At 37.0% G+C, this 1,153,433-nt stretch overlaps 1 protein-coding gene, 2 long non-coding RNA genes and 2 pseudogenes across 7 annotated transcripts; 2 read left to right on the top strand and 3 right to left on the bottom strand.

Annotated features, from left to right (window-relative positions):
• Nucleotides 1-34,553: 34,553 nt before the first annotated feature.
• Nucleotides 34,554-685,635, bottom strand: LOC122229870 (limbic system associated membrane protein). 4 transcript variants are annotated; one of them, XM_042955414.1, is made up of 9 exons: nt 685,397-685,635; nt 338,210-338,442; nt 266,023-266,148; nt 79,673-79,807; nt 69,172-69,292; nt 68,537-68,685; nt 61,500-61,535; nt 43,816-43,848; nt 34,554-37,717 (listed from the first exon to the last, which is right to left on the bottom strand). In XM_042955414.1, exons 1-9 carry the CDS (start codon nt 685,549-685,551, stop codon nt 37,620-37,622), a joined length of 1,086 nt encoding a protein of 361 aa, XP_042811348.1. In that variant the 5' UTR covers nt 685,552-685,635; the 3' UTR covers nt 34,554-37,619. The 4 variants fall into 4 exon arrangements, with proteins under 4 accessions (XP_042811348.1, XP_042811350.1, XP_042811351.1 ...); XM_042955416.1 differs by lacking the exon at nt 685,397-685,635 and adding an exon at nt 346,602-346,677; XM_042955417.1 differs by lacking the exon at nt 685,397-685,635 and adding an exon at nt 342,029-342,068.
• LOC122229871 lies at nt 279,669-280,531 on the top strand (annotated as a pseudogene).
• LOC122230353 lies at nt 492,893-493,524 on the bottom strand (annotated as a pseudogene).
• A 222,614-nt stretch (nt 685,636-908,249) lies between the features above and the next one.
• On the top strand, nt 908,250-919,782 carry LOC122229874. 2 transcript variants are annotated; one of them, XR_006207165.1, is made up of 3 exons: nt 908,250-908,322; nt 918,825-918,977; nt 919,675-919,782. It is a non-coding gene; the product is annotated as an uncharacterized LOC122229874 (long non-coding RNA). The 2 variants fall into 2 exon arrangements; XR_006207164.1 differs by lacking the exon at nt 908,250-908,322 and adding an exon at nt 917,615-917,761.
• A 172,862-nt stretch (nt 919,783-1,092,644) lies between these two features.
• Nucleotides 1,092,645-1,098,472, bottom strand: LOC122229875. The gene is made up of 3 exons (XR_006207166.1): nt 1,098,435-1,098,472; nt 1,093,856-1,093,895; nt 1,092,645-1,092,733 (listed from the first exon to the last, which is right to left on the bottom strand). It is a non-coding gene; the product is annotated as an uncharacterized LOC122229875 (long non-coding RNA).
• Between the last annotated feature and the right edge of the window lie 54,961 nt (nt 1,098,473-1,153,433).

The raw sequence follows: 1,153,433 nt of genomic DNA on the forward strand, positions 1-1,153,433 counted from the left end.
CCATAGCAGAGACAATCAGTCCAAGCTCAACCATTTATTTTTGTTCTTTTGGGAGTTTGAACTGAGAGATACGGGAGAAGGAGCATCGTGTTTATATGGTTATGGGAACAATTCAGAAGAGACCAAATACTTGATGAATTAGGAGAGGAAAGAGGACTTACTAGATCAATGTCTTGACAAGAGTGAATAGAATCCAGTCCACAAAAAGGAGACATTAGCTTTGTATAAGAGTATGGACATGCCATCCACTGTAACATGAAGGGAAGTGGTATATGTAGGTACATATGCTGGTAGATGGGTATGGGATAGTGTACTGGGAATGTTTGGATAGTTCTCTATTGATTCAACTTTTTCAGAAAAATGGGAAATTAAATAACCAGTTGAGGGTAAGTATGAGAGAGGGGATGTTGGAAGTTAGAGAAGAAAAAATCTGAATAGTTGTGCATGAGATTGGGAAAGAGATGTGAATCATACAGTTTGACTGCCTGCCAGTAGTAGGGGCCCACTTGGGTTCAAAATCATAAATTTTAAGTTAATGAGGTTTTGTGTTTTTCCCCAATTATGTTCAGGGGCACAGGTGCAGTTTGGAGTAAGCAAAGAGTTAGAGTCCAGCATGGAATTTAGCTAAGCATGTACAAGGAAGCAAAAAAGTGAAGATTTAAGAGGGTGATTTTAGTGAAGTGACTGACTACAGAACTTAGCTGGGTAAGGAGAAGAGTGAGGGTATCAATGGAGCAAGAAACAATAGCAAGGTAGTAGGAGATCCCCCTAGAGTCAAAACATAGTGCAGATTGACCCAGAAATTAATAAAATGATGCACCATGGGAGGCAAGGAGATAAGATTATAGAAGGTCTGTAGTTATTGGTAATGTAATGTAGGAGTAAGTGACTGAGGCTGGGTAAGAACAGGATATCTGGAAGAAAGGAGCTAAAAAAGCTGAGAGGTGAAGGTATTGGATCATTTCATGTATATAAAAATCATAAAGAATAAAGGCAATCAGGTTATCAGAGAGGATTATGATGTAAAAAGTGTAAATCATTGAGAAACGAGGAAAAATGGCTTAGGTGTTGGTAGAAGGGATGTAATCTAGTGTCATGGGATTCAAAGTTGTGTGAGTTTCAGGGAGGATAGTCTAAAAGTAGCAATAGGGAGCAGCTACTCAGATTCAGCTCAGTGGTACCAGCTCTGTGAGGAAACGAACATTTATCACCTGACAGTGCAGCAGAGGAAGCAGAATTCTTGAGAAAGGTTTACATCAGAGGAAAAAGGGAAGGGATCATTCACAGAACAGGTTTATGGTAAGGAGACTTCTGTTAACCAGCATTTCCAGAAGACCTGTGAGAGGATTTCAGAAGTTAGAGGGGTGGTATAATGATTAATTTTGTGTCAATTTGAGGGTATTCTTGGACAAGATTAATATTTATATCTGAACTTTAAGTAAAGTAGATTGCCCTCCATATGGGTGGGCCTCATCTAATCAGCTGAAGACCTGCATAGAACAAAAAGACTGACCTTCTCCAGCAAGAGGGAATTATCTAGCAGACTCCCTTCAGTTTTCATTGGACCTATTGGTACTTTTGGGTCTCTATGTACATCTCCTAGATAGATAGATAGATAGATAGATAGATTGTTTGATAGATATCTCCTATTTCTGTTTCCCTGAAGAAAGCTGACTACTACAGGTGGGGAGAGTCAAGGGAATAAGTACAGAGTCTAATATGGATTAGTGTTCAGGAGATGAGGAGTGACCTGAATGTCTGGAAATTTCTTGTTCTCACAGACATAAAGAAACATGAAGGGCCTAAGGAGATTAACCCCAGAGGTGACAAGCCTCTCTGTGTGTGTGGAGTAGGGAAGAATATGTTTCTGGGGTCCATTCTTCCCCCTGTGATGATGGGATTAGAAGATCTAAAACGGTCATGAGTTTAGTTTGAATTCACATTTCTCCAGATGCTGGGATGGAGAGTTCAGGGAAGTTTTGATTGTAGACCTCCTGTTTAAATTCACTGTTGATTCCTTGTTGGTGGAGAGATTAATTTTCTCTGAGTGTATGTGTCCAGTTATGAACTCTGTTGATAGGAACTCTGTGGAAGCTGAGTGCAACCTCAAGAGCAAGAGACCCTCCTCCACCTTTAATGATATAGAGAAAGGGCCAGGGAAGGCTTGGTCTCAGACTTGGTGCACAACTACTATTCTAAGGTCCCAGGGGAAAATATGGTAGGCAAGACCTTTGCCTTCATAAAGCTTACATTTTAGTGGAGGGAGATAGAAAATAAGTAAGCATACCAAATTTTAACACTTTTGGATAATATTAAAAACTATGAAGTAAATAAAATAGGTAGATTTTCTAGTCAAAGGGTAGTTAAGAAAAGACCTTTGAAAATCCTATATTTGATCCAAGATAATTGGGATGTTCAAATATGCATTATACCTCTTTTTGTGGAGATATGTGAATGTTAAGAAGAAGAAAAATGCAACGAAGTTGAGAATTTTATTCACTAGGTATTTCTTGTGAAATATCACCCAGAGAAACTAAATGTATCAAGGGTACTGGTAGCCTTTTTTGTCAAGAAGCAAGGGAGGAATGGGTGCAGGCAGAGGTTGTGTCCTCCAGATTCTCTAGACTGGCTTGATACAGGTCAGGGCAGAAATCTCTGTAGCAACTCCCCGCAGGGACTGGTGGTAGCAGAGTGCAGGGGACGGGTGTGGGGTGGGGGGAGGGGGATAAAAGGAGCATGGCGGGGAGAGGCAGCTGGCCAAGAGTAAGAGGCTTCTATCAGTTTGGAGACTTGGGGAAAGGAAAACATGACTAAATGGAACATTTGAGAAGGGGTCTCTGTGTTAGATGCCATAAAGCTAGGATGACCATCTATCTAGGTTTGCTTGAGTCAGTCATGGTTTATGCCTGTTGACCCAACATGATTTTTAAGAGAAGTTTCTCTCTTTCAAAAGCATCCCAGTTTGGACAGTAGTTTACATGGTCATGGTATTATATAAAACTCTTCACTGGGCCCTATATGAAAACCCAAAGTAAAAATCTGCCTCATTTTTCAAGACTTGTAGAGTTAGATTTATGGTTCTTTTGAATACCACTCCACATAAGGCTGAATTCGGGGCCCTGATTCATATGTGGATTATAAAAGCACTTACTGTAACATTTTAAAATTGGAATTTGTCAATCTTTATATGATTTTTATAGAAGTAGTTTATGATCTTCCTGCAATGGAGTAAAGGTGAAACAGGTCTAGACACAAAATAAATGCATTTTTATGCTACGCTGAAAGTTGGATATTTAGGGAAAGCTATTACTTGAACTTTTAGTCTGGGATATTAGGTTAGAAAGAATTGAAGCTCACTCAAACCAGCTTAAGGAAAAGGAAAGAATGTATTGGATTTCCTTATATTTCCCTATGTCCTAACAAGGCAGAATGTGAAGCCAGGCTTTTCCTTGCATATGTAGAACTATAACGTCTCAGGGACCAAAAAAGTGATGCTTGCTTTCTCTCTCTCTTTTTTGCTGGGGACTCAGTCTCTCACTTCTACTGCACTCTTCTGTTCCTGCAGACTGGCTCTTCTCTGCTCTATTTATGATTTATGATCACTGTTCTAAAAAGGGGCTCTCAGTCTGAGTAACACTGTACTCCAGATCCAGCTTCTAGAGTTAATTGACCCAATCTCTTTATTTCCATATTGTAAATTATTGCAAGAGCTTGTGTGACGGCCCCATCTTAGCCTTGGCATTGCCTTCCCCTCTATTAATGTAGAACCATAACTTGGAGGGGGTGAAAATCATATTGTTGGTAGAGCTGAAGCCTTTGGGACTGTGGGCCACATTCCCGGAAAAAAAAAAGAGCATAGGTTTAGCGATCAAATACAACTTCTGGTATACTTACTCATTTTAAAAAGAATGAATTTAACATTTACTATGTACGTACTGTTGTGCTAGTCAATGTGTGTGTGTGTGTGTGTGTGTGTGTCTGTGTGTGTGTGTGTGTCTGTGTGTGTTATCTATATATGAGTGTATGGTACGTCTGTGTGTTTGTGTGTGTATCAGAAGTGAAGGTTCTAGGGTGAGTGAGGCCTGTCAAGACACAATAAGATATATTAATAGCTTAATAGAAGGAGGGGAAGTAGAAACATAGGTAACATGTATTAAATGCCTTCTATGAGTCAGTGGGCTTTGCAAGACACTTCAAGTGCATTATATCACAATCTCACAAAGCCATATGAACATTGTATTAATATCCATTTTTATATGCAACTTGCCTAAACTCATGTTCAAGCATAAAGCTGAACTCAGGTAAGCTTGTTTCTAAAAACTAGGATGAATCTTCAATGTAAGGCCAACTATGTGTTAAATGATCTTATAAAGACAGGAAGCATGATGGAAGCATGGAGGAAGGCAGATATAATAGAGGAAAAATGATAAAAATAACTAGTGCTTATTGGGTTTATTAAGTATCAGGCGCTGTCTTAAGGCACTAATATGTTTTTTTTAATTAAAAAAAATTTTTTTTGGCATTTATTTATTTTGAGAGACAGAGAGAAACAGCATGAGCAGGGGAGGGGCAGAGAGAGAGGAAGACACAGAATCAGAAGCAGGCTCCAGGCTCCGTGCTGTTGGCACAGAGACTCGACACGGGACTCGAACCCATGAACCGTGAGTTCATGACCTGAGCCGAAGTCGGACGCTTAGCCGACTGAGCCACCCAGGTGCCCCATTAAGGCACTAATATGTTTTTACTCATTTAATCCTCATAAGCATTCAATAAGGTAAGTACTATTATTATCCCTGTTTTAAGTGTAAGAAAAACGAGACATAGAAATATAACTTGCCCAAAGTCATACACTTAATAAATGGTAAACCAGGATTTAGATCCAGGCCGACTGACCCCAGGAGATGTGCTTTCTGTGTTTTTTTTTCCCTTAAAAAAATTTTAAAAACCTTTTCACTTATGAATAATTTTAGACTTACAGAAAAGATGCAAAAATAGTACAAAGCGTCCCCATATTCACCTCACTCAGCTTATTCTGATGTTAACATCTTGCATAACCACAGTGCTCTTATGAGAAACCAGGACATGAATGTTGGTGCAATATTATTAACTAAACTACAGATTTCATTAGAACTTCTCCAGTTTTAACCTAATGTCTTTTTCTGGTCCAGGATTGAATCTGTTTAGTTTTTGTGTTTCCTTAGTCTCCCCCAGTTTGTGAGAGATCCTCATTCTTTTTTTTCATGAACTTAACACTTTTAAAGAGTACTGGTACTTTTTGGTACTTTTGTAAGATGCCTCCCAATTTTGGTCTATCTGATGTTTCCTCACAATTAGATGGAAGTGATGCATTTTTGACATGAATATCACATAGGTGATTGTGTGTCCTTCTCCGTGCCTCACTTCAAGGGGTTTACAATGCCAACATGTCTTATTATTGTGAACACTCGCACCTTGAACACTTGGTTAAGGTGGTGCCTTAGAATTACTATATATTTCCTTTATAATTAATTAAGTAATTAATACACAGGGACATATACTTTAAGGGTATAAAAATATCCCATTTCCTCTCAACAAAGGATCTGGTCTTACCTACCATTCTATGTTTTCCTTAATCTGAATAATCTTATTGGGAAATCAAGGATGTGTCTATAGGGGAGAAAAAAAAGGCATTTCTTCTGGATCAAAAACTATATTTTAATAGGCAGAAATGAGAGGAAAGAATGTTCCCAGATAAAGGAACAGAATCAGCAAAGTCTCAGAAGTCCGAATATGCATACTGCATTCAGTGAGACTGTGTGTGGAGAAAGTGATAAATAAAGTTTAGAAGATACAGGAGGATAGATCATCCATGCCTAGAATTCTATGCTCAAGTGCTTGGGCCTTTTCCCACGTGGCTCATATTCCTCAGTTTCCAGCAAATTGTGTGTATGGGGGAGGGGTTACCCCATGTCTTAAAGTCTGTATCTGAATCTGTAAAAGGACATAAGTAGTCTCTAATGTCCCTCTCTTTCAGGAAGATTTATGAATTGGTAATATATATATTCTTTCCATGCCCTTGTATATAGAAGACTCAAACATTCATAACTTAGTGGTTTTTAAAAATCTATCCCATGAGGCCAATTTCTCTTTTCCTCTCAGGAAATCATACTCATAATCTGAGCTGCCTCTGTTGAAGAAGATGCAGGAACTTACTGCCCAGACTCTCCTTCCACCCTCCCTCATTGTTTCTGATCAAAAATAGGGAAAGAGAAGGAAGGGAGTTGTCATATCAGAGAAAATGATGGGCTCAAATCTGGACATAGTTGCATTGAAGGGATAACAGAGTTTGTTCTTTAATCAGATGCACAATGAAAGATTAGTCAGGATCCATCACTTTACAGTCTGCCATGCGTAGTTGACAATAAAGCTAGAGGCCAGGAACAGCTTCCTTTTCCTTGTCCCATGAACTGAAATAACTCAAAGATAGTTGTAGACAGAAAAATGAGAAAAATTCAGATAGGAAAATTGGAAAAGCACAGGAGGATGTTAATTAATTGATAGGAAATATAAAAAGTATTGATTCTGCCATGAATTTAGAGAGCCTTCAGAAAGGTCACCTTGACCCTTCCCTTAGGCATTGGAAAGAAAAATAAAAGGGTGTTCACATTAGCATTTAACAAGGCTTCCTAAATTCACTCAATTCTATTAGCAAATATGGCTTTGTAGCAGACCATATTGATAAAGATAATTTTACATTGTCTTCCTTATAGTATTGAATGCCACCCTGTTTTTTAAGAGAGTCCCAGACCAATGTTAAAATTGCAGGTCAATGAGACACAAACTATGATGCATTGTCACTGGGTTCTTGATGTTCTCCATGAGTTTATTCTGTAATGACTCTCTGTGTACTGGATGGTGCCTTTGATAGCACTCTGATGTAGAAATAAAAAATTCTGAAACCTAGCCAACTCATGGGACTGGTTACCTTAGATGCTCATCTCATTTTAAGAATTATTTAATAGTTCGTGTGATGTTAACCATTCTAGTTTTTTCAAGTGCATTATCATAAATAATATCACAGGTTTTGCTTTCTGGGTTATTAGTATTGGGGATATTTTATTTTATATCTCCATTACTCCAAAAAAGATTTAAGATGGCTTCATGAATACATGCCATACATCAAGATAACATAAATTAGAAGCAAATGAGAAAGAAAAAAGTTAAGCAGTGGGTCAAGACATAAATCAGAATTAGAAATGAAACTAATGCAAAAATAGATTCCTATTCTAAGCTTTCCAGCATCAATTTATATAAATTCTAGGACTTTAAGGTCTTAGCAAACAAGTTTTTCTCAGCAAGGAACAGATTTATTTCTTAGACTATAAAGACATTTTTCCTGAGGGCTTTTATAAAAAAGATATAGAGTCATGAACAAATTCCTCAACAACATCGTATGTTTGAAGTAATGCATTTCTTAGGGCTGCTTCTTGAAGAGTCCTTCAAAAAAATGGCCAGTGGTATTACACCAGACATGACTCAGAAAACACTATTCTACAGGGCTTGGAAGGGTTTGACAATGCAAAACCTGTCCAGTTAGCAGCATTCTGCTGGCTTGACTTAATCCAGAGGCAGATTTCTATAGTATCTGGAGAAATGAATGTACTGAAAACCTATCAGGCTTCTCTTGTTCTCTGAGCCAAGCTTGTGACAGATACTAGGTAGCAACCATGCTTTAGTCAAGGGCATTGTTCATTGGAACAAACAGACAACCACATATATTGGTAAAAGAAAAAGATGTAGGGGTACAGAGAGGACTCCCATAATTAAAATATGAGAAATAAAGAATAGCTGAGCTTTTTGGGAAATGTGTCTGGAAACTGCAAAGAAACAAAAGCAACTGATTTATCTGTCGCTCTCTGGGCTTACCCTGGCGTCTCTACACCTCTCTCACTTTGTGTCTGCATTTTTCTTCTCCCTCTAGAGGCTTTGCCACCATGGCATCCACTTTAGCCCTCAGGATTAACAACTAAGCACTCACAGACGATAAACATCATTCATTTAAATTGCCCAAACCGAAATTTCCAGGAAAGGAACCTGACCCAGCTTTTCTTTTTGATCTGCCTTAGGCAGCTGTCCAGTCAGTGTTGGAGAAATGGCCTTTGAATCAAAAGTGCCCTTTGGTCCAAAGAGTATGGCTAGAGGTGTGGGGACACTTGATACAGATCTTAGGTGGGATGCTTCAGCATAAGAGCTGTAAGTGAGGGGAAGTCCAGATCATCACTCCAAATTGGCATGTTACTGAGCTAGCCACACTGCTTAAGAATAGACACTTTTCCAAAGAAGACATCCAGATGGCCGACATGTGAAAAGATGCTCAACATTACTCATCATCAGGGAAATACAAATCAAAACCACATTGAGATACCACCTCACACTGGTCAGAGTGGCTAAAATCAACAGCCCAGGAAGCAACAGATGTTGGCGAGGATGTGGAGAAATGGGAACCCTCTTGCACTGTTGGTGGGAATGAAAACTGGTACATTGCTCTGGAAAACAGTGTGGATGTTCCTAAAAAAAATTAAAAACAGAATTACCCGACAATCCAGCAATAGCACTACTAGGAATTTATCCAAAGGATACAGGAGTGCTGATTCATAGAAACACCTGCACCCCAATGTTTATAGCAACACTATCAACAATAGCCAAATTATGGAAAGAGCCCCAAGGTCCATCAACTGATGAATGGATAAAGAAGATGTAGTTTATAAATACAATGGAATACTACTTGGCAATGAGAAAGAATGAAATCTTGCCATTTGCGACAATGTGGGTGGAGCTGGAGGGTATTATGCTAAATGAAATAAGTCAGAGACAGACAGATACCATGTTTTCACTCATATGTGAAATTTGAGAAACGTAACAGAGGACCATGGGGAAGGGAAGGGGAGAAAATAGTTTCAAACAGAGAGGGAGGCAAACCATAAGAGACTCTTAAATACAAAGAATAAACTGAAGATTGATGGGGGTGGGGGGAGGGAGGAAGGGATAATGGGTGATGGGCATTGAGGAGGGCACTTGTTGGGATGAGCACTGGGTGTTATATGTAAGTGATGAATCATGGGGATCTACTCCCGAAGCCAAGAGCACACTGTATACACTATATGTCAGCTAACTTGACGATAAATTGTATTTAAAAATAATAAAATAGAATTTCTTATTAAAAAAAAAGATCCCTTCAGATTTTTGTACAACTTATATTTTAGTGGTTTCACTAGTGCTGAATTCTATTTCTACTAAAATGCTTCTCAGTCTCCCCTCCTAAAAAAAAAAAAAAAAAAAGAAAAGAAAAGAAAAGAAAAGGAAAGGAAAGGAAAAAAAAAAAAGAAAACAGCCTATTGCTTGGTTGTGTGGGATGTCTTCTAGACAGGGCAGATTGGTCCAAACGAATTCAGAATAGTCTTTTGAGGGGAAGAAAAGAGATTTACCTACTGGCACCTTTCCTTTCCATCTTCTGAGTGTCCTTGGTCAAAATTAGCCCCATAGAGTATTAATTACCCCACACTTCCAATTCATGTTACTCAGGTGTTTGGTGTGGCTGCTGGAAACCGGATCGCATGCTCTGTGGCTTCACATAAGCCCAAAAGCGATGAGTAGTCATAGTCCTAACTGATAACAGCTTTTTATCATAACTCAGTCCTTAGCCCTTTTTCCAAACTTGGAATCCCTTTTCATTGTATACTTATGTAAAGAGGAAGTGCCTTATATCCAAAAGGAATTAGTGTACCGTCTTGCAGTCTTTTTTTGTGGGGTAGAGGAGAGGGGCGGGGAGAGTGCAAGCTGGGGCAGGGCAGAGAAAGGGGAATAGGGCATCGTAGTGGGCTCCAACTCCCAAATCGAGATCATGACCTGAGCTGAAGTCAGTTGCTCAACTGACTGAGCCACCCAGGTGCCCCAAGTGATTTTTAATGTGATCTATGGGTCTACAACGAGACACAATTTTCATTGTTTGTAGTCATATGAGGATATATAATACCTTTTTGCAGGACTTTCCAAATCCCACCCCCCCCCCCCCCCATTAACTAGAGTGGGTAATTGGAGCAGGGGTGGGGTGAAAGGTCACACATCCACTGTTCCTTTCTCATCCTTTCTCCTTGGTCATACCAGAATCCAAGATAACTTACTTGTTTAATTGCATAATTTGTAACATTTAGGATTAATCTATCTATTAAAATATTAAAAAAAATAAATAGGTCTGTTCATTTAATCAGTGGTCTCTAAAGTAGGCCATGTGTAAGCTGATCCAACAGAGTGCAAAAGGAAAATATTAGAATTTTTATGTATATGTTTTTATTTCACCCTTTAAAATATTTGTTATTTGTGTATGTTTTTAAATATATATAGCACATTCATATAGAAATGGAACTATATACTTTGCAAATAAATCTACATGTTTGAGGGTCCATGCTCAAATGATTTTTTCAAGATTGGGTATGTGATCTAAAGTTTGGGGCCCATTGGTATTGACGTCTCAATGAATGGATATAATAGTTTTCATATCTATAGAAAGATTAATAGTTCCCATTTTGGGCCTGTAGCCAGTTCTGACTCTTGACTTCCTCGTGAGGACCTGGTCCCCTAACACATTACATTATTCAGCATGTTATGCTTTCAAACCACTCACTCTTTATTTAATTATTTATTTAGTATGAAACCTAGCAGACAGATTGGACTGTGGTATTTTATTTATGCGTTTAATTTTGAATCAGCAAATTTGAAGTCCATGATCACCACAGAGGGAGCATCAGCTTATATCAAGTTAGAGTTCTCTGAGATCCTTATCAAAACAGTGAAGTTTTGACCAGGGAGACAGAAATACAGGCATCTGTTCCTTGGGACTGTTCTATTAGCTAATATGTGTTCCATGACCTGGAATTTTAGCATATAGGTCCTCCATGTGTATTACATTTCCTAGGACATGTAGATAGTCAAGGATTGTTGAACTGTGTGGGGCTGAAGATCAAAGAGGACTCAAGGAATGACTCTTCTCATGGTTAGTGAGGGGGAATGGAAGGTAGAGAGCAATGGATATGGGAAGAAGAGAAGGGCACTAATCTTTGGGTAAGTACTTTGCATTTTATTCTTACAAAAATCCTAGAAGACTGGTGTTATTTATTGTCCACATTAGACAAGTTGCCCTTCTCTAAGACCTTCAGATTTCTTGTCTCTTTCAGGTCACTCTGCAATTAAGTGGTAGATTTAGGATTTGAACCCATGACTCTGACTCTAAAGCCCATGCACTTTCCACTATGGCTCCTTTCTCCTCTGATACTTTAGCTCTGCCCCAGAAATGTCATGTTGACATCCAGGATAATAGTAATAAATATAGATATTATAAGCTTAATATGTAGTATGTTTCATTTTTATTAGCATTCTGGATATTGTATGGAGAATGGATTAGAAAAGGAAAAATGGAAGCAAGAAACCAATGAGAAAGTTATAGCAGTAGATTAGGCTTGTATTATGATGGTGGCAGTAGAATTGAAAATATTCACAATGTATTTTGGTGATTGAGTTGACAAAGGTAGTTGGTGGGTTGAGGGAAAGAAAGGAGTCAGCGTTGATGCCTAGATTTTTGCCTTAACAAATTGGGTACATGGTGGCTCAGTGGGTTGAGTGTCCAACTCTTGATTTCAGCTTGGGTCACGATCCCAGGGTTGAGGGATTGAGCCCCATGTCAGGCTCCTCACTGAATGTGGAGCCTGCTTAAGATTCTCTCTCTCTCTCTCTCTCTCTCTCTCTCTCTCTCAATCTTTCTACCCACTCTCCCACCCTCTCTCTCTCTCTGTCTCTCAAATAAATAAAATGAAAAACAAATTAAATAAGAAATAAATAGAGGGGCACCTGGGTGGCTCAGTCAGTTGAGTGTCGACTTTGTCATTATCTCATGGTTTGTGAGTTCGAGACCCGTGAGGTACTCTGAGCTGACGGTACAGAGCCTGGAGCCTGCTTCAGATTCTGTGTCTCCCTTCCTCTCTGCCCTTCCCCTCCTCGCTCTCTCTCTCTCTCTCTCTCTCTCTCTCTGTCTCTCTGTCTCTCTTAAAAATAAACATTAGAAAATTTTTTAAAAAAAGAAAGAAATAGAGACATTTGGAAGAGAGGCAAGCTGGGAAGGTCAGAATTGAAAGTATAGTTTTCAACATGTTAAGTATCATCCAGCATCACTGTTGGTGGCTGTCCTTTTCTGTATTGCCACTTATGCCAAACAGATGGGAATAGGTATTTTTACTCGTCTTTATTTATTTTTTTGTAACTCCTGAAGCTGCTTTTTTTATTTATCCTTTAGGACCTTGCTGAATCCCTTTATCTTAATTTTTGTAAAAAGGTCTGGACTATGTGGTTGTATCCAAGGTGACCTATCACCTCCTCTGGAATCTGTGCTTTAGAATCACCCACAGGACCTTCCTCCTTCCTGATCATGATCCCATTGAATTTCCATGGCCCCAAAATTGGGAAAGTAATCTGATAAGTATCCAAGAAGATATTATTGGGTTCTATAGACCTGTAATTTATTTTTTAATATTCAAAGGACACTGTGTTCTCTTACATAATACAGTGACCTTTACGCTACATTCATAAAGATTCCTGTATACGTGTGGTGACTTTGTGCTATGTCTACTTGGCTAAACTGAAACCACATTTCTAAGAATTCCCTTTGTTTCCAGACTAGGGCTGGCCACCAGAGAAGTGTGTATGAGATCTGGAAAGCAGAAGAGAAGCACCAGCCATCTTTATGCTTTGAAGGTGGGTGTGGAACCAAATGTTCCTGAATGGCTACAGTCCATTCAGGTTGTTGCTGATCTCCTGACTCACCTTGTTATCCTAGAACTCCAGCAGCTCCTGCCAGCAACCTGAGCTAAGTGAAACAGAGCAGCTTATCCTGCAGGTCACTCCACGTAGGCCATAAGAAACAGGCAAGAGTCCCAGCTTGTCCTTGTCCACCCATTTAATATCCACCATCCCTTCTTCACTACTGGTCCTGCTGACTCAAACCCAAGTGCACACCCAGAGGCGGTGGACTTATATAGACTACTTAGCCCCTGCACATAATTGAATATATGGGAGTAATAACAATTACTCCTAAAGTAACTCCTAAATGATTCTGCATCATTCACAGTGGTTCTGCTTCTCTGATACAACCATAACCTACAGATATGCAATGCATAGTACATAGCTAGGGTTTTCTTTTTTTTTTTTTTTTTAAGTTTTTATTTATTTTGAGAAAGAGAGACCAAGCAGAGAAGGGGCAAAAAGAGAGGAAGAGAGAGAATCCCTAGCAGGCTTCTCGCTGTCAACACAGAGCCGATGCAGGGCTCAATCTCACGAACTGTGAGATCATGACTTGAGCCAAAACCGAGAGACTGAGCCACCAGGCACTCCAGGGGTTTCTACATAGTATAAAAGAATATTAATTTTTTTACACTACCGTTTTGATTCATATATCAGATCTCATTTTTTTTCAACTTTATGGCTAGGCCTAAATTTTTCTATGGATTTAAATAATTATAAAAGGGGTATTTCTCAGATTATTACTATGTCTGATTACCAAGAAATAAAATGTTTACTTTTATAATTAAGTACACATACATTAATCTTGTTGTATGTTTTATTTGCTTTCATCATCCGATTCTGTTATACCTGTGTGCCTGCATAGTACAGACGGTATGCTTTGTATTAATGTTTCCTTAGCCCTTAAAAAATAATAAAGCCAATCTTTGTGGTAGTCTGACACTTGAAATAATACCCCACTGCCCATTTCACTCAGTACATTTCCATTTGACAGTATTTACTGAATTACTACATATGTCTGGATTTATGAATTTCTAAGAAGGATTCAAAAGAAGTATAAGGCATAATGCTTATTCTTATGTAATTTATAACCTGTTACTTTTCTTTTAATGATTAATATGCATATTCAATTTTTAAACAATTTTAAGTTTCCACAAAGTGTGAGAGTTCATTACAGAGGTATTTTTTTCCCCCTGAGCCATTTGAGAACAATGCTTCATCATCCCTGAGTGCTTTATTGTGTACTGTATTCCCCAATCCCCCCAAAAGTCACAACAATCATCAAAATTAGGAATTCACATTGATAATTTACTCCTATTCTGTTTCCAGATTCTCATCATTTCACCAATTATCCCGATGATGGTTTTTATAGAAAAGGATTCAGTTCAGAACATGAGTTGCATTTAGTGGTCATGTCCCATCAAGTTTCCTTCAATCTGGAAGAGTTCATTTCAGAAGTAATGCTGTGCTTCCCTCACTGTGTTCTCTCAGGTGCCCATGATTTTGATTTGCCCCATTACTTATGATGCTCACTTTGATCCCTTGGTTAAAGTAGTGTCTTCTAGACTTCTCCACTGCATCTCTCTCTCTTTCCCCTGTAACTAATGAGCATTCACTGCATGAGTGTGTGTGTGTGTGTGTGTGTGTGTGTGTGTGTGTGTGTGGTGGGGTGGGTGGGGGTTATTCGGAAACTGTGTAAATATCTCCTTCATTAAACTTTCCATTCATTCATTCACTTATTTATATCAATATGGATTCACTTATTCAACAATTTGTAATCTATTGCTATTATGATTTATTTATTTTTTAATTTTTAAAAAATGTTTATTTATTCATTTAAGAGAAAGAGAGAGAGTACGAGAGACTGAAGAGGGAGAGAGAGAGAATCCCAAACAGGCTCCATGCTGACAGTGCAGAGCCCCACGTGGGGCTCAATCTCACCAACTGTGAGATCATGACCTGAGCCAAAATCAAGAGTCAGATGCTTAACTGACTGAGCCACCCAGATGCCCAATATTGCTATCATGATTTAGTTTAATGTTTAAATTATCTCAGATTTGGCCAGTTAAACTCTTTTAAGCTTGCTTCTGTGTCCTTTTCACATCTCTCTCTCTCATTCTTTGAGCTTTTTATTATTTTTTAAAACTTTTGACACAATAAGATGTTCCAGATTTATTTATACTTTCTTTTTCCCAGCCCTGGAATCAGTTATTTTTCCAAGGACCCTGGTTTCTTTTGGTGGAAATAAACCAAGTTAGATATTTTAAAAAACAAGATCTGGGAACTAAGTGTGCTCATTACTTTTGGGTTATTGCTGTTCTTAGTGGATAGTACTAAGATTACATATGTGTGCACACACATATACGTGCATCCAGTGACATCTATATTTATCTACTGTCATTCATTTATCTATCACCTCTTTGTATTTGTCTGTATTAAAAATTATGAGTTCACACTAATACCTCTTATTTTACCCCACACTATCGAGTTCATTCTTTTTTTTTTTTTTTTTTGATGTTTCCCCCTCCCTTCTCTGACAATAAGAAACATAGTTCCAATTTTCTTTAATATATGTATTTATTTTATCAATTCCCCTCTGTGTTACCACTTTGCCACTCTGCTGCCACACTGTGACACTAAACTTCAGGGCCCTTGACTTGCATGGACCCCTGTGAATGCTCTGAGTTGCTGGGAGTTCTAGCATGTCCTTGATGAGGAAGAAAAGCCAGGTCATAAACAGGATGATTTTGCAGGTAAGCATTTTTGGTAAACTTCCTGGAGAAATATTATAAGAAAACTACCTGAATTTCTAAGGCTCCAATATTTGTTGGGATTTTTTTTCTCATTCTAAATAAATGCTTACTTTCAGCAGTTAGTCTTTAATAGAAATTTTGTATTCTTTTTCTTAAGTAGGGTCCCCTAAATCGAATAAATTTTAGGCATCCAAATTCTGAATTTGTCTGTCTATGCTATATATTTTACGTGCTTTGCTTGATCTAATGCCATAGTTAACCTTTGAGGTAAGCACTGTGATTAATAAATGAAGACACTGAACCACTGACAACCTAGGTCATGTGCTCAAAATCACACAGTTTGGAATTTGAAGCCAATTTTCCTAAGGTCAAGCCCACTGATCTTCTAATACATCATACTCTCTCATGGAATATAACCTTGATGTAATCATGACTTGGTGTTCAAGATCTACCTCTTTAGGAAGTGGATAGTTTTTTAAGCTTCTTGAAACATTAGTAGGCAAAATGTCTTTGATTTTTTTTTCTACTAGGGCTGGCTAGTTTAGCTCCAGAGGCAGGAAGTACCTACAAAGTGTACAGATTAGTGTAGACACTAAAGCAGGAGTTGACAAACTATCACCCACAAGTGAAATCTGGTCGTTCGCATGTAGTTTTTTTTTTTTTTTTTCTGCCTGTTTTTTTTTACAGCCTGTGAGCTAAGAATGGCTTTTACATTTTTAAATTTGTTGAAAAAAATTTAAAGAATAATATTTTGTGACACGTAGAAATTACAAAAATTTCACCCTTTGCTATTCAAAAATAAAGTTTTATTTGGACACATATATGCTCTTTTATTTATGTATTGCTTTATACAATAATAGAGTTGAGTAGGTGCAACAGAGACTATACGGCCAACAAAGCCTAAAGTGGATTTACTATTTGGCTCTTTCCAGAAAAAGTTTGTTGACCTCTGAACTGGAGTCACACACATACTTGCATTTGAACCTTGGCTCCACCATTGGCTAGTTATATGATTGTGAGCATTGTATCTAAGTCTTATTTTCCTCAGATAGAGTGGAGATAACAACGGTGTCCACTTTTTAGCTTATGAAGCTTTCTATAAATGTTTGTGTGACAAATATTTGGATGCTAAAAAAAAACTGCATTTCTTAATTTGTCTAAAACAAAACAAATGATGGTTCAGCTCTTATATATCAGGATTGGCAGGTAAACTTACCTCTGTCATAGTTGGGGGTGGGGGGTCCCTCCCACCTCCGTTAGGATCATACACAATTCTAAGGGTTCAGGAGCACCCCTAAAGAAGTTTTTTGTAGGCGATCCCTGTTTGTCTCCTTGACCAGATCTGCATAGGTTGCAGGCAGTTAATTTCACAAGCAACATTACTTTCGCATATCGCTATTAATTATTATTGTTTTACTACTGATCATGTAAAAACAGTACATGTCTGGCCCATAGCACTCAATAAACGTTTATTAGTGTTATTATCCCTCTCCACCCTATTCTGGAATATGTTAGAAAGAGTGGATCCTAGGGGACACCAGGACCCTGACTGTGCGTGCGCACGCTTGGTGTGTAGGTGTGTTCCTTGGGGCCTCCAGGGAGCTGGCCTATGACAAACATTCGCAGAGCTCCGTTCCAGCTACGAGGAGGTTGCAGGTTGACAGGTAGCGTTACCGCCATCTGCCGCCCGGTCCGCCAAACTGTCACTTGGTACAGTAGCACCCGCAGGGGAGGGCTGCTCGCCGGGCTGACCCTTTGAGCTGCAAATCAACCTTCTCCCCCCAACAAGCACACACTCTGCGGGCCGGCTCCATTATTGCCGGTTCCCCACGTGACCAAAAGACTCTGCCTTTTAGATGTCTCCAGATCTGGCGATAGGGGGGACCGGTCCAGCTCCCAGGGGAGGGGGACTAGGATGATCGCGAGCGGGCGCGGGAGCGGGTGCAGTGCCGGGCTGTGCAGACCACGGGGGCCAAGACTGGGGGCAGTGAGCCAGAGCGTCGGGAAAACACAAGGCTGCAGGGGACCCAGCGGGCTCGCCCAGCTTTGCCTCTTTTCCTTCCCTAATCAGAGGCGGCATGACTCACTCCTTTGTTTCTGGAAAAGATGTATCTGTACTAGCCGGAGGCGGAATTCACCCTCCCGCACTCACCAGGAATTGCTTGCTTATTCGCCGCGCCCCTTCGCTCCCGCCCAGGACGCGGGCAGAATCCTTACACGGGCTGTCAGTGGCTGTGATGGGTGACAGCCAACCAGCAACCTTGCGATCCCGCCTTCTGAGCGCTGGAGATGTGCTTTGCAGGCGCGCTCGCCCGCCAGCGCGCACCTCTGCCCCCTCGCGGCGGGTGCGGGCATCACAGCGGCCCCCAAGCCACCGCCCACCCCCCCTCCCCCGCAGCATCACTTCTGGGTGTTTTCCAAAGAGAGCATTTTTACGGCTCCATTCAACTGGGGGGGGGGGGGGGGTAGATGTGGTTCTCAGGTTAATTACTAATGAATGAAGTGTGTGTGTGCGCGCTCGAGCGCGCGCGCGTGCGTGCGTGTGTGTGTGTGTGTGCGTGTGTGTGTGAGAGAGAGAGAGAGAGAGAGAGAGAGAGAGAGAGAGAGAGAAAGAGAGGGAGAGAGAGAAAGAGACAGAAAGAGGAGGGGGAGAATAGCTATAAGAGCATGTTTGTGACATGATAATGGAGAGGAGAGAAAGGAATAGGAGAAATGAAGGAAATTCAGAAGCAAGAGAGGCAAAATGACAGTGATGAGAGAATAGAGTGACAGCAAAGGATGCAGAAAGAAGGCAGAGAGCAACAGTTTGATGGGAAATGGGAGGGGACTTATTCATGAAAGAGAGGGTTGGATTTGACATCCGACATCCACGAGAGGTAAAGTTTCATTTCGGTGAAGTGAACCTTGTGAACATTTCAATATACGCTCTCCTATTTTGCATCCCATTGTGTTTGGCAGCTGCTAGAAATGAGTTTCCATTCTTCTGTCTTGTTTTAATATTCTCATGTCTCCCACATCACTAGATCATTAGAGGCAGAAACAATTATGCCATGCATTCCGAGTGTCTGACAGAACCCTGGCTGATTACCTTCCCCTTGCCTGGGGCCATCAGCTGAATCTGCTTTCCTTATCTGATCCAGGTTTTACACTGGCTCTCTCTCCACTGACCTCTGCGGGCTAGCTTGCCCTTTGAGAAACAGACCAGGAGCTGCTCAGAATCCCAATGTATGTGACAAACACTCTCACAAAGGCTTCTGCCACCTACTCATCAACAAACAAACAAAGCAAAGCCTAACAGCAACATATAGCCTCAAAAATGGGTTCTTTTGAATCACATTTGTAGCTCCTGACCTAATCTCTTTCACCTCTAGAAGAACAAAAGCCAGGGAGATTTTGCAAGGTCTCCGTTAGCTATAGCTGGGTACAAACGGTGAAAAGGTTGAAAGGGATTTTCTATATCTCAGTCTCAGCTACTATTTTGCCAACACTACCCAATCTTGTTCCAAATTTGAAGGAGGGGGGTCACATTTAGAAAGCCTGGACAAGATGATAAAAACTGTTTTGGCAGGAGATAAATCAATGCATATGGGCGTGGGCAGTAATGCCCAAACTCACTTACCACAACAAATGGTTTTATGAAAATGTTTTGGCCAATACAGTTTATTTTGCCATATGAGGAGTGGTTGCCTATCTGTGTGATTGGATGGAGGGGATGAGCATCTGATGGGTCACTCAGAGGGAGCTCTCAGGTTAGTGGACATCCTTGGTGTCTGACTTTTATTCTGGTAGTTGCCAAGGATATTCAAAGAATGCAGTTTGGAAAGAAACCATTTCCCATTGTGGTTAATGGACTATGACTCAGATAGTAATAGGAAGAGAAAAATACATTGGTCCCTCAAAATGCAAAATCTTTTTGTAACATGGTTATTATCAAATAAGGAGAGTTACGTTTTTCTTGTCTCAATACGTTGTTGTGAGGTTAAAAAGATAATGTATGTGGACATGTTTTGCAAAGTCAGAGGAAGCTCCCCAGAGCCAGGGAGGAGCAATGCTTGGGGGAAAAGCATGTTTGCCACAGGTTTTCAAAACCAATTAACGCTGTATCTCCAAATCATTAAATAATTGTTTAATTAATCCCCTAATATTCAAGCACTTACATTTTATTTCCTGTTTCCTTTTCACTCTGATTATCTCTTTCTGCTTGGATCTGTTTTGTGCATTTTCTTAAGCTCCTCCACGAGGGTTTCAGCCAAGGAAACCCTCGTTTTCCTGTGCAAAGGTTAGTCTCCTATAGTGGTCAGTGAGTGCGTCTCAGTTCCACACTCCACATCTGTGCCCTAAAGAGAGCTCATGGCAGAGAATTCAGATGAACCCCTGAATCTATACTGCAGAGTGGGGTGGGAAACTCTCTAACTGTATTTTCTTTTTCTTTTTTATTTTTTTCAATGTTTATTCGTTTTTGAGAGACAGAGAGAGACAGAGCATGAGTGGGGAAGGGGCAGAGAGAGAGGGAGACACAGAATTTGAAGCAGGCTCCAGGCTCCGAACTGTCAGCACAGAGTGGGGCTCGAACTCACGAACTGCGAGATCCTGACCTGAGCCGAAGTCAGACGCTCAACCGACTGAGCCACCCAGGCACCCCTCTAAATGTATTTTCTATTGTATGTATTTCTATTTTCTATTTTCTCTCTCTCTCTGTCTCTCTCTCTCTCTCTCTCTAAAATCTTTACCTTTTACGTATAATACCTTCCACTCCCACATATATATACACATCTATTTTTTTCACCTCTACCCACAAGATTTACTACTTTATGGGACTCAGTGGTTTGCCTTTAGAGGTGGAGTGAAAGTAGAAATACATGTCCCTATATACTAACTTCACCCTAAGTTTGAAAAGTAAAAACATTTAGCAAAACTTGATACGGGCCAACGAATTTGCTCTGTAGTACATTGTTGGGACTGCTATAAAACAGCACACACTCGTGGCTCAATTAACAGAAATTAATTTTCTCACAGTTCTAGAGGCTGTAGGTACAAGATCAAGATGCTGGCAAAGTTGATTTCTCCTGAGCTCTCTCTTTTTGTCTCACAAATGACCTCTAAATGGGAGTGTGATGCCCAGTTTCCAATGTGTGTGTGTGTGTGTGTGTGTGTGTGTGTGTGTGAGAGAGAGAGAGAGAGAGAGAGAGAGAGAGAAAGGAGAGCATTCCCATACCAACAAGCAATTCTTGGACACCAGCTGGAAGTCTTACAATTCAATTCAATTCCGACATGATCTACCTGGAGATAGTGTCAAGATCCCACAGGTTAAAGGCACAGGTCCACAGACTGCCTCTCCTTTTCAGGTGCCAATCACGAGCCCAGGTTTTTACTGATGCTTCTGAGCAACAAGCTACAGATCCGAAGTTCCTACGACTCCTCCCAACCTTGGGTTCAATTAATTTGCTAGATCAGCTCACAGAACCCGGAGAAACATTTTACTTACTAGATCATCCATTTATTATAAAAGGACTTAACTCAGGAACAGCCAGATGGGAGATGCATGGGGCAAGGTGTGGAGAAAGGGCACAGAGCTTTGTCGTGCTCTCTCAGAGAGCACAAATCTCCGTATGTTCACCAACCCAAAATCTTTCTGAACCCAGGCCTTTAGGGTTTTTGTGGAGGCCTCATTACATAGGCATAATTGATTAAATCACTGGCCCTTGGTGATCAATTCAACCTTCAGCCCTTCTCCCATACCCAGAAATCAGGGGATGTGACCAATTGATCCCCACTCTGGCAACCAGTCCCCTCCTTAGGCGCTCTCCAAATTACCTTATTAAAATAAACCCAGTTGTGGTGTGAAGACACTAGTTATGAATAACGAGACACCCATTTCACCTTTATGGCCCTGAAGCCATTTTAGGAAAGGAGGACAAGAAACCGAATGTTATGACAAAAGATATTTACTCAGTAAATTCCAAGGGCTTTGAGAGCTGTGAGCCAAGAACCATGAGCAAAGACCAAATATGTATGTATGAGAAATATATTTTAGTCATCTGAATGAGAAAATACATATTCTAATAAATCACAATATTACAGCCACCTTCTTGCTGTGTCCTCACATGGTCTTGTCTCTGTACAAAACCCTTCCTGGTGTCTTTTCCCCTTCTTATAAGGATGCCGGTCATACTGGATCAGGGCCCCACTTTTATGACCTTGTTTAACCTTGAGTATGTCTTTATAGGCTCCATCTCCCTATTCAGTCACATTCTAAAGCACTAGGGGCTTAGAGCCTCAACTGTGAATTTTAAGGGGATACAATTCAGCCCATAACCCTCTCCCAGCATATTCACATGGGCTACTGGAGCTGACAACTGAGCGTTCTTTTTTGGGTTCCACAAAGAAAGAGATCTGTGGTGGAAACTACCGTAACGTTAGACCAAAAAGGCCCAGAAATGGGGTTCTGGGGCCCCGCTTTTCAGCTGGATGTGTGACCCTGAGACAGGCAGCTAATTTTTTGAAGCCCAGTTACCTTATCTATGAAACATGTACTGTTAGTTCTCCACCACTATTACTGCATGCATTATTATGTGGTGCTTTATTGTAATATTTTGATGGTACATCTTTGGACAGGTGGTTCTTTGCACTAGAAGGTAGTACAGTGGTTAAGAGCAAAGCCTGTGGAAACATAGAGATCTGAATTTGGATTCCAGTCTCTTTACTTTCTTCGGGCCATCATTTAACTTTGAAAGATTCAGTTTCTTCCTATGTAAAATGGGACTCATAATATTAACAATCATACAAATTCATGTAAAGGTTAGCAAAAATAATACATATAAAATTTGAGGACTTGAAAATAGTTTATCCTCATCATCAATAGTTTATTTCTGGGGCACCTGGGTGGCTCAGTTGGTTGGGCATCCAAACCTCAGCTCAGGTCATGATCTCACAGTTCACGGGTTTGAGTCCCATATCGGGCTCTGTGCTGACAGCTCAGAGCCTGGAGCCTGCTTTGGATTCTGTGTCTCTCTCTCTCTCTCTGCCCCTCCGCCCCACTCTCTCTCTTTCTCTCAAAAATAAATAAACACTTAAAAAATAGTTTATTTCTGTAAAGTCTTTCTCTTGCCCTTTCCCACACGACCTTAACCTCGAAATGGAATTCAGCCCTACTTCTGATCTGGGCTACCTGAATAATCTTTGTGATATTCTTTTGTGCTAATGACTACTTATTCTTCAGGAGGTTCTCTCTTTTCTTCCTCCTTTCCCACACCAGCCTTCAGTGGTGTGCACCTCTGCACAGCGTTCATGTATTCCCATCATCTCATCTCTGTGAGAGCAAGCCCTTGACAATCACACACACAAGTGTCACAGCCATCTTTCAATGTGCAATGCTGATGTGCTGCCACAATTTCACTTCACTCAAAATATTCTTCTCAACTTGAAGCTTGAGTAAGCAGGTAGAGGTAAGGATCAAAATACAGCATTCATCTTCACTTGCAAGGGCATCCCGGCTCCTCGCACAGAGCCCGGCAAATAGTCAGGACCCACAAATATCTGGGTAATGGATGAATAAATGCATCGTGCATTGACAAGAGTGTAGCCAAAACACTAAACTTGTTTTTCAGTGATAGATCATAAATGGGGAAAAGTCCAGACGGGATAATGGTGCAGGACAGATGTGAAGCTTAAAGTTGAAGAAATATTGATATGGAGGCAGGTGTGCGAGTGTGTGTGTGTGTGTGTGTGTGTGTGTGTGACATATTCTGAGAGAAGTAAGTTCAGAATCAAATAGTTTAAAGGAAAAGGAGGAATTAGGACATTGCATATGGTCAAGAGTTCTGAAAAGTCACCCCTTCCATTCATAAAGAGTGTTCACAGCCCCATTTTTAGTGATCCCAATTTCACCTAGACACAGATCTAGGCATACATAGTCTGTTTGACCAAATGGCAAGACAGTGAAAGGGTTATTAAAATATTTTATTTGTATCATGAAAAGATTGACTTATAAATCTTTGTTAAATGTCTGTCTCCCTGGGGGAACCCGGCTGGCTCAGTTGGTAGAGCATGCAACTTTTAATCTTGGGGTTGTGGGTTCGAGCCCCACGCTGCGTGTAGAGATTACTTAAAAATAAGATCCTAAAACAAAACAAAAGAAAACAAAACAAGAAAAACAAAGAACAAAGTCTGTCTTCCCAGCTAGACATAGACTTCAGAGGACAGGAGCTTGCCCTCAGGGAACAGGTGAATAATTACACAGGTGCCTGGCTCACACTAGTCTCTTCATGGAGATTTGTGAATGAACAAGTGAATGAATGAATGCACAAACCTTGGCATCTGTGTATTCACACCACTCTAGAGGATTTTTCCACCACTACCATTGAACAATTTGTTAAATAGTGAGTAGTGACCTTATATTTGCAGTTGCTGTATCCCTCTATGTGAACCCTTTGCAGGTTGACCTTGTCAGGCCATGTCATCAGTGTCAGGTCACAGAGGTATCGTAAGCTCTCCTTTCTTCTCATCATTTTGAATTAGCTTCCTTGTTATTTATGTGATAATATTTTAGGGCATATTTATTTCGAGAAGAATAATGTATTTAGCAAATGCTATATATACAGGAGGTTTTAAGTGAGACAAAATGCAGCAATTAATGCTAATGAGTCTGCTGTTAGCATGTAATATTCCTGGTGTTATAATCATGCATCACCGAACATGGGCCTCAGTTTGTTCAACAGATGCCGATCTTAATGGCCACATTCTCTTCCCATGGATAAGTTAGCTTTAGTTAAATGTACCATTAAAAATAACCATTTAAAATGTTAATGAAAACGGTGACTGTATCCACCAGGAATTTTTGTTTTAACCTCTGCTCTATTCTTATTTTCAAAGGGCTTTTGGGAAGATGAAGACCCTATTGCCTATTTACAGTGCTTTACACAGGAAAAGAGAGAGAGAGAGAGAGAGAGCAGCTCAGTTCATTACAATTAAGATCTAATGTGACCCTTTGCAGCAGCTGCAGGCTGCAGGCCTGCGTCCTTAACGCTAACCACAACGGGAAACTACTGTGTTTTCATCTCTTGTTTCTTCTCAATATTAATTTAGAATGTGAGGCAGAATTAGGTAATTGGGGTCCTTGCTAGTCCAAGTAGTTAATATCCAAATATCTTGTCTTCCTGGAAGTACCATTATTTTATCACAAATTAGTATTAAAGAAGGGAAAATACCAAAATATTGCTACTTAGGTATAAGGATATGATCCTTCCAGAACAAAAGAAAGCCTAAGGCAGGCTTTTTTTTTTTTAATTGAAATATAGAGTTTGTAAAACAAAGGTTTAATAGATGCAGAGGGAGAGCTATGCATCTTTCCACATTTTACCACTGCTCATGCATGGCCTGAGACAGATTCTTTAGGTCCTAGAATGTGTCTACATGGTATGTGAGCATAGGGCAGAGAAATGTATATGTGTATGCCTATGTGTATTTAATTGGCATGACCCAGGCCTCCTCTGGGCTCATTTCTTTCTGGCTGGGCTACATAAACCTTTAGGCCTGGCTAAATTGGTTCAGGGCAGTGTAGATGGGCCAGGCTGCTGAGAGGCAAAGAAGGGAAGGGTCAGCCAGACCTGGGGAACATGTTTCTTAAGAGCTTTTTCAAATACACAACCCAACTGTCTTGTGAGTAGGAAGTGTCTCCATTCAGGTGCTCCCAATCCTTTCTTTGGTGAATCCTCTTGGTTCTGGGAGGTTTTGTTTTCTTCTTTCTTTCAGAATTTACTGAAGTATTTATGTATCTGGGTGAATTGATGCTACTTAAAGGCTTTTCCATCTCAAGACTTGCTGATGATATAGAGCCTGGGAGTTCACATATTAAGAATAAGGCAAAAACTCAGCAATGCAAGTTACACTAATTATCTAGGACTCAGGAAAGACTAAAAGGACAGAGAGGTTTATTTAAAATCCAGGGATTTGGAATCAAAATGTTAATGCAGTAGAGGCCTGTGGATGGGGTGGAGAGGGTCCACCGACAACTGCCTGGGATCTTCTAAAGATTCTTTAGCTGGAGCTTCATGGGGCCATAACCACACCATTTCTCTTGACGTGACCAGTGTCCTTCCCCATTCCTGAGTTTCTGATCAGGGTCTGTAACCAGAGTTCACTCCTTGTTGATTACCCGTAGACACTACACCAGGGGGAGTTATCACACAGAGTAATCTTTATTTGCGTCAAATAAGGAGATGGTGAAGAAGAACTTCCAAAGTGGTGACTCCCCGAGCAGGGTGAGTAGATTCTTTTTATTTAGGGTTTCGTATGCAGTACCCAGAAAGGAGAGTTTTGTCATCTTGTATAAAGGCAGGCATATTTGGAAAGCTTGCCTGCAAGAGCACCCTATGTGGTGTTAATGAAGCTTGGGCTCCTCCTCAGGAAGAGACTTTCACAGTATGATGAAGCAGAGATAACTGCCAGATAAGAAGGGGCTATGGGCATGCTCCAAGAACCCTTATAAATGGGATGGGGTTTGAGGCTTATTACCTCTGGTAAGAAATACAGGGTTTAGCTTGTTCATAGGCTGGAATCATTTCAGTTGACCTTGAGTCCAGGCTTCTGTTAAAACAGCTAGTATATATTTGTTAGTAGTGTTTGAAGACCCAATAGCTGATGAGGGAGAAACTGTTCTCTGAAAAAAATAAGGTTTAAATTTTTTGCTAGTGTTAACTTATTAACCCTATGGGTCACGATTTTAATCCTACAAAAACAATTCAAGAATGTACATTGGGTAAATCTTTACTTTTGAAACAGCACTAGGAGTTTTACCATTGATTTATTATCTCTGATATGGTTAGCTATTTCCTGGCTTGGTAGAGACTGCTAGTTTTTGCATTCCATTTGTTCTTTTAAATCCTTAACTGTTGAGGTTTTTGCATTTCTTTGTAATTCTAACACTTCCTAGGAAATTCTGTGAGAAGTGTGCTTGGGCAAGAAGACCAGGTAGGGCTCTTCTCTGGTGTCCTGAAAGTTTTGTCTTGTCTTTCTTTTTCCAGGGACCCTGACTCTTTCTGCTGACAGGTCCATTTCTGGTGTTTGCTTGCACTGTTAGGAGCATCCTCTCCATGCAGACAGACTGGAGGTGGAAGTTCTTTGGACCAGTATGTCTCTAATTGGATCTGGGAGGCCAGACAGGGGCAGGCAGGGTGAGCAGGTAGAATGACACAAAGTAAAGATAACATGGCCAGTCCCAATTTCACACTACCTTATACTACAAATTGTCTTGTTTTAAAAGCCCTTGAGAAGTCACCCAGCACCTTCTCATTGAGAATGTTTGGGTCTGTAAGAAGTGACTAAGTTAGAATACTTCCCCTCTCCAGTGTTCTCAAACACAGTTCCCAAGGTTTGCTAAAGATCCTCAACAGTTTGAGATTTTGGGGCCAGGAAGTAGAGCTGACTAATGAAAGTCTACCCCAATGTGCCAGTCCAGGGAGTAGAAGAGAGTAAGTTAGCAGGGAGAGTGGAGAAAGGGCCTTTTCCTCTTCATACTGAAGACCCTTAATTCTCCAGTCTTGGGCTTACAGGCAGCAAAGTGTTCCATGTTTGTGTAACAATTGTGTGTGTGTGTGTGTGTGTGTGTGTGTGAGGGAGGGTTCTGCCTTTTGTTCCATAGACTTGAGTTTAGAAATCTTCCACCAGTGTCATGAGATTACAGTGATTGGTAGAAAAAAATCCCACATGTAGTGTATTGTTATTTGCATTGAACATAATTCAATTCTATTTTGACAAATGTTGATAAATTATTAGCCTTTCACTGTGCTAGGTCTGAAAAGATCACAAGGCTGAAAAAGTCATGGCCCTTTAATTAAGAGGTTAACCTGGGTGGCTCAAGTCGGTTGAGCATCCCACTCTTGATTTCAGCTCAGGTCATGATCCCAGGGTCATGGGATCAAGCCCTGTGTTGGGCTCCATGCTGAGTGTGGAGCCTGCTTAAGATTCTCTCTCCTCTCTCCCTCTGCCCATTTCCCCTGCTGGTGCTTCTCTCGCTCCCTAAAATAAATAAAAAAATAAATAAATAAAATAATTTAAAAAAAAAGGAGTTTAGATTCACAGACTCACCTTCTTCCCAGCTCTCAGGTGTTGCTTTGAACATGTTTTTAAATAAATGGATATAAAGGGAGTAGAAAATGGGGTATACAACAAAGAATTTCTTCTGAAGCACTCAGAAGGCAAAGCCTCCAGGTGGTATTAACTTTCTAACCCTGTAGCTTTCGTGGCTAAAAGGAAATAAAATCTCAAGCCAGTTAAGGACAATGCTATTAAAGACTCCAAATAGTTTTTTTATAAGATTGGAAATGGGAGGCATATAATAAAGACTGGCTATCCTTTGGCCCAGGTTCCTGAGAGGTAACCTTTAGTTCCTTAAAATTTTCCAAGTGGTAGGAGAGTTTCTTTGTTATTCATGTTGGGTCCCTGGAGCCACACCTGATATTTCATGCTAATGAGGTAAATTCTGATGGGCCCCTAGACGGTTTATGCCAATGAGGGATGGGGGCTGGCCATGCCACAAAGACCAGTCCTGTAGTTAGAGTACAGGGGCTTTGAGTCTTGTGGTCGTGACATCAGTCTGACCTCCTGGCAAGAGAGGGGTCCTGGAGATGGAGTTTGGCTGTTCATACAATAATTCAATCAATCGTGCCTAAGTAATGAAGCTCTAATAAAAACTCTGTGCACCAAAGCTTGGATGAGCTTATCTGGTTGGCCACACTCTGGGCATTGTCACACATCAGTATGCTGGGAGGGTAACGTGTCCTGATTCCAGAGGGGAGAGGACAAAAGAAACTTCACGTTTGGGATTCTCTCAGACTTTGCCTGAAGTGTCTCTCCTATTGGCTGGTTCCAATTTACATCCTTTTGCTATGATAAAACTGTAATCATAAAGATAATACTTCCCTGAGTTCTGTGTCATTCTAGAAATTATTAAATACAAGAGGATAGTGGGAACTGAATTTGAGGCGAGCTGATCAGAAATAAAGGTGGCTTGAGGTCCCTGAACTTGTGGCTCGCATCTGATGTGAGAGCTATTTTGTTTGAGAACTGTGTCTTTAACTTCGAGTTTGGCAAACTCATTGAAGAAGGGCATTTTTAGAGTTTTACATAAAATCAGTGGTGCCTGGGTGGCTCCGTTGGTTATGTGTCCAACTTTGGTTCAGGTCATGATCTTGTGGTCTGTGGGTTCAAGCCCCACATCGGGCTCTGTGCTGACAGCTCAGAGCCTGGAGCCTGCTTCGGATTCTGTGTCTCCCTCTCTCTCTCTGCCCCTCCCTCCCTCCCTCTCTGTCTTTCTCAAAAAATAAACGCTAAAAATTGTTTTAAGTTTATTAAAAAAATAATTTTATATAAAATTCAAATTTGGGGAGATTAGGCCCTTAAACTGTCTCTTTAAAACAGAGGGGTTGCAGGGGTTTTGTTTCTGTCTGAGACCCTTTGCTGATTATTGAAGCTGATCACTAATGCTTACTCACCCTCTCCCCAGCCACCCGCCCTGATTCTTGTTTTTTCTGACCTATTTTGCCTACTAAGAGTCAAACTTCAGACCCTCCCCATCACCTTCCCCATGTATACAATTAGCCAATCTCACCTCTTTGGATTGTGGATTGCTTATTTCGCATTTTCTCTTGCCATCTCCTGTCTGTCCTGTGCAATGCTATAGGAATTCTATGGAGATTTGGAAGCATTTTGTGAAGGGAATAGCTCTCAGTAGGAATAGAAAACAAACTTTCTTTTTCATAAGTAGAAAAAGATAGGTGACTTTAAAAGTAATTTTATGCCTTCCACTGTTATCAGGTAGGATCTTATTAAAGTGAATCCTTAAAGATACCCCTGCTATGGAGACTTTAAAGAAAGAATATAAACTCCCTAATGGTTTTTGGGGACCATGTCCTAAGATCTCTTTCAAATCTAACAATCTGGAACTTCTTAATGCTTTGTCTGTAGCTTCCCAATGGTAATTTATATTCATTCTTACGATCCCTTAAGGGAGAAAGAGAAACCCGCAGAGAATCTCTTTGCTTAGATGAGGACAATTTTTGTAAATACCACATTCCTATCTGTGATAAAAGAGATTTGATAGCCTTCCAGTGATTCTTCAGTATTTTGTCCACCCCTTCCTCACATGACTTGCACCATCATTGGCTTCATTTCCTGTCTTATTCATGAAAACCTCCAAGGGGCAGTGCAGTCAACCACAAGATCACTGACTCAGTTCAATGAAGACACATCTCCTTTTCACGTTTATTTCATTTTGCTTTAAGATCACAGAAGAGCAGAGCATTCATACGTGTAAAGTAACAGAAGAGAGAAACAGAATTTAAATACATTTTAAAAGAAAGGAAAAAAAAGCTCTTTTTAATTTTAATTTTTTTTTTTTTTACACACACTGCGCTTTTTATTTTCCTTCACAGAGCTAGTATCCAGGGAAAAAATCCATCCAATAAACAAAAATAAACTTTGAACAACAAAAAGCCCAAATAAAAAATGGCCATGTGTTTGTATCATCAAGGAAAATTTCTGTTTATGTCTACAGGGCTGAAAAAAAGGAATATATTTATATATATATATATATATATTTATATGTATATAACATTGTTAATAAGGAGAATTCTAACCAAGAGCAGGATTTATACACCCTTCAGTAGAGCAGTGAGAAGGAAGGGGTGGAGGAGTGTGGGGGGAGAGAAGGTGGAGGTTTTGTCCCGTGCTTCTCTCCCCCTACATTTTTTTTCCCTTTAACCTTCCCCAATCCCAGTGAATACTTAGGGAGCAGGACCTGGCCATAATCACCAGGATGAACCATTTACATTCTCTGGTGAAGAGCAAAGACTTAGGGAAGTGGGTCCAGAAAAGGCTACAGATAGCTTAGAATTACTGCCACGTGCCATGAAGCTAACAGTTTCGTATATTTTCTTCATTTTGCAAGAAGCAGATTTTTACTCTGTGGCTGGCTTTACATAGAGAAGGCTTGTGCAGAGAAGAATGTAGCTGTAAGAGTAGATCCAGGAGCACCACTCAAATAGACACCTCTGAAACAACCATGGAAATGGGGAGTTGTCCTATGGGCAGGCCATTCATCCATTTTAAAAAGCTTCCTAAGTAGTCTAAGCACATCACATATCCTCATCTACATCAAGTGATATTAATGCTGGGAAGTCATGGATAATCCCTGGTCTTCAGTACATAAGAGACTCAGGGTCTTTCTGTTCTCCTAGGCAATGAATGAAAAGCTACCATTGGACAGATGCTAAGTTGAGCCTCCAGGATAGTGTGGGGCTACACTTTGATGGGTTAAAACAAGTGGGCTTGTGCTGAATCCATCCAGAACATGGCACAAGAAAGCAATTCCTCATTAACCGCCTGAGAAACATCATTTCTGTATGCCTTCTTCTCAGAGAACCTTAACAGAGAACTTGCACATTTGATTCTGGCCTTCACAACAACTCTTACTATATTCAATTCTGTAACCTCCTCAAGTGTGTTTATTTTTGTCCTATTTTCAACTTGTCATCTTTAAATGGTATCGACTTGTACTTTTTAAAAATGAGGCTTATTTTCTCTCCATCTTCTTGCTTGAGTTCATAGGCTATAAAGTCAAGTTTAGGGAAAACTTTTGCCATAAGAAATTCCTTCCAAAAACAAAATGTATTGTCTTGCCTGTTTCTCACAGAACAGCCTTTTAAACCTGCCTGAGACCACATGCTTACTACCATCAGCACAAGCAAAAGTTTTCAACGACACACATTTACTGTAATGAGGCACTTGGCCCAGGATGAGAAAAAAAACTGACGTTTCCTGTCATATGCACAACATCCTCACTTGTTCCACGCATAACACTCAATCTGGTTATTTTCCTTCCTCTGAAAGGTTATTAGAAGAGAATTCAAACGTTAGATTATATATTATAAGGAAACAACTCCAGCTATTTCAGTGCCTTCAGTATAATCTGGATGTGTCCTTTCTCTACATTGCTAAGAAGTTTTGATCAGAAGAGAATTTTAGAACCAGTCCAGGGACCCTGTATTCTAGAAGGTTTGGCTTTTGAAATGGAGATGATGGAATGATGGTTCTGAGAAAGGAAGCTGGTATAGAGGCCTACGTGGAGGTGATACACAGCTGCTTGGAATAATCAGCTGAATACATCTTATATGATTATTAAATTCTTATTCAGGATCAGAGTTTAGAGATGACAGAGGTCTTAGAGATGTCATCCAAATTCCTTACTTTCGGGATGAGAACACCAAGTCTCAGGAAGGCTAAATGGCTTGCTTGAGGTCACCTAAGCTTGTTTGTGGCCAGACCCAAGGCTACAGTCCAATTCTTTTAACTTTCTGCTTGACCTTAAAGTTGCCATTTATCTTGGGTAGAGGAGTGTAATGTTTAAGTGTAATGTTAATTTGACCTAAATTTCTTTCTATAACTGTCCATGCAGAAAGTTCATGTGATCCCCAAAGTCATCTCTTTGATGACTTTTTGTGGTTGCTCAAATTGTAGAAACTCTCTCTCTCTCTCTCTCTTAAACACATCAGACCCTTCAGAAAGACCCTTCAGAATAGGTAGGTCTATTAGATTAAGTAAAAGTAGTTATTTCCTAGGGTAACTTGGCAAGATGTTTCTCAAGGATAGAACATATTTCTTATATCCCACGATTTCTTAGAATCAAGATGGCAAAGAAGATTTCCCGATGTCTTTGCTCGATGAGAAATAAAAACAGTAATATTTTGCTCACCACGCTGTGGGTGACTTGGACTTATTTAAAGAAGCCATCTTAGATGATCGGTAAGAAGTAACAAGAAGACACTGGGAATCAATGCAACAGACACATGAGCCCTTAAAACTCCTTCCTCTTTATTTCCTCATTTCCCTTGCTTTGGGGTCAGGTGAGACAACTATGGCTGCAGTTGGGGGAAACTCCACTTAGTTCCTGTAGGAACAAAGAGGTGGCCTCCTGAGGCTTGAGCAGGATGTGAACCTTTAATAGTTCCTGTGGGTCTACTTCCTTTCGCTGAGGCAACCTTCTTGTTTGGGACATTAGTCATCCTCCTTCCCATTCTGACCTGTGAAATGCTTCAGTTTTTATTTATTTTTATTTGATTTTTTTTCTTTAAGATTCACAGATTTAGCTGAACTTGGGCACTGCATGAAAAATGAAGTTTACATCGTTTATATTATGTACATAAACTAGTGATTTACATTGATTTACACATGATTGGTGCCTAATTTATTAATCAGCACACAGTATGTAAATGCACTGAAAGGAAATCAAGATTTTAAAATAAGTTTTCCATAATATCCATAAACATTTGCACTGGTGTAAATGTTAAACCTAAACCTAACGTTAACACCAGCTTCCTTGCCAAGAGGAAAGTGATGTACGTTGCTGCGTGAAAACAAATTCTCTCTTGAATTTCAGTTGGCCACATTTGACAACACAGCTACATGCAAATGAGAATAGTTTACTTCTCTTCTGCTAGTATGCACATAAATGTAAACTCCATTTTGCATTTAGTGAGATGTTTACAGATATAATGTCAACTATGACGGAAAATTTACATCACTGGGGCAAATGTAGTCTTTAGAAGAGAAATATTTTAAGTATGTAAGAAAGAAGAAGGCTTCCTGAACTGAATTTACATTTCTTAATTTAGGGTCCTATCTCACTATTTTTGTGGTATGTTTCACATTTGTCTTCAAAATATTAATAATTTTCATAGGTCAGATATAGCACTGCACTTATATTTCTATAAAAAACGATAGTTATTGGTGACCAAGACTAAATCCAGGCAAATAAGTTATGAAGATGAAGAGAAAAATAAGGCCATGGTTAATCCCATGGAACTTGGTCCACAAACAAATTCCTTTTAAACAAATAATTACAAAGTGGAAAAAAAATGGGGCTCTCTATCTTTCTAAATGAAGCATAGCTCTCTTTTTTTGACCAGATTCAGTTCTTTTCTTCCTTTTAAGTTTAAACCATCATTCTAGATTTGTCTTATAATACATACAATATTGTAAATATAGCATCTGTAAAGATAAGATTAAAAAAAATACATACACATATATATTATTTTTCCACAAATAATTCGAGGCCTGCAAAAAACAAAAGGAGGGATTCTGGGAGACAAGTCAATAGAAACAGTCAAACCACAAACAACCTGGGGATGGAAAATGTGACTCTGGAGTAGTTAAGAAGCTAACAACTTGGTAGGTAATAACTCAAATAATTTCATGCTGAGGAGTTTAGTTTTTGTGTGCAAAGGAGGTAAGTCCATTTTTGGAGGAGAAACAGATTTTTGTTTCTCTCCCCAAGAACATGAAAATCACGAGTACTTTTACAAGGTCTCTATGAATAGCCCCAGTTGACTGAATATGTAGTAAAAAATGCCCATGGCAAGGGAGAAGTCTGTCTGACTTGGAAGAGAAGGCAAAGGTCAATAGGACATTTCTTCCCCATGAGAAAGCACAATGTTTTCCCTAAGCCTTAGTTCTTTTAAGGGCAGAGGGATTTGATGTCTCAAAACAAGTAAGACTTTCCTCCAACAAGGCAACACCTTCTGATGAACGATTGCACAGAGGATATAATTCTGCAGTTGTAAAACCTAGGATAGTTCTCATTCTTCAGGAAGTGCCCTTGGTCAAGGTCATTTCTGCATTTGTTAACTGAAGGTCGGATCTAAGGATTTTAAGAATGGTGGAGTGTCGTTTTGCATACAAAGGACATGAAAGATATTAGTCATTCAGATTAATTGATGAATTTCGCTCCTCTCATGGTATTGTTTTCAACCAGTTGGTTCTTTTCAGTGCAGGGTTTCAAGTTTTGACTACCAACGGATAAGATTCTTGAAGGGATTTATAGCAATATGATGAACTAAATTCCAAGAAGTCCCACGTTCAGACTCAATTTCTTGGTGTCAGTCCTCTGGCTCCTGCCTTTTTTCTGACCTTCCTCCAAACTATGTTCTCCTCCATTCTTCACATTGCTTAGAGACATTCTCAAACCTAGGAGATTTCTGGGGCCAATGTTTGCTCTGAAACAGGAGCCAGGACAAATGTTTTTAAATTCCCAGATCCTGCCAGAGATATATGCAAACACCACAATATTCAATAAATGTTTAATTATGTTTAATATATGTTCCATTATATTAAAACTCAGGGAACAAATGGTGCTGACAAGGCAGACATTCCTTTCAGTGGAGAATCTCCTTCCATAAAACCAAGACCTTGTCCTTATGATAGGGTGGAGACAATAAGAAATCTAGGTATATGATTAAAATGTGTCACATGCCACAAGGATCTGTTCCTGAAACTGATACTAAACTGAACTAACTCCTACTACTTTTCTTTTCTTGTATAACTTTAAATTAGCGTGAGTTCCTCTTAAGCTTCCACTTAGGGATGTGACTGGCTTTTCAATATATGGGGAACATTTATCATCAAGGATGATAAACTTATATTCCTGTACTAAGACCAAAATGTTAGAGAAATCCCCGATTGTCAATAAATTGATGCTGGATAGGAATATGGCTCACCTTCCCTATATTTTAGTAGCTACTTTCTTGGATAAGAATTTCTGTCCTATGCCAGGATCTGCCACAAATACTCTTATCCATCCTCAACCCCAATTTGTTTGCCCTTCTGTTTCATGTCTAAGCTGCAAAATCACAAAAGAAGCCTGGTAATAAGCTTTCTAAAACAAACAATAGAATCCCCTAGAACAGATTTAAAATGTTGCTCATCAAAGAGATCATTACCTTCAAAGACAAGGCTCATTGCCAAGAGCCTTTAATTAATAAATTCTATCAGAAATTTCAAATCCTCCCATTTCTTTCCTTCCCTCTTTCCTGTCTTCTGTCTTTGCCTCTCCCTTCCTCCCTTCCTTTCTCTTTCTCTTCCTTTTTCTATTCGCAGTTAGGAAGTTTCCTGTTTTATAACATGTGACAGCTATTTTTCAGGTTCCAAAACTAGGTGAGGTACCATATTTGGCTTTTCTGAAATACATTCAGTTATGACCTCAGCAATAATCTTCTGTCTTTTCATAAGTTGAGCCACTTCCAATGCCTCCTATAGTCTAAGCGAAAGCAATGGTTGGTTTCCTGACAAAGATATTTACAGCCAGCTCTCTCTGCAAACCTTTCCTAAGAACATCCTGGTGCTGCAGTGATACCAAGCTTTGTGGTATGCATACAGTTTCTGCCTAAATTATTACAGGTTTCCCAGATCTTTTGATTAAGGAACTAACATTTCAGATGACTCTTGCTGATGTAAACTTAGACATCATATCCCCCATAGTATCTTTCAGGAACTAGAAGCCAAAAGTGAGCAGGGAAGGTGGAATATATCCCAGTGGCCTGGCCTAGGATAATGATGGACCAGTATGAACAATGGTACTGCAAACATTACCAGTGGGGCAGAAGGGAGATCGTGCAAGCCACCAAGTAAAGTATTAGCTTGCAACATCAGGACAAAAATCTGCAAAGGAGCACAAGGAATGGATTCTTTCTTGTTATGGTCAATGCTCTGTACAGAGCTCTGCCCACATCTCCACAAGATGAGTAGGGATGTGGGCATCTGTCTACTTTTCGTGCCTTGCTCACTCTCCATATAGGAAACAATCTCTGCTCAGGGGAATCCATGGGCCAAATGCAGTGTTAGGTGAAGCTCAGGGAGGGGGCAAAACAGAGCTGCTTAGGATCTCCATGTGGCTCATCATCCTTTCATTGGGAGTTAACACTTGGAGACCTTTCTGCTTCTTGGGATTTACTCAACACATGCTACTCACTCCTGCAGCAAAGCAGGTCCAAGCCTGCAAAAAGCCAGGAAATATATGAATTCCTCAGACTCATGAAACAAGAGTGAAATCAGAAACCTTCTCTCCTAGGTCACCTCATTGACGTCACTGATTCTTTCTACTGTTTGCTCACCCCATCAATAGTAGGCACTTTCATTTACAGTGATATTCTGAGTGACTCTCGACTGGGTTCTGATGATTAGACTAGGAGGAATATGAGGTTCTGCCCTTAAAAGGGGCACAGCTTGGTGTGAATACACACTGATGTCATGTGACAGCCATGGGGGTGTGCTGGGGGGCTCTGCTCCATGCCTTCTTCTCCACCATGTCCCCCAGCAACTTGTCACAGCCGCGTCTCACAATTACAATGCAGGACAGTATCTACAGCACAATGAGTCTATGTACACATGGACCATTCCCTTGGCATGCTTTAGAGAGAGACACACACGCTCACATACTTGTATACCCACGTGAGAGCGAGAGGCTTGAGCACGCACGCACAGTGGAGAAAATTAAAATGGCACTTCCTAGCGTTTGCGGCATGACTAGTGCTGGGGGGGGCTGTGAAGAGAAGCAGCAGCCAGGGGGTTCGGGGGAGGGAATAAAACGGAGTATCTGGGATGGATGTGGAGGAGATAGAACACACTGAAGGGGGAGGAAATGGTCTTAAAAGTTGGGGAGATAGTGGAGGCAGGAAAGCCAGATAAAGGCTCAACACGGATTCCAGCACGGATTCCACTGATAGTCTGAAATGGCTACAAGTCAGCTCAAATGAAAAACAGAATAAAAAGATGATGGAAATATAGACACCAAAGGCAAGACCTTAGTTTTTCTTTCCCCACAGATGAAAAAGAATGAAGGAAGGATAAAGTGTGTGTGTGTGTGTGTAGAGGGCGGTTAACATCCATCTGATACTTCTTCACTTGTCTTATTTTTACAACATCCGGGTGTCCTTAGCATGATGTAGTCTTTATGTAGAATACATTTGCATCGATATACACATATCCTTGTAGAACTTTTCCCACCCTGATTTACTGAAATTTTTATTGATGGACTTAAAATGGTTTTAAATGTATTTTCTTCTTCGTTTTCTTATTTCCCCCTCCATTTATAAACACACAAAGTTGTGAAATAAACAGTCTCCCCCCCATCTTGCTCTCTCTCTCTCTCTCTCTCTGTATCCTGTGTAACGCATTTTTGTGTGTTTTTTAAATTATTTTAAAATTTTTATTCTATTAACATTTGCTGAGAAGGCAGAGCAGAGATGCTGCCAGCAGCCACAGTGGTACGGCCAGACTGATGGATCCATTTATTCCTCTCACCGACCCAGGCCCTGCAGTGCAAAAGAGAAAGAAAAGAGAAGTTACATTCAGCCCGCTCTATGTTACAGCTGACTGCTGACAGTATCAGAGGTAAGAATGGGCTGCGCCTCAAAGTCAGTGCTTGTGTACAGGCCAGGAAGGGCTCACAGTCTTTCCTAAATCCTTCTCCTTGAGTTCTAAGTATCTCAAGGGGTATCAGTGGTTGAAATACATTTGAATACAAACTACTCTTGCTGGAGAAGGCTATCGCTGATGTGTCTGCTGGTGCAGCGGGCTCCTCTTCACCCAACCTCTTCTTGCATGCTGTGCCCTGCATAGCACTGTGATGCCAGAACTCATTAAGATTCCAAGCACTGGTGAGGGTCCTTCAGCAGCCAGACACGGGCTCCTCCAGCTGATTCATCACAGGATCTCCATCAATAAAACATAGAGCCAATCCGAAACTCTCATTTCTCAGGGGGAAGCAGTAATTATTTATTTGTTAATGGGGAGGGGAACTGTTTCCAAGGAACATTTATGGCTGGATGGCACCTTAGCTGTATGCTAGAAAATAAGTCAACTCCTTGTAGAGTCTTAAGAGGTTGCAGGAGATCATCTGGTCCAAATTCTTCATGTGACACTTTAAAAACTCAAAAGCAAAAGCAACCACAAAAACCACCACCACCACCAGCAGCAAACCTAGAGAGGTTGAGAGGCAAGTCCAAACCAGAAGCAGAACTGAGATTTGAACGTGCCCAGAATTCACCCTGGAATGGCAGTCTATGTTGTTTCCCACTGTCACCCGAGTTTTCCCAACATGGATACGATTTTGGGGACGTGGGTCTGGATCTAAGAGGGAGATGGGAATGGAGAGGAAAGTGGAGAAGGGATTTGTGTAGACAGAGAGAAGAGAATTGGGGCAGAAAATGTGGGTCCCATGAGCTTGTCCCCTATGCTTTGCTTGCTCCATTTTCTCCTTTTGTATAGTTCTGTTTGTATAGATCCATTACAAGAAGAAAATCTCGGTGTTTTTCACAACAGAGATTTTTAGATTTAAGGTTGTATGCTTAGACAATGATGTTCAAAAGAGAAATCAATGTAACTAATTATGGGTCACTGCAGTTCTGAGGTCACATATGCAGATCAGTGTGTGTGAATGAAGGTGCATGTGAGTGTGCTGTGTGCCCATGCTTGTTTAAACCTATGATGGTTTTCAAGTGCAATAGAAGCATCCTCTGGTGTGCACATGTTTCCAAAATTGTCTACAACTATATCAGATCAGATGTAAGATAACAGGGAAAGTGTTGAATTCAAGAATGTTCTAATCTGTGTTCTATATAAATAATAGCAACAACATCAACCGAACAAAACCAACAATTACACAGCACTTGTTACCAGGTACTGTCAGAAATGCTCTACCAATCTAAGCATATAACCATGCTACGAGGTAGGTATTATAATGGACCCTTTTTCACAGTGAGATAATAAGAGGCACAGAGAGGTTAAATCTACTGCACAAATTCACACAGCTGGTGAGCAGAGGAGCTGAGGCTTTTACCCGGGCAGCTGGCTCCCGTCTTTGCCCATCACCACTACAGAGTGGTTACACGGGGAAGGAGTGCCAGTGAGTCTCCTGTCAAATCAATTTTGGGTTCGTTTAAAACAAGAGCCAGAACAAACAAAACAACACGGAGGCAACCATTATCTTGGAACAAGTGATTTTCGATAGAATATTTTTTACTAGAATGTCTTCTTGAGAATATTAAAAACATTACTTAATATAAAAATATGAAGATATACAAACTGTGAACAGCATAGTTATAAAGTAAGTATAAAATAAGTATAAAATATAAAGTATAAAACATAGTATAAAATAAGCTTTATTATATGGAAAGCTATGGAAATGCAGAGTAAACAATTTAAATATTCAATCAGTCAATTCTGCAGTTTTCTGAATGACTGTAGGATCATATTAATAAAAGACACTTTTGCTACCTTCATGTTTTTCATGAGGAATTTAGGCTCAAGAAGATTATGTGCGTGCATAAAGTACCTGATGGTAATTGTTGCCCGGGCACTGGAATACAAACATTTGGAGTCTCAGCTCAATGCCTTTCCTTAACCTACCCTCCATGCCCTTCACCACCACCATTTTTGGCCTTTGTGACCTTTAAGCTCTCTCAGTGGGCACTCTCCAGGCCTTCTGGCCAGATGGCAATGCATTTCCCCATCATTTTAATTCCTCTGTATGCTTTAAATGGCATGAACTCTATGGCACATTTGTTTGGATTAGTGTTGTCAGTACAGCTTCCAAAACAGAGAAAGACTATACACAAATTGAGGCCATACAGGACTAAACAAAAATGATTTTTGTTTTGCCTTAGGGATAGGGTGAAACAGAAGGATTTTACAAAGAGTTTAATTTTGCTTATTTCCTTAATCTCATTTTTAGTGCTGCGACAGGCTAGATTATCTCTCAGACATCTTGGAGTTGAGTAGTAACTGGGGAAGTCTAAAAACCCTAGTCTTAACACTTTATTTGAAGGGCAGTAAATATTTGAGAAAGCAAAAATTCCATCATTGAAAAACATGATATATACATACATGGACCTAAATAAACATGGTCACATATAACATTCTTGCTAATGTATGTACACACATATATATGCAGATACAAAGAGAAGTATATATGTTATGTGCGTACTCATATATACACATATGATATAATGTACACGTGTATTATTGGTCTTTTAACACATGTAATTGAGAATTGGCTGTTACTTTCACATGATAGTCTATGATATATATAGGAATCCCAGTATGACTGTGTTAATAATCTTTAATTTTATCCTTAGTAGAATTATTATTATATATTTGAAATGCATTTTGTGGATCTATTAAAGATATCTTCATCTCTATCAATTATTATTTATTAAGTGCTCTCATATAACTGTTTGATGTGCTTATATGACATGCTCTTTTCATAATTGGTTTTGAGAGTAAATAAATAGCTTGAAAAAAATGCACGGGTAAATGAATGAGAGTTGGAGAACCATCACAAGTGTGTATGCAATTATAGATATATATGACTGCATAGGAGACTACTTCAGTTAATGGCTATTTCAGGGAAGAATAATCAGCAAAATCATTAATTACATTTTAGTTCATAGTTATGAAATTTCTGCTTATTTGTGAAAATGCAAATGATAAATCTTATTTCCCACACCAGATGGCCAGGCTCAGCAAGTGCTTTTATATACTGACAGATATAATGAAAGCAAGAGTCTGTAAACATAAATTAGCCTTAAGAATAGATGAGCAAATAGAACCACAATTCAAAAATTGCTACATGTTTTTCATACAACAGACAAAAATCATGTCTTGGCAGTTAGGCACATTCTATATGTGTTTATGTATGTGTGCATACACTTATATGCGTGGTATCCCGTAAACATGCAATAAATGGTAGCATCATCATTATTGCTATTAACTGTAGAAGGTTGGATTACAGAAAGGCATGAAATACCTCTGAACCAAAGGTATTGGTTTGTGAATTGGGTCAAGGCTTTTAAAGTTTGACCTGATGGGGCAAAATTCAGCTATAGCAAGATTGAGAATCTTGAGTCAACACACCAGGTCAAGGTTCTTGACCCCAGGACAGGATGATAAGTGAGACTCTGTATCAGCGTGAATGCTGGACTGCACTTTGTCACAGCAATGTTTTTAAAAGGGAATTTGTGATTAAGGACAAGGTTGATAAAACATCCTGAAATTGCAGGATATGTGGATTTTTGGCAAGTCTCTACGATACAGATCTGATGCAGGATACTCTGCCAATTGATTTGTCTTTCAGTAAAATCTCAAAGAAAATACAAGGTGATTTTCCAACACCTGCTTTAGAGGGCATACACTTGGAGACGCTTTATGATTCAAATCTAGCCAGTGCATTTCTGTTGCTTCTCCTGAGTACTTAGGGCTCATTTTCCTGAATGTAGGACTAGATTTATCCAAAATAATCATTCTTAAAAAATTAATCATTAATCACAGCCTCAGTGATCCTTGGGCATTCCTTTCAGCCACTAAGGCATCAAGGTCTATAATGATTTTATTCCTGTTTTCAGCCACACAAGAAAAGAAGAAAGAAGACTAGGTGAGTTTAAGTTTGAATTCTACTTAGAATTATTAAGGGCTGACCGAGTGACTGAGAATAAAACAAAAACTCAGACAAAATACAAGACAACTGTTAAGCAAAGGAGAAAAATAATCTACATGTCTCTTAGATATTATCCGGATATGCAGGCTAAGGCACTTCCCCGTCCTGGGAAGCCATGTTTAAAGGAAAGCCTGATAAGATTGACTCTGGCGCCACCTGCTCTCCACGTTCAGCCAGTACAGCTTCCTCTGGGTGAATGAATTGGGGGATTAAAGTTTATAATCTCCAGGCTGGAGACTTGAAGAGGGGATATATTGATGTTTAATTTGAACAGTGTACCTTAGAATTAAATTTGGGCTTCTCCTACAAGTGAGTCTTGGATAAGCCTGAAGTATTTTCACAGTAACGTCCATCACATCTTTTCCATCACAACAGCATCAAATATTTTGGCATGCAAAATTTTGAAATTTTAGGCTAATGCTTAGAATCCCTTTGGGTGACACTAGGAATTTATCTCAATGGTCTTTGAAATAAAACCCTATGCCCAATTTCTCCATCCATATCAACCCCCTGAGGAATCATATGTTCATTCCATTAACACTAGCCACTTAAAATTCAAATGTAATTGATAATCATGGCATTGGGGAAAGAGTAAGGTCTGAAGGGGACAGGAGTTTACACTTTCTTGCACCAAATGATCTTGGTACAATGTATGTACTTCTGATGTCCTCTTCCCTGCTGCCTTCTGTGAAGATTTGTTAGAGCTGGCCATACACAAGGTGCTGAACCTTTCCTGGGAGTAAGCAACAAAGGCTCCATAATTTTTAATGTTTATTTATTTTTGAGAGAGAGAGAGAGACAGAGACAGAGAGAGAGAGAGAGAGAGAGAGAGAGACAGAGTGTGAGCAGGGGAGAGGCAGAGAGAGAGGGAGACACAGAATCCAAAGCAGGCTCTGGGCTCTGAGTTGTCAGCACAGAGCCCAATTCAGGGCTCGAACTCACAAACCATGAGATCATGACCTGAGCCAAAGTCAGACGCTCAGCTGACTGAGCCACTCAAGTTCCCCAAAGGGCCCATAATTTCTGTGGCTGTTGGTCACTAGTAGGGTCTAAGTCCCACAATAATAGGCTTTCACTATTGAGAAGGACCTTGGCTATCTCATAGACTTTGAGACTCAGAGAAGAAAACATTTTCAGGTGAGACAATTACCAATCCAAGTGAGTGGTCATGAGAACTTAAGAAGGGTAATGTCTGGTCATGCAGCTTTCTCTGTGACTCTGGTCTGGGGATAGACTCTGTAAGGATTTCTGTTGGATTTCTAAGGAGGGTGCCTCAGAATTGGTAATTGTTTGCATTTCATGAAGCTTTAACTTGATTGCATTGTCTTTGTAGGGAGACCTGGGTGATTTTTGTGCCATGAGGCTGGCTGATGGAGGCATGTGGAGTAGTTCCTGGGAGACTGCAGCAGTCTGGGTGTACTGAAGAAAGGGGAGGTTATCTGAAGACCTGGGAGAACACTGAGGCAGGAGAGAATATTAAGTGTTCAAGAGCTTCATATTAGGAAACACTACTCTATTTCCTTTAGCAATGTATCCATTTTAATAGCCAACAAGACAGTAAAGTAGGCTCTATATTTTTCCTGAGAGCCCAGTCATTGGACAGTGAACATTGCCAAAAGTGCAGATCTGCAAGAATTAACCACGGCCACACATGAAAAGTGGGAGAGGGAATAACTTGTTCAGTTCCAGAGATTTAAAAATGAATAGCTATCAAGAGCAATATAGGGGTTATGGGCTTTTTGTGAACGAGAAAGTTTGCAATTTGGGAAACATAGTGGCAAATACGTTATGAAAATTATTATCACAAATTATTGAGATGAAATGAACTCAAGTGTATAAGACCCCAATATATGGCTATGAAATCTTAATTTTAACATATAGAAGATATTCTTTAACATATAGAAATAAGAGCCATACCTTTTTGCTTGAAGTGCACGGTGGTGCCAATTTCTAAAAAAGAAACATTTAACAAAACAAAAAACAGATAAAAAAAATTTTTTTTTATCAACTGAAAATAAGCACAAAGGTAAGCTGGTACTCTCCACTGAAAGGAGAATGGGACAAAAGGTAGAAAGAACATTCTAATAGAAACACATACTGGTAGAGATTGAAAGAAAGGCTCATGGAAAGAGATTGTTTTGTTGGAACAAACGTGCAGTCGGAGGTGGCAAAAACAATTTCCAACTACAAATATTTGATGTTACATGTTATGTGTATAGACAAGTACAAGAACTCTGACAATGGCAGGTAAAAGTACTCTTGACTGCAACTTAATGGAAAGATGGAATGTGTCCAGCCTCCAATCCCATCCTGGCATTTTGTCCCTGGTTGGTTCCTTTCAGGCCAATTGACCTTCACATTTTTCTTCTAACTAAATCCATTCCAACTTTAGAACTTGTGCACATGCTGTTTCTTCTGCTTGGAATGTTTCTCCCCCAGATCTCTGCATGGCCCAGGCAGTCACTTCATTCAGATTTCTGCTGAAATGACCCAACTCGGGAAGGACTTCTCCCATCACCTTCTCAAAATGGTACCCTCTGTCACTTTCCATTCTTTTACCCTGATTTATTAATGTTATTAACACTTATCCCTACTTGGTATCATTGTATACATTTCCTTATTTGCTTGGTTAGAGTTTATCTCCTCCACTAGAATATATGTTCCATGAAGGCAGAAGCAGTGTATGTCTTGTCAATTATTGTATCCCTGTGCCTGCATTAGAGTCTGACATGCAGTATGTGTGCAATAAATACTTGTTGAATGTGTAAATCTCAGGGTTGGAAGAGCTCATACAAGTCAAATACTTGAATTCCCTTTTGACTATCTTTATCAACTAAACTAGAATACTGTTTGATCTTTAGAAGTAAATATGGAAAATTTCCATAGGATACCATGTTGACTCACAGGACCAACTGAATGGTTAATTAGATACAGGAGTCCAAACCATGGCTGTGGGATATGGATTGTCTTCTCTGAAGATCAGGATGTAGCCCTGCACCCCTCAATGACACGCTTTCATGAAGGAAGTAAATTGACTGAACTCTGAAGCTAAAGAGAGCCTTTTGAACTGGACATCCATTTACCTCATTTTCCTGCTTAAAACTTTTTCATGCTTTCTTGTGTCTTCCAGGATAAGGACCCAAATCCTTAGCATGGCATCTAGGACTCTACCCCTTCATCTCTCCAGCCTCATCAATGTCTGTCATCTCTGCATCCTAGCCCACATGCCTTCCTTCATCCTCCAGGGTATAATGTTTTTTTCTGTTGTAGGGCTTATGGCCCAATGTTATCACTACTAGAAATCCCACTTCTCCTGTAGAATTCATTTATAACTTCCACAGGGAAGGCTTCCTTAGTCCCCTTAGTAAAATTCAGTCCCCTTTTTTATAAGCTCTGCTCTCCTTCATCACACTCATCTCAGTTTTAATTTTAAATTCATTTGTCTGAGGTTTTGAGTAATGCTTGTCTTCATCACTGGACTGTGAGTTCCATGGAGCAGGGGCTGTCTCTGCTACTGTCCCTTGTTGTAGTCTAGCCGATGCATGAAGGCACTCTGCATGCACAATGGGCCAAAACAGATTTAGAATTACTGAAATATGAGAAAAATAAATATATGCCAGGCAACCTCCTAACAGAGTCTCTGTTAAAACAACAGAGAGTCTGAGTAGCTAAATTATTACCCGATTTAACACAAAGGGGTCAGAACTATAGAATTAGGTCTTCACGGTTCCTTGGGGTTCAGTGCAGTCTATTTCCTTCACAGATTTTCCATTTGTTTATCCAAAGGAGGTCACAAGGAGAAGTCTTCAAACAGCATACTGTTTTCTGGTTTTCTTATGATGGCTATAAGAAGGGCACAATTTTCCTAGAGTCTGAGATCTTGAAAATGTTTGGCTACAATTCAGCATTAGTGAAACTAGTAAAAGCCAGGCTGCTCCTAACAGCAAGCTGTGTCTACGTGTAAGAATGGCTTTCCTAAACTCGTCAGATGTGGGTGGAGGGATCCTAGTGTGAATGTTCTTTTGTATTATGATCGCTGGTGGACCTCCAGATGTACTTCTGAAGATGCTCAAAGCTATTGGCACCTGTCTTTCTGTCTTTGAAGAGTTAGTCTATTACTTGCACAAGTAATTGAAGTCTTCTGTATGGAAGCCCGTACAGAAGGATGTAGAGAGAATTCTGCCCCTCTCCTAGCAGAATCCAGGAACTGTTGTCATTTTTACTCCAGAAGTGAAGCTAGATTTCATCAAGATATTAAGACAGTAGTCTCTACCTGTTGACCACACTGATCATCTGACCACTGATGTTTCAATTGTGTATTAAACATACTGCCACCAATTTTTCTAATATTCTTTGAAATAAATGCTTTGGCTTAAAAATTGTTGAAGAGGCACTGTAGAGAATGTACTTAATATAATGTGAAAAAACTGAGGCCCAGAGAGGCTAATTGGTTACCCAGGCTCACACAGAACAGAGCTGAGACTGAAATCCAGGGCTCCCACTTCTCCAGCCGTAACCCTGTCCCTTATTCTACAATTTCCCTCTGGTACTTTTGTGAAGGCAAGGCTATGTAACTATATAGCCTATATAACTCTAGGTTTATCATAGGATATTTACATGACTCACTCCCGACTGGGGACAGTTTGGCTCTGCTCTTGTGCAGAGTGAACTTCCCTTCTTTCTTTGGTCAAGCCTTCTAGTTTCTCATTCTTTAGAATTTGTAAGAATGCTGCAAGGTCATAGAGTGATTGCTTCTTGCCCAAAGAGGCCTAGATCCCTAATGGAGCCATCTTTATATAAAGAACACTTGGTTCCCCCTGCTCTATCCCTGATCCACAGGCCTTCTGGGATAATTCCAAGCAACTGTTCAGGAGCCTGGGTGGGCAGGAAGACCAACAGTCCTGCTCAAGCTAGAAAATATCATTAAACCTCTCTGTGCCTCAGTTTCATTATCTGTAAAATAAATTTAATTAACATGCTCCTTATAAATTTGTGCTATGGTTTAGATAAATTAATTATCATACTGTACTTGGAATGCTGCCAGATACATAGTAAGAGTTATTGTTATCAGATTTGTGGTAAAATCCCTTCTAGGGAGGACTTTCAGTGAAAGTTTGGTGGAAAAGAGAGAAATATATCTTAACAAGTAGGCCATGCCAGTGCAGATTCAAAGAACAACAACAAAAGTCTACTGCACCAATACGGATGAACAAAACATTAACAGGTGTTAGCACACTGCAGTGATAGGGAAGCAGAATGACTAGGCAGCGTGTTGGTCTGGAGAACTCCAGCAATATGCCTGGTTAACCAGTCAGTGACTCAAGCCTGGATAAGAGTCTACATGTCCTAAATATTTCTCTTAGGGCTCAGAAACTCCCCTACTAATTGAAAAGAGTTATTAAAAGAAGGATTTGAAAACGTTGCTCCAATATTATACTCTATGAAGAAAAGCTCACAAGAAATCAGATAAAAAATATGCATTTGCTTGGAACACCTTTAAAAAGCAAACCAGCTTACCAATTAAATTTTAGGAAGCACTCCCTATTGCAATAGATAAACTGGTTTGTGAAATGCTAATGATCTTAAGACTTGGAATTCCATTTATCTTTAGGAAAAGAGAACAGAGTGCTTATTCTGTACTATTATTTCTTATTCATCCTCTTCTGTTGGAATAGAACCTTCCTTTTTGAGGAGCAAAACCCTGCACGTTTTGAGCCTGGCACTTTGAAATCCTGGTTGTGTGCTGCCATCTTGTGGTAATATAAAGACATATTCCTATGTTCTGCCTAAAGGCATTGCCTTTGTCCACCAGGTGGCAGTAGTGGGAAAAAATAAAAACTTTTTATCACGAAGAGCCAGCATGAAAGGTTACATTTCAAAAAGGAGTATTTCTTATTCTTACGGAAGAGAAAAAAAATATTTTTTTTTTGTTGTCCTTAACAACTGAAAATGATTCTTCTTTTTGTAGTGCTAAGGTGATTCCAAATTCTTAAGTAAAACTGCCTTGACGGGCATATTATTTCTGTAGGGATTCCCTGGACACACTCATTAGAATACACTTGAAACCTATGATTTTTATACCTTTCAGGAAAACATCTTACCACACATCGACCCTGCTTTAGCAAATACACTTAACAAGTAAGCGTGACAACGCAGGTACAAAGAATAAAATAAAAAGATAAATCTACTGCAGCAATACAATGGACAAAACTTTGGGGGAGTTTAGTACAGAGAAAGTTCTAGAATTCTCTGGAAGCATTATTGCTACATGCTTAGACTTTAGCTCCGGCTGATGGAGTACAAGGAGACCGTGGGGGGAAAGAATTTAATACTAGAGAAGGCAAGTGTTATGACACATTTATTTATGCTCATCCGTCTTTGACTTTTAATTTTCAGATTTTTAAAAAGTTTATTTATTTATTTTGAGAGAAAGAAAGAGAGATCGAGCAGGGGAAGGGCAGAGACAGAAGGAGAGAGCATCCCAAGCAGTCTGTGTGCTGTCAGTGCAGAGGCCAACATAGGACTCGAACTCACATGGGGCTTGAACTCATGAACCCTGGGTTCATGAGCTGAAACCAAGAGTCTGACACCTAACCAACTGAGCCACCCAGATGCCCGTAACTTTACACCTAGCCATGTTAGACAAGCCTGCAACATTGGAAAGAGCCGATTCAGTCTCTCTAATTGGCATAGACCATGTCTTCCTTGTTTACTACTGTAGTCTCAGCTCACTATTTCTCTAGCATGGAGTAAGTGTCCAACAGATTTGCTGAATAAATGCCCATGCATAAATGAATGGATAGATGAATGAACAAATGAATGAGTGATTCAATCAATTAATACCTGAAGATCCATCCTAGCTGGGATTCTAGGTAAAGGAAGATTCTATTCTGCTTTAGGAACCATCATGCCCTAGTGGCAAGGCAAAATTATTGCTGAGAATTCAGGCATTTGAAGAGCCAGATGGGGCCAGGAGTTACTTTCATCAGTCCCCAAATTCAGGCAGGTAGAAAAATTTTTGGAGTGTTGAACTTTATTTAAGAATATCTTCCCAACTAATGAAAATTTAAATCTTGGAAGATAAAAACCCATGCTTCTTTTTTTGTCCAAAGGCCAGAAGACTTATTCTTACCTCTTACCTTCTCATCTTCCATGATGTGGTAGGATTCATTTATTCATTCTCTCTTTTTCCCTTTTTCTCTACCTTTCTTTCTCTCTCATTCTCTTCAGGAATTGAAGTCAGTGATATGAAGGTGAGAGAGATGTGTGATTGGAAACTCTAGAGTTTATACTTTGGAAAAATCCCTTATTGTCCTAGGTAATGTACAAGTCTGTGTTTATGAACAACTTTGGCATTTTTCCTTCTTTGAGTTCTATCTGGAAGAGAAGATGAGGGTACAACCAATCCATAAAGGGAAGAATTGATTTTCAGTGCTTTGACTCTCTGGACTCTTAACCACTTACCTCGAACCCGCTGCTTCTAAGCACTCATTCATTCCCAGCCATGTGTAGGATATACAGAGCTTTGGAGGTCTATGTTGTTTGTGCGGTTGTTCTAATTCCATGATTACTTGAACATAAATGGCTCACTTTTTAACCTGCCACAGCCATTTGAACAAGGAAACATTCTCTCCTCTGCTGTGCACAACTCTTTGTAGAAGGCCAGTCATCTGATATGCCTTAGGTTTTGAAAATGACGTATGAGTTTGAAGATGTAAAATGATTAATTGCCCTCCCCCACCCCTGGTTCCCCACCATTCTGGGCCATCTAGTAAGACTGTATGTTCAGGAGACAGGGAAGGTCCAAATTCAATGGGGATCTTGCCCTCCAGTTGCCTGGAGAAAGTGAGAGAGACATGGGGTTAAAATCCTTAAGGGATTTAATAAAAGAAATGAAGAAGATTCGATGCACTGTCTCATCTTCCTTCACTGATGCTGAACACCTGAAGCATAACATTTATAAGGTTCCTCGATGGGCACTTATGCTTTATGTGCTCTTTTACTTTTTGTCACTGTTTTGAAAAACAAAACCCTTATTATTATAGTGGCTTAAAAGGGGGTGTTTATTAATTCAATTTTCAAATACACTTTCAAGCTTAGACAGTTATTAATTTCTTTCTCGCAGGTTTCTCCACTCAGAGGCTTTAGGCAACAGCAGCATCTACTTGCAAGTATTATTATTATTGGGTTTTTTTTTGACTAGAAAAAGATATGTCTGTGATTTCTGTTTAGGTTGTTGGAGTTTTTGATTATTTCCCACTTACTGAATTCATGTTGTACAACCCTTCATGCCTAATACCTCTGGAGTGATGTTCTCTGAGAACCACAGCAATGATTCTGGGTGTAGTTCAGGGGGAAAGGCCAAAATAGAGAAACAGGGCTAAACCTCAACCTTAAGGCTATTCCCATTTTTTTTTATTTGTTCATTTTTTAAGTAAGCTCTACACCCAATGTGGGGCTTGAACTCATGATCCTGAGATCAAGAGTCATATACTGTACTGACTGAGCCAGCCAGGCATCCTGATTCCTGTTTTCTTAGTTCATAGGTGGACTATTATCCTAACTACTAAGAGAACATATCAAACTAGCTGGAAACTAGGGAGTTTTAGTATGTCATCAGTATTTGAGAAAGGAAGATGGCTTCCCTTAACTAGCTTCAGGCCATGAAAGGAATCCTACACTTTACTTTCAAATACTTGTGAGGGCTTTCCTCTTCACATTTGAACAGAAATGGACCTCACATGTTTCGTGCTATTTAGGAGTAAGTCGGAGCCCTAAATGTTTGAGCAGAATATTTGCCACCCTGGACATAGGGTAATAACTCCTTGTTAAATGAATACATAAACGCAAACCAAATTAAGGCTGATGTAATTTCTAATTGTATAATGTGAATAAAATATTTGAGAGTCATTTTTTATTCTCATCAATTAGTGAACAATTCTCTATAACCAAATGTTCTACAGTAAAGAGGATCAGAAATTTTTTTTTAAAGGTTATTACATTAAAAAAGACAAATTTATAAAAGGGGAATATTACTACACCAATTTAGAGAGAGAATTGGTAAGCGCTCCCATATCTGAACGGGGGGGGCTATTACTGGAAATCCTGGAGGTGACACAAAGGAAATTTCTTATAGGACGAGTCAGGGTGGACTTGGATCTGGAAGAGATGTGAGTGAGCTGGCAGCTGTGGAGACAGCCCTGGCCCTGGGCAGGAGGGCTGGTCCTGAGCCTGCCCACGCTGTGAGCTTGAGCAAGTCAAGAAACACACTCAGCCTCAGAAAGGGCAGAAAACAGAGAATGGCCTAGGTGTTTTAACTTAAACATTTTATAGTCTACTGACAGCTCACACCTCAGATGAAACATTTGCCTGTATCATATTAATGATATTATCTCTGAGGAGAGAGATATATGTGATCTTTATTTTCTTCTCTATAGTTTCATATATTTTCAAAACCTTCCATAATGAGAATGCATAACACTTATTATCAGAATAGAAAATTATTTATAAAAACAAAGAATTGCATGAAAAGAGAGACCTCGAAATCTGGGGAAAAGAAAATAATAGTTGGCTTTGGGTTGACATAACAAGGAGATTGAATTTTTTTTTCTCTTTTTTAGTTGGCTGGCATCATAGAGCAAAACCAAACAGAAAGTAAGATAGGTAATGTCTAATTTCTATAAGGAATATAGTCTTAACAACATGAAACAACAAGGCAATAAAAAATGCTTTATATGGGTTTATGAGGTCCTTCTGACTGTAGGCTTGGTATAATTGCTCTGTAGAGTAGTATAGGTGCGCGATTTGACTTTAACTGCTATGGACCCTGCTCAATGGCAATATGGATTGTTATAGAAAGTGCAGATTGGCCAAGCATTCCCACCACAAAGAGAGGGCTTCATTAAGTCTGTTATAGCAAGTCAGCTTTCTCATATCCTACAGGTTTCTTATATAGCCTGAGAAATTTAAATTTTAATAATCAATGAATTAAAATGTTAGAGAATGCCCAAGGGTCTAAGTTTAATAAAGGGGTTTCCCAGGGCCACTCCACCTAAAAAACATATGAGATTAAAAAAACTCCACAAGTAAATGTATTTGAATCAGCTGTCAGTAACGTATTGGGGCCAGACAGGCAGTTTCTGCCTTCTAGAAGAAACAACTGCTTCTGCCCTTGTATCTAGAATGCACCTGTTGTACCTGTGGGTACAATTCTGGCCTTTTGCCCTTGTTAGAATTTAAAGACCAGTCATCTCATTTAATAAAGAACTACCTCCCAACCCCAAATCTGCTTAGTTGTTGGTACAAAGTAGATTATATTTTCCATGTTTAAAAACATACGTTATATGTATATTTTAAAGCCTTTTGTGCCTTCATTTATTTGACTTGCTAAAAAGGATTAAAAGCACAGGTTTGTGTAGGTCTCTAGAGATTGTCATTCTTTCTGGTTTTCTTCCTCTCTTTTCATTTCCCAGTCCTAAATTGTGAACTGCAGATCCATTTTAGAATACATTTTAGATTTAAATTCTAAGATTCAAGACTGTCTTTAATCCATGTAATGTGTGTTTTCATTTTGTATGTTTCAAAATAAAAAAAAAACATTCAAATACCATAAAACAAAGTAACTGGCCTGCAGAATTTTAATGTTGAGATAACAAATGAATTTGTGAGGTTTTGGGACCAAAGCTCTTGGAAATAAGATAAGGGATTAAAGAACGTGGTACGCTCTGGACCTATATCCCTTGGACCTATGTCTACGGCACTAAGCATCACAGTTCAGGACTTGGTAAAGGCAGTTGTGCTTTGGACCTTTGCCAAGTGACTTTATTACTCACAGTGCCAGGATGCCTCAGTGATTCATACTCCTGCTGCGTCACTGACTCCAAATATAACATCACCACCAGGTTCTGGAGCAGATCCTTGAAAATATTGATGGCCCCTTACAACCTGACCCTTCCTACAACTAAAATTGAAATTCACCATCAAACCTCCCTGTTGAGAGGCTCAAAGTTTTCCCTAGATGTTCTGCCAAATAGGCTCTCAGTATTTTTTTTTCCCAAAAATCTCACCCAGCACAGTGCTACCTACCATACAGACAGTATACAGTATTGGTACATGTCTGTACAAATAAGCCAACAGATATTTCTTGTCTTCAAAGTATGACAGAGGTATAAATGCAAATTCCCTTGCCTTTAAACCCCACTGGTTTGTCACATGTCTTTTCTTTTTAAAACAGGCCAGAGGCAAATGAGAAGGAATAAGAAACTATTAGGGAAACGTCATTTTTCAGATTTTAAGAATTAATTAGACTTAATATTGTTTAATTCTCTCCGGATTCTAAACTTTTGTATGTACTGGAATGTTTGCTCCTCTCTTTCCTCATTTCTGCCTTTTAAACTTCACTTTCACCTGGAAGCCTTCTCTGACCAGTCCAGGCTCCCTTTTCTGTGCTCTATACAGGTATACAGGTATCCTAAACTTAGTAACCTTTCTTATGATTCCTTAACTCCTCATCCACTGTCCCATCTGGTCTGTAAGCTCTGTTAGTGCAGAGGCTGTGTCCTGCTTATTTTCCACAGTCATTCTCAAGACCAAGCTCAGAGTTTGCCCTAGTACTAGGGTAGGTTTTTTGCTTTGTTTTGTGTGAACGAATGGTGTGGTCCACATATTGTCCATTGTCAGATAAGCTGGGCCAGAAATTACTTGCACTGGCCATCAAGAATGAAGTCTCTTTCTTGTGTTCCTAATGGTTAGAAATCTCAAGAAAAAGAAAACATGAACTCTAAAAGAAACCGTAAAAAGCACAAGAAAGTGGAGAGTACATCCAAGTGGAGAACAACAAGTCACACTATTAATTGAATGACTTAGGATGGGAGGGTTGATACTCTAAGGGAAGACCAACCTCCAATGAGTGAGATTGTTCTGTTTTTTTCTTTTAGCACTGCAACACTGAGCACCTTTCAACGATGAACTTACCTGTGTTCTGGAGCTCCGGCGAGGAAAACAGAACACATCTCCCAAGTTACTTTCTAACTTGCAGTTCAACAAAGAGAACTGCAAGCTACTGCTTGATTTTTCTTTCTCTCTTTTTCTTTCTTTTGTTCTCTTTATTTTTATAGTTGTTTCTGTGCTCCAAACATCCCTTGCTTCCAAGTCATACAAACTCCACACACATAATCGAGAAAAACACTTTAGAATGGCCAAGCAACTTTCTGACAGAGAACATGGCTGGGAAGGCCTGGTGCTGTGTGGCCGAAAGAGGACTGAATGGTACACAGGATGGACAGTTAACCAGGACACAGCTATTTCATTTTTTTTTTAAACCACAGGATGCTACTCTTGCCCCAAACAATGTCTCTTAGGCAGTTAAAAAAGTCCCACTGGAACTGCAAAGTTTGGAAGGTGAGTGGTTAATTTAGAACCATTGTTACAAGTGTAGTGCAGAGAAAATAGAATGGACTGACAGCTGTGATATATAGTAAAGATACTCTGTTAGTGGTAATGCCTAGGTGTTAAAACATACATATGTGTTACAGAGATGTGGGAAGCATTTTCTTTTACAATCAGCATGGTAATAAGCAAAACAGTGCCATAAACTATGGTGGTGCTGGGCTCCCCAGGGTCCAATTAGGAAGCATGATAAATGACTTGTAAAGTCTCTCCCCCCCCACTGATTTGTGGTGGATATAAGCTGACAATTCTCAGTGGAGTCCTAGTGAGTGGTCTGCCTACTCCCATCATACATCTGGGTACATAGGAACACCTTAAATTGGAATTCCAAACTCATTATGTCATGCTGTGTTCTTACTTGGCAGGTGTGTTTCCTCACAGCAGTATACAAGGGGAGATATAAGGTGGGACCACTTAAGCTGATTTTTTCCCCCTGACTGAGGTGCTTGTTTAATTTAATACCTAAAAATGACTTGTGATGATGAAAGACCACTGTGAGGACAGAGTGACTATATACAGGAAGTTGTTACTAAGGTTAATTTGTATCTTGCCTCTTCAGAAGTAGATGCGTCCTCCAGATAGATGAGATAATGGCTTTGGTTGCATGGCTGCTAACCAGTGTTTACAAGTGAATGTTAATACTATCAAAACATTTTCTTTGGTTTTATTTGAAGGATGTCAAAGAAAAAGTATATATGTAAAGTGAGGTGACTATGGTATAAAATATAGAGAGAAAGAAAACCACGAAATACAGATAGCAGGAATACAAATTTCAGGTAAAGAAGAATGAAAGAGCCAAGGACCAGACAAAAATTCACGTTTATACTTTGGGGGGCTATCATAGGACACTTGTCAGGAGCTGAGACTCTATTGATGATTGAACTCCAGAAGGAGTATGTATTCTTTCTTTTTAAGCAGTGCCACTTCTTCCTTCAAGGACTCCTGCTCCATATAATGTCTCTGAACCTAGAGCAGAGCTCCCAGGGCAAGAACCTTCTTCCTGGCTACACCTAGAAATGCTCCTCACAACACAACGCTACCCTCCTGCTAAATGGCACGCTGATGCAGACGCCAGGGCATGCTCTGTTGGGGATGCACTCTAAAGACCAGGGAGACCTGCATCAGCATTTTCTGTCCATTCCAGATCCTGGTCTTCTCACCCTTTGGGGCATCATGCCAACATTTTCTGCTGCAAATCTCACTGAGCTCTTCTCAGGGAGCTTTATTCCTTTTAATTAAAAAGACAAGACTGTCAATTACTTAAACTTAATCCCCAAATGTAATTGTTACTTTGAAAGATTTTTTTCCCCATAAAGCTCATAGAAGAGAAATATTTCCATCAAATTAAAATTTAGTGGGAGCTGGGATTTTCAAAAAAATTTTTTCATCTTCAAATCCCTGCTGGCTCTAGAAATCTACATAGCACAGCAAAGCCTAAGTACAGGAAGATCACCAGGCAAGGCTGACTGGTGTAGGCAGAAACAGACTAGGGAAGTAGGAAAAAGCATTAGAAAAGAGTCCCAGCACTAAAATTTCTCCTACCTTTAAACTGACGCCGTAGGATTTTTAGCCATTTAGCTTGAAGCTAAATGTAAATTCTGAGACAGGTAACACTTCCAAGCCACCGTTGGACATTTAAATAATAGTGTGAATAAATTTCAGGTTTATTCTCGCTGGCAAATTTTAACAGGGAGAGAACCAGTATTGTTTAGGAAACAGAACAGAAGCAAGAACGCAGAGCTGAGAAGAATAAGGCACCGAAATGGATTCGACAAAGAGAAGCGCCTGGTACAGCTGGGTCTGAATCACTGGGTTGGCAAGAGAAGTACTGATTCTAGGTGAGGTTTCAGCACAGCTATCCCACTTGGTTCCCAGCCACTGAAGAAAATCAGCCTGTTGCTTCCAGTAAGGGAATCAGACATGGTCATCAGGTATTAGTGTCAGTTCTTAATTATCTTCGTGTGTATTAGTCAGGACCCATGATTTTGCTGTAAACTTGTGTTACCCCTTATCAAGTACTATCAGTAACAGCAAGGCCTTTTCCCCACCAGCTAATGGGAAAGGAGAGATGTATGAGATGTATTTAAAAATTAAAACCCTCCTTGGGACATGCTTGACATTTTTTACCAGAAAAAAGGATAGGTTCTTTAGAGTGATGACTTTGGATCAGTCTGACAGGTGGTAACATGCATGATGGGCGCTCACTGAAAGTTTAAGAGTGTGTGTGTGTGTGTGTGCGCGTGCATGTGCACGCATGTGTGTCAGACAATAGAGAACCGTGCAGTGTGAAGCTTCTCTAAGTGTACTATGATATTGGTGAAAAATAATAATGTTTGTTATTTGGCCTTGGGTTACTTCCATATTTAAACTTGTTAGCAGTGGGCATTTCAGAAATCTCTAGAATTTGTAATATGTCAAACTGTAATGAAGCTACAATGAACTTGTAGCTAGCTAATATCCAGGCAATCTGATACAAGTATGTCTTTAAATATCAGTACTTCTAGAAATTATAAGAAGTATGTGCATCTGAGTATGATTATTTTAAATTCAATATGCTTCCTTTCTGGGAACTTGAAGCTCCCCTTTATTTATTATTTAAAAAACCACTCTGAGCTTGTAGGCATGAAAGATATAATTTCTTTCCCATTTCACAGTTGGAAAAACTGAATTAAAGAGAACAATGCTAGTAATTATCCATGATTAATAGAGGTGTGTATGTAAATCAGCCTGAATAAGTGTGTGAAATTAGATGTGCTGATGCCAGATAGCTCTGCTCATGTTTTTTAAAGATGAATGCTTTCATATAAATCTCTGGGTGAGTTGGGCATACATCTCTGTGTTGAGTATATCTCGAAATAGACTTTGTAAAAGTGTATGGATATTAAGGTAACAGTATTATGTATTACAACCATTATAATACATATTATAATACATATAATTATTCATATAATTATAATACATGTATTATAATACATAAAATAAACTAGATGAGTGTTTAAAATTCATTAGACAGATACATACCTAATGAACACAAATGCATACATAGTGGTTATTTATAATGTACTATAGATTTATATATGTGCCTGGATGCTGTGAGGCATAGACTGGAATTTGGGTGTACTTTGATGATTAAAAATTCCGGGAGATGGTGCATGTTAGTTTTTTAGGATTGTGGGGATTAATTGAGTTAATACATGCCACAGCCCTCAGAACTCTATTGGTATATGAGAAGCCCACTTTCTATGTTAGTTGTTGTTATTATTATTATTACTAGAGATGAAACTGCTATTATAATGAAGAGCTAAAAAGAGACATTTCTCATTTATACCTGGGATAATATCCCACAGAAGATACATAAAGCTATAGGGATTGTCCAGTTATCTTTATAGCATGGTGTGGTTTTAGGATTTTTCTCCCAGTTTTCCTTCCATCCCAGTGGCATCTGATCTTGAGAACCCATTTCTGGGAGTGCCAGGTGAGGGCAGGTATGTCGCCTCCTCCTACTGGAGATGGAATCTGGCTGTTCTGATGCCAGGCCTGCCCAGAACAACACCAGTTGCCCTTCGGGAGAAAACATGCCAGGTGGACTTCAGATTTCTGCAAGCCTGGTTTGTTTGTAGGTTGGATTTTAATTTTTTTTTAAACTTTAATTTTGGGGGGTTTTGTTTTGTTTTCTGAGAAAGCTTTAGACAGCTGTATTAATCATGCAAACCCAGCCATGTGCAATGTGTTTTATCAATGGAAAAACAGGAACTGAATGGCAAGCAGCTGTGAACAAACCCAGTGCAAAGCCTGAACCTGGAAGATAATCTTGACATTTCCCAAACCCGCTAGCCACACGGGGTTAGTGAATGGAAAGGCTGTTCACTTGGGATAAATAATCAGATGGGAGGCAAGCAAGTGAGACACATTCCAGGGTTATTAATTTTTTTTTAAAGTACCAGTGATGGAAGAAGGAGGGGCTGATTGAGCCCAGAGAGTCCCACACTCAAGGGGATTCCTCGCTTGAGGGTGATAAAAGTAAAACAATGGTAGTTTGTCCTTGTCCTTTTTCTTCTTGTACTTCACTTTAACTTTCGGAAGCTGGTTTTGTCACTTTATTTTGAAACTGCAGTCCTTCTAAGTGTGAGGGCATCTCTAGGTGAGCTTCCATCTTGAGAGGTTATGCACAAGAAAGCTTATGGGGAGGAGACGAGCAGTATTATCATTTCCCAGTATTCAGAATCCTCAGGAAATGATCTGAGCCTAACAAAGTGAGAAAAGTTCCCTCAGACATTTAGAGCTGACTCTTCCCTCATTTTACAATTCAGTGGATTTTCTGCAGTGATATAGTCAGGAGTAGTTATGCAAATATATGCAATTCAGGACTCATTTCAGAATAAATAAACCTAAATTAAAATTAATGGGAAAAAACACCTATCAGAAACAGATCAAGGATGGAACACTTATTTATTTATATATATCTTTTAAATTAAGAAGCAGGGAAGCACACTGATTTTTTTGTTTTGTTTTGTTTGTGGCAGAATAGGAAAGGACATTTGAAAATTCCTGATTGGCCACAGACAATACAAATTATCCTTTGGTGTAATTCCAGTATTATTATTATCACTGCAGAAAATCAAGCAATATGATGAAGGAAACCCAAGAGAAATACATTTGATTTATTGAGCCTTGTTTTTGTTTAATCACAGCTTGAAGGGGTTTAGGACTGCATTCCTGCTGCGACTCTGATGTTTATCCCCCGTCAGCTTGATGAGCCATGTAGAGTGGGGGTGGGGGAGACCCTCCAATGAAAGACATTAACAATGAAGCAGCTAAAATTAAACATGTATTTCTGTTATTGGAAAATAGGAGAGAAAGTTCTTTTTTTTTGTGATGGGCGGACAAAAAAGGACCTTTGGAACTTTCTCATATTTTCAAAACCCCTGAAGGAAACTGATTGGTTTCATATCCTTCTGGCCATTTGTATCAACCAACTGCTAATAGATACATTAACACTTTAGGGCTGAAATGTAGGATTGTACCTAGATGATGACAATATACAGTATTTAATTAAACAAAGGTATTTTGTGTTATAGATATGACCAACCTGAGGTAGGTAGGCTTTTCATAGATATTTTGGTACTTAAGTGGCACTATAAAAAAGAGTTAAGGATCCTATACCTCAATTTTTTTTTTTCCCATGGGATACTGCATTTCACATGGGTTGCCATCTTGCCTGGGCAGAAGAGGAGAAAAGGGGCTGATTTCTACAAGTTAAAGCCCTTGTAAGAGACAGGGAACTTAAAGGGCATTATCTTTCCATACCCACCTCACACATCAGCTATCCCAAGTCTCGATGAACAGCTTTTCAATTTCTACCAGCAGAAGCCCAAAGTATTAGTAGTAAAATAAACTATATTCTCTAGAACTATTGGATCTAAAGAAGCTATCTATTGTCTATCTACAACGTAAAATCAAACTAGGGTCATTCTCCAATCAACAATTCAGTTTGTGGGAAAATATCAAGTTCAACTTGCTTCATTCCTGGCCCAAACTGTTTTTCAATATCCAACAGCTGTCTTTTGTGAATCGTGTCTGACTTTCATTTTGTTCCATGTTATATACATCATAAAGCATGATCAGATAAAATATTTGAGTCTGTGGCTGCAGAACCGCTCCTAGAGAGGATACCTAGAGGCTTAGTGACAGTTTACAAAGCTCGTCTTGGATGTAGCATGACCTCTTTGAAGATATTATCCATTGGGACAAATGTGTATGTATGTGTTTGTCACATCAAGATATTTGCAAGATGTCAACATGATAAAATGGTGTCAGTCTCTGCAGCAACACTCGAAGATAAATGTCTTAAAATAATTGTGTCATGTCAGGAATTCAAAATGGGATATTTTCCATGAACACTAAGTTTCATGTCAAGTCTAAAAAACAGGCACATTTTAAGTCTTATTTTTAGTAGTTGGGATAAGAAACAGATTTCATTAATGTTTTAAGGAAGGATTTTATTCAACAGAGTTCTTCTATAAATAGTTTGGACCCTTCTTAAAATTTAAGAGCAACTTTTTTATTAAGCTGTCTAGTTGATCCTTGAAACCCTGCAATTCTCATTGCAAATATAATTAAAATAAGTTTGCATATATGTGAATACATACATATGTAAAACATAACATTATTGACACTCTGAATATCCTCACCCAATTTTGGCCTAATTTTTAGTTTGGATGAGTGTTAATGAAACATGATCTGTCTTCAAACTTATAAAACAGCAGCTTTCTACCTTTAATTCTGAGCACATTTCTTTTATAGTGTATACAATAATCTTGTTTAATTGGATTTATTTTTTCCACATGAGGCCCCGCATGGCCTACTTTCCATTTTTTCTCAGGTCTTTGAGTGTTATTTGCAAATCACTTTTCTGGAATTTAATTTCAATGGTAGGTTGGTTTCATTTCAGATTTTTTTGTATTGTTTTAATTTTATTTGCCAATTTGCCTTTAAATAGCCTTAAGCTAGAAGGCTGGGGCTGCAACTTGCATCTAAATGTGATGTAGGAGGCAAAATTTAATTTGGGTGTGGAGAAAGTTTTATGAAAAGGAATACAGAATGACTACCTTATTTTTTCATTTGTGCTTTCTAAAATAGTTATGTTTAAAAGGAAAAGCCCCCGCACTGGCCACAATTTTAAGAAAAGTTAATGTCCTTGTAATCTGGTTGAGTTCAAACTTTGGCAGTAGTAGATAAATTCATTTTTTAAGTAATACCAATGACTTGAGATTCGGATTGTATAAGCCTCCAAATGTGTGGGTGGTCAGTTAGAGGATTCATATTTTTATGAGCTACAGAACTTAACTGGCTGTGTTCCAAATATGTGAGTTCATAGTTACCTGTAATACATATTAATTGAAGAGAGAATTGCTTTCTGAGCTTAGCATCTCCCTAGCTACTCACCTACTTAAGTCAGATAAAGAATCTGTTACATGTCTATCAACTGGTGTGGGGACAATTGATCAACTTTCTTTTGAAGGTTTAAAGAAAAAAAAAAGGTTTCTATTGTATGTGAATGTTGTGAATATGTATCCCCCTTTGTGTGTTTTGCACATTATGGATGATGGAGAATGACCCAGCAACAGAACTACAGTCATAAAAATCATACTGACCTTGAATGGGATGGGGGATTGTGGGTGAAACACGCTCTAAAGGGGAAAAAATAGTAAGCATCATGGAGAGTTTATATAGATCTATCTGTATATTTATATCTTACTCATGCTTAGCTACTCAGATAACTATAGAGCACATAAATTTCCATGCCTATAGGATAGTATCTCCTATAAAGCATTTGTCTGTTCTTCCTGCCAACACTAAATTATCAGAAAGTTATTGCTAAAATTTTAAATCCAAAGCTTTAAAAAAATTAGAGTAGGAAACGACATCTTACTGTGGTAACCCTACAAACAGGATCCTACCCTACACTGAAAAAAAACTCACTACCAAAATTACAATTTTTCTGGAGGGCTGGGTTGAAGGTATTTAAATTAGCAGTGATCACAGTCAGTCATGCATCTTCGCGTCCTGGTTCTGGTCTCTTTAACTCAGGACAGATGGACCCATGATAGCTAAGGACTCCTTTCCTCTCCCTAAGCCCTACAGCTCATATCAGCTTTAGCCAAGTATGTGGAAAATTTATTTGGGAAATACTAATTCAACTTTTCCCTCAGGTTTTTATTTCCACACTTCTAATACCAGTGCGCGAGTAATGCCAAGGAAATAAGCAAATTGGCATGGTATTATTTCATTCTGTCTTTTCTTTAATACCACTCTCTTGCAATAATACAATCTCACCTGAAATTTGATCAACCAATCAAATTTACTTGATGATACATCCCGTGGAGTAAGAAAAGTGTTCTTTTGGACACATAGGTTTGAGCTTATGTGTCCCTCACAGTCCCATCCCCAAGCTGCTGATCATAAGTTGAATGTGCTGACAGAGCTCAGGCTTTAGGCATCCTGTATTTGTCTTATCAAAACCCCAGGTTTAACTCTAAATCCTCCTCTGAGGCTCTTTCAGAAAGGTAGAATGGTGTATTAGGACTAGGATGCATTACTACTGCCCCTAAACCCTATAATGCAACATAATTAGCACACACTTTACATTCCTCCTAGCCATTTGGTTAAATAAAGACTAATGATAAATTGAAGTAAACAAAAACCAAAACCATAAAGAGAAAAGCATATGTGCATATTCAAACTTGACCTGCCTGCCATCTTGTACCATATGTCTAGAAAGAGTAGATTTTGCCTGGAATTTGGACACTCAATACATCTGGATGCCAAGAAAACCCTGACTCCTTGTAGAGTGAGCCTTTCTCTAGCTTGCCTGAAAGTTGTAACTTAAATGCCAAAGTTTGCTAAGTGCATTAAGATAGAACAGGTCAATAGTAGCGCGGCAACCAACTGTGTCTTAGTTACACAAGTGTCAAGTAGAAAAATAGTTTAAACCTCCACTGGTTATTTGGTATTAAGTTTTCAGCTTTGAAATTAAATAGCTAAACTGCTTTCCGCATTTATGTAGCAGTTGGAGACTACTGTCCCATACTATACTCTATCCACTGTACTTTATTTTTTATTATCACTATTATTATTCAGACTGTTTAAATGACTCAGCTTAATATTTTCTCATCACACTGTTCACAGCTGGGTAAATGCACTCTGCCCTCCTTTCCACAAGACCATTTGTATTGCTAAAATCATCTCACCCACCCTCCTTGGTTCCCAGCTTGTTATTATCATCTTAGCTCCACCCTGTTATCATCATCTTATCCCTATCACGCCCCATTAGTTACTCTCATTCTTGAATTCCACCCTACTGACTTATTCTTTAGATGCTTCCCAGTCCCAGCTTTTTATCCTTATTCCTCCCCCATCACTCTGCTGCATTTTATAATTTTGCCATGGTTTGTAGGCTCTTGTTCGAGTGTAAAGTGAAGCGACATCACTTAAAATGAAGAAGAAATTCTTTGACTTTTGATAATCAAAAGTAGGGGAGGACAGAAACTTTGGTGCTATGTGCTTTGTCTTTTGGTTGCTAATATTTGGGGGAGGTCAGCATCGCTAAGCAGCTATTTTGGAAGGTTTGAGGAACAGAGCCCTAAGGCTGACCCCAGAACTAGAGGCTGTGGCTCTTAGTAAGTCCCTTAACTCTGATCTTTGGTTTCTTATCTGCCAAATGTACGTGTGTGTGCATATGTGTGTGTATGTATGTGTGTGTTATTGGTTGATTCTGTTGGGACACCAATGAGAAACTGTTAAGTGGGGGCATTACACTTCACAAGGAAAACCTTTGATATAAAAGCACTTAAATGGCAAAGGCTAGAGCTGATTGTAAGGTGTATATAGAGTGGTAATTTGTTAACCCAAATATGATTTTCTTTTCTTTTCCAATGGGTATTGCAGATGTTCGGTAAACTTTCTGGAAGTCAGCATATGCCATGCCTATTCTTGAAACTAAATCTAGTCCCAGTGCCCATCTATTTCCTATAGTAGCCACAGAGAGCCCTTTTAAAGTTTGCAGCCGGTGTTTCAAACTACATGAGGGTAGTGCTCAAATGGCTGCTCACACTGTTTTATTATGTGGCATCTAGAAGTAGCTGGTTAAGAGGCTTTGCCAAATCTTAACTAACTTCATCAAGTGGTATATATTTAAACTCCAGGCCCCCAAGATAACAACTTAAAATGGTTTCTAAACAAGCGGGGGAGGCGCTCATTTTAAGGGCTCTCTCCAGTGCTGGGTTGCTTAGGTAATACTTGAGATTTAATCAAGTATAGGTTTACAAGTTAATTATCTTTTAAAATAAAAAGAGAATTTGAAAACCTCCTACACACTGATGTGGTATGGCTCAATGTAGATTTCTTTGCATTTTTAATTTTTTTTTTTGTACTTAATAGCTTCAATACTTTACCAATCGATACATTTCTCTAAAATAGAAGGTAATTGATCAGTACAGTAGGAGTATTCTTTAACATGTGGGAATATTCCTAGGGTCAAAAGCTGACCACGAGGCTGGAATATGAGTTAGGAATCTCACTGTGACAAAGATTAACCAATGATCTAACTACTCCAGTGGACCCATTCCATGGGGGTCAATGGAAATGGAAATGAGAGGTGGCAGAAACAGTGAGGTGGGAAGGGATATGACAATATCTAGTCATGGAGAGACCTCATTAAGTGAAAAAAGGAGAAAGAAATTAGATGTCTCCTCACTTCCAGACTACAAAAGATACATCTCCTAACATTTTCTCCACATACACCAATCTAGGTAACACATTGATCTAGAGCCTGGATTTGAGAGTTAAATGAGATCATGTATGTTAAGGGTTTAGCACATGTTCAGAGTACCTTGTTAAGCATTCACTTCATCAGAAGTGATGACATTAAAATCATCACCCCATCCTCCCTCCCCATCCATTGCTTTAAAAGTAACTCAACATAAACACGGAAACAAGATAGGTTTCCCTTGTGGGTACATTGTAGTCATCAGTGTGGAAATACAGAATCTGCTATGTTACATATGCTGACAACGGACCTTCTCTTGGCATCAATAGAAGCCAAAGTCTTCCTCTAGGCGCTGCATGTCCCCATAGCTGACGAGGACTAAGGGGCTGAATCTTTGCCTGTACACACTGTCCCATGGGATGAATGTGTTCAGAAAAAAATATACAATGTAACGCTTTGCCCAGGATGAAGAAAAACATCTAAGCTTGGATATAATATAGGCTGAGGTGGTACAGATCCTTGACAAACAATGCTAGAATGTGTGGAGAACAGAACAAATGAGAAAAGAATGCTTCCACTAGCTTAGGAAAAAATTACTAGGCATACAATGTATTCTTGCACTTTCCTTCAATTATTTTGACCCCCTTGGAGATCAATATTTGAATAGAGTGGAGAAGTATATGTACGCATGTGGTGGAGGACAAGATGGATCAGTGACCGCAAATTGACACTGCGCAAAGAGTCAGCACGTGTCACTGTGGTGGACACTGAAAATGTGCTGACGCACCAATGAAGACAGATCATCGCGAACTCTTCAGGGGCTCCAGTTCTACGTGCTGCCTCTTGCTGGCGGGCAGTAGCTCACCACCTGCCTGGTCTGCTCTGGACTGGCTGGTCAGCACAGCACCCCGCTGCCCACACAGTGCTCTCTGTCAGGGTTGCGGCAGCCGCCCCCCCTCCCCTCCCAGGCCTCGCTCCCCTCCTCCCCTCCCAGGCCTCGCCCCCCTCCTGACCCTGTTCCGTGCAAAAGTGCCGCTGCCAGCGGAGTCTTCCTTCTACCCATTAAACCCATCTACTTTGAGTCTAAGTAATGAGCAATCTGTTCACATAGGTACTTTCTTTTTTTTTTTTTTTTTCCCCTTTCCCCACCTCCTCCCTCTCTCTCTCTTGCCTGTGTGAAGTAGGTTGCGGTACAGCTGTATTCCCAAGGAATGAAGGATGTAGCAATGCGCCTCCCAAAACTAAATGGTCATGGAGGGGTGGCCGAGGCAGAAGTGCCCTTCCCGTATGTAAAAAGCACAGCTTCCCCTTTGGAATGTCCACACTTAGGGGCGCCTGGGTGGCTCAGCCGGTTAAGCATTCGACTTCCGTTCAGATCATGATCTCCTGGCTCATGGCTCCTGAGTTCGAGCCCCCCACGGGGCTCTGTGTCTGTGCTGACGGCGCTGAGCCTGGAGCCTGCTTCGAATTCCGTGTCTCCCTCTCTCTCTTCCTCTCCCCTGCTTGAGCTTTCTCTCTCTCTCTCTCTCTCTCTCAACTCTCTCTTTCTCTCTCTCTCAAAAATAAAATGAACATTAAAACAAACCCGAAATGTCCACATTTAGGCCTTGGGTCTAAGAAAGCGGGCAGTAGGTTCACTAATTTTTAGCATTATGCCTCCTAACTTCCCCATTAGGTGGGAGATCAGCTCTGAACTCCACGCTGATGCACATGCTGCTAAATGCAGAGCTAGTGCCTGGGAGGGGGGGCGGGGTGCGGTGTTCTGTGGAGGGCAGTGTGGGCCCGCGGGGAAGTAGAGCCCCGTTAATCACTGTGCTGTGCACTTCTCAAACGTGTAATTGAAAGTGACTTCTGTGAAGTCATCGGGACAATATGATTATGATACACATGCATAATTAGGCGATTCCAGCTTACAAACAGAAATTCTCTAAGATTCTTGTCTTGGCATTTCTTAATTTTACTGGGTTGAGTCCTTTAAATGGACTTTGATGCATAGGGCAAGGGTATGAAAGGCCTTGAGGTTACCATGGGCACCAGCAGACAAGCAGTATCTCCATTATCTCTGACCTAGTCCATGCCTCCTGGAGTATTCCACCCTTCCATCCTCTTTACCCTCCTCTCTCTCAGTCAGTAGGTGTCATTTTATTTATCATTTGAAATATATCATTAGCACATTTCTTCCTCTGGATGGGATACAACGAGAAGATGCTTTAATGCAAATTATAGTTCCTTACTTTCTCTAACTAATCCAGTTGTCCCACTTTCTCTTTTCGAACCCCTATAAAACTTATTAAGTGTATGTTGTTCTACTTAACCAGGTTACCTTAGATATGTCAGAATCCCAAATTCAGGGTTGAGGCTGTTTGCACCACTCCCCCCACTTACGGAATCCCTGATGTCAAGAGTGAAACAGGTAACTACATTTCTTAATAATTATCTTCTCAAGTGTTTTGAGATATTGGTGCCTCTAGCTGAAGTGAAGAACACTGATGTTTGGTCCTTGGAGACAAGTAAACAGCAATATGAATTTTAAACTTCATATTAAAATTCATATGAATTTTAAACTTAAGCACTTGTATAGCTGTATCCCATCAAACTGTTATAGACTGAAGTCAATGGCAGTTATGGGTGAGAAATTGAAGGCCAAATTTAGCATAGTTTGTGGTGTTTTTTTTTTTTAAAGAGTTGGGTCTTGAGCAGTTAGAAAATGGCTTTAATACTGCATCTTAAGAGAACTCTCACTTAAATTGATTTTTCTCATGTATATATTATATATATATTATACATATAATATATATATATTTTTTTTTCCTTGAAGGCTCATCTAAGATAAAGAAAGATAGAGACATCTCTCTTAGTCATAATATTTCTAGATTTTCCAACTGAATCTGTGCAGAAGAAAAATTCCTAGTGGATTGTTATTCCAAAATCATACTAGTAAAGTTTTTGGACTTTGTCTTTTAGTCCAAATAAACTTTCTGGTCCAGCATGTGCTAACTAACTCTTGTGTTTGTTTTACTTATCCTTATAAACATTTCTCTAATCCAAATGTATCATCTTCTCCTAATTTCACCCATCCGTTTCTCAGGGGCGTTTGTGTCTATGCTTGTAGCCATCAGGCAGGGGGTCAGATACCCGAAGGTTAACAGCTGCTAAACGGCAAGGGTCCAAGGTGCGCTCTCCTAGTAACACCAGTAAGCTAAAACAACTGAGTCCTCCTCAGTCGGCCTGAGGATCTTCTCTGCTCTGTGGATGCTCCTCTCTCCCACCATTTTATCTCTTCCAAAAATATGTGAGACAAGTAATGTTCCCTGCTGTCATATGGAAACCTTTCTGCAACCATTTTTCCTCTTTTAGATTTTATATGATGTTTTAATCATTCATTCCACCTTTCTCTTGTGTTGTTAAAAATACGCTTCCTTTTCCCAGCCTCTCCCTTCCCCCAGCACCTTATCCATCCTCACGGACTATATCTTCTTCAATCACTCTCACCAGTGCCATTTTTTAACTGCCATCTATTTTCCAGGATCTTACATCACCTCTGTTCCTTAAAAGATCATCACCAAAGAGATTTCTGTTCTCTGAGTATTCTTACAGTTAAATCAACCAGGCAAAAACAAAACTAAAAAACAAACAAAAAACAAAATAAACAAAAAACCCCCAAAACCAGCAACAACAAAAAAAACCACAAGGCAGTTATCAAAAGGAAGCCAGGAAATAGAAACGTTATTTGATTTGTAAATCTTGCCCTATGCATAGGGATTGAAGTCCTGTGTTTTTGTTTCAGTGACTGGATTCTTATTTTTGTGTATGTTTACCTTTAATAGGTAAGGTTGAAGGTGAGGTAAAGGAATGCTTTTCAAGCTTTCCACGGGAGCACTCGACTGAATTCTCCCGAGTCAGGCCCTACTTTGGCATACTTACTGAAAAGGACTAGGCTGGCATTGGTGACCCCCAGATTGTTGGCAGCCACGCAGGTATAGTTGCCATAGTGCTCCTCAGTGACGTTGGTCACCGTCAGGGAGGACTGGCCCTCCGTGCTCTTAATCTCAAGGCCATTAGCACTGTTTATCCTAAGAGTTCAAAAACAGAAGAGTAAAAAGAAACACTGATGAAAACTTGGTGTAGCAATCCCTTTTTCATCATATTGGAGGACATGGAGAGAAATGTAATAACAGCTTGTTCCCTGCTCAATTTCTCATTTTAATCGTGCAACTCTGTATTATCAGAACCGATGTCTACCGACAGAGAAGACTTAAGAATGGATGAGTTTCACTGAGCTTTGGCTTCTGCTCCAGGCAAGAAAGACATACAGGTGGAGACATACAGAAAGACATACAGGTGGCTTAATACCCCTTAAACCAGCTACTTCACTCTTTGCATGTAGCTTGAATGCTCTGGGGCTTCAGATTAAGAACTACAGGCCTCTAAGCACTTGATAAACAGATTTAGAAAATGAAGAGTCTAATAGTATAGACTCACATAATTACAGCGGGGCTAGGTTCTGTCCCTAGGACCACCTAGTGGAACAACTGGGGCATGGCACGTTTGGCACATACCTGGTGTCATCCCGGTACCACTCAAAGTCAGGCGCAGGCACTGCTGAGGCCTCGCATTTGAGTGAAGCTTTCCGTCCTGTGGTGGCTTCATTGCTCTTGGATTCTGTGATAGTGGGAGGATCTGGAGAAAAGACGGGCACACAGTTTACATGAAAGTCAGAGGGTGCTGTGGAATTTCCACGCAAGAAGGAATCAGAAAGGACAATCTGATTGGAGAGCTGCACGAAAGGAAGTCTTAAAATCCTCATTTACAAGAATTTTGTGATCACCTGAATGAATGGGACTGATCACTAGAAAACTAAATAAAATGAGAGATGATTAATGAAACTGTGGACTTGCTTTTCCTAAATGGGACGCTTAACAGGGTTTTATGGCAATGGAATAGGATTTCTGTCTCCCTCCTTCAATAGACCAACAATTATTTCAACCATGGATTGTAATACTTACATCATTTTTTTCTTTTCATAAGTTAAGTGGTGATACTAAAGGTCTTGGGATTTCAAACATATAATTTGAGTGTTTTTCTTGTTCATCATCATTATTATTGTCATTATTGTCACAGTTTGAGATGGTGGTAAGAAGTTTGGTGAAAGTAATAGGGGGCTAAAATTCTCCCAACCCAAGCTTAGCCTGATAATCATTGCAGGAATTCAGAAAAACAAACACATGAATGAACAAAATTGTGTTAGATGATTACCTTTTTTTCTCCTAAGAGTTCCCTTATCGCATGACCCAAGTAAATTGTGCTTTTGTGTGTGAGTGTGCAGTTTGAGGTCTACCCTGCCGCGTGTCCGTTTTCTGTGCTCTCTGGCAGTTGTACACTTGATATGTGCTGCTTCGAACTGGGTCTGCAAAACATGTAGCGGGCTTGAAATAAACTCAGAAGCACATCTGATATCCTAATTTGCCACGATTCTTTCAAACAGTCCTTCAGAGGGCGGAATGAGTGTTTACAGGGATGTGTGACCGAGCTGGGATGGTAGGCTCAAGCTCCGGGCTTGATGACGTTGTATTTGTGCAGGTTATGGACCTTCAAGGAGAAAAGTAGTTTTCGGTCCAAAGGTCATCTGCCAGAAAATGGTAGGCTGGCTGTGCACACAAGTCAAAAATAGAGCCGAACAATCTGTTTAGACTTTGTAGAGGAAAAAGCTTACTTAGGGAAATTAGCAAAGAAAACTCTAGTAACACAAAATTCATTTAAATTTCTTCTCTTTAGCACTTGGTTCAGCTCGCTCATTTCTGAATTTTGTCTTCATATTCAAAATTATTTTCCAAGTTTCCCGTCTATGGAAGACTCTGCTCTTCTTAGTTAAAAAGGATGCACAAAAGCATCAGGTTAGTGTGCAGTTTTCTCTCCCAGTTCATTTTTACATCAGCTTGGACATCTTTAAATCACTGCCAGAGAGAGGAGGAGTTAAAGCATGGTTAGACAAGCACCTCCAGCCCATGTGCAGACAGGTGTGCCAGAGTGGCTGGTAGTGGCTGTTCTGTTTTAGACTTACCTGCTCAATTTTGTTTGGCACAAAAAAGCAGTCTGATGAGCAGAAAAGAACCTTGGATTGGAAACTAGGGGTCCTGGATTTTAATTTCAGTTTGGTTGTGTGGCCCTCCCATCACACAATTTATCTTACTGAGCCTTGGTTTTATTACCTATAAAATGAGGGAACCACACTTTAATGACCTATAGTATCTCTTCCAGCTTAAAAACAAAAACAAAAACAAAAACAAAAACAAAAACAAAAAAACCCAATTCTAGTGAAAACTGCCTATCCTTCACAAATGGGCAGTTGGTATCATTACAACCTAAGTCTATTTTCCTACCCATAACGCATTTAGCCCTTAAATTACTAACTTTCAAAATTGTAACTCATTTATCTGTTCCATGGGTTAGGAGTCAGGACGAACAGTCAGAAACAGGAAACCTGAGGTCTGATTTTGACTCTTCTCTTAAATAGAACTGTGGCCTGGACAAGTGTCTGCACCAGTTTGAGCTTTTTCTTTCTCATCTTTTAAAAGAAGGAGTTAGCTTAAAAGGATCCCCAAGATTCCACTTACAATTCTTTCATTCTATGTTTGGTTATATAGATCATTAGAGTCCATTAGTTCAAAAGAAAATGGAGGGGCGCCTGGGTGGCTCAGTGGGTTAAGCATCTGACTTTAGCTCAGGTCATGATCTCGTGGTCTGTGGGTTTGAACCCCACGTTGGGCTCTGTGCTGACAGCTTACAGCCTGCTTTGGATTCTGTGTCTCCCTCTCTCTCTGCCCCTCCCCCACTGGCTCTCTCTCTCTCTCTCTCTCTCAAAAATAAATAAATAAACATTTAAAAAAGACAATGGAATAATTGGTGGTAGTTGTATTGGTGGGGGAGGTATTTGTATAGAGATGGGGCATAGAATAGAGGTTAAGAGTTTAGATTTAGAGTTTGATAGATGTGAGCCCAAATCCAGGTTCTATCCCTCACTGTCCTTCCTCCTTATAGAAGATAGTACTTTATCTAGAGTTACATTTCTTCAATTTCCTCATCTATATAATGCTGGAACCAGAGGCAGGGAGGTCCACTTCGAGATTACTGAAGGAAGCCAAGATAGCCTGTGCTAGGTTTGTGATAAAGGGGCTGGACGAGAATGGGCAGATTTGCGATGGAAAGGTATGGAGCCTCAGAACTTACAAGAATAGGGGTGCCTGGGTGGCTCAGTCAGTTAAGTGTCTGACTCTTGATTTCGGCTCAGGTTGTGATCTCATGGTTGTGAGATCACGCCCTACGTCAGGCTCTGTGCTGAACCTACAGCCTGTTTAAAAATTTTTTTTTTTTTTTTTTTTTACATTTATTTATTTTTGAGAGACAGAGAGAGACACAGCACAAGTTGGCGGAGGGGCAGAGAGAGAAGGAGACACAGAAGCCGAAGCAGGCTCCAGGCTCTGAGCCATCAGCACAGAGCCCAATGGCGTGGCTCGAACCCACAAACTGTGAGATCAGGACCTGAGCAGAAGTCAGATGCTTATCCGACTGAGCCACCCAGGCACCCCACGTACAGCCTGTTTAAAATTCTCTTCCTCTGGCCCTCCTTCCCCTCTCAAAAAAAAAAAAAAAAGACAAGAACCTATGTAAAGGAGGAGTGTCAAAGGTAACACCCAAGTTTCTGGCTTGGGCATCTAAGTGATGCCATCTTCTGAGAAAGGATATGTCAGAAGAGACATAGATGGCCACGAATGAATGCTAGTTTCCCATCCTCACCTCTTCACGGAAGCAGGTTGTTAAGCTGCCAGTGACTCCCTCCACAGTTTGCAGCATGTTGGCCAGAGAGATAATCTTGCTTGTAATTCTACTGCTTTAATTTCTCAGTTTGTAAAATGAGTTTGAACCAGTGTTTGTGAGTTTCTGGAGCCACATTGCTATGAGTGACAAACCCTTGATGATGACTACCTTTTTGCTAAACCAGCATAATCTGGGCCCAATTACACGCTGTCCATCCCCTCCGCCTCTGGCACTCATAGCTGTGGCACCTCAATGTAATAATGCCATGATAAATGGCTTCCAGACCTTCCACCATGGGACCAGGGATGCAGGTCCCAGCTGTACAGTTTTGTGGGAGAGTTCTTCCTTGCTCTGGATGTTTCCTTCTGTGTGGTGGGAGCTTATTTCACTTCTTGCTCTGGGACCCAGAAGGAAGAAATGATTCTGAGTGAAAAATTTGGGAAGAATAAATGAGGTTTCTTTAGCTCCTCTCTTTCCTTGCTTCCTTTGCAACCAAGCTTCTGGCAGGGAACAGGGCTTCCCCTCTGCTTCTCCACAAGAAAGTCTTACCAGGACTGTATCCTTCCCACTCTCAGGTGAGTAAGCCTGCACCATTCCAGGGCTGCTGCCATGACTGGGGAAATAAGTTGTCCACACTAAGTACTACATCTTCCCATCTTGATCTCTAACAATGGGGGCCATTGAGTCTTCCATACATCTTTACTTATTTCTCAATTTGTTCAGAACCTGAATAACTAAGTAGTAAGTTATTTATTAGCCCCTCAGAGATGCCAGCATGGGAAAAGTGGCAGCGAATTAGGGTTGAACACTTTTAAGTGCACTAATTTTGGGATAGGATGACATTGGTCAATTACAAAGGCCGAACACTCGCTTCTCTCCTTGAAAATCTAGGAAATTTCCCCTACCAAGAAAACTTCACAGATAATGATAAATGTATGAAGAACTCATTGTTCCTAATATTTCTCAGATGACACAATGGTACAGGTCTGTTCACTCACGGCTTATTGGAATGAACATTTCAAATTCATTTGTAATGAATCCTGTATAGGTGAGACTAAGAAAAATTGTTATAAATCACATTGCAGCATGCCTGGTGTAGTTAAAATAATAGATGTCCATGCTCAAAATATCATTATAATAAAAATTAAATGTGGCTTAATAAAAATGCTGCACAGAGGTCCATTGTAATCCTTTATGTGATTTTAGAGTAGCCTACAATTTTCAAAGGACTCTTCCAGTTTTCATTACTTAAAAATTCTGGGTTCTGAATATATTAATAAGGACTTTCTTTTTCTTTTTTTAATGTTTATTTATTTTGAGAGAAAGAGAGAGCCCACGTGCAAGTGTGAAAGGGGCAGGGAGAGAGGGAGAGAGAGAATCCTAGGCAGGTTCTATGCTGTCAGCACAAAGCCAGACATGGGGCTCGATCTCATGAACCATGAGATCATGACCTGAGTTGACACCAAGAGTTGACACTTAACTGACTGAGCCACCCAGGTGCCCCAGGACTTTCTTCTTCTTATATCACTAATAACAAGAGTCTTTCGATTAGAATGATAGGATGACAATGACAATGGCTTGGCAAACAGAGTATCATTTATTTAATCATCCTAAATTTTGGAATAATAATATAAAAAGAACAAAATTCTTAGTAAAGATCTCAATTTGTGGGCATTTACCATGTGTTAGCACTTTCTAGGCTTTAGATGTTCTTTTTATCCAAATAGTAGCTGTTGGAAGTAAGGATTATTAACCCTAGTTTATAAATGAGAAGACAGATATACAGAGGGTTAATAACTTGTCCAAATTCACATAGCCAGAATTTGATGGAGTCTAGATTTGAACCAACGTTTTGAAGCTCATGCTTTGACCTCTCTGGGCTTCCATTTGAATGAGTTCCTTTAAAAAGAAATGAATTCCTGGGGCACCTGGGTGGCTCAGTCAGTTAAGTGTCTGACTTTGGCTCAGGTCATGATCTCATGGTTTGTGAGTTTGAGCCCCGCATAAGGCTTTCTGCTGTCAGTGCAGAGCCTGCTTTGGATCTTCTGTCCCCCTGTTTCTCTGCCCCCTCCCCGCTCATGTGCTCATTAGCTCTTTCAAAAACAAATAAACATTAAAAAAAAGAAAACACTGATTAAAAAAAATAAATAAATAAAAAGAAATGAATTCCTAATAAGGAAAAATACCACTTAGGGGAGCATAATGGTAGCTTAAAAAGTTCTATATCTGCTTAATATTAAAGGGTACCAAAAATAGCAGAACATGCAGTACATAGTAGGTATAAACCTGCATTAGAAATTAGGAGTTGTGGGCTCAATTTCTGCCTGTGCCACTTAGGTTGTCATCTCCTAGAGATGACATATTGATCTCGTGGAGCCCCTTACCTCTGAATGTAGATGATGGCCCCTGTGATCTGTCTCACAGATCCTGTCTCACAGGACATAAAGATCAAATGAAATCATGTATATGAGAGCATGCTTAATACTTGAGGTGATTACATTTATTATTATTATTATTATTGAGAGAGAGAGGGTGCAAGTGAGTGAAGGGCAGAGAGAGAGAGAGAAGTGGGGCTCACCCAAAGTGGGGCTCGTGTTCACTCAGTGTGGGGATCCTGTTCACCCAAAGTGGGGTTGCGTGACTTGAACTCACAATCTGTGAGATCATGACCTGAGCCGAAGTCAGTTGTTTAACCAACTGAGCCACCCAGGGGCCCTACATTTATTATTTTTATTACTATTATTCACATGGTAGTTTGGAAGGAAAGAGGGCTTTGGAGTTAGATCTTGGTTAGAATCCCAACTCTATCTACTATTCACAAGTTCTTTGATTTTGTGGCCAAGAATGCTTATATTCTCTAAGCTCTGTTTTTGTCCTCTCTGCAGAGGGATAATCTGATTGTCTTCCCGGGTTGGTGTGCAATGGTAGACCAAGAGGGGAGGAGCAGAAAATGTAGGCAATAAGAAAGGTACTGTCTCCAAAGAATTTAGAAACAATAATAGAACTAACCGAAAGTTGTCTTTTTTTGTTGTTGTTAAATCACCTTGATCCAGTAATACTAAACCAAACATACTAAACAATTTCAGTGATAAAGTAAATACTCCTCTTTGCTGGGGCAGGTCAGGCCCAATATACCTCCCTCCTTGGTTAGCCACTGTTGATGTGATGATTACAGTGAATCATACAAAATTTCTAACAGTCTTGGTACACTGAAGGAATTCAGAAAATTATGATTCCTGTTCACATTGCAAAATTATGGTGGAAGATTGCAGTACTCTGGATTCTTACTGAATATTTCCTCTGAAGGTCCCATAATAGAGTCATGAACATTAGGACATGTGCTTACTGAAACTATCCCAAATATAAGAATAAACATTTCCATTGGCATGGGAAATGAATAGCTGTAGCTATGAATATGCAGAGAAAGTAGCCAGTCTGGTTCCATGTTGAGCAGTTATTTTCCTAAAGTCTCATCATTAGGTGATTTTTGAATCAAAGCACTGAAGAGTTCAGTTAAAATACATATATATTACCTGGAGACAATGGATGTCTGCAATCCCAACTGTGGGCTCTATGGTAGGTAACCTCTGCCCCTCTAATAAATGGCTATCAAACATAAGGGTGAGCTTTAGAAATGCCAGCATCCATGTGCCCCAGCATCTGTGTTGGGTAGCTCTGGATACCAGTGTGGAGGCAGAGCTGAGTTCAAAGAGAAGTAAGTAGAGGAAAAAGAAGTTATAGCATGATAGTGTGAACCTGATTGGAGACATAGTTGTGGGAAAGTGGAAAGTAGGAATATTAGCTGGTTAATGGGATGGAAGGAAGGTTTGAGAGCTAGGGGCAGCTTTGGAGAAGAATTTCTGCAGAAGTAGGAAAAGATTTCAGTACAAGAAAAGTCCAATAAACTTAACAGTCTGCATTTATTGAACATTTACTATGCACAAGATGTTATCCTCAGGACATTGGGCACTAAGATGAGGTAAACCCATAAGTAGGTACTTTTAATACACTGTGAGAACTGAAATTGAAGGCTTACACATAGAATCTGTTAGGAGAGGCTAGTTGTCCCTAGGGCTGGTGTCTGGAAGAAATTGCAGCTGTACTGTGAGTAAGATACAAGAAGCCAGAAGTCCTATCTATTGTACTAGTAATAAGCCTATTTAGTTGAAGAGATTTCAGGTCAATAATTTAGCTGCTGAAACTCCAGGACCTCTTACTACTTAGAAAATAGATTTTGCATGTCAAATGGCTATATGTAATGCTATAAACCAACTGTGGAGAAGGATTATCCAAGAGAAGCAAAAAGGAAAGACAGCAGAATCCAGCTTATGAGGTAAACAGGACAAACTGTTGTTGTCTACAGCTCTTGTTTAGTGCTCTAGGATTTCAGTGCCCTGCAACAAATATCTGTTGGCAACTGAGTAAATGAATCAATGAAATGCTCATAGAAGAAAATTGTCAACATTGGGACTTTTTTTTGCAGTGGTACTCAGGGTCTGTTTCATTACAATAATCTATTCAGCCACTATTTATCTTAGCCGTCCTGATCCCCTGAACCAATTCCAAGCCCTGTGTTTTGAAAAGGAAGAGGAATCCATTTAAATAATGGGACACTTTCATACTAGGTAGGCTCAGATCAAGTGATGAAGGTAAACACTGGATTTTTCACAGTAGGAACAAGTTCTGCTAGCCAGACGCGATTCTGTAATTTAATCTTGGGAGTCTTCATCTACTTAATACAACTACATTTAAATAGGACAAATTGTATGAACAGACCAACAGGTACAATGGCTAGTTGTTTTAATGTAATATAAACATAGCTTATGAAGTGTTGGTAAAAAGGTGATCACAAAGGAAATCGATACTAAATATATTTTCTAATATGTGACTGATATCATTCGCAAAGTTTGGAGAAATGTGACAAAAGCAGAGTTTACCTATGAGTTTTTTACCTACTCACTCAGTAAACATTCACTTAGCAATTTTTATAAGGTCAGGCATGTGCCAGGTGCTGCTGGTTAGGACATACAGGATGTTTAAGCTCATTATAAATCTCCGTGTGATTTGTTATTAGGTATATTTTCAGAATCTTAAGGTTCTGCCTATATTCTTCCATGGTTCACTCAACACTAGGAAAAGCTCACGTCTTCATAAAAGCCTTTCTTGAAAATTATCAGTATTTTCTGCTGCTCTAAGTTACACTATGGGGACAGTCAAAAAGGAGCAATGTCAGACTAATTGCGCTAATAATAATAGGGCCCAGGCGGCTGGCTTTGATCTTGGGAACCATCTGCAATGCAGACCACTTTGATGTTTCACACAATGGAAGCATAAATATTTTCTATGTACTCCATGATTGGACTTTCAGAAATCTAATTAAGATGAAGGTCAATTAAGAGAAAATGAAATCTTAACTCTAAAAGTCAGAGAAGAGGTGGAAGATGATGGCACGGCTCTGTGTACATAAAAGAACCTAACTAACCTAATTATAAACTTATATAAACACCCAGAGAAATTGCCTTTCATGTGAAAAAAAGGTCCTAAAGCATTTTATAACATTGAGATCATTAATGTGTCTTTGAAACACACCCAGCACTGAAAAAGAATGGTAACACTGGCATTTCAAAACTCTATTACTAAAAAAAATCACAGACAGCTACAGGATAAAAGCACTTCAGAGCTCATCAGATGTACCCCTTACTTCTTGGAAATGATTTCCATAAGTGTCTATGGCAGAGTCCTAGGTATTGGATTCTTCTAGGTATGGTGTGAAGGAGATTTCACTGTCTGTCTCAGAAGGCTGCAAGGTTAAAACAGGGCATTGGGAAATGGTGCAGCCCAGTGTGGACCAGGTCACCTTAGGCAAGTTTCCTCACCTCTTTATGCCTCAGTTCCCAGAATTTTAAAGTCAACCTAATGATATTTTTCTCAGGAGTTTACTGTGTGAATTAAATGACAAATGTAAACCCATTAGTCCAGTGCTGCACGTGGTAGGTATTAAGAATTGAAAACTCCTTCTCTTCCTCTTTCTCCTGAGAGCATGGGCTTTAGAATCAAATGGGCCAGAGTCTGAATCCCTTTTCTTACACTTGCTTTCACACTGGAAAGGCAATTTTTACCTCCTGGGGCTTCTGTGTCTCAAACCCTAAAATGGAGTCTATTATGTACACCATGACAGGGACTTAATTTGGATCACTGGTATATAGGTAACTGCAAGGAGGACTTAAGATAATGGAAGGTAACTTGTCATGGTCTGAAGTATATCTTCAAATGTGGGTCAATGTGATTGTGCATGTGTCTCTGTATGCCTTTGTGCCTGCATGTGCATGTATGTGTGTTATATGTGGATATGTATATATGGGTGTGTAGGGTATGTATTTGTGTGTGTGTGTGTGTGTGTGTGTGTGTGTGTGTGTGTGTAAGTATGCTAAATGCATAGGAGGGAAGAAATGTTAGGACATCCCCTTGTTCCTGTCACTAGCCACAATTGTGTGATGTGGGAACTTGAATTTGAGTGATGTGAAAAGTCACTCTTAACTGAACAGGGTAAACGAATTCTCTTTATTCCTTTGCTGGGTGACACACATCATATGGATCCACCCCCACCCCCTGTCTTTTGAACTACATCTAAGGATCCTTTCATCTGAGAAGTTCAAAGTATGCCCATTACCTATGCATCTTAGTGAAATCTTCGTTTCTAATGCCCATACTTTGGGACAAATAGATAACCAAATTAATTTATCAGGTATCCCTAGTAGCCATCGGGGACATGTGATATCTGACCAGTGACTTGAATTTATTCTCAAGGCCAATTAGCTAAACAGCAGAGGATAGGTTATTCCCTTCTGACAAACAATGCAATAAGATAGAAATTCCAGTTTAAGCAGATATGAATTGTTTCTTTTTCCAAGGTGGTATGACCTTGTTCTCCACAAAGACCAGAATAGTGATTGCCAGATATGCTAGTGCTGTCTGATCATGTTTTCTTAATTCTGTAGTCTGAGTAAAAGACAGACTGTATTGTTAAATGCATTATGGGTTATATTTAGAGTTGGTAGAGTTGATTTATCAAATTCAAAGGCCACGTCCTGCCCTTGGATATGTCCAATGTATAAATGTGTATCCCTGACCAGAGGCGCGTCTGCTTGAAATGCAATGTTCTTTTGCTAATGGGATCTTTAGAGCTTGCTAGTGGTGGAGGTAGGCCCTGGGCACACTGCACCTGCTGGCTTTTGCCATACTCACAGTTCACAGTGACCTTGACTTGTTTGACATCCGCTGAAGAGACTTCATTGGCAGCTTTGCACTCATATTTGCCTGACTGCTCCCTGGTGATGCCGAGGATCTCCAGATATTCTTCTTCTCCTTCAAATTCTCTCCCTGAAAAACGGAGATTAGCATGACTGTTTTTTAGGTTTACAATGTGCAGCAGAACACCTATTTTTTTTTCCAGAAACAGAAAATACACATGGATTTTTTTTTAATTTTTTTTTCAACGTTTTTTATTTATTTTTGGGACAGAGAGAGACAGAGCATGAACGGGGGAGGGGCAGAGAGAGGGGGAGACACAGAATCGGAAACAGGCTCCAGGCTCCGAGCCATCAGCCCAGAGCCTGACGCGGAGCTCGAACTCACGGACCGCGAGATCGTGACCTGGCTGAAGTCGGACGCTTAACCGACTGCGCCACCCAGGCGCCCCATACACATGGATTTTTAATACTTGGACAATGTATTTGTCGGAGGTAACGTTCCACAGAAGCAGACCCCACCCAAGACAAAGAGTCAAATGAAAGTGATTCTGGAGGAAGTGTTCTCAGGAAAAACCAGTAGGGAAGTAGGAAAATGGGACCTGGACGAGAAAGAAGCCACGAGAGGGTAGAGGTCACATCCCATACAGAACAACTTGGCTTAATCCCTCAGAGAGCTCTGGGGAGAGCACAAGCCCCACTTAAAGTTGTCCTGACCAAAAGTCAAGAAGCTGGAATGTTAATGCATCTACACCCATGAGGGTGACAGACATCCACCCATCAGTCATTGGTTAAGGGCTCAGAACAAAGTGGGAGTTGGGGGCAGGTGCACATGGTTGTAAGGGCTCAGAGGCACTACTGTTGAAGCACTGATATCATCAATTACACCATGCAGCAAAGCACTCTTCCCACCCGTTGTTATTAGGACAAGTGGCTTCCTTTTGAGAAACTGTCACTCTTCTCCCTTAGATTATGAGGAATTCTGTTCACAAAGGTCATGTTCAAAACCCTGTCTTGCAGTTATGGTTTCCTTGCTCAGTATCAAACTACAACATTACTGAGGCTTTCAGGCTATGGACCAGATCCATAAGAATACACTGCTGATGCTGTGCTTTGTGACAAACTGTGTCACATGGGCGTGAGTGGTAGGGAGCTCAATATCGTTGGCTTAATCAGTTAGGATTAGGGGTCTGGAGGCCTTTTTGGACAGTCCCACAAAGTTAGATGTGTCCATTTAGTAATGAAATTTCAAGATAGGCAGTCTTCTTTAACTCCCCTTATTTGGAGCATAATTGATTAAATGAGTTTCTTCCTGGAGAGGGATGGGGTGGGGAGAAGAGGAAGGGGAGGGGAGGAAAGGGAAAGGGAGGAAAAGAAGGTGAAGAAGAAAGGGGATTGAGCAGGGAAAGAGGTTGGCCAAAAAAGCCAATGGACTTTAACTCTGGCTAAATTGAACCCTCCTCACCCTAGATTACAAATCCCACTGCTGTCGGGTTAAGATGGAACAGCCTGGGAGCCTGCTAAAGGACACCGTCCTGCCCCTGTGAAGAAATCTTGCTCCCGGTCATCCTACACTAAATGGTACCAATTAATAGCTTTGCACAAATGCCACAAGCTGTTTTCCTTTTCTGGAAATTCCCCAATGGCCAAATCAACATAACAGACAGCTAGCACAGAGACAAATTCACTGTCTAAATATGTCAGCCAAACCTGTTAACTACACTCCCAATAGAACATAGGGCTTCTTTGATAACATCCTATAACACAACTGTCAGCCAAGCTTCGAGTCTTCTGTCAATTGTCACTATCACTAGTACTGAGGAAACTATGCAATCTCAACAATAAAGGACAGTAGTTATATAGAAATATCTGGTTCTGGTCCTGCACATTATCTAGCACATGTTTCTACTGAAAATGTTTTAGAATTAGTCTATTAAGTAAATAGCTGCGTGTTATCTGTAAAAGATTTTTTTCCTCTGTGTTTTCACCTTTCTTCTTCTCCACATTCAGGCAAGCAGTCAGATGTGACTTCACTTGCTACAGAAGTAGAATATGGTAGGAAAGAAAACAGAAATCTTAGGAAGGGTTATAGTCTACTCTATTGGATAAGCCGGTAAGAATTTGGACTTGGAGGAAAAAAAATTCATTCCTACGTACTTGCAACTATGGACTTGAGAGTCATGCCAGCTAATTGATGCTAAAATCTTGTAGCCAAATACAAATACCCTGAAGACAAATGATAATGTTGACAACTGCAGGCCAAAATAGGTGTAAACTCATTAAAAAATCTGGAGTGCAGAAGTGGGATTGACAGTAAGACAACATTACTGATTTTGAGAATCATGGTGGATCGTAATGAAAGGAGGGTTCAAAACGATATCGGAATGGTGTAGGATTTCTCCCATGCCCTGCCCCCACACCCATCAACCTCATCCCTGAGTAGGTACTGAGCTGTCAGTGAAAGAGAGAACAAGTACAGTCTTCTTAGAGATGGCTAACAACACTGAAGTCTTTTTTGATTCCCATGAAATACCTAGAAATGGTGGGTAGTGAATCCCTACCTTGCAGTTTGAATTTCTGAAAGATATAAACCTGTTCCAGGAGAGGGAAAGATGACTTTTAGCAGTACAAACGAAGGCCCTACAGGTTTGGGAAGGTGGCACCTGTGAAAGTAAACATTAAGATGAACCAGAGAAAATAAAGTGGTGTTTATTGGGTTTTGGACCTGGGATTCTTACATGCCAATGTAGGTATTAATAATCCAGTTTTTCCAGATAAGTGGATAATAAAACAGATCCTCACCAGATGAATTTTCAATCCCACATCTCCAGGAAGACTTACCCCCAATACCACCTGAAGATGAAAGGGAGTTTCTCTTATGGGCCCCAACCATAAAGCAGGATGATCATTTGCTTCTCCCATGATAGCTCTGCTCCACTCTGATGACTGCCTCATTCCCCAGCACACACATACACAGCTGCTTCACTAGAGTGGGGAGTCTCAGTGTGCAAACCAAATACAGGCAAGAGAAACTGGCTGTTCTTCCTTCATTTAACAAGCTTGATAAGAATTTAAAATATTAAACAACACCTCTGGAAACTTCTTGTCATTCTTCCTTGACGCCTTGGATCCTTCAGCTGAAACTTTTATATTGCCTACCACCCCTTGCTCGTCTATTTTTCTTACACCCACAGGAGACTTTGCCCACAACACATTATCTGTCCTACTTCACTTGAACACTTCGTATTAATCCATAGTGATCTGAGAGGAAATGGGAGCTTTTCTGTTGCACAGAATTTGGCTCAGATTAGTTGGTGGAGTTAGCTGAGCTGAATTAAGAAACACAAGCAGAAACTAAAGTCAGAGTCAATAAATCATATAGCTTAAGAGAATTAAGTATCGAAAGGTAGCTCAGTATGTCTATAGGAGAAGCTAGTATATCAATCCACTCCTTTGAATGATCCTCACAGAGTACTCTTTTACTGGGGAAGAAAAGGTATGCTGAATCTTCTGCTGTTGAAAAGCCGGATGGGGCATCTCTGGCCATGTCCTAAGGATGTATTTGCTGTGTGGAGTTATTGCTTCAAAAGAAGGTATGGCAATACTAACAGAGCCCCCAGGTGGAAACAGTCACCATGACCAACTGCAGTTTTTTGTTCAAAGCATGGAGTACATGTTGTTAATCTCGAGTCAGAATTCTAAAATGCCCTTGGATTCTCTTGCTCCTCTCCCTTTGCCCTTGTGTGTCTGTCCCCCTCAGGCCACCTTTCCCCTCCATGTTTTCAGTTCACTCTGACTAGCTGCTCTCAACCCAAGGGTGCTGTCCCCATTTCCCCTTTACTCTCTCAACCTTAAGAAGGCTCTGAGAATGGAGTGTGACACTTAACCTGTTGTTGAGTTCTCTGCTGGAATAAAGCCCTCTGGCTACAACGTGGGCCTTCCTCTTGTTCCTATCTATTACTTTCTGCCCTTGTATAAATGTTTACTTGAAATGCAAATTTCAATATTCTGGTATTTTAAACATCTCAACCTATTTCCACAAGCTTGCTCACGTCCCCGAGTGTTATATTTATTCTGGGATCTGGTGTTTAGTTTAAATCTCCCTTTGCTTAATGTGCTTTTGTGTCTCCTGGCAATTCAGCTACCAGGCTAAATAACTTCTCGTCCTCCTCAGTGTATGCACCTTTCAAACTCTTGCACATAATTAGCATATCCCCTCTTAGTCACTGTTTACTCAAATTGTACATATTAGTTCTTTTAATATTTCTTCATAAGTCAGAAAGAAGGGCCTAGAGCTAATGGCAAGAGGAAAGTGTTCTCTTCTGTGCTCCCTAAAGCAGAGGCAAATCAGCCAGGAATAATGCCAATTAAAGTATGCCAGGTGCCACCTTCTGAGTATAGCAGCTTTAGAGTTCTGTGCTTTGGTGAATCATGGGGACTTCAGTGTTGACTGAATAAGTCATTTAGATTCCCAAGGTCAATCAGGCCTTTGTAAGCAAGCAGCCATTTAAAATTAAATATATTTCCATGGCACTGCTCTCTCTCCCTTTCTCTCCTTCCTCTCTCTCTCCCATTCCTCTCCTTCTCCTTCCCACATACACAGACGCATATAGACATACAACTGTTTATTTACATATAACCATTCACTTGAACTTTTAGGAAACAGCATACAAATTCACTAACACCCAAATATTTGCTTACTAAACAGAGCAGGCCTATTCTTGAAAAATCTGCAGAGATGACAAGTGGCCTATTTGAAATTTAAAAAACAGAAAGACTACTACCCTAATAATCATTATGATATTTTTCTTTTCCTTTATTAGAGATATAGGAAATACAATTTAGAAAACTTGTTAAAATTTGAGCATTTTAGGACATTAAAAATGTAGAATTCCAAGGGTTTATACATGTTAGGAAATGGACAAATCATTTTTTCCCCACTATTCTGAGAAGAATCTTAGTATAACATCCCTGTAGATCATTCTTTCACAGAAGGGAAGATGGGTTTGAAATGGGGTTGACATCTTCTTCGGCTCTTCTAAATTTGAATATTTACAAGTTGCTGTAAACACATTACCTTTAACATAAACACACATACAGATGAAGGAAAAGCAAAGAAGTGGAACGTGTCTTGCAAGGCATGTGTGTGTTTGTGTGGGCCTGTGGCTGGAAAGAAGAGTGGTGAACAGGATGAGCGAAAGCAAGCTATGAACTTCCACCTCTAAAAATAAAAGAAAAAAAGGATTGCAAATCAATGATGCCATTTGAAGTTTCCTGTGCTAACTTCAAATGCTGTAACAAGTTTCTGTTCTTACAGTACGTTTCATGTTTTCTTTTCTTTTTTTTTTCCTAAAGACATACTCACCTGTTTCTGTGTTTGCTTCCTTCCCTACTTTTTTTTTTTTTTTTTTTTTTTTTTTTTGCACATCACGTTCTACACAAACATGCTAAAAAAAACGGGAGCGAGAAACCCTGGAAATATGCCTATGATGGGGTTCTGTTTATATTCCCAGCCATGTCTCTCTCTAGGTCCTTTGAAGTTTGGTTGCTCAGCCTCACATCCCACCTGAGAGATCCTTTAGTATTTGACAGTGTTTCTGTCCAAAGGGTGAAACCACTTCTCATCCCACCTCTTACCGCCCACCCATCATGAGAGGGTTGAAGGGAGTGGTAAATGATCTGTGTGTGAAAGAAGACAGGGGTGGGGACAGACACAGTCCTCAGAAGCAGCAATCATAGGAGAATAAGGAGACATAGGGAGGAACACTACATTGAAGAGACACAATGGTGATACAATAGGCATGATTTTAAAGAAGAGTTTGAGGATTGGAAATGAAAGAAGAAAGAGTTCTCTAGAGAATGAGGCATTTAACTATTGAGATATTGAGCTATAAGGAAAGGAAGGGGTTGGTTACTCTGCTGGAGAAATGTTCCCCATTTGAATAGGAAGACACAACAGGGTGTGGATTATGCAAATTGGCCCCATGCCTTCTGCAGCCCCAAAGGGTGTAGTTAGTACCCAGAAACCAGAGGCATGCACAATGCCAGGAAAGATTCACAACTGGCTTTGGCTCTATGAATGAGCATAAGCCAAATGAAGAAGAACGCCCTGGCATCATTTTTCTTGGCATCCAGAGAGATCCAATTCATTATGGTTTGTATTTTTGCTTTCACATACAAAAAATCAGCTAGCTGACAGTTTGAGCTCAGCATCCAGCCGGAAGCTGCCATCTACACATCCTTTTTATTCCTGGGGCATGACATTCTGTTATTGTACTCATACTTAACCATTACTTACCTCCTATTTGGTGTCAGTTTTTAGAAACAGTCCTGCCTTTCTAAATGCTAGGCTTGGAATCAGGATTCCCTACATTCTGTTTTTTCAAGGGAAATTGTATTGATAATAGCTAATCTTCCATTGTAGGGACCACATCTGGTTTCGCTCATCATTGTACCCCTCCCTATCGTGCAGCATGATGCTGGATGCTGGAGTGCTTCAGAAATATTGCAGAGTGACTGTTGAAGAAGCTGCTATTTAACAAACACACACTAGGCACTGTGCTAGGTGACTCAGATATTATCTCATTTAATTCACAATACTGTGTTAGAGTGCTTACAGATGGAAATCCAGGTTTAGAGAAGACCCTAGAGGAAATTGCCCAGGTACATAATGTGATTAAGGAGAGCTGAGGTTTGAACCAGTCTGTGGGCTTCTGGAGCCCATGTTTCTGACTAGGCGTATCTACTTTTGTCAGTAGGCTGCCATGAGATGCTATAGTTAGCTGGACTCTTAGCTCTCATAAGCCACTCTATTTCTGTCTACTGAGTATCAAATGGGAGTTTGAGAATGAGAAACTCAGGGAGTTTCCAAAGCAATGCAACTCAGTTACAGATAAAGAAAGTAAAAGATAGCCTTCAGTTTTTATAAGAGCTGTCCACTTAACTTCTTAATGAAAGAATCAAATGAAGCAATATATGAGAAAACAAGTTGGTAATTTAGAAGTTTAGCACCACCTACTTATTTATAGAGGTCCCACCAAAGCCACTGGTGCACACAAATGCCAGCAGCTAGCAAAGGAGCTACAGTGTAGAATGGACATCTAGTATTAGGAAAGACTTACTGGGAGAAGTGAGTTTGTAGGAAGCTGAAAAACACAAGTGCAGAAAACCAGAGCTGGCAAATTGTGAAAGGGTGTGGCAGTCTGGTTAGCCTACTTGAAATAGAGTTTTCCATGCAAGAGAAATGAGCATCATGCTGTGATAGCAAGACATATGCTAGGTTGTGTGGGGTGGTGTGGAAACTCTGGATTTACTGTTTGGTACCCCTGCATCTCAATGAAGGCTCAATGGAGCCTTCTGGCACCCTCAAGGTACTGATTAAAATGCCATTTTTTATCATTTGTTTTTTCCTTCCTTCTCTCTCTCCCTCTTCCCTTCCTCCCTCCCTTCCTTCCTTCCTTCCTTCCTTCCTTCCTTCCTTCCTTCCCTACCCCCTGCTCCTTCTTTCTTTCATTTCTGGAGAAAACATGGCATATAGGCATGGAATCCCATGGAAATTCTATTTATTTAAAGTCCTTTTTATACTTTTTATATCAATACCACTTACACTTACTATCAGTTCCTTGGTGCTGAATCCTAAAATGTTTTGTGATAAGCTGTCCTATGAATTGCTATTGAGAGTGAAGATGGTTCTTCAGGGATGACAAATAGTCATCATCAATCCTGACTAATAGGCAGTGGCTTCCTGGAGCATGATGTTGAGAAAGATTTTGAGGCAGCGTCTGGGCTCAATGGGAAAGAGTGACAACGTCTGTGAGGGCAGAAGAAAGGAATGTGTGACACATACTTGGACCTTTGCTTGCCCCAGGGTCTCTTGTAGTCCATTTGAGTTTTCTTAAGTACGAACAGTATTCTAATGCAGTGTGTATGTTGAAAGCTAATGATTTCCTGGGTTTGAATGCAATTGGCACCACTTGGGAAATTAGGAAGGAGTGCTTAACCTGGAGTGAAGATAATGAGTTACATTCTTCATGTGGTTGGTATCAGGTTTTCTTGGAACATCCTGGAGAGTACGTTCCTTAGGCACCCAGAAATATGGAGTTGCTAAGAGCCTGGGGCTACATGTGGATTAAATGTGTAATATATACATTGGTGGTAATTCAAACCGCTGTAGTAGAGGCTGCAGAAAGTTAGTATGATACAGCACGATGTCATAAAGCAAGGACTCACTGTCTTCACTTTTATTTTTCTAAGGGTGCAAGAAAGAATAGGCAAGGAGGTAAAACCAGAAACAAAGACCTCAGAAGAGTCCTTTGGAATAAAAAAAAAAAAAAATTCCGCAGGCGTCTGTTTTCTGGATGATTCCATAAGAAGTGGATGAGGAAGACCTTAGAATTGGTAGCCAGAGGCAGCAACGCCCAAGATCTCTCAGCATTGTCGTCAGAACTGTGGGTGTTACAGGACCTGTCATTAGCGATTCTGCCATGGCTGAGGATTAAATATCAGAAGAGATGAGAACAGCGGTCGCTGTTTTCAAAAGTCACATAAATCAATTGGCATTTTGTAAGTGAATGTGTTAAACTCAGCAGGGCAACTGCACTGTGGAAGGATTGCTAGGCAGAGTTTGCGGCTGCCACAGAAGCCTTAGAAAGGTAATTAAAACAAAGCAGGCAATAACCCCATCTGGCCTTCTGCCCTTTCATTACAGGCCTCCATGTTGCAGTGACCTCATTTGGGCTCACCCCCAAATCCTAGCCTCACTTCTTCAGCTAGCCTCACTGCTGAATGAGCTTGTCGATCCAATTTAGAGAATTCTTCTTGCTTAAAGTCAATAAATAAGCAATGAAGAGAAAAGTGGAGAAGTGGGGGTGGGTCAGAAAAGGAAACGGTATAAGCGTGAACTAAATGGATGTTCTTAGAATATTCCCATTTAACATAAGGCGGGAGGCTCAGGGCTCCACACAAATAATCGTAAGGAGTCTAGCAATTTGCTTCTTGTTTTTAGACCAAAACGTATGAACTAGGAATTACCCCCATCAGCACTCCATTTGGGTTGAAGCCCTGTGTGTGTATCAGCACCCGCCCACCCCCGGCCCCCCAATCCTGGCCTGGGCTTTTGGCCTTTCAGGGAAGCAGATGGATCTCTGTGCGAATGGGGGGCCCAGCTGCAGTGTTGGGAGCACACACACTTAGAGGCAGCGTGGGTGAGCCTAGGGGCCAGCCAGTGCCTGCTCTGGAAAGCGGTGGCTCTCCAGGGCTGGGCCCACGTGCTCCTGGAAGGCTCCGAGGCTAGTGGGCCAAAGCTTAATAGGAAAACAGCAGCGATTTGTCTCCACTGCTATTTATGTTTCAAGCGCGTGACAGGCTGTCAGTGCAAGTGAGGGTCGCTGAATTTACTGCCTTTCAGATTACTGCCACAGTCTCCGACTTGACAAGTCACTTCATTTAAAAAGCACTGCGTGAGGATGTTTCCTCTACTTCTTTTTAAATAAAAACAAAGGCACAGAGAAAGGCCACCACAGAGGTTTAAACAGATGAAATGAGGAAAGTCCACCAGACTGTCTTAGCCTGATGGGAAGGCGCTACTTTCACAAATTCCCCTTAATTAAAGTGGCAAATTGAAGGAAAGGGGTGACCCAGAACTTCTTGGTTTGACTGATTTGTGGACTGGATGATATTTTTATGATGGTTAATAAAATGCATTTTTATACCTGTTGAATTTGAATGCTTAAAGAATATTCAAGTGCAGATCCCTTCCAAACAACTGGATATAAATGAAGAATAAAACTACTTTTTTTTTCCTACACTTCATTTCTTTATTCATTTATTTTCTGAGGTTTTTATAAACCAAAGAAGATAACTCTAGACAAAAATAAAGAACTAACCATCGAGGGGGCAAAATAAGATGGGTACCTCCAAATGCTGAATAAGATTAATGATTCAAAATATAAATTTTTAGTAATAAAAAACCTAAATACCTAAAAATATATATGCAAGTGGGTTGTGTGTCTGAATAGCAAAATGTGGCTTCTGAAGTACGATTATAAATGGCAATTATAAGAACTAGGAAGTAGAAGAAAGAAAGTTATTCTCTCATGGAACTTACATTCTCATCAGGGATAAATACAATTGAACAGCTCTGGAAGGCCTTGACTTTATTTCACATGAACGGAAAATGGATTAAAGGCTTTGCAAATTATATGTGAACTAGTTTCTGTTAAAAACTATTAATCATATTTTCATCAATGATTTTAAATGCTGCTTCTATTTACATTTTGGTTTATTTCTTGATTCTTTTCTGTTTCTTGCTTCTTTCTGTCTATGCTTGGGCTAGGCGCCTACTATTTTTATTTTTTAATTTTTAATCTATGTTGGGGGAGAGTGGGAGTTTTTATACCTGTTGAACTGCCATAACTTTTTTTTCTAAGTAAACTCTACACCCAACGTGAAGCTTGAACTCATGACTCTGAGATCAAGAATCACATGCTCTACCAACTGAACCCCAGGTACCCCGTACCATAGCTTTCAATACATTTTAATTAAAGCTATGCATAGTCATTTCTCAGAATTTTCATGATTGGTTCCATATATTTTTTTTCAGACGAACTTTAGAATTATCTTTTAAATCAAACAAAAAATAAATATTCGGTTTTTTGATTGGGTTTATATCAGATTTATAGGTTCACTCACAGAGATATAGCTTTATAATCTTAATTCTGTCTATCCAAGAATAAGATATCATATTTAAGTCTTTATTAATCCATCAATTGTTTTTTTCTTCCTAAGTCATGAGAATTTTGCATTAAGCTTATTCTAATATATTTTATATTTTATTATTCCTTTTTACTATTATGTAACTGGTATCAATCATATTTCCTTAAAAAAACCCATAGTTTTATATGTCAATACTGTAACCAAATACCTAATGAATGATCTTTCTCTTTTATTATTGCTAAAATGGTGTTGAAGCAACAGGCTATCGCTTGTTGAGAAAAAAAAAAAATCATTCTCATATTATTCACCAAAACAAATTCAGATGTGTCACATAATTTAAAATTAAAATGTAAACTGTAAGGATACTAAAAGAATAGACAATAATTTGATAAAACTGAAGAAGGTAATATCTTTGTAAGCAAGTTAGGAAACACAGAAGCCATAAAAAAAAGAGATTAGTTTACATAAAAAGTCAAAATTTTTCCATAGTACAAAGCCTTCATCAACAAAGTAAATACAGAAATGACAAGATGAAAAATTTATAATATAAATGACATAAAAGGGCCACATTTCTTCCAAAGTTGGAATTTTCAAAATCAGTGGGCTGGTTTGGTTATTTTGGGAGACAGTTTGACAATAGCGACTAAAGCCGAGGACATGCATACGACCCAGCAATTCCACTACTATGTTCAGTGATGTTCCCAGAAGCATTGGAAACACCCACATTGTGTAGAAAGTACATAAATTGTTACATATTCACATAATAAAATACCATACAGCAAAGAAAATGAATGGATGACAGCTGTAAGTGGCAATATGGACAATCTCCCAAACATAATGTTATGTGAAATGAATAAATAGAGTATAAATCTCCTCTTATGAAAATTGCAGACAAGGAAAACTAATCTATTTTTTTCAGAAATGTTGTATAGTTGTAGAATTATAAAAGTAAGCTAGGAAAGGATTATCACAACATATTTGCATTATTATATCCAGTATTTATTAAATGCTTACTATTAAATGTCATGCTTTTCATAGATATGTATTCAGCTACTTAAGAAAATTTCATTCATGTAATGCCCTCTAGTCACTAAAAAGATATATTGACTATAGAATGCTAGTTATGGTTTATCTCTTTTGTGTTAAAAAAAGTTGTATTCACACATAAATACATATATTCATATATATGCTTTTTAACACAGTTGATTGTATATATACAGTGTCTATATAATATTAGGGTAGTCTTCTGGATTATGGAATCAGAAGGGCCAGGAGTGTGTTGTCAGGGAATTTCTCTTCATTTTTTTGTCCTCCTATATTGCTTGAATTTTTGACATAAATCATATGTTACTTTTATATTAAGAGTTTTTTTTAAAAAATGGAATTGGATTTAATAACTTCAGTATAGAGGAAAGACATATTCACCCTTTTGGCTGTCTCCTCAGGGTAGGTTTCTCATAATGAAAAAGAAAATCTCTGAGATTTTTCTATTTCTGGCATAAGGAGAGAAGAATTAATACAGAAATAAGACACCGATACCAAATGACAGGAGGAATTACCAGCCAGGAGGTTGATTTATATAAACAACAGAACAATTCTCTAATTTGCTGGACAATAAAGAACTTTAGTGACTGTATGTGTGAACTGTCTGTTCTTCCCTAGCCTCTGTGCTGGCTGACTGTTGCTATTGAGGAATTGTGACCTGCAGGCCCAGCCCACTCTGCCCAGGAGCACTGAGACTCAAGCCTGGCCTTCCTTAGAAGTTCTTTCCTCACTATTGAGAAGGGTTTGGCCCTCAGCACTGACCCTGAAGGCAGAAGGTATCTATATGCACACTCAGATACATTTTCTTTACCTGTTCTTCACTCTGCACAGCAGTTTGCTTGATTACCCTTCCATACTTGTCACTGGCACTGAGATTGCACTCCAGTCCCCAGGTGGGGCTAACATTGGTCTAAACCATAAATTTGGCCCATCATGATCTAGTTGTCAATGTCTCCTTTGCTCTAAGGCTGGATTCTCCTACTTGTATTTCTGTCACTGACCACCTGTTAGCCTAGATACAGCACAATTACCCAGCAATCTCAGCACCTTGCTCTAGTCGTAGGCCTTGGACTTGGATATTCTGAGAATAATCCCAACTTGAGCTTCCTTAATGGTATGAACTATAAGTCTTCCTGGAAAGGAAAAGAGGTCTGAGACGTGGGTAAAAAGAATTCATTCTCTGTCTTAGTTTGTTACTTTAGCCCAAGCAAAACTCAGCTATCTTCCTTTCTCATTGGGAACTTTTAAGTTTGCTAGTGGCTTAGGCTCTGCAGTGCTTATAAGGCAAAAACTACGCAATTATTTACTTAAAAGTATAATATTTATAGGGTCCACATGGAGACCTTTTATAGACAGAGAGAGCACGTGATAACCAATAGCTGTCTTGCAAAAATATCAGACTCAGTATTTTTTTCCACATTATATAGCACAGTTTTTATATCTCAACCAAGCACTCACATGTTCTCAAGCATTTGTTTATAACTGACAACTTCCCAGCCCTGTGTTGAAGTCATTTCATCTTACTCTATAACGGTTGCCCACCTTACGTCTCACACCTACCTTATAAGGATCTCACACAGAATAACTATTCAGAGATTCAATTGCTAATGGTTTCAACCTAGAATATGGTATTTTGACCCTTGATAAGGGTGAAGCATATTGTTATGGACTGAAGGTGCCTGCCTCCTCCCATTCCCAAAGTGATAGTATTAAGATGTGGGGCCTTTGGGAGGTGATTAAGTCATGAGGGTGGAGTTCTCCTGAATGAAAGTAGTGCCCTTTGGGAAGAACTCCTGAGAGCTCTGGTGCCTCTTCTGCAATGTAAGGATATATGAAGAAGACACCCATCTATGAACCAAGAAATGGGTTCTCACCAGATACTGAACCTGCCAGTGCTTTGATTTTGGACTTCTCAGCCTCTAGAACTGTGAGAAATAAATGTTTGTTGTTTAAGCCACCTAGTCTATGGTACTTTGTTATAGTGGCCCGAACTGACTGAGACAGCATATCTACTCAGTATGCTACCATCCATTTATTTAAGAGCCTCTGGAGTCTATCCAAGGATCACGTATTTAGAAAGCAACCCACTTGGACCATGATTATTTATGCACTTCCTAGAAATGGCTTCACTGAAGTGAAACCACAAGCTTTTCTATAAAGACTATAAAAAATTACCCTTTTGGACACATTTTCTATGTATTTCATAAACTTCAGTCAAATATATTGTCTAATACATTACTCAGTACTCTTTATAAATGCCCTCCATGTATCAAAATATTTGCAGAAAATATTCCCTTATGGATTTTTAAACTCTTGCCACTGTGTTTAAAATAACAAAATAGATATGTGAATCAGTATATTTTTTCTTTTGCTTTCATTTTAGAAAAATTATGCAGATTTCATGCCCAGATATAGTAATCAGCTTATCTCAGGTTCCTGTCACCATCTACTCCATTGTTTCTCAAAGTGTGATTCATGGACCACCTATATAAGAATCCCACTAGAAGCTTTTTATACATGTGGATCATCAGATCCTTTCACAGATTTATTGAATCAGAACCATCAGGAATTCATGTGTTTATAAAGTTCCACAGGTGATCCCTGGGCACACCTACATGTGGGAACCCTCCACCTGATTTTAGTAGTCTGTCATTCAGGGGCACGACCCTTTTTTTCTCTCTCAAGGGGTTTCAATTAACTTTAACTTAAGAATTTAACCTTGGCCTGTGATCAGGGATCAATCTAATTTTTAGGTCCAGGAAGACTGAAAGAGAAAAGTTAAATTCTCATAAGAAGAATGAACATTCTGCATTGAATACAACACCTAATTCTCCTTCCTGAGCTAACAATTCAAACCTCCATGTGTTGGTTTGAACATGACACTTTGTGTCACACAGAACTGCTTGCATTGCTATCTCATTTATCCACATAGGCATATCTGTCTTTACAAATGACGCTGCTTAAGTTTAGCAAAGTTAAAGAATTTTCCCAACATCAGACAGATAGTAAATGGCAAAGCCACCATGTCTGTGTGACTCTAGTGTTTTAACCATTATAACATATTATAAAAGTTTCAGCTCTACTCCTGGTACTAATTTCCCTTGTCTACCAGTTCCAGACACTAGCTTCCTAACAAAATCCAGTGCTAACTACCTGCTGGCTTGTCTAGAACTCAAAATAAAGCCTAGATCTCAATTCCCAATTGTCTACTATCCTTTCTGTCCAGCAATCACTGTGTTTTGCTGGGCACGGTCACTAGATTTTCAAATTATAAAAATAACCAAGAATAGGTTATTACATGCAAAGTTGAACAAAAAAATGCAAATTGCTTTTCCTATCTCCATTATGTGTGAATTTTATTATAAAATCCTCTTTGATCAGTGGATAAACTGTGAACTTGCAGAATAACAGATGGATGGCTGCTGACCTTATCAAGTATTGGAAGATCCTCTAAGAGTAAATTAATTTATAAACAGATGAGAGATTTAATTTCTTTGGATCATGTTACACAGGATTCCGAGCTCTCCCAACCCACACTCTAATAGTCTGGTTGCAGAGTTACATTGAAATTACATGTGGCCAGCATGAGGTGCAGGCAGATAAGGTGAGGCAAAGCGGGGTCTGCCTGCCTGGCGAGATTTGACAGGTTGCCAGGCAGGATAAATTGCCTCAAAGAAATCAAACTTTAAAGCTTAATTATTTTCCCATTAAGACTCTTTTTGCAATGCAAATATTAATGCAAGTGGTTCTACCTTTTATCAGTTAACGTCTTAATTCTCAATTAACACCTAAGGGACTTGTCAGCCTGCAGGCAATCAGGATAGGTACTTGTGGGAATAGGTTCTGGGGAACTACAAGGACTAGAATGGAAGAAGAGGGCACTGCTAGGGATGCGGGTGGGTCACAGTTCAGATAGCACATTTTACACATCTAAATGTTCGAGGCAACTACGAAGGAAATAGTAAATACTGATACAAAATCATTCTCTTTAATATCTAAGTCTTGATGTGAAATTAGTTGTAGATACGGATAAAGAGGATGGTCTTTACATGCCATATATACACACACAAATAAGTCAGTCCTGGACTAGGTATAAAACACACTAAAAGTCTTTCGGTCTGTTTGAGGTCATACTAGGTGGTCTTTTAAGCTTGCTGATTCATATCTCTGAGAACAATAGCCAGTTCTTCAGAAGATAGTTGAGTAAATTCTGACTAGGAGGTCTTGGAATATGTTTTTAAATTTCCTCAGTATTCCCTTCCTTGCAAGGATTCTATACTATATGATCAAGGCTAAACTTGATTATAACAATATCTCAAGATATAACATTTACTGATGAAATTTTAGGTTCCTGGCCTAAAAATCCCTTGCAATTTCAAGGTGAAAAAAGTTAAGCACCTCAAATCACCCTCTTTAGACAGATGGTTTTACCTGAAGGCTAACTTAGCAGTGGCTTTCGGGCCACTGACTGACTTGCTGTGGTCAGCGGCAGAGGAGACTATAGGGAAGATGTGAAGGCAGAAAAGTGTGAGGGAAAGGTCCTACAGCAAATAAGAAGGTAATAGAGTGGGGCACAAAGAGGTCATAGAAAGAAATCAAGCAAAGTAGACCATGGGGAAACATAAGAGCAGGAAAAAAAATACTACCATATTGCAACATCCTAGAATAGACTCACAGATACCTACAAAATCAGCCTGTTGACAGTAAAGGCAGACTGAGGTTTATTGACAGGTTGGTTGAGCCTAAACCTATTCACAAAAAGACTTCATTTGGATATGGCATAAAGTAGTCATGCGAAGAAATGGTCACCTGTCATCTACACATCTGAGAGTAAGTGAATATGTAAGCACATGATTGCAAAGGTGGCTGGGTATAGGAAAGCTTAAGAGTCACAAAAGTTTTCAGTGGTCATTCTTGACAACATAGTGATAACCTTTAGTCACCTTTATAGGACTGGAAGCTTAAATAATTTCTTACAACTGATATCCCTGGTCTTGATATCATTCCAGGTAGTACAAGGACTTTAGGTTCAGGTTTGGGTAGGTTATCAAGGCTTTGCACATGAGGGATAATGAAAATGTTTTGTCCCTATATTCAGTTCTTATCTAATGGAATGTCTACCTAGAGAGCTGTTGAGTGCTGTCATGGATGAATACTATTGGCCGTTGCCATGGGAAATGGGGATGCTGGTTACATATGACCTATATGAACTCTAGTGGGGCTAGTTAAACCCAGTTAGAGCATGTCTAGGTTGGATTCACATTAATGAAAAGAAGATGCAATTCCAAAATAGTCAGATGTTTGACCTTCCCCTTTCCCAATCCAAGCACTGGCCATTGAGAAATATATCCTTCTTTCCTCAAGAAGTCAAAGTTGGAATATCAGAAAGCGACTTAAGGATGAGAGATATTTGGAAGAAAAGAGGAGTATGTGTGTGTGTGTGTGTAAAATATGTTTGGGGAGGGGTACCTGGGTGGCTCAGTCAGTTCGGTATCTGACTCTTGATTTTGGCTTAGGTCACAATCTCACAGTTTGTGAATTCAAGCCCCATGCTGTCAGAACAGAGCCTGCTTAGGATTCTCTCTCTCTCTCTCTCTCTCTCTCTCTCTCTCTCTCTCTCTCTTCCTCCTTCTCTCAAAAATAAAATAAAAAAAATTAAAAAATATATATGTTCAGGGAAATCTGGAGAAAGGTAAGTGACAGAATTTGTGTCAGCAGGAATTTGGAATTATTCTCCAAACTAGCAAGAATATAGTCAAAGAGCCAAAAATACTAAACTTGAGACACATTTAAAATGAAGTTTGGTAGAAGGAAAGTTTAAAAGTAATTTCACAAAATTTAATCATATAGATTTAATCTCCATTTGTTGGAAGATACTTTTTTGTAACTCTTCTAAATTACAATTCAGGATACAGTTTCTCAAAATTTTTTAGGTAGCAGAACACCCCCCAAAATCACAGTACTTACTTTAACAACAAATACAAATGCAAAAAGCTAAATATTTGATCATGTTTTGTGTTTATCCTGTTTCGACTGTTAGATTTTAATTAAAAAAATGTTGTAGATGCCAAAATATTTAAGGACTTCTTGAGACAACCTTCAATCAATAAAATGAATCAGTAAAAGAATGCCAATATTCCATTTGAGCAGCAGAACCACTCGTTTTGGTTTCTGGAACACCAGTGTTCCTTAGCAAATAGTTTGAAAACCATTGAAATAGTTCCCGAAGGACAAATCAATGCAATTATTTCAAAGGATAAACTAAAATCAAGCAATGTAAAGGGATGGTAAGTCAACTGCCAATTATCAAACTTTGATAGCCATAAGTGAAAAACCAAATGTGGCCAGGAGATTAACATCCTTGGGTTCTTCATAAAGATGAACCCTGTATCTCATGCTAAGAAGAGAGAGAGAGAGAATTGTGGGGGGGGGGGGGCTGTGTACAAATACAGGAGGGGTAGCTCTCCCTTTGTAATGAGTACCAGTCCTTAGAATAGAAAGCATGTTAGAGAATTTAATTTGACAATTATTATATACCCAAACACCCAGTACTATGCTGCGAAGACACAACAAAGTATAATAAGACAACACTAAAACAGAATGGGGGCATAAAACTATTTAGGAAACCATTTTATTGATAACATGTCATCAATAACTTGAACTTGCTTTTACTGCCAATATTCATTACTTTTAAATGTTCCAGTTCCTTACTTTTGAATATGATTGCCCAGACAACAGATACTCATTCAATGTTAGTTTATTTTTAGCCTCTTTCTCTTTCTTCTATAACTGTCTCTCAGAGTTTTTACCTCTTAGATTCTGAATACCCTGCTCTATATTCGGTGAACCACTTAAAAAATGTAAGATTGGAGATTTAACATAGATGTCTTTTCTAAACAAAACCTTTTTATTGCTGAAATACAGATATACATGTCCTATTATTTTACTGATAACCAAATATATATTTTTGAAAAAAATTATTTCCTAAGATTGTGACTTATTTTGTTCCAAATTTGTCTTAAGTTGGAACCAACAGAGGTACAGAGGGGGCATTAACAAACTATGGCCCATAGGCCAAATTTGACCTGCTGCCTACTCCACAGCTAAGAATGGTTTTTGCACTTATAAATGATTAAAAAAAACTAAAACAAAAACAATATTTTTAAAGTTTATTTATTTATTTTGAGAGAGAGAGAGTGCATGAGTGGGGTAGAGAGAGAGAGAGAGAGAGAGAGAGAGAATCCTAAGCATGCTCTGCACTGTCACTGCAGAGCCTAATGTGGGTGTTGAACTCACATGTTGGGAGATCATGATCTGAGCCAAAATTAAGAGTCAGACTCTTAACCGACTAACCCACCCAGATGCCCAAGAACAATATTTTGTGGCACATTAAAATTACATGAAATTCAAAGACCAGTATTCATAAATAAAGTTTCATTGGGATACAGCCATGCCCATGAATTTATTTATTGCGTAAGACTACCTTCAGAGTTTAGCTGCAACATAGATTGTACAGCTTGCAAAGTTTAAAATATTTACTACTTGGCCTTTTATGAAAAAATCTGGCAACCACTGGTATAAAGGAATAGATCCTACCATGCAAGTCTGAAGACCCGCATTTTTCACTGGGCTGTTGTGTTTAAATCAGGTAATACTAAATAACAACAAAACTGAATTTCAGAGATATTATTCTAAGATAGGCAATTATTTTCAAATAATTACGGTGTCAATACCTATGATTCCACTTTCATTTAGGTCATCCTAAATATCATGCTAACGCAGTGTCTCTCAACCTAGGAAAAACCATCTAGGGAATGCCTTAAAAAAGAAGACTGTTAGGCTCAACTCCAGAAGTTCTAATCTAGCAGGTCGACTGTGAGCCCTAGGAATCTGCATTTTAACATGTAGGGGGATGCAGATGCACATTTGACTACAAAAGCTTCACAAAGGCATTGATTCACCCACCAGCTCCTCTGCTCTGGGTCTCAATGAACCATGTCAAGCAAGCTTTCAAAACTCTGGCTGTGGGTATGAACTGAACTATTTTCTAGGGAAGAGACTGCTACACTTGCTGTGGGGCTGCTCCCAGGAGAAAGGCAGTAAAAGTTAGAATCAGACTAATAGCCTTATACTTGTTTCTTTCTAAAAAAGCCAAAAAGGCCCCAGGCGTTTCTTTTGCCTGCTGGAGACATGGTGATCACAAACCCATAAGGTGCACAGAATTTGGTTCCCACAGCAGAGAAAAGCCGTTAATGAAATCACATGCAAACACTCACAAGATGGGAGAGAAATGAACAAGAATCAGTCATGGAGCTTTCACATTATAAAACTAAAAATCATATTTCCAAGAGCTGAAAAGTTTTCCCCTCTGAGAGTAGTAGTATACCAAATTCATATTAAAACTCTTTCTTATTTTATGCTGCCTGGGAGTTCTTAAAATTGATGGACCATAGGAAAAATGGCATGACATTCTCATAGGGACTGGCAACTTGGAATGGCCATACAGTTTAGACCCTGAAACACAGAGATACACCCCCCTAACTACCCCCGACTCCTCCTCCCCCCGCTCTGACACACACTTATTTAAAATTTCCTCTTTGGGGCGCCTGGGTGGCTCAGTTGGTTGAGCGTCCGACTTCGGCTCAGGTCATGATCTGTGAGGTCATGATCAGGTCATGATCGGCTCAGTCTGTGAGTTCGAGCCCCGCATTGGGCTCTGTGCTGATGGCTCAGAGCCTGGAGCCTGCTCCCGATTCTGTGTCTCCCTCTCTCTCTGCCCCTTCCCTGCTCATGCTCTGTCTCTCTCTGTCTCAAAAATAAATAAAAACATTAAGAAAAAAAAATTAAAAAAAAATTTCCTCTTTGCCCTGGGTCAATGCTGAAGACTAGGAGTAAGTCTATTTAGCAGGGTCAGAGAAAAAATGGCTACAGGAATCTGAAGACAATCATCCTTGGAAAGGTGTAGCCTTGGGAAATCAACCTCACCATTGAAGATTCCAAAGGCCCTGGAAGGTCTCAGGAAAGGCAGAGGCTTAAAGGAAAACAATATCAGCAGTGTAGTGCTTGGATAAAAGGGATACCAAACACTGGATACCCCTGCTTAAGTTCATCCAGTGTACAAAGAGCAAATCCACCCAAGATAAACCCACCTGAAAGTAGAGTGTGTGTCTGTGGGTCTGTGTGTGTGTGTGTGTGTGTGTGTGTGTGTGTGTGAGAGAGAGAGAGAGAGAGAGAGAGAGAGAGAGAATCTCTAAATTCCTACATCCTTACATTTTTCTTTCTATATGTCACCTGAAGGTGCCCTATTGCCTGACTTTCCAGGGGTACTGTTGAAGTTCTGTAAGATTCTGGATGCTAGGAAAATTTAAACACTGATGTGAACGAGCAGAGTAGAAATAGCATCTGTTTTATACAAGCTAAATAAAAGTATGGCACATACCATCAATCCTTTTGCCTCAGGACATAAAGTGATCACCAGCTGGACTCAGAAACATCCCTATACCATGTAGCAGAGGGCCTTGTGAGAAAGAAGAGAGTTACAAGCTGCTCAGAACAAGTGTACAGCTTGGCTGGTAGTGTTAAAAGGATGCTGCTGGTTCTAAAAGAATTAAAATGTTCCTGCCTAGTTGTCATTTATATCTCAGCATCTCCCTTTTTATGTCCTTTTTTCTTTATTCTTAGATTTTTATTGATTTGCATACTCTAAACATGAGTGAAGGAAAAAATAAATATAAATACAAAGATAAAAGGACTCAAAAGGATGAGTGAGGAAGTGATCACATGCATAATTTTTGGCAGGCTGGTGTGTGTGTGTGTGTGTGTGTGTGTGTGTGTACAGGCAAATGGGGAAGACAAGGAGTCAAGAACATCTCTACTATTCAATACATTTTGTTGTCTCTCTACTCCCAAATCAAAGGCATTTAAATCATTTATCCTTCAGTACTTGGATCAGCTTGAAATGTCCTCTGGGCAGGTGAGATTTCTCCATTTGCCACCTTTAGACGTCACCTGGATTCTACGTTAGCTCTCGAAGAGTTGACAAAGGCAAGAGGAAAAGCATCAGCGATGAAAAAGGGGGTACTAGTGAGGGGAGTATAGGAGAAAATAGGAAGTAGAATCTGGAAAAGAGGAGGAGTATGAGTGCCAGGAGAAGGAGAGAAACAGGAGGTGGGAAAGGAAACAGACCTGAAATCCTGGAAGAGGGAAAATGGAGAGAAGAGTTTAAATGGTGTGCAGAATGAAGGTAAGAAAAGGAAGAGAAAGAACCACAAGCATTTATTGAGTGAAAATTATGTGCTAAGAATATCACATAAATTATATTACTCAACCTTCTTGAAAGCTCTGTCATACAAGCATCATTATCTCTACAGATGAGGAAACTGAAGCACAGAGCTATTAAGTATCTGCCCTAAGATCACACAGGTAGTGGGGAAGGAGAAGAGGACTGAACACTGATTCACCAAATAGGTATTTATTGAGAGCTTATTGTCAATCAGACATGTGCCAAGCAATTCCACACAAACTTGTTGATTTGGGAAATAAAACATCACAATATAGTTATACTGTGGGTGAGGACCAGAGATTGGAATTTGTTTTTCAGGATTATAAGGCTGGTAAGTGGCAGAATGAAGATTTACATTCCACTCTGTCTAGCTCTAAAGTCCATGTTCCTTAAACTAGAACAGAAATTCTATTTCAGAAATAGGGAGAAGGGACCAAAATGAAAGGAGCTGTGTGGCTTGAGATGAAAGAAATCTAGAAAACACAGAAAAGAGAGGTATGTATCCTAAAATATGAGATATTTGGTGATTAAAGTCTGATTAGATTAGATATGAAAACTTTTTGATGTAGCAAGAAATTCAGAAAATTTATTTTAGCATTTACATTTGATTTTCCTGATCATTCTACTTTATTTTATTGTTTTGTTTCATTTTATTTTACAAAATAAGTAAGCTTGTATAGTATAACAGCCTTGAAACTGGACTTAGGGAAACTGGGTTTATAGTTTTGTCACTAACTTTAGGCAAGTCATTAAAAATTCCCAAAATTCACTTTCCTCGTCTGTAAAATAGAGGTTATAATACATTTCTTGATAGCCTTATCATATAGGTAAGAAGTTCAAAAAAGATAAGGTGTGCAAATTAGCAGGCACTATCTATTTGTGAGTAAATGCACACGATTAAACTTCATAGCACTCTTGTCTTAGGCTGTAGAGAGCGTCTGGCTTGCTCGTCTTTTGTCCCCCTCTGCAGATTCCCCTGGGATTTGATCTTCCACTAGCAGTTAGTCATGAAGATGCATGGGCCACTGCCCACTTGCAAAGTGCCAGAGTATCCAGGCACTTAGGAATATTTTGCACACGGAGCTTTTGCCATCTCATAGGTTCATTCTTCCCTCTTGGAGCCTTTGCAGAGTTTTTATTGCATATTTAAATCTAATCAAGCCTTGAATATTGCCTGTGACTATTGTAAAATATCCATTTGGGTTTTTTTTTTTTTTTTTGACATAATGGATTTGGAGCTTTTTGATTTCAGTGTACAGATTGATGTAAACAATACCTGCTGTTTATCTTCCTCCCGGAAAACCTTCCTCTCCTTCCTGGGCTTCTTTCTACTCAGTCTTCAAAAACCAGTGCAAGTGACATCTCTTTTATGAAGTCTTTCTCAACATCTTCCCTTCTGCTTCTCCTCTTAATCCCTACTCGAAACTACCCCTATGCTAGTCTCCAGTGCTTGTTAGTCTCTACGCTCCATAAATTTTGTTCATACAATTATGGTGGCCTAGGTCAGGCTGCACTGACATCATTTGTATACATTTCTGTCTCCCCAGCTAGACTATGAGATTCATGAAGCTAGGTCTCTAGGCCTATTTATCTTTATATTATCCTGTTCATTTATTGACTTGCATATTTATTTATACATTCAACTAAATATATGATTGTCTACTACATGCTAGGTGCTGAAGATGCAGGGTAAATAAAATCAGCCAATTTTCACTTTTATGAAGCTTGCCATCTCAAACATGTAGGTATGTGTAGAGGGTAGAAGGTGTGGTGTGTGTGTGTGTGTGTGTGTGTGCATGATAATCTGGTTAAGTCTAATTTACAACCCTATCTGGTGCTCAGAAGGCAAGATCACCTAAGAAAAAGCCATGTAAATTGAGATCTCAAGGATAGGTATTTTATTAACAAGCAAGGAGTTCACAGAAAATAGTAGGTACTTAAACAAAACAAAACAAAACAAATGAAGGATTTCCTCAAATAGAAGAGAAAAATGTTATAACAGAAAAAGCTATTATTTATTTAGGTCTTTCTATACACATCTATATTGTTTCAGGTAATTCTTATAACCACCATATGAGAACACATTGTTTCTCTTATTTTTTACAACAGCTTCAAAAAACATTGGAAATTAGACAGTGAGTGAAATGTAACACAAACCGTCTACTTTCAGTCCAAATCACAAATTATTCTAGAGATCCTCACTCAAGGAGGTTTCATCTTTTTTTTAACCAGAGAAAGCAAACCAAGTAACCTTAATCTATCATTTGAATTTATTTGTTCCAATTATATTCTTCATCTTTACTTCCCAAATGAGAGTTTTTAAATACCCTCACTCATTTCTGTACTGAAATATTTAATTGAGTGAGAGATTAGAGTAGGGGTTTTATAAGTGGTTATCATATTTCATTTTAACAAATGTGATGGGTTACCAAAATTGCTGCATATAGCCAGATCTCTATAAATAGAAACCTATTACTAGAGGGTACAGAATAATTATATTATCCCAAATACTACTCTGCACTGTCCCTGTCACATAGTAGATACTCAATAAATGATTAGTTTTTAATGATGAATCTGAAATGATTTTTTTTGACAGCCAATGCTATTGTGAATATTCATTTGAGGGGTCACTGCCAGGGTGAAAGACTGTGGTCAAAGGACAAAGTAAAGCTCGCTAGATTATGGGGACTGTCCTTGTTGATCTGACCTCATTAGCATCATTCCCAGGGTTCTTGAACTCAATACCAAAAAAAGGCCTTATGACTGCATTAAGGAAAACCACAGTTCCTCTCCCAGGAGATAATCATGGAAGAGTGCAAATGGGCATATATTTTTAAATAAATTACAAAATGTGACAGTGGATAAGCTTCACACACGATGTTTTTCTTCTGAAGTTTAGGAACAGTATTCCTAATTCTGTAAGTAGCATAACAGCAGGCTGATGGTGTATGTATATAAGGTAAAATCCTTTCCCAACGTCCACAAACTGGGGATTAATTTTTTTCCCTTTCATTTTAATTCTTAGAGCACTGAGGAATTCCTTTCTGTTCCGGACTATAATGAGGGCTCTGTTTGGGAGATTTGTCTCTGTAGCTAATTTTTATGCTAATCAGTCATATGGTTATCTCCACTTTAACGCCCCTACTGATCCAGATCTTTTGCATGAACTATCTGCCTTAGATCTGTAGCGGATTTCAAACTTACTCAGTAATGCCTCGAGTTCTGCATTCACTTTTGTTAAAAAAAAAAAAAAGGTTCTGATAAACAAAACAAATCCTTTTTTGAAGCAATAAATCATACCCATAGTTTGCATAGCACTCATTATTTTAACCTTGATGAAGGTCTAATTACGTCGGGTATTTTACACATACTGACCAATGTTTTCAGACCCAGCAATCAGTACAGTTAAGGAATGAGAGCATGTGTCTGTAGTGTTTATCTGTCAGAAGCCAAGTGCTTTCTGTCACAGAGTATGAAGTTACTATTGATTTCCCTCCTACCCCTTTACTCTGTTGATTTATTTCTGTTGTAATCTTGCCACAGGTTCATTCTTTGGACCAAGACTCTTTCATCATAATCATGTGTGGGGTTACTCCACCCAGATTTCTGTTATCGTGATCTCAAGTTGAAGATCTCTCTCAGGACTTCCCAGTTACCCTGTGCTGCTCATTTCAACCACCTGCTAGCAGTTTTGCTTATCCTCTTTCCAGTCCATTTTTTTCTTCCCTTACTTTTTTTCTTCTATTGTGACCATAAACATGTGAAGAACAGCATGTTGGGATTCCATGATACCATATAAGTCCTTGAGTTATGATTCTGACAAGACATGACTAATTCCCCACTATAAGGAGAGCAATTTTAATTAGCTTTTTCTTCTTACGGTTTTCCCCATTCTGTACGTACTCTCTCTCCTCTCTAATTCAACCCTTCCTTTTTGGAAGCCTTCCAGCAATAAAGCAGAAGGAGGCAGTCTGAGAAAGGTTAGGCAAACACAACAATATTACCGGAATAAGTAACATATTGCTCATTAAACATTTAAAATCAACAGTTGCTTGCTCGATCTGCCAATATTTTGAGAAATGCCAGTTTTACTGCTAGGTGCCACTTGGCTTAAGCTGCTTAATTCATGATTTGTGAACTGACATCCGGGATAACAAAACCATATTCCAGTTAGGATTTTGCCATCAAGAGGAAAGCTGAAATATCAAAACACAAAGCTCCCTGACTGTTTTCTTCTCCTTCCTGCCTCCCTCCCACCCTCCCTTCCTCCCATCCTCATGCCTCTGCCTTCATTCCAGAAACAAATGGATGTGTTAAAACACTGAAATGTGTTTGTGGAAGATAAATAGTTTATCTTAAATATACTGTTGTAGTGTCAAACCGAGTCTCAAATACATGTACATATTTTATTCACAGACATAACATTTCAAAATGAGTAGTTTTTTCAAACATTTATACATGAATGCAATGTCTATAAAAAATAAGAAATGAATGACAATATAGCTCAGATCTTATCAGTATTATGTGCCGATCTCATCAAGAACACAAGCCCAGAGTGTAGTAGTTTGTGCCATAAAAGGCATCAATTCCTGACTGGCAGCAGAGGGAAGTCTCAGATTTTTAACACATCCTTCTCCTTTCCCTCATTTTGAAGTTTTGTTGTATTTTTGCTTTGCTGCCACAAACATGTGACTTTGTGTTTAAGGTTTCCAATCATCTGGTCATGCTCTGTGCGTACTTCAGCAAAGGAATCCTTTGGTCAGTTGAACCATCACTATCACCAGGCACTGTGCTATTTTGGGAAGGGGGCTACAAGAAGAAATAAAATGTGGTTCCCACTCTTAGGCAGATCAGAGGCTACTGGAAAGATAGCTAAGCAAACGAATGATGAGGCCATCCAGTAATAAGTGCTGAGAGAGAAGTTTTGATCTTTTGCTACAATTCAGGTATTTAGACACAGTGGGGTAAGATGTGTGCCATCAGGCCAATGAGCTCCATCTCCCTGAGCCATACCCAGAGGCACCACTTTCCTACCACAGATACTACCCGTGTAGCTACCAATGCTGAGGTACTAAAATGACAGTCTCAGCATCCACAGAGTCATGGAGAGATAATCATGACTTAGGAGAGAGAATTTCACAGGGCAATAAGACTCTTCATGAGTGTCCTCTCAAAAACTGTAGTGTGTTTCAGCATGAGATGATCTAGATGGAAGAGAAACAGGGAAAGGTGATGGAGGGCACTTTGCACCAAGCCTATTACTAGTGGTCATGGGATGCAACTTTGTATTTAAACAACAAATGATGAAGTATTTTTATTCCAGTTATGAAGAAAGACAAACAAGGTAAAAGAGCGCATCTGCCCTAGATATTCTTTTTTTAAATTTTTTAACGTTTTTATTTTTATTTTTTGAAAGACAGAGGCAACAGAGCCCTAGCTGGGGAGGGGAAGAGAAAGAAGAATACACAGAATCCGAAGCAGGCTCCAGGCTCTGAGCTGTCAGCACAAAGCCTGATGTGGGGCTCAAACCCACAAACCATGAGATCACGACCTGAGCTGAAGTTGGACGCTTAACTGACTGAGCCACCCAGGCGCCCCTGCCTTAGATATTCTTAACCAATAAAAGATTCACCTGGTATTTTGAGGACATGCTATTCTATAATAGTAGTGTAATAATAATAACAATGACTGCACATGTCAACCACTCCAGAAAAAAGTGAGAATTACTTGGGAATATATCTCCATGTGTGGCAGCTAAAAAGGATTTGGTGAATCTAATTAGTTTTGGTGACTTATGAGGTCAAGTTGAGTAGTAGAGTCTGATGTTTCTGAAGCCCTGTTATTTGCACCATCTGCCAGTTGAATCCATTACTCCATTCTGAGCATTCGTATCACAAAATTTTGATGAAAGTTACATGGCAGTGAATTTATGATAGGTCCTAAATAACCACTTCTATACCATTGGGGCTGCAAGTTCAGTCAAGTTTGCATCATTATTACCATTCCTTGGGCTTACAGAGGGCAAATTTTATGATCCAAGAAGTACAAGTCCAGCCAAGCAGGAAAATGGGTTTAGATTTATTGTGAAGAGGCACTCTTCTACCCATGACACAGGTCCATATTGTGTGGATTTAATAAAATTAATGGAAATTGTCAATTTTAAATGACTTAAGCTATTGGATACTTGGAGTATCATAAATGAGTAAATGGAACCCAAAGATAAACCTCAAACTTTAGACTGCTAAAGAATTTCAAATTCCACCTCCATCACTGAAGCGTTTATTAGTTACCATCGGGTGTAAGCTCTGACCAATCTGGGTTTTATGTGTCTCTTTACAGTTTGTATACACTAGTTTATGTTGTTAATAATAAATAAAAAGCTGATGTTAGAAGGTAGGAAGAGGAGATATAGTCATTCATTCTCTCACCCATTCAATAAACATGTCATTAGTCCCTGTAATATACTCCACTAAGCATGGGGCTATATAACGTTTATTTATTTTTGAGAAGAGAGAGACAGAGCATGAGCAGGGGAGGAGAGAGGAAGAGGGAGACACAGAATCTGAAACAGGCTCCAGGCTCCAAGCCGTCAGCACAGAGCCTGACGCAGGGCTCGAACTCACGGATTGCAAGACCATGACCTGAGCTGAAGTCAGACGCTTAACGGACTGAACAACCCAGGTGCCCCAGCATGGGGCTATATAAATGGAAGGCTCTTTGGGGCTCACATCTGAGTGACAATTTTAAAACTAGACAGCAAGTCTTGATCAATTGAGAATTGGCTGATTAGGTAAGCCAATGTGTAGATGAGAAATAATGGCATCTCATTAAGATTTTCAAAAAGAAAGTCCAGGTAAAACTAACAGCCATACATATGAGCACTGGGTACCACAAATACGGCCTTTTTCCCCCCTAATTTGTCATTAAAAAAAAAAGGTTTTATGGCAACCCCTGTATCACACAGATCAAATGTTTAATTTGGTTTTAAAATGCTAACATTAAACATAATCTTGGTACCTGTGAATCTAAATTCCTTTAATTCAACATTAAAAATGTTCTGATTATTTATCAACCTTAAGATCCATTAGGGGCACATGGGTGGTTCAGTCAGTTAAGTGTACGACTTCAGCTCAGGACATGATCTCGCAGTCCATGAGTTCAAGCCCCGCATCGGGCTCTGTGCTGACAACTCCGAGCCTGGAGCCTGCTTCGGATTCTGTGTCTCCCTCTCTCTCTGCCGCTCCCCCACTCACGCTCTGTCTCGCTCTGTCTTTCAAAAATAAATAAACGTTAAAAAAAAAAGACCCATTAAAGAAACACATAAATAAAAATTAAACTAAAAAGCTCTCATGGGTTTGAACACACTCATGATCACAGACATCAAGGGACAAACACTAATGCTTAAGCCAACATAAACTGAAAAGATACTTGGACATCAGAGGTTTCTCTGGTGAACATTTCTGTGTTATTAGCCTCTGGACAGGCTAGCTGATTCCAGGGGACAAACAACTTAGGCTACACTAATGAAAGTCTCTTCTGGAAATGTGAAACTTGAATGGGCAGTCTCAGATTTAGGTGAGTTTTGTTAATAGTATCATGCAACAGAGAGAGTCCCCAAATGTCTCTTGCTTAAGAGTTGCTTTATTTTTGCCTTATCAAAGACATATTGTTCAGCTTTTCCTTCAAGTCTAGGATTCATTCTTGCAAATTTCTAATAAATTCTCTGCTTTTCCCTATGTTAGGTCAGTTAGTTTCTGTTGCTTACTACCAAAGGATATTGACAGAGATAAATACTTGACAACCAACTTTTTCCTCTCGAGATACTCAATCTCTAAAATAAAGGGCCACACTGAAAATTCTGTTCACTTACCAAGACTTCTAAATCACTGAGAAAATCTAAGGTCAGGATTATGAGTAAAATTTATGTGATCATTTAGTAGCAAATAGAGAATATTTTTAATGAATTAGAAAATCAGATTAAAAGATCATGGTTAGATGGAAGCCTAAACATTTGAAATCTGCTGTGTCCAAATAATGTACACAGCACTTTAGGTACCATTTCTAGGGAGATTATATCATCCTTACACCTAACATTATTATTATCCTAAAAGAACAAGTAGCATTTTAATAGTCTTACCATTTGCATTCACAGATGTTGCTACTAAAAATGGCTATAAACCTGTGTTCAGGTAAAGAGTTAACACATAACTGTTGCTCTTTGTCAGTCTGTGCATCCTTGAAAACTTCACCAGGATCAGTAAATTAAGTCATTCCTGTGCCTTCTACAATTTGAAGTCCTATGTTATGCCTATTTAGAAAGAAAAGTTTATGTTTGGGAGTCACTTGCCTACCCTGCATTTCCAATTATTCTTTTTGCCCAGTATTATAGAGCCATTCTGCATTGTTTGGGTTCTTGCTTTAATGTGCTCTGCTAGTGTATGTTCTGCTCACCTTATTTATGGTCTTACCCATTCAGTTGCTTATAAATCTTTTTGCTTTTACCGTGCCAATGAGAGCTATATTAAGAGCAAACATTCTTTTATTGCTTCTTGACTGCTTGTGTTCTTGGACTTGGTTGCTGTTTATATTCACTTGCTACTTAAATGAGGGTTCCAAAATGACACTGATTAAGCCAGATAGGATATGTATAGTATGCTGAATTAGATTCATGGTCAAAACAAAAAATCAGAAAGTACACAATTCCCATAAAATGTGAAGTTGGTTTAGAGTCAGATTAGGCCATACTTATTTCGATTCATCTAATAAATACTTATGGATAACTGCAGTTGATGCTTTAGGTAGCCAGTCCAGATTCCCTTTCCCATTACAGATTCCCTTTCCAGGAAATAGGTACACCTATTTCTTAGGTTATGTGAAAACTATACCTGTGACCTTCTCTGGAGAATTTCTGGTGGATGGGAGCCAAGATGGCCATAAACTTCTGGGTTACAACTTACCTGTTCCCAAGTGAATAATGGTAGACTGATTCAGGATTCAAAAAGTCTAGCTCTCTGTCTCATGATGGGATAATGCTACAGTGCTATGTATAATCCAGAGCCTTACTACAGACTAGAACAAGGTGAGAATTTTCTTGAGGTACTATTTCTTTTGGCCCTTTCCCCTTCCCTATCCCACTTCTTTCCCACTTGAAATTTTTTCCTGAGGAACACTCCTCAATAAATCACAAACCCCTAAATCCCTGTTTCAGGCTCTGTGTCTAAGGAACCTACCTTCAGACAGTCATCTACTCTGTGTCAAGTACTAAGGGTAAACTTTTGAGTAAGGTATTAGCTTTTCCCCCCTAAGTTCTTGAGGTTTATTACCTTTTTATTTTCTGGATTTCTCCAGACACATTCTGGTCCAATAGTTGCTGGTTCAATAAATAATTTTCTGGACTCACAATTTCCTGTTTTTTTTTTTTCTAAATCCAGATATTCTTGATATACCTTACTCAAGAGCCACTTTCCTAAAAAAATATGTAATAAAGTTTCTATAAGTTGAGTCATGTTTGAAATAGCACAGGGGAATATGCTATTAAAAACATTATTGTTAATCCTTTCATAAACTGAATAATCATTAAATTACTATACTTTGAAATTTGAATTTTTAAATATCACTTTAACATAAGGAAGGTACTGCTTTACTGGGCAATGTATTAATACCAAAAAGATTTGTTGGTGGCTTCTTCCCAATCCCCTGCCCTCCCCGACTCTCCATTCTTACTTTTGTATTCCCATTTCTGTTTTTATAGTTGCGATATTCTGGCCACAGTGTTCTCATCCTGCTGATTTACCTTATGCTGATCAAATCCATCTCTTTTTCATTCCTTCCTCATGCTGGGTATGTGGGTGGATGGCTATATGCAAGAATTTGTACATGATATAGGGAGACTAAGGCAGATAGACTGGATGAGAAATAAACTCTTATTACACTAAATTCCAAAGAACTATTTACATTTTTTTTTTCCGGTTCCTAAAGTCCTCTTTCATCAGTTGCCACTGGAAACAAGTAGACCACTGAATGGCGCTTGGGAATACTTGAATAAACAGAAGATTTTGTTACACTGTAGTCTGTTAGAACACATTTGGGTAAGAGAAACGGTAAGTGATTTAAAAGGATGAAAAATTTGAAGATCAGAAGGCAAGAAGGTAATTAGTGAGGTAAATGGAAGAGGTTCCTGTTTGGCTCACTTGGTTTAGCATCTGACTCTTGATTTCAGCTCAGGTCATAATCTCACATTTAGTGGGACCGAGCCCTCATCTGCCTCTGTGCTGACCGCGTGGAGCCTGCTTGGGATTCTTTCTCTCCCTCTCTCTCTGCCCCTCCCCTGCTCCCTCCTTCTCTCTCTCCCTCCTTCTCTCTCTCTCAAAATAAATAAATAAGTAAATAAACATTTAAGGGGGGAAAAAGAAAAGTAAATGGAAGAAAAAGTGGTCGGGATAAGAGATTCCTGGTGTTCCTGTACTTTGGTGGAAATAGAGCTGGAAAATACTGGAAATAACAAGATTGTGTGGGTACTCCATGGGCTGGAGGGCGTGGGTATACGATTGGGCCTACAGTGCACATCACATAGGCAGTGTATGCAGATAGTGAATGCATAGAAATCAACCCCAAGTGTACCTGATGCAGCTCCTGAGAGCACTGAGTCCTCATAGGAGGCTTTGTAGGAATCTTAGATCTGAACCAAGTGTGGGGTAGTAATCCTGGCTGTGTTTATTTATTCACCATTAAGACACTGTTGCCATAAAGAAATGGTAGGGCATTTTAACTTAGAAGAAGTGAAAAAAAAGAAGACTACAAAAGAAGAATGAGCTAGGGTTGGCACAAATGGTTAAAACTGAAAAGAAGTATTTTTAAAACATCATAAGAAGATATGAGGAGGGAGAACATCACTGAGTGAATGGAATCAAAAATAAATGAGGGACATGACATTAATGATAAGTCCAAACGGCTGACAGACTCAACTAATTTCTTAAATCTTGTTTTAATAAGAAAACAATTACTGTGTATGATTAGGATATAATTAAGTTTCTGCAAAAAATGGCTCCTAAAAGCAGAGAATGGAGTAATTGGAAAATTTGGACATTAACAAATCAGTGACTCTGGGTATATGATGTCTACAGTTGACTTGATAGTTGGATGTCACAGTGATTGAATTTGATTTTTGCAAAGTCATGAAAAAAGGAGAGACCTTGGGGCGCCTGGGTGGCTTGGTCGGTTAAGCGTCCGACTTCGGCTCAGGTCACGATCTCGCGGTCCGTGAGTTCGAGCCCCGCGTCGGGCTCTGTGCGGACAGCTCAGAGCCTGGAGCCTGTTTCAGATTCTGTGTCTCCCTCTCTCTGTGACCCTGTCTCTCTCTGTCTCAAAAATAAATAAACGTTAAAAAAAAATTAAAAAAAAAAAAAAAAAAAGGAGAGACCTCTGTGTATATCCAAAAGAGGTAGTAATAATGGGTGAATGGAAATAATTTTCATTTAGATAAAGAGAATGACTTTGGAGGCTGACTAAAGCAGTTTTAAAAAGGAACAGATGTTCATACAGAACACACTTAAATATCAAGATGACAGGTAAGCAATATTATCTCAAGAAGAACAAATGGTGGACATCATTTCTGATAGCTTTATGGTGGACAAAATTATAAACAAGTAATAAAAGTCAACCCGGGATAACTCATATAGTTGAGTTTCAATAAATATGAAATAGATAATAAATATTCTAGTTAGATTCAAAGTCAATCTGAAATTAATCCTATTAGGTTGCTAATTCATTAAGGGGCACTGGGATGGCTCAGTTGGTTAAGTGTCTGACTCTTGATTTCAGCTCAGGTCACGATCCCGGTTTCAAGCCCCACATCAGAGTCTTCACTGACAGTGGAGCCTGCTTGGGATTCCCTCTCTCCTTCTCTCTGCCCCTCCCCAGCCCCAAGGAAATAAATAACCTTAAAAAAAAGATTTATTATGAATGGCTAGAGAGGTAGTTCTGGTGGTCTCTTTAGGGGGAGTATTATAAGGTTCATCATTGTTTACCAGAATGACTATGAAGAAGTTGAAGGTGGCACTTGATTTAAAGATACTGCAAATGTCAGAGAACAGGAAATAATGAAGGAATGCTAACACATTTACAAATAGGAACCAAAGCATCTAAAATAAGATCAAGCTTGGAAAAAATAAATGCTCTAGCATAGGAGAAAACAATCTAACAGACACACACATTCAGTAAGAAGACGAACCTGGAAATCAGCAACATTGAAAAAAGAACAAGCATGAATGATTATAAGAAACACAAGTATATTCTGAGGACAGCAAATATAAACAAAAGAACTGTTCCTTTAGATGCTGAGTGTAAAGAAGCACTCTTCAAAGGTCAGAGAGAGGCCTATAGATATAACACAGATGAATTGAATAAACAAGAAGTGTTATTTAACACATAGTATGTGCAAAATACTAAGCAAGATTCTCACTGAAGAAAGTATACTAAACATGCAAAATTGAATTGAATGTCTTTATGACCCAAATATAAAAATCGAGGAAGCTTACAGAAGAGAAGGGGAAAAACTAATGAGATAGAGAGGATGTAAGAATTCAACAAGTACTGAAATTTAACAGCTGGTATGTGCAGTGCAATGTGCTTGGTGTTCCAGGGGGAAAAAAAAGGCTAGATTTGCATTTGCATGTTCTGTCCTACAGTGATTTAGCCTTATTTGGGAGAGAGATTTATATACAACAGAACCTGCTTTATATTTAAGAATTTTGACAGTTTGTGGTACAGTGAAAAGGACAGTGGAGTGAGCAAAGATTCAAGATCCATTATGATTATGAGATTAAGTAGTTAGATGAGATATTTTCAATTCCCTACTGTGTGTTATAATTCTATGATTTTCAGGTCTCAGGAAAAGATTAGAAGACTAGAGGGAAAGTGAGGTTATATCAACCAAGAAAAGAATAAGGTGACTGAAGAAGATATGTTTAATATTAGCTACAGGCATGATCAAGGCTGGACTCATAAAGGAGTCATGCTAAGAACAACACAGGTCAAATTTGGAAGGTAAAGCATTTTGGGAGAAGGAACAATTTTCTTCCACTTAATGTGTCTTATTTAGCTACTCTTTATCAAACAGGATATTGGAAGGAAGCAACTTAGAAAAGCAAGACTCTAGAACCAGGAATCATGCAGGCTGATGCTGTCAGGATCATAGCTTTCACTATGCCAGAGGGCCTGAAGACAAGGTTGCCCTGTTATTCCCATATACTTCTCCATCAACTATAAAGTAAACACTTAAATTATTAAAGCACCCAATAAAGAGCAAGTTTGGAGTTTTCATCAGTAACAGGACTTTTTCTACCCAAACATGGCTTTTCATGCAGGATTGGTTTCTTTAAATCTTTGGGAGAGATTTATTCTTTAAGTCTGTTGGTCTTTGGTGGAGATTTATTCATTGAGAGCACAGATTCTTTCTAAATCTTTGACTCAGTCCCTCTTGGTAGAGGAACTATTTAAGAAGGCTACAGAGTTACTGTTACTGAACATGAATAGCAGGATGAATGTAAAAGATCAATCCATTCTTTCATTATTTTTATTGCATATTTTATAATTTTACTATGTCTATATATAAAAATATTAAAATGAAAACATATAAGATAACTTGATAATTTTTACACTATAAAACAAAATAAGTTAAGAGGGAGTCTTATTTTAACATATTCTAGGCAAAATGTTGATGATTCAGATGTTTGTTGTCTATGATATGATATTTTGTGATTTCTTGCAGGCATCAATTTTAACGGTTAGTAAGGATATGTGAATGAGGAAAAGTTAAGGTGAAATATTACAAAAGTATATTCAAAAGTCAAAAGCTTATTAAATAGAATCCTAGAATGTTAATTATGGAAGAAACCTTGGAGATTTAATTTAATTCCTCATTTTACATTTGAGGTAACTGAGACCAGAAAGGTGAAGTTAGTAGTTGACAGTGGTTCCAATTAAAATTTAAATCTTCTGACACCTATTCGTTTTCAGTCTTTTTCTTCAATTACGTGCTAATCATCACTATTATTCAAAAAGTGGTCTGTGAACTGTTTTACTGGTTCACTAGGTGAATATGGTTATCCAAATATTTACTGTTAATTTCTACATTTATGTCATAAATATATACATATGTATAATACATACTCATACAGTTAACATTTTACCAACTAGCACCAGTCTGGAGACCACACTTTGAGTAGCGGTGATGTAAATGACAACAGGCACTATTTGAAATTTGAGCAGCCAGAGATGGTTATAGAATGGAAAGTGCTACATCCAAGGAATAAAGGTCCAAAATTCAACCCTAATTCTGCATTTTTTCCCCTTGATTTGAAATACTAGTGGTATTTTGTTGCTGGATTTTCCCTAAATAAATTTGTTAATACTGCTTTCAGTTCTGACTTTTAGTGTCTCTAGTTAATCTATTCCTGATCCCTTTTTGAGTGGTTGTCAGAAACCAAGTGGGCAAATGGGGCTGGCTGAACAGGCTAGAGCTTTATCTCCACAAACCACTTCACTTGTGACCCAAGATGAAATGAAGTAGTTGTCTCTGAGGATGGGATGTCATTTGCAGGTTAACAATGTGTTGTCCTTTCTTATGTATTTTGGAAATTGGAAACTACCTTTAAATAGTAAGTCAACTTTTTTGCTCAAACTGCTGAATGTTTCATTGCCGCCTATGTAAACAGAGTTCAGCAATAATGTTCCCTCGGATAAATATGCTCAACTTTAATCATTTTTTAAAAACCATTCTCCCGTGACAGAGGCCTAATACAAATGCCATGCCAGCATCAGCAATAATTAACATACAAGGAATTTTATATGTTCTTGATATTAGAACAACAGGTTTTCTTTGAACCATTTTGACCTTAAAACATGGGGCAAAGTAATAGCTTACATAAACAGGAATGGCTTTCATAGGAATCCAAATAATTTTTTTATAAAACTTTCAGCAAATTCAATTAGTTTGTAACTGGTTGTTAATACTTTCTAATACCAAGTAAATACTCTAAGTTAGACCTGTCCTCTGATTAGAGGACTATATGAGAGCTGCCTTTCTCCTTACTTTTGTGTATACTATTTGTATAATTTTATTATGTCCACATATTGATGCAAGCATCAGAAACTATAAAAACAGCTTGCTGATTTTTATCTTAGAATATAAATCAAAGTAAAAAATACAAATCAATGTAAAGATGGGTTTTATTTTAATAAATAGCAAAAAACAAAGCTATGCATATATTAAGACCACTTCACTGCTGTTGATAAAATGAATGAAATGTTTTAACAACTATCTGCCATTTAATAATTTCATTCAACTCAGATATTGTTCTTTTGGTTTTCCATAAAGTAGAACAATTATATTAAATGAATTTGTGTAGAAAGATAAATATTTCAACTATGTTTAACCCATTTCTCCAACCTGCAGTCAATTTTGGGGGACAAGAATAGGATATATTGGGTTTTTCTTAGCCACAGGAAGAAGCTGGGATCACCTTGTCATTTAATGAATTATCAAGTCAGCAGGCACTTGATATCTACACATATCCATGATATTTTAAGTGACAAAGGACAGAGTGGGTAGGAAATAGGTAGGAATTTAGAGTAGGTGATGTCAGGGAGATGATCGGATTACATACTGACTTTGTGAATCATAGGTAAACTAGAATCTGCTTCACTTGGCTACAGTGAACATAATCATGCTCAGAAACCACAGAGTGAAGTATCGATTGATATTTCAGTTGGTAATAAGTATCATAAGATACGCTTTTGCCACTGAATCTAAAATTTTGACCTATATCATGGGCAGTAAGGGAATCTTCATCTCCTATGTCTCAAGGCTCTTCGCTTTATGGGGGGACAGGGCAATGCCTGAGGTCTCAAGGTCCCATGGATGAGAATTTTTCTGGAATCCTTTTCACTTCAGCTGTGGCCATCTGATGCTAAAGGGGCTGTGGTGAGGCAAAAGATCTTGACTGCTCCTCATAATGGCTAAAAATTGTATCTGAGGTGAAAGGCCATGAATCCTCATGGTTTGTTAGCCGAATGTACCAATCCCAAAGAAAATCATAGCAGATTGGAAATCAGTATGGTGATTATTAATTAGTTTTTTGGATAAAAGAAATTCTATATTCCTATATTCATATTTGAAGTGTAAATATGAAAAACATATAGTGAATCCTTTTAAGAATTTAAAGTAAGTACCAAACCCTATACTTATAAAGAGCCCTTGCTCTGCTTAATCTATGCTGTGAAGTACTCTGAGCACCTTTATTCATGTAGTCTTTATATATTTCAGCTTACTTTCTTGGGCTCCTTTATCTTGCTATAAAGATAGCATGTATTGCTCTTGAAGCCTGGACTCCAGCATGAACACATGTAAAATCAACCTGAATCCAAATTGCACCTTGAGGCCAAGTCCAACTGACTTGCAGTCTAAGGTATAGTCACACAGCTGAGCCCAACATAAATCAGTTGGGACACAGGTAACTTGAAAATTGATGAATAGGAGGATGGATGCTTATTTCTGAGAGTACAGTTTGAAGGTGATTTGTTACACAGCATGATTGTGACAAGAACTGACTGATACAAGTATTATGCCTGACTAGCCTGAAGCAATCATTAGCTAAATAGACATTCTTTTAGGAAAGTGAAGTGACATCCATTTTGTCATTTGATTGGATTTAGGTCAGGCAATGATGAATAAGAAAGGAAAAAAATTATCCTTTCATATTCTCATTTAGAATACATATGTATGTAGGAATGTGTGTATGGCTATTTATACACACAATTCTGTTGATTTAGAAAGCAGCATAAAAATTGCTTTTCCATTTTTTCCTCATAAACCATAAAAAAAAAAACACGGCAAGACTTAAAAGAAGGAAAAGCTCTTAAGTGCCAGTTAATTATCCTGTCATTGACTTAGCTGTACTAAAAGCTACTTTGAATACATTTGTGTTTATCTTTCCGTTACCACCCCAGGCCTTTACTGCAGCTTCTAGTCCCATCTGTTCCCAAACCTAGCTTTTATTTAGAATATAGTTGTTAATTATCTCTTTAACACCTCTCTGCTACTCTACACTTCATCTGACCCCACATCACATTCAGTGTCTTCTGGTATAAATTAGCCCTTCTGTTGTTCAGAGTTCCAAGTCTCCCCCCATTTTCTCTCTCAAATCATTCTCTTCCTAATACATTTATTTATTTATTTTTAAAATTTTTTTTTTCAACGTTTTTTATTTATTTTTGGGACAGAGAGAGACAGAGCATGAACGGGGGAGGGGCAGAGAGAAAGGGAGACATAGAATCGGAAACAGGCTCCAGGCTCCGAGCCATCAGCCCAGAGCCTGACGCGGGGCTCGAACTCACTGACCGCGAGATCGTGACCTGGCTGAAGTCGGACGCTTAACCGACTGCGCCACCCAGGCGCCCCGTCTTCCTAATACATTTAAAGAGAAGAGGGGGATATACCCAAATGAACCCTAGTTCAATCCAATCCATGTTCCATTGTTTCACTGAAACCCTATTGTCCTTGAAAACCAGACTTCTGTGCTTACTGCCTGGTTTCTTGAAGCTCATAACATTTCTTTTTAGTGTTTTGAAAAATTCAGATAAAGAATATACTGGTTGAACAGATATCTATTTCGTCACAGTCCCTTCCCCCCTACTACCTTTATATCACACTGTTTGGAAATATGATAAGTTTAGAAAAGACAAACATCAACTATGTGGCAAAATGGGATTGTTGAGATTTTTTATAATGGAAATCCCGCATATGTTAAGTCTGTGGTTGGGAGAAGTAAATTCAGAAGAATAAGAGATAGCTACCCCATACCAGCCTTCTGAGCACTAAAGATCTGAGTTTCTCTCAGGGCTAGGCTCTCCCCTCTAGCACAAAGAAGGAATAAACAGGGAGGGATAGGAAGGCAACAAAATAAGATCAGGCCTATTTACATCCTCTGTTGAGCCTCTGAATGTTCTCACTCCCCACAAAACACTCTCATAACACACATGGTACAGTTGGGTTTTACCAGGGTCCTTCTCTCCACTCTGGCTGCAGCAAGCTGGAATTCAAAGGTTGAGCCTAAGGGTGAGCAAGCTTCCTTGTGATCAAAAATGAATGTAGTTATCTGTCATTCTACTTAATGGAAATATTGCTTTCTTAGAACTGAGTGCAAATTCTGAACTTGAATATTTGCATATATCTCTATCTATCTCTATCTCTGTCTCTGTCTATATATAATTATTCTTAATCCCAGATGTTGTGTTGGTGAGCTTTCAGAGTCCTAAGCACTAGTAGGGGTGTGTGTGGGAGGTGGGGCAAGGAAAGGGGTTCACTAAGGAATGAGACTTGGAATTTGGTACCCAAATTGGGGTTATATTTAGATGACATCTAGGAACTTTGGAGGGAGTCAAGCTCTAAAGTTTGGGGGTAGATCCAAGTCCAAACAAGACTGATGTTGCTAATATGAACACATCATTGAATTAAGTCTCACAGGGCCTAGTTTTCAGCTCTGATTTGGCCTCTAATTAGGTGTAATTCATAAATGAAGAAGGTGGCATTCAAATGTCCATGAAATGGCCTTAAAGAGTGAAACAAGAGTGAAAATTGGCAATGGCTTTACAGATTAATATTTTATACCTCCATATGATAATCCCACAAAAATAATTTACTTCCTTATTATGTTTGAACTGTTCATAGACAGTAACACACTAGTCATTCTGTTCAGGCATCTCTACCAGGTTATTGTCTATGACATGGAGCCCTAAAATTTGAATAGTATAAAAGAAACTTTGCCCATACTTCCATCTCTTCTAAAACAATGTGAAAAACATATAAATCATATTAAAAGCATGTTATATTGCATTTAAATATAGTTACAGCAGAAGAGATAATTTTAGGTACTCCCTCAAAATCGGCAAAAACATCCTCTTTTTCATCTCTTCCATTTGTTACTGTTTGCAGACACAGTGCATACCTAACACTTGTTTTATGTAAACAAATAAAAAACTCAATAAACAGTATATCCCTTCTTACTCTGGAGCAGTAAACTCCCATTTTAATGAGATCTGGATCTAACACAGTAGTTTTGATTTCTCTTCAAGTTGGTTAAAATAAGATTCTATCTGAATTCCTAAATCTAAACAGCATCCATAGATTTATAGACAAGTTTCAGTACAGAAAATGTTAATGTGCTGTCTCTGGGACATTTCACAAATAATTCCCTAAACTTCTCTTTTTCTTTCTTTCTTTCTTTCTTTCTTTCTTTCTTTCTTTCTTTCGAGAGGGAGCGAAGACAGAGAGAGGGAGGGAGGGAGAGAAAGAGAGAGAGAAGTGGGGCTCACCCAAAGTAGGGCTCATGTTTACCCAAAGCAGGGCTTGTACTCACCTGAAGTGGGGTACGAGCTCACCCCAGTGGGCCTCAAACTCATGAACTGTGAGATCATAACCTGAGCTGAAGTCATATGCTTAACTGACTGCACCACCCATGCACCCAAATTCCCTGAACTTAGAGAGTGGGTACTGGAGCAATAACTAGGTAAAATCTTTAATGATATTACAGACTAATAGTCATATAATTTTACATGATAATCCAACAAGAACAATTTACTTCCTTACTATACCTAAACTCTCTATGAAACAATATGGCACTAGTAGTTCAGGTTAAGCATCTTTTTCAGGGCACATTAGGCATGAGGATACTCCTCACTTTTCCTGTCAAGGATAAGATATTTTCACAGGTAGTGAAGTTTGAACCTGAATTTTGAGAAAAGTTTACATTTTTAAGCCTTTTCACTTACTATCTACTCTTTTTTTTTTTTAACATTTCCAAAGTCTACCACCTGTTCTTTCCTGTGTAAAGCCTTCTCATGTCCAGTTTTTCTCTTCTTCAGAAAACAAAACAATTGGAAATGAAATCTCAGTAAAAGATACAGTGATTAAGCCTTTATGTACTCATGTGTAAATGACGAATGAGGCTTACTATATTACATGCCCCCAGTGGTACTTCCATATGGAAATGGTTTCACACATCAAAAGGATGGGTATCTAGTGGTAAAAGCCTGAGTAGCCTCAGTTCTCCAATGAAGACCTTCCCAACTAGTGTGCTGGATTACACAGATGTGACAGGAATTGGTTCCATGTGTGCAAAGATATTGAGCCCTCATCCCTTAGAGGATCCAATAATTTGCCCTCATTATGAATATCCCAGTCCATTATGCTGTGAAGATATCATCATTTTCCATGCATTATTGGATGTGAAAAGAGTTTGTGGAAAGCTCATTTAGGAAGAAGGTAGATTTTTTTGGATGAGGAAGTAGTGTTTCCACTGTGACACAAACTACCACAGGGGTGCTCTCCATATACTTGATTTAGCCAAATTTAGCTTACTCCAAAAGATAATCCTAGCTGTATGTATAGGAAAGGCTGGGAACCAGAGGTAGATTTACTAAATTCCTTTATGTAAAATATAAAAGCAGGCAAAACGTGGCTACTCTTGTGGAAGGTAGTAGCTGGAAGAAGGCCAGAGGTGGGCTTCCATGGGTTGTTAATAGTGCTTTTTCTTGATTTGAAGACCTATTTCATAGAAGTGTATTTGTGAAACTTCATTAAACCATACAATGGCTCAATGGGCACTTGTCAATATGTATATACGTCAATAAAATATTTGAAAAATTATAAACAGAGGATCCAGCTATTATCAAAACGGAAAAACCTTTCCTTTCATGAATATATTTGATGACACGGTGTATATAATTATACAATTATATATAAACACTATATAACATATAGTATAAACTGTGTAAAATGGCATTTATCAGCATTCCTCTTTTTAGGGAAATAATATTCGGTATGGCAGTATAAGAATTTGTATGTAAACCCCACTCCCATATCATTGAATTAAGAAATATTAAATTTGTTGTCAACTTTACCCAAAGATAAAACCAACAAAGATAATATAGGAAACTTTTAGTTTTCCATTAGAATGAAAACATAGGCAAAACACTGTTTAAAGGCTGTTGTCAACTTAAAAAGTAGTCACTGTATGAGAAAACAGAATGTCCTTATATCTTATACTTCAAAATGAAAGAATTCCAATATTTTCTGACAATATTCTGACAATGTCCCTAAACATTTGCATGATATTGCCAAGAATAGTTGTGAATCTCAAAAAAACATTTTTCAACCATCAATACGATAATCCAAACTAATTATCTGAAGTAGGGAAAATATTGAACTGTATCCACTTATTCTACAGAAAATATTACAAAAGCATACTCTTATAAGACTCCATCAAAATATATAGCCAAAACAAAAGTAGGGATAAAAGTATTATATGTGTATCAGTAATTAATTCATAAATGATAATTTTCTCTCAATTTTGTTTATGGTACCAGTTTTTATAGTTTATAATTTATTGTGACTTTTATTTTTACTTTAAATAAAAATTAACTTTTATACCAAAATTATAAACAAATTCTTTTTTTTCAAGAGGACTCCCAAAATATAGAGGTTTCAGGCTCCACAGAGCTAAGATGCCCATGCTGGGAATCACCATGCATGTATTCCACAGCTAGAATGTGCCCTAACTGCAGAGCTGTCTCCTGCTAGGCAGGCTAGTCATCTGCTCAAATGCCCTTCCATCTTCTGACTCTTCTATGCTGTAGGTCAGGCCTTCTTTTCTACGTTCCTACTTCTACTTCCTCTTATTTATTCTTTCTTACTCTTAATTTTGACAGTCCTATTGTACTCTGTAATCTGAATTAAAGAAGTATAAGTGGATGCCTCTTCATTGCAACAGCCCTAACCCATGAATTTAGACGTCTTTCTTCTAGTATAAGTGGACAAAGGTCTATGATGCACCTATTTCAGCTAGGGCAATCTTGCCTAGATCTCTAATTCATCCAGCAGAGCCCTAACATTTTCCTCACTACCTACAATTTCTTGCCTCTCGACACTGCCTGTGCCTTTATAACTCCTTCCATACTCCTACTCTGTCCCTATTTTCATACAGAACCTAAGGGCAGAGTGAGAAGTGGAGAAATAAAGTATGTGCTAACCATACATGAGCTTGTCCAAGACCCTCTCTGCTTCCTGGATGAAGGAATATCCTCACATTGAAATTCTATGTGAATAAGAAGAGAGAATGAGCTCATTCTGAGCTTTCAACCTTTATGCAGGAAATTGGGGAGATAGAGAACACAATATAGTAGAAATAAAAGGCTTCTTTGGCAGACCATCTTATTTAACACTACCATATTCTGAGTTAGGACCACTAACTCAGCATTCAGATTTAAGTCAATGTTCATGAAAAATGAAAACCACTGATACGTATTTTTTTTTTCTCCAAGGGGTTCAGATAAAACTCTCAGGCCACTGAAATAAGGATTAATTTGCCTGTAATGAAAGTGACATGAAGGAAAAATTTAAAATCAATCTCATGCTTAAAAGCAGAACACTGATGGTGCCTCCATATTTCCTCCCTCTTCCCACTGCTAGCTTGTTGCCAGTGAACACACATTATGCATATTACCCACAAATCTTTCCTCTATTTAAATTTTAAAAAGAAACACCATGTTTTTAATCAATCTATTTGCACTTGGCTGTCAAAATTCACAAAGGCACTTTGATTTCCTTTCATTACTCTCAAGAGAACTAAATGCAGATGAATAAAAAAGAGAAGGAAAAGGAGGGCAAATTAAGGGTTAATACACCTTGTTAAATTCAGACAAATGTTAAAAAAAAAAAGAGAACTGTGTTTATTCATAGATTTAAAAAAATCTATGCTATGCTTCCTTCCCAATGACAATTAGCAGAATCATCAGGTACAAACACAGGTTTTTGTTTTTCATCAGATTGTACTTCCATGTCTTTTTTCTACTTCACAAACCCAGTTCTTGACATTAGAACATTTCCATCTCTTGATTGAATTACAAGGTCCTAGGGGCCAGGTAGACCATCCCTAAGAACATCAGGCATGCATCATTTTGATGTTGTTGGTCAAAGCTCTTCTGTTGACAGTTGAGAGACCAAATACTGATCAAAGGACCAGGCAGATAGAGTCAGATGACTCTCAGCAAGTTCCAGTACTGGGTATTGGTATCTCTCCAGAGATAGCAGAACCATCACTGGTTACACAAACTGGCTGATCATTAGAACTTCCTGAGGGCATTTTTCAGATTTAGCAAATAAAAATACAAGATGCCCAGATAAATTTACCTTCCAGATAAACAAAAAAAATATTTTTAATATAAAACCCCTCTTCTGGGAGTAGAGGAAGAGGGAATGCATTATCTGAGTGGGTCCCTGAAATGTGATAGCAGCAGGTGAATGCAAGTAGCTTGAGGGATGCATGTGTTTGATACATAATAGGACATATGACAAATTTGTGATTCCCTTTCAGTATACTTATTCCTAGCAGAATAAAAATATATCTGTAAGACCATATTTATCCAAGACTCTTTGGAAATGATTCATTCTGAAGAGCCAAGTTTTTTGTTTGTTTGTTTCTTAATAGCTGAGGGGTTCTGTCTTTAAGCAGTAAGACATTTTACATTTTAACTTCTTCGAATGGAAATCTTTCTTAAACGTGTCACACATATATTCTTGCATTTTAAACAGAAAACACTGCTATTAATTCAACCTCTCCCCGTGAAGAGCCAAGGTTATAAGTATGACCATCTAATATTGTAACAGAATTTGATGTCTTTAAAATTCATTGAAAGATCTGTTGGACTATTTGCCCTTTCACTAAATATCCCTATTCTTCCTTGAGTTTTAAATTTTTGCATCTGCTTTTGTTGTTTTTCTGTCTTCTCTTGGTCAGTCTATTAACTGTTATTCTTGCTCTTTTCTAATTTCTCCAAAATTCTCTATCCCTTGAATTTGTTTCTCCTTATCTCCTAAGGTTTAAAAATAAGATAGCAAAGCATTAAATTGAGTTCCTAGGACTGTAAAATTTAAAAGAGCCCCATATTAAGGTCCTAATGAGGTCTCCTACAAAGAAAGTACATTAATAGCTAAAAAAAAGTGACCATAAGACATCAATATAGTTGCCACATAGATATTATACTCAAATTGACCGATAGCTAGTTCCAGGTAGGTGTGGTTATAAGGTGGGCACTTAGTCTCTCCCAGGTAGATAAGTGAGATGTAATATACTTCCACTGCATACACACAGTGGTGCCTGAGGTAAAAATTACATGAACGTAGCAAAAAAAAAATGGGAGCTGTAGCTGCAAACCTGGTGGTTTAGGGTCTAAGACACACTGGACACTGGCCATCCTGCTCTGTCAGAAACTGTATAAAGAGATCATCTGGTCTGCTACTCACTGGCTTATGTAACTTCGTACTATTCATTTCATCACCTTACGTCTTGGTTTTCTCATTTGTAAAGTGATGTTGATAATGAATACTACTTAGGGGAAGTGAGGAATATTTCTGTTGTTCTCTTCACTTTTTAAAACTAGTCATATGGGATGCAGCATTTTTCCATGTAATCCACACTTCATCATCCTCACTGGAAGAATATTTTATTTTATTTTATTTTATTTTATTATTTTAAGTAGTTTCCATTCCCAATGGGGGCTTGAACTCATGACCCTGAGATCAAGAGTCACATGCTTGGGGCGCTTGGGTGGCTCAGTCAACTGAGCATCTGACTCTTGATTTCGGCTAAGTTCACGATGCCAGGGTTGTGGGATCGAGCTCCAGGTTGGGCTCTGTGCTAAGCATGGGGCCTGCTTAAGATTCTCCCTCTCTCTCCCTCTGCTCTCTTCCCTCACTTCTGCTTGCTCATGCTTGCTCTTTTTTTCTCTCTCTCTGAAAAAAAAAAAAAAAAAAAAAAAAAAAGAGTCACACGCTCTACCGACTGAGCCAGCCAAGTACTCCCTCAATGGAAGAACTTTCTAATTTGATAAAACAGAATCTTAATTCTTTATGGTCATGATTTACAAACGCAGTTTCCATGTCTCAAACGTAGGTTTCTAAGTTCCACCTGGCACTTCTGTGTTCACGCATGGGGGAGAGGGGTGCGTCTTGCATTCCCGAGAAAGACATTCTGAGCAAGGCCTGTCCTTGGGGTTGGATCTCCATGTCCACTTCTATTCCCACTCCTTGCTTCTGCCACTGGTTGGGTAAATGCAGACCTAGGCTTTTAGATGTGGAGGGTAGGGCAGGGAGGGAATAAATTAAAGGTCTCATTTATGATTCCAAGACTAAATTTCCCACTGGTACCTCTTACCAGACAAACCCTGAACTGAATAGGGTTGGGCTGTGGTTGGTGTGGCAGGGCCAAGAGGAAGTGGAGAGGTATTCCTCAGATGTGTGTCCAGCCAGTAATAAAGCCAATAATTTGTCACCCCCATTTGGCCAGTATAATTGCATATAATTTTCTTTACAGAGAACTTGGAGGGGGGAGGTAAAGCAGCATGCATCTAACTAAATTCCATCTAGAAATGTTATTACTCTTAGAGGATTATAGTGATTACATGATAAAAGAAGCTTGACACATAGTAGGTCCTGAGTTATTTACCTCTCCCTTTTCTCCCTGAAGAAAAGAGGGGAGGAACTGAGTAGAGAGAAATGAAGTGGTAAAAGTGGTAAATCATACCATTCTACCTAAAAGGGAAGCTGTGAGGAATAACTAATGAATGATTGTAAAGCCTTTTGGAAAGATAAAGTCTATAGAAATGCAAAATAATAATATCTGGGAAGTAAGATGTCAGTTGAATATAAAGGAGACAGCTTTTATTCCCATACAAATATCTTGGTCACCATCAGCAGCAGTGGAGAAGAAAACAGAAAGAAGGGTATGTGACAGTTTAATAGTGTTTTGTTAAAAATAGAACACATTTTAAGAGTGTCTGGACTTTCTTTAAAATGAAAAGATGAGCACTGATTCACTGCCTGCTAGAATAGATTCAGAAGTGCCTCTGGCAAAAATCACTGGCTTTTCCACCTCCAATTTCTTATGTTAATTAAATTGGGAGGACAAATCTGGTTTATGAGAAGAATAATGTCAGGAAGTGATGCTGGTAGGCAAAATGCCACTTTGTGTAGGAGCAGTGTCTGAGTGTCCAACTCTGAGCAGTTTGACCTTCCACCCTAGACTGAATCTCACTCCAGATACAAATCTCTGGTCCAACATATTCCTCCTGAGGATGTCCTAGGGGTTTAGATACACTTAAGGAAGACCACCAGCTTAAGGACTTAAATTCAAGAACCTGGAACAAGAGATAGCTCTTGACTCTGTGAGTGGTTAGGGTTGTTCAGAGGCAGTTTTGCCCCAAATTTTGGATGATGAGAAATGCTTTGCAAAAACAAACATACAATCAAAAAGGCTTCTATGGCAAAATAAGTGTGGGAAATACTGGAATAAAAAAAATTAACAGACTATTTTTAATTGTAGGAGTTCCTAAAACATTTAATGTTAAAATGCACTGTAAATGTCCAAAACACAAAAGGCAGTGCGTTCCCCAAATTTATTTGACCATGTAATTGTTTTCCAGAGTTTCTAGCAGGGCAAGCCTTGAGGCACTTTGGGAAATACTGTTCTGAGGTCACCTACAGACTTTTGTTTTTGACTTGGGCTTCTTAAGGATTTTCTAGAGGGAGTTGAATTCCCAGATGAGCCAAGAAAATGGAATTGGAGATTCTGTTGCAGTCTGAATAAGCTATTTAAATTGCATCTCAGACCACTTTAGTACCAATACATGATTCTCTAAATGTGTCCTGGAGTCTGCAGGTTGATGAACATATTCAGGCATCCAAAAGAGATTTCTTTGAGCTTAACAGGGTCCATTTAGACTGAGACCAACCTAGTGACTGGACAATAATCCATCCTTCCTTGGTGTGATTATCAGGCAGACCTCAGTTAGTATAAAACTCAAAGACATGGGGAACAGGTTTTTTCCTTGTTTGAATATTGTGGGAAATCTGTAGTGGTGATCACTCCACTTAATTGCCATAAAGGAAGTTTGAGCAAGGCAAGAGAGGAACTAGTGTGTGTGAAATTCTCTTTGTTCACTCTGACTGTGGGCTTCGGATGTCAAGGGCTGTCAGGCAATGGTCATTTGAAGCCCCACATCAATGCAGATAGCCATGGGCATCTCATATGGCACAACAGTATAAATATAGACAAATTATTTCAGTATCTAGAACCCAAAGGAAAGAATTGTGCTGAAATCATAGAAAAAGATAAAAGAAGCCTCATTTTAATATGTAAAACACACACACACACACACACACACACAACTAAGGCAGCCAATCTGAAGCAGAAGCAGATGTATTCAGGGTACAAAGAATAACATTTTTAGCTAGCTCGGCTTCCTTTCAAATGGTTTTTCTCAACAGTGAGAACTTTCTGAGAAATACATTTATATAGGTACAAAGCATGTGTCTCTGTGACAGCAGGAGTCCTTATTTGCATCAGATTTACTTCAACACCTGTTTGTTTCAGAGGGCACTGCCTTCCTAGGAAACACTCCAGAAAATGAATTACATAAAGGAAGGATGCCTTACTTTGGAAAGAAGAGGCAGAGCAGAGCATTCACAGTTCCTATAAATCACTGAGTCTACTTTCCTTGGTGAATAAGAGAGAGGTAATTTTTAAAGATTATTATGAGGAGAGCTGTGATTACCCTTGCATGCATAACTGTCTGATGTCTATTTTTAAACCATGTCCTTGGAACACAATGAGTATTCAATAAAAGGTGTAGACAGAGCTATTTCAATAACTCAATCCTGCACATCCACTAAATCTTATTTGTCAAAGTGCCATGAAATCTAAATGTTATACAGTTTTACTCTGTTGATTAGAATGATTTGGTATCTATCTCTATACATAGTCCAAACATCAACTTTGTACAGTCAGCAACAATCTAGATTCTTAAAACATCCTGAAAAGGGGACATGGCATCTGGCTCCACTTTAAGTTGTGCTTACTATTGACAACAGAATTCTCTAAAAATAGCATCAGTCTATATTTATTCACATCTAATTTACTTCAGAGGGAGAGGCCCAGCTCCCACACTGAAATATGGTCTTTCTGATGACCATTAGGAATGTCCTATTTTCTTAAGATGTGAAAGGCAGAACAAAGGATAAAGGACCTCTACAGATTACAATTTTTATTTCCTCACAGTGGTGCTCTACGCATGATAAATAACCTGGATATAGAATCCTATTTAGCCAATTTATTCCTAGGATATCTGTTTCATTACTAGTCTTCCCTAAATCCAACAGATTAGAGAATTACAGATGCTACTTACTAAGCCTAAATTCTACAGATGAGAAAACTGAGTCAGGACAAGAGTAACAGCTTCACCTAAGGGGTGAAGGGGTTTGAGGATCATCTACATTTGCTCCTTTTCTGTATGGCGATAGGATGGAAGAATAAATGAGCAGGCACAAAACCAAAAAAAAGAAGTTTGCGGCCCCATTGATTTGATTCCTCTTTTTTGTCTTCAGCATAGAGGGAAAAGCTGAAAGTGAAATAACAATGGTGGATTGGAGAAAACTGTGATTCTCTTTTTGGGTGCCTTCCTGAGCCCATGACACTAACATAGTGGATTTTTCATCAAGATGAAAACAGTTGATTTTGGCTTATGGCAATAGATCCCTGACTCACAAATGTGTAGTGTAAACTATTTTCTTATTTACTTGGAATCTTCCTTGCTGAGATTTTTACCTTCCCTCCTCCCAATTTTACAAGGCAAAAGAGCATTCTATTTCTCAACCCACACATATTTTCTCCACCTCTCTGTGTTCAACTTTAGTTGAGTTGTGAGTAGCAGGCCCATCTATACAGACTTAGCAAGAGAAGCTGAAGCAGCAGGAGCACATTTAGCCAATGTATTCACTGCTTTTAGCTACTCTGGACAAACCTTTGGCGGCTCTGCCACTAGAAACATTCCAGGTCTGGGTTTGAACTGTCAGTAATGGCAGCCAACAGCAAAGTACATAATTGCTGCCTTTAGCCAATTTAGCTGCAAAATAATAGGAAAGCATATGTATAATAATACATTTTTATGGGTTTCAAAGTGTGTCCTTGGCTGCCTTCTCTTCTCATTCTACTTACTTTACTTGGGCTGCAATTACCCCCTTGATATGGATGCTTCCCAAAATAGTGTTTCAAGGCCAGGGCTCTCTCTGAGCTATGGATACCTATTTCCCACTATCTCCTACATGTATACTGGATGTCATGCCAGCATTTCAAAAGCAATACCTCAAAGCCTAACTTCTCATCCCATTCACACAAAACCAGTTTATCCTCCTATGTCTTCTATCTCCATGTACAACATCTAAGTCCACTAAATAATAGAAGTAAAACTACTGTTAAGTCACCCTAGATTTTAAATTACATAATATCAACATCCAGTTAATTATCAAATAAAATTTATTAAATACATCTCCAATACATCCTCTTCCTTTCTCCATTATCGTGGTCTGTGTTCAACACATTGTCTTATCTCCATGAGGCAACTAAAATTAATTCCTGGGCATATACAGAACATCCTACCTAACAAGTGGAGAATGGAAATTCTCCTAAAAGCATTAAATTGTTACAAAAATTGAGCATATTCAAGAATGAAAAGGCAAATCTCAGTGAACAGGACTGGTATCCACAGATCAGTCACAATCTCCAGTCAAAATGCCATTAAATTAGAAGTTAGTGACAAAATTTAACTAGGAAAAAAACGCTCTCCATTTAGAAATTATAAGTAAATCAAATACAACAGTATAATTATTAATAAAATAAAAATGAACAATAATAACTAATACCATAAAGCAACTCCAATGGGTTTCATTTATAGCAATTCTTAGAGGGTAACTATAACACTAGGTGTTTATTTTATAAAGAAATAAACTATAAAAATGGACTCAGTATGTATTTTTAGAAGTTAAAAAAGGATAATAAACTTGGAAAGTAAAAAGAAAATGATAATAGAAATAAAAGTCCAAATTATTGGAAAAGGACATGATAGGAAACAAATAATAGAAAAGATCAATAGGACTAAAAATTTGTTCTTTAAAAAGACTGAAAATTATCTGTTAAGAGTGGTGAAAAAGATAAAAGAAAAACAAATAAATAATAGGAATAAAAAGTGGTTATGACTACAGATGCTAGTCAAAAATCAGATGTCACCATAGATTAAAAAGATGAGGAAGTATTATATTTATTTTAGGAACTATTTATTGGGAAATTAGAAAACATTATATAAAATACTTAAAAAATTTAGATAAAAATTTCAAATTCTTAAAACAACATAACTTTGCAAAACTGATTCAAGAAGAAATAGTAAAAATATTTATAGTTTGGGGCACCTTGGTGGCTCAGCTGGTTAAACATCTGACTCTTGATCAGAGCATGATCTCACAGTCGTGAGATTGAGTCTCACATCAGGTTCCATGCTGGGCATGGAGTCTGCTTAAGACTGTCTTTCTTTCTTTCTTTCTTTCTTTCTTTCTTTCTTTCTTTCTCTTTCTCTCTCTCTCTTTCTCTCTCTCTCTTTCTCTCTCTCTCTCTCTCTTCCCCCTTCCTTCCCTACTTGCATGCATACTCTCTCTCGTTCTCTAAAATAAAAAGAAAAAAAGAGAAAAGATTGATAATTTATAACCATTTTAGAAATTTATCTGGTAGATTTCAATTTTTGCATAAAGAAAACACCAGGCTCAGGTGAAATTGTAGGAGAGTTCCGTTCAACATTTAAGAAATAAAATAATAAAAACAATTCAAATTTACCATATTACCCCTGCATTTATATTTTCACTATTTATATTTATATTATTTCCTGCACAGGAACTACCCTACAATTCACTTTATTAGGCTAGCAAAACTTTGAAACACTTCTTAATCTGTGCCCTGTTCTCCTCTCTCTTTTCTCCCAGATCTACCCTTCATATCACTGTGATCTTTCTAAAATGCAAATCTCATCATTCCAGTCCATTGGAGACACTCTTTCAATGGTTCCTCATTACCACCAGGATAAACCTCTCCTCATCCATCTCATCTCTGCCCTGCCTACCTTGCCACCCTTGTCATTCACCACTCCCCAGGTGTTATTGCACTTTTCCAAATATGCCATGCTACTGCACTTCTCTACTTCTGCACTCACACATGCTCTGACTTCATATTCTTGTCTTTCAAAACTAGATTTAGTTGGTCCCTTCCTTGGACTTCTAGGGCATTTTTGCAAATCTTTTTCATAGCATCTACCCCCGCCCCCCATATTGAATCCTGCTTACTCTTAACAATTTATCTTTCTCACAATAATGTGAAATCCTCGAAGAAATTTTTTGTGGGTCTTCAGGGCCCAGCTCTTACCTAGCACATAGTGGATACATAGTATACTTCAAGCATATCATGGAAGAAGTGCTTTTTTTGTATGGCTTTCCTGGTAATTTAATCATCAAGTAGAATCTTACTTTTGTGAGAAAATACATTCGAGGGTACAAAGAACAACCAGAAATGCACTTTTGGAATACAACCTATTTCTAGGTTGGGATCTATCTCTATTAGCTTTAAAAAGTTTCTCAAAAGTTTGGGATATGGGGAGACAATAAAAGCATCATCTTTTTCTCCCAGGTACTTCAAAAGACAGGAAACTCACAGTTGCTCTAATATGAGATAGTGATGATATTGGGAAGCATTCTTTAGCGCACAGACACACGGCATCCTGAAAAAAATCAATGTTTTACTTTCCTCCCTGCTGGGTTTCATTTCACAACACAGAGCTATCATTACAAGCCTCCAAAATATACCTGTTCGGGTTTTCATCTGTGAACAACATTACACTTATTTCAATTAAATTTTAAAATAGATACCCCAGAGTCCTCCCTAGAATTTTTAATATTTGGTCTTTAATATAAATTGATCCTTTGCTATTGAGTCAGTAACACAAAACCAGGAAAAGGGTTTGAGAGTTATTAAAGTCACATGCAGTGCCACTGTATAGAGCATACTTGGGAACATGTGCTATAGAAAATACAGTCTTACACAGAGAAGTCACATATTTATAATAGATGGGAAGCTCAGCATTGAGAACACAGCAAAAGATGTCAAGATGTTCAATGCTTCATTTGAATTGGCATTTGCAGTTCCCAAGGAAAGAACTCATCCTGGTGGTTCCACAGGACCATCTCCCACTCTAGGGTGATAGGAAATCAAAAGCCTGAAGGATACTTTGAGGGAGCTCTGGAAGTGGGAAAATACTAGGAATGCTTGATTTACAGAATGCTGGGGAGGTGGGATAAGGTCAGGGAGAGCCATAATGCCCAGGTCACGAGGTGATGGCAGAACTAGAAATAGCAAACACGACTTTTGGCATTCCGTCTGTTCATCTGACCACTGGACCCTGGAAACAGGTGCTGGGACCTTATGGAAAGCAATTAGAGCTCCCATCCAGATTACAGGCTTTTGCCAATGCCAAAAGGAAGAAAGAGCTGATGAGGTTACCAGCCCAGGGAATGTTACTCTGTGATTCTCTCCTTCAGTATTATGCCAGAAATGCATTCGATGATGGAGCTCTGCCATTTATAACATGTGTCACTTTGTCTTTGTGAGAGCAGAGGTAACTAAGTGAAGTTACTTTCATTTATTCCAGTTCATCTATCTGCGACCAGCATTTATTAAGCATGGTGCTGAGATTACACTTGATTTCCCCTCAGTTTTCTTTTATTGTTTTTGCATGTAAGTCTTGAGGAAAATAATATTGCTCTGGAGAGCAAATGACTTAAATGAATCAGATGTTGTCTGGGTGTAGGATTGCTATGAGACCAACTTTATTATTAGTTGTTATCATAGTTATTGCAACATGTAGCTATCTAAAAAGTAAACTTCAAAGAGCAGGCAGTTCACAGCTCTGTGATCCAAAGAGGGAGAAGCATGGAAGAGCAGAAAGAGTGTTAACTTTGGAATCCCATTTCTCTCCCCTACTAGCTGTGTATCCAGGAGCAAGTTACTGCAACCATCAAAGCCTTAATTTATTCATCTGTAAAGTAAAGCTAATAGCTTTGCTTGCTGAAGGCTTTAAATAAATTACTATGTATAAAGAGTTTGGCACAGGGGCGCCTGGTGGCTCAGTCGGTTAAGCGTCCAACTTCGGCTCAGGTCATGATCTCACGGTTCGTGGGTTTGAGCCTTGCATCAGGCTCTGTGCTGACAGCTCAGAGCCTGGAGCCTGCTTCAGATTCTGTCTCCCTTGCTTTCTGTCCCTCCCCCAGTCATGCTCGGCCTGTCTCTCTCTCTCTCTCTCTCTCTCTCTCTCTCAAAAATAAATAAACATTACAAAATTAAAAAAAAAAGAGTTTGGGACAGTTTTTGGCACACAGCAGGTGCTCATTGCATGTTAAGTTCTGTTCCTTGTCTTAGACATGCTTTTCCAAGAGAGCTCAGACATAACATGTGGTCCAATAATCAGGTATTACATATTAAACTACATTAGAGGAGGTAAGCTATGTCTTTGTTAGTTTGACTTCAAAGAATGAGCAAAATAACTTTTTGAGGCTTATAAATTATTAGCTAGGTTCTATGTAGAAGAACCTAAGTAAAGAGGTAAACAATAATCCTAATAATTTAATGTTAGCACAATATCAGAATAATTTGAATATGAAAAACAAAACCCTTTCTTACAAAAACTGCACCAGTGGGTTGGTTTCCTATAATGTTAAGCGACTCCAACACTCAATGCTATTTGCTACAGTCACCCTTTCACCCTTTCAATTTCAATTGAAATACAGCAATTATTTCAATTGCTCCCAGTTGAATATAGTTTCTTTTTAGTTTTGACATCAGCTCCAATTTCCATTCCTAATCTTCCTTATCCATCTTCTGTCTTTCTGGTCTCCCTTAAGCTCACCGCAGTCTACTTCCCCTGTCAGATCTGCCCAACCACATGAAAGAAAATTCACTTAGGAACACTAAAACAGCAAAAGGTAGTTCCCTAGTAATTGGTAACTGGTTTTTGAGTACAGTATAAACTCAATAGTGAAAAGTTTTTTGATGAAATGATTTAGCTTCCAATCAAAGCAAAATCACAGATTTGTGTCCAAAGCATTTTGCGGAGGACAAAGAAAGGTATGTGCACCAGCTACTGCTGAATAGGACATGGCACCATTTGGGGACTATTCAAAGTCTTCTTATACTGAAGATCACCATGACATTTGCTGGGTAGTTTCGAATCAGACAATATAGCCTTGTCCCATGTCACTGCTGACTTCGACTGCCTATACATGGATCTTGAATTTTAAAAGGGTGTTAGCGACCTGCACTTAATTCATGGGGAGATTTGAGGTCAGCATATGTAACCATGAGGAGAAGATAAGGAAGCATTCCTTACATATTCTTAGGGAAAAGATCACCTAACCAGCATTATACACCCACCCCCCAACATCCAATGGAATGATTTTAGTTTACTCCATACTCCAAACAAAATCATGTTTCACCAAGCTTATTCAAGTGTAGACTTATCATCTCTTATGTTACTATTACCTTGCTAACATGAAACTGCTAATATAATCTACCTGTAAGGCTCAGAATACAACATTGCAAATAGCCATATTGGCAAAAACCCAAATGCATGAACCTACCTTGGTATTTAACAAAGTGGAGGATGAAGTGGACTTTTGTTCAGATCCTCCATAAGCCTATTTTGAAGTTGCTCATAGCTTGACCTTATATTTACATAGACCTTATTTCTACTATGACCATAGCACCAAAAAGAAACGTAAAAATAAAGGACAAGAAGTAGTAATTTTACTCTGATTACTGTTAATATTGCATCTCTTCTAGCAAAAAAAGTATTAATTTAGAGTCATCTTAGATATGGGATTTGCAGGAAATAAATTTACATCAGAGCCTTTACAAGTTCCTTTCTGAAGTCCCTTCCACTTATGGCTTGCCTGTCTTCAGGTCCCACCTACCTAAATGATCAACCCAGGCATCGAATTCCTCCTACCCCCAGTGGAGTGACAGAAGGTGCTCTAGTTCCTTCTTCAGGATTGCAACCCATGTCATCCTTGCTGTTTGTTTTGTCTCCCATGACCTTGTACTTAAATTTAAATAGTATAACTTTTTCTCATAGTCTTAGCTTAGACCCTAATTCTGGTAACAACTGGATTCCTGTGTTCCTATACATATTTTTCCCTGTCCTGATGGCCTGTCTAGGTTCAACATCTGTCTAGGACTGAGGAGTGAACTTTTTCTACACAGTCTTTTCTCCTCATCCTCCCTTAGTCTTGATCTCTCTTTCATCATCCCAATGACATAGATTTCTTATGCCAAATGCTTTCCAGACTTCCAAATTTTGGTTATAGATTTCTGATTTTCTGTCCACCTGGCAGATCCCGCATTTCTGCTAGTTCTCCATCTTGGCCTCTCTGAGTCTACACAATCATGCAAGTGATCCTTTCGTTGCTTGATTCTGTCATGAATTATGAGCCTAATAAGAACAAGTTGAAAGATCTCATTAAATGAATAATTCCAGTGTCAAATGCCCAGGTGTTTATTCTTGCTCATTTGGTAATCATTAGACTTGTAACCTAGACATTAACACTTGTCTTTTTTTTTTTTTTTTTTTTTTTGTGGGAGCAATAGAAGATTCCCACCACCTTCACATTCCCCATAAATATGCCTTGGACACTCCTATTCCTATGTGTTGGTTCAATCTGTAGGTTTCTATTCACTATTTTTTTTTTTTAAATCAAGAAGTACATCATTTATTAGAATGAGCAGTAGCAGTTTAATAGGCTGAAGGCCTCCTCTATTGGTTTTTTTTGGGAAATGGTGCCATAAAGACAAAACTGAAAATGTTCTAAAAAACTAAAGAGATCATCTGCATTCCATCAGTTTTGGCTGAAAATTAGTGATTCTGGTAAAGATCAATATACTTTATGGGATGTTTATTAGAGAGGAGGTAATTTTTCTTTAGCCTACTCTTTCTACATAAATTTACAGCACCTGTGTTTCACTCTTCTAAAAAGCTAATACAAATATATTTATCCTACTCTTTGCCCTAATATGTTTAGGTTGGCTATTTTTTGCTTGTTAACATATATCTAAATCCTAGATACAGTGTGCTCATATTAGTATTTACCTTAATAATAACACTTTCTCAGGTTACAGATACATTTTCTCTCATTTGATCCTTATAATAACCCTGGGAAGGAAGGAAGAACACATTTTTAGTATTCTCAGTTTGCAGAGGAAGGGACAGAAGCCCAAAGAAATTAAGTAAAATATTGAGAGTCCCCTTGCTAATAAAAAGTAGAATCCAAGTATTTCTCTAAATCCTCCCTTCTTTCCACCTAGCACTCCTGAAGGCTTTTCACCCAGTACACTGGGAAACAGTCACACAAATGCTTTCCTGGGGTCTGCAATACAATTTCAAATGTAAAATGTTTTTGATGTTCATGTTTTATTAAAAATTCAGGGAAAATTTGCATTCTAGCCTTATATATATCGGTGTGTTTTAATGCAAGCAATGTCTCCTCTAACTTTTCCACCCTCTCACTTGAGTTTTTAAATTATTTTCTTAAATGTTGAGTTCATTATAAATTCACCAGTAGTTGTAAGAAATTATACAGAAATCCCTGTGAAACTTCCACCAAGTTTCCTCCAGTGGTAAAACTATAGCATAATAACACAATCAGGACAATCAACATTGATACAGTTAAACTACAAAACATTTCCATCACTACAAGGACCCTCATGTTGCTCTTTTATAGCCACCTACCACCCTCTTATTTCCACCCCTTCTTTACCTCTGGGAACCACTAGTATGTTCTCCATTTCTATAATTTTGTCCTTTTAAGAGTGTTACATAAACAGAATTACACAGTATATAACTTTTGATATTGGCTTTTGTCATTCAGCTTAAGTCACTGAAGAATCACCCAGGTTTCTGTGTATATCAGTTTATTCCTTTCTTTGCTGAATAGGTATTCCATGGAATAAATATACCACAGTTTAACTATTCACCCACTGAAAAGTTTTGGTTTTTGGCTATTGTGAATGAAGCTGCTGTAAACATTTGTGAACAGGTTTATATATGAACATAACTTTTCATTTCTTGGGGATAAATGCCCAGGAGGACAATCACTAGGGCATATGGTATCTGTATGTTTAATTTTTTTTAAAGAAAATGCAAAACGTTTTCCCATAGTGGCGACATTAATTTAGTATTCCCACCAGCAATCTATGAGTAAATAGTTTCTCCACAACCTGGCCAACATTTGGTGTTGCAATAGCTTTTTTATTTGTTTTGATTGATGTGTACTGATACCTCATTGTGGCTTAAATGTGCATTTCCCTAATGACTAATGATACAGAACATCTTTTCATGCTTATTTGCCATCTATATATCCTATTCACTGAAATGTCTGTCAATTTCTTTGTCCATTTAATTGTAGTTTTTGTTTGCTTGTCTTTTACAGTTCAGTATTCAGAGTCAGTTGTATATTCTAGATTTCAGTCCTTTGCTAAATAAGTGGTTTTTCTCACTTTCTAATTTGTCTCTTAATCTTTTTCATGGGATCTTTCACAAAGTGGAAGTTGTTAATTTTGACAAAGTCGGATTTATGCATTTTTTTTCTTTTTATGGACCATGCTTTTGGTGTCAAATCTAAGAACACTTTGCCGAGACCCTAGATCATGAAGACTTTTTTTTTCTAAAAGTTTTATAGTTTTAGATATTACATTTAAGTCTGTGATCTATTTTGAATTAATTTTTGTACAATATGTTAGACTTAGTTTGTGCTCAGTTCTTTTTTACCTGTGGATGTCCAATAGTTATAGTACCACCTGCCCTATTTGTTTGACACCAACCCAGCTGTGGAGGTGAGGGGGGTCTCATTACTATGGAGTGAGTGTGGAAGTCCAGGCTCTCCACATGGACTCCACTTACACACAGGGAGTGGGGTGGGGGGCACATTACTGATCAGTGGGGATGAAAATCTCACTTCCCTACTTGGCCTTCTTTGACAACAGGTTGGCAGGGATATTGTGGCATCTCATTACAGCCACATGAATGCTGGAGGTTCTGTACTTGGCCTTTGCTGGCATGAGTGGGTTGGAACCAGTTTTTCCTGTGGCATTTAGCTGGAGTAGAACAGTTATTGTCTAAAAGTGTTTTGTCTTGAGATTCTACCTCTTTCTTGGTCTTTTGGTTAGAGAGAGCAGGCTTTTGTTGGGGCTTCTTTTGTCTATATCCATTGGCCTTTCCAGTTTACAGCTTTTGAAACTCCAAGTCTAGGATATATAAAAAGCAAAAACAAGCAAACAAAATATCTCTTAAGAAACACAATGAAAACCAAAACCCAGGGAATTTATGACCATGTTTTTCTCCATATCCTGAAGTCCCCACCTAGAATGTCTGTTATCTCCAACTTTTAGAGTTTATTTTATATATAGCATATTGGGTTTTATAATTGCATTTTTCTTGAAAAATAGGGATAAATCTGTCTACTCCATCTTTCCAGAAGTGGATGCTCCCCAATTTGATTTTTAAGTAAAACTTTATGGTCTAGAAAATATGTCATGTTTATTCTGTCAGGCAAGCTACAGTATTTTAATATGTTCTTCAAAGTCCATAGCACAAGGCTATAAGGAGGACAGATGCTTCAATAAATTACAGGATCCTCATGTTGATGATTTAAAAAAGAGGAAAACTCATTTTCATCAGTTGTGTAATCTGTCCACTTAATGACCTTTATTAAGGTAGAAAATATAATTGATACCATTTTTTGTCTCTTACTTTATATTCCTCTAGACTTGTACCAACTTATTTTCCAGAGATTCCTCTCCATTCCATTCACTTGTTGTATTGACATCTCCAGCTCACCTGGATGCATGACAAAGCCACATCCTTACTGACCTGCAGATTTCTGTCAGTCCACAAATATTTACTGAATGCCCCCAGGGGCAGAGGCTTGTGCTGGGTGCTTAGCAGGCTAGCAGCAGTCAGTGTCCTTTGGCCTTCAGCTTCCCCAGGGCAAGGGCTGTCAGACAGCTGAAGGGTACACAGGTGTTTTGGCTTAAAAAAATACAAAACTGCCCTGAAAATGCCTTTCTTCAACAAAGCCTTTTGAGTATTATCTTGAAAAAAGAAAAAAAAATAAATAAATTCCCTTTCCATTGATGAAGAATCTCTCTGACATGGAAATTGAAGAGAAAACAGAGTAATGCATTTATGTGGACTCTTCCACAAAACATCAGTTTTTCCATAAGGGGAAAAAAGATTTTTTTCATAAGGACAGGAGCTGTGTCTTTTTCATGTATGTCTTCTAGCATGGTGTCTGGCACAGAGTAAAAGGCCAAATTTCTTCTATGTCACACATAGAATGTGTAAACTCCAAGTGCACCTTGAGAAGAGGATGTCCAGAGAACTAAACTCCACAAATCCAAAGCATAAACACTTGAAAAAAAGAAAGAAAGAGCCATTAAGTCAATAAGTTTCATAAGATCACTGTGTGACTATGGCAGCTCTGAAAACATAAGAGTTTGAGTGATGATGATGATAATGAAGAAGAAGAAGAAGAAGAAGAAGAAGAAGAAGAAGAAGAAGAAAGAGGAGGGAAAGGAGAAGGAGGAAGAGTAGTGGAAGGGGGGAAGGGGGGAGAAGAAGGAGAAGGAGGGGAAGGAGAAGAAGGAGAGTAGGGAGAAGGGGAAGAAGGAGAAGAAGAAGGAGAGGAAGCAAGAGAAGGAGGAGGTGGAGGAGGAGGAGGAGGAGGAGTGGGAGGGGGAAGGGGAGGAGAAGAAGGAGAAGGAGGGGAAGGAGAAGGAGAAGGAGAGCGAGAAGGAGAAAGTCGTCCCCAAAGATATGGAAGATTTAGAGAATTGGAAGACTTGTTAATGAAAAAATTCTTCATGACACGTGTTAGGCCAATTTTTCTCAAGACCATCAAGATAGGTAAAGAAACCATGGCAATGAGATTTTACAGTAAGGCGAAGAGATTGGGCTCAACTCTGAATACAACAAAGAAAAGTGGGAATTTATAGACAAGGAAGGAGTAGTTGGGGGTCAGTGGATGGAAAATTACTAAAAGGAAACATTAGGGATAAGGGGGGGAATTCTGGCTACCAACCTAACAGGATTCTTGCTGAAGGCAAGCCAGGGTAATTGGACATCACCTGAGGGATGGTAGAGGGTGTTCATCTATTGAAGGTGACCAGATATCAAGGGTAAGGGTTTGATGGCTTACTTGGCTAAAGAATCCTGATTTAGTAGGATTCTTGCCAAAATTGAACAATACAGGGACAAACATGGAAACCCGAAGTTAAAACCTTGTCAAAAAGAGAGCTCAGATGAGCTTGAACAAGCTTGATTAAGGAGGAGAGAATCTTTGTCACTCCCTCCTTGACCAAACTTTAAGTCAGGCTCCCCTGAGTGATCTTTTTGACTAGACCTCAATATTGGCCACTGCCCTTGCTATAAATGCATAGCCTGGTTTTCACCAAAATCTTGCTAAGTCAGTTTAGAGAGAATTCCCCTACCCTGATCACCCTCAATATCTGATCAAATTCCTTATCCTCTATTATCCCATTTTGATATCTGATTGTCATGGACTGCCTTTACCAAGAATCCTGTTAGGTCAGTTCAGCAAGAAATCCTACTTAATATTTGATGTCTTTTCTTAGTAATTTTGAGCTGCTGACAACCTCCCCTGCAACCCAATCTCCTGTCTCAACCTGATTACTGGCTATAAATTCTCACTTGTTCTTATATTTGGAGTTGAGTTCAATCTCACTTCTGTATTGGGATGGTCTCGTATAGCAACAGTTCTGAATAAAGTTTTTCTTACCATTTTATTAAATTTCAGAGTAATTTTTTCTTTAACAGAATCCAAATCTAGAGGAAGAATTGATGGGCAGCTTTTCTCCTCCTCTCTCTTATTTTTTCCTTCCTCTCTCTTATTATATTTCCTTCTATTACCTCTAAGAGTTAGAAAAACTAGAGAGATAAGAATCTCTCTTATAGGCAGACAGAGCTGCTCACTGCTACTTCTAGATGTGTCTGTTTTTGCTGTATACCACACAAAACCAGATCTATTGTGTTAGGAAGAATGCTTAAGCACTCTCAGGCACATAGGTTTTAGAAACTTCATTCTTCTTAACCTCTTGGGATTCTTCTGCACTGCTGGGAAGTTGGGACTTGGAAGTATATTTTTATACTTGAAAGGCCTGTATCCTGGATTGGACTCCAAAGGGGGTGAGAAAACAATCACCTTAAAAGGGTTTGGGGTTGGGGAGGGGTGCAGAAGATGGGGGCTGTTTACTTCTTTTATTTACTGGGCAGCCAGAAGGCAGTAAGGGGCTGGAGCCTTGCTGCGATATAGAAACTGTCTGAAAAAGGACGCCCTCTTACCCTTTCCTTGCTCTTATGCAAGGTAAGCTGAAATTGGGACACTCAGGATTTGCTGCACCCCTCCATTCTCTTTGCTTTTCTTCAACTGTGACCAAATACCTGAGTGTAAGTCTGACATTCCTAACTTGGCTGAGACAACTCACATGCTATTAAATATGCCTAACTCAGCTCCCTTATGTTGGGCAATGTCTTGTTGATGACTGAAGTGATAAATTTAGAAGTGGAGAGATAATATGGGGTTTCTCTAGTGTCTGCTTGCCCAGTTGTAAGACATTTTGCTGACTATAGAATTTTGCTGCTGGAAAAGACCTTTGAGATCAACTAGGTCAACTCCTCCTATTTTATGGATGAGGAAAAAGAATTTTAGAGAGGTGAAATAATATGACTTAGATTATCCAGCTAAGTAGTATCTGGGGTGGATCTTGACTCTACATTTTCTCATTTTAGCTTTTTCTTCTCCCATCACTGTATATAAAATCTCTGAGCTCACCTTGCTGCAGCCTTTAAATGTTAGTTTGGGAAAGTGATCTGGGTATAATAATACCTTCTACTACATACAACCTCAGAATATTATGCTAACACTAGCCCAGAAAGGAGGGCTATAGGAGTACTGGCAACACGGACTCCATCTTTGGCCCTCCATCTTATTAATGTCAGTGCAATGACTTCCCTCAGGGTTGCGTGTTCCAGGCCCTTTGGAGGTTAATGTATGTCCTTACCAGAACGTGGGGAAGCTTGCTCTGGTCTTCTCTGAATATGGTTAGGTAACCAATACTAATACAGTTTCCCTCCATCACCTGGAACACAGATAGTGCCACAAGGTCTGTTAAGTGTTGACTATCAATTACATGTATGCAGACCCTTTGACCTCACCCCAATGCTCTTTGTACATTTCCTCACTCTATAAAGTCTGTACACTAAGGTCCAGACTTAGCAGAGAATAGCTGTACAGCATCTAGATCCTTTCCTGTCCAATTCTCCCTGTCATTAAGTTACCCTGAATAAAACTCTGTGTAAACTGTGTGGAGCTGCCTGCTTCATTTTTTGGTCTCAAAGCGCCTTCTCAGTTTGGATGATACTTTACAAATTCCCTTCTACCTTCTGACAATTGGTGAGCCAGCCAGATGAGACTGAAAATGAAATAAGCAATGGTAGAGGGGCCATGACAGAAGAAAGCCTGTTGTCCATGGGGGAAAAGTCATTGTTTGAGGGGGAAATTCCAGGCTGGCCAGCCACCTTCATGTGGGGAGACTTGGCCAGGTTTTTTGAGCATTTCAGACCAGCAATAGAGTGGGGACACCTTGAAAATACCAAAGGGATTGTTAGATATCCTATCCAAAAGTCAAGTAAGAGAAAATGGAAAAGGAAAAGTGAATAAGCTATTGCTGCAGTCGTTTGGCTATGGCTCTGTGCATTACAAGATATAGCGGAAAAGGGAATTACAAGTAAGGAAATAATTAGAATAGACTAGAGAAGCATTGACTTCAGAAAAGATGTAAGAGTTGAACTTTCCTCTCTTGCAGACATTATGTCCAAAAGAATCCAACAGCAGGAAGAAGGTTTGGAAATTATGGCATATAAGATGCCAAAGATGCACCAGTGCCAACTACTGTGTGGTAAGGTAAGAACTATTATATCTCAAGAGAATTGGGACCCTAAAGAATGGGATCCCTGGAATACTAACTTCTCTGATGAGGATATTATCATAGAAGAAGGAAATTATTTACAAGCATGACCTTTGACTCAAACAAAGACCCAGGACACTCATAAGCCTGGGAGTGACTGCAAACAAATTCTCACTAGTCAGAAAATGACTATGAGGAAATATTCTGTCACTGAATTGGTACAGCTAATAAGCCACTTTAAGCAAAAGGAATGAGAAATTGTGGCAGCTTAGGTCTTATGACTGTGGGATATTGGGGGAGATGGTATTATGTTAAATGAGTCTGAGATGTCAAAAATGGCCTCAGCCGCACTGCTTAACCTGCCTTTTGACAAAGATTATATGCCACAGACATGGGTGAGAATGGTGGGCACTTAGCTAAACTGATTGATTGGATAAATTCTGGCATTAAGATGACCTGGCCTAATGAAGGAAATGTTACCTCCCTTTCATTATGCTGAAACTTTATGGAAAAAATACAAAAAATCATACATGAACTGGGAATAAAACATGCCATTTACACCCAGCATTTTAAAGACCTAGATGAAGAAATATTTACCACTCGTATGAAATACTGTATCTTACGGTCAGCCTCAGGGCATGGTATGGAACTTTAGACTCCATCTTTGTGTCTATGGTTGATTGACCCATTGCTTCAATAGCTGCCATGGTGGCTGACATAAGTGAGACTGAAAGAATCTGTCATAAGGGAAATAAACAGGTTGAAAAACAGACAAAGGATCCTGCCAACAATAAGATTGCAGAAAGGGTGACCATCCTGTAAACAGTTATGGCAAGATTTGATATTATCTGGGACCCCAAGAGAAAATATAGACAAACAACTCAGTTTGGTCTTCTTGAGCTTGAGGGAGGCACTACCTGAATAAAAGTGGTTCACTTCCTTGAAGGAAGGCTCAAAAAGGCCAGATATGTCACCATATACCTCTGCTAACAAAGGAATTTCAGGGGTTGATATCAGCTACCTCTAGAGACCAAGAATTAGGCCAACATTGCCCACTAGTGTGTGTGCAATAGGGGGTGACTGGAGGCCCCATGTTGAAATAATCATTTATTGGTTTTGCATTAACAAACAGACTGTACCAACTCCAATAGACACTGGAACAGAATGCACACTTATATACGTTAACCCCTCTATAAATTTGGGGGAACAATAAAGGCTACTGATGGTTATGAGCGACAAATGATCAAGGTCAGAAAAACTAGTCTCTGCTTACATATTGACAGGTTCCCTCCCTGCTGTTTTCTACTCCATATTTACCCCATTCCTGGGTATATTTTGAGCATAGATGTTTTAAAGGATATGGACCTAACTACAATGACAGCTGAATTCAGATTGTGCATCCAAGTAGTAAAACTTGTTGTTGTGGGTCATGCAAAATGGGAACCAATACAACTACTGGTTCTTGGGAGAGTAATAAACATAAAACAATATAAGTTATGGGGGTGGGGCATAATGAGATTACCACCACCATTAAAGAATTAGAGAATGCAGGGGTAATCAGTCCTGCTCAAAGCCCATTGAATAGTTTGGCTTGGCCTGTAAAGAAATTTAATGGGACCTGTGAATGACAATGAATTATAGGGAACTCAGTAAAGTTACTCTGCTCATTCATGACATGGTGCCTAATATAGCCTTATTGTTTGAGAAAATCATGGAACCCATTAAGATATATCATTGTGTACTAGACCTGTCTAATGCACTTTTCAGCATTCCATGTGGGCCTGAATCCCAAGACCGATTCACCTTCATGTGGAATGGGAGAAAATGGAGCCTCCAGGCACTGCCCCAAAGATATCTCCATAGTCTAACAATTTGTCATGGGATGGTGGCCAGAGATTTGGAAAAATGGATACTGCCAGAGGAAATACTGTTTTATCATTATATAGATGATGTTACGTTAACTTGGGATGATTTATTCTCTCTGTATCAAGTAGCTGCGTCATTACAAAAGCACTTAAAGTCATGAGGATGGGAGGTAAATACTGACAAGATCCAATAACCAGGTCAATCAGTAAAGTGCCTGGGCATCACATGGTCAGTAAGACAAAAGTGATGCTGGAGGGAGTCATGGATAAAATATAAGCCTTCCCAATCACTAAAATAGTAAAAGAATTACAAGCTTTGTTGGTTTATTGGGTTACTGGAGATCTTTTATTCTCCATCCAGCACAGATATTAAGACCTTCATACACCTTGGTTAAGAAGAGGAGTCGATGGGATTGCAATGCTAACCAACTACTGGCATTCTTAAAGGCAAAAGTATCAGTAAAATAAGTGCTAGCCCTGGGGGCATTAATGCCAGATACGAGTTGTGAATTAGATATAAGGTTATATCCAGAAGGATTTGGCTGGGACTTGTGGCAATAACATAATGGGAAATAAATCCTATTAGGATTCTGGTCTCAGTTATGGAAGGGAACAGAAATCAGGTATAGTCCCATCGAAAAACAATGATATTAGCTGTATATCTTGCATTAGACAGAAGGACTAATCTCTCTGTCAGTCGGAGGATAGATTAAAGACATGTTCAACAAACCTTAAGAGTGTCTGTGCTGGAGGAAGCACCTTACAGAAAAGGCATGCTTTCCTAGAGCAAAGGAGCACTTATAATACTGGCCCACTGTCTCATGAATTGCACTTGTTACTAGGGCTGGTCACCTATGTCTGTCTAGTCTAACTTCCAGAGGTCTGCCTCAGGCCGACACATGAGACCTTATGGCAGTTGCTAGGGAAGCCCACCTATTTAAACTTTCTCTGGCATCCAACTGGATTATGATGTATTTTGGTTCAAACAAGGAACTAAATAAAATAGTCACTGGGCAGAACTGAGAGTAGTATGGATTGCATTGATGTATGAACCCATGTCCATCAATTTTGTCACTCAGAGCTGAGCAGTGTGGAAAGGGTTAAAAACATGGGTGCCACAATGGCAGAAAGAAAACAAAGCTATATTAAATCGCCCCTTGTGGGGAGTGCAACTATGGAAACGTTTCTGGGGAGTACACACTAAACCTGGTACAGCCATCCATGTATGACATGTGTGTGCTCACTCCCTGTGCACATTGCCAGGCAATGACGACACAGATGCTCTAGCTCTGGTGGGAGCCCTTCTACTGAAGGAAATGCTAACCTAATGTAGTAGAATGGGTCCACTGTAAATTGGGATACTGAGGTCACCAAACTACTTGGGAAATAGTAAAAAAAGATTACATTTACTTTTAAATGATCTATGAGTTGCTGAGAAGAAGTGCTTCCAATGCCACCTCAGGCAATGGCTGTTGCACCACACACTGGGACATACAAGGTGGACTCTATGCCCTGTTTTTCATTGCCAACTATATAGGCCTTTTGCTGGTATCAAAAGGACACAAATATGCAGCGACCTATGCAGGCATTTCCATAGGACTTGTTACAAGCCTTTGCCTGTAAAAGAACCAATCAAGCTACAACTATAAAAGGATTAACAAAACCAGAGGGCATGTACAAACGCCGCCTCAGATAGATAGTGATCAAGGAATACATTATCTGCTATAAAGTCCAAGAATGGGCAGAGGACTGGGATATATTATGGACTTTTCACCTGCCATATAATCCTACTGCTGCAGGCCTAATTGAAAGGATGAATGGACTAATAAAAAACACATTAAAGACACTGTCACCAGCCAACTCCCTCAAAGGATGGCCTCCACAACTAATAGAAGAGATGCAACTCATTAATGCATGCCCACAGTTGGACAGACATCACACACGAACACCTAACAGACAACACCCCAGCTCCAGTGCTCCAGATGCAGGTATTGTCAGGAGGTCTGAGGCCTATAAGGACTCATTTTTGTTTCCACTGTCCTCCAACCTGATAAGACTTTAGTTCACTGGAAATGGGCTTGGAGTGCCCCCCCCCCCCCCACACAAGGTTGTCTGTTGTCTTTATCCCTTGGGGCCATGGGCTCACTTCTGGTACTGTCTTTAACTCCTTGTTCCATATACATCAGGCCCCAACACACACACTCAGGCTACCCTCCTAGACCTCTGATGTTTGCTCCTCAAGTGCCTTTATTATGGATGCCAACCTAAAAAACACCAATGTACAATACAGGCACACCCTCTGATGGTATTAAGGGACAAAATTTATGGTATCATTCCTCCAGGAAAAAAAATCCAAGCCAGGGTGGTATTGGCTTGTGGGGACCAAAAAGCTACTAGGTTGTTGGTAAATAGAGATTTGCCATATTTATTGCCTGTAAAACATTTGTCTTATTGCCTCTAGACTCACACTATGGCTGTCCCTCCCTGTTGTCATGGGAAACACCTTCCTATCATGGGCCACTACTTATGCTGAAGTTCACAATTGCTCCAACTGCTGGATTTGTGGAATGCTGTCACTATGAAGCTCAGAAGGGATAGCACAGGCATTGATACCTTTTGATATCATCAATGAGAATGGTGGCTAAGTCTAGTAACCCTCCCATGATATGCTAGGTGCCCTGCAGAGAAAAAGTCAGACATCTCTTACTTTTAACTTACCATCCACTAAGGCATAGAAATACAGTATAATTTAGCAGGGAACTAATGATTTCAAGATTATGAATAACTACCACATTTGGGATGGTGGGGGATGAGTATGTGCAGAACATGGTATATTAAGACTAACAGCGCCTCTATGTATTGGCAGGATTAATTATACCTCTGCCATCCCTTGATGTATGGGATGGTTGCCCTACTATTCCTATCAAAAGTATATAAAATATTAGATACAGATTGGATGGGATGAGAAAATAAATCCATAAAAGCTGGGGCTTTCTCTGTCCCTTAAAACAGAATTTGGATATGTGGAAGTAACTTATGGCCATATCTACCTAATGGATGGACAGGGCGATGCACCCCAGGTTTCTCCCACTTACCTGGGCACAAAAATATGACACTCTTTCTGGGATGCCCGTAACTTACCAGCCCTAAGGTCCCAGTGGAGCCAAACTCTGGCCTGGTGGGAATGGCTAGCATCTATTTCCCTATATGAATATGCCAGTCTTAGAGCAAAATTAGAAATTCAGGCCTTGGCTAAATTTGCATCCTTTGTGTTAAATGATTCTCACCAAAGCATTTCTCTACTCAATCAAGGAACTGCTCCAATGAGAAGGTGGTTTTATAATGGCATGGCTCTAGATATTTTAACTGCCACCTAAAGAGGGACCTATGTCCTCAGAGGACATAAATGCTGTTCATATACATCATCCTATGACAGTAATGTCACTGACTTCACATCCCATATGCAGAAAGGGAACCTCTTGCTTATGCCTTCACTACATGGCTTTTTTTTTTAAAGGATGCTCCATGCCCAATGTGGAGCTTGAACTCATGACCCTGAGATCAAGAGCCAGACGTTCTACCAACTGAGCTACCCAGGCACCCCTAGATGACTGACTTCTTTACTGGGTTGCTAGGAGACTATAGTTCTAAGTTGTTTTTTTTTTTTTAATTTAAATTCAATTTAATTAACATAAAGTGTAGTCTTGGCTTCAGGAGTAGAACCCAGTGACTCATCTCTTACATATGACACCCAGTGCTCATCCCCAAAATGCCCATCACTTATTTAACCCATCCTCCCACCTACCACCCCTCCAGCAACCCTCAGTTTGTTCTCTGTATTTAAGAGTCTCTTATGGTTTGCCAACCTGTTTTTATCTTATTTCTCCTTTCCTTCGTGTATATTCACCTATTGTGTTTCTCAAATTCCACATATGAGTGAAATCATATTATACCTGTTTTTCTTGAACTGACTTATTTCACTTAGCATAATATTCTCTAATTCCATCCACATTGTTTCAAATGGCAAGATTTCATTCTTTTTCATTGCTGAGTAGCATTCCATTGTGTATATATATATATATATATATATATATATATATATATATCACATATTCTTTATCCATTCATCAGTTGATGGACATTTGGGCTCTTTGCATACTTGGGCTATTGTTGATAGCGCTGCTATACATATTGGCGTGCATGGGCCTCTTCAAATTCGCATTTTTGTATGCTTTGGATAAGTACCTAGTAATGCAATTGCTGGGTCGCTGGGTAGTTGTATTTTTAATTTTTTCAGGAACCTCCATACTGGTCTCCAGAGTGGCTGTACCAGTTTGCATTCCCACTAACAGTGCAAAAGTGTTCCCCTTTCTCTGCATCCCCACCAACATCTGTTATTTCCTGAGTTGTTAATGTTAGCCATTCTAACAGGTGTGAGGTTGTATCTCAGTGTGGTTTTGATTTGTATTTCCCTGATTATGAGTGATGTTGACTCATCATCAAAAGATGAAAAGACACATCTTTTCATGTGTCTATTTGCCATCTGGATGTCTTCTCTGGAAAAGTATCTATTCATGTCTTCTGCCTATTGCTTCACTGGATTATTTATTTATTTATTTATTTTGGGTGTTGAGTTTGGTAAGTTCTTTATAGATTTTGGATACTAACCCTTCATCCGATACATAATTTGCAAATATCTTCTCCCATTCTGTCGGTTGTCTTTTAGTTTTGTTTCCTTTTCTATGCAGAAGATTTTTATCTTCATGAGGTCCCAATTGTTCATTCTGGCTTTTATTTCCTTTCCCTTTAGAGACATGTCAAGTAAGAAGTTGGCTACAGCTGAGGTCAAAGAGGTTGCTCCCTCCCTGTTTTCTCCTGTAAGATTTTCTTTTGTCTTCTAGGTATATTAATTTCATGTTGCTGTTTATATTGCTGCTGTGGCATAGGAATGCAAGTCACTTGCCAGCCAGTATCTGGCTCTATAGCCATCACAGAAGAATGATGTGTGAAGAATGATGTGTAAAGAATGTATAGGCAATGGAAATGTTGGGGATGGAGAGTAAGTGTGGTAACAATATTGACTCCATCTCTGGCCCTCCCTCTTGTTCATGTCAGTGCAATGACCTCCGTCATGGGCACTGTGCTCCAGGTTCCATGGAGGTTAATGTATGTCCTGACTAGAATGTGGAGAGGCTTGTTCTGGTCTTCCCTAAATTTGTTTAGATAACTAGCACAGATAACATAGTTTCCCCTCTATCTCCTGACACACAGATAGTGCCAGGAGGTCTATTAAGTGTTATCAATTACGTGTATGCAGACCCTTTGACTTCACCACAGTGCCCTCTGCACATTTCCTCACTCTATAAAATCTGTATGCTAAGGTCCAGACGTAGCGGAGAATAGCTGCACAGCATCCAGATCCTTCTCTGCCCAGTATTCCCTGTCAGTAAGTTACCCTGAATAAAACTGTATAAGATGTGTGTGGCTGCTTGCTTCATTTTTAGTCTCAAAGTGTTTTCTCAATTTGGAGGATATTTTACACTCCCCCCTCTACCTTCTAACAAGGGCAGTCGATGTACAAATAAGTCACCAGAAATGCCTTGGATGGACCACTGTGTTTTCAGTTATACACATGTGGCAGAGCATGAATGAGATTGCTTTGTTTGTTTGTTTGTTTGTTCACTTTATAGAGGAATGAAACACATCTGAAATGCAGAATATTAAAGTTTAAGGTCCATCACCAATTATCCAAGAGAGAAGTAGATGCAAAAGACACAGGAGGCCATGGAGGATGCTTGGCCTTCCTTCAGGGGATGCCTCCCACTTGCCTCTTCCCTTCAAAGCCCACTGTTTAACCAGCTGGGGCATGAACTATGAGGGATTCAGAATGGGAAAAAATGGGGAGTTTTGAGGGGCTCAGGAGCCAAGATACAAAGTAAACAGATGTTTACACTATGGGATATTAAAGTCAAAACATCTGAAATATAAGCAAGCAAAAATTTAACTTTCTATAACATACTTGTCAAATATTAACTCTTCCTGTAAAGTGTAAATTATCATCACCTAACAAATCTTAATTGTTCTGTACAGTTCAGCTCAAGAGCATAAAAACCATTCAATCATGTCTAATATTGAGTATAAGATGTATTAAACTAAAGAAAATCTCTATTGCGTTTAGTCGTAATCTCCTTTACCTTCTCTTACACTAATTTTTTTAATGTGTCTTCCTTCTCCCCCCCGCCCCAGCTTTATAGAGATATAATCAACATTTTGTAAGTTTAAGGTGTACATTGTGATAATACCATACACATATATTGTAAAATGATTACCACAATAAGGTGAGTTAACACATACTTCATATCACATAATTACCATTTTGTTGTTGCTGTTATGGTGAGAACATTTAAGATCTAGTCTCCTAGCAGCTTTTATTCTTTTACACTAATTTCTCTCATTCATTCATTCCTTTAAAATCCAACTTTCCAGGCATTTTAGTTGATATCAGAACCTTTAATATATTTCTAGGTTGAGGAAACAGAAGAATGTAATTCATTATACTCTTCATGACAACACTCTGATGAAACAAACACTATTCTCATATTGTAGATGTGAAAACTAAAGCTCTGAGACTGTAAGTTGCTTGCCCTAGGTCAGAAACTACATCCAGGTCTGTCTGTCTGTCTGTCTGTCATCAAAACATCATACACATTACATAAATGCCTTCATATTTCTGGAGACCTGGGGAAGATAGAAAGTAGGGGGATAGAAAAGAAGTGGTAATATTCTCTTTATAAAGGGTAGCTTCACTTTACTATGAACGAGATGCCCAATGTGTATATTATTCAAGAAGTCTATGTAAGAGACCCATAGTTCCGCAAAATACTGAGTAGAGGAAAAAGGGCCTCTGCTAATGATTTCTTGAAACTTGCCTCAGGCTTGCAGCTGGGAAGAAGAAAATGATTACATCCCAAGGCACACAGTAACTTATGTGGATGGTTGCAGATATTTCCTAGGTTGGGAAACTTAAGGGAAAAATAATATATTAAGGTGAGTGTTGAAATGGGATATTAAAAAATGCTCAATAGCTTTGGGCAATCCCTGGATGTTTGCTTCCATACTTCTAACTTGCAACCAACCCTTTAGTCCCACCAGTTTAACTGATTGTTTATTACTTGCCTTTGCTCATATATTGTTGCTGCCTTCTGAAATAAAATGCTCCAATCCAAAGATCATAGAACCTCTATGTAAACAGGACTAGTCCCTTGGTGATTTCTTATCACTTTTCCATAGGTAGCTCTCAAAGTATTGTTATTACCACCCTCTCTTCTTCGCTGATACTTCTAAAACACATTTCCTTTTATTTTACCCATACTCAAGAACTGTGTAACCCATTTCTCTGTTTTGTGCCATCATGACAGGTCATTAAACTTTTTTCATGTTCTCTTTTCCATTTATTCCATTCCTTCTCATCCAAACAAATACTCTTTTAGGTTAATTAACACCTATTTCAAGTTCTTTATAACTTCTAGATATCCAAAAGCTTGCTTTGGGTAAGAATAGTATCCCTCAGTAGGAAGAAGGGTTAATTTGGCATCTATTGGATATTCAAAATGGAATAGAATGTCCTTCAGTTTTCTCATTTTTACTGTTTTCCTAAAAAATTACAAAATAGGGGAGGGGCCAAGATGGTAAAGGAGCATGGAAGTTTTATTCATCTCTCATCCCTAAAATGCAGCTAGATCAGCACCAAACCATTTTGCACACCTAGAAAATTGATCTGAAAATTAACACAACAATCTGCATAACTTGAGCCACAGAACTCAACAGGTATGCTGCATGGAGAGATTAACTGGGGAAGAGAGAAGCTGCAGAAGATAGGGAGCCGTTTTGGCTTGTGGAGAGAAGACAGAGATGGGGGGGAGTGTACTGGGAAAGCACTCTCCCTGAGAGCAGCTGGAGAGAAAGAGAAAGAGTGGAAACACCCACAAGGGACTGAACAAGAAAGGGAGAAAAGAGAAAGGAGAAAGGAGAGGGTTTCAATACCATTAAGACTCTATAAATAGGGGAGTGCAGAATCAAAAACTCCATAGCTCAATACTTGGTGGAGCTCTTGTGGGAAGGGTGAATCCAAAGGAGCAGACAGTGAGGTATGAGAGGTCCTTGGGCCACATGGGGAGAGTCTGTTCACTTGCTAAAAGGACATTTGGTATAGGTCGTGTGGCCTCTCCCCAGGTAAAGGTTCCAGTGGACCCTGGAGAACAGCCACATTTGCTGGTGTTGGAACAAGGACATTAGAGACAGTAAAGCCTGGCACCAGATATGTGTTGTGATTTGCCATAATCCTTGAAATGCTGCTTCTGCACAATTGTGCAAACTTTTGCTGGGGTGGGCTAGCACCTAGCTGTAGTTTCTGGGCCTCTGCGGTGGTGCAGTCACATGAATGTTCTGGGCCAGCACCTGGACATTGCTTGGCCAGACCCTCTCCTGGAGTGTTGGAGAGGATACAAGCCTCAGGGCCCTCAGAAGTGAGGGGTTTAGAAACATAGCCCTATCTGAGATAAAATTTGGGAGAGAGCCACCAGGCTGATGGCTTGGTTGTAGACAGTGTTGAAGCGAGGAGTAGACAAAAACTGGAGACAAAGGAGGCGTGCTTGATTGCCAGTAGGTGAGAGCAGAGTTCTGATGCTATAGACTGGGAAGCTGGGTGATACCGTTTTCATCTCTCCTGTGCATGTGCATACACGTCTATGTGCACCATTATGATATGATCCACCCCCGTAAACTAAGCAGCACCATCTAGTGTTGAACAGATCCATTACACTAAGCCCCATCCAACTGTGCCAACCAAGCTCTAGAGGAACACCACAAGTCTCTCTGCCTGCTTAGTTTATGGACTATAAAGTGCTTCCTAGTTTGACTTCTAGGGGAAACTGGATGTAATTTTTTTCGTATTTAATTGTTTGCTGTTCCCTCTATTCATTTTTTTCTTTTTCTTTTCTTACTCTTGAATAGAGAAAGAGAAAAAAATTATTTTTATTTTCCATTTTTATATAAAAGATTTTTCTTAATTTTTTCTACTATATATTTTATATATTTTGTAATTTTTAAAATCTATTTTACTTTCTTCATTTAATTTTATTGTATTCACTTTTTAAAATTTTTAAATATTTTCCTACTTTTTTTCCTTTTCTTTTATTTCCCTTTTTTCTCTATTCTATCAAGCTTCCTTTAACAACCAGACAAAACACACCTAGGATCTAGCTTCCTTTAATTGATTTTTTTGTGTTGTTTTTAATTTTTTAATTTAATTTTTTAATTTTATTAATTCTCTTTTCTTCCTCCAAAATGACAAAATGAAGGAATTTACCCCAAAAGAAAGAAGAGGAAGAAATGATAGCCAGGGACTTAATCAACACAGATATAAGCAAGATGACTGAACTAGAATTTAGAATCACGATAATGAGATTACTAGCTGGGGTTGAAAAAAACATAGAATCCCTTTCTGCAGAAATAAAAGAAGTAAAATCTAGTCAGGATGAAATTAAAAAGTTTATAACTGAGATGCAATCTCAAATGAGTGCTATAGTGGCAAGGATGGATGAAGCAGAGCAGCGGATCAGCAATATACAAGACAAACTTATGGAGAATAATATAACAGGAAATAAGAGGGGAAACTAAGGCAAAAGAGCATGATATAAGAATTGGAGAATTCAGTGACTCATCAAAAAAGAATAACACCTGAATCATAGGAGCCCCAGAAGATGAAGAGAGAGAAAAAGGGGTAGAAGGTTTATGGGAGCAAATCATAGCAGAAAGCTTTCCTAACCTGGGGAAGGACACAGACATCAAAATCCAGGAGAGCACAGAGAACTCCCATTAGATTCAACAAAAACCGACCATCAATAAGGCATATCATGGTCAAAATTGCAAAATACTCAGGCAAGGAAAGAATCATGAAAGTAGCAAGGGAAAAAAGTCCTTAACCTACAAGGGAAGACAGACAGATCAGGTTCTCAGCAGACGTATCCACAGAAACTTGGCAGGCCAGAAAGAAAGAATTGGCAGGATATATTCAATGTGCTGAATTGGAAAATTATGCAGCCAAGAATTCTTTATCCAGCAAGGCTGTCATTCAAAATAGAAGGAGAGAAAAAGTTTCCCAGACAAACAAAAACTAAAGGAGGTTGTGACTACTAAACCAGCCCTGAAAGAAATTTTAAGGGGGACTCTCTGAGGGGAGAAAAGATGAAACAAAACAAAAGAAAACAAAAGACCTAAAGCAACAAAGACTAAAAAGGGCCAGAGAACATCAGCAGAAACTCCAACTCTACAGGCAACTCAAGGGCAATAAATTCATATCTTTTAGTACTCACTCTAAATGTCAATGCACTAAACACTCCAATCAAAAGATACAGGATAACAGAATAGACAAGAAAACAAGATCCACTCGTATGCTATTTACAAGAGACCCATTTTAGACCTAAAGACACCTTCAGATTGAAAGTAAGGGGACAGAGATCAATCTATCATGCTAATAGACTCCAAAAAAAAAAAAAAAAAGCTGGAGTAGCCATACTTATATCAGACAATCTAGATTTTAAAACAAAGACTGTAACAAGAGATGAAGAAGGACATTATATCATAATTAAGGGAGTCTATCCACCAAGAAAACCTAACAATTGTAAACATTTATGCCCCCAACATGGTAAGCCCAAATATATAAATCAGTTAATCACAAACATAAAGAAACTAATTGACAATAATACCATAATTGTAGGGGATTTCAACATCCCCCTTGCAGCAATGGACAGATCATCTAAGCAGAAAATCAACAAGGAAACAGTGGCTTTGAATGACACACTGGACTGGGTGTACTTACAGATATATTTAGAACATTTCATCCTAAAGCAGCGGAATACACATTCTTCTTGAGTGCACATTGAACATTTTCCAGAATAGATCACATACTGTGACACAAACCAGCCCTCAATAAGTACAAAAAGATGGAGATTATACCATGCATATTTTCAGACCACAACACTACGAAACTTGAAATTAGCTACAAGAAACAATTTGGAAAGAACAAATACTTAGAGACTAAAGAACATCCTACTAAAGAATGCATGGGTTAACCAAGAAGTTAAAGAGGAAATTAAAAAGTACCTGGAAGCCAATGAAAATGATAACACCACAGCACAAAACCTCTGGGATGCAGCAAAGGCAGTCATAAGAGGGAAGTATATAGTAATCCAGGCCTTCCTAAAGAAGCACAAAAGGTCTCAGATACACAACCTAACCTTATACCTTAAAGAGCTGGGAAAAGAAAAGCAAATAAAACCCCAAATCAGCAGAAGATGGGAAATAATAAAGATTAGAGCTGAAATCAATGCTATCGAAAAAAGAAAACAGTATAATACATTAATGAAACCAGGAGCTGGTTCTTTGAAAGAATTAACAAATTTGATAACCTCCTAGCCAGACTGATCAAAAAGAGAAAGGAAAGGACCCAAGTAAATAAAATCAAGAATGAAGGAGGAGAGATCACAAGCAACATTGCAGGAATACAAACAATAATAAGAGAATATCATGAGCAATTATATGCCAATGAATTGGGCAATCTGGAAGAAATGGACAAATTCCTAGAAACATATAAACTACCAAAACAGAAACAAGAATAAATAGATAATTTTAACAGTCCCATAACCAGTAAAGAAATTGAATTAGTAATCAAAAATCTCCCAAAAAACAAGAGTCTAGAAACAGATGGCTTTCCAGGGGAATTCTACCAAACTATTTATTTATTTATTTATTTATTTATTTATTATGAAATTTATTGTCAAATTGGTTTCCATACAACACCCAGTGCTCATCCCAACAGGTGCCCTCTTCAATGCCCATCACCCACTTTCCCCTCTCTCTCACCCCCATCAACCCTCAGTTTATTCTCAGTTTTTAAGAGTCTCTTATGGTTTGCTCCATCCCTCTCTAACTTGTTTTTTTCCCCTCTTTCGTTTCCCCCACGGTCTTCTGTTAAGAAGAGTTTAAAGAAGAGTTAACACCTTTCTTTTGAAACTGTTCCAAAAAATAGAAATGGAAGGAAACCTTCCAAAGTCATTCTATGAGGTCAGTATTACCTTGATTCCAAAACCAGACAAGGACCCCACTAAAAAGGAGAACTACAGACCAATTTTCCTGCTGAACTTGGATGCAACAATTCTCAACAGGATACTACCAGATCCAACAATACATTAAAGGAATTATTCACCACAACCAAGTGGGATTTATACCTGGGATGTAGGGCTGGCTCAATATGTGCAAATCAGTCAATATGATACATTACGTGAATGAAAGAAAGGACAAGAACCACATGATCCTCTCAACAGATGCAGAGAAAGCATTTGACAAAATGCAGCATTCTTTCTTGATTAAAAACCCTCAAGAAAGTGGAGATAGAAGTATCATACTTCAAGATCATAAAAGCCATATATGAAACACCTACCGCTAATATCATCCTCAATGGGGAAAAACTGAGAGCTTTCCTCCTAAGGTCAGGAACACGACAGGGATGTCCACTCTCACCACTGTTATTCAACATACTATTGAAAGTCCTAGCCTCAGCAATCAGACAACACAAAAGAATAAAACCATGCAAATCAGCAAGGAGGAAGTCAAGCTTTCACTCTTTGCAGATGACATAATACTCTATATGGAAAATGCAAAAGATTCCACCAAAAAACTGCTAGAACTGATCCGTGAATTCAGCAAAGTCGCAGATATAAAATCAATGCACAGAAATCAGTTGCATTTCTACACACCAACAATGAAGCAACAGAAGGAGAAATCAAGATATCGAACCCTTTTACAATTGCACCAAAACCCATAAAATACCTAGGAATAAACCTAACCAAAGAGGTGAAAAATCTATACACTGAAAACTATAGACAGCTTATGAAAGAAATTGAAGACACACACACACACACACACACACACACACACACACACAAGGAAAAATATTCCATGCTCATGGATTGGAAGAACAAATATTGTTAAGATATTGATACTACTGAAAGCAATCTACATATTCAATGAAATCCCTATCAAAATACCACCAGCATTTTTCAGAGCTAGAACAAACAATCCCAAAATTTGTATGGAACCAGAAAAGACAACAAATAACCAAAGCCATCCTGAAAAAGAAGACAAAAGCTAGAGGCATCACAATTCTGGACTTCAAGGTGTATTATAAAGATGTAATCCTCAAGACAGTATGGTACTGGTACAAAAACAGACACTTAGATCAATGCAACAGAATAGAGAACCCAGAAATGGACCCACAAACATATGGCCAACTAATCTTTGACAAAGCAGGAAAGAATATCCAATGGAATAAAGACAGTCTCTTCCTCAAATGGTGTTGGGAAAACTGGACAGTGACATGCAGAAAAATGAACCTGGACCACTTTCTTATACCATATACAAAAATAAACTAAAAATGGATGAAAGACCTAAATGGAAGACAGAAGCCATCAAAATCCTAGAGGAGAAAGCAGGCAAAAACCTCTTTGACTCAGTCACAGCAATTTCTTGTCTCTGGAGGCAACAGAAACAAAAGCAAAAATGAACTATTGAGACCTCATCAAGATAAAAAAATTTCTCCACAGTGAAGGAAACAATTGGCAAAAGTAAAAGGCAACCAACAGAATGGGAGAAGATAATTGCAAATGACATATCAGATAAAGGGTTAATATCCAAAATCTACAAAGAACTTATCAAACAACACCCAAAAAACAAATAATCCAGTGAAGAAATGGGCAAATGACAGGAATAGACAGTTTCCAAGTAAACTGGCAACTTCCAGTTTGGATGAAACAATTCTCAACAGGATAGTACCAGATCCAACAATACATTAAAGGAATTATTCACCACAACCAAGTGGGATTTACACCTGGGATGCCTGGGATTTATACCTGGGATCCAAGGAAATTGGCAATTTCCAAGTAAAAGGCAACCAACAGAATGGGAGACGATAATTGCAAATGACATATCAGATAAAGGGTTAATATCCAAAATCTACAAAGAACTTATCAAACTCAACACCCAAAAAACAAATAATCCAGTGAAGAAATGGGCAAATGACAGGAATAGACAGTTTCCAAAAGAAGGCATTCAGATGGCAAACAGATACATGAAAAAAAATGCTCAACAACACTCATCATCAGGGAAATACAAATCAAAACCACAATAAGATACCACCTTACACCTGTCAGAATGGCTAACATTAACAATTCAGGAAACAACAGATGTTGGTAAGGATGAAGAGAAAGAGGATCTCTTTTGCACTGCTGTTGGGAATGCAAACTGGTGCAGCCACTCTGGAAAACAGTATGGAGGCTCCTTGAAAAATTAAAAATAGAATTACCCCATGACCCAACAATTGCATTACTAGATATTTATCCAAAGAATAAAAAAAATGCTGGTTCGAAGGGGCACATGCACCCCAATGTGTACAGCAGTGCTATCAACAATAGCCTAAGTATGGAAAGAGCCCAAAGGTCCATTGACAGATGAATGGATAAAGAATGGATACACACACACACACACACACACACACACACACAACGGAGTATTATTTGGCAATCAAAAAGAAAAGAAATCTTTTCCTTTTGCAACAGAAATTTGCAAAAGAAATCTTGCCATTTGCAACAATGTAGATGGAACTAGAAGGTATTATTCAAAGTGAAATTAGTCTGTCAGAGAAAGACAAATGTCATATGACTTCACTCATATGTGGAATGTAAGACACAAAACAGATGAACATAAGGGAAGGGAAGCAAAAATAACATAAAAACGGGGAGGGGGACAAAACATAAGAAACTTAAATATAGAGAACAAACTGAGGGTTGCTGGAGGGGTTGTGGGGGGGGGGGATGCGCTAAATGGACAAGGGGCATTAAGGAAGACACTTGCTGGGATGAGCACTGGGTGTTATACATAGGGAATGAATCACTGGATTCTACTCCTGAAATCATTATTGCACTATATGATAACTAACGTGGATGTAAATTGAAAAATAAATAATAAATAAATAAATAAATAAATATTTTATTGACTTTATTAATTATAGTACCTTAACCTTGCAAATATACTAATGACTAAAAATCTGCTGCCTCAGCAACTTTCCTGAATATAAAAATTATTTTTGTTTATCAGACATATTTTAATTATATAGTATTATTTCTTAAGTGCAACTCCTGTTCTAAATTGATGCAGTCTTCAAAATGCAAGTACTCTTCAGTAAAAGCTGCAAGAGAAACAAAGTAGAACCCAGAGCCAATGCTGTGGCTGTGGGCAGTGGTCAGGTTCAACTGTACATTTCTATCTATTGATCTCTCTGGCTCTCTGATCGTTTGAGTCAGTGGTCACTGACTTTTAGCAAAGACAAAGGAAGTGGTTTTATTCTTTGAGTGCCATTAAGTCCCCAGGTCCATTGGTGGATTCTTATGTAGGAAGATTAGTAGCATAAGTCTAGGATAAGATCATGTTATTCCAAGCAATGCAGAGGTTAAGGATTATTCTTCATGGCCATAGTAAAAAAAACCACCAAGTGAAATCAAATGCTCAAAGATTTCTCCCAAAGCTGAGAAATAATGATGTTATCTGGCATGACGCTGTGTTCCTTCAGTAAAACAAATTCAGATTCGTTTATTCAAGCAACACTTTCTGAGATCATGATGACCTCTTAGGATAGCCTGCTAAGTTTTGAGGTGTGGGTGGGAGGGCTTTTTATTTTATCTGTAGCCAAGACTTATACCTTAGTCTCCTAATGGCATGGCTGTGATGGAAGGTACACAACAGACCCCAGTCAGCTCGATTATTCTGACCCTGACTGTACCTTTTGCTTGGTGATGATGAACTTCTGCTCTCGGTGGATGCTTTGCTCCGAGTAAATCCCCAGATAACTTTATTTTTAGATAAAGGACAAAATCCAAAAAGACGTCATTCTGTCTCTTTCCACCATGCTTATAACTCAAAGGGTTGGGGGGCGGGTAAGTCTTAACTGCTTCACAGTAGTTTGGAATAAATTAAATTTGACCAGATTAATAACAGCTACCGAGTATTTAGTGTTTTCAATATGCCAACTATTGTATTAACTCTTTACATGCACAATCTCATTTAATCTATAATCTTAACATGATCTGCATTGTATCTGGGATAGGTGAAGACACATTAATTATCTGCTTTTAGAGGAATTGATGCTTCTCTACTTCCTGTAGGAGAGTCCACACAATACTTGAAAAATTCTGCCTTCTCCCTCCCCCCCGCCCCCCACTGACTTTCCTGCTCGATGCTGGATTGTCAATAGGACATTCTAAATTTAGCTTTTTGAATCTAGAAATTAAATGCCAACATGATCCATTCAGAGTCCTGTTTCTATACACCTCGGTTTGTTTAGCCCTGAGGGAAAAAGTTGCAGGTGACCTTTCTTTCTTGTCCTTACTAGACTTAAAAATACATATAGTTAAAGTAGCTCAATCAGACCAGCTGAGAGGCTATAACTGCCTCACAACAGGACAGAGTTCTGCTGGCTAACACTTTGTTTTCCACTAGGAATCTACAGGGCTATTTTGGGTTGGGTATGCATGTGAGAATGTGAATGTGAAATCTAAAGGGTTATGTGAGTGTGTATGCAGAATGTATATCCTACATGGGGTATTAATGTAGTATAAATGGGGTGTTAGAGATGTGAAGAGTTAGCATCTCCATTGTTTACTTTTTCCTTTCCCATATCTGAAAATGCTGCAAACCATGTTTTGCTACTTTTTTCCCTAATTGCTCAATTTCAACAGAAACCCCAGGTTGCAAGAGACAGGTAGGCTCTGATATAGATTACAGTTGGTGGATTCTCTGGAGTGGCCAAATCTGAGATTAAAAAACTAAGTGTATTATAATCATTTATCCATGAAAAGGAAAAATGTTTCTCATATATATTATGCATAATATACTGTACTTCATTTAAAGGAAAAGAAGATAATGACATGATGCTAGAGCAACTTGAGACTAACTGGGTTTAGATGTCAACTTTATCACTTGCTAGCTGTGAGACCCTTTAAAAAGGTGGAATAAGCTTAAAAATTCCCATATTCAAAATTAGATAGTAATAGTTATTTGTAGGGCCATTGTAAGTCTTTTTTTTTTATTGGTGGTAAAATACACATAAAATGATATCTACCCTCTTTATAAATTTTTAAAAATGTTTTTAAATGTTTATTTATTTTTGAAAGAGACAGAGACAGAATGCGAGTGGGTTAGGGGCAGGCAGAGAGAGGGAGACACAGAATCTGAAAGAGGTCCAGCCTCCCAGCTGTCAGCACAGAGCCCGACGCCGGGCTCGAACTCGCGAGCCGCGAGATCATGACCTGAGCCGAAGTCGGCCACTCAACTGATTGAGCCACCCAGGCGCCCCTATAAATTTTTAAGTGTATGGTAAAGTATTAACTGTAAGCACACTGTTGTATAGCAGATCTCTAGAACACTTCCATTTACATGACTGAAACTCTATGTTCATTGAACAGCAATTCCCTGTTTCTCCCCTTCCCCAGCCACTGGCAACCATCATCCTGTTTTCTGTTTCTATGGATTTGACTGCTTTAAATACCTCATTTAGGTGGAGTCATGCAGTATTTGTCCTCTGGGACTGGCCTATTTCACTTAGCATAATATCCTCAAGGTTCTAGCAGGTTGCAGCATATGATGAGATTTTCTTATTTTTTATGGCTGAATAATATTCCATTGCATATATTACATTTTTAAAATGCATCCAACCATTAATGGACATTTATGTTATTTCCATCTCTTGTCTATTATGGGTATTGCTGCAATGAATGTAGGAGTAGAAAGATATTGATCTTGATTCTTTTGGATAAATACACAGAAGTAGTATTACTGGATCATATGCTGGTTCAATTTTTACTTTTTTGAGGAACTTCCAAACTGTATTCCATGGTGGCTATGCCATTTCACATTCCCACCAATCGTGCACAGAAGTTACCTTCCCATTTATTCACATCCTAACACTTTCTATTTTCTGTTTTGTCTAGTTTTGTGTGTAGTAGCCAGCCTAATGGGTGTGAAGTGATATCTCATTGTGTTTTTGATTTGCATTTCCCTGGTACTTAATGATATTGAACATCTTTTCATATGCCTGTAGGCCATTTGTATGTCTTCTTTGGAGATATGCTCATTTTTAATTGGGCTATTTATTTATTTATTTATTGCTATTTGGTGCAGTCTTCTTAAGTTTGTTAAGACTTGTTTTGTAATCTAATATGTAAACTATCCTGGAGAATGTTTCTTGTGCACATGAGAAGAATGTGTATTCTGCTGCTGTTAGGTGAAATGTTCTATAAATGTTTGTTAGATCATTTGATCTATAATGTTGTTCAACTCTTCTGTTTCCCTACTCATCTTTTTTTTCTGGATATTTTATCTATTATTGAAAATGTGGGATTAAAATTTTCTACTATTTTTATGTTGCTGTCTATTCCTCTGTTCAGTTCTGTCAATGTCTGCTTCACATATTTGAGTGTTCTGATGTTGGATACTTATGTACTTATAATAATTACATCTTCCTAGAGAAATGACTCTTTTATCATTATATAATGTTTTTCTTTGTCTCTTTGGTAGTTTTTTACTTAAAGTCTATTTTGTCTGATGTAACTTTTGCTCTCTAGTTACCATTTGCATGAAATATCTTTCCCATACTTTCACTTTCAGACTATGTGTGTGCTTAAATCTAAAGTGAATCTCCCTTAGATAGCGGATAGGTGTATCTTGCTTTTTTATCAATTCAGCTATTCTATATCTTTTAATTGCAGAACTTTATTCACATTTAAAATAGTCATTGATAGGGAAGAACTTACTATTGCTATTTTGTTCATTGTTTTGTCTTGTGACTTTTTTTTGCCCTCTTTTACTCTCTTGTCTTCCTTGTTGTTTCATTTGTTACTTATTTTTGTAGTGATATACTTTGATTAGTATCTCATTTCTTTTTGTGTGTCTTCCACAGGTATCTTCCTTGTGGTTACCATGAAGTTTGCATAAAATATCATATAGTTATAACAATCTATTTTAGTTGATAACAATTTAACTTCAATTGCATATAAATCCTCCACATCTTTGCTTCTCCCCCTCCACATAAATGTTATCTAGTTGATGTCATAATTTCAAATCATCTATGAGTTCACTGATTCTTTCTTCTGCTTGATCAAATTTGCTGTTGAACTCCTCTAGTGAATATTCACTTCAATTATTCTTCAGATCCAAAATTTGTATTTGTTTCTTTTTTATGTTTGTATCTCTTTGTTGATATTCTCATATTGTTCATGTTTTCTTGAGCCTGTAGAGCATCTTTATGGTGGATGTTTTGAATTCTTTATGAGAAACCCCATTTCTTTAGGACCATTTTCTAGAAATTCATTTTGTTCTTTTATTTGGGGGCATGTTTTCCTGCTTCTTTGTGTGTCCCATAACTTTGTGTTGGGATATGCATATTTGAAAACAAAATCTACCTCCTTGAGTCTTTATGAACTGGCTTTGTATAATGGAAGACCCTCACCAATCAGCTTGGGGGCTTCTGAAAACTTTTTTTGGATGATGAAATTTTTCTGAGTTTGTGCATTCAATTCTCAATTAGAGAGCCATGCTGGTTTCTTTTTTGGGACTTCATAATTTCTTGCTCCCTCTGGTGTCTACCCGTGGCACCGTAAATTATCTTGTTCTACAGAATCAAGTTGTTCTGTTCTTTGTTTTCAGCAGCCACCAGGCATCCAACATCAGCTGGTTCCCATTCAGCAACCAGAATCAGGAGAGACAAATATCAGTTCCATGAGGAGCCCTCTGAAAAGTTGGAATGCTTGACATGTACCCTACTCCTCTCCTTCCCTCTCATAGGAGAAGGCTCAAATTGTATGCTTTTTACTGATCATGATGAACTTTGCCAGACACAGAAAGCCAACCCCCTAACTATTCTTTATTCTTAGCATCCTGCAGACATCCAAACTATGTCCCATCAGCACTCTAGGTGAAGCAAGACAAAAACCAGTCCCTTAGGCAGTCCTCCAAAAAGCTGGAACAATGGACACACACTCCACTCTTCTCTTTCTCCTGAGGGAGAAGTTGTGAGGTGGTGTATTTCTCTCAGTTCTGAGCTGTGTCCGCTTGGGGAACAAGCTGATGCAGAAAATGTGAAATTGTTCTTCTACCCGTTTCAGCACAACTGTTCTTGGCTTTATGCTCACCTGAGCTACTGAAACCTCCTAAATGGATTCTGGAATTCTCATAAAGGTATTCTGGACCATATATCATTTTTAAATTGGGTGTTTCTATGGGGCAACACAGGATGGACATTCTTATTTCACTATCTTGTTGATGTGTCTCCTCTAGAAGTCTTAACTGAGATAATCTGTGTAAAGTGCTGGGCATATTTCCTAGTAGATAGTATATGCTCAATATATTATATTACAATCTTGTATTATAATAATCTCCTCCTTTACTGAAAAGTTATATTATTTCCTGAACATAGCATGCTTCAATGTCTTACATTGTCTCTTCTGCCTAGAATGGCTTTTTCTTCCTTTTCCACTCAGCGAACTTTGACTTAGCTTTCTAGAAGCCTGAGTGTCATGTTCACTGTGAGTCTCCAGAGAAATATTCCCCCTCTAAACCAGTCATAGCATTTTCCCCCTTTATCAGAACCCACATCACATTGTATTATAATAGGTTTCAGTATTATGTGTCTCTAAACTTCTTCATGTGAGGGGAACTACCTAAAATGATCTGTGTTTCTATTCCTGATAGTATTCCTGATAGTTTCTATTTCTATCTAGTACCTAGCAAGGTGACTGGCATGAGGTGGTTATTAAATGTTTACCAATTGAATTGTATAGGGTAGCCATGCTGCTTTCTCTGAATCCCCAAGAACCTAATTCAGTTTCACATTAGCATAAGATAATAAAGTTTTGCTTTTTCCTAATTTGACTTTTTTGGCCTTGACTAAATTTCTCAGCCAAAATGAAATGTCAATGGTCTTGTTCTGTATGGCTCTAGAACAGTGGATGCATAAGCACGGAAGAGACAATGTTGAGATTGAAAGGAACTTTACAGATTGCTCAAACATTGCCCTCTCATTTGCTAGAGGGGTAAATCAACTTATCTAAAGTCACTTAACCTTTTAGGAACAGTGAAGACATTGCCCCATTTTGGGTTTGGGTAAAAGGAAATTTTGAACAATGATTATGAATGATGATTTCGTTAAACATTACATTCATTGAACATTGCATAGGCTGATGAAAAAGGACAAATTTTTGTTGTCGTTATTGTTGTCTTGCAGAATTCTTTACTGAGTCTCTTAGAAAGGTACTATAGGGGTATATAATATCCCCTTTAAAAATTACATTAAATTTCACCAAAAAATTAAATTTCACTAAAAAATTTCACCAAAATAGATTTTTGGTGAAATTGATGTTAATGAGAAACTCATTTTACTTTAGTCTTTGCAACTAAAATTCTTCAAAACATCAAGACTTACTTTTTCTCTTAGTACTGTACTGTGCTTAGACTCAGGCTAGGGAATTCCCTGATGTGTTTCCCACATAGCAGGCCCCATTTTTCCCTTTCTCCTGTCATTATCCTCTTCATGAGACAAGAAATTCATGGGATTGATGGAATACGTCCTCCCATGGCCAGCATCTATCCCAAAACCTTCTAGACCATGCTCTAGGTATATAGAATCCCCAAATCCCTTACCCAAATGACAATTGGTCTGCTCTCAGGCTCTGCCTGGGATTCTTTCCCAGTTCATTCTTTCGAGGGTAAGCCATATCTCAGGTGTATGAATTCCCAGGCCTAGAGGGTAGACAAGAGTGTGTATGAATCTTAAATACAGGGGCCAGAGTGTCCACCCATGTATTCAGAAAGCTGCTTGTGCTTGAGACAAAATCGAGTGTGGAAAGAGGAGAGGGATGAGCTCAAGCCAGGATCCGAGATTCATCTCTTAACACCATCACATTTTGGCATAGAACTCTAACGTATTCAAGAATTTTCATTCAAACTTGGCTTCCATGCCATCTGAAAAAAAAATTTATAAACTATAGGATATAAACTTTTAAAGCTTTATTTGTAGCTCTCTCTCTATGTATATATCTATATCTATATCTGTATCTATATCTATATCTACATCTATCTATATCTATCTATATATTCGGTTATGGGCTTCCATTTGCACTTTAGTTCTAGGACCCACAAACATTCTGGGAGGGCCTGCCTACTTGGTAAGTATTATCATGAGAAAACTGGATTTGTTTTGATAATTGCAACCCGTACAACAATTTGGGTCAGAGACATTACAAACAGTTTTCGAATGTAGCTAATATGAACTGACTCTAAAACATACTTTGAAATTTCTTCTTAATTAAACTCTCAGTTATTGGCTCATTTATTTAAAATTTCCCTTTATATTCTAAAAATGGAATGCTACTAATTGAGTGTTTCAGTAAATTGGATCAATCAACATTTTCTGAATAATATTATTTATGAATGGATAGAAGATATTGTTGTGTGTAGTGCAGGAAAACAAGAAAAAGAGGCTTAATCAAAGGGAGGGGTTTTATAAGGCAAATAAGATGCATTTAGCCATGTTATTTGAGAAAAAATTTGGGGTCCGTAGGGAAAATTGTGAAAGAGAACTGAACAACATAAATATTAAATACATAAGATAAAAAAGAAAATAACAGAGAAGCATTACAGTACATCCGAGGAAGTGTGTTGGAACTATTATGTGAGATGTATGAGGAAATGTGGAAAACAGTGCCTGGAGATGAGTAGATGTTGCCTCCATGATCATGGGCAATGCTGTGTTAATTCTGGGCATTGCACTTAAAAAGAAATGTGTGTGTGTTTAGGGGAAATTTAAAAAAAGGGGGGTGCCTGGGTGGCTCAGTCAGTTAAATGCCAGACTTTGGCTCAGGTCATGATCTCACGGTCTGTGAGTTGGAGCCCTCCTGTGTCAGGCTCTGTGCTGACAGGTCAGAGCCTGGAGCTTGTTTCAGATTCTGTGTCTCCCCCTCTCTGCCCCTCCTCCACTTGCACCCTGTCTCTCTCCCTCTGTCAAAAATAAACTTTAAAAAAAATGAAAAAAAAGAAATGTGGGGACTTGGAGCATGTGTACATGAGAGTGACTGTGATGGTAAAGGATCTGACATCAAGGGAACATCATTAGAAAAAGTGCTGTCTTCAAACATGTGAAGAACTGCAACATGCAAGTTCAAGTGACATTCTTTATAGTCCTAGAGGACATAGGGCAAAGGATAGAGGAAGTTACAGGCAAATGGGTTTTGAATGAATATATCCATAAACAAGCTTCCGGCATTGTGAGCTCACCTACACAGGTCCATGTGGACAGAGAAAATATTTGCTGCATTTATGGCTATCTTACTAGTGTAATGGTTCTCAAACCTGGCTGAACATCTGGTGGAGCCTTTTGAAAAAGTAGGCATATTTAGCAACTATCACGAGAGATTTGGATTTAGGAGGTCTTACGGGGGCCTGCTCCTCTGGAGTCCTGAGCTATTTTATAGGGGTGCTGATGTGCATCAGGAGTCGAGACCCATTGTCCTACTGTGAAATACAGGCCTGACACATGCTAAAAGCTTATTAATTTATTGACTCTGGACCTTCACATTTGCTGCCCTCTGCCTGGAACATTATTCTCTAGACTTCTGAAAGTTTTGCCCACTCACTTCACTCAGATTTAAAATAGGTCCATCTCCCATCACTTCTCTTTGCTTTTCCTTCTTTCTCTTCTTTGTACTTATCCCTTATCTGAAATTCTATTTTTCTGTTTATTGGTATCTTTGCCACTACAATATAGGTTCCATGAGGACAGTGAGTTTATCTTAATTTCTGCTGCATATTGCTTAGAATAAAGCCTTGGAAAAGATAAATACTCAAACATCTGTTAAATTAATGTGCAGATAAACATATGAATGAGTGTTTATTGATTTGTAAGTGGCAGATTGAATGTCTTCCACCCCATAAACATCTTATAGGGAAGATGTTTACGCAGAGGCTAGCTGACCACATTATTTGAGGGTGCTTCAGGGGAAATCATGCATCATATGGAAGATTGATGTTCAAAGTCTCCTCTCAGCCACAGAGAACAGATAGGGATGGTGAAGAAGACATGGGGAGAGTTGGCATAAAAGACAGCAGAATTAAGAAGGTACTAGAGAGCACTGGAGTGAAACAGCTTGCTGAGAAGTTGGCTATGGTAGCTGACTTGTTGAAATATTCACCACATTCTGAAATAACAGATGTGCATTGAGGGATCTGTGCGAGCATTTGTAATCTGCTGCTTTCTATGTCTTTCTCCTCCTACCTGCCTCCCACACACAGCAGCTTGCTGCCTGGCCATCCACTCCCAGAAAGTCTTTCTTCTTTTTTTTTCCCAGAGAACCAGCCCCCCACCCCCCCCCGCCCCAATCTAACCATGGTCATATTTCACTTCATTCCAGAACAGGATCTGCATTCTTCCTTCCTTTAATTCTCTGTCCTCCCCTTTCTTGTCCCCTGCTACTCTTGCCCTTGCTACTCTACTTTAGCCATGCTGACCTTCCTGCTTTTCTTTATGCACAACAGGCATGCCCCCATCTCAAGGTTTTGCACTGGCTGTACTCTCTGACCAGAAAGGTCTTCCTCCAGAAGTCCACTTGATTTCATCCCTCCCTTAAAGTCTTTGCTCAAATCTACCTTCTTAGTGAGTCTTACTGTGACAACCCTATTTAAAACAGCAACCTCGTCCTTTCCATATACTTCTGAGACAAATATCTTGCTCCATGATTTCTATTATTCCATGTATTCATTATTTGATAATGTGCTTTTAAATTTTATTTTATTTTATATTTTTTTGGGAGAAAGCATGAGTGAGGAAGGGGCAGGGAGAGAGGGGAACGAGGATCTGAAGCAGGCTCCACGCTGACAACAGCAGGCCTGATGCAGGGCTTGAATTCCTGAACTACAAGATCATGATCTGAGCCAAAGTTGGATGCTCAACCGACTGAGCCACCCAGGCACCCCTAAATTTTATTTACTATGTTTGATGATCTATCTTCCCACAACACATCCTCATACTAGTGGATGAAGGCAGTGAAGAATTCTTGTTTTGTTTGAAATTGTATTCCCCATGAGCAGAAAAGTACCTTGCATATAGTATCTTCAATGACAAAATAAATGAAAATAAAATTTTTAAAAGTCCAGGAAAAAGTTCACTAAATAATTCTAATTCCAATGAAAGAACCTGGGACACCCTGGTCCTTTGACTTCAGACTCCACTTTGCATTCACATTTGTTTCTCTTCTTCAATGATTACTTTATTAAAAAAAAATTACATAACGTCACTGTGTATAGAACACCTCACCAGGCTCTTAAGGGAGGCAGAAGGAAGAGAAGACAGTTCCAAGTAGCTCACATGCAAACATGAAGAAAACACATTGATAAAAATGTCCTCCGCCCAACGACTGGCTTATGAAAAATGCTTATACCACATTTCCTTTGCTACCATGTAGATGTGAAACATGTAATTGCTTTAATTACTTAACGGAAATCAAGGATTTGGGGGGAAGAGAGGGAACTTCCTTTAAAATATTAAGTGCATATTGTGAATCATTGGATTTGTTTTACAAGATTTGCTGAATTTATCCAAGTGAGATGACCCCTGGCAAGAAAGGCAGAGTGCAACAAAGTGACTATGACGGGGTGGGGGTGGGGGGGCAGGGAGAGGTTGGAGGTATTTGTGAAGAAGAGGCACACAGGGTAAGAATGAAAGGCAGAAGATCATGAGTCCAGAATATTCAGGATACTTGATCCCAACATGGGGAAATTATGCATGTAACCATGCATCTCAGGTCACAGGCCAAAGAAAGCAAATGGTGAGGAAAATGAGAATCCTGGGAGATGGTTAAGCTATTTTCATTTGAGATGTTAAGGGCAGAAATAGGAATACAGAGGCAAGGATTTATATGAAAGAAGATTAGAGTCACAAATGCTGGGTTGGTAATGTGCCTTTTGTTCCTTATTTGACTTACGATTTATTGTGTGTGTACACTATAAGAAGTTGAACATAGCTGGTTAGGTACCCCTTAGCTATAATAATATTCATGGCAATCTTGGCTGATTATTGTGGACCATGAATGTAACTAGATAAAGAGGTGTCCTAGCCCCCACCTGTAAAGCAATACCCTACGGGGAGAAATTAAGGTGATCAATTGATTAACTTAGGAATAAAGACTAGAATGCATGGCAAAGTAGTAAAAAAAACAAAACCACCTTAATCTGCAAGAGTCAGGAGGAGGAGACATAGAGCTTTTAAAAGGCAGGAAGGGCCTATAAGAATGGGTGAAGGTCACAAATCTGGACAAAGCTAAATAGGCCATGTAGGACTCTATGTGTGACATTATCTCAAATGCCAGGCTTCAATCCTCAAATTGGTAGTATTTGAACAAATTATATATTCTAAATAGTAGTGGAGTGGGTGAGCATATGAAGAAATCTTCTCCTTTAGTTTCTTGGTGGTGGCTCTGAAGAGAAAATATCCTGGATCTACTGAGCAGGTAGGTTGAATATGCACCCTGATCTTTGAGCATAGTGGATTTTATAAAATATCTTGGCAGAGAGTCAAGAATTTGCTGTTCGGCAGAAGCTTAGCCATTAATCAGTTGTGTAATCTTAGATTAGTAACTTTTACCAGTTAAACAGGTAGATAACAAATTCCTCTCCTACTCAAAAATGCTATGAAATTATGCATTTGTTGTATAAAGAAAAATAATGTCACAAAAACAAAAAAGAGCCCTTCGTAAGATATACAAGCCTGGGTCTATGATGTGGTCATAAAAGTAGCAAGCTTCAAGGTAACTTGAAAGGGCTAAGTGGTTCCCTTCTACTTCTGCATCTTTTAATTCATTGAAGTTCTCCTTTTGTTTTCAGTCCTTAGTGGTTAAGTGTAGTTTTATTGCAGTGGTCATCTAAAAAGCACCAGCATTCCTGAAATAAATAGTGCCTGACACATAATAGGTACACACAATGAATGTTTATACATCAGAGCTATGAGTTTACCAGATCCTTTTTTGAGTGACATGTAAAATAGGTCTTGTGAAGTATTGAGACTGATGGGTACAGAATTCAGAATGGAACAAAGGGTCAGTTATGTAGTTAACCACATAACCAGTGGCTTGGTGTACGACTCGAACACCAGCTCCATCCATTTTAAGGTTGGGTCTGATGCATGCTGAATTAAGAAAGAGACTCATTCAGTTAAAGTTACAGATTTATTTTTTGAGGGTCAGAATGCAGCCTTTGTTCCTTGTGGCATTACATCTTAAAGAAAAGAGTAAGTGTCTAATAGGCAACTATTATGGGTCTAGCAGTGTTGGGAGTTTTGTTTTTGCTTTAATATTTAAGCACCTCTTCCAGGAGGGATACTGAGAGATTCAAAAGTAACAATATGGCTTTCACGTGGCTAATTTGCTACTAGGAAAAGTAAAGTTTTATTAGGTAGGACAGTCTCCTCCTCAGTATATCCTTGGAAAGATCTGGCTGGGAAACCCAGTCCATAGTAAGTATAAGGAGAGAGATATGTAAGAAAAAAATCCACTGAATGGGACTTGCATTTTTTACCTTTACTTCTTAACTTTGTGTCACTGAATAGCCCATAATCCAATGAACTTTTATGAATCTTTCACTTTGAAGGGCTTTAAAGTGTAGCAAGGTATTTCATTGGCAGCTTACGTGCTAACCTTTGCTTTTCCCACTTTGAAAGATGAGAGGAGATTAACAGTGATATCTATCTTTGGAAGTTTCTGTCTCTAAACACCCTAATACCATGGGGCCTTTTTCCTGGCTTGTTTTGGGGAGGTCATCTGGTCCTCCACGTCTGGATACATGAGGTGAGGATGTGAGCCTGAAAATCTTAATGGCATATTCTATTGCCTTTTATTATTATTTTCTATTACATTTTATAAAGGTAACATGATAAAAAATTATATACATTAATTAAAAAGAAATTGTCTTAAACGGAAGATAGTCCTAGGTTCGTTAGTGAATATTTCTGTTCTTACAAAAAATATGATAAGGTCAATGTTGACTGAAGATGATGAGCAACCCAGTCGGGTGTTTATTCTAAATATATCGCTGCCAATATCACCCTTGGCAGCACCCTGCTTCCTTCTTCCATCCGGGATTTCCCGCCAGATGGGGAGAGAGCTCATTACTAACCAGGAGGGGAGAACTGAAGCTAACACACACAGCAGCGCTTCAGTCAACCCCTTCATTACATTTCCTTCTGCCCAAACTCCCAGCGGCCTCTGGTGAAAACCTTGGCCATGGCACGCTGCAAATCCCAGGGCTCCTCACTAACACTTCACTTTTCATGGAGGTCATGACTAAGCCGAGCAAACTTTCTTTGCCTGCCCCCAGCTGAGTGACCTGCTTTCTCAGCAGCACGATTTCTCTAATGAGATTGTTTCACAAAGAGAAGAATGAAATCAAGTGTCAGGGGTTTGGATCAAAGTAATTCTTATGCTCTGAGGCATAGGGTCAGACTGTAGGTACAAATGAGCTCTTGGACCAGAGAGGGTCCTGTTGAGAGCACCCTCCCTGCACCACATCTCTCCTTTCTCCTTGTCATGACCCACCTTTAAAATTGTGGAAAAGCTCTCCCATGAAAATATCTGCACAGATTTCAAGATTAATGGAATGTCTACCATATAGCTATTCTTCTGAGCACCTAACTCATCCTACACAAATTCCTGTATCAGTCATCATTACCTTATTTAGTAACAAATCCATGAGGTAGAAAGTATTATTACTCCAAGTTTAAGGAGTAACTGAGGCTCAGAAATTGAGTAACTTGCCCCAAAATAGAGTGCTAGTAACAAAGTGGAGATTTTAACCCAGCTTTATCTGTCTCCAAAATTTATGAGTTTAAACCTTAAGACATAGCAAATAATATACACTTAGCACTGACCTGGGCACTGTGGGGGATGCAAAGATGAAACAGACATTAACTTAAATTATAGAAAGACAGTATAAGGAAGACTGTGAAAATTGTTGTGTCATGACAGGGATACAAAGGAAATGCTTTGGTGACATTAAGGTATGAGTAAGACGATGATTATACAGTTATCATTTATTATGTTATTTAAAATGTGACAACAACTTATGAGGAACATACTATGATATTCCCACTTTTTAAAAACTTTGTTTTACCTTAAATCACTAAGGAAATAAAAGAACCAGAATTTGGGCCTAGTTTTTCTGACCACAGTGACCACGCTCTTGACTTCTATGTAATTCTAACTGACTGACAGGGAAAAACTTTACAGAAAAATTGTATATTCAGCTGAGCCAAATGGATACTCTTTTTCTTTTTTTTTACTAAGAAAAGTTTTTTTGGGGAAGGGAGCTCAGGTCATTCCAGGTAATGGGGAAAATGTGCACAAGAGCTCAGACGTGTGGGACTGTGGGGTGGCTCAGTCAGTTAAACAAATGTCAGCTCTTGGTTTCGGCTCAGGTCATGATCTTACAATTCCTGAGTTTGAACCCTACATTAGTCTCTGTGCTGACAGTGTGGAGCCTGCTTGGAATTTTCCCTCTCTCTCTCCCCTTCCCCCAGTTGCTCTCTTTCTGAAAATAAATAAATAAATAAACTTAAAAACAATGTCCAGATGTATAATAAGATAGCAAGATGGATTCTTGAATTGCTGAATAGTCAATTATGGATATAGAGGAGAGATGGTTCACTGCTAAAGCTAAAGCCTAAAAAATTATTACCTAAATCTTATTTTGCACATATAGCATAACTTATATGCTAGAAAAGTTATAGAGTGGTCAGTTTTGAAGAAAAATTAAAACACATGGAATAGTTCTATACATCATATCTAGGTATTTTATTTTACCAATTTTAAGTATTTCTAACATGGTAATCATTTAAAAAATATCCATCTCATGACTCTATTTACTAGGGAAATATTAATTCAACTAAAAATGTTTTCTGATGACTAACCATGTGGAAATCACTGTATAAATAAGAGAGTAATGGCCAAGGAATGCATATTAAATTGAAGAGATATAATCCAATTCAAATGAAGACATAAAACACTGGCACAAATAACTCTCCATGTTGAATAGCAGGCATGTGACAGAGATAGGAGGTGACATGTTAGAGGCTGTTAGAGAAGGAGGTGGGACAGAGCTAGTCCTTGAGCTTTCTCTCAACTGATAATGATTCAGGGGAAGAAAGAGAAAATAAAGCAGGGGAATTGGAGTGAACACACTGAGAACTAGCAGCCAAGGAGGGCTGGAACACAGAACTCACAAAAGGAAGTTTTCCAAGTCTAGACAAGTATAGGCAGACTCTGTCGTGGCCATGCATGCCAAGTTGAGTTTGGACTCCACTATGATAGCAATGGGAAACCACTAAAGGGTGTTCATAGTGCAGTGACAGCTGCAGAGCAGCAGAGCATTAGAAAATTTGACTCTGCAGTGGTAATTTTGAATGGTTTGGAGTAAGAGAGGTTGAAGGTAGGAAATACCTATTAGAATTCTGTATTTTTTGCTCAGGTAATTGGTAATGAAAAGGATAAGATGGGTTGGAAGATGTCACAGAGAGAAGATCAATAGGCTTTGTGAATGACTAAATTTAGGAAGCAAAAGAGAAAGAAGATAGAGCTATATAAATACGGAAAGAATTATCAACATTAAGAGAAACAAACTAGTTGTCATTAAAAAGATCTATTGGCCATGTTGAAAAGGAAGTATCTAAGACATCCAAATAAAATTACCAGCAGGCATGGAAATTCAGGCCAAGAGTTCATTACAGCCTGCTTTTAAGCTCTGGTCTATATAGGCAGAAGATCAGCCCTGAAAGAGTGTGTAGAGAGAGAAGACCAGTGGCAGAAAAATGAGGATAATTTCTAGATTCAGGTGGCAAGGAGATGAATAGCCATCCAAAGAGTTAGTGCTGGTAACCTTGGTAAAGTGTTATGGGACAAGGAGAGGAGAGTGAACTGTATCAAAAGCTGCAGTGCTATAAATGAAGATGTGCCATTTGGTGTTGTTAACTTCTGTAGGAGAAAATAGTAGAGTGTCTAGGACGGAAGTCAGCAAGTAGAATTAATATAGGCCAAGATGGCAGAGGCAATAACTGTAATACACTTTTCTTACAATGTTGGCACTGAGAGGAAAGAAGAAAGATGGAGCCGTGGCTTGAGGAATTAGGGAAGATTGTACAATGGAAAACAGAATTCTATCAATATCTTTTAGGTATGGCCTTTGAACTCAAGAGCTTAAATTTATTTACCTTAAAACATTTTGTTCCCTCAGATTGTTTCCTTATATGTATAGTTTATACTGTGTTTTAAAAGTATTATTGAATTGAATAAAAGTCCTGTGTAAAATATAAGTATACTATGTTTTATTTGAACATTTGGATAATGACCAATTGGGTACTGTATTATGTAAGATAGGAGTACTTGATGAACTAATGGTTTAAGCAGATAAAATGTATTTTCACATTAAGTCAGACAATTTATTTTCTTTTTTAATGTTTACTTATTTGAGAGAGAGGGAGAGAGAGAAAGGCAGAGTGTGAACGGGGTGGGGCAGAGAGAGAGGGAGACACAGAATCTGAAGCAGATTCTAGGCTCTGAGCTGTCAGCACAGAGCCCAATGTGAGACTCAAATTCATGAACTGTGAGATCATGACCTGAGCTTTAGTCAGATGCTTAACCAACTGAGCCACTCAGGTGCTCCAGACAATTTATTTTCTTTTCTGCACAGATTACTTACATCTGGCTCTGTTTCCCTATGTAGAGGACTTGTGCATGTAATGGTCCTGGCTGTGTCACTGACCAGCTCTGCAGTCTGGGACAAATTAATTGGCTTGTCTGGGCTTCCACACCATTTTCTAACAATAAAGATTCCAGACTTAGTACCTTGGATGAATTCCAGCTAGAAAATATTATATATATTTCCTTTCTTATTCCAGCTGTATCTTTGGGAGGGTTTCAAAATCATTACATACATGTAATGAGTAGGATTAGGAAATTGGTCAAGCTTTAAGAAAAATGTCTCAAGAAGTGAGCATTGAATTATTTTATTTGGAAAAAGGGTAAAACATGAATGAGATCAAACACAAAAAATTCACCAGGTGTGGGGAGGGGGGAGAATGATAGCTTCTAGAATGTTAAATATAATCTTGAAAAAGAAAAGGAAAGGAAAGGTTGACTTCATAAACAAAATATGTAAATACAATTTTTTATGTGATCATATTGTACTCCCAGACACAGGTTTTCTTTTGGTTTAATGAATAAAGAATGTGCTGTAGTCTTTCAACCCTTATTCACTGTGCCAGACACTTGACAATCTCTTTGGCTGCATCCTGTTTGGGAAATGAGAAAGGAAAGAAGAGGAGAGAAGGAGGAAGGGAACGGAGGCAGTAAAGCTCACTTAATGCAGGCGATTTTGTACAATGTTCACTGTAAGATGGCAGTCTTGATTCCAAGATGATGAGCGAAATGGGAGACATGAGAGGCCTAAGAGACGTGACTTCTCCATTTTCTGAGAAAGTGATGTAGGATAAAGAGCCTCTTGAGAAAGTTAAGTGATAAGAATCCATATTATGGCAAACCACAATCTTGCCTCATAGTCCTCGGGGATGTAGACAGAGTGTGAGCTGCACTTCACATGATGCTGGTTCCAGCAGAATGGAAGTCCATCAGGCATAGGTGGTACTATGAGCTGAATGTTTGTATAAGCCCCCAAGCCAATTCATACGTTAAAATCCTAATCCGCAAGGTGATAGTATTTGGAGGCGGGAATTTTGGGAGGTGGTTAGGGCATGAATCTGCCCTAATTAATGTGATTAGTATGCTCATAAAAGAGGTCCAACAGAATTCCCTTGCCCCTCTGTCATATAAGATGTGGTGAAGACAGCCATGTAGGAAATGAGTTCTTATCAGATGCTGAATCTACCGGAGACTTGATCTTAGATTCCCAGCCTCTAGAACTGTGAAAAATAAATGTTCTGATTTCTTTTTTCTTTTCTTTCTTTTTTCTTTTTTTTTCTCGCTTTTTGAGTTTTATTTTAACTCCAGTTAGTTAACATATAGTTTTATATTAGTTTCAGGTGTACAATATAGTCATTCAACAATTCCATATATCACTTGGTGCTCATCACAACAAATGCACTCCTTAATAAATAATAATAAATGTCTGTTACTTATAAGCCACCTGGACCATGGTATTTGGTTACAGCAGCCTGAATGGACTAACACAGGTGGCTCTGCTGTTTTCTACCGAGTTATCTCTTCATCTCCTTCTCTGCTGCATTAGGACATGATTTCAAAAGGTCTACTTTACGGGGGACTGGCTGGGTAGTTGCCACTTTATTTCTTTCAGATTTGGAGACATAGCTCTGCACCTGCTGTATTTTATGAGAAGACTCCTATCTCAGAGTGGCAGGATGGGGGTTGTCTTTGGGGGAGTAAGAAAAGAAAAGACAAGGATTTTTCACATCATGACAATTTCAAGAAATAGCAAAATGTTTTAGTATCTGTAAAAGCTAGCAAGGTGTCATGACACCTCTTGGCTGTAAATAGCACTCTTTCAGAACCCAAAACGTAATTTGAGGTGTCCTGCCAGTCTCCTCTCTTTTCTTCCCACCGCACATGCTGTTAATACCTGTCCCAGGCAATCCCATCACTTGTGACTTTGTGATCTGACCAAACTTTCACTATTTTGGTATTAAATTGGATTTGAACTTGGGTCTCAATTCAATTCAGTTCAATTAACATTTATTGAACACCCACCAGGCAAGGTCTTTAACCTTCTCTATAAGTCACATCTAAACCTCTCTAAACAAGCAAATTGAACTGGAAGTCTGAAAGAGCCATACTTTCTTACACTTCCAGTATCTTTCAGTGCTTTGCTACTTAAAATATCTTGTTTGCTTTAGAGAGCAATACTACTTAGTAGCTGGGAAAGCTAAGAGACTCGATTCCATATGGATTTTTACTCTAGTGAGGAGAGTGGGTCCTGCCAAAGATTGTGTTGGTCTCATTTAAATTGCAAGGAGGGGTGCCTGGGTGGCTCAGTCGGTTAAGTGTCTGACTTCTGGTTTCAGCTCAAGTCATGATCTCGTTGTTTCATGGGTTCAAGCCCTGAGTCCGGCTCTGTGCTGACACCACGGAGCCTGCTTGAAATTCTCTTTCTTCCTCTCTGTGCTCCTCCCCTGCCCATGCTGTCTCTGTTCTCTCAAAATAAATAAATAAACTTAAAAAAATTGCATTACAGATCAGCATGGCATAGATCTGAGTTGCTGCTACTAGCATTTCAGAAATCAGAACAAACTAAGTCCTTCACTCTGAGCACATCAAGCTTTTATTTATTGGATTTTTTCCTCTTTACTATTTGTTAATCCATTTTGAAAACACAGAAAGACTGAATTCTCATGGAAAGAGAATCCTGGATTGGCCATATAATGGTTGTGGGACTCTGGACAAATTACTTGATCCTACATGGGTTCCTCCTCATTTCAGTAATGTCTCTTATCATCTGCACACAAAACCTGGCACATTACATGATCAATTCTCCTTTTTATAATTATATATTGGTCATTAAGGGATGTCCTACTATGAGAAAATCATAAAATGTAAAACTGATTTTGTTCTCTCTACTCAAGCCTGTTTTAAATGTTTAGTTTGCTTGAGACAGGGACAATATTATAACCATAATAATATTATTGCCAAAATAATAATATTTTCTTGATAGAGGATAAGTAGTCAGAAAATTGACAAGTGATATGTTTGACAGACTCCTTTTGATTTCAGTCTTGACAGAAAATTGGAAGTGATGATAGAAGGTCATTTTTATTCTGGCCTTTCAGGGAATTGACAAAGACCTATAACTATCATCCAGAGTTAAGGAGGAAAAGTGAGACTTCTAGGTGATAATGGAAAGGAGCAATCTAAAAAACTAGCTTTTGGAGATCTTTAAGTCAGGGGAAAAAGTCATGTCCGAAGTTAAGTTATTCAACTCCTTCATTTAAAAGTATTATGGGGCGCCTGGGTGGCGCAGTCGGTTAAGCGTCCGACTTCAGCCAGGTCACGATCTCGCGGTCTGTGAGTTCGAGCCCCGCGTCAGGCTCTGGGCTGATGGCTCGGAGCCTGGAGCCTGTTTCCGATTCTGTGTCTCCCTCTCTCTCTGCCCCTCCCCCGTTCATGCTCTGTCTCTCTCTGTCCCAAAAATAAATAAAAAACGTTGAAAAAAAATTAAAAAAAAAAAAAAAGTATTAGATTAGGGGCGCCTGGGTGGCTCAGTCGGTTAAGCGTCCGACTTCAGCTCAGGTCACGATCTCACAGTCTGTGAGTTCGAGCCCCACATCGGGCTCTGGGCTGATGGCTCAGAGCCTGGAGCCTGCTTCCGATTCTGTGTCTCCTTCTCTCTCTGCCCCTCCCCCATTCATGCTCTGTCTCTCTCTGTCTCAAAAATAAATAAACGTTAAAAAAATTTTTTAAAGTATTAGATTAAGCACTTATAATATTTTGGGTATAGCTCTAGATGCAGGAAATACATTTAACAGAGCATATAATAGAATCGCCACGCTGAATTTAAGCAAAATTAAAGGAATTCTTATCTCAGGAAAAAAGTTTGGGAAAATGTGCAAATTAAATCTGAGAAACTTGTCTGAGATAAGCTGCAATCAACAGTTGTTGTCATTTGGTTAAGTACATAAACTATATGCAGATATTTTAAATAATTTTAACTTTTCTCCACGTTTTATCTCTTTCATATAGTCATGAATTATATACTAAGTATTCCATTAAAATAATATTCATCTTTAGGAATTTTTAGATCACAAAGCATTGTTTAACCTGAAAACCTGCATCCTATTGATCCACTTCCTTTTCGTGTTTTCTAATATAAAATTTTTCTTTGAGGAGAACCTACCACTGTATCATCCAAATCATCAGCAGCAGCACCTGATGTCAGTTTCTGGAATTTTAGGTACAATGTGTAGGAAATATAGCTCAATGCATAGTGTTATAATTTTATCTTTTTTCCTTTTTATTTTCATTTTTAAATGTTTATTTATTTTAAGTTTTAAAATGTTTATTAATTTTTGAGAGAGAGAAAGAGAATGTGGGTGAGGGGCAGAGAGACAGGGAGACAGAGAATTCCAAGCAGGGTCTGTGCTCTCAGTGCAAAGCCCAACATAAGGCTTGAATTCCTGAACCATGAGATCATGACCTGAACTGAAATCCAGAGTCAGACGCTTAACTGACTGAACCACCCAGGTGTCCCATGAATTGCAATTTTAAAAAATGAAGTATGGTGGCATAAAAATGAAATGTCTTGTGTTATACACAAATTTTTAAACATAGTTCTTAATCTTCATAAGCCTTCACTTTACCACAACTGCCTTACTTAACACTCTATTCCTCTGCCTTACCTAATACTCCATCCCCTGTGGATGCCCACGGCATGTTGAATGGTATGGGCTAATTCTGTATGGCTACATACTTCTTCCACAGTTAAGCTGTTAACTATGATATGGTTGTGTATTTTCAAACCTGTTTCTCACAGTTGGACTATTAATTGTAATTAAGTAATTTAATGTAATGTGGTATAAATTGCTGAAATATATGTGTGAAAGAAAAGGTTTTTATCTGAACTATATTCAAGACATTGGAAATATTCACTACAGAAAAGTTGCTTAAACATTACTATCATGCTGGATGTGCGTAAGACAAGTGTAAAGGAAAGAAAGCAACTGCAAAAATACTGCACTCAGGTTGTTTTACAAAGGGCTTTCGGCTTTCACTGCACTTAAAAAATATATAAAACAGGAAACTGAAGATTATTATGGACATAGTTTATGAGAGAAAAATGACACTGAACTCTAATGAGCAGACTCACAAAAATTACTAAAATCCTAAGTCAAGAGAAGAGGATATGAATGTACACTCATTCGTGTACACTGCAATATTGAAATGCCTATGGGATGTGTATATTTTATGATTCCCACATTTGAACTGACTTTTCCAATACCTAACCATTTGGATTTCCTATTATGTCAGTTTCCTTCCACAATGAGTATTTCCCAAAATGTTTAACAGAAAGTCAACAACGATATTTTATCAGAGATGGCATGTTGAATAAACCGTAAACTATATGTATGCTTTTCCCAAATAGAGGTACCGCCTTAGCTAAGCAAAACATCAATCCACACCACCTTTGGTAGAATTAGTCCTGAATAATGTGAGTTTTGAATTATAGAAAGTTTTAAGAAATATTTATATAAGGGGAACCTGGGTGGCTCAGCCAGTTAAGCATTCAACTCTTAGTTTCGGCTCAGGTCATGATCTCATGGTTTGTGCATTTGAGCCCCACGTCACACTCTGATGGTGGCAAGGAGTCTGCTTGAGATTTTCTCTCTTTTTCTCTCTGCCCCGTTCACACTGTCTCTGTCTCTCTCAAAATGAATAAATAAACTTAAAAAAAGAGAAATATTTACATAAAATGGATGCAAAAAAAAAGACTCATTACAGACAAAAACTTAACTGTCTAGGTGCATCTTATTAAATGGTGACACATCAATATGAATGACTAATAGTGATTTTCAGTATGGGAACAACTGCAGTCCTCTAAGGCTACCAAAACAAACATTCGTGCAAACCTCCAAACTGAAAAATATGCTTTGCTTCTGTGAGTATCTTCCTTATGAGACACTGGATTCATCCATTTCAGTATTTTGTCTAATTTTCCTTTGAATGAATAGCACCACTATAGCAGGTATTCAATAAATATTAATTTAAGAACATAGAATTTGATAGTTTTTATTCCATCTTCCTCATTGATTTTTCAGATTCTGAATCTATGCCTTTTCATATATATATATATATATATATATATATATATATAGGAACAAAATAACAAAAGGAATGCTCTTTGACCTTAAAAGCAAGTATTGGAGGTCATGAAATGACTTAATGCCTGCCACAGAATTAGGTTGTTGTATGTGAATAGAGATGTTCCATTAATGAAAATTTGGGTTCTCACAAATGATGAAACAAATTTAACACTGAGGTCTTAAGAGTCTCTATCTTAAGAAGACATATAATACAAAAAAGCGAAGGGGAAATGTGTAATCTAAAACTGAACAAAACAAGTAGGCACTGACTTTATCTAAGGATTTAGCATTATGCTTGTTTCACTACACCAGATTGTTTCCGGAAGGATAATGTCTTATTTCTTTTAAAAAAAACTATTGTTATTTTTCCATTATGTTTTACCTATTAGTTATATAATAACTTGATAATATTTAATAAAATCTATTGAAATGGATATTCTGCAAAAGAGAACCAATAATCTAGCTAGTTTATAAAGGAAGAAATAGTAGAGTCATGCTATACAAACACAGAAAAGGAAGGCTAGGTTAAGGAAAGAAAACGAATAAGGAAATAGGTTTGCAAACAAATTTAGTGTCTCTTTTGAGTTCCGTCATAAATGTGGTCCAGTATCAAGTGTGTGTTATTACTTTCTTCTTTATATGAAAACCTGGCACTCTTGTAAAAGTGCAAGTATTTCCTATCTTCAAAGGTAATGATTTTATAGGTATATGAAGGAACAAAACGGTCTGCTTGTAAAAACTCAGACAAAGCTAAACCATGATGATTGAGTCCACTTTTCCTCTCTAAGCTGATAATTAGGTCACACTATTACAAAACAATTGGGCCCTGGAGAATAAGTACTTTAAAAAAGTGCAACCTGAAGAAAAGTGGTCCAGTCCCTTGTCTGCAAAATTTGAACTGCAGTGTTTCTAGTTTCACTCACATCGTTTGTTTTGCTTCATCTAATAACCATAAACACGGTGATTCCCTCCTCTAAAGTTTCAGTATGTACTAAAAACTCTTGATAGGCTTGTTAGAATGCATATTTCCAGATCCCCCACCAATGATTCTGATTCAGTAGATCTGTGGTAAAGCCTAGGAATTAGTATTTCTAAGGCACTCCAATATGCATTCATGCAGGTGAAATGTACATTTTGGAAACACTGGATAAAGACCAATCTTGAACTTTTGGGTTTATGTTAAAGGTGAAAATAGAAGCAAACTAGCATCCGTGGATTTAACAGACGTCTTGTATATAGTTGTCAACATTAGTGCTTTCACAGATTGATTTCATAGTCTAGTGAAAGGAGATGAGCCTACATTCAAATAAGCATAATGCAATGCAATAAAAAAGTACTCAGTGAATTGCATGGATGAACAACAGAAGAGCTCAGAAGAAGAGAATATCATTTTCAGTTGTAAGGTTCAAGAGATGAATACATTTGAAATGAGATTTGAAAGGTGAGCATTTACGATAGAGAGAATAGCATTTCAGTAATGGAACAAGTCATGAAAAACCACTTGGAAGAAGTTTCCACCTCTGGTGCAGCAAGTGAACCAGTGAGGCAGGAACATTGCATGCACATCAGAGCGCACTAGGAAGAGTTCAGGGACATCCACTGGGCTAAGATAGATTCGGGGTTCATTCTCATTCTTCCTTGATTTGGCTCTGACTTCCCTTCAGAATACTTCATCCAGATTGGCTCTTCCTGGTTTTCCTAGACCAGCTGTACCCACCTGTCTATAAAGTTTGGGAGCTGGCAGTTCCTCCCTTTTTCAATGGAAGACAAAATGAGCTGCACTCACCGCAGTTGTGGTGTTCACCCTCAAAGAAAGAGTAAGTTGAATGCTGCTTTCTTTCTGTTCTGTTTCTATTGTTAGACTGATTATTATCCCCTAAAATCAGCAGACAGGTTGTCTGCTTCTAACCCCTTGGGATTTTACCTCCTTAAGCTTCCACAGAGGAGATTTTCCTTAAGTAATAGACGGATGCATATTTTGATCAAGCTGTTCTCACTTAAATGGGCATTTGCCAGCGAGATGCTACTTTACCTTCTCAGGTCTAATCTGAAACAGGAACTAAACTACACATATGGAGATTAGAGTTTCTGGCTCTTCATCTGCCCTCAGTATTGCCCAGGGAAGGCTTTTAGCAGGATCTGTGGGTAGTTCTTAGAGGATCCTACTTGGCCAAGAATGTTTGAATCAGTCTTCAAACAAGTCTTTGGGGAAATTCCCAACTGATTGTAACTGCTTCTCTCCCTCCCTAAGGGAGAATGCATCTCCTTGTAACAGGCTATTTAGGAACAAGTTCCCTGAAGCTATCCTTCTGGTGGCTCAAAATCTAGGGATTCCTTAGGAGGAAAATGGTACATAAACAGATCCACAGATTTCCAGTCTAGTATTAAAAACAATCATTAATGTAGCTTTCCCACAGTACTTAATGAGGATGATGGCTGGTGGTAATGATAAATTTCTCCTTGTATCCTCTTTTCAGGGGCCCTCTCGGGAAGGAAGCTGCTGCCGGATGAGGCATTCAGAATTTGTGTTAAACTCTTCTCAGTGGGAATGTCCTTGCTAGTGTTGCTGAGGAGATGAAGAACTGAAGGTGAGGTATTAGTTCTCATTGAAAGCAAGAGCATATCGACCCTAGGCTATTAAAGACAATCTCTTTGGATACGTGCATTGTTATCAATAACATGACAGCTTTGCCTATTTGAAATTCAGCCCCATGTTTCACACTGAACCCTTGGGCCACTGTCAATTTGAAACTTTACAGAGGACTTCATCAGCCAAGTTTCAGCAACCTGCAACTCCACCTCCCAACTCCACCTCTAGATAGTTTAATTGTTCCTGATGGAAACACCAACAACAAAATGATAGGTCCCAAGGGCTCCGAGACCCCAGTGGGCCTTGTTCTGCCAATACTGAAGTAATGTTAGCTACCACTCATGGAATACTTGACACTGTGGCAAATACTTTACAAATTATTCCAGTTAATAATTGCAATAGCTCTTTATGTTACTATCATTACCCACATCTTGCAATTAAGGAAATTGAGACCCAGAATTAAGATATTGCTCAAGGTCACATCTCTTACAAGTGCCAGAATTTGAACCCAAGACTATCTGACTCCATAACCAGAGCTTTTTAACCTCCCTAGTCTACTGGGCCATCCATGTCCCTCCCACTATGCATTTGCTCATAGTATTTGTGCCACCTGAATAGTTTCTGTATCTGCATTCCTTTCCTTTCCTATATCTATCAAAAGTCTATGTATTTCTTCAGTGCTGATCCAAGTATTATCTTCTCTGTGAAGCCTATCCTAATTTTCTTTTTCTCTTTGTTACACTCCTCTAAACAGATATGGGCTCCAGTTTTTAGTATTCTCTGCAGCTCCCTTACAACTGTTATCATTCTTATTTTGCCTGGTCTATTTGGTGATTTAGCTGTAAACCCTCAAATTATGGCTCACATACATCCCTAAAAGTCTTAATCAAATATTTTCCATAATGTAGGTGCTCAATAAAACACTTATAAACTGTTACTTGCTAAAAATATTTCTAGGATTAATCTGAATCAAGGTTCAGGCTAAGGACTTCTCCTATTAGGTATTCACATATGGGGGTCTGGGATCATGGGTCTCTGTCTGTCAAGTAGAAGACTAAGGGTTACAATATAAGTGTATAGCCTGTACCAGGCTTCAGAAATTGGGAGGGATGAGAGGCAGAAGAAAGTACTCACCAAATGTCACACAACTTTTGAAACTTCAGAGCCACTGAACTGTGATTCATATTACCTTCATACTAGTGCAACATTCTTTTTACTCATCATGCTGACACAAACAGAACCACCAGTGACATTTCAAATATCTCCCCATCAATTTTTCTGGTCTTAGAGTCCAACAACCTTTCCTTTACAATGTAGCTGGAAACATTAGAAGAAATCAGAACTTAGCTTTTAGAACTAAAATTATTTAACAGCTTTTTAAAAACGATTAATAGAGTCTTCACTGTCATAGAAACTCTTTGCTCAAGTAGACACCTCTCAATTATTCACAGATGGATCATCAAGAACAAATTTTGCTTTTAAGTTTGATTATTGACATTATCATCTACTCAAGTCAGTTAAATCCTTTGTTAAGCCATCTTTAGTGTATTCTTCTTATGAAGTTTTTAAACACAAAAAGAATTTTAAGGAAAGATTTTAAAGTCAAACTCTCAAATAGAACATTCTCTGAAAAATCTACTTACATATTTAATACAGTTTGGTTGAACAAATCATCACAGTCAATATAAAAATTAATGTCATAGGACTTCCCATTGACAAATAAGACAAAGCAATTGGTATTACATTAACTCTTCTTTTGAGAAAAATTATAAAAGTTGGATTAAAACAACCCCCACAAAGCTCTTCAAATTCATCAGAAAGCAACTAAGACTGCTGGATTTGGGGGACCAAAATCCCCAAAGGGAGGGTAACCACTGAGGTAAGTCTCATATTTGCAGCTGTTTTGTTTGTTTTCCTTTGGAACATTTGTTGACTCAAAGTATGCAAAAAGAAAAGAAAAGAAAACAAAACAAAAAACAAAGTATAGGCAAAAAGGTGAAAAGAAAGCAGCAGTCCTTGAACTGGGGAGACATACATACATACATACATAGTGCTACCAAAGCAGCTAGGACAAGAGGGGCCACGATCCTGGGATCTACAAGGTATTTCCCTTAATGCTGTGTGTCAAATTCCAAGATGTATATGCATGGGGCAAGATGCCAAGAAGCCAGGAAGAAAACAGCTGCTAAGAGGCTAGAAAATTTAAGCAGAAATGTTGCCATTCTCATAGTACTGAGCAATAAAAACTGAAGTTAAAGTTGCTTAGAGGCTTGGTTCAATAGCACAAGATTTCAACTGAGACCTTTGAAAGACTAATCTCAAACTGTAATAAGCCTAAAATAAACCAGCTTTGACTGGGTCAAGTTGATCTGCTCATGCTCTAAATGCCTAAGAATGGGAAAACAAATCTTCTTGGAGAAAAACAGCATCACCTGGGTCTCTAACTAATATTGTTTAATACAATTTCTTTTCATTTTAATTTAATTTTTTTTTTAAAAGTAGGTTTCATGACCACTGTGGAGCCCAGTGCAGGGCTTGAATTCACAACCCTGAGATCAAGACTTGAGTTGAGATCAAGAGTTGCACACTTAACCAACTGAGCCATCCAGGTGCCCCTGATGCAATTTCTGGTATTCAATAAAACATCACCTGCCCTGTCCAGATATAGGATTCAATAACCAGAGACTAAGAGAAAATAAATTAAAAAAAAACCAGACCCCTAGATGATCCAGGTATTGATGCTACCAAATGCAGACTTTAATATCTTATAATTAATACATTTAAGAAAATAGAGGATTACTTGGACAACTTAAAAATGGAATCTCTAAAAACAGTACTAGGAATCTCAGAATTTGAAATAATGCTCAAAAGATAAATTTAACAGTAAGTAGGGTCATCAGAAGACACTTTGATCCAGAGTTAAGCATAGAGAATTTTTTTTCAGTAAAAGGAAATACAGCAATGAGTATATGAGATATATGGAACATAACAGAAAGTTTGCAACAAGTGTAATTGGAGCTTTAGAAGCAGAGAAGAGAGGTAAAATTGTGCAGAAGCAATATTTAAAGAGATACTTACCAAGAAATTCCCCAAGCTAACATAAGATATTGAATTATAAATCCAAGAAGCTCTATAAACATTAAGAAGGGTGTATTTAAGAAAACCACACCTAGGCATATCATGTTATAACCACTGAACATCAAAGGGAAATTGAAAGTTTTAAAACATTTTGTAGGGTAAGACATATTGCCTCAGAGGAGCAACAATGAGATTGACAGATGAATTATAAACAGAAAGTGTGGAAGCAAAAGACAATGGGATGGCATCTTTAAAACACTGATGAAAAATAATCTGTCAATCTGGAATTCTATAGCAGTAAGACACCTATTAAAAATGAAGGGAAAATAATGTTTTTTCAAAATAAACAGATAACATTTATTAGCAGGAGAACTACACTAAACTCTAAAAGAGAAACAAACAGGAGTTCTTCAGTCAGAAGGCAAATGATTCCACAAAGAAACACAGTAATGCAGAATAAATGAGTACCCTAAAGGACAAACGTGTGTTCTAACTGAATATCTACAATTTATTTTTATTATTTTTATTTGAGAGAGAGAGAGAGAGAGAGAGAGAGAGAGAGAGAATCCCAAGTAGGCTCCACATTGAGAGTAGAACCCACTACAGGGATCGATCTCACTACCATGAGATCATGACCTGAGCCAAAATGAAGAATCAGATGATTAAATGATTGAGTCATCCAGGCACCCCTAATATCTATAGTTTAAGACAAGAATAATATCTTGCAGTGGTTAAGACAGATGCATTAAAATATGCTATAGAATAGAAGTGAGAGTTTGGTAGGTGTATTTTAAAGGTTTCTTCATCTGGGAAGTGGTGAAAGTACCAATTTAAACTCTAATAAGTCAAGGATGCAAGTCACAATCTTCCTGGTAACTATTAAAAAATAATATTTAAGAGTGTATAATGAACAGAACAGAAAATGGGGAATAATTTTTGAAGTATATAATTAACCCAAATGAAGGTATGGATGAAAAAAAAAATACAAAAATAGATGGGACCAGGAGAAAAGTAATAATATCATGATATAAAAATGTCAATAATTGTAGTAAGTATAAATACATGAAATATTGCAATTAAAAATATACATTGTCAGACTGAATACCAAACCACATTCTGCTTCAGAGAGATACACCTTAAATTTAAAAACACAAAAAGGCTGAAAGTTTAAAAAAAAGAGTCCTATAATTCAAACCCTAAATAAAAGTATAAAGTTTATAATTATTATGAAATAATATATATAATTCTATATTTTAGACATACCCAATTGCAAAGTCTTAAAATATATACAGCAAAAATCATCAGACCCAAAAGGAAAATAGAAAAATCCATAAAGTACAATATTTCAACGTATGTTTTTCAGTAGCTATAAATGAACAGACCAAAAAATAAGTTAAGTCTATGGAAGATTTAAAAACTTAATTTAATAGTGACCTAACTGATCTATAAAAAACACCCCACACTCCACACAACCACAGCATGAAACATGTTTTTTTTTTTCAAGTGCACCTGAACATTGACCAAAATTTACCATATCCTGTGCCATAAAGCAAAACTCAATAACTGCCAAAGGATTAAAATCCTTCAAAGAGTATGTTTTTTGATCACAGTGAAATTAAGCTAAGAACAGACAATGGAAAAACAACTAGAAAAGCGCCAGATATGTCAAATTAAGCAACACTTCTATAAATAAGGCACAGGTCAAGAAAATAAATTATAATGGAAATTGGAAATATTCTAAATAATATAACAATGAAAACAACACATATCAAAACTTGAGGGATGCAGTTAAATTAGAATTTGAAGTAAATTTTTATCTTTAAATATAGTAGAAAATAGAAAAGGCTGGAAACGATAGTATAAGAATTTATTTCAAGAAACTATAAAATGAATGACAAATTAAACCCCAATAAACTAAAGAAAATAAATTTAAAAAATAGGAATTAATAAAGTGGAAGGCAGATATACTATTAAAAAAATAAAGCCAAATATTAGTTTCTGAAGAGACTAATTAAATTGATAAAACTTATGTGAGATTATTAGCAAAATGAAGCCCACCCAAACTCCTGAACATACCACAAATGAGAGATGTACAATACTACAGAATTTACAACATTAAAAATATAAAAATTACATATAGACAAGTTAGTAGCAATGAATTTAAAAACTTAGAGGAAAATAATATATCTCTTGAAAAACAATTTACCAAAATTGGTACAAGATGTATTGAGAATCTAAGTAGCCTAATATCTAAGAAGAAATTTAATGAACAATTAAAATATTCCTACAGAGTAAACTGCAGGTGCTTCACTGAAGAATTCTTATAAACTTCAAGAGTGATGCAATAAGGCAAGAAAGCTAATGAAAGTTATGAGAACTATAAAGTAAGAATAAAGTTGTTATTAATCGCCAATGACAAGATCGTAAAGATGGCATATACACACAATAGTAAGAGATGCCAAAAATCAGAGAGAACATATTATGGGACCCTGTTTATATTAAAAAAAAAAAAAAGGAAAACTTGTCTCCAGTAAAAGAAGTAGTCATGATAGTAGTTACTTTTGGGAAAGGTAATATCAGGAAAGGCACAAGGCACAATTACCAATTCTGGTAATATTTCATTTCTTAACATGAGATATGGTAATACTAGTATTTTCGCTTTGTGGAAAGTCATCAAAAGGTATAAAATTTTTAATTTCTACTGTATGCACATTATAATTTAAAAGTTTATAAAAATAATTTTTAAAAAATTGCCTAATAACCCATGCCTATAATAGGCTTAGATTCAAATCAACAAGTTGGCAATTAAGTGTGATACAAGCCTGTGTATGAACTGGCGGGATAGTAGAATAAACTGGCAAAGTAATAAACATGGAAAGAGCCAGCCCCACAGGTGACCTATTACCAGCTATGTTTCTGTGCATTCTTGTCGTGTAACAGCTTACTTAGGCATCTTTCTGCCTGACAGGAGGGCCACTTTCTGCAATCTGTTCCAGGACTGCACATTTAGGAGAGTGTTAAGATTAGAAAGCTCAGATAGAAAGTACATCTATGCATAGGTGGAGTTTTGACTGTGCTAGGCAAAAAAAGTGCTATCCACATTACTGCAGCACTGAGTATGAAATAGAGAAAATCTTGGGGCCACATGGTCAAATCCAAGAGAATTTCAGTCTCTTCTGAATCAGGTCTTAACAATAAAAACACCACAGATGAAATGTTGTGAATTTTCAAATACACTTATCCTCATAAGTAACAAGTCATATTAGAAAGACGAGATTTTATTGAATGTAGATTTCATTCATTTGGTTTCCAGTTCATTTCTGCCTCCCTTCTTCCGTGTTTATTAAAAAAGTCCTAGTGTTCTCTCAGGCTTAATAAACTTGTTCAGGGCCTGATCTCTTGTGGACCAGATTTAGGAAGAAGATAAGGTGACAGCAAGATAGATAAAAGCGAAGAACAGATTAAATAAATTTGAGATATAAAGAAAATTATTGAAATAGTAAAAGCCATCACTGAATGCTTATCATATACTGTCTCTGTGTGCTTTATTACTTAATTTAATCTTGACAAAAACACCATACAAAACGCACTGTTAACTCCATGTTAGTGAGAAAAGTGAGGTTTAGAGAATTGAAGTAGTTTACCCAAAGTCATAGGAATATCTAACAGTTGGTAGAGCTGGGATTTGATCTTCCTTCAGTCAGTTTCAGAGCCACTTCTCAGCCACTGGCATCTCACCCATCCTCTAGGAGAGATGGTCCTAGGGGCATGTTCTTTGTGATTGCATCTCAAATCCTGTCCTCCAATTCTTGACCATTTTTTCCCCTCTACACACATGTTTTGTTTTATTTTATTTTTGGAGAAGTAGTACAATCAAATTTTGATTACTGGGTTGATCTTCCATGGCAAATTTTCATCCTGAGCCATTTTCTACACATCCCAGTCACACATGTATGTATTAGACCAATGCTAATTAGCAAAACTGATCAGTGATCCAAACTTAATAGAGTGAAACAATAATGTTGTTTACTTTTATGTATTATACATGAATCTATGATAAACCAAATATAAATTTCTTTTAAATCAGCAATTTTTGGAGTTTCCTGCAATACTATCTCCAGTCATGCTTTCCCTTTTCTCAATTTTTCCCTTGTCAGGATAACTAAGATCAGCAATCTAGCTAGTAAAACCCTTGTATTGAGAGAAGAGATACCATAAGCATGACCTGAAGAAAACTTAGAAATTGAAAGAGTAAGGTTTTAAGGAATCCTAGTAAAATAGGAAGGCCTGGAAATAAGCAGATTTCCTTACCTTGGCCATCAAATCCCTGCAGAATGTAGCCTGTGCCCAACTCTAATGTCTCATGACAAGGTGTCTTTCTCTTACGGTGCTTTATCCACACAGTCCAGCTTTCTATTCCTTTAGTCTTTGCTTGCGTTAGAGCCTTTGGTCCTCTTTAATCCCTCTGCCTGGAATGCCCTTTGCCCATTTCTTCCATGATTGATTCCTTCTTACCTTTTAGGTCTCTTAAAAGGCTCCTTCTCTGAAATGGCTCCTTCTCTGACAGGCCATTCCTGTGCCCCTTTGCTAAAGCAATTGCCTGTGAGCCCTTGATCTCCTTTTACATCACCTAATGATTTTACTTCTTTTGTACAATATTTAATAATGTAAGAATATATTTTTCATTTGCTTTTTGATTGTTTATTTTCTGCCTTATTCTCTAATCCTTGCTCTTTGTCCCCGCTGGCATGCTATATTCATAAGGCACTTGATGAATATTTGTTGAAGATTTATTTGTTTGTTTGCTTGTTTACTTACCTTATTTTCTGAGCGTGCCTCTTTGCAGGATCTTCAACTTTCCCCCAACCATCTGTGGCATCTGGGTTGCCAGATAGGAATATACTTTTATCGCAGACAGTCCACATTGGGCCTTTCCTAAAAAACAGTGCCCTGCCTCCACTTCCCCACCTTCATGCATTCTTGAAGCTCTGCGAGCTCATACTGATGGGATGAAATTGACCCACCTGCTCCGCTAGATATACAGGTACAGGGATACCACCACAAAGAGCAAGAAAAACTAAGTTCTGAATGTGCAAAAGTAACCAAGTTGCTATTTTAGTAAGAGGCCAGAGAAGTTGACACTAACATGACAAATACAGAGAGAAAGAGGACTGGAAAAATGTAAAGGTCTAATACATTCCTTTTGGATGCATCAGCTATGACACTGACATAGAACACTTAGCTGCACTGTGGCCAAGCTCTCTCCACGTCAGGGCCAAATGTAGACTAGAATAAAAGAACAATGAGTTTTTAAACAAACATATGGTTTTAGATGGCTGGCAAAGAAAAAAAAAATATTCCCTTTCTAGAGGCCAGCATTTAGCAGATCTACCATTAGGATAGGCTTTGAGCAAAGAACAAGACACTGGGCCAGTCTCTTAAAGTAGCTCCATAGTTATTTTCTCTTAAAGGCACCATATCCTTTTACCAGATTGGTTTCTCCTGGTTCCTGATCCTTAAGTCCATTTAGTCCATGATAATCTATGCTAGTTCTTATGTACCTTGGCATCATCCTTCCAAGGTTTTTCTTCCTAATGTTTCGGCTATTTTATCTTATAACTTGGTACATCTTCACCTCATGTTCAGCCCTTGCATCCTGAATAGGATTTCTCTGTTTTCTTGTTGCTTCTCTAAAATTATAATTGTTCTACCTATGCTGCTGGTTTAGTCCTGATAACCTCTTTATGAAAATTTCTCAGCACACCATGCTCAGATACCATGAAAATAGAGGTGGTATCAGACTTTACTCATTCCTTTATTCATTCATTTACAAATATTTATCAAGCATCTACTATATGTTAGACACTGTGCTAAGTGCTAAAGATACACCAGTAAATAAAATCAGCCTGGTACTTGCTCTCAAAGAACTCACAGTTTGATGTGGGAGCTGGGTATTTAAACAACTCACTGTGATGACTACCAATGGGGAAAGAAGGGGTGCTAACCCAGCAGATAGCTTTGTGTGTATGTGTGTGCATGTTACTGGATAAAAACTTTCTGGATGAAATGCAATCTAAGTTGAAACTTATGTGTCTTTGGAGTTGCCTTCAACCAAAATTTCCAACAAGAATGCTGCTGATCCTGGGAAGGTCAATGGTTTCCTTCAGGTGGAAACTGAAGGAAACCATTTGGGCAGGTGAAAGGGGTGAGGTTCTGTGCATAAACAACCCTAAAGCTCTCTTAGGCCTGTATCAGATCTTTTTTCCAAGTTCTATTAAAAAGATTCAGGCTACTGTCAAAGAAAAAAAAAAACCCTTAAAACTGAGCCAAATAACAGGGTTTCCAGGGGTATAACCTAGTTCAAATGTAGGCTACATGATACACCTTGCCCAGAGCTTTACCTGGAGACACACTACCCTCCATGAGAACTTTTAGCTTGTGACATCTTCTTCCCTGATTATTATCTCCATATAGTTATATTGGAAAACTTACAATCTGACTGGAGGGGAAGACTTGGCAAAGCACTGAGTTGAGTACCAGATCAGGGGGTTGGGTCTGAACCTGCACATATAGTTCTATAGGACAGATCTCATCTAGTAAGCTTCTCATCCGAGTATGAGAGACTGTGAATAATTCTGGAAAAACAGCCTAAAAGAGAGAAGTTCAACTATTGTAGTTCAACTAGTCACTTCCACATGACCTTAATACACAGATGAGAAATGCTGTGGCTTGCTACATTGACACAATTGAGTATCAACTCCATTAAATCACGATTTCTTTTTTTTTTAAGTCTATTTATTTTGGGAGAGAGAAAGAGCATGCACACATGAGCAGGGGAGAGGAAGAGAGAGGGAGAGACAGAATCCCAGGCAAGTTCTGCGCTGTTAGCACAGAGCCCAACACGGGGCTCTATCTCACACATGGTGATATCATGACCTGAGCTGAAATCAGGAGTCTGACACCCAACCAACTGAGCCACCCAGGCATCCCTAAACCCACTATTTCTGAGCCATGGACTTCAATTTACTCTTGACATCCAGCTGGTTGCCCACCTCTATTCCTAGATAGAACTTATCTTTTGGTAGAAGATATCCATGTTCTAAAGATATCTTCCATGAAGGCTGAGACAAATATACTTATCACACAGAAACTAATTCACTGAAGATTGGGATTTAGGTTCACATCAGTTTGCTTCCGTGATGAAGTAAGTCCAAAAGGCAAAAAAGGGAAATAAAAAGTTGGGGACTTATAGTTTTAACTATATTTACAATTTTTTAACTACTTCCCTATAAAAGATATCAGTCTAGATTCAACAGTAGCACATTAAGCAGATTCAAGGGTTTCTTAGATTTAAGGTATTCATCCCTTCAGCCCTTATCTCCTTTTATCAACTTCTTGAAGATCACTCCAGTATTCTTCAAATGCCATAAGCCATCTAAAGCTTGAAAGCCTACTTTTATTCAGCTTTTTGAGAAGCCCAGTCCAAATGTTCCCTCACAACCAATTGTAGTCAAAATGAATACCTCAAACATTTTCATTTGCCTGATTTTGTTTTGAGAGTACTGTGGTGTCATTTCTGTTCTTCATTGTGAATATCTTAGAGAAGTTTAGCTTAAATTTGCTGAATAATTTATGTTGGGTAAAGATACCCATGAGAGGCATGAGAACTCTGATCTTTATTTGAAGAATTCTGGTACCCATAGAGGTCAAAAATTCATATCAGACAACCAGAAAGCTCCAGTGATGATAGATGCAGGACTCCGTTCCATATCACATCTGTTCCCAAGGGCTACAACCACTATACAAATGTGTTATGTTGGAAAACAGAACCTATTTGTTTAGGAAACTAACCTTGAGCACTTTTGGCCATAGACCAATCTAATACTCAGTGTCAATTCTATCCTGGCCCCAAATTGTATCCTGAGCATCTGGATACCTCACTCCCAATATATTTACTTTTTATTTTTAATCTCTTTTTTGGGAAGGTCTAAACCCCAATATATCTGTGGAAACTGGATAGAACCACCTAAGCCTCAAAGAGGCTCTGGGGGCAGTGACTAATTTACAAGGTTTCCTGCTATTACATAACAAGTATGTCATCACTATGAGTTCTGTGCCAGGACAAAGGAGCTGAGAAATTTGCATTTTCCATGTCAGCCTCAAATGCCTGTGCAGTGTAATTTCAATGAACTTAATGATTCATTTGCTTCTATTTCAAAGCTCTGGTATCATCTTGTAGTTTTGGTGTAATACAGCAAGACCATTGTGTAGCCTTTTCTGGAAGGCATGGTGACCTGCTTATGCAGAATAGCTTTCAAAAACATACTCTCCTAAACTATACGATTTCCAGTTGTAACTGAATTATCACCTCGTTATGGAAGGTCCTTGTCTACAACCTTTATGTCTCCTTCATCTTTTGTCCAACGTTTTCAGGTGTGTGCTGCTCAGGTTTTCCAAGAGGGGACTGAGAGAGGCAGGAGGCTCCTCTGGTCCCTGAAGGGGGTAGGAAAAATTCTGATTGCCTTGATTGTAGTAATAACTGTTCCTGAGTCTGTTATACTTTCTGAGATGAAAGTAATTATTTTTTTCTTTCTTTACTTATACATAAATGTACACATATATATTTTGGCTCATTTTATGAGGGATTGAGGTGTTGCATAAATACATTATTATAGGAGTTATGTAATGTCCTAATAAAACTTTAATTTTTGAGAGGAAAAATGAGTATCTGTAAATATTGAGATGTTGAATGTAACAAATCTTATAAATACATATTTTATTTTCTATCTAGATTACAAGTGACAAGGATAGGGAATCATTTCCTTAAGGAGCTCTGATAAGATCAGAACAGTATTTTTAAATGGTAGGTATTTAAAATCTTCGAAGATGTTTGTGAAATTCTATGCTGACAGTGTTGGTATTTCTCTTCAATTTGCTCAGACATTGTAAATCATGTGTGATAAGTGAGGAGAAAATGGAGGGCAATGTGAGGTTGATATAACTTCTCTGAAGGTCAGCCAGCAAGCTGGGGGAAGGACGGAATTAGAACTCACACCCCTCGATTTTCTAGGCTGTTGCTTAGCCCACTGAACCCCACTGTCTCTGACTCAGTGCATTAATATAGACTGTGAAACACAGATTGCCTGAACATATGGCAGAGAGGATGAGAAGATAATATTCCATGGCAGGATTCGTTCCTACAGATGGGTGGCTGCAAAGGCTGTTTTTTTTTTTTTTTTTTTTTTCCAGAGGATTCAGTAAGTGAAGCGTTAAGCACTTTTCTTATTTTTGTCTCCAAATGATACGACTTTTCCCCTTGAATGGGATCAATTTCAGGGTGTTCCTATTGTCAGGGGAAGTTAGTGGAAGTGAGGTCAGGAGGTGTGCAGATCTCCCCACAGGCTGTGATGAGGAATAAATGATAAGGCCCATGCAGAGCACTCAGCATTATACCTGGAGGGGTGCCTATAATTGCCATTCCCTCTCTTTCCTCAGGAAAGCACATCCTGCATTTAGGACACAGATTCTAGAAATGTCTCCTGGACTAGATGCTTCCACTCTCCTTAGCAATAATCCATATTTTATACTATTAATATGGCCTATCTATTTCTTTATCAATATAAATGACTAGATGCCACTAACATTCTAATTCAAGGCTTCATATAATACATTGGACAAGTTATTGTACATTTTGGCTCTAGATTATTTCTCGAGCAGGAGACAGAAATATACAGGTTCCAAGTGGGAGAGGGAAATCAGAGCAAGGGACTCAGAGTTCAAGGCTTCCAAGGCAGAGTACAAAAGTGCAAGGACTTTAGGCATACTTTAGGGCTGTGGTTTTAAAGTAGGTACATAGTCCAATGAGAGTAACTGGGGAGACTGCATGGGCAGGGTTCTATACTCCTCAATTTATATGTTATATATCTGTTCTGTATAATAAAGTTTAATGTAAGAGTTTGGTTGGAAAAATAGAAGGTTTTGTAACTAAAAGATAGTTTTTAAAGCCTGATTTAGGAAATGGTTGGTTCTACACAAAAAATTATAGTAGTTAAAAGTATGGACATTGGCTGTAGTCGAACATAGCTCTGCATCTAACTAATCCTTTGAACTTGGACCAGCTGCTTAGCTTCCCTGTGCCTTAGAATCCTTACCTGTAATAATAGGGTAATAATTGTGTCTAACTCATAGGTTTGTAATGGGGTCTAAATAAGATAATACATGGGAGTACTTGACATTGAGACTGGCACACAGTAAACACGCACTAAGAGGTAGCAGCTGTTATCACTTTATCATTGATATTACCATTACTTTTGTTACTATTAGATCTATTAAAAAAATGGAATCATTGACTTATTCTATTTTGGAATTTATGGAGAATGCTGTGGTACTCTAATAATCTAACTGTGCATGATAGGTCCCCCCACTCATGAAAAGAGCATGAATGCTCTGGTGGGAACAGAATGAGAAAGAGATTCCAAGGGAAGGTGGTATGTCAGGATTAGGCATGCTGACTGGCTGGGAACATGTCCATGACAAACTGAAGATTTGTGTCTCTTTAAAAAAATAATAAAGTTTATTTACTTTTGAGAGACAGAGAGCATGAGTAGGGGAGGGGCAGAGAGAGAGGGAGACACAGAAGCCAAAGCAGGCTCCAGGCTCTGAGCTGTTAGTACAGAGACCAACATGGGGCTGGAACTCACAAACTGTGAGATCATGACCTGAGCCAAAACCAGATGCTTAACTGACTGAGCCACCCAGGTATCCCTGAAGATCTGTGCCTCTTATTATGTCCCTTGTTATGTACTGAATTGTGTCATTCTTCCACCACCACCACCAAATTCATGTGTTGAAGCTCTAGTCCCTAGTACCTCAAAATGTGACTCTATTTGGAAAAAGTGTCCTTACAGAGCTAATTCAGCTAAAATGATGTCATTAGGATGGGCCCTCATCTAGTACAACTGATGTCCTTCTAAGAAGAGAAAATCTGGACACAGAATATACAGAGGGAAGACAATGTGAGGTCACAGGGAGAAGATGACTCTCTAAAACCAAGGAGAGAGGCCTGGAACAGACTCTTCTCTCACAGCCCTCAAAAGGAACCAGCACTTTGACACCTTGATCTCAGATATCCAACCTCCAGAACTGCGAGAAAATAAACTTCTGTTGTTGAAGCCACGTCTGTGGCACTTTGTCATCGCAGCCCTAGCAAGTCTTGGAGATTTCATAGTGTGGTTTAATTCTGAAAGGTAGCTTTCTTTTAGCAATCCAAGTGCAGAGAAAACTAGCTAAGGACTAGCACTCCCCTGAAAATCCAGTTCTACTCTTCCTTTTTCCTAAGTAAAATGCTGCTGGTTCACGTCAGGATCTTTAAGGCACCCCTCCCAAATCAGCATTTAATTTTTTCAGCCAACATATTTCAGCCAGCTTTTCATCTGGTATTCTCTGCCACTGCTACCCTTTCAGAGTCATTAATGACATCTCCAGCACACGGCTGGCATCTCAGCTGCAGCCTGGGGCCTGGCATATTCACCACCTAGAGGAAGGCCTTCTAGATTTATCAGTGGAGATTTTCACCAGACAATATAATGCTTGCCAAGATAATGACTCTGGAATATCCTGAAATCAACTATTAACAAAAGGCAAACAAGTAAAAAAAAAAATCATTAAAATTTTTCCCCGCCAAAAACAAAACAAAACAAAAAAAAAACGCTTTTTTTTATATCCAGCTGCACCCAAAATAAAACAGCTATCAAAAAAAAAAGTTCCCCCATTAGCTGTCAGTTCACAGCAACTTCAATCAGCTGGTGTGCCTGAGCCTGCGGTAACATCTCCCCAGCAGCCTCCCACATGCCAAACTTGACTGCTCTGTGTGAGCCACATTAAACTTGTCTGCCATCAATCCTTGGTCTCCTTTGCAGCAGCAGCTTAACGAGGTGAGGAAGCTGGCATCACCAAGAGGCAAATGCTGTTTTAGGAGGACCGAGGGGAGCTGAGGGAGGAGACGCTGTGGAGAAAAGCTGGATATAGGCCATTGAGCAATGGAGTTTTTCTCCTAAGATCTTCTCATATTGTCATTTCCACACAGATATGTTGTTTTCAAATCTCCTAATGTCAGAATAGGCAGTGGAAGATGAGTCAGGAAGCACCAAACCACAGCAAGCTGGCTACCTTCACATAATTTTATCTTATGGAGAACTAGAGAATGCTATGCCACTTTCTCTCCATGCAGCTCTTAGAGACCGGGGATGTATCTCCTCCCAAGACGGACCACAGATTCAGGTCCGGGGCTTCCTTTGGAATTCACAGCAAGAAACACTAAGAAAAGTATTCAGTGTCTTTCTGCCCTATCAGATGAGTCTGGGTTTGAAGCATGTTCACAGTGTATATCATCACCAGGGGAGGTAATCTAGCATTCTCCCCCGAACTGACATTGAAGGAGGCCTCACCTCTGGCAGTGGGAACAAAATGACAAGCGACCCATTAACTACACACAGAAAGAGCCTGCTAGCCAATTCCCTGTGCTAGCAAGGAGAATGCCATGTGGGGCAGCTCAGCCTTCGCCCTCACTCCCTTCCTGGGGCCAGTTTCACAGATTGCTTACAGACCACAGCAGTGCTGAATCTGGAGGGCCTTCTTGGAATAGAAGCTGAACTTCTATTTGAAATGCCTCCCTCCTGCTGTTCTTAAATAACACTGACAACAATAATAGGCATTTATACCAATAGGGTCCTTCAGAACCTTTATTAAATCCTTCCAAATATACTCTTTTGCTTCTATCCAGCAAAGAAAATATGCTTTCTACATGTGCCCAGAAGATGGCTGCATAGCTTTTGGCTACTGGAACTACCCGTTGTCTAAAATAACTCCCTTATTTGTGTCCAGGTTCTGACAAATGCCCAGCATAGGTATAGGCCTGCAAATTTCTTTGACCCGGTAATGTGGTGTACTTTTTTTTTTTTTTTTTTTTTTAACCACAGAAACTTAGCAAAGTGACCTTAATGATCCACTTGCTCAACCACACAGCTGACATTTGAATTAGAATTGCAACCAAGTGGCCATCCAGTCTTGGCTTGAAATCCTGGGATGAAGAATATAGAAGTTACTACCTTCTGCACAGTGGTTCTCATTGAACACCATTTTTCCCATTAGTATGCTTAAACTCTCTTTTACTAATTCCATTTAGCCTACCCCTTTCCCCAAAGACTGTGAGTATAATGGTAGTTTGTACTGAACATGACCAGTGTTTGAAGAGTAACATTTTCTTCATGTCTTTTATTATACAATTTTGAATAATTCTCTAATGATGCAACACGGCTTAATGAAAATAGCTGTGACCTTGGAGTAAGAAGATACAGGTGTGAGTCCCAGCTTGATCAATTACTACCTTGTAAATTGGGAGGCCTATCAATCCCACTGTTTATTAAATGGGAATAAAGCTGGATGTCCTCAAGAGGGTTGCTAATAGAGTTCAATGGGATAATATATATGAAAGAAATTTGTAAATGGCAAATTGCTATATACACATAAATCGTTTATTCGTTTTTTTTTTTTTAACTTTTAGGTTACTCCTTGGAAAATTATGCTAAAGTGGGTAAAAGAGGGAAAAGGGCAAACACATAGCAATTTAATTAGATCCGCAGGACATTGCCTTCATATGGGTAGAAGGAGCCCCCAGCCCTTTGGATTTCAGCACATAGATATGTGGTAACTTAATATGCAAATGAAAGGCCTCAGAGGGCACCCAGTCTCCACATGTGCCAATTAATCAAAAGAAACAGTATCATCCTCTAATTCCACTAATTAGAGAATCATCCATAAGCTACTAGGTTTCTGAGCTACAGAGGTTTATTAAATTTGCAATAAATTACCAGTAATACATTAGCCAGGGACCGAATGCTACTGAGCGATACGCTGAGGGGAGGGCTCAGGTTATCTATGTATTGAAAGGTTTCTTTTCTTAATTTTCTTATTGTTTTCCATTCTAAAAAGATTCTGTACCCCTTGGTTGTAAAGGGCCATAGATCCCTATGGTTGATTATGACAACAGGTCCAGAAATAATACATAGATATAACTATTAAATGATGTGATTGGAATTTTCACAAATGTGTAATTCATACAAGTGGTTGTTTGCTTTAAAACACTTTGTGAATTTTTATACTTGTTTAATAATACTAACATTGCTAAAAATTAGGGAAATCCTATACGAATTGCTCTCACATACTCATATATTCATTTGAACCTCCCCATGGGGTAGCAAATTATCATCTGAGGGTATATTTTAATTTGGAGGCAACTAAAAGATATTTGGATCTACTCTGGTTATGAAGGTAGTTGATCAAGCAGAATAATCCTATTTGTCACCACTTGAAGGACCCATCTCATCACCTATGTGCTTGTATGAGAGGATTGATAGTGTCAGAACAAAACTCTTGGTTTAGAGCATAAGATTGGACTGGCTTCAGGGTACACTGTATATATGTAGTTTGAATCTGTTTATGAGGCATTTGGCTTTTAACTTCACTCAAAGTACAGGTGGAAGAGATGGAGGCCTTTGTCCATGTTGTTCCTTAACCTAGAATGTTTTTTTGCAATTCAAGGGTTTGCAATTCAAAACTACCCCTCCTTTAACGTTCAACTTATATGCCATCTCAGTTGCAAAGATTTTCCTGAGCAGTCTCCAACAGGCAGTTTTGCTGTGCTCTTTGAGCTTTCATTGTACCTGACTGGAACCTCTTTTATGGAACCTATTACTTTCTTGGTTTAACGTGTTTGGTTTTATATACTTCTTATCACTTTTTATAGGTAGTAAACCTTTTGGAGGTAGGATTTGTGTCTGACTCTTCTTTGAATCTCACATAACTAGATTAAGCTTTGTACATTATATTTCCTCAATTAATAGTAACTTAATGAGTTATGAAACAATCTGGTATATACATGTGTATACACACACACACACACACACACACACACACACAGTAAACATACATACAGAAGGATGTTCAAGTAAGTACCTAATTTACACATAAAATATCACTCTTAACTGTGAAATATTAAAAAGTATTTTCCTTAAGAAAGGAAATGCGATATATACACATATATCATTCAGCCATAAAAATGAATGAAATCTTGCCATTTTCAATGACATGGATGGAATTGAGAGTATAATTCCAAGCAAATTAAGTCAGAGAAAGACAAATACCATATGAGTTCACTTATATGTGAAATTTAAGAAACAAAACAAATGAGGAAAGAGAGAGAGAGAGAAACAAAGAAACAGACTCTTAATTATAGTGAAAAAACTGATGACTACTAGAGGAGAGGTGAGTGGGGAGATGGGTGAAATAGGAGATGGGGATTTAGGAGTGCACTCGTCATGATGAGCACTGGGTGATGTATGGAATTACTGAATCACTACATTGTACACCTGAAACTAATATAACATGTATGTTAACTATACTGGAATTAAAATAAAAACAAAGAGCATTTCTTTTAAAATTAGAATACAAAAATGACTTCTATCACCACTTCTGTTCAGCATTATGATGGAGATCCCAGTCAGTATCATAAGACAAGAAGTATAAGGACTAGAAGGAAATAAACACTATCTATTATGCACAGATGATAAAATTGTTTATATAACGATGCACACAGACAATGAGAAAGGTTCTAACTTCACTCCTCACAAGAAGAACAACTAACATCTATTAAGGAACAAGACACTACTGAGAATCCTAGAACATGGGAGTGAGGCTGAAGCACCCCCCTATACCACAGAGACCGAGACAGATGGCTTTAGAAGGGTAAGAGAAGTGGCTACATGTTGCACTAGGCTAATGCACCATCACATGGAAAGATAACTTCTGAGCCGAGCCCCCACTTCCTCCAATGGGAAAAGAGAACCCAGCATTGGGGATGCTTTGTTGGAGTCCCATTCTGATCTCATACCATGAGGATTGTAGGGGAATCTGCAGGGCTTAGCCACTGAGAATCTGACTGTAATGTAGAAGGAGGCACACATATCTTGGCAGACTGAGTTCATACCTGCAGTCCCCACATAGTAATTCTAACTAGCAGCTTTTCTTATCCAAATAACTAAGTTGGGGGTGCGCTCTAACCAGGGAACCCAGTGGGGTGTGGATTTGTCTGATTCAGATTCTCAAATGAAAAGTTCTGCCAGACTTAGAGCCTTGTCTGCCCATGCCTGGGCAAGGAACAGAATCACAGCCCCACCCACTGTGGAGAGTGTCTTCTGGCCCCATCTGATCAGTAGGGCTGGTAAAAACTCCAAGAAGCTGAGTGGCTCAGTGGCACTGGAGACTAGAGAGGGGTGGGCAGTGCTGATTGCCTCCAGAGCAAAGTCAGTATCAGGCATGGAGGGTTCCAGTGCTACCCAAAGCCAGAGGTTAAATTCACAGTTAAGGCTGATGGTAGTGCTGGGGCCCTCCCAACTGAACAGCCTATTTGAGAAATTGAGGGTAGTGTGGAGGGGCTCCTTATACTACCTCCCTAGGCAAAGGACCTGAGACATAGCTCCCACCTATTGTGAAGAGTGTCTTCTGGCTCCATCTGACCAGAAGTGCTGGCAACAACTCCTGGAAGCTGTGCAGCTCAGTGGTGCTTTAGCTGAGAAAGGCAGGCAGAGGTGACAGTTTGCAAAGCAAAGCTAGTGGTCCTGTTTGGCTAGGAAACTTGAGGAGTGGGTTGGCTTGAATTAAGACAACAAAGAGCTTTACTGGCTTTAGAGCTGCTTTTCCACTGTGTCCAGACAGGCAATCTCATCTGTAGCCCTTCTCATCGCTGAATACAGCATTCAGCCTGTCCAGCTACAGAACCTAATAAGAGTGCACATGAGAAGCTTTATAGCCCATTCAACAACCCTGTACACAATGGCACTTGAATAGACAGCATGTTTGTGATTTCCCCTGTCTACAGGGCAAACCTGATAGCCTAACCTGGCCAGGGAATTCAGTGCACACTCTAGTCTGATTTGGGTCCTTAAATACGTTGCATAGGTCCTGGGCCCCATCCTGCTGTCCCACTAGAGCAAGGAACCTAATTCATAGCCCCAGATACTATTGAACATAGTACCCAATCTCAACCATCTAGTAAGTCTCACCCAAGAATCCAGGTAACCATGGAGCCCATCCTACAACCTCATTTGTGTAAGGAACAAACCCAGCAGTCTGATCCAACTATTTCCATCCCCATCCTCAGAGGTCAAACATAAGAAAAGGCCTCACCTACCCAAAGACTTTACCAGAAAACACATCCAGAAATCCAAACTGAGCCAACTGATAAGAACTGTCTCTACCTAAGCAAACCTGTAACGTCTGGAAGAAGAACCCAATTACTCAAATATACAGATACCAATGTAAGGAATCAAGGATCACAAAAAAATTAGGTAAATATGATACTGCCAAAAGAAACTAATTAAACTTCAATAACTGACTCTCTAAAGAACTGAAAATCTATGAAATGTCAGACAAATAATTCAGAAGAATTCTCCTAAGGAAGTTTAGTGGAGAAGAAAACCCAGACAAAAAAACTAAACAAAATTACAAAAACAATGCATGAACAAAATGAGTGTTAACAACAAAATAGCAACCATAAAAAAAAAAATCTTAGGCTTTAAAATACAATATTGAGCTAAGAATTCAACATAGAGTGTAAAAAGTAGATTTGAGTGTGTAGGAGGAAGAATCAGTAACCTAGAGGATAGAATATTAGAAATCACATAGTTAAAAGACAATAAAGAAAACAAAAAGAAAAGAATGAAGAAAGCTTACAGGAATTATGAGAATGTAAAAAAAACAAAAAACAAAACAACAAACAAAAAAACAAACAAAAAGGCACTATGGGAATTCCAGAAGAAGACACAGAAAGTGGGACATGGGACAGAAAGTATCTTTTAAGCAATCATGGCTGAGAACTTCCCAAACACAGGAAGAGAAATGGACATCCACATCCATGAGGCCTAGAGAATCTCAAATAGATTGAACCATCAAATAGACTACACCAAGACACATTATAATTAAATTGTCAAAAGTCAAAAATAAGGAAAGAATTTTAAGAGCAACAAGAGACAACCGAGATTATATAGAAGGTACCCTCCCCTGCCCCAGCCTCATACCATCAGTGGATTTCTGAACAGAAACATTTCAGGCTGGGAGAGAATGGAATCTCATATTCAAAATATTAAAAGACAGTAACTGTCAATGGAGAATTCTATACCTGGTGAAGCTGTCTTTCAGAAACAAACGGCTTAGGGAGTTCATTACCATTGGAAGTGCCTTACAAGACATGTTAAAGCGAATTCTTTGAGTGGAAGTAAAATAATTCTCATTAACATTATAAAAACATAAAAAGCATAAATCTCACTAATAATAGTAAATGTATAGTCACAGTTAGAGTCCACAATATGGTAACAGTGGCACATAATTCATTTACAACTCTAGTTTAAAAGCTAAAAAAGAATGAATGTAGCAAAACTAACCATAATTACAATAATCTGTTATTACACAACATAAAAAAAAACATGGAAATTGTAGTAGCAATAATCTAAAATGTGAGGGGGAAGAAGTAAAAGTGTAAAGTTTACAAATTCTATTGATGTTGTTATCAGTTTAAAATAGGGTGTTATAAGTTTAAGATACCTATGTGAGCCTTATGGTAACCAAAAGGGAAAATCTTATAGTAATTATACAGTAGAACATGATGAAGAAGTCAAAGCATACTCATACCAGAAGACATCAAAACATAACAAAAGGCAGCAGATAAGGAGCAAGGAAAAACAGATCTACAAAACAACCAGAAAAAAATTGAACTGGCAATATTAAGTCCTTATCTATCAATGATTACTTTAAATATAAATGGATTAAATTCTCTAATTAAAAGTATTGAATGGATTAATAAAACATGAGATCCAACAATATGCTGCCAATAAGACACTCATTTTAGCTTCAAAAACACAAATAGACTGAGAATGAAGGTATGGAAAAAGACATTTCAAGTGAATGGTCACAAAAAAAATCAGGAATAATTTTTTTTTTAAATTTTTATCAGACAAATCAGACTTTAAACGAAAAATGGTAAAAAGAGACAAAGAAAGTTCTTATATAATGATAAAGGGGTTAATACATCAAGAAGTTATAACAATTATAAGCATTTATGCACCCAACATTGGAGCACCTAAATATATAAAACAAAACCTAAGAGAGCTAAAAGGAGAAATAAGTAGTTGTACAAAAATAGTTGGGGACTTTTATATCCCACTCTTAACAATAAATACATCATCCATACAGAGAATCAATAAGGAAAAAGCAGACCTGAACACTATAGATCAAATAGATCTAACAAATATATAAAGAACATTCTATCCTACAACAGCAAAATACACATTTTTCTAAAACACATATGGAACATTTGCTAGGATAAGCCATATGCCACAAAAAAAGTCTTAGAAAATTCAAGAAGATTGAAATAATTCCAAATATCTTTTTTGACCACAATGGTATGAAATTAGGAATCAACAAGAGGAAAATAGGAAATTCATGAAAATATGGAAATAAAACAATACTCTCCTAAAAACTATTGGAACAAAAAATAAAGAGGAAACAAAAAAGTGCCTTGAGACAAATGAAAATGGAAACAACCTACTAGAACTATGGGATGCAGCAAAAACAGTTCTAAGAGGAAGTTCATAGCAATGAATGCCTACATTTATAATCAAGAAAGATCCCAAACAAACAACCTAACTCTACTCCTTAAGGAATTAGGATACAAACAAACTGAGCCCAAAGTTACCAGAATAAGGGAAATAATAAATATAAGAGCAGAAATAAATGAAATAGAGAACAGAAAAACAATAGAAAAGATTAACAAAAGAAGTGGTTCTTTGAAAAGAAGCAATATTGACAAATCCTTAGCTAGACTAATCAAGGAAAGAAGACAAATAACCCAAATCAAGAAAATTATAAATGAAAAAGACATTACAATGGACACACAGAAATTCAAAGGATCATACGAGGCTACTATGAACAACTATATTCCAAAAAACTGGATACCCTAGAAGAAATGAAAAAAAAAAAATCTTAGAAACATTCAACTTACCATGACAGAATCAGAAGAAATAGAAAATCTCAAGATCAGTTACACATAAGAAGATTGAATCAGTAATCAAAAATTCTCCCAACAAAGAAAAACCCAGGATCAGATCGTTTCACTGGTGAATTTTACTAAACATTTAAAGAATTAACACCAGTCCTTCCCACATGCTTCCAAATATCCAAGAGGATGGAATAGTCCTAAACTCATTTTATGAGATCAGCATAATCCTGACACATAACCCAGAAAAGGACACTACTAGAAAAAGAAAAATGACAGGCTAATATCCTTGATAAATATAGATGCAAAAATTGATTGATTGATTGATTGATTGTCTGAGAGAGAGGGTGAGACAGAGAATCCCAAACAGGCTCCCCCACTGTCAGCACATAGCCTGACACAAGGCTCAATCTCATGAACCAAAAGTTCTTGAGCTAAAATCAAGAGTCAGATGCTTAACTGACTGAGGCCCCCAGGTGCCCCTAGATGCAAATATCCTTAATAAAATACTAGCAAAGTAAAGTCAGCAGCACATTAAAAGGATCATTCACACATAATCAAATGGGTTTATCCCTGGGATGGTCCAAAATATGGAAATCTGCATGATACATCACATTAATAAAATGAAAGAAAAGAATTATATGATTATTTCAATAGATGCACAAAAAGCATTTAACAAACTTCAACATCTATTTATGATAAAAACAAACTAGGCATAGAAGAAACATATCTCAACATAATAAAGGCCATATACTTTAAGCCCACAGCTAAAATACTCAGTGGTGAAAGATTGAAAGCTTTTCTCTAAGATCAGGAGCAGCACAAGGGTGCCCACTCTCCCACTCCTATTAAACATAGAAATGGAAGCTCTTGCTATAGCAATCAGGTAAGAAAAAGAAATAAAAAGCATCAGAATTGGAAAAGAACAAGTAAAATTGTCTTTATAATCAGGTGACATGATTTTATACACATAAAATCGTACACTCAACCGACAACCTGTTAGATTTAGTCAAGGAATTCAGTAAAGTTGCAGGATATAAAATTAACATAAAAAAATCATAAGAATTTCTATACAGCAACAACAAATTTTCTAAAAAAAGAAATAGACTATCACATTTTTAATAGCATCCAAACAATAAAATATTTAAGAATAAATTTATCTAAGAAGTTGAAAAATCTCCAATCTTACAATTACAAGGCACTGATGAAAGAAATCAAAGTCACAAATACATGGAAAGGTGTCCTGTGTTCATGGATTAGAAAAATTAATATTGCTAAAATCTCAGTACTACCAGAAAACATCCATAAATTTAGTGTGATCTCTTTCAAGATTCCAATGTACATTTTAAAGGAGTAGAGAAAACATTACTAAAATTTATATGGAACCATAAAAGACCACAAATTGTCACAGGAATTCTGAGAAAGCAGAATAAAGCAGGGGGTACCACACCCCTGATTTTAAGCTATACTATAAAGCTACAGTCATCAAAACTGTATTGCATTGGCATAAAAACAGAACCAAATAGGCCAACAGAACCAAATCAAGAGCCCAGAAGTAAACCCAAGCATATACAGTCAATTAATTTTGACAAAGGAGCCAAGAATACTCAATGGATAAAGGACAGTCTTTTTCAATAAACAGTGCTGTGACAATTTAAAACAGAAAAATAAAACTGGACCCATATCTTACGTCACTCACAAAAATTAAATAAAATAGATTAAAGACTTGAATGTAAGACTTGAAACCATGAAACTCTTAGAAAAAAATACAGGCATAAAAATCCTTGACATGGGTCTTTGTAAAGATTTTTTGGATATGACACCTATAGCACAAACAACAAGACAAAAAATAAATAAGTGGGTTTACATCAAAATTAAAAAAAAAGTTTTTTCACAGCAAAAGAAACCAGTAAGGTGAAAACACAACCTACAAAATGGGAAAATAATATTCGCAAATAATATATCTGATAAGGAGTTAATACACAAAATATATAAAGGACTCATAAACCTGAATAAGAAAAAACAAACAAACAAACAAGAAAAAAATTTAAAAAATAAATAAAAAAACCTCAACAAACAACAATAAAAAATGCCCGCACACAATAAACAAATGATCCACTTTAAAAACGGGGAAAGTATCTAAATAGGCATTTCTTCAAAGCAGATATACAATAGGCCAACATGTACATGTAAAGATGCACAACATCACTGGTCATTAGGGAAATGCAAATTAAAACCACAATGAGATATCCCTTCCTGGCTATTACAATGCCAACAGATAACATGTACTGGCATAGATGTAAAGAAAAGGGAACGCTTGTTTTCTGTTGGTGGAATTATAAATTTGTACAGTCATTATGGAAAACAGTATGGAGGGTCATCAAAAAATTAAAAACGAACTACCATATGATCCAGAAATTCCACTTCTGGGACTATATCCAAAGGAAATGAAAACACTAACTTGAAGAGATATCTGTACCCTCATATACATTGTAGCATTATTTACAATAATCAAGACATGGAAACAATCAAAGTGTCCATCAATGGATGAATGTATAAAGAATTTGTGAATATACATACACACATACACATACACACACACACACCTACATACATACACACATAATTGAATATTATTCAGCCATAAGAAGTGAGGAAATCTATCATTTGCAACAACATGGATGGTCCTTGAACACGTTAAGTGATATAAGTCAGACAGAGAAAGACAAATACTGCATGATCTCATTCATATGTGGAATCTGAAACAAAACCAAAAACAAAACCCCCTAAAGGCAAACATAAAAAACTCATAGGAAAAGAGATAACTTGTAGTTACCAGAGAGATGGGGGAGGGGGAATTAGAGGAAGGTGATCAAAAGGTACAACCTTCCAGTTATAAAAAAAAAATAAGTACTAAGGATATAATGTCTAAAATAATAACTATAGTGAACACAGCTATATGACATATAAGAGTTTTTAAGATAGTAAATTCTCAGAGTTCTCATCACAAGAAATACTTTTCTTTTTTTACTTTTTTCTCTTTCTTTGTTCTTTTTATTGTATCTATATGAGAAGATAGATATTAGTTGAACCTACTGTGGTAAACATTTCACAATATATGTAAAGCAAACCATCTGCTGTACACCTGAAACTTATACAGTGATGTATGTCAATTATTTCACAATAAAATAGAAAAAAAATTGTCAATATAGAAACCCAATAGAATGTATTCAATTTTGGAATTAAGAGAATTTAGAAATTGGATGGCTATACAGTAAAGAAACAAAAGTCAACTGCATTTCCAGATACCATTCAAAAATCAGATTGAGGAGAGCCTGAGTGGCTCAGTCGGTTGAACATCTGATTCTTGATTTTGGCTCAGGTCATGATCTCAGAGTCATGAGATCAAGCTCTATGTAGGGTTTGTGTGGAGCCTCCTTAAGATTCTCTCTCTCTCTCTCTCTCTCTCTCTCTCTCTACCTTTCTCCCATTGCCCCTCTTCTCCTGCTCATGCTCTCTCTAAAAAAAAAAAAAAAATTAAAAATCTGCTTGAAAAAGGATATATATAATACCCAATATTATAAAGATGTCAGTTCTTCTTAAATCGACAAATTAGATTTAATGTAAGACTATCAAGTGTGAACTGTATTTTATTGTTGTTGTTGAACTTGACAAACTGGTTCTAAAATTTATGTGCAAGGACAAAGAGCCTAGAGCAATTAAGAAATACCTAAACAGGGGTGCCTGGCTGGCTCAGTCAGTAGAGCACACAACTCTTGATCTCAGGGTAAGGAGTTAAAGTCTCACGTTGGGTGTAGAGTTTACTTAATAGTAAACAAAAATACATAAAAAAGAAATATTTAAACAAAAAATAAGATGTGAAGAGGGTCCTTTTTTATTAAATAGCAAGTCTACTATAGCTGGATATAGGAATAGAGAACTAACTATCAGAAACTGATCTCTGTTTATAAGAGAAATGGGATAAGATTAAGCTGGCATTTCTGATCAGTGGGAAAAAGTTAAACTCTTAAATTCATGCTAAGACTATTTTATTTATGCAGATGGAAATAAATGAAATTATAGTTCTACCCAGCAACGCACAAAAAAATGTCAATTCTAATCCATTGAAATACATACATGCAAAGATAAAAACTTCAAAACTTTTAGAAAATAAAGTAGAAATATCTTATACCCAGTAAAATGAGGAAAGATATCTCAAACAAGATATAGGGGCACCTGGGTGGCTCAGTTGGTTGGGCAGCCGACTTGGCTCAGGGCATGATCTTGCAGTCTGTAAGTTTGAGCCCCTCCTCAGGCTATGTGCTGACTACTCAGAGCCTGGAGCCTGCTTCAGATTCTGTTCCCCCCGCCCCGTGCCTCCCCCACTTGTGCTCCGTCTCATTCTGTTTCTCAAAGATAAATGTAAAAAAAAAAAAAGATTTCTCAAACAAGATATAGAAAGTTTACTTAAAATTTTTTAAAGACTTTTTTATTTTTAAGTAATCGCTACACCCAACATGGGGCTCAAACTCCCAACTACAAGATCAAGAGTTGCAAGCTCCACTAACTGAGCCAGCCAGGTACTCCTCAAGACATAGAAAGTTTAAATGATAATGGAAAAGACTGATAAATTGAACTAGATTAAACTTTTAAAAAAGAACTTCACATCAGTTTGAAGAAATAATAAGCTGAGGCACTAACAAGATATTTTTCCTGCAATTGCAATTTATATAACTGATAAAGGGTTATTATTCAGAATAAACACAAAATTCATAAAATCACTAAGAATAAGATAAACTACACAAATATGGGAAAGAGAGGAATAGGCAGTTCATAGACAAGGAAATACAAATAATAAGCATATGAATAAATGAAACTTTAGTATCAATCACATACAATTTTTAAATGGTATAATATTTAATATAATCTTTAAAAATTTTAAAGTCTGATAATTTTAAGTGTGGCAACTATGCAGGGAAACAAAACTGCCTTAGTCTTCAGGTGAATGTATAAATTAATATGGGTAGAGGCTGTTGGTTATCTTCCAATATTTGTCTTTCTTCTCTTTCTCATTAGTAATTCTATTTTTAAATGGATCCATGGCCAGGTAGAATAAAGACTTGATTTCCAAGTTTCCTTTGCAGTCAGACATGGCCATGTAAGTTATGGCCAAGGGGGTATAAGAAAAAGTACTGTGTGTATCTTTGGGGAAGAGGCTATACACTTCTTGTGTGTGTGTGTATGTGTGTGTGTGTATGGGTATGTGTGTGTGCATGTGTGTGTGTTTTCCTTCTCCTTGACAGCCAAAATAGGATATACTGGCTGAAGCTTCAGAAACCATTTTAGACTTGTTGATGAAAACTGTATATTCGAGGTGACCTACACAATAGAAGGACCCTGCGTCTTTGACTCTGTGAAGTGTCTTATCATTTCTGGACTGTACACCTCCAAATATCTTGAACCTGAGATAAAAATGCATGACTTTAAACTATTATGATTCTTGATTTTTTATACTCACAGCACCTTAACCTAAACCTAATCCTAACCAATGCAACCTCATTAGAAAAAGGGTTGGCATTATCCCATAAAGTTGAAGACATACATAGCCTACATTCTCCTAAGCATATGCTTTGAAGTTACACATTCTTATGTGCACCAGGAAGCATGTACAAAAATATTCATAATAACATGATTCTTTTTTTTTCAATGTTTATTTCTTTAATTATTTTGAGAGAGAGAGAGAGAGCATGGCAGAGGAGGGACAGAGAGAAACACACACACAGAACCCAAAGCAGGCTCCAGGCTCCAGGCTCCAAGCTGTCAGCACAAAGCCCAACGCAGGGTTTGAACTCATGAATTACAAGATCATGACCTGAGCCAAAGTTGGATGCTTAACCAACTGAGCCACCCAAACGCCCCATAATAACATGATTCTAAGGCCAAATATTGAAAATAATCCAAAAGACCATGGGTAGGAGAATGGCTATTTCATTATAGTGTTTTCACTCAATGTTTGCTTCCAACACACAGCCTGGAATAAACTCAATCTCTAAAGAATCTATCAGCATGATACAATTTATAAAAATTCAACAATAAGGAAATTTAAACAATATATTATTTAGGGATACATCCTACCATTTATAAGTTAATGCAGCAGAATGATAAATTCAAATTTAGGATTGTCATTACCTCTGGTATGGGCAGGAGGGAGGAAGCAATCAGAGAGTGCTATGGGAGAGCTTCAAAATATGAATAAACTTCTCTATTTTTTTTATGCTAGGTGCCAGGTACAAGGATATTAATATTATTCTATTTGTTTAAAACTTACATTTATGTCTTACATAGTTTTTTGAACGTGTGAAAATTTTTTACAATAACAGTGGGAAAACCAGTGGGGAGGACAAAGCAGTGTGTGTGATTTTGAGGTGTGTGTGTGAAGTAACTCTATCTCTGGAAATGTGAAAAAACATAAACCTGACCATAACACTTAGGCTTAAGCACGACTGCTATGGCAGAGTACCTCTTTCTCAGCTTTTAAATATGCAAATGATTACCAAGGGCTTGCAATTCAAATGGACAGAGGGGACTGCCTCTTCTGACAGAGACTCTGAAAACCCAGTCTATAATCATCATATCACAACTGTCTGTACCACTGCTGTCATGTTCACCACCATCTCAATGTTGTTACTTTGTCTATTGTCTCTTAGGTTCCTGACAATTTACGAAAGTCTTTGTATTATTATCTCAACAATCCTCAACAATCCCGTGAACTAGATATTATTAATTCTTTATAAGATCTGCTTGAAGTCAAGCTCAGAGTAGGGAATGAATAAACTGGCCTTGTCATAGCTAGTAAACAGCAGTGTGTGCGTTCAAACCCAAGCACACTTGTTTCCAAAATGTGTGATCTTAACCATCATACTGCTTCTCCACAGCCCTCATTTCATATATGCCTATTTTTACTGTCGCCCCTTCAGGCACAATAATGAGTACCATGGTCTTTCTGAAGCAATATTCATGCCTTAAAGAGGTGACAAAAAACAAAGAATGTAGGAAAGATATAACTGATTACTGACAATACTTCTGAGAGTTTGGAAGATGAGACACAGAGAGAAAAGATCCAGGATATTCTGAAAAGTTGAGGGCAAAAGGATAGAAATGGAGTAAGACAAATTAAAATCAGGGAAATAAGCAGGGGGAAAAAAAGGATCAGGAGAATGAACAGAAAATAACAAGACCATCCTAAAGAATTTATTTTTTTCTTTTCCCCAGAAGCCTCTTTCCTCACCTTGGAATAGGTGTTTCATCTTCTGAAATGAGTTGGATAAATAAGAAGAAAAGGTTGAAAAGTAATTTCAAGTCCACAGAGCAAACCCTTGGATAGATTGTTTTTCCCTCAAAAGCCTTTCATCCAGGAAGCTTTAAGGTCTCATGGTTTTGGCAATAATTATGGCAGTGGTAATAATAATGCTGCTTACCTGGGATTTTCCCCTTGGCCGCGTGTGTATACCAATCAGTTTGTCACAATAATATCTTCAAGTTCTCATACTAATTTGCATAAATCCATTTGTTAGTCTACAGAAGTAAGGACGCTTTCATGCCCTTGGACCTCAGCGTATTTGGGGCTGTCTATCTTGGACATCTTCACTAATGAGGTACTTTTAGGTCAGAACAAAGAAGTTCTTGCTTTGACTTACTTTGTATATTTGAATATTTTAGCTGTGCATTTGAATGTATATATCACAAATATATGTAGAAATTTCTATGGGGTGTGAAAACTCAGATTGTTTGGTGGGAATACGACACTCCGTACTTGCAAAAATTCCTTAAAAATAGGATATTTACCTACTTATTAAAAGAGATAATTTTGGCACTGCTGGTTTGCAGGTGGGGTATGTGAGAGAACCCTTCCTCCTCTAAATTCAGTGACATATGTGTTGTCATGAGCCCTCTTATTTAACATCTATATGCATTCTATGACTTTTATAGCAATCACTGTACATTATAAATCATTTAATCCATCTTCTTATTTTAACCATGCGATGAGAGTTGAGAATAGGAGACAGAAAGGAGGCAACAGTTCATTCAACCTCTCTAAGGCCTGCCAGCACCAGGAAATGCAAGGGTAGGCTCAGATAATTCTGAGGCATGAGACAGATAGACAGTGGATATCACGGGAGGGGAAGCTGCAGGCCAGTGGTCCTGGAGGCAGAAAAGGGATGCAAAACGGGTTCCTTAAATCTTCATTTTAAGCATTCAGAATTATGCCTGTACAATGTTGATGAGAAATATATTATGATGAATTATGCCTGTTCATGTGTTTGTTTGTTTTTTCCAAAATTTCACAATAAACAGAGAGGCCAAAACCCAAGATGAATTTCTAAACTAGGGCAATGATGTGTTTAGACTATAAGGGCAGGACAGCTATTGTTAAAACTTCATGATAAAGCTCTTTAAAGGGGCTTTATCTTATCTTCAAAGCCCTATAGGGGAATGCTTTCTTATTTGCTTTCACAGTACTACAAGGACACTTGTTTTTATACGAAGAAAACTAGTTCTCTTATTTCTGATGCACTGGTGGACCTAATACTATGAAGCTTTAAAACCATTCTTGCATCAAGTCTTCTTTTCCTAATTATTATGATTTCATTGCTGCTGAGCAGAATAATATGCTAGATATTATCTTCTTAGCTCGTTTCAAAAGTTAATAAAAAAACAAAGTTTCTCTATCCTTTTGGTGACTACAACACTTAATTAACTTAGCCATTAATTCTTGTCAGTCATTATCACATACTGTATATGATTTCCTCTACACACTACATATGAAAGCAGTCAATTAGAATACCTATTAGTTGTTAGGCTACTGCATAAGGGAAAATTTCATACTATTTCACATAGAAGGTGCTTAATAGATGCTTATTTAATAAAAAATGCATGGACCAATCATTTGTATAGATTTAGCAGAAATGTAGCTTTTGGAAAAAATGGATTCTATGCTTATATTTTCCCCTCTGATTTCTTTTTAAAAAAAAAAATTTTTTAACGTTTATTTATTTTTGAGACAGAGACAGAGCATGAATGGGGGAGGGTCAGAGAGAGGGAGACACAGAATCTGAAACAGGCTCCAGGCTCTGAGCTGTCAGCACAGAGCCTGACGCGGGACTTGAACTCATGGACCGCGAGATCATGACCTGAGCCGAAGTCAGCCGCTTAACTGACTGAGCCACTCAGGTGCCCCCCCCACCCATGATTTCTTTCTAAAGCACATGGAACTATCATTTGAGAAGGTACATTGTCTAGATACTGTGTGGCTATATAACAATACAAATCCTACAAATCCTATACATCCCTTAGATAAAGAAGAAGAAAATAATTTTCAAGAGTACAAATTTTATGAGGTGTAGAACATTAATAGGAAAGACCTAATGGGAGAAAACCCTGAATTCTGGCTATGATTATTTAGTACTTAGCTTCTCATTTTATGAACAGATTCGAGCAATTCATAAAGAAGTGTTTGATGAGTTGCTAGAAACAATGTTGACAACATCCAGCATTTCCAAAGAAATGTAGGCCAAAAAGAAAGCCAAAAGTTGTTGAAACTAAATCAAACTACTAAGGCAAACTGCAAAACTAAATCACCTGATTCTAAAAGGAGAACGTTGGAAAAATAAAGGTAGAAATTCCACATTGATAGAACTGTACACTAATAAGGGTGAGTTGTACTATATGTAAATCATACTCTGATAAACCAGACTAATAAAAAGCCATTTTTATAACTATATAATATGTCATTATTAACATTTTTCTCCCATTACTATGACTTCAGTGAGACTATGACTTCCATGAGACTCATAACCGTACCAGAAGGGATGATGCTAAAATTAAAAATACTTGGATTAAGGTTAAGAGTACTGATTTTGATGTAGACAAATGTGGAAAACTGAGTTATGTTATGTTGTGTTACTTTGGGCTAATTTAACAAAACCCATATAAGCACCAACGGCATCAATGGCAAAATTAAGAAAAGAGTAAATGTATGACAGGGTTATTGTGAGAATTTATTATTGTAATGCTTATCACACACTTACCATAAAGCCCCAAACATTTGAATCATATATTACTTTCTACTGGGGCAACTGAAAAGGCTTCACAGACAAGGGTGAGTAGAAGGGACATTACTGGCAAGGAAAATAGAATGGACAAAAGGACTGAGACAAATAGGAAAAGGACATGTAGTTTGAATGCAGTACTGAATCTCTGAAAGGGAGAAAATGAAGATGCATCTAGAAATGTGGGATATCACCAGATGGTGGATGGTGTTAAATGTTATTTTAAGGAGTTTGGATTTTATTCAATGAGTAATAAAAACCACTTAAACATTTTCGATTAGTAGAACGACATGATTTAAGTGGTACTTTACGAAGATTAATTTGGCAGCAATCGATAAGGACACAGTAGAGGGGAGAATGGCTAGATATGGAAAGTTCGTGTAGGAGATTAATATCACATGTAAGTGACAATGAGGTCTTGAAGAAGAACGGTGGCGATGGTGACAGTAATAACAGAAAATGCATGAATATGGAGGATGTTTTGTAGGTAGAATTGATAGGATTTGGCTTGGAATTGGAGGATAGTAAGGGGTAAGATAGAAAAACAAATCAAAGTTGTTTTTGAGGTTTAGAACTTGGGCATCTTGGAATGTTCCTGAGCCATTATAGAGATTTTTATTGGATTTTATTGGTTCTATTTAAGATACTTTGTGTTTGAGATATAAACATGAAGGCTATCCAAATGGGGTTTCTGGCCAGTTTATTGTAAATGCAGCTCTGAAACTAATGAAAGCAATTGGGATATAGTTTTGCATTTTTCTGATTTATAGAGATGACTGAAGTAGAGAAGTGAGGACAGAGCTTTGAGGATTCTTGCATTTACAAGACAAAATGAGAAAGCCAATGGGACACAGAATATAATGTTTCTGAGAAACCAACTTGAGTAAATGTATAAAGTCAGGAGCTTGATTAATGAAAGTTCAAGAGAGTAAGGGGGGTTAGTGATAGTGTAGAGACAGTGAAGAGAGATGACTTATTTAAGAATAACTATTCTTAGGGTGCCTGGGTGGCTCATTGGTTAAACATCCAACTTTGGCTCAGGTCACGATCTCATGGTTTGTGAGTTTGAGCTCCGAGTCAGGCTCTCTACTAACAGCTCAGAGCCAGGAGCCTGCTTCAGATTCTGTGTCTCCCTCTCTGTCTTCCTCTCCCCTTCTCATGCTCTGGCTCTGCCTCTGTCTCTGTCTCTCTCTCAAAAATAAATAAACATTAACAACAACAACAAAAAAAGAATAGCTATTCTCTTGGCTTTTGTACTTTGGTGCCCAAACAATTATCCTCCTACTTTTCTGACCAAAGAGATTTCTTAACCACCAAACTGTTGACTTTTTCTTGGTCATCATTGTAAGTCATCGCTACGTTACTGACTTCTTGAAAGTCCTTTACTAATACCATTTATGTAAATAAGCACAAATCTGTATTTCAAATCCTTATCTCTTTCTTGAGTCCTAACTTGTCATTTATAACCATCTATATAGTCATCTTCACATGTCATCACAAACTCAAACTGGGCATGTACCAATAGTACCTTCTTGCCTAAAGAACATCTCTTCTGGCTTCATCATTTCACTATTCCCTCAGTGTTAATGCTAAGTTTATGTGTCAACTTGACTGGGCAAGACTTTTGACCAAATGTTATTCTTGGTGTCTCTGTAAGAGTGTTTCTGGATGAGATTAACATTTACATTGCTAGACTGCATAAAGCAGATCATCCTCCCTAATGAAGACGGACCTCAACTGAAGATCTCAGTAGAACAAAAACATGGGGTAAGAGAGAACTTGTTCTTCCAGAGCTGGAACATCAGTTTTTTCCTTTCCTCCAAGTGAGATTTACAACATACACTCTCTTGGTATACAAGGCCTTCAGGCTCAGACTGGAACTATATCACTGGTCCTCCTGGATCTCCAGTCTTACTGACGGTAGATCTTGGGACTTAGCCTCTATACTGTATAAGTTAATTCTTTACATAAATCCAATTCTTTGGCTCTGTTTTTCTGGAGAACCCTAACTAATATACCCAATCACTCCAGTTTCAAATCTTACAAGGAACTTTGATTTCCCCCTCCTTGACTTTAATCATTTTTAAGTTCTGCAGCTTCTGTCACCATGCCTAATTCTCTTTTCTCTTTCCATTGACACCACTTGAGGGAGCAATAATGAAGTCTTGTCCAGTCTATACTCCTGTTTCACCTCATTTCAATGAGTTCTACTTGTAGCTGCCAGATTAGTCTACTTAAAAAACAAAACAAAACAACACATTTTTTTGGATCAAAAAACTTCAGTGACTTCTGTATATTTAATTAATTCAAATGTATTAGTCTTTCAATAAATATACTTCATGAAATAGCTCCAGTTTTTCAGAGGGAACAAAAACTCTTTTATTTTGGCTTGAAACAACTAAGCACCCAAGGACAAGATAAGAGGAGATGGTAAGGAGAAGGGAGTTGAAGGAAGAAACTGGTTTAGCAGCTGTAAAACTAAGTCAACTAATTTTATTGAAGACATAATATATACAAGAAAAAACACTCAATCTGGTCAAAAGTGGCCGAGCAAATTCAACGAACAAGAAAGATCATTACTATTGAAGAGACTTCTCTTTGAAGAAAAAGATTTCAGAAGATACTAGAGAAAGATGATCTCTAGAAGATGTATAATACAATGTTATTTATCCTATTTGATTGGAATTCATGGTAAAATTTCAGTACTAGGTATGACCCTACAGGATGGATATAGAAAAATTAGATAATGCGTATGCTTAGGAGAGTGAGCATAATGTTGAATAAAGGATATGGATTTCATGTTATTAAAGTCCACGCTATATTTCATATTATATGAAATATTATTTCATGTTATCTGAAATGTTAGTGAAGGAGCTGTTAATGTTTTGCTTGGAAATGAAAAGATTTAGCAGGACCTAATGATTTCAAATATATAAAGGGTAATCAAGAAGACAGGCAATTTAACTTGTATAGTATGGCCCAGACAAGCACATTAGGACCTGTGGATTAAAAGAAGATAGCTTTATGCTCACGGAAGTGTCTCAAGTGCTATCAAAAGGTGGATTAGGTTGCTTCAGAAAAGACTGAGTTTTTTTGTCATTGTAATTTTTACATTTATTCTGAGTGAATACCACTCAGAAGAAATATTATAGGATTAATTCAAACCTCAAGAAGAGTGTTGAGACACATGATATCTAGAATGTCTTCCAAACCATGGTAACCAGGATCCAGTCTTTCTAAAGCAGATTCAGCCCAATCCCTTTAACATTACCATAGGTTCCTGCCAGACATGACTACTCAGATTCCCTTAGTTTTACACACCAGCTCAATTTGCTGTTTTTGTCCTTTCCTTGAAATGCTTTTTGACTGACAAACTCTACCAGTTGGAATTGTACCTACTAATTAAGATCCAATCTAGATTATTCCACCTTATTACATGTCTCCCAACTTAAATATCTTCTCCTTGTTATCCAAACTAAATATGATGTTTTCTTATCTATCTATCTATCTATCTATCATATAATTTATTGTCAAGTTAGCTAACATACAGTGTATACAGTGTGCACTTGTCTTCGGGAGCAGATTCCCATGATTCATCTGCTTACATGTAACACCCAGTGCTTATCCCAACAAGGGCCCTCCTCAATGCCCATCACCCATTTTCCCTTCTCCCTCACCCCCCAAATTAACCCTCAGTTTGTTTTCTCTACTTAAGAGTCTCTTACAGTTTGCCTCCCTCTCTGAAACTATTTTTTCCCCTTCCTCTCCCCCATGGTCTTCTGTTAAGTTTCTCAAATTCCACATATGAGTGAAATTGTCCATTCATCAACTGCTGGACATTTGGGCTTTTTCTGTAATTTGGCTATTATTGACAGCGCTGCTATAAACATTGGGGTACATGTGTCCCAATGAATCAGCACTCTTGTACCCTTTATGTAAATTCTTAGTAGTGCTATTGCTGGGTTGTAGGGTAATTCTATTTTTGATTTTTTCAGAAAGAAATTAGGTATGATATTTTTAAATAACAGAGCACCAGTGAACATGATAGAATACTGAAAAATCTTTGTCTTATAACCTTTCTTCTCTGTCTCCCTTTCTTTTCTTTTTCCCTTCCTTCATCTTCCTTCCTTCCTTGCTTCCTTCCTTCCTTTGTTCCCTCTCTCTCTCTCCTCCCTCCTCCCTCCCCTGTCACGTTTGAATATGAATAGTTGACTGGCACAAGTTCTAGTGGTTTCAGTTATGAAAGAAGAAAAGAAGACCAAACTAAAATGGAAAGAAGGTATTGTTTCATAGCCTTGAAGTGTTGAATGAATTAAATTCACCGTAGGTTATTTAAGGAATTGGTATGTTATATTATGACAGAGTCAACATCTATTGTTTTTGAATGGACATGGAAGGTAAAATAACCAAGAACACAGCTCTGGGAGTTGGAAGGGATTTGAAGGGATATAATCTTCTGTCTTAAGGCAAGAAATGTAATCATTTCCTTCATACAACAGAGGCAGAAGCTAAGCCCCCTATAAAAGAGAAAAGTATAGGACAACTTGGTAATATATGGATCCATTTAACATCAGAGGGTGCCTGTCTGACTCAGTCAGAACATATGACTCTTGATTTCAGGGTCATGAGTTTGAGTGCCACGTTGGGTGTAGAGGTTACATAAACAAACAAACAAACAAACATTTAATATTGGATCCCAATAAGAGTATATGATGGATCAAAATAGTGCTTTCATATTTACAAGATGCTTTTATGTACAATGTGTCATCTGTTACCACAACAGTGATGTAGACAGACATTGTAATCCTCATTTGCAGATAAGAAAACTCAGAGTCAATGAGGCTGTTACTAAGAACTTGAACATTCTAATCCAGTAATTTTTCTACCATATCAAAAAAGATTCACCAGGGGGGCACCTGGGTGGCTCAGTTGGTTAAGCATTTGACTTTAGCTCAGGTCATGATCTCATGGTTTGTGAGTTCGAGCCCCATGTCGGGTTTTGTGCTGACAGCTCAGCACCTGGAGCCTGCTTCAGATTCTGTGTCTCCCTCTCTTTCAGTCCCTCTCCTGCTCTTGCTCTGCCTCTCTCTCTCAAAAGTAAATAAACATAAATTTTTTTTAAATGATTCATCAGTAATTTAAAATGAAAGTTTATTTACTTTTCATTTTTGAGAAGCAATGACACTAAGCAGAAATTTGTTCCCTTTATGATTGTGACAAATTACAAGGGGGAATAGGCTTAGAAATACAGTATTATTAATAGTATTACTACTAAGTAATACTATTCATTAATGATCTCATCCAAGGTAACAAACAATCTCATCCCATTTCACAGATGGGCAAATGAAAATAAGTGTGCAATAAAAAAAAAAAAAAAAAAGGAGGGGTCACAAAAGAAAAAGAAAAAGAGAAAAGAAAAAGAAAAGAAAAAAGAAAGAAATAGGGCCTAGCAGTTGCTTTAGTGATGAAGGCGTAGGTTTTAAGAAAGAAGTAATTGTTGAGACTGAGTGCTACCATGAAACAAGGAGCATTAAGATGATGCAAAGATCATTTGATTTTGCAATCAGGAAGAAACTGGTGATGGCCAAATTTAGTCAAAAGTAAAGGAGATGACCACAGAGATGAATTCTGTTTTCAGAAATTTGGCCCAAATGAAGAAGAAACTTACTTATTGGTAGTGGGATGACACTGTAAAATAGAAAAAAAAAAATGAATAAAATGAAGCCTTATGCATTTAAGGCAGAGAGCAAAGAATGAACGGAGAGGTAGTGAAATGGCAAAATAAGATCGATATATCAGGGCTGATAAAGTAGAATATTTAAAAAATAGGAAAAAGAGCACACAGATGGAGAGAGAGGAAAGAAAAGACTGGGGTAGTCGGTGTTATTGGAGCTTCTCCATAGATCTAGAATAATGTTTAGCTTGAACTAGTATTTGTTTTAGGAGGGATAGTGTGAAGAGGAGAAAAGGGAAGATGAAAATGCTGATGCCTAAGGGTTCTAGTTTATCTGGCAGAAGAAAGTGAGAAGAAGCTAAAAATATCGTGAGACTTAAAAACTTGAAAAGAATGGAAAACTCTTTTCATATGTATTATGGAATGTATATGAGTTATTCAGAAAGAATTTGATACAAATATTTCCCAGCAGCACCAAGGACTGAGTTGATATTAGAAAGCATGGCTCTGATGGTCTATGATTTTCTTTACAAGTAGCTTGGGGCCTGGGAATATAAACAGGAATTAGACCATGCCTATTATCCTGATTACAGGTTTAGTACATAGTTTTTTGATATAACCTTGGAATGAGCTTCCAAGGGAGATTAACAAATCTCTATTTCTTCAAATCTCCAAGGATAGAATGAACAATTAAGTTCCTTTGAGTACAGTCAATCTGTGAATAATTTCAATCACCATATAACAGATTATTCTCCTTTAAATAGACAAAGAAGAGATTATTCCTTCTAACCATGCTGTATTTTCCATTAGTTCAAATATTAATCTCTGCATGCAATAGGTGCTTAATAAATGTTTGCTAAATAATTCTAATTGCAAATAAGCTTTGGAGAGATCGAAGGACCTTTAGTGAGGCTTATGATTTTCTGCTAAAGACTGCCTTTTCATCATTAGTATATTTGTTTCACTATTTTTCTTACATATTCTATTAATTTAAATTCACATAGTCCTTGGCTCTAAAATCAACTTGTATTTCAACTTCAGTAAGATTAATACCTAGAATTCACTGCACCTTATTTTAAGTTAAGTTTGTCATACAAAATATATGACTCCATGTTAGACTCCAAGACTTAGAATTGGGAGAGATTTTGCTATGTAGAAAAATATTCTTTTAAATTTCACATTATTCATCTTTTGCCAGTTGACTTACCTTTAAAGACAGTATCATTTCATTTAAGCTGTACATTTGTTATTATTTGGAGTTTCATAATGATACTAAAAAATGTAGACTGCAACTCTTTTTCTCCTATTGAATCTAGCTACTAAAATCATCTCTTTGTAATTTGGAAATTTTCCACAGTTCTCTGACCTTCTGAATAGATAATGTTTGCAATTCTTCATTTTTTTTCCATATCAAAGAAAAATAAGCCCTACAGATATCCCTCAGTTTGGAGTTTGTCTCTCACTTAGTGTAAAAAGAATTGTTTTAACTTTTTCTTTGAGACTACAGAGAGTAGAAAACATTTTCATATTAATTTTTACATCTACTGCCTTCAATCCTGAGTTTATAAAAGCATAATGGAAAATACTGGAATATAGCAGGTTAACGGACCCATTTTGGAGCACTTAGTTACCTTGAATAATTATTGAGACCTTTGGTTATTATCTGTATCAACTCTTTTGAGGTTCATCCACCTCTCTTTTCCATCTAAAGGAGACCTTGGTCCTTGTGACTTCAGAAAGGACAAGCCCAAAGGTCCCAGCTGCGTCCCCCTTTCATTCCCTAATCTGAGTCATCTCACTCACCTCCTAAGGCCACATATCTCTTGCTGTTCTCTGTTGCATGAAGTGGCCTTTATGCTTCAGAAAATTTAAAGGTCATTTTCCTTTCTTTGAAACCTCACTACGTTTTGTTACTTACAGTGTCAGTTTCAGTAAAAGAAAACAGAGAGGTGAATTGTTATTTCACTGGTGATAACCAGAGCTTTGGGGAGTACCTCTGAGAGTTGTTTTCAACCCTGGGTCAAATGCCATTGTCCTAGACTGAGTTCTCTTCCCATTTTAACTCCATAAACTAAAACCCAACAGTGGTATGGTATTCCGGGGGAGAAATGAAAGTTGTTCCATATGAATTTTTTTCATCACAGAAAATATTTAAAAAGAAGAAAAGAAGTGAGCTTACTGATCAAACAGAATTAAAATTAGGATAGGGCTAAAAGATTCTGACCTTTGAAACAGAGTTCTTAGAAAAATATTGGGAAATTAACACCCACCACAGCTTGACAGAAATGTTCTTTCTTAGAAAAGTCATTAGATATTTATCTAAAGTTGAGGTTTTTGGGGTTTTTGGTTTTATTTTGTTTTGTTTTTTGCAATAAATAGAAAGCAACAGGTATTATGTTATATATTGTTTTTTGTTTGTTTTGGGCTTCTATTCTTTTCTACTATTGATAGTAAGATCATATAAAAAATATGGCATCTTTTCTAACCCTGCAAAATACATTTTCCAAGCCTGTTAACGCTGTAGCTTTATAGAATTACATTCTGATCTATTATTGTATAATCGTTACATACCTGAATGCTGCCTTTCTTTCATTTTCTCACATCAGCTGGTTACTAATCGCATGAAATGAATACTGATTGGATGGTATCTGCTTGCTGTGAATTCTGATTGGCTAGATGCTTAGAAGCATGAAGGTCACTTGCTGAATTGTTTTGTAATTTTAGTCAATATTATCCCTTGTTCTCTTGCAGACCTGATTTTTGAGAGCGGTATTTAACAACAAAAAACCCTCAAAACTGAAAATCAGAATTCTAACCAAGAGCCCTTGTTTCCTTCCAATCTCCAAAGCAGAACTCCAAGTACAGAAATTACATTATTCTTTTTATGGCACTTTCTTTTAAATAGTCACACAAGACAACTTTCACATAGATAGGTAAGGAAACCCACCTATATGTGACGAGGTGTCTAAAGGTGAAGATGTCACTAACAATGGAAAAGTGTGAACTGGAGGTCTAAAGTGTACCCATCTTAACCACTTGTAGACTCTTGGTAAAAAATTTTTTCTCTAGAAAAGAAAGGCAATTTGGACACATTAATGACTTCACATTGTATTCATCATTAAAGGAGGGAGGAGCTATAGAATAAAACTGAATCATCACTCTATCCATTCCGCAGCTAAAGAAGGGAGAGAGTTGGAACATTCTCAGCCTCTCAGAGACAGTAACATCTCATGCAACTGGTACATGTGGAAGGATGAACTGTATAGAGAAGAAAACATTTACAGACAGACAGGGATGGGAGGCAAATGTAGGAAATGCAGACAGTATGACTCTTGTTCAGAGGTATACCCGCCAAGTTCCCTAACTTCCTATTTTAGGAACTGAACTTCAAAATCATCAGAATGCATCTTGTTAGTTCACCCTGATTTTGAACTCTGTCTCATAAGGCAGACGTTCCTTATTTATGTACTTATGTATTCATTCATTCATGTATTTATTTATGCATTTATTTAAAATGAAAGGAGGGAAAATCCTCCAAATTACACAATTCTTGTGGTACATATGAAACAACAGAAAAGGGAGAACCCAGAGGTTCCCATTTTCTACCCTCTTTGACTGGTTTCTCATTTTTTCAATCACTCCCTGTGTTCCTTTCCCCATCATTGCTCATTCTCTCTCTTTGCTCTTCTTTCCCCCTCTGAGCCTCCACCTCTCATTCCTCCAGCCTCTCCAATTACCAGCAGTGCTGATTGTATTTCTCCTTCTTCTCTTTTTATCTTTCCTACTGTCTCTGCCAAGGCTTTTGAAGTACTCAAGATTTTTTTTTTTTTGTTTTTTAACGGCTTCCTCCTTTTCTGTTTATCTTCTTGTCACTGTCTTTGCTTGCCTTAGCCTCCTCCCGTGGGCGAATTGTTATCTTCTTTCTCTGTCTTAACCAATCATTGCTCATGGAGGCATTTTTTTAATCTAGTCTAAGAGAGTATGAATAGTATCCAGGAAGGTCATTTGAGATTCTATTTAAAAGTGAAGCAATGGAAAATCAAACTTTTCAATATCATTTTCTTGCTGCTCTTGCTAAAACCAAAATACAACAGAAAATGAAATCCAAACTAAAAACCTGGCTTCCTGGGTCACAAAAAGGAAAACAGAGGTGGATCACCTTAGCCATTATAGGACAATCCCAACATCTAAGGTGATATTTAGCAGCATAAGTAAATTAATTGATGGGCAAATTACAAAATATATTTTGATTTTAGGTTTTGTGCTCTTCAGTGTTAAGATTTCTAATAACCATGTCTTCAGCCAACACATATTTACAGAGAGGGCTGCCTACAGGGACAGTTGTCCAGAATAAGTAGCTAACGTTTAGTCAGAGAAAGAGTCATGTAGAGGGAATAGCCTTCGTCATGTGAGGACAGTATCTTCTAGGGACAATAAATTATTAGGTTAGCTAGGTATGGTTCCCACATTTGGTGCCTGCAGGGAGAAGAAGGACAGGTAAGACATGTGTCTCCAGATAGTCAAGGGTAGAGCCAGAGTGTTATCTGTGTCAGCACAAAGGTAGTAATATTAACATAAAGGTAATAAGAAACTATTGATGGTGTTTAAACAGAATAGGCACAGGCCTAATTTATGTTGTAAAATAATTGTTTTTACAACAGTGTAGAAAATTAACTGGAGGAATGTCAGGCAGGAAGTAGGGAAACTAGTTTTGAGGCTCTTGTGGCATTCTGCATAAAACAGTATAAGAAGTTGAGATATTTGAGAGATATTTAAGTCACAAACTTAGTGACAAATTGGGTATGGAGAACAACTAGACAAGGACGACATTCAAGCTTCTGGCTTGCGTGAATGGTGGTGCCACTCAGAAAAAAAGAAAATTCAAGAGTAAAAATTTTGTGAATAAAAAGCATGATGAACTTCATTTTGTACATACTGAATTAAAGTTAATTTTGGGAAATGCAAACGGAGATTTTTTTATCAAAGAGTTACCTATATGGGCCTACCACTCAGGGTAGGGATATAGACTGGAGTTAATTTTTTGGAAAGTATAGAATGTGAATAGAGATGTAAATAATTTGAATCATTCAGGGAGAACAGGTACAATTAGAAGAGTCAGCCATTTTCATCCATTTTACAATTGTTAAACATTTAATGAGTGTCTACTATAGGTACAGTGAGATAAGAGAGCTTAGTTTTGTGGTAAGGACAAAAAAAATAAGGAACCATGCTAGCCAATTCATTCACATATTTCCTTATGCATTTAATAAATATTTATTACATGATTATTACTCAGAATCCAGTAAGTCAGGAAGTAAGATTAGTAAAGCCTCTATGGTAATGAAAAGTAATTTCCAGTGTAGCTCTTTTTAGGAATAAATATTGTAGTTCGGGAGACAATGAAATAAAAACATGTTAGAGTGCTATAATAAAGGCATGTATACACTGAAATAGTAGCATAAATGAAGAGTGACCTGAGGGATCTATACAGGTTCTAGGGGAAGGTAGGTAATCTCAGGTAAAGTACTTGGCATGTACAAAACATAGAGGAGTAGAACTGCTTATGGTATTCCATAGCTAGTGAGCAGTCTTGTGATTAAAGTATATGTGGGGATTAGTTGGAGATTAAGATGGAAATACAGACTAAATTGGAATATAAAGAGCCTTGTAAGAATCAGTGAGGAAATGAACTGTAAGGAAGTGCCTGAAGGCACTTGAGCCAAAGAGTTTTCACTAATAGACTGATATGTTCAAACACGTATTTTACAGAAGATATTCTGGTCACTTTAGGGAGTATGGATTGGTTATGACAGAACCTGGAAATAAAACACTTAAGATAATTTAGATTTTTCTTTTCTTTTTTCTTCCTTCCTTCCTTCCTTCCTTCCTTCCTTCCTTCTTCCCTTCCTTCCTCCCTCCCTCCCTTCCTCCCTTCCTCTCTTCCTCCCTGCTCGCTTGCTTGTTTGCTTCATGGTAGCTATTATTTAACTATCTTGGCTTAAAAAAATCAGTACCAAGAATAAAGTGCTACTGTAACAAAAAATACACAATGTAATATTGACTTAGTGGTTAATTGGTGAACAAACTGAAAGTTTGGTGGCCAGTTAAGGACTAGATGTATGACCTCTGACAGGAATTAGCAGCAAAAGAGTTGGTAAAACTGTCACCTGTGTTAACTTGTGAGGTAGGCTACATGCGTATGGAATGAACAGATTGAAAAGGTGTTCAAAATCTTTGTGTTTGCTACTACTGTTGCCTGTGGTAACCATCCTCTAACATGGTCCTCAATGATCCCCATATCCTGGTATTCATAGGTTGTACCCATGTCATACTAAGGCTGTAATGTGTGACCAAAAGCATATGGTAGAAGTGACTGCATCACTTCTAAGATTAGGTTATAAAAGGCTATGGCTTCAGTCTTGGGTACTCTCTTGCTTACTCACTCTCTTTCACTTTATTTGAACCATGCATTCATGAAGAAGCTAAGTCATGAGTAACCCAATGGAAAGTCCCAAGTAGTGAAGAACTGAAGCTTCCTGCCAAACAGCCTTGTGGATGAGTTTGAAAGTCAACTCTTAGTCAATTCTCTAGAGACTGTAGCCTCAGTGGACAGTTTGGCTACAATCTCATGAATTATCCTCAGAAAGGAGTACCCACTTAAGCTGCTCCTGGATTCCAAATCTACATGAGATGATAAATGTTTGCTATTTTCAGCCAATTAAAAAGAATAGATTTGTGGTCAATTTTTTATTCAGCAATATGTAACTAATACAGTTGCCTTTGGAAAAGATGAGCAAAAGAGAGAATAGGCAAGTCTGCAAGCAGAAACAAAAGAAAACAGAGTCCAGAAATTTGGAGCTTTGAAGGTTTGGAAGATTCAACTGCTTCTTGATCCATAATAGTAGGAGATGGGATTTTAAAAGACTTTGAGTAATAAAGGACCAATAAAACCTTTCAGTTGATTAAAGAGACTCAGGAGAAAAGTCTAACTAAGGGTGGGGCCTCAAGGTAACTACCATTAAGTTGTTGGGGAAAGGATGTAGAGCCTCAGAAAGGAAAAGAAGAAAAACATGTTTGAGGAATATGTCCCAAAAGAACATTGAGCATAGTTATTAGCACATGTTGCTGACTAGAAGCAAATAGATCAGAAGCCTACTAAGATGTTGCAGAAAGTATATCACCAAATAATGAACTTAGGCTGAAAAATTCAGAATTTCTTAAAAAAAGTAATTCTTGAATTTGTAACTGAGAAATTGGATGAAGAATTCAAGTCAGATTTTTAAAAAATCTTTGAGCTACCATGAGAAGATGTTGAGCTGCAAAAGTTGTGCAGTCTCCAAGGTAAGCATATTTCCAAATTCCCACTTCAGATGACGTCATGAAAATGGAGCTTGAAGTGATAGCCTCCTTTCCCGCTACAGAGGGTAGAACTAGGAGCCACTGAGAAAAAGTGGGCAACAACACAAAACCAGAAGCTCAATAACCACCATGTTGGGGCAGGGGAGTTTTACAGCATAACACACAGGGAAGTTTTGGAATTGCTTTGGACCTGTAACCAGTATGTGTCTCCCATTCATCCCTTTCCCCAGTGAAAGAATTTATTGAGAGTATACCTACTCTGATCCATCATTGTGTATTAAGTATACATATGATGGGATAGGTGAGAAGACCGACAAGTTATTTTTTTATTTCCTCATTTGTTGGGCTGGAAGGAACAGTATCTGGTCCTCATGGGTAAGACTGGAATTTTAGGTGCATGCAGTGTCTGGGTTGCCTCACCGAGGGAAGAGGTGATGGTATTAAGTGTGAAGTATAGGACCAACTGGATGGAAGGGCTGACTGAAGCACAGAAAATGCTTTGTGTTTACCATATTTCATTTCATTTCCTCTTCAGCCTTCCCTGCAGAGTCAGTTCTGGCCAATGAATTGTGAGTGCAAGTGAAGTGTGGTTTTTCTGGGCTGAGGTAGTTATCAGCCAGTGGCTTTCCCTGTACTCCCCATCTTCCCACTTTATGGTGACCTTGAAGGCCACTTTTTAGGATGGTAGAGCTACAAAGCAGAGGAAAATGATACACATAAGACTGTAACGTGAGGGAGGAATACAGTTTTATTGTGTTAAGCCACTGAGATTCCAGGGACTGAAGTGGCAGGTAAGGCTAATTTCTCCTGGCTGACTTAGATTCCTTTCTCTTAGCTTCTCCACCTCACATAAGAATAGTATATATATATATATACATATATATATATATATATGTATATATATATATGTATATATACACACACACACACCCATACATATATATGTACATATATATACATACATATATATATGCATATATATGTATGTATGTATATATATATATATATATATATATATATATCTATCTACTAAAGAAATAATGTTATTAGAATTACTATCCTCAAAGTTTGGAAAACATTTAACCAGATATAGCTTTACATTGTTTAATTTATAAAGAAATTTCTTAGATGAGTTGTGAATTTATGTTTATGTTATGCTATGATTATTTATCAGGACTTACTTTACGTATACACTGAGTTCTGCACCAAACCTACAAATGACACTTCTGATATGGGACCTTTAACACAGGTATATTTTGCAACCAGGAGAAAATGTTTAAGTATACAACTTCTTTCTATTTAAACCATTGAATGGAATGCCTTTCCTATCACTGTATACATGAAAATATTCAAACTCTTCAAATTCTTCTAGCTTGCCAGACTTCTATTTTCCTTCTAGACTTTTCTGTACAGAGATCCAATAAGAAATTGTATGTGTGTGATTTTTCTAAAGCCAAATATGTATTTCCTCTGTAATCAATCTAGATGAATTTCTCTTCTGATAATATCTACATTGTCCTTTCTCCTCTACAAATATGAGAAGACCCATCTCATCCAAAAGCTTTCTAACTACATGGAGAGAAGATAAATGTAAACCACTATAAATGGGTGACTTATTTATTCCTTAATTAATGATAACAAAATCACCTAAAATTTTTCACCTCAAATGACCCCAAATATTCTATGAATAACTTATTTAAATTATGAGCTACTATATTTCCCTTAAAATGAGACAGTAAATTCTCTTTATATAGCACTTAATTTGGTTCCCTGTGCACATGGAAACAAGCATATGTAAAGAGTAGTAGCAGGGCACAAGTGCTTTTCCCAACTTGCTTCTGGGACAAGTAAAACGTTGGCCATCAAAGCAGAGAACAGAATGGCACCAGGGTAAGGAGTCCTTGATAATGATTAAGTGTGGGTGGATTTTGCATGAACTCTTTAGAAAGAGTAAAATTTTGAAAATTAGAGAATATAAATTTAACAGTCACATAGTGACTTCTTCATGTACTTTTATGATTTCCTTCATTTTTACTTCATTTCCTTCATTTTTCCTTCATTTTTACATTTTACATTTATTTTACTTCAATTATCAACATGGCTGATATTTTGTAAGATCTGAGTTGATAACGGTTCTTAGAGTTGAGTCATCCAGATGCTCTTGCTTGTTTTCATCAACATCATCTATTTTGTTCTCTTACCTATGTTCTTATGACTGTCTAAAAATGTATCTGAAAACAATTAAAACTCTTTCACCCTTCTGGATGTTTTGATTCCCTTTCTCTCGTAGTGTTCCCTTCTCTCCAATAAAACCATAGCTTTTCTTAAATGGGAGAAACACAGTGATATCAAATACTGGCAATTCATTTCTTAAAGGATATTCAATTTTCACACTAAATGAGTTGTTCTGAGGATGAGACTACAGTTCAAGATAGGTGGTAAATATAACTGAAGAAAGTGAAAGAAATTCACAGGTGGAGAAGAGAAGAAAAAAAGTGGGGGAAGTGAATAATTTATGTTCTGTATATAATACAAATGAACAGAGAATAAATCTTGGTTACATTCCTGGTGACTTTCTGTTTCAAGAAACACCAACCACCACAATTACAGGTTGCACCATATTTCAGTTAGTATGGTATTTAGAAGGGACTTCTTCCCAAGAAGCCATAAGTAATCTGACAAATATCACTATTCAATAAATACTATTTTCAGTTTGTACTAATGACAAGTCTTCTTGAAAACTCAGCTTGATACTGGACACTACATTGGTATTATACCTGGCTACTAAATCCACAATTTCATGTGAATCTTCTTGTTTGAGTTCTCTTTCCATGTTATCTTTGTCCATTTATCAATAATTAAAAAGTAATCTATCAACACACTGGGTTCATATGATTAGTCTTCTCCATAGTGAGAAAGAAAAAAAAAATCTTTATGTGCTAGAATTTCTGACTACAACCTTGTATATCCTTATTGTCAGTGATCCAGGCACGTGTTGTAAGGGCTTGTGATATGTCTATTTCCAGGAGGGAATCCTTTTTTTTTTTTTTTTTTTTGGTACGGTATTTTGTCACTAACTTTTTTCTTTGATTCTTAGATGAAAACACTGCACAAAACCAGCTTGTTTTGTAGTACTGGTTTTTAGCCATCACTATTGATAATGAAAAGTGGATCGAATCTAGGCTAAGGACTTGACTTACAGCAAGTTAGAGGGACTCCGGATAAATATAAGATCTTGTTAGGGGCATCTGTTACTCAGTAAAATTATCAAAAAGAGCATTCCATGTATATTTCAGGGCTTTAATGTAAATGGAGACCAGTTGTTGTATAGAATGGGCATTTAGGATCAGCATTAAGATCTGGAGAGGTTTCGGAACTGTGTTAAGATGACTCACAAAGAGGTTTCCATGAAGATCAAATCCACTTCCTAAACAGCTTCCATGCAGTGGACAGAGATTTAAAAAAAAACATTCCTTCATTGATTCCTCCTTGAAATGTAATCCAGTCAGTGAGATAAAAATCTCCTTGCACTTGAGTCTTATTTGTCATAATTATGCATCTTTAGGGTTTCATAATGACCAATTTAATCACTTTGCTGTTTAGAGGGCTATAACAGCCAATCATGATAATAGGTTTGGTATTTGGTAGGAACCATTTAACACCCAAGAGCCCTTATTCTGAGCCTCTTGATGCTACTTCAACTTGACAGGCAGCTTCTGATTAGCACACGTTGCAAAACCTTTGGTAAAATGCTCATTTCTTTTAAATAAACTCTGTGACCTACTAGTAGGCATGTTGGCTTGAAAACAAGGTCACCATGTGAGAGAAGTTTTCTCCAAAATGCTTATTCTTTTCCTAGTCATCCATTGTAAGAGCCTGAACGCACCAATGGGTTTCCAGTTCCGAAGTAGTTCCAAATGTAGGTTAGATCTAATTGGCTGGTGATAATGCACCAGAACTTCCAAAACAAGCTCTGCCACTGTCATTAAGTGATAATGGGAAAGTCATGAGAAGTCCTAGTAAAACGTACCATTTTTCTATCATCAACAGCATTCTCCAGTAACTAGTCACACTAACATGATGAGAAACAGCAAAAAGATCTTAGGGCATTTGTTCTCAATCTTTGGTGGACATTAATACCACCAGGAGAGTATGTTTTAAATGTAAATTCTTGGGGCTTATGCATAGAGGCTCTTACTTATGTCTTCAGTGGCTCCAGGAAACACCATTTAACAAGAATCCTAAGCGATTTCGTAGCTGTATTCTTTTTTTTTTTTCTTAAGTTTATTTGTTTTGAGAGAGACAGATTGTGTGCCTGTGAGAAAGGGACAGGCAGAGAGAGAGGGAGAGAAAGAATCTCAAGCAGGCTTCATGCTGTCAGGCATAGCCCTATGTGGGGCTCAATGCCACAACTGAGAGGTTATGACCTACCTGAGAGTCAGATGCTTAACTGACTGAGCCACCCAGGTGCCCCTGATTTAGATATAAGTAGCCCTGGACCACATTTTTTAAAATATTGTATAAGGGCAATTACTGTAGATTGGCTACTAGTGGTAAAGGCGTCTCAGCATTTTATCAAAATGCATTGATAAAATGATTTTCCTTCTCTTTTTTTCTTTTGTTTTGTTTTGGCTATGCCTCCATTTCCTTTAAAAAACTGCTTTTCTAAAGTATTTTGTAAATGAATGCTTGAGTGCATTTCTTTCCTTGGAAAAAAAAAAAAAAAAAAAAAAAGAAGGCCAAAAATTCAGTTTTGTGTTTGCATAGCCTGATTTTTAAAATGAAGAGAGATTAGACTTTGGAAAGCTTTGCCAGGGTCATAGCTCACAGTGTAGTTGTTTGATCATGTGATGTGGGATCAAGTACCATCTATGGCACTTACTAGACTTTAGTTACTTAACTCTCTAATCCTCAGTATCATCTGTAAAATAGGGATAGTTGTATATATATGTCACAAGATGCCATAAAAATTACACACAGTCATTTACATGCATATATGCACACACACACATATACACCTATGTATATATACATATACATATACATATATATATATATATATATATATATGCAGTCTTATATGTTGTACTCATCAAGGGACTAGAGGAAAATGTTAACATCTTCAAATATCTTTATCTATCTGGGAAAAGAAAAATGTTGCTTCTAGCCACTCTCCCAACATAGTCTTCCTTATAGGTAGAATAAAGTTAGCAGTCAACCAGAGAAAGAAAGAATGCCATTTAAAGATAGGCAGGCTGCTCTGGAAAGCAGTGTGGAGGTTCCTCAGAAAATTAAAAATAGACCCACCCTATGACCCAGCAATAGCACTGCTAGGAATTTATCCAAGGGATACAGGAGTACTGATGCATAGGGGCACTTGTACCCCAATGTTTATAGCAGCAATCTCAACAATAGCCAAATTATGGAAAGAGCCTAAATGTCCATCAACTGATGAATGGACAAAGAAATTGTGGTTTATATACACAACGGAATACTACGTGGCAATGAGAAAGAATGAAATATGGCCTTTTGTAGCAACGTGGATGGAATTGGAGAGTGTGATGCTAAGTGAAATAAGCCATACAGAGAAAGACAGATACTATATGGTTTCACTCTTATGTGGATCCTGAGAAACTTAACAGAAACCCATGGGGGAGGGGAAGGAAAAAAAAAAAAAAAAAGAGGTTAGAGTGGGAGAGAGCCAAAGCATAAGAGACTGTTAAAAACTGAGAACAAACTGAGGGTTGATGGGGGGTGGGAGGGAGGGCAGGGTGGGTGATGGGTATTGAGGAGGGCACCTTTTGGGATGAGCACTGGGTGTTGTATGGAAACCATTTTGACAATAAATTTCATATATTAAAAAAAAAAATAAAGATAGGCAGGCTGCAACACTGGAAGGAATGCCACGGGATTGCACTGCAGGTGGGTAAATGTGCTGAGGTTAGCTCTTCCCAGTAATACCTTTGTGAGATCAGATGGCAGGAATAAGACAATGCCATGCTCTGGGGTAAAGCAGATCATCTGGAACTGTTTCCTTTTCCCCACTCATGTTTGCTTGTGCATATGCTACAATTTTTTTCCCCCACAAATAACCCATTGTCTTGTTTTGAAAGGGAACAGGTGGATAGCATGACTGCAGGAACTAAGTATTTTCTTTGACATCAGTACAGTTTGAGAAGAAAATGTGCAACACACATAATTTTCTTATTGCACAATTTACAAAGTGTATACACTAGCTGAAGAATAACATTTCAAGTTGTTCTTCCCAGGTTAGATGTCCTCAGCCCCCATCTCCAACTTTGCACCAGCATCAGCCAAGTGTGACACACACAGATGGGGACCCAATCAAAATGGCTACCTAAGCCCTCATTTGCAGTGACAGCCGTAGTTAATGAGGGCCAGAGGGTGAGTGAGGGCGATGTAGTCATGATTCACAGAATTCCAACTCTTCCCAGGGTCAAAAATCTATTTTTGCTGCTGTAGCTGCTGGTCTCCTTGCTTTATAGTTTAAAAAATACACGTTTGGCCTCCTCCACATAGGTGAGATGATCAAGGCCACCCTCCTTCCTCTATTATCAGGATTAAAGTCAGCATGCAAATCAGTTGATACGGCTGAGTCTGATCATTTGAAACCTCAGAGGTGAGTCTTCTCATATATGGCAAATAAATAGAAAAGATTTATTTTGTAAATTGTTTTCTTTATAAAAAATTTTCAAAAATGCATTTATTTTTTGTATTGATAGCCTTTCTTCCTCTGTGGAGGTGTATGACATGATGTTGACAGAGTTCATAAACATGACTATAGAGTAACAATGGAATAGATTGAAGGAAGTGTAAATTTATGACAAATCAAAGCTATCTTGAGATGGATAATTAAGAAGTTGCCTTGACATGACTACTCATAAATTTATCTGCTGCCCAGACTAATGCTATGTGTTGGGATAACACTGACCTCCCTGAGGGCTGAGTCTCCACAGTCACAGGACTTTGGGAAGTTGGCAGAGCCCTCTTCTCTGCTGCTTCTTCTTCTCTACCTGGCTGATACTGGTGTACGGATAGTGGAAATTTCTCCAGCACCTGTTTTCAGGTTTCTAAAGCTTCATAGAACATGCAGATATCTGGCCTCAAAGCTATGTATGCCTCAGCATTTTACCCTGTAATCAGGGAATAATTTTAAATTTCCCTTACATGCTATATAAGGTTATTTTTATTATTTATAAGTGAATATTTGTAAAGCACAAAGATCTTGACACAGAGTGATAAACAAATGCTTAGAAAAACAAACAAACAAAAAACTCCTTAAAGTTTTCCCGTAGCAGTGTGAATATGACATAGACCCAAGCTCAGCTCCATTGTAAAATACAATACTTCCTTTTGACAGCTTTGAGGATGTTAGGAAAAACTCATCTTTCGGCCTTCATTCCAACTTCTGTGTTACCTATGGCCCTGGTTTCCTCTGATCTGTAGTGCATCTAGGAGATGCAAGAAATTTAGTATTCCATAAAGGAATTAATTCCTCAAAGTTTCTGACTGTATTACACAGGTTCAGATAATCCTATTAACATTTAATGATTATGTAAACTAAACTCACTTATTCCTCTTTTGAAATTTGTTAAGAACTTGTCTCTTGAAAGTTTTCTAAGTCTTGACACTTCATGCTAATTTGATTTTTTTATTTGCATGATTGTTTCCCCAATGTTCTTAAAGGAACAAGTCTTATTTTTCATTGTCCATATGAACATGCATTCTTCATATTTTGCCCTGAAAACTGTGATACTTTCACAACGGTAGTATTTGTAAATTTTTTAATGTAAAAAGTGCAGTACCTTTGTAAAATGCAAAATTATCATGTTTCTCCCATCCCTTTCCCTTTCTTATTGGTATGCAATATTTTTACTCCTGACAAATAAATGACTCAAGATGCAAATGCTGATGTATCTCAGCACAGGCACATTATATAGGAAAAGAATGGGGCTGATGGGTCCTTGGGGATGCATACTCTTAGGTAAAAAGGCAAAGACTGTTTTCCAGGTTGGAGCTCTGTTTTGAGAGTCTAAAAATTCGGAGTTCAAGTACGGGATCTTCTATATGGTGGCAGTTGGGACAAATAAACTTATTATACTCCCCCTACTCCTGTGATTTGAACCTGACCTTTGGAAATGAGCAGTGGCAACCAGCATTGCAGCAACTGACTTTCTGGAACATCAGATCTCCTGCTCTTAACGGTGGCATATTCAGAAAAACAAACAATCTGCTTCAGGGCAAGAGAGAGGAACCAGGATGGAATTTCATGAGTTTACCTCCTGGGGTTTGTGAGGAGTGACTCTAAAGAGGATAAAAGATAGATACTCTCACTGCAGACAAGAAGGGAGTGTTAGCATTTATGATAAAAACAACTGCCACCACCTAAAGTGCAACTTAATCTGGTAACCCAACTTGGGAGTAAATCCTATCAGTTACACAATTATTTAATTGTAAAAATGTCAGGATCCTGTGACCCTTTCATAAGGCTTACTTTCTCTTAATATTTTTTTTAGTCCTTGTCGGTTGTGTTGTGCTGTTGAATAATCATTGTAGTGGCGAGGCTTAACCGCTGAAAGGCAGCTTCATTTCAGCACAGAGTAAGTGATCCCTACATACAGGTAGTGAAATGTTTTAGGATTTCTATGGATAAGAAAAACAATGTCAACTTAGTAATTAAGATTGAATTCTCTGGGCGCCTGGGTGGCTCAGTCAGTTAAGCATCTGACTCTTAATTTCGGCTAAAGTCACGATCTCATGGTAGTGAGATGGAACCCTGCAGCCAGCTCTGCTTAAGATCCTCTCTCTCCCTCTCCCTCTCCCTCTACCCTGCTCCCGTGCATGTGCTCTCTCTCTCTTGATTTCTCTCTCTCTCAAAAAAAAAAAAAAAAAAGATTGAATTCTCCTTTTGAAAGTCTTGTTTATACTAGAATCTCAAATGAAATTTGGCCAGAGGTTACCCCGCACCTCTTTGGCTTCGATCTGTGGTCCCGCAGGGAACTGCAGTCAACTTTAGGTATTAAATCTGTGCAGTCTACATTGATTGGGATCTGGTTAATAATAGGCATTTTCATGGAGAGGCTGAAGTGATCATCTACTAGAAAAAAAATCTTTCCTCCCACCTCTCCTCAAAACAGAGGTACCAGGTATGATACAGGTGTAAGAGAGAATGTAGATGCCTGGGCATGGCATAATGTCCATATTTCCCAAAACAGGTACAAATAAAGTTTATGTAAACATTCCTAGAAACCTCCTTTGTTTCTTACCTTTGTTGGTCTTGCTGGTTTAAGCTTGTTAGCTTTCCCCACATAGAATTCATTACAGGACGTTTTCATAAATTATTTTTAAAAAATAAGGGAAGAAGCCTGTCCTGTCCCCCCAAGAGCTATCCATTTTTTGTGTGATGTCACCATGATTCCTGTCAATAACCATACACATGATCAATAGCTTGCCTCTTCCAGAGCTTTGTTATCCACTTCACCCCAAAGTGCCTGTTCATAGTGGAGGTCAGTACTGATCCCACATAAAGGGGCCTTGTTCCTTTTGTTTAATTTAGTGCCCCTCCTCCACACAGTATCCAGGACCTACCTGACTGCTTGGTACATGATATAGGCAGGCTACTCAAGAAATATTTGTTAATGATGATGGTGATAATTACTCCATATCACAGGCAATTAGGGTCTTCTCTGTTTAAAAGACACCGAAATTCTTAATCATTTGTCTTATGTTTTTATTGTTAGTGAATTAAAGGAACTATAGGGGCACCTGGGTGGCTCAGTAGGTTGAGCATCCAACATTGGCTCAGGTCATGATCTAACTGTTTGTGGGTCTAAACCCCTCATCGGACTCTGTGCTGACAGTGCAGAGCCTGCTTTGGATTCTGTTTCCCTCTCTCTCTGCTCCTCCCCTGCTCGCACTCTGTCTTTCTCAAAAATAAATAAATAAACTTTGAAAAGATAAAGGAACTATATATTACAGGGGGTGTTCAGAATATAGTTTTAGGAACAGATTCAGACTTTTTTTTTTCTATCACCTATTTAGTGACCAATATTGTACTAGGTTGATGGAGGTGAGGACAAAGTAATAAAATAGGAAAGTATATTAATTCACTTGACTTTACATGTTACTCTTAGGGCAGAAGAGTCATTCAATAAAAAATGGAGAAAAGTGATAAATTATAGTCAATCATCAATGACTTACTCCAAGATCAAAATTTCCCATAAAATTAATAGGAATTTATTAGAATCTGGTGCAAAAACCTGTACATTTTAAAATTTTCCAGGAAGCACTGGTGATCTGTCTCTGGGGACATATGAGTGGTCATCACAGAAAGCTTAGCTTGAGACACAATATATTAACAATCAAACTTAAGATTGAATAAATACCTAGGTTATAATTACCAAACAAATGGTTAAAGGAATACTGTGAGAAATATTAGAATTTAAACCAAATGTTTGTTAGAACCTATTTTTATAAGCAACATGGAATGTGTGGACTGGATTATGGCAAAGTGGATTCATAACTGATTGAAAACTTTCCCCAGAGAATTAGAAGGATTGACATCAACTTGAAGCATCTGGAAAAGAACATGATAGTCAACTTTACTGATTATAACAAGTTAAACAGATCAACATGGCTAGACTACAGAATAACAGTAATGATAATGATCATACACTGAATTTTTCTACATGTTATATATAGTTAGATGGTAGAATAGTATCCGAATGGTAAATTCCACTTCTGAACTGATATATGCAGATAATCCCGCATCATCTTTTATTTCAAGGAAAGTCTTCAGGAAACTGATGTTTTGTTTGGACTATTCTAGCAAGAATTTCAAGATCATTGCCTTGTTATAATACTTCAACAATAAAACAAATCTATCTACTAAGATTGCACGTAACAGGAATAAATATAATCCTTTCTTTCCATTAAAAAGGATGATGTAAATTTGAGATGGGAAATAGATGGCTCATTAGCCTTATGTGTGAAATCACTTACAAGCTTTTTGGTTGTCTGTGATCGCACAGGCACTGGTATGGCTGTGGGCAAAAACATTCTTACCAATTTTCTAAAGTCCTCATGATACTCATTATTACAAGGTTAAAATAATATTTTTTGTTTGACTTTTATTCATTTCTCACTTTTTCACTATTTTATCAAGAAATGTTATCTCCTTCCCTCCCCTCACTATCCTTTAAACTTTCAAGGAAAATAAACAAGATTTATTCAATCTCAAGGTAAGGATGGATGGGGTTCCAGGTCAGTCATGCTCTGGAGTTTCCTTTCCATCTCTCACTCAGAGATAAAACCAAAGACAGGATTCCTGGCCTTTTTCTAGCAGGACAGAAGAGAAGTGGGTCTGCTGGCAAGATCCATGTGCAAGCTGGCATGTGAGCACCTCTCTGTGAGTCATAAAAGTTAGTTATTTGTTATATCTAGCCCAGTAGAACTCACACTCCAGTGTGTACGGAAATCACAAGGGAAGTTTGTCTCAGTGCAGACTGCTGGAACCCACACCTAAGACATTGTGTTTCAGTAAGTCTGCAGTAGGGTTTAGAATTCTACATTTTTAAAAATATACACCCAAACAGATTTAGTTGTATATTCATTCATTTGGCAATTTTAATTCTACATATATTTTTGAGCAATAAATACATCCTGGGCACCTTTCTAGGGTACAGCAGGGTCACCAAGGATTAGGCATTGTATAAGACGAACAAAACACACACCGTTGTGGGACTTGTATTCTGTTGTGGGGTTACAGATTTAAAAAAATCTCATAAATAAGCAAAAACAAACTTTCAAGGGCACCTGGGAGGCTCAGTCAGTTAAGTGCCTGACTTCAGCTCAGGTCATGATCTCGCAGTTCATGAGTTCAAGCCCCACGTCAGGCTCTGTGCTGACAGCTCAGAGCCTGGAGCCTGCTTCAGATTCTGTATCTCCCTCTTTCTCTGCTCCTTCCCTGCTTCTGCTCTCTCTCTCTCTCTCTCTCAGAAATAAATAAAGATTAAAGAACTAAAAAAAAATCAACAAACTTTCAAATAGTGACAGTGCTATAAAGAAACAAAAGAGCACAGTGACAAAAAACTATCAGGGAGAGTGTGCTTTTTTTTTTTTTTAGCTAAGGGCATTAGGGGTGGCCTTCCTTAGATGCTGTATTCAAGCTGAGGCTTTAATGAAAAAAAAAGATTCTGTGTGTGTGTGTGTATGCATATGTGTGCATTGATGTATATGTACATGTGTATGTACATATAGTCGGAGGCATAAGATGTACAGTAAATGCAAAAGTTCTGAGGTAAGAGGAAGCTTGGTAATCTTGAGTAATAGAAAGCAGGGCAGTGTGGTTAGATCAGGGTTTCTCAATAGCACAACTATTGATATTTTGAGTTAAATAATTCTTTGTTATGTGAAGCTTTCCTGTACATTGTAGGATTTCAGTAGCTTCCCTGGCCTCTACCCACTAGATGCTGGTTACACCCAAACAGCTGTGACAATCAAAAATGTCTCCATGCCATGCAAAACTGCCCCTAGTTGAGAACCACTAGGATAGAGCTAGTGAGAGAAAGAGAATAGTAGGAGATGGGGTAATAGACAGTGGCTAAATCATGTAGGGCCACAATAATCCTTGAATTTTCTTCCAAGAGGTTCTGAAATTCATTGGAAGGTTTTAATTGGGACTGAAGGAGGGATATAATATAATTTATGTTTTTCAAAGAATGCACTGATGGCTGGTTAAGGAGCAGAGGGGGTGTAAAGTAGAAGTTGGGACTACTGGAATAGTCCAGTAGAGACATAATGGGATTGAAATAGTGTTTAGTCAGAGGACACTGGAGTCAGAAAATATATAGGAAGGTGCTGTGGCAGGACTTTGGGTGGTCAGTAGACCACACTTGGAGCAACAACATTTTCAAGACTTGCTACTCAAAATGGATCCGTGGACCGCAGCATGGTCATCACCAAGGAGCTTAGGTGCACCACCCGAGGTCCCTAGGGGACATACTGAATCGGAATCTGTATTTTAATGAAATTGCCCAGGTGGTCGCTATGTAGAAGTCTGAGATGCTCTGAGAGGAGGAGTAGTCTGTCTGAGGTCACAGAGCATTGGGGCAGTCAGAATTGGAATTCAGTATTCCATGCCCTGGTTCCAGATCCTCTCCAGCAACTGCATAGTAGGATAATGTGCATCTTCTGTTAGAGTCCTTTCTTAACCAGAAATGGCAAGTCCATCCCTTAATTCTCATAGAGCAAGTAAAAGTCACCTTTCAAAAAATAAAAGATTGAAATTCCTCCAGGGAGGAAGAATGAAAGATCCATGGTATCAATTTAAAGCAAAAAAAGCGTTTAAAAACCAATTACCAAGCTGTGTTGTTGCTGCTCACAGGGCTGGCATCCTTCCCCTGCTCAGAGTGTTAACATTGCAAATACAAAACAAATCCCTTGCAAAGTGATGCCAGGATTGGGGTGTGGGCAATGATGAGGAGGCTTTGAGATCAGCCCCTGCGTAGAGAGCTGTTTGGCTGCACATTCAATGACAGGAATCTTCCAGATCACAGGCAGCAGGATTTGCAACTTGAACCATGTTTCTTTTCCCACCATGTAAAGAGACTTTGGAAAACTGAATACAGGTCTGCGTTCTCCTTGTCTTTATCATTCTCTTCTCTGGCTAGCCAACTTGCCGCTTTCTCATCCTCCAGGGAGATGGACCATTTGTCAAATTCTCTTCTCCTCAAAACCTAAGTCGTGAAATAGCTACTGTCCTATTTGGCAGCTCCTGTGGAGCTAATATGCTGTGCTTATCCCAATATGTGGTCCCCATCATATCATAAATTAGAGAGCCTGCTTTGGAGGATGAGCTTGAGGGGAGAGAAGGATAAGAAAAGTGATTCAAATCCTCAAGGCTGCCTTTCATTTGACAAGATACCAATCTTCATCTCTAAGGCTTGGAAGTGAGAGGGAAGCCTTGCCTCCTTCATAGCCGGGAGTAATTTGGTGAGCCCCTTCTGCCAAGGGGGGTTTCTGATTTCCTGGAGTTAGCAGGGTTTATAAAGGGCAGGTAAGCCAGCCGCTGTATGAGCACAGTGGTTGGTGGGCAGGGAGATGGCCACAGGCTCACACAGAAGAAGGATAAAGCTGACTCCCTTTTTAGGGCTGGATATGAAACCACTCCTCTCTGCAGGGGACTGGCCCCTGAAGCACACAGCTTCTGTCATTGCACAGCTGTCATCTGCCATTAGCAGGTTCCTGACAGGGACATGTGGAGTTCCCCAGTGCATCTCCACAGCAATCGAAGCTAGTGTGCAGGGGTGTGTGTGTGTGTGTGTGTGTGTGTGTGTGTGTACAGAGAGACAGAGGGAAAGAATGTGTGTTCTGGCAAAAGACCACAAAGTAAAAAGAAGAGAGGTTAAAAAACAGATTCTGAACACTCAGATATTTATACATTATAGAAGGGAGAAAATAGAGTTTGAGCCAGTTTTTCCATTTTGTTATTAGGGACTTTGGGTAAGTCATTTATGCCTTTGGTTGTCCTTTTCCTTCTCCACCAACTGAGAATAGAAGCAATCTATGACTTATAGAATCCCTAGTAAGTGTCGGGTCTCAGCTTAGGGCATGTTGTAGGCACTGCCTCCCTTAATCTTCATAAGAACCCAGTGAGATGGGATCTATTCTTATTATTTTATTTTATTTTATTTTATTTTATTTTATTTTATTTTTTTGCAGATGAGGAAACTGAGGTTTGAGGAGCTGATGTAAATTTCCTCCACAATCCCCGAGTCGAGGGATGATGGAGCCCAGATTCCACCCAGCTGTCCAACTTCGGAGGCATCATATATCAACACTGTGCCTTCTCAGATGAAGATGCCCACCTCATTTTGCATCTGGGTCACCAACTAAAACATAGGTAGGAAAGCGTGGGTGGAGAGGCATCTGTACACTGAGTGCCACACCAGTGTCAGCTGCTGTTATTTCAGAAATTCCATATCAGCTTATTTACTCATTGAGTACTTGCTGAGAACCTGGTTGTAGTCTACAAAGTATCATTAGGTATAACATACTGGGAAGGGGAGTGAAAAAAACAAGATACTGGCTCTTCCATCAAGCAAGTCACATCTTTCCAAGTGTTGGGGAAAAAAATAACCTGTATAGCAGGTTCATAACACCAGGAATCAAGGACATCCCATGTGCTCATCACATGATACTGAAACGAAACAACTGCTTACTAACCCCTGTTCTAGAAGACGGTGACTTCTAGTTTCGGTATTTTAAAAGTTGCTCTTAGTAGTAAGTATGAGACCTCCTTTTGTCTCCCATCTTATCACTCTCCAGGAAATTTCAAGGGAAATAACTAAATTCAGTAAATTTTAATTCTGAAACAGGTAGTATTCCCAAAGTTGTAGTTAACAGACATAGTCCAGGCACTGTATCATAATAAGTGATGGTTTGTCTCCTGTTCATCACCTGGAAATGTTACTACCAGCAGGTGCTTCTGTGCCTCGATGGAACAATGATAATTGATGATCACAAAGATTAACTTGAGGCAGCACCCTTTGTCGATCATTAAAAAGAAAAGGAAGGGAAAGAAAAAAAGTTTCCTTTAGCATACTTTTGTATTATATTTTATCCAAATATAATTCTTTGAATATTAGTCACCAGTAATAAAACATGTGATGATATCATTGATCAGAGCATTTCAATTACCCAGTATGCCAAAGCAAGTAACCCTGTACAGACATGTTCATTATCTTCTTTCCCCTGCAAAAACTTAAACTAATTTTACATAATTACGTATCTGGCTATGAACAGCTGTAAGGGGCCATTCCCTGCATTAGTTTCATATTACTGCTATAACAAACTGCTCTAAATGTAGTGGCTTAAAACAATAACCGCTGACAGTTCTGAAGGTGGAAAATCCAAAATGGGTCTTATGGGGCTTAAAATCGAACCATCAATGGAGCTGCATTCTGTCTAGAGGTTTTAGGTGAGAATCTATTCCCTTACCTTTTCCAGCTTCTAGAAGCTGCCTGCAGACTCTGGCTCGTGACCCCTCCTCCATCTTCATTGCCAGTGTGGCATCTCCAAATCACTTTGTGATTGTAACTTCTGCCTTTGTGATCATATTTCCTTCCTCACTCTGATCCTCTTGCTTTCCTCTGTTGGGACCTTTTTGATTATACTGGGCTCACCCAGATAACCCAGAATATTCTCCCCATCTCTAAAATCTTAATCGCATCTGCAAAGTCCCTTTTGCCATATAAGGTAACATATTACCAGGTTCTGCATATCAGAATGTAAACATCTCAGGTGAATATTTTTCTGTCTACCACATTCCCTTCACAGTAACACATTCATCATAATATTCTCCTTCTCTGACTTTTTTCTTTGGCTTCCAGTTTTTGGAAACAATTGTCCGTTTTCATACATGATGGGTAGGGTGATTCTGAAATGAAAACTACCATAGTTCATGAGATTAAAGGAAGTAATTTCATACAGAACCTCTACCAGTATTGAACCAAGGGGTCAAGCCAGTAAGAAAAAGGCTCAGCTGGCAGTTGCCCACAGCACTGGTACTTATGCCCCAGTGATGGGAGTTACTTACATTTCTATTTCTTAAAGCCTTGACTTAAAGTATTAGAACAACTTGAAGTTAGAACATAATAGGAAGAAAGAAAGTGATGGAGAATATTTTCCCAGTTCCAGACAATGGAGAACACAAAAGGAAATTAGGAAGGAAAAATGAAGAGGCAGAAAGCCAGACTGGAAGAAACTTTGGATGCCATCTGACAGGCCTTTTGAATGTGCACATTTGGCTGACTGCCCAGCTACACCATGTACCCTACATCTCTCTGTGCACTGCTACAGAAACAGGAAAGCATCCCTTGGAAAAAATATCCCAGGGCACCTAGTGAATAAGGGAAAGTCTGACTAAGGTCAGGAAAGAGATATTGGCCAAGAGGTACTGGAGGTTTCAGTTGTGTGGACAGGATGTTCAGACAGAAAGAAAGTTCAACCAGGTCGAACAGATGGGGCTTCTGTTTCTCAGCTGTAGACAAATGTCCTCTCTGCTGAGCTTTTACCCTAAACTCGCATTGACTGCTTGGCTCTGAATTATGTTGGATATTTCCTTTTTACCTCAAATTTGAGTGTTTCATAAGCCTTGCTATTTGCAAAACCATTAGGGTTTAAATAGGACACCTGACAGATCTATTATAAGCAATGTTTGAAGGAACAAGATCCATCATTTCACTGTGTGCAAGCCCAGTTAAGACATGGAAAAATTCCTCTCCAGCTAGAGCACTGGTGTGAAGGAAAGATGAAAATGTGTCATTGTTAGCTGGCTTTCTTTTTTTTTTTTTTTTTTTGGTCCTTTGTATAGTGGGGCCACTTGCAGATTGGTGCCCTTGCACATAGGCCATACCTATTGCCATTAGAAATTTTAATGGAACAACAATAACAGCAACTCTTCTTATTAAGGGCTTAATAGGTCAGGTACTGTGGGAAGTGCTTCAGGAACACTGTCTCTTTAACTCCCACAACAATAATGAGAATGTTCTATTCCCCTCCCCCTTATTTTGTAGGTCATCATGTGGCTGAAGGAAGTGATTTTTGCATGGCCACACAGCAGATCATATCTAAAACTCAAAACCAGGTTGTCCTACTTCCTAATTTTATCCTCTTAGCAACAATGTGTACTTCCTTTACATTTTTCTATAAAGACTTTCATCTTTATAGGCAAACTCAGAGAACTGAGTGGTATATAAAATATCTTCTCCTCAGATCACTTGATAATAAAGGCAAGATCTAATTACATTTGATTTGAATATGGCAATACCCAGAGCTTCCCACACCTTGCCTTTCAAAAGTCATTTGGGTTTGTTCCCAAATGTTCTCGAATCTCATTATTCTCTAAGATTTTTTTTTTCTTTTCAGAGCAGCTTGTAGTAGATTGAACAGTGTTCCCCAACAAGACTTGTCCAAGTCCTAACCCTCAGAACCAGTAAGTGTGAACTGATTTGGAAAAAGAGTCTTCACAGAGGTATTTAATTTAAGCATTTGAAATGAGATCATCCTGGATTTAGGATGAAACTCAAATCCAGAGACTGGTGCCCTTGTAAGAGAAAGGAAGGGAGAGCTGAGACACCCAGATACAAAGACACAGAGGAAAAGACCATATGAAAACACAGAAAGAGATTGGAGCTATGCTGCAGTAAACCAAGGAACACCAGGAGCCATAAGAAGCTGGAAGAGGTGAGGAAGGATCCTCCCCTAGAGCCTTTAGAGGGAGTGTTGCCCTGCTGACACCTTGACTACACGTCTGGCCTCCAGAACAATCAGAGAATATATTTCTGTTGTTTTAAGCCACTATGTTGGTAATAATTTGCTATGGCAGCCCTAAAAAACTAATACATGGATGTATTTTGATGGTGCAGACATCAAAATAGTTTGACAAACCTTACTAAGGGAAACTGTGATTTGTGACTATAACTGGGTCTTAGGAATGCAGCTTTGCATCTTAGTTTCTTACTGATGTAAGGTGAGAAATTGCAAGATATTGGAATATTTATTTTTAAAAACCTACAGGTAAATAATATAAGCAAATATGTGTATATAAATATATGAATAAATGTATAAGTAATCTTTGTGTCACTTGTTGTATGTTTGATTGGTTTCCTATGAAAGAACAACAGGGAGACAAATTCATACAAGGAACCTATTGATATCTTGTAGATTTTTCTTTGTTCTTGATCAAAGCTAGGAATGCCCCTTGGCAATGGGTTCTGAATATTCATGGAATTATTCATGGATAATTGGCCAGTAGCTCCCATAAAAGTTAGCAATTACAGGGCTGCCTGGGTGGCTCTGTTGGTTAGGCGTCCAACTCTTGATTTTGGCTTAGGTCATGATCTCAGGGTTTGTGGGTTTGAGCCCCACATCGGGCTCTGCTGTGACAGTATGGAGTCTGCTTGGGATCCTCTCTCTCTCTCTCTCTCTCTCTCTCTCAGTAAATAAATAAATAATAAATAAATAAGCAAACTTAAATTTTTAAAAAAAAATTAGCAATTACAAATGCAGAATGTGAACATGACTGGCATGTAGGCACTCCATCACTGACAATGGCAGTTGAAACTTAGAAGGTCATTACTAGTCGTGGTAGAAGTAGTAATAATGGTAACAACAAAGGTACATGTGGTGAGAAAAGACCCGAGTAAACATTTTTGTTTATACAAATCTCACGGAACTCACTCATATAAGATAAAAGCTCCAAAGAAAAATAAGGCACAAGCTCTTTATCTTGATGTTTCAGTGGATATTGAGAATCTGTTTGAATTCAGAAAGGTACCACCTTAACCAGCTAAGATCACAGATAGATTTTTCTGGATCTGCTAAAACAACTCTTAGCCTATCTCTATTAAGAAGGTGCTATTAGATCAGGTTAGAAGCAAGATGTGATGCTGATAGGCTGGCCATGGTAGCAGCCTTTCACACCTTCTGTAGTCACCCAATCGCCCACGCTTACACAGCCTGATAAATAAGATTATGGGTTACTGACACTGCCGGACACTTTCTTGGCAGAGCGACACCATGGAAAAGCTGAGGAATCACATAAGTTCTTACAGGCTTAACAACATTGCACACTAGCCACAGCATAGCCCCTGATCCACTCTGACACCCAGCTGCAGAGTCAGCCTCTTGTGGGGACCTCAGAGTGCTTAATGTTCTGTGGGAATCACCTCTTCTACCAACAATCAGCAATAGAACTGCCAATAGTAGAGAGTTACAGCTACTCACATTGTTAAAACAAATTTTCCTTTCAGCCAGGCCTGGGGGTGTTATAGGAATAACTGAATGGGACATGCTTTGGGTCTCCTAGGGTTCTTTGGCATTCTCCATAAGGAAGAGACACCTGGGGTTTCCTCTGTTGACAGGATATCAGCGAGGGGAGCAAGCAATAGAGTGGTAATGCCATTCCCATCTGGTCTCTGGATTATGGCTGAATATCCTGAGTTTAAGAGAAGATTTAACTCTGTGATCTATCTAGTCTTAAACGTGAGAATAGAGCTGTTGCAAATCTCAGGTGCTCAGAATGACAGACAAAGACAGACAGCTGGAAGTCCAGGTGGTCAGCATCATGAGATCAGATACTACATGCTATGGATTGAACTGTGTTCCCTCAAAATTCACATGTTAAAACCCTAACCCCCAATGTAATAATATTTGGAAATGGGGCCTTTGGGAAGTAATTAATTTTAGAGGAGGTCATGAGGGTGGGGCTCTCATGGTAGACTAGGGCCCTTATAATAGGAGGTACCAGAGAGTATGCTTACTCTTCCTCTCTGTGGGAAGAGGTCTGGTGAGTACACAATGAGATGCTGGCCACCTGCCAGCTAGGAAGAGAGCTCTCACCAGAACCTGACCACGCTGCACCCTAATCATGGACTTCTAGCATCCAGAGTTGTGAGAAAAGAAATCTCTGTTGTCTAGTCTATGGTATTTTGTTATGGCAGCCCATGCCAGCTAATACACCATAGTGACAGCTTAAAAAAAAATAACTGAGCTTATTTAATTATTTTAAGTAAGTGGGCTTATAGAAGTCATTACAGGTGCAACAAGAATAGTCATAAAAATTAATTGCTTTGCTAGAAAATAAAAGATGTCTGCCTCTTTTCCCATTAAAGAACATCTGTCTTCTTCCAGTTGCCTACTAAAGTAAGCTCTCTAAAGCCCAGAGTTACCCAAAGAATTGCCCATCTCTGTCTCCATACCAAGTAAGCGACTCTAAACTATGGGTAGCCAGGTCTTCAGTACCGTATGTTATATTTGGAATGACTTTTTTTCTAAGCTGAAATTCTGGAATACACAATTTGTTGCACTGAAGCAGTTTTCCCATGGCTTGCTCTATCTATCTACCTATTTACTGGGTGGTGGGAATTTTTAAAAAAATTTTTTTAACGTTTTTATTTATTTTTGAGACAGAGAGAGACAGAGCATGAGCAGGGGAGGGGCAGAGAGAAAGGGAGACACAGAATCCAAAGCAGGCTCCAGGCTCTGAGCACAGAGCCTGACACGGGGCCTGAACCCACAGACTGTGAGATCCTGACCTAAGCCAAAGTCAGTTGCTCAACCAACTAAACCACCCAGGCTCCCCTGGTGGTAGGAATTTTTTAAATGCAGAATATCTCCTCATTGCTTTATAAAGACTAACTTTCAGTAACTGTTTTCCTGACTGCCTTTCAAATCCCTCATTCCCCAATCCGGATCTGTCTTTCCACAGTCAAAACAGCATAAAACCTCAGCGACCAGGCCAAAAAAAAAAAAAAAAAAAATTAAAAAAAAAGAGGACTGATGTCATTCAAAGACTGACATTTCAGTTTTTATTACCGGAATACCTTGAAGAATTAGATCTGATTTGCATTGATATTTGCCAACTGAATTATTAAAGTTTTTTTTCCTCTTTTCTCTTTCCTTCATCAGAGTTTAACACTTTCGTCAACTGCACACTAAGTCACAATTTGACAACCATGTTATTTCACAAAGCGTTCTGGGCTTTTGAATTGTTGACCAACTTGAGAAAAACACCAGATTTGATCCATAAAGTGAAAGTAGGTGACAACACATAAGAGAAATGGCAAGGGAGTTTTTATAAAGGAGTCTGCTTCTTACTAATGTTTCTTAAATGACATGGGGTAATTTTGCTGGCATGTCTTCCATAGGCAGGGCCACCCCATTTGAGTTACCTATTGAGACTTCTTTGTTTTATTAGAATCAATTGCAACCTCAGTGCACTGAGAGATCTGAAAATGAATATTCCTAAAGAAGGATAAGGATTTCAGAAATGTGTGAACATTTTAAGTGGTATGTTAGTCTCCAACATCATCAGACTGTAGATGGAAAAAGACAAAGTGGAAATTTCTGTGCAAGTTGTTAAACTTCTAAATCTCTTCATCTAAAGTGACAAAAAAGTCTAACCACAGAGTTGTGATAGTGCATTTGTATATCAAATAGTTTTTTTTAATTTATTTAATTTTTTTTTTTTTTAGAAAGAGAGAGTGCAAGCAGGGGAGAGGGGCAGAGAGTGAGGGGGAGGGAGAGAGAATCCCAAGTAGGTGCCATGCTCAGCGTCGAGCCCAACACAGGGCTCGATCCCATGACCCTGGGATTATGACCTAAGCTGAACTCAAGAGTCCAATGCTCAACCAACTGAGCCACCCAGGTGCCCCTCAAATGATTTTAAACATGCACACCATACTTACAACACACACACAGACACACACACACACACGCACACACCCCAGGTCGTCAAAACATTCCTTATTGATTTATTATCACACAGAAAGAATCTCAAGTTACTTATGCTTGGTAAAAAATAGCATACAGTCCTATCTCAAGGCATATTTTTAGTGTAGGAGTTCTCAAAGTTTATTGTGCCTCAGAATCACCTGGAGGGCTTGTTAAGCTACAAATCACTAGGGTTAGATTTTCTGATTCATGTAGGTCTGGTGTTGCAGGGGGGTGGTCTGATAATTTGCAGTTCTAACAAGTTCCTAGGTGACGCTGATGCTGCTGGTTTAGGGACCACAGTCTGAGAACCATTGCTTTAGACTATCTAGAGACTCCGGTTTTATTACTTATTTTCGTCAAATAGAGTGCTTCATATTCTTGCAGTTAGTCCTTTCTACTATCCAAATAATAACAAAAATGACTACTGTAATTTAAAGTCAGTATTTTGCCTTGCAGAATCTACGATAACAGTCATAACAACCAGCAGTTGAATAATGCTTTATCATTAATAAATCATTTCAATATACATTATATCACTGGAGAAAACATATGAATTCTGGCAGGTGAGCAAGCATTATATTTATATTTTATGGATGGAAAGCAGAGAGCTTAAATGACTTACCTAACAACCCCCCCAAAAAGTAAATGGTAGAGAGCAGAGACCTGAACCAGGATTTTCTGACTCTAAATTCTGTATTCATTCTTTCCACCACTTCACTCTTTCTCTTAATTGCTTACATTTGTGGAGAAACTTACACTTTTCAAACTACTTTCATATTCATGATCTCATTTGATCCCCCAAAGCAACAGCAGGAGGCGGGCAGGGCACATAATATTGTCCACATTTTGCAGATAAAGCCATTATAAAAAATGAAAAGAAAAACGGCTCCTGTCATTCAGGCAGTATTTCTTCATCTACCAGGCTACATTTTCCTGCAATATTTAGCAGCATCAGATAGGGTAGGTAAAGCATCAGATACTCTCCTTTACAAGTGATAAATATTCAATGGCTCAGTATTGTTAACACCACCCTTGCTCCTACATCATTTTTTCCCCTGGTTTCTTGGTAGAAATACATTTGGAGAGAAGAAAGAAATGGGTGAAATTTAGGGTTACTAATTTGTAGGAAAGTGGGGAAAGTTCTTTCATTTCTACACTTTATGTATTTAGGAAAGAAGCTTTTTCTGCATACAAAGAAAGACTCTTCACCACTAGTCTAGGGCTTTTCAAAGTTTAATGTGCACACAAACCACCAGGGGATCTTGATAAAATGCAGATCCTGATTCAGTGGGTCTGGAATAGGGCCCAATATTCTACATTTCTATAAAGCTCCAATATAATGCTGATCATGGTCCAACCTTGATAGGCAAGGATCAATCCTATTTCTCAAGACTACAGAGATTTTTATTATTCTCTGAATCATGTCTGAATTTCTGGGGTGGAACAGAGAACTTAAAATATAAAACATTGTAACAATATTTGGTGAATAGTGCATACATTGTGGGACTTACCTAGGTGTTTCTCTGTGCTAGGTTATTATACATTCCAGTATCTTCCAATTTATTTTGATCTCAAAATCCAAGATGATGCTTAACACGGGGTGCATGGACTTGCAGCAACGATATTACACCTGGGTGTTTGTTAGATAGGCAGAATTTCAGGCCCCATCCTAGTCATAGGAGAAATTGGATGAAGGGCTTTAAGGCTATGCTAAGTAGTTTGAACTTTATCCCAAAGGCATTGGAATATTTGGAAATTAGGTAGGAAAACTAACTTGACCAATTTTACATTTAGGAATAGTGTTTTAGGGGGAAATGTCTAGTAGCAAGGGGTCCAACTGGAAAACTACTGAAATTCAGGTAAGAAAAATGTTGGCTTATCTATATTGTGACAATGACAATGGGGAAAGAGGAATGGATTGATAGCCAATAAGGAGGTAGAATCAAAACAATGTGTCAAATGAGTTATTGATGGGGAAAAGAAAGAGAAAGAGTCTAGGATCACTCTCAAGTTTCTGGCTTAGACAATTTGTATCTCTTACCTTTAGCATCTCTTTGAACTTGTCCTCTGACCTCTCTGCTTCTGACCACCTGGGGTAAATGCCTTGATTCTTGGGACCTAGGATTGCCAGTCTTGGCAAGGACCTAAATCAGTCAGACTCTGACACTTCGTGAGGGATCTTAGGATAGACTCTAGCTGACATTCACAGTCAAGATTCCAAAGTTAATTATACAACTTACCCTGACTTTTTCTTGGATAAGTAAGCCTTATCAAATACAATGCCAGTCCTATTGTCTGCTCTTCTATAGCAGTTTGTTTGGCTCCCAAGTAAATCAACCTACACTTATCTTGATGAATTTCACCATACTAATATCTGCCCATTTCAACAATTTTATGATTACTCTGATCATTTTAATATGCTTCCCCCAACTATAATTTACTGTTTTCTTTTGTTTTGTTTTTATTGTGCAGCCTTGCTGTTACTTTCAATAGCTTAATCCTGAACACTGTAGATCTTTTTCTTTTTCTTTTTTTTTTCTGGTGTTATGGTATAATCATCACCTGTAACAAGAGTTTTGTAAAAAAAAATAATAAGCATTGTAATTCACAAAGTATAGGTTCTATATAGCTACAGCAAATAAGGTATTTGCCATTATATAGCCAGACCCTAGGAAAACTGTCCCCAGGAGAAGAATGAAGACATCAATAAGGCATGCTAGAAAATCTTTCCCTAATAAGATATGGTCATGTCCTTTTGAAAAAAGGAACACCACAACTGGTATGTTGATGCAATGTAATGTAACACAATATGAGATATAAAATATTAAGACCAATTTTGAAGAGAAAGAGCATTTAAAAAAAATCTCAATTGTTGTGTTTGAATGGATCAAGATGGGATTGAGGTTGTGTTCAAATTGCCAGTCTCCCTCCAAATTACCACTACATAAAGCTGATATATATAGATAACTAATAATTAAAATAAATAAAAATAATACCAATAATATCTGACACTGTACTAAGAACTTTACTTACATGTTCTCTTAATTCTCATAATAACTTTGGACAAATTCTATTTTTATATCTATTAAATTGTAAAACAGACTGTTTGGAATAATGGCAACAAATATATGAAATGGCGAGAGTTTGAGAGATGTGGACTCTATTTCTGTTCTCCTAGATCATGTGCAAAGTTTGTGGTTAAGCTACCTATCCCTTCATAACCCATGCTTCCAAAATGTCCTGGAGCATTCAAATCCAAGCTAGTCCTCCAAGAACACATCTAGGGTGGTTCATTTCTCTTCAGGAAGAGTATGCTGGGCATCTGATGACAAATCCAGGTAGGGTAAGACTGGGGTGCTGAGGTGGTGGTACAGCATTTGTCCAACACTATCAGAATGGCCAGCATATCTGATTGTAGAGATCTTCCCATGGTTTAAAGGTTGCCAGTGTCAGTTATTATGAGTCTTTCCAGTTATTACTGGAGGCCAGTGATCATGTGGTTACATTTTAGAGTCTTCATTTTCTAAATTACCCAATTGTTTTAAGGCTACTGAGAAAGAATTTGTATTTACTTGATTAGGCTATTACGGAATCACCTGCATGGGCAAAGAATTTGTTTCTTACCTAAATTTAAGACATTCACACACATAAATAACTGCTTGTATACCTGCTACACTGGGAACATGTATATACACCAGTATATACTACTTTGTATATTTAAAACCAATGCACAAGTAAGGTACTGGAAATAAAATATAGGAAGATTTCTGTTTATTTTTTCTGCTCTTTGAAAGAGAAAACAGGAATAGTTTTTTTTTTTTTTTTAATTTTATTTTATTTATTTATTTTTTTAATATATGAAATTTACTGTCAAATTGGTTTCCATACAACACCCAGTGCTCATCCCAAAAGGTGCCCTCCTCAATACCCATCACCCACCCTGCCCTCCCTCCCACCCCCCATCAACCCTCAGTTTGTTCTCAGTTTTTAACAGTCTCTTATGCTTTGGCTCTCTCCCACTCTAACCTCTTTTTTTTTTTTTTTTTCCTTCCCCTCCCCCATGGGTTTCTGTTATGTTTCTCAGGATCCACATAAGAGTGAAACCATATGGTATCTGTCTTTCTCTGTATGGCTTATTTCACTTAGCATCACACTCTCCAGTTCCATCCATGTTGCTACAAAAGGCCATATTTCATTTTTTCTCATTGCCACGTAGTATTCCATTGTGTATATAAACCACAATTTCTTTATCCATTCATCAGTTGATGGACATTTAGGCTCTTTCCATAATTTGGCTATTGTTGAGAGTGCCGCTATAAACATTGGGGTACAGGTGCCCCTATGCATCAGTACTCCTGTATCCCTTGGATAAATTCCTAGCAGTGCTATTGCTGGGTCATAGGGTAGGTCTATTTTTAATTTTCTGAGGAACCTCCACACTGCTTTCCAGAGCGGCTGCACCAATTTGCATTCCCACCAACAGTGCAAGAGGGTTCAACAGGAATAGTTTTAAAAGTAAAAAATATATATATGCTTAAAGAAAAAACATTAGTATAAAAAAAACTAACATCATGGTTTCACATAAATATGCTTGCCTGGATTCCTAAATGAATTATTATATATGCTCTCTTCTCTGCCTGGGACATTTGTCACCCCCTTTTTTTCTTGGTCAGGTTGTATTCACCCTTAAGGTCTCAGCATAAGCTCCCCTGAGGGGAGCTTTGCTGGCTTTGCAGATTTTGCTATATGGCCCTGTTTTATAGTCTTATTGAATGCTATAATTTTTCTTTATATTGTAAAAATCTAATTAAGTGGTTATTCATGCAATTATTAGTTTAGTGCTCTGCTTTCTTGTTGAACTATAAACTCCATTTGTGCACGGACCTTGTCTATCTCTCTCTTCATTTTGTCCTTTTACAAAGTGAGCGTTTTATGAATATTTTTTGCCAAAAGTACAAATTGTGAGATGGATATCAAGATTAATCTAGATATTCTGTGTTGATGGGTAACATACTTTAAAACTGATATACAAGTAAGATATTGAAAAGAAAACAGAGAAATATTTTTTATTTATTTTTCTGCTCTTTGTAAAGGGAAAATTGACTGTTTAAATGCAAGAAACAAATGAATACAATCAAAATAATAGGTTGAATCATTATTTTCACTTAAATTATCACTATCTGGTCAAGAGCAAAGTCACTGGTTTGATTCTTCCACATCCATATACTACCAAGATTAACTCAAAGAATCTTTTGGAAGGTCCATACAAGAAAACCCCAGAGAAAGAATTTCCTCAAACTTGAACTGTAGATATGTTCTCTGTGTGAAATATGAAGTCATGCTAATTCTGGTGTGCTAACTAAAAAGAGCTGATGTTACTTGTAACATGTACTTCTGGAAATCAGCTTAAAGAAATGAGTTTAGTTAAACATTGCATAGTACTCTCAAACCCATGAGGGCAGGGTCTAAGCTACATATATTAATAATTGGTTAACCTATAATATTAGAAGACAGACAGAGCTAGAGCATTAATGGAGTTCAAGAGTATCACCAGGCAAGGATTCAAATTTGGGAATCTCTGACCAAGTGTAAAAACCAACATCCAATAAGAAATGGGATTCCAGACTCCCTGCAGGTCTCTTATCGGCTTCCAGTACAAATTTTCCCACCTACCCTATCAAAAAACAAAATATTTCTTAAGCAAGATTTTTATATTCTGTATTAATGTCAAATCTGGCTTTTGGCTTGGACAAGAGAATTTTTACAGCACCTGCTAATTTGTTCTCAGCCTGAAGGACTAAGTCCTCAGTGTGGCTGAGTTTGGCGGGTATAGAAAGCTATTGAGGACGCAAAAAAAACCTTTGTAGAAACAAAATGCATAGAAACTCCTTCTGTAACCCTGGGCAACCCTGATACCACATGAGGTACAGTTGAGAAAGGGACTTCCTCTGGAATGTGAGAAGAAAGATGTAGAAACAAAGTTAAATGAAGATGGGAACAGCATTACTCACAGAAGGGAGATCAAACACTCCATAGAAAATACATGTTACGGTGCAATTGCCCTCTGGGAGTTACAGGATTATGAAAGTCTAACTTAATTAAGGGAGAAAATAGGTCACATTTAACAACCACATACGTGGCGTATCATTTTGACTATACAGAATAACTGGAGAGAATGGAAATATTAAGAAGTCGGAAGCATAAGAAAGGCAACCATGGAATTCATCAACCACTTTCTCATCCTTCTAAGTCAGGTATATGTTTTCATTCTGTATATATGAAAAGATTTACCATTCTTTAAACTTCCCTCTTTAAAAACACTTGCAGCATATTTGAAAAATAAATTTCAAATGTCAGAATAAAGAGAAACAAAATGGTGTGACCAAATTTAAAAAAAAAAAAACTAAAGAGGCAATAAATAGTCTTCATAAAAATACACCTTTCACCCTCTTCCTTTTCTCCCCCTTATGTCATCAAATGACAGGCAATCAGGTACATGTGAACCCTGCTTGGATTCTTCCCCCTTTCGTAGCTCGATGCCCCTATGGGGTCGAGCTAATTACAGGTACATTTCCTCTGCAAGGCAGTCACACTCTATACTGTTGAAGGTACAATTAATAATTGAACAAAGCTACTAGATTTTTTTTTGCTCACACGGCCACGGGTTGCAGACAGTTTTACTGTCACACAGGACAGAGCTTCTTCCTTGAGTGTCTCCAAGAAAGGTTTCATGTTATAGACTGAAAAGGATCACTGCCTGTTTCCAAGTTTTGGAAAGTAGGGGAAAACCCACGTAAAACCAAAAAAATCCAACCCCCCACAAAAAAAACCTAGTTTCCTTTGTAGAACAGTAAAGGAAAATTTTCTCTCCTGTTAGCAGGAATATGATTATGATCAGGTGGTTATTTAGGTCAGATGTAAAGAGATGAAAGAGTGGGCCTACAAATTAATACTCTTTAGAAGGGAAATTGGAGTTTGCCCTTGAGTCTGTGAATGCAGCAGGGAGCTAGTTTTGCATGTGACATAAGAGAATTTGACCTACAGACAGGGCCTAGATAAAGGCTTAGAGAAGAATAAGGTTCTTTCCCTTGAGATGTATTTAGGAACTTAATAGAGGATATTCCCAGAGCGTCATGGGGTCATAAATTGGTGCAGAAAATCCTTGTCCTATGCCCCAAGCAATAGTCTTGAGCAACAGTCTGCAAACTTTTGTAAAGGGCCAGATAGAAAATATTTTAGGGTTTGTAAGCCCAGCCATCTTTGTTATAACTACTCAACTATTCCGTTTTTGAACAAAAGCAGCCATAGACAAGAAGAAAATGAATAAGCATGGGTGTATTTCAATAAAACTTTATGGATGCCCAAATATGAATATTAAATTTTTGCATGTCAGAAAACAGAATTATTCTTTTTATATTTTTCCAACATTTAATCATCTAAAACCTATTTTTAGCTCTAGGCAGTACAAAAGTGGGGCAGGCTGTATTTGGCCCACAGACTGTAGTTTGCTGATCCCCTGGCCTTACTATTGGAAATCCCTATGAGTATACCTATTTTTCAAGCTGATTTTGAAATCTCTAGGGATCTCTGAGTGTATGTAAATGCTATATTTACATGGGAATATATGGTGTTTTGTTGACTTTTAAACACCATGGATAACCATGGTTATTCAGGATTCAAATCAGATATTCACTATCATTAAAAAGGTTACTAGAGTTAGAGATGAAGATCTAAACTGCTAGGCCCAGCACGGAAAAATCTTGAAACTCTGATTCTATCTCATTATTTTTCTGAGCTCAAAGGATAAAAAAGAATACATCTTTGGGTTCTGATCATGAATAGCATTTCTCCCCAAAGACAAAATAAAAATAAAAATGAAAAAACCCAACTACTTCGTAGTCAGTAGTACACAAAAAAGCAATAGTCTTTTTATTAATGTAATTCATTTCTTGATTATAAGTTGAATATAATCTATCTTCCTTCACTTCTTCTTTCTACCACGTGTTCCACAAAAAAAATAGGAGGGTATAAGTAATATATTTATATAGATATTTAAATTAATTAGAAAAGGTGAGACAATAAAACGAGAGGAAAGCAAGAGAATGGTCTGTACATGAATTTGATGCCGTAAAATCCCACACAGTTTGTTTAAAATCCTCTTCATTAACATGCAATTTATATATGATTTCCTATATTCTTTTACAAATGGGCAAAATAAATTTGGCTCTAAGTTTAGTAACAGTCAATTCCATGAACTCTTAATCATTTATAAAAATTTAGGGAGTTCATTCATAGAAAACCAACCATTGCTTAGAAAAAAAGGCAATAGATGGGTATTGAGGAGGGCACCTTTTGGGATGAGCACTGGGTGTTGTATGGAAACCAATTTGACAGTAAATTTCATATATTAAAAAATAAAAAAAAATAAAAAAAATAAAAAAATAAAAAAAAAAAAAGAAAAAAGGCAATAGAAATACGTAAGAGGAATTTCCTCATGGGATATTTTCCAAAAGGAAAACTATGTAATAAAATGAACAATCTCTCAAAATAACATTATAGTAAATTCAATGATTTCAATTGATACCTTGTATAACATCTTTAAATATGGGCCAATAGCTTTATACCAAATTGTCATTCAGTCAAAGCAATTCTATACCAGAAAGGACCAAATTGCCATTCAGTCAAAGCAATTCTATACCAGAAAGGAGTAGGTGGTGTGGGATTGGGGCATAAGATACTTCAGTCCAGGCCGAATGTGCTCTGGATGTTTAATTTAACCCAAGGGAAAGGTGTGTGATATCCAGAGGTTCACCCTTAAGACAATCTTCCATATGCATTTTTTCCATGTGAAGTATAAAATGGGTCTGAACGGAAATGAGTTTGATCTTCCAAATAAATGCCTCATTTATTGCTCTTATATATTGTCAATAAATGACAAGTTGCATGCATTAACAATTAAGGTGGGTTTTGAGTGACGTTCCCTTAATAGAAGCAAGCCTTTGATAAGAATAGCTGTCAAAAAAGGAGACCATTCCATAGGCTAGTCCAAATTCACTTGAAAAATTAGTTTGAGACCTAACATGACATGGAGGCCTGTATTCTCAACCACAAAATACAGTTTTCAAAGATGCTTTAGGCAAACACTATCCTGGCCTTTTAGAAATACCTCAGGATAGTTTCCATGTATGTCTTGCTTTGCACAATTTTTTAGAGTTTTTCATTCCAAAATGACTTTGTTGTGAACTCTAAATACTTATATGAGGAAATTTTAAGAGAATGTCAGATATAAATCAATTAAAATTGAGGACTATCTATCAAAATAAATTACATTTTATAAGAATAATTGATCCATAGCCCCTCTTTCTGAGAAATTAAATAGCAGGCTTTATTCTACAAAGACTGTGTCATTTACAAAACCATGGCATTGCATATAAGAAATTGTAATCTGTAGAGCAGGAAAGTATGCATGCAGTGGACCCAAGTAATTTGATATAATATTTAAGTGAAGTTCAAGAAGCAGCAGAGACCGAAAATTCAGTTATGGTGATGGTGATGGTGCTGGAACGGGAGGGGAGGATGCAGAAGACATTCCTGGGAAATAATTTTTCTGACTTTGACTGAATTTGCATTAATAGGTAGGGACCCATAATGAGCTCATGCAGCTTAGTCCATGCCTGATGCCCCTCACAGAACCAGATGCCAGGGAGACGACATCAGAAGTCACTAACAATTTTGTATTATTCCTGAAAGGTTTCTTCACAAGGTGCTACATATTAGGAAACCATAGTTAAGGTTTAGGAACCTTAGTTAAGGAAACCATAGTTAACAGCGAAACAAACAAACAAACATGCAAAGGACTAGTTAAATCTAATTCATACAAAACATTGCCCCAAGACACTCAAGCACAAAATTGGCCTACATTTTAGACATAATACTAAGTCATTTAATGCATTTAATTCTTCTGTATTTGTTGCCTTGAGGTGATGTTCTATTAAAAATGAAATAAGAAATGGTTGTAGACTTTATAGAGATGAACACATTAGCAAAGACCAGGGAGGACCCTATATAAGTCCTATTGCAATTCTACTAGTGCTTTAATAACCAGATACATGCTTGCCTTTCTGATCCAATGGAATCTCAGAAGCCCAAAGATATGTTAAATAATGTGTGGTATCTTGAAGGCTAGAGGGCTGCTTACCAGTTGGTGTAAGGTGTCTCCAGGTGATCACAGGTTCAGGACGGCCATTGGCCATGCAGACCAGGGTCACATTGCTGCCCTCATTCACAGTGACATCTGAAGAGATGTTGGAGATCTTTGGTGGAACTGCAAAGACAAAAGCAAATGGAATATGTAACCATGCCAGTAAAACCCCATGTTTGAAGCACTGGTCCATGCCACTGGAAATAACAAACTTGAGCTAGATGCTTTTATGACTTGAACCATTTGAATTTTTATGTTAAGAAGCCAGGATGCTTTATGACCTCTTTAGAGACTCAGCAGATGAAAAGCATGGGTCTTACTACTAGAAGAATCTCTCCACTATGACCAAGTATTGTAGGAATTTCACAGAGGAGTATAGTGAAAATGTATTATCTCTTTTTTCATTAGAATAGACTTTATTTAATTATTAGTGTGCACATTTTTAGCATATTAATAATTTTTTCTTATCACTGAATGGTGCCTGCCTACATTTATTTCCTTATGTATATCAAATGAATATAGTGCATTCTTACCTCCAAATGTCAGGAAAAGGAAAAGTGTTATTTAGTATGAGTTGCATAGTTGTGTTATTACGATGTGGCAACACCTGTTTACTTACAATCTAGCCACATGAGGAAACCAACATTTAATCACAATAGAAAGTGTCTAAATATCACCTTGGTATGTGAACAGGCTAGATAACGCACATTAGAGCCTAAAAACTGAATTAATAAGGCCTATGTCACAGATACTACAAAAAATAATATTACCCCTAATACTTTCACCACCACTATTACTAACAATTTAATAATAGGTAACTTTAAGCATTTACTATATGTAAGGCTCTATGTAGAGTACTTTTCAAGTATTATATTGGTAACTCATTATAATAAAGAAATGATATCCTATGAGCATTTTATTTACAGGTGAGAAACTGAAATATAGATGGAGCCAGGTGAGAAGCAGAAAACAGATTTGAATCTAAGAAGACTCCAGGGCCCACACTCTTAAGCAATACTTGAATGAAACTTCAACTTCACAATCCAGGCTACCAGATGGCTGAAAATGACGGAAATTACTTTTTGGTGGTGTGAGAAATGAGTCCCCGAGGGCTAGCTGTACTGCCGTCTGACTTCCTTCATTAGTGTTCAGGGCGGCAACATTAGATCTCATATTGGTAGGCTTAAGTGGAAAGTGAATTACTCACAAATTTCATCACAGAGGTTATGCACTGATTACAAATAGCAGGGTTTATGGTTTGACTGTGATTTTCCTTTTTTTTTTTTTTTTTTTTTACTCTTAGTTGCTTATGCAGTCCCTAAGAAAGCATGTGTCAGAGGGAGGGAGGAGAACAAGACAGCATTAAGGGGTTCAATAATAAAAGAATCTTATTTTCTCTCTCTTCCTGCCCTGTGGTGACAAATAAAACAGTAACATTTTCTGCCTGTAGAGACTGCTGTCTGACAACCATGTGATTGCTGCAGATCTCTGTTAGGAGACACTGATGGGACTTGGGCAACTGACCAGGTCACAGAGCCACAAGGAGGAAGTGGGAGGAGGACTCATGACCTTAGCATTTCTCCCACAATGGCATCTTACAGGGCTTCTAGGTAGAAACCAGTAGTTCTAAATCAAACCCAATGGCAGAAATGGAATGTAGTTGATTCCCATTATTTAGCAGTATGTATTTATAGGATTTCTATTTCTCTTTTATCTATTGGGGTTAATGGATCTTTCTCTTGTATTCACACATTGACTTGCAATATACCTTCCCAGACTTTTAGATGTCTGGGCACAGAGAGAAATAATGACTTGTCAAGGGCAATCCCATCAAGAAATATGGCTGGGCTTAGAACTTGGGGCTCCTGAATGTCCAATTGTGTTGTTGTTTAATATTTATAGTTTTTAATTCCCAGCTGAATAAGCCAGTGTTCTGAACATTTTCAGAAAAAGTACAATGAACTATAAATCAATGATGGTGTTCAAGAATACAATTTAGACATCCTAGGAATCTTCCTCTACAATCTAAAATCTGCAACAGGAAGCTATGTAATAATTATATGAGCTCATATTACTCAATTTGTGGTTAATTCTGAATTGCAAGACAGGCCACAGAATAGAAAGAAGAAATACAAATGTGTTTTCATAAGAAAAATGTAGAGGGGAGACTTTATATTCCTAATATAAAAACATGCAAATTTACAGAACAGAAAAGATCTCCAGTGGTCAGGTTCCCAGAGAATTATTACCTATGATAAAATTTACTCATAATTTTCTCTCATTGTGTAAGAGGAATATATATCCAAGGACTTTGTTTTTTTATGGCACCCAGGATCCTCTGTTTCTTTTAACTAAGGGCAATATGTTCAGGTCCTAGATCTCAGATCCTGGAGACTCAGAAAGTGTTTGTGTTCAATAGTCAGAAATGTAATCACGTTGACATTGAATTTCACTTTCCTCGGGGTCACTACCAATGGGTTTCACTCCATTGCTTATCTTCCACTTCTTTGTACATTGTACCAGCTTCTTCCCATAGCATTTATATCTGATGTAGTCATTTGTTCCAGAAATAAATACCTCCCTAAATTCTATGTTACCATCTTACTTTCAAACTCTCTGTCTCCAAATATCTTGAAAGAATTGTTCTACATTACATCTTCATCTCCCATTCACACTTCAACCTACGGTGCAATCTGGATTCTTTAACCTCCAAAAAAAACTGCTCTCAGGAAGCTCACCAATTTGAACCATGGAGTTTCTAGGTCCTATCAACAATTTTGTTATTATCCTATTTTTCTCAGGAGTATTTGATTTTGTTGACCATAACTACCTTCTTCCATTCTTTTATTTTCTAAGATGCCAGATTCAACTGTTTTTCATCTTACCTCTCTGGCCAACATTTCCAGTTTAGCTTTTGGACTTACTTTGTCCTGTTCCTTAAATATCTGTATTTCTAAAGTTTGATCACTGTTATCTTCCTTCATATAACTCACTGTGAATGATATTATCTATTGTCTAAGTTCAGAAACTAAGGCCATAGTATGTATGACTCCCAAATCAGTATCTGCAGCTCAGATTTTTCTCATAACTTTTACACTTACGTTCCAATGGACCATTCTAAATTTTCATCAAATACATCACAGATACTCAAGATTCAACATACTCAGAACCAAAATTATCATCTTCCTTCCTACGTGACACTTGTAGTCTTGTTCACTATCTCGGGGAATGGTGTCATCATGCAAACAGTTGCCCAAGCAAAAAAAGTGTTATCTTCCTTGACTGCTCTCTTTCCTTTACTACCCCATATAAAAAGGATCCTGAGTTCTGTGACTTATGCCTTTTAAATCTCTCTCAGATTCACTCATTATTCCCAATCCCTATTCCCAGAGCCATAAACTTTTTTTTTTTTTTTTTTTTTTGGTTAGATTCTGCAAGAGCATTATAATGAATTTCTTTGCCTCTAGCCTTCCTTTCCTCAGGCTCACTGTCATTCATTCATCACACTGAAATAAGTTTTTTTTTTTCATAAATTGCAAATGTGAGTATAATATTCTCTGATTAATCTCATTGCCCTCAAGATAAATCCAAACTTCCTAACATGAATTCACAAGCCATGGTTGGCCCCCGGTTAGCTCTCTAGACTTATGTATTCCCCCTTTTCATTGTATCATCCAGTCAGATCAAATAATTTTGGTTCCTAGAATATACTATGCTTATTTACCCCAAGGCATTTAACATTCTATTTTTTCTACATGGAATATTCTTCTTCCAGCCCTTCATGAGGTCAACCCCTTTCTTCCTTCAGGTTTCAACTTGTCATCCTGTTTTCTCGCTTTTTCCAGGAAGACTATTCTGTCATTTACCACCATTCCTACCCCTACCCCACTCCTGACTTCTTATTGAGTGAAGCATCACTCCTATGTTCTCACATTGTGCCCTATATTTCTCTACCATGGCCCTGAATCGTCATTGCTGGATTACTTACCTGTACCTGTCACTAAACTAAAAGACGCAGATGAGAAGTCCTTGGTTTTCCTGACCAGTGAATTGTATAGACCATGGCACTTAGAACATGGTAGGCACTCACAGAGTGTTTGAAAAAAGAAATTAATGAAAATCCCTGCCTGCCCCCAAACTTTTCTGAGCTCAAGTAAGTCATCTCATTGAATTTTTATCAGAAAGGAGCAACCTTTTATCTTGAGCCAGTAAAATACAGCGTTTATCAGTATTTCTTTAGCTACCCCTCTAATGACCTTGTTCACTATCAACTTTTTTGACTCTTAATTAAAAAACAAAATTAACCATGGGGCACAGAAACATTTGTGTATGTTAGACATATAGGAAGTGAGATAAATTTGGTGTCCAGCTTCTTGAATTATAGATGTATTCAGGGTTTAACTTCCTTTTTTCTTTTCTACGAGGAATCATTCATATATATTTGTATGGATGTATATAATTTTTTTTTCTAATGTTTATTTATTTTTGAGACAGGGACAGAGCATGAACGGGGGAGGGTCAGAGAGAGAGACACAGAATCTTAAAAAGGCTCCAGGCTCTGAGCTGTCAGCACAGAGCCCGATGTGGGGCTCGAACTCACAGACCTCGAGATCATGACCTGAGCCAAAGTCGGTCGCTTAACCGACTGAGCCACCCAGGCGCCCCTGTGTGGATATATATAAATACATATAACTTTTTTTAGTTTAATGGTTTAATAGTTCCTTTCTAGTTTCCCATAGCCATTCATGCAGTCTGCATTTACACCATTACTGATAATATAAGATTAAAGGAGCAATGCAAGGTCTTTATTCTTACCTCCTAACATCTTTATAAAGATCCTGGGAAATAAGATGTATTCTCTTTTTATCGCCATTTCATAGATGCAGACACTGGGGACAAAATGGGTAAAACTCACACAGCTAAGTAATTATAGAGTTAAGATCAAAACCTAAGGTTTATAGATTTCCTAAACTTAAGTCTTCTTCTAGATCATATTCACTTTGCAATAGTGGTTCCAAATAGTATTTTTTGCTCTATTTTAATTCTCAGTAAGGACAACTGTAGGAAATACTGTTTAACAAGATAATCTTATCTTCATTGGTAAACATAAGTTGTTTATTTATCAAAACCACTGTAATATTGATTTATGCTCATGGGCCTTCACATATTCTGCGTAGTTATTTTATTTTCTTCTGGAGTATTCCCTAACATTTCTTTTTTTGAGAGAGAGCAAGCAGGGGAGGGGCAGAGGGAAAGAGAGAGAGGGAATCTTAAACGGGGTCCATGCACAAAGTGGGGCTGAATCCCACAACCATGAGATCACGACCCTAGCCAAGATCAAGAGTCGGACGTTCAACTGACTGACTCACGCATCACCCCCAACAATATTTATTCATAGGATATTAGTGTCTTTTATTATATTTTCCTAAATGTAATGTCATGAACCATTTATTTGATGTTTTCAACCTATTTGGTTTCAGGGATCTCTCTAATTTTTCTGGATTATTTTGTTTTCTTACTGATTAATGACAGCCTGTATACCTTAGGGAAATGATCTTTTGTTGTCATATTGTTTGCAGTTTCCACAATTCATTCTTAACTTCTTAATTTTATGAACATTTTTGTCTTGTAAAAGGTTTAAATTTCTTTGGTGAGCTTTTTTTTATGATTTCTTCTAGTGTTTTTGCGCATAGACGTTTCTTTCTTAACATAAAATCAGTTAAATACTTCTGTCTATTTGTTATTTCTCTTTCAATGGTTTATTTCTTTTTTTTATTGCACTCTTTAAATCATCTGGAGTTCATTTATGGTGTGAGCTTTAACTAGGTTTTTTAATCCTCCGTGGTTTTTTAGTCAATTTCCGCAATACCTCTGGTTAAATTATATAAAATGTATACATTGTTTTGGCTTTCAGAATTAGCCTACATGTGCTACCAAGCTGGCAAGAGCAATATTTCTGGGAAATATATAAATATAAACCTACTTATAATGCCAAGAAATTTTATGAAAGTGCATTAAAATATGTCATTAATCTTTTGGACACCACACTATTATTATGTGTTGCTAGTTCCAAAATTAATTGTTTATTAGACAAACACCTCCTAAAATGTTGAGTAAAAAACATAATTTAGATACCCTGCTTTCAGGACACTAGTGAAATTCATTATTCAAATGAATTCTCAAGGTTTCCACTGCAAAAAATAATAAATAAATAAATATGCCACACCTAATAGTTGTAACTTTAAATCTGAATTATTAAATAGGTGATATTCTTTCACTGAAATCTATATAAATTCTGTGTTAAAGAAATGTACATTTTTTCCATGCACTGCAAATTAAGTGACAGTTTCTAAAATAATACTAACATCTAGGTACACTTGTACACACGGATTCCTGCAGCTGTGCAATGAAACAGTATTAAGTAGGATTATGACACAGTCAATCTGCCTCTGCCACTCATGATTTTATTGCCCTTCCTCATTCTTCTTGTAATTTCCTTACCCACTTTACCATATCTCCAGGGCTCCAGGGTATGCCTTGGCTTTTGTGAACCAAGACATGCCTGTACATAATTTATACAATTCTCTGGGTTCCAATGCATCCCTTCTCCTCTTTTGTGTAAGTCTCACATCTCTTATGTTTGGTCCAATGTGGAAATGCAGGCAAATTCAGGGACATAGTGGAGTGGACATATATCATGTGATCTGCCAAAATCCATGTCCTCTTCTGTCTGGAAAGACAACCCTGGTATTCCTTTGCAGAAAACACCTCCCACCAACTGCCATTGGTTTGTTGGGACTGTCAGTCAAGTGACCTATTCTCCTTTGGCCAAGGAGTGGGCATGTGACCAAAGCTGGGCCACTTAGACTCTCCCTCCCTGGAACTTGGTTTTTATAAGGAATGACTCAAGAGAGGTTGAAACTGATTCAACTTGTGGTAGACTCTGTTAATGTCCCCAATTCTCAATCTTTCCTGTATCCAAATCTTTTGCCATGCCTATCCCCTCCTTCAGTGGGTAGCAGACACTTTTCCATCCCTGGACCATGCTGCTTGTTTTGGCCAAGGATACAAGCATAGGGAATACAAGCAGAATCTTGAGAAGTGTTGGCACGATTGGACTCACTTGGTCTTGTGCCTCTGCCATTTGCATGAGAAGAATGTACCCATCTGAGCCTGGTGGCCCTAGGAGAAGGAGGATGAGAGATGGCAAATGGGATTGCCAAACAAAATACAGGGCATCTTGTTAAATACGAATTTTATATAAACAGCAGATACTTTTTTAGTATAATTGCTCCAAACATTGCATGGGACATACTTATACTAACAATTATTTTATGTAAACTACAAATGTAACTGGGAATCCTATATTTTTATTTTGTGAACCTGACAACTCAAGGTACATTGTCACATGTAGTGAAACCCAGTCTGGATCTGCTGACTTGCACACTTGTGAGAAATAAAAAATAACTATTGTTTTACGTCCCTGAATTTTTGACTGGTTTGTTCAGCAGCAATAGTTACCTAATACATATCATGAAAGGGCAGCCACCTGAAAGGACTATTATTTTTCACTACTGTCTGCAACTTGCATCCCTGGAGATGCATGGCTTCTGTGCCTTCCAAGGTGATATTTTCTGCTTTTCTTTTGAGCCTGGGAACTATTCCATATTCTTCCAAAGAATCACCACTTTTTACATCAAATTAGCCAGTCAATTTCTGTTGCTTACGCCAAAGAATCCTAATTGTTACAAATTGGGAAGTAGTCATAATAAGGGGAAATTTTGAAGAGGGACATTTTCAGAGGTAAATTGTCATTTGTGCTTGGGTACTCCTTTGGGTTTCCACAAAATGAACTGAGTTGCATGTATAGCATTGGCTCTTATCTGTCATTACACATTGCTTTAAAAATAATTGTAGGTTTGAAAGAACATCTAATTCTAGCTGTGAGTGTTTCAATACCTTTGTCTTTAGTCCCTAACTGACCAGCCAGAAGAAGGACAATAAATCAATTCGAGGAAGGGATAAAAGTGGTCAGTTGGTTCATTTATCTAACCTCAAATAATTAGCATTTATAACTTGTATTCAATTCAAAATGTTATCCCTAATGGTGCAAATTATTAAGTTTGTCTCATCAGTTATTGCTTATTTGAAGTTTGGGAAAGGTGCATGTATTACTGTGTGTATGGTGGTAAAGGGGTGTTAAAAACATAACACTATCAACTTCTCAATTTCTAACCTTCTTTGGTGTGGCTATAGAAGCTTACACCCTATTTTTTGCACATGTAACACACTGGAAACTTATAGTGTATCTATATAAGAATTGCGTTCAGAAATCTACAGGATGTTTTTTAAGCAGCACTTGGTTTTAATCGCATGATCCAAAAATTCAACAATAAGAATAAAAATATACAATATAACATATTAATAACATCTTGTGAAACATCAAACATCCATCTAGTCTGGCATTTTGCTTCTGAAAATGCCAGTGAAGCATGTTGTGCTTCATGGTGTGGTAGGTTCCAGAATGGATGATAGGATTGGAAAATGTAGCACAGTTTGAGAGCCAGGGATTTTGATCCTGCTCTGACACTGGCTCATAAGGCAACCACATATTCTCTGATATTTGCTTTTGAATTTTCCTCATGAGGTACACTGTATGTGCTTAACAAGTTTTGAACGAATGAACACACAAATTAATGACAAGTTATTTAAATCTCCCTGAGACTTAGTTTCCTCATCTGGTAATTGAAAGTAATGTGCAAAGTTGATAATAGTTAATATTACAGGATTGTTGTTAGGGACAAATAAAATAATTCATGTAAACTTGTTTTTTAAACTGTAAGGGACTCTATAAGTGTAGCTATCTATTATACAGCTAATAAAGCAGTGTTGGCTTAACTCTTCCTAAGATAACATGATAACACATTTCATGCATTTCTATGGCTAATGGCATTCTAGTTATATTTTTGCAGACACCATTATTGCCAGAAGGTGTAGGTAATTACTATAATTCATAATTAATCATTAATATTGGCTTTAACAGAAAGTCACCCCAAAGATATGTATCCAGCTCTTATCTACTAATGGGCAGAGCTATGCCAATATGTTCAGCTCTTTAGTCAATGTCTAGACATTTTATACCTGTAATAAAAAGCGACACAAAGATGTGAAAGTGTACAATCATAAACAAAAAAAGGTTTTAGAAGCTTAACTCTTGGGCTCCTAAGGAAAAGCTCTCGAAATCAAATGTTATCACTGTTACATAATTTGTAATGTAAGCCTCAGTAAAAGAGAGGTCTTCTTTTATTTGTTGTTCTTATAGACAACAGATGTTGCCAGGTGTTTTGTGTCTGTAATTTGAGTCTCTAAAGCCTTAACTCTGGCCAAATAAAACAACCAGCAATGATAGTTTCTTTTCCACTGGTATTAGTTCTCACTGTTACTAGAATCCATTTATAAAGCAAGGAACATTCAGCCGCAGAAGTAGGTATTTGAAAAGGAGCGCTCTACAGGAACACGATTCCTTTTAAACACAAATTTCATGGGTGAGTAGGGAAAATGTGGAAACTATAGCTTCTTTGAGTATCAGATGAATATTAAAGTAGAAGAAACTCATTACACATATCAGTTACTCAAATTTCTTTGCCAGGAGTGATTACAAATGCTGCACTTATGCTTGCATTAGAAGATGAACAAAGTAACTTAAGGAAAGGGGGATAATATGCTAAAAATTTAGAGGAAAAGATAAAATGTATATATAAAACAAAGCCAAGTACCATATGAGTGGTAATGTGGTAAATTCAGAGAAATAGGAGCAAGGAAGCTTGTGAAAATGACATATTGAAACAATGTGCAGTCAAGAAAAAGCCATCCTCCTGTAATCAGGCAGGAGCAATTTTTGAATTATATATGTAACTTAAAGTTAGAGCCTGAAGTCTCACTTAACATACTCCTCTGAGATGCGGCTGCCATCTTACTGTGTTGGCCAAAGGAATAAGCTGGATACGACCTCCTCTTTGGCCTTTGAACCCTAAATTATCACATTCTCAAGGGGCCGTATGAGTTGCTGTCACTGTCTCAGGTAGTGAGACTTACACCAAAATAGTCCCTATGACACATCCAGGCAGTAGCCAACATCACAAGGGAGTGTTAATTTGGGTCAGACTGCTCTAAATAACTCAAACACAGTAGCTGTTGTACAAAGAAATACCATGAGCTCACTTATACACCACCTAGTGGTGGATGTGTACCCACGGTGATACATGTGTGGCATGGGTATCTACATCTGATTGAGGCTCCCAGTAGACCTAAATAGAAAGTACATTACATTGGAATTTTTCTATATTTATTAAAAGTTCAGAATTACCCTGGAATCTAAGTGTGTGGGCTGGTTTCGAAAGGGGACAAAATATTCAGGCACCAGCATTTGCATTCATGACCAGCTAAGGGCATCCATTATTGCTGCTTCAGCAATATGTATACTCTGTGGGATGTCAAATGGCTGTTCTCGTGTACAGGTCATTGCCTTGCTAAATAAGAGCAAATGGAACTATCCTGATTCTGTTCACTGAGGCTGCAGTTACTCAACAAGTCAGCAGCTCCTCCAAAATTTCATATTCCCAGACCCTGATTCCAGCTGTTTGGATATTTATTTTTGCTAATCTGGGAAAACATCCAGACGCTGATTTAATCAGTCGATGGGAGGAATGAATCTGCTTTCTTCCCTTTACCTCACAAAAGAACTTTATCATTTCTGGTACTTACAGAATAGTCTTTAGATACTGTCCAACCACAGCAGATGGTTTTGTTATCTGGCAGAAATGGGGGTATCGAGCAGAGGGAAGTTCAAAAATATCAGGCTACCTAGGGTGGGTAGCAAATAGCAACTGGGTGAATTCCAAGGGCTCAGAAATGGCACCCACAGACTCTAGCAGAGAAAAAAGAAGTGCATCTTTTCTCTCTTTGCACTCAAAACTCAGGTGGTATTCCTGGCATCTACTAAAGAACCCTCTCTGTATTCCATGAAAAGCCTGTAAAGATTTAGCCCTAAACCATGACATATCCTAAAAGCTACAAAATACATCATGTGCAGCCAATATATATATATTTTTTCTGTGTTCCATTAGTGTTCTTTAAAAAATGTGGGAAAAAAATTGCCTGTACCTTATGGATGAATTATTTAGTCAATAAGACAATATTAGAGATAAGTCCGTATATTAAAAGAGGACAGGGGGCACGTGGGTGGCTCAGTATTAAGTGTCTGACTTCAGCTCAGGTCATGATCTCACGGTTCATGGGTTACTGCCCCGTGTTGGTCTTTGTTCTGACAGCTCGGAGCCTGGAGTCTGCTTCAGATTCTGTGTCTCCCTGTCTCTCTGCCCCTCCCCTGCTCACACTCCATCTCTCTCTCTCTCAAAATAAATAAGCATAAAAAGAAAGATCACAGGATTTTTAACTATTTTTTTTTTTTTTTAGTAATCTCTATGCCCAATGTGGGGCTTGAACTCATGACCCTGAGATCAAGAGTTGCATGCTCTTACAACTGAGCCAGCCAGGTGCCCCAAAAGAGGAATTTTAAATGAGAGAGAAATAAACTATAAGTTAAAAGAACATAGAAGTATAAAGAGTTCAGAGACCAATCTTATGTCTATTATGTTTAGGAATAATACAAATCAACATTTATTGAGAGACTATAACATATAAAGGCACTGTGCTAGGCATGACCAGAGGTGAGGAGAGGATAAAACAATGACAATTATGACCTAGATCAGCCAGTTTTTATTATTTCAACAAAAGTGCCAGTAAAAGGTTACTGAAAAAATAATAATACTTAACACTAACATTTTTTAAATGGTTTACTGTTCATCTCATTTCTTCATTCCATTTGGAGAATTAGAAATGTGTAGAAATAAATATGGTGCTTGTAAGAATCCCTTAAACTTAAAGATTCCATGCCCATATTACTAGCCTAAATTCTATTTTTTTTTAGTTGCTTAAGGCATATAGTGTTCTTTTCGTGTAGGGAAGGAGGTAGATTCTAATAGAAACCAACTAGGGTGAACTAAAGCATGCCTTGAATACAATGAAAATAATAAAAGTTGTTTCCTGCCACTGCTCAAGGGCCCAGAAGATAGAATATTTAGAGAAAGAATAGGATTGACAGGAGGTTTTCAGAATTTCTTTCTTTGAATTGCCCTTGTTCAAAGCTTACCATGAACAATTATGAACTGAATATGGAGTATTCACATTATTTCCTTCTAAACAAACAGAGTTACCATTGTGAATTAATTAGTACATTCATGCCAATTATAATTTTTCAAAAATTGTATATAATGGTAGGAAATACAGTAATTATCAAAAATGTTAAATATAACTAGGAGAAACAGAATACTTCCTGCCATTCTAAGTAGGCTTAAAAATTCCAGAGGGGTAAATAGGTATGCAGCATTTGGGGGAGGAAGGAAATACAAAGCCTGGAGTTGATGAATATGAGTTAGGTCTCCATTTTATCTTTCCTTGACCTCTGTTTGAGGGACAAAGGAACATTAAATAATGAAAAAAGACATAAGCAAGCAGAAAAGTGAAGAGAAATAATAAAAATAATAAAGATAATTAATAAAAATAATATGAAGTAGTATAACATTATATAATTTATGAAACTCTGATATATGACTTGCCTTATTTGATCTACACCTATCCCAATGCGATGGCTTGGACAAGTTTTATTACTACCACCCCCCCCACCCCCCCCCCCCCCCCCCCCATATATTGGTTGAATAACTGAGACTCAGTAAGGTTCATTCTTTTGGACAAGGTCACAAAGCTAGAAAGTACCAAGTTCATAACCAGTTCATCTGATCAAGAAGATCTAGGAAGATCTTGGTATTTCAAGACTAGATTAACTACTGCTGAGATACGAGATGCTAGTATATTGATTGAATTAAACAGCTGCAAAGATGACCAGGGCACAACTACAGATACGAAAGTCTGGATAGGTGGGTACTTGTGTTCAGTACAGTGATGGAAATGTCACTGATTATGTTGAGATCCCGGAACTCTGGTTTACCAAAGTTTGTTGTCTCTGCATTACTCAGTTCAGTTTTTTAGCTCAATTATTACATGGTTAAAAATTTGGCTTTTTGGGGGTGCTTGGATAGCTCAGTTGGTTTAGCGTCTGACTCTTGATTTCTGCTCAGGTCATGGTCCCAGGATCGTGGGATTGAGCTCTGCTGGCCATGGAGCCTGCTTAAGATTTTCTTGCCCTCTCCCTCTGCCCCTCTTTCCCCTGCTTATTCTTTCTCTCTCTAAAACTAATAATTAATTAATAATAATAATAATAATAAAGAATTTGGCTTTCTGGTTTTGAGGTATTTTTACAAATAATGCATCTAAAGGATACAAAAATGCTGACTTGAAGGGACACATGCACCCCAATGTTTATAGCAGTGCTATCAACAATAGCCAAATTACTCTGCTCCTCCCTGTTTGACAGACAGCCGTATCTTCTGGTGCAGTGCCAACCGCGTCCTCAAGACATGGTGGTGAAGGCTTGAGTTAATGGATTTGGCTGTATTGGGAGTCTAGTCACCAAGACTGCTTTTAATTCTGGCAAAGTAGACACTGTTGCCATCAATGACCCCATCATTGATCTCAACTACATGGTTTCCATGTTCCAGTGTGATTTCACCCCCAGCAAATTCCATGGCACAATCAAGGCTGAGAACAGGAAACTTGTCATCAATGGAAAGCCCTTCACTATCTTCTAGGAGCGAGATCCTGCCAATATCAAATGGAGTGATGCTGGTGCTGAATATGTTGTGGAGTCCACTGGTGTCATCACCACCATGGACAAGGCTGGGGCTCACTTGAAGGGTGCAGCCAAGAGGGTCATCATCTCGGCCCCTTCTGCTGATGCCCCCATGTTTCTAATGGGTGTGAACCAAGAGAAGTGTGACAACTCCCTCAGGATTGTCAGCAATGCCTCCTGCACCACCAACTGCCTGGCCCCTCTGGCCATGGTCATCCATGACAACTTTGGCATCGTGGAGGGATTCATGACCACAGTCCATGACATCATCACCACCCAGAAGACTGTGAATGGCCCCTCTGGGAAGCTGTGGCATGAGGGCTGAGAGGCTGCCCAGAACATCATCCTTGTTTCTACTGGCACTTCCAAGGCTGTGGGCAAGGTCATCCTTGTGTTGAATGGGAAGCTCACGGACATGGCCTTCTGTGTCCCCACCCCCAACATATCTGTCATGGATCTGACCTGCTGCCTGGAGAAAGCTGCCAAATATGATGACATCAAGAAGGTAGTGAAGCAGGCATCATAGGGTCCCCTCAAGGGCATCTTGGGCTATGTGACACCCCCACTCTTCCACCTTCAACATGGGCTAGCATTGCTCTCAATGACCACTTCATCAAGCTCATTTCCTGGTATGACAATGAATTTGGCTACAGCAACCAGGTGGTGGACTTTATGGTCCACATGGCTTCCAAGGAGTAAGAGCTCCCTGGTCCACCAGTCCCAGCAAGAGCAAGAGGAAGAGAGAGGCCTTTAGCTGCTGGGGACTCCTCGCCCCAACTCATTCCCCAATACACTCTCCTGACCTCCAGTTTCCATCCCAGAGACCCTTGAACAAGGGAAGGGCCTTGAGGAGCCCTACCTTACCATGTGCCATCAATAAAGTATACTGTATCCAGCCAAAAAAAAAAAAAAAAATAGCCAAATTATGGAACGAGCCCAAATGTACATAGGCTGATGAGTGGACAAAGAAGATGTGGTATACATATGTGTGTGTGTGTGTGTGTATGCATATATATATATATATATATATATATATATATGCATATATAATACACTAGAAAATATTATACTAAGTAAGTCAGTCAGATAAAGACAAATATATGATTACACTCATACATGGAATTTAAGAAATAAAACAGATGAACATAGGGGAAGGGAAGGAAAAATAAGATAAAAAACAGAAGGAGACAAACCGTAAGAGACCCTTAAATATAGAGAACAAATTCAGGGTTGCTGGAGGGGAGATGGGGGTGGGCTAAATGGGAGAGGGCCATTAGGAAGGGCACTTGTTGGGATTGAGCACTGGGTATTATAAGTAAATGTTGAATCACTGGGCTCTACTCCTGAAACCAATACTATACTGTATGTTAACTAACTTGGATTTAAATACATAATTAAAAAAAATTTTTAATGTTTATTTATTTTTGAGAGAGAGAGGGAGACACAGAGTGTGAGCAGGGGCAGAACAGAAAGACAGGGAGACACAGAATCTGAAGCAGGCTCCAGGCTCTGAGCTGTCAGCACAGAGTCTGATGCAGGGCTCAATCCCACAAACTGCGAGATCATGACGTGAGCCGAAGTCGGACGCCCAACCGACCAAGCCACCCAGGCGCCCCATGTATATATTTGTTTTTAAAAAAGAGAGAAAAACAATATACATTTAAAAGCAAGTTGACTTTGTCACAGTTAGCATAAACTTCAAGCCAGTGAGTCCATTTTATTTTCTTGTTCATGGTAGCATATTTCAATGGATGTGGATAATATTCTACACAATTTCATTATATATAATTTATATATATATATATATATATATATATAATATATATCCATTATATATATGTGTATATACACATATATCCATTATATATATAATTATATATGTGTATATACACATATATCCATTATATATATATATAATTATATATGTGTATATACACATATATCCATTATATATATATAATTATATATGTGTATATACACATATATATCCATTATATATATATATGTGTATATACACATATATATCCATTATATATATATGTGTATATATATATACACATGTATATATATATATAAAATAGATATATTTGCCATTAATGCAGTTATGGGATATTTTGACCATGTTGACGATCCATTAAAAGTGCTATAAGGATATAATGAAAAAAATGCTGGTAATATTTATATCTGTAATTACAAAAGCATGAACACTTTTACAGTGGAAAGTAGAGACATCTTCACAGGCCTCATTTACCGCCTGTATTGCAGATAAATTTGACCAATCTCCCTCAATTTGGCCAATGCAAAATGGGGTCTCTCTTCACTCTCCCTTCTCTTAAAACTCAAGAGGGGGCAGGTGGTGGTGGTGAGAAGGAATGCTCTGTCCCTGCTTCCACAAATAAATCCTGAATGGGGTGAGTCTCATTAATCTTGAGCTAAATGTGAAGTTAGACATGGAGGCATCTCGGGTCCCCGCTGTTTGTTCAGAGCCCTAGGCATGTTATGGAGAAAATGTCAAAGATTTCTGCTTTGGCTTCTGCACCCTGCCATGATGTTTTATTCAAACTTCCATGTCCTAAGGAAATAAACACTGGCTATCAAAATCCTCCACCTGACTTCCAGTCTCACACATAAACATGCACAACACCTCTGTTTAGGAGCACAGATCAATCCTCCCTCCCCAAGAGCAGTCTCCAGGGAACGTGCTGTGAGGCTGGAGCTCTCAGGCCAGGGATTTCTGAGGCAGCACGGCCATCTGTGACTCTGTTCGTCTCCCTCTCACAACGTGCGTGCTTATACAACACAGTGTGTCTGCTGACCCTGTCTTCCAACAAGGGGTGCTTTTAACCATGAGTTAAACTCTGGGTTCTTATCAAGAAAAAATGCTGGGCAAAGAGGGCAAGGCTGGGAAGAAAAGACTATACACATCACTGACAATGGGTACAAATCAGCCACAGTCAGTGAGGGGGGCAGGAGGAATCTCTCCTATTTGGCTCTGCATCAGCTCTGAATTTCATATTGCCCGGGGAGCCAGCAGGGCTAGCATCTTACCCATAGAGCCTGGGTCAGACAACACTATGAAGTGGTCACGGTGGCCGTGCAGTTGGAGGCACACTGGCCTGGTCAGTCCTCTTGTCCACCACCGTTCAATTGTCTGGAGGCAGCTGACTTTATGGCTGTTTTGTTCTTAACAAACCATAGGCCACACGAGGCAGAGACTCGTGCTGCAGCAGTGAGTGGGATTCTTGGGTTTTTATCAGCTCCAAACAGCTCCAGATGGACTGAGAATCAGGCCTGTTGGCCATCAGAAGTATTCTTGATTCTCAGTCCACATTGCCCCCTTTTTATTCCACGGGGAAAGGGAAAGTGCACCCTCTGTTACTCTACCTGTCCTCCCTTTGGCTTCAGGCAAGTCACTTAACCTCATTTGGCAATGATTTGGGCCTAAGAGACTGTCCTTAAGGATCTCTGATTTCCACGAGTCAGACTCACTCACACCTGTCACACTGGCCTGAAAACACAGTGCCTAGCCTGATGTGGCTTCTCACTAAGTGTATGCTAAGGGAATGAATGCATAACTTAACTGAATCTTCAATATCATGTGTAAAATTACATGGAGACAATTAATAGTCAGAGCCACTTGTGATTACTTTGCTCTCTTTGCCTTTTGCTAATGCTTTTCTCCATTAATTATATCTTCATCACATTTCTCTTGATGGTAAAATAGCCCAAGCAGCTGAAGCCAAAACTGCAAATTTTTAGCTTCCTTCCTTTAATGCTTAGAGGTTATATGAGAGAAGGTAATGTCAGCCTCTTTCCATGTCCTGTAAATTGAATGTATCCCCAGAGTAGCTGAGCTTCAAAATCTCCAATATATTTAACCTACATATGTGTGCATACATACACATATAGTGTATATAGTATATATATATATATATACATATATATATATATGTATATATATATATAGTGTGTATATATATATATAGTGTGTACATATATATAGTATATAGTACATAACATGTGCATACACATATATGTGTTAGTAGAAATATAAAAGAGTATAAAGATTATAAAACATCTCCCTCTGTTAACTTTTCATGAAGCTCCAGAACATATCAGGCTTTCCCTTATGCTGGCCCCTCTGATAGTTTTGAGAGTCAGATCAGGTTTCAGCTATAAGCCAGCTGGTGCCATTCATTTAAAGGAAAACAGCTATGTAAGTGAGCAAGATTCTAATCACTAAATCTAATTACAAAGTAGAGTAAATTATTACAAATGTTTCTGGAGTGTCTTAAAACACTGTAAAAAAGAAAAATTATCAGCCCAACAGAAATCTGCTATGCTGGTAGTTGATAGCATCGTTAGGGATTAGGACATTCATGTGTATAACTGTTACATACTCTGTTTCTGACACCTGAATCTAGTATTCACACATTAAAAACTTTATAACCTTCCTTTGTCATTCAATCAGATGCTAAACTGTTCGACTCAAAGTAAACCTTGGTTTATAGATCCTAATGAGAGTAATAGGAACATTTCACTTATACTAGAATGAAGGGAACTTCAAACTGCTTCATTAAAATGGTAGCAATTAGTCAAGGGAAGGAAAAAGCAGCAGGGAAATGAAGAGATACTTTACACGGATGTGTGTATTTCCCCGTGCAGATTGACCCTCTTCTATTTAACATCCTTTATTAAAATATTTGAAATGCCACACATTCTCCATATCACAATGTAAAACTAAAAGACAAACACATCAACATTTACTCCTTGGCTTCCAAACTAGCCGTCTGCTCAGACATGTCTTACATCAGTTGCATTTGCATGTTGTCAGGGCATCATGGATCTCATCCTTTACTCCATCTGCTTCCTGGAGGCATGAATATGTGTGCTCATAGCATTCAGACCTCTTTAGAATGGGATTCCCTAATCATTGTCTAGTACGTCATTGGAGGTTGTGGAGGAGGCTGTTGATGCTCAGCAAGTGTCTGTGTTTCTCCACATTTTCCAAGCTCCCGTGGTTAGTTGAGGACCATAAAACTAGGTTTGGGCCAATAAAATGCTGAATAAAGTGAGGTAAGCCACATCTAGGCCTGGCCGTCAAGAAATGTTTGCATGTTGCTCCAGCTCTTTCCTATTTTGTGATGGCAACTGTGGTGATATGTGTCCAGATGGCATAGCTGCTATGTAGCAGGGGCTATGAACTGGGCTTCATAAGGAAGAAATAAGCCACAAGAGTCCTCAATATCTAAGGCAGCTAGCATTGATTACTCTGATCAAAACATCATTAAGAAGAGTAAACAATATGACCTTTATTTAGAAGCGTACTGTCCTAAAGTTGGAAATGGGATGATGTTCTCTCGAGGTCTTTCACATTTTGTGAATTATGGCTATTGAATGAACATCCTCTCCTTTTCCATTCAGTGAAGACTTTGATTGTCAATGTCTAATGACTACACAATTAATCTTGCAGTCTACTCATCCATTTGTTTTTTCTAAATTTTCTGACCAGCTGTAGCCTTCCCTGTCTGACACTGCCCCTCATCTATAGGACACATATAAGTCTCTCTTCTGCTCTGTGGTACTGAAGCCATACTGCAGAGTCAGAAATGGATGCCGGCCTAATTCTTTACCTTGTTTTTGTCTTTGCCACCTTTCAGAAAGTTTCCTACCTGCACACCTACTTCTGATTGTAAGCCTTTAGTGTTAAGAACCAGGAGGTACCTGCTTCCAGACCCCTGACCCATAAATCATATATCCTAGAAATGTGGCACTCTCAAGTTTGAATTTTATAATCTTATATATAAGATTCACTGTGTGAAAAGCAAATGCTCTGTAAAATCTAAGCAAATACAGTGTAAAGGAATATTATTTGAATTAGCAAAATGGCATTTCCCATCAAGAGAGTCACAACCTCTATTCACAACTATAGAGATAATGAAACAGTATAAGATATTTCTAGAAATTGCCTGAGGAAATATTGTACTAAAAATGCTTATTTTGTACTCCAGGTACTATAACCAAATTTCTCTCCATTTGCATATGCTTGCTAGTAAATAGCACAGCTGCCTGGAACTACATGAGTCTTAGGTTATATTTTTGGCTTTCCCTCTGTCTTGGTATCTTTTATACCTGCAGGGTTTTTTTTTCTTTCCCCCTCCCCCCAGCTAGAGGAGGAGGACAATGCCTCAAGAATTATTTAAGGAAACTGTGTTACATAATCAATGCAAGGACTCAGAGCCCTCTGTTTTATTCCCTTACTTAAATACAAAATCATACTTTATCAGGACAAATAAGGTTTCTAACAAGGGTGGGGTCTGTCCTTAGCTTTCCTATAGTGAAAGGGTTCTATATTTAGCATTATGCAGGCCTCATTATTATACAATCATTCCTTCATAAGAAAAACATAAAGGAATTTCACTGAAAATATTTCCAGTACATGAGTTATTTTTAAGGCCAACCAGGGAGAATTTCAGGATAATAGTGAGGGGAACATACTGAAAATGTGTGACTCTGAATAGAGAATAAGATCTGACCCACATAAGTAAACAGAGTTATCTAAAAGCAGCCCATTCACTAAATATAAGGCTTCAAGGGGACCTAGATTTTGAGCTCCCTACTTCCTCTCATTCCCAGTAGGGCTCCTTCGGGCCACAAAAATCTCTCTATACCTCGGTTTATTCATCTCTAAAAATAACAGATGCCAATTTTCTAGATTTCAGGATAAATGTAAGGATTAACTTAATCATTTAGGGTAAGTATATTGGGTATATATGCTTAGGATATTTTCTTTTAAGTAATTTTTTTCAGACAGCAAAAAAGGAAGATAAAATTGACTCAGGACTGTATGGTAACAGGACTGATTTTCATGTGAGGCTCTAGACAATGTCCCATGATTTTGTAATTATATGTGGTCTAGCACATGTTGTAACACTAACTGGAGACTTAAGGATTAATCTTGTATATAGGTCAATAGTATCTTATATAAAAAGATTCTGCCCAACTTCCATGGTTTAAGCTTATTCTATGGGAGATACAGCTTTAGAAATCAATAAGGAGGGCTGCTCCTTGAGTTCAGTAACACAGCTCAATAGCTAATGCTTCTCAGTACCCATGAATATAAAGGTCAAGGGTCTAATGTCAAAGATGTCAGAGTGACAAATGCTCTGATGAAACAAATAAGTCAGAAATGTCTGAAGACATATAAAAGTAAGAACCATCTCTTTATATATATATATATATATATATATATATATATATATATATAATAATTTAGTGATTAGACACTGGGTTTTGAACCTTGGCCAGTATCCAATCCCAGTTCCTCAACTTACTAGCTGTTAAATCTTGGGAAAAACTTTGACTCAGTTTTCACATCTTCAGAATGAGACATTTAACCTATTTCATAAGACTGTCAAGTATTAAACAACATAATTAATGTTTGTGAAATATTTAACTAGATCCCTGGAATATATAGTATATGCTTATAATAAATGTTGTTGATCATTGAACATGTTAGTGCCACCTGACTGGAATGTTGGGGACAGTGGTTTAAAATATTTTTTGGAATACAAGAGGGAATAAGTGAATGAATGAATGAATGAATGAGAGGAAGACAGAAGACTTCTCTCTGGAAATATATTTTTAGGAGGTAATGATGATCAGTAACTTCTATCTACTTTAATCTGTGATTTCTCTAAAGAGTAGACTAAAGCATCTCGATGGTGTTTATTTCTTCAATAGTGTGATAACACTAAACGCTTTCTTTCTATTTCTAATGTGTTTGCTCTCAGATGAGTTAAAGGCCAGCTCCCCTTCTGAGATGTATACTACAATTGCTCAGCATTGCTAATTTTAATTGAAGGCAATTCATTTGGTAGGTCTAAAGTAAGATACAGAAGTGTAAGTCACAAAGGCAAGGGAGGGGAGGGCACCAGAACAGAACTTTTACACAAATGCTTTTCATTTTCCCCATAAGACTAATGATCGAGATCTTCCCTTATATTGGGTTAGAGTTATAGTTGATTGGAAAAACCATAATTGAATAATTTCTCTTTTATGCAATTAAAATACCAACCTTAAGGCAGCATTAGAATATTTCACATATTACTTCAGGTTTTCATGCAAGAGTGGAAAAAAAAAAGTTTAATTTGATGCAGTTCCAAGGTCTTTCTTTATTTCCTGTCAGGGTATGAAATGGCCTATATTTAAATGTATAGAGGTGCCTTCAGAGAACCAGTTGTAGAGAATTAGATGGCTGTAACTGGAAGCATCTTTTGGGGTTGAGCAATGTAAGCTATTGTGAAAACTGAACAATACATGTTGAAATAATTAAATCTTTTGGAAATGATTGAACTGGATGTTTTCAAATAAGCAAATCTACATTTGTCACTCTGAATCCTTTTTATGGAAAGATGGTATTTCTTCCTCCTGTTTAGGTAATTAAAAAGAGTCACCTGAGGATCATTCATTATCAAACATTTCCGCACATGGAAAAAATGTTTTGAGGATGAGACCTTGCTTGTGAAATTTTACTCTTCAAACGAAGTCTTTCTCCAGAAACTATTATTCACAATTGGAGAATGGGATTAAGAGCATTACTTCATGCCTAAGTAATGTGTTCACAGCACAGAGCATCTCTTCCTTGGTGTCTAGGTTCCAGTGTCTGCATTTTATGTAGACGCCCTGCACCATCCTGAAAAGCTGGACAGTTTCCAGTAGCATTAGAGTTTGGAGGAAGAGCTGTTGCTCCTTAGAACTTTACTTCTTTTATGAATATTACTGTCTCAATTTATTTTAACGCAATGAGTGGGAGAGAAGGTGGGAATAAAATGCATTCACAGAAGCCTCTATCTAAAGTCCTGATGGTATGGGCATCACAAAAAGAGGCACAAGAAAACCTTTGAGAGTTTGGAGCCTGCTGCATGAGAGAGATAAAAGTAGAAGCAGCAAATTGGCTGCATTACGAATGGCAGGTGCATTTGTTCACTGGAGGCAAGTTGGCAATTTAGTTTTCAATGACCAGCTTGTCTCTGTAAGGTTCACCTTTCAAAGTCCTCCCTTTTGCCCTCAATGTACATCACCAAAGCTCTGCCTCATCTTGAGTCCCTATGCTCCAGGTAATAGCAACTCTTTACCCTGCTTCTTTTTGGAAAAAAAATTGTCCTGGTGCCCTTCTCTGCTCATTGGGAGTGGAATTAAAAAGAAGGAAATGGAAATTGCTGAAGCTAGTGCAGTGGAACAACATACCCGAAGAGAAAGCAAATGTGTGTTGGGTATGGATGGTTTTGTCTTACCTTTGGAACTCAAACTGAGGGGCGGGGAACTCTGGCAAAACACTGTGATTCTGACCTCACTCTAGCATTTCTACAAATAGCACAGAATTCAAAGCCTTTTTCTTGCTGCCAGGATGGGACTTAAGAGATGCAGATCAGAGAAGAAGAATTCAGAAGAGAGAGGTTGATGAGAGCAATTTGTCTTCCAACTCTCTGCTTCAGATAAGCAAGGAGAAATGACTGCTTCCTGGGTGCAGCTCATCTGGACAAAAATCCATCCATTTATTTCCCCTTCACATTAAAGCACACATAACCTTGAAATGTACATGGCATACATGCCAACAACTTGTTTATTTTTGTATCCACTGTTCTTATTATATTGATTGGTCCTTTGAAGACCTGTGTTTCCATCGTTATTACCTATCTTAGCAATTCCTCAAAAGGCCATGAAAGCACTCAAATCAGCTATTATTATTATTAATAATAACATAATACTAATAATACTCTTTTGAACACTTATGGTACTGATGGAGAACATCATAGTAGGATCTCCCATGAGATAATTTTGGAGACTCTAAAGTGTCTGGAGTAAAGTAGGTCACATGGTGTGTGTGTGTGTGTGTGTGTGTGTGTGTGTATGTCTTTTGACATTTCAATGAATTTATTCAGTTTCTAGCACTGTCCTATTCAGATCATAGCAAAAGAGATGTCAGTTCTATTTTTAATTATTTGAGGAACTTCTATACTCTTTTCCATTATGACTGTACCATTTATAATCTCGCTAACAGTGCACATGAGTTTCTTTTTCCTCATATCAGGGTCAGAACTTGTTACTTCTTGTCTTTTTGATGTTCACATGGTATTTAAGGCCTTTGCTACTCAACAAAATGGTAAACTGATCCTAAAAAAATAATCAAAGGTAGAGCGTATAACAATAAGAGATTTTTTAATTGCACAGTTGCCTGGCAATAAACATCAATGTATCAAACATGCTTGTCCTAGGTTTAGCTGCAAATGGATGAAACACCTCTATCTCCAATTTGTCTCTTTTTTTTTGTGAAATCAAGGGCCTCAGAGTTTCACTCAGCATAATATACTCTAGATCTATCCATGTTGTTTCAGATGGCACAGTCTCACCCTTTTCATGGTTGTGTAATAATCCATTGTGTGTGAATCACATTTTCCTTATTGATTAATCTATTGATGGGCACATAGGTTGCCTTCGTGTCTTGGCTATTGTAAATAATGCTGCAAAGAGCATAGGAGTGTATATATCCTTTTGAGTTAGTGTTTTCCCTGGATAAATACCCGATGGTGGAATTATTGGATCATATGGTATTTCTATTTTTAAGTTTTTGAGGAACTTGTATATTGTTTTCTACAGTGTCTGTACTAATCACATCCTCACCAATAGTGCACAAGGCGTCATTTTTCTCCACATCTTTGCCAATACTTTTTGTTTCTTGTCTTCTTGATTCTAGCTATTCTGACAGATTTGAGGTGATATCTACTGTGGTTTTTATTTGTATTTCCCTGATTATGAGTGATGTTGAACATCTTTTCATGTGTCTCTTGGCCATCAGTAGGTCTTCTTTGGAAAAATGTCTATTCAAGTCCTCTGTGCATTTTTTAAGCAAATTGTTTGCTTTTTTGGTGTTGAGGTACATACATCCTGTAGTTATTTTGGATATTAACCCCTTATCAGATATATCATTTGCAAATAACTTCTCCCATTCAGTAGGTTGCCTTTTTGTTTTGTTGATGATTTCCTTCACTGTGCAAAAGCTTTTAATTTTGATGTAGTCCCAATAGTTTGTTATTGTCTTTGTTTCTTTTGCCTTAGGAGATATATCTGAAAAATATTGTTATGACTGATCTCAGAGAAATTACTGCTTGTGTTTTCTTCTAGGATTTTTACGGTTTCAGGTCTCATTAGGATCACCTATTCTTATGTTCCTGCTATGAGAAAATGTTAAGTAATATGAACAATATCTAATATTTATCAAGCACTTACTAAGTATTTTGCACATATTAATTCATTGAATCCTCTTTACCCTTCTAGGAGATAAGTACCATTAACATTTCCATTTTATAGATGAGGAAACTGTGTTACATAGTTAACCTGGGTTAGACTCCTAGGTCTGCTAATTTCTATTTTAAGACTCTGTCCTCTTAACCCCTACTCTTTATTCCTTATAGGCATTTGGCAGTCTATTAATAAACTTTGAGTCAATTGACCTGACAATATGTTCCTTTCTCTCTTATCCAGTCTGTCTGTCTCTCAGAGATGAATGCTTGTTACCAAAGGATGATCTTATAGAACAAGGAAGGTAATCCTTCTGTTAGTGTTACAGAAATAGCTATGTTCCCCTGCTAGAAGCTCCAGGAGGGTAATGATCCAATGTCTCAGTCTATTCCTGATATGTTTGGAAATTTTATACCTTTATAAACATCTTTCTAGTGCATGGCTTCTCAGTATTGGCACTACTGATATTACGGGCTGGATAAATGTTTTTTTATGAGAGTTGTCTTATGTATATATAGAATATTAAGCAACACCCCTAGCCACTAGCCACCACATACCAGTAGCTCTTCCTTCCCCCATCCTATGGCCAGTTGTAACAATCAAAAATATCTTCAGATGTTGCCAAATATCCCTTGGGGGCAAAACCACCTTCGGTTGAGAATAACTGCTGTAGACGGTTGTGCTGGATAGACTAAAGAAGGACAATGACTTACCATGTTACTGGTAAATATAGATGGCATGACCCATTTTTCTCAAAGACAATGGCAGCTTCCCCAATAGAGAGTTTGACCATGAAATCAAATTACTCTTGTGTCTCTAGTCTGAGAGTAAAATTAACTATGGGATCAGGTTCTTAAACAGCTCCATAAGGCAGATTAATTTCATTCCTTGGGATGTTGCTCCAGTTAATTAAAAAACAATAAAGGATAATTTTACCTATTACCATTACTTTTTAAACATCCATATCTAGATACTGTTTTCCTTTTTAAAAAATTAATTAATTAAAAAAAATTCTAATTCAGGTTCTTGCAGAAGGTTACCTTTCTCCATGTAGAATGTGAACCATGATGGTTCTGGCAGGCCAAAACACATAATTATTAAGGTCAGTTTAATGCCAACAGACATGAAAAGGTGGCTTCTGATTCTCTACTCTGCTTGAGGGAGGAGTGATGCCACTATCTACCTAACTCAAAGCAGATGTCATCTCAGCACCAGGCAACAAAATGGCATTTCCTGGCATTGAAGCAGCATCACAACGTGAAATACTATCCAACAAAACTTACCAGGAACACCACTATGTTAGCTTGCTGCTATGCAAAGCAGACCTGCCAATAACAGCTGGCCTGTGTGCAAATGGCACTGTATGATTGGAGACAAAATGGAAATAATCCATTCTTAATGTTTTTCCACCTACCCTTTCATAGATTCCTCTACTTTATTTCCCCGATCCTTCTTTACTAACTTAGGGCAAAGGTAACATTATTCCCCATATATTTCAGTATTACAAAGTAAGAATTCTTTACATACATGGACAGACAAAGTGTTCTCAGGGGAAATACTCCAGGCTGATTATCTGGCAGTGTGTTGTGTACTGAGAGAAATGCTGTCTGCTTTCTGGATGGAAAGCAATGGGAATAATAATATGTAAATTGATGTATCAAGATTTCTGAAAGCTCAGCGTTATTTCCCCTTGCCCAAAGATTTCACCTCGCCTTATTAACTATTCTAACAACCCTGCCTTTTTTGTTGTTGTTGTTTGTGTAATTCTTGTTTCCTCCCATTTAGCACATAGAAAAAGGCATTAGTAACACTCTTGGTTTTAAATGAACCCTATTAATATTCGCCTCTGCAAGGGACTCTGGGATAATTTTGATAAATGTGGCCATGAAGCTGATCTGACAGAGCTGAGTGTGATATTTGTGTGTTCATGGGGAACTGCTTCATGCACAAAATGGGGACAGACTGAGATGGGGAGTCTGGCAGCTCCCTATTTCTGAGCCACAGCTAGTAACCCAAAGTAGAAATGTAATTCTACTTAAAAAACAACAACAAAAACTCCAAACCCTAATCCAAAACAAAACAAGCAATTTTTAAAAGATAAAACAAACCCACTACTTTCTGATCGAGAGGTTATTCACTTATCAAAATCCTCAACTCTCATGACACTACTTGGCCAGATCCAGAGAGAAGCACTGGAGGGTCATGAGAAGAAAACCTGTGTGTATAGGACAGGAGGTGAGCCTGCAAGGCTCAGACTGCATTTCTTTCTGTTTCCCCTTAACAATGGAAATTGCCCCTGAAAGAGTAAATGCCCTGTAGTGATTACATGCCCAGATGGAAGAAAAAAAAAAAGATAGGCTGCCAATTCTGAAAAAGCTTTAGCGTAAATGTCAGAGGTTCTTGGATATAGGATCATTCCATATACAGAGATTGCCTGAAGAGGGCTTCACAAAGGTTCCTAGTTTTAAAATGGAATACATAATAAGTGATGGAATATAGAAAGATTATGCACAGCATAAAGGCAGTTATTAATTATGTTAAAGAATTTTCTAGCCTAAGCAAGATGAAACTCCAAATGTGAACACATACAATAATAGAAAATTGAACTTCTTTCTACAACTGCCTCCAAATATTGCCCTTCATTCTCTTTAGCATTTCTTTATTAATTTGTATTATTACGGTTGATTCTATTTTGGGAACCAGTGTCTATTTTCACATTACAGAAGTACATAGACAATCACAGCGAGTGTGTCCTGCGCACTGGCGGAAAACAATTACAGAATGAAGGCAGTAGCGGTAGGGGTTTGGTGACCATAGTTCGGGAAGAGATGGAGTACCTGGGAGAATATGAGAAGAGAGTAACATAAGAGAAAAAAAGTGTAAAGCCACAGACAGTTCAGAATGCTTGTTTTTGGGGAGGAGGTTTTTAAAAGTACAAAAGGTAGGAATTCTGCACAAATTGAATATTGCTTCAGCGTTTCTGAGAAGCATAATGGAAAAGATGATGCTCACATGGCTATCATTTATCAAGCATGCATATAAGAGCAAGCCTTGTTCTAAGAATGTCTTATTTAATTACCAGGTTGTTCTTGCAATGTAGGTTATTATTATTATACCCACTTCACACAAAATTAAACTGAGGTTCAGAGAGATTAACCATGCTGCAAAGTAAACAGCATCACTCTCAGGAGGAGAGAAACAAAAACAAACAAACAAACAAACAAACAAAAACCAAGGCTCAAGTTTAGGGCTTCCCAAAGTCCCACAGGATACAGAGTCAGAGTCTAGGTCTGTCTAACTTCAAAGGAGAGCTCTTTTTCTCCACTTACTCATACTCTTGATGGATTTGACCCTTGTATAAGGAAATGGGAAAGAGAAACCCCTTTTGATGGACTAAGTAGGTGTGTTTGCTACTCAAGCCATTCTTCATCCATATGGAGTCTTTCTCTAAAGAGTCGTATAAGGCAACCCCACTAACATAACATTTCTTAGAATTTAAAACACATTCCAAAGCTGTATTTTTGAAGCTCGTATGGCTCTTATTCTGGGCTGCATTGCCTTTGGGGCAAATACAGCCCTCCTATTCTTAACTTGGTTGCTGGGAGCCTGCACCTGGTAGAGGCATCTCCATCTGGTTGTCCAATCAGAACCCATTAAGCACTGAGGTAGACTGCCTGGAAGTGGAAAATAGGGAGCAGGGAATCTCAGCTTGGGCTACATGACTTCACCTTTGGAAAATAAGAAACAGGAAAAAAAATACAGCCCACACAGCCTACAGAGCAATTGTTCCTACACAGCAACTCTGGTCTAATTGATTTGGACACCACGGCTAATTTTCCCTCAGACATCTGTTAGCGCACATTAGTGGATGTCGTTAGGTAGGGAGGCGCAGACTAGATGAGGAGCAGAGCTCAAAGGCCCTGGTTTGGGAGACGGGAGCAGACGGAGGAATGACAACAGATAGAGTCTGCCAGCACCCCAGCAACGTCAGATACTTCTCCCGCAGCAACCCTGAAAAGAAATGGTAATGGCTGGGAAGCCAAGGAGTGTTTTTTGAACTTCCAAGGGCAGAACAAAGGTGCTTCAGACATGAGGAGAGACAAAAGACATATGAAATAAAGACAAGAACAATCAATGCTCCTCCTCTGTCTCCGCAAGTCTCATTCCTTCTCATATTCCAGACATTACCATGCAGTGACAATTCCAGGGCTCACTCATACACCAGTCAGGCAGGTGACAGAATGCTGCTCAGGTCGGAGTTGTCCAAATCATCTTCTGTTGGAAAAGGCTGAGAAATAAGTCCTGATTTATTTATTCTTTCTTATGCAGCCATTCTCAAATACTTAACTGATGCCAGAATGCAGTTCCTATCCTCTGGGACATGTTTTCCAGTTGAGCAAGTTAAAAAAAAAATCATCTGATGCCCTCAAGGAAATCCTCTATGCACTGCTCTATACTGATGACTACTCTCCCAACAAATACATTTAAAAGATTATGATCCTTTTTCAGAAACAGCACAATGTTATGCATTACAAATAAACTAGAGAAAGAAAATGCTGCCATCTCAGTCCAAAACAAAAAAATCTTACATACAAGCAAATATTTCTATCAGTGATATAGACTCAATCTTTTCGTCACTGCACCTGGCATCCTTTATAAAATATCCCTCTAATCATTTCACCCCCCTCCAAAAATCCTTACTTACCCAACCCCACATCTAAAGTCAAATATTCTTTGCAAGGTATTCAAAGCGCATCATATTCTTGTGTCAAGTGATTATCCAAGCTTCATTTCCTCAAATTCCTCTGGTTCCTTAATTTAAAACAGGTTACTTTTTACTTGCTGAACATTCTAGCCAATCCTCTACCTCTCCATGTCTTTCTTTTGACTCCCATCTCCCTTTGACTACCTGCAAAATTCTGACTTATCTTTCCAAGCCTTGTCCCACATCCCCTCCACAGTGAAACCCTTCTTCTATTCCAGAGAGTCATTCCCATTCTGTGTGTGAAATAGACTTTGTTCATGTTTCCACAGATTTTATAAAACATATTTTTTTTGGCATTTCTATTCTTCCTTCTTAACTTACCGCCTTGGCATCCAGCCATATTTATTTATTTATTTATTAAAAAAATTTAAATGTTTATTTATTTTTGAGAAAGAGAGAAACAGAACATGAGTGGGGGAGGGGCAGAGAGAGGAGACGCAGAATCTGAAGCAGGCTCCAGGCTCTGAGCTGAGCCGAAGTCGAATGCTTTAACCAACTGAGCCACCCAGGTGCTCCCTTTTTTTTTTTAACTTAAAAAAATTTTTAATGTTTATTTATCCAAACATATTTGGACCTTAATGGCAGGACTGTGTTATTAGTCATCTTTGAATTCCCATAATCTGGCACAGTGCATGGCATATGATAGGCCCTCAACAAATGTTTGTCAAAGGGATGAATTTATGAATCCACTGTGCCATTGAATGTACTGATCTTGATAGCAGATGGTGGAGTGATTCATTGTTAGAGAAAAGTATCAATGATAGGATTTCTGAATGAGCAGGTATCTTTCACTTGGTAGAGATGACAAATGAATTTATCTTAAAAATCTCTGTAATGCCTGCACATTCTTCACATAAAATGGCAAAGAAAGAGTTGCCAAACACAATGTCCTAGAATGTCACCAGTCTACCAAAGAAGGAATATTTTGTACACTACAGTTCTGAAGGTAAGCTAAGGTGAATTATATCTAAGACCTTGAAAACTGATGAATTAGAGTGGGGTGACAAAAGATAATGCACAAAGTTCCCACAAAAGCATATCTCAGAATAGTGTGATTTAGCTATGGACTATGAATTATGCCCACCAGAAGAAATATAACAGAGTCACATAACTCACATTGTGATTAGATAAACAAATATAAATGTAAAAACAATCTTTCCTGTGAGCTTCTTTTTCTTCTATACTACCTTAATAACTGGAGAGGGGTGAATTAAATTGAAGTATTTATTTAGCACTTCTTATATTTTACACAGTATATCAAGTCATTTTGTGGTTATTTTAGACAAAGTATTATCGTCCTCATTTGAAAGGTTAGGAACTGTGGTTAATGAAATTATATAATTGATCTAAGTCACAGATCCAAAGCTGTAGTACCAAAGTCAAGCAAGAGCTCTGGTCTCAAGGCCATGAGTCCTTTCACTATGCAATAACTTTCTGTTTCTTTTCTCTATTTGGTATGGGACAAAATAAAATATGATGCAAAGAAGACACAGGAATTGAAAGTAAAGAGGGCTAAGGGACTACTGAAATAGAAGAGGTGAAAGGCAGTGCAGGAATGGATAAGTTGGGGTTCACTGCTGTAACTCTTACAGGAGCTGATGCTATAGAAGTTCAGCTGAGCACAGAACCTCTCCTTGGTTCACTCTCACATAATGATTAATAGATGATAAATACAGTGTTTGTGTTATAGAGGCTTGCAGTGCCCTGTTAGAGCTTGAAGCCAGGGGTGTCCATCTGTCCTAGCTTTAATGGGATTGATCAGGCTTTGCTATCTCTGCTTTCTGCCAAACAGAATCAGAAGGCATCAGTGTTAGTAATTTGGGAGCAGTTTTTGGCTACCTAAGTGGCTGTTAGTAGAATTTATGGACAGTAAAGCTCGATTCAGGGCCAGCCTGCAGCAAGACCAGGAAGTAGGCCATTCATCTTCTCTATGTTCGTAAGCGCTCCATTCTTCCCAGTGACCATTAGCCAGGAAAGAAAGTATTTGATACATTCTAGTAATTTATAGCAAGGTGTTGGTGGTATCTGCCACCTTCTCCTCCACCTGCACTCAGAGACAGCTATTTGCCTTTTAAACTCAGTCTTAAGTTCTATGACTATACAGTAGTTGCATTAGAAATTATAATAGGATGGTTCTGATATAAACACCTTCGCTGACCACTCATAAAGTTGCCTTCCTCCTTTTTTTTGATTGGATATGAGGGGTCTTTGGGTGCTTCATGCATTTCCTAACTTTTATTTTCATGAATCAAATAATCATTTTTTTCTTGAGGAGGGTAATAATGAATGCATAAAAATACATTTTTAACATCACTGCTCAGCCTTCAGAAATTGAACTTAAAAACACGAGTGTTACTCTTATGTGGATCCTGAGAAACTTAACAGAAGACCATGGGGGAGGGGAAGGGGAAAAAAAGTTAGAGAGGGAAGGAGCCAAACCATAAGAGACTCTTAAAAACTGAGACTAAACTGAGGGTTGATGGGGGGGTGTTGGGTGATGGGAATTAAGGAGGGCACTTGTTGGGAGGGCACTGGGTGTTGTATGGAAACCAATTTGACAATACATTTCATATTAAAAAAATAAATAAAAACCCCAGTGTTCTCACTTTATATTTCTACTTCATGTATATTTTAACCATCATTAATTGCTGGGCCAAAACAGAGAGCAAGGTAGAACTAGGTTCTGTATATGTTTTTTTATTTGAAGAAAAATCAAAGTTCTGCTTATTTATCTTATTTAGCGGAGAATCTGTCTCTTTAAAGAAAAACTAATGAGTTCCACGCAGCCCTGGGATTATTCTTTTGCTGGATAGCTTCCATTTGTACATTGCCTCCCTTCCCAGATTCCCCCTGCTCTGTGCCCTGGAAGGCTGAGCATATGAATTATGTCAATGGCATCCTTGCCTCTGGCTTCCAGTTGAGATCCTCCCGTGAGGAACATTGCAGAGAGATTTGAAGGACGGGGCAGAGTGTGGTCTAGGCGTTCATTGCCCTGGCTCAGGCACCAGTATCTCCATGGGCTGGAGACAGTCTCCCACTATAGACCCAGCTCTTGTCAGAAGCACTATGCACACAGTTCTCTCTTTTTCTGGCTTCTAGTCACTGTTCCCTCCCTTTACCCCTTCAGACCTAGAGGTGATAACAGCTCCCTGGAGTTACTAGCCCCAAGGCTCTGCATTATCTCCTGTGATTTCCTTACCCCCTGCCTCTTGCCCAAATATTTGTAAAAATATTCCCAATTAAACTCCTTTGAAATTATCCAATTTGAGTGTGCCATCTGTTTCCTGCAGGGACCTTTAGTGATAAAGCCCTGTAACTCAGATTTACCTTTATTCTGAAGCCTGGATATGGTTCTTGGGAAAATTAGAAAAAAAAAATGCATCCACTAAGTCACAGGGTCAAAAATGGGTGGTTTAGCCTAGAAAAGCACCAGGAAATCAGATGAATTTCCTATGCCAGATACTGGCCGTTATAATGTGGCTCACATTCACCCACTGAAACATGCTTCCCAGCCAAGGTTTTAATAGCAAAATAAAAGGTTTGGAGTCAGCAATGCTCTCCCCAGGCCAAAGGCATATTTCCTAGTTACTTCTAAACAACTTCTTTTTTAAAAGATCCAAAATATGAGTTGCTATGAAATGCTGTCTTTTTTTTCTAACAGCCATAAAATTCATTTATAATAGCAGTGTGATTCAATGATGTCTTGTGAAAAATAAATTTTGCTTTAAAAGGACACAATGCAGGGCACATTGGAGTCTGAAATTCTAACATGACTCCTTGCAACAATTCCAGATTTCCAGGGAAGTGTTAAATAATAATAACAATAATAATAAATAATAATAATAGAATGAAATATTTGAACTGGTGGTGTAATGAAACCTTCTTCCACAGCTGCCTCCAGTAGAAACCTGTGAGAGTAGCATGAGGGACATGCTTGGAAACCTCATTGTCCCCTCCAGAGGTATGAAATCTGCAGTTGAAAAAAAAAATGAAAGAGCTTGGGCACCTGGCACAGCTAAGGGCTGTGAATCATCAAGGCCAGCCCAGGAGCAGCAAGGTGAATGACGGTGACCTCCCTTGTCAGGTTTTAGCCTCCTATCCATTTGGCACGAAAAACGAGGGTTTAAAATAGCTTTCCTGCAGGTTCCATGTGACTCGTCACTGGACCCAGACAGCACAAAAGGGCTGATTAGTGAGGCAAAAAAAGAGGATCTTCTCCTGAGATGACTTCCAAAAGCTGCTTCTTGCAGCACAAATCTCCCTTTGAAAATGCGGAACTTTCTGGGAAAGGCAGCAGCATCCTCTCCTTCAAGTGACTGAAATTTGCTTGGGAATCTTTTTTTTTTTTTTTTTTTTTTTTAATGAATATCACCTTCTAGCTTTAACAGTCTTTACTTGAGGAAGAAAAGAAAATTCAAAGGACAATCTCTCATGAAAGCCTCTAACCTAGTCTTCTTTCCCACTGGCCTTTAGCAAAGAATCCAGCCTCTTGTTCATAGAGAGTTGTGAACAATCGCTTCTTGACCAGCTCTGGCTGTCAGCAGAGGCACAGGGATGTCAATTCTAATTCAGATGTCTACACAGAACTCGAGGAAGTCCCCACTCAGGGCTGCCAGTTGAGAGGCACTGGCAGGTGTTGATCACCAAAATGGTGCAGGGGGCTAGGGAAGGGGGCAATTCAATTTTCCTCTCCTGATGGAGTAAAATTGCTCCCTGAGGGAATACAAGTGGAACAGCTGTCATCCTACCATCAACTGCTTCAGAACTTCCTTGCACCCATTTAATCTTTAAATGTTGAGCAAAGCACAGAAAAACAAGAAGTGCTAAGATGTGAAGTAAGATAAAGAAAAGAGAGGATGTTGGATTGAAAAGAAGAAAAAAAGAGTGGTAGGGAAAGGAACCATGGGGTGAAGAATTGTCATGCTGGGATGGTCAGTGATCCAAGTACCTCGGGACTGGTCAACAATGGATGATAGCTTCTGATTGCAGACAAAATCCACTGTGCATAGAGCTTGCAATGAAGAGAAAGGAAAGGAAGAAGAAGGATAATGAAAGAAGAACAAAAAGACAGAGAAGCAAGAGAGGGAGGTAGACAGAGAGAGGGAGAGGGAGGGTGGGGACAGAGAGAATGTAACAGAAAATACAAGAAATGTTACATGTGGCTTTTATTTCCCTCTTGATGCATTAAACATCTTGGGTTGAACTTTCGCAAATAAAAACTTATTTTAAATTAAAATAATCATAGAATTTATGCTTTCTATATAAATTTATTATAAGAATTGCTTCCTCCCAAAATGTTGTACAGAAAACTCATGGCTGGCATTATGCTTCTAGGTCCCTGATAGGTGGACACTGTGTCAGTGAGGCCAAGAAGTTCAATGTTAAAGGATGAGGGGCAACAAGGCAAGACATTCTGCAAAAGAGTTCTGGTGTTGAAATTCCCATTAAGAAGAAATTATTCACCAGCTACTAGTTCCCAGGCATTTGGGGTCCACTACCCAGGACACTTCCTGCCCTCGTGCATTCTGGTAGCAAACAAGTCAGTGTGGTGTCATTCAAGGTGCTCAGCTGCTCCCAAACCCATTTCACATTTCATTGCTTAGCTGGATGGGATGTGATTGTACGTGCTCTTTGGCCTCTCTAACCTGGTAGAGAGAATCAACCGGTTCTGAAGCAAAACTCAGTTTCATGAAAGGAAACAGACTGGAATGCAGACTGAAAAGACCGGAAATGAGATCAGGGTAAAGTATCTCTATTTATAAGTCAGCCTCGCTCTTGGCATAAAGGAAAGGAGAACCCTGAAGCCCAGTGGAACCCATCACCAGTTGCTTACTGTTACCAAAAGTAAAAATTCGTAATTTATAACTTTAAGCATTTATCTCCATTTTTATTTGAGAACTAGATATCCCATTCCTAGATGTATAGCCCTGGCTGCAAATATTGTGTGCTCAATACAATTAGATTAGGTTATTGAGCTCCTAGCTCAAGGCACTTTGCAGAAAACAATGGGCAATTTACTAATAATTTTTTTCCTACCCTCACTGTTCTTACAATTCAGAGGAGACAGACAGATGGACAACCATAGCACAATGATATGGGTGACACTGTGGAATGAAAACAAGAGTTTTGAGGAAAGAGAGATCATGTATGGATTCTGGAAAAGTCTCTGTGAGAGGACAGCATTTAAGATGAACAGGAATAATGCAGAATACTGAAGAGGTAAAGAAGAAATTCTAGCCTGAGGAACATTTTGTGTAAAGGTTCAAAGCTAGTGAAATTCTTGAGTTTTCCCGGAATTGACAAGTAATTTGATATGACTGAAACATGGGAAATGTAAGTCATTATAAAAAGACACATGGTTTGAATGTAAGTTTATAAAAAATTCATGGGAATGACGAATGTCAAGCTAAAGTGTAGTACTTTATTAGTAGCTGTTGGTATACAATGTGGAGCCATTCAAGTGATTTTACACAGAAGAGTTTCAGACACTGGTGTGTTTTTGAAAGGCAACTCAAATAATGGAGGGTTTTAGATTGGAGACAACTGCTAAATCTGCTTTTCTTTCAATCCTATACACTTACTATTTCATTTTTTAACATTGTGTTGCTTTTCTATTGCCACTATTACAAATTACCACAGACTTGGTGGTTTAGAGTAGTACAAACACATTATCTTACAGTTTTAGAGATCAGAACTCCAAACTGCGTCTCACTGGACTAAAATGAAGGTGTTGGCAAGGCTGTGGTCCTTCTGGAGGCTCTAGAAGATAATCCATTCCTTGCCTTTTCCAGTTTCTAGAGGTTGCCTGCATTCCTGGGCTCCTGGCCCCCCTCCATCTTCAATGCCAGCAGCATAGCATCATCAAAATCTCTCTTCTTGGACACTCTGCTTTCATCATCACATCTCCTTCTTGGACTCATTTAAGGACCCTTGTGATTACACTGGACTGACTTGGATAATCCACAATAATCTTATCTCAAAGTCTTTAACTGAAATATCTGAAAAGTCCTTTTTGCTACGTAAGATAACATATCACATGATCCAGGGATCAAAATGTGAACACTGTCAGACTGGAGGCATTATTCTGACTGCCACAGACATACTTAGGTCAGAGTATAAAGTTTAAAAGGAGAGGGTGGAGTGTGATGCTCTAAGCATAGACTCCTAAAGACCTGTACTGGATTTCAAACAGTGAAACTGGCCCCATTTGGAGTTTCTCACAGGCAAATCAAAATAGTTCAAGAGGAAAATGCTTCAATTAAGATTTTGCTTCCCCATCTACATATTGAACCATTTGCATGGACACTTCTGATCAACATTGAATAAAGATTTAACAAGAATACAAATGATTATATCCACTTAATGTTAAAGGAAAATAAGAAAAATACTTTTTGCAAAAAAAAATGGATTAAACATTCGGAAAACTGAGATTATTCTTTTTCTTTTGTACGAAAAATTAGCAACAAAGAGCCTGATGTTTATAGTCACATTTACCACCATGTGGTAATGTCCCATTGCAAGATCAAAGAATAATAGTGCCTTGTGTTTGGGATATTCCTTCTATGGTTTAAGGTGTTGAAAGATTTAGTTATTTTTTTCTTATTCTCTATTATATTTTTCATGCTCCAGGTACATGAAAATATACTCTAAAATATAAGTATAGATGATATAAGAATGTAGCACAAAGATTCTTAGCCTTGAAATCACGGAAACATTGTGACTGTCCCTAATTTGTAATATGATTAGGACCAGACTAATGAACACTATAATGCCTTAATTTTCCTGCATGTTACTGAAGTGCTAAAAAAATTGGCTCGAGATATGCTATGGAGATGTCATGGGATGAAAAGAGATAGTGTATGTGAAAGTCCTTTGAATAACGTTCAAAAAATAGGTTACGATCCATTCATTGACCATGTGCTATTTGTCATGTGTGGTGCTATACTGGGGATCCCGTGAAAATAACACGTGTCCTGAAGCCAAGTGTGGGTGAAAATTACTTGGAATCGAGTACAGGGAGATGTGATCATTGCCATAAAAGAAGTACAAAAATTGTGTTTTAACTAATCTTATTTCGTAGTTGAATAATGATTTGAACAGTCTATTTAGAATGATGTAGGCAAGCATTCTCTGGAAGTCAAGGTTCAGAGGTGAGATCCCTTCCCCAACATTTGAGGGGCACTGATCTACTTCACACAAATGACAATGACTACAATTGGCAATGCCTTCAGCTCATAGGTAACCCAATGGAGAGGGACAGGGTTTTTGGAGCTCATTGCAGACCATGTTTCTTAGTCCTGGATCACCCTGGAATCAGCCATATATTTCTCTCTTCAAAAGTATGTGGAAGAAGTAACGAGTGATTCGAGAAAAGTGACAGTGAATTCCATATGCTTCTTTTTAAAATCACTTATATAGCAAATCCCCTTAGTCTACATGTCAAGAGAGGATTTTTCAAGCTAAGGTTGCAAATTCCATATAGGTTCTGAAATTCTGTCTGTTCTTACATCATCACTATTTTCAGAGTTTGCAGTTGGAGTAAAAGATGGAAAAGGGTCCCTGTTTTATGTGCGTGTGTGTGTGTGTGTGTGTTTTCACAGCTCTTCTGATTTCACAGGACTATGAGGCAGCAGCCACATTAAGTTTGGAGACTGTCTTTTATAAAATAATATTTCTTATTCCATGATTACATGAGTTCTCAATATTTACACTGATGCTAATATTATTTATTTATTTCATCTCTGGAATGTATACCTGCCACAAGAAAGAGTACAACTAAGGGGATGGAACTGTCAGATAATAATAGTATAATGTTTTGCATATTAACACAGATTGTCTCCTTGAATGAATGACAGTCGGTAGGTTTTGTCTTCTTCTGATTGGGTATGGATCAAATTGATCATTCACACTTCTGTCCATTCTCTTCCATGATCAAATATACATATTGAACTAGTTTGGGCTATAGTAAAATCTGGTAATAGAGCTAACTAGTTCATATTGGAATATAATCCATAACTAAAAATATGATTCCAATAGATAAACTGACCTAACTAACCCAGATATGTCATAAGTGTACTTATTATTAATAAAAGAAAAGAATACAACATGTTATATCAGTGGTATTAGTCAGAAATAAGAATTCTTGAAAAAATTGTTCTAATTAACTCTCGGAGCATAAAAATTATTTTTTAAATAGCATATTCATTTTCAAGTTCAGAGAGGCAACTAAAAAAAATATGATTCAGTGCCCCTTGCCTCCACTTTCCATATTTTCTCTGTTGTCAACGTCTCCTTCATCTGCCAGAGATTCCAACTACTTCCGACAGACCTCTCTTTTCTGTTATTAGAGGAAAGGTAACCAAGAAACAAATCCTCAGCAAGGCACTGGGGATCTAGACACACCATTCCTTGAGAAGTTTTTATTTACTGTTTTGTGGATTCACTAAATAAATCTTTAGTGACTACTTACTATGTACTGAGTAGTATGCCCAGTATGCATTCATAAATTGAAAGACAGAAACAGCCTGATGTGCAATATAAAGGAATACATAATAAAAATGAGCTATGAAGAATTCTGGGTGCAACCTCTATAAAGTTAGCAGACATGATTCACACTAAAGCCTAACCTGCTGAGATCTCTTCTGAACGGATTTCCCACTGAAAGTCAAGATCCATTGACACACTGTTTTATTTGTGAATGCTGCAGACTCACTGGTTCCTAGAAACTCACTCTGAACATTGCTTTGCTTATTGGTGTCTTTACCAAGAAAGCGAAGATGAAACAGATAAGAAACACAAATCGGTTAACCAGGTAACTAGACTACAGGTGAGAAAAACCTCAGTACATAAAAGTCTCTTTTGTCATTTTCACTATACATGCACATGTGATTTATTTTCATGTAGAGTGGTTTGTTACTTTTTCCCTACCTAGCATCTTTTCTTGAAAGAATGGTACCCACCTGGTGGGGCTATCATACAACTGGTACAGAGCTAATCATCTGACTGAAGCTTCCCTGATATAGCTGGTCATCTGGCTTATGCTAGCCAAACCGAGTACTGTTCCCCTTAGAAGGAGTGGTTAACGAATGAGCATGTGACTGAAGCAGGGCCAATCAGAGTCTTTCTTGTCATAGGCTAAAATGGCTGGGGGAAGAAAAGGGAGTAAGGGAGGAGTGGAAGAAGAGATTGATTTATTCTCCCAGTCACCTTTACCATTGTATGTAGAAATCCTGATTGAGAATAAGGCTAACATAGAAGAAATTATAGCCAAGAGATACAGAGAAAAATGGAATACTTATGACATCATTTGAACTGCTGGATCCAACCATGCCTGAAATTAAACCACCCTTATATTTTCTAGTTACATGAGCCATACCTTCTCCTTTCTATTTAACCTATTTTGATATGAGTTTTTGCTGTTGATTTATTCACATTAAAAAGTTAGAAAGACTGGAGTATCGCTATGGTTTGAACACACATGCACACATGCACATATACATACACATATACACATATGAGCTGAGTTAAATAAAATAAGCTTGAGTTGGCAAAATTAATCTCCTTTGGTGAAAAGGGAATAGCATATGTAACATGCCTATGCCTTCCATGTCATGCGTTAACATAGGTATTTGAAAATGAATGACATTTATTCCAGTGAAACTGTAATAAGGTAGGAAGAATATTCTAGGGGAGTTAGAAAGGACAACTCTGCTGAATTATCTATAGGGAATAGGTTTTAGTTTTATTATTTTTTTAATGTTTATTTTTGAGAGAGAGAGAGAGAGAGAGAGACAGAATGAGTGGGGGAGGGGCAGAGAGAGAAGGAGGCAGAATCTGAAGCAGACTCTAAGCTCTGAGCTGTCAGCACAGAGCCCTATGCAGGGCTCCAACTCACAAGCTATGAGATCATGACCTTGGCCGAAGTCGGACGCTTAACCAACTGAACCACCCAGGTGCCCGAATATGTTTTACTTTTAAAATCAGAAAAGGAACGAGGCAGCTCATACCATCTTCCGTAATTGGTTCTATTTAATCCAAGCTGTTGGTCACATTTGAATATTCAGAGTCTTTACTTTTGTGAAGTACATATGTAACAGCTAAAAAAGAAAACTTAGTTTGCAACTTCAAATTAGTGCTTTCGAAACTCAGGTTCAGAACACTTAAGGAACAGAGAAAACATGAGCCCAATTTATAGCACTAGGACATAAAAGATAAACTAAGAATCCTGATAAAGATGACTAAAGATCAATGATTTATGTGTTTCCAAGACACATGCAAGTCTTCAGCCTTTTAGCCACTAGGAGAGAAACCAAACACAGGAATGGTGTTCATAAACTAGTAACAATGTTTTTGTTTATTTATTTCCATAGCTCTGTGTCTATCTGTCCTGGACACCATGGCAGACCTCTGTACATGTTTCCCATCTAGTTAAGAACAGACCTAAGCTTTAACACAAATACAGCTGCAAATGCTAAGTGCCAGAGATTAAACTTGCTATGTCTGAACAAGAATGCAGCTCTTTTAGCACCTGTTTAGCTAAGTGCTAGCGAGCTCGCACCTGGTTAGCTAATTTTAAGTGATTTAGGTTTCACCCTAAAATCTTATTTTACTTTTTGGCTGGATAAAAGAGGTGAACTATTTCTACGAGAGGGTGTTTAGCATCCTGCAGAGAAAAGGCATCTGAGGAAGTACTAGCCTTTTGCCTTACCCAACTCTCTTCAGCTACATTTTTGAAGGGACTAAACGTAAGAAAAATAAAATTTGGAAAATATGTGTTTCTTCAATTCTTCTTACTTTGGATCACTCTTGGTATGTTGCTTATCAAAGAGTTGTAGGAGAAGACATCTAGCGCCTGAGAATTCTGACAATGAAGGAATTAGCACCTTTGTTCTACTTTTCTGAACTATTTTCCTTCTACCTCCAGCGTTTCTTATCAAAATTACAGTTCCCCTGGGGAAAGGCACAGCATAGTTTCTGAGGAGTCAATGGGCTGAGCTGGTCTCCTCTAACAGGAATTTTCATTCGAATCTCAGCTGTGATAACCTAAAGGTCTTATACACACAAGTAGCCAAACAGACGTAAATGAGGTCTTTTAATTAGGTGTCTAGATTTCCATGGGCTGACTTGGCTGCAATTCAGTTTTAGAGGATAAAAAATCACCTGAAACCTCTCTGATGAAACACCCTTGCTCTAGCATGAGGGGGCTGGTGTGAATCACAAGGAAGGGTAATAAGGAGTCCTCACTGATCCCACAGAGCAAGCAGCCCTCCTGCTGGGGTGATGGATGGATGCCACACCACTTGGAGTTCTCCCTGAGTCCCCTCTCCTGGCTAAGCACAGCCATCCATGATTTCTGTTACAAAGCAATGCCTTAAGGCAGAAAATGCTGTTGATGAGAACCAGGACTGTGAAAATGTATAGGCTTTCTTTGGGTTTCTCTCTGCCTCTTTTCCCTTCCCTTCCCCCTACTTTCATCACCTCCTCTCTTTCTTCTGTCCCCTTCTTTGCTGCTTAACTCTTTCCAGCAATACACTTCTGTACTAGCAGAACTATGAAGGTAGCAAAATAAAAGTTGATTGTGAATTCTTCTCTTTTCCTTCCTCTCAAATCAAAGCACAAAGGTGGAAAGACGCACAAATAACATCAAATTCTCTTTAAAGAGGCAAATACTCTCAACTTTTCATAGCTAAGAAATCTCAAGTATTACTAAATTGGTGGTTTCAAAATCTGAGAGATGGAAACTTTAAAAAGTAGTTGTTAAAAAAAGTCCATTCATTCATTTTACACAATTTTAATGCCTTTAATATCCAAGGCACTAGACTTTGAGATATACCAAAAAAATAAAAATAAAATGCCACAGAGAAAAATTTGAAAAAATAATAAATTTCTACCATTTAGACTTTTACTTCTAGTAGACAGTGATATATAGAAGGAATGACTTGTCAATCACAAGTTGTAAAGAAACTGTAAGAGAATAGAGTAGAGCCAGGGACTAGGAGAGGGCCTGGGTACTTAACAGACTTCATTGTAGTAGTAATGCTTATGACATTCTCACAAGAACTTTTTAATATTAATATTTCTTTAAAAATTTTTCTTAATGTTTATTATTATTTTTTTTATTTTTGAGCAAGAGAGACAGAGCATGAGTGGGGGAGGGGCAGAGAGAGAGGGAGACACAGAATCCAAAGCAGGCTCCAGGCTCTGAGCTGTCAGCACAGAGCCCTATACGGGGCTCAAACCCACCAACCGTGAAATCATGACCTGAGCCTAAGTCAGACGCTGAACCTACTGAGCCACCAAGTTGCCCCTAAGCCTTTTTAAAATATTTCTAATATTTGAGTCACCTGTGAGTTTGTTTCTATTGCCTATATTTTCTCTTAATGATGAACTCTATTTTCCTGTTTATATAGCCTTATAATATTTTATCACATGCCAAAAATTCTGCATAATAGAATAGACTGAGATAAATTGTAGATGGCCAATAATTTACAATCTGTAAAGGCTAAAGTGTAGAAGGTTTTGTTTGTCAGTTTGGCTTCTTCCTCAGACACAGACCGGCCCTGTGCAAGTGCCCGAAACTTTTGCTGTTGCTACTTCCTCAGGGGTAGACTATAGCCATCTGGTGTGTGTGTGAAGCCTGAAATGCCTCTTCCCAAACAACTCAAGTACCTTAGATTGCTTTAACTAACATCTCCTCATCCTTTTATCTTCTTTGATGTTGTATTGTATTATAGTTAGCTCTTATTTTTAATTTCCAAATTAGCCGTCACTTTTATTTTTTTATTTTTGTGAATCTCAAGATATTTTTTTATTTCTTAAAAAAATGTGGTAAAATATACATAACATACAATTTACCACTTTATTTTTAGGTGTTCTGTGGTAGACGTAGAGACCCTTCCTAAGGAATGTGGTGGAGGCCTTCTCAGAACAAAGGAAGGCGAAGTGGGCCATTCAACTTCTATACATGAATGCATAGTCTGACATGACTCTGTAACTTGGACTGTGTCTAATCAGACTACCTGTGTCACCATATAAGGGACACAAAGAAGTGGAAATTGCATAAAAGGAGCCCCACTGAGCTTGGGGCTCAGCATTTTGGGTCTTAGTCCATGGAGCCTGTGCTAGCATGAATAAAGTTGCTTCCTGGAAAGAAAGGCCTCAGTGTGCTGTCCTTCTGTGAGAGAATCCTGCTACAGTCCAATTTAGTGATATTAAGTACATTCACGGAATTGTACAACCATCACTGCTATCTATTTCCAGAGCTTTCCCCTCATCCTGCACTGAAAACTTGGAAAGAAATTCCCCAGGGGCTCCTGGGTGGCTCAGTAGGTTAATCGTCCGACTGTGGCTCAGGTTCTTGGGTTCGAACCCTGCATCGGGCTCGATGCTGGCAGCTCAGAGCCTGGAGACTGTTTCAGATTTTGTGTCTCCCTCTCTCTCTATTTCTCCCCTGCCACACTTTGTCTCTCTCTGTCTTTCTCTCACTCAAAAATAAATAAAAGATTAAAAAAATTAAAAAACAAAACAAAACAACTCCATTCCTCCCTGTCCCCATCCTATGGTAACCACTATTTTACATTGTGTCTATGACTTTGACTGTCCTAAGTACCACATATAAGTGGAATCATGCAATACCAGTCGTTTTGTGACCAGTTTAGTTCACTTAGCATACCCATAGCATCTTCAAGGCTCATCTTTCTTTTTAGCATCAGAATTTCCTTCCTTTTAAAGGCAGATGATATTCCACTGTATGAATATACTGCATTTTGTTTATCCATTCATCCACTGATGAACACTTTGGTTGTTTCCACCTTTGGCTATGGTGAATAATGCTGCTATAAACATGGGTTTACTAATATCTGAGTAACTGTTCTTAATTCTTTGGGTTTTGAATCTTGAGGTTGGAGATACAAATGCAAAGTATGATTCTCATAAAGCTTTTATTTTCCTTCTTAGACTCTTTCATGTCTTCCTACTTGCCATGACCCTCACAGCAGTTCATTTTCTCTTTGGGGTCATTTTCTACCAAGAAATACAGCTTTATATCCATTCACAAGGCAAAGGTAAATCAAAACCAGCAAAATGACATTGATGCTCCCTTTCACCTGTCTTCAAATATGCAGTAAGTCTGGAAAAAGAAAAGTTTTGCTATAGGGGCAGAAAAAGTTTCAGTCTACTCTTCTAGGTTTTTGGGCTGCTCTAATCAAATTGACATAAGACAGATTAACAGGAGAAAAGCAAACAACATTATGTATGCAGAGGAGCCCAATAAAGATATAAAAACTCAAAAGTTGGGGCGCCTGGGTGGCTCAGTTGGTTGAGTAACCGACTTCGGCTCAGGTCATGATCTCAAGGTTTGTGAGTTCTAGCCTCGCATCGGGCTCTGTGCTGACAGCTCAGAGCCTGGAGCCTGCTTTGGATTCTGTGTCTCCCTCTCTCTCTGCCCCTTCCCCACTCATGCTCTGTCCCTCTCATTCTCAGGAATAAATAATCATTAAAATAAAAAAACCTCAAAAGGCAGTTAGGTAATAGATGCTTATATAACACCCTGAGCTAAGAAAAAGGGTTGGGGTCTAGGGAGAAAAAGGGGAATAAAGCCATTCACAGGAAGACAGAAGAGAGCTTTGGAAAATAGAGGTTGCCCTGTTATGCAGATAAGTTTCTTAGGTAAAAATTTACCTCTGTGAATAGCTCTCTTCCTGGTACAGGTCCCCTCTCCAATGTAAATTTAGGCAGTTGAGGGGGAGGTAAAGAGCTTTTCTTAAGTCTGCTGGGTTTTGATTGCCTTTAGCTCAAAATAATTCTTTTACAAGGAAACACATTTCGTGGTGGCAAAATCTGCTCCCCTTCAGCCCTACCTTTGAAACTTCAAATAAGAGGTTTCACAATTCAGTAGCTAAACTGATAGGTTGCTCCATATCTACTTGGGTCAGCCTTGGTCTTGGAATAGGCCAGTGTAGTTGAGTAGCTGTGTCTCCTTTCAGGAGGTGGGTGATGCAGGTGAGCCCCCACAGTTAGGCCTATATTGTATATGCAAGCAATCAAGTATTTCATTAAAGCACATCTATGGAAATAATAGAAAAACAATGGTTAATGGTTGAAGCAGACTATAATCTCAGTCTCTGAGTTCTGAGGGCAGCCAGTCAAGAAGAATTCTAGATGTCAGGCACAAAGCATCTTCACATCGGGTGAGGGCAGGCAGTGGCAATCTCACAGATTTTCCTGGTTTGCAGTTTGGATGTCTCTGGTGATGTGACTGCAAAATAGCTATTATATTTAATTCAATGTCTATATATAATTACCAAAAAGTTTGCTAATATCTTTGCTCACTATTTCTTCTTGTATTTTACTCTTTTTTTCTACATTTACCTTTTCTCTTATTGAAAGACATTTTTACCCCCAAGGAGATGTATCAGTGAGGTCTGCGAATGTTATAACCTTGTGGAATTTATTGGCTTAAAAATATTTTTATTTTGCCCTCAATCTTGAATAATGTTTTTCCTCGGTTGATTTTTAGGTAGCTGACAGTTATTTACCCTCAAGTCTTTAAAACAATTATTCCATTATTTCCTGGAATCTACTGTTACTGAAGGATGGTCTTCAATCAGTTGTTTTTCCTTCATAGGCAATCTGTTTTTATTATGAATGTTTGAGATTTTTCTTCTTAGCCTTCAATGTGTTTCACCTGTATCATAATATATCTGAACTTGTAAATATTTTTATTCTTTGTGTTGACTGCATATGATTCTTTAATCTATGATTCATGTTTTAAGTTTTGGAAAGTTTTTTTCAGACCCAATTCAATTAATACCTCTCCTCAATTCTTCCTATTCTCTTTCAAACTTCTGTTAAATGTATTTTGCAATTAATCATTTTTTCATATGTCATAACATTTTATTTTTCAGATGTTCCATATGTTTATCAACATGAGATTCACCCTGGGTGATTTATTTTGATCTATCTTCCAATTTCTTAACACCCTACTCTGTATAACCCAGAGCTTAACTCTTTCATGGAAGGTTTTGTTTTTGTTTTTGTTTTTGTTTTTAACACTCCTGTTCCTTTCTCATGATATTCTGTTTTTGCCTAATGGATAACTTTTTGAACAATTTAAGCATACTAATTTTAAAGTTCTTTTTAGATCTTCCTACAATTAGCAAGTAATCCTCTAATATACTGGACTTTGACAATATATATAATGGCATCAAATTTTCTCAAGAGCTTTATATATTTTAAATGTGTAAACCCATCTTGAATGGAAATTATTACCTGAAAGGAGAAGCACTAGGTTGAAGATATCTCCTATGGGGTAGTCTCATGATTGTTTTTGCTGGAGATGTATGATAATCATTAGTCTTGAATGTCTATTTGTTATGTGGACTTGAATAAACTATGATAGAATATGGTAATCCTGGGCCCAATATCTATTCATTTTTAAATTATTTGAGTTTGAAAGTAAGAAAGACCTATGCAGGTATGGGTAGATTTCTAGTCTCAGCTCCAGTAGTTATTCAGAACTATTTCTATTCTAGGTCCTTGTACAGGAAGGTGGGATTACTTCCCAGCTAGTTCTCTTAGTGACAGATCTTTCATGACTCCTAGCTTGAAGGGTACAGACGAGTCCCATCAACCCACTCTTCGTAGGGTATCTTTGCAATTGATCAGTTGTGCTACTACTGTGCACTTCTACTTTCAACTTCACTTAAGTATGTTTTCCCTTAGTTTTGGCATCTGGAGATTACCCTGTTAGTTATGACTCTCGAACATACCCTGTCCCGATGAATGGCTCGGATTACCTTGAAAAACTCCATCTTGGACATATGTGTTCAGCTTTGTGCCATTTATGGGGAACTGCTAAAGAATAAGAATATTCAGCCCAAAGAAGGAGACAGGATGTATAACATCAAGAATGGTTTTATAGCGGGGTACTTGGGTGGCTCAGTTGGTTAAGTGTCCGACTCTTGATTTCAGCTCAGGTCATGATCCCAAGGTCATGTGGGACTGAGCCCAGTGTCAGGACCGGTGCTGAGCCTAACACCTGCTTAAGATTCTCCTGTCTCTCTGCCCTTCTCCCCCATCCCCCCCATCCAAAATAAATAAACATTTAAAAAGTGGTTTTATAGCTCCATTAACAGCCACTATTTTCACTTCTCTTATCTAATTGAATTGAAATGATAGAATATCATCAATAATATTATCTTACTTTTAATACAGAGATCATATAATGGGATTCATTCCATTATGGTGTATGGATATAATCTCTGTGTGTGTATATGAGTTTACACTATGTAACACTGTGTATGTCTAGTATGTTTACATTATGCCAACAAAACTATTTTCTTCTTTTAGCTACTTTTATTTTTTAATAAAATATAAGTATAGCATAGTTATCTATGAGCTAGTAAGGAATTTTATCTTAGAAAAATATATTCTTATTTCAATAATGTAATTTTTGTTCAAATTATTTCTAGAAATTATTTTTAGAAGTGATTCCTAAGATCATGGTGCCCTAGTATTAAGGCAACAACTGTTTATCCACCAAGAATAAATCCAAACACTAATAATTAAAGTGTGTGATTGAGCTGGGTAACACTGTGCTCGGTAAAGAAATTAAAACAACAACAACACCAACAACAACAACACCAAAAACAAGTATTTATAAAGTAGCAAATATTCTTCTTTTTTATTTAATTTTTTAAAAGTAATCTCTACAGCTGATGTGGGCCTTGAACTAATGATCCTGGGACCAAGAGTCTCATGTTCTACCAACTGAACCAGCCAGGCACCCCAACAAAAAGTATTGTATTGTTCATAAATATATCAGTAAATAAGTTCTCCAAAAAGATGAACAGATTATACTTTCAAAGAAGAGTATACTACTAAAATAGAGTGAACTAGTCTGAAGGATAAAAATAATCTAAATTTATAAACAAATTTTATATTGTTTATAAATTAATTTTGTTATTTTTATAACAAACACTCCTTGTGTCTGTACATTTTTATATTTGCTGTGTGTGTGTGTGCATGTGTGTACAAATAATCACCTTAAAATTAGAGTAAATTTGTCTAATTTAATCTAAACATTAAATCCGGATATCTGTTTATAGTGTCCTGATCTTTGGATTTGACAAACCTTCTTAAGCATTTTACAACTGAAATTGCTATACAGTTTTCAGTACTTTTTCTGAACTACATAGTACATTTTTTTTTAATCCATTAAGCTGCTAGAACATACTGATGTGGCAAAACACATAAAATCTAACATAAACCACTTTTCTTTTAAGTGGTGGGAAATTTATTAATTTATATCTCCTTTCCAAAGGATTGACTCATCAATCCTACAAGAAAAATAAGCAGAATAGTAGTGTATCCTGCTCTGTGAAAGCCCAACATGGCACTGAATATATGAATGCAAAATCAAAGATCAATTAGGAAATGAAAACGTTTTAAATAATGTAAGTATATTAAAAAATCAAATAACTATTAATTTTAACACAGACCTTCTAGAAGTGTCTATTGCAAAAAAATTTGAGAATAACCTTTTTCTTCAGAAGCGATGGCATCCTATAAAACTCTTGTGTTTCTTCTAACTCCCCCTTCCCTATACACATATAATTTTTCCCCCATACTTTGAAGCATACTTTAATCTACTGTTATTTACTTTGCTGTTTGATGTTTCTTCATCTGAATTCTAGGTAAATGCAATAATGAATGCTAATGTAGAAGAGTAAGCTAATGGATTATAGTCATATTTTCTTCCTTTTTAGGGTTGGTTTTAGATGAAAAGGGTTCTAATAAAAATCAGTAATTTGGTAAAGCAAACTTCATACATAATTCCTAGAGGGATAATTTCATCTTCTTTAATATCATAATTGATCACCTACTATATGTCAGATAATGTGAAAAAGACTTTAGATTACACTTTCTCTAAATGTTCATACACACACACATACACAAAACTATAGGAATGTAACATTCACTTTTTACAGAAAAGGGAACTCAGTCACAAAGGAGAACATAATTTGTACCAAGTCATATGACTAGCAAATGAATCAGACTGACTTTAGTACCTATGCTTTTTTTTTTTATAAATTAAAAAAAATTTTTTTTTAACGTTTATTTATTTTTGAGACAGAGAGAGACAGAGCATGAACGGGGGAGGGTCAGAGAGAGGGAGACACAGAATCCGAAACAGGTTCCAGGTTCTGAGCTGTCAGCCCAGAGCTGGACGCGGGGCTCGAACTCACGGACTGCGAGATCATGACCTGAGCCGAAGTCGGCCACTTAACCGACTGAGCCGCCCAGGCGCCCCAGTACCTATGCTTTTAAGCCACTACATACTAAATCTTCATGGCTATGTTTGGCATTTTGGTAGGTCTTTAGTCCAATATTGTAAATGTCTTAAGATAGTATAAAATAATTATAAAAATAAAATATTTTTAAAAAAATTACCACATATGAGCTGGTTTTCAGATAAACTTTTACCTGATGCACAAGAACAGGATTCAGCAGCAGTACTTTGAAAGATACTTCTTAAAAGACAACACATCCAGAAAAGTTTCCTGTGGATGGGTGGATAGCATTCAGTTTGCAGCTTGTGGCTAAGCCAGCAAAGGATTCTGTGAACAGCTGTTCACTTGGATTATCAGACAAGCATGCTGAAAGTAGGTCCAAACTATACCCATGCCAAACCAAATAAAAAGAGAAATAATAATGATTGAAAATAATTAGATCAATACACTTGAAACTATTACTATACTGTATGTCAACTGGAATTTAAATACAAACTTAAAAAACTGTATTTATTATTTCATGACATAGTAATACCTCAAAAACAGCTATATCTCTGGTTTTCTTAGAATGATATACTCTGTTTTCTATATTTGCTTGATAGTTGTGGTAACTGTTGGTTGCTGTAGCCGTATAGGCAATCAAAATCCTGTTTGAATGTACTAGAAATATAAATGGAGATAAGGCATGTGGATCATACTTTCAGCAACACTGTTGACATAAACTAGTTTTCTTATCATAATCAAGTTGTTTATCCATAGTTCACAGGTATGCATAGAACAAACCCAGCAAGTGCCGTGTATAAGCAGCATCTCCAGATGGCCATTTCCCTGCTCGCTCAAATTAAATACTCCCGAGAGAACTGTTCACTCTCTTTTCTTTATATCCCTCCTCTGTGTCCAAGGAAGCAGAATGTTAGGAAAGTAAGCAAACAAACAAATAAGCAAAATGACTTCTGGAATCAGACATACCCAAATTTGAATCATAGAAGTACCGCACATTAATTGTGTGAAACAGGGTAAGTTATTTAATCTTTTCTGTCTCATCTTTAATAAGGCTCATAATATTCACTCTAAAGGTTTTGTGTGGGGTTTGTACGTATGAGTATGAGTGTCTGACACATATATAGTAAGTTCTTCAAAATAGGAACTACTGCATTATCATGACACTCCATGCCGCTCTACTGAAATCATGCTTCAATAAACCTTAAGTTAACTTTTAAACCCTTTATTGTTTTTCTGACACAATTTGAATATTTTTGCCAGATATCATAATCTTCCTTGTTTAAAAAAATTTCCCCATTCTCTTCATGCATTAGAACTGTCATCTGGATACCCTCTTTGTGATGCTACTATTTTCCAGAAACTGACTTCAAAATCATCATACTTCAGATTATCTTTCCATCATTGAAGATCCCACCCATCATTTTGTACCAAATTAACACCTTTTCACCGTAAGAGACTTTAAATCTCACAGGGAGCAAAGACTAATCCTCTTATCAGCTACTTTCAAAATTGTTTATATGACACCCTCTACCCTAATGTATTTCTTCCTAATCACCTACCACTCCCTCTGCTCCTAAAATCACATCATTTCCACATATTCATTGTCTGTTTTATCCAACTCCTGTTTTCTTCACACTCGTATATTCTTTTCCTCCAGAGCTCTTCCTGGTTTTTTTCTGCATTCCATAAGTGATCTTCCAAATAACCATGGAAGTCCCACCTATTGCAGGAACTCTGTGGTATTACAATGTAGAAAGTCAAGCCTTAGCTGGGTTCATATCTTCTTTATACAGCAATTCTTACCTTCTTAAATCAACTTAAGGAAAAGCATCAGTAAACCCCTTCAGTGTGCAAATCCCACAATTCCCTCTTTAGGCTTCAACTCGACTAAATATATTCCTTTGATGTCGTCCTTTCTATCTGTGCATGATGTCTTAATATCTGAGCTTGTACCCTCCTAGAGAGCATATAATGTGTCTGCCTCAAATGGTAGCCCATGCAGAGAATCTTCAAAAGTATTACTGAAAGTTGATGAAGAGGGAGATGAACAAAAATGTGGTATTACTGGCTAACTTGAAAAACACAAAACCTTAAAATTCTAATTTTACCCAAACCAATTCTACCATCTCATGCCCAGAGGCACTCAAGCAGGAAGGCTGCACAGCTTACACACACTGCTGTGAAATGCAGACCTCATACAGCAGCCGAGGTATATAAATATGCAAATCATAGATATATACAGACATGGCTTTCCAATAGAGAACACCAGCTGTCACAGGCAGCAAAATCACTCTGAGGACTTGGCAATGGTGAGTTGGCAAATACCCCCCCGGTTGTTGTTGCCCCATCAATCAAGGGCCATTTGGCCAGGCTGCATTCTTGAATAGGTTTTCTCCCTCTTTTAACTCAGTTTAATTCAAATAACTTTTTTTTTAAGGTGATGAAACAAACTGCTCTGAAATTTGATCTGCGTCAGATATGGGGAGTTTGTTGTTCTCTGGGCATATCCTTTCCTGTACCATGGTATTTAAAAAATCTGAAAAAATAAGCTCTCCCCTCCATCCCCTGTCAAACAAAACAAACAAAAACATCAAGCTAATGTCTTGTTTCTCTCTATTAAAGAACTTTTAGGAAACATTCTGCTGGGATATGGGTAATGGACCATGTGCTGAGTTTACTCACTTATTCATCTTTTTTTCAGAGACTTTTGAAGACTCCTGTCCAAGAAAACTCTACACTCTTATCATGTGTGATTACAAAATGGAAGTGAAATGGAGAGAACTATGAAAAAATAGAGTGACACTGATGAACTGTGGTATCCTCAAAGTCTATGAAAACTCATTTAATGGGGCGGGGGGGGGGTGAATAAGAGATTTACTTCTCAACAAACAACAAGGAATGTTTACAACCATAGAGGCATTTTGAGAGAAGTTAATATGTCATCGATTTTAAAACAGCAATATTATCCAGCAGAGAGCAGATCAATGAAAGTTGCATGGGTTTTAGATGCTTCAAGATGTTAAAGAACAATACCATGTTCCCCTTCCATAAACTATTCCATCCAGAAGAGTAATTTAAAATGTGCCACAAATCATTATCTGTTCAGCAGCCAATCAGCATTCAGGAAAGTTAGCTCTACCTCTCTTTTCTGCTTTGGAGCCTTTTAAAATGCTCTCATTTTTGTTAATTCATAGGCCTGGTCCAGCTCTTGTGACTGGATATTTAGTAGAAAATGGTAATTTATCTTTCAGATTTAATAATTTCTCATTGTAGCAAATATTAAAAGAGAAAACTGATAATTTTCTTTGGAAAACTTAAAATATTCAATAATTATTAGTTGGGTGATGCTTGATATACCATTATAAAGAAGTTCATGACATTTATTGCTGTTTGAAAGACAGAGGGAATAGGGTACAGATAATTACAAAGGTTTGCTCCTTCCATACAAAGGTAGGGTCACGATGAATCACAATGAATAAAGACTAAGATTTTCTTCAACTGTTGGGGCACCTGGAAGTCTGATTCTTGTGACTCTTGAGAGTGCACATGTATTCTCTCTCAAAAAAATAAAAAACTAAAAAAAAAAAAAAAGATTTTCATCAACTGAGAATATTCCTTATATGATTTCAGCCTTCACTACGAATCTGGATATTACTGTCAGAAAGTAAGACTATTAATTCATTCAGAGTATTTTCTGAACTTACTATTTTCTGAAGGTCTGTGTGTTTTCAAACAGAAACAAGACATAGTCTGTACATATTGGGAGCTTCCATTAGAAGAGATAAGATGTGTATTCAAATAGGCATGTTATAAAGAGGAACGTGATATGTGTTCAGAGAGAGATAAAGTGCTTCTAGTGTTACAGAAGAGAGAGCTTGCTTGTGGATGGTATAATTAAATAAGCCATGACAGAGAAACCACTCTATATAGAGTGTATAGGGTGATTTTTTCAAAACCTCAATGGGGACATATTACTCCCCTGCTTAGAATCTTCGGTTGCTTTTCATTGCATTTGGAATACCCAAACATACCCCCCTCCAAAACAAACCAAAATAAAACCCTAACATACCTTGCAAGACTCTCTGTATCTTTGCAGCCTCCTCTTTTCTCCCACCTCTCCTTGCTCACCATGTTCCAGCTTACTGCTACATACCCTAATTCTACCTGGAATCTTCTTCCTCAGACTCCATGCCTGGCTAACTCTACTTTCACAATTTTGGAGAAGAGTTTAATTATCTAGAATACAGAGTATGCACATGAGAAGTTAGTTTTTGAACAACATATTGAGGAAAAATCACTCAGAACTAGACTATTCTGTATACAATTATGAGAAGATCAAAGTTTTCAGACAAGGAATGTTAATACCAGAGCTATATTTCACAATATCTGGAAGTGATGTTCAGGGCAATTTAGAATACAAAAAGATGAGAGCAAGAGATACCACTTTTCTTGGGAAAAAAATATGAGAAAGAGGTAATGAGGGACTAAATTAGATGATGTAAACGTGATTCACAAAAACGTGTAACTGATAGAATGGGAGAGATGGACGGGGTAGATGGGGACAGAAAAGTTGGAAATAACCCTGCTTTCAGGGAGATCAATTGTGCCATTATTGAAAATAAGGAAATCAGAAGGAAGAGGAAGAGATGCTTTGGAGGGAGTGGTTAATTTTACTTGAGCATAATAAACATGGAATGGCTGGTAGATAGAAAAAAAAATGCTCATGAAATATTTCTGGACTATATTCTCTATTCCCCCTCCCCCCTCCCCTCCCCTCCCCTCCCCCCAAGTGCCAAGCCTGGCAACGAGGACTTGGAATAAAACCGTACAGATGTTACATTAAAGATGAGGTCATCAATGGACAGAATTTGAAAAGGAAAGAGAGGCACGGACGGCTCTGATGAAACACAGAAATAAGATCATATAACTAAAAGATTTCAAGTTGACACAGTCTGATAGAACACTAAGGGATTATTTCAGTACATAAGAAGGAAAGGAATTGCAAGAAAAAAGAGAACTGTCAGAAGCATATCTAATAGAAATTTTGTTTAATAAAGAGCACAAATAGATTTTTTTTAAAAAAGACTGTCACTTTAAAATGGAAGGAAAAGCAGAAGGTTGCAAATATAAAATAAAGATTAGAAAAAAAATGTTTTACACAATCGAGCTAAAAATCAGCCAGTGATGAATGGAGATTTCTGTAAAGCATGAGGACTCAGTTGAGATTAGTATGACTTTGTAGGATACTCAGTAAAATGCTATGATATACTATTTCTTAGCAACCTTTATAAAAGATGGAGAAAAGGAAAATGGAGTTACCCCAAGGCCAGGGACTGAAGAGGTCAAAACAAGATAAGATCAAATAGACTTGAATTTAGGATTCCAGTAAGAAGGCCACTGAAATGTCAGACTGAGGGCTCCAGCTTGGGTAGACAGGCAAATGAAACCAATATTAAAGCAGCATCCAAAAAAATCTAGAAAGGTTTTGTTTTTATTCTGTTTCATTTGTTTTTAAATCGGGGGGAGCTTAGAATTTATGGAAAAATTGTTTATTCTACAATTGTACTTGATATGTGGAGACTAACAAAGTCTTTTTCTAATTTTTTTCCCATTTATTTTTGAGAGACCGAAAAAGACAAGGTACAAGTGGGGGAGGGGCAGAGAGAGAATGAGACACAGAATCTAAAGCTCCAGGCTCTGAGCTGTCAGCACAGAGCCTGACATGGGGCTCACACTCATAAACCATGAGATCATAACCTGAGCCAAAGTTGGACGCTTAGCTGACTGAGCCACCCAGATGCCCCAACAAAGTCTTTTTTACATGAAGTCTGTTTTTTTTCCTTCTCCCAAAGACATTGTAATTGTAAGTGGGTATGTGTGTGTGTTTAGCATTATCTTTAAAATATCTCTTTTAAAAAGAATATATCTTTGCGAAACATAAGAAATTAAGGCCTTATCATTTTTCAAATAGACAATTTTATGAATTTGCTTCCACTATGGAAAAAACAAAAGATATAAAAACACTTGGGAAAGGAAATGATGGAAGGTTAGAGAAAAAAAAAAAAAATTCAAGGTAGAAGACACCAAAGAGAAATTTCACTCTGAAATTCTGTCCTTTCAATAATCACTATTATTTTAACAAGTTTTAACTATTCTCCAAAGATAATGCAAACACACACACAAATTTGGAAACTAAATGACATAAAAATTGACTATAAAGACAACATTAAAAAAAAAACTACTATTGGGGTGCCTGGGTGGCTCAGTCGCTTAAGTGATAGAATCTTGATTTTGGCTCAGGTCACAATTTCATGGTCACAGGAATTGAGCCCAATGCCAGGCTCTGTGCTGAGCTTGCAGCCTGCCTGGGATTCTCTCTCTCCCTGTCTCTCTCTACCCCTCCGCTGCTTTCTCTCCCTTTCTCAAAATAAATACATACATTTAAGAACACTACTGTAAAAATGATTTTGGTATATTACATTCTATCTTTTTTTTTCCAGTGGATGTATGAGTGCCTATGATGTGTATATTACACTTCACAAAATCAAGGTTATGGATGATACTTTTTTGTAACCTGCCACTCCACTTAACCATATGTAGCAAACATTTATCATGTACTAAATTGTTTTATAAAGCATGATAGTTAATGACTGCTTTGTTGTATAACTCAGAGTTTTTAGTTAAAGAAAGAGAGGGGCGCCTGGGTGGCTCGGTCAGTTAAGCCTCCAACTTCAGCTCAGATGATTTCACAATTTGTGGGTTCAAGCCCTGAGACAGGCTCTGTGCTGACAGCTCAGAGCCTGGAGTCTGCTTCGGATTTTGTGTCTCCCTCTCTGCCCCTCCCCCGCTCCTGCTCAGTCTCTCAAAAATACACAAACGTTAAACATTTTTTTAAAGAAAGAGAAAACATCTCTGGTTATCTTGTACACAGAAGGAACTCACTGCAACTCACAATACCACTAGGAAGCCTGCAAACCCAGAACAGTGCCAAAAAAAATCATGAGGGAGGCATGACTGCTGATGAATCTGAACAGGAAATGCCATGGCTTTCGTCATTACCAACATGGCTCTCAGTCTTAGTGAGACATCAGTGATACAAGTGTTGCCAGATATAAACTCACTTCTACAGGTGCCACCAATTACCTAAATAGATTTTTTTTGGTCTCCAGTTTCTTGTATCAGTTATGCCTATTAATAACTCCAAGTCTGTGGCAGGTGCACGCTTGAAGACCTGGATCTCATGTCTAAGCCATACTTTTGAGAATGTTTGTATTTTATTTCTGCTATTACACTGAGTGGTAATGTCTGCATCCCAATACTGAAAGGACAAAAGTTCTAGATATAGCCAAGAGGTTTGAGTGCTGGCAGCTACTCTAATGTCTATTCTAACAGTATTTCTACTTAGGAAATGACTTCAGTTTAACTTCCTCATTTCTTATTCTGATTATTTGGGGCGCTTTCATAATTTTCTTTAAAAATAATTCAGTGATGACCACTTTGTTCGAAAATCTGTTTGCATTCCAGAGGATTTTCATGGAAGCGGAATTACTGGGTCAAATGATACAAATGTGTTTTAAAACTTTGATCAACATTCCTACAATACCCTAGCAAAGTTTCCACTGATTTTCACTCTCCACAGGGAGATATAAAATCATCAATTGTCATATTGATTGCCAATTCAGGCTAGCCACATTTTTTTAACCCTTTCCCAGTATTAACAGTCTAAAAATTAACAATTTGTTGTTTTACTTTGCATTTCCTTCTTTATTTGTGAGATTTTAACAGTTTTTCATCTGTTTGCTATTTCCACGGGTCCTTTTATAAACTGGTGATTTTATGCTCATAGACAAATTTTAGACATATTGTATTGATCTTTTTCTCTCTTTATTGACCTGTTGAAATCTAGTCATGTACCAATGACATTAAAGTTTTATTTTTTTTGCATATTTCATTTTTAAGTCACTTTATCATTTTTCTTAATTGTATAAATTTATATATACATAGTCAAATTTATCCATTTTCTTTATAATTTTTTCACTCGTTTTTATGTTAAGAAAGCCTTCCTCATTTTGTTGAGATACTTATTTGTTGATGGCTCCTTCAGCCTTTTCCTTTATTTTCTACTTTTAAATATTTAAGACATCTGGTACTAACTGTCATGAGTGGTTGTTCAGTAAAAATATAATTCTATATTTACTTTAAATAGTTATTCAGAATCATCTGTTAAATAATAATTTCTCCATGATCTTAAATAATTCAAGATCATGTGTGTTCTAATTATATGTGATAGTGTTTTACAATGCATTTATATCCGTGGACTTGGTCATCCTTTACTCAAAAATACAGTGTTGTGAAATTTTATCTTTATAAAACATGTTAATATCTAGCAGTACAAAATTTTCCTGTCCCAATAAAACAACTTAAAACATATTGCTATTTGTGCCCACCTATTCATAATTATCTTGATAAGTTTAGTATAATTTCAATCCAAAATTTCTCCACGTAAATTTTAGATACATAAAAATATTCTATATTTAACTTAGGGAACACTGCCATCTTACATCATTTGTGTCCATTCAAGAATTAAGTATTTCTCTTCCATTAAGAAACAAATAAGAAACAGACAGAAAAAAAAACCCACATTTATTCTCTTTGGTAGTAATATTGATTTCTGCATTAGGTTCTCTATGTTATTTAATTTATTCTTCAATGTTTTTATATTATTGAAGCTTCATGAATGGCTTTTTTATTTTATTTATTTATTTATTTATTTATTTTTTGAGAGACAGAAAGAGAGAGAGAGAGAAAGAGAGAGGGAGAGAGAGAGAGAGAGAGAGAGAGAGAGAGAATCCCAAGCATGCTTTGTGCTGTCAGCACAGAGCCTGATGTGGGGCTCAAACTCACAAACCATGTGATCATGACCTGAGCCCAAATTAAGAGTCAGATGCTTAACCAACTGAGCCACATAAGCACCCTATTATTCTTGATAATGCTGCTATAAACATTGGGGTGCATGCACACCTTCAAATCTGTATTTTTGTGTCCTTTGGGTAAATACCTACTAGTGCAATTGCAGGGTCATAGGGTAGTTCTATTTTTCACCTGTTGAGGAATCTCCATACTGTTTTCCAGAGAGACTGTACCACTGTGCATTCCCACCAACAGTGTATGAGGGTTCTCCTTTCTCCTAGCCAACAACTTTTGTTTCTTCTGTTGTTAATTTCAGCCATTCTGGAAGGTGTAAGGTGGTATCTCATCATGGTTTTAGTTTATATTTCCCTGATGATGAGTGATGTTGAGCATGTTTTCAGGTATCTGTTAGTCATCTGGATGTCTTCTTTAGGAAAAAAAAAAATGTTTGTTTACGGCTTCTGTACATTTCTTAACTACACTGTTTTTCAGGGGGTGTTGAGTTTGATAAGTTCTTTATATATCTTAGTTATTAACCCTTTATCAGAAATGTTATTCACAAATATATTCTCCTATTCCATAGGCTCTCTTTTAGTTTTGTTGGTTGTTTCTTCCATTGTGCAGAAGTTTTTGTCTTGTCCCAATAGTTCATTTTTTCCTTTGTTTCCCTAGCTTCCAGACACATGCCTAGAAAGAAGCTGTTTCCGCTGAGGCCAAAGAAGTTGCTGACTATGTGCTCCTCTAGGATTTCGAAGGATTTAGGTCTTTCAACCATTTTGAATTTATTTTTGTATATGGTGAAAGAAAGTGGTCCAGTTTCATTCTTCTGCATATTCTTGTCCAGTTTCCTAACACCATTTGTTGAAGAGACCGTCTTTTTTCCTTTGGATATTTTTTCCTACTTTGTTGAAAATTAGTTGACCATATAGTTGTGGGTCCATTTCTGGGTTTTCTATTCCGTTGCATTGATCTACTTGTCTGTTTTTGTGCTAGTACCATACTGTCTTGATGATTATAGCTTTGTACTATAGCTTGAAGTCCAGAAATGTGATGCCTCTGGCTTTGTTTTTCTTTTTCAGCATTGCTTTGGCTATTCAGGCTATTTTGTGAGCTATTCTAGCTCTGTAAAAAATGCTGGTGGTATTTTGATAGTGATTGCATTAAAAATGTGGATTGCTTTGGGTAGTATAGACATTTTAATAATGTTTATTCTCCCAATCCGTGAGCAGAAAATGTTTTTCCATTTCTTTGTGACCTCTTCAATTTCTTTCATAAGTTTCTTAAAGTTTTCAGAGTACAGATCTTTTACCTCTTTGGTTAGGTTTATCCTTTGGTATGTTAGTTTTTGATGCAATTGTAAATGGGATCAATTCCTTCATTCCTTTTTCTGCTGCTTCATTACTGGTGTATAGAAATACAACAGATTTCAGCACATTGATTTTATATCCTGTGACTTTGCAGAATTTGTGTATCAGTTCTAGTAATTTTTTGGTGGAGTCTTTTGGGTTTTCTAGATAGAGTATCATGTCATCTGCAAATAGTGAAAGTTTGATGTCTTCACTACAGATTTGGATGTGTTTTATTTCTTTTTGTTGTCTGATTCTGAGGCTAGGACTTCCAGTACTATGGTATATAACAATGGTGTGAGTGGACATCCCTGTCTTGTTCCTGATCTTAGGTGGGAAGCTCTCAGTTTTTCCCATTGAGGATGATATTAGTTGTGGGTCTTTTGTATATGGCCATTATGAGGTTGAGGTATGTTCCATATATACCTACTTTGTTGAGGGTTTTTATCAAGAATGGATGCTGTATTTTGTCAAATGCATTTTCTGCATCTATTGAGGATCATATGATTCTTATCATTTCATTTATTAATGTGTTGTATAACATTGATTGATTTGTAAATATTGATCCACCCCTAGGCCAAGAAATAAATCCCACTTAATTGTGGTAAGTAATTCTTTTAATGTAAAATTTGGATTCAACATTATGTTGAATATGTTTTGGATTCAACATGGTAGTATCTTGTTGAAAATAGTAGTAGGCATAATGTTTTGGATTCAACATGGTAGTATCTTGTTGACAATATTTGCATTGATGTTCTTCAGGGATACTGGCCAACCCTTTATAGACCTTTGTAGAGGGGTCTCTGTCTAGTTTTGGAACCAAAGTAATACTGGCCTTGGAAGTTTTCCTTCCATTTCTATTTATTTGGAATAATTTGAGAAGAACAGGTATTACTCTACTTTAAATGTCTGATAGAATTCACCTGGAAAGCCATCTGGCTCTGAACTCTTGTTTGCTGGGAGATTTTTGATTATTGATTCAATTTCTTTGTTGATTATGAATGTGTTCAAATTTTCCATTTCTTCATGTTTCAGTTATTGTAGTTTGTATGTTTCTCGGAATTTATCCACTTCTTTCAGATTGTCCCATTCGTTGGCACATAATTTTTCTTAATATTCTCTTAAAATTGTTTGTATTTCTGTAGTGTTGGTTGTATTCTCTCCTCTTTCCTCTTTTCCCACAGGAGCACCACTAAGCCTGCCAGGTATGACCCCACCAATGGCATGAATTTCTAAAACTTTAGACTTTGAGCTCCACTGCTTATAAAAACTTATGATAGCTTCTCTCCTTCTCCCAGTCAATGGTTGTGGGGAAAAGTTTTTCATGTGCAGTCCTCTGTGCACTGCGTTCTCTCTCTCTGTCTCTCTGTCTGTCTCTCTCTCTCCCTTCCTCCATCCCTCCTTCCCTCTCTCTCTCTCTCTGTGATCAGGGCTCCCTCCCCTTCACAGCACCTGCAATTCTTTTCTCCCCCAGGTCTAATCTCACTCAGCACCTCCTATCTACACGATGTGGCTGTTTTTCTCTATCTAGATGTGGAATTTGATCTCTCAGTCCTCAGGTCGATTTTTTGGATGCTCAGAATATTTTGATATTTATCTGGCTGTGTTTGAGGGACAAGAAAGCATAGGGTCCCTTTACTACTCCTCCATCTTAACTCCTGCTTGGTATTTCTATTTTTAGTTTTTGAAAGAACCTCTTTACTGTTTTCCACAGTGGCTGTACCAATTTACACTCCCACTAACAGCACATGGGAGGTCCTTTTTCTCTACATCCTCACAAACACTTGTTATTTCTTGTCTTTTTGATAATAGACATTCTGACAAATATAAAGTCATATCATATTGTGTTTTTGATTTGCATTTCCCTGATGATGAATGATGTTGAGCATCTTTTCACGGGTCTGTGGCCATCTTCCTTACAAGAATGTCTATTCACGTTCTCTGCCTGTTTTTAATCAGATTTTTTTGTGTTTTTTTGGTGTTGCATTGCATATGTTCTTCATATATTTTAGATATTAACCCCCTTTTGGATGTGACATTTGCCGATATCTTCTCCCATTCATTAGGCTACCTTTTTGATTTGTTGATGGCTTCCTTTGCTGTGCAAAAGCTTTTTATTTTGATGTAGTCCCAATAGTTTATTTTTGCTTTCATTCCCCTGCCTTAAAAGATATATCTTGAAAAATGTTGATATGGCTGATGTCAAAGAAATCACTGCCTATGTTAGGGTGATATTCTAAAACCAACAACTGGATGCTAGGTATGCTCACTGATACTGGAGTATAAGTGCTCCAAGGTTCTCTCAATTGACTAGGATAGAAAATATACACACACACACATATACATATATATTTCTATCTATCTACCTATCCTACCTATTTATTCCATTAAAACTCATGAATAAACACTAGTAACTCCAATTTTGATCCAACACTACTCTGTTCATTTAGGCTTTTCCTTTTGCATATTTATACTTCTCTTCACCATGAAAAACTGGTTATCATTATCCTCAAGATATTTACTAACTTTTTCAATTCTCTTGCATGTAACTAGGGTCCTAATCCTCCATGATTGCCTCCCCATGCATATGTCCATCATTCATGAGCCCTGTGACCTCTGGTGTTTGTACCCCACTTGGGTGGGCCCTGGCACAGGTTGAGTATGGCTGCTTTCCCACCACACTCCAGCTTGCCTAGTAGCTTTTTGATTCAAAATAAGGAAAAGGACCTTATTGTATTTTGTTACTGTTTTTTTGTTTGTTTGTTTGTTTGTTTGTTTGTTTTGTTTCTTACTTTGTCACTGAAGCAGACCTAGGACTTGACAAATTTTAAAGACAATGCATGAGGTGCCTGGGTGGCTTGGTTAGTTAAGTGTCTGACTCTTGATTTCAGCTCAGGTCATGATCTCATGGCTCATGAGTTTGAGCCCTGCTTTGGGCTCTGTGCTGACAGCATGGAGCCTCCTTGGGATTCTCTCTTTCCCTCTTTCTCTCTGCCCCTCCCCTGCTCATTCTCTCTCTCTCTCTCACACACTCTCTCTCTCGAAAAAAAAAAAAAAAAAAAAAGACAACGAAATCAGGACACCTGTGTGGCTCAGTCTGTTAAGCATCCGATTTTGGGTCAGGTCATGGTCTCATGGTTTGTAAGTTCAAGCCCTACAACTCACTCTGTGTGTACAGCTTGGAGCCTGGAGGCTGCTTCAGATTCTGTGTCTCCCTCTGTATCTCTCTGCCCCTTCCCACTCATGCTCTGTCTCTCTCTCTTTCTCAAAAATGAATAAACATTAAATAAATGAACACAGATCTTAAAAAAAAAAAAGACAACCCAAATCATCTCAATGTGCAAAAAATAAATGTTACCTAATAGAGCAAGCTTAAAACAATGAAAGTACCTCTGTCTTAAAATATATATAAATATATATATGCCATTTTTCTTGACTGTTAAATATATTAATTCAAAAAGTTGCCTTTATTATTTTTAAAAGTACACAGGTTTTTTTTTGTTTTGTTTTTGGTAATGTATAGAAAACATAAGTTTAGGGTAGCTTACAGTACTATTTAGGATATTTGTAAAGGTAGCTATCCTTATCTTAATAGGTAAAATATCTGTGTAAAAACTAGCACATCTGTAAATTGTCCCATGTGATATTATGTAAATGTAAGGAAAATAACTTGTAGTATACATTGCATGTATCTAAACTAGCATATGCAGTTCCAAAATGGAATGAATCTCCACTCCCAAAATCATCCTAATCAACATTAAATTCTGACCATAATGCATTAAAATTAGTATAATTGTATAATGATTCAAGATTTGAATATAGCTGATCATTTATTGGCATCTGACTTCAGGTGGCTTTCTTCTTTTCATGGAGTTTGGGTTTTTACATGGAGCCAACTCTGGGTTCTAAAATAACTTTGTCTCTATTCCCTTATTGTTTTGTCATCTTCAGGAAGGACAAATGCAGGTTAGAACAGAAAGCATGTGGATGTAAATAGTTGATTTAATTTCATGTCTAAAAGGTGGACTGCAGATACATATAGAGAACTTGGGGATAGTAATTAATTTTGAGTGGATGGGCTTGACTTAAATGAAATTTGAATCCTTCCCACAGGTGGAATATCAACTTAAAACCGCAAACAAAATAGAAGCTCTGAAAACTGAGTACAAGTTATCTTTTTGTAAGAGACATTTACATTTGTAAGGAAAATCTCCATTTTTATGGGTGTCTCCTTTGATGTACCAGGAAGAGGGGGGTGATTCTAAATCTCTAGAAACTCTTATTACTAGAGAAGGCATGACTTAGATCTGCACAGCAATCTTAACTCTGGTTTACTGTGCTTTTCCTGGTAACCTTCCACAACTGGCTCCCCACTGACAACACCTTTTGTCATAAGCCGAGGATGGCATTCAATGTGATGGCTTTGGGCATTTTGGGGAGTTACTCAGTATTATTGGGTCTCTTGCATGTATACAGAAGGTATACATGTTGTTAAACATTTGTTTTTCTCTTGCTAATTTGTTTCATTCAATATGATTCTTAGATTAACTAGAAGCACTTTGAAAGGTAAATAAAAATTTCTACTCCCCAATAAAGTACTATTCACAAATATTTTAGCCCAAAACTTTCACTTCTTCCTATATTACATCACCTTTCTGATGGCTAATGTAGATACTGATGTCCTAATAGTCAGAACCTGGCCTTTTAATAGCCAATCAAGAGGCTATATTGTCTAAAAAATTAAGCTGAGGAGTAGGAAAAATAGCACACTTCAGCATAGAAACTCCAAATGAGAATTCCAGTTAATCATCAAGATTCTCAATAACCAACAGAATTAACCCTAGATCAAATCCAACTGAAGAAGATTTAAAATTCTTTATTAGATTGCTTTAAAAATGTAAAGAGCTCCAGGCTAAGTTCAATTGGAATGCAGTAGCAAATATTTTACATGAATTTTTGTAGGCAATGTTAAGTTACTGAAAAAATAATCAATGCAACATAATGCTAATTAAAGAAAGGAAAGAAGAAAGATGGAAGGGAAAGGAGAATAAAGTAAGTACAGTAGTCCCCTTCTTAATTTGCAGGAGATACATTCCAAGACCCCTAGTGGATGCCTGAAATCATGGATAGTACCAAACCTTACATGCATTATGTTTTTTCTTACACATACATACATATATACATACACACTTATGATAAAGTTTAATTTATAAATTAGGCACAGGAAGAGATTAAAACAATAGCTAATAATAAAATAGAACAACTATAACAATATACTATAATAAAAGTTATGAGAATGTGGTCTCTCTCTCTCTCCCTCATAATAAATTATTCTCTTATACTCATCCTTTTTGTGATAATATGAGATGATAAAATACCTATGTGATGACATGAAGTGAGGTGAATTACACATGCATTGTGATGTAGTGTTAGGCTACTATTGACCTTCTGACTATGTGTCAGAAGGAGGATCATCTGTTTCCAAACCACAGTTGACTGTGGGTAAATAAAACTATGGGAAAAAAAAAAAAAACTTGGGATAAAAGGGAAACACTGTAATGAAAGAAGGGAAAAAAGATAGATTATGAGATATAAAAAGGACACTTGCTTGGAGTTCTGGGTAATACATTTAGATCAGAATTAGAATGTTTAATAGGATTTAAAATACTTCTAAGAATTTAAATCTTAGAAACAATAAGTTCTAGACTAATATTCATGAAAAAAAAAGTTTGTGTTTCTAATATTTGAATTTTTAATTATTAAATTAAAAGGGAATCTATGGACATTACAGTTGGAAGTCAATATAGATATTCTAAAATTAATGAGGTACAAGAAATTGGGCTTTTTAAGTGTGTCGATTCGAAAAAGGAAAAAAAAAGGCCAAACATGGTCTTAAAAGGAAGTCCCACCTTCATATTTTTCCCATAATTATATTGGTTTAATTAAGGTAATTATGCAATAAATTTCCTTACAAGTAATAGATTCTCAGAATCAATGTATATGACTTGAGTCACAGTGGTGAGAAAAATGTCTGACGTTGTATTTAATATTACAGTGAAATTTAAATATTAACTTAGAAATACATTTCAAAAACCAATTAAAAAAACATATCCTCAATGTTATTATATGCAGATGAGGCCATTTCTAAAACACCAGTAATCAAATTAGAATAGCATGAAAAGAAAGCAAAAGATACAACATGGGAATTACCATTCTTGTATGGATAGCTGGCTCAAGAATAATGTAATAAAAATTTGAAAATATGATTAATGTAGTAAGGGATGGTGAATGGGATATTTAAAAATAAGTCTCACATTTTAAAAATCCTGTCATGTTAGGGTATCCTTTGTATTTACATATACATGGAGATTCTTAATGTTATAGTTAAAAAAATTTGCACTCTGGGGGCCACTATTCCCAGCACTCAAGGACATCTGTTTTCTAGAAGTACATAGGTTATTTTATTTTATTTTATTTTATTTTATTTTATTTTATTTTTCTATTATAAGGCTCTAGTACCTACTCCACAGAACTTTAGACAAAATTTGTCGCTGTGTTATATAGGAAAATGAGCAGGCAGGCAGTAGCAAATTCCTCTCATTAATTGCTTAGATCCCTAGCATAGTAGATCTTGGTTTTTCACAAATATCTGAATCATCTGCAGAACGCAGCGTATTTGCAAATTTTGGCTGTATTCCCAGGGATTCTGGTTCAATTGTTCTGGGAATGGTTCACAGGAATCTATATTTTGACTAGTATAATAAACCAAAATGTTGACTTTATTGTAGGTTAAGTGAGGATCACACAAAGAGAAACGTTGTAAATGCAAGTGCCTTCATCTGTGGCATGATCAGATAAAACATGCCATAGGTGGATAACCTTTCTAGAAGAAAAATACATTATTAATAGGAAATGTGTCAAAGTGCTCTGTTTATTTTATTAACGTTAATAGTGATGTTTTCTTTCTTAATCTTTTGTCTCAGAATCTGTAAAGAAAGTGGTGTGGAAACCAAAATATCTGCCTTTAGATATGAGTCCCACCATTCATTAAGTATCTCAAATGTATGTTCATATTTGAATGTTCATTGCTTCCACAGATGCAACATTTAATATCACTAATCACAAGTCAACCCAGAGATCATTACTGATTTGTATATTTGCTGATGCAAAACTTTCACCTGTATATCTCATGAGGAAGGTGTGTAGAGATGTCATTTAGCTGAATATTGAGTTTAGTGAACCATGCAGCATATTTATTTCAACACTGGATATTTTATGTGTAATGACCCTCATGAACTGATAAAAACTTAAGAGAAAAATGTGGGAGATGTTAAATAGTCACTAATATGGTACTGATACATAGAAAAGGAATTGAGAAAACAAAACCTAAGAAACATAAAGTATAAATACTTAAAAATTTATAAAGTTGAGATTTTTGAAATCTAGAGTGGTTTTTATGTCTCAACATTTTCTTTTCAGCCTCGATACCTGAAAATGGACAGTTTTGGAAGAGAGGAGAATTTCTTTCAACAAAACTAAGCTAGGTAAGCAGTTTTGAAGGGCCTAAGATATTACCATGAAATGTGAGGTTTTTGTCAATCTACCTATCGTCTATCTTATGCCCAGGGATATCATTGCAGTATCTTAGGAGTATTTGGGGGGGAGCGTGTAACACTTTAGGAGTATTTGGGGGTACAACACTATCTAAAATTAAATGAAATTACGAATGAATATTTCCCCAGATGTTCTTAAGGTATACAATTCTTCTAAATTAGTGGTTCTCAAAGTGTGGTCCTTATACCAGCATCATCATTATTATCTGAGAATACGTTAGAAATGCATATTAGCCCCTGTCCCCAGAACTACTTAATCAGAAATTCTGGGGAGTTTCACCAATCTAAAATTTAGCAAACCCTCCAAGTGTTGCTGAAGCATGCTGAATTTTCTCCTTAAATATTCTTAATAAATGTAACTAAGAATTTAAAAGTGATGTTGGTTTAAGAAGCCTTTTAGAATCCTAAATAAGTAAAGCCAAAGACTGAATGCTAAGGAAAAGGACAACTGAGGAAAATGGATGGGAGGGATCTAAAATAAAAGCTGAAAGAGCCTATCACAAGGGTAACAGGCAATACATGGAAGCAGCTGTTAGATTCTGGGTAGTACCCCCAGGGCAAAAGTGAGCCTTCTGACAAATACTGGAGCAGCAGCAGCAACATGGTTATCATAACACCATCATCACCATCATCACCATCATCACCATCATCACCATCACCAGTCACCATTATTATCATCTTAATGGATGAAAGAAAACACAGGGCCCAGACACAGGGCTAGGCACTTACATAGATCATCTAATTTAATCCTTACAATAGGCTTAGGCAGACTTAAAATTTGAATTTTATCTCTATTTTATACATGACAAAACTGAGCCTTAGAGAAACAAAGTAGTTTATCACCAAAATTATTTAAGTAGAAAGAAAGAAAACTGAGATACGAAGCAGGAAGTATGACTTCAAGGCCCACATTCTTGACTGCTATTCTTTACTGATATCTCATAGCAACTTAGAGCTAAAGGTGGCCTCACCATTAAGCAAGGAAAAAGAATGCAGTATTTATTTATTGGGTAGTTAAATTGGATTCACAGAAACTATGGAGAGTGAGCATGGCAGAATTTGAAAAATTCGAAAGACTCTTACATTTTGAAGGAAGGTGCGATGGGGTTGGAGGGAAGAAGAGTGGCAGCTATACCTAGAAACAGATTCTTTGATGTGATGAACACATAGGGTTGAGGCACAGAGTAGGAAGCAGAGGAAACAGTACGAACAAGCAGCACGGGAGATGGAACCACTGATATAATCACCACATTTAATGCCCTAAGGGTAAGTGGATCAGCCATCTGGTGCAAGATATAAAATGGCAAAGTCCATATAGTTTGTCAGAAAAATCCCCCTTCACGACTCAGTCTCAGGGAGGAGAAGATCCATTCTTCATATTTCTTATAAGTATAGGCTTTGTTGCTCCTTATTTTTTCCACAGCAATGTGATTTAAAAAAGTACAATAATATCTTAAATCACATAGATACGGGTTTGAAACCCTGTCCTAAGAGAACAGGCAGCCTTGGGCAGACTCCTTATTGTCTCTGAAGTTTAAGCTTTTGCACATTTTTAATAAAGTTATTAACATCTAATTAATAATAATTTTATTAGAATCAAATGGGACAAAGAACTACAGCTTTCAGAAAGAATTGCACCAAAATGTGTACCTTTGGCATGCAGATTATTGGAATTGAAAATAATCCAGACCTAAAGACTTGGGAAGAAATGTTGACCTTCTCCCTAATTGCTTAAAAAAAAATTAGGTGGAGGATCTGCTCCAGCAAGAGAGCTATCACCATAAATAACTACCGTATAATATGAACTAGGTGTGGTCAATAAGGAGGAATCTTGTAAGCACTGTTGATCAACGACCTCTGTATGTCCCATTGTTTCTGAATGGCCCAGTAATATTTGCTACCAAACATTGACTCTTTTTCATTTTCCTGTGAATTGCTTTCCTTCCATTTTCTTCTCAGTCCAGCAGCCCATTCTCTTTAGTTCTGGGATATATATATATATATATATATATATATATATATACTCATTTTACCTGGCTGTCTTTGTACTCTCATGTTTATGTGGATTTCCCATACATATGAAATTAAATTTTATTTTTTCTGTTAATCTATTTCATGTCAATTTAATTCTTAGACCATTAGAAGAATGGTAAAGGGTAGACAAAAATTTCTCCTACACAACAGAATAAAAGTACATGGCACTTAGTAGATTCTTTTCCATCACTTAATATTAAGATAATTTAAGTTAATTTCACTTATGCTGCACCTCTAACCCTCTCAGGATTAGCACATTTAGTTCATAACTAAAATGTATGCAGATAAGTAAGAAAAAAATGGGGGGGGGGGAGGACATGGGGCATTTGGTGCTAACAGCTGATTTAAACATAAATCTATTAGTTCTTAAAGCTATCAAAAAAATTCCCTTCCACTAGAAAGTGCTTCAGATTTGATTCCTGGCCTGCTTGGCTCCAACTTACTCCCTGAATTCTCTATGTGACCTGGAGCAAGTAACTTAAATTTAAGGAAATTCTGTTTCCTCACCTAGAATCCAAGGAATATGATACTCAAATTGCCCAATTTTACTTAGTATAATACACATACACATTTTCCAGTTGTGGTGTCTAGGGCTTTCCAATGACATTAAAGGCTATAAAGGTATTAAAATTGTGTAGGAATCTCATAATGTAATATGGAGCTGGCCATAAAACTAGGTATCTAGGCTTCCTCTGCCATTGCATATGGTAGAACTATTTTTATTTTGAGGCAGGTGTGTGTGTGTGCGTGAGAGAAAGAGTCAGAAAGACAGAGACAGAGAGACACAGAGAGAGAATATATGTGTGCTTGTGGTTTTGAGGGAGCTGGTAAATTAACCCATTTACGTATTTACACATCTCTGGTTATGTTTACACGTTTAAATGGGCTGCCTGAGATCCAAGCCCTGATGTACCATGTTATGGAGCTCCAGCACTCTGTATCAAACCACGAGGAAAACATTCTATGCTTTGACTATGATAGGAAATTTGCAAGTCCGTAGACATGTTTTTTACAAGCAATAAAATGAAGCTGTCAGCCATCGCAAATGGACCAAGATAGAGGTCACATGACTAAACCACCTCTGGACCAGGCAGTCTCTGATGTATTTTACTCCAGTTTCAATCTATTAATCAGAGGAGTTGGGAGAGCAATAATTTAAACGCTGCAATAATCAATTCCATAACACATTAATAGAAGCTACAGTCAAACTTTCCCACACCACTGACTGCACTGGAATCCTGACAGGAGCCCTAGGGCCATGCCTAATTTGCATTAAATTTACATAAAATTGTAAATCAAGAATACATGAACACAGCCCTAATATTTGTTAGTGCTTAGATCTTTTCTGATAGATGGATTGGAACTGCTAGTGGTTTGACTTCGCTTGCAATAAAACTGTGCAGCTGATCAGCTTTGTTCTCATTCTGCAATTATGAGAAAGGGACCCATGAGAGCTATAGTTTGGGGGCATGTGTATGCCACTTACGGTTTTTGTCCTATAAAACCATGACTCAGATGTGCCCTTAGGAACCCCAGTCTAGAAGCAGATTGTCCCCAATAACTTTGCAAATCCTTGTCATTAGATTTGCTCACAAATAACTTACCATTAAATGGAGATATAAATTACAAAGAAAGCTGGCCAGCTGAGAGGATATCAGGCCCCTGAAAATTTTTATTTCCAAATTATACTTACTATCACAAGAACAGATAATTAGTAATATTCTTTATGCTGAAGATAAAAACCAAGCCTTCAGCAAGAGTCATCCAGTACCTAAAAGTTGATGAAGTGGACTTCACATGGTTCTAAGCATTGTCTGTGTTCTTGTTACTTAGTTCCAAATTATTTCAACAGCCATAGCCTTTGCTATGTGCTTTTATACTCAGGGCTAGAAGAAAATATTCTTACCAAGAGTACTGGCTCACAGTGGCAAGATTCCTCTTTCTCCTTAGTCCTTTCATTTTAAGTCTATCCTTTTAGAGAAAAAATAGATACTTAAACACAAAATTGCATGTGAAAGGTTTTTTCAGAAAGGGTTTTGCAAATATTTTATACATCATGTTAATTTTTTTCTCTCACCTCTCCCTTACCACCTACCTATCCCACCTTTTCTTACCTTGCACGATCAAGTAAACTTGGGAGGTCTTGGGCTCATGCTGTGTCTGAACCGAGCAAGTATAGGAGCCCTCATCATAGACATCCACCTTCTGGATTCGGAGGCTGTATTCCAGAGAATGGCGTTTCTCCAGCTCAACCCGAGGGTCCAGAGACCATTTGTCATGCCCAGCAAAAATGATGCCAGAACGGTTCAACCAGGCCACCTTTGAGTTCTTGTCTTCTACAACGCACCTGGTAGAGCAGAATAACAACATTAGAAACTTAGCCATACCTGCATCTGCATTCATTCTCCACAATAAGACCAATGAAGAACAATAATTATATACAGGATGAATTATTGCCATGCCATTTCTTAGAGTCCTATGTATTGTCACTATTTATCCTAAGATCTATCTACCATTCAGTGGATGGATGTAATTATATTAGACTCAGTTTAGCCATAAACAATCAGTATGAAAAATGCAGGCAAATAAATTCAGATAGGTATTGACTTCCCACTGGATTTTCTTCTTCTTGTCTAGGAGAAGGTCATTCACGCAAAACTCCATCTGTTTTAGTAACTGAGAATTTGACAAGTGATAATGTGGCACATTTCCTGAGTTTTGAATTGTATGAATTCTTTCATAAGTATTTCCTAAATTTCCACAAGAGTGTGATGGTAGATTTAAATCATGCCCCACTGCTATAGAAATTAGACTAGATTTCAGAATTTGCTTTGGATTCTTACAGGTTTGGAATGCCCTCTCCCAGGAGTGAGAAGTGTGTGAACAGGTCCAAAGGTAAGAAGAAAGGTATTGTGTCAGGGAAATCAAAGCTAGCATCTTCTTGCCTACGTCTGGTTCCAGCTGCTGAGGGCAGCAGGTTGTCTGCTGGCAAAACAGCTTGCTACCAGCATTTCCGACACATCAGAATGAGTTCAATATTTTATGGGAGATGAATAAACCAGTTCCATGGTTCCTATTCTATGAAAGATGAAGGGGAAAAAAATGTTTATTTTAATAAATACTTATTTTTAAAAGCCTAACAAGGGGTGCCTGGGTGGCGCAGTCGGTTAAGCGTCCGACTTCAGCCAGGTCACGATCTTGCGGTCCGTGAGTTCGAGCCCCGCGTCAGGCTCTGGGCTGATGGCTCAGAGCCTGGAGCCTGTTTCCGATTCTGTGTCTCCCTCTCTCTCTGCCCCTCCCCCGTTCATGCTCTGTCTCTCTCTGTCCCAAAAATAAATAAAAAAACGTTGAAAAAAAAATTTAAAAAAATAAATAAATAAATAAAAGCCTAACAGGATCTCTTTCTGAAACTTTCGAGAAAGAGGCAAAGAATCTGGAGAATCAATGGATTCTCCATTGAGAAGGGGTAAATGCTTCATGGGGAGGGGCACCTGGGTGGCTCAGTTGGTTGGGCGTCTGATTTCACCCCAGGTCATGATCTCGTGGCTTGTGAGTTCGAGCCCCAAGTCGGGCTCTGTGCTGACAGCTCAGAGCCTGAAGCCCACTTCGGATTCTGTGTCTCCCTCTCTCTGACCCTTCCCCAGCTCACACTCTGTCTTTGTCTCTCTCTTCCTCTCTCTCAAAAATAAATAAACATTAAAAAAAATTTTAAAAAATGCTTCATGGGGAATATAGTTTTCCCCTTCAATTTCAGCAAGAATCAGGAAATGGAAAAATTGAGCAACAATCTTCTCTCTGTATCCCTTTGGCAAGATTTATGTCTGCCCCACAGGGAGATTGTCCCAGACCCTGTTCACAACTGTAGAGCCATCTGCTCAGCACTCTGAGGCATGAGGGATAGAGAAGAAGCCAGGAGCATGACAGCAGAACAATTAAAATACCATGTTCTGTATTTTCCGAACTGAGCCCAATCCAGGTTTTCTCTTAGGTCAAAAAAGCCAGTTGTAGAGATTCTGTACCTATGCATAGATAGGAAATTAATGCCTTATCTACATGCTGTCTACAGTACCTATACAGAGGCCAACCCATCTTGCTTAAAAGCAGAAATGCTGAATAAAATACCTCACCTATCATTCAAAAGACCCCCTTATCCCATAATTTTTAAGTGAACTTAATATTTTATTTAACACGAGAATTTTATTTAATGACTTGAATTCCATGATATGCAGGTGTCTCTTTTCTTCTACATTTATTTATTTTCATAAACATAAGTAGATGATATCATCATTTGGTATCTCTGTTACCCAATATGGGTCTCTGCCATGAAGATATTGTTGGGATTAATTATATGTGCTTGATAATTTAGAATTTCTCCATGGTGGAGTACAAAGCTAACTTCATGGATGCTTGATGCTTCTTTCCAGACCTGATTGTACTTTTCCTGTTCTACTATTTTGTGTCATCATTTCTCTGTCCTTCATGGTATTTGTGGCACTTCTTAAATGAGAATCATTTATGAGTTAATAGGCTGCTTTGCTGCATTTCTATATCATCAATGAAGTTATTGATATGGATTTACTGTGTTCTTCTTTCCTACTGAGAAGAATGGAAATTGACCTCTGTAAATGCATTTTAAACCTTTATCATGTACCTCCTTGCACTTTTCTCATCTAGGCAGCTCAACACACCAGGAAACAGATATGCTACATCATAGGGAGGTACTCTGAATAATGTCTAGCCCCAAATATGGCCCTAATATGTTCAATTTGGAAAAAAAAGACGATACAACATATTTTACATAGATATGGCCTACAAATCAATTAAAGATAGATATTTTGCCCTATTCATTTAGGTGCTTCCAAAAATTTATGTTATGTAATCTTAGATGTTGATAAATGCCTCTTGTTAAAGTGACAGCATCACACGCAATGCTGTGTGGGAGGAGGACAGACGATTACCTCTTTTACACTTCCCTCTCCCAAACCCTACGGCATCCACAAATGAATTGGACAAATTTCCTTATGAGCACAAGGTAGAGTTTCTAAGTCAGGTGTTTAGGGTCCTCTGGACATTTTAGCAATTTTTATCCATGGGAAAGTTAAAATTATCACATAGATCATTATTCCAAACTATTCTCTGACAATGTTCAGATCTATCTTACCTAAAGAAGTAATTGACTATTTCAGCAAAATTGCCAGACCCATAAAAGTGCATCTACCAAAACAATACATTATATGAAAATTTGCTATGACAATCTATATAACGTCTTATTTTTACATTGTTTCTTCTTACATTTGTTTTTAAAATTTACCTTTTACTTACAAATAAACACACATATATGTATATATACACACATATATACACTCACACTTTTTACTAACTTAGTATGGTTACCCAAGATACTAATGTACATCTTGGCTATGTAGTATTTGTTTTTAATTTTTATTTTATGTAAGCTCCACACCCAATGGGGAGCTTGAACTCACAACCCTGAGGTCAAGCAAGAGTCATATGCTCCATTCCCTGAGCCAGTCAGGTTTCCCAACAATGTAGTATTTTTAAAAGGTAAACGACTCCTCCAGATATTTAAGGTTTTTTTTTTTTTTAATGTAGCCAGTGGTTTCAAAGTAAATATATTGACTCTCTAAAGTAGAAAATAATCTTTTTACAACATTACAAAACTTTCATACTGAAAAACGGCAAACATAATAGTTTCAGAACCAATTTAACTTTTCAGAATTTTAATATTTTGATTTAAGGTGGTAACTATTTCAAACCATAAGAAGTGCACAAGAGGAAAAGACTGAAAAAGTCAAAATAATCTCAACATGTAGAACTTATCTTTGTTCAGTGAAAATAACTAGTGACACACAGTAGTCACAGAGCACCTAGTTATTCAAAAATGGTTAAATGCCAATTTAATGCAGACCCACGTTCCCAGCATGCACTGACTGGCCAGCAAGCATCATGTGCTCCCATATAGGAAGTGAGTTGGCTTAGCTGTGCATTAGGCATTCCTCTAGAGTAAATGAGAATTCTCATGCCATGCCATCATGACATAATAATGAGTTACCCCCCCCCCCCCACCTCGAATGCTGCTTCAATACCAGCTAATCTAGTTCAGAAATGGATACTTAATGACTTTATCTTCAAAATCAGCCATGGCTACAGCTGGAAACGTGTGAAGAGATGTATTTTAAAAATCTATATGTGTTATGTATTGTTTAGATTTAATAGAGTGTTTCTTCCAGGAGTTTACAATGCTGCAAATCATTCCAGGATTTAGAAAGGACTGCTCCTTTAAAAGAGTGGGTGTTGGTGCCAAGAAGAGAGGGGCAGAGAATGTCCCTCCACTTCAGGTGGGATTTTTTTGGCAGGCAACTGAGAACATGGGGATATAATACATCTCTCTAGGAACTCTTCTATTATTAGTATCCCATCCTTTTATTTGGCTCTTCTTATGACCTCACTGTACTCCACATTGCATTAGAATTATTTGCACTTATCTTTCCTTGTATGCTTATTAATGAAAGTGACCCTCCTGAATTCACCTATGGAGCTCTCAAGGGACCTAACAGCATACACCCACCATGTGCACAGTAGGCGCTCACTGAAATGTAGAATAAATAAACTGAATTTAACAAACTGGTATTTAACAAGTATCAAATATTTATTAATTATCTAAGAAGTGAAGATGAATGGGTAATTATTTTAACATTTCTTAAGAAATAATTAAAAGTATCAGATACAGGGGTGCCTGAGTGGCTCAGTCGGTCAGACTCAGTTATGTCAGACTCCTGATTTCAGATCAGATCATGACCTCACAGTTTGTGGAATTGAGTTTTGCAATGAGCTCTGCACTGAACGCGTGGAGCCTGCTAGGAATTCTCTCTCTCTCTGTCTCTCTCTCTCTCCCACCCCTCTCAAAATATTTTTTTTTTTAAAGTATCAGATCCAAAGGTAAATTTACAGAGAATTATTGAGTGTGGTATTAACATAAAAGTGAAGGACAGAAACGTGTATGCTCATTGTTTCCATTATGAAGAAACATCATCCCTGGGAATCACATACTCTATGTCACATGTGAAAAAGTAAAAAGAAACATAAAGCAGTAGATAAATGTTTACTGGCTTGCCCACTTTAACCATGAATCTGCAAATATCACGTGGGTTACTTACCTTACCTATGGGCCTGAGATTTTTGTTTTTTAAATCAGCTTTGAAAAAATTACAGGAAGGGCAAACAAACACATTTTTATGTTCCTCGTTCCGTATATCTGCAGCCATAAAACTGTCACAAAAAATCAATGCACCCATAAAAATCTCAAGCATCGGATCTCTGCAAACACTTTATACCAAGCATATTATGTACATTTATACAAACAGGTACATCGACAGCTCTACTCATACTGTATAAGCCTGCTTCTAAAACGATGACTATAATTGGAGGCAGAAAAGAAATGCTAAATTCAATCTGTAGCAATAGATTTCTTAATAGCATATTTACTGACAATATATCCATGATATAAGTGATACAGATCTACCAGATTTTAAGCCTGTTCAATTGCCTCTAGGCACATCTATTCATATTTAACAAATATTACTGCTAAAAATGTACCAATTTACCATTAGAATTTATCCAAAGGTTCCTTTCTTTCTGAAGAATATAATCTTGTATTTATCCGTTGATCACAAGTGAGAACATTTTCTCAATCTTTTACCAGTTATTGATCCTCATACTTAATTGTAAGGATCAGGGCAGTGGAACTGGATAGGTAAGAGATTTATTTTAAAAATTAAGAAAGAACAGTGAGATTAGTGGTTCTCAAGTGGGGGTAAATCATGGTTGCAGATGATATTTGGAAATAATCTGGAGACATTTTTTTGTTGTCACAACCTGAAGTGGGGAGGTTGCTAGTGGCATTGAGTGGGTAGAGGCTAAGGATGCTGCTAAAGATCCTTCAAGATAAAGGACAACCTCCACAATAAAGATACCCCAAATGTCTACAGGCCTGAAGCTGACAAACCCTGAGTTAGACCACTGTCTCTTGGTTTAAATATCTGGTAGCATATGGCAAACGTCTACAGTGTAATGGTGTTTTTTTCATAAGCATATGCATCTTAATTTATAGACACTTAACTGCCACCAGCAAAGTCCCTGAATCGTAAGTCATGCTCATGACAGAAACACCACAATGAAGTCTAGTCATGCTGTGGTTATAAGTTAGTAGTAAATGAAACATGCCCCTTTGCTGTGTTACTTTATATATATTTTTTAACGTTTATTCATTTTTGAGAGACAGAGAGAGACAGGGCATGAGTGGGGAAGGGGCAGAGAGAGAGGGAGACACAGAATCTGAAGCAGGATCCAGGCTCTGGGCTGTCAGTACAGAGCCCGACGCGGGGCTCGAACTCACGAACTGCGAGATCATGACCTGAGCCGAGGTCGGGCGCTCAACCGACTGAGCCACCCAGGCACCCCACTGTGTTACTTTAGTACCATAATTATACATCAAGATAATCTTGCACAGACAGTCCCCAGATTACAATGCTTTGACTTAAAATTTCTTGACTTTACAACAGTGTGAAAGCAATACACTTTTAGTAGAAATCATACTTTGAATATTGAATATAAATCTTATCCCCAGCTACTGATATATGGTCGGTTACTTTCTCAAGATGCAGGGCAGTGGCAGTGAGCTGTAGCTCCTAATCAGCCATGCCATCACGAGGGTGGACAACCGATATGCTGACAACCATTCTGTTTTTCATTTTTGGTACAGCATTCAATATATTATATAAGACATTAATACTTTATTATAAAATAGGCATTGTGTTAGGTGAATTTGCCCAACTGTAGGCTAATGTGAGTGTTTTGAGTACACTTAAAGTAGGATAGGCTAGGTAAGATGTACGGTAGGTGAGGCACTTTTGATTTAAGATATTTTCAACTTATGTTGGGTTTACTGGGAGGTAACCACACCATGAGTCAAGGAAGATCTGTACACAAATGATGGTGAATGGGGAAGCTATAACCTGGTTGCTTCCTAATAATGCTGGAGAAATCATTTAACCTTAGTCTTTTTCTTTTTTTCTCTACATAAATGGGTCTGTAACATCCAGAACAGATAAGGAAGAATCAACTCAATTGGGGCAATTTGAGATTTAAGGAAATTATTAACCTTTCTTAATTGGAAAGCTACTTTTTAATTAACTTTTATTATTTTTCACATTTGTGACTCTCCCTTACATGACATGTAAGACATGTAACGACTCAAGATGTGGATGGGAAAGAAGTATTCAACAATGTGCTGGCCCTTTATTTTGATGCTGTTTGCTGTGTAAACTTAACCCTACAAACAAAATCCTTACTGAATCCACCACACTATCATGAAATGTAGAAGGAAACATTCTTGGAATAAGACCTAAAGTTGTCCATTCCCAGCATTAGTGTGTGAAATCAAGAATTGCAAAGGATGGAATAATGTAGGCTCTCTGGAGTCAGAAGTTCTTAGTCTGACTTTATCATATTATTTTAAGTATAAGGAATTCCAGGAACACTATGCAAACACATTAAAAACAATATATGCCAAATTAGTTAACAAATTTAAATATTTTTATTTTTTATTATTTATTTATTTATTTATTTATTTATTTATTTATTTTTAAAAAATTTTTTAACGTTTATTTATTTTTGAGACAGACAGAGACAGAGCATGAACGGGGGAGGGTCAGAGAGAGAGAGAGAGACACAGAATCCGAAACAGGCTCCAGGCTCTGAGCAGTCAGCACAGAGTCCGACGCGGGGCTCGAACTCACGGACCGTGAGATCGTGACCTGAGCCGAAGTCGGCCGCTCAACCGACTGAGCCACCCAGGCGCCCCAAATTTAAATATTTTTAAATTATTAACCATTTTGGGTCATCTCTGCTTCATTACCATGTTCTGAGATTAAACTCAGAAATTAAGATTATTGTGGGGATTCATTGCTGACCCTTATGTGTACCTGCTAGTCTTGTCTGTAGCAAGTAGCTTCAGCTCTTTCGCTGCCTTGCTCCATCTCTACCTCCTTCTAGACTTGATTTCTGGCTTTTAACCCTGCCTACGCTCTTGGCCTCAATCTCTTGTTCATTTTTAAAAAATGTTTATTTATTTTTGAGAAAGAGACAAAGAGAGGCAGACCATGAGTGAGAGAGGGGTAGAGAGAAAGGAGACACAGAATCTGAAGCAGGCTTCAGGCTCCATGCAGTCAGCACAGAGCCCAACGTGGGGATTGAACCCACAAACTGCAAGATCATGACCTTAGCCGAAGTCGGACGCTTAACTGACTGAGCCACCCAGGCACCCCTCATTCTCTTGTTCTTATGCATATATGCTCCCTTAGTTTTGATCCTCTTGGACCAGAAACCGATCTTAGTTTGATAATAATTTATTCTTCTAGATTCCTACTGAATTTTAGTCAGTTATCACCAACAGAGTATCTACATGGTATGATAATCTCTCCTTACCCTAGCTGCTTTGCACACATTCATGTACAAGTGCCTGCATGCACCCATGCATATGAACACACACAGACAAGTAGCAACATATATTCCAGAGTGGGTGAGAACAGAGAGGCAGCAAACCACAGGAACCAGATTCAAGTGAATCTATTACTGTCATGACGATTTAGGAATCTTTACACTTCTGTTGGAATGTTAGGGTAAAAGGTATACTGTTTAGTTCCTGCAGGATAACTGATTTTAGTTCTCACTTTCAGAACACAGGTAATTCATCTACCCTTTTTGTATCTTAGTTTTCCATAAGTAAAATAAAGCTAATGATACTTGACCCAACCCCCTAGAACTACTCTTAGGGTAGTTCCATGAATAAAATGAAGTGATGTACGTGGATGTACATAAATCATGATGTACATGATTTACATCTTTTATAAGATATAAAATAATTTCTATGGTCATATTCATATTCTATCATGATGAGAGTATGGTAGATAAGAAGAAAATAGTTATACATAGCAGTGGCTATAAAGGAAAACCATCGATTTCCCTAGACCATTCAAAAAGTTTCTCTCTTCAGAGAGTCTGATGACACCCACTAAATATATTATTACCCAGTCTTTCTGATCAATCATGTAATTCTTTAAATATTCAATTTGCACCAGTTATTTGCATTTGCTATGTTGACAAAGCACCCTCTCTGTGTTTGGGTTATTATCTACTAGAATGATTCATCACCTATAAGAGCAAAAAAGAATCCACAATGGCAAATCATAAAGCCAGGACAGTCTGTCATTTCTAAAGCAATGAAAAGTCCTCCCTAGACATGTTTTTTATCTCTTACTATCAGTAGTGAGCACTTGTCCAGTCATACATGCATCCTTAGATAAGCATAAATATATTATACATGTATTGCTATATCTTCAGGTTCATTTTCTTTAAGAAGCATTAACCCGTATCCATGCAGGTGGTACAGGTGAGGAAAGCAAGTAGAGAAAGAGCAGAAATCAACCACCAAATTAAGTTCTGAGTCTATCTCAGCAAACTGTCAATTCTAAGACAGTCTGTGTTCCTCTTGTTTTCACATCAATTGTGTCATCTCTCCACACAGAAGAAATGAATGGAAAACAGTAAGATAGAAATTAAGAAAAAAAAATAACGTTTCTTTATTTTTGAGAGAGACAGAGACAGAATGAGAATGGGTTAGGGGCAGAGAGAGAGAGAGAGGGAGACACAGAATCCGAAGGAGGCTCCAGGCTCTGAGCTGTCAGCACAGAGTCCGACTCAGGGCTTGAACTCATGAGCTGTGAGATCATGACCTGAGCCAAAGTTGGACGCTCAACCAACTGAGCCACCCAGGTGTCCCAGAAGATAGAAATTTTAAAAAGTGGTCAGAATTGAGGCTAAGACCAGGGAAGAACTGAGTTCTATCTCAGTCACAGCTAGGATCAATCCCAGGAACGTTTATAAGTGGTTGAAAATAACTCTTCTAGGTTCTTTCCAGAGTCTCCATTGGTTTAGAAAATAAATCATGATTTTCTTAATTGCACCATAATTCAAGATTCTCCATTTCCTTGTCAGTAGTGAAATGGAAAAGTCATGGGTTCCATAGTTTAGCAGCTTCTGCAAGTTACCTAGTGGAGGAAAGGCAGCACTGGGCATATTTACGGGTTCAGGCTGAGGAGCTAGAGTCAGCTTCCTGCTCTGCATTCACTCTAGCTCCATCAGATCCTTGGTCTGTACTCTCAGGATATTTGCTGACCTTCTCTGTGCCTGAGTTTCTTCATCTGTATGGTGAAGACTATAAAATTTTCTACTTCAATGGGTAGTTGTAATGTTTAAATGCGTGAATTTTAAATATACAGAGCAGTGTCTGGCCCTGAAAGGGTTCACTATTAACAAAGAGCTTCCATATGTTTCTTCAGTAAAACAAGGATAAGGACTATCTTCTCATACAATTGTGATTATTAAACGGACTAAAGTATTTAGAATACCCAGTAAGCTTTGGGAGAGCCTAGTAAAACCTTTTCCCCATCACATTTCATAATTTGAATTTTGGGCATTTCATTCTGTATAAATCCCATTGTTAGGCGAAATCCAGCAACCTCCAGAAACGGTTTAATCCAATTCCTTGCTTATTAACAGGTATTTCTGGGGCAAACTCCTTTTACAGGCCTGGATTCTCTTGCATCTGACACCCCTCTGGTCTCTCTAGTCAGTAGTTGGTCCCCTAAAACCCACAGGTGTTAAATTGAAAGCAAGATGATGCAGTATTATTATGGTACAACAGTGTAAATCGAGGCACTAATGCCATCTGTGAACACTTGGAAGGTTTTTGTTTTGTTTTGTTTTGTTTTTGTTTTTGTTTTTTGGAACACCTGTGCACAGGCAGCTTAGGTCTTAAATGCCTCAGCACTTTCTATCAGATCCAGTTAGAGCCGAGGGCAGCCTGGACAGAGGATAACAACTGGTCCATGCTGTACATTGTGATCTACTACAATCTGCTTGGCAGAATTGGGGTTCCTCTTGGACTGGATGAGTCACTGTCTACGCTTTATAAACCCTCAGGTTGCAAGAACAAGGTTTATCTTTTCTTCTTCTCAGTATGTGACTGGCAATTATCCTCTAGCTGAAGTACACGCATCTATAACTCGTTCCTCTCTTTTAAACTACAGATTCTCCTCTTTCCTCACCACTTGGTTGAGTGAGGATGAGAAGCAATCTTAAATTTTGCTTTTGTTTGGATTCTTGCTATGCGTCTCTGTTATTTCTGAAAAACCCCTCTCATTTAGAAGGGGAAAATAAAGCTACCTTTAGGTACCTTTGAAAGAATAAAATTAGTCTGAGAATCCTGGCTCAGAATTATAGCTAAAATTTTTACTCGCTATGCAATTAAAAACAATTGCACAGCTAATTAAAGAAAATTTTGTTACCTTCTGAATCATTACAAAGTAAATATCAAATGTATGCTAACTTCTAGAAGTAAAAAATGTGCTCTATAGTTTGCAGAGTTTACTCTTTATCTCGTTCTAGCAGTAGAGGGAAATAGAAGTGCTCATAATAAATTATAATGCAGTTAGGATGAATATTCTATTGCATGAGACATGGCTGTAAAGTCAGGAGACTATTTCCCATAAGTCTTACTTGAAAACCCAGCCCCTTACTTTATAGTCTTATCATACACAGCATTATGTAAATGTTATCACTGGAGCAGAACCACGTTATAATACAATTCCTCATTACATGCATTTAGATATAATTTGGATCAAATTATGCCCTCTAAGACATGGCAATTAATAAATACAGCATGTATGATATAACAGAGTTAACACACAGTAAGTACATAAGTAAATATGTAAGTATTGGGACTGTCTATCAGAGCTACCATTAGAAAAGGGCTCTGCAGGGGCACCTGGGTGGCTCAGTGGGTTAAGAAAAGGGCTCTGCTGTCTAGTTTGTCTTTATGGGTAGAGGCAAAAGAAATTAAGGCAGATGAAAATAAAGAGCAAAAGAAGTCTATTTTTTTAAATGTCCTTTGTGGATACAGATGTGAAATAGGGGCTTCTGGTAGCTGCAAATTGAAGGAGCACATATTATCAAACAGATCCATCTTAGCTGAAGGAAATATAGTAGTCCCCTCCCCCCACTGACAAGAAGCCAATAGATCACTGATGAATGCTTATAAATCACACGGACAGTTCTCACATGGAGAATTATAATCATTGGGCTTTTTCTGACTTCAACGTTTGCTTTGCCATCACCCACATTCTACCCCACCTTGACTCCTTTGTTTCCTAACTCCAAAAGTACTTTGCCCACCCCCCCCCCACCCACCTCAGGACTTTCTTTTGAAGGACAATGATGTAAGAAGGTCTTCATCCTTGTATAATATCCAATTCTTATGGCTTTTCTCCTTTCTCTTCACATCATTTTCCCCCCTCACCTAAACCTTTCCTTGAAGGCCTGTCTTGACCATAATTACAATCAGGATGTGAATGGGACTAGGGCTCAAGTCATTAAAAATAGCTTCAGAAGTTACCGAGAAAATGGGCATGAAGGCAAGACTTGATGAATTTGAGATGAAAATCCATCTGTGAAATACTGTAATGAACTCAGCCTACTCCAACTGGAGATTGGTACCTGACACTGAAATCCCCAAACTACATAGAGCCCTGACCTGGGAGGGGGCTGGAGGGACAGGAAGTAACTGGTGTCTGGACCTGGAAGACAGAGGAAGTTAAAGGCCATTACCTTTGGTACTACAACTTCCACCACGTAATTTAATTCTAAAATTTCACAGCCAGCCTCAGTTAGAGAGACACGCAGATATTTCAAGGTGAAGGTCACACAGTGAGTTCTAGGAAGAGTCACATGATTCAAAAGCACCATCTCTACAGCCTGAGAGAATCTGTATTTCATTTTCCCACCCCTCTCTGTCCCTAGGGCATTCTACCTTTGAGAGTGTATTACAAAAGAGGCATCTTCTCTAACAGTGACTCTCAAAATATGGCTGTTAAATGATACGACAGGGAAAGAGAGAGAGAAAGAGAGAGAGAGAGAGAGAGAGAGAGAGAGAGGAAGAGCTAAATCTAAGTGAAGATTAATAAGACATTGTTTTGAAATCATTCTTCTATTTCTTCTGGATTACTTATACTACCATTTATGGTCAAGATCTATTGACATGGCACCAGGTACTCTGTTGAAATCTCTATATGTGCTCAGGAACTAGATCTGAGTAGCAGCAAGAATGGCAGGGACTAATTAACAGTCAACATAATGTTAGTGTTATGTTATTAATCATAATGTTGATAGTAGTAGTCAATTTTACATTGACTAATGTCCACTCTCCCCTAAGGACAAGTCACCTCCACCTGGCTCAGTTAAGACCACTTTTAGAAGGATGTTGGTAATCCACTCATAGCCAAATCCCATGTATTTATTTTTTAAGTATTTGTCCTACTTAATCTCTGTATAGCTTTCAACACAATATGCCACTCATTCTTCATTTCCTTGTCTGTCATCCTAACTCCTACCGTTTCTTAATATCCATAATCTGCTCCTCTTTCTCCACTCACCTCCAGGATTGTATTTCTCTTCTCTCCTTGCTTCACAGAGTTGTCTTAATACATTTCATTTGTTGTTTATTGTTGTTTGTTTTTGCTTTAATTACATTTCATCATTTTGGTATCTAAAACAGCATACTCAGCTATTCCACATAGATATCTGAAGGCACCTTAAATTCAGCTTATTTTGAACCAAACTCATCTTCCATCTTATTATTTTCCTCCTTCTAAACCTCCAGTTTCAGTTAATAGGATCATAATCCATCTATTAATCCAAACTAGTAGCCACAGAGCCATCCTTGCTGCCTTCTGCTCCATGTAATTTATATAATCAAATATATTTTTACATTTCCCCCCCAAAGATTGACTCCTAGTCTCCATCCATACTATCACTATCATTGTTTGGGATCTTCTCATCTGTTGTCAATACCGCTTCTAGCTAGCGTTATAGCCTCTGATAACTAACTGGTATTCTGACTTCCGATATTTCATCCCTCGCTAACAGTTACAAAATTCATCCTTTATGCAGAACATACATGAAGCTGATCATGTAATCCTCTTGTTTAAATGCACTTGGTCTTTTTACTTTTCACAGTTCAAATAGATTAGTATAACCTATGTCAGTGCAACCTACCTTTCCAGCTTGTTCTCTTGACATTACAACTCCCTCTCTGCTAGGAACTTTATTCTTTCATTTGGCAATTTCCTACTTACTACACAATCCATCTCAGGTATGCCTTCCCTTGTGATGCATGCTCTAATTCTGTAGCTGCTTTCTTGATTGCCCTAGCATTTTAATTCTTTTTCTGTCTCATCACTATTTTAAAAATGAAGGACAACCATATCTTCTCCATCTTTGGGTCTCTATTGCCTCACAAAATGCCTGACACAAAATTTCTTAATAATTGTTCAATGGATGAGTGAATATGTCAGAATGTTTCTCTTTTCATTTCAAATTCTTAGAGATTTCTGCTTCCAAATACAATCTTGAAGGTAGAAGAGTCTTACTATTCTCAATGGTTTCAAAAGAGGAGTGTGGCAGGAGGAGACCCTTTGGTCTTTTCTAACCCAACCATTTTGTTTTCCTTCACTTGTTGCTATCATTTTCTCTGTCTCTTTCTGCCTAGAAGAGATGATACTATCTTTTTAAGGATGTATCTATGATGCACTCTAATATATATTTAAAAACAAATTTTTTAAAAAAGAAATACAATATGCAGTGGAAACTTAACTCAAAGAATTTCTAAATATATGCTGTATGGTGAAAACATAAGATGTTTTCAAATTCACCATCGCCCCTTTTCTTGTCTAGTGGACTTGAATACTATCCTTGATATTATCTTACTGGTGTCTCCTGCCCTAGAGGTTCATATTTATAGATAGAAATTAATATTTTTTATTAATATTTAGATGTCACACCAAGGGCAACATAACCTAATCTTTGTGAACTTATGGAGGGTCTGTGACTAAGTCATACCCAATCATTTCACTGTTCATCTCTAGTGAAATAGGCCAGTTTGATCTCAAAAACTTTTTAAAATTTTTCATTCCCCACTATATTTCACTGTGAAATTAGCAATTATTTTTATTTCAAAATAATAATATAACCATGATGCCTGGGTGGCTCAGTTGGTGAAGCAAACGACTGTTGATTTCAGCTCAGGTCATGATCTCACAGGTTCATGAGTTCAAGTCCCGCATGAGGCTCCATGCTGACAGTATGGAGCCTGCTTGGGATTTTCTCTTTCCCTCTTTCTCTGCCCCCCCACCCCCCCACCCCCATCGTCTCTCTTTCTCTCTCTCTCTCAGAATAAATAAATAAACTTAAAAAAAGATAATAATATGACCAAGAAAACAACCAAGAAGGGCGATAAAGAGGTAGATAAAGTGAAATTTTCTTCACTGATACTTTGTTGTCTGGGAAGCTACTGAATTTAGGCTTTCTAGAGGCTTCCAGTCAATATTGGACACTCTAGATATTCGAGATAAAACTATCTCCAGTCTTTAATATCAGTAAATTTTGTACACTTCTTTTCTCTGATTATTACATGATATATCTTTTCTTTCTGGATGGCAGTCTACAGTCATGAGGATCATGAAAAACTTCCCCAAAATACAGAATGAGAAAAGTATACGCATTAACACAATGTTTTTTAATGATTTATATCTTGCTTTTTATTGTCCTCGAAGGAAAGATTTCTTAGAGTTCCTGTTCTGTTACCCTCAATCAAGGTATTCTCCCAAAGAATTCTATTAAAGGAATTACTATAGCTCAAGATATGACCTTGTATTCAATCTTCAGGAATCGTGGTGTGGATGGCCTTATTCAGAAGTGGAATATATATTTTTTTCTACTAATTATTAAGTATTAATCAGTATATTTATTCTGGCTTGAGTCTAGAATACAGTGATTTAATAGACATGGTATAAATCATACATTTTTGTTTATTTTTTATGTGTCACTTCCGCTCATTCCATTTATTTTCTGCCATCCTCTTCACAAACTGAGACCATGAATCAAAGAAAAAGGCTTATTTATATGTCTTTAACTTTTGCTCTTAAGTAATATGAATCCCTTAATCTTTGTGAACATTCTTTTCTCTAGACAAGACCTACTGCCATGTCACATGATGCTTCACATTAAAATTATACCTTTGTTAAAGTATAAAATTAAGGAAGTCAGAGTCCCTCATTTCTTTAAGTATATCAGTTCAGAAATGATTTGAGCACATAAAAATCTGCGGGCATTCAATAAAAAATTCTCTAACAATGAAGGAAATTTCAAATATACAATTTCCTGTGCACTATTCTACCTCTGTATAACACCTGAATCACAGAATACTGTGATTGAGGGTAACAAAATAGGAATTTAAGAAAAATCTGCACTTAGAGGCCAGAATCAGAGCACAAAAGAGCAAAGAATGTACTGTTCATTAAGGAGATGCTTTCTCTAAGTGAGCCTAAGCTGATTTTCTTTCCCAATCACTGAGTTCTACACAGGGCCCCTGTGGCCCCCACAGAACTCATTGTGAGCACTGTCCACTGAGTCCAATCTCATCATTTCAAACCCCTTTGGCAGTTTTCACTTAGGGATTTCTCCTAATCATCAGCTCTTAGCAGCAACAAAATAGCAAGAGGAAAATAAAGCAAGATCAAAAGATACATATTCAATGCAAAACAGCTCAGCCTTTTAGCCCCAAGCAACAAATAAGTGGAGAGCATTCTCCACAGTGTAGTAAAGTCTGTTTCTGGGAGGCTAATACCAGATGCAAATTTGCCTGAGGCAATGTTAAAAAAAAATCAACAAGCCAAGAACAAAAAGCAAAGGAGACCTGCTTGTGTTTCTTTCCCATGTAGTTCACCCAATCTTTGTCCATCATGTAGGAATATCAAGTATTATTTTACATGTAAGATTAGAAGACATTAAGAATATTACATGAGCTATCAACCCTTTCTATGATATTATTTTTGCCTAAATCCTTCATTTTTAAATAGTGTAGAAGATCAGATACCAGAGTGGCACAGGACAAAGGCGTTGTAGAAAACATGTTTGTTGCAGGGTGATCCTTTGCAGACCACACACAAGTGAAGTAGGGCAAACTTCTCTAAAATCGGAAGACACAATTAACTCTTTCATGGTACTTTAAAATACTAAACCTATTCACCCTACCTCTCCAGTTGGCGATGCTGGGTGTGACAGCATGCCAAAATCTCCCCAAAAGACCTCATGGCTATACCACTCCTTCTCAATGTCAGATGAAAAGCAAGAAGAAGATGCTATAGGCGAGAATGATACTTGACTTAATGCACTTTTACTTGCCATCCTCCTGAAACACACCACAGCTGAAGTGGAAGCTTAGAATTACAGCTGTTCCTTGGGTATCCCAGGTGCTTTCACAGCAGACTCCAGAATTCTAAACAGTGCACGTCTGGGCCTTGAGGATCAACACACACAAACCTAGAAGAGCCATCAACTCTCTGAAAGCCTTTTGAAAGTTTGGAGGGTGGGATCGTTAGCATGTTGAAGACATTTACAGGGCTCTTGGCTACTTTAAGAGGTATTTTACAGTTTGCCTAGATATTTTTTCCCTTTTTTTGCCATAGCTGGTGATACACAGTATAAGATAAGGAAATAAATGATGCCAGCCAGTCCTTTGAGACTCTTCTAGCCACTGTTGAAGCACGTTGTGACTGTACCAACTGCTACAAAGACCTTCCAGCTTCTCATGCAGTCTCAGACTGCCAGGCACATCTTCTCAATAGAAAGAGTTTGGGAGCTGACTGGAGGCCAGCTGGCTGTGGGCTGTGTGAAGGCAACCAGGCACTGTGGCTGAGAAACAGTTACATAGTGTCTTCCTTTGATCCATAAGAAGTTTACTCCCTCTGACTGGTGCCTAACAAAAAGCAATTCTTGACACATGTGGGTTCATGAATTTACACTGACACAGGAGTAAATTCTTTATTTTCATCAATGCCATTAGAGTGTCCAAAGAGCTTATTTAGAATCACTTAATAAATAACTGATTTCAAAATGTCCCAACTTTGCAAGTTCAGCCTGTAACACCCTTTGTAAAAACAGATCTTCACAAAGTAATACAGTCCTTTCTCTTTTCCTTCCTTCTCTCCCTTTCACACTCACTTTTTTATCATAGGTTATGAAAAATTTGTGAAGTATGTTATTTGCACAGATTTGTAAGACTGTTATTAGTTTATTCTGTTTCATTAATTCTAATAATTTATCAATTAATTTGGGTAATGACATTCATTCCCTTTTTACTCTTCTTCTAATAGGAGTCTTCTAATGAGGGCCGTTATTGGCTGCCTATTTTAAAATGTGGTTTCAGTGAGGTTGAGCTGGTCTCGGTAAAGCATGTTTTGAAAAATCAAGTGAACTCTGGCAACCAGTTGGCAACACGGGAAAGCCCCTCTGCTTCTGCTACTTACACTGAATTTTCAAAGGCAAGGATGGGGAGAGGAATAGAAGGGTTTGGAGTGTAGAAGACAGCTTCTCCTCCACTATGTGAAAGATAATTACTCAGTGGGATTTACCTGGACGGAAGCCCTGTGCTCTAGATGAGGCCTGCTTTCTTGCAAAGATAAGACTTTCTACCTGGATTACAAAACAGAAAGTTACTTTTTAACCTGGGATACTGAATAGCTATGCCAGAGAAATTGGAGCTCTGCAGATGTTTTTAACAAGGGAGTTGAAGGTCAGGAGAGGGACACCCCTCAAAAATGTGGATCCTGGGTCTACAGCCGATCAAAACCAATCACTTCTTTAGTGATAGACAGTATGCAGGTGTGTGCACCTTCACAAATAGGCTCAAATATATGATGAAGGGCAGAATGGGAGAGAACAGAATTCAGCCTGACTACACGGTCTAAAACAGCTAGTAGTACATCCTTCCCTTAGAACTCAAAGGAGAGGTGTGGGGATGGGCATGCGCTTCCAAATGACTATAAGAAAACTAATAAAAAGTTTAGGAACTAGAATGGCTCACATCCTATAAAATAGTCATTCATTTAATAGTTAAATGTTACAATCTTTACTCAACCTTTTAGTATTTATAGATAGATCTTTTGATCCATAGCTTATAATATCTTGCGTTTTGTTTTGTTTTTTCAACGTCTAAACCAGCCCAGGAATCTGCAGTTGGAATCACAGGATCTGGTAGAATGTACAAGGCAGGTTCAGGAACTCCTGGTAATTGTACTTGGAGAAGGAAGATAGGAAAGAGTTTGCTTTGAAAAGAGAACTATCAGAAGAGCTAACTGTGCTGTCTCTCCAGGGAATCTTCTTTCAACCTCCTAAGCTAATTCACCCCACAATATCTACACCAATATTGAGATCTTCATTTCTCTTGTAGCCCACACTAGGCCATTTTAATAACAGGAATTTGCAATATATTGTATTTACTAATAGTTAATTCAAGTAACATATTCTTTTTACAGTTTTTTAAATTTAATTTTTTAAATTTATTTTTGAGAGAGAGAGAGAGAGACAGAGCATGAGCAGGGGAGGGCCAGAGAGAGAGGAAGACACAGAATCTGAAGCAGGCTCAAGGCTCTGAGCTGTTAGTGCAGAGCCCTACGCGGGCCTCAAACTTGTGAATCATGAGATCATGACCTGGGCGAAAGTCAGATGCTTAACCTACTGAGCCACTCAGGCACTCCTGAACTCTGCTTTTAAAAATGATTGTAGGGGCGCCTGGGTGGCTCAGTCGGTTAAGCGTCCGACTTCAGCTCAGGTCACAATCTCGCGGTCAGTGAGTTCGAGCCCCGCGTCAGGCTCTGGGCTGATGGCTCAGAGCCTGGAGCCTGCTTCCTATTCTGTGTCTGCCTCTCTCTCAGCCCCTCCCCCGTTCATGCTCTGTCTCTCTCTGTCTCAAAAATAAATAAACGTTAAAAAAAAATTAAAAAATAAATAAATAAAAATGATTGTATTAGACAAGTAGTATGTGCTAATCATTGAATAATATAATTTCCTCTCACCTACTTACTAGTAGTTCTAGACAGTGTTCCCATAGAACAGAAATTCTGGGACAACCAACATGAATATCTGTGTAATATGTCAGGTCTGAGACTAGACTATAATGTTAACTCACTGTGCTCAGTAAAATACACCTTAGTTGGGGAAGTTGTTTCCCTAAGCCACAAAGACCCTCCCTCACTAAGACTCTCAGGATTTGTAAGTGATTCTAACACTGGGCTGTGTCCCCACGTGCATTTGTTGCTTTGTGCTGTGGGATTCTGACATTAGAGTAGTGTAATTGGAGCAGGCTGACTGAAGAAGATCAAATCTCAGCTGTACCACACTTCAGATGTAATAATCTAGGCAAATTATTTCACGTCTCTCAGTCTCTGTTTCTTCACTGGATTATTTTTGGGTTTAATAAATCACTACATGTAAAGACCTTAGAGTAGTACCTGGCATGTAGAAAATGATCGATAATTGTTACTAAATAACTGTGGATATTGTCATTGTTGTTTTTATCATTACTATTGTTTTTATTTACTAGCCACAAAAATGGAATGAAGAAAGATGACATGTGAGACATTTTTTAAAATGAATCAAGGGGGTCAATGATTGCAAGATACAAAGCGCAATGAGGAAGGAGGTTCCCAAAAATGTCCACACTGAGGAAAACACTGATTGAGATGTAATTTAGTAAGCTGACATTCTGAATGGGAAGAAAGGAAATAGTCAGACCACGTGGGGAAAAAAGAACTTTATCTAAAGCCTGCATTCCGGGAAAGCAGGAATGGTTAGAAAATCTCCCCGCTCTGTGTTCCTGGAAATGGCTAGCTGCAAAGAACCCCAGTGCCCTCACATAATAGGAGCTAAGACTCATCCCCATCCTTCCTCATGATTCCATAAGAGTCTGATAACTCCCTGCCCTTAAACCCCATGCTTCCTTCCTTCTTACTGCAACAGTCTGAATAACATAATTGTAAATTGTCTGGTGCCTTTTGTTTTTTGAATCTGTCACAGTGTTCTCTGTGCTGGGTTGCTCTTTGGAAACATGGGCTGGGAGCAGTGCCCAGAGCAATCCTGGACAGTGCATGCGATGGTAGGATGAAGGTAGAAAGGGAAGCTGTTATTCCTATTTGGTTGTGAATGTGTTCATTATATTATCCCTTATTTCACAAAATATATGCATTCCAGAACTACATTTTTTTCTGGTGCCTTAGGGTCTGCTATTAGAAAACCTGAGATCCCTGGGCATAATGAAATCCTGCGATGTAATAAAATCAGACACCTAATAAAGCAGTAGTGACACTTTTCACACTCACATATTTAAAAGAAACAGTAACTTTGCTTTTACAAAACATTAACAGTAATGCTATCAACATTTATTATCTTAATATATCCACCAAATAAGTCACACAATGAAAATACAGAAAGTGAACCCCTCAGGTAGATTTCAGACTCCGATGATCTGCATATGCTTTGGAACATCCCTCCATGTGGGTCATAAAGTTAGGAATTTGGCATTCTTTGTCTGGTTTTGTTATTATGCCAGCAGGGTGCAGAGTCCCTACATGGTATTACATTTTGTTTTATTTTATGCCACTGGGTTAACAGTCGAGTATCACCATTTTTAGTATCCAGGATAACTTGCAAATGTAGATGCTTTTCAATAGTATTTTATGAAGTGGAAGGAATTGTTTTGCTTATTATTCATATCTTTATAATTGTTTGCAGGTTTTAAAGGTTTTTGGAAACACTTTAAATGGAATCTTTAGTCTAGCTCAGATTTTATGGCCTGATAAAATGGGAACAATGTAGCATGCATTTGGGGGAAGAACTGATTTTTTTTCCTTAAAATTTTAAGCCAATATATTTATGTTACTTTTTAAAAATGTTTATTTATTTATTCTCGAGAGAGCGAGATATAGAGAGCAAGCAGGGGAAGGACAGAGAGAGACAGGGAGACAGAATCCCATGCAGGCTTCATGCTGTCAGCACAGGGCCCAATGCAGGGCTTGAACTCATGAGCCATGAGATCATGACCTGAGCTAAAACCAAGAGTCAGATGCTTAACTGACTCAGCCACCCAGGCACTCCTTTTTATGTGACTTTTAATAGAGACTGAATGGGGGACAAAGCAAGGACGGGCCTTAATAATAAATGGTAAAGGCCTATATTTGCTAAACATTCGTTCTGCGCCAGGCATTGCTCAAATATATATTATTAGTCTAAATTCTCACAACAATCTGCATAAGGTAGGTACTCTATCCCCATTTTACAAAAGAAGGAAAGTGAATCACAAATAGGTCAATTACATTGCATAAGGAATCTTAGCTAGTAAGCGGGGAGCTTGGAATAGAATCTGGTCCCCTCTCAACTGTTTTCTTCCTACATTTCTTACGGAGCTACAATTCTGTTCTTTCTCTTTGCCTCTGTTCTGGCTACAGTCACCTATTGTCTCCAGTTCGTATCTTTCTCTTTTTCTATTTATTTAGTAATTTTGTTGTAACACAGCCTTTAGTAATTTCTTGATTAAGATGTATGACATGTAAATTATTTGATGAATTTGATGTCTTTCAACCAAGTGTAAGGGTAAAAAAAAAAAACAACAAAAAACATCTTTTGTTGAATATAGAATGCTAGATTGGAAATAAACTTCCTCCCAAATTTTGAATATGTTTTCCACTGAATTCTAACCTCCAGTTTTGCTATTAAGAAGTCCCAAATCTCCTGATATCTGATCATTTGAATGTGACTTACTTTTCCATTCTTTTTTCCCACTGGGATGTGTACTGGTTCCTGTGTTTGTCCCAGTGTTCTGAAATTTCAAATTAAGGTGCCTTATGGTGGATATATTTTCCATGTGCTTTTAATCATTTCAACCCAGGTTGAAATTCATATTTTTCACTTCAGGAAGATTTTATTGAACTATTTCATTAATGATTTCCTTACTTCCTTTATTTCAACTTTCTTTGTTTATGATTATTATCATTTGGATGGTAGGTCTCCTAGACTTTTCCTATAACACAATCTTTTTTTTTCCTTTTGTCTGCCATCTTTTTTTTTCCTTTTGTCTGCCATCTTTTTTTTGTCTTTTGCCTCCACTTCTTAAGAGATTTTCTCAGTTTTTATTGTCAACATATCTAGTGAGTTTTCCTTTCTAACCTCACATTTTAAATTTCCAAGACCTCTTTTCAATCTACAATATTTTCTCTTAAAAATATTAATGATATTTCAAAGTTTTCTCTGTTCAAATCCTCTCTTTCCTTCAAGCAGCGTTTCTCTGTTCACTTTGGCTCCTTTCTTTCATATTCTTTCCAGCATTTGTTAGGTATCTGATAATGTTCATATGCTATTCATCATATTTAAAATGGGAAATAAAATGTGAGTTATTTGAAGACCGTCTCTAGGAGCCATGTCAGAAGTTTGACCTTCATGAGGCTGCCATGCTGGAAAGTCCATGTATATTAAATACTCTGGACAAGAATTCTGGGTGAGCCCACCCATTCAGGCATCCTACCATTGTGACAATTGAGTGAAGCCCATATGAACCCTCTAGACCAGTCCAACTGTGGGCTGAATAGCACAGAACAACTTCTATCAACACCACATCAGCTAGTCAAGCCCTATCTAAATTCCTGGATCTTGAGAAAAAAATAAAATCGTTTTTGTTTTAAGCTACTAAAATCTAGGTAATTTTTATTGCAGCAAGGACTAATAAAAACAGTAGATTTATATGTACTAATATGGAAAAGTGGTATCTGAAGTACTGGTAAATTAAAATAAATTCACCTTGTATAATGATCAAAGAAATGGTGACTCAAAATTCTAGTGTTATGAGTAGGACTCCTTGACTGGGAACCAACTTGAAGAACAATCAGGCTGTGCTGTTCCTGTAAGATGTTTCATTTTTCCCCTGTTATTTATTTATTTTTAAAATAAATTTTAGTTTTGGAAGAGTTTTAGACTTTTAGAAAAATTGCAAAGTTAGGACAAACTTAACATAAATCCCACACAATTTCCCCCTATTATTAACATCTTATATTAGTATGACACATTTATCACAATTCATGGGCTAATGTTGATACATAAATATTATTCACTAAAGTGCATCCCATTATTCATATTTCCTTAGTTTTTGCCTAATGTCTTTTTTCTTTCTCAGGATCACATCAAGGATTCCACACGTCTCTTAGGCCTGTTTTGACTATGACACTTTCTCAGACTTTCCTTGTTTTTATTATTTTTTTAAGTTTATTTATTTTGTAAGGGAGAGCAAGTGGGATAGGGGCAGAGAGAGAGAGAGAGAGAGAGAGCTAGGAGAGAGAATCCCAAGCAGGCACCACACCATGAGTATAGAGCTTGATGTGGGGCTCAAACTCATGAACCATAAGATCATGACCCGAGCTGAAATTAAGCATCAGATGCTTAACCAACTGAGTCACCCAGGCACCCCAGACTTTTCTTGTTTTCAATGACTTTGATAGTTTTGAGTAGTGGTCAGGTATTTTGTAAGATGTCTCTCTAATAATATTTGTCTGATGTTTTTCTTATAATTAGGCTGGAGTTATGGGTTTGGGGGAGGAAACCACAGGACTAAATGTCATTTTCATTACCCTTATTATGAAGAGTACGTATTATCAGTATGACTTGTCACTGTTGATGCCAACCTCAATCATCTGCCTAAAACATTGTTTGTCAGGATTCTCTCCTGTACAGTTACTTTTTTTCTTCTCTCTTTTCATACTGTCCTCTTTGGAAGGAAGTTACTATGAACAGACTACATTTAAAGAGTAGGGAGTTATGCTCCACTTCGTGGAAGGCATAGTATCTACATAGATTATTTGGAATTATTCTGCATGGGAGATTTGTCCCTTCCCACATCAATTTATTTGCTCAGTATTATTTATATCAGTATGGACCAACAGATATTTATTTTATGATGCCTCCCCTCTTTTTTCTAGTTTTTTTTCTTTTGAATTGGTTATATTCCCGAGAGAAGGGTTGTGCAATATTCTGCATATAAGGTAAAATCTGGCTGCCAATATTTGGGAGTCTCAGTGGAAAATTAGTGCTGGGGTGGGGGACCTCATATTTACTATACAACTGTCATGTACCCCACTCTTAACTGTATCTGGCATCTCCAGTATAGAGATTCTGTTTTACTTTCTTCAGGAGAATGAACCTAAATGACATTGTTTAGTTTAGCGAGTAAGAATCAGCCACGGGCAGGGAGAGAAGAAGAGATCTAGGGATTTAATTCATTTTTAAGCATCATACAAACAACTTCTATTATATTAGTTGTCCCCCCACCCCTAGCTTGATATTTCCCCAACTTTCAATGGTAAATAGTGCTGCCAATTCCTAAAGAGTTTTTAGAGAGAAATAGCTTGGTTTTCAGCTCTCCTTGTTACTTCAGCATTTTCATGTCTGCTAAATCAGTTTCACTCATCCATCTGCTTTACAGCTTCCAAAATTGCTTTTGCTGTGCTCTCTTGTCTTGTTTTCTCCACCTCCCCTTGTATGTATGTCTTTAGGGAAACAAAATCCCTTTTTAGCAGGTATAGTAGAGTTTCGGGAGAGCAAAAGTGGATATGTGTTCAATCCACCATCTTTTTACAGATTTGTTTAGGATTACAGAGTTAGCTCTGTGAGACCAGAGGCTCTGTCTTAGTTATCTTTGTATCCCCATCACCCACACACATGCGTGATAAAGAGTAGGAGGTAATTTGAGTTTCTATAAATGAAAATAGGAAGTAGAGTCAAGACTCAAATACGAATCTAAATCCAAGTCAATTTTTAGTTTTTACATTACACTGAACTTCCACTCCCCATCAATTATAAAGTTTGTACTTTCAATATTTAACGTGGAATTTTTCACCCATGAGATCATGTAGATCAGTGCTTTTCAAATTTTTACGTGCATACAAATGCTCTGGGGATCTCTTAAAATGCAGATTCTGATTCAGTAAGTCTGGGTAGGGCTGAGTCTCGGCTGGTAAAGGACCACAAACTTGTGTAGCAAGGATGTTTAGTAATGGATTATAGCACTATATATTCTGGCATTGCAAAATGCTATTCCACATTTTATTTCTATTGTAGAGATACTATTTGCATAACAATTTTGTCAAAGTCAGGACTTGGTAGCAATAAGTTGTGTTGTCCTGGATAAAGAAAGAACTAGGAGCTTACGTCAATCTATCAGCTGAAAAAAGACAAAGGATGTAATGTGAGAGTGCAGCCAGCTTTTAAGAAAACAAAACAAATAAACTGTGTGTGTGTGTGTATATGTGTGGGTGGGTGTGTATTCATTTCAGTGGGAACTAGATTCCATCCATAAGATAAATGGCTGGGACTAGAAATCATTAAATGACTACATACATGTGTGTGTTATCATACTTAATAAACTATACCAAACTGATTTAAAATGGCTTAACTATGCATGAAAGTTATATTTATTAAAAGAGGCAAGGGAATTAAAGCAAATGGAAAATGATAATAAGAAAGATAAAACAAATGTCGACGTTAGAACACAATATGTGCTGTGATTTCTGCAAGCTAATGACAGGGGTATTATAAATATGGTTCTTGATAGATAGCAAAAAACAAAAAACAAAAACCATGGATAGATACACAATCATTTACATAAGTCACTTTGACTAAAACGACAATTTCTTTAGTTTACTTTTACAAATAGGAGGCCACGTAATGTTCCATAGAATACTGTCAAGGATACCCTTATAGTATCCATCTTAGAAGACTATCAAGATAATACAGAGTTGTTCAGACATGACTTTGGGTGCTAGTGATAGAATAAATGACAAACTTTTTAAAGGAGCTCATGGTTCAAGGGATAGATTAAGAAATTTCAAATAAGATGTGTTATAATATAAGTACAAGGTATGCTGGTAGGCCAAATGAGGAAGAAATTAATAGTAAGAGGAGTAGTAGAAGATGCGGACTTGTTTATAGAGTAAGAAATAAAAAAAAACATGTCTTAACTAATGTATGTAACATGTTGCCCACTCTCTAAGAATACATAATCTTTATCTAAGTAAGTTCTGCACTGTGGTCAGCAGAAGTGAAAACAAGCAGAAAAGAAAAGAAATGAAATGAAAAGAAAAAATAAAAGAAGGAAAAGAAAATTTTTGCAATTAGAAAATTCTGGCAGCCAATGTGTAGAAACCAGTTTCTGGAAGAGGAGTGAGACTCAGAGACAGTATAGGAGCCCAGTAACTCTTTACCTGAAGCAGAAGTCAGGGACACAAGCTTCTGGGAAGCACTGTAAGGACAGTCACCAAAACAAAGTTCACAGGAGGCTGAGCCCAGCTTTTGGAGCAATCCAGCAGGTTAGATGAATGGCCCTTAACCAACTTTGGTTCTCAGACACCTTGGAAAATTGACTAACACTGTTTAACTTCTACTTAAAAAAGCTCAAAATATACACATATGCAAAGTTTTGGTTTGGGTTCAGGGGTTTTAAGAATATCACAGATCTTTTTCAGCTTTCCCTTAGACCCTGAGTTTAAAAAACAGAAAACAAACAAACAAACAAACAACAACAACAACAACAAAGCTAAATTTGATGGATGCATCAGGCTATCATCATAACTTGAGGTTGGGAGCCATTTAGGTATTCTTGTTAACTCCCTTCACTTTAATTGTATGCTCATCAAATGACCTTCTGATTTCAAAATATCAACAATTTGAGGTGGATGACAGATTCGAAGAAGCCCATTACAGGAACTTTAGGTTAAGAACACTCAAGCTAGGGGCAATGTGATGACCTAGAGACGTGAAGGTCACAACATGTTCAAATTTTTCATCCCAATCACGTTTCATTTGTTTGCACTTTTCTCATTACTTGAACTCACTGGCCTTTCTGCAGACCTTTTCACTCAATAATAGTTGCTTACAGTAAGACCCAAAGCTAAAAACTGAAATATTGCATTCTTGTTTAGCATTGAGACCTCAGTGAGTAAGATAAGTACTTTGTCAATGTATAAATATTGAACCCAGCAACAAGTTTGCCACTTTTCTGACCTTCCCAGGAAAAACAACCACAAACATCACAGATCATGAAAATTTATTTATTCTTGAGTCAGTTCCTGGTGGGCATGATGAACTATTGTTTTAATCCACACCATGTTGAATTTACCTAAACTTTCTTACAGAGTTTTAAAAATGAATCACAAACTTCTCCCACAATTAGAATAACTGACAAAAATTGGTTGGTACAGTATATTTCATTCTCCAACAAGTTCTCTAGAACCTATAAATTATAGCTCACATTTAATGAGATTCTCAGGTGGTGTCAAACATTCCTCTGTACACAATCTGAGTATTATCTCAATGAAACTTTCTATCAGCAATGCTATGAGGTAGGTACTTTTATTATGACCATTTTAGAGATGATAAAACTGATAGGTTAGGCAATATGCCTAACCTGTATGATCTTACGTGGCAGAGCCAAGTCAAAATTCAGGCAGGCTGCCTTCAAAGCCTGCACTTTTCATTATTTCAATATACCCCTTTCTCAACTGTGCGAATATAAGAACAAAAATCTCAAAACATTGGAAATAAGATAAATGTGGAAATAAAAGAGGAAGCTGATTAAATATTATTACTTGTTTCAGTTGAATTCTATGCTGCCATTAAGATATATAGACTGTAGAAATAAATTTAGTGGGCTGGAAAAAATATCACAATATATTCTTGAATGAATGAAGCAAATATACCCTATAGTAAAACTCATGTATATGCATATACATATATATACATACAAAGACAGACACACACACATATATATACATATGTATATATGTATGTATATATACATATATGTATATGTATGTATATATATACACATACATATGTGTGTGTATATATATATATATATATATATATATACACACACAAAGACACACAGATAAAAGATATATCTCAAAATGTTAGTTATGATAATTACCAAGTAGTGGGTAAATAGGTAGTTTTCATTTATTTTCTCAAGAAGCTCTTCTCCTGATCTTTGCACTGCTGGCTCCTTTTTGTTTTTTAGACCTTAGTTCAAATGTCACCTTAGGAGACACTTAGGTCCTCTTTTTATATCTCTTTTTAAAAATTGTTTTTAAATTTTATTTTATTTTAGAGACAGAGAGAGCAAGGAAGAGGGGTAGAGGGAGAGAAAGAGAGAGAGAGAGAATCTGAAGCAGGCTTCAAACCCAACGTGGGGCTCAATGCCACAACCCTGGGCCATGACCTGAGCTAAAATCAAGTGTCAGATGCTCAACTGACTGAACCACTCAGGTGCCACTCTTTATATGTCTTTTTGATAAGAACTATATTATCACACTTCAATATTTATTATATTTTATTAGTAATTCTTATAGGCTTTTACTTTTCTATCATTTCCACTATAAGTAATATCCAACTATGAATACCACATTCCTCTTGTTTACTTCTATATACTCCCATGATTTAGAAAGATGTATAAATGCTCTGTAAATATTCCCTGAATAATGAGTGAACCAGTAATAAGTGAATAAATGATATATATACCATTTAAAATACTTTTAAAACCTGTCATTTTACTATGGCACATCTCAACCTCAGATTTAACCAAAGGAAGCTCACAGATGTTCTCCTTCCACCCAACCCCATATGTAACTGGTTCACACTGACCTATAATAACCAGAGGAGACATGGAAGAGATGTTCCCTGCCCTTTAGAAGGTTACATCCAGTGGGTCTGAAAGACGTTTACACAAATAACAAAGGATACATAAGAGCTAATATCAACTATAGGCACTCAGAGGAAAGGCTAACTTTTCCTGAGTTTCCAAACAGGAGAAGCCAAAATAGCCCACTTGTTTTTAAAATTTATCAAAAAAGAACAAAAACAAGTCCCATGGAGAAATCAGTAATAGGAAAACAGCAATAAATTGTTATTGTTTGATCAGGTCTCCTCTGCCCATTTATACACAGATATAACCATAGGTAGAGGGAGCCACCTTCTCATTTGTATATGAGTGATGGTGTCTTAATAGGAGATTTGAGAAAGTGGCTCAGACACATCCTTCAGTCATGGGCCACCGCTGAAGGATTTTTCTGAGATATAGTTTATCCTCTGCATATATTCTAAATTTAACTTGTAAATCTGACAAACATATGGACAGAAATAGTGAGGAAAGTCTAGATTTTTCAACTTCAATGATATTCTAATAATGAGCAATGCTATAACACATGGGAAATATTATGATGTAGAAGAAAAAAGAGTAATAACAATTATTACTTTACTATGGAACTTGAAGAACAAAAGCCATTCTGCTTTAATTGCTACACTCTCTTCTTTACCTCTCATTAAAACCATTGTGAATCAAAAACATTTTCTTGGATTACATTTTTATTTTAAATGAATAAGTGTACCTAGGATACTAGGCCTGATTAATGGGAAAAAAAAAAATCTCTATTTGTCCTGAAACTCTTAGCAGAGCAGATATTAGTCAGGTTTACCCAACCCATCTTTGGAGTATGTCCTAAGTGCCTCGCCTTTGGTGCTGTACAATAGTCCCATAAATTTTGAGATGACTTACATCAGATAATATAAAGCATGATTTGGCAAAAAGATCTATTTATTAAGGAACTGCAGGAATACTCTCTGGAACAAGTGTCACATGCCCTCCTTCCAGCAAGATATGATTTGGAGAATAAGACCTATACACCCAGAAACTGTAAGAATGTAACTATGAGTTCAGTCACTAGAGGAGAGGTGGGGGGGAGGGGTGAAATAGGTGATGGGGATTAAAGAGTACAATTATCATGATAAGCACTGAGTAATGTATAGGATTGGTGAATCACTATATCATATACCTGAAACTAATATAACAGTGTATTTTAATAATGTTGTAAGTGAAATAAAAAACTTAATAAAGAAAGAATATATTGGGGTGCCTGGGTGGCTCAGTCGGTTGAGTGTCTGGCTCAGGTCAAAATCCCAAGGTTGTGGGATAAAGCCTCACATCAGGCTCATTGTTGAATGTGGAACCGGCTTCAGATTCTCTCTCTCTTTCTTTCCCTCTCCCCACTTGTGCTATCTCTCTTTCTATAAACTAAAAATAAGAAAAAAGAATAGAACTATGGGACAAAGACTTCCTTACTACCTAACATGGTTGGACCACCCAACATGAAATTAAAAAAATTGAAATTTTTCATATATGTGGTGGAAGACTAACTTCTCAGAAAGAACAATGGTACCACTTAGCATTGTCCACTGATGTTCAAAAAGGAGAAGTAACTGAGCGACTTGAATGGAGAAAGACCCCAAAAGCTTGTAAATCTTTATCCACTGAAACTTTTACAGTTTGAATAGAACGCCTACCACTCCCATAAGTCTGAGATAATCAAAGACATCATTGCTTCTCACTTATGAGAATTATTTGTCGGCTCTGAAGCCTTCTGAGTTGCTCCAGAGTTATACCAGAGTATTATATACTGAATACTTAAGATTTCCAGTCTTAAGGAAATCATTCAGGTGTACTTTTTGTCTCAAGCCTTGAAAAGTTTATTCAAATTGAATCAATTGAGGAAAAAAAAAAAATCTAAATATATATCTATATAAATCTAAATATATACATTTAAATATATACATAAATATATACGTATATGTATAAATATATACATTAAATATATACTAAATATATACATTTAAGCATTTTAAGTTAATTAAATATAAATAACTTAGAAACATTTTAGAGTTTATTTACCACTAACCATATTTATAAAAGCAGATTACATTTGTGTACAAGTTTCTGGCCAGGAGAGACCTAAAAACACAAAATGAAAATGCAAAAATGTGAGAAAATAAAAAAAAGATAGTAAATAGTCTCCATTCAGCTTTAAAACTACAGAATGCATGGAGTTAGGAGCTAAGTAAAGAAATGAAAGTCTTTATAACAGAGACTGCTTGTAGACATGGAGATAGTCAGGCATATACTCAAAGAAGAAACTATAATTGGGGTCACAAATATTTAGAAGTTTTACAAAAACATTCATTTTACACATGTGAAAAGTTGTTTTCATTTGAAAACTCCACTCTGAATTTTGCACAGAAAAAAGCTGACTGGCTTTTGCTAATGTGGTTGGGAGGGGGTACGAATCAGATAGTAGTGTGTGCAAGGATGCTGATTTGGGGGGTTTCAAAAGGAGAGTTAGAAAAAGAAATTCTTCCCTGTAGCACTTCAGGGTCATTTCCCAGGGACCTCTGGCTGAGCCTGATGTGCTCCCATTGTGTCTGATGTCCTACCTCCTGTTGCCTCTCTCTCAACTTGAAAGCAGAGAATGGCTTCTGTTATGGGGAGTAAGACAGTGACAAACGCATTTCCATATCTAAAGCCAGCTCTGAAATATCATCATATAATGAAGCTTTTATTAGAACAAAATAAGACTTCATTTGTTTCATACGTTATTTTTTCTGAACAATAATCAAGAGAGACCATTTTTTGGGATATTCTGTTTGCTTTCCCTTTCTCTATTTCTCTCCCTTTCCTAGTTGTTAGTTACTCACTGCAGGGTTTTTTTTCCTCTCCTCCTACTTTTTCCTCTTTTTTTTTCAGCACATTCCTTTATCTTTTTTTGGTGTGTATGTTCCTTTCTTATGATCCTTCTTTCTTGGTTGAATTTTCATCTGAGGGCCTTCTTCCCTACATTTATCCTTCTTCATTGCCTTGACTGTCTTCTCTGCTTTTCCAACACCCTCCCAAACCCTTTTCTTTAACTTTCCTCAACTAGACTGTGCTATACTCAACAGGAATTGGTTTTCCACGGATTGATTGCATTTATTTGCTGCACTATTTCAGCTGGAAAAAACAGTGAAATGGAGAAGAATTCTGTATGTGAGTTCCTAGGAGTTGTGCTCTAAACCCACCTTCAAGCCACTACTCATAATGAGCTGTATAAAGTAGGGCAGTCTAATAAATAAATAGAAGAAAAAAAACTTGGAACAGTGTACTTGATGGTATTTTTTTTCTGACAACAATGAAAACTGGATTTATAATTAGTAACCAAAACAGAAAAGACAGTAAGGGTTAGAGAATTAACATCTACAGTTGTACATGAGCTCATTGCTCTTTCAAGGTAAATGATATTCTTTCACACACTAAGAGATGTATAACTGTGGGGAAAATGTGGATAATAGAATCTGAAGTCTGACTCTTTTAACTCCATGTTACGGCATTTTATATCCATTTGCAGGCAGGTTTCTTCTGCAGATACCACTAATGAAGAAAGAGTGTATTTTTTTGCGGGGGGAGGGTTGGGGGTTGGAAGATTGAGAGACTAAAATTAACATGGCTTTGAACATTGATATATTGATCTGAAGCTTCTATATTAAATGGAAAATCATAACAAAAACAAGGAAACTCAAACATGGAGCTAATGCATCTGGATGTTTTTTTTGGCAATGTGAATCTGAGCCAATCAATATGAGTCATGACCCATCTAGCTGCCTCAATGGAACTAGTGAGATTTGAGGATCTTTGGAGGCAGAACATTCAGAAGACAAGTCCTTCTCAAGGGCACTATCAATGGGACATGCCCAAAGGACATCAATGCCTCTGTCAAATTTCTCTTGGAAGTAAGACAGAGTTGATTCAAAGTCTGATGAATAATCAAAAATAGTATCATGGATTATGTCCTTCATTTATATTTGTTAAGCATCCAAGTCAAGAGGCAGAGTGCTGCGGTGGGTGCTTGCAGATATGAATAAAATTTTGATCCATCCCTTAACAGGTTAAGAGTCTAGCTGAAGAGATGACAAAAATCTGCCAATAAATTCTACTGCTTGCACATGAGATTTGTCTGGATCCTCTTTCTTGCTCTGGAGAAATTCAAGGCATTCTGTGAAAAAGAAATCTAGGTAGAATGAGAATTGCTGGTTTAGGTCTTAACTGATCATTTCTGTAAATTTCCCAGAGGTCTAGATTCATGTAGTGTGATTCATTTATAGAGAATAACTCAAATGATATATAGTAAGCATCTCCAAGATTTGCTAGGAATTGTCTAATAAAATGAAAACTTCATATACTTTTATTATTTAGTTTATACATGAAAGTTCAATTAATCTGGATACCAAATTTTGTTTATATGTTGAATTATATAGTGACTGATATGACAGTTTGAAAAATTTTCTATGGATATTGATAATGACATCCAAGTGACACATATGTGCATTGGTCAAAAGATATAGACATATCCTTCCCACTCCTTTGCATCTATGGACCCCACCTTATTCAAATAGGATTCAACTTATGTTCTTTTTTCCAACAAGTGGAAAAAAAGGCAAAAAAGAAGAAAAACACATGCTCAAATTAATACTATCAGAGTACATTTGTGAGTCTTAAATCATTTTCAGGAGATGTGGAAATTCACAAGTACAAAAATACTCATATATAAAAATAAAAGTTAAAGGAAAAAAGTTCCTTTAATACATCTTCTTGCAAAGTGGGAGTTAGTCTCTAGATAGGCTAAAAGCTGAGTAGGCAAATATTTTCTTTTCAGTGTTTGTGGATATTTCGTGTAGAGACACTCACACATGAGGCAAACAGTAAAACCATTGGAATTTATGATGACTATAAACCATTGGAACCATTGGAATTTATGATGACTCAACTATAAAATGAGTATTTATCAAAGAGTTTATTTATTTATTTTGATATAGAGCGTGGTGGAAAGGCAGAGAGAGGGAGAGAGAGAAACCCAAGCAGGCTCTGTGCTATCACCAGAGAGCCCAACACAGGACAGGGTTCAATCTCATGAACCGTGAGATCATGACCTGAGCCTAAATCAAGAGTCGGACACTTAACTGACTGTGCCACCCAGGTGCCCCCAAAATGAAACATTTCTTTGTTGCTGTTTTTTATTCATTAGGAGAATTAATTTAAGTAACATGTATTCCTTCTAAAACTACTATTGTGAAGGGTCAACTTCATATATCACACTGCTTAGCATTTTAGAAAGAAGTTTTTGAAGTTTCACTGTCAATTGTTCAACAGGTTTCTCAAGTCTTACTTTTATCTTCATTCTTACAACTAGGCCTGGTACTCTCACCACAAAGCACTAGGTGATCCAGGCCCTTAGAGTACTTTTATTGGCTCATTTTAGTTTTTAATTAGAATCTCTGGTGTGGTTGTTTGCATCTGTCAAATGTTAACATTCACTCACTCATTGAATAATCATTTATCGAATGTTTTCTATGTTTCAGAAATGTCCTAAGTTTGAGGGATATCAGGGGCAAAGATATAATAATTGCCCTGACAATACCATACCATAGCAGAGGAAGAGTCATAGTGATTGAATAACTATGATCAAACAGGCCCCTTTTTATAGATATCTCTTCATTTATTTCTCCTATTAAAACAATGAAGATGCTTAGAGAACTTGGCCAAGTTCATACAGCTGGATAGAAGAAGCAGGAGTTTCTGACTCCAACACCATGCTTTTTTCTAAAAAAAATGATGTTTCTGAACTAAAACTAAATGATGTTTCTAAAAATTGGTAGAGCAGTTTCTCCCCACTATGCTTTAGTGAATTCCCACATGTCCATGGGTGAGAGGTTAACTGGATTCGTTCATGTTATTTACCCTCAAAACAAATTCTCACAGCCGTAGCTCCCATAATTGCACTGTGGTCTGTATCACATGACATAATGGACAAAGTTTAGAAAACAGCTGTGCTGCCGCATATTTGGATTGCACAATGGGACACCATTTCAATATTCCAAAGAACGATATCACTTAAGTGATCATTATCACTATATGTGAGGTCTGTCCCATCACTATAATTGAGTAAGACAATACTGACACTGTTTGGTAAAAAAAAAAAAAAAAAAAAAAAAAAAGTAGAGAAAAGATCCAGACAATGTATTTCCTTAACTAAGATTAATAAGTGGAATAAGAACACAATGCAGAAAAGAGGGAAAATTTTAATTCTCACTTTCATGTGACCTCCACAAAGAAAAAGAACATTAAAACAAGTCACTAATATTTTTGCTCAATGCCAATCATATGTCGCCTGAGTTAACTAAAAACCTTTCAGCAATGTGACAACATTCTTGGGCACTTGTCAAAAACAAATGTTCAGGCTACTGCAAAATAGAAAATCACAACGAGATTAGTTTCAATAAGTTCACAGATGCCTGTGGTACAACAAGAGTGTGAAAGACTATGTGATTATATTACATCCATGATATCCCTTGAGAAAGTTCACAAAATGTGGACTCATAAGACCTTGATAGTTGGCAATGTGAAATATTGATAAAAATTTATTTGGCAATATAGAGGAGTGTCAGATAACAAACTAGTTACACAAAATAATTAAAAATACTGAACTTTTCTTTTGCATACACAACAGCTTATGGCAAAGCTCTGAGTAAATCATGAACGTAAGACTGGAACTGCATTGCACTTCATAGAACATCCTCAGGCCAAAAAAGACAAATAAGAGAGGTTCTTATTAAATATTTGCTCAGAAAATACCCTCTGATAATATACTGCCAATTTCCTACCTTGGGTAAATAGCATCCCCCTTTCCCAAGGTAAGTAGGTCTCTGATATATTGGATTTTATTTACGAAAAGGAACTCTGGCCACAAAGCACACAGCAGTTATGTGAAGGGTATGGCCCAGCTTGTCTCAAAACATAGTCAGTACGACCTTTGGCAAGGACCCAGTAGAAAATCACTTTCCCTAAAGGAAGCCAAAACCCCTTTCCCTGTAATCCTGCTAACACGATATGGTGTTAATGAAGCAAGTCCTGCTTCCAGTGGCCATAGCACAAATTGCCTCATTTGGCTTGGTCACTGAAACGACAAATGCCAGGTGGGGATGTGTACATGTGAGCCTATGCAAGGTTTCCATGGAAATGCTACTTTTTCTGCCTGAATGGCCCTGGAGATGCATAGAGCCCTGCAGGGATGTGATATCTCTCTCTTGAGGACAGCCCAGTAGAAAGTAAAGCCTTAAGAGATGCACTGGACTCTGGATTCTTTGTGTTCATCTGGAGGGTGATGATTAGAGGAATGGGGTTATCAATCTCACATTCAGTATTCACTGTATTCTGGTCACCAACCCAAAACCAGCAGCCTGATATTCTTTTATTAGAGAATCCAAACATAAAGATGAACAAGCTTTCCCAAGCATATCAGGGAATACTCCCGGTAGTAGTTTTGAGGACAATATTTTAAGGAGACAAATGCTGGGTAATTGTTCCAAAAAGCATGCTTTCTAGCCCATCTCATGGCTGGTCTATCTAGCCAACATTCTTTTTTTTCATCATTTCATATATCTGCCACTGCCTCCTCCCCACCTTGTTACATGTTTCTCTCATTTATAAAACTTTTGGTCTATGATCCATGGAGTCCCTTGGAAGGTTATCTGGTTGATCAAGATTCCTATAAGCTGCTAGGGTGCTTTACTATACAAAAACCAAGATTATTGGCATATGGATGGAATACTTGAGCTAAGTAAATCTCAACTGTGTAGGTACAAATGCAGTAGTGGAAGTTCTTACTTGAGCTGGGTTGGCCTTGTAAACATAGTTCAGTCATCTAATGCCTGACTGAAAACAATATTAGGTATCTAATACTAAAACATGGACTAAAAATGTTGCCCTCTTAACGATAAGGCTTCAGAGCTGTGAAAAGAGATACTTGTATTTTTTCTATACATTGTTGAGTGAGTATATTGGAAATATGATGTTAACAGGGTCATCCTTTTGATAATAATGATGAAACTCAAATTATTTTATTCTTACTTTTATTTCCACTCTCCCCCTTTTTAAACATTTTGTTAATATAAGTTTTTAAATAAAATATGCATAGTATAGTTTTTTATATATAGTCACAGATTCTTCCATATAAATTCAAAAAATTTTTGAATTTTTTCTACGTACCTACCTACCTAGAAATTCAAAACATATTTTTAAGTACAGATCATGTCTGTGTCAATACTTTCCCCCCTCCTTTCTTCTTCTCTGTCATCTTTCTCTTTCCTCTACAAGATGGAACTTCTTGTAGTTCTTCTTCTACTTCGACTTCTTTTAGTAAATGTTGCTCTAATGAACATGTATTGTTCTTTTTTGATGTTAATTTATTTTGAGAGAGTGTGTGTGCATGCACATGAGTGGGGGAGGGGCAGAGAGAGAGGGAGAGAGAATACCAAGCAGGCTTCACGCTGTCAGTGCAGAGCCCTATGTGGAGCTCTATCTCACGAACCATGAGATCACCACTTGAGCCAAAATCAAGAGTGGGATGCTTAACCAACTGAGCCACCCAGGCGCCCCAAATACGTATTGTTCTTCAGCCACTTAGGCTTCATTCACTTTACTTAAGGATCATTTAAGGATACTCACTTTCATCTCCCACCTTTGTAGGTTGGCTGAGACCCACTTGCTGACTGTAGGGATGGTACTGAGGGCTAAGTCAAGCACTGGATCTGTTACTGGTTCATAGACAGGAACGTGACCCAATCACAGCCCATAAAATAGAATGAGGTGGTTGAAGATTTTTATCGACTTCTGGGAAAGACAGGCTTGCTCTTCCCCAAGAAATTCAATGCGCAGAGGATACAAGGTCTGGAGTTGCTACAGCTCTCTTATGACCATGAGAAGAGAACCTATTCAGGAATACAGTTAACATGGAACTAAGTAAAGCAAGGCATAGAGAAAGTCGACTGATAATTGCAACTAGCCCTTCCACAGTGTTTTTCTTTTTTGTGAATGCATAAACTCCCTCATTGCTTAAGCTAGTTTAAGTCAAGTATTCTGTGTCTTGTAACCAAAAAGTCCTTAATGATAAACCTACTCTATAAACAATGCCAAACGGGCAGAGACTGAGTCTTACACAAGTAGCTCCCACAGTTTCAAGTCAAAGAACCCCTTTGAACAACTGCTTCTCATACATTGAGAACTACTGCTCTAATCCTTTGCAGCTCCATAGCAAGTTACCAATAGAGATACATAATAAAGAAAATAGTCTAAATATCCCTTGGGACCTTGACAGGCAAGCGTCTTTAACCTGGTAACACATATCATTCCCCACAGGACACCCAGCAACTATGATAAGCCTTAACCAGAACCACTTGGCAATAAGAACCAGGATAAAGCAAATGCAAAAGGTCACACAGTCTTCACCTCGCTGCTGCACACCTGATGGATTATTTGTCATAAGACACAGTTGTTCAGGGGTGCCTGGGTGGCTCATTCGGTTAAAGTGTCCGACTTCGGCTCAGGTCATGATCTCGAGGTTTGTGAGTTCAAGCCCCGCGTCAGGCTCTGTGCTGACAGCTCAGAGCCTGGAGCCTGTTTCAGATTCTGTGTCTCCCTCTCTCTCTCTGACCATCCCCTGTTCATTCTCTGTCTCTCTCTGTCTCAAAAATAAATAAACATTAAAAAAAAAAAGACACAGTTGTTCATATTTCCTTTGTGAAACAGGGACTATAAGGATTTGAACAAAAATGAACAGTATAATCTTCCAGTACATAACGTGTTTCTCATGAACTTCTCAGAACTGAAAAAGTCCCCAAATTTTTAACAGAAAAAAATCCTCAGGCAATATTTTTTATTATTTGGTTATGTCTACAGCTGTCTCCTTTTCTTCCTCTTTCCTTTCTCCCCTTAGTTCTCTCCCTTACTTATATTACAGAAGTTTAGCACTTCTATTTCTCTAGAATTACAACAACAAAATTTCAGTTAAGTAATAATGATTTGATATAACTTAGTGAATTATCTCATAGTTTATTGTGGCCTTAGGATATATGCCTCTCCAAATATACCTTTTAATTATCCTGTTCCTTTGGCTTAAAACGTGCTCATCTTCCCCTCCTATATTTGCACTGCTTACTCTTTCCTAGTTCAAACGCATCATTTCAGAGGGGCTAACTGGTGCTGATCAATAACCTTTCCCTATCCTCCACTCTCTTTCACAACACCCTCTGTTAGTTACTTTATAGGGGTACAAGTCTATCTTTCCCATGCAGATTATAAGATCCATGAGCAGAGAGTTTACTGTCTTGTTCTCTTCTGTATCTCTCCATTGTCTAGTTGTAGGCAGTACTCAATAAATATTTGTTAAGCAAATGTCTAAAATCTATGAAATTAAATAATTCTCTGGGCATGCACATAGGTATTTCTTTCTAAAAATTTGCAGGCTCTCAATAATCATATAAAAATGTTATTCATGGAATGCTTATGATATCTGAGGCACCATAAGCATGTAGAAAGTACTCAACATACATTACCAGCATGCATTTTTCATTTGGTCTTCAAAACAACTTTGACAGTCTAAACCTAGAGAAATTAAGTTTATTAGTCTCATATATGGGGGAGCTAGCATTCAAATCGAACTCAGACATTAGAATTGGTGCTCTTAATCTCATAAACATCACCACCAATCATATCTTTTCATACCTGTCCTAGATACCCAGATATAAGTGAGAACCTGTCAAAAGGAATAATATTACTAGAGAGCATTTCCTGACTGCTTACCCAGAGTATTATCTATGTTGATTCCTAAACCAACCCTAAGGTGCAGGTCCCTTGTTTATCAGGTGAAAAAAATTCAGCTCAAGTAGGTCAGATGGAATTTGAACCCAATCTTATCTGACTCCTGAGACTGGATTGTTAACTATTCTGGGGCAGCCTTTCCCTGACCCAGTGAAAGACAGTATTACTTGCCAAGTCACGGATGACAGGAGCTACCAGTCTAAGCCTGTGCTGCAAGCTGGATGCAGCCCTACTGCATGGCCAGTACATTCATCTTGGTCAAATGACAGATGCATTGTGTCTCTAACTATAGAAACCAGGAATCACTCTGCTGGCTGACCACCAACCCTCTGTCAAGTAGAGGAAAAACAACCACAAGCCTAAACTTTCATTATTACAATAGTGGTACCTCCTTCATTTATTTTATATGCAATAAACTGTGCTCGTCCGTTGTTTCAATTAGGATGTTTCAAATGAGATTGAAGATAATGCATCCCATAATTTCTCACCCTTCCCTCTTCTGCAGGCTCAGGCAGAGCTGATTTCCAGGGTGGAATTTGCACTCTTCTGATTGATGAGGCTAATAAAGCGCCTTTATTGTGATATAAATAGCCTTAAACATGTCCTAGAGAGTCAATATCAGTGTTTGATGGCCTCACACAGGCAAGGTCCTTGTCTTAAGTAGCACTAAAGCTTAATGAGTTATGTTTTTGAAAGAGTTTGTCATTGAATTTGGATATTGATTTGTGATGCTACAAGGTGGCAAGACTCACATTAGTGACACAGATGGAGCAAACTATTTAAAAACCACCCATTTCTTTCAAACACCTAATATATCAATACTTCTAATACCCTACTGGATCATGCATCTTTGGCAAGGGATTGGAGCATGAGTAGAATAAACCACACAGGTATTCATTCAACCAGATCAATTACCATTGCCTACCCACACTTTAGTTGTGAAAGTGCACAGGGGACACTTCCTAGAAGGTATGAAGGTGTGTTTTCAAACCCCACCTCTTAGTCAGACACATAAATGCAATGCACTCACACACACATACATACACACAGGTCAATCCAGAGATAATAACAGAACACAATGTTATAACTGTAATAATTTCAAAGTGCCCCCCCCCCCCCCCGCTTAACTGTAGTTGTTGAATTAGAGGGTAAAGGCTATTTAGTAATTTCTTTATGTAATGGGAATGTCATGAGCCAAAGGTTATAGCTCTTTATAAATGCAGTTATTCTAGATCTTTGTTTCTTTTAAATCTCTGCCTTACAGTTTCAGAAGTTGCTTTAAAAATCTTATTCTGTCTTTCTCATTTCCTGATAATTTTCCCATTCTTTACACTATCAATTTTTCTTTTTATTATTTTCTCAATCTTTATGCATTTGTGCATGTGTCTTGCCTTTTGTGCACATGTGTGTACCTATACACATGCAGAAACAGAATCAGAAGAGGATACAGAAGTAAGCGCGTGATGACATTGGGGTAGGGGGGCTATAATGTCAAAGCCACTCACTTAGTATATCACCAATTTATTTAGCCTATTATATCAATTTCCCATGGTTCCTGTAACATTTATCACAAACTTGGTAGCTTAAAAGAACCGAAATTTATTTTCTCACATTTCAGGAGGTAAGAAGTCCAAAATCATGGTGCCAGAAAAGCTCCAAATGGTTTAGGAGAATTCCTTACAGCTTCTTTCAATTTCTGATAATTACTGGCAATCGTTGGTATCCTTTGCTTTTACAGAGACATTGCTCCAATCTCTGCTTCCTTCTTCACACTGCCTTCTTCCCTTGTCTCTCACTGTTTTCTCTTCTTCTGTCTTTTATAGAGATATCCTTCATTAGATTCAGGGCCCTCCCTAATCTGAAATAATCATATTTGGGGACCCTTATCTTAAATATATCTACAAAGGTCTTAATTCCAAACAGTTTTGAGATTTTAGACATATCTTTGGACAGGTCACCACTCAACTCACTACATCCATTTATAGATATTCAATTTAATTAGTTAATATACTAATGGTATCGCTTTCTTTTTTTTAACAAGTAATGTACATTTTATTTAGCAATAATATATGTTCTAAGACTAACCACAAGTATAAAAAATTGGCCAGTAACACAGCAATCAAGAAACTATGGGCCCTAATTATTTTTTTTTAATTTTATTTATTATTAAGAGACAGAGAGAGACAGAGCATGAGCATGGGAGGGGTAGAGAAAGAGGGAAACACAGAATCTAATGCAGGCTCCAGGCTCTCAGCTGTCAGCACAGACCCCGATGGGGGGCTCAAACCCACGAACTGTGAGATCATGACCTGAGCTGAAGTCGGATGCTTAAATGACTGAGCCATCCAGGCTCCCCCGGCACTAATTACTTTTATCTTTATCTTTCCAATGAGATATATATACATCCTTTAAGAAATAGTTCTTGGGCACCTGGGTGACTCAGATAAGTGTCTGACTTCAACTCAGGTCATGATCTCACGGTCCATGGGTTTGAGCCCCACATCAGGCTCACTGCTGCCAAACTGTCAGTGCAGAGCTTGGAGCCTGCTTCAGATTCTATGTCTGCCTCTCTCTCTGCCCCTCCACTACTCATGCTCTGTCTCTCAAAAATAAATAAATTTTAAAAAATAATAAAAAAGAAATAGTTCTCTATCCAAATATGTATATCTATGTGTATATACATATGTGTATATGTGTGTGTGTATGCTAATTTTTTATAGCTGCCCCAGCTAATCAATTTATAATTTATTTTGGAATTACTGATTAATCTTCAGAAGAATGTAAAACAAGACAGAAAAATCTTGTGAATGCTTATAAAAGAGTCTACATTCTACAGAGGAGACCACTGTGTTTCATGTTAAAGAAGATCACTCTCATATTAACCTAGATAATGATGCCCTTATAAAGGATAAAGAATACTCACAAGAGTGGGGGTATGTTTGTGTCTATAGGCAATAGATATAAAGAGATCTTCTCTGCCCTTTTCAATGAAAAATCCCACAGGAATCAACAAAGAACTGAGAAGTACATTCGTAAGGCAACAGTTTAGGAAAACAAAGCCTGACCATCCTAATAAAGGAATAGACATATAGAGAAACAATGCTTTCCATATGAAAAACGTGGGACACCTGTTAGAATGCAGATTCTAGTGTGTTAGGTCAGTTGTAGGTCTTGAGAGTCTATATTTCTAACAAGCTCTCAAATAATGACCAAGGACCACACTTGGAGTACCAAGTTTATAGGGGATCAAGTTATAACAGGACTTGTAAATAATTATTATGTCACATAAGCTAAAGATTATAAGACTTTAAGTCATTCATCAGGCATTCACTGGGCTCCTATTCTGCACTAGTCATTTCTGGTAAATATAAAGATAAAGGAAATATAATCCATATCCTCAAGAGTTTCTCTCTCGGTTAATTGTGGAATTTTTTTAGGTATAACATTGGACATCTACCCTCATTTTCTTTTTTTTTTAAATTTTTTAATCTATATTTATTTTTGAGAGGAGAGAGAGGCAGACTGCAAGCAGAGGGAGGAGCAGAGAAAGAGGAAGACACAGAATCAGAAGCAGGCTCCAGGCTCCGAATTGTCAGCACAGAGCCCGACGCAGGGCTTGAACCCACAAACCGTGAGATCATGACCTGAGCCGAAGTCGGATACTTAACTGACTGACCCACCCAGGTGCCCCTCTACCTTCATTTTCAAATAATATTAGGGAAATAATAAAAATAAAATATTTTTTTAAATAGGCAAAAAATTAACCTATATTTACTAATTTCCTAAAAATTGATGCAGTTAGTCTCTATTCTAAAAGATACGGCCTCTCAGCAATGAGGGCAGCATCTTTCCTGAGGACTATTTTCAGGGAGATACCATAACCACTCTTACTCAAATTTTGAGAGCAACAGTCAGAACTGTGCTGTCCATGGGTTCCAGGCTAGAAGCAGATGCAGCAATGAGCAGGAATGACTCACAAAGAGATAATAAAACATTCACAGAAGAAAGTATTTAATTTACAAGCAAATCAATAGGCTCTTGTTTTTTTATTTAATTTAATTCTATGCCTTGCTAAAGAGATGTGCCAGAGAGTAATGGCCCTGGATGCTGGAGACTTATGCAATTGCCTCCTTTTTCATGTCAGTTTGGGTTAAAATTGGGGAGTTTATGGGCAGGTAGCAGCCAAACCAATTTGTTATCAGTTTAAATGAGAATCCACCAAAGACTATTCTGATCATAACAGGGGTTTAGATGTTTACACTGTCAACCTAAAATATATGTTAATCACTGTGCATGCACACACATGCGTGTGTGTATAATATACATTTTCAGGAGGGTCTTTAAAGTCCTGGGATACTTGCCCTATGAGGAATCTGCTCATACTTCTGCTGTGGAAGGTAGCATTGACTTTCTGATCTTCTTCAGGCCTGAAGACTCATAGGAAGTTGCAGTATGTTGAGTTTGACCCAGTAAATTCTCACAAAAAAGCACCTATGATGCTGCCACCATCAAAACATGGCCTGATATCAGGGACTTATTTTGAAAGGATAACTGTCCATGTTGAAGCTTATTTTGATCAGAAGCATTCAAGACCACAAAAAGTTTAGTTCTGATATTAGACATGCCTTCTCCAATTTGTGGACAGAAAGTTCTGAGGCCAACCTTGAGTCCTTTGTCATGATATCAAAGAAGATGGCAAATAGCTATTCTAACTGTCATAACCAAATCTCATAGCATAAGGTAAAGGTAAGTCTATCTTAAAAGTTTAACTACCTCTTCATCCTCAAAGCAGACAAGATGAAATATTTGGTTTTGCTACATTCATTGATCAAACAAACTAACTAATTGCCAAATGTATGCTGCAGGATTTTATGTAAAGCTATATTGCTTTCACTGTCAACCTATGCACCTTTATATTGCTCCTTAACGGTCTATACAGACCAATATATTACAGCACATATTAGACATATTTTTTGGCCAGTAATGCTTCTCATGGTTTCTATAGTTGGAAGAATGGGAAAGATACAGCAAGAGACAACTGTTTTCTGTTCTCTCACCAGCTGTGCATTGTATGACTCATTTCAGTATAGAGAGAGGAGCATTATGCCTGTAGACAGAGATTTCTTTGGGTTACAGTATCTTGGTTCTCATGGAATACATGTCTTACTTTTCACAAACAAAGGGGCGAAGTAGAAGAGAGATGATTTTATCAGTCCAAAATGTTACCAAGATTTCTTCACGTTTCTACAAGTTCCAAATGCATGTGATTAAAGACACAGGAGCGGAGACACAAAAGATCCCTGAACACTAGGATGGATTTTTCAGAATGTGGAATGGTCTTAGGTCTTAGAATTGAAGTCTTATAGCATGATGGAAAGGGTCTGTATAGTCTCACTCTGAACTACATTTGGTAAATTAAAATGGTTTGTTTAGTGTTTTAGAGGTCAATTCATTTCTCCTGTAGACATGGACACTGAAAAAAGAGGAAAAGCCAAGCGCAATAACTTGAATGTACCACCAGGTGACAGTGTTTCTAAAATTAATCTGATTCTAGAGCATCCAGACCTGTTTTTGCAGAAGGGACCACATTTTAGCAGACAGGTAAATGAAAAATCACGTGATTGATTTTTAATAGTAAGTCAATCACTAACTAAATTTTTTCCTAATTACAATTATATTAATGTGATGAGGTAACACACCCAAATGACAGTGATGCAAGGTTACTCTAGTGTTGAATAGGTCAGAATGACTGGATCATCTTAGAAAAGTGGTAAGCAGTTTGAAAAGCTAATTTTCAGCAATTCCTCTAAAGATCAGATCAGCTATATTAAACTAAAGGAGGTCTGAAATGTAATTCATATTTGTTACATATTGGCAACAAAACACAATAACATTGAGACTTTAAGGCAATAGAGAGCAATAGATTCATAGCAAAATAATATTCATGTAATTTTGTTCAAAAGATATATCTTGAGAACTTGTATTAACCAATGTAGATAAAATGTGTATTTGGGATTCATTTGCTAAAATGGTCATAATTTTTAAAAAGTGAAACTATAGAGGGAAAAAGTTTAACTCAAATAAAGTAGGAAATTCACATTACTGGAAAAGAAACATAGGAAGAAAAGGAAAGGAGAAGGGAAAAATGATCAATGGTTTTCTCCATAGACTTGGACTTTAATAACTAAAGGGTTTTACCTTGGCCTGAATAGGTCACAAAAATAAAAGCCAGTAGACCTAGATCAATCAATAAGCTATTCATATAATTAAGAGCATGCCATTGCCCACCTGGTTAGAGTTGATGGCTTAAGTTCCATTCATTTCTAATAAAATGTCTCAAATACACTCATTGCCAGCTGACTAAAACTTTATTTAAAGTTTACGTGATTATTTGCTAAATTTGATAAAATTTTGCTAAATGTATTTGATCACTTGTTATATTTTATATTAAAATTTATTTACTATAAGTGGCAAAGCTATGACATACATCTAGATCCCCTCATTATAAACAGAATTTTCCCCATTACATGCTATTCAATTGTTTCTACTTTTTCCACTTATGGGCAGGTTGTAGATAGTCGAATAGAAGGGGTTAGGAGAACGGTGAGAAGAAATGGAGGTAGGGATGCTTCAGAAAGTTGTGTATTAGTAAAGAAAAGGGCAAAAATAATTATAGTTGGCAAAAGAAGTAGCACACACTTAGCCTTCTATTTCACCTTCTTCTCTTCCCTTCTTCCATTTCCATTCCACCCCCTATTCTCATCACTATTTCTATACCTTCTTACTCTCATCAATACTTCCCCAAATCCCAAGTTAAATTACAACAAGGCAGGGAAAGGAATGACTCCTTAACATTGCTCATCAGCTTAGTCATTCTCTTTAGAACATACACAGTCCTCCTCACTAAAGGGAATGAAAAAAAGGTAGAACATTAATTTTTCATTTCCCCTAGAATAAGTTTTATCATTTTTTTTCTGAAAATATCCATTTTGCCCAAGTTTTCAAATGTGTTACCTTAAAGTTGTTTATTTATTGCTCATATTATATAAACATTTCTACTATATTTTAATTATGTCCCCTTTTATACATATCACTGATTTTTCTGCCTTTTTTTTAATTGATCAACCATTGCATAGATTTTCCTACTTTACTAGCCTTTTCAAATTAATTAGCTTTTGAATTTATTCACCTATTCTATTACCCCTTGGAATATTTCTTCCTTCCCATTTTATATATAGGAATACCTTATTTTAATCCCATTGCACTTTATTGAGCCTTACAGATTGCATTTTATACAAACTGAAGGTTTGTGGTAACTCCCCAATGAGCAAGTCTACAGGTGTATTTACTTATTTTTTCTAACAGCATTTGCTCACTTTTGTCTCTCTGTCACATCTTGGTAATTCTCACAATATTTCAAACTTTTCAGTATTATTATATTTGTTACTGTGACCTGTAATCAGTGATTTTTGATGTTGCTATTCTAGTTGTTTTGTTGTGTCATAGCCACACCCTATAAGGTGATGAACTTAATCAATAAATGTGTGTATTCTGACTGCTCCGGCAACTGGCTGTTCCCCATCTCTTTCCCTCTCCTCCGGTCCCTTATTTCCTGAGACAGAACGATATTGAGATTCAGCCAATTAGTAATCTTAAACAATGGTTTCTAAGTGTTCAAGTGAAAGGAAGAGTCACACATGTCTACTTTAAATCAAAAGCTAGAAATGATTAAGTTTAGTGAGGAAGGCATTTCAAAAGCTGAGACACGCTAAAAGTCAGGCCTCTTGCACAAAAAGATTAGCCAAGTTGTAAATGCCAAAGAAAAAGTGCTTGAAGGAAATCAGAAGTGCTACTCCAGAAAACACACAAATGATTAAAAAAAAAAAAAAAAGCTAAACAGGCTTATTGCTGATATTGAGAAATTTTTTGTGGTCTATATAGAAGATCAAATCAGCTACAACATTCTCTTAAGCCAAAGCCTAATCCAGAGCAAGACCCTAACTCTCTTCAATTCTGTGAAGGCTGAGGAAGTGAGGAAGCTGCAGAAGAAAAGTTGAAGCTGGCAAAGGTTGGTTCATGAGGTTTAAGGAAAGAAGCTGTCTCCATAACATAAACGTACATGGTGAAGTAGTAAGTTCTGATGTGAAAGCTGGAGTAAGCCATCCAGAAGATCTAGCTAAGATAATACATAAGGGTGGCTACACTAAACAAGGGATTTTCAATGTAGATGAAACAGTCTTCTATTGGAAGAAGTCTCTAGGACTTTCATAGAGGAGAAGTCAATGCCTGGCTTCAAAGCTTCCAAGGACCGGCTGACTCTCTTATTCGGGACTAATGCAGCTAGTGACTTTAAATTGAAGCCAATGTTCACATACCATTTCAAAAAATTGTAGGGCACTTAAGAATTGTGCCAAATCTACTTTGTGCTCTATAAAAGGAACAACAAAGCGTGGATGACAGCATATGTGTTTACAACATGGTTTACTGAATATTTTAAGCCCACTGTTGAGACCTACTGCTCAGAAAAAAGATTCCTTTTAAAATCTTACTGCTCATTGATAATACAATTGGTCACCCGGGAGCTCTTACGGAGATGTACAATGACATTAATGTTGTTTTCCTGCCTGCTGTCACAACATCCTTCCTGCAGCCCATAGATTGAGGAGTAATTTCAATTTTTAAGTCTTTTTATTTAAGAAATACATTTTGTAAAGCTATAAGTGCTATGGATAGTGATATCTCTGATATATCTGGGTAAAGTAAATTTAAAACCTTCTGGAAAGGATTCCCCATTTTGGATGCCATTAATAGCTTTCATGATTCATGGGAAGAGGTCAAAATATCAACATTAACAGAATTTTGAAAGAAGTTCATTGTAACTGTCATGTATGACTTTGAGACTTCAAGACTCCAGTGGAGTAAGTAACTGTAGATGTGGTGGAAATAGCAAGAAAATTTGAATTAGGAGTGGAGCCTGAAGATGTGACTGAATGGCTGTAATCTCATGATAAAATTTTCACGGATGAACAGTTGGTTCTTATGGATGAGCAAAGAAAGAGTTTCCTGAGATGAAATCTATGCCTGGTAAAGATATTGTGAAGATTGTTGAAATGACAACAAAAGATTTAGAGTATGACATAAACTTAGTTGATAAGCAGTGGCAGGGCTTGAGAGGATTGACTCCTATTTTGAAAGAAGTTCCACTGTATACAAAATGCAATCAAACAGAATCTCATACTACAAAGAAATCTTTCATGAAAGGAAGAATCGACTGATGGGGCAAACTTCATTGTTTTCTTCTTTTAAGAAATTGCCACAGCCACCCCAATCTTCAGGAGCTACCACCCTGATCAGTCAGCAGGCATCAACATCGAGGCAAGACCCTCTACCAGCAAAGATTACAACTTGCTGAAAGCTCAGATGATGGTTAGCATTTATAGCAATAAGATATTTATAATTAGCATATATATATATATATATATATATATATATATGTCTCTATAAATACAGACATAATGCTATTGCATACTTAATAAATTACAGTATGGTGTAAACATAACTTATATACAAGAGGAAAACAAAAATTTACCTTGACTTGCTTTATTGTGACATTTGCTTTATTGCAGTGGTCTGACATCAAACGTGCAATATCTCTGAGGAATCCCTCTACTTTCATTTTCTGAAATTCCAGTTAGGCCTATTTTGGAATTCTCATTTTGTATGAGTCAGGTTTCTTCAGAGAATTAGAGTCAAACATCTATATCTGTATCTATATCTATATCATCTATATCTATATCCATACATTAGGTTTTCAATTATTTGAAAGATAGCACTCATACCTTCTTCAAGTCTTCCCCAGGTAAATAGCTTCAGTTCTTAAAAAATAAAACCTCATATGCCAACTGTTTTTTTTAAGTGCCACATGGGCAATTGTGAATGAATCTTTTTCACTGAAAAAGCAAACAGCAAAATAATTTCTGCTTTTTCTTCTGCATTACAGTACTGTCCATTACATATCTCTGTTCTAAAACATATAACCATGTAATGTGATCTTGGTTTACATTCCTTCATCTACCACTAGACTGGTGATTGTAAGAGTAGGAGTTGTACTTGGAATATAATTGATCCCTAATATAAGTTGGTTGCTTTGGGTTTACAAATTTAAGAAAATTTAAAATTGCCAGTCCATGAAGCATGATGGGCTTTTTCCAGTGGGCCTGGAGCTGAATTATTTGCATGAGTAAAATAGGTGAGACATGACTTAATAGCTGCTTTTATTTGTAGAAACAAAAGAAGACTTGGAGATCTTAGCTTACAAAGAGCCCAATATAAGTCAATAGTATGTTGTTCCTTCTTAGACAAAATGCCTCCTTGAGTGCAGAGAAAAAGTCTCATTTTTTCTTTCCATCACCAATACTAGCACTTCAATTGGAACAGTAACTATGTGTTGTATGAATGAATGGCAATACTAACAAAAGAGGAAATCTTGACATGATAGTGTATATATTTCAAAAGGGAAATACAGTCTGACAAGGGTAATGAAAGAAATTCTTAGATACCTAAAGAGTTGTCAGATAGAAGATGGATTAAGACTTTTCTGCGTGATTCAAGTGAACAGAATTATATCTATTTTGTAAAAGTTACAGGCAAATCAATTTGGGCCTAAAAGAAGACACTTACGACAATTTTAACTATATAAAAATAGAATGCCCTGTTTTTGTGGTACAAAGAACCTGGAACACAACTTATTAGAAGTATTGTTGAAGGAATTAATGTGAATCATTAAAAAATTGAGCAAGACAGTTTTTCAAAGTCCTACCAAGCTGTGAAATTAGTATCTCATGGTTAGAGGTAAATGTGGATCATTAATACCATTAATTCTAAGGTAACCTAAATTTCTCTTTATTTTTGGTATAACTTTTTAGACTATTGATGTGAATTGAAATTGACGTCAACTTGACAGCAAAGGTTTTTTCCTTTTTCCCCTACATATCTAAATGTTAAACTTAACATATATTCTTATGGTCTTATCTTCTGAGATTTGTATCATTGTTCCAAATTCCTGAAAACTTTTAAAATTCCAGGTCTGCTCTTGAGCTGTTATATGTTCATCCACATTCCTGTTACATACCCAATCTCTTTGCTCATATAATCCATTGAAAGAAACATTGATCCTCACCTTAAGAAATTCCCTCCAGGTTAACTCAACTTTGTAAAAATTCTACTCATTGTTCTCCATTCTGTCACCAATGGTATCACGGCATATATTCTCTGATGTTTTGCTAAAAGTTATCCATGCTACATATACTCCATTCTTCTAATAGTTTTGTAAGATGGTAATAAAAAGGACAGAAGGTCAATCTGACACAACCCGATTTTTCAGTGACCCTGTCCCTGCTTATAGTAATAGCATTTTCTTTCCTCACAATTAACTTTAGTAATCTGTCTGTAATATTTTTCAAGAGTTGATAACTGGCCCTATGTTATATGGTTTAGGACCTCTATCTTCTCACTCTTTAAAAAAATGGGATGCAGCTTTTCCCATCTCTAGTCTTCTTGTTCCTTACCCTTGAGTTTTCAAAAACCCGAAATCAGTTATCTAGATTTTATCAGCAGGGACTGGGGCATATTTCATATGACCAAGACAATGGAACTCACTTAGATGCTCTCTGTATTTCTGCATGTTTTGAGCTTCATTTTTTCCAGTTTAAAAGTCTTTCTTCATTACCTAAATGACAATTCAAAATTGGAAAAAAGTGATTCTATTCTTTCCTTTTTATCTGAATCTAGCTCTTCTTTATTCTTTCCCTTAATGTGAATGAAACTAACACACATTTTTTTGTCCTACAACATTTTTCCCACAATTCACCTAATTCTAATTTTAAGATTTCCAAACACTATTCTTGGAGGTTTGTGGAATTTTTTTTTTTTTTTAGTATTTTTTTCTTTGTCATGTCCTAATCCTTGAGATTTTTTTTTCTATAAAAATGTATGCTTCTTCTATTCATGAGGAATGGTGTGAAATTTGCATGTGTATCCTCAGAGCTAAACAGGAACATCACCAAAAACAAAGAATAAAGAATTGTGTTTGATTCGTTAATTATTTACTCACACAAATCGACCATTTAGCCAATATCCTTTTATGTAGAACAAGAGTCCCTTTGCAGACCTGGAGTAATGCTTAGAAAGTGTCACATAGGTTTTTTCTGCTCATCTTCTCTGGATAATGATCATTAGGAAGACCTCAGGTTAGTCCAGTGAAAAGCAATGCAAGAAATTTACCTTCTCCTATATTTTGAAGCCAAAAACTTGTATGTTGCTACAATATAAAGGACTTTGGTCATTTTGCCTTTATAGTTACACCTGATTCCAAAGAAAATAAGTCATTTGGAGCACAAACCAGTGTTCAAGAAGTAGATATGGAGTGCCTGGTAAGTCAAGGCAGTTTCTAGCCATGTGGGAAATTCATGGATACATCAGTCCTAGTGAGTTAATGACATCAGAAGATAATGACAAGCCATCCAACATCTTTGTTCCATTGAATCTTAGAGACTGAATTTACTTGTCTTTAAAAACACATCTGTCAAAGTAATTTAACATGAGACTGGTAAACAGAAAGAGGTCTATTCCAGACTCAGAATAAATGAGTAACTGATATTGGACAATAGTCTTCAGTATGTTTCAAAAGAATGTCAGTAGTTTGCAGTAGTATATGCATATAGCAAACTACTGATTTTGGACAACAGCACCTACTTTCCTCTATCTGCAATCACAGAAGTCAATAGAGAAAATGGCACAGGCTATGAAAAGACTAGTTATAATAGGGGCCCACTGCTATGCTAAAGCACAGCCACAGAGCAACTGATTGCATAAGATCATCTATTCAGCCCCTAATGAGCTGTTGTTGTTAGAGCTCTGTTCAACCTTCCACTAGGCACCAATTATGTTTACGGTTAGCAGTTCGGGTATGTATTGACTTCTCTGGAGAGTGGGTTTATGTGCAGAATTGTGGTGAATGGATCATAATCTGGCCTTCACACCCTCAAAGTGCAGACTCCAGGAGAACCTGCAATATAGTTAGAAATGCACTGGAAGAAAGAAAAAAGAAAGAGGAAGAGAAAACAGTATGGCGTAGGGGGCTGGAGAATTGGGTGGGGTAGGAGTGGAGGTTGTGTACTGCCTTTGCCGCCCCTAACAGGAAATTACAACCAATCCACAAAACTTGGCCTGTGACTAAAGAAGCATTTGTTCCCGACCATTAAACCTGGCTTGCTCACCAGAAGGATTTTAACAGTCCCTTTGACCATGTTGAAAATTTGAGGATGGAGATAATCCTTTTCACTCCTGTTTTTTGTTGGTCTGCAAAACTGTTTGAGAGATTGAACCTTGGGCATTTGTCAGTGAGGTCTAATGCACATTTTGCTCTCTTTCAATGGGTATTCAGCAGACTTCAGATCTATAAAAATTCGACTTAGTTGTTGCCTATTTTCTCATCTATGGGGGCTGGGCAACTCAGCGTTATCTGAGAGGTGCCAGCTGTTGCTATTACAGACAGCATTCAATGGTTCACTTATCTGAATATGTACTGTTACTCTGCAAGATCTCAGGGACGGAGACTTTGCTGTAATGGTGATGTGCTTCTTTTTTGATGGAGCTCTTGAATAAATATCATTTTTGAAAAAGGGGGGTTCTGAGTGACTGGAAGCATTTCTCATACACATACTGACTTCAGCAGCTGAGAGATATACAAACACGCCTTATATATCCACAGCTCTACCAAAAATATATATATTGTTGAAACAGCAAATATCTTTCTAACTATACCACTGCATGTTATTCATGGTATGTATGAAAAAGCAATAATGACCTTCATTAATCTGATTGTAACTAACATGTTCAATATTAGATGATTATAAAATGTTGAACTGAATGTGCAAAGCTGATTCAAAAGTATATGGACTTTATTAAAGTCATTTAGTGTGCTTTAATTAGTAAATTATACCCTTCTGACCCCATGAGTGTGTTAGAATTTCACACACTTGCTTTTCACAGCAAAGGCCTGAGCTTAGTCATCACTTTCAATTAAACCAACACAAGGAATCAAGGCCTAGAGGTTAAGTGAACAAAATATTTTTTTTAATTCCCAATGTATAAATAGATCTCTAATTTGTAAAATAGCTAATTACTCTCCACCATAGTGGACTCTAGCTATTGTTTGATAATTGAACCTAACGTCTGCACCTGTCAACTTAAACATCCTTAGACATTTAAAGGACCTTTTGAAAGCCTCAAGAATAAGGAAGTATTTTTTAGCAGGACTATTGTGACTTTTTTAAAATTGCAAATGGATGCTTTAGCTGAAATAATTCACATACCAGTTACATGGTAGCAGAAAGAAAATGAAAAAAAAGTGGTGTTTCTATTACCAATAAAAAAGACTGGAGATGGAAAAAAGCTAGAGATGGAAAGAAAGGGTTGAAGACCGCATGGGGCTGTGGGCCAAGAAAAGGAGTTTGATGCTGAGTGATGCATGGTTCCAGAAGTCATAATGGTTAAGGACGTGATGAAGAAAAGGCACGTAGCTATCTACCTTAAGGGCTAGAAAATGTCCTGAGAGGGAAGAAGCAGTTTTAATTTGACCTAAAAATGTTAGAAGCAAGTTTTAAAATATAAAGAAAAATATGAGGATGTATTTATATAATACAAACTACTAATTTGGAGAAGAGAAACCTGCTGAACAGGTAGAAATCTAAATTGCTAAATGTATTAAAGAAATGCAATTTCCCTATTTTAGCATATGTAAACTATTTTTTGCCTCATAAAGTATTTCCAGGTAGTATCCTACTGGATCCCCTTCAAGGATTGCAAGAGTCCTTCCACATACTCTCAGATAAGGGGGTGAATCATCCATAGCCTCTATTCCACCCTTAACTAGTATAGAGCTTCTGTTTGATACAGCTGTTTTAAACCATATCATTTCAAAAACCCTTCCTTAAATTGAGGAAAGGAAGGCCATGAGAAAACTGAGCTGAAATTCAAAGTCACGGGCATCAAGAACCTTGCAATTTAGAGGAAGAAGACAGAAAATTCATAGTAGAAGTTATGAATGTTGCATTAGACTATGAGAGAAACATGCATATGCATAGGGTGTCACTGGGTTACAAAAGAGAGCATTTATTTCTCTCAGCCTGAACTGAAGTGCAGAGGACCTAGTAAGAAGGGGTTTCCTAAGGATGGTCACATGTCAGTTGAGTTTTTAAGGATGTGTGGGAGTTAACCAAGTATAAGTAGCAAGAATGGGCATTCCAAGGGAAGGTAAGGGTATTTCAGGGGTCTAGAGACCTGAGGGAGATTGGTTTGCTTAGGGACCACATAAAATTCACTATAACTAAGTACAGAAGCCAGTGTCTTCTCCATCTTTAAATACCTCTTTTTTTTAAATAAAAAAAATCTGCTATGCCTCGTCTGTGTATCAGTTCAGTTTTTTCCCTCAAGTCGTTTAGTTAAGGTAGAGGGGAGGGACAGGAAAATCTTACTTTTCCATTAAACTGCAGATTGTATATAGTGCCTGTCATGTGCCAGGACTTGCCCATGGAGACCAAACTCCAGAAACTTGATCAACTCTGCTGAAAAGGAGCAGGTCGCTCAACTTCATCTGTTCTCTAAAACGCAGAACTCCCTCCACCTTCCCACACTGCAAACTCTGCTAGCCACTTGCTTCTAGATACATGGAGAGGGCTGAAGAGACACATATTTCTTGTTAAATGAGACACTCAGAAATGACACAGACTCTATCCATAAGGCCAGAATCAGTTGGGAACAAAGGAATAAGAATTTACGTATATTTCTGCTCAACGTTTTCTTCTTTTTAGTTGATCTGACTATTCCGGATCTGACCTGAGGCCTGCCTAACCATCCTTTACCTCTAGTGTAAACAAAATTGTTGTACTATTCTTCTTCAGCAAGCTTGTTTAGTTCCTGCCCCAGATTGGGTATGATATAACCTTTGGGTACTAAAATTATTTTCATTTTATTATATTTAAAAAAATTTTCAACACCAAGACATTCTATGGGCTTATTCTCGTTCTCTAGAACTTGCAAAACACTGTGATTCATAGCAAACATCTATTGAGGGCTTTACTATGTGTCAGATACCCTTCTAACTGCTTTCCATGTATAAAATAATTTATTCCTAATAATCAGTCTATAATTTATATGTAACTGTTACCCACATTCTATGATTCAACCAATAACTTTAAAGCTAAGGAATTGGCAGAAGGTCATAGCTGGTAAATGGAAGAGCTGGTGTGTACATGCAGGCATCGTGCCTTCAGAGTTTGCCTTTTAGCCATGACATTGGACTGCTGAATCACTTTGTTAAAGGTACAACCTCAGTTGTACCATACTAAGTTTGTATAACTTAGAAAAGCTATTGATTGCATCTCCACTTAGGTCCTTTATTGTAACAATTAATAGATCAACAAATATTGAATGAGCAACATTTATGTTCCAGGCTTGCTGTTTTAGGCATCTAGATACACAGGAGGAGAAATCATGTGGTCAATAATCTTATATAAATTCTCATAGTGGTAATGGAAATTACAGATCATGTGAAGCGGAACCTGTAGAAGATCCAAAAATCAAGTCCAATTTACTTATTTAGCAAAACAGAAAAATAAGATCCTAGATAAAATTCATTGTAAGCACACACACACACACACACACACACACACACCCCTTACCTAAAATTATAAACATATTAGAAAAGTGTGGACACTGCATTCCATCCTATGTGTTTTGTCAATTATACACTATGAAGCACATAAACATGGACTATTTTAAAGGAAATCCTCTGAACATGGTCTCACCTCTACAAATAAATAATTAAATGCTTGAAAAACAACTAGAAGTAAATTTGCCAAAATATTATCAGTGTTTACTTTTCCATGATAGTATGGATAATTTTTTAAACTATTTTGTTACTTAAAAAAAGACCTACATTGGGGTGCCTGGGTGGCTCAGTCGGATAAGCAACTGACTTTGGCTCAGGTCATTATCTCACAGTTTGTGCATTTGAGCCCTGCATGTCAGGCTCTGTACTGACAGCTCAGAGCCAGAAGCCTGCTTTGGATTCTGTGTCTCCCTCTCTCTTTACCCCTCTCCCTCCCCTGCTCATGCTCTGTCTCTCTGTCTCTCTCAAAAATAAACACTAAAAAAAAAAAATTAAAAAGAAAAGACCTACATTAAAGATATACAAATAGAAAAAAAATGTTTAAAATGAAAAAAACAAAAGTCTCCTCCTCTCAAAACAAAACAAAAAAAGTCTGAATGTTTAGAACCACCACATGTGCTGGTCCAAAATTCCTTGGAGTTTGATTTCATGCTCTATTGAAGTTCGTCTAAAGCTGAAGCCCCTCTGTTATCTTTTGACTACTCTAGATCATCTGAGAACACAAAGGGATTTCTCAGACTGTACCTACTTGACTTAGCTAATGACGCGACTCAACTATAGGAAAATGAGAGCAATTCCATATTTAGGAGCTATGCTCTGCAGGTTTCTCCTGAATAATGACTCTAGATTATGCCACGTGCTATGGAGAGCTTGCTTTCTCCTACGAAAAGATGACTTATCAAACTGTGCTATCTCTTTACAAAATTGACTCGGCAAAAGAACTTAACAAAAATGAAAACAGTTTTGGTGCTGGAAAGGCCACACATATTTCCCAACAATGATTCCAGTAATTAAGGAAAAAAATAAAGCAAATTGTCCCATTTTGTTAAATGGACTGCAGACTGTCATTCCAACTTTAATATAGCAGTGTGTACAAAATTATTTTTCATTTTTGTATAGAATTATGGTAGTAATAAAACCAATAGTGGATTTAATTCAGAATAATAAGAGCTTTTATAAGATGATAATCATAACGTTGTTACAAATTCATAGAAAACCATGGGTGGGCTGTCATATTATTTAGAGGAGAATTGGCATTGGGTCAATTAGATCATCTGTCTCTCAGCCTTTGCTTACGGCTGAGAACAAGTTCCAGGGGGAAAGTGGTACTCGATCTAAAAACCTCCTCATTCAATCTCATGAGATTTCTTTAGGAATAAATAGTTTTAACACTTTGCCTTTAACTAAAGCCTACTCTAAACTGTAACACTTACAGCGGCTAGCAACTACTCATTTATTACATTAGCTAACGAGATCTGGTAGATTTACTCTATAAATAAGAAAAGGGAAACCCAAGATAAATTTTATATAAAATTATTGTCCAGTCCTTGTTTTTAGAACATCAAAACCAATCAACCATATAGAGCTCTTGCAAGCTAAGTATTCTTAATTTGACACATCTCCCCAAATAGCTAATGTCATAGAATAACCTACAATGAGAACATTTAACATGATTTTCCTAGTGATTTCCTCATCGTAGTGAGGAAGCCTAGTGATTTTCCTGGGCCTATCTACCTCATAGTGTGTTTGTGAGGATTCACAAAGTTAATGCAAGTAAAGCACTTCCTTGCTGTTCTAGTATATATTTTCAGACAATAAAGGAATATGTCAAAGGAAACTGTGATTCAGAACAATGACGATGATAAGCATTGTCATGATAATTATCAATTGTAAATATATATTGGCTTACCTTGAGGAACCATGAGATCAAAGATTCAATTATATTTGTTATTCCACTTGGTATATGATGTACCTTGACTAATTTATAAAGGCAGTTTTAATAACAAAGCTTGGTACACAAAGAGTATTCTCATAAACTTTCATTTGTCTTAAGCAACATGATCACGGATGGAATCAGTGGCTTGTGGTTTAATATGCTCTGGTAAAACTCCTTCTCCACAATTAGTCAACATGATCATTTCAAAATTCAAATGGAATCTTCTCACCCAGTGATGAAACTGTTCACAGCTTCCCAATGGTCTTAACTTGGTGACCTAAACATCACTGGGTTTGACAAAGCCCTGCCTGGTGTGGAAACTAAGGTCTTCTTGAGATTTATCTAACTGCCTCTCCTCTCTCCCATCCATACTGGGCCCCTTTCAGCTCTTCCAGTGTAGACTACTCCCCACTTCTTCGAGGCCTTGACACACAGTCTTCACCATCCCTACTCATTTTGATTAGTCAGCTTAATGACATCCTCAAAGAGGTCTCCAAAGTGGAATGTGTGTACCCTATGAGGCATGCAAGATAGTCCTCTGGGCACTGGAAAGGGGATGGTGGTGGGAAGCTTATATTTCTGTTTATTTATACCTAAACTGAAATGTAAGTTACACTTTGAAAATATTGAAATATCCATAGGCAGAAACATATACAGGTAATTTACACAAAACAAATGCATATTTGGAGCATATGATATAAAAAACATGTGTGCAAGCCACTGCCTCAACTGTTATCTCATTATGTTACCTAATCATGAGTATGTTAATTGCTCAACTGTTTACGTCATCATGAATGTCTTCCTTGATCAATCACACTAAGACAAAAAAATTCTCCCTGTAGACTCATAGTATGATATACTTCTGTGAAGCATAACGGCAGTTGTAATTTTACATTTATTTCTGAGATGATTTAATTAATGTCTCTTTTCAATCACTGGACCCTCTAATGAGGGCAGGCACTGAGGTCTATTTTTGACCACCTTTTTTCTTTCATAATGCTTAGCATGTTGTCTAACTTATATAAGTGCTTAATTAATATTTAATGAACATAGAGGGGTGTGTGTGTGTGTGTGTGTGTGTGTGTAGCATATAAATGTATATGTATTTGAAATGTATAATACATTTGAAACATACCTATGTATATATATGTATTTGACACACTCACATCTGTGTGTACATATATTAGCCAAAATAAAAGCTCTTCAAAGGGAGAGCAGATTTTTTTCCTTCTCTATTTGAAACCAATAAAACCTTTCTCCATTTCTCTAGTTCCTTTTGCCATTGATTTCAGTGGATTATTTTTGTGTCATATGTTTATTTGCTATAGACTTGTCAGGACAAAGCTCAAATATCAGCTGGGTCCATGATGCCCTCAGTAATTGCAAAACTGTTTGCTGTAAAACAGATTAAGAGGCCCTACTCAGCAAGCATTGAGCCAAGTTCTTCCCTGGCTGCTTCAGGAACATGTGGCAGGGCTCTGTAATGTGATGGATAACATATGAAGTGTAGAGGGCTGCCCATATGCTGCTGCAATTTTCCTGTACAGGATGTGCTCTTTGGACTTAATGATGGTGATTTAGGATACTGGTGAAAATTCCAGTCCTCTTTAGGTCTCATTCAGAGTTCCCAGGCAGGGGGTGGCAAACCTATAATCCTACACTGCAGGAAAGAAAATGAAAGAAGGGAAAAGAGACCTCTATACTTGTATTAGAACTGATCAGATCAGTTTGTACTACCTGCCACAGAAAGAAACAGATATCACTGCTTGAAAACCTAAAAATTGAGTAAAGGAATGCATGAGGTCACATAAAACCCTTCTAATCTGGGTTGGGGTTGGAGGAAAGAATGCTGGTTATCCTCATCTTTGCTTATCTTATTTCATCTAATATATAAACATATAAAACCAGTGGTGAGATTAGCAGAACACATGTTTGGGTTTTGGGAGGAGTGACAAGATGAACAGCAGTGCCCATGAAGGAGTGCTCAGGTTTTGGTGGGCAGGAATGGGGATATGGGGAATGGGGAATGGGGATATGATGGGGATATGACTGTTAAATATTATGAAAAAAGTCAGGCTTTACTGATGAAAACAAATAGTTCAGAATGCTGAATTTTAAAGGATATAATCAAACTGGAAATCTTTTGGGGCACAGGGGTTGCTCAGTTGGTTAAGCCTCCAATTTGATTTTGCTCAGGCCATGATCTCAGGGTTTGTGAGTTTGAGCCCCACGTCAGGCTCTGTGCTGACAGTGCACAGACTGCTTGGGATTCTCTCCCTCCTTCTCTCTGCCCCCCCCCTCTTAAAATAAATAAACTTAAAAAAATTTAATGTTTATTCACTTTTTGAGAGACAGAGAGAGAGAGAGAGAGAGAGAGCAAGCATAAGAGGGTCAGAAAGAGATGGGAGACACAGAATACAAAGCAGGCTCAGGGCTCTGAACTGTCAGCACAGAGCCTGACACGGGGCTTGAACTCATGAACCGTGAGATCATGACCCGGGCCAAAGGCAGATGCTTAAGCGACTGAGCCACCCAGGCACTCCAATAAATAAACCTAAAAAAAACTGGAATAACTTTTAGGAGAGAGACTAGTACCATGAGATGGCACAATACCATACCTAAAATAGAATGGTTACAAAAAGCAAGTCATAATCAGCATGTAACCAGGGGAAAGGAAAGCTCTGGAGGAATGTGACTGGTAGCATCAAGTAGAAAAGCATGTTCTGTGGAAGGAATATTAGGTGGCAAATTAGGCATATCCTAGACAGCCTTAAAAACCAGCACTGGGACCTGTGGGTAGTAGTTTCAGACACTTTCAACTCCATTTAAGGAAGGGTATTCTTTGGACTCTGTGATGACTGGGTAGGCAAACTAAGGAAGGAGGGTGAGTGTGGACTGATGGAGGTGACCAGTCATAGTCCAGATTACTAGTTTCCAAAGATGCCAGATTACCAGAAACACCCGGGGGAACTACCTAACCATAACCAACCCAAGGCAAGTGATTCCTATGACTTAGGCAAAGTGTAGGATGATATAGACATAATTCAAACAGGCTGGGAAGATTATTTCTAAGAGTCTCTTCATCTTGGAGATCTTGATTCTACTTTTTCGTATAACTTCTAGAGATGGTAATAATCAAAGAATTGGCAAAAGGAAAAAAGCATCATTGAAGATTTGAAAAAAACTTAATGGTTTATGAGGTTTTCAGTGAGATTTTTTAGTTTCCTTAGGTGCTCCTATGTTCTATACTTTATTCTCTGGTTATGTTTGCCGATGTGGTCACTGGCAAAGAGAAGATATAAAGATTTTTGGTGGTCACGTCAACCATGCCACTTAGGAATTACTAAATTCCAGAAAGGAATTATATTATGACCCAAAATATATGGGGAGAAAATATCTCAATGAAAGGGGAATGGGAGGGGAGAAGAGAGAAGATACATAGAAACCAGCAAGGGAGAATCAAATGAAATATATTTGGCAACACTTTTGGTGAATGCATAATGGTTGTGAGGACATACACTATGAAATGTTCTCAAACTTCACTGCAGATAGAGAATATTTGAGAAGTTTCTTAACATGCAGATTTGAAGACTGTACCCAAGAGATTCTAATTTAGTAGGTCTTGGATAGTGCCATAAATGTGTGTTTTTAATAAGCAGAAGGAACAAATACATAGACCACATTTAGAGAAATTACAGTCCTCTCCCATAGAACTTTCCACAATGAGGGAAATACTCTCTATATGTGCTTTTCAATGAGATAGTACCTAGCCACATGTGCTTGTTGAGTATTTAAAAAGTAGTTACTGTAGGTAAGCAACTGAATTTTCAATTTTACTTAATTTTGAATATTTTAAATTTAAATAGTCACAAGTGGCTAGTAGCTGCCATACCAGAGAGCTGAGCTTTAGAATACACTTAGTTGGGGGACAAGGAATATCACTTTTCTTTTGCATTGTACCCACCATAGTGAGGAAGCAAAAGATACTAGATCTTAGTAAGAATAGCACAGAATAACATTTTTTGCAGGATGCTTCCATTCAATCCACCAGTGCATATAGCAGTGTGATTTTATATTATCAGAATAAACATTTTTATTCCTATCCCAGTCTGTAAATAGGAAGTCATGCCATATTCATAGAGTGAACTAAATGAACAATCTGTGGTTATCTCCATTTATTTGCATTTAAAATGAATGAGCTGGGGCGCCTGGGTGGCGCAGTCGGTTAAGCGTCCGACTTCAGCCAGGTCACGATCTCGCGGTCTGTGAGTTCGAGCCCCGCGTCAGGCTCTGGGCTGACGGCTCGGAGCCTGGAGCCTGTTTCCGATTCTGTGTCTCCCTCTCTCTCTGCCCCTCCCGTTCATGCTCTGTCTCTCTCTGTCCCAAAAATAAATAAAAAACGTTGAAAAAAAAATTAAAAAAAAAAAAATAAAATGAATGAGCACAGAACAGTGGGTGTGTTGTTGGGCCTTGTGGTGATCCCATCAGTTAGCTTCAGGACTATTCTGCCTGTGGCTAATTAGGTCAGTCACCTTAGCCTTGGTTAGGTATTAGAAAGGGCTACACCAAGGCCTTGAGAAGCTCCCTAAATCCATAGATCTCCCATTCCTAAGTGAACACGAGGAATGCTGACTGCCAAGAAAGTCACAACAGAACAAATGGAGATTCCAAGCTATCTCCTAGATGGGTTTAGTGCCAATAAATATTCTAAATTAAAGAGCATCACGGTCTAGTATTCATGCAACAAAAAGAGGTGACATAGCAGATTTTCCTTCAAAATTTAGTTGAATTTCTATGCCAGGTTTACTAGGGCTGTGAAGCTTTATCTCTATTGGACCTGTTCTGAGAAAATCATTTAGTTAAAAAAGCGAAAAAATGCACACGTGCGCGTGCGCACACACACACACACACACGCACACACACACACGCATACACACAGGCTAAATAGATGGAGTTTGGCAGGCGAGTGTGTGGCACAGTGGATTTGGAGGCTGGAATGAGAGTGCATAATCATGTCAAAATAACTCACCCCCAAACAGAGAATAAAATAAAAGGGAAGTAGGGCAGAAAAAAAGAACATTAATGGATCCACCTCCCTTGCCCCCAGAGACAAAGGTTCTTTCTCTACCCTTCACATTAGCATTTTGGCATATGAAAATGAATTCTGATGCTAGTCAATAACAAATTACTGCTCTCCTAACTCAAATCTTAGACAACTTCAGGTGGCTGGCAATAAGAGGTCTTAGAGAATTGTTTCCAGAAATTCTGTGATTGACAGTACACATATTTTGTGTGAGTTGGTTTTGGCAATATTTCATGACCTGCACAGCTTGGTGAAGTGGCCTGGTTCCTGGGAGAATCTTCCCTAGGAAAAGAGGGAGGGATGGATTCGGTAGCCGATGTCTCTAAATCTTTCCCCAATGAAGTCAGGATATAGTGAGGGCTCAGTGAGTTCATAAATTCATTCTTTAAGACTCCTTTTGTAATCAGTGCTGGGAAATGATTCCCCAGTGTAATGTTTTAAAAGGAGCTCCTCTACATAGTGCATCTCGGTTTCCCTTTGTGAGTAACCCTTTGTGGGCTCAACTCCTTTGTCACAACTTTATAGACACAAGAATGGGAGCTCATAAGATAAGGTCATATACTAAGTCAGTGGTTCATTTAGGATTTAAATTATGGTTTTTTGATACTTACTGTCAGGCACATTTTATAATACTGCACTACGCCCTATCTTAAATTCCATGTTTCTAAGGAATTCAGCAAAAGAAGTTTACAGAATTGATTTAAAAGAAATAAAAACATTGGCATTACCTGTTATGTGTGTTACTGTTACAACTCTGTCTTTTTGTCTACACAGGTGTGTAGGCATTTATGTGTGTGTGTACACACACACACAGACACACACAGACACACACACACTTTGCATTTCTAAAGCTTTAATTTCACAAGATGTCCCAGCCTTGATAAATCTCTGTGACCTATTGTTCTGGCAGCAATTCTAGGCTTTGTTCTCCTTCTCACAATGCCTACTGCACAGTTACTTTATGCTTGTCATGGCTTGGCTGTCAGCCTACCTGTCCCCTATGCCTAGACTCCTTGCACACTGACCCCACTAGGATCAACAGGTCATTGGAAGGTCCTGGGTCTGCGCAAAAAGGGAAGGAGCTTGGAGAAGAGTGAAAAGAACATGAAAAGAAAAGAAAAAGGCAGAAAGCCACACATATATAGTTTACAGTTTTCAAAAGCTTTCCATTTGGGAATAAGAATCACACATGCATCCTGGGGAGTCTGGGTTGTCTAAACAGATTCATAGTTGAGGCTAAAGTTTGCCAGAAAAGGTTTTTAAGTATTACTGACTTTTGTTTTGCATTTTAACATTGTTCCCACAAAATTCTCAGCTTGAGTTTGGTTCTTTGAATCATGAATATGGTGAATATTTGAACAAATGTTGGATAATAGTCCTTTTTAACTCAACCACTCATCTTGCCTCCTAAATTCCTGTTCTGTTTACTTATGCAAAATGCAGTTAACAACAAGCATCTGATTTCCATTGTCAGATTTAACACCCAACACTGCCCTATTAGGATGGATGGAGCAACAGACAGCATGGTTAAATCCGCTGAAACTCTAGCCCATTCTCCTTCCCTTTCATTCCTGATTTCACCTCCTAAGAATTGTGCCAGATAGTAAAGAAAATGAGTGAGGACAAGGAAGAGGTTTTGAGGTGAAGATCATGTGGAGAGAATGTTTTATTGTAATTAATCTTGTCTCATTTGAAATCAACATGGGCTTGCTAATTCAACTAACGGATACAGAGTACCTTTATGTTTCATCACTTCAGATATAAGCATGCACATAATGCATTCTCTGCACTGAGCCTGGAGCTTAGTGAAGACAGTAACAGGAAACAGTATAATTGCCATGTATATAGTGTTAGGGGACCACGAACTGTCCCTGTCTAGTACTGAGGTATCAATGAAGGTTTCCTGTAGGAAGACAACCAGGTCTGCCATTTAAAAGTGGATGGTCAGGGTGCCTGGGTGGTTCAGTTTGTTAAGTGCCCAACTTGAGCTCAGGTCATGATCTCACAGTTTGTGGTTTTGAGCCCCATGTTGGACTCTAGGCTGTCAGCGCAGAGCCCGCTTTGGATCCTCTGTCCCCCTCCCTTTCTATCCCTCCCCTGCTTGTTTGTCCTCTCTCTCTCTCACTCTCAAAAAAAATAAAAATAAAAAAATGTGGGTGGTCTTTATCAACTATTGCCTCTCTATCTGAGCCTGACTCCTAACTTGCCCCTTTTAAAAAATATCCCATGCAGCTCTAACATACCAGGGATAGTAAGTGGAAACATTCACTGAATCTAATTTTCCCATACTGATCACTATTGCTTTGTCCGGACATAAAGTTAGTATTTCTTTTTTTTTAATGTTTATATTTATTTTTGAGACAGAGAGAGAGAGAGAGAGAGAGAGAGCATGAGCCGGTGGTGGGGGGGGGGGGAGGCACAGAGAGAGAGTGGGAGACAGAGACAATCCAAAGTGGGGTCTGCACTGACAGCAGCGAGCCCTATTTGGGGCTTGAATTCATCAATGCTGAGATCATGCCAAAACCAAAGTCGGACACAACTCTCTGAGCCACTCAGGCACCCCATAAAGTTAGTATTCCTGAACAGGGAATGATCCTACGATGAAATTCTGTATGTTCAGCATATAAACCAAGTCTACCTACCTTTCTCCCTTTGGCTGGGGACAAGAGGTGGTCTCAGAAGCTAGAGCCTTATCTGCAGTCACATCTCCTTGGCCAGAACCTGGCTTTACCCTGCTTTTGTGCCCCATCATTGCGCTCCCTCCTCTTGTATTAAATCAATAGTTTATGACATGTACAAGGGAAAGCTGTAAATTTAATTTTGTCCCCTGCAGTGCGATTCCTATCTTGTTTGCTGGGAATATAATGAGTGTGTTTGCCCTCTAGACCCCCCACCCAGTGGAGCAATTGGAGGATAAAGAAAGAAAAAATAGCAAAGCACAATTAGGTAGATGGATTAAAACTGGATTAATCAGAAGCCTGAATAAAGATAGGCATATGGCTTTTGTGTGTGTGACTGTGTATGTGTGTATGCGTTTGTGTATTTTTCCGCCCAGAAATCCACTAGATAGGTGATGATATTTAAAGAAAATTTGGGCTCTATCTGTGCCTTGGAAACTTAAGAGTAGTCCCGATAGCTTATTTTCAGTTATGAGGGAAATGTGAGCAGAATAGGCTAGCTGTAATTGACCCCATAGGCCTAATCTACTGTAACCCCTCTCCCTGCTTTGCTTCTATGCAGCAAAAATGCCCAAGCTCCTCATCACAAGGGGCCCTGCATTGCTGATCCCTTGAATGTCTTCTCCCACTCTATATATGATTAGCTTCCTCCCATTGGTCCTCAGCTCCCTTTGCACCCCACCCAGGCTCTCCTGATCCCTTTAGCCCTGTTGCATAATCTTTAAAGCCTTTATCATCTGAAATCCTCTTGTAGCTAGCTAGCTAGATAGATCGATAGACAGATAGAGATATCTTTATCTAGATATAGCTACATCTATATATATGTATGCATTTTCTTCTTTTAAAAATTTGTTTCTCCACTAGGATAAGTTCAGTGGGGGCAGAGAACTTCTCTGTTTTATTCCCTATGCAGTCCCAGAGACTACCATAATACCCATCATATACCATTCTTCACTGACCTGCTGAATCAGTGAATGAATAATATATTGAGGTAACAGCTACTCAGGAAAAAAAAAACAAACACATTTCAGCAGTTTTTCTATTGTAACAATACTCCAATTGATCTCATCACAGCTGCCCTTTATATAGCACTTGCAACATGCCAGGCCCTGTTCTAAGTTCTTTACATACTAATCTATTTAATCCTTACAAAAAATTTAGGAGGCAAGCACTATTATTATCCCTAGTTTTTAGATGAGGAAACTGAAACACAGAGAATGCAGAGTGCTTCAGTGACTTTGCCATGTTCACAGAGTTACCAGGAGGCAGAAGTAGCATTTAGACTTATGGCAGAGAATGGCTCTTAGGGTCTGTACTATATCATCTCTTAACTCATATCATTATCATTAGCAATGGCAGGCACTCAGCACAAATAAGATAACAATAACACCAAAGGGCCCAATGGGTGTGTGTGTGTGTGTGTGTGTGTGTGTGGACCACAGGCTCCCAGAACACATAGTCATTGCTTTCAGAAAAAAATCTAGTGTAGAAGCTTAGAGTCCATCTGCAGAGTCCTATGACCTGAAGTTGCATCATCAAACATAGTCAGCCAGTCAGCATAGACCTGTTTTTTTTTTTTGTTTTTGTTTTTGTTTTTTTACTGTTTATTTGTTTATTTTAAGAGAGAGAGAAAGGGAGAGAGAGAGAATACCAAGCAGGGTCTGTGCTGTTAGTGCAGAGGCCGACACAGGGCTTGATTTCACAAAACATGAGATCATGACCTGAGCTGAAATCAAGAGTCAGATACTTAACCAACTGAGCCAACCACACACCCCTAGATTGCTTAGATCTTAAGCAATTTATGCGGCTGTACTGCATGTCAGTGAAGACATTTCTTCACAGCATCATTTGGCCTGAGAGACTGTTACACAAATCTACTCTTCAAAAAGGTGAAGAGAAAGATGTTTGTGTGTGTGCATGTGTGTGTGTAAAACTATGAAAGTAAGTTGAAATGAGAATGACCTCAGGATCTTATGAAGCATATATAGCCTTTGTACCTGGTCCATATGTCTCTCTATCCATCGACCCATCCATTCATCAAATACCTGCCCATCACCGTGTAAGTGATGGAAGCAGTGGATGTAAACAGAGACCAAGGCAGACACTGCGCCTGCTCCCATGGAGATGCATTCTGGTATATATTGTTCTCAACAGTTCCTGGCCCTCATCCCATATGTGAAGTTTTTATGCAGTGCCAATTTGTAAACAGGACAGAGAAAAATCTGTGTGTGAGTGTGAAGACCGAAAGGGAGAGCAGGAACAGAGGCACAGCCATCAGAAAGAGAAGCCCTGGGTAATTGGTAAAGGAGTGGTGAGAGGAGAGTGGGGGTATGAAGCCATCGGTGGAAGTAGGGGACCTGGGGAAGGAACAAAATCACAGAAGTAATGACAGCTTTGTCCCGACAGACTCAGCAGGTGAATCCCATATGCCCAGGACAAGTGGGACTGTTCATCTTGAAGCATTTTTGGAAGTGTTTTAAGATATATTAGAGGCAATGAACAAATTGTTCAAAGTGTATCTTTTTCTAATGAAAACAAAAGCTCCACTAGCCCATCACCCACCCCTGTGCTTGTTCTGGGGAAGATACCCTGGGAGCTTTTCTTTCTTTATAAACCAATGGGTCTGTTAGGGTGTAGGAGATGATATCCCCGGAGGGCGGCTGTCTCTGTGCCATGGTGAGTGGCAGAACTATGGCTGCATTTCCCAAGAATCAAAGGACATTAATTTACATTTGAAATGAGAAGGAAAAAAATCCATCATTTTATTGTCAGTTTTGTTCCAATCAATCCACCCCTCACCAGGACTGCCAAGTAGACCTTTGATAGAAATTCATCCAAGAAATGAGATGTAAAATCTTAATGAGATTGTTTTGATGTTTACAACCTCTAAGAATGTCCCCCAAATGTCATGTGCAGGGAGGCATTTTCTTCTGCATATACCTGATCCCTGAGCATTAACTTACTGAATCCTGACAAGGCTCATTGGAATACCCCTGGCTATGCAATATGTCCTCACCCCTGCAGTGTGAGTTGACAGGGCAGAGGACAACCTCGATGACCTGAACATCTCCCCCACTGATGACTAAAATTCCACTACTATTGATCAATATTTAGGGGAAATCAAGGAGCCATTATGGATTAGATATTTATATGTTCAGTTTCTCAATTTAATTACCAAAAAGCACAGTACAATTTATTATATACTTATAAATACTAAATCTAATTCTGCTGTCTTACTGGTACCTTTTTATAAAATGGAAATCTCCCAAAAGGAACAGGTACAGAAGACTTTAAAACTGATTTGTTGATCAAATGGTTTTACCCCATATACTTACAAGTCAGGAAAAGGCATATAAGAAAAATGGAAAAGGCAAGAAACATTCAAACTTGAATTGCTTTTTCCCCTAAACTGCCTCTAGTGAATTTAGTAGTGGAACAATTGTTCCTGAAGACCCTTTGCTATTTTCCAGTTTACATCCTTACCAGGAAACAGAATGAGAAAGACAGGCTTAGGCAAGTGCTGTGCACAGAGCCTAAGGCGTTTGCCATATATTAACCTTCCAGAGCCTGCATTCTTTCCAGTGCACACCCTTCTCTTTCTCTGCCTCCTACCACGAAAGGTGTAGTGTTGAACAATACGGTCCTGTTGCGTGTTTCCAGGAAGTCTGGAGTCCAACAATGCCAACAGAAAGCTCTCTACTCGCCACAGAGAAAGCTATCACTGTTTAGGAAGAAGGCCCTCCAGAAATGAAAGTTATTTTTATAGCCTTGTTCTTCATTTTAAAAGAAGGCCCCCAAACGATAACTCTGTTTCTTTAAACTCATTCCATTATTTGTAGAATCAGAAGAATCATTGATGATTTCAGCTGAAAGGTATTAAAAATCTAATTTGTTTTTCTCCCTACACATTCTGTTGATTATTGTCAATGGGTCTTGTGGAACTAGACTCATCTATTTTTAATGCTTGCCACTCAGTACATTTTTAAGACAAATGGCTATGAGTTTGAGTAAAGCTTGGGCCTCTTGTTATAGGCTGTAAACACCAATGGTGGGCACGGACAATTTACTTAGCCAAAGCCCACAGCTATTGATAATTGGTGAGCTTAAACTTCATCTATGAGAAATCATGATCATACAGCCACCTCTCCTGTTAGATGTTAATCCATTTCTTATGTTTTTTGTATTTGTGTGTTTTAACCATAAAATTTACATTTTTCAGACACCAACATTTTTCTTGTTCCTCTTCAATAAGGCAGTACAATCAAACACACACACACACACACACACACATATTTAAGACTAGCCATATGGGTAAGCATAACTAAGTAAAATTCAATTTGGAAATTCTTTCAACCTGCATTAAAAGCAAGACAATGTAAGAAAAATGTCAACATTTTTGCTTTTAATTAGCTTAACTTGTTGTATAAATCAATCAGAGGAGACCATTATTTTTTATTCAATCTAGTTGCTTAGTGGCATTAGATAGATGGTGTAATGCACTTGCTGTATGGCTGTTCTTTGACTTAAGGAATGATAGAGATAGAACTATCTGTATCTATATGTTGTTTTTATTGTAAAAGGTAAAACTTGCTTTGTGTTACAGGCATTGGATAAGCAGGTAATTTTTCAACAAGCATTTTTTTATTTATTTATTTATTTATTTATTTTGAGAGAGCGAGAGAGAGGGAGAGAGAGAGGGGGTGGGACAGAGAGAGAAACCCAAGCAGGCTAGTGCTGTCTGCCCAGACCCAATGTGGGCCTCGATTTCACAAATAGTAAGATCATGACCTGATCTGAAATCAAGAGTTGGACACTTAACTGACTGAGTCACCCAGGTAACCCTAGGCAGGTTATTATTAGGTAATATTTTTATGATTGGGAAAGACAGTTGTGCAGGGTGTTTAAGAACATGGTCTTCAGAGTCTCGTATAGTGGCTTCTGCCTCTTATGTGCTATATGACTGTGGCAAATTAGTCTCTCTGACCTTAGTCTAGATAGGGGTATAATAAAACCTATTTTAGGTTGTGAGGGTTACATAAGATAATATACAACACACTCTCTATGTGATGAGGAGTTGGATTAGCATTCAATATACCAATCAGTGCTTGGATACTTTTGACTGTAAAACAAGAGAAAATCCTGACATAGGATTTAGGTAAAAACGATATTTCTTCTCTCTCATAAGGAGTGTAGAGGTGGGGCACGCTCCATAGGGGCCTGTCAGATTTTTGGCTTTGCTTCCCTGTGGTTCCCAGCAATTTCTTCTTTTCTGTGTTAGTTCAATACTCAAATATTAGAATGGTCTCTAAAATATTCCCAGCAATTTTTTTTTCTCACATCTCATTGGCCAGAACTGGGTCATGTGCAGAATAAAATAGTGGTTAAGAATATGAAAACTGGCATAAGGGGCTTGAATTTTTGAATTCAGTGTTGCAATTCATAGCTGTTTATCTCTGGGAAACTGCTTCATTTCTGTGTCTCAGATTTTTTACCTATAAAATGCGGATGTCAATATTACCTTCCTCATTGGATTGTTGCGATGATTACATGGGTTAATACAGAGCAAACAATTTGAACTGTACCTGGTATGTAACAAATGTTTAATAAGTATTTGCTATTTTAAATTCTAAATAAATCACTGAGAAGAAGAATTGGTTGATTTAATCACAGTTTAAGGATCACTTAACCGTGCTCAAGTAGGGATCACTTTTTACTGAATCATGTGGGTGAATGGAAATTTTAACAAAACTTAATTACACTAGGTAGGAAATCAAGTCTGATCACCACATTCAAAGCACTAATAATCTTACTATTCCTATTTTATTTAATAACATCACCACATTACCCATTTCCCCAAATAAAGATCTATTGACTGAACTATGGGTAAGCCCTACCTGAAGATTTTATTTTTCATCTATTATTTTGAACGTGAAACATACTTTAGTCAGCAAGTATTTTTTTTTAAATACATGTGCATGACTACTTGTCACCAATGACATCACTGAAATAGGACTAGATTCTAGTCTTGAGTTGTTTTAAGTCTGCTGTAGCCACTGAGCCCAGCGATCCAGAATATCTGAGCCCTCATATCCTCTAAGGAACCAAGATCTATGGGCTCTGGTAAGGTAAGGTTAACAACAAAATGGAACTATGAGAGGGAGGAGTGTAAAACATAGGTGGAGAAGCAGACAAACTCCTGGGATGAAGGAAAGAGATTATTTATCTATATCTAGAGTTGAACATGGTGCCCAGTACATGGTGGTTTCTCAAAAAATGGCTGATGAATAAAGTAGGGAGTGAATGAACAAGCAAGGATCCTTTAAGAGGGGAGCATGTATTCATTCAAAAACATTTTATTTGCATGCAATAAAATAAATTAATTTGGTGCACAGTGCTACTAATTTTGACAAAGTCATTCAGTTATTGACCACCAACAGAATAAAGATTACATCCTCCCTCCAAATTTATTCAATAAGTATCAATTAATCTATATCCTCTCAGATACCGGGCAAGTATCTAGTTACAGGTTAATGAATAAAGAAGATAGGACCTCTGAGGATACAGTGATGGTAACTGCCTGTTTGTATGTTCACAATTCTCTGTAACTTGATGGAAAAAAAGAATTAAAATCTGACCAGCCAGAATAGGTGAGAAGTAAAACTGGATATTTAGCAATTCCATGGTTTTAAGGGTTTTCTTTAAAATTTTATCAAAAACCTTTAACTAGAAGAAACTTAATTATCAGCATCTCAGATTTTTGTAGAAATAAATATTTCCATAGGAACTAGATGCATATATCTGGAATTTGCTACTGAGGCTTACCAAACATCTGATATTTTTTTGTTTAAACTTGTACTAGAGAAGAGAGAACGTAGTGAAGATAAAGACGGCTTCAAACCTAGGTTGAAGAGCATTTGAAAACTCCCCAGGAAGATGCAAGCAATATTGTAGAGAGGATATGGGATCGAAATGTAAGCACCTAGTTGTTCTCAAATATTCTCTCAAGAAGGCTTGCTTTCAGAATGATTAGTGCTATCGATATTGTGTGTCATGATTGAAGCTTTGCTCTATAACCTAAAAGTGAGGATCAGTTTACTCACATTGACATTACTGAGTGAAGCGCTTTCCCCCAACCCCCATACAGGAGACAGAATAAAGTCTCCACACTTACAGTGACTACCGGAAAATAGAAAGAGAAATGACTGAAAGGAGAGATGAGAATTTTATCTTCTCAAGTAAGACACAGAATCAAGTAAATTATCAAAAATGCCATTTATTAAATTCTCAAAATTCTTAATATCGACTTATTTTAACATGCATGAATTTTGTTAGTTAAGAGCCACATTAGCTGTCCTAAACACCAGTTAAGCAGAGGAAGCCCTTATTTGCAGTAAATCCTACTGCATTTTTCTTAATTGCTCTTCCCAAACTTTGAAATTATAGAGCATGATATGTACTGTGACGTTTTCAGTATGTCAATTAAGTGGCTATACACTGATCAACTTGTAGATAACAAAGTTCTGTCAGAATAACATTCATGGTGACTCTAGAACTTACAATCCAGTGGCATATGTCCACTAATAATTCAAGACTTAAACAATATATAAATTATTCACCATTACCTCCTATTAGTACTTTCTTTATAGCAGGAATAGAAATATTTAAACTTAAAGATGAAATCTCTCTCTGTCTGTCTCTATCTTTTTATGGTGTGCATAACATATTTTTGATTGCCCATCAAATATTTTTAAAACCCAGAAAATTGTCTTACTGGATTATAAAAGAATTTTAAGGGCAAGTGTTTTCCTTGAAGGTAAAGATCGAGTTTATTTAACATTTCATTTGATGTCTGGCATAATAGAATAAAAAGAGAAAAAAACATTTTATTTTTCTTAAGCATTGGAAAAGCAATATTCTGTTTCTTTACCCTTCTTCCTCTTCTTCCATCTCTTCTTGCTCAGAAGATGCATTTCACACAGTTACATTGTTAGTGGACAATCTATTTCCTACCCTTTTTGAAAAAGTATCTAGCACTTTGATTAAACAGTTTTTGGTCCCCACATTCCCACACTTTTCAAATCTGACAGTTTAATTTCCAGACTCAGAACTTCTCCAAATCAGAAAATGCCAGATTTGTGCATTGTCACAGGTAAAAATCAAAGCAGTCTCATTTATTTCCAAAGGCTGTTTAGCTGCCTCTGGAAATATTTAATATTATGACTCAAAAGATTATCTGTTACAGCTTATGGCTGCTGTATGAGCAACCATTGCAATTAGTTCTTATAAACTTTCCAAGACAACATAACAACCAACACTATTATGACTATTGGTAATGACACCTTGCATTTATATGGTGGCTTTTATTTGAACTGATCCCTACATATTCTACAAGCTATATTCTTGGGTATCACTTCACCCATCTTCAGTATGCAGCCACCTTAGGGTAAAAAGTAATAGCTGTTTAACATAGCACAGGCCCACAAAACACCACATTAAGACTATCATTCTCTCTTCAAATCTTCAAGGGGATTTTATAATAATAGCAATCATAATAGCTATGCCTTTTATTATGCTCATTCTTTTGCCCTACTCATAGACCAGAGGCAGCATTCAGTAAGAAAACACAACCTCACTAAAAAGCACCAAAAGAATTAGCTTATAAAATTATTGGTCATCAAATCCAGTCATATCTCATATTTATCCCTTCTTCAGTTTCAAAACCATGATAATGAGCAACTTACTACATTACAAGGGGACTTTTGGTTCCAACTTTCAGATTGCTTTCTTATCTTTCTGTTGTTCCTATACAACAAGCTAACTCTATCTCAAAATACAATATTCACTTAACCTATATCATGTAGAGTGGTTCCCCATTATCTACCACATCATATACAAGCTCTACTAATTTCCTTTCAAAATCGCTTTCATCCTGCCCATATTCTGTCTCTTTTCCATTCTTGTCTTTTAACTTGACTATGTCAACTTGACTAGTTATCCTTTGCTTCAACCCATTTGCCATCACCTGGTCTTATTCTTTTGGTATCTCACCTTTTTTCATTGGCCATTGCCATTCCTCTGCTACCTACCTTCATAAATGGCCTCTCCATGAATATAATGACAAGCCTAGATGCCAAAAACTCTTCCTTAATAAATAATTCACTACTGAAATTATCCTTTAGTCTATGTGGTGATCTTTTCTCATGGTATATCAAACTGTATCAAGACATCTGAGATTATCATTCTCTAGTATTTCTTAGGTCTCCCCAATTAGATTATGCTCTGCAAAGCCTAGGGCATGTCCTCTTATTTCTTTGACTTTATCAAAGCACCTAGAGCAATATGGGAATCCATAAAGTACTAAATAAACATTAATTAAATGACTATATAAAAGGCATATGCCTGAAGAATATGAAGAGGAAACACACCTGTGGCAGAACATGGGCATACGCAAATAGAATCACATATGCACACATCTTAGAATAATTCCTTTTTTTCTTTTCGTAAAACAAAAACAAAAACAAAAATATTGGGTCAAAGTGGGTGTCATAGAGGTACAGGCATCTTTGCAGGGTGGCTCACAATGAAAAAATTACTTTGTTAAGAAGGACAGCCAAGTTTCCTGACTTTCAGGACAATGCAAAGAACATTGTAATAATGGTTATAGTAAATCCAATGAAAACTCAAATTGAAGGATGTGAAAGCCTAACACCCAAAGGCAAACTTATTTTTCTGTTTATAAAATTGCACCTTTGTGCAATAACACAGAATCATAAAAATTAAGAGGTGGAAGAAATTTTGGAGGTCACTCAGTTTAACCCTTTTCTTGATGCAGGAATTCATGATATAATATTCCTGCTAAAAATAATCCCCCACCTTGATAGAGCTCGGCATGAAGCTCAAAAAAAACCTGCAATATTTCAATCATTTTCCTCAATGGTACAGTCAGAAATGCAGACATATAACAACTGGTATTTTCAGACATATCATTGAGCACCCTATATGTGCAAATAATTGCACTAGAAACAGTGGGAAATGGAGCAATTCACAGATTGATGAGAAATAATTTTGGCCCTCAAAAGAGGCAAGAAGGTACAAGTCTGCAGAAAAAAAAAGACACAAAGGAAAAATGAAAAGGCAGTGCTAAGTTTAGGACTACCATTAGAAGTAATGGCTTTATGTTAAAATTGGAACACAGTACATTACTGACAGAGTATTGAATATCTAAGAACAATTAGCAGCATTTCATGATCTTGCCCAGTCTCAATGTAACCACTGACACAGTCTTGTCAAATGAAAGATGCACCGACCAACCAAACCAGCCAACAACTAACCTATCAACCAAGTAACCTAAGGCTCTTCCTTAGTATCAGAGATAATGGATATCAAAAAGTAATACTCACTAAGGTACGTGTAGTTAGGTAACTGCCTTAGTCCATTTAGGTTCAAGCTGCTATAACAAAATGCCAGAAACTTGGTGGCATATAAACAACAGAAATTTATTTCTCATGGTTCTAGAGGCTGAGTCCAAGATCATGGTGCCAGGATGGTTTGTTGAGGGCCCTCTTCCATATTGCAGACTTCTTGTATCCCCAGAATATGGAAGGGACAAAGGATCTGTCTCAGGCCTCTTTTAGAAAGGCACTAATCCCATTCATGAGGGCTGTGTCTCAGTCACCTCATCACCTCCCAAAGGCCCCATCTACTAATACAATCACCTTTGTGAATTCAAATTTGACATATGAATTTTGGGGAGACACGATTATTGTGACTATAGCAGGGACCATATCCAACTTTTGTTTGTTTGTTTGACTAGTTATAACTAGCAATATATCTAATATCTGGCACATAGAGGGACTCAGTAAATACTCATAGAATCTTGAACCGTATTATGAGTGGAAGTGGGTGTGAAAGAAAGCAATAACATTTTACCTCCATAAGTGACTTTCACGTGGGATGGTCATCAAGAAAAATTAGAAATGAGTGTTAAAAAGCCTCTACTATTTGAAGGATTGCTTAAGGTTAGTATCAGTCCATAACTTTCTATTTATTCTCTAATATAGTTGATTAAACTTTTTTTTTTTTTTTTAAGCTTTGGAAATGTTGTTGTACGTGCTGTTTTCCAAAGTAAAATCTTATTTGGAACCCAAGTTTTATAAGATAGATAAAAACAAAACTGGCAAAAATTGCAGCTCTTCTCATAGGTAACATCTTGAGAAGACTTTTAAGAATGTTAACAGTCCTGGGACTAACAGTTTAAAACCCACTACTCTGGAAGACTCAAGAAGTGCACTGCAGTTCTAAGGTGCAGCGTTTGTGAACTTGGGTTGCAGCTTTGTATGTGACACTGACGATACAAAGGAACAGTAATTCCCAAGGCTGACATTTCTGAGTTGTAGTATGTCTCAGAGATTTAGAATAAGGAATTTGTTTGGATTCTACATTTTATAAGTGACAAGGGAAACTAGTCCAGAATCAAAGGGGGGAGCACTTCACTCTGATCAAAGTAAATAAGGATCCATGTACTACGGGGGATATGAATATGCTACATAAGAAATCTCCCACAAGGCAGGCATGATGTAGCCTTCTTGAAATTCAGTAATTATAAAATGGGTCTGAAAGTTTTATAATGTAGACAAAAGGGTTTTGTGTGCATTTTACAGGGTGAAATGTCAGAATGTGAGCCTGATCAGGAGAGAGTATAAATAGAAAAAAATTAATAAATAAAAACAGTTCCTTAAGAATTGCCAAGGGATGAGAACTAACAAATCTTGTTGAAGGTTTTAATAAAAATAGATCTCACAGGGAAAAAAGAGGGGTAATTTTATCAGATTCTTCTAATGGCCTAGATGAGATCACCCTCAAAAATCACTAAAAACAGTCACCCATATATTGAACACCTACTATGTGAAAATAGAGATGCAGAAATCAATAAAACTTTGTCTTGTGGGAATTCACAATTTAGAAAGGAGAGGATAATGCTTCCATAATAAGCTGCTAGGATATGTGGCAGATCACGTTAAATTCGATCAGAGTACTCTATACTAGAAGTAAAATCAATGGAGAGTCTCAAAAGTAGGAGAGGAGTTTAGATTTTAAATGAAAAAATGAGAAGACACTGAAAGCAAGGGACATACATAATAACATCTGTCTTTAAGAGCAGTCATACTGATATTCCTGTGTATATGTGTATGTGAATGTGGGCACACACACTTGTAGATGCTTGTGCACGCACACACATGCATGCAAAAAGTCAGTTAGGCGTCCAACTTCGGCTCAGGCCATGATCTCATGGTTCATGAGTTCGAGCTCTACGACTGGCTCTGTGCTGACAGCTCATAGCCTGGAGCCTGCTTCAGAATCTGTCTCCTTCTCTTTCTGCCCCTTCCCCACTTGTGTTCTATCTCTCTCTGTCTTTTCAAAATAAAAGCATTAAAAAAAATTCAAAAAGGAAGATACTTAAAGCAGACAGGTCAGATAAGAGGCAATTATAGAGTTAGGCCTTATTACCTAAACCAGGGAGATGGTAGAGAGAGTAGGAAGGGCAGGATGGATGAGGGGGTGTTTGCTATAAATGCTAAGAAGATGTAGGATGAATTAAGACATGTAAGTAACAGGTATGTTACGCCCCTAAAAAAGACTACCAATGAAAAAGGAACACATTCTTGGCACTTGGGAGCCCAAGATAAACCAATCCATTTCTCACCTGACTATTTTAGCTTCTAAAATGGATAATAATAAAAGAGTCAAATCTTAAAATTAAACAAATAAAGAAGATATTAAGGGGGCATTTTTGGATAAAACTATCAATTCTTTCTTGGTAGAAAACTCCCTATGTCAGTCCGCTTTAAGTGATATATGGTCTCATGGTCTTTTCTCTCCACCCCCGCCCCCTCCTGAAGCAGTCTGAATCCTTGGAATTCTATCAGATTGAGCTTTAATTACTTATACTTCATGAAGAGGTGTTGTATTCTGGTGCCCATGCAAGGGTCTCAGCTACTCAATTTTTAATACTTAAAAAAAAAAGCCTCTCGACAGTGGTGGTCTCCTGAAGAATGGCCCCTATGATTGCACCATAGTTTAAATTTCTCCAAGAATACAAACAGGTTGAAAACAAGGACTTCTAGACCAAGGCTATTTCCTGCCTGCTCTTGCTGCCCTAGGCTGCCACCACAGTTCCCACAAACCACAAAAACATTTGAAGGTATCTCCTGGAAACAGTTTCATCTACAGTAACTGCCTCATATCCTTTTCCTCAACTTCTCAAACAAATATACTAGTAAGATCACTGGGGTGCATAACTCCAGCACTCACGTACCTTCCATGAGAAATCCTGTCCATGCTTTATACCTGAGCACTGGAAGATGAATTTCAGTAGATGGAGATGGTTAGAAAGGGGAAAAATGATTAATGATCATGCTTGACAGTCCCCAAGGATATTAATATCATAAAAATGTTATAAAATTGTACCTAGTCAATTGCTGTTAGAAAGAAATACATTTGACTTCCAAGTGTCTTTAGTGATTGTTCTTTTTTTTTTTTTTTAATAGCATGCTTGTACTTGGCCAAATAATTAGTACTTTTTCTAAGTATGTCTATCATATTTACAATAGCATTATAACAAACAGCTTGGGCTCAGTTCTAGAAATGTTTATTCATTTTCAGTCCATAATTTTTTCATATGACTAATATTTTTAAGATTATATCCATATACTTAGTCTCCAGGACATCAGAGGGTTATGTACAATGAACAAATAGCAGGTATCATGATTTGTGTTGGGGGTGTAACCCTGGATTAGATGGACATAGTCCCTGACCTTGAGGAACTTAGAGCTCACTTGGGGCAGCTGACAGATACTTCAAAAATAACTGCTCAAATGAACATGTGATTACAATTGTGATAAGGGAAAGACAGGCAAAATACATGATGCTTTTGAGAATGCATTACCAGAACTTGAAGATATGAAGGTCTGAAGGTTTAGATTTCTTGTTCCAAATGTTTTCGTATTACCATATTTTTTATGAAAACCCAAAGCATTACAGATGGTACTAAATTAGTTAATTACCTGTCATGGCTGAGAAAAGAGCTGTTCCATTGAGAAGAGTTCTGGGAAGATGAAGAACATGGACAGCATCACTTGAAACTACTTTTGGCTATTATAGAAGGAAAATGATCCCAATTTCCCCATAGGTGTAATAAATTACTCATCTTCACGGCTGAGGAAGTTAAGCTGGAGTAAATATGAGATATGACTGGATTGATGATCAATAGTTTTATGGGATAATTCTTTTGGTACTTAAAAAGTTATATTTTTGTTACCGAATCATGCCTCTAGTCTGTAAGTAGGGCAAAGCAACAGCATAATAAAATGCATAGCTATCATTTTTTGCCATTATTACAAATCCCTTTAACCCTGTGAGGAGAGAATAACATCTTGACGTGGTGTTTCATGGGCCAGCTATTACTCTTTGCTCCAATGTGAAGGCATCTGAAGGCGGGTGAAGGGATTCATAAATAGAGTTTGTAGAATATTGAGACCTGCTTAAGAAAACGGCAGCACATGGGTGCTATTAAAAACAAGCCAAGAACGGTCCACAATGATTTTCATAGGGTTTTGTACTTCAAATAATTATTTAAGTCTTTAGTCTCTAATTAATGCAGAAGTTTCCTAGTTAGCCTACTTCATCCAGTTATAATGATCTTTAAAAATTAGTACATTGCACAATAATTCAAGTAGTCTTATCTGACTCATTATTTTAACTTTCTGATTCTTCTCGTCATTAGAATTGTACTAACATATTAACAAAGGACAGATTTCCAACCCATAGTGAAAGACGCTATTCAATACCTAGTTCACCCAGTTGTCAGACTCAAATATAAAAGTTGATGTAATGGACATTGGTAATGAGTTTTGAACTGGTGTAATTGTACAAATATTTGATTTCATATCTACACAAAAAGTTTCTGTCTGAAATGACTTAACAGCCCAAATGCACCTCAGTTCCCTAAGAATGCCTATCATTCACAGTATCAAAAACCCTTGCAAATATTCCATAACTTCAGTACAACCGATGCAAAACAAAACCATTAACATACTCCTACATTCTTGGCATTTGTATGCCCCTTTACTTTTACAAAGCATTTTTTGTAAATATAATTTATTGTCAAGTTGGCTAACATACAGTGTATACAGTGTGCTCTTAGTTTGGGGGGTAGATTCCCGTGATTCATCTGCTTACATATAACACACAGTGCTCTTCCCAACAAATGCCCTCCTCAATTCCCATCACCCATTTTCCCCTCTCCCCCACCTCCCTCCCTGTTTTTACTATTCATCACAATATCATGGGGCAGAGAGCCATTGTTATTAAAACACCAGACCCCAACCTCATAGCTACTTTGACCCAAGACTGCGATTTTCTGTCTATGCCCCTGCTTTCCTTAGAAGGAGGTCTAAAAATTTACACTTACATATCTTACCTTTACAAATCCTATCTACAACTTACCAAATGGAAACCTCCTTATGCAGAACCCAGGAATCTGTATTGGTGTAAGGTTTCTCCAGACTGCAATTCAATCTATGTAATGATTACATTTAAGAACCATTGTTATAGAACACTCGCAGAAGAAAATTTAAAGATGATTAGACATAAACTTGATTAAAAATTTGTAGAACATATTATATTTCAGCTTCAATGAGAATTGCCAGCCTACTCTGTACAGGTAGGCACTGAATGTTGCATGTTCGGAAGTTATTTTAAATTAAAGGAGCCAGGGGCACCTGGGTGGCTCAATCAGTTAAGCGAAAGACTCTTGATCTGGGCTGGGGTCATGATCTCACAGTTTGTGTGATCTAGCCCTGCATGGGGCTCTATGCTGACAGTTCAGAGTCTGCTTGGGATTCAGATTCTCTCTCCTCTCTATGTGCCCCTCTCTTGCAAGTTCTTTGTCTCTCCCTCCCTCTCTCTCTCTCTCTCCCCAAAAATAAATTTAAAAAAATAAATTAAAGGAGCTGGAAATCATTTTCCCATTGCAATAACCTAGTAGATTCTGGCCAACTTCAAGAATATTCATGAAACCTCTGTAGTCAATGGTAGAGCCAAATAACCAGTGCCATGAGTTACTACTTCACCTATTCCAAAGGTTCTTTTCATAAAATATATGTTCTATAGGAAACTAGATACCACATTCTAGGAATTAATTAACTCATTTATTTGTTCATTAAAATATTCTATTTTATATTAAATATATATTGGACTTCATGAAAGTTAGGTGGTGTGTAGGGCAACAAAGATAAGATATTGTAAAAAATGAAAATAGTCTTTGCCCTCATGAACCTTGTAGTCTATTGGAAGGGTGTGTCAATTAAAATCAGCAATTAGAGAAAAGTAATTAAGTGCTATGATAGGATGTTATGGAAATGCCTACTGATGGCACCTGATTCTTTCTGGGTAGGGGTATATGTATATGCAAAGAAGGAGTAGAGGAAAGGTTAGAGAACACAAGAAGACTGGCTACAGCAAATCTTGCCTACTATCATTTCTAAATAAAATGAGACTAAAGAGTCACCTGGGTTTTTGATGTTGTTTGTTGTTTTTGTTTTTTTTTAAAAAATTAAAGTTTATTTTTGAGAGACATAGAGCAAGCAGGGGAGAGGCAGAGAGAGAGGGAGACACTGACTCTGAAACAGGCACCAGGCTCTGTGCTGTCGGCACAGATCCTGACACAGAGCCCGACATGGGGCTCGATTCCATAAACCGTGAGATCATGACCTGAGCTAAAGTCAGATGCTTAACCTACTGAGCCACCTAGGTGCCCCATTGTTTGTTTTTTTAAGAGAGATCCTTGAGCCCTATGCTAGACTCCTGAATCTGAGTTTGGGGAGGGGGACTTCAACATGGTAATGGATGTTTTTATATATTTTAATTGAAAAATATATGTCTTAAGTTTTTAATTATATACCAGGCATTGTGCTATACATTGGTAAGACAAAGAGGAAGAGACTTAGACCTTGTTGTCACAATGACTTTAGACTATTTAGTGAGATCTATAGCAGATGAGGAACACGGGGTGGGGTGGGCCAACAGTCAATATTGTGTGATTGCTGGTCTCTGAATGCTTATACCTGCATAAAATGCAGCACCTCTTTTGAGTATCTTCCTTAGGTTTCCAAATTTGACTCCATGACTGAACTTAAGACTAAGGTAGATGTGGGCTGTTAGTTTTGATATATTTTCAAGTCGGGATTTTCTATATGTGACCTCTAGGGACAGAATGATTGAGGTGGGGCAGGGTGGTGGCAAAGCTAATATAACATCCCACACCTCTGTCATGGTCATACCCATTTTTGGCTGCACCAGGGAAAGCCAGTTCAATTAACTATGATTGCTTGTTTATTATGCTGAAAGCATAGCATGGGTCTAGAATATGTCCAGGTAAAACATTAATCTTGGCAAGATTTTCAATTTGGGGAAACAGAGGAGAGTGTTGAATGGGAAATAAACACATGCACAGGTGTCAGGGCAGTGTAATTGGTTGGTAAGAGCATATGGGCTCTGGACTCAGAAGAAATCAAGTCTTCCCAACTTTCTGGTTGGGTTATTTTGACTAAGTACTTTACATTGTCAAATATAACTTTCCTTATCTCTAAAATGGAGATGCTAGTGCTTAGGATAGATAGTAATAGGATAGAATTCCTGGTACACTGTTAACATTCAATTAATAAATTATAATTGCTGATTTTAATATTAATACTTAGTAATATTTAGTATTAATATTTGGATGTCAGGAATAGACAAAATCTTCAATCTGAAGATATGGAAAGGATTATAATAGGCAAAGATTGGATAGAAAAATACCCCTTATAATAAAAATAGCAAGAAGAAAAATAGATATCATTACTTAGGACATATTTGGGAAAGAACATTATAGCATGTGGCTGGGGGAGGAAAATGGGCATATGAGCAAAAGAAAAGTGTAGTAGGATACTAATTGATTGAGTCATAGTAAAATAGAACCTCAAATACGATGTTAATAGGCATGGAAGCCATTCTATAAGCAATAAGACTTTGAGCACAAGGAAAAACATTATTAGATGTGCTGCAGGATTCCAACTCTGATAGAAGCATGAAGGCCAAACTTGAGGGAACAAAAAGTGGAATCTGAGAGACACATTAGGAAATGGGTTTTGTGAAAGATTAGATGGTTCTGAAATCATAATTATCTTCATAATCATTAACATCATCATCATCACCACAACCACGATCACCATAATTATAACTAAATTTATCAAGCACTACATGTATTAACTAATTTAAACTTGAACACAATCCTATGATACGGCTTATTACTATATTTCTAGTTTACATTTGAGACAACTGAGGCACAATGTCCAGCAACTTGCCCAAGATCACATACACAGAAAGTGTAAAGACCAGGCTATGAGATATAAGGATATGTAAGCAATCAACTCTAGAGCTTGTATTCTCGATCATTATATTATACTGAATCTGAAAGGAAAGTGGAAAGAGACATAAAGAGTAGTTTCAAGATGATAGATACAATATTACTAGGTAAGTGAATGGAATATGGAAACTAGTAAAAAGGGGAAGTCAAAAATATCCCAGACACTCTGAATTGGGATAATTGGGAATTGGGGCAAGAATTTGTTTATTGGCAGGAAGGTTTGAGGAATGTGTTGTGGATATGTGCAGGGACATCTATGTAGATGTAAATGTACAGCACTTGGAAATATTTTGAAATATGGATCTATGTGTTAGAAAACAGGGAGGAAGTGAACGACAGAGGCAGGAATATGGTGGGAGAGAGAGAAATTGATTAGAGATATGGACTATGAACATACTAATCCAAAAAATAAACTTGCAGAGGTGAATCAATAGCCTTTCGGTTCCCAAATTCTTTTTTCTGTTAGCCTTATATATTACTGGGAACACCACCTTTTAACCACATACCCTTATGATAGATCTATCATCTCCCTCTCCCTTTCTCCCTCTTCTTCTTCCCTCCCTCCCTTCCTTCCTTCCTTCCTTCCTTCCATCTCTGTCCTTCTTTCCTTCCTTCCTCCCTTTTCTTCCTTCCTCCCTTTTCTTTCTTTCTTTCTTTCTTTCTTTCTTTCTTTCTTTCTTTCTTCTTTCTCTTTCTTTCTTTCTTTCTTTCTCTTTCTTTCTTTCTTCTTTCTTTCTTTCTTCCTTCCTTCCTTCTATGTTCTATCAAATATACACTTCACTATCACATGCATTAAGTTATGGGAAAATTGTAACTTTTTTCTTGTTTTGGTTGGCTTTCCTGTCATTAAACAGCTAGGGAGATGTGTAAAATTATTGTCTACTTTCTAACATAATTTAAAGGGTGGAGACTGGAAAAGGGTCTGCTATAGAACAGGAGGAAGTACATAAAATATTCTCATTTGCTAATGGTGTCCCACATCACCTTCATCAAATAGTGTATTTGAAGATTCATAGTGTTGGTCATATGACCTCTTGATATTTTCGCCCTACTCCTTTAGGAATTCAAGTCTTCAGACAACAAACCAAAAGTAAAATCCCAATCCAGTAGAGAATATTTTTCCACTGAAAGAGGTGCCAAAGAATCAAATGTGAAAGGGCGTTGTTTTCAACTTTAAAATTTGAACATTCACATTTTCCCACTTACCACCACTAAAACCCATTTTGGAGCCAGCATCCTTGAAATCATACGCATCCTTTATTATGCTATTCATATATTCAGCATTTACCATTTCTAGATTTAAAAATTCTACAAATGTAAAATATATCAGACAAAATGCAGCTTCTTTTTACTTGTCCTGAAATTACCTTTTCATATTTTCAGGGGTGCCCCATGATGCTGGTATATCATGCTCTGTAAAAAGTGGTGTTCTCACTAAATACTTCCTTTATGTTCCATCTCAGCTCAGCTTTCCCCTGTTCTAAAGTAATGGGTTCCATTCTCTCCATGTGGTCGGTCTCAACACAGCTGGGCTCCCATCCCTTTGGCCCTCTAACTTACTTACTCTCCACTTTCTGTATAGCTCTATTTGGTCATGTGCAGTTCAGCTGAACAAGAGCAGAGTTATGTTGTGTTTAGTTTTGAATTCCCATCCGATGATACCCAAATTTGGATAACTTTACTGGTATCACATCCAGATGGTATCAGTAGAAAATAACATGTAACAGCTTCCAGATCCATTGTTATACTTTTGTTGACCCCTTAGGCTTGCCTGTATTGGGTCTAACCTACCCCTTCAATGCTCAGTTACAGTCTGTCTTAGGAGCTTATTTAATTTATTCCCATTGAGCTGGCACTTCACAATCCCAAAAGTGCTGGCACCATTTTGGAGACATTACTATCTATTCTCTTCTTTGGATTTTTTACAAAAACTATAATATGTATACATGTGTATTGGGGCAATATTTTATGTCATATTTACGTTTGATTTCCTATTATAAAGTTAAGATCCTTCCCCCTATTAAATGAGTAAAATATTTCCAAATATGGCTCTTTAAAAAATAACTTTTAAATGTGGTAAATTTAGAGGAGTCTTAATAGTTTTGTTATAAGTTACTTCTATTTATAAGAGCTGTGCTATCGTTCTCTCAACAAAGGAGGATTTGTAAGCATTGGTTGAGTCTTCTTTTCGTTATGCAGGCCACCAGTAGGACCAGTATGGAAGTAGGATAGTCAATGATTTTGTCATTATTTTATCTCATTATTCTGAATGTGATACTGGCTATCAGAAACTTTATTTATAAAATAAATATTTTTATTTATATTTATAAAATAAATATATTTTATTTATAAAATAGGTCAATATTTAATTTTTTTTAATGTTTATTTTTGAGAGAGAGAGAGACAGAGCATGAGTCGGGGGGCGGGGGGCAGGGCAGAGAGAGAGGGAGACACAGAATCTGAAGAAGGCTCCAGGCTCTGAGCCGTCAGCATAGAGCCCAATGCAGGGATTGACCTCATGAACTGTGAGATCATGACCTGAGCTGAAGTTGGAGGCTTAACCAACTGAGCCACCAAGGCACTCCAAAATAAGTCAATATTTAAATAAGCTTCTCTGATTTTCCTTTTTTCTCCTAAGCTCATTGTTCACATACTAACTATCAAACGATACCTCAAACCTCCCAAGGAATTCTGTCTCTTGAAGTGTGGGCCTAGTTGAGCTTCAGGCAGTCTCTTAACAAAGACATGGCTACCTGACTGAAAGCCGCTTCTCATATTATATTTTGAGTACCTCTCATGGAATCCTCCCATGTTGATTTCTTGTGGGTTTGGTGTTTGCTCTGGTTGGTTGATTTTTCAGTTCTTCTTAATTGTTTTTCTCTCTTCCAAAGATGCTTTCTTTTGTTTCTTCCAGTTGCAGATTCTTTAACTTTGTTGGTTATTCAGACAGTTTTGTTTTCTTTCACCAGCCTTCAGTCTGTGTGATCCTCATTATACATTTACACCCTGAATTTCCAATGAGGTATGTTAATGTTTCCAGGTTTCTTGCAGTTTACTTAACTTTGCAGGTCTTCCTTTTATTTTTATTGTTTTCAATTCCCACTTTTTGGCACAATTTCCTCTCTTGGAGTTTAATAGCTGGGTGAAAGATTTCTTCATTGTTTCCTCTCCCTCTAGGATTGATTGACTTTGTTTTGTTTGTACACATTTACACCTATCTTTAGCATCAGTTCATGTTCAACTCTAAGGATCACCTCAACATTTACTTTTCATCTGGGTTCTAAATGCCTATTGTAGAAGTAGTCATTTGTCCTATCTAGAAATCTTGTCATTTCCTATTTTTCCCCATGTGTGTCACTCCATTTCTGGCCAACTCTCATCCCTTAGTATTACTACTTGTCCCTTTCTTATAGATTTTCTGGGTCCCTCTATGTTTTAAAATTATGCTCATTATTTTGGAGAGAGAATCTACATGTGTAGCCCTATGGCCACGTTTTATTATTTAAGTGAGTATTTCCACACACAGGAATATAGTGTCTCCTTCTGCTATAAGGTTTTTACTGTTTACACTCCTTCATATACAATGCTTCAGAGATCTCTATATACCCTTCAAATAGATTCCAAAGGCTATAAGCATTATACTCTATTGGTTACCTTGCCTCCTCAACACCACCTAGTCTTAAAAACAGCTATCTCAACCAATGTTTAACAGATGTTGAATATAGCTCAGTGCTTTCAAACATTCTAATTATCTTTTGTCATTGTTTAGCAGTAAATGAATGTTCAGGCTTTTTAAATCACTGTAGTGGCTTAAATGCGTTCTAAGAGACATTCATTTTCCTACCTTTTCCTGTACTATACTCAGTGCTACGTCTTAATGTTAAAAATGAAAGATTTGGGGTGAAGGGTGAAAAGGGGGAAAAGAAAGCAGAAAAATGTCTCTAGTTTCTCCTTAAAGTAACAATTTTGTCCTAGAAAAAAATCAAAGGCTGCATGAATGTCTACCCCTTTAAAAAATGTAAGCTGATTTTTTTAATGCTAGCCACTTTTATCCTTATAGCTTAAAGGCAAAGAATGAATGAAATATAGAAAATGAAGGACATGTGACAGCATCAAAGAAGCAAAGCAAAGCTGGAGAGTGTGTGTCTGGCTATGTCAGGCCAGGGTGGGCCTTTTTAGGGAGACCATTAAGGCAATCTGGCTGCCAGATGAAGTCTTTATTAAAGGGCAGAAAAGATGTATAAAATCTTTTTGATGTTTTAAAGGACCTCTCCTTTATACCTCCCCCTCCCTTTTTTCCCCTCATCATCTTATCTCCACCAATGCCATCCCACTTGCAAGGCAAACCACACCATCTGTGCAAGTGTTTTATGTTTTAAAGCATTTGGATCTTGGCTTGATCTCTATCATGAGGTATACTGGGGCATTTTTCATTTCTGCTGGGAGAAAAAAATGAGTTGCTTGGTAGAATGGGTAGAAGCCTCTAGGACATTTTGAGAAGCAATGGTTAATCAGAGTGGAATTAATCAAGTCCTATTTACCTAATCAAGATAAGGATTATTTCTTAAATAGACTTAATTACATCACATTGGCACCATAAGGACATCATGACAAATCCCCTCATCTTTTAAAGAGGAAATGGAGCTTCAAGAACTCACAATTAGCCCAATGAGATTACAGGACTACAATCCATTTCTTCACACTCTTGCTTTGTATACCATATAATCTCTCTTTTTACTCTCAGAAGACCTCAATTACCATCTTTACCCCTACTTGCCTTTTCTTGGTGTTTGGCTTCACCACTCTGTCTGGAAAAACTAATTGACCAGCAGGGTTTACTTGATGTATTCAAGCCTATTGGTTTGGAGGGAGCTGGATTAGTTTAGGAGAAACAACCTGCAATCCATGAGATTGCTTGGGGGGGCGGAGGGCACCCTGGTGGTCAGGGTTGCAGGTAATACTGACTATGTTCCCTGAGACAAAAACAAAAAAACAAACAAACAAACAAACAAAAAAACCCACAAAAAACCAACACAACAGAGAGTACATCATGCCCTTACCCTGACCTCTCTGATTTTCATAGTTCTTCTTAATGTTTTCAGCTATCTCATCTTCTAGATCTGCATCAACTCATTAGTTCATTTTACATTTTTTCCATATTGCATTTAGCTAGTTTAACTGGATGTGCTAGTGAACTACAGCACAAAAGTAGACTGTCTTAAGCGGAAACTGAAGACCTCTTGGATTCAATCCCTAACTATCAATGTCCATCTGTGCAGCTTTAAGCAAATTACAGATGGTAAACCTGGACCAAAAAAATGAAGTAAAATGAGGAGGTCAGATTACAGAAATTTTAAAGTGATTTTCAGTACTAACTTTCTGTAAGAATCGGGGGTGTGTGGGGGGAAGCAGCCTTTCCTTCCTTCTTTGTCTACTCCTTTGCCTTACCCCTGAGTCCTCCTTCTCAAATGCTGTGATCTTTCTATTGCCTCAGAACATCAGCAGTATATTCTTCAAACTATCATGTACTTAGCACGACAGGAAAGCTTTGTATTCTTCCTATTCCTTTACCATCTTGAGGGGACATCTCTTCCTCCATAGTTATTATACACTAAGTTACTGAGTGATAAAACTTCCCTCTGACTCATTCAGCATCCTTATTTTTCCAGCACACGGCTTCTCCTCAATACTCACTTGCCCATACCAAAGATACAACACACCTGAATTTTTTTTTTTACATAATAACAGAAGGCATATTTTACCTTTGTACACATTTTTTTTAATGAAAATCCTAACACACAAAAACAATAGGCTCTTTATAACTCTGTTGGATCTCCTTGCTGATGTCAAACACCATACCTACCTGTCCTTAAATGTCTGCCATATCCTGAACACTTGTTAGGAAGAGTTTTTTGCCTCATTTATTGATCCACCTAAGTACAAGGAAAAGGAAAATCCACTGCCTCGGTAGGGCCTTCTGTAATGTCTTTTTCTGTCAGACTCCCTGGGAACAGTTAACTTTGAGAGCATCATAGGAGGTTCAGTTGATTAGAGGTCTAATATGACATTTTATAACATATTTAGGAATGTCTGGTACCAGGAGATTTCCTGGGTCTCCCATGGAAACCATTAATCTGTTTAGCCTCAGGGCTTCTTCTTCTTGTCCTGAGACACTGGTGATTTTAGCTCCTTCTCACTGGCAGCTGCCAAAACTCACTACATCCCCAGATGTCTTCACCTTCCTTCAGCCTTTCCGTGGAGCAAATGAGAGTCTCTTTATTGCTCTCGAGTTTGCTGGCCCTAATAGATACACACGGTCCCCTTTTATTCTAACTTATGGATTTCTCACTGACCATCCCTTAAACATAGAAAATAAGGAAAATAGAAAATGTGGCAGGTTCATCCTTAGTCTCCCTGTACTTATTGAGTTTCTACTATATTCCAGGCATGAGGAACTTAAGAGTAAATGAGAAATGATGCTTTCCTCCAAGAGGCTCTTAGTCTAACAGGCAAAATCCATATATACTCAGCAGATACTATGACAGGAAGATGAATGGGGAGTACAGAAGGCGTAGTAAAATAGATAGTTCTTGGTATACTGAAAGCTGAAAATATTCCAAAATTATAAAAGTCTTTGTAGTCTTCATCTCATGGCTATTGATTAATCATATATTTTATTTCTTAATTCAGTAGTTATTTCTGAGTATCTACTAAATGCCAGCTTTATTCTAGGTACTGGAGAAACAATAATGATGAAAAACAACTAATTTTCTAGTTTATATTCTAGTTGAGGAAACTAATAATAAACATGTAAACATACAGGTTTGAGGTCATAATAAATTCTATAAGGAAAAAGTAGATAAAAATTAATGTATGGTCAGTGAAGGTGTCTCAGGAGATGACATAACAGAGAAGGCCTAAATTAAGTCAGGTAGAGAGAGCTAGGTGATGGTCTAAAGGAAGAATTTTCCTGGTATAAGGAGTAACTATAGTGAAGGTTCTGAGTTATGAATGATTTTGAAAGTTTGAGAAGCATGAAGAAACTCTGAACAGATGCAACAGAGCCCTTCAATTGGCCATAATGGGAGTGTTTACATCATGGAAATTAGCAAATACTACAAATCAGGGTTTACCTGGTCTGGATTCAGGAAATATACTATCTGGGCATTTCCACAGATCCAGAAAAAAAGCCTACTTCTCAAACCTCCAAAACTATCTTTGTTCCAAATGCGATCTCTAACAGAGACAGACAGTCACAGGGCTTCAACCCTGTAACCACAGTGCTTGGAAACTTCTACAGCTGTTTAGGTCCAAGGTAAGAAGATCTTCATGGTTTAAATGGCCTATACTGTTTTGTAAGGAGCCATGAACCTCACCTCCCACCTTTTTATCGATGCAGAACCCCATCTGGCCTGCTCTACTTTTTGTTCTGTGGGGTTACATCAGATACACCACATGTAAATGCAAAATACAAGAGACACTGGCCAGTACAAGAGAGGGGACAAAAAGAAGCTGAACAGAGGAGGAAATAATTACTTCACCATTTAAAAATATTGAGAAGGGTTCCCAGAGGAAATGTAAATGAATATCAAACAACATGAGACTCAAAAACCAAACACCAGGATGAGCCTCAGATGTAGTAGAAGTATACACATGCACACAGGATGCATTACAAAATTTCTACTTTATGAATCCTCATACATTTGCTAGATGATCATCCCACCGCCACCCTCCATTCCTGGACTGTCCAACGGTCACACAAGGGACTGAAACAATTATATGGTATACTTAATTAAACATCTATACTGCCAGTGAGTGACAGATATGCCTTCCCCCACTCCCACCCCCTTTATTAGAGGCAGCCCAGAGATAAAACCTTCAAGTTATGAGTAATTACACCCTGCTGAGAAAAGTGATGGAGTACCCCACTCAGAAGGACTTATCAAGCCCTGAAAATGTGGAGTCAACACTTAAGACTTTTTTTTTATTATTATTATTTTCCCCAACACTAACAGTTTCCCAGCTTCTTCCCAGAGGGAGATAAACAAACAGCATGTACCTGCATTTTAATGGAAAAAAACAGACTGGCTCATTCCACCCTCCCCCCCCCCCCTTTTTTTTTTACTATACTGGCTTCATATTCCAAACCAGAGGGATATAGTAAAAAGTTCATGTGTCATGGTCAGTGGAAAACTACAAGGAAGTAATAATTGCTGTTATTATGGGTGGAGTTTGGTATAAAAGGTTTCAAAACATTTTGTAAAGAGAACTTAGCAGCTTAGAATACTCATTCAAATGCTAGGGAATGGTGAAGCACTCCCTCAGATGCATTCTGAGGCTTATGCTAAGTTAGAAGTCCTCTTATCTTGGGTACCACCAGTGGAGAACAGTGCAGGAACCAAGGACCACTGTCCTTATGAGAGGCAGTGTTCAACTTAGCATTAATATGGGCTACAATGCAACATCGTTTAATTTGGGAACAGGGATGGTTGAGTTTGTGGGGCAGTTTCAAATTTATTTTTCTAAGACACATGGGTTTTGGGGGTCAATGGATACTTGTGACATAGGTTCTCAAACTTTAGACTGAATAAGAATCAGCTATAGAGCCCATACACTGTTCTGATGGTTTGGAATGAGAATCAGGAATTTGCATTTGAAGAAGCAAGCACTGTAGGAGATTCTGTTGAAGTGGTCCATGGAGCACACATCGAGAAACACATTCTATAGACAGGTTTTGGGAAATCTGTGAAAGTCTGATACTGAATGAAATAGTCATTTCTTGTGTGAGTTCTTACAATGGTGTGTTTTTCTCAGGATTCCTATATGTATCTGCAGTCCAAGAAGGAGAAGAACCTTGGGGAGACAAGCTGATTTTGAACAATTGGGGATTGCACTCAACTTATGGATTCTTACCAGCCTCACTGAGTATTAGGGTCAACCTGGAGTCTTGTCCAGAGAAATGCAACTAATTTCCTCTTCTTGTCTTAGTTCTTGCTTTAGCTACTCTGGTTTGAATCTGGTTTTCTATGCTGTCTCATTGGCCCTAGATTCCTTCAATTAGCCAATGACACAGTTCATGGCATTTAATGGGCCTCTAAAGCCATGTTTTCTAGACTATAAAAGTTTTAGAAAGAATGGCAAATGTTAAAAATGTCCAAATAACTTCTCTAGTTGCTGTTCAACCATATCCTGATTATCTGGTTCAGGAATCAGATTTAACTCCTGTATCACTTAGATATACATTGTTAGCTTGATGTGTGATATCCAATAGGTTACTTAATATCCATAGGTGTCAGCTTTTTCATCTGTAAAACACTGTTAAAAATATCTGACTAGCGGCACCTGGATGGTCCGGTTGGTTAAGCCCCCGACTCTTGATTTCAGTTCAGGTCATGATCTTGAGGTTTGTGGAATTGAGCCCTGTGTTGGGCTCTGTACTGACAGCATGGATGGAGCCTGCTTGGGATTCTCTGTCTCTTCCCCTCCCTCGCCATGCACACACACTCGCCCTCTTTCTCTCTCTCAAAAAAAGTATAAATTTCTGAATTACCATAACGAAAAATGAGATAACATAAAGTAACTTTTAAAAATTGTTTAAAATGCTTAGTTCTTGCTTTTGCTACTGTGGTTTGAATCTGGTTTTCTATGCTGTCTCATTGGCCCTAGATTCCTTCAATTACAGCAAGGCATTTTTGCAACACAAGTCAATGTGGCTTCTGTGGCCTGATGATTGTTAAACCCATGAGGACAGAGGACCATCATAGTAGGTATTGAGACAATAACTCATGAGCCAAATACAAGCTTTAACAGAGACTTTCTGATTGTTCCCATCAGTGAGTAGTGGCTTGAGAACCATCATATGCTGTGGTGGTGGCACAGGAGCAAAGGTGATCTAGAAGGAAATGGAACAAGAGCAGGAAATATCAGACATCAGTTCTAAACCCTAGCCCTCCATATACTTCTTTTTTTGTTGTTGTTGTTTAATATTTAGTTACTTATTTTGAGATGCAGGGCCTGAACTCACAAAGTGTGAGATCATGACCAGGGTCGAAAACCAAGAGTCAGATGTTTAACTGACGAAGCCACCCAGGCAACCCCATCTACTTCTTTTTATTCACTTGTCTATCTGCCTAACCATCATCATCACCTTTTGGCACTCCACTTCCCTAAGTTTTTCCAACTTCTCCAGTAAACCATTCCTTTCTTTTCCTTCTCTCTGCCTGTGTCTCTTTCCAAATCCAACTTTTCCCCCTTTATTTCCCAATGTGCTAGGGAAATGGAATTCAAAAGAACAGTTGGAGAATATGAAGGCACTTCAAAATATTATCTGTAAATGATACTTGGAAAAATGGAAAATTACAGGATTAAATGGATGAGTCAGCAAATATAGGCAAATGGATAGAGTTTCTGACCCCCTTCCCCACCATTACTGCTACAACTTTGATAATGGTTAGTGCTATACAATTCTCTCTTGGTTTTTGGTGGCTTTTCTTATGAAGCAATTAAGATATGGGAATAGATGATCACTAAAAAAGCTCTTCAGCTCTGAAAGGCTGGCTGATGAACAGGGAGCTGTCCAAGCCAGAGATTAAATTTTCAGTCTAATTTCTTTTACCTGGTAAATGTAATTGGATTACATTGGTACCAGAGGTGCTTCCACTAGCATTTAATTAGATAACTTTTATAATGATATGCTAACCACTGCACTGTGACAGAACAACCCCACGGTAGATGATTAGTTTCTTGTGCAATTAGAAATGAGGATGAGGGTGATATTAATTGATATCCTTCATTTTTATAATGCTTTAGTGTTCATAAAACACCTTCACACACATGAACTCACTAAGTCCTCACTAAAATCATGAGCTACAGGCTATTACCACATTTTACAAATGAGAGTACTGATCTGGAAACCATTTGATTTGTTTACATGGCTGTCTCCTATCTCCAGTAAAAAAAGGTGAATGGACCTTTGATTGTTTCTATTTTTCCTCTGTTGCTCAGATAACTGGATCTGAGACAGTCTTCCTATCAACGTTTCCATCCATAGTGATATTTGTCAAAAATGGCATGGCCTATAGCCCTAGAAATCATTAATTCATGGTAGAGAAGGGGTTCATTAAGGCATTTGTTTTTGGAAAAGCAGGGTATCATTTCTTTTGTAATGTAATGATTTCTCAGGTTTAAACAAAATGTCTCTCATTTGAAAGCCTTGAACCTTGTAAAAAAAACAGATTTATTTGCAAAAACAAAATAAAATATTACTACAAGCCAGACACTGCACTAGACAACATCTGATCCCCTCCTCAAATTCATATTAAGAATTGAAGCTGGAGAAGACTTAAAAGTCTAGCCATCAGAATGTAGGAAAATACAACTAAATCTTCCCACACTTTGGCCCACACCATCCATCTTCACTTTAGTGAAATGAAGAATACAAAACCATGAAAGCAAAACATTAAAACCCTGGCCACACAATAAAATATTAACTGTAATACTCTTTAGGACTGAATTAAATGCCACACTGTACCCAGTTCCAGTCTTCTCTTTGCTGACCCCAGTTCAATCCTATATTCACTATTTCAGTACATGCACAGTGTTGCCTTTTATAGCTAAGTCATCCTGCGTTTCAGTCAGAGAGCTGAAAACCTTCTGTAGCTGCATTCAAGTTGCAGTCAGAACTGGCCAATCCTAAAGCTTACAAGCTAAAGCAAGCCCCTTCCCACAAGAAAGAAAGAAGTCAGCATAAAACACACACACACACACACACACACACACACACACACATCACACTAGGAAGCAGTGGAGGAAGCAAGAGAGATCGGGATGAGAAGTGATGATAGCTGTTAGGAAATGTCTATAAGATCTTTCTGTATAAATCAGAATATATCATGTTGAAGACAGCCAAATGCACATGGCTGCCACATGAGACCCTAGAGAGAAATGCAGAGAGCCATCTAGGAACAATGTCAGCAATGGATGGCACATGCAGAGAAAAACCATTTTCTTTCTCAACTTCTGGGGATCTCAAGCACTACACTCCCAAGGAAGCAAACTGTAGTGGTGATATGGAGCATTCTTAAATGACCCCTCCAGTCACCCATCTCCACCTTGCCTATGCTCGGCTAAGTCACTGTTTAAGGTTCAGGTTTGGTATAATACACAAAGGGACTTACAAAGAATATCACAGACAAAGTTCTCGGGATTAAAGTAGATTGGGGAGAAATATTAAGGTAAATTTGGGGATATATTCACCTCTCTGCTGGCCCTTGGCTCTATTATTTTGATGTATTAATTAGACAAGGAAGCCATTAGACTGAGGTGGCTCTGATGCCCTGACATTAGAGTTTGGTTTGCTTGCAAACCAAATCTAAGTCTGTAAATACCTCAAGGTCACAAAACTGAAAACTAAGTATAACCAATCACAAACAGAAACTAGGTTTTAAGCTATAACCAATCAATAATTTCCTTGCTTTGCTTCCCCTTTCTCTTTAAGTTTTTCCCAGCTGCATTAGACAGAATGCTTCTAACCACTTCTGGTTTGTCACTGCCTGATTCCAATCGATTTTTGCTCAAATAAGTTCTTAAATTTTTAATATGCCTCAGTTTATCTTTCAACAACTCTAGGAGCCATTCCTCACTTCCTCTTTCTCTCTTGAGTCACTGTGGAGCTGACTGGTACACACTTCATCGCACAGGCTCCCCTGTCAACTGAGTTTATTCAGTAAGAAGAAGAACTGGCAGAAAATTTGATGATGGGGGCATGAGGAAAGCCAGAGTATTTCTTTCCCTTTGTTTCTGCTTTGATCACCATTTTTTGACTGTAGCTGTATCTCTTCTGGAGATGAATCCCTTGGTTCTGGTAATCCTAATCCTTCCCGCTGTCTCTGTACTTGATGCTAATCTCAGGTTTCCCTGGGTGCTCTCCAATTAGATTCTCACAATTCCATTTCTGGTGTAAAAATTTGTTTAATTTCATTTATTTAAGTACTCTGTAATTTATATTTTCCTGGTTATACTGTCACGGACTCAACAATAATTTTTCGGACTTTCTAATATTAAAATCTATCTTAATATTTCTGATTAAATCATGTCATATTAATATTCATTAATATAACACAAATATAATTAAATTAAGTAGCCAATATATACAATCCAACTATATCTCTAAACAGTTTTGCTAAATTTTCTCCTAAATTGGCATGACAATGAATCAACATCAGGATGTAATCTCCCACAATCACTATCCTCTGGAGCATGAACAAGGAGCAAAATAAATTAGCAGGAAGAAAGCTGAAATAGTATACCATTGAATACTACTTTTTGTATAGATGGAAGTCCAAAAATAAATAAATTTATTTTTAAAAACCTGTTCCAGGAGAAAGATCTTATAGGGAAAATAAAATGTAGACAATTTTTCAAAGAAAGGTCTCTCCATAAAGCAATGTTTCTCAAAGTATTGTTCATAGACCAACTATATCAGAGTCATTCAGGCTGCTTGTTAACAGTAAATTGTTCCTGGTCCCTTCCTAGATCGATAGATTAGAATCTTTGGTGGCTGGAATCCAGAAATCTATTTTTAAAACACATTTAGTAAAAAAAAAAAATAGTGATTTTTCTTTTATGTGCATAAAATTTTGTGAGTTATTGCCCTAAAGGGAAAATAGAATACTAGTGGTGATTAGAAATGACTGAGGCAGTAATAATTTGACAGTTGGAACAAAGCCCATTATTTCAGAAATGTAAACTCTTTTTTTTTTTCCCATAACAAACATCGAGATGATGGTCCGTTCCCTTCACCACATCTTTGGACTGATCTTCTTAAGGACTGCTGGTGATCTTCAGCTGAATTTTGAAATCCAGAGATTGTTAGCTGAGTTTTGTTATGATTTTGACTAAGGCTATGATTAAGTACTTAAGGGGACAAAGTTTGATCTATAGTTAAGGTTGTGTTAGGCTCCATCTTATAACACCAACTAGAATAGTTTCCGGATCGATTAAGGCCTCTGTGAACATTTGGCTATGATATTGTTTTATCATCTCCTTATTCACAAAACCTAATACAGTGTCCAACTTATCAGTAAGCATTTGTTGAAATGAATTGAATTAATACCAATTCCCCTAAACCCATTCATTTCACACAAATTGACCAGTGGGCAGATGAAGACACTTGAGTCCTGTCTCAAGTAGGTCATAATTAATAAGAGTATTGATTTTACTTCTCCCCAATATACTACCTGAGCCATCATGTTCATTTTCAGGGATTTTCATTTCAGCTATTGTTGCTAAGATAAAATTTCAATTTCTGTGAAGACTGTATTGTGGGGGGGGGGGTAGAATTTAAGAAAAAAAAAGAGCAGGAATTTTCTTTCTTAAAAATCTGCTTTATTGTGTAGTCAAAACAAAAGCCAGTGGTGAAGCCTATCTTTCCTTTATACTCTCATCTCCCTCTCCCTTCCCTCTTTCCTTCTTTCCAGCACTCTTCTTTGGATCGATCACCTTCTTTCCTAGCACTCCTTCTTTCAAGATCTCACCTCTAACTTGTAGTCCCTCATTCTTTGTGGCCACATCCCTGCTAATGCTGATTAACCATTGCACTCCCCAAAACCTCCCCATGCCTCAGTTTGTGTCATTGCCATTGTGTCTCAATCTGTTACTCTATTCACCCCACGGGCCAAATGTTCTGCATCTCCTAAAAGGTCCAGTAAATTAAGGGGAGATTAGAGGCCATTCAAAATTTCTCCCTTCCAAATAGCAAGAGTTTTTAAGCACCAGTCTCTGATAAAATGGGTTCTCTGATCAGCCCTGAAACAAAAGAAACTACCCCTCTGACACACACACACACACACACACACACACACACACTCTTTATCTGGGTTCCATCTTCTACCTTTTGATGCTAACTTTGCTGTGTTTGCCCTTTTTATCCTGGAAAGACCAGGATGGGTTTGGGAGAGGTGCAGAAGGACGGACTGAATGCAGACTCTAGGTATGCAATTTAAAACTGCGTCCTTGTCACTCCTCCTTCCAAACATCTCACCTTCAATATTCACATACAGCCAGCTGCTTCAAGATGCAGACAACATCATTTTTTTTAAACTACAGTGCCAGGCAATCATGGTTTACAAACTAGTATGAAGTATACAAACTCACCTTACTCAGCTAGATTGGATAAGTTACAACTCTACAGACTCAGCGTATTAAGTTAAAGATTGCTTAAAGCTCTGAGCCACCGCTTCAAAGCCTTCCCTATTTCACTTTCAAGGCAGGACAGCAGATTTTGTAACCCAATCATTTGGATTGTTCTCCTTTCTCCTCAGTAAAATCTTAATTCCCCCTTCCAGTATTAAGTCATCTGTTTTGAATTATTCTTGATAATAAGAACCTCTATTTCTTCAGAAGAATACTGGGAAACTGAGTCTGGGGAACCATACTTTAATTCCATAAAGATGTTTTCTGGGCATCTACTGAACACTAGTACAAGACCCAGTCCTTGTTGCCAAGTAGATATAGCCTAGTGGGTAGACACATGTATAGTCAGCTTTACTATAACATGATGCAAGTTATTGTTCATATATGTGTGTGTGTGTGTGTTTGTGTGTGTGTGTATATATATATATATATATATATATATATATATATATATATCCTGTAGGTTAAAAGAGAAAAACGAGAACCTCAACATATCATGGTTCTTAGCACAGAGAGATCTGTCTACCTATCTATTATCTATCTATCTATCTATCTATGAGTGAGAGAGATGGATAGATAGATATACCTAAATACCTGTCTGCCTAGAAAGTAACTAATTCTTCCCACAGAATTACAAAAAAGTGGCATTTAAACTGAGATGTGAAGAGTAAATTAAATTTCACCAGTCAGCAAAAGGGGAGAGGTTCCTGCACAATAAGGAACACTGTGAGAAATGGCACAGATATACAGACAAAAATGACTTACTCCAGTAAATAGGAACAACATGGTTTGGGTGAAGTACAAGGCAGGAATAAAAGAATAAGGAAAGATGGTGTTGAAAAGGTAAGGGTACAGAATAAAATGTTTAAAAAAATGCATGGGCTTTCTTTTTGTTACAGCTTATTTATTTTGAGAGAAAGAGAGAGAAGGGGGAGGGGCAGGTAGAGAGGGGTGAGAGAATCACAAGCAGGGTCCAGGCTGTCAGCACGGAGCTGCATGGACTTTCTTTTGTAAGTATTTCTGTGAGACTAAATTCAGGAAGATCAGGAAGTTGTCACTATTCATAATGAGACATGATGAAGATAATGGCTTCAGAACTAGGAAGGAAAAAGTAGATCTGATGCTCCTTTGGGAGGTGGAATTTCCAGGAGTTGGTGACCAATGTGTCCCATGGGTGAAAGGAGGAAAATGAGAACCTCAATATATCAGGGTTCATAGGACAGAGAAGTCTATTGCATAATTATGAGAATAAATGAATGAAGGAATGAGTGAATGAATTAATAGATTGAATAAGGTGAGATAGAGACAACAAAAAGATGGGTTCAAGGCAAGTCCAAATTTCAAGGAGGCTAGCTGTGAAATGCTCTAGAGCAATCAAGTAGAGTGAGGTAAGAAGAAGGACTTGATTCGGTTAAATAAATGATACTTAATTGTATTTAGTAAAAAGAAAAGCAGAGGTCAGAATTCACTTCTTTGGTGAATTTATGAAAGGAGGGAGGTGGTTCTACCAACCATTGACTATGTCAAAAACTTTAGAGAGCTAAGAGAAAGGGAAAGTATAGATGTTGATGTTGGGAGAAAAAGACTGTATTTTGGGAAAGGGGAAGGTTGGCAAATGATAAAGATTTGCATATGAAGTAAACTGAAAGGGTGTGTATAAGGAACCAGAGTGAGGAATTTGGTAATAAAATACTCAGGGACAAGGAGAAAGACAATTTATACTTTTCCTGCTGTCTTCATTCTCACTTTCCATATCTCTCTGTCTCTCTGTCTCTCTGTCTCTGTCTCACATACACACACACACACACACACACACACACACATACATGCACACATGGCTAAATGCATAGCAGGTATTTTCTGACTATTTGTTGATAGCCTAATGAGAGTTTGAACAGTTAAAAAATGCCAGTCATAAGAGAGGGCACAATATTCTACCGATACTCTGACATTTCAGGAAGCTGCAACAAACTACTGGAGGAAGAGGAATATTCAGTCATATATTAGGACTTTAGTAAATACTATTTTAAAAATGATTTCTGGCAAACTATAAGAGAAATTTTTTGGCCACATGCTCAAGTTGAGGACAGCATCATTTGGGTATTGATCCCCTAAGCATAGAAATGTGGTATGTGCCATTTCCAATTAAGAGTCTGATATATCATATCTGGTTTCCTAATGACAGTGGATTTTTCAAAGGAAGGTAAATGTGACATTCTCATTTACTGTGCAATTTGAAGACAAAGTCTAGTTTTCTGGACTTGCTTTTCTCCAGATGGAAGACAATCAGCTCATGACCCCAAACAGAGGAGACACAACCCTAGTGGCTCCATATGTTATTTGTCATGAAATCACCCAGTCTTCTTTAAAATCCAGCCATAACACTTGATTTGCTCGGTGTCCTTCTATAACGGTGAATTCAACAGGTTAAAGTTGCATCGTGTGAAAAGTGTTTATTTGTTCTAAGTTTACCACCCACTAATACCGTGCAGTGACCCTTTGTTCTCCTATGAAGCAATCCAGGAAAAGCAAGAAAATCAAGATCGCCAGCACAGCTCAGAGAAGCCTGGTGCCGCAGTGTTTTCCCTTTTCTTGTTCCTCTTCTATTTGTAGGTAAATAAGCATCCAAGCTCCTGTCTGCAAAATTCAGTCCTAGCTCCCACCACCTTGTCAAACTCTTCAAGGGAAACATTATTGCCTTAATTGCTTAAACCCAATTTGCATAATATGGAGTTCTGACAGCCACAAAAACAGGGATGCAAAAAGGAGATTAACAAGTGAGGTGCACGCTCAGCCAAGCCTGTGCAGTTTGGAAACGAGAGCAGAGAAGAATTCATCGGATGGGTGGGTTCGCTGTTTTCATCTGCTCTCTGTCCCTCCCCCCTGCACCTCCTTCTCTCCATCCCACCTTCCGGTTTGTTTGTTTCTCATTTGCATGCATTGGCTCCTAGCATGTGCTTAGACTGTTAATGGCCATTCCCAGCAGAGCCTCCTTCAGGCCCGGGTAAAGCACAGGCGGCACCAGCCAGCACAGATTTTAAAACAGCCTTGCCTCTTTACACCAAGCTCTTTCAAACATTCAAAATGTTAACACTTCTCAGGAAGGCAGGGACTGTGTCTTCCTCATCTTTGTGCTTTACCGTTTTTTTCATAAAACTAAATTGATTTATCTTTGGAAGAGTCATGGGCAGTCAACTCTCTGTGATTCCCATTGGGAGCCTCCTCTGCACAGCTGCCAGTGCCCCCCAGTCCCCCAGGCAGAAGTCTGTCTGTGCCATTCTGTTCTTGGATCACTTCAGTGGCTTCCTGTTGCCTACAGGTTAACAGACCCCTTGAAATGGCCTCTAATCTATATCCAGTCACCCCACATTACTTTTGTAAAAGGAAAACGTTCCGTTTACTAAGGCATTTGCCCAGGAGATATAGAAACTAAATACTGTTTCATTGCAATGCGTCTAGCCAATGTAAGCTGTTAAAGTGCCATGAGTTTTGAGGGACTCCTTTCCCTCCATCCTCAGACCTTTATTGAAGATTCTTTACCAACCAATGAAGAGTGGGACTTGCTTTAACCAACTGTATGGAGACCAACTGAGTCATTCTGTCCTATTCAGGTAGCTTTTCATCCTTAATTGGTATAAACATCAAGAATTCTCACCTTCCATTGCTTAGAAACCCCTGAAAATTCCCCTTCCTTGAACTACTCGATGAATTTCTTAATTGGTATTGCCTAGAAAGATGATAAACTCACCTCCTCCTCTGAGGTCTTTGATTTATTCTCTGACACTTGCAATCCTGTGTTTGCCCTAGCCTCCATCACCATATTGCCTATCACTGCAGCCATGACAACCCTGGGGCCACCCATCCACATCCTTTCCTCATTCCTTCCCACATTGAATAGTAGTTCCAGCAACTTCTGCTCCAGAAAACCTTCCTACTGCTAAATAAACTCCCCTAGGGGCACCTGTGTGGCTCAGTCGGTGAAGCGTCCGGCTCGGCTCAGGTCATGATCTCCTAGTCCATGTGCTCAAGCCCCGCATTGGGCTCTGTACTGACAGCTCTGAGTCTGGAGCCTACTTCACATCCTGTGTCTCTCTCTCTCTGTCTGTCCCTCCCCCATTCAAACTCTGTCTCTATCTCTCTCAAAAATAAATAAACATTAAAAAATAAAAAAAAAAAACATAAAAATAAAAACTCCCCTAGGATCTGTTACTTCTGCTTTTTTCCCTGGAAGTCCCCATCTCTTTGCAAGTTAAGCATCCAGGCCGCTATCACTATATGTTGATATCACTAAAGTTACCTGAGAAGGAGAAATATAGAGATGTGTTCTTTGTTGCTAAAGTGTATAAACACAATTGATTTTTGTATATTGATTTTGTATCCAACCACTTTCCTAAACTATTTTATAGTTCTAATAGTGTATAAATCTTCTTGTTTTATGTAGACAAGCATACTTTCTACAAATAATAAGAACTTTATTTCTTGCTTTCCAATCTTCAAGTCTTTTATTCTCTTTCTTGTCTTGCTTCACTGGCTATGAGGCTTCAGTGTGATGCTGTGATAGTGAGCATCTTTGTCTCATTATTGATTTTCAAAGCAATACTTAATTTCACCATTAAGTATTTTGTTATATTTTTTTAGATCTCCTTTATGAGGAGATTGTATTAAACTAACTTGTATTGTATTAAACTAACCAAGATTGTATTAAACTAGACAGTCTTTATACTTTACCAAACCAGAAATATGCGGAAGTCAAAGTTTTTAATGTATTTAGAATAAACACTGAGAATCTAAAGAGAAGACTGTCTAATCTAAATAATGGAATAGTCCATTATTTACACCTTAAATATGGTGGTGGACAGCAACATGTTGACTTTATGTGTATACAAGTGAGTTCTTATTAGATGTCCCAGATTTGGGTGTTGGACTTAAAAGAAGTAGTCAATCTAGCAAAGAGATGATAAGTAGTTTCAGATCATCATTTATGTTAAAGGAAGAGGCTCAAATTACTTCCTGTTTAATGAGGACTCTCCTATCTACCAGCCTTTATTTTCAGATATACACAAAAAATGAGGGAGGAGCAGGAGAGAGATTGTAGCTGGAGACCTTGGTGTTATGGGTTAAAGCTTGTGTCAGCATTCTGATTGTGCTTCCATACATGTAATAGAAGAGAGAAGTCAGGTTACAGTTGAATTCTGATTGTGATACAGGCTATGAAAACAATGCTAAGGGAAGAAGGCTTCTACTTAATCCAGTGAGATTAGGGTTTTATTGCTTGGCACAGTGTGTTGAGCAGCCATGAGGCAATTCACAACCTGGTACTTCTAAAAAATAATGAACCATGTATACTGTGATATCAACTAAATGGAGGTTGGAATTGAGAAAATGCTTATCATCAGCCACTTGAAAAAAATGCACAAAGTTTAGTTCAAGGTGCAAAATGATTCACTAGTGTTCAAAAAGTTACCCTCTAAGCAAATTTTAAAGATGCTAAAGGTGGGGGTGCCTGGGTGGCTCAGTTGGTTAAGCATCTGACTTCTGCTCAAGTCAGGATCTCACAGTTTTGTTCGTGAGTTTCAGCCCCACAACGCGCTCACCGTGGTCAGCATGGAGCCTGCTTCGGATCCTCTGCTACTCTCTCTCTGCCCCTCCTCCTCCTCCTCTCTCTCAAATAAGTAAATAGACATTAAAAATATGCTGAAGATGAAGCTTTTTCCATTTATGGAAGTACCATAGCTCCTGATAAGCATCAAAAGGAAAAGCCAATTTTAAATAGCCCAGAGACAGAAGTAATTGAGAAATGAATCTATACAGACTGACATTCTTCTGAGCATATTTACTATACAACCTCATTGTTAGCATTTATCCTATTAAGGCAGAGATTTAGAAAATTTTGTTTAGAGACAAAATAAAACTTCAAAGAAACTACAGAAGTAAAATTAACTTCAAAGACACCCTTCTGAGTTGACAAGATACAACAAATGTTTATTTAAGCATTTAATGACCATCTAACTAATGTTTAAAGCTTACAAATATCATGGAAACAGGTTTTGGAGTTGTACATTTATGGAAGCGTTACTTCCTTGTAGCATGTTTTTCTCTTCATCAGGTGGGGGAGGGTAACCCTGTGTAACAGATCTTGGGGAGCAGCAGGTTGAAGGGAACCTGACCTCTTCCTGTCTTTAAGCAACAAGTTGCCCTGCACTAGTGTAACCTGTATGAAAACACAGAATTTAAGCCTCATCAGTAAATGAAAAGTTCCAGTAATATGAGAATTTTCATGGTATCACTTCGTAATTTGTGCATTTTAAAACTAGATTCAGGGGCACCTGGGTGGATCAGTTGGTTAAGCATCAGACTTCGGCTCAAGTCATGATCTCATGGTTTGTGAATTCGAGCCCTGCATTGGGCTCTGTGCTTACAGCTCAGAGCCTGGAGCCTGCTTTGGATTCTGTGTCTCCCTCTTTCTCTGTCCTTCTCCCGCTTGTGCTCTCTCTCTCAAAAATAAACAAACATTAAAAAAAAACTAGATTCAAAAATTCTGAAATTTCACTCTTACCAATTCTCCTTGTAGAAGAACTGGGGACATTTATTTATTTACTTAATTTTTTAAATCTTTACTTTTGAGAGAGAGACAGAGTGCAAGCAGGGAAGGAACAAAGAGAAAGGGAGACAGAATCTGAAGCAGGCTCTGGGCCCTGAACTGTCAGCACAGAGCCTGATGCGGGGCTCAGACTCACGAACTACAAGTTCATGACATGAGCCAATGTTGGATGCTTAACCAACTGAGCCACCCAAGTGCCCCAGGGAGACATTTATTTTTAAGCACAGAGACTTTATACTGAAAAAAGACAATGGTAACATTATAGATCAAGGGTTACACATTTTAAACATACAAATTCATCCTTAAACTTTAATGGATGTTAGAGGCAAATTATGATTCAAAACAAAGTTATCTGCTTTCTGCAAAGGGAGAACTTACTGTCATTAAAAGGAAAAATAATAAAGCAACAAACCTCCAGGTAAATAATTGCTGAGGGGTTGCTGCGATCAACTGTAAGATGTTCTCCAACATTCATTCTCCCTTTCAACCATAATCAAGTTTCAGCTGGTAGCTCAAGGAAGACTCAATTCCCCAGTCTTCCTTACACTTGTGTGTGACCATGAGACCAAGTTCTGGTCAATGCAATGCGAGTGAAGGTGATATGTGCCACTTCCAAGTTTTCACTTTAAATTATTGAACATGCACTGCCTTGGCACCTTTCCAGGAGCTTGCTGCTGCAAGAAGATGAGAAGGGGAAAATGCCTGAGTCGGGGATATGGAGGCCACTTACTGAAGATGTAAAACCACTCTCATCAAGAATACTACTTCTGAGCTGTTAACATACAGAGAAACGACCTATTGCATTTCTGTCACTGTCTTTTTTGTTTTTGCCTCATTTATTTGTGATAGGCTTTTAACTTGAACCCTAATTACTTCAGCTGCTGCACACTCAGAGAGGTATGTTTAATTAGAGGAGACCCCTTCTGTGGACTTTAAGGAAGATGATTGGCATGAGTTTTCTAGAAGTTGGGTGTGTGTATATATATATATATGCAGTGTACAATGATCAGGATAATCCATAATAGATGGGATAATTAAGTTGATTAAATAAAAAAGGGTTCACGAAGAAAGTGATAAAAAGCAACCAATTTGTTCTTCAGTAGGTGAATGGATAAATAAACTGGGGTACATCCAGACAATGGAATATTATTCAGCATTAGAAAGAAATGAGCTTTCAAGCATGAAAAGACATAGAAGAATCTTAAATGAATACTATTAAGTGAAAGAAGCAAATAAGAAAAGGCTACTACTGAATGGGTCCAAAAATATGACATTCTGCAAAAAGGAAAACCATGGAGATGGTAAAACTATCAGTTGCCAGGACTGGCAGGTGAGAATGGACAGGCAGAGCACAGAGGAGTTTTAAGACGCTGAAAATGCTATCTTTGATCCTATAATGATGGATACAAGTCATTATATATTTGTCTAAATGCATAGAAAGTACACCACCAAGAGTGAATGCTAAGGTAAACTCTGCACTTTGGGTGATTATGATGTGTCAATGCAGATTCATCAACTGTGGCAAATGTACCATTCTTTTGAGGGATGCTGATAAAGTCATGCAAGAATGGGGGCAGTGGGTATACGGGAAATCTCTGTACTTCCTCTCAATTTTGGTGTGAACCTAAAACTGCTCTAAAAAATAAAAGAAAAGCCAATTTTAAATAGCCCAGAGACAGAAGTAATTGAGAAATGAATCTATACAGACTGACATTCTTCTGAGCATATTTACTATACAACCTCATTGTTAGCATTTATGCTATTAAGGCAGAGATTTAGAATATTTTGTTTAGAGACAAAATAAAACTTCAAAGCAACTACAGAAGTAAAATTAACTTCAAAGACAACCTTCTGAGTTGAGCTTAAGAAGCTCGAAATGTTGGGGTGTTTGGGTGGCTCAGTCAGTTGAGTGTGAGACTTTGACTCAGATCATGCTCTCAGAGTTCATGAGTTCGAGGCCCACAGAGCCTGCTTTGCATCATCTGTCCTCTCTCTCTCTGCCCCTCCCCCACTCACACTTGCTCACAGGCGAGCTCTCTGTCTCTCTCTCTCAAAATAAAATTAAATAAATAAATAAATAAATACATAAATAAAACATTTAAAAACCGTCAAAATGCTCATTTAAATTGAGCCAATTTAAATTGGCTTTTGTATGTAAGTTACACTTCAATAAAGCTGTTTAAAACAAAGAAACAACGAAAAAAGGACAATGATGAATAGAAAGTCTCAAATGATTGAAGATTCACAGTCACTCAGTATTGAAGACAGTTTAAGAGGTCATGTGGTCTATTTCCTGTCTCTATACATGAATATTTCCTACAAAATTTGGAATAAGTAGACATGCAACAGCTTTCTGTACAGGAAAGTCACTACCTCACAAAGGTGGTCTTTTTTTTTAGTTAAAAAAAATTTAATGTTTATTTTTGAGACAGAGAGAGAATGAATGGGAGGGGGAGGGGCAGAGAGAGAGGGAGACGCAGAATCCTAAGCGGGCTCCAGGCTCTGAGCCTTCAGCACAGAGCCCAGAGTGGGACTCGAACTCACAAACTGTGAGATCATGTCCTGAGCCGAAGTTGGATGCTTAACAGACTAAGCCACCTATGTGCCCCACAAAGGTGCTCTTTTTATTAAGCTTAATTAATTAATTAGGCTAAAGTGAGAAAAGATAAGTTTAATCCTTTTACTATATAATATCCCTTTAAATCTTAGTTTGCCATGCCTCCCTTTAATCTCTTTATTTTCAAATACACTTCCTTGGGGTTTTGAACTTGCCCCTTACCCCCCAAGACTTCCAGGCCCACTGCCATCTAGATCACTCTGTAATGGCTCTTCTTCAAATGTGCACAGAACTGAATGTGCTACTCTAGGTATGCCCTGATGAGGACAGAGAAGAAAACTAACATTCACTGTTCTTGTTCTGGGGACTGTATATTTTATACTACAGAACAAGATCAAATTAGTTTTTTAGATTTTTTGTTTATTTTATCTGGTAGCCCTCCTTTATTATCTAAATTACCCTTATATCTTGTTTGAGATGGTATAAGCATGGGAGATTCTAGAAGCAGAAAAACAGAAAAAAAGATTTTGGTAATAATCTAATATATGAAGTGAAGAGGAAGAAAGAGATACAAGAAACTGTTCAGGAAAAAAAATAGTAGGCATAGTAATGAACTGGATGTGAATAGTAAAAAAAAAAAAAAGAAATTTAAAAAAATAGAAAACTTCACTTAAATAATTATGAGTTTAAAACAGGAGATTTGGGAAGGAGTGTTAGGGAGGAGGTATTAGGAAAAGATAGAGATTTTTTTCAGTTCTGCTGACATGTTCACAGCTAGTTTCTGCTGTACTTGATGGGGAAAGGAGAGAAATAAACCATTTTGGAAAGAGATCATGTTCAGATGCAAAGTAGGACAGAGAGAGGAACGTTTGTTTCTACGTACTGTTCAGAACCATGATGGGAGAAGAACAGATGGTTTGGTGGTTCAGATAAGCACTTAAAGTGAGGCTGTTCTTATCCTAAGCTTATTCCAAACACCCAAGTTCCTTGAATCTGTGATGTGACATTGGAAATATCACAATCAGGAAGCTTTCAAATGAGATTTCTGGCACTTCCTGAGGCAGTTGTATTCTCCAAAGACTGTTTTAATTAAGACTCAGGAGATTAATTCTCACTGCTGATGGCTGTTATGGTATGAGCCCACACCTTCACCAAATAGATAAATTCATGCAGGTAATTGAGCCAAAACATTTTAGTATCAAGTCCCAAGGATTTATGGCTGTTTTCATCACCAAGCCTGTACAGTTCATGTAAGTGTGTTTGAAAAAGCAAGAGCTAACCCTCCACAAAGTGAAGAAACTAAAGAAAGCATTTATGTTACAGAAGACTGGCAGCATATAATAAAATATATCTGGCCTCAAATTCCATCTCTGCTAACAATGGATGACTTTGGGCAAGTTATTTAATCTTCTGAGCTCTTGTTTTATACTTTCTTCAGAAATGCATGCATTCTTACACTCATTACGTCCAAATTAATAAAGTGCCTACTATGTTCTGCAGAGCTATAAAGACACGGTCTTGGCCCCAGAGAGTTTACAGTCCAGTGAGAAGAAGCAAAATGGATTACAGTTTTCTCCTTACTTGGTTTAAAGTGCTTCCATGTGCCAAGCACCATACTAAATATTTGACACAGTATTTGCTTATTTATTTTGCACGAAAGCTCTATGAAGTTATTAGTATCTTCGATTACGCATGAGACAGCTGAGGACCAGAAACCTTAAGTAATGTGCCCAGGTTACCACTTGAGATCAGGTATTTCTAATCCTGGTGTTTCTGTTCCCAACCTCTGTCCCACATTACCTGTATCTCTCCAAGTACTGGGAGGGGGGAGGGGAGAAGGGACTGGAGGAACCCCTGAGAGGCTCCCACACCAGTACATAACCTAGGTCAGTTCATACGGTTTGCAACAGGCTTTTATTTCCATAATGGTGCAGATGAAAGGAGACCACACTTTAAAACTGGGCGCAAAGCATGTCTAGTGTCTAGTCTTGAACTATTTCAGCACATAAGATGCTACTGAGCAATCTAACACCTCGAGGACAAATAGGGGATAGGAATTGAGTGGTCCTGCAACTCAGGAGTGGGAGTCAAATATGGGGGACTGATGAGGGAATGAGCACGAGGAGTGGGAATCCTTCCTTCCATATAGTCACCTTCCAAGAGTAGTAAAGCCCATTAGATATTAGAAAAGCAGACTTCTGGACTGGATTTAGGAGAAAGATGATGCAGATTAATGATGTAATTGATCCCAGAAGAAAATAACAGGGATCCAATGTCAATATAGTACTTATAAAGTGTAATAGATCATAATAAACTTTATCTGATGAATTCTGCTTTAGAAGGTACAGAAACAGTAAATCTTCTTGGTTATTAGTTACCAGAATACACTCACAATTTTGCTGTTTAACTTAAAACTCGCCTTGCCACACTGCACTTTCACCATCCCCTCTCCTGCCAACATTTCACCAAGCAATGTTCCAGCACTGAGGTCTTCTCTGTGCCCAGCAGTACTTGCATGGACATAACTGATAACCTCCCATGACCAGCACTTCTCTCCAAAATGGGCTGCAGTTCTCCCCCTTCTGCTTTCATTTTTCATACCGTGTAATCAGTCCTCTGCTTTTTAACTTTATTCTAAGTGGACTCAAATTTTTTATTGGTAACAGTTTATGCTTCTGCCCTTGAGCCCTAAGTAGCAAAAGAACTACATACATTTTAATAAAGTGTCTTGCCATTTTGCTCTGTCATTTGCATATATGCACACACATGTGTATATGTATGTGCATAGGTGTATGAATAATGTGTATATACGGTATGCACTATGTGTATCACACACACACACACACACACACATACACACACACAGAAGGTAGTTCTAAAATGAACAAAGAACCAAAGAGGGACAATGACAAGAGATGGAGCAGATACTGGAACAGAAGCTAAATGTAGGGAAATGTATAATAATGCATAATTTATCAGTGACTGAATAAGAGAGTATTGGGACTTTGGGGACATTTTGTGCTACCAAGCATTAGAGAAGGTGGACAGTTCAAAACACCAATTTCTTATTCCTATCAGGTATCAGGATTTGTTGTGTTATGGAGCAACCATTATGGATTCCCAGGCATCGTATCTTTAAGAGTTTCAGGATTTGTATTTATCAAACTGCAACTGAAGAATGAGAGAAGGGATTTGGGGGCCACTTATCTTCTGCCATAATCAAGCACAATGTATAGGAAAACAATTCTGACATGGGGACAGAAGCAGCCATTCTGTATTCAAAAGTGTACTAAATGGGAATCAGGAAGCATGGTCCCAGTCCGACCCTGAGATGAAGAAAAAGTGAAACAAACAAACACACAAAAAAATCCAAACATATATTTGAAATACTGAAAACTACTTTACACAGACTGCTTCATTATATAAAAATGTAATTATCCTATTTTATACATATGAAAATTAAGATTCAGCAAGTCAACTTACCCGAGTCAACAGATATGAGAAACTAACACAGATAGGTTTAGGACCAAGAACCTCAGGATTCTGATAGAGTGGGTAGTTAGTTAGACCCAAGCTGGAGGCAAAGGCAGTGATAAGTAGGTGACACATTAGAAGCCCACAACATCCTGACTTGATGGCTTTTCATATCCTGGCCTTAGGGCTTCCAGCACCCTTGGGCTGACAGACCAGGAGCTACAGGTGCAGAACAAGTGCTCTCCTCTGGCCCTGACAGTTCCAGCAAGAACTCTGTAGAGCCAAAAACTCCCTCCCCCCCAACTAGTAGGAGTGGTCCCTTAAAGGATTGGAAGCAGTTCAGTCAGAGACCACTCTAGCAATGACCCATGACCTCTGCAAACATAAAAAAAAAAATACACCTCTAACTCCTGTTCCACCTCGGGGACTGCCCACTCTCCTACCTTGAGGGTGCCCTGTCCATAATTAACTTCTTTGTGCTTGCTACTTTCCTTCTCCCTGTCTTTATTGAGCACAGATCATCAGGTAAATCTTTCCTGAGGAATCCAAGAACTGAGAAGTCCAGTCACAAACACACTCCCACTGGTAGCAATTCCAAATTACAGCTTTTTCCACTCTCACACCTCATCTCCTCAATAGCTGGGGAGGTCACTCAGCCTTTCAACCTGTTTGAGCCTCCACAGATTTGCCTATAAAATGAGATAGCTCATCTAGGTCAGTGCTTTCCAAATGTGTGTGTGCGTGCGTGTCTGTGTGTGTGTATGTGTGCACGTGTGTGTGTGGAGGCAGAACCATCATCACAAAATAGCACACAGATATTTCCTTTATGTAACAGATACCTGACAGAGTTGTGCTGATTAAGGCACCAGTAAAGGCCTTGGTATCTCACTACATCCCCACTGTGATCCTAAAAAGATGCCAAGGGTCACTTGTCACTACAGAGAACAGTTTCAAAAACCTCTGTGTAACACTGTGGAAACAACTACATGTTTCTGTAGGGCTGGTGGGGGGGGGGGAATAAACACAATGACAATGCCTTCTACTACTCTTTCTCAAATGACATTTTGTTCAAAGATTCACAGTGTGGGGGATTCATTCAAATGATAATTATTAAGCATCTATCATGAGGGGTGTCTGAGGAGCCAGTCTCACCTCATTGGGCTCACATCTATCACATGAATTGGAGACTGCTCCTCTTTCTGAAAGAAAGACCCCTAGGGGCGCCTGGGTGGCTCAGTCAGTTAAGTGTCAGACTCTCGATTTCTGCTCATAACATGATCTCACGGTTTGTGGGTTCAAGCCCACCGTTGGGCTCTGTGCTGATAGCACAGAGCCTGCTTGGGATTCTTTCTCTCTCTACCTCTCTCTCTCTGTCTCACCCCTGCTTGTGCACACACCCTCTCTTTCATAATAAAAATTAAACATTAAAAAAATGTAAAAAAAGAAAGAACCCTAAAAATGGGGTTGCATTAAATCACTGAGATGGGTTTTAGTTCCAGCTCCAATATTAAACTGTGGGGTTTTGGAATCCTTGTCACTCTCTTGTCATTTATAGAACAAAGGTGATTCCTAAGACCCCTTCCAGTTCTGACATTCTATGATGTTTTGCCTATTTAATGAGTTCCAAAAAAATTAGATACTTTTCTATTTCCACAGTGCTGCATCCTCTGGGCTGACAGTTGCCTGCCATGGATGAAATTACTTTTTAATAACTACTAACCGGGTGTTTGTTTTAAAATTTTAAAGTATCTGCTTCAAGGAATAAACACATTTCTGTATCTAGCTATTTAAATGTGAAGTAGGGAAAGGCTCAGCTAATAATTTTCATTCTAATTGTATTGGCGGACTTCAGGTCTGGGTGAGAAGCCTGTGCAGTAAGCACTATATTTGAGAGTTTTGTTCTGTGACTAGTGTGTACTGGGGCATGAGTCAAGAAACAGAAGGCCAATGTGCATCATTTTATAGAAGCCAGGTGTGGACTCTGTGGAAGAATTTAACATCTCCCTTACCTTTGTTGCTCTTTTTTTTCTTCACCTTTCATTTTCCACCCATTTTTGAATAGACTTCTGTAGCTAAAAATCCTCTTTTCAGAATACATAAGCTGCATAAAGGGTACAAGTTTTCTTAAGAAGACCCCATAGTTTTCTTTAATAGACCCAATTAAATGCACACAAATTAAATGAACTATCAACCTAGATTTGTTTTAAAATGTGTAACAGATAACAAATACTGGATAGGTTGAGAGTAAAAGGTCTTCATACAATCTGGTGACATTTTAGAATATACAACCCTTTAGATAAGTAATAGAAATTCCAAAATCAGAATGACACTCCTAGTAACACTAGCCAAGAAAGGAAAAAATAAATTATTGGATTCATCCCTTCACCAAATATTTATTAAGCACTCTCATTATAGCAAGAACTGTTTAAATCAGTCAAAAGTTAATTGAAATTTATCTATAGTAATCGGAAATTACAACTAAATATCCAAAAACAAAAGACTGAACTAGAGATCATGATATGAGCAGAAACCAGGAGTCTGACACTTGATTGTGGCATATAAATTTGTTCAAATACTATAAAGGCAATTATCATTAAAATATATAAAAAATATGAAAACTACTGAAAATGTTTAGGCAATCATGTTAAATAAAAAAGCAAACTACAGGGACACCTGGCTGTCTTAGTCAGTAGCACATGTGACTCTTGATCTCAGGGTTGTGAGTTTGAGCCCTATGTTGAGTGTAGAGATTATTAAAAAAAAAAATCAAACTATAAAATTGTCCACTAGTAGTATCTCAACTGTGTAAAATATATATTCACATGGACATTGATCTAAAGGAAATATTTTAGAAAGTGACAGATTTTATTAAGGTAGTGATATTGTGCATTTTGAAGATGGTATTTAATGTTGACAATATAGTACCTTTGTTCAACAAGAAAAAAGGGGCCCCATTCCCTAATTACACTTTGTGTGAATGTGGTGGCATTTAACTACATAAGAGACTTCTTAAGGTTCACAGTGATTCCAGTCCCACAATGTGGCTGCCTGAGGTCTGATCCTATGTGCATACCAACTGCACAGAAGATTGTATAAACCTTTGGAAACTGCTGATACTTTCAGCTCTAATTCTTTCTCCAGGGGAATATCTGAAAGTGGCTCCTTTGCTGATTTCATAAATTTTCATTTTCAAACTTTTCCCCTCAGTCTCTTTCTAATGAACTTTCTTAAAAGGAAAATCCTTCCTGAAGTTTCATGCTGTAGTACTACCTGTGAGTATGATTCCCCATGTGAGGATGTCAAATTTAATTAGATTGTTCTCTCTGATACTTAATGAATCACCTAGGCTTACAAGCCCAAGATCATAACCTCCCTACTAGGCTGTTGAGTTAGCTTTTTCAAGGAACTACAATTCATGTTACCCAATCAACATTATTTTAAACCATACCCAAAAAAATAATAAAAATAGCAACGCTCACTTAATTAGACCCTTCACCCAAGGATATTCATGCATTTTACAAGACTTCTTTATGTCATTTGCATAACACATCCAAGAAACAGGTGAGCAATATTCAAAACCATACTTCTAAGTGTTCTTAAAAGAAAAAGAAAAGTATAGATCATCTTTGGTTCCTTCCTTTTCATCTTATACTAACTTTTTAACTCATTTGAAGATTCCAAAGGAATATGACAAAAGGATACAGAATCCAGAACTAAATAAGACAATAAACATTTCTTTGGGGGGGGGGAAAGGCAAACAGATAAAGAGGATATATTTTTCTGGATCCAAAAAAGTGTTCCTTTTCTTCTGAAAATCTTCACAGCCTATATGCTTTCTTCTTCCTCATTGATCATCTTGATCTGTAAAGTACCTACAAACGTGTAACCAATGAAGCAACATATGACAAAAATTCTGAGAGCTAAGAAAAAGCCTTGTCACCTTACATAAGTCAAAAGTCACAAAGAAAAAGGCAAACTTCTATCCCCACGTGAGAGCCATAATCCTTCAGCCTGTTTGGCCTGAAATAACACTTCTCAGGTGGTGATGTTGGTGATAGTGCTGCCAGCCCTAGTATGACTGATTCCTGGAAACTCTATTTTGTTTACCACCACATACCTTGCACCAACGATGGTATGTCTTGCTTATAGTAAGTGCTTAGTATTAACTCATATTTGTTAAACGAATGAATCTGTAGTACTTTTGATTTATGGATCAAAACCAGATTTTTCTCAGCTTGTAATTTACATACTTTGCACAATGAATAGACTTTGATAGTAATTTGAACAAATCGGCTATAAAGAGTATTTTAGAAAATATTCAGGGTAAACTTGAATATGGACGTGTAGTGAATATACTAATGGCTCCCAAAAAGATATGTCCAAGTCCTAAATCCCAGGATCTATGAATGTGATCTTATATGGAAATAGGTTCTTTGCAGATATAATTAAGAATCTCAAGATGAGATCATCCTTGATTTAGGATGGCCCCTAAATCCAGTGACTAATGTTGTTAAAATACAAGACACATGGGCACCTGGGTGGCTGAGCTGGTTAGCGTCCAACTCTTGGTTTTGGCTCAGGTCATGATCTCACAGTTCATGAGTCCGAGCCCCACATCAGGCTCTGTTGACAGCATGGAGCCTACTTGGGCTCTTTCCCTCTCTCTGTGCCCCTCCCCCTCACACTTGTGCACAGGTGTGCGGGCTCTCTTTCTCTCAAAATAAATAAATAAACATTAAAAAAGAAGATGACACAGAGAGATAAATAAACCACACAGTTGAGAAGACCATCTGCAGGCATAGACAGATTGGAGCTAAGTTGTCACAAGCCAAGGGACTCCTCAAGCTACCAGAAGCTGGAAGACACAAAGGAGAATTTTCCTTTAGAGCCATCAGAGGAAGTGCATCCCTGCCACATCTTGATTTTGGACTTCTGGTCTCCAGAAGTGTGAGAGAATAAATTTCTATTGTCTTAAGCCACCTAGTTTATGGCAATTTGTTATGGCAGCGCTAGAAAACTAACATAGACCTTAAGATAGATGGTATTTAGAAAGAAAGGAATTACTGATATTTGTGTTAGGTGTAATAATGGTACTGAGGTTATGTAGGGACAGATGTTGAAGTTAAAAACTTCATTATTTAGTAGTGAAGTATATGTGATCTTTAACTGACTTTTAAATACATCATCCAAATATAGGTGATGTGACAAATTGATAATAGAGAATATTAGAATTTGAATATTTGAGCATTTATTATATTATTCTATTATTTCCTGTGTTTTTGAAAACAATAAATAAAATGCTGGAAAAAAAGAGTTCCTCAAACTGTCTTATATTATGATGTTTAGTTCTTTAAAATAACAATCATTTCTCCAAAATAAACACTCAATTTTACAAATCATCTTCCAATGTTTATTTAAATTTTTTTTTTTTTCAACGTTTTTTTTTTTTTTTTTATTTTTTTTATTTTTGGGACAGAGAGAGAGACAGAGCATGAACGGGGGAGGGGCAGAGAGAGAGGGAGACACAGAATCGGAAACAGGCTCCAGGCTCCGAGCCATCAGCCCAGAGCCTGACGCGGGGCTCGAACTCACGGACCGCGAGATCGTGACCTGGCTGAAGTCGGACGCTTAACCGACTGCGCCACCCAGGCGCCCCTCATCTTCCAATGTTTAAAAGAAAAGCTCTAATCTCCATATTTTTTTTCTTCTATGCTGTGTGACTGGATTATTTAATCTTTTCACAACTCTGCTCTATGCATATAGCTCTCCAGCTTTCAAAACAAAATTGAATGCTCTTCATGGTACCTCTTCAAATTTTTTTCATTTTGTCAGGTTAAAATCATTGATTTAACGACTGAACAATCAATAGGTTTCTCCTGAATTCCATCTCTAATTCTCCCCCAAAAGTTCATAAACTGCTATCTGGAACACCACAAAACTCCACACACCTCCCCAACCCCCTCCTCCTGAACATTAGGTGCTAAGCTTGGAATTGTTCTCATGCTTCAGTCAAGTCCCCTCTTTAGATGATAGCCTGTCTCCTCAGCTTCTGAAAAGAGCTGATTGTCTAACCCAGAAGCATGAGATCAAAGTTTGACAAATTGCCACTTACTTCACTTCTACTACAAGTGGATCCCAGAAAATGAATTTCCTTTCTAGCATTCTTTGGTTCTCTCTCGTCTTGTTGCTGATCTTGGCTAGAAGGACAGAGCAGTTCATTTGCGTTATTTTTATCATACCAGAAACTTTTCTCATAAGCGTCTTTCAGTGACACTATCCTCTAGCCAATCGAACATATCTTTTGATCACTCAAGGACTCAGTTACATAACAAGCACCCCCTTGTCTACAGAGAGTGACATCTTGTGTCAGCTGTTCTTCATCCTTTCATGGCCCATATCCTTGCAGAACTATATATTAGATGGTTTTATCTAAGGGTTAATGTTCTCTCTCTTTAGTGTGTGTAACGTAGACGTATCACAGAGGGTTTAATAAAGTGCATGGCTGGTATTATTATAATAGGAAGACTACTTCTAACGTTATGCAGTGGGTGCTGAGGACTCAGGATCCACAAATTCCCCCTCCCACCCTATCCCCTATCCCATCCCACATACCACCACTGATTTGTCTTCTGCAGCCATTCCTTCCTTCTCCTTCCATACTGTAACAAATTTAAGTCATGGACTTTTTTTTTTTCGAGAAATATGCAACCAATGTTTTATCCTGATAACTTCTATCGCTATGATAAATGAATTAAAAGGATCCTCCTTGAGAATTTGGCAAACTTGGGTTTGCCGTTCTGCTTCAAGTTTGTCTAAAACCAATCCCCCTTCATAGTGAGGCAAATAAATAATCACAGAATCAGTGGTTCAGGATTCATGAAATTACTTTACATTATGAACGTCTTCAGGTATAACCTATACACCTGCTTGTAAATCTATGTATCTACTCCTGCACTGCTCTTCACATAGGTAGAGTCTTCTCATCTTTGTGGTCTCAATTTAACCACTCCATGGAGTGGTCTTATGTGACCACACAATCTATGGCACATCTACCAGATATATTGTCATCATAGCACTAATCAGAATATGCATTGATATAGCATTTGGGGATTGAAATTTACTTTCCTTACTTGGTTCAAAGCTCCACGTCTATTTTTTTCATTACCATAAGCCAAGCACAGCACCAGATACACCAAATACATAGGGTTAATAAGCATGTGTTAAATGAATGAGTATAGCAAATATTCAAAATCCAGCTTTACCCAACTTAACTGATGTCTGATATATGTATTTTAGGCCCAAGCTATTTTCCTTTCATAGCAAGGTTTTTCCCCCTCTTTTTCTCTATTTTTATTTCTCTTTTCCTATCTCTCCTCTTATTTCTCTTGTTTTATCATCTTGCCTCTCCTTTCTTCTTTTTTTCTTTCCTCTGCCATCTTATTTGAGAATTTTATGGGTGACAACACACATATGGAAGAGAAAACCCTGTTTTGTATCTATTGAGTATTGAACAATGGAACTGTTGATTCATATTTTGTTTTCATGTTTACTTATTTTTGACAGAGAGAGACAGAGTGTGAATGGGGGAGGGGCAGAGAGAGAGAGGGAGACACAGAATCTGAAACAGGCTACAGGCTCTGAGCTGTCAGCACAGAGCCTGATGCGGGGCTCAAACTCAGGAACTACAAGATCATGACCTAGGCTGAAGTTCGACACTTAGCCGACTGAACCACCCAGGCACCCCTGTTGATTCACATTTTAAAGGGTCATAACTTTCAACAACAAAATTTTGCCTAGCATCCCAATACTTGTGCTTTTTAAACTCTTACCAAAATTCAATCATGTTGGTACTGGTTCAAAGGAGACTGTACATAAAGCATCCTGCATTCTATTAATTCATATTAATTATATATGAGTGTAGTTATGTTTGTACATAGTAAGCACAAGCTAATTTTTGTTTGTTTGTTTGTTTATTTTTGGAAAAAAGTAACATAAGCAAGTTCCAAAATGTAAATAATAGGATGCACAAGTTCAGTAGCGTTCACCTTCAAAAGGGTGAGAATATCGTTCCTGCTGGTTTCTCTAAATGTGGTTGTTGTTGTTTTTTAAAACCTCTTTTTAAAATCCTCTTTATTGCATATGGGGCATAGTTCTTCCTACTCAACAAAACTGTTCTTGAAAAGGTTGTGAAGTACTAGAGAAGACATCCCTTCAGAAAAGCATCCTGTGATGTTATCCGATGATGAATCAGTGTTACCAATGCTAATTATACTTTAATTATTACTATCACTAGAATACTTACAGCTCAGGTTCTGGAATCAGACAGATCTTGTTTGAATCAAGTTTTCACCCTACTAATCATGTCAGTTTGAGCAAAGTACTGAGCTTTCCAAGCCTCACTTTCCTTATACGTAAAATGAGGGTAATGATGCTGTCTACCCGATGTGGTGATTGAATGAGCCTGAAAACTGATTAGTGCAATACAGTGTAAGTATAAAGAGTGAGCATTCAATTAAATGATAGCTATTAATATCACTATGATTCTCATGTGTATTGCTATGTTGTTGTGGCAACAGTGGTGATCATTTTGTTATTTTTAAAAAATATTTATTTATTTTGAGAGAGAGAGAGGATAAGTGGATGAGTGCTAGAGAGAGAGGGGGAGGGAGAATCCCAAGCAGGTTTGACACTATCAGCACAGAGCCCTACGGCGGGCTTGATCTCATAAACTATGAGATCATGACCTAAGCTGAAATCAAGAGTTGGGAGCTTAACCAATGAGCCACCCAGGCACCCCGCTTTGTTCTTGTAAAGTGTGAAAAGAATGTGGCAAAATAAGGGAGGTCAATTCTACATGCTGTCATAAGGAAAACATATCATGGAAAGTAAATGTAGGTACTATAAGAAAACTAGTCTAGCCTCTCAAAAGGAGATTGACATTAATTCCTCCTCTACTCATGAAGGAAGCTGGGGGCATTTGGGCAAGCAGCTATTCAATAGTTCATCTAGTATTTCCTATAGACTCTTTCAAATGAGAACTGAGAAGGAACCACTTGGGGAATATCAGCTTCGTCATGCTGCTCCTGGGATCAATGAAACCATCTGGATTAAGAAAGTAATAAAACTATTTGACAAATTTAAATCCAAATAAACATCACGTTTCATAAAAATTTGAATAAATTCAGCAATTAATTTTCTCTAAATTTTAATTATGTTTTGAAAGCTTTTATTATGGAAATTTCAAAAACAAAGGATATCAAATCTTTTGAAAGTATTTTCTGGGGGGGGTCATAGTCTTATTCTGCAACATTAAGATATTCAGAGAAAAATCAGCAGAAACATTTGCCTTTTTCTCACATCCTCAAATAACACAATAATCATTTACTTATTTAAGGAATCAAAAGAAAATCTAAAAGTTAAAACATATTCTGAGTAGTTACAAATAAAATCTAAATTCAGATCTATGTTAACACCAGAGAGGTAACATTAGCTGGAAATTCCCGCTTATTTTAAATTTTGTTAGCTAGAAATAAACTTGCTATATGCATATCACTGAGTTACACTCCTGATTACCAATAATTACTAGCAATGGCCAGTATACAAAGCACACATTTCAAAATTTCATTTATAATTCAGTCATTGAGAATTGGCCACATACCGTTCCCATAGAAACATATTTATAATTTGTGGTTGAGTTCACAGGTAAGGCTACAAGTGATAATTTTATATAAAATCATGTTGAAGTACTTTGCATCTACAAAAAGAAGCTAATAAATATATAATTTTTCAATAATTAAATTTAAAATAAAATTAAAAAAATAAAAACCTAAATTGGGATAAAAAGTATTATTTTATATTTACTTGAAATTTTATGTATTGGAGAAAATGACAGCAAAACTTAAAAGGGAAGAGAGGTGTGATGTCTTTGGTAGAGTTTCCAAGGAAGGTGTAAAAGCTGATCTTCCAAGACTTTAGGAGTTATTGGGCAAGATTCTCTTCTTCTCTAAATAATTTCAGATCTTACAGGTGGTATAGGTAGGTTTTCAGAACCATATTTAAGTATTATAATGTATTCACTAAAAAATGTAATGGAGAAAGAAAAAGAGAGGGTAACAGATTTACAAGGAAATGAAGGTGTGGTGGTGGGGGGGGGTGGCTAGATTTTAAATAAGCATGGAGAAATGTCTGGAATCAAAGGAGATTGCCTAGGAGGAAAGTTTTGAGCTGCATGCATTCAGAATAGTCTATAATCCTTTGGCAGCCAATTAAGGAAGTGTTGGGGCAGAAATAGGGGCCTACTTGTTCTATGAGCTGTCTACAAAGTGGCAGAGATGTTTCTTCATGACATTTTGGTTGACAAACAGAGAATGCACACATTGCATGAAGAAAAAAAAAAACACTTAAAAGGCTCTGCTCTGATGTACTTATTGAGTCTTTCAAGCTTGTGGGTAAAATACTTTTGCTTATCTTTATCAGGTTAACATGCAAACCTTCTGATCTTACAAACACTCCCTATTAGCCAGTCCTCTCTAGCTATGGATTAGTTATTGGGTTTTAGCTTGTTAGCACATCATGAGACTGCTTCTTAAGTAATAGAGCAAAAACTAAATTGGTGGGGGACAATACATTTGATATTACATTCACACATACTGAAGTGCTATGCTACTGCAGCCATTCTCATATATTTCAAAATTTGTTTGGTTTCTGAGTTTTCTATCAGACAGTAGACCTAGTGGGAAGTCCAGAGAGACTCTATGAAAACCTTTTCCCTGTAATGCAATAGTGTTGTCCCTAGTCTGCCGGCTATGTCACCTTCAATTAAACAGTGGCTCAATCAGTGTGAAGACAGCCTTCGTATTGTTACCATAGAAAGGTTTCTCCTTTGTGACTAAGCCTTTTCCAGCTGTTGAGATGTTCACCAATTGCTGCCTCAGCTCCTTGGAAGCCACTCGGCTTGCGTGCGCCGATGCATTCACTGTACTAGTAATTAATGCCGTTAGCTTTGTAATTAAAAAAAAAAAAAACTTTTTGCCTTTATACTCAGGGTGATAATGCTTCAAGTAAAAATTAATTAAAATGAGATGAATTGCCTTCAGTTAAACGAAACGGAAAGAGAAAGGGAGGGGTAAAGGGAGGAGGAACCTGACAAAGAGTTTGTAGCCTTATTAATGAAGCAAACTGAGGAGGTTGGGCTTGAAATTTTTTCCTGATTCTTTTTCCTTTACATTACAGTCTGGGTTAATGGAGCCAAAAAACTATCAGTTGGGGAGGGAATGCAAGGAAGTTCCACTTCTCCTGGACTAGACAATGGGTCACTCTGAAGACCACAAATATGAACGCCCATATTTGTTTAAGTCCCCCTCAATTTTCCCATATTGGTCTGGTGAAGTAATGGGCTGTGAAATTGACTTTTATATTATTATTAATTAGATCTGATGCCTGTTTTTTTTAACACTTGATGCAGTGAAAAGGTCTGGTTCTTCTTACAGGACAAGGTCCGGACAAATTCAATCACTGATTAGAGCAGAGCATGAGTGAATAACTGGGACTCCTTTCCATTCTGAAGCATAGGCCTGGTAAGAGACAAGTTCTGTATCTTCCACTCTCCTGGAACAGGGGATGCATAAACAGGGAAAAGCATAACCCTTGTCTTTCAAGAACTGACACACACACTAGAAAAAAAAAGCAAACACTAACTTGCATAAACTACTTATGAGTGTGCACTATTAAAGTCTACAGGTTCTGACACTTCTGAATGAAATGCAAGTCTATATACAGAGAAGGGGAACTTTGGTCTGGAGAAGTCAGTAGTGACTTCATGGAGAGAATGAACCCAAGGGGGAAAAACATGAAAAAAAAAAAAAAAAACATAAAAAGAACACAGTTAAGGAGGAAAGAAATTTCACCACACCTTAGAACATATAATTTCTATATATCTCAGTTGTAAGTCTAGAGAGGAAAAACACATCAGCAGGTAAATAATTGTGGAATTTCTCAAGCACCCTAGGAAGTTTTTGTATCCTAACAATATGTAAAAGACTCCTTTGGTTCTGCTTGGTGTTCTATATCGATGTCACACCTTGAACCTCTATCCTTCTAAACATTGAGTTTCTGATATGCCTTCCTTACATTATCAGCCAGAAACACATCCCCACAGTTTGTAGATGAAAATCATTATATGGTTCATCTTTAAAAGTTAGGGCCCTAGTCATGGTGCATGAACTAAGCACATTTATACATATATGCATAGAATGCTCCACATGAGTTTTGAAATTAGTACAAGAAGAGCTGCTGGAGAGCCTTCAGATCATCTCTTGTAAGTACTAAATATAGTCCTCCGATTCCACAGTCATGCCATGTTTGGGCCATTTCACTAGCATCGCCAGGTAACAGCTTTCCAAGACATTGGTAGTAAACGTGACCATATGACTTACTTTTCCAACGTCTGTTCTCAGATGTTACAGATTGTAAAATTAGATTCCTTAGACTTAAGAACGAAGTTGATATTCTCTTAGTGAAGCCATCTGTATTTGTGCAAAGGGAATTTGTAAAAGTCCCTTCAACCGAAGACGTTTAGAGAAAAATGTTCACTTGGTCCATTGAGTATCTAGATGGAAAGCCTACTGACAATCTATTCAGTCCTTTAGAAGCTATCCAGATGCTTGGTAGAGCATCTGTAGTTTCCAAGTGAAAAAAATCAATCGTAGCCCCAGCTACCTTAGCTTGAGAAAAAGATGGTTTGAAAGCTGGTTTTTTGTCTTGTCTTTTCCTTTTCTTTCTTTTCCTCCCTTTCTCTTCCTTCCTTCCTTCCTTCCTTCCTTCCTTCCTTCCTTCTTTCCTTCCTTCCTTTCTTTCTTCCTCTATCTTCCTTCCTTCCTTTGCTTTCTCTTTCTTTCTTTCTTTCTTTCTTTCTTTCTTTCTTTCTTTCTTTCTTTCAGCAACGAACATCCTGAGTCTCAGATGAGCACAGTTCTTAACACCAAGAAAGTAGATATGTGTAATGATAGATGAGTTAAACGAACTAGCTGGTCTTGTGATGGATGTCAGATGGGCTTCACAGCACCTGCCGAACTACTCAAACTAGGGAGAGGCCTGTACTAGTTGGAAGCATCCTTTTGCTATATTAGTAAGAAATTAGAAAGCAAAGGACATTTATTTACCCCACACTACAAGGTTCTTAGAACCCTGTAGAAAAGAAAACTGCCATTTAGAACATCTGAGAGTTTGCAAGAAAAAAAAAAAATGTGCAGGCACATTTTACTTAAGAAATTTTGGACTAGATTATATTTATGATAAGAAAAGATGGACTTTGAAGTAATGAAGTGTTGTGGGGGAAAATGGGCCAGAACAGAAATTATAATAAAGTACTAGCTTAAGGTGAATTACTGATATACTGTGGCCTCTATGAATTCCATGTTGCATTTCAATTTGCAATGGTCACATGGTATACTTGATTCTCCTCTCCTAGTTCCAGAAGGCATAGCAACATGCTCTGTGAGCAGCAGAAAATTCTCCTGCTGACTGTTTGTAGACTCTCCACTTGAAATGCTGGACTTACAATCTGGTTTGAGCAAAGAACTGCTGACTGGCAGCTGGCACCTGCACAACTCCTGGCTGGGATACTTTAGGGCTTGGCTCTTAGAAACAAATACAGTGAGATCAGAGATCTTGGCGTTGGATGCAACGGACACAAACCAGTATATACTCTGTGCATACTCTGCCTATGATAGCTGAGTCTTCTGCTGTGTATGATGAACAGGGGCTTTTTTTTTTTTTAGGTTTTTACAGGTCTGATTACAGATCCCATGGATTGGAGAATATAGGCTCATTCATTTTTCATTTTGACTTCTCTCAGGACATGAATGTTAGGAGAAGGAGGAAAGACTGAAAGGGCTTTACACAGAGAATAATACATGACATGACCAAATGCTTCCTGATAAGATAAAAAGGTGGAACTTGTCAAAAACAACAACAACAACAACGACGACGACGACGACGACGACAACAACAAAACCAAAACATGGTGAAGGACATTGTAGCCATCTATAGGACTTCATTCATTCATTTAAATAAGAAATCCCATTCCCTCAAAAGGAAATTATTTCTTGTTTAAAACTCAACCACAAAATTACCATCAAAGCTGACTGCATTAGTCCTGATAGAGTAGGTTATTAGGAAAGAAATAAATTTTCTTCTGTGTTAACTGGGAGATAACAAAACCAAGGCCTCTTCTGAAAAGTGAAATATATCACTTTTCTACATCCCAATTTTTAATTCTCTACTCTTGAATTGAGGGTATGAGTACTTGGATTGCTTGATAGTAAAATGGAAACAGCTATTTTTACAGTATTTTTTCTATCACTTTCAACTCTGAAGTGTAATACACATCCCAAAATAATGTTTCATGGAAAATGTGGGTTCTTTGGGAAATGTTTGGATTAATACACTTTTTGGAAATTCAAAGTCTATGAAAACATACTAAAGGCTCTGAAATGTCCTGTAGAAAAAAAAAGCTTTATTTTTTTATTTATTTATTTTTTTTAATTTTTAAAAAATGTTTATTCTTGAGAGAGAGAGTGTGTGTGTGGTAGCAAGGGAGGGGCAGAGAGAGAGGGAGACACAGAATCCAAAGCAGGCTACAGATGACCTGAGCCGAAGTTGGATGCTTAACTTACTGAACCACCCAGGTGTCCCTAGGAAAAAAGCTTTAAATTGGTATCTACAAAACGTTTTGACCATGCATGTGTATGTGTGTGTAACACAATTATATTTCCGCAATACAAATATTCTAAGAGGCATGTGGTGGGACATGCCATTATAGTAAAAGAAAACAGACTGACCGCTTAATAGACCAACATTCAAATATTTGTTTTCCTGCCAAAGTATGACCTTATTAACTTTAAAAATCATACATGCATGTGCATGAATGCACAGGGAGGAAAAGGTGGAAGGTGAAAGGGAGGGGGAGGGTGGGAATGAGGAAGAGAGAGAGAGACAGAGAGAGAGAAAAGGACTCAGAAACAGAGACAGAAATCGATTTTTCCATAAGTCTTAAATAACTCAGTCTCCATATCTTTGTTGTATAATATAACAGTAATGTTGTATACTGGTAAAGAAAAAGGAAATGACATTTGAATATTTACTGTGTGTCACTAACTTTTAAAAAGTACATTATATATGTTATTTCATGAGGCTATTGGAATATTTATTACAAAATCATCTTTTCTCTGAAGAGATCAGAGTAAATCCAAGATGCGACCTTACTATGTAGGCAGTAGTATACCTCCATATTAACTGTGACTTCAATATTGTTTTTACATTTAAATTAAATAAAGGACTGAAGAATAAATACCGTATGAATTATTTTAATCCAGATATTGTAATAGAATTTAGACTAAAATAAGTCTTCCTTTCCAGCTTTTAGATCTTACTTCCAAACACTACTCTTTTACATATGAGTCAACATACGTGAAAATGCCAATAGGCACACAATAGCTATTCGGTAAATGTTGTGGTGCATTTCATTATCAACATTATTAGTGTATCTGCACACTGCTTGTATTTCTCCACCCTATACTAATTATCATCAAAAAACTAAGTACAAGACAAGTGGGACCCGATTCACTGGTAACTGGAAAAAAGGAAGGCTTGCTTTGTAGTGAAACATTACTTTTTTTTGCATTTCATTTTTCTAAAAAATTCTATTATTTTTCTAGAGATGTTATTGGTGTAGAATTATGTTTTTTGAATGTTATTAATTTCTGATTTTAAATCTGCTGTGCATTTTAACGCATGAAACGAAAATGACTCAAGTTATACTAGTCAGAAGGTTGGGAAATGATTCATTCCCAGCCCATTACTGTATACTATAAAGGCTAAATTCTATTATTCCCAATATCTGTATTTTAAGATTCATCTAAACTCTAAAAGAAGAGAATACTATATGCTAAACAAAAATGTTTCTCCGTGTGCCTCACTTCCAAACCTGACTTTCATCTTGCCTATCTTGATTTCACCTGTGAAATGTTAAACCACATAATATTAAGTAATGGCTTTTTTTTTATAGCACCCAGTTATGAAATTGGTAATATAAAAAGCATCCCATAAGTTCATAATATAATAACAGCAAATTCATGATTATGTTTGAACAAGCTACTGAATGCTATTTAAATCCTTAGTTTGAGCCCACACATTGTCTTAATGTTATAGTATTTTCAAAAGGTCAATTCTTTAAAGTTTTTTATCTAGTGATATTTGAATGAAAAACAATATATAAATTCAAAAAATTATTCAGAAAAAATTTTCTATACTTGAGCATGTTACTACAAGGTGCTTAGAGTCTTTACATGCCCTTACATTCTTTATTTGTAAAGCAAAAGAGCAGTGCTAGATGATCTACATGGTCATTTCCTACTCCAAAAATGCCCCTAGAATCTAAATAATCTGTTTTCAGACATAATATTTGCCACTGCAAAAATGGAATGTAAAAACTGAGGACACTAAAACTACTTTTTGATGGTAACATCAAAAGCATGCCTGTATGAAAAAAATTCAGTGGGAATACAAGGCCTACTCCTATCTTAACATGTTATTAAATCCACTTTCCACTCTTGCTTACAAAGACTCAAGCAAAGATGAGCCTAATATAGCAGAATAAGTAACAACATATAAATCCTATAAGTAGTATATTCCTTTTTCTTTATATGTGTAACTCATTTTTCAGTGTGCTGAAAAGTACAGGCAACAACCAAATCAGTAGTGGTTTGGTAAATTTTACTCTTTGTTTTCTCTCCTCTTTTGCTTAGCCTCTATGGTGGCAATGTTAATAATTGTTGATAAGTGAGCAAAGCAGGAAAAATAAAAGGAGAGCAAGAAGCTTTGCCATTTATACAAGGCAATGAAGTATGGAATGGAACACTTAGAATAGTGCCAAGTACATGAGCTTCATACATGTCTCCTGACCCAATTAATAAAGAGGTATTGTAATTACAGAATATCTACTTCCATTCCATTCATTTATTTGCACTATCATTTACTAAATACACTGGCATTTAGTCCTCACAGGAAACTTTAGAGACCGGTCAGCCCTGAGGTTGAGAGAGGAGAGGAAATGGCCAGAAGTTACACAATTCACTGACAAGGACTCAAACCCTCAAACTCTGAAGCTCATGCTTTTATCACTACATAATTCGACAATACACTAGACCAAGTTCTCATGTGTGTCTTAGAACTGATGAAGAGAGAGAGTTATCAGGTGGCTGATATTTAAAGGCCAGTCCAAATAGATACCTTGAGCAGGGATTCTCAGCCTTGACACTACTGAGATTTTAGAATGAATAATACTTTCTTGTGAAGGACAGCTCTGTACATTATAGGATAATTAACAGCATCTCGAGCTTCTACTCAGTAGATGTCTTAGCATCCATCCCTTCCTCCACCAAGAGGCAAGGACCAAAATTGGCTCTAGACATCACCAACTATTTCCTGGGGGGCAAAACAGCCCCACATTGAAAGGCTCTGTTCTAGAGAAATGATGCCTTTATCATGACCACCTGAGTAAGTGATCCCCACAAGGGAACGATACTTATCACAGGTCTTCTGGAACGAGGATGTTCCTGGTTCGCTTCTACCAAGGGATTGGTTCCCTCAAAAGTTCACTAAACAACATGATCTTTTTGACCTGCACAAAGCTAATCAAGCTCATTTGATCATTGCAGCATGATTTTAATCTTACCTGACATTTGTGAAATATGGTTAAGATTATATAACAGAAGCATAAAATAGCTCTAATTTTGAAAAATAAAAATCTGAACTTTTTACTATCCCTGCATGTTTGGGATCTGCTTAAACACAGATGGGCCCTGACAGAGGATGGTCTGACTTCCAAATTTTTGATTTTATGATCGTACAAAAGCATTACACATTGATTAAAAACCATACTTTCAAGTATGAATTTTGATCCTTCCCTGGGTTAGTGATATATGGTAGGATACTCTCTGGCGCTAGGCAACAGTAGTGAGCTGCAGCTCCCAGTCAGCCAGGTGATTATGAGGGTGAACACCAAATAGATACACTTATAACCATTCTGTTTTTCATATTCAGTATAGTATTCAATAAATTACATGAGATATTCAACAATTTGTCATAAAATAGGCTTTGTTTATATGATTTTGCCCAATAGTTTGGTTATGGAAGTGTTCTGAGCACCTTTAAGATAGGGTAGGCTAAGCGATGATGTTCAGTAGCTTAGACATACACGTGTATCTCCCACTTAAAAATATTTTCAACCTATGATGGGTTTATCAGTATGTAACCCCGTTGCAAGTTGAGGGAAATCTGTACTTGTCCTGACTGCTGCATGGAGCTACTCACATATGGGTCCCTGGCTAAACAGACAATGTTTTCTAAGTCTATCTTTTGGGGTGCTCCATGGCTCACAGCTTAGATGCAAGTTATCCAGGAAGGGAAGGAATGAGAAAGAGGACAAAGATAACTGTGTCTAATGCCTGTATACAACAATACTTAATGGATGGTAGTAGAGACCCTTCCTTATGTTGTTATATCAGTTTCATCATCAGTTATATGTCACATCAGTCATCTTTCCTCCTTGTGCCCAATACAATCAGCCCATGAGATTCCAGTCTACCTGCCTGTCCTCTAAAATTAGCAAAGAAAATATAAACCTGATCTCAACGCAGTCCCTATGTATTGGTATTTGCTGGCTTAAGTGGAAAATGTGCTCAATATAAAAATGAAATGTGACATGGTTATCCTTTGTTTTGTTTTCAGAAGTAGCAGTGCTAAGCGCATCTGCCTGCAGCCTCAAAACCAGATGGAGTTTTGTGCTTTTATTTTTCCCCTCACCTTATGCATCATTAACGCCACATCCTATAGCTATAACCCAACTGACAGAGTTCTGATGATTCACAAGGTGAGAGTGAATTCAACTTAGGTCTCCCTATGTGGCTGAGTATAGCTCTGCTTTTAGAAACTATGAGTAGTAGACTTGCATTTGTGTTATGTCACCTGTGACAGTCTAAGTCTAGAATAAAGGGAATCTATTCCAACTCTTCTTCTGTGAGGGTTGCTGACCTCACCACAGGACTGTGAAATATATATATAGTTCTCCACTGGGAAAATAAAGTGGATGACTTAGGGTCCCAATATACTGCCAAATGAATGTTCAAGTGGAAACACACATGCACACACACAGCCATATGTCTCTGTCTTGATAAAGTTCACTTGCTAAACTATAGAAAACTAAAGTGACTTTCTGGCTCACTAAGTCTTGGAATTACAACTTGAGTCCCACAAATCCTAGAATACATGATCCAGAACATATGTTTAAAGAAAAAGAAAAAGAAAAAGAAAAAAAAAAAAGATTGGTGAAATCAAGATCTATTGAAAGCCAGGAATTCTATTCTTAAAATCTTAATTAAATTTAAGACAAAATACTATATTAAGAAATATGTTATTTCATTTATTGAATAAATTAACAGTACCTAAATAAAAATGATTTAAACTTTTAAATGATTGAAACAGAGAAGATATATTAACTTGCAAAACAATCCATAGGCGCCTAAGTGTATATATATATGTACACTATATATACACTATATATATATATATATATATATATATATATATATATATATACACACACTTAGGCGCCTATGGATTGTTTTGCAAGTTAATATATATATATATATATATATATATATATATATATATATATATATAGACCTTCCAATTAGTGGTGGAACACAAGTATGTAAGAGTTATATGAAAGTCATACATTTTAGATTTAGAATTATTTTAAAAATATAATTCTTAGAATACACTTAACAGGCTTCCTGATGAGTGGTTATCTAACCTGTACTTGAACTCTTCCAGGGATCGAGAGCTCATGATTTAAAAGATCCAATATTCTTCTGTTGGATGGATCTATTTGCTTTAAGTCATCTTGATATTAATCTAGTATATTTTTACCTCATCCTCTCTACCTCATACCCACTAGCCTAGTTCTGACACTTAGATTAATTAAGAATAACTATACTCCTTCCTTATGCTAGTCATGCATGAATTTAAAGATCATCATGTCCACCTTCTCTAGGTTAAATTTAATCAGTTAGGTTACATTGCATGCTTCCTTGTATTGACAAGTTTATCATCTATAAATTCTACCCTCAATTGAACATAATCTAACTGCTATTGCTTTTTTCCTTTTTTTTCACTTTTTTAACATAGTGTATATATATATTTCGTCATTTATAAGCCATTTAGTATTAGATAAATAATTCTTTATTTTTAGAGACTTACTGTTTTAGAGTAGTTTTAGGTTTACAACAAAACGGAGAGAATAGATGGATTTCCTATATACTACCCCTACTCCCACAAATGCATAGCCTCCTCCATTATCAACATCACTCACTAGGATGGAACTTTTTTTAACCAAGGATGAATCGACAGTGACATATTATAATCATTGAATGTTCATACTTTACCTTAGAGTCCTTGCTTGGTGTTATGCTTTCTATAGTCTGGGACAAATGTATGATGACATGTATCCATCATTATTATATTAACATACAGAGTATTTGTACTGCCCTAAACATCTTCTGTTCTCTGCCTATTCATTTCCCCATTGTCCTCTGATAACCACTGGTCTTTTTTATTGCCCCTATAGTGTTGCCTTTTCTAGAGTGTCATAGCTGGAATCATATAGTATGTACCCTGCTCAGATTGGCTTCTTTCACTTAGCAATGTGAATTTAAGTTTCCTTCAAGTCTTTCTGTGGCTTGATAGATAAATTCTTTTTAGCACTGAAAATTATTACACTGTCTGGATGTACCACAGTTTATTTATCCATTCACTTTTCTTCGTCATTTCCAAATTGTGACAATTATGGAGAAAGTTGCTATAAATCTGTGTGTGGGTTTTTAGTGGGAATGAGTTTTCAAGTCCTTTGGGTAAATATCAAAGAGTGCAATAACTAGATCTTATTTTTAGTTTTGTAAGAAAGTGCCAAACTGTCAAAAAGTTACTCCACATCCATGGCAGCATTTGGTGTTGTCCACATTCTGGACTTTGGCCATTCTAATAGGGGTGTATTGGTATATCATTGTTTTAATTTGAATTTCTCTGATGACTTATGGTGTGGAGCATCTTTTATATATTTATTTGCCAACTGTACATCTTCTTTGGTGAAGTATATATTAAGGTCTTTGGCCCATTGTTTAATTGGTTTGTCTGTTTTATTATACTTGGGTTTTAAGAGTTCTTTGTATAGAAGGATAAAAGTCCTTTATGAGAAGTGCCTTTTGCAAATATTTTCTCCCAGTATGTGGCGTATCTTCTAAGTATCTTTGCATTATGTTTGGCAAAGCAGAAGTTTTTCATTTTTTTTTAAGTTTTAAATTCTAATTATCAATTATTTCTTTCATAGATTGTGTCGTTTGAGTAAAAAGGCATCACCATATCCAAGTCTATCTAGGTTTTCTACTACACTATTTTCCAGGAGTTTTATAGTTTGCATTTTACACTTAGATCCATGATCCATTTTGAGTTAATTTTTGTGAAGGATGTAAGGTCTGTAGATAGATTCTTTTTTTTTTTTTTTTTTTTTTTTTTGCATGTGGATATCCAGTTGATCCATCACCTTTTGTTGAAAGGACTTTTTTCATTGTATTGACTTGCCCCTCAAAGATCAGTTGACTTTATTTATGTGGGTCTACTTCCACTCTGTTCCATTGATCTATTTGTCTATTCTTTTGCCAATATCACATTGTTTTGATTACTGTAGCTTCACAGTAAGTTTTGAAGCTGAGCAGTGTCAGTACTCCAAATCTGTTCTTCTCCTTCAATAGTGTATTGGCTATTCTAGGACCATTTGTTTCTTCATATAAACTTTAGAATCAGTGTGGTAATATACATCAATTAAGTTGATGGGATTATTTCTTCATGTTTTTGCAAAATCTTCATACTATACAAAATATCCTCAAATTATGTAATTAATGGCTATTATAAGGAAGTGTGGTTCTGAGAACAAGTCATGAAGCTTTACAAAAACAAATATCCTTTAATCTTCCCTTTACAAAGAAGATATTCATGATATGAATGTTTGATTGGCCTAAACAATACTTCTCATGGATGCGACTTATAAGATATGTGGAGGCCACTTCTCTTGGAGTTTCCATAAAACACATAAAATTCCATAAGTTCTTCTATAAGCTTTTATTGAGAAAACTACATCATTGGACCTGGATCTGCTGCTTTTTGAGCATCAAAGGAAAACGTTGTCACTCAGACAGAAGTTAAAAAGGTTCAGAGGGACAATCCACAGAAGCAAGGTTTTAAAAGAATGTGTATTAAGCAATAATGCTAAGCTATTAATTTTTATTGATGAATATGTCTGCCAAGTAAAGGAAAACATTTATACTAGATCTAGTTGGCACAATCTCTCCCCTACAGAAAACATTATAGAAGAACGAAACTTGAAATTAGAAGTTCACTTGATGAGGATGAGATAGGGTAAAGCCAAACTGGAAAATGACCTATATAGCTAGCAGCGCCAATTACAGAAGTTACATCAAATATTCTCAACTCATATACATGGACTCTTGGGCTTTAAGGCATCTGTGAAACTCAAGCTGTAGCAAAAAAATAAGAGTGTATTTGTATGCAAATGTTTGCTTTTTGGGAATGAGAAGGCAACTGTTTCATCAGATTCTCAAGAGGGTCCATAAAACAAACAGTGGTAAGCATTAAATAATATGCCATGCCAAGTGAACAAGAAATCCTATGTCATTAATACAGAAAGTTTGCTTCCTTCAACAACTCGCAGACATACACATTTTTCTCTTTCATTACCTTTGTTCCATGTTTCTTACAGACCACCCATTCTGTTCATTTATTCTTTATCAAGGCGGTTTTTAAATGCACTTTTCTGTATATTAAAAACTTCTTCTCATAAACATATATAAAATTCTGACACCAATCACACCATTTGGGGTCTAATCACTTTCCACGTTCCCGAATCACATATTGAAGGACCATGTCTGAGGGGTGGATGCATCCATAATCAGTGAAAATCATCCATTGAATATCCCCATGTTCTAGGGTTATCATGAGGAAGCTTACAAATATATACTCTCAACACTATCACTATGCAAGAAGCAAGTTTCCAAGGGCACATCTATTGATATTGGGGATACAATCTTTTGCAAACAATAGCAGATTTGGAATCGTCACCCTTCACCATTACGAATCACTTTTGACAACTCATGATCTTGGACATTTGACACAACTATAAAACCACCGTAAAAGCAGGACTTTCTCTTTAGACTCAACTGCATTAGCTGTGTCTTCAGTACTCTCTCAGATATTCATACTGCACATTGCCTCCCCTGTGTTATTTTGTTCAGTAGCTTCTATCTCTGTGGAATACAGGAGCAGAAAACTACCAAAAGAAAGAAAAGTAAAATAAAGCAAATTTCCAGTGAAAAATATCCAAAAACTCATCACAGAAAGAAGGGAAAAATCGAGGTCTCCACAGATGAGTGCTTTTAATTAGGAAGAGGGCTGAACGGCAAAGAGCTTATGCTAATAAGCAGCCTCTTTTAATCAGCTTATTAAAAAGAAACATTTTTAACAGCCAAAATAGTTTCAAAAATGGTAATTATTAGAAAAGCATTAGCAGGTTGATGGTAGGGGAAGGAAAGGGCTGGTCATGAGCTGAAATTAAAAAGCTTCTTGGATAATCTAGGCAGGCCCGGTGATCCAGAAGAAGTGGGACAGCATCCGTGTGGGCATGTTCTGTGTCAGCTTCATCTCTGTTCTTCCATAAAAAACTGTCTTTTTCTTTTCTTCAGATCCTCTGGTTTCCTACTTTTCCTTCTGTCTTTTGGACTTTTTTTTCCTTTTTCTCTGCTGCCCCATTATTATTTCTAACCTGTTTTCCCAAATACTTTTTTCTCTTATTGCATTTTTTGTTCCAAGGGTTTGGTTTTACTTATAAATATGCTTTCTTTATGTACTGATCCTTGCAGCCTAAACATGTTCAACCTATCTAACTTGAATTTTAACATTAAAAAAATCCATTAAGATTTGGTTTCTAAGGGATATTTTAAGCATTTTGCTCTGTTCTGCATCACAGTTAAAAAAAAAAACCCTTCAGATAATTATTGAATTCTTTTCCATTATGAATTAAAATATCAGGATCTCTTGCCCTGGAGTAAGCTCCTAATTTTACTGTGTTAGTAAAGGTATAAGCAAAAAACACAACCTTCTATGAGCCTTTAAAAGGAAAGGAAATAAATATAGGAACTTGATAAACAGATGATGGAAGAGAATGAGAAACCAATCAGGTGACACTGAGGCCCAAAAGTGATTAGCAGCAGCAGAGGGCTACTCCTTCCTTCTAGTAGAGACAGAGGAAGTGGTAGTGCTTGAATCCAGGAGCAAAAACTGGAACTATGAAGGTCAGTCCTGAGGATCTGGAGTCACAAAAGAAAGTCAGTAGCCTGTCCAAGATACCAACTGGAAAAGAGAAAGAGAAATACTCTAGCTGTTTTCTTTCTACTGCTCTCCAGTTTCCCACCATGCCTGCTAATGTCAGAGACCAGCAAGAGGATCAGCAGAACAGGAGAGCCTTGGAACCAAAAAAAAACCTTTGGAGGTCAGACTCCTGCTACAAAGACAGGAGTAGAGCAGTTTGAGGACTGGATCCAAGAAGCAACTGCTATAGGTCCAGGACAGTCTAGCTCTTTAGCATAGAAAGGAAATAGATTCTTCTTTTTTTTTTTTTTTTTCATTTTTCATCTCCTATATGTTAGCAAATTGTCAATACCTAAGTCAAAAGATAATTCAAATACCCATAGGAGACCTAAAATCTGGACTATTCTGAAATTTCTAAGTTCCAAAAATCTAAACTATTCAATGCATGTTTTAAAGTTGAGCTCTGAAACAGTGAGGGTTGAAGAACTCCTATGCTTCTACACAAAATTTTCCCTCTGTATCCATACAATTTGGGGAGAATCAGGAATAGGAAAATATACAATTTCTGAACAGTTGCAACTTTTTTTTCATAAACCATTTGCTGCTAGCAAACCAAATGTATACAGGAACGTAGTAATAAGATAAGGAGGAGTAAATGAAAATAAAATTTACGGCAAGTAATTTTTTATTTAAAGGTCATATTTAAGTGTGCCTGGGTGGCTCAGTTGGCTAAGCATCCAACTCCTGATTGCAGCTCAGGTCATGATCTCATGGTTCGTGTGATCGAACCATGCATCAGGCTCTGTGCTGACAGCACGGAGCCTGCTTGGGAATCTCTCTCTCTCTCTCTCTCTCTCTCTCTCTGTCCCTCCACTCCTCTCTAAACAAACACAAAAACAAACAAACATTTTAAAAATATCATACTTAGTCTATCATAAATGGTCTGAAAACTAACAATTATGAAATTTGTTTCTGTATTATAAATCTGGTAAGTGGCAGAAGGAACAGAATAGGGTAGTCTAATTTCAGCAGAGTATTCTATGCTGTTTGGCAAATTTTTATTTGTACTCAGTAAGTTCTCTTATGTGCTCCTTATGGTAGATTCCATAAACTTTTACCACTCTGCTTTAAAGTCCACATCCCAAGTACAATCAAAACAAGATCTAGGTTACATCTTCCTCAATTTCCCTTCCTACTACGTTAACACTTGTGTGTCTATTGACCTTTACTTAATCCGTATTGTAGAGGCAGTACTCTGCCCCTTATCACTGGAGAACTATGCCACCCTGGGTCTTAGCAAACCTTCTCTCGACTCCTTTGGCATTTGTATAAGTTAGGGTCTTCTTGGCAATGTGTTACTTTATCCCTTTCTCAACCACAATCATAACTTCAAATGCCCTTTAAATTTATTTATTCCCAAATTTATTTCCATTGATCTAATCTTATCATATAGCCAGATACATATTCGACTTCCTACCAAGCAAATCCATGTACTCATACCTAACATGTCTTTACCTTCTCTTCCAAACATCCTCTGCTTGCTTAATTCTAGTGTATTTAAATTCCAGAACAAGAATCCATCCCTGGGTGTAGAATATTCTTCCTCCTACTAATCTTTGTGTATCTAGACTTTTGCTGTCATTTTATCCTCTTTGCCTCAGTAAGACTTACCTAACCACACTAACTTAAAACAGCTACCCTTTGGCAAGAGGAACAAAAGCAATATTAACCCATTGGGACTGCACCTAAATAAAAACGGTTTTCTACCGCAAAGTAAACCACTAACAAAGCAAAAAGACAACCCACCAAATGGGAAAAGATTTGCAAACAATATATCTTATAAGGAGTTAATATCCAAAATATTTATCTAAAAGAATTTATACAACTCAGCACCAAAAACCAAAAAATAACCAAATTAAAAATGGGCAGAAGAGGGGCGCCTGGGTGGCTCAGTCGGGTAAGCGTCCGACTTCAGCCAGGTCACGATCTCGCGGTCCGTGAGTTCGAGCCCCGCGTCAGGCTCTGGGGTGATGGCTCGGAGCCTGGAGCCTGTTTCCGATTCTGTGTCTCCCTCTCTCTCTGCCCCTCCCCCGTTCATGCTCTGTCTCTCTCTGTCCCAAAAATAAATAAAAAACGTTGAAAAAAAAAAATTAAAAAAAAAAAAATGGGCAGAAGAAATGAAGACATTTTTTTCAAAGAAGACATACAAATGGCCAACAGACACATTAAAAGATACTAACTAATTATCAGGGAAATGCAAATCAAAACTACAATAAGATATCACCTCACACCTGTCAGAATGGCTATTATCAAAAAAGACAAGAAATAACAGGTGTTTGCCAGGATATAGAGAAAGGGGAGCCCTTGGACACTACTGAAGGGAATGTAAATTGGTACAGCCATTATGCAAAACAGTGTGGAGGTACCTCAAAAAATTAAAAATAGAACTGCCCTATGATCCAGAAGTTCCACTTCTAGGTATTTAACCAAAGAAAATAAAAATACTAACTTGAAAAGACCCTATGTCCATTGCAATATTATTTACAATTGCTTAGATGTGGCAGCAACCTAAATGTCCATTGATAGCTCAATGGATAAAGAGGATATTGTATATATACAGTGGAATGTTATTCAGCCATAAAAAGAGTAAGAGCTTGCCATGTGTGACAACAGGGACGGACCTAAAAGCTATCACAGGAAGTGAAACAAGTCAGACAGATAAAGAAAATACCATATGAACATTTGTATATGGAATCTAAAACAAAACAAAACAAACAAAACAAAACAAAACAGAAACAGACTTCCAGATACAGAGCACAAACTGATGATTGCCAGAGGGGAAGAGAGTCGGCAGATAGATGAAATAAATGAAGTGGATTAAGCGATACAATCTTCTAGCTATAGAACAAATAAGACATTGGATGCAATGTATAGCATAGGGAATGCAGTCAGTAATATTCTAACAACTTTATATGGTAACAGATGGTAACTAGACTTATGATGGTGACCATTTTGTGCAAATATTGAATCACTGTCTTGTACACCTGAAACTAATACAATATTGTATGTCAGTTTTCTTTCAATTTAAAAAAAAAAAAAACACTCTGCTGTTTTCTTATTTCCTTATAAGGTCAAATACAAACGTCTTAGGAAAACAAAGCCCTTCAAAATCTGGCCCGAAGTTTCTTCTCAGCCTTTGATTCTTACCTTTTTCATCTATACCCTGTTTCAAGGTGTATATAATTTCTTACTTTTCTCCAAATATATCAGACTCTTTGTTCCAATATATACTGCTCCTTCTGCATAAAGTGTTTGTTTTTTCCTTTTCCATCATAATAATTCCTCTAAAACCCAGTGTAACCCCTTCTGAGACATTTTTCCCATATCTTAACAAAATCGGTTTTGTCTCTTGTGTTTTACTTTGGCACTTACTACATCGCACTATGTATATATGTAGGTAGTATGCCTCCCGCTGGACTGCCAATTCCTGTAAGGCAGGGAACATATCTTAACCATCACTGTATTCCTAAAGCCTAACACCTGCCTGCAATGGAATTTGCTGAATGGATGAATACATATATTTGTTAATTCAAACACATGAGAGACTATAGCCATTTTCTTGGAGTTTTCTATTTTCTCAAAGGAAATCATAATGGAGGCAAAAAGTACTGATTCTAAGGGAAGAGAGAAGGAACACAGGGAAAAATGTGGACTATACTTCATAAATGAAATGCATACTTTCCATGCTTCATAAGGAGAAAAAGGAAGAGGAGGAGGAGGAGGAAAGAAAAAACAAAGGAACACACACACACACACACACACACACACACACGAAAAGGTAGGTAGTCTGTATTACTGTTTCATTAATTCTCATAGAAACATCAAATCAAAGAAAATTAGAAGAAATCTTAGCAATCGTCCAGTCAAAACTGTTTCCTTTCCCACTGAGAAAAACCTGTACATCAAAAGGTTAGATTTGCTTAAAATCACTCAGTCAATAGGTAGTAGAACCTTAATTTGAGTTGTCTAAACCAAAGATTAATGATTCCTTCACAAATAAAAATCTTCTTGTACACATTTACTAGTTTCCAGAATTAAAACACATTCTTATTCTTTATACTACCATTTTTATTTCGACTTTCCAAACACACTCTACAAGCTTAAATGCAATTTTCTGATATATCGCTGCCTAAGTACATTTAGGGGAATACATAGAAAGATAAATACAAAAAGAAAAAACCTTCATATACAAAATTTCACTTGATAAAAGAATGTTAGGAGGGCAAACATGTTGTATGCATACAACAGGAGCCTAAGATGCTTAAACACATACAATTTTAAATCTCTGGGAAAAAAATCTTTAAAACCTTTCCTGCAAAAGTACCTTATTTTCATTGTTATGTTTTGATATGAATGACTATAGCAGGCAAATGCCAGTATTCGCAGCCCTAGTCCTGGTTTGTCTGAGAAAATGATGCCAAGCGTGCAGTGCCATCTGCTCCTGTAGCGATGCCATCCTTCCGTTTTTCAGCGTGGTGATAAACAACCCAACCGCACATCATTTTCTGAGTTCCACAAGCACCTCAGGGCAGGAGAGGGGAGGGGATGTGTTCCCCCTATGTCACATCCAAAGAGATGCATACAGTAGGGTGTGGGAAGGGAGAATCAGTAAGTGAAAAATGGGAGGACAATCCTGGAAACACCAAAATAGCCACAGGACAGGTTGTCTCCTACTTTGCAAATGTCCTGGTAGTGGTGATATTAGGGCAGAGGTAGAATAGGTATGGGGGTGATGTTCATTTCAGAACATCTGAAATCAACAAGCCTCATATTAGCTTTTCTATCCTCATTTTTTTGGTGACTATGGTTATCTTCTCATGAATAAATACATGGTCAGAAAATGGACATGTAATTAGAAAGCAAGCTGGGAAGATATATAGAAACATGTGGTATTAATTCATGCAAGGCTTATATATCATTGTCAGTACGATACAGAAGTAAGGTCATGGAACTCTAATCTCAACAAAGTGATGTGAAAGTTGAGCCAATTATAAATTTGGGAGTGACCATTATCTAATATTAAATTGCTCCTGTAATTTCCCTACCTCTGTATTTAAGCTAGTTTCTGTTTGTCCATAATCAGTGATAGGAAGCTCACTAACTTATTGTATCAGACAAAGACCTTTCTATATATATTTCAGACTTCCTAGATGTTTTAGATATGTATCTGTCACACAGTTTCTTAGTTGATAAATAAAACCATCATTTTATGACATCAGTGTTATCCTCTAAGACCCTAGGACACAGGTTGAATAAGTATGTAAGGAAGTTAACAGGTCAAGATATTTGTTGCTGATTTGAGAAGAAAAAACCTTCAAATATGATATAGAAAAATAAAATTATGGAGATATTTGGAGGTATTACTGGAGAAATTGAGGGAGCAATGTATATAATAACATTTTGGTAAAGAAGAAGTTTTAGGACTAGGGTAAGCTTATGGTAACACTCAGAGAAGAGTTTCTGTAGAAAGCAGGAGGGAATATCAAGCTGGATTGTGGCCTTGAATCAAATATGTAATCCATAAGAGACTTTAGCAATTGAGGTCTTTCTCTAGTCTTTGACTACTTAAAATACAGGTGAAATATGTAATTAAACATAAAGCGATAATGAAAATCAGCCAATAGGAACCTTTGCCTGGACAAATTGACTCATCTGAGAGGATTAATATAATCACTTATTACTTCTCTCAAATGGTAATTAAATATCATGTGTCCACCTAGAGAACCATAGAGGATGGTGGTGGGTTTGAGTCCACAAGCTATAGAGGAAAAATCACAGGAGGGTAACAGAAGAGTCGTGACCTTGAGGACATATTCTCAAGGACATATTCTTTAAAACTGAAACTATTAATCACCTGGGTAGTGACAGTTACTAAATTCTGTTCCAGGTAATGCTTGGTTCTAGAGATACAAAAATAAAGCAGACAGATGTCCTACCTCTAGAAGTTCAAATAATGGAAGAAAAGACTGATGCACATGTAACTAATTTACTTCGAAGCAAGGATGTAGACCTGCCTTCTGGAGTAAGTTAGAAATGACTCCAGAAAGGAAATATCATTTTAAATTCCAGAGCTTGCTTTGAAAGATGAATGGGATTTTGACAGCTAGAAAAGGAGAATGGGGCATTCCAAGCAGCTATGATGTTTAGACACGACCTCTGGGACAGAATAAACCATTTAGTTCATCCTGCATCCTGCAAATATTACCTTATCTTGGCAAAAAGTCAGGCAAATGGGGCTATCTTCTATGTTGTGTCCAAACTGCTCAATTTTCAGGTCAGCTCCTTTGGACCCTTTTGGTCTTGAGCTCTCTACCCTACCCTGCTCGTGCCTCATTGTGGTTTCTTGAGCAAGATGCCAGGCCAAAGATGCCTGTGCATACATGTTAGATATGAGGACATCCACATGTCTATATGCACTTATGTGTGAAACACTGGCATTTGTTCTTCAAACTGATACAATCCCCATGATAAGAGACTTTCAAATGCACTAAAGTTTATTAACACTATTGAAATAGTGAGAGTCAGGGTATATGTCGATCTAAGGTGTGTCCAGAATAATATATATCCCCTGATTTCAGGATTAGTAAGTCATCTAGTCCCTTTGTCTGATATTCTTTTTGCCTTGGTGCCTGGAAAAGTTGTCTGCTTAATCCTGGGAGCCAGTGGTTCTCAGATTGTGGAAACTAGAGAAGATGCTTTAATATCTAGTCTTTTGGGAACTGCACACCCAGGAAAGTCCCCGAAAATACTGCTCTAGCAAGCCCCTTTAGATAATACTTAGGCAAAGTTATAAACAATACTCCTTTATAGCATATTATTGTTACAGTTTCACCAGTGACAATATCATACTGTCAACAATAAAACTACTAAAATCATCATTTATAATTTACAAAGTACTTCCAAGTGCATTATCTCCTTAAAGCCTCCCTTGAACCCTAAAACAAACATTACTATGAACCCCATTTTATACATAAGGGGACTGAGATCCAGAGAAATAACTGACTGACTTGCCCTGAATCTCTCAGTTATTTGGTATCAGTGCCAAAGAAAAACCCAGATCTTCTGAATCCTATGCCTTTTTTTTTTTTTTGCCCCAGAACAATGATCTGTGCCAAACAGACTCAAATTCAATAAAATGAATAGCAGAGTGCTTGACAATAACACCCATATTCTATTACCTAGCTAATTTTAGTTTAAAGACAGTATTCACCTGGGTGGCTCAGTTGGTTGAGTGTCTGATTTCTGCCTCAGGTCATGATCTCGTGGTCCGTGAGTTTGAGCCCTGCATCAGGCTGTGTGCTGACACCTCAGAACCTGGAGCCTGCTTCAGATTCTGTGTTTCCCTCTCTCTCTCTGCATTTCCCCCACTTACACTCTGTCTCTCTCACTCAAAAATTAAAACATTTTAAAAAAAGATGGTATTGATATTTTCCCTATAAATACTTAATTCAAGTGAGAAGATATCTTCTTTACAGCCTGAGACACACTGTCAAATCTAGATTGTCAGGAGTTTCTAGAACTTGTTATCTAATCTAAAAAAAAAAAAAAAAAATCACACTACTATTGGCTATGCATTTGGTAACCCTTGCCTTATTAAAGAGCTGTTGCCTTCACCCTGACTTCCATTCATTTTTCAATTCATCCTTACAAAAACAAATATTCAAGAAACCCATATCTGTATACAAATTAAACGTAAATAGGAGCGCCTGGATGGCTTAGTCAGTTAAGCGTCCAACTCTCGATTTCAGCTCAGGTCATGATCTCACAGTTCATGGGATCAAGCCTGACTTGATGTGTGCTGACAGTGTGGAGTCTGCTTGGGGTTCTCTCTCTCCCTTTATCTGCCCTTCCCCCCACAAAAAAAAACCCTTTAAAAAACAAATTAAACATAAATTATTACCAACAGTAGAACAGCTATTTTCTACCTCCTCTTTCAGATGCTCAAAACTGTGATGAATAAAAAGGGGAAAAAAAGGAAAGCTATAAAAGGAAAGAGAAGGAAAAGGAATCCATTGTTTCCCATGTGCCCACGTCCTTCTTACAGGTGGAATGAAATATGGAAGCAGAGAGTTGATAAACGGATCATCCTTTAGGTGGGATTCCTCCAAGGGACACAAGGTTAGCTGTCCATGTGCCCACCTTCGTCTTGTTCCCTTGTGTTCAGACCCCTACTTGCTAGGACATACTGCCCCCTTATAAAGACAAGTGACCCCAAGCAACAGTTTGTGTTGTTTTTTTTACATTTTTTTTATTTTATAAATTTTTTTTATTTTTATTTATTTTTATTTTTTTCACATTTATTTATTTTTGAGAGACAGAGAGAGACAGAGCGTGAGCAGGGCAGGGGCAGAAAGAGAGGGAGACACAGAATCAGAAGCAGGCTCCAGGCTCTGAGCTGTCAGCACAGATCCTGACAAGGGGCTCGAACCCATGAACCTAGAGATCATGACCTAAGCCAAATTCGGATGCTTAATTGACTGAGTCACCCAGGCACCCCACAGTTTGTGTTTTTATAAACCATGTCCCTGAAAAAATAAATTAGTGTAACATGTTATTGTTAATTTAAGGTAGAAACATCTAACTTCAGCCTCTATTTGACTCATGATTTTTCTGATGAAATCTTCATTAGAATTTCATAAGCTCTAGAATCTAACATTACTAATTCAACCACAAAGCATAGTGTTAATATTTTGCAGATGGCATGGTTAGTACAAAAGGTAGAGATAGGAAAGAGGCAGTAAGAACCTTAATACCAAGAAAACCTTTAGAACAGAAGCCGGTCATGCGGGCCACAACCACCCAGCAGGTGCTTTACCCATAAGGTTAATCACACTGAAAGAAGGTGAATTCATTAGCAAAAGAGGAGTCACAAATACATATGCAGGCAGGTGAGGGAAGATAGTTCAAGTCTAGTGGGTCACTCCTTTCATCTTAAGACTCTACAGGGCAGGGGTGCTTGGGTGGCTCAGTAGGTTAAGTATCTGACTTCAGCTCAGGTCATGATCTCACAGTTTGTGGGTTCATGCCCCACATCGGGCTCTGTACCGACAGCTCAGAGCCTGTAGCCTATTTCGGATTCTTTGTCTCCCTCTATCTCTGCCCCTCCCCTACTTGCACTCTGTCTGTCTCTCTCAAAAATAAAGAGTAAAAAAATTAAAAAAAAAAAAAGACTGTAGAGGGCAGATCCTTTAAAGAAACTAAACCAGGCAAAGCAAAGTATTAAAGCAAGAATGGATAGCTGATCCATTTCTCAGGAGGGATTCCTGTAATGGGATAGGAGCTTAGGTTGAATGACATCTAAAAACAGTTCCAGTGCTAAGATTCTATAAAATATTTCAATTTGCAAATACCTTAACTTCATCTTAATTTCACATGCAGAAGTCTTACCTTTTTAGAGATATCAAAATTCAGTGTTTATCACTTGAATCATGTTGTGTCCTCAAAACAAATGGATGGTAAAAAGCATTATTTGTTAAGCCTCAAAGCTGAAAAACTCATTCTGCTTCTCACACATTTGACCAATAGTGACAAATCACAGGTGGTAGGCAGCCCAAGCGGCCAATGTTTATTAAATGTCTCACTCAACCCCAAACCTCATGAATTGTTTAACATACAAGAGAGACAGAAAGCCAGTATTTCTCCTTGTGTCAGCTCTTGTTAGGAGTGTCTCTGCTCCTCTCACTCCTGGCTAGGAACAACATTAACATTCATTGTTCTTGAAACACAGGGGAATTTGGGGAGCCCTTATAACCACAGCCAATCCTGTGCCATGTGGCTACAAATACACACCCAGTCTATAAGCACCAAGAGTCAAATGTGAAGGACATACCAAATAGTACACACTTAGAAGGCTATGGCAGTTGTCACTGTTCTGCCTCCATTGGCAACAATTTGAATATGCTAGGGAGAGAAAGAATCCAGTAGTCTCACACCAAGAAACCCCCATGAATTCAATACTGAAAAAATGAGACTTTTCAAATCACCCATTTAAAAGTTAGCCATAAGGAAATTGGCTTTAGGTAGCTTGTGACCTGCAAGATGAAGATTCTTATCCAGTCTTTGGAGTAATTAGAGAATTTCATCACTGTTAGTGGTTTTCCATGCTGCTTTCCTCACTATTTTGTGGCAAAAACCAGAGGTCATAGCTAGGGGGAGTAGGTGGTTGGTTCATTTGAAAAATATCTAAAGGTACTTGTAATCATGAGTCCCTGTGACTCTATGTAGATACACATTTTTTAATAACTATCTTGGATTTTCCTATGAGAATAAAACATTTTAGCATTATGAATGTGAATAATTCAAGGAAAACTTACTGCAATAAATATCTACTTAGGCATACAACACTACCATTTCTGTAATTTTTATCGTTTCAGTTGTCCTCACAAATGTGACCCTAAAGTTAACTTTAAGGGATCTTTCTGATTTGCACCAACCTCCAGGAAGGCCAATTCCATTACACCCATCATTAAGAATTAGGAGATGATTCCAGTTTGACTTGGAGACATAAGTCCCAATCAAAGATTGAGGCCTCTTTGGTCTACGATGCCCTGACCAATGGGAAAACAAAAACAAAAACAAAACACCAAATATTGAGTAAGTCTATCCCTTTCTAGAGTTTTTTGATCAATATGATCTTGAGCTAAATCAGTAGTCCCAGAGCTATTCCAGATTTGGAGAATTATCAGGTCTCTGGAGCATAGCACATGGCCTCACTCTTTGACTACTCTTTCTTCCTAAAGAGAGAGCTAGGGATTGTCTTGATATGTTACTATTGCAAAGGAATCTAAAAAACGGATACATTTTCAAAATTGAATAAATACAGAAATAAAATACCCTTCACCATCTGCACATACCAACCAGCCATATAACATGATTTTCAGTAATCAGATGTCATCCATGGAAAGACAAAAAATGGGAGGTGGTATTTTCCAGTAGGAAGATCCAATTTCTAAACAAAGAGTTTTCTGTGGTGGTTGTAAACATCAGCTATACTCCATGGAGAAACACATTTTTCTAGAACATTGCATATATGTAATACATAAAGCATGTTTTTATTACTAGTATTTGTCTTCTATCTTTCACATATCTTTGCAAATGACAATTCACAGCAAACCACAATAAGACTGCAAAGGCAAGGGGAAAAGAGAGCATGAGATAACATTAAATGTAATAAACCTTAAGATTTCTCTTTGTTGTTCACATAGTTGAAGCTAGTCTGCAGGAAGACTTATGTAGATTCCTCTCAGAAGGATGGAGATTTGTTATTTGTACATTGGATATTAGCAGCTGCAGTGCTTCAGTGAACTCAAAGTTTTATAGTGGAAAAATAAAATGGATAAAACCAACAGAATTTGAAATTTAAGAGTGGGGGACAATGTCAAGACACCAAATTAGTGATAGGCTTCAAGCAGCTGTAAGGGTCACAGTGACAACTCTTCCTTCTCAAAAAAGCCCAGCAAGATCATTCTCATTTTCTGAGAATCATAACATTTTCTAAGTACATACTGATTTTCAGATCATCAAGTTCTTCCCAATTTAAACACCATATGCTTCTTCCAATTCCTGCCTTTCCCTAGAGTTCCACAATGGGACCAAATCCTCTAAAGTCCAGCAGCACTGACTGTACACATCCTTCATTGGGAACATTTAATATAATAACCCCTAGAAGAGTTTCTCTGTTAATATACTTTATACATATATGGAATATTCCTTAAGGACAAGGACTGTGATATATCTCATAGTATCCAAAATCCCTTTACCATCTAACACAGAGAAGAAGGAATAAACTTATCTGTTGAGGATGAAAGTCTCTGTATCCATTTTATAGCTAGAAGTCTGTCCATAAATTGTATCGGGATTTGACAGTTCTTATATTAAATTATGCAACAAATAGATTCATACAGATTTCACTCACCAGTACCTACCTCCTTTACAGAAAAGGAAAATGGCATAATGTGGACGGACCAAGAAGGGAATAGACTTTTAAAAACAGACAGAAATTAAAAGAAGGGGCCCCAACATGTCATGATAAAGATGACTTGTAGCCTGGTTTACTCCATTTCTGCCTCTCATGAATAGACAAAATCAGTTCCTCTATTACACCTTCTTATTTCAGTGATATCCTAGACAGATCCTGCTGGGACTCAGACTTGAAGAGAGTGCCATTACTTAACCAGAACTAGAAAAAGCTAGCATGGGGCTTTATACAAAACTATGGCTTTATAAAAACTCTTACTACAATCTGTTTAGGGGTTGAACATGTTAGTTTCAATGTTTTTGGAAAAACTCAAACGATTGGAACTATTTCCAGGAAATTTCCCAGAACCCAAAAATCTTCCCATAATGTATTTTTCCACAAACCTCCCTGGTTAAAAACTTACAAATTTGCCAAGAATAGTCACTTTTGTTCTGGGTGTTGGCCAATCTCTCAATCTCTCTGCTGTTTCCCTGGAGAGGATTTCTGATAAGAAATTGATTCTCATCATTCTTCAGATTGGATGGGGGCTCTTTACCATTTACTGAAGCTGGACATCAGGAAAGCACCTGTGCTCTGTGTGACATGACATTGTATCTACACTTGCATCTCATTTCAAAGAACAGTTCCTTCTCCTGACATGCCCATCATCATTGATGGTGATATTAATTTCAGTAACATGGTTATGTACTGATATAACAATTATGAAACTAAAATGAAAAAAAAAAAGAACAATTGAGTGCATCCAAGGTTATAAGAAAATCTAAAAGCATAATTATATTTTAGCTCACAAGTTAAGAAAAGGAAGATTGGCCAGAGAGATGCAAAAGACTATATCAGAGAGAAAGAGTATAATGCTTTAAACATGAATTTACTGACAAGTTTGCTACAGGGTAAAAGTCTTTGGTTGGAGCATACACAGTTTAGAAGTCCAGATGCTAGAACTTGATCCTTGCCAGAAATCTCTTTCAACAGCCACTTTGAAACATGTATATTTATAGACAAAGAGAGCCATAAAAATTGCATATGGTCTTTTGACTGCTTGAGCACTTAGCCTTAACTAGAGAAGTGAAGTGGAAGCCAACTTAATCTTTCTCCTAGGTTTTAATACTTTGGTGCTACAACAGTACACTTACTGTTAGGATTTGCTACTCTTAGTTAAATCTCTGAAGGCCATGCTCTGAGATTCCTAACACTAGAGGGTGAAGGATCTAAGGGGAAGGATTGAGCTTCCATGACAACTAGATGAGAAGTCCCTTTAGGGATCCAAATCAGCTTGGGCTTTAGGGGTTAAAAAATATATGCTTTCAAGAAAAAGTAGAAGAAACCTGTATTATTAATGTGGTCTAGAGGTGAAACCATACTTAAACAGGAGGTGCCATTCAGGAAGGGGGTGTGTTTATTTTATATTTTAAATGACACATTGAGTCATAATGGAAATAGTCAGACACCAATGAATTATTTATATTGTGACCATTTTCCTTCTCTCCCAGTTTTCCTTTTTCTTCCTGGTGCTTCCCTGTTTATCCAACCTAATGCAATAAAATGCATAATTAATTTCTAAACGCTTCTGTTGAGCAGTGCAATTTGTCAAGTCGAGTTGTTAATAGAATTAAGCTTTTTATCAGCGATTAGCAAAAGAAGGTAAAAAAAAATTAATTACAGAATTGTATGCCTCCCTGGTTCAAAGCCAGGTTTTGGATTAAATGTTCGATAAAGGTTTCTTGACACGTTATAAAACATTTAGCAAGAGCTGCTTTCCCCTAGTGCATTTAAAACCTGTCTCTGTGCAAACCCAACCTGCAAGGCATGTGCATTTGGGTAGACCTTTGTGCACACCAGCGTGGGGAGCTACAAAATCATTTTACAAAATCCTGAGGAAAATGTTGGTTTTCCTTACACTGCTCAAGACAAGGGATAAGCTATGACCTCACAGGTGTTTTCCATCTTTAATTTTTGATAGTGTGATTTACAGCTTGAGTGAAGTTGAAGAATTGGTTGGAGGGAATAATAGAACAGTACACTGATAACATGATTAATAGATGATAGGCCTTCATCTATAATTGTATATAAGATACCTACACAGGTTAGTATGTAAGGGCTGTTCAAAATATTTGACTTTACCTAAATCTCTCATATAATTTATCCACTTCTTCTAAGCTTGATCCTTTCTTTCTTCTCTGTCCTGTGTCCTCATCACCTCATTCTCTTATGAAGCAGAGTAATTCAACCAATTTCGTGCCCTCACTTTTTCCAGTCCAGGTGAGGAGGAAGGAAAGAAAAAACGAATCTGACACAGAAGATCCTGACACCCATTGGGCCACGTTTTATGCGTGGCACAAATGACTGTTCTTCAATGGCAGGAAACATTTTACCTTTTTTCAATTGCTTGTACTAAGACACTCAGATGCAGCAAGCACTTCTTGCCTGCTCTTCCACATCTGGAGGACCCATGCTTTTGGCCATCTGTTTCTGAATCCCACTGGCGAGACCCCTTTGAGCAAAGCCCAGGGCATAGTTTCCAGAGTGAAGTTGTGCTCTTCCAAGAAGGCATACTTGGTATGTAGGTCCTAAGTTCTAAACTTAGGATGGGAGGCCAGACTTTGCCCTTCAGTTTCAGAGGCATGTTTTCTCATATCCCCTGCAGCAGAGAACCAAGCACTAGAATTACAGGGAACTTCTGCAGACTAAACAAATTGGTACACATTTACAACTGTAGTAGATCCAATCTATGCACATATACTCTATCCCTCCGAAACTTGGGAGAAGAAGGAGAAATGGGCCCTAAAAAGACAGTATATAAAGCATCCGTCTGTCACGAACACTGTCTCAGTCTGAGCTGCTATTACAAAAGACAACAGATCAGGTGGATTAAACAACAACCATTTGTTTCTCATACTTCTAGAGGAAGGAAAGTCTAAGATCAAGGCAACAGCAGATATAGTGTCTGATAAGAGCCTGCTTCCTGGTTCAAAGATGGCCATCTTCTCACTGTGTCCTCATATGACAGAAGGGGCAAGAAAGCTCTCCAAGGTCTCTTTTATAAGAAAACTAATTCCATTCAAGAGGGCTCCAGCCTCATGACCTCATCATCTCATAAAGTTCCCACCTCCTAATAATACCATTGCATTGAGGGTTAGGATCACAACTAATAAATTTGAGGAGGACACAAACATTTAGTTCAGAACAGAAGCTCAATCTTTCTTTTTGTTTTCTTGGTCCTCATTTTTCTTTTCACTCTATCTTTTATGCTTTCCAATGAACTTTGGATAATACGTTAAGTAGTCACACATAATTCAATTTTAAGTACTCAAAGAGTAGTACAGTATGACTATTTTATGTAACAAAATTAGATTATATAAAATAATGCTGTTATTGCATATCCCATATAAAATTATAGATTTTTTCTAAATATTTTCTCTTAATTACAAAATAAACAAAACCAATAACAAAACATAACATAGAATCAGCTTACACATCTGGTTGAGAATTATAACGAGCAATGTAATTTTTCTGATCGTTTGAATTTAAGTTCCATGATCTCTAGGGACACTTGGTTTTGCTTATTGTCACTGTAACCTCATTACCTTGAATTTCTGATACATAGTAGGTACTCCATAAATATTAGTTACATCAATGAATGTGATGTAAGTGAAGGTTATTTATCCTGGGTTTTTTTGTTCCAAGTATTTTATTGATTTTTTTAAAGTATTCCTTTGCTTCCTCAGTAAACACAGAAACATACTTTGACTTTCCTTAATGGCTCAGAATTTTGCAGTGCCTCATTAAGTATAAGTAATATTAATTAGCACTATAAAATTAATAACCTGACAATTATCAGGTAAAATGGGAGGAATCAAAGCTGATTCTCATTGACCCTAATTGTCACCCACTTTGCTTTTGACTGATTCTTTGATTGTAGCTTGTTTTCTTGTCCTTAATCTCATTCTCATAAAAGAATGAAGAAATGTGCAATTCTATGTCCTCCTAAATGAAATTAAATACAGCTGCCTTTCTACAAAATTAATGAGTAATCTAAGGATAAATCTATCTTCTCCAAAATTGTTTTCCAACCCTCATTATAATCTTTCTTATCATTTGTATATTTCTCCTTTGAATTTTCAGTAGCTTTTAAAATACCTTTTCTTAGCTGAGCATTAACAATAACTTAGTTACTATGGAAGGTTTACACCATTCTTTTATTTTTTTTTCAATTAAGAATCTTTTCCATTTTAAAGATTAGTATATTTGAAAACCTTAATCTTTAAAGTACTCAACAGAGTGTCAGGGACAAATTTTGTGAAGGTTTTCCTTTTTACTAAAATTTAACAGAATTCTACACAAAGCAATGTTAAAAAAACTTGTACTATACTTAGGTGATGGCACTGTTTTATTGAAATGTATCATATTCTAAGTAATACCTAGGTACATGGTTTGAATTAAGGAAGCAAAAATCACCAATAGGAAAATAATACCATTACATATTAACTCTGCCTCCGGAAGGTGAACACACCTGCCTAACATTAAAAACAGAGTTGTTATGGGGCACCTGGGTGGCTCAGTCGGTTGGGCGTCGGACTTCGGCTCAGGTCATGATCTTGTGGTCCATGAGTTCAAGCCCCGCATCGGGCTCTGGGCTGACAGCTCAGAGCCTGGAGCCTGTTTCGGATTCTGTGTCTCCCTCTCTCTCTGACCCTCCCCTGCTCATGCTCTGTCTCTCTGTCTCAAAAATAAATAAATGTTTAAAAAAATTTAAAAAAAAAAGAGTTGTTACTTTCAGGTAAGCATATGCTTCTAGAGTGATCACTTTGTGCATGTACAATAATGCGAAGTGACTGCTCAAATGGAAAATGAAAGAGACACACATTATGCACAAATTTGCACTTTCTTAGCAAATGGTTTATGTGTAACACTCTTGAAAATTATTGGAATGATACTTTCCATCAATTTTTTAAAAAATCTTACTAATATACTACTTGTTTGTCTTCCTTCTGTCAAACCCTGAGCCAATCACATTCCCAAGGCTGTCTGAGGAATTAGAGGAAAAGGAACATAACAGGGCAGACAAAACACAGGAGAAAGACCTATGTATGGAAGAGGGATATGACTCCACACAGCAGAGGATGAGAAAGGCCACTATCAAGCAAAAGAACCCCCTGACCTCTGAGAAGGCAAAGTCCAGACTGGTGTAGGAGAAGAGCTGTTGCTTCAGAGAAGGGTTCCTGGTATAACCAATGATGAAGCTCCCAAACATAATACCGATTTCAGTCTCAGTGCCAGCCACGTCTGCCTGTGGCAGTCCCAGCCCCAGCGAACTTGGCTATTGTATTGATGTTCCTTGAAACTTCCCTTGAAATGGAAGCTGCAGATAGGAACAAGTGATGTCAGGGGACAGGGCTGCCACACTGCTGAGACTCTCACCTGCTGGTCACCTGTCGGTGTCTATGGTTGTTTTAGCACCACTGCAGACAGTGATAGGCTCAACAATTGACAGGTACTCCTGACCAAGAAGCGGGTGGAGATGAACTCTGAGCAGGTATAAATTTTCAGGACAAGAGGTACTGTGGCAGGAGAGCTGCTCCCAGCAGAGAGAAGCAATTTCATTAAAAAAAGAAAAACCCACACACAGGGGTGCCTGGGTGGCTCAGTAGGTTAAGCATCTGACTCTTGTTTTCAGCTCAGGACATGATCTCATGGTTTGTGGGATTGAGCCCCATGTCTGGCTCTGCGCTGACAATGTGGAGCCTGATTAGGATTCTCTCTCTCCCTCTCTCTCTCTCTCTGTCCCTCCGCTGCTCTCTCTCTCTCTCTCTCAAAATAACTAAACATTTAAAACAAAGTAAAAACAAAAATCCCACACACAAATGTAGTCATTCTGCCCTCACTTCAACAAATCTGTACACTTTTGGATTTGGCTTGACCCTACACAAGAATTGTCTTTTTTTTTTTTTAATACCAAAACATATCAACATATCAGTTCCTTGGTGCTCTAACACTGTTCAACATGTTTCGTAATTACAACAACAGAAATTTACAATTCTGCAGAATTACTCAGTGGCTATACATTTAACTGATAAATTTTTACAATATACATTTAGCTATCCAATAACATGACAACCTTAAAATGTCAGTGATCTCATGCCAACAGTGCACAGGCCTCAATCACTTGTTTGTACTGAAAAACCTTTATCTTTGCTTATTCATGATACATCGGTCATAGGTAGTAGTTAAAAACACCCATACAAAAAGTGACTTCTATGTTCTAATATAGTCCTATGAGCATAAGACAGTATTCAATAGCCATATTTTGCTCACAAGTGGTGAAGAATTTAGACTGGTTCATTTTCAGTCCTGACACTTTCTCATTCATAGATGAAAACTGGAAAATTTTGCAGAAGCTCTTTCTCATGTTCATTGTTCCTTGTAATTATACATGTGTTTTCCTATTTTAAGGCTTATAAATGCTTTCATAGATTACTTCTCTGCCTATCACAACTAGAAGCCAATATGATAGTGAAGTGCATGGAACTAGTTTTTTATTTAGAAAGCAGTACACATAAATACTGGTGGTGTTGGTTTGCAATAATGTGATCGGGTTGCTTGCAAGAATATGTTTATCTCCTATTGGTCAAGTGTGTAAATGAATGTAAGATTCTTTTGGTAACAAATACCCTCAGATGTAAGACAGTGATTCTCTTACTTCTTCACTCCCTGCCATAAAGACAACCAGCCTTAACCTCTGCCAAATCATTGCTATGCACTGTCTCCTCTTTGTTCTCATTTTATTTAATCTCAAAACACTTCCGTTTTTCCTACAGTTTTTCTCCTCAATTTTCTACCTGCAATCTTCCCACGTATGGTTTGTTGCTTAAAAGGGTACATTTCCAAGTATAAGTATTTGTCTGACAAATAGGGTCAAATCTCTGGTTTGTATTCAGGAAGAGCTTCTCTTTCTCTTAAGGGAAGGGATGCTAAACTTTTCTTCCTTTCAACATTTTAAAATATTTCTCATTTGTATAAGTACATTTAACTCTCCAGGGGGTTTAAATAAATATTTTACTTCATTTGACATTACTGAGGTCCTAGAGGTACATAAAACACTTTAACCTCTGGGAGTCTCTCTCCTATCTAGTAATATACAATACTTTTAAAAGTTGTATTAAAGCATATGACCTCAGTCTACATATATGTACTTATTTTTAAATAATGAACTGCCTTACTAATATATTATAAGCCATACTAATATATTAAAAAATAATATATAAAAAAATAAAAATGAGATCCAAATATAGAGTTTATAATCATTTCTTCAAGACCTCAGTGCACACTTTTCGGACCCCTTTTGAGACCACAGCATGATCTGCCAAGTCATTAGCTATTACACTTGGACACCTAGAGGGAGTGCTAATCACCTAGGGAAACTTCCAGGTGGGGGTGGGGTGAAACATCAGTATTGTTAAGTAGCATAACTTTTAGCTTCGAAATTCTGGCCCCATTTTCTCTGGTCAGAGCCAGATCAATATTTTTGTGAGGCTTAGAGAAATAGAAGCCAATTAGTGTGCATCTGTGCCTTGGGGAGGGAGAATCTGGGCCCAAGGCCCAAAGTCCAAGACAACATTTCCTGTGGGAGATACGGCCTTCAGTGAAGTGCTTTTCCTTGAGTATTTGTTGATGGGGGTAGAGGTGTAGGCAAAGAGGAGCATCACCAGGGGGAGGATGCAGTTCATTAACATTCTGAGCATGTGAAACAGTTTGTGCACAATTAACTTTTCTGAAGTGTATTCCAGCGCTTTCAAATTATGTTTTGCATAGTGTAATTCTATCCTATTACCCTTAGCCACATACACCTTGGTATCAGAGTATTATAAATTATTTCTCTGCCTCCTTAGTGTTTACAACTTTCTGATACAGCACTTGTAGATAGTGATCATGCATATTCCTTCCTAGTTATCACAGTGAAACTAGAGCTATTTTATTCTTGTAATCTTTCTTCATTCGTCCTAAAGTTCTTTAATCATTTTTGTTGTTGGTTTCTTCTTTCATTTCCAGTTATCAGTATCTTTCTGATCCTGGGGCGCTCAGACTTAGAAGGGGAATGCCAGATATACTCTCACCTTACTGAATAAATAGGAGCTATAGGCTACAGCTTTCCTGTCCTGTGATAGCGTGTGTCTGTTTATGAAGCCAGTGCTCTCATGAATTTTTATTATCTTAGCATCACATTGAATTATCAGCATGTCACCTTGCTATTTAGAAAGCTGTCATCTGATTCTTTCTTCATCATGGCATCCTTCCACTTGAGCTCAGTCTTTCTCATAGCTTTGAATTTCTTTTTTTTTTTTTTTTCCCTCCAGATTGCTTTGTTTGAAGTGATCTGTGGTTTGCACCATTTCCTGTTTAGGAAACAACTGCCTATCTAGGAAATTAGCACAGTCAATTAGAATCCAAGCTTTCTGAAGACTAGATTCTTCAGAAAAGTCTTAGCCAACTGTGGGCAGGTTTGCAGAATGTACTGATCTTGGAATTCTCCTTTCTAAAATGCTCTAATTTTGATCAGTTTCTTTGCAACTGGAATGTGTACATTTCGCTATCTGGGTATACATATCTGCATTCACACCTTTTTCCTAAATTAAAGTAAGACATGATTGAGCAAATATTTTAATATTCTATGTGGCTGATGTATACAATAGAAGAATAATTTGAAATATAATAAATACTACATTATTCCCTAATGAGCCTGATGGAACGTCTTCCTTACCATTTTCTTATTATATTTCTGACCCAAATTGAGGTTGACATACACTACCCACATTTTATTTGCCATTTTAGGTGTTTTTCATCTAAGTGTAGGGACTGTTGTGTGGAAAAAAGCAGTTCTCCCATGGGAAATAAAAAAAACCAGAATTAATAGTTACAACCTGTTGAGTCTTTGTCTTATTGATGTAAAACTTGAAATTTAATTTTAACTATCTAGGAAGTAGAAATCATAAACTATCGATCCTAGATTGTGGTGTGAGAATTTAGTCTTCTTAGGCTTAGATTTTAGGGTATAAGTGATACAAATGCTGATAAATTTCCTCTCTGACTCCATATTGAAGTCTTGAATCTGCCCATAAGTGAATTTTTTTAATGTTGATGTTTTAAACATTTTTGACTCATCACAATATTCAAGGTCCTCTCTGAGATTCTGACTTTTTAGGCTGTAGGCATGTGACTCTCTATTCACTCTGATATTCTCTAGGATTATAAGATAGATGTGAGTACTTTTTGGTACATACAAAATAGAACTACTAAAACTTCTTTAGATTACAGACTACTGTATCTGTAAAGCTATCATTGCACAGAAAAGAATGCAATAAATTTCTAGTCATAAATCACTTAGCACATCTTGCTAAGGGAGCAGGTAAAATGTTCAAAAGGATATGTTCTAAGGAGGCAGCAAGAAGAAGGAAACAGACATTTAGTGGGGAAGCAAGAAATCATCAAAGTCGAAACAAACCATATAACATCCAGTTTTCTGAGCTTGGAACTCTCATCTAGGTCCCTCAAGAGGTAGGTGCACAGACTCAGGGGTTCGTTCAGATGGACTCAAAGAAACTAGTTTGATGGGTGCCTAGTGAGTAGAAAGCACAGTGATCTTGTTTTGTAGGCTCCTAAATCAATGATTTGGTTAGGAAGATATTCTATTGGTTGGGCTCTATCATTCTATCCATTCTCACTGGGAAAACCTGTATGCTCTCCAACAGAGAAGATAACACTCTGTAGAAGAGGAAGAAAAGAAAAAAAAAAACAGTAAAAGATCCATTTGTTTAATATATGAATGACAAAGATAATAAGGAATGTGATCAGGACAAAGATAGAAAGATGATCATAATTAACTATATATATTCTCAATTGTAAGAATTAATTAATCTACTATATAAAAGGATGGGCATTTTTACAGTCATGTATTTGGTAAGAAACTGTACCATGTTTCAGTATTTTCAGCTTCACGTCTATGAAGTCAGGCATACTTCCATAAGCACTTACCAAGATTATAGTTTTTATATTATTTCTTATTATATCAACAGCTTTATGTCCTTAAATACAGAGTTCTAGAAATATCACTGGGTATTTACAAGACTCTGTTCTAACAACTAATGACTGGATCCACTAATATTACTAACGTTAATTTACATAAGAAAACATATTCTCTTTGTTGCATCTTTTGACTTTTAAGGAAATATGGCAGCGTGGTTTGGAGGCCAAGATTTTTACTCAGAGTGGAAGAAAGTCATTTGTGGCTCCTTCACTCAGATGGCAATAAGACACACTCAGCCTCTTGGGAGCCTGAGAAGTAAGTACAGGTCAGTTTTGAGAAACTCCTTATGAAAATGATGGTGTGTTACTACCATGCAGGATGGCAATGGAACATGTCTATACATATCACCTTGCACTTTTCTGTTACCACACACTTGTCTCATTAAAGGGAAATATCAATTTTTAATATTAAGTCATCTGCCAGGAGCTAAAGGAGATTGTTCAATGTTTCTGCTTTGTGGTGAATACCAAGGGAACAAGAGAGGGGAGGGAAAAAGAACAAATAGAGAAGTGGACATAAACTCATCAACCCTATTCTATTTTTAATCCACTCACTTTCCAAGTCTCTATGTTAGAATCGTCTTTTTCTTTGACAACCTCCCTAGTGATTTGGCAACCGTTTTCTAAAGTCAGTGCACTACTGTGTATTATTACTTCTCTTTATATTAACGTTCAGTTGAAGGAGGTTGCTTAGAGATTAGTGTCTAATTCAAAACAAGTTTACAATTCTGCCCATATTTTACTGAAAATCATCGTTGGCATGAAAAAGTATATGCTCAAGAGCACCAGAACTGTCAATTTTTCCTGTCTTGAGGAAGGGTCACCTGGAGAAAAGCTAAAGTTCATGTTAGAATTTTTCAAATTGGAAATTTGGCACTTGTTTCAGGTATACACATTTTCCAAGAAATTACAGGACTGTATTTCTATTAAGGCTCAATGTGGAACTGCATTTGGTACTTTATATCATAACAGGTTTACATTTGACCTTTTGATGATATGGTAACTTTTCAAATCCACCTATAGAGGGCTCATAGTCCTGCCATCTGCTTCCCTGTTAGAAGAAACCCAATAGTTAATACTCTGACAGAATATAGCTTTAGTTTATATGTCCTGTTGCTCTGGCCATAGTAATCTAAATAATTGTTTCAAAGTGATGGAGTTTTTAAGAAGATAAATTTCTCCCCCAAAAAGTGCTTTGCCTCACACCAATTCCATGACAACCATCTAGAGGAAAGATGCATCATCTTTCCCAGAGGTGAGAAAAAATTATATTCAACAGTGTAATTAGCTTGGTCATTCTTTGGCGCTCATATACAGGCTTCCTGAAGTGTTTCTGGTGCTGAACAATCAAGGCCTCAGTAGGGTTCCTCAGTTAATGTATGATTTGGGCTGTTGTCTTCCCCTTGTCCTCTTCTCCTGACCTGGGCTAGCACTATAACAAAAGTTTTGCTCTCCTATCAAAATCAAACACAGTATATGTTTCTATCTTTGGCTTAAAATTTTAAAAAGCTTTTTCCTTCAAATAACTACCAGCAAGAATGAAAACAGGGAGATTGTTATCTCATTTTTTTTCAAACACAAAGGAAGTATTTTATTTTCTCCCCTTGAGAGTTTGCTAGCTGTTTTGTCTCCAGGGTCACAATTATTTAAAACTTTATACTTAGCTTTAAGACCCCTTTCCACTGCTAGCCAACCTCTTCCCTCTCCCTTTTTCCCCACATGAGGGGAAATTGCAGAGAAATACTACTTAATTATCACACCACGTAACTAATTAAAAGCAGGATGCTTGTGTATGGTATGCTAATGAGCTATTAGAGATCCAGCAAGCTTTAGTGACAAGACATGGGTTCCTATTCTACCCTTCACCTGGCTGTGGATTTCCAGTTGACAGTTAATGATGATGAGATAGGAATTTATTACGCCGCTTACAAGCCAAGAACTTTAGGAGAGGGCAGAAAGGTTAAGCAACAAAATCACTCAGAGGAAGCAACACCTGAGCTGAAACCAAGAGACAAAGAAATGTGAGGATCTGGTTTATAGGAAACCATGGGATGTGTAGAGCACATGGCAGAGACCGTACAATAAATAGGGAAGTCTCATTATTATTTATTATGGACCCAGTGATGGAAGATGAACATATTGAAAGCAAACTATTGATTAACTACTGGTATGTATGTCATCTGTCCACAGATTTGAGTATACCAATTTAAAAGTCCATCCAAACAGCCTAAAAAATATTCGCATTTCATGCAGAGGTAAGGTTTCAGGCATGCAGAGATGCAGATAGAGGAAACAAAGAGGATATGAGAAGAAAGGGAAAATGGAAAGAATAAACATACATAATCACTTTTGTCTAATTGTGAGAAGAGTATTACAAATGGAATAAGCAGGGATGTCAGCAAGGAGCAGGAAGATAGTAACCTTAATGTTAACAATAATGATAACCCACACTTATTGGGTATTCCTTTTCTGGGAGGCAGGCACCAGCTGAGCACTTTACATACACTATTTTGTAGATATCCCATCCTAGAGAAGACTATGATAAGGTCATTGTAGGGTTCTAAAGCAGTGTCTCTGACCATTATCTCTAAATAGAGATTCAAAACTTAAGAGCTGTTGCAATACATAAGGAAGAATGAATTCCCACAGTTTATAATAAAATGGAATAAAGTCAGGCGCTTCATTTTTTGGTGTCCATACCCCCTTCTTCCATAATATAATGGTTACTCATTTAAGTGGAAATTAACCATGGGAGGTTAACAATGTATGTGACTTTTGAAAAGATACATCCCTTTTTGTTAACAAATACTTATGGAGGTCAGAGAAGAAGAAAAGGCTTTCATGAGTTGATGGTGCCACCACCATGTATTTTGGATCTGTTACTTAAACTCTATTAAGGGGCATGCTTTGAAGCAATAAAGTTATCATCAATACTTTTACTTTGCCGGTCCCCCAATGTATTTGCACAACACCCTTGATATGCTTCAGCTGGTATTTCCCTTAAGTCAGGAAGTACTACTCCGTTTCCCCTCAAGGCTAATTATCAACTGAAACAAGAAAAGTAGCAGTTGGAATTTAGAGAGAAGTCCCTTACGTTCACAGGGGAGAAGACACTATGCCAGGCCCATCTCTGCCCCTTTGGGAATCTGAGAGTTAGGTTGGCAGAGATACTGTCACTAGAACAGCAACTCCCTTAGTGGACAGCTCATTAGGTTAGGAACCTCTGTTTTCCGGCCATCATGTGCATATCATGTACATTTCAATATAAAAACACAATCTCCATCTGGGTTGACCCCAATATTTATTCTTCACTTTTCCATCCATAAGAGAATATCTATATTATTGGCAATAAGCCCAGCTAAAAACCTCCATTTTGCAGCCTCTCCTGTAGACAGACTAACGATGAAATGGATGAATGTCAATGGACAAAGGCTCCAGCAATGTTTTCTGAAGGAGAGATAAAAATGTAAAGCATGGACCTCCAAAAACTTCCTTGAATCTTGAGGATGGAAGCCACTCATTAAAGAGTGAGGGACACTTGGGGGTCTTATTCAGTTAAGCATCCATCTCTTGCTTTTGGCTCAGGTCATGATCTCATGGCACTGAGAGCTACAGAGCCTAATTGGGATTCTCTGTCACTCTCTGCCCCTCCCCTGCTCTCCTGTGTTCTCACTCTCAAAATAAATTAACATCAGAGAAAAAAAAATATAAATAAAGAAGGCAAAGTCAAACTATAGGCTTAGGGCAGTTGTGACATAATTTCATTCCTGGATATCATTTCTGGACTATCTTACCTTAAAGAAACTGAAAACCCTCATTTGTTTAAGCGACTTTGTTTGGACTTTCTGTAATATGCGACTAAATCTAACTCCAACTAACACATCCTTTCCCCAGTTGCTTCTTACTACTGCTAGACTAATGAGAATGGTCATTTAATTTTTCTCTTTGTGGTAGATAAAACACAAATACCTGTTGTTGTTTATATTAAGGGGTACTCCTTTTGGTAAGCACAGTGTCACATCAGCTACAAATGCCTCTCTTGTCTAGCTGATCAAAACTCTCTTTCCTTACTATAATTCAAAGTTTAGTTGGAACTCCATACTCCATCCTTCATGTAAGGCATAGCTTCTTTATCTACCTCTTCTTTCTTTCTTAGCTATATCCGAGGATTTGTGTGGGTAGGTGGAGGTTTGGAAGTGGACAATGAGCTTCTTGATAGTGTGCTGCTGGATAGGAGCCTAGGGGTTCATGTCACCTCCTTAACGTCCTTTAGGTATTATGATCTGTGAGGGCATCAGAAAAAAAATATTGCTTGGGGCATCTGGGTGGCTTGGGTAGTTGGGCATCTGACTCTTTATTTTGGCTCAGGTCACGATTTCACTGTTTGTCAGATTGAGCCCAGAGTTGAGCTCTGTGTTGACATCATGGAGCCTGTTTGCGATTCTCTCTCTCCCTCTTTTTCTGCCCCTTCCCTGCTTGTTCTCTCTCTCTCTCTCTCTCTCTCTCGCTCGCTTTCAAAAATAAAATAAAACTTCAAAAAATTTCAAAAACAAGATAAAATCACTTTTTAGAAAAACTTAAGCATAGAATCCTTCCATTTTTTAATTTTACCTCAATATTTTGTGTTTCAGGATTTCTAAAGTTCTTTCATTTCTTCTTTCTCAAACACACTCTCTCACCCTGTCTCTTTCTCTCTTCTATTTTATTTCTTTCACTTTTGTTTCTTGTAGACTTTACTCTTAACTTTAGAAACTGTTGCACACCTAAAGCAATATTTTTCTTTTGAAGGACAAACACATTGAAGACAGGGCTGGAAAGGGGGCAGAAATATCTGTGGTCTAAAAAAAAAAAGAAAATAACTTTTATTGGGATTTGAATAGCAAATGAGGGGTGCCTGGGTGGTTTAGTTGGTTGAGCATCTGACTTCGGCTCAGGTCATGATTTCACAGCTCGTGAGTTTGAGCCCTGCATCAGGCTTTGTGCTGACAGCACAGAGCCTGGAACCTGCTTCAGAATCTGTTTCTGTCTCTCTTTACCCTTCCCCAGCTAATGCTCGCTCTATCCCTCTCTCTCTCTCCAATATAAATAAACATTACATAGGAAATGAAATGGTAGTCCAACCAGATAGAAGAATCTATATAACATCAGATCATTCAATGCGCTGGATAGCTGTGCTGTCCCTGTTAGTGTATCCACATGATTTGGTAGGGCCTAGATAAGCCCTCCTAATGATTAGACCCTATAGCTCAGAAAGCTGAGTGCTGAGTAGTGCTCTACCCATTCCTTTTTCATCATTACATCTGTCCATTCCCTCCCATTGACTATGCACAATGTTCTTTAATGCCTCTCTCAATTAAGCCTAAAAGGTGAAATGATGGAGGGTAAGTACAAAATTTGAATAATGAGTAGTTACAAATTTGACTTTTCTGTGTATGAGCTGTGGAATAATAAGGTATGAAACCTCTGCAACCCTATTTCCTCAGTTATACAATGTGGATTGGAACCTTTCTTATTAGATGTTAAGTGAGATATATAACACATCTATTACATATTTTATTGATTTATAGTTTACATTTGAATCTCTAGCATCCCACACACATTTGCAATAAGCTGCTCATTGAGCGTGTTCAATGCTCAATAAATTGCTCTAAAATATTTATTGACACATAATGCTCAATAAATATTCACTAAAGTTTGAATAATATATAATGAAGTAATGAATAAATGTCCTAATGGCAGTGCTCTGAGTCCTTGCTAAATTTTATTTGTGTAATGCTATTATATATCCAAGATAACAATGAGCTTATTCCATTATGCAGCAACCCTATCAATAAGATGACACATAATTCCAACCAGGGCACTTTTTAGAATAAAAGGGAGCACTATTAGTAATTACTACAGGACATGGGTGCCTGGGTGGCTCGGTCGGTTAAGCATCCAACTTTTGATTTCGGCCCAGGTCATGATCTCACGGTTCACGGGATTGAGCCCCATTTTGGGCTCTGTGCTGGCATTGAGCCTGCTTGGGATTCTCTCACCCCCTCTTTGCCCCTCCCCCATTTGAGCTCTTTCTCTCTAAATAAATAAATAGACATTTTAAAAAAATAAATGTAAGTACATATACAGTTCTATGGGGGCACTCAGTAAAGAATCTCAGTTAAAGAAATAAATTCTTAAATTTGAATAATCAACCCTCCCACTATGAACACTGATATCTAATATATTTTCTTGTAACTTAAAGTTTGTTTTCTTTAGTTTTATATTGAAAAGCATGATACACTTTCACACCACAGTCATGAATGAAAAATGTCCTAACAATATGTGAATGGTCAATTAGTCATTTAGGAGCCTTTCAGTCATACAAAACCTTTAACGTGATAAAAATTGTCATCTTACTGGTGTGATAGACAGAAACGGTAAAGGACTGTCATTAAACAATGCGAAAGGTCAATTTCCCTTCAAGTAGCACAACCATTTCCCTGGATGGCCAAAGCCTTAATATCCTTCTGCCCCATGAAACTCAAGTAGAGTTGTCGGGTAAGATGGACCACAAAGATTCTTTGTTGTATTTGAGATCTAGATTGTGACTGTCTTAGCAGCTGAGTTTGTCAGCATACCAGCATTAGCAGCCTTGGTCCTTCAGTGGCCAATAAGGACTAATCATGAAATGAAACACTGGTCAAGTTGTTCTCAATTAGGTCCAAGAAAATGTATTCCTGAAAGCACATGGGCACTCTAATTGCTAACCCCTGGATAATTTTGACTTGCTGAGGGAGTTTTAATGTTTAACATATGTTAGAAGGTTACAGAAAACACTTTCAGCTGTGACTTTTATGAGGACTCCCTGTTTATCCTGTTTGAGCTGTGAACACAGAATGTCACTTCACAGAAGATGTTAAGTAACATCTTAAAATGTTTCTTAGCCCTTCCATACCCACCCAAACATCCCACTTAAATAGTTATATATAGCAAGCAGTAACAATACCATAACTTAAAGTCAGGAAAGTTTAAAGTGCAATCCAGGTTGTTCAGTCACTAGTTCTGAGATCTTGACAAACCCTATTTACTTCTACAGACTTTAATTACTTCGTATGTAATGGTAGACGATTATACCATATATACTATAGATTCCTTTCATAATTAACATTTTAGAAGTGATTCTTTGAGGGGCGCCTGGGTGGCTCAGTCGGTTAAGCATCCGACTTCAGCTCAGGTCACGATCTCACGGTCCATGAGTTCGAGCCCCGCATCGGGCTCTGGGCTGATGGCTCAGAGCCTGGAGCCTGCTTCTGATTCTGTGTCTCCCTCTCTCTCTGCCCCTCCCCCATTCATGCTCTGTCTCTCTCTGTCTCAAAAATAAATAAACGTTAAAAAAATTAAAAAAAAAAAAGAAGTGATTCTTTGAAGCCTTAAATAGTAACATAGGATGTTATAGTATGAGATAATGATGTTTCATGGCTCCACTATAAAGAATTGATGGCCAAGAAGAGAATTAACTAAACAGTTAAGCTAATATGGGGTGCTTGGGTCACTCAGTTGGTAAAGCATCGAAATTTGGCTCAGGTCCTGATTCCATCGTTCATGAGTTTGAGCCCCATGTCAGGCTCTGTGCTGACAGTTCCAAGCCTGGAACCTGCTTCAGATTCAGTGTCTCCCTCTTTCTCTGCCCCTCCCCCACTCACACTGTCTCTCCCTTAAAAATAAAATTAAAAAAATTTAAAATAAGATTTAATAAAATAAAAACAGAATTCAAGCTTTCTAATATGCTATAATTTATTTTCAGTATCTATACATAAGGTACCATGTTATTACCATAACATGATTTTCAGTGTAAACATCCAATCTCAAATACACAACTTAATTGAATTTATCTTACAGAAGAGGAAACAGAACTAGAGAAGTTAAATATCTTCCCTGAGGTTGCAAATCTTGAAAGAGTCCAGATTTGCTTACTCCCTGTTAGTTTTTTTCATATTTTAAGTTTCTTCAGGTGGAAATAATAACAAAACTGGATTGTTTTAAAAAACACTTGGGGCTCGGTACTCTAGGAATATTGAACAAGAACATTCTACTTTACTAACAGTATGAAAACAATGGAAACATTTTTCTTGTAAAATTCCCATCTTAAATCGTAGAAGTATAATCTACTTTGTGGATAGAGTATAAAATACAATTTGCTGAGGGATAATGAGCCAAGTTGTAGTTAGTGAAAAGAGAAGCTGCACTTTTATTATTGTTTTGTAGGAGGAGTAATCCAATAATGATACCCAAACTCATTTTGGGGCTCTTTTCTGCCACAGAGAAGGACAGCTAGAAACACCAAGGAAAGAAGTAAAAAAGTACCATGAGTGTATTCTTAGATATTCTATCTGAATTCAGTATGGGGGAATAAATATGGGTTAGGATGCAATTGTGAAAAGAGAAAAAATAAAAACAGTGATGAAACGGAAATGGGACTTTAGAAAAGAAAGCAGAAGGGTACCTGGGTGGCTCAGTCAGCTGAGCATCCAACTTTGGATCAGGTCATGATTTTGCAGTTCGTTTGTTGAAGCCTCACATCAAGCTCACTGTTGTCAGTGAGGAGCCCGCTTCAGACCCTCTATCTGTCCCCTGCTCTCTGCGACAACCCCAATTCACACTGTCTCAAAAATAAATAAATATTGAAAAAAATAGAAAAGAAAGCAGAGTGAAAGTGGGATGGATGTAAACATGAGAAGTTACTGAAACAGTTTTTCTTTCTTTGTGACAGCATTGAAGACTTATTTATGCATATGTCTTATGAGTCACAGACCTACAAACAAACAAACATGGATGTAACAAAACAAATACAGGGACCATATATGTTTTAATAAAACTTCTGTCCAATGATGGATTTGAGCATGGACAAAACTTATCATGATGTCTGTTATATCATGGAACTGAATCCACTAATAAAGTCTTCATTAAGTGGAGAAAGGCAAAAATAACACTAGAAAACAAAAAGGGGAAATCTATAACAACAAAACTTTGAAATAGCATTCTTTCACCTGGCAAGATAAGTCTCATTGTTTGATACAAACACACTTTGAAGTGGTCTTATTGCATTGATTGAAGTCCTCCCAAGCTCACTATTTGATAATGGTTAGAGGTAGCAGTTCAGTACATATCCTCAAATTTGTCATATCACTAATGAGGAGATATATTTTCTTGATAAAATATTAACGTACTTTATCTTGGTTCTATATTTTGAAGCAAAGACTGAACTACATTGATGTTCTATCTTTCTATCAGTCATGGTGTTTTCTTGTTTTTGCTTTGTTTTGATTCAAAGACAATAGGGATAACTATTCATCTACTGGTGATTCCATTATTTTTTGCATAATTTTGACTTCCACAGATTCAAGCCACATGTAAATACGGTCATCCTTTATGTGTACAAATCTGTTCTAAGTATACAGTAGAAAAGTCCATTAACATGAAAAACTAATCCAGAAATTTTGGGTGCTGTTTGTTTTATTTTTTTTTTTTTTTATTTTTTTTTTTTTATGTTTATTTTTTATTTATTTTATTTTTTTTAATATATGAAATTTACTGTCAAATTGGTTTCCATACAACACCCAGTGCTCATCCCAAAAGGTGCCCTCCTCAATACCCATCACCCACCCTGCCCTCCCTCCCACCCCCCATCAACCCTCAGTTTGTTCTCAGTTTTTAACAGTCTCTTATGCTTTGGCTCTCTCCCACTCTAACCTCTTTTTTTTTTTTTTTTTTTTCCTTCCCCTCCCCCATGGGTTTCTGTTATGTTTCTCAGGATCCACATAAGAGTGAAACCATATGGTATCTGTCTTTCTCTGTATGGCTTATTTCACTTAGCATCACACTCTCCAGTTCCATCCATGTTGCTACAAAAGGCCATATTTCATTTTTTCTAATTGCCACGTAGTATTCCATTGTGTATATAAACCACAATTTCTTTATCCATTCATCAGTTGATGGACATTTAGGCTCTTTCCATAATTTGGCTATTGTTGAGAGTGCCGCTATAAACATTGGGGTACAGGTGCCCCTATGCATCAGTACTCCTGTATCCCTTGGATAAATTCCTAGCAGTGCTATTGCTGGGTCATAGGGTAGGTCTATTTTTAATTTTCTGAGGAACCTCCACACTGCTTTCCAGAGCGGCTGCACCAATTTGCATTCCCACCAACAGTGCAAGAGGGTTCCTGTTTCTCCACATCCTCTCCAGCATCTATAGTCTCCTGATTTCTTCATTTTGGCCACTCTGACTGGCGTGAGGTGGTATCTGAGTGTGGTTTTGATTTGTATTTCCCTGATAAGGAGCGACGTTGAACATCTTTTCATGTGCCTGTTGGCCATCCGGATGTCTTCTTTAGAGAAGTGTCTATTCATGTTTTCTGCCCATTTCTTCACTGGGTTATTTGTTTTTCGGGTGTGGAGTTTGATGAGCTCTTTATAGATTTTGGATACTAGCCCTTTGTCCGATATGTCATTTGCAAATATCTTTTCCCATTCCGTTGGTTGCCTTTTAGTTTTGTTGGTTGTTTCCTTTGCTGTGCAGAAGCTTTTTATCTTCATAAGGTCCCAGTAATTCACTTTTGCTTTTAATTCCCTTGCCTTTGGGGATGTGCCGAGTAAGAGATTGCTACGGCTGAGGTCAGAGAGGTCTTTTCCTGCTTTCTCCCCTAAGGTTTTGATGGTTTCCTGTCTCACATTCAGGTCCTTTATCCATTTTGAGTTTATTTTTGTGAATGGTGTGAGAAAGTGGTCTAGTTTCAACCTTCTGCATGTTGCTGTCCAGTTCTCCCAGCACCATTTGTTAAAGAGACTGTCTTTTTTCCATTGGATGTTCTTTCCTGCTTTGTCAAAGATGAGTTGGCCATACGTTTGTGGGTCTAGTTCTGGGGTTTCTATTCTATTCCATTGGTCTATGTGTCTGTTTTTATGCCAATACCATGCTGTCTTGATGATGACAGCTTTGTAGTAGAGGCTAAAGTCTGGGATTGTGATGCCTCCTGCTTTGGTCTTCTTCTTCAAAATTACTTTGGCTATTCGGGGCCTTTTGTGGTTCCATATGAATTTTAGGATTGCTTGTTCTAGTTTCGAGAAGAATGCTGGTGCAATTTTGATTGGGATTGCGTTGAATGTGTAGATAGCTTTGGGTAGTATTGACATTTTGACAATATTTATTCTTCCAATCCATGAGCAGGGAATGTCTTTCCATTTCTTTATATCTTCTTCAATTACCTGCATAAGCTTTCTATAGTTTTCAGCATACAGATCTTTTACATCTTTGGTTAGATTTATTCCTAGGTATTTTATGCTTCTTGGTGCAATTGTGAATGGGATCAGTTTCTTCATTTGTCTTTCTGTTGCTTCATTGTTAGTGTATAAGAATGCAACTGATTTCTGCACATTGATTTTGTATCCTGCAACTTTGCTGAATTCATGTATTAGTTCTAGCAGACTTTTGGTGGAGTCTATCGGATTTTCCATGTATAATATCATGTCATCTGCAAAAAGCGAAAGCTTGACTTCATCTTTGCCAATTTTGATGCCTTTGATTTCCTTTTGTTGTCTGATTGCTGATGCTAGAACTTCCAGCACTATATTAAATAGCAGCGGTGACAGTGGGCATCCCTGTCGTGTTCCTGATCTCAGGGAAAAAGCTCTCAGTTTTTCCCCGTTGAGGATGATGTTAGCTGTGGGCTTTTCATAAATGGCCTTTATGATCTTTAAGTATGTTCCTTCTATCCCGACTTTCTCAAGGGTTTTTATTAAGAAAGGGTGCTGGATTTTGTCAAAGGCCTTTTCTGCATCGATTGACAGGATCATATGGTTCTTCTCTTTTTTTTTGTTAATGTGATGTATCACGTTGATCGATTTGCGAATGTTGAACCAGCCCTGCATCCCAGGAATGAATCCCACTTGATCATGGTGAATAATTCTTTTTATATGCTGTTGAATTCGATTTGCTAGTATCTTATTAAGAATTTTTGCATCCATATTCATCAGGGATATTGGCCTGTAGTTCTCTTTTTTTACTGGGTCTCTGTCTGGTTTAGGAATCAAAGTAATACTGGCTTCATAGAATGAGTCTGGAAGTTTTCCTTCCCTTTCTATTTCTTGGAATAGCTTGAGAAGGATAGGTATTATCTCTGCTTTAAATGTCTGGTAGAACTCCCCTGGAAAGCCATCTGGTCCTGGACTCTTATTTGTTGGGAGATTTTTGATAACCGATTCAATTTCTTCGCTGGTTATGGGTCTGTTCAAGCTTTCTATTTCCTCCTGATTGAGTTTTGGAAGAGTGTGGGTGTTTAGAAATTTGTCCATTTCTTCCAGGTTGTCCAATTTGCTGGCATATAATTTTTCATAGTATTCCCTGATAATTGTTTGTATCTCTGAGGGATTGGTTGTAATCATTCCATTTTCATTCATGATTTTATCTATTTGGGTCATCTCCCTTTTCTTTTTGAGAAGCCTGGCTAGAGGTTTGTCAATTTTGTTTATTTTTTCAAAAAACCAACTCTTGGTTTCGTTGATCTGCTCTACAGTTTTTTTAGATTCTATATTGTTTATTTCTGCCCTGATCTTTATTATTTCTCTTCTTCTGCTGGGTTTAGGCTGCCTTTGCTGTTCTGCTTCTATTTCCTTTAGGTGTGCTGTTAGATTTTGTATTTGGGATTTTTCTTGTTTCTTGAGATAGGCCTGGATTGCAATGTATTTTCCTCTCAGGACTGCCTTCGCTGCGTCCCAAAGCGTTTGGATTGTTGTATTTTCATTTTCGTTTGTTTCCATATATGTTTTAATTTCTTCTCTAATTGCCTGGTTGACCCACTCATTCGTTAGTAGGGTGTTCTTTAACCTCCATGCTTTTGGAGGCTTTCCAGACTTTTTCCTGTGGTTGATTTCAAGCTTCATAGCATTGTGGTCTGAAAGTATGCATGGTATAATTTCAATTCTTGTAAACTTATGAAGGGCTGTTTTGTGACCCAGTATATGATCTATCTTGGAGAATGTTCCATGTGCACTCGAGAAGAAAGTATATTCTGTTGCTTTGGGATGCAGAGTTCTAAATATATCTGTCAAGTCCATCTGATCCAATGTATCATTCAGGGCCCTTGTTTCTTTATTGACTGTGTGTCTAGATGATCTATCCATTTCTGTAAGTGGGGTGTTAAAGTCCCCTGCAATGACCACATTCTTATCAATAAGGTTGCTTATGTTTATGAGTAATTGTTTTATATATCTGGGGGCTCGGGTATTTGGCGCATAGACATTTATAATAGTTAGCTCTTCCTGGTGGATAGACCCTGTGATTATTATATAATGCCCTTCTTCATCTCTTGTTACAGCCTTTAATTTAAAGTCTAGTTTGTCTGATATAAGTATGGCTACTCCAGCTTTCTTTTGGCTTCCAGTAGCATGATAAATACTTCTCCATCCCCTCACTCTCAATCTAAAGGTGTCCTCAGATCTAAAATGAGTCTCTTGTAGACAGCAAATAGATGGGTCTTGTTTTTTTATCCATTCTGATACCCTATGTCTTTTAGTTGGCGCATTTAATCCATTTACATTCAGTGTTATTATAGAAAGATATGGGTTTAGAGTCATTGTGATGTCTGTATGTTTTATGCTTGTAGTGATGTCTCTGGTACTTTGTCTCACAGGATCCCCCTTAGGATCTCTTGTAGGGCTGGTTTCGTGGTGACAAATTCCTTCAGTTTTTGTTTGTTTGGGAAGACCTTTATCTCTCCTTCTATTCTAAATGACAGACTTGCTGGATAAAGGATTCTCGGCTGCATATTTTTTCTGTTTAGCACACTGTAGATATCGTGCCACGCCTTTCTGGCCTGCCAAGTTTCAAAGGAGAGATCAGTCACGAGTCTTATAGGTCTCCCTTTATATGTGAGGGCACGTTTATCCCTTGCTGCTTTCAGAATTTTCTCTTTATCCTTGTATTTTGCCAGTTTCACTATGATATGTCGTGCAGAAGATCTATTCAAGTTACGTCTGAAGGGAGTTCTCTGTGCCTCTTGGATTTCAATGCCTTTTTCCTTCCCCAGTTCAGGGAAGTTCTCAGCTATAATTTGTTCAAGTACCCCTTCAGCACCCTTCCCTCTCTCTTCCTCCTCTGGGATACCAATTATGCGTATATTATTTTTTTTTAGTGTATCACTTAGTTCTCTAATTTTCCCCTCATACTCCTGGATTTTTTTATCTCTCTTTCTTTCAGCTTCCTCTTTCTCCATAACTTTATCTTCTAGTTCACCTATTCTCTCCTCTGCCTCTTCAAGCCGAGCCATCGTGGATTCCATTTTGTTTTGCAATTCGTTTAAAGCGTTTTTCAACTCCTCGTGACTGTTCCTTAGTCCCTCGATCTTTGTGGCAAGAGATTCTCTGCTGTCCTGTATACTGTTTTCAAGCCCAGCGATTAATTTTATGACTATTATTCTAAATTCACTTTCTGTTATATTATTTAAATCCTTTTTGATCAGTTCATTAGCTGTTGTTATTTCCTGGAGATTCTTCTGAGGGGAATTCTTCCGTTTGGTCATTTTGGAGAGTCCCTGGCGTGGTGAGGACCTGCAGGGCACTTCCCCTATGCTGTGGTGTATAACTGGAGTTAGTGGGCGGGGCCGCAGTCCGACCCGATGTCTGCCCCCAGCCCACTGCTGGGGCCACAGTCAGACTGGTGTGTGCCTTCTCTTCCCCTCTCCTAGGGGCGGGATTCACTGTGGGGTGGCGTGTCCCGTCTGGGCTACTCGCACACTGCCAGGCTTGTGTTGCTGGGGATCTGGCGTATTAGCTGGGGTGGGTAGGCAAGGTGCACGGGGGCTGGAGGGGCAGGCTTAGCTCGCTTCTCCTTAGGTGATCCACTTCAGGAGGAGCCCTGTGGCAGCGGGAGGGAGTCAGATCCGCTGCCGGAGGTTTGGCTCCGCAGAAGCACAGAGTTGGGTGTTTGCGCGGAGCGAGCAAGTTCCCTGGCAGGAACTGGTTCCCTTTGGGATTTTGGCTGGGGGATGGGCGGGGGAGATGGCGCTGGCGCCTTTGTTCCCCGCCAAGCTGAGCTCTGCCGTCCGGGGGCTCAGCAGCTCTCCCTCCCTTTGTCCTCCAGCCTTCCCGCTTTCCGAGGAGAGCTGTTAACTTCTGACCTCCCAGACGCTAAGTCGCGCTTGCTGTCGGAACACAGTCCGTCCGGCCCCTCCGCTTTTGCCAGCCAGACTCGGGGGCTCTGCTTGGCCGGCGAGCCGCCCCTCCGCCCCGGCTCCCTCCCGCCAGTCCGTGGAGCGCGCACCGCCTCGCCGCCCTTCCTACCCTCTTCCGTGGGCCTCTGGTCTGCGCTTGACTCCGGAGACTCCCTTCTGCTAATCCTCTGGCGGTTTTCTGTGTTCTTTAGGCAGGTGTAGGTGGAATCTAAGTGATCGGCAGGACGCGCTGTGAGCCCCGCGTCCTCCTACGCCGCCATCTTCCGGAACCTCCGGGTGCTGTTTGTTTTAAATGTCTTAGCTTTAACTAGCTAACTTTATTGTTGTTTAATTTTCTACTCTTCCATGGAAGCAAAACTTTGAGTATAAATAACCTCTCAGAATCAGGTAAATTATTTCTAGGACTTTATAACATGCTAATGTGTTCCCTTGGATTTCCTGAGTCCTTCTGGTGTTATTAAGTGCTGTCATTCATTGTTTGAACACTACTTAGAATTGCTCACTGTTCCCCGAAAGGTCATCAAAGCACTTAATAATTTCAGAAAAAGATAAGCAGGACAGAAGACCTTATCTGTATATCAAATGTGAGTTCATGTGTGACCTGCTACACCAGCCAAACTTCTGTCCCTATCAATCCTATCTCTACCTCACCCTATCCTTAACTAACACAGCACTGGATAAGGACTCCTTGATTTTCCATTCTCATCCTGGCTTCTAAATTGATTCTCTTTGTAACCTCTGACCTCCAGGCACAAATGGAAACCTAGCCCATATTAATATAAAAAGGCAACTGACAGAAGTAGAATATTCATTTAAATGTATTCCAGGAGCCATAACAGGCCATCTGGTCTATAATAGAGAAAATATTGGGTTTGTACTTTCAGTCCCAGATAGAAATTAATCACTATTATCTTGGAGGAATCTATTTCAAAATTATAATAATTCTGAATTCAATATGTGTTTAATGTGATTTTTCTATTTCTCTTTGTCTCTCTCTGACTGTGTGTGTGTGTGTGTGTGTGTGTGTGTGTGTGTCCAGAAGAGTCTGGATGGTGGGTGGCCACATATCACTCCTGTAAAAAGGTGTTTTATCATGGACCAGAACACTAGCCCCAGATGCCCACTAAGATTCCTCCTAAGTCTAAGTTTCTCCTCTGGCTCCAATCTGTTGTTTTCTATCTACATCCTTTCTGTTTTCCCACTAAACTATACCTCTTCATTGTGTATCACCCCAGTAGTTTTCCTTTCTGACGCATCTCACACTTAGTAAGTTATTTTCAAAATTTGCATTTCCCCTTCGTCACGCTTTGAACATCTCTCTCTGAGTTTCCATGGATTAGAGCCCATGTATTAGAATTTGGAAGACATGTACTTTGTATTGGACTATGATTAAGAATAAGTTGTCATTGTATTCTGTATTTTTTACTTCTGTTGTTGTTTTTTTCATATTATCTTGATACTCCTATTACTAGGATTTCATTAATAGAAGAATAAATAAATGTCAGGAGTTGTTAGGAACTATGAATATAAAGGGAACAAGGTCCATATAGTATTTCCAAAATTGATAATAGTAGCATCAAGTGGTAACATGCAAAATACTGTTACTCACAGAACAGGCCTTTCTTTTTAAACTTTTTAAAACATTTGTTGGGTATCTTATAAACATAGTCACAAAGTAATTTTTGTTCCCTCTCTTCTTCCATAAAGTAATATCTAAAAAACATCTATGTTTAACAATCTCGGACATTTTTGAAGAAAAATACAATGTGTCTGTAGGGGGTGGTGATGGGGATGGGTGGTTTACAACTTAAATGTTGTTTACCTAACTATTACAGTTTACAACAACAGGAAAAAAAACACAGGGCAATTGCATTTTCTTTTTTTTTAACCTCATTTTTAGGCTTTCAGACTAATGTAGAAATATAATCAAGGAAAAAGAATAGTCTTACCTGATTTTTGAAAGAGTGATTATGATAAAATGTTCAAAATCTGCTTCTTAAAAATATTAAACATCACTAGTAATAATGAGGTTGTATGAGGTAGCCCTCTTTCACCCTCACTTCCCCTGTATTTACATCTTCTAATCCTCCCTGCATTCTTCCAATCTGAGACCTATATTCTAATTAATTTTATTTCCATAATGGACAAACAGGAGAAAGCTTTAATAAATGGTACAACCATTCTACACTTAACTGAGTAAGACCAAATCAGGGAAAATCAAAAGGGTGAAAATATGTGATTGTTAAGTTCCTGACTGTAAAAGCACTCACACAAGGAGACTAAAAAATAAACAGACAGACAAACAAAAAACCTCAAGACTATATATTTTAAGGGCAATCACATTTAGAAGGAACTGTGTTTTAATACCAGAGCTAATTTATTTGATGGATTCAAAAGTCTATTCCTTGGAAGTATAAATGATGGATATCCACAGGAAAATATTTGTTTAAATATCCTGAGTGCTCCATAGTTTAGAATTCTTTGGGGAAAAAAAGGTCTTTCTTAGTTCAAAGAAAGCATTATCTATAACTAGGAAATATTTGGATTAGAAAGAAAGTGAATGCATCCACCTGCTTCATTTATGTTAGAGTTGGATGCACCTCTTTAAGCTCTCAAAAAGATATATATGAAATACAAAAATATCATTTTATGCATGATTAGTCAACAAGGGATGTAAGGATTATTTAAGAGTTAGTTTAGGCTAAAAATAAGTGTTCCAAAAAAGAATAAAGGAGTATCATGGTATACACGTTATTATTAAGAGAAGAGTATCTTTGTGGTAGATATTAAGCTTAAATAAGATTGAAGTCTGTAAAAAACTCCCATGAAGAACAGAATATAAGTACAAACACACAGAGGTGGCCCAGTGGAGAAATTCTTACTGAGAACATTCTATATAACCTGCTGAGAGAGTAGACCAAACAGTGTCCATCAATGAATGAGCTGACCACCAATGGTCACCAAGGATGAACTCTGGAATGAAAAGGACTCCAGTGCATTCATCTTCCTCACATTTGTTCATAGTCATGGTTGTGGCAGATGCTGACACCCACAGGTTACTACACATGGAGCAGGAGAAAAATGATTTGAAACGAAAGGCAATAGTAGCAGTAGGGATTGCAGTTTTGAACACTTGGTCTACACATCGGTGAACACTTGAATGATCATCAAACAGTGTGCAATAGAACATGGTCCTTAACAAGAGAGATCAAGCAGTATTAGGTCTATAAACAGAAATGAATCATAATGTCCAGTAGGAAGTGAAATGTGGTTAGCATGTGGCTAATATTCATGTGGCTAATATCAATAGCTCACACTTGTTTATTCAGATAATACACAGGACTTTGCAAGTACACAGCATTCCTCTAGATACGAGAATTTCTAGGGCTATTTTTTTTTCCTGACACTCGTTGAACATTTGTATTTAACATAACAATTCATCTTTTCTTCTTGTGCAGGTTTTAACACATCTGCAAAAGAGTGTAGATCACAATCTGCTTACCCATGTCTACATATGTCAGAGTTTTAAGTCACCTGGTATAAAGGATGTAAATGCCCCAGGATAAATACACCGAATGTTTAGAGAGACATGATGGACTTAACCTATTCTTACTTTCATCATAGAAAAGAAGGAATTTATGTTTGTTGCTCATTGTAAGAAGATATTCTATCTTTTGGACACTCACTCAATATTAGTACTATGATGTATAAGATGTCACTGTAATGTTTCTTAATTACTGTAACCCTATTCAATGCTATTTATCTGTATGAGATACTGTGCTGACAAAATGGCACATTCAGGATAGGGGGTGAAAGTAATAATCCTATAATAAAAGTGAAGTATATTAAAGACGGAAAGCACTATTACCCACAGGTAAAATCCTTTGAGGGCTGAACACTTCTCTTATTTATAATTTAGTCCCAGCAGGACAACTTTTCTATGTGCTGATTATCAGAGCAACTCTAGCTTTGGGGAGCAAAAAAATAGTCACACACACACCCAGAAGCTGAAATAAGCTTTTCCCTTCATGTGATTTAGGAGCTATTGTCACTCTGTGGAACTCTGAAAATTATTCCATTTGAAAATAATTCAGCTCCTAGATTATATATTGTCTAGGTTTCCTCTTCCTGCTCTTTACTACTGAGGACATTTAAATGAAACTATTAGATGATTTTTTTTTTTACTACTTATTCTCCACCTGAAGTTATTATACTTAATTCATATGATACTCATCTGCAAAGCAACCAAACAGGAACATGAATTCAGTAGGGGGAAATAAACAGGAATGGAAGGATTTGTAAAGTATAAAGAGCCAGGAAGAGAGGAGTCTCTGCGGAGACAGGAGCACATGTGTTCGGCTCTTTTCACCTCTAAGTTGATGACTTAACTTTACCTATGTTTGAAGTACTTGAGAACGGCTTCTATTGTGACATAACCGTGGCTGTGGATAAATTAAGAAACTCTTTCTGTTGGACACATAACTACCAAAATCAGGGCCTAGGATGACAAAGTTATTCACACATGATGCAAATGAGGTTACAGCTCAACACCCAACACCTAGCCTAGCTCATGGTTGTTGTGCAATACATTTTTGTTGAATAGACATTTGAAAAATACATATTTATTGAATTAGAATGTATATCTCCAAAATTGAATGCTTTGTCAATCCTTTTGTATTAACTCATATGCCTCACAGAAGATGGGTGGCTCGTCTAGCCTATGGTCACCCTCGAGGGACAACCAAGAAAATCTTTATTCTGCCAGTACCCTGGGAAAGTATCCATGATGCTTCACTCTACAAAACTGTTAGCAAGTCTTTGTACCTGGTGTTTGCTTTTATTGTAGGTGAGTTTTCATCAAGAATCTTTTTGCTAGTACTTGCCACTTGAATACATTTTGGACATGAGTCACAGGAATGCATTCACCATTTTTGTCTTATATTTTAAAATTATATTTTACATGTCCCTGTGAAAAGAGATGTACAAAAGGACAGCCGTCTGTCTTGCTCTCAAACATATACATGTAACCCTTTAGTAAATCAATAGTCCCAAGAAGTCAGCATTCTAGAGGAGAAAGTTTCACACATGAGCACTGCCGGAAGCTCCTTCTCACAAAAGGTGTGATTTCTAGCAGGGTCTTTCCACAATGATGGCATCCCTGATACTAGCTTTGTGGCTGCCCAGAAAAGTATACTTCTCTTTCCAAATAAATATCTCTTCTTTAGTTTAACTATAGTCTCTGACAAAAGCCAGCTTTAGAAGAAACAGGAAGCCTGTTAATAATCATGACTGTGTCATGTGAAAGATTCTCTGTGCTGATTTTTGCTTGTGTTAGTCTCAAATCTTAGAGAATAGTATAAATTTTTCACATTTTTAAAAAGAATTATGTGCTTGCCTCAAGAAAAGATACTCTTGGTTATTGTATTTTATTGCTTGTAATTATTGAAGAAATAAAATTATGTTCAATAACACTGTTACTTGTATATTGTTGGCTGCTAAGCATATATTATCTGTATTGAACTTGGAAATCTGTTATATAGTACATGAAAAATTCATCTGAATTGTTAAGCATTTCTGGAGACACTTTTCCCCCAAATTCCATAAGTTAATGATTATTGAACACTGTTGTAAGTGAGTTTTGCGTATACTATGATAGATTAGCTACATTTACACGTTTTTTCCAGTATCATCCATTTTGGTATATATAAGAAATTGTAGGGCCACATTCCAAATATTTACCATTATTTATGGCCAGTCCTGATTAGGAAAACAATAATTCAGAAATCAGAGTTCATATTTACAAGGGATCCTTTATATTTAAAGAACAAAACACTACTGGCTCCAATTACTGATGGCCTTTGTAAACTTTTTGTTTTGGTGTAACCTAAGACAAAACAAAATTTCACCAGAAATATTTACACCATAGACAAAATAATAAAAACTAATAATAGTATTAAATCAATATATGACAACTTCTTAACCTTGACTTATTTCACCTAAATCATATGGCTCCCCATCATGACAAGGAGTAAAGAAAGCATGGCAGAAATTTTTGCCTTAGAGATGAAGACACTCACCACAGAGATACTCTGAGGAGTGAAACATCTCGGGACCACAGAGACAGTAAGTAGCCCTGAAGGAAACTGGACCTAGGTTCCTGAGCCCCAGTCCTCTGCTTTATTCCCTATACTAAACAGGAAAGAGGGGATTTTCAGGGACTTGGTGACTGGACCTTCTAATTTATATGTGCTGTATTGTTATCTTATCCTAAAGTAGCTTGGCTATGCATCAGAATTCAATTGTCTGAAGAAACAGACCTAGTACTGGCATCCATTTCCATTGTGCTGGCCAGAAAGTTTTAAAATGTGTTATTGGATGATGCTTACTGACTGGGGCTTCTAACCAAACTTGTATACCTGGAAATAAGCATCTTTTGGGAGTCTGGTTCACTTATAGGAGGGGATAACTGACAGCATTCCCTGGACTTTTGTCCTGTAGCTCCTATTTCTTTCCAATAGTCTTGCCTCTCTTCTTCATGATTCTGTTTACTTCTTCCTAGCCAGAGGAAGGGATCACTCAGAACAAATTTAAAGAGTAGAATTAGAATGACATGCTGTCTCTTGTGAAAACCCAAGAAATGTGATTTTTTTTCCTAACAAATACCTATAAGTAAAATCAATTATCCTATCCTCAAGAAACTGGAGGACATTGAACACACAAATGAAAACTAAAGGGGAAGGAAAGGGAAGACAAGGGAAATGAAGAAAAACCAGCAGCCACAAGCTTTGAAACCATGCAGGCCTACGATGTATGGGAGTCTTGAATCAAGGAAAGACAGGAAGTATAGGAAGTTAGCCTGAAGAGATTTGTGGAGGATAATTTTGAGGAGGTTTGAAAAGAGGGGGACAAAAAGGACATTGAAGATACATGGAAACATAGAAGAGAAGCAGGGGAGGACATCCTCTACTTCTTTTGAAACTCTTATACTCTATTTTTCCAGCTTCACATGAACTGACATCTTGCTGTTTTCAAATAGAAGTACTTATTAGGAAAGGTGGTGAGATAGCCCATTTCCTCGAGTGTTCATGATAATTACTCATTCTGTAATTAGATGAGACAGAATGACAGCTAGCAAAACTGATAAATGCAAACAGAAAACTCATACTTTATCTTGTACTGCAATGGCCAGATTCACACTTGGCAGAGGATGCATTAAACCACCATCCGAAAAGCAGGCACAATAATGCTATCTTATAGGTAATAATAGGACTCCTGCGAGGACTAAATTTGAACATGAAACCATTTTGTAAAATACAAAACACTATACAAATAATAACATGATATAACATTATTTTTAGCATGAATGCAAATCCAAGTACCTATGTCTTTATGTTGGGTAGATGCACTGTGAAGTCTGAAGACACTAGTTACATCTTTTGAGAGGAAGATTATTTCATTTAGAGTACCACTGCAATCTGGATCATATTTCCCCCCAGGATTTGACATTGAATTTTCTATGGCTATTGGGTGTTTCCTCACATTGTCTATCTCATCTTTTAGTACTAATCAATAAATGTTAGTTATACTTATGTCTTGAGAGGTGTTGATCTGAAACGAAAACATCCTTCTTCACATTAATAGCCTCCTTAATTAACCTTCTGACACTACCAACATGGAAAGGGATGCTATGTAAGTTGTGATTATGGAAAGGGATGCTATGTAAGTGATTATGTATGTGCTGCTGTATTATTTATTTTCTATAAGAAAATCAAGATGCTTTTTAAAAACATCTTCACTCTTTATTAAAAATGAGGATAATTTTGATAAATTTCCATGCTCAGAACATAGACTAGGCTCATGCTGTGCAGGACTTAATTGAAATAGTGACAATTTGGTTTGATATACCTAGGGACAAGATATAGACAAAAGGGGTTAGAGGTGAAGGTCAGAGCCAATTGTCTCTGGTTTATCCAATCCATGATTTACAAGAGCAAGAACACCATGTAATATACAAAATATTTCTTGGAGAGTCAGTCCCTGGAAACAACCTATAGTTTGGGGATTTGCATTCATGTGCATGCATGTGCATGTGCGCGCGCGCGCGCACACACACACACACACACACACACACACACACACACACAAATCTCTGTTGTTTTAGCCAGTGGTAGACAAGCTCTTCTTGGCATCAGTATGTCATTGTAATGCTTTTTTCTTTTAATATGTCCTTTCCTTATGGGAACTTCCTTATGTAATAGAAATTTACAGTACAACTTCCTTAAAAGGCTACAGTAGAGCAGGGGTGAGGGTTTTATCTTACATATATCTAGATTATGAACCCTGTCCCCATACTCCTTAATCTGTTCATATGTATGCCTCCAGTCTCTGAAACTTAGCATTTTCTGGTATATGAATTTTAACTGCATGCTTAGCAGACCATGCAGAACACCACCAACAAAACTATTCTGGAATGTAACTAAGCCAAGGATGTTGTGATGCATCTTTTTGCAGAAGAGAAGATCTCCCACTAACTCAGGAACTGCGATGATATTCTTATGAAGGAAACATGAGAAATATACATGTATGGTCCACTTCACAGTCAACATTGAGACCTAAACTGAAGTCAGTGTCTTTTTCCATGCAAAACAAACCTAAGACAAACTCCTGGAAATGTTTGGTTAGGACCCTTTGTCAGTTACCTTTTCAATGCCTCTTGCTCTCTCTTCCCCTTCCCTTCCCCTTCCCCTTCCCCTTCCCCTCCCCCTCCCCTCCCCCCTCCCCCTTCTTCTTCTTCTTCTTCTTCTTCTTCTTCTTCTTCTTCTTCTTCTTCTTCTTCTTTTCTTCTTCTTCTTCCTCTTCTCTTCTAACAAGCTATCTATTGCCCTCATCCTGCTTCTGACCACCATGGCCCCATCAATACTATTTAACAATTTCTCATTCCACTGATAGTTGGCTTTCTTTGGATGCATCTCTCTGCTCTCCTTCTCATAAGAGGAGTGTAGCAGTAGCAGCTACAGTAGTAAGAACAGCAGTAGCAGAAGAAGTCACAATAAATTACATTTGGTTAATACCTTAATTCTGCATTGTCCTTAAATGTTCATCATCTTATTTAATCAATATGACAGGACTGGGTAAAGAGGTATTTCTGACCACATTTCACAAATGAGTAAATTAAAATTCAGAAAACTGTATCTTGTACTACCTGCAATAAAATCTTATAGGTGGTAAGTAGGGAAATGAAATGATTTAAAATCAGGTTTTCTGACTCTAACTCAGAGTGTTGGAATTCCAAACACCCTACATGTTATTGATAGAGATGGAGATAGAGGAAGACAGTTATTAAAAGGCATAAAGTTCTCCTGAACCATTAAATTATACCACAGAGACAAGCTGCCTATTGATAAAGCCATGCACACTGAGTTTACTCATCCAGTAGACTGGGTGAAATAAAATATAAGTATACACTTTGGTAAAACTTAAGCCTATATTGGAACATAAGCAAGACTCCTAAATAAATGAAGCAATAAGAAGGACAATTACCTAGGAGATTTTAATGAACATACAGCCTGCCACTTATATGAGACAATGAAAATGTTACAGTGTAAGCTTTACTGGAGAGAAATATCAAATACCAAAGGGAGTTGTTAGATTCATTAAAAAAAAACAATGGTAGGCTAGAAGAATTTTAAACCTCTCACCAACTGAAAAAAAAAGGTTTGAAAACTAAAGAATATAAAAAGAGAAACTCCTTGGAATAAGCTGTGCTAGAGCCCTTTGCCCAAATGATTGACAGTTCCCCAATCACCTCAAGAGGGTTTGAACAAGACTCTCCAAGAGATTTATAGGCAGTAAGGGTTTACAGCGGCATTGTATCTGACTTCCACCTGAGCATTCAGAAAGGCAAGAGATGGGCTGAAAGCAGAGCTAAGATATAGTGATCATATGCTATGGCCTTCACTCCCCAATATATCCAAGAATCTTTGGGTATTTCCTTTGTATTAGATATATGCCCTGCATGGCAGGGAGCCTAGATAAAATCCTCTTAGGTCCTTTTCAGTAGGGCAACCTATAATGAAAAGATCAATTTAAGCAAAGGTCAATCTAAGTTATATAACATGATTCCTATAGGGTTTAGAAGGAGCCAGTCATCCCTGGAAGATGGACACATTTCAGTCTGGCCAAAAGGGTTACAGGTGAGTGATTTCCAGAGATAAATGGGGTCTCCTAAGAATCATTGAAGGTTTTCACTAGAAAAGGAGTTAGCATAAGCTTTTTCCAGGATTAGAGAATGTAAAACTGTCTTATGATAGTCCCAATAAGGTAACATGTTTCCTGTTCTTCTTATCCTTTCTCCCTCCCGTGAAGCCCAACTCCAAACAAATTCAAAAAAGTAAAAAAAAAAAAAAAAAAAAAAAAAAAAAAGGATTAAAAAAGGAATAGTTACTAAGAGTAAGGAAAGAGAAAAGAAGCTGGTATCTTCTTTTCCAGACTGAAGTAGACCTCATCTTGAGATGATGTATAAACCTTGGAATAAAGATAAAACTGTTGACTATTGGGGCTTGACAACTTAATTTTTGATCAAATATATGATCTGTACTTAAAGCTTAGGGCTTTGCATTATCTGAGTGATCAGCAAGGTCCTGGTCAAAGATGGGAGAAAAATTTTCCACTGAATAAATCTTAAAGAGATACTGAGAAAAAAATAAAGACAATTTATAGTGAAACCCATAACCCTCACTTTCTCAAAGCCCAGATAGAGTGTGTGATGGTCTAAGGAGTCTACCCAATGGGGAAAAAAATCACATGTCTCTCTCCTCAGTCTTCTATAGTTTTTATTTTGCTTCTCATTAGGATGGTCCCAACTTATTCAAGACATTTATATATATATATATATATATATATATATATATATATATATATATATATATATGTTTCTGACTTTATGTGTGGTCAGAATAGGTTAGAATAATAAATGAGACAAGTGCGTGGAAAATACTTCCATTACTTATGTCTTCTAAAAATAAATATGGAAAACCACTATAAATACTATTTTGTTTCATGCCTGCAATTGGTTCTCTATTGTTGTGCTTCTTCTTGTGGAGTAATTCACTACCTGGCTTCTTTAATTCAGGTTTCTGTGACCCTGAAATGATCATTTGTTATGTAGTCATCTTCCTAAGCTATCAGTATATAATTTTAAGATTTTTAAAAATATTTTTACTAGGGGAAAACATAAACATTCTTTATTACTCAAAAGGACCAGAAAACATGCAGTTAACAAATAATGCATTTGCATGTTTCTGTTCAAATTTAAAATTAAATTTTATCTTCTTTGAGGCTAATATATCACAGAAACTGTGGACCATTTCTGAGATATTCAGCCTATCTTTTTTTTCCTACCACCAAGTGAGATACTTATATTTCATTCTTGTCTCCAGCACAGGGCATTACTACTTTGATACTGAAGAAAGGGTAACTACTGAGCTGTAGTGACATGGGTGTCACCCTGCTGTATATAGGAGAGCCCATCAGCAACATCCCTTCTATCTCATGGACTCCCAATCCAAAGAACCATAGGGCAGTTGGCAAACTTCAGAATCTCCCTAAAATGTTCAATTTCATCTGAAATTAAAATGCTTGCTTTCTGAAATGACCAAGTTTACCCATAATTCTAACCCATCTGCTCCTCAATGTTATTTGAAGAAACATAAAATATGATACAATTATGAAAGCAAAATAAACCAGGGCAGATAAATATATCCCAAGAATTCCTCACACTGTAGTAAAGTATCGTTGCTTAGCAAATAGTGAAGTGACCTAGATACTTTCAAGGATAACTACATGGAGGAACAAAGAGAGTAAAGGTCTTGATCCCAAAACTGAGACTAAAATCCTTGATACCTGAGTATGGCTTATGTGAAGCTTGAACTTTAGGGTTGGCTCAGTCTCAAATCAACTGAGTGTTTAGGGAACTCCCTTCAATCTACTGAACTGTAGCTGTACCATGTAAATCATCTCATACCAACGTCCCACAGTGACTTTCCATCACATATGTGACACAATTCCAACTTCTTACTGATGTAGAGGTGATCCTCATCTGCCACCAATCTCTGCTTTACTCTTCCTCCTCCAGATACATTGGCAACCCTGTCAAACTTCAAGCAGTCCAAACTTACTGGTGCCATTCCCGTTTCTTCTTTCTGGAATGCTATGCCTCCATACTTTTGTATGGCTCATTCCCTCTTTTAGGACTCTGCTTTAATGTAACTGCTTCTGATACATGTATATTTTTAAACAAGTAGAATACACTTTCCAAAATATCTCCTAACCCTAAAACCCTACCCTGCTACAGTTTACCCACCGCGATAATTTATATAAAAGTAAGGTCATGGTATTTATTATCTTCTCTCACTAGAATATAAGAGTCATGAAAATAGTGACATTTATTCTATACTATGGCATTCCCTGTACCTAAAATAAAGCCAAGTGTGTAGTAGGTGTTCATTAAGTGTCAATAGAAGGTAAAGATGAATGTCCTCTCTATCCAACACTCCCTTCCCAACACTAATATTAGCTATAAAATTCTTAAAAGAGAAATGGCTTGCACATATTCCATGGGTATCTGAGCAAGAGGAAAGTTCTGTGCCACTCCAGAGTCCTTCCGTTAGAGAAAGGGAAGAGAGCTAGAAGGGGCAGAGCTCTTTTAAATTTTTATTTTAATTCCAGTTACTTTACCTATAGTGGGGATAGACCTCTTTTAAAAGAAAAGGAAAATGGGCTTCATCTCTAGGGCTTAAAACAGGAGGGCAAAGACTGTGGGGGAGCCAGCCTAGACCTGACACATGACCTAGAGGGCTTACCTGTAGCAAGTGTCCTGTGAGGTTCCCAGCAGTCTTAGACTACACTTTGAAATTCCAAGAGAAAAAGACACTCGAGGCAATGTCCTCTTTATGTCCTAGGAAACTGGGGAGCTTTACAATGCATATGGAATATACTCTGCAGCCCTGGCAGACATCCTGCCTTGGGATGACTTTCTTACTAAAGCCAAAGACCTTGAAATGGAGACCTCATGTGCAAATATGTGCAAATGTTGAACTAAATTTATCCCATAAAATTTTTAGGAAACAACCTTGCCATGGATACAAGCTGTTGAATACATTATCTGCTGGGGTTAACAGGGTTTCCTTCTGCAGAAATAAATAAATTAAAAGAAAGCACTGAAGGGTTCACTACTCCAGATTTGTCTTTAATAACATTCCATTAAAAATGACAGAAAGGAACAGTTCTCATAGTAAGTCAGGCTCAGAGCAATGCTGTTCTCTTTCAGGCTCATGTCCTCAGAAGAGGCTGCTATGGTTTTCATCACTTCTCTTCCTCTAACTCACCCCCTTCAGCTCTTTTTTTTCTTCCATTTTTTTTTTTTTTTGGTGGTCTTTCTTTCTATCCATCTGACTATGGCTCATTTACCTTGATTAGCAGAGGAATTGCTGTCATATTTTTCAATGAGGACTAGTGATTTTTAAACTATTTAGACCAAAATTTACATACATTATCTGTATCATGCAAAAACAGGATGGGGGGGATGGTATGAAAGAAAGTGTGTTTAGCATTTAGCTAAGTTTTTAGCAGTACAAGAACCTAATGCTGAATATTAATGCCAGAGTATCTTTTCAGTTCCCAGTTCTGCTTTTCCTATTTTGCTACCATATCTGTCATCTCTAAAGTTAAAAAATTAAGGGTAACTAGGGTCTGATAAGTATATAAAAAGACAGTAGCATCACTAGCTGTGACTACTTCATTCCTTTATATCTACACCCATCTAGATAAACAGAATACTCCTCTCTAGTCTCTCATGGATTGCCTCACAATAGCCACTTACAGATAAAACCAAAATTGGCTAAAGTTTCTAATATTTTTTTAGATGCTTAGTTAACATTGTAAAAATGTTAACTCTTTATGTATTGATGTGACTGTGTTTGTGCATGTGTGTATGTGCAAGCCTGCAAAGGGAAAGCAGAGATGGTGTCACATGCAGAGTCATAAATTTACCTTTGCAGAGAAGACATAAGTGTGCTGTCGTTTGCCTTGTGGAAGAGAGGCCAGAACAGCTGAGCACTGCTGTATGATTTTCTCACCTACAGGTCTCACAATTTAACCTGTAATATGAGAAGATGTACTCCCAAGCACACAGCCTTAATTTGTGATGCACATAAATCCCTGTCGAAGTGGGTTGAGGGTATAATCATCAGGCTCTTGTACAGTACCTGTGTGCTTGTGCACAATGGTGAAAAGAGGCTTCCTGTGATATGATTATTCCTTTTTTGTGTATTGTATATGGTGCCATCACTTACTGCAGCTTAATGAATTTAGCATTTCCAAAAGACAAAAAGGTGAAGATTTAAAATATTAAGGACTCTGAAAGCAAAATCCACTAGAAAAATAAATCTGAAAAAATGAATGTTGGAAAGGGAATAAATTTTGAAACATTTCTTTCTTATCAGACAAAAAAGATAGAAACCAAAAGTAATGAATGGCCATTTATCTAACTTTACCATTCCCATCGCCAGCATGTCCCAAAGCCCCACCTCCAGTCTGATTATTTCATGCCCCAATCATGAACCCCAAAGTACAGATTTCTCTTCCTGCTCTTATAGAGCTCTGAGTTTGTCCTCAACCACAGGCATTAATGAGCAGCCTGCCTGGCTAAGAATGCTGCATAAGTCTCAGACTTCATGTAATTCCAAACCAGCTGGCTTAGACTCAGGAAGCATGATACTTCCTCTTCATTTCTAATAACTTTGACCTTGAAAGGGAACAGACAGTGCTGCCTCCCCAGAAGAGAAGCAGAAAAAAAATTGTAGAATACTGTTACCATGTATAAGAGAACAGGATAGGTTTCTTTCCTTTATTTTATGGGGAAGAAGGCAGAGCTTAATATCCTGGTGTCTATGGTGCTACTGTCTAAATGAAGTGGAGATGATGAGGGAAGGAACAAGAAAAAAAAAATGCAAACAAAGGCAGAACTGCCATTTAGCCTATGCCCTCCTCCACACCATTGACAATTACAAGCAGTGAGTTAAAATATGTGTCCACTGGTGCCCATGGGATTACTCTCACTTTGTTGATACTTCACTGGGGACCTGTAGAGTGAAGGTTTGTGAAATTTCTAACTCTTTAAAAATTAAAAAGCCGTTTGAAAACGTCACTCCATTTTGTCGTGCTCTCTCTCACAAAGTCTGAAGGTATTCTGTGATAAGCCCCTAAACATACCGAGAGTTTAAATTTACCAACTTCCTCGTAACATACACTAGCTGAATTTTTTTCAACCCACTCTGATCTCTTGGGTCTTCAACATAACACTATTCATTTTCCTGGCATAAGGCAGTGAGAAATTTCTTTTGCTCCCAAATCACCTGGTAGAATATTTTTCATAAGGGGACCTCAAACAAGAGCTGGGCTCTTGCATTAGCTGCCCTAGTATTTAAGGCATGTCAAGACAAGGAAGAGACAAACACAAACAGTAGGCCAATTCATTTGAAAATAAATGAAGTAAAGTTCAATTCTTTATAAATGTTTTGGCCATTCCACACCCAGTAAAAACAGATCCGTGCTTTTTCAGTCTTAAATCCCATTGGTTTATTAGGTTGTCTTGAAATGATTTATTTTAAAATACAGTGCAAGCTTAGAGATGGAAGCTAAAATCATAAAACCCAGAGTTTCTGTTTATCTGTTTTATGAAATTTCATGAAAGAAACAATCAGCAGCATCGACAGCTATCAGAGAAGGCCTAACACAAAAGAGGACACACCAATTTATAATAGAGAGAGGCAAATCAAGACTGGTATGCTCCTACAATATGAATAAACATTTCTCAGAAGTTGAAGATAGGGGCTTTTCTTGTCAAACATTTGAAAACACTACATGTTGTACCACTTTTTAGTTATTCACAATGCACCATAACATAGAAGAGGCTCTGAAAATCCCTGTTTCCCCAAACCTGTTTAATTTGGTTAATCGGTTTAAACAGCAATCCCTGCCTGTATTTAACTCAGAACAGACTTTTTTCCAGGAAAAAAAAAAATGGAATTCTACTCTGTTTCTTTTATACATGCCATTTCCCAGCTGTAGGTTCAGAAAAAAATCTTCTATATGACTTTTTTCAAATTCAAAGTAGCTCAATAATAATATCCTTTGAAGTCAAATACACCATCTGGTAGTCACTTGGTGGCATAGTCTAATGGAAATCTTAGTCCACTGCCTGCAACACAAACTTCACTCATTAAGGTTTTAATTATCAACTGGCAATATCAAAAATTAGCTCAAGATATTTATGTTTGCTACAAAGAACAAAGACAGACCCACCGTCAGAAAATAGGATTGATTGTGAAAACATAGAGCCCAAAGCTAAACCGGGACTACAAATCTATCACAGCACAAGGTGACCACATCAACTAGTTACTTTCCCTATCTCTCTCTCTCTCTCTCTTTAGATTTCTTTTGTATTTTCTTTTCATTACATGCTGGTCCATCCTCTCATGTTTCCTAGGACAAATGCCAGAGGCAGATACTCTTACTGATTGGCAAATCATTAATTATCACATATGCAGAGCTCTTTCTATCGGTTGATTTCATGCACTCTAGAATGGCATCTTTGGGTTGGGTGTACAACTCCCTCTTACAGTCAAAAAGGGCCCTGCCTGAGCAGCCTATAATGATTTTCATGAAAAGGCATGGGTTAGTGGCATTTCAGATCATAAGAGACATTGTATGTGGCAGTTTCCTTATATGATGTGCCCCTGTACCCTGCCGCTCTGCTACACTAATGTAGGAAAAATATTAAACTTCACTATCTGTGCTGTACCACATTCAAGAATAAGTGGACATTAAAAATTAGAATCTATATATTTAAGAATTTCCTTCCACATTCCCCAAGAAATACGCAAAAATATCTAGACATAAAAAGTACTTTCTTACTTGTTCTTTATGTCTCTAAATTCTCCCTGATGTAATCAAATCTACTTCTTGCTGTTGCATTAATCTAACTGAGAATGGCTAGGACAAGTCACTGTTCTTGTAAAAAATCTCTAGTATCTCTCCTTGCACCTGAGATCCCATCCAAACTCTAAAATTTCACTGAAGAGTCTATATATCTTGGCCTTGAACTACATCTTTAAATTTATGTACCCCTTCTGTCCAACAGCAAACTGTTAGTCTTTGCGCTAGTTGCTAAGGATACCAGCCAAATTCTCATATTTATGTCTTTTCTCAGGTTATTCTCTTTGCTTGACATTTTCATCTTTCCTTCCTTACTCTAATCTAACCTGTCTACTTGTCTGCACATAAATGCTCTAAATTATAAGTCTGTGCCTTACTAATTAGTGTTGACACATATGGGTAGGTGAATTGGAAACAGAATTAAAAAGAAAACAATGACCAGCTTAGATTTTCTGTGGCAGAACTAGGTCTTTGAGGACTTTGTCACATAGACTTAGAAGGCTTGGCCTTATGGACAGATGATATTGAAATTAACAAAAAGCACTGGCTAAGGAGTCATGAGATTTGGTCTCTAATCTCAGATACACTTACTAACAAACTATTTAACCTTGGGCAAAACCCTTAACCTCTTTGAGTTTCAGTTTCTTCATCTGCAAACTGAGTGCTTTGACCTAAATGATATCTGGAGTGTTTTCAATACCTTGCATTCTATGATGCCATGATGAATGTTTTCATTCAAATATGAGTTGGCTTCACTGGTTTGCCACAACTAACATTAGGTTGGGAAATGACCTGAGCAACAATTAGGGGATAGGATTTATCCAAGGCTCATTTCAGATACACAATCAAGCTTTGGTGGTTTCTTTCTTTTCTCCTCCAAAGCCTAGGGATTTCTTCTGCTCCACTACAACTTGCTGTGTTCACCATGGCTTCAGACGGACTTTTGATACTTGAAATTTTGGCAGAATTCCCCAGTTGTGAAATAGACATATCCGCTTACAAACCAGACTTCATAAGTTGCATTTAATCTACACTTTTCTTGGGAAAAACAGTCCTTGACTCACGCATGAAAGTGCCTGGCAGAACTCCCATTGTTATGGAACAATCTGCCAGGCAACAATTCTTTGGGTTTTTTTTTCTCTTTATCTCTCTTCTTACTCTCTTCATACTATATCCTTACAAATTTCCACAGCTAAGGTCACCACTTAGCAATCTTTTTCAAAGTAAATCGTGTAACCACAATTCTAGCAAAAAAAATCTGGAAAGACTTATAGTTTGTCATCTTTTGAAAGATACTCTTTCTGGGAACACCATCCATGTAAAATGACACCCTTCACAAAAGATGTACAGAAGAAGATATTTTCTATCTTCCCTTAGACTGAGTTAATTTAAAATTTACCCTTTATAATCTCCCGTACTTGTTTTATTTATTTCATATCTGCAGCGTGGATGGAATACACACTTTATAATTAATTGCAAATAGGAAATAGTATCACAGTGACAAGGCTCCTAATATCCCCCAAGATATTAACAGTCAGTGAGTCAATTCACATATAATCTTGGGTCTCACTATGAAAAAGCAGCATACAAGAATAAAAAGAAAATGAGGTCAACCATGGCTTCTCAAATGGTGATTACAAAACAATTGTGTGTATGTGGTGGACATAAATTGCGAATCGGGTTAAAAGACATTATGTGTTATCTACCTCACAAGGTAAAGGGAAATCAGGTTTGTAATCTCAATGTAGCTATTATTTAACTGTGAGATCTTAGGCAAATGCACCCAATGCACATCCCAGAATTGTCCTGAGAAATCAATAGGGCAAGGTGAACATTTGAGTTTACAACTTGGAGTGTGCTTTATAAATATTAAGATATAGTTCATAGATCTTTTACTCAACCTTGGTGTATCTTGGTCTAGCCTTCTGACTTCTGATCCATAATATAAAATTCAACACCAAAAAATGACTTCATAAATGATCTTGTTCCCCACTTTCATTTTCCAGGGAAGATAACTGAAGCTCACAAGGTTAAATGGTTTGCTCACATACTGTCTCTGTTGTCCTGAAAGTGTTCACTTACAAGATAGTGAACCTAAGAACAAGGAAGGGTAAAGCTCAGAATAATATCAATGTACAATAACCCAAAGGCTATCGCATTAACCTTTTTAAGTCTGAATCCTGTGGAGAATTACCTCTTGAACAGTCTTATGTCAACCTTAACAAAAGGAAGTAAAAACTATTTCTTTCTCCATTTATTTTCTTTCTTTGTTATGAATGAATACCAACTCAAAGGCCTTCAATTGTAATACCTTCATTTTCTTATACTCACCACCATTTTCTTCAAAGATTGATCATCTTATATCTTTTTGCTTTTTTCCTGTGAGGCCACAATACCTCTTCTGAATGTATGCTCCTTGTTACTGGCACTGCCACCAAGATGATTTCTCTTTCAAAGGACTCAATACACAGTAAGATATGTAGATAGCAATCATATCAGGGAATCTTATGAAGGATGTGGCTAATATCTACATATGCATACTCCTTCATTTTAAATTCTAATCGAGGCTTTCAGTAGCCCTAGCGATTACCCCCCAAATCTGAAAATTTTGTAAACTAGGAAGGGCTATACAAATATAGAATAATAACATGTTATTTCCTACTTTCATTCATTTTTTTGAAGGTAGGAAACAAGCTTGAGGAACAGGTAGAAATGTAAATGTTCTTACTTACAAGATAGGGATTAAGAAATATTATCCATGATTCATGGAAAAAAATGGTAGTAACTAGTAAAAAAAAAATGAGAATATATTTATAGTCATATTGGGTTGTGAAAATGAGTAGACGTTTGAATGGGCAAAATTGTTACCATACCATAAAGTCAACAGACAATATCTAAAACTGATAAATCTAGTAACATTATTGTAAGTGTTATAGTGAAATATATGGAGCTAATCAACGTAACAAAGGAAAAGATAAATTGGGAAGTAGGATTTGGGGATGGGAAATGTAGAAGACTTTGTTATACTTTGTTTCTAGCTTTGTGCATGTATTGTTTTAAACATACATACACACTAGAATACACACTTTTTCTACTTTCAGGTGATCTATAATCAGAAACACAGAAATAATGCTATACACAACGTCTTCAGTAGATGTTGGTTGGCTATTTCTTTGGATGTTTAGTTATCTAGCTGAAGGGTTGAATGAATGAGTAATTGAACACATGATAGACGGAATCATCATCATCGCTATCATTTTAGATCTATACCTCCTGCAGAAGTACTTACAAACAGCAGAGTATAAGAATCCAGATCCATCGTAAATAGCTGCAGAAAAACCATTTGATATCGAACACTGGTTATAATCAGTCTATATAGTAGATTCTTCAGTGAACATTATCCACAATTAATGGTTGAATTTCATACAATAGGCCGGAAGGACAATGCTTTGGGAACAATATTTTTATGTGATTTTGAGTCCTGATTTTACTGTAATTATTTCAAATGTTGATTGCTGAGTCTTACTATAGTCTACTAAAGTGTTTGAATATTCTACGATTCAAAAATAAGAAGCAAAACAAATAATCACTTCTATTTCAGAAAAGTCATTTTACATGAAATGAATAAAAGTATGTGGAAATCAATCTGAGGTAAAAAGAAAACATTTAACAGACTATAATAAAGAATGAGGATTTTTTTTTCTTTGGTTACCATAGCGGCAGTGATTTTTAAATACTATTCATACATTCAGCATTATAGTAATCAGCATTTCCTATTGTGCTTCAAGGTATTAAATGCAGCATACAATGTTACAAGCTTAGATAGTTATTTAAATTTAAATATTGAGAAATGTTATGAATCAAAAGTTAATTTATATGTTGTGTGGATAAAACGTGATGTGGGATATTATAGGGTCAGCCATTTCACCATTAACATCAAGTAACAAAAGTAACCTGCACTTAACTTTCAAGCCTACAGTGACTGGACATAGCGGGTAGTGAGGGAGGTTGCCAAAGGGTGTAGAAATTCAATTTGTTGCCAGTAGAACTTACAGAGTATTTATGTTGACGACAGGCCAGATGAGAGGAGCTGTAACTGTTGTGGTTCTTCCTGCAATCTTTTCCCAAAGCTTAGTTAAAACTCATTGGCAAGGGAACAAGAAATAGGAAACTAATGGTATGAGTATTACCTCCTGGCCTTAGGTGGTATAGAAATGGCCCTGTGTGGAACACCCATGACTGAGGCGATAGTAGAGGGAAGGGAGACATGAGAATCATATCTTAATAGTTGAGGGAAAAAGAAAGACTGTCCATAATTGACATCATGCATTTGTCTTATTCTTGGGGAGTCATACACATCTGGCCAACACTAAAGAAATTTTGAATTCTGAATAAAATTAATGCTGGCAGGAGCATCCTTTTCCTGGCTTCTATTTTCAACCTTGAAGGACTTTCAATACAGTAATATTGACCTCCTGAGTCTCTAAAATGGAGTTATTTAGGTCTCAGGTGAAATCCATGGATCCACATTCTTGGCTAGTGGCAACCACATTTAACAGTTGCAAGCTAAAGGAATTTACTTATTCTTTCACCATCTTGAAAACAATAAAGCTATAATTCTAGGTAAATGTGACTATTCTGTAGAGTTAAACTCTTTTTTGTGGTCAGTTCCAAGGTCTCAACAACGGGGAAAAAGGAAGTTGGAGAGAGACAGAGGGGACAGAAAGTGTTAGCACACCATTTTAATTATAGTTCTATAGCCTTAGCTCCAGTTAGCATTATCAGTAATAAAGAAATCTTCATCTCATCATATCAGAAGAGATACTGTCACCTGTGTCTTATTTCTTAATTGGATCACAACTCCAAAATGCAACAAACAGGTACTGTATACTGATTCCCCCCTTAAACCTGAAAAAGGAAGATTCTATGAGTATTTTGCTATGAAAATTATTGAATTAATGAGACACTATGTGAAGAAATTTACTCCCAAAGTTTCAAACCTCAGATTAACAAGGGGGATAAAGCATTTTTCATGCCTTTAGAATAGCACATTAGAAAACCTACATACTCGCTTACATGTACATGGAAGAGACATTAACGTATAGTTTAAAATTAAGCACCCATTTCTACTGAGTATACAAGATCCAAATGTGTGTGTGCTTGTATTGTACCTTGCTGGATACATAATGCAATAAGTATGAGTGTGAGTATAGCCACTTCAGCCAAATCTCATATAGACAAATCTAATAAATTGCTAAAGAGCATGAGATAAAAATATATTGCAGCTACTGTCAACTCCCTTTGTTAATTTCCTACTGAACTTTGAATATAAAAAAGACTTTTTTCTATAGTATTGGACAAGGCAAAACTGATACGTTTTGTGGAATAATTAAACCATAAAAGATTTACCAATTGTAAGAAATATCCTACAAACAACCTACACTAAAAAGGGATTTCGTGAGAATAGCCTAAAACTATACTGTTTGACTAGAGCAGCGTTTGCTGTGTCCAATTGAGATAGTTTCACGTCCAGAGAGTTCTTCAGGTGTCAGGCTTATACCAGAATAAGGATTTCTTTTTTTTTTTTAATAGAAATTCTAAATATCTACTAAGAATCCATTCCAATGGGTAATACATCAGACCAAGCATTATGGGAAATTCAAAGAAGTTGAAGACATAGCTCTTATGCCATGGAGGTCCTTGGAATCTATAACTATGAAATCACCTGGGAAAATAGTTCAAGTTCCTCATTTTACAGAGAAGAAACTCATATGACGAGAGTCCAGAGAACTTAAATGATAAACCCCCAATCACACAGTCAGTAGAGGCATGAACTGAAAGCCACATGTCCTTGAACTGAAAGCCACATGTCCTTAATGCTCTCAAATAATTATTTTCCTGGTATCTGTTGCCTCCGTTTGTGGAGGTAAAAAGCACAGCAAGAAAGCTGTCAGGACTCCAAGCACCACATAGTATGAACTTTCCAATTTTCTTCAAGGTCTACAAACAAAACAAAATGCTATAACTGATTTTTTTTTTCTTTTGGCATCCTAGTGAAGTGACTACTGTATTTAAATTGAAAATAGGTTAAAGAGATGTGAGATACACAGGTAGAAGATGCAGAGGCAAAGAAAACTGGAAGACTAAAGTCCACAGGGGTTATTAATACTCTTCTAATCAGAATTAGTAAAATCCTTGGGATACCATGAACCTCCCAAGGATCTGACATCATTGGTGTACTCAAAGAAATTTGCTCTAGGTAACAAAGGGCAATGAGACCACTAGCTGAGAACAGAGTCACCATTCTGCCTGCTTAAAAAAGATACTGCCTAATATTTAAAACAAAACAAAACAAAACAAAAACTCTTTTTGTTAAAAGAAACTATCATGTTATTCTTTGGTGGGACAAAAATAAGAATGCTTCCGGTATAAGTAATGATATACAATATGATATTCTCTACTGATTAATTTGAAATTGAAATGCTACATTTCATAATGATCATACAGCATGCTACATTTCAATACCTTTACCTTATTCTTCTCATTCTCAATCCTCAGAAATGTCTTTCTGGATAGACTAAGAGTAGAAACCTCAAGATTATTGGAAGACACACTAAGCAAACTGATAAAGTCCACTAAATTCTTTGTACATTGGCTTCTTCATACATGATAAGAATAAACTAGCTGAAAATTATCTTTTTCAGAAAATGTAATTGTTTATCCTTGGAGTTCACAGGAGGAGGGAAAAAAAGCATAGTATTTTGGTTTTGCTCATGTTTTCTAATTTTATCTTCATTATTCTTCAGTGATACTCCCACCACCACCCCTTCTCTTCTTCCAGAATCCAGCAACTCTCCAGTCATAATAGATTTCCTGCTTATTGGCTCTCCTTTATCTTCTTTATGTGTGGCATCTCTGGCAGCCAAATAATCTTCCAAAAGGCATTTTGTGACACAATTCTTCAACACATGTTCTATTTCTCTTTATCACCCATCTAGGTATCTATCTATAAATCCATCTAGCTATCCATTGTGCTTTTGTTGCAGACACAGATACCTAAAATATAATGCAACAATTGACTTACTATCTCTTGGAAGCTAAAGAAACCTTCTGTTTGATTCTTCTCTTCTGGTTCCAACAGAAATCCCTGCAGAGCCATGGACAGAAGGGAGAAACCCTCCTTCTGTTCCCCTTTCTAATTTTCTGCCCAAAATCATGCCCAGTTTTAGCAAATAAATTATGGACTTAAAATCAGCAGCTTTATATCTTCTGGCTCCAACATGTTTAAATGTGTTTAAAAGATGTATGTGTTCAGCAGTGGAAAAAAATGGAAGTTAGAAAGCTTTTCTCTCATTTCTGGAGTTCAGTGGAGAAGGGAGGGAATAAGGCGAAAGCACAGAGCCACAGATTAATCGGAGCCATATTGTTCAATAGAAAATGTAGGTAAGGGGTGCCTGGGTGGCTTAGTCAGTTAAGCGTCCAGCTCTCGGTTTTGGCTCAGGTCTTGATCTCACCACTCTTGAATTCTAGCCCCGTGTCAGTCTCTCTGTTGTCAGTGCAGAGCCTGCTTTGGATCCTCTGTACTCCTCTCTCTCTGCCCCTCCCTCTTTCAAAAATAAAAACAAAATAAACATTAAAAAAAATAAATGTATTTAAGTGCTCTCTTCTTGATCTGTAAAAATGTAGTTATTAACCTGTGGCTTTGGGAGAAAAATAGCTCCATAAAATTATTTCCATATCTATCAATTTAAGTATGTTACATATGTCTTGAGAATTAATTTCAAGGGACAGTTTCACTTTATTTTCTATTCCTTATCCTGGTGATGGAAACGATTTTCAAGTCAGGCTTAACTAAGCATTTATGACTTTTAAGCATGCAAGAGACTGTCTAGTAATATTGGTTAATTTCCTGGTACATTCTAGTTTTCCCTCCTGTGCCTTGTTCTTGGTGCAAGAATCAGAAACAGGTACAACCTGCCTTTGTAGGGGTTTTTAAAATTGAACAAAGCCTACCCTGATGTATGGTGTATATATGTCAATTACTTAAAGACTTTGGAAGAAAGGTGTGAAGAGAGTGGGGAGAGAATGAAACCAAAACTAAAAACAACAACAACAGCAACAACAACAAACAAGCAGGAGTGACATAGGAGTGCAGACTAATGCAAATAATGGAGTATAGACTTGCTAAGTAAAAGACTACAGATTGCCTTTTGTTTTTACTATCTAAGTATTCTGCCCTTTCAACATCCAGAGGGAATGACCACCCATAGCACCTTGAACTGGCAGACTGGGAGAAGTAGAAACACAATGACTGGATTCTTCCAAAACACAGTTCTGGATGTGGAAGGAATACTACTGACCTGCTAAAAGGTCACTAATGTATAATATGTGACAGGTAGACCCTCCAGGAGACAGCAAGTCACATACTGGAAACAATATTGATGAAGAACAAATTCTTAGCAAATATTATGAAAAAAAATTGTAAAAGAACTGTGTAGAACCACACAGAAACATGCTCATTCTTTCAATATCCAATGGATTGAGAAAGTGAATAGTGATGAGAAGCTGTTATAAATTCAGAAATACGTTAAATGCATTTGAATCTTACTCACCATAATATGTATTTACATTGGGTAATAATGGCGATGAGTTAGGATTACTCTTTATCTTACATACAGATGTTTCCTGGTGTGTATATGATTTTTGAGATTCTACAATATTTCCCTGGCTCTCCAGGTATCTGGAACTACTGGACCATTGCACCAGCTCAGAACAGGACCCAAGCTTAGGGGTAGGGATTCAGAGATCTCCACCTGTGGCTGGTTGTACATGAGGCACACAGAATTATGAGGCAGCTTAGAGTTCAGAAAAGAAACAAATGGTCTGTGAAGAAGTCCTGTTCAGCTCTAGGAAGACCTAGAGACAGGGCCTTTGCAGCACATCCCAGGAAACCAAAAACCCAGTAGGGAAACCCACGGCTTGCTACAGCTACAGCCACAAGTCAAGTAAGCACCGAGCCTGACAGCTCAGGAAAATGACCCACTTCTTGCCGACTCAGACAAAAAGGCTTCACTTAGGCCTAGGGAAAGTGTCTCTAATAAGGCCATCCGTTAACCGCGTCGCCTGAGTCCCTCTCAGCAATTCTTCACTCCCTCCCTTCTTACCTCCCACCCTGAAGCCAGCCATTAATGCAGCAGAAACCAAGGAAAATGAAGCTGTTGGGCTCAGTAAATATTACTGAGCTCCACAAGGAAACGCAGCTCCATTATTTAGGCTCCTGCGTCTAAGGCACATTTTGATCACATCCATTTAGCAGAGAGGTGAAGGGAGGAAGCAGGCTGGCTGTGCAGCAGCACTCAGTCATCCATCCCCTTTGCTCAGGGAAAGCCATCTTAGAAAGCAAAGGAAACAGCTTGGCATCCGATCCCAAGGGTTTGAACCCAGAGCACACAGGATATGAGAAAGCACATAGTCACATGCAAGGAGCTCTGGGCAAGTACTCGGGGGTCTTGGAATTCTTTACTCTCACACTGACTTGATTCGTATCATAAATAGAGTCACTTAAACTTGTAGCAATGATTTGCCTTGTCTACCTCTATCTCATAACATAAGATTGCAGATGATACTCAGAAGATAACCAATCTAACTTATGGAAACAAGGTACTCATTTTGGAGAAATGGCTTAACTCTTTCACATCATCTGTGTCTGTCTTAATAAAAACAAAAAAAAGAACAAAACAACAAGTAACCTTTTAATACGTGGTTACTGTCTTAATGCTTAAAATTTTATTTCACTCAAAAATAACAAAAGTTGATATACTGAGCACACTTTTCACATATTTGAAGAATTAAGACAATATATTTGGTATTTAGAAATGAAAAGGAAAAACTTTGGAATTAGCCATAACTAGGATCCCATCAGTTTAAATGTTCATTGAAATGAAAATGAGGAATGGAACTATGTAATTAAAAAGCCACACTTACATGCTTGAGACTTAAAGTATTTCATCAAGGCCAAAAGACACACTATCAAATTACTTGTAGGCTATAGCTGAAAATATGACCTTATAACAAACAAACTGATTTTGATGACAATTGACAGGGAACTCAGGAAAAGATTAACTCAACCTCCTAGACCTGAGGTCAAAACAAACAAACAAAAAAAATGGAACCAACAAGGGAGACCATAACGAACAAAATCCATCGATGCAGTTGAAGGAGGATGATGGAAGATTAATGTTCTCTTGGTAAACTGCTGATTTCCAAGACTATATCTGTTCCTCAAAATGGTTTCTTGAGAAAATTGTCCACCCTGAAGGGATTTGAGGTATTTTCAATAATGGCCTGAGACTTACGCATTTCATTAGATGAGTCACTGGAGATATGACTGAGCCTCATTCCACAAGCATATATTCTTAGTAAAAAGTATTCCTACTGAACCATGAACTTCAGGCAATTATGGTAAATGAAAAAAACATTAATGAAAGTCTAAAATTCTGATTTTAGATATTATTAAGACAGATAGCAAGCAAGATATTTCCTTGACACAAAACCATCAAGATAGAACTGGCACTTTGATCCTAATTGGTGGTTCTTCCCTCCACCCCAATGAAAAGGCCTCCTAAAGAAAAATGGTTCATTGAAGCTGTGTGAACACAAAATTCACCAACATTTCCACCATCCTGAGCAACTCTGCTTGGTAAGGAAAAGTAGATTCTCTAGATCAGGTCTCTTCTTTGCAGCAGACAGCACTACTCAGTGGCTCCAAATATTAGACTACACTCATTTACTGTAGCGATCATGGCATTCTGTCAAGAAGGAAAAATGTGTTCCAAAATAAAAGCAATGGTAGTTGTGACACAATAATGCAACAGACAGTGTCAATATGTTATGTAATTGTCAGTAGCATTCTACATGATGTGCTCATTTTGTTTACCATGGTACATTTCAGAAAATATTCCTTTCCAGATATGCACGCCTATGGTACCCCTAGGCAAAACTGCATATAAGTAAACGTTTTCCCTATAATTCCCTCTCACTCTGTAAGCATGCTCATTTATACTAGCTCCTCCTTCCATTACCTAGTCCCTAGCCTTCATCTTTCTAAGCCAACAAAGTAACCTTTTTTCCCATTACAATACAGTAGTTGAAAAAAATAATCTTACAAGTCTGTCATATATATGTCATTCTTCCAAATTAATACAATTTTTCTATGACAGGGAATCTAAAATTTTAAACTATTTTGACATTTGGCTGTAAGTGGCTCACAGTTCTAAATTACATACATCCTGAGTTTGTTTTTGTTTTTATTTTTTTTTCACAAAATCTGAAATTAACGTGTGCCCATGAACATTGGAAAATGAAAGAACTAAAGAGGCCTTCTCAATCTCTTTCAAATGCCTAGCTTCATCTTGAAAGAGGGTAAATAGTAACTGAAATGTCAAGTTGTCTCTGATTTGAATTAAGCAAACTACAGAAGTCTTACCTCCTGTAGAAGATATTTGGGAGAAATAAAGACTTTGAGAAAACTACCATATGTCATTAAAGCTTAGAAAATATATGAAAGATATGCATCATTCTGCTTATTTCAAAGTAAAAGCATTGAAGAATTGAATGTGTGTCTATGAATACACAAGTTTTGGTATGGAGGCATAATGTAAGTAATCTGTAATAGATTTTTTTTTCTTTCTTTTCTTCTTCTCCTTGTCCTCCTCCTTCTCCTTTTCCTTCTCCTTCTTCTTAATTAGCAATCCAATGTCCATTATGTCTGAGATGGACACAAATAAAACTAGAAAATATGCTATGTTGACTCTCCTTATATTTGAGGAACACTGAATTATTCCACACTGGCAAAAACTATGTCAATAGATATTCAGCAACATATCAGTGATTCAGGGCATCTTTATGATCTGAACATGGCCCAGAGTAAGCGCTTGTGAAATATACAGAGAGGTTAATCAAAAATGTTACAGTCACTAACCCTGCGAGCAAATAATCTGTATGTGCAGACTGTCACGAGCATACCCAGAGCACAACAGATTTAACAACTGGATGCACAGAGCAATCGTTTACATGGTGGGTGATATTTGGGTTGCTATCTCTTATGTCATTGTGAAAAGCAAGTGTGAACTGATGAAAGTGTTAGAACAGTCAAACAAATCTAAGGGAGAGCATCACCTGAAGGTGGGTAAAATGGTTTTAAATGACAGGGCTGGGGTAATACCCATGAAGGAGTGAGATTAGGGGCAAAGCATTACAAAACCTCTAAAGAATAGTCATGAATAGGTCATAAATAATTTTTACCTTACTAAATGGAGCATGGCTAATAATACATATGTTCTCTCATTGGCTGTGCTAACTCAGCTCCTTCTGCATATCTGGTAAAATGTTCTAAGCATTTCAACAAATATATTGAGCACGATGTGACACATCCCAAGAACCTGAAGACCAATAAGAGATTGTCCTTCCCTTGGAAAGTCAAGAGTTAATTGGAAGGAAGGCACATGCAAATAGTTAATTCCAATATACTTATCATAGAAAACCAGGTAAGTTACAGGAATAGGCAGAGGAAAGGGTAAGTGATAACATGGGGCGTGGGGTTGAAAGGAACATTCATAATCAGTGAAGCTTCTCTTATTAGGTGAAAGCCAGTTGTACATTCAGACATGAAGGAGTTGTTACAGACAAAAGAAACTACAGGGCCAATGCTGTGAAACAACATGAAGTCAGTCCATGAGGAAACATGAGACACATTTGTTAAAGTTCAAAGCAAGAAGGATGAATGTGGAGTAGGGGACAGAGATATGGCAGAGGAAACTGAGCAAAAAGGCATGGGTCTGTATGACATGCTTGTAATCATCTAAAATAAAGACAAAACAAAGAATTTTAAGCAGGTGAATTAGAAGGTCAGATGTAGATTTTAGAAAGAGTTCTGTAGCAACAGTTAGGGAAAATGAATTTTGGTATGAGTCTCGGGTATGGAGACCATTAGGGACCCTATTATAATAGTCCTGGTGATTGCTAATAAGGACTTACAGTAAGGTAATGGTGTTGATGATACCTAAAGGGGATGTGCATGTGATGCTGAAGTAGAATGAACAGAAAGTTATGTAAGTATGTTACTGTTTGTGCTTCTGAATGATCTTCTTATAGAGATGAGGAACAAAATCACAAGCTAAGTTACAGAATCCAAGATGAAGATCAGGGAGAGAAGTTAAAGTGCTCAACTTCAGTTGTTATTAAGATTTCAAGATGGTACCAGATATCTAAAGCTAATTTTTTATAACAACTTTGTCTTTTAAATAAAGATCAAGGACAGGACAGCATCCTTTCGCTTTAGCACATACTTAAACGTTTTTCCATATTTCTATGGAAAGGCTAAAGATTTACAGATGGTGATACAGCTTTGTACATAAGCACATTATAGTTCCCTCAAAGTCATAATATATCCCAATTATAGTTTAAAGTTTTTTTTTGTAACACCAGAAAGATTTAATTTTAGGATGAGCTCTTTTGCAGAAATAACCCAAAAAAAGAAAACAGAATTCTTGGGTTAAGAAAAGAGGTAAGAGGGAGAGGAAAGCCATGATGGACTACAGTATTAATTGATCTATGCTCAGCCAAATCATTTTGTCTTGAAAAAAGAAGTACTAGAAAACCCCAAAGCCTGAGCCAAGATGCCCTTAAATCAAAAAGAATTGGACTTAACCAAAGAGGTGAAAGACCTATACTCTGAAAACTATAAAACACTGATGAAAGAAATTGAAGATGATGCAAAGAAATAGAAAGACATCCCATGTTCATGGCTTAAAAGAACAACTATTACTAAAATGTCCCTACTATCCAGTGCAATCTATAGATGTAGTGCTATCCCTATCAAAATACCAACAGCATTTTTCACAGAACTAGAACAAACAATCCTACAATTTGTATGGAATCACAAAAGACCCAAAATAGCCAAACAATCTTTAAAAAGAAAAACAAAGCTGGAAGTAACAAAATTTCAGACTTAAAGTTACATTATAAAACTGTAGTAATCAAAACAGCATATATAGATTAATGGAACAGAACAGGAAACCCCAGAAATAAACCCAAAGCTATATGGTCAATTAATTTTCTACAAAGGAGGAAAGAATATACAATGTGAAAAACACAGTCTCTTCAATAAAAAGTGTTGGGAAAATTGAACAGCTACATGCAAAAGAATGAATTAGACCACTTTCATACATTATACACAAAAATAAACTCAAAGTGGATTAAAGATCTAAATGTAAGACCTGAAACCATAAAAATCCTATAAAAGAGCACAGCAGTAATTTCTCTAACATGGGCCACAGCAACATTTTTCTAGATATGCCTCAAGGCAAGGGAAATAAAAGCAAAATTAAACTATTAGGACTACATCAAAATAAAAAGCTTCTATACAGCAAAGGAAACAATCAACAAAACCAACAGTCAACCTATTGAATAGGGGAATATATTTGGAAATGACACAACTGACAAAGGGTTAGTATCCAAAATACACAAAGAACTGACACAACGCAACATCCCAAATCTAAAAAATCCAATTAAAAAAGAACAGGAGGCACCTGGGTGGATCAGCGGTCAAGCATCTGACTCTTGATTTGGAGTCAGGTTATAATCTCATGGTTCGAGGAATTGAGCCCCACATTGGTCTTTGCCCTAACATCAAAGAGCCTGCTTGGGATTTTCTCTCTCCTTCTCTCTGGCCACCCCCCCAACTCTCACATGTGCTCTCCTTGCTCTCGTTCTCTCTCAAAATAAATAAACATGAAAACAAAATAGGCCGAAGATATGAACAGACGTTTTTCCAAAGAAGATATCTAGATGGCAAACATACACATGAAAAGATGCTCAACATCATCAGGGAAATACAAATCAAAACTACAATGAGATACTGCCTTACACCTGTCAGAATGGCTAAAATCAACAACACAACAAACAGCAGGTGTTGGTAAGGATATGGAGAAAAGGGAACCCTCATGCACTGTTGGTGGGAATGCAAAATGATACAACCACTGTGGAAAACAGTATGGAGGTTCCCCTAAAATCAAAAACAGAACTACCCTATGATCCAGTAATTGCACTACTTGGTATTTACCCCCAAAATACAAAAACACTAATTCAAAGACATATGTGCACCCCTATGTTTATGGTAGCACTGTTTACAACAGCCAAATTATGGAAGCAGCCCAAGTGTCCATCCACAGACGAATGGATAAAGAAAATGTCGTTTGTATGTAGATATATATGTGTGTGTGTGTGTGTGTGTGTGTGTGTGTATGTGTGTGTTTGTATAATATTATTCAGCCATAAAAAATCTTATTTTCAACAACATGGATGAAGCTAGAAAGTATAATGCTAAGCAAAATATGCCTGTCAGAGAAAGACAAATACCATATGGTTTCATTCATATGTGGAATTTAAGAAACAAAACAAATGATCGAAGGGTAAAAGACGCAGAGAGAGATAGAGAGAAATCAAGAAACAGACTCAACTATAGAGACCATACTTACTGGTGGTTATCAGAGGGGACGTGGTTACCAGAGGGGGCAATGGTTGAAACAGGTGAAGGGAATTAAAGAGCACACTTAGCATGATGAGCACTGACTAATGAATGTACAGAATTGTCGAGGTGCTATATAGTACACCTGAAACTAATATAACACTGTGTTAGCTATACTGGAATTAAAATTAAAAACTTAATAAAAGAATCTGACTCAAGCACAATCTTGCACATCTTGTTTCATTTCTAATTCCTTCTACTTTATTTTCTTCAGGTTAAAATAATATATGGGCTACCTCAAAAGAAAAAAAAAAGAGGGGGATGGTAAAGAAGAATATAACATTGTTATGAAAGTACAAACATCAAAACCCAGGGATAAAATGCTCTTAATTTCACTAAAATAATTATTTATATTCATCATAGTTCTGTGTGCATTTTCAGAATGTCCTCCTAAGACTCATTTTGCAATAGGATACTGAAAAATGAAATTATCTAACCTAGTGAATATAATAGAAGAAAATGGCTTTCTGTGAGAAACCAAAGCTAGAATAGTTTGAAGTGTGACCTCAAATAAAAAACTACTCTCATCTCCCAGCTTGAGGAAATCTGAACTTCTGAAGAATATTTCCCTCTGTCTCTCATTTTGAACATATTTCTTCAAGTGTTTTTAATCATATATTTATTTTTATTGACTCAATGAGTTTAGTTTTTATTTTGTACCCAGCACATGTCTAAACTCCCATATTAGGCTATGAGGCTTTTAGAGTAAAATTCATTCATTCATTCATTCAATGAATATGTATTAAAAGAATATCATATACCCAGAACTGTGCTAGACCCTGATAAAACAATGATCTATAAATGTAGTTACCATCCTTAACCCCAAAAGAGTTTGAAAAGGGGGGAGGGATATAGTGAAGGAATTCTCCTTAGATAGAAGGCAGCATACCACTCCTTCCCCCTCCCCCACTCCACTGTAACAAGAGGTGGGTGGCTGAAGGGATGGATGAAGGTGTAGTCATATTCTTATGTTTAAAGTCAGGAAGTGAAGAATGTTCTCCTATACGAAAATCTAAACGGTATGATCATTTGCTGAGAGAGATGGAAAGGGAAGGGTCAGAATCTTCTATTCATGTGTATATTCTTGGCAATATGCAGAATAATTCTTACCACAAATCTAGGGTTTCTCAAATGTTGATTGTATACATGGATTTTCAGTTGGAATGAAGGAATGAAAAATGAATGATTCTGCTGTAGTTGTACTCAGAGGGCCTGACTGGTCAAAAGTTAGTAAAAGCTAAAGAAGTGTCTTTCAAAGCAGGTCATACTAGTCTATAATGTGGGATTCATCCCTGGGCTTAGTGGAGAAATGTGTAGAAGATTCTCCTGTCCGGATTCCATAGCTACAGGGCAGAGATGAGTTGCAGAAAAGAACTATAAAACAAAAGTTATAATACACGATAATAGAATCATTGTTTTCTGCATGTCTCTTATTCTATTTTCTGAAAGCAGGCACATTTTGAGTGAAAACAGGTTTTATATCTCAGCAATAAAGAGGTATAACTATAAAAATATGTGTCATATCGGCAGGCATGTCTCTAAATAGAATGTTTTACCAAGTTTCCCATGAGGCGTTGAAGGCCCTCTAAATTATAGGGTATATGAGCTTCCCTGCAGGGCAGCCTTTGAACTACAACTCATTGTCAGTCTAAAGCAGGAGTGGGAAATGAACCTCTTGGAAATGAAGGGTGTGTGTTCTTCGCTCAGAATTTCTAGGTTTCTCTCTTAAAATGGATGCCATCGCCAAGCAAGAAAAGAGATATACAATCAGTATGGGTCAAGTGAAGTTTAGTAATTTTAATTGCATTCATTAAGGGAAAAAAAATCTCACATCTTAACCTAAACCTTCACATTTCTCTCTGCCAAATGTGACTTAGGGCAAAGCAATCAAAAACTGCCAGTGCTCACTTAAATGGACACAGCAATGTAATAAATAAGTAATTCAGAAGAGCAGATAATCCAAAAATCACCTCTATCTGGGCTTGTAATAACTGATTTGCTTTCTTAATTATATATTTCTTAGGTTAATGTTAAAACCAATTTGTAATCATTCAGAATATCCTAACTAGGTAGTAGAGGTCTGGAAATATCCAGGTCTTTAGAAGTAGCAGCTTGGAGTCTCCTGGGTGGCTCAGTTGGTTGAGTGTCTGACTTCGGCTAGGTCATGATCTCACAGTCTGTGAGTTTGAGCCCCGCATCGGGCTCTGTGCTGACAGTTCAGAGCCTGGAGCTTACTTCAGATTCTGTGTCTCCCTCTCTCTCTCTGCCCCTCTCCTGCTCATGCTCTGTCTCTCTCTATCAAAAATAAATAAATATTAAAAAAAATTTTATATAAAAAAAAAGAAGTAACAGCTTTGGTTGTTCAATACTCCGGCGATAATTCCCGAAGAGAATAACCAAAAAAAAAAAGCACATTTAGTATGACATTAGTACCAGGGAAACCCCTGGGGCTTGCTCCTTTAGGTTGAGTCTGTGAAGAAAATCCTGAATCACAAAAATAGTCATACACTGTTATTCCAAATGGTAAAAAAAAAAAAAAAAAAAAAAAAAGACATCTTAATGTCCAACAATAAAGGACTAGTTAAACAAATTATAATACATCAGTAAGATGGGTTCTTATACTATTAAAATAGCATTTATAAAGAATTCTAATGACTTGGGAAACAGCTTATGATATGCCATAAAAGGGAAGAAAAAATCATGTTATAAAACTGACTAAACAATATTATCACCACTATGTGCTTAGGAGCACAATTACTGGAATCTGGATGAGTACATCTGATTCCTGATTGTACCAGTTAGTAGACATTTGACGTAGATTAAATTACTTCACCTGCCTGAGCCTCAGTTTCTTTATTTGTAAAATGCAGATAATAGCAGTACCTATCTCATAGTTTGTTATGAGGAAGAAGAGGATGTTTAATGTATTTACAAAATGCCAGAAACAAAATGTAGGAACAAATACAAAACACTGGTTTTCTTTGTTCTACATCAACCTAATCTTGCTCATGGCGCTTATTCTACTTAGAAATGCTGTCCCTTTTAAATTTTACCTATTAGTTCCCACTTTCCCTCTTGAGGTCCAGCTCACACATCCCCTAAAAAGAATATGGAGTTTTCACCTCATGACCACCTACCTCTAGACAGAATTAATCACCCCTTCCTTTGTACTAGCATCGATGCTACAAGATGGTAATCAAAATGTATCCATTTCCTCTTCAGAACGTGGGCCTCTCAATATTAGAGGCATGTCTCTTGTTCCTCTTCGTATTCCCCGCAGCTTAGCAAATGCCTGGCATAGGAAAAGTGCTCCTCCACGTTGGATTAATGAATGAAATGAACACAAGCCAAGTTCCATGAGGGAAGCAGGTAGAAAGTAAAGATGAAAAACAGTTTCTTTTCCTGTGACTCCCAAAGGCTCAGGGGTAATTCTTTGGCCCAGCGGAAGAATGTGGAATATTTTCAGTCCATAGTTCATGACTCCAAATCCTCAACATTTCTATTCTCTTTCTATTGTTGCCCTTCCTAAAATATAATACTTGTTCTGATAACTGAACAGGGTGGTAAAACAGAATCAAAAATGAACTTAGGAGTTAAAAGTTCTACTGTGGCACTGAAACCATATGACCTTGAGCAAGTAACTTAACTTCTTTGAACATGTAAAATAGGGATGAAAATACACACCCTGCCTCCTATCTACTTCATAGGGTTATTTTAAGTGTCAGTTAAGGAATGTATGTGAGAGATTGGGGGAGGGCAGCATACAATTATAAAGAATCATCATTAGTTGTTTTTTTTTTTTTTTTTTTTGCTGGTAAACCTTTGCTCATTCAGAAGTTCACATTTAGTATCAGACATTTTACAAATTTACAGTAACTTATAACTCTTTGGCATTATTAAGAACAATCAGTATTTCCCACTGCCTCATTTTACAGAGAAGTTGTTGGAAAATGGAGAAGTTTAAAACTGTTAGAGTTTTTATGGAACACAGTGAAAGAGAGGAATGTTATTCACATTAATATTTAAATATACAAACACTTTTCTTTGTTCTATTTATAAAGAATCAATTAGAAATTACATTAAATATGCCCACATAATTCGCATTTGGCAGACAGCAGCCTCCTTCTGATTCAAAGGCAAACTGAGGCACAACTAGGTCTGCATGTGTTAATGCCTATTACCAAATAGGATCTGGCAAAGGAACTGAGAATGCCTTTCTACCTAGTTTTTTAAGTGTATTTATTTATTTTGAGAGAAAGAGCTCTACATGAGCATGGGCAGGGCAGAGACAGAGGAGAGAGAGAATTGCAATCAGGCTCCATACATAGCACAAGGCCTGGCCTGGGGCTCAAACTCGTGAATTGTGAGATCACGACCTGAGCCAAAATCAAGAGTTGGTCACTCAACCAACTGAACCACCCAGGCACCCCAAGAATGCCTTTCTAATACAGAACTGCACAATAGAACTTCCTGTGATAATGGAAATGTTTGATAATCTGTACTATTCAGTATAGTAGCCACAATCCATATGTGACTTTGAGTACTTGAAATGTAGTTTGTATGACTAAGGAGCTTAATTTTTTATGTAATTTAATTTTAATTAATTTAAATTTAAATAGTTATATTTGGCTAGTGGCTACTTACTGTATTAAACAGTGCAGTTTTAACCAGTCACTGGATTTAGTATGAGTGCTTGTTCACTAGCCAAATGAACACTTAAACAAACACTTAAAAAAGAATAGCAGTTTATTATTTTATAACATGAAATAAAATTTCCACAGCGTTTCAGCATGGTGTCTTTTCCTCATTGAAAAAACATTATAATCAGAAGTTGGTTTGGAGGGCACAGAATCAGAAAAAGGAGAATGACTAGATGAGTCAAACATTTCATGACATCTAGTTATGATAATCTGGCCAACAAAACAAACTGGTATTGTTGCTAGAATACTTAGTCTGCCAGTCAAGACTTTCCTTGGCTATTGCACTGGTGAACACTACTGCCCTTGCTTCAGTGACGCTCCTTTTCCTGGGCAATGCCCTTTCTGATTGACAAGTACTTCGGTTTCTTTTGCTGCAAACTCACACTTCACATGCACTGGCAATCAGAAAAGCTCGTCCCATCTCTTTAGATTTGCTTCCCCATAACTCTCAGTCCAACACACAGCTCTCCCCTTTTATCAGCCAGAGAAATACTGGGAAGGCACAGAAGGGAAAGAATATTTATTTTAACCCTTCTGATAAGGAAAGAACTCAACCTGTCTGGGAACAGCCGTTCCTTCTTTTTTCTTCAGACATACTGTCAAGAGCATCTTAAGGTCAGACTGTAAATCATGTAAAATATCTTTATCTTTTCAAGGCAGTTTTTCGCCTATATTATAATCAAGGACAAGAGAGGTCGCAGAAATGCTGCAATACAAGTCCTCACGGCGACTAGTGGGAGTGGAACTTTTAGCTACAAAAACTGTATCACCGAACTAAACCAGGTTCTGGGAGGGGCTTATTCTCAGCTAAGATGAGGTCCTTGGCTTCTCAATTTGGTGTGTGGGTGATTCTGATATTCATTAAAATGACAAGCTGACAGTGAGGCATAGGCAACCTTTACCCACTCATCAGCTGTCCAGTCCTGAAATGTTCTGGACTATTTCGATCCTCTAGGCTTTCTGTATATATAGCTTTTCAGACACAAGTCTTAAATCTGCCCAGCATGATTCCTAGTTATTCCAGAGCTGGCCTTTGAAACAGTTATTCCGTATTTATTGAATTATGAAGTTTCCCAATTGGAAAGAAGAATGTCTTGAGATAATAAAGTACTGATGGACAATGGCCCAAGATCTTAATTCCATGTATTTTCACAACTTTATTTAGTTCAACTTCCTCATTACAAAGATGGAAATCTAGGCCTACAGAGGTGAGGGGCCTTGATCAAGAACATACAAATAATGTCTAAGCAAAAATGTTGACAGTTCTAACTTGATAATGATGATGATGATGATGATGATGATGATGAAGACGACGATGACAATGACTATGATGATGATAAATCCTTTTGTTTTCATGTATGGTAACTAGATTACTAGAATAAGTAAACTGGAAGGTTAGAAAATCAAATTAGGGTAGTGATGTGAAACAATTTAAGTGTACTTTAAAACATAAGATCTATTCAAGCCAGCAAGGGTTAAGGATAATCATTTACAGAATTGGTAGACGCTGGTCTAAAGCTACTGACAACTATTTTCCCAAAATCATAATGGGTTTCTAAGACTTAGATAACCTGGAAATTATAAAGTCGACTAAACAACCTCCAAGAGGCTTCCACAATCTCACCTCTTGTTGGATCTATTTTACCCTTTATCCCCTCATATTAGAAGGGGTAATATATTGCCCTCACTATTAAGGATTAATGACACTTTTCAAAGATGGCTGGGTTTGGGAGTCAGTGGAGATTTTCACATGTTTTTCTTTTTAAATTGTACATTCCTTAGTCCCAATCCAAGGTTTTTTGGTTGCAGTCTGGAATCTACATTTTTAATAAATTACCCCCAAGCGATCCTGAGGGATGATTTCAGAATCACTGTTGAAAACATTCAACAGTGTTTGCAATGAATTATAGTTATTGATATATCCATCTTTGCATCCTGTACATTTTAAATTAGAGGACGGGGCTTTATTTATTTTTGTTTTGTTTTCTTTACTTATTCGTATTACTTTTTTTTTTTGTATGGGTCCACCCCTATTTCTCAGTTTAGAGCCAGACACATCTCACTTTGAATTCTGGCCCTGCCAATACTAACTACATGATTTGAGCAATTTACACAACTTATGTGAGCTCTGGTGTCTCATGTTAATTGTCTATACACCAAAGGTTGTAAAATATAAATAAGGCGATGTGTCAAGCAGGTAAACCATAATAATATCTTGTTTTTTTTTTAAATAAATTGTAACTAGTGGCTATAGTGGTAGAGATAGTGGTATCAACCACAGTTGTAGTGGTCATATTAGTAATGCGTGCTCAATAAATACCTTTAAAAAAATAAGTTTATTTTGAAAGAGAGACAGTGTGAGTGGGGGTGGGGCAGAGACACCGGGAGAGAGACAATCCCAAGTAGGCTCTGTGCTGCTAGTGCAGAGTCTGACACAGGGCTAGAAGTCACCAAACCACGAGATCATGACCTGAGCCTAGACCAAGAGTTGGAGACTTAACTGACTGAGCCATCCAGACACCCCAATAAATACCTTTTGATTTAACTAAGCAACAAACTAAAACAATCTATTTCATCCAGAAGAAATAAAGCTCTGAGCATCACCTAATACCTGTATGAGGAGTAAATGGGCTCAAGTCATGTTATCTTCATCTCAAAGAGTGGCCATGCAGGAAAGGGAAACAACAGGTGCAGTCTATCAACAAATCGTAACTTTGATTAGGTTGCATCTTCATCCGTCAGCAGGTAAAGGTGGTCTAGATCTGGGTATCTAAACCCTTTTGTTACATCACTCAAGATGACCCTATACATTTCCATTTCTCTCTTCTCAGCAGCTTCCCCCAAAAGGCAAAAATTAAAACAAAAATAAAAACATTGTGCCAGATCATAAACAATGTACTTATATGGGTATTGGGTACAGATGGCAATGAAGGGAGTAGGTCAGGCAAAAGTCCTCCCTGAAAATGTTGGCTCAGCCACCCTGATGGTCTCTGGACTTCTCTTTGACCTCTTTAGAGAATATGACATAAAACCTGAGCATTAATATTCTAAGATTAACCATAGGAATCCTTGACAGAGTCAGTTACTATGTAACACCAAAGATGACTGCCAGCAGCACATCCCCCTCCTGACCACGCTCACCTCATTCTCCTTCCCTTTTTTCTATTCTGAGTTATTTGCTGTCTCCCCTTTTCCTCCTATGTTTTTTCATGATCCATTTAATTTCTCTTTTTCCTTATTTTCTTTTTTTTTTCCACTTTCTATGCCTTTGAACCTATGTACAATTCTCACAAGCAGTTCTTAGGTGCCAAATATCACCCAGGACTTAGCAGCTAGAGGATTCCTGTTAGGATCTTGAGAACAACTGGGAGGATACAGGAAGTAAAAACAACGTGACAATAAGAGAATAATAACATTTTTATTCAAATGATTTTTTAAAAGTGTCTTTGCAAACATGTATATATGTGTTTCTTTTGCTCTGTAGGCATGTGACAGAATATGTGCATTTCACTCTTGCCATTGCTCCCCCAAAAAATTTTATCTAAAATGTGATTTCTTACCTTATTTTATAGTGACAGTTTTAGTCAATAGTAAGGACTCAGTAACAAAAATACAGACTCTGAACTCTTTGGAAGAAAAGCATATCCTAGGAAGGACCCCATAGCTAAAAAATGATTTTTGGGATATCTTTTTTTTTGACAGGCTCAGGTGTATTCCTTAACTTCCGCTTTACTTAACCCATGGAGGCCTGGCCATGGGGACAACATATTATTCCATGACTTTCTAACTTGTCCTTCAATTAATCACCACAGCTTTATAACATTTGGCAGTGCTGTGCTGGAGTCACATGAAACAAAATATGCCCTTCTGCTGATAAAACTTTGCTATCTGTGGAGATATTTTAGCCTGATGCCTGGATAATTACATGTGTAACTCATATTAGTGATTCACAGTGACTTGAGGGGACTGCACCCAGCATGGACACATAGGGCCTGCATTGAGGTTGTGGCCCCTTGCCATCATCAGTCATTGAAGTGGAAGCTGCAATAACCTCAGTGAGTTCTGCTCTCTCAATAATCATCTGGTGCTGCCCATGTTCTCCCTCCATCAAGTGAGGGCAAAGACCTTCTGGCCCATGGGGGATGGGCATAGACTGAAACAGGATGTCAAGTGCTTTACAAAAGCCAAGGTTGGTTCACAGGCCTCTCAGGGCAAAGAAGGGTAAGAAAGAAAGAAAAACTAGCATTTATAAAAACTTAGAATGTACCAGGCTTTGTGCTAAACACTTTCACACATGTCATACAACTTAATTCTCACAATAACCCTGTAAAGAAGTTAAGATAATCACCAGAGGTCACCCAGCAAGTTTGAAGTTGACTAGAGATTAGGTTTCCTAGTTTCCTAAGAAAGTTGGTAGAAAATAGGATAGGGACGTATGGGAAGTTCTTTCTACAAAAATGTGCATAACAACATTTGTTCCATTTATTCACACATTCAACTGACAGATATTCATTTCTGCATGGTGTGATATTTAAGAGCCAGGCTCTGGAATTAGATTGAGTTCAAATCTTACCCCTAACATCTACTAATTATGCAAGCTGGATAATCTTACTCTCTATATACATCAGTTCTCTATTTGTAAAATGAGATTAACAATAGTATCCCACTTATAGAATTGTTATGAAGGTGAATAAGTTATCCATGTAAAGCCCTTAAGTACAATACCTGAAACATGGCAAAGATTTCAAGAAACTCTGATAGAGCTCACAGGCTACTGGGTAAGACAGGCACATAAACAGATAAATTACAACACAACATGCCAGATACTAAAATAAAGTTAAAAAGGAAATTCAGTGGGAGCTCAGAAGAGAATCCCTACCTAGCACTTCCCATCCTATAAAATGTGAAATGAGTCCACGTTTATAAAAGGAAAACAAAACTCACAATGGTATCTATGGAAACTGGCTGTGTCAGAAAATAGTTATGGGTTTAACTGGTAAAGACAGATAAGGTAGTTCCAGGGCCATTTTTTTTACTCAGAACTCCCCTGCCTGCTTCTGGAAGCCCTCTGGGGTTGCTGTATGGAAAGCTTAGCCTGACCATTAGTGCTGCTGTTTTTAGAGCTGTCAACATTTGTATAAAACTGAACTCCTCTTATTCAAATATGCCACATATGAGGCCTAAGAATGAATCATTTTCCCTTAAAAAAAAAAAAGACTATCACAGTTCTCAGAAAAGAAAAAGCAAAGCCAATTTATAGTTTTTTGTTTAATCTACTAAGTGATGATATTTAAAATACATAAATCAGATAAAAAATATCATTTGAGCTTAAAAAGTACACTTGAACACTTTTAGACTGACTCTAAAATTCAGTATTTCACCCCAATGTCCTATTTTTTTTTCCTCTGGTACTGTGCTTTACCCACTAAACTGAATGATTTGCAATTTCTCTAAACATGTCTCCATGTTTTCTGGACCTCCAGACCTTGCTCATTCCAGGCCCTCCATCTCGGTTGATTTTACCCATATTCTAATCCCTATGTCTCAAATTCTATTTACCAAGTCTCCAGGATTCACTCAGATGCTTACTCCTTCCTGAAGCAATTTTAAGGAATCAAAAATTTCCCTGATGTAAAAGGGTCCCAGTCCCATCTACACTTTCTTTTTCTAGTCCTATACTAGTTTTAGAAAGCCTCGTAAACTGAGATCCATAGCATATGGCATACATTTTTTAAAAATTAGAGAAGGGAAATCTATGAATCTGTGTTGGAGGCAGAGAATGAGCCAAAGGGGGAAAAATACCACAATAAGTCATTTTAGTATCTGTTACATGACAAGCACTATAGGCAGCTCTTCATTGGCTACAGAAGAAATAAAATATAGTAACTCTACCTTTAAAGATGTAATGCTTACAGATATAAGGCATATACTCAGAAAATATTTACAAATGTAAATACAAAATAATAATAGCATCTGACATTTTGCTGAATGTTTACTGTTTCAAGAACTGTTCTAAGTGATGAAGTAATATCTCTATCTCCTATCATCTATCTACCTACCTACATATTTCCTCATTTGAACCTCTCCAGAACTCTAGGGATGGGAACTATTATTATGTCCATTTTTACAGAGAAGAAAATAGAAGCATGGAACCATCACTCAATTAGGAAATGATGAAATTATGAGTCCAGAAATCATCTCCTTGATGGGTCTGTCATATATGATAAATAGCTAAATTTTGGAATATCAAAGACATGTTCAGAAACTAATGGTGTTCTGAGGGGGGAAGTCAGTGTATTCAAATAAGAATCCAAGTGTTCATAGAGAAGCGGGTTAGAAAAGAAATTACTGTTTGAGCAGTTAGATGAGATCATGTGTAATATCTGGGATAGATAAACTTCAACAACGTTATAGAGATGACAGCAACTATGGTTTCTGTGGAGAGACCTTGTGAACGATAAGGACTAACAGATGAAAAAATTATAGTTGATACAAGACATTGGCCATAGTTGAAAGAGTTGAGATGTGATAATTCAAGCAATATGGAGCCATCATATGTCCCAGTGAAGCAGTAGGATGCTGGATTAAAACCACTGATCACTGGGAATTACTTGTGAGAAGGATTTCACACTGTATCACACAATCCTATAGTCTCTACTAAATTTTCCCCTTGTTATATTTCTTAGGTTGTTTTAGGTTTTATTATTCATCACATACCCTCCATGCCCAGCAAAATCCCTGGTAAATGATAGATGACCATAAACAGCTGTTGAATGAATGAATGTAGGAAGAGAAATTTGGGTGAAAATAGGATAGGACAGTATAGGAAGGGAAAATAGGTGCTCTTCAAAAATGAGGTGGTATGAGTTAATAAGAATTAATATCAAAATGAAGTGAAGGAGACTGAAAGTAGAGAAGAGGGATACTCAATTTAGCTGGAGGGATGTTTGAGTGATTTTTATGAGTACTGTTCTTGCAATGAAAAGAGCCCATCTAGTCTGCATGACTCTAAAGGAGAAAATGAAGCCAGAAGATACAGCCTATGATTTTTGTTTTTAATTAGTGGCAGGAAAAGAGGTTTGCAATAAGCAACTGGATCAAAAATCCATTTATTTTAAGAAGCCACAAGTCTCTTCATTTAAACTGTTAATCCAAGTGTCTTCCGTAAACTCAGTAATAAAACAGTCACACTTACTGCTTGCGGCAGCAAAGTTGCATCAAATGCTTTGAGTATCTTGGACAACGTACATGGCACTAATCAAAACCTGGGGTTTGAATAATAGATTGTATGAACTAGACATTGAGAAATTAAATTATTCATCTAAAGGATTTATAGCAAGTCACAGGCAGATGTAGAACCCTGTTTCTGATTAATCTCTATCCCAGGAGAAGGAAGGGATTCGGCATGACCATCTCTGAGGGTCTGACAGTGTGAGGTTCTCTAACTCTATGAAGACTGTCTCCCTACTGCTATTCTCTATCCAGTGAGCACCCTGACTCTCCCAAGCCAACTGCCAGCCTGACCTCTATAAATGATCCTTAGCTGTCTAATTAGCTCCAAGAAAGTTTTCTATTATCACCTGGTATAATTTTAGCTAACTTAAAATTGTAAGAAAAGTTAAACAAAAAAAGTAATTAAACATAATGCACTTAGCATTCAATGTACACATCTAATTAATGCCAAAATCTACATGAAGGCAAAATTCACACACACACACACAAACTAAGTGCAATATATTATGTTTGGATACTCTAACAAGTACTTCATCAAATATTTTCTCTGAAAGTGAAGCATTTGGGGATGATAAAGATAGCTACATGCTATAAGAGTAGTGATCTATTTGACAGAGAGAATTAAAGCTCTGAATGATTTTGAATAGAAATCCAAATTCCTAATTTTTACTCTACCAGGCTGAGGCTCTTTCCACAAGACATAGGAGAAATGGAGACTGGGGAAAGCAAAAGAAGTAGAAGGCCAAGTTTGAGGTTCAACATTTTATGTCCTAAGCTAGTTAGAGGTGAGTTCCTTTGCCTGGACAAAATAGTGCTGCATAAAATTGGTGGTGGGGGAGGACTGAAGAATAATGCAAACAGTAACTTGTAAACTGAATTCATGGATCATAGCCCATTTTTCTTTAAAGAGTGGTATTCATTTAATGTCACAAGAATACACTTGTTTTACAGAAAAGTCATATGCAAATTAGACTAGATTTACTATGCTTCCTTTTTTCTATAAAAAAAAGTGAACAGATTAAAGAATGAGATATGAGATTTCCCTGCAATTTGGGTATACATATTCCCAGTTGCAAGTAGTATTTTGTCAGCCGTGTTGGAGCGATTAGTTTCCCTATGTCATGCATCACCCCAGATTCTCCATTCAGTAGAGTCTTGTACAGAGATGGATATGTGATTTCTCCTATTCTAGATCTTGCCACCACCATCACCATTTATTTCCTATTATATATGAAAATCCAACCATACCAGCAGGCATAGCACTTGGAAGGATTTGCATCCACTTAGCCAATTCATGAAACACAAACATTAGTGAACAAAGATTTTTTAAAAATCAAATGATTTCTCCCATTTAAATAAATATAAAAAGACGAATATTAGCTGGAGAGTGTGTACATGAGAAAGAAAAGGGATGTGTGTTAAATTTCTCATCTCCCTCTGGATCGGTACCCCTCTAAAGGTCAGCTCACTAGCCTCAGGTTTAATTCCCTTTCTTGCTGCTACTGTTCAGAGGTAAATGCTTGCTTTTTATTAAAAATCAAAAGCACAGGAGCTTGTAATCCTCTAGACTCAAAGTTTTTTTTTTTTTAATAAAAATGGAAAGTTTAGCTCAAAGCAATAGCAGCTAAAATTAGAGTGAAATCAGCAGCTGCTCCCCAGGGAAGATGGAAAACCAAACAACAGTTTGTTTTTTTTCTTTGACTACAATTTATGTTGTATTTTTTTTCTCTTTTAAAATTGGAAGACTTTCCAAACATTTGCATATGTCAGCAAAACAACACATTATGTTTATAACCCCCAACCTCTACTCTGAAATGATGTCAGACACAAGCCTTTCAGGTAAATGTGTAAGAAAACTGCTGTTGTGTTTCCAATGTGGCAGCCCTTGGAAACAATGGCAGAAATTAAGAGCACTGTTGAGGCATTAATCTGTGCCACCAGTTAAACTTACCTCCATTTTTTGCTTTGTATAGCTCTGTCAGCACACATGACACTTGTCACAAGCCAGAAGTACTAGATTCTCTGAGGGTTCCATGGCATCTAGCTGATTGTGTTGCTCAGAAATCATGGTCAGAATGGGTCAGGAATCAAATATGAAGACAAAGCTTAAATGTCATTTATCCTTACTCTTACTGGCTTCTCTCTACCCTGTTTTCTGACCTTTTGTCCACTGTCCTTTTGATACTGAATGGTAACTAAGCTTAGTGCGGCCATCATCTTGCAACATATACATATATCAAATCATTATGTCCTACACTCAAAACTAAGACAATACCATATGTAGATTATGTCTCAATGAAAAAAAAAAAAAAAGGATGGTTTTCTCTCCCTCTCAACATTTACTATCCCAAACCCAACACTCATTACAGGTGCAGCACTAGCACATGACAGGAATATCATAAGCAAGCTGATTTCTCTTCCTGCCTTCAGGATCATTGTGAGGGCATCTGGGCTATGCATTTTTCTTCTAACTGCCTTTTATGCAAGAGCTTCCTGAGCCAAATATTCCCCTTACCTCTCTCAATGATTTATTTGTGAGGATATCTTTCTATGAGACATTACAAAAGGAAATCCCTATTTCTGCATACAGAAACAAGTTACATAAAGAATAGCTATGGTCAGTATTATCAGTTCATCTTTACTAAGTGCTTACTATGTGCCATGGACCACATGAGAGGCTTTTCAGGTTCTTTCTCACTGAACCTTGACAATTCTTATGAGGGAGCTGCTATTATTGATATTTTACTAAGAAAATGGACTTAAAGGATTAATAACCTAAGATCATACAGCTGGTAAGTGATGGAATCTGGGTTCAAATCTAATTACCTTGACTTTCATTCTTTAGTATTAGTGTTACTGTTTCAGAGCTGTTCTCCTCCTTACACACACACACACACACACACACACACACACACACACACACATACACACACACACACACACCCTTAGATGCTGAAGAAAAGGAGTAAATGGCTTCTCAACCTCTCCTTTTCTTCCAAAACCAACTAATTGGGTCAAATATGGGGCTGGTGCTGACAGGGGGTTTGAAATTTAAATTTGGTCCCAGTTATTTTCAATCAACTTCCATGCTCTGAAGCCTAAGTCATTTTTAACAGTTCTTTTCCAAAATTCATCTATTCTACGTTGGGCTTAGTGATGTTCAATTAATATGTGAAATAATGACACGAGCAAATAATTTGAGGAAGACATATGATGAATGCAATACTTTTTCAAGGGAAGACAGAGTATTTATGGGACAATAAAAGAGATCTGTAGTTACATTATCCACTGAAGCAAAACTATGTTGTAAGAGTCATCAACCCATATGTTTTATAACATAAACTGATCAACAGAAAGGGTTAGGAGACTATTTCCCTTGGGCGCACAGTTTGGGATAATTAGACACATTTGACAGATTTTACACCTTTTTCAGTTGCATCCTACACTTGCCATTTTGAGAACTGATAAACTGTTGGCCACTTGTGGTATACTAATTTTATGATCCAATATAAAAATAAATTTTATTGTGTTATATTATTGAAGTGGCTATAACTATTCCATTGAGTTGTTATATGGAAATATGCCTGCCTCCTTTATGTGAATTCAACCAGGGACATCCAGACACTTTTCTTCAATATATTTTTGGGCTCTGTAAGTAGGCTTAATTTTTTTAAGAAAATATTAGTAGATGTATTCTTGATACACAATTCACATGCAAACACTACCCCTCCCTTAACATTATTTGAGTCTACTTATTTTATGCTTTACTTGGAGGCATATTGTTTACCCAGAAGATTTAGAACTTATGTATTTGGGGATGCAAAATTTTCAGAATTGACAATCTTATTCCTTTTGACAGATGCTAACTTTAAAAGACTTATTATAGGTGGACAAATCTTCTTAAACTCCAAACCCACTTAAGGGAATTTACTAACCACTTATTGGATAATATTCTTCCTATCCAAATTTTTCAATCTTTTTATTCCCTATATCTTTCAGCCTTCTTTTTTCTACCCTTTTCTCTTTCTATCCCTACCACCCCCTCCTCTATTTCCCACCCTTCTTTCCTTCTTCCTTCTTTCTCCCCTTTCCACTACTCCACAAACTATATTAGCCTAACAGGAATACAGCATTTACATTTTGTCAAACCATTAACAGAACAAACTTTATTAGTTGTGTGTGAAGATCCGGTCAGAATATATAAAATTGAGAATGTGTCAAGGAAAACTGGTTGCTTAGTCATCACACAAGTTTCAATTTGAATAGTTTGGTTACAAAGTAGATTTACCACAAAGAATAGGGTCTTACTGTGAACATATACTGTCCAGTGAGACAGGAAAAAAAATAAAAACTCCAAACTCAGTAAGAGCAGGGATTATAAAAGAGCAAGGATGCAGGAAGAACAGGATTTGGTTAATACCCGTCTATCATAAATATGACCCAGGTTCTTTTTACAGATCTCCATCTCTGGATGCACATTTCTCTTCCTAGTGTCGCCTGCACTGTGAATCCCTTCTTCTTAGCTTTGCATACCTTTTTTCAACTTCATAAGTTCTAGTTAGTCACAGTGTGTTTTCTCACAACTCACACTTTTTAAGACAATTAACTCATGGGTGCACTGCATCATTCAGCTTCAATTTCCTTTACGAGTTAAGCCATTTTGTAGTAATATCTCCAATTCAAAGTCCAGAATCAATTTCTTTAGCCCATTTTACCATTTTACATTGGCCACTTTATAGATTCAATTCCCAGTTATCAGATACCCATTCCTGCCCAGCGAATTGTGGTAGTATTGAAGTGAGAATAGTTTGGGCTGGAGGAGGCAGAATGGCAAAAGCATAATGCAGACAGTTTCTCAGCACAGGCTATAGGTAAAGGGTGGGACACTTTCCTTCAGAAAGGGCTGTGTTCATTGCAGGTACCATAATAGAAATGTCTAATTGAGACATTATAAGCAGTATTCTTTATACCAGCCTATTCTTAAGATTATCTAGTCCAGATATTTCTGTACCTAAATTCTCTTCCTCCTTGGTAACTTTCCTTATTTCTACTATCACTCTCAAACAGCTGTTTATCTCAGATTCTCAGGTTCTTGGAAAAGCAGAATACTTTTCTACTTACGGTCTAATTCCACCATCTCTTTATGTTGAAACTAACTCTTCCAACAGATATGTAGGCTAACTGGCAAACTGTGACCATGGCCCTCAGAAATTCTTAGGACATACTGTCCTGCTTTCTAAGCACAGAGACAACTGCCTCATTTAGAGCATTCTCTTAGCTTCATCAGACTTTTTCACTTATTGCCCATGAAGATTTAAGAACTAAACACCCTAAACAATCTTCAACTCTTCTTCCCTGGGTCACATTGTCATTGTTCAAAGAATCATTGCATGGTCCTGCAAATAACATCTGAGGAAGTGTTTTGTTTTTGTTTGTTTGATTAAGTTTTCTATAGGTTTGACCTGTGGGGAATTGCTTTAGGAAAGTAAGTATAATTGAAAATCCTTCTTTTATAGTTCTTTATGAATAAAAGGGATAGTTTTCTGTCTACAGATAATGTTTAAGAGTATTCCTCCTAAGGGCAATAAGAAATTTGTAGGTGTCATGATATCTAATAAAATCTTTAAATTCTTTAATTCTCTGTATTTCACACTTTCTCACCCATCTCAAATCATCAAGCATAATATTCATTTATTCACTCAGTAAATACCTGTTGAGTATCTACTCCTAAGAACCAATAATTTTGGATACAGAAAGATACAGTTTTCATTCCAGCCCTTACAGAACTTAATAGCACAGTCTGCCTGTTTTTCATCTTGTTTTAAAATATTAATAGCTGTCCCATGGTTATATTGCCTAAAGTATCACCAGTCTCAAAATCAACCTTGAAAGGTAGTGGGATCTCTATCCTGTAGGTGAAAAAAGTGAAGCTCAGTTGACCTATCAATTAGCTCAACTTCATAGAGCTGGCATTTTGCAGAGACAGATTCAAAACAATCTGTCTCTAAGGACAGTTTTGGCAGTTCACCACACAGCCCTAAAGATTAGTTAACATCTATCATTTGTATATGCTAGGAATTAGAGTTCTAAAGAGGTATAAATAACTGTCTCCTATCTCAATGTATTTTACAATCTAGTTGGAAAAAAATAAGATACAAAACATATGTTCCCACTTTTTTTTTTAGTCAAAGACTTCAAAGCCCATCATTTATTTATTTATTTATTTATTTATTTATTTATTTATTTATTTATATCTGCATATATTTGACACACAATGTTACATTAGTTTCAAGTGTACAACATAGTGATAAAACTTCTCTATGTGTTATGCTATGCTCAAAGCAATTGTAGCTACCATCTATAAATGTACTGACCATAGAACCCTATTACAATATCATTGACTATATTCTCTATGCTGTCCCTTTTATCCCCCTGACGTATTCATTCCATAACTTGAAGCCTATATCTCCCACTCGCCTTCATCAATTTTGCCTATTCCTCTACTGCCCAGCCCTCTGGTAACTATCAGTTTGTTTTCTGTATTTGTACTTCTGATTCTGCTTTTTAATTTCTTTATTGATTTGTTTTGTTTGTTAGATTCTACATGTGAGTTAACTCAAACGGTATTTGTCTTTCTCATTCTGACTTACATGGCATAATACTCTCCAGGCATAATATTTGGCATATTACTTGGCATAATACTCTCCAGGTTCATCCATATTGTCACAAATGGCAAGATCTCACCCTTTTTCATGGCTGTATAATAATCCACAGTGTAAATACACCACATCTTCCTTATACATTCATCTGTTTATGGACACTTAGGTTGCTTCCATATCTTGGACATTGTGCATACATAATGCTAAAATAAACATAGGGATGTATATACGTTTTCAAATTAGTGTTTTTGTTCTTTTCCAATAAATGTCCAGTAATGAAATTATTAGATCATATGGCATTTTTATTTTTAATTTTTGGAGGAAATTTCATGTTGTTTTCTATAGTGGCTATAACAATTTACATTCCCATCAACAGTTGCATGAAAGTTCCACTTTCGCCAGATTCTCTCCAACATTTGTTATTTCTTGTGTTTTGGTTTTTTTGTTTTGTTTTGTTTTGTTTTAGCTATTCTTATAGGTGTAAAGTGATATCTCTTATAGGTGTAAACTGAAACCAGTTTTTTAAGAACTATAAATTCTATTCATGCTTTTTCTTGTGCTTAAGAACTGCATGGACAAATAAAGAGTTGCTAGTTTTCACTTTTGAGGCAAATAAAGAAATAGAAATAATTAGAAAGAGAAAGAGGGAAAGACATTCTTCTCCTTAAAATAATCAAGGATTTCCCATCTTAGCAAATTATTCTTTAATCTCTCATCTGTAGATTCTGAAATAAATTAGATACTGTTTGTACTCCCCTAAATGTATGAATATTGATGATGTAGTCTGGTTTCTTTTCACCATGGGCCTCAATTTAAATGACACCTAAAAGCACACTTCCCAGATCACTCTATATAAGTAGTCTATCCTCTTTATCTTATTTAAGCAATGAATCTCCATAATGACATCTTATTCTCTTCCTTCATAATAATTCTGTCATTTGAAATTATCTTGTTTAGAATTTGTTTTTGCCTTTATCTATCTTACCCTACTGGTCTATAAGCTCTGTGAGCATGAGGATGAAGTCTATGTGGTGACAACTGTAGCTCTAGCACTCAGAATATTCCCTGATACTTTACTAGGCACTCAAGGGTTATTTATAGAATGAGTGAACATATGAATGAATGAATGAATGAATGAATGAATAAAGGCAATGATCAACAAATTGACACCACAGCTCACATTGCAAAGCTTTTATTGCATTTTTTTTGTAATTGTTATACATGACTAAAAGTATAAGATTCAACTGATTTAGTCTATTTGTCTGCTAAAGTTGTAATGGGGGTCAATGCACCATATATTCATAGCTCTGAGCTGAAGCAGAATTTCCTCCTTAATTCTGTCTGTGTAAAATTCAGGCTATAGAAGCTCTTTCTAAACCTTGAGTTTTGCTTTTGGGATTAAGCAGAAGAAGTATTCCACAAATTATCCATCTTTGTTTTTACTTGAGAATTAGACCCCAGAAATCTGACTATTTTAGATTACATAGTCAGATCTATAAAAGTATCTACACAGTATGTAGTCAATAAAACTTTTCTTTTCATTAATAATAATAGTGTATAGTCTATTCATTCTGAGCTCTTAGACATCTGAGCCACAACAAACAAGGCTTTCTTTTCCCCCTGGATGCTCTTCTCTTCATTTCCTTACATTCCTCTTTTTACAAGTGTGTTGGATGCTCATCGCTCCTGTGAGAAAAACATTTTCTCTTGAGTTGAGAGAAATTATTTTTCTTTTCTGCAGTTTATCTTCTCTAAGCTGGCCCACAACAACCAGTGTGCCTTGACATTATCCATAGTATTTAAGACTTTATAGTTATTTACATTCCATCTTAACTGGCTCTTTTTCTCACAAGCGACATGGACTGTAATTTAATTTTTTGCCCTTTCAGGGTTGGATAATGTGAGTATAGAGGCATGTGTGGTCATATCTTCCAGAGATGGCTAGGAAACATTAAACAAAAAATGCTTATCATCTTGGAATATGGTGTGTGAGAGGGATGTGAAAGGCTAAAGCACCCAACCCAACCCTGGAAGGGCAAAAAATGAAATTACAGTCCATGCAGCCTGTGAGAAAAATATCCAGTTAAGATAGACTGTAAATGACTGTAAAGTCTTAAATACTATGGATAATGTCAAGGCATACTGGTTATTATGGGCCAGCTTAGAGAAGACAAACTTCAGAAAAGAAAAATAATTTCTCTCAACTCAAGAGAAAATACTTTTCTCACAGGAGCTATGGGCATCCAACACGACTTGTAAAAAGAGGAATGTAAGGAAATGAAGAGAAGAGCATCCAGGGGGAAAAGAAAGCTCTTGTTGTGGCTCAGGTGCCTAAGAGCTCAGAATGAATATATTTAATATATATTTAAAATAAGATATATATTTTAAAATTTGAATTATATATATTGTATATTTTATAAAATTTTATATTCTTAAATACATATATGTGTGTATATATATATATATATATATATATATTTTTTTTTTTTTTTTTTTTTACAAGAAGTCAGTACTTTTCTCTTACAGCTGTCCTCTGTTCTGATCCAATCTCCTTATCACACACTCCTACCTTACTGCTGTTCCTGTTCTTGTGAAGTAAATGACAAGGGGAAGTCACATATTGCCCTTAAAAGGGCAATGATTTCAGTAAAGACATAGAAGTCCCTCAAATCTTGAGATAATTCAAGATTTTTATTTCCAGTAGGAGGTGGAATTTCCAAAGCAAGAAAAGATATCTAATATACAATAAGAACAAACATATCTAAGCAAATAGATCATACTTCCACTTTCTTAACTTGATCTCTCAAATATTACCCATTTTCTATGTGATTTCTATTCTCTGAATTTATGATGGTATGCAGAGTTTTAGGGATTAGGGCTTAAGCAACACTATTTGCCTCTGAGCTAAAATTTCAAAAACAAAACAAAACCAAACCAAACAAAAAAACCTGAATATAGAGCTATTTTGAGCCTTCAATGACCAAAGTATTATTTGGGAACCACCATAGCAGACAAAAGCACTCCTATTTTGATAATGAAAAAGTTCGACTTTCTCTCCATCAGCCAAAGAAATGTTGAGGACCCCAAACCCTGAAAGAAAATAGAATGAAGAGAGAACAAACATATCTAAACATATTCATGATTTTTCCATAGGTCCTTTATCAACATTTTCAACTTATGATCAACGGCTAAATAATTAAGGACTGGGAAAAATTTACTGTACTCATATTTTCAAGTCAGACATTTCTCATTGGAATCTTTATTTCCAACTTAACTATATAAGTAATAACCAGTTTCAGTTTAATCAATCAAATTATGTATGTGGACATTTTAATTCAATCACTAAGATGACTTCTAACCCTGAGATTGGCCATGATTCAGTGGACTGAAGTCATGGTCTTTTATACTTGAGCAGTGAAATAGGAAAGCAAGGAGACTTTCATCAGGATTTGATCCCTATTCTTATTTAGAGTTAATCTAAAGTTAATTTAAATTTTTATCTTGGTTCTGTTCTGCCACCCTTGTAACTGCTTAAAAAGTAAAAAGAATTATATTGCTTTAACATTTCACTGAATATCAATTCCTTGAACAGGTAAACACAGTCATCCTCTAGTGGACCTCTGCTCTGAATGTCTCCCAACTCCTGTGCCCTTAAATCCTCTGTTCCAAGATGACGTTAGAATACAACGCAGTAACAAGGACTATCCAGGTCAGGGCTCCATGAACTCATGAACTAGGAGGGCAACATAAAGAGGAAGCAACATTGAACTTCATTAGTTTCTTTCTTTCTTTCTTTCTTTCTTTCTTTCTTTCTTTCTTTCTTTCTTTCTTATTCATCCTCAGCCATGTGACTTTCAACAACTGACATTACCTGTACTAATTATTTCATGTGTAAAATGAGGAGGCTGATTATGATCTCACAGAGCTGAAGTGAGGAAATATATGTGAAAAACTGACACTCATTATGCCGTAGAAAGATATTAAGTTGTTAACATTAGCCTCCAAGATTTCTTCAACGTATCCCTGCCACCTTCCTTTTAACCTCATATAACTAAGGCTTTCCATGCCAGGTTTACGATGGTATGGAGTTGGGGGGGGCGGGGAGGAGCAGTGGTAGGTGTCACTGAAATCAAGCAGCAGAAAGGAGAAGTAAAAGGCCCAAATTAAACCTGAAGTTACTCTTAGGAGTCCATGCTTGGTGAGGAAGGAAAAGAGAAAGGTAGAGACTGACTGAGAAAAACTTCTGGTCCCTCAGCTTCCAATTAAGTCTTCCTCAGATCTGTCCAACTAGACTCTACCAGTACTTTTTGTGCTTTACTGTGCAAACAAATCACCTGGGGATCTTGTTAAAATCCAAATTCTGATGTAGAATATCTGGCCAGAGAAGTTGCATTTCCAAGTTCCAGCCAAGACCAATGCTGACGGTTGTGGATAACACTTTGAGTAACAAGGTCCTACATGACCCTCTATGATTTGTTGCCTGCCTCTCCTACCATATGTCCTACCAGCATTCCTACACTTTCCCTTGTACTGAGACCAAACTGTGTTCCAGAAACACTCTAGGAGTTTTCTTCCTCTATACCTTAGCTCATCTTAATTTCTATGCTTAGGATATTCTTTTTTACATCTCTTTTGGACACTGCCAAAAGATTATTTTCTCCAAGATTTTATCCTGGAAACCCCCAATCTTAGTTGCTGTACTGTTCTTTCTATAATAAATTCATATCAAGGTTTAAACTTATGTGGTGATTACTTCTTATTACATCCTCAAGTTATCAAGGACCAAAAACTCCATCTGATTTGCTATTTCCCCAGCTTCTAACACTCTTTGTGGCATACTAGAGCACTTTGTAAATATTTGTTCAACTAAGTAGTATATAAAGAGCACAGTGAATTTTAAACTCATACCTGGCTGATCAGGCAGTTGAGGATCAGGTAGAATGTCAGTTGCTAATAACAACTTATTATGCTTTTTACTAAGAAATAGCACTTAGTCAGCAAAGGGTGTGACTATGATCAATGTTTAAAAATAATAAAAATATTTTTTTAAAAAAATAAATTGAATCTTTAAAAAAATATTAACAGGCAGGAGTGGGTTAGGTTGGAGTATGTGTGACATATGCCTTAAGGACATCAGTGAGTCTGTCTTACACCCATCCTAATTTCTGTTGAGACATTACAAAGGTCAGGGCACTTGAGTGTCCCCCATCAGTGACTCAGTTCTGTTCCCTGTTTCTGAGGCAATGACTCCCTCAACTCCCTTCCTCTTGTATTTTCCTTTGCAATGTTTTCTCTATGGTCCTCTTGGTACTCATTAGCTGTGTACCCAAGGGTCTAGGCTTGCTTCTTTGCTTTCAGCCTCTGGATAGAAGAGTGGTAATCCATCACGCAAAGGAAATGGTCTCCCATAGTCACCAAGGCACTAAAGAGATATCAGGCCAAGAATATTTCCCTTCATCACATTCAATCTGTTTCCATTATGAATTTCAGCCATTCTTCTCTGGGCCTCAGAGACCTTCCCTGCAAGCCTGACATTGCTAATGGAAAATTAGGTTTAGAATTCTTCACTGACTTAAATTAATAGGCACAAGATTAAGAAGAAGAGGTATAGAGGTACATTTGTGTTCCAGCTATGACCTCTAAAAAGCATATTCTATTCCCAATATATGAAAGGAACTCAAATTAGAGATCAACATTACAGGTAATATATTTTGGCATTATGTGTCTAATGTGTTTCTATAATCATTAATTATTAGAATTGTCATGTAAAATGAGAACCATTTGTTAACATTTAATATACTGAACATGAGGGAATCAGTAGTAATAAATGAAGGTGTTTAGGTGCTAATGAGAAGAACTGAAGAGTGATAGGGACATTGTCATTACTACCTTGTCACCAAAGAAGGCTCTTCTGTACGCTGACATTTACCAATGCAAAATGGGAAAAGGGTGGTGCTATTATACATAGCCAATGAAAATAAGTTAATTATCTGTCTTCAAAGATGGCCCATTTCTATCTGATTAAGTTATTTAAAGAACATATATATTTTTCTATATGCTTATTATAGAAAATTAAGTGTATACAATTTTTACTATTTAACATTGAAATAAACCTCCATGACTCTACAATGTAAGACTACAACTAGATGTATGTAGAAATAGAAACAAATGAGTTAGAATTTCCCGATGTTTATAATGCAGAGTTTCATTGTCATCAAGAATGTTTCCTAATTATGAACAATGTAAAATGTCATCCAATTCAGACTTATGCACAGTAAGGCACTTTTGGCTTACCAAAATGTACGAATTATAGGTTAGTTTCTAATAAGAATAGACTACTGCATGTAGGTAGAATTTAATACATGTTATAAACTTACCTATTGAAATAACTGGAAACATGTATCGAACTTTAAGAAGCTCTATGCTAAGCACTGATTGTACATTTTCTAATTCAATTCTTACAGCAGTCCAATGAACTTGGTTCATCTTTTATCCCCATTTTAGGGTTAAAGAAACCAAACCTCAGTCACCCACAGCACATCAGCTATAAGTGGAGAAATTCACACACAATGTATTTTAACATTCAGTTAATTTTTTTCTATGAAAATTGTTAAACCAAAAGGTTTCTATTTATTTGTTTATGCTTTTATGAAATTCTTTAAAATTACAGCAGATTTCCCCTATTAAGAATGAGACAGAAAATTGTTAGCAGGAAAAAATAACTTAATAAATACAATTTTTGTACTTTGGCTTCTTCATCTAAAGAATAAATATTTTAGCCAAATCTAAAATTCTTTGCTGCTATATATGCAAATCCTTAGCTATCAAAAAAATCTCAAATGGAGGGATATCCAAATTTTCAAAATTCAACAGTAATTCTGCCAACAGCAAGTGTTCATACTGTTTCCAAATATTATGGAGGAGGACTTTATTATATAATGGAAAATACTGGACTAGAACAAATGTACCATTTAACTTCACTTCAAATATTAGATGGCATTATATTTAAGGCTTGTTTTACCAATCAGTTATTTTATTTCCAATCCATTTTATTTTTAGTGATTTATTATCAGTGGGATGTGAGAGGCCAACTAGTGCCATACATAATAATAATAAATACATAATAAATAAGCAATAAGAATCTTAACTTGTATTTTAAAAGAACCTTGTCGTGCCTGGGTTGCTCAGTTAGTTAAGTGGCTGACTCTTGGTCTTTGCTCAGGTCATGATCTCATGGTTTCGTGAGATCAGGCCACATGACAGGATCTATATTGACAGTGGGGAGCTTGCTTGGGATTTTCTCTTTCCCTCTCTCTCTGCCCAACCCCTGCTCTCTGTCTCTCCTCTTTCTCTCCCTCTCAGAATAAATAAATAAACTTAAATACACAAAAAGTCTTAACTTATTTAAAATAATACTTTTCTATATATGAATACAAAGCCCACTTGCATTAAGTTAAATGAAATTTTGGATATCAAAGACAACACAGCACAGGGCACATATGAGTTGCTGAATAATTACTACTTTCCATTTCTCTTTTCTGCATCACTCTTCCAAGAAATTCAGTCAAATAGAGCAATGAACTCACACGATCTTTGTATAGTGTTCATTTATTAAAGCACACTGATATTGCTAATTTGGTATCTGTTGGGACTTACTTTGATACGAATGTTAACACAGTCTCAAGTAGCTCTTCCAGGGCTGAGGAAAATCCGTAGTCATTTGGACAAGCAATTTTACCAGGTTCGAACATAGAAAATAATCTTGAACTTTTATTCAAAAACCAAAGAGTCATTTTTAGGGTATTCTGCACTGTAGGTAGTCCTGTCCTTTAGATGTTTGCTGACCTAATGACTAATTAATATCAAACGAGACTCTAACAACTTCATAAAGGTCAACCACTTAACACCATCAAACTTCAAAAGACCCTCCTAGTGCCTATGGGTCCCCCTGAGGGACAAGGACAAAGAAAAGGTGCATTCAGGTTAATAGAGACCTTTAGCAACACTATTCCTGGCACCACTAACACTGGCATGACAGGATCTAGGTTAATGCTTCTTCAATTTCAGTGTGTTTCAGAGTCACTGGGAAACTCATCATTAATTTTGATTCTATGGTTTCATCTCCAGAGTTGCTGATGAAGTAGATCCAAGGTTGGGTTCCAGACATCTTCATTTTTCACAAAACTCCTAAGAGATTCTGATTCAGACTGTTCAAGAAATACACTTTTGTAGATACACATAGCTAGATCCAGTCTGAAATCATCGAAGAGGAGAGAAAAGCAGAGAAAATATTACCTTCTTGCTTCCTTGCCCTATACAATCTTACTCCAAAATCCTACAAATGATATATGGTTTTCATTGGGTTTTGCTTGTTCTATCTCTTTTTCCAGAGACTCTTATCTCTCTGGAGGATTTGGAGAACATGATTCTTACTCACAGCCATCTCTTTAGCCTCCAACAAATACAGTGATATGCCACTGGCTGAGATTTGGGAGAACTGTAGTCCAGTAAGTTTGGCAAGTCAAGTTTGACTTTCCTATCCAGTGTATAAATGCAATAGAGTTCTCTTTACAGCCTCTTATTGAATTGCAGGACAACCTCCTTAGTAACCTGTCCATTGGTCACCAGCCTCAAAACTAGAGGAAGTTCATCTTGCAAACATTTTCCTCAAACCACTTCATTCCTCAGCAGATGGTCCTTTAAAGTCTCTTCTCTCCTGCAACAGGCATGGATACTGGGACTTGTGAAACTCTTGGTAATCTGAAGACTGAAAACCAGGCAGGCAAATTAGAAGCATTCTTTTTCTTGTATTTTTAATTTTAGCAGTGCTCCAATTCCCACTGAGGGGACTGACTGCTGATGCAAATGTGAGAGAAAATATCTAAGAGGAGAAAAGAGTTAATAGATTTTATCAGCCATTCCTCCAGGGGTGTGGACTGCCACCCTCCTCTGGTTCTAAGCCTTCAGAAAAAATGCTGAAGGAAGCTGACAAGGCTCTTTGAAGATGTCTTCACTGGAGTGCGGATGCAGTGGCACCCTAAAGTGGCACTTCTGTGTACACATCAAGTTATAAATATGCAATTGAATCACTGGGTGCCACTAGTCCAACCATTCACAGTAGAGTGATTATCAACTGACAGCTTTAAGATGGTTTACCCCTGCTGTGATAGCTTCAGCAGATATTTTGCTTAAAGTCTTGTCATCCATCCATGATGTGATAGGGAATGGAGCTCCCAGGATTCCTCTTGCACATGTAGAGGTAGTATTTTGTAAATCTTCCCGTGCTTCTCCAAGGCAGGGAGAAGAGGTGGAAATGACAGACAGGCAGCCTTAATTACAGAGGCCAAGAAGTTTATCAGGTTGGGGCAATCGTACCAAGAGTGGGCCTAGCTATAGGCTTTTTTAGAACATCTCTACCTATAGAAGCAGTGTAAGTAAAATTTGGTGTTTCAGTTAGACTGGCTGTTTCGGAATCACCAGGAGTTTGATAAAACTACGAATTCCCAAACTCCTTCCTGTCAATTTTGTTTACGAATATTTGGAGTGGAGTCCAGAACTTGATAGGTTTATCATGCTCCCCAGTGGTAATGAGTTGCAGTAATGGTTGAGAACCATAGTAAATAAATCAAAGCCATAGAGACTTCTTCTAGAACCCACATCGATACTTGAATTACAGAGGTTTTAAATGCATCTAAAAATTGACATTTTCCCATGAAGAAGTGGGAAATCCCCTCTTACTGAACCTGGGCTAAATTTAGGGAACACAAACACCTGACCAGATGGAGTACTGAGGAAGAAACACAAAATGATTTCTAAGTGTAGGTCATAAAAGAATTATACAGCTTCTGCCTGATTCTCTAAAGACACTTGTCTTCAGAGCCCCGATTCACCAGGTGAGAAGTCTTGGGCTACCATGCTCCACAAAAAGGCATTACTAACTACAGGTGTTTTGGCTAACTGTCCCAGCTGAGGAACCAGGCAACAAACACCATTGATGGCCATATATCTAAGTAAAGATTCCTATAGACATTACTAGCTCCTTAGTTTGGACTCCCAAGCCATCAAGTCACCCCCATCTTTGGGTCTTCCCAGTATGAAGTCCCAGATATTGTGAAGCAAAATCAAGATATCTTTATGAGACCCTACCCAAATTCCTGATCCACAGAATCTTCCACATAATGGTTATTTAACACTGCCAAGTTGTGTAGTAGAACATATCTCATGGCTAGAAATCATTCAAGGCACTGTGGGCAGAGCAAGGATTATAGAATCTGAGAGCCCTAGCTTTGTCTTTCAATTATCATTGGCATTCATTTAAAGCCTCTGTAAAACCTCATGCTTTCAGAAGATCAGATTCCTAATATGTAAGCTGGAGAGAAAAGTGTATCTCAGGACTATAAAGATGAAAAGAGACAATGTATAAGACTGTGCCTGGCACAGTGACTGTAACATTATGAGAATTTGATAATTATCACTATTATCTTTTTATTGCTATTGTTGACATTGTTCTAAGTAATTATCAAAGATCTCTAGATATCTCAGTGAAGATCAAAGTCATTAACCCTTATGATTGTGGGAAAAAATATAGAAAATGTCTGAGTCATGGCAAATAAATCTTATGATAAAAAGTGGATTTCAGAATATGTGCTTTGCAACATAAACATTATACAGATAAGACACTATGTTGAAATATGTTTTCCAGAACCATGAACCCAATATTTTCAAACATAAGGACTTTTTTTTTTTTTAATGTTAGGAAAGCAAACAAAAATGACACTCATATGTTTATGTTAGGGAAAAATTTATGTGAGGGAAAAAAAAGACATGTTTTGTTACTAACCATAACTCCTATATACATATTTTAATAGCAGTGTATATTTGTCACACAGCTTGCAGACAATACTTTGCAAATACAGATCTAAAGCTCTATTAGAATAAATGTCTTCATTGCCTAGTAAACCTTACAACTTTGGAATTCTTATGACAAATCGGAGTTTCTCACCAACTCCCCATATCTAGACTCTCCAAAAGTGATACTATATGACCACACTCAATTAGAAACATGTTTTGTAATTTTCTTTGGCTCTTAATGGAAGGGAAATATTTCTGATAAGCTCTATACACATCATTGTCAGTGCTCCTATAAGACAAGCTACTATGACTATTTGTGTGGCATATGGAGGAAAGAGATACTAAATGATCCTTTTAGGGATCCAGATGGCCTCCAAGTAACTGAGCTAATGACATTTAAACACATTCAACAGTGATTTTTATTTCAACAACTCCAAATTATGCATAGGTAAAATGTAGTCTATATGAAAATATGTTAGTATTAGAAAGCTCTCAAAAATTTCTATTAACAAAATAATTCCAATCAATTCACCTAATTCAAAATGGAAAGGAGTATGGGGCACCTGGGTGGCTCAGTCGGTTGAGCGTCCGACATCGGCTCAGGTCATGATCTCACCATTTGTGAGTTTGAGCCCTGCATTAGGCTCTGTGCTGACAGCTCAGAGCCTGGAGCCTGCTTCGGATTCTGTGTCTCTCTCTCTCTGCGCCTCCCCCGCTCATGCTCTGTCTCTCTCTCTCTCTCTCTGGCAAAAATAAATAAACATGAAAAAAAATTTAAAAAAAAATGGAAGCGAGTAGAAATAATATTTTTGTTATGTATGAAAATAGTGCTAAGCAATATTTTTCTTCTTGGGGTATTCTTAGCTGAGGTTCTAATAAATCTCTTTAAAAATGACCTGGAAAAAGGGTTATTTCCATTATGTTAATGATCCCCTAGGTAAGGAAAGAGTGGAAGTGGCTCATTAATGGAACTTGCAGGTGATAAGTTAAGATGGATGGCAGGCACCAGTGAAGCTCCTAAGATGTTATATAAATGGACCCGGAGAGGGTAGTGATATGAGTCAAAAATAACAAAATGAGATTCAGCTTAGAAAAATGAAAACTAATACATCTTCAGCAAAATAATTCAATGGGTAGGAGAAACCTGGAGAGTAGTAACACTGACAGGGACCTGGAGCTGATAATGGAGGACAAATTAGATATCAGTTTGCAATGTAATATGGCTGCCAAAGGGGCTGATGCTATTTTGAACTGAATACAGTGATCCATTATGTTGGGACAGAGCAAAAATATAGAGAAATGACTCCCACTTTCCTTGACTCTGGTTAGGCTAAACTACTGCCAGGCTTCCCGACACCTGAAATGTGTTGAGAAATTGAACTGAGTGGATAGCACTGAAATGATTAAAGAAATGGAAAGATGTATTTATGGGAAAAGATTAAAGAAGCTAAATATGTATTGCCCGGATAAGCAATGACAAACAGGGCTAGGGTAGCACTAAGTCACCATTTGAAAGTTGTAATTTTCCTCAGGATAAAGGGCTATATAAATGTAAAATAATAGCAACAGTATTAAAATGACACAGGAAAGCGTATAAGAGGGGATGGTATGGCCTTAGTACATGGCTAATATTTGAGATCACTTCCTGACATCAGCTTTTCATTAAATAGTCCTTTTGGTTGCTGGGCTATTGATGGAAAGTACTGGACAGCTCCCCTTCTCAATCTCATGGTGGAGAAAAGAACCAAATTGTTACTGGGAACAAGTAAATTTTGTGGACATATTTTTAGTGCTTTTCTTAACACTAGCCTCCATTACCATATTCTTCAATCAAAATTTAATCTACTTATCCTTGTTTCCAGAATCCATATCAAATCTTGCTTTTGCTTATTTATCTCTAGGAACTCAATAGTTTTTTTTCTTTGAAATGCTTATTTATTTATGAAGCAGGGCTATGGGGGGATGGAGGAGGGAGAGGCAGAGAGAGATGGAGATAGAGAATCCCAAGCAGACTCTGTCCTATCAGGGCAGAGTCTGATGCATGACTCTATCTCATGAGCTGTGAGATCATGACCTGAGTCGAAATAAAGAGTCAGAAGTGTAACCCACTGAGTCACCCAGGGGTCCCCTCTAGGAACTCTTTCCTAAGTCAAACAACCAAGAAAATGGAAGATATGAACCAATTTATACTAAGATGCTCATCTGTGAGAGAACAGGTTAATATACTTCCCAAAATACACAAAATGTCATATTTTGTACTATGAAAAGCTCTCTGTCCAATAGATGAGGAATATGTTTTGATATGGACCATTCCTACGCCCTTCAAATCACATTCCCTAAGCTTTTAAGTGGAAAACGCTGATATTTGAAGGTGCCCCTGCACCATTTCAAGCTGCTAAAGAGCTGCAGCATAGTCTTAGAGATGGAATGGGCTCGATTTAATAGATGTTTGGGGTTTTGCATTAAAACTCCAAACATCAAGCGCATGTGACATGCTTTATGACATATGAAGCTATGTGGGAGAAATTGTCATGCAGCTACAACAAGCCAGGACATGCTCTATTGGAAGCATGGTTGTAAGAGAAATATAACTTAGCTCCCTTCCAGCTCTAACATTCTATGACTCTATAATTCAATGACTGAGGATCATTTTCATGATTCAAGAGTCAATATTAATGAATTCTTTCCAAAATGAAAATGTGAAAAAGAAAGTGAAAGATGAAAAGTTGTTCCATTATGTGTTAAGTATTTAGGATACCAGAGAGATACAATTTGGGAACAAAGTGAGTGATAAAGTATATAGGGTTAGCAAACACAAGGGGGAGGGGGATTAAAAAAAAAAAAAAAAAAAAAAAAGACTGCAGTGACCATTCATCACTGATCCCTGGAGTGGAAAGGAGGCAAATGTGAAATTTCTGCACCTACTTGTGATATATTTGGAAAGACAGGATATCTTGCTCAGGGGAAACTTTAAGGAGTCAGACATCTGCTTTAGAGCAAACACAGTGAAACATGGGACACTAAAGAGCCCCTAAGTTACAAGGAGGACAGGTTTGTGACCCTGAAAGTAGGCAATGCAGACAGAGAAAAAACCTACTCTAGATCTGCCACTGACTGGCCTGAGGGATTGGTGGGGAATGGGAAAGCAATGTAATAATCACCAGGGTCCACTTGTTATTTATATTCTAATAGTAAAGAAAATAGCTTCTTAGGTTTCAGGTAATTTCCTAATACAAGTGCTTTAATGGAAACAAAGATAGTCACCTAAGGCAGCCAGTTTAGCCAAACACGGTCAGTAAAATATATTGTGCTATGTATAAAATGGCCTGTTCTGTTGGCCAAAGGCAGTCTTTATGATAGATTCAGGTCACTCAGGGTTTACCGATAGCATGACTCTCTATGTTGATTATTAGTAGCCAAACACAAAAGCTGTTTTAGCCATGTCTCATAAATTAGTTTTGCTTCCAAGAGGTGCAGCCTAAGTCAACACCACAGAAGTCAAAGACAGGATGCAGGTCACACTGAAATACAGAGATAGGCAAAATTAGCAAGCCTGTAGAGTCTGTTTTGGTTTCAACTGTACGTAGCTAGGGATTATTCATCCATCTGATTTCTCCAAATAAACTTGCATAGTTTTAAATTATACCGTCACTGTATAGACACTATGAGAGTGTAAATTTACTATTCATGAGTGAGTAAGAATTTACATAATACATTGTATTATACACTATATGTAGTATATATACTATATAACATATGAAAATAAGTAATAGATGTGCAACAAAGTAACATTTCAAAAACTACAAGGATTTGAACTATAGAAAGATAACCTCATCATGTAGATACTAAAAATAAACAAACAAAAATTAGAGGATCCTATGACCACATTTAACTAATGGTACCACCATCCGGCATTCAATGCCTGGTAGGTTTTTTTTTTTTTTTTTATTTAAAAAAATTTTTTAATGTTTATTTCTTTTAGAGACAGAGCATGAGCAGGGGAGGGGCAGAGAGAAAGAGGGAGACAAAGAATCTGAAGCAGGGTCCAGACTGAGCTGTCAGCACAGAGCCCAACGCGGGGCTCGAAATCATGAGCCGAGAGATCATGAGCTGAGCCGAAGTTGGATGTTCAACCCAGGTGCCCCAATGCCAGGTAGTTTTGCCACATGGATTGGCTAGGAGTATTTGGCCATAAGTGCACTGCACATTTTGTCCAAGTCATCTGTGATTTCATAGATAACAGACAAGAGACATGTATAAAGATTTGAGTGAAAGAAAGATTGTAAAAATATAAAAGGAAAACCAAACAACCCAGAATTCCCCCAGTCACATATGACTTGTGGGACAAGATAAGTCCAAAAGCAAAGTATAACTGATTGATACCCAAAGTGGAGTAGAGGGGAAAACATACTGCAACTCATTATAGACTTGCAGAGAGATTTAAGAATCCCTTTGACAGAGAAGATTACTATACCTATAAACCTAAATTAACCATACCATATTTACTAAAGAAACCTCTACCTCCAGCCTCTTCCATTCCACCTGCTATAATTGTCACATCTGAAACGCATCTAATGCTAACATCTATAAAATCCACCCCAGATGACTCCAAATTTAAATTTCATGAAATTGAATGATGACTGTTTATCTAGAAGTAAAATGTGTCAAGGGCTTCATAAGCACATGTAACCTATATACAGCTCTAAGAGACAATTATTATCTTGATGTTAAAGAAGAAACTGGAAGGATAAATATTTATATAGTCAGTTTAGCAATCAACATTCAAAGCCAAGTCTAGCTAACTCTCAAGTTTCCAGCAGAGAAACAATGACAAGACATAAATAGAGTTCCTTAAAAGCAACTTAGAACTCACTCTTTGATTTGTATATCATTCACTGTAGGTGTTCCTTGAAACTTGGTTTAATTTCTTTAAGGCTATAAGCAAAGAGATTGTGATACCTATATCTGTGTGTGTTCACACATGTATGTATGTATTTTATTTGTTCAACAGATATCTACTTAACACAAAATTCTGTGCTCAGCACTGTACCAAGTACTATGGATAAAACCATAGGCACGGTCTTTCCTCGAATGGAGATTACCATCTATCTGCCTGCTCTGTTTGAAGAGGTAAGATTATTTGAAACCAACTCGTACCAAAAAAAAAAAAAAAGCAGCCAACACATGAAAATATGGAGAAGGATGGGATTTATTAAGAGAAATATGTAGCTATGAAAGGGATCAACCACTTTTGAGAGATCAACCTCCTAATACTATTGTTGTCACCATCATTATTATTATAGATATGAAGTAATTTTTATCATTGTAAAATTGAAGAAATTAGAATTCTGCAGGACTGTCAACCATCAGAGCAGGGGTCACCTGGAGAAATGAGAATAAATAGACACCTGCCTCAAGGTTCAAGATTCAGGGTACATCAATCTTCTCTTTTCTGTAAATGAACAGAGAAATAACTACCTTATGTGAATGACAATCATTGAAATGGGATGTCTCCTGTGACCTGAAGGAACAGGCAAACTGGGATGGATATTCAGTTACACTGCATAATAAAACTATGCTCACAATTTCATTAATTTCCATAATTTTAGTTTTAGATCTTTATCGCCCACCCAACATTTCTAAATAATGTTACCTTTCAGAAATTCTTTTCTATTTAATTTATTTTTTCTCTTTTGATTGATCCAAGGGAGAAGAAATAGTGTTTTGTTAACACATAAGTACCTAGCCCAGGAAAACCAGAGAGTGTTCTCTAAAAAGAGGCATGGTAATAGTCAGATGCTGATCTACGACTGATCCTGAAGGAGCTATGTGATGAAAAAGCAAAATAAAACAGAGAAGGAAGAAACAGAATTGGGGATAGTAATAACTACTAATTGTTTCCTACTGAAGTGTTCCTTTACTATGCATATCATACATGGTGAATAAATAATTATGATATGCCATGTACATAATCAAAAGGAAGAATGAATTTTGAAGTGAAATGAAGGGAGAAACCAGGAAATGTTCTATGAATTAAAAGGTCTGGGGAAGGAGCCAAGATGGCAGAACAGCATGGAAGTTTTTTTTGTGTCTCGTGTCTATGAAATACAGCCAGACCAACACTAAATAATCCTGAAAACCTAGAAATCTGATCTCAGGATTAACACAACAATCTGTGCAACCTGAACCACAGAACTCAGCAGGTACATGGCACGGAGAGGTAAACTGGGGGAGAGAAGCTCCAGAGGGCAGGGAGGTATTTTTGGTTGTGGAAAGAGGTCCGAGATTGGGGGGTAGATGTTGGGGGAGAGAAAATGGGAAAAGCACCACCCCCCCAAAAGCAGCTGGAGAGAAAGTGGAGAAGTGTAAATAGCTGCAGAGAATGAACTAAAACGGGAAAAAGGAAAAAGGACAGGGTTTAAATTCCATTAAGACTCTATAAACGGGGGAGTGCAGAGTCTGAAACTCCTGGTGGTGCTCTGGTGGGAAGGGCGAATCCCCAGGAGCAGAGTGAAGTCTGATGGTCTTCAGGCCACATAAGGAGAGGAAGTTCCCCTGCTGGGAGGATATCTGGTATAGGCTGTGTGGCTCTCCAATAGGCAAAGGCCCCAGTGGACCCTGGAGAACAACCACATTTGCTGGAGCTGGAACAAGGTCAATGGGGGTGAAGCCTGGTGCCAGATGTGTTTTGGGATTTTCCATAATCCCTGAAATGCTGCTGCTACATGATTGCATGATCTTTTTATGGGGCAGGCTGGCACCAAGCTGCAGTCTCTGGGTGTCAACAGCAGCACAGTACCGTGAAAGTTTCTGGGTGTGGCCAGCACCCAGCCATTGCTCAGTGAGAGCCTCCTGCAGAGGGGCAGAACGGTTCAAAGCTTCAGTCCCTCAAAAATAAGGGATTTGGGAAAAACAGCCACATCTGAAATAAAACTCAGGAGGGAAGTGCTACTTCGGGCTTAATCATGGACAGTGTGAAAGCAGGCAGTGGATGGAAGCGGAAGACAAAGGACAGGTGTGCAATTGTTGCTTGGGGAGAAAAGAGTTCCAATACTAGAGACTGGCTAGCTGTGTGACACCATTTCCACCACTTCCATGCATGCACATACACACCTATAAGCACAACAATCCACCCCAGTAAGCTAAGCAGCGCCAAATAGTGGAGAACAGAGCCTTTACACTAAGCGCCACCCAACTAGTCCAACCTCGCTCTTCAGTAACATAAATCTCTCTGCCTGGTTAGTTTACAGAGTATAAAGCACTTCATAGATTGACTTCTAGGAGACAACAAAGTAATGTCAATCATATCAGTCTGTTTGCTGGTCCATCTATTCAATTTTCTTTTATTTCCCCTCTTTTTCATTTATTTTCTTTTTCTTGACTACAGAAAGAGAAAAAAATATTTTTATTTTCAATTTTTATTAAAATATGTTGATTTAATTTTTATTCTCTGATATTTTTTGCTTCTGTGTAAATTTTTCAACTTCTATCTAACTTCCATCATTTCATTTTATTCTATTTCAGTGTATTCACTTTTTCAAATTTTCAAATGATTTCCTTTTTTTTCTTTCTTTCCCCTTTTTCTCTAATCTATCAAGCCCCTTTCAACACCCAGGCCAAAAAACACCTAGGATCTATCATAATTTATTTGATGTGTGTGTGTGTGTGTGTGTGTGTGTGTGTGTGTTGTTTTTAATTTTTTAATTTTTTAATTTTAATTTTTGACCTCATTATTTCCTTTTCTCCCTTCAAAATGACAAAACGAAGGAACTCACTCCAAAAGAAAGAGCAGGAAGAAAGGATAGCCAGGATCTTAACCAACACAGATACAAGCAAGATGTCTGCATCAGAATTTAGAATCACAATAATAAGAATACTAGCTGGAGTCGAAAATATATTAGAATCCCTTTCTGTTACGATAAAAGAAGTAAAAGCTAGTCAAGATGAAATAAAAAATGCTATAAGTAAGCTGTAATCTTGAATGGATGCCGTGGCAGCAAGGATGGATGAGGCAGAACAGAGAATCAGTGATACAGAGGACAAACATATGGAGAAAAATGAAGCAGAAAAAAAGAGGGAGACTAAGGCAAAAGAGCACGATTTAAGAATTAAAGAACTCCGTGACTCATTGAAAAGGAACAACATCAGAATCATAAGGGTTCCAGAAGAGAAAGAGAGACAAATTGGGGTAGAAGCGTTATATGAGCAAATCATAGCAAAAAACTTTCCTAACCTGGGGAAAGACACAGACATCAAAAACCAGGAAGCACAGAGGACTTCCATTAGATTCGACAAAAATCGAAAATCAACAAAGCATATCATGATCAAATTCACAAAATACTCAAGGAGAGACTCATGAAAGCAGCAAGAGGAAAAAGTCCTTAACCTACAAGAGAAGACAGATCTGGTTTGCAGCAGACCTATCCACAGAAACTTGGCAGACAAGAAAGGAGTGCCAGCATATATTCAATGTGCTGAATTGGAAAACTATAAAGCGAAGAAGTCTTTATCCAGCAAGACTGTCATTAAAAATAGAAAGAGAGATTAAAAGTTTCCCAGGCAATCACAAATTAAAGGAGTTTGTGACCACCAAACCAGCCCTGCAAGAAATTTTAAGGGGGACTCTCTGAGGGGAGAAAAGATGAAAAACACATACATACATACATACATACATACACACATACATACCAAAAGCACAAAGACTAGAAAGGACCAGAGAACACCACCAGAAACTCCAACTCTACAAGCAACATCATGGCAATAAATTCATATCTTTCAGTACTCATTCTAAACGTCAATGAACCAAATGCTCCAATCAACAGACATAGGATAACAGAAAGGATAAGAAAAGAATCTCCATCTATATGCTGCTTACAAGAGACCCACATTAGACCTAACGACACCTACAGGTTGAAAGTAAGGGGATGGAGAACCATCTATCATGCTAAAGGTCAACAAAAGAAAGCCAGAGTAGCCATATTTATATCAGACAATCTAGACTTTAAATACAGACTGTATCGAGAGATGAAGAGGGGCATTATATCATAATTAACAGGTCTATCCACTAAGACCTAACAATTGTAAACATTAATGCTCCAAATGTGGCAGCACCCAAATATATAAATCAATTAATCACAAACATAAAGAAACTCTTCGATAGTAATACCATAATAGTGGGGGACTTCAACACCCCACTTACAACAATGGACAGATCATCTAATCAGAAAATCAACAAGGAAACTGGCTTTGAATGGCACACTGTACCAGATGGACTTAACAGATATATTCAGAACATTTCATCCTAAATGAATATATTATATTGCAGAAGAATATAATTCTTCTGCAATGCACATTCTCCAGGATAATCCACATACTGGGACACAAATCAGCCCTCAACAAGTACCAGAAGATCGAGATCATCTCGTGCATATTTTCAGACCACAACACTATGAAACTTGAAACCAACCACAAGAAAAAATTTGGAAAGGTAATAAATAGTGGAAACTAAAGACCGTCCTACTAAAGAATGAATGGGGTAACCAAGAAGTTAAAGAGGACTTTAAAAAGTACATGGAAGCCAATGAAAATGATAACACCACAACCCAAAACCTCTGGAACACAGCAAAAGTGGTGATAAGAGGAAAGTATATAAGAGACTCTTATATGGAGAACAAACAGAAGGTTACTGGAGGGGTTGTGGGAGGGGGGATGGGCTAAATGGGTAAGGGGCATTATGGAATCTATTCCTAAAATCATTGTTGCACTATATGCTAACTAAATTGGATGTAAATTAAAAATATAAAATTTAAAAAAGTAAAAATAAAAATAAAAATCTGAGTATATTATAAAAATTAATACACACCCTAGTAGGGTTAGACTCTGGAACCTTAGCCAAAATTTTTCAAAAAGAAAATTACCTTTTAATTGCAAATAACCATATCTCCATAGATAAGCATTTCATGGAGATAGGTACTACTTTGCATTGTTAGATGTTTCTATTAATGAGATTTTAAAATTTTATGAGCACATGTATGCCAAATGAGATCCCCCCACCCAAAAAAACCAGAATAGATTATTTCCTAAGGGTTAGTTACATCTTAATAGAGTTCTAGTAACTGTCTATAGTTTGCATGAATATCTGTGGGCCTTTGGAGATAGTTTCCACTATTATTTGATTTTTATTAATAATCATTATGAATCACACAATTTTAGGGCTGAAATGATCCTTCCAAATGATCGTCCAACACCTTCATTCTGCAGAGGAGGATAGTGAGAACCAGAGAGGTTATATGTGTTAACACATGTCACAGATGTATTTCAGGCATGTCTGGGAATTTATTCATTCAACAGACATTCATTAAGTAGCTAATATGTATTGGTTTTGGTTGTACACATATCCTACAACAGTAGTCTCCTAATGCACTCTCAAGTATCTCTTTCTTTCACAATACTTTTATTTATTTTTTAAAAAGTTTTTTAGTTTGTTTATTTATTTATTTATTTATTTATTTATTTATTTATTTTCACCACAAGAAAGAGAGAGAGCAGGGTAGGAGCAAAGAGACAGGAAGAGAAAGAATATCAACCAGGCCCCTCACTCTCAGTGCAGATCCCAACATGGGGCTCGAACTCATGAACCGTGAGATCATGACCTGAGCTGAAATCAAGAGTTGGAACTTAACTGATTGAGCCACCTAGGTTCCCCATTCCAAATACTTTTAAATCTATATGTTCATTTTACTCACCAGAGTAGATTAAGGTATATAAAAAGTCCCTGTATACCCAAGATCAGCTCCTGAATGTGATAAGAAAACTAATAAGGATAATTGATTTCTATACAGTTTTGAAAAATAGCCAAGTGATGCTCTTAATTTATGTTGAAACTATGACATAGAAAATCAGCTTTCCACAAAGGAAGGTACAATCCAGACTACTTCTAGAATAATACAGGATATAAGTATATTTTCTATTTAAAAATTTTTTTAATGTTTATTTATTTTTGAGAGAGACACAGACACAGAGTTTGAGCGGGGGAGGGGCAGAGAGATAGGGAGATACAGAATCTGAGAGCTGGATATGGGGCTTGAACTCATGAACCGCGAGATCATGACCTGAGCCGAAGTCGAACGCTCAACTGACTGAGCCACCCAGATGTCCCAGGATAAATACAATTTCTAATTTTGTTTAGAGCTATGCACTGAGCAGTAAAGTGCTGATGATTTTGTACACACAAGGTAGAACAAAGTCACGGTAAGAACAGTTTTTCCTTCTATTCATTCTTCATGAAATGAGCTCTGATAATGAAGGCCAATCTTCGGATGTTGTATATAGAACTTGCCTCTTCTTCCCTAAGCTTGACCTTAACTTGAAGAAACATTTTCACAGTTGGTACGTCAGACAACTAATTGTTTGAGAAAACAAATACTGGCTCTCTTTAGGCTTATAGGCAGATTCATTTAGGTGGAAGTTAACATAGGCAGTAACAATTTGTGTGCAGAGAATGGACACTAACTATAGTCGAAGTACTTGATCCCTTTTATTCAGGATACCCTTTCACCCTTTCTCCTTTTCATTATATATTTCAGTCTCTTTCTCCCTCTTTCTCTCTCTCTGCCTATCTCTGTCTCTGTCTCTTTCTCTCTGCCTTTAAAATATTGGGATATGTTTATTTGCATGGATTAGAAAATTTTCTATTATAGAAATAATGTAAACAATGGATATATGAATAAAAATTGAAGGTAGTAGAGGGGTGCCTGGGTGGCTCAGTCAGTTAAGCATCCAAATTTAGCTCAGGGCATGATCTTGAGGTTTGTGAATTCAAGCCCCACGTCAGGCTCTGTGCTGACAGTTCAGAGCCTGCAGCCTGCTTCGGATTCTGTGTCTCCCTCTCTCTCTCCCCTCCCCCACTCGTGCTGTCTCTCTCATGAATAAATAACCTTAAAAAAAAAAAGAAATTGCAGGTGGTGACACAGTACAAAAAGGGCAAGCAAAGTCCAAACCAAGAGAACAAGTCATTGCTCCATCTTCCATTCATACTAGAACCCAAGCAACTCATGGCAGACTTCAGGTCTTAGTCTCCCATTTATAATCTTAACAATTAGAAGATGAAACACTGCATTTTGAGGATAGAGGAATATGGCATTGTGGAAAAATGGAAAAATAAGAAATGGGAGAAGGAAAGAGGGACAGAAAACGGCAGATATGAAGTAAATGAGATGGAAAATGCTACTGTCCATCACTTTTACAATATTTTTCACAAGCAGACTTTGAAGCATATATGTAAGAAAAGTAAACAATGCAAGTCTGGGATATGTAGAATGGTCATTACATCTCAGCTTACATAGAAATGTTCTTGGTGTAAACCTATTACCCAGAATAATTATTGGTAGCACACTGTGCATTCTCAAAAGTTTCACAGTTTGAAAAAATTATATTGTTACTCAAAGGACAGAAACTTCTCATAATAAGTCGGCAACATGACAAGTGAATAAATTTTATTTCATTTCTCATTTATAGTCCATTGTTTATACTATAAACCATTTACTAAAGGATCATATTCTCTTCATGCATGAGTAAAATGAATTTGATCCCAGTTAGAATAAATTCAGCCAAATTCCATTCCTGGAAACTTCTCAGTGGTGGACTAAATTAATCCCTAGTCCAGTACCAACACACCAACAGCCCAAGTATACTTAGCATTATGACTCAACTGCCATGTGCTAAACTTCATTTCTGTTTAATAAGGCACCTGACATTCAAGGTTTAGTACTTCCTATCCTATGTAAAGGAAAGGGCAGTGGCAGTTAGAAATAGCTCTGTTGCTAGGAATAGGAATTCCCTAATCCCTGTATCCCTAGTAGTAAATTAAAGGTACATAACTGTGTAACCAGTAGCAATTAGCCTTCACTCCCATTCCATTGAAGGCATTTGCTGCAGGCAGTTTCACTAGAAGAACAATATTCATTCCTAACCACTAGAAGCTATTTTCAAAAGCTTTTCTTTTAATCCATTACTTCTGTAAAATTTTAAAAATTAATAAAATGACATGAAAACAAAAATTTATTGATGAGGATAAAGGGAAACAGACACATTTCCTGTGATAGTATGAACTCTAAAACATGTTTGGCAATTAATTGGTAATAACTATTACATTTAAAACATGTTTACTTTTAACACACCCATCCCACTTTTGTAATCAGCATAATGGTTAAGAGAGCAGGTTCTGGATGCAGACTGCTAAGGTCTGAATCTTAGCTCAACCTCTTAGCAGAAGTATGGCTTTGGGCAAGTAACTCCCTGTATCTCAGTCCCCTCCATTGTGTCCACTGTATAGAGATAAAAACTAAACCTATTATACAGGATGGTGAGAAAAAGTAAATCAATCGGTGCATGTAACAGGCTCAGAAAAGTTCAAGCCTAAAAGCAATCAATAACTTAGCTGTTACTATTATGCATTACAAGTGAAAACACCAGTTTTCATAAAGATAATATTGGAGAATATTGAAAATAAATTATTTAACAATGTAAAAACTCTATATTCATTGATATGAGAAAGGTTACATATACTGTACAATCCACAATATAGTACTGTGGAATATTATATACATTAGAAAAACTTTAAGTGAGTTAGTTATGTATTTATTGTCTTTCCTGGATTGCTCAGCACAAAAGCAAATTGCAGACCTTATTCGATCAGTATCATCCCACTTGTTTTTTAAGTTTATTTATTTATTTTGAAAGAGAAAGAGCGAGAGTGAACAGGGAAGAAGTAGAGAGAAAGGGAGAGAGAGAATCCCAAGAAAGCTCTGGGCTTTCAGCTCAGACCCCTACTCGGTGCTCGATCCGATCCCACAAAGCATGACATCATGACCCGAGCCAAAATCAAGAGTCTGACGCTTAACCGTCTGAGCCATCCAGGCATTTCATTATTCCAATTTTAAAATGCAAAATTACCATCCCCAAAGAAATGCTCTCTTTAGTTATATTTATATTCATCCTACAATTAGGATGCACTGAATACTATACTAATACTATCAAACAGTACTATAGCACTGAATAACAGTAATAATAAAAACAGACACAAAATTTGGCCCTCAAGGAGGTTATATGCTAGGTGTCAGGGACCCACACACACACAAAAAAAAAACAAATAAAGAAGTAAAATATACAGTATAGCCAATAGTAGTAAGTGATATAGAAGAAAAAAACATTAAGTAGTACAGTTGCACATAGAGAGTACCTGAGGAGGTAATGGTGGTTGGTGAGATCAAAACTTTAAATGGGATAGTCAGGACAGGTCTCTCAGGGGAAAAAAAAAAGACTAATCCTAATAAGGCAGACTCCTACGATAGGTAAAATGGTAAAGTATACTTCTATGTTTTCTGAACATGTGCATGTATTTATATGTTTTTATGAACATGAAGGAATGTAAAAAGGAGAATATACCAAGGTGATATAGTTAAATACCTCAGGAAAGATAGAGACTGGAAGGAAACAAAATTGATGAGGCTATTATTGTCTTCTTTATACATTTTTATTGGTGCAAATGTTATTTTTGACATTAAAATAACTGATTAAGAAAATTACAGTAAATAAGTAAAAACAGTAAGTAAGTAAAAATCACAAAAAATCAAATTAATAAATTTCCTTTCAAAGCACATAGTTGGTGCTCAGTAAATACTGGTGGACCTGAAATATTATTTATGTCTTTGTATCACTTAAGTACTCTCCAGGGCTTGGCAGATAAGGAAACTGAGGCCTACAGAGGTTAGATGTTGGTTAAAGAAACAAAAGTTTTTATTAATGCGTTACGTATTCTATGCTGCCTTATCTGTATGGCTTGTAGGTATAGATTTAGCTCAGTATTTTTTGCAAAGAAGTTTCCTCTTATAACTAAAGACTGCCTGAGACTCTTTTCAAACAGTCTGCATAAAGGAAGGAGGGATGTGGAGTTTGGGTCTGGGGGAGGAGAATATAAGGACTGCATTGTTGACAATGAAGGCAGCATACCTGCTGTGTCCTACACACAATACAACAGATTTGTTTGAATTTTGCCTTTGTCTCTTGCCTACACCCTACTTTCCATTGGACATGCTGTTAAACAACAACAAAAAATGATCAAAAGCTAAACATCTGAAGGAAGAAAAAAAAGAATGAGAACACCTCAGCAGCATCAATCCCTGAATAATGGAAAGATGGCTTCAGCATCTGACAGGGAAATTGCAGAGAGGGTTGGCCTTTGCTATGTTAGGAAAGGATTCTGAAGAATTTTCCAGAGTCAGCAGCATATTCACATATGTAGCCACCCATCCTTAGCTCTCACATTATTTGTAATTATGTTCTTTCTCAGCTGAATAAGGTCAGAACATGTCAGCCTGGACTAAACACTTTCTAATGATTAGAAGAATACTCCAACTACAGACTAAATGGTGGTGATGAACTAATTAAATAAATAAAAACATAGCCCCCAAAGTTGTTGTCTGTTTATCTAGATTGCTGCTGAAAATGGGAAAGATGTTATTGCGATACAGTCCCATTCCCTTCAACCTGGCTATTCTGGCTTACACATAATTTGGGTAAATACATTTGAAACTCTTGAAATGTTTAAGAACAGTATTAACTAGAAGCCAAAGGTGTTACCATATTTCTTCTCAGAGACAAACACCAACTAGCTCCATATTTAAATAAATCAATATCAGCCACGTGCAAATATTATCTTCTTTCAGGTACCAGTGTGTGAAAATGTGGCTAATGATGTCAGAGGTAATTTTAGCTTCAGATGTTGTGACACGATTTTTCATCAGCTCTGTAATTGGGCTACAAGGTTAATCAGGCTTCACCGTATGTAGAAATAGAAGCAGACATCTACTCCTGGTATTTAAGCAGGAAATACAGCCTGAGTTCTCTGACATTTCCAGCACTAAGGTAAATTGCCAACTGAAAGGATCCTTTAAAAACCACACATCAGTCCATGAATACCTCTGCAACATTAATGTGCAATTGGTTATCAAGGCATGCGGGTTCTGAGATGTATATGAAGAGAGAGCTGGGATGGAAAAGAAAAAGATGAGACAGATCCAATGTCTGGAACTTGCCAGTGGAGGCCAACTGGAATGGGAGAATTTTAGTGGGGAATAAGGGACCTCACATAGGGAGCAGTATAAAGAGAATCTGAAGAGTAACAAGAAATTACAGGTGGAAACAGGGGTGAGAAAACGCAAAACAGCCTTGTTTACAGTGTCAACTAGAGACAGTTCTGAGACTAACGATGCATCATTAAATAAATCTCCTTTCAAGTTTTGAGCTCTAATATGGAAATAGTCTGTTAGCTACAGATGCCGTAATGGTGGCTTTACATTGTTCTCTCCAGAAAATTCGCTGTGCTTCAAACTAAAACGTTCAAATAACTAAAAGCTATCTCTTTAATCACTAAAACATGCTTTCATTTTAACAGTTTTTCCTGTAACTAATTATAAAATACATCAAACACTTATCTTATTTAATTCACTCGTATTCCATTCCAACAAGCATCAATTATTTTACTATATTATATAATGCAGTAAAAGGACTTTTTGGGATCTCTTAGGATACTTAGGTTATTGGCCCTAATGTGGTATGGCTCAGATCCTGTCCTAAGTTCATAGATGTTAAGATTTTCCCCTTCGTCATTAGTTTCCTGTACACAGAAGAGCTTACTTTTTTTTTTTTTACATGATTTGAATTTCATATCTAATCTGATTAAGAACACAAGTACTGTTCACCTTCTTTCAAAACTCATTCAGCTGGAATCTGTACCCTCAGAGTCATCTCTGCTTGTTTCACTGTTCAGAATACATGCTGGATGGTAGTGATTCGCTATAGTCTAATCTCTAGTCAATTTGAGTATTATACATAAGGGAAAACATAAGGATCACTAGACAGAAATGCAGCTGCAGGCAAGCCAAGAGGAAATAAGGGTTACTAATGTCACATGCCTGGGAATATGACTAAGTGATAAAAAGGGTTGGGTGACCTAACTGGGAAAATTAAGACAAAGATAAATTATAGCCCTTACTCTTGCTGAATTATTCAAAATGATCAATTAACTCTGGCAAGTTCTGCTTATAAGAGTTACAGTTTGAACCATATAATTATGGTGCTTGATGATATTAATGTAACACTGTATTATAAACTGGCTTGGTATTGTTATTTAATTGCTTCAAGTTCACAAGTTTTATTTCCTTAACAGGACTGTGCACGCCTTGAAGGCAGGGATCAAGTCTTCCCACCTAATTTGGTTTCCCCACAGCCCCATGGATAATCCAGTGCATGTAGAGAATACTGTATAATTCTGTACTGAATTGAATTGTTCTATATGAATCTTTATTAATTAAGTTCAAATTAGGATAGTATATTTCTGCTACTATCTGACCAAGTGATAAAACAAAAATGGGAAAAGAGGAAAAATGTTTAGGTATGAGTATTGAGAAGATATGTAACATAACAATTTATATATAGTCATATAATTATATAATTTGTTCTCCATATCATATTGTAATATAATGGAATACCTTAGTTGTGTACACTTAAAGTGTACAGGTATAAGCACATTCACACAAACGCTTGATTATACATTATTAGATCCACTTCAGGAGATAGTCACTTGAATCTATTAACTAAATGATTCAATTAAGAGAAAGTTCATGAAAATCATTGTAGAAGAGTTTCTGAGATAGCTGCATATCCATTCAATGTCATTTAATGTGTGTGTGCGTGTTTTTGTTTATTTGTTTTTGGTACTTGACAGCTAGAGTATCACTAATAGAATTTGGCTGAAGAGAATATTATCAGGATCTGTTAGAAAACTTTTCACCTTTTTCTTTTAACCTTTGAAAATAGAGCCACTCACCACCAACATATACATTTAACCCTGATCAGAAAAAATTGAAATAAATGGAATGATTACTTTTGTTTTATCTTCATACACAAATCCTGAATACTCCTATCCCTTCCAGCCACATATCCCTGACCCTTTCTAAGACCATCCCGAAATCAAAATCCAAAGCAGGCATTTCCAAGATCAGATACTTTGATGCAAATTATTTGTTGTTTACTTCTCTGCCTGTATCCTGTTTAAACCACCTTCTTAGAAATACCTTGAACACCAGGCAGCCATTCCAGGCTTTTCTGTCTCTACTACTGTCTGAGCCATGGCTTTGACAATTATCAAAACTCTTGGTTTGTCTTCACTGAATTTGTAGAATCACAGCTCTGGTGGCTTTCCCGTGGCAATGAGGGAGCTTAAATATTTTCTTGTACTCAGAATCACGGAATCATAAAAATTTTAGAGCTCAGAGGGACTGAAGAGATCCTTCAATTTTAAAGCTGAATTGGGCATCGCATGTAAACGCAGCATTTCCTGATAAGTTGCCTTAAGTCTGTCAGTGGAAAGACTAACATATATCTGCTACCTATGTATTCTCAAAGGAAATAGAAACCAGGATAAATGGGGGGGGGGGCATCACCAATGTTTTCTAGTTCCATAAGGGAAGAAGGAGAAAGCCATCCAAGGCGTCTAAGGCTGCAGAAAAAGGGCCGTGTGTGTGTGTGTGTGTGTGTGTGTGTGTGGGTGTGTGTGTGGGTGTGCACGTGCACATATGTGTCCTATTTCCTTGAGGAAGAGAATAGTCAGAAGATTGGATAAATGCACACAACACTGACATCTAAATGGGATGACTAATTCCCCACCATTCCACTAACGATGTTGCTTGGTCCTTATATAATAATATACAATTGCTTTTATATATTAATTCAAATAAGTAGCTGACTCTATTAAGCTATTGATTCTATAAAATGAAATCTACTACATAAAGATAACTTGGACTCAGAACATATATTTGATTTCCACATTTATATGTGCATATATATTCTGAATTTTAAGATGTGAGTAATAATTGCAATAAGGAGACAACAAGAAAATTCACATAGTCTGCTTTGGATTTTCTTTTAAGATAATTTTCTCTTTAAAAAAAAATGAGCATTCCTGCTGATTAAGAATTACTATATGAAAATATCTTTTTAATTTTTTCCCATTAGAAGTCAGTTTCTCATAATTATAGACCTAATCAAGAGTTAACCTTATTTAACCTTACAGCAAGATCATAAAATTGCCAAACAAGATCACTAGGTCTGACTCCCAACATTACTTTGAAAAATCAATCCAAAAAACTGTAATTTTACAATAAGATAAAAGCAGGTTTCACTCATTTAATCTCTATGTAATTAAATGGAAAAAATGTTATATTCATCAAAAAGTAATTATTTTCAACATTTGCCCTGAGAAAAAAAATTATCAGAATTTCTTTGATAAATATGAATCTTTTGTGAAATCACTGAAGACTTTATGGAAGTCAAGTCTCTTCAAGTTCAAAAAAGACAATGAATATACTGCTGGGATCATCCCAAATATTGACAATAGATGACACCTATAGGTTTAAAGATTAATGTAGATAATCCCAAATCACTATATATAGATATAGTAGGTAATCCCAAATCATGCACAGTGGTAACTAAATCATTCTCAAAAGACTGGATCTAGGAGATTGAATCCATAATTCACCTAGTACATTATAAGACAATAAAAAGAAATGTTCATATATAGAGAACAATCCTCAAAGAGATGGTCAAGCATACAAAATGAATGGTTTGTTTTAAGGCCAATTTTATGTATATCCTACATGGATTTTAGGGACGATTTACAACCATCGGGCCCAATATCTTGTTCCAAAGCTAATAATAATAAATAATAAATAAGCCCTGAAAACAGAGTCTAAAAAAAATTTGTCAGTTCATGTTCTTCATTGGAAAAAAAAGAAAATTTCCACAGAGACTAACATAAGGAAAAAAACCAATGCGTTGATTGGCTTCACAAGGTAAGACACAGAATCAAATAAATAAATAAATAAATAGTTGAATACATACAGCCTAATAAACTAAAACTCCAGGGAAACTTCAGAAGGCTTAGATGTAAGAACTTACTAAGAGATTACTTAGTTTTCATCTTTAAGATGCATGAGTTCTAATCACTTTCCATCCTCACATGAGCATAATCCATATTAAAACTAATTAGAAGAGCTATTCAGTCTAGTTGCCCTAATCAAGGTAGAGAAGGCTTCATGGTTGACAACCCAAATAGCACCAGGTGGAATGCAAGAATGGCAGTTCCCCAAAGGAAAAGCTAGTTGCCGTTACAGGAATAAAGGAAAAGGGATTCTGGCGAGCCAAATCCCTTCAGTCAATGTAGGCCTTCATTCAAGTAGGCCTTCATTCAACGTAGGCATTCATTACACTTCAGTAGTGAGTTAATGTGCGAGGATATATGAATACAGAGAAGCTGTTGGATGGCAACAGTCTAGACACCTTGAGAATTAGGCACTAACCTCAACTGCATAGACACACGAGAGGGAATGGCACAAAAGTCTAAGGGTCTCCTCACATTTGTTAGAAAGAAAAGCGTTGTTATGCCAAGTTACATCTGATGGAAGAAATTTTTTTAAAAAGCTCATTAGATACGCTTGCTCATTACTGGAATACAATAATAAATTCACCAGTTGGACTGTGTTTTTAAAACTTTGATATGAATGATGTATTAGATGAAAGACATTCGATCCTTATGCACACCTGTTTCTATATACAAATGTTAATTAAATCAAAGTCCCTACTATGAAATAAAAATGTGAGATGTTCAAACGTTATACTTTAATGATAGGTGCTAACTGGTTTAATTATTTTTTAAATAGTAATATGTACAAATAAAAAGTAAAGAATTATTAACAGAACAAATATAAATTTGGATAATGTATTTGGTAATTATTCTTCTCCACTAAAGATCATTTTTGTAGTTATGTAGGATGCAAATAAGTAGTACAGATATAAATTTTGGACTACATTTAAATATCTTCCTGTCTTTGATATCTTTACCATGTATAAAATTGCTTTTGCCATATGAAATTAAAGGAAGGAAAAGCTAGCTTCCATGCAAGAAATTTTGGTTTACTTGAGGGTTTAATATTGACTAGTGTTAAATATCATAAAATTCAGTCTATATTTTATTTTTTTTTTCAGTATATGAAGTTTATTGTCAAATTGGTTTCCATACAACACCCAGTGCTCATCCCAAAAGGTTCCCTCCTCAATACCCATCACCCACCCTCCCCGCCCTCCCACCCCCATCAACCCTCAGTTTCTTCTCAGTTTTTAAGAGTCTCTTATGCTTTGGCTCTCTTCCACTCTAACCTATTTTTTTTTGTTTTTTCCTTCCCCTCCCCTATGGGTTTCTGTTAGTTTCTCAGGATCCACATAAGAGTGAAAACATATGGTATCTGTCTTTCTCTGTATGGCTTATTTCACTTAGCATCACACTCTCCAGTTCCATCCACGTTGCTACAAAAGGCCATATTTCATTCTTTCTCATTGCCACGTAGTATTCTGTTGTGTATATAAACCACAATTTCTTTATCCATTCATCAGCTGATGGACATTTAGGCTCTTTCAATAATTTGGCTATTGTTGAGAGTGCTGCTATAAACATTGGGGTACAAGTGCCCCTATGCATCAGTACTCCTGTATTCCTTGGGTTAATTCCTAGCAGTGCTATTGCTGGGTCATAGGGTAGGTCTATTTTTAATTTTCTGAGGAACCTCCACACTGTTTTCCAGAGCGGCTGCACCAGTTTGCATTCCCACCAACAGTGCAAGAGGGTTCCTGTTTCTCCACATCCTCTCCAGCATCTATAGTCTCCTGATTTGTTCATTTTGGCCACTCTGACTGGCGTGAGGTGATATCTGAGTGTGGTTTTGATTTGTATTTCCCTGATGAGGAGCGATGTTGAGCATCTTTTCATGTGCCTGTTGGCCATGTGGATGTCTTCTTTAGAGAAGTGTCTATTCATGTTTTCTGCCCATTTCTTCACTGGGTTATTTGTTTTTTGGGTGTGGAGTTTGGTGAGCTCTTTATAGATTTTGGATACTAGCCCTTTGTCCGATATGTCATTTGCAAATATCTTTTCCCATTCCGTTGGTTGCCTTTTAGTTTTGTTGGTTGTTTCCTTTGCTGTGCAGAAGCTTTTTATCTTCATAACGTCCCAGTAATTCATTTTTGCTTTTAATTCCCTTGCCTTTGGGGATGTGTCAAGTAAGACATTGCTACGGCTGAGGTCACAGAGGTCTTTTCCTGCTTTCTCCTCTAGGGTTTTGATGGTTTCCTGTCTCACATTCAGGTCCTTTATCCATTTTGAGTTTATTTTTGCGAATGGTGTGAGAAAGTGGTCTAGTTTCAATCTTCTGCATGTTGCTGTCCAGTTCTCCCAGCACCATTTGTTAAAGAGACTGTCTTTTTTCCATTGGATAGTCTTTCCTGCTTTATCAAAGATTAGATGGCCATACGTTTGTGGGTCTAGTTCTGGGGTTTCTATTCTATTCCATTGGTCTATGTGTCTGTTTTTGTGCCAATACCATGCTGTCTTGATGATGACAGCTTTGTAGTAGAGGCTAAAGTCTGGGATTGTGATGCCTCCTGCTTTGGTTTTCTTCTTCAAAATTACTTTGGCTATTCGGGGCCTTTTGTGATTCCATATGAATTTTAGGATTGCTTGTTCTAGTTTTGAGAAGAATGCTCGTGCAATTTTGATTGGGATTGCATTGAATGTGTAGATAGCTTTGGGCCGTATTGACATTTTGACAATATTGATTCTTCCAATCCATGAGCAGGGAATGTTTTTCCATTTCTTTATGTCTTCTTCAATTTCCTTCATAAACTTTCTATAGTTTTCAGCATACAGGTCTTGTACATCTTTGGTTAGATTTATTCCTAGGTATTTTATGTTTCTTGGTGCAATTGTGAATGGGATCAGTTTCTTTATTTGTCTTTCTGTTACTTCATTATTAGTATATAAGAATGCAACTGATTTCTGTACATTGATTTTGTATCCTGCAACTTTGCTAAATTCATGTAGCAGTTCTAGCAGTCAGTCTATATCTTAAACACTGAGAACACAGACTATGAAATATATCACTCTGAGTTTAGCTCTCTTCTAAGCTGAGGTACATTTATACTATGTGTATATTTTTAACTAATTAATCCAACTATAAATGTGTAAAGATCATTTTCCCTTGAATAAGTAGGTGCTGAAATAATAAAAAAAATTTGGTGTGATTCAAACAAATAGGATCAAGATACTGAAGCTTTTCAAATCGCAAAATCAATAAAGGCATAGACTTGGCCTCTCTTCAATGTAGCACTATGGAATCACACTACATCATACTAATCATATCATCTTGGTAACACAGAATAGTTATCAAAGGTCAGCCCAGCTCTAAGTACCTATACTGTGTAAATATTGTGTATACTGTATAAACAGTCTATGCCCTTAAGCAGCTTTTTTTTGGGGGGGGGGCGGATTTTCTACTCAGGCCTTAGGCAAATAAAACACCAAGGAAAAGAGCTTGAATACAGGAACTCAAGAATGTCCTCAGTTTAATTTTTAGGATGATGAGTTCCAAAACAATTCCCTGGATAATAAACTGCAGTTAATTTGCAGTAAACATTTATCTTTTTCTAGTGAAATGGGCCAGGAGAGACTGGATTTCCTTGAGGCCAATACCTTACTTCTATCAAAAGTATCTCCTTCCAAGACTTACCAACTTTTCATAAAAATGAAGACCAGGATTGATAAGCAATGAGAATCAGTGTGTTTTTACATCCACAACAACAGTTTTTGGCATTAACTATTCAGACTATTTATCACTGTTTGTGTCTTTATATAGCCATTCATATGTCATTAAACTGTCATTCGAGATCCTCCCCACAAATATTTTTATATAAGTTAATCAAAAGTTTTAAGGAACATGAAAAGTTTCAAAGGACCAAAGAAGTCCCAGGGATATAGTCCTCAAAGAAATATGGAGGAAGTACCTGAGAAGTAATGCGTATTTCTTCATTTATTGATTTAAAAAATCATTTACTGAATAAGTGTTGGGAATTCAGAAAAGATCAATTCTGTGCTTTTCAGTGTATTCCTCTCTACGTTGCCTTAATAAGGAGATCAGGGAATGATTCTAGATACCAAAACCAAAAACCTATTGATTTTGTCATATCATAATCTTTGTAAAATTTCCTTATCAAACACAAACTCATACACACACACACTCACACACATACTTCACCTCTCCTCCCGAATCACTTTCCTGCTATCTTCACTGCCTGGGGCTTCACAAAAGATGAGTGATGGGGGAGGGGTGGATTGATTTGATTTGCCAGACTTTGGGAATAAGTCACCTGGCATATCTTCTAACTGAAACAATTACTCTACACCTTGCTAAATACTTCCAATCAACACATTAGACATTAACAACCCATACAATAGCAGTTTTCATTGAGAAGAGTCAAAGGTATGGATATAGCCTACATTTTTTGAATATGTGTATCTCAGACTAGAGATACACATAAACTAGAGAAATCACAACTGACTGCCATCTTCAAAACAGTGTCACTAATCTATTTCTTAAGCTGGCCATGTAGTATGTGTGTGCCAAATACTTCATAAAACACACAAAAAAGGATAAGGCAGCTGTCCGTTATTAAGACATTATGATGCAAATATATCTTATATTTACATTCCTTTTATTTTCTTACTTCCTATTAAATGCACTTCTTTATGACCTAAGTTGCTTCATCTCTGAACAGGGTATTTCTTTCTCTTTGTACATTTATTCATTTTCTTGTCTTTCTTTTTATTCCATATGAAACCCACTGCCTACAAGCAAGAGTAATTATTCACCGTTATTCTTATCTTTGTTTCCCCACACATTCCTTCCAGGCATAATGACTGTGACTATATGCCATCTCTGAATATGCTGGTCTGCAAGTCCAAACAAATATTCTCTTAATCTAAGGACATGAGTGGTAGGTGAGTGAGTGGGAGCAAAACTGCTTCTGGTAAATGCGGGTGGATGGAAAATGTTAGCTGCTTCATGGGTTCTTTTAAATGTTGTAATAATATTTCTCTTTTAATTAATAGTGTGAGAAGAGCACTGGTAAAGGCTCGGAAGGATGACCACGATGCTTGAAGGCAGCTGTGCACAGAGTAGGTGGTAAACATCACCTGATATGTTAAAACCATTCAAATCTACAATGAAACAGGACTGAAAAAAACCTTGCACTCATAACTCCAAAAAAGATAATTGCCAAGAGAAGGGCAGGAGTCCTGTTAATTCTTCCATAAGCCCTCCAAAACCCATTTGTTAATACCTATGTAGTTTACTTGTATGTCAGAAGACATACATATTTTTAAATACAGAAAAAGATCAAGTGAAAAGTTCTAATTAATCTCCATACTTGACAGTGATTATCCAGATTCTGTACAAAGATTCTGATCAACTGAAGAAAAAGGAATTTAGATTTGTTCAATAAAACATGCCCAAGGTTAAGTGACAGTATTTGGAGACACCTGGCTTTGAATGTACTTTGTAAGCTTCCTAAAAGATGGCTAGCTTGAAGAAACTGACTCCAGCAAAATAGGTTTCTTAGCTTCCAACCCAAAAGAAAAGTAATGCCTACAATTATGTTGAATACTTATGTTATGATTTACTATGAATATGATGTGGTAAAGGAAGAATTAGTGACTGAATGTTGCATCAAGACATATAAGAGAGGTCAGTACTTCTAATTCTGGAGTTATTTTTCAGAGAAATGACAAATGCCTTTATCATCACAGACAGAATTCAGAATATAAGAATTGCAATTACTCTATTTTTATTCTTAAGACTTATATGAGCGCCTGTGTGGCTTAGTTGGCTAAGTATCCAATTTTGGCTCAGGTCATGAGCTCACGGTTTGTGAGTTCCAGCCCCACCTCAGGTTCTCTGCTATCAGCTCAGAGCCCTTTTCAGAACCTCTATCTCCCTCTCTCAGTGCCCCTCCCTTGCTCATTGTCTTTGTCTCTGTCTCTGTCTCTGTCTCTCTCTCAAAACAAACTTAAAAAAAAACGATCTAATGTTCATGTATAATTATACATACATATATACACATATACACATGTAGATACACATACATACCTGTGTGTATATATGTGCAGAGATATATGTGTCAGAATATATATGATTTAATTGAAGAAAAATCCAAAATTGGCTGTAAATCCTCCCTAAATAAAATTTGAAAAACACACAGCTTTTTAAAAGATGAAACGTAAATTCATGTCCAATAAACTAGCATTTTACTTCATCAGAAAAGAATGCTTCTTTTTGATAAACCTAGTTCTGAGATTAACAAACAAACAGTCTGGATCTGGTACAAGGTAATTTGTACTAATTGAAGTACATAGGTAGGGTGTAAGGACAAGTTCAAAAACAAAACTCAAGACCTAATGTGTGAAAGATTAGCCTAAAATTTGAAAGAAGAAATAATTTTATTAAGTGCATAACATTGAAAGAAATTCACAGCTTTTCCATGAGCATAAAGAAGAAAGCTAGTAAAAAGATCCTATAATGTAAAGGTCTTCAGACAGAGGTTGTGAGCAATACAATAATAAATAAGACATAGCCTCTGCCTACAAAGACCTTACAACCTATAGGTTGAGGCAGACAGATGCTGCAAATGGTTTTAATAAAAGACTGAATGTGATACACATAGAGTAGTCAGAAGAAAAATGTTATTTACAACACTGGTTGTAATCTGAGCCACAATGATGGAAGCATTCATTCCAAGGAGAGAATTACACTCATTTTCTGGAAAACATGCTTTCGGAACTCTTTGGTTGTGTTCCCTCTACCCACCCCAGTAGATCTATCATAGAAAAGGGAGACCAGGAAGTAACAAAGGAAAAGGAAGGTGGGTTTTCCTCCTTGTAGGTCAAGAATGAAGAATTGTTTTATGGATTGGCATAGGAATTTGGAGAAGAGGAGGAGAAGGGTTACCTGAGGAACATGGGGTCTTAAGGGAAATACATTGTTATAGGTTTAATTTGGTCGAATCAAAATCCATAGGTTAATCCAGGACATCAGAATGTAATCATTTTTGGAGACAAGACCCTTAAACAGGTGATCATTTCAAAATGAGACATTTAGAGCAGGTTCTTAAACTAATATGATTAGCATCCTTATATAAGGGAAGGGCCAACACCTTGATCTTGGACTTCCAGAATTGTTAGATAATAAATTTTAATTGTTTAAGCCACCTAAGTCTATGGTATTTTGTTATGGTAGCTCTAGCAAACTAATTCATAGAACTAGTGAAGTTAGGATGAAAGAATAATATTAAAATAGAATAACTATAATTTTAAATGGTTTTATTATATGCTGTATTCTATGACCCTTATTATCATCAAGACTTTAAAAAAAACTCTATTCACATAACAATTTTGTGGTTCGTGTTTTGGGGAATAGAAGAGAACTGGTGTAGGAGGGAATTCAAGGCAGAGACAAGACATCAGCTAAAATAAGGGAGGCTATAAATACACAATTAAGAATTCAACAAAAGCAGGAGTTTAGCATAAAAGTTACCTGAAAACCAGGAAAATTGTGGGAAGATGATGGAGTAGAACATCAGAAATCTGTCTTCCTGACCTAGACAACAATTGTACTGGCAGTACCTAGCTGCTGTAACTATTTTGGAACTCTGGAGTCTGTTGCAAACTTGCAATTTTCATGGGAAGGTTTGGATGGTAAATTTTGATCAATTTCAGCTGTTAACAAAGCAGCAGCTACCCATTCCCTCTATCTCAACCCCATGGCATGCAGCTGTATACATCATGGAGCAGCTTGCATATAGCGTGCAGGATCCAAGGTGGGCCAAAAAGACCTTCTCCTCCAAGGATCAGAAATCTGTGTTCTGATTGCTGCTTATAATCATAGATGTGAAGAAAAAGAGGAGGAGGCTATGGTTCTTAAAACTCCTCCCATTATGACAAACTGTTGCCCTTTGGGCTAAATTCCAGAGGATTAAAGCATTGACAACTTCTTTCCCCTCATTTTCTTCTTCTTTTAGGAGCCAGATATTGACGACTAAAATATTTTATACCAACCATATAAACAAGGAAATCCCAAAGGAAGACACAGGCTCAGAAAAGACCTCAGAACAATGTAAGTTTTTCCCTCAGGCTCATACTTTGGCACAGAGACAGTCTAAAATAATCATTAAAAACTCTCTAATCAAAAGACAAAGCTTAGTAAAATGGGTTAAAAAAAAAAAACCATGATTCAACTATAAGCTATTTACAATGGACTCAACTTGGATTAAAAGACACAAACAGATTAAAGTAAAAGGATGGAAAGTGATATTCCATGCAAATAGTAACCAAAGGATAGCAGAGGGAGCTATGCTAACATCAAAAAAATAATAATAATAAAATTCAACTCAACATTTCTGTAAGACAAAAAAACACATTATATATTAATAACAAATTCAATATAGCAAGAATATATAACAATTATCAACATTACCTGATAATAGACCATCAAAACATAAGGCAAAAATTGACCAAATTGGAGGCGGGAAAGCCAGTTCTACAAATACAGTTGGAGACTTCAATATCTCACTCTTAATAATGAATAGAAAAACCAACAGTCAATAAGTAATGATAAAGAAGACATGAACAACACAACAAAGCAATTAGATCTAACAGACATAAATAGATAACTTTACCCACCAACAACTGAACACGTATCTTTCGAGTGCACATTTTTCAGGAAAGATGATATATGTTACGTCACAAATTAAGTCTCAATTGTTAGATATTATACGCAGAACCTTCTCTGATCACAACAGGATGAAATTAGAAATCAATAACAGAAATAAAGCTAAAAATAAAATTCAAATTTGTGGAAATTAAAGAACACATTCTTAGTCAATGGATTGAAGAAGAAACCACAAGGGACATTACAGAATACATAGAGATGAATGAAAATGAAAACACAATATATCAATACTTATAAAATACAGTAAAAGCAGAACAAAGGGGGAAATTTGAGCTAAAAAAAAAGGTTACATAAAACAAATAAACAAATAAAAGAAATCTCAAACCAACAACTTAATTTTATCACCTACGGAACTAGAAGAACCCAAAGCTTTCAAAAGGAAGGAAATAATAAAGATTAGTACACAGATAAGTAAAATGAAGGCTAGAAAAATATTAGAGAAAATTAAAAACACAGAATTTGGTTATCAAAATGCTCAACAAAACTAACAAACCTTTAAGAAAAAAAGAGAAGAATCAAGTCAATAAAACCTGAAATAGAAGTGGTGATATTACTACCAAACCTATAAATTAAATAAAAAAAGATTATAACAATTGAACAATTGTTCACCATGAACACTATTGTGAACCATGAACCATGAACCATGAATTGTTCACTATGAACAATTGTACACCAACAAATTGGATAATGTAGATGAAATGAACACATTCCTAGAAACACAAAACCTACCTAGGAAGAAATAGAAAATGTAAAGAGACCTATAATACCAAAGGTATTGAATCAATAATCAAAATATCCCTGGCAAAAAGAAGCCCTAGACCTGATGGCTTCACCACTAAAATCTACTAGACATTTAAGGGGAATTGACAGCAACTCTTCTCAAACTTCCCCCCAAATTAAGAGAAAGGTGCACCCTCTAACTCATTGTATGAGGACAGCATTACCCTGATCCAAAGTCAGACAAAGATACCACAAGAAAACTACAGAGCAATAACTCTTATGGATACTGATGCAAAAATACTCAACAAAACATCAACAAATTCGGTATCACATTAAAAAGATTACACACAATGGCAAATGTAGAATTTATTCCTGAATTCCAAGGATAGTTCAACACACAAAATTCAATCACTCTAATATACTACATTAACAGAATGAAAGATAAAAAGAAAAAAAAAACATATTAAATATCAGTTGATGCAGAAAAAAGATTTTGACAAAATACAACACCCTTTCATGATAAAAACACTCAAAAAATTAGGAATAGAAGGAAACTACTGAAACATAATAAATCCATTTATGAAAACCCTACCTTAAATATCATATTCAGGGGTGAAAGATTGAAAGTGTTTCCTCTAGAATCAGGAAGATAGCAAAGGTACCTGCTTTCACCACTACTACTCAACATAGTACTGGAAGTTGTAGCCAGAGAAATTGTCAAGAAAAAAATACACAAAAGACATCCAAAACAAAAGGAAGCAATATAATTATCTTTATTTGTAGATGATATGATCTCATATATAAAAATCCTGAAGATGGCACACACACACACACACACACACAGACACAGACACACAATGTTAGAACTAATAAATGAATTCAGCAAAGTAGGAGGACACAAAGTCAACAAAAAATCACTTGCATTTCTATACCCTAACAATGATCAGTCCAAAAAGAAAATTAAAAAAAAAAAAAACATTTGCAGTAGCATCTAAAAAAGTAAAATGCTTAGGAATAAACCAAGGAGGTAAAAGCCTTGTGCAATGAAAACTACAAAACATTTCTGAAAGAAATTTAAAAAGACAAACAGAAATGGAAAGACATTGTTGTTCGGGTATTAGAAGCCTTAATATTGTTAAGATGTCAGCACTATCAAAAACAATCTACAGATTTATACGATCCCTACCAAACCCCAATTATTATTTTTGCAGATGTAGAAAAACCCATCCTAAAATGCAGATGGAATCTCAAGAGATCATGAATAGTCAGAAAAAAAACATCTGGAAAGGAAAAATAGAGCTGAAGAATTTAAATGTTTTGATTTCAAAACCTGCTACAAAGATACAATAATCAAAACAGCATGGTACTAGCACAAAGACAAACATACAGCTCAAAAGAATAGACAGTAGACTAGAGAGTCCAGAAATAAAATCTTATATGCATGACCAAATGATTTTTTAAAAGGATTCCAAGACCATTCAATGGGGAAATGACCATTTGAACAAATGGTTCTGGGAAGATTGGGTATCCACATTCAAAATAATTAACTTGGGCCTCTCCCTAACACCACCTACAAAAAAAAAATTGACTTAAAATAGATGTGTGACCTAAATGTGAGACTTAAAATTGTAAAACTCTTCAAAGAAAACTTTAGCCAAAAACTTCACCACATTGGATTTGGTAATGATTTCTTGGATGTGACAGCAAAAGCATAGGTAAAAGGAAAAAAAAAAAAAGTAGACAAACTGAACTGCATTACAAATGTTAAAGATTCAGATATCAAAAGATTCCATCAACATAGTAAAAACCAACTCAAAGAATTGGATAAAATATTTCTAAATCACAGATCTAGTAAGAGATAAATCTACAGAATATGTAGAAAACTCCTAAAACTTGAGAACAAAAACAAACAAGCCAATTCAAAAATGGACAAATTACTTAAAATAGACATCTCTGTATATACAAATGGCCAATAAGTATATGAAAAGATGCTTAAGATCACTAATCCTTACGGAAATTCAAAAATTGAAACTACAATGAGACACCACTTACTTCATGCCCATTAGGATGGCTATTATCAACAGAACAGAAAATAATACTGGCTGGTGAGGATATGGAGAAATTGAATGCCCTCACATTTTATTGGTGAGAATGTAAAAGGGTATAGCCACTGTGGAAAGTAGTATGCCAGTTCATCAAAAAATTAAAAATAGATTTACTATAAAGTCTAATAATCCTACTTCTGAGCATATATACAAAATAATTGAAAGCAGGGACTTAAATAGATATTTGTATACTCACATTCCTGGTGGCATTACTCATAATAGCTAAAATGTAGAAGAAACCCAAGTGTCCACTGACAGATGAATGAATAAACAAAATGTGATATACACATGCAATGGAGTATTATTCAGCTTTAAAATGGAAGTAAGTTCTGGAATATCCTAAAACATGGATGACCCTTGAAGACATTAGGCTAAGTGAAATAAGCCAGTCACGAAAAGAAAAATACTATACGATTCAACTTAACACGAGGCACTGAGAGTAGTCAAAATCAGAGACAGAACATAGAATGGTGGTTTTCAAGAGGTGGGAGAGAAGGAATGAGGAATAATTGTTTAATGTATATAGAGTTTCAGTTTTAAAAGGTAAAAGAGTTCCGGAGACAGATGATGGCAATGGTTGAACAACAATATGAGTATACTTATTATCACTCAACTGTACACTTAAAAATGGTTAAGACATGAAATTTTATGCTATGTGTATTTTGCCAAAATAAAAAGTTACGAAACAAGTTACTGAAGTTTACATGATCTCCCCTTCACCATACCTTCCCCAAATAAAACCCTAGATATTTTCAGAAGGGTGTGAGGAAGACGTCTGAACTTATTTCATTAATTTGAATTTGTATTGGATAATTTTGCATGTTGAAGAAAAATGGATTCCAATAATCTGGATAAAATAGGGAGCATCTAGATTATCACATGTGGTAACATGAGGTTCTGTAATTAATACTGAGGTCTCATGAGGTAGTGGGCTTTGGAATGGTGTTGGGGGAGGTCATCAAGAAGACATGACCACCCGTTGACCCATGAGCTCAACTCTGCAGAGGCTCCTTATACCCTCCTCCATACTTGGAATGTGCATTCCGCTTGCCTTCCTCACCCCCAGAGGGTGTTTCAAGGACACGACTTTGAGATAGTGACATGGTGTTGAGATCATCTGACAGTACACATGACTGAGCTCAGTTAAAGCCTCCATATACACTCCATATACACATTTGGTGGGCAGGTGCAGAGACCTACCTGTCTAGCAGCTATCCCAGGCAATTGTCCTATGTTAATTCCCTTGCAATTGCCACCTACCAATCTGGAGTGTCCAGACTCATTCTTCAGTCTCTCCATGACCTCCACATACAGGAGCCAGTTTCAGTTTACACCTGGCATGTTTATAAACCAACAAATGGTTTCTCATATATCAAAGGTGATGAAGAACGTTCTAGGGTGAGTAGACCAACATGATCAAAGACAATCTACAAACCTCTTAAAAATCCTAGACTCTGGTGACACAAAGCAGACAAGAACTCTCACATTTTATTATAGTAACCTATTTAAGTTCCTCTACTTAATATATAGTTCCATCATTAATGTCATATACAAAAGAAAATGTCATCTACATAGTACTCAGATTATATGGTAAGACAGATCAACAGTAAAGAGATTGGACTCTAGTATTCATTTATGATCATGTAAGAATAAAATGTGATTAATACGTTGCAGGACAATGAAAATTTCTCTATTTGGCTGAGGAGAGCAATGGTCCCCTAGTCATTTTCAATAAAATTATGTAAACTTATAATACAATAAGAAGCTGGTTTATAATGCATTCAAGAAGATACAAATTTTTTTGCATGGAGACATTTGATTTTCATGAAAAGTTTTGAGAAAACTGGAAAGCATTTGTCACTGTATGGGTATAATGCCACTTGACACTTAGTACCTAACTTCTAAAATTATCATAAGCTTGACAAACATTATTACAACATTAAATATATTTTACTAGAAATGAAATGAGGTATGAATAAGTTAGATGTCTGGTCCCATGTCACTAAAGAAGTCAACTGTAGCAATGAAAACCAACCTCTGCTCATATATACCTTAGCTATTAAATATTTGGTTATATCTTGCTCTATTATTTGCTTAAATCTTGCTCCATTAATTTCAACAACAGAATACAACATAGAATGATCAGAAAGATCTCTGTTATCGGCACTTTTGGCTCTGTAAGCCACTATAACTGTTAACACTTCATTTACTGATGCATTTTTGTTGCCACCCAAACTGCAATTAGCGTACAGATCTTTCTTTTTCTTTTTTTAAAATATTTTTAATGCTTATTTATTTTTCAGAGAGAAAGAGAGACAGAATGAGAGTGGGGGAGAGGCAGAAAGAAGCAGACACAGAGTCTGAAGCAGGCTCCAGGCTCCGAGTTGTCAGCAGAGACTATGACATGGGGCTCAAACCCACGAAACTTAAGATCATGACCAGATCAGATGCTTAATGGAACCACCCAGGTGCTCCTACAGATCTTTCTACAAGCTATGAATCTAAATCTACACTCAAGAACTGGAGGTCGCAAGTTCTCCTAGGACCTCAGAATATGAATTGCTACCAATGCAGATTCTGAGAATGAAGAAGTGGTGATGAAAATACTCCCTTGGTAAATAAATAACAGCTCAGTCAAGCCTCCCCTGCCAACAGTATGGCTCCTTTAATCATTCTGCCTTGGACCCAGCCAAAAAAACCAAAAACCAAAAAACAAACAAACAAAAAAAGGAATGATTCCCCTTGATAAATAAGTCATTTACTTCACAGAGTTGGTATCATGAGAAACAAATGAGTAAATCTATGTGTAAATTGCTTTGAAATGCATATTATGCTTTTCAAATAAATGCTTTGTCTTTGTCTATCATCCTTATGATGATCATCATTATATTATTACTGAGAGAAGAAAAAGAGGCTATTTTAACCACTGTTAGGGAAAAGGACTCTAAGCTGTGTTCCACGTTAAATGGTTTTGAGCTGCTGTTTGTTGCTGAGACAGTATTTGAAAAATTAATTAAATAATTAAATCTTTAAATTAAAACTTTCATCATTAAATATAAATAATTTTTTAAATGTTTTTAGAAGAAAATTCATTCATCAAATTTAGGAAATTTGTAATACACCTAAAAATAAAAAAGATAAAAATAAACTCCCTTAGTCCTATCATCTAGTGCTAAACAGTACTAACATTTAGTGTTTTTACTAAAACATTTTTTTTTACTCACTAGTTTGGTTTTTGTTTTATATTATGGATATCACGGTATACATAAAATGCTGCATCTTTCCTTTTTCCTCTTCATTTTTCAATAAAATATATTTTGTTATTTATAATAATAACTCTACTTAATGGTAGATTTCATTTATAATATCTATAATGAATTGTCTTGACTCTTAGAGTTGAGACTCAAACAAAAGTCCTGAAATTAAGTATTGTAAAGAAACTGCATATAATTAACACATTCACTTTAAGAGCATTCTAGATTTTCACTTTAGCCATTGAATCCTCTAGTATTTTCAGGATTAAAATCCCAACATACTTTTCTACACACTCAAGTCTCATTTTGTATAAACATACTGTAAAATGTAGACATTTACATGAACTGTTTATCATTTATGAGTACTTTTTTGATACGATAATAACTATTGTGCATATTTTTACTATGTATATAATTTACTTTTATTATTTTTATTTGACTCCAACCATACACTAAATTCATTAATATTCAGGAAGTTTTGCTATTAATATAGAAATACTCACTTTTCAGAACTTTAAAATAATTACTGAGAATAATGCTTGCCCAGAAAATTTTGGAACACAATCTGTAGGTTGGAGAGGTGCTACAGTTAAATGTTATATGTCTTATCAATTCCTTACAAGGTATACTCTTTGAAAAAAAAAAAAAAAGGAATACTCTTTGAATTCTGATGAATATGGTAATAATAAAGTAAAACAAACAGTAGGAGGGTTAATTTTAAATAATAATGATGAGGTATTCTTGCATCTAATTACTTATTTCTCAAATAGAAAAACTTGTGTCTCTCATTTTGGATAAAATGTATGATGAAAAAGAATTCCTTCTTATTACAGTAACAAAATGTTTTATCTTCGCAAGTCAAACTGGAGCTTGACCTGATGTTTCCAAAACAAAACGTAAAATAGTAACAACACTTCTGATATCAGGCAATTATAAGGGGATTAGAGTTTTATCCTTGAAACTATACAAACACTTAATGAAAGTCATAGTTTAATTTTTGTTATTAATGGTTCTTTGGGTTCAGCCAGAGAAAGAACATTTCTGTACTATTTGCCAATCTGTCTTTCAGCATTTTTTCTTAGAACAGTTTCTACATGTAACTAGTAAGAGCACTATTTGGATTTACATGCTGGATACCCACAGACTACATATTTTTACTGATGCCAAGACAAAATTTAAAGGAAGTTGAAGAAGGAAAACGCATTTCAAAGATGCCCCTGTGAGGTCAATTAGCACCTATAAATATTTATATAATCCATTACTTAATGCCAAATCAATATTTCTAAAACTTTGTCAATCAGCTCCATATTCAATAATCTCTTCACAGATATTAAGTAAAATCCAAATCTTTAGCTCCATATTGTAAGACACAGAACTTGTCTCATCAATTTTAACTCTTTCTAAGACAAACAACTTCAAACCTTTTCCTTTGTATTCCCTCCTTTCTTCACCCTATCAGTTCAAATATTATTTTCCCATCACACAAAAACTCACTATTTAATTTATTGACCAATATCCTACACTTTCTTCAAAGTCATAGTCTATTCACCTTTTATTTCGATGTCTGCTAATAATATTTAAATTCTATAGAATCCTTTCTTTTTTCAGAAAGAATATGTGTGTCTATGACACACACAAAATATACACATAGATTATTGAGAGATAGAATAGAAAAACATCATTGGTCCCCTTCAACTAATAAGGAAACAGAGAGTGCAGCTGTCTTGAAAGTAACCAGTTAACTGGAGCCCAGAATTAGAGCCAACAAATCAGTTGAACATATCTCTTTGAGTGAACCAAGCCCCAGGTGTCTACTACGCCCTCTTCTACCCCAGACACAAGATGGAAAAGTCATGACCTTATTCCTGTCCCTCCAGGGTACCTAAACTTTGGGATGCCTTAATCGAAATTTCTGTTTCCCTCTAGATCCTAAAACCAGGTGCATCTATTTCTTCTTTTCGCAGTGCCCTCCAAAACTCTTTTCTGTGTGAGGACACTCTGTCCTCCAGAGTGTGCCAAGGCTCGTGACTTGAGTCAAGCCTGAGGTCCCGTGGCAAGGCCCAATTCCCTGTGGGTGGCCTAGCTAGTACATTGCTCCTAGTGGCTGATACCATATTTCTTTCAAGGGTTCACAAGACATTGGGCTAACAGAAGGTTGCAGACATACTAATTTGGGAACATTTTAAAATTCACATAGAGGTCTCTACAAAAGATACTTTCTGGAAACCCACTCACCTTAAGGGTGGTCTTCCTTCTGTGGTATGAAAAAGAATGAGAAGCAGTAACATTAGTGGAGAGAATAATTTACTACTATATATTTGTAGTGTCTTTTAGAATTCATAAAAAACCACCCCACATATCATCTTATTTGATCCTCATAAGAACTAAAGTAATTAATTATTTGAATAAATATTTATTGAGAGTCTTCTATGTTTTGGCACTGAATTAGATGCTGATGATTTACAGACTTGCAATATACATACTATCTCTGATATCATGAGAGTCTAGTGGTGCAAACAACAAATAAACTAATTACACAAATAAATAATTGTCATTCGTGACTGTAAGCACTGGATTAAGGTTGATATGAGAACACCCACCCCATTAGAAAACCACATCACCTAGTTGGAATGATAGATAGTGGCTATAAGATAAATAGTATCAATTTAAGTTTACAGCTGATTGAAACTTGACAAAGTTAAATTGGCCAAGGTAACACACTCCTAGGTGGTAGAAGTAACAAATAAAACAAGACTTATACTTGATCTGTTCTTTTACTATCAGTAATTGCTTAGAAAAAAAATAGTGAGTCCTACCATGATATAAACAAGTTCTTTCTTATTAAGAAGAGCAATTCTGTGTTTGCAGGCATTCTGAATGTTGTTATTACTTAAGGTAAATTTTAAAGACATAAAAGCATCAGTGGACAATTTGATTGTATTACTGACTATAAATTTTATTGCTATAGTAATTACAAACAAAGATGATCATTTTTCACTGATAGAACCAAGAATATATCCTTATATGTTCTCAATGTTGTGCTGAGAATTAAAACAGTCTGCTGATATAGAAAGTGTTTAGGTGGCCAGAGCAACTTCTCTGAGGTCGAGAAAGACAACAAAGACCCTAATTCAGAGATTCAGGGCTGGGCATTTCAACAAAAGAGTATAGCTAGCCTGAGTCATGAAGAGTAGAGTACATGTTATTGGAAGTTAGAAAAAAGCCAAACGACGTATGGCTTTTGTAGGCTAGGGGAGGAACTTGGATTTTATTTGTATAGCTCTGGAAAGATTTTTGAGGGTTCTACACAAATAAATGACAACATGTAACTTACATTGTTGGAAAACTATTCAAATCAAAATCTCTTGGGATTAGGTGGGCAAGAGGAATAGAAGTAAAAGTTGGTCAAACTGAAAATGATATTGAAGAATCCTTTATAGGTAATTAGAGGGTTTAAAAGGGGGAAAAAAAATGTCTGACAAGAGGTAGAAACCATAAGAACCAGCACAGAAAGATTTGTGATAAATAGAGGAAGCAGGAGTAGAAGAAATATTTTGGCAAGAAAGGAAATTTGTTTAACATGGATAACCATAGACAATGTCATAATGGAAAAGACCCACCTGCCAATAAATATAGAATTGAAGGATGGAAACTTTGTCATTGTCATAAACTATGAATCTTGCCCAAGTTCCTTTCTATGTTCAGAATTTCTGATTCAGCACTGTGTAATCATTGGCTTTCCATGTGTAAAACTCTATATACCTGGAGCCTTTTTAGGACACTACCCTATATATTGTGTGATTACAACACTTTGATGATAACAATGGCTTTACATTTAGGGAAATTGGTATATAAAATCCAATGCAACCTATTTCAGGCCATATGAGTATGAACAAATGATTAAACCACATTCTTCTCATGTGTCGTGGACATTCTTCCGCATCGAATAGATTCAGAAATAACTCATTTTTATCAATTTCAAATTTTTCAAATTTTTATCATTTCATAATATGAATATACCATGATAGCTTCAAGCACTCTCTTATTGATGACTATTTGGATTATAAGGTTTTTTAAAGCTTATTCATTTATTTTGAGAGAGAGACTGCAGGGAAGGGATAGAGAGAGAGGGAGAGAGAGAATCCCAAGCAGGCTCTGTGCTGTCAGTGTGGAGCCTGGCATGGGGCTCAATCCCACAAACCACAAGATCATGACCTGAGCCAAAATCAAGAGTCCAGTGCTCAACCAACCAAGCCACCCAAGTGCCCCGGATTGATTATAGTTTTCTGCTTTTTGTTTTTATCGATTATTACTATTGCAATAGTAAAAGTAGTGTGGAATTATCATCTTATTACTAATAAAATTATTTCAGGAAATTCAGAATGCTGAAAGAAACACTGCTTCTTATATTCTTTATTGTACAGGATATAACCATCCACATTGAACTGAATTCTGACAAAATGTATTTAGGTTTTTAGACTTCACTGGCACTCGTATAGGAAGAAATGCTTGATTTATTTTACAAAACCTATTTACTCTTTGTTTGCTACTCTTTTTTCTTTTATCAGATCCAAACAAGTGAAGAATATTAATAAATTGGTGGGTTCTCTACTGGAGCATTTCCACTCGTCTCTCTCAACTAAGGACCCTCTATTGAAGATACACAAGATTTAAGGGTTATTTGGACTGCCCAATTATACAGGTATTAACCAGTTGACATATCTAGCACTGTGTGGGCATGCAGATATATGCATGTATGCCTTATAGTGTATGAAGGATCATGCATATTGGTTATATCTTGACTAATTTTTCTTATTGAGGACTGTATAAGAGAATGAAGTGAATATGAATTGTTCATCACCAAAAATTAAGACAGTATTAGCATTGTAAAAGATACATTCTTCATTATGTCTCACAGTATGTATGTGTATGTGTGTGTGCGTGTGTACATATACATATATACATGTGAATGACTGAATATACACTTCATATACACTTCAACTTTTCCCTCAAGGAAAGTCACAATTGAAGTGTATATGGGAAAGAAAAGAAAAAAAAATCATTTTTTAGATTTTCAACTTTAGCATTATTTTGCAGAAACACATCACTTGCATGAGCTGGACATAGCCTAGACAACAACCTATATCTGGAGTCCAATGAGCTTTGGACAAAATTGGGAAATCTTCTATTCAAGACTTCAGGTTACTTATTGGAAATTTTATCCCTTCCAGAAGTGGGTCTTGCTTTCAATGATTGTCAAATTGAATAGCACAGATATCACCTCTTAGATGCCAATTTAATGCATCTTGATATGTTAATATCCCTTGTTAAGAGCACCTGAATGTAAACATCAGTATTCCTTTTGGGCTAAGTGTCTCAGGACCATACAATATGGACACGACTGTAAGGCAAGGGTTGACAATGGGCCAAATCTTGCTTCCTACCTAAAATAAAAAATAAAAATAAAGGATAATTACTAGCTGCCCCTAGTATCTCTTAGGGAAGTCATAAACTGAGATAAGAGATCTAATCTCTTCCCTAGATGCTATACAGATCCAAGTCATTGCTACAATAATTTATTTAAGAGATTATTAATGAAAAATTATTCCACAATAATATCTATCCTAGGAGAAAATTTGAATGTGGTAGTGTCACAGTGCAATGTACTTAGAAGTATGTTTTCATATTTGAAGGTTATTTTCTTCTCCCTCATCTACATCTCTGTAGCAGAGGAACTTCATTTCCTGTGCCACTGACTACTAATAGTAGGCACTTTGTTTGCTACAACCTATGGTTCAAAATGTATACTCATGGTGATAACTAAAGTTTATAAAAATGAAGTAATGGATACCACCATAGAGCAGACATGCAAGGGAAATCTAGAAGTCTACTATTTTGAAGAAGGACATTAGTGTTTATCTAGTTTCTTTATACCTATACTTAAGGAAAAAGGCTCATAGAGATGAAATGACTTGCCATTACAGTAGAACCAAGATTAGATCGTAGGGCTATTGAGTCTGAAATAAAAAGTAAAAGGAAATAGGAGAAAAAGATGAAACACAGACCTTGGAAAACAAGAAAATAAAAGGAAAATGAAGTATATAAGTGCATATTTAGAAACATATACAAAATGACATACAACATGTGCACATGAAGAGAAAAAGGAAAAAAGACTCAAAGTGTATAGCAAACTGGCAACACATATTCTTGTTCACCAATGCCAGGATCATCCCAGTGATGTTGGGCCAAATTGCCATGACAATAATTAGCTCTAGTACTTAGACAGATCATTATGCAAACATTAGCAAGGCATTAGTGACAATTACCCATTTTTCACCCATTTTTCACACATAGTTTGCTCATTAGTATATTTGTGTATAATAGCTGTATTCTAACCAGCATTTTCCTCCGTCATCTGACATACAAACCTACTAACCTCAGACCAAGCCATATAAAAAGGCTTTGTTAAATTAAATAAGTACAATTCTATTTCACTTGTTTAGGATGAAATTCATTCATGAAGGCAGAGAATTATTTGACCCATCTCTGCTTGGCAATGCACAGTAACCTGTCATCTTCTTCTGATAAAAATGATGTGCCATATGTTTTGGGGAAGAACAAAAGATTAAAAAGGCATCCTCCAGACTTTCTCTGGTTACTTCCTAGGCTTCCTTCTGCTATCTCAGATCTCAACTCAGGAAGAGGGTGGCTCTCACTTTATCATCTTTATTCTGAGGAATATTAATATATTTCAAACATCTCACACATCAACTGCCTTGGCTTACAGAATCACTAAATCAGTTGACCTCAACGATCTGTACATTAGAATCACATGGAAAGATTTCAAAGAAGTAACTTCCATATGATCCACATCTCAGACCAAATGACTCAGAATTTCTGAAAGTGGGACATGGGTATCTATGTTAATTTGTTTCAGATAAGACCACAAGGTGGGTCTGATGCACAGTGCGGGTTGGGAGTTATTGCATCTTGAAATATATATTTAGGCCCATTAACATGGAATATTAGGTAATATGGGATCTATAAAGTGATAAACGTAATGAATCACTTGGATTATCCCCAATATTGATGACAGATGGTGCATTGTTCTCAGTATATGTGAACAATCTAAAAATCCTAGACAGAGAAAAGGTAATTTTCAAGGGTTGTTTTGTGATTTTTTCACCTTTTCTTGCATATCATCACCTGTCCTCCCACACAGAAAATGCATCTAATTTTAGAAGGCACAATTCTCTCACACTATTTTATGAATGATTATGTTTTCCTAATTCAAAGAAGTCCAGCATGGATACCTGGGGCAAAGCTCCCTTTACCCTCCCTCTCCTTCCCCTCACTTGCAAAAGCTGTATGTCAAAACAATACCAACCAGAATGTGCGAAATGAATTACTGAGATACTAGGAGTTAAGCAGGCTCTGAAGCTGGTTGTATTATAGGACAAGCAGGGGTACACATAAGTCATTGAGCTCTGCTAAGTCACAGGGTAAGAATCTAGCTTCTTTTATTCCCACAGGAATATCAAGAAGGAGGAAATCAAAGAAAAAACCCATCAGACTCTCTCCAAGAGTCTAAAATGGAAGATTGAAGTAAGGGAGAACTGAAATTATCTGCACAACCTTGGCCAAGATATTTCCCATCTTCTGAATTCAGTTCCCATATTTGTCACATGACAAAACTGATTAAAATCCTTTTAATTCTCAGCAAGCAGTAAAATGCTATGATTCTATGAAATAACTTGTTAGAGTCCCAAATAGAAGAGTGCACATAAGCTGACTTCATCAATGTAAGATAGATCTTTGGCATTCAAACATTTATTTTTATAGTTACCATTACTTGAGAGCACTCCTAAAGGTGCAAGGAATGCAATAAAATGCAACTTGGCTAGGGCCAAGTTGAATCTTAAGGGCAAAGAGGATGCACTGTAGGCAAACTATAAACCTATCCAGTCTGAACATCAGTGGGGCATTTCCATTCTCTAGTCATCTTTACAAATTAATTATTCACAAGGATTTGAAGCTATGTATCCGATGATTGTTAAGAGATTTTCGTAAGTCTACATTTTATATGAATGCTTTACTTAATATGGTTGCCATCCTATTAAAAATTTTTACCCTATCTAGTTATCATTTGGGGCACTGAATGGAGCAAGTAATTTAAAAGATAATGAATGCCTTGGGAAACGTTTGGGGGTATAAATTAGTTTACTAGGGCTGCTGTAACAAAGTACCACAAACTATTTGACTTAAGCAACAGAATCTTGCTCACTGTTCTTGAGGATAAAAGTCTGAGATTAAGGTATCTGCAGAATCGGTTCCTCTGAAGGCCCTGAGGGAAGAATCTGTTCTAGGTCTGTGTCCTTGGCTTGTAAATGGCCATTTTCTCCCTGTGACTTCACATCATCTTCTCTCTGTACATATCTATATCCAAATTTCCTCCACTAATAAGGATACTTTTCATACCAGATTAGAGTCCACCCTAAAGATCACATTTTAACTTGACTATCTCTGTAAAAGCCCTATATCTATCTAAATAAGGTCTCATCCCAAAGTACTGAGGGTTAGGACTTCAACATAGGTTTTATTTTTTTTTGGGGGGGAGGTGGCATTAGGGCACAGTTTAGCCCAGAACAAGGAACATTTTATCTAGATGAAGAGAGCTTTAGCCATGGATGATTTAATAGGTATGTGTACAATGGTCTTGTTGAAATGTGATTTAAAGAAATCAAGCACGGAATAGTTATTATTATTTATATTAATACTAACACTACCAATTATTGAATACTTACTATAAGCTGGAAATAGTACTAATTACCTTACATCTATTATTTACTTTAATCCTCAAAACAACTTTGTGAAATTTTAAATATTATTTTCCTAATTTTATAGATAAGGAAATGAAATCTCAGATTGGCTCAGGGTTACATGGTTAGTAAAGCAGTAGTGAAAGTTTTATAATCCAAATCTGTTTGAATATACTAAAGTCACAAGCACACAGTAAATGCCAATAACACACAAATTAGTATGACACAATGGTTAAGATAGAACTTGGAGTAAACAGAATTTCTGAGAGGCTTTTGTCCAATAAATCTTCTATTCGGTCATAGAGTTAATTTTCTTGATGTTCTGTTTTGATACATAAAAATCTTCATAACTTTACATTTCCTATCTCTAATATTCAACTATTTGCATAGACATTCAAGGTAATCTGCCATCTGGTTATAAACTATGTTGTCACTCTTAATGACCACATATCTTCCGTAGTATTCCTAATACAGTCATATGATAATACTCTTTTCCATTTATCTAAAATAACATCCTTTGTCCTGGGGCCTCCAGATAATGCAATCAGGGAAGTTATAATGGAAGAAATAACATTTTTACTGGATCTTGAAGGATAACTAGAATTTTGACAGGTGGAAGTTGGACCTTTGGAGGAAGGGAGATGAACATATGAGAAGAATGGATATGAAAAAGAAGATATTGTAGCAGAGCAAATGTTGTAGAAATATTGAGGAAACAAGTCAGGCCACTTGACTAACGAATTAGGAAATCATTAGGAAGATACATACAATGACCCTACTTTTCAGAATTTCAAGTAACTGTTCAGTCAGTTCACCTGAAGGTAAAGGTGAACAGACAGATGTTGAGTATTTTTGCATTCACCTTTTCATTCTCAATGACTCTTGCCTTTTTACACCTCTGGACAATTTATACCAACAGGCTTCTCCAGTGCCCAAAAGGTACATAACGCTGCAATTGGCTGGATTTAACAAAAGGACAATTTCTAATTTTGTAAATCCTTTTTAAAATAAAAATAAGGGCCCTGAGATATGAAAAATCTTTCACTAGATGCCAACAGAAAGCACGGTACAAGGGAGAAGAAGAGGCAGAAAGAATATACATATATATCTTTTTATCTCTCTTTCAAACTGATGGCCTAGCAATCTGGGGAAGATTTTAATTTTCAGCTCCAGTGTCTTGTGTTTCTCTGATCCTGGGAACTAATAAACAAAGTCAAGAGACAGAAAATACAAAATTTTCTTTTGAACATGACGCCAAAGTGATTTGGCAAAAGACAACAGTAGATCTTTTCACAGGCCCTAATATATATTGGGACCACAGCTCTGAACATTCTAGGCATAAGGACATCTGAAGGTAAATCAAGGATGACAGCAGGCATCTTAAAATTTAAAAAACAAAGCCTAATAGAAAACACATTGAAATGAAGAAATAGGAGGCAAGGCCAGAGAAGGAAAAAGTGTTTTTGTGAATTTCCAGTTGAAAGTTGCTAAGCAATATCCAGAGGAACCAGTCAAGGGACCCAAGTTCTAATTGCAGATGTTACATTCCTGTCTTGTAGGGATGGGGAAGAGGTTTACAGCAATCAAACAGGATGCTGAGACTTCTCTCCTGACCTTGGGCCAAGACAATCTGCTTTTTAACTGGAGGCAACTGTAATCCATTCTGTGAACAGATGGTGGGTAGGAAAAAATGCAAACACGGGCTCTCTAGTGTCTATTCCAAAAGCTAGCCAACTTCCAGCTGTGGTACATAGGCAGGGGATGATAAAGGTCCTAATGGGTAGGGAAGAGTTGTGTAAAAAGCAGAAAAAATACTTTCTAATAGTGAAAAATAACAGGCAAAAAGGGATTTCTTTGGTTACAGTGATGCTGCATAAATTCACATTGCAATCACTTTTATATCACTTATACCTCATAACACTCCTGGATCACCCATGATTTCTGCCTCTATAATAGGCTTGTATCTTGTCTCAATTCTATATTCTTTGTCCCTTTGATGATGACAAAACATTGTTCAGTTATTATTTATATTTCATTTCCTCTTCACATTGACCAACTTGAAAGCCATAAACTGCATTGCTAGTTTGGTTACAAGATTTACAAATGTTTGGCAGGATCATAGAAAAAGACTCAGCAAAAGGAGACCCTTCCAGTGACATAATCAGGGGAAAACATACAAGCAATGTCCATGAATGTCTATGAAATATCCAGGGATGGGAAAGTGTCACTTTTGAACATGATATTATCATGCATTGATATATAATCAGCATTGGTATTCTCTACTGACTTCTCAACTTAGAAAGTGTTGACTGTGAATACACTCTTACTATCTCTGGGAAATGTTTGTTTAAAATATTAAAAAGGAATTTTAGGCAAAATATAAATTATAATTACTAAGAGAAGAGTGTGGAGATTTAGGCTCCAAGGAGCAAACACTCCCACCATTGATTATTACTACTCAAGGCCATTTGGTTAAACTAAAGATGACAGTTTGGGCTGGAAAATTATTTAAAATACACAGACCAAATCTCCCACTGGTTGTGAATGCAATAGACAGAGATTTCTACACTGAGTGATAGTTTAAACTTCATTAACTCAAAAGGATCCTCCAAGTAAAAACCTCAATGTCCCCTACATTCAAATTCTTTTCTATACATTCAGTTACATTCAGCAAAATTCACTGATACTGTCCAAATGCCAGACATGGATCATGGGTTCTAGGTTTTCAAAGATAAATAAAAACATAGACACTATAATCAAAGTAAGCAGAAAGAGAAATTAAAAATTATACTTCAGTGTGATTATCCTATGTTAGCAACTAAAGGTGTCATAGTTTTATGATGGAACAAGTGTCAATTATTCCAGATTTGGGTAAAGAAAATTTCACATAGAAGGTAAAGCTTGAGTAGCACAACCAGGTTGGGGCAAGAGTTCATTAGCCAATCAAAGGGAAGAGGTTGGGGGCACATGGGTGTCTAAGTTGGTTAAGTGTTTGACTGTTGGTGTTGGGTCAGGTCATGATCTCATGGTTTGTGAGATCAAGCTCTGCATAGAGTTCCAGGCTGATGGTGTAGAGCTTGCTTGAGACTCTCTCTCCCTCTTTCTCTGCCCCTACCCCACTCGCTCTCTCTCTCTCAAAATAAATACATGAACTTAAAAAGTGAGAGAGAGTGAGTGAGTGAGTGAGAGAGAGAGAGAGAGAGAGAGAGAGAGAAGGGGTTAGTTAAGGGCCTTCCAGAGAAGGAAAGGTATGTACAAAGGCAAGGAAACACATAATAGCATGGTATACTTCAAAAGCTAGAAGTAATGGGAGGGGGAGGGACGAGGAAGAAAAACCAAGGACTATACAAAGAAGTAATGACAATAACCATATTTTGCAGGCAATATGGAGCCTCTGAAGTGCCACACCCTCGGCAGTAGATTGGGTCAGCATTCTCCTGTATCTCCTCAAATCCTCTGCCATTTTCATATACCTTCCCCCCACTGAGATTCAACAGAAAAGCCAGCAACTGAGTCTTTTTGTCAGTGGTCTGCCTCAGACTCCTAGAGTTTGTTTTGCCTCAACATATGGAGTACTAAAAGTGCCCCCAAATTTGTGTTCTTCCAATTAAGCCCCTAACCAATGATTCAAGGTGCTGGGATAATTGGGCCTTCTTGTTTCAGTTAGGACAACTTTGAAGTATGCCTTATTTTCTGTGATAGTCTGCCTGATATTTTACTCTCAATTGTGACTTTTCTCCTCCAATACCCGTTGTCCTACCATCAACTGATTTTTCCTTGGAATGTAAAAATCAATAAATCAGTTTGACACAACTCCTCATTTCAGGGTCCAATTTTTTTTTGGAAGTCCAATCTAAGATATCTTTTTAACTTATAGCTGTGATCTAGTGAAGTGAATCTTAGAGAAAATGTTTCATAGATAGACTGAATAGAAAGCCATGATGAAATTAGAAATGTCTCTAATTAGTTCTTAGTGTATTGCAATGTTGTAGGCATTAAGATTAGATGAAATTGTATATTTATACATTTATCTGGAACAGTAAGAAAGCAAGGCTTTAATTATTTCATTTGCATTGGGGCACCATTTCATGGGCATCCCCTAGGTTGGAACTGATATTATGGCTGGAGGATTATTGACTCTGGTCTTTTGACTCCAGGTGTATGTATCTAAGGCACCCATTATGCAAATATTTTTTAACCTTTCTACATTTCTCTCTTTATTAGAGAAAACTCGTTTCATTTCCACATACATCAGGTTACAGGACAATCAAATAAGAGGGAACCTTATTACAGTGGCAAATATCGACATTCTGTGTACATCAGAAACATCTTTGTAGTCCCAACCCACTCTATATCTTATGGTTATTTCACTGTAAGCCAGAAAAGGCTCAAGTTCATCAAGCATGATAAGCAACTAAATTATAATTAATTTTTGATAAATGTATACATTATCCATGATTATAACAACATTGAGAATAACAATCATAGACTCCATTAATGCACCTAAAACCCCATGCTCCCTCTGCTACTCCTAGCCTAGGCCCATGACAAATTCTGTTAATGCACCTTGAGCTTTAGTAATTTTCTCCCCTGAAAAATGACACCTTGCTCCCCCAACCCCCTGCTACACACACAAGTGTTTCCATGTAATGGATGCTGGCCTGCTGCAATCTTGACTCATTAAAGCATGACTCAGACCAGCCCCTTCATTATGCTCAATTTCTAATTACCAGGACTGGACAATTTTAGACAGAAAGAAAAACCACACACTGAGATATCTGATGCTTGATGTTGAGTGACATTTTATTGTGGTTGTGACTCTTTCTTCCTCACAATTACTCACTCTGTTCTAGCTTCCCCAGTTTTGTTTTTTTTTTTTTTTTTGATATGTGGTTTTCCTCTGAAATCTATCACAACAGGACATAATTCCTCAGAAAGTTTTAATACACAAAATCTTTCCCCCTTTCTCCTCATCCCTTCCTTCATCATTAGCTCTTATAAGCCCAGTGGATGCCAACATACAGTTGTATTTATATTAACTGACAAAGAATCTGTGAAGAGATCTCAAATCCACTTATTTCCAAATATTATTGAGAACTCTGCACCAGCTTCCTACCAGGCAGGCCAGCTCTGTCCAATGTTCTCATTTCTACAGTTCCTTTCCACTTTGTAATCACTATTCCCCTCTATTTTCTATTCCTTCTGTTATTCTGTTCCTTTTTTTTTTCCTTTTTACTATCACTATCTACCCTGCTTCACATGTAGTGTAGTACATTCATTTCCTTTCCTGAAAATAAACTAGCACTTCAAAGAGGTATGAATGATCTCTCCTGTTTTAATAATTAAAGATGAATCCACCACAAAGCTCACTCTGCTGTTCCCTGTGTTCACATTAGATCATAAATGGCATTTTTTAGCCCCAAAAGAAATATATCAGAGAAGTTCCCACCCTGAAATACATGGCACAAAGCCCAGCTTTCCCCTGGAACCAGCATGCTACCAATGGGTCTGTTTCAAAGTAAGTGTATTCACAATATGGGAAGGAGGATTTGATAGTGTTTGATAATTCACAATTTAACAGCTAAGGAAAGGCAGCGTATTATTAAATGCAAATAAAATGAAATGAAGTCCGGCTGTCTGGGTGCAGATAGAAATTACACAAAGCCCATAAGCCACTCTGGAGATCTTAACTACCAGACAGAACAGAGTTCCAGGAGCTGCCAGCAAGCACAAATCCTTTCTTTGAAGGGGCTTGCTCCCTGTATTATCTCCAGAGAAAGACTTAGATTATACAGTCTGCTTGGAAAACTTAGATGTGACTAGAAATAGAGCAAGTACAGCCACTTCATGGAAGGCAAACACATTTTGAGATTTAAAGTATTTCAACATCTTTAATTCCCATTGTTGCTTTCCTCTTCTACAGGATGGTTTTTAATGGTCACTGAAAAATTGACAAAGACAGTGTGCCTAGAGCAAAAGGATATATATTGCTCCAGGCATCCAAATTTACAACATTAACATGACTGTTTCCTAATCGTCACAAGTATGAACTTGAAAACATGACAATAATTTCATGTAAACAGTATTTTTATAAATGTGTTACATCTATTTATATTTTAAAATAGTAGAAGTATTTCAAAGCTATGGAATTAGGCATTTTTTCCTGTATTAATTAATTAGACTTCAGGGCTCTGCTGGACAATATTTTGGAGGAAGTGATGAAACTGGATTTGCAAAACTGAATAAAATTCAACATGGCCATCAGATTCCTTTATAGGAAACAATGCATCACATACGTTATTGACTAACTAAAAAATCATTAAGGATACTTTTTTACCAGATTAATTTCACATCATTTCTTTAAAAAAAAAATTTTTTTAACGTTTATTCATTTTTGAGAGACAGAGCATGAGCGGGGAAGGGGAAGAGAGAGGAAGACAAAGAATCTGAAACAGGCTCCAGGCTCTGGGCTATCAGCACAGAGCCCGAGGTGGGGCTCAAACTCACAAACTGCAAGATCCTGACCTGAGCCGAAGTCATACGCTCAACTGACTGAGCCACCCAGGCACCCTGTATTCACATCATTTCTTAAGCAATTCTACCATTTATAATCTTATTGGGGACTTCCATACAAACTTTCCTAGACAGATGGAAGATCTCATCTGTGTTTCAAGAGTTTTGTATTCTCATTGCCTAAAGCCTAGGCCTGAGATACCTCTCCCCTTTGCAAGTACTGAAATTCAACATGTACTTCTAGGCTATTTCAAATCGTGTCTTCTCTTTTCACCCTTTCCTGAAAGTACATCTCCCTTCTCTGAGGTGTCACTGCACCTATGTTTTTCATCATCCATTTTGGTACTCAAATACTTTGTAAATATACTACATCTACCACTTTGCATTTCTTATTAGTTTTATGTGTCTATCATGTCCAGTCAGATTATACATTTCTAAAAATCACAGATGGTATTTTAGAGTTACATTTCCTATAGGATTTATCACTACATCCAACATATCTCCATCCTGGATATTTCCCTTGGACTCTAGGCTTCTTTATCCATCTGTCTATTCAATATCACCCTTCGGAAGTCTAATAGGCAAACTTACTACATACAAAACAAACCTCTCAACCTTTTCCCTCTATAATCTGCACCTCACATTGTTTTCACTATCTCAGTTTTTGGAAGTACCATCTTTCCAGTTGTTCATGTCAAAATACCTTGGATTCATCTTTCTGTTACACTCCATGTGTCATTTATTATGAAATTATCTCACTTCTCTCAGAACAAATCCAAAATAAGATCACTTCTTCTACTTCCATTGATAACACTTTTGCCAAGCCATCATTATCTCTCTCCTATAATACTATTAAATTTGATAGTGAGTCTCCCTGCTTCCATCCTGCACCCTGCAATCCATTTTCAACGTAGGAGCCAAGAGGTCCTTTGAAAACAAGTCAGACGATGTCACTTACCTCCCTAAAACCCTTCAGTGGCCTCACATTTTAGAGTTAATGTTAAAGTTTAATCAGGATAGTGTTAACATCTTAACAGTGATCTATAAAACCGTACAAACATTCCATTATTTCTTTGACCTCATCTCCTTCCCTTTCCACCATTCACTCCACTCCTCCATACCAGCCTCCTGCCTGCCTATTCCTAAATGTTTACTTATTTATTTCTATTATTATATGTTTCCCACCACTAGAATATATTAACTTCTTGTGGGCAAGGAATTTTGTATATTTTGTTCACATCTCTATTGCCCAGTGCTAGAATATCACAAGGCAAGAAGTATATGCTCAATAATTATTTTGATGATACATAAATGAATGAATAAACAGTCAGGCAATATAGTCCTACCAAATGCCTGAGTTCTTACAGTATAAAATAAACTGGAATTGCTCTGAACAATATCTCACAGAAAGGGACTACTCAGAGAAAACACACATTTCTCCTTTATCATGGACAGTTGTATGTTTCCACCATGGTTAGAAATAGTAGGCTACAGGCCAAACTCAGACACTGGTTACCTGCATAACCCCAGGAAAGGCATAATACTCTCCTTGACTTGGAGAGTAAATTTGTTATGATGCCTGCCTTTGACCTGAGGAATTTGTATATTGTTTTATAATTTCTTCTCATGCTGTCTTCTCTGTGAATAGAGCTAAAATAGAGCTAAATATCTCTTGTACGTAGTATTCTATATCCAGAAGCAGACTTATGATACAGAATTGGTAAATAAAATAGTATTTATCATCCCAAAGTTTATACTCAATGTAGAAAAACGAGTAAAGAACTATGAACCATAAATTTAAAACATAAAATAAAGACATAATTAGCCTTTATAATACTGCATTTTAATCTTGAGATTACAATTATATCCTCAATATACTAACACTAGTTCACAGTATTTGCTCAGTAGATAGTCACTGATCAAAAAAATAGTTAAAAAAAACATAAATAACTTACTGTTGAGAGTGAGTGCTCATTGACGAGGGGGGTAGAAATTAGGAGACAGAAGATAGTATGAGACAACCAAGTGTGATCAAAAATGTTGTCTTTCTTATTAATTTGACTCTATTATCTCAAACGCTCAATGAGAGACAGAGAGTTTTAATAATATTTGTTTATTATTTTAACTTTTTGATGTTTATTTATTTATTTGGAGAGAGAAAGAGACACAGAGAATGAGTAAAGAAGGGGCAGAGAGAGAGGGAGAGAGAAACTACCAACCAGGCTCCACTCTGCCAGCACAGAGCCCAATGCAGGGCTCAATCTCATGAATCGCAAAATGAGGACCTGAGCTGAAACCAAGAGTTGGATGCTTACTGACTGAGCCACCCAAGCACCCCAGAATTTTTTATTATTTTAATGAATAAAGAAATAGATGGCTCTTGTGCCATGTAATCCTTGGACAACATGGAAAAATTACTCAAATATGCCTGTGTTTGGAGAAACTTCAGAAATGAGTATTCAAAGAGGGTGAAGAATATTTGATAATTACTAGAATCACTGACAAGGTGATTTAGAAGGTAAGCATCATGAATAATACCTCAGCATAAAAGGACTCTTCATGTTTTAAATACCTAACCAAGACCCAGGTGGGTTGGGGAGGCCTCCCAGAAGGAGTGAAAATTGAGGTAAAGACTAAAGGAAGAGTTGGAGTTAGAAGAAGTATTAGAAAAAGAACTGTGAAAGAGAAAATGGCACATTGGAAGACACATAAGGTCAGTGTAGTTCAATTTAAAATGGACTGAAAAGCCAAAGGAAGGCAGAGGTCGGAGATGGTAGGCAGGAATACTTCTAAATGAAACTAGGGAAGTTGATAAGTAGGGGCAAGATTACAAAGAATTTGTTTGCTTTTGGAAGAAATTTTTAATTTTATTCTAAAAATAATGAACAGCAACTGAAGTATTATAAGAAAGGCAATGACTTAATTAACGTAGAATCATATTTAGTAAACTCTGCCTACAATCTACAGAATAGATTGGACATGCAACACTGAGCACTGAAGCAAGTGGGAGGTTCCTTCAATGATACAAGCAAGAAATAATATAGGCCTGACTATGAGTAGTGATGATAAAGGAGAAAAATAAGGAGATAAAATAGAGAAATGTTGAAGGAGTGAAATTGGCAGGAACTCCCTGAAGAAAACACTAAAAAAGGGAAGAAACATAATGAGGCAAATTGGTTAGGATCAGACAGAGGAGTGGCACTAGAAATGGGCAATCTACAAAACTCCAATTGAGTACTGGTGAGAAATCAGAGACTTTGTTATTACGGAGGGGAAAAAAAATTACCAAGAAATGATAAGAAATGCGGTGGCATTGTCACTAAGCTTCCCAAAAGTTGGGTGCTCTTCCACACCTCACTTGCCAACATCAGTACCATTTCAAGTCACTTCTGATCTTGTTCCTTGTAAATAACACTTTTCTTTTTCCTGAGTGCATATTTTTCATACTCCACTTTGATTCATTTAGTAATTTGATTCACTTTTCTTCAGGTCTCTGTAATGGTTTGATCCTTCTGTTTTGCCCCCTGTGTATATGCACTAAGTGCCATGGGATGGACCTATAAGCAAATTCTGTCTCTTCATCCTCACCTTTAGAAAGGAATCACTTACGTACAGATGTCCTGAAAGAAGGCCCACTGATGTCAGTGATATAGTTCTGCTTTAGCTTTATTTTTTCTGTGCCAACCCTGGCTTACAGGATACCTGAGACATAAACAAGGTAAAAGCTTCTCATAAATTATTGGTTACTTAATATCCCTCTGTTTTTTTGCCATATATGTAATATCTCAGAACTTCCATATAACATCCAGGAAAGATTGGTTAGGTAAAGGCTTTTTGCATTGTACTCTACATCAAAAGTGATTTCTTTATGTCACTCTACACCCTCCCTTGATGACTTGATCATCCCTTAGAATCCTTCAAGATTCATGTGTAGTCATCTCTTGCAAACATACCTAACATGCCCTTCTTCTTTTATGCAAAATGAAGTTTTTCTTCCTCTGAATAGCTTAGAGCATAGCAGTTCATACTAATAATTACTTCACTATTCGTGGAAAAAAGACCGGGTAAAGGCTACATATGTTCTGCTAAATAATACCTTATATATACATATAGAGATATATGCACATTTGTTACATACATTTATTAAGTTGCACAAGTCTGTTCACTCTGTAGTTTGTAATCCTGAGATCAGAGGCTTGGTCTCATTATTTTTGCATCCTCACTGTCTAGAACGATATCTCATGTATAGTAGGTAGTTATTTTTTTTTTATGAAAAGAACTAAACTACTTGCTACTCCATGAAGAATCTTACTTCATGCTTTCATTGCCCAATATAGAAAGCCAAAGTAGAAAATTCAACCACTGTCATTTTTCAATAATACACTTCACTCTCTCATTGAAGAAAACATTTGGTGACTCATAGCCTAAAAATACTGTAAAAACAGCTGATATGATTCTATTTTAAAGTGACAATTATGTATTTTATTTGTGATTTCACATGTTAGAACTAAAAAACAAATTTAGGCTAATATGTCTAAGGAACAAACAGACACATCGACTCATTAAGGTACCATTTGTAAGGTACTGTTCGTAATTCTATTAGGAATAATAGAATTTCATTTTTCATTTCACTTTTCATTTAAGAAAGATCTTGACTCTCCCTGAAAATGGTCATCCTATAAAACTGCTGACTGAGGTTAGGCCTGGCTAGGAAAAGCAGAATGTGTACACGTTACTTACACAACTCAAATGTAAAATCAGCTTGTTTCAGTATCTGAATGATTAGAAGAAAAGAAATTGAAACACACACACACACACACACACACACACACACATTCCAACATCTTGGTTTAAACAAAAAACTCATTTTGGTCGTTTATACAAAAATCAACTTGATCATGTTACTAAATTAGTTTTCTAATAACTAAAATACTATTTATGGACATTAAGTGAAATTAAAGCTGAATATATATGTGAATATATATACATAATTAGACATATATATGTACAATTTAGCTGATTTATTTACAATATACACTACAATTACCTCCAATTTCAAAACATTAAATCTGCTATGTGTAATCCTAGATGCTATAAAACCCCATCTAATGCTGATTATACCTCTATTCAGCAATCTTTGCGTATATGTTGTACTCGGTCATGATACAATAGACATATGTGTGCTTCACCTATGCAGTAAGTACATCTTTATACTTTTCATCTGGTTGAAACCACTCTTATCTACTAGGACTGCTCCCTTATCATCCACCCATGTTTTCACTGGAAGCTGACAATCTCATTGCCCCAAGTCTCTTGTCTCAACTATAGCTTATGATCCAGATAAGGACAATCACTGTATCTCATTCCTCTGATCACAGTGATTACTCCAGAGAAGGCATAAAACCTAAACCAAGTTAATTAGTCTTCTCCAAGGTAGGATGATTAAATAATTTATTGCCCAAACTAGATTTTTTAGTATAAAAGAATGTTATTAATAGGTATGCTGAGAAATAAGGCTTACAGTCTCCTGGACAATACACAAAGACTAATGATAACCTTCCCAGAGATTTCCTACATGGTGTTGGCATGGAAAGTTTCTTTTCCATTATGGTTATAAGTCTGTAATTATAGGTGTAAGCCTAGTGCTCCCAGCAACCCTGCAGTCCTCTAATATATGGAAAAGTCAATAAGCAGCACAGAAGAAAGAAGCCGGAAATGAGAAAACATGGAAATAGGAGGTGGATAAAGAAAAAAACAAGAGTGTACAAAAGTTAGAAACTTAGATTCCACTGCATCCTGAAGCAATTTTCATTCATATCTGTAGGGACAATTACTTTTTCTAAAGTTAGTAAGAGTTGGGTTTTCTTACATGCAAATCTCTGAATAAATGAGGCATTGTAGGTGATCTACCTCAAGTCCCTTTATTTTACAGATAGGAGACTGAGCCCACACAGGTTAAATTACTTGTCCAACGGTCCAAAATATTTACAAGTAAGCATATAACTCAGGTAATTGTCTTTCCTTCCATTTCTCTTTCTGTATATATGGCTATACATATATATGTCTATATACATATATATATATACACATACATATGCATACTTTGTCTATATATATGTATATATGTATATATACACATACTTTATATATATGCTTATACATATATAGACATATACATGCTTTACATATATATGACTATACATATATGTGACTCTACATATATAGCCATATATATAATATCTCTCCTATATTACTCTAAATTATTTTATTCTTTGTAATGTAAAAGAAATGTATATCTCCTTTAAAGAAAGCTTCATTAACTTCCTATATCCTTTATCCAATGAAAATTTAATAAATGCTTCTAAAATTAACATATAAATAAATATAATGCAGCACTTAATGGTCTACCTCTAATGAGTTTCCTTTGCAATGACAAAAATGGACAGGAACCCAATATTTTCTATACATGTGTACCAATGGGTGAATGTTCATTATAAAATTTTAATGTCTCCAAACATCCATACTTCTAAAGGCATTAACTATATGCATATGTGAATTACTACAAAACTAGAACAAGAACAACCAGTCAGTTAGAGGTAATTATGCTCATTTGAAAGATGAAAGATATTTCATCTAAGGAACAGCATTTTAAGCAAGTTTTAGAAACATAAAACATCTAGTAGAATGTAATCTCCATGATGACAGACACCATTTCCATCTTAACAACTGCTGTCAAAAAAGATAGAACTAAGGACTGGAGAACTCTCCTTGCATGAATAGTAACAACAGGGGAAGCCAAGTGGGTTAAACATGTGGAGCAAATTCTTGTTTAAAAGGGAGTATATACGTAAAACAGAGTCAGGACAGCAACTTAAGAGGCAGAGGGCAGTGGGGTTGAGATGGAGGATTCGTAAAAAAGATGCTGAGGAGTTGGAGTATGAATAATGGATTTCTACTTCCATAAAAATCACTATAAATACACTGAGTCACCTAAACATGCACCATAGAATTTCCTTTTACAATACATGTTTATTGAATAAATATCTACCATTAATTCTAAATTAATCTGGGAAGTATTAATCCATATATATAAGTATTAAAAAAATTCTTTGATACAAATCATCTCAATTTACAACCTGGAGGACATGCATTAACCAAGTCTACATTAATGAAATTTAGCTAAAAGTCTAATTGAAATGAGTCTATGTGTTCTCAAAAATTTATGGATTGAATATATATACTCTTATTATTTTACATATTTTCTCAAGATTGACATAAATGTCTCTCATACACGATTAGTTAACAACACAAAAACTGTCAAAATTTAAGTTTGGCTTAGAATCATTTACATGTTAAAAATAAGAGATTTATGAGAAAAATATTTTTCACTTAATTTTAATTCACAGTTCAATAAACAAATGGTAAAAGAGTTCACTCTTTGAAATTTTACTGTAGATTTTTAAAAGCAAGAATGAATATTAATATTCTGAGTTCCATGATTACATTGATTATAAGTTTATTTTTTTTAATTTTTTTTTTAACATTTATTTATTTTTGAGACAGAGAGAAACAGAGCGTGAGAGGGGGAGGGGCAGAGAGAGAGGGAGAAACAGAATCCGAAAAGGGCTCCAGGCTCTGAGCTGTCAGCACAGAGCCTGACGCGGGGCTCAAACTCATGGACCCAGAGATCATGACCGGAGCCAAAGTCGGACGCTTAACCGACTGAGCCACCCAGGCGCCCCTGATTATAAGTTTTAGATTCAGTTCCTACAAAATCAAATTTAAGTATCTGATACTCACGATGTAATAGTGAAAGCTGAAATTCTATTTTTAATTTTTCAGACAATATTAGTTTCTGCTTGCCCTACTGAAGATTCTAATAGTGTAAAAAATGCCCAATTATTACTAGGATTAATTGGCCTGAATAGATAGTCATTGTAAATAGCTTGAGGACAGTTCCTCGTTCCTTGCACTGTTCCTTACACAATGTATGCATGGAAAACATGTAAAATTCATTGATGGATGAATGCATGGATGCATGGATAATGGGTGGGTAAAAACACATAAGTTGTATAGGTGAAGGAAGACATACTTTCATTATTTTTAGAAAGATAACAATAATGATAAGAAACTGATGACAAGCAAACTGTATCTTTATAGATCACAAAAGAAATACTCTAATTTCATTGAGTAAAATAAACTTTTTTTCTTCTCATCAACTGACCTCAGATCACATGATTCCAAGCATGAAACAAAATTATCTTTTTTAGATTAAATATCAAAAGCCATGCTTAAAATTAAAGGAGAAATATAGATCATACTTTTACCTAGAATTTTTTTTCTTCTTCTCTTGTATATAGTTTTCAAATATATGCCACATCTATTTCTCTCCCTTTAAAATGTCTCATTCTCTTGTATCCGAGGTGGGTATAATAATGCAACTCATGACTTTAGATAGAACATCGTACAAAAAAAAGGCTTATTAAAAAGAGATGAATCAATTGGAAACAGCAATTAAACACAGATCCAGACATTTAATTCAGAAGCAGGAGTTTTATATTCAAATAAATGTCGACTATGTCAACGACATAGGTATTCAAATAAATGTCGACTGTCAACGACATAGGTAGAAAAAAAAAAGGAATGGATTTACTTCTTAGAGGTAGGCAGCTCAAAAAGACTCAATGAACAAGCATAGATGAGTGGTGCTGACCACAGTATTTTTATGAGTGGGAGCCCAGAGTAATTTCCCACTCTTAACAACAGGGCTGTCTGCGTTGCAGTTTGGGGGTGTCTTATATCCTATTATATTACACTATCAAAGTTGCAGGAATTGCAGATGCTATGCTATTATCTTCTAGACAGACAAGCTACTAAATTATTTGTATGGGGAAGATGAACCATTTACTTATCTTCCTGATATGGGCAGATGATAGGTGGGCACTGTCTAGGAGACAGACAGTGGTGGGGACTTCTCTATCTAGACTGCAAAAATGCCACCCTTTGAGATGTTTTATCTGACTGACACACTGATGGTAATAAATACATCAGTAATATGAAATGTTTCCAATATGATAAATAATTAGAGAGGAGGTGTTACATCTTAACTTTAAATGAACAAGTAAATAACATGCAAAGCTCCCTTAAAATGAGCACTTTTATGATGAACAAGAATGCTAATAATAAAATAAGAAAAAGGAGAATTTTTAATAAGTCTCAAATATTTAGATCTATAAGGCTCATAAGAGGTGGTATAGATTAATCATTTTCACCCCCCTCAGGTGAAGATACTGAACCCACAGATATTAAAAATGTACTTAATAAATAACTGAGAAGTAGAATCCACCCTTCTGATCTGTCAAGAAGGATGTATGTAAATCATAGTAAGGAGAACAGAAAAAAAAAACTATATAAAGTTGGATAAACTAGAAAAAAAATTAAAATTTGTTATTAGTGTTCTTGCCCAGAAAATTATCTGGCAAAAGCTTTATGAGACTTCTGGGTTTTCCCTACATTCACTTTGTGGCAAACCCAAATAGGATTTTCTCATGGCAGTTAAATATCTCTTTTTATACAGTTAAATGTTGGCTTAAGAGTAACTTGTTCTGCGAGTGTTCTGCAATACGAGCAAACATTTCTACTAAATTTTTACTTGATAAACTAGTGATGTCTTGCAATTTGAGTAGTATATGATGCTGAACATCACATGATTACAACTGAGCCAATGCTTCTTAAAATTCACTTTGATCTACGAGTGCTTTGGATTAGAAGAAGCATGTTTCTAGAATGAGTTATGCCTGCAAACCAAGGTTTTACTGTACTTTCTTTTAGTTCTGGCTAAGACCCATAAATATACATCTGCAAAAAAACAAAACAAAACAAAACAAAGTCAACAAAGGACATAGTATCCAAAATTCCTTCCTTCTTGGAATAATGATTTACTTAAGGTTTAGGGGACTCTGGGAATATACAACATGAATGAAGGAATACAGGCCATGAATTCCAATGATGAATAAATTAACATACAGAGAGATATATCCAAACAGCCAAATTTTTCTATGCCTTGTCACACTATACACACAAGTTAAAGTCAATAATATAAAGTATAGCCTATAATCAGTAAGTGGCATCAAAGGGTTATTAGGTTTAAATTCTTGAAGGCATGACTTTCTTTCAGGAGGAATGGTATCATTATGAATACTTTTTTGGCTATGTCCTTCTTGATCATGCCTCACTAAACCCCCTGTATTATAGTACTGGCATAAATTCACTTCTTCCCTTTCCTATTTTTATTGATATTTGCACATCTTTATCTTCCCATTTCTTTGCATCTTCTTCCCATTCTTTGATTAGGGGTTGGGTAGAAAATGTTTACTACTACAAGAGCAAAAATGGCAAATTTAAAAAGTATTCATTTTTCTTCTCAAATGGTGTACCTCCTCCTGTTTCCTTCTACTCTGCACCTTATAGTAAAAGGCAAAAACTAAAATAAGTGGTCATATTTGGACATACATTAGGAAGACAAAATAGAGAAAACCACTGAGATTGACAGTAAAGATTAGTAAACAGTGAAGTAGAATATATACATATAAAGAAAAGCAAGATGAAGATTCAAAAGGTAAAAACATGAAAAACAGTTATAAGAAATTGTGGGGGGGGGAAGGATATACAGAAAGAAAAAGACAAGTGATGGCTCTTTTTAGCAATTCTTAAGCCACCTGTCTTTGCTTCTCACAGCATCTGCTGTAAGATTTTGAAAAGAATTAACTTTCTGCCTTAACTAATTGAGATTTTATTTAAATTTCAAGTTCTTTAAAAAGACTGATAAAAAAAAATAGCCAGGCATATCTGCCTGTAAAGGGAACTCACAGTACATTCCCATCAGTTCATCATCCATTCATGTATCCCTCTCTCTATTCATCTTCCATCCAACTTGTCTATACCAATACATTATTTATGTATGTGTCTTTCCAACCATGCATCCATCAAACACCTATGTGAAGCAGATACAGGGAGACCATTCTCAACAAAGCAGAAACAGCTTTGCCATTTGATGCAGAAATGTGAAGGTAATTAAAATTAAAGCCAAATTTAAAACGCCCTAGTATACAACAACTCATGACCCTTAGTTGAATCTTAATATGATTATTGTAAATCTTAAATAATGCTGATTCTCAATGGTAGCAAGCCTTTGAGGGATATCCATGCAACTTAGTTGTTTTGTTTTATTTTGTTTTGTTTTGCTTCATTTTCCCAGGAAGGATACAACAAGATTATATTCTCTATATTCAAGTTTTTGTCTGAATGCTTACATTATGAGAAAGCTGTAAGTATAGGCCAAGGATTTGCACAAAAGCAAATGGTCACTTATGAAGGCAAGTTTGGGCTTGTTCCATCTTAGGATACTGTTATTTATTGTTCATGCAGTACTCTTACTACTATGGTACATGATTTGCATGCTTGATTTGCCCTGTCATATAATTTGATGAATTTACATGGTAGCATCTATAAATTGAGCATGACAAGAGCAATCCAGAAGACAGTGACTATTAAGCCCTGCTTCCCAGGTGGACACCAATGGTATGAACTCCAGATCCACCGATCATTCAACAGGGAAACTGATTCTAGTGACAGTCTCCTAAACCATAAACGTCTAGGAAAACAATTAAACTGTAAACAAGTTTAATTAAAAAATATTAAAACAAACTATTATATATATGAACCATGGAAGATAAGAAGGTAAATATTGGAGTCTGATGGAAATTCATTGAAGAGTAGCCTTTGAGGTAACCATTACACAAACTTCTTGCTATAATACTTCTCATACACTAATTAGAGACAAAACATGTACTCTGAGAAATATATTCTTGGGAGAAATCTTAAAGAAAAACACACCAAATAATATTCATGTTTTCCTTTTTACACATACCTGTGTCATTTAACTTTATATACTAAGTATATAGTTTATAATTGGAAAATGTGATTTATATAAAAAGTTACACTTATAAAATGGTAAAAGATAATGTAAGTTGATAAATCGATGGATGAGGCATTTATGAATACCATGTGAATGTTATAGAAATGCAGAAAGAATGTTTTCTTCCTTTGGAGAAATTCACTAAACTAGAGGATTTACTTAGCATAGACAAACCTACAATGTGTAACTTCCAAAATGAAATCTGAATGGGGAGGGATATTTAACATCTTTTTATTTTTGGCATTTTATGCTGAGAAAAAACAGTGGGTATTGAGTTTCTTCTGCCTATGAATTTAATGACACCTGAATGACTAATGCAGAGTTTACATTAATGTTTAACATAGTGAGAAACATCCTATCTTGACTATGGGCATTGCAAAGATAGGCGTAACAAAAATAGTTGTGTAATCCTCACAGCCATGATGCATGATAAATATCATTTTACCAAGTTTACGGTCTCAGAGAGGTTAGAGAGATTGCACAACATCTAACAGCTAGTAAAGTGGTTGAGTCAATCTGACTCCAAAGTCAATGGTCTTTGCATCACACCAGGAGCATAACTGTATAAAGGCAATAACAACGGGCAATTGGAAAATAAATTTGTTTACTGATTCTCACTTAAGTAATGTCTATTAAAGCATGAATTATTCTTTGCTATGGTTGTAAATAGTCTTTTTCTGGATAGTGTTCCTCCTTAAGTATGTGCTCCAAGGCCTACCCAGAGAGACCATAGTCAGAAGACATACATTCTATTCCCAGGACTGCTGCTGAGTCCTTTGCATTGCAGAAATGGGGGGAGGGGGAAGTGTTTTACCATTCTTATACATTGGTTTCTCCATATGCACACCAGAGATCATATCTGCCTCCTACTTCCCTCAGAGATGTGTTGGGAGCTCTACTGAGTTATCATGTGTAAAGCTCTTCAGGTTTCTTGGATGAGAGATGCTTTTAAGTACAAAGCTTTAAGTTATCATTGACATTGTTACGAGACACAGTAAAAGCTTAACAACCAGCTGTTTGTTTAAGCATTTTCCCTCTAGTTCCTTCAGGCACAATGTAAAACAGGTGTGGACAAAGCATAGTTTTTCAGGCCAAATTTGGTGTAAAGGCACTTTACAGTGACCTCGGTCATCTTCCTCTTTACTGATGAGGAATATCTCAGGGAGATGAAACAACTCATTAAGTAGTTGTTTTGCTTTGTTTTGTTTTGTTTTATCAGCACTAGGAAGCTGCTTTGCATGCTGGGGTCTGTAATTTTCACTCATCATTCCTCTCTTTTAAAGATGAAAGTTAAAATTCTCTGCTCCAATTTAAACCTATGGGAAACTGCTCTGGTAATCTGGAAAAATAAAGACAACAAGTAGAATCAGCCCCCTCCATTTGTTCCTTTAGAAAGGGCACTACTTAAGACTGGGAGGATGAGCAATACACCATTGTTATGCTGATGTCAGGTCTGAAGCACTTTTCCTGCCATCATTTAATTACTCTATATCAATATATAAATACAAGGAGACAACCAAAGATGAGGTAGGTAGAGAAAAAAAAAACTCTGCTTATTTAGTTAATTATTAATTACTAGGAATTATCAACAGTGGAACATTAACATCTTGCCCTTTTAAATGGTAATAAATAGCAGACATATGTCTAATTTGGAGCTGTAAATGCTCTGAAGGAACTGAATGGGAAGAGAAAGACAATTATTACAGATCTGTACTGAGTAAAAGAGTTACTGGTGTGTTTAAAGTCAGCTCTCAAGTAGGATCTGCTCAGATCGCCAGTTCTCTGTTTTCTCTGGCAGGAAACTTCTCACTGAGACTGCTGCCAAGGGGAAGAGGACTCATAGATTCTTTAAGTGGTCTCTTTCCAGAACAGTGTCTCAGTGGACCTCAGGTGAATCTCACTTTCTGATCGTTCCTGAGTTTTCATTATCAGGACACAATTTTTATCACATTGAGACAATTTCTTCTGCTTCTGTTACTAAATATCCATATACCACCAAAATCATAACTTGAAACAGTAGGATTATTACCACTCTTCATAGACTGTTATAGTGAAGAGAAAGAAAAGATTTTTCTTAAATAAGACCCTTCACTCTTAGCCCCCACCAATAGAGGCTACCTTAAATATTTCATTACCAAGTGGAGATTATAAATGGAGTTTCACACAAAAACTTCCAGTGTCATGTTATTCCAGTGGACTCTGACAAAACTGATGGACACTGCAGAGCAGAAGAATTAGTGTTAGGGGAAGCTTCTTGAACCTTTTTCTGTCACCTGCTGGAATTCACCTTTGAAAATACTAGTATGTACAATCTTTGTAGGATTACCGAATTGGTCTTTCTTATCTTGGCAAAAACTTCCTTTGCTTTCTTCTATTCCTAGCTTCTGTTTTGAAAACAATCTCCTTAACTGGTTAGACCACACAAACACTTAGAGCAAAATTCATGTCACAGGAAAATAAAATGGGGTCAGACAAGTGTACAACCATTGTCCTTTGGTCCATCTGAGGGATTCTGTGCCAATTCCCTGTCCACATCCACACTCCTCTCTTTACTCTGTATGCTACAAGATTGGTCACCCTGCCAGGGTTTTCTCAAGTGGTCTCTTCTATGTTCTAATCTATACTTCTGAAATGTGAGCATCAAATGTTTTATAATGACTTTCTCAATTTATCACCTTCCTTCTTGCAGTGGTTCCCCCACAGGCCCATAGCAGCTTTATCCCTATATTCCATAGGTGTTTGCCTGTAAGGTTTTATTACTGAAAATGTTATTACCACTTAAATCTGCTCCCCTGGAACTATTCCCTCAGAAGTACTTGTATGGACACACCTAGAGGTCCTAATTGTTCATACCTGATTATACTACCCAACAGCCAGAATGGAGATGAAATCATGAAGTGAACTGGGAAGCAACATGATAGATTATTTTAAGTGAAAAAGATCCACTCTCTAGGAAGAGCTGCACACGATCCTCTTGGCTCTGCCTGCCTAGAATTCCCAAAGGACATACAATCCTAATATTTCATTCTCCCACATGAAGGGCATTGCAAATGCTTGCTTTAGTGATGACTATTTCTACACCTCTCATAACTCACTTGAATGTTCATTCTGCTTTATAGGAAATATTTTGAGAAACCAAGACTTGTCTCAATAAGAAACAGATTATAATGAGAAAATAACCTAAGCAAGACTTAAACATGCGCTGACAGTTCCTAATTTAGCAGCATCTTTAAAAATCACTAATTACATCACGATTTTGGCTTAGATCAAAACAAGCAGTCCTATCATTAAGAATCTAAGGGAGGGAGGAGCCAACATGGCGGAACAGCATGGAAGTTTTTTGTCTGTCTCACATCCATGGAATACAGCCAGACCAACACTAAACCATCCTGCACACCTAGAAAACTGATCTGAGGATTAACACAATAATCTGCACAACCTGAACCACAGAATTCAGCAGGTACACAGCACAGACAGGTGAACTTGGGGAGAGAGAAACCGCAGATGACAGGAAGCCGCTTTTGTGTGGGGAGAGAGGATGGAGACGTGAGGGGTGGAGAATACAGGAAAAGCACCCCCCCAAAAAGCAACTGGATAGAAAGTGGAAAATTGGAAACAGCCACAGGGACTGAACTAACAAGGGAGAAAGGAGAAAGGAGATGGTTTAAATTCCATTAAGACCATAAACGGGGATTGCAGAGTATGAAACTCCACAGCTCGATACCTGGAAGGGCGAATCCCCAGGAGCAGAGTGGGGTCCAGGAGGTTCTCGGGCCACATGGAGAGAAACAGTTCCACTGCTGGAAGGACTTTGTTAGAGGCTGTGAGGTGACCCGGTACCAGCAGACCCGAGAGAACAACCTTATTTGTTGGTGCTGGAACAAGGTTGTTAAGGGTGAAGCCTGGTACCAGATGTGTGTTGTGATTTTCCATAATCCACCAAACGCTACTGCTACACTGTCTCGTGAACTTTTTCTGGGGCAGGCTGGCACCTGGCCACAGTCTCTGGGCATCAACAGCAGCACGGTCCCATGAACATTCCTGGGTGCAGTTGGCACCCAGCCATTGCTCGGTGAGGCCCTCCGCAGAGGGGCAGAATGTCTCAAAGCCGCAGTTGCTCAGAAGTAAGGGGCCGGGAAAAACAGCCACATCTGAGACAAAACTCAGGAGGGAGGTATTGTCTGGGACTTGGTCATGGACTGTGTAGAAGCGAGGAGTGGACAGGAATGGAAGACAAAGGACGGGACTGTAATTGCTGATCGGGAAGAACAGAGTTCCAATACTAGAGACTGAGTGGCTTGTGTGATGCCATTTTCACCACTAACCCACATAAACATAGGCACCTAGGAGCACTACAACAATCCACCCCAGTAAGCTAAGCAGTGCCGTCTGGTGGAGAACGGAGCCGTTACACTAAGCCCCACCCAAATGGACCAACCTTGCTCTTCAAGAACACAAGTCTCACAGCCTGCTTAGTTTATGAACTACATAGTAGTTCATAGTTTGACTTCTAGGGGAAAACAAAGTAATTTCACTTGTATTTCAGTCTGTTAGCTGGTCCATCTATTCAATTTTCTTTTTTCTTTCTTTTTTCTCTTTTTCATTTCTTTTTCTTTAATACAGAAAGAGAAAAAAATTCATTTTTATTTCCAATTTTTGTTAAAAATATTTTTCTTTAATTTTTTACTATATTTTTTACTTTTGTGTAAATTATTTCAAATTCTATTTTACTTCCATCATTTCATTTTAGTATACTTAAGTGTATTCATTTTTTCAAATTTTCAAACGATTTCACTTTTTTTTCCTTTTTTTCTCTAATCTATCAAGCCACTTTCAACACCCACACCAAACCAAACCTAAGATCTAGCATCATTTATTCGATTGCATTTGTGTGTGTGTGTTTAATTTTAATTTTTTAATTTTAATTTTTTTAATTTTAATTTTTTTACCTCGTTACTTCCTTTTCTCTATTCAAAATGATAAAAAATGAAGGAATTCATCCCAAAGGAAAGAGCAAGAAGAAACAACAGCCAGTGACTTACCCAACACAGATACAAGCAAGATATATGAACCAGAATTTAGAATCACGAGCTGGAGTCAAAAATATATTAGAATCCCTTTCTGTGGAAACAAAAGAAGTAAAAGCTAGTCAGGATGAAATAAAAAAATACTATAAGTGAGCTGCAATCTCAAATAGATGTCATGGCAGCAAGGGTGGATGAGGCAGAACAGAGAATCAGCGATACAGAGGACAAAATTATATAGAATAATGAAGCAAAAAAAAGAGGGAGACTAAGGCAAAAGAGCCCGATTTAAGAATTAGAGAAATCAGTGACTCCTTGAAAAGGAAAAACATCAGAATCATAGGGGTCCCAGAAGAGAAAGAGAGACAAATTGGGGTAGAAGGGTTATGTGAGCAAATCATAGCAGAAAACTTTCCTAACCTGGGGAAAGACACAGACATCAAAATTCAGGAAGCACAGAGGACTCCCATTAGATTCAACAAAAATCAACCATCAACAAGGCATATCATAGTCAAATTCACAAAATACTCAAGGAGAGACTCATGAAAGCAGCAAGAGGAAAAAGTCCTTAACCTACAAGAGAAGACAGATCAGGTTTGCAGCAGACCTATCCACAGAAACTTGGCAGGCCAGAAAGGAGTGGCAGGATATATTCAATGTGCTGAATCAGAAAAATATGCAGCCAAGAATTCTTTATACAGCAAGGTTGTCATTCAAAATAGAAGGAGAGATAAAAAGCTTCCCAGAGAAACCAACATTAAAGGAGTTTGCGACCACTAAACAAGCCCTGCAAGAAATTTTAAGAGGGATGCTCTGAGGGGAGAAAAGATGAAAAAATAAATTTAAAAAAAAAAAAAAAAAAGAAAGGCCAAAAGCAACAAAGGCCAGAAAGGACCAGAGAACATGAACAGAAGCTCCAACTCTATGAGCAACATAATGGCAATAAATTCATATCTTTCAGGACTCAGTCCAAACGTCAATGGACTCACTGCTCCAATCAAACCACATAGGGTAACAGAATCGATACGAAAACAAGATCCATCTATATCCTGTTTACAAAAGACCAACTGTAGACCTAAAGACACCTCAGATCGAAAGTAAGGGGATGGAGTACCATCTATCATGCTAATGGTCAAGAAAAGAAAGCTGGAGAAGCCATACTTATATCAGAAAATCTATACTTTAAAATAAAGACTATCAAGAGATGAAGAAGGGCATTATATTGTAATTAAGGTGTCTACCCACCAAGAAGACTTAATAATTGTAAATATTTATGCACCAAATGTGGAAGAACCCAAATATATAAGTCAGTTAATCACAAACATAAAGAAACTCATTGATAGTAATACCATAATAGTAGGGAACTTCAACACCCTATTCATAACAATGAACAGATGATATAATCAAAAAATCAACAAGGAAACAATGAAATTGAATGACACACTCGATGAGATGGACTTAACAGATATATTCAGAACATTTCATCCTAAAGCAGCAGAATATACATTCTTCTCCAGTACACATGTAAAGTTCTCCAAAAAAGACCACATACTGGGGAAAAAACAGCCCTCAACAAGTACCAGAAGATGGACATCATATCATGTATATTTTCAGACCACAACTCTAAGAAACTTGAAATCAACCACAAGAAAAATTTGGAAAGGTAACAAATACTTGGAGACTGAAGAATATCCTACTCAAGAATGAATGGGCTAACCAAGAAGTTAAAGAGAAAATTAAAAAGTTCATGGAAGCCAATGAAAATGATAACACCACAACCCAAAACCTCTGGGATGCAGGAAAGGTGGTCATAAGAGGAAAGCATAGAGCAATTCAGGCCTTCCTAAAGAAGGAAAAAAGATCTCATATACACAACCTAACCTTAGGCCTTAAAGATCTGGAAAAAGAACAGCAAATAAAACCCAAAAACAGCAAAAGACAGGAAATAATAAAGATCAGAGCAGAAATCAATGCATTCGAAACCAAAGAAACCAGTAGGACAGTTCAATGAAACCAGAAGCCGGTTCTTTGAAAGAATTAACAAAATTGATAACCCATCAGCCAGTTAGATCAAAAAGAAAAAGGCAAGGACCCAAATAAAGAAAATCAAGAATGAAAGAGGAGAGATCACAACCAACACAGCAGAAATAAAAAACAATAATAGGAGGATATTATGAGCAATCATATGCCAATAAAATGGGCAATCTGGAAGAAATGGACAAATTCCTAGAAACATACACAACCAAAACTGAAAGAGGAAGAAATAGAAAATTAGAACAGACCCATAACCAGGAAGGAAATTGAATTAGTAATCAAAAATCTCCCAAAGAACAAGAATCCAGGGCCAGATGGCTTTCCAGGGGAATTCTCCCAAACATTTAAGGAAGAGATAACATCTATTCTCTTGAAGCTGTTCCAAAAAATAGAAATGGAAGGAAAATTTTCAAACTCTTTCTATGAAGCCGGCATTACCTTGATTCCAAAACCAGACAGAGACCCCACTAAAATGGAGAACTATAGACCAATTTCCCTGATGAACATGGATGCAAAAATCCTCAATAAGATATTCGCCAACCAGATCCAACAGTACATTAAAAATATTATTCAACACGCACAAGTGGGATTTATAACTGGGAGGTAAGGCTAGTTCAATATTCACAAAACAATTAATGTAATTCATCACATCAAAAAAGGACAAGAACCATATGATCTTCTCAATAGATGCAGAGAAAGCATTTGACAAAATACAGCATCCTTTCTTAATAAAAACCCTAAAGAAAGTAAGAATAGAAGGATAATACCTTGAGATCATAAAAGACATATATGAAAGACCCAACACTAATATCATCCTCAATAGGGAAAAACAGAAGAGACTCTTAAATATGGAGAACAAACAGAGGGTTACTGGAGTGGTTGTGGAGGCGGGATGGGCTAAAAGGGTAAGGGGCATTAAGGAACCTACTCATGAAATCATTGTTGCACTATACGCTAAATAATTTGGATGTACATTAAAAAAATTTAAAAAAAGATGAACTGGTAATATTAAGTCTTTCTACCTATGAACAAGCTATCATTCTCCAGTTATTTACATATTTCTTTAATTTATCAATGTCTTGAAATTATTAGGGTAAAAGTTACATACATATTTTGTTTGATTTATTAGTAAGTAGTTTACTATTTTGATTCTATTGCAAAAGATACTTGTAATTTAAGAAATGTACAAATAAATAATTTAATACCCAAAAAAAGGATTTAAGGGATAACTAAGTTCCATATTTAAAAAAATAGGGAATTTCATTGTTTAATGTTATTTTTTGTCCAGTTTTACTAATATAACTAACATCTGACAGTATTTAACGTTGTTATGAGTTAGTAACTCTAAACATTACACAAAACGAAATAAACCTAAGAGAAAAATGAGAGCCCCTTATTTTACTCAGCATAAATAAAACAAACCAGGAAATAAATCAGAATTGCAGGCACTAATAAAGTGTTGGTGCGGAAGTAGAAATTCATTCCTTAAAGATAATACTACAAATTTTTCAGTGAAAACTAGCTGAATACTCAGGGGTTGTTCTAACATTTGACTATAGCTGTGACTCACAAAATATGGTTGCCTAGATCAGCCCTTTAAACTTCACTGAGGAAGTTATGAGAAAACAAATTATTGGGCCCCACCCAGAATTACTGATCAGAAACACTGGTGGTGTGGCCCAGAAATCTGTGTTGTAAGACATTCTCCAGGTGATTCTGATGTAGGCTGAAGTTTAAGAATCCTGACTGACAGTAATTTCAATGACCTTAGCACTACGCCATTATAACAACTAATTACAAGAAAAGCTATAAATGATCTCAAATTAATCATGCTTTGGGGGAAAAAGTACTCTTTTCATGGCATGCATATATACATACATATGGGTATATACATAAATACATATGGGTATATACATAAATACATACATATATACACACACATATAAACATTCTATGATGTGACACGTACCTAAAATCATATTTCTACATTTCATTTACAATAAATTAGGTTCTTCCATAAAAATTAATAACTTGCTTAAAAATCCTGAAAAACGCTTTAACACTTAATAAAAGATCATGAAAAAACAAAGAAACACCTCCTTATTTACTAGGCACATATTTTATGTTAGGCATTATTCTAGTCTTTACAGACTAGTTAGAATTAACTAATCCTTAAAATATTCATACAAGATATTCAAATACCCTCTCCATGTGTTTATGTGTCCTCTTACTGTCTTGCATGAAGGATGGACAGGTTTAATCTGTTTATGCATTAGATATGCATTGAACCAATACAATACCATGAGCAAGATCATCATACTTTAAAGTGGATCAACACAGATACCCACACTTTCTTCTCCCTGCTTCCTAAATCCATGTAAGAAGTAAGAGACTGCTCTGTAATGAAAAGTATAGGTACAAATTAGCCACATAAGTTTCAGACATCAGTTGTTGTTGAACATATCCTGGGTAAGTAAACAGAAAAATTCAAGAGAAAGGATGCCCATTTAAAGTGGCCAAGGCCTTCCTAGCAAACTGGTAGCTCCCGTCAGCATAGGGCTGATTCCTGAAAACAGTAACTTGCTTAATCTCACATAAAAATCTTTAAAAAATGAAAAGAAAAAAAAAAACATAGGAAACAGATTTTGGAAATTATACAACATGTTTGTCACTAATATTATACAAAATGGATGTCACTTTTTGTGACTTTATACAACATATGTCATAATTATTTAATCAATTCTAAAAGAAGTGAAAAAGAAAGTATGTAGGGAAGGAAGGTGGGGTAAGAAAATGATGCAAAAACAGAATGTACATTATTATTTTAAAGATAACGTTCTCTTGGGGCGCCTGGGTGGCGCAGTCGGTTGAGCGTCCGACTTCAGCCAGGTCACGATCTCGCGGTCCGTGAGTTCGAGCCCCGCGTCAGGCTCTGGGCTGATGGCTCGGAGCCTGGAGCCTGTTTCCGATTCTGTGTCTCCCTCTCTCTCTGCCCCTCCCCCGTTCATGCTCTGTCTCTCTCTGTCCCAAAAATAAATAAAAAACGTTGAAAAAAAAAAAAAAAAAAAAAAAAAAAAAAAGATAACGTTCTCACTTTTTAACATAATTATCTGAAAAAATATTCCCTTTTTTTGGTTTGATTTACATATATTATGAAATGATGAACAACAGGTTCAGCTAACATTCATCTATTCAGATACAATAAAAAGAAAAGAAAAAAAAGAAAAAAATTGTCTTCTGATGAAAACTCATAGGATTTCCTCTCTTAACAACTTTCTTATATATCATACAGCAATGTTAGTTAGTCATTGTGTTGTGCTTTATAACCCTAGTACTCATTTATCGTATAACTGGAAGATTATACCTTTGACCACCTACCTCTAATATCCCCTCCCACAACCCATCACTTCTGATTACCCCAAGCCTGATTTATTTTTCTATGAGTTTATTTTATTTGTTTTTTTTATTCCACATGTAAGTGAGATCATGCTGTATTTGACTTATTTGCTTTCTCTGACTTATTTCACCTAGCATAATACTTTCAAAGTCCATTCATCTCACAAATAGTAGGATTTTCTTTTTTTTTAAGGTTGAATGCTATACCACAACTTCTTTATCCATGCATCCATTGATAGATACTTAGGCTGCTTCCATGTCTTGGGTATGGTAAATAAATGCTGTGAAGTTGGGGGTGCAGATATATTTTTGAGTTAGAGTTTTGATTTCCTTTGGGTATATTCACAGAAATAGGATGGCTGGAGCATATATATTGTTAATTTTTGAAGACATTCCATACTGTTTTCCATAGTGGTTGTGCCAATAAATCATAAACAATTCCAGAAACAGTGCACAAATTTCCCTTTTCTCCACATCCATGCCAAAATTTATTTCTTGTGTTTTTGATGATGAGACCATTCTCTAACAGACATGAGGCATTATCTCATTGTGGTTTTAACTTTCATTTACCTAATGACAAGTGATCCTCAGCATATTCTCATGTACCTGTTCGTCTTTCACGAATCGTCCTTGGAAAATTTCTATTGAGGTCCTTTGTCCATTTTTCTTTTGGGCTATTTTTTGTTTGTTTGTTTGTTTGGTTTTTTTGTTTTGTTTTGTTTTTGTTTCTGTTTTGCTGTTGAATTGTATGAATTCTTCATATATTTAGGATATTAACCCCTTCATAGATAATATGGTTTGCAAATATGTTTTCCCATTTTGTAAGTTGTCTTTTCTCCTTATTGATAATTTATTTTGCTGTGCAGAAGCTTTTTAGTTGGATGTAATCCCACTTGTTCATTTTTTATTTTGTTGCTTGTGCTTTAGGTGTCCTACACAAAAACTCATTACCGAGGCCCATGTTAAGGAGGTTTATTCCTATGTTTTCTTCTTAAAGTTTCATAATTTCAGGCCTTACATTTAAGTCTAATCCATTTCCAGTTAGTTTTTTTGTGTGTGCTATGGGTTGTTTCATTCTGTTACATGTAAATATACAATTACCCCCACATCATTTATTGAAAGGATTATCTTTTCTCTAATTAGTATTATTAAATCCCTCATCAAATATTAGTAGACTGTGTATGCTTAGGTTTATTTTTTGACTTTGATTCTGTTCCTTTGGTCTGTCTGTTTTTATGTCAGTATTACAAACTCTTAATGACTATAGCTTTATAGCTATAAATCAGAAAGTATGAGGCCCTTGGATCGCCTTGGTGGCTCACTCAGTTAAGCCTCTGACTTCAGGTCATGCCAGGATATCACAGTTCATGGGTTTGAGCCCTGCATCAGGCTCTGTTCTGACAGTTTGGAGCCTGGATCTTGCTTCAGGTTCTGTGTCTCCCTCTCTCTCTGCCCCTCCCCTGCTTGTGCTCTCTCTCTCTCAAAAATAATAAACATTGGGAAAAAAAAGAAAGTATGAGACTCCCTGCTTTGTTATTCTTTCTCAGGAGTTCTTGGGCAATTCAAAGTCTTTTGTGGTTCCATATAAAATGTAGAAGTACTTTTAACACTTCTGTAAAAAAAAAAATACCTTTGGGATCTTGATAGGGATTGCACTGAATCTGTGTATGGCTTTGGTAGTACTGACCTTTAAACAATATTAACTCTTCCAATCCATAACACAGAATACCATTCCATTTGCTGACGTTTTCATCAATCTCTTTCATTAATATAATGTATTTCCAGAGTAGAGATCTTCAACTTCCTTAGTAAAATTTATTCTTAAGTATTTTATTGTTTTTGATGCCATTATAAATGGGATAGATTTCTCTTTTTCAAGAAGTTTGTTGTTAGTGTATGGAAACTACCAATTTTTGTATGTTAGTTTTGTATCCTGCAAATTTACTGAATTCAGTAATTAGATGTAACAATTTTTACTTGAGTCTTTTAGATTTTCTGTATATGACAATTTTTACTTGAGTCTTTTAGATTTTCTGTATATGAAATCATGTCATCTCAGAGACAATTTTACTTTCTTTTTCTTTAAATTCTGATACCTATTATGTTTTTTTTCTTGTCTGATTGCTCTAGTTAGTAATTATAGTACCATGTTGAATAGGAGTAGAATAGGCACCCCTGTCTTGTTCCTGATCTTAGAGAAAAAGCTTTCAGACTTTCAACATTGAGTATGCTGTTAGCTGTGGGCTTAAAATATATGGCCTTTAATATGTTGAGATATGTTCCTTTAATGCATAATTTCTTAAAAATTTTTTATCATGAATGGATGGATGTTGATTTTGTCGAATACTTTCTGTGTGCCTATTGAGACGATCATATTCTTTTCTTTCATACTTTTAACGTGATGCATCACACTAATTGATTTGCATATGTTGAGCCACCTTGCATCTTAAGGATAACTCCCACTTGATCATGGAATAAGATCCTTTTAATGTGCTGGTGAATTTTGTCTGTTACAATTTTATTGAGAATTTTTATATCTATAATCATAAGTGATACTGGCCTGTAGTCTTCTTTCTAGTAGTTTCCTTTTCTAGTTTTGGTATCAGAATACTGCTGGCACTGTACACTGAATTTGGGAGTGTTCCCTCTTGTTAGATCTTTTGGAAGAGTTGAGGGTTGGTGTTAATTCTTTAAATGTTTGGTAAACTTCACCAGTGAGGCCATCTGGTCCTGGGATTTTCTCCCGTGGCAGATTTTGATTACTGATTCAATGTCCTTACTAGTAATTGACCTATTCAGATTTTCTATTTCTTCCTGATTCAGTGTTGGTAAGTCATATGTTTCTGATAATTTGTTTTTCTGCCTCTTCTACGTTATCCACTTTGTTGGCATATAGTTTTTTATAGTAGCCTTATATGAGCCATTAAATTTCTTTGATATTCTTTGATATCCATTGTCCTTCTCAATTTTGTTGATTTGGTTACCTTCCTCTTTCTTTGGTTAGTATACCTCTGGGTTTGTCAGTTTTGTTTATCTTTTCATACATACATTTCTTAGTTTGGTTAATCTTTTCTATCGCTTTTTTGTTCTTTATCTCATTTATGTCTTTTCTAATCTTTTTTATTTCCTTTCTTCTCCTAACTTTGGGTTCAACTTGATCTTCTTCTGGTTTCTTAACACATAGTGTTTCGTTGTTTCTTTGGGATATGTCTTGTTTTTTAATGTAGGCATTTGTGCCTATGAATTTACCTCTTAAAACTATTTTTACTGCATCTCATAAGTTCTGGTATATTGTTTCCCCATTTTCATTTATCTCAATAAATCTTTTTTATTTCCCCTGTAAGTTCTTTTTTGACTCCCTGCTTGTTAGAGAGTGTTTTCAATTTCCATCTGTTAGTGAATTTTCCAATTTTCTTCCTGTTAATTTCCACTTTCATACCATTGTGGTCAGAGAAGATAATGGGTATGATTTCAATCTCCTTGAATTTATAAAGACTTCTTCTGTGGCGAAATATATGATATATCCTAAAAACTTTTCCTTGGGGCGCCTGGGTGGCTCAGTTGGTTGAATGTCCAGCTTCGGCTCAGGTCATGATCTCATGGTTCATGGGTTCGAGCCCTGCATCGGGGTCTGTGCTGACAGCATGGAGCCTGGAGCCTGCTTCAGATTCTGTGTCTTCCCCTCTCTCTGCTCCTAACCCACTCGCATTCTGTCTCTGTCTCTCTCAAAAAATAAATAAATATTTAAAAAAAAATTTTCCTTATGCACTTGAAAAGAATCTATATTCTGCTATTGTTGGAGATGATTTTCTGTTTATGTATGTTCAGTCTATTGTTCAAATGGGCTGTTTCCTTATTTATGCTCTGCCTGGATGATCTATCTATTGGTGACAATGAGGTTTTAAAGTACCCAACTATTATTATATTACTGTTTTTTTTCTTTTTAGCTTTGTTAATTTTTGTTTTATATATTTATTATTTTTAAAGCTTCTTTATTCATTTGAGAGAGAGATTGCATGCATGCACACACATGAGCAAGGAAGGGGCAGAAAGCAAGGGAGAAAAAGAATCCCAAGCAGGCTCCATGCTGTCAGTGCAAAGCCTAACAAGGGGATCAATCTCACAAACCAGAAAATCATGACCTGAACTGAAATTGAGAGTCATACATTTAACCGACAAAGCGACCCATGTGCCCCAACTTTTTTTATATATATGGTACTCCAATGTTGGCTGCATATTTGCAATTGTTATATCTTATTGATTTATTGACTCCTTTATTACTATATAATGACTTTCTCTGTCCCTTATTTACCATTTTTAGTTTAAAGTCTATTTTGCCTGATATAACTACCCCTTCATTTATTTGGTTACTGTTTGCATGAAATGTCTTTTTCCATATCCTCATTCTCAGTCTGTGTGTGTATTTAAGACTAAAGTAAGTATCCTGAAGGCAGCATATTGTTAGTTTTTTTTTTCCAATTCATTCAGCCATTTTGTGCCTTTGAATTAGAGAATTTAACCAATTTACATTTAAAATAATTTACATACAGGCCTACTATTGCCATTTTGTTAATTATTTCCTGGTTGTACCATAGCTCCCTAGTCCCATGATTCTTATCTTACTATATTGTATGCGCGCGCGCGCGCGCGTGTGTGTGTATGATAAGATGTCTTTGATATTGGTATCTTTGACTTCTTTATCATACACTTTTGTGTAACTACTGTAGAATATTTCATTGTTTTCACCATGAGCCTTATACAAAATATTTTAAATTTGTAGGGTACCTGGGTGGCTCGGTCGGTTGAGTGTCCGAATTTGGCTCAGGTTATGATCTCATGGTTTGTAGGTTTGAGGCCCACAACAGTCTCTGTGCTGACAGCTCACAGCCTGGAGCTCACTTCAGATTTTGTTTCCCTCTTTCTCTGCCCCTCCCCCTCTCATGCTGTGTCTCTCTCTGTCTCAAAAATAAATACAACTTTAAAAAACTTTTTTAGTATTTTTAACACCATATTTTAAGCTGATAACGTCAATAGAATTTACAACCTTTACACTTTTACTTCTCTTCCTCCTCACATTTTAAGTTATTTCTATTATAATGTACATGTTTTTATATTCTTTAACTAATAACAGGTTATTGCAGATATGATTATTTTTGCTACATTCATTTTTAACTTTCTAATTACAGTTGTAAATGAATTATGCATCACCATTACCATGTTGCAAAATCGAACTATGGCTATATACTTACCATTGCTAGTGACATCTATACTATCTTTTTGTTTTTATGAAGTTAATGAGCATTCTTTCCCTCCTACTCAAAAACAAACAAAAAAACAAGGCAAATCAAAAAACCTTTAGCATTTCTTGTAAGATAGGTCTGGTGGTAATGAAATCTCTCAGTTTTGTTTGGGAAAGTCTTTATAACTTGTTTCCAAAGGCCAGTTTTATTGAGTATGTCACTGGTTGGCAAGTATTTTCTTTCAATATTTCGAATATGCCATCTCATTCTTTCCTGACCTGAAAACTATTTGTTGAAAACTCTGCCTAAAGTTTTTCGTTGTTTTGTCTGTTTTAATTTTTTTAATGCTTATGTTTGAGAGAGAGAGAGAGAGTGCAAGCATGGTAGAGGCAGAGAGAGAGAGAGACAGAGAGAGAGACAGAGAGAGAGAGACAGAGAGAGAGACAGAGAGAGAGAGAGAGAGAGAGAGAGAGAGAGAACCACAGAATCTGAAGCAGGCTCCAGGCTCCAAGCTGTCAGGATAGAGCCAGATGCAGGGCTTGAGCTCATGAACCATGAGATCATAAACTGAGCCGAAGTCAGATGCTCAACCAACTAAGCCACCCAGTCACCCCAAAATCTGCCCAGAGTTTATGGAGTTTCCCTTGTATAGAACTTCTCTGTTTCCTCTCACTGCTCTTAAAATTCCTTTGATATTGAATTTTGACAATTTAATCATAATGTGTCTCTCTGTAGTCCTGTTCAGGTTTAACCTATTTGGGTTTCTTTGGACCCATGCATTTGGAAGTCCATTTCCCTTCTAGGCTCAGAAAGTTTTCTGCCATTATTACTTGAAATACTCTCTGTTCCTTTCTCTTTCTCTTCTCCTGCTGAAATTCCCATAATATGAATATTGTTTCTTTTTATTGTGTTCTATAATTCATATAAGCTTTCTTCATTCTTTTTTATTCTTTCTTTCTTTTCTTTTTTTTTTTCCTGTTTGCTTCTCTGAGTATGTATTTTCTAATGTCCTACCCTCCAGGTCACTAATTCTTTCTTCTTCATGGTTGAGTCCACTTTTGAAAACTCTCTATTGAATTCTTCAGTTCAGTTATTGTACTTTTCATTTATAGGATTTCTGGGTTTTCTGTTTGTTTTTCTATTGTTTTGTTTTGTTACTATTTCCTTGCCAAACTTCTTGTTTTCTTTCTAATTCATTATTTTCCTAATTTTGTTTAGTTGTGTGTTTTTTCTTGTAGTTCACTAAACTTTTTTGTTTTAATGAATTCTTTGACAGTTCATATATCTCCGTTTCCTTAAGGCCAGTTGATGGAGCTTTATTAGGTTCTTTTGTTGGTATCATATTTACATGATTTTTTGTGATCCTTGATTCCTTACAATGGAATCTGAGCATTTGAGTAATTGGGTTCATCTTCCAGAATTTCTATGTTTATTTTGGTGGAGACAATTCTTTACCCAAATCCCAGGTTGGATTTCTGGGTATGTCTGTTGGCAATGTCCTCGGACAGTTAGGGCCTGTACTATTGTCTATTTTGGGGTGAGACCAATTGTTCTACCTCTGAGGAGAGGAATGGGTGGGTGTGCTATTGGCTTCTGAGAACAGCTGGATAGGATTACTGGGGGTTCCCTACCCAAGTGAAGTTGGAGTACTGGCTCCACAGTTGCCTGGATTCTCCAGTAAGACTTACTACATGGTAGGGACTGAATTACTAAATTCAGTAGCAGATGAGGCTATGAATTAGTTTCTCTATCCTGGCAGGGCATCAGGATGGGACACAGAGCCTATGCAGCTCATTGTTTGGGGCCCCAAATCAGACCAGAGTATGCACTGAGTTCCCCAGTCAGGTGAGGCCATGGGGTTTGCTCAGCAAATGGGTGAAGCCACAGGCTATGCTCTCTTCAAGTGCCACTGCACATAAGGCTATTGATTGGGTTATGCAGCTTCCCATGTGCTCTGGTTAAGTTTCCTGCTCCAACAGGCTGAAGGCTGTCTTCAGCAATTAGTGGGATATGAGTTAGATTCCCTACCCAGGTACAGCAAGAAAAGCAGCTCTAAAGTCAGTAAAGCTCTTTGTTTGTTGTATTAACTCAGGCCGACCCACAACCTAAGTGCTCGGACTGAAAAGGGCCATTGGCTTTGTTTTCTACACCTTCAACTCTGACAATCTGCCTTCCAAGTCAAGTGCTGGTGGGCCACACAGCCTCCAAAAGTTCTCTCTAGCCCTCCTGGTCAGATGGAGCCAGAAGACACTCTCCAGAGTGGGCAAGGTGGTCTCAGCTCCCTTGCCTGGGAAGATGAGAGAGGGGCCACTTCAGGCTAATCTCAATTTCCCAAACAGGTTCTCTGGTTGGTAGGTCAGAGCTACCCTCAGCCTTGGCTATGATTTAATTCTCCCTGCTTATAGCCCAGGAACTCTCCCTACCCTGAAGTGGCTTTGCTATGGGGGCAATCACCTCTGTCTACCTGCCTCTTGGCTCAAGTGTCACTGGGCCACACTGCACTGGGAGTTTTTGCCAGCCCTTCTGGTCCAATGGGGCCAGAAGATGTTCTCAACAGTGAGTCAGGCAGTGATTTAGCTCCTTGATTGGGCATGGACAAACAGACCCTGTGGCCCATAAAACTTCTCCTTTGAAAATTTGAATCAGGTAGATCTGCACCCCACTGAGTTCTCTGGTCAAAGTAAGCCCTCTACTTGGTTCTACAGATGGGAAAAGTTGCTGGTTGGAATTAATACTTAGGCACTACAAGTATGAACTTGGTCTTCCAGGATATGTGTGCTGATTGTTGTAAGTCCTCCCCTTTCTCCATCCTAGTCAGAGTTCCAGTGGTTCAGCTTCACAGTTTCCACTTCAACCCTTGTGGTATGAGGTCAGATTAGGGGCTCCCACAAAGCAACCCACAATGCTGGGGGGCAGACGGCTGTCCCTCCTGGATTCTTTTATCCTGTAGAAGGACCCAAGATTCAGAGAAGACCTTTCTGCATGGTGCTATGCTGGCTTGGGGAAAGGTCAATGCAGTCAACGCATAGTCTCTTCTCTTATTCTTCTAATGCATTGTTTTTCTCTCTGTGGTGCAGACAGGGGCGGGGGACGCTTCAGCCTCACCCGCCCATATTATAGGATTCTCTCAGAGATGTCTTGTTCTTAAATAGTTGTTAGTTCTTCTTGCTATGATTAGAAGTGAAGTCAGGAACAAACTATGTACCATCTTGGTGACACTATTCTCCTCCTTCATTTTAAACTAACTGGCTGTTTTACAGTATCAGATCATACCAATTTTCATTTTAGGGAATCTATGTTTTTGGAGGGTAAATTTTATAGCTGATCTAGGGAATGTTATCACTGTTCAATGTACACTATGAAGCAGAAATGGCAAAGTATTCACTACAGAAAACAAAGCCAGTAGAATCTTTATTTTTCCCTAAAACACGCCCTATTTTCTGGTAGCATGTTTCCCAAAAAGTTCCATCCTAGAGTACAGTGGATTTCAATAATGCATCCATCCTCTGTGTTTACTGTACAATTCCTTCAGCATGACACAATCTGCCTTCCCTGTGCCTTCAAGTTAGTTCATTCATTCATTGACTCATTCATTCATTAGACATGTATTAATATAGGGCTGACCTCACCAATCTTACATCTCAGCAATTTGGAGCAGACAGAGCAATCATCTAACCATGGGTTCTTCTCACCACAGTGGGAATTATATTTCAGCTAAAAAGTATCTAATACATAAGAAAGACTGAGTGGACTCTTTAGTGTGCCTTCAAGTGCTAGAAGAAATTAGAGTCAGGGAAGAATCAAACTATTATTGTTGGATGTTATCTTTATTGGCTCACATAACTTCAGCAAGTTCTTTGAGTTCTACTCTGTGGTCTGCTGTAATCATCATGCTTAACTCTTCACATATGCACTGCTATTTAATTTCAACAAACATCTTGAGTAGCAGTGATCAAGTTTTCACAGTTCATAATGACCCATTTTTTTTAACCTGTTTTGTCTTTTTACTGACCAAACGTTAGTCAAGCTTCTGTCTTTCCTACAGGCCCCTGAATTGTGCTTGCCTCCAAGCCTGAGCAAACAGTAAAAAAGTAGACTGTGCCCCCTTATCAGTTTCTCCTTGGAATCAGCTGACCACAGAGAAATATTTTCCTACCAGATCCCAGGGGTCATTCCCCCTTGATTGTCTAACTTGCCCTCCGAGATTCTGCTTATCTCTGCTTACCACTCCTTTACCCTATCAAAGAAAACTTTTTTTCTGTTTGATTTTGAGACACTTGAAGATTTCTGAGTTCACAGTGTCACCCTATTGTGATAATCTTGCTTTCTAAAGTCTCTCTCTATTTAAGGCCAGATTTATATTTATGTGACACTAGTTATTATTATGAGGCTCATAGAGGTGATTTGAGGTGTTATAAGGTCAACTAATATCATAAATTATAGAAGTAAAAGTTTATAAGGAGATGTGTCCAAGAAACACCTACTTGGCAAAATAGAGACAAACATTTCCTGCCTCACGATATTGCTGAAGGTAGGCTACAGTATAACAACCCAGCATGACAAAGGTCAGAGGATGGAGTTAAATCTGCTATAGTAAATATAGGTAGGTCAATGAGCTTGAAACCAAGAAACAGGTTCCTTGGTGCTTTTCAATATTCATTAACAAAATGATCAGGGTAGGGGACTGTTTTCTGGAACTCTGGCAAGAAGAGTTACCTAGATTGTCTTGATTTTCTTCTTCTATATAGGAGAGAGAGCTGACATGCCCTCAAATTATGTGTATAGATGATTACTGCATACTGGAATGATGCAGGCATTTGAAACTTCCCACAGGTAAAGTGTAAGCTCAAGGCATCATAATAAATAATAATAATGCTTTACCCTGTGCATTGTAATGCCGCTGATGTCAAATTAACATAGGCCCTGGCAGAGAATGCAAATGAAAGCTCTATAATATGTCAACAGGGCTTTGGGCAAAGGATGGAGTGAGAAGCAGCCACAAGGGGAAAGACAAGAGGTCTAGAGGGGGATGGGAATGAAAGGAATAGGGCAAATGTATTCTGTAAATTTTGTAAATTTTAAAGTAAAATGTTTATTCCAATTCAAACACTTTCCTTAAAGCGATGACATTCATAAAGGCTTCACTGTATATTCTTGCAGTTCTAAGCATAGAAATCATACATAAATTCAAGGAAGCAGAGTTATCATTCACATGGGTTTTATTTCCACAGAGTAAAACATTACTTCATTCTGTAAAACCAAGGTGGAGTGGGAAATGGTTCTGGGCCACTTGTCTTTAGTCAGCATTATTGAAATAAACGATTCATTAATTGAGAACTTCTATGTGACAGGAAGTGTATCAATACTGGGGCCACGAACCTGGACAGAATAAGTCTCAAGGAACTCATATTCTTGGTTTTTCTATTTATCTTCTCTACTTCTAGGACTTTCTACCCAGCATATTTCTGAGGTCATCCATCTCCTTCTCAAGATCCATCCTGGGCTACTTTCACTACTTTTCCAGACTCGCTTTCCTCCATTCCTTGGGGTCTCAAGCCACCTAACTGTTCACTCTCCAAACCATGCAGAGTGCCTCCCTGGTAGGGGCCAACATGTGTTTTGTACCAGGCCTGGAAAGGGGGCATTTTTATTGACATACAACTGCTAAATAGAAGGCTTTAAGGGAACACCAGGATTAGAGCTGGAGGGATTAAACGCTACCTTACAAATTTAAGGTACTATATTTGGAAGGACAATGAGGTACAGAAGCAAAATGGGGATAAGAAAACAATGAAGTTAAGTACTGTATCAAGCAGGTGGTGGTAAATCTGCTGCAACTTTCAAGGTGGAATACGTGCTTACTATGAGTCTGCTATTTAGTGGAGCTGGTACATAGTTCACACACTACCTTAAACACATCACGTTCTTTCTACACATGCTTACTTCTCTTTGAAATGCTCCTCTCCTTATCCTTTTAATGAATATCTAGTCATCTTTCAAGACCCAGGACAAATCTGCTTTCTTACATGAAGCCTTCCTCAATCTTCTCTTGCTCGCATAGCACGTGGTACTGTTACAGATTTCTCGCGCTGCTGTTTTGTAATATATCTACCTCCTTCTCCTTGGCTAAGTTGAAGGCATCTCCACCATGACAGAGACTTTTTTTGTGTTGTTTTTGTGATCTCAGCATTTAGAGAGTATCTTAATAATAAATAATGCCTATTGTTAAACAAAATCAAAGAGATTAGAAGAAAGGAAGAGGCAGTCAGGAAAGAAAAGCAACAGTGGGAAGGGAAAAGGCAAATGGAAGGGAAAGAATAAAGCAAGAATAGAAATGAAAGAATGGATGAATCTCTTTTTTCCTCTCTCACATTTCGAAGCAGTCTTATAATTGTTTGCTTTCTTTCACTTTTTTACTCCTATTTGTTCTAATCTCTCATTTTTCCCCCACCACAAAAATGTGCATCCCTCAATTCTTCAAGTTCAAGAAGTAACATTTTTTTTTCTTCTTCTTTTTTTGGCTCAGCTAAAAACTCAGAGGAAAGAGATCTTTATTCCTCTATTGTGAGGACCATTAAGTAAGCCCAGAATCTGGCCTTCCACAATAGTGGATTTGAAAAAAGAGGTAGGCAAGCTGGGGTTTAATTTCCTCCTCCTTAAAAGGAAAGGATTCTATTGCACTCTTAACAGGGTTGTTTCTTTGAGCCAGCCCCAGGATGCAAAACCTATTTGGGATGGGGCCAAAGGGCTGTGCTGTCCATGCTGGAGGATGGCTACACTGAAGTGAAGCAGAGATTAATCAATCCAAGACAACATCTGTCAGGATATTGAGTTTGGCTCTTGTTATCAGCTGCCTGCACTTCAGGGGCTATGTAATATTCAATTTGATTATCTCTCACCTGCAAAGAGTAAGCTTCTCTCTTGCTTAAAAATCACTGGGACTAGCTGAAGAGGAATCGATCTCTGGAGAAAATGCTGACAGGAAAACAAATCAGAAATATGACAAGGGGATGAGGAAGGAAGGGAAAGAGAGTTTGGCTTATGCCCTGGTCTTTTTTTTTTTTTTTTTTTTTTTTTTTTTTTTTTTAGTGAGGGGTGTGTGTGTGGGGGGGGGTGTTTTGTTTAATCATTGGCTTAGTTCCCTGTTGCTTTGAGGGAATGAGATTCTTTGTTTCACTTGTCAGTCCTGATTATGATAAACGATGAAAACAAGACAACATAACTCTTTTGTACTTCTTTGAGATCCCATCAGTAGAAAAAAAGAAAAAAAAAAAAAAAGCTTTACTCTTTGTCTCTAAGGACCAGGACCCAAGTCTCATAGACCTTATGGATTTCCTGCTGGAGAGGACACAGCAAGGATCCATGGCAATTCTGTACATTTGGAGAGGAAAAAAATTACCTCCTAGGGAGACAGAAGTGACAGGTTTGAGTCTAATCACAGTTACTCTAATAACCTAAGCTCCTTTGATATATCATAATGTAATCTTCAAAAGTTGTGCCATCTTTAGGGCACTTGTTTCATAAATATGTGTTTATTCTTTCTCGCTCCCTCTCACTGGTGCCTGGACTTTCACTTGGTCATTTTCCTATACAACTACAGTGAATGCATTTTTATGCCATTTATGTTTATTTTACAGTACTACTCTTTTTTCCACTACACTGTAAAACTTCCCCATCCAATCTTCAGCACTGATCTCACTCCTGAGATTTAGTCATTTATATTAGTTGGCTAGCTTCTAGATGATGCCATTGTTGCCAAACATTTCTCACCTTCAAACTATCTCATAGGCCACAACTATTGCAATGTAAGTTACCAAATCATGTTCCCTTTCCAAAAAGTAAATACAACACATAAAAATTTAAAAACTAAATTCAGACTCCTAAACCTGGTATACAAGGTCACTCATAACTGATTCACTCTACATTTCCAGATATGTCTACTTTGATCCTCTTTGTAATCCTCATACTTGCCCAGCAAAGATTCACCATTTTCCTAAATCACTTTGTGCTTCCCTAGTTGTACCTCAAATGCTCATGTTCACATACATTCTATGCTTCAAATATAACAGTGCACTCTCAGTTTCCTGAATTCTCTATACACCTTTAAGTGCCTCTTCCTTTGCACATGCTATTTCCTCATCCTAACACATCTGTTCTTCTTCCTTCTAACCATTATGGATTAACTCTTACTCAAATGTTAAATAGTCAATATTGATGTCATATTTCTAGATTGTTTCCTCTTCTCTCCCACTCTATGTAGATGATTCAAATATTCTCCAAAGCAGCCTATGTTTTCTATTCTCTAGCATTATACCTGATAATGAATGGATGGATAGGTGAGTAAACAAATAAAATTATACTGTGTGGAGTTGTCTACTTTTCTATCCTTCCCACACCTGTACAAACTTATTCTTACTATCCTTCAAGGATCTTCAATTGCCATATATCGTTAAAGTTTTCCTTAACCATGCTCATTACAAGTAATTGCTTTCTTTCTAATTACCCTAAATTCTTATTCAATAAATGGTACTGCTTTTATTTGCAATGCGTAGTAATTACATCATATCCTTTGTTTCTGGAAATTTTGGGGAATAGTTTAATGAGATTTTATATAAAGCCGGTTTTAGGATCATTTAAATTTCTTTTCTAGAAAACTGGTGTTCTGGGGTTTAAATTGAGACAATGGTCCTAGAAAAAATAGAAGAGTAAAGTGGGGGGAAGTGGGGCAAGTTTCAGAGCATGAAGACAAGATCTCGTAGATAATTATTTGAGAATGCAACATTCATCTTTAAACAACCCAAAACACGTATCAATAGGAGCAAGGCACACTGGTAGAAATGCAAGTGTGTAAATTAACAGAATGTACACAAACAACATAAAGGCAAAATAGACATTGTGGGCCAGAAAAGGTAGGATAACTTGATTACTGTTTCACATGGTGATGGATATAATTCTTAGTATTCACCTACTTGTACTGGCCTTTTAGAAACGTAGAGCCAACCATTCTGGATACACAGCCAAACGACCAATAACATATTTATCATAGTATCTTTCATTAAAATGATTCTCATAAGTCAGCTTCTTTTGACTTAAAAATTCTAATTGCTTCATTTTGCTCTTTATCACATTTAAAAGTGATACCATACTTACTTTTATTATGTATGCTAAAGCATCTATATAAAAAATTTTTGAGAGAAAAAAAGGCTCATATCTCACTGTGCCAAATAGAGTAGGTACTTAATGTCAGAGAAGGTACTTACCTTCTATATCTTTTAGAAAAGTAGGCAGTAATACAGATTGGATACTACAAATTTCAGGCATCCTATGGCAATGACTGATCTAAGGACAAAATAACAGATTTCAGTTTCATGGGTCACTATTCTCTTCTGAAATTGAGCAATTAAAAAAATAAATGTCTTGACAAAGGTACCAAATCAATTCTATAGGGATAGGATAGTCTTTTCAACAAATGGTTCTGAGTCAACTGGATACGCAGATCGAAAGAACATGAATTTAGAATTTACCTCACTCCATACACAGAAATGAATGAAAAGTGACTCAGATACTAAAATGTAAGATATATATATAGATAGATAGATAGATATAGATATAGATATAGATATAGATATAGATATAGATAATTACTTAGAATGAATCTTTGTAACTTTGGGCTAGGCAAAAAGTTCTTAGATCTGATACCAAAAGCACAATTAATTAGAAAAAAAGTTAATAAATTGGCCTTATGAAAATTAAAATTTTTATACTTTAAAATGAAAAGATGAGCCATTGACTCTAAGAGATATTTGTAAATTTATATCTCTGATAAAGGAACTATATACATAATATATTTAAAAATTCTTACTATTAAATATGATGAACACACCAACTAAAAACAGGCAAAATCTATGAATATCATACTATTAAAAAATATGCAAATGACTAATAGGCACTGGAAAAGATATTCAACATTAGGTATTATGTCAGTACAAATTGAAATGACAGTATAATACCACTACACATCTATGCAAATGGCTATACCAAAAGGAAAGCATCAGTAAAAGTTGGCAAGAATGTAGAGAAACAAATTATCATACATTGCTAGTGAGAATGTAAAATGGTATAGCTACATTGAAAAAGAGTGTGGTGATTTCTTAAAAGTTAAATATATATTTTCTATACAATCTAGCAAATTGCAACCCTAGATAGAAAACAGAAGATAAATGAAAATGTATGCTAACATAAAGAATGGTTCACAAATGTCACAAATGTTCATAGCAACATTGTCCATAAAGGCACCAAAGTGTCCATCAACTGATGAATGATTAAACATAATTTGGTATATCCATATAATGGAATATTATTCTGTCATATAAAAAGAAAAACCTACACTTGCATGCTACAATGTGGATGAACCTTCAAAAACATTATGTTAAATGAAAGAAGCTAGATGTAAAAGACCACATATTGTATAATTCCATTTATAGCAAATACATAGAAACAGAAAAACAGATTGGTGAGGCACCAGTGTTTGGGTAGGAATGAGGATTGACTAAAATGGGCTTAAGGAATCATTTGGGGATGATAAAAATCTCAGGCTAGATTGTGGTAATAGTAGCACAACTCTGTACATTTAGTAATAATCATTGAACGGAAAAATTTACATAGGTAAATTTTATGATATACATTATACCTCATTAAAACTACTAAAAGTAAATAGGGGCACCTGGGTGGCTCAATGCCCCTGAGCATCCAACTTGGGCCCAGGCCATGATCTGACACTCGGTGAGTTGGAGCCCTGCATCAGGCTCTGGGCTGACAGCTCTGACCTCGGAGCCTGCTTTGGATTCTGTGTCTTCCTCTCTCTGCCCCTCCCCTCTCTCTGTCTCTCTGTCTCTCTCAAAAGTAAATAAACATTTAAAAAAATTTAAAAAAAAAACTGCTAAAAGTAAATAAACAGTGCTGATAAGCTTACGAAAGCACTGTTATGTCTCAGCTTTAGTATCACCTCTTCAGAGGGGCTATACCTGGAAACTATCCCACGTACCCCCTTCATAGGGTCTATTATTATATACTGCTAACTTCCAATTGCAACACTACCACACGCTATTACTGTTATGCAAGTATTGGAATTTTGTTTATTGTCTTTCTCAATTTGAATGTAAGCCCCATGAGGGAAGGTACTTTATTTCTCTCATTTACCATTGATTCTTACAACTTAGAACAATAGCAGGAACAAAAATATGGTTAGCAGTCATTTGTCAAATGGATGGATGCATAGATAGATGGATATATAGATAGATAAATGGCTGAGTGATTCATATTTTCTAAGCAAATTAGTTGTATGTATTTTTAGGAGATTCAGAAAACAATCTTCCATTTTGAGAGGGGAAAAAATGCAACAGATGGGAAATGGCATTTCCTCATGATCAAGAAAGCAGAACCCCTTCCCCAGATTAGGCATCTGAGACTTTAATTCCCAAAGAAGACAAGTTGCCAGAACTGAGCACAGCCAACTTCCACCTCTCTTTTTCTTTAACCATCCAATTAACAAAGTGATTTTCTCCAGGGTCTAGATCCAATTAAGAGCAAGGGCAGCAGAGAGGAGAACACTGAGTGAAGCAATGTTAAAGACGTTTGCACACATTCCTCTAGGGGATAGAGAAAGCTTTATTGGCATTCCCACCCCTCCTCCTCCTTTTCCCTCTCCATCCCCCCCTCCTAAACTCCTTTCCAGAAGGCATCAGGACAAAGAAGCACCCAGCATTCAGCTCAGGAACAGAAAATAAATACACTGGGAATACCCCATGGTCCCTGGCTGAATACAAAGCAGTGATTCAGCAAAGAAACGGCAGCCTCAGTGAGAACAGAGAGCCTGCACTGAACACAGCACCAGGAACAAGAGGAGAGAGAGGGGGGACAGAGAGAGAACATCTTAATGTCTTCACCATCTATCCCTCTGGTGATGTCTCCCACAATAATGAGTTTAAATGCAATCATAAGTGAAAGAAGAAAGGGAAAAGGGACTAGACTGATAACACTGCACAAAGGGAAGAAGAATATAGCCAAGATAAAAAAATATCCATTTTTCATACCGATTTAAGACAAGAATGAACTAGAATCTAAAACAGGTGGTAGAAATAGATGATTTAAAAAGGGAGAGTGCAGAAAAATAAATGATATAATTTATTGGTTAGTTCAGAATGAACCAGGGAGCTGTGTTCCATTTGTGTCCCGTGGCCACTGACTTCAATTATCTTGTTAAAAAGTCTTAGCTTTATTTCCAGTGTATGTGGTGGGGATAATGTACATGTCCTCCTTTCCTCCTTCACTAGGGTCTGATGAGCACTAATTAGGCTAAGTATGTGACATGTCTTTAGAACTTTAGAGTGCTAGATAAACAGAATGCTTTTTTGAAGTGCCTGTATATTGTTGGTGCTGAATAAACATTAAATCACACTCAAGTTTTGAGGCTGAGCAAGAGAGAGAAGTTTATAGTTCATTGGGGAAAGATTTAAATTTCATTGCAGCATTTCTAAGCTAGTGACAAAACATTACTAATTCTCCATAGCCCTACCTTCTCCAAGGGACAATGGTGGGGGAGGGGAGGAGGAATCAGAGAAAGCTCTTATTAATGAAATCTGAATGTTTATAATCAAGTGAGGGTCATACGATGATGCAGAGTATAGCAGTATATGGATAAAAGGTGGAACTCATTACTACAGGGAAGAAATTATAAGGAATATGTCTAGGTTTTACGTAAAGACTTAGTCTTACACAAGATGACAGAGGAGATATTGTGGATTAAATATCATGCTATTTACCCAATAAAATCTACAAAACCTACTAAGTCAAATGCTTTAATAAGAGTCTTGGAAAGCCAGCTTTCCATTCTTCTGATTGATGGAGCTCTGTATGCAGCAAATAAGGCTGGGTGCCAGGTTAATACTCTACATATTAAGAAAACTTTGGGGAGTGTGCCATTTTATTATAATTTCATTTCTCCTCTATGCAGAATTCCATTTTTCTTACCCTTCAACTAGATTAAATACTGTAAATCACGGCTTTATTGATAGGAAAGTAGGTATTTGCATTACTCTTAAAAATGCCATCCCCAAGAAGCCAAATTCACTACTGAAAAAAAAAAAGAGTGAAGTTTGCCAAGCCAAATAAATTGCCTACTGTGAGGGGGCTGGGCATTTAGATCTGGTGGCAACACTAGATGTCTAAGTCATAAAGCTTTTGCCACGTCATCCACTATGGGAATGTGATTAACAGACAAAATCAGCAAGAAAATAATTTCAAAAGAATTATTCATCTTTGGTATTTTCACTAGCCCAAAAGATTTCATCACCCCATATTCTGATAAAGGAAAAATCAATGTCCTATTATCATTCAGATCATATATAGCCATATATGATCCATAAAATGGAACAGGGCAAGAAACACACTTTGCTCTGTGCCTACCATTAAAAGAAATTATTGAGTACCTGTTATTTATCCAGCTCTGTTCCAAGGAATATGTGGGACACAGAAAACAAGGCGTCATGAAAACAGTCGTGATCTAGACTATGATCTGCTAGTAACTAGTTGTTTGATCATAGGAAACTCATTTATTTTCCCTAGAGTTTTATTTCCTCTTTAAAATGCAGAATATGATATATTTGAATATCAATACTAGCACTGATGGAGAGGTTACCCAGACCAAGGTATTTGTGTGGTCTCCAACCTTCCTTCATTCTATAATTTAGGGAGCTTGCATTCTAGTTGAGGATACAAAGATAAAATACATACTATCCTCTAGTTGAGGATACAAAGCTAAAATACATGAAACTATTAGCAAACACTGAAGAACTAAAATTTTTGGTATTTCCTAGAAGTCTCCCCACCCAAAACATAATAATAAACAGGCAAAAATAAATAAGGAAAAATAATAAATTGAGGACAGTATAATTAATGATTTCTTATAGGAGGGAGGGCATCAGGTGATTAGAATTTAGGTAAATGGAGGGAGGGAGAATGAACCATACATCCTGAAGAAAGATAAAACTTTAATATCTATCTATCTATCTATTGTTAATTTTACTTATTTTTGAGAGGGACAGTGAGAGAAAGAGAGAGTGGAGGGGCAGGGAAAGAGGAGGACAGAGGATCCAAAGCAGGCTCTGTGCTGACAGCAGACAGCCCGATGTAGGGCTGGAATTCACAAACTGTGAGATCATGATCTGAGCTGAATGAGCTATCCAGGCACACCAAAACACTAATATTTTAAAAAGGGAACTGTGGACATGGGCTATCAAGAAACATTCCTGACAAGAAGAGAAGATGGATAATACAGAGCGACACATTAAGAACTCATGGCGCTTATGGGGTGCCAGGATGGCTCATTCAGTTGAATGTCCAACTTTGGCTCAGGTCATGATATCTCGGTTCACTAGTTCTAGTCCTGTGTCAGGCCTTGTGCTGACAGCTCAGAGCCTGGAGCCTGCTTCAGATTCTGCATCTCCCTCTCCCTCTGCCCTCCCCTGCTTGTGCTCTCTCTCTCTCTGTCTCTCTCTGTCTCTCTCTCTCAAAAATAAATAAACATTTAAAAATTTTTGAAAAAAAGAACTGATGATGCTTAGAAATTGAGTCTGATGGGACACAGACTGGAGGCCAATTATAGTTGATTAAGCAAGGAAAGGAATTAATGAAAAGCTGCATTTGCAGAAGAACCCAGAAGTTTAGACTACAACCTCCATATTACTCACTGCTCATTGCCGATACTCGCCCAGTGCCTAGCATAACATACTCAATACATGTACTTAATACATGTAAAGACTGAAGTCAGTCATGCACTGATAAGGGTTTGGAATATAGTGATAGCAGTGGGAATAAAGAAGTTCCATTATTTAGTGACAGCTCATCAAAATTACTAAGTATAAAGAAAAATAAAGGCAAAATAAATAATAATAATAATAATACCAATAATACAAACTATAACAGCACCATAGCACAATTGAGAAATCAAGTCTGAAATGGAACTGTATATCTGCTGTGACTGCCCTGTGTCTTGCTCTTTATCCTGGACCCTAGAGTCATCATCACCATATTTCCTAACTTTGAAGCAACATAGAACCGTCAACATCAGAGTGAGGCTGTATTCCACGGTAAAGAATAATGAGCCAAAGTAGTCTAAAGTATGGTGAGGTATAATTATAATTACTAATCTACCTCAAGGTAAAGAAGTGTGCCAAGAAGTTTGAAACAAAGATCTCTTGGTGTTTTTCTGGTAGCACACAACCTGAAATTGGGTTACTCTATGTATTATTCCCTCACTTCTTTACTGAAATGCCTCTTTCTACTTTTTCTCTCTATCCCCATTCAAGTTTCACCACAACCCTTAGGACTCAGCCTTTCATTAAAAATGTCCATAGTAACATATCAACCCACAGCAATTTTTGAAAAGTCATCTGAACCACCATCAAGAATATATTGCTTTCATTGTTACTTAATTTTTCATTTATACAAGTTCCTTGAGGGACTAGAACAAGTATGGAACCAGATTTTTTTAGAGTCTGATATTTATACAGTATAGATTATTTCCTTTAAAAAATACAAAATGGTAAATTAAAAATTAGAGACAAATCTTTGGAATAGCTGGCTCGTGCAAGTGAAGAGCCCCAAATCTTAAGCTTCACAGTGAATCTACTTCTATTGGATTTTTACTTAATCCCCATAGAATGTCCAGCACAGGGTTATGCATACTAACTACCCAGGCCACACTCTTTCCCTTAGCAATTTCATCTAAACTATAGTTAAAACTATCTACTAATAAGGAAGCATTTGATGATTCGCACTGATGCAGTTCTTTTTCTGAGTACCAGAGTCCTCAGATTCACTTTTCAATGGGTAATTGTACCTGAATACTTACTGGCCCCTCAAACTCGATTAACTACCCAAATTAATCTTAGTTTCAAAATCTCTTTAATTCCATATATCATTTTGTATTTGTTTCCTATCTTCCCCATATTTGTACTTGCAATAATACTTTACCTTATTTACTTGGGAATCTGCCTCTTTCTCTATCATCCTGCCAGTCTTCTCATTTACGTTTCCAACCAATATTTTAATTGGATCTATCCGTCCCTGGTCTAGGTTTGAAAAACAGTAATTCATTTACATGTGAGATATATAATGTCTACAGATAATACTTAAGGTATGTACAGATGTTTGGAAATTTTGCAATAATTCTGTAGTTGCCCAAGACACTAGGGCTTGGGACCTGATTGCCTAAACCTTTTCTTTTGGGACTAACATTGAATGAAACTGAGACATTATCCACAAGAAATCAACTCTGACATATTTAGGACGTTGTTAGATAATTCTTAGGATTCCTTGTCATTATCTTTTAACAAGTTCTATTTTTATTTTAGCATCCACAGATTTTCCATTGGGAAACTGACATCCATGGGAATATTTTCAGCTTTACATACAGGTAACCCACTTTGGAATGGGGTTAAGTGTGTTTTACTGTCATCTGATCATTTCCTAATCTGCTTGGACTTAACCTATCTCTGTCTTTTCATTTCTCCCTTCAAATCCTTACTTTTGTTTGCTCAAATTTTCTGAGCACTTTCAAAATTATTACCCAGAATGCTACATTATGTATTTAAAAGTCACCCGGTTCCACAGGTAAAGCTATGCATCAGTGCTTCTTTTACTATGAACACGGCAAGGCAATGATGAGGTAATTGGCTAAGAACCTGTTAACTCAACAGGAAAGAAACTGGTTTAATACTCTGATAATTGCTATTTACAAATTTTAACACTTGAACTTTTAGGTAAATTAAAGTCTTTTTACAAAAAGAAAAAAAAGAAAATATGCATACAAAAAACAAAAACGCTGAATTTGGTGAAAGAGACTAGTTCAGCAACAGTTGGAAATATGATTTACCTATATATATTGATGTATGGCATTTGTTATTTGACCTCAAATTTAGTGGCAGCAAAGGCTATCTGAATTTAGGAACAGGAAATCAGACATTCAAAAGTTCTTGCTTAATTATTTCTGGGGAAAGTAGCTGAAATGAAAAGTAAGGGGGTGATACAAACAAAGCACTCCTCAATTCAAGAATAGCAGATTTACCCAAAGGCAAATAAAGTCCATGGGCACTGCTACCCACTCCCATTTTCCTGAAATGATCTTTGATGATGCTGCATGAGTCAGCAGAGAGAGGGTTCTTGGAGCAAACAGCTGGGGATGTGACTTAGTCCTGTCAGGACTCGGACCCAGGACTGGAGTGGCTCAAGGCCTAGGATACCTAAGTCTTCAGGGTAGAAAGAGAGCCAAGAGGAAGCAAGTATTGGGAGATAGTATCATGTTTTAACCTTTGGGGGACTAAATGATTTGACAGTTTGAGCCATGTTGAACAATGTAAGAAATGAGGCCCCATTTAACCTGATCAGTCTTATCTATTTTGATGAAGCTGGATGAATATAAAAGTATCTTTCTGAGACCAGATATGTCTTAATATTGATCTGCAAAGAAAAATGAAAGACCTAAATAAATCTTACATTTTAATGAAACATAGTCCCTCTCCCTTAACATACTAGCAAATTCTCCAGTGGGTAGAAAGTTGTAAAGGTATGAATATTAAAACCCACTGAAAATTTATTAGAGAATATATTTCTGAATGAAATTCTTCATAAGCACTCAAAGTGATATTGGATGCCAATAAAAAACACACAAAAAAATAAATTGGATATACAGAATATCACAGAATGATAGAACATTCTGTGGTAGTACATGAAAAATCATCCATTTCAACTTTTTACTACATAAAGGTTTTCGTTTCATGGTCCTTTTTAAATGACATTTTTAATTTTGGTTAGCAGGCCTCTGCTTAAATACAAAGATGACTAAAAATTTACTTCTTTACAAGGAAATCTATTCCATTTGGTAGAACAGCAAATGAGTACACACACACACACACACACACACACACATAACAGATCCTTCTTATTAGATTCTTACGTTAACCATCGAAGATAAGAGGGTATTATCATTTTCATTTTAGAAATAAAGGACTTGAGGCCCAGCAGGGATAAGTGATTGTCTCTTATTTGTTCTTGCTTACAAAGCTGGAAGTTGGTAGAGGCAATACTTGGAGCTAGGTCTCCTGGCTCAGAAGCTGTGTTATTTCCATCATGCCATAAAACTATGTGAATGATCATTTATAAAAGAATTCAACCTGGGGATGCCTGGGTAGCTCAGTCAATTGAGAATCCACCTCTTGATTTTGACTCAGGTCATGATCTCATATTTGTGAGATTGAGCCCCCACATCAGGCTCTGTGCTGAGCATGCTGACCCTACTTGGGATTTTCTCTCTCCATCTCTCTAAGGCCCTCCACCACACTTGTACTTGCTCACTTTCTCTCTCTGTCTCACTCTCTCTCTCTCTCTCTCTCTCTCTCTCTCAAAATAAATAAACTTAAAAAACATAATTCAACCTGATTTATTTAAATTATGTTCCATTTAAATTATAAACTACCCCAAATTCTTTCCTTATTTTTTTGAGTGGGATAAAGTATGGTATAAACACATACATATGAACAATATTCTTTTAAATAGAGAGTGATAATTTGCCTCCCTATAAGCTTTCTTCCATTCTTAAATTATAATTCTGTCAAAAAACCAGAATTTCCTTATCTTTCTGCCTTACTTGGTATGACTGATATGACACAAAGCTATCCTATTATTTTTATGTCAAATATGGTCACAAGTTTGCTCACCATATTTTTATCCAAATATTGAACATGGCCAAGGACACACTGAGAGAATCCTTTACCACTGTCAATCAATATTTCTTTGGCAAGATTATCCAATCAAATGAAAAAAACCTAGCTCATTATAAACCAATAACCTGTTCATTTATCTGTCAGGAGAAACTTATCAAAATACAGATACTCAGAGTAAATGGTTTTTCCCTGATCTATCAATCTGGAATTTTATTAGTTTTAAAGAAATCTACTTACCAGTTACCGATTGTTCCCAGGGAACCCATGTTGATTCGCAGTAGTCACTGCTTCCTTTTTAAAATGTTCTAGAACTTAGGGCTTTGTTGTTGTTGTTATTGACAATATCATTTTCCCATTTTAACTAGGACACTATTTTATGTCACCAATACTGTGAAATGGTTTCTATATTGACAGGGATTCAAATGTTAGCAATAGTATACTCATACTACCAAATTGTTTTCAAGCCCTGGATATATAATGCATCTGAGTCTTACACCTGAATTTATTCACATTACTCTAATCATTTCTTCACTTGTATTGGGTCTTTAATATTACAAAGGGTATAAAAGCATAATTATGATAATTTTACTTGATAAACAAATTGAAATTTAAGTAAAATTCTTATTCTACTTCAGCAGCCAGTCTCTCATATTCAGGAGTCATGCTTATTCACAGATCACAAGATCTCAAGGTGACTTAGAATAAAAGAAAAATGGAAATTTTGTCTAAAATTGAGATCAGAAAATGAATCAGTAAACTTTTTTTAAAAATGGGGCATCTAGGTATCTCAGTCAGTGAAGCATGTTGGCACTTGATTTTCACTCAGGTCATGATCTCATGGGTTTCTGAAATCAAGCCCCACCTTGGGCTCTGGGCAGACAGCAAGGAGCCTGTTTTGGATTCTCTCTCTTTCTCTGCCCCTCCCTTGCTTACACATACGCATATTTTCTCTCTCTCTCAAATTAAATTAAAAAAAAAAGAGAATCGAAATTAGAAATACAAAGAATTCACTTTACATTTTTTAAAATTATTTCTCTTTTAGCCAATACACCATTACTGCGTATCTTATAATACAAATAGGAAAAAAAAAATATTATACAATCTTATTTTACTCCTTAGGGACTATAGTGCATGATAAACAAGATGCAATAAAAACAAGAAATATTAAGTCTGGAAAAAAAAAGAAGAAACATTAAGTCTGACCTCTCTTGCAAATAATTTTAGCACTTGCATAATGATTAATTACAAATAGAACTTATTAATCAAAACAAATTAAGAAAGCCATTGTATAATGCTTCCTATATATTGTACCAGTTCATATCCTTGATAACCTGGAAAATTCCGTTTTCTGCAATAAACTTCTCCATGATTGGTGCATCAACTTAATTTGAGTTCCTATTAAATAATACTATGACCCAAGTTCACAATAATATTCAGATTCATTTTATGTCTAAATTTATTATGCATATTAATAGCACATGTATGCTTTTGCTTTCTCATATTATTATTAATATATGCAAAAGAAACAAATTTTTTAAATCTTGTATTCAAATACATCCATACAACACAATAAGGTATATTTATGACATTTTTTATACCTCCTAACAGATTATATATAAATAAATACTTTTATTTCTAGAGCTAGATTTTGAGTCATTTTATTTCTACAAGTATCATATACACTTTAATATATATACCTTACATATTAGTATTTATATACAAGTATATATATCTTTAATATAATATTTATATACTATTTTGCATTAATGCAAATATATTTTCAAATTTCCTATAACATGACATTTATAAGCTAATGTCAGAGGTTTATTTGTTGTTGTTTTGTTTTCTTTTTTGAGCATATCACCATCCAACTTATAACATCATGCATTTCTTCTAATGAATTCAACCATACTCAAAAACTTAATGTCAGACCAGACCAACATCTTTGTTTTAAAGGGCAAATAGGAATTACACCCATTTCAGAGTTAAAACAATAAAAGCTAATTCCCAACTTTCTAGAGTTAAGGCTTTGTGAAACTAAAACCTGAATCCCTTTATATTCAATCTAGAAGTTTATCTGATCTATAATATCCTGTAGACTTTAGATATTTCCTTACGGTGCTGATAATATTAGATATTAGTTCATCATATTAGCATCACAAAAGATAGACAAAAGAACAAAAGTCAGAAAGAAGGTCAAAGAAAAATCCATATGCTAAGTTAATGATTCTGCAATGTAAAATGCTGATCTTAAGATATGCTCATACAATTACATCATGAGCATACATAAGATGACAGCAATCTTGGTTATGTCAAGAAAAAGATCAACCACAAATTGGCAAGTATATGTGACTCAAACCCCATAAAATAAACAGGTCTGATATAGGTGTGCTAGAATGAAGTATAACTGAAGAAGCACAAAAATTAGAAATCAGGAAACCAAGTAATTTTCCCAATTAATATTTTCACATGTACACATTTGGCCATGCATGACTTTGTGTTGACTTTCATTTTTATCTATATTGTTCCTACCACAGAATTGTGGCAAATAACTTGATAACTTGAAAATATAGGAACTCACTATAGAAATGCATCACCAAAAAAGTTATAATAGAATACATAGTAATATATTATTGTATGAGAAGCTGGGTTCTATTTTCCTCAGAGTTACAGGCTTATCCTCTGACCTCATATAAATAATGCCTTTGTGCATTATAGCAAAACATACAGAGAGAATTTGGGATTGTTAAAAAGTCCACTATACATTCAAGTTTGAATTTCTCCAGGAGTCAGTAGAGAGCTCAACACTGCAAAACCCAAGAGACATCATTGTTCAGTATAAATAATCACTTTGAGTTGAATGAGCGCACGTGATCTATACCTTGTCTCATTTCTTAAGAAAGTAGAACAGATGAGGTGAATACACCTGTTGAACAACAATCCTGCCAACCGTAACTCCCAAATCCTCAACTTAGTCCCTCAAAGTTCACAGGCACTTCTAGAGGGAGAAAACCTCAGCAGCTCCCAGAAAGTATATCCCTTCTTGTAAGCTACCTGGGAATCTGAGCTTTTCATAGACATTGGACATGCACTGAGTGACTCCTTTTTGTAAGAATCTCATCTATCAGCATACTTTGTCTGGGCACCTGTGTCTGAAGTTTTGGGTTCCCCTAAAATGCTACTATATGCACTTCTCATTCTCTTGGAAGTGGTGCTTAAAAAGAATAGCAGCAATGGGAAATGTTGAAAGTGTTTCTAGCCAAACCCCTTATCACCCACCAATGACCAGAATATAATCCATCTCTGATTTTATTACTTTATGTTTTTCAACCACACATTTATAATTTCTCCAGTAGTGGTTGGCCTTACCATTAAGATCCCTTACTTCATCCCTGCCTCCTTCAAACTTGTCTCCTCTATCATAAACCAAATTCTGATATGCTTGATTTACAGTATGACTATTCTTATCTGATTAATTCAGTGAGTAAATATTTATCTGAGCACCTGTAGGTACTAAGCTAAACTCTCAGATGGAATGGTAAAGTAGATGAGACACCAGCCTTTGAACGACTGATAGCACATTTGAGGTAAGACAAGAGTGACTTTAAAATGTAGTAAATGCTGAGGAACCTGGATGGCTGAGTCGATTAAGTGCCTAACTTGGGCTCAGTTCATGATCTCATAGTTTATGAGTTCGAGTCCCTCATTAGGCTCTGTGCTGACAACTTGGAGCCTGAAGACTGCTTAGTATTCTGTATCTCCCTCCCTCTATCTGCACCTCCTCTCTCTCTGTCTCTCTCTGTCTCTCAAGAATAAATAAATATTAAAAAAAAATTAAAGTGTATACATGCTAAATTGATGTATGTATATGATCCAGAAATTCCACTTCTGGGTACATATCTCAAGGAAATCAGTATCGGAAGGAGGTATCTTCACCCCATGTTCATTGCAGCATTATCCACAAGAGCCAAGATACACAAACACCCCAACATTCACCGATAAATGAATCAAAAAAGAAAACATGAGATGTATCTCTATCTATATCTGTATCTATATCTACATCTATATCATTTTTATCTATATCATATATCTATATCTATCATCTATATCTATCTCTCTATGTACACACATACACACAATAGAGTATTATGTAGCTATAAAAATTTTTTAATCTTTCCATTTGCAACAACATGGGTGAATCTGGGCAGGGGGGGCATTATGCTAGGTGAAAAAGAGCTAAATAAAGACAAATACCATACAATCTCAATTATGTATGGAATCTTGAAAAAGGTCTATGTCATAAAAACAGAGAACAAGAATGGTAGTTGCCAGGGGCTGAAGGGTGGTGGAAATGGGAAGATGTTGGTCAAAGTGTAGACTCTCAGTTATAACATCATTAAGTTCTGAAGATCTACTGCATGTCATGGTGACGATGGTTCATAATTTTGTGTTTTATACATGAATCTTGCAAGGAGAGTGGATCTTGGGTGGTTTTATCACTACAAGAAAGGTATCTAAGTGAAGTGATAGATGTATTAGTTAACTTGATTGTAGTAATCATTGTATAATGTATATGTATATCAAGTCATCATACTATACAGCTTAAGTGCTTAAATTTTATTTATCAATTATACCTCAATAAAGCTAGGAGAGAAAAAAAATATATATGCAGAGAGGCTATTACCAATAATAAATAGAGTACTTAGCCTCATCTGAGAGAATTAGAGAAGATTCCTGAATGAGATCACACCAAAACTAGCCTTCAACCTAGAAGAAGCAACAAGGAGGTATCCTATCAAAGAAGTATAGCAGGGAAAAGTGGAGCAGGGAAAAGAAGGTTCCAGGCAGAGAGAGGTTTGTGAACACAGGTAAGAGCTAGCACTGTGTGTACACACAACCATGTGCTCATGAACAGAGAATGTAAGTGGTTCCGAATTAGTAGATGCAATGAGGTAGCAAGGCATGGGGAGTTATCCAAGCTAAGGACCTTTGACTTTATGTTATTGATAATGACAAGGCTTTGAAGGATCTAGTGATATTTCTAGATTGATATTGGAAAACAATTGGCTTGTGATAGTCAGGTGAGGTCAGGTCCATGGGGTCTGAAAGCACTAAGTAGAATAAAGATGTAATCTAGCAAAGTTGCCTGAGTCAGGGAGAAACAGGTAGTGTCAGTTCTAATCTCATTCCAGACCTCTGTCTCTATGTTTCCCCTACCTAACTAGACCAGGTTTTATGATCCTGCATGAGTTTTAAAAAATGGAGTTCAGTGCTTTGAGGTTTATCTTTGTGTCACCTCGTAGTTACAAAAGCTTTGATACAGAGCTTCACTTGTATCCTTGACCAGGTTCACTACCTTGGTAATATATCTGGGGTATAAGTCCCTTATTACTGAGGGCTTTGCCCTGTGTAAGCCAGCCTTTATCCCATTGACTCTGTTCTTCTCTGAGCCTCAACCTTGTGACTAATTCTCTATATAAGCTGACACACCTCCCTGTGACACCTACCTGCCTACCTGCAGGGTGCACTCAGAGTGCTGACCTGTTATTTTCCCTTTACTGTGCTCTGTTCCTTTTTTCTGGTGTAACATGTTGGACTTGCCTTGGCTCACTTACTAAGAAAGCTTCATGAAAACTTGACACACAAGAAATAGCCTGTGTACTTGTGGTAGGACTTACTATGCAGAGCACCCACCATGCCAGGGGACTGTCTATATCTATGTCCAGTTCCTCTTAGTGACCACATCAGCCCCATCATTAGCCCAAAGTAAATTCTGTACAAATTAGAAAATAAATTCTACCATCCTCAAAGAATTTTAAGTGCAAACTATAGTAAGTATAATGTGTAGAGTCTGGACCACAGTCTCACTGTACAGTCATCCTAGTCAAGGTCTCTAAGAGGGACTTTAACTAGGTAGAAAGTCATAAGTAACAATAATAAGGTAGTAGGGTTAAGGAACCCAAACGAAGTACTGGGGAAAAGAGTTAATAATTCAAATAAGAAATCTGAGTAACAGAGAGAGTGCCAGACGCAAAAAGCAAAAAGGAAAAAAAAAAAACTTAAAGAAAAAAAGTTACATGTACAGGACTGCCTTTTTGAATATGATAAGACAGATGCTGCAAGCAAAGAAAGAAAGCCTATGTGGTTAAGACAGATAGTGAACATAGAAACAGTAATGCAATTACTGAAAAATTCTTCCTTGACCAGCACTAGCTGCATGATTATCCATAGAAGGCTCAGCTTTGACTTGATTTGGAGGGATTAGAAGGAGAAAAGAGGAGAGGGACAAGAGGGGAGAGGAGGAGGAGGAATGAGAGACAGGAATAGAAAGAAGGGAAGAGAAGCGTAGAAAAAGGAAGAGATAGAGAGGAGGCAAGTAGAATGGAGGGGGGAGGACCAGGAGGGGAGAAGAAAAAGAAAAGAAAGGGAAAGACACTTCTAGCATAATTTTAAACAGCATATCCTATGATAGCATGAAAACCGAGAAGGTAACTTCAGTGCTCCTATGGAATAAAGATCTCTGAAGGAGAATTACGAGGCATGAATTCTAGTTCTAAAAGTCACTCAAATCTTTAGACAAACAACTACATTTTTCTTTTTCTTTTCTGTATTTTTTAGTAGGCTCTAAACCCAACATGGGGCTTGAAATCACAAATCCTACTTCAAGAGCCACATGTTCTATTGACTAAGCTAGCCAGGCACCCCTAAATATTTTTCTTCTCACTTAAATCATTTTAAAATGACACAGTGGACTACATAATCTCCAGGCCTTTCCTACTCTAGATTTCTACAAGTTTATCCTATGGTACTTCACAAAATCTGAAGCAATGTGTTTTCTTTTATGAAGGTTAATGACTAATTAACTTGAGATGATGTTTTGATTACAAGTGACTACAAAAAAGTGTTCATTCACCCTGTACTCCTGAAAAGAAATTCAACTATATTCTAAGATACATGTAACTATAAAGTGAAAAAAAGTGATACAAACATAAATGACCATCCTTGATCATAGAAATAAAAACAAAACACTCATTTTATCAAATTTTCTAATGTTGTAGAGGTTATTTCCTACTCTGAATATAATGACAATAATCTTATTAAGAGGTTATATTTTATGCCTTTTCATAACTTATAAAGCATTCCAATACATAGTATCTCATTTGATCATCATAAAAATAGGTTGTGTAGGCCAAGCAATTGTCAATTATTCTCATTTAATAGATCAAACTATTTCAAACTATTTCGACCTAGGTCTTCTGACTACGTGTTAAGCATTGTGAACTTATGACATCCTTGACAAAATCTTTACCTATGAAACAAAGACTTGATCCTACGTTTTAGCTAAAGATTGGTCACTGTGTAAAGTTGAGATGAATGTCACAAACATGTAACCACGATCTTATATTTATGTATAGGCAGTGTAAGTGCACATAATTAAGCCTGTTTGAATACATTATCACTGAAGACATTTCCCTTGCCTAAATATTATGTTTTCTCTAAGAGATAGTACTGCAAAAGAAAATACTAGAACCGCTTTGTGTCTTGCCTAATGTAAATGAAAGTGAGAATACAAGACAATCATCTTTAAGAAGCCAAACTTTAATGCCGTTTCAATAGGTATTATGTAAATTGGATCCATATTAAAATAGTCACTCCATTTTCCATGACATTGTAGTTATGAGATCGTGTGTTAAAGAAATGAATCTATGATGATCTCATTCTTCTCTCCCAATTGAATTTGTACATCTTTGCTGTTGACATATTTTCTAAGCCACACAACATGACTTTAATTTTTTACTACATATCTATTAAGTATTGCCTCAAAAATGGTTTGTAAAAGAGATTCTTCAACAAGTAAAGCAGTGGTTCTCAACTCTGTGTACATATCGGAATCATTTTTAAAAATTACCTATGCCAGGCTGTACCCCAAACTAACTAAATATAAATTTCTGGAAGTAGAGAATATGTGGCTTCAATATTTTTTTAAAGGTTTCCAGTTGATTGTCATGTGCAGCCATGGTTGTGAACCATGGAAAGCAGTACTTCTCCAACTTTAAGGTATTTATGAATCATTTGGGGATCTTCTTAAAATACAGATTCTGACTTATTAGGCTTGGGATAGACCTGAGATTTTGGATTTTAACAAACGACTATGTGATACCTAAAATGCTCATCTGCAGAACAGACTTGTATTAGCAAGAGTCAGTGGTTCTCAAAGTGTGGCCCAGTCCTGAAGCATTAGCATCAAGATCTTAGACCCTACCAGAGACCTACTAAATCAGAAACTCCGAAGGTAGAAAGCAAGTAATCTGTGTTATAACAAGCACTCCTGGTACACATTCTGATACACCTTCAAGTGTGAGAAACACTGGTCTGAGCAAAAGAGCTCCCTAAAGCCAGAATAATGGGGAATGTGGTTGGAAATGACTAATATTTTTATGCTTACATAAGAGTTTACAATCAAACAAACATTCCTACTTTACCACATCTGAGCTTCTTAAAACAACAGTACAGTACCTAGAGTAACTAAAATAGGCAGTTTCAGCATTTTATAAATGAAACTGAAGCTCAGATATTTAAGGGATTTGTTCAAAGTCATGAAGCATGCAAGGATGGGTCCAAAATTAGAGTCCAGGTCTTCTGAGTCTTATACACTAATGAGCAGGACATTCTGAAAACAGGGCAAATGGCTGTAAGCCATAAGTAATGCCCTAAAGAGAAGTGCAGGGGGTGACAGCAAGGGGGACCAGCACCAGCAAGGGGGACATTCTGAAAACAGGGTAAATGGCTGTAAGCCATTAGTAATGCCCTAAAGAGAAGTGCTGGGGCTGACAGCAAGGGGGACCAGCACACATTTAGGTAATGTCCTATCCCATGAGTCACAGATATCTGTACCTGGAATTTTCAAAGATTACAGCAAAATATGTACTTATTCTCTTTTTGCCTGAGTTTGCTGTTATGTATAAGCAGCTTTAAGAAACACAAATGTTTAACCCTCATCAACTTATTTAGTGGAAGAGTCAGAAACCTTTGGTTGTTCACTGCACAACTCTACAAATAATTTATTCAAAGACAGATGACATAGAACATAAAAATCACCTTAATAATATGTGGGGTTTATGTGAATACATACTTACATGCTTCATACTTATAGAAGCACAAATTATCACAATTTGCATTTGTCACATGAGACTTAGCTACTTTGTTCCTCTGTCCATAAGTAACAACAAATAATAGAATTTACTGGTATATCAACATTAATAAATGTATCTAATATGCCATATTCCTAGACAATATGTAGTGTGCTATACTCTATTATTTACCAAATATATTCGATAAAGGATTTAATGAGCAATGAAGGGTTCTTAAAGTATCAGTAAGAACCAATAAATTTTGATTACCTTTAGTAAGTTAGCCACAGAGAAAGAAAACTTCAAAATTGTCACAAATTTTCCCAAAAGACCCATGCCCACAAAGTTTCTTTTCAAATAGTGAATTTCAAGTGATAGAAAAATCACATATTGTGTCAGGAGTATGTTTGAGTGTTGATACTTTCTTTGTGAATGTAGGCGTTCCAGATGCCTTATAGAAGAGAAGCCATTTTTCCCTTGAAATTTGCACAAAAGTTTCACATTGAATGGTCAAATAATTATATCTTTTCTTTTGTATCCTCTTTTTCCCCTAGTACAGAAACAAATAATGAAATAAAGACCAAGAATTTTGAAAAATTAAAAATTAATTAATTAAACTTAGATATTTGGTTTCTTGCAGTTAACATTTATTAGGCACATTTAATTTAAATGGGGAAAATATCATCACCATGAAAAGCATTATAATATTTTGCAAACACCAAATAGGGTCAGAATTATGAAATAAATAAAACTGTAATACCTCAAATTTAAAATATTTACAATCACAATAGTTTGAAACCTTTGCATTTCATCATATATACATTTACATAATATGTCCAAAATATGTATTTTTATGTAATTTTCACAAAGTTATCTTGTGAATAGATATATTGGGATCAAATATTTTATTATTTTTCTAGACATATGCTACTGTTACTAAAAGTATGCAAATTTAAAGGCTAGATTAGAACACTTTCTATTTCCATTTTTCCTTTGGCTTATCAGGAGAGCTGCATGGTTTCAACCTACCAAGATTAACCTGGGAGAGAATCTCTATAGGAGCCTGTGTGCAAGGGTAGAAAGTTAGAAAAAACAGTGCTAGAAACTTGTCCAGTAATTGATGAACTCTTACACTCGTTGGGGGTGACAGTGGGGCGGGTGGACGCTGTTCAGAAAAATACCTGAGATGTTCTCACAAGTCCCATGGGTATGTCTTACACGTTACTGTGCAGACAAATAATGCAGTTTCTGGTTCAATATCTGGGAAGGAACTCAATGTACTGTTGCTGCCACCACTGGTGTGCGGATACTTTGATTCTATTTCTTTAAGATAAAAGAGGGTGTGTGGTTTCTTTCAGCTCTTAAAGGATCTCATAAAGGACCTCATGAATCTAGACTCTCATCTGGGAAACAATAAGGTTGGGTAGGTATATGTGAGAATATAGCTCTTTCCACCTAGTTTTGTCACCTTCATTCTATAGTCTTTTATTGTGTTTTTTTTTTCAAATGATAGAAATTACAGAGCAAGACCCCCAAGACTAGTATACATCTCCTATTTTGTATAATTATACAAAAAATGAACATCAATTCCCCAAAGAGACACTGTTTTTTTTTCATGGAAGTAAGGCAGTAAAGGTAAATGTTTTAGGGACAAGCAGCCAAACTCCTTTCACTGGACCACCAGAATTACAAACCTTCCTTGTGTCCTGTTGCCATTTCAGATTATTCAGGGCCACAGATTCACTGAGAGAGGTTTTTTTTGTTCTGTTCTGTTTTGTTTTTTCTCCTTGCCTTTTCAGTTTCTCAGTGCCAAACATCTACTGTGGCTTCCAATGAATCAAGTTCTCCTTCCTCTCCTCCCCTAAAAGCTCATGCTCCCAGTAAAATGTCACAAATAAAGTAGAAGCAAGCCTTTCCCAGGCTAGACTTGTAAACAGAACGCAAGAAAACCATTCTTCACCAGGAAACTGACCCACAAAGCTTACTGGGCTCAGTTAAAGAGATTGAGAAGAAGGTCACCTAAGAAAACAAAGGAAACTCTCTTCATAGTTACTTCTGATAGAGCTCCACCAACCCAGAAATAAAAGGCTTGTCCAAGGCAAAAGAAAGAAAAAAAAGAGGGCATATTAGGTGAGGTCTGGAAAAGCAATTGACTCTCACAGGTGACTTCTCTGCATGCTCTGTTTGTCTATCTTCTCTTTCCCAGTGAATAACTGTTTCTATATTTATTCTCATTTCTCACCACCCCATTTCCAATGCTATAATGTCTACTAAAGTGTAATACTTAAAAACTCCATTTCTTTTAATCCATAGACTCACAGAAACACATCGATATCGTATGCAGATATTTAGGTAGTAAGATGCCTCTCAAAAACACAGACTTCTATGCCTAGGCTTATATGAAAATATAAGAATATCTTTTTACTTCTGAATTAACATTTACATGTTTACTCTTTGATAACTATAGTTTAACTGTAGTTAACTATAGATAACTATAGATAACTCTTTCATAACTATAGTTTAAGATATAGGTGATGCTGACTTAACAAAGTTCATGGACATTTAAGTAAAAACTTAGACATCCAGGATATTCACTTTTCCCATATTCAGTCTTATAATCAGCAAAAGCAAATCCTTCAGGGGATAGCACAAATTTATATAGAATGCTTCCCTGGTAAAGAGTCTATGACGTTAAGGAGTATCAACGTTAGCAGTTGAGATGGCATGCTTATGTGTTTGCAAAAAACATCTTCTGCATCATGTCCAAATCCCTTTGCAAACAGATAAATTACTCTATAAATCTTATTACTCCATGTGGATAAATCACACAGGCAGGTTTGCAGGGCTGGAAAGCTGGTAGGGAAAATCTGCTTTGGATAGTAGGATCTCTGGGATTCATAATCATCCAATGCTCAGGAAACGAAGAAAGCAGCACTCACACATTAGGATTTTCTTAGTTTTTACAATCTGCAGCAACACACACACAAACACACACACACAACACAATGCACACAACACATACACATTCCTCTATAACAAGGCTGGAGATCCCAAAGCAGGACACTGTGACAGCCAACCAAATTTATTTCTGAGAAATGGAAAGAAAACTTTGCTGCTCTAGGCAGCTCTGCTGGAGAACTGCTCCCTGATGCCCCAGGGTTTATGCACTATCAGCTCCTTGCACACAGATTATAGGTTTATTTTCTATTGTGTACTGGTTTTTATTGCCACAACAAGCAATATTAACTGTATGGACAGACTGACACTGGGGCATTTCATTTGGACAAAATGAGATTTTAAAGGGTCTCCAAGGAAAACGTTTTTGTTTGTCTTCTTTCTTTCTTTCTTTCTTTCTTTCTTTCTTTCTTAAAAGAAATTTAAGAAAGCTAGGAAAAAGGACAAGGGGTATGTGCAGGGGGTAGAGGAGGGGCAGAGAGAACAGAAACATAGGAAAAGAAGCTTGATGCTTTTTTGGAAATAGAATGATGGCTAGGCTCCATTTGAGTGTCTCTAGCTTGCTATCCCTTATAGGGGTCAAACTCCCAAGGACTGGGACTCTTCCTTTCCAAATTTCAATCCTAAATTATATTTCAGAGTTTGGCACAGCTGCACAGAGATAGGACTGGAAGGTCAATAATCAATCTGAAATACCCATTTTACACCAGGTTAATTCCTGCCTAACCTTTGTGCTTCATACTCCAATTCTTAAATATCAGCAATTTGGCAAGTTCCTTTTTCTTTTTCTTCTCTTCATTCATGTGTTGATTTTTATCCACATTCCAGAAAAGGCTCAGTAACCAACCAAAGTTCTAATATTGATTTATTGCTCTCGGTGTCAATTAGAAGATCCTTACAGAAAGTCTCCAGTCCAGACTACTGCTGGGGTAAAGGGAGAGCCTTGATGTGCATATTCTCTCTCTCTCTCTCTCTCTCTCTCTCTCTCTCTCTCTCTCTGTCTTCCACACACACACACACATACACAGAACACAGCACAGAGAATGCAGTAGTGTGTACCACTCTCTGAGAGCCATAATTCAACAACTCCTCTTTCCTGGTTAAAGAACCCCAACAAAACTCTTAAGTGCAAAGCATCTAAAATTACAAAAGCAAGAACACTGCCCAAGCGTCACTAACACCATAGGCGAAGTTAGGCTCTCTTGGTAAGAGAACTGAGGTCCTGAGAAACCAAACACATTTAAGCAACATTGCTGGTCCTTGACGGGAAGCAGAATTCCTCTGAAATTTGTTGGCAGATACCTGGGCCACGCAGTAAAAGGCGCGTGTGCATACACATGCACACTCACACACACACACACACACACACACACACGCAAGCCTGCAGCATCAGAAGCTGAAGTTGAAACACACACACACACACACACACACACACACACACACACACACACTCGCGTGCGCACACAGCCTAAAAGTTGCCCGAAAGCCCTACCTGAGGATGGCCGTGTCCCCCTGCCTCACGGTGATGTTGTCCGTGCCTCGGTTAAAATCCACGCTGCGAACAGGCAGTCCTGTGGGAAGAAGGCAGAGCAATCTCAGTAGGACCAGCGGCAACTGTTTCCGATCAGGCTGAACTCTGCCGACCATGGTGGCCACGCCGAGGTGCAGGTCCCCGCGTACTCTGGAGGGTGTGTGCGTGCTGCTCACGCCGAGGGGGCTTTACAAACACGGGGCTTTCATCAACGGCCAGGGCGGAACGGGCTTGGCCAGTCTGAGCTCCTCGCCACTTTCCCTCTCTCTTTGCCTGGCTCAGGGTGTCCTCCCTCTAAGACTTAACAAAGCCCTCGTAAAACCCCAGCGGAAGGGGGAAAAGTCAAAGGAACAAAATTTAAAAGGAGAGAGTGCAAATATAAACCCCTCCAGGAAAGATGAGGAGAAAGCCACCCAAGGAAGTGCTCTTCTCGGGCCTGCCCGGGGCTGGATGCTCCTTTGCCAGCGTCTGAGCTGAGCTCCTGCCCTCCCTAACCCACTTTCCCAGGCGGGCGGGCGAGGGAGCCGGCACCCAGCCTGCCAGCGAGTGTAAAGAAACCCACACAGCGGCGGCAGCAGCCCGGAGTCTCCCTCCACCCCCCCTCCTCCCTTTCCTGTTTCTCCCTCCAGTCCCTCCCCTCTGCTCGCACCTCCCCCGCCCCCCGCGGATTTCAACAGCCCCTCCACGTCATCCCCTCCGCCCTCCCTCCGGCCTGGCCCCTCGCTTTGCACAACTGCCCCCTTCAGCAGCAGCCAGCCTCGGTGAAAGCCCGATGCGCCTTTAGGTTGTCAGGACAACAGCTCCATCTGAGGCCTGGCTGATTTCCTTAAGAAGAGGGAATGGAGCTTGGATGTACTGTGCTAGAGAAAGGGGAGAAGGAGAGGGACTCAGGCTGTGAAAGCACGGGAGAAAGAGTGTGGGAAAGAACAGGGAAACGGGAGAGATGGACGGGAAAGGAGCCCGGGAAAGAGAAGGCAAGCAGAAGGCAAGCCTTGATAGACAAGGGAGTGAGGCAGAGAGGGATAGGAAAGCACGGGGAGTGGAGGGGGACCCGTGCCCAAAGATGAGATGGGCAATGTAAAACAGAGGAGGAACTTGCCAGGGGAGGCAAAGATTAGAAGCCAAAGTTGGTTTCAAAACTTAATATTCCTGGCCACTGGCTTCTTATACTCCCATATTTTCCATTCTTTCCTCTCTCCTGCACTTTGTCTTACAGGATTAAAAAGGTTTATTTTCTCTCCTTTACCCCCCTCCCCTTCTTGGAGCCCCCTTATGAAAGATGGATTGGAGACAATGCTGGTATTGAGTGGTCTGGAGTGTGAATGCCTGGTTTGTCTTTTCCAAGTGCCAGCCTCAGCAGCTGATCCCCAATCCCTAAATCAACCTCACTCTCCAGGAAACCCTCACTCAGTCCCACGCATGACAAATGGTACTAAGGATTACTGTCTAGATGTCATGCTGCTCTTGCTACCTGGCTTGCTACAGGCACCTGCTTCTCAAAATGTTCATATGTAGGGAAAGAGATTTGTATATCAGAGAGCTTGTCATTTGCGGACCACACTGAGGCTACGGACAACACTCCTATGAATGGCAGACAGGTTACCATCATTTGTCATTCCTTCCACTCAGGGAGTCAAGCCAAGTGATAAGGACCTTAGGGGCTAACACTGTTAGTCACTCATGTGACACCCTCAAACTGTTAGCTATCTCCCTCAGTGCTGATGCTGAGGATAAAAGATAGGAGTGGACCAGCCAAGGACTTTTTCTTTTTATTTTTTTTTCTATTTAAATTTTATTTATTTGAATCATTAAGTCATTCACATGATGCAAAAATCGAGCTGTAGAAAATACTGCAGAGCCAACTGTGGTTACCTTTCCTACTCCCGTCTTTAGGGTACCATTTCTCCTGTGTGAAAGCAACAAGTATTTCCAGATTCTTATACATCTTTCTCTACATATTCCAGATATATTAAGTATATATACACACATATAAGTCCACCTTCTTAGTTACACAAAGGATTAGACAAGGGCATGGGGTGGATGCAAGAATATGTTTAGGAATTCTTATCAAGGCCCACCAGAGTACTAGCCTTAACGAGGCACTTACCGGGCTGACACCTGCCTTGTACCTCCAGAATTCAAGGAATTAATCTGCTGAATTTTATCACTTTGAAAGGTAGATACACTCTAACAGATTATGTGAGGAAAGTAAGGAAAATTTTGTGTTTTTTGAGTGTTTCCTACTACAATGGTGCCTAGGTAATAAGGCAGTGATGTTCCACCACTAATTTGTAACTCAGCTGTTTAAAACTTGGAATGCATTTTGCCACAAAAAATTATTAACCCAAGTGATCAGATGAACTGCAAAACCCAAAACTCTGTGGTTCCCAGTATCAATGGCAAAATGAACTTCAAGTGCCAAATGGAAATGCATGGATTACACAACTCTCGGCAAAGATTGCAGGGAAAAGAGCACCAACAATCCCTTTAACCCCACCAATAGGTTTAACACATCCCCAATGGGTTTCTTCTGAGCATTTAGAGATGAAGGATAGGCTTAGGTAGAACATCTTATTACGGGAATTGGTGTTTCTCCAATGTCAGGAGGAAGACAAGAAACACCCAAAGGACTGGGGCCACTAGAACATCTATTTCCATTGATGATGCCAGGTAAATGGTGTGCTACCCCCACCATGAGAACTAGAAACTCTGAGCAGAAGGATCAGATATATCAAGAGTATCAATATCCTTTTGAATCAGTAGGTTACACTTTGAATTAAGAAACAAAGAGGTTTTTCCAGGGCAAGCAGGAAGTATGGTGGGGTGGGAGCATAAGCTTTGCAGGAGACGCCTTACAGGGGTTGCTGACTAACATCTATACAAGTAATCTCAAATTACCAGTAGGACTCATCTGATCCTAACATGGGACATAGAGATTAACATACTGGGTTTCAAAATCTTCCACACCAAAGTGACAGGAATATGGAATTTATAGCAAATCAGTCAAATCTGCAGTTTTTCACTACAATCACTCTGAGGAAAGAACGTAAGTTAATCATGATTATAATCAGAAATGGAATACACATGTCTAACCTAAGAGGATAAAATTGTAAGTACATTTTTATATCAAAATAAATGATATAATGCAATAAATGTTTTAAAAAATATTTTCCTTGAAATCTATTTATTGGCTACTTTTGTTAAACTAAAGTGACTTACTGTGTTCACTGGAATTAACACACAAAAAGAATACTATATTTTAAAAATTCTCTAATTTAGATTTATAGCTTATACTGGATTTCTGAAGAATTTCAAAAACATGAAGTTTATTATATAAGTTCATTTACATCCAGGAGGCACTTCAAATACAACTTTCTGCCCGAACTTTTGGCACAGGGGCAACACTCTGTAAGAGATGAATGTGAGCATAGAGGAATTACTGTTTGCCCAAGCCCATGCACGTGGCTTATCCCATGATTTACAAAATAATAAATCTATTTGTGGCTGTGCCATTGACTTCCATTTCAACTTTATCTTCTCTCTGAGTTTTTCCCCTTTTTACTCTGTTGTGGATTCCTCCTGGTTTTCTGACCTCCAGGATCTCTCATTGAGATCTAATAAATTCTAATAAACCCAATATTTTATGTACACACACACACACACACATACACACACACACTATAGTAACATATCTCATCCTAATGGTCACTCCACCAAATCTATTCCAATATTAACTCCTCTGTTTGCTTTCCTAAGAAATGTGAAGAAAGAAACAAATAGATGAGTTACTGAAATTTATTCAGGCTATTTTTCTGTATACCACTATATGCATTCTTCCAAGAGGTCTGGCAAAAATGAACATACTTTCAGGTTATTTGTGAGGCAAGTATGGCTGTTAGCCATGTGAAACAGCCATCATCACCCAAGTAAGATGATCTTAACTACTACTTTAAAATAACATACTGCCATCTAAAAGAGGCTTTAGAAGATTCTGGCATTCTCCAGGGACAAATGCTGCAGGAAAAACAAAAACTGGCTATCATCTGAACACCCTAAGAAGCATGAAAGGTTTATTCTTCTGTTTAGCTTTGTAAAGTAACAGGCTCACAGGAAATCCAGATGCAGCCTAGAATGTACACCTTATTTAGTTACATTGCTTACATTTTATGCTAAACATGTCTATAATATTATTAATATACCACTCTACATTTCTACAGTTGTAAGGTCTTAATCATAATAATGCCATGCCTGTACTTCACTTTCATAACTGGAATTAGCATTTCCATATGAACTAGAAATGCAGAACCGTTAATACTTCTCCTTAGGATTCTTGCTATGACATTTTCAATGATTTCATCGTAATTTAGCAATATTCAAGTATCTCAGTTTATGTTCATAAGCATGACACTATCTCGTGTGAATTTCCTTTGGAATCTGGCTCCTTTGAATATGGTAGCGTCATCCACATGTGTCTCACTGCCTAACAAAATCAATCAGCTTCAAGTCAGTTAAATACTGTTCAATCCTTACTACAGAACCCTCAGTGATGTAAAGTGCTCTATCTGTACGCTGCATAATTAAAATTGCTCTTTAATGGTTTGCTTTTTGTTCATGCCTATATTGTTACCATATTGGTCTTCTTTGCTCATTCATTCTGTTTTGGTAGGTATCAATGCTTTATCTTTCCAAGTTTTCCTAACGTCTTTTAGGTTCTTGAGCTGCTGCTTGTGTCCTCCCACACCAGCAAACTTACTCTCACATGTATGCCTTATTATTTCACAGCCATGTACTATCCCTTAGAACCTCCTCTTTTCTAAATTGTCCACTCTGTCACCATGTCCAAGGAGGTGGCAATTGCCAAGCAATGCTGCATCTGCATTACTATTATTCTTTTACCTATCCTTCACATACGGGAAGAACGCTGCAACATCTGGAAAGATGGGGGTCGCAGCATCCTTAGTATACAAAGATGTTAGTACAGGCAGATAATCAGACAACCATATACTCTATTTGTGGTTACTGTAGTGACTTGTATTTCTACAATCAGGAAATAGGCCAAGAAGAAATGAGGAAGACTGGAGGCAGGTGTGCAGTTATGTACTCTGACATGCCCAGTAGCTTTATGATTCATTCATTCATTCATTCATTCATATGGTGTTTATTTATATGATAGTAAAGCAAGACAGACCAAGACTCTGTTCTCATAGCGCTTACATCATTGATGGAGAAATAGACACACTAAACAAATTAATACATACTAAGATTACTGTGGAGACTAAATGCTATGGAGAAAAGTATGTATGATACAGAGAAAGTGGCCTAAAGATATGGTGAGGAGAACGTATGTCCTAAATCCAAGGAAGCAGACAAGTAAATATCTGCAAGAAGACTTTTCTAGGTAAAAGACAGGGCATGTGCAGAGGTTCTGAGGCAGAGATGGGTATACCATGCATGAGGAAACAAAACAAGAATAACAAACCAGAAATGTAGTTTATGTGTATGTTGTAGGAGGTAGCCAGAGAAAACAATGAGATTAGAAATTGAGGAGAGGTCATAATGGAAAGATTTCCAAGTAAGAATTTAGATTTTATTCTAGTGACGTGAATGATCAGTAAAAGATTTAAAGCAAGGGATTGACATAATCTGATTTATATTTTAGGAAATGCTCCAAATGCCATATGAAGAATGGATTCTAGAAGTGTAATAGTGGAAGCAAGGAGACAAATGAAGACAAACGTTTGTCATCTAGTGGCAACTGGCTTGGCCTGGGGGGTCGCAACAGAAATGGAGGAAAGATTGAGTTAACTACACCTGTTCATAATGGGAAGACCCTTCCCCAAAAGGCTATGTTCTATCACAAGTCATCAGTATTTCCCACCTACCAGCATTCTCCCTTGCTGTACTAGTTCAATTCTGGTGTTCCCTTGCAGGAAGTCCCCACTCATCAAATAAGAACAGACAGAATGCCAAGCAGACTGTCATTTATACCAGCTAGTCAAGAAAAAAAGAAAAAAGAAAACAAAACAAAACAAAACAAAACTGTGTCCCAGTTGGTGCTTTTCTTCAGGTATAAACTGCTCACCCTTAATATGTTTATTATATGTTAATTAAATGTCAGTATGAGAAAATGTTTTGTTACAGATTAAGAAGTACCCAACAAGATGAACAGATGCCATTTAATTGCTAAACTTTGCTAAATATTTTCTTACATATCTATATTTATTTAGCAGGCAATAGTTATCCTGCTAAATCTAAATGAAATGCCTAGTTAAATATCTTGAGGCTATAAATCATGTAAATAACACTAATATGTTTTCTCAAGAGTTTACTGACAATATTGAGCTGCAGGGCAAGTCTAGTGTTAGGTCATTATATTATTCAAAATGTCCCAGAAGTTTGGCTGCTTACAAGTATCTTCCTTTCCTATCTGTAAATCATATTCTCAGAACTCTTCTGTTAGTAATAAACGTAGGAGCACTGCCTGAGTGAGAGGAAGAGAATTCCTAAGATGTGTCTCATCAATGGTGTTGCTATCTATGTAAAAAAGCAATTCCCTAAAATAAGCAATTTTTTTGAGACCTACCATATAACAGGTACTAAGCTTTTGAAAAACAGTAATGTACAAAACTGACACTCTGCCCCAAGGAATATAATGAGGAGAATGCCATTCAAATCTCCTCCGAAAGAAGGACCAAACATCATTGTTATACAATATACAATTGTTATACACTATACAATATAAGGTAAGCCTCTCAAAGCTGCTCTCCATTACAGAGGAGGACCAAAGTTAATCAACATATATGCCCAATCTCCTCTGTTGCTGAGCAGTACTGCAAAATAATAAAATTCAGGGACTCAAAACCCAGATAGAGAAGACAGGTAAACATATAAGAAACAGAATAAGATAGCCAGTGAAAAACTGGGTAATAAACTATGAGGAACAAAATCAAAACACAATGGTAGTTTGGAAAAGATAATCAAGAAAGAGGCTTCTTGGAGACAATGGTATTGTAAGTAACCCTTGGAAGATATAGAAGATGAGACTGGAGGAAGGCAATGGATGGAGGATGGCAAAGGATGCAAAAGATGGCCGTGAGAACCAGCCTGAAATAAAGAATGGAAATGTAGGAAGACTTACCTGACTAGCAGGCAGGAGGAGATAAAGAAAGCTGAAGAGAAAAGCTACATGAAGGGGAATTGTACATGCTTGAATGTAAAATCCCACTTCACCTCATCATCTCCTATTTGGAAAGCTACTTTAGATTGTGAAGGAGTGAGATGAGATACGAACAGTTTAGGGACATTATTCTGGCAAGGAGAAATTAGAGGTTAGAAGGAAGATGAAGGAGAGTGACTAATTAGAAGACTAACAAAGTTGCTGGAAACAGTTGAGAAAGGGATAAGCATTATTCATTATATACATTGTTGCTTTCTAACAATGATGAGGCATGAAGACCTTCCTTCAGAGACTTTACATTAGTGGGGAAGGTGTGTTGTAGGAACGGATGTGTAGGTAGACATGGATAAAGTCAGAATAAAAAATGATTTTTTTTTGTTTTGTCTTTTGTAAGTTGGGGTCAATGAGGGTCTTAGCAGGCAAGCTAATGAGTTTGGCTTCATTCTATATGCAAAAAGGAGCCATTAAAGAAAGGCTTTGCGTAATCAAATGACATAATCAGACTTGTGTTTTAAGAAGATAGCTAACTGGCAGTGTAGTGGAAGATAGACTGTGGCAAGTCAAAGTCAGGGAAGACCAGTTATAATGTTTCTGAAATAGAACAGGCAAGAAATGATAAAAGCAGGTCACAAGACAAGGACAGTGGAAAGAAAAAAAGAGGTGGAGACTTTTAGAGGAAATTCAGAGAGGGACTGATAGGACTTGTCAACTAATTTGATATGGAAAATTCATTCTGCCCCCCCCCCCAACCCTTGTATGAATGTATGTATATGTGTGTGTGTGTATTTTTTTTCCTCCTCCAAGTCCAGGCTGATAAAATGAGAAAGTTGAGTTAAGAAACTAGTTTCAGAGGAAATTTGGAAATTCTACTTTTAGAATTCTGAACTGGTTCCTAAATTGGTACTCAAATAGTCTGTACCTCCAGATGGACATGTTTAGGAAGTTGTCACAGGAATATGACATGTTTCATGGGAGTACTATCTCTGAGTTCTGCAATAAAGTAAGCCCAGAAATCAAAATTCCCCCCCCCCATATTTTTCTTGTGTTTTATCTTTCTTTCTCTCATTTGATTTTGTAACTTCAATATGAAACTATAGCACTACGCTAGTGACATATTTGCCAATAATATGAACTTCATTTTAATTTTTAAAAGTGCATGTGCACATAACAATTAACTCATTTTGTGTTTCAAGAAGAAATATAATCTGAACTTGTCTCCCTCTGCTGGTTGCACACTGAAGTATCTTGGGTCTTTCAAAGCAGAGTAATAGTAGAGATGGAAATGTACAATATTAAATGTTATGCACAAGTATGGAAACTTGCATTTCATAATGCTTAGTGACATACACAATTTCATATTTTATCTGCAGTATAACACTTTGAGATAAACGATGCAAGTATTATCACCCCACTTATCAGAAAAACACTTCGACTCCAACCTATTAAGCTCTCATAAGAAATTAAACAAATTAGAGGAAAATCAGGAAACATATGTAATTAACAGCATTGCACACTGAAAGCTAGCCCCAAAAGGTCTCCTTGTTCAATCCCTCCATTTTATAGCTAAAACATGGAAACCTAGAGTTTAAGTTATTTAGGATCACTGACAATATTCAGAGAGGAAAACTCTCAAAACAGTACTCTGTCTATTGTACGATTCTGCTTGCTTAATAGTGTCAGGGTATTAATCCTCTACACCACAGATGAAACATTTACATAAGTATGCTGGGCTGGGGATTAGAAATGCCTATTTCTCTAGGGCTAGATCCACATTGCACTGCATCAGAACAGTCCATAGGTATGTTAATCTGACAAACAAATAAGAAACAAAAAATAAAAGGCAGGTGCATCAATTGAACAAATAGACAATAAGGCAAAAACCAACCCCTAATTACCTAATAGATTTGTGATCTGTCTAGCCTTCAGGCTCTAGAACCATAGGCAAGATTTAAGATGATTTTCAGAGATTCCAGGGCATTATACATTGTGTCAGCAAAAGAATTGGTGTGGAATTCCTCACCCAGTAACTGCATGGGACACTCTTTTCTTTTTCCCTATATGCTCTCCATAGACTGTGTGCTACAGTTCTCTGGCTACTCACTCAATATCCTACTCTCCAAAGTTATCTCCATTCTTAATGGGGAGTCCCACTCTCTTGAAAGAAAAAAAAATAGCAATAAATATAATTGATATTTGTGTGTGACTGGTAAATTCCAACTTCTGAAAGGAAGTTTCCTAAACCCAGTATATCTCTATTTGGCAAAATATAAAGAGAAGATTTTTTGCTTCTTTTCATTTTTGTTTTGTTTTGTGTTTTTTTTTTTCTCAAATTGAAGAATCCTTTATCAACTCTTGTTTTTTACTGACAAAAGATAAGGGCCATCCAGTCAACAACTGCAAAAGTAAATTAAAAGATCTAAAATTAAAATTAAAAAAGTAATTTACATAATCTTAATCCATTAAATCATCTCATCACACAGAAGAAAACGTAGCTTACACCATCAACATAATGTACTTCTTAAAAAAAAGTTTTATACATGTGCTAGATATGGGTCAGGAATAGAGAAATACCAGAGAAATAACAGAAATTTTGTATAATACATATATACAGACATAAACAAATATAGGCAATGCAGACAATTCCAAAACATAGACAACATCCAATACACTTGGTAAATATTTCCAATACCTATATCCAACAACAATTTATCAGTTAAATTTTTCACACAGGATTTTTTTTTTCAGTAGCAAAATCAAAATTAGAGTCCTTTTCTTCAGTGGTGTTCTCTTTTTCTATTGCAAGAAAGCATGACAGAGTATTGATCTTAGACTAGAAATCAGGTTGGTAAGTGGCTTTAGAAGCCTTTTGTGATGTTTGGAAACAAAGAGAACGAGCTGATATGAGGAATACTTGCTGTTTCAGGAAAAATAGGTTATAGTTAGGGCTTATTGTAGAAAATATCTAGTGTGGATATAAGGACTAGGTAATTTGGGGAAGTAGGAAGATAGAAAAACCGATATGAAGATATAAAGATGAGGATCTGACAGTACTAAGTGAACAAGAAGGAGTATAAGACAACATGTGCAATGAGAGAGGAAGACAATAAGGAAATGAAAGGAAACTTGGGATCAATTATTTCTTAAAATACATAATTTTTATTCATCAGCTAATGTGAGACAGCCTAATTCTCATACCTATTTTAATGCATATAGCAAATGAGTGAAATTATTTTTGGGGGACAAAAACAATGACCTTGTTATTAAGAAACAATACTAAATGATGATTTGCAACTTCCTTCCACTCCTACCAATTTGGTTTTCGTTATTTTTGGTTTATGATATTATTAACAATAGTTTGGTTATTTAATTAAATAACAAGAATTTACTGATCACTTCTCTGTAAGTAGCTATTCTGAAAGATCTGTGGGAACCATTCACTATGGACTCTATTATAAGCTTCCTCAGTAATAAAAAAAAATTTAACCTTCTTAGGAAAAGAAGATCAGCAAATAGATTGGACAATGATGAAAAAATAGTAAACAACTCTGAAATTTGGAGAAAATTGCTCTAAATGCAAAGAAATTCAAACATGTGGAGAACACTTCAACCTTCTACTTGTCAGTCAGGATACTAGGCACAGAAGTCACAAAGAAGTACAGGGAGAGATCCCTTCTCTCAGCTCTGAAAAGAGATACAAATGGTTAGACAATGACAATAAGTATGAACTGGGAAAATGCTCTCATGGTACTGTGTCCCATAAAGGAGATTACCTAGTCTAGATTTGAGGGAATGTTTTCTGAAAGAGATGGTAATGAGCTCTATCCTAAAAAAGAATTCATCTGAGAACGAAGTACTTGGGGATTGGGTCCTTAAGGAAATTTGGGATGTTAATGATTGGAAAGGAGTGTGGAATAAAGTTCAGGAGGGCAAACCAGAGGGAAGAATGTCAAATTAGGAGCCAACATCTTGGAGTAAGCCAGTGGGGAAGGGAAGAAATTACCACTGACCAGTAAGTATCCCTTCTGGGGAGCAGTATGAAGCTCACTTGGATGAAGATAGAGGAGATGGATGATAAAGAGTCTTAGAAGACAGGATGAATGAAATCTAAACTTAATATGTTAGCAAACGAGAAGCGTTTTATTTTCTTGAGCAAGGTCTTAAAAGTGGCATTCGGTGTAATACTTGTATATAATGGAGGGATACTGCCCAGTTAGGGTACTGTCTCAGTAACTCAGGCTTTAAAGGTAATGATTTTAACGTGAGGGTGGAGGGGCGCCTGGATGACTCAGTTGGTTGAACCTCTGACTTCAGCTCAGGTCATGATCTCACGGTTTCTGGGTTCATGGGTTTGGGTTCAAGCACCATGTCAGCCTTTGCATTGACAGCATGGAGCCTGCTTTGGATTCTGTCTCCCTTTCTCTTTGCCCCTGCCCTACTCATGCTCTCTATCACAAATAAAAGTAAAAAAAAAAAAAAAAAAAAGATAATAAAGTGAGGGTGGAGAAAAAGGATAAATTTCTGAGATATAAAGGAAGAGTCCAAAGGAATTGTTGAGTAACTGGATACATGAAATGGGTAAGAAGAAGGCATCCAAGATGAGTCCCATGAATCCCCTCTGGGTTTCTGGAGAATGGGATCATTACTGCTAGAGATCAGGGAGTTGAAAAAGCAGACTGGAATGTTCTGGGGGTAGGGGAGATAAAAAAGTAATCCCTGCTAAGCAGCAGCACTACCATTTGGTTAGCTACACTTACTGGAGGGAGTGTTCTTGTTAATGGATGTGGCTACATTAGCTCAATTGGTATAAATTTCCCAGATATGCATAATTAAGAAAAAAAATTCCAAAAAGAAACCATATGATCCTTTCAGTATTCATGCTTATATTTATAATTACTCAAAAATAGCATTAGTTATATTCTAATATCCACTTACTAAAAATATGATACACATAAAACATATCTAAAACATATATAAAACCTGGGCTAAACTGAACCTTACACACTAAAGTTTGTTACCCTAAATTTGTGTTTAATATAATACTAGATTTTTTTTTTCTAATCGCATCTTTTTTTAGATCTCATCTTCAAACTCCAAGTCCAAAATATTCCAGGCTATGCTCACTGAACTTGTTTATTATAATCCTCTACCCTTGAGCTTCTTATAACTTTCTTTATTATAAGCTATTTCTAACTGGGACCAGGCCATTTTTTTTTAATTCTGTACATTTCAAAATGCATTTGGAATATCAAATAAAGTTATAAGATAGTTTTTCTAATGATAAATAAATAATGAGCTTTATGCTGGGAATGGTAGATTTGTTTAAATATTAAAGAAGAAATTTACAAAAGATAGTTATAAATATGAGGCAGGGTTTTAAGAAAGGATCCAGTAGTGAAATACAGATTGGGGAATCATCAGGATAAAACCGAGAGTTAAAATGTGTGTGTGTGTGTGTGTGTCCGCACGCGCATGCACGTGTGTATGTTTGAAACATTAAAAGAAGAAAAAGAAGAAAAAGAGTCTAAGAACCACACCATGAGTAGGGTTTGCCATTTTGGAGCAAGAAAGCAAGAAAGAAGAAGGGAAAGATGTTCTTGGAAAGCAGCAGACCCAGAGTAAATCTCCTTTTATCTGTAGAGTACAAAGTGCCCCTGCATTCATTTGTCTTCACTTGGCACCATACTGCACTCCAGAGAGCTCTTTAGAAGAAAGATGTTATAAATGTCAGGTATTAAGATAATAAACATAAAAACAATAATAGATACTCAAGACTTTTAAATAGAAAGAGAGTGCTGCCTGAATTCATCACTAAGTGGTTTGGATCAATATCAAAGGACAAAGAGAACCTAGGATAGAGAAAACTTAGGACATTCCTGTGTGTGCAATAGTGATAAACTTACTGAAGAAAAGGAATGGTCTCCTCTCCAAATGTGCCTTTCTATCTCATCCAAAGTTCCATCAGACCTGCCGCTAATTCAACAGTTGATTAGAGATTAATCAACGGATGAATACACAGATGATTGCCACATGTATAATGGGACTTCCATGTTTCCAAGAGAAATTCTAACATCACAGGCTGTAACTTCATCATTAGCAGAAGATGGACCTTTAAGAAGAGAGTGGCTTAAATATGTGTTTAATGTATTTTTTTTGGTAAACAACTGAAATGAAATCAGTTCCCTAAAATGACATTTTACAACAGTTATCCCAATTTGTAAATACAGTGTGAGATTCTGATGTTATCCAAGCATTTACAAATGAAAAGAATTATCTTTGGTAATCAGCACTAAATTGTCATTTTTCCCAACTAACATTTTAGGTCTAATTTGAAAAAATATAGAACATCATGCACACACCCCCCACACACAAACACACAGAGGTTCATCTGCAAAAATGTGTGTAACACAAATATATGAAAACCAGGACAATTGGTGACATACTAATCAGCTAACTTTTATCCATTAACTCATTACTAATTCATCTAAATTCAATGCAATTGGCAGAGTTTAAATTTCAAGTTTGCTTCTTGGTTGTGCTCATGTTGCTTCCAGATGGGGTAAAAGAAGTACCAGAGAGCTGAGGATGAAACCTTGAGCTCCAAATCTTGGAGAGATGTTTGCAGAGGAAGGATAATATGTCTGGTGCTATCTTTGGTATTATATGTAGTTTCTGAGCTCAAGTTTTCACATTTGACAAATGCAAATCCTACAGATATTCAGATATGAGCATAAGATTTGGTACATCCCCTCTGTATTTCCAGCCATTCAATTCTCGCTGTCACCTGGAACTTGAAGCTGTGCACAGCTCTGATTCTTTATCATCTCTACTTGCCTAGGCAGAGCCAGACAGAGTGTTATAATGCACTATATGTCAATGTCCTAAGTTTTAGCAGTGCCTTTTCTTATCTGAAATTTAAAGGAAAAAAGTATCCTTAATTTCCATATAAAACTGTTAAATATCCTGAAATATCTGGGTCACCAAATAATAAAGAAATTTAGAGTGAAGAAATATTAAATTTTGAATTATTTTTCTACTAATGAGAGTCAAAAACGTTTTCCCTTGGGGCGCCTGGGTGGCTCAGTCGGTTGAGAGACCGACTTCAGCTCAGGTCCCGATCTCACGGTTTGTGAGTTCGAGCCCCGCATCGGGCTCTGTGCTGACAGCTCAGAGCCTGGAGCCTACTTCGGATTCTGTGTCTCCCTCTCTCTCTACCCCTCCCCTACTCATGCTCTGTCTCTCTCTATCTCAGAAATAAATAAACACTTAAAAAAAATGTTTTCCCTTATATGGAATTTAAAAACTCAGCTTAGATCACTCCTCATAAACTATTCTTATATCTCCTAAATCACTAGCTTCAGATCAAACAGGTTTTAACGATATCTCCCAGGTTTTTGTTTTCCATTGGATGAAACCCTAGTCATCATAGAATCTAGCCTTTTCATTTTACAAATCGAATAACTGAGATCCGGAGACTACAAAAGTCTTGATCAAGGTCATACAATGGATTCTACAAATGCAGGCTGTGAAAGCATTTCTTATACTCAATTCAGAACTCTGATTGAAAGATGCTGACTGCCAGGCAAAGAGGAACATAAATGAGTGTGTACACAAGTGTGTATTTGTGTATGAGTGTGCGTGTCCCTTTGCGTGGTCTGCTTTCTTCGATAGAATATCCCTACCTCCTCCCCTCACTCCCTCACTCCAAATTTCTTTAAGCAGCAAACTCTAACTCCATAATAAAAACCCAGTTCAAACCCAGTAAAAACCCATCTCTTCCTGCCTTACTGCCTTCCTGTTCATCTCAGGCAGAGATGCCCACTGCTTTAACCCCCTAGAAAGTACTTGAATCATTTTCATAGCACAATTGTCAAACAAACCAAAGTTATGTGCAAACATTTCTGTCTACTTCATTGAAGTGGCTTATAAACTAGTATCACTACATCATGACCTCTTTAAGGATAGGAACCATGGCCTACTTGCCTTTGAATGCATGATGTGCATGGTGCTGGTGATGGTGAGTGCTCCAAAGGGATTTCTAGAAATAGCTCAATTTCATTTACACAAACTGAACAAAAACCTTACTCTTCAGAGGAAATACAGTAAAAATTATACCTTTATTGTAGACATCATATTGCACTTCATTTCGATTCTTCTGAAATGTTTAGAAAGTATAATAAGGACCTAACTTTAATGAGTACTTTGTGGGATGTGTAGGGTGGGCACCAAGTATTGTTTTTCAGAAGCAATGCTGGTTTCTGCCCACAAATTTAGTAACTTAGATGAAATGGACCACATCTTTGAAAAACAGAAACAACACTGATACCTACATTTCTCATTTAGTCTTATTCTAAAGAAATATTACCTGTAACTTCTTAAGATCTATTGAAATCTTCTGCTATCTCCTTGCGTGATATTTTTCAGCCATTTATAGCTATTTGGTTAAAGTCATCAGAGACAACCTAACATTTCAGGCCTCACCTTAAGTGGGTGATGCTTCAGTTGACTAGCCTGAAGATTTGCTATTGGGGAATATCTAAACTATCACATCTATCCCTATAAGACTAAAAATAGATTATTTAGAGAAGGCTATAATTTCACAATGTGTGAATTAGACCATTGTGGACAAGACAAAGAAGGGCAAACATCTAATTCAGCTATGTCTGCAGTGACAGATTGTGAAAGATCATTTAACCTCTGCTATATGTCCAGATCTTGCCAGGTTAAAATATGACAGATTTTCATCAGTGGGGAAATTAGAAGGGGTCACTCACACAGTGTTTGCCCTGTTTTAGCATGTAACATCATTGCCCTTGCCCACTGCTTCTGTACTCACTTTTTCTCCCAACTTTCCCAATCTTCAGATTCATATTTAGTTAATTCCAATTGCTAAAATTTCCCTTCTTTGCACCCCTTTGTCATTTTTAGAACTATCGCATTTTTTCCCTTAACTTCACCATTTATCTCATGTCCCATACAGGGCCATAAGAAAAGTTGGAGGGGGAGTTGCAAGTATAAAAATGATCTAATACATGTACTGATAACATTTATTTTTCTGTTCTTAATTTCATACATGGTTTTCAGTTACCAAGCATTCTTGATTAGGAGTATTTGAAGATGAAAACAGTGAACTCACCCTGAATATTTACATTTGATAAAAGAAACAAGAAAGGAGATAAGTACTATCCAAAGTGTTGGGGAAATTTTTTGAAACAGCAAAGTCCTTGCCCTCAAGAACATCATACTCTAGTGGGTAAGGCAGACACACAAATTACTTTCTCGCTATGTGTGACCTGAGACTAAATTTCAAATTTTTGTTCTGGAAGTCATTGGTTCACAGAAATTCAAGGATTCTTGCTCTGCATTTTGATATATTAAGTGAGACAAAGAATGGAATATTAAATAGAAATACTAAATTGGGAACATAAGGTAATCCTTCTAGACCTTTATTAAAATTGGCATAGACTTTGAAGACTTGAGACTTTAGTGAGAAGGAGGAGATTTGGAGAGGTTCTAAAGCAGAGTCCCAAAAATGATTAAAGCAGTTAGAAAAATTAGCAGATGCCCATCAGTTTGGAGCCAAGCAGATATTGTTGCTGGATCAAATTAGAATCTGCCCAAAGGCGTTAGGAAAGTAGTCCTGTAAAGTTAATGTTTTTAAACCATGAACGTCACCACAACTTCATTATCTTGACACTGCTTTAATCAGCCCTGGGCATTTCAATCCTTTCTAAAATTTCAGGCTTTCTTCATTCCTGACACCATCTCAGCAGAGGCAGGATGTGATCAGTGGTCTTTACTGCTATTCCTTCACCCACTAGACTCAGTACCCCAGCCACAGGTTCTGGTGTCCTACAAGGCTCTCTCCTTTCTCAGCTTTGTTCTTCCAGAAGTAGTCTTCATGCCAGGCAGTCCTAAATCCAGCATATCAGCAACAGAATTCCAATAAATGGCAAGTAACTAGATGCTATGAGCCTTTTGCAAGGATGAGATTTCTCATGATATTGTGTGTGTGTGTGTGTATGTTGTAGACATAACTGTATTACTATGCATATAATTATATATATAGTTATATTATATATACATACCTATGTTATTATGATATACTATATATAATATTATATGAAATATTAATTATATGTTTTAATTATATAATTATATACTGGTTATAATATATATTAATTATAGAGTATTATGTATAACATAGTATATTAAGTAATATTTCTATAGTATTATATAATATATGCATATAAATAACTTGTAGGTGCCAGACACTTTGTCAGATGATGGGAATACAAGGAAAAATTACAACTACTGCACTTTCATATATTAGTAGAAACGGAAATATCATCCAAACTAACAGATTAGCATACTAGAAATATGAGATGTTGGGATAGACATTTGCAAGAGGAAGAGTGCAGGCACAAAGGTCAGAAGGATTTAATATTCTCAAGATTTTGGAACACAATGAATAATTTCAAGGAAAGTTCTATGGCTAAAGGGATGCTAAAGCTAAATACATTTCTTTTAATAGAGAAGAGGGAGGAGTGGGAAAAAATTACATATTATATTACTCAATTGGTACTATAAGCTGTTTAGTATGTCTAGAAGAAGACTATTAGTAGGAGTTCTAGAGAGACACACAGGAGTCAAGCCACAGAGAAGTTGCACTGATACTTATCAGCAAGCAAAGAGAAAGGGAGTGAAGATGCTAGAGGATAACGTATACAATCATATAGCCATACTTCCCCGTAGCTTCACAATGATTTATTGCACACACTCTTCACATACTATACACCCCATTTTCTTTCCAGATTAGTGAGGTATCATATCACTTATTTGTCCAAATTAAATATTCATTTTAGAGTCTGGCTCAGTTCTGGCCATAAAAAGGACTTGAAATAATGAAAAATATAATTTAAATGCTTCCTTCTCTTTTCTCCCCAAACTGGTAAGCATAATGCAGGGAGGATTTGGAAAGTTAGAGAGAGACCAAACAACAACAACAAAAAAAAAAAAAAAAAAACAAAAAAACAAAAAAACAAAAAAAAAAAAACAAAAAACGGGAGGACAGAAAAAAATGGGAAAAGATTAGAAATGAAGTCTTCAACTGCTTGGACAAGAAAGGACTGAAACATACTAGAATGCCAGTTTGAGAAACCCACAAGATGGCAGTGTAGGAAGATCCCAAACTCACCTCCTCCCATGGACATACCAAATCTACACCTACGTATGGATGAATTCCCCCTGAAAAATATTGGATAACTAGAAGAACTGCTTCTGTACAACAAAAAATAAAAGGATCCACAACAAGATGGGTAGGAGAGGCAGAGATACAGTCTCACCAAAAACACCAAACCTGGTATAGAAACACACAACAGGAAGAGATCTCACCAGTATGACACTTGTCCTGGAGTAGCAAGTGATGGGTATCTCACATCAAGTAACCCAACCCATGGGATCTCCACTAGAGAGACAAGCCCCACTATGTCTGAGTTAAAAAACCAATGGGGCCAATGTCCAAAAGACCTAAAGTGCTATAGAAAGTGGACATTCTTCTTTTAAATAGCTAGTATATGCTCCCACTTGCCTCAAGACCTAGTGAAGAAATAGCAGTGTGAAAAGCACCTGGACTGTATGTGAAGGAAGTTCATTTTCTAATCTAAAAGCATACGCTAGAGGGCCAGAGGACAGTTCAAACTCCTCAGAGAAGGCAATGGTGGAGGCCATTTTTACACTCTCCACCCACCCAAGGAGCAGATGGCCAGTCTCTGATGTAGCACTCTTCCGCCACCTAGCAAGGATAGGTAGGAGCAAGTGGTTGTGACTCTCTCCTGGCGCCTTGCTTAAGCAAGAATGCAGTGATTACAATACTCCTTCACTTCCTGGCTGGGGATGTACAATCATAGCATTTTCCATCATTTAGCCTAAAGATGGCACACATAAACAGAGAAGACACTCTCGTGTTGTACTTCTTACACCTGTGGGCACACCAGATCAAGACATTTTCCCTCTGCTTGTCTTTCTGAAGCCAGCAAGCATGCACCACCCACTATATTCTACAGCAGTCCTGCTAAAGCCATTGGGCATATGCAATTCACACAGGGGATGCTCCTTGATTACTTAGCCCTTGAGGCCAAGGGGGCTGGGATTTCTGCATTCCATGGAAATGTAACAATCAAAAAGACAAGTTCCTGGCAGGCTACTAGACCCAGGGACTGCACAGAAAACCTACTGAAACACCATCCAATCCTCCTCCAAACAAAAACCTATTTACTTATCCTGAAGCTTCAGCCTCAGGGACAGATTTCAGATTTCCCCTACATCTAGAGGCTAAGGAGAAGGTGCTAGGGAACATAATCAGAGAGACACCATCGTTCCACAAAACCTAGGTCTTGCTACAGCTCCACAAGACCTCCCAGAAAGAATCTTATATACTAGTCTGGAGTCCTGATTTTTACAACTGTTACCCAAAGAACTCCTACAGATCTAGACTAGGGACCAGCAGGGATTATAATTGCAGCCCTACAGGAGAGTATATATTTGCATATTTTAAAAGCTGCTGCTGGAGGTCTTTCCAATCAGCCTAAAACCAGGTGCTGAATGAGATTTCCCCTCTTGGAACACTGACAGGTCTTGGCACACCCTCAACAATGCAGATATATAAAGAATAAAGCAGGCTGTTTAGACAATCACAGTTTCAAAGAAAACAAAGAGCTAGGGAAAGATTGAATAAGAAGGTTCATCACTACACAAAGCCACTTCTCCAACACTGGGAGAGGTAGCAGTTCTGACCAATATATAGAAACAACCACAAAGAGTCAAGAAAAATTAGAAAACAGAGAAATATGTTCCAAATTAAAAAAAAAAAACACAAATAAACAAAAAAGGGAAACCTTAGAAAAAAGACCTTAATGATATAAATAATCTACCTGATAAAAATTCAAACTAATGGTCATAGGGATGGATGCTCACCAAAATCAGTAGAAAAATAAATGAACACAGGTAGAACTTCAATAAGAGACAGAAACAATAAAGTACCAAACATAAGTCACAGAACCAAAGAAAACAATGACTGAACTAAAAGAAAATACACTTGAGGTATTCAACAGCAGACTGGGTGAAGTAGAAAAATGAATCAGCAGGCTGGAAGACAAAGCAATAAAATTCACCCTAAAGAGCAGTAGAAAGAAATAAACATATTAAAAAATGAACATAACTTGAAGGACCTATGGGACAACATCAAATGGAAAAACATTTCCATTATAAGGGTTCCAGAAAGAGAAGTGATAGAGAGAAAGGCAAAAAATCATTTGCCAAAATAATGCCTAAAAACTTTCTTAACCTACGAGGGAAGGAAAAAGTTATCCAAGTACAGGAAGCCCAGAGAGTTTTAAATAAGGTGAACCCAAAGAGATGTACATCAAGACACAATAATTAAGATGTCAAAAGTTAAAGATGAAAAGAAAATCTTAAAAGCACAAGAGGAAAACAAATTATTACATAGGAAGGAAACCCCACAGGGCTATGAGAAGATTTCTCAGCAGAAACTCTGTAGGACAGAAGGGAGTGACAATCAAATTGTTGAATATTTGAAATGTTGAAAGGAAAAAAATAAAAGAAAAAAGAAGGAAAAACAAAAACAAAAACAAAAACAACTTCTAATGAGGAATACTCTACCCAGCAAGGTTTTCTTTCAGATTTGAAGGAAAAATAAAGTTTTCCAGACAAGCAAAACCTAAAAGGTTCATCACTACTAAACTACCATTACAAGAAATATTAAAGGTATTTCTTTAAATTGAAAAAAAAGGTAGTAATTAATTATAAGAAAAATATGGAAAAGTAAAACTCTCATTAGAAACGGTAAATATGTAGAAGTGGTAGATTAATAAGTTAATTATAAAGCTATTATGAAGACTAAACAAGGAAAGTAGTACAATTACTAAAAACAAAATAATTAGTTAAGGGATACATAAAAAGATGCAAAATATGATATCAAAATATGAAACAGGAAGAGTAAAAATGTAGTTTTGGACTGTGTTCAAATATAAGTTGCTATCAACTTAAAACAGGCTGATATACATAGATTAGATATAGATGGATACATAGAGGTAGAGATAGGGATAGAGATAGAGGATATAAATAGATATAAATACAGATATAGACATAGATATATGTAACCCTCATGGTGACTCAAAGCAAAAATGTAGAGCAAATACACAGAGGAAAAATGGGAAGGTTATCTAAACATAAGAAATGAACAAAGAGAAGCTATAAAAACTATGAAAACAGCCAGCAAGCAATTAACAAAATTGCAATAAATACATACCTATCAATAATTACTTTATATGTAAATAAACCGAATTCCCCAGTCAAAAGACATAAAGTGGCTGACTGGATTGAAAAAACAAAACATGTAAAACCTTGGATTGCGAGGAACATGTTCCGCAAGCATTCTGCAAGACGAGTGTTTTAGATAAATGAGTGATGCCTTGCAATATGAATAGTACATGATGCTGAATATCACATGATCACAACTGAGCCAATGGTTCTTGATATTCGCTCTGATATACAAGTGCTTTGGATTAAAAGCATGTTTCCGGGATAGATCACAAGCATGTTTCTAGAATGAATTATTCTTGCAAACCAAGGTTTTATTGTACATCTATATACTGTCTGCTACAATTGACTCACTTGAAAAGTAAGGACACAAACATAATGAAAGTAATCGGATCGAAAAAGATATTGCATCCAAATGGAAACAAACAAATAATAAAAGCTGGTAATGCTATACTCACATCCAGCAAAATAGATTTTAAAATGGTCTATAATAAAAGACAAGGAGAAGCACTACATAGAGATAAAGGGGTCAAGCCAGCATGAAGATATAACATTTATAAATATATATGCATCCAATATAAGAACACCAAAATATCTAAAGCAAATATTAGTGGACATAAAAGGAGGAGTTGACAGCAATACAATAACAGTAGGGGACTTTGACACCCACTTACATCAAAAAAACCCAGATCATCTAGACAGAAAACATTGGCTTTAAACAACATTAAAGATGAATTAAATAGATATACACTGGACATTCAATCCAAAAGCAGAACACACAGTCTTTTCAGATACACATGGAGCATTCTGCAATATAGATCACGAGTTAGGTCATAAAACAAATCTTAATAAATTGAAGAAGTTTGAAATAATATCAAACATCTCTTCCAACCACAATGATGTGAAATCAAAAAACAATTACAAGAAGAAAACTGGAGAACCTACAAATATGTGGAGAATAAATAATACGTTACTAAACAGCTAGTGAGTCATGGAAGAAATCAAAGAATAAATCAAAATATACCTATAGGCAAATGAAAACACAAATATGACATATCAAAATCTGTGGGATTAAGCAAAAACAGTTCTAAAATGGAAGTTCATAGTGATATAGACTGACGTCAAGAAACGAGAAAAATCTCAAAGTTTGATTTTACACATACCTGTGAATCTACTAGTATAGGAAACCTAGTAGAGGGAAGTAATAAAGATCAAAGAAGAAATAAATGAAGTAGAGGCTAAAAAGATAACAGAAAAGTACAGTGAAACATAATACTTTCTTTTTGAAAAGTAAACAAAATTTTGAAATCTTTAACTAGACACGTAAAGAATTAGAGAGGGCTGAAATAAGTAAAATCAGAAATTAGATAGAAGTTGTAACCAATACCAAAGAAAGATATACAAAGGATCATGAGACAATACTTCAAACAACAAGTTAGATAACCTAGAATAAATTTATAATTTTACAAAACTGAATAATGAAGAACTGCAAAATCTGAATAGACAAATTAATAACAAGGAGATTGAATCAATAACCAAAACTCTACAAACAAACAAAAGTCCAGGGCCAGTTTCACTGATATATTCTAGGAAACATTCCGAGAAGATTTACTACCTATTGTTCAAAAAGCTCCCAAAAACTTGAAGAGGGAATGTTACTAAATTCATTATGAGGCCAATACTACCCTGATACCCAAATCACATAAGGATACCACACACACACAAAAAATTCCATGCCAATATCCTTGATGAATATAGGTGCAAAAATCCTCAACACAAAATAATAGCAAGCCAAATTAAACAATACTTTAGAAGTATCATGCATATGATCAAATAGAATTTGTTCCAGGGAGGCAAGGATTGTTCAACATTCACAAATTAATCAACAAATACACCACATTAACTAAATGATAAATGAAAATCATATGTTCATCCTAAATTGGAGAAAAAGCATTTGGCAAAATTTGACATCCAATTAGAATAAATAATCTCAACAAAGTACATATAGAGGGATTGTGCCTCAATACACTATAAGTCATATATGACAAACCCACAGCTAATATCATACTCAATGCTAAAAAGATAAAAGCTTTTCCTGTAAGATCAGTAAGAAGATAAGGATGCCCATTCTTGTCACTGTTACTCAATATAGTACTGGAAGTGCTAGCAACACCAATTATGCAAGAAAAGGAAATAAAAAGGATAGAAATTAGAAAGAAAGAAGTCAACCTGTCACAATTTATAGATGACAGGATGCTATACACAAAACAGGAAAGATTTCACACACACACACACACACACACACACACACACAAATGTCAGAACTAATAAATGAACTCAGTGACGTATCAGAATAACAAATTACTATATAAAAATTTCTTGCATTTCTATACCCTAATATAAAACTATCAGAAATATAAATTACAAAAAAAATCCCATTTACAACTGCATTAAAAAATACCCAGTAATATGGGGCGCCTGGGTGGCGCAGTCGGTTGAGCGTCCGACTTCAGCCAGGTCACGATCTCGCGGTCTGTGAGTTCGAGCCCCGCGTCAGGCTCTGGGCTGATGGCTCGGAGCCTGGAGCCTGTTTCCGATTCTGTGTCTCCCTCTCTCTCTGCCCCTCCCCCGTTCATGCTCTGTCTCTCTCTGTCCCAAAAATAAAAAATAAAAAAAAAAAAAAAAAAAAAAAAAAAACAAAAAAAAAAACCCAGTAATAAATTTAACCAAGGAAGTGAAATATCTATACACTGAAAACTATAAGACACTGATGAAAGAAATTGAAGAAGACACACAAACAACTCCAAAGACATTCTGGATTCATGCATTGAAAGAATTAATATTATTAAAATGTCTACATTACCCAAAGAATTTACATATTCAACAAAATTGTTATCAAAACTCCAATGGTATTTTTTACAGAACTAGAGCAAGTAATTGTAATCTTTATATGAAACCACAAAAGGCCTCAAACAGCCAAAATAATCTTGAGAAAGAAGAACAAATTCAGAGTATTATACTACCTGATTGCAAATTATGTTATAGTAATGACGACACTATGGTATTGGTATTGAAACAAACATATAAATCAATGAAACAATATAGAAAACATGGAAACAAATCTATGCATATATGGTCAATTATTTACAACAAAGTTGGTAAGAATATACAGTGGGGAAAAGATAGTCTTTTCAATAAATGGTGCCAGGAAAACTGGAGAGTCACATGCAAAAGAATTACTCTGTACTACTATCTTATACCATCTACAAAAAATAAAATGTATTAAAGACTTGAATGTAACACCAAAACCCACAAACCCCTAGAAGAAAACATAGATAGTAAGCTCCTTAGCATCAGTGTTAGCAATTATTTTTTGTTGTTGTTATATTATTTGTTTTTGTTTTTTTCATCTGATTCCAAAGGCAAGGGCATAAAAGCAAAAATAAACTAATGGGACTACATCAAACTAAAAACCTTTTTCACAGTAAAGGAAACCATTAACAAAATGAAAAGGCAACTTTATGGATTATGGATGGAAGGAGATATCTGCAAATCATATTTCCAATAAGGAGTTAATATCAAAAAATTATAAAAAAAAAAACATGTAACTCAATAACACTAACAAAAAATAACCCAATTTAAAATGGCCAGAGGATATGAATACACGTTTTGCCAAAGAAGACATACTATGGCCAACTGGCAAAGGAAAAGATGCTCAATATCACTAGTCATTACAAACCACTAGTCAAATGCAAATCAAAACTACAATGAGATATAAAGTTAAACATGTCAGAATAGCTATTAGAAAAAAAAGGACAAGAAATAACAAATGCTGGTGAGGATGTGGTAAAGAGGGAAACTTTGTGCACTGTTAGTAGTATTATAAACTGGTACAGCCACTATACAAAACACTTTGGAAGTTCCTCATAAAAATTAAAAATAGAACTACCATGTTATGTAGCAATTGCACTACTGGGTACCTATCTGAAGAAAATGAAAACATTAATTTGAAGAGGTATATGTACCGTTATATATATATAAATGTGGCTATATATATATATGTATGTATATATATGTATGTATGTATGTGTATATATATATATATATGTGGCTATATATATATACATGTGTATATATATATATATATATATATATATATATATATATGTATGTATATATATATATATATGTATAATGGAATACTGCTCAGCCATAAAAATAATGAAATCTTGACATTTGAGAGAATATGGTTGGAACTTGAGGGTATTACACTAAGTGAAATAACTCAGAGAAAGACAAATACTGCATGATTTCCCTTACATGTGGAATGTAAAAATCAAAATAAAATAAAACCCAGATTCATGAACACAGAGAATATATTGGTGGTTGCCAGAGGGAAGCAGGTAGGAGAAGGTGAAATGGGTGAACTGGCAGCACAGAGCCTGCCTGGGATCCTCTCTCTGCCCCTCCCCTACTTGTGAGAGCATGCTCTTTCAAAAAAAAAAAAAAAAAAAGTACAAACTACCAATTATAAAATCAGTAAGTCATGGGAATGTTACGAACAGCATGAGGAATTGTCAATAACATTATATTAACTTTGTATGGTGACAGATGGTAACTACACTTACTGTGGTGATCATTTTAAAATGTATAAAAATGTTGAATCACTATGTTGTGTACCTGAAACTCATATAATATTGTATGCCAATGATACCTCAATAAAGACAGAAAATGCCAGTTCCTTTTACTCATTGACCCCTTCAGATAACAGCCATAAAATAAACTGACTTTCCAAGATCAGGACAAAAGGGTATAACAAAGGGAGATTTCAGCCAAATTATCTGATTTATAATCCTTACTGAAAGCATCTGATCTGAAAACCAACAAAACAGGGTGTTACAGAAACTTAAATTTTTGAGTAGACTTCTAAAATTCAGAGGATTTAAAATACCTCTCAAGATTAAAATACATATATTTTAACATCTAGTTTCATGGGCTTGTTACTGCATCAACAATATACAGATGAGACCTGTCACAAGACTATCATATAAATGTGTTTTCCCAGCCAAAACTTATTTCTCCATTTCCTCTCGCAACTATGTAGCCCATCTGGAACTGTATAGACCACTGGGTGAATTGAAACCTGGAAACTGAAATTTCAGCCTTAGAGAAAAGGTAAAAATATTTAGAATTTCCCAATACCTTTGAAATCCCCAAACAGTAACAATGCTATTCTGAAAATCAGAAAAGATCTGTGTGAACTTTTTGTATAAAGCACTGTTGATTAGCATTTTGCAAAAATCTTTGGGAAACGATGATTTCATTGCAAAAGCATGGAGCGCTTGTCCCACCCACCCTCTAAACCCTCCTTTATTTATGGTTGCAAAAGACTGAACGAATCTGGTCAGATGTCTGTCCAGCTTCCTCTTGCTAGGCGTGGGCCACTGCATTCAATATTTCCCTATGGGGACTTCACTGAATTATTAGGCAAAAGGGGAAAGAATGGAACAAAGAAGCCTGATTGAATAAGAACTGGCAAAGATAATATTTCTAACAACATTTTCCTGGGATGTGTTGGGGCATTTCACTCCTCTGAGTTACAAATTTTATCAGACTGCATTGGACATTAATAAATATGCAAAGTTCAGTCTTCTGATCCAAGTTATTCTCAGGAGTATTTTTGGGGCTCTTCTTCCAACTACAGTTGATCCTAATACTGGTGTCAGGGGTATCCCCCAAATAGTTGAAAATCTGTATATAACTTTTGACTCCTCCAAAACTTAACTACTAATAGCATACTGTTGAACAGAAGTCTTACCAATAACATAAACAGTCAATTAACACATATTTTGTATGTTATGTAGATTATATACTATATATATATATATATATATATATATATATATATATATATATAGTATATAGATTATATACTATATCCTTATAATAAAGTAAGCCAAGGAAAAAAATGTTATTAAGAAAATCATGAGAGAAGTATATTTATAGCACTGTACTATATTTATCAAAAAAATTTGTGTATAAGGGTATTCGCAAAGTTTAAAGCCTGAGTTGTTCAAGTGTCAACTGTACACTTATATAAAAGTTTGTTAGAAGAGTATTGATTTGGGGGACAATACTTCCCCATGAACTTATCTTTCTTTTATAGCGAATACTGCTTCTAGATGTTTGTTTACAGAACAGTCAGTCAACAATAAGCTTAGTCAACAATCTGCTACCTTTTTCAGTTTATCTTTAACATCCATTTCAACTGCCTTCTTAAGGGATTTCAAACTTTTCTAGGAGTGCTTTAATCCCAAAAGCAACCCATCAGATGCCATCCACTTCCCTGGTTTTCATTGTATGATCCTAAGAAATCTTAGATTTTTAAACAGGTTACCCAAGGCCACAGTTAGAAATGAGGCAGGAGGATGCCAAGAAAGGTTTCAATGAAATTAACAAGACTTTAAGCTGGTTTTTTTTTTGTACACAGAGTTTCCACTTTCAATTTCATGTGAGAATAGATCTTTTAGTGGATGAGAAATTCTAGTCTGAAAGAGATTCAGCAACTTGTTTCAGATTACTCAGCTAGTAACAGAACCAGACTTAGAATCAGGTCTCCAGAATCTTCATGTAGTAAATATTTCTGCCATTCTACGTCCAACTCTTCTAATTCTCTTTCTATCCTGTTAGCATCTAAGTAGTCTCTTCTAAAAATTTTCCTACTCTCCTTTCTTCCTTCAGCACTTTATAATATTGTCTAGAGAATCTTGTTTTAATTTCTCTATGTATTTTATTGAACATGTTTTTCTCATCAATTCTGAGAATATGAAGCCACTGCCAAAAGATAGGAGGGGTCATTATTATCATTAGTAATATTATTGTCTTCCACATAGGCAATATTTTATTTAGAGACATTCCGCTTTCATAAATTTACACATTAATTATATTGGTATGGGCTCATATATCCTTAAAAAGTACATAGAGAGGGGCTCAAAATCGAGGAGCCCAAAATGAGAAACAACTTGGCCAATGTCTAAGACCTATTCAGAAGCACAAGTAGGGTTGGAGTCCTGTTTTTGTTTCCACCTTTTCCACTCGACCACTCCAAATGAAGAGGAGGCCTGGGGAGTGAGGGTGTTAAATCCCTATCTACATGGGTGATTCGCCTGCTTTCCCTTGGTATTTCAAGTGACTTGGTTCTTCTTAAATCAGTCATGCATACACTTACAAATTACTCCTTCACCTTGCCAACCTCACCACCACCCTGATGGAAAAAGACCAATGGGCCTTAAGTTCCTTTATAAACTTTTCTCTACAATCCACATGGTTGATTGCCCTTTCACCTTGGCATTCTTTGCAGCCTTTAATTTTGACAGCATTTTCAACATAACTTATCCACCCTTGACCTCTCATCAGTCCTACATTTTCTCTCCCGCTGGATTTTTATTCATATAGTAACCCTAGGCATACTACAATATTTCATTTGGTGAACAACTCTCTGTAATATACTACCTAAGATTTGATTTCATCTCTGCACCTTTGTAGAGACTCTAAATCTCTATCTGAATATTCAGTCTAGTGGGCATAGAAGATTGGAAGAAGGACTAGTAGGAGCCAAACATGAAGTAGATGCTATCCCTAGAAAGTAACAGTGGCAGGAGAAGGCAAGTTTCCCATCACTCCATAACTCCAACATAACATATACATACATCCAGTTAGGTATATAAAAGATATATAGATATATAAAACAAATCTCATGCAGCCTCTGCATCCCTACTCCCTTTATAATAAAAACAATTCAGGGAACACCCAAGGTAGAGGGGACAATATATCCCCACCACAGGCAGCATAACTGTCATCAAAATCTAACAACTTGTGAAGACCTACATCCATTTCTTTGATCCTTCAGCTGGGGGAGGCACATAAATGGTAGTGACACTAAGAAATCCTAATCTAAAGCTCATGCTCTTTGCCCTAGAGTAGGCAGCTCGGAGGTTAAAGGTATCAGTTTGAACACCTGCTGAAGGGTAACGAACTTCTCCTTAGTATGGTCAATTCAATTTTCTATTGAACACTAATATCTCTCAGAAATCATGGTAAAAGCCATTTCTGGGTCAGTCATGGCAAAATGATTACAATCACATTTCTCTATTGCTTGATTAGGTCACTATTCACTAATGCCCTGAAACCATCAGCTTCTTTGAGCTGTCATTTCATACTCCATACCACTTGTGGTGAGCTTCCCTATATCTAGTTTAGAAAAAAACAGTTCAAGGCAGAAGGTGGTTTCTTTCTCTACTATAAAAAGAGTTTTGGGTCACGGGTGGTTGCCTTCTCACTGTGCTTTTAAAAGAAGAGAGAAAGTACCTTCACTTTGCTGTGAGCAAAAATCTGTTCTTTTTCATCTGAAACCATTTCTTGCATCTCACTAAATATTACTGAGCATCCCACAAGTAGCATCTTACCTATTTGCAACAACAAACTGCATTAGGGAAATCTCTTTAGACTGCTGGAACCCAGCAGCCCAGGAAGCTTTGGGAAATAAAATATCTGACAGCGGGTGGCCTAAGTAGACCAGCTGTATGGCTATACATAGGAACTTCCACTTAACAAGTTCGGGCAGCTTGCTCCCATAGCTTATGGAGAGTTGGACCCATTCTGTTCCCTTTAGACTCCCTGGGCTGGAGAAGAGAAACAGACATTTCATCATGTCCTATGCTCCCTTAATCACGTGATTTTTGGTTGTTCTTATACATAATAGTTTCATGTGAAGGAGTAAAAATGGCAATCCTAGGAGATACAGGGCCACTGACCCATTGTCCATATGTCAGTAGTCTCCTTCTCCTTTGTGACATGGTCAGTTACTATGGTAATCAGTAGCGAAGGTTTATTAGGGCTTGTTAATATTTAAAAGGTGATTTATAAGCATACAAATAATTGGCTGCTCACTAACAGGTGGGACTCTTGAACTCAGCTGCCTTTGGCAATTAGCTAAAGAATTTGAGAGTTGTGCTCCTGTCCTCCACAGCTGCCTGCCTGTTTGGCTCAGAGTATCAACCTTGAAAACAAGGCAAAGAGAAAACAATCCATCAGTAGGGTAGGTGCAACAGACCTTATGACCGATATTGGTTGCTCGCCTAGCAGAGTGCAGAGAAGCAGATGGGAAGGAGTACAGGTTGCCCACTTTCAATTTTTCCTTCAGAAAATGTACATACAACATCCTGAAAACCCTTGTTTCTTGGCAAATTCATTAGGAATGGAGCCAGACTTATATATAAGTTGTTGTTTATACTGGAAGAGCCCCTTGTCTAAAAATATCTCCCTGAACCAGCAGTCACAGGATCTAAAAGTGCATCAGAATAGATGTATTGCATTATTTTCAGCATTGGGTGTGTGTTTCTTTGAAAGAGACAGAGAGTTCTAGGCAGAGTTGTATATTGTTTAGGGGTGTTAGAGGAGAATGAGGCTGAGAGAAAGAGTGTTTCAATACTCCCAATGGTAGTAAACATGCTAACGTTGCTGCTGATCACATTTTTGGTAATTGGAGAGACCCAGTGTAGCCTGAGAAGATCTAAGAAAACAGAGCTGAGACTGTCTCTCAAGAGTTTGTGGATCAGAGTCACGGTTTTTCCAGATTGCAATTTTGACAGGTTAGACCTAATTTAGATGATTCTGTGGTTTTTGTTTTGTTTTGTTTTTAATTTTTAAAACCCCTTTTCATTATCGACATGTTCCCACAGTTGTGGAGTTTTGAATAATTATTAATAAAATAATTATTAATAAAAAGACATACTTACTGGGTTTGATCCATGTACAGCCACCCAACCACCCCCAAAACAGAAAGCAACAAAAAAGATATACTTAGCAAAGAATATCGTGCATTGATCTCCCTAATCTACAAGAGATATTATATGGCATACTATTATTATTATTATTATCATTATTATTACTATTTTTTGTTATTTTGGCTTGAGTTACATGAGATGAACGAAGAGGAGGAAAATAGGAAGGTAACTGGAAGATATCACAAAGGTAATGAGACATAAGAGGAGAGATTTTGAAGAGGCAAATACTTTAGAGAGAGAGAGAGATTAAAAAGAGAGAAAAATTGGAGGCTAAAAAAGATGTTCCATCTGGTCTCCGAAGCTTATTTCTTTCATTTATAGACAATCTCAGGAGCTGAGAACAAGGCATAGTCGGCCAGTGCTTCTTGAGGGGGGGCATAAAAAAAGGTAAGAGAATCCACTGTGCATTGACTGTAGGGTATTTCATCAACTCCAGGAGGTATACAGACCAGCAGTGATTGTGTATATCTAAATGCCAAAGGGGATGATTACCCCTCCAATTATTTTAATTTATGTAACAGCATATTTTCTTCCCCACTCAACTAAGTGCCTGATTCCACTGATAAAGCACGTAACTCACCAGTAACTTGAAAATGTTATTCAGGTTGATTACACGCTACTCTATGGAGTTATCTTTTGTTTTAATAATTGGTGGTAGTTTTTAATTCCATCTTCTACAAAATGTGTGTGAGGGGTTATCTTGATCCTTTCTCTATTTTGCTGAGATTTTTGAACACATTCTATGCTTTCTGAAGAAAACTCTATTCCAATTAAAAATATAAACTGGCATTCATATAATTTTTACTATGTTTCAGGCGTCATTCTAAGTTTTTTATATATAACTCATTTAATCCTCACCAAAAAATTATAAATTGGGTCTTATTACTCTTCCATTTTTAAGAGTGAGGAAACAGACATGGTTAAAAAAATTAAAAACAAAACAACTTTCTTAAGAATATAGAAAGGAGCAAATTAGGAAAAGATCTAGAATTTGAAAACTTAACACAGGAGAGCCGGCTCTTCTACTTCCCTTCATTACATTAGCAAATATGTTGACTGATGGTTCCACCTCTGGTTGTGAACTAGGAAATTATAAGAGAGTAAAACTCTCACCATACCAAGCAAAACAAATCATGTGAGGTACAGAATATTTTCCTGAACTCCTAAGAAAAGTGACATTGAAATAATCTTTATTTTTTATTTATTATTATTTCTTTTTTCTACTTAGAGAGAGAGAGTGTGCGTAAGCAGGAGAGGGGGCAGAGAAAGAATAAGAATCCCAAGCAGGCTCCACACTCAGCACAGAGCCCTAGATGGGGCTCAATTCCACAACCAGCTGAGAGATCATGACCTGAGCTGAAATCAAGAGTCAGTCACTCAATCAACTGAGCCACCCAGGCACCCTTGAAAGAAAATGACATATAAATCTACTCTCCTCCCTGGTTGACTAGCTGGAAAAGAAAAAATTCCCCATAGACAGGAAATCAGCAGACTCTTTAACAATACTAACAAAAGAAGAAAGTTAGATTTTTTTAAGTTTATTTATTTAAGCAATCTCTACATCCAATGTGGGGTTCATTTCATGACCCTGAGATCAAGAATTGAATGCTCCACCAACTGAGCCAGTCAGGCGTTCCTTCTTAACAAAATTTTAAGGCCTCTATGTGGGCTACCAAGAAACATTTGACTTCTGAGACTCTAGGGTAGTTGTAGAGTGAATGTGCACTCACTCACTAATTCTACTGCCTGGGTCTTTACTGACTGCTCAGGGGCAGTTCTCCACAGGCTTGAAGGCAGGAGTGGAGAGCAGAGAGGGATGAATTCCAACTCCAGATTTCAGCTTTTAAGAGCTGCAGACAAACAGGGTTCTGAGTGGGACTTCTCTAAGGCATTCTGCAGAGGAAAGATCTTCCTGGGCATACAAAGTCTTAGTAGGCCTGGAGGAGAGCAAAGAAAACTCCTTAGAAATATGAAGAGCTGAAAGTGCTGTATAAGCAGAGATCTTCATGTTTTTAAAAGCTAGGACTTGGGCAGAGAAGCATTGAGATCTATGGATATCACTAGCGCTCAACCCCAAATCTGCAGGGTTTCATTTTAATTCCACTTTCAAACATTTAAAGCCTGTGGTCAAACTAAAGCTGCAACAAAGACCAAACACATCTCAACTAGAGACCAAATTTATTTAGCTCTCTAGCATAGACTTTTGTTTTCTAGACATATATGCGATTTATACGCATTTCTACTGTTTTCTTACACAAAATATCTTTAGTGCCATAAAATTTACATGACAAATAAAATATGTAAATCACAGCAAAAAGAGAATACATGGAGAGAAGCAGACCCAGAGATGGCCCAGATGTTGAAATTAACAGAGATTTAAAATTTTTTTACTCTTTATTTATTTTTGAGAGAGAGAGAGAAAGAGACAGACCCAGAGACAGTCTGAGTGGGGGAGGGGCAGAGAGAGAGGGAGACACAGAATCCGAAGCAGGCTCCAAGTTCTCAGCTATCAGGACAAAGCCCACCTAGGGGCTTGAATTCACTAATGGTGAGATCATGACCTGAGCTGAAGTCAGACACTTAACTGACTAAGCCACCCAGGAACCCCAAAATTATCAGAGATTTTAAATAAAATAACAAAAAAATCTAAAGGAGCAAGTAGAAAAGGTGACCAATATGAATAAAGAGATGGTGGATTTTAGCAGAAACATGATTATATTAAAGAAAAATGTATTGAACTCTCTATTAAAAAATGCAATATCATAGATTAAGCACTTATTAGACAAATTGAAGACCAGACGGGAATCTGAAAAGAATTAGTATCCTTGAAGACAGGTCAATAGCGCTCCTGGTACTCCTTGTGTGTGCTCGTTCAAGTGAAGTCCTGGTACCTCTGTGAGGCAGCAGCTGAGGGGAATGTGGCACACACCACGGCAGATGAAAAGCCCATGGAAGGAGGCAAGAGTGGGAACAATGATCATGTTCATTTGAAGGTGGTGGGTCAGGATGGTTCTGTGGTGCTATTTAAGATTAAGAGGCACAGTGCATTTAGTAAACTAATGAAAGCCTGTTGTGAACAACAGGCTTGTCAATGAGCTTTGTCAATGAGGCAGATCAGATGCCAAAGGGACGAGCAGCTAATCAATGAAACAAACACTCCTGCACAGTTAGAGATGGAACATAAAGATATAATTGATGTGTTCCTGCTGCAGACAGGAGGTGTTTACGAAAAAATGGAATCTGCCACTTTATTCCAGAACTCTTCCTCCGACCAAGAGTACAACCTCAACTAGAAAACTGCAGTTTTGGGGCACCTGGGTGGCTCAGTTCGTTAAATGTCCAACTTCAGCTCAGGTCCTGATCTCACAGCTCGTGAGTTCAAGCCCTGTGTTGGGCTCTGTGCTGACACTTCAGAGCTCAGAGCATGCTTCAGATTCTGTGTCTTCCTCTCTCTGCCCCTTTCCTACTCTCTCTGTTTTTATCTCAAAAACAAATAAACATCTTTTCATGTGCCTGTTAGCCATCCAGATGTCTTCTTTAGAGAAGTGTCTATTCATGTTTTCTGCCCATTTCTTCACTGGGTTATTTGTTTTTCGGGTGTGGAGTTTGGTGAGCTCTTTATAGATTTTGGATACTAGCCCTTTGTCCGATATGTCATTTGCAAATATCTTTTCCCATTCCGTTGGTTGCCTTTTAGTTTTGTTGGTTGTTTCCTTTGCTGTGCAGTAGCTTTTTATCTTCATAAGTTCCCAGTAATTCACTTTTGCTTTTAATTCCCTTGCCTTTGGGGATGTGTCCAGTAAGAGATTGCTACGGCTGAGGTCAGAGAGGTCTTTTCCTGCTTTCTCCTCTAAGGTTTTGATGGTTTCCTGTCTCACATTCAGGTCCTTTATCCATTTTGAGTTTATTTTGGTGAATGGTGTGAGAACGTCGCTCCTTATCAGGGAAATACAAATCAAAACCACACTCAGATATCACCTCACGCCAGTCAGAGTGGCCAAAATGAACAAATCAGGAGACTATAGATGCTGGAGAGGATGTGGAGAAACGGGAACCCTCTTGCACTGTTGGTGGGAATGCAAATTGGTGCAGCCGCTTTGGAAAGCAGTGTGGAGGTTCCTCAGAAAATTAAAAATAGACCGACCCTATGACCCAGCAACAGCACTACTAGGAATTTATCCAAGGGATACAGGAGTACTGATGCATAGGGGCACTTGTACCCCAATGTTTATAGCAGCACTCTCAACAATAGCCAAATTATGGAAAGAGCCTAAATGTCCATCAACTGATGAATGGATAAAGAAATTGTGGTTTATATACACAATGGAGTACTACGTGGCAATGAGAAAAAATGAAATATGGCCTTTTGTAGCAACGTGGATGGAACTGGAGAGTGTGATGCTAAGTGAAATAAGCCATACAGAGAAAGACAGATACCATATGGTTTCACTCTTATGTGGATCCTGAGAAACGTAACAGAAACCCATGGGGGAAGGGAAGGAAAAAAAAAAAAAGAGGTTAGAGTGGGAGAGAGCCAAAGCATAAGAGACTGTTAAAAACTGAGAACAAACTGAGGGTTGATGGGGGGTGGGAGGGAGGGGAGGCTGGGTGATGGGTATTGAGGAGGGCACCTTTTGGGATGAGCACTGGGTGTTGTATGGAAACCAATTTGACAATAAATTTCATATATTAAAAAAATAAAATAAAATAAATGTTTAGTAGAACTCAAAAAAAAACAAATAAAAACATTTAAAAACATTTTTAAAAAATAAAAAAAGAAAGAAAGAAAGAAAATCACTGTCTGTTTCCACCACATCCTGACGACTAAAGTGTAGTTTTCTCTATTCTTTCATTTTCCCCTTCCCCATTCCTTTGCTGCACATAAAGTAACTTGTGTGTATGTACATGAGCATATTGGAGTTTTTAACTTAATGACCAACGATATATTTTGATCAATACCAAATTGAGATGGGATGGGGAAAAATATTGGGGAAATGCCATGGATATGGAAAAAATCTCCATCCGTGACATGCTCATTCAGCTCCTATTTTCATGTGTTAGCTATTTTTGCTCTCATAAGAAAACAAAAAAGAACAATATAAAAACTTGCATACTCTGTTTGATTAGAGAATTTTAATGCTTTACATTTATCATTATAAACCCAAGGAATATTTCATAACATTTTTGTACATAGCTGTAACATGTAGGGTGATCTATCTTAAGTAGGAACAAATTACTCTAAAGGAAATAAATCCTAGATAGTTTTCCACTCAAGTCAAACATTTTGTTGTTTAAATAAATTTCATGTTTAAAATAAACAAATCAATAGAAGATATCAAAACTAAAGCCATATATATATTATATATATATATATATATATATAATATATATATAATATATATATATAGAAAATATAGGGTGTTGTATGGAAACTAATTTGACAATAATTTTCATATATTAAAAAAAAGAGCTGAAAAAAATAACTATACATATATAGTAAAATAAATAAATAATTTTTAAAAATAGAGAAGTGTTTGAGATCTGAAGGACAATATCAAACCCACGATTACTGTAGAAAAAGAAGATAGAGAAAAGGATAAAAAATGTATTTAAAGAAACAGAGCAGAGAATGATTCAAAATGATTGAAAGGTGTTAACACATATCTGATACTCAGTGGACCCCATGCAGAATACGACAAAGCAAAACACACCTCGTCATAGTTAAATTGCTGAAAACAAATTTCAATAATTTAAAATGAGTCCGTAAAAAATAGACTATCTTCAATGGAACAACGTGCATGATGGTTTATTTTCCACTAAAAATAATTGCACAATGTATTATTGCACAAGGCAATAATATAAAGTGCAAAACACCAGAAGTCAACCTACAAGTGTTATATATAGATCTATCTCTTCTTCCAAAAAAGGGGGAAAATAAAGTAATTTCAGAGAACAAAACCTTAGGGAATTTACCTCAGCAGCAATGTACTACAAGACACTCAGCTAAAGAGAACTGATACCAAATGGAACCCCAGATCTGCAAGAATGAATGAAAGGCATAAAATATAGTAAATACCTGGGAAAATATAAAAGACCTTTCAGTCTATATCTGTATTTAAGTCTATGTATATTTTTGAAAGGTTGCAGAGCATTTAAAATAAAAGCAATAAACGGGGCACCTGGGTGGCTCAGTCAGTTAAGTGTTAGACTCTTGATTGTTGCTCAGGTCATGATCTCTCAGTTCAAGCCCTCCTTGGACTTCAGGCTGACTCTTTGGAGCCTGCTTGAGATTCTGTCTCCCTCCCTCTCTTCCCCTCCCCCACCTTTTCTCTCTTTCCTTCGCTCTCTGCCTCTCCACTCTCTCTCTCTCACTCTCTCAAAATAAATAAATACACTTTAAAAAACAGAAAAGTAATAATAATACCGAATGTATTTAGAGATTGTTAGCATATGTAGTATAGAACTAAAATATACAAAATCAAGAGCACAAAGGGGAGGAAGAGAGCAAAAAAACCCCACTAAACTGCATGTGTTATAGCATAACATTATTTGAGTCTACACTGCAATGAGTCTAAGATTCATATTGTAAACTCTAAGCCTATACTTCCCACAAGGGTAGTCAGTGGCTACATGTTGATATTTAAATTTAGGTAGAAATTAATAAAAAATGAATAAAATTAAAAATTCAGCTCCTAAAGTTACACTAGCCACATTTCAAGTGTGAAGTAACTACATATCCCTGGTGGCCACCATGTTTGATTGAACAGATATAGGAGATTTCCATCAGTTAAGTTATTTTAGACATCACTGCTCTATATAAACCATAAAATTACAACACAACGCTATAAATCTAAATACCAAAAGTAGGAGTGAAAATGAAATTTAAGAAAATGTGTTATAACTCAAAGATGGAAGGAAAGAAAAACAGAGATATGTTATTAAATGAGATAAAAACCAAACATGAAGACAGGAGATTAAAACAAAACTATATTAATAATTATACATTAAATGATAATAAACAAAACATCCCATGTAAAGGTCAGTGATAATAAGATTATATTAAAAAGACACAATTCTATGCATTTTATGTGTAAAGGGAGAGAAGTTGAAAGTAAATGTGTAAAAACAATACCACTAAAATACTAAGATTAAGACATAATTTTATGATTAAGATATATTGTGTTAAAGATACTATTTAAACACTAAAATTGAGAAATTGGTTGGACATCTTAATTTCAGACGAAGGTGATTTCAAGGGAAAGAATATTACTGGAGAAATAAAGAAATATTTCCTAATTGTAAAGAGGGTTGATTCATCAAGAAGTCATAACAATTCCAAAAGTGAATGTACCCAATAAAAGAGATTTGAAAATACACGAAGCAAAACTTGACAGATTATATGGAGATGACAAGTCCACCTTTGTGTCCAGAGTTTTTATATAACCATCACCCAACAACTGTATATATATATAGGTCTATCCCAACAGCTGTACAGTCTTTGCAGGTACGCATGAATTATCCACCAAAACAGACTAACCTACTACTTATAAAAAAAGTCTCAAACATGCTTAATAATTAAAATCATATGGAATATATCCTATGGATACAATGGTATCAAATTAGAAAATAATTTTTAAAAGCTATATTTAATAACAAATTTTTAAATAACCTATAGGACGAAAAAGAAATCAAACAGAAAATTATAAAAGAGTACAAGATGAATTACAATAAAAACATAGTACATAAAAATCTGTGTGGTTCACTAAAACTGCACCGGGGGTATTTATAGCTTAAATGTTTATAGCAGAAAAGAAGAATTATTTTTAAATAAGTAACCAACACTTCAACTTTATTTTATTTAAAAAAAAATTTTTTTTGGTTTATTTATTTTTTGAGAGAGAAAGAGAGAGAGCAGGGGAAGGGCAGAGAGGAAGACAGACAGAGACTTCTAAGCAGGCTCTGCACCATCAGCACAAAGTCCAATGTGGCGCTCTAACCCACAAACTGAGAGGTCATGACCCGAGCCAAACCAAGAGTCAGATGCCCAAATGACTGAGCCACCCAGGCACCCCCAAAATTTCTACTTTAGAAGCTAGACAAAACAACAAATTCAGCCCAAAGTAAATACAAAAAAATAATGAAGACAAAAACAGAAAACAACAAAATATAAAACAAACAACAGGTATCAAAATTTTGAAAGTGGAATCATTAAAAAGATGAATACACTTGACAAATTTCTAAACAAGACTTATCAAGAAAAAAGAGAAAATACAAATGACATCAAGAATGAAAAGGGACATTACTAGAGATTGTACAAAAAAATAAAAGGATTTATACCAATACATTCTACAAGTCAGATAAAACGGACACATTCCTTGAACAATATACTTATCTGAACTGATATCATAAGAAACAGGAAAACTAAATAGCCCATAACTGCAACATAAATTGAGTTCATAATCAAAAACTTTCCTACAAAGTTATTATGGGCTTAAATGTTTTTATTGAAATTTTATCAAATGTTTAAGTAAGGTATAATACCAATTCTACATAAGTTCTTTCAGATACTGAAGGAGGAAGAAACACTTTTTAACTAATATAGTCAATACCAAAACTTAGCAAATATAAGAAAAAAACTAAAGACCAAGATCTAATGTGATCACAGATGCAAAATCTTAAAAACAGAAAGACACTGAGTACAAATACACATACACACACACACAGTGATACATCATGAACAGATGGATTTTATCTCAGGTATGTAAATGTGGTTCAACATTTTTTTAAAAATATATTAACATATTTCACCATACTAACAGAATAATTCAAAACAGCATATAATCATCTCAGTAGATGTAGAAATACAGCCTTTCCACAACTCTCCCAAAGAAGAATGTCCTCTCTCATCATTTCTATTTTGTATTTTCCTAGAGTTTCCCTTCTGTACAATGAGGTAGGGAAAATAAATAAAAGCTTAATGTTATAAAAGAATTAAAACTGCGTAATTTGCAAGCAAAATAATTATATATAGAGAGAACCTTCATAGAATCTACAAAAAGGCCAGAACTAAGTAAATTCAGTCACACTGTAGAATTCAAACTCACAAAAAATCAGAAGTGTTTCTATACACGAGCAATAATATTAGGAAAAAGTAAAATAGTTCACATCATTAGAAATACTAAATACATAAACAATCTACTAAAAATATGCAACATCTCCACAATGAAATGATAAAACATTGTTGAGAAATGTAACAGACTCCAATAAATGAAGAGCTGTGCCTGTGTTTTAATACATTAAGGATGTTTTTTCTCTTTTAATTTAATGTAATACCTATCAGGCTATTTTTGAAGATAATTGACAAGCTCATTCTAAAATTTGGATCAAAATAAGGATTTAGGATAGTCAAAACAATCTTTTAAAGAAAGTTAAATGACTTAACACTATCTACTTCCAAGATTTATTACAAAGCTACAGTAAGCAACAGAGTATAATAATTTACTTAAAAAATAAACATATAGATCATTAGAAAATAACAAAGTCCAGAAATAATCCCACACATATAAAGTCAATTAATCTTCAGATAAGGTACCACGTTCATTCAATAGAGGAAAGAAAAGTCTTTTAATAAGCGGAACAACTCAACTCTTATACTCCATAAATAAAATATTTAATTTGAGATGAATCTTAGACTTAAATTCGGAAAGCACAGAAGAAAAATAAGAATATTTCTGTAACCTAGGGAGTAGACAAAGATGATTTCCACAGTGCACAAATCAGTAACTCTAAAAGAAAACATATGATCAGTTAAACTTCATCAAAATTAAAATTTGTATCTCATTAAAGTAAACATTAAGAAATACTCAAAAAACAGACTGCAAGGAAGTTTTCATAACATACCCATTTGAGGGGCACTTGGGTGGCTCAGTCGGTTAAGTGTCCAACTCTTGATTTTGACTCACATCATGATCTCACAGTCATGAGAACAAGCCCCATGTCAGGCTCTGTTCTCAGAATGTAGCTTGTTTAGGATTCTCTCTCTCTCTCTCTCTCTCTCTCTCTCTCTCTCTCTTCTCTCTTTCTCTTTCTCTCTCTAACTCTGCCCTTCCCCCTGTCTCAGAGTGTCTCTTTCTCTCTCTCAGAATAAATAAATAAACATCAGAAAAATAATATATCCATTTGACAAAGAACTTACATGCAGAATATTAGAGAAATCCTATAATGCAATAAGAAAAGGACAAATAATAAAAAGACAAACCCAATGACAAAATGGTTAATGACTTCAATATATACTTCACAAAGAAGAAATACAAATGGCAACAAATACATGAAAATGTGTTCAGAATATCCAAAAGAACTGTAAAAGGATGTTTATAGCAACTTCCATATTCATAATTACACAAATGCCCAACAACAGGAGAATGAATAAACAAAATGTGTTATAGTCATGCAATAAACACTACTATATAATATAAAAGAAGAAACTATTGATACAGGCAAAATCATAAATAAATTTCGGAAACATTATGAGGAGTGAAAAACCAACCACAAAAATATGACTTAATTATTTATATTATTCCAAGAATATACAAAACTAATCTACAGTGATAGAAATTTAAGAGCGATCACATCTGCGGGTGGAGAGAATGAAGAGGAGATTGACCATAAATAACATGAGGGAACTTTCTGGGATAGGGTAGATGACATTGTGAAGAAAAAGTATAGGCAAGACACAGACTGAGAAAACGTTTTCATAGTGCATATATCTGACAAAGGACTCATATATAGAATATTTGTATTCTATACACGGTTACATGTACATGGTAATGTTCTGTACATGGGTGCATAAAATAGCTAAAATTCATTAAACTGAGTGTGTAAATCTATGCAAATTATTATATGTAAATCATATCTGAAAATTTATATGGTGATGACCCACCAAGTGCCAGATTTTCTGCAACTCATTGAAGATATAGTGATAATCAGGACTGTTCTCATAAAATTACAATTTCCAATAAATGGCCTGATTTAAACCTATTTGAAGACTTACCTCAACTAAATCCTTCTCTTTTTGTCCACATATGCAACTTTTTGTTTGTTTCTTTTTTGTATATAATATAGTAAAAGTGTGCTACATAAAGAAATCAGGAACCCTAAATTTTATTCACATTTCTGTCCTGGACTAGCTTTGTGACCTTGAATAAGACATTTATCCTTCTTATACTTATCTGCAAAACAAAAGTATCAGTCCAATATTCTTCAAAGCCCCACATCTTTATGGTTTTTATTCTTATTACATATACTAATGATGATATTATCTATTTACTGTGAAGCTGCAAACTTGAGGTGAAACTGTTCATCGTGGAAGAAAACAGCCCCAATTTCTTGACCATAATGTAACTGTTGTCACTTGCCAGTCTGTGGTATTGCCACTGAGTCATTTCCAGTGAGTTAAGTCTAGAGTGTAGAGAAATTGAGATCTGACTAGTCTTGCCTTTGCTTGAGTTCTAATTGCTTTCTCTTAATGGCTTTTTCAGTTATGTTAATTTTAAAAATGACCAACCCAGAACTCAAATCTCCCAATCATAAGACCCCCGCGGCAGAAAAGACTTTTTCGTTTGCCAGGTATATAAAGCTTTCTTGTTTTTTAAGTGAATTTAGTTAAGATTCAGAGATGGGAAAGAATCTAAAATCTGTCTGCCCATAAAACATTCTCTTTTACAAACATTTAGAGAACATGCAAGAGTAAATTGCTCTTTTATGAGGTCTGCAGAGGAACATAATACATAACTTGCTTTCGCCGTGATTTTTAAATTTTCCCTTTCTCCCAAATTGCTTAAACACTTTTTGGTTAGAGAAAATGAGCCTCAATATGGACAAACGTTTAGCTAAAGACCGCTTTCCATACCCAATGCTGCTCACTTACCCTTGGAATCTGTAACCTTTTACTCTTCCTTCATATCCACCCAGCGCCTTTCATATCTTTCTGTGCACAAACTTGAATTTACTAATATCAATCCTTTTTTCTATCAGCCTATAGACTCCTAACTCCTTAACCTTTTGCAATATCATTAATTAATTCATTAGATCATTCAACAAAAACCGAAGTAATAAAAAAAATACACGCATGATGCTATGTAGCGGCCAAGATCAGAAGGGTGAAGAATGTCTCTGCCATCCTAGGGATTATATTCTAAGATTTACATATGTAGTCTATATTTTTAACATATAGTCTAATATTTTTTAAGAAATAATTAAATGTGTGTTTTCTTTTTATTGAGTCCTCTTACAGCCTTTTGATTTGCTCTGTGACTGTGGGCTTAGATTTGCTTTTCAGAACCCTTTGATTCAAAGTATCAAAGTACACCAGGCTTCTAAGCTGCCAAATATCACTATACTCTTCAGCGTGACATGTTTTGTGCTTACAAAACAGTTTCTCAGAATTCTAAAAATACATCACCCCAAGATCTCCCTGTCAAAGTAGTAAAAAGAAAAACAATTGGTGGGAAAGTTAGGATATGTACTGTTCTCTTCTTTGCTAGCTTTTTGCTTTTAATTCTTCTATTCATGTACCAATTGATTGATTCATTGATTGATTGATTGATTGATTTATAATGTATTTAGTGCCTACTATGAGCCAGGGGATATTCTAGATGAGTAACATCTAATCCTTATCCTAGAGAAGCTCAGAATCAAAAATTCTACTTCAAACTTTTTTGGCACAACAAACATGACTGCCTTTACCAATGAATTTTTACCACTATTCAAATAGTTGTTTTAAAAATAGACTAAAAAAATATTTAAAGGTAAAAAGACATTGTTAGTGGAGAGATATTTTAGTAGTTTCTTGTGTGTGTGTGTGTGTGTGTGTGCATTTGTGTGTATATGTGTGTGCATATTTATATATTTCCTTACATTTCTCTCACTATCATATTCCTACAGAGGCCTTTTCAAACTACCTTTGATATACACTGCATTGTAAAACAGCCTTTAAAATACACAAAAGATGACAGAAAAACATTTTTAGAAAGATAGTGCATTAAAATTTTAAAGTACAGTTTTAAAATGTCTTTACTACATCCTCAAACAACCCAAAATACAAATGATGCTATCACATACACACAAACTATCATTCAATTTAGAACAAGGTGGCAATATTTTCTGTTCATTTAATTCATACAAAAATTACTTCATTGTTATGGATAGCAATAGCGAACACACATTCCTCAATGAGTATTTATTGTGTTGAAGCTTCTTTAAGTTAACAATCCATTCAATCAACACTAACAGGTATAAATGTATTACCTACATTTATAGGTGAGAAATCTAAGGAAAATCTATGTTAAAGAATTTGCTTTTTAAATACTGAGTACAGAATATACTACAAGATAATAAAATTTGATAGAAAGTATACAAAACATGCCCCAAAGAACCTTTAATACCTAACAATTATTTTTAAATCATGAATTATAATAAAAAATCATGAAAAGTTGTTTAAAGGACATGACTTTTTTCCCTGACTAAAACATGCCTTTGGGAAATTTTTGTCTCCCTGTCTTCATCTTCCTCATGACATTTTATCAATTCTGAATTTCTCCTTGTTTTCTCCCCTCTCTTCTGCAATTGAAAAGTTTTAAATGACTGCTGAACAGCCCATTTATATTCTGAAGAGACCCTTTGCAACTTGGGAGAAATGTGGTATCTTGCACTCATTTCAATAACAATGGAAAAAAAAAAGGACTACTTATTTACTTTTCTATAATTGTAAACAGTACTTAAATCTTTTCATTATTAATTAAATGTCTGAAAAGTTTTAAAATTATAATAATCTCAGACATTGTTTTTCATAAAGTCACATGATATGTCATTTTGCATTCCTCTAAGACTTCTGTCCTGTCTTGTTCTGTGGAAGTTCCCTCAGCCCTTTGTCATTTTTCCAGGGTGTCCTTATCTACTTATGCTATGATCTCCTTTCCCCTAATCCTCTTCTCATACCCATTATTTTCCAATATTATTAGCTTGGTTTCTTTTGACACAAAAGCTTAAAAGCCACTGCCTATTTCTGTCTGTGTTGCCAACTTTTCATGTCCCTGTCATAGTGACACCTTAAATCTCTGACAGCAAATGTCAAAATCTCCCAAACTGCTCTGTAGACCAACTTCAGCTAAATTTAATAAAGTATTGGGAAGCTCTGATTAAAACAATTGGCACTCATGGGAATAAATGGTATTAGTGGAACCTAAATCGAAGATACTGATATTTCAAAATATAAGCTTGACTTTTTAAATTATGTTTAAAACAAGGTAGTTAGTCCTTAGTATTTTGACCAACAATTTCAGTGATTTTCTACAGGTGAGTGGGGGACTGGATTGATTCAGCACACCTAAAAGTTCAAATACTTTCCATAGTTCCATAGCAAATAACAGAACAAGGAAATAAAATACAAAAGGTTAAAATTAAAGGTAGTTAAAAGTCTATTTAGTCCTCATTCTCTACCAATTACCTACAAACTTTGGACTTTTACTTTATAATCTTAATATACTTACTCTAAAGACAAAACTCTCATTCTCTCCTGTTTTTTATTCCTTTGGCATTTTAAAATATTATTTATTTCTAATTACTAGTAAATACTGAACGAGATTCCATTGGATTTGGAATCAGAGCAGATTTGTACAATTTAGCTAAAAAAACCTCAAAACAATCTTAAAATGTTTTCTGAATGTTGGCTCAAAAACAGGTTTTTCTCTACTTAACCTTTAAAAATGGTTTGAAATGTAAAAGGACAAAGCGATTCTTATACACAGTCACAGTGACATCCCACAAAAGCTAAAAATATCTCATTGGTTTAACAGGCCAAATTTTATAGTCCCTACAAAGTCCTAATGTTATTGTGAATGCCCTGTGATGGGTTATGTGGGTAAAGTGTTGTGTTTGTAGAATTACATGGTAACTCAAAGAGACACTGATAAGCTATATTTTGCACTTTTGTTCCAGATGCAGGAAGGAAACATTTAATCCATCTAATTTGATCCAAAAAACTGTCTTGATGACATTTGGAAGGATTTAATGACATTTTCCTTGGTTCCAGCTCTACTATTCAGCCATACTTCATCTTATATGATTAGGCTGTAACTCTGCAGACAGTTTAGAGCCCAATGCATCAAGTTCATAATTAAGATGCAAAAAAAACAGCATGAAAAAAGAATTTTGCAAAGTATCCCTTTCTAATAATTGTAACTTGGAACGTTCTTTGTTTTCAACTGAGCCTTGAGCTGTGAAGCAGTTGCTTGGATGTGGGCTAAAAGACTTGACTCACCCTAGGATCGGATCTAACTGTTTTCTTCTCCCAAATGCCTACCATGATTCAGAGGTTCCCAGATGTTGCCCACAGTAACAAAGATATAAAAATGTAGAAATCAGTGGTTGCAAAGTAAATCAGAGGGAGCCATAAGAGATCACTACACAAATAAAGGGGCAGTGCCATGAGTAGAAATGTGTCCCCCAAAATTCATTTGTTGAAGTCGTAACCCCCAGTACATTAAATGTAACTTTATGTGTGAATAGGGTCATTGAAGATGTATTTAGTTAAAATAAAGTCATCAGGGTGAATCCTAATCTAACATGACTAGTTATTAGAAGATGGAGGAGGGACAGTAAATTATACTCTAGACTGAGAAGGCACTTTGAGATCAAAAAACAACACAAGCCACTCCATACTGTTTGTAGAGTTTTATTCAAGATAACTTACTGACAGGCAGAACTGGCAGAGGACTATCCATGGCAGCTGTGTGCTTCCTTTCTGCCCCCATTCTCTGCCCCACCCAGACCGTAAAAGAACGAGGGGGATGACAGTGAGGTCGAAGGGTAGTTATCCAAAGTGGCACCAAATGTGAGACAGAGATCTTTACTAGTTATCTAAGGTAGAGGCTTCCATGTGCCACTTTAGGGGAGAGCAGAACAAACCTTCCCTCAATCAGGTCACGACATATGTTAACCTCCTGGAGGCCTGGAACAGGTAACCACCAGGGAGGTCATTTCTTGGGCATGAGTCAGATGGAGGGTCAAAGATGGAGTCAGTGTTTTCAGCACTCCTACACAGGTATCCTTATCAAAAGAGGGAGTTTCATTCACACATACACACGAGGGTATCATCATGTGAAGATGAAAGCAGTGATCAAGGTGATGCCTCTATAAGCCAAGGAAAACCAAAGACTTCCAGCACACAACCAGAAGCTAGAGAAGAGACATGGAACAGCCTCTCCCATACAGTCGTTGTAAGGAGCCAACCCTGCTGACATCTTGACCTCATACTTCCATCCTCCAGATCTGTAAGGCAGTATATTCCTGTTGTCTAAGCCACTCCATTTGTGGCACATTGTGATGGCACCCGTAAAAAATTAACATAGACAGCCAACTTGAGAAGATGGCGTGTGGTGCAGGAAAAGATGTCGGAAAAGGACACCCTGATATAAAAGCTGAACAAATGGCAGATGCCATGGCAGAGACATAGCCATGCTGACTGACCTTTCCTCCCTGTGGAAGCGGGAAGACTAGACCCCAATTCCACAGAAACCAAGGAATTCACAAGGTGGGAGCAAAGGCTCAGACACCTGAAAGTTTAAGTTATATGGAGAAACAGCAATAGAAGAAGGCAAAACCTGTTGGTTCCTGTGAGAAAGTAGAGGCCAATAACGCAGCAAAGTAGGACTATGACACTAGGGTCTCAGATCCATAACAGCTGGAGATGAGTGGGAAAGTCAGTAAGGAGTTAAATCCAGATCAAAGCAGTATTAAGAAGGTTTCTCTGACAAATGTGTGCACAACACATAAAAGTTAGAAGACATTATATGGAGAAAATATATGACATTGTGCTCATTACTTCAGCTTCCTTATCTGCAAAATGGAACCTAGTATATAATCATCTCACTGGATTTTTGTAAGAATGAAATGAGATAATCCAGGCACAGTGTCTCATATAGTAAGCCCTTGGATAAATGTCAGAGGCTGAGTCAGATATATACACAACCGTAACTCACATATTCCTTCAAATTAAATGTGGACATTAAAATTTCTCCTTGTCCCTTCCTGACTGCCAGCTCCTTGAAAGCAGTACCTGTAACTCAGGCTTGATTTTATCCCAGACAACACTTACCCAGTATTATGTATAATGAAAAGACAGACATCTGAAGCACGGGTGAATTATAAATGATGTATAAGAAGGAGAGGGTGCATGCTGATTCCCCTTTGCCATTCCCCAGCCCTGACCTCTATCATCCTGCCAACCTAAAGCAGAGCTCCAGGCTGAATCCATCACTAAAGAGTCAAAACATGCTTGTAAATTTGGGTCTGATTTGCTCTAATGAGTTCTTGCTTCTCCTCCATTTCTAGGGGAACATAAAGCAGTGAATGACATGATTCACAGGGCAGATAACACCTCCTTAATATCTCTCCACATGCTGACCTATTTCATTACTGTGCACTTCTCAGGGATGAGAAGCTATGCAAAAACTAGAAGAAAAATACCTGAGAATCTGCCTCCTCCTGGGAATGTTTTAGCTTTTCAAGATTCTAGGTCATCCCTCTCCCTGATATTTGGAGTTCATTCCCACTGGGAGAGCAATCTGTTCATACAGCTTTTTTTTTAAGAGTTATTGTTTATTGACAGTCTAATATAAGCCATATTCAAAAATGAAATCTTCATAAATAAAACCTTCATATGAAGTGTTTTCTTTTTAAATTTCATCAAGTATAAGAGTAAGGTGTATTCACTTACAGTAATTCAATTATCAGTTAAATAATTGAGCCACCTCCTGAGAAAGGTATAATTTAACGCTTTACAAATGGCCAAATAGAGAAACTGAATGTTGTTGATAACATTGGTTCAGGATGGGTAAGTCTGTTTTAGGGACTGAAAGGTGTCCTGTGGTGAAAGGGAGACTGACCAGGAAGCATTCCTAGCCTCTGGTGGCACAGTAGCTTCCTGTAACAGAATGTTGCTTCTGCACCAAATGTACAAGTTTCCTAGAATGAAAGACTACGTTCTCCAAGCTGTTGCCTCAATGAAAATTACCACCAAGGAGATATCTGCCCAATTTTGAACATGTGGAAAAATGAAGCAGCTCCAGAATATACCCTCAGAATTACCCTTGAAGACCTCTTCCTCTAATTTTCTTTCCAAATTTTTTTTTCTAGTTGGGGAAAAAAAAAGATGTGGGGTGTGTCTTTCTATGCAGGTATCTTTGTATCCAGGTGTGTATATGTTGAGTTTGTATATATGTTCTATATGTTTGTGTATGCACCTGTCTTTATGCATATCATTGGATCATTCCAGACAGAATTTCTTATGAATTTACTGCTTTTTATTCCCTAAACTACAATGTGACGAGACCATTCCTGAGAGCTGTCTACAACTGCCATTTAAAAAAAAAATTAATAACAAGCTTCTCACCTTCTGTTTCCTCATCACAAAGCATAACAAATAGGATTGCTTTAGAAATTTAGGTTATGACTCCATTTTAAAAACAGTTCAAACAGGTACCATCCTGGCCATCTGGTTTTTTGGAAGGCCTAGAGTTCTTTTAAAACAAGGGAGACTTGACTTTAGTGCATTTACAAAACAAGTATCAATCAGCAAGTGCAGATGCACACATGTGAAAGCTAGTTTGCAAGTCCACAGCAATTGCTGTGATCATTTGCATATTCCCACTGCTGTGCATTAGTGGAGGTACAATCACTGTTGATGTGAATATAAACCTTTACTAATAAATTTGACAGAATTTTCCATTAAAATAGAAAAACTAACTCACTGAAAGATAAAAGATTAAAGGAGGAAGGGAAATGTCAGCAGGATCAAACCAGGAAACTTGTTGCTTCAAAAACTACCTTATTTATTATATCCAAACATAGATATTGAGGAGAATGGAACTGCGACAAGGTGGATGAATACTAAAAAACACCCCTGAAGTAGAATTCTCGAAAGGTGAAAGGGATTTGATAGAACAAATTTATATGTAAGTGCTATCAAGGGACCCTAGATATGAAATATTCTGCAAACAAAAAATGGAGAAGAAAATGTTTAAATAGAAGAAAATGACAACATAACCTTCATCACTACTTCCTCATGATGTCTGTGCAGTCCAGAGACATTTATCATGTGCATCTGAAGAATGGCATCATGGGCAACTGCACCTGAGCCCATGAAAAACTCTGCACTAAGTAGCCCTCAGAGGACCTCATGATCCTGGAGTTCTCCAAGATGGGCTTCATCAAGAAGATGGTCAAGTAGCTGGACCTGAGACTGATTATGGAACTCATCTTCATGCTTTACGTGGACAAACCAATCCACTGGCTCCCAGATCATATTCTGTGGATTAAGGTCACAACCCCAAAAGGATGCAAAGCACTGGGACCAGCAGAATACCACCTGAGAATTAGCATCTAACCATCCCTCTTGACTACATGGGCAATCCTCGCAGGTTAAGAAAAATCCAGAAACAGAAGGACAAGGTCTTTGGCAGTTAGGCACTGTGGAAGGTGCACATGACCCGCAGACCAAGGTGAGCATGAGCCTCAACCCACACCAGTGCTTGAGCAGGAATAAGGCCCACCTTGCATGAGGATTTCTTCTGGACATTTGCATTATTATTATTTTTTTAATAACACTAATTTGCCATACAACATGTGTCAAATGCGGCCGGTAATTTTAGGATTACAGTATTTCAGGGACAGAGTTCATCATTAACCTCAACTTATTTGGTCAGAAAGTTGTGTGTGTTTGTGTGTATGACTTTTTTCTTTCCCAAAGAGATTGGAGAGGAGGTCGGGAAGATAAGAAAAATTTTAATTGGTGCATTCAGCCAAGCAGTTCAGCAACAGAACATTAATTTTTATTTTAATAATGTGTTTTTAATTGAATACTTTGCTGGTGCTGTACTAAATTGGATCTGTTATTTAAAATTACATTAAGAAAGATCATCCCCCTTCTACAACTCATGCCACCCGCACTCCCAAATAACATGTTATCCATTGGGAAACGGGCAGAATAAATCACTATTCCTCGAGGGACTCCTCAGCCAAAAGGGGTAAGTATCAGAAGACTAGCAACTTGTTGTTTTAGAGTAAACAAAAATATGGTTGAAATACAGCCTCTCTTTCATACACTATGTCTCTGAACTCTCACTGTTCGCTGAATTCTATTCTGCTTTCTCCTCCAGTAATAGGATGGTAACTAGGCACCTCCCTTGTAGCTTGGTGTGTCTATATGACTATGTGTTGTGGTCACTGTCAGACAAAGGGTATTATAAAATGTTGTGTATCTCCTCCATGATTGCTTTGTACTACTTCTCTGGCTGGGTATCCATTATGACATGGCTCTGTGAGATGGTGAAACAGTAAGATGGATCCTGGTCCCTTAATGACCGCTAGATGTAAAATTTTTCTGTTCACCTGAATACTTATCCAAGCATGTCTGTTTGGGTTAAGCTATTGAGATTTAGCTATCTGCTTGACTAGTCTAACGTGCCTGACCTATTAGATATGCCACTTTAGTTGGATTATCTAAATATACAAAGCAGAAAATAGCCATTGGTGGGTTGACAGCTTCATCTGACATTTTCAAGAAGGGTCAGCTTCCTAATTTTTTTTTTTTTTTAGTGTTTATTTATTTTTGAGACAGAGAGTGAGAGTCAGAGAGAGAGAGAGAGAGAGAGAGAGAGAGAGAGAGCACGAGTGGGGGAGGGGCAGAGAGAGACAGGGAGACACAGAATCTAACACAGGCTCCAGGTTTTGAGCTGTCAGCACACAGCCCGATGCGGGGCTCGAATTCACAAACCGCAAGATCATGACCTGTGCCTGAAGTCGGACGCTTAACCGATTGAGCCACTCAGGTGCCTCAAGAAGGGCCAGCTTTCTATAGGGGAGTGGGTAGTAGCAGCCAAATATTTTGGTGGTGATTAGAAGCCCAAGATTTAAAATTCAATCTTTTTATGTTCATATATATATATATATATATATATATATATACATACATACATACATATATATAGTTTTTTATAAACACTTTCTAAAACTGCTTAGTATTTTGACTGAAAAGAAAAAAGCTGAAGAAGGAAGGATGTAATGCAGTTTGGTAAATAGGAAATTAACAAATTGATGAAGAGTAAATAGAATGGATGGATGGATGGATAAACAGAGAAAAGGAGAAAGTCCCGAATTTAGGTGAGAAAGCAAGAGGACAGGCTCTTTTTTTCAATTTACAGGTACAAATGATGCAGTAATGGCATGTCTTCCCACGGGAGAGCAACAGGAGTATGAAATTTAGTGTCAGAGAAACCGGCATTTGCTGAACAAGCACAATATGTCATGCACCGTGTTACATACTTCTACATGCAATCTTGTACTTCCATATGCATGGTTTCATAAAACCCTGCAAAGGAAAAAATGATGCTATCAACATTTAACAGTGAGAGACTGCTGAGGCTCAGTTTCACCATTTGCCTGAGGGAGAATTAGAGTTAAGTACTTCTTTCTCTCTTTCTTCCATTCTTTATTTATTGTTGAGGTGAGGGAGAAGTAGAGAGGGAGGGGGACAGAGGATATGAAGCAGGCTTTGCACTGTCAGCACAGAGCCTGTTGTGGGCTCAAACTCATAAACTGTGAGATCATGACCTGAGCCAAAACTGGATGCTTAACTAAGTGAGCCACCCAGGAGCCCCTAGCGTTAAGGTTTTCTAATTTTAGGGCCTATATCATCCAAATGTTATTGCTTATGGGAACTTGGTAGGTAATCCTTTGAACTTATCTATAAAATGAAAATAATATTTATTAATTTTAACATAATAATGTATACATATTTACATGTATTTTTAAAATTTAAAGCGGTTATTGTCATCAATATTCTGACTAAATTTTACTATAATTTGGGAATATCATCCTCCTGGGTTTCATACGGGTATATTTTGGATTACGTGATACTCTTTGGATTTCAGGAGAAGTAGAGGGAGTAGAAAATAAGAAGAAAAGTAAATCTGCATTGCAGGGACCCTGACCACCGCTGGTATTCCAGAACTTAATTCCTATCCTGCCTCCAAGTCCTATTCTCTTCCATCCTCACTTGATGTTCTAGACTTTCTACACCCTTCACTTTCATCTTTTTATCAAACTGTTTCTGTGCTTTTTGTTATTATTTTCCAGCCATGTTTAAAAGTGAGTAAAATGTGATTTAATAACAACTTAAACCAAACTAATTGGGTGAGGTTGCATTACTCTTCAGTGCCTTTTGAGAGATAGTGTCTTAAAACTATGAGTTATTATACAGGAGATACTTGAGGTAGTAAGAAGAGCTGAGGGGAGTATGTTTTGAGACTATGATTCTTGCTAATATTAGCAATAAGTATAGTTATTTTTTTACGCAACAATGTGAATATATTTAATAATACTGAACTGTATGTAAATATATAAGCTGGTAAATTTTATGGTTTGTGCTTTATACCAAAATTAAAAATTGAAAAAAACTCGTTAAAAATTGTAAGTAATACATGTTCACAGTAAAAGAATTACAAAGATAAAAGAAGCTTAGAAGTAAATGTCCACCTTCCCTTGTTCCAAGGTCTGCTATGGAAAAGTCTCGCAGTTTTTACCCATTGAGGATGATATTAGCTGTGGGTCGTACATATATGGCCTTTATGATGTTGCACTATAGTCCATCTACCCTACTTTGTTGAGGGATTTTATCAAAAATAGATGCTGTATTTTGTCAAATGCTTTTTCTGTATCTGCTGACAGGATCATATGGTTTTTATATTTCCTTTATTAATGTGGTGTATCACATTGATTGATTTGTGAATATTGAACCAGCTCTGCAGCCCAGGAATAAATCCCACTTGATCACAGTGAATAATTCTTTTAATGTACTGCTGAATTCGATTTGCTAGTATCTTGTTGAGAATTTTGCATCCACTTGCATCACGGATATTGGCCTATAATTCTCCTTTTTAGTCGGGTCTTTGTCTGGTTTTGAAATTAAGGCAATACTGGGTTCACGTAATGAGTTTGGAAGCCGTCCTTCCATTTCTATTTTTTGGAACAGTTTGAGAAGAATAGGTTTGATCTCTTCTGTAAATGTCTGCTAGAATTCCCCTGGGAAGCAATGTGACCCAGGACTCTAGTTTGTTGGGGGATGTTTGATAACTGATTCAATTTCTTTGTTGGTTATTGGTCTATTCAAATTTTCTATATTTTCTTGCTTTAGTTTTTGTAGTTTGTGAGTTTCTAGGAATTTATCCATTTCTTCCAGATTGTCCAGTTTGTTGGCATGTAATTTTTCATAGTATTCTCTTATAATTGTTTGAATTTCTGTACTGTGGGTTGTGAGATCTCCTCTTAAATTCATGTCTTTATCTATTTGGGACTTTCTACTGTTAAAAGTCTAGCTAGGGGTTTATCAATTTTGTTTATTCTTTCAAAGAACCAGCTCTTAGTTCTGTTGATATGTCCTACTGTTGTTGTTGTTGTTGTTGTTTCTGTATCATTTGTTTCTGCTCTAATTTTTATTATTTTCCTTCTTCTGTTGGCTTTAGGCTTTATTTGCTGTTCCTTTTTAGCTCCTTTAGGTGTAAAGTTGGATTGTGTACTTGGGACCTTTCTTGCATCTTGAGATATTCTTGAATTGCAATATATTTCCTGTTAGGACTACTTCTGCTGCATCCCAAAGGGTTTGGGCTATTGTGTTTTCACTTTCATTTGCATACATGTCTTTTTTTTACTTCTTTAATTCCTGGTTAACACATTCTTTCTTTACTAGGATGTTCCTTAACCTCCATATGTTTCAGGGCTTTCCAATTTTTCTCCTGTGGTTGACTTCAAGTTTCATAGAGTTGTATCTGAAAATATGCATGGTATGATCTCAGTCTTTTGTACCTGTTGAGTGCTGATTTGTGACCCAGTATATAATCTATTCTGGAAAATGTTGAACTTGTACTACATTACTTGTACAGTACAGTACTTGTACTACAGCAGAATGTATGCTGCTTTAGGATGAAATGTACTGAATATAAATGTTAATCTATCCAGTCCACTGTGTCATTCAAAGCCACTACTTCCTTGTTGATTTTCTGCTTAGATGATCTGTCCATTGTTGTAAGTGGAGTATTAAAGTCCCCTACTATCATTGTATTATTATCAATGGTTATCAATAATTATTACCAATTATTCCTCATATTTGTTATAAATTGATTTATATATTTGGGTGCCACAAGCTGAGGGCATAGATATCTACAATTGTTACATCTTCTTGATGGATAGACCCCTTAATTTTGATATGATGCCCTTCTTCATCTTTTGTTATAGTATCTGTTTTAAAATGTAGTTTTTCTGATATAAGTATGTCTACTCTGGGTTTCTTATGAACATCCATTAGTATGATAGGTGGTTCTCCATCCACTTTCAATCAGCACGTGTCTTTAGGTCTAAAATGAGTCTCCTGTAGGTGACACACAGATGAATCTTGTTTTTTGTTTTGTTTTGTTTATTTTTGGTTTTTTAATCCATTCTGACACCCTATGACTTTGATTGGAGGAGAATTTAGTTCATTTACATTCAAAGTATTGAAAGGTGTGAATGTAGTGCCATTGTGTTACCTGTAGAGTTGGTGTTTCTGGTGATGTTCTCTGGTGTTTGTAGTCTTTCTGCTTTGATCTTTTTTTTACCTCCACTCACAGAGTCCACCTTAAAGTTTCTTACTGGGCTGCATGGGTGTTCAGGAACTCCTTTAGTTTCTGTTTCTCTGGAAAATTCTATCTCTCCTATTCTGAATGACAGCTTTGATGGATAAAGAATTCTTGGCTGCATATTTTCCCCATTCAGCACATTGAATATTTCCTGCCACTACCTTCTGGTGTGCCAACTTTCAGTGGATGGGTCTCTTGCTAAACTTACGTGTCTATCCTTGTACGTTAAGGACCTTTGTCCCTAGCTTCTTCCAGAATTCTCTCTTTACCTTTGTATTTTTCAAGTTTCACTGTATCTCATGGTGTTGACCTGTTTTTGTTTATTTTGAGGGGAGTTTTCTGTGCCTCTTGGACTTGAATGCCTGTTTTTTTCCCAAAAGTAGGTAAGTTCTCAGGTATAATTTGCTCAAATAACCTTCCGCCCTTTTTCCCACTTGACATCTTCTGGGACTCCTATGAAATGGATATTGTTTTGTTTTATACAATCACTAAGTTCTCCAAGTCTCCCCTCGAGACGAAAAGTTTTCTTTCCCTCTTCTTTTCAGCTTCATTATTTTCCATAATCTTTTCTTCTATATCACCTATTCTCTCCTCTGCTCCTTCAGGCCTCATTGTGATTGTATACAGTTAGTTTTGCATCTCAGTTATACCAATTTTTTATTTCAGCCTGAGTAGTAATTAGTTTTTTCATCTCTGCAGCAAGGGTTACTCTCGTGTCTTGTATCCTATTTTCAAACCCGGCTAGTAGTCTTATGACTATTGTTCTGAATTCTTGTTCAGATATATTTTTACATCTGTTTTAAGCAAGGCCCTATCTGAGATTTCCTATTGATATTTGGGGAGACTTTTTCTGTCTTGTCATTTTGACTAAGTTTCTGTCTTATGTGTGTTTTGAAAGGTTGTTATATTTCCTGCACCTTAAAGTAATGCTATATTAAAAAGGGGTCATACACTGTCCACAGACAGGCACTTCAAGAAGTATTTCTGGTGTATGCTGTGTTCACTCTGCTGTTGCATTTTGGCTCCTTCCCAATGGTCAGGTCTCTGTAGAGATCCTCCTTGTCTGCAATGGGAGGTGAGGGTGGTGTTTGACTAGGTGTGCTTTGATTTGTTTGTTGCAATAATCCTGGAAAAGGGGGGGACTAGATCCCAAAAAAAGAGAAAAGGAAAGGGCACCAAAAAAATTAAGAGAATATAAAAATACTATAAGGCTGATTTCAAAGAAAGAGAAGGAAAAGAAAAAAGAAAATAAAGAAAAGAAAAGAAAAGAAAAGAAAAGAAAAGAAAAGAAAAGGAGGAGAAGGAGGAGAAGAAAAAGAAGAGGAAGAAGGAGGAGGAGAAGGGAAAAAATAAAGAAAGAAACGGGGTGGGGGGGAGCAAGCCTGGTCCTATTTCAGCAAGAACTGCAGAAGTGGTTCTGAAGCACTCGATTTTCAGTACATTTGGTGGATGGTCTTCTGGAAGAGAAGCTTGTTTTGTCAGCTTAGAGGCATTCCTTCCCCAGTAAATAAGCAGTTGCCAGATGGTGCCTATGGTGTAAGTGGTTCCTGCCTCCATAGGGGGCCACTGTACTGCTCTCTTACATTCCACCCTGTTGTTGCTGGGGGTAAAAATGGCACCACCCCAATCTCTCATCCCTGGACAGGGGATCGCACACCCACCGCTGTTCAGGCAACCCTCACAGAATAGCAAGGGCAGTCAGCAAGCCCTGCACCACAGCATGCCTGTGCTTTTTTTTTTTTTTTTTTTCCTTTGGCACATGACTAGGATTCAAAATTCAAAGTCTTAAAGGACCAGGCACCAAGCGGAGCCTCTGGGTGCTGTGTCTGATATTCTTGGTCACAGAAAAATAGTTCCACACCAGTGCAGTGCACAGAATCTATGGTGTACCACTGCTAAAAAGAGCAACACCGTTATATTCCCTCTGGGTATATCTCTGTCCCCTTCTGATGAAAATCCTCCTGCTGGCACCTACAGGATTTTTTGTTCTTGAAGAGGCAAAATACTTTCTTCCAAAAGTACTCCGGGAAGTGGGATGTTCTCTCCTAGTGCGCCCTAGAGATCCCTACACCACGCTATGCGTTCATAGGGCCAGATTGCTCCTTTTCCCCAGGAGCAGGGGCCACAGCTTTGCTCTGTAGAAATTCAAAATTCAAATTCTCCTAAACCTCAGAGTCTTAGTTCTAAATCCTGTTAGGAAACACACAAACGAACAAAAAACTAAACTACAACAATACTTCTCACTCTAGAGAGGTTTTCCTCTAGTGCGAACCTGATGCTGCACTCTTTTAACCCATCTCTCATTCTCTCCCTTTGTCTCTACTCAAAATGGGTTCTCTCCCCTCTGTGTCACCACAGTTTCTATCTCCCAATCACCTCCATGCACATCACACCTGCCACACTGTCTCCCTCCAACCGTGGAGATCCTTCTGCCACTTGGCAGATGAATTTCCTGGGTGTTTTAAGTGATCTGACCTCAATACAGCTGTGTTTGAGGGACAAGGAAAGCCCAGGATTACCCTACTTCTCTGCCATCTGAACTTCTTTTATAAGTATAATTATTATGTATTGAGCACCTAACATGTACCAAGCCCTGTCTGTTTCACAATCATCATTTTCTTTAATGTAAATAATAAACATGTAAGATGGTGTTATCAGTGAAGAAACTGGAGAGGTCAGTTGGCTTGCCGAAAATCACATATTTTGGAAAGAAGAGTGGTAAATTTTCAATCCAATCTATCTGTATCCCAAAACCACACTCTTGACCACCATGCTTTATTGTATAACTCCTATCTAGGAGTTATATTCTACGTGTTGGGATTAAAAGTAAGCCTTTAAAATACTTTGAGCGTAGAGAAGCAGTAATTATGGGTGGGAAAGGGGGTGGGGACTTAGCTACAGAATCTTAAATCTCATACGAATCCTAAATAGTAATAAAATGTTGGTGCTAAAGAATCTGCATATTAGAACTAATGTGAAATTCAGTAAGATGTCAAAACAGACAATAATAAAAAACCCTTGTGTTGATTCCTTAATATAACCAAGGACATACCAAATCTTCAAAATATAGGGTCCAAAATGTAGGAGCAATACTGGGTTCTGAGAAAATGGCACCCTGTGTTTAGTTATTGTTACACATAATTAAAAAAAGATAGGTGGCCTCTGCCTCTTAAAGGAAAAAAAGATGCCCTCTGGAGTTAGGATGCCAAGGCAAAGAATTGCACTTTTCAAGCATTTGCATGTGCAGACTGCAGCAGGGAGCACATGTGAATCAACTTTTGAAAATAAAAACCAAACACCCTGTACATTTTTATTTGATTTGCATAAAAGGTGTTGGTGCCTCATGACCTCTCAAAATATGTATGGAATGGAAATATAATAGTGAGATTAAAACAGAAAATAAAAGCAGTCCTTGGAAGGCTAGGACAAAGAATGGCCAACCTCTGGGCTAGAAATGACAAAATGACACTTCATATCTTTAAGACTATTTTGATGGGCAATAAAGTAAAAATTTTGACTGTTGCAGAAAGGGAATGATATTTTAAAACTATCAGGAATAACAATGCCTTTTTATTATTGGTTCAATTTCATATTACGACATTTTTCCTCTCCCTGTGCAAAGGTGGCTAATATTTACTTTAAAATATAAGCAGATCAAAGTTTCATCAGTAATTCCAGGATTCTGTTTTATGACCTTTCTTTTCTTCCCATGAAAAATTTTGACTGTCATTATTCCTCAAGGACCTAGAGTTTAGGTGTAAAATCATTTTGATACTGTTCATATATAGTTACGGGATGCTGGACAGTTATACCACAGAGATAATTGAGCTGATTCAGAAAAAAAATGTTTGCTGAGAAGTATGAGGAGTGGGATACTGGGCCAAGAAAGACCTAAATGATTAATTGGACAAAAATGTCAATCATTTCCGCTTTGCGGGTGAAGAAAGATATAGCAGCTATTCAGATACGACACTAAAACATGATGGTCAGAAAGATATCAAATTGGTAATTTTAACTACACAGTGACCACCCCCCAACCAAGATTGTAAGCACCCTGAGGGCAGGTGCCATACATTAATTATGCATGTGATCCAAATATCTGGTTCCTAGGAGTCAAATTCTTGTATTGGATAGGAACTTAGTAACACGAGGTGGGGAGGGAATATAAGATGATGGAGGTGGATTTACCCTCAAGAAAGGAAGATGATCCATCTTGAAAGCCACAGGGCTCTAACTGACAAAGTAGAGGTAATTGCCCCTGGTTATTCATAGAGTAAAACCAATCCCACCCAAGGTTAGGTAAATCACATAAGTAAAAGCACAAGGAGACAGGGATCCAAGTGTAGTATAGAGAAACACTGAAGAGTTGATAGATTGGTGTTAAATAAATAAAGATCATTAGGGTCAAGGCCATGCCAAGTACAAACTTCCACCTAACCTGGAGTGAAAAGAACCCTGGGATCTCTGCCTGTAGATAAAAATCTAACATAGGTGATGAGAGAGCTGCAAGACCAGAATCCTTATTGTTAAATGAAAGAGACCTTATGGGTGCTGTTTGAGTGTCTTGGTCAACTGTGTATTCCTCTGCATTAAATTCTTTGATGTATTTTTTTAAAGTTTTTTTTATTTATTTTGAGAGAGGCAGAGACAGTGTGAGTGGGGGAGGGGCAGAGAGAGGGAGTGAGAGAGAATCCCAAGCAGGCTCTGCACTTAAAGCTGCACAGAGACCAATGTGGGGTTTGAACTCATGAAACTGTGAGATCATGAATTGAGACAAAGAACAAAAGTCAGAAGCTTAATCAATTGAGCCACCCACGTGCCCCAAATTCTTTGGTATTTGAGGGCAGGCCTGAGTGGCTCAGTCAATTCAGGCTTGACTTTTGATTTCAGCTCAGGTTATGATCTCACAGTCATGGGATAGAGCCCTGTGTAGGTCCCACACTAAGCATATAGCCTGTTTAAGATACTCTCTCTCTTCTCCCTCTACCAATGTCCCTCATTCTTTCTGTAAATTAAAAAAAAAATAATTAAAAATAAATTCTTTGATATTTGAGATGAAGGAAATCAACAACTTTCTAAGCCAACTTAAGTCTATTTTTAGTTAATAATTCAGATTTGAAATCTATGCTCCTTAAATCTATTCATTGTCCTTATATTTTGTTTTTATTAAAACTTAATTTTTAATTCAAGTAAAGTGTAAAAAAATATTTAAATGGTAAGAAAACTTTATTTTTACACACAATTTAAGATGCGTAAGTGGATTAATGGGCCACTAAAAATCATATATAGCAGAATCTACGGGAAGAAACGGACATTTAATCTGGGCAGAGAGTGCCCATAGAACCAAGAAAGGGAGATGTTTCTGAACATTTCCAAAACTTTCTGAAGATGAATAGAAGTCACCCAAAAGCAGGGTAAAAAGTCACTGGGATGAAGAGTACCGGGGCAATAGTGAGATATTGTTGAGAACAAAGACACAGGAAAAGGAAGCAATCCCCATTTTTTCTGCAGTTAAAACCTGAGTACTGTAGACTGACACCTTCTGTTTATATCACACATTAGAATATGCTGCAAATGAACTGATGGTGTTTAGACAATGGGGCAAAGATGGATTATGCTCCAAAGGAGGAAAAATTCATTAAGACTTCTATAGGTGGTGATTCACAAACATCAGCTAGAACTGTGCTTTTGTTGAAGAACTAATGTGCAGCAAACAGTCAAGGCTGATTAATAAGCTGCTTAATGAAGTCTAACACATAGGTAACAAACACAGGTACATAGACTTTCAATGACTTCTTATTTAAATTGATTATCAGGTCACCCTAATAGGTGATGGATAATAAGTATTAACCAAACACATTTGGTTACTGAAAACAAGTACTTGATTATTTTCTTAACGCAGATATGGACTAAATGCTTGTGCCCAGCTCAAACTCATATGTTGAAATCCTAACCCCTGCTGTGATGCCATTAGGGGGTGGAGGCTCTGGGAAGTAATTAGATAATGCTTGGAGAGCCCTCATGAGTGAGATTATAAAAGGGATCCCATAAAGCTCTCTGGCCCTCTTTCTACAATGTGAGGATGCACGGAGAAGTCACCAGGCTGCAGCCCAAAAGAGGGCTCTCACCAGACTCCAACTATGCTGCCTCTCTGATCTAGGACTTCCAGCACTCAGAAGTGCAAGAAATAAATTTCAATTGTTTATAAGCAACCCGGTCAGTCATAGTTTGGTATAAACCCTAAACTACACCCTAAACAGTAACTTAATACAAAAATTTTAGTACAGGCAAATTTATTACACTCCCAAATTATATGTGTGTTGTATAATATATATACACATGAATATTTGTATGTATATATTATATGTACATTGTATACATGTCTATATATAATGATATTTAATTCAACAACTATTATATCAAAAGCCATTTTAAAATTTAGGAAAATGACAATTTCTTTTTGGCAAAACATTTTGTAGCCAACCAAAAATTCCCTGTCATCCTTGAAAAAATTCTTTCTTATCTCATGAGCTCTCTTAACACATTTTTTTCTACCTCTCCTCACACTTGTCAGCACATTTAAATGAATGTAAAATGGATGAAATGAGGGCTCTTAGATTCACTTACTTGAACCAACTTCTTTTTTGAGTTTCTCTTACAGTCTATCCACCGTGCTGGCTTGATATTATTAGCTCTGTTCTTCACTACTCTGTTAACATAGCAGCCAGGCCTCTCATAGCATCTCGTTTCCCCTGACTCTCTCTCCTAACTAGTGCTGCCAAAATAACTTATGAAGTTAAATCCCTTGCTTAAAATGCTTCCATTCCCTCAGGAAGACCAAACACCTAAGACTGCCATTCAAGGTCCTCCGTTATTTGGCCCTACCTTAAATGTTTCTATTTAATTTCTTACCTCACCTGTACCCTTTCCCTGCATACAGACCAACTTATTAATACTCTTTCTCCTTTGCCACATTTTCTTAATATATTTTGTTCCAATAATGCACATTCACATTTTATACCTTCAAGTCCTTGCTTATGCCATTCTCTTTACCTGGAATGCAGTTTCCATTCCTCACATCTATATCTGTTAAATTTCTTACAGGCACAGTTTTAAGAGGCATGTCCTTCAGAATTGTCTCTTGTCCCTACAACTACAGGTAATTTTTCAAGTTTTTTTTTTTTTTAAATTTACCAATTATAATATTTGAATAATGTTTGTGATTGTTGCCTTGTGCCATAATTTTTAATGCATTTATTTCTTCAACTCGATTTATAAGCTACTTGAGAGTTCTGATTATCATTTCTCATATGTGACCCTGGCAAATTATAATGAGATACTTAGAGATTTATTGAATGAAAGAATGGATTTTTGTGATCTCTAATTGTGCCTAAGATATGGTGTTTGACAGCTGATAGTAATTAAGAATTTAATTGAAAGTTGGAACTCTCCAGAAAACAAAAGTCTGTGTTTGTTTCTCTGTTGAAGTAAGGACTATGGGAACAGAGGCTAAAACGAACCTATGGAGAGTGGATACTAAAACTATTGTATACAAACATACCATCTATTTCTCATGTTGCCCTAATGATTTAACTTTGGATGTCCATGAGATGTCCACTATATATAACTTGTGTGACGATGCAATAAGGTATGTTAGACTGGTGGCCAAATAGAACTTTATATTTCTACTTTTTACATATTCATTATGATTTTAAATATATTTCATATTCTCATCCGTGTTTCTTGCTCCATAATGACTTTTACCTAAAATGCTATACTCTTCTATAAAAAGGTGAATTTAAGATTGTTCCATTTCTCAAAATTTGCATCATTAAAGACAAGAAAAAACAATGATCATTTACTTTTTTCTTATATTTAAATAGACAAGACACTCATAGTGGTGGAAAAGGGAATGAGTGATCTTTCAACAACACTTGTAAATGACTTGAAACAATACTTTTGATTTTTCTTGTTTAGCTAAGGAGAAAGACCAAATATCCTACAGGATTACCATCAGTCAACTCTTAACATTTGCTGCATTCTTAGTAAGGGAACTCAGATCACTACTAAGAGAATCAGAAGGAATTGGTATACTAAATTTATTCCCTCAAGAAGCTTATACTCTTATATTTGGGACATTTGTAAGTGTGTTTCCCTAATTACTGTTATAGATTATGATACCTCTTTTACCATGTATCAGATTCAACAAGATTTCTTTGATGTAGGTGATGACTCCCTATTTACCTACAACATTCCTTAGCTTATCATTAGTTTTTGATTATCCAGGGACAGATCCAGTTGGAACTGGCTTGATATTTACAAATATTAACACTATTGAAGGGACCAATACGGTATTTTATTTCTTGGTGTCTTTTCCATAGAAAAAGGTTTGTTTCAAATAGTTAATGAAAGTCAAAGCTCCAGAGACCAATTAAGAGAATTTTTTTTTTCTGAAGTCCAGGAGAACGGCAAGAAAATTTGCTCACACACCTGGCTGCTTGTTTTATCTCTTCTACTCAAATGGAATTAACTATGCAAACGATAAACATCACTGTATTGGGGAAAACCATGTATGACATAGAAAAAGAAAGTGACTGTGAATTAAAGAGTGAAACAGAAGATAACACAAAGTAATAACACTGAAATCTTGAATGATGTTCTATTAAAGTGTGATGCTATGGATTAAAAACAGGGATAATTTTCAGGGTAAGCAAAGAGACCAATACATTAAAAATTAATCAAGAAAATAGCATTTTTCATCTTACAGACACATTTTCTCTCTCACATACACATAAATAACTTGTGTAAATGCTATGGCAGGAATAGAAAGGATGGCAGAAAAAACAACGACAAGTAAATGACATATCCTCATGGAAATGAAGATAAAATTCACATTAAATCTTTTTTTAAAGATGTGCAAGCTTACTGTGCATAATAATGTTGGATTCAAGAAAGAAAATTTCTCTACATATATCATGGCCTTTGAAAGTTTGATTGGGACCTCAGATCCTTCTGTTTGTGAAATATCAAGAATGACATTTTTTTTTTTTTGACCAGCATAAGTGACCACAAAATACTAGGGGATTTATAGAAGCTAATTTTCCATTGAATCCCAGCTTGAGGCTATATGGGGGAAACTTTTTTGTAAAAGTTCATAAAGTAAATATTTTGACTTTGCAGGACATAAGGTCTCAGTTCTTACTATTCAGCTCTGCTGTGGGAGAACACACTTAGCCATGCACAATATATAAATGAATGAACACAGCTGCATTCCAATAAAACTTTATTTACAAAAACAGATGGTAGACTAGATATGGCCCATGGTCTCCAGTTTTCCTTCCCCTCTCTAAAGCAAATAATAGTGGATGAAACATAATAACAATATCAAACATTTTTATTTAAAAAAGGAAATATGAAAATTAATTTTCTATTTTTTAGCACAATGAATAAATAATTTAGCACAGACACACTCATTATACATACAGAAATGTGTCACGGTATTTTGTTTTACAGCTCACCTGAAAGAAAGCACTTTAAGTGACCCATGGTCATGAAACTGTTAGCTAACTTTAAAAAATTTGGCACGGAAAGCAATAATGAATAGTATTTCCTAAAGACATTTGAACTTTTTGCCAAGATTGACTCCTTGGGAATTAGTGATAAAATTACTTTATAATAAACAAAAAATGTTGGCAAGGATACAAAGAAACAGGAATCTTCATGCACTGTTGGTGGGAATGCAAACTGGTGTAGCCACTGTGGAAAACAATATGGAGCTTCCTCAGAAAATTAAAACCAGAATTACCATATAATTCAGTAATCACACTACTGGGTATTTATCCAAAAACTACAAACAAAAACACTAAATCCAAAGGATATAATGCACCCCTATGCTTACTGAAGCCTTATTTAGGCCACATTATGGAAGCAGCCCAAGTGTCTATTGACAGATGAATGCATACAGAACACACACACACACACACACAGACATACACACACACACACACACACACACACACACACACACAGACATACACACACACACACACACACACACACGAATATTATTCAGCCATAAAAAAGAGTTAAATCTTGTCATTTACATCAACATGGATAGATCTAGAGATTCTAAGGTTAAGTGAAATAAGTCAGATAAAGACAAACACCATATGATTTCATTCATATGTGGAATTTAAGAAACAAAAGAAACAAAGGGGGGAAAAAGACCAAAAAACAGACTTTTAATACTAGAAAACAGATGGTTACCAGAAGGAGGGCAGGAAGGGGAAGTGGATGAAATGGTGGAAGAGAATTAAACAATATACTTATCTTTATGAGCACTGAGTAATGTATAGAATTGTTGAATCACTATTTTGTACACCTGACACTGATTTAACACTGTATGTGAACTAGACTGGAATTAAAATAAAATCTAACAGAAATAGTTCATAAGATTCAACAAAATTATAAACTCAAATGTGTTCACAATTGACATAATAGGCTTTCCTATCCATCAAATATTTTACAAGGAAAAGGCTGTGAGATTATAAATAATGGCAGATTGTTGTGTCCACTAGTTGGTAAAAAACAGGAACGTTTTAAATTTAAAACCTCAAAATTGGTGGAAGTAAGGGTCCTATCTTAAGTGGAATTACACAGTGAACATATTCTATGCATTGGAAGTGTCCTTAGTAAAAGAAACTCAGGTGCCTTGTCTAGAAATCTCTTTTCTACAACTAGTTTCATCAAAGTTTACTTTGTTTTATGTATGAGGGTGTGGGCCCACATGTGCCTTAAGTACCTCCCTGGGAGTATTGAGGCTGCATATCTGCTTGATGCTTTGTGAAACAACTTGCTCCACAGGCCCATAAGGAATCATGGGCATGCTGAGACATGGCCCCTGTGAGGTTCCCATGCTACTACAGTTTGGGATCTAGGGAGGAAGCTTCTCACTATTTTATAAAAAACAGTTATTCCACAGTCATGACCCAAAGATCAGCTCTATGTCAGGCACTCTACTGGCACCTCAGAAAGCATTTTAACCTTGTCTATAAAGTGACATATATCGATGCAAAAATGGTGACATCTGTTCCATTAACAGGAAACTTTCTGTTTAGTACAAATTAATGTAAATACCATTTGTTCAATACTGTGGAAAAACCTGGGGCTTTTTCCTGGGTGGCTCAGTTGCTTAACTGACTTTGGTTCAGGTCATGATCTTGAGATCCACGGGTTTGAGACCTGCATGGGGCTCTGTGCTGACAGCTCAGAGCCTGGAGCCTTCTTTGGAGTCTGTGTCTCCCTCTCTCTCTACCCCTCCCCTGCTCCTGCTCTGTCTCTCTCAATCTCTCTCTCAAAAATAAACATTAAAAAAAAAAACACATCCTCCTATGGCTATTCAAAGGTCAACACACCAATGATAGTCATATTACATGTGTTATAGCATTAATCTTAACTCATTAGGTGACTTTCTTAACGTTTTCAAAGGACTTTCAACCTATTTTGAAAATATCCTACCGTGATAGGCAGTATATCCTATCACTGTTGATAAGTAAGTTTAATTAATCCTACCAAATGTGTATGTTTACCTTGCTTTTCTTCATAAAAGAGTTAAAAATGTTAAAGATGGGAAAAATAAAAACCTGGTAACTTTTAAAGTTTACTTGTACTTGCCCTTCATCTTTCCTCCCTTTTAATATTTCTGCACTTTATAGTCATTCATATTTGATTTATGTTTCTCTTAATAGAGGAAGAACTTTTGAGATTTAAGCTAGGGTGGAGGTAAAGGATTGTGATTGATTGAAAGATCAAGGAGTGTGCGTATAAGGTGCAAGCTCAGCTATTAATGGGTAGTGTCACCTAAACTATCCGGGCCCTGAAATCTTTTCCCTTTAAAATGAAGTCTGTTGATGACTTCTGGGAAGGCCTACACCTCAGAGTTGGGTGAAGTACCTTTGATATGGAAATCCCCAAGGCCTCACATGAAGTCAAAATGCTAAAGAAATGCTATAGTACTCACTCGGTCTCTCTCTCACACACACACACACTCAAACACACAAGGTTCAATCTTCAGGGATTCAGTTGCCTTACCTCTGTACATCCTGTATCAGAGACAATGCCAAATTTGTTGGGTTCCCAGACTTACTTACATAGTGCACATTCCACAGAATAGACAGATTATAGATAGATATACAAATAAATCATAGAAGGAAAGGAAATACAAGAAAAAAATAGATGGAAAACAGGGAAGGTAAAAGAGACTGGTGAACCTTTTAAGCTATGAGACCTCTACTCCCCATGATGTTGCACAAACAGCAATCTCTTCGTGACTCTTCTGTGATTCCAAGAGATTCTGCTGCTTCAAATTTAGTACCTCAGGACTTATGCAAGAGTACATAGATGAATCTAGAAAGCTAATCTATAACTTATACTTTAAACAGCTTCACTATATGTCCTGAATACTCTCTGAAGATGCTATGTATACATAGAGAAGTTAATTCCTATTCCCTTCTGTCAGTTAATGCCAATGATTAATTGGAGGACAAGCACAGAATCCCTTGGCAAACGTTGCAAAACCTGACATGTTGGCCAGAACACCTGGAGACTAGGATGACGCACCAAAAAACTGGATGAAAACTAAAACAGGAATGAGGTGCAACAAACATAGTAAATACTAATTATTAGTAAGTTCTTAGGGAAACTTGGATTCAGTAAGTAATGAGGCAGAAAGAAAAAAAAAACCTTAGATAAACTGGCAAAAAGAATCTTTAAAAGGAAAAGAGAAAGGCACAAGTCTTATTTTTAACAAAGCCATATACAACGAGGGTGAGCAACAGTGGCTATCTGCCTTAGTGAATGGTTATTTAACTTTCTTATTTAAAAAAAAATACGTTTATTTTTGAGAGAGAGAGAGAGAGAGACCAAACATGAGTGGGTAAGGGGTAGAGAGAGAGGGACACACAGAAACCGAAGCAGGCTCTAGGCTACCAGCTCTCTGCACAGAGCCCAACGGGGGGCTTGAACCCACAAACCAGGATATCATGACCAGAGCTGAAGTCAGATGCTTAACTGATTGAACCCACCAGGTGCCACTGAATGTTTCTTTTAAAAGTAAATTTCACAAACTTGCGTTGGGTTCAAAGTATTTAAATTCCTGGAAGACAGTCCTTGTTTAGCCATTTCAATTTGTCACAAGTAATGAAATACTTTTTCCATAAGATACATCTTTTTGACTAGCCATGCTTTTATGATTCACTATCATATAAAGCAGCACTGTTATTTAATGAATGATGTACTGTGAGTTATTCTACATTCTGAGTATATTTCCGAGGTTTAAATCTGTAATATTTGCAGAGTTTGTGTCCTAAGTACCTCAGTAATTATAATTTCGTTGTCCTTTTACATTGTAACAAAAGAACAAAAAATATAACTGATTATATCTAGATTTAGAAGATCAGGAGACAGATAATTTTCCAAAGAAATCCCTAGCCTCCTCACCTACTATGATAAAGACACAGTGGTTTGATTTTCATAACATGAAACCAACCCTATTTGTTTAACTTAGTGTATTCTCTTGTGGACTTTCTTTTCTGTGTTTTTTTTTCTTCTTCTTCTTCTTCCTTATTCTTTATACTATGCATCTCTCTAATGGCTGCACAGTCATCTGGAAAATACGATGAAAAGGGGAAAAAGCTTCTGCCACATCAAAGGTAAATGAGGTTAAACTGCCCAAGGAAACAAAATAATAAAATCATGTACTAGATGAGACCTTGGAAGATATTAATTTTAAATGGCCACTGCCCTTCAATCCAAATTACACCTAAAACATTTCTTGACTACAAACACTTAGTGATTTTGAAAGTCTTGTATAAAGAAAAATGGAAGCCTACAACCTCTTCAAATGTTTAACATTTTTAGAAAATGATAATGTATTTCAGCAGGGTAACAACCCTTGTTGTCAGGCAGTCTTCCATATGTTCATCTCAATTCTGACAGCCTATTTTTTCATGTCCTTTCTTAGTAAAGCCAAATTATACTTAGAATTAATATTTTTGGCTATATGTAATTTTCACAGTGAATCCCGTCCTATGGGAGAGTAGAAAAGTCTGAGAGACTTATTTCTCCCTTTTAAGTATACAAAGGAAAGCATATACCTATGAAGGAGACGTCGTAGAGTATAGGGTTCCTTGACTGTCAGCAATCAAGACATACATTCTTAACAGGCTGCATTAAGAACTACCCCACACCTGATTGTAGATCCGGTCTCATCCGTAGCTTCAATATCTCAAGAAGAGCCGGTATTTTAGCTTTTAATGATTCCTAGGACTCACCTGCAGGGTGAATATTAGAAAGATGCTGTATAGGGGTGCCTGAGTGGCTCACTCAGTTAAACGTATGACTTCGGCTCAGGTCATGATCTCGCAGTTCACGAGTTCTGGCCCCATGTCTGGCTCTATACTCATAGCTAGGAGGCTGGAGCCTACTTTGGATTCTGTGTCTCCTTCTCTCTCTGCTTCTCCCCTGCTTGCACTCTGTCTCTTTCTCTGTCTCTCTCTCTCAAAAATATACAAAATATTTTTTAAAAAAGGTGCTGTATAGGTAGAAATTCCAAGGAAATCAGCATAATTGGCTGGGTCAGTTCTCAAAAGATGATCCCAATGCCTTCCTTTGGGGCAAAAATTATTCCATGGGGTTGATTGTGTCTTAGTTCTTAAAATATAAAATTTATATTTTGTTTCTCTAGTATTAACTGCTTTTGGTATAGTTCTAATTATTTCATGTATGTAATTGTTTCATCATTCTACGTGATCTAGGACATGGTATTGCACTACTTCTCTCTTATACCCTTTTTAAAAAAATGTTTATGTATTTTGAGAGATGGAGGGGGAGAGAGAGAGAGAGAGAGAGAAAGAATGAGCAGGGAAGGAGGACCCAGAGGGAGAGATAATCCTAAGCAGGCTCTGTGCTGTCAGTGCAGAGCCCAACATGGGGCTCAGTCTCATGAACCATGAGATCATGACCTGAACCAAAATCAAGAGTCAGATGCTTGACAGTCTGAGACACCCACGTGCCCCTCTTCTATCTATTCTTAATTGTCAAGTAATCTCTTCTAGTCTTTAGGCTTTAAATGTTACCTATTGCACCCCAAAATGTGTATGTCCACACAATACTTCATCCTTCATCCAGAACCCTATAGCTGCCTAACTGGCATTTCTATGCTGTTGTCTAACAGGCATTTCAAAAGTAACATGTCCTAAACAGAACTCCTCCTGTCAACCTCTGCCACCACTCAACGTGTTCCCATCACAGTTTCAACATTTCCATTCTTCTAGTTGGTTTTCCCAAACACCATGCAGTGACTCTAGAGTCATCTATATCATTTATACCTATACTGAAGCCATAAACAGATCTTGTCTCTTCTCTCAAAATATATCCCCAAACTCACCTTGTGACCACCATAGCTGGTCCCAGACATGATCTTATTTGGATTACAACCTGGATTACTGAAATAATTCCAACTAGCATTTCGTTTCCTATCATATACTCTAGAGTATACCATATACTCATTTCGTTTCCTATCATATACTCGAGACTATACCATATACTTTAGCACAGACACTACTGTCCACTTAACAAACAGAGCAAATCCTTTGAATATATGTCATATCTCCTCATTCTGTTTACAACTACCCACTTTATAAAGGAGTTTCCTATTTCAAAGTCCCACATAATCTACTTCCTGCTACCTTTCTGTGACCTTATTTCCTATTAATATTTTTTATTCCTTTTACTGCCTTCCATACACAATGCTCCTTTAATAGTCATTACCTTCTATCTCAAGGCAATTTTACCTACTAACTACTATTTTCTCTCTCTAGAAAACTATTCCTGGGTATCTTTTATAGCTTGCTTCTTTACTTTCTTCAGATCTCAACTCATATAATCTATGGAAATATCCTTTCCTGAACATCTCATTTTAAATATAATTAAATATCAATTGAATTTAATAACTAAAAAACATATCTTAAATACACTTCATTATTGGAGGGAGCCAAGATGGCTGAACAGCATGGAAGTTTTTTGTGTGTCATGTGTCCATGAAATACAGCCAGACCAACACTACACCATCATGCAAATCTAGAAAACTGACCTGAGGATTAACACAACAATCTGTACAACCTGAACCACAGAAGTCAGCAGGTATGCGGTGCAGACATGAACTTGAGGAGAGAGAAGACATAGAGGGCAGAGAGGTGACTTTGTGTGCAGAGAGAGGACAGAGAATGTGAGGAGAATAGGGGAAAAGCACCCCTCCCCGAGCAGATTGAAAGAAATTAGAAAATTAGAAACACCCACAGGAACTGAAAAAGGGAGAAAGGAGTAAGGAAAAGGTTTAAATTCCACTAAGACTGTAAACAGGGGGAGAATAGACTCTGGAACTCTGCAGCTTGATAACTGATGGTGCTCTGGTGGGAAGAGTGAATCCCCAGGAGCAGAATGGGGTCCAGAAGTTTCTCGGGCCACACAGGGAGAAGCGATTCCACTACTGGAAGTACATTTGGTAGAAGCTGTGAGGCAACCTGGGCCCAGCAGAACCCAGAGAATGGCCACATTCGCTGCTGCTGGAACAAGGTTGTTAAGGGGTGAAGCCTAGTGGCAGATGTGTGTTGTGATTTTCCATAATCCCTGAAATACTGATGCTACACTTTATCTCACGAACTTTTTCTGGGGTAGGCTGGCAGCTGGCCGATGTCTCTGAGCATTGACAACAACATGGTCCTGCAAATTTTCCTGCGTGAGGCAGGCACCCGGCCACTGCTCAGTGAGACCCTCCACATAGGGGCAGAACGGGTCAAAGCAACAATCCCTCAGAAGTAAGGGGCCAGGGAGAATAGCCGTATCTGAGACAAAACTAAGGAGAGAGGTACTACCTGGGGCTTGTTCACAGACAGTGTAAAAGTGGGGAGTGGACGAAAGCTGAAGACCAAGGACGGGTGCGTGATTGCTAATCAGGAAGAACAGAATTCCAATACTAGAGACTGGGTACCTGGGTGACGCCATTTTCACCGCTTCCATGCATACACATGCGCACCTAAAAGCACCACAACAAACCACTCCAGTTGGCTATCAGCGCAATCGAGTCGAGAACGGAGCTATTACACTGAGCCCCGCACAACTGGGCCAACCTTGCTCTTCAAGAACTGAACTCTCACTGTCTGCTTAGTTTATGGACTATAAAGCACTTCATAGTCTGATTTCTAGGGGAAAATAAATTTTACTCATATTTCAGTCTGTTAGCAGGACCATCTATTCATTTTTTTTCTTTCTTCCTTTTTTCTCTTTTTAATTTCTTTTCTTTTTCTTGAATACAGAAATAAAAAAAATATTTTATTTTCAATTTTTATTACAAATATTTCTCTTTATATTTTTTACTATTTTTTTACTTTTATGTAAATTTTGTTTCAAACTGTAGTTTACTTCCATCATTTCATTTTGGTCTGTGTCAGTGTATTCACTTTTTTCAAATTTTCAAGTGAGTTCCATTTTTTCCTTCTTCCCCCTTTTTTCTGAACTATCAAGCCACTATCCACACCCAGACCAAAACACACCTAGAATCAAGCATCATTTATTTGATTTTTGTGTGTGTGTTTTTAATTTTTGAATTTTAATATATTTTTAATTTTAATTTTTTTATTTTAATTTTTCCTACCTCTTTAATTCCTTTTCTCCCTTCAAAGTTACAAAATGAAGGAATTCACCCCAAAAGAAACAGCACGAAGAAATGATAGCCAGGGACTTATCCAACACAGATACAAACAAGATATTTGAACCAGAATTTAGAAACGCAATAATAAGAATACTAGCTGGACTTGAAAATAGATTAGAATCCCCTTCTGCAGAGATAAAAGAAGTAAAAACTAGTCAGGATGAAATAAAAAATGCTATAACTGAGCTACAATCACAAATGGATGCTGCAGCAACAAGGATGGATGAGGCAGAAGAGAGAATCAGCAATATAGAGGACAAACTTATGGAGAATAAAGAAGTAAAAAAAAAAAAGAGGGAGATTAAGGCAAAAGAACACAATTTAAGAATTAGAGAAATTAGTGACTCATTAAAAAGGAACAACATCAGAATCATAGGGGTCCCAGAAGATGAAGACATAGAAATAGGGGTAGAGCAATAATAGCAGAAAACTTTATTAACCAAGGGAAAGACACAGACGTCAAAATCCAGGAAGCACAGAGGGCCCCCATTAGATTGAACAAACCCCAACCATCAACAAGGCATATCATAGTCAAATTCACAAAATAGTCAGGCAAGGAGAGAATCATGCAAGCAGCAAGTGGAAAAAAGTCCTTAACCTACAAGGGATGACAGATCAGGTTTACAGCAGACTTATCCACAGAAACTTGGCAGGCCAGAAAGGAGTGGCAGGATATATTCAATGTGCTGAATCAGAAAAATATGCAACCAAGAATTCTTTATCCAGCAAATCTGTGACTCAAAATAGGAGAGATACAAAGTTTCCCAGACAAAAAAACATTAAAGGACTTTGTGACCACTAAACCATCCCTGCAAGAAATTGTAAGGGGGACTCTCTGAGGGGAGTAAAGATGGAAATGTAAATAAATACATACGTAAATATGTTAATAAATAAATAAATACCAAAAACAACATAGAAAGGACAAAAGAACATGACCAGAAACTCCAACTCCACAAGTAACATCATGGCAATAAATTCATATCTTTCAGTACTCACTCTAAACTTCAATGGACTAAATGCTCCAACCAAAAGACATAGGGTAACAAAATAGATAAGACAACAAGATCCATCTATATGCTGTTTACAAGAGACCCCCTTTAGACCTAAAGAACCTTCAGATAGAAAGTAAGGGGATGGAGAACCATCCATCATGCTAATGGTCAACAAAAGAAAGCCAGAGTAGCCATACTTATATCACCCAATCTAGTCTTTAAAATAAAGACTGTATCAAGAGATGAAGAAGGGCATTATATCACAATTAAGGGGTCTATCCATCAAGAAACCTTAACAATTGTAAACATTTATGCACCAAATGTGGAGGCACTCAAATATATAAATCAATTACTCACAAACATAAAGAAATTCATTGATAGTAATTACCATAATAGTAGGAGACTTCAACCACCCACTCACAGCAATGGATAGATCATCTAATCAAAAAATCTACAAGGCAACAATGGCTTTGAATGAAACGCTGGACCAAATGGACTTAACAGATATATTCACAACATTTCACCCAAAAGCAGCAAAATATACATTCTTCTCCAGTGCACATGGAACATTCTCCAGAATAGACCACATACTGGGACACAAATCAGCCCTGAGCAAGCACAAAATGATCAAGATCATACCGTGCAAATATTCAGACCACAATGCTGTGAAACTTGAAATCAACCAAAAGAAAAAATTTGGAAAGGTAACGAATACTTGGAGACAAAAGAACATCCTACTAAAGAATGAATGGGCTAACCAAGAAGTTAAAGAGGAAATTAAAAAGTTCAAGGAAGCCAATGAAAATGATAACACCACAACCCACACCACTGGGACACAGCAAAGGCGGCCATAAGAGGAAAGTATATAACAATTCACGCCTTCCGAAAGATGAAAGAAAGGTCATCGATACACAACCTAACTTTATGCCTTAAGGATCTGGAAAAACAACAGCAAATCAAACCCAAAACCGGCAAAGGACAGGAAATAATAAAGATTAGAGAACAAATGAATACTATTGAAACCAAAAAAAAAAAAAACAAAAAAAAAACAAAACAGTAAAACAGATCAATGAAACCAAAAGCCGGTTCTTTGAAAGAATTAACAAAATTGATAAACCACTAGCCAGTTGATCAAAAAGAAAAAGGAAAGGAACCAAATAAATAAAATCAAGAATGAAAGAGGAGAGATCACAACCAACACAGCAGAAGTAAAAACAATAATAGTAGAATATTATGAGCAATCATATGCCAAGAAACTGGACAATCTGGAAGAAATGGACAAATTCCTAGAAACATATGCACTACCAAAACTGAAAAAGGAAGAAGTAGAAAATTTGAACAGACCAATAACCAGTAAGGAAATTGAATCAGTAATTAAAAATCGGCCAAAAACAAGAGTCCAGGGCCAGATGGCTTTCCAGGGGAATTCTCCCAAACATTGAAGGAAGAGTTAACACCTGTTCTCTAGAAGTTGTTCTAAAAAATAGAAATGGAAATAAAACTTCCAAACTCATTCTATGAAGCCAGCATTACCTTGATTCCAAAACCAGACACAGACCCCACTAAAAAGGAGAACTATAGACCAATTTCCCTGATGAACATGGATGGAATAATCCTCAACAAGATATCAACCAACCAGATCCAACAATACATTAAAAAAAAAATTATTCACCAAGACCAAGTGGGATTCATACCTGGGATGCAGGGCAGGTTCAATATCCATAAAACAATAAACATGATTCATCACATCAATAAAAAAAAAGGACAAGAACCACATGATCCTCTCAATAGATGCAGAGAAAGCATTTGACAAAATACAGCATCCTTTCTTGATAAACACCCTCAACAAGGTAGGGATAGAAGGAGCATACCTCGAGATCATAAAAGCCATATATGAACGACCCAACACTAATATCATCCTCAATGGCGAAAAACTGAGAGGTTTCCCCTAAAGTCAGGAGCAAGACAGGGATGTCCACTGTCGCCACAATTATTCTACATAGTATTGGAAGTCTTAGCCTATGCAATCAGACAACACAAAGAAATAAAAGGCATCCGAATTGGCCAGGAGGAGGTCAAACTTTCATGCTTGGAGGATGACATGATACACTATATGGAAAACCCAAAAGATTCCACAAAAAAACTGCTAGAACTGATTCATGAATTCAGCAAAATTACAGCATATACAATCAATGCACAGATATCGGTTGCATTCCTAAACACCAACAATGAAGCAAAAGAAAGAAAAATCAAGGAATCAAACCCATTTACAATTGCACCAAAAACCATAAAATACTAAGGAATAAATCAAACCAAAGAGGTCAAAAATCTATACACTGACAACTATAGATACCTTATGACAGAAATTGAAGAAGACACAAAAAAAAAATGGAAAAAGATCCCATGCTCCTGGATAGGAAGAAAAAATATTGTTAAAATGTCAATAATACCCAAAGCAATCTACATATTCAATGCAATCCCTATCAAAAATAACACCAACATTCTTCATAGAGCTAGAACAAATAGTCCTAAAATTTGTATGGAACCAGAAAAGACCCTGAATAGCCAAAGCAATCTTGAAAAAGAAAACCAAAGCAGGAGGTATCACAATCCCGGACTTCAAGCTATCCTACAAAGCTGTAATAATCAAGACAGTATGGTACTGGCACAGGAACAGACACTTGGATCAATGGAACAAAATAGAGAACCCAGAAATGGACCCACAAACGTATGACCAACTAATCTTTCACAAAGCAGGAAAGAATATCCAATGGAATAAAGACAGCCTCTTCAGCAAGTGGTGCTGGGAAAACTGGACAGCGACATGCAGAAGAATGAACCTGGACCACTTTCTTACACCATACACAAAAACAAACTTAAAATGGATGACAGACCTCAATGTAAGACAGGAAGCCATCAAAATCCTCGAGGAGAAAGCAGGCAAAAACCTCTTTGATCTTGCCCGCAGCAACTTCTTGCTCAACATGTCTCCAGAGGCAAGGGAAACAAAAACAAAAATGAACTACTGGGACTTCATCAAAATAAAAAGCTTCTGCACAGCAAAGGAAACAATCAGCAAAACTAAAAGGCAACCGACTGAATAGAAGAGGTTATTTGCAAACGACGTATCAGATAAAGGGTTAGTATCCAAAATCTATAAAGAACTTACCAAATTCAACACCCAAAGAACAAATAATCCACTGAAGAAATGGGCAAAAGACATGAATAGACACTTCTCCAAACAAGACATCCAGATGGCCAACCGACACACGAAAAATATGCTCAACATCACTCATCATCAGGGAAATACAAATCAAAATCACAAGTAGATGCCACCTTACACCTGTCAGAATGGCTAACATTAACAACTCAGGCAACAAAAGATGTTGTTGAGGATGCAGAGAAAGAGGATCTCTTTTGCATTATTGGAGGCAATACAAGGTGGTGCAGCCACTCTGGAAAACCGAATGAAGCGTCCTCAAAAAACTAAAAATAGAACTACCCTACGACCCAGCCAATTGCACTACTACGTATTTATCCAAGGGATGCATGTGTGGTGTTTTGAAGGGATACATGCACCCCAATGTTTATAGCAGCACTATCAACAATAGCCAAAGTATTGTAAGAGGCCAAATTTCCATCGATGTATGAATGGATAAAGAAGATATGGAATATATATACAATGTAGTATTACTCAGCAATCAAAAAGAATGAAATCTTGCCATTTGGAACTATGTGGATGGAAATAGAGAGTATTATGCTAAGTGAAATTAGAGAAAGCCAAATATCATATGACTTCACTCATATTAGGACTTTAAGAGACAAAACAGATTAACATAAGGGATGGGAGACAAAAATATAAAAGCAGGGAGGGGGACAAAAAAAAGACTCATAAATATGGAGAACAGAGGGTTACTGGAGGGGGTGTGGGAGGTTGGATGGGCTAAATGGGTAAGGGGCATTAAGGAATCTACACCTGAAATCATTGTTTCACTATATGCTAACTAATTTGGATGTAAATTTAAAAAATTAAAATAATTAAAAATTTAAAAAAGTATGCTTCACTATCTCCCTTATTCAACTTTATTTTTATCCTTATTTTTTACCACATGAAATTTCATTTAAATTCTACAAATTGTTTAAGGAAGGAATTTTTTTTTTTTTTTTTTACAATAGCCACAATGCCTAGAACAATACTTGAATGAATGAAATGATATTTGTAAGTTCTCAGGCATTGTCTCTGAAAATGAAACGGCTATTTTCCTGGCGATACTTATTACAATGTGTTCCTCCATATCATTAGCTACTTTCATTTATACCAAGCAATTCAAGTAGTGAATGAATCCCATATCCTAAACTTAATTCTGAACTTTGTAAATGTGTAATTCTGGAACTTTGAAGAAGTGTTATTAAAGATGGCCAGGATGCACTATTGCATTCATTGATTAAACAATTCATTTACCCATTCATTCACTCATTTGGCAAATATTTAATAAATCCCTTCTTACAAATTGATTGGCTCTGGAAGAATGTAAAGTTGATTCAAAATTTGTCCTTGGAGAGTTTATTAATCTAATGCAAAGTCTGTGGTTGAGAATAATCTGGTTTCACTTCACAATGACCACTCATCTACTCATTTCCTAATATTCCTAACATATAAGTGTTCCAGAAATAATTAACACCCAACATATTTCATTATAAAAGAACAAAATTGTCAACCAGAATGGAATTCAAAAATACCCCAGAATCCCAAAACCTTAAAATGCTCTTTTTGCTTAGACTCCAAGAATGATGACAGTCTGAAATTTAGTATTTTCATTTGCATTTACTAATTAAAACCTGAGAATTGTATCAAAAACATTATAGAAAACATTTCTGTTGATTATATTTCTTTCTGAGTGATTATGTTATATACATTTTTTTTAATTTGGCGGCATAACTCCCATTAAATCATTTCACCTTTAAAAACATTTTTTATTAAACTGTAATTAATAAAGTGTTATATTCCTTTAGGTATGCAATATAACAATTTAAGAATTCTATACATTAATCAGTGCTAGTCATTATAAGTGTACTCTTGATCCCCTTTACCTATTTCATCCATCCTCCAGGCAACCACCAGTTTGTTTCCTACACTTAAGAGTCTATTTTTGGGGTGCCTGGGTGACTCAGTCAGTTGAGCATCTGACTCTTCATTTCGGCTTAGGTCATGATCTCAAGGTCATGGGATCAAGTGGCTCTGCGCTGAGTGTGGAGCCTCATTAAGATTCTTTCCCTCTCTCTTTGCCCCTATCCCCAAATTGTGTTCTCTCTCTCTCTCTCTAAAATAAAAGTACGTTCTTGCTTTTTTTTCTTTGTTTTATTTCTTAAATTCCATGAATGAGTGAGATATATGGTATTTGTCTTTTGCTTACTGATTTATTTCATTTAGCGTTGTACTCTCTAGATACATCCATACTGTAGATAGCAAAATTTCATTATTTTTATGGCTAATAGCCCATTGTGTTCATATACCACATTTTCTTTATCCATTCATCTATAGATGGATACTTCAATGGCATCCATATCTTTCCTATTGTATATAATGCTGCAATAAACCTAGGTGTACATGTATCTTTTTGAATTAGTGTTTTCATATTCTTTGGGTAAATACCCTGTAGCACAATTACTGGATCATATGGTAGTTCTGTTTTTAATTTTTTGAGAAACTTCCATACTGTTTTCCACCTTGGTTGCTCCAGGTTGCATTCCAACCAATGGTGCATGAAGGTTTCCTTTATCTCGGTGTCCTCGACAAGACTTAAACATTTTCTGTGTTTTTATTTTAGCCATTGTGACAGATGTGAGGTGATATCTCATTGTTTTGATTTGTATATCCCTGATGATTAGTGATGTTGAGCACCTGCTCATCTGTCTGTTGGTCATCTGTATATCTTCCATGGAAAACTGTCTGTTCATAACCTCTGCCCATTTTTATTTGGATTCTTTAATTTTTGGAAGGGAATGAGTTGTATAAGTTCTTTATATTTTGGATATTAACCCGTTATTGGATATATCATTTGCAAATATCTTGTCCCACTCAATAGGTTGACCTTTTGTTTTTGGATGACTTCTTTGCTGAGCAAAAGCTTTTTATTTTGGTGCAGTGCCAATAGTATAATTTTGCTTTTGTTTCCCATACCAGAGGAGACATATCTAGAAAAATATTTCTACAGCCAATGTCAAAGGAATTACACCCTATGTTTCCTTCTACGAATTGCATGGTTTCAGATCTCACCTTTTGGTGTTTATCCATTTTGAGTTTAACTTTGTGTATGGTTTAAGAAAGGGATCCAGTTTCATTCTTTTGCATGTAGCTGTCCAGTTTTCCCAACATCATTTGTTGACTGTTTTCCCCCCATTGTATACTCTTGCCTTCTTTGTTGGAGATTAATTAACCATAAAAGTGTGAGTTTATTTTTGGCTTCTCTATTATTTGCCATTGCACTATGTGTCTATTTTTGTCTCAGTACCATACTATTTTAACTAACGAAAACTTTGTAATCTGGGATTTTAATAACCTCTAATTTTGCTCTTCTTCTTCAAGATTACTTTGGCTAGTCAGGGTCTTTTATGGTTCCATACAAATTTTTGGATTATTTGGTCTAGATCTGTGAAAAAAATGCTGTTGGTTTTTTGACAGGGATTGCTTTAAAGCTATAGACTGTTGTGGGGAGTATGGACATTTTAACAATACCTGTTTTTCCCATCCATGAACATGGAATTTCTTTACATTTGTTTGTGTCATCTTCAATTGCTTTCATCAGTATTTTATCCTTTTCAAAGAACAGGTCTTTCACCTCCTTGGTTAATTTTATTCCTAGGTATTTTTTTTATTTTGGTGCAATTGTAAATGGGATTGTTTTCGTAATATCTCATTCTGCTAGTTCATTATTAAGGTATAGAAATTCAACATGTTTCTGTATATTAATTTTATGCCATGTGAATTTACAGATTTAGCAGTTCTAATAGTTTTTCAGTGGAGTCTTTAGGGTTTGCTATAATAGTATCATGTCATCTGCAAATACTGAAAGGTTTTCTTCTTCCTTTCCACTTTGGATGCCTTTTTTTGGTTCTTTTTGTTGTCTGACTGCTATGGCTAGGAGTACAGTACTATCTTGAATAAAAATGGTGAGCATAGACATCCGTATCTTATTTCTGATCTTAGAGGAAAAGCTCTGTTTTTCACCAGTAAGTATGATGTCAGTTTTGTTTTTTCATACACAGCCTATATTATGTTCCCTCTACACCTACTTTGTTGAGAGTTTCTATCATGAATGGATGTAGTACTTTTTTGATGCTTTTTCTACATCTATTGAGATGATCATATGGTGTTTATCCTTTCTCTTATTAATGCAATATATCATGTTGACTGATTTGTGAATGTTGAACCACTCTTGCATAACTGGAATAAATCCCACTTGATTGTAGTGAATGATTTTTGAATGTATCATTGGGTTTGGTTTGCTAATATAATAGCAAATATTGGCCTGTAGTTGATTTTCTTCTTATGGTTTTCGTATCACGGTAATGATGGCTTCATACAATGAATTTGGAAGCTATCCTTCCTCTCTTATCTATTGAAATAGTTCGAGACGAATAGGTATTAATGGTTCTTTAAATGTGAAGCCATCTAGTCCTGGACTTTTGTTTGTTGGAAGTTTTTTGATTACTAATTCAATTTCATTGCTGGTAATCAGACTGTTCAAATTTTCTATTTTTTCCTCATTTAATTTTGGAAAGTTATATATTTCTAGCAATTTATGCATTTCTTCTAGGTTGTCCAGTTTGTTGGTATGTAATTTTTCATACTCTTCTCTTAAACTCCTTTGTATTTCATTATTATTTCTTCTCCATTTCTGATTTTGAGTCTTTTTTTATGAGTCTGGCTAAAGGCTTATCAATTTTATCTTTTCAAGCAACCAGCTCCTGGTTTCATTGGTCAATTCTCTTGTTTTCTTTGTCTCTATTTCATTTATTTCTACTATAAGTTTAGGTTGCTTACTTAAAATTTTCTTGCTTCTTGGGTAATCTTTCCTGTTAGAAAAGCGTTTGTTGCATTCCAAATATTTTGGACCATCATGTATTCATTTTCATTTGTAGCCATGTATTTTTTTTTTAATTTCCTCTGATTTCTTGGTTGATCCATTCATTGTTTAGTAGCACCTCATTTAGCTTCCATGTATTTGTGTACCATATTTTTTTCTTGTGATTGATTTCTAGTTTCATAACATTGTGGTCAGAAAAAATGCATGGTATGACTCAGTCTTTTTTAATTCATTGAGGCTTGTTCTGTGGCCTAATATGTACTCTATTCTGGAGAATGTTCCATGTGCACTTGAAAAGAACGTATTCCATTGTTTTAGGATGGAATGTTTTGACTGTTAGATTCATCTGGTCCAATGTGTCATTCAAAGCCACTGTTTCCTTGTTGATTTTCTATATGAATGATGTACCCATTGATGTAAGTGGGGTGTTAAAGTTCTCTACTATTTTTTTATTACTACAGATTTATTCCTTCATGTCTGCTAACAGATGCTTTATGTATTTTGGTACTCCTATGATTCGGTGTATACACATTTACAATTATTTATCTTCTTATAGGATTGTTCCCATTATATAATGTAGTGTCCTTCTTTGTCTCCTATGACAGTCTTTGTTTTAAAGTTTATTTTGTCCAATTTAAGTGGTGCTACCCCAGCTTTCTTCTTCTGTTTGAATGATAAATGTTTTTCCATCACTTCATTTTAAATCTGCCAGTGTCTTTAGATCTTAGATGAGTTTCTTATAAGCAGCATATACATGGGCCTTGCTTTTTTATCTCTTGATTGCAGCATTTAGTCCATTTACATTCAAAGTAATTATGATAGGTATATATGTACTGCCATTTTGTTACTTATTTTACAGTTGTTTTTGTAGTTAGTCTGTTTCTTCCCTTATTGTCTTCCCTTCTGGTTTGATGCCTTTCTTTACTGATATGCTTGGATTCATTTCTCTTATCTTTTGCATATATATTACAGGTTTTTGATTTGTGGTTACAGTTAGGTTGATATATCACACTTATACATATACCAGTCTATTAAGTTGATGGTTGCTTAAGTTTGAATCCATTCTAAAAGCACTAGATTTTTACCCCTCTCTCCGTGTTTTATGTGCATGATATCATACTTTATATTCGTTTATTTTGTGAATTCCTGGACTTTTGTAGATATAATTTATTTTACTGTTTTTATGCTTTAACCTCTGTACTGGTTTCATAAGTGATTAATCTATTTTTATTGTTTTTATTTAACTGTGATTTTTTTCCCCTTTTCTAATTTTCTTACTCCTGGTTTTAGCCTTTACTTTATACTCAAATAATTCTCTTTAATGTTTCTCGTAAGGCTGCCTTTGTGGTGATAAACTAAAGTTTTTGATATTTTGTTTCTGTTTGGAAAACTATCTCTCCTTTTCTGAAAGTTAGCCTTGCTGGATAGAGTATTCTAGATGCAGGGGTTTTATTGTTGTTGTTGCTTGTTTGTTTTTGTTTTTCATTTCAGCATCATGAATACATACTTCTTTTGGCCTGAAGTTTTTGCTGTAAAACCAGCTGACAACCTTATGAAGTTCCCCTTACATATAATTGTTTTGTCTTGCTGCTTTTATAATTCTCTCTTCATCATTGCTTTCTGCCATATTAATTATTGTTTGTCTGGGTGTGAACCTCCTGGGTTTGATTTTGCTGGGGACTCTGTACTTTTTGGAAATGGATGTCTGTGTCCTTCACCGGATAAGGGAAGTTTTCAGTTATTATGCAAATAAAATTTCTACCCCCTTTTCTCTCTCTTCTTCCTCTGAGATACCTATAATGGGAATGTTACTACACTTGAGGGTGTTGTTGATGTCCCTTAACCTTTTCTCATTATCTCTCACTTTTTTTCTTTTTTAAAAGTGTATTTATTTTGAGAGAGGGAGGGAGGGAGGGAGGGAGAGAGAGAGAGAGAGAATGATCAGAGAAGGGGAAGAGAGAGAGGGAGAGAGAGAATCCCAACCAGGATCCATACTGTCAGAGTGGAACCTGCTGTGGGGCTTGATATTGTGAAACCGGAAGATCATGACCTGAGCCAAACCAACAGACGCTTAACCAACTGAGCTGCCCAGGCTCTCCTATTATTCTTTTCTTTCCTTTTTGTTGTTCAGCTTGGTTGCTTTCCATTATACTCTCTTCAGGCTCAGGGATCCATTCTTTCTTTAAATTATTGATTGCCTCTAGTGTTCTGTGTGTTTTTTGTTGTTTTGTTTTGTTTTGTTTTTAGTTTCAGTTATTGAGTTCTTCATGCCTGATTTTTTTCTGTCTCTCTTTGTTGGAAGTCTGAGAACCTCCACTCTTTTATAAATCCAGGAAGTATCTTTATGACCATTACTTTGAATTCTCTGTCAGACATATTGCTTATTATATCCATTTCACTGAGCTATTTTGCTGTGATTTTGTCCTGTTCTATCATTTGCGAAATATTCCTCTGTCTCCTCATTTTTTGTAAACTTTGTGTCTGTTTCTGTGTGTTAGGAAAGTCAACTGTGACTCCTGATCTTGAAAATAGTGGTCTTATGAAGAAGAGGTCCGGTGGTGCCCTAAAGTGTAATGTTCCCTGTTTGCCAGAACCAGGCACTTCAGGAGTGTCTCCTGTGTATTGTGTGCACACTACTATTATGGCTGAGCTGTGTTTGCCATTAGTCCAGTAAGCTGCAATGGCACAATTTGCCTGTTGTGGACAGGGTTTACTCCCTGTGCCATGAAGGGGCCATTCTGGGGCTGCCATTGGCTTGTAGTTGGGTTAAACCAGATGCCTGCCCTCCTCCCAGTTGCTGACGCTGTGGTTGCAGCAAACTACAGGATATTCTCCCTGCGTACCCTTTGAGAACCTTTTGTTGGTAGGAAGGACCTGCAGTCAGAGCAGGTGTCTACCCCAGTCCATTTGTTGGAGTTGCAATGACCATGAACTGCAGGGCTGTCTACTTGTGCTGCCCTCTGGGAGGTGTCTGTGGGAGGATAGGCTAGCAATCAGAGCAAATGTCTACCCCAGCCCACTGCTGGAGCTGCAGTCAAACTGGTATGTGTGGTTATCTTCCCCTCTCTCCAGGATAGGAGTTAGCCCAGGGCACTGCCTGGACTGCTTATAGAATGAGATGTGTCAGGAGCTGCTTTGGAGGAACTTCCACTGAGTGAGTGTAGTTGCATGGGGCAGATCTACAGGAGAATGTGGGGGCAAGGCATACAGTGTTAACAAGTTAAGAGGAGAATGTTTGAGCTGGTTCCTGAAAGTATCTGGGTATCGAGACTGGGGGCGGGGAGGAAAATTATGTCACTTGGTATGATTTAATTGTGAAAATGTAGGAATTAATATTTGAAAATGATGGATCAAAACATAATCTTTAAATCTTGCAGAAGTAGGTAAAGTGTATTTCAATTCTAAAAATAAAATGGAAAAGTACAGATTAGTTTAGAAATGAAAATCATATCTAATAAATAATTAAGTGAATTGGAGAGATGAGGCCACTGAAACACACAAAGTGGCAATTAAAACAAAATACATATGTATTAAATGTGACTGATTATTAGGCTATATTGGATTACTTAAATGTAAGTTGATATATCTGGTTCATATCTCATTCTATTACATCCTTAATAAAATCCGAAGTCTCAGATTTTAAGAGATATCATATGTTTGCTTCAGTTTTTAACCTCTTTGAAATATCAGTTTGATTTGTGGGAATGCTCTGAAAATCACAAACTGAAGTTTCTTTTTTTATATATATTTTATTTATTTTTGAGAGAGAGAGACAGAGACAGAGACAGAGACAGAGACAGAGACAGAGTGGTGGAGGGGCAAAGAGTGAGGGAGACACAGAATCTGACACAGAGCTCAATGCGGGCCTCAAACCCACAAAATGTGAGATCGTGACCTGAGCTGAAGTCAGAGGGTTAACCAACTGAGCCACCCAGCTGCTCCATAAATGGAAGTTTCTTATCAATGAGATTGCTCTGTTCTAAAGAAGACAACTTGTCACGGGCAATATTAAATTCTATAAAAGGGAAGGGATCTTTGTCATTACCAATGACCTGGAATATGTGTTTGACATATGGTAAGGACTCAACAAATGCTTATATTTTTATATACATACCAAATAAATTACCTCTTAATTTATATCCTATCTAAAATGAAGTGATTTAACCACAGAAATTTTTTCCCAAAATTGAGTCTAAGATTCACCAGTTAGATGTTAAAAGTTATTCTCTGAAAAAATAAATTCTTTAGGTGAAATATGTTTGGGAAACAGAGTTAAACAAAATTAGTAGGACTTCTTTACTGAAGGAGTTTTCAGGAGTTTTCAAATGTAGTCATACAATGAAAATAAGTAAGAGAAGAAAACCACATGCAACATTTCTAAAACCTTTCTTTTTCATATAAAGCATCTGTAAAAGTTACAATACATACATTAACCTCTTTTAATCCCATCCATTAATTTATAATGATGGCCTCTGCTCATTTTTTAGTATCACTCCATTTGAAAATGCTAATCCTATTCGTCCTCACCTACTCTACAACTACCTGGATTATGTGGCAAAAGAAACTTGTTATTGTTCTGTTCTTACCAACATGAGCAAATTGAAGTTGAGATTTGAAATGATCTTTGAAGTAACTTTAATGTAAAACCTGGTGAATAGCAATTGGCTTGCTGCCCCATCCTGCATAATCGTGCTCTCGATGGCTAGCCTCCTCCTCAGTTTCGTATCTTCCTAGAAGTGAGTCCATGACTCAGAAACAACTGTTAGGGAAGGCAACACACCTTGTCTCGATGAAGGACCTATTCTTAAGTTGCTAATGACATCTAAGAAATCTATTCATAAGCAAGTTTATACATACATTATGTTTTTTACTTACTTGATAATAATATTTTCTTGAATATCTGACTTTGATGCCTAGACCCAAGCCATTTCTGATCCAATATTCATTGTCCTTGGGTTCCCAAGAAATCTCCTCTCTGGTATTACTGGAATTTCTGGAAGTGCGAAAACCTAATATTTTTCCTTTCATACCCAGCTACTGAAGATTTCTAGATTCTTCTTCTCTTCTCTCATTTCTTTTTTCTTCTCTCATCATGTAATAAGCTATCCATCAGCTACAGTCACCTGGCTCCATGAGTATTGGGGTTCATTTGAGCCTGTTGGTTCTGGAATCAGTCTAACTAAAAATGCCGACTCTACCATTTACCCTTAGACAACTAATCTCTATGGCTCAATTCCTTCATGTGCTAAGGGGCACGATTACAGTTCTTAAGTCAAAGTTATTGTCAGGATTAAACACGGAATGGCATAAAGTGGGTTTAGTAGTGAGTTTAGCACTAAATGAGGTTTCAGCAAATATTTATTATTAATAAAATCCTCTATAATAGTCCTTCTACTCTCCAATTCTATCCTGACGTCCAATTCAGGGACCTATATTCTTTTAATCTGTTTTCTAATATTCAGACTGATATTGCCTTACCTAAATTAGACACATGCAAGTGTTGTTTCTCCATTAACATTTAGCTATAGTGTTTACCATATATAAACAAACTGACAGCTTTGGTACCTACCAAAGATACCACATATTCAGACATGTGAAAAGGAGGGTTGTTAGGGAAGGGAGAGCAGAGAGGGTGACAGGTGTTGAGAAATGAGGAATTTTCCATACTGGTGGTTTGTACTGATTACTCATCACTTAATTGTTCACCAATATATTTCATTTTGAGTCTATAAACCCAGTTTTTTGCTATGTCTATGTGACATGCCTCACCTTCAAGAACATAGTTTTTTTCCCCTTTTTTTACTATGCCATATTAACAAGTGATAGCCAAATAATTAATCACAGCTAGACTATGATGTTCTGAACAAGCTGTCAAAGGAGCTAAAAAACTAGACCAACTATGGCACGATCTGCTTATTTTAACTTATCTAACCATGGCCTGAATCTCTCACTTCATTCAATTCTTTGTTAACTCTTACTTTCCTGGAATTTTGTTTTCCTGCTTTTATTGAATTAGGGGGTGGCAAAAGAAACAAAGTTATAACAAAAGTCAAGCACACTTACTTCCCAGAACTGTATTACAGATGCTTAAGAGACATGACAACTAGTTGCGTCCAAGAGCAGGAAGCAGGAGACAGACTACCATTGCCCATCAGACTCCTGATAAAAAATGTATAGGTACATTAATGAACTGTTTGGCTTAAGTATTTGAGGTGTCAGCATATCATATTTTCCATATTCTTTCCCTGGGAGAAAAAAAAAGCCTGCTCATCTCCATAGGGATCATGCATGACAACTTTTATTCTGAAAGGTAAATTCACAAGGAAAAAGTGTGACACTAGATGTGTGGAGAGACTTGGAAAGTGAGCAGTGTGTCAGCCCAAACTGTAACAAGTAGCTAATGAACAGTAGCCTTCAAATGAGTAAAACCAAAGTGACAAACGTAGATGACGACTGGGCTGAAATGCAATGGTAGTCAAGTCAGCAAAGAAAGAATAACCCTAATACCAGTTTATGGAGAATCCAGAAGAGGAGCCAGCAGTGCTTTCTGCAGCTGGATTAAATGTTCTTTTTCCTTCCTCAAATTCTTCTCATAGTGAGAAGTTATCATGATCATAGGAGAGAGAGATATTGCCTGATCAAGGTCATCAAAAATGTTGTTTTAAACATCAGCCATTATCCACTCTAAGAGTATCCATGAAGCAGCTTTTTTTTCAGAAAAGTGTGCTTCCTCTCAATACGGCTTATTTTACCCTACTCACTTTTGGAATATAATTTTTATTGACATGTCTTATTTTGGCTTTAACAAGAAACACACTCTAAGACAAAGATTAGATTTAAGGCAGTTTAATTGGAAAGAGCAGGGAACACTGGCAAAGAAGTGGTGAGGCAATATAGAGAAGGGAAGGAAATGAAAAAGATACCAGAGTGGGCTACTGAAGCTTAATCCTTCAGATAGATGGTGGGGAATGATTTAAAACAAGAAAACATGTGCCTTAAAAGGGTCATTCCTAACTAATAAGGGGATAGGGATATTCTTATCCCAACTATTGCTAGTCTTAAGTTGAAGCTGCTCAACTCAGCGCTTGCATCAGCTTCCTCAAGTTCTAGGGTAAAGAGTCCTAGGCACAGATGCAGGAATAGCCACCTGAATGCTAGTTGGAACACACCGAGAGGTTTAGCAGAGCACTGACAGCATATGGTATGGTGTTACTGGTTTGGATATTTTCTTTTTGTTTTTTTGACATCTGTAAAGTAAATATAACACATACACACACACGCACACTCACACACACACCTACACAAGATTATATTTCATATTTTTCATTTATTTGTCTAACCCCTTCAACTTACTTTTTCTACCAATTTTCCCTTTATCCCAAATTTTATACATCTTTTTTTCTACGTGTATCTATTTATGTTAGGTTTCCCCTATCATTTTTAGAATGAGACAAGGTGTAGATCAACAAAACTGCTCAGTGATAATTCAACAATTATATATTAAGTACCTATTACCTGTCAGGCCCTATTGTTGGCACTACAGATAAACTGATTGGCAAAATATGCATGGCATCAAACTTTACTGAGGTTACAGTTTATTTGGAGTTTTCCCCAAAGAGACTATAGTAGACGACATAATTTACTAAAACGTAATCTGTGAAAGATCTACATGATCTTCCCAATATCTAACAAAGAACACTAAAACTTTCATTTCCTCCTTCATATTTTCAACCAGTTGGTATGTAGAATCATGTCCATATTTTAAACATGAACAATAAATCATTTATCCATAGCCCATCCAGACTCGCTATAGGAAGTACTAGCTAATCGTTCTTTACTTATAGCCTTTTAATACAGTTTTTCAATTCATTAAAAAAATATATATATATATATATATACGTGTATATATACATATATATACACGTATATATACACGTATATATATGTATGTATATATATATATATATATACATACATATATATATGAGAGTCTACTCTGTGTCAGGCATTCAGTTACACACTGGGGATGCAAAGATGAACAATACATGATCTGATCCTCAAGATGCTTACATACTACCAGGGAGAATGACAAATAAGAGACACGAATAATAAGAATAATGTGAGAGCTAGGATGTGTAATAAAATGGTCATGCCCTACATTATTATTTACACAGCATCAGGTATTATTTCTGTAACCCCAAAATGTGGGGATACAATATTTTAAAAACCAGAAATATTTACTACCTAACTGTGGTTGAGCTAGGCTAGCTATGTCTGTGCTCAAAATGATATAGTCCTGTCAGAATAGTAATTGATAACTCCCTTTCAACATCTATCTGGCTGGTACAGATATAACAACTTGTCCCGCCCTGTTTGCACAATAATGAATTCAAAACTACCACAAGCCCTGCAGCCTTACAACAAATCATTCTCCCTAACAAGTTTCTGACATTGCACTTAGATGTACAAAGATTGGGTAAACCTGTCTATTATATATTCAGCCAAAACTACATTATAATCTTCATTTAGAGAGTCTTACCTGGGGTCCAAGAATGATAGTGTCAGGAACTCAAATCATAGCACAGCATTTTAATTAGCAGGAGATCTGTTCCACCAATATTATTTCTGACTATCTAGGAAAGGATCAGATCCTTCCCATAAAAGTAGGGTTTTCTGTGTTTCAAGAAGATAAATACATACTCTAAAACCATTGTATTTCAAAGTATGTATGGAGTCAGTTTTTAGACCTGTTTTAAGGAATTATTTGACTACTTATTGGGTATACACTGGGCAGAACACTTACCCTGGTTTTTCACATTTGTTTACTTCTGAGGTCTCTGGATAAAATTTAAGAGTTCTTAATATTTAAACAGACCTGAAGCAGAATTGCTTATCTCCCTTCAAGATCTTAAAATAAGTATATAAATACTAGTTTTCAAACAACGGAGTGTGAATAACAAGGAGAAGTATATCAGAGTGATGTCAGCATCATGGCAGCATGTGTTGTTTTCTCTTTCTCTCCCTTTTGACTTACAACTAATGACACATCCCAAACCAGATAGATAGATGGATAGATAGATAGATAGATAGGACTATTTTTAAAAAGCGTTTGCAGAGCATACCAGGATACCTTAGAGATCCATCCATCTGTGCACCTGAAGGAGGGTAGATGGGGCTGTAGAGGTGGTAGAGGAAGGGAAAGGGCAGTAGGGCTGGTGGCAGCAGAGTTGATGACCACAAAGAAAACACTGACAGGTCCATCAACAAGCCAGCATGAATTTTCTGGTAGAAGTGGAAAGTAAATGTGGTGAGGGGAGATATGCCCAACCAAGTGTGCTGAAGCTAGAGGACCAGTTGCTCTCTGCCCTCTCAAAAGAGAGACCACAAAGCCTGGCTGGGGGCGGGGGGGGGGGGGGGGGTGGGGGTGGGGGTGGGGTGGGGGATAAGGGAAAGGGAAAGGAAGTAGGCAAAGAGAACTATAGGAAAGTGTCTCCCTAGGAGGTATTGGGGACTGCCCATGGATCTCTGGAGTTCCTCACCCACTTGTGGATTTCCCCACAAGCCCATGGGCATATCTAGAACCCAAAGTCCAAACCACACACTGCCCCCAACTTTTTTTTAAACATATATGTACAAGGTCCCAGCCTTAGGGGTAGGTCAGGTCAGTTAAGGGAAACCAAAAACTTGTGCTATAGCACCACCTTCTGGAAGACAAAGGGAAGGCTCCTACTACCAACCTGTTGAATCAACGGACGCAAAGCATTGCCAAAATGAGAAAGGTCTTTGCTACTTCAAATGCAGAGGCACATCTCATCAAACACCATGAAAAATCATAGTAATATGGTATCATAAAAAAATGACAATTTTCCAGTAATTGAACCAAAATATGTGGAAGAATGTGATCTGATAAAGATTTTAAAATAGCCATTATGAAGAAAACCAATGAGCCACAAGAAAGCTCAGGCAATACAGTAAATTCAGGAATAAAATTAATGAACAGAAAGAGTACTTTACAAAAAATTTTGAAATTCTAAAAAAGAAACAAACAAATTCTAGAGGTAAATAACTCAATAAATGAGATGAAGAATGCGTTATAATGCATTGGGAATGGAGGAGATCATATGGAAGAGAGAATGAGCAAGCTCAGGGATAGAAATATATGAATGAATAAGGGGGAGGAAGAGAAAAACCTGAGATACTTAAAATGTGAAAAAACTCTGTGAAAACTACCTGACTCCATTAGAAACGTCAACATAAGAATAGTGGATGTCCTAGAAAGAGAGGAGAGGGAGAAGGAAGCAGAAATCATATTTAAAGAAATGAGAGCTGAGAACTTCCCAAACCTGGGGAAGAAATTGCATTAAAAAGTCCACAAAGCAAATAAAACACCTTATTACTTCAATGCCAAATCACCTTCTCCAAGACACATGATCTTAAAGCTGTCAAATGTAACAATAAAAAACTTTTAAAGGCATCCGCAGGAGGGGGGGGAGACAGTAACCTGCTAAATTATTCCCTTTATGCTAATCAGCAGATTTCTTAGCAGAAAATCTACAGGCCAGGAGAGAATGGAATGACATATTCAAATTTTGAAAGATAAAAACTGCTAGCCAAAACACTCAATCCAGCAGTTATCTTTCAGATATAGAGGAGAAATAAGGGCTTTCCAAAACAAAATTTGAGAGGGTTCACCACATCTACACCTGGCATACAAAAAATGAAACAAATTCTTCAAGCTGAAATGAAAAGATGAGAGGACACAAAACTCCAACAAGTAGACAGAATACTTTAACTTTTTAAAGAATAATATAGTAAGCTCTTCACTATAGCATAAAGGTTACAGCTTAACCTTAGTAAAAATCACAGCATAAAAAGAGGTTATTTGTAATATCAAAAATGTAAAAGGGGAAGACAAAAAGAATGCAACCTTTACAGGAAAATGTAAATAAACTGATACTGTCAGAGAAAGGACTATTTTATCTATGAGATGTTTTATGTAAACCATAAAGCAACAATCTAGAACAGAGACACCAAGCAAAAACACAAAAACAAAAACAAAAATAGGAGACTGAGCAAATGCCATGGAAAATCACCAGCTTAGAAACAAAGATAGAGGTGCCAGGTGGCTCATTTGGCTAAGCCTCTGACTCTTGGCTTCAGCTTAGGTCATAATCTCACAGTTTGTAGGATCAAGACCTGTGTCAGGATCTGTGCTGACAGTGTGGAGACTGCTTGGGATTCTCTCTCTCTCCCTCTCTTTCTGTCCTTTCCCCACTTGCACTATCGCTGTCTCTCTCTAAAATAAATAAATAAACTTAAAAAAAAGGTAGAGAAAAACAGAAGTAAAAAGAAACAATGGAGAAACAAAATAACCAAAAATCAAAAGATAAAATGGCAATAGTAAATCTTTATATGTCAGTAATCACCCTAAACGTAAATGATTTCAACTCACAATCAAGAGGCACAGAGGGGCTGGATGGATTTAAAAACAAAACAAAACACGACAGACACCTACATGTTGCTTATAAGACATACATAGGCTCAAAATTGAGTGGATGGAGGATGATACTCAAAGCAAAAGAAACCAAAAGGAAGTGGGTGTAGTACCCATACTTATATCATGTAAAACAGACATAAAGCCAAAAAGGGTAACAGGGACAAAGAATACAATGATAAAGAGAAAAAATGTGTCAGGAAGACTTAACACATAAATATATACACTCCCAAGTGAGCATTTAACTACATTATGCAATTAATAATATATCTTAAGGGAGAAATAACAATACAATAATTGAAGGGTATTTCAGTACTCTACTATAAGCAATGGATAAATCATCCAGACAAAATCAACAAGGGAATGTCAGAACTGAACCACACTTTAGAATAAATGATTTTAACGGACATATACAGAATATTCCATCCAACAGCAATAAAATAGACATTCTTCTCAGGTACGATGGAACATTTTCTAGGATAGATACTATGATAGGCCACAAACATGTCATAGCAAATTTAAGATTGAAATCATATCAACTATCTTCTTTGACCAAAATGCTATGAAACTAGAAATCAGTATAAGAGAGAAGTTCTACAAATGTGTTGAAATTAAACTGCACACTTCTAAATAACCATTGGGTCAAAGAAAAAATCAAAAGGAAAATTTTTAAAAAATCTCAAAACAAATAAAAATGAAAACACAACTTACCAAATATTGTAAGATCCAGCAAAAGCTGAGAGGAAATTTGATAGCCCTAAACCCTTACACTAAGAAATTAGAAATATCTCAAACCACCTAACTTTACACTTTAAGGAAATAGAAAAAGAAACCCAAGGGGCACCTGGGTGGTTTGGTCACCTGAGCATCCGACTTTGGCTCAGGTCATGATCTTGCTTGTGGGTTCGAGCCCTGTGTCAGGCTTTGTGCTGATGGCTCAGAGCCTGGAGCCTGCTTTGGATTTTGTCTCCCTCTCTTTCTGCCCTTCCCCTGCTCACGCTCTGTCTCTCTCTCAAAAATGAATAAACATTAAAAAAATTAAAAAAAAAGAAAAGAACAACAAAGTTAGCAGAAGGAGGGAAATATAGATCCTTTACAGATATAAATGAAACAGAGACTAGAAAAATAATAGAAACGATCAATGAAACTAAGGGTTCATTTTGAAAATGATTAAATTCACAGACCTTTAGCTAGACTAAGAAACAAAAAGACAAATAAAAAAAGGAGACATTACAATTAGTACGACAGAAATACATAAAATCATGAGATTACTGTGAATAATTATACTTATTCCAGCAAATTACACAACCTAGAAGAAATGGATATATTTCTAGAAACACATAAGTTACCAAGACTGAATCAAGAAGAAATAGAAAATCCAAATAGACCAATAACAAGTCAATATAATGAATTAGTAATCAAAAAACTCTCAACACAGAAAACTCCAGGACTAGACATCTTCACTGGAGAATTTTCCAAATATTTATACAAGTAGCACCAATTTTCGTTAAACTCTTTCAAAATATCAAGGAGAAGAAAATACTTCCAAACTCATTCTATGAGGCTGGCATTACTTTGATACCAAAACCAGATAAGGATACCAGAAGAAAACCATAGACCAATATCATTAATTATTTGAATATTGACATGAAAATTCTCAGGGCACCTGGGTGACTCAGTTGGTTAAGTATCTACCTTGATTTCAGCTTAGGCCATGGTTTGTGAAATGGAGCCCCAAGCCAGGCTCTGCACTGACAGCATGGAGCCTGGTTGGGATTTTATCCCTCTCTCTCTGCCCTTCTCCTGCTTTCTCTCTCTCTCTCTCTTTCTCTCAAAATAAATAAATAAACATTAAAAAAATTCTCAACAAAATATTAGCAAACCAAATCCTAGAACAAATAAGACTATTCACCATGACTAAGTGGGATTTATATTTGGCATGCAAGCATGAATAAAAATATGCAAAGTTAATAAATATAATGCAATAATATAAAATATGCAAGTTAATAAATATAATGCACCCATCAATAAAATTAAAGATAAAAATTACATCTCAAAGGATGCAGTAAAGGTATTTGACAGCATTCTTTTATGATGAAAACCCTTAACAGAGTAGATATAGAAGGAATATAACTCAACATAATAAAACCCATATATGACAGTTCTACAGTTAACATGACACTCAAAGAGGAGAAAACTGTTTCTCCTAAGAGCAGAAACAATGTAAAGATACCCACCCTTACCACTACTATTCAATATAGTATTGGACGTTTTAGCTAGAATAACAATAGGGCAAATCAGAAAGGAGGATGTAAAATTGTTACTTGTGTATGATATCTTATACATAGAAAATCCCAAGGAATTAGTAAAGCAAAAAAAAAAAAAAAAAAGAAAGAGTTGGGATTAATAACCATCTCAGTAATAACCATTTCCGTAATGGCAAGATACAAAACATGCAGACTATAGGATATCAACATACAGCAATCATTGCATTCCTTAACACTAGTGATGAAACATCTGAAAAAGAAATAAAATCATCCCATTAACAACAGCATCAAAAACAATAAAATATTAAGAATCGATTTAGCCAAGGAAGTGAACAATCTATACAATGAAAATTATGAAACTTTGCTGAAAAAAAAATTAAAGATGACACAAACAAATGGAAAGACAACCCATGTTCATGGGTTAGAAAAATTAATATTGTTAAAATGGCTGTGCTATCCAAAATCATCTAAAGATTCAAAGCAGTCCCCATCAAAATGCCTAAGTTATTCACAGAAATAGAAGAAACAATGTTAAAACTTGTGTGGAACCACAAAGGACCCCAAATAGCCAAAACAATCGAGAAAAATAAAAGAACAAAACTGGAGGTAACAGACCTCCAGATTTCAGTCTATATTATGAAGCCATAGTAATAACAACAGTATGGTACTGGCACAAAAGCAGATGCATCAAACAATGGTAGAGAATAGAGATCCCAGAACTAAACCCCAGCATATACTGTCAACTAATACTTGATAAGGGAAACAAGAACTCACTGGGGAAAGGATTGTATCTTCACTGAATGGTTCGGGGACAACTGTAGGAACACATGTGGTACAATGAAATTGGATCTCTCTAACTCACACCAGTCACAAAAATTAACTCAAAATGGATCAAAAACTTAAACATAAGACCTGGAAGAAAATGTAGAGAAGAAGCTCATCAATTTTAGCCTTGGTGATAATTTGGGGGACATGATGGCAAAAGCACAAACAACAAAAGAAAAAAAATTATTTAGGCCAGGTCAACTTCAAGAGCTTCTACACAGCAAAATAAACAATTGAAAAAATTAAAAGACAAACTACAGAATGGGCAAACAATTGAAAACATATTATCAGATATGGGGTTAATATCCAAAATATATAAATAACCCAGTCATTTCAGTAATAACAAGAAAAAATAATCTAGTGAAAATAAATTGGCAAAAGAACTAAATAAACATTTCTCCAAGGAGGACATTAAAATGGCCAACCATGAAAAGATGCTGAATATCACTAATTATCAGGGAAGTGTAAATCCAAATCATAATGAGATATCACTAGACAACTCTTAGAATGGCTATCATCAAGAAGTCAAGAGACAACAGGTGCTGGTGAGGATGTGGTGAAGAGGAAACTTGGTATATTGTTGATAGGAATGGTCCAACCAATATGGCATTTCCTCAAAAAATTAAATCTTATAATCCAGCAATTACACTGCTGGCTATATACTCAAAGGAAATGAAAATAAAATTTACATGAGATATATGCACTCCCATGTTTATCACAGCATTATTCATAACAGTGAAGATATGGAACAAACCAAATACCAATTGGTGGATGAATGGATATAAACGATGTTGTACTTATATACAATGAAATATTATTCAGCCATGAAAAATGAAGCTATCCCCCCATTTGTGAAAATATGGATAAATCTTGAAACTATTATGCTAAGCAAGATAATTTAAAGAAAGACAAGTACACTATGATATCACTTATATGCAATATCTACAAAAAGTTAAACCTGCAAAAAACAATAAAATAGTGGTTACCAGGAGATGGGGTGGGGATGGGGGAGAAGAGTAATGGTGTTTAAGCGGACATACTTGCAATGAGTAGCAAATAAGCCATAGAGGTATAATGCACAGCATAATAGACAATAAAATTGTGCCCTAATGTGTAAATATAATGACATTGCAATCATATTACATTACATAAATGTATCAAGTAAACGCTATACATCTTACACAATATTACACATCAAATTTATTCAATAAAAAATGAGTGTGCATTTTTGTTTGTTTTCAGAGGGAGAGACTGAATTTTAGCTCTACCTATCAATTTGTGACTTTGACTAAGTTAAAAATCTCCTCTATGAGTACTAGACTAAATGGTTCCTAACAACTGTCTCAATTGTAATAAAATATTTTATTTTATGCTGCACTTCAATACACAGATACATAAATCAAGATTAAGTATGTTTGTGTAGAAGGGAGAGAGCAGATAGTTTTCCTCGTGTATAGTGGAGTGCAAACAAGTCCTAACTTAGAAAGTTGAAGGGTGATTAGGAAGTGTTGGAAGCAGTACATCTCTCCAAAGGATCCAGTTAAGAATTTCAGTTTAACTCAAGGAAATAACCTTTTATAGGCCTGATAATTGAAGATTAAAAATAAGAAAACTATGTGCCACACTGTGAGGTAATTATACATAGTGTCTCATTTGATCCTCAGAATATTGAATTGGTCATCTCCAGTTTACATGTGATAAAATCAAGACTCAAAAAAGTTATAGGTAATTTACTCAATACTACCAACTAATGAACTGTAAAACAGATTTAACAATAGTACTCATGATCCCACTTGTTACAACTAAAACAAAACAAAACAGAAACTAGGTGATATACCTGAATAGATATTTCTCCATAGAAGATATACAAAAGGCAAACACTTACATGAAAAGCTGCTAAACATCACTAGGCATTAGGGAAGTACAAATTAAAACACAGTGAGATATCACTTCATGCCTGGTAGAATGGCTGTCATCAAAAAGACAAGAGATAACAAATGCCAGCATGGATATGAAGAGAAGGGAATCCTTGTGCACTGTTGCTGGGATTGTAAATTGATGCAGCTAGTACTGAAAAAAAGTATAAAGGATCCTCAAAAAATTAAAATAGAACTACTACATGATCCAGCAATTCTACTTCTGGGACTATATCCAAATAAATGAAAACACAAACTCAAAAAGATATCTGCACCTTCATGTTCATAGCAACAATATTTGTAAAAGCCTAGACATGGAAACAAGCTGTGTCCATCAATGAATGAATGGATAAAGAAGTTGTCGTATATGTATACAACAAGATACTATTCAGCCATAAAAATAAAAATGAGGAACTCCTATTTACAACAACATGGATTCACCTTGAAGGCATTATGCTAGATGAAATAAGTCAGTGAAAGACAAATACTGTATGTTCTCACTTATATGTGAAATGTGAAGGCAAACAAAATGAGAGACTTCTGGTTAAGATGGCAGAGGACCCTAAGCTCACCTCATCCCAAGGATACAACTAGATAACACTCTCATCAGTATAAATAACACAGAAAATGATGTAAATGCTGGAAAAAAAACCAGAACTTCATAACTAGATGTAGAGATGAGACCATATTGAAGTGGGCAGGAAGTGAGGTTATGCCAGGGGGAGATAAACTCCAGGGATCTGCTTCCAGAGTGAAGGAGTCACTTTTGTGTAAATGGGTGAGAAACACACTATCACACCAGGAAGCTTGTTCGGGGAAGACAAATCTTACAGCATTTGGGTTTGAAAGTCAGAGTGGTCAAATTTTATGAGTTCTTAACAGCCAGCAGGACTAAAAGCCTGGAACGTAAAAATCAGTGGGCTAGCTCTGGGACAGCTGGGAGAGCCATGGGAAGTCGAGTACCTGCTCTTAAAGACATGCACAACAAACAACCCAAGGAAATACAGCATAAAAAAGGCAGTGTGAAAAAATGCCTGCTGCAGACAGGAGAGAGAGTGGTTTGCTAATCTCAGAGTTCACTGAGGGACTTCTCCAGGAACAAAGGAGCTTACTGGTACCATTTCCCTTCCCTGACCCCTAGCATAAACACAAGCTCAGCTTCAGGGACTAGTTGCCACTGGCATTCACTACCTAACTGTCTTATACCACACCCCATCCCATAAAGCAGGACTTGCCTCATTCTTGGCACTGAAGGTCCCCTCCCCCAGAAGGCCTGTACAAATGTTACCAACATTGTGACTCCTGACTGTACACTTTGTGGGACCTTGGTCCTGGTAGCATCTGGTCACTTCCCATGAAGCATACATACACCTTGTTAAAAGTGCATAAACCACCCACATGGTTTGCAGGTGGCCCTGGCCAGCCTTGCCTCTGTAGTGGCTGTGAATCCCTTTGGAAGAATACCGGCATTGCCTTGTTAAAAGTGCATACCCTGCCCATGCACACTACTCTCAAGAGCAACAACATATCTGACTTTCATACCACACAGAAACAGATATAGAGAGTTAAGCAAAGTGAGGAGACAGAGTAATATGTCCCACATCAATAGGACAAAATCACAACAAGAGACCTAAGCAAAATGCAGACAAGAAGTATTCCTGATAGAAAATTTAAAGTAATGATCATAAAGGACTTCACTGGATTTGGGAATAGAGGACATCAGTGGGGTGATTAACAGAGAATGAAAAATAACCATTCACAGAAAAATAAAACAACTGAAATAAAAAATACACTAGATTGAATTAAATAGAATGAATCAGTGACCTGGAGGACAGGGTAATAGAAAGTAACCAAGCTGAGCAAGTGAGAGGAAAAAAAAAAAAAAAAAAAAAAAAAAAAAAAAAAAAAAAAAAAAAAAAATATATATATATATATATATATATATATATATATATATATATATATATATATATAAAATGGGAATAGACCTAGGGAACACAATGACTCCATCAAACATAAATAACATTTGCATTTTAGGAACCCAAGAATGAGAGAGAGAAAAAGGGGCAGAAAATATATTTGAAGAAATAATAGCCAAAATATTCCCAAACTTGAGGAAGGAAATGGAAATATCAAGGCGATATAGAGATCCCTCAACAAAATCAACCCGAGGAAGTCTATACCAAGACACATAATAATGAAAATGTTAAAAAACAGTGATAAAGAAGAATTTTAACAGCAGCAACACAAAAGAAAACAATGATTTACAAGGGGAACTCCATAAGACTATTAGATTTTTGTATAGAAACTTGGCAGGCTACAAAGGAAGGGGCACAATATATGCAAGGTGCTGAAAGGAAAAAAAAAAGAAGCTAAGAATATACTGTTCATGAAGGCTATCATTCAGAATAGAAGGAGAGAGAAAGAGTTTCAAAGACAAACAAAAGTTAAAGGAGTTCATGACCACTAAACCAGCCCTACAATAAAAGGATGAAGTGCACTTTTTGAGGGGAAAGGAAAGACAATAAATTAACGTAAGAAAAGTAAAAAGCACAAAAATCAGTAAAAATAAGTATATCTGTAAAAATCAGTCAAGGGACTCATGAAATAAAAGGAAGCAAAGTATGGCACCATTTACCTAAAATGTGAGAAGAGGAACAAAGGATGGGTTCAAACATAAGCAATCATCAACCTAAGTTAAACTGTTACATGCAGAAGATGCTATATACAAATCCAATGGTAACCATAAATCAGAAACCAGTAATAGATATGCAAAAACCAAACAGAAAGGAATCCAAGTGTATCATTAAAGAAACCCAATGTACAGTGAGAGAAGAGAACAAAGTAAGAAAGGAACAAAGAAGATCCACAAAAAAAAACCCAACATAAATCAAATAAAAAATGGTAATAAATATATACTTATCAAAAATTACTTTGAATGTAAATGGACTAAATGCTCCAATCAAAAAACAAGACTCATCTATGCTGCCTGCACTAGATACACTTCAGACCTAAAGACACTTGCAGATTGAAAGAGAAGGGCTGAAGAGATATTTATCATGCAAATGGATGCAAAAAGAAAGCGAGGGTAGCAATACTTATATCAAACAAAATTGACATTAAAACCAAGACTGGAAAAAGAGTCAAAGAAGAAAACTATATACTCACTTAGGGAACAATTCAACAAGAAGACATAACAACTGTAAATATCTATGTACCCAACATGGAACACCAAAATATATAAAACAATTAACAAACATAAAGGAAGTAATTTATAGTAATATAATAATAGTAGCTGACTTTATTACCTCACTTTTATCAATGGACAGATCATCTAAACAGAAAATCAACAAGGAAAAGGTGATTTTGAGTAACACACTGGACCAGATGGATTTAATAGATATATTCATAACATTCCATCCTAAAACGATAGAATATACATTCTTTCCAACTGTACCTAAACATTCCCCAGAAGAGATCTCATATTACATCACAAAACAAGTCTCAACAATTTCAAAAGGATCAAGGTCATACCATGCATCTTTTCTGACAGCAATGTAATAAAACTAGAAATCAATCATAAGAGAAAAAAAATCTGGAAAGAAGACAAATAAATGGAAGTTAACATACTACTAAACAATGAGTGAGTCCACCAAGAAATTAAAGAGTAAATAAAAAAAAATACCTGGCTATAAATGAAAATGAAAATATGAAGTTCCAAAATGTTTGGGATATAGCAGAAGCAGTTCTAAAAGGTAAGTTTATGACAATAATGGCCTACTTGAATAAGCAAGGCTTATCTCAAATAAACAACAGAACCTTACACTTAAAGAAACTACAAAAAGAAGAACAAACAAAATTCAAATCCAGCAGAAGGAATGGAATAATAAAGACTGGAGCAGAAATAAATGAGATAGAAATTAAAAACCAACAAAAACTCCAAACAAATGCAAACACACACCCTCCCCACCCACAACTCCCCCCCACACATAAACAGATCAGTGAAACAAATATCTGGTTCTTCCAAAACATGAACAAAACTGATAAACCTCTGGCCTGACTCTTAAAAAAAGCTCAAGTAAACAAAATGAGAAACAAAGTAACATTCACAGAAATGCAAGCGATTATGAGAATATTATGAAAAATTATATGCCAACAAACTGGACAACCTAGAAGAAATGGGTAAATTCTTAGGAACATCTAAGCTACCAAAAATGAAATAGGAAAATATTGAAAAATTGAACACACTGATTACCAGCAATGAAATTGAATTAGCAATTAAAAACTCCTAACCAAAAAAAAAAAAAATCGAGGACCAAATGGTTTCACAGGTGTTTTCTAGCAAACGTTTGAGGAACAGTTAATACCTAATTCTTCTCAAACTATTCCAAAGAATAGAAGAGGAAGGAAACTTCCAAATTCATTCTATGATGCTAGCATTACCCTGATTCCAAAATAAGACAAAGACAGAACAAAAAAAGAGAACTACAAGTCAATATTTGTGATGAACATAGATGCAAAAATCCTCAACAACATATTAGCAAACCAAATCCAATGATACATTAAAAGAATCATTCAATATGTTCAAGTGGGATTTATTTCAGGGATGCAAGTGTGGTTCAATATTCACAAATCAGTCAACGTGATACAACACATCAATAAGAGAAAGGATAAAAACCATATGATCATTTCAGTAGATGCAGGAAAAGCATTTGGCAAAGTACGGCTTCCATTCATGATAAAAACCCTCAACAATGTAGGTTGAGAAGGAGCATACCTCAACATAATAAAGGGTTATATGAATAATTATAACCCATAATCTGTGGGTTATATGAAAAAAAAAAACACATATAACATCATACTCAATGGTGAAAACCTGAGTTTTTCCTCTAAGGTCAGGAACAAGACAAAGATGTCCACTCTCATCACTTTTATTAAACATAGTACTGTAAGTCTGAGTCACAGAAATCAGAGAAGAAAGAGAAATAAAAGGCATTCAAATTGGTAAGGAAGAAGAAAATTTTTCACTGTTTGCAGATAACAAGATACCATTATAGAAAACCCTAAAGACAACCAACAAACTATTAGAACTGATAAATTATTTCAGCAATATCACAAGATACAAAGTCAATGTACAGAAATCCATTGCATTTCACTATATTAATAAGGACCTAGCAGAAAGAGAAATTAAGAAAAACAATCCACTTTACAATTGCACCAAAAATAATAAAAATTCTAAAAGTAAACTGAACCAAAGAGGTGAAAAGATTTGTATTCTCAAAACTATAAAACACCGATGAAAGCAATTGAAGATGACACAAAAAATGGGAGAGACATTCCATGATCATGGATTGGAAGAATAAATATTGTTGAAATGTGAATACTACCCAAAGGAATCCACAGATTTCATGTAATCCCTCTCAAAATGCCGACACCATTTTCATAGGAGTAGAGCAAATAATTCTAAATTTTTTATAGAACTACAGAAGACCCTAAATAGCCAAAGAAATCTTTAAAAAGAAGAAAAAACTGGAGATATTAAAATTCCCATTTCAATATATATTACAAAACTGTGGTAGTCAAAACACTATGGTACTTGGACAAAAACAGACACATGGAACAAGAGAATAGAAAGCCCAGAAATAAACCCACAATTCTATCATCAATTATCTTCAATGAAAGAGGGATGAATATACAATGGGAAAGACAGTCTCTTCAACAAATGATGTTGGGAAAACCAGAAAGCTACATAAAAAAAAAAAAAAAAATGAACTGGACCACTTTATTACACCATGCACAAGAAAAAACTTAAAATGGATTAAGGACCTAAATGTGAGACCTGAAACCATAAAAATCCTAGAATACAACACAGGCAATACTTTCTCTAACAGTGGCCATAACAACATCTCTCTCTATGTGTCTACTGAGGCAAGGGAAACGAAAGGAAAAATAAGCTATTGGCATAAATTATATAAAGAACTTACAAAACTCAAAAAAACAAATAATCCAATTAAAAAATGGGCAGAGGTTATGAACAGACATTTCTCCAAAGAGGACATACAGATGGCCAACAGACACATGAAAAGATGCTCAACATCACTCATCATCAGGGAAATGTGATTCAAAACGACAGTGAGATATCACTTCATACCTGTAAGAATAACAAAAATCAAAAACTCAATAAACAAGTGTTGATAAAGATGTGGAGGAAAACGAACCCTAGTGCACTGTTGGTGGGAATGCAAACTGGTGCAGACACTGTGGAAGACAGTATCTTCCTTAAAAAAGGAGGTTTTAAGAGGTTCCTTAAAAAAATTATAAATATAATTACCATATGATCCAGTAAGTAATTGCACTACTAGCTATTTACCCAAAGAATATGAAAACAATAATTAGAAGGTATATATGCAACCCTATGCTTATTCCAGAATTATTTCCAATAGCCTAACCAAGGAAACAGCTCAAGTGTCCATTGATAGCAGAATGGATAAAGAAGATGTGGCATATATACAATGAAATATTATTCAGGCACAAAAAGAATGAAATCTTTACATTTGCAATGAGAGATGGAACTAGAGAGTATTATGCTAAGTGAAATAAGTCAGTCAGAAAGACAAATGCCATAAAATTTCATGCATATGTGGGAGTCAAGAAACAAAACAAAGGAAAAACAAACAAAAAAACAAACAGACCCTCCACTACAGACAACAAAGAGATGGTTACTAGAGTGGGGTAGACTGGTTGGATGGTGAAACAGGTGATGGAGATTAAGAGTACACTTATCATGATGAGCACTGAGTAATATATGAAATTATTGAATCACTATACTCTACACCTAAAGCTAATATAGAACTGTACGGTTAACAAGAGTGAAATTTAAAAAATAAATAAAAACAAAGAAAAAAGAAAGAGTATCAAAATAAACAACTCATACAAAAGAGCTGAGACTTCTGAATACCAGAAGTGGAGTGAGGAGGAATAGAAATTGGAGGAAGATGGTCAAAAATATAAACTTGCGGTTATAAGATAAATAGGTATGAGGGATATAATGTACTACATGATGGCTCTAGCTAACACTGATGTATTTTATACGAGAAGATTGTGAAAAGAGTAAATTCTATGGCTTCTCATCATATGGAGACTTAGTGTTTCTTTCTTTTTGTTATATCTATATGAGAAGATGGATGTTAGGTGAACCTGTTGCAGTTATTATTTTACACTACATGTAAATGAAACCATCATGCTGTATGCCTTAAACTTTTACAGTGCTGTATGTCAATTATTTTTCAGTAAAACTGAAAAAAAGCAACCTTCAAGAGGAAAAAAGTATATAACATAGTCTGGTGGTATTTTCAATGTATATACATATAATACACATGAGAAATGTAACATAAAAGATAGCAACAGGCAAAGACAGGATATTTATCCATTATGCTTGCAACATTTCTAAATTTTATATTAAGTAGTACAATATTAACTCTGGACAGATACACATATATACACATACACACACATATATATTCTCCTATAGTCTCATATATGTACCTGAGGAAGAAATTCCTGCCTCATCAGTTTTGTAGTAGTTATACATATTCTACATAACACAAAGACATAGCAAAAAGGGAATAATTCAATTATCACATAATGCTAAAAATATTTATACCATCCAAAGAAAGTTAGCAAAGGAAAAAGGGAGAACAAAAATAGACAGGATGGCTCAAACAGGAAACCAGTAATAAAATATATGGGCTAAATTCACTATTCTTAGTTAATGATCTAAATGCTGCAATTGAGAGCAATAGATTATGAGAATAAATAAAAACACAATAACCAACTAGATGTTGCCTATAAGCAACATACTTTACATATATACAAATAGGTTAAAAGAAAATGGTTGAAAAAAATATACACCATGTAAGCAATAAGCAAGTAAGGCTGAAGTGGCAACATAAATATCAGGATAGATTTTAATACAAAGAATATTATAAGAGGTAAAAAGGGGCATATAATTGCTAAAGGGGCCATTCATCAAGAAGACAATAATCGTAAAAACATATACACCTAATGATAGAGTCTCAAAATCACTTTTACAAAAATAAAAAGAATTGAGTAATACAATAGATAATATCACAATCATAGCAAATGATTTTTAAGACCCTTCTGTAAGCAATTCATAAGACAACTATTCAAAATTACTAACTGCATAGAAATAAATGCATGAAAAATGAGTACATATGTAGAAGATCTGAATAATACTACCAACCATCTTTTTCTAAGTGACATGTATAGTACAGTATATATAAGACCTTTGGAATACACATATTTTTTCAAGTCTATGCTGCACTTTCACTAAGACAGCCACATCCTGGACCATAAAACAAATCTCAATACATTAAAAGAATCAGATGCACACCAAGAATGTTCTCTGGCCAAACTCTGAATTCAGCTGAAAATCAATAATAAGAAATCTAACAAACCTGAACTATCTGCAAATTAATAATACTATAAGTTAAAGAAGAAATTATAAGATAAATGGAAATATTTTGTTAAAGCAATATACCAATATATTGTTAAAGCAATACTTGGAAATATTTTCAAAGACAGCTAAACCAGTACTTATATGGATATTTATAATATGAATACATATTTAGAGAAAAAGAATGATACAAAATAACTGACCTGCATATCTACATAAAGAAGTTAGAAGAGTAAATTAGGCCAAGATAAGTAAAATTAAAAACAAATGAGCATAAAAAAACCTAAACAAACAAAAATAACCAAAACAAACAAACAAAACAAAACCCAGAAATTGGTGGAAGAGAAAACATATAATACAGAGAGTTTCTAAAAGTCAAAAGTTGATTCTTTGAAAATATCATCAAAATCAGCATATCCTTAGTTGGAATGAACAAGAAAAAAGATAACCCAAATCACCAGTACTATCAGCACTAAAAAAGAGGTTGTCACTGAAAAGCATACACATAAAAATGATAGAGCATATGAACAACAAACTCAATAACTTAGATGAAATGTACATATGTATTAAAAAGTATAATTCATTTAAATTAACACAAAGAAATAGAAAATTTGTCTAGCTCTACAACTATTAGGTCTTTTCTTTTTTGTCAAAAATCTTTTCTAAAGCAAAACTCCACACCCAAGTAGTTTCAGTAGTAAATTCTATCAGTCCTTCCCACCCCCCCCGCCAGAAAATAGAGATGGAATAGACACTACCACCTTGTTTTCTGAGGATATCAACCTAATACCAAAACATTACAAAGACGTAATGAGCAAATAAATAAATAAATAAATAAATAAATAAATAAATATCAATATCACTCATAAATATTCATATAAAAATCCTTAAGAGAATATTAACAGGTTAAATCATATATATAACATATCATGACTGAGGATTATTCCAGAAACATTTAAAAAATCAGAACAATCCACCACATTAACCATAACCATTAATTAACACCCATTATTAAGCCATTAACCACATTAACAATATTAAAACAGCAAGATCATAAAGAAGAAAGTAATACTATATTATATGTGCTTGATAGGATTCTTTACTTTCTTTAATTCTTTTTTTTAATGTTTATTTATTTGTGAGAGAGAGAGAGGGTGAGTATGAGTAGGGGAGGGCAGAGAGAGAAGGAAGCACAAAATCTAAAGCAGGCTCTAGGCTCCTAGCTGTCAGCACAGAGCCCAACACAGGCCCCAAACCCACAAACCAAAAAATCATGACCTGAGCTGAACTTCGTCGCTTAACCAACTGAGCAACTCAGGCACCCCTGGATTGGATTAGTTTCATGCAAACAACCCCCCTCCCCCCAAAAAATCTACAAAATAATTTCTACAGAAAATAAATGAATTTAGCAGTATTACAAGATTCAAAATTAATATAAAAATCATACTCTTATAAATTAGGGACAGAAGATGGGAAAGCAACTTTTTAAAATCCCATTCATAATGGCATAAAAACTTAGCATCCTTAGGTGTCCAACCTTTCTCTGCATAGAGAAGTATATACAATTTCTTGGGGAAATTGTAGATACAAATAGCAGATATACCACCTACTGAATTGGCCAATGTTTTTAAAATGTTGGTTTTCTCCACATGTACCTTTAGAGTGAACACAGTCTCAGTGAAAATTCGAGCAGATTTTTTTTTTTGGGTAGAAATTAACAGTTTAATTCTAAAATTTACATGGAAATGCAATAGGTCTAGAAGAACCAGAACAATTCTTAAAAAGAAGATCTATATTGAAGAACTTACCCTACATGATTTCAAAAACTAATTTTAAGATTAATGGTAATTAACATAGGTTGATATTTGTGAAAAGATATATATCAATGGAATAGAATAGGGCCCAGAAATGAACCCATATATATCATAAAATGATTTTCCACAATAGGGAAAGAAACATCTCTTCAAAAAATATTTATGGGGACGCCTGGGTGGCTCAGTCAGCTAAGCGTCTGACTTCAGTTCAGTTCATGATCTCACAGTTCATGAGTTGGAGCCCTTTGTCGGGTTCTGTGCTTGCAGCAGGAAGACTGGAGCCTGCTTCAGATTCCGTCTCTTTCCCTCTGCCCCTCCCCCACTTCTGCTCTGTCTCTCTGTCTCTCAAAAATAAATAAATGTAAAAAAAAAAAAAAGAAGGAGAAATAGTCATGAAACAACTCTGCATCTATAGGAGGGAAAAATAACTCTTCACATAATCTATAAATCAGAAGATTCAACATGATCCTAAATGTAAAACATAAAACTATAAAACTTTTAGATGAAAATAAGCGATTAGCTTTGTGACCTTGGAGTAATTAAAAGTAACTTATGCAGAAGACAAAAAACATAGAACATAAAATTTGTTAAATTGGAGTTTAGTGAAATTAGAAAATTTTATTCTTCAAAAAATTCCATTAAGAGAGAGAAAATGTGAGATTGAGAGAAGATATTTGCAACACAGGCAAAGAACTTCCATGTAGAATATATAAAGAAATGTTACAACTCAGTAATGATAAGCTGAACACACTAAAAAATAGAATATTCAGAAAATGCAAGTTGAAACCACAATGAGATACTATTACACACCTACTGAATTGGCCAAAATATGGAGCTACTGGAATTTTCCTATGTTGGTTGTAGAAACATCAAATGTTAAACCTATTTTGAAAAGTTCATTCATAGTTTCTTAAAAAGTTATACATACAGGTTCCGGAAGGAAGATGGCGGCATATGAGGATGCTGGGCTCACTGCGTCCTGCTGACCACTTAGATTCCACCCACATCTGCCTAAAGAACCCAGAAAACCACAAGAAGACTAGCAGAATGGACTCTCTGCAGCCAAGCGTAGACAAGAGGCCCACAGAAGACGGTAGAAAGGGCGGAGAGGCGGTACGCGCTATGCGTTACACGGACTGGCGGGAGGGAGCCGGGGCGGTGGAGAGGCAGCCAGCTGACCCGTCAAGGCAGAGTCCTGAGTCTGGCTTTCAAAAGCGGAGGGGCAGGATGAAGTGTGTTCTGACAGCCAGCGGGACTTAACATCTGGAATGTTATAAGTTAACAGCTCTGCTCCGAGAGTGGGAGGGCTAGAGGACAACGGGAGGGAGACTTGTTGAGCCCCGGATGACAGAGTGCAGCTTGGTGGGGAACAAAGGCGCTCCCCAGCGCCATCTCCCTCGCCCATCCCCCAGCCAAAATCCCAAAGGGAACCAGTTCCTGCCAGGAAAATTGCTTGCAGTGCACAAACACCCAACGCTGTGCTTCTGCGGATCCATCCCTCCAGTGGGGGTCTGACTCCCTCCCTGTGCTGCAGGGCCCCTCCCAAAGCAGATCACCAAAGGGAAAGCGAGCTGAGCCTGCCCCTCCCGCCCCTGTGCACCTTGGGATCCACTGGGCTCATACACCATGTCCTATCAAAGCAGCACCACAAGGCTGGCAGTGTGCAAGTAGCCCAGACAGGGGCCACACCACTCCACAGTGAGTCCTGCCCCTGGGAGAGGGGAAGAGAAGGTACACACCAGTCTGACTGTGGCCCCAGCGGTGGGCTGGGGGCAGCCATCAGAACTGACTGTGGCCTGCCCACCAACACATGTTACTCCAGACAGCACAGGGGAAGAGCCCTGCAGTTCCACGCCACTCTAGGGACTATCCAAAATGACAAAATGGAAGAATTCTCCTCAAAAGAAACTCCAGGAAGTAGGGACAGCTAATGAACTGATCAAAAACGATTTAAGCAACGTAACAGAAAATGAATTTAAAATAATAGTCATAAAATTAATCACTGGCCTTGAAAAAAAGTATAGAGGACAGCAGAGAATCTATTACTACAGAGATCAAGGGACGAAGAAACAATCAGGAGGAGCTAAAAAAAATGCTATAAATGAGCTTCAAAATAAAATGGAGGTGACCACAGCTTGGAGTGAAGAGGCAGGGGAGAGAATAGGTGAATTACAAGATAAAATTATGCAAAAAGAGGAAGCTGACAAAAATAGAGATAAAAAAATATAGGAGTATGAGGGGAGAATTAGAGAACTAAGTGACACAATTAAACTTAATAATATATGCATATTTGGGATGCTAGAGGAGAAGGAGAGAGGGAAAGGTGATGAAGGTGTACTTGAAGAAATCATAGCTGAGAACTTTCCTGATCTGGGGAAGGAAAAAGGCACTGAAATCCAACAGGCACAGAGAACTCCCTTCAGATGTAACGTGAATCAATCTTCTGCATGACATATGATAGTGAAACTGGCAAAATACAAGGATAATGAGAAAATTCTGAAAGCAGCTAGGGATAAGCATGCCCTAACATATAAAGGGAGACCAATAAGACTAGCGACAGATCTCTCTACTGAAACTTGAAAGGCCAGAAAAGAATGGCAGGAAATCTTCAATGTGATGAACAGAAAAAAATATGCAGCTGAGAATCCTTTATCCAGCAAGTCTGCATTTAGAATAGAAGGAGAGATAAAGGTCTCCCCAAACAAACAAAAACTAAAGGAATTCATCACCACTAAACCAGCCCTACAAGAGATCCTAAGGGGGATCCTGTGAGACAAAGTACCAAAGACATCACTACAAGCATGAAACCTACAGACATCACAATGACTCTAAACCCATATCCTTCTATAATAACACTGAATGTAAATGGACTACAGCCTCCAACCAAAAGACATAGGGTATCAGAATGGATAAAAAAAACAAGACCCATCCATTTGCTGTCTACAAGAGACTCATTTTAGACCTGAGGACACCTTCAGATTGAAAGTGAGGGGATGGAGAACTATCTATCATGCTACTGGAAGTCAAAAGAAAGCTGGAGTAGCCATACTTATATCAGACAAACTAGACTTTCAATTAAAGGTTGTCACAAGAGATGAAGAAGGGCATTATATAATAATTACAGAGTCTATCCATCAGGAAGAGCTAACAATTATAAATATCTATGCACTGAATATAGGAGCCTCCAAATATATAAAACAATTACTCACAAACATAAGCAACCTTATTGATAAGAATGTGGTAATTTCAGGGGACTTTAACGCTCCACGTACAGAAATGGATAGATCATCTAGACACACGGTCAGTAAAGAAACAAAGGCCCTGAAAGATACATGGGATCAGATGGACTTGACAGATATATTTAGAATTCTGCATCCCAAAGCATCAGAATATACTTTCTTCTCGAGTGCACATGGATCTATTTTCCAAGATAGATCACATACTGGGTCACAAAACAGCTCTTCATGAGTATACAAGAATTGACATCATACCATGCATATTTTCAGACCACAGTGCTATGAAGCTTGAAATCAACCACAGGAAAAAGCCTGGAAAACCTCCAAAAGCATGGAGGTGAAAAAACACCCTACTAAAGAATGAATGGGTCAACGAGGCAATTAGAGAAGAAATTAAAAAATATATGGAAACAAATGAAAATGAAAATACAACAATCCAAATGCATTGGGATGCAGCAAAGGCAGTCCTGAGAGGAAAATACATTGCAATCCAGGCCTAGCTCAAGAAACAAGAAAAATCCCAAATACAATATCTAACAGCACACCTAAAGGAAATAGAAGTAGAACAACAAAGACACCCCAAACCCAGCAGAAGAAGAGAAATAATAAAGATCAGAGCAGAAATAAACAATATAGAATCTAAACTGTAGAGCAGATCAATGAAACCAGGAGTTGGTTTTTTGAAAAAGTAAACAAAATGGATAAACCTCTAACCAGGTTTCTCACAAAGAAAACGGAGAGGACCCAAATAGATAAAATCATCTATGAAAATGTAATTATTACAACCAATCCCTCAGAAATACAAACAATTATCAGGGAATACTATGAAAAATTATATGCCAACAAACTGGACAACCTGGAAGAAATCAACAAATTCCTAAACAACCACACACTTCCAAAACTCAAACAGGAAGAAATAGAAAGCTTGAACAGACCCATAACCAGTGAGGAAATTGAATCAGTTATCAAAAATCTCCCAACAAGTAAGAGTCCAGGACCAGATGGCTTCCCAGGGGAATTCTACCATACATTTAAAGCATAAATAATACCTTTCTCAAGCTATTCCAAAAAAGAGAAAGGGAAGGAAAACTTCCAGTCTCAGTCAATCAATCCAGCATTACTTTTATTCCTAAACCATCCAGAGACTCAGTAAAAAAGGAGAACTACAGAGCAATATCCCTGATGAATATGGATGCAAAAATTCTCAATAAGATACTAGCAAATCGAATTCAACAGCATATAAAAAGAATTATTCACCATGATCAAGTGGGATTCATTCCTGAGATGCAGGGCTGGTTCAACATTCACAAAACAATCAATGTGATACATCACATTAATAAAAGGAAAGATTAGAACCATATGATCCTGTCAATCGGTGCAGAAAAGGTATTTGACAAAATTCAGCAAACTTTCTTAATAAAAACCCTCAAGAAAGTGGGGATAGAAGGAACATACATAAACATCATAAAAGCTATTCATGAAAAGCCCACAGCTAATATCATCCTCAATGGGGAAAAACTGAGAGCTTTCTCCCTGAGATCAGGAACACGACAGAGATGTCCACTCTCTCCACTGTTGTTTAACATAGTGTTGGAAGTTCTACCATCACCAATCAGACAACAAAAGGAAATCAAAGGCATCAAAATTGGCAACGATGAAGTCAAGCTTTCACTTTTTGCAGATGACATGATATTAGACATGGAAAATCCGATGGACTCCACCAAAAGTCTGCTAGAACTGATACATGAAATCAGCAAAGTCGCAGGATACAAAATCAATGCACAGAAATCAGTTGCATTCTTATACACTAATTATGAAGCAACAGAAAGACAAATAAAGAAACTGATCCCATTCACAATTGCACCAAGAAGCACAAAATACCTAGGAATAAACCTAACCAAAGGTGTAAAACATCTGTATGCTGAAAACTATAGAAAGCTTATGAAGGTAATTGAAGAAGATATAAAGAAATGGAAAGACATTCCCTCCTCATGGATTGGAAGAATAAATATTGTCAAAATGTCAATACTACCCAAAGCTATCTACACATTCAATGCAATCCCAATTAAAATTGCACCAGCATTCTTCTAGAAGCTAGAACAAGCAATCCTAAAATTTATATGGAACCACAAAAGGCCCCGAATAGCCAACATAATTTTGAAGAAGACCAAAGTGGAAGGCATCACAATCCCAGACTTTAGCCTCTACTACAAAGCTGTAATCATCAAGACAGCATGGTATTGGCACAAAAACAGACACATAGACCAATGGAATAGGATAGAAACCCCAGAACTAGACCCACAAAAGTATGGCCAACTCATCTTTGACAAAGCAGGAAAGAATATCCAATGGAAAAAAGACACTCTAACAAATGGAGCTGGGAGAACTAGACAGCAACTTACAGAAGGATGAAACTAGACCACTTTCTTACACCATTCACAAAAACAAACTCGAAATGGATAAAGGACCTGAATGTGAGACAGGAAACCATCAAAACCCTAGAGGAGAAAGCAGGAAAAGACCTCTCTGACCTCAGCCGTAGCAATGTCTTACTTGACACATCCCCAAAGGCAAGGGAATTAAAAGCAAAAATGAACTATTGGGACCTCATGAAGATAAAAAGCTTCTGTACAGCAAAGGAAACAATCAACAAAACTAAAAGGCAACCAACAGAATGGGAAAAGATATTTCCAAATGACATATCGGACAAAGGGCTGGTATCCAAAATCTATAAAGAGCTCGCCAAACTCCACACCCGAAAAACAAATAATCCAGTGAAGAAATGCGCAGAAAACATGAATAGACACTTCTCTAAAGAAGACATCCACATGGCCAACAGGCACATGAAAAGATGCTCAACGTCACTCCTCATCAGGGAAATACAAATCAAAACCACACTCAGATGTCACCTCACGCCAGTCAGAGTGGCCAAAATGAACAAATCAGGAGACTATAGATGCTGGAGAGGATGTGGAGAAATGGGAACCCTCTTGCACTGTTGGTGGGAATGCAAACTGGTGCAGCTGCTCTGGAAAGCTGTGTGGAGTTTCTGAAAAAATTAAAAATAGACCTACCCTATGACCCAGCAGTAGCACTGCTAGGAATTTACCCAAGAAATACAGGAGTGCTGATGTACAGGGCACTTGTACCCCAATGTTTATAACAGCACTCTCAACAATAGCCAAATTATGGAAAGAGGCTAAATGTCCATCAACTGACAAATGGATAAAGAAATTGTGGTTTATTTTTTTTATTATTTTTTTTAACGTTTATTTATTTTTGAGACAGAGAGAGACAGAGCATGAACAGGGGAGGAGCGGAGAGAGAGGGAGACACAGAATCTAAAACAGGCTCCAGGCTCTGAGCTGTCAGCACAGAGCTCGACGCGGGGCTCGAACTCACGGACCGTGAGATCATGACCTGAGCAGAAGTCGGCTGCTTAACTGACTGAGCCACCCAGGCGCCCCTGAAATTGTGGTTTATATACACAATGGAGTACTATGTGGCAATGAGAAAGAATGAAATATGGCCCTTTGTAGCAACGTGGATGGAACTGGAAAGTGTGATACTAAGTGAAATAAGCCATACAGAGAAAGACAGATACCATATGTTTTCACTCTTATGTGGATCCTGAGAAACTTAACAGAAGTCCATGGGGGAGGGGAAGAAAAAAAAAAAGAGGTTAGAGAGGGAGAGAGCTAACATATAAGAGACACTTAAAAACTGAGAACAAACTGAGGGTTGATGGGAGGTGGGAGGGTGGGGAGGGTGGGTGATGGGTACTGAGGAGGGCACCTTTTGGGATGAGCACTGGGTGTTGTATGGAAACCAACTTGACAATAAATTTCATATTTAAACAAATGTAAAAAAAAAAGTTATATAAATACTTTCCATATGATCCTCCTGTTCTATACATAGGTATTTTACACAACAGGAATAAAAATCTATCTCCACATGAATAGACATAGTACATGAATGTTCATAGCAGTTTTATTTATAATAACTTAAAATAGTAAAAAACAAAATTTCAATTAATCGGTGACCAAATAAAAAAATTATGGAATATGTATACATATAATGCTCAGCAATAAAAAGGAAGAAGTTATTTATATATCCAAGACATGATAAATCTCAGAATCATTATGACAAGAAGGAAAGTGATGTAAAAAAGTATCCATGATGATGAGGACATTCAGATAAATATCTAAAAACTACAAATTAATCTATAGTGATGGAAGGCAAACCAGTGGTTGCCTAAGGATGAGGGTGGAAAGAAGAATGCATCACAAAGAGGAAGAAGGAAACTTTTGATGGATGGAAATGTTTGTTACCTTGATTGTACTTATGGTTTTGTGGATATATTTACATATGTCAAACACCAGCTAATTGTGCACTTTAAATATGTACAATTCATTTTAAAAATTCTATCTCCTTAAAGTTTTCCATATGAATTCTGAATCAATATTTTCTTTGTATATATAATTTTTTACTGAAGTTAAAATACACTCTTACCATTTTCTGAATACACTTTATGTTCTCAAGAAATAATTCAAACAGAAGCTCAACCAAATGATATGGCATTATTTCCATTTTTAGAAATCATACATATGTATATATATATGTATATCTATATACACACATACATTACATATATATATACACACATTTATGTATGTATACATATGTGGGTATATATATGTGTGTATATATATGTGTGTATGTGTATGTACTCTGTCTCATATGTATATATATACACACTATATATATATATATAAATATATACACACTATATATATATATATATATACATATATATATATATATATATATATATATATATATATATATACACACACTATATATATATATTAGAGTGTGTGTGCATGGAAACTGGGAAGGACAGAGAGAGAGAATCCCAAGCAGACTCTGTGCTATCAGAGCAGAAGCTGACACGGGGCTTGATCCTACGAACCGTTAGATCACAACCTCAGTCAAAATCAAGAATTGGATGCTCAACCAATTGAGTCATCCAGGTTCCCCTTAAATATATATTTTACTAAAAAAAATTAAAATGAGAGCTAAATGTAAGGTTCTAAGCAGAGAATTCTTTATAGCTAGCCTCTTAAAAAGAATAATATATGTGTATTTCTTTTCACTAATTCTTAAAAATTTCTTTTAACACTGGCCATACATCAGCTCAAAAACAGACATTATTGACGATACTATCCTTCATAATTTATCTAGAAATGAGCAGTGACATCAATCCCTAGCTCTCTCAACTTCAAGGTTACAGACATCCAAACCTCAAGTGCTTCTCTACTAACTGTTGAGTTTTGTTTTCTTCTTATAGGGGATTTTTCTGCTTATCCTCTGATCCGTTAAGAGCCAGGTAAGAATACCAGTCCACAAGAAACATAGAAGTTGGAAAAATATGAAGACACTAAGAAAATTATTTAGGAAGAACTGGCAAATATAAAAGAACTGTAAATCTTAGGTATTTTTGACTGGTGCTTCTGAGATTTTATGGTGTTTTCTTTAGTACACACGGGAGACGCTCATAGTATTACCCAAGTATGTCCACTACAGCCAATAGCTTTAAAGATTCCTTAGGTCTGGGTTTCTACTCTTTTTCCTTTGTTGACTCTGTAGTTTTCCAAAAATACATATCTATTTTTCTGATTATAAAAACCATATATATATAATATGGATATATGTTTTACATATATGCCTTTATTATTAGAAATAAGATAAAGAAATATATAATGGGTCAACTTAAATCCCCTCTAATAATTATTATTCACTAATAATTATTTGGTAAATACCTGTTTTTTTTTTTCATTTAAAATCCATTTTCTGCTTTTGTAAAACAATACACACACATTTTGTATTTTTTTAATTTTATAAGATGAGACAAGATTATACCTCCTGTCCTTGGTTGGCTTTTTTTCACTTGACAATATGTCACGGATATTTGTCTATATCTGGACATAGGTCTGTCATATTTTTTATATTAACTGTTTATTAGACTAGTGTATGTATCTTACATAATTTACATAATTAATATATTTTTAATAACTTTTAGTGTTTATTTTTGAGGGGGGGGGGAGGGGCAGAGAAAGAGACACACAGAATCTCAAGCAGGCTCCAGGCTGAGCTATCAGCACATAGCCTGATGCCAGGCTCAAACTCACAAACCACAAGATCATGACCTGAGCCCAAGTCAGATGCTTAACCAACTGAGCCACCCAGGCTCCCCTAATTAATCTTTTATTGAGATTGTGTACAATTTCTCTTTTTTGCCATTATGATGAATACTGGAATGAGTGTGTGTATGTGTGTATGTATATCTTTGTGTACTTGTATGACTATTTCTGTGTGAATGTTAAATAATAGGATTTCATCAATAAATACCCTTTAAAATTTAATAAGTATATTTAACTAGCTTTCAAACATGATTGTACCAACTTACATTTCCATCAATATAAAAGAAACTTCCCATTTCTCCACATCTAAAGTGCTTAGATACATATTGGACAATCAATAAGTCTCAATGACTATCTTCTTTTATGCCTTTCATACAAAGTTTAAATTAAAGCCAAATCTTAAGATAAAAATGTCTATAGTATTGCATACTTGAACACTACAAAATCCACAGGTGGTTCTGTTAATTTTCAAAGGATACCACACATGGCCTGAGATATAAATGGATCACCCCAGTACACATAGCTCTAGAATACCAAATGACCTTCATCTTTTTCTTGCTTCTTCAAGTCTGTTTCATGTACCAATATATAGAAGCAACACCAAATTCCATATTTCACATAAAAGTACATGGGACCATTAAATCGTGCCTTAAACTTTATCCTTCCACCTTCTGACACACACAAAAGAGGATTAAAGTAGTGTTATTTCATCAGCTTCACTGCTGGACAAAAATGTCTTTGCTGATGGAGCAGAAATGTTTTGCCAGCCCACAGCCTATTGTCTTCAGAGGGTATTCTGAATGGGAGCCACTGCCATTATGTGAATAAGTCATGCATGATCCCTTGGTATATTATCAGCCCCTTGTGAAACATTTTTACCAATGATGAAATGTTATTGTTGTCAGTGTCAGACATTCAGTCTTTATCAGTCTCCTTCATGACAGCCCTCGTTACTCAGGCAGACTTGGGACAACTTCAAGGTAAGAACTTTCAATACAAGGTCAAATGGACCAAATTTCTTTCCTATCCACTGCTCAACCATTTCCTTTCCCTTTCATCATCACTCACAGACCAACACCTCTTTCTTGAAGACTGCAGTGGGAAGAGTAAGCTCATTCTGCTGAGGTCCTAGAACCATATAAATAATAGAAATTTATAATTTCTCACTGCATCTTCCCTGAAAACTTTAATTATATCCTTAACTAATGACACATAACCTTATCCACAAAGTTCCTGTAGAAGCAGTTCTATGCATTAAAAGCTAAATGTAGGCCTTAGAATCAGATATTTTACCCAGATTTTAACTATAAGAACAACTACTTAACATCTCTGAGTCAGAATTCTCATCTCCAAAATGGATTAAATGCTATTTGCCTTTCTAGAATAGTGGGAAATTTAAATGTAATAATGTATATAGAAATATTTTGCTCATTATCTGGATTATTATACGAGTACAGCAAATGTCTGATTTTGGCTTCCACTCTATTCTTGTAATGCTTTGTGGGAAATACTGCCTCAATATCTTTATGATTATTTTGACCCAAAAATCAGTGATATGTTTGGGAATGGAAAATGCATAATCTTTATCCAGGTATTTTTTGCAATTTCCTGAAATTGAAGCCTTGTCAGAATTAAGACCCATTGTAAGTGTTCCTTTGTCCCATACCCCTACTTCTCGTACCCATCTAATTTTGACTCACAGCTCTTTATGGATTCCTCAATAGTTGTGCTGAGAGGTGCCCGCAGGATTTAGAGGACTGGCTGGAATACACACATGAACATGCTAGAACGTTAGCTCTCCAGATTCAGAATGGCAGATTGGACATGCATTATGTGTAATTATCCAAGTATTAGAACAATGATGGCAGCCCTTCAATCTCAGAGGAGCAAGGCAAAATTGGTGGGGTTCACAAAGAGTGTGGGAATGAATGGGAACAGATGGATCCTCTATGACAACAGATCCTTCATGGGAAAACACAGGACCAAGGAAAACATTCATTTTCTCATACAGTGTACATATTCTACCATTTTCTGCTTTTAACCATAAAAAATAAACACATGCATTATAAACTTAATGGTACCCAGAACTATATTCTCTGCAAGACACTTCTGGTCAATGAACTGATGCATAACAAAAGTCTCTATCAGGGAAAATACTTACGGTTAACACTAGGCAAATTTAGTTAACAGAAATATATTTTAAGAGCATACAAACTCTGAAAACAATATGCAACAGTATCTGAAAGCAGTTATTGTTACTAATGTTCAAGACTAGTTATATACTATTCATGTCACACCAACTATGTGTGGGTAGTGTATTGTGCACCTCCTGTGGACTATCTCATTTAATTCTCAACTCTTTGAAGTAACTATTATGACTATTCATGAAGGGAAGATGAGGAAACTGAGTCTGCTAGAATTTAATCATCCACTGTTACCCAGCTGGCAGCCAGGAGTTTTGAATCTGCATCTATCTGATTACAAAGGATGTTTTCTAAAGTTTTATTGAACTAAATTGTACGAAGTGGATATAATCAACATTGCAACAACAGTTGTGTTATCTCAGGGGGCAAAGGAGATAGATATCACTACGTAAAATGTAAGAATTTATCTGTCACTCATGAAATTCATTTATTCCTAACAATATTCTTGAATACCTGCTATATAAAAAAAGACTCTGATAGGCATCTCTGAATTAGGGTAAAAAAAAATCTAAGAGTAATAATTATGAAGATCCAGAAGAAAGCATAATCAAAATACTCTTCACGTTCTGGTTTTTTGGTTTTGCCATGTGCTCTTCACTGAAAAACAAAAATCTGTTATGGAAAATATTACATGGTGATAACTACTTTATAAATGGAACCCTTGGAGGTTGATCCAATAGAAACATTCTTCCTGGGAATCAACAAGCTAGCAACAAGGTTAGAAACAGTATTCAGGGATTCACTTCTCCCCAGGTAGAAAAAAAAAATTGGATTCTTCTTATAATACTCAAATACATATATATGTAGAGTTTTGTCTCAGGTCCACCACAAGAAAATGAGTTGAGAGCCAGGGTCATCAAATGGTTAAAAGGCCAGGCTCTAAATCCATGCACCCTGGATTTGAATCCTGGACTACTATTAGCTACTTGTGAGACCCTGGGCATGTTATTCAACCTCTCTGGGCTTCAGTGAAGGTTGTTGAGAGGATTAACTGATTTAGTATATTTAAAGTGCTTAGAAAACCCTTTCATTGATGGAATCATAGGAAACACACAATACATGCTAGCTGTTTTTCTTTTAAAATTATTTCCTTTGGGGCACCTGGGTGGCTCAGGCGGTTAAGCGCTGACTTTGGCTCAGGTCATATCTACCATGGTTTGTGAGTTTGAGCCCCGCATCAGGCTCTGTGCTTACAGGTCAGAGACGGGAGCCTGCTTTGGATTTTGTGTCTTCCTCTGTCTCTGCCCCTCTTCAGCCTGAACTCTCTCTCTCTTCAAAAATAAATAAGCATTAAAATATTTAAAAAAAAAAAATTTCCTTGGCTAGGAGTCATATTACTACTCTTCTCTCTAAAATATTCCTTCTGGTTCTAATTAAAAACAGACAGGGAAAACTAAAAACATATCCAAAATACAGTACATACTAAAGTGTAGGCCTGTGTTCCTTAATTAGCTAGGGTTCCCAAAAGAAGGTGAATATTATGTGATTAAAGAAAAATCAGTAACAATTATTTCTATACATTTTCCTAAAGCCTCTTATAATACCTATTACTTAAATGAAGGTTGTTAACTAACACAACACACAACAAAATGGAATAATGATGAAAGGAGGCAGGTATGGGTACCATAGCAAACAAATTAATCAGTATACATTTGGGTGAAAAAGCATACTGGACATACCCAGATATCTTTGTTGTTTCTTTTTATAAACTATTGTTATTATAAATCCTGAAGTACAGGAAAATTTTAGGTTTATAGGCTACTCTATGTTCTTTAATGTATGTTAAAATGCAAAATGACCTTAAAGGCTCTGTTAATTTTACACAGACATATGTGCTTTTGCGCGCGCGCGCACACGCACACACACACGCGCGCTAATAAATAACTTCTATTTGATCATGTTCAAATACCTTTAAAGAAATGTTCAGAAGGACAGTGTGGCCCTTTCTTTAAGTGCAGGCATAATAGATATAACCCAGAAAGGGATGTTAGAAGCTGTCCTGATTAATCCTTGAAAAATCTGGGCTAGTGTTCCTGTAGGATAAAAAGATAAGCACCAGGAGACTGTTCTTCATTAGGAAAGGGATTAGAAATAAAATCTAAACTATAATTGTACTTAAAAGAAAATAATACTTCTTCCTATTTGACATGGCATACATAATTTTTATCACCTTTTTTCAAAAAATAAAACACACAGCTGGGTGTTTAGAATTGCCAAGGGAATGGACACAAGTAGTGATGTGTGTGTTGTGATGGTAGACCCAAACTCTAAGAATTCTTCATACTGTCAAGATGAGGTTGCTGAGGAATATGAGCCCTAAACCATTGAAAGTTATGGATAGGATGAAAGTGACCTTATCCACAAAATCTAGTATAATAAAACAGAACATCTCCTTTGAGGCTTAAAGTAATTTATCTTTGAACTAGTCAAATGAAGCACTATTTTACAATAGTAAAAGTAAACATACCAATATATTTTCCTACAAGACACAGGATGGAGAAAAAGTTTAGATAAATAATGAATGGCATATTCCTAAAGTGATTTGATTTTTATTTGAGAAGGAGAGAGAGCATGAGTACAAGTAGAGGAGGGACAGAGGAAGGGAGAGCAAGAACCTCAAATAGGCTCCATGCTCAGCATGGGGCTCCAAGCCCACGTGGGGCTTGATCCCACAGCCTTGGTATCATGGCCTAAGCCGAAAACAAAAGTCAGTCAGCTGCTATGGCTCAACTGACTGAGCCACCCAGGTGCCCCCAAAGAGTGATTTTAAGTGGGTGTTAGAGGCATTTAGAACAAATTTTTCATACTTTGAAGCAAACATAAATAAAGACAATAATTATATACTTCTACCTAAGTCCATGCCTCCTAGCTTTTCTAAAACTACCATTCAAAACATCCACTGTAGCATTTGCTATATTACATGCCTTGCTTGTTCACTCCACTCATACACTAACCTATTTTTAAAATACTCACAATGCATAAGCCACCATTCTAGCCACAGAGATGGCAACATGACTTGGACAAGCATTTATTTGCTAGAGTCATATGTATTATGGTGGGAGATAAATAGTAAAATAAGTTGCAAATTAATAAGTAGCAACAGAAGAATGGCAAATATAGTATATATATGTAAAATATATATATTTACTTTGCCTTTTTCTAATGAGTGTGTAAATAGATGTTCTCAAAACATAATGTGTAATCAAACTAGGGTTAATGAGGCTGAAACATGGAAGAAGCCTCTAGAAGTGCCTGTATGCAATGGCAAGAGAATTGGATGACTGGTAGGCCAAGACTTTGCCAATATTGTTACTTAGCATGAGAAAAGGGGCAATATAACTCAGAGTTATTTTGTAAGATCTCAGTGGAGAGCCTATTTTAAGGCGGTAATTGAATTCAGGTGTAAATTACTAGACTATAATTTAAGTACAGGGTAAATGGCATCCATATTCATGACCAATAAGTAGGAAGCAAATGAATGATATAGTACAACATTTTCATACCATAAGTTCTGGCTATGACAATATCTATTTAAAACACAAAAATAAACCAAGGGAACTATGAAAAGCCCAACACTCATAGCATCTTTTCTTCTGTTTGCTGTTCTTTTTGGTTATTATGGTGTTTTCTCCAACGTCAGTTGTTCACTTCTCTCCAAGTACCTATTGAATTCTCATAAGTCTTCATGTCTCAAAAAAAAGTGTGCCTGATAAACTTGAGAATTTTTTTTTTCCCAAAATGTCTTTTGATGACTTACTCCTTTGACATCAGAATTCAAAAGACCAAATCCACATCTCTGAAGTGGAGTGAAAAGACAGTAAATTAAAGAAGGCCCAAATTTTATTCAGGGCATTTTATTATTCAAAATAAGATGGCTTTATACAAAACTTTTACTATATCATCTTAAATATTAGTAGAAATAGACATGAATGCAGAGTTGATATTCCACAAGCAAACCAATACAGTCCTAGTGGTTGTTAAAATATCATGATACTACCATATAGGTGGGTAAATAACCACTGTTCTAAGGTTCTTAAATGCCATATCCCAGCTCAGGAGTCCTATGAGTACACCTCCTATGAGCCACACCATTGTTTGTAAATCCCTCCTGCCAGCCAGTTGCTGATGGGTGCAACCACGCTCCTGTGGGTGGTTAGCGTCCTGGTGGGCAAATGTTTGATGCTCATCTTGTTCACTTTGGAAGGACCTGGGCTCTGAAAAAGCCAAGAAACAAGGGAGAAGAGGGAAAAAAAAAAAGAATATCTGGAATGGCTGTAGGCAGTGACCTGCCTACACTGATGAGCAGCATTCCAAAGACAGAAGGGAAGGTTAAGGGATAGGTGGGACCAACGAGAGTCTATTCCACTGGGGACCAGTGGACCTTTCATGTTGAAGTATTGTTTTCATCATCCCTGTTGAATATAATATTCATTTTATACGTAAGAAAACTGAGACAAAGAGAATTATTTAAAAACTTAAATAACAGGGGCACCTGGCTGGCTCAGTCGGTTAGCATCCGACTTCAGCTCAGGTCATGATCTCACAGTCTGTGAGTTCGAGCCCCGCGTTGGGCTCTGTGCTGACAGCTCAGAGCCTGGACCATGCTTCAGATTCTGTGTCTCCCTCTCTCTCTGCGCCTCCCCTGCTCATGCTCTGTCTCTCTCTGTCTCAAAAATAAATAAAAACATTAAAAAAAACCTTAAATAACAGAGTAAGAATTTTAGTACAAGAAAGCTAGCAACAGATCTCAGTTCTTACTGCCCCACTGCACCACTTACCTAGATTGAAAGAATAGGTTCCATCTATTCAAATATAACTATCCAATAAATGATGCTTATGATTGAGTGAATAATAAAGGCATTTACTATATTTTTTAACACAACAAGCTATGTTAAAGGACAGAATATTTTTTATGCGATTTCTGCAGAAACTGTAAGTAGATTAAGTGCTATTGACAGGATAATCAATGTTAAGAGAAATGCTTCAATTATTGGAACTCCAATCACCCAATGATTATCACTTCACTGAAAACATCACTAGGATAATTTGACAGGGTTTGCTACGAAAAGTCATAATGCAAATTGGAGCATCACTTCCTTGTTGGCAGTACTATCAAATAAAAGATCATAGGTGGGAGAGCAGAGGGGACCAAGCACCTCTAAAAGGAAACTGATTTCAAAACTATTAGAATGAGTTGATGAAAAAATTACACCACAGTTTGTAACACTTGGAAATTACAAACTAATTTGTAATACATGAATTGGATATGTGTAGAAAGTACAGTGGAATTTAAAATTTGGGGATTTATCTATTGATGTATATATTAATTTACATTGCCACAGTGATTGTTAAATGATACTAATATCGCTGATGCATATATTCAAAGAAACTATGCACCAAAATGTTAATATTAGTTATATCTGATTGCTGAGATTAGATGCATATTTTACATATACATCAATGAACATGAATTACTAGCATAAGCAGAAAAAATACACAAGTTATATTTTTAAAATGCTGCTTCTATCTAGTCTATCATTCTTTTTTTCCTATAACTAAAAACTCATTAATGCCTTAATATTAATTTAAGCTCATTATGAAATAGCTCACAGGTCAGACAATAACTTTTTTTGACTTTTCTGTAAACAAGTGCTTCAAGCCACTACTTTGCTAACTTCCTTCACCCAATACTGACTTCAGGGGTCTCAGTCTCACCTGGAATTCTAACACAAACATAGAACAATTGAGGTGACTTTTTCAGAACACTTTTAATTGTCCCATTTTCTCTCTTACTCTACAAACCTGTAGTTTTCCCAAACCATCCACCCATACACACCAATCAAGAAGGACAAAAAGGAAGAGGTTCTGTTTTAAAGTTGCTTCTCACCTCGATGAGCAAAATATTCCACAATGTGATAAGCCATAGAAGGACAAAATTGCAACTCTTGAAGAGGCTCCTTTTATAAGACTGCCACTTAATGGGTCACCTTGGATTTCGTTTTATATCTGACTAGTAGCATGTTCTCATTGCCTCCAATTAGAATCATAAGATTTTCAAATAGCCTGGATTGTCATCCCTGTTTTCTCTAGACAATTGTGAACTGACTTGAGAAGACAAGAATGGAGAGGCAAGGTTGTATCTTATCTCTCCATCCCAATTTAACAGCCCAGGATCCTCCCTTGCACTGTCTAAAGGTCCCTGCTTACTCCCAATGGAGAAAATCTTGAAGTCTAAATTCACTCAGGATACCATAAGAATGCAGGTGATTCAAATGACTAACACTTACATAGCAAAGTATGCCAGGCACTGCTTTAAGTACCACATGCCTATTCACTCATGTAATCTTCACAACAAACCAATGACATGGTTACTATCTCTCTTTCCACCTGAGCAACTTGCTCAAGGCCATGTTTTAATAAATGGCATAACTAGAATTTAACCCCAAACGGTCTGGTTCCAGTCTTCAACCACTATGCTATACTGAAGTGTGCCTGGGAAGGGGTCCAGTTCACATAGCAGAACTTGGATCCAGCCTGAACCCGCTGGATAGTACTTTCATTGCTAGACTGTTCCCAGAAGCTTCTAGTCGAGAGAACTGTAGTAAAGCATGCAATACTCTCAGGTAATTGTTGGTTTTGGTGAGCCAAAGCCTCATTCTCTCTTATTTCAATTTTGGGAAATTCCTTACAAATTTAGCAATCAAACTTTTCCCCACATTTTCAACAACTGTAAAAAAGGGGATAATAATAATAATAATAATAATAATAATAATAATATTATTATTATTATTGGGGCACCTAGATGACTCAGGCAGTTTAAGCATTTGACTCTTGATTTCAGCTCAGGTCATGATCTCCTGGTTCATGAGAACGAACGCCACGTCGGGCTCTGCACTAACACCATGGAACCTACTTGGGATTCTCTCTCTTCCTCTCTCTCTCTGCCCTTCCCCCACTCGCATGTGGCCTCTCTCTTTATCTCTTTCAAAACAAATAAACCTTTAAAAAATAATAAAAATTCTTCAAGGTGTTATAAGAATTCACTAAGATCTTGTAGATAGATAGATAGATAGATAGATAGATAGATAGATAGATAGATAGATAGCATGATGGCTGAAATGTAATTAAGGGTCCATAAATGGTTATTTGATATACACAAATACTAATGAGTATAGATGATGGCACAAAGTTGAGCATATAAGAGCTGCAGAAAGACAAGTATGGCTTCTGTCCTTAAGAAATTCATACTCTCACAAATCTGAATACAGTCAGGCAGAGAACTAAACTTTTGAAAGCTAGAAATAATTGTCAAATAGAATCAGAACTACGGAGCAGCTATCTTGAGCTCAGGCTACTAACCACACCTCTATATTATCTCTCCTCTGTATTGTTTATAGACAAGGTGTACATTATCCTATTGATTCTTCATAGGTTACCATGGCATCCAGATGCCATTTTCAGACTTCTCTCCTTGGTGGGTATTCCATATCATTGTTGTGAGAGCTCTCAGATTAGTCCAGAGTCATTTTCAGATATATTTCTTATTCCCAAAGAGCTGAATATCGTTTAATTATGCTTTATTCACATTTATATAGAGCCTGTTGTAAAACTGTATAATACAATGATAATTACTACTAGTAGCAATTATAAGTATTAAACTCTAAAAATTCCAAATGGTTTATATTTATAAATTCATTCATTACATTTATCAGTGTAAATATAATAGTGTGTTATATATATGTATTTTATTTTCTAGATATTTTCCATTCCTTAATTATTTTTTCATTGTATATTCTTCTTAGATTTCTGATTTGTTTTTCTTCAAGTATTTTGCACATGTATGAAACACTAGGATATTGAGTGTGAGAAAAAAAGAAACTTTACATGATTGATGATGAATAATTCCTGGCTACTAGCACACTCAAGTTTTGGGGGAGGGCAAAACAAAAATGATACTATATCATTTGGGTCTTTAACACCTAAGAAATTTGCTAGAGAATTAGGTGCTCATCTCATTACTTCCAATGAAAATCTATTTTCTTCCTCCAGGGCTTTTCTGTGGATTTTGTAAAATAGGGGGTTGTAGTCATTCCTATTTGTGAAAGATACTGTACCAATAGATATCCATGATGAATTTTCCCACTTCTGAGTTTTGAATGATTTTTAACACCCTGATATGGAAACAAAGAAAGCAAGTAAGGAAGAATTTTGAAGAAAGGATATGGAAATAACTGGGAGTCTTCCTGCTGAGCCATCCCAGAACTAGAGTTTTGAATAATGCATGTTCCATAAATCTAAGTGTCCCACTATGCCACATTTTAGAACAGGGAGAGAAAATAATAGCTACTGTCCACACTTATCACCAATAATAAATTGCAGGGCTCCTGTGTGTGGTGACGATTAATGCAAAATGCAACCCAAAACACATAACTAAATAAATAGATAGTTTGACTTTCTTGGGGGTTATCTCTCTTCTTCCTTCTTTCTCTCTCTCCTCTTTAAATAGAAAATACATTTTTTTAAAAATCTCTAGAACACCTACCCTATTGTCTTTTAGACAGACAAATGGGCTCTTCCCCCACCCCGCCCTAGGCAAAGACAGGTGTAGGGATGTGTGTGTGTGTGTGTGTGTGTGTGTGTGTGTGTTAGTGCTACAAAAAGAAAGGGATAAACAGAGACACCGACAAAGAAGCAGAGAGACATAGAGGCAGATAATGAGAACCCAATGGCAGGAGTTGCAATATTGAAGAATTCATATACACTGATAGGATATAAAGGGAGAGTGGTAATTGTTAGAGTGGCTGTACAACTTTGGGGATCAAACAAGCATGCAATAAACAAATTTTTAGAGGATTAATTTGGAAAGGAAAGTTGGCACTAAATGCTTTCAGTTACAGTTTGAAATATTTTATATAAAAAAATAACTCCCGAAAATCTTTCAGAATTTTTTAAACACTTGAAGTTTACATGGAAATTATATATTGATTATTCATCTAGACAGTGAAAACCTTTCAGAAGGTGAAAAACTAAACTCCATCATCAATAACTATTATTAGTTTTTATAGTACCCCCTGAATGCTGCTATGCCCCAGGTAGAGCCATCATTTATTGAGATTTCAATTTGCAGGCTTCTCCTACAGAGTTCATGTATTCACTTATTTAATCTTCTCACCAACCCTTTGATAGATTTGCTATTATCTCTGTGTTCAAAGAAAGAGACAGGTTGAGAGACACTAAGTAAATTCCCTTAAAGCACACATCTGCTAGGTAGCAGCACTGGAATTTGATTTCCTATTCTGTTAAACACCAAATCCTATTCTGTTAAATACCAAGGCCTATGTATGTAATCTGTCATATATATGGTTGCCAGATAAAATACAAGCCATTCCATTAAATTTGCATTTCAGATACTAAATATTTTTAGCATAAGTGTATCCCAAGTAGTGCATGGGATGTACTTATACCAAAAATGCATCATTATTCATCCAACATTCAAATTTAACATTCTTTATTTTTATTTGCTAAGCTTGGTAACCCTTGTTGCATTTCTTCTCTGGATCCAGCTGTCTATCCTTGAGAGGGGACAGAGCAATGAAAAGGAAAGCCATTTTTTATGAAAGAGAAGAGGGAGTATTGAGGTACCTGTCCCACTAGCGTCAGCATGTTCTTGCAGGGTGCATTGTACTCCTGAGAAGATCATAAAACTTTTCAAAACGATGTCTGGCATCAAGAGCAGAAAACGTGTGACAGTTACACCTTGAACTGAGGGATGACTAAACTGACAAGAGTAACCCTGGATTTCAGACATGACATTCGCCAGAGAGAATTGGATACTCTCTAAACACTATTTTCTTACCTTCTCTACTATACATATAATCAGCCAAGGAAGAAATTTTTATCCAAAGACTGCTTTGTTTCTTCATATTCCATCGCATCAGATGAATACTGCAGCTCCCCATACATATGAAATGAAAAAAAAAATGCCCTTTCTTCCTGGAACTGAGTTTTGAAGGTAAACGCTCCTGGGCATTTGAGTGTAACATTTGGCTATACAACTCAGACTTCAGTATTGCCTTTACCCACACTCCCCTTCCCTGGTCAACACTGTCTGTCTGGACCTGCTAAAGCCCCTAAAGCCTAGACCATCCTTTCCAGTTTTCTTCCCGTCTCTGAATTCTCGAATCCCACCAGTCATATCCTGTTTGTCCTCTACTTCACTTGCCTACTGTTCAAGCTTTTTCCTGCCTGCTAGGGAGCTGATAAACATAACGTGAGCTAATGTGTTAATGACCACCAAAGGGCTTATCCTTTCTAGATAGCATCTGCTGCCTTAAATACTGTATCACCAAAGCATAAGAAGTGGAAATATTTTAGATCACGTGGATGTTTTTCTTATCGCTTCTATTTTACATCAAATCAAACGATGCCCTCCCTCCCTCCACCTCTTGTACTTGATCAACCAGGATATCTATTTTTTCACTCCATCACACTACTGAATTTATTTAAGCATGGTATATTAGAAAAACCAGTTTAACCCCCTTATTCTTAATGGAAGTTTAGTTGACTGAAAGGAAGTAGCCTTGTTTAGTAATGTACAAAATCTTGGTTAGTGAAATGAGAAATCATTAACAAAAATGATACTACCAGGAAAGCACATTCTTGGCTTTTCCCTCACTTCCTTACCCTCATCCTTGCATATTTTTTGAAAAATCAATTTAAGGTTATCTCTCTCTAGGACACCTTTTCTGCCCCTGAGCAACTTTCCTCATTTATATCCCTTATGTTTTTTCCATCATAGCACTATGGTTACAATTATAAACTCAGGAGCTCTACTGCCTATGTGCAAATACTGACTCTACCATTTAATAGCTGTGTGACCTTGGACAAGTTAACTGAATCTCTCTATGCCTAAATTTCTTAACTGTGAAATGGGATAATCATATTGCTGTCCTCACAAAGCTGCTCTGAGGACTGAATAAGTACATACATATATAGAAGGGGTGAGGGAAATATATAGATAAATAGTACATAAAACAGTATCTGGCACACAGCAAGTGATGCATAGATGCTTACAGCTATTATTTATTTTATATATATGTTTGCACATAAGCATTCGAATACTAGGAGGTTTTGGATGGCAGGAAATTTTTGCAATTAATGTGTACATTTGCAGCATTCAGTGCCTAGTCCACAGTAGGCACTCAATAAATGCTTTTGGAACAAATCTGTCCCCATATATGGTTCTAATGAACAATATAAAATTAAGCTTGGGCTCTTATTCTGAGATTAGAATGTCAAGTATTTGGCATCAGAACTCAAAAATAACATTGTTTTTAGTTTTTGTGGAGTCACAAGGTTTTTTTGAGAACTCCAAACTCCAAGGATGAAAGATAGTTGTTTGGTTAATTGATTCACTTATTTATCTATGTTTATGTAGCCACAGGCCTGAAATTGCTGATTTTGATTGTGAATCACTTTGCTTCTACATGGAAAATCTATGTTTAATCAAGAATTGTTTCTCTTTTACCATTTATTTTCAGTCAAAGCCTTACCTATTCAAAGAAAAACATGTTTGAATCACCTAATGCATGTATACCTATGCATATATACCTAGGCATGTGTGTATATATAAAATATATGTGCCTCTGTATACATATATGCTGCATACATGTGACATTATATATATAATATATATATATAATATATAGTAATATATATTATAACATATATAACAAATATATAATATATATTTGTTTCTGATATATATATACATATATTTATAAGCCAGTCTTTCTTTGACTCATGTTTTTTCCCAATATTTACTGTAAAAACTTTATAATAAAAGTTTCAAGTTTCTAAATTTCTCAAAACTAAGTCCCAAGGATGCCTGCCTGAGGTATAATTAAAAAGTAGGTCACATCTGTTTCCTCTGCTCCCTTTGCAGCCAGGCTTTGTACCAATGGGCATCCAAGGCCTTCATATTTTCTTTTTTTTCCCTCAACCCCTTTGTCTGCCAGCTGCCTCAGCCACTGCTGCAGTAGTCCAAGATCATTATCTTTTTTCTCCACTCTTTGGGGGCACTCTTTTTATCAGAAATCTAATCCACTATTGTGAACTAATGTGTTTATGGCTGACACTAACTTAGTCTTCCCAGATAAGGGACACATTAAAGTTTACATAACACCCAATCACATTTCCATCATAAAATGGCAATACAATTTCACCCTGAGGTGGGAGAGAAAATCAGGATAAGGAAGGGGAATGAAAAACCTCTTAAATTTCCTTAAATTTCATCAGTTCAGCATAAATTTAAAATATATGTTTGTATTCTGCATGATGGGAAGGAAAATATAGTTCCCTGTTCTCCAGGAGTTGAGCAGAGTGGGAATCCACAGCCCTGACCCGATCTACTCAGGAAGGGATTTAGCTCTAACTAGAATTAATAACACCATATAAATGTCTGAGACCCAGGAATTCACATTCATATCTAAATATTCTACTGTAGCTGCTACTCTTCACTGGAGAGAGTGGAAGAGGGCAATGAGAGAAGTGTTGGGCAACATGTCTACAACATGAAATCATGGGATATTTCTTTTGTGAATATCAATATCACTATTTCCTAGGTTTAAGTCAATCCTCCAAGTCCAGAAAATTAAAAAAAAAAATACATCCATGTACTTATATAACCCCTCCAGGAAGTTATCCTCTGAATTTTTAATAAAGACCTAATATGTATGCTCAACATGGTAGTGTCATTCATACTTCATCTGAGCCTTTCCTGACCCTAGGACATTCCTCACTGTAGGACACAATGATGCACAGTATCCTAATGGTTACCACTACAGACAAAGATTTTGTTTGTTGTTTTTGGGTTTTTTTTTATAAAAAACACAGTGGACATTATAGTCTCTTTTCTTTTACAGTGAACAGGGATGAAGAGTTAATTCACTCTTTGAGACTTTTGTGGGTTGGGGGATTTAGTAAAATAAAATGAATATGAATTTCTCTTATTATAAGGGACTGGCAACAGTTTACTCTTGGGGAAAAAAAAAAAAGCAGTGGGCAAGGAAATATATAAACTTCCAAATGCTAACAATGAAAAAAAGGATAAAATGAGAAAAGGGTCAATATAAAGCAGACACCAAGTAACTCTCAGACTGGCAAATTTCTCAGTGAGCTGACTGTGGGTAATTACACTGGGTCCGGATGACGTTTTTACTGTTCATTTAATCTCGATCTGGGCAAACTTCAATAGTTTTACCTGTCAGGATTCCAGAAACCTGGTATTCCCGAATTCATACCTTGGAAAGCACAGGAGAAACATTCCACATTCCTTTTAATATTGAGGTACTTTGAGCCATTTCCAGGTAAGTGAGCAAACAATGCTTGAGTTATCAATGAGATTTTCTTCTCTTCAGCAAGAGCCCATTCTTCTTTTTTGGTTCATGTACTCTAATCAAAGACACCATTCAATAGTGCACGGTGTGTGGAGGAGACAGAAGATGGAAGGAGCATGAATGTGAGCACGTTTCTGTGTTGTTTTTATTTTTCTTTTAATTTTTCCCAAGAGAAATATAAAGTCATTTGTCAGACCAGCAATTTTGCACTGTCATATGTTGACTACCAAGATACACACACACACACACACACACACACACACACACACACACACATATTCCATAATGGAGTGTGTAGGAGTAGCAGGAGGGGTGTGATTGAACAACTGTGGCTAATCACGAGCATTTGTAAGCATAACATTTACATTTACACTAGAATATCAACATTAGATTAAGTATACCATGAGTAGAAGGGGTGGTGGAAACTTACAGATGGGATTGAAAGAGGGGGAGAGAGATCTGAAAATTTGTACTACATACATGTACATATGTGGATCTGATTTTTAAAAATCTGACTACAAACTCCATTTATGAGCAGGTAAGTGCTTTTCACCAACTTCCCTGTGTATATATTTGTCCCTATTTTTCCTTTAGAAGATGCAGACCTATATAGATGCTATCAATGCACTTAGCTATATAACCTTAATATATCATTCATGTGACATAATTTGGTTGCACTATTAAATTATTTAGTTTTTAACACTGGAAAGGGCAGAACAATAACATTTTTTATACTTACTCAGAAAACCTTCTGTGGTGTATTAATATTTTATTCTAATTTGGGGTGGGGGGGTGAAAAGAAAAGGAAAGTCACATCACTTGTGACCTATAGTCTATTAAAGTCCTCAGAAAGCTTCATTAGCCTTTATATTAGTAATCTCACTCATTGAACAATGGTGAGGAATCAACAAAGCAAATCAGAATCTAGAGCTACTTAATATTACCCTTAACTATTTCTTTTAATTAAAAAAAAAAGGTATAATATGTGGAATTTGTGTTTTCAGAAAAAAAAGTCTCTTGTGGGAGGGAAAGATTTGCAACTGATGACAGGTGGTGTTTACATTTATAATTTCCTTTTTTTTTTTTTTTTTTTTTTTTTTTTTTTATGTTTTGGACCAGAATAAAAGGGAAGAAAGATTAGGAACAGTTACAACCCCAAATATCATTCATGGCATCTTCCCTTGACATGTGAGATACACTTGGGAAGCACAGAAGAAACATTCCACATTCCTTTTCATATTGAGGTACTTTGAGCCATTTCCAGGTAAGTGAACAACCCAAGAGTTACCAAGGAAAAACCATCCTGCACACTGGTTAAATGAGACCATTCAGGGGCAGAAAATAGAAGGGTGGGGCAATAGCAAAATGCTTTAGTCAATAGTCCCTGAACTGGCCTACCCTATGGCTTCTTCCTCTTAAGTAAATGCCACGTGTAATGTGACTTTCTTTGTTAATCACAGATCATTCTGTGAAATAAAGGCTATAAATCCTATATATAAAGCTGGCTGGAGGAATATCATATGGAGGAGAAAATAAATTTTTTGAATGCAGTAACTTGAATTTAGGTCCTAACTATGTAGTTGGAAAAGACTAGTGAGGGTTTTTATTTGTTTTGTTTCTGTGTTTTGTTCTGTTTTACTTAAGATTCTATAATCTTCAGAGTTCTGAGCCTCCTGTACCTCTGAACAGCTGGTCAACCTTCCAGTCACTAAGTTGTTTGACACTCAAGTGCTATGCTATGCTAATCTTATAAAAAAATGGAGATTAGATAGGTTCTCTTCAATATAACTTGAGGTAAATAGATAAACACTTAGACCATGCTACTGCTACTCTATCTGCTTGGGACCTTACAGACTTCCTGCCTTTCCTCTGACTTGTGGTCAAGGGATATAACTCTCTGATGACTCTTGGCTTCCTTAACATTAGCATGTGCTTCCCTAGACTCGAAAGAAATTATAACACTTAGCGTGATTTAAGGTAAGGATTCTTCCACTTCCTTTCCAATGGGATTAGGATGTCAGGAGGCAGCACTGAAATTTGCTTGTGTATTTTTACTGCTCCAATATTTGTGAGGAAATGCCTCAATGTAAATAGCTATTTATCTAAAAAGAAAGCAATTCGTTCTAAGCTCCATTTTTAATGTGTTTTTATATACCATACAACATATGTTATATAATCCAATAATTTAAAATATAAATTTAATAGGTTTTAGTATATGCATAGATGTATGCACCCATAACCACAATTTTAGAACACTTGCATCACCACAAAGAGAAACCCTGTACCTTCAGCTATCACCCTTCTGTCTCCCAATTTCTTACCACAAGCATTAAGCAATCACTAACCAACTTTCTGTCTCTATATTAGTGCCTATTCTGGATATTCCATATAAATGGAATCACATAATATGTGTTATTTTGTGACTTGCTTTTTTTCACTTAGCATGTTTGGAAAGTTCATCTGTGTTGTAGCATATTATCAATAAGTATTTCCTTCCTTTATGTGGAGCAGTAATATTCATTGTATGGGTAAATGACGCCTTGTTTAGCCATTCATCCACTGATGAATATCTGGGTTGTTTCCATCTTTGGATATTAAAAATAGTGCTGCTATGAACATTCACATACAATGATTTGTTTGAATACTTGTTTTCAATTCTGTTGGGTATATACCTAGGACTGGAATTATTGATCATATATACTTCTATATTTAGCTTTTTGAGGAGCCACAAAAGTGTTTTCCAGAGCAGCTATACCATTGTACATTCCTATCGTAAGCTCCATTTAATAACTGGAATATTAGTCTTTATTCATAATAATACAAGTAGGTTTAAAATAACTGGGTCTTCACTTTTCCAATATAGACATTAGTAAGAAAGTGGTTTTCATGGATTCTGTTGTCTTTTATGACAAGGAAAATATTTATCTTTACATAGAAAGGCTAAGTTATATGTTTGAGGACCAAGGAAGGGTCTAGGACTTGCAGGCTATAAAATGGAATGGAAAATACGGCTAGAACAGTTATGGATGTGGAGCCCAAAGTGATCAGACAAAAGTAATTTATTACAACTATACCTTGAAATGATCCACAAATAGTACAAAGGAATGAAATCATAGCAAACAATAATTATAGGAATAGGACAAGGGACATTTAAACAGTGTCACAATTTATTAAATGATGCATTTAATAAGAAAAATGCACACATATGAACCATTATCACTTTTTGTTACCTTAAAACTACAAATGACCAGATGCTTACCCCTGATACTGATACATTGTTTTGAATGTTTAACATCTGAAGAATCAATGCAGTTCATTGGGACTAAAATACAGTTTTGATGGAAATCAGATTATCTCATTATGAAATATTTTAAATAATATGTTTCATCTAAGCATTCACTCTATTACCCCTTAAAATTTTGCTAGGTGATTTGGGAATTCAAGGAAAAGGGAAATAATAGGGAGTTTTTAGTTTAGACGGTATACAGGGTAAATACATAATAACCTGAGAGAAAATTAACAGACTCAGTGAATGCTAAAACACGAGTTATGGGATTACTCTGAGAAGTTCTGGTAGAGTAGGCTTCAGGGAAGAGGAGGAGGGGCTTATGTTCAATGTTTGCAAACAAAAAGGCAGGGGATTTAGACTCTGAGCACACTATGAACAGAATCCGAAAGGCAAGGGTTGAGGATGGAATGTTCAGTAGACAGTTCAAACAACACTCTATCCAGAAAAAAATGACTCACATGGAAAATTAATAGGATGAAATATTGGGAAAACCGGCTATGGTCAATAAATTTTGGCCTTAACTGTCAGGGTAAAGAATTTCACTAAAAGAAAGGATCTCCTGAAAAGCTTTAGAGGGTGAATAACCATCAAAATATCTTTTTAAAATGCCACTTAACTGTGGAGAGCAGGGCAGATTGAAAACCACATAGAAAACAGAAAGAGGTGGGTTTAGGGGCCACTGTAATAATTTAGGTGTCTGAAAGTGAGGCCTTTTTTTGTAGAGATAGAAATGAAAAGGATGGAGGAGGCAGAAAAATGGCAGCAGTGGGTCAGTAGATTAGACATAGTGGGTTGAAAAATGAGTCAAAATAACTCAAATTTCAGTGATGATTAAGATGAGCAGTATTATAATAATTTTGAAATAGACAGTAGAATAAAATTGATCACAAGTCATCTAAGAGATAATATCACTGAAAATGTGTTTCATAAACTAATAGCATTAAAAATAGTTTTTAAAAGCATTTCTCTCATATTTATGTTTGAAATGCATAAGCACAAAAACCCAAAGGAGGCAGGATGGAGTGCAAACCACCCAGATCAAATTTTGTTGCCATAAAAGATGATTTTCACTTTACATCCTGAATATGTAAAGTATATGTACATTTCTCTAAGATGTAAGGCAGATAATGACTTCAAAGTCCTGAAATTCTCAAACAAGCCACATAATAATTCTCTATTGATCTATTTAAAATAATGGCAATGTCCCCCATAAATTCTTTGGTGATGTATTCATTTTTCCTTTCAAATCTTTTGGAGATTCTTCAGGAAATACTATGACATTCCTGGGAGGCTGGAATTTTTTCATAATGGCCAAAGAGTGTCTGGAACCCTTCTTCCTTTCCAACATTGGCAATGGGCTTTAGTGATGTAGAGAAGCCTTGTGCTCTAATCCACTTTACCTCTGAAGCTAAAAGAAGGGCTATGGCTAAGAAGGAGTACCTTTCTTTTCTTTCCTTTCCTTTCCTTTCCTTTCCTTTCCTTTCCTTTCCTTTCCTTTCTTTTCCTTCCCTCCCCTCCCCTCCCTCCCCTCCCCTCTCCTTTCCTTCCTTGCTTCCTCCCTCCCTCTTCTTTCTTTCTTTCTTTCTTTCTTTCTTTCTTTCTTTCTTTCTTTCTTTCTTTTTCTTTCATTTAAAAGTTCCTAGAGGGGCATTCACCACTTTCTCAGCTCTAACATAGGCACTTCTTGTGTATTTGCCTACATTCATTCTTTGATAAGCCAAGAGAAAGGGCAGTAGTAGTTGGGTTTCAAGGGAAGAGAAGGAGGTGAATTTAAAGAGATGTCTTGGAAAGCCTCACAGTGGGGAGTACAATTTTAGTCAGTGTCCTGGTTCAATTAAAGACTAAGCAGGTACAATCTCAACTTCATTGCTATACCTGACAGGGGGTGGAAGGATGTACATTTCTTTTTAGCAGCACCCTGGGAAATGATTCTATTTTCCCTTCCCATAAAGGACGGAACTGATTTAAATTGATACATTAAACATTTCTATGGCAGAATCAATGAATCCCTACCAATGCTACAGAGCTTGTGATGACTTGAATACCTTGAATTAAGTTTCATAATCCAAATGTTACTTAACATTATGAATGCAATATAAAATATCAACTCTTTCTTTTGTTCTGAATTAAAACTGATAAAGTAAAATCTGTATACTTCAATGAATAAACTTCTCTGATTTTCCGACTGTTGTAGTTTGAGACTTAGGTAATATTTGCACTACCTGTTACCTTTTTTCACTTTAAAAATAATTTTATAACTGTAGAAACTAACACTATATGGTATATTCAACCGAGCACCACCTTTAAGTGCATGTCAAGTTAACCTTCCAAATGAACTTCTACTGCATTTTTATCTACTTTTCTTTCCCATTCTGTTAGGCATTTCTCAACTAAATAGTTGTCACATTCCGTTATGAAATAGACAAATGCAAACTTTTTTTGTGTGGTATATGACTATTTTTGCTTCAAGAATGAGGACGTAGATACATTGCTGTCATACCTAGGTATTCTGGACAGTGAGAATCTCAGAAGTTCTTCCATGCTGGTGTGGATTTGGCATAGTGACAAAATGAAGTGAACAATGCCCCAGTTTTTCTTCATTCCTGAAATCTCTGCTACTCAGAAGTAAAGACTATATGAAAACAATCTTAAAATGAACCAGTCTATTATAAGAACTCTGATATCTATTTTGGTCCACTGAGGATATAGAAACACACATTACAAATTTAGGAGGAGTTATTAATATTACTATTACTTCTTGCTGGATCTGAAAGCACAGTTCATGCTAAATCCAATGGTCCACCCAAATCCTATGCTGCAAGAATCTCCCTGTCCACAACTCCCCCTATCATAAAGGCAGTCTGTTTTTATGGCCTTTAGTTTGGGACATCTCTGGCAGATTACATCCAGCTCCAAGATATCCAGGACAAATTTGGGGCTTCAAGATCCCCATGGATATGGGAGAAAGTTGGAGCCTTAAGAGATGTCTTTCATAAGTTCTCCTGGGAAAATTTATTTTTGCTCTTAAAGAAGGGAAATTGTCCCTGGTGAGATTTAAAGTGAGGGGGAACCAATCTTAAGAAAACCATAATAGGAAACATAAGAACTAGCTCTAGTTCAGAATCCCATAGTGATCATCATATATAATGGTTATGTAGAAAAGGACGGATGAGAAATACTATTTATTTTTTTAAATCATTAAACTTCTTTGGATTATTTCAACACAAACACTGTATTAGATAGAAAAGGCATTACTGTGATATAACACTTTAAGAAACTTTTATTATTTTTTACGCCAGTAGGAAAGCTTATTTAGTTGGAAATCTGAGCTTATTCTATTCACAAATGAGGGAGGGAGGAGTAAATGCAAATGAAGTATTAATCTACTAAAATAATTATAATTTTTTGTCTTATGCCAACTGAAAAAGCCTTTGTGTCAGTGCCAGGAGGCGCCTGGTAATGATTAACTGATGTATCAGTCAAACTAAGGAGGCAGTGTGAGTATAAGCAGAATAGTGTGAGGGGCACAGGCCCTGTTTTTATGGGGATACTTTGTTTGGAGTCCCTTTGTAATAAAGAAAGGGTGGGGGAGGATGAAGAAGGAGCTATAACGTACAAATAAATTTGTCCACAAAGAAATACATTATTAAGGAGGTTTCAAGTTTCCAAATATCTCCTAATCCTTATACATGTGGGCACAAATTTCTCTTATCTTTTAAGGATTATCTCTCAACTAATTACTAGAAAACTTACAATGTGTAAGTTTACATTCTGACTCTTTTCCATTGAATTTTTCTCTGCCTTGGCTCTCTTGTGACTTTGGGAAAGTTATTAAGTTTGCTATATTCTAATTTTTCTGAAAATGGAAGTGAAACCTATCACAGAGGGAGTGTTGAAGAAACACACTAGCAATAATCAGATGCAAAAATAATATGCATTCATGCTAAAGTGGGGAATGTGTGAGATTTTATTCTCACACTAGGTGAAGGAAGATCTCCATAATAGATATAAACTGTTTCAATCAGGTATTGATCCACAATACATCAGGCTTGGAGTTGCCCAACCTTCTTGGTCTAATGGATATTTATAATGATGGAAGAGGTAAACATTTTATTCCAGTTTTGCTAGGTTGCCAGTCCCTTGAACTTATTGATAAGATTGCAAATGAAACCATGTTACTTACGAACTAAATTTTCTTCCCTTAAAAATTATATTGTTATTAAAAGTTGAAATGCAAATTCTATTTTTCCTAATATGTTGAAACCTTTGGACACTTCAAAAACACCATGCTTATTTCTTTACTTTCTAGGGGCCAGAGGAGGGCAATGGAAGAAACAAACATATCTTTCATCTAATGTTTTTTAAATCTATAGTCGTAAGTCAGGAGTCCTATTAACATAAGGAGAAGCATTCAAAGGGGTCAGAGTCTTGATAGAGTTCAAACTTTTAATTGTATATGTAACCAGGTCAAGTTTCATGTGTCTGTGTTCACATGGAATTTAGTTCACTTTATTTATCCACTGGCAATTAATTAAAGGAATGATGCTACTAGAATTTAACCTTTTCTTTTAACATATTGATGAGCGATGAATCTAGAATATGATCAAATACTTAATCATTTAAAACTTAAAACAGAAAACATCTATTTCTTATATTTAATTTCATTGAGAAGACAGTTCATCATTTACTATACCATTAAGTCACTGTACCTGATTAAATTTCTCTATACTAAAAATGCTACTTAAAAAAAAACAAAAAAACAACTTGGGGCACCTGGATGGCTCAGTCAGTTAAGCGTCCAACTCTTGATTATTGCTCAAGTCATAATCTCACAGTTGTGGTACTAGTCCAGTGTGCAACATGAAGTCTGCTTAACTCTCTCTCTGCCTCTCTCTTTCTCTCTCTCTCTCTCCCCCTCTGTCATTCTCTCTCCCCCTCTCCGTCTCTCTCTTTCTGCCTCTCTACCCCACTCATGCTCTGTCTCAAAAAAAAAAAATTGTATGTAATAATAAATTGGCCTGATAATGAAGGTATACGTATATGGATACCAATTGTGTAAATATATGAATATCAGATATACTACCTTGGCTCGCAAGCATAAGTCATTCCAGAAATGTGCTTTCAATCCAAACCACTTGAATATTAAAGCAAATTTCAAGAACCATTGGCTCAGTTGTGATCATGTGATGTTGGGCGTCAATACTACTCGTATTTCAAGACATAGCTCATTTATGAAGTTAAAATTTATTTGACATGTTTACTCATCTTGTGTGACACTTGCAGAACAAGTTACTTGCAATCCAGGGTTTTTTGTACTAACATTTCTAACAGCACCTCTATGTGAGTCTTTTTAAACAAAGTTCTATGAATGTATTCCTCAAGAAGTTTGCTAAATTAAACAAAGATGGCAGTCATATTACATTTCTTCCACTAATAATCTTGGATCTTATCTATACTAATGATGATAATAGTTGACCTTAACTCAGCAGTGGCTTAAACCATGCATCTAAGCTTGGGGATATTTAAGCCTTACAGCAGCCCTCAGAGGTAGGTTTCATTTTCTACTTCATTTTCCACATTAAAACAACAACAACAACAACAACAACAACAACACACCTTGGATAAGAAAGGGTACTTAATTTCCAAAAGTCACATGACAAGTTGCTGACCTGGAGTTAGAAACCAAATCCATCCGACCCTAAAGCTCATTCCTATACTGCCTTCTGCCCCAGACACCTTCGAATTTAACCCTCTGTGACATCTTTATTTAAGTCTCTAGTTTTCTGTGAGCACACATAGCTGAAGATTTTTCTGCTTTGTGCCATTCCAATTCTGAGAATAGACCTTTACTAGACAGTTTTCCATGTCTCTTCCAGGATACATTCTTCATTGAAGGATCTTTGCTTTATGTGTTTCCTTTTCATTTTTTTTTTTCCTTTCTAACTTGCTGTTAGCGTTTTTTTTCTTGTCAATACTGGATTTATGCTCTTGTTTCTACTTTTGATTCCCCATTCAGAAAATCCACAGCATTGTTATACAGGATTTTAAAAATTGATAAAACTAATAAACAAAAACTTTGGATAGTTAAAGTGTACTAGAAACTAGGCTGGTAACTCAGGACAGAGGGCTTTCCAAAGTCCAGTCCACAAAGTAACTAAGCCACAAGAAGACATACATGTAAACAAATACATTAGAATATAGGTAATAAATATAATGACAGGAACATGAGTAAGTTATGGAAGAAGCTTTGGGAACTCATCAATTTTATGGCAGTGGAGGTACAAAGAATCAGAAAATGAGACATGACTTAAGTTCTGAAATATTAATAAGAGTTTGCCTGGTGTGTATAGTGGCCCGACATGGTTATAAGAGAAGGAAGGAATTCTGGGCTGAGGATAGATATATCATGAGTGACCTAGCTATCCTGGGTGTAAATTCAAATTACAATTTTCTAAGCACCTCTCTCCAAAGCCACCATCCCGAAAACTCTAATGCCTATTTATATACATCCTTCTCATCAAAAGCTTTGAATACTGCACTGGAAATTTAAACATGAGTTTCACTTTCACTTTGCAGATATATTCTGTATGTTCCCTGAAGATCTTATATGACTTTACTGTTCACTTTTTGTTACTGTATGGAGGAGCATTTCTGAATCTGCTTATATTAATAAGATCAATCCTTGGATCATGAGACTTGTTGAGTATTATTATTTCTTTACAATATTTACTCATCAGGAAATCTCCACAATAGAGTCTGATTGTCCTACTCATCAAAGATTAAAGGCATGTTGAAAACTATCTACTGGACGATCATGCCTGAGGGCAAGATACAATAGCAAATACTTTTTTGCAATTATTAGTGCACACCAGCCTTTTATCTAATAAGTGTTTTACATGCAATAGTTCAATATAATCTTCAAAACATCTTTGTTGAACAGGATATATTATAATTTCCATTTAAAAACATGTGAACTAAGGCACAGAGAAGTTTAGTAACTTAGCCAAGTCACAGAGCTTTTAAGGATGGAGTTCAGATTCAGACTCAAGCATTTGGCTCTAAAGTCCATGTTCATAACTACTGACTATGTTAGGCTGTTTACTGAATAGAACAAGAATAATCACCAAATTAATACTTAGTACCTACTACTTCTTCAGCTCAGCTTTTTCAAGGTTGTGTGCTATAAAGTCATAGGCGCAGAAGTCAGTCTTGCCATCAAGGAACTAACAACTTTCTTTTAAAGATAATATTAATAGCAAAAACAGTTGGAAAGAATAGCAATATGAATTACAGAAACATTAACAAAAAGAATAAAAGATAAACCTTTTTATAAATAATGGAAGAAACAATTTCATTATCTTATATGGTATGTCAAGACAGTTTTGATTACCCACTGAGTGTAAAGCTCTATAAAAGATTTTTAAATGTACAATTTCAGGTGATTTATAATCTAGTGAGGGAGGTTTTTTTTTTTTTTTTTTACACCTACGTGAAAAGAAACAGTGGCACAAGGAATATATCATTAAGGATGTAAGAGAAGAATAGTTAAGGCACATTAATGTGGTTCTTATTATGTACATAATTCTATACCAGGCAGAGCAAAATGTAAAACGTTTTGTAAACAAGGTCAGTGATAAACATTATTTGTAATTTCACAGGAGAAAAAGAAAATGCACTTTTAGAATTCCTTGAGATAGGCTTTTAGGTAACAGTACAACAAATGAAAGCTCGGTGCCAGCAATGTTAATGCTTAAAGTACAATGATGCAAAGTAGAAGAACTTACGTAAAGATATATGACAATCTCCAGAAACACTTGCCAGAAGGTGAGAGCTTTTAGCTGCTCATAAGGGTATGATTCCCATGCCTTGGCAGGGTGCTGGCAAGACAATCTGTGCAAGAACTCCAAGACACAATGAAGGAAATGTGTCAGTAGGGTGAACGGGGGTGGGGCACCTGGACTTGGCTGGAATAAGGACAGACCGAAGCAAGGGTAACAAGTGATGCCACTGTGGACAAATGGGATGGGCAGGTGACAGAGGGTCTCGAGCTCTGGACTTGGAGCAAAAATGTCACTCAGGCATTCAGGAACCATACTGGTGAGTTGGGGTAGGGAGGGAAAGAAAAGATCATCCAGAAGCTTATGAAAGATGAATGGTATATAGGAGAGACTGAGGTCAAGAACTCAAAGTGAACAAAGCCGAAAGGTAGAGGCTGTGGGATTAGAGATGAGATTAAAGGTGGAGATGAATTTGAGAGAAATGGAGGAAGACTTGAAGCAAGGGACTGATTGAAGTTATTATGACAATCCCAAGTTTGCTATTTGAAATAACTTAATGTGAAAGAAACATTAGAGGAACAAGAGAAAAGATAGCTGTTAGAAAAGGAGGTGAAGGTGTGTTAGAAGGAAGAGGGAGGGGATTAAGAGGTAGAGGAAGAGAGTCAGGTAGAAAAGGAAAAGGATTGTGCGTGTGTGTGTGTGTGTGTGTGTGTGTGTGTGTATGTGTGTGACAATTCATCTAGAAGAATCCACATACTCATAAATAGTGGCAGTAAATCAATTCTACCACATTTTCTTTTATATTTCAATTACTTCAGTAGTAGTGGCTTAATATGTATTGTACCTCCACAGTATACTGGGTACTGGTAGGCAAACTGTCTTTCTCATTGTTGGTAGTATATTAGGGTGTATGTTGTTGAGGCAGAACAAGCAGGTGCCAATCAATTCTTGGCCTTTATGGACAAGATAACGTTTTTACTGTGCATAATTGCTTCCATAATATCAAGAAAATGCAGATTTTGCCCCCAAAAGTATTGCAGAGATCTTTTTTTGAAATACGTGTTGCCTAGCCTGCACTTAGCAGTTCTCGTGAATATTTCTAATGTGCATTCACAATGCATACAGGTGTTAACTATAGACTAACAAATGCACAGGTGGGTATGAACACACTGTTTGTAAATTGTAGCCTTTGTGGAATGCCTACATTTTTCAGGGCCCTGTAGCATTAAATGTGAGGCAGGGCCCGCTCCGCTCTATCCATCTCTTGACAATACATCCAAGGAAAATAGAAAATGACGGCCTTCCAAATCTGCACATTAGTGAACACAAACTCACACACAGTGACATCTTTCTCCTTAAAAATAATGATGCAGGCTGTCTCTGTTACTTAAGGGAGCCAGAGCTCACACTGAAAGGTGTCAAAAAACACTGTATTATCCCACTTTGCCTGGAGCTGCCTTGACAGTACCTTTCCTGCCATAAGAGTGGATTACAGGCAGGGTGGTAATCAGCCAAGAAGTTAGTAAAAATAGGTTCTTTTAAGAGCAGGGTGTGAACCTGTGAACATCATGAAGAGTTTACCACCACAAGGACTAAGGGAACAATTAGCTCCCTGCTGTCTTGAACTAACCAGGAACAGCATGGCCCCTTGCTACAGGTTGGTGATAGGCAGCAGGGAGTTAATCTGTCCTTTGATGAACACAATGATGAATGCTCTATAATACCTACTAAGTAACAACTATGCTGAACTCTGCAGATCTTTGGTGAAAGGTGCCATAGGAATGTGTAGAGACAAACTGATATGGAGAAAAGTGAGAGACAAACAGATGGAAAATGAAAAGGAGAGAGGCAGGAGAGGAAGCAGATGATGCTTCAGGCAGGCAACAGAAGGAAGAAAGCAAGAGTCAAAGACAGAACAAGAGAGACACCAAACTGAATTCAATGAGTTTAAATCAACAAATTCAACACAGCCCAATTCAGCAGGGCTTCTCTGAGATGTCCAACAATGGTGCACAATTATGACAAAGGATGATCCCCCAGTCACCACTAAAGAGCCCCTCGAAGGGCCCCACAATAGCAAATCGTCTGATGTTTCTCTAGGTTTTCCACCGGCTTCCATAAATAACTAACCCAGTGATTCTCAGCAGCCAACACTGAAATTCCAATGAGACAAAGAACTCAGGAAGACACTAGATTAAGGAGAACCAAAGTTGCCATGTAAATCACAGCGTTGTGAGAGGTTAAGAAAACCCAGGCAAGAGAAGAGCCACAATTCAAATTCATCTTTGTCTTTTCCCCTTTAAACTTTGATCTGTCTGTCTGTAAGAACATCCTCCAACTGGAAGGATGACTGTTGTCACCATGTTGGTTTCCTGTGAATTATGTTGTTCTTTTTATTCTTATGCTTTAGTAGCACAAATAATGATGATAGCTAATTACTGAGAACTTACTGTGTCCCACTAATTGTGCTAGATGCCAAACCTACATGCTCTCCTTTAATCCTCACAGCAATCACATGAGGAAGGTATTATTACGAGCCTCATTTTTCAGAAGTTGGCACTGAGAGCTCAGAGAAGTGAAGTAAATTTCCTATGACCAGGTACACAAGAGGTTGTGGCCTGACATTCAGGCTCAGGTATGTGGACCCCGATGTTAAGTTTACTTTACTTCTCTACCATTACCCCTTACTTTTCAGTAATAAAAAGTTGGAATGTTACTAAGTAGCTGACTCTTTTTTTAATTTTTTAAATGTTTTTTTTTTTTTTTCATTTTTGAGAGAGAGAGGGACAGAGTGTGAATGGGGGAGGGGCAGAGAGAGAGAGAGACAAAGAATTTGAAGCAGGCTCCAGGCTCCGCGCTGTCAGCACAGAGCCTGATGCAGGGCTCCAACCCATGAACTGTGAGATCATGACTTGAGCTGAAATCAGAAACTTAACTGAGCCACCCAGGTGTTCCAGCAGCTTACTCTTTAAAACTAACATTAAAATAGATACAGAAAAAAAAAAAAAAAGATTGATTTGCCCGGCAAAGCTTTCATGAACCAGTGTGGACTACGATCATCAACTGGACTCGAAAAGTCTCAGGACTCTTCTTCACCCAATCTCAACAGGTTCTATTTTTGTGCTGTGCATTCACTACTTAGGCACACAGGCTATTCTCACTCTCCAGAGAAATTCTGCTTCTGAATCCATAGTTTTAAGTTATATCTATGACCAGCGGGGGAAGCCCTCAGAACTTCTCTATCAGATGTTATGGACATCAACATTTTCTAGTTTCTAAATTCTACTACTTCAGAATTTTATCTTTTGAAGAAATACCCTTCGATATCAGTTCAACTGTATAACAAACATGACTGTCATCCCTAGACAATAGAATAGCCTTTTAAAATTGGTTCATATACAGCTTCCTGCTCTCAAAGACTGTAACTCTGAAATGCACTAAGAATCTGATCACTTATAACTTCATGTCAATACCCCACCCATTAGTCAAAGCTATCATTATCTTATGTATGGATGATTTCAACAGCTTCCTACCGTGTTGCTCTGCTTTCACCATTTTTTCCCTACCGCCTGTTATCCACAGGGTGGAGAGCAGCTAGAGTAATGCTTTCGCATCCTAAACCAGATTGTGTCCTCATCTGCTCAAAACCTCTTCTTGCTTTCCTTCTCACTCAGAGTAATATCTAACTTTCTTACTCTGGCCTAGAAGGCCCTATGGATTCCACTCCTTGCCTATTTCTCTGCAGGCAGCCAGACCAGCTTGCTGTTATACCTCAAATGTGAGGATTCACAGCAGGCCACACCTCAGGGACTTTGTGCCTGCTGGTCTCTGTTTAAATGCTCTCCCTCTAATAGTCATACATGAATCACCCTCTATTCCCTGGGGTCTCTGCTGAAATATTACTTTATCAGTAAAACCTTTCCTGACAACCCACTACACATATTATTTATTTAAGATAACCCTTTCTCTTTTTAAGTTGAGTATCTCTGAGAATTGGATGCATCTTACAAATGATGGCATCTTACAATTATAACTGGAAACTTTCTTTCCTTTTTATTGGCAGATAAATACAGGTGCATATTAGCAATTGCTCATGTCTTTGGTTTGACAAAATATAGTAATTTAACCCTAGCTGTTCTCTTTCCTCTCATCACTTTTTATGGTCAGTTTTTTTTTTCCTCCATATCACCCAGTGGTATACTATATATTTATTAGTTTAACTGCTTATTTTCTTTCTACTTCAACTAGAATGTAAGCCCCATTAGAGAGGGCTTTGCTGCTTTGGGTGACAGTTGTACCTCCATAACTAGAACTGTGCTTGGCGTCTATTAGACACTCAGAAAAAGGTTCTCTCTGATACGTTATTCAAATATGAGTGCTGGCATTCTACCCATTACCACTGTATCCCTAGCATTAAGAGGTAGCTAATAGAAAGACACCAGATTCCTATAGATAGTAACAGAGGGATCTAGTTTCTACCAAAGCCACATGCATAGAATCTGGAAACAAACCACGAAACTACCCAGTAAAAAATCATGTCCTATCTTAAAATCATAAAACCTTAAAATGCCTCTATGGCTCAAATGGGGAAAAAGTAAACATCAAACATCCTAATAACACAATAAGCTGATGAACTTGGGCTAGACAAGGGGCTCTGTCAGATTATGGAAAATGTTCTTCTAGAACAATTCCTAAGCTTCTTCAGTCAGAAATTTGAAAAACAATTTCATTTTAATAATTGATTTCCATTTTCAATGTGTTCCTGAAGATTTCCTGACTGAACACAACTAGCTGTGATAGAGAATACTTCCTCCTATGTATAAACACCTAGCAAGAAGGAGGAGGAGCTGCTAAAACCTTAAAGCTGCCCAAATGCATCCATTAGCAGAGACTCAAGTGTATGTGTAGATTTCCAAAAGGTGTGAAATATTTTATGCTATTTATATTTTATGGGTTTTTAAGGGTTTTTTGTAGTAAGTCTCTGTAAATAAATGATTTAATAGTGTAGCCTCTGAACCACAAGATCATTACCTTTGTTTTTGTAACTCAGTGAAAACGTTAAAATGCTATGAGTGGGGTCCCAGGGGAGCAGCTCCCGATTTGTTCAAACAAAGAAATCTATAGCAAATTCCATGAACTCATCTCCTAACAGTTGCCAGAATTTGATGTTTCATGTGTTCTTCTACAGACATGAGCATTTCAGTGCTTTAAGGATGATATACTTGCCCATGGAAATATATATGCTTTGAGTGGCAGATGTCCCTGTGAATGTATCTCCCTCACAAAGGTTATATTTTCTGTCTTCTAGCTTAATGGCAAGACCAATTTTGAGGAAAATTGGGTTGAGAGAAATATTCTGAGACTGAAGCTTTCTGTGTCAAATACTGCACCCTGGGGCCAATTTATACAACTGGGAGAGAATGGGCATGGAATATGATGACTGGCAGACCCTTGGGAATGAGAGTGCTTTCAAGTATTACAATCAACCTTATATATTTTGTCTTGGTTTCAGAAACCCTTGAATAGAAACTATCTCCACTTAAAATAATGTATGCATGGTGATTCCAGAAGACACTATCCTCCTTTGAAAATAAAAACAAAAAACATGCTCTTTTTTTTCAACTCTGGGTCCTAACTTTCGGGCATTTGCATTTGAAAATTTTTCAACACCTTTGAAGTGAGAGAATTCAGATTTTTCAAGCTGCTTAGAGTACATGGTTTGGTAGGCCTCAATGTTCCTAGGGTGGTTGATTTTTTTTTTTCCTGTCCTATCAGTCATAGGAAAAGTTCCTCTGTTACAATACAGTACTGCGTCAGAGAGAGACTGCTTCATTGGCCCCTTTCCTCCTGCTCATTGGCTGTTTGGAAGCTTGTCAGACCCAGAGGAAGGTTTCTTTCATCTCTTGTCTCTTATATGGCACATAGGAGGGACATTGGAAAAGTCACTCTTTAAAATAAATATCTCTGCATATTTACTCATTTTTTCTCATGGAAAATGAAAATCATTTGAAACAAAGTTGTACATGAATCAACTAGCCGTCAAAAAAATAATAATGAAGCTAAGTAGAGCAGCTGGGTTTGTTTGCATTACTGGTCGATTCCAGGAAAGGCATTATGTAAACCAAGAAAATGTTTGACCGTTGACTAGGAAAAGATCCCTTTTATATATTTATTTATATTTTAGAGAGAAGGACACACACACACACACACACACACACACACACACACACAGGAAGAGAGAGACAGAGATACAGAGAGACAGAGAGATTCTTAACCAGGCTCCATGCTCAGCCCAGAGCCCAACACGTGGCTCTATCCAACAACCCGGAGCTGAAGTCAAGAATCAGACTCTCAAGTGATGGAGCCGCCCAGCCACTCCCTAGAAGATACCCCTTTAATGAATAAATCACTCTATATGTTTTACAACTCATCTATTCCTTCATGTAACCTGCACACAGACTTTTTCGAGTTGATGTTATGCTGATCTTTGATATTCAACACTCTTCTGAATAAACTGTCCCTGATACCACTTATGGGAAATACCTACTAGTGTATAAAATTATCTGTAAGGCATTATAGAATAGGAGCTATAATTGGTTGTAGAGCAATGGAATATCAAACTCTAGTATGTTTTTTTCTTTGATGTTTAAATGAATGTTTAATGTTAAATGTTTAAATAAATCAGAATCTCTCAATGAGGCCTGGGAGTCTGATTATACAGGCCTGATGATTCAGATGTAAGTGGTCTGTAGGCCATACCCTGGGAAGTCCTGTCTTACAAAGCTGACTTCTCTATAGGAAGTTTATGGAAGAACTCCACTAACTTGAAGCTATCTGCCCCCTTACTTAGGCTTATCATGTTATGTAATAGAAAACCACTTTTATAGTATTGAGTGAAGGGCACTATGAGACAATACTATCTATTAAAATATAAATATTAACCTGAAAAATAAATATACTTAATACATCAGGGACTGTCAGTATACTGAGCATAGAGAACACGTAGCTAGACTTCAAATAGGAGCAGAACTGTGAGAGACTGGAACAGGGAAGAACTAACAGGAGGCAGAAACATCTGGAATTGAGTCACTGCAATAGGAACTTTAGCCCACTGGGAAACAGCAGGAGATCAGTGAGGAGTAGGAGGAGTGAGACTTCTAGATTTGACTAAAAATAACATGTTGGCCAAATCTATTCATTGCCTTCCAATTTATAAAATGTTCTCATATGTACTTTTAATTTCATGCTTATGACCACTCTCATAAAGAAATTAGTAATATTAGAAGTAGTGTACAAGAATTAGCAAAAATGTCTCTAGAGACAGATTTTCCCTGTTTCACCACTGTGTATATTTGTGAATGGAGACAGAAAAATGTACCCTCTGTGTCCCAGTGTCCTCACCTGTGTAGTAGGAACAATGATATTGCCTACCTCATGGGCCATACTGAAATAAGGTAAACAGAAGATTTAGTTGATCAAATGGAAACTTTTCTTATTTTTTCATTTGAAAGGAAAACTAAGACTCAGAAAAAAACATAACTGGGTCATTGCACCCAGTGATTAAGTTCACAGGGACTGAATGCAATGATTCTGGCTCCTGATCCCACATCCTGACTCTTTCTTCAGCACCACCTTTCTTCCAAAGGTTAAGGTGGAGATCAAGAAATAAACCCTCACTTTCTTCACGGTTGCTCTAGAAAGCACATTTATAATTTATACTTGGCTTACTGTGACAAAGGCCTCTGTGAAACTGGACTAGTAGATTGTCTGAAATGTGTCCAAATAATTCTGATTCACAGAGTTGGCAAAACACCCAGATCTGCCGGACTTTACAATTGTCGTTTTAAATGCAAGCTCTCAAACTAATCCTAGAGCATTACTACACTCATCCGGAGCTCTGAGATCCTGAAGAGGTCAAACTGGAATATAGTCTAAACAGAAAATGAGTTCTCCTCATACCTGTGGGGCTTGATTTTGTGCTGAGATACTCCTTTTTGATACCTGAATCCCTGGCTTCCTGTTTCCTTAGAGCTGCCCTAGAGATAAGAGCCCCCTGGAATGCAAATTGAGCCACACTAAGCATGCGGTGGCTTCACCAGTAGTACCACCTGCTTTGAGAGTCTTTGAGAGACACCCACCCCCACCACCACTGCCTCCTCATCAAATAAGGTAGACAAAGCTTTGACTCTTGGAAGCAATCAGGTGATCCCCTAAAGCAAGAGACTCACTTCAAGTAAAGGACTGCTAGATTTGCAGTCTCCTAATTGAACCCGAGTACTTGTGCAGTGTTGAACAAAGTACAGTTATGAACATAACTTGCTAAATAGTCTAAGTCCTTTCTGCTATGCATACAGAGAATATATGTGTATACATATTATGATTAAAAGAAGAAAAACAGGGACAAAATGATCTGTGGATGCCAAATCAGAATGTATAGCCCCTATAGCAGTTTTGTGACTAAGAATGCCACAGACCAACAGGCACCCTCCATCCCTACCACCACTAGCTGCACAACAATCATGTAGAGTATGACACTTCCTAATGCATTTACCAATGACATCTACTACTTTTTCCTAGGGGAGTAAGTTATAATGAAAATAAAGCACTTCTAGCAACTGCTGCAAAAGTAAAATGCACCAAAGGTGTGATTGCCGTAAAGCTTTTGATCTGTTAAGCAGCAATGGTTATAAAGTATAACGTGAGATTTTCCATCTCTCACTTTCCTGAGTATTGAACTCTGAATTACCCAGTTAGCACTTGGAGCATGTGCTGTCCATTATGTATGGAGGAGAAATATTGACAGTGAGTGCACTTAACTAAGTCCACCCCATGTTCTGAGGTTAAAACCAGAGAGTATCTGTGATCAATTCCCTCATGGAGCTGTTAAAAAGCCAATGTGTACAAGACTCTGGTTTCTAGATGAGCCCTACAACATGCTTATTAAGTAGAAAAACCACTGGACTAATGTATATCAAGTGGCTCCGTACAAAGGGAAACTGATCTGGAAAGGATTTTAACCTCTGGTCTACAGTGTCCCTTTCCTTTTTGTCCTGTGGCTTTTTAGTTAAAAGCTTTGAGACATAAGGGCTCCAAGTCATCTTTTTTTTTTTTTTTTCCAACAAACTAGATATTTTGTTTTTCCTTAGACTTTGTTTTATATTCACAATTCAGGATTCCCATTTATCTCATGCTACTTATGTAGAAGCCCTTACACCCAGTACTGCTTATGGTTAAATGGTTGGGAGTAGAGAAGTGATGAGCCCCTGAACGTTATGTCCCTAAGCACCAATCTGCAAAAGAACTACTTGCCCTAATCTGTAGTTCTCAGGATAAACACACAACCATTTCCTGCCCTAGATCAGGAGATATTGCAAAATTTTAGTGCAGCATATTAATCGAGAGCACTAAATTCATGCTCAGTGATTTTTTTTTAATGACAGTAAGTTCAATTCTCGCTCTTTCTACCAAAAGTAATTCTATCTTCCAGCTACATTGTACTGCTCACTTCTATTGAGTGTTCCCCTCGTAAATGTTACCACTGCTCTGGGCTTTGAGTTCAAATCACTGTAATGAGTGTGCTGTCAGTCATCTTAGAGCATGGGGCCAATCAAGTCAGAAACTACAGGCTTGACATGGGATAATGTGATGAGATCACTTAAAGAGCTAGGTGGGATAGGATGAGCAGGTCCAGATTCCATATGCTACATAGCCATGCCACAGCTAAGCCAGACTCTTGTTTGGCATGCTATATGATGATATTTGGATATTCTAAAAACCTCTTCAATCTACAAGCTACTTTCTGGAATTCATTGTAATTTCAATTTTGTGTATTTGACAGTTTACACTCAAAACTTCAAGTGAGAGACTCTCAATTCAAACTAGATTAACAACAACAAAACAATCTTGGCAATAAAAAATCTAAAAATAGATTTAGGATCTACCACAGCTGGGTCCAGCTCCACAAAATTATTAATAACCAGTCTCTCTCCCTGTCTGTTTCTGTCTCTCTCCTTCCCTCTCTCCCTCCCTTCATCTCTCAGCTTTGTTTTTCTCACTACTGTTTTCATTCTCAGGCACATTTTCTTTCCATAGAGAGGAAAAAATTGTTACACACAACTCCAAGAAGCATTTCACTCCTGTAGCTTTCATAAATGGCCTGGAGAGAGGACATCAAGGCTGGGTCACATGACCACTCCTGAAGCAGACTGTGGTCAGGGTGGGGAGTGAGGTGCTCTAATTGCCCAGTACTGAGTCAGGTACTTTCTCCTGGGTAAGCAGAGCTATAAGAGAATAAGACATGCTTATTCCTCAAATAAAGAGATGGTTGACAGGCAAAAAATACATTATATTTCACTTTACTGATCATGGTTAATCAATTTATCACTGTCCAGCACCCAGTCTGGTTTATATCTCAAATAGAAACTATGCTTTGTATTGGTTTTCTCTTTAGCCGGTTAGTGTACAACCTCCATTTTCTTCAGTTATGCATTGAAGTAGTCGGTTTGTTTTCATGTTATGGTGCAGAGACAATACTAAAGAGGTTTATTAAACTAGAGTCCCCGGGTGAAATGTCTTAGGGTTTATACTGCTTTTTCATAATCTTATTGAGCTGAAAAGGTTTCCAACTGCACAGGGGATGTATTCTGGTGTTGTCCTCCAAGCTTCTTGTGGCTTGCAGTGCAGTGGGATAAGTACTAGCATACTAATGGGTCTATTGTGTCAGTGTCCCACTTTACTAATTATAGGGACAAGGCAGGCTGGTCTATACAAAATACTATCAAGTAGCCTTGGCGAGTTTCTTGAGGCAACTAAGCTTGTAGGGGAGCTATAGTGTTCCAGATCTTCTAGAAGTCTCTGGATTTTTAAAAGTAAACTAACAAAGTGGATTAGTCCTATTTCGCTGCAGTTAGAATTTAGGAATAAAATCAAAGTAAACTGTAGCCAAAACCATTCTGTTATTTCATGGGTTTCTGATAAATGATATCCTACAAAAGTCTATAAGGATGCTGACCAGGATTTCCCATAACATCCAATAAAGGACATGATTTCCACCAAATCAACGCACTAGACTAAGACAGACACATGTTGCTTTGCTGTTAGTGATTAAAATGAAAAGGTAAAGTTGTTTAGGATTAGGTGTCTTTAGCTTTGAGAAATTTTTGACATTATTCTTATTTATAAATGAAATTACTGGAAGATAGTTCAGTTTTCATAGGGATAAATGTCAAAATATTTTCAGACAAGTAGGAACATACATGTCTATACTCCCTACCAAGAACTCTAAAAGTGTGCATGTCATAATCTAATTTCTTTGTAATTCAAAAGCTCAACCTGCAATCAATGTTACTCATGTTTCTATAACTATGTAGAAGCCTGATAAAGGAAACTAAATTAATACATTGTAGACCTTTGGGTGACATAGAGAGATGATTTTTCCTTTTCCAAATGTATCTCCCAACTTTCTTTTTCCTCACAGACTGTCCTCCCCTTTGAATACTTGCTCTTGCTTGAAGTCACCTTTTAAAGCATGTGACTAGTACAGAATCCTTATCACACAAGTACCATATACTGACCACATAGATGCTGCTGCATTAGTCTCTATGGATACTGATAGGAACTGTAACACACATGGGTAAACACAGTGAGATATGAAGGTCATGATTCTATTACCTTCATCAACTGTCCAGAAAGTTTTTATGCACACGTTAGCATGAATCTTTCTCTTCAAGCTTCTAAGAAGCATACTACTGGTTCTTGCCATATTTATAGATGCAACTAAACTCAGTTGCCTGCATGGGAGTCACAGTTGCTAATTTGTCATGTTTTTACCATTTATCATTTATCCAGATACAACTGCTAATTAGCTACTGTTGGTAAACTTAGATGTGTGCACAAGTCAATGCCTTGCTGATCTGGTTCCGCCTTTTTCCTGATTTCTGTAGTTACAGACATATCAGAAAACAACATGGTTTGGAGGGTTTCTGTTCCAAGAAGCTAAATGTTCCTCAATTAGAGTAACTAATTAGAAAAGCAAGTTTAACACCAAATGTAGTCATCCTGCTTGAGAGCTGGCATATTTGGATCATTGAATGTTGGTGACTTAAGTCTTAATGTAAAGAAAATATTGGCCTGATTGGGGAAATTAATTCAATTTATACATTCCTTTTTTTTTTTTTTCAATGTTCATTTTTATTTTTGACAGAGAGAAACTGAGTGCAAGCTGGGGAGGGGCAGAGAGAGAGGAAGACACAGAATCTGAAGCAAGCTCCATGCTCTAAGCTTGTCAGCACAGAGCTTAACGTGGGGATCAAACTCATCAACTGGGAGACCATGACCTGAGCCAAAGTTGGACGCTTAACCAACTGAGCCACCCAGGTGACCCTCAATTTTAAATTGTTTCATTCAAGTTTTATTTTGCGACAGATACTATGAGTCAACTGTCCAATTTCTTTTACCATCCCTTCCTTGTTAGAAAGCCCACATAAGGTTCAGAACAGCATTGTGCATAGGAGAAAACTTACTCCTATCAGTCCCCTTTGAACAAAGTGGTAACAATTAGTATCTTCTTTATAGTCAATGAGTGGAAATGGATATCTGCCGGAGGTTCCTAGGAAAGCGGTTTTTTTTTTGTTTGTTTGTTTGTTTTGTTTGTTTGTTTTTTTACCTATGAAAGAGAATATTTGTGGCTGGCATACCTCCACTCTTCTTTCTGCCTTGAATAGAACCTAGTATCCAGAGTTGAGGTCAACATGCTACAATCATAAAGAAAAGCCCAAGAGTACCGTTACATAAGCTTTAGCAACAATAAGATATTGAACTAAAAGTTCCAGCCCCCTTCATCTGGCCTTGGTTGATTTATGAGAAAAATAAACCCTTATTTTAAAAATCAGGGGCACCTGGGTGGCTCAGTCAGGTGACCACCGGACTCTCAATTTTGGCTCAGCTCATGATCCCAGGGTTGCAGGATCAGGATCCAATTGGGATCCTCACTGAGTCTGGAGCCTGCTTAGGATTCTCTCTCTCTGTTCCTTCCCCACCTCATGCACACATAGGCAAGTGCGCACTCTCTCTCTCTCTCTCTTTCACTAAAATTAAAAAACAAAAAAACAAACAAAAAAAACCTCTATAAAATGTGTTGTTACTTGCAAGTGACCATATTGAACTGACACATGGACTTCATTTTCTCTCATACCATTCAATCACTCTAATCGCCAGGTGAAAAGATTAAACACCAGCCAAGAGAGTCACAAAAACAGCCTCTGAATTCCATTCAACTTAAACCCATTATAATTACATGAACATTTGAATTGTAATTTACAAGGAATTTTTTGATATGCATTATATACTTGGAGATTGCTTATTTAATATTTGCAAGCTATAATTAACCTCTTTTTCTAAGTAAAATAAACTAAGTGTCAGAGGGCACAAGTAATGTTTTAAAGGACACAGAGATAAGAAATGGCCAAGTCAAGACTAAAGCTCATGTTTTCTGGCTCTAGGTCTGGTTTTTCACTAGAATGCACTGCACCTGGGTCAAAAAGGAATGTAAACAAGAATGTAAACAAGAATGTAGTCCAGACTTCAATACTAGCAGCAGAAAATTTTGCCTACTCCAAACCTGTAGGCAATGCAAACTGTATGTAAGACAGACTAAAAGAAGAGGATTGGAATCTAGGTAGGGGGTGCAAGTGTATGTGTATGAATGCTGGGAGACACTGTCTATGAGTCCTAGTGGTTTTCTGCTCTTACTTTTCAGCAGTGTGAGCTCTTCCATGTGTGAACCTGCTATTCATTGGAGCAGTACGGAAAACACTATTGACTGTACATCTCATTTATAACTAGAATTGAAAAATATGTTCCATATTTCTCAGTTTCCTTTTCTTTTTGGCCATTATTTGTTATCGGGGAAGTTAACATTATTGAATTCTGGGAAGCAGCTCAGGAAGCCAGTTTACATAAATGTATAAATAAATCAAACTGAGGTATAGCAAATGATGTTAGAATTTTCTAGTATTTGTGACCAAAATCATAAACACGTATTACAGAGCATTTATTTTGAACAGCAGCCAGGTGCTGGAAGCTAGGTAATTCTGTCATGCCTATGGGGTTTTTAAGTCATGATTGTTGATTTATAATACCTGTGTTTTACCCCAGAGACAAGTAAGTAATTGTCTACGGATATTCAATATGATAAGTCAACCCAGTGGTCTTCCAAAGACAAATCACCATAGGCCATGTCATTTCTGGTCATTTCCTTATCTCGTTCATAGGCAGGCTTGGTGGTCCTCAGCTGCATATAATTTGGGAAATCCTCTCCTCTTGCAAGCAGGTCCTCCTGCACCAAGCCAGAAATGGTAGTGAGGGAGGAAAACTAAAGGGACCTTGTGAAAAACTGCTTTCTCTCCTTTTCCCGGTTCTGTTCTTGCTAAGACCTACACCCCTGCCTTACACAGGCCTTCTAGAAGCTTATAATGTATGTCTTCCTTGTAAATGTCAGGGACTTAATGACCTCTTTGGAGTCTTCCAGAATGATTGATAACATCTAAAGAGTGACTGGGCAGGTCATCCTGACCAAGGTCTCATCAAGACCCCTGGCTGCAGGGCATAAGTGACTTATGGAGAACACTTACACACTCCTCTTCGTTCCTGGATTACTGAGAAGACACATGAACTAGACCACAGTCCTCAATAAAACCCCAGGCTCCAAGCAGAGATAAAACTTATTCTTTCCTTTCTGAGGCTCCTGGACACTCTGTCCATATCTATAATCTCTCTATGTCTTGAATAAACTCTACTCCCACTTCTCCTTGTCTTGGGTTTGATTTCTATCCTGCACAAAGCCCAGGATTGTCTTGGCTGGTCCAGTGGGACTCCCTCTGGGTCCTTGGACCCAGCCAGCCTCCATCAATAGAACCATTAGCTATTTCAGTCACAAAAGTTTTTTTTTGGAGAAGGGCTGTGCTTTTAACTTTCTATAAATGGTATAACCTCCCCCACAGTCTCTTGAAGTATAGGTCCTAGGTCACAGGAGAAACCCTAAACAAGAGGAATGAGATATAGAAAGGTAGACACCAAAGATCAAGTTCAGACTTGAACTTGATTTTACAGTCTTGCCTAAGGTTAAGTCAGGCTAAGGTAGCTTACTGAGACATTCCAGCCCTGTATTTTGCCTGAGGCAAAGCAAGATGTGGTTCTTCCCTTTTTAAGTCAGTGACCCTTGAATGTCTGGTGTTGACCTGAAGGCAAAACAAGGCGGTTAAAGATGGTTTCTCTCTTGTTCCTTGAATAAAAGAGAGAAAATGCCCGAAGGTAGGGTGATGAGAGTAAAGACAACAAAGCTGCAACACACAGGAAAATATCTCTGCCACAAACATTTCTCTATCAGTCTATTTAGTGCCACTTCTGGTCCACTTGGCTCCATGCCTATACTAAAAGAGAAAACAGTTGTGCTGGAGGAGGGGTGTTCCAGAGCATTAGCCAAATCCCAGTTTGAATGCTTAACAACTCACAGGGTTTATTAAGAGTACTCCAAGCACTACACAGAAGCACATTAATTATACATTTCTGCTGGTGATGTCATTCCAAGTCTCTGTGCCATTTGAAGTGGGCATTAGACCCTTCTTCCATTCCTGTGTGAACCATTTAAGTAGCTGTATATCTGTTGAAGAGGGGCCATGTTGTTTCCTAGAACTGGCTGGGTGTCAGAAAAATAAGTCTAAAATAGAAGACACCAGATCATCTGCAGCACTTAATGAATGGTGTGTGAATATAATGTGGAACACAATTTGGCTATGAATCTTTAACATGATTTTTCTAACAGAATGAAAGGTATTACATTAATGACATTTAATTAATACACAAAATAGAGTGGCTTTTTCTTACCAATACATGAAACATTATTTTTTAGATTATCTATAAAAGAATGTTAAACCTAGGCTGAAGCCTTAGTTAGACTCTAGGTCAGTATGTATTCCTGCCTTCCCTTGTCTCTTTCCTCTTAATAAATGTCTACTTCTCAGATATAGGGATTTATTTTAAAATCAGCTTTGAACCACATAAAAGTGTATGAACTTGAGCAAAAATTGTAGCCTCACAGAGTTATTGTGAGCATCCAATGGTATAACGTATGTGAAGATGTCTTATAAAATTTAAGCATTATGCAAATGTAAATTGTCATTATTATTGCTAACTTCTTTAACTGTGTGGAGTGGTCATTAGGTAAAAGGCATTGTGTTGAGAGCTCTTCAAATATTATCTCACTTAATATAATTCTCACAACAATCTTGTCCAGTAAGTACTGTTATTACTCTAGTTATACGGAAGAGGAAAATGAGACTTGGGGAGATAAAGTAACTTGGCTAGTAATGATACAGCTACTATATCATGAAGAGGTAAAAACTGATGCCAAACCAAAATAACACAATAAGAACCAAATACAGATTAAATTGTTCATTAGTTGCTGTTAGGGATTATAACTACTGTAGAGGCCAAGGGCCACCACCCCAAAATATGCCACTTTGGGGTACTGATGTTCATTCATTTATTTATTTAGGAACACTGATTATTATTTTTTTTTAGCTTTATTTATTTACTTTTTAGAGAGACAGCACAAGTTGGGGAGGGAGGGAGGGAGAAAGAGAGAGAGAGAGAGAGAGAGAGAGAGAGAGAGAATCCCAAGTAGGCTCCACACTGTCAGCAGCACAGAGCCCAACAAGAGCTCTAACTCCCAAACTGAGAGATCATGACCTGGGCAGAAACCAAGAACCGGAAGCTTAACCGGCTGAGCCATCCAGGCAGTCCGCATACTTATTATTTTAAATAAAATTTTCTTAAGAAACATTCAGTTCAAGGACACTCAGACACTCTTCTAGCCCGCAAAAACAGGAAACAAATCTCCCATATGAGAAACTACCCTACTGTCCTAAGAACTAAAAAAGACATGCGTAACACCAGAGATAAGGATTATAAAGTTAAGAAAGCTATAAAAACAAACCTGGTTACTTTTTCACTAATCTACTACCTCAACCCAAACTTTGTTTAGAATTTCTTACTGATTAATGCTCCCAAACACTTTTTTTTTTTTTTTTTAATCCTGTCAATTCCTCATAAACATATTGTCTCTTTGTCTACAACATCTAAAAACTGCCTGCCCTGGTCATTTCGTTGGCTCTCAATTTTATTACTGGGACTCTGTGAGCATGTAGGAAAACTGAGTTTCTTTCTCCTGTTAATCTGTCTCATGTAAATTTAATTCTCAGTCTAGTTAGAAGACCTCAAAGGGTAGAGGAAGAATTTTTCCTTCCTGATACTACTACTGGTCCCCTCCAAAAGCAGGGTAAATAGAGTTTTATTTAAGTAAACTGTTCTTACTCTGAAAAATCTTCAGGAAAACACATTCTGTGCTATGCTAATCAAGAAATGGAGAGTAGATCTGTTTTCTGGTCTTTGTGTAAAATTGGAGTCTACCCACTACCAGCATATACTCCATGAGAGTAAGGGTATGGTAGCCTGTTGGACCTTAGCCTGTTGAAAGACCATCAGAGCTGGAAATGGTGACACAACATCTTCAAACACAGTCCAACCCCCCCTGAAAATGATGCCACGATTCCTCCTTCAGTGGCTCTACAGGTTTTAGCTAAAGGGCCGGAGTAAAAATTCATGTTGCCCAAGGCTAAATGGCACAGCTATGTTCTTAGATCAATAACTTACCTTCCTCATTCACTCTCTATAATTACTTCCTTTTTTTCCAATGTATTTGCTTGTCATAGACACAAAATAAGGATCACAAATGGCAGGAGTCCTCATGTCATGTCTAACACCTGTTGATCCTTCCAACCTTTCTGACATAATCCTGTACCTCTCTTACTGCTGCCTTTGGTATACTGGCCTTCTCTCTGTTCTTGAAATGCACTGCCATCTTTCTAGTTTTAGGACATTTGTATCTATAGTCTCCATGGCAATCCTCTTACTATGCAGGTCTCAATTCAGATTATACTTTCTCTGGGAGACCTTTCCTGAATAACCAATCTAAGATTCCCCGTAGTCCCTCACCTTCTTACACAAAACATCCCTGTTTTGGTTGTTTTTCTTCATAGACTTTATTACAACCTGAAGCTGCCCTATTAATTGTCTGTTCATCAGTGTATTATTATTATTATTATTTTGTATCATATAGGTAAAAGGCACTATGTCTTGAGACAAGTATTTCATCTTTTTAAGTTTATTTATTTTCAGAGACAGAGAGTGAGTTTAAGTGGGGGAGGGGCAGATAGAGAGAGGCAGAGAGAGAATCCCAAGCAGGCTCTGTCACAGGGCTCTGTTGCACAAACCAAGAGATCATGGCCTGAGCTCAAATTAAGAGTCAGACATTAATTGACTGAGCCATCCAGGTACCCCCAGAGCAGTGTTTCATCCACTGCATCCCTCACATCTAGTTTCTAGCTAAAACAATGCTCATACTTTTAATGTTCAGTACATATTTGTCAAATAACTTAATAAACACAATGAGTTGTTGTATGAGGTTGGCCACATGCAGTATTACATTATGTGGGGTAAACTTAAGGGTGGAATCATACCAAAACCTGTATCAATTATTTTTGCCCACCAAAACCCAGAGATCACACTCCAGCATTCACTTGGTGGAGGTGACCATTAACAGATATCTCATAATTGCTCCTTCAATATTATTTCAATTTAAAAATCATGCGGCACAAAACAAGAAATGAATCCACAAGATACTCTGCAAGGGAAAACTGCTTAAGGACTACAATGTTAAAGCCCTATTAAAATAACTTTTATAAACAACTTGCAAATACCCCTGAAGTCACTCTGAGATCACAGCATCCTTGTTATATCTAGTAGCTGTTAGTTGAGAAAGAAACACTAGACCCTAGGGCCAGATTTGAAGATTCAGTCTTATGTCTGAAGGAGGAAAGGCAGATACAGAGGAAAATACAGGAAGATACAGAGGCTCAAACAACACTCAAAGGGTTTTACAAGAAAACTGTGTGCCAACCAAATGAGACTGAAGAAAGGGAGAAAGAAGGAAGTGAAGTCAAGAGGGCACAGAGAAAATCAACATGATTAATAAGTCATGAACAAAAAGAAGCATCAAAAAATGTGAGTTAACAGTGCTCAAGACTTCCAGTGATATATATAGCAAAAAATAATTTGTTATTACTAAACATACTGAATTGGTGATGAACCCCTTTTCTACATTTGTTCCTTTGTCCCTTCAACCTCTAGTATAATGGGGAAAAATATAATATTCTTGTAAAAAGGATCATTCTAGAAAGAAAGCTGGGGCTGAGAGGAACTTGAGACACTGCTACATTGAATACATTTTATTGTAGCAGGGCAATTGAAACACGCCCCCAGCATCACACCCTGGAGGGTCACATATGTACACATGGCGACTCTGATTCATACTCGATTCCATCGACAGTGACCTGAGTTTGATACATTATAATAATACTTTTAATTGTTTCCTTTTAATTCATATTTTATCTTATAACTTCAAAAGGATTTTTCCAAGCAAAATGTTGTTAAACGGGCAAAAGGTTTCTTTTTTAAAGAGAAAGTTTTGCTGGGCCTATGAATAGTGTACATAACAGATCTGGGCATCGATTCTTTCTTCTGAAGGATGGGGCATGTGATACTTATTTCTTATCTACTGCTCAAAGACCACAGGAGAGTGAATGAAACGATGTCCCTAAAGTTCTCTAAGCTGCTGGTGGAATCACAAATGTGAGGTAATAAGTAATTTGTCCAGGCAGGATTGTTATTCTCAACAGCTCTACAAGATGTAAAGCAAGTTCCTATTACATGGGGCCTGTTGGAGGCTGAAAGAGCCATCTGGTTGCTTACCTTGAGTGAAAAATTTGATTTGGAGCTGAAAGAGAAGAGGGTCCCTGGTGGAAGGAATGACCTGGGAACCTGCCCAAGTCTCTTGAGGCATTTATACACATGCCCACTTGTGCTCTTGTGGGGGCCTCCTTGGGTTATAACAATGCAAGGAGGCAAATTACCCATGGGAACACTATACTAGAAGGAAAGAATAAATTAAGAGACAAGATTCATGAAAGGCAGCTGGGCTGACATGAAAAGGAAAGATTTTTAAAGGGGTTTATTCAAAAAGGGATTTTAAGTTAATAAAAGAAGAAACTCCCTGCCTACTTTGCCATAGCCAAGAATTTAGGCATTCATTCCTTAGAAATTTAGCCCTTCTATTCCTTTTTAAAATTTTATTTTAAAATAATCTCATGCTTACAAAAGTTTGCAAAATTAGTAGAGAGAACATCTGTATACCCTTTCCTAGTTTTACCACTTTGTACTAATTTCCAACTTTTCTCTCTCTCATTACATTAAATATTTTAATGTTGATACATATTATATATGCATGTTATACATTTGTATATAAATATATATGTATATTTCAAGTTTAACAATAATGTAATACTTATCTATTCTACAGACTATATTCCAATTTTATCAAATGACTCAGTTATGCCCTTTATAGCATTTTTCCCCTTCAGCGAAGATCCAGCAGTTCATGGTTATTTATTGCATTTAGTTGTCACATCTGATATTTCCTCTTAATTTCAATTTAGGTAATATATGCCCAGTTGGAATATTATTTAAGTGATGTGTCCTTCTTATGGTACCCTATTTGGAGGTACCTAATCCATCTGCCACTCATTAGTGATATTAATTTTGATCACCAGTTCAAAGTGTTATCTAATTTCTCTACTATATAGTAGCTATTTTTCCCCTTGCAGCTAATAAGAAATCTGTAGGGAAATAGTTTGGGATTATGCAAATATTATGATTCTCTAGATTTAGTATCCATTCATAACTCTTGCCTCAAACTATTTTTCCTGTGATTGTTGCAAACAATGTTTTCCCAGATTCACTATTCTCTTCACTTTGGTCAGTTGACACCAGTCAGGAAGAGTCTTCCTTTCCTCCCCATTTATTTGTTTACCTATTATTTATCAATACTCACTTATAGATTCCTATTTTATTCAGTGCACTATAATCCATTGTGCTTCACAATTTTGGACACTGAAATTGCCCCAGATGCATACAAGTTCCTTCAAGCTGGCTTCCTTGTCCTTTTAATTTTTTTTTTTTTACAGCACCTCTTAAATAATAAAATGATACGGGTTCATTTTATACTTCCCCTGCCCCAGTCCTGAACTCAGCCATATCTTCCATTAGACATGGTTGCTTTTAGTGGACAATTACACTTAGAAACCAACATTTAGGCTTTGAGTATGCTCATTGTTTCTGAGCTGTCATTATTTCTTGAAATTTGAACAGACACAGGAAATATGTATCTGCAATTCTTTTTTAATTTTTTTAAAAATATTTTTGAGAGGGAGAGAGACAGAGTGTGAGCAGGGGAAGGGCAGAGAGAGAGGAAGACACATAATCTGAAGGAGGCTCTAGGCTTTAGCACAGAGCCCGACATGGGGCTCAAACTCACAGACCACAAGATCATGACCTGAGCTGAAGTCAGACGCTTAACCTACTGAGCCACCCAGGGACCCCTATAGCTGCAATTCTAATCTAACCCTGTGAGGTTTTTCTCCACATTCCTTCATTCCATGTTCCATATTCTCTGGCTTTCCTGATGTCACCACATGTACTCATTTGTTTAGTCTTACAATGCACACAAAGTACTTTCAGAATTGTTTCACCCACATTATAGCCAAAAACAAACAAACAAGCAAAGGATAAACAAGAGTTTAAGATTTTTTGCGATTTTTCCTTCTAGGTTGAGGGTATGCAGTCAAGGTACTGTGATCAAAAGAAAGTTGTAGATACTTTAAACTGGTGAACTTTATTGAATGTAAGTTATATCTTAATAAGTATATAATTACATTAAAATATTTAGGTTAGTTTTTTGTTGTTTTTTTTGTTTGGTTTTTTTTTTTTTTTTTTTTTTTTTTTTCTTTTTGGTTTTTAGCCTTCACCAAACAATGCCATCCTGGATTGTTACTCTTGAGTCTCAAAGCAAAAGGCCCCTACCTGCTATAGAACCTTCTCTCCATTCTTTACCCCTTTCTCTTTACTAACAGAGTTGTCTTGATTTATTAGGTTCCTATTCTCACTTGGAGGTCAGAGTATGCAAATTAAACCTTCAAGTCTAAAATCAATAACTGCCCCTCCATTGTCTTACCATTTATCATTTTTCAAGATATTTTCCTGCAAATGCTGCTAGTTGGTAGATTTCATATTCTAGTACATGTTTGTGGTAGTATGGAAGAAAATTCTACCCAAGGAGCCAGGAAATCTCTCCCTGATACCCAGTTCATTCCTCTCACGTACTTGAGCCTCCTTAAGCCAAATCAGCAATCTGCGATTTGTATGTTTCTGTGGTAAGCTACTTGTCTTCACCTAAAGAGAGATTTAGCCATTGTCATAGGCCCTGGGAGGCAACCTCTATATCCCTGGACTTTGTTGCATGACAGGTGAGTTTTGTTATTAAAGGTGGGCTCCTCAAACACACCTGATAATGTATGCTAACAAGGTGACTCATTAGTGGGTCCCTAGATAGTCTATGCTAAGAAGATGACTCAGGATGGAGGCAAGCCATTCTAGAAAGGCTGACCACATGATTAATGGGTTGGTGCTCAGAAGGTGAGGGTGGGAGGCTAGAGACTGAATGCTATCAATAGGCAATAATTCAGTTAATCATGCCTATGCAAGAAAATGTTAGTAAAAACTCTGGACATCAGAAATCAGGTGAACATCCTTGGTGGGCTGTACTCCATGTATTGCTATATGTTGATGCTGGAAGGGTAACATGTCCCTGAGGATGATGAAAATTTCATATGTTGAAACCTCCCAGATTCCTCCCTATGCATCTCTCCCTTTGGGTGGTTCTAACATTAAAATAAAACGTTTGGGTTGTTCTTGCATTAAAATAAAACCACAATTATAACACTTCTTTGAGTTCTGTGAGTCATTCTAGCAAGTTAACAAACTTAAGGTTGGTCATGGGAATCCCTGACCTTTTAGCCAACAATGAGAATAACCCTGAGGACCCTTGAACTGTGGCTGATATCTTCAGTGACGGCAGTGTCATGAGGACCGTTTCCTCACACTGTGAAGTTTGCCTGACTCTTGCAGTGTATAGTTTGTATATAAAAGGAATTAAAATATGTTCTTTAAACTTCTGTATCCCTCTATAATTCCAATTCCATGAGTCCATAATACTTTGCATTTAGATTCCCATTTTCCCAATTTCTTGGTTCATTTGTAAACTGAGGAAAACAACCTATTGGAATATATACAAATATACATTTATAAATAAACAAAATCAATAGAATTCAATGAATCATAGTCTTTCTCATGGAGACAGAAATGCATCACCAACAAGAGGACAGAGAGGGAAAGTAAGCTTTGCTTCCAAATTATGTTGACAGTTTATGAATGATCTAAAGTGGAAAAACACATGACTTTCAAGCCTGCAATTCCTCGCAAGTGTGTGTCTATTAAATGACATCACCACTGCTCTTCCAAAATTATGAACCTTTAATTATTCCTATCCTAAAAGCAGGTGTCCATTTTCTGTCTAGTTATGACCTGCCTATGTTAAACATCACCCAGGACCATACTCTGTTCTGCATAATTACCTCACAGTGAAAAGTTAGTAGATGAAAACAGAGAGACCTGCTTTTCTCCAGGCAATTCAAAACCTGAAAATTAGATGTCAGTGTTCGCTCAGACCCAGCTCTGTTTGCTGCAGTGCAGTAATTACTAAATGAAAAAAGAAAATAATTCAATGTGTTTTTTTTTTTTTTAATTCACTGCCTCATACCTTTTCTAAACTAGTCCATCACTCAGGCAAAGAAATGAAACACAAAGTAGAAATTTATACTCAATTGTGGGTACTTGCTATATTAGAAAAGAACTCCCCATTGGTAATTCCAGCCCCTGCCACAAAGCAAGCCTTGCTGAGATAGATACTTTGAGGTGCTAGGTTAAATGGGTCACATGTCTGGGTTTCTAGGAATGGCAACCTCCTCTTCCTCCTCTAGGCTGAGGAAAGGAAGCAGCACGATGTGGAAGAGACAGCCTACTGAATATTGTAGGAAAAAAAAAAAAAAACTCCAGAAACAATTTTTCTTTAACAATACTATAACTACAGCAAGGTTCATGCAAATCAGTACAAATTACAAACCCTTTTCAGGTTAACGGCAGTTCTAGGAATGAGAAAGAAAAATGATTAGCCAGCATACAACCAGCACTTTTCTGAAGCTCATTTCACTTATTCAGCAATATTTCTTGAATATTTACTATGTTCCAGGCACTGTTTTAGGTACTATGGATGCACAGTGTTTACCTCAGTAGACATGTTACTACCTACAGCCCATGTAACTAGAGTTATGGCTTATTGAATGTATAAGTACACCACAAGTGAACAGGTCTAGGGGAAAAAACAAGCAAACAATTGACCTTTACAATTCACACTGGTAATTTTTAGGGCAAAGAACATTGGTTTAATATGTGATCTCAGGGAATGCACAAAGAATTTATCATTTCAGTGTCTTAGAAGGTCTCTGTCACATTGGTTTTCTTGTATTTGATGTCCTAATTATGCATGGACATAGTAAAAAAGCTTGAGGAGTAAAAAAGCTTCTACCCTCCCATTTATTAAAAAAAAAGTTTCCTAGGAGAAACAATACAGGTGGAAACACAAATAATATTGCTAGACAGGTCTGAAAGCAGAGACATAAGGGCAGAGGCCACGTCTATTTTACTCACTGTTTTATGCCCAATGCCAAATAAAATGGCAGAAATGCATTAGGAGCTCAATGATCTCTTGTGGAATGATGAATTAATGGATAAAGGAGATTCAGAGTGTTTCAGAGGAAGGACATGACACAGACAATATGGAGAAAAAAATCTGTATTACCTAAAATAAAGCTATTATATGTCTCTTCTCAAAGCAACTGAAGAAGTACCTACTTCCCATGAGCCACATTATATTAAAGAAGATTTATTGGTGCTAATAAATTCAAGGCATCTTATCACAGACCTTAGGAGGAAGACACTCGCACAATCACTTACAGAATTGTCTACATTGACAAGGCTGATTGAGAGGTTTATTATTTTCCCAAAGCACTTATCCGAGGGGTGATGCTGTGCCTCCCAAGACTCATCAAACCCAACAATCACTACCCACTCTGTTGATTCAACGGGAACAAATGGTTGAGCCAGAAGAAACATGGAATGTGTCTTTAGTGACTTTGACCTTGGATGAGTCATTTCCTATTTCCAGGCTTCTCTTTTCTCTTATTCTCAAAATAAAAGCATTGATACCAATGATATGATAGTGGCTGTCTCTTCAAGAACCTCAGTTCTATGATTTAAAAATCTGAGTACTAATTATTGGGAACAAATGGATCTTCATCTACATTTAACGGTTAGCAATTTGGAAGAGATTTTTGAATGCACCTATTGAAAGTGGAGATTAATCTATGAGTGTTTCAAAACAAAAAAATGTCAAGAAGCAACTTTTGATACCAAAAAGGGTGATTTCTAGAAACTACACAATACTTGTTACACAGTGGGGAAGAATGCTTGGCAGAAGACATGAAATCTGAATAGAATGAAGAAGAATGCTCATACAACATCAGATATAGAGAACTGCAGAGTTGATAGAGAAAGTAGAATAGAGGGAGTGATTTTCACTGTGATTCTCCAACAATAAAAATTGAGAAATAGTTACAATGTAAGACACTATAATCCATACACAAAGGGTAGAAAATTAAAAGCAGTCTTGGACTTTTAATAGAAAGATATAAATATAACCTTAGTTTTCAGGGAATAAAACTTGTGGTGAGAATGTGAAAATGCAAGAGAAATTTTCTCATTGGACACATGATAGAAAGTATCATGGAAAAAACAAGATTGTTAACTGAAGTGATGTTGCTATATATACGTTATCTGTGATACGGTATATAATACACTGCACTGTAGTAAGTATTCAAATGTTAGTTTCCTTCACTAGATTGTGAGTTCCATGAGAGCTGGAACTTATTTCTTTAGGACTCACTATAGTTGCTAGAACAGAATAACACAATCTGTGTAGAATTAATACTAAGCCTGTGTTAATTATATATCAACTACTTGAATAAAAACACAAAACACAGACAAATACATGATTCCACTTACCTGAGGTTTGGAAACTAGTCAAACTCATGGAAAGAAAATAAAATGGTGGCTGCCAGGAACTGGAGGTGGAGGGAAAAGGGAAGTTGTTCAGTGGGTATAGAGTTTAAATTTTGGAAGATAAAAAAGTTCTAGAGGTCTGTTACATAACAACATGAATATATGTAACAGTACTGAACTGTACATTTAAAAATGGTTAAGGGGCAGGGTACCTGGATGGTTCAGTCCTTTGAGCATCTGACTCTTGGTTTTGGTTCAGGTCATAATTTCATGGCTGGTGGGATTGAGCCCACACTGGGGTACCCACTGATAACTGCGGAGCTTCCTTAGGAATCTTTCCCTTGCTCTCCCTCTGCCCCTCCCCCACTTGTACACGTGCACATGTGCGAGTGCATGCTCTCTCTCTCTCAAAAAAATATAAAAAACTTATACAATTTAAATTTATTTTTTATGTTTGTTTATTATTTTTGAGAGACAGGGTGTGAGTGGGGGGAGGAGCAGAAAGAGAGGGAGACACAGAACCTGAAGCAGGATACAGGCACTGAGCTGTCAGCACAGAGTCCCCCATGGCACTGGAACCCACTGACTTCTCAGATCATGACCTGAAGCGAAGTTGGTCATTTAACCCACTGAGCCACCCAGGCGGCTGAAATTTAAAAAAAATAAATAAATAAAAATGGTTAAAATGGTGAATTCTATGTTGTATATTTTTTACCATAGTTAAATTTTTAAAATTGTTTTTAAAATGTTTAAGTTTTTAAAAATGTTAATTATTATTATCTTTTAGAGAAAGAGTGCAAGCATGGGAGATGGGGAGAGGGACAATGAGAGGGAGAGGGAGAAAGGGAGAATGAGAGGGAGAGAAGGGGAGAGAGGGAGCGAGAGAGAGAGGGAGAGAGAGAGAGAGAGAGAGGGAGAGAGAATCTCAAGCAGGCTCCTGCTCTGTGCAGAGCCAGATGTGGAGCTCATCCCACCACCCTGGGACAAAGATCTGAGCAGAAAATGGATGCTCAACCGACTGAGCCACCCAGGTACCCCTAAATTACTTAAACACATACACACAAAATATAATGTATAATAAAATTACTTGACCAGAGATGTCTAAATATGTTAAAGATACTGAAGGATAGCTGGTTACAAGCTAGGGAAGACATTATTTACTCAGAATGTCCATACACTTACTATACTTATCACATACCATACCGTACACATACTACAATCGTGAGGGGTGCAGTGTTTTTCATTTTGTTTTGCTTTTAAAGGTTACTTATTTATTTTGAGAGAGCAAGAGCATGAGCAAGTGGGGGAGGTGGGGGAGAGAGAAAGAGAGAGGGAATGAATCCCGAGCAGACTCCATGCTCAGCTCAGAGCCTGATGCAGGGCTAAATCTCACTACCTAGAGATCATGACATGAGCTGATATCAAGAGGTGGAGGCTTAACTAACTGAGCCTCTCAGGCGCCCTGGGGTGCCGTGTTTAAAGAATGAGTAGTGTTTGGCTGTCTAGGCTCTCAAATGCAGCCAGGAAGCACAGCTCCAGTGTCTCACTGCTCAAGGACTCCAAGCCATCTGACCCCTTCTAAGGAGGCATGGACAATATCCGTGAATAATGCTCCTCTCATCCTCCACTCCACTGGCCTCCATAGCCATGAAGGACAATGTGTTCATTTATAATTCCCTTGTGACAACTGGACTCCCATGTGTGAAACAACCTGAAATTCAATTAAAGAGGATGTGGTGCCTGCAATCTTTCATTAAGTCCCTTGGCAGCAAACACAGCTGTAGATATTCCTTCTTTTCTTTTCCCTGAGAACTACCTTCTGGGTTTTAATTCTAAATGAGGAGGGATGTAGGGGCTTCTCCAGAATTCTGTCTTGAAAAATAACATCTCAGATTGAAATTTAGAGACTGTCAATAAACAACCTCATGCTCCTGCAGGAAGATGAAGAATGGATCTGATTGCATTTCCTATCAATACCATAAAGAAGAAGGGGTGGAAAAGAGGTGGTAAGTTTGACAGTAATAGTTTTCAGCAGCTCTGACAAGCCAAGAAACTTCATCCGTTCATCACACTTTTCCCTCTCTGCTGATTTTAAATGCAAGCCCCTTACTTCAAGCCTGACTGACTTCTCTCTTGATTCAGAGTAATTGGGATCCTCAGAGGCTTCCCAGAGGAAGCATTTGCTGGTGTATCATCTCTGGGTGTTAACACTAGATAGTGGTTTGGCTTATGTTTAGTATCTTTGGGTATCACATTGGGGCCTGAGAGTGTTGGGCTGCTGAAACCCAAAAAGCCCACAATGGGGGGGAAAAGTCACAACAGCAGCTTCTCTCCTCTTACCTAGATCATCACCCGTTTCAATTATGTTGTGTAATAGAAACCATGATATAGTCTGAAATCTTGAGAGCAAAGCAGTCTTGAAATACTACCAACCTCTCTGAACCATGCTACATGTATGCACGTGTTGATATAGGAAAACCTTAAAGTACACATTGCAATCACATTGATTACTGCTTGTCATCATTACAGATGGGTCTGTAGAAGCTTAGGATTTTAATGAGCCAGTATGGATTTCATGTTCTACTTTTGATCTGAGAGACAGCAGTAGCTCCTTTCAGTGCAGATTGATTCCAACAAGCCGGAAATTTTTAAGGTCAGCTTGTTTCCCTTCGAATGAGATGCTTATCTTATTAAATGGACAAAACACAAGAATCAGATCTTTAGAGTAAAGTAGAAGAAAGAAAAGAATGATTTTGCAGGGAATCTGATTCATTAGCAAGTTAGCATGGACAATTCAGAGCTTTTTCATCAACAGCTTTCAATACCCAGCTACTTCAGCTCTTCTCCTCACTTTGCCAGGACCAAGTATTAGAAGAAACGTTATTTATCCTCCAGTCTCTGGAACACATTTTCTTTGATCTTAGCAGAATGTTTTTATTTTTTCTTTACTTATCTGATCACATATTTCAGCATTAATATTCATAGGGATATTATAAATATATATATTTGATGGGAGAAAATTTTGAAGAAACTTTTGTGTCTGTCCAGTAACTCTAAAAGTCAAGCCTCTGAGCACTGCCAGCTTGGTATAATTACACTCTCTCACAACTTCCTTCCCTTTTGTGTGTGTGTCTGTGTGTACGTGTGTGTAGGTAGTTTAGTAGAACTGAGTAATACATTCCTGTCCCTTCAATGTTACTATAAGCCTGGATCTTAGAAATGTTTGAGTTGAGAAGGGACTACATGATAAAGCTAATCATAGGTTATAGATCATGTAAGCACATAGACACAGAATTATACATCTTTTATCAAAAACTGAGTGTATAGATCAGATGGTATAAGTTTCCATTTTTAGGAGCCTGGGAAATTTAACTTTGACTGAGAGCCAGTGATCCTCAATTATTTGCATCTCCATGGCCCTAGAATGCTCAAATTTGGGGAAAAAGAATTTTGTATTATGTGTGCAAATGGCCCAGCAACAATCCATCAAAAAGCTGTTCTTTTTCTTTTCTTTTTTAAGATTATCTATTTATTTTGAGAGAGACCATGAGAGCGCATGTGCATGTGCACATGTGCAGAGGTGGTGTAGACAGAGGGAGAGAGAGAATCCCAAGCAGGCTCTGCACTGTCAGTGTGGAGCCTGATGCAGGGCTCAAACTCAAACCATGGAATCATGACCTGAGTCTAAATCAAGAGTTGGATGCTTAACCAACTGAGCCACCCAGGTGCCCTGAGAGACAGTTATTTTTGTTTAGAGGAGTAAAAAATATATATGAACCTTCTGAATGAATGTAGGAGCAGCTGAGAACATAAACACAGAAAACCTGCATCAGTCAGATTTGTCCTGGAGCTTTTGGCCAAAGCTTATATACCTTATTCTATTTCCTTCTGGCTTTCTCAATCACCATGAGTTCTGATTTTTGCCTCTCCTGCCAAGTCAATTTGTTTCCTTTTGAAAAAATTATTTTCTGATTAAAATGAACTTTCCTTACCTTTTCCATACTCCCCTCCCCATTTGTTAAGCACTGTTTCAGTTAGAGTGCAAATATATAGAAATATCCTATGTCTTATAGAAACAATGGAAAGAGAGGATGCAAAATAAAAGCCCTCAAAACCAAGTATTCTTGCCAATATGCTTCAGAGACTGTAAGATAAAAATATGATTTAAAGAAACAGATTGCTTCTGTTTCCTATTTCACCTTTGGTTCAAAATAGGAGACATAGATTCCATTTAATAGAAGAAGAATATTTTCCCTCCAGACTGAGAATCTGGCTTTTGGAATAGAGTTTTTAATAAAAGGTCAACAGAAGACTTTGGGGAGAGGGGTGGTGAAAAGATAAGAGTAGCAATAAGGTTTATTTTGTCTCTAATCATAAAGGAAAGAGGATGTATGCTTTTCTGTGAGCATGTGTGGGTGTGTCTGTGATTGCGTGCATGCTCACAGTGTGTGTGGTATGTGTGTCTGTACCTGAGACACAAGAGAGGAATGGATAAAACTGCGAGCTGTGGAAACATCTCAATAAGTGTTGACTTCCTACCATGAATATGCTTATGATTTCTCATTCTAATATCGTTTCAGAACTCCAAAGTAGGGATATTTCTCCTTGCATTACTGTCATAACCTCCATAGACACATTGTTCCTCCCCGCATTGCTCACATAACCCCCATTTCAGCTTCTCACTCTGATCCAATCGTTCCTAGCTATGCTGAACACTTTACAGAGTTCTGAACTTTTGCATGAACATTAGTATTTCCATTGTCTCATCTTTGGGGTTTCTATCTTGTCAGGCAACCTTGTCCCATAAAATAAACAGGATTACCAAGTACAAAATATTGCAAAGAAATTAAATAGATGTACATGGAATTGCTTAAATAGGTATAATTTTCACCACCTGCCTAGATCATCACCAGAATTTTATGTGAAATACTGTGGAATCTGTTCTCTACAACAGCAACCCTGATGGTAAGTTGAATACAGTGAATGTACAAATAGGCCAAGAATGTGTCGGGGCTTGCTCTGAAGTGCAATATTACTAATTTGCATATTTTGCAAGTTATCACGGAGATTTGATGATTTGTCCAAGTGCATAAAAATACAAAAGTTTAATGGGTTCATAGTCCACTGCACTTTCTGACATTGCCTGTTGACATATTCTAGTATATTTTAATGCTTTTTCACACTTGACATGGCACTACTGTATGGTAATTACGTTCCCATAAATATGTCCAGTAATGATTGCCATTTGAACCGATTAGCCATTGATCCATTCATATCAATTCAACGACAACTTTGCTTCTAAAATTAAACAAGTCAACAAGATTATGACAATCTTAAATTACATCATTTAATCTCAAATCAAAGAATAATAGTATGCTAGGACAATATGCTGGGCACTGATCACGGTCAATTCATTTTTGATAACGGTTGAGTTTTATACAACGTATGTACTTAAGATTTCTTACACTGCAAAGATGAAAAACCAGGATTCATGTGAAAAATATTCAATTTACAAGATGTCCCTAGGAATTCAGAAATAAATTGTAAAATAAATGTAAGGAGCTATCACACAGATTTACTTCATCTCAGCATACTTACCCAGGGTAAGCAGATGAGTTTATGCTGTTTCACATGTACAAACCCTTAAGATTAAAAAAAAAAAGTAATTATTCTGTCTGAAAGCATCCCCTAACTGCTTCCCTTCACTGTGAATTCTTCTGAAAATGTTCCTATCCCTCAAGTGTCTATATAGCCTATGGGATAATATCCAAACTATGGACTCTGGCATTTGGAGATCCACATATTTGGTTTTCTGACCTTGTCATCTACTTCTAACATGAGCTTTCTTTCAGGGGATATTGTCTACTTATTCTCCTCCAAACAAAAATGTCCAAGAATCTCCTGCACAACTCTCTGTCACTGTTTCCTTTGCCTGATCTTTCTGTGAAATCAGTATTTTGGGATTTCCCATCAGCTGTGTGTGTGTGTGTGTGTGTGTGTGTGTGTGTCTTTCTTTCTGCCTGCCCTTTCTCCACAATACAGTTAAATCATTCAGAGATTATTTCCTTCCATCCTAAGCTCTCATAAATGGTCACACACATTTTATGCTGCGCAACCCAAAGGGATCCTATCCACAATGATCACAACATAAACAGTGAGCCCTAATGATCTGTCTTCTTTCACCAATTTATAACTCATAATCAATAAGTGACTAAGCAAACAATGGGCATGCATGAAAAATTAGGAAATAACACACTGGCATCATTTTAAAAAGTCAGAAATGAGAACAAAATGAATGAAGACAATATTGACTCTGCCCACGCATCTGCCCAGGTCAGAAAATTTTCTTATCAACATGTCAAATTACTTTGTTTCCAACCGTAAAGTCGTAATCTAAGTTAATGAGCTAAAACACAGTTTAGTCATTTGATCTTCCCCTTGATCCAGAAGAGGTATCTTGCAAGTAGGAATTTACCCTCAGCTATCCTTCTAGACTGCTCTTTTGTAATGCTGACAACCTCATGCCAACTTACTCTTTGTTATTGTTGTTCCTATTGAAACAACAAAATTTCTCTTTTCTAATACTCCTGATAAGAACTCAGGAAATTGTTTTGAACTCTTTCCTATTTTGGCAGATCTGACATTTTCTGACATTTTCCCCCACCCCTTCTCCCCAAACCTTTGACCGCTCCTACCTCTTTTTTTTTTTTTTTTTAATAATCTTTTTCTGATTTCTTTTCTGTTTTTCTCCTCCAGTGTTCATCTCCACACTGTTTTTCTCTCTGTATTCTGTCTTGGGCACTTCATCCAGTTTTTACATTTTCTAATCATCCCTATGTGGAAGATAAACAATAATATCTATTTATTCCTATATTCCTGACTCTTTCTCAAGCTTCGCACTCATATTTCCAATGCTCCACTGAACATAATCAATGAGAGATGCTCCCGTCCACTAAAATTTAATGTATCTGAACAAATTTACTCCAGTGAATTCTCCCTTCCTTTCCTGTACCTGTTAATATATAACCAATCTTCCTCTCATCAAGGATTGAAGCTTTGAAGGTATCTTTTTCTTTCTAATTTCCTTCTACTTCTCTCCCCTAACCTCCAAATCCACTAGTAATCAAGGCATGCTAATAACTCATTCAAAATTGCTTCTCACATCTGGCACTTTCATTACATTCATACCATTACTACAGTGCATGTCCTTATTACTTCACATCTGGATTCAGATTAAGATGTTGTGATCATGTACTAAGCAACTGATAGGTGTCAGATACTGCTAGCTTCTTTCATAAACATTGAATGCTTTCCTAAATTCTCTCTCTTCCAGACTATCCACTACCCAACTTTCAGATTAATATTCATAAAATGTTAATTTAGTCAACTCTTCTTTCTCCTGGCAATAGCCCAGCAGTGGCTCATTCAAGGGCAAACCACTGTGTTTCTTCACTTCTTTTTAACATTAACTCTACTCCACTGAAGTTACATCTCTGTTAAATGTTGTATATACTGTGGTATATTGAAAAAAAGGCCATAGACTTTTCCCATCCTCACATGAATACCACTTTGCAAAGTGAATTTATAATTCCTTCAATCAAAATGTGTCATCTATTTCTCCACTTTGTCTTGTGACTAGCTTTGACCAATGAGACAATACCAAACATGACTCAACCAGAGACTTGAAAAGTGGTTTGCATTAGGGCTTTCCCACTCTTGTTGCACTGGGAACCTTGAACTCACCATGTTAATGAGCCAAAGCTAGCATGATGGAGGAAAACTTTGGCTGACAGTATAAAATCAATGGACATGGGAATGAGGCCATCCTGAATTACAGCCATCAGACAACTCACTAGCTGCCCATGTATGCATGAAAACCTCTATGGAAATCAGCAAAGCCAGCCTGGACTAGAACAATCACCTGCCATCCAAAGAATCATGAACTAAATAAATTCGTTGTTTTAAACCACTAAGTTTTGTTGGACTTTGTTATGAATCATAATCTGATCAATACCTTGGTTTAGTTGCCTTCATTTTGATGTCTTCCTTCCTTCCTTCCTTCCTTCCTTCCTTCCTTCCTTCCTTCCTTCCTTCCTTTCAGTTTATTTATTTATTGAGAGAGAGAGAGAGGGCATGCAGGGGAGGGGGCAAAAGGAAGGGGTGGGGGGAGAAGAGAATCCCAAGCAGGCTTTGTACTGTCGGCACAGAGCCTGGTGCAAGGCTCAGTCTCACAAACCATGAGATCATGACCTGAGCTGAAATCAAGAGTCAGACCATTAACCAACTGAGCCACTCAGGTGCCCCGATATCTTTCTTAAGTACTCTGGTCCATGATGTTGCTCTATTTTCTGAGGTTTTATTTGTTTGTTTGTTTGATTTTCTGAGTTTTAATGACATTCTGACTGTACCAATAGTTCCAGAAGATCCTGTTATTTCTCATGCAGTTTTACCACTGCCCCTTTCATGGGAACAACTGGTCTTTACCACTTATCGGACACTTAATCATATCTTGTCTCATGGTTAACATCTTATAAGTCTCTTTTCTCCACGTAGGTAATACAAGTGGCCTATCTACCTAGAATTTTTGTGTCTGTTCAGAATTTATCAGCATTCCATGGTCAAAGTAGGCTTTTTAAAATTTTATTTTATTTTTGAAGATTTTATTTTTTTTAAAGTAATCTCTACACCCAGTGTGGGACTTGAACTCACAACCCTGAGATCAAGATTCACAAGTCACATGCTCTATAGACTGAGCTAGCCAGCACTCCCAAAGCAGGCTTGCAATAAGCAATTGTTATCAATGAAAGTACTTTCCACAATTAAAAAAAAAAAAACGGTATTAAACCACTTTAGTATAAAAGTGTGTTGAAAGTTTATATAACTAAAAAAGATACATTCAACCAGGTTGTACATTTGAGCACAGTTCTTTTCTCTGCCCTCCTCCTGTGCTCATCTCAGAATCTGACTTAAGAACTCCCTGCCCAGAGAGATACACAAGAGCAAAACCGTAGAAAGAGTAAGACCCTGGCTTGACCTTGATATATTTTTTCAAATCCTTCATAATAAGTAGTATGATGAAAGTGGTTTATCTTATTTATCTTTCAGCTTTATGTCAAATGTACATTTTGAAATGAATAGGATACACAATGAAGCTGAGGTTTTTCTTCTGCAGGAGCATCAAGTTAGAAATTCCTGGCTTTTATTTTCTGGAGTGCCTACAGCATTTTTACTTCAATGCTGCATTAAAGTAATTTTTACATTTAATATGGAATCAAGGCAAAGCTGTCTCACAATGTTAACCATAGGTATGTGGGCGAACAGTTGTCTAAAGATTATAGCTTGGAAACAGATTCAAAGGCAAGCTAAGAAAGGCAAAACAACTCAATTTGGAATGTGAATCAGCCTTGGAATTGGCATGCTTCAGTGAGGATGGTGTGTTTTTTTCCCTGCTTCAGAGATGGTGCCCCAGTACAAATTCTGCTTCCAGTATATAAGGGGTATTGCCTTCTAATCTGGGAAGATTCTAAGGCTCTCAGCACAGAATTAAAAAACAAAATAAACCAAAACCAAAACCAAGTAACACATATGTATTTTTCATCAATTTTCTATTAAAGATAAATGCTGACATATACTTATCATCTTCAGGGATTTTATCTCCTGTCCATCTATATCAACTTTTATATTTTAAAGTCCTGGTCTGTGAGAGTCCAGAAATGGGGAACTTTAATTGCAACACCTGGCAATACAACAGTTGTAATCTTTTTGTAATTATTCATGCTGGCTATGACTGGTTTGTTTTTTTCTGTTCTATGTCAATGGGCTCTGTCCATACATTCTTCAGTGCAAAGGGTATGATAATGCACCTTTCTTTGTTCTTGAATTTCTAATTAATTTCAAGCTATGTATAAAAATTCTACAAAATTTTCTTTTAGCTTCAAAAGCTGCATCCCTCATAAATAAACAGTTGGAGATAAGTTCTAAGTAGGCATGGTAATGGCAAGGAGCGAATAGGAATGAAAGACGTTGAGGTTGAAATAAATAAAAGAAGTTAGGTTCTTCCCCTTTTCTATATCTTAAAGTCTAAAGACATTGTTTTGCTCACTCAATCCCACACACCATTCTTTTATTGATCAAATGTTACTATGCCAAAAACTAGAAGAACAAGATGTTTCTTTAATAGGTGAATAGGTTTAAAAAAAAAAAAAACCTATACTATAGTTACATAGGGCGTATTATTGAGCAATAAAAAGTAATGCATGGGGATTCCTGGGTGGCTTAGGTGTTTAAGCGTCCAACTTCAACTCAGGTCATGATCTCATGGTTCAAGAATTGGATCCCCTGTCAGAACAGAGCCTGCTTAGGATTCTCTCTTTCCCTCTCTTTCTCTCTGCCACCCCCTAAATAAATACATACATACATACATACATGCATATATACATACATACATACATACATACATAAAAAGTAATGCATGATCAAGCCACAAAAAGAAATGGATGTATGTTAAATGCATATTGCTAATTGAAAGAAGCATATCTGAAAGGTTACATAATGTATAATTCCAGTTATGTAACATTCTGGAAAAGGCAAAACTATATAGACAGTAAAAAGATCAGTGGTTCCTAGGGATTCCAGGATGCAACAGGGAGGTGAACAGGTGAAGCATGCATTTTTCTTTTTTTAGGGTAATGAAACTATTCGGTATGATACTATAAATGAATACATGACACTATGAATTTATTAAAACTCAGAGAACTTTATAGAATAAATAGTAAACCTGAATGTATATAAATTTAAAAACATCATTTAAGGATCCCAGATGGAATACAGAATGTGGAAAACAAAAAATTGAACTGTATCACAAATGTATAAAACAACCTCACTGAAGAGAGTTGGGGAAAGATGATGACCTTACTTTGGAAGTTGATAAAGTTGCTTCCTATGGGGGTACGTATTAACAATTTTCAAACTACTATATAAGTAAATGGAATTGAAACTAGTAAATAGATGGTAGATTGTGGAAGCCAGCTTCATTACTGTTGGGTTGGGGGTCTCCAGAGAATCTAGGAATAGAAGCTAGGATGATCCATGTAGTAATGGATTAAAATGGAGACATATAGACATATCTAAAGGTACATCTGTATAAAAATGGGTTAGTAGATACACATATATTTCCTTTTTCTGTGAGTTGAGATGGTTAGAAGCAATACGTTCCAAAAACAATAGGCACATCTAACACTTAAATATGGTTTTTAATATCACTTTTCAACAAAAGGAAGCAGGGTTCCTTGGATAAATGGCTAATCTTAGGACTGGAACAGGAAACATGTAAGATAAGCATCTTTAGGTGTGAGAAAGTAAGAAGGTGCTAAACACACACACATATGAGCACATTCACAAAATGGTCAGATTATGTCCAAAGAACACAGTAGCATACTGAAACAGCTACCAAGGGCCAAAGCTGGAACAATTTGAGCAACAGCATAAACAAAATAGTTTTGGATTATAATCAGATGTATAAAACAAATGCCCATGAGTCCATGCTGATATAAATAAATAATTCAATAAATGAATAAATGGGATGATTGTGATGACAAATTTTATATGTCACCTTGGCTGACCCACATTGCCCAGTTATTCAATTGAACACTAAAGTAGGTCCCGCTGTGAAGATATTTTATAAAGTTAACATCTACAATCAGTTGGCTTTAAGCAAAAGAGATTCTTATTGATAATATGATCCAATGAATATAATGGATTGGATGATAATAATCCAATCAGGTGAAGTACCTGAAGAGCAAAACCAGCATTTCCAGGAAGAAGAAGATCTACTTCTGTATTTTCTGGATTGCGGCATCAGTTATTGCTTAAAACTTTCTCGTGTGTCAACCTACCCTACATAGATTTTAGATTTGCCAGCCTCCAGAACCATGTAAGTCCTCTCTCTCTCTCTCTCTCTGTCTCCATCTATCTACCTACCTACTTATGTATCTGCATATATCCTACTGGTTCCACCTTTCTTGTATAGCCCTGAAATCTCCCATGCAGAAAAATTCCAAATAATGTTTAGATACATTACCCTTAAGGATGGTAACTCCCCACTTTTTAGATGTGTCTGTACATTGTGACTTCCTTCAAAAAGAGTGAAGTATGGTGTGCTACTGATGTTCAAGGAGGGGGAGATCTACTGGGCTTCGTGGCAGAATTAGCTTTTGAGTTGGATACTAAAAGGCAAGTGGTGTTTTGATGGAGGAGGAGACAGGAAAGTAATTTCATGAGGAAGGAACAGAAGGAGCCAGTCTATCAAGAGATAGACTTTGGCAATTAAAGTCCGTCTGGTTTAGAGAAGGATAGTGTTTATTTATGAGAATATGGGGACAGAACCAATGAAAGAAAGTGTATTTTCTTTCATTGTCTTATCTCCCTAAAATTTATACTGAGCCTCAGTAGAGGTTTAAAACATGGTGATCCTGGGGGAACCTGGGTGGCTCAGTCGGTCAAGCATCGGACTTTGGCTCAGGTCATGATGGACTTCGTCTCAGGTCATGAGGTCATGGTTTGTGAGTTCAAATCCTGTATCGGGCTCTCTGCTGTCAGTGTGGAGCCTGATTCAGATGCTCTGAACCCCCCTTTTTGTTCTCTTCTTCTGCTCACATTCTCTCTCTCTCTCTCTCTCTCTCAAAAATTAATAATAAAAACATTAAAAAAACAACAACAACAACCAAACAACAAAAAAAAGACATGGTGATGCATTAGTCCCTCAGTAAACATAGCCAAGTACTTTAGGAAAGACCTACTAGACATGCTAAGAATATATACACAAAAAGCTTATACACAGAGAGCTCTCACCCATTAGGAGGAAAGTGAAAGTGGGCATTTACCGAACTCCATTATTGTCACACTTATACCAGAGGCTTTCAATTTCATGTAGCCAGTACCGGCTCTAAACCAGGCACTATTATACGCAATAAGAACCCAATGACACAGTCTCTTATCTTTCTCATTGTATTATGGTTATTTGTTTATGTCTATCTTTACTGCTAAATAATGAATTCTTGGCATGCAATAGATCACTAAGAAAGACAGCTTCTAGTCTGAAACTTAAAATAACACCTTCTATTGCTTAGATGTGAACAATTAGACTGAAAAGTAATTATTTTATAGAGAATTAAAATTATTTTTTCTTTTCTGCCTTAAAACAAAATCTTTAAGTCTTGGACTAATTATACTACACACAAATTACTCCTGTGGACTGTTTGTTTGGCTTAATAATACAGAAAAAAGTTGGATTAGAAGATTTTGGAAGACAAAAGAAAGTATGTGTTAACTTCACATTTCATCATCTTTAAAATTGCAGAGAATCTGAATAGTTTTTCATTTTCTGAAAAATAATATTATGATCCATCTACCATAAGTCAGGCACTGTGCTTCATGCTGTTGCCTCACTGATGGAAAGTTAGTTGGTTTGCCCTCAGTGAGAGTACAATACAGGTGGAGAAACAGACACATGAATATTCAAATACATGAAAATCAATCAACTTTTCTATTGACCATCTGCTACGTATTAGCACTAGCCCAGGCAGTGGGAACATACTGGTAAACAAAATCAACTCAGCCTTTCCTTATGGAGGATATAGTCTAGTGGGGAAGAGATATGTAAAGCAAGGAAGTATGTCTTAACAAATATAACTACAGGTCTATACTAGGGTTTAATAACTTTGACACAATTAGCATTCTGAGCTGAATAATTATTTGCATATTATAAAATATTCAGCAGTAACTTTGGTCTCTACACTCACTGATGCCAGTAGTAGTCCCTTCTCTTCATTCCTGCAACTGTACAATTAAATATGGGTCCAACATTGCCTAATGCCCCTGGGAGGAATGCTGCCCTAGAATGGGAACCATAGCTCCTAACTTAATCTATGAGATCATTGTCAACATTATCTTCACTTTACAAAGACAGTTCCTAATTTTCCTGAGGGTCATATAGCTAGGAAGAGGTAGAACAATAATTCTAACCAAGGCCTGATTCTAAATCAGGCCACCAATTATGTGTTATATTTACTACTCTTCAGCAAAGCCAGACTTTCTTAGTGAGTAAAACCAAGGGGGTAGAAATTAGTGGGTATTTTTATGAATGTGGTCTCAAAAATTCTTAGATAAGACCTATAAAGGAGATATAAACAAAGGTTACATTTTTTGCATATATTTTTAATATATGTTTCTAGGGCTTAGATATAAAGATAAGACTTAGATATAAAAATACGGTAGAGGAAAGCATCTGAAATCATTCCAGTTTTTGCTTGACTTAAACATCATTCAGCCATTAAAAAAAAAAGTTATAGAGAGCAAAGGTGAGGTTACTTGTTAAGTCTATCTTTAAACATAGGGTTCTTGAGCTACTTGAGTGCATTTCAGATAAAAATACCTAGTAGGCAGTTGGATATAAGAATCTAGATTACCATAAAGATTCCTAAGGAAATGTAAAAAAGAAAAAAATGTGCCTAATGATCAAATCACAAATGGTTTAAAACAGTTATAATGAAAAAAAAGTTATAGTAACTACTATTTACATCTATGAACATCTCCACTTGAAATCAAGACAGGTATATGTGTATTTCCAGATTTTGCCAATGTACAGTCTATCTCATATTACTACACAGCAACTTTATGTCTCCATATTTTTACTATTTATTTTTCCAAGTTCAAAAACGTGCAGCCATCTCCTCTCACAAACTACATCAAACCTGTTAACAAATTGTCTTGTATTGCCTTCAAAACATGTCCAAAATTAAACCTACTGCCAATGTTGTCCAAGCCTATCACTTGGATTATTTCAATAGTCTTTTACGAGTTAACTTTGTTTCTTTTCTTCCTGAATCTCCTATACTGCCAACACAGGAACCAGTGATCTTTTTAAAATGTAATGCATATAAGGGGCGCCTGGGTGGCTTGGTCGGTTAAGCGTCCGACTTCGGCTCAGGTCATGATCTCACGGTCCATGAGTTGGAGCCCCGCGTCGGGCTCTGTGCTGACAGCTCAGAGCCTGGAGCCTGTTTCGGATTCTGTGTATCCCTGTCTCTCTGCTCCTCCCCTGTTCACGCTCTGTCTCTCTCTGTCTCAAAAAAATAAATAAACGTTAAAAAAAAAAATTAAAAAAAAAATGTAATGCATATATGATCAATTGATGTTGAAACAACCCAGTGAGGGGGCGCCTGGGTGGCGCAGTCGGTTAAGCGTCCGACTTCAGCCAGGTCACGATCTCGCGGTCCGTGAGTTCCAGCCCCGCGTCAGGCTCTGGGCTGATGGCTCGGAGCCTGGAGCCTGTTTCCGATTCTGTGTCTCCCTCTCTCTCTGCCCCTCCCCCGTTCATGCTCTGTCTCTCTCTGTCCCAAAAATAAATAAAAAACGTTGAAAAAATTAAAAAAAAAAAAAAAAAAAAAAAAAAAAAAAGAAACAACCCAGTGAGCTAACAAAATGCGGAAAGGAAAGTCTTTCAACGTATGGACCTCTATGAAAAACAAAAACAAGAACAAAATCCCTCCTCAATCCGTACTGCACTTTACATACAAAAATGTATTTGAAATACATCACAAACCTAAATGCAAAAGCTAATATTATAAAACTTTTAGGTGAAAGTATAAAATAGCACTGAGAACTTGTGAAAACATGTTAAACAAGACATACAAAGTATTGATCTGAAAAGAAAAAAAAACATTAATGGATTTCATCAAAAGTAAAAATTTACGCTCATCAAAAGATCCCATTAAGACAATGAAATAGGCAAACTGCACCCTGGTAAAAATATTTAGAATGCATATATCTAAAAACAGTACTTTTGTGAGGTTATATACAGAACTTCCACAAACCAACAATACAAAGACAAGAGACTCATTTATAAAATAGACAAAGCCCATGAACTAGCATGTCACAAAGAAAATATAGAAATGGCCAGTAAGTGCAGGCATTGATGTTCATCATCATTAACCAACAGAAAAATGCAAATTAAAACAACAAAGACCATTTCACACCCACTTTTATGAATACAGTTTGAAAAAAATATTACTAATATCAATGGAGAACAACCACAATCCTAAAACAATGCTGGTGGGAGTATAAAATGATAACCACTTTGGAGAACTATTTGGAAGTTTACTATAAAGTTGAATATGTGTCTACCCTTTGGCCCAGCTCCCCAGCTAGGTATATACTCCAAACAAAAACATATGGTCTCAAAAATACATTATAGCAACCTTACTAATAAGAAGTGAAAACTGGAAACAGCCCAAATATCCATCAACAGGAAAAGGGATACATACAAAATATAAACAAATAAACATTAGAATGCTGTGCAGCAATAAAAACAAATGGACTATTAATTTATGTAACAACAAAGATGTCTCTCATAGACATTGAGTTGAGCAAGAGATGCCAGACAGAAAAAGAGGACATACTAAATGATTCCATTAATGTAGCTTTAAGAACAGAAAAAGGGAAGAATTGAATGGAAATGGAATGAGGGTACTTTCTTGTGTGATAAGAATGTTCTCTATTTTATTCTGAGCAGTGGTTACATGGATATATACAAATAAATAATTGTCAAGATTCTTAGAGCTGAAAATTTAAGACCAGTGCATTTTATTGTGGTAAATTTTGTTTCATTAAGTTAAAGGAAAGAAAATAAAAATAATTAAAAACAACGGAGAGTATGCAGTCCTATAAGTCAGTCAACATTTTCACAAAAGCGTTAGAGGTCTGAACATAATCTTCCTTCCCTCAGACCCACCCTGTTACTTTCAGCCCTCATCTCTTACCATACTCCCTTCCTTCATTCAGTTCCAGCCGCTCTGGCCTCCTTGCTGTTCCTTGAACATACCAAGCAGAGCCAGCCTAAGGGCCTTCATACCTGCTGTTCCCTTCTTGTGAAAAACCCTTATCCAGAGCTCACAGTTTCTTCCACTGCTTCCAGATGTCTGCCCAAATGACATCTTATCATAAAACCTTTCCTGCCAACCCTAGTAAAAATAACTTCACACACACACACACACACACACACACACACACACACCTATATACTACCACCATTAACAGAATCCCCTTTCATCTTAACTGCTTTATTTTTTCTCTGCAGCAGTTAACACTGTCCTACTTATAAAATTTACTTATTTTGTTTTCACCAATTATCTCCCCTAAGTAGATAGAGGAAGTGTTCATTAGAGCCGGGACTTTTTATGTATACTTCTTCATCTTCATATATCTAGAACTGTGCATTATACAATAAACTCTTGAAATATATTTGCTGAGTAACTATTACTTCAACATAGCTAATTTCTTTTAAACCTTAAATAAGTCATAAAATCTGAAAAAAAAATAGAATGCATGGCCAAGGAACAGAAGGGATGAATGGAAATATATGCAACTATGTAAAAGTGAAAATAATAATGGGGCACCTAGAGTTTTGAAAAGTTTGAGTCAGGAAGTAGTCAAAGTCTACAAGTTTGAATATGTGCTTAACTTCATTCACATCTGCAAGTATTCTGGTTGTAAAGACACACTGCTTCATCATAGTACTGCATGTGATGGTATTCAGTGTTGTAAGAGACCTGTTAATCGTGTCTGAATGAATTAGGAAGCTGTGAAGCATGTGGGGCTATGAGAAAAGGTGTTGTTTTTTTAAATCCATCCAAGTTGTATTTATGTTCATAAAATAAAAGTATAACAATGCCAATTTTAGTGAAATAAAACATTTTGGATCTTAATAGAAAGTACACGGAAGTCTATTTAGAGCTTTCCTTTGTAAATAATTACGTATTATTTTAATTCTCTAAATTAAATTCTGACTGTTGGAGTGTAGCTAATCCATCTTTTTTCTTTGAGAACTTAGCAAGAAGTGTGCTCCTGTCATCTCAGTTCCACTTCAAAAAATTTTTTCTTAATGTTTATTTATTTTTGAGAGAGAGAGAGAAAGAGAGAGAGAGAGAGAGAGAGAGAGCATGAGCGAGGATGGGGAAGAGAGATAGGGAGGCACAGAATCCAAAGCAAGTTCCAAGCTCTGAGCTGTCAGCACAGAGCCTGATGCAGGGCTCGAACCTACCGACCAGCAGATCATGACCTGAACTGAAGTCAGATGCTCAACTGACTGAGCCACCCAGGTGCCCCACCTCAGTTCTACTTCATAATGAGCAAAATAAATGGGCAAAACAAATATAGAAATTAAAATAAAGGAAAGGGCCCTTAGAAAGATGATAGATATCAAAGATGAAGACATGAATCTGGAATCTGAGAAAGTAGGTAAAGGATATTATGACATTTCATAGAAATGCTGTGAAAGCATCTAAACAAAAGCAATTATTTCATATCCTTCTAGTTTATTCAACAACCAAAAATAAATGTTAGCCTAAAAGTTGTAAGGATTAAATTAGAAACTCTGTAAATATAGTAGGAGACAAGAAGTAGTCACTGAAACACACAATTTTGAACAGCTTAAAATTAGAAGGAAGCTTACCAAAGAGAGGACTGGGATGGGTGACTTGCCAAGTGTGGTGCTAATGTAAGTTCTATCTGTGGCTGTCCTTAATTCTAAAGTCCAAAGTATGTAGAAGAAAGGTCTCTATCTACTACCTTCTAAGTCAGAATTTTTACTGGAAATTATTGTGCATTATAGGAACTGAATGTCTGAACCTTTTCACTCCCCGTTTCATCATGAAATCTAGGTCATAATGTACTGATCTGCACCTCTAAGTTTGAAATTCATAAAATCATACCATATGCCATATGCCATATTGTCATATTTCAAGAAAAATAATTGATACGTCACAAACAAATACTTAGGTACATTTTAAATACACACACACACACACACACACACACACACACACACAGAACACTGAGGGTGTAGAAAACAAGATGGGAAACTTACATTATTATATTTTATTATTATTATATTATTATATTTTAATAATCTACTTTAGCTAGCATCAAAGATTGATCTTTAATGCCAGGTTATTCTCATTGAGAACTGTGATGCAAAGTTCTAGCACATACATTATAAGCACATCAACAATGTCCTGGATGGCATCTTCTCGTGTGACAGAATTCTTCTAAGAAATTCACACTCTTTCCAAGCCTTTATCCTTAGGAACAGTAGTACTCTTAGAAAAAAAAAATCTGACACAGGATATATCTTTTTACACAAAGTAAGAAAGTAGAACAGAAAGTTATCTGGTGGGTAGCTTTTCCTTTACTCTCAAGCAAGAATCAATGAACTGTCAACTAACACTTGGCTTACGGATTTGGGAAAGAAAGTAGATTTAAGGATTTAGGAAGCAGAGGAATTCTTGTAAAATTCATGCCTGAAGAATTTAATTTAAAATAAATGGGGGAAAAAAAGTACAGCCCAATCAAAGACACAGGGATGACAAAAGATTTAAAATAGGAACTCCTAACCTTATAGACTTCTTAGTCTAGAGCTTAGATGTCATTAATGAAATGATAGAACCCTGGGGACATTAGCCAGGAAAGATCTAAATAAATAAAAGGAAATAAAAATATGTGTTTGGGCATGGGGGAAATAAAATAATACTGAGTGGAGGGTGGCAGGTGGGTTAAGGAGACAGGACTAGTCATGAAAAATCTGAGTGATAATGGCCTGATTGTGTTAAAAGCATTGTATGCATTCAGGATACTGAAAAATATAAGGAAACTCTTAGGGTAAAAGTAGAAAGTTAATTGCAGGACCAAAAAAGCGGAAGTGAGCTACGCAAGAGAATCATCACACCATTACCAAGGACTATCATTGGTACTCTAATGATGAATTGCTTAATAGAGCTCTTCTCCTCTAGAGTCAACCTATATTTATTACAAAATAAATAGACTTCTTTGGCTTCGCTTTTTGCCTACTTAAAGCTGGTAAACCACCAAGTGTTATGGTTTAGCCAATGCCCAGGTATGCACTAGGTGCTCAAAAAATTCCTGTAACTTGATATCTAGGTTATGACAAAAGTTCTATAATAAAGTAAAATTATTCTTACTTAACATGGTTTAAAAGGCTTCGTCATTTTAGGTGGGTAGAAAATATTAAGAAAAATCACCCGAAATGGAAAAGAGTACTATGTTTATTCCAATTAAGGAACCATTAAATATTAGCAAAGATCTCAAAAGTTTCAGAAGTCCTGCTCTATTGGATTCTACCTTTGTAAAGAGTGCTATGTATACTCTTAGAGACAGAAAGGGAAGATTATCTGTCATGTAGGATACAAATCATGCTTACTCAGAAATGCTGTCTTAATAGTAAATCAGTAGAAATTACTGCCTAGAAGAAGATATTATTCATTTTCAACAAGCTATCATTTGCAGGTGAGAACATATTTATCTTATTAATATGTACAATACAAGTATAATTCACCTGACTGAAGTGTTTATGTTCAGCCCCAGGCAAAATGGGTATCTTCATGGCTCCCTCTTACTTTTTGGAATAACATTCCATGCCTTCTAAACTTTTTAGCCCACCAAACCCACCATCTCCTGTCCTAACCAACTCGGAGTATGCATTTCAACATCTAGGCCTGCCTTCAAGTCTGATACTCTGGTCCATTTATACTTAAATACATAGCCAGTACCTGTTTTTCATATGTCTACCCACTAAAGTGTGTCCTGTCTCCTCTAGTTGGAAGGAAATCCCAGGTTATTCTAAATAGAGCCAAGCTAAGCTGTTAAGACCTGATCATAGGAGCTACTGCTGCTCCTCTTAATATTTTGATCAGGGGATAATTCCTTAACTGAAAGGTGGAATTGCAACTGTCTGTGGCAAACTAGTACAGGAAACTTTCTGTTGCAGAACTTTATGAACCAATACAGTCTTTCTCAGAGAGGGTACCTAGAGAGATGAGGATGCATCTCAAAGGGATACATATATTGTATAGATATAGATATAGATAGATATAGATAGATACATAGATATATATATATATATATGCAGTGGTAGTTGTGCTTCAACTATAAAGCTGTATTCTATAATCATTTGTAAAGTAAATTCAATGGTCATTAGTTTATTCATTTTGTCCTGAAATTGTGGGTTTCTTCCTAAGTCTGTACTAGCAAACTTAATAATGCATTAATGAAAATAACTTAGAAGTATTTTCTTTTTGGGGCGCCTGGGTGGCGCAGTCGGTTAAGCGTCCGACTTCAGCCAGGTCACGATCTCGCGGTCCGTGAGTTCCAGCCCCGCGTCAGGCTCTGGGCTGATGGCTCGGAGCCTGGAGCCTGTTTCTGATTCTGTGTCTCCCTCTCTCTCTGCCCCTCCCCCGTTCATGCTGTCTCTCTCTGTCCCAAAAAAAAATAAATAAAAAAACGTTGAAAAAAAAAAAAAAAGAAGTATTTTCTTTTTTAAATTTTTTTAATGTTTATTTCTTCTTGAGAGAGAGAGAGAGAGAGAGAGAGAGAGAGAGCATGAGGGGGGGAGGGGCAGAGAGAGAGGGAGACACAGAATCTGAAGCAGGCTCTAGGCTCTGAGCTGTCAGCATAGAGTCTGACAAGGGACTCAAACTCACAAACCATGAGATCATGACCTGAGCCGAAGTTGGATGCCCAACCAACTGAGCGACGCAGGCACCCCAACTTAGAAGTGTTTTCAAGACACATACCCTCCAGAAAAAGTTATCGTTATATAGTATACGTAAAGGATATAACAAGACTAGAGAATCTATTATAATTCCACTTTCCATAGGTCTCAGCATCCCTCGCTATTAATTTTCACTTTCATTCATTCATTTATTCATTTAATCAACAATGAGGTCTCATTATATGTCCAATGCTGAGTTTGATGCTGAATATGGAGATTTTTCTTCTAGAGCTCCTTTACTAAAGTAAAAGGCTAAAGTTCCATTAAGGAATAAGATGTGTGCTTGGGGTGGAGTATTCATACATATGGAGAAGAACTTGTACATGATAGCCAAAAAATGAATCAATTTTTAGAGTATGGCAAGAATATATATATTCTAAAAGATACACATAGGAGCAAGGAAATATTGGAAAAGGAAAGGGACAACATCTGTCTCCTAAGATAATACCTGATTAGAGTTTTATTCCAAAATCCAAATACAAATGTTGGAGAGAATGGATTTTGCCATGATTGATTATAGAATTTCTAAATATTCTATCAACACAAACATTTTTAGTAGTGATCCAATGATATTTTGTTTAGTGCAGGCTGTCCTAAGTACCCTGTTTATGCTTTGCATCATATAAGGTATCCAGTTCAACATAATACTATTATGTGCTGTTGACATTTTACATACAGGTGCAAAAATATTATTTATTTGGCTTTAGGGAATAGAATGAAGGAGAGGCCGAAGGTGGGTGATAGGATAGTCTGGGTAAATTGGCAGCCAGTCAGATGGATAAAGTAAATTCTAGAAGAGGAAAATATAAAGAGTGATTTCTCAAGTGTAAGTTAAGTCCAAGCTGAAACTGAGGCGAAAAGACCAATAGGATTTATATGTAATGACAAGTGATAAGTGATCACCATAATGCTTTTCCTGGAATGGAGTCCTGCTAATCTCCCCTCTCTCACACCAACTGCCGTGGCTGTTCTAATGCTGTTTGAAATGGTATGTGTGTAAGCACAAGCAACTGTATTGTCAAGAAGGGATTTTTTTCTTATTTCTGTCTTTAAAAAACCAAAACGTCTTTTGGTTAGTCGTCTTTAATACTTGGAAAGAAGAATGTTAATGCTTTCATTGTTATTTTTATTTATGATTCAACAAATGGATTGAATGTGGATAGATTTATTTGTGTGGTGGGGAACTGGGATGTGGTGCCTTGAAAATAAGACTGCAAACCACCTTATCTTTGGATCAGAAAAATGTGCCTCGAGAGAAAAATCCATTTCATTACAGATTTTACAAATGCCTTAAAACAAAAACAAAAATATGAATTTAACTGCTAGCTTTCTGCTTGCTCACCTTGCAGTGTCTTCCAGAGTCAAGAGAGGAACAGTAAATGAATATTTAACCAAAATGTTCTGAACAAATGCTTTCCTTATATACATAGTCTCAGTACACAGTCGCTGCTTTGCTGACCTCACTCTTACTACCTGACAAGTTATGGCACGTCAATTATATTTGACAGAGATCACATTTTGTCTTTCTCTCTTTCCTTTATTCTATATCATTAAGCACTCAGATTTAGTCATTCAAGAGTCAGCTCAAACGTTACCTGCAGTGTGAAACCTTTTGGACATGTCCCTCCCTAGTCAGAATCAGTTTCTCCTTCTTAAGAATTCCCATAGTAACTTGTTTATACTTCTCTTCTTTCTACCCCTGACACCTTTCTACCCCTAACAGCTAGAAGGCAGAGATGTTACCATACTCTATTTCTCTATCCCAAAGAGCCTAGAAGATGGAGAGACAGGTTGAAGAAGGGACTAAAAGAAAAAGGCCTAAAAAGCACATATTTAGTGATAGCTCAGATATACTGAGTGCCCATCCATGCCAAAATATTAGATTAAATATGTTGCATATTCATCTCATATAATCAAACAATTGCTAGCTAGTGCCAAGCACTTTACATAAACCATTGTTTTCAGTGCTCACAGAAACTCCTTAAATTGTAGTTCTTAATATCACCATGTTACAAGCAGTGAAAGGAAGGCTCAGAGAGGTTAAATAATCTGCCCAATGTCAACCAACCAGCAAATTACAGAAGGGATATGAAGCCTAGTTGGAATGATTCCAAAGTCCATGATCTAAATAGCCATGAAACACAATTAATTTGTGGAGAGCTAAGGACTCTGGCAGATGTAATCTAACTATTAACAATATACACTCTTAGGACAGATGATGACGGTAGCTGGTCTGCAGCTAGTTTGGAGACTGGAGAGATGAACTGCAGTCATGAGAAAAATTAGAGAAAATGCTGCAAAGGCAGTGACAAGATGGAAAACTTATTCCCATGTGTGATAATAGATAACAACCCTGGGCTTATGGAATATGGCTCAGAGTTCATTCTGGTACAAAGCTTAGCTTCAGACCAGATATAATTTCAGTTTCTCTAGGCATCAATCAGAACAGCGGTTAACTTGAGATACGGGCCCAATTTCATGTGGACCTGAAGCTATGAGACAGTTCCAGAATCCCCAGGGCCAGCTTGTGGGAGTCCTCTAGGCTTCATTAAGCCAAAGGAAAAGTTCCAGGTGAGAGTCATTGGTAACCTGGACTCTCCAAATCCTGCGAATAACTGGCCAGACTAAAAATGCACCCTCCATGGAGAGTTCTTATTCAAAGATCACTAGAGAGCCAAACATATTGGCTCACATTCTGAATGGCCCACAGCTCCTTCCCAGGAGACAGACAGAGAAATAGAGCTGCCAATCATGAAGGAACCTTCTAGAGTGGAAGATGCCAGTGTTTTTGAAGTGAGAAGACGCACTGCACTCCGGGTAAGAGTTAGTTAGGATGTCTGTTGGTATGTGACACACCAGTCTGAGTTGCTAATCATACAGGTGGTCTTCGAATTGGGGTTCATACCTCTCTGTGAAGGTTTTTATGTCACATAACAACTACAACACAACGACAAGTGAAACAAAAGTAACAGCACCAACAGTGACAATGACAGTTACAGAATAGTTACCACAAGCCAGGGACTCTTATGTACCTTACTTCTATTAACTCCTATAAGAAAGATAAATATAGAGAGATGTGTATATAGATAAAACAGACATAAGCCATACATAACCCCAACTCATGTTAATTCTCACATATAACCTATGACCAAATCATCCAATTATCAGACAAAATCCAGAAAGCCTCAACACTGGAGTCCACACATCCAGGTTTGGGGATATTCATGTCAGTAATCATGTGACAAAACTTAGTGTAAGAATGGAAGCAAACCTTTTAGGATTTTTCTAGCATTAGATGAGGGCAGGAATCAGTTCAACTTAGAGAATAGCATTCCACATATAGAATTTGAGATCATAAAATCTGAGATCATTGTTTAACCGAAAGTAAATTTTGAGGGATATTATTATTGGTAGAGAGATATCAGGTAATAGTAACATTTTATGCTGGAAGGATACTTGGGAAGACTTAAAAATCAAGAAAAGAAATCTAATAAATAGATGTGTATGAATAGGAAATAAATTGTTCCAATTATCTGACAAGCATGAAGAGTGTTCTGGCAGCTAAATAAAATGTTCTATTGGCCTCTTACAATTTGCCAACCAATATCTCTTCTGCCTAATGTCACCCATTTCCATCTAAAAATAATGTTTGATTCACATCCAGGTAGGAAAACATGTCCCTTGGATTCAGAGACAAAAGATCTAATGGTCTAGGATATGGCTCGGGAGGAAACGAGGTACCACTTGCATGTTGCATTGGCAAAGTTTCTTTGCAATCCCACCAAATATTTGTGCCAATTGTAGTCTTTTATTATTTTGTTAAGATCTTTTTTTTTTTAAGTTTATTTATTTATTTGGGGAGAGAGAGTGTGTGAGCTTGAGAGGGGCAGAGAGAAAGGGGGAGAGAGAGAATCCCAAGCAGGCTCTGAACTGTCAGCGCAGAGCCCAATGTGGGGTTTGAATTCATGAACCATTAGATCATGACTTGAGCCAAAATCAAGAGTCCAAAGCTTAACTAACTGAGACTCTCAGGAGCCCCCAATGGTAGTCTTTAATTTCCCTATCTATATACAATCAAACATATCTCAGGTTCGTACTCTCACTTTCCAAATATCTACTCAGACATCTCCTAATAGCATATCTATTTACTTCATGCTTATAAAAATCTTAAAAAAATTCTTATCACCTCTTACCTATTCTAAGATCAGTCTCATTCTTTAGACATACTTTCTAGTCTATGTATATCTACTTACAGTTTGGGCTCTGAAGCACCTCTTGCTAAATAATCTTTGAGGGTAAAATCTAATAAGGTAATGCTGAGATGAAGTTAGACTATGAGATGGTGAGTATAGATGTTATGTCTTCTTGCTTTACCAAAACTCTAAATATAGACAAGCTTTTAGAAATAAGAAGGCAGTACTAGAAATATATTGACACATGGTTGCATCACACATAAGAAATTTTCATTTACTTGTTCCTTACATCAAGATCTTAAGTTTGTCTTATTTTCTGTGTGTATATATTTATTTACATGATATACATGAATACATATGATATGTAAATATACATATATGTACCCATATATATACACATACCTATACTTACATGTTTGTGTGCATGCACATCTATATTATTTTAAGCTTACAAAATGTAATCCAATTTGTAGATGTCTCGAAATTGCTAAAGAAGTAAGGAATAATTTCACAATCAGTGATCAGTAATCAACAGTCCATGATTTAAAATAAAAATGACTTCTGTAAGAAAGAAATATCTTAAAGCATGACCTGGGAGGATGCCACAACTCTACAATGATATTTTTAGGTGTTATATATTATTTGGAGGAAAAAAAGATCTTCAGTGTCTGAATTCACAATGGCAACCTGTCTTCCTACATGTATAATAATTCAAGAAGTGTAGGATATCAAATGAGTTCAAGGACTAGGGGATTGGGTTGACAGCTGTCATTTCCAGTTGTTTCAACCAAAACCCTATTTAAATCCCCCAATGTAGCTTAGCTTTTCCACATTCTAGTTTTTAATTTGTAAATCGGGATTTAAAGTGTTTAACCTCTTTGGAGCATATTTAACAATTTCCAGTGACATCAGATCACAGTAATTAGTATTTGTAAAGAGATTTGGGATTCTGGATGAAAGCAGTTATAAAAATGCAGAATAGTAGCATGTCTGTATATCATGAGACAATCTTAAGCAAAACAGATATAGAACAACGTGGTAATCAAAGATAAATCAAGGAATCAAGTACATTAAGCCTTCGCCTTAACAACAACAGTAGTATTTTTTCCTTGGTTTTCAGAGTTTACTTTAGCAAATATATTTTTTTAAATGTCAAATATATTAAGTCAACATTTTTGTAGATAGACACATGTGGGCTTTTTCTTTTTTCTTCCCTGAAAGATGGGATTAGGCAAAGCAGCGGTAGCTGTCGGAAGCTCAAACTCCCTGCCTCCCAGAATGGGTACTTGTAATTAAAAGCTTAGCTCACCTTATCCTTCCAGTTTCCCAGGCGAAAAGTCAAAGTCTGCATTTAATTGCATATATATATGTGCATGTTTCTAAAACCAAAGCTCCAAAGAGAGTCAGTACTTAGGAGGCAAGAAGGCGATGCACAGACAGATATTTGACACAGAATCAAAAATAAAGAAAAATAGAGAAAACGGGATGATGAGACAACAGAAGTCTGGCACTTCCCTTTTGGCTTGTTACCAGCTAGAATGGGGAGTGCTTGTTGTTTGGCATTTCTATATAGATAAGCAGCAATAATAAACTGACCCAAGTATGCTCTATTGCCTGAAGATTTGCAATAAGCATTTTCCATCTTTTGGTTGGTATATTTAATCAGAGTGCTGTCAGAACCGGGATTAGAAAGTGGCAGAATCATTCTGTTGAGGGAAATCCAGTACCAAGTAAGACCACTGGAGCCTATCTGTGACATGACAGTAAAGCTGGGTGAATTACTGGGAGAATGGTAATTCAGGGATCAGCACTCTGACCAACCTAAAGGGAAGAAAAAATGTGCAAATCTCAAGAACTTTGGGCCAGATGCCAAAGTATCTTTTTAAACAGAAAAAGGACAACAAGATAAGAGTTTCCAACAGTAGCTAATAAGCAAGGGCTAGAAGGTAGGAGTATGGTGGTAATGATCATAGGGGGACTGGAGATTAAACAGAGAACATCCAGCCTTTGAGAAGGTTGGATATAGAACCTCAAATACTCACTTGGAAATAAAGAATATTTTAACCGGAAATAAAGACCATATCATGATCAGCAACAGCAAATTGGACTCAGTGATGAGACCTGCTATGGGCTAAAAGACAAAGCCTGAGGATCATAGATCCAAAAGGAAGTTAAGGGTTATCTACATTCACACATGTTAATGTTAAGGGTTAAGGGTTATCTACATGCCCAGCACACAGTAGGTTCTTAATAAAAATGAATGCATCTTCCTTGCACAAATGGAGTAACTTAGTCCCAGACCAGGGAAGTGACCTGCCAAAGTTAAAATATTAGTGCAGCATCACAGTTAGAATCCAGCTCTCTTCCAAGCCTGCAACATTTAACACTAAACTCTGCTACCTAACTCTGGGGAGCAATATGGAGATTTCCTGTTGCTGAGGGTTAAGTAAGTCCTGGAGCTGAGGTAAATGGGAATCAGCAAGCCCAGGCAGGCTTTTATGAACTGACACTAAAACTTTAGAAAAGACAAATCATCTTTGTATCAAGATGATTGTGACAAATGCTATGGTCATTACTATTTGTATGGTGATGGGGTTTTCTACAGTGTGGTTTTGGAAAAGATGCTATTCAAGAGCTTAAACTAGTGAAAAAGCATAGAGTTTTTAAAACGTTAGTAACTAGGGGGTCACTGAGGTGAAATGTGCCTGTCGGGACCAGAGCTACAGAGCACTAATTCTGTACTGGAATAAGTGAACAGCCTAAATTGGCCTCACAAGTTGGATATTTTAATTTCCTTTCTGGCCTCTCTGAGTTCCTATGATCCTTAGAGGTCTGGCCTGATTGACCTCTGGTGAAACTGCTGAAGTAAGTAACCTATTTCCCCTCTCAGGGTCTCAACCCTCATCCAAACATTCATCTTGCTGAGGATCCTGCTCAACTATAGCAATTAATTTCTCTAAGGTATTTGCTGCTAAAACTGCAGTATTGTCTTTTAGCAGGTCTTCCTTCCTTCCTTCCTTCCTTCCTTCCTTCCTTCCTTCCTTCTTTCCTTCCTTCCTTCCTTCCTTCCTTCCTTCCTTCCTTCCTTCCTTCCAAACAGCGTGTGCTTAATATGGCACAATCTTTTTTTTTTTTTTTTTTTTTTTTTAAGAGAAAGCAGGCACACAAGCAGGGGAGGAGCAGAAAGAGAGGGAGACACAGAATCCAAAGCAGACTCCAGACTCAGAGCTGTCAGCACAGAGCCTGACATGGGGTTTGAACCCATGAACCAGGAGACCATGACCTGAGTTGAAGTAGGATGCTTAATTGACTGAGCTAGCCAGTCACCCCTGTCACAGTCTTTTAATAGGCAGGGAAATAAATCCATTATTGAGTAAACTCAGTCATAGACAGGATGAGTGAATAAAAAAAAAAAAATGAGGAGCAGTATTATCTTTTTATTCCTACCCAAATCACACAATAAAGCAAAACCCTATTATAGCTTAGCCCTAGAAACTATGAAGGACTAAAAAGGGAGCCCATGCTACGTGCCCCAGTAGACATGGTTTATTTTTTGAGTGGGGGTGGGGAAGATGAGCAAACTCACTGGACTTAACCATAGAGAAAATGGAGAAAACTGTTTTGTTAAATTGCCAAATGAGACAGAGACACTCCTTTCTTCACAGTGCTACAATCTGGGCTGCAAAGCAACTTGGTAAGATGCTCTAAACTGAAAACCTCACTCATCCCCTTGTGAAATTTTACATGGCTTTAGAAAAAGCAATTTCTTTCTTTTAATAACAACTCTCATCTTAAGTTGTGCCTCAAATCCCAGTTTTCTATTTCATTTCAGAAGTTCCTTCTTCAGAAAATCATCTTTGTTATTCTGTTCTCTCAATCTCTGCTAAGAACTAGGAGATCTTGTCTCTGAGTAGTTTGCTCAGCAATCTCTAGTATATCCTCTCCTACAAAGGGACACACTATCCCTCTACTTCCAGAAAACATAAGACCACAGGCTTATTGATTTATAGCTGGTTTAGCTGGTGTCTCCTAGCAACTGTTTAAGATACAGAGAGGAAGAGTTTTTCAAGTCATAGAATCCCTTAGAACACAATAACATGGAACTTTAAATTCTTTCAGCAAATAAAAAGGAAACAACAGCAAACATTAGAAAGAGGTTGAAGAAAACAGAAAACCAGAGTAGGGACAGAAGGTCTTCTTCACCTAAGCTCTGTATGGATTTATCTCTTTTTGTTGTACTTGTGTTATAATGGTTATATTAAATAGAAACATGGCTATTCCTCTGAAGTCTGTGTAGAACCAAGGGCACTGTATGACGGGTGAGGCCAGGGAAGAAACTGTCAACTGTTGGAGAGAAGGCTTCAATTTAGTTCATAATACGTGTTGGCCTCTCTTGATCTATACTTTAGATAGTCTGGTACAAAGCAATATAGTGTTAGGTGCTGGCTACTATGAAACACTCAAGAAATAACAAACTTTTATGAAGAAATCAGCAGTAACCCAAGAAAGTAAGATATGGTTTTTCAAATCAGATGATATCCAAAAAAGATTCTCAGATTATTCTTTGTGGCCCATTTATGGACACTAAAGAATCCATGAGTTTTATTAATTATATACAGACGTGTTGCATGAGTATTTATCTGTAATCAGTAAGAAAATCTATGATTTACATTAGATTCTCAAATGTCTATAAAAGCACAACAAGAAGACTTTTATCCTCTGTTGACTTTCCTTTACTAGTATGTTGCCTGAATATACTGGACTTGTCTCAGCTATGGTAGGGATATTAGGTGAAGAGTTATTTATACAGGCTAAGACCAGAGTATTTACAGAGAAATCAAGTCGTATAGGCACTTTTGAGCTAGTGGCATCATTAGAAAGAAAATCCATCGGGAAAGTGGCCTGCAGAGGCAAAGTGGTATTGCATGGTTCAGGTCCTCTTTTTTTTTTCTTTATTATTTAAGTATAGTTGACATACGGTGTTATATTAGTTTCAGTTGCACAGCATAGTGATTTTACAATTCTATACATTACACAATATTCACCAAGATAAGTATATTACCATCTGTCACCATACAACATTATTACATAATTTTTTACTATACTCTCTATGCTGTATTTTCATCTGTGTGATTTATTTTAGAATGAATGAATTCAGTAAAGTTGCAGGAGAAAAAATTAATACACCCAAACCTGTTGCATTTCTATGTAGCAGGAAGAGAAATTAAAAAAGCAATCCCGTTTACAGTTGGACCAAAAAGAATAACATACGAGTAATAAATCTAACCAGGAAGGTCCAGCCCCTTTTTTTCTCAGTAATTAAGAATATCAACAGCATGGGTCTGTAAATTTTGAGTGTTACTTTTACCCCCCAAATTTTTTTTTCTGATAAGAACCAAGAGGATTTCTGTAAAAATGACATCTAATGCAGTAGATGCAAATGATATGCAAATGAAAGGCCAATTGGCACCTGCTATTTTCTTTTAGCAGAAATCACAGATTTTAAATAATAGATCTGAACTATAAATATACTAAACTATCATTCTATTTCCATGAAGAGATGGTAATGAAAGGCAAACTTCAATCAGTATTTACTGGACCATCAAGGAAGCACACATACTAGCTTGCCTCAGTTTACTTAAGTGTATATTGTAGCTGCCCTGCCTACCTCACAGGGTAGTCATAAGGGTCAGAAGGGCCAAGTGGTTCAATGAATATGAAAGCATTTTACAAACACCAAAGAGTGGTTCATTATTGCCATGTATATATGTTAGCACCTGGATCTCTTAGGCATTCCCCTGGTGGAAAGGAAAAATGGCTCAAACATCAGACAGTCTGGAAAAATGAATCATAATTCAAAATTTGTACTCTCTTACACTCAACAATTCAACTAGGAATGTAACCCAAAATTATATAACAATATATAATCATATTAATATCAACATTGTATTTTTAAGGTTCACGAGTATTGTTTACAAGAATGTAAAGATTGAAATAACCAAAATGCTCATTAATAAGCAGATGATCAAACATAATAATTTTAATATATAATGTAGCCATTATATATGTAGGTCTATCCTTGTTGACCTAGAAATCTCTCCATAATATACTTATTTAAAAATGAGACAGTATATGATTTAGTTTTCTTCTATATTAGCAAAGAAAAATATTGAAATGCTATATAAATCAAAAGTTAAAAGTGGATGTCTGAGAAGAGGGGTCTAATAAGAGATTATTTTATCTTTTCTTTCTCTCGTACCTAATCCATACTTGTATAATATATGGATGGATTGCCTTAATGATCAGAAAAAGTGAATAAAGCTATTTTCATTTTGTATTTTTCATTTTTTAAATATTTACCTTTTTCCCTGGATTATGAATTTACATTTTATTTTTTGGTAACCTCTATACCCGACATGGGGCTTGAACTCATGAGATTAAGAGTCATATGCTCTTCCCATTGAGCCAGTCAGGCATCCACCTTTTTTTTCATTTTTAAATGAGAAAGAACAGTCTTCAAAGCTTTTAGCTCCTCAGAGGCCCAAATACGTAGACCCAAAACAGCTCCTACCCACCACTGTCAAAATTCAAGCATGAAGAGGCAAAGTAGTGAGTACTGCAGAAACAAATACCACCTGCTTCACAGCTATGTCTTACATCCACGGTGCTTATCATTGACATTAAAGCAAGCATGGCCAACAACCCATCAAATTTCCAAAGGCCAAATTGATATTTTTCCTTCCTTCTTTCCTCTCTCTTCTCTGCCTACTCACTTTTCCTAATTCTAGGCAAATTCTCTTTATAACTTCATATCAAAGGAAAGAAAGACTGTTTGCTGGAAAGATTGGAGAGCCAACTACAGGTGACCCTTGAACAACATAGGGGTTAGGGATGTCAACCCTCCCCCCACACAACACACATTGTTAACTAGATGCCTTACTGATAACATAAACAGTTGATTAACACATTTTCTACATGTATTATGTATTATACTCTTACAGTAATCACTAAATTTTTCTCAGTTTTCTTCTCTTCCCTTCTCTTTCTTTTTTTCTTCCTCTTTCTTTCTTTCTTTCTTTCTTTCTTTCTTTCTTTCTTTCTTGATATTTTAGGCTATATAGTTTGTCTACAAGTTTCTTCAAATTGTCACAAATATCAAAAAAAAATCCCAATACATTTATCGAAAAACATCTGTGTAGGGGCGCCTGGGTGGCTCAGTCCGTTGAGCGACCGACTTCAGCTCAGGTCACGATCTCGCGGTCCGGGGGTTCCAGCCCCGCGTCGGGCTCTGGGCTGATGGCTCAGAGCCTGGAGCCTGTTTCCGATTCTGTGTCTCCCTCTCTCTCTGCCCCTCCCCCGTTCATGCTCTGTCTCTCTCTGTCCCAAAAATAAATAAACGTTAAAAAAAAAATTTTTAAAAGAAAAACATCTGTGTTTAAGTGAACCCATACAGTCCAAATCTTTGTTGTTCCAGGGTCAATTGTATTAGCAAGTTTCTCTTGTTTTAGACTTGAATTCCAATTCCTACCATATCAATATAGAGGGCTGGGAGGAGGGAAAGAAGTAGTATGTTTTGAGCCTTGAAAACATGCCAGTTCTTTTAATGTAAATAACTTTTACTTAAAGTTCAAAATTACCCAAGAAGTAGATCTTTTTTTTTTTCTTTTTTCTTTTTTTCAGATACTAAAACCAATGAACAATGAATAACTTGCTCAAGGTCACCTGAGTCCTATATGGCATAACCCATTTCTGATCTTAGATCTGTATGACTCCAAAGCCAAGGAGCGTGCATCCTTAATTCAATAAACCTTATTGTCTACTACATGCCAATCACTGCATTAGGTACAGAGACTATGTAGCCGTGGTCTTTGCCTTGGACCTCACAGACTAAGAGGAGACTCTGGGAAGACAATGAGATGACACAATGATTTAGCCAGCTTCTTTACACAATTTTCTATAATAATATGGGGATAGCAGTTCTTAAGTTGTTATCAGATATTTATTTTACAAACACAAACTCAGAAAACAAAAACTAAAACAAAACTCCTGAGATAAATCTGGCCTGTCCTAGGTAGCACACCCACTCTCTCCATTTCTATGCTATTTGTAATACACAAATTACTAAATACATATAATCTCTGATTTTATTAACAGTTTTATATTATATATGCAGATTGTGTTGTACTGATTTGGTGTTCAAAGTAAATGTTGACAACTGTTATTAATATTCACTTACCTAAATTTACAAGTTGATCTAAGGAAGTTGGCTTGAAACATATGGTAATTTTTTTAAAGGAACAATTTTTAATTAGGGAAGATTTGAAAATCTAGGGAATGTGTTTTAATTCCTTGAGGAGTTAAAGAAAATAGATATTAAAATAAATAAAGGAAGTAAGCTAAGCATAGTAACCATCAATTAAAAATATATATACAAGTTTCAGGGAGGATCATAGTAACACGGGTCATGCTCATTACTGAATTATAGATTTGTCATACCATGTCTTCGTAGCAAATCTGTAGCTCGAATTTCTCAATGTTCATTCATGACATTCCAGAAAAATGCTATTTATTTATGTATGGCTTCTTAAACAATAGAATAAAATATAAGAAATGAATATTTGTGTCATATTTAGTTAGCTTTTACATATGGTGCTGATTTCTTTCTTTTAGTCCTGTGGTAGCATTTTGCATTTCATACCTGCTATATTAGCAACCTTGGTGAAAAGATATGAGATTTTCAAATGAGAGATGGATATCCATTCCCATTCCTGTAAAAATGAACAAGTATATACGGAAGAGTAAGAAAATGAAAGCCTAGAGATACTTATCATTTTCTCTTTTGTAAGGCTTAATGTACAGAGGCAAAATACAAATGAAGATGGGGACCTGGGTACACCCTCCCCTCTGGAATTTGAGGCTGCCCCACGCAACTGCCTGTCATGTTGACCAGGGGTCCCTATTGTGAAGCTCTGGATTGAATATTAATGGTGCTCAAAATCTAACTCTATTTCCTTCTTTCTTCCTTCTAAGTTGTGAATACATTAGCATCTCTGGCTGAATGAGTACCTAGCAGCAACCTCACAATATATCTAAGGTAAAACAGAAAACATAAAAAAGCTACTTTTGAATGCTAAGTCAACAATGCTGTTCAAATGGATGGAATGTCAGTAATTGCACATAAAAATACTATTCACTATGTTATTTCTCCTTAAAAGGTGCTATGTGTCAAAATGAAAGCTGCTGACTTTGGCTTAGACTTCTACCACTCACCAAGGGCAGCATGGAGCCTGACATAGGAATCAACACAGACCTCAAAAGCACCCGAAAGGGCAAGAGAGCTTCACAGCTGCTCTACGATAAACTCTCTACTTACTTAACAGCACTTTGTAAACCCAAACTACTAGAATGATGTCTCTAACTGTTCAGTGTCAGTACATCGTCAAAATGACTGGTACCACTTGATATCTTTTTAATTTGCAGCTTTCTAGTACTATTTGAGAAATGGAATGTTTTTGATATTATGTAGCCATCGCCCCATAACAAACCAGTTTTAATTTCATACAAGGAGCATGCAAAGTGGACACAGGGGAAATGTGCAGTTTGGTGCACACAGGATAGGGAGTAACATCCCACAGGATGGCATTTTAATCACTGCTCCCCAATTCAGGGTTCTAGGAGGCTTGTTATTTTCCAAGTCCAAACTAACCGTTCAACTGCACAACTTTTACAAAGGCAGAAAGGAAAGAGGGGTACAGGCTGCAGAATGATTTATTGGAGTTGTAATGCTAGGACAGCACAAAAACCCCATAAATATTCTTCTTAATGTTTTACTTTATATGACAGCCTTCAAGCGATATATCATCTGACAATTTTCAAGATGGCTATATAAACACATTCTTTGCTGCAGTCTAATATATGATGAAGTCTCTGCAGGCTAATATATGGAACAGAGTGTGTTTTAGTGTGCATAGTCTTGATAATTGAGATTTCTGTACCTAAAAAATCTATCTTGACTTTGCACAGTGGGTTTCTTTTTAACATCTCAAAAGAAAAAAAAAAAAAAGTGAAAGCAAAGCAAAAAACAAACAAACAAAAAAAAAACAGTCAAGAGTAGTACCACACCTGTGTTTCCATTCTTACCCAACCAACCCCGAGTATCTGTAATTTTTTGCGTAAGCAGAACTCATAGCACTACAATCTCTTTACTCATCTTTATGGACTCCTATACCAAAACTAAAGTTTGACAGTACCTTTTAAACTACATGTTTAAAATTAGACATACAATATTTTTTTCTTGGTAAGGCAGCCATCAAAGACACTAAAAGTATAATAATGCTGCAGAAAAAATCCTAGTACCCCCTGAAATGAGAAACTGTAACACAAACAATTATTTATTATTTTATTTCCAAAAATTGGCCAGGGGGGTGACAGAGTGGCTCAGTCAGTTAAGCATCGGACTCTTGACTTTGGCTCAGGTCATGATCTCGCAGTTCGTTAGATAGAGCTGTGAGCCAGGTTCCACGCTTACAGCATGGAACCTGCTAGGGGTTCTCTCTCCCTCTCTCTCAAAAATAAATAAACATTTAAAAAAATTTTTTTAAAATAATAAAAAATGGCCAGAATTTGATACTCTGCATAACTTAAGCCTGAGCCATGCTGCTGTACCTTGCAGCAGAGGAGTGGGGAGGAGGAAGCTGTCTAGAAACACAGAAATTTATGTTCTGAAGAGGTATCCTAGGGTAGATGTGAGAATGCCAAGGGAAAAGAGCTGAAGACCAAACTGCTAGATCCAAAATAACACAGTGAATCCTCTAGGTTTAGGCTGGGTTTTCCAAAAGGTCTGATTAAAGAAAGGGAAACAAGGGAGCCCACGGAGGGATTGGCTCGATACCCAGCAGTAGGTGAGGGTACTGAGCCCTGCTGTCATGAGGTGCCACCAGGATTCAAGCAGGACACTGTGACTGAAGGTGCTGGGACTAGGATGTAGACCCTAAAGGCAGATATCTGCAGGAGTGAGAAGGGGGCCAGAGGCCTACACAACTGGGCTTGGGCTTTGGGTTTGTTACAAGGGGCTCAGAAGGGCAGGCAGCTCCGAAGAATGGAATGGAAATGTGGAAACGCACAGGGAAGGGGAGGGGTGGTGATTAGAGAAAGAAAGCTCAGCTTGGTGCTGATGCAGTCCTTGGGAGAAAAGGGACACCTGGCATAGGGCTACAGACTAATTTTCTTATTCCTGCTGGTAGAGAATTAGTTTCTAATATACCACCAGGCCTGAATCTTAATGATTCAGGAATTAGGCAAAGCTGAGCAATCTGTTGGGAGCTCTTCAGTAGCCACAGCTGGGAGTACAGTGGCAGAAACTGACAAAGGAGTCCATACATAGCAGGGATCTTTTTTTATTTTAGGAAATTTAAAATAAATGGGAGAATCCATTTAAAGGGACACATTCGATGCTTCAAGAATACACAACGCTTAACTATTTCGAGGAAGAGAATCTGTCACAGTGACTTTTTTTGTCAGTTGCAAATATATAAGCCACATGTCCAAGAATTATTCTGTAGGGTACATTCAGTCTGGTCTGACCATGCTTTTAAACAAAATGTGTTTCTAGGGAAAGTCTCAATGCTAGTCCTCAGTTCTGTCTTCAGTATCAGAAGAAACGCAGAATTATGGCTACTTCCTCACAAAAGAAGAACTTGGGAGAAGAGGGTGTGGAAGTGTCAATAAGATGATCTTTAAGGTCACTTGTAACTTCAGCATTCAATTATTCTATCACTCATTCATTCATGTAGCACACGGGCAGTACCAGAGGCTGCATCTCTAAGGAAAGGATTCTTCCATCTGCACACGGACTATTTGGAGAGGAGGACACTCTTCGATGCTTTTTTGCTTTGAGTGTGGTTAGCCAGGAGCGAGGAGACTGCAATCTCCCCATCCTCCACTAATCCAAACTATCCACTTGCCAGGGAGGTGCTAGTTTACTGAAAAGAAGAAAAACTGCTCTAAAATCAAATCAGATGAATTCTGTAGTAATGCATACTCATTGAATCAGAATCTCTCCTGGAAAGGCAGAAGTTGGAAAGCCTCGGGTAGAGCAACTGAGCCTGATTTAGTCACAAAGCTTCCTAATCCCATCTATAGAGCACAAATGCACATAGCATCATTTCCCTTCATGAAGATAAACTCAGTTTTCCAAATGTTTTTGAAGAGAGAAAAAAAAAAGACTTTTCTAGCAACAGAGCTGACAAAAACTACATAGACCCTGCTGATTTTTATTTACTGGATCAATTAAGTATTCTTTTAGAAATTCTTGAATGTCCTATGACTACTTTAATAGATGTTTCTCATGCAGTTTTAATTCAACAACCATTGAGGGAACAAAAGAGATTAAAAGTAGAGGAAAGTGGTGGGGGGGGGGAGGCAGGGAGTGGGGGAGTGCCCCTGGGTTGGGGGGAGTTAAGCCTCCAGCACTTGATCTCAGGTCAGGTCATGATCTCATGATCTCATGATCTCATGATCTCATGATAGGACTGAGCCCTGCACTGGGCTTTGCACTGATAGCCTGGAGGCTTTCTGGGATTCTCTCTCTCCCTCTCTCTCTCTGCCCCTCCCCCACTTGGGCACTCACATGCTCTCTCTCTCTCAAAATGAAATGAAATAAAATAAAATGAAATAAAGTAAGATTAAAGTAACAGTATATGCTCTCATGGTACTTACTACCTTTATCTGTACTCTTCAGTACAGTAGTCACTAGCCACATGTGACTACTGAGCACTTGAAAGGTGACTGATCTATATCGAGATTTAATACAATGTTAAATACATGTGACATTTCCAATATTTGGTACAAAAAAAAAAAAAACAGAATGAGAGACATTCATTAATTTTTATGTAGATTAAATGCTGATTGATAAATATTCTGTATACATTGGATTAAATAAAACATATTAAAATTAATTGTGTCCTTAGGCCCTAATGTAAATGCTATGGGCTTTGGATGATAATGATATATCAATGTAGGTTCATTACTTATATAACAGAATTACCATTCCAATAGGTGATGTTGATAACAGGGAGGCTGTTTGGGGGCAGGGGATGTATGTGAAATCTTCACATTCTGCTCAATCTTTCTGTGAATCCAAAACTGCTTTAAAAAATAAATAGCATTTTTTCAAAAAGAAAAAAATAATAATTTCCTTTTTTAGCATTTCTTAACCTGGCTACCAGAAAATTTAAAATTACATATGTGGCTCACATTAGTGGCTTGCATTTTATATGTTTTGGACAGCACTGATCTATAATATGGTTGATATAGAGCCAGTAAACCCAAACCTATGAGACAGTGTATCAAGCGCAAGAAAGGGCTACAAGTAAAATATAATGGAAACTTGTAGAGAGTGTACGTTATCAAAAGGAGATTTTCCCAAACTCTCTGCCCCCAAACCTGCACATAATTGGGAATTCACACCTTACTTTCTGTCTTTTCCTGTTGCCACAAATAATTAATTAGCTTCCTGTTTAAGGCTAATTCTTAGTTTGCTTTACTTTCTTCCCTGAGACTTACAAGAATTTTCCCTCTTTTCTACATTTTCAATTTCAATCTTTCTACCGGACCTCTCTGTAGTATGTAAACATATGATCTTTCATAATGTAAAATATTCCTTTTTCACCCCATATTTACCTTTAGCTTCCAATGTCCTTTTTTTTTTTCACTGTTTCACAATCTTCCTATAATAGCTCTCACTTGGAGTGTCAACATTTTACACTCATTCCCACCTCAATCCAGGGTAGTCTGGCTATACCCCCAGAGTTCCACTGAAGATGTTTTTTCCAGAGCTCCCACTGATTCCTTTTAGGGCAAATTTAATAGGCACTTCTCATTCCTTATCTTACACAACTTCTTAGGAGCATTTAACTCTTGCTTATCTTTAACTTATTTCCTCCTACTGTGGCATCACACCCTCTTGCTTTTTCTCCCTTTGCTTTTCTGGCCATTTCTGCTTAGACTCCTGGACCATTCCTTAAATATTGGTATTCTTCAACTTCATGTTTTAGCTTCACACTCCTGCATACTAATCTTGAGCCATATCCTACTCTGTTGTTAAGTTAGTGACCACAGCATTCTGAAGATTCTCAGATCTAAATTTTCAAATTATAGGTCTCTCCTTTTTTGTTCTGTATACCCAGGTTCCCACTGGATCAACGTTGCTATTGTAGTTTGATAACAACTATTATAAACTCTACTTCCTCCCTGTATCAGCTTCCATCACTTTTTTAATTTGTTTTATGTTCATATTATTTGGTAATTCTCTCCATTCCTCAAATGTTCTGTGTATTTTGTTTCATTTCATTTCATTTTATTTTTATTTTTTATTTTTTTTAACGTTTATTTATTTTTGAGACAGAGAGAGACAAAGCATGAACGGGGGAGGGTCAGAGAGAGGGAGACACAGAATCTGAAACAGGCTCCAGGCTCTCAGCTGTCAGCCCAGAGCCCGACGCGGGGCTCGAACTCACGTACCGCGAGATCATGACCTGAGCCGAAGTCAGCCGCTTAACCGACTGAGCCACCCAGGCGCCCCTATTTTATTTTATTTTATGTTGGGGCCTTAACACATGTTTTCTATCTGCATGGAACCTTTTTCCCTCATCCTTCTTCATCATTCCTACATTTGGTAAACTCTGATCCCAGCCTTGACATAAATGTCACTTTTTCACAGAATCCTTTCACTGCTCAACACTAGGCCAAGTTCCCTTCGAACCCATAGAACCTTGTGGGTCCTCCCTCATAGTACTCTTTGCACATTGCTATGTTTCTCTTTTGCCTCTCCTTGGGCTTAAAAATCCTGAAGGCAAAAAAAAAAAAAAAAAAAAAAAAAAAAAAAAATACTATCGCTAAATTATTCACAATTGTATTTCTAGTAACTAATGGTCTTACTAGCATATAGTTGGTCATCAGTAAAACTCTACTGGAAAGAAGAAAAGAAGTTCAGATGGACAGAATAAATGATTTTCTGGTACAAATAGCATTTGTGCTGGATCTTGAAAGATGATGAAATTTTATCAGTTCAGTAGGCATTATTTTATTCAGTGGAAATAAAAGCAATTGTCCAATACTGACAGGAATCCAGGAAACACTTTATAGGCCAGTTTAGAAGCAGATACACATATTTAAAATAGTATAAGATTAGAGAGAAATCTTGTTATGAAAGACCTTGAATGCCAGGCTAAATTTGCCCTTCATTTTCAAGTTATCACAGGGAGGAGTAACATAATTGGTGATATTTATGAAAAAAAAATAAGTAGCAGGAAGAGTGGTCCAAGATGGCATTGCAGGAAGATTCCAAACTCCCATGGACACACCGAATCTACAGCTACATATGGATCATTTCCCTCTGGAATAGATCTGAAAACTAGGTAAACAGGTTTTCCATAACACAGGATAAAAGGATCACATCTGGAGAAGTAGGAACGACAGACACACAGTCTCACCAAAATCCCCACCCCTGGTACAGTGACACACAAAGGGAGGGATCTCACCAGTCTCACCAGATTTTCCTGGAGGAGCAAGGGGTGAATGCCCCACATCAGGACTCCCGACCCTTGAGCTCTGCACCAGAGAAATGAGCTCCTTGGCTTAGAAAAACAATGGAGTTGCTGGCCAAAGTGCTATAAAAAACTGAGATTCTACTTTAAAAGACTTGCATACTATCTCACTTGACCTGGGATACAGTGCAAAGCACCAATTAGAAAAGCACCTGGAATGTATGTGAAGGAGATTCATTTGTTGTTTTGGGGGCATCTGCTGGAGGGGCAGGGGAAACAAGTGAGGCTCTCTGGAGACGAGATGCTGGCAGATGACACTTGTGCCACTCTCCACCTACACTTAGCACAAGCAGACATGCTTGGCATGGTACCCTCCTATTGCTTTGCATGTGAATGGTCATGGCATTTTCCCACTCCCCTGCTCAAGTCAGGAAGCAAGAGCAGTTTTAAACTCCCCAGCACCCTACCAGGGGCCATCAAGTATAGGTGGTTACAGCATTTTCCTGCCCCAACCTGGTCTGCTGGGCATGCACACACAGCACAGTTTCCTGTAGCATCTCTGAAGACCATCGGTACACCCAGACAAGACATTTTTTGGCTGGCTGCCTTTCACAAGCCAGTGAGTGTCCCTGTCTCCCACATTCTACAGTGGTCCTGCTAAAGACAGGGTGTCTGTGAAAACCACTTAGGGGATGCGGTTATTTGCCTGGCCATCATGGCCAAAGGGACTAGTGGTACTGAGCTCCAAGGAACTATAATAAACAGAAAGAGAGTTCTTGACAAGCCAACACTCCCAGTGCACTCCACAGACAGCAGACACATGCACCACTAGTCTTCTTGTGAAAAAGGCCTATTTACTTATCATAGAGCTTCAGCCTGAGTGACAGGCTTCAAGTTTTCCACACATCTAGAGGCGATGGAGGCACTCCTAGGGAATGTAATCAGGGAGACACCATCCTTGCACACTCTCTTGGTTTTACTACAGTTCAAGAAGGCCTCCCTGAGGCTCTTGGTTTGCTCAGTCAGTTAAGCATCTGACTTCATCTCAGATCATGATGCTGTGAATTCATGAGTTTGAACCCCACCTTGGGTTCTCTGCTGTCAGCACAGAGCCTGCTTTGGATCCTCTGTTTCTCTCTCTGCCTCTCCCCTGCCTCATACATGCTCTCTCTCTCTCTCTCTCTCTCAAAAATAAATAAACATTAAATTTTTTTATGTTAAAAAAAAAAGAAGGCCTCCTATAAAGGACCTTATCCATTCATCTGCAGCCCCAATTTGTACAACACTTGCCCAAGTGATACTACTATATCTCCCAAGCTGGAGGTCATCAGAGTATGACTGTGGCCCCATAGGTCTGTATATATTTGCATATTTTAAAAGCTGCTGCCTGACGGTTTTGAATCTGTTTGAAACCAAATGCTAAGTGAGATTCCTCCCAAGGAACACTGACAGGTCTTGACATACTCTCAACAATGTGGGGACCTATCAAATATAAATCAGGCTGTTTAGACAATCACAAATATTTGACAGAAAAGAACTAGGACAAGAGTGAATGAGAAGTCTTACTACCTACCCAAGGGCACTCCTTTAAGACTGCAAGAGGTAGCTATTTCACCTAATAAATGAAAATACAGAGAGCCAAGCAAAATGAGGAAACAAAAATAATATCCAAGTGAAGAAACAAAATCAAACCTCAGAAAAAAACCCTAATGATATGAAGATAAACAATCTACTTGATAAAGAATTCAAAGTACTGGTCATAAAGATACACACTAAAGTAAAAAAAAAAAAAAAAAGAATAGATGAGCACGATGAGGACTTCAACCAAGAAACGGAAACTAATAAGGTAGCAAAGAGAAGTCAAAGAGTTGAAGAATACAATGACTGAACTAAAAAATACACTGCAAGGGTTCAACAGCAGACTAAATGAAACCGAAGAACAGATCAATGAGCTGGAAGACAAAGCATTGGAACTCATCCAGACAGAACAACAACAACAACAACAACAAAAGGAATTTTGAAAAAGTGAAGATAACTTAAGAGATCAATAGGACAGCATTGAGCAGGATAATATTCACATTATAAGAGTCCTAGAAGGAGAAAAGAACATGAAGGGGCAGAAAAGTTATGTGAAGAAATTATGGCTAAAAACTCCCCTATCCAGAGAAGGAAACAGACATCCAGGTCCAGGCATCCCAGAGAATTCCAAGTTAGATGAACAAAAGGAGATCCAAACCAAGACATATAAGAATTAAAAGTTAAAAGTTAAAGATAGATGGGGTGCCTGGGTGGCTCAGTTGGTTAAGCGCTGACTTTGGCTCAGGCCATGATCTCACGGTTTGTGAGTTTGAGCCCCGTGTTGGGCTCTGTGCTGACAGCTCAGAGCCTAGAGCCTGCTTCGGATTCTATGTCTCCCTGTCTCTCTCTGCACCTTCCCCACTCACCCTCTGTCTCTCTCTCACTCAAGAGTAAATAAAAAACAAAAAACAAAAAACATTTTTTTTTAAGTTAAAGATAGAAAGAGAATCTTAAAAGCAGCAAGAGAAAAGCAACTTATGTACAACAGAAACCCCATAGGCTATAAGGAGATTTTTCAGTAGAAGCTTTGCAGGCCAGAAAGGAGTGGCATGACATAATTAAAGTGCTAAAAGAAATGCAACAACAGTAAAACCTTCCAATCAAGAATACTCTACCTGGCAAGGTTATCTATCATTCAGAATTGAAGGAGAGATGGAAGAGTTTTCCAGATAAGCAAAAGCTAAATCACCACTAAAATGGCCCTACCGGAAATGTTAAAAGGACTTTAAATTGAAAAGAAATGGCACTAATAACAAGAAAATAAATGAAAATAAAAATTTCACTGGAAAAGGTAAATATGTAGTAAGGGTAGTAGGTAAATAACTTATAAAGCTAGTACAAAGGTTAAAAGATAAAAAGTAAAATTAACTAAAACTATAGTTAAGGGGTACATAAAATAAAATCTGTAAAATGTGGGAACTAAAACATAAAAAATTAGGGGTGGATAAATTTAAGTTGCTATCCAACCTAAAATATATACATAGGATGGTATTTGTCAACCTCATGGTAACCACACAGCATAAACTTATGGCAAATGCACAGAGGAAAATGAGAAAGAAATATAAACATAATATTAAAAGAAGACACTATACCACAAGGGAAGGGGGAAGGAAACAAAACAAAAACCAAAGAAAAAACCAAAAATGAAACAAAAACAAAAAAATTGAAAAGAAAAGAAAAACAAAAAGAAAGGAACACAGAAGAACTAAAACAATAGCCAGAAAACAATTAACAAAATGGCAATAAATATATTCCTATCAATAATTACCTAAAATGTATATAGACTAAATACCCCAAGTAAAAGAAACACAGTGGTTGAATGGATAAATAAACAAAAATCATCTATATATTGTCTATAAAAGACTCACTTCAGAAGCAAGCACACACACAGGCTGAAAGTAAAGGCTGTAATATCTGGAAAAAGATATTACATCCAAATGGGAGGGGGAAAAAAAAGCTGGTGTAGGTATACTCCTATCAGACAAAATAGATTTTAAAACAAAGATTGTATTAAAAGACAAAGAAGGACATTTCATAATAATAAGGGGCCAATCCAACAAAAAGATATAACATTTATAAAGATGTTATATCCCAACATAAGAACACAAAAATAAATAAACCTAATATTAACAGACATAAAGGGGAAAATCAAAAGCAATACTGTATGGTAGGGAACTTCAACACCCCACTAGCATCAGTGGATAGATCATCCAGACAGAAAAATCAATAAGAAAACATTGGCCTTAAACAACACATTAAATTAGAAGTACTTAATAGGTATATACAGAACATTCCATTCAAAAGCAAGAGAATACATGTTCTTCTCAGGTGTATATGGGACATTCTCCAGGATGGATCATATGTTAGAACACAAAACAAGTCTCAATAAATTCAAAATGAAAACTTTTCAAGCACCTTTTCTGATTACAATTGTATGACACTAAAAATCAACTAAAGAAGAAAACAAACAAACAAATACACAAGTATGTGGAGATTAAACAACATGCTAGTGAACAACCACTAGGCCATCATAGAATCAAAGGGGCAATTTTTTAAAAAACACCCAGAGACAAACAAAAGCAGAAATATGACGTACCAAAATTTATGAGATGTAGCAAAAGTTGTTCCTAAGGAAGCTCATAGCAATGCAGGCCTACTTCAAAGAAACAAGAAAAATCATAAATAAACAATCGAACATTACACCTCAAGGAACTAGAAAAACAACACATAAAGCTGAATATTAGTAGAAGGAAGGAAATAGTAAAGATCAGAGCAGAAGTAAGTGAAATAGAGACAAAAAAAAAAAAGCAATAGAAACAAAATCAATGAAAGTAAGAGCTGTTTCTTTGAAAAGATAAGCAAAATTGCCCAGCCTTTAGCTAGATATGACAAGAAAAAAAAAATGTCAGATAAATAAAACCAGAAATTAAAGAAAAGCTGCAACTGATACCACAGAAATACAAAGTTTTATAAGAGACTACTGTAAATAATCATACACCAACAAATTGTACAACCTAGAAGAAATGAAAAAAAATTCTAGGAACATACAGTCTCCCATGAGAATCAGGAAAAATAGAAAATCTGAAGACCAATTACTAGTAAGAAAATTGAATCAGTAATAAAAAAAACCACCTTGTTAACAAAAGTCCTGGACTAGATGACTTTACTGATGAATTCTACCAAACATTCAAAAAAGGTTTAATACCTCTTATTTTCAAACTCTTCTAAAAAACTGAAAAGAAGGGAACAATTCCACATTCATTTTGTGAGGCCAGAACTACCCTGATACCAAATCAAGACCTCCCCACGCCCACCCCCCAAAAAAAAACTAAAGAAAGAAAATTATGGGCCAGTATTCCTGATGCATATAGGTGCAAAAATCCTCAACCAACTGGTAGCAAATCAAACTCAACAATACGTTAAAAGGGATCACACACCATGATCCAGTGGCTTTTATTCTAGGGATAGCAAGGATGGTTCAACATCTGCAAATCAACCAACATGATACATCACATTAACAAAATTAAAGATAGAAATCAAATGATGATTTCAAAGATGCATAAAATACAAATTGACAAAATTCAACATCAATTTAGGATAAAAATTCTTAATTAAGAAGGCAGAGAAGAAATGAACCTCAATATAATAAAGACTACATAGGACAACTCAACAATTTATATTATACTCAATGGTGAAAAGCTAAAAGATTTTCCTCTATGATCAGGAATAAGACAAGGATACCCACTCTCCTTATTTTTATTCAGTAGAGTGTTTTAGTCCTAGCCATAGCAATTAGGCCAGAAAAATAAAAGGCATACAAATTGCAAAGGAAGACATAAAACTGCCCCTATTTGCAGATGACATAATAGTGTGTGTGTGTGTGTGTGTGTGTGTGTGTGTGTGTGTGTGTGTGTTTAACCCTAATGACCCCAGCCAAAAATGTTAGAACAAATGAATTCCATAAAGTTGCATGGTACAAAATTAATATGCAAACAATCTGTTGTGTTTCTATACACTAAGAGAAAACTATCAGAAAGTGAAATCAAGACAACAATCCCATTTACAATAGCAACAAAAACAATAAAATATGTAGGAATAAATTTAACCAAGGAAATGAAAGACCTCTACACTGAGAACTATAAAGCATCAATGAAAGAAATAGAAGAGAACACAAATAAATGGAAATATATTCTGCGCTCATGGATTGAAAGGATTAATATTGTTAAAATGTCCATACTACCCAAAGCAATTTACATACTCAATGTAATTTTTATCACAATTCCAATTGGATTTTTTAAACAACTCGAATGAATAATCCTAAAATTCAGATGGAATCACAAAAGACCCTAAAGACCCACAACAATCTTGAGAATGATGGAAAATGTTGGAGGTATCACCTTCTTGGATTTTAAACTATACTACAAAGCTATAGTAATCAAAACAGTACAGTATTGGAATAAAAACAGACAAATAGAAGAAACAGCTCAGAAATAAACCCATGCATATATGGTCAATTAATTAATGACAAAGGAGGCAAGAATATGCAAAGGGGGAAGGATATACCTTCAATCAGGGTGTTGGGAAAGCTGGACAGCTAAATGCAAAAGAATGAAACTAGGCCACTATCTTACATCACGTACAAAAAATTAACTCAAAATGGGTTGAAGACTTGAATGTAAGACCTTAAATTATAAAACTCCTGAAAGAACACAGACAGTAAGCTCCTTGACACCAATCTTATCAATGTTTTGTTTGTTTGCTTGCTTCTTTGTTTTTGGTTCTGCCTCTAAAGGCAAGGACAAAAAAAGCAAAAATAAGTGAAACTACATTAAACTAAAAAGCTTTTGCACAGTGAAAGAAACCATCAACAAAATTAAAAAGCAACCTACTGAATGGGAGAAGATATTTACAAGTAATATGTGATAAGGGGTAATATCAAAAAATCAACTCAATAACAATAACAACAACAAAATAATTGATCAAAAATAGGCAGAGAATTGGAATAGACATTCTGTCTAAATAACACATACAGAGAGCCAAAAGGCACGTGAAAAGATGGTCGACATTACCAATCAGGGAAATGCAAATCAAAACCACAATGAGATACCACTTTTCACCTGTCAGATTGGCTGTCATCAGAAAGACAAGAAATAACCAGTGTTGGTGAAGATGTAGAGAAAAAGAAACCCTTGTGCATTGTGTTGGTGGCACTGCAATTGATACAGCCAGTATGGAAAAAAAGTATGGAGTTTCCTAAAAAATTAAAAATAAAACCACCATATGATACAGCAGTTGCACCCTGGGTATCTATCCAAAGAAAACAAAAACACTAGTTTGGAAAGATATATGCAGCACTCATGTTGGTTATTGCAGCATGATTCACAATAACCAAGATATGGAAATAATCTAGATGTCCACTGATTGCTGAATTCACAAAGAAGTTGTGGTATACACACACACATACACACATACACAATGGTACCACTCAGCCATAAAAAAAAAAAAAAAATCTTGCCATTTGCAACATGGATGGACCTTGAGGATATTATGTTAAATGAAATGAATCCAGTCAGACAGAGAAAAACAAATACTGCATGATTTCAATTAACGGTGGAATCTAAAAAAACTAAATAAACAAGGAAACAAAACAAAACCCAGAGTCATAGGTACATTAAAAAAAAAAAAAAATTGGTAGTCGCCAGAGGGGGAAATAGGGTGGGGGCAAAATTGGTGAAGGGAATCAAGAAGTACAAACTTCAAGTTGTAAAACAGTAAGTCATTAGATGTAACATACAGTATGGGGAGTATAGTCCATAATATTTTATTACTTTTGTATGGTGATGGATTGTAACTAGAGTTATTGAAGCATCCACTTTGCAATGTATAAAAAGGTCAAATCACTATGCTGTATACATGAAACTAATGTGACATTGTATATCAGTTATATTTCAATAAAAGAAAAGTAGCAGTATTACATAGAATGGATAAGAGTGAAGATCTTGACGTTTTAATAATACTGAAAGCTAAAATCTCTCACTATACTTTAAATATTTGGGATGATGGAAATTAGAAGAAAAAGGAAAGATGAATGGGTGATGAAGAGAAATAAGAAGAAAGCTTAGCATCTCAGTGAGGGCAGGCAAGTAGAAACAAGTGACATCAGGCCAAAATAGAAATAGGCCTTGAACATAACCACAGTTTTCTTCAAGCACAAATGGTCACTAGGAACCTCATAATCCTGCTAATGTGTAAATACAGCCACATGTGTTTGTGAAAGCAAATATCAGGTCTGGCTCTTGAAAGTCTCCTGCAGCTGGATCAGCAGAGAGAGAACAAAAATTTGTTTTTTCATTTAGGACAAGAGAAATAAGTTCAGAAAGAACAAGTTAAGTACCATCTCCACCCGGACATTTGGACTAGATTGATGGATTCTCAGAAAATGGAAAGTGCTGGTCTTTCTCCCTTGAAGAATGATAGGTGAGATAAAATGGCTCTAACTAATGTATTATGAAGGACAAGCCATTTTCTCTAGGTCCTCGTGAAAACCAAACCATTATGTAGGATTTTATATAGGAATTACTGGTTTGAATAAAAACATCACAAAATGGAAAATGGAATAAACTCTCAAGGGTCTTTCAAAAACTACTCAGAAAACTTGGCTATACTTTCTAGAAACTTGGGCTACCTTTTCCAGAAAACATGCATCATATGCATTCAATAGCCTTGTTCCCCTCAAAACATTTACTATCTCTCCATTTTGATGAGGTAAAAAGCTCTTGGCTGTAGCATAGGAAGAGAAAGAGGAAGAGAGAAAACCCTACTGCATGTTGAATTACTTGGTGCTTAATTTCAAATCACCTAGTTTAATATGCATGTGTTACAGATAGTTCTAGGAGGGCATTTTGCTATAAGCTAATGAAATGAGAGACATGGGGAGCAGAGGGCATCACTGGAAGCCACAGACCTCAGTTCTGGGGCACATTTTGTTTCTGCTAAACAACTATTGTAATTAACAGTCAACAAACACTCTTATAATTGTATAATATTTAAGATCTATCTAGACCTAACATTGTTGTATAATAAAAAATTTGTTTGGTCTTTGTTCCAGGATCCCAGCACAGAGCTTCTGAAACCCTTGGTGTTTCCTGAGTTGTCGAGTGTTTATTATTCATAAAGCCCTTGGCTCATAAATGAGACTACACTAATGAGACTTACATAGGCCTCCAGATAGCTACGGCCTGGGGCATGGTCATCAGCAAGACCAACCCCTTGATCAGAGAGTTGGGACTTTGAGTCAGGCTGAACTCTGGAGAGAGGAATGAAGCTAGACATTGAGTTCAACATGCCACCAATGATTTAATCAATTGAACCCCAAGATACCCTCTGGACACAGGCTCAGTAGAACTTCCTGGTTAATGGATGCACTGATGCACCAGGAGGGTGACCCACCCTAATTTCATGAGGGGAAGGCATGGAAGCTCTGAATTTTGAGGCCTCCCAAAGTGTACCTTATGTATCTCTTCATTTGGCTGGCCTAAATTTTTATCCTTTACGATAAAATTTTAATCGTAAGTACAACACTTTCCTGAGTTCTTTGTGGTATTATAGCAAATTATTGACCTAAGGGGGTCATAAGAGTCCCTGAATTTGAAGCCCTTCAATCGGCAGTGACAGTGGCCAGGAGACTCCCAATACACAGCTGCTATCTGAAGTAAGTGTAGTCCTCATGGGAACCATATCCTTAAACCAGTGGAATTTTACACTAACTGACTCTTTAGTGATGGAATTGAATTGCAGTACACCAACTGATGTCACAATAAACAGTATTTGCTTCTGCAAGATCAGAACTAACTAATGCTAAAAGGAGCAGGGAACCAGTCTCTCATTTAACTTTTAGCACATATGCTTGAAGGGAGGTGTGATTGACATAAGACTGGTAAGTCCTCACAAATTTGAGTTAGAGACATGACTACTGATGAATCTGGTGGTTTTTATGACCTGAAGTGAATGGTAAGGACAAAGAGCACGATGGCACCTTGTAACCTTGTTGCTCTTAGAATCCTCAAAATGATGAATCATAATAATACAAGTATTAGAAATACGTTTAGTAGATTCTAGGTCAGTTTGTATACTGAAGCATCTCATTTGTATCTCACAGACAATCTAAAGCCAGTAACATGAAACTATACTTGATAGCTGATGACCACTTCCATTTTCTCTCTCATATGTAACCTGCTGAATCATACTCCAAATTCACAAGATTTCATTTTAATTCTGCCCATAGCATGTGGGTGGAAGAAGGAAAGAAGTGGGACAGGGCTGGTCATGGTATTAGATTTCTGGTTTCATGCTACCTACTTCTCAAAAGGCTCATACATCAAAAGGTAGTGAGTGATGAGAGAAAAAAAAAAACACCATCAGGTCTCTCTCTTTCATAAAGGAGTTTAGACTTTCAACATGATGAATTCTCTTTGATAAAAGAATAAAGAGATGCATTGTCTCTAGAGGAAGCTGCTGGGGTTTCCATGGTCTTCACAACAGGCAAAGTGCCAGCTATCCATACCTCCTGTCTCCTCCTTGTTTTGTCTCTTCCACAAACCAAAATGAAAGACACAGATGTCCAATTCTACTCAAATATTTTCTTTTAAACTACAGAGATAGACTGCCACCTTCCTCTATTTGAAGGACTGAACTTTTATGAGAAAAGAAATCACAGAAAGACAGTTTTGTTAGAAGCTGCTGAATAATAAGGCCCAGAGATAGGAACAGGACATGTGGCCCTTTAACCATCATCATAAGTGTCAGTGCTGTAGCCATTCAGTTATTTTCCCAAAGGAGCAAACACACCCGATCCTTTGGCTATACCACATTCTATCTTTCTCCCCCTTCCTCTAAAGTTTTAATTAAATATGTAATGTTTAAGTGTTCTCAGGAATATGAGAAAATGTAATCCTAGGTCAGTTAGTATTAGCTTTTCCAGGGACAAAATGAGTTTCCCTGCCTGGTTCTGGATCCAGTAAGGATTGCATGTGACCTCAGAGTTTCACAGGGAAATTGCTTGTATCTCAAGAGCTGAATTATCCTTAGAATCTTAGTGTTACTTAAGACTAAATGCATCCTAAGAATGGAAATTTAGAATTTGAGCAGTCTGAGTGCCTTTCACCTAACAAAATCAGCTATTGTTTGGAAAATTACCCATTCGAGTTTTCCAGTTCTTCCTGCAGCCTATTTGTGCAGAGAAACACACTTCTAGATACATGCAAGAAAATTCACACATCACATCCAGCCAAAGTCTGTAGTAAACTACATTCACACCCTATTCCTTTACCCATTAAGTTTCAAAACATACAAAACATTTGTGAAGTCACAGTTCCTAGATTCTTGTTTATACGAGAAAACCCCATCCATGGCCTGTATACATTTTAAAACTTATGACTGCATCGGTTTTATCAGGTGACACATTAAATTGACTGTGACTACAAATATATCAGAGTATATGATGGAAATTCAAAGCTCAGATTCGGATTCTATGGCATGGCCACAGAGTCTCTATGCATGCCAGTTAGAAGTTATTCCTACATCCCCTCCAGTTTCTATATGAAATTTGTACATTTTCTCTGGATAGCATCCATGTTGATGATGGGGAATCATTAAAATAGATATGACATAATTTTTTAGTCTTCAGCTGTGCTCAGACACAGCTAGCTCATACACAAAGACATTGACCATTCTTTAGTTTCCACCCTGTGTGTATCTGTCTGTTTTCCTGTGTAATGAAAATAGTGTATAACTTAAAAGTCAAAGAGATCCAACCCTTCATCTCTCACTTTCTAGTGAGTGATTTTGATATGTTAACGTTGGATACGTGATAGCACTGTTTTAGTTCCTTCACATATAAAAATGAGGATAAGGATGCCTATGTTACAGGATTATTTTATGAATTGAATAAAAAGTTATATTAAGCACTCAGCATAAAGGGTGGCCTATAACAGTGCTAAACACCTGTTAGATTCCTGTTCATGCAGAAAAGTCACAGGCCCAAGGCATCATCTGAATACAAAAGGAACACATTAGAATAGATGAGCCAATGTCAGGAATGTTTTCCTTCCCAGGTGGAGAACTAGTGTGCAGTTGTGTATGAACTTTTCCTTAATTGTCAACTCCGCATCCAAGAACTTATACATACGCTGTTCCCTAGACAGCCCTACAAAAGAGAAAGAGTGAGGAAAAAAGGTGAAAACATGTGCCCCTCCCTCTTCTACTACACTGTCATTTTGGTTTAAATATCATCATTTGCATATTTTTTATCTGAACTGAGAAAGGCAACCTTCTCACACCTAATCACCAGGAAGCAGCAGGCAGCAGCATTGGAAGCTTTTATCAATACGCCAAATTTTATTTTAGTTTATAATTTAAAAAGTGAGAGTGAGGTGACAGAGATAGTATCCTTTCAAAGGTTTTTCTCTTTTTTTAAAACAAAAAGTTCTCTTTCTCTCTTTTGTGAGATGGAGTAGGAAGAGTAAAAACATGGTAATGAAGTGAAAAAATAAAATGAGAAATAATCAAGACCCAGAAAGGAAAAAGTAGCAATATCATGGACCCCACCTCCTCCTTTATATATACAATCAGAATGGCTAAGGAACATAAGGCTAGAGGAAACAAAAAAGATTAGCTGGGGTGGGACATAGATTAGAAGAGAGAACAATATCAACAATCCTCCTTCTTTAGTTAAAAATCATCATTTTTTGAGAAAAAAATGTTAAGCTTGAGTGCCTATAGAATTAAACTAGAAGTTAAAAAATATATAGATCCGACTTCAATCTATCTTTTGGGAACAAAAATTCCAATGTGACAACTCCTCATTCTCCTCTTCTTCCTATTACTACTACAAATAACAACAAAAATATATTTTCTTTAATATATAACACACAATGTTTACTTAAAAGTCAATTCCAAACAAATAAATAAATTATCAAACAAATAATTAAGTAAAGTGCAATTTCAGGCAGGTGCCTGAAAATTTGATGGGATTAGATGGGAGTGTGATAACATCTGTGAGCTCTCTTACCCTATGAATAACCAGTAGTTTTTCTACTGTGCTTTTTGCACATCTAACCACAATGTCCATTTCCTCTACAATCTCTCCACGTATGTTTAGAATGACAACATAGAATTTCTTATTTCCTTTTGTCCTACCTCTTCACTCCTTGAGGAGCTGGGGTCTTTGCTAAGAGTAGAAATCCAGACATTTTATTTTCATAATAACTTATGAAAGTAATGCTATATGAGTTGACCAATATCATCAAGAGACAGATGTCTTTGGTCATAGATGCACTACTCTGAGGGTTAGATCTTACAGAAATATCTACTAAAGATGTGCAATAAACCCTTGATACCCCCTTCCAAGACAATCTTATGACCACAAAAACCATTGGGTGTGCTTTGTTGGATGGAGCCAATACCCTTTGGTAGAACTGGGAATAAAATCAAATGACCAAGGAAAACATGAAACAGTATAAAAACAAAGGTAAATCAAAGAAGACACTATAGATGTCATTTGTCTTAATGGGAAAAATTAAAAGAATAGGAAAGGAAGACTTTTCAACATCCTTAGGTCTCTCTATCAAATCTAATGCCACCCTGCATTCCTATCTGGCTCTATGCCTTAGATTGAACCACTCATACTTCCTGGTTTCCATGACATCACCCTTTGTGGATGCTCTTTGTCAATCTCCTGTGCATGCTCTGTTTCCTGTACTTACTATATAAATATTGGTACTTCTCAAAGTGTGGTTCTGATTCTTCCGGTTTTCTCACTCTTAGAAACTTCACAGGACAGTTCTTTCTAGTCCCATGGCATCAATTGCCAAATATATACAGATGACTAACACACACACATACACACATGCACATACCAGATGTCTCCTGAGTTCTACACATGAATATCCAACTATGTAATTATGTGCTTATACACAGGCACTTCTGAAAATCAGCATGTCAAAGCTAAAATTCTCGCCCTTAACAAATTTGCTTCTAACTATCATATCTCCATAGTTGCTCAAGTCTGATATTAAGCTGTCATTCTTGACTCCTTTCATTCTGTCTGCTCCTCAATCCAATCAATAACTGAATCTTATGGAATCTAGCTCATAAATCTCTCAAATCTTTCTATTTCTCTCCATTGTCACTGTCACCACTGTCATTCAAGGCAACATTTTATTTCTCTCAGAGCACTAAAATATTCTCCTAATTGGTCTCTTTATCACTGATGTTACTCTCCTCAAATACATTTTCTACTTGCAGTCAGAGCAGCATTTCAAAAACACACAATTTTACATGGCATCCTTCTTATTACTCTTTAATAGCTTTTCACTTTATTTCAAATGTAGTCAATATCCTCCCACCTTCCACAACACACACACACACTACTCACTTCTGTAGCACCATTTCTAGTTTCTCTTTCACTAACCACACACTCCAGTAGTAATAAATGTACCCCATATCCTCAAAAACACTATATATCCTCTCTCTTTTTACTTGAAACACTCTTCCCCTCTCAGCATCTGAATACTTATGTACTAGTGAATATGATTAAGTTTATCCGAAGAAGACATACAAATGGCCAACAGGTACATGAAAGGTGCTCAACATTACTAATTATTAGTGGAATGCAAATCAAAACCACAATGAGATATCACCTCATATCTGCTAGATTGATCATCATCAAAAAGACAAGATATAACTAATGTTTGTGAGCATGTGGAGAAGAAGGGACCCTTGTGAACTGTTGGCGGGAATATAAATTGGTGCAGCCACTATAGAGAACAGTATGGAAGTTCCTCAAAAACATTAAAAATGGAATTGCCATATGATCCAGCAATCCTACTTCTGGATATTTATCTAAATGACATGAAAACAGGACCTTGTAGAAACACCTAAATTCCCATGTTCACTGAGCATTTATCACAACAGCCAAGTCATGGGAGCAACCTAAGTGTTCATCACTGGATGAATGGATAAAAAAGATATGAGATAGGTAGATGATAGATAGGAAGGTAGATAGATAGATAGATAGATAGGGAGACAGATATTCAGACATGAGAAAGAAAAACATCCTGCCATTTGCAACAACATGGATGGAACTTGAAGGCATAAATGCAGTAAGTCAGATAGACAGATAAATATTATATGATACCAACTACATGTGGAATCTAAAAAATGCTGAGCTCATAGAAACAGAGACTAGAATGGTGGTTACGAGGTGCTAGGGGCTGGGGGAAGGAGAGATACTGGTCAAAGAATACAAACTTCCAATTAGAAGATGACTAAGTTACAGGGGTGCCTGGGTGGCTCAGTTGGTTAAGTGTCTGACTCTTGGTTTTGACTCAGGTCATGGTCTCATAGTATCAGGTGTTCGAGCCCCACATCAGGCTCTGTGCTGACAGTACAGAGCCTGCTTGGGATTCTCTCTCTCCCTCTCTCTGTCTTCCCCTTTCCTTCTCACACTCTTTCTCTTTCTCTTTCTTTCTCTCTCTTTCTCTCTCTCTCTCTCTCAAAAATAAATAAATAAATAAAACTTAAAGCTCAGAAGATGAGTAAGTTCTGGGGATCTAATGTACAACATTGTATTCATAATTGCTAATACTGTATTAAATACTTGAAAGTTACTAAGAGAATAAATCCTAATATCTTTGCACCTATAAATGAAAGACAGTGTTACCTTAGAGAATAGTTGGGATTAGAACACATATGTAAAAGTGTTCTGTAAAATTGATACTTGAAGAAGTCTGGGTGAAGATGGCAAGATAGGGACAATTATCTGCTCCCCATGGAGCCCACTGAAAGCTAGAAGACAAACAAAAAGTGGAGAAAAATATCCCACCTCCTGTGTAACTAGCAGATAACAATTTTGGCTCAAAACTTGTAAAGAATATTTCATTAATGCATAGATCAAAAGCAATGTCTCAGTGGGATCCCTTGCATGGGAGCCACAGTAGCACCCCAAGGACTCTTTCCTTGGGGACGAGGAGAATAGAAAGAGAACAGACAGCACAGAGGAGGTCGGTGTATGCCATCTCTTTAGGGGCAGGTAGGATGGGCTTCAGGGTGGAATGTGGGCAGAGAAGAGATGGATAAGAGATAGGTAAAAATAGGTGGGTAAAAGCTAAACCACCACAGAAAGGCATACATTGCCAAGTTGATGGGGAGCATGTGCAACTCTTGCTGATCAGGAAGGCAGAACCTAAAAGAATGAAGACATGTGACATTGGTAGAGAATTTGTGAATTAAAAGAGAAAAATATTCTGAGACAACTTACTCATGTTAGAGATTTTTCTTTCCTAAATTATTCTGGTCACTATTTTAAACAGATGGTTACTTTTTAAAATAATAATGATGAAAACCTTATGTATCCTACCCAAAGGATATAAAGAAAGCTGTGCTTGAAAGAACATTTATATAATTAAATTCTTATATCTCTTGAAAAGAAACAGCAAAAATACATGGATTAACTATTCAATGAAAGAAATTAGAGCAATACAATACCAATTAACAGAAACAAAAGGAATATATTAATAAAGATAAAAGCCAAATAAAAATTAGCAAATTAAAAACTATAAAACCAGTAATAAATTAATGTACTTTTTTTTTTTGGGGGGGGGGGAAGAAGACTAATACAGTACTATTTAACCTAGCCAATAAGAGGAAAAAAAACCACAAAAACCCATAAATAAGAATGGGAAACTATTCACAAATACATAAAACACTGAAAAATGCAGAAGAAGCATAGTAAGAGATTTTTTTTCTTCAATCTATACTGATATTTGCAAAACTTGGGTGAAAAGCAAAACTAAGCCAGAATAAAGTTGTAATATATATCGTGCCATCAAAAAGAAGATTAAATAGCAACCCATAGACTAGGAGAAGATATTTGTAAATACATTTATAACAAAGGACTCAGAGATCATGATCATTATATAAAGGTAACTCAAAAAATCAATTAAAAACATAATCCAATAGAGAAGATTTAACCAAATGATTTAACAAAACTTGACAGAAAAGGCAATCCAAATGGCCAATAAACACATCAAAGGTGGTCAATTTCATTAGTCTTCAGAAAAATGGGAATTAAAAACCCCAACACACAGCAATACGCACAAAACAGAGTAACTGAAATTAAACAGAAATTACCAAGGATCAGTAGGGAAATCGGAGCAATCAGAAGCCCCATAAGCTGTTGGCAGAAATATAAATTTGTATATCCATTCGGAAAACTTTTTTGCAGTATCTACTATACCTGAGTACAGTCATTCTACCACTCAATAAGACTACTTCTTGCTATATATTTTATTGATACACACTCATAATTTAAAGAAAAATACTAGAATGTGAAGGACAGAAATATTCATAAAGCCTCTAACTGAAAACTACCCAAAATGTTTATAAACAAAAGAATGAAAACTGCACTGTGGTATTTTCACAATTCACAAAATAGAATAGTACACAGTAATAAGAATAAATATACAATGTAGTAATATGAATCTCACAATTATAATGCCAAGAGAAAGAACTCAGACAAAAGGTATTTAGCGTATAATTCCATTTACATGAAGAACAAAAGTAGGCAGAGCCAATGTATGATAATAGAAGTTAGAAAAGAGGTTACCCCTAGGGGTGGGATAGCAACTAGAATGGGTACCAAAGGGCTGCTGGATGCTGGTAAATTTCTGTTCATGATTTCTATGTTGGTTGCAAAGTTATGCTTAGTGAAAATTCATTGAGTGGTTCCTTAAATTAAAAAGCAAAAACAAAAACAAAAGCCTCTGGAGAACCTAGCACGATGTTCAGTATAGAAAAAGGCTAGAAAAGAAGGCCCACTCATCTTTTGGGATGAGCACTGGGTGTTGTATGGAAACTAATTTGACAATAAATTTCATATAATAAAAAAAAATAAAAATAAAAATAAAAAAGGCCCACTCTTTTTTTCTTGAACTACCCCCCCTTACCCCCCACTATCACAACAAAACAAAACAAAACAAAACAAAACAAAACAAAACAAAACAAAACCTTCCAGTCTTTGCCACTTATGAAAAATCCTCCTGGTACTATATAATGGTAAAATTCACATGACATATAATTCACCATCTTATCCATTTTTTAAGTTTAGTGGCATTTAGTATATTAACAATGAGGGGCAATGAATGCTTTCCTCTATCTGGTTCCAAAATGTTTTCATCACCTCAAAAGAAATCCTATAACCATTAACCAGTCATTTCTCACATCCCCCTCCTGACGTCTGCTGTAACCATTAGTCTCCTGTTTCTATGGATTTGCCTTATTGCGGGTTTTGAATATAAATGGAAACATGCAGTACATGACCCCTTCTGTCTGACTTCTTTCATTTCATGTAATGTTTTCAAGCTTTGTCTATGTTGTAGTATGTAGTATGTAGTACTTTTTCCTTTTATGGCTGAATAATATTCCATTGTATGGAGATACCACGTTTCATTTATCCACTTATTACTCGGTAGACATTTGTGTTGTTTCTACAGTTTGGCTCTTGTGAGTACTGCTGCTATAAAATACTATGTACAAGTCTTTGTTTACACATCTATATTAGTCTGCTAAGACTGCCATAAAAAAATACCATAGGGGGCACCTGGGTGGCTCAGTCGGTTAAGTGTCCGACTTCAGCTCAGGTCATGATCTCGTGGTTCATGAGTTCAAGCCCCGTGTCGGGCTCTGTGCCGACAGCTCGGAGCCTGGAGCCTGTTTCCGATTCTGTGTCTCCTTCTCTCTCTCTGACCCTCCCCCGTTCATGCTCTGTCTCTCTCTGTCTCAAAAATAAATAAACGTTTAAAAAAAAATTTAAAAAATACCATAGATTGGGTGGCATGAACAGGATTTTTTTTTTCCTCACAGTTCTGGAAGCTGGAAGACCAGAATCAAGTTTCCAGCAGGATTGGTTTTCCTTAGATTTTTCTCCTTGAGTTGCAGATAGCTGCCTTCTCACTGTGTCCTCATATGGACTTTCCTCTGTGCATATACAATCTTGGAATCTCTTTATTCTCATAAGAACACCTGTCATATTGGAATAGAGTCATACCATTATGACCTCAGCTAACCTGAATTACCTCTTTGAAGTCCTTATCTCCAAATATAGCTCCAATGTAGTTACATCAGGAGTTAGGGCTTTCATATATGAATTTGCGGGAGTAGAGGGAGGGGGGTAATACAGTCCTTAACAACATCTTCAGGTTGAGGTATACCCAAGAGCAGAATTGTTGGGGAATATGCTAATTTTATATTTAACTTTTTGAGGAACCACTAAAATGTTTTCCAGAGTGGCTGCACCATCTTACATTTCCACCAGCAATGTATGAGGTTTTAATTTTTCCATATCCTCTAGAACACTTCTTATTTTCCATTTTAAAGTGACTACAGTCATCCCAGCAGTATGAAGCAGTATCTCATTGTGGTTTTGATTTGCATTTCCCTCATGCATTTTTCTAACAATGTTGACAATCTTTTTACTTGTTTATTAGCCATTTATATATCTTTGAAGAATAGTCTATTCAAGTCCTTTGCCCATTTTTTTAAATTGGGTAGTTTGCATTTTAGTTGTTGAGTTTTAAGAGTTGGATTTTTGTTAATGTTGCACTTTATATGTGCATATATCCTATAAGCTCATATATAATAAACACACACACATAAAATTTCTTTCTCTCAAAATGAACGCCAATATCATGTTTAGATGTAAAACATTTCAATGTATTCCTATTAAAGTTAGTACCAAGAATATTTAGTATCACAAATATTTAACACTGTTCAGTAATTAAGAGATCATTATAAATAGACAAGATAAACAAATAAGGTATGTACTAATAGTAAACCAGAAGCAACATTGTCATTATTTAGAGATAGTATATTTATGGGCCTGTAAAACCAGAGAACAAACTGCAAAAGCATTAAACCAATAAGAGAAGTTTGACAAGAGTCTGAGTGTAAAGTTAACATATAAAAACCAATAGCTTTTCTACATACAAGCAAATGCCAGTATAAATATAAAGAAAGCAAGCATCCCACTTACAGCAGCATTGTGTTATGCATGCAGTGCAGAATTACACTTAAAAAGCCACTGACCACCTTTCAAGTTCAGTTTTATTATCAATAAAATGGGTATAATGATCTTCAATCTGTCCTACTTCAGAGTTAGAGTAAGGATCAAATGAGGAAGAACTTGCTGGGTGAAGTCCAGAGGATTACACGGACACTGCTGCACTAGGGCATGGCAGAACTGGATCGGCTGTGTCCCATACTAATTTCACTGGACAAACTCACATGTATTTGATCTCTTTCAAAGTCTTCGGAAGCTCCTGACTCAAGAGGTATTTTGAACTCTGATTTGTCTCATCAATTAATATGTTGTTTTCTTTCCAGGTGGCTGTGCAGTCATCCAAAAGAACTAAAAGTGGGATTAACTGTTATGACAAGATTTAAAATAGCTGGGAATTATATTAGTTCTTACAAAAGAAGGGAAATGAAGCACAGAAACAACCTAAGAGTACTGATTGTTTTACATATGAAAAGAAGGTAAGAATGCTTCAGAGGAAACAACATTATTGCATGGTTCTGAATTATTAGATTAGGTTTACTTGTAAAGTTTGCATGTGTTCAGCATTATCTTCTCTAAGGCTAAGGACATAAAATAGGAGATAGATTGTGATAGTCATCATCAAGTCACTTGAGATAGGAATTCTATGAGTGTACCCAGTTCTGAGTATGGACTAGAATCACCTAAGAAGCTATTTTAAATATCCGGGGCGCCTGGGTGGCTCGGTCGGTTAAGCGTCCGACTTCGGCTCAGGTCATGATCTCACGGTCTGTGAGTTTGAGCCCCGTGTTGGGCTCTGTGCTGACCGCTCAGAACCTGCAGCCTGTTTCAGATTCTGTGTCTACCTCTCTCTCTCCCCCTCCCCTGTTCATGCTTTGTCTCTCTCTGTCTCAAAAATAAATAAACGTTAAAAAAAATAAAAAATAAATAAATACAAATTAAAAAAAATTAAAAAAATAAATATCAATGCTCAGGCTCCACCTACAGAGGTTCTCATTTAAATGGTCTAGATTGTGACCAGGGTATTGGTCTTTTATAAAGTATTGAAGATGATTCTAATGTGCAGCCACAACTGAGAGCCATGTAGTCAATGGGCCTGAATGGAATATTCACTTTACCCCTTCTTCATTTAACTGCCTTCTTCTATCTCTCTTCTTTTTTTTTCTTTTCTTCTAGAAAACTATGAAATGCTGAACTTTCATGCCATCTTTCAATTAAGTGACATGTGACATAACGTCTTTCATTTATTTTTTTCAAATTACAAATTACCCAAGTCTCACATAACTGGTGAGGTAAGTGAAAGATGGTTAGTATCCATAATGTCACATTTCAGATAGGCCCTGGCAGATGTTTAACCTCAGTAACAGCACAGCCACCCATCAACAGGGAAGAGTGCTATATTCAAGTGAAATTGTTTAAGGGAATTTAGAGAAACAGATAATAACTAACTTGCATTTGGATTTGGCTAAGGGGCCATGGGTTAAGACCTGAAAATTATATGCCTAAAATAGATCTTTAATATTGGCCAGCCATCTGGATCTTAACTTTATGTATTATCCAAAAATCATTGCAGCCTTAGGAGACCAAATATCTCTGTAAATTAAGGGAATATTCATTTCTTCACATATGGTGTAGCCTCAAGTATACTGCTTATGCTGCATAAAATAATAAAAAAATAATCCATTCAGGGAGAAGTTTAATAGTGACACTGATTTCTGGGCAATCAGATATTCTCCAGTCATCTCCCAACCAAATTCAGAAGAATTTCAATTTTACTATAATCAAAAATCGGAACCAAAACCCTCACATGCACGCATGCGTGAATGCGCGCGCGCGCACACACGCGCGCGCGCACACACACACACACACACACCATTGCTTATTTTTTTTTAATCCAAAAGTTGAGGCTTACCTTAAGAAAATATGTATACTAAGTATTTTAAAGAATTCCTCATGAGGCAAACTGTGCTAGAGAGAAAAGGTAAATAACTTAGAGAATCTTTACCTCTTTACCTGATACCTAGTTGTTAGAACATGTACCTCTGTTTTTCCTTATCAATGAAGACAGCATTGCTGAGGATCAAAGTGGCTCTTAATTAGCAACCATTCTGAGAACTTACTATCTGTTTCAGTTCCTTGAATGCAGGCACCCATGGAGTTAGGAAAACTCAGGGAATACTTATCATTTAGAGCTATCCCTCAGAATCTACTCCAGGTCTAATTTACTGCTGGTTCTGGAGTTCCCTCTAGTGAGCTTTGTGCCAGGTTTATGACCAACTGAGGGATGTCATGTCATGAGTAGGACAGAATATGATACCTCCACACCCAATATAGACGAGACAACCACATAGTTTCATAAGCAAACTATTTGCCTATGATCTTCTCAATTTAGCCATTTTGGCCTCAGAATAGTAGCTACCTTGAATCTTCTCTCACTGAAATACCATGGGAATCAGATTCAAGGGGAATTATAAATTGGGTATTGCATTAGTCAGATTCTCTGGGTTGTGAACAACAAAACTTGACTTCAGTATATTTTAGGGGAAAAGCCTACTTAAGAACAATATATTGAGTGACTGTATAAACACAGTTTAGGAAAGACAGGGACCCAGACATTTCCCAGGATTTTGATTTGCAGAAACTTGAAAAACATTTCATCAGGGCCCTTCCATCCAAACAATTGATTTTCAGCTATTTTATGCCTTTGGGTCAATCAGACTGTCATGGACATTTGTAAGCAGTCTCATTTTAATCCTTTCACAACTCGAAGATACTGTAAGTATTATGTCATTTCACTTGAGAGGAATTTGCCTCAACTAGTTAGTGCCAGAAGTATACTCAAAACTGCAGTCAAGACCATATACTCAAAACCAAATTTCCTAAGTCAAAATTTTATGTTCTTTACCTTCTCATATTGCTTTCATGAATTAGAATAAAATTGTTGGAAAGACACTGAAGTGAATATTGTCATGTGTTCTGCTTTCCCGGGAGAGTTTGCTGTGAGATGCTGAGATGCTACAAGGAGTTTTAGAAGAAATGAAGGGGATTGGGGGCACTCTTAAGAAGCAGTATCAGATACAGCATGGCCTTTGGAATCCTTTATTACAATTTGAATTCTGGCCTTTCTCCTATTACCTGCATGACCTTGAGCAACCTTACTGCATCTATAATATAGACATAGAAATACCTGTCTATAGAGTCTTAAAAGAATTAAATGTGATGATGTAAGTAAATCTCAGTCATAGAGTGAAACTATGTGATTTAAATAGAATAGGGGAAGAAAGAGAAATAGAAAATAATAGAAACTAGTAAAAAAATAGAAATAGGGAAAAACCAAACTGAAATAGAGCCCATCGAGGGAATATATGTCACTAAACCAGAGTCTGGTGTTGTCTGAAGATGATACACAATAGAGATAATCAACAGGTCTGTTAGGGTTTGATTATAACGCCATATTTTGACTGGCCTTATAAGAAGTATAGGATATGAAACTTAGGGACAACTGCAAGGAGCAAAATATAGCTGATGGGGCACTGTGATTATTTGCCAAGGAGGAGATGAGATTCCATGCTACGCCAGAGTTGGAAATATCACCTTAACAAGCATGGACAGCCCCCAATGGACTATAAAATTCATTTGGTGGCTGTGATAATTCAAAAGAGCCAGGTGGCACATCAGTAACAAGGGAAGACATAAATTTTAATTTATGAGGCTCATCAATGTCCTGGTCAGAAAGGGACAAACTCTCTACTTTTCGGCTCAGTAATCCAATCTAATGGGAAGAGAAAGTATTTTGAAGTGACGCTCATCAGTACTAAAGAATCTTCTTAAAAAATGTGTGTGTGTGTGTGTGTGTATTTGGTAGCTAAATTGTTGATGGGGTAGTTGGGTGGGAAACAGTCAGTAGAGTTTTTAATTATATATAAGCTAACACTTCTCCTCCTCAAGGCGATTGCTTCTTTATTCAAAGTCTGATGGCTTTATGACTACCTTCAGTAAAAGTATGGCTGACCAGGCTTTGTGTCCTGCCAGGAAAGAAAACTTGCTTATGTAATAAAAACATGACTCCAAAATGGAAATATATTTTCCTTTACTAACATACTTTAAAAAGTAATTATCTTGTTTGAGAAAACACATAAAACATGACAGGCACAATTCATGGAATTGCTAAGTATTCTCTGTGGCAGACACAGTCCATGTTGCTTCATACAAAGCAGACCTTCCTACATAAAATCTTGTATACTTACACACATAAACCACATGTCTGACTGTCTAGCGCATTGCCCAGATCAACCAGTTGCTCAATAGAGATTTAAAGAATGAGGCCTACCTAGTATACTTTAAAAACTTATACCCTATATCTATCTTTTATCTACCTATCTTCTATATGAATCCGTATACATACATGTATATGATACATAGGTATACATACATACATACATATATATCCAATACATATATAGACCTATATATTTATATACTCTGTTCTTTACCTCACTGCCACTCCCATCACAGCCATTGCCACCTCAGCATGGCACTATTACAATGATACCTAACCACCAGCCCCCATTTCTCATCACTGTCCAAACTGGCCCTCACATTTGTCAATAGAGCTATCTTTCTCAAGTACAAAACCACCCCTAAAAATAAAATCACCATTGGTTTCCTCTTGGATTCATCTCCATACCCTCATTTCATTCCACTTCCCTGGCTTTATTTTCTACTGTAGCACTTGCTAGCATCTGATGATATTTGTATGTTTTTATTTTAGTTTACTTGCTTATTGTCATTCTCTGTTCATATTACATGAGCTCAGCAGAAGCTGATACTTTGATGTATTCAGTTCTCTGTCATTAGTGTTTGGAACAGGGCCTGGCACTAATAGGGGCTTAAAACATATTTTTCCAATAATGAATGGATTCCTCTACTGCTTAGGTAGAGCACAGTGCCTGATACAGAGCAAGCAATCCAAGATGTTTGTTGAATAAATGAATGAACACATGAACATACCAAAATTGAAAATCTGTCTAAGAGATGTCTAAAGACTAGGGACACCTGAGTGGCTCAGTGGGGCGCCTGGATAGCTCAGTTGGTTAGGCGTCCAACTTCAGCTTAGGTCACGATCTCACAGTTCGTGGTTTCAAGCCCAGCAGTGAGGCACTGGGCTGACAGACTGGAGCCTGGAGCCTGCTTCAGATTCTGTGTCTCCCTCTTGTTGCCCCTCCCTGACTTAAGCACGTGTGCTCTTCCTCTCTCTCTCTGTCTCTGTTTCTCAAAAATAAATAAACGTTAAGAAATTCAAAAAATAATGAAGACTAATTCTCCTCCTCTCTCTATTCTCTCTCTCCTTCCCTCATTCAGCCTTATGGTTTTGCAGTTAATGATAAAGTTTATGTGAATTCTCAGGTTGAACAAGACACAGTAGGGGGAGCAGAGGCCCTCTTCTACCTATTTAACCAACCCATCCAGGTCCCAGCATGCCTTTACTCCCCACCCCTTGAAAAACTGGCATGAACCAGAAATTAATAAATTGACAATATTCTGCTTATATATGTAATCAATTATCACTCTGCCTACTCATTCATTTCTTTCTGGGCTTCCTCCAAAAGCTCTAAATCTAACAGACAGTGGGGAACAACTGTGAGGCTATTATCAAAACGATTTAAATGAGAATAAAAGGCTTCCAAAAACAGAAGCAAAATATTCACAAGATCCACACTCCCTCTCCACTGAACTAAGCCATTATATGCATATTTGCAGAACACACTTTACAAGAAATCTAAAGAATTTTGTTGGGAATCCTTTTAAAATCCATTTTCCTAATGCCAGGAATCATGAGAGTTACATTAAATCTAACCTATTTGAATCAGATCTCTCCCTTAAAAAAAATTAATGGAGACCTTCTAAGATCAATTACTTAAGGTACTTCTCATCTTTCTTACTACAATAGCCCTTCTATTCACAATTTCATGGTTATATACAAGTTTTAGCTCATTTTTTTTAATGTAAGTAAAAAATGATCACAAATTTCGTTGAAAAAAATGTTAAAAGGTGCAAATAACTCTAAAACAACTGATCACTCATTCACTAAATATTTATTGAGTGTCCACCATGTGTCAGGTGCTGTTCTAGGGGCTTCAGATATAGCAGTGAACAAAAGAGACACATATTAATGCCTCAAGACACTAAATTCTAGCTGGACAGGGGGGCATGGGTATATTACAAAATTAAAAAGTTAAATATATAATTTGTTAAACAAATGTGCTATGGAGTCACATGAAGCAAGAAAGGAAATGGAGAGGTTGAATGAGTTAGTTTATTTTATTTCATTTTATAAAAATTTTATTTAAATCCAAGTTAGTTAACATATAGTGTAAGAATGGTTTCAGGAGTAGAATTTAGTGATTCATCACTTACATACAATACCCAGTGCTCATCCCCACAAGTTCCCTCCTTAATGCCCATCACGCATTTAGCCCACTCCCCTAACCCCCCTCCAGCAACCCTTAGTTTGTATTTAAGACACAGTTTATTTATTTTAAATAAAGGGCCAAGAAAACCTCAATAAGAAGATAGTATCTAAGTAAAGACTGAATGGAGGTAAGGGAGGAGCCAAGTGGTTATCTGGAGAAAAGACTCAGATACAACACCTCATCTTTGATTTCATCTTGGTACTTAAAAAGCACATCTGGGGCGCCTGGGTGGCTCAGTCGGTTGGGCGGCCGACTTCGGCTCAGGTCATGATCTCGTGGTCCGTGAGTTCGAGCCCCGCATCGGGCTCTGTGCTGACAGCTCAGAGCCTGGAGCCTGTTTCAGATTCTGTGTCTCCCTCTTGCTGACCCTCCCCTGTTCATGCTCTGTCTCTCTCTGTCTCAAAAATAAAAAAAATAAAAAATTTTAAAAAAAAAGCACATCTGTGTGTGCTATGTTACTTATGGAAGAGATTTGTTTTTGTTTATTTATTTATTTTTGAGAGAGAGAGAGAGCGAGCAAGGGAGGGGCAGACAGACAGGGAGACAATTCCAAGCATACTCCACACTGTCAGCATGGAGCCTGATGTGGGGCATGAACTCACACTCATGAACAGTGAGATCATAACCTGAGCTGAAACCAAGAGCCAGAGGGACACTTAACCCACTGAGCCACCTGGTGCCCCTAGAGATTTTGGAGTGAGGAGTAAAATGATCTACCTGAAGGGCATAAGTTGAGTTTTAGAAATTTACCTTCTCTTTTCAAATGTGTGGTTCACCTCTTTTCTTTCTAGACAAATTCATTTTTCTTCACTGTATTTCTCTTACTCTCTTTTTTTTTATAATGAGAATATTAAAACATTTGGATAGAACTGTCATGGGATTGTTTCCACTGTGCAATGATCAAGGCATTCATTGCATAATTATTAGAAAACCAAGTGGGTTTTGTTGTTGTTGTTGTTGTTGTTTTAAATGTTTTATTTATTTTTGAGACAGAGAGAGACAGAGCATGAACGGGGGAGGGTCAGAGAGAGAGGGAGACACAGAATCTGAAGCAGGCTCCAGGCTCTGAGCTGTCAGCACAGAGCCTGATGCGGGGCTCAAACTCACGGACAGTGAGATCATGACCTCAGCCGAAGTCGAACGATCAACCGACTGAAGCAGGCTCCAGGCTCTGAGCTGTCAGCACAGAGCCTGATGCGGGGCTCAAACTCACGGACAGTGAGATCATGACCTCAGCCGAAGTCGAACGATCAACCGACTGAGCCACCCAGGCGCCCCTGTTTTTGTTTTGTTTTGTTTTGTTTTGTTTTTAGCACAGTCTAGCATGGTCACATTGTTCATGATCCAGAAACAGGTGGGAAACCTGAACATTAACTGTTCTCTCTGCCGAAGGCTCATTTGGTTCCTTGTCTTAAACTTTAAAAAGGAAATACATAAGCAAAATTGGTGGTTAGTTATTAGCTTTGGGCAACTTGTTCAAGCTTAGATACCGCCACCCCTGTTGGACCCTTCCTATAGTCAACTTGACACTGACCAAAGCACATCAAATTATTTGCAAAAAGAAGGTCTGTTATGGATAAACTGCACCCAAGACTCATGGAATAAGAGATTGAATTGGAAGCATGGCAGATAAATCTCTAATGCTAAAATTCAGCCTTGTAACATAGACAGAAACACTAAGACACAACAAGTGGCTTGCCAGAATTACACCAGAAAGGAAAGTAAAAGTGTGGATATCACAAAGAAGGAAAAAAAAAACTGTGATAAGAGGTTCATAACCAAAAAAGGCACAGAAGTTCATCATGTTAATATGGTACAGTTAAAGCATATTGCATTTAGAAAGAGTTGAAAGGTATGGGCTACTAAAGAAAAAGGCAATGCAATGTTGTTTGACAATATTTTATTTATCATGTTATTGTGTGACATCATCCTAACCTCCAAGGCTTTCCTCTTCTCTTACCTCGTTTCCTTCTCTAAGCAGTATTGCTTCCCTTGATCCTTGATTTTTCCCTTTCCTTTGCCTCCCATATCCTTACTCCTTTTCAAGGCTCAGATCGGGAATCCTCTCTTCCGGGAAATCTTTTGTTATTCTCCAGACTACAGAGGGACTATCCTACATTGTCCCACAGCTTTTTCTATGTAGCTCATCATAAAAAAGGGGACAATGATATTTATTTATTTCCAAGCCCTGGAATAGTCCTATAACAGTCATAAATTAATGTTCGCTGAATGCATAATTAAATGCATGCCAGACAATCTATTGGGATCCTGAATAACAAAGAAAAATAAAATGGGATGGCTATAAGAGCTAACAGTTTATTTATATTTGATTGTTGATTTCTCTGATAGTTTATATAATGATATAAATTCCTTGAATAAAGATACTTTTGAATTATGACTTGAACAGCCCTAATGTTTCATTTGTACTTAAATTTGAAGGAGCTTGTTTATTTCAGTTGGATTTGAACACAATTTGATACCATATTACCAAATTCAAGGGATCCAACCCACCTTTCAATTAAGTGAAAGGAGCAGTGACTTACAGGAACTGTAAATGTATTAAAAATGTCACAATCACTTTATTTATAGAGCAACATAAAAATGTAATTCAGGTACTTTAAAAAAACTGACACAGACTAAGCAGAAAGATGAGCCAGAGGGGATTACTTAGTGATCTAAAACTCAGCTCGGCAATATCTCGAACCTCAGCTTCAAATCCAGCCTGGGTCAAGACAACCTGTCATTCTCCAGAGACCGAACACTGCCTATCTCTTAGTTCACTGTGTGTGTTTTCATATTGCTTGAGGACTCCATGTACTCTAAAAACCTCATGGAATTTTCTTATAAATGATAATGCTATCCCTAATAAGCTTAGCCAAATTCAGAGAGCTTCTTGATATATAACTGGCAGCTCTGGATAATGCCCTCGGGTTGTTAGCCATTCTACAAAAATCAAATTCAGTCAACACTTCAAAATTTGAGTTTGCTAGAAAGTTACCTCATGCCACTTTTTCCCCCTCACCCAATGTCCCACCACGTAGTGTCTAATTACTATTAACTGATTCTGCATGAGTAACAATCTGTTCTTAAAACCAGTGAGAAACATGTCTTTGTGTTTTCTAGCATATAGGGGGAGTGACCCAGTAAGGTTTCTCACTTCTATGCTGTCAACATTTTGTGTACCATCCACATGACAGTACAGAGTAGAAGGAGAGACATCTGCATAACTTGGAAATTTTATGATTGGTAGTCATTGTCTTGTCAGTTGAAGACATGTGCATGATGAGTATTTATGATATAAGGAGATTCCTAGTTATAGAGACATAGGTTTATTCTGATAAAGAACTTCCAAGATTCCAAGCACCATTTCCTTTAGGGCAAGAAGATTAGTGCTGATATTTCAGAACACAGTCTTATTATATTCTGGATCCAGTTATTAAGTAGGAAAAGAAAAGACATTTGGCTCTCAGTACATGAACACATATGTGTACACATGCACATAAGTGCACAAACACACATTTAGGTAATTCAGAGTCCTGGTGTAGAGAGAGCTGATGCATTCATAGGGGCAGAGAGGGCCACCAGGTCTCAAGGGAATAGAAGCAGAGAAATTAAACAATTGTCTGACTCACAATTATCCCTCAGCCAAGGAAATGAAGGTGTGCAATAGCATCACAGGAGCTTTCAGCCATGCATGAACAAAACTGTAGTTAAAATTAAGCCAAATAACTTGTGACCTTAGAGAAGAGATGGAGAATCTTAAAGGGAGGCATATATCAATAAGCAAATTGAATTTCAGGCCATGAGGATGCTTGGATTCAATTTGACCATTTTCCTGAGGCTTTTCAAAGGAATGACAAAGCAAGTAACTCTTTGTAAAATCATGACCATCTCAAACTAAAGAGAATCACATTCTTCTCTCAAGTGCCCACCTGATTTCTGGAGGTACTTCTGAATAGGACAGAGCTGAGCGTCCCTTGCTGTGTTGAGAAGACTGAAGCAAGCTTGCAGAAATAGAAAATTTTACTAGCCTGAAACCTTTTTAGGTGGGAAGCAGCTGGGGAAAATCACCTCCATTGGACACCATATCACATGTAATCAAGCTAAGGTTCATCTTCAGGAAAAGTTTTAGAAAAAGTGCAAGGACAAAGTGGAGTCCAGGGAGAATAGTGAAAGGACTGAACTTGGAGATGGATCAGGGATGATTTTATGTGTGTCTACAGGCATGTACCCATGCTCACTGTTTATCAGGCATGTACAGGCATGTATATCAGCCCGTAAACTTACCTGTGAACTCTAATTGGTCATTGTTTTTGTTTGTTTGTTTTATTTATAATTTCTTTAGCACCAGCCATCTCCTGCCTGCAAAGTTACTTTCCATCTAACTTTCAGGCAATGGGCCTAGAAACTATATGCAATATCTAAGACATGGGTTAACCCTGGGTGTGGTAGGCAGAATGCCACCCCCCACCCCAAATGTCCGCACATCCTAATCCCTGGAATCTGAATTTGTTACTTCACATGGCAATTTTGTAAGTGCGATTAATTAAGGACCTTGAGATGGAGAGATTATCATGAATTACATTGGTGGACCCAACATAATAAAAAAAATTCCACAAAATATAGAAGAGGGTGGTATACCACTTAGAGAAGGAAACAACAGAACAAAGTAGAGGTAACAACAGAAGTAGAGGTCAGCATGATGTGGGGCCAAAGGCCAGTGAAAGCATGTAGCCTCTGGGAGCTGGAAAAATCAAGGAAAGATTCTCCTCTGGAGCCTCTAGGAAAGATGAAGCCTTGTTGGACCATTTGAGACTTCTGACATCCAAAACTCTAAGATAATATACTCGTGTTATTTTAAGCCACACAGTTTGCGCAATAGGAAAGAGGAAACTAATATACTAGGTGAGCCTCTTCTCAGATATTCTTCTACAGGAATATCATATTTTGACCATTCATTTAGTTACCACTCATTTGTCATTCATTCTCTCATTTGCCTTATGGTGACACTGTTATATTCTTCTAATTCTTCTAGGTTCTGGCAAGACAAACATCTAAAGCCTATCTTAAAATTGACTGGGAAGATATAGTAGGAATAAGGGTAGAAATGTGCCCAGCCTATGGGTGGGGTCCAAATGACAGGAAAGTCAGTTCTGCTTTGGAAAATGATTAGAAGATATTTTCTCAAATGGGAATTTGAAAGGTGTTTTGTTAGCTGTCAAGAAAAAAAAATGAGAATAAAGATCACTCTAGGAAGGGGAGTAGGATGAGAAAAACTCCAGATGCTGAAAGAGCTAAATATGTTTTGGTGGGAATGTATAGTGTTAGTTTCCATGTTGATGGAGACAAAACTGAAGGTCTAAGTCTAGAATACAGGCTCTGAATTTTACCTTGTAAGTGGTGGGGAATATTAATAACAGCAGTAGCAATTCTAAATATATGTTTTAGGAAGTTACTTAGGTGGTAAGCCAGAGTCAGAGAGACCAGTTAAAAAGTTAAAAGGTTATTGCAATGGCCCAAGGCAAAGGTAATGCAGACCAATCTAAAGTAGCAGCATTAAGCGATAGAAAGAATGACACTGAATCAAGAAATATTAAGAAGGTAGAATCAACTGGACTTGATGGTTAGTGAGATAGAGCAAGAAGAGAAAGGACAGAATTCAGGTGAAATCTGAGTTTGAGGCTTGGGTAGCTTGAGTACTGTTTTGCAAAAGAGGACATGAAGAAGGAGAGCCAGCTCGCTGGAAAGAGATAACAACTTAATCTCTATTTACAAGTCTTGGTTTTATGTATTCTTTCAGATTCTCTCTAATTACTTTATGAAATAATAACATGTTTCTTGAGAGGAGGGATCATATTTTCCATCTTTAGCATTCTCTTTGCCTACCATAATGGTGGACACATGATAAATTCTTGTTCAATTGAAAAGAATATTGTGCTCAGTAAGAAAGATGTGTGTTTTGAATCCAATTCAAATGTGGTGCTTGGGGTTTAAAATTACCCTGAAGGTCAATCAACATAGCTCTAGGCAAAGACAGATCTCTTAGAAATGGATTAATCAACTATTGATGTTAGAATTTTTCTTCTAGCGTGATGCATTATCTTTAATGTTAAGGAAAAGAAACAACTCCCATGTATTCTATCACTTTGATTTTAGGCATAACTACTGAACAGGGTGGAATTTCATTCTCTTTTTTGATAATCCAAGAAATAGAACAAGTATTTTTGCATACCTATTGTGTTCATTGAGTTCCCCTGACATACAGAAAGATGTATTTTTTTTTTTGTTTTTATTCTATTAAAAATCAAATCAGGGGCACCTGGGTGGCTCAGTCAGTTAAGCATCCAACTTCAGCTCAGGTCATGATCTCATGGTTCATGAGTTTGAGCCCCCCCTCCCCCCATCAGGCTCTGTGCTAATAGCTCAGAGTGTGGAGTCTGCTTCAGATTCTGTGTCTCCCTCTCTCTGTCCCTTCCCTGCTCACCCTCTGTCTCTCTCTCTATCAAAAATAAATAAACATTAAAAAAATCAAATCAAATTTCTGCTAGGTTGATCAAATCCTCTGTTGTACAATTAATGACTAAAAGTTTAAAACACTGAACTATGAACACCACAGCTAATCCAGTCACAGTGGCAGACATGGCACAATGAAAGAAATTTTAATTCTCCCAGAGTTGAACCTACTTAACCAAAGAGGTTTTTATTTTTATTTCAATTGTACACAATCCTAATTTACCAGTTAATATATCAGTTATTCTTTCTATGGAGGAAAAGCATCCTAAATTTTTCTTATTCTAATATTACATGGGAGTTAAGACCTTGAACAAACAGCCCCTAGAACTGAATACTGAGTGTAATACTCTAGAAAGACAGCAACACGCTCAGCGGCCAAACAGGTTAGAGTCTTAATTATATGGTAATATGCAGAACAAACATGGTGTCATGGCACTTGGGGAAAACAGCTGGTGAGAATTTTCTGGATGCTTTCATTGTATTTTCCTGGCCTAAGCAATAACAAACAATAGGTCAGGTTGTAAGAGTTCATTGTTAGCCCATGGTACCCAGCAAAGAAAATGGTGATATTTCCTGGCAAAGAATGTATCAGCAAGTATCATTTTGAAGATTTAATCTTATGACCAGAGTTAACAATTGTCTCACTATTTCTTGAGCATGGAGATCTCAGAGAGTAAATGGTTTATTGTTCTGACAATATAGAGCAGATTTTAATGTTTGAAAAAAAAAATTGGACCCATTAATCCTGGTGTGTGTTACCCTTAAATCCAAGGAAATGAAGAAACATTGATATAATTTCTGCCTTTCAAGAATGAAAATATCTATTAACCACAGAGTACCCAGCAGCATACACAACCAGCACCCCTAGAGATACTTAGCCTGACATAAGAATTGTGTTTTGCTAGCTAAATGCTGATTCCCTCTTGGTATTATGCAATTTATTTCAAACAGACTGCTTGATCCAGCAGCTAAGAAGTCAGATGAAAATCTTCAGTAAGGACGTACTGAAATAAAAGAGCAGATAGAGGTAAAAAAGCCAGGCACAAAACGGCAGAAACAGGAAGAATAAGTACCAACTGCTTTTAGCAGTGCTTAAAAGTTACTGGGCTTTTTGGTCAAATGCATATTCTGATTCAGAAGATCTGAGATGGGGCATTGTAACAAGTTCCCAGGACATGCTGCTTATCCCAGGAACACATTCTAAGTACCAAGAGTAGCACTTTTCTAGTGCTTGAGAAAACTCAAACCACCAAAATAATACCTGCCCCCAATCATTCCTTCATGTTCTCTTTTATGGGATACAGTTTTTTTTTTCTCTCTAATATCATTTCATTTGTTCTTTTTTTAGTGCCTTATTATGTGTGCTATCTCATGTACTGGCCTGGGGTTTGGACAAAGAATAAACTCAATGTCCTGACACCATCTTTTCCTTTACCACTATTTCCCAATTAGACGATGGAGTAGGCATTGTATCTTTTGGCCACCTGCCTGATAACCTAAGAGTAGAACTTCCTACTTACCTTCGAAAATGGCAAAAGGAAGAATAAATGACAGAATTCTCAAAAATTAAGCCAGTGAAGAGAAAAAATGCAAACACACAAACTAAAAAACAAACCAAAACCAAAACCAAAACTGCCAGCCTCCAAGAAGGATAGTGCTGTGATCATTAAAAGTAATTTTAGGGGTTCCTGGGTGGCTTAGTCAGTTGAACGTCTGCCTTTGGCTCGGGTCAAAATCTCACAGTTTGCATTGGGCTCTCTGCTGTCAGCACAGAGACTGCTTCGGATCCTCTGTCCCCTCTCTCCCTGCTCCCCCCAATCACCTTAAAAATACATAAGCATTTTAAAAAAAGGTAATTTTAAAACTTCTGAGAAACATCCTTCATGCTTCAGTTCTCTTGTGAGAAAGACTTGATTGGACCAGAAGGTCTGCTGTTGGTGGGACATTCAAGTCTGTCTCTGTTGCTGTTTGAATATTTCTTCAGCTGAGGAAGAAATATTTCCTGTAAATCTTATGCATAAAAGCCAGACTCTCTTGCCAACTAGGAAGACAGGGGGAAAATAAAGAGCAGGGTAAGGGTAAGGAAAATAAGAGGCACTTTCAACACCTGTTTCCTCTCTTAAGACATACTCCTCCTACTAGAAGGAAAACATCCAAACCAGCTCTTTACTTTCCCCTTACACCATTTCTGCCAGAGAAGGGGAAAAAAAAGGAAGAAGTTAAAAAAAGTAAAGGAATTAAATAAATATCATATTACACAGAAGGCAAGAGTTGTACAACACCATGTCAGTCAGTTTACGCAGATTTGTAGAGTGATATTATAAACCTTTGGCATTTAGTCCTAGGAAAATATTGCTGCAGCTTACATGAGGGGTCCACATTTGCAAAATAGAGTGTGATATGCATTGTAAAGGGCCTCAGTCTTCACCCTTTTGACCAGGGTAGTACAGGAAGAAGTGGTTTGCCCCTGTCTGCTTTATGGTCAGCATCCGTCAAATGGCAATCCTAACAGGAAAAGCATGCATAGCTCTCATGCAGGAATTAAGATTGATGGAGTTTGTGAACAACAAGCAAACTGTTGTCACCATCATTACAACTGCTACCAATCTAGAGGCACGATGGACAATGACCTAGGAAAAGGAGATGAGTGGAAGAAAAGCAGAGGGGAAATAAGCACTAGGCATGAGAAAGCCAAAGACCTGGGAAGGAATACAATCAAACCACAGGCAGCTGACCTCATTCTCAAAGAAGTGAATAATACATTTCATGTAAGTGGGTGAATGCAGGTAGTCAGCAACGGACGCAAGATCCTCTGCTGTTTTCCTACTCTTATGTTGTCAGGCTCGCCCATCATACATCCCTCATTCTTGCCCATCATACATCCCTCATTCTTGCCCATCATACATCCCATAAGCTGACAGAAAGCAAAACAAAATCAAACAAGGCAGGAGAAAAGAGGAAAAAAAGAAAAAAGAAAAAGCAAAAGCCTTACTCTCAGTACTTTAATACAAGGGAAAACAGAGGAGGGGCACAGAGGAAGAAGAGATTAGAAAATGCATTAAATTCTCCCCCTCGCCTCAGATATGGTGTTTCTGCACATTACTAGACTTGCTCCTGAGCAAGAGAATATAATTTACCCCATGGCCACAAGCATGGCCTGGATAATAGGAATACTCGGGGGTAGCAATTCTGTAGATGTAAAAGGTACAAATTCAAAAGAAGAAATAAGAGAAAACATGGGAATGAAGAATAAAATAAAAGATTAGCAAGAGCCAGAGAAAGATAAAAGAAAGTGCAAGAGAAAAATGGTTCATTTGTAGAACTGATACATTAAAATAAACTCTAAAACATTGTCCCAGGTTTCAAAGACATCAAGGGGATTTTAAAAGAGGACAGACCTACCAGGGAACTGAGTAAATTATGTAATATGTAAAGCTAACTTACAGAATAAGAATAAGAAGATCTACCATTTGTTAAACTCCTACTATGTGCCAGGCATTCTCTTGGGGCTTTATATTCATTAAATCCATGAATGTTTGCCACTGTCATCTGATAGAGGCTGCCCAGAAAGCTCAAATTCACTGAACTTTCCTCCCCATCCCTGCCACAGCCCTCGCTTTCATTACAGCTTGAAATTGCAATTGAAAGTTAGTCCTTGATTTCTACTATTACAATATAAGAATGTAAAGGATAATGTCACATTTTTCAGAAAAAATTTAGCCTGGGTTAGCCATCAGGTAGCTGAGAGAAGGTAAGGTTAGTCATGAAGAGGAGATGAGAATAAAGAAGACAAGGGAATAGAATGCGTTCTCATCATTGAGGATCCAGGGTTCTGAAAAAAGAGATTTGTAACTATAGGCACCTGTTTCCTAGTCCATCATTTTACCTGGAGCTGGTGCCAGTGGTATGTGGGGGGCGGGGATAGAATGAGTACATGAATAATAAATATGTATCTCTGAGGAGAGAGGAGAACCTTGCTTTTGTGACAATCAGAATATTCCCAATATTCTGAAAGAGTGGGGAAGTTACATAGCTTTAAATAAAACTAATTTAAACACACACGCAAACACACACACATACACACACACCTTGAGGATCTATCTGGCTTCGTTGAGATGAAAAGCTGTTATAGGTAATCTATTCTAATCTCATCTCATTTCGTAGGTGGGGAAACCATGGCCCAGTGAGATCAAGTGGCTTGCTCACCCCATTCCATGTAGCAGTCAGCAGCAGGCCTAAAATAGATGTCTGATGACATTCACCCAATATCTTCAATATTACTCCCCGCATCAAACAGCTCTACACAACACTAAAGAAAGTATACTTTGGATCAAAATAAGACAGAGCTTAGGCAAACACTTCCAGACCTATATAACAATGGTTACTGGGCCACTGTGAATCTTACTTATGAGACAGTGGAGGAAAATGGGCTTCCTAATCAAACAGGGGCAAAACACGCATAACCCAAAACTATACTAAAATTGTGGGTGCTTTTTTTTGCCAACTGTATTATCATTTATATTTTATATTATTAGATTGCATATTGTGAGAATTAAATGAAATAATATATGTAAGAGGCCTAGCAAAGTATTGATTCTCATTTCTTCCCCCAATTATCAACAGATCATTTTGGGGGGAGGGGGATATAAATGATTCACTCAGTCTTCTTGGACGCCTTCAAGATCTCCTCTGAGCATCCTAATTCTGTTTAAACTCTTATTCTCTTTTTTGCAGATGGTGAAAAAAATAGAAGATATAAGATTTTTTTCTTGATTAATCACCCACCCCCAACCTTAGAGGCGTGAGACGCTTACTCTGCCTTATTACTGTCATGCAAAGAAACAATGGCAACGCAAAATATCTGTGACATTTCTCTACGAACAACAGAAAAATTCTGAAATACAAGTAATATTGGTGTTGCATCTATATTTTATAAGGAAGAGACCACACATATTGTCCTGGGGAAGTACGTAGTCAGAGGTATTTGTGCACTTATCCTTATTGTTTTACATCACGTACCTCGTTCTGGGTGGGCACACAGAGGAAAAAAAAAATTCAGATTCTATCTGGCTTCCACAAAGTCCTTTCCCTGGCAATTTATATGCTTTCCTTTTCCAGTCTATACTGATTCTCAGAAGCAAAGATTCTCCTGATTCTAGGCCTCGGTTTTGAAGAAAATAGGATAGAGAATGAAAAATGTGTATTATTGAGCATGGCCTTTGTTCCAGGAACCATTGCTGATATTTATTTAATTCATATACCTATCTTTCCCTCTGGAAGGCAAGGCAGAACATTTGTATTGTGGCTCACTACTAGTACTAAGAAGAATGCCTGACCCATAGTAGGTGTTTAATACATACTTATTCAATGAATAAATGAGTAGTCCACCAAGCTGGGTAGCATTCTCTTCATCGTACTGTTAAATTGACTACAATTCAGAAAGATTAAATTTCCTTGACGTGGTTCTGAAGTTAAACACTAAGAAGAGCCTGAACTTAAATCTAAGTGGGACCAGGTCTCTGGATTATACACAGTTCATTAGTCTCTTATCTTAACAAGTTCAGAAGTAAAAGCATTCTATAGTAATAAAAATTATGTGAATATGATTCTCCCCAGTCTTTGATGTTACTGACCATCTTCCTTGCCCTCTGAGGAACTTAAGTCTTATTGAAACAACAACAACAACAAAAAGTCTATCTTGTAGTCTGCAGACATAAAAGATCAATGTCAACTCTATATATGGAGATAATTTTTTTTAAGATTTATTTTATTTTTTTTTAGAGAGAGAGAGAGAGAGAGAGAGAGAGAGAGAGAGAAAGTGGAGGAGAGGTTCAGAAGGGAAAAGAATCTTAAGCAGGCTATATCCACAGAGCCCAAAGTGGGGCTCAATGTGGGGCTCAATCCCATGACCTTAGAATCATGATCTGAGCCAGAATTAAGAGTCAGACCCTCAACTGACTGAGCCACCTAGGCACCCCCCGTACTGGGATAATTTCTAATGATCAAGGGCAATACCATCTTTGGCCAAAGATCTTGTGTCCCCGACCTTGCAAAAGATGAGTAGTGTGACTATAGACCAGTCATTCATTTCTGATTCTCACTTTTTTCATCTGTAAATATTAAGGTGTGGAAGAAGATAAATGTTAGTAGGAACAATTGCATCTCTAATATTCTGTGATTTCTTCTCCCTCAACCAGACAGCTCACATTTTAAGAATTGAGAAAATGTGAATTTTACCTTGCTTCTTCTCTCCTCAAGGAATCTCATGCATTTTTATAATTGTTACATAATTGTCTACATAGTCCACTCAAGGACATTATGAATTGGGGAAAAAATGGAGTACATTTGTCCTTGCCTAGTCACATGAACATTTAAGATTGCTTTCAGTGGTGGTCCCTTATCCATTAGATAGATTTTTTTTACATATTTACCCCTTCTTTATTTTTAAAATTATTATTTTGATCAGGTAGATTTTTATAATTTTATTTATTTATTTCTACTTTGTTTCAAAAATATGTTTGCTACAGATTTAGGTTGGTTATGGATGAAAACATGACAAATTTGAACTGTAGTGACTGCCACTAAACAGGTTTAACCAGCAGTTAGATCATTTTACTGATTTTCCATTACTCAGAATTATGGGCTTTGACCATGGGCTATAACAGAGAGGCAACAAATGTCAATAAGTAAAGTGGATCAGGCAAAACAACAACAACAACAACAACAACAACAACAACAACAACAACAACAAAATAATGAATAACAACTAGCATGGCCTCCATTTTGGGGGTGGTAACAGGAACTGACAGAGACCAGGGTTAAATGAAGACCATAGATCCTGTCTAAAGGAGGCAGCCCCAGCTGAGTTTAGCCAAATTTTGTCATGTATACTTACTAGTCTAGTGTATCTAAATGTTATTATGTTTCTTAAGTCATAAATCTTAAGCCTTCCATGAAATGTTCCAGGTTTGTTTTTTGGGGTTTTTTTGTTTTTGTTTTTTTAGTGTTTTAAGTTTATTTATTCATTTTGAGAGAGACAGAGACAGTGTGAGTGGGAGAGGCGCAGAGAGAGAAGAATCCCAAGCAGGCTCTGTACTGCCAGCACAGAGACCAATGCGGGACTTGAACCCACGAAATCGTGAGATCATGGCCTGAGCCGAAACCAAGAGTCAGATGCTCAACCAACTTAGTCACCCAGGCAGCCCAAATGTTCCATTTTTAATATTGGCTCCATTTCTAAAAATAAAAACTGTATAGGCCAGATAAAATACATGGAATGAATTTGGATTTAAGTACTCTCACTTAGAGAAATCTTTTTCTGAGAATTAGTGTTTCCTTCCTGAGTAAGCAGAGTGTGTATCTGTGTGTATGTTTGTGTGTATCTGATTTAGCAAGTAGCTATTAGACATTAAAAAAAAGGGGGGGGGTGGTGGTGCTGGGGGAGCATCTTGATAAAATAACCTGTGACCTCATGGGAAACACAAATGGAGTTCCCAAGACACCATAGATTGTTCTGTTAGACAAAAGCTATCCCAGTCTATTCTGTGCAGTTTCTCTAGAAATAGGCTCCACATTAAAGACTTTGGGAAATATCCTGCTAGGAGTAGGAAGATGGCTAAGATTAGCTCCTGTGGATAAAGGATGAAGTGCCCTGATATGTGATGGAGGTGTATGACAATGGATTACACAAGAAAAGCCCCTCCTAAAGGTAGAAAGATCAAGGAATAAGACGGTAATGTTATAAATCAGCCTGTACACACAGATATATCTCCAAGCCAATACTAACTTCCAGAGCACATTTCTCTTAAACAATGAACACTCTAGTATACAAGTTAAAAGTCTCTACCTATTTTCAATTTTAAAATAGTTTCTCAGTGTTTTAGTGGTATGATGTATATGCACATATAGTTTTTTCAAGTACTATTGTATGGGGAAGTAATGGACAAGGCCATAATGAAAGAAGACCTACCCTGCGTTCCTCTCCTTCTTTGTGGAGGCCACTTTAAGGGTCTCAGCTTTACACAAAAGGGTCTGCCACCCAGGACCTATATGCCACACCAGCAACAAGGGTGCAGTGGGCCATGGCAAAGCAAAATATGACAGAAGAGAGAAAATACTAAGCAGAAGAGACAGCTGAAACGAAGAAGCAGGAGGGGGGTGGCACAAATGCCTCCTATCCCAGGTGTATTAAGTGATCAGAGAAGTGACAGTCACCATACAGTTGGGTTACAGCCATAAAATGAGACAACTGAGCCCCATCTGGGGTGAGATTAATTTTCTGTCCCTTATTTATCCCCTAATTTTTAAAAATTCCAAATATCACATCTACTATGAAAGAAGATTCCAAACATAAGTACTACTTTTCCTGCAATACAAGCAAATTTCCCGTTATCTCTTCTAAATCTTACTAGCAACACTGTCGTGTTCACAGAGTCGAATCCTTTTTTCTAAAGCAACATATTATAGGAATGAACTTTAAAGATGAAATAAGTGTAAGAGATATGATTATCTCTGCCACGCAACGAGAAACAATAATGAGGTAGTGTGGTTTTCTGTATAGCACTTCCCTTACTATCATCCCATGCTATACACTCCTTGGTTATTCTCATATTCCCATCTACCCTGAGAGTTAAAGAGAACATGGATAATTACTCCATCTACAGACTCAAAGGCATTCCCAAGTTCCCATTGTTGGGTGAACTGAACCCAGACCTTGATTCCTAGGATTCCAATTACGGAGCTTTGTTAATTTGCCTATAAATCTTGACTTTGCATTCCCATCTCTCAAACTATCATTTTAGCATAAAAATATCAAAGGGAAGATATGAACTAATAATTAGCATATCAAGTTAACAAGCCCTACATCTAAGAATCACCATGGTAAATGTGGGTAGTATGTAGGACACAACCTCAGAAATATTCTCAGAATTCCAAGAAGTAAGAACACGCATACTTACTTTCGTGGCAGCTTTAACACTAGACAATGCATGTGCTATGAAGTAACCATTTCTCTCTTCCTCCTCCTTACAGCACAAAGTAACAGATGGGCTATCTCAACTAAAAATGTCAGCACTTTATTGACCAAGCTTCTCCTAGATTCCATAATAGCAATATGTGAATTATGATTTCTCTTTTCAGGGACTAAGGGGGCATAATTATTATTCAGGAAAACTTGCTTCCCTTTTTTCACGCTGCCATTTCAAATGTTATTCCATTTTTAAGACACTTGTATTTTTCTCATTCTACAATATTGTCCTATATAAGAAGTATTTCCTTCCTGACTCATAATTCAATGCTTAGACTATTAGACCATACCACCTGCTATAGGGTGACATGCATCTCATTAAAGATAGCTGCCGTTATTAATGATCAAGCACAGTTCAATGAGTACAGTAAAAACTTTAAACATAAGCATAAAGCAAAACGCTAAAGATAAATTAGGGCTGCAAGGAAACTCAGCTTCAATAAAGCATCTGGCTGAAATATCTATATTCAGCTTCAGTCTAATACATCAGAAAATACTGGGTTTTGAGTATTAACTACAGGCCTTCTACATAACAAATATTCATATTTTTACTTCCCATCCATCCTACAAGTAAACCTAAACCCAAATCTTAAAGCATACCTAAAAACTTTAATAGGAACTCTATATAAATTCACAGAAATCATCTCTTTTGTTGGGCATATTTTATGAATTGGGTATTATCTGCATTAGCATGGTACAAGAAATATGTTAAATATTTTAAATGACTAGATTCAAATTTCCATTGTGCCTTCATATTGAGTAAAATAACAAAAAGCATTTCTCAAGATAGTATTGTTCATAGTTTACCATTGTTTCCTCCAAATGTGAGAAAGGGCCTAATTTATGACATTATGCTATGGTGTTTCCTTATCTTGTTAAATGATGCCATTTACTGCCTTTCTCACCCAAACAGCATCTGCTAGTCACAAAACTAGAAACACATCTTTTAATTAAATGCTTATTTTATTTTCCCTAGGGACGATGGATTGTAGAATTACTTTCTCAAGATTTACTGTTTCCTTTCCCTTTATCTCAAGCCTGGATATACATTCAACATGTCCTCTGAAGTAACAACCGTCCCATCTGGCTGAGAAGTGATGGACACCATTCCTTAATCACACTGTACACTCCGTTCTTGGCACCTCCATGCCCAAAAGATATCAACAAATTGGATGGAATTCAGAGAACAGCAAGAAAATGATTAAAGAGATGGAGGCACTGACTTATGAGTAAAGATGAAAGGACAAAATCTGTATAGCTTGGCAAAGCAACAACTGAGGTACCATATGATAACTGGCTACAAGTGTTTGAAGAAATGTAAACACCAAGAGAGGAGAGGGAACTTTTTAGGATGATCTACAGAATAAGCATAGCAAAAGAACAGAATTGAAGAAATGGGAGAAATTTCCTAAAGAGGGGATGTTTGCTCATCTGTTGCAGATGCTGATAAATACCAGAGTGAAGTCTAAAGAAAACAATGTGTATCTCATGCTTTTAGGTGGCAATCACGGTTGACCTACACCAATAAAGTGGCAATCTGTTTGTATGCACACATATAATATTTATGCTGTCTTTTTCAGTTTACCAAGTGCTTCCACACACATCATGTCATTAAATTAACAGAATGAACTTATGCCATTACTAATTAATCTTAAATAAGAAAAAGCAGAAGTTTCCTTCTGCCTAGGTATTGAGGCAAACAGGTAAATCACAAGCGAAACATATGCGACTCTGAATTTATAATCTGTTTGCTTTCTCAACACTCTATCTTCCAGAATTCCAGTACAATTTAGACTATGCTCACTCACAATCTACAAAAAGTATTTAAAGTTATGTCTAAAGCAACAGTCCTCATTCTACCTGTTCTCTTGCTGCTCTTTGCTGGAGGAGATTAGACATGAAGTATTACCTGGGCAAAATTTTGTGAGTAATCTTTTAATTCTATTGATGACCCAGTGGGAAAATGACTCCTGTTTGGCTACTCTCTTCCCTTGGGTGATGGGTTCCATCATGGCTTACTGCCTAATTCTGTCAGCTGCAGCCCTCAGATCATTCATTAATGCAAAGTGTTAAGATTCACTTAATATTATACCCCACCCCATGTAAGAATAACCCGAATAAAATTTTTTAAAGAGTTGCAGCTCAAATGTGCTAAGAGATGTTATGTGTGTATTGTTCACTGGCTTCAGGTTGTGAATCCTTTCCAACCACCTACCTACCACATGTTAGGTTTCTGATGGAGATATACTTGTAAAGTAATTCAGTTATAAATATTATTGTTTCTAACTAGAGCATTGGGTCCAAATCCCCTAAAGATTTCTAACATTGATGAATTGGTCTGGAGTATGTATGAGTTACAAAGGCACTTCTGTATAGATAAGAGTCTGAAGTATTCTCTGTTTCATGCTTCCTTTCCCTGGTCCACATAATGATTTCCTATTAGCTTTCTCTATTGCTGGAAAGGAAAGAAAGACACATTTCCTACCCATTAGGAAACTCCAAAGTACCTATACCATAAAATATATTGGAAAAAAAGTGAAAGGATCAATGTCAAAGTAAATAATGTAATGAGAACATAAAATCTCCCCCAAATCAGGAGAATCTTCCTTGTAGAACTAAGAACTTTTAGAAAATTTTCTCTTCATCCTGAAATTTGTGGACCTTTGCACAAAATGTGTGTCCTTGATCTAGAACATATAAAAACCTCTTGGGAAGTATAAAGAAGTTGGAAGTGGTGAAACATTGGCCTTTACTCTAAAAAAAAAAAACCTACAGGATTTATCTTAAATGCAAAGAGCTTAGCAAGCGATGTTTTGGCATGACAACCCTTCGGAAATATTATTAAAATAGTGACATCTACTCTAAAGCTGGATCTGTCTGTTAGATGTTAGATGATGGCAAGATTTTGAGTGTATATATTCTAGAGCAGTAGGTCTCAAATTTCGATGTATATATCAATCACTGGGGAAACTTGTTAAAGTGCAGGTTTGTATATAAGAGGTCTGGACTAGGGTCTGAGATCTTGAATTTCTAATAAGTTCCCAGATGATGTTGATGTTACTGGTCCATGTACTGTATTCAGAATAGCAAGATTCTATAGGACATTTTCATTCTAGCTGTACGGCACAGCAGTAAAAAATGGCTACAGACTAGCCATGTACATTTCAGAGAAAACTCACTTTTGAATTAAATTCATTTCATATGGTAGTAACAGAATGCATGCAGGTAGCAGGCTCTTACATTGGTAGCTTTATTTACATTACGATTTTATAACATTTTCCTTCTTTTAATTCAAGTTCAATTTTTAAAAATATGTTTTAAGTCCACACCCTGATAATAATCCTACTTTGGAAAAGGGCCCTGTGGAAGGAAGGAAGGAAGGAAGGAAGGGCAGAAGAGGAGGGAAGGTGGGTGGGAGGGAGGGAAGAAGGAAAGAAGAGAAGAAAGAAAGAAAAGGAAGAAAAGAAAAAAAGAAAAGAAAAGAAAAGAAAAGCTCCAGTCTGTCTGGACCTCTGAGAGATATCTTTTGCAAGGAATTTTTAAGTTTGGGCCCAAAAAGTGGTCTTTCGTTCTTCATCCTAGAGGCTATAATGGAAACTAGGATGAAGAACCCAACAGTGGCTGTTTGGGAGTGGAGGAGGGGCCATCCAGACCCAGTGAATCACCAAGGAAACACAAGGCCTATTTTTCTGTGAAGCTAAACTTCAAAAAACAAGCCACGAGTTACAAAGGGAAAAGTGTGATTGCTTTGACAGCAAAAACAAGCAAATATCTCCAGAGGGGATTAGTCCCTCTGCTTCAAAGTAACCAAAACAAAGAGAGCTGAGCCAGCTTCACTGGGAACAACACCTGTCCATCACACAAGGGTGAGCTAATAGAACAGCAAACAGCACCTATGTGCACCACTCAGCAGCGGGGATGGCTAAAATCAATTAATACACTTTCACTATCAAGATTTAACTTTCTAAATTCAATGTTCTTTCATGGAGTCATAGGGATGTTAAAGATCATCCACATCCAGGCCACATTCCCTTGCCCCACCCCCCAACCTCCAAAGCCACTGGGCCCTTCCTGTTCAGCCTACCAGCTTCCCTTCCAGGCTCTGTCCTAGCAGGTGTTCCCTGTTTCATGAAACAGCTTTAATTCTTCAACAACTTTAATTACTGGAAAAAAAAATAACTTACTTAAATTAGAGCCAAAAGCTAAGTCTAATTTATGAAGAAGGTTTTTGGCCTTTGGGCAAAAACTTTAATTTCACTTCCATTCAAAAACTCTTCAAATAAAAGGATGGCTATCATGTCCCCATGAAATATTCATTCTCTCAATGTAGTCACCTCATACGGTGGTATACTGATCTTTTCTTTTAACCATCCAGTTACCACCTCGGTTTCAATGCGTCCTTTAAAATATATTGGCTAAATGTAGGGCTCCAGATGTAATCGAGTTAGTGCACAGTAAGTTTGGATTTTTACTTCCCACAATCTTGGGGTTATATTTCTATGAACTCAGTGTAAGATCACTCTATTCTTTATCATAAGTTGTGTCAAAAGTTGATGTCTGTTTTTATATAAACTGATATTAAGTTACCTTTCCTCCAACCTGTCTTGTGCAATGGAAGTTTTAATCCAAGTGTGGGACTTCAATTGATTCTTGCTGATTTTCAGCTTGTTTTAGCTCACTGTTAAGCTGACAGTCTTGAAGTTTTATTCTGTTATTCAGAATATGAGATATCCGTCACAAATTAGACTTTTGAAAACTTAATAGCAGTCCCTGTGTTTTTTTAATCCAACTCACTGCTAAAAATATCAAATACAAAAAGGTCTGAAGCAGATATGAATGTAGGTTGATAGAGACTTCCAGCATATTTCTTCAGCCAAATACAGATTTGCTTAAATATTCCATGTTTTCTCCCCTACCATTCCTCTCTCTCTCTCTCTCTCTCTCTCTCTCTCTCTCTAATTCCTCCATTTACTGGCCTTAAGCAAGGGTCTTATGTTTAGGAGAATACATCAGATCTAAAAGAATCCTCACTTTCACTATTAGCTTCTCACCCTTCCTTCAAGTTTCGTTCTTCCTAAAGATAAAATAATAAACAAGACTTGAGATAATACTCAAGTATAATTTCAAGTCAAATTAAGACTTGCTCTAAACGTCATAAGTCTTGAACTGCAATGTACTGCTTCCCAGAATACAGACAAATTCAATAGACATCCAAGGAGGTCAGACTAGGGAGTTAGGTGACTCTTACTTGGGAGAATTTAAGTAATTTGTGACCCACTATTACAGTAAGAAACGATCCTCATAGATACACTTAGAGGTGTAATCCCTACATTCAAATAAAATAAAATTTAGAGAGTTGGTAAGTTTACTATAAGAAACAATGTGGATTGCAGTAAGTCAGCAGTTTAGGCTTTCAATCAGCCCACAGTTAGATTTTGTTGAAGGCAAAATGCTCAGCATGGTAACTAATCAACACACTCTCTCCAAACATCCCCTGCCTTTATTTTCAGTTGCTTGTTACTTCAATTCACACCGATTTATCCTCCCTCACAACCCAACCCACTACTCTCTCATTGCCTGACCTGAGGCATGGATAGCAATTTTCAGTGTAATCAGCCAGAGGATGTAATCAGTGCAATTAACAGATGGATTGGGAATATTACATGAAACCTAAATTAAAATCCCACTAAAATTACTGTACTGTATCTGCAAATACTCACACCAAACAAATATTTCTTGTGATAAGTTTCTGGCAGTGGGATAATTATTTTAATGTAAAACTTTTGATAAGTTGAGCCCCCCCATCCTCAATTTACTGATTCAATATACTTTATTGAGCACCTACCATACACCTATTCTCATGAAGAAACAAAAGTAAAATAGGAGGTGGTATTTTCTTCAAGAAGAACATTGTGTTGAAAAAATAAGTCTGAAAGTCATTAAAAACTTCTGAAAACAGCAAAAAATAGTAACAAAAAAACCCAAATATAGTGGTAGTATTAAGGAGGCAAATAAAGATTAGACTGGGAACAGGGGCTCTATGTTTGTCTGGGCCAGTAATCTGTCTTGAATTCTGTGGGTCATTATTACGATAAGACTTAACTCCTTTATCTCTCTTCCTCTCCATCTCACTTGATGTACCTCCCCACCACACTCTAACCTTGCTGAACCCATCCATCTCCTTTGTTGTGCTTGGGCAGGAACAGCTAAATGGTGTTGGGGGAATGGGGAAAACAAGAACATACAACCAACCTCACTGATTTCACTTTAATTCATGACCATAAACTCATTTGGACCCTGACCACTGCCAAAATCCTATTACATTCTTCGAGAAATATGCTTCCCTCTTTTCTGAATATATTATTTCATAACTCTTAACTTTCTTCAAATCTCATATTCCCATCCCCTCCTCACTCTAAGTTAATAATCTTATAATTTGTTAATAAAATGAACTGTTAGAGGGAATTTTTTTTACACTCCTAGTAACAAAGTAAAGAAACCAAGTTGCATCTTTAGCCTTCCTAATTAATTGTAAAATCATTCTTTCTCCTAGAAAAGGAAAAAATCTCTCCACCTGCAGATTGAGTTCCATCTTCAAATAATTCCTCAAGAGTTTACTCCTTCATTTATTCTTTCTCAACTGCTTGACAAATCTTCCCTTTACTACTAAATCATTCCCATTTGAAATTCAAACATATTTATATTCAAATATTGTCAGTATTTCTGACAATGTAAGAAGAAAGAAAGAAAGAAAGAAAGAAAGAAAGAAAGAAAGAAAGAAAGAAAGAGGGAGAAAAGGAGGGAGGAAAGAAGGAAGGAAGGGAAAAAAAGAAAGAAAATGAAAGAGGCAAGAGAGGGAGAGAGAGAGAGAGGAGAAAAAAGAGGGGAGGGGAGGGGAGGGGAGGGGAGGGGAGGGGAGGGAAGGAAGGAAGGAAGGAAGGAAGAAAGGAAGGAAGAAAGAAGGAAATATTGGGAGGAAGGAAGGGATAAAAGAAGGGAAAAGAAGGAAGAAAGGAAGGAAAATAGCTCCCCTAACATATCATTTCCCTGAACTCCCTCACTATTTTTGTTCACTTTCATACTCTAACTTCCACATCATTTATTCCTTTTTACTCAGTCTAATCTGGTTTCTAACTTCATATTCCAAGAAATATTTTTTTCTTTTGTTTCTTTCTCTCTTTTTATTTTTTACTAATAACTTCCATGTTCCATATTCCAGGAATAAGTTCTTATTCTATCACACACAGCAGAAAGCATTCCACACAGTAGATTATGCTCTTCCTCCTCAAACACTTTTCTATTGACTTCCATGATGGTACACACCCTCCTAGGGTCTTCCCTTCTCATTGTTCACTTCTCAAACATCTTGGATGGCTTCTTCTCCATCAGACTAAAAAATATATATAAAGTATTTCAGTATTCCTTCCAAGTCCATTTTCTTTATCAACTCTTCTCCCTGCTGATCTCATCCAGACCTATGTCTTTGAATTTCATCCCTATGCTGAATATTCCCAAACTATCCTGTGATTTATCCCAAGATTTTGGGATATCCCAAATATCCCAGATTTATCTTATGAGCTCTGAACTGTCTATGTGTGTGCGCATATGTGTGTGTGTGTGTGTGTGTGTGTGTGTGTGTGTACTTGGATCTTTACCAGGCAGGAATCCTCCCAGTCTTAATATGCTTACATTGGAATTCTTAATTCCTCATTCCATCTCTAAAATAGGAGATCCATAGAGAGAATTGGAGAAGTTAAGGGACCATAAGGTAAAATGACATCAAAGATAACATAGTTAGAGTAAGGGAATGAGAAAGTTGAGGAATTTTAATTGTTGTTGTGGTTAGGAAATGAAATTTGAAATTTAATATGTGAGAAATGAACATTTTCAGAGATGACAAAATTGAATCCATTATTAATGTGAATACTGAGAACTGCAATGGAGTTGAAACTTACAAGAGTCAAAAAAGCCAAAGAATTATTATGTCCTCTGACAACATAGGCCATAGGAAACTAGGAAATAGAAAAATAGGAAAAATAGGAAAATAGGAAATTAGAATGTTGTACTGGCCAGCCACATAGAACATGAAAAAATATAGAATGATGACAGGATTTAAGTAGAACAATGGGAAAGAAACTAGCTGGAAGGATAGAGGACAAGAATGGTAGAAAATAGATGGCATGAGAACAGAAAGACAATCTGTTTTGTTTTGTTTTGTTGTCATTGTTTGTAAATGTTGTCATTTTGGTTTTTAGGTTTTGTTTTTGTTTTTGTGAGATCAGAGAGTTTTGGTTGAGAATAACCAATAGTAGTCAAAGATAATCTGAACCCATGGGCAAAATGCTCATTCTTTGCTTCTTATAGGGTTTCCTAGGTAAGCAGTATCCTTGGGAGTGAGTCAAGCTTTAATTAGAGCAAGTGTTAAAGGGAAGGAGTTGAGGATGTTTGGAAGTTAAATGATCATTGGTCAAACATTCTCAAATACACAGAGGAACAAAGGTTGACAGTGCTGGAAAGATAGATTAGGTGAGAGGAAGTAAATGGTAAGAACAAGAATACAAGTATGGGGGAGAACAAATGACATAAGGACTTGGCCCTCAGTGATTTAAGGTGGCAAGAATATGAGACAAAGTGCATCAAATTCACTTAAAGTTTACAAATGGAATTTCAAGTTTACTGACTCCTCTGAGGTAGGTCTAGCACTTTCCAATAGTTGTGTGACTAAGGTGCTCAGATCTCAGCAATGAAATTTGTGTAATTAATTTGTTTTTTTTACTGAACTTTATAAAAGATTTTAAACAATACATACATGGGGTAGATAACTGTGGTAGATTCTACTCTCAGTTTATTTTTCTTGGTAGCCATGTTGTCGCCCATAGTATCAGTAGTCAAAGTTATAGGAACTATAGATGGAAAAGATATACATAGGATGTGTGACATTTGATTCATTATTTGTCATCTAGAGTAACATTCAAACTGGTTTACTAAATGAATGTAATTGTTTCAAAATATCCTCATTCCTATTCCCATATTATTACCTTTTAAGTAATCAATGTAAAAACATAATTAAGCATTTATGCAGTTGATTTGGAACATATGAAACACTTTTCAGATGAAAAAATGAAAATTCTTAGAATTTGAGAATGTAATTTCTATGAAGATTAAGTTGAGTTAATGCTTCTAATTATATCCAGTGAAGTTAATTCTCAATAGAATGGAATAAAAGAGATGAAATATTTTGATATAATATAGAGGCAGCTTTTGAGATTTCTTCCTGGGTGTCATTACTTAAAGTTCATTCAAGAAACTTGATTAAATGATGTCTCAACTCAGCTCCCTAGCATCTAACCCTCCATCTCCTGATTTCTCTGCTCTTTTCCCAATGCCATATGACTCCCTGCTCTCCAAAATCTTTAGAAGATTGAGCTGTCGTTGGATGGTTAACTTCCTTTATTATGTGCTCTGACAACATAGATTTGTTTTGCCTGTTTTTGAACATGGAAAATTAAATCATATGGGTTTTATACACATTGAGTGTTTAGTTTTAGTGATGCTGACAAATTAAATTTAAAGTGTATTATTTACTTTGAGAGAGAGAGAGAGAGAGAGAGAGAGAGAGAGAGCGCATGCATGTGAGTAGAGGAAGAGCAGAAACACAGGGAGAGAGAATCCCAAGCAGGATCCACATTGTCAGCACAGAGCCCAACGCAGGGCTATGCTGGCAAATATAAATTTAGAAATGTAAGAATATTCTAGTCAAAATTCATTAGGAAAAATACCCCCCACAATGGCCATTTTTTCTTGCAATGAATTTTTTTCAAATAAACTGATGATCAGTGCACTAGAAATAGAGAAAAATACAGTGATATGTACACAACAGAGTTTGTTTCTCACAAAAAAAGTTCAGGTAGATGATTTGGGTATGATATGGTGGCTTGACAGTGTTGGGTCTTGTCAGTCTGCAGTTTTCAAAATATGGCTTCCATCTCATAGTCCAAGATGTTCTTTATGTTCCATCATTATGAACACATTTCTTTTTTTAATTAATTTTTTAAAAATATTTATTTATTTTTGAGAGAGAGAGAGAGAATGGAACAGAGAGAGAGGGACACACAGAATCCAAAGCAGGTTACAGGCTCCAAGTTGTCAGCACAGAGCTCAAGGCGGGGCTCAAGCTCACGAACTGAGCCAAAGTCTGATACTTAATCTACTGAGCCACCCAGGCACCTCACACACATTTCCATCAGAGGAAAGAAGAAAAAGAAGGAGAGGTTATGTCTCTTCCTCTTAAGGAAATAGCCCAAAACTTGAATACAACGTTCCTACTCACATTCTATTAGCCAGAACTTAGTCACTGGGCCAGACCTTTCTGAAAGGAAGACTTGGAAATGTCTTTTATCGGGGTGGCCACATGCCCAGGGAAAACCTCTATTACTGAAAAAGAAGGGGAGAATAGACAATGAAAAACAACTAGCAGTTAATGCTACACATATCCTTTTTTTTTTTTTTTTTTTTTTTTTTTTTGCTCTAAAAAAATGGTTGGATTTGTCCTGTGGTATCTTACAAAATTGTATTATTATGCAATTGATACAAATGTATACTTTATACAATTAATATAATTGGCATTACATACTTATTTTTTGTGCTGGTTTTTTGAATGTCTACCTCTTTGACTAGATTCTAAACTCAAGGAGACTAAGAATCCTGTTTTTTCAACCATTTTGCAATCTGCTTTCTATTACAAATAGTTATTTGTTGAATAAATGGATACATGAAAGACTCCACGTTGAACAGTGTTTACCCTTAGCTTCTTTGCCAGGGTCTATGGACTCCGAAAGCTGGTGATTAAATCAAGGAATAAAATCAGTATTCTAACAAAGTTTTCGCTTTCCAAGAGTTACAAGCCCATAGCACACTCAGAGGAAAGGTAGATTCAGCAGATCATAAGGAAGCTTGTGACTTAGTCTGCTCCCTCACCTGGAAGCTTGGTTCTTGTGTCCTGTTCCTACTGAACATTTATTTCTACCAATTTCAGGTTCCCTTTTCAAATGAATATGTGCATGTGCTTCTGTATCAACTTCTGAAAGTGGAGATATTTCTGTCAGCATTTGCAAGCTACAATGCTTTATGAGTATGAGTTTTCTTTTTTAAATTGTTTATTTATTTTTGAGAGAGAGAGAGAGAGAGAGAGAGAGAGAATGTGTGTGCAAGCAAGGGAGGGGCAGACAGAGAGGGAGACACAGAATACCAAGCAGACTCCATGCTCTGAGGGGTCAGCATAGAGCCTGCTGCGGGCCTGAACCCAGGAACTGCAAGATCATGACCTGAGCTGAAGTTGGACGCTTAACTGACTAAGCCACCCAGGTGTGCCTCTATGAGTTTTCCTTCAAAGCAGAAGGTAAACCAATAGCTTTGTGCACATTGGAATTGTTTCTTTAAAACGTGTCAAAACATTCAAGCACCTAAGCTTAAAGTGAATAATAGAGATAGGGTCATCTTTTGTAATAATTTTGTCCTAATTTTCCAGAAAATACATCAAGTGTTCACTACATGGGTGAGGAAGACCACATGAGAATTCTGTCTAGTGTGCTCACTTCTGTTACTTCTAGCCACAGGATTTTCTGGTTTAGCTTAGCAATCATTCTTGCACTTCATCCAGACAGAGGCCGAAGCACTGCCAAATAGAAGACAGGGAGAGTAAAAGGATGCAAGGATAACTATCTTGCTACATGCCACTGGCCAGAGTCAGACAAAGTCTATTTGTACACGGAGACATGAAGTCTGTTCCTCAACCATTTCAGGGCTGTGTGACTTGGAGAGGTGAAGCAGCAGGACTCTAGGAAGCTATAATTGGGCAGTGTTTCAGCCCCTTTGTTTTACTTGTTTGTTTGTTTGATCTAGATAGTTTCCTATTCTGTTGCAATGTCTATGAAACATGATACATTTCCCAGTCCCCAGCATCCATTTGATCCCCTTTCTGAGAGCCCAGGTAAGATGGTGGAAGCACTTCACATCTGTAGCCACAGCTGGCAGCTTGGTTTCTGGATCCATAATCACACCAATCAGTGCTTCCTACACAAAACCTTTTCAACAACCCCAAAACCAAAGGCCCCAGTTGATACCACCAGATTTCTCTTTCAACTCAAGTCTTACAATTAGGCGGCTTTGTGTTTTTTTACACTTATGCATTATGATGGTTATTTAGGCTGTGCACAATAGTCTCCAAGAATATGCTTCTCCAATCCATGCCTTCCTCCTACTCAGCAATGTTGCTAAAAAATGCAGAGATGTTCAATGAAGGTCACAAGCAATGCTGGTCGTTAAGGCAACAGGCAAGGGTTTATTTTTTTCCAGCTCTCCAATGGAAGAAAGCACAATATAGAAACTTCCATGGAGCTTCATGACCTGCCTGCCTTTATAGCCTGGCCCCTCATCCTGATATACAAAAATCCAAGTATTTTGCTCATGTAGCTGTGCCTTCAGAGTCATTGTGTTATCAAACCCACCCATAACAAGACATATATCCCACCCACTCTATGTAATTAAAAAAAGTCTCACTAAAAGGAAGTGGTCATTTCTGTTGCAACTGCAAAAATAGAAGCCTTATTATAGTATTTGACAGCTATACAATAAATAGGTAAGAATATTTCTGAAATAAGTAAAAGCTGTGATCATCTTTTTCCTTATACAGCGCAGTTCTTAAAAGCACCAAATACCCAGCAGTCAAAGTGAAAATAAAAACTCAGAATTGAGCATGAAATTATAAATCTCTCACCCCTGATGGAAGAATGACACTTAAAGATTTAACACAGGATTTATCATGGTATCCATATTTCTTCTCTGTGGGGATGGGTTAGAGCAGCAAGGGAAGGAATTGTATTTATTTTGCATTCCAATTAAGAAATTAAAAGATTTTGCTTTGGTAGCAAAGCAAAGTAGAAACATTGATAAGAAGGAATGACAAAGTTTGCTAGGGAAATTAGGGAAAAGTAAGTAAAAACAAGTTATTCTTAGGATGTTAAGTAATGCAGACAATCAGCATTTTGCAGAATATTGCACAGTGCAAACATCCAGAAGAATCAATAGAGAACAATTCCATTTAAAGTGAACTTTCAGCATTTGAAGACACAATGGTTAAGAGTTTCCTTCAAATTATTAAAGTAGATGTAGACTGAGTCCATCCCTGTATGTAAAGACAGGACAATACTGGATGTATAGGAGGGTATCAGAAGATTCCGTGTTGGACCAGAATAGATTATTCTTTTGCATATGCTAATGAACAGTGCTGTCTCCAACTTTGGGAAGCCCACTGCCTAATTTTCATATTTTATTTTTCATATAATCCAGTATTGAATTTGTAATCCAAATAACGTTGGATTTGTTATCCTATCCTATCCTGTATGAAAAGTTCAACTGATATTTTTTTAAGATTCCTGTGAATCCATAGACATTCTATTCTCATGATCAAAACCCTCTACCCCTATGTCCTGCTTCCTCAGTCCTCTTGCTCACCTTGCTTCCTTTGACTCTTATCTCTTTGTCCTGCACGGACTTCACTATGAAACATAGACCATTTTCTATGATACCCAAGACTTTACTTTCACAAGTTAGTAGGATACTAGCTCCAGGGGGTAGCAACCAAGGTGGGAGATATCACTTTGCTACACATTAGAGCATATAACTTAACTCTTTCTGAAACGTTTCTTAGGTAATAACCACTACATTTAATTTCTCACTGGTTGATTTTCATTCTAAACTCATTTGACCCTACCATGCGGCTGAGTTCCTAAACCTACCTTTTAAATTCCCCTCATATATTTCCATTTCATGTCCTTAGAAAAAGAAAATAGGAAAGTAGAAATGACTACAAAGTGTTGCTTATATCTGTCTGGGTGGCCATATGATGCCAGCACAGACCCATAGTTTATACTTTAGCTGTACCTGCTGAAGACAGGGAGAACAGGCATGGAGACAGAAAATGTTCATGTCAGGGCTCATACCAACACTGGAAGTAAAAGTTGTCTTTCTGTATCTTTGATCTGTCCTGTATTGGAAATTTGGGCACCCATATTTAAGAGTATCTTTGAACTTTTCAAATAACTCCTGCACTTTCTTCTGGAGTAGATAATAAAAGGCCAATTCTGACTATGTTCACATGCACTATTATGGACTCAGAAATTAAATAAACTATCTTTAAAAATCCTTCTGACAGAGTTGATCCTCTCAAGAGTTTAGTAAGTAGATAGAGGTAATGTAAAGTGCTTCCAAGAATATGGAAATCGGTTTACCCACTGAGAGTGAAATTAGCAAGAAGCAACACAGACTGGAAGAGATTAGTCATCTGTAGAAGTGCCAGAGAGAGTTTATAAAATGTGAAGCTAAGCAGATTTGGAAATACCCAAGTTTAAGTAAGATGACTTGGGCAAAAGCTTACAGAAGCAGGACTGGAAAATGAAAGGTAAAACTCAATCACATTATTTAACCAACCTGAAGAAAAGAAGAGAATGGTTTGCATAGGTTCATAAAGGGAGCCAAGGGGCTAGTAAATGATGTCAGTGTATCTTCAGCATTATTTAGGCTGGAAAGTTCCTTGATGAGCAAATATAGATCTCCAGCTGGCACATATGTGTCTATTGATGGAATGGAGTGCAGATTATACCACTATATCTTGATGTATTTCACCACTAAGAAAATCTACCTAAACTGCATTCCTCTTGATCTGTGTTCACCAAGCAACCTTCCAATTGAAATAACTGGCTCCCCATGTAGATTTTCTAACAGAAGAGGAAATGCAGTGGCAAGCTGACATGAATTTTTGGTCGGCGTAGAACTTCCATTAACTTCTCTATGTCTTAATTTCCACTTTATAAAGTGGAGTTAATAACAGTGTGTAAGAGAATTAAATTAATTGATATATGTAAAGTATTTAGATAAGTGCTAGAAATACACTTGAATTCTAAGTAGATGTTAAATCATCACTGTTCTTATAAATTATTATGCTGTTAAAAAGCCGAGTTAGAGGTGTAGGAGTTAGTCTCCAAGATTTGATCACCTTTGAATAGACTGGCAAAGCCAAGTATGGACCTGAGATGGTTGTTTGGGGACCTGAGACAGTAACTTTTGCAGTTACTTCCATTTTGTGAAGGCCTGAGCCAAGGTGCCTCCTTCTTATATTTGTTTCTCTTCTATATCCCTTCAAAAGAATATGTAGTTTGTAGGATGCCATTTTGTTTAAAAAAAATTTTTTATGTTTATTTTTGAGAGAGAGAGAGAGAGAGAGAGAGAGAGAGAGAGAGAGAGAGCGTGAGTGGGGGAGGGGCAGAGAAAGAGGGAGACACAGGATCCAAAGCAGGCTCCAGTTTCTGAACTGTCAGCACAGAGCCCGACACAGGGCTCTAAATCATAAACTGCGAGATCATGACCTGAGCTGAAGTCGGCGCTCAACCAACTGAGCCACACAGGAGTCCCCTTTGGGGGACTGTCTCTCTGTCTGTATATATATACACATATATACATGTCTGTCTCTCTGTCTCTTTCAAAAATAAAACACACACACACACACACACATATATATATATATATATATATATACACACACACACACACATATACATATATATACACATACATATATACATATATATATGTATGTATTTTATTTTTGAAAGAGAGAGACAGAGAGAGACAGAAGGATGCCATTTTGTTTTTAAATGGTGGGGTACATTTCTTCTACAGCCAGGCTTTGTACTCAAAGCATATATGACACTTATCCTGAATAATTTTTAATTTCAAATGAGATTAAAATGAGTTGAGGGAAACCATGGATTAGGAGTCAGCAAACTTTCTGTCCAGGGACAGACAGTGAAAACTTTGAGCTTTGTGGACTATACAATCTTAGTCACTACTACTCAACACTGAAGTTTTATCATGAAAACAGCCATAGAAAACATGTAACTAATGAACATGGTTGAATGTCAATAAGCCTTTATTTATACAAGCGAGGTGTAAGTTGCACTTGGTTCACAGGATATCGTTTACTGATGCCAATGATGATTAAAATAGATGAAGAGATGTCAATAACCTAGCACAACGGAAACTAAAATGACTTAGAACTTGATTCAGACAAACTAACTGTGATCTTCTATCTACCTACCTACCTATGTACATATTAGAGGAATGTAAATACTAATGGAATATTTGACATTAAGGAATTATTGTTAATTTACAGAATGACAAGTGTATTGTGCCTATGTTTTAAAACACTCCTATCTTTTAGAGATATGTACTAAAATATCTTCAAATGAACTGATATGATGAAGATTTACTTCAAAATTATTAGAAGAGAGATGGGGTGGGAATATAGATGAAACATAATTATTCATGAATTGATAATTATTTAATTTGTTGATAAATATATAGTGTTATTTATAGAATTCTATCTTTTTAGTACATTTGAAATTTTCTATAACAAAATGCTTATTTGAAGTATAAAAATACATAACACAGAATCTCTTATACACACACACACGTACACACACACAACTATGCAATAAGATGGATGCTGCCAACTCAAAGAAAGGAGGCAAAAAAGTTCAAGATAGAGCTAAAGAGATGGCGTTTATGACATAGGATTCCTTGTGTTGACTTCAAAATTATTCTCTTAAATGACATAAAATTATAGTTTAAGGAGAGGTGCAGTGGAATGTAATTCTATAAAAAATGAAGATTCTGATCATAGACCTACTACATGGAGTACCACTTTCTAATTTAGGGAAAAATGAATCAAGAGAATATAGGTCTCCTCAGACACCTTCAGTATTGGAATCCAGTCCATACAAGGAAAACAAACAATGTCAGTTGGATGTGAGATGCACATCAAATCATGATTTACAAAGCAAAACTCCAGGCCTTTCCACATACTGTTCTCTCACCCTAGAATGTTTTCCTTCACTTGCCAAACTCTCCCTCATCAGTTTAAGGCTTGTTCAAATGTCACCTTTAGGCAGAATTTTACTCCCTAATGCTCTGACTGTGCTTATCAGTCAGATCTGGTTGTATCATGATTTATCTTTTACTGGTCTATTATCTAACTCCAACCATGCTCAGAACCCTTTAAAACAGAGACAGCATCTTCTCTGTGTCTTCAGTGGCCTGACTCATTACTGATTATCAGAAAGAAAGAAAAAAAAAAAACACATTTTGAATGACTCCATGTTTGTTGACAGAAGGGAAGCAGTACCAGGCGCAGTTGATCCTGTTATCACACCTGGTCACACCTGGTCCTTAACAGGTGGCACTAGACTCTTCCTTTTTCCCTGGTGAAATTATACCTACCAGGTGAGTTCAATGTTACCTCTGTGTTTAAGACTTTTCCAACCATCTTTTATCTTTTCCTCTGCAATATCCTTTTGTCAGTGTGTGTGTGTGTGTGTGTGTGTGTGTGTGTGTGTGTGTGTGTGTTGTCACATAGGAATTTTAGAATGCTGCTAGTTGAGGCTATTTCTCTTGCCTTCACTAAATTTTGATCTATGGAGAGTAGGGTCTGTGCTTAGCATATCATCTTATGTGGTATTAATTCTCAATAAACGTGTTTGAGTGAATGCAGGAATGAGTTGGATTGCTTTATCTGTATACCTCAAGCTTAAAATTGGTGTCAAGAGTTTCCTAGCACAACTTGTAATCAATTTATAAAGTCTATTTTCTAGGACCTGTCTGACCTGGAAAAAAAAGTCCCTTTAAGAGGTGTCTCTCCACTTTCAAGATGTATCAGTTTACCAGTTAATTTCATCCTTTCTTGCTTTCTCAATAATAATTCCATTGTTCATTTCCAAATTTCCCATGCTTCCTAATGTTCTGCTTTTCCAGTAACTAGTATTTTTTTAAATTCCTTCTTTATGCTTTCACCCCCCTGAGCACACTTCTCTACTTGTCACCTCAGCCTTGGATAAAGCCAGTCCACCATGACCCAGTATATATGTTCGTGTTCTTAAAGTCAAATGTGCTTTATTATTAGACTTGACAAAAGCAGATGTGAAAGAACAAATTCATTTGAAAGAAAGATGCTTTTCTTTTCCTGCTACTGATAAAACTGTTTTTGTTTTTAGCTTTTATTTCTAGTGCCTCCATTCCCACAGTTTACCTTCCTTTTCTCCATTAGTTATTTTAATATGTTCCAGGATTTCTGTGACATTTCCATATCAAATTTCTTCTCGAGTCTTTTCAAATATGATGTTGCTTTTCCATTTTGGATTTCTGCCTTTTTAAGGCTGGGGAAGGAAATTCCTAATGTCTAGAGTTCAACTTTGTTGTTTTTATAGTCTAAGAATGATGATTTTTTATTGATTAAAAAAAAAGAAAAGGAGAAGACAAAAAGAGGAAGCAGGCAATTGATAGATTCAGCTGCACAGTCATACTGCCAGTAAATTACCTGATAGCCCAGACAGTAAATTACCAATGAGTTGTACTGCCAGCTATTTATCCCCTGATCTATTCTGTCATAGCACACAGCAGTGTTAGTTGGGTCCAAACCACTGTGTAATAAAATTTAGGTTCTAAGATGCTCCTGCACAGTTGCACAAATGAGAGCTATGCAAAAGCTTTGGCAGAAAGAACATGACTTCTGAGATTGAATACAGTTGAGTTGCAACATACCATTACAATCAATAATACAGCTTCAAGCAGGGCTCATTTTAGTCTTTCAGGAGAGACTTCTATAGCATAGTGTTTAGAAGCATAAAGTTAGATGTCAGGCTGCCTGGGTTGAAAAGGCAGTTTTGCCACTTAGTAGACATGAGCCAGTTACTTCAAAGGATCCATGCTCAGTTTCCTCAACTACAAAATGGGGCAATTAAAGTATGTGTCTTATGAAGTTATTGTGAATATCAACTGAGTTAATATCAGCAAAACACTTATGATAGAGCCTGCCACATAGCAAGTGTTAGCTATTGTTCCTGTATAATACAGACATCGGCAGATCCACGTATTTGAATCATGTGCAAACCAAGGGGATCAGGTAGCTTATTGCCTAAGGAGGCTTCCATATGAGCTGCTGAGGGTGCATGCTGCAATCAGTAATAATTGTCAATCACAGGTCTCGTGATCAAATTATTCCTTCCAAGGCAAGACTCTGTATAATTCACTGTAATTCAGTTGCATGACGATCCCTCCCTAGCCAGCTATTGTTCTCAAATTATTCTCATATTGGTTTAGAATAATCCGATTTGACCCTTACTTACTGTTGCCAGGAAGATTAAACTAAAGTCTTTGGCAGCCAAAAATGCAAGAGCTCAGACCAATAGTCCTGGACTAATCCCTGTCATTCATGGCTTTAGGGCAGATCTGTACCCTGCCCAAGGAACACCCGGGTAGGCACTTGGCCCAATTTCTTGAATGCACCGTGACAGTGCTGTTAAAGGTCTCACTCAGGAGCAGAGAAGCTGAATGTGCCACTAAAGCTTCACTTCAAAACAAATATTTGGCAAGAGGAGTTTATTTCTGGTTTAACCTCCAAAAATGGTGCACGCTAGTAACTCTGAAAACCATAGTTACTAAAGCAAAGCTTTGTAACCATTGAAACCTAGGTGGTATATTCCTAAATGTCTCCAAAGCCAACATGCAGCCATGGTAGTTTAAGAAAAATTTGAGATTATAGAAATTTGTGCAAAATGTGGGAAAAAAGAAAATGCTAGAAACTTTACGGTTTGATACTTTAGGGCAAGCGTTTGACAAACATGCACACCTGTGAACTCTGAAGTATTCCATACTGCACATAATGTTTGATTAATCACCAAAGTGATTACGCTAAGTGGCATCCACAGTAATTTAAACAGATATATAAATGGTTTGTAATTACAGGATATTGGGCTCTATAATTCATTGCTTAGCAAAGAGGTATTTGTTGGGTAATTACTGTATCTTTGTGAGATATTTGCTGTGCATTTATGGTGTAGTTTATCCTGAGCTAGCAGGCTATGGACTATCTTTAGTGCCCTCATGCCTAAACTGAAGACGTCTTTAATAAATGGCAAAGCCACAATAACTTTGCCAGATGAAGAACTTTATACTACTTGAGAAGGCCAGGAATGTGGAGAGATTTATGATAACAATATTCAAAAAGCAAATACAGTTAACACTTGATTTTTCCACACCATTGAAGGGTAGCATTGCTGTGGCTAATAGTGTAGCTCAAAAACTCTGTGCAGCTTAACTCAAGTCATGGCCCACAATGAACTCATTTTGGGGACTCCAGGAGTGTCCATCTTATACGGCTTGCTAGCAAACAACTATGCCCAGTATGGACTGGAAAATATATAAGTGCCCCTACATGGATAATAATTCAGGGTTTTGAGCTGAAGGGAAAAGCTAACAGGAAAGAATGAAAAAGTTTAAGAAATCAAATTTTTCCCTATGCCCTATAAGTATAATTGGGTGTATCCTGTAAGTATAGTAGGCATGAATAGATTTATTCATGCCTGTGAAACTGGTTGTTATGTAACTGTGTCCAATCGTCCATTTCCACTAAGTAGAGACCAAAACACAAAAGTGCTATGTGACAAAAGAGAGAAAAACGGCAAAGGGAAATTTAGTTTAAACATAAGGACACCTTCAGATGGGTATCTTAGAATTATTTTCTTAATAAGAAGTAACAATAACTGAGATCCATACACAAATAATCCAGTTAACAGAAAGAAAGAAATAGGTAAGTAAGAGATTTGTATCTGATGGTAATGAAAAATTTGAGATTTCTGGATTTCCATAATAATGACAGTCCTACAGAGAAAGAGCATAATGGGTAGAGTAAACTGGGGTTTAGGGAGCACACTTTCTGGAACAACTTGGGAACATTTGGTACTGTCTCTGAGAGTGATGAAGATGATGAGCTGCTAATCTTTTCTAGATATAAGAATGTATGAAATTCGTAATTGTGCTCATACTCAAAGGTTGCACATAACAAATATTTTGAGGTAATTATGACCTCCAAATCAAATAATAATAAATATCTAGGTATTAGTAAGACAGCAATTTAGTCAATAGGAACAAATAACATAATTAATGCCTCAGGCAAGAATGCAAAGATATCCAGAAAAACTTCTCTTACACCTAGAAATTAACTTGTCCAGTTAGGACAAGGGAAAAAGTATCTGGGCTATTAAAATAATGCCAAGTTGGGCATTCATAATCTTACTGTTTTTGTTAGAAAAATGCAAACTAATCTTGCAAATATATAGAAAAAATCAACACTTCCCTCCAGTTCTTTGGAAATTACTGACCATGACCACAAATTTTGTTTTTCTTATTACCAGGAAGAAAATATTAAACTACATCTTTACAGTTCTTAGTAAATGTAAATATATAAAATTAAGGTTTGTGATAAAAAAGACACACATATAGAAATGATTAAGGTGTTAGATATGGATATTTTAGAAGTTTCTAGGGCAACTCTTCTATGATCTTTTCCATAGGGCTATGATCAGCCCTAGTAGAATAATAGGTTCCCTATTACTACAACCTGACCATGGTGAAGGGTCATTGCAGACTTGTTTAGAGACGAAAAGTATGAACTTCAAGACATGATCCAGCTACTTGAAAATATACACAGAAAGATCTGTATTTAGATATATGATAGAAACCACATACAAGAATGGTCATCTAAAACACCTCACTTCCAAATATCCTTTCTCACTTTTTAAGTAAACCTCCCAAATTTCTGGTAATTTCCTTTATTCAAGCAATTAATCTATAATTTCCACTTAAGGCATGATTTTTTTTTTCCAGATGACACTTTCATTTTAAAGCTAAAAATGTCACCATAGATTGCAACTACATAAAAAGACTTTGAAGATTTTTTTAAGTTCAAAAGAGATCTGAAAACTCGTATCAATCAGATTTTCCTTACCTTTCTACCCATGACTGTAACAGCTACTATCTCTCTTTTTGTCTTTGCTTAAACGCCACCCTCTCAGAGAGGTTCTCTTTGACCTTTCAGAAACCTCACATCTTTCCATGATTACCACCTCTGCGCTCTGAATCCCCTCTCCCATGCTCAATTTATCACCCATTGAAATATTATAGGTTTTACTTATTTACTATTATTTGGCTCCACCTGCAAAAATGCCAGTTCTATAAGAAGTTGGAATTGTATTGTATTTTGCTCTATTCTAAATCCACATCTAGAAGACTATATGGCCTATAACTGGCTTCCATTAAATATTTGTTAAGTAAATGGATCTACTCCCATGATTTCAGTTGCAATTTTTATATGGTTTCCAATTTGTTTCTCTAGCCTAGGATGCTTTCCTAAGTTTAAAATTTATATATTCAACTGTCTGTTTGAATCACCCCAAAACATCTCAAATTCAGCACACCTATGACTGAATTCATTACATTGCCTCCTCACAACTCCACATCATCCCCTCTGCTTGCTATAATCTTACATAATCTCTTCTATGGTGATTTTCACCCATCCATCCAGACACCCAATGAAAAATTTTGAAATTATGCCACAGATCCTTCTTGCTATATCCTTAACTGCTCTTGCATCTATGTCCTCCCTTTACTAACTTATCTTAGTAACTTTCCTCTGGTACCTTTGTTTAATTAATACAGTAGGCTCTTGATTGGTCTTATTTCTGGTCTCATCTTTCAGTGATCTCTATTCCACACTGCCCAGAGTCTAGACTAGATTTATCTAGTCATGTCATTCTCTCTGTTAGAAACATTTAGTGGAGATCAGTGGCTACAAACTACTTAGTACAATAGAGACCCTGTCATGATGTAGTTTCTACTCCTCTCCATTGCCTAATTTTCCCATTATCTTCAGCTCAGTCTCAGTGTCAACCTCTGTTTCAATTCACAAGTTGCTTCATTTATCCATGCTCTTACTCGTATTCATCCTTTAGCAAAGAAAGCTGTTGTTTAATTTGTAATTTCCAACTTGATTTTAATATTTAGCCTAATGTAATTGTACTCATTTTTATGTGTTTTTATTATATTACTAGACCATAAGTTCTTAGAGAACAGGGGCCATATCTCACTCATCTTTGCAACCTCATTGCTCCTTATAGTGGGGAGTGGTAAATATTTTAGCTAAATAAATGAACAAATGAAGAACTATGAGTTTGGGTAGAAGTAGAAAACCATGAGGACATGGAAATAACTTAAGAGTAATTAATTAACTAATTAATTAATTGAAATATAGTTATTATAAGTTCATCAATGAGGAAGTGACAGACTTAAATTTCTTTTTTAGAACATTTGAATCTATTATCAGCATTAAGATGCTTCAGATGTAATGAAGGCAAGGCCCAACAATTAGGAAGCCACTGAAGGAACCTAGAAGTATGATAGAGGGGAAAAAATGAAATTAAACTGTCCCAATCCACCAGTTTGAATTAGTTGCTACCATTGCATCTCTGCATGTCATTACACTTATAGTGCTTAAAGAGCACCTATTCACGTCTATAACTCTATCAGACTATAAGCTTCCAAGGTCAGGCCTGTGTATTATTTATCACCAAAATGCAAATATTTGCCCCGATGTCTGACAAATGGTAGATACACAAACTTTTTGCATGTGAGTTAAGAAGAAAAATAACAGCTCATATTAGGGTAATAACAGTAGGAAGGAAAAAAGGACAACACGCAAAATTCCAATGGAGGATTTTCTGTTCAGGTGGTTCAGTCTTGCTCTTGGTTTTCTAGGCATGGGCTCAGTGGTCATTCATTATTCTCTCTCTTCATTTCATCAGAAGGTCTTCCTTTTCTCACTCTTGAATGCTAAATCTCTGCTTCAGCGCTTGGTTGGCTTTTTGGTAAATAAACATTCAATAAATTCTGACTGAACAATAAGTCTAGTCTTTTGACAGCCATTCTTCCTGCTAATCAATCTGAGTTGTAGCTTTAAAATCTATGCTTATTTTCCACCATATACAAGTCCCTCTAAAATGCTCCCCTCAGCTTTCATCTACCCTATCCACTTACACCCGCTTTGTTATTAGCACACACTACCACATTCCCCCACCCCTACATGCTCCTAATGCCCTTTTATTCAAGTTGTGAATAAATACTCGGGCTCTTCTAGGACCCTCTCTACCCAGCCTCCTCTACAAGTGTAACATCTTGAAAATGTGGGCCTTAAGAATATGATCCCTGGAGGGGCGCCTGGGTGGCTCAGTCGGTTAAGCGGCCGACTTCAGCTCAGGTCACGATCTCGCGGTCCGTGAGTTCGAGCCCCGCGTCGGGCTCTGGGCTGATGGCTCAGAGCCTGGAGCCTGCTTCCGATTCTGTGTCTCCCTCTCACTCTGCCCCTCCCCCGTTCATGCTCTGTCTCTCTCTGTCTCAAAAATAAATAAAACGTTAAAAAAAAAAAAAAAAAAATTAAAAAAAAAAAAAAAAAAAAAAAAAAAAGAATATGATCCCTGGATACCTACCCAAGTGACTTTAGGTAGGGTTCTATTTTCACTTGAGGCCAACTAACTATCATGATCTGGTTAGAAAGCAAAGGCTCAAGTGTTGGACTGCATGAGCTCTGCCCATGTCAGAGTCTGTGGCTGCTGTGTATTTGATCTAGCATAGTGAAACACATCAAATTAGGCATAAATACCTATGTATACATATTTATGTATTATATATACACATAGATTTATTTTTTTCTGATACTGAAAGTGATATGTTTATTAGAAAAAGTAAAACTATAAAAAAAGTATAAGGAGAAAATAAATATCTTAAATTTCACCATCCAGAGATAATCAGTGTCAACATTTTATAGACATTTTCCAGACATTTTTCAAGTTCTATACAAATGTGAGCATATACATATGATTATATACATATCCATATTCCCAAATTAGATTATATTATGTATTCAGGCTTCAAAATTTGTACTTCTTATTTAACAATGTATTTATGGGACTTTTATCATGACAAATATCATCATTATCATTGTTAAATAATGGTGATTACAGTGTTGTGTCAATATTTAGTTAACCAGTCTTTATTATTTTATTATAGGGTATTTTGTTCATCTTTTTTTTTTTTTTTCTATTTTTACATTACAGTCTAGGTTGTGATGCTTGCCTATGCACAATACATCTTTGTGTCCTTGTCTGATTAGTTGCTTTGGAGAAATTCCATGAAGCAAAACTTCTGATCCAATGATCCATAAAGTTTTTAGAATCTAAGTGCCTGTTTTAGTAACTTCCTTTCCCTCTGGGTCACTGATGGCAAGAGACTATGGCCAGATGTCCCTGTGGATTGTTTTCTAGTACCAAAGAACCAATCTGAAGTGACATAATTAAAAAAAATGGAATTATGTAGATTTTTATTGTAACTAATATTCTTTATCATGGCTCTGTTTTTGTTTTTGTTTTGGATTTCAACTGCATGGAATCAGAGGGGAATTAGAGATGAGAGGGGTTGGAAAGCATATCTTAAAGTAATTTAATGCAAAAGGGCTAGTTGTGTCTGTCTTTCTTAATCAAATAAGTACAGTAGGACAGGAAATGGACAGTGAATATTAATGATAGAAACTTCAGGGTGAGTTCTTCCAAATATCACTTTCAAACAGAAAAACTGTTGACTGTGGCATTGAACTTAATCAATGTTGATTGATGGTTCTTAAGGACCAAGTAAGAAGTTGCAAACTGCAGAACTTGAGCAATGAGCATAAATTTTCAATTGAAGAGCACAGAATTGGGTTTTGTACATAGTATGTCCCCAGTTCATGCACAAAAATAATTAATTACTGTAGCCTTTCTGACATATCTATTACATCATATACAGAAGCTCAAGGCTGAAGGCAGTGTCATTTTCAGTATTTCAAAAGAGGATTCTTAAAAATAAAACTAATATAAAATAAAATAAAAAGAAGAAGAAAAGAAAAGCACCATGGAAACTTAAATTCATAAGTACACAAATGTCAGGAATTTCACATTTCTGGTGCCCACGGTGACTGTAATTTGGCCCCATTGTGCATATATAATAATTTAGAGTTAAGTGCATATTTGGTAATATGAAATGTTACATATGCTCAAGGGGAGAAAAGTTATGGTTGCTGTGGGAAACAGAACTTTGAATTTCCCGATTTTTGTGTTGTAAAATCTCAGCCATCAGATTGCATTAGCATCATTTTCTACATTTAATAATAGATGGCTCCATTGTTGCTTTCAAGAAAGAAAGCCTTTTCCCCCTTCTCCTAATATATTTAAAGTGATGGGATTTATTTTAAATTGAATTAACCAGAAAACACAGGTTCTTTATCAGATATAAGTGACAAGCAATAAGCCTGCATCCTGCCTCCAATTAAACAATTTAATCAAAATAGTAGTTAAAGGATTCTTAATTTTTTAAATGTGAAATATATATTAACTGGGTTGACAGACATAAAACCTATAAATGATTTTGCTCAAAAGATATTTAAACATATTATTTAATTTTTTTTTCACACAAAACCTTTTTCTTTAATGGCTACCTAAAATACCTGACTGCAGTAATAAGTAGCATTGTCTGATTTTCCTCTGTAAGGGAGTCTGATATGGCTGTGATTGCATTTTGAATCATCTCCATCGTCCTCTTTATCCTCAAAATAGTTTTTCTGTGTTGAGGAAACTGGGGCTTACAAAGGTTAAATAAATCACTCACAGAGAAAAAAAGCTGCAATTGAACAGAGCCATGTTCAAATGATCCTAAAATCTATGCACTTTCTATTTCACCTTACAGCTCCTGGCCTGCCTTCCTGTACTTGATCTGACTCAATACCCACTAAGGGCAGATAACAGTAATGATGATGATCATCATCATATGCAAAAAGCCTTAGTAACATTGATAACAATGAACTGGTGTGGCATCAGTATGCAAGAAGGTGGGAAGTTTGGGCACTTAATTCCTACATTGTAGCAGCATTAAATGAGGAAGAGCCAGTCTATTTTGTACTGTGACAAGAGATTGTCATGGCATAGGCATAGCTTGAATCATAGTGGACTTAACTATGTGCCAGGTGCCATTCCAATCACTTTACAACATTAACCCATCTAATTCTCATGACAATGCAATGATTCAGTGATTATAATTATCCCAACTTCACGTATTAGAACTCTGAAGCACAGAGAAGTTATGTAACATACTTAAGTTCCCACAGCTATTAAGTGGTAGAATTCAAATGTGATCCAGGCTGCTTGGCTTCAAAGTTGGTACTCTCAACCACTAAGGACAAAGATGAGAGTTGTGAAGGGTACAAGTGCATGTCTTCTCTGTTTGTGCTTGATAAGTTATATAACTTACCACAAAGCACTTTGGTACTGCCTCAAGATAACAGAAGATCTTGAAAGAAAAAAATCATGAGCTAATTTTGATCCCCCCATTCCCACCTATAAAGATCAGTGTTTAAAATATAAAATTTTGAGTCTTTCTACTGATAGTGACTCCATAAGCTGTTCCCAAACACTTTTATAAACACTTGTTGTTATAAGCCTAACAGCTCATCTATTTCTCTCACAGTGAACTTGACTATACAATTTTCGATTCTGCTTTCGTAGAGATTGTGACCATCCTGTCAACATATCATTAAAGCAACCTATTACACCTCTTAATTGGAACACTTTCTCATGCCTCAGCCTTCTCTTCTGCAAGTTTAAATGCTCCCCTGGATTTTCTACTTCCTCAATGAGACCTATATTGCAGAGATGTTCAGAGTATTAGAAAAAGATGATGGTAAATCAAGCAATATACTCAAATTCATATTATGATCTTAATACAAAAGAAGTTATTTTCTCCCTTAAATACACAAATTCATCAAATCCTAGAAAGCAGGAAGGGAGAAATAAGACTTCGGTTTTTTTATCTTAATTTTTAAATTCTGAAAAAGACAGTCCATATCCCCTTCCTTGCACCCTCCCAAAATTTTCAATTCATCACTTGAATTAACCTCCTAAGCACTGAAGCCATCAGATAGCTAAGGCACTATCTGGTCCATCAGTGGAACCCAGCCGCTCCAGTGAGACAGCGCTGAGCCAGAAGCACAGGGCCTCGGCTGTGTGGGCTTTGATAAGCAGAGCAGAGCCTCCCGCAGACACTGCAAAGCAATTAAAACCGCAAAAGGGCTTCTCCCCGCCACCTCTTTTCCTCTTTCTTCTTCCTCAAAAGTTGAATAAAAATGATTTGATAAATTATTCTTTTCAGAGCTAACCACGTGAGAAAGAGAGAGAGAGAGAGAGAGAGAGAGAAGGAAAAAAATAAAAAAAAAAGGAAAGTCGCTCTTGAGAACTCATTATTAGCATGAATTCCCAGCACTCCAGCAATTATTACAGATCCACACAAGAGGGAAGGCAATGGGATAAAAGGACAGAAGGGAGTTTTATCTCAAGGCATGTAGGAAAGAGGGAAATGTTCTCCATAGGCTCAGAGCCTGGTCCGCATTGGAGCCCCTGTTAGGCCTGGTGTCTTTGAAAGGCAAACCTCAGACCCTGAGAGTTAAGTCTAATCTTGAATGGAAGAAATAAACCTCTGTAGTCTCCACTAAGATAAGGGGTGTGCCCTGAAACCTGGCTAGGGAGTATCTTCACAGTAAGTGAGACTCACATGTGGAAGTAAAAAAAAAAAAAAAAAAAAAAAAAAGAGCCTCCTTATGAGCAAAAGGAAAGAAGGCTCTAGAGAGTTTAGGAGAAATTCTGGGAAGGGCTAGAAACTTCCAGGCAAAAAGATCAAAACAACAGGAAATTGGGAAGAGGGAAAATAAGAATTTAGACACTGATCAAGGGACAAATTTAGAAGGTACTCACTCAATACAGATATAGTTGACCATGGAACAATGCAAGGGTTAGGGGTGCTGGCCGCCTCACACAGTTGAAAATCTTCATGTAACATTTGACTCCTCTAAAATTCATTATTCACAGCCTACTGTTGACCAGAAACCTTACTGACAACATAAACAGTTGATTAACACATACTTTGTATGTTTTATGTATTATGTATTGTATTCTTATAATAAAGCAACCTAGAGAAAAGAAAATGGTATTAAGAAAATCACAAGGAAGTGGCACCAGGGTAACTGAGTCAGCTGAGCATCTAACTTTTGGTTCCGGCTCAGGTAATGATCTCAGGGTTGTGGGATCAAGCACTGAGTCAGACTCTGAGTGAGCATGGAACCTGCTTAAGGTTCATTCTCTCTCCCTCTCTCTCTCTCCCTCTCTTTCTCTCTCTCTCTTCCCCTCCCCCGTGTCCCTCCCCCACTTGTGCACACTCTCCCTCTTTCTTTCTCTCAAATAAAAATAGAAAAAGGAAGAGAAGATACATTTATACTACTATATTGTATTTATAGAAAAAAATAATCCACATATAAGTGAACTCCTGCAGTTTGAACCCTTGTTGTTCAAGGGTCAACTGATTTTGCATGATTGAGTAGCTTTCTAGCTAAAATGTGGGTACAGTAAAGTTATATTTATCCAGTCTCTATGGCGTGAAGAAGAAGCAGAAGGATGTGAGATTCCAAAACTACTAGAGGTATCATAACAATCACTGAAATCATTGGCCATAGTTGAGGAGATGAAAAACTAAGGATTAAAATTCCCCTGATCTCTAGAAGAGAACATGGAGTACAATTTTTTAGACTCTAATCTTAACTCAGTGGACAGGCAGACTGATGGATTACTGATAGACTTCTAACTGAGTCTGTTAGAAATTTTGATTCCTTTTGATTCATAAATATGACAAAAAAGCAAATGACAACTGTCATGTGACAACTATGGCATATGACATCATAGCATTGTGCCATAAAAGGAATCTTTTCTCCCAAGCATTTCTTCTGTCCTGTCCTCAGTCATGCTTCATGTCACCAATCCAGTCACTCCTCTGTACTTGAGGCAAATAAAAAATTAGAATCATATTGTTTTCTCTGGCCCAATGGGACTGTGGCAGTTTGTGAAATGGTGTCACCAAATTTTGAAGTGTGAGGGCAGCCTGAATGAAGATAATGTGGGCAAAGAGCAAGACAGAGGTAAGCAATGTGAATTACAGAATGCAATGGGGGAAGTCTAGGGCAGAAAGAAATGGAGATACATAATCAAAGATTCTTCTTTTTTACAATGGAGAGTGATTTATTCTAGATCTCCAAGTTAAGTGGACTTCTGATCCCTATTGAAGAGTGTTATTTTTCCCAGCTCCTTACCACATACATTCAACCAATCATGATTGATTCTGCCACCAGAATACTTGTAATATCAAGGTCAATGCAAGAAGCAGTTAAGTCAAACATCAACTGAATGTCATTCCCCTTGCTAGGCATTAAGGCTATAGACATGGACACAACACAGCTTTCTCAAGGAACCGTTAGCTTAATTAAAAACCTGCATATGCAAATAAGAAATTTTAGTATACATGATATGGTGGAAGCTCACAAGGGTGGCATGTAACCCAGACCAGAAAAGGTATAGAAGAGGAAAACAAAGACTTCTTAGAGGAGATGAAGTTCGAAATGTTGAAAATGATGAAAGGCACAAAGGGTATTTCATATTAGGTGAGCAGAAGGAGTAGAAATTTATACATACACAATAACACAACACAACTGGGAACCACAAAAAGTTTTAGAAAGTTTTAAATATGAGAATAGACAGGTCAACAGTCCAGATTACAGAGTAAAATCTCTGTATTTGAAGATGACCTTGACTTGTAGAAATCACTTCCATTCGTTATCCCATTGCCTGAAACTTAGTCACAGGGCTAGATGTATCTTAAAGGGATGCTGGGAAATGTAGTATACTAAAGTAGTCATTGTTCCATGAATAAGAGAAAGACTGATCTTAAGAGCACAATAGGCAGTCTACAATATATTTTATCCTATTGACTATTGATAGCTCTCAAAGGGTCTAAACATGGAATGTTTTAACTATATTTGAAGCCCAGAAAAAATGTTCTTGGAGGAATATAGAGAATGTATTACACAGTACAATGGAATTAGCTAGCAGAACGACTGAGAGGCTGATAGAATTCTGATGGAGGTGGCAAGACTGTGAGTTGGAGTTGAGATTAAGTTGATTTGATGAAAAAAAAGGAGTCATCTTCTGTATGCTTTGTTGACTAACATTTACCCTTGCCATACGTGTCGTGTCTCCATTATTTCAAATTCAATCAGTGAGGGATCCAGGTAAAGGCAACAGCTTACATAAAAACCTAGATACAAGACAGAGAGAATGGTTGGTATCAAAGAAGCAAAAGGTTGCTAGCCTGTGCAGGTAGGGTTTGGTGAGCAAAGGCACAGGAGTGGTAGGGGGTTACAGATTTTGCAGCCTCCCTTAGGCTATGCCAAGGATAAGGGACTTTACTGGGTCATGTACAAACACTGCATAAGCATAAACAAGGAAGTTGCATCACTAACTTTTTTGTTGTTGAAAGAACACCTGGATGCTGAGTAGGAATTGGATGGGAGGTGAGAGGGGTGAACTGGAAGCAGGGAGACTAAAAGCAAGACAGGGTGATGACTGAAATTAGAGTACACGTGAGAAAATTCTCTTCAAACTGAAAATGGGCAGAATTATTGGTCCTATTAGTTTACAGTGAAGTAAGAAGGCAGACAGAAGTTTACTAAAGAAAGCAGATATCCTACAATGACTCAGGAGCCAGCAAAAGGGAAATTATCAGAATACTGCACAAAGGGAGTAGTTAGGAAGGGGCGATCCAAGGGTACTGTTTTAAAGACAGACTCTGAAGGGTCATCCATCAAAAGTAGCTCAGCCCTTCAGTCCCACTGCTAACAGGTGATGAAACCTGATTCATAAAACATTTCCAGGGTGTCACTGAAGTGAAGCATTGGAGGGTTTTACTCACCCTGAATAAGAAAACACTTCCAGTGCTTGAATTTTAACAGATGGTCTTCTCCTCCCACTTATCTAACACACACACACACACACACACACACACACACACACACCACCTTTTTAAGTGTATGGCTGCAATAACTATAGACAAGGTGGGAAAGGTGGGAGACCACTAATATATTTGCTGTTGTTATGATTAAACCAATAATTCATTTATTTTACCTTTATTTTCAGTATCTGTAAGAGCTCATTTAAGGAGTTTTAGAAACTGTAGTAGAAACAAGCAATAGGTAATACAGGATCTCTTCTCAATGATCACTGAGCTTAAAATCACAAAATCCCAAGCTTGGAAAGGAACTTTAGATATAATAAAATTCAACCCTTTAAATCATGTGTGATATTTTACCACAATTTACCACCAGGTAGCTTATTGAGAGTTATTTGTTTCTTGAATCAAAATTTAGTTTCTGAATTTGATCTAGTAAATTTTTGTCATTTAAAATATGGCCCTTTGTAGCAACATGGATGGAACTGCAGAGTGTGATGCTAAGTGAAATAAGCCACACAGAGAAAGACAGATACCATATGTGTTCACTCTTATGTGGATCCTGAGAAACTTAATAGGAACCCATGGGGGAGGGGAAGGAAAAAAAAAAAAGAGGTTAGAGTGTGAGAAAGCCAAAGCATAAGAGACTCTTAAAAACTGAGAACAAACTGAGGGTTGATGGGGGGGTGGGGGGGGTGGGAGGGAAGGGAGGGTAGGTGATGGGCAATGAAAAGGGCATCTTTTGGGATGAGCACTGAGTGTTGTATGGAAACCAATTTAACAATAAATTTCATATATTAAAAAATAAATAAATAAATAAGAAATAAAAAGTTTAAAATAAGAAAAAAAATTTTGTCATTTAGAATATTTTAAAAAATGCAGTCAGTCTCTCTTTCATGCTATAGCACTTTAAGATTTTGAGGACTTCCTCATCCCCTCCTCCATTCTATTCTAGGTTGAATAATCAAGAGTTACTTCAGTATTTCCTCATATGTCATGAATGTCAAACATCCCACCACCCTAATAACTTTTATCATTGTACATCCTACATTTGTTACTCTTTCTTTTAATTATGTAAAGAGAACTGAATATAATACCTCAGGTGTGGCCAGAGTAGCTTCAGTTCAGCTATTCCCTTGCTTCGATTGCTCAAGAAATTTTACTTCTAGTATATCTATTTGGGGCAGTATGGCAGAAAAGGTACTTTGAAAGACCCACCTATTACCTTACAATTATATTCCAGAAAAATTACAAGGGTAATTTTTTTAAAAAATGAGCTAAATGCCCAGTTTAAAGCATAGAGAAACAGCACCAGAATAACCCCCTACAATAAAAAGAAATAGAAAAAGGATATAAAATATAGAATACATTAATAAAAATAGCAAATAATGCTAAAATAAAGACATTCAACACAGGTAAAATGTACTCCTATGAAAAGACTAAAAATAGACAAAACTTTGCCAGAACTAATCAAGGAAAATAGAGAAAATAGACACACAGGGATTTAAATTATAATAACAAAAGTTAGTGAACATTTTTATGACCACAAATTTGAAAACTTAAGAAAAGTGGACACATTCTGCCTAAATACAACATATCAAAACTGATTATGAAGAACTAGAGAGCCTGAAGAGTCCTATAACCAATAATTAAAATATAGAGTGAGCAGTTAAAAATCTTCCTACAAAGAAAAGATTTAGCTTAGTCAGTTTTGCAGAAGGTTGTGTCAAACTTTCAAGAAAAAGGTCATTCTAACCTTATCTTTTTTTTCTTTCTTTCTGGAGAATAGAAAAAAAGGAACTTTGCTTGATTGCATAAGCTTAGGATAATACTGATACCAAAAAGCAAGAAATGATCATATTCGAAAGGAAAAGTATAAACCAATCTCAATAAACTTAGATTTAAACTTGTGAACCAAGTACTAATAAAAACAATTCAGAAATATGTGATAAAGGTAATACACTATAACCTAGATGATTCTATCTTAGGTGTCAAAGGGTAATACATTATAAGAAAATCTATAAATTCAATTTAATCCATTCACAGATAAAGGAACAATAAAATGTAATAATCTCAATAAACACAGAAAAAAGAATTATGATAAAATTAAACATTATAACAAAAACTTTGGGCATGTTAGAAAGAGAAGGAAACTTCCTAAGCTTTTGCAAAGCTATCTACTCACCTCTCCCCCTACATACTCCAAATATCCAGTGGGCAGCTGGATATGAAGAACTCAAGCTTGTAGAAGAAAGATAAAGATACTGACTTGTAGTCATCTGGGCAGAAGTGATTTTTAACTACACCAAGAATGAATGCATTCCATGACACACCCAACTTCACTCTGATTTCAATATCAATTAAAATCGCTAAATGTTCTCCACACCTGATAATTTTTAGCCTTTTCTTTCCTTCCTCCAGATGCATATCCTAAACGTCTGACTTTTAGAAAAGAAAACACCAGGGAAAGACATATTTTGAGGGCTACTTCTGATCTCATTGCCACAGACTTCCTTGGAGACGAGAGTACAGAGCCTGACTACTTGCTTTAAAGAGGAAATAGAAAGGTAAGAACATTCTGGGATAAAGAACAAAAATAGTATCTCAGAAAGTTGGCTACATCAAGAATTGGAGTTAGGTACTTTAGGAAATGAGGAGCAATTAAAAAGCTACTTTTTTGAGGGGCACCTGGGTGGCTCAGTCAGTTTAGCACCTGACTCTTGCTTTCAGCTCCAGGTCATGATCTGAGGGTCATGGGAATGAGTCCCACATTGGGCTCCATGCTGGGCATGGAACCTGCTTAGGAATCCTTTTTTTCTTGTCTTGTCTTGTCTTGTCTTGTCTTGTCTTGTCTTGTCTTTCCTTTCCTTTTCTTTCCTTTTCTTTTCCTTTTTTCTTCTCCTCCTTTATTTCTCTCCTTCTTTCTTCCTTCCCTCCCTTCCTTCCCTTTTCTTTCTTTCTTTCTTTCTTTCTTTCTTTCTTTCTTTCTTTCTCTCTTTCTCTTTCTCTCAATCTCTCTCCCTCCCCAGCTCATACTCTTACACACACACTCTCTCTCTCTCTCTCACTCTCAAAAAAAAAAAAATCACTTAATTTTTTTTTAACAAAGTGACATTATTGAAGTGAGATTTTAGGAAAATTCATTTAAAAGAATGGAAGAGGTGGAAACCAGAGGAGATTAGTATATTGTAATAAAGAATTGAATATAAATATAAATATAAATAGGCATTTTCTAACTTTTTTCCTACCTTATAAACATTTTTTGTCTCTAGTCATTCACACTTTTGCAGCTTTTGTCAGAGTATTAAATATAATAGAGGAAGTCAGTTTATCCCAACTCATTGGCTGTGATTGTTAATTTTATGTCAACTTGACTGGCCATGGGGTACCTGGATTAGACATTATATCTGATTGTGTCTGTGAAGATAATTCCAGCTGAGGTTAGCATTTGAATCAGTGGACTCTGTAGGGTAGATGATTCTACCCAACTTGTCTTGGTACCACCCAATCTGTTGAGGGCTTGAATAGAACAAAAGATAGAAGAAAGAGGAATTTGTCCTTTTTTTTTTTTTTTTTTTTTTGGTACCTTACTGTTGGAGCAGGAACATCTCATCATATCTTCTTCTGCCCTCGGATGGGGATTTAAACCATTGACTGGGTCCCCTATTTCTTAGGCCTTAGGACTAGTTTTCCTGGGTCGCTAGCTTCCAGACAGAAGATTGTGAGCCTCCATAGTTTTATGAGTGAATTAATCATAATAAATATAAATAAATAGATAAACAAACATAAAAACATGAATGCATGAATATTGTTTCCATTTCTCTGGAGAACTCTAGCTAGACACATTAGCCAATCCTACAGAAATGCAATGGTGATAGATGATGAAGGAAGGCATAGGCATTGCTTGGAGTGGGAATGTGAAAGCTGTAGAGCAGCAATGAGAAAAGAATTTAAGAGAAACTTATACACCTTAGAATTGAATCATACATCCAGAATGTGAAACCTTAGTTTCTGGCTTTTAAAAAGTATTTTCATTTTTCTGTAAAAGTTTCTCAAATACCAATTTCATATCTGTTAGAAACCTTACCTGTACGAAGCCCATATAATCATTTTATTCTTTAATATTTATTTATTTATTTATTTATTTATTTATTTATTTATTTATTTATATTTTGTAAGTGGTTCTTATTGTGGAAAACAAAGTGGGAAAAGAATGAAAGCGATATCTTGTGTAATGTCTTTCAACTTTACATATGATAGCTTTGGAATGAAGTCTTACATATACTAAAGTCTTAACTATCCTAAAGGAATCTTTCAAATTCCCACATCCTCCAGAACCCTGCAAGGTTCAAAATCCTGCTTGAAATTTATTCTTTCCTATGTGCACCACATGGAATCAGTACACAAATCCTTCCAGGTTTCCCCCATGTTCCTCCAGTTTGTCCATTCTTTTTATTTCCCACATTTCTTAATTCATGTCTGGATTCCTGAAACCATTCCTGGCTTGTTTTCCCTGGGATCTCTCCATCCTAACCATAGATGACAGATGGCCAGATGGAACACATTGTTCAATTTGCTTTTCCAAAAACCAGTCTTCATGCATTCCTATGGACCCAGATCTGAAGCCTTCTAGCAAATGACTCCTTCTTATCTATCCAGAATCGCCCCTGTTCTTCCTCAAAAGAGTCTTTCTATTCCAGGAAATGAAATCCAATCTGCTTGATGCTCTTAACTTGTTAACTCCCACATCTGTGCCTTCTTCCTTCATAACAACACCTTCTTCACTTTCTGACAATATGTTTTTATCTGCCTTCAAAACCCATCTGCAGGAAGACTTTCCTGACTCTTTTTGTGTCAGCTAAACACTCCTGTACTCTGCACCCACTGTGTGTGTGCAAGCATGGACACTCATACTACTATTTATATGTTGCATCACTATTTCCCTCTAGTTGTTTCATTTGGGTCTCTGTGAATCTTAAAAAAAAAAAATCTTTTCTTAGTGGTTTTAAGATTTTATTTTTAAATGATCTCATAATCTCTATACCCAACGTGGGGCTCGAACTCACAACTCTATATGCTCTACTGACTGAGCCAGCCAGGTGCCTACCCCTAGTTAGTATTTTTAGTAGAAGTTTCACTCAATAATAACACAAAGCTGAGATGGATAGTTATTATAATAGATGAAAACTTATGATTGAATATCATTTCGACAGGATAAAAAAAATGGCAAGGCTTCTAAGAGATTAAGTTAGTGGGAACAGATGGAAGGGCTGCACTTGGGAAGTAGTGGGAACAGCACTGGTGTTGTCAGCAAACACTGTGCAACCTTGGCAGGTCTATTTATCAACTTTCCTTACCTAGAAAATAAAGGGTCAGCCAGGTGATCCCTCAGATTTGTTTCAACTCCAATCTTCGATGTAAAAGGTGAAGAACGTGTCTTCATTGATGTTTTCCATAGGAAAAATTATGGCCCAAATAAGAATCCATACTCTAATCCCTGGGGTTGTGACTAGGTTTCCTTCCATGGCAAAAAGAACTTTGAAAATATAATTAACATTACCAACAAATAGACCTTAAAATAGGGTGATTATTCTGGATTATCTAACTGGGCCCAATGTAGTCACATAAACTTTTAAATGCAGAAGAGGAAGTCAGAGGTTAGAAGCATGGGAAGGATTGTACCTACCATTGCTAGTTCAAAGATTTAGAAGACCACATGGAAAGCATAAAAGGAAATAAATTTTCCATAGACAGTGAACTTGAAAGAATTTCCTAAGCTCCAGATGAGAACCACAGGCCAGCACATACATTGATTACAGTACAATATTACTCTGAGCAATATACTCTCAGCCATGCTGTGCTGAATTTCTTACCTATAGAACTATGAGGTAATAAATTTGTGTAATTTTAAGCTGCTAAGTTTGTTACAGCAGCAAAATGGAAAAATAATGTACTCTCTAAGAACAGAGTAATGCATTTCTTGTTTTCCTAAAACCATATTGTAACCAATATAGAATAATCTTGAAATGTCCAGAGGGCAGCTGGACAGAAAAAACTGGAGCTCATAAGAGAGAACAAAGCTGGAGATACTGACTTTAAGTCATCTCAACAAAAGCAATTGTCAACTGTATAAAAATAGATGCACTTACTGAAACATTTAAGTAAAGCTAGGGGAATAGAAGCACTTAGGAATAAGTCTTTAGGAATGCCCACATTTCAGCAATGGAAAAATAAAAGACACAGGATTAAAGAGACAGAAAACAAATGGTGAGATACTAGGTTGTGAACAGAAAGTATGTGTATATGTATATACATATACATATATGCATGGAACAAAGGTAGAGGATTTTTAGGAAGAAGAGGTAGTCATACCAGATCACTCCCATCACTTCAGTGAAGGGAAGCTAAATCAGTTCACAGTGGTGCTTACTGGAACACTGAGAAGAAAGTTCTGCAATACTCTTTGGAGTCAGTGTTCTAGAACATCAATTAGAGATAAAGTAAGGGTGCCTCACCGGCAGCAGGGCCAGAATGATTTCATGGTAAGCCAGGAGTATAATAGTGTTTGCATCTTCTCCAGGATACACTGTGATTTAGAACCAGGAGAGCCATTTGTGACAGGTGATTGTGTTCTGAGCTTGGGCAGTGGTACACTGTGTACAGTAGAAGATCAGTGAAAGAATGTTCAACTAGAACAGTGGCTGGAATAGAGAGGAGGTTTTGAAGAGCTCTCAGTACAGTAAGGAGCAGACTGTATGCCTGGGTCAAGTAACTGAGATCCCTACAGGAGGGCTGAAAAGACTTTGCCATGCTGGAGAATAAAAGAGGTGGCAAGCAGCCTGCCTTTCTGACAGCAGCACTTTTCCTCACGGATCATCATATTCAATCTTGTCAACTTTAGAATAGGCACTATTTATGCTCATTCTCCAGATACAGAAATAGAAACTTAAAAGTTTATGTGGCTTATCCAAGATCACATCGCAGGTCAGAAGCTGAACTTGAGTTTGGAAGCTTTGCATCTGCCTCTAAATTCTGCCAGAGGTTACATGTTCAGAAAATGCTACAGCAGGGACCAAAACCTCCCGATTTCAAGGCCTATGCCCTCGCCACGTGATCACATAATCTTTCAAAACCACACTCTTGGCTTGGTTATATCCAGGTTCTTTAATGAGCATTTTTATATGCATTGGTCATTTTATCCTCATGGAAAACCTGTGGTGGTAGGTGGGTGAAGATTTAATTCCCATTATATAGATAAGGAAACTGAGGCTTACTTAGAGAATGTAAGAGACCTAACCAAAGAGCACAGCTAGTCAAAGAGAGTTAGTACTCTTATATTATCTTTAACCCTACCAGAAATGTTTCACTAAATACCAGATACCTACATTCTTTTCATCTTTTCCCTTAATTGTTTTAGCCTCTCTTCCTGTCCTAGAGGAGATATTTCATATATATTTCACATATATTTCATATATATGTCCTAGAGGAGATATTTCATATATATAGGAAATATTTCATATTTGAAATATATATATATATCTCTCATATATATATATATATTTCATATATATATATTTCATATATATCAAATTTTCATACAATAGGGATGTAACCACATAAACATGCATATTTATTACATATATATAAAATCCCAGCACTACTTTACCCAACCAGAGGGAAGACAAATGACACAACCAGCATCCGGTCTCCTACCTAAGCTCAGAAGGCATTATGTGCTCTCAGAGATGACCTTCTTTGGAATGAAAAGTGGGATTTGGGTGTGTCCTTCCTCATACTATTTCTTTTTGTTTTGTTTTGTTTTGCTTTGCTTTTTATGATGAGAGAGAGAGAGAGAGAGAGGGAGGGAGAGAGAGAGAGAGCTCATGCACACATGGTAAAGAGGAGCAGAGGGAGAGAGAAAGACAAAGAAAGAGAATCCCAAGCAGGCTCCACACTCAGTGCAGAGCCCAATGATTGGCTCAATCCCATGACCCTGGGATCATGACCTGAGCCAAAATTCAAAAGTTGGACGCTCAACCGATAGAGCCACCCAGGCGCCCCACACTATTTCGAATCATATGGAATTGATGCAGGACAGTGGGGATACTTTCAGAAGACTGACAGCTGGTGTAAAAAAGTTAAGTTAATTTGCATGTGAAATGGCAGAATGCCTTAAAGAACATGAAGCAGTTGGAAAAAGAAAATAAGAAATAATAGATGTCTTGGAAAGGAAAAGAAAATGGAAAAGAGAAAATGGGATAAAGAAATGAAGAGAAAACAAAAATAAAATCAGAGGAAAAATGGGAGCATATCACAAGGAAATAAATTCTATGAAAACAGCTACATAATAATAATAGTAATAGCAATCCCTTAAAATTCAGGCTAAAAGGAACATGTGTTGCCCCCTGCTTTCCATTCTCCTATTCCCTCCTTTCACTTAGCAGAGAATTTGTTACAGAAGACGCAACTAAAAAAAAATAAATTAAGGTCTACCTGACTTTAGGATATTTCTTTATTCCCAAATTTTCATACAATAGGGATGTAACCACATAAACATGCATATTTATTACATATTGTATCCTTTCTCCTGATCTGACTTTCTCCTTCAGGAACCTGATGAAATGAGAATATGGGAGGAGACCCATTGAAAGTTAGTTGGTATCATTAGTTCACTATATTAATGAGGACAGGAGATGCTACAGCACAGGCTGGGGTAATAAAAAGCCTCAATAATGTCCAGGACCACACTGGCCATTTCTGGCCTTTGAAAAATACAATGAATCAGAAGCAACATCTAACACTCCATTGGATTTCAGTAACTTTAATTTAGGTAATGAGCAAATAATGTTATGCATTCCTCTGTACATTTAGTCAGTGAACTGCTTTAAAATAGGAGCAATTCTTCCCCCAAATACACTTAAAGATAATTTGTTTCCCTGGACCGCACTGGATTCCCTCAGAAAAGAGATTTTTCACCTTCTGTGGTAAAAGCCTTAACTGTGAGATGGAGGCTCCCTCTACTGGACCTGTGGTTAATTGCAGATGTAAATTCTAACCTGCTTTGAGTAGCTAATTCCTTGTGACTGGTGTATGATTATGGCTAATGAAGTGAGCACCAAGGATAATGTCTAATTAACATGCACACACACCATTCTTCTCTGAAAGTCTAGAAAGCAACAATCTCTCATGAATAATTTAGTATTTATTCTCTATCTTCTTTGTGCTTGCCACTATAGATGTCTAAGTGTTTTTTTTTTTTTATTTCCATAACCAGATTGTAAAATTTAAGGATTGAGTTTTTTTTGTTATACTGACCCACGTTCAATTACAATTATCCACTTACTATATTGAAAGCATGGTTTGTACACATACTATTTGTATTACCTTGGGTAAATTAATTTCTTAGAACCTTGGTTTCTTGACGTTAAGAAAATAAAGAAAATAATAGGCTTGTCTAGGTTTGTGAGAATGAAAAAGAAATATATATCAATATATAACACTTTTTGGCATGGCAGAACATGATTCTCTGAGTAGTTTATAAATGCTAATTTCATGTTCATTCTCTGACTTCCTCTTGTAGCTAGGTGAATGGATTTAACTAGAAACATGTGACTCACAGTAACTAAAACAGAGTTGATTTTGTCTTAATACTGCTAATGTCTACCCAAATGAACAAATATCTATTGGGTATCTTCTCTGACAAGGCAATATGCTAGGAACATAGGCTGTCAAAATGAATGAGGTAACACTGCAGGTTTCTTTTCCGCAGGAACATACAGAGGAGAAAAGGTCTGTTTCCTGCCTCTGTCTCTGTTCTTGCTCTGAGGTATCCCTAGTAATGCTCATTGTAATTGCTCAATAGATGTTTATTAAAATCATCTTTAGCCATCTATCTTGGTCTCCACCTTCCCTTTTGTGAAGTATAAAATGCACATACTTCCCATCCAGGACAGCCTGCCATTGAACACATGTTTATTTTTCTAGTCCACATCTATTGTTCCCCACTCCCTTCTCTCAAGATTTTGAATACACTATAATGGAGCTGCTTTCTCATTTTTTACCTTTCATGATGAGAGTTCAACATATATTCCACTGTTAATCCATATGCTTTATTGTTAATGTGTCTCCCTTTTGGAGTATCTTATTCTACGACAAAGACCATTACGTGTCAACATAGAGAAGTAAATATGTGAGGCTAACACTCACTTGAACCTAAAGAACACAGTTCATTCTCTTACACCTGGCTTGAACAAATAGCACCAAATACAACTAAATCCATGAGAAAGAAATGAAAAATCTCTGGATTAGTGTGTCGCCACTGGGGCTTGGGAGTCTGTAATGTTTGGAGTAATCAAAAGCACGGCATGTAAGTATGAAACACATTTCATTCCTAGTAACTTTCTTGAAGATATAACATAAACTGCACTTAGAAATGCACCCTTTATCAACATATTGTAAAAACAAGACAACAATAAAAACTAAATAAAAATTAAGATACAGATTCTAAATAACCCTTTATCCGCAAAAGCCCTTAACAAATCAAATATGTTTGTGCTATGGACTCAGTGTTAGCGTCCCCCCAAATTCATGTATTGAAATCCTAACCTCCAATGTGATGGTGTTAGGAGGTGGTGTCTTCGGGAGGTGATTAGATCATGAGGGTGGGGCACTCATGAATGGGGTCAGTGCCCTTCAAAAAGATACCTCAGAGGCTCCCTTGACCCTTTTAACACGTAAGACCCCAGCAAGAAGATAGCCTTATGAGCCAGAAATGAGTCCTCACCAAACACTAACTTGGCCAGCACCTTGATTTGGACTTCCCATTTTCCAGAACTATGAGAAATAAATGATTGCTGTTTAAGCCTTCCAGTATATGATAGTTTTGCCATAGCAGCTTAAATGGGCTAAGACAGTTTCTTTCCTTAGAGCTTCAAACATGATAATACGAATTATGGCTCTCTAGGAGAGGTTAAAGTATATAATAGTTATTAATTTAATAAATCCCAGAGCCATTTTTATTTTACAGTTCATCTCACTTGAGTTGGATTCTCTCCCTTGCTAACGTAAATCTCTCTAGAAATTACATGTGAAATGCTGTCTTGCAGATTAGACCACAAGCTTCATAAGGGTAGGGAAGGTATTAGTTTTGATCTCTAAAGCATCCCTGGAACTTATTACAATGCCTAATATACAGCAGTCACACAATCCGTATTTGTTGAATTTAACTGAACAGAGCATCTTTCCTTAAAATATTTTTTAACCCAGGTACAACTGCATGATTTTGTTAAAAGCAAGAATCTGAAACAAACCAACAGAAGCCCCCTGGGCTGCAAGATAATTTGAATGTATAGAAGTTACTAGGGTTTGGTTTAAAAATGGTGGCACTGGAGGAGGGGTAGGGGAAAGAATCCGCTGCTGTAATGATTTTCTGCCAATCACTCTCTAATATCTTTCTCCTTACAGCTCTTTGAGTTTTTATATTTATTTTTTCTTAGTCACATGTAATAACTAAAAGAGAACAATTGAGTCAGACATCTTCTGTCACAGTTAGAATTTCAGCACAGACATGCTTTATAAATGGATCCCGATAAAGAGGAAAAGGATTCAAGCCCACAGTCACTATTAATATCCATCTAAGTCTTCACCTAGCTGTACTTCTGTAGATTGACTATGTGTCTCTTCTGATGTATCTACCTGGTAACCTTGCTTGACTGGAAACTATTATATTTTCTGGCATTTTATCACTGTACAGAAGTCACAAAGTATCTTCTTCACTTCCTTCTCACCCTAACAAGGATAAGATTTGGAACCCAGACAATCGAGGAAGGGGACACCCACCCTCCCCCCACAAGAATACCTGCCATGAAAAATTGTGAATAATTCAAAGATCTGGGCAAGATGAGGGACATGGCTGACACAGCAAAACTGAGAACCTGGAGCCAGTCTAAGAGCCATGTGAAGTCCCAAGTTTAGTAGTGACAATGCAGGGTGCAGCAATTTACATGAAAAGATGGTTCTAACCTGGGGCACAGAGAGTAGAATAAAAAGAATGGCATCTCATACCCATTTTGGGATTGACATTGATATTCTATTGGTCTTTTCACTGCTATGCTACTTTCTTGCTCAGGGTTTTTCCCTCCCAAACTTCATTCATTATCTTTTGTATTTTATGTCTGTTTGTCTGTCTGTCTCTCATGCATTTGTATGAATAGTGATTAATAAAAATTAATTAGAACTCTTAGATGAGAGCCTCTGCTAATTAGAAAATAAAGAATATGAATATACAAGAGAGGCATCATTATTGATTGTTTTATTAACTATGAGAATTCCTTCAGCCTCATTGCTAAGTAATATGAAATGGAAGAAGGAAAATGGTAGAGTTGCACCAAGGAGAAAAGCATTCTCCCTTTATTTCCTATCAAAGTCAATGTTTGAAAGTATATAATACTCTCAGAATTATACACAGCATCTAGCCATCTGTCTACAGTGGAAAATTTTAATCATCCAGCTAGTTCTGAGCACTGAAACTCCTATAGTTTATGTGGTTTGTGATGGGGGTAGATATTAAAGGGGTTTTACCTGTAAATTACAGCTAAGCCTCTGTATCCAAGTGGACATGTCCCATAAAAACTGAAAATATGAATTAGAGCCCAGAAGGGAGCTGAGGGAGAAAATGCAATGTCTTGGCTTACATGTGATCCATAAAACCAGGCAGGTTGGTAAGATGGCCTGAAAATAGGAAAGAGACTCCTAAATTGAGGACTGAGGCGTTCAAACATGTAGACATTAGGAGAAGACAAGGAGCCAGCAAAGGAAACCGATGAACAGACAGAAATGTGGGAATAAAATCATGAGAATCCAGTGTCATGGAATCCAATGGAATACAGTCCATGAAACTGCTGAAAACTGCTGGGAGGTAAAACAAAATGAGGTTTGAAAAGTATTGAATCTGGCAACATGTTGGTCACTGGTGCATTTAGCAAGAAACATGCCAGTGGAATGGTGGTGGGTTTAAGCCAGGTCGGAGAGGGACAGAAGAGAGAAGGGAGAAAATCACTCAAAATTTGACTTTAAAATGGTATAAAAACATATTGACAATAAAGGATAGGGAGTGAGAGAGTGGGGGACCACATGGGCTTTTGTGAAGGACAATAAAAAGATGGGACTGAGGGCGTAGTGTTATAGTATCAAGGCTTTTTGTTTATTTGCCTTGTTAGAGTTTAAGTGCTAATGACAAGAATAAAAAGAGAATAAAAGGAAAGTATGGTTAAAAAAAGAGAGTTAGGGGGCATCTGGGTGGCTCAGTATGTTAAAGATCCAATTCTTGATTTCTGCTCAGGTCATGATCTCAAGGTAGTGAGATCCAGGCCCCTGTGGGCTCCTCTGTGCTGAGGGTGGACCCTGCTTGGGCTTCTCTCTCTCCTCTCTCTGTCCCTACCCACTCACTCGTGTACTCTCTTTCTCACTAGGTCTCTAAATAAATAAATAAACATAAAAAAATAAAATAAAAAAGAGGTTTAGGAGTGTGTGTGTTTGTGTGTGTGTGTATGAGTGTGTTTGTGGAATAACTGATAGAATTGTGTTCCAGAGAAGTGGGAAACATTCAGAAAATTTGGAGAGACTCACCCTTGGTGAGGGGAAGGATGCTAACTTAGTAGTAACCAGAGAGGACAGAAATAATGTAATTGTAGGTGAAGGTACATTTAGATTAGGTAATGGGAAGGCAGACAAGGAAAGTTGTCCCATTTGCTAGTTGGTATTTTCCTTTTGTAAGTAGGAAGAGTGAGGGGTCCCCAGGAAAAAAAGTTGAGACAGCTTTCCTGACACAGAAGTCATTTTAGCCCAAGACCATTTACCCTAATCTATGCCAGATTTGCCCCAGCACACGTCTTGCAGAACTTCCTAGCAGGAGTTAGAACAAAGAAATGCAAAAACCTCAGTAGTTAAGGATTTTAAGGGAACAAAGGGAACACAAAAACTAAGTCTTTCCCAGGTCAGGAAATTGCCTAATCATATCAGAGACAATAAATCAATGCTAAAACTCCCAGTGCTGTTTCAAAAGTAAAGATTGCCCTAACACATGCTCTCGAGTTGTTTTTGCAGGTTTGAAACTGTGACCCATAGGGTTAAGGAGCTTAAAACTGTCCCCAACAAGACCCCCATCAACCCTCCTTCTGCCTCACAGGAATGTTAACCCTATCTTTTAGAGGGAAACAACAGGAAGAGCTCCTGGGGACCTAGACCAGTTTGAGTTCTAGCACCAACTCACACCTGTGCAGATGGGCCACAGAGTGTCCTCCTACAGTTACCGCTACCTCATTATAATGTTAAATTCTCTGCCCAGGGAGGAACACATGCTTCATCAACATAACACACCATGCATGCTTAAGTATGTTTCCTAAGTACACATGCATGGCCTTATGCCCACCTCTACAGGAATGGACAGAACTCCCCTTTCTGAATATTCATCCTAACCCTAAATAAAAGAAACCCCCAGTTGGGGAGTCATGGCTCTGGAAGTTATTCTCTGAGATTTCCCTATTGGCTACAAACAAATTTCCCTTTGTGAGACAACTCTACTTGGGTGTGGTCTGTATCTGTAACTCAGCAAGGAACTAGCTTACTTGTAGTCCCTTACACTTACAGAGAACACTGCTTGGAACAGTGCTTTTTTTGCCCGTGAAAGCCCATACTGATACCTCCAGTATTCAATGTCGTATGAACAAACAAAATAAACATACTGGAAATGTTAAGTGTCTGGGATGTGTGTCATTCCAGAACTTTGGTTTTATCATGTTATCAAAAGATACAGCACTGAAAAGAAAAAAAATAATACATGTTATAAAATATTTAACAGCTACAATGCAGAAAAATTTTCTGAGCTTTTCATAATATTTATCTTTGAGTTCAGTCTATCCCCTGAACGGTTTTCCAGCACTATGTCAGGGTCTCTTTCAGTAGTATTATTAGATTCTATTTAGAGTAGGCACCAGTGGACCATACTTTTCCTTGGTTTAAGCACAACAATAGCATACAGTGAGTGCGTGCATGCGTGTGTGTGTGTGTGTGTGTGTATAAAATCATGTCCTGATATGTCAGAAAACAAAATTTCAGTACCCAGAAAATGTAATCATAATGTAATAATTTCTGCTTACAGAGTGTATTAATGAACGGACAAATACTTTTTTTTTCAGCTTTGATTAATTTTTAACTTGTGGCTACCATCCATTTATTCAAAAAGAACAAAGTCATGCTATTGCTTGTAATGTTTACAGTGTGGCAGAGGACTGGGTCATTGTTAAAGTTTTTTACATTTTTATGTTTGATAATATCGTCTCCTTGAATTAATCAGAGGTCCAAGGTGTTGTTCAAAATATTTAATATTTTTATAAATAAAATTTCACAATGCAAGAGTTGTGGTATCATTGAAGATTCAACTTTGAGTGTTTCTTCATGTCTAGAATCCTATTTAAAGTTGAATATTAAGGATCGGTTCAGGAATAGAAAAACTATCTAAATCTCATGTTTACAGATAATTCTGATAAGGGTGGTAATAATTATGATGCTGAACATCTACTGTTAGTGATGATCAAAAATATTATATAAGCTCAGAATAAAAAGTTTTTCCAAACACTCTAAAAAAATGACCATTTTTTTTTCACATCCAATATACTGAAGAGCACTTTTCTTTCACATCCAATCTACAATCTCCAAGCAAATGAGACAAAAAAAAGGAGGTGAAGCCCCTTCCTCTGCTCTGCAGATTTATAGATAATAAGATATTTCCATACTGCTGACAAAGGACTATCACTGGCCCAACCAGTAAAGATACTTTTTCTAGATCACAAACACATCTCTTGAAAGAAAGATGCTTTGGCCTTTGATTTAATACATCATTCTCTAGAAAGGCTGCCCTGTGTACCACTAAGGGCGTAGGATCGCCGGCCTTTCTTTATTGTGAAAATATGGGAAATAAGTGAATGACAGAAAAATCAGCTAATGACAGAAATATTGCCAGGAAGGATATTAATAGGTCAAAACTTAGAATAAGTCCTGAGATAAACAGTGTCAATATCTATACCTATAGAGACTAGACTGAGAGTCTAGACACTGCCATTTTAGATGAAATGAGAATAATGAATTATCTGCAAAAATAGAATTAAGACATTTTTATAACATTTATATTGGAGACATTAGAATTTTAATGTCCAGTGAACAAAAAAAAAGGGGGGGGGTGGATAAGGAAATTGTAGACTATTTGCTCTATGGAAAGTTATACACTGATAAGAAATGAACAAATATAATGCTGAGTGAAAAGAGAAAGTCCTATAAAATAACATATATTTAATATTATTTAATAAAGCATAAGGACAAGTAAAAAATAACTTTTTATTTCAGCATATATATGTATACATGTTATGTATGTATGCATGTATATCGCTATTTTACATATACCTGATATGTGTATACCCATTTAATCAAAAAGTAAATACAAAATTTAGAATAATGGTTATCTACTTCTGAGGAAAAAAAAGAGGATGAAATTGTAAAGGAGCATATTGATAGATGCAAATTTGGGCAATATCCCAATCATTAGGTTGGTTATTCATTATAAATTTTTACTTTGTCATATTATATGTGTGTGATATGTGTATATAAATACAAATGTGCATATATCCATAAATTATTATTTAAGCAAAAATTAAAACAAAGGTAAAGTCTCAGCATTAAAATGTATTATTTCTCCAAAATATGAAAACGAGGTATGTTTATAGTCATTTATCACCAATGATTGATGATCTATAGTATAGGGAGTAATCAATCAATAAGCACATTGTATCTGACAGATAGTATTCGTGCTCCAATCTGTGTTTTGTATTGCTCACTTGACATCTTTTCCTGAATGTCTATAGTATCCAATATGCAACACTTAGTACAATACCAAAGAAATATTCAGTTCACTTTTTTTTTCCTGATTAAGGATCAGGCAATCTAGATGTTGACATAAAACATTCCTATCACAAACCATTTATGTAGCAATATTACATATTTCAGATTAAGTCATCATACTGTTGTGAAGCTGTTGACTTTCTTTACTATTTTCTAAAACAAAACAAAAAAAATCTGGTTCCTGACAAGTAAAAAAATATATAGAAGTGTAGAACATAGTCCAATAATCTAAATTAAGAGTTAAGATAAACTGGACCCTGCTGCTATTGTAACTCAGAAATTCCAGCTACTCCTAATAACACCAAGGGAGGCTAACCAAATGTGCATTTTTCAATGCTTTCTCACCACCACCAAAAATTCTATCTGTAAAATTTTATAAATTGTTGCACAAATTCTGCTGGGAGACTCATGGTAATTACCATTGCTTCTGCAGTCACAAATCAACTACATCGATTTCAACCAAAATATACAGGCCTCAAAAAACCATTTCTCTTCTATGAAAACCCCTGACCTAATTATCCAGGAAGACTAGGTATCCCTAAGTGGCACATTAGGCATAAAAGAAACTACCTCAAGTCTTTCAAGCTCCTAGTGTAGTAGTTGTTAAAAATGGCAGGGTGGGTGGGGGGCGGGGTGTGTCACGCTATATCTGAGAATATGCTATATTTATCTTCTCAGTAAAATGTATATATCCATATGCACCAAATAAGTCTTCACTTTCAGGGGCTTGTGCATTTCTGAAACTCATTCATAGACTAAGGATCTGTACCTTTAAATAGTTGTGGATAGCATGCCTGATGTCCATATTTTCTTTGAGCCAACATGAGTAATAAAGGTGAAATATGGATTGAGTGTTTACCATCACTTGTTTGAATTACTAAAACAATGTCCTATCTGGTCTCTCTGCCTGGATTCCCAACAAACTCTGTCTTCTACACTGCCTCAGTAATAATCTCTTGAAAACAAAGATTGAATCATTTAACACCCACCATTCCCTACTGAAAAAAAATTAAGGGCGCCTGGGTGGCTCAGCTGATTGAACATCAACTTCAGCTCAGGTCACGATCTTGCAGTTCATGAGTTCAAGGCCTGCATAGGGCTATCGGCTGTCAAAACAGAGCCTGCTGCTTTGGATCCTCTGTTCCCCCTTGCTCATGTTCTCTCTCTCCCTCTCTCTCTCAAAGAAATATTTTTAAAAGTTCGAAAAACTTTTTATCATCATTAAGAAAAACCAACAGAAAACAACTTATGTAAGACCCTTGGTGATATAACCCCCACTTATCTTTTGTATTTTTTCTTTCCCTATGCCCATCAGACCCTGTGCGCTCTGCACTTTGCCAGGTGATCTTATACTCCAAGCCTTCATATATCTGTTCTCTCTGCCTAGAATATCATCCTATGGCTTTATTCTCAAGGAAATAATTATAATTTATCCACCTTTTCTGAGACTTGGTGTGGGTTTCACTTCTTTCTCAGAGCCTTCTCTAGCCATCCCCCAAGCTCTATCCAAAGCTGTTCTATGTATATGGTGCCCAAATAAACCTATGCAATCTACCATTATAACATTTATCAAACTGCCTTATTACACTAGTTTCCCTCTTCAGGCTGAGAGGTTCTTAATAGCATGGACTGGATTTTTGTTACTTAATCTACAATGGCTTCAAAGGAATGCTAGACACATTAGAAAAACAATGGTTATATGGAATGAATAAATTAAAAAAATAGCTTTCTTTCAGGAACAATGTAGTTTTTATAGGAAAATGAATTGAACTGGTTATCTGAAGACTTTTTCTGGTATGGTATTTGCTCCCAATTCACTGAAAACCCTTGAGAAAGTCCTTTTTTTTTTCCCCTGAGTTTTCTTTTCCTTTATGGAAAAATGATATGGTTTGACTACATGCTCTCAAAGCCCCTCTCAAATCTAAATTTCAATTTTTATAAAGCTTTCTGCTTAGTTTCTTCTCCTATCAAGGATATGCATTATTGGGGTGTTATATGATTCGAAGAGAGAAGGAAGAAGAAGAAAAATTGAATTACATGTACTCAACCAGAAGACACACAGCAATGTCCTCTGGTAACATTGATAATAAGCTTTTTTTTCCCCAGTTATTTTTTTCCTGCTGTGAAGCAAAAGTGAAAATAAAACTTCATTACATGGTCTTGGTCATTTTTTAAGTTAAAAGAAAGTAGGCAGAGGAGGGAAATGTTCTAACAAGCTTACATTCATCATTTTTTTTTTTCTTAAACAACGATTTAGATTCCTAAGTTGATATTTCTTACAGATAACAAAACAGAAAGGCATATTCCTGTTATAAGGCTTAAAATGGAGACAAGCACCTTGTCTGTTTTGCTAACCACCATTTCCCTAGTGCCAGACATGTATTGGTTGCTCAGTAAATACTTATTGAATGACAAATATCTATCTCACCACGCTTCTATTCAAGTGTATGAAGGAGACCCCAGTTCTGGTGGGATAAGTAATACGGAAGGATTTCATCAATTTGTTATCCAATATTTCAAAATATGTGTTTGGATATGGGCTGGGTGGGTGTTTATAAAGAAAGGATTTGCTAAGCCTACCTGACTACTCTTAATAAGTCTCAGAATGCAAGTTGAAAACCAATCAAGAAAATTCCAATTGTTATTTTAAAAAGTAGCTATTTCCATATAAGCAATCAGTATATATCAATCAAACTACATTTGATTTTAACCTGTTCTCTGAAGCAATCACCCTAAAGAACTGTATTAGAACACTCTTTAAAACCCATATTTCTATAAGATGCTAGTGTATTTTTTTCTTTTAGCAAGGTGTTTACCTGAAACTCTTGATTTATAGAAAAGAAACATTAGAGCACAGACATTTTCTCTGTAAGTGCATTTTTCTCCTAAAAACATATGCTCAAATTACAAACGGAAACAGTTATTTCAGATTTACAGAACGCTCAATGTTTAAATGTTTGATAGAATATAAAGATGAATGAGTCATCGCCTCTGACCTAAAACAACATAAAACCTAGGAAAATAAGTGAGAGTTAGGTTCAAAGGATAAAATGTACCATTTGTGTGGTATGGCAAATGCTACCTTTTTTTTTAAATTACATTTTATTGTATTACTTATTTTGTATACGAGGCTTGATGAGGTACGCATGGGATTTCTTTCTTGGCATGGTATTCAGAGCAGTTATCAGAAGTGAGGTAGGATGTAAGCTCATTCTTGAAAGAGGGATATAGTTTTGGTAAGTGAAAGGAAGGGGAAAGGCATTTCTGGTAGAGAGAACTACGCAGCAAAGTCTAGAATCCAGGTAACACGGAACAGACATGAGGGACAGGCTCACACACAGGTGAGATCGTGGAGGTGAAGCCTCAGCAGCAAAGACCAGAGTTACAAATCTAGGCCACACCGAAGGCCATATTAAGAATAGTGACTCTCTTTTAGCATGCAGTGAACCACCAGCAAGAATGCAGACACCAGAGCTGCAGACTTAACTGCAGTGTTATTGCACACCCAGTTACGAGTCTGGACAGAGTTTGGGGGAGGGGGTGTGAATCAAGAAGATGAAAGGAATAAAATTTGAGAAGAGTCAGTGTAGCATACTGATACAGTATCTGGAGAAGGATGCTAGAAGAGAGAAGAGAAAAATGAATGGGAAAAACATGATGCCATCAGAGAGAAAGAACACAAGTCAGCAAGGAAAGTGAATTTGCTAGGAAGACGATGAGGGGTAAGGAATAAGGCTATGTCATTCATTTTTTTTTTAAATGTTTATTTAAATATTTGTTTAATCTTTATTTATTTTTGAAAGAGAGACAACGTGTAAGCAGGGAAGGAGCAGAGAGAGAGGGAGATACAGAATCTGAACCAGGCTCCAGGCTCTGAGTTGTCAGCACAGAGCCTGACGCGGGGCTCGAACTCAGGAACTGTGAGATCATGACCTGAGCCGAAGTTGGACGCTTAACCGACTGAGCCACCCAGGTGCCCCTTAATGTTTATTTTTAAAGTGTTGAATTTCAGGTAAAAGAGGGTAAAAGAACAAACAAACAAAAACAAACAAACAAACAAAAACCTGTCCAGGTGGAGGTTGTGAGTTTGAGCCAAGGTCAGGGCTGGATGACTACCTCTCCAGAGATTTCTGACAACATGCTTCTAATCAAAGCCTCAGGACCAATGACATAGTGCCAACATAACTATTCATTTTGCTGATAGGTCCCATCTCTAATTTGGGACCTCTCTCTCTTTACCATCACATTTCTCCTTTGGTCACTAGATTTGCAACTAAATTAGTTGAAAACATTGTAAGCATCAAAATTTGGCAGTTTGAATTAAGGTTTCAGTGCAACATTTGAAAGCTAAAATTGTCAATGGCTTTTGGAAAGCAAAAATAGCAAATGATAGACTACTTGAGTCATTGAGACTCTGAATATCAGGCTGCTCTTAATGACAGCCCATTTACACCCAGTTAGCCCATAAAGAATGTGTCCGTAATTCCCTTTCCAAAGCAGCCTGAGTCCACAGGCAGAGATCTGGTCGCTAGCACAGTTACCACACATTCTGAGTCCTCTTGGGAATAATGCTGTTCATCTCAGTGGAAGGGCTGGCTTGGTTGCTTGGGATCCCTTAGGCTCAGAACCCCCACCTTCAGTACCCACGGCCAGTGTGCTTAGCATCTTTGTTGGGTAGTGGAAAATTATTTCCTTTCTTTCCCTTCGGTCAGAGGATGTCACTAAGCATCAAATGCTTATTTCCATCTTTAGATTTAGAAAGCACTAAATCAGTTTAATGCTGATTCCCGCCACCCCCCCTAAAAAGCAGACAGGTGAATTAGAGAGACAAATGAAAAATAGTTGAGTCACTCACTTATCCTTTCCAGAGATTTTTATCATGGGCCTGCAACATGCCTATTAAGAACTTAAACCTCTGTTGACTCCATTTAGCTGGCAGTCTGGAAAATGCCAGTGATAAGTTGTAGTCCTTGGGGAGCTCAGCCTGTATTCTTCGTCTCTTCCTTGATAATTCCAGAAATACCATGGAAGGGGTAATAATATCTACAGTAATGAGTGTGCCTTGGGAAATTGCTAAACTTCTGAATTCACAAGAAAGCACATCTTCATATCTCAAAATAGATTCTCACTTGTAGCCTCTCTCGTCTGCTATGCTTAAGCACAGGGAATATCAAAATGTAACCACTTCTCTGGCCAGCTGAGGGCGCGATTGATCTGCTTTTGCAGATACAGCCCTCCTAATGCACAGACAACAGCCCTTCTAATGCCTTTGGATAAAAGAGTCCACTAAGCCATCTGAAGAGAGAGGACACTCAGATAAAAAGCTGGTCTGGAGGCAGGGGAGAGTGGGCAAGAAAATCTAAATGCCGCAACACAGAAAAGCCCCAGAGAGTTTTGAGAAGCATGGAGAAATGAGATTTCATGCATAAGACTCAAGAGCTTTTGTTTAATGAAGTGTATTTGGTTTACAGAACAAACAGGATAAGTTTTCCATTTTGTTAGTGTGTGTGGGTAGGTTTAATAAACATTTATTTTCTACTATTTTTAATGCCTACCTAACTTCCACACATCTGCATCGATTAAAAAACAAAACAAAACTAGAATACCAATTTTGAGTTTCTCAGCCTACTAATACATTGACAGGAACTGTACTGGTTTTGTGTTTAATTCTTCATCTCATTTAGGACAAAATAATGCTGAAAGTAAAATTATAGTGTCTTCTAAGAAGACTTATTTTCTCTCATCTTGAATGTATACCCTGACCATTCAGAATTCATTAATATGAAGCTAAAACAGCAACTTGCCAAAACTCACTAATAACTTTATCATGCAAAACACCTAAAATATGTAGTGCTATAGGAAATTTAAAGGTCACTTGTAGGATGTCAGTATTTACCTAGTGAATATATCCAGACTACAGCTTGGGCTTGATAAAAGTCACCGCTGCTACCTGCAACGATGTGTTTGCATTGCTGACACATCTTGATTTTTCTCTTTAAATACTTTTTGAAAGTCTGTATATGCCCCTTGAGTCAATAAGGTATACGTACAACTGAGGCACAGAAGGTTCATCTATTTCTTTCAGGAATCTTGTCTATTCAATCTATTTTGCAACCCTCTAGACAAGTCCTTTTGCTAAGGTGGTCATGGATCTACGGCCATCTCTTACTGAGGAAAAGCAACACAGCCCAAGAAATTCCTGCAAGTCTCAAGATCTGGAAGGGATCTGATCAATATGATCGAGGGACTGATTAATCAAAATAATAGATAGGAGACCAGAAGTGAGATTATAGACAATTCCATTTACACTCTATTGCCAGACTAATTTCATTAAAGCACAGATGGATTCATTCACTTTCCCCCTCCCATCATGCATAGCAAAACCCTATTCTCTCTGGCCTAACATCCAGAGTGCTCCTTGAACTGGCAACAGCCAACTCTTCCAACCTTCTTGCTGCTGCCCCTTGAGCTCCGACAAAACTGAACATGGGGTTTCATCATTTACATCCCTCCACTTGACCCCTAGGCAGGTCCATCTCTCTAGAATTCAACTGGAGTGAAGAGTGACCAGGTTTAAAAGGCAGTTCATGTCCACACATAGTTAAGGAGTTCTAACTTCATACATCTACGTACATCCTTGCTGACCCAACCTAAACACAGTTTCTGCCGTCAAATTTCCCTAATGTCCTCTAGAGAGTCTGTACTCTTTTCAACATGCTTCACATCTAAGCTTTCTTAAGCCACTTAATTCTTGGAGCATCTGGATGGTTCAGTCAGTTAAGTATCCAACTTTGGACTTCAGCTCAGGTAGTGACCTCACAGTTTGGGAGTTCAAGCCCTGCGTGGGTCTCTGTGCTGACAGCTCAGAGTCTGGAGTCTGCTTCAGATTCTGTGTCTTCTCTCTCTGCCCCTCCCCACTCCGTCTTCCTCAAAAAAATAAACATTAAAAAAAAAGACACTTAGTTCTTTCTACCTTAAAATGTGGTCTTTATGAACATATATTTTGTCTAAGCCAACTGCAAGTAGAATCCGTATCTGACACATCTTTTTATCCTCCAAAATATTTAATACGATGCTCAGCACCAATAGACACTCAGTAAATGTTTACTGAATGAATTAATAAATGAATTAACTTACAGTTTCTGCTAAACCGAAGTTACTTTCTAGAGAGGTATCTAATAAGCTTACTGTTGCTTAGCTAATTCCCTTCTACATAAAATCAACTACAAGTCAACCACTTAAATGCAGAGGAGTTACCATGTTGCTGATGAGCAATGACTTAATTCAAGGGGTAATTGCTCGTGTGGCTCTTTTGAAAGGAGAAGTTTCAAATATGAGCAAAAGGTTGATAAGTCTCTTAACTAGAAACTCTCAGCATTCTTGAAAAAAAAACATTGATAACTTTATAAAAAACTGTTTGGTGCTCACAAATCCTAACACTACTGCTCACAATCCTCAGTCATGGAAGCAATAATAGTCGCCTCCTTGAAATTGCCTTTCTCCGCAGTCTTTGCTTTATTTTGATAGTGAGGTACAGATATGGAATTCAAGGGAAGCAAACAGAGCCCCTATAACATTTAAATCACTTTTACTTGTTATCACTAACATTATATTGCATGCAGTATACGCACTTATGTTAAATATTTACAATGAAGACAACAGGTTCAGCTATACAGCGGGATTTAAAATGCAAAACACTCAAACTTTACAATAAGAAAGAAGTGAAAGGTAGATTTTAATTTGACAAGAGAGTTTTTAAGTCTTTTTTTAGTACTTTAAGAGGCATTAAATAATTTTTACCCTCACCCTCTATTTTCTCATTAGACGAATATGGTTTTACCAGTTTCTTTGGGACCTAGATACAAAGCAGATGCATATTTCAGTACCTAAAAGCAAATAATACATCCTGTCCATTCAGTGGTTCCTTGGGACACTGATGGGGTAGAAACATGTGCCAGATATAGCCTCAGCCTCCTCATTTGATACAAAAAAAAATTACCGAGGACACAAATTTAGGACACATTTATGCCAATATGTGATACTAAATTAAATAAATGACATAAATCAATGTATATTCAGGAAAGAAAAAGTTAGTGATGACTTCAAAGTTTTAAACAAAATTGATTGGGATTTTACCTGATGGATCCCACAGTAGGCAAAGATTTAGTGAAAATAGCCTATTTATAAAGTGTAGGCAACTAAACAAAGACAGGATTGAAAATGGCTTATTTATTGGATAGTAGGAAAATTGAACTGGTATATAGTAAGAGTTTATTGAGTATTTACAATGTGGCAGGCATTGTACAAAAACATCTGAATGAACAGGTTGTATTAGGGTTAGTGGTTCTAAAAGCGTGGTGTCCCCAGGCCAGCAGCATCAGTAGACCTGGAAATTATTACAAATGCAAATTCGTAGCCCCCACTCCAGAACTAATCAGAAAATCTGTATTTTAATTTGTATTTTAACCAACTTTCTGGGTGATCCTGATGCTCACTCAGGTTTGAGAACTGCTCGGTTAGAGGAAATAACCCTGACCAGGTGGCATAAGACCTAAAATTACAAGCAGAATTGCATTAGATGAATTAGAAACAGGAAGTCACAGACAGATTTTAATAAGACCAGTAACATGAAGAAAGTGATGTGTATTTTGTTCAGGTCACTCAGAAGAAATATGAGCAGTGGCTAAAAGTATAAAAAGAATTATTATCGGGATATCTGAAATCTTTATAAAAGTCCCCTTAAGCCATACAGCTACTAGAAAACAGAGACAAGTTTAATGAAACAATTCCATCTTTTGAGAAGAAATGAGTCACTCTTCTTAAAGAAGTTTCAGTAAGATACTTAATTTCTTCCCTTTGTTCTCTCTGCCTTCTCTAGAGTGCAATTCAGCAGGGTCACGAAGAACTCTACTTTACCTAAGAACTACTGGGACGAACCCTAGTCTATCACCTTTTTTTAGTGTTCTTGATTTTTTTAACATCAATTTCAGATACTAACATGAGGAAAAAGAACTTAAATTACACAGCCTGAATCTTATGTTTTCTTATTTTAAAATTGAATATTGAAGTAAATTCAAATCTTACAGCTATTATAAGGATAACTCTCCTCTTCATTATGTATATATATATATATATATATATATATATATATATATATATACACACACACACACATATGCTTATGAAGTGTGTGTGTGTGTATGTGTGTGTGCACTTATAAAGTATTTTTCCACTTTAAAATACCTTGTGAAAAAGTGAAGCTCTGGGGTGCCTGAGTGGCTCATTCGATTAAGCATCCGATTCTGGACTTCCACTTAGGTCAAGATCACAGAGTTTGTGGGATCAAGCTCTGAGTCGAGCCTTATGTTGACAGCATGAAGGCTGCTTGGGATTCTCTCTCTCTGCCTCTCTCTCTCTGCCCCACCCCCACCTCAAAAATAAATACATAAACTTAAAAAAAAAAAAAGTAAAGCTCTGTACTTGGCTTAGGTAGCTCGGAAGAGTACCCTTCTAGAGGGTCACAAAGAATGAGGTGGTTATTGATTATTTCAGGTAGGAAGGAAAAGTAGGTGTAAGACAGAAATAGGCAACATCTGAAATGCAATGATAAGCAAAATTTTAGATATTTAAGTAGGAAAAAATAATTTTAAAAAGCTAAAATCTGAATGTTACAAGAATTAGGTTTAATGGAAAGCATCTACAGAGTGTTATGGGTAGTTACAGGTACACTGCTATCTGTACTACTTGATGAATTTTATTTATCAGCCCAGAGCTATCTGGAGAAGCCTATGTTCCAGGGAAGGGTTTTCTGGAAGATAAAGGAAATCAATCAGATCATGGAGGTCTTTGGGTTGGGAATTGTTTATTCTCCAGGAACATGCACTGTCTGGCTCTTCAGTCTCAATTGTAAGTTACAGTTGTTCCTCATCATTTGGGGATTCCAATATTTGTGAATAAGCCTACTCATCAGAATTTATCCCCAATTCAACACTCACTATACTTCATAGTCATTTGTAGACATGTGCTGAATGGTGAAAAATTTGAGAAGACCAACACATATGCATGCTCCCAGCTGAGCTGCCTGTTGATTCAGCACTCATCCTATAAACAAAAGTCTTTTTTGTGGTCTGCTTAGTGTTGCATTTTTCACATTTTTCTGTTTTGTCTTGGTGATTTTACTGTTGACAAAGGCTCCCATGTGTAGTGCTGAAGGGTCACCTATTGTTCCTAACTGCAAGAAGGTGTGACCTGCCTTCAGAATTTGAGTAAGATAAACTTCATTTGTGTGTGAGTTATAGTGTTGTTGGAGTAAGTTTAGTGTTAGTGAATCAACCACCAAAGAATTCAGCTTACAGATTAACATTTAACAACATATACACAATAAGGGGTCTTTAAACAGAAACACACATAAAACAAGGTTATGTATTCATCATTGTGACCTAAGGCTTGCAGGAACCTAATCCTATATTTACCCTAGGAGCAATAGTTCAGTATTTGCCAATTCAGTGTTCACAGGAATTTTACAGAATATAACGAATGCAAATAATGAGAACCAACTGTACGTTGCATGTAATTTGGAGTATTACCTCAAGCAAGAAGTCCCCCAACTTTATTTGCCCTCAATCCTATATATGTTTGCTATTACAGTCCACAGCTCTTTGGTGGTAGTGGGGTGATTACAGTAGAAAATATTTTGTAAAGTGACTTGCTGATTTCCATCTAAGTGTTTTGAGTATTAAGCATTAAAATTTTACTATTATGATTAGAATGGTATAGAGACCCAAATTCTGAGTTATATGTACCTTTGTTGGTAATTAACATCTTAAAACCTCAACCAAATATTAGTAATGAGGAGCTTCTGGGAGGTTTCTGATTTGGAAAGAAACATAGCTTTGATACATCACTGCCGAGAAGGTAATATAAACCTCAGTATCTTAACAATTTACCACACATAGGCCAGGTGGAACCCTCAGTATCACAGTGAGTACTGGAGAAGCAGCTTTAAATGTTGCCTTGCATGTACAAAACAACATCTCACAGGATGTTTCTGGTACATAAGAAACATGGAGAGAAGTAAGCATAGTCCCAGTATAAGTCCAATAGCCATAGACAAATTCAGCCTGATTCTGCACCTAACACAGAAAGTCTCCCAGAGTTTTATCTTGATAAGAATTTGGGCAAAATTAAACATGGCTCACAGGAAGAAGAGAGCCGGACCAAACCCTACAGCTGATGAAGGGCTGCATTTCATTCAAGCCTTCATTTGAAAGCTTCTTGAAACAGACCCAAGTAAGTAGATTGAAAAGTTTGAGAACTACAAAGAATAGGAAAACAAACAAAACAAATTAAAACTATAACCTGTGTCTGTGATACAGGTCAATTTCCCATCCATAACAGGTAAGAAATTATAAAAGGTAATTTTATTTTTCTTCCTGTCTTACGTTCTGTCTTTATGCAAACACATTTCAAACAAGTGACAGTATTAAAATCCAAATCACTTCCCAGTGATACCTCAGCCTCCATACTCTAGGCTTTCTAAAGATTTGGAGACCAGAACTTAGTGACATAGGTCTCCATGTGTGTGTGTTATGGACACGCATCTCAGTGTCTGTCTCTCTCCATTCTCCTCCTCCTCCTCCTTCTTGTCTTCTCCCATCCCTGCATACTTCACAGCATCTTTGCAATCAGAACTCTGTAGATCCACATGATGGCATGAAGAATCTGGTTTAGTTGGTACTGTTATTTAGGAAATGTGTGTGGGATGGTATTGACTTTTTTGATTTATCAGTGAAAAGGAACTTGTAGAATAAATAAGCCATAAAATCAGAGGGCTCCCTCACAGGAAGAGAGAAAAGGTTGGAGGTGAGTGGGAGGCAGTGTACTGACATTCTGCCTCCGTTGCTCCACTTAGCATTTAGGATGTTGACCGTAGGGGCTCATTCCATCTACTGGTGATCCAATGTCAGGTGAAGTAGAAGAATACCATGGGTGAGTATATAGGGCTTCAGGTATTTATTTAGTCTGCTGGGTCATTTTGTGTTGGGCTAAACTCTTAGGACCAATTAAAGAGGGTAATTTCCTAACTGAAAAACTTCCTTTTTGCTGCATTGCTAGACTATGTTGTCTAGCCTACTCACAACTGATGTGCCACTGAAATTTTCCGGGACAAAAAGTTAACCTCCAGTGAAGAGGGATTCTTGGCTTTATAAAAGGTGGTGACACACAGTATGGATCCCAGTGTCTAAGGAACAGCTGCTGCTCTCTGAGACACAGAAAGGAAGCCATTGAAACTCACAGAAACTGCAGTTCAGAGAGTAATTTGCCTCACAGGAGGTAGAGGTGTCACCCTCATTGGAAAAATTGATAGCAAAAAAAGCCATTCCCCACAGTGGCCCAGGGGGAGTGAGGCCTTTGAGGTGTCCCAGATAAAGGGAAGAGCCAGCTCATTAGATAGAGGTGGGGGACAGACAGAGAGCTACCTGAACAACTGCAGAAGTACTTGGGCCCCCAGAGAGGAAGCCAGGCTGCCTCTTAGGGCCACACTAGTTTATTAATAGGGACATGTCACATGAGAGACTTGGCCACCTAGGTCTGTTTCACAACTTAGGCCAGTGTTTTTCAAGTGTAGCAAAAAGATTAGAATTTGGAGAAGGAAGTAGTGAAAAGTGTCCTTGAGACAGATTTTTTTTTTTTTTAATCTTGCAGACTTTCAACAATGACAGAGCAAAGGAAATGGCAGAAGTGACTTTTCCTTCTACTCCACAAACTACTTCTCCTCTTCCAGGATATTATCACTATGTAGAAGGAACTTCTTTTGAAAATACATTCCTGCTGTTCACAAAATTATAGATGTTCTTCCTTTACAGGTAGAGAGATATGATCGAAAAGAACTAAGAAACCTATATTTGAGAATAATGTTTAAATTATATTTTACTTTCAAAGCATTTCTAATTCTAAACCAGAAGTCCTCTACCCCTTGTAGTTTAAATCTGAGCCCTAATAGACACAGAAAGCTATAGATGCACACATTCACATATGTGTTTTATGTGTGCTTTATGTACTAGTTAGACATAAATTTAGTCTTCAAGGATCTTGTAATCTATAATCAATATGATCTAAATAATAAAGAGGCTTTTTCATAGAAAGTAAATGGTAACAATAGGTATTTTTTTTTATTTTATTTTAAGGTAGTCTATCATGATAGGGTGTTTTGACTTATGAGTAAAACAAAAATGAAGTGGTAAACATTGCCCCTTAACTAATCCTATGGAGTTGATTTCATGGACCATGCCTAATTGGGAGAGTATTTTATTTTTAAATTTTTTTTAAAAATATCTGTGTGTGTGTTTGTTTGTTTAGGACAGAGAGAGAGAAAGAGGGAGAGAAAGAGAGAGAACGAACGCAAGTTGTGTTATGTTGGGGAGGGGCAGAGAGAGAGAGGGAGGGAGACAGAGAATCCAGAGCAGGCTCAGCCCTGTCAGCACAGAGCCTGATGTGGGGCTCCATCTCCCCAGCTGTAAGATCATGACTGAAGTGGAAATCAAGAGTTGGATGCTTAACTGACTGAGCTACCCAGGTGCCCTGGTAGAGTGTTTTAAAATAAACATACATGAATGAAGTAAAACTGAAGAATTTTTAGGTTTGGTGAAGCAAGTTAGAAGATAAACTATGGGGGCGCCTGGGTGGCGCAGTCGGTTAAGCGTCCGACTTCAGCCAGGTCACGATCTCGCGGTCCGTGAGTTCGAGCCCCGCGTCAGGCTCTGGGCTGATGGCTCGGAGCCTGGAGCCTGTTTCCGATTCTGTGTCTCCCTCTCACTCTGCCCCTCCCCCGTTCATGCTCTGTCTCTCTCTGTCCAAAAATAAATAAAAAACGTTGAAAAAAAAATTAAAAAAAAAAAAAAAGAAGATAAACTATGAATGACTGACTTCCAGTGTGATGAGCAGACACACAAGAGGGCCAATGAAATGAAAGGTGTTGCTTGGTATAGATTCCCCTCTTAGAGATTCTGAGGTGAGGACAAAAAAACAAAACACAAAAACCAAAAACCAAAACAAAACAAAAGCAAAACAAAAAACTGTTCTTAATATATTAAGCACTGGAAACTAATGGTGACTCTTTAATTTTTTTTTTTAATATTTATTTTATTTTTGAGAGAGAGAGAGACAGAGCATGAGCAGGGGAGGGGCAGAGAGAGGGGGAGACACAGAATTCGAAGCAGGATCCAGGCTCTGAGCTGTCAGCATAGAGTTGGAGTCAGACACAGGGCTCAAATTCACAAACCGTAAGATCATGACCTGAGCAGAAGTGGGACATTTAACTGACTGAGCCACCCAGGTGCCCCTTAATGGTGACTCTTTGAAAGGATGGAGACAGTTGCAGGTTTTACAATCAAAGTGGTAAATGAAAAAGGGAAATTTTAACTATAGAGTTCAGAACCAGAGATTTAGATCCTTAGATGTAATACATGGATATAAATAGACACATTGTTCTAGAGCTACAAGAGACTTTGGCCTCATCTAGCCCAAAGGATTCAGCTCACAGATTAAGGTACTGAACCCGAAATGAGTACATGGCTAGTGTGAAGCCATGAAGCTAGCAAAGGACAGGGGCAAGACTACAACCCAAATTTCCTGTTGGAAAGAGCTGGGCTTTCTTCTCTTCTAAAGACTATTAAACATTTTACAAACACAGAACTCTTCCTATTAGAAAAACTTACACAGGAACCAAGATGAAAGACAAATGACACTTTGTGCAAAGAAATGAGGTGAGTGTGAAGGGCTGAGGGGGAGTGTGGAGGGCACGTAGTGTCCCCAACCCTACCAACTCTTTCAGGGCCCTTCAGAGGGTCCCTAAGTCCCTAAGACAATTGAAAACTCTTGAAATATAAGACCCTTTCTCTTTTTTTCTGTTCAAATGAAAAATAAGCCAGAATACCTTACGTGACAGCTTCTTAAAAAGTATAAAGACTCTGAGAAAATAAAATCGTCTTAACAATTACTGCATCATCTTGAGAGAAGAAAAGGTATATTTGAAATTTACTTTTATTTTTAATCCTTTGAATTTTCAATTAGTTTCTTGTATTCAATCATTCATTCTTTCAGCTGATTCTACAAACACACGTTTAGCACTTACCACGTGCCAGATCTTGGGCTAATTATTTGGGAAACAAAGCCAAATAATAGGTCATCTCGCCATCAAGGATCATATAGTAAAACAAGATTATAATGCAGGATGTTAAGGGGTAGATCAAGACCAGAAGAGGGTGTTCTTAGGGCACATAAAAGGATGCAAGTGAGGAAAGTCTTCCAGGAGAAGGAGATACTTCGACAAGGATTTGGAGGATAAGGAAGAATTAGCTGATTGGGAAATGGGGGGCCCATTTCAGGGCAGCAAGTGCCAAGATATGGAGGTGGGGAATACTGAAGCCCACACGGTTCAGTACTGAATACAATTCTGACACAGTAGGCAAGCACTAACTCTCCACCAAATAAAGTTAATTAGTAACAGCAGGTTAAAGAATTAAGCTACAGAGAATCTTGACTCAGTTTCCTCCCCATACAAAGCTGAATAATAACAGCACCTGTCTCACAACTGTTCTGGAAGATCATTGGCAAGTTCCCCTTTTATATAATCTCCCTCAGGTAATGAGAAACACCAATTAAAACTGCAAGGTGATGCTATTTGTCATTTATCAGAGAGGCAAAAATCAAGTAATTTATGTGCAGCAGGAGATGAGTGAAAAGCAGTTGCACATGGCTGCTGTGAACACAGATTGGAGACCTTTAGGGAAGGCGGTCTGGATACATAATTCTGGTTTGTAAAATCGTACAAACCCTTTTATTGAGCAATTCCCCTTAGGAATCAATCCCATACATAGACTCAGATATGTGATAAATGACATATCTGTTACACGGGTAATATCTTGATACTGTTTAATATTGTTTTGGATTGAAAGTAAAGATACTAGAACACCATTTGGTTGATTTTTCTCTCTTGGTGTTCTGAATCTTACCACTCACTCCTTATGTTAAAGTTTGCAAACTAGTCCCAGCATCTAAAACAAAGAAATGGTGAGGTTTCAACACATGAATTCATGTGAAAATGTCTAGCATAGTGTCTTACTACATGGGTTGGGCTTAATAAAGGATATGATTGTTAGCTATTAGATAATAGCTCAAGCTATTAGAAGCCACTTAGTGATTTTAAGCAGAAAGTAATTCAATAAGATCTGGGATTTAGAATAATCACTTGGGCAGTAGGAGAAGGATAAGGTGGAGAGAGGCGACACAGGTGGTAAGGAAATTAGTTGGAAGGCTATTAAAATTGTCTAGATAAGAAACTACAAGGCCTGAGCTAAAGCATCAGGGACTGAGAGACAACAACAGATCGGAAGATGTTAAAGGTAAAAATTTTTCAATATGTGGACCTGAATGAATGGAGGAGAAAGATATGAAAATATGACAGACATTTACATATCCTATAAATATTTTGCAGGCAACTTTAACATTAAGGAAAAATGGGAAATGTTGATTAAAACTGAATCAGGTCAATGGAGGAACATCTTTGCCTGTGCTTTTTTGCCTAGGCAGGAATTTTAAACTTCTACAAAAACTCTTTCCAGCCACCATGAAGCACACATGCACGCACACACACACACACACACACACACGCACACACACACATGTGCTTATCCATTTAATCACAGAATCTATTCTCTCCCTTGAGCTAGGAAGACCCTAGTGTCATGGCACCTCAGGTCAGTATCCTTGCCAAGAGATGTCATCTCATCTCTACTCATATCAGAAGTGCCAGGGAACTCTCTGCCTACAAGGGGCAATGCACTGTGACGCTCAGCCATCAGTCCTAAATCCACAAGCTTAGTGGCCCAGGAAAGTATGTTCTGCCAATATCACCATGAACTCTTAAGCAATATGTTTTATCTTGAGTCTTCTCTGTTCCTAGTATACTTTGGATGTCAGGCATCAGCTAGATCTACTCACTGTGAGAAGAACAATTCTGTAACATTTGAAAAAATATAAAACATGTGACTCCTAATATGGTAATTTATCCCACCCATCCCCCAAGCCATCCCAGATAGTCAGGAAATTATATTGGTGATTTTATAAGGGAAAAAGAGACTGATTCATATTTATTTCTATTCCTAAGCATGATTTTAACACTATTCTCAGAAAATGTTGCCTTGATTGCTTTCTACCTCTTAAATTTCCATATGCTTCCTCAAGCAATTTTTCCGGTCTTTAACTGGCTCCAGATAGAGTATGTGTGACAAGAAGGCAACACTGGTCTCCCACTCAACCTACCCGGGGGACACTTAAATAAGCTTTTAACCCATAAACATTTGCATTCAAAATGAAAAACCTCCCTGAGCTAAGTCATGTCAGGAAAACTATGGCTCACAGAAAAGTACAGAAGCTGCAACCAGACCAGGCCTCAAGAGGGCAATGCACTCTAGGGTGTTTAATAAATACTTGCCGGTTGACTGACTGTTGGCCCCTTTCCAGTGCTGAGGGGCTGCTGTCATCTCTGAGCATACAAGCAAGAGCAGAAAACAAACCATCTAGAACCCTGAGCAGCAGGACTGGCCTCCCAGGCATATGGAACAGCCATTTGGCTCTGCAATCTGATCAGAGGAGAGCAGCTCACAAGACAGATGCCCCCAAATAACATTCTCACCAGCCTGTCCCTGAGATGCTTCAACACTAGAAGTTTCTATTTCTTAGGTTAAAAATCTGGGCTCTAGGAGTCTTCTGTCATAACGCAGAATGTCTGCAGGAGTCACACTATAGACTGGAAATAGTCTTTAGTGCTCTAAAATGGGGGCATATCAGGTTGTTTTCTAATATGATCACCACGTAGCTAGAGTGGGATACAGAAAAAGCTGTCACATTGGAGGCGGGTAAAGGTGAAGGCTGGACCCCAGGCTGTTGCCCAGAAAGTGCAATCAGTTTGAGACCCCAGAAGAAGCAGGAAGTATTCTGTCCCAAGAGTCGTCATCTGCTTCATCCCTTTGCTTTCACAGTATACTTCTGCCAAATGAGCCTATTAGCAAACACACGTAGCATGCCAGTGTTTATATTTCAGTTGGAGAAGCTGTTAACATTCATCCCTCCCATTGTTTTTCCTAGTATAGTATGGCAGGAATTTTTATTCTCTAGGTTAGGCTTCTGTGGTGGGAGAAATCAAGTACGTTGCTTTCTTTTGTTTTTAAAAACCATCTGATGTCATATATCTTAAGAATAGTGTTTATGAAGAAATAGCCGTGGGGCAAATCAATAGATCTATACACCTCTCCTCCAACCTTATCCTTGATACTTACATATAGGAGTTTTTTTGTTTTTTTATTTTTGTATTTTTTTTTCTGAAAAAAAAACACACTCAAGACTACTTTTAAGGGAACTAAAATCTCAAAGAATACAAATAATCAAACAGAACTAGGAGATTAACAGCCACATGCTGATTTTGTCCTAGTAAAAGCAGGGTCTGCTCCATTGTGGGCTGGCCTTAGAGTGGTTACAGTGGTCCTAGATATTTTTGTCTTTCACCAGCTAGAGCTGTCAGGAATTACTCCCTCACACAACTGAAGATCAGTCTTTGAGTCATTTCCATTTGCCTTGGCTACCACACCAGTATAGCCAACCAGCCTATTATATCTGGATGCTGCAATACAATAGACTATTTACAGGTATCCATATTGCCTTATTCTCCTGATTCAGTCAGCCAAAGGAAGCTTCTACATATATAAAGCAGATCCTCCTCTTCTCTGGTTTAAACTCCTTTAAAAGTTCCCCGTAGTTCTTAGAATAAGATCCCAGGCCTTCAATGGCCTGCCTGAGTAGGTCCTCCTGGATTCTCCAGCGTCTCCCAGGCTGTTCTCCCCTTGCCTACAGCACTCCAGACACTTTCTCCTCCTTTCTTCCCTCAAATTTGTCAAGCCCATTCTTCCTCAGAGCCTACTTGTTCCTTTAGGCTTTAGCCTCTCTTCCTTCTTAGCTCATGGCCAAGTTCCCATCCACAATCAGGGCCCATCTGCACAGATTCCATAAGGGATGTAGATATTTATGGACTTGTTTTTTGTTTGTTTAATTTATACCTCTTGTTTCATTAGACCTGTACTATAGCTCCTTGAGGGCAGGGATTCTTGTCTAAGTAACATATTTCTACCTAGCCAGAGTCTAACACAAGCCTGGCACATCTTATTTGCTTATTATTATTTGCCAAATGAATCAATTCTGTTTTTCTAAGCAGCTATTCTCTGTGATGTTTAGTCAGGATATGAAGAGTTAAGAAAATCCAAGTACAGTATACTGCTTTCCACGGAATGAGCAATGAGTAGAGATGCTTAGGATTATTCTTCCCAAATTTTGCATGTTATAGTCAATTTAAGACAGATTCTTATTAGCTTAGATCCCACACCCAAGCACAGTAATTTATATTCTGCTCCTTTGTTCTAAGTTTTGATCTGTGACAGTTTTAGATAAAGGAAAAAGAAATTAAGAGAATAGAAGAGGCTTGGCAAGAGAATAAAAAATCATCTTTCCTTGCCAGTCAGCAGTTCAGACACCTTTAAAATGTATGGTTTTCTAAAGTTCTTCATTTAAAAAGTATAAACAATATAAGTTAATGTCAAATTCTCTAAGTGTGATGCAACTTTTAAATATATATTAATGCTAATATTTTTGTGATTTGTTATAAAATGTGTTGTTTGTATAAAAGTACATTTTAATATGTCAGATTTGTATAAAGAGGAGAAAAACTGTAACCACAAACAAAGTAAGAGTTGGGATTTTAATGACGCATGTTTGGCCGTGGCTCTTTATCCTGCTGCTCGACAGTTGTACGATCTTATACAAGTAGGCTAAGAATATCTGTGTTGAGTTTCAGGATCTTGGGCTGTAAAAGGTGAATGATTCCATCTGCCTCTGAGAGCTATTGTGAAGCTTAGATATATGATAACGTAAAAACATCCCCACCAATACCTGGTGTATAGTGGTGCTTAATAAAGGCTAATTCAATCTAAAGCTAAATCTCTTCTCACTTTCCAAGAGATTTTAATTGGTCCCTTTGCTAAAAATCATCTTGGTCTCTTAGTAAATCCAGTCATGTGTTTGGATTCCTTTGAGCCTCTATATTCTTAATTGGATAGCTCAGCCCAAGGTTTATATAAAATTCCAGATTCACTATCAAATTATACATCAATGAATCATTACAAGGAAAACAATTAATGTCCATCAATGGGTTTGATCATACAACTGTATCGTTGCTTGCTCTGCTTTCTCTGACATTACATGGTCCCAAGTGAAGAGTTGGGGACTCTGAAGAGTTCCCTTTGTTTACTAAGTCTATCCCCCGTGGGAGCTCACCAATGAGATTCTTCCACAATGGATTTCATCTTCCAGGTGGGTAGGAGGGGAAGAAGACCTCTGTGGTCACTGTTGGGTGCTCTGAATAAAAGAAGAGCTTCAGGGGCACCTGGGTGGCTCAGTTGGTTAAACTTCCAACTTTGGCTCAGGTCATGATCTCACGGTTTGTGGGTTCAAGTCCCACACATCAGGCTCTGTAGTGACAGCTCAGAGCCTGGAGCCTACCTCAGATTCTGTCTATCTGTCTCTCTCTCTCTCTGCCCCTCCTCTGTTTGCACTCTGTCTCTCTCTTCTCTCTCTCAAAAATAAACATTAAAAACATTAAAGAAAAAAAAAAAAAAACAGGAGAGCTTCAACCATGTGCTTTGTCACTTTAGCAACATACATTCTCAACAGGGGCATTATCAGCCCCAAGAGGGTAAAACCATCTTTTTTTTTTTTTTTTTTTAATTGATTATTTTATGTATTTATTTTGAGAATGAGAGAGAGCATGAGAGTGAGCAGGGCAGGGGCAGAGAGAGAGAAGAGAGAGAAAGAGAATCCCAAACATGCTCCACACTGTCAGCATGGAGCCTCATGTGGGGCTTGAACTTATGAACTGTAATATCATGACCTGAGCCGAAATCAAGAATCAGTTGCTTAACTGACTGAGTCAACCAGGTGCCCTTATAATCTTAGCTGTTGTAATCTGTAGTCTTCTAATGGGCCACAGTATATTGTACACACACACACACACACACACACACACACACACACACACACAGAGCATATATCATTGTATTAAAATTTCATGAGAGGAGGATAATCATGGGGTATGGCAACATCAAAGAAGGTTCGAAAACACTGCCTTAGAAGAAAATCCTCTTCCCCTCTTAGGATTCTCCTTCTCTTGAAGAAAATGCATTTAAAGCAGAGCTACTTACAGACAGTGAGAAGATATCAAAGACCTGTGGGTTGTCTGCACTCTCCTTTTGAGTCAAGGCAAGGACTGAGTTTGAGTTAGGCTGCCCTGTTGGATTATAAGTCTTCTAACACCTCCCTTTGTGACCTTGGACAAGCTATTAAAAGTCTTTGTACAATGATACCAACTATCAATGTACCAACTTTGCAGGGCTAAGGGATGGATTAGTGGGAACAGTATCCCTTGCCTGGCATAGATTAGGCATGCAGTAAATGGTCGCCATTGTTATTGTCATGACTGCTGTGGCGAGGGGTGATGAGATGGCAGGGAACCAGCAGCTCAGAGTTCTGTGGGAGAAGCAGCCTTGGGTAAAATTAGATAAGAAAGGTTCTAAGAACCCAAGATTGCCTTGCTTTCTTGATATTTTCCCCTGTGATTTAGTTTTAGCATAATTTGACAGCTTTTGGCCATGGAATTACTTTGTTACTCACAAATAATTATGTTTTACCATTCTTTCCTCTGGGCCTATAACCTTGCCACTGTGCTAGGTTTATTATTGTGCTGTTGCTGTATAGTGCATAAAGAAGCTATTTGAAGCACTTGTTTCTACCTAAGGCTGTAGGAAAATAGTATTTCAGCCAGAGAAAGATCATCACAGTAAATGAGGGGGGCTGCTGCTAGCACTTCCTGAGTTGAGTTGGCACCTGAGGATTGGAGACATGCATATCTCTCAGACTTCTTCCACACAATGATTCATAGAGGACACGTACAGCATAGCATATATAGGCATATTTCACGCTTAAAAGGCTAATTCTTGATTTGATTTGTTTTAGAAGTCCTGGAGATTCAGTGGAGGACAAGAAAGACAAAGAGAAGAATTACATGGCTCATACTCTTCAAAGAGAATAATGCAAAGAGATAAAGAAATTCATGGAAAGAATTATTTGGTGTTTCTGTAAATTTATCTGTTTCATTTTCTCATAATCCTCTTCCATTATTGCTCCTATTTGGTACATCTTTCCTGCTAAGGTACTGGGTATCCTTTCCTTCCATTATCACTTCTAATTTCTCTCAAAACATTCTTTTTTCACAAAATCCTTGTTTAAGGGTGAGAAAAGAAGAAGACAGGCATAGCAAAATCTGGAAACGTAAATTCCGGATATGTAACATAAGGAAGATATTCCATAATGATAGCCAAATACAGTTCAAATGCTTCCTTTTAAGTCTCAAGATCAATGAGTACAAATTTCCTGCAGAAAGAGGTATGCACAGATGACTTTGGTGAATTTCAGGATGCATTGTTCAAGCTACTGAAAGTGATAACAGACTTAAATAGAACATGCTGTTATAATCACCACTAATATTTTATTTATGTGTTTGCTTCCTTGTGTTGGGAGTAATGGCACCACTGGATATTTTGATTGTAGAAAGAGCACATTATTTTTCCCCCAAAAGGCCAGAGGTTGGGCTATAGATTTTCACAGAAATACGGCACTAACCTCACATTTCTACAGAATCTTTCAATCCCCTCGTAGTCAAATGTATTTCTTAACAAGTACATTTTTGTTTCTGAATCCAAAGGAAGAGACTAGGATATCTAAAGAAGGGAGGAAGAAGAATATCTTATCTAATTGGAACTGTTGGAGAAATTAATTTTTAAAGCCTAATAGAATTTCCTGGCTTGGATTTGAGCCAAGATTTTAGAGCACATTTATTTTCTTACTGTAAGTCTTAGAAAAAGAACCACTGGGAGGAAGAAGACAGGGTAGACTTTGACATCATATCTGAAAGTAAGTATATCTTAAAAAAAATCACTTTCCACTATTAGTGAAACCAAGATGCCAAAAACTATGTGTACAGATAGATGGACAGAGAGATCAAAGTTACCACCCTCTAGTTCTTAGTGAGGAAAGTTCATGCAGCAGTCTACAGCCAGCTTTTCTGTTTCAACACTGGGATGTCAGTGCCAATGCCTATGAGTATAGCCTGGGGGCCACTTTTAGGTACATCTCCAGTGAGTAAAGGCAGTTCATTAGTAGAAGTCCCTGCAGAATCATCCTGGCTATTTTCTTAAGGGTTGCTTTAAGGGTGGCTCTATCTTCCAAACTACAAATTAATACTTCCCTTATGACCTGTGATGGAATAAATACACTCTAGTTACATGGTAGTTTTTGAAGTCTTTATAGACTTAACAAGTTTCTGTGTCTCCTCTCTCTCGATCTGCCTGTCTCTTTCTGGCCTAATAAGTTTAGACTTCTTAAAGAAACAATTTAGGGGAACAATAAAGCCTTTTGCTTAGGAGCTTCATGATGATAGTCTGCCTGATGCTCTGTGGGTTATTACTGATACACAAGTCAGCCTCACACACCTACATTAGACCCTTTTTTTTTTTTTTACTGAAGCCTGGATCTAAATTTTTTTTATGCAACTTGATAGTCCAAGACTCTGGGCAATCATATGCCCTTACTAGTTCTTACATTGTTTTTGTTTTTGTTCTTTTTCCATAAAAATGATAATTATGAGACTACCTCCCTCCTACAGTTGTGATGATTAAATGAGATACTATATGTAATATGCTTACCATAGGCTGTTATATTTTATTACATTATTGTGTATAATAATCAAGACTGGTATATTCTATTACTTATATTATTTATATTATTTACATATATACTTCTATTATTAATATTTATTTATAAATTATGTTTATTATTAACAAAAACTTACAGGTCCCCTCTTGTTCCCACAATGTCATCTTACACACAATTCTAATTCACAAATACTGCCATAGAAACATCAAGGACAATTAGATACTTTGAACTATTTGTAAGCCATCAACTTCAGCTGAATATAGGATTTTTAGCTGTTTCTCTTGTACCACAGTTCTTTTATATGTCCGCTTTTTTTTCAGAGTAGGAAATGTTATCTCCTGTATCCCAACTTACATTTCTCAGAATAATCGTCTAATCATTTACCATTGACTCTGCATGGTTCATGGAGTCATGGTCAAAGTACTGCCACTTCTTTCCCCATACCATTCTTCTCCAGTTTCTCACTTCTCCAGCCCCATTGTGATAGCCTTAGATAGCTCCTAAGATTTCCTTAAAGGTAATGAAGTGATTTTTTTTTTTTTTTTTTTTTTTTTTTTTTACATTTTTTCATCTAGTTGAGTCTACTCTTTCAGCACAGTGATGCAGATGGATTATATCCATCCCAACCAAGCTCTGGAAACTGGGTGTCTCAACCTCAGCTTAAACAGAATGCCAGTTGAAGAAAGGGACATTTACCAGCTGCTACTTACATCTATCAGATGCTAGAGCATGATAGCTTTTCAAATCATTTCAACCTAAAAACTTCTGCAGATCACCTCTCATCAAAACTGAAATCAAAACTCCTTCATAAGACATCTGAGGAGTTTTAACAGTCACCTCTCCATAGCTCTCAAAATACTTTTGTCACTGTTTCAGGTGTACATATTGCTTCAGTCACACCAAACTGTCTTGAACGTGGCACACTCCTTTACACGTCCATGAATTTCTTTATCCTGCTGTCTGGAAAGACTCCTTTTCCTTAATCTGCCTCATGAGTTCATTCTCTGAGACTTTATACAAATGTTTCTACCTCTGGGGAAATCCTTCAGCTCTCCTCAAATATAATCAGGGTCCCTTCTTCTCTGCCTTTCAAACACATGAATTCCTATCTAGTACTACACAGAGTTCATTGTCTTATTTCTTGTATGTCTTCCATGAAGGGCTGTAAGTTACTAGAAGCGTTCAAAGTTTTATAATTTTTCTTTATATTCACTATATGGTGTTCAGCATTTATTGAATAAAAAAATGAAAGATGGAATAAAACAAAGATTAACCTCTCCTTTTGAAATCCACTGATGATTCCACTCACTTGGTGTTGTCTTTTCCACAAATCATTCTGACTTCTGATATGTTTATAACCTGCCTAACCACATATAAACTGAGCTAATGTGTTCTACAACAACTAGTTTGTCTGTCTTACTGTGTAACAGGAAAAAACGACAATGGGACATGGTGAATGGCCAAAATACGGGACTGAGGAGGACCCCCTCAAATGCTGTAGTTCAACTTTCTACTTCCCAGCAGGACAAATGGGAAGAAAGTTCCAGCATATGCCAGTCTTGGAAGTATAGAACTCACATCTACTTTTGTTGTTGTTGTTGTTTTGTTGTGTGGTGTTCTGTTTTACTGCCTTGGGGAGATGTAATAAAGAGAAAATCCAATGCCTCCACCAGCGGATGGTGTTTATTTTAAAGAAAGCAAATAAAGTATTCGTTGCAGTAAATGGAAAAAACTACAGCATGAATTAAGCTTGAAAAATGAAAAAAAAAATTCTGAAGTGATCTGAACTGAATGGTAACTAATATCTTTCCTAGGATATGTATGTCTCACGTTTGATGTAAAAAAGAACGGATCTGAAAATGCTTTGCTTAGCTGTTAAATACGTGTGGCATGTTCTTCGCTCCTTTCATGATGGAGGTAAATTACAGCAAGGTGGAAGCCCATTCTCATTGGGCTTCCTGCTACCATCCCAGTCATAGCTACCTCAATTAGTCACCAAGTGAATGATGACTATAGAACCAAAGATTTAGGTTAAAAAGCACTTTTCATCTCAAGAGTAATTCACAGCAAGAAATGCTCCTCCTCTTACTCCATGACCTTTCAGAATGCCATCGCTACACAGAAAATAACAGGATGGTACCTGCCCTGGGCATTCATCTTACTTTGGATGTCAGAGCAAAATTTGGAGGAAGGTGAGGTCAGGGGTGAAGTGGCAACGTTCTTTCCAATTTTTAGTCTCACTCTAGGTTATCAACCACTGCATGCAGACATTGCAACATTGTGCTTAGTGGCTGCAGAAGGAATCAAGTGGATGTGGAATGCACAAAGGAGGGATGCTAACAAGGAAAAGGGGGTCTTTCAAGTGTTTCAATAGTACTCAGACAAGAACAGAAACATGAATGACTATCCATGATGCAAAATGCCAGGGCATGGAGTCAGAAAAACAAGGTGTGAGTTTCAGCTTTCCAGCTTTCTAAACATGTGTCCTGATAAAGACATTTAACTTCTCTGATGCTCAGTATTTTCCCAAATATGAAGTGAAGAAAATTACACCACCTCTCCTGTCTTCTTCATAGGGTTATTATGAGGATTAAATAGGATTATACATAACAATAGTACATTCAAACTATAAAGAGCTGTTCCAGTATCCAGAATTTTCATCATCCCTCAATACAATGGCTCACCACCTACTACCACATGGCCTATAGAGTTGGAAGGGACCTCAGAAACTATTTATCAACATACACCAATGCATGGTCCTTCCTCCAACATGCATGAGCAATGAATCTCAGCCTCTGTATGACCCTGCCAGCAACAGGTGATGCACCACATTATGAAATAGCACTTCCATTATCAGGCACTTTATAAATATTGGAAATAGGCTCAATGCAATTCAATTTATTAAGAAATAGTTTCATTTTCTTACACTTACTACATACCAGGAAAGGACTCTATGAAGCAGTTTACAAATAGGATCTGAAGCAGTCCTTTCAAAAAGTCTAGTCAAATGTATTATTTGCACTATTTTACATATGAGGAAACTTTGACCTGTGTGGGGAATAAGCTTAGGAATTCCCTGAGCTTGCACTGATGGGTTAACAAGGCATAAAGAAATAGAAAGCCACAGGATGAAAGCATCCAAGATTAGGTAAACAAAATGAGATAGACAGGGCAAAGGCCCCCAGTATAGGACGAAGGCATAGGAGTAGAAAAGCCTCAGGATGAAAGCATCAAAACTGAGGTAAACAAGATTAGGCATTCAGGGCAGTAACGCCCCCACCCCCCAACTTAGTACAGTAGCAGAAAGCTGCTTTCACAGGAAGGAAGAACCAAATTAGGTAAACAGGGCTATAGACCTCAGCAGGGCAAAGTTGCCCAGAGTGGAGCTAATTAGCAAAAGAAAGGTGCCTTATTGATCCTGAGGTAGTATGTTCTGTCTTTCTTGTCCCCTAGGCAAGTTTAGGTAAACAGAGGTGGGGCCTCAAGTCCGGCTGTAAACAACCATCTGCCCAGCTCCAGGATTTTGTTTTCTATTGACCCAAACTACTAACACCACATATCTTCAAAACCCCTTTCCCCCATGACCATGAGTTAATGTTCACAGTTTCATTGTCTTTTTGTGCACTTCTATCACACTTGTAAGCCTTTTGATCTTAATTAAAATGGAGCAAGGGGGGCACTTGTCTCCTCCCAGACATTAGCCTCTCTTGGATTTTAATACTGCATCCGCTCTCTTGATGGGCAAGAGAGAACTCCAGACCCAGAATCTATGACAGGCTGAAGATTAAAATCATTCACCTGAAATCAAATATCAGTGAGTTTTAAGAGAGGATCTTAGTTTTAAGATTGTGACAAGCTCAGGGGCAGCTGGGTGGCTCAGTCATTTAAGTGTCTGACTTTGGCTCAGGTCATGATCTCATGGTTTGTGAGTTTGAGCCCTGTGTTGGGCTCTGTGCTGACAGCTTGGAGCCTGCTTTGGATTCTGTGTCTCCCTCTCTCTTTGCCCCTCCACCGCTTGTGCTCTTTATGTCTCTCAAAAATGAATAAATGTAAAAAAAAAAATTTTTTTTAAACATTGTGATAAGCTCAAAGGAAGAAATAATGTTGTATCTCTGGGGGGGGGGCAGCGGGGGGAGGTCTCATAGGAGCATATAATTTTTTTTCCCCCGTCTTCATATCCTCAGTGAAAACTTAGGAAAATGTGCCCGTGTTTCTCTTTCTCCCCTTAAAAACTGAAAAATATAATACTTTATAGGAGCCACAGAGGGAGGCCTAAATAAATTAATTAATTTTTGTAAAGAGCATCGTGACTCTAATAAAAGTATGTCGTGACCGAACCAAATATTCCATTACCTGGGTGGGTGGGCAGATAGTTCAATAGCAACACTACAGCCTGTGTTTAGGTTTGATTTTAATAATACATTTGTATTATGTTAACAGAACTAATACCCACAGGAACAAAATCAAAGCAATTAGTTAACACAGATTTAAGGAAAACTGAAATAATAGAACCATATGATACGCTCTGTGATTTGTGTTCTTCTCAGGCTCTGTTGATACATACACCATAGATAACTTTTCAGACCTGTCAATAACTTGAGTTGCATACTAACTTGGGAGTTGGTAGAGGAACACATGTAAACACACATGCTATTCAATACAGACCTTTCAATACAGACTAAACCAAATGCTTTTATCCTGTTCTAGCTCCCCAGCCTCTTACTGGCCTTTGAAGATGTCATGAGGCCAGCCCATTACAGTCATATAGCTATTAGGCCAAAAAAAAAAGTATAAGTAACTAGGGCACAACCTATATTCAAGAACTGGGCCTACATTTCATGTCAAACTGAGATTAGACTGTCTTCTGGCTTTTAACATCTAGGTAGAAAGAAGTCATTGTATTATTTTGTTTCTTCCTGCTATAGTCTTAAAATTCAGAACTCTTGTCTGACTATTTCAACAATAACCAAAAATATATTAAGGGGCTTCTCTCATACACAGTTCACCATGATTCCTGATACCTTTCTGTTCAATTGTCTCTAAGATTGAGTATAGGAAATTCATTGCTTCCTTGCTTCGGAAAAAACAGAATTAAAGAGTTGCCCATGTGGGTAAAACACCACCAAAGCAATTTGGGCTTCATATTTATGTTTGACTCTCCTCTTCTGGTTTCTCCTCAAATTCCCAGATATATTCAGAGCATGACAATCATCATCATTATCATCATCATCTTCAAGTAAATATGGTATAAAGAATAGTTATCTAACATAATAAGGCATGAGACAAAAGGAAAATGGAGCTATTTAAATAAGAATACATACAATGTGAAAAAATACCTTGTTTTCCATTGTCTCTAATTTTATGTTCCTTTCTCAGTATTATTTTGATTCCTGGATATTAAAAATGAGATAAAATATAAAATAGAAAATCAGAAATAAAAAATTTTAAAAGGCCCCAGAAAAGTAACATGTTCTCTCAAATTAGAATCAAGAAGCTTGTGAAGCATCTGTTGTGTGTCCAGCAAATAGTAGAAACTATAAACATGTAGGTTTACAGAAATACACATGGGCAACAGATAAACTTAAAAAAGGGAATAGAAAAAAAAATCACTCAATTTGTAATGTTTTATTTATAAAAACAATTAGAAGTCAGTATGACAATGTCAACATTTATTAATTCTGCAATGGTGGTGGAAATATGTGATATAAAGTTGGCAGTATCTCATACAGAACTGGAGCTATAGTGGCAGAGGTCAATTGGAAATTAGGGTGAGATACTTTGGATATATACCCTTCCATTTCCTATTATCCTAATTTCTCTACTTACATAGCACTTACTAGTATATAATTCCTAGTAATTTCAAGCCAATGAAATGACTGTTTATAATTAAAAGTCACATATTTTAACTATCCTTGAATTTACTCAAAGCCTACACATAATAGTCATTTAATTCTAATTATTTGCTTACATTGAGCTTTCCTAAAAACTGAACACCTCTCAGTTTAGTATCTTTGACCTATTTTTTCCAATGATCAATTTTGAAGAGGAAATATGTTTCTCAGTAAGTTCTGCAACAAAGGACCATTAGGTTTAGCAGTGTTCTTTTATTCTTTGCATTTTTCTTTTGATACATTATCTTCAAAGCTCCCACATAAAAAGTGTGGATCAACAGAATTTGGAGCAAGTAAAAGTAATATTAATCTTATTTTGTGCTTGGAATTAAGAGAACTAAATTCTATTTCTGACTCATCCTCTACTTTGATGAGTGAGTGTAGACACATAACTTCAATTTCTTAGGTTATAGTTTTATCATGTTATAATGAAGATGTTGAACTAAGGCTTGCTAGAATGTTTTCAACTCTGATATTATTTGATTTCCATCATATTCAAAATGTACTTAGTTTAACAATCAAAGAACAATCTACTTTTTAAGACAAGTTTTAGCCTCAGAAAACACTACTTCTCAGGGATTCATTTGGCTTTATAAACCAAATAAAGCAAATTGACTAGCTCCACTTAACTGTATTGTCAACTTTTTAAGGCAAGAAGTCATGTCCTATTTCCTACCTTCCCCAACCAAACCTAACTCATACTTTTCATAGAGTAGATAGTAATTTAAAAAAAATATATATAGGGGCGCCTGGGTGGCTCAGTCGGTTGAGCGTCCAACTTCAGCTCAGGTCATGATCTCGCAGCTCCTGAGTTCGAGCCCCGCGTTGGGCTCTGTGCTGACAGCTCAGAGCCTGGAGCCTGTTTCAGATTCTGTGTCTCCCTCTCTCTCTGTCCCAACCCACTCACATTCTGTCTCTGTCTCTCTCAAAAATAAATAAACATGAAAAAAAAATTTTTTTTAAAAGATAAACATTAATATTGATATAGTCCTCTAAAGTTTATAAAGCATTGTCATCTGCAATATTTATATAATCCTCCTGAAACACTAAAAAGTAGACAATACTTAACATATTTTACATTTGAGAAAACTTTGGTTCTCAAAGTCATGATCTGTTTAGATCACACATCTGATAAATGGAACTGCTGAGATTTGAGTTTTTATTTTTGTTGGATGGATGGATAAAACAAAACACTTTGTTAGGGCTGAAGTTTTCTTATTACTATTCAAAAACAGTTTTCTGTTGTATGAAGAAAGACAGAAGGATGAGAGAATCTCTAACATCTATCACTTGAAGAGACTTTAGTCTTAAAACTAGTAGCTTGAAGTCCAAGCTACAGAAGCCAAAGGAAGTAATGGAGACCATCAATTTCATAATGGCTTAACAGACTTTAGTAAGAAAATTGGCATCTAAAATTAAATAATTTATAATAAATGATCCTTAAAAGACATTAGCTCTTCAGTTGGCCTCTAAGATTCAATGTGGATTTTAAGAGTAATAATATGTAAAGGGTAAAATATGTAAAGTATTGTCTACTTTTCAGTGTTGCAGGAAGATTATATAAATATTACAGATGACAATGCTTTATGAACTTTACAGGAATATATCAATATTAAGGGTTAGTATCCAAAATATATAAATAACTGATAAAACTCAATATCGAAAAAAAGGAATAATCCAATTAAAAAATGGGCAGGAGACATGAACAGACATTTATTCAAAGAAAACATATGGATGGCCAACAGACACATGAAAAGATGCTCAACATCACTCATCATCAGGGAATGCAAGACAAAACTACAATAAGATATTACCTCATACCTGTCAGAATGGCTTAAATCAAGAACACAAGAAACAAGGGTTGGTGAGGATGTGGAGAAAAAGGAACCCTCTTGCTTTGTTGGTAGAAATGCAAACTGGGGCAGCCACTGTGGAAAACAGTATGGAGGTTCCTCATAAATTTAAAAATAATACTATCCTATGATCCAGGAATTGTATTACTGGATATTTGCCCCCAAAATATAAAAACATTAATTCAAAGGGATCCCCTATTTTTATTGCAGCGTTATTTACAATGGCCAAATTATGGAAGAAGTTCAAGTGAATAAAGAAGATATAAGATAGATAGATAAATAGATAGATAGAAAGAAAGAAATAGAAACAGATGATAGAGATAGAGATGGAGATAATTATTCAGCCATAAAAAAAGAATGAAATCTTACCATATGCAACATGGATGGAACTAAAAAGTATAATGCTAAGCTGAATAAGTCAGCCAGAGAAAGACAAATACCATATGATCTCACTCATATGTGGAATTTAAGAAACACAACAAATGAAGAAAGGAAAAAGAGAGAGAGAGAGAGAGAGAGAGAGAGAAACAAAGCAAGAAACAGACTCTTAAGTACAGAGAACAAAGTGATGGTTACCAGAGGGGAAGCAAGTAGAGAGATGTGGGAAATAGGGGATAGGGATTAAAAAGTATACTTCTCATGATAAAGAGATAAAACAAAATGATAAAGAGAGTAATAAATTTATTAGTCCTAACATTGGTTTATAAACTTTTCTAAATTTAGCATATACTATACTACAACTTGAAAAGAAAACACATGGAGTCTATCATTGGTCTTTTAAATTTGAATTTATGTTGTATTACTATCTGCAAGTGATCAGAAGAGTCAGGTTCATGGAAATCTTTCCCATCTTGACTTAATGCTTTTCAGATACATCTACCAAGTGTTACTTTATAATCAGAAATCCCAAAGAGATGGAGACTTTATAAGAAAAAAAAAATATTTTTTAAGGTAAATCAGATTTACCTTAACAACTGCAAATGGTTGTTATTTAGGAAAAACAATAATCCCTACCATTGGCTGGGTAGTATCTAAGTTGACGCTTTGGTATTGGTAAATTATGTCTTTCATCCAAAATGAACTACATGTATTGGATAGGTCATATTAAAAATATGAAAAAAAATGTCATTGGTTCATATTTCAGTAAACTAGTATATGCCATTGAATAAATTTTCCAAACCTATATTAGATTTATGGTATGTACAAGATCATAAGATATTGTGCAATACTTCAAAGAGTGAGTTTTTAGAGAAAAATGCACTCTACCTGGCCCAACAGAGATTAATTCTAACCATTCTCACCTTACCTCTTCCAGATGCCAATTCTGTGGTTCATTACCTAATGATCAACTATCCCTCCACAATAATTAAAAACTTACTCCTCATTCCACAAGTTTCCAATCACTCTACATTCCAGCCATTTTCACTCCATCTGAACTCCTGTACTGTTTCAATGGAAGTTGGAGACCTGCCATTTTGAGCTCTTTTACATACATTTCACTGTGCTTCCTTCTGGTTAACCACCATTATTCCTTTAAGGCTTCCACACTCAACAGTCTTTTTTACTCAGTCTCAGACCTTTATGGCTCCCTGTGTTTATTAGATACTCATTTTCCCACATTCTTTTTCTATGCAAAAGGCCATTTCCCATCCATGTTCTATTAGCCTTTCAGGTGTAACTGAGGCTTACTCTTCTCCATGGGGGGGGGGGGGGGGGGGGGGAGGGGCGGGAATCATGCCAAATCCTTTTTTTTTTTTTTTCCCCAAATCTTTATTTTTTCCTTTTTAAACTCCTATTGGTTTCTCAGTATCACATTGTTTGGAACATTTTAATTGCTTAAAGGACATAAGCAAATTGCTTCTCCAATCAGTTGGCTTCTGTAGTGGGAAATAATTGAACAAGAGCATTACCAGGTATACTTGAAAAGGTGCAAGGCTAATGTGGAGGTACCAGAGGTGAAGTTGTACCTTATGATGGAAAGATCTAGGAGTGTGTTGGACATGCTAGCACCTGTATAATGGCTTAATATCCATTTACAATGTGAAATGACTATGGATTAAACTTATACGGAGCCTCCAAATTCCCAAATCAACATACAGAATCAGTACAAGCATAATCAAGAAAGTGGAATTCATGGAAGATAGCTCATGAGGAAATTTATTCCAGGAAAGAGTTGCAATGATGACAGAAGAGCTAAAAACTAAACAGAAGATGATAAAATAAACCAGAGATGAGCAATAGAAGAAAGATATTGCCATCTCCAGAATCCAAGGGAGGAAGAGTTGTTACCATGGCCTGGAAATCAAGTCACCCAACGAAACCTGAAATCAAAGCAGAGGCTGTCCTGTGAGAGCTGGGAGTGTGGAAGAGATGCAGAGCCACAAATACAGACAGAGGTAGCCTGACTCATTCATTCTCACTAGCAATCTTCCAACAGTGTCTCTCATAATCTTGACCTAGCAGAAGCCAAGCAGGAAAATGTAGTTTGTAGGATCAGTTAATAGTGATATAGAGCAGAACAGGAGGGAGTGTAGGGAATGACTTTGAGACAAAAGAACCAACTGATTTACATATTATCTATCTATCCATCCATCTACTGTAAATAAATACATATGCATATATACACACACTATGCATTTTGAAATACAGTCAGGGTGTAGTCTGAAAATGACTGTAACATATCATGAATTGCAAAATTTTGGTGAATGTCACTATTAAATTCAAATAACAAACTCTACAAAATATTTTTATGTGTGTATGCATAATTCTTTATAACTCAGAAAGGTTTTTATAGCTATTTTCCTTGAAGGAATAAATCCCAAGTTTGAAATATCATAATGAAACTCTACCTCCACACATTATTCAATTAGGAACTCTAGGGGGGAAAAAATGGCTGAATTCTATGTTTATTATTTGCTACACTGCTTCTCCTCCAGTGGTCATCTCATTCATATTGACACCTAGCATTTTTCTAGGGTAACCTTTCTAAATTATATTCTGCTTTGTCACTTCTTCAAGTAAATGCTGCTCCAAGAACATTCTTCTCTCACTTTCCAAAGTAAAGGGAAAGGCAGCTGAACTTTATTAAATGCAATCACTCTCTACACTTTACCTCTGGTTTAGTATTTGATTTGGTGTACCCTGGACTATAAGTGAAAGTGATTGTGTCATTTTCACATATTCACAGTTTTCTGGCACAATCCAAAGACTAATAAGAACGCTATTTAGAAAAATAGCATCGTTTCTGGTAAAATTGCTTATAAAACATATGAACCTTTAGTGAACTGCATTATTCAATATTTTCCTGCTATTTGTAGAACAGGGAAACAATATTGAAAACATTCCCATTAGAGTCCTTATTTATTCTGGAAAAGCTTGTTCTAAAGGAACTCACACCTCCATGTTCTCTCATTGAGCCACTGCCTGCTGATCAGCCTTTCTTTCTCACTCAAGTGTTGCCTACCATACAGCTCATCCTAGAGTACTGTCAAGGTTTGGGTCATTAAACTGCAATAGATGACAATGGAAATAGCACTTGAGACAAATGAAAACAGCAATACCTGTTATTACCAAATACACTTCTCAGTTATCATTGCAGAATGAAATACTAAAAAGCGGAGTGACATAGGATTGTTTGTTAGGGACTGCAATATAAGTATACATGAGAGGCACCTGAAGAGAATTAAAGAGAAGTCTGACCTCCTTAGTAAAATTTCTGGTCAGAAGAACAAATATACAGCACATTAGCTGAGAATAAAACACTGAGCTATAAGCAAAGACCTGCTGCATAAGGTACAGCATCTAAAATTTCTCCAGCTTCAGCTTTATTCCTTGTAAACTACTTCACACAATTCTACATAAAATGATATGTTTTTATATATACATAGGTTCAATGACTGTTAAAACAGGAATATGTTATATACTATAAATTTTATTTATTAGCTAATTCCAAAGAATTATTATAGTATGTATTTAATTACATTCAATGTTTAAAAAGACCCTATTTGAACAAAAGCTGGTTTTTTAATACTTTAGCATTCAAAGATGAAAATAGCAAGCACTTATATAGCTATTATGAACCAAGCATATTTCAATCTGTTTAGATATATTAATTCTATTTTCAAAATAACTCTACATTTTTCATCCCCATTTTGTATATGAGGAAACTGAAGCATGAAGATATTACAGAAGTTGTCCAGAGCTGCACTGTGGAGTAGTGGTGAAATAGACTCAATGACTGGCCAATTTCAGAGTTTGTGTTCTTGGCATCACTGCCTTGAGGCAGCTACCTGCAAGGTCCTGTTGTTCTGTTCTAGGGCCCATGCTCTGACAGTTTGGGAACCCAGGGAGGAAAGAGTAAGGTGTGACTTGGTGGAATAAGAAATCAAGACAATTAAAAACAAACAAACAAAAGTCTTAGTAAGACAATGAGATGTTATTTAAAGTAAACTACATGAAAAAAACTTAGCTAAAAACAGACACACAAAGATGAATGGCTTTTCCTTCAACAATGCAATGTCTTTCTCAATGAATTTGTAAACCAGTGGAGGAACTTATATTCTAGTGAGGATAATTAACTCACTGTCAAATGTGTACTGACTCCTATGAAGGGTAAAGTATTAAATCAAAAAGAGGACAATGCCATGAAATCAAGATTCTTATAATCTTAAGGTCATATGCATCAAAAATACCTAGTTAATACTGGAAATTTAAGAATTATTTATTCTGGGATGCCTGGGTGGCTTAGTAGTTTAAGCCATCACCTCTTGATTTCAGCTCAGGTCATGATGTCACAGTTCTTGAGAGTGAACTCCTCAGAGCTTCCCTCTGACAGCATGGATCCTGCTTGGGATTCTCTCTCTCCCTGTCTCTCTCTCTCTGCCCCTCCCCTGCTCACCCTCTCTCTCTTTCTCTCTCAAAATAAATAAACATTTAAAAAAGAATTATTTAATCTACTCTCTCTCTCTCTCTCTCTCTCTTTATGGACAATTACATTTCCTAACAATCTCTTTTTAGAACTCATCAGGTTCCCCCAAAATGCCCTTTCCTTTTCAGGGTCTTTCTCATGGGATTTTCTTTTCTTTTCTTTCCTTTTTTTTCCCTTTTTCTTGAGAGACAGAGAGGGCACTTGAGCGAACCCAGGAGGGGCAGAGGGAGAGGGAGCGAGAGAATCCCAGTCAGGCTCCGCATTGTCGCCACAGAGCCCGACATGGGGCTCCATCTCCCTAACTGTGAGGTCATGTTCTGAGCCAAAATCGAGAAACAGAAGCTTAACCGAGTCTCCCAGGAGTACCCTCACATGGGGTTTTCTATCTAGTGGGATTCTAATCTACATTCATCAAATTTCTATTAATCTTCCAATCGTGGCTCACAAGTAATGCTTTCGTAAAATTTTCTCTTATTTCTCAGTCCAAAATATTATTTTTCTCTTGTACTTAACAACACTAAACTTATTCTTTATATACATATACATATATATATATATATAAAACATACATATATACATAATTTCTACATATATTTATATACATATGTATAATTTTATATATTATTTTTATATATAGACCTGATAAAAAGATAGTCTACAACCAAGTTTGATTTTATTGTGTAATTTCACCAGTACAATGTACAGAGGAATAATAATTTGTTTATTTAACAACTTGAAATAATGTTAGCCATTGACAATTTTATCTATTCTACCTCATACATATGTCTGTATGTTATATATAGACAGAGAGATGTATATTTCACTCTTATCTCAAGACATCTTATGTTTAGGGGTTACCTAACTTCTGTGGTTTTAGATTTGCCACTCAAGACTACATTATTATAGTTTCACATTTGTTTATAGAATTAGATGCAAAAATATGCTAATGTATCATTAAGACTGAGATTATTGTTACACAGGAATTAGAAAACTCTCTATTGAAGTTCCCAAAGCAACCATAATTCTTTTTTCTCAAAATATCAATAAAATACGTATTTTAAAATTTGTTCTCCTGTGGTGTTAAAAGCCTAAACACAAAGGAAACTTGAGGTAGTATTTGAGAAATTGGGAATAAAGTGAAAATCTAAACATGGAAATATTTTCTATCTTAAATGTTTAAAAACTTCTTAAAAGAGAAAACAAATTATGTAGTTGATGAAAGCCCATTTGAAAGTAAAATATCTTAGTTTCAATAATGCAAGGTGTTAATAACTGAAGAAAGAATTTCTAAGATACATAATTTGGGTCTTGCCTGAGACCCTCTAGCTATAGAGTTGCTATAGCAATGCTACTAAAGAAAATTAATGTTTGTAATTAGACCAAAGCTTTAATACCATAAATCCCACTACAGCTATTTATTTTCAAACTGTTAAGTATCTGCAGCTATTTTCAGGACTTGGTGATTTACATTTGTATTTCCTCTGTTTCAGGCCAACCATTTTGGCAATCTAGAATTTGTTCAATTAACTCCATTTAAAGTTCTGATTTGACTGGATCCAGTTTCAACACACACACACACACACACACACACACACACACACACACACACACACAAATGTGCTTGGGGCTTCTGTACTTAGAAAAACTGCAGTAAATGTTTCAGTTTTTTAGGGTATAACTCATCAGAACAGAATCACATGGCATTAAATATCTCCATTGGTAAAAAAAAAAAATTCCTACCAATCATAAATCTTCATCCTTTACTCTTCATGATTTTTTGTGATGTTTTAATATTAGTCACATTGTTATTTGTTGGTAGTCATTCAAATAAACATGTGGTCTTTCTTTCTCCATCTATCTGTCTATCTATCTATCATTAAATTTTATGTCTATGAGAACAGTAAAATAATAACCAGGAGGCTGTCAGAAAGGATGACATAACTTAAGAATTGCAAAAAGACAAAAGAATTTCTCAAATGTGTCTTGAGTATTTATGCCAGACCATAACCATGCAAAGAATTCCTGATCAATCAAAATACATCTAAGACATTATCCTCATGAATGAAAATCACAATGATAATATAGCTGTGTAACTTTGGTACAGAGAAATAAACTATTTTACTCCCCTGTAAAACCCGAGTACCACCATTTTGTATGGCTAAGTGTTAGAAGGAGTGTCATTTGGTTTTGGAGACCTCATCAAGATCCATCAGACAATATCCAATGAGAAACTCCTAAAGGACTAGACAGTAAACATAAATATGCAAGCAAATATTATTGTCCTTGTATAACAGTCTACAAATGACCATTTGGCTCATAAAACGTTATGCCATCAGACCCCTACTCTCTTAAGTAAATGAAAACTCTGAACTCTGCAATTAAGTCTCAAGCTAAGAAAAAAAAAAATAGACAAAGGTAGTTACCCAAAGATGGAGAGTAGAGAAGGCATAATATAGTAGTTACCTGGCCCACAGCCATGACTTTTTCTGGGACAATACTGTTTTTAAAAGCAGGAACAGCAACTTACCTAAGGAGAAAATGAGGGAAAAAGTGGGTTACTATAAGAGAATTTTTAAAACAGTTTAAGAGAAGCAAGGCATATGCTGGCAGGAAGAGCCAAGTCTGTACATACAGAGAAAGTGCCTAAGTCTACTATGTGCCCCACTGTAATTTCCCTTCCTCTAAATCCCTTTAAATGTTCTTCATCCTCCTGTCCCTCCCCTACTTTCTCCTAGTAACCCTTACTTCACACCCATATTTGAAGGCATCTCCTTCTCAGGATGGCTTAACTCCACTAATACTTACATGTTTCTCAACGAAAATGGGTCATTTCATCCAAAAATAAAGAATTAATAAATGTAGACTAAATTCCAGACTTTACCTCATAATAGAGTGCCAACCTTTATCGAGACAAACCATCTGTGAACTAAAGGTGATTAAATCATTGAATTTAAGTCTGCTTCTAGCTTCAGAATTCTAAGTTGTTAAGATAAGGCAAGTAGAATGGCCGAAAGAAGTAACTTCTCAATAAAATGTCAGACCTAACAGTTCTCATTTGGAATAAATTTGAAAGATAGGCCCTTTCCATGATACTTGCTTTATTTTAGTCTCTAGGATTGGCTATTGTGTACATGGGCAAGGCTGATTTGGTAGCCAAGGCTCTGGGCTTAAAAAACACTATAAATTGGGATTTATTCAACTATAATATCATTTATGAAAGATACAAGAGTGGGACTAGAGGTAAAAGATGAGAGTATGGAAATCATCTGAGATAACTTGGTAACATGGATCTATTTGTCCCAAGATCACTCTGAAACTTCCAAGTTCAAAGGTCAGTATTACTCAGTGCACTTGTCAGTGGAATATCAGCACATACAGGAAAAGCATTCCTGCAGAGACAGTAAGCAGGGAAACTACAATGCTGGGAGCAGGAAAAGGGCTGGCTCTCCCAGGCAGGTGCTGCAGTGTTTGCAAAGCACCTAGCACAATCTCAATTTCCTTAGGAACCAGCTTGGAAAATTCTCTGGGTGTACAACCTTAACGTTTCTCCTGCTGGAAGCTGAAGTGTTCATTTTATGCATTGACTAATTTATGAGTTTAGTGAGAAATTCTTTGTAAAATAAATTCTAAAAAAGAGAGAGAACCTGAAAATGAATTCCCTCTGCACAACATGTGTGTATGGTCCCATTAGCAATCGCACAGTGGGCAATCGATTAGGGAGGGAAAAATGGCTTTTTTTATGGTAATGGATTTTGAGCCTCCTGGTGATAATTTATTTACTAGAAATTTTGCAGAGCTGGCTAGCACACTGATGAAAACCCTCTGAACATGTTCATTTAAAAAGAGGAAAAAAGTGCCTTGGCTTATTTTTGAGAAATATTGTTATTAAATCATTGGAAACATATTGATAAAATATGCCTGAAAGCTACAGTCCTATAATTTATAATACAAATTACATTGCTATTGACAAATGGCAATTTAATCCTGCAATTAACTTTAACAATTTGAATTTCTCTGTTGCATTTTTAAAAGAAAAACCTTGAAAGACATTCAGTAATGTGGAGCTAGGCTAGTCAGCAGTGCTGGCTTTTAAGCAATCCTATCTCCTCTGTATTTCTTTGTAGAGAGTTACCCTATCCACTTACAAACCAAAGGGTAAAAACAGAGTCTTTTCACCCTGACTTTCAACCTATCAAAAATCCTGAGATAAAAGGGACTCCCCTACCTCAAATTCCCTTGAAATAGGGGAAGAATATGGCAGTTTGGCCTAATTCAAGGAACGTGAAATTCAGACTCAAAATGACCTATGCTTCTCTTTCACTTCCATTACTTACTGGCTCTGTGGCACTGGGTAAATAAAGCTTCCTCACTGAACCTTTTCCTTTATTTGTAAAATGGAGGAAACAATAACACTTACTTTGGAAAAGGGGTAGAAAAATGAGGTAACATGGCCATATGCCGGAGTTTACCCTTTATATCCATCAGCCCATGTCCTACATTCCCCTTCAAACAATGAGGCATTCCAGGTGCTAGTATCTGTTGCCATTTACCACTGGAGAAACAAATTATCTTTTCCACTCAGAATGTGGGAGTTAGGTGCGTATTAGCAGGGCCAATTCAATATTCATTTCTTCATACACATATGCATACTCTATTCCCTGAGTTAGAAAAGAACATGATACTGGGCAATAGGCAAAAAAAATGTTACTTTTCTGGTTGGTTTATCAATATCTGGCTATGAAACTGTTATAGCAATAGGGCTAAGGAGTGACAAAAGGATAATAAAGACTCCTGACTTTGGAGATCCAGGGATTCTATGACAATGAGCATATGAGCCTCTCAAAGATATAATTACAAACAGAAAGAAATACTATTTAAAAATTATTGGAGTGGTAAAACAAGTATGAACATACATGCATCTAACCATATACCCCCAAATATATAAACCAACAGCTCACAGAACTAAGAGGAGAAAGACAGAAATCAATTATATATTTGGAGATTTAAACTACTAGGGGAACCTGGGTGGCTCAGTCAGTTAAGTGTCTGACCCTTGATTTCAGCTCAGGTCATGATTCCTAAAAGTTCTTGCGAATGAGTGCCATGTGGGACTCCGAGATGACCAGGCAGAGCCGGCTTGGGATTGTCTCTCCCTCTCTCTCTGTCCCTCCTGCATGCTCTGTCTCTCTCTCAAAATAAATAAACATTAAAAATGAAAAATAAAAAAAAGATACACACTTCTCTGAAACCAACAATCAACAGAAAAAGCAGACCAAAAAATTAAAAAAAACAAACATGAAATATATTAAAACTGTGATTTAAATAGTTTTATTTAACAAATACAGAATTTTACCTCCTGTAACCAGTAAATACATTTTTTTCAAGTACACATAGGACATTCAAACAAATTGATTATATACTAACCAAAGAAAGTATAAATTCCAAAGATTCATCATTATTCAGATAATATTCTGACAAAAATATACTAAAATAAGAAATTATTCATAAAAGGAGAGCTAAGATGCACAACTTGTCTGGAAATCACCAAAAAAAAACACAAAAAAACAAAAAAACAAGCGAACAAAAAACTTATTTCTGAACAACTCTTTGGCTAAAGAGAAAATCTTAAAACAGTAAATACTTAAGTAGGATATAAAACAGTACATTCAAAAATGGGTAGGCACAGATAACTTGTAACATAGAGAGGCATTTGTAGCTTTAAGTGCTTTTATCTGAAAACAAAACAAAATACTGAAAAACAAATAAGCTAATATTTCTTTTTTTAATGTTTATTTATTCTGAGGGAGAGAGAGAGAGGGGAGGGGCAGAGAGGGAGGAAGAAAGAGAATCCCAAGCAGACTCCACAGTGTCAGCATGGAGCGTAACGAGGGGTTTGATCCCACAAACCATGAGATCATGACCTGAGCAGAAACCAAGAGTTGGTCGCTTTACCAATTGAGCCACCCAGGTGCCCCTAAGCTAAACATTTAAACTCAGGAATTTAGTAAATCCAAAAACAAAAATGAACAAATAACTTTAATATTATAAATTATTAAAGTGAAAAGAGATATAATAAAAACAAAAAGCTGATTTTCTAAGCAAATTAATAAAATAGAGAAACTTCACAAATAAGTGAGAAAAAGAGAGAGAAAAGAGGGAGGGTTGGCGAGAGAGTGTTGGGGGAGTAGAAGAAAGGGAGGAAATGTCACTGATGAAAAGTGAGCAACAGACACAAAAGAATGAGGAAAATAATAAAATGTCTACAAAGGACTATTGCTAATAAATTTCCAAATCTAAAAAAAGTACAGGGGCTCCTGGGTGGCACAGTTGGTTGGGCATCCGACTTCGGCTCAGGTCATGATCTCACAGTTTGTGGGTTCACGCCCCACATCAGGCTCTGTGCTGACTGCTTGCTCAGAGCCTGGAACCTGTTTCTGATTCTGTGTCTCCTTCTCTCTCTGCCCCTCCCCCGCTCATGCTTTGTCTCACTCTGTTTCTCAAAAATAAATAAATGTAAAAAAATTTTTTTTTAAAAAGCACAATATCAGGAAAGTAGGAAATTTCCAAATCAGAGCAACAAAAAACCAGGAAATTTAAAGATAGTTAAATAACATGGTAATCAAAGAATTTCTCCCCTAAAAACAAAAAACAAACTTAGGTCCAGGTTAATTTTATGGATGAATTCTAATAAAATTTTAAGGAATAAATAATTCCTGGATTTTACAAGTATTTTACAAAATGGAAAAAAATTGTAACTTGGTTTATTCAAATTCAAAGAATCAAAACAGTAAATAGGTGATGGGGATTCAAGAGGGCACTTGTGAAAAGTAGTGTTTAATGAAGAGAAGTGTTTAAACAGTGTATTATACACCTAAAACTAATACTACACTGTATGTTAACTGGAATTTAAATAAAAATTTTAAAAAACAGTACAAGAAATGGAAATTACAGGTTCATTACATTACTATTGTTAGGATGTCCTTGGAACCACAGTAGAAAGGACGGCCATCTCACCAGCCAGCCCGCAACCCAACGAAAAGCCCCTAGTAGCGTGCCAGAACGAATTGGAGGTCTACCAATCACCGAGCAACAGCACGACCTGAGGCGAAAAAGGCCCACCCAGACCTAAACCCGGAACCGCTGCAGCTTAAAAACCCCACCCACCACACCTGGGGGCGACTTCCCTGACTCCTCTCTCTCTCCCTGAGTCACGGAACCTCGCCCGAGACCTTAGTTCCCAAATAAAGCCTTTGACTGCTAAAATTTTTTAGCCTGACTCCTATCTTTACCCTGCCTTATGCCTGACCCTAACAACTTAGCTAATCAAATATGAGTATATTAATAATTATTTATTCTGATTAGAAAGTATCTATCCCCAAAGTTAAAGATGATTTAACATCAGCAAGGTAGCATTGTAATTCACTACATTAATGGGCAAAGGTAAATAACCACATAGCTATTTCAATAGACAATGAAAAATTATTTGCAAATATAATCTATCAGTTAAAACTTAGAAAGCTGAAAATAGAGAACATCTTCAAATGAAGAATAATGTATTCCAGAAAATTACAGAAACTTCATGCTGAATACTTAGAAATACACTAAAATCATAAGACCTTTAAGGAGTTAATTTAAAAACCCTCCTAAAAAACATAAAACCATATTTGAATAAATGAGGAGATATATTAAACTTAAAAATAGCATATATTTCTATTATGTGGATATTATTTTTTCCTAAATTTGGTCCATAAATTAAATGAAATCCCAACAAAAATTCCGGCATGATATTTTGCAGAACCTAACAAACATTCATACATACACACCCAATGTAAAAATATATACAAATAAATATATATAAATAAAACAAAAAGGCCAGTTTTGACAACAAAGAGCAGGAGGAACATCATTCCATCAGATAATAAAGAGCAATAAAAGCAGAAAAGATAGTACTGTACTGATGAAGAAACAGATACATCTCTGCAACAGAAAATAAAGTTTATAAGTATGGTAATGTGAAATATTATAAAGATGGCACTATATATCAATGGGAAAAGAAAACTCATTTTAGTAGACAATGTTGAGAAAACTGGTCCACACTAATGTAGAAAAGTAAACCTAAGTCTCTTCCCCAAATCATGTTGAAAAATAAACTCAAAATGAGTTAAACTCAAATATTAAATATAAAAATATGAAACTAAAGCAAGAAAATGGAGGGCAATATGTCAGTGTCTTTAGGATAGAGAAAGACTTCCTAAATAAGATCCAAAAAGCAAAATTATAAAACAGAAAATGAATAGTTTTGAGTACAACTTTTTTTTTTAACTTTCATTCAACAAAGAGTGAAAGATTGGGTGCAGATAGTTGTTCTACACAAAATGGCACATGATGAATAATTTGGTTACCAAGGAATTCTTTAAAATCGGTAAGAAGACAGGGAGCCCATTGGACAAATGAGGAATGAACCCCAAAAGTTTAAAAAAACGTATGAAAACACATTCAAACTCGATCAGGATGAGAAAAATGAAAGCTTGAACCATCAATTAACACTGATGAGATTGACAAAATTTAAATTTGGATGGTTCCCTGTGTCTGGCAGGAGGTGGGAAATAGGGAATCCCCAGCATTACTGGTGGGAATATAAACTCCACAATGTAGTGGAGCGGCAGTACTTAGAGGGAGTCATTAAACCCATATCCTCCAAAGCAGCAACATATATCTGGACATATATCTGGAGAAAGTTTTTCACAAATCTATGAGGAGATCAGAACAAGAATGTTTGTCTCAGTACTGCTTATGTTAGTAAAAAATTGAAGCTGATCTGAAAAATGTATTAAAGTAGAATACCATCAGTTATGAGAGGAAATAAATTAAATGTAAACACACTGAAATAAATAGATCCTAAAAACTGTACTAGGGGGAAAAATAAGGAATAGAGACTTCTTAGCACAATATAATTTATGTAACATGACCCACAGAAACAGCATTATTTATTATATAAAGACATGCATTTAAGAATGCATATCTGGGGTGCCCGGGTGGCTCAGTCGGTTGAGCTTTCAACTTCGACTCAGGTCATGATCTCAGTTTGTGGGTTTGAGCCCGGTGTTGGGCTCTGTGCTGACAGCTCGGAGCCTGGAGCCTGCCAAAGATTCTGTGTCTTCCTCTCTCTCTACCCCTAACCCACTTGCATTCTGTCTCTGTCTCTCTCAAAAATAAATAAACATTTAAAAAAAAATGCATATCTATGGGGCACCTGGGTGGATCAGTGGGTTAAGGATCCAACTCTTGATTTTGGCTCAGGTCATGCATGATCTCACGGTTTCACATTTAGCGCAGAGCCTGCTTGAAATTCTCTGTCTCCCTGTGTCTTTCTGCTCTTACTCCACTTGCTTTCTCTCAAAAATAAATAAACATTTAAAAAAAGAATGCAAATCTAACATGTTAGTATGAGTGATTGTGGCTCCATAATAAGAATGAGGAAAAAGAGCAAGAGAAAATATAAGTTAGAGAGAGGCCATGTACTGATCGAAGTTGAAAGTGGGCCACACATGAGATATATGGGTAACTCCATATTTTTCTCCCCATTGTTAAGGAAGTATTAAAGAAAAACCAGAACAGAGACTACAGTTTGACTATACCCTTAGACCAAACATTCATAGCTGAGTCACCAAAACTTAAACTGCCTTGATTTCTCTGCAATGCTGACTCTGACCTCAAACAAAACAAGCTTTCTTATACCAGTGTGATCTTACAGCTTCCTAGCTAGTCAGCTACAAGTAAATTTATTCAATGACAAGAAATGTAGAATTCTAGTAACCAATCACAATTCAAATAAAACAAACAAAAATATACTTACTCATACTTTAGAAACTGAAGTGTGGTGTAACTGATAAGGTACCATAAGGCAAGCTGAGGGCAAGGTAAAAGCTAGCATACCCTGTCCCCCTACCCAAGGTGGGATAGGTGTAATATTCCTCATGCACTTCTGGCTGTCCAAGAACAAAGGAAAAGAAAGAAACAAATGGTTAACTGATAAAGATCATAGTCAATGCACGACTTGAGTCTCCATCAGTTTACAAATGTCTTAGTAAATTACAATAAAAAAAAGGCAATCTTATCAATAGCCTAATCTCCAGAAACCTATAGACTCAGTTTTCTGAAGCCCTAATATCACCTTCCCCTCAATAGTGACGTGGGAAACAAAGGCAAGAAGGAAATGGCAAATAAAATTAAATTTCTTTATAACCTGCAGCCCTTTGACAAATACTTGAGGCAAATACAGAGTATAACATTTCCCCAGGAACTCCCAATTGTCCTAATGTTAATGCCTTACTGGAGGGAATATGACCTTTACTTGATAATAGCCAGGCCTCTGGTATCTTTGAATCCTCTTTAGCATATCAAAGTCCTTCTGCAGGCTTCCCTTTAACTTTCCCTCCCTGCACTCTTCACAACTACCCCTCCACCCCAAATTGCAGCTCTCTCTGCCCAGGGGTCCTGTCCCTGTGCTTTAATAAAATCACCAAGAATTTTTGCACCAAGAATTCTTTCTTGGCCATCAGATCTGAATGTCCACCATTCCAAAACTTTGTCATAACTACTGACAGTCAAGCTTCTCAACCACTCCTGGTTGAAAGTCTTCCTGTTCTCAAATGATTTGTGTTTTGCTCAACAAACGATTCATGTAAAGTGAAACTCTCTTAATTTTCATCTCACAGAAGAAAGAAAATGATAGGAAAAAGAGAAGAGAGAGGAGGGGAGGATGGAAGAAAGAAAGAAATTGAAGAAGTATTTGGCAGCTAAGTAAAGAGAACTCTAATATGATTAGCCGAGTAGAAGTATATTGTCTGTATATTTTAAGTATAAGTATGCTGGTTAATGATAAGGCCCAAGTTTGGCTCACCAAGCTCGAGATATCTAATTAGTGTTATTATGGTCAGATGAGATGGTGCTTGAGTTTATGGAATCTGTGATGAACCCTCACTGAATCCCAGAGGCTCAGTGAACAATCTAGATTACACTTCCGTGTGTTTCAGCCTCAGAGCCCTTCCCAGGTTTTGGGAGGAGTCAGAGACACAAGCCAGGTCGCTTTACTGCTCTGTTGGAGGCAGGTGTTGAGAAGAATCCTGAAACCACTAAATCCGAAGAGCCCTCTAAGTTCATCTATGTTTAATGATTCCCAAGCCTGGCTCTGCCTCAGAATTGTGTGAAGAGCCTTTAAACTATATTTGTCTAAGCCCTACATCAGCTCGATCAAGAGAGAATCTCCGGTGAGTGGGAATGTGAATCCATGTTTTGGCAAGCTCTTCAGGTGATTCTAATGTGGCCAGACTGGCAAGTAGTAGGAGAATTTGCTGTTGGGAACCACCCATCTATTTTGACTTCCATTCAGTGCCAAGAATCGTCTCAATAGCCATCCAGCTATTTCTAAAGAGATTCAAACAATGAAAGAATAAGATGCCCACAGTTTGACATGAGGGTGCAATCTTATATTCTCCTTGCAAAATAAGTGCTCTTCAAGCCCTTCTGTGAGTAGGTTCTCAGTAACTGAACTTTACTGTTACTTCTCCATAAAATTAAGGTTTTCTGAGATAACAGAGAATTTTGCCAGATCATTGCTTAACTCCAACCAATGTTGCATTAATCACAAGTATAACAACAGTGATTAGGAAGAAGAGTGAATACCCCTTTTGGGGCATCTGATTATGACTAGATAGTAGGTTTGTCCCTTGAAGTTTTGTCTAATATGAGAATAGGCTCTGTTAAAAGACATCAATAACATATTTTGAGTATTTAAAATGCACATGAAAAATGAAACTATTTTGACAGATTTACTCAAATTGTATGCAAATGTAATGCATATTTAATGCAAATATACATGTGGTTCTCTTAACTATTTCCTATGCTTCACTGTGCCCCTCAGTAAAATGCTAATGGTTCATCTGTGCTTCCTTATTCTATTCGATTAATTGTTAATATAACTTGAGGGTATTACACAATGGCTAGAATGAAAAGAAAGAAAATGTCCTTGACCCTGAGAATAGTACATTCTAGTTGGGGAAAGACTACATGGCCCCAAATCACCCAAACAAGCTCCTGTTTGTGAATTGCCTGTCTTATTAAGGGCACCATTCATAGACCTGTAAGGACCAAGAGGAAACCCTGCAAACTATCCCACACAATTTTCTCACCTTATGCTCATGCCCAGTAAGTCACCAAGCACCAGTTGTCTTTCAAACTCACTCCCTTCTCCCTATTCCAAGACATCCTTCTTAGTTGACCACAGTAGGAAATAATGGGATAACTGTAAGAGCATCTCTCTGATTTCCCTGCCCTCACTCTTTGTGGGTTTTTTTTTTGTTTGTTTGTTTTTTTTGTTTTTTTAATGCTTATCTAGTCTTGAGAGAGTGAGGGAAAGCGAGTGGGGGAAGGGCAGAGAGAAGGTAGAAGATCCAAAGCCAGCTCTGGCTGACAGTGGAAATTCCACATGGGGCTCAAACTCGAAAACCATGAGATCATGACCTGATCCGAAGTTGGAAGCTTAACCGACTGAGCCACCCTGGAGCCCCTCCCTGCCCTCAGTCTTAATCCATGTTCTGTTCTTCTGCCAGAGGATTTCTCTAAAATTATGGCTGACCCATGTTCAGAATTCTTCAGTGACTTTCTAAATAATACCCTAAATCCTTTGCATCACATTTAAGCCTTCCATATGAGAGACTAAGAGAAAAATTACCAGGTGTACTCACAACTGCAAAGAAAAGATTCCCCACCCCCACCCCCGCGCGCGCCGTTCCTGAAACCAGCCAGGGCGTGCCCGGTTGTAGTCTGACATAAAGGCGGGAACCAATCAAGTTCTGCTGAATGGTTTAAAATAAAGGCGGGAACCAATCGAGTTCTGCTGAGCGTTCAAATTTAAATGTTAACCAACAACAGCTCTGTAACCTCTAAAAATGGTCCCTAACTTGTTTGTGCCGGTCTATAAAAGAAACTGTAAGATCCTTACTCAGGGCCTCTTAGCGTCACCGGCAATGAGTGCGCGGAGGACCGGGTTCGAACCTGCAATAAACGACCCTTGCTGCTTGGCTTTGATTCTGGACTCTGGTGGTTTGTTTTCGGGGGTCTCTCGAATCGGGGCATATCACATAATTATTCCCTAATTTGGCTCTTCTGTCACTTTTAACCTGTATCCTGTTCTCAGATCATAAGCAATAACCTGATCCCTTTAATGCAATAACAATCAAGCTTCTACTAATGATAATACTTCTAACTGTAATGGCTTCCCCTTTAGCCTTTTCCCTTCCTCTACTCTAATTGGTGAACTCCTATTCATTCGTCAGGAGTCAGCTCAAATGAACACTCTTCCCCAATATCAAGCCACATCACTTCCCAAGATTTAGATGCTGCTTCTATATGTTTCCAAAGAACTCTATGAACAACTCAGTATCATCTTTCTTTTGTTCCAATGGAGACAAAAAGGAAATCACATGTAACTCTAGTAATATGTATGTGTCTTTGTGCACATCCCTTTCTTTTCTTTCTTTTTTTTTTTTTTTTTTTCTTTTGGCATGTCCCTTTCTTTTGTAACAAACCCCAGCCAATTTCCACAACCATCCAGAATAATATGAGGGACTAGTTTAAGCCACACATGTACCCCAAATACTCCAGAATAATGGCTCTTGGTATCTCCCCTATTATCCTATAACTTCCAGACTGTGGGGCAAGAAAGAATATAATTTGTTCATTTCTAATCTATTAAAATACATGTAATCATCCCTGAGGATCTTTACCATGGAGAGCTGGTGTTACTGATGGAATTGTTTTCCATCTTTTAGGTGTGTTGAGGGCTGAGGCAGGGGCAGGATATAAAGTGAATATTTACTTTTTGTGTTACATATTGGACTATATAGTTCTTTACAGCTCCCCCCACCTCCCTGCTTTGCTAGAACCTAGCAGAAAGTCTGGCACATGCTAAGCATTCAGTGGATGCTGGATGGATGGATGGTTGGATGATTGGTTGGATGGATGGAGGGAGGGAGGGAGGGACGATTGGATGGATGAAAGTGAATGAAATATAAAATAGCTAGAGAATAGTTCCAAAGTCCAAGTATCAAGGAGTTTTTTGTGGTTGTTTGTTCCTGTTGTTTTTTCCCCTAGGCTGATGGAGTCAGAATACTGAGATAATTGACCATAAGGGAAAGATCACTGTGGCATAAGATAATTAAGGAAAGACTTCTTGGAATAGATGAGATTAGAGATGGATATTACCAAAAAATAGAAATTAAATAGGCAGAAAAATTAAAGAAAGCATTTTCGGTTAAATATATGGATTGATACAGTGTTGTAAAGGGCAAAGGCCTTGTTAACTGCCACAGGAGCTGTATAGTATCAAAAGTAACTATGAGTAGGTAACTTGACTACTGGGTTGAGACATATTAAACTGGATAAATCTCATATTTAATTTGTGAAATCAGGGAAGAACTAAACTGAATCTATTATACAAGCAGAGCTATTCCCTCAGTTCATCATAATTAATATACCACCAGATATCCCAAAGAAGCACTTTTTGAGTTCTGTATACCAGGATTCCTTTACTAGTAACTGAAATGTAGACATTATGAATACATTATAATAACAGTCAACAAGAGCAACTCTGTACAAAAGGGAAGAGTAGAAATTCAAGGTTGCCTCATAAATTGAAGGAAGTATAGAAAACAGAAATATAATTTCCCAAAGGGAACTGGTAGGAGACTAACAGTTCAAAGCTAAATATCATGGAATCTTAAATGGCCATAAATGATTACCTTGATTTTACATTTCATTTGAAGGAAAAATAGTTTGAATTACCCCCTAATGCTGTATTTGAGCCCTAGTTCAGAAATAATTCATGAAAAAAACATGTTAATTGAATTACTTTAACATCTCATAGGAAAAGTTTGTTTTTTAAAGTGATGGCCCTCTAAAGTACCAATTCCAAACAGGATGTGAACAGAAACACAATTGAGAATAGGGATTAGGCTTTATTTTTCTTGGTACCATTAGTTCCTGGCACTTCTCAAGCATAGGATGAATATTTGCTGAATGAATAAATGAATAAATCAGTAGTAAGAAGACAACTGGGATTTGAACAGACCATAGGAGGAACTTAAAGCCTAATATTGACTGACCTATTAACCATCAACTCAAGTATAAAAAAAAATCTGGAATAAACCTATCTATGACATGTGAAGAATCTCTTTATATTCAATTATTTATAATTATAAAGAATAAGTCAAATGGTCTAGAAGGAACACAAATAAGGAAAAGAAAATTCCTTCTGAAATTCAAACATTGATCATTTTCAAGATCATTATAATTCAAATAAGATAAGTTACATTTGGGATTTTTCTACTTTATTCATCACGGTAAGATCTGCTAACTGCCCATGACAAACATCCACTGCACATCCATTTCCATCTTGCAATTTAGATCAGGACTTTGTAGAAAATGAAAGCAACATAAAATATTCAGAGAACATACATATCCCTTCAGGCTCAGGATGAGTTGAGCATCTTTGAAAATATTATGCAAATACAAAAATGTTTTTCCTGGGATAGTCCAGTTAGCTGGAGCTTTCGACACCTTGAGATCTTAGAGAATGTCAATGGATAAATAGTTGAACTGGATTTATTTTTAATAGATGCCTACTGAGGGTGCAGCTAACTCTACCAAAGACATTCTCTATTCTCCCTCCCCACTAGTTGCTCAGATTTTCCGATTTAGTTATAAAATAATACTACCAAGCATGTTCACACTGTATTGGACATTACATTAGACCCTATACTAAAGAGCATAGGGAGTTGGGATATAGCTAATCCATTAATTTTAGTTGTTTCCACAATCAGTGCTGGTCACTACAGCCCAATTCATCATTTGATGATACGTATTGATTGGTAAGGTAGACATCATTCATTTTTTAAAAGTAGGCAGAGCCACAGGCTCCCTGTTGGTCTATGTAAACTAGGAATATGACAATCTTCACAGAGGAAAAGATTTGGGGATTAATTTCACCAGATTGTCTACTTGTCATTTGGGCTCACTAAAGTGAATAGATACCTCATTATGCCAGAGGGCCACAATCTTATAGGGCATATTTAAATCTCTTTTAAAACTAGAATAAAGTGTTTCCCATATAAATATATTACTGCCTCTTTGGTACAAAAAAATAAGCACCAATATTCACCTCTCCCACTGGAGAGAGGGAGCTAGTGATTCAACCTTCCCATATCCTTTATTAATTGAGAGGGGGAAAAATCCCAACTCTGAATCCCTCAAACTTAGCAGAGTCAATTGCATCCTTCATGGTGTCTACTGTACCCCCCTGTTCTGGAAGAAAGTTTGGACACTTATAAGAGTTAATTAGTAGATTTATAAGCCAGGGCATCACTGTACAAACTTAGAATCCCAAAACTGAAGAGTTACAGATTGTTTTTTATCACGCCAGGGAGAACTGTTTTATGATAGTAGTGGCATATGCCTTTATTTGTCCCTTAGGTGCAACTTTTCTCAAATCAGAACTAATACCAGTCCCCAAGTTACTCCCTATCAGGAGTATCTTTGTTTATAGGATTTGGGAGAATGTCACTTAACTGTGAGAAACTTCACTGGCCTCATTTGTATGTAACAGCTTACCCTATACACTTTCTTTATACAGTTAAAATACTTTAATGCTTTTCTAAAAAGGAAAATAATAAACAAGTTTTTTTTTCCCCCTGTATAAAATTCCTTCTAGGGAGACAAATTTATTACAGATTACAATTACTTTATCATCTATTGGTTTGTATGAGTGTGTGTTTTAGAAAATGACTTACTCTAAATTGCATCTGGTAAAGTCTACTTAATACAATTAATCATTTGTCACCAAGAATTACTTACTTAAAACTAGAATTTGCTGAAAAGCATCACATCATTTTTTACTTGTGCCACCAAAGGTAATTGTGTAATTAGTAACTGGTTTACAGAAGCATGTTTTTCACATAATGCTGATAACCCAGGTCTAAATTGCCCTTTCTATCCAGGATCCAAAGGTACTTTATAAATCATTGTATTTAAGTCTCTACTCACACCTGCTCACGCCCACACATAAACTGCAAATAGGGTGTATTTAAAGAGGCCATTTAATACTAGTCTAACTACTGCAAAGAATTCTCCACTGGAGTGAAATGCAGCAAAGTTTTAACAGATGCTCAAGAACAATAGACACCAGTTGAGGTAAAGAAATAAAGAATGTCATCTCCAATTAAAACTACGGGAAAGATTTAGCAGGGAGCAATGCAATTATTCATTTGGATTTTGGCCAGGATACCAGAGCTAATATCCTTCGCTTTGGGGAAACTTTTTCTAAAGCTTTAAAAACTTATTCTTATCAGAATTGCACTTTGTTATCTCAGCTAAAACAGAGTTTTCAGAAAATAAAAGACAAATAGAAATGGTCCCTGCTATCACATCAATTTTAATTATGGTGCAATCTATACCCCAATAGAAAACATACACATGCTTCCAGAGGTTAAGAATGGGAGAAAACAGAAAGCCTAGATTATGGGCAGTGAACTAAAGAATCAAACAAGGGAAGGTGGCTAGAATTAGTGTCTTAACAAATAGGATAAACGTTGCAGGAAAATGGTCCAAATTAATCAAATATCCTTTTGCTTTGCATTTCTGCACTTGATCCCCGCTGTAAAAATGACCTGCTAACAAGTTAACTATGCAAATGATAATGGCATGCCTGGAGAAGACCTTAGGAATTATGCCTGATTTGTTGAAGGAGAAACTGAGACCCAGAGAATGGAGGCAAGTGCCCAGGGTCACGTATCTGTGGATAATTCTGCGACACATACACTCAGATATTTGTATTTAGAAAATTACATGATTTGACCAAGGTTACTGCACACTTCAGATAATTCTGACCTTTGTCCAATGTCCCCAGTTGTTTGCCCCTGTGGGCAAAAGCCAGGGATATTCGAGTGCACGTGTTTATATGGCTAAAGAGTAATCACCTTTCCAACTTATTATTTGTAGGATCAAAAACTACTCTCTATACCCTCGACTAGCAGATGGTGGGGAGAACATGAAAGCACAGAGTGACATGAGGAATAAATTGGAGAGAAACATTCATAATAACTATGATTAGAAGAATTGAGCACAGTCCGTAGGAAAATACAGGCCTGCCAAATCCAATTCCACTTTTACTTCAAACCTCCCCCCCTTCCACCTCTCTAACCATAACACCCAGGGTCCTTAAACACTGACTTGGAATTAAAATGGATTGTTTGCAGCTGCTCACATGCAGGCTTATTCTGTCGGCCCCGCCCAGTGTTCACATGTGGCTTTCCTTCCCAGGCTCAGTTCTTGCCAGAGAAGGCCATTTGAGAAACAACAGGACTGCAAACTGAACAGGATGCATTTTATGAGTCAGCTTGATCCTCATCCATGGGCTGAGAGTTTGTAGTGTTAAGCCCATTAGCCCTGATGCCTGGTTTTAAAAGGAACTTGCTATCTCTTGTTATCCCCCTAACTGTGGTAGCTATAGGATTCAGGCCTTTGTGCTTTTCCCATGTTGTTTGTGTCAAGTTTCCCTTTCTATAAACTCTGTGACAGTGAAGTAGAATTTTAGAGCAGAATAGGGATAAAGTGACCACGTTATATCTGATTGTAGCACCTACAAACAAAACCCCGTTTTTAAGTAAGTGGGCATGAACTTGTTTTTGCATCTGGCCAAGTGCAGCCAATGTGAAAGTCAATGAGATTAGGCTGGAATATGGCACGCACACCAGTACTACGTGCCTCAGTGGGTGCTGATCTAAACAATGGGCAGGGGGGAAGTGCAGGCCTGAATGTAGAGGAGGCTCCATTTCTTCTAAGAAGAGCCAGCTCAGCCTAACTGATACTTCACTGAGCACAATTCCACCAAAAGGTGAGAGCACAATTAACGTATCTCCTGTTGAAAGTTAAAAACCATTTTGTCTCCATCTAGCCAAAAAAAAAAAAAAAAAAAAAAAAGGCATGAATTAAATAAAATTTAAGCCCTGTTTTACAGGTGCTCACTGTGGAATGAGATGTGGAGAAGAGTACTGACATTGTTGCAAATTCAGGGAACACTATAATTACTCCGCTTATAAAAATTTATTCTGGGACAGGCTTGACATTCCCCTAAACTTGCTCATAAGACAGGAGAAAAGTATGTCAAGCTTTTCTTTTAGTTCTAAATGCTGGAACTAACAGCTACATATTTAGAAACGAATAAAGTCCTTTTTATTTGATTACCATAACAGTGCCTTGTTCTTTCAAGAATGGTGATCATTCTGTTTCGGGATCAACTATAGTACTTGGTAAAGCTACATGGCATAATTAGGCTATAGCCTCACCTACCTATGTTTCCCCCCCCAACCCCCCCAGGACTTTAAATAATTTTCCAAAAAGATCTATGCCCATAGATACAAGAAAGTATATTTCTGACTCCCTGACACTAGAGTTTATGTTTTTTAAATATTTTTTTTTTTTTAAAAGGAAATACTCGTGGAGATAAAGGGGTGGGGGGGGGTGGGAACCAGTCATTTAATCTGTGAATATTAACCTAGCACATATCATAGGAAAACACAGTACTAGGCATGGGAGGGCATAACAAGAACTGAATGAAACAAGTTAGTATCATCCTATAGAGGCTGGGCTGTAGCCAGCTGTTTGCATAGCCCCGTGTGTCTCTCATGGGCATAGCCCTACCTATCACTGTTTGTCTTTCCTTCTGGTTGAACTGTGTGTTCCTTCATGAGATCTTGATAGCTGTCATCTCTATCTGTAGAATTTACCATTATTCTTGTCACACTGGAGAGGGACCTAAATTAAAAGTGTGTTGAATGAATAAATGTAGGTAAAAGTTAGTAGCACTGATTACCAGGATTCTCTTTAATACCAGACATCCAGAGAATGAAGGATCATGTAGTTAGACTTATTTCCTGAAGAGGATTATGACATGAATTCTCTGGTATAGGGAGACACAGTATAGACAAAATTCGTTTAAAAAATATTTGCTTAGCCTAATATACTCCCGGCATTGGGCCAGGTGTTGGGAGGCTGCAAGGCTATGCATGCTAGAATCAAATACTGTTCTTGGCCTTTTAGGGTCTAACAGAGAAGACATATGATAATAGCCACCTTTGCCTCCACCAAGGAAACACGCAGGACAGCAGTGGTGTGCTGGAGCCTACCCTTTCTTGAAATGGCTCCGGAAAGCCATTTGTTAAATATTTAGATACTTCAGGAGCTGGCTGTTAAACCATTAGTTGATTGAAATGGGCCATGATGAGAGGGAAATCAGCAAACATTACAAATACAGGATTTGAAAAAAAAATTTTCATCAGGAAGAGCTGTTTACTAGTCCACCACTGGTTTTAGTGGTACCGTATGCCTAACTCCGTGTGTCTTCACTTTCTTTCCTCATCCTTGTCCGTTTTCTCCTTTAGGAGGTAATAATATGAAACAAAAGCATATTTATAGGATACTTTACTTTAGAAGAATTTATGTTTTAAATTTGAGAAAAATATATAACTAAAATTTTTAATTTTTATAAAACAAAACCAATGAAGTAAAATGCTTTATTCTTTTCTTTCACATGTGCCTTACCTTAACACATATACTTAGCCCATGCACAATACTTGTGTCTACTAGTATTCTATAAATAAGTATTGACTTTAATTGAACCAAATAGAATTGAATCAAATAAAATTGAATTAAATTAAATTGACGTGAGCTGAAATGAATAGGCTGGGCTAATTTAAAATCTATAATAATGCAAGATACTTTTACTGTTTGTATTGAAATAAAACTATCTTAAATACTAAAATATAATTACCTGTGTGAAAAATTCATTTATGTTTATTGTTTATGAAGCTATGTAGATCTGCTGTGAATGGTATGCTTTTATTCATGAACAGGCCATATTTTCATAATCTGTGCAAGTTATATCTTAGATTGAAATATTTATAATGCTAGAAAGTGATTTGATTTGACCGGAATTTTAAGGTATTTTTCAATTTGGACTTTAACTTATTTGGACCTCATCTTGCTTTTATGTGATGAAACTTATTTTATCTGAATTATTTTTTTTTAATGTTTATTTTTGAGAAAGAGAGAGAGAGAGAGAGAGAGAGAGCGCATGAGTGGGGAAGGGGCAGAGAGAGAGATGGAGACATGGAATCCAAAGCAGGCTCCAGGCTCAGAGCTGTCAGCACGGAGTCTGATGTGGGGCTCAAACCCATGAACCATGAGATCGTGACCTGAGCCTAAGTCAGAGGCTCAACTGACTGAGCCACCCAGGGGCCCCTGAAATTCTTGATTCATATGCCTCACTTTGGAGTAATTTTTACTGCATGTTCCTATCATGAGTACACTGGAGATCTTGTGAGGCTTCCTGCCAAATTCAACCTTGGGGGTTGAATTTGAGCTGGAAGTGTTTGGTCAAATTACTTATCTCATCCAATCCTTAAATTCCTATCTGTTAAGTATGAGGCAGTACCTACATCACAGAGATACGTGCTAATGAAATGTAATGATGGATATAGAAACTTTAAAATAGTGGCAGGCACACATGCAGATAAAACTCTAGTTACTGTTAGAAACTAGTAATAAATGAGAGGAAAATCTGAAGTCTAAGTGTCTTCAAGGTCTAAAGGATACCTATGGAATGAGCAAAGAAGTAGATAGAATTGGTGGGTGCATTCTGAAAACTTAGAACTAGGAGAAGAAACAAAAAATGAATACAATATTTTAAGTATAGTCTAGGGGGAGAACAATAATGATTATTCATATTTATTGGACAGCTATTATGTGCCAGACACTTTCCTAGTGCTTCACGTGCATGAATTATTAAAGCTTCAAAATACCCCTTGAGGAGGTACTCTTGCTCATATTCTTACTTATACATGTGACAAGTAGGCTAGAGAGATCTTGTTCAAGGTCTTGTCTAAAAAAATGATAGAGCAAAGCTTTAAATCTTGAATGCTGGCAATACTTTTAGAATATATAGACATATTGTAATTATGTTAAATATCCATACATATTCTATATCTATAACCTATAAAATATATATAGCCTTAGAATGACCTCATATATATCACATATATAACATATGATATAAATTTATATATATAAATAACATGAATATATATATATGCAACATATATTTAACAGACTATTTGAACAGGTTCTAGTTTAGCCTTTCTAAGAAAAATATCAATCCATTTAATATTTATAATAAACCTGTCATATATCCACTATTATGACTTTCATTTTATAAATGAGATAACCATAACTGAGGAGATGAGTTAAATGACTTGTCCAAGGTCACACAGCTAGTAAATGGCAGAGCTGGACTCAAACCCAGGTAGTCTGGCTCTGTAGAATCATCTACCTACATGGTTGCTTTACTCCACAGTTCAGAGAGATTTTAACACTCTAGTTCTATCAGTAAGGTCATCCTTATTATGGAAATAAGTATGAAATTTACTCCACAAACTCCCAAGAGATTTTTCCCAGGGAAAAAAATTCTCTTTTTAAAAAAAAGAAAACTCCTGTCCTTGCTATAATTTGGTTATGATTTGTTTTTCCACATTGCTCTCCACACAGAGAGGTTACTAGATTATCTAAATATTTCAATTCTTATGACACAGCTGCATTGCTAAAAAAACAAAAACAAAAAACATGTAAACTGTCATTTTGGCTTCATATCTCATTCTCTTATGAGTTTGATTACTGTGAGTCATCTCCTGGGAAATAAGGTTTCTGGATCTGCTGGACTTTCAGCCATATGATAAATAGTTATAAACTCCCTAAGGTAATACCAACCTACAAGGCCTTTAAGAGGCAGCCAGTACCTTTTCTCATGTCACATTGCTCCTCTCGATCCCCATTAGCTATAAAAATAAAAGTTATTTGCATTGTTACCACTAAGAGAAGATTTAAAGACACATTTTTAAAAATTAAAAAAAAAAAAGAAAAAGAAAAAAAAGCTAGCCTACAGTTTTTTGAGTTTGATTAATTCTTGATGGATAACCTGAAACCACTGGCTGGAACATGCTTCTCGGATGGTTGACTATTTTTAATTATGTACATTGTCTCCATGCCTAGCATAGGACCTTACTCACTCCAGTTCTAAGGATTTGTTTTGGAGCGAAACAACCTTTCACTAAACTCTAGAATAATTCTCTCTCTGAAGTCTGCTCTCCATCTGTGTTCTCAAGTTTAAAACTCTCCCCCTCCATCTGCTAAATTCAATAATGACTGTAACACCAAGCAGCAGGTAGAACCAAAATGCTGGCTCAAAACTGAATCCTGAAAATGATTCTGGCACCCCTGCTGCACAATCGTCTGCATTTGCTGATCTGCCCCCATTAATCTCCAGGGAATAAGAGTGAGCAACATTGGATGGACAAAGGGGGGATATTTCTAATTAATTGAAAACAATAACAGCATAAAAGTCATCCGGCTTTTGCCTGCATAAGAACAGCTTTGCAAAACAACAAAATAAAAATGTCACAGCTACAGCTCCCAAATTGGATGAGAAAGTGTACAAAAGCATACACATACACCCACCCCCACAATACCTCAAAATTCCAACACAGAAACTCATTCTAAAGGACAAAGATCCCATCTGGCAAATTGATTACAGTGTATGGATATAGAGAGTGCAATAATAAATACATAGTTTGAAAAGTCAAGAGACTATTTAAATACTACTGAAATTTCATGTTTCTATTAAAAATAATTCCTCCTAGAACAACCATTGGAAATACCATCTTTTGTTCTGGAAATACCTGAATCATTCATTCATTAGAAGCTCAGGAGGTGTCAGCACATTCATGCTGTCTTTTCCAGCTTTTTGACTTTTTGAAGTCAGAAATTATTCTTCTGGTCTTGTAGTTGAGTGAAGAAATTGTTTCTGAACACCATTAGGGGCACATTTAAAACATACATATTCTCTTCTCTCTTTCTGACTGTAGCACATTTTCATACACTTTGTGTTCAGAAGGAAACTTTTGCTACAAGTTCTTCAAGTGACAGATCAGTGAATTGAAAACAAAACAAGAAATAGCCTGAGAAGAAAGGCAAATTCTTCTGATCTTCCCCACATAATTTTCCTTGAATTTAGCAATTAATCAGAAAAATCACAGGGATATGTACCTTTTTTTTTTTTTTTAATGATTCCTTATATTATCACAATCTTTTTCACCCTTTTCCCTTCTTTTCCAGACTCACAACTCTGACTCCCTCCTGTGGACCTTCCACATCACTCTTACTTTCCATCTCATTTAATTAACAGTATTCCCTTCACATTTTCCTGTCCCTGCAGGTGGGGAGTTATGGGGGTTGCCCTGGATTCTCCACTCCTAACTTGATTTTAAGTGAACTTATTTCACTTAATTTTATGCAAGTGTATTCAGCACCCTCCCCGTTCTTACCTCCACACTTCACCTCATGGTATTAATGTTACTTCATGTCCATCCTTACTCCATTTCTCTCATTTCTTCCATTCTTTTTCTTTTTTTTTAAAGCTACTAATTGCACTTCATATATCAGCAGATCATAATATACTTTGGATCTACATCTGAACTGCATTTGAACCATTACCTACATAAAATGTAGGACTATTTAAAAAGTGCTATTTGGCTTGGAAACCCCAGGAGGAAAAGGGATGGGACCAGTAAAATTAGTCCATATAACAGCACAATATCTATACTTTAAAAAATAGCTTTTGGTAACTATGAGAGTAGGCAAAGAGAAATAGGGTGTGCAGACTAGAAGGGGAAGGAGATGTTGGTTCACTGAGGACTGGAACTTTTTACTCTAGGTTTCTGTTTCTCTTGTTTCTTTTCTTTTCTCCCTCTTCTTAATTTCTTCTTTTTTCCCTCCTTTTTGTTATTTGAATAACTGGGTTTTCTTGATTCATTAACGTCTCTATCCTTATGTTCTGAGCTTGCTTTTACAATCTCTCACTTTCATTCAGTTCTCTTCATTGGTCTATGTTTCAGGAACTTGCAAGATGAAGTCCCGATGTCATTTGATGGAGGAACAAGGGCATTTAAAAATATGGCTTTCTGAGCAATGGGTGTTATATGTAAGTGATGATTCATTAAGTTCTACTCCAGCAAGAAGGAAGGAAAGAAGGAAAGAAGGGAGGAAGGAAGGAAGGAAGGAAGGAAGGGAGGGAAGGAAGAAAGGACGGAAAGAAGGAAGGGAAGAAGAACAAACATCTGTCTTTGCCAGTTGCTAGATTGTAGAAGAGATAATGCAATATGTTTTGTCCTTCCAGTGGAAGTTGTGGCATCTTGAACAGTTCTCTCATGGTACATCTGCTTCTCTCAATGAGAGAATTAAAGTCAGTAGACAGTGGAGGAGTTCTCCGCTCTATATTAATACTGTCTTTGAAAGCATCTCATGGAGATGCATAGTTTCACTGAAATGTCTTTATAGTGTTTTATAATTTACATTTTTAGATGCTATAAAATAGAAAATTTAAATAAAACAGATTCAAACAAACAAACAAAAATATGGCTTCCCATTATACGCTCATTCTTGGATAGATAGACCTCATTTTTAAAATTGAACAACTAAATTGATATCCTTTTCTTGTAAAAAGAGCATGAAATTGGAAAAAAAATAAAGTTTGAAGTTACATGCATGTATCTTTCTCAAAAAATTTTAAGTGTTGCTTATATTATTAACATTCTTAACTCCCCCTAAGTGTTAAAGTGTTGACAAAATATTGCTTGATGAGTTTATCTTCGATCCTGATTTTATACTTTACAGTTTTATGATTGGGAGAACAGAAGGAAAAAATGACAGAAACAAATAGAGTAGATGAAGTCAATACACATTTCCAGGATTGCTTCCTGCTATTTGAATTATTTCCATAATAATTGGGTTGTATGTTTTCTTATTCTCTTTTTCAACGCAGATATAATATAGTCCAAAAAGTAAAAGTTCTGGAAACAGAAGCCTAAGTTAAAATCCCAGCTCTGTCCCTTACTAGCTCTATTATCTTGGACAAAATATTTAAACTCCCTATATTTAAGTTTCCCTAGCTATATTTGGAAATAATTGCATATAACTCCATGATTGCTAGAATGATTAAAATAGAATAACACAATGAAATTTGTGACATCTATAATCGCTTACTTAACGTTATTTCTCTTTGCTATTTGAAGGTGGTCAGTTAGACTCTATGTTGTAATAATACTTTTTAATGGAAGCCGCAATAAGCATGTAAGCAACATATTAACAGTGAGATATATAAATCCATGAATGAAAAAAAAAGTACTGTCAATTTAGAGTGATTCTCTCTAATTTCCCCACTTTGCTTGGCCCTCCTAGAATCTAAGTTAATGTGTGTGCAATGACTAAAGTCACTGCCTTAATACCACTTTGCCAAATTCTCATAGCAAACCTGAAGATACCTAACAGTTCCCTGAAGAGGTTAAAGTTAATATGTTACCAAAATGTAGACAAAAAGTGTTGCTATGTTTCTGATGTGATTATACCTACTATTTTTCTAAAACTATTTTTTCTAGGGGTACCTGGATGGCTTAGTTGGTTAAGCGTCTGACTCTTGATTTTGGCTCAGGTCAGGATCTCTGGGTTCCTGAGGTCAAGCCCCACATCTTGGGGCTCTCTGCTGACAGCACAGAGGCCTGCTTGAGATCCTGTCTCTCTCCCTCCCTCTCTCCGCCCCTCCCCCGGGGCTCGCTCCTGTGTTCTCTCTCTCTCTCTTCCTTTCAGAATAAACAAACATTTAAAAATAAATAAACTATTTTGCCTATATTACCATAGTTAATAGATTTAATCTAACTGGCATATATACAACACTGTACCAAACTACAGAATACATATTTTCGAGGCTCTGCCAGTTAAGGGTCCGACTTCAGCTCAGGTCATGATCTCTCAGTCCCTGGGTTTGAGCCCTGTATAGGGCTCTGTGCTGACAGCTTAGAGCCTGAAGCCTGCTTCCGACTTTGTATCTCCCTATCTCGCTGCCCCTTCCCCCTCACACTCTGTCTCTGTCTCAGAAAAATGAGTTAACCTTAAAAAAAAAATAAAAAAAAAAACACATGGAAAGAAATGAATAAAAGTAAATTATATTAAAAAATACATATTTTGATATGTATATGGAAGATTAACCAGATTGGCCATATCCTGGGCTATAAGCAAATGGGCTAAACAAAGTAAATATCAAATTATTAAAATCATAGAGTACTGTCTGTAGTTATAGTGAATTTAAGCTAGTAATCAAGAAGAGGGGTGCCTGGTGGCTCAGTGAGATGAGTGTCCTACTTCGGATCAGGTCATGACCTCACAGTGAGTTCAAGCCCCACATCGGGCTCTGGGCTGACAGAGCCTGGAGACTGCTTCAAATTCTGTGTGTCTCTCTCTCATTGCCACTTCCCCACTCATGCTCTGTCTCTGTCTCTGTCTCTCTCTCTCTCAAAAAATAAATAAATAAACATTAAGAAAGTTAAAAAAAAAAAAGAAATCAACAAGAAGATAATTAAAAAAAATCCTCATATGTTTAGATATTTACCAATATATTTCTAAATAACCCATGGATCAAAAAAATTACAGTAAATATAGAGAATATTTTAAAGTAATAAATAATGAAAGTATAACACATGAAAACTTGTGAAGTATGGCTAAAGTTCTGCTCTGAGAAAAATTTATAAACTTAAAGCCCACTTATTAGAAACAGAAAAACTAAATACTAATTATATACTTATTTTTCTCAAAAGGTTATTTAAAAGGAATAAAAACTTAAGCTGAAAGAAATAGGGAGAGTAATAACCAAAAATTTAAGAAAAAATAGATAATAGACATATAATTGAAGGATTCAACAAAGCTAAAATTTGTTTCTTTGGCAAAAATAACATTTCTATACCTTATGAAAACTATTCAAGAAAAAGGAAATTACACAGATAAAAACAAATCATAAAAGCAACATCACTACAGATCGCATGAAATTATATGAACATATTACAAACAAGTTTATTCCAATATTTCGATAACATGGAGAAAATGTAAAAAATCCAGAAAAATATAACTTATCAAAAATTATACAAGAGAACACACCTAACACCCAGAGCTTGGTTTCTAATACAATTTTCCAATAAAAGAAAGCAAGATTCCTTGGAAAATCTTTTTATAGGGAGGACAGGGGCAGGTAACATACAAGGTGAACCAGGGCCATGTTGTGTTGCCAGAAAACAAGAAAATGCTCAGAATACAAGTAGGCAACAACAACAACATCTCATAATGATGTTTGTATGCTGAAGTGATACAGGATCCAACTGAAAGTGTTCCCAAGAGTCAAAGATGGAACAATTTGAGCAACAAACTAATTACTGTTTTATAACATGAAATATAAAATAAATATGCATGGGACCATGCTGATAAAAAGAAATGACTAAACAAAGAAATAAATGGGGAGAATAGGCAAATCTCCTGTGCAGAACAATTCCAACTTACACTCTTTAAGGAGCATAAATACATAGTTCTTAAGTATGGGCTGCACATAGTGACTTTCTTCAGAAAGTACAGCATGTAAAGGGAGGAAAGAAAGAGTAACTTACTATGAGTAACTATACCTGACAAACACTTCCTCAGGCCAGATGATCAAGGTTAACATCAACAGTGATAAATCACATTGATAGTATCTACCTTTCACATGTTGTAATGAAAATGGCACTTTACCTCTGTGTTCTTTTTCCCCCAAACACATTATTTCAGTCAAAACATGGAAAAATAAAAAAATAAAAAAACTCCCACAAAAGCCATATTCTCTAAAATACCTAATCTATAATGCTCAAAACTATAAAAATCATCAAAAACAAGGAATATCTGAGAAACTGTCACAACAAAGAGGAGCCTAAAGAGACACTATCAATAAATATGTGTGTGTGTGCACGAGTGTGTGTGTGTGTGTGTGTGTGTATATGACATATATATGATATATATATGTGAAATTTGCATATATATATATATGACAAGCTAATTTCAAGAAAGGAAATTATAGGCCAATTTCTCTCATCCACATAGATGCAAATTAAAAAAAAAAAAAACAGAATCCAGCAATATACAAAGAGAATAATACATCATAACTAAATTTTACTTACTTAGAATGTGAAGTCAGTTTAGCAAAATTTAACCTTAACATTTGACATTTGAGAATCAATTACTGTAATTCACCATTTTAACAAAACAAGGAGGAAGTCAATAGAGAACTAAAGCATGTAATAAAACTCTACTTCATTCATGATTCAAACAAGCAAACAAACAACAAACAACATTTCCTAAACTAGGAAATAAAATGAAGTTACTTAATACAATAAAGTATATCTAAAAAAACAATAATAAAACAATTACTGACCTGTATGATAAAATATCAATCCCTATATCCCTAGTTTGAGAACAAGAAAAGACACTGCTATCACTATTTCTATTAAATATTGTAACAGGGCATCTGGATGGTTCAGTCAGTTAAGTTTTTGACTTCAGCCCAGGTCATGATCTCTGGCTAAGTTGGAGCCCTGCATTGGGCTCTCTGCTATTAGCAGGCAGTCCACTTCAGATCCTCTGTTCCTGTTTCTCTCGCTGCCCCTCCCTGACTGGCAATCTCTCTTCTCTCTCTCAAAAATAAATAAACATTAAAGAAATATATATTGGAACAAAGGTCCTAGTCAGGCCTGAAAAATAATAAACTTAAAAAAATTAGAAAAAAAAATGATTTTTTAAAATGCTTATTTATTTTTGAGAGAGAGAGAGAGAAACGGAGTGCGAGTAGGGGAGGAGCAGAAAGAGAGAGAGCGAGAGAGAGAGAGAGAGAGAGAGAGAGAGCAAGAGAGGGAGGGAGAGAGACACAGATTCTGAAACAGGATCCAGGCGTTAACACACAGCCTGATCAGGGACTAGAATTCGGGAATGGTGAGATCATGACCTAGGCCGAAGTCAGACACTTAGCCAATTGAGCCACCCGGGTGCTCCAAAAGTATTATGATCTTTAAGCAATGTAATTGTATATGAAGAAAATCTAAAAAGCATTTTGAAATAAATATTACTTTAAATATATATATTTAGCAAAGTCACTGTACAAGATGAATACATGCACACACACATGAAACAAAAATGCAATATATTGGAATAAAATAGAAAAAGAAATATCCTTTAAAAATGAAAAATACTTCCAGTTCTGTTCTTTTTCAAGAAGAACATGTGTTGGCTATTGGGGGTCTTTTGTGGTTCCATATAAATTTTAGGAGTATTTGTTCCAGTTCTGTGAAAAATGCTATTGGTACTTTGGTAGGGATTGTATTACATCTGTAGATTGCTTTACGTAGCATGGACATTTTAATAATATTTGTTTTCCCAGTCCATCAGCAAGGAATGTATTACTATAATGCTGTATGCTAATTATACTGGGATTTAGGAAATAAACATAAATAAATAAATAACATAAAACAAAAGTCAAATATCTAGGCATACTCCTACAAAAGTTACGTAATAATTCTACACAGAAAATCCTATATCGTTATTGAGCGAAACTAAAAATACTCTAATAAACAAATCTTGTTTATTAATTGAAAAAAGTCAATATGGTAAAGATATAAATTTTCACAATAAAAATCCTAACAAGTGTGTGTGTGTGTGTGTGTGTGTGTGTGTAAAGTAAAAAGCTGACTTAAAATTTCATATGAAATACAAAGCCCAAAATAGTCAAGAACTATAATTTCTCATAAAAAAATAAAGTCAAAGCAACTATGCAGTCATATATAAAGACCTAGAGATACAGTAAGATGGAGAGATAAGTATACCATTGGAAGAAAATAGATACTCTAAAAATAAACCCAAACATAAATGAAAAATATTTTTTTAATAAACATTGTTGGGTCAGTTGAATATTCATAAACAAAAAGCAGTGAACCTTCTCTTATATCCCACATAAAAAATAATTTCAACTGGATTGCATATTAAAAATAAAAGTAAAACACTAAGACTTCTAACAGTTAATATAAGAAAATATCTTCTTGACTTTCAAGATGGAAAGCATTTACCAAAGCAAACTACTATAACATCAATTTTCATAATAATAATATTGAAAGTCAGATTGTCTTCATCAAGAGCTATCATTAAAAGAATATAAGGGTATTAAAAGTGTTAGCTAGGGGCGCCTGGGTGGCTCAGTCGGTTAAGCAGCCGACTTCGGCTCAGGTCATGATCTCGCGGTCCGTGAGTTCAAGCCCCGCGTCGGGCTCTGTGCTGACAGCCCAGAGCCTGGAGCCTGTTTCAGATTCTGTGTCTCCCTCTCTCTGACCCTCCCCCATTCATGCTCTGTCTCTCTCTGTCTCAAAAATAAAATAAATGTTAAAAAAAAAAATTAAAAAAAAAAGTGTTAGCTAACACTATTACAGCAATCATACTGCAATATAAATATATCAAATCAATATGTTGTACACCTTAAACTTACACAATATTGTATGCCAATATAAACACTTAAAAAAAAGGGCAAAAGAGGCAAGCTACAAAGTGGGATAGTTCATGCAACTGACTAAGGATGCTACTGCAGTTGCTACTGCTGTGTAACAAATTATCCCATAATTTAATGGCATAAAACAATCATTTTTATATACTAATGCATTTGTTTGCTATAAATTTACAAATGACACTGTGAGGATGGCTTGTCTCTGATCCTGACTCTGGCCTACAGCTGAGCAGACACAAAAACAGAGAGTGACTTGACGGCTGAAGGTAGAATCATCTGGAGATTCCTTTACTCATGTGCCTGGTGCTGTGGCTGGGACTATAAAGCTTAAATGTGATCTCTCTACACTTACAGATGGCCTCTACAGCATGATGAAGATAGGAGAACTTCCTATATGGTGGCTCAGGACTTCAGCACAAATGCTCCAGGAGACAAAGTGGAAGCTATATTGTCATTTATAACCTAGCCTCAGAAGTCACATGGTATTATTTTTACATACTGTACTGGTCACAGCAATTACAGCCTCACCCAGAATCAAGGGTAGAAGACAAAGACCTCACCTCAAATAGGAGGAATGTCAATAAATGTCGTGGTCACTTATTTAAACCACCCTAGACTCATACGCAGAACACATAAAATGCATCTTGTATATCATTATGACAAAGACAGACAATACAATAGAAAGAAAATAGCCCAAAGACTTGAAATTATAAGAGACTAAATTAGTGTTATACTTTCTATGAACTCTATTAACCTACTTCTATATTCAGAGGTTTTTGAAAAGATATTAGACAATAAATAATTTTAAAGTGTTAATGGAGGATGTTTGCTAAGTGAGCTGGATTTTAAGAATGGATAAAATATGGATAGGTAGATAAAGGGAAATAATTTAAAAATTTTTTTTTCAACGTTTTTTATTTATTTTTGGGACAGAGAGAGACAGAGCATGAACGGGGGAGGGTCAGAGAGAGAGGGAGACACAGAATCGGAAACAGGCTCCAGGCTCCGAGCCATCAGCCCAGAGCCTGACGCGGGGCTCGAACTCACGGACCGCGAGATCGTGACCTGGCTGAAGTCGGACGCTTAACCGACTGCGCCACCCAGGCGCCCCTAAAGGGAAATAATTTAAAATCTAGCCTTTCTTCCCAGGAAAAGATGGACCTTTGCAGCTATGATCTGGACTTGGGAATTAAAGTTGAACAAGTATTGACAATAATAAATGACATATATTAATTCATCTAACCAGCTTTCATGATTTCCTTTCTGAAACAGACCCCCATTTTCTGGGAAATGCCCCATGTAGAGGTTATAGCAGAAGCAGTTACGTCCATATAACAGTATTTTCCTCTACTATAAATGATAGATTCAGAGTGGGCCCAATATTCAAACTAGGACAATCCTCTTTTCCTCTAGTTGGACCAAGTGGCTATTCTGAATTGGGCTTGTCTTTCTTTGTCTGGTTGAGCAGACTGGGAACCAGAAAACTCACAAGCTATTGTCAGCCAATATTTTAGTTTATAAACTCAGAAGCAGCCTAAAAATTCACCCTAAAAGCATGAAGAATAATGAAGTGAATGTAAATAATGAAGCAAATATTGAAAGAAAAGGAAAGAAAATTGAGAACTATCAAATCCCTTGCTCCATTTTTTCTCCTCCATCACAGGGTAGTTTCCCACCTGTGTGAAATATTGTTGTATACCTTTACTATATCATCCTTGTTTAACTGTTTCTGAATCTATAGACCAAATAAAGTTGACTAATGCAAAAAAAGAGGTAAACTGAGTATTTTGTCCCAGACCATGGTGGGCTCAACAGGAAAAGCATATTGATAGCAACATTTATTGAGGCATTACTTAACGCCACACACTGCTTCATTTAGTCCTCCCAAATGATCACATGTATAAGCAATATCCAATATTAGATATGAGAAAACTGAAGCTTAGGGAACATAAGTAATATTTTCAACTTTACACTAGACAATAGAAGAGCCTAATATCATACCAGGTTAGGCTACAAAGCCATTGTTTTTTTGCTAGGATGCTCTACTGCCTTCATCAATTCCAGAAGACTAAATAGTAAGCAAGAACTAGATTTAAAATGAAAGAGAGAACAAGTTTAGCCTAGAGAGATTCTTGGATCCAAACATACATTTTATAAAAGCTGTGAACAAGCTTTGGGGAAGAAGGAACTATTAAGCAAACCTGATTAGATCTTTAAACCGATTCTTCTAAAATTATTTTTAGGCAGGGCAAAAGACCTGTTGTGCCTGTTACCACTTTGTGGGAGAAAACAATGATATACTGATGCACACTTTTAAAATTTTTGTATGCACTTGGAAATAGGGGTATGTGGATTCATACTTTAACTGCAACCTGTATGTGTCATAAAGTCTTGTAATTCAATAATTGTAAGACAACATTCTTTGATAACAATATGCATCAATAGGTACTGTAGGATTAATGAATCCACTCATGACAAACTAAATGAAACAAGATGGAGGAAATTAACACGATTTAGAAGTAAAAGCAAAACTTTCTCTAACTAAAAATGAAAACCATAAGAAAATAACATTAATATTATACCTGTAATAACCACTGCCAAATCTGTCTGTAATATTCTAAGCATACCAACCCTCTGTTTCATGTGAAGCAGAAGCTTTGCAATGTTGGCATATGTAGAATTCTTAAAAAAATAAAACAATAATAAAATAATACAAAATGATACATGCCCCCAGGAAACTATAGTAAGTTTCTCATTTTCATTTAGGAATTAAAATTATAGTAACTCTGAATAGCTTGACCATATTGTAGTGACTTTTAGTAAGGCGAAATTAAAGGAAAAAAATGCTGATGGAACTGAGCATCATTCACCCTTTGTTTCTTTTGAAACAAAGAAAGAGCTTACATTTTGGGGATAAATCACGGGCTATCAGATAATTATAAGTAAATCTTGGTCTGAAATTCAAGTGTTGCTATGTCTGATGTGGAAAGCATCATGATTAATACACAAAGTGGGAATACACATGAAGATGCTGTAACTATAGCAGGCACTCACACTGGAAATGAGTGGGGAATTAAATTGTTCTGGTAACCAGGGGACAATCTGTGAGAGACTGAACTGTAGTCAGAGGAGCTTTGATTTGATGCATTGGGCTTTGGGAAACCATGCAAAGTTCTTAATCAGAAAAGTGATAGGATGGAAGCTGTGTATTGAGATTTGTGGGGACGGCAGAGTGCAGGCTGGATGGGGGCTGGACATAGTTAAGGCACTGAGACCATGCAGAAAGCCTTCCCAGGAATTAGCTGCTGTATAAGAAGTGCATGGAGCATAGGGACCACAAAGAACCTGGAGAGGTGTGATCTAATCTGAGGGATTTGATAGAAATCAGTGAGGGAAACGGAAAATGAAAGAGTCAAAATCTAGCAGAGAGGGAGCACAGTGGCTCTATTAATATAAACAAGTAAGAAAATGATTACAAATGTAATCCTGCTCCCAGGGAAAGTGTTAAATTTGGAATATGGAAATTCAAATAAACATATATTTTAAGCAAGTGAAAGAAGTAGCTAAGTGAGGACTATGGTAAAAGTTCAAGGCTGGAGATGTAGACTGAAAGATTAGATAATGACAGAATATTAGTTGTATCCACGAAGAGTAAATGCATTAGTAGACTTAGTGTATAGAGGAGAGTGTATTCAGGACACAGATTTGGGAAACTTCACTGTTAGTAGGTAGAAGAAAAGAAGGGGCTCTTGAAAAAGAGACAAGGAAGAATCAGAGTTGGGAAGAGAAAGGAGAAAGGAATGCATGAAGAAGGCAAAAGAGAAAAGCATGTTAAAGGAGAGGCAGAGGGTCACTGATGCCACACGTTCAAAGGAAAATAAAGTCTGAGGAGTCACTGCATAGATACGAGGGACATTTTTATTGTCTTTAAAGGAAAATATTTGAGCAAACTGTAGAAACAGGAGATTGTATATAGGGGCTTCAGAAAATAAGTAGGCTGGAAATGGAGACAGAGATAAAGATGGAAAGTTCAAGGGGGTGGCACCAAACGTCTAAACAGGAGTTAGAATGATGGAGCAGTACCAAGCAACCATTGTATTAAAAACATTATCCTATAAAATGCAAAGGGTGCTTTGGTAGAAGGCTGTTCTTTGGTAATTGTGCTGTGCCGTGTCTTGTTTTGTCTATAGGGGTTTTAATAAAACAATTGATGAGCAGCATCTAGACATTTTAGTTTGTAAACTAGTGTTTTCTTTTTGGGACAAAATAAAAATACTGTCAGAGGGCCTATCCATCCATGACATATTTAGTAATATATTATCTTAATAACAGTTTCATTAATCTATGCATCCAACCATCCTACACAGCCTGTCTCAGTTTTTGTCATTCTGAATGAAGGCATCTGTTAAGACCTGCCATCACCAAGCTATTTTATATTCGTATGAGATGAATTTCATCGTATTGGTTTTAACCAATTTCTCAAATTTAATCAGGGTATAACATATGCTGATCCAAACTCACATCATGTTACAGTGCCCTTATACTTGTTCCATCTTTAACTTATGCTTTTGATATTCCTTTATTTGATTCTATGAGTTGTTACTAACAGTATTTATTAATATACTTAGATGCATCTTATTAGAAACTCAGTACATGTCCCTCCAGACTGACCATGGCCTATCACTGATTCCTAGAAGGGCTACATTAAGTTATTTTTCCGTGGTTCAGTTCACATGGCTGTCAGTTCTTTCTAACCAGCATTGTTACTCTCCTTCTGTGAATTCTGGTAGACCTGCATCTCACTTATTCATTAGGTTTCCCTTACTGTACTGGAGAAAAATGAACTTATTTGGCCCGACTTGTTTGCCTCAAATATATTTGGCTTCACCGTGATAGCAGATGGTTATAAAAATACATGCATGTATACACTTTGCCTCTTTTTTTGGCAACTGAATTAGTCCACAACATTTTCTGTAGCCCATCGCACATTTAATGTCATAGAAGGGATTCATCTTTTGGCAATGAACATTAGTGGCCTGAAGAAAGGGGGTCATAAATCCCATTTTCATTTTTTATTAAAATCATACTATGTCAGGGTGTAATTTTCATTTTGCGATATGGTGTAATTTATTCAGTGACCTTGGACCATGTTCTTCTGCTAATCTGAAATGTTGAATCAGTGTACTAACGATTTCTGCAACTTTGCACCATTTCCTCTAATATAAGACCTTTAAAAGCTCAGTTTTTAGCTGAATACTCATTGGTGGAAGAAACAATGTTGGTAAATTTTAGGAGAAAAAGCAGAGGTCTGTGCAAAGTTCCTAAAAATGAAATGAAATTCATGAGTTACAGAGAAAAATAATTTTATTTTTTCTCCTTTTATGAATCCACACTCTTAAAAATTGAATATCATTCTAGTACAACCTCATTTAAGATCTATTAGCCTCTTGAGTTTCAATCACTGATCACCTTATTATAACTAATTTCTGGACAAACATGAAAAACAGATTAAGGATAATGTATAAATAATTAAAATGGTTAAGCCTAGTAGTTTTAGATAACAATTTCAATCTTTTTTCTAAATAAATGTTTAACCATTGAAATAGCATTTTTTTTCCTAAACCCATCCTTTTATTGACACAGGTTCTGATGCAAGATAATTTGAAAAGGTGAATAGTTTGAAAAGTCACTTTGGTGGCTGAGGGTGATGGCTGCACCATGGCTCTAAACTGTGGCCAATGTGGTCCATCTTCTGGCACAGGCTTGTTAGCACTAACGGACCAGCCCGATTTAATTTAAAGTTCCACCACCGTCTGTCAATCCCTGCCTTGTTTTATGTCAATCTCATCTATTTGGGAAAACCCCAAGCCCAGACTAACTCTTCATTCAGCTTTCGCTTCTAATTTGAAACAAGTGATCCTTGGTAGAGAAAATCACTAATATTATTTATAGCCTCAGTATAAAAATAAACAAAAATCCTAAAATTAGATATTTGTGTGGGTATGTATTAGTGTGTCCAAATTATGAGCTATGTGATTTAAAACTTTTTTTGTTTTTTTGAGGGAGAGAGAGAGAGAGTGTGTGTGTGTGTGTGGGGGGGGGGAGGAGTAGAGAGAGAGGGAGAGAAAGAATCCCAACCAGGCTCTAGTCTGACATGACCTGAGTCAAAACCAAGAGTCAGACGCTTAACAAACTGAACCACCCAGGTGTCCCTATGAGCTATGTTATTTAAACCATTGGTCAAAGTATTAGTAATTTCTACACTAGTTTAATATTTAAGTCATGCATTTTTATTGTTTAGCAAGATATAAAAGAGGTATAGAGAATAGAAAATAGAATTCAGACTGCTTTTGTAGTAAACCAAAGTATTGTTTCCTAAAACATGTTTCAGTTATGTGTGTGCATCATGGTCTGTAAAGTAAAATGAAATTCTCACTGTGGTTCATGGTTAAAAGAGTACACTGTTCTAGACTTACATAGGATATCTGTGAAAATGTGGAGGAACAGGGATGCTCAGACACTGCTGATGGAAATGCAAAATGGCTTAGCCACTTTGGCAAAAAAACTAGTTTCTTATAAATATACACTTACCATATGATCCAGTAATTTCACTTCTGAGTATTTAAACAAGAAAAATGAAAACATATGATCACAAAAAGATTTGTATGTGGATGTTCATAGGTGCTTTATTTATAATATCCAATGACTAGAAAAAATCAGATGTTCATCAACTAGATAAGTTGATAAATAATTTGTGGTATACCCATATAGTGGAATACCTTTCAGGAATTAAACATTCCAAACATAATACATGGAACAACACAACTGAATCTATAAAGCATTATGCTATTTGAAAGAGGATAGCCAAAAATCAAAATATGCTGTCTTATTCCATTTACGTGAAATTCTAGAAAGAGCAAAACCCAGAGTGACAGAAAGATCAGTGGTTGCCAGGAACTAGGAGTGAGGGAAGGACATACAAAAGCACTTCACGCCACTCTTAGGTTAAAGGAAATGGTCTATATCATGATTTCAACTGAGAATACACAACACTGTACATTTCTCAATACTAATCAAAATGTGCAGTTAAAATTAGTGAATTTTATTGTATGTAAAGTAAACCTCAATAAAGCTGAGTTTAAGGACACTGAGAAACCCAGGGGCACCTGGGTGGCTCGGTTGAGTGCCAGACTCTTGATTTCAGCTCAGGTCATGATCTTAGGGTTATAAAATTGAGCTCCACATCAGGCTCCATGTCAGGAGCCTGCTTGCTTGCTTCTCTCTCTCTCTCTCTCTCTCTCTCTCTCTCTCTTTCTCTCTCTCCCTCTGCCCCTCTCCCCCACTCATACTCTCTGTCTCTCAAAAATAAATAAATAAGACACTGAGAAATAAAGAGCTGCTTTTTATTCATTTTTTTTTAATTTTTAAGTTTATTTATTTGTTTTGAGAGAGACACAGAGAGAGCAAGCAGGGGAGGGGCAGAGAGAGAGAGAAGGAGACATAGAATCCAAAGCAGGCTCCAGGCCCCGAGCTATCAGCACAGTGCCTGACATGAGACTCTAACTAACAAACCATGAGATCATGACCTGAGCTGAAACCAAGAGTCAGACACTCAACTGACTGAGCCACCCAGGCACCCCAAGATCTGTTTTTTTTTAATGTTTTATTTTATTCTTGAGAGAGAGACAGACAGACAGACAGACAGAATCCAAAGCAGACTCCAGGCTCAGAGCTGTCAGCACATAGCCCAATAATGGGCTCGAATTTATGAACTGCGAGATAATGACCTGAGCCAAAGTCGGATGCTTAACTGACTGAGCCACCCAGATGCACCCCCACCACCATGACCTGAGTTGAAGGTGGACGCTTAACCAACTGAGTCTTTCAGGTGCCTCCCAAGATCTGTTTTTTAAATATATATACTTAGATGCCTGAAATTGCCAAAATACACTCACTGGTGATACAGTATTTCTAGATTTCTTAACTCTTGCTGTTAAAATGTAAGTAGTATATAGTAATTTTTTGCTACACTTTATAATTTCCTCTATTTCATATTATCTTCTCCTTAATTCATTCTTCTATTTATGTAAATATAAGTACAGTGTGTAAGATTAAACCTTAACTATTCTCAATGAAATAGAGGGGACTTCATTTTTTTTCCCATGAGGGTGTGCGTGTGTGTATGTGTGTGTGTATTTTTTCCAAAAAGCAAGAAAATCACTGTTTCTTCTTTTTTTGGCATGATGTTTTGTGGGCTTGCTTGTTTTTAGTTGTATGAAAAAGTTGCACTACAATAGACAATTTAAAAATTAGTGTTCTGGAGAGAAAATATTATTTAATAATTCCCTATGACAATAAGTTCAAAGGGTAATTTTCTGGTTATTGATCTTTTCCAGAAAGGATTTCTTTGCAGTTATTTCCCCCTTTTCCCCCTGAAAACTGCTTCAACATTTTCCTTAAAGAGTTCCTTTGAGTCAGTCTATCTTCCACCCACTCCTCTCCCCATAACAACTGATTGCAGGAGAGTCTGAATAACTGACTAAGCAATAATCATCTTGTAATAGTGGAGACTCTTTCCAGGGGAAGCTCAGATTGTACTGAGAGCTGCACAATCAAATAAGTAGGCAAAAGTGAACAGCACCTGCCTGTAAATAAGAAAGTTTCTGTGAAAACCAATCAACTAGGACTCATAACTACAGATGGCTTGGCAACAATCTAGATATAATAAAATTAAACATCTAAACTAGCTAATGAATTGTATGTTTTAAGATTAAGTAAAAAATTATATGTGTCTATCATTTAGCTCTCTTTTCTTTGGTCTTTGGTGTAGAGTTCCATAGGCACAGACTGTGATGTTAACTACAGTTGTATAAAAGTTTATACACTTTGGAATTTCATCTGCAGGTCATAAAAAAGAGGCCATATTGCACTTCTGACAGAGTTTTGACTATTAATATGTAGTTTATTTTTTGAGGCAATGCCTCTGTGTAACATTTTCAACAATATAAGAACACGTATGTCCACAAAATACTGAATAGAAATTGTTTCTTCTAATTGCTTATACAAGTCTTAAAACCCCATATGACACAAAGTTGTTGAGTTATGATCCTGGAAACAAAAGGCTGTGTTGGGACCTGGATGCCCTCTAACGATGGGTAGGTCATAAGAGCTTATGGTCTCTGATAAATATGCCTGAATCCAGCAAAATGACACATTGTATACTATAAGATCACTTCTTTTAGGGGGGACATGTTCCAAAGTAGGCAGCCAAATTATTATAAAGTTAAAATTAATCCATCCATAAAGTACATGTATGTTTGAGGGAATATAATCTAGTATGTTTTTTTTTATATGAAAGGAAAGAATGTAAGTCTAGCCAGATCTCTGGACATTTGAACTATTTGTGCAAGTAAGATACCATCACATCTCTAGAACGGAATAGTAGAGAGATTTCTGGAGGGTTTACCGCATATTTTTAAAATATTATGTCTCCTTAACTTGTTGCTATAAAGAATAAATGAAACATGAAATTCCACCTTATAAAAACTTACACACTAAAATCTGGACAACCTAAGAAAAATTGTGCACATAATTCTGCTCCAGTGTATTTCTCTTTAATTACCTGGATGGGAAAGTCACTTATGTAAGAATAAGAACACCAAAGGATTTATATCATTGCAGTTTTTAGTCATAAATGCAGTTTTTATCAGGTTGATCTAAAAATGAATAAGTCCAATAGGCAGGCAATTTTGCTACAAAATCAAAACCCTAATATAGAATCAAAAGACTTCAAAGACTTAATATGAAGCACAACCTGGAATCAATATTACACTTATCAATCATCATAGTCAAAATAATAGCAAACCACCTCAGGTGTGATAAGTTCTATTCAAGGATAGTAATTATGAAAATCCTATTTGAAGGGTGCCTGGGTGGCTCAGTCATTAAACGTCCTGCTCTTGATTTCAGCTCAGGTCATGATCTCATGGTTTGCTACTGACAGAATTGAGTCTCCTTGAGATTCTCTCCCCACTGCCGCCCCCTCTCTCTACCTATTCCTGCTTGTGTTCTCTCTCTCTCTCTCTCAAAATAAATAAGTAAACATGAAAAAAAAAAAGAAAAACCTATTTGAATGCTTATAGTTTGTGTAATGTTGAGCTTCATATTTTAAAAGAAACCTATGTGTAGATGTGAAAGTAGGTCTGATACTGCAGATGTACGTGTCTGAATGAAGGCAGCAGATGTCAATGGACAAGGTGATCAAGGCAGGGGGAGAAACATCAGAATGATAGACATACCACTTTCCAGTTTGATGTGTCTGCTGTTACACCTTATTTGTTCAAGAAGCCCCAACCTTTGGACACATATATGGTCGGTCAATTCATCGATTGTAGCTTTAAATCTTAGTTGATGGGATGTTGAACACTTCAAATTGGTCCCGTGTTAGCTATGTAGAAACTGGTTCAGAGAACTCCTTTCTCTGATGGAGTACTAAACATGGTATACCTAAACATGCCATGAGAACAGCACTGATGTAGATGAAGTTGGGAAGAAGAATGATTCCCAACACCCATTGCCCAATTCAGGTTATTTCCCCCCTTCCTTCTCTTGTTGGGATATCCCTAAGTCTTCCTAAAAATAAATACTTTTAATATTTTTTATTTTAATAGTATTTAAATAATTTTAGGAAATATATGAATTACATGCATCCTCAGGCATATACATATACTCTTAGTATATATTTTTGTTTGGCACCATAGTTATTGTTTCCATGTGAATTATCAAAAACTGGAACAGTGTCTTTAATACATTTTGAACATGAGACATACTCACCTGGCTAATTTTTTTTTTTTACATATATAAAGCTACATTTCATAAGGTCACAATTTTATACTTTCCACACATCCATCCATTTCTCAGCCCTACCACCTAAATATGTCCAATATTACTAATTTCTTATCTTGCTAAAGCTCACCTAGGAAAACATAATTGCATTTGAGTAAGTTTGTATCCCCGTTAACACAATTGTAAAAATAGCATTCTTTTCCTATTTGTTTCCATTGCTTCATACATCTAAGTTAACAAAGATCTTTTCATATTAGCATATAAAGAGTGTCTATTTTTTCATCTGCGTAATATGCCAACACATGCTGTCAATTGTTATTACAACTGATGTTACATCAGTTCATATGTGCATACCTAGATTGTAGAATCAATTTTCAAAAATGGAATTCCTAGGGTGCTTGGGTGGCTTGGTTGGTTAATTATGCCACTCTTCATTTCGGCTCAGGTCATGATCTCACAGTTTGAGACACTGAGCCCCACATTGGGTTCTGTGCTCATTGTCCTGCTTGGGATTCTCTCTCTCTCTGCCCCTCCCCTGATCATACACATACACTCTCTTTCTCAAAATTTTCCATAGGGATTACATAGGGATTATATCAATTTACACTTTCTTCAGCAATACGTAATAAAACCTTTCCTTTGCTTAATCACTATAATCCTATTATAACATGGTATAATAGAGTACTAGTTGGATTTTAACCAATTCTGCTACTGGGCAAGTTTTTTCTTTAATTATTTTGTTTCCTTATTTATAAAATAAAGTATATTGCAGGGTGCCTGGGTGGCTCTGTTGGTTAAGCAATCAACTCTTTGGTTTCAGCTCATGTCATGATCCCAGATTATGATATTGAACCCTGCATCAGGCTCTGCACTGCTTAGGAGTCTCTCTCTCTCTCTCTCTCTCTCTCTCTCCCTCTGTCCTTCTCCCCTACTTGTGCTCTTTTGAAAGAAAGAAAGAAAGAAAGAAAGAAAGAAAGAAAGAAAGAAAAAGAAAATAAAGAGTATCGCTAAGTTATTACAAAAACTGAATAAGGGGCGCCTGGGTGGCTCAGTCAGTTGGGCGGCCGACTTCGGCTCGGGTCATGATCTCGCGGTCCGTGAGTTCAAGCCCCACATCGGGCTCTGTGTTGACAGCTCAGAGCCTGGAGCCTGTTTCGGATTCTGTGTCTCCCTCTCTCTGACCCTCCCCCGTTCATGCTCTGTCTCTCTCTGTCTCAAAAATAAATAAACGTTAAAAAAAATAATAAAAAATAAAAAATAAATAAAAAAAATAAAAACTGAATAAGATCATTGTATAAAGTGTTGAACATAGTACCTGTCATTTAGTTAATACCAAGTAAATAGAAACAATAACTCTTTTCCCTAATTTTCAAATTAAGATATATAGATATAGATATATAGATATTATACTTTTTCAGTTAATTCAAGAACTACTCTTTGTATGGCTTTTCATTTTCTTGCTTGGTTTCTATTGCCATTGTTTTATTGTTTTATTTTAATTCCAGTAGAGTTAACATACGGTGTTAAATATGGTATCTATATACAATGGAAAATTATTCAGCCATAAAAAAGAATGAAATCTTGCCATTCACTGCAGTATGGATAGTTTTCATTTTCATTAGCTATAATAATCATTATATTATCAACTAATAATATATAGTTAAATTTACAAATGTAAACATGTTCTAGGCACTTACTCTACCTTCTTTAAGGGAGTAAACAGAAGCCAAAGCACCACACAATGAACAAGGAAGTACCAAATGTAGAACTGACAAACTAACATAGAAAGACACAAGAGTTTCTGTTTAAATGTGGGATATGAAATTCATGTGGCCATTTTGGTTCTAAAACTATGACAACAAGAGTAAATAGAGGGGTGCCTGGCTGGTTCAGTCGATAAAGCATGAAACTTTTGATCTCAGTGTCATGAATTTGAGCCCCATGTTGGGGATAGAAATTACTTAAAAAAAACAAGAGTAATTCAATAAAAATGATTATTTTAGCAAAGGACATTAAAAAAAGTACCCAGAAAATAAGCTATTATTGTTATTAATCAATGATGTTGATAAGTTAATATATAATATTTAAAACTTATAAATTATAATTATGTATAAATTACAAAAACATATAGAAAAACTTATAAATTAAATATATCAATTAATATGAACAAATGCCATATTATTAATATATAATCAATACGATATAAATACATATGTTAATATTAATATATAAATACACATAAAGATAATAAAAATAAACATTAATAATAATAGTTATTATTAATGAAAGGAATAGTATTTTAAACTAGAAATCAGGGGAACAGTGGTAAGTTACTCAGCAGGTGGGACAAAGCTGAAATGGATGCTAGCAATGGGAAAAGAGAAGCAGCAAGCTTTCTGATAGACCAAAACAGGAAATGGAATTCAAGTAGACTATATGGCTCAACAGTGAGTAGCTACAGAGTCAAAATTATGCAAACACTAAACATTGCATTAATGCTGGGCGCCTGGGTGGCTCCGTCGGTTAAACGTCTGACTTCGGCTCGGGTCATGATCTCATGGTTTGTGAGTTTGAGCCCCATGTCGGGCTCTGTGCTGACAGCTCAGAGCCTGGAGCATGCTTAGGATTCTGTGTATCTCTCTCTCTGCCCCACCCCTGCTCAATCTCTGTCTCTGTCTCTGTCTCTCAGAAATAAAATATTAAAAAAAATTTAAAAAAACTGCAGTAATGCAATAATTATTAACCTAACTCCAAATTATGTTATACCTATATGGAAAAAAGGGAACTGTATGTGACTTGAGGCATTATGGATTATAGAGGGTGAATAAGTATTAAAAAAAACAATTAAAAATAGTAATATAAGTATGTCATTTGGAGATATGGAGATAATTATGAAATTGCACAACTAAAAGTGTTGATAGTGGCTGCCTCTGGGAAATGCAAACAGAGGGAGTTGGGGAGAAAAGAGGTTTTTATGTGTTTTTTTGTTTGTTTGTTTTTTGTTTTGTTTTTTGTTTGTTTTGTTTAATCATTAACCTGAAAGTATTATATGAATTTTCAAACCAAATATATGGGCCATTTTGAAGTAAAAAAAAAAAGTGAAATGAAGAGTAAATAACTTAAGTCTGTTACACTAAATGTAGGGAGAGAATGATGCAATTTTTTGAAAGATTACAAAGAGCTGTGTGTTAGGCAAATGACTTCCTTAAAATTTTGTGCAAGAAATCGGTAGTATACACTGTTTAACGCACTTAACCAAGTGTGAAGTAACATAGATTAGTTCCTTGATTGTACTTCTTGTTATCATTGTTGCAAACCAACTGGCTTTTGGAATGCTTCTGTATGCATCCTCAACCCAACATAAAAATGACTCGCTAGCAGATCTTTCCAGATATCTTAGAAAATAGTAGGGAAGGAAGACAGTGAAAATACCAAGCATTAAGTTGTAAACACAAAAAAATTTCCTCATTGTTCACTCCATCACACAGATTCAAACACATTCTCACACATCACACACCACCACTTCTGTACTCCTACCTTCTACCCACAACCATTGAACAGTGGAATCTCACAACTTACTTGAAACTACCCTGTAGCCCAGTACAAACCAGGTCATCTTTATTGCAATCAAACCTATCTAATGTTTTGAGAAATCATTTATGTTTAATACAGTTAACTATGGCTCATATTGGGCCCCAGAAAGCAACTAGAATAAATATATCAATGTTGCACATTCTTGATCTTTCATATGTGTTCTCTGGAGACTTCTGGGGAAGATGGTGGAGTGGGAAGATCCTAACTGCCCTCCTCCCAGGAATATGCCTACATAACACCCACATACAATGTAAATTATCCAGAAAATGACCCAAGACTGGCAAAACATAATCTCCAGAGCTAATTGTAGAGAAGAGGCCACATGAAAAATGGTAGAGAGGGCAGAGACATGGTAGGGAACCAAACTGACCCTCAAGACTGTTAGCTGGAGGGAGAGCCACCACAAGCACAGAATAAGGACAGGAGCAGACACCACATTAGGAACTTCATGAACAGGGGGTCTGCCCTGGGAAGACAAACACATATAACATTTGGCTTTGAAAACAAGAGAGGCAGGGCACCTGGGTGGCTTAGTCTGTTAAGTGGCTGACTCCTGGTTTCAGATCAGGTCATGATCTTATGGTTTCCTGAGTTCAGGCCCCACATGGGGTTCTACACTGGCAACATGGAGGCTGCTTGGAATTCTCTCTCTCCCTCTCTCTCTGTCCCTCCCCCACTGATGCTGTCTCTGTCTCTTGCAAAAAAATAAATAAACTTAAAAAAAAAAAAAAAAGGAAAACAAGAGGGGCTTAAAGTCTCGAGTTTTTATAATCAGTGGGGCCTAATACCTGGAACTTTAAAAATCAGCAGCTTGACTCCAGGAGAGCCAGAAATGGATAGGAAACTGAGTTCCTGCTTTAAAGAGATAGCATAACAAACAGCTATGCTGAGATACATCATAGGAGCACCAGTTTGAAAAAACATCTGACATATATGAGAAGATTTATTTACTAATCTCAGAACATGTGCTGGAGGGGCAGGAATCTTTAGGAGACTTCTCCAAGAACAAAAGACCTGGTGGTCACCACTTCTTTTTCCCACCCCCAGCCTAGGTACACGGACACCCATGGGAACCAGCATGAACACTCTCCACCTAGCTTACTAAGAATAACCTCCACCTTTACCTTCTACTATGGACCTGCCACCCTAACGACCCTCAGTAATTCTCCAAAGTGGTAGTATCCGTACAAACCATGCTAACAATGGGTACCAGGTTCACATATTCTCTGCAGACCTGTCCCGTTCAAACTGCCCTCCACAGGAATCCATCCAAATCGGAAACACAAGCATGGCATTGTGCAAGCAGCCTCAGTAGTGGCCAACACCATTCCAACATTACTCTTGCCTTGGGGAGAGGGGAAGATAGCTACACACCCCAGCTGCACTACAACCCCAGCAGTGGGCTGGGGACAGCCATCTGGTCTGTCAACAGATCCCACTCAGTAATGAAAGCTTCTCAAGGGACAACACAGGGAGAATACCCTAGAGTTTGGTGCAACCATACCTGTGGCAAATGTCTGATCTGACCTAACTCAAGCCCAAGGTGACCCCAGACTGGCCCATTAACAATACAGGGGCCAAACTCTGCCCACAACAGGCAAAGTGGACAATTGCTGATGACTGGACTGAAGGCAAAAGCAGCTCAGCCACAACAGGAGAGCACAACATGTCACTCACAAATTAAAGAACAGGGAAAAAAAATCACAGTAAGAGAACTAAACAAAACAAAAATAAGGAAAATGCCTGATAGAGAATTTAAAGTAATGATCATAAGGATACTTACTGGACTTCGAGAAAAGAGTGGAGGACCCCAGTGAGACCCTCAAACAAAGACATGGAAAAAATAAAGAACTAACAAGAGGTGAAGAACCCAATTACTGAAATTAAAATATTCTAGAGGGAGTAATAGTAGACTATAGGAAGCAGAAGAATGGAGCAACAACCTGGAAGACAGAGGAATAGAAAGCAATTAAGCTGAACAGAAGAAAGAAAAAAAAATAAAATGGGAATAGATTAAGGGAACTCAGCAACACCAACGAGCATAACATTTGTTTTACAGGGATCCCAGAAGGTAAAGAGGGAGAAAAAGGGGCAGAAAATCTCTTTGAATAAATAATAGCTGAAAATGTCCCAAATCAGGAGAAGGAAACAGAAATCCAGATCCAGGAGGCCTAGAGATCCCCCAACAATATCAACCCAAGGAGGTCCACACCAATACACCTAGTAATTAAGATGGAAAAAAGCAGTGAAAAGGAGAGAATTTTAAAAGCAACAAGAGAAAAGAAAGTAGTTACATACAAGGGAAACCCCAAAAAAGCTATCAGTTGATTTTTCAGCAAAAACTTTGCAGGCCAGAATACAGTGGCATGATATATTCAAAGTGCTGAAAGGAAAAACCTGCAACCAAGAATGCTCTATCCACCAAGGCTATCATTCAGAATAGAAGAAGAGTAAGAGTTTCCCAGACAAAATTTAAATAAACTCATCAACAGTAAACCACATTTACAATAAATCTTAAAGGGGATTCTATGAAGGAAAACAAAAGACCATAAGCAGGAATAGAAAAGTAGGAAGCACAAAAGCAGTGAAGTTAACTATATCTGTAAAAATCAGTGAAGGGATTCACACACCCACACACACACACACACACATACACACAAAGGATGTAAAAGTATGACACCAATATTTAAAATGTAGCAGATGGGGGAGGAATAAAAATGTATTGCTTTAGAATTGGTTCAAACTTAAATGACCATCAACTTAATATAGACTGCTGGATGCATAAGGTATTATATATAAGCCTAATGATAACCGCAAGTAAAAAACCAGAAATAGATATGCAAAACATGAAGAGAAAGGAATCAAAGTATATCACTAAAGAAAGCCATCAAACCAGAAGAGAAGAGAACAAGAAAGGAACAGAGAAGAACTACAAAAAACAACCATAAAAAAGTAACAAAATGGCAATAAGTACATACCTATTAATAATTACTTCGAATGTAATTGTACTAAATGCTCCAATCAAAAGACACAGGGTGACAGAATAGATAAAAAAGCAAGGCCCATCTATATGGTGTTCATAAGAGATTCATTTCAGACCTAAAGACACATGCAGATTGAAAGCAAAGAGATGGAAAAGCATTTATCATGCAAATGGAAGTAAAAAGAAAGCTGGGGTAGCAATATTTATATCAGAGAAAATAGACTTTAAAACAAAAACTGCAGCAAGAGATAAAGAAGTACACTGCATAATAATAAAGGGAACAATCCAACAAGAAGATATAAAAATTGTAAATGTTTATGCACCCAACATAGAAGCTCTCAAGTACACAAAGAAGCTATTAACAAACAGAAAGGAGTAATCAACTGATAGTAATATAATACTACCCTATTTACATTAATGGGTAGATCATTCAGACAGAAAATCAACAAGGAAATAATGGCTTTGAATGACACATTGGACCAGACAGATCAAACATATATTCAGAACATTCCATCTGAAAACAGCTGAATACACATTCTTTTCAAGTTTACATGGAACATTCTCCAGAATAGGTTATATGTTAGGCTTCAATGAATTAAAAAAAAGTTGAAGTCATATCAAGCATCTTTCTTACCATAACACTATAAAACAAGAAATCAAGCACAAGGAAAAATCTGGAAAAATGCAAATACATGGAGGTTAAATAACATGCTACTCACAAACTACATGGCAAAAAATGAAAATGAAAGCACAATAGTCCAAATCTTTGGGATGGAGCAAAAGCTTGTTAACAGGGAAGTTTACAGCAACATAATCCTACACCAGAAGCAAGGGGAAAACAAACAAACAAACAAAAAAACCTCAAATAAACAACTTAACCTCATACTTAAAAGAGGTTAGCAAAAGGAGAACAAACAAAATCCCAAACTAATAGAAGGAAATAATAAACATTAGAGTAGAAATAAATGAAATAGAAAGTAAAAACAAAACAGAAAAATTTAAGCAAACAAAAAAACACCATAAAGCACTAAACAATAGAACAGATCAATAAAACCAGGAGCTGGTTCTTTGAAAGGAGCAACAAAATTAACAAACTTTTAGCCAGACTCAAAAAAAAAAAAAAAGACTCAAATACAGAAAATCAGAAGTAAAAGAGGAAAAGTAACAACCAACACCACAGAAATACAAAGGATCATAAGAGAATATTGTGAAAAAATTGCATGCCAACAAATTGGACAATCTAGAAGAAATGAATAAATTTCTAGAAACATATAACCTCCCAAAACTGATTCAGGAAGAAACAGAAAACTTGAACAGACTGATAACTAGCAATGAAATTGAATCAGTAATCAAAAAACCTTCCAACAAACCAAAGTCCAGAACCACATGACTTCACAGCTGAATTTTACAAACATTTAAAAAAGAGTTTATACTTATTCTTCTCAAACTTTTCCAAAAACTAGAAGATGAAGGAAAGCTTCCAAATTCATCCTATAAGGCCAGCATTAACCTGATACCAAAACTAAATAAAAACACTAAAAAAAAGGGAGACTATAGGCCAGTATCTCTGATGAACATAGACACAAAAATCCTCAACAAAATGTTAGCAAACTGAAGACAATACATTACAAAAATTCATCATGATCAAGTGGGATTTGTTCTAGGAATGTAAAAGTGACTCAACATTCACAAACCAATCAACATGATACATTACATCAATATGAGAAAGGATAGAAACCATACGATCATTTCAACAGTTGCAGAAAAAAAAAAAAATTTGAAAAAGTACAATATCAATTCATGATTTAAAAAAAAAAAAAAAAAACCTCAACAAACCAGGCTTAAAGGGGACATAACATAATAAAGGTCTTACATGAAAAACCGATAGCTAACATCATACTCAATGGTGAAAAACTGACAGCTTTTCCTCTAAGATCAGGAACAAGACAAGGATGGCCACTCTCACCACTTTTACTCAACACAGTACTGGAAGTCCTAGGCACAGCAACCAGATAAGAAAAAGAAATAAAAGGCATCCAAATTAGTAAGGAAGAATTAGACATTTCACTATTTGCTGATGACATAATATTACATACAGAAAACTCTAAAGACTCCACCAAAAAAACCTTACTAGAATGGATAAATGAATTCAGTAAGTTGCAGAATTATCAATATACAGAAATCTATTGCATTCTATACACTAATAATTAAGTAGCAGAAAGAAAAATTAAGAAAACAATCCCATTTACAATTGTACCAAAAATAATAAAATACCTAAGAATAAACTTAACTAAGGAGAAGAAAACTATAAAACACTGATGAAAAAAATTGAAGATGACACAAATAAATGGAAAAGTATCCCAGGCTCATGGATTGGAAGAACAAATATTGTTAAAATGTCTATACTACCCAAAGCAATCTATAGATTTAATGCAATTCCTATCAAAATACCAAAAGCATTTTTCACAGAACTAGAACAAATAACACTAAAATTTGTATGGAACCACAAAAGACCCCAAATGGCCAAAGTAATCTCAAAAAAAGAAAAATAAAACTGGAGACATCACAATTCCCACTTCAAGATATATTACAAAGGTATAGTCATCAAAGCAGTATGGTATTTGGCACAAAAATAGATACTTAGATCAATGGAATAGAATAGAGAGACCATGAAATAAGTCCACAATTATATGGTCAATTTATCTATTACAAAGAAGGCAAGAAAGCAGAGTGGGTAAAACAACAGTCTCTTCAACAAATGGTGTTAGGAAAACTGGACAACATTGTGTGAAAAAATGGAACTGGACTACTTTCTCACACCATACACAAAAATAAACTCAAAATGGATTAAAGTCCTAAATGTGAGACCTAAAACCATCAAAAGCCTAGAAGAGAGCACAGGCAGTAATTTCTTTGACATCGGCTATAGCAACATATTTCTTAATATGTCTCCTAAGATAAGGGAAACAAAAGCAAAAATAAACTATTAGAACTGCATCAAAGTAAAAAGCTTCTTCACAACAAAGAACACAGTAGACAAAACAAAAAGAGCCTATTGAATGAGGGAAGATATTTGCAAATGATACATCCAGTAAGAGTTTAATATTCAATATAACTCAAGAACTGATACAATCAACACCACAAAACCCTGATACAACCAAATTAAAAGTGGGCAAAAGACACGAACACATATTTCCCCAACGAAGATATACAGATGGCCAACAGACACATGGCAAAGATGCTCAATGTCACTCATCATCATGGAAATGCAAATCAAAATTACAATAAAATATCACCTCACACCTGTCAGAATGGATAAAATGAAAAAAAGAAAGAAAGAAAGAAAGAAAGAAAGAAAGAAAGAAAGAAAGAAAAAAAGAAAAAAAGAAAGAGGAACAGGAGGTGTTGGTGAGGGTATGGACAAAAAGGAACCCTCTTGCACTGTTGGTAGGAATGCATATTGGTGAAGCCACTGCACAAAACAGTACAGAAGTTCCTCAAAAAATTAAAAATAGAATTATCAGATGATCCAGTAATTTTACTACTGGGTATTTACCCAAAGGATATGAAAACTCTAATTTGAAAAGATACATGCACACCTATGTTTCTTGCATTATTATTTGTAATAGCCATAATATGAAATCAACCCATTGATAGGTAAGTTGATAAAGAAGATGTGGTGTGTGTATGTGTGTGTGTATAATATTACTAATAAATAATATTACTCAGCTATAAAAAAGAATAAAATCTTGCCATTTGCACAACATGGATAGATAGAAATCAAATACCATATGATTTCACTCATACGTGGAATTTAAGAAACAAAGCAAAGGAAAAAAGGAAATAAGAGACAAACAAAAAAACAGATTCTAAATATAGAGAATATACAGGGGTTACCAAAGGGGAGGTGTGTATGTAGAGATGGGTGAAATAGGTGAAGGGGATTAAAAGTACATGTATCATAATTGAGCACTGTAAAGAAATGTTGAATCACTATATTGTACACCTGAAACTAATATAACACTGTTTGTTAATTACACTGGAATTCAAAAAAAAATTAAGATGCATTCAATTCTTATTTCTTAGAGGGCCTCTCTTCCCTTTATTTCTACTTGACCTAAATATCTGTATTCCCTTAATTGTCTTTTTAATTTCCAGCCTGAATTTGAATTTGATTTTCATTGTTGATACTAATTTTAAAACCAATGAACTTTGAATCTGCTCTAACACAGGTAGTTTCTGGTTGAACCTCTTTCCTGACTTACACTGATACCATTCTTTAGAGTTGAAGCTGCTAAACATAGGAGTGAGAACTTTTTTTTTTAAAAAAAACAATTTTTTTTAATGTTTACTTTTGACAGAGAGAGACAGAGCATGAGTGGGGGAGGGGCAGAGAGAGAGGGAGACACAGAATCCGAAGCAGGCTCCAGGCTCTGAGCTGTCAGCACAGAGCCCGACGTGGGGCTCGAACTCACAAACCTTGAGATCATGACCTGGGCCGAAGTCGGACGCTCAACTGAATTAGCCATACAGGTGCCCCAGGAGTGAGAACTTTCAAAGCATTTAGAGGAATTTAAGAACGATCTTTTCTCCCATATTTGGGGAGCTCATGATTTCATCTTATTTAATGTAAGTGATGATCATGACGATGATGATGACAACCGTGGCTGGTAATGATTCAATCGTAAAGATAACAAATATCAGCAATAGCAGTGGTAGTAATGGTGACAACAGTGTTGGTACCGTAATAGTAGTGGTGGTAGGAGCAGTAGCGATGGTGGTTGTAGTAGCAGTAAGTACTACTAGTAGTAAGTAGTAGCAGTGGTAGTTGTAGTAGCAGTAAGTACTACTAGTAGTAAGTAGTAGCAGTGGAGGTAGAGGTAGCAGTGGTGGTAATAGTAGTAGTGGTGGTAGGAGCAGTAGCGATGGTGGTTGTAGTAGCAGTAAGTACTACTAGTAGTAAGTAGTAGCAGTGGAGGTAGAGGTAGTGGTGGTGGTAATAATAGTAGTGGTGGTAGGAGCAGTAGTGATGGTGGTTGTAGTAGCAGTAAGTACTACTAGTAGTAAGTAGTAGTAGTAGTGGAGGTAGAGGTAGCGGTGGTGGTAATAGTAGAAGCAGCGGCGGTGGTGGTGATGATGGAGGTAGTGGCAGGGGTAATGGTAGTAGTGGTGGTAGAAGCAGTAGTGGTGATGGTGGTAGTAGTGGTAGGGATGGTGGTGGTTACAGGAGTAGTGGCGGTAGCAGTGGTGGTGGTGGTCATATAAGTAGCGGCGGTGTTACTAACAGCAATAGTAGTGATGCTGGTAGCAACGACAGTGATGGTGGTGGTAGTAGTAATAGAAGCAATAGTAGTAGCAGTGGCAGCAGCAAGGACTCAATACTGGGCATTTAATCATGTCCTTCCCGTGCCATCCGATAAACATCCTTCTTAGTAGTTGAGTCATGTATTAACCTGTCAACGTTCAGCCAGTTTTGAACTACTAAATGGAATTTTATGCTTAAATCAGATAATGAAGTTTCAAGAAATTAAACAACTTAATCCACAGGTACCTGGGAAAAATCACTGGCAGAGTGCAGCTCTTGGTCTATTTCATCTAAAAATCCATGCTTTTAAATTACTCTATACCTTCAGTTTCATATTTTATACACCATTCCACCAAGGTTTTCTGATTTTACAAAGATAGAAAGAGAACAAGTTATGTCCTCCTTTTTTTCCAAAGTTCCTTGAAGATCTCAATATTTTATTGGGACTGTTCCTGGTATGTCATATATTAAAGGAGTATTTAATAAAAGTTAAAGAATGAGAAATCCATGTCATTTATTTTTATTTGCCTCAGTAAACTTACTAAACACCTTGCACAACAAGTGGCCCTAAAATTGGACAGAATTAAATGGGAGAATTGATTTGCTCCATAGTGTCCACCCTGTGGGAATGTGATACTGTTAATATTCAATTCATTGTTTCCTGCATCTCAAAGAAGGTGAGTAGACAGTGTTAATGACATGGTAGTAAATATGTACAGTTTATTCCTTACATGTCATTCTGATAGGTAACATTGCCAAATAATATAATCTGCTCACATTGATAACCTATTATTGGTTTTGTCTTTTAAACCTTGTTTGCTTGGTTGCTTGTTTTGTTATCAGTGATGAGATCTGAGGTTTGGAAGTTTTCAAAGACAAAGAAACAGTTCCCAAGAGGGCAGTCTAGCTCAGGCAAACTAAGAAACATGAAGTCCATCTGTCCACAGCAAAGCAATTCAGAATTAAACCTATTTCCCCAGGAGTTAAAGGCAAATCAGCCTTTAACAGGGACACATATAGGCAATGCAACGATACTGTACCTTGCTGTGCCTTTGCAAAGGAATATTAATATGTTGGACAAGTATTGATTAGTTATGGTATATATCCCAACAGCATCCAGAGATATGTATGATACATCTCTGTCCATTTCGCCCATGGGAACACTAATACAATACAGAGTGATCAAACTCTATAGCAATCCAGGTGAGAAGCTGAATAGAGATCCAGAAGAACTCCTGGTTATAAAACCATACATCATGTGCACATGGTTAGTCCTTCTTTAGTTACATCTGTTAAAATTGCTTTCAATACAGTCTCTGGCATAAAATGGACCAAAAAAAAAAAAAAAACAGCTAGCAGGAAATAGAAAAATTGAAAACCTTTCAATTTGATGATTTTCTTAAAAATGAAAAAAGAGTTACAAAATGCAAACTTGAAAAAAAATTATACAAACACAACTGCCAATTTTCTTAGATAGTTATTTTCAGCCTTGCCCTGTTATTTTAGTACTCAGTTAGAAAACAGCTTCTATTCTTTTCTCCCTGTTTTTGTTTTGAGCTGGATACTAAAGTCTACATGTTATGATGTGAGGTAGGGGGAAGGTACTATTATAAAACAAACAAATAAACAAACAAACAAACAAAAAGAGCACATGGCCCTGAAAATCTTATCTTTGGATCATCAGGTAAAACACATTTAGAGAGTAGAATCCTATCTTCAAGACAATCTGGTCCTGGGGCTTCATTTCATAGGTGACTGATTCGAAGTCCAGAAAAATGAAATGATTGCTAATTAGAGTGCAGGCTACATAAGTGTTATACATTAAACACATATCCCAAGCTATTGGAAAACAACCTACACAATTACTGAAAGCCATGGATCTGAAAAGGGTACGGGGACACCAAAGAATACCTTCAGCCCGGTTTTGTTTCTGACAGAAGCATAAAGGATGTTTTCTTTTGCAAATCATGATAGTAGTCTCAACAGCCACCAGCCTCTAAAGGCTATGTTCTCAAGCCATTACAGATAAATCATATTTTAAACCTAATTAAATTTTTTGACTTCTTTACCCCTTGAGGTAGTCCAAGTGTTTATGGTTAGTTTCCTAGGATGTGGATACTAGGTGAACAAAGATGAATAACCAGCCTTTGGTCCTTAATCTCAAGAAATTCACTCTGTGGTCTGGAGACAGATTATTATAATACAGAGAATGATGGGAGTTGCAAAGAGAGCAGGAACCTAGCCTGAAGAGAAGGGGCAGATTAGAAAAGCTGAACAGCCTTTCCTTTGTCTTAAATTCACCCATTATAAACTTCAAGAAGCTATTTCTAAATAGGTATGGACCTATTTATGTTCTCCCTAGGTAAAGCGCTCATTATTTAATAAGTCAAATGATTTATTCTTATTCAACTTCCTAGACTTTTTAATCATTCCTTACATATCTGAGAATGCCAGTTCTGGAGAGACAGAACTTTCCCTTCAGAATGCCTGCTTGTTCTCTGAATGGGCCTTACGGAGGTAAGGATAGATCAACTTTCTCCCCAGAAGACAGAGCTGGAAACCTTTTCAATAAGAAAGAGGAAACAGTCTTTCCCTTATATGGTTTCAGAAGGCCCTTAATTGCATTCTTTTAGTAAGTTGGAGGATTTTTCTAAATATATTGACAATGAAGCTAAGACAGATGTGTAAGGCATATAATTGGGTAGAAATACGACCATATTTTAAGCAGTCTTTTGATTAACTATTTGTTTCCCTTCACTGCATCCTCCTACTAGTAAAACCTTACATTCAGAATGGGGACACAAAACATACTCAAAATTTAGGCCCTCTATTTAGAGGTGCTGTACAGAAGAAGGATGGAGAATAGAATGACAAACTCCAACAGATGATCCATTCAAATATTTAAATATTGAATGTATCATGGTTGACATTCCATTTAAAGGCATTTAGTCCCAAATTCCAGTGCCTTTTACCAAAAGGAATTAATTTATGAAATGTTCAATATTTTCTCAGAATGCCTGCAACTTTATTCAAAATCCCTATCATCAGAGAGATCACCTACTACAGCCATCATGCAAAAATCTGCTTTCATTATGAATTAAGTTTGAATACATAAAAATAACTTTTATTTTTTTTAATTAAAAAATTTTTTTTAATGTTTATTTATTTTTGAGACAGAGAGAGACAGAGCATGAACAGGGAGGGTCAGAGAGAGAGGGAGACACAGAATCCGAAACAGGCTTCGGGCTCCGAGCTGTCAGCACAGAGCCCGATACGGGGCACGAACCCACGGACCGCGAGATCATGACCTGGGCCGAAGTCGGACGCTCAACCGACTGAGCCACCCAGGAGCCCCAAAACAACTCTTTTAAACAAATAAAAGAAACTCCTTGATGTTTGAGATTTTATCTAGAATGGCCTAAATGTTGCAGAGTATTTTTCCTAGGGATATTCTGTCTTTGGCTTCTCTTTGGGGAAAAAAAAATTATTGGTAAGTCAGTTGTGGCTTTGAAATATGTGTATATAACTACCTTTTATTAAAAGCTTAACATGTACCAGGTTCTGTGAAAAATCCTCACTTTACAAGCTTTTTTTCTATTTAACCATTTCAATAATATTATAAGGTAAAGTTTTATTACCTCCACTTTCTAAATCACGAGGAAACCATGATTTAACAAGGTTAAGGAACGTGTCCTAGATCAGGTATTTAGAGGCTATTCAGTGGTAGAGGGATAATATGAAAGCTGTGGTCCGACTCCAGAGACAGTGTTTGCAATTTCCTCTTGCAGTCATAAAAATAAAGGGAAAACCTTCTCTTTCTGGTAATATTGTAATGGATGGCTCAAAAAAGATCTTAACCAAAGTCCTTATCTTATAGGTGAGAAATTGCCTTTAAAGTTCTCTTTTTACTTCTATGGACATAACATAAATTACAAGAATCTATCTATATGACCAGGAAGTTTATAGCTTATTTCAACAAATATTATTTAAATCCTCTTGCCTTAAAAACAAATTCAAGTATGTAAAAACATTGAAAACAGCCATTTATATTGCTCTGTGGCCTCTTCCAAGCTTTACACATAACAATTAATGTACATAGTAGAGATGATCATATCATCATTCTGTGTATTACTTTTCTCACAGTTTATAGTTTTCCATGTATCTCAATAGTCTTTACATACATCATTTTAATGGCTATGTAATATTCCATCAAGCTCATGTACCATAAAACGAATTCACTGTTTTTATAAAACATCTGACTTTGTTTACTAAATGAAAACAAAGTTGGTGTGAGCATGTATTAGAATTTACTGCACATATCTTCTTTTTCAAAGAAAAAAATCATTGTAGAAATAGGCAGATTGTTATCTATGTCCCACAAACCAGATTTGAGAGAAACGCTTTAATGAAATGCATAGAGTTTATTTATTCTGATTTGAAATTTTGAGGTCTGGAAATAGCAATTCTGTATCTGTCATCTGTAATACAGATTATTGCTATTATGATTATATATGAAGCTTTGTGGATACACTCTGCACTAGATGAATATGTGATAAAATAGGTCTCTGCCCCCAAAAGATTATGAATAAATAGGAAAAAAATGGGTAAAGTACAGATAATTATGAACATCGAACAGAGATGCACTGTAGTAAATGTAGACATCATAGTAATTGTAAGATATGGAGAATGATTTTTAAATGCTAAAGGAAAGATCCTAGATAAAAAATAAATATATAGTGATAACATCTCCAGGCTTATTTTTAACCACGTGCTGGACTTGACTGAGCACTTCTCTCAAGAACATGATTTAACTTCTGCAATTCTTTATCATCTGAGAGGAACTTATTGGCCTGATGTGGACAATTTAACTCTCAGAGGACTAGCTTTCCTATTGTTTACTCCCAGTTAGAGTCATTTCTACTTTCCCTGACACATTAGCATCTGTGATGCTGAAGTTAACTTTTGTTTAATGTATGTATCATGAGCTATTAATCCTTCATAGAAGAGGTTTCAATTTCCTCTTGCTGAAATTCAAAAGGTCAAGCGAATAAGGGGGAGATGCTGCTGCTGTTGTTACTGAGATTAAGTGATAAGGAAGTGTTTCATAAAGAAAGCTGTGTTTGATTTGAGTCTTAAATAATAACTAGGATATAGAAAAGCCATCAAGAAGGGATAGGGCATCCCACACAGGGAAGCATGGAGGCATGAAACATCATGCACATTTTACATGTTATTTATAATATCTTTAAAATAAATGATTATACATAGGTTTACAAATGGATTATTAATATTACATTAAAATACATGAAATATTTGAAGAAACCATATGGAATGTTCAATGTGATACCTCTTATTAATGGTGCAGTTAAATGGGCTGTACAAAATTTCAATGAATGCAGTACATCAATGAGATATTTCTATTAATCCCTGCATATGCATCTAGGATCCATTGCCTTAGATCAATTATGCCTCTGATTTTCACTGAATAAATCACATTTAACATACCCATACAAAATAAGCTAGGGTGTTCAGAAATAAATATAAATAATGAAAAAAATACTCTTCTCTAAGTTTCTAGATTTTATGGCAATGCTGTAAGATCTGTTAGTAGTTCATTACGGCTAGACAATAGGATGAATATTGAGGAGAGAAGGAAGGAGGAAGGAAATGAGGAAGGATGGAAAGATAGACAGGAGAAAGGATGGAAGGAAGGAAGAAAGGAAGGAAGGAAGAAAGGAAGGAAGGAAGGAAGGAAGGAAGGAAAGAAGGAAGGAAGGAAGGGAGGAAGGGAGGAAGGAAGGAAGGAGAGAAGGGCAGACAGACATGTATTTGGAGAAGTCCTGGTCATTCCAGCCATCTCAGCTATATTAGTTTCCTTTTGCTGTTGTAACAAATTACTACAAATATAGTACCTTAGAACAATATAAATCCATTATCTTATAATTCTGAAGGTCAGAAGTTTAAAATCAGAATTACTAAGGTAAAACCAAGGTGTCAGCAGGTCTGGTTCCTTCTTGAAGCTCTGAAGGGAAAATATATTTCTTTACCTTTTTCAGCTTCAAGTGTCTACTTTACATGCCATGATATACAGCCTTTTCCTCTGTCTCCACAGCTCATCACTTGAAATCTCTACTTCTTCCATCATATCACCTTCTCTTCTGTAGTAGCATCTCTACCTCCTCCTTATAAGGACACTTGTTATGACATCATTAGGCATACCTGGTAATTCAGGATAATTTCTCCATCTCTAGATCTTTAACTTGATCACATCTGCAAAGTCACTTTGGCTATATAATATATTCTCAGGCTCCAGGAATCAGGATGTGGACATCTTCACATAATTATAAACAGGAGGAATTATTTACTCTACCAGACCAATAAAGTTTATTCTAAACCAGTCACCCCCAGATACTTTTAGCCATGAGAGTAAAATCAGCTGTACCTTCCCAGATCAGAACTGACTAATTTAGCCAAGGCTAAATTATCTACTGGAAGGATATGAAGGTAAAAAAATGATTGCTGTTTTAAGCTAGTAAGTTTTGAACTGGTTTGTTATGCAGCAAAAGCTAAAGGATATAGGTAAAAACTTCAATTTTCTAAATTTGTGTGAGGAAATTATGGAGTCATCCAGGTGGCCACACTGGCATTTAAAATTATGGATTTTGACTTGAGCTAGACATTTAAGATGAACTAATTGAATTTTAAACTAATAAGCAAAATGCATAAATTTGATTTCTGAAATGAGTTCATATTAGTAGCACCCATGCTCACCACCTAATGGGAATAGCATGGGACTTTGAGATTCTTCTACTCCTAAAGACTTAATTATAATTTCTCTCTCATTAAACAGTGAGTCTAATACTTTCAGAAGAATGCACTGTTTTACAATAAAAATTCTAGTTTCAGCTTCTGTCATCCAGCTCAGAGCCCTACCTCAAGAAGTTGTGAGGATACAGTGAGATATAGTATATAAAGAAACCAAATAAAATGACACCTTGCAAAATGCCCAATAGGTGTTATCTGTTATTATCATCTCTTCACAGGGCTTGCACACAATTGAGAGCTTATCATCATCCAAAAAGCCACAGGCTACTCCTACTGTGTAAGCCTTAGCATTGCCTTGTACATAATACCAGGATAGCACTACTTTCTTTGACTTTCTAAAAACTGACAGTTCTCTTGTTTCATCCTTGCTTTGAGGGTTTACCTGTGTCATACTAATTATTCAAAGAATAGTATAGTTGAAAAAGAAGTGAACTAGGTTTCTAGTCTTAGATCTGCTACAAACTAGTTTTGTAATTTTAAACAATTCACTTAACCTCACTATGCCTCACTTTCCATGGATTCTAGTATTTGTGTCATCTGCTTTGCAGATTAATTGTAAGGATCAAAGATCAATCATTTAACCAGGCAATAAATCAATCAAACAGATGAACTGACAATAATGATGCCATTGGTAATATGCTCATTATTCTAAAAACTTAGAAGTAAACCACTGCCAGACCCATCTTTATAAGCTATATCCTTTGTTTTAGTCCATTCATGCTGCTCTAACAGAATACCATAGATTGGGTGACTTATAAACAAGTTTATTTCTCACAGTTCCAGAGGATGGTAAGTCCAAGATCAAGGTGTATGAGGTTCAGAGTTTGGTGAGAACCCACTTCCTAGTTCATAGATGTCCTTCTTTTCCCTGTGTCCTCACATGGTGGAAAAGATGAAGTATCTTTCTGGGGTCTCTTTTATAATAGGGCACTAATCCCATTCATAAGGGCTGTGCCCTCATGATCTAATCACCTCCCAAAGGCTTCCAAATATTATCTTATGGGGATTAGGTCTTAACATATGAATTTGGGGTAGATACATTCAGTCTATAGCACCCTTACTCATGCACATACAATGGATTCTTGTTCCTGTTAGTAATAATGCCCAGAAAAAACCAAAATGCACTTTATAGGCTCTGTGGGCATATCCTTAAGTGACCTGTCTGCCACACACATAAACATTTTGCTGTTTGCATTTGAACATTGAAAATCCATGCAGAAGCATGAAAAAAGCACACATTTATAATGTTTCCTTCAAACTTATAAGAATTAGAGGAAAGGGGTTAAAAGGGAAAAAATCCTCTCAATCATCAAAGATAAAGAGAATAATAGGAGAGGAAATAACTACAGTAAAGACATATATTTTAAAAAAATGGAAGCTAAAAGCAAATAGACAATACTTTACTGATTTAGCAGATGAAAGAAGAGTGAAAATCCTCAAGATGGAAGCCAAGAAACAAGTTGATTCCAGGCAGCAGGTATCTCTAAAGATTCAGTTTGGATAAAGATGTAAAGATTTATTGAAATCCTGTATATATAGTTAGATCCCTAGAGTCACTCCTGCATATTATGACCATTACACCCTTTGCCCAGTCTTCCACATTCACACACAGACACATACTAGAAAAAGACAAGGCACTTCTTTTCTGGAGTGTCTGAAGAAGAGGGTTCCCTTCGGAATAGTGGTTCTCAACCAGTTTCAATTTGCCTCTGAGGAAACATTTTTGTTTATCCCAAACTGGGGTGTTGAGGGGATGGTGTTACTGATGTTTAGCGAGTAGAGCTCAGGGATGCTGCTAGTATTCTACAATTCACAGGATGGTCTATACAACAAAGAATTATCTGATCCCTAAATCTCAATAAAGCAGAATTTGAGAAACCTTGCTATGGAATATCAGAAAGAGCTGAAGGGGGGATGAAATACTAAATCAGAAGAATTAAATGAACATATGCACAATGAACTGTGAGATCTACATCTTGAATTTTGAGAACCCCCTGGTTCCCTTTACTCACCCAGCTCAACTCTGAGAAACTCTGACATTTTGCTTTATAACCTCCAGGCAGGAGATTAGAGACTTCCCTGCCTAGGAAAAACACTGTGTAGGAGAAAAGACCTATGGATTCCATCAGCAGGAGTCTCCTTCAGCTGACAACTTTAAGGTAAAGACTCTGGCTTTCAATGAGAATTCCAGTACTTTGTTCTTAAATATGAATGGACAGCAATGGATCAGCAGATATTAAGGAAGACTATGACCTGAAAGATATAGATGAAAACAAAGAAACAAAACAAAACAAAACAAAAAAAGAAAGAGAAAGAAAAAAAAAAAACTTGAAGGAAACAGAGACAGAGCAATAAAAGAGCAAAAAAAAAAAAATGCCTAGTGTCATCACACATCTAAGTTAGGCTACTAAGTCTATGAAATAGGAACAAGATGCTATAAGAAAGGAATATCCAGAGATCAAAAAGGAACACTAAACATTCATAGATAATATAAAGGAATTTCCCAGAAAGATTAAAAACAATAAGGTTTTTGATATTGCCACAAATATTCACCAGGGCTTGCTCTTGTGGATTGGCAGATGCTGGTTTTCCAATTTCTTCCACAACTATAATTTATATTATGCTTACTTCCATCTCATCTTATTTTACATAAAATTTCATGCAAACAAGTCATTAAAATGTTTTGTACAAATAACATTTATACAATATAGATGGGCAGGACAGAAGGAAAAATCAGTAAAAAGAAAAAAAATACTTTGACCATAAGTAACAGGTTGTAATTTCCAATTTACTTCAGGCTTTCTTTAGTTTCTTCAGTAAATTTGTTAAAAATGAATGAAAGGGGAGTGATATAAATCATCCTCACTTGTGAAAACACAGTGACATGAAATTTCCCTTCTCTCCCTTCTCATTATATTTACTTAGAAACATATCAGAAGTCACCATTTCCATAATTTTTCGGTGGGCATGGGGTTGAATAACAAACTTCTACAGGGTATTCATTTATTTATTTACACTTTTTTAAACTTTATTTTGAGAGAGAGAGAGAGAGAGAGAGAGAGAAAGAGAGAGAGAGAGAATGAGCAGAGGAGGGACAGAGAGAGAAGGAGAGAGAAAGAATCCCAAGCAGGCTCTGTGCTGTCAGCATAGAGACCAACATGGGGGTCAAACTCACAAACCATGAGATCATGACTTGAGCTAAAATCAAAAATCAGATGCTTCACTGACTGAGCCACCCAGGGACCCCTCTACAGGGTATTTAAAATGTGCTTTGCTTTATACTTATTCTACTCATTCAAGTTTTCAGGACAACTCTGACACACAGCAACTACCCCTGTACCAAGACATTTTCTTCAAGCTAGTGTTGGAGACAGTTCTGACAAAGTTCTCATACAGGGGTTATAATACATACATACCTGCATTTGTCTGCTTCTTTTATTACATGATGCCCATCTCCCACTAACCTTAGGCATTCTCAGGGAGCCAGTAAGTTTGAAGCAGACTGTGCTGTGAAGGGCTGCTTTCATTAATAATGAACCTGAGCTTTGTACTTCAATGATACTTTTCATCTATGAGTCTTGAAATGCTTTGCAATTTAAATGAATTAAACCCTATAACACTCTTTGAGCTAGAGGAGACTTGTTTTGGAAATAGAAAATCCAAAGAAGATAGATACAGAGTCTGTTTTAAGCTTAAAAAGTAAAATTAAAAACTCAGCTTTTCTCCCCTTGCCCTTATTTTCCATGGTGTGTCTCATCTCACTCTATACCCTTCCTCTCTTCTCCCTCACTATCCTTTCTACCTTTTCTGTTTTCTTTCTCTTTTCTTACCTCACCAACATTCTCATCTTCTCAGACTCCCACTCAAACATGATGAAGTTCTCTCTGTATGAATCTAAACAAATCAATGTGAGGTTGGAATTAAAGAGAGGGCCTTCTTTTTCCACACGATGTTGTTTACTCCATTTGGGAAGGTGGCTTTAGTGAGCCTCCCTCCTCTGCCCAAAGTCCCATTTATCAGAAGAGACAGCAGTGCCTTGTTATGAATTCTATCTTCTTTCTCTCCACTGTTTCCTGTTTGGATATGAAACTCAGGCCAAGTGGCCCTTCCATTCTCAGTGATGGGAGGATGTGGTTGTCTGTGGATAACAAAACCCAATTTCAGACCCTTCTAGTCACTCTGTTCTGATGGTTAAGCCTTAGGGTTTGGGGAAGCACTTAATGGCTAGTTAATAGTAACTGAGGATCAGATATAATGGCTTTTGGGAAAAAGATCTCTTCGTACTGTAGTCTGAGCAGAAAGAGTTATCTCTCTAGTTCAGGGGTAAGCAAACTATAGTTGGTCAAATCTGACTGAGGTCCTACAATGCTTAATTTTCTGTGTCATCCTGGGTGAGATTTGCATTTAAATTGGAAGACTTTGAGTAAAGCAGGTTGCCTTCCTTAATGTGAAGGGAACAAAGGGCAAGAGGAAGGTTCTGTAGCATACAGCATTCAGACTGGAACTGCACATCAGCTCATCCTGGAGTCTCCAGCCTGTCAGCTTTTGGACTTGAAGTGCAGCAATGATACCTCCCTGGATCTCCAGCCTATCCAGCTACCCTGAAGATTTTGGACTTGTCAGGCTCCATAAGTGCATGAGCCTATACTTTAAAATGAAGTGGTTCTGTTTCTCTGGAAAACCCTGACTAATAAAGGTCTGTTTCGTAAATACAATTTTATTGGAATACAGCCACTGCAATCCACATATGTATGGCCTATGGCTGCTTTCTCACTACGATGGGAGAGTTGAGTAATGGCAACAGAGATATCAAATGGTCCACAAAGCTGAAAATATTTGCTATTTGGTCCTTTGCCGACAAGGTTTGCCAACACCTGCTATAGGTGATTCCCTATCTCTCTTCCCACTAGGAAAATATTGGATAATCGGAAGCCTCTCCTGCCACCCTGGGGCTACTAGCTTTCCCTTATTCATTTGCCTCCACACTCTGGGCAAGCCTTTCACTTTTTAAGCATTTAAGATACGAGGGTGAGCTCCTTGAGGTCAAAGGCTTACTGTCTTATTTTTATTTCAAATTTTATTCATATATGGAATATAATAAATATCTTTTGAGAAGATAAAGGACTGAAAACATAGCAGCTGACATTTGCTAACTGAGCTCCTATATTAGATGTGTCTGTCATTATATTAAGCTATTTACATACATTATCTCATTGAATTCAGACAACAGCTCCATAATTATCTTCATTTTGCACATGTAGAAACTAAGACTGAGGGAGGGCTGTGACCTGCCCACGATTCCATAGCTAGTACAACACAGTCCTACTCCCAAACCCAGACTCTGATCTACTGAAATCCCTTTCCCCACAATGGATAAAGCTGATACTGAGAAGCCCTGGGTCCACCTTAGACTGGTTTTTGTGCTATCCAATATCTTAACAAAATCAGGATGAAATACACATTAGAATTCAGGGGGACTGATTAGTTCCATTAATATATGTATTTTTAAAGGGCCAATCTATTGGCTTTCATCGTTACAAAAAACTATAGTAGAAACATTTTTTAAAATAAACTGAAAACACATATGCTTTGATGCCTTTGCTAGGATCCTCTTTTTATTATGCAGTGTGGTGCCTGTACCCTGTGCACTGAGGACCACCGGTGTCTCTCAGGCACAGCTGATGATCACAGGTATCTTGTGAATGGAAAAGACCCAGCAACAATACAAATCATCGCAAGCCTCATTTCTTTTCTTTCTGCTTTGTGATGCTGTGGTGCTGCAAACAACACACACAAAGAGTTATTTACTTTTTGGTTCAGGTAGTTCCAGGTTGTATTCATTTGATTTCAGCACATCAGAAAAATTTTCTGATCACTGGAGTCATCAAACATGAACAAAGGCATTTACTGCACCCTGTGAGGCTACTGATGGTCCTGAAATTTCTGGGGGATGATCTTACAGTAATAAGGAATTATCAGATCACATAAAAGCACTTATACCAATACATGTAAGGATTACAAAAGAGGATAGTGGCCCTTAATCTCCCACTGTTACTTTGGAGGGGGGCGGGGAACAGACATTGGGTAGACAACTAGGAAAATGAAGGGAACCCTCTTGGAGCCTATGGAATGCTATCCCTAATGCTAATATCCACCCATTTTTAGGGCCGACTTTTAAAAAGCCAGTAATAGCAAGAGGGTGATTTCCAAGAGCTGTAGCAGAAATACCAGTAATCACTATATTCTGAAGAACATTCTAAGAAGTCCCTATGATGGTCTATTTACACAGACCACCTGTACTCCAAAAGGAAGGAAATCTCCAATTCAAGGAAATTCCACTGTCCATTACACAAATAAGTAGTTGAGATTCAAGGACAGAGTTTTTCCAAGGCCATATAGCTAGTAAATGGAGAGAATGGGATGTGAACTCAGTTTTATCTGTTTCCTAAGCTTGTACTCAGTTCACTATTCACAGTACTCCAGAAAGGACAGAATTGCCAAGTTCTGCTTCCTGGAAACAGAAGACACTATAAGACTCACAAATAAATATGTTTGACGCCTCGTGGTGATCTCTTACCAAAGCTTAAAGGTTAAGAAGGAATAAAAAAAAATCTGTCTAGCCTTCTGTATACCCTCAAATATCTCCAAAACAGAAGGATACTGTATTACCAGAGATTCAAGAACTTATTTGCTAACTTTTTCTTTTGGTGACACTTATAGCTCAGATAAGGAGAAATTGTTTTCTGCCTTTGAAGTCTAAAGAAAGGACCAAAGGTATCCAATTGAGAGATATAATTATGAATGGCTACAGGGAAAAAACAAAAACAAGCAAAAAAACAAACAAAAAAACAAAAACAACTGTAGCCAGAAAAGTTTATAGTCCCAATTTCCTTACTTACTCTATACCTCTGGCAACTCTACATTTTCTGAGCCTCCATACTGTAAAATAAAAATGAAAATCATAATACTGTCTCACAAGATAGATACTAAGTGAGATGTGATAGTATAACTTGATAGCTACAAAGTATAATACAAATATTAGTTACTGCTATTTTAATTTCAATACCATTTTATTGTATTAATAAAACATTTGTCTTACAGCTAGGAGACCATGGAAAGAAGGAGATGGCAGAGAAAGCACTGCTGTAGAAGAATATAAAATTCTAGCTCATTTCATTTAAAACTTAAATAATATAATTGTTTTCTATAAAACAGACTGATGTGGCAAATGTAACATTTCACCAGGAAAATATCACTGACTTCCTGCGTCTGAAACAGTACCATGAATACTCAGTATTGCTATGGTCTCTTGAAAAAAGTATATTATGTAGGGAATGTTCTTCAAGCAGAGAAGAGTTTTATTAGTGTTTTTATACCTGAGTTTCCTGTTCTTTTCAAAAGAGATATGTATGCTTTAAAGCATGTTTCAAGAAAATACCTCAAATGTAAATAGAATTTTAGATTATTTTTTAACACCCCTTTCTAAAAAAAGTGTTCTCTCATAGAAAGCTCTAAATAAAACATTCTTTTTAAGTTAAAGAAAAAGATATTCCCTAAGAAAGCAAAACTTTCTTAAGTATAGGCTTTAGTTTAAGATGAGAAACTTGCTTTGCTAGGTAAGTTTTAGAGGACACATGCATTTGGGTCTGGACATGGTTTTTAATATCTGGGGTCTTTATGACAGATAAAATACACTCTAAGGTTGGCCTTGATCTACTAATTCTTAGATTCAGAGTATCTCAGAATTTTAGCCTACTGTTCGATGGATTAAGAGGCCCACTGTTCTGTCTTTCATCTGATATTTAAATTCCTTCCACAGTATGTGACCAGTGATTGGCTAGTCTGTGCTTGAGTTTATCCACAGATAGGGCATGAACGTATTCATTCGTTCATATAAGAATCATCATTTGCCGTGTACCTAACATTAACAGGAGATGGGGAATACAAAATAAAAAGAGGATATAGTCTTTGAATAGGGTCAATTTGCTTCTTCTTGTGCCATGTAAATCATTAAAAAACAGCCAAAAATTTCCTTCAATGTCACGTAATTTGAATTTCATATGAACAAGGGATCTTATTACCCCCTTCTAATTCAGTGTGCACTTGCACTTACACTGAGCAGTTGACTTCTACCTGCCCTAAACCCATGCTTTAAGCTCCCCCATGCATTATCTTAGTTAAGTATATCTTTCATTTGGACTACTTTCAATTGAATAACTACAAAGTCATCTGTCCCTACCACTATACTTCCAGTTTCAGTACCAATGTGATTGATCTAAGTAGCAATGTCATCTCATGACTGCTCAAGCTTTCACTTATTTCTGCTGACCTCACTCACCAAGGTGTTTACATCTGTTTCCTTCCTTTCTTGCCTCTCCTCTCACTAACTGAACTTTTTTTCAATTGTTGGTCTCATCCATTGCACTTCAGGCCTTCAGGTCCTTCCTAGGCACAAAGTATTCCTTCCTTACCACCTACTTCATGGTTAGTCACCCTTATTCTTTTCTTTCTACCATCCTTACAGCTCTTGTCCTTTCACACTCACATAGAAGCCAGCTACCCATTCTCAAATGGCCATCTCTTCTCAGTGTAGCCATCATAACTATCAGTATGGAAGATCAATTGCCTCTCAAGATAGGAGTCCAAGTTCAGTCCCAGGGGGAGGGTCTCTGGCTCTTATGTCAATAGTATCTTTCACATTAATTAAATCAGACTTCAAGTACATCATTTAACATTTTCAATTTCCTCTTTAAATTACTTTTTTTTTTTTAACCTTTGACAATACACACATGCATCTCACTTGGAAAAGTTTTTACTTGTACTGCCTTCTGCCCTAAGAACCTACTCAAATTCTCTCCTTTGTACCTGTTTGATTTCCGCCATTGTGACAACATAATTCTCTGGAATGACCTTAGAGCCAAATACAGTAGTCACAACTCAGGGCAAATCCTCACTTGCTTCTGATATGCATTTTAATGTTAAAAGGATTAATTTACTTATTGAAGCTTTCCAAGAAACATTTTTTTAATGTTTTTCAGTCTCCTACTTTCATCTTTTCTATCTTTTTAGTACCAAACAGAGATAGTATCATGATTACAATAATAATCTCCATGCATTCAGTTCTTATGATTTGCATTGCATTTTCAGATAGATATGATTTCATTTAACCCACACATATCTTAAAAGAGCATGTAATGTTATTCCCATTTAAAGGTAACAGAATTAAGTTTCAAAGGGGTTAAATAATTTGCCTAACATCTATCTCAAGGCCTAAGTGTACATTCTCTCTTCTGCCTCTACACTTCTTCCTAGCCATTTCCATATATTAAGAACCATTTATGTGCAGATAAAAAACAAATTATTATCTCTAGCCCAGATCTTTATGTTAAAGACAAAACTTACATACCATCTGCCTACTTGGCATTTCTACTTGTCTCAAGACACCTCAACTTTATAATACTAACCTCCTGATTGTTCTCCTCTTACCTCAACTTCTTTCATACACAAGAATACAAACTCGTTCTTCCTCCATTTTCTCTCTTGGCAAATGACATCGCCATTTGTCCAACCATCTGCTCAAACCAACCACCTAGAAGTCATCTTGATTTTTCCTTCTCCTGAAGTACCCTAATGCAAATAATTACCAAGTTCTATTGGTTCTTCTTTCAAATTAAATATCTGCCAACTGTAGGGGAGCCTGGGTGCCTCAGGCAGTTAAGCTTTGGACTTCAACTCAGGTCATGATCTCATAGTCTGTGAGTTCGAGTACCACTTCTGGCTCTGTGCTGACAGCTCAGAGCCTGGATCCTGCTTCAGTTTCTGTGTCTCCCTCTTTCTCTGCCCCTCCCCCGCTTGCGCTCTGTCTCTCTGTCTCTCTCTCTCTCTAATAAATAAATGTTAATTTTTTTTTTTAAATATCGGCCAACTGTCCACTTTACTCCATCTCCCATGCCTTCACCTTAGTGAATGCCATCCTGATTTCTCATTTAGACTGCTGGGATGGATCTTGAACTGACCTAGTCACATCCCTTCTTGTCTTCCCCATCTGTCCTTTGTGCAAAAGCTTTATAAGTACAATGGATTCTGTCACGTCCTTGTTTAAAGTCCTCAAATGGTTTACAACTATATAACCTACATCATGCGACCTTGGTATACTTCTAATTTATTTTTTGCCCTTCCTCTCTGACACAGTAGGATAGAGAATAGAAATATTGTGCTTTTTTAGTTTCCAGTGTATTCTGAGCTCTCACTGGTTTCTGGGCTTTCACATATGGTTATCTCTTTCACTTCAACCTCTCAGTCCTGAAACTCTTGAAAAAGTTTTTCTAAGTTTATTTCTTTAGAGAGACAGACAGTGAGTGAGCATGGGAGGGACAGAGAGAGAGGGAGTGAGAGAGAGAATCCCAAGTAAGCTGTGTCCTGTCGGTGCAGATTCAGATGCAGGGCTCAAATTCATGAACCGTGAGATCATGACCTGAGCCAAAATCAAGAGTTGGACACTCAACCAACTGAGTCACCCAGGTACCCCAATCCTGAAACTCTTTAAATGGAAGGTCTCAACTTAGAGGTTACATCCTGAGAAAAACCATTCCTGACTTTCACATCTAAGTTAACCACTGGTATCCTTATCACCAATTTCCCCCGAGTATCTTTTTTATTTTTTTTCTGATACATAACAATTTATACTTATATTATATTTGTATGTTTATCTGTGTATTATTTCATATTAGTTTGTAAGTTCCATGAGAGCAGGTACTATGTCTATATTGTATTAACTTCTATATGTCTAGCTTTTAGCATGGTGGAAAGCCCATGTATGAGTTTGTAAGGGATGCAATAACAAAGTACTACAAAATGAGTGGCTTAACCATCAGACATCTGTTGTCTCACAGCTCTGGAGGCTAAAAGTCTGAGATCAAGATATTGGCAGGGCTCGTTCCTTCTGAGAACTGTAAGGAAGAATCTTTTCCATGCCTCTCCCCTAGCTTCTGGTAGTTTTCTTACAATTTGGCATTCCTTGACTTGTAGAAGCATCACCATGAACCCTGCCTTCATCTTCAAATGGTATTTCCCACCTGTACATACCTATGTTCCAGTGTTTTCTTTTCATAAGGATACCAGTCAAACTGGATTGGGGCCCACCCTAATGACCTCATCTTAATTTAACTAATTACATCTGCAATGATCCTATTTCCAAATAAGGTCACATTCTGGGGTAATAGGAATTAGAACTTCAATGTATGAAATTGGGGGGGGGTATAATCAAACACGTAACAGCACATGAAAGTGTTTGATAAATATCAATAAGTAGGAAGTGTTAAAAGTACCATTTTAACTCAAGCCTATCAAACATCAAGTCCATATTTTAACCCCTGATCTATATAGGTTCTTCTCTCTTCTGATGATCTACATCTTGGGCATCAATTTTCAAATCTCATCTGTGTCAAAGGCAATATGAATACAGTCCAAAATTCATACCTGGGTCATCTTGGAATCCAGAATCAAAGATTTCCCCCTAAATAAGTCAGAAGCTCATATTATCTTATGGGTCACAGTCATTATAAAAAAAACAATGATAATGATCTTAATAATAATGAAGCACATCATGTCTTGATTTCTAAAGCTGCAGAGAATGATTATTATTTGGTAATGTTTTTAATCATAGGAAGATTAACACTGTAGTCTTTAAGAAGGTTGGTCCTTGTGCTGCGCCTGAGGGCAGGCCACCTTGTAGACTGACCTTCACCAGATTTCTCATGTTTAAAGAGCTCACATGGACAGCCTACCAATTTGCACACATATTTGCCTTCTGTTAGTACAATTTTGTTTCATTGCTACTTTAATGCAAAAATTTTGGTATTGAAGTACAAGAATCCTAAATCTCTCTTTTAACCAGGGTCCTCTAGAAAACAAAACCTGTGGCAAAAACTTATATATTACTATTCATTAAAGAATCTAATCCCAGGGAAGCAGAAATGAGGGGGAAGGGAGCAAGGGAAGGTAATAAGAAGGACAGATATAAAGAGGGACATTAGTGAGCTGGCCATATGAACTGCCTTTGTAAAGGTGATAAGAGAAGAATATTATCTCAGGAGAGTCTTTGTAAGAGGAGATAGGGATATAAATTTATCTGTAGGCTCCCTCTGCACCCTCCCCCCCATCATCTCCTCTCTCCTTTCCATCAAAGTCTACCTTAAGGAGCATTAACTTTCCTGCATTCTGAACTGTGTCACCTGGTCTCTCCAAGCAGGTACCTCTGCAGGTCCAGTCTAGCCAGTAAGCTGTCAAAGTGTGAGCTCTTAGCCAGCACTACATAGAGCTCAACAGAACATAATGGTGAGGTTAGCAGCTACAGAGACTAGGGAAAAGTACACGCTACTGCTTATCAAGAACTGTGAAGGGTCTGAGTTTTCACTCTCCTTGTCAGCTAACAAGTTAGCCTGCCTCAGTTTCATAAATGTTGGCAGAAGATATGGGACCACTGGGCAAGAGAGGAAGGACTTTATTAATGGCAATAATAGCATTAACCAGAGTGTCAGCATTCCTGCATTTCCCTAAGCCCCTCTTCCAGCAGGGTCAAAAAGGGGTTCAGGTTACACTTGAATACACTGTAGGTCATACTTTAGAAGCATAATTTAAAGCTCAGTAAACTCAAATCAGTAAGCCTGCCTGACCTTTGCCCTGGAGAGAAATATGATCTTTATTATAATGGACACTAAACAAACCTGAGTCTTACTCTGAAGCAAGATACTATCTTTATCTGTGGAACAAAAGTATCTCTGCCCACAAGACTTGCAAAACTGTGAGAGACCCATGGATAATATCTTCCAATCCTACACCAGCCCTAAAACAGGGAAAACATGTATCTGAGATGGTTTAAAAATTTATTTATTTATTTATTTTGAGAGAGAGGACAGCATGGGGGTGGGGCAGAGAAAGAGGGAAGGAGAGAATCCCAAGCAGGCTCTATACTGTCAGCATCTAGCCTGATGTGGGGTCAAACTCACTAACTGTGAGATCATGACCTGATCTGAAATCAAAAGTCAGATGCTTAACCAACTGAGCCACCCAGGAGCCCCATGTTTATTAATTGAAACTGGTACATCTTCCTGTTTTCAGAAATTCACCATTTGCAAATGTCATGGCAAAAGACTGAAATATGTAAATATCATTGTTTACACCCAGTTTCCTTTTGCCTTTCTCCAAGTAATTGTAGGTTGGTTGATACATTTTCTGAAGTTTCAATATTCTCTATGACTAGGAGAACATCTTGCTTAGTTACTGTTTTTTCTTAGCATAATTTTTCTATTAGTATATTTAGGTAATCAGAGCTATAGAAATTCTGAGATAAATACTACCTTCATTCTATAGCTCTAGAGACTCTGCCATCTGCATTTAAAAAGTGCTATATGTGCACATGCTATAGAGGATAAGGGTGATGTGAGAAACATAACTGAACCACAGAAAAGAGCATAACTATCTATAATTTCATTTGTAACTAAAGAATTGAAAGCATCCTCATTCCATTTCATAGATTAAGAAAAGGAATCTCAGGAGCATTAAAAAGCCTAAACAAAGAAGAAACCCACTATTAACCCCTGATGTTTAAATTATACCTAATTTTGTGTTTTATGCTTACAACTTTCCTTTTTAAGGGTATATAACAAAAAAGAAAAAAAAAAGACATTATACAATAAACACTGCAAATCTTCTCCATTTTCATGCTTCAGGATAGATCCTGATGTCTGGATGAAGTTAAGGAGAAAAATGAACCCTTGGCTTTAGTATCACGTACAAAATAATCTTTGAAGGACCTTCTCTGTGAATTCTGTATTGTCTTCAGGTCCTGATCATTCTAAATGGCTTGTTGCAGGAATTCAGTATGAAGAGCTGTATGCCCTCATGTGATTTGCAGTGGTATGCCTTCCTGTGGGTGTCTGTTATAAATTTCCAGCTCCAACGAGCCATTTTTTTTTTCATAACAGACACACTTGACTGAGTAGAGTTCAACTATAAACATTTGATTGTCTGGGTGATTCGTAGGCACTGAGGCCATGCGGTGTTTAGAATTCTCAGAGTATTATTAGGGGGTGGGGGGAAGAAAAGAGAGAGGCCTCGTTGTTGTCACACCTCCCCCCTCAATCCACAGCACTAAAAACCTATTTGAAAATGTGAAACTGTAATTTAAATTAATGGATTTCCCCAAACCATTAAAAAAAGATATTTCTTAAATTAACCAATATGTCACCAGATTCAATCAAAACAGAGGAGTCCAAGTGGTATCATAAAGGGTTAAATCTATGTAGCACTATCATAAAGCAAACTATGTCAGTATAATACCAAACTGAAAGCCTGGAATACATTTATCTGAATGAAGCATAAATTACTAAAGTGCACAATTGTCATGCATAAAAGGTAGAGACCCCTGACCCATATCTTAACCTGTGTCACTACCTTCCTAACTTCTCAACCTTCTACCTTTTCTCTGTGGTTGCCTTGGAAATGCTGCAATTCATAACCTCCCCACTGCACCCTCCCTGTCCCTCTCCCAGCTTTCCTCTGGCTGACAATGGAAAGAAAGAAGATGAATGATTTTAATTCTTATTGCTACACTGCCCAATACAACTCTGCTGCCCGCTGGTTTTGCTGTAGCACTGGTTATAGGAACTTGGGGTCATGTGAAATTTTCATATGGAGATTACAGGGATGAAGGAGGGAAGGCCAGTATTGGGAAAAGGCTTGCTGCTCATGAAGTAAGATTAAGGTAACACTGTAGGGCAATAAAGCATGGCACACATAGCTTTATTTTTGAGTATACCATGACCATAAGGTGATAGTGGTATTGATGCTTGCCCAAGAACACAAGTCTGATTGAATGCTATTTAAAAAAAAAAAAGTACCACACATATAGGAGACTATCTAAGAAAGAAAATGGTATGTGGAATAGTATGGAATGGCTTGATGAAAAGGAATGTCCTGCATTTGATTTTGTTAATGGCTTTCTCAAGCATTAAGAAAGTCAAGTGCTGGGCTAGTTTGGTGGGAAACTGAAATCACAGGATGCCATGGGGACAGGTTGAAAGACCCAAGGACAGTCACAGGAGAAATGGAAGAAACAATCAGTATAGGGGATAGTAACAGCAAGGTAAATAGACTTAGCTGAATTCTGTCCCTGACTGGTCCCTTACTATGGGAAGTTGCCAGGTCTATGGAATAAAATCAGTTCTTCCATCATGGTTGCCCAAGACACACATAGACATACACTACAAATATGTACATTATGAGAAACAGGAAATATGAATGTTAGGTGACTGAAGTAATAGGTTGTTTATCCTAGAGAAAGTGTAGAAAGGAGAAAACCAAGAAAACAAATAAGGCTGCCACCCAGAAAGGAAGTCAGACAGTGACAAATTGGGAGTTTGGTGCGGGTTTGTTACTGGTAAGAAAACACCATAGGAATCAGGACCAGGGCAATTTCTTTCAGAGTTATACACATTTTCCTAAAGCAAACCTTTAAAGACATTGAACATCAAACTGTCACGGCAGAGGGCAGCAGGGAGAAATAATGTTCTTAAACCCAGCTCAAAGTAAGTGAAAGATCTGTTTTCTGAAAAGTCTTTGCAAGACACCTATATACACAAGGGGTACATTCCTGTGATCTCTGTAAAATCCTAACAACAGTTGCTTTCTGCTTGGAGTTCAGAACCCCCAGGTACCTTTAGACAAGTTTAATAATTACTGACCTAGACAATTATCTTCCATGCAAGCATTACACACATATAAATTAATGACACAAATTAATGGACAAATTAAGGACACAAAACACTATATTCAAATCCAAGAAATACATATCAGGAAAAAAAAGTCAGGTCTTAACCAAGAAACGGCGGTTCTAGGTAGTATGAGCAGCAAGTCTGCAGTGAGTCCTTTGCATTCAGCCAAAAAAAGAATGATGAGAAAAAGGGAAGAGAAGGAGGAGGAGGAGGAGGAGGAGGAGGAGGAGGAGGAGGAGGAGGAAGAGGAGGAAAAGGGAGAAGAGAGAAAATGGAAAGATCTGGAAAATGTTCTTCCTTCTTCTAGGACTCAAAATATTTACATTTCCTTTCCTCTTCCTGCCTAAACCATTTCTCCTCCTGCCCCTTTCATCCATTTTCCTACACCCTCTCTGTCCTTATACTCTCATTCCTGACACCTATTCCAATTCTTTGGTGTTGCCTCCTGCACATGTCCAGCTGTACTTTTTTCTTCCCTCTGCAGACTTCCTCTCTCCATCCTGACGTGGAACATACATGCATATGCACAGCATACATACAACACACAGCTGTCCTGACTTCTCTCTGGCACTCTAAGAGACGGACACTCCAGACACTTAGCACAGCATGCTGAAATGTTGATGTAAAAACTAGAAGCTCTTCACCTGCAATGCTAATTAATCGTAAACAAGCTCTTTTCAAGGTAGGAGTTCTGGCAATGATACCTGGAGGAGAGACTGGGATTCTCTGGTTAGAAGACAAAGATCCCTTTCAGATGCTAGGTGGCAGTGTTAACTCACTAACAGGCACATACCTAGGACTTGCCAAGTCACATGTATAATGTAGTTGGAGTGAGACACACATAAAAGTGGTGAACTCAAAGAGAGAGGCTGAAGACAGGAAAATAAGTTGCCGTGACTGTCCATGAAGGAGTTCATAAAGATGGAAAGCTGAGAGTCATTTCTTTAAAAGAATTCAGTGAAAGACAGTTGATGTTTTGAGTCTGACTTGTGATTTCCGCATCAAGTTTTCAAAGCCAAACTGTCTTTTTAAAATATGACACTGGTACAGAGACACCCCAGATGTTTAATATTATTTCCTGCTCCATCTGAATTTCCCATTTGAATAACAGTGATCAGCATTCATAGCAACTAGGAACACCAAGCATAGCTCTGATCACAAAGAGATTATGGGCATGTTGTCTTTCTTTTTCTCCATGTGATCACTGCCACAATAACTTCAGTCTCAAATTGCCCAAGATAGGATCCTCAGGGACAGCTTTTACTTTCTCTTCTCTTTCATATCTCAGTCAATCACCTAGACTGAGGAAATTCACACGTATAAAAATTACTCAAATCCACCCTCATCTCTCAATCCTGATTGCTCCTGGTTTAGTTTGACTCTTTATTTTCCTTCCTTGGAAGATCATGGAAGATTTTAATTGGACATCCTTCCTGTTGTGTATTCTCCCACCACATACTAACCACAGAGATGAAGATTGGTCTTCCAGAAATACATGTCTTAACATATGACTCCCTTCCTCACAAATGTGGAATGGATACAACTCATCTCTAGGATCAAGTCCTTACACGTTAATGATACTTATAAGGCCCTTTATGAATTGCCCTACTTCATCTAACCTTTTTCTTTTCTCAGGCCTCCCCCTTACACATTATAACTCCTGCTACACATAATCACTCAGGATTCTCTTTACATATCAAATTCTATCACACCTGCAATCCTTTTTACATGCTGTTCTGTCAGGAATAGTCTACTTCCTTTATTTGCCAGGTGAACATCTTTTCATCAATTACCTATTCATTGTGCAAAACCCCAGGGCAAATTCCTCCTCTCTGAACATGACTGCCCATCTTCCCAGCTACAGTTAACAGCGTTGTCCTCTGAACTTGCATTTAGACATAGGAATATAAATGTAGATACAGATATACAGATATAAACACACATCTTCAGTGAAACATCTCCAACAGTTGATTTTAACTATTTGTTTACACGTGTATCTCCATCAGTAAACTATGAACAATCAAAAGCCAAGCTGCTGACTTAGTCACGTATGTATTCCAAGGATACGTAAAAAAATTTTTTTTAATTTAAATCTAAGTTAGTTAACATACAGTGTAATAATGGTTTCAGGAGTAGAATTTAGTGATTATCACTTACATATAATACCCAGTGCTCATCCCAACAAGTGCCCTCCTTAATGCCCATCACCCATTTAGCCCATCCCCTCACCCAACCCTGCTCCAGCAACCCGCAGTTTGTTCTCTGTATTTAAGAGTCTTTTATGGTTTGCCTTCCTCTCTGTTTTTATCTTATTTTTCCTTCCCTTTGCCTACGTTCATCTGTTTTGATGCTTCATCTGTTCATCAGTTTTGAAAATCATATGAAATTTGTCTTTCTCTGACTGACTTATTTCACTTAGAGTAATATATTCTAGTTCCATCCACGTTGTTGCAAATGGCAAGATTTCATTTTTTCACTGGGTAATACTACTATCAACAGTAGCCAAATTATGGAAAGAACCCAAATGTTCATTGACTGTTGAATGGATAAAGAAGATGGACAAAGATAAGTGTATGTTTGTACAAACACACACACACACACACACACACACACACACAATTGAATATTACTCAGTGATCAAGGATACTTTAGCAGAACTGTACTATAAGTAGTTAACATAGGATTAGAGAATGAATGAAAGATGGACTTTTTTACAACATGATAATGCCCAGAGAAGCATCTGATTGTTAGGTTACCAAAAGAAATTTACTAAGAGAAGTGTAATGAGTCACATTTCTGAGTTACAGCACAATATACATTGGAGAACCAACTATTTTAACTATAGATAATTTGTTCTTTTGAAGCTTATTTCCCAAGACCATGTTAATCCCAGTGCATTAACATACAAATCTGTCTATTTTTTCTAATTTATTTACTTTGGGAGACAGTGTGTGAGTGGGGGAGGGATAGACAGAAAGGTGGAGAGAGAAAATCCCAAGCAGGTACCACCATATCAATGCATAGCCAACATGGGGCTTGAACTCAAGAACCATGACATCATGAGCTGAGTAGAGACAGAGTCAGATATTTAACAGACTGAACCACCCAGGTGCCCCAACAAATCTGGCTATTTTAAACAATTGATCTTTGTCATCTTGAAAATTTACTCCCCTACACTGTCATGTGTTTTCTTTCTATATTTTCTAAATATTCTGACAAATCTTTCAGTTGCATAAGACAAAAATCATTTTGAACAAAGTTAAGCAAAAAGTCATTTGTTGGCTTATATTAATGGAAAGAATACTGAGATAACTCATGGAATCCATATTTTCATTCACTTAATATTTTTGAGCACTTGTTATATCTTGGTCATATAGCAATTAATAATACAGATACCAAGTCTTTGCTTTCTTGAAGCTTATACGCACTTGGGTGTGAATAGTGGTAATCAGCTGGGGTGACTTTATACCCCAAAGGATATTTGGCAATGACTGGAGACATTTCTGGTTCTCACAACTGGTGCTACTAGCATCCAGTGAATATACTCAGGGATACTGCTAAACACCTATAATGCATAAATAAATAGCCACCATGAGAATTATTCAGGCCAATATGTCAATAGTGCCTTGACTAAGGATTTGTATTAGAAATAAACAAATTATATATAGATGATATAGATATGGATATAGGTAAAGAGAGAGAGAGAGAGAGACAGAAATACTCAAAGTTGATAAGTGCTATAATGGAAATAATGCAGGATAGGAATAGAAGGAAGAATGACTCTTTCGAGTTTCCACATAAGAACAGATATATGAATGAAGTGAGGCAGAGAGTGATGAGGCAGTACAGAGGTAGCCTGCGTCATGCAGGAGGAATAATAAGAGGGCATGTACCAGGGTCATGAGACAGGAATAGGTTTGGTATGTTTGAGAAATAGTACAAAAGTCTTAATAACTGGAGCAGTGATATAAGCAGAAGTGCAGGAGACAAAGTCAATTATAGAAATGGAATCAGATACTAGGGTGTGTTAAGGATTTTAATTTCTTCTCTGAGCAAGATGGCAAGCAGTGGTTTTGAGCTGAGAAGACATATGGGATGACTTACATTTTTAAAATATCACTCTGTTTTACTATGTGGAGAAAAGACTATAGACAGTGGCAAAGAGAATATCAAGAGTTATGTTATTACAATAGTACAAGGGAGATACGGTGTCTGTAAACATTATGTCTGGTAAACATTGTTTCTGGGTGTTGTGTGTGCACGAGTATGTCTCCAGAAGACACTGGCATTGGAATCAGTAGTCCGAGTAAAGAAGATTGCCATCATCAATGCAGGTGAGCATCATCCAACCCCTCGAGGGCCTGAATAGAACAAAAAGGTAGAAGAAGAGTGAATTATCTCTCTCTGCTTGAGCTGAAATATACATCTTCTTCTGCCATTGGACATTGGTGTTCCTGGCCCTTGGGCTTTTGGACTCACACTGGGACTTATACCAACTGTCCCCTATCCCTTTTCTCAGGCCTTTGGACTCAGGCTGAATTACACCACTAGCTCTCCTGTGTCTTTAGCTTGCAGATGGCAGATCATAGGTATTCTCAACCTCTACAACTGCAAGAACCAATTCCTATAATAAATCTCCTCATATATACATCTATGTCTATGTCTACAGCTATATTATCTCTATCTACATTCTATTGGCTCTGTTTCTATGGAGAATCCTGAGTAAAACAGGAGAAAGATGATAATTTGCACCAGAGTGGTAACAATAGAGTGGTAGAAAGAGGTTGGATTTTGGATATACCTGAGGCAGAGAAAATAGGATTTGCTAATGGTTAGCGTGTGTGGTGTAATTGTGAAGAAAAGAGAGGTGTCAAGTTTGATTCAGAGATTTTATTGAGCACTGAAAAAAAATGAAGTTACCCTCTACTGAAATGGAATGGCAGAGGAAGAATGAGGAGCTAAAGAGCTTGACTTTATACATAATAAATCTGATATGGTCCTGAACTTCCCACTGAGACAGAGTAGTCAGTTGGATAAACAAACCTATAATTTAGGGAATACTTTACAACTGAAGACATACATTTTGAAGTCATCAGCTCTATAGGTATGGCCTGGATGAGATCATCCAGGAAACGAGTATAGAAAAATAAAAGTCTGAGCCCTAGGACTCTAACAATGAGGTTAGAAAAATGGGGAGCATCCAGCAAAAGAGACTGAGGAGGATTACTCAATGAGGCAAGTAGACAACCATACAGGGTGCCTCCTGAGAAATCAAAACAAATATTAAACAGAGAAGGAACAAGAAAGCATGTTGAGAGCTCAAGATAATGGGTCAAGATAATGGGTGAAGATAATCATAGCTGAGGGCTTACTTTTGGATTTGGCAATGTGGAGATGGCTGGTGATCAGTCTACAGCAGTATCAGTGAAAAGATAAATACAAAAGCCTGATGAATCGTTCAAGGGAGATAGTCTGTTGTTTATGGGAAACTATATGGATGAAGTTGTTAATGAAAAAGGAATTTCATACACAAAATTTAAGACAGTGGTAACATTTTCTCTAGGAAGAAAGTTAATGGAGGCAATGGAATGGGATATGAAGGAATGCAGGGGCACATGAAACAGAATTGGTAATGTTGTATTTCTTAAGTTGGATTATCCTGCTTCATAATGTAAGATGTGTTTTATATAGTCTTCTCAATTAACCAAGGATAACATAATTAAAGCTTTAAAAGAAGAAAGGGGAAGGGTGCCTGGGTGGCTCAGTTGGTTAAGCTTTGGACTTCAGCTCAGGTCATGATCTCACAGTTCGTGAGTTCAAGCTCCGCATTGGGCTCTGCGCCGACAGCTCAGAGCCTGAAGTCTGCTTCAGATTCTGTGTCTCCTTCTCTCTCTGACTCTCCCCAATTCTCTCTCTCTCTTTCTCTCAAAATAAATAAACATTTAAAACAAAGGAAGAAGAAGAAAGGCGATAGGTAGAATTGGAGTCAGTGGTTATAGACAACTTTTTGGAAGAGTATGCAAGAAAATAAGCTAATGGTTAGAGATGGTATGAAATTATTCCCCCCCACCTCTTTTTTAAGATTAAGGGTACTATATTCTACCTCTATGCTAGTGAGAATATGGAGTGGGGAAACTGATGAACCAGGACAGAGAGTTGGTGGGATCAGGACTTCGGGTTCTGGAATCTTGATCTTGTGCTGCCAGGAGTCACGCTGCCTGCCTTTTATTACTGTTTGTCTCTTTTGGGCTTTATGCTGTAGTAGAAGGCTTTCTCCACGATGGTGGCTATTAACCAGATTCACATCCTCCCAGTACTGTTCTCTTTTACCCATTTCCCCCAACTGCTCTCCTTCCATTAGTTTGTCCTCATAACACTATCTTGTCGAAACACTAATAGTGAAAGTGGAAACATGGATGCAGTAATTAAAGCCAGAAGAGGAAGCCCAACCACCCATGAAAAATGTTTAGTAAATCAAAACTATAATCAATTTTGGGCTACAAAGAATGCGATATCCCCCACATATCATAATTTTGAGTTGCAAATAGAAGTTTCTAGGTTTACTCCAAGATCTATGAATAGGAAAAACAAGTTAATGGGATAAACAGAAAATGGATACAAGTATAAGATAATACAGTAAAGTGCTTTACAGTCCCAAAAGGTTTTGCATCCAGGTTTACACACACCATAGTTACTCTCTGAAGGTGAGCTGATAGACCTGCAGTTTGCATTGTAAGCAATTATTACGGAATCTACATTAAGTTTTTCTCAACCCTTCAAAAGAGTCTCTCTGTGAACACCTTCATTAAATGCCAAAGGCTTTAAGCTAATATATCTTGCTCCCATCCATTGCAAAACGCTTCTGTTTACTTTTCCGGTAATGCTGCTTTTGTAAGAACACAAGACTATGAGATGTTGGGAGAGGAAGAGGAGAAATGAAACAAGAAAAAGAAAGGTCACAAATTTTAAGCCATGTGGGTTTCTTTATTGTTATTTTTGAAGTGTGTTTAGCACAGAGACAAATTGTACATTTACCGCGAGTCACCGGGACCTAACGAGCTCCTAATGTGTCCCATACTTCAAGGTTTTTCAGAACAGTCCAGTAACTTAGCAACCACAGCTAAACCTTGACAGGAATAATCATTATTTGTGTTGCAGCTTCAGGCTTCCCTACTGTAGGTTTCTTTCTTTCTTTTTTTTCTTTCTATTTTTTGTTTGTTTACTTTTTTTTTAAGGACCCCAGAACAAGGAAGAACAGCTAATGCTGGGAAGGAAGAATTTTTGTCTTGTTGCTCTGTGTCATAAATAGCATGAGTAGAATATAGGCCTGGAGTTAAGAGTTACTTGCCTTGGAGACACTAAAAAGGTAATGAGGAAAAGGCTAGATGTGGTCATTTAGGATAAATGCAAGATATGTTTGAAACCTGCTCAAAACCAATAAACTTTAAGCATTTATGAATTTAACATTTGCAGTTTTGGCAATTCGCAAATGAGCAGGAGATTGATGTATAAAATGTTTTAATATTGCTAAGCTATACAACTGTGGCATAAACTGATCAACAGTAGCAAATTGCATGGTCAGTAAGTGAACCTAGTTGACTGCTGAGCATCTTTATTGAAGCCACTTTAGTGGTTCTCTACTGAAGCCTTAAAAAAAGAAATCCCTTCATTATGAAAACGGTCTCACTTTACCCATTCCTCCAAAAACATAAAACAAAAACAACAAAGCTTCTCATGAATATGCTGGAAGAAAAGATGAAAGTATCTGAGATAGTGTTAGTGTCCAACCACAATGTAAAATGTTTATAGGATAGACCATAACAAGTATTCTGTATGGACATTCATACAGAATGCTTCAGTTGTTGCTCAAAAACTAAAGAAGTGATGTTATGGTAGGACACTTCAGTTGATCATTGTTATCAGGAAGATTACAGAAAGGTGATGAGTAGGTTTACTAAGCAGAACTGTTTCTGATTCCACAGGTTGACCCATAGTCCACCCATTAAGTACTGGTTGATGAAGACCCCAAAATAGAAGAAAAAATGTGTTATGATCATTATGATCATGATCTCTATTGGATTTTGTCAGGTCAAGAAAATGAAAGGGATATTTCTTAGTTTACATCTATTTTAGAAAGGTAAATGATATAATGTTATGGGAAATCAGAATCATCAAGGTCTAGGCCTCACTCTGCTTTGAACTACCCATGTGACTACAGGCTATGGTTAGCCAATCTAGACCTAGAAACCTCCTCCATTAAATTGTTGCAGGCCGAGATAGTCCCTTCAGTCTTAATACTCTATGATCTTCTGGAAAGGCAGAGTGAAAGGGCAGGATAATGCATAACACTGTGAATAGTTCTGAATGAATCATTGCAAAGATGAACGCTAGTTAATTCTTTCCTTTTATTTTTTCTACAAAGAGAATAATTATAGTTGTTTTCAATATAAGCAGGTGCCTGTGGGACCTTACCAGTTAATGCCTTCTAAGTTCTCTATTAATAATTTAAAGGGTAGATACTTATAAGTTTGATTAATAAAAATTGTTCCTACAGATTCTCATGAAAAATAAGCATTGGTGAATGCTAGCAATTGACTTGCATATATATATATATATATATATATATATATATATATATATGAAATATATACGAATAAATTATATATATATGTATATTTGGGATAAGCACTTTCCTGTCATGTAATTACTTATATGAGAGATGGTTAATAGATAACTGGTAAGTAATAAAGGCCTTTGTTTCTTTCTGGATATAATATATATTTCCATGTGGTGGGAGTAATAGTTGGAAGATGAACTCAGGTAGCTTGGTGGGAGGTGGAGGACAGAGAACAAGGAGGAGTCAAGCTTAGGACTAGCTACAAAACGGAAATACATCTTGAATAAAACAAGAGAGAGAAGTTGGATGCAAAGAGAAAACGGACTTTCAAGATGCTTGGAAACAGGATCTGGACCTTAGGCAGAACTTGGAAATTAGACATCAGGATATATATAGACTTAGGGATCTCAGTTAGAAATATCCTGTAATCAGGGCACCTGGGTGGCTCAGTTGGTTAAGCGCTGAACTCTTGATTTCACCTCAGGTCATGACTTCATGCTTGTGAGATTAAGCTCCACGTTAGGCTCTGCACTGGGTGTGGAGCCTGCTTAAGATTCTCTGTCTCTCTCCCTCTGTCTCTCCCCCTTTCATGTGTGCTTTCTCTCTCTCTCTCTCTCTCTCTCTCTCTCTCTCTCTCTCTCTCAAAACAAACAAACCAAAAAGAAAAAGAAAAAGAACAAAAATGAGAAATATCCTGTATTCCAAACAAAACATTATTGATTTTGTCTACATCCCACTTAATTGCCTAAGACCACTTATACCCACAAATAGATACCCTTTGGCACAACTCCCGGGAGTAAACATTTTCATTGTAGTCTGTGTAAACCAGTGTGCATTGCAAAACTCCATGGGGCTGCAGTTCACCTGGACCATTCTATGACTGGTGATCCCTTGAATGTGAAGTATGGAGAACCAGTAGACTTACTCTCTCCAGTTAAATATTTCTGTCTCTGCATAAAAATGGACTGCAGCACTATTTAATGTGAGGGAGACCTGAAGAATTGTGTGTGTATATATGATGGTGGGGAGTGAGTCAGAAGGCTGATATTCCTAAATCCACGGACAATAGAAAGAATACTAACCCTCTGTGAAGGACAACAGGGGCGATGCTGTACTGTCACAAAGAAATGAAGAGAAGAGCTCATGAGATATAGGAGAGTCTGAGGGCAGGGAAAAGATATTGGCACCTTGCCTAGAGTTACATAATAGACCCAGCATGACTGTTTCCCAAACTATAATTTGAGGACAGAATTGATAGCAATATATCTGTGTTTTCTCAGCAGAAAGAGAGAAAGAGAGAGAGGAAGTTGGAAATCTTAGGTTGAGGTTTATTTTAATACACCAGTTGCAGTACACAAAAAAACTATTTAGAGTTTTAGAGTTCCATACCTGAGATAACTAATGTTCTGTGATTTGGGAAATTATGGGCTCATGAGCTAGGAGAACACAAAGAAAGGGTACAAAATAAACTTACATTTTTCTTTTCCTTTGCTAGAGCCAGTTCTCAGAAAACACAAATATAACCCCCCTCCTCCTTATTTACTGAGAAATATAACAAGAATGCTGAGAAGAAATTACTATGAATTTTTATGAGGTGAAATAAATATATTTATCCTTTGGGTTAAGGGGACTTTTTGGAGGGTGTTATGACCTCTAAATTTCGGGAGGCTAGGAGAAGGGGAGATTAGTCTCAGATGTGATTAGCCAAGGACAATGCTCAAATCATATTCATTTAAGAAAAAAAAAAGGACGAAAAACGTGTTCTACATGTGGTTGGTTTATGGAGTGTCTCTCATTTTATATAATGTTGTGAGGGTCACCAACTTTAGAGTAGGTATATTTAAGCAAATCAGGCAGCAATCAAAATACAGATAATATTGTGTTTCCACTGATTGCAAGAAAGACTAAAACTATATAGAGAAAAAAATACCCAAAAGATGAGCAGTAATTTAAAGAAAGGTTTAACATGATGGTTTCACCAGGAATATTCTTTATCTATACAGTGTCTTTATAGTACTATATTGGCAACACATGGCTGTGTTTTTGGAAGTTTGTGATTTCCTTTCCACCATAATTACTTCAGTTGAGTCCATTCAATTCAGTTCAACTTGACAAGTGCTTATTGAGCACTTCATGGTGAAATGGGGGAGAAACTGGACTTGGTTTCAGAATTACTGGATTTGTCTCTGGCTTTGCTATTTACTCGCCATCTGAATTTCCCTAAATAAACTTACTTTCTTTAGACCATGGTTTTGCAATGTGTAAAATGAAAATCTACACCAGTAGATCTTCCAGTGTCCACTAGGAAGCTCCAGGGCTCCAATAGTACCACCTAACCCCCTAGATCCTCCAGATCATGAGTAGAAGCAGTCATGCCTGGCTTGTGTTACTCTCTGGGCTGTTTCACCATCTTCTATTTGGACTTTCAACTCTTCTAATCCCAATGCATTCAAATCCCCTCCATTTGAAATACCAAAGTGGTTCCTATTTTCTCACTGGATCCTGAATATTATGTAATGTAAAAACTATGACATCATAGGGGAAAATGACAAGATTGGATCCCCAAACTGGCCAATAACTAGATAAGTGATTGTGGGGCAAGTTATTTCATCTCTTTAACTATAATTATTGTAATAATAATACTTAAGTTGCAAGTTGTTTCCAAGGATTAAATGAGAAAACACATGTGAAATGGTGCCTGGTACATGTTAAGTTTTCCATAATTGTTAATTTATTTTCTTTTATTCCCACGGACTATTCAGGAGGAAACAAAAAAAGGTGCTCTTACCATAATTAGACAATAACACAAACCTATCTTTTTATTTATTTATTTATTTATTTATTTTTTTTTTTCAAAGTTTATTTATTTTTGGGACAGAGAGAGACAGAGCATGAACGGGGGAGGGACAGAGAGAGAGGGAGACACAGAATCGGAAACAGGCTCCAGGCTCCGAGCCATCAGCCCAGAGCCTGACGCGGGGCTCGAACTCACGGACCGCGAGATCGTGACCTGGCTGAAGTCGGACGCTTAACCGACTGCGCCACCCAGGCGCCCCTAACACAAACCTATCAACAATACACAAGGATACAAGGATGCACTAATAGAATATAACTCACCTACTTTAAGAATCCCACAGCTCTAACCCAAACTGTAGACTCTTGCCTCTGCTGTGGAACCTCCTGTATTTTTCTCTTTGTGTTGCCTTAACAAAATATAATACACTTGGTGGCTTAAAAAACAGAAATTTGCTTCCTTACAGTTCTGGACGTTCATGATCAAGGATGCAGCTCATTTGTTTTGACTTTTAGGGTAGGTTTAACTTCCTGCTTTGCAACAACATAAAGATGACTCAAAGGAACTAAAAACTCTTCCTTTCTTGTAGATGGCCACCTTCTTGATTTGTCCTCACATGTCCTTTCCTTGGTGTGCACAGGAGAGAGGGTGCAAGCTTTGTGGTGTCTCTTCTTTTAAGAACACTAATCCAATTGGATGAGGACCCCATACTTATGATATCATTTAACTTTAATAACTTCCCTAGGGACACCATCTCCAAATACATGTACACTGGGCTTAGGGCTTCAGCATGGGAATTGTGGGGGAGGGGGCACAAACATTCAGTCCATAACACCTCTGATATGCACTTTTATGGTGTAACTGAGGCATTCTTCCCTATTTAAATAAACCAATAGATCTAGTTTGAAAATATCATTTTACCAATATTTGTCAATCTCAATTTTTCACATGTTTATTTTCAAGTTCTTAAAACCAATGTGCTCTACTTTATAAATCCTGAAAGTTCAAGTCTAAATCTAATAATGTAACTTCTCTTTGGTCTCTGAACTCATTTTTATGTCAGTGCTGTATTTTAATTTGGAAAGGAGGAGTTGTTTTGACTTTTAACACAAGTTTAACTTCCTGCTTTGCAACAACACAAAGATGACTCAAAGAAACTAAACTATCTTCTCTCTTAAAAGGGTTTCTTATGTTCAAAAAATATTGCACTTCCCTTTGGAACATGAAATTAAATTTAGCTAGTCACATGTAGTCATAAAATAAGGAAGCTTCTGAGATACATGAGTAGGTATAAATATCAGCCAAACCAAATGCCTAAGTCTGGTAGAACTTGGTGCACTCTGGGCAAGTCACTTAGTCACAGAAAACTCAGTCCCACATACAGGTAAAAAAGGGGCATAAAACAATCAAACTTTTCAGGGATATTATATTATTTTTAATTTATAAGATACTTTCAAAATCTATTATCTTTATAATAAAATATAAATAAATGACATTTGTATTAATTCAAATTATTATATTATTTATAAAGTATAAAATGGCATAACTTTATCTAATTATAAATGCTGACATCATATGATACGATATTATTTTCAATAGCTGAAGTTCCTATAAGGGTCAAAAAGAATTTGGGGCAGTATTGACACAAATTACTTTTTGTATTTACCCAGAAGCTGTACAATTATTGGACAAATTTCAAGTAGATATCTAAAGAAAGAGCATAAGTAATTACTATATCCAACTATCTATGAGAAGATACAATGCCAGTGGCTAGACAAGAGTAATAGGTTTCTCAGATATTTGTTTAAAGTTTTGTATTGGATTTCCCCAGGTAATCTTTCCTGGCAAGAACACAAGAAGCCTGGTCATTGAATCTCACCTCGAAAGGACAGAGCAAGATAACTTTCTTATGCCAAATAACATCTGACAGGCATCATAAGATTCCTGAACCTAGCCTGCTAACTAATGCTTTAACAACTGCCACTATTTTATTTCCTGCAGGAAAATAACAAAGTGCATCTGATAAAATGTATTAAGAGCCTTAGGAAGTGTTACAAACTTTGACCAACCAAATCCATTTCTATAACTCCAAAAAAAGATTAAGATCCATATACAAAAATGTTCATTATAGCAATCATTTATAATAGTGAAATATTAGAAGGACCTAAACATTCTACAGAAATACCATTGCTTAGTTATGGTATATCTGTTCAATAGAACACTATAGCTAATTCAAATTATATTTTAACAAAAATAACAGAAGAGCATGCGTTCCCACATTTTTATAAAGAACGTCATTTTTCTTTCATTTTCTCTCATTTTATGCACTTTTTAAAATGTTCATTTATGAGAGACAGAGAGAGTGAGAGCAAGAGTGAGAGTGAGAGAGAGAGAGAGAGAGCGCACAGAGCTGGATTCAGGGCTCAAACTCATGAACCATGAAATCATGACCTGAGCCGAAATCAAAAGTCGGACACTTAATTAACTAAAACACCCAGGGGCCCCATTTGTTTTGCACTTTTCACTGTAGCTACAAGATCATACAGATATTTATGTAATCCAGATGTAACTTACTAGAATTATGAAATCTAACTTCATACTTACTTCCATTTGCCACATAATAATTGTATGCATCATAAGGAAATAGGTATAAATAGCCCTCCCTAGATACTTCCAGTCAGTCCTTCCTCCAATCCACCCACCTTCCTTCACAAATGCTGATGTGGTACCTACACCTTTTAGACTCAAGTGACATGAAAGATTTTTACTGAACTTAGGCTCCTTGGTCTCTCAACTTTAAGATACCAGGAAGTACCTTCACCAATTTAGGACCCACAGTCCATATCAGCCAGAGGTAAGGTGTATATTGGTTAAGCCCATGAACTCCAGCTTCAGATGGTGTCACCTCCTTACTTACACAGGTATTTAACCTCTCTGCTCATCTCACTGTTCTTTAAATGAGATTGCGTGAGGACCGAATGAATATGCATGTTACTTAGAGCACTGGCAAGTATGTAACATTCAGTAAATCTTAGCTATTGTACCATCATATCATCATCATCATCGTCGTCATCAGGAGTGTCTTTATTGGTATTGAGTAATATTCTAGTAGTGCTTTGTGTAGGAAGGAATAATACTCCATTGCATTTTTGAAAATCAGGGTAATGATTAATGAATCAAGAAATGTAGTTCATGAGAAGAAAATTTAGAAAGTGTTTAGCACAACTGATTTTTTTTAAACATTGTTCAGATATTTTAATCTGAACAAGTTGTACATTCATTTGGCCAATTGAAATAACCAGGAATCCTGCCATCTCATGACTTGCTTCTTCTACCAGGAGTCCTTGAAAAGGCCCCGAATTGGAGACAGGGATGGGGAGAGTGGGAAAGTATTATGTGTCTTAATAGCAGATGAAGCAAGACTGGGAGAAGACTCTCAGCATATCATTATAAAATTTGAGGTAAATAAGACAATTTCCCTTTTTATTTAAAACTCTTGTCATATTGAACAAATGGAGCTGCTAGCTTAAGTGCATGGACACCTGTTCCTCACTGAGAAAATATTTTAAACATCAGATGTGAGCTAAAATGTTTCGCATATTTCAAATAGAGTGTAATTCACTAAAAAAAACCTGTTTACATTTTGCAAAAAGGTAAAATCTTCAGCTTGGCAGTTTTGATTTGTTATTTAGCAAACATCTCTGCATAAATTTGATTTTGAGGTATAGCTCTACTCATATTCCCTAATTATCAAGTGAGGCTGGCTCCCTAATGTGAGATTTAGATTGGAATGACACTGAGTTCCAGAATTCCTCTAGCTTTGTGTAAATAACAATTTATACAATATCAGAGTCTGGTGTTTTAGTGCAAAATAAAAATTCTATGCCTTAAATCATGAGTACACTATGGATTTGATCATTCTTAATGTTTGTGAAGCCTTGAAATAGTTTAGGGAATTTTATTATGCATTTCAAGCTGCATATTTAATATTTCCAACCATGAAATGGTAATGGAGTTTATTCCCAAACTTGCAAATGAAACCTAGGAAAGTTCAAGGAGGGTAGCACTCCAGAGGATGGTATTGGAATTCAAAATGGCATTGTTAAATTGAAGAAATAATCAGAAATCAACAAAATGAAGCTTAACAGGAACTAGTGGAAATCATGATTAAAAAAAAAAAAAAAGTGGCACAACTGTAGAAATAGGAATTTTACAGGAAAAGGTCCTGTATTCAAATAAACAGATAATACTATAAGCCATTAATTAGGCCAAGTACTAATTTTTTTTAATGCTTATTTATTTTTGAGAGAGAGAGACAGAGTGTTAGTGAGGGAGGGGCAGAGAGAGGGAGAAATAGAACTTGAAGCAAGCTCCAGGCTCTGAGCTATCAGCACAGAGCCTGACGTGGGGCTTGAACTCACAAACCATGAGACCATGACCTGAGGTGAAGTTAGATGCTTAACCAACTAAGTCACCCAGGGGCCCCAGGCCAAGTACTAATTAAACATAGCCTTTTCTTTTCCTTTTATTTTATTCTTTAAATATATTAAATGCATGAATCCTTGCTTACCAAGACATGTGGTCCTCTCTTCCCTTTACCCTTCTTATTCTTTTTTTCTCATTTCTCTCCTCTCCAATTCTCCTTCTTCAACCCTTGCTTTCTTCAACTTGTTTCAGGTCTCCTGCTGTCTACAGCAGTAACCTGGTTAGTCCAGAGCTTCATGGCAAAAGTAGTAAATAAAGAACAAGAGTCATCCTGAGTTACAACTAAGAAATGACCTGGGATTCAGTCCACATCACATATTGAGAATCTTCTCTGTCCCAGGAGGTGCAATTAGGTAGAAACTAAGCATATTTTGGCATAACATTCTAGGTGGATACTAATGTCTCCCACTCCCCAATCTTAACTGAAGCCCTAGAACTGTGAGAAAAGAGAGGCACGTTAATCAGCTCCTAGTAATAAAAGATGCAGCCAGGTTTATGTGTAGCCTGGAACAATGTCAAGGCCCTGGGCTGCCTCTCTTACCAACAGGCAGAGATAAGAATTAAAATTACACTCCAGGATAGAGGTATATTTCACTTTATAAAAAAACTGTTCTCAAGAAATGCTTGTGCCATTTTACACATTTCCAGCACATAAAGTTACTCCACACCCTCCATGTGATTTCATATTTTCTTATTTTTCTATGATTTTAACTCTCTAGCAGGTGTGAAATGGTATTTCCTTGGAGTTTCAATTTGCATTCTTCATTGGGTTTTCAATTTGCATTTCCAGCATGACTAATGATGTTAAGCACCTATCACATGCTTACTGGTCATTCATATATCTTCCATTGTAAATTGTCTGTTCAATACTTCTGCTCATTTTTAATTAGATTGTTTATCTTTTTATTATTGATTTTTAGGAGTCCTTTCTACATTCTTGATACAATTTATTTGTGTGAAATGCATTTTGAATATTTTCTTCTAGGCTGTGGCTTGCTTATTCATTTTCTTAATGATGTCTTTTGATGAGCAGATGTTTTTAATTTTGATGATCTCTAATTTATCAAGATTTTTAGTCCCTATTATAGTTTGTACTTTTTGGGTTCTATCTAAGAAATCTTTCCTTCTACAAGGTAACAAACATTTGCTTATATTTTCTTTAAGAAATTTATAGTTCTAGGTTTCATGTTTAAAGGTATCATTTCAAATTGATTTGGGGGCATGGAATTAGGTAGATATAGAAGTTATTTTCTCCCATTGTGAGTATATAGTTGTTCTGGAATGATTGGTTAAAAATACTTTCTTTTTCCCATTTAATTAATATGTATTTTTAACAATAATTAACTGACAAGACTCAATATCACTACTAATACAGCAATTTTTCCCAAATTGGGGTATGGATTCAACATAATCCTAATCAAAATTCTATCAGTTTTTTTTTTAGTAGAAATTGATAAGTTGATTTTAAAATCTGTACAGAAATGCAAATAATCTAGAATAATCAAAGCCATTTTAAAAAAGAACAAAGTTAAAAGAATTGCTCTACCTTATTTTAAGACTTACTATAACATACAAAACTATAGTAATCAAGATAGTTTGAGTACTTTCAAAAAGATAGACATAGATCAATGGAACAGAAAAGAGAGTCCAGAAATAGATAAATACATATATGAATTGATTTTTGACAAAGACACCAAGGTAATTCAATGAGAAAAGAAAAGACTTTTCAACAAACAAATACCTGCACAGAAAATACCTACCTTACTTCACACCACACACAAAAATTATTTCAAATTGGATTACAGTTTTCAATGTAAAACATAAAACTATAAAACCCCTAGGAGAAAATCTTTGTGATTGTGGAGTAGGCAAAATTTCTCAGAACATAATAGCATGAGCCATACAAGAAATTAAAAAAAAAAAGATAAATTAAATTTTATCAACTTTAAAAGTTTCTGATTTGCAAAGACACATTGAGTAAACAGAAAGCAAGTCACAGATTGGTAGAATATATTCATATATATCAAAGAAATTATGTCTAGAATATAAAAAAGACTTTTTGAAGTCAATTATAAAAAGGCAAACAATTCAGCAAGAAAATGAATAAAATAGTTGAAAAGATATGAATGGCTACAAGCACATGTAATGATGCTTAACACCATTAGCCACTGAAAAAACAAGAATTAAAAACACAAGATGTCCCCTATATAAACACTAGAAATGTCAAAATTTAAAAATAGTCACCATCATCACAAAATACCTGGATATTCTAATTTTTTTTTAATGTTTACTTATTTTTCAGGTGGGGGGAGGGACAGAGAGAGAGGCAGACACAGAATCCAAAGCAGGCTCCAGTCTCCAGGCTCTGAGCTGTCTGCACAGAGTCCAAAGCAGGGCTTGAACTCACAAACTGTGAGATGATGACCTGAGCTGAAGTCTGACACTTAACCGACTTAGTCACCCAGGAGCCCCCACATCTGGCTATTCTAAATACCAGTGAGAGAGGAAGGGTGGAAGGGAAGGAGGGAGGGTGGAAGGGAGGGGCCAGAGAGAGAGAGAGAGAGAAAGGGAGGCAAGGAGGGAGGGAAGGAGGAAGGGAGGGAGGGAGGGAGGAAAGGAAGGAAGGAAGGAAGGAAGGAAGGAAGGAAGGAAGGAAGGAAAGAGGGAGGGAAGGAAGGAAAAGAAAGAAAGAGAGAAGAAAAGAAAGAGAAAGAAAGAAAGAAAGAAAGAAAGAAAGAAAGAAAAGAAAGACAAGAAAGAAGAAAGGAGGAGGAAGGAGGAAGAAAAGTCAACTCAAACACCAGCTTCTCTAAATCTTCCCTAAATTCTCAGGCAGAGGTGGCATCTTAAAATAAGTAGATGGATAGATCACCATTTTGTATCTACCGCACTGCTCAGTTGGCTTGCTTTACTCCGTGAATGATAATTTACCATACAATTCATGGTAACTAAATAGTTGATGAGGAAATTTTTTTGTTTATAGGAAGGAGAATTCTAGATGGACACTAGATACATACAACTTAAAACCTCTATTTTATAACTTTTAATGAAATGATGGCCTAGACAATGCTCATCTGTGGATATTAAAACTATTAGATAGGGGCGCCTGGGTGGCTCAGTCGGTTAAGCGACCGACTTCGGCTCAGGTCATGATCTCGCGGTCTGTGAGTTCCAGCCCCGCGTCGGGCTCTGTGCTGACCGCTCAGAGCCTGAAGCCTGTTTCAGATTCTGTGTCTCCCTCTCTCTCTGACCCTCCCCCATTCATGCTCTGTCTCTCTCTGTCTCAAAAATAAACGTTAAAAAAAAATTAAAAAAAAAAGACTATTAGATAAAATATTGAAATATTGATGTGAAGCTTTATATTAGACGGGACCAGGCTGGCAGTAGTGATCTTAGCACCACTAAAAGTGTGACAACCAGTTATTTGATGCTTGCCTTCACATGTGATACAGATATGCTAATTACTACTATAAAATATTCTTGAAAAAAATTAGACATTGAGTCTAATCAAGCTCTAATTAGGGGAAATATGTACAACAGAGAAACAATTTCAATAGCAGCATAAAGAAACAATCAAAGAAATCCATAATATGGGATATTTCACAAGACAAATGGTCCAATTTCCTAAACAAATGAAAATTTGGAGAAGAGGGGCTATTATGTTAAATCTCCCTAGAGATTTACGGGAGACTACAACCCAATTCAGTGTGTGGATTTTTTTTTATCTTGGTTTGAACCAATCAACTATAAAAAGACATACCTAAGATGATTAGGGAGTTGAATATGGCGTGGTTATTAAATGACGCGACTAAAATGTCTTTACTTTTGTTAGATGTGATAATGCCATTGTGGTGACATTTTTAAAAGTATGCCCTTGTGGGTTAAAGCATGTTGAAGCATAATGAAGTATATGTGTGAGACAATGTCATAACTAGGATTTGTTTTACAGTATTCTGACAAAAATTGGTTGAGGGTTAGGTAAACAATATAGGAGAAACACTGACAAATGTTGAAGTAGGTGATGGACACATACAGATTCATGACACTATTTTTTCTTGCTAATGTACATGTTTTGAAATTTTCATAATGAACAATGTAAATGCCTACTAAAAATCACATTTTAGATTTACTTCTTATTATTTGAGCTAATGTTTAATGTTATATATGAATTTCAACTCCATTTCCTTTTCTTTCATGTGAAATGCATTTACTTTTACCCCTTCCTCGCAGTATTTTAAGACAACCAAGCATGGATAAGAAGACATATTCTCACCTTTAGAGACACACCGAGGTACTCACAGTCCATCTTCTTCTAAGCATGTACTTTTATATTTTTTCTTTTTTTTTTTCACTTCCTTATTATTTTTTACTCACCACCATCCCCAACTAGAATGTAAATTCAGGGATCTTGTCAATGGTTTATTGTTATATCCACAGTGACCCAAACAGTAATTAACATGCTGTAGATATTCAATACATACTTTGGACTTGAATAATTTTTATGCTCATGCTCATAGAAATATATGTGTTTTATATATATATACACACACAACATATATGTCATATATATCATGACTTTGCATCATAATACAACAGCTACAGCAATACAAATGATACTATTATTAGAACATTTTTCAAAAAGTTCTGTGTTGAGATGTCTTGGTTGAAAACGGAGATGGCAGTAAACGAAAACGGAGATGGCAGTAAACGAAAACGGAGATGGCAGAAAACGGAGATGGCAGATAGACAGAGTCAGGGCTCCAAAAATTATCAATAATGGTAATACATGCACAAATAATATTAACATGATTAAAATACTCTGTTCTTAACATTCTTTGGATCAATACCTCATCAATCTTCCTAATATCCACAGAAACGTTAAGAAGCAACTTCACAAAAGGAATTAAATAATTTGGACAAACCCATTTGGCTTGTCTATGACAAACCTGGAGAGTTCTAACCAAAAATCAACTCTCCATTAATTCCTCTGTTTAATAAGCACTTACCTGGAACCTACTATGTGTCAAATATGATGCTGGGCACTGCTGTGAGCCAATTAGACAAGAACCCTGTCTTCACAAGCTATTTCTAAAATCATGCTATAGTCCTATCTATCTCCACCTTTTAAATATATTTTTTAAATATTTATTTATTTTTGAGAGAGAGAAAGTACAAGCAGGGGAGGGGCAGAGAGGGGGGGGGGCAGAGGATCCAAGGCCAGCTCTGTGCTGACAGCAGGGAGCCAGATGTGGGGCTCAAACTCACAAACCACGAGATCATGACCTGAACCAGTCAGGTGCTTAACCAACTGAGCCACCCAGGTGTCCCTATATTCACAATTTATAGAAGAAAAAGACACTAAGGCTTGTGAAAATTTTCAGTGCAAACAAATCCTATAGCAAGTCAGGGTACTAGCCTAAGGCATCCAAGCCACATTTTTCAGGTCAATCATTATCCCCCCAAGTAAGCAATAGCATTAATGATCAACCACATGCAATTTTTTATACAATGGGCATGTACTTGTAACTTCTGAATTAAATAACCTGTATAAAAATACGATCTTCCACTTCTGCTTCATCTGCTTCCCTTCTTGATCTTTCTCTAGGGGAAGAGTTTTCAAGTCTTTGGCTTGAACTCACTCGAAGGTGGAAAAGAATTTTTTTTTTCTTTTTAACCAAATGTGAGGTCAAATAAATCTATGGTTTCAAATTTTAATTGTGTGAGTTAAGAAGGGAAGTGGGCCGAGCCTCCTGGGAAATCCCATCTGTCCTGGTTCTAGTGACCGACTAAGCTGCTGATTTGACATTCCAGGGAATTGGGATGTATTCTTCACTGGAGAAATCCCAAACTGCCTGACAAAACCTAAAATAGTTGACCTTTCCAGACTTACCTCCTTCATTATTTAAAATGAAAGGAGAAAAAGAAAAATGAGAGAGCAAGAAGAACTATCCTAAAATTTGCTTATCAGACTCCATCTCCAGCCTTACCTTAAACCTTTTTGAAATGTGAGCACAGACTTGTTAACCGTAGGGTGAAATTGGGCCAAATTGAAATGCCAATTCAGATTTCAGAGAACCATCCTTGTTGTGGACTTCCAGGGGTGAATTGGAATCCCAAAGCTTATATGTATGCATGTACGTATGCATGTACATATGTATGCATGTATGATGCTGCGGGTGGGAGGGGGGTAGATTTGAACATTTCTGTAGTTTATTCTGTTCCTAAGGGAAGAAATGAGCTCTGCTATTCCTGAAGATAACTAAAAGACAGAACAAAATTAATAATTTGAAACTTCAAGAAAATTATATCTAAAATAAAATCTAACATGCCATATCTGGCAGATCTGGGAAGATGTAGTAATGCTGGCCAAAGATGCAGTAATCCAGCCAAAATTCTATCAGCAATATATATTATATATATTTTAAATAATATAAATATATCTATATTCCATGTGATTAACAGCTGCTATTTATATTAAAGTATATTTTAGAAATCATAGATAGCTATATAGACATAGATAAATGTATAGATATGAGAATAAAACAAGAAGGGGTATCTGGTGAATTATCTAAATTTTCTTCCTTTCTGGGGAGCCTGGGTGTCTTGGTCGGTTAAGCATCGGACTTCAGCTCAAGTCATGATCTCACGGTTCGTGAGGTCGAGCCACATGTTGGGCTCTGTGCGGACTGCTTAGAGCCTGGAGACTGCTTCTGTATCTCCCTCTGTTTCTCTTCCCCTCCCCTGCTCACGCTCTGTCTCTGTCTCTCAAAAATAAACATTAAAAAAATAAAAAAATAATAACAAATAAATAAATTTTCTTCTTTTCTATGGCCATGGAGAACAAACATCAGTTGTCACTTGATATGTTTATATTTGTTTAGAAACATCATGGGAAGAGCATCAGATCAGCATATTAGAAATTATTATTTTTCTTTGTAATCTACTAAAATTACAAATCTGGAGCTTTACTATATTGCCCAAATGGGAAGAAAGGCAATAGATAAACTATTCTTTGAATCATTTTTCCATTAAGTATTCTCTGTCAAAGTGACTTTGGGGAATGTATACAACCAATCATACAATGTCATTTTTGGAACAATAATAGCAATACTCAGCCGTCTAGTTTAACCTGCCTTGTCTTTGTTTAGAAAGCTGCACTGCAAATTCATGAGCCTTATCTAGCCTTAAAGTCAGAATTGCTATTTTCACATACAACTTACAATCAAAGGATTTAGAAGAAAAGAAGAGGGAGGAGGAAGAAGAGGGAGGAGGAAGAAGAGGGAGGAGAAGTGAGGGGGAGGAAAGAGGAAGAGGAGGATAAGATTGTGCAAAATTTATTTACAAAAATTGCCCGTTTCAACTAAATTACCTATGTGTCTTCTCTTTTCTGGCCATCCCTAAATCCTTGCATTTCCTTGCCTTCATATCTAGACTTTGCCATTCTCTGCTCAGGTAACACTCTATTTCCCATCTCTCTTTGTTCAATAGCATGGCATCTGGGGTATCTGAGTATCTTCCAGTCCTTTCTATCTTAACAAAATGCTCTCAGAGCTTCACTTGGGGCTTTCTCAAGATTTCCATGTACTTTCTCACTCCATTTCAAAGTCACACATCTCACTGTCTTGTTCCAATCACAAGCTCCTAGTTTTTTACCCACCCTCAGCCTTTTCCTTAGTCTACCCAGATCTACTATTTGACCTCACTGAGACTTCTAATCTTTTGATACCTCAATTTTCTTTCTATCAGCTCTCACCCAATTTCAATCCCCTCCGCCACCAGCCTGTATTCATTCCTTGGAGCACTTTATGTGCCTTGCCCCACAGTTTGTACCTCTACGTAAATTCCCACTTATGTACCAATTCCACACACACACACACAACGTTCTATTTCTACATCAGAGCTGCTAAATCCCGCTAAGGAAAATCATGTAGCCATACAGATGTGTGCCACTGTGCCTTTTGGCTCTGAGTATGAGTTGTAACTCATTGTCTATTCCCAGTTTTTCTACATAACCCTAATTGACACACTCTAGTACATTTTATAATTTTTTCACAGCTTTTGTTTAGCCCAAGTCCAACTCCTACCCTCCTCACTCTCAGCAACTCATCTACAAAACAAAGACAGACAAACACACAAATAAAGCAAAACACTATAAACTCATCTAATCTACGTGGAGAATTAAGGCGGTGTGGTTTTGAGAAAAAAAGCTTTGGTCCAGAAGGTTAAGGGAGAGAGGAAAAGATGGTAGTGACAGTGACCACATCTTCTGCTTCTGAACTCTGGAAGGTGTGAACTGGAACCTCTGTGAATTACTGATGGAATCACAAGATACTATTATTTCCACTTCCTATAATATTACCTGACTAGCCCCGTTGCTGGTGCTTATGCTGCCATGTGGCACACGGTGTCATATATGCTCTTTCAACTTGTGAAGGAGTTGCATATGAAAAACATATGTAGTTAGTATTGCTATCAAAAGACTCAGAAAAATGGAAGGTGAGGAAAGACCCAAGTACACAAAGCAACAACTTGAACAATAATAAAATTGAAGCTATTTGTAAACATCAGATTTTCCTTAATAAACATAAAGCATCATGTTTTGATTTTCACTCTTTTTTGATTTTCACTTATGTGCTACAAAATCCTGTGTTTAATACTATATTTTTCAATACTAATCATCATGGTACCTGAGAAACTAGGCAGCTGATCAATCTCCACTGCTGACAAGGGAAAGTGCATATTTACCCATACTTTGTTTTTAGCCAAGAATTTCAATTTATTGGAAAATATATTTAAAACCTTTCATCTTCTCCATGACAGGAGTGTCCCGAGGTTTTCGTATCTGATTTCAAGCTTAGTAAAAGGCTCTGGGTGTCTTTAATTGTATTAACCCCAGATACTTTCATATATAAAATGAGATAAGGGAGAAATCTTTCACTTGTGTCAGATAGCAAGTGTAGAGGACTTAGTTTAATGGGGGAAAATGTAGGAAATAACACCAAACAAATAGGATTTGGCAAATTCAGGCAATAGTGAGTCTAACATGGACCTACAAATAATGCAACTGTAAAAAATTCTGAAGGAAATTTTGGATGTCACAATAAGATAATAGTATCTACAATAAAGGGTTGATTGCCTCACTTTACTCTGCACTGCTAATACCAGACCCAGAAGCTTTCAAAATAGACAGAAGTTAAAAACTTGAGCTTTGAGCTAGACAGAATCACAGGTGTGCCAATTCCTATACTATAATACTGTGTATTTTAAAATCCCTATGTCTCAGCTTCTTTGTCTAAAAAATAAATATAAAATATTTATATCACACTTAAAGCACTTAACACTACACATAGTTTGCAATTAGTAAGAACCTACTTTTATTTTGTTACATATTATTTAAGAGGCTAAATAGCAAAGTGATGTGAAATCAAGGTAGAAACAAGATTTGAAAGAATGTCAGATGAGGCAGAGATGAAAAGCATGGTAATATTTCACCTTACAGGTGATGAGGTTCACGGGAGACAGCATGGATGCCTTCAAATATATGAGAATCTGTTACGAGAAAGTGTGTTTTAATTTGTAATATATGTCGTCAAAGACAAGAAACAGTACAACATGGATTCAACTGATTAGGTATTAGGGTCAAATATTACCCAAAACACCATCCTAATGTGAATACATACCTGTAGTGTGCTTGTGCAGCATTTCTGACTCTCATTTATTTTTTAAAATGAGGATGACTGCATAGATGAAATGAAGTTGAGTGTACAAAGAATCTAGAGAAAAACTACCAAAGGACAATGAGCCCTACTTCACACAGATGTTTCTGCATGGGTTCTGTGGCCACTGAACAAAAATACTTCAGAGGGGATTGAATCCTTGGTCCCATTAGTGATTCAATGGTCCCTTCAAAACTGTAAGATATCACTGCTAAAAAATATGTGACCCAACTCCCAGTTTCCAGCTCTGCCTTAAAGTACCTATGACAGAGTTGACCTCCTAGTAATTATTTACACTGTTTTTCTTTAATTTCTTATAGAGATCAATAACAAATTCTGAAACCAAGGAAAGATAAAACAAATAAGCTTTTATTCCAGTGGCCTTTTTGAAAGAAAGAAGAAAATGAATTATCCCATGCACACAGATAAAATAATCAGTGAAATGCTATTAATAAATCAAGTTTTCAGTCAAAGACAAATAAAACTGAAAATACTGCAGTCATGTCCTTGGGGTCCATGCCTGATTATAATGAATTTATTTCAAGCCTTTTTAGAATGAGATCATTCTTTTAACAAGGTTCTTTTGGTACTTTTTATATGAGACTGAGGCAGTTCAACCTTATAAATAATTTTATTTAGTGATATGCCACTGTATAACAAGTTGTATTCATGGATTCCTAAAACTTAATTTTATACTCAGTCATATAAATTTTAAACTTAAAGAATCAAAACCTAATAATAACCCATATAGCTTTAATGATTCCAGTGGCTTTAATTAGCTTTACTATCACTCTTTAATTGTCAACAAAATGGAAATTTAAGTAAACTTGAAACATTATATTGTATTTAAATAAATATATATATGTATGTGTATATATATATATTTACAGAATATATATGTATATATGTGTGTATATATATGTATATATATATACATGTAATACATGTGGTGAATATATATATACATGTAATACATGTGGTGAATATGATATATTAATTCGTTGCTATTGGCATTATAAAGTGGTCATTTCTTATGTAAATAAAAATAAAAATATGTAGCAAAAAGGCACAAGGACAGTTATATCTTTTGACACAATAATTTCACTTCTAGAAATTATCTTAAGGAAATAATTTAGCATGCAAATAAAGATGGTCATTGATGTGTTACTGATAACATGGGGGGGGAAGCTAGAACCTATCTGAGTATTTCACATTAATGAAGAATTTAATAAATTATAGTATGTTAACAAATGCTAAAATAAGATATAGCCAATAAACTGATCAGTATTCAGACAAATGGAAGAATATATGGTATGGTCAGTGAAACTTACAAAATAGATGCTAATAGTCATGTCATCTTTTGGGGCATGTAAAAATATGTCTGGGAATGAAAAGGTAGATGGGCAGTTTTTAAACTGAAATGATTATTTTATTAAATTTTCAAAACTTAGTTTTCAATTAATTGCCATTTCAATAAAAAGTCACAAAAGATCCAAAGTTGGCAGACTGCATTAGGTAGATGAAACTGGCAACCAGGTGACACAGTTTTCTTTACATGCCCACAAAATGTGAAGCTCCAAATTGACCTCATGCCAATTCCTTTACACTCCCAAGATCTGGCTTCCTTCTATGTTTTTCAGACTTTGTTAAGAAGAAAGTGATAATGATCAAGAAAGTTTTTATTATAAAAATCTAATATTTAAAGTATTTTGAAAGTGAAAATACCTAGTCAAATACTGATTAATAAAATTTTATAGATATACACACATATATATGTATATATATACATGTATATATGTATGTATATATACATGTATATGTATACATACATGTATATATACACATATACATACATATTCACATACATATATGTATATATACATATATGTATGTATACATATACATACATATATACATACATATATTATATGTACATATACATATATGTATGCGTGTGTGTGTGTGTGTGTGTGTGTATATATATATATGTGTGTGTGTATATATATATATGTGTGTGTGTGTGTATATATATATATATATATATATATATATATATATATATATGCTGGAGAAGAAACACCAAAGATTTCCAGGGAAGACAAGATTCTCTCCTTTGCGGAATGTTAGATAATGCCTGTGCATTAAGAAGGAAGTGCTATTTTCCCATGTGGCTCCTGAACTAAGTGAGACAAACTCCTTGCTTACAGTAGTTAATTAGAATTACCTGGTACTGTATATTGATGGATCTTTATTCAGTCCCTTGGTTCTTAACAAATAAAAAATCCATTTCCCTAGGCTGACCCATTAATTGAAGTCATTCTTTTGGTTTTGTTTGGCTTTTTTTAAACATATGCCATTTTGTCACTGTAAATTTTAATTTCCCAAATGGCAAAACATTTCAGAATATCTCTAAGGCGGTTGGAACTCAAGATCTGCCACAGAGGTATTACAAGTGTGACCACACTTCCCTCTGAAGTCTATCAAGGCTCTTCTAATTAGCCTTTTGCCACATGACAGCTCACCAACTTCACGAGATTTAGGGTTGTTAATCCTCCATCAGCAATTGCATTATTAAAATGACTGAGTTTGGAAACTGTAGATAAGTAAGGTAGACTTTACAAGTCACTCTTGGGTTATGTTCAATGAGGATGAATTTGGACTACTGGGTGGATTATGTCAGAGTTAAAGAGATGAACTTTTCAGACTTTGTTGGTCAACTTCTTTATATCTCAAGTTCTTCCTAACTCACTTCTTCATTTTCCTTATATGCAAAATAGAATTAGAAACATCTGTTATAACAACTTGCTCCTAGGAATATTTGGTGGATAAATAGTTAAAGAGGTCATTCTACCTTGCTGGGCAAGGATAAAACACAAATACAGGTGAACTCACATATCCCATCATCTATTCTGATGTTTTCCTATTTCCCTTGTCTACTATTTGAACTCAGAGATTTGTGATTCCTTAAGTAAACCATTTGCCATTGACTGCCACAATTTGTGAACTATTTATTGTATCTTATTTTATTTGCAGTGGCAAATTATACACTAAGTACTAATCTCTCATGCATACTAAACTAAAAATATGACATAGTAACAAAGCCTCTGAATGACTGAAGAGGTTTGGAGATAGAAATTGATTATTTTTCCTTCTCACTGGAATACAGCATTGTCTCACCAAGGCCCAAATTACTCAGTGTTCTTTCAGTTTCACTGAAACTACAGAAGTATCTGAGTTTCATTTCTATAAAACCTAAAATAAACAAATATTCTATGGTCCCCCAAAAGTCAATTAAATTGCTCTCATTTTTTCGAAAAAATTTGAAAAGGCTCTGGCTTTTAAAAATCTCAATATTTATTCCTATTTCTAAAAAAAATTGATAACATATAAGCCACTTTATTGGGAAAGTAAAATAGTGCATTCACTGCAGTTACTGAATTGATATACTGTATACTTCTCATTTATTAGTTTAATTTTGTTGTCAGCTCTCCTACTGTAACATTATATTTCCCATGGGTTCACATGAGATTTTCTTCTCATTGTTTTAGCTACTTTATTACTAGGTATTTTCTTCTTATTGGTTATTTATTTAAAACTTTCACCATACCCATTTGATCTGAATAAATTCATTGGATATGTGCTTTCTCTTTATAACCAAGCCCAGCTTTTGATGGTGTATTTATACCAAATTTTTATACAATATCAAAAAGATCCACAATTCAGAGAATGACCTTTATTTGCTTTTCTGATCATTTGTAGTTGAATGAAGCATAAGGTAAAATGAGGGGCAACTGTGTGTAATTTTCCTCTAATAGTCACTATCCTTTTTCAAAGATTTTCAAAGATGTGAATTCTTTTAATAATAAAGGGTAAGCTTACCTCACTATTAACTTACAAAAACTACAATTTATGTATTGCTGGATTTTACCATTTTTTTGTGTCCTTTGGGAATATGGAAAGTCTGAATTTGAGCTTCCTGTTTTTGGAATCTGAAGAATTTCAAGTCTGCATTAGAGTCTTTCCTATAGTTACAGAACCCTCCTTTAGTACAATGGCAACTCACATTGCTGCTCATTCATCATCGGTAACCTACATACAATGCCCCCTCTTTGTAGGAAGATTATACACTCCCATCTTACTAAAGTAAGATGATTCGGTTTTCCCAACTAATGGCAATGTTCCAGATAGAGGTTATTCTATCAGCTGGGGTCCTGAGGTGAGAGTGTTGTGGAGCAGAATCACAAAAAACCCATGTTAGACATGCTGATTAAGTTGAAGGAATACTTTATTATTCTAAGAAATTAGGATTTGGGAAGTTATTTGTTATTGTAGCATAACCTAGTTTCTCCTAACTGATAAGAATATTAATGTTGGGATACTTAAAGGAACCCGGCTGAAAGAGAAGCCATTCTCCCACAAACAAATAAGGAAACAAGCAAGCTAGCAAGCAAAGAGTAAGTCATACTACAGAACATGAGCAAAAACCATGCACCTCAATTCAGTTGGCCTAAGGTAGGTATGGAACTAAGAGACTTACACAAAGGGCTTGACACACCTATGCTAACCGCTAAGTATTATGTCCTTAAGGGGTCAAAGCCAACTCAAAGGAAATAATGCTCACATAGCGAGATATTGGGGCAGTGTTCCAAGAGCTAGGCCAGATGTGAATAATTAGTTTATGTATTGTGTGACAATGACTCTGTATAGAGATTCTATAGAGCTTTTAGGGAAGAAACGTTGTTCCTATCTATGGAAATAATTCCAAAATCTGAGGGGTTGTTCTCAAGAAGGGGTAAAGGGAGAGTAAATATTGGATTAAGAGATGAGGATGATCAGAAGTATGGAGAGAATTAGATTTCAATCTAAGAGTAAGGGATTCTGTACTAGTGACAATGAATCCTACGAGCATTGGGACCTAGAAGGTGCTATTAGCGTAGTATAAGAACGCTTCTAAAGAATGCAATAATGTGAGCAGTGCTCCCTATTATCTACTCCTCAAAACCTCCCTCATCCTAGGGTTTCCTAGTTGAAAGTTTCCCTAGAACTGCTGCTTAGACACACATCTCAATCTTGAGTTAAAAACAACATAAGTGGTATTTATATTAATATCACAATCACATGATGCCCACCTCCTGTGATATACCTTGGGATTCACAGATCACTGTGCCTTAACTAGGAATGATACTTTCAGTGTCAGCAAGTTTGTGCTGTGAAATTTTCAATCAAGTACATGGAACTAGAACATAAGACCATGCATGACTCTTTAAAAAAAATTTTTTTTTATGTTTATTTATTTTGAGAGAGGGAGAGAACAAGCAGGGGAAGGGCAGAGAGAGAATCCCAAGCAGGCTCCTTGCTATCAGGGTGGAGCCTGATGCAGGGCCCGAACTCACGAATCGTGAGATCACGATCTGAGCCGAAACCAAGAGCCACTCAGGCACACCCCCCGCCCCCCATGCATGACTCTTTAATTAAAGACCAGATCAACAACAACAACAAAAAATTCTAGTAGGCGAATCAGATCTAGCCACTTCAGTTCTATATCATTCCATCTTCATAGTAACCAACCTAAGTAAGTAATATTATTATGCTCATTTTTGCAAATGAGGGAATTGAAGTTCCAAGAGGTAAAGTAACTTGCTTGAGCTCCATAGCCAAAAATGGTCAAGGCAGGTTTTGAAGCCAAAGGAGGTAGCTACAGAGCCTATGCTTTTTAAACACTAGCTAAATTGCAGGTCATGTAACTATTTAAATCTATTTAGTTATGGATTTCATTGTGATTCATGGTCAAAATGGTAAAACATACTTAAGGTCCTTCCTCATATAGCTCCAAGGGCCTTAAGGTTGTCATCTCTCATGGTATTTGGCCACAAGAGATATGGCATGATTTGTGTAATGATATAATCAGGAGAATCCCTGCCCAGCATTCAAAATAAGCCAAAGTATAACCTTAAATTTAATTAAGGTTATATAGGATTTTAGGCTGTATCTTTATGAAAGGAGTTAAGACCAGAAAAGACCACCTGAATAACTGAGGGGGGGGGGGGTGGTTCTATCCTCCTTCTTCCCCTAATTTATCCAATTAGCTGACAGAAATTCAGGTGCTTTCCCTGAATAATTTGTGAAAATGTTCCCATTCTTGGCTTTATGTGGGTTGATGAGACCAGATTCTATTTGATCCTCACCTCATTATTCAATGGTGGTGCATGGCCTGGGTCAGCAGACAGCAGCAGTATGGGGAGTAGGGGTGAATGGCTGGCCCATTACCACTGATAAGCCTTTTACCAAAGGCAGCTCACACTGAGAGGAGAGAACAAGCCCCCGACTGGCTACAAAGTGGATTTTGGATAAAAACTCATTACACTCCAAAATCTACCTCAAAGCCCAGAGAGTTATCCTGAGGAGGCTAGAGTGAAGTTCACCTAATTATCAATTATACTGTATCTTCCTTCCTCCTCATTCTAATTTAATCTCTTAAATTCATCTTTTGAAAAGCTAACAGCTTGAATATTTTCCATCAGGAGCACAATCAACCAAAGAATTTTAAAGCAAGGGGTAAAAGATAAACTGCCCTAGAATAAGCTTTATTATGAAAAATGATCTCTGATGTTTAGTCCATAGTCTAGAGATTATCAGGAAAAGAAAATGAAAGACAGCAAGGCAGTGAGATCTGTCGCCAACTGCACCCTGTAGGGAGTCTCCATTATCTCACAAGGCATGCCCTAGGTTCAAAATATGAACTTGAGTTAAAAAAAAAAAAAGAAGAAGAAAGTAAATATATAGAAGAGGCTGACTGATGGGGAGAAAGGGAATAGAAACGGGTTTTGTTGTTGGTTTTTTTTTAATCTTTCTCCAGTTTGATGCTAATCCTTTGTGATAGGGTAGAGAACTATGTGTGATTTTCATAATTGAAGAGTAGCTTTATCATTCTTAGCAGGAGGGAAATCCCTCTCTGCTGCCTTTTAAAGGTTTTTTAGAGAAGTAGAATTGCATAATCCTTCAAATAATTCCTGTGACCCTAACTTCTGCTAAATTTTCACAGCATGTATTGATCAATATTGCAAAATGTTGAAAGTGGAAGTGTTTTCTTCTAGGATTGGGATAAGATTCAGAATCTTTTTCAAGACTCCAGAGAAACACATTTTTTTCCCCTTTCAGAAATGGTGACTCCCATGGGTGGCACTTTTGCAGCTACCAAAGCATTCAGTCCAAGAAAAATGACTGGCCAGACTGCCCACGAGGTGGTCCTACTCCCAGAATAAATCCCCACAGGCATCCAACAGAGACACCCAGCAGGGGGAGAGACACCCATGCCAGCCCTCTGCCCTCTGATTAGTTCCTGAAAGGAAAAGCTCTCACTGAGCTCTCACCCCAGAGTCTCTGCAAGGCTTCAGAGGCCTTTGGAACTTCCCTGGGCTTCTGGGAGAACTGGAGGAAGCCAAATTAATAAATAAAATGAAATAAAATGAAATAAAATAAAATAGAATAAAAAAATGAAAGTACACCTGGCCATTTTTTCACTACAGAAAAATCTCCTAATCCACATCAGAGAGCATCATAACATGCCTATGGCAATTTGATATACCCCAACAGATAGGTTTTCACAATACAGAAACAGAGGTTATGCTGAATATGTGTTATAGCTACTGTAAGTCAGCATGCCCTGCAAGTACATGCAGTAACCCAACATTCTGCATGGGTTTTGAGAATACAAAATCAAGGATGCATCACCGTCACCAATAACTTCAAGGGGACTTTGATGAAATTAGAGGTGGGGACCCTCTAGGTTTGAGTTCTTTTTCAGGATCCATGCTAAAGGTAATTACAGTACATATTAGCAGGCTAAAATGCAATCTGGACACACACATACAGAATACAGCCAACACTTTAATGCATGTGTAACAATATCCTCCATAGCCCTCTAACAGACATCTCAAGTTGTACAACATCCCTGGCTGGAAAAAAAAAAAAAAAGGTGGAAAGGACGACTTTGGGTTATGTAGGCCATATTACCATCGAATAATTCTCAATTTGCCACCTTTGGAGAGCACATCTGGGTGTGAAGTATGATTAAGACTTTTGAGAAAAACCTGAAAAGCAACCACTGCCTAATCCCTTGTCCATACAATGCCAAGATCTGTCAGAAATAGAGACTTTAAGATGGCTAGATAATGTTAGAAATATTTGCTGAAATGAAAAGAAAGTTGGATGACCCCTATTGGTTCTCACTAAAAAAATACCCAAACTAATATGAATATATTTGGAGTGGTCACATTTCTAGACAGGTTGCTAGACTTAAGACAGGTCCCTCGCCTTTACCTTATATAAAGATAATAATGATATTTGCCCAATCTACTTCATAGAATTATGAGACTTGAACAAGATGTTGTGAAAATCTTTTACAAACTGTAAAGTGACATCTAGCAGTTGAACATCTTTGGTCTTAATTTACATGTGAATATATATAGTGAATATATAGTCTTCTCACAAAATCCAGATTCTTAGAGGAGAGATTGCCATTTTATGTCATCTCTGACGAAGTTAATTAAGATAGGTACCCCCCAAAATGGTTTCAAGTGGTCATGTGGCCATTTGAATAACTCAAAAGGAATCTTCCACTTCTCTGCATACTTAGTAACCAATTCAGTTTGTCAAAAAATGCTTACTCTAACAAAATAAAAAAAAGTGCTACCCAGTTTTCCCATTTGCTTTTTCTGGTAGTCATTCTCTGTTGAAACATACAATTCAAGCACAGTTAGTTGTTCAGTGGTTTCCAATTATTTTACAATGCAATGGGGAATAAATGTGACCATATAGGACAGAAAAATGAAAGAACAGCTTCACAGGACTGAAGACAACACAACTATGCATGACTTCCCCTTTTTCTGTTGTCTTGAGTTTTGTTGAGATTATCAGCGCTTCCTTAGAGAATCACGAACTTTCTTTGAGTTTCAATTTCACTGCCATATCCTCCCTGGAGCCTTTTCTGGTTTCTCCCAAATAAGAATTGATTTTGCCTTCTTCTGAATTTCCATGTCGCTTTATGTTCCAATTCTCTCATGGCATTAAGCTCAATCTAATCTTGTATATCTTCTTTAGGAGCTGAGACTCTGATGTATACTTCTGTCTCTTGTCTGTATGATGCTGGCCTTAGTTTTACACATAGTAGTTACTCAATAATTATTGATTAATAGGTGAGTGAATATATGAATAAAATATACATGCATGTGTGCTTTGCTTGTGTTGTTACACAGAAAACTAAGAATTACTAGGTGTCAGGGGATAAGTGGTAAAAAGCCTACCTTAGGCTGGCTCTTCACTGGGCTGTCACGCCAGCTCTCATTAAAGCATCCAGGCCTTAGGGGCACTGAGCATTAAATCCCCGCCACATCAAACTCCTAAGCTCTGTATACAAGTGTATTGAAGGAAAGAGAAGGTTCACACAGTTCATGTATAGCATGAATTTCTGCTCCAGCGAGCTCTTGGGAATCTTGAAAAGTCAAATATTTAGCCATCTGACATTCTCATTCACAGGCAACATGGCTTTTGAGCTTCTTTCCTCTTTCCTTTTCTTCCTACATTTAGCCCTAGCTCCATAAATGCTTCCTTTGTGTTCTGCTGTGGCTGCTGCCTTTGTTAGAATTTTTTGCTTTGATTAATTATTGAGCTCTCAGTGCACAGGGTTTTCCACTCTCCAGTTCTCATTACTGAGGTCTTGCCACTAACTTACTCTGCTGGCCCTGATGCAGGGCTTGATGAATGCTCTGTCGTGAGACGGTTTCATGTGCTCATAACCAGCTGTTTTTCCTGTGTGCTTTTTGGGTGAACTTGGCAGGGACGGAATTATATACACGTTTCTGTGTGTGTGTGTGTGTGCGTGTGTTAACCCAGAAGGAGTTCTAGTATACATGCCCAGAAGACATCAAAGCACAGTACAGCAATACTGGAACTGGGACTTCCTTTGTTAGTTTTGGCTCAGCATTTTTGGCTTAACCTATTTTGATTCTTTAATTCTTTCAACCATTTTACCTTTGGAAGAGAGAGATGGTCTTTATTTATTTATGTTTGGCATATTGCTTATCATCAACTGTTGTACCCACTTATATGCTCTTTGGGATTTACTTGAGCTAAACTGCTATACTGTTCACACCTTCCTGTTCATGGAGCTCTATGAAATAAAATTTACTTCCACCATTTTACAATCACCTAGCATGGTTCTTAGTTTTATTGACAGCCTTATACCAATTTCTTCACCTCCTCTTTTCCCGGATCCTGACAGGGAGCTACATTCCCAGGAAGATCTATTTCAGGGGAGGACAGAGAGAATTTGGTGAGGTGATGACAAGCATGATGGTTCTAACAGACACTGCAGGGCACTTTTCTACATTATCAAATGAGAAACTGATGGGTTTTGGAAAGGTCTTTTTTTGTGATATTTCTAAAAACTTGAAAATATGAGGTGCTGACAATAACACTTTATTCCAGTGAGTCAGTCACGTGGTTAAATGCTCTCCTTGTTTTTGTTTCTGACATAAATTTCATAATCCCTCATTTTATTTTATTTTATTTTATTTTATTTTATTTTATTTTATTTCACTTTATTTATTTTTGCTCAGACCTTGCCATGCCTTTTTGGAAATCTTGGTTCTGAAAGGGTCACAAAACACCAAAAAGCACCAATGCATCAAAGTGTGCGTAATGGCACGCCCCCTTCCTCGAAGGGGTCTTCTGTAGGACTTGACTTAAATCCGTGAACAATTATAAAATTAAACTGAGTTTTGGGATTTCACTACCAATGACTTATGCAAGCTACATTGAGGCCTCTTTACTTCTCTCAGTATTGTAGGCGTTCAGAACAAGTTGGCCCAAGACGTACACCTTTGGTATTCAGATCATTTTGAGTTAAAAAAAAAAAAAAAAATCAAGTCCTAAAAGACTCAGGAAGAAACTCTGACCTTCCCCCTAACTGCCTAAAAGAAATTTAGATAGGGGCGCCTGGGTGGCGCAGTCGGTTAAGCGTCCGACTTCAGCCAGGTCACGATCTCGCGGTCCGTGGGTTCGAGCCCCGCGTCGGGCTCTGGGCTGATGGCTCGGAGCCTGGAGCCTGTTTCCGATTCTGTGTCTCCCTCTCTCTCTGACCCTCCCCCGTTCATGCTCTGTCTCTCTCTGTCCCAAAAATAAATAAAAAACGTTGAAAAAAAAAAAAAAAGAAATTTAGATAGAGGACCTGTCCCAGGAAGGCAGTTAACACCATAGATAACTATAGTATAATACAAACTAGGTACGGTACACAGGGAGGAACTTTAGCAAAGTCTGTTTGTTAAAATTCTTCTGTGTGTCCCATTGTTTCTGTATGGCTCAGCAAACATTTGTTTACCAAACACTTATTCTTTTTCATCTTCCTATGACTTACTTCCCATCCCTTTGAAGTCCCATACCCCTACCCCCTTCTTAGTTCAGCATGACATGTGTACCTCATTTCATCTTACTGTTTTTGTAATCTCATGGTAAGATGGATTCCTTACACATAAGAAATTCAAGTTGATTTTCTGCAGTTAGTCTGTCCCATGTCAGTTTAATTCTTAGACCAGTCAGAGAACACTGAATGGTAGAGGGAAATATTTCTCTCCAACAGTATCTATAAAATAATTAGTTTCCATTGTCTTGCAAGGATACCATGAAATCAATGACCAAATATCTTTAATTTGCCTCACCCCCTGGCACAAAGGTATAAACAGAAAACAAAGAAAGAATAACTGTGACTTTCATTTCCCATGTCTTGACTGTTTTTTTTTTTTTAATTTCACCACAATAAAAAAAAAACTAGTTAATTATCCTGGCATGGAATAGAAGTAGAGTGCTTCAGTTTACCATGGTCTGATTCATACAAGCAAAATTTTAAGTGAGAAGAACTTAACCACAAATTCTTGCTGACACGCAGAAAGTTCTCCCTGCCCCTCATAGTCAACTTTCTTTTATCATAGTTGTTTTTGAAAAGACTGGAGAATTGCCTTTCATTCAGCTGTTTAAACATACTTCTTTTCTCTATGTTCTCTTTAAAAACCATTGCTCCAAAGGGCTCAGTTGACCACGGGAAGGTCAGGCAAGTGGGGGTCACAAACTCATCAGATCCAACATAGCAGTGGAGGAGCAACAGGTTTGGGCAGAGCAGGCACATATTCATGGAGATGAACAGACACCACTCAATAGAACTATGTGAGCTGGTAGCCAAAAGGGCCAAGGCTTACTCTAAGCAGCATATATATGCATTATTTCACAGGCTGGTTGGTGACCACGTGAATGTGACAATGCTTCTAGCATTATGTTTTCAGATTTAGAGGCTACAAATGTTGGAAGATTCTATACAATACAAAGGAATTCACAAAAAGACAATTGTAACAATTATGAGAATTGAATTATTTTCTTAATGGGGAAAGATTAAATAATTTTTAGTATATTCATCTTAGCTGTCAACTGGCTCATGTGGTAGAGATGCTTACAATACTGACTTTCTATTCCCAATAATTCAAAGTGTAAATAGAAGTGGATGATTTTTTTTGGCCAAGAAGGCTGGGATGAGGTAGCATAAAAAGAACAAAGTTGGCGAAAGGTGGGCATTTGATTAGAAATAGTAGCCAACTTCCTGATTGAGAGTACCAAAGAAATGCTCAGGGAACAATTTCTTATATGATAACAAACAGCACTGAATTATAAAGAAAATTAGAGCTTTTTAGAAATTAACCAAATTGCAAATTAACTAAATTAAATTAGTAAATAACTGCTGTTCTCTTGTTAGTGTATCTCATTAATGCTTGTTATTTTGTCTCCCTTGGCTTTTAATGAGTTCCATGGAGTCTGAGCTATAACCAATGGGCCCAAGAAATGTCATATATTTTTTCTCAATTAAATGATTTGTCTGTGTGAGCACAGACTTTGTCAGGTAATAAATGCAATCTCTTTATTCAAGTTTGGGAGGCAAATTTATGGTTTAGAGTAGTGTGAGTCAGGTGGTCAAGCAGCTCCTAAAATTTACTCACTATACTTCCATAATTTGGTAAGAAAACAACGAACCAACATCAGTTGGGACAATTTCTTACTTATGGCACAGTATGTTCACATCAATTTCCCTTGCCCCCCCCAACTTCCCTGGGGGCTATGTGGAATGATCCCCGCCAGGTGTTGCACACTCAGGTCTGTATCACAGTTGGAAACACTGAGTTCCGGACATTGCTAATCTTGGAACTGCTGTCAAACTGGCCCATGTTACCCTCTGGAGAGAAAGATTAGGGTTTGTTGTTGTTGTTTTGTTTTGTGTTTTTTTCCCCCTAGAAGGTAAGCAAATCTTCTCTGGGGAAAGGTGGGAGACTTTACTATCTTTGAAGGTCTATAAGGATCTCTATCTTTAAAGAGATACCAACCCTAGCTTCCAAAGTTGTTTGTAAAGCAAGAGTCCTTCCAGTGGCTCAGAAGACATGTGGAAATGCCAGAATTATGGAGAATTATCTCCCAGCACTGTGGTTTAATGGAATGTGCTTGGGAGGCAGAGATCTAGGTTCAAATCCTAACTCCAATATTTATTTCAGGGCATTTGATGAATTTACATGAACTTTCTCAACACTAAAACCCCTCATCAGTAAGTATATGAATATATGAATTGTTCCATTGTTGCACAAAATAAGGAACTTAGCACAGTGCTTGGCATATATTAAATGCTCATTCAGTTTGATTACCTGTATTCCTTTGTCTCACAAATTCATCCAGATTCTGAGATGACTCATTAACTATACACTTTGTTTTGCTTTAGGTAACAGAAGGTGAATTACCAATAATATGTATTTTAAGTGAAAAGTGATCGTTACATACAATATGTTCATCCTAGAAAATAGACAATTATTTATTAGCTTCCTGGGTTTAGGTAAGTCCTCTTACCTATTTGGGTCTCAATTTTATTTTAACATAGGAAAATTATCCTAACTGATCTCTAATGCTCTTTCAAATTTTAAGTTCTGCTTTCTTATAAGTATCTCTATCCAGTAGAATGCAATGCTTTTTAATTTATTTTACATATTGTATTTTTCTTGAACTGTGAATTGACTGTTTAAAAATATTGCAAGTTTTTTTTTTAATTTCCTTCTGCTAACAACACAGTGCAAACATTCTCACAAACAGCTTTTTTTTTTTTTTAAACCCACACTTGTTTACAAAGCAGTCATAAATATCCACTTAAGGGATGTCTTCTTTCCATAACGTTTCCTTAACATGTACATATTTACTACAAGATTAAAAAAGTTTTAAAAAGAGCCAATCTTCAAAGATTCTCATGAGTGGAAGGACAAAGCAATGAGTATAACCCACAGTGACACAATTCAAATAACTGATATTTGGCACAGGATACATTTATATATTTGCTTTTGCACACAGGTGTCCTTCGTGTCCTGGGATTGCATCTCAAACAAAAAGTGAAGCCACTTTGAAACCTGACTCATGAAACATGGGTTTGCTGCCCAAAATGGACTTTGTGCAGGCTATTTCACTCTTGAGCATAGATAATCCATCTCACCATGATTCACGCTGACAGTATTCACCTCCTAATTTCTCTTTAGGACTGTGGGATTGCTTTTATTTTATTATTTACTGCTATTTATAGATTTATAACTGATCTTTTATTATGTATTTTCATGCAACTCTTACACGCTGACAGTATTCACCTCCTAATTTCTCCTTAGGACTGTGGGATTGCTTTTATTTTATTATTTACTGCTATTTATAGATTTATAACTGATCTTTTATTATGTATTTTCATGCAACTCTTAGCCTGTCTAGTATCTAGCTCAAAGTTTGGATACTATACAAGGGCCGATAAACAGAAAAAAGGTAAAAGGCAAAACGAGTCTTGAAGCAGATTTGTTAAACAAAGAGGTTAAATTGGGAGTTGAAGCTGACAAACTTCACCAGGTCTGAGGTCTGCTGGGAATCAGGAGATAGCCTGTGGGTCAGGTTGCAAGGGGGGAGGGAACCTCAGCTGAGCACAGGCTGGAAGTAGAAGTAATTAGAACTGGGGAACATAAAAATGTATCAACAAGCAGAGAACAATGACCTGGGCCACAAACAAATTGTGATCAAGGACTGAACATATCCTACCGAGGTACTTCAGTAAAACATTTTTCAACAAACACTACTAAAGTCCTATTGTATGTAAAACACGATCCAAGCCACTTCTCTCTCAGTCATAGAGCTGAGATTGTAGTGAGCTTCCATGCCATGCACTGAGTTAGACCACACACTCTTGCACTTTTCTACCTGTGCCTTCATATCGCGTTACTTGTAGAGAAAAATATTCTAGCCATGAATAAATAGTAGCCTGAGAACGTGTTAAGGAAAAGTGAGATTTTGACAGCAAGAATGTTTAAACCTTGCTACACATAAAAACATTGAAATCAAGATTCTATGAACACTTTTAACTTTTTGTAGAAATAGTATTTTCTGAAGAAAACTTCATTTACCAGTTACATTTTTTGATCAATATTCTATACGACGCTTTTAAACCTTTTCCATCTTTTTTCATTCTCATTTTTGCTTTATTAAAATCGTGTTTATTGTGACCAATGTTTTTTTCTGTGTGGATTGTATAATGAATAATTGAAAGATCAAGGTCCTTGTTCATATTGAATTCCATCAATTATAGCTTCTGCATTTTACATGTAGGGTTTTTGTGCTTTGATGTGTTTCTTAATTCTACCAAATCCAATTTTTTCAGTCATTTTTACAGATCTAAATTTTGTCAAGAATATTTTATTTCTCTATAAATTTTTAGTCAATAAGAGATATTACTATATATAGTTTTAGCTGTTCTCAGTTATATTTTGTTCCATTTGTTTCTCATATGTCTAATTTTTCTCAAATCAATTTTTGCAGTTTTCAGTGTCCCCATAAGATATTCTTCTTGAGTCAGTTTTCAACTATCACAAACTTTATTATGTGTAACTTTGGTTGATATTATTTCTATAAGTTTTGGCGGGTCAGCTCCACTTCTTGAATTTACTAACAAGTGTTCCTTATATAACAAGCAAAAGATCAAGGCACACTATACAATTATCCTCAGGATCAAAGCAATGACATGAATCCTTTCTTTACAGTTGAGGACATGGGTAGTAAATTGAATGAGAACAGTCATTTCAAAAATGATCTATTATATCTCCTAGCCTAGTAACAAGGGATGCATATATTTTTGAGAATAAAGACAATCCCCAGTCCCAGGTCTAGCTCCAGAAATTTTGGTCTGTTTAAGGGTGAGGTAATCAATAGTTTCTATTTCATCTGCGGCTTCTCAGTGGCTGTTCATAGTGGGCCAGTGAGGAATTAAATGCATTTTCAAAAACTCATCTAGACCGACTCTCTCTTGCATCACCAAAATTCAGGGCAATTTATCCTATAGTATAATAGCAGGTCCCCAAAGAAAAATTACAATTTAAGAAATACAAGCTAAAGAATAAAACACACTCCTGATTATTAAAGATGGCAAGTTGAACACAAAACTACTTATGCTTATTTCCAAAATGTCACTAAAATGACACAAGGGGGGGGAAGATATTTTAAAGGCAGAGATGTCACAAAGAAAAAAGGAGGCAAAAGTTTAACAAAACTTTGGAGGCTATAAAGCAGAATGGCTATGGTAATTGATGTAAATGGGGTTGAGAAAGCCTAATTGTAACTAAAAGAGCAGAAATCTAAGAGATGCCGGATTTGCCCTGCAGAAACAACTCCTCTCTTATAGGACTTAGGTATTTCTAGCACCTGGAACTACAAGAAAGGAGGTAAAAGTAGAATTGAAACAGAAGGATTTTTTTTTGAATTTCTGTTTAAGAAGTCACTATCACTTCTAATTCCTTTCCCACTTATGATTAGGGAATGCCTGTTCCTCCTCTACTCCCCCTGCAAAAAACTCAATAGATGGTTTATTCTCTGGGAGGGATAGACCAGAGGATTTACACCAGAGAAATGCTATCCAGGCATAAGAACTTCCTCCTTTCTGTGAGATGTAAGTAGGTGAGTTTGTAACGTTACACCATGTGCACTCTTTAAATGAGGGTTTCACGAAGAGACCAGACATATTGTGCCAGCTGTAGGCACGGTCAAGTGCACCTGCATAGACACTCTGGCACAGAAACATAGCCTGAGAACAGTGAGCATACAGAACCACACATCCTGCCACACCCATCCTTCATTCTGAAAGATGCCATTTATTTTAGATATAAATCGACAGCCAACCCACACAGACCTGCTGTTGCTGTGATACTAACACTGTAAATTATTTACTGCATTTTAGGGAATTTGTCATAGAAATGGAGTTGGAGTTGAAAATGCATACAGAAACAAATATTCTCATATATTAGGAAGCTCCTGTTATACTTTGTCCTTCATTCTTAAACACAATTTGCAACAGGTTAAGAGCTATGCAATGAGTCATGAAAGCAAATACTGAACCCACTTCTAACGCCCACAGTTTTTTTTATCTGCTCAGCTCAAAGACTGTGGGACGCAGTGTTCATTAGATACAGCTCAAGGCATAACTACCAGTCTGAAGGTTTTCTGAATCTACCATCTTCTAGGAAGCTGCTGAGCCAGCCATAATTTGCTCACACCTGTCTTTCCCAGGTTCCCACACAGCATGTACAATGTAACCTAGTGGGCTTTAACTTCATCCCCACATGTTCTTATTTATTGTCACTAACTGGCACAATAAATACCTTCAGGTCAATACCTGCCACAGTCCACTCTGATTTTGAATCTAGATAGAATATCCCATCTTCCCTTCTCTCTCCTTTTCTTTCAGAAGTCCTGTAAATTACTGTCATTGGCAATAACAGAAATTCTCAATAGTACAGGTGGATTTGGGTTGCAATCAGAAGATGTAATCTTTGCATAGGAGTGCTCTAATTATGACACTTGACCTCTCTGTGTGCCACCACTGCACTAACATTAGGAGTGTCCAGTTCTCCAGTATGATTCTCACACAAGCTTGCATGACTGTCAGGGTTTTCCTCTGTTAACTGGTTTCTGTAAGTGTAGTACTGACATAATATGGCTGATCCTTTCTCTGTCAATAGTCATGCCCTGTTACATGTTATTTGGTGGCAAAGGGGAAAAAATCATACTTGCATTATGGGACATGTGCTTGTGTCACTTTTTGACCCCAGATCTACTACTTACTAAATAAATCTTCAACAAGTCGTAGAACTTACCTAAGCTTCAGTGTTTTCAGTTGGAAAAATGGGAAAGAGCAATATTGCTTCATGGAGTTAAGTGTGAAATTCAAATTAGTGTGAATGGAAATTATATGGGAAATATATATATATATATACACACACACACACACACACACACATATATATATACACACATATATACATATATATTCTCAATATATACATAATCTCTACAGAAATGGAACCAGAGACACATAATAAGTGTTCAACAGCTAATACATACCTTTATCAGAGGGTAGCTTTGATGTTAGATCCATTTATGTTGAGCTATTATTGCAGAATTACTATGCCTGGTAGGAAGGTACAGGAAGATTAAAAATAATAAAGAACTTCAACTCCTTTCACCTTGAACTTAGGGAATAACAAGAAAAGAAGAAGAACAACAACAACAACCACAACCACAATAACAACAACAACAACGAGGAGGACAAGGAGGAAGGAGGAGGAGGAGAAGGAGGAGGAGGAGAAGGAGGAGGGGGAGGAGGAAGGGGAGGAGGGGGAGGAGGAGGGGGAGGAGGAGGAGGAGGAGGAGGGGGAGGAGGAGGAGGAGGGGGAGGAGGAGGAGGAGGGGGAGGAGGAGGAGGAGGGGGAGGAGGAGGAGGGGGAGGAGGAGGGGGAGGAGGAGGGGGGAAGAGGAGGGGGGAGGAGGGAGGGAGGAGGAGGAGGGGGAGGAGGGGGAGGAGGAGGAGGGGGGAGGAGGGGGAGGAGGAGGAGGGGGGAGGAGGAGGGGGGGAGGAGGAGGGGGAGGAAGAAGAGGAGAAGAAGAATATTCCAAAAGACTTAGCTTCTTGGACAGAGAGGTCTGGTTCCCTTGGGAGAATGGCTTCCACTGGCCATGTTGCTACATGAACCATTCTGTCTTGCCAGTTAGTATAGACAGAAATTTCTACTTTAAATGTGGCCTATCATCAGAAGCTCTGCCAAGACAGTGGCATGTCCCTGGCAAGAAAGTGTCTCACTAGCTCCATTTTCATCTTTTAGTGTCAGGTCGATGTCAAGTTCAATTTAAGAATTAACCTTTGGAGAATCTTCCAGGGAGCTTTCTCCACTAAAGGCTGCCTTTGTAAAGTTGTTTTTTTTTCTTTATAAATAGAGGATTCTTTTCATGTTTCCCTAGAGATATGGCACCTTTGAAGTTGATCCAAGACAGAGCCAGAGATTCAATGTAATACAGAACTTCTCCTCAACTGCTGCTACCCCTCTTGAGCTTTGAAAAAAGAAACAGAACATGAGGACATGAGAAAGATAAAAGGACATCCCATTAGGAGTCATAAATTGATTTTCTTTTTTTGCCTTCTGGAAAGCCATTATGAAACATGAGGGTACAGAGGTTACCAACTCTCTTCTATACTGAGATATTGCCCTCAGATTTATTGTCCCTGAGGGCAGCACTGGTAAATGGAGCAGACCATTGCCTAAAGCCAGAGGCCATGGATATGGAAGGGGAACATAACTTTGTAGGTAAACATATGCAAGAATTCATACATTTTGCTTTAAAAAAATGGACATAAATATATCAACTACTTGGGGGGAATAAGCAGAAGTCCAATAAACAGATATTTCTAGGGATGAATAAGTTCATTACAGAGCAATCATCACTGGATGGACCACGTGTGGATGGGGCTTCACAGATAACCTAAAAGAACAGTCAGACAAGGACTTGTACAGGGTACTCAAGACTCAAAGTGTCAAAAGTATGAGACAGAGGACATTCATTCACGTAAATTCAAGTTAATGGCCAAAAGAAAGCACCAGATTGAGCTTCCTATACTTTTTTCCCCCTCTTGATTAAAAGCAGGATCAGAATTAAATTTTGTGGAACACTTATGCATTGGGGGAAGAGGATCTTTCAGAAAATTAATTCAATATTAGGAATACAACATTACCAATATCCCTTCCAGGGGCTAGGAAGAAAGAAGCTCATGAAAATGAGGAGCTTATGCATCATTAGTCTGACAATAAATCCACCTCTGGTTAAGAGTAATTTATGATAAACATGCTTTGCTATTTGAATGCTTTCTCTGGGCCCTATCCCTGTAATAGCTTACTGTAACTTCCCTGGTTGAATTGGAGTTTGGCAAAGAACAAAATCTCCAAAACTCAATTAGTAGATTTGCAATGGAAAGTTTGATATGGGAAGGGGATTTTATTCTGGTTTCTTTGCCATGTTAAATGACATATTGAAAAAAGTAATTTTAATTGTAAAATAATTAATAAGAACTAAATTTGGAGAATACAGAGATAAAAAAATATCCACAAGAATCATGCTATTGTTTTTCCTTCTAGTCTTTTTTTCAAAGATGTATGTCTGCAAGTGTATGGAGGGGGCATTTAACCCAAAACATCCAAATTATATTCACCATACAATCACTTTATCAGATGTTGCCTTATTCTTATAAAAGATTTAGGTGATTGACTTTTTCTTTTCTCTTTTTATATTGTTTATATATGATGTCCTAGGCGGGATGTCATTCTATAATAAAGCTCAATGTTAAAGCTTTTGGCTTTAACATAGAAATAATAGAGCTTTAGAGTTTGGGACATCAAATTACTATAGCTTCAAGAACTAGATTTAGATGTGTGTGCTGAAAACCGTGGTAGAAATTGACTCCTAAAACTGGCTTGCTGCAAAAGTGAAACTTTCCATAAGGCCCAGGGAATCCCTGACCAGGTGATTGGTTGGCTTCTGAATGGGGTCCTGATTTATAATTCCCATCCCTGTCATTCACCCCCTCTCATTTAAAGGGCGCAGAGAGAGGAACTGCCTCTTATATATTAAAAAATAGTTTTAATGTATTCAAACAAATATTCTAGAAACAGTAAAAGCTTTTTTGGGTGACTGCCATACTGCCATTCTACACATAATATGTTTCAGAGATAATATTGTTATTGTTATTATTTTTTGCATTTCTATGGAAGAGAAAAACAGGGCTACAGATCATCTTTTTGTAGAATATGAATTCCACTGACTTTTTTTCCCAATTTCTTTTTTAAAGATTAAGTATCTAAGAGAGTGACTATTTTTTTAGAAAAGCAGAATGGTGTGACAAAGAGAGTATGAATTACATGTGAGGAACCTTTTGATTCTTGTCCTAATTCTCCACTGCTAGGCTTCTGCTTTCTCGTTTTTTAAAAGATGAAGATTATTCTTACATGATACTGTACATTCCTTCCAGATTTAACATTCTATGATTCTTTGAAAAGTTTATTTTGTTGTTCCTTTCTTGATGATTTTCAAGTGTTATCTTAGAAATTATTACACTATATTGCTTCTTTTTGTATACAGTCACCACTCTTGAATTCAGCATCTCTCATTCAGCTCAGCTGCTGGTGTGAATTAAAAGCAACAAAGAATACCCACATCCTATATTATCTCTGCAGCCAAGGCAGCAAAACATTTCTGCAGGAGTTTTTACCGGATCCCCAAAGACCTACGCATTTTTGATGGAGACAAAAGACATGAGTTAAAAGTCAACATTCATTTGACACATTTTTGGGGGTACCTACTTTATTCCGGTAACCATCATAGACACTAGGGACACAATAGTGAACAACACAGGCACATTTGCTCTTCTCAAATTTGTTTAGAGTCTAGGGATAAGTAGACAAGGATCAAATCATGCAAATAAATGTGAAAATGCAGCAGTGAGAAGTGCCACCACAGAAAAGTATTGGACATTCTGAAAATCTGTTATGTTATTTGACTTGTCCAGCCACATTCAAGGGTCTTTCAAAAAAATGCTTAGCCCAAGGCCTAAATGGCATCTTAGAGTAAAGAGCAAAAGAAGGAAAAGTAGAGGACATGTCACATGAAAATGCCTTGTGATGGTAGGAAGTAACACAAGTATATGAGGCTAAGGAAGGCGAATGTGGCGGAATACCAGAAAGTAAAAAAGAGCCTGTAGGACAGGAGATTGGAGATATTGGTAGAAACCTGACTATATAAGTATGCAAGACCCTTTTGGCCCATTTAAGAAGTTCCACCTTTATTCTAAGAAGAAAGGAAATCATGGATGGGATATTAGTAATGTGATTAGATTTACTTATCAATCACCTTACATGTGAAAAAGGAAAGAGATGAGGTATATTTGTCTAGGATCACACTGTGTGGAGAATTAAAAAGTGATGTAATAGCTTTCTTGTTATTCTGGAGTCTGCTCTGGGCTGCTAAGCCTAAGTTTCCTTAAATGTCTAATTTTAAAGACTATATCATGGGACTTAGCTGGCACAGTGCTGGGGGACAATCAGAAGGTATTTTTCTCTGGTTTATGTCTGCATTATTTATGTTATTGAAATACATTTTTATACAGTCTTAGGTCCTACAAGATTCCAAGAAAGTAGACTCACAGCATTGCCAGGTGAGGGAAAAGAGAGTTGTATGTTCTCTAAAGGAATATCCTTAGATAGGATTGCCAAATATTTGCCCCATATGTCCAACAGAGAGGACTGCCAACTCCCAAATTATTCTTACAATTCATCCAGGGTCCTTATGATGGATAGTTCTGTATTTTCTCCCATTTTTTAATTAAATACATGCTTCTTCGTTATTCCTGAGAAACTACAAACTCCATGTGAGATTCCCATTCCTGCTAGCTAGCATCTCAACAACTACACAGTGTAATCATTCAAAAAAGATTCCTTACCATCCTGAGCAACAGAAAGCCCACAAACATTCTGGTTTAGAATGTCACTATTCTTGTGTAGTGTAAGGGCATCTTATTCAGTATCCCTGGCCCCCCACCTTCCTCCCATCCTGATACTGTGGTGATCCTACATTAGTAAAATAAGAAAAGGCTGGAGGGGACATAGTTTGATACTCATCTCTTCAGCCTTCCCAATCTTTTTTTCCTAAGACAACACCAGGAGAACCATTTAGTAGGTGATATTACATCACAATGTTTCAGATAACAAAAGTCACCAGACTTTTAACCAGCTCTGGCTTTGTTTATGGAAATATGCAAATCTACGACAGATCAGACTCCCAGTAAATATCCAAAAAGAATTTCATTTACCTTGTTCTATGACTAAACCCACTTATTAGCCTCTCTTTTAAGGGTTCCCAGACCAAATTTCATTGTGTGGGCACCCAGCTCCAACAACACCAAGTAATTCTTGGACACCCTTCTGGTGTCCCTTCTGGTGTCCAAGAATTCAATTCAAATCTGACACTATCTAGCTGAAAATAGCATCAGATTCCAAAATTTAAGGGTTCAGTCCTACAAGATGACCCCTCCCTTCCTACCCTCTCCCACACACTAGTTGCAAGCCACGGACTGTTACCTGCTCTTCTGCCCAACTGGCTACAGATTAAAAATTCCAATAATGTCCTTCTTAGATTCTTTTAATTTGCTAAAGCAGCTCATATAACTCAGGAAAAAAATCTGGGTTTACCAGCTTATTAAATCATATGATAAAGGATATGAATCAACAAATTAAGAGATACATATGGTACAGGAAAAGGACAAGCCACTCTCTCCAATCTCTACCCACAGGTTCACCAACCCAGAAGCTCTCCATACTCATTACTTTTGTGTGTTATGGGGTCTTCATTGTTTAGTCATAATTGACTAACTCTTTGGCTATTGGCTGATTCAACCTCCAACCCCTCTCTGATCCTTTAATCAGATGGTTGGTCCTCCAGGAAACCAACCTTAGAGCTTGGGTGGGGTCCAAAAGACACCTTCATTAACATAACAAAATACCTTTAGTGCCCTGATCACTGGAAATTCCAAGGGTTTTAATTGCTGTGAGCTTGGAACCTTGGAGAGAACTACATATATTAAGAAATACATTTTGGTCATCTCAATAACCAAATATAAATTTCTCATAAATAACAGTATTGTAATGTGTCAAGGTTGATAATGCTGGTCTTGATAGTAGGGAACAGGCATAGGAACAAAGATTGAGGAAGAGTAAGATGGGGTTGGGGGAGCAGACAGACTGTTGATGTCTGACCCTTAGAATGCTGTTTAGCCTGATCAGTGACAATAGTTTAAGTTAATCTTTTGTTTCTCTGTGTCCCACAAAATCACAGTACCTTCCATGGTAGCTATAATTGTTACTGACAAAATAAACATTCTGGTAATGGAAAAGAATACTAGGCTATTTGAATAGCTTCAGAGGGCAACCTCCCCCTCCCTTAAAGTTCAACATCACAACCACCAAAAACAGAGGATTTGATTACTCTGTTCAGGAATACCCTTTATTCCTCTTTTGCAAAAAAGGGATAGAATACAGGGCACTATATGAGTATAAATGGCACTGTCTTGTTGCTGCTACTAGAGGTTTGAACATTTTTTTTTGTTGTTGTTCCTCCAAACAAGGCTAAATGAATTTTATTTGTTTACAGATAGCCTATGCAGTACATCTATCACCTTTTTTCCCTTATTATTCTTTCCTCTCTCTGCAATTTTTATTAAAATGAGAATAGAATGGTTAGTGACTATGATCATTAGCTTGCACAGGCTGGCTTATGAAACAGATTGTTAGTGCCATAAACACAGGCCTAGGAATTCTATCATCCAGTCCCTGATGTGGCATGTCAATTCTCAGGGAATGGCTTATCCTAAATAGTGTTTGCAGTTATTCATAAATATATAATGACAGTGATCCTTAAGTAAACTTCATCCAAATCACTCAATCCTGCACTAGTAATGATTGTACACTAGTAAAAAGCAATGAGAGGCAGCCGCTCTACGCTGTTTATCACATTAGTCATTATTCAAATACTATGTCATTCACCTTCCATAGCTAAAAGGCTAGTCTCCAGGACTAGGAAGAATTAATTCACTGTGGCAGAATTTTGAAATTTCCAAGGTTAAATGAG

Source organism: Panthera leo, chromosome C2 (assembly GCF_018350215.1).
Source record: "Panthera leo isolate Ple1 chromosome C2, P.leo_Ple1_pat1.1, whole genome shotgun sequence".
NCBI lineage: Eukaryota > Metazoa > Chordata > Mammalia > Carnivora > Felidae > Panthera > Panthera leo.

Bases quoted from the DNA above. Each gene is read 5' to 3' on its own strand.
- LOC122229870 (XM_042955414.1), bottom strand. From the start codon at position 685,551: ATGGTCGGCAGAGTTCAGCCTGATCGGAAACAGTTGCCGCTGGTCCTA. The intron at 338,443-685,396 runs GTAGGGCTTTCG...CTGCTCTACCAG, and splicing joins GGGGACACGGCCATCCTCAG to GTGCGTTGTAGAAGACAAGA. The intron at 69,293-79,672 runs GTGAGTATGGCA...TCTTTTCTCCAG, and splicing joins AGTCAAGGTCACTGTGAACT to ATCCTCCCACTATCACAGAA.